This window comes from Sorex fumeus, unplaced genomic scaffold (genome assembly GCF_029834395.1).
Source record: "Sorex fumeus unplaced genomic scaffold, SorFum_2.1 ptg000073l, whole genome shotgun sequence".
NCBI classification, from domain to species: domain Eukaryota; kingdom Metazoa; phylum Chordata; class Mammalia; order Eulipotyphla; family Soricidae; genus Sorex; species Sorex fumeus.
The window spans coordinates 3,813,759-4,780,814 of NW_026606130.1; the positions used below are offsets into that span (position 1 = coordinate 3,813,759).

At 40.9% G+C, this 967,056-nt stretch overlaps 6 protein-coding genes, 1 non-coding gene and 1 pseudogene across 8 annotated transcripts; 7 read left to right on the forward strand and 1 right to left on the reverse strand.

Annotated features, from left to right (window-relative positions):
- Window positions 1–77,069: 77,069 nt before the first annotated feature.
- PHKA1 (phosphorylase kinase regulatory subunit alpha 1) lies at window positions 77,070–281,189 on the forward strand. The gene is made up of 32 exons (XM_056130113.1): window positions 77,070–77,259; window positions 77,948–78,106; window positions 83,372–83,419; window positions 85,223–85,391; window positions 113,743–113,825; window positions 120,788–120,868; window positions 123,814–123,912; window positions 131,615–131,761; window positions 132,688–132,741; window positions 134,114–134,236; window positions 135,949–136,044; window positions 137,266–137,373; window positions 144,110–144,188; window positions 166,741–166,875; window positions 189,955–190,064; window positions 191,441–191,585; window positions 220,701–220,779; window positions 223,623–223,789; window positions 227,227–227,403; window positions 229,824–229,915; window positions 230,433–230,572; window positions 251,468–251,624; window positions 252,816–252,895; window positions 256,230–256,308; window positions 256,489–256,618; window positions 259,027–259,128; window positions 260,237–260,352; window positions 260,474–260,512; window positions 268,828–268,998; window positions 270,129–270,182; window positions 276,380–276,580; window positions 278,518–281,189. Exons 1-32 carry the CDS (start codon window positions 77,182–77,184, stop codon window positions 278,689–278,691), a joined length of 3,672 nt encoding a protein of 1,223 aa, XP_055986088.1. The 5' UTR covers window positions 77,070–77,181; the 3' UTR covers window positions 278,692–281,189.
- A 7,083-nt stretch (window positions 281,190–288,272) lies between these two features.
- Window positions 288,273–714,119, forward strand: HDAC8 (histone deacetylase 8). Its single transcript, XM_056130090.1, has 11 exons — window positions 288,273–288,429; window positions 288,940–288,992; window positions 292,181–292,311; window positions 293,629–293,770; window positions 407,390–407,502; window positions 429,790–429,867; window positions 433,491–433,599; window positions 486,038–486,210; window positions 488,152–488,246; window positions 678,285–678,390; window positions 712,866–714,119. Exons 1-11 carry the CDS (start codon window positions 288,319–288,321, stop codon window positions 712,886–712,888), a joined length of 1,134 nt encoding a protein of 377 aa, XP_055986065.1. The 5' UTR covers window positions 288,273–288,318; the 3' UTR covers window positions 712,889–714,119.
- Window positions 706,146–706,496, forward strand: LOC130038231 (DNA-directed RNA polymerases I, II, and III subunit RPABC2-like; annotated as a pseudogene).
- Window positions 714,120–748,126: 34,007 nt separating the features above from the next.
- CITED1 (Cbp/p300 interacting transactivator with Glu/Asp rich carboxy-terminal domain 1) lies at window positions 748,127–753,127 on the forward strand. 2 transcript variants are annotated; one of them, XM_056130118.1, is made up of 3 exons: window positions 748,127–748,433; window positions 751,869–751,973; window positions 752,527–753,127. In XM_056130118.1, the coding sequence occupies exons 2-3, from the start codon at window positions 751,914–751,916 to the stop codon at window positions 753,046–753,048; spliced, it is 582 nt and encodes a 193-aa protein (XP_055986093.1). In that variant the 5' UTR covers window positions 748,127–748,433; window positions 751,869–751,913; the 3' UTR covers window positions 753,049–753,127. The 2 variants fall into 2 exon arrangements, with proteins under 2 accessions (XP_055986093.1, XP_055986092.1); XM_056130117.1 differs by lacking the exon at window positions 748,127–748,433 and adding an exon at window positions 749,489–749,572.
- A 33,270-nt stretch (window positions 753,128–786,397) lies between these two features.
- LOC130038274 (small nucleolar RNA SNORA9) lies at window positions 786,398–786,529 on the forward strand. The gene has a single exon (XR_008794648.1). It is a non-coding gene; the product is annotated as a small nucleolar RNA SNORA9 (small nucleolar RNA).
- Window positions 786,530–800,253: 13,724 nt separating this feature from the next.
- RPS4X (ribosomal protein S4 X-linked) lies at window positions 800,254–804,094 on the forward strand. The gene is made up of 7 exons (XM_056130068.1): window positions 800,254–800,305; window positions 801,007–801,084; window positions 801,547–801,727; window positions 802,012–802,109; window positions 803,097–803,268; window positions 803,625–803,782; window positions 803,929–804,094. Exons 1-7 carry the CDS (start codon window positions 800,303–800,305, stop codon window positions 804,028–804,030), a joined length of 792 nt encoding a protein of 263 aa, XP_055986043.1. The 5' UTR covers window positions 800,254–800,302; the 3' UTR covers window positions 804,031–804,094.
- Window positions 804,095–850,250: 46,156 nt separating this feature from the next.
- On the forward strand, window positions 850,251–888,136 carry ERCC6L (ERCC excision repair 6 like, spindle assembly checkpoint helicase). The gene is made up of 2 exons (XM_056130137.1): window positions 850,251–850,341; window positions 884,309–888,136. Exons 1-2 carry the CDS (start codon window positions 850,274–850,276, stop codon window positions 888,000–888,002), a joined length of 3,762 nt encoding a protein of 1,253 aa, XP_055986112.1. The 5' UTR covers window positions 850,251–850,273; the 3' UTR covers window positions 888,003–888,136.
- A 3,679-nt stretch (window positions 888,137–891,815) lies between these two features.
- PIN4 (peptidylprolyl cis/trans isomerase, NIMA-interacting 4) lies at window positions 891,816–901,903 on the reverse strand. Its single transcript, XM_056130138.1, has 4 exons — window positions 901,793–901,903; window positions 899,166–899,239; window positions 894,548–894,667; window positions 891,816–891,993 (listed from the first exon to the last, which is right to left on the reverse strand). Exons 1-4 carry the CDS (start codon window positions 901,833–901,835, stop codon window positions 891,835–891,837), a joined length of 396 nt encoding a protein of 131 aa, XP_055986113.1. The 5' UTR covers window positions 901,836–901,903; the 3' UTR covers window positions 891,816–891,834.
- Between the last annotated feature and the right edge of the window lie 65,153 nt (window positions 901,904–967,056).

A 967,056-nucleotide genomic window follows, 5' to 3' on the forward strand; every position in this document is an offset into this window, starting at 1 on the left:
ATGAATTCTCTTCATCTTTGTCTTTATTGAATTTTTATCTGGAATGTGTATTTTGTCAGACGTGGTTGAAGCAGTTTATGATCTTTGTTGTGCATCATTATTTTGAGAAATCTAGCTCCAACTTTCACTCTAAGCCAATGTTTGCTTTTTTATCTGATAAGTGACTCATGTGTAATCTATAATTCAATTCTTCATTTAAAATTTTTAACTTCCTGAGGGTTTCGTGCTGCCAGCAGGTCAATCTGTACCTGTGAGGCGAGGGCATCAGCAGCCTGATGGCGCCTTCAGACTTCCAGATATGCAAAAATTGCTGCTGTGCCTTGGCCAGACCCCAAAAACTTGGGGCAAAGTTTACCAAGAAAGTAAATGGCCAAAAGTTAGGTGTGTGGGAGACACACCCACAAAACCACCTCTGGCTCAGCTATAGATGTGGAGGCAGGCCCGCTCCTCTCTGGAAAGAAAGATGGCGGCCGCACGGGAGCCTTGTGGACAGCAGGTTTGAGCCGGGGGCAGGGGGCGGCAGGGGCCTCATGGGAAGGGGGGTGTTCTGGGCCGTCCTTCACGCCCGACCGAGGTCACCAGCTGCCCCCCACGAGCGGCTCTCCGGCACGGCCACGACTCCAGAGCACAGAAACCAATCTCTTAACTATCTAACTTTTAATAGAAATACTTGCAGGGTTAATAAGTAAAACAGCAGAAATCCAAAACCGCGCGGCCGCTATTGCGGCCGCGCAACATCATTTTATTCTTAAACCAAGCTGTAGAAAGCAAATCATTTTGCAACGCTGTTTCAGCATATCTGATTGGGGAGGGGGTCGTAAACTCTAAACAATAATTGTGCATCGTCTATCAAAACAATGTATCTAGTCAAAGTAGATAGAGTATTAACTAGAACTCATCTGCCTCACAGGAATTGGGAGGGGTGGGAGGTGGTGTTCTATTGGGGTTCACGGTTGAAAATAAGTATTGGTAAAGGGAAATGTGTTTGATACATACATGACTGAGACCTAAACCCGAAAGCTCTGTAACTTTTCCCACAGTGACTCAATAAAGAAATAAACTATTAAAAAAAAAAAAAGAAGTGGAGGCATGGCCTCTCTGGTTCCTGATCGAACTGCTTAACAGCAATGATCCCAGAGGCTCAGAAAAAAATCTCGGAACCCAAAAGCTTTTGGTAGAAATGAGTCCTGTTCTGCAGTAAGTTACTGGGGCTGGGCCACTCCAGGTGAGAATAGGTTTCATGCCTTGGCCTGTTCCCCCGGCGGCCTGGTGACTGTTATCCTCCAGAGGCCACAGGACAGTCAGGTTTGGGCCTACAGTGACGAGACACGCGGGGCCTGACCAGATGGGGGTGGAACCGGCCCTTTCCTCCCCATCCCAGTGAGACCTCGAGTCGCCGCCTACAAACGGCCTCTCTGGCTCCTGATCAAGCTGATTAATGGTCACGATCCTAGAGACTCAGAAACAAATCTTGAAACCCAGTGGCTTTTGGCAGAAATGCATCTGGACTGCATACACGGTCATGGCTCCAGAGACAAAAGGACTTAATCCAGAGTCCAGCAGCTTGTGGCAGCAAAGTGAATGGACCATGCGTTAAACTACGGTGCCATGCCTCTCTGGGAGGGAAAGGGTGTTGCTTTCTTCTGCCTTTCTCCCCCTGGGCAGCAGGTGGCCTTCGCCTCAGAGCTTATTGGAAATCCAGGTATGAGCCAGCAGTGACGGGGCAACTGCAGTCTCATGGGAAAGGGACGGTACCGGCTTGTCCTTCATTCCCTACTGAGGTCACAAGATGCCCCCCACAAGCGGCTCTTCGGCACGGCCATTGCTCCAGGGGCAAAAGGACTTAATCCCGAGCCTGACAGCTTGCAGCAGAAAAATGAATGGACCATGCGTTAAACTATGGTGCCATGCCTCCCCGGGAGGGAAAGGGTGTTGCTCTCTTCCGCCTTTTTCCCCCCTGGCAGCAAGGTGGCCGCCACCTCAGAGCTTATTGGAAATCCAGGTATGAGTCAGCAGTGACGGGGCAACTGCAGTCTCATGGGAAGGGGGACGGTACCGGCTCGTCCTTCACGCCCTACAGAGGTCCGGAGTTACCCCCCACTAGCTGCTCTTCGGCACAGCCATAACACCAGACACGCAGAAAAAAAATTTCGTAATTATCTGGCTCTTTGCAGAAATCCAAAATTGCGTGGCCACAATAGCAGCCACACAACATTATATGATTCTCATAACCAGCTATAGAAAACAAAGTATTTCACAATGCCTTTTCAGCAATTCTGATTGTTGGGGAGAAAATTCTACACAATAATCGTGCATCTTTTGTCAAAATGATGAATGTAAATGTAGAGAAGAGTTAAGTAGAAATCATCTGCCTCACAGGCATTGGGTGGGGTGGCAGGGAGGGTATATTGGGGTTCTTGGTGGTGAAAAGTGAGTACTGGTTTAGGGAAAGGTGTTTGATCATTGTATGGCCGAGACTTAAACCTGAAAGCTTAGTAATTTTCCCCACAGTGATTCAATAAATAAAAGACGACAAATAAATAAAACTATGAAAAAAAAGTAAGGTGGAGTTCATGCCCAATTCAATCAGCTAATCAGTGGCTGAATAAATAGCAGTACTCCTACATTAAAAAATACATTTTATTGTGCGTAGAAAAAAAATTTAACTTCCTAGGGGATATGGTCAATCTGTACCTGTGAGGCGAGTGCATCAGCAGCCTGATGGCGCCTTCAGACTTCCAGATACCCCCAAATTGCTGCTGTGCCTTTGGCCAGACCCCAAAAACTTGGGGCAAAGTTTACCAAGAAAGTAAACGGCCAAAAGTTAGGTATGCGGGAAACACACCCACAAACCAACTCCGGCTCAGCTATATAATTGGAGGCATGGCCTCTCTGGTTTCTGATTGAACTGCTTAATGGTCATGATCCCAAAGACTCAGAAACAAATCTCAAAACCCAGCGGCTTTTCATAGAAATGTGTTCGGAACACAGTAGGTTACTGTTGCTGGGCCACCCCAGGGGGGAAAGGGTGCTGTCCCTCTGCCTGCTTCCCCCTGGCGGCTCGGTGGCCATCATCCTCCAGAGGCCATTGGACAGTCATGCTTGGGTCCACAGTGACGAGACATTTTGGGCCTCACAAGATGGGGGTGGAGACGGTCCTGTCCTCCCCACCCCAACAAGACCCCAATTAATCGCCCACGAACGGCCTCTCTGGCTCCTGATCTAGCTGCTCAATGGCCATGGTCCCAGAGACTCAGGAGCAAATCTCGAAACCCAGTGGCTTTTGGCAGAAATTCCTCCAGATTTAAGTGTTAAAATTTCAGAATTTCAAAATCACATGGCCCTACTGCAGCCACGTGACATCATATGTTATTCATAAACAGTAATAGAACACAAATTGTCTACGGTTGCCTTTTCAGCATATTATCTCAAATAATAATGATGGGTCTGGTGTAGAAATACTGAATGTGATTAAAGTAGAGAGAGAGTAATGTGGAAATCATCTGCCCCACCTGCAGGGGGAGGGTGTGGGATGGGGGTATACTGGGGTTTTTGGTGGTGGATAATGGGCACTGGTGAAGGTACGGGTGTTTCATTGTAAGACCGAGACTTAAATCCGAACGCTTTGTAACTGTTCTCACGATGATTCAATAAATAAAATTATAAAAAATGAAAAAAAGTAAGGTGGAGTTTATGCCCAATTCAATCAGCTAATCAGTGGCTGAAAAAATAGCAGTACTCTTACATAAAAAAATGAAGTATATAGTTAAGTGAAAAAAATAAAATAAAATAAAAATTTTAACTTCCTGGGGTATGGTGCTGCCATCAGGTAAATCTGTATACTTGTGAGGCGAGTGCATCAGCAGCCTGATGGTGCCTTCAGACTTCCAGATACCCCAAAATTTCTGCTGTGCCTTTGACCAGACCCCAAAAACTTGGGGCAAAGTTTACCAAGAAAGTAAATGGCCAAAAGTTAAGTATGTGGGAGACACATGCACCAACCACCTCCGGCTCAGCTATATAATTGGAGGCAAGACCTTTCTGGTTCCTGATCAAACTGCTTAATGGCCACGATCCCAGGGACTCAGAAACAAATCTCAGAACCCAGTGGCCTTTGGCAGAAATGCATCCGGTCCCTGCAATAGGTTACTGGCACCGGGCCACCCCAGGTAGGAATAGGTTTCGTGCCTTGGCCTGTTCTGCCTGGCAGCTCAGTGGCCGCCATCTCCCAGAGGCCTTTGGACAGTCATGTGTGGGCACGCAGTGATGAGACATGTGGGGCTTCACAGGATGGGGGTGGAGCCGGCCCTTTCCTCCCCACCCAATGAGACCCCGGGTCACCACCCACGAAAGGTTTCTCTGGCTCCTGATCAAACTATTTAAGAGCCATGATCCCAGAGACTCAGGAACAAATCTCGGACCCAGCAGGTTTTGTCAGAAATCCTTTCAGGTTTAATTGTTAAAATTTTAGAAATCCAAAATTGCGGCAGCAGTAGTAGACCTCATATGTTATTCATAACCAGCAATAGAAAACAAATTGACTACTGTTGACTTTTTGGCAGATCTGAGTATTAGTGTAAAATCCTTCAATGTAATCAAAGTAGAGAGAGAGTAATGTGGAAATCATCTGCCCCACAGTTAGGGGGAGAGTGTGAGATGGGGGGGGGTATACTGGGGATTTTGGTGGTAGAAAATGGGCACTGGTGAAGGGACGGATGTTTCATCATTGTATGACTGAGACTTAAACCTGTAACCTTTGTTAAATTTGTAAACTTTTATAAATTTATAAATTTATGAAAAGGAAGGTAAAGGTAAAGGCCCTCCCGTTGATCATCGATTTGCTCGAGCGGGCCCAGTAACGTCTCCATTGGAGACTTTGTTGTTACTGTGTCTGGCATATGAATACTCTCGGTAGCTTGCCGGGCTCTCCGAGAGGGGCGGAGGAATCGAACTCGGGTCGGCCATGTTGGCCGCTTGTAAGGCGAATGCCCTACCCGCTGTGCTATCGCTCCAGCCATAAAAAGGAAAAAAAGTAAGGTGGAGTTCATGCCTAATTCAATGAGCATAATCAATGGCTAAATAAATAGCAATACTCCTACATTAAAATGTAAAAATTTTTTAAAAATTTAACTTATTTCAATACACACAAAAGACACAAATGTTGATACATTCTAGAATTGAAATTGATTAGATAACAAAAATCCAATAAAAATCATTAAGTATGAAAAATCATTTTATGTGAAAATTGTTATGTCTTTTTATATATTGATTATAATTTTTATGTAAAATTATTATATTTAATTGTTATATAAGGTTGTTATATTTATAAAATTTATCAAGTGATTGTTAAGTCCTTGTCTAAGTATGTATTAAGCTGATGTTGTTAGTTGATTGCTTTTTTTTTCTTGAGTTTAGTTGGTTTCTATGTCACTTTCCCATCTAATTTGATGTGCTCCTACTGAAATTTGAGTATAGAGGAATTAGAAAGTGTCATTGATCTATTCTCTGGGCCAAAGAGTTGATATGGCAACGAATATGGGAGGTGGGAATGGCTGTTGGGGCTTCTGGAAGTAGGTGGGGCTGAGAGGAGACTGCTGTCCCTGACTTCAAGAAGACAACAGAGTTCTCAGCCTGGGCACCGGAGTACCTGAAATTATTATGTTTGGCATCTATGCAGGGAATATTAGTGAATAAGAGGAGTTGGGCCCTTGGTTTGGCTGCAACAATGAAGTGTTTGTGCAGCTGCCCTGTCTTCAGAAGAATGGATTCTCAGTCTGTTCACTTCCCAAGGGAACTCCAGAGTTTTCAGCTGTGGAGACTGGTTTTTCCATGTTAGCTGCTTGGCACGCATCTCCTTGGGAATTTAATCTGAAAATGGTAAATAGATCATGGCTTGTGGGTGATTCAATATGGTGGTGGTTATGGATCCAGCATTTTTATCCATCCAGAAATTGGGTCCTTCAGTGAGTTCACTCACATTTATGATGATTATTCATATGCTGTGCTTGCTTACTATCATTCTATTCTAGTTCATTCTGATTCTCTCATGTTACTGTTGCTCATTTTTTAATTTTTGATACCTTTCTTTTCATGCAGATGTTTTCTCCTGGTGACTCTCAGAATACTTCTTTTCTTTCTTGTATGTGTTTCTGCTCCAGATTTTTGCTTTGTATTTACTATGAGTATTTCCACATATTTCAGTATCTATTGTAGTCTTTAATGAGACATTTTATTTGGTTATCATCATACTAATTATTTACTGTCCTATTCAACTTCCTTTTTATGCTTTCTGGTTGACTTGTTTTACATATGCTTATATTCCTAATCTAGTGTTGTTTTTATCACCATGTTCAAGATTTAGTATTCTTCTGCATTTTATTTTATTGTACAAGTACTCCCTTCAGCATTTCTTGAAGTGCAGTTCTGGTGGTGGCAAACTGACTATTTTTTATTCATCCGAGGAAGTCTTTAATTTTACATGAATCTGAATAATAATTTTGTATGGTATAGTATTCTAAGATGGAAATTTTGTCTTTTATAATTGTATGTAAGTCCATCCTCTTTCATTTCACAATATTTCTCCTGAGAAAAGTATTTTGTTTCTTTGACCACACCTGACAGTGCTCAGGTCTTATTCCTGGCTCTATACTCAAGGATCACTTCTGGCAATGCTTAGAGGGTTTCATCTGTGGTGTATGGGATTGAACCTTGGTTGACGACGTGCAAGGCAAGTGCCCCTACCTGCTATCCTATTTCTCTGGCCCTCTACTGAGAAATCAGAGGAAAATATAAATGTGGTGGCATTTTGTGTCAATTTTCCCCTTCACTTTCCCTATATTATTGTTGTTATTGCTATGGTAGTTACTGTTTCAGTGACTGGAGATATCACACATGATTGTAGTTATTACACACTTGATTGTTCTGCTCACCAAGGGTTGCACACTTAATTGTTCTCCACACTTAGTCACAGTGCTCACACATACTTGACTGTCATGTGCTAGATAGTGCATACTTTGTTGTAGTGCTGGAGATCACAAAATCAGCACCCATAAGTTCTTATTGTGAGATGGTGCAGGAAATGGAAATAAGTCCCACATCTCAAGGAAGGCACCCTACCAATGAACCACATTACCACAGTCTCCAAGATAAATTTATTTGTTTCCTAGCTGCCTTTAATATTTTTCTTTTGCATTAACCTTTGTTAATTAACAATAATGTGTCTTCTGCCCTTAGAAAATGTTCACAGCTTACTATACTTCTATAATCAGTTCTTTCCTTGTATTTTGGAAGATCTCTGCTATTATTTTTTTCCAGTAGGCACTCTATTCCCTTCTCCCTCTCTTCATCTTCTGTCATTTACATTGTTTTGATATTTTGTAGTCTAATGGAGTCTGATATTTTTCACTTGGTCATTATTTTCCCCAAATCTATTTTCTTTCTCACATTTGAGCCAATAATAAAATTTTATCTTTAATTTCTCTGTTTCCTCTGACTGAACCAAGATATTTGTATTCCATGAAGGTTTTTATTTCATTCATTATGCTTTTTATATGCAGCATCCTCTTTTGGAATATTTTGCAGCTTCAGTCACTTTTGTGACATACTCCCTTTACTCTTTCATTCCCTTTCTTTTTCATTAATTTTTGTTCTGTGTTGTCTGCATTTAATGTGTTTTATTGTTTTTCTTCATGAAAGTTATTTGATATTCATTGTCCTTTTCACAATATTCAGACTGATTCCTTTTTTTAACTGTTCAAATATTTTTAAATTTAAAAATTTTTTAACTGTTCAAATAGTTTCAATAATAGGGTTGCCATAGTGTTAAAGCTACGGTATTAATGTACAAATTTATTTCCACAGAAGTGCTCCATGGCCCTCCAGTCCTGTTCCACTGTCACTTCTGGGACAACTTTCTTTCACTCTGGTATTCTGGTATGTTCTACCCTCTGTATCTTAATGAAAAGTTATGGGTTTTTTTAATAGTGAAATTATTTTATTTTTGAAATGTTATTTAAATTCTATGGTACACAAAACTGTTAATAATGATTCCAACATCACATCCATCACCCCTGTGCCCATCTTCCTTCCCCAAGAACCCCAGCACTACTCTTTCTCATCCCCTCCCAATTCAACTGTGGATCAATCCACCCATTATGTTGCCTTTGGACCTTTGTTGCCACTTGGCTATGCATCTTTAAGTCCCAGTTTGTATCTGTCTCTTTCCTTCTGATTGACTTCACTCAGCATAATATCCTCTAGTTCCATCCAGGTTGCTACAAATTGCATGATTTTATTTTTTTCTTAGAGGTGCACAGTCTTTCATTGTGTGTATACATCACAACTTCTTGATCCACTCATCTGCAATTGGGAATTTGTATTTTTTCCATATCTTTTCTATTCTACTAAGTGCAGTGATGAACAGTGACAGTTATGGTTTTGAAGCATACAATTAGTTCATTAGCTACTAATTACTACTCTAGACCCTCCTGCATCTATAAACTCTCCTGTTAATTCCAATCAATCTAATTGCTCTTCTCACCCCTTCCCTTCCACTTGGCATTCTTGGGCCTTTAATACAGCATCCAAGATTTATTATCAATTGACATTGCCCACATTCTGTTTGTTTCTCTATATACTACAGATGAAACCGATTTCTGAAAAGATTTCTTTCTCATGTATTAGACCAGAAAATATTACCTTTTTGTACATTTCATTTGTTTTTCATCAGGAGGTGCTATAATGCTTCGTTAAGGAGCTCTGCTGTGGTGTGTTTATGTTTATGAACTCAGGTGTGGTTAGGGGGAGGGCCTTGGAACTGTCAGGTTTTTTTTCACCCAACAATAGCTACCTGGTTAAAAACTTACTTGCTCTTCCTCTCCTCTTGTCACCATATATTTTCTGTCTGAGCTCAGTAATGGCTCTACTAGGCCTGGTCGGGGTGTTTGATGCCTTGGATACTTTAGTGAATTACCTTATTGAGTTTCAAACAAAGCCTGGAGAGGATCAGTCTTCCAAGCTTTGCCAGATTTTCTGCTGCAGGGCCTGAGCTTCATAGTGGGGCATACTTTTTAAAGCCTAAAACACTGTGGTTGTAGATAATTATTAGCGATGGCACAGGGTAAAATTCTTCTGGCAACCTGCTAAACTCAGTGGGTCTTTTGTCTAGTCACAGATCCCACCTGAAGCAGCCATGTACTTTTCTCTTCTATGAAAGTGTGAAGCTGCCCCAGAGATCTGCATGTCCACACCCTTTTTTTGGATTGCAAACAAATTCAATTTCTGCTATCCCTCTCTGCCTATAGGCCAAGACTTGGTGTTTTAACACTGATGAGGTATAGAGGGTGGGAGGTAAAGTGTACTCTGCCTCTAACAATAAGCTCAAATTACCAGGGTTTAGTATAGCCAAATATGTGCTTCCCTCCTCATAGTCACATTAGGACCTGGTACTTGTGGCATCCCCCCAAACCCTACGATGTTTTCTCCTTGGTCTGGAATTCCCATATTCCTTTTTTCTAGGCAATTATAGGATATACAATAATCCTTTCCATGTACAAACATTTCCATGGGCCACTAGTCACCTGTCTTCCCAAAATTGCAGATGCCTTGGTTGATTATAGGACCTTAGAAGATAAACTTCGTGAAATATAGTCAATTTCTTTATATTAGGATAAAATGAGGCCTATACTTTATGCTTCCATGCTCTTTAAATGTTATTTTTTGATTGACCTAAGATCTTTCTAAAGTATTATATAGATTTCAGGCAAACATCATCCATCAACATTTTGAGTTTCATTGTGATGTGTCTAGCTGTGGTCTTTTTATTTTGAGATAATTGAGTATTCCATTAGGTACATGGATCTCTATGTCCAGTTTTTCCCCAGATGTTTCCATTTCTCCTTCTTTAAACTTTCTGTTCTCATTTCCTTAGGTTGCACTAATTGTCATATGCTTGCATTTCTACTCAACTATGATGATCCTTGTTTAAGTTAAATCAATTCTCTTCTATTTAAACACAATAAATCTTTCCCTTCAAAACATTTGCATTAATTTTCCATGTTTCCCCTACTCTGTAATACATTGTTCATATCATTCTCTGAATCCCTAACAAAAGTTTTGAATCCTAATTCAGTTAGATCACAATATTTTCATGCCTTTGAGTTTGATCACTGAAAAGATATTTTCTTTTATGGTATCATATAGCCTTGAATTTTCATGGGACTTATGGATGTAAGATTCTGCCTTTTCATGTAAAGTAACAAACATTTCCGTTAATAAAGAATTTGTTTACTTTGGCTGTTCTAGTTCAAGAGGATAGAAATCAGAAATATTTTTTGTTTGTTTTGGTATTCCAGAAGATAGCTCAAGATTTTGTTTTTTTCTGTCAGAGTTTGCTCTAGGGCTGGTACTTAGGAGATGCTACACTTGGTGTAGGCATATATTGTGGGATTTTGGGGATGCTCACCGTCCAGTAGGGGCATCATTGAGTGATAGGTCTCCCAGAGGTCCAAGGGAATATCTGTTTAAATCCTAAAGCAGTCATCAGGGAACAGTTTTTGGTTTGTTGATTTTATGGGCCACACCCAGTGAATATACTCCTGGCTCTGCACTCAGGAATTTCTCTTAGCGGTGCTCAGGGGACCATATTGAATTCTAGGGATCAAACCCAGATCAGCTGCGAGCAAAGAAAATTCCCTAACTCCTGTACTATCACTCTAGTCCCTATGGAACATGTTTTTAGTGACCTTTAATATTATCCTCTGCCTCTTTCCTTTTCTACTTCATTCCCTTTCCAATCGCTCACAGAGACATCTGTGTGCTGCTGGACAGAAATATGTTTCTTTGTATGTAAGCCAAGCAGCCAAGGAATCTGTCACTCACCACTTTGGCTCCCTGTCTCCTCTGGATGAGAGGCAGCCTGTGACAAAGTAAAAGCCTGCTGAGTTATAATGTAACTGTGGGGATGTGGGTACCACAGCAGGTTCCTTCTTTGACCCCAATTATGTCTCTGTCTTGCTCTACTGTTGTGCTGAATTGTCCTGTCCTTTTACCTAGATCTCTGCAAATTCTCTAGGTCTCATGAATAAACTACCTAGCCTTGTATTCTCCTCGTTCCTCTTTTCCTTAATCTTGACCAGTATTGGGACAGGCTAACTGATTTCTTTAGAGGCTTTATGCACTCATTTTCAAATACATACACAGAAATCTCCAGGGTGAATAACGTGCAAAGACACTTGAATTCAGTTATGGGGTCCAGTTCGTTGTAAATTAAAGGGGAGAGGCCAAAGGAATGACCCATATCACCATGATGTTGACATTATCCAAACATCAGTGATTCTGCAGGAACATTTGGGCATTCTGGAAAACAGGAATACCAGGAAGCTGGGGTCACTAACAAAATTTTTGCAAATTGCTATAGGCTTAATTGTGTCCACTTTAAATTCCCATGTTGAAGCCCTAATATTCAATGTGACTAGAATTGGCAATAAGATCTTTATGCTCTAATTATGAAGTAAGGCCATAGGGGTGGGGTGCAGATCAGCTAGAACTAGTGTCCTTAGAAGAGACACCAGAGAGGACCTTCCTCTTTATCTGTTTTATTTAAGATTTTGTTCTTTAAAATACTCTTAATGATAATTTCATGCATGTGTCATTCCAGCAACACACCCACCAACAGAATGCCCTTTCCCCTACATCAGTGTCCCAAGGGTCTTCCCTTATCCCAAGGAAATCTCAATTCTGTAGACTAATTCTCCATTTCTGTAGTCATTGATCATTTTTGCTCCCTTACTATGTATCTGTATATACTGCACATCATGAAAACGATCACGATCATCCTGTTGTTCATCGATTGCCTCGAGCAGGCGCCAGTAACGTCTCCTTCTTCCTAGCCCTGAGATTTTAAAAGAGCCATATTCAATGCTCTTTCAGGGTTAGGAGAATGAGACCCATCATTGTTACTGGTATTTGGCATATTGAGTATGACACGGAAGTTTGCCAGACTCTGCCGTGTGGGCAGGATACTTTCGGTAGCCTGCCGGGTTCTCCAAAGTAAAAACGAGCTAATAAGATGTCGCGCAGCCATGAATGCCTACATACAGATGATGAGATGACAGGCTATGTGGCCACTCGGTGGTACCAGGCTCCTGAGATCATGCTGAACTGGATGCATTACAACCAGACAGTTGATATTTAGTCAGTGGGATGCATAATGGCCGAGCTGTTGACTGGAAGAACATATACTGCACATGAGACAGATCATATTTGTTCCTTTATTTCTGGCTGACTTCACTCATCAGGGTTCTTGTTCCATCTATATAGTGGTAAATTAAATGATTTAACCTTTTCTCACAGTTGCGTAGTATTCCACTGTATATGTATACCACAACTTCATTATCCATTCATCTTTTGTTGGTCATTTGAGTTGTTTCCATAACCTAGTTTAAACTAAAGCACGGAAATAAACATAAGTACCTCCACCACTTTTCCTCTGCACAAGGCCCTAAATAAGTCTATGTGAAGACATAAAGAGAAGGTGGCCGTCTGCAGACCAGAAAGAGAGTTTTCACTAAAAATTGACTGACTGTGGCACTGGACACAGATTTCTTACCCGGCATTACATATGGTGCCCCAGCCACACCGGGAGTGAGCCCAGAGTGCAAAGCCAGGAGTAACACTCAAGAATTGTTGTATGTGACCCCAAAACAAACAAACAAAAAGGACTGACTATTGGAATTTGATCTGGGATTTCTAGCTTACTAAACTAATGAGAAAACTAAATTCAGTGTATGGTATTGTGCTATGGCAGCTATAAAAGACTTTTTTTCTTTTCTATAAATTTATTAATTGAATTACCGTGAGAGCAGCTACAAAGCTTTCAGGGTTAAGTCTCCGTCATACATTGATAAAACACCTGTCCCTTCACCAGTGCCCATTTTCTACCACCAAATCCCCAGTATACATCCCCATCCCACACCCTCCACCTACCTGTTGGGCAGATGATTTCCACATTACTCTCTCTACTTTGATTACATTCAATATTTCGATATCAGACAAACCATTCATTATTATTTGGGATTTTACCCCAACACTCAGATCTGCTGAAAAGGCAACAGTAGACAATTTGTTTTCTATTGCTGATTATGAATAACATATGATGTTGCGTGGACTCAATCATAGCTGCGTGATTTTGGAATTCCAAAATTTTAACAATTAAATCTGAAGGGATTTCTGCAAAACCTCCTGGATTCCGAGATTTGTTTCTGAGTCTCTGGGATCATGGCTGTTAAGCAGCTTGATCAGGAATCAGAGAGGCTGTTTGTGAGTGGTGACTTGGGGTTTTGTTGGGATGGGGAGGAAAGAGCCAGTTCCACCCCCATCCTGTGAGGCCCCGCATGTCTCATCACTGTGGGCCCAAACCTGATTGTCCAATGGTCTCTGGGGGATGGTGGTAACCGAACCGCCAAGGGAGAGCAGGCGGAGTGACAGCACCATTTCATCCCTGGGGTGGCTCAGTGCCGGTAACATACTGCGGGGACCGGATGCATTTCTGCCAAAAGCCACCGGGTTCTGAGATTTGTTTCTGAGTCCCTGGGATCATGGCCATTAAGCAGTTTGATCAGGAACCAGAGAGGACTTACCTCCAATTATATAGTTGATCCGGAGGTGGTTTTGGGGTGTGTCTCCCACATACAGAACTTTCGGCCATTTATTTTCTTGGTAAATTTGGCCCCAAGTTGTTGGGGTCTGGCCAAAGGCTCAGCAGCAATTTTGGGGTATTTGGAAGTCTGAAGGCACCATCAGGCTGCTGATGCACTCACCTCACAGGTACAGACTGACCTGCTGGTGGCACCATACCCCAGTTTAAAAGACTTTTAAGCCATTTTGGCACTGTTTTTTTTAAAGAAAAATGGGATGGGATGGGATGGGATGGGATGGGATGGGATGGGATGGGATGGGATGGGATGGGATGGGATGGGATGGGGAGCATAATTCTGAAGGTGATCACCAGGACTATTTTCCCAGTCTCGAATGTTGCCTCAGTTTGAACAGGACTGACTCTCAAAAGTTTAGGAGCAGGATCACCTCTCATAGTCACTGGGAAAGGGTGCTCTAATCCCAAAGATAACTGTATTTGAAAGGAAAAAAAAAGAAATCTTAAGGTCAGAGTGATGGTACAAAGAGTCAGGTGCTTGCTTTTCATGCAACAGACTCTGTTTCGATTCCTGGAATCATATATAATCCCCAAACACCAGTGGGCATGGTACCTGAGCACAGAGCCAGGAATAAGCCCTGAGCACTACTGGATGTGGACTAAAAATAAAATGTAAATAAATATATTAAAAGTAAACCCCATTATTATGTCTAAAACAATCCCTTTTTTTTTGCTTTTTGGGTCACACCTGGCGATGCACAGGGGTTACTCTTGGCTCTGCACTCAGCAGTTACTCCTGGCAGTGCTCAAGGGACCATATGGGATGCTGGGAATCGAACGTGGTTTGGCCATGTGCAAGGCAAACAGCCTACCCGCTGTGCTATCTCTCCAGCCCCTAAAACAATCCCTTTTAAAAAATCATCAAATATTCACTGAACAAGTTGCCATTTTTTCACAAGAGTAACATTTGATAGTTTGAATAAAATTGATATCTAAACAAGGAAATAGTAGAAAGTAGTTAAGGTTAAATGAGTTGCGGGTGGGGACCTGATTCCATGGAATTAATGTTCTTGAAAAAAGACACCAGAAAATGCATGGTCTCCATGTGGGCAGTAAAGGAGTTTGAATGCCATATGAAAATCTAGTTAGAACAAACCAATTTACAAGCCAGGAATAAATTTCTCACTAGAAACCAAATCAGCCAACATCTGTGACAAACTTTAATTTCTGTTTGTTAAGCCACTCATTCTCTGGCATTTTTTATAATAGCCTAAGCGGACTTACACACCAATTTTGAGATTCTTTTTCTTGGAAGTAAGTCCTAGGCAGATATGGGTGATGAAGCTACTCCCTCCCCTGAGCTTGACTTAAGGTGAAGTCTACAAAACTCTGTTAAGATTTTAAATATTTTCTTAATTGGAGCAATAGCACAGCGGTAGGGCGTTCGCCTTACAAGCGGCCAACATGGCCGACCCGAGTTCGATTCCTCTGCCCCTCTCGGAGAGCCCGGCAAGCTACCGTATTCGATATGCCAGACACAGTAACAACAAAGTCTCCAATGGAGACGTTACTGGGCCCGCTTGAGCAAATCGACGATCAACGGGAGGGCCTTTACCTTTACCTTTACTTACTTACTTTAAAGGATATTCACAAAGAAGAGTATGCACAGGGATCAGAGCGATAGTACAGCAAGTGGGGAGTTTGCTTTGCACGCGACCAACCTGGATTTGATCTCCAGCATCCCATATGGTTCCCCAGTACTGCCAGGAGTAATTCCTGAGCATCACTGGGTGTGACCAAAAAAGAAAAAAAAAGAGAGAATATGTCCAGCTACACTGAGTAGTCCCAGAATTCTGCAGACAGGAAAGACTGTGGGTAACTCTCCACTACCCATCTCCATGTGGTACTGAGATGAACAATAATGCAGAAATGTGATGAAATATTTAATTTTCATTTGGAGTGGATATTTTATGGAAAGAGCTCAAATGGATCCTTTAGCCCTAAGATGTAATCAGCTACATCACAAATAATTATTTATCTGAAAGCACTTATTTCATAGGAGGTTTGCAATAAATTATGTTAGCTCTCAAGACAAACTTTCCAAAATTCTGGTATTTCTTACAAGATGGGTAGCGCTTCTTATTATAAATAACAACTATTCCTTTATATTAAATAGCTAGGTAGAGACATTAATTATTAAACTAGATATAAATATATAACCCGTTTTAATTATTTTATAAACAGATATAATCCTTGCACACATTGTCACTTAAGATTATTTAAATAAAAAACATAAAACAATAGTTCCCTTGGTCTATCTAACTTTATCACCAGCTCCTTCACCAACAGCTTAGTGTTCTTTCACAAGAAAGATATCCGTGAATTCACAGACACACACATATATTTATGGCAACACTTGTCTTTATTTAATGTGACCATTAAACAACATATTGGGGTTAAAATAGTTGCCTTATGTGCAGTCAACCGAAGTTCAATTGCTTGCACCACATATGGTATGCTGAGTATTACCAGAAATGAATCCTGAGCATATAGCTAAGAGTGAGCTCTGAAAACCACCAGAGGTAGCCCCCAAATAAAAAAAACATTGTATCATATGAAACATATTCAGTGGCAGTTAATCTTTGTATTTTAACTGGATTTTGCACTTTATATTTTGAACTTCTGTTAATTTCTGACAAACTATCTCATATGTAACTTTGAGGGTGGCGCATCTGGCAGTGGTCATGGCTTACTCCTTGTGCTGCACTCAGGAATCACTCGGTGGGATTCAAACTTCTTTATATAAGGTCAATTACTTTGCATCGAGGGGCCCAAAAACAGAGTGGAGAAAGGGTAATCGTTACAAGAAATGATACTGGGAAACTAGATAATAAGACAGGACAATGAAACAGAAAAGAATATACAACACTTATAAAAATAATAAAATTGACTCAAGATGAATTAGGGTATGAGACCTTAAAGTCCTGAAAAAATAGGAAAGATGCAGCTACAATGGTCTTAGCAGAGAAAGGACGGGCAAGATGAAAGATTAGCAGTATCCTTGATACCTCTTATCCACAAGGAAAACAAAATAACATTTAAATTGGAGAAATTTTTTTTAAAGAAATGGAAACCAAAGACATAGTTCTACCAAGTTCTACAGGATCATTTTCAGCAACCAAAGTTGAGAGAAGTTTCAGGCGTACTGGGCCTTCCCCTGAGGATTTAAGGGTTTATCTCCATTCCTTGTGACCCAACACCAGAAGCTACATAGAGAATGGGGTTTACATTTCTAAGTGTGGAAAGCAGAAGAATCATTCCCTTGAGTAAAAATAGGATTATGAGAAATAAAGAATCCTGTGAAGGGAAATAGTCATAACTGAAAAACTTTGTTTTATATTTATTACAATTCAAACCTCACTCTGAGGACTAATGAGAAACTGCAAACTCAATGAAAGGGGACACTATGAGTTCCTTCTCTGGGAACTCTTTAGTTTGCACAGCCCAGCCATGGGTGAATGCCAGACTGATTAAAATAAGGAATCAAAGTCAGAGAGTGAATCATCCCACCTCTTTGCCAGGAGAGGCTTTTGTGACTTCCAGCAGTTCTTGTATCTACTTGGTCATACCAGTCCACAGTTCCTTCCAGGAAAGACTAATAGAACTTACTGAGAGAACACAGTGATCTAACTGAAAATTCTCAGGCTTTTGAACAGCCATTGCCTGTGAACCCAAGTAAAACAATTTGTTCTCCACTTCCAGGGTCAATGAACTCCCAGGACCCGATCACCCACCATGATAACATATGTGAACACTGCTGGCAAAAGATCTCTGGACATTACTGGTAGGAGGTGTTGTGTGGCTTCACAAAACATCCACTCTTCCATTAACTGGGCTAGGCAGTCTTCCAAGTACCTACTCCCAACAACGACACTGGGGTAGAGTGCCTCTGAATAAAGCTGTGAAACTTGCTGGCAGCAGATTGAATATAGCCCCTGGAAATACTCTTTCCCTGCATATGTACAGGCAGGATTCTAGACAGCTTCCTGGATGCAGCATATGCAACCAGTCCTTAGTACCTGAATACTGTGTTCCTATTTGCAGTTGCTTTGCTATTGCCAGAGTCTCATGGGATTAACTCACCTTAAAAACCCTTCTTAGTTCAGAGTTAGACTCTAGTTGAGAAGTTTAGTTGCATCCTGAGACATCTGGGAAATTTTTACTAACGAAATCTGCCTTGAGCAGAGAGTGGCTATACACCAAATTCAAGCATCTACAGTGCACAGGACTATTTGTGTCTTTGGCACTCTGGAAGCAAGCTCGTTCTTCCCTTCCTCCCCATCCTATATGATGGGATGTAGGAACACCAACCCCTGCAGGACCTTAAGCTCCAGTCATCTGATTGGTGACAAGTCTTTGCATAATACAAGAGAAAGTCCAACACACTAGGCTTAAACACAGTATTCTTTAATTCTAACACAAGGAATGTTGGTTAGTAAAATCTATAGAAATAAACACAGAGCACCAACATAAAGAGCAGACAGAAGAATGTGCCCACATTGATCAATCAAGACAAGTTCTGAAAAATAAATACAGAACTAAGTAAAAATACCTGAAGAATATTTTGAAGAAACTATCATAAAGCTGTTCACTTAAATCAGGAGAACAATAACAAAACAGAGAAAATATGATAAAGGTCCAGACAGAAAGTGTAGTACTAAAAATACAACAATAGTTAAACTAATAAATACTTCTTTGGAACACAAGGTCTCACACATAGAATGAAAAAAGTTGAAAACTTAATAAGCCCCAATAGATACACACCAAGACAAATCAAAATGGCAAGAATAAAATATAAAAGATTAAGAGAAACCCTATAAGCCACAAAAGAAAGGTAATGAATCACATATAAGGTAATATTTGAGACTGTTGGTGGACTTCTCAGCATAAACCTTGTAGGCCATAAGGGAATGGCACAATATCTTCAAAGTACAGAAAGTACCCTACTCAGCTAGATTATTAGTATGAATTGAAGGAGATTGCAGAAACTAATATTCTCTAAATAAAAACTATATCCATAGCCCCAATGAAATGCAAAAACATTGACAAAGTCTAATTAAACAAAATCTAAAATACACTGAAAGGATATTAATAACCAAGAGAAATTTATTTCCAGGGATATGAGTGGATAAATATGTGCAAATCAAGAAATGTAACACAACAAAAGGAAATGTAAAATTCATATCAATATGAAATACAACTCAAATGCGGATTGAAAGAATGTTCTTCAACATAATAAAGGTTATATATAACAAAGCCACAGCTAACATCATACTCACTGATAGAAAGCTGACAGATTGTTCTCTAGATATTGTATAGACAAGGATGTTCATTATCATGGCTGTAACTCAACATAGAATTAATATCATAGCTAAATGGATAAGCAAGAAAAAGAAAAATCCAAATTGAAAATTAAGTAAAACTCACTATTTGCAGTTGTATAATAATATACATTAAAAATTTAAAGATTCCACTTAAAAACAGAAGTAAGGGTGCTGCCAGCAGGTCAGCCTGTACCTGTGGGGTGAGTGCATCAGCAGCTTGATGGTGCCTTCATGCTTCCTGGTACCCCAAAATTGCCACTGTACTTCTGGCCAGACCCCAACAACTTGGGGCCAAGTTTCTCGAGAAATAAAACGCCCAAAAGTTAGGTATATGGAAGTAACACCCACAAACCACCTCTGGCTCAGCTATACAATTTCAGTTATTGGCCTTGATTCAAAAACCCATAAATAACTCAAAAGAGATCAAAAGCCACAGTTACTCTCAAACCCGCTCAAGGCCAAACAGAATGGGGTGAATTCAAGGGGTGGGAGGCCGGTCAACCTGGTGCCCACCTAAGTAAAGCTCCCAGCAGCCATTTGCTTCCACAGTCCAAAATCATCACCATGTCCTTGGCAGGACTCCACCGTCTTGGGACAGAACTCACTGAGACATAATCTGCTGAAAATTCGGGTATGTGGGTTTTGTGACTGAAATCTCCAGGCTTTCTCAGGGTCGGGATGAGCTACCTCGCCACACCTCCTTGTATTTCAGGAAGACTTGGCAGTCATATCCACACCCCAAAGCTACCTACCACCCAGTTAAAAAAAACCAATCCAGCCTTACCTTACCGATAAAACGTACTGAATGCCCTGAACAAACACGATGACCTCTAAGTACCTCTTTTGCAAACCATAATACACAAAAGGAGACAGAGAAAGAAAGAAGAGAATATCTGCCACAGAGGCAGGTCAGGGGGCAGTATTGGGGGATGGTGGGAGGGGAAAAGTGGATATTGGTGGTGGAAAATGTACATTTGTGGAGGAATGGGCATTGGATTATTTTATGACTGAAACCCAGTCATGAACAGATTTGTAATGGTCTATCTCACTGATATTCAATAAAAAATAATTTTAAAAAACAGAATTAATAAATCAGTGCAAAAAAGTACCAGATGGAACTGGAGAGAAGATGATGGCAGCATGTGAGCAGGCACAAGAGCTGGTTGAGCGGCAGCAGCTCTCAGTGCTTTGAACATCAGGGCTGATGGGGACATAAAATTTCTGCATAAATGATTGTTAAGTCCCCTTTAAATATTTTCTCTCAAAAAGAGTGTCTCTAGGTGGAACCAAAATGTTGCCTGCAGCATAGTGTCAACCAGAGTGGGATTCATGAAGATGATAGCGGTGCGCGGGCAGGCTCCAAATCTGACAGAGCTACTAGAGCTACCGGAGCTACCACAGCTCTCAACACTATGGACAGCTAGCCGCTGTGGCGGCAGAAGTTTAGTATGAATGAATAGGACTCTTTGGGTCCATCTTGGCACCACTATGGAGTGCAGGTCCTGGAGTTGACTGACTTCCTGGGTTCCCACCATGGGGGACTGACTCAGGCAACTCGCCACTGGCAGGATGTCCCTGCCACCATTTCTTTCCCAGATGATCCGGCACTGTCAGTGCCTCCCACAGCATATTATGGAGGGAAATCTCCTTGAGTTCCAACTTTCTGGAGACCAAGGATAGGGGCATGTATCCCCTGGGCAGGTTCTGCCAGACTGGTGGCTAAGGCCCACCCAGAATGCCTGAGCCATGAACATTAGCCACTCTGGCCTCAGTCCTGGTTCCTGCTGGGGACACAGCCACCACCATTATTGGAGCACAGATGATGCAGCACCACTGACAGGTCAACCTGGACACAGGGGTGAGGGCATCAAGCAGTCTAGTGGTGCTCTTGGTCTTCCTGACACCTCAAAAACCCCACTATGCTCTGGCCAGACTCCAACAACTCAGGAAATTTCTGAGAAATTAAATAGCCAAAGTTAGGTATGTGGGAGCCACACTCACAAGCCACCTTTGGCTCAGCCATAAAAACTCATTTATCAGCCTTGCTCCATCAGTTGTATCACTTGTGTCACTTGTCATTCCGTTGCTTGTCGATTTGCTCAAGCGGGCACCAGTAAACGTCTCCATTCATGCCTGCTGCATGCTAGTGTATCCCAGTGGTGTCTGCTCGCTCCAAGAACATGGAGAGCATCAAACCATTCCATTAGTTCAGGGTCTTGACGAAGAAGTGCGACCATCTCGTAAGTGGGCAGCCAGGTGTTCTTTTGATGTCCTGTGGAATCCAGTTGGTAACGACTCTAGTCCAGCAGTCATCTCCAAATTGCATTACGTGCCTGGCCCATCAGATTTTCGACACCTTGGCAAACGAGGCAGTGTCCCAGATCCTCGATCGTCAATAGAGGTCCGAACTGCAGATTCCTTCTCACAGTTGAGTGAAGCGTGATACTCCAAGCATAGCTCTTTTGATTCCTCTTTTTAGGACACCTGAATAGTGTTCTCATCCTGTTTTCATAAAGCCCAGGTCACTGAGGCGTATGTTAGTCCAGGAAGAATGGTGAAATTGAAAAGATGTGCCCAGAGCCAGAGGTTCTTTGTCCTCTTAACCACTTCTTCGACGCTCTTGACGATGTTTCACGTGTCCTGTGCAGTTCTGGCACCAACAAACGACTTGGTACCTTGCTCCATAGACCCAAAAATAAATTTTGAAAGAGATCAAAAGTCGCAGATAATCTCAGACACGTGCATGCTTGCAAAGTCCAGGATAGATCAGAGTGGCACAGGTTTGACTGGTGCCTGCCCAAGCAGAGTCCCCAGTAGCCACTTGCTCCCAAAATCCAAATAGCCACACTGCCCCCGGCTGGAATCCAATGTCTTGGGATGGACCTCACAGAGATATTAATCTGCTGAAAATTCAGTTCTGCAGTCGTGACTGAAATCTCCAGGCTTTCTCAGGGTGTGGATGGGCTACCTTCCACCACCTCTCTGTACTTCCAGAAGCTGTGGCAGTCATGTCCACACCATAAAGTTGCCACCCAGTTTTTTAAAAAAGCTACTTCAGATATAATTTCCCAGATATAAATACTGAACTCCCTGAACAAACACAATGACTTCTAAGTATTTGTACTGAAAACCATAATTCACAAAAGGAGAGAGAGAGAGAGAGAGAGAGAGAGAGAGAGAGAGAGAGAGAGAGAAGGAGGAGGAGGAGGAGAAGGAGGGGAAGGAGAGGGAGGAGGAGAAGGAGAAGGAAGAAGAGGAGAAGGAGAAGGAGGAGAAGGAGGAAAAGGAGAAGGAGAAGGAGAAGGAGGAGGAGGAGGAAGAAGAAGAAGAAGAAGAAGAGGAAGAGGAAGAGGAAGAGGAAGAAGAAGAAGAAGAAGAAAAGAAGAAGAAGAAGAAGAAGAAGAAGAAGAAGAAGAAGAAGAAGAAGAAGAAGAAGAAGAAGAAGAAGAAGAAGAAGAAGAAGAAGAAGAAGAAGAAGAAGAAGAAGAAAGTAGTCTGGGGGTTTGGGAGCTGTGGCTGATGGGAGGTAGATTGGGGGCTTTGGTGGTGAGAAATGTACAATGATGAAGGGATGGGTGTTGGAACATTGTATGACTGAAACCCAATCATGAACAGTTTTGTAATGATCTATCTTAAGGTGATTCGATTAAGAAAATAAATTAAAATAAAGTGTCAGGCTATAAAACTATATTTCTTTTAAAAATATTAGACTTTTTTACTTTCTTTGTCTAACTTTACTTAAACACCATAATTTATAAAGTTGCTAATAATACAATTGTTTTAGGCATTCAATGCTCCAGCACCAATCCCACCACCAGTGTGACCTTCATTCCATCATTGTCCTCAGTTTCCCACCCACCCTCCAAGTCTCCCTTAGAAGGCACAAAATAATTTATTTTATATTGCTTCTTAGAACAAAATGGTAAATTGAATTTTCAAAAAATATTTCCATAAAATGAAAGTTATAAAAATTATAATATCTAACAATATTATAATTACCAAAGTCATTGTCTGAGCATTTACTCATCTTTTTGTTTCATTGAGTCTTCTGAGTCTTATTGGACTTAGTGATCTTCTGAGCTACTTTCCTATCTAATTTGCTGTGCTCCTACTGGACTGTCAATACTGTGGAAATTAGAGGTGTTGTATGGTCCCATCTAGGAGCTACAGAACTTGAACAGATTCTTAGGCTTAGAATCTCTTGAAACTGGTCATGGAGATGTAAAGCTGGGCTGTTTATACACTGGATGTTGTGGGATGTAAGAGTGGCTGCGGGTGTGGCTATGGAATGCAAGGTGGGGACTTCACTCACCCCTCTATAAAATACCCCAGAGTTTTCAGCCCTTAGATTAGTATACCAGGGGGTTTCATTGGCTTAAAGTCTCTTCCGAGATTAATCTGAAAGAATGTGTTTCTATATAAACAACAAAATAAAAGAGAAGAAAAATCCCATTTTTAATCTCATTAAATGTAACTGCATAGCATGGGCTTGAAGGATAATTCATTAGGCTGAGAGTATATTTTTCATACTGGAGGTCTAGGTTCAATTCCTGGCACCACAAGTTTCCCTAAGTACTGCCTGGAGACATTCCTGAGCACAGAGTTGGGAGTAGTTCTCAGCACTGCTAGATGTAAACTACCATTCCCCCCCTCGAAAACCTAAATAATCATAAACTCAATAAAAAATATGAAAGATTTGTACAATGAAAGCTGTAAGTTACTACTAAAAGAACAGAAGAAATAAAGAAATGGAGAAAAATTCAATACTCATTGATTAGAAGAATTAGCATTGTAAACATGGTCATTTTGCCTAATGGGCATACAGGCTTGATACAATTGCTATAAGAATTCTTTAGCATTATTTAAGGAAACAGAAAAAATATTGTTTTTTCATGAAATTTATACAGAACACAAAAGACCACAGATAACTCTAGCGAATAAAGAATGAAGGCAGCATGTCCTCTCACCACTATAGAAAGCAATGCGAAGGTTTATCAAAAAACTGAAAATATATGGACTATATTATCCTCAATTTCACTTTTGGGTATATAGCTTTTAGCACTGTCCTCCCATTGTTCATCAATTTGCTCGAGCGAGCACCAGTAATGTCTCCATTGTGAGATTTGTTGTTACTTTTTTGGCGTATCAAATATGCAACGGGGAGCTTGCCAGGCTTTGCCGTGTGGGTGAGATACTCTCGGTAGCTTGTCAGGCTCTCCAAAAGGGGCAGAGGAATCTAACCCGGGTTGGTCACGTGCAAGGCAAATGCCCTACCCGCTGTGCTATCGCTCCAGCCTGGGTATATATCTAAAAGTAATAAAAACAGGATTTCAAGGAAAAAAATCTGCATTCTCACATTTATTGAAGAATTTTTATACAATAGCCAAGATATAGAAACAATTGCCCATAGATCAATAACTGTATTAGGTGAGATTAAGATACACACATGTATATGTGTATATACATACATACATACATACATACATACATACATAGATACATACAAATGGTGATACATACACCAAGACTCCAGCACCTCGAATCTTTTCCTCGGGGTTGAAATGGTGAAGAAAAGGGTTTTGATCATATGCTGCAGTGCTCAGAGGACCATATGCCATGTCAGGGAACAAACCAAGGCAAGGCCTTACATCCTGACCCTACCCCAGTGAATCTTTTATCTCCCCAATTTATCAGTCTCTTTCTTCACTACTTCCTTTTCCACTTTGCCCAAATCTCACAATCTAGCACATAGATCTCTCTCTTAATAACAAGTTATGAAATATATACAAATTTCTGTTTTTGAGCTATCCTCCCAGGGTTGGGGGCCATGCAGTGCCAGGTTTTGAAACCAAGACTGTCATGTGCAAAGCATGTTTGATCCCTCCGTGAGCTATCTTGCCAGCCTTTTCACACCATTAACAAGTTTTTATGTCCTTAGCCTTCTGAGACAACCAAAGCTTCCTGCTGACAATTCTTACTATATTTTAAACTAATGGGAAAATGGGTGTCAGCTCTAACTTCTATGTTATTACAGTAACTTGATCAATTAGAACCTCAGTTTGTTCTGTCAATAAGCTGGAATAATAATTACCTTTGGGCTGGAGCGATAGCACAGCGGTAGGGCTTTCACCTTACAAGCAGCCAACCTGACCGACCCGAGTTCGATTTCTCCGCCCCTCTCGGAGAGCCCGGCAAGCTACCGAGAGTATTCGATATGCCAAACACAGTAACAACAAAGTCTCCAATGGAGACGTTACTGGGCCCGCTCGAGCAAATCGACGATCAACGGGAGGGCCTTTACCTTAATAATTACCTTTATGGGGTCATTTAAAGATTACATAACTGTTGTATACTATTATAGATATTATAAATACATCCCTACCTCAAAACTATCCCAATAACAGCATGAAATAGTAAAAAGAAGTTTTCTCTTTTCCTCTCCATACCAACTTCATGCTCCATGCAACTATGAGTTTCCATAATTTCCTCATTATACTGCTTCATACCTCTCTCTTCCACTAGTATGAGTTTCTCAGCAGCAATACCACTGATACTTTGCTAGGGGGCGGGGTGGTAATTTGAAGGATGGCAATTCTGTAAACAGCGAAATGTTTAACAGCAACCCTATCAACTTGCAGAAAAACCCGGTATGTAGGACCCATGACTGAGATCTCCAGGCTCGCTCAGAACAGGACTGAGCCTCTTCCCCCAGGTTCCTAATTTTCCAGTAGCTTGGCAGTCACATCCACAAAGTGCCATATGTCCCCCTGAACCACCACTCTCCTCCCTCCAATATAATCTCATCAATGGCCAAGATCCAGAGACTATGAAATAAAGCTCCTGGAAGAGAGTGTCACAGAACGCGGCTGTGCGACCTCTTATACTCTAGCCCACTGCTGTACCAAAAGTAGCACACATGTTTGGGTTTAACATACATGCTTGTTATCTCTTATACAAGGGCTTAAATGGCTTCGGGATGAAATACAACAATCTTCACATACTTTCCTCTTATGGTGGTGGGAAGGTGCACAGTAGTGGGATTATAGTTAGGTATATAGGGTAGAGCATTATAGTTAAAAGTACCGTGAATAGAAGTGAGTGACAATATTTTGCTTGGCGTGGATTTTTTGGCGTGTACCATTACCGGATATAGATCTCTATTACTAAAGTGATTTTTAAAAATTTGTTTATATTTCTGGCTGGAGCAATAGCACAGTGGGCAGGGCATTTGCCTTGCATGCGACTGACCCGGGTTCAATTTCTCCATCCCTCTTGGAAAGCCTGGCAAGCTACTGAGAGTATCCTGCCCACACGGCAGAGCCTGGCAAGCTCCCCGTGGCGTATTCAATATGCCAAAAACAGTAACAACAAGCCTCACAATGGAGATGTTGTTGGTGCCCGCTCAAGCAAATCGATGAACAATGGGAGCACAGTGCTACAGTGCTACATACAAATGGATATTTATAGGCAGAACTATGAATACATATATACATACAATGGAAATTATCATTTAGTCCTGAAAATGAATACTGCCATTTGCAATGATGGAATTTTTATTTATTTTTTGTTGGGGTTGGTCTCACCCAGCAATACCTAGGGGTTACTCCAGACTCTGCACTCAGAAATTATTCCTGGCACTGTTCACTGTTCAGGGTTCTATATAGGATGACAGGGATCCAACCTGGGCCAGGTACATAAAGGCAAGCGTCTTACCACTGCACTATATCTCCAGCCCTGACACGAATGGATCTTGAACTCATTTAACCAAATGAGATAAGAATAGAAAGACAAGTGCAGTGTATTATTTGTATGTGGAATCAAAAAAAAAGGAGCAAAATTGTAGTTGCTGGAAGAGAGTGGGAGATGTATATAACAGATATTTACAGTATAAACAAACATGAAATAATAAAGAGTTAATGCATAGTTTAGAGAATATAGAAAATATAGTACTATAATATAGTCAACAAATTTATGAAGAAAATAGCATTTAATTAGAATTTCAATCACATAAAGGATAATTAATTATTATAATAAAGTACATGTTATCATTAAAATGTAAACACAAAAATTAGTATACCATAAGCATTAAATTTAAATGTGTCAAATATAATTCTAAAAAATACAGAATTTACTACCTTGAACTTCTTCCAGATATAAATGGCCTCTCCTCCTGTATAATGCTGTGTTCATACAATGTACTAAATAATAACACTCACAGTGTTACTAATGCTGTGATGGGGTGAGTATCCCAGCCATGAGTGGCTGCTTACAATGTCATTGCCTTAAATAGTATTTCCAGTATCAGAAAGGTTATACCAGGTCCAGAATACTTCCAGCGAGGACAGTTTCTCCAATTTTCTGACTGGCTAGATTAGGTCTGTACTTAATGATTTTTAATTCCGATGCTTCCTTGATTTTAATATTGCACATACAGGTGAATTGACTAAACACCTACAGGTGGCCAACCACCCACGCTCACACAGGTGATGGGTCTGTGGATTTGATGTCTCTCCAAGAATGGTAGGAGGAACCGACGAGCCTCATGCATGAATGGACCTAATCCTGGACTTCGCAGCCATATTTGTGGCCAGGCGACACATAATAAGACACTCCTTACCCATTCTCCAAGAGTACCATGCCACATTTGATAGGGTTCAAATAGTAAGTAACCAATCAAGACGGAAATATTATATATATATATATATATACATATATACAGATAGGAGCGATAGCACAGCGGTAGGGCGTTTGCCTTACAAGCGGCCAACATGGCCAACCCGAATTCGATTCCTCTGCCCCTGTCGGAGAGACTGGCAAGCTACCGAGAGTATCTCGCCCGTATGGCAGAGCCTGGCAAGCTACCCATGAGGTATTCAATATGACAAACACAGTAACAACAAGTCTCATGATGAAGGCGTTACTGGGCCCGCACGAGCAAATCGATATATGAAAGTTCACAAAGCTCAACATTTAACAACATGTTAGTGATATCTTAAAAAAGGTCTTAATGGCCCCTGCTAAAATAGAGCAATCTTCACACTCTTTCCTCTGTGGATACTTTTTTGTAGCATTTGCAGCTGTTTTTCATAACAAAAAATACAAAATATATATTTTTTGGTTCTGCTTTGGGACAGGGATTAGGGTTTGGGATGGAAACATCCCAAATATGGTTGTGGGAAGGTGTAATGGTGGTGGGACTGGTGTTTGAATATTAAATGTAATCAAATATTGTGAACTACCTTATAAAAGGGCTGGAGCGATAGCACAGTGGGTAGGGCGCTTGCCTTGCTTGCAGCTAACCTAGGCCGACCCGTGTTCGATTCCTCCATCCCTCTCAGAGAGTCCGGCAAGCTACTGAGAGTATCGTGCCCCCACAGCAAAGCCTGGCAAGCTACCCATGACATATTCGATATGCCAAAAACAGTAACAACAAGTCTTACAATGGAGATGTTACTGGTGCCTACTCAAGCAAATCAATGAACAACGGGAGGACAGTGCTACAATGCTAACTTATAAAATAAATAAATAAATAAATAAATAAATAAATAAATACAGAATGGCAGGGGGAAACCAGGTGGATCTAGAAAGACAGTGCTCTCTCTAGGGCAAATTGAACCCCTGTTGTCCCATTGAGACTATCCAGTGTTTTTCAACCCTCACACTCTGCTACCAGTCTGCTTCTTATGGAAGCAGATCCAAAGGGGCTCTCTTGGGGGCTAGAGCGATAGCACAGCAGGTAGGGTGTTTGCCTTGCATGCAGCCGACCTGGGTTTAATTCCCAGCATCCCATATGGTCTCCTGGAGCACCACCAGGAGTAATTCCTGAGTGCATGACCCAGGAGTAACTCCTGTGCAATGCTGGGTGTGACCCAAAAAGAAAAAATGGGGGCTCTCTTACCGGTATCTATATTGCAAACCATAATGCCCATAAGTAGAGTGAGAGTAAAAGGGAAATTGTCTGCCAAAGAAGCAGGGGGAGGGGTAAGATGAGGGGGTATACTGGGGACCTTGGTGGTGGAAAATGTACACTGTTGAAGGAATGGGTGTTCGATCATTATATGACTGAAACTCAAACATAAAAGCTTTGTAACTGTATTTCATAGTGACTCAATAAAAAAAGATGTAGTATGTAAAAGGGGACCTATTGGTATACTAAGCTGACACATTAATTTATGGTCAAATAGATGTAAATCTAAGATAATGCACATTATCAATTTTGCTCCTCAATTGCCTCTGAGAGAGGCAATTGATGTTTGTTGTTTCAGACTTGGTTTTCAAGAAAAGGAAAAAGTAAATGTTTCATTTTACTCACAAGAGCATGTTACCATTTACTATGGGGAGGAGGCAGAGAAGGAGGGGAGAGGAGAAGGGGTGAAGGAAGAAGAGGAGAAGGAATGGGAGAGGGAGATGGGGGAACAGGAGGTGGGAGAGGCAGAGAAGGAAGAGGAGAGGATGAGGGAATGGGCAAAGGGGAGGGAAATTGTTAAAATCTGCTGAAGGAAAACACACCATTTAAACAACAATAGAGTACCCAGTAAGGGGCCAGTACTTCTTAAGGACTCTGGAGTTTCTTCCATCCCCCTTTTCACTGCAAGAGAGTAAACTAAGATTTCTGCAGCTTCTGGGCTTTCTACTTACCTCTGTGTGGTTTCTAAAATCTGTACAAAATTGTTGAGGTGGACGCACACTGTGGTACCATAACCTCCTGCAAAGTTGTCTCCCTTTTTAGAATACCATTTAGTAGTCTTCCTGCACTGTCCAGTTCCTCTCATCCTCGAACATCAGATGGTAAACCTTAATGATCTGTGCCTAGTAATCTCATAGTACTCATTTTCATGGACGCTCTTATTGTCCTCTGGGGCTCCCTCAATTTCATCCCAGACTGATGCATTTATTGGCAGCAAAGTTGTTATTAATTACTATGGATTAAGTTAGTCTAACCGCAGGGGAAGTCTACCCAGTCTGATTATGTCTTGCCTTTAAAGTATATGCTACTGTCTACTTTAAAATATACAATATTTTATATTGTATACAATATACAATTTATACAATTTTATATTGTATACAATATATAATAAAGTATACAATAAAGTATTGTATACTTTTAAGTATACAATGTTGGCTGCGTGCAAGGCAAAGGCCCTACCGCTGTGCTATTGCTCCATTCAATATTTACAAATATACCCTATTGCATATTTGTAAATCAAAACTGCCATTGCTGGAGCTAGAGCATAGATTTAGGTTCTGATCCTCAAGCAGTCAAAATTGAAAGTGAAGAACTTAAGAACAATTGGTCAAATTGAGTCAGAAGACTTTATTTAGGAAAACAGAAAGGGAGAGTAAAATAGGGAAGCTCACAGATTATGGGAGGATTCTCCTAAAGCTGAATTCCAAATAAGGGCTAAAGGTCTTCCCATTTATACTTTTTTTCTACTTTAAATTACATTTTCCCTTAATCACTTAATCACTTAACTTCCCGTTAGCCGTCGATTTGCTCGAGCGGGCGCCAGTAACGTCTCCATTTGTCCCTGTCGCATGCTAGTGTAGCCCAATGGCATCTGTTCGCTCTGGGAACACGAAGAGCCTCAAACCGGTCGTTCATGATCTTGACGAAGAAGTCTGACCATCTGGTAGGTGGGCGGCCACGCGGTCTTTTGACATCCCGTGGAATCCAGTCGGTAACAGCTCTAGTCCAGCGGTCGTCTTTAAATCTCATTACGTGACCAGCCCATCTGATTTTTGACACCTTGGCAAATGAGACAGCGTCCCTGATTCTTGATCGTCGACGGATGTCAGAACTCCGGATTCTTTCTCTCATTTGAGTGAAAAGTGATATTCCAAGCATAGCTCTTTCTATTCTTCTTTGGGAGACCTGAATAGCATTCTCATCTTGTTTGCGTAGGACCCAGGTCTCTGAGGCATATGTTAATGCAGGAAGAACTGTGGAATCAAAAAGATGTGCCTGGAGCCGGAGGTTCTTCGTCCTCTTAGCTATTTCTCCGACGTTCTTGAAGGCGTTCCAAGTTGCGCTCTTCCTCCTGCACAACTCAGGTGCTAGGTCATTTGTTATGTTGACTTCTCGACCTAGGTACACATAGCTGTTGCATTCAGAGATGGTTGTTCTGTTGAGAGCGATGGGGCACCAGGAACGAGGCTGTTTCTCATAAACATTGTCTTTGTAAGATTCAGCTGTAGTCCTACCTTTCCGCACTCACCGTCAAAGTCGGCCAGCATTTGTGCCGCTTGGCTGATGTTTGGTGTTATTAAAACAATGTCATCAGCAAAGCGGAGGTGGTGTAGTTGCCGACCATCTATCTTCGCTCCCATTCCTTCCCATTCCAGTCGTCGCATGATGTTCTCGAGGGTGGCACTGAAGAGTTTCGGTGAAATGGTATCACCCTGCCAAACCCCTCTCTTGACATCAACAATCACTTCTTTGTAGAATGGTGAGATCCTGGTAGTGAATCCACAATACAGCTCACGGAGGATCTTGATGTATTGGGCTTGAATGCCCTGATTGGCTAGGGCTTCAATGACCGCTTCCGTCTCAACAGAATCAAAGGCCTTCTTTAAATCAATGAACGTTAAACAGAGAGGCATCTTGAACTCCCGAGAAACCTCAATGAGCTTGGTTATCGTGTGGATATGGTCGATGGTGCCGAATCCTTTGCGGAACCCAGCTTGCTCGCATGGTTGTCCTTCATCTAGTGTTCTGCCAATCCTATTTAGGATGACTCGTGTGAACAACTTGTAGATGACAGACAATAGGCAGATCGGGTGATAGTTGCCAATGTCATGGATGTCTCCCTTCTTGAACAGTAGTACGGTCCTGCTGGTTTTCCATTGGGATGGAACCTTGCATTCAGACAGGTAGCGAGTGAAGAGCCGAGCCAGTGTATTGATGAGTACTGACAGCAGGTTCTTCAGGTGTTCAGGTCTGACCTTGTCTGGGCCGGGTGCTGTTTGTTTCTTTACCGACGAAATGGCGTGTCGAATTTCGGAAGGGAGAACATTGGGAACGACATATCCATCCTGTGGAATTTGGTATGTCGGCAAGTGGACATGGCTATTGAAGAGATTTGAGTAGAAGTCATGGATAATCTTCTCCATTGCCGTTCTGGAGGATGTGATGGATCCATCAGGACGTCAGAGGGCAGTCATCTTGGTCTTGTAGTTGACGAAGGACAGGCGGGCGTTACGAATACTATTCCCTTACACTTTATATAAACACTGGTTTACAAAGTTGTTCATGATGATTTGTTACAGACATCCAATATACCAACACAAATCCCACCACTATTACACCTTCCCACCACCATTATCTCCAATTTTCCCAACCACCATAGAAGGCCTTCAATAATTTATTTTATATTACTTGCTATAATTTGCTAACAGAATGATCAAGAGTTATTTCCTCAGAAGAAAGTTAGTGTAGATTGTATAAGTAATCTCATCCTGGGATTAGATTTCTAAAATGTTCTTACAGGTCAAGCCTTCTGTTTTGATATTTTAATTGATATTGGATGCCTTCTACATTGCATCCCATCCAATCTGGTGTGGTACTCCTAGTTTATCAGTGTTGTAGAGTTTGAAGTGTCCTCCAGGAAATAAACAAACAAACAAACACTGTCCTCCTGTCGTTCTCTATTTGCTCGAGCGGGCCCAGTAACATCTCCATTTTTTTGAGACTTGCTGTTACTGTGTTTGGTATATCGAATATGTCACGGGTAGCTTGCCAGGCTTTGCTATGCAGGCAAGATACTCTCGGTAGCTTGCCGGGCTGTCCAAGAGGGGCGGAGGAATCAAACCCGGCTCAACCAGGCTGGCAGCATGCAGGGCAAATGCCCTACAGCTGTGCTATCGCTCCAGCCCAAGAATATTAAAAAAATTTAATGAAGTGATACAACTGGGGTTAAATTTTTCCGAGTGGCATTTTGGGGGCATGTGGTGACTTCCAGGGCTTCCAGAAGTACAGGATGATGGAGGAGGTAGCCCATCTCTGACTCTAGGACAGCCAGGAGATTTCAGTCACAAAAGCCACATATCTGAGTTTTTCAACAGATTAATTTCTGGATGACTCTCATCCTGAAAAGAGAGTCCAGCCAGGAGCATGGAGGCAATTGTGGAGTGCAGAGATTTTCAGTTGCCAGGGCTCTGTTTGTTACAACAAAATAGAAAATGAAATTATTGAAAAATAGTTCAGTAACATAAAGTTCTTGAAAACTCTTGTATCTCACAATTGTGTTATAAAAGTCAGGAGCTGGAGAGATAGCACAGTGGGTAGGGCGTCTGCCTTGCACGCGGCCAACCCAGGTACAATTCCCAGCATCCCATATGGTCCCCTGAGCACCGCCAGGAATAACTCCTGAGTGCAGAGCCAGGAGTAACCACTGTTCATCGCCGGGTGTGACCCCCCCCCCAAAAAAAGCAAAAAAAAAAAAAAAACAAAAAAAAGTCATTGTCAGAGGACTTACTCAGCTGTTGCTAGTTGAGCTTTCTATGTTATTGTTTTGGCTTATTGAGCTCAATTGGCATATATGCCATTTTCCTATTTGCTGTACTCCTACTGGGCTGTCAGTATTGTGGAACTTGAAAGTGTCGCACAGCTGTATATGCAGCCATGCATTACAGGAGCTGCAGCCATGCATTACAGGAGCTATAGAACTGCGATGATTCAGGGGATATGGTGCCGCCAGCAGGTCAACCTGTGCCTGCAAGGTGAGTGCATCAGCAGCCTGATGGTGCCTTCAGGCTTCCTGATATCCCCAAATTGCCACTGTTCCTTTGGCTGGACCCCAACAACCTGGGACCAAGGTTACCAAGAAATTAAATGGCTAACAGTTAGGTATGTGGAAGCCACACCCACAAATCACCTCTGGCTCTGCTATACAAGCTCATTTATTGACCTTATTTCAGAGACCCATAGATAAATCTTGAAAGAGACCAAAAGCCTGCAGTTAATTTTGGACCTGTGCATGGCTGAACAGAGCAGGGTAATAGGAAGGGGATGGGTTGACCTGGTGACCCGCCCAAGTAGAGCCCCTGCCAGCTGCTTACTTCTACAATCCAAAATCGCAGCCATATTCCTGACCCGACTCCACCATCTCTGGATGGAACTCGCCAAGATATAATCTGCTGAAAATTTGGTATGCGGGTTTTGTGACTGAAATCCCCAGACTTCCTTGGAGTTGGTATGGGCTACCTCCAGCCACTTCTCAATACTCAAGGAAGCACTGGCAGTCACACCCACGAACCAATTGCAGCATTTCCGTGTAAGCTTTACTACTGGCCTTGCTTGAGAGACCCATAAATAAATCTCAAAAGAGATCAAAAGCCGCAGTTAAGCTCGGACCCACACATGGCTGAACAGACCAGGGTAAATCGGAGGGGGGGGGGGCGGGTTGGCCTGTGCTTGCCAAAGCAGAGCCCCAGCAGCCACTTGCTTCCACAATCCAAAATTGCCACCATTCCCCCTGCCTGACTCTGCCACCTCAGGACAGACTTCACCAAGATATATGTTGAAAATTCTTGTATGTGGGTTTTGTAACTGAAATATCCACTTTCTCAAGATCGGGATAAGCTATACCTCCCCATCTCCCTGTACTTCCAGAAGCCTTGGCAGTCACATCCACACTCCGAAGCTGCCACCCAATTGAAAAGCTACTCCAGACTTACCGTCCTGATAAAAATAGCAAATATCCTGAATAGATATCATGACCTCTTAATACCTGTATTGCAACCCATAATGCACAAAATGAAAAGGACAGAGATAGAAAGAAGGATAGTGCCTCTCATAGAGGGAGGCTTGGGGTGGAGGGTGGAGGTTAGGAAATGGTGGTAGGAAAATGGGGGAAATTAGTAGTGGAAAATGTGCACTGGTGGAGCGATGGATGCTGGATCATTGTATGACTGAAACCCAATTATGACCAGCTTTGTAATGGTCTACCTCACAGATGTTCAATTTAAAAAAAATTAAAATAATGTGGAGTTCATGCCAATTCAATCAGCTTAATCAATGGCTGAATAAATAGCAGTATTCCTACATTAAAAAAAACTGGAATGAGGAGTGACATCCTCTCTGGCTACCCAAAATATACACTCAAGGCATTCTCCCCCATGTAAACTACAGCCAGATGACTGCTATGTTGAGGCAGCATCATGTGCTTTGTTAAGTTAAGTTAAGCTACAAGATCATTGGACTCAGTGGAAATGCTGATGATAGTTGGTGTACTGAGTAGGCAGTACTGAATGCCCAACTTCCCAACTCTAACTCAGACTGCCATTATTGGTACATGGGTGGTTTTGAAACTACCAGCCTAATTCAGCTATGTATGTCTTATGGGACATCACACACATTACACACATACAAGATATTGAGGCTTAGTTTACAGTGTCTGTTGACCCAGAATAGGACAGTTAGTGAACCAGATGCCATGGTTGGTAGCTCATCTATCAGATATCGTAGGCTTGGAGTCTTGTGCTCTTAGTACTTCTCTTACATAGAAATGCTAAGCATTGCTATTTTATAGGGGTAGATATAGTTCTCAGTTGAATTTGTCCTAGGTCATTGATTCTAGTAGCAAGAGATCCAACATGGAGCAGCTGAAGTCTCAGGGCACAGTGGCTGGACTTTCAAATCAGGACATCTGGGGGTGGGGTTGGCTAGAACCCAGTGACTGGGGGCCTACCATGAGGTAGATAGAAGGCTCTGCTCAGGCTTAGCACAGTGCTTTGGGGTCAGTTCCAGATAACTGACCTTTAATGACTGGAAACTGGGCCCCCTATGACTAGATTTCTTCTGAACACAAAGATGCTAAGCAGTGCCATGTTTTAAGAGAAGAGTTCACATTTGAATTTACCCTTGATCACAGCTCTAGCATGGTAGAAGTATACCAAAATGGTGCCTGACAGGACTGATATTAGCAAGGTCGAAAGATATTGTAGCACGGAGCCTGACATCTTGATTACCCGGAGGTCATTCCTAGAGTTTCTGACTCTCGCATGCTTTAAGAGTGGTAATTAGGATATTTTAATTTATGATATAGGGGAATATAAGAATGATGATACTGTTTCAGGTCCCTGGGTAAGTTTGTCTGTATGCAGGCTCTTAAGAATGAACACTCTGTTCAGGATAGCTTTTAAATCTCTTGGGTAATTTTTTTGTATACGAGGCACCAAGATCTCATCCTTTCAGTTGAATCAAACAGAGGAGTTCAATAGCTCAATGTAGGGAGAAATCCTCTCCTGGGTCCCCACACCTTTGTGGCCCTTGCTAATACTGAATTACTCTTCTGTGTTGTGAGGGCATTTCTCTGTCAGTCCTTTTCCTTTTATGCTTCATTGTAAACATTTAATACTACTTTCAAGTCTTCATGATTTTCACATCTTCTTCACTATTAATTTTTTATACAAGGTTTTATATTTGCTGTGTACATGGAAAGAGATTTCAAGCTCACTCTAAAACCCTATCTTGAATTAGAACTCCGTGGAGTCTATAAATCATCTAATCCTTTTGTGAGAGCTCCACCCTCATTATTTTAGCACCTTACAAAGGCTTTGTCTCCAAATATTACCGTCTTTGATATGTATATTTCAACATAAAAATTTTGAACTGGGTTACTGGGGATATGGTTCAGCAGTAAAGCATATGTCTCACATGTGTGAGACCATACTTTCAATACTCTGCAGCCCCCCCAAATACAAGAATTTTGATGAATATAAACATTCAGATCATAGCAGGAATACTATCCCATTCTCCTGCCACTGGATGTAAATTCTATTAAGATACCTCAAATTTAACATTCTCAGGAACTCTCAAAAGCAGATGATTTCAAAAAATAGAAAGTTTTCCCCCAAGACTACAAAACAAGCTATGGGTTTTGGAGGTCAACGAATTCTCATTTTTCAGCATTGTTTTCTATCCCTTTGTTCTACTACTAAGTACAGTGCATTAGATTTTGTAATTTGGTATTTAGAAGAGTATCATGATCTCCCTTTCTTTTTATTTTACCCCTTATAATATCTTCTGCCACCTAACTAATGCAAATATATTTTACCTTCTTTCTAGACTATAATCGCCCTGAAGTTAATTCTTATAATATCTGAAATTTAATAATTATTCCTTTTCTACAATTTTGAAGATAAATTTCCTTTTGCAGGCCTTTCTTGTTATCTAAGGTTTCCTCACCAATCTATATATTTTACAAAATGTGAACCTTCACTTTCTATCAACAATGCTTCTACTAAAGTCATGACAAACTTATTAGCAAAGCCCTTGGGAATGGGAATAAATAATTTATTCAAAGGCTGGCAGCTGCTTTCTTTTAGCTCAACTCAAGGAATTTTCCCACTTGAAAGAACGTATTGACTCCTCTGCTGTCATGCCAAATTATATTTACAAGTGAGTACCTAACTAGGATGCTAGTTATATGCATATCAGTCTTACCCTCATAGGTCACTAACTTAGTGTGTACATACAGGATGATACTTTGATATTTTTGAGACTAATAGCTCTCTCCTTTCCTGTGGGTGTGGTACCCTAAGACTTCCAAAATATGATATGTACATACTACCTAGGAAAACTCCCAGGAATTGACTCCCTCTTGAATATTTCATAAGCTACAACTTCTAGAAGAAATAATGCAACTGAAAAAAGTAAAAATACAGTTCTGACCCCTAAAGAAGTCATAAATGACAAAACTTTTGTTCTACAAACAAAAAATTACTCTGAATTCAATACCTAGAGTTTTAATTGACAATTGCATAGCAATTGATTTCCTCTTAACCACCCAAAGGGAAGTTCATATGTATATATTTCTCTTGAACTGATAAAAATATTATTGGACAAATTTAGAATGCTAGGTTGTAAAAAAAACTACCTTGGAACTCAAAAACTCACCAAGATAGATTATAGGACATACTTTTATTGCCTGTTCCAAATTTAAGGTCTGTTAGTTGTTAATTGGCTACATTGGTATTATTAATTGCCTAAATGTTATGCATAGCTGTTAAGAACAGTAACAGATTTGCACTCAAATCCTGATGTTTACAGAATAATCTCACTCATACTCAGGATATAAAGAAACATAATAGAGAAATATCTAACAACCAAAAGCAATAGAAACGAAAAGCAAGAAAACTGGTCCTTAGAAGATGGCGTCCGCCTCAGAGCTTATTGGAAAGCCAGGTATGAACCGGCAATGACAGGGCAACTGAAACCTCATGGGAAGGGAGGTGTTACTGGCTTGTTCTTCACGCCCTACCAAGGTCATGAGTTGCCCCCACGAGAGGCTCTCCAGCACGGCCATGGCTCCAGAGCCACAGGAACCAATCTCGTAATTATCTGGCTCTTGGCAGAAATCCCTCCAGACTTAGTAAGTAAAATATCAAAAATCCAAAATTGCGTGGCCATGATAGGGGCCGCGCGACATCATATGGTTCTCATAACCAGCTATAGAAAACAAATTATTTCACAATGCTTTTTCAGCAGTTCTGATTGTTGGATGAAAACTCTAAACAATAATGGTGCATCTTTTGTGTAAATAATGAATGTAATCAAAGTAGATGGAGAGTTAAGTAGAAATCGTCTGCCTCATAGGCATTGGGGGTGGGTGGGAGGGGGAGTATATTGGAGTTCTTGTTGGTGAAAAATAAGTACTGGTGAAGGGAAAGGTGTTTGATCATTGTATGACCGAGACTTAAACCTGAAAGCTTTGTAACTTTCCCCACAGTGATTCAATAAATAAATATAAAAAAAAACTGGTCCTTAGTAGAAAACTTGCCAGGTGAGCGGTAGGTCAGGCAAGGGACTGTTATGACAACAATAGAGGAAAGCGGTCACTCTGGACCAGGAGTAGGTGCTGAAAGGAGGTAAAGGGAGATGCATGATACACTACTAGTAGCAGTATTGTAAATCACAATGCCTAAAGGAGGGAAGACAGGAAAAAAGAAAGAAAGTGCCTGCCATAGAAGTTGGCAGAGGTATGGGAGGAAAACCGGGGACAACTGTGGAAGGAAGTGGATACTGATGAAGGGACTGGTGTTGGAATATTGGAAGCCTGAAACTCAATCATGAGAAACTGCAATTTTATAAGTCTCAGTGATTCAATACAACATTAATTTTTTAAAATCCTTATATTTATACTTTCTAGTTGTGTGAACTTATGTAAGTAAATTCACGCTTTTAAGCCTGTTTCCTTATGTACTATCAAAGATACACCTATCCTCCTTAGATCGTTAATCCTAAAATTGAAGCTCAGCTCATGTGAGATAACATTTTAAGTACCTAATATTTATCTTTTTGTATGAAAACTCTCTACAGGTATTGTTGATTACTGCTAGGAGTAAGTCCTGAGCAATCGGGTGTGCACCCACCCCCACAAAAAATCAAGTAAAGGGCCACAGAAACAGTAACAGAGGAGTAAAGTGTATATATGTATTATGGAAATACAACCAGGTTGCAAACTTGGTGTATAACTATAGACTGTGTTCTCTAAACAGTCTCTTAATCTCATTTAATAAAACCCAATGAATGGTAATTATCTGTATATCATGGATTTATGCCCCATGTTCTAAGAGTCTCCCCAAGAATAAAGTCCTGATCCAGATAGGTTTACTGGTGAGTTCTATCAAACCTTCAAAAATGTACTACCTTTACTCCTTAAGATCTTTTAAAACACCTAAGACACAGGAATCCTTCTGACCACCTTCTATGAAGTTAACATTCTACTAATACCCAAAGGAGACAAAGACACTTCCAGAAAATAAAATTTCAGACCAATCTCACTGATGAATATCAATGCAAAAATCCTTCACAAAATCTTAGCTAATCAAATCCAGTAACATATCAAAAAATCATACACCTGATCAAGTGAAATTCATCCCAGGAATACAAGTATGGTTCACATATGCAAATCAATTAACATAATACACCATATTAGTAAAAGGAAAGATAAAAATCAATTGATGAAGAGAAAGTCTTTCAAAGTCAAACATCCATTCATGATTAACCCCTCAACAAAATAGAGAGGGAAGGAACCTTCCTCAAGATAATAATGGTCATCTATAACAAGTCGACAGCCATATCATTCTTAATGGTGAAAATAATGAAACAATTCCCTCTTATATCAGGTGCAAAGCAAGGATATCTACTCTCTCAATTTTTATTTAATATAATATTAAAGTCCTGGCTAAAGCAATCAGGCAAAATAAACAAATTAAAAGGATGTAAGTTGGAAAAGAACTCAAATTATCACTATTTGCAGATGATACTATATACAAAAGACCCTAAAGAGTCCACAAAGATTCCTAGAAACAATAAACCTATGCAACAAAGTGGCCTACTACAAAGTCAACAAACTTTTGACTCAGTCACATTTTTATATATAAAGAATGAATAAGAGGAGAAAGTGATCAAAGAGTCTATTCCATTTAAAATAGTATCCAATGGACATGGAGAGTACCATGCTAAGTCAGAAAGAGAGGGGAAGACATAGAATGAATGACTACGGTTCCTCTCTGGGCACGCGCAGCTAGAAACAGCCCCTAGAAAGCCGGTTTTCAACCCCTGATCTGCGTGGGACGGGCACAGAGGCCCAGCTCTGGGCAACAAAGCTGAACGGCTCCAATTCCAACAGGTACAGCCCGCCCCCAAGGGCCTGGGTTCCTCTCTGGGCACGCGCCGCTAGAAACAGCCCCTAGACAGCCGGTTTTCAAACCCTGATCCGCGTGGGACGGGCACAGAGGCCCAGCTCTGGGCAACAAAGCTGAACGGCTCCAATTCCAACAGGTACAGCCCGCCCCCAAGGGCCTGGGTTCCTCTCTGGGCACGCGCAGCTAGAAACAGCCCCTAGAAAGCCGGTTTTCAACCCCTGATCTGCGTGGGACGGGCACAGAGGCCCAGCTCTGGGCAACAAAGCTGAACGGCTCCAATTCCAACAGGTACAGCCCGCCCCCAAGGGCCTGGGTTCCTCTCTGGGCACGCGCAGCTAGAAACAGCCCCTAGAAAGCCGGTTTTCAACCCCTGATCTGCGTGGGACGGGCACAGAGGCCCAGCTCTGGGCAACAAAGCTGAACGGCTCCAATTCCAAACAGGAGACATTCCCAACTCCTCGCCCAGTGCCAGGGACTCTTTCCGGAGCCGCGGCCGCTAATGCGGCCGCTAAATATTTTCCCACTACATACGCCATAGGAACCATAAGCTAACTTCTTAGATGGAAACTTCTCTATTTTAGCTCAGCCACTAGAAACACAGTTGCCAATAACTCATAAGCCTATCTTAACTCACACTGCATATCAAGCAGAATAGTAACACTGAACGTGAAGGACTAAACCACACCTCTCACAATGGTAAAGCAACGCAAAAGCCCACCAAACATTCATATTGAAGAGTCTAGCCCAGATGACACCAACAGTACTGTAGTGTTAGACAACCTCTCTGACAAGGAATTCAGGAGGGAGCTACTTAGGATGCTTAGGGAATTAAAAGAAACAATGGAAAGCAATGCCAATAGAAGACAAGAGGATCTGAAGGCAGAAATGAGGAAAATGCAATCAGAAATGTCAGACCTGAAAAATCTCGTAGGCGAATTGAAAAGCTCAGTGGAAGGCCTCAGCAGCAGAGTAAGAGCGGCTGAGAACAGAATCAGTGAGCTCGAAGATCAAGTTCAGAGACTCTCCAGAAAAGAGCAGAAAATGGAAAAGAGACTCACAATTCGGGAACAGATGGCAAGAGAAGATCGTGATGAAGCCAAGAGGGGTAACATAAGAATTATTGGAGTCCCAGAGGGACAGGAAGAAAACCTCGATGAAGAAGAAACTGTCAAAGACATCATTGCTACAACATTTCCAGAGCTGAAGAAAACTTGTGACCACATTCAGGAGGCCCGAAGGGTACCAGCTAGAAGAAATCCGAATAAAAATACCCCAAGACACATTCTGATCAAAATGACCAAAACCTTAGACAGAGACAAAATTCTGAAAGCAGCAAGATCGAAGAAAGAAATCTCTTACAAAGGAGCATCCTTAAAATTCACAGCTGATTTTTCTGATGAAACCCTCATGGCCCGAAAACAGTGGTGGGACATAGTAAAAAAACTCAATGAAATAAATGCCTCCCCCAAAATACTTTTCCCAGCAAGACTCTCATTCATAATAGAAGGAACAACACACAGTTTCACAGACAAACAACAGCTCAGGAACTTCATAGACTCAAAACCATGGTTACAAGAACAACTAAATGGGCTACTTTAAGGCAAGAAAGGCCCCTCAAATACACCAAATTTTAACATAACAATGGGACAAAATCCCATAACAATAATCTCTCTCAATGTCAATGGGCTAAACGCACCAATTAAAAGACATAGAGTGGCAGGATGGATTAGAAAATTGAACCCAACATTCTGCTGCCTGCAAGAAACGCATCTCAATAGTCAAAGCAAACACAGACTCAGAGTCAAAGGCTGGAAAACAATCCTACAGGCAAACAGCTGCCATAAAAAAGCTGGGGTAGCCATCCTTATATCAGACCACATTGATTTCAGAGTGAGGAAGGTCATAAGAGACAGTGAAGGCCATTACTTATTGATCAGAGGATCTGTACAACAGGAAGAACTTACAATAATAAATGTATATGCACCTAATGAGAGACCAGCAAAGTACTTAAAACAACTACTCATAGATTTGGAAAAAGACATCAATAGCAACACAATACTAGTGGGAGACTTCAACACTGCTTTGTCACCTCTTGATAGATCAACCAGACTCAAGCTTAGCAAGGACATACTTCATTTGAGGGAAACAATGGAAGAAAGGGACTTAGTAGATATATACAGGACACTTCATCCACAAAAAGCTGAATACACATTCTTCTCAAGCGTCCATGGAACATTCTCCAAGATAGACCACATGCTGAGCCACAAAACATGCCTCCATAAAATCAAGAAGGTAGAGATTGTATCAACAATCTTCTCAGACCATAATGCGCTGAAATTAGAAGTAAATCACACACAAAAACAGAAAACTAAATCAAACACCTGGAAATTAAACAGTGCACTATTGAACAACGAGTGGATTAGACAGGAAATCAAACAGGAAATCAAAAGATTCCTAGAAACGAATGAAAATGAGAACACGAGTTACCAAAACTTATGGGACACAGCAAAGGCTGTGTTAAGAGGAAAGTTTATAGCTCTACAAGCATTCCTCAGGAAGGAGGAGCGAGCACACATAAGTAACCTAACCTCACAGCTTAAGAGCTTGGAGAAGGACCAAAAAAAGGAGCACAACCCGAACAGGAGAAAGGAAATAATAAAACTCAGAGCAGAGATTAATGAGATGGAAACCCAAAAAACAATCCGAAAGATCAATGAAACCAAGAGCTGGTTCTTTGAGAAAATTAATAAGATCGATAAGCCTCTAGCAAAACTCACAAAGAAAGGGAGAGAGAAAACCCTAATAAACCGAATCAGAAATGAAAAGGGGGTCATTACAACAGAAACCACAGAAATTCAGAGGATACTCAGGGAGTACTTTGAGAAGCTTTATGCCACGGAACATCAAAACCTCGAGGAAATGGATAAATTCCTAGACTCCTACAGACTCCCAAGGCTGAACCAAGAAGACCTGGAATACCTGAACAGACCTATCACCATCAAGGAAATTGAAATGGTAATAAAAAGTCTCCCCAAGCACAAAAGTCCTGGCCCGGATGGATTCACTAGTGAATTCTTCCAAATCTTTAAAGAGGACTTACTCCCGATGCTCTCTAAGCTTTTCCACGAAATTGAAATATCAAAAACACTTCCGAACAGTTTCTACGAAGCAAATATCACACTGATACCAAAAGCAGACAGAGATACCACAAAGAAAGAGAATTACAGGCCGATATCCCTGATGAACACAGATGCAAAGATCCTCAACAAACTACTAGCAAATAGAATCCAACTACTCATCAAAAAGATCATACACCATGACCAAGTAGGATTCATTCCAGGGATGCAAGGATGGTTCAACATTCGGAAATCAATCAACATAATCCACCATATCAACAAAAGAAAAGATAAAAAGCATATGATCATATCAATAGATGCAGAGAAAGCATTTGATAAGATCCAGCACCCCTTTATGATGAAAACCCTAGCCAAAATGGGTATAGAGGGGACCTTCCTCAACATAATTAAAGCCATCTACCACAAGCCTACAGCAAGCATCATCCTCAATGGGGAAAAACTGAGAGCCTTCCCTCTAAGATCAGGGACGAGACAGGGATGCCCACTCTCTCCACTGCTGTTCAATATAGTACTGGAAGTACTTGCAATAGCGATTAGGCAGGAAAAAGATATTAAGGGCATTCAGGTAGGAAAGGAAGAAATCAAGCTCTCACTATTCGCAGATGATATGATACTCTACTTAGAGAACCCAATAACTTCCACCGAAAAACTCCTAGAAACAATAGACTCGTATAGTAAAGTTGCAGGTTATAAAATCAATACCCAAAAGTCCATGGCTTTCCTATACGCAAACAGTGAGAGAGAAGAAAGCAACATGAAAAAAACAATCCCATTCACAATTGTGCCCCAGAAAATCAAGTACCTAGGAATCAGCTTAACTAAGGAAGTAAAGGACCTGTACAAAGAAAACTACAAAACGCTACTTCAGGAAATAAAAGAGGACATGAGGAAATGGAAAGATATCCCCTGCTCATGGATCGGGAGACTTAACATTGTCAAAATGGCAATACTACCGAAAGCATTGTATAAATTCAATGCAATCCCTATGAGGATACCCATGACATTCTTCAAAGAAATGGAGCAAACACTCTTGAAATTTATATGGAACAATAAGCCCCCACGAATAGCTAAAGCAATTCTTGGGAAAAAGAAAATGGGAGGAATCAACCTCCCGAACTTCAAACTGTACTACAAAGCAGTAATAATTAAAACAGCATGGTACTGGAACAAAGGCAGAACTGCAGACCAATGGAACAGGGTTGAATACACTGACATCTCTCCTCAATCATATGCTCATCTAATCTTTGATAAAGGTGCAAGTAATGTGAAGTGGAGTAAGGAAAGCCTCTTTAATAAATTGTGTTGGCATCACTGGACGGCTACATGCAAAAAAATAGGCTCAGAACTCTGCCTAACACCATGTACAAAAGTAAGATCAAAATGGATTAAAGACCTCAACATAAGACCAGAAACCATAAGGTACATTGAAGATAAAGTTGGCAAAACCCTCCATGACATTGAAGCTAATGGTATCTTCAAAGATGCCACGCCACTGGCCGAGCAAGTGAAAACAGAGATAGATAAATGGGACTATCTTAAACTAAGAAGCTTCTGCACCTCCAAAGAAACAGTGACCAAAATACAAAGACAGTCTACAGAATGGGAAAGGATATTCACCGAATACACATCTGACAAGGGGTTGATATCCAGGATATACAAAATACTGGTTAAACTCCACAAGAAGAAAACATCCAACCCCATCCAAAAATGGGGCAATGAAATGAACAGAAACTTTCTCAAAGAAGAAATCCGAATGGCAAAAAAGCACATGAGAAAATGCTCTACATCATTAATCATCAGGGAGATGCAGATCAAAACCACAATGAGATACCATCTCACACCTCAGAGACTGGCCCACATTCAAAAGAACAAAAGCAACCGATGCTGGCGTGGATGTGGCGAGAAAGGGACACTCCTTCACTGTTGGTGGGAATGTCCACTGGTTCAGCCCTTCTGGAAAACAGTATGGACGATTCTCAAAAAATTAGAAATTGAGCTCCCATTTGACCCAGCAATACCACTCCTGGGAATATATCCCAGAGAGGCAAAAATGTGTAGTCGAAGTGACATCTGCACTTGTTTGTTCATTGCAGCCCTCTTTACAATAGCCAGAAACTGGAAGAAACCTGAATGCCCAAGAACAGATGACTGGTTAAAGAAACTTTGGTACATCTACACAATGGAGTACTATGTAGCTCTTAGAAAAGATGAATTCATGAAATTTACATACAAGTGGTACAATATGGAAAGTATCATGCTAAGCGAAATGAGTCAGAAAGAGAGGGATAGACATAGAAAGATTGCATTCATCTGGGGGATATAAAGTAACAAAGTATGAGATTAATACCCAAGAATAGCTGAGATCAGCACCAGGAGGATTACTCCATAACTTAGAGGACAGCTGGGTATCCTAGAGGGAAGGGCTGTTCAGATAGAGAAGGGAGCACCAAATAAAGGATGTTTGGAGGATCCTCCCAGGAGGGGAGATGCATGTCGAAAGTATACTATGGACTGAACATGTTTGCCACTCAATGCCTCTTTTGCAGACCACAACACCCAAAAGGAGAGAGAGAACACAGGGGATTGCCCTGCCACAGAGACAGGGGGGATGGGGGGATGGGGTGGGAGGGATATTATCCATGGTGGTGGAAAATGGGCACTGGTGGAGGGATGGGTATCTGATCATTGTATAATTGAAACCAAAGCACAAAAAATTGTAAATCTACAACTTTAAAAAAATAAAATAAAATCATATGGGAAAAAAAAAGAATGAATGACTACATTCATTTGTGGAATATAAAACATCAAAACATTGTAATATAAATCTAATACCCAAGGAGAGTAGAGACAAGGGTCAGGAATATTGCTCCACAGATAGAAGCCTGTCTTATGAGCTGGGGGAGAAGGTAGCTGGGATAGAGAAGGGATCACTAAGTCAATGATGGTTTGAGGAATCGCTAGGGATGGGAGATATGTGCTGAAAGTAGATAAAGGGTTGAATATGATTGCCTCTCATTATCTATATTGCAAACCATAATCCCCATAAGTAGAGAGAGAGTAAGAGGGAAATTGTCTGCCATAGAGGGAGAGGGAGGGATAGGTTGGGGATGGGAAGGGATACTGGGGACATTGGTGGTGGAAAATGTATACTGATGGAGGTATGGGTGTTCAATCATTGTATGACTAAAACTCAAACATGAAAGCTTTGTAACTGTAGTTCACAGTTATCCAATTAAAAAATAAAAGAAAATAAAACATTATCCAAAAACATCAGGTATGTAAGAATAAGCTTAAGAAAAGCTGTGGGACATCTATACCATGTAATTTTAAATCACTTAAGAAATAGGTAGAAGACCTTAGGAAATGGAAAAATATCCCATGCTCAAGGACTAGAAAAATTAGTATTATTAAAATGACTATTCTACCTAATCTATTATATAGTGTGAATGTAGTCCCCATTCAAATTCAGACAACATTCTTCCAGGATCTATCAATAATAAAAACTGTATGGAATCAAAAAAGACCACAATTAGTCAAAGTCATACTGAAAAATAAGAAATTGGAAGGTATCTTATCTAAATTGGAACTATAGTATAAAGCTGTAGTGATCAATACTGCATGGCACGGGAATAAAGAGAGACCATCTGATCAATGGATCAGGACCAAATACCAAGTGACAAAGTCCATATATAATGGACAAGTAAGTCTTGATAAGGAAGCTGAGAACATGAAATGGAGTAAAGATATTCAAAAATTGTGCTGGGAAAACTGGATAACTGCTTGTAAGAATTAAAGCTGGATTCATATCCTATACTGTGCACTAAAGTCAATTCAAAGTGGATCAAAGACCTTAAGATTCGTCCAGAAACTATAAAGTACATTGAGTAAAATATAGCAGAAACTTCAAGATTGGGACCTCAAAGGTATCTTCAATTATCTGATACCACTGGCAAAAGCAACAAAATAAAAAAAAATAAATAAATAAACAAATGGGACTACACAAAATTAAGGAGCTTCTGCATGACAAAATAAACATGCTAAAACTAAAAGATAGCTAACTGAATGGGGGGAAATATTTGCATTCAACAGATCAAATAAAGGTTTCCTATCCAGCACAGCATGGCAGAGCCTGGCACATTACCCGTGGTGTATTTGATATGCCCAAAACAGTAACAATAACGGGCCTCATCCCTGACCTTGAAAGACCCTCCAATACGGCAGCTTTGGGAAAGATGAGTAAGGATAGGCTGCTAAAATCTCAGGGCTGGAACAAATGAGACATTACTGGCCCCTGCTCGAGTAAATTGATGAACAATGGAATGACAGTAATACAGTGATACAGTGATCCAGGATATATAAAGTACTCACAAATATCAACAAAAAATAATTCAAAAACTCTATCAACAAATCGGGAGAGGAAATAGACACTTCTCAGAGGAAGACATGTGGATGGCCAGTAGGCACATGAAAAAATGCTCAGTCCTTCACGCCCTACCAAGGCCACCAGTTGCCCCCCACGAGCGGCTCTCCAGCACGGCCACAGCCCCAGAAGCACAAGGACTTAATGCAGAACCCAGCAGCTTGGAGCAGAAAAGTGAACGGGCTATGCGTTAATCCAGGCCATCAAATCTGCTGGAGGGGAAAGGGTGTTGCCCCATTCGCCCTCTCCTCTCTGGAAAGAAAGATGGCGGCCACATGGGAGCCTTGTGGACAGCAGGCATGAGCCGGGGGAGCGGGGGCGACTAAAACCTCATGGGAAGGGGGGCGTTCCGGTCCGTCCTTCACGCCCTACCGAGGTCACCAGTTGCCCCCCATGAGCGGCTCTCCAGCATGGCCACAGCCCCAGAAGCACAAGGACTTAATGCAGAACCCAGCAGCTTGGAGCAGAAAAGTGAAAGGACTATGCGTTAATCCAGGCCATCATGTCTGCCCGGAGGGGAAAGGGTGTTGGTCCCTTCCGCCCTCCTCCCTCTGGAAAGAAAGGTGGTGGCCACATGGGAGCCTTGTGGACAGCAGTTATGAGCCGGGGGTGTGGGGGCGACTAAAACCTCATGAGAAGGGGGGCATTCCGGTCCGTCCTTCACGCCCTACCGAGGCCACCAGTTGCCCCCCACGAGCGGCTCTCCAGCACAGCCACAGCCCCAGAAACACAAGGATTTAATGCAGAACCCAACAGCTTGGAGCAGAAAAGTGAACGGACTATGCGTTAATCCAGGCCATCAAATCTGCTGGAGGGGAAAGGGTGTTGCCCCATTCGCCCTCTCCTCTCTGGAAAGAAAGATGGCGGCCGCATGGGAGCCTTGTGGACATCAGGTATGAGCCGGGGGTGTGGGGGCGACTAAAACCTCATGGGAAGGGGGGCGTTCCGGTCCGTCCTTCACGCCCTACCGAGGTCACCAGTTGCCCCCCACGAGCGGCTCTCTAGCACGGCCACAACTCCAGAGCACAGAAACCAATTTCTTAACTATCTGATTTTCAGTAGAAATACTTCCAGGGTCAATAAGTAAAATAGCAGAAATCCAAAACCAACATTTAATTCTTGAACCCAGCTGTAGAAAGCAAATCACGTCACAATGCTTTTTCAGCTTGTCTGATTTGGGGGGGGGGGGGTAAACTCTAAATAATAGTGGTGAATCTTTTATTGAAACAATGAATCTAATCAAAGCAGATAGAGTGTTAACTAGAATTCATCTGCCCCACAGGGACTGGGAGGGGTGGGGGGTGGGGTTTTATTGGGGTTCTTCATGGTAAAAAAAAAAGTATTGGTAAAGGGAAATGTGTTTGATATTTGCATGACTGAGACCTAAACCTGAAAGCTTTGTAACCTTTCCCACGGTGATTCAATAAATAAATAAATTTAAAAAAAAAGGGTGCAGAAACAGTACACTTAATCCCTTGCATTTGGCTGATCCCAGTTTAATCTCCTTACCACATGGTTTGCTGAGCATCACCAGGCATAGTCTCGGAAGCCTGTGACCACTGCTTGGTATGACCCTGGAGGTTTCGGAACATTTCCAGTATGGCCTTCACAATCCTTGTCACCAGAGGACCTGAACATTGAACTATTAGCCCGGTTTGTCTGGTTGGTCAAGAATCACCAGTAGGAGCCTCTGATACCTTTGAATACTTCTTAAGAGACTCCTCAGTCCCTTATTACACATAAAATATACTTAGATGTGTTGAGAACCAAAAATCTGTTCTTTCTCAATCTAGGAGAAGATAGGCACTGCTGCCCAATTTCTGTGATTCTGAATAAATTTGGTCTTTTAAAAAAAATGCTCAGCATCACTTATCATCAGAGAAATCGAAATCAAGATTACAATGAGGTACCACCTCACTCCAGTGAGAATGACACTTATCAAAAATAATGGGAAAAATCTGTGTTGGCAGGGATGCAGTGAAAAAGGAACTCTCATCCACTGCTATGGGAACATTGTCTGCTACAAAATCTGTGGAAAACAGTATGAAGAGTTCTTCAATTTTAAAAAGTTATAAAAATACACAAAACACATATTTCTCCATTTTTAAATGTATAGTTCACTGGTATTGATTACATACACATTTTTCTGCAGCCATCCTCACCACTAATCTCCAGAAATATTTTTACCTTCCAAACTGAAATTCTGTAACCATTAAATTATAAATCTACGTTATCTTTTACTCAAGACCTGGAAACTACCACTCTAAACTATGTGTCTAGGAATTTCACTAACGGTAGTTATTTTCACTCTTTGGCTAATGAATTTCATTTAGTTATAATGTTTCATCCACGCTGTGGCAAGTACCAGGATCTCCTTTCTTTTTCCCTTCTTCATTTTCTTTTCTTTCTATTTTTTTTAAAAAAAATTTGCCACACTTCCAAGTGCTCAGGACTTATGCCTGGTTCTCTGTTCAGGGTATCCTAGGTTCTGTGTTCTGGTATCCTAGCGGGGCTCAGGATACCAGATGGGAGCCAGAGATTGAATCCAGGTTTGCCACATGCAAGGAAATCACCTCACTTGCTACTTGCTGTACTTCTGTCTTGCATTCCAGAAATGTAGAAGAGTGAACTTGGAGTTTAGTTCAGTGGTCAGGTACGTGCCATACACACCTGAGGCCCTGGGTTTGATCTCTGACACCACAAACAAACAAATAATAAATAGAAATCTTGGAGGAAATTAAAACAAAAACAAATTCTTCAAGGAGGTTATCTAGGAAAAAAGTACTACTTACAGCATATAATGCTTACAGCATATATACTTACATATATACAGCATAATACTTACAGCATATATGCCAGACACAGTAACAACAAAGTCTCCAATGGAGATGTTACTGGGCCCGCTCGAGCAACTCGATGATCAACGGGGGGGCCTTTACCTTTACAGCATATAAAATTGCAGGAAATGCTATGGTCTTATATGCTTTTATTGCTTACAAATAAAATACCAAAAGTGGAACTAATTATCTTTTAAAATTTAAACATAAAACATAGAATAAACAATAAGAAAGTATATGGAATTTATAAGTATAAAAGCTAAAATTTCCATTAAATTATAAAAAAAATGTGGTACACCCATAAAATAAAAAGAAATGAAATCCTGATACCTATTACAACATACATGAACCTTGATATAGTATCCAAAGTGAAAGTATACAGTCACAAGAGACTACATATTGATTCCATTCATATAAAATATACAGAATAAATAAATGTTTAGACACATAAAATAGATTACTTATTGCCCAGAGCTGGTGTAAGGCAGGGGTTTAGAGAAAATAGGGACTGGCTACAAATAAGATATCAATTTTGTCTGGGGGATGCTGCAAAGTTTCTAAATTGGTATGAGCATTTCACAGTATATTAATATATTAAAAACCTTTGAATCACAAAGCTAAATTGTATTGTATTGAGCAATATTTCAACAAGGCAAGGATATACAAAAAGTTGAAATTAATTATGTAGACCATAAGATGTCTGGGTTGGAAAGTTGATTGGAAAAGTAATATGACAAAAGAGACCAGAACCATAAGAGTACAAAGTTAATTTAATTTAACTTTACAGGAACAGCCAATGTTGAACTATATTCTTAATGTAGTTTTCTAGTTAGTAATACTTAAGTAACTTCTTAAGTAATTAAGTAATCTCTTAAGTGATTTCTAGCTTTACACCACTGTGATCTGAAAAGAGGCTTGATACAATTTCAATCTTAACAAATATACTGAGACTTGTATTGTGTCCCAACATATGGCCTGTCATTGGCAATGCTCCATATACAATTTATTCCATTATTTTAAAATGGAATTCTCTGTGAATAACATTAAGCCCATATAAGGCCATTATTTCTCTGATAATTTTCTATCTGAATGACCTATCACTGGGATAGTTAAGTTGCCTGTTGTTGTCGATATCTCTATTTATATTTGTTAATACTTCACATATTAAGAGATTAAATGTGTCTCTTGTAGGATCATATATTTGAACTTCATTTTAAAAATCTATATAGGTAACTGAGTTGAATTGAGTCTATTTATATTAAGAGTAATTACTGAAATATGGCACAGGCAGAGCCTGGCAAGCTCCCTGTGGCGTATTCGATACCAGTAACTATAACAGGTCTCATTCCCCTGACCCTGAAAGAGGCTCCAATGATTGGGAAAGACAACGAAGGAGAGGCTGCTAAAATCTCAGGGCTGGGACGAATAGAGACGTTCCTGGCGCCCACTCAAGTAAATCGACGAACAACGGAATGACAGTGACAGTGACAATGATACTGAAATATGAAAGTTTGATACTGCCATTATATCATTAGTGTCTGGTTCCAATTCGTTATTCCAATTTAAGAACTTTTAACACTTAGATATACCCTTTTCAGCATTTTTACATGAAAGTTTAGTGTTGAAAATTCCTTAAGTTTTTGTCTATGACAAAATATCTAAATATATCCCTAATATCTAAAAGAGAGTTTTGCAGGTTATAATGTTCTTGGCTGGCAGTTTTTTATATTGTCTCTAATTTTGACATTTATTTACATTTTGTCATTTATTTAATACCATAGAATAGTATAATATATTCTATTAATTTATAATAACATTACAAACCTATAATATGAACTTGTAAATATATTATAAACCTATAAATATACACTATATACAATGTAATATGAATATATACTAGTATTACATGATATATGATTATATAGATTAGATAAATAGTTTTTATATAAATAAGTATATAATATTTCAGGTTTTTAGCTTTATACCTTTTCATGTTTATAAGTCTCCAATGATTCTTGTATTGCTCTTCTTGAACTTATCTCATAGTACTCCAGTGCACTGTTCATATAGTTTGAGACTTTTTAATCTTCTGTTGTTTCCCATATTATTCCCACCTGCAAGGGTGATTAGAGGCCGCCCTAAAAGCCCCTACCCCTCTCAGAGAACCTGGCAAGCAACCGAGAGTATCCCCCCCCCAACACAGCAGAGCCTGGCAAGCTATCCATGACGTATTTGATATGCCAAAACCAGTAAATACAATGGGTTTCATTCCCCTGACCCTGAAAGAGCCACCAATACAGTAGCATTAAGAAGGATGAGGAAGGAGAGGCTGATAAAATCTCAAGGCCGAACTAGGCTGCCAAAACAAAGAAGGACAAAAATGACTGTCTGTACTTTCAATGCACGTACGCTGGCATCAGATGCATCCATCGAGGACCTGATGGTACAAGCATGAAGATCAAATAGGACGACATTGGTCTGACTGAGATGAGAAGGCATCAACCACATTATGCTGTTTGCAACACGAGAGAAGAACTGTTCCTCGGAACATGCGACAAAAGAGGCATTGGTGGTGTCGAACTTGGCCATGAGCATTGATTTATTCGAATCCCTAACAACCCGAATTGGAAGATTACACTTGAATAGATGTGGCTCACTGCCGGCAGTTTCTATCTTTGTTGTCTACGCATCAACATCCAATTATGATGAAGAAGAAATTGAGAAGTTCTGACCATGATCCTAGAGATACAAAAACCAATCTCAGAACCCAGGGGCTTTTAGCAGTAATCCCTCTAGGCTTATTACTAAAATATCAGAAATCCAAATTCGTGCGTGGCCACTATTGCAGTCACACGACATCATATGCTCTTCATAATCAGCAATAGAAAACAAATTATCTAATGATGTCATTTTGGCAGGTCTGAATTTTGGGGAAAATTCCAAATAATAATGTTGGGTCTTTTGTCATAATATTGAATGTGATCAACATAGAGAGAGAGAGTAAAGTGGAAATCTGCCACACAGGCAGGGGGTGGGTTGGGAGGGGAGTATACTGGGCTTCTTGGTGGTGTAAAATGTGCACTGGTGAAGGGACAGGTGTTTGATCATTGTATGACTTAACTAAAGGCTTTGTGACTTACTCACAGTGATTCAATAAATTTAAAAAAAAGGTAAAGGTAAAGGTAAAGGCCCTCCCGTTGATCGTCGATTTGCTCGAGCGGGCCCAGTAACGTCTCCATTGGAGACTTTGTTGTTACTGTGTTTGGCATATCGAATATGTCACGGGGAGCTTGCCAGGCCCTGCTGTGCGGGCGAGATATTCTCAGTAGCTTGCCGGGCTCTCCGAGAGGGGCGGAGGAATCGAACTCGGGTCGGCCATGTTGGCTGCTTGTAAGGCAAATGCCCTACCACTGTGCTATCGCTAAAAGAAATTGAGAAGTTCTACATGAAGCTTGAGAAGTTCTATAAAGAAGACCACACCTTCTACAAGATCATTGTTGTTGATTTTAATGCCAAGATAGGATTGAGAAGATCAGCTGAAGAACTCCACATTGGGACCCATGGCCTAGAATGGAACGAACAGGGTGAGAGACTATCTGAGTTCATTATGTCGACCAAGACCATCCATGGTAACTCACAGTTCCAGAAGGATGAATTTAAATGCTGGACATGGGAGTCTCCCGGTGGACAGTTCCACAATGAAATTGACCACATCATATTCAATTGATGGTTTTGCCTGACCAATGTTGCTGTTGTCCCAAAATTCCAAATGGGATCAGACCACTGTCGCCTTTGTGCAAAATTCTACTTCACAGAGCAGGGAGAAAGGGCTGCAAAGTTTAAAAAGAGAACTCTCAGAACGACCACCAACTGGGAGCTCTTTGGCACTACTGCTGCCCTCGTTCACAACATTGACAAAGAATACGATTGACTGCTTCAGCACCTCCATGTGAGGAACGCGGAGAGAGAGAGATAGCCACAAAAAGATGCCTGTCTTCGAAAATATTTTTTTTCGTTTTGAGTCACACCAAGCAATGCACAGGGGTTACTCCTGGCTCTGCACTCAGGAATTTCTCCTGGCGGTGCTCAGGGGACCATATGGTATGCTGGGGATCGAACCCAGGTAGGCTGCGTGCAAGGCAAATGCCCTACCCACTGTGCTATTGCCTCAGCCTCATATCTTCACAAATTCTTGAGCTCATTCGCCAATGTGGCTTGGCACAAACCTCAGGCAACTGCAAGCAAAAGTCTGAGCTTGCAAAGCAGTGCAGAGAAGCGATAAAGGAAGACCTCAAAGAGAGAAGAGCAGCAGTGCTGGCAGATGCGGCAGAAGCCAGGAAAAAGCATTCGCAACGTCTGTCTGTCCTTCACCAACTACAAGATCAAGATGACTGCCCTCCGCCATCCTGATGGATCTATCACATCTTCCAGCAGGGCAATGAAGAAGATTATCCAGGACTTATACTCGATCTCTTCAATAGCCATGTCCACCTGCCCACATACCAAACTCCGCAGGTTGGATAAGTCGTTCCCAACGTTCTCCCTTCTGAAATCAAACACTCTATTTCGTTTTGTCAGTAAAGAAGTGAACAGCACCCAGCCCAGACAAGGTCAGACCCGAACACATGAAGAACCTGCCGTTAGTACTCATCAATACACTGTCTTGGCTCTTCACACACTACCTGTCTGAATGCAAGGTTCTGATCTAATGGAAAACCAGCAGGACTGTACTACTGTACAAGAAGGTAGACATCCACGACACTGGCAGCTATCGCCCGATCTGCCTGTTGTCTGTTGTCTACAAGCTGTTCATTCAGGTCATCCTGAATAGGATTAGCAGAACACTAGATGAAAGACAACCATGCGAGCAAACCGGGTTCAGAAAAGGATCCAACACAATCAACGATTTCCACATGGTAACCAAGCTCATTGAGGTTTCTTGGGAGTTCAAGATGCTACTCTGTCTAAGGTTCATTGATTTAAAGAAGGCCTTTGATTCTGTTGAGACTGAAGTGATCATTTAAACCCTCGCCAAACAGGGTGTTCAAACTCAATACATCAGGATCCTTTGTGAGCTGTATTACGGATTCACTACCAGGATCTCACCATTTTATACGGAAGTGATCATCCATGTCAAGAGAGGGGTTCGGCCGGGTGATACCATGTCACCGAAACTCTTCAGTGCCACCCTCAAGAACATCATGCGACAACTGGAATGGGAAGGAATGGGAGTGAAGATAGACGGTGGCAACTACACCACCTCTGCTTTGCTGATGACATCGTTCTAATAACACCAAACATTAGCCAAGCGGCACAAATGCTGGCCGACTTTGATGGTGAGTATGGAAAGGTCAGACTCCAGCTGAATCTCACAAAGACAATGTTTATGAGAAACAGTCTCGTTCCTGACATTCCATTCACTCTCATTGGAATAAACATCTCCAAATGCAACAGTTATGTGTACCTAGGTCGAGAAGTCAACATGACAAATGACCTAGTACCTGAGATGTGCAGGAGGAAGAGAGCAGCTTGGAACGCCTTCAAGAGCGTTGAAGAAATAGCTAAGAGGACGAAGACCCTCCGGCTCTGGGCACATCTCTTTAATTCCACTGTTCTTCCTGCATTAACATATGCCTCAGAGACCTGGGCCCTACGAAAACAGGATGAGAATACTATTTAGGTCTCCCAAAGAGGAATTGAAAGAGCTTTGCTTGGAGTATCTCACCTCACTCAAGTGAGACAAAGAATCCAGAGTTCCGATCTCCGTTGACAATCAAGAATCAGGGATGCTGTGTTATTTGCCAAGGCATTGAAAATAAGATGGGCTGGACAAGTAATACGATTTGGAGACAACTGCTAGACTAAAGCCATTACTGACTGGATTCCATGGGATGTCAAAAGATTGCATGGCTGCCCACCTACAAGATGGTCAGACTTCTTTGTCAAGAGCCTGAATGACCGGTTTGAGGCTCTTCGTGTTCCTGGAGTGAGCAGATGCCACTGGGCTACACTAGCATGCGACAGTAACGAATGGAGATGTTACTGGTGCCCAATCAAGAAAATCGATGAGTAATGGGATGTCAAGTGATCAAGTGATCAAGATAAATAGTTTTTATATAAATAAGTATATAATATTTCAGGTTTTTAGCTTTATACCTTTTCATGTTTATAAGTCTCTAATGATTCTTGTATTGCTCTTCTTGAACTTATAGTTCTCCAGTGCATTGTTCATATAGTTTGAGACTTTTTAATCTTCTGTTGTTTCTCATATTATATTATATTTTGGGGTTAATTGATGATTTTTTCTGATTTTCTGTACTATGCTGTTGAGGATTTTCATTGAGTTTTTTTAATTTATTTTTTTAATTTTTATTAGTGAAACCCCATGAGGTACAGTTGTAGACTTACAAATTTTTGTGCTTGGGTTTCAGTTATACAATAATCTATTACCCATCCCTCCACCAGTGCCCATTCTCCATCATTTACATTTTTTAAAAAATTTTGTTAGTGAGGCTGGAGCAATAGCACAGCGGTAGGGCATTTGCCTTGTGCGCAGCCAGCCCAGCCGAGCCGGGTTCTATTCCTCCGCCCCTCTTGGAGAGCCCAGCAAGCTACCGAGAGTATCTCGCCCAAACGGCAGAACCTGGCAAGCTACCCATGATGTATTCAATATGCCAAAAACAGTAACAAGTCTCAAAATGGAGACGTTACTGGGCCCGCTTGAGCAAATCGATGAACAACGGGAGGACAGACAGACAGACATTTTGTTAGTGAAACACCATGAGGTACAGTTGCAGATTTACAAATTTTTGTGCTTGGGTTTCAATTGTACAATGATCAAACACCCATCCCTCCACCAGTGCCCATTTTCCACCACCACGGTTCCACTGAGTTTTTAAATTTCACCACTTCAGTTTTTACTTCTGATTGTACTTTTCTCCTCTCCATTCTCATACTTTCTTGTATCTATACATTGGTTCTTTGAGCTCATTAAATATCCTCATATTATCTCTAAAATCATTATTTGTGAGGTTATTGTGCTGATTATACTGATCGAGCCCTCTGGGCTAGTGCATTCACTCAGTAAGCTTTATGTGTTTCTAGAAGATGTTCCCATTGTGTCTGCTGTGGTGGGGTTGAGTCTTTGTAGTTCACACACACACCCTGCCCCTATCAACTCCCAAGCGAGCTCACTAAGATATTCAGATGGATGTTTCTCTTTTCCTTCTTTGTTGGGCATAACCCAATAATTTTTTTGCTGTTTCTTATTTTGTCTTGAACTCTGGGTGTATATTGCAGCATAACTTTAAATGTCAATGACCCTGTCTCTCTGGTGGCTGTAATTTGGAGTTCTATGATTTCTTAAAATCACCACAGCATTATGCATTTATTTTTCTCCTGAGGGCTAGGCAGTTGGAGCTAGAAATGAGTTACTATTAATATGAAGTCCCTGGAGATATCCAGGACTATACCTGAATCTCTGGGTTCACTGCAGAATGTATGCCTGTTTGTCTTGAAAAATGTGTGAGACAGAGAGCTATCATGCCTTCATATGGCTCTTATTAACTTGGGATATGATTCATCCTGCAGACAAAGATGGCTGAATGCCACCCATTGGAGCAGGAGCCCTCAGAATCCAAAGATCTAGCTACCAGGGGAGAATGGCAGGAAGGAGGAGCATAAAGAAGCAGCTGTGGACAATGGAGCTTCTGAGGCAGCAATGCAACTGTGGAGGAGGAGGGTGGAAGCTCTGGCATGCAGGCAAAGAGTCGTGGTCCTGTCATCCAGCTCGGCCCACCCGGGAACCAAGGCCACAGCTGACTTAAGAGGCTGGGAAGGAGTGAGCATAACACTGGGCAAAAAGACAAGGTTATGGGTAGTGGGCCCCACGATTTAAAGGTGGCATTCATCAAGGGAGGCTGAGTCTTCAGTGAGCCTCTGTGCTTTTACATCAGGTAAAACGGAAATAATAATATAAATGGAAATAGTAATAATAATTACAAATATGATTACTATAATTATTAAAATAATAATAATAAATAATAATAATTAAAAAGATAATGGAAACTTGGTGGAGATCATTTATACAGCTGAGCCGTTTGGGGGAAGCAGGAGAGGGTATTCTGAATAATGCCAGTTGACAGGCATTTGGGTCCTTTAATTAGCACACACCTGGATGGGTCCTCCCACTGGGAAAGACTATTTCAAAAAACCCAGCACACATGGAGCACTAGGAAGTAGAGGATGCTCTGAAAATCAAAGCAGGAATCTTTATGTAAAACACATTATGTAAAGTCTTTGAACTTTAGGACACTAAAGAACTCATTTAAGTGTTTGAAACAGGACTCTAAATGAGAACCCAAAAGTATAAAGCAAAAGAGTATTCTAAACGAAGAAAAAAATAGTTTTTAATCCTTTGAATAAAAACCTCCCCCACTTTTAAGAGGGTTTAGTCTAACCTCATTAACAGTAAAACTTTCTGTTTCACTTTTTTTTCTGATTGACTTATTTTCACTCAGCACCAAAGTCCAAAATTGTTGGCCTGTGCACCACCCCCTTTGACTCAGCAAGTGAGCAGTGGGCGCTCCAGTCCCACCTTCTGGGTGTTTCAAATCTAGATAATATAATTTGAAAGATAAAATCACATTATCACATCCATTAATGCAAAAAAGCTTTTGAAGAAGATTCAATATTCTGGGTCAATATTCTGGGAGCACAATTTCTAGTTTTTTTTTTTTTGAGGAATGCCCATATTGTTTTCCAAAAAGGCTGAACCAGTCAGCATTCCCACCAACAATGAATGAGGGTCCCTTTCTCTCCACATTAGCACCAGCACTGATTGTTCTTATTCTTTTGGATGTGTGCCAGTTTCTGTAATGTGAGATGATATCTCATTGTTGTTTTGATTTGCATCTCCTTGATGATTAGTAATGTAGAATATTTTTTCATGTGCCTTTTGTCCATTGAATTTCTTTTTTGAGGAAGTTTCTGTTCATTTCTTCTTCCCATTTTTTGATGAGATTGGATTTTTTTCTTGTAAAGTTCCACCAGTGCTTTATATATCTTGGATTTTAACCACTTATCTGCATTGGATAAATAATTTTTCCATTCTATCGGATGTTTCTTTTGAGGTGCAGAAGCTTCCTAGTTTAATGTAGTCCCATTTGTTTATCTTTGCTTCCACTTGCTTGGTCAGTGGATTTTCATCTTTAAAGATGACTTTAGTTTCAATGTCATGGAGGGATTTTCCTACATTTTCCTCCAAGTATCCAAGTACCTTATGCATTCAGGTCTGATATTGAAGTTTATAATTCACTTTGATCTGACTTTTGTGCCTGGCTTTAAAGAAAGGTCTGTTCTCATTTCTTTGCATGAAGCTGTCCAGTTTTCCCAGTACCACTTGTTGAAGAGGATTTCCTTGCTCCACTACACATTTCTTGCTCCTTTATCAAAGATTACGTGGCCATATATTTGAGGGTCTGTATCAGAATATACTCATTTCATTTGTGTGACATAAAAAAAACATAGTATAAGACTAATAGTCAAGGACAGTAGAAACACCAGTGAGGAGGATGGATCCACAGTTGGAAGTCTCCCTCAGGTGATAGGGGAGAAGACAGTTGGGATGGAGAAGAAACAACTATGGCAATGATAGTTGGAAATGATCACTCGAGATAAGAACTGTGTGCTTAAAGTAGGTAAAGGATCAAACATGATAACTTCTCAGTATCTGTATGGCAAATCATAATTCCCAAAATGAGAGTGAGAAGGAGGATGAGGAGGAGGAGAAAAGTTCTTGCCACAGAGGCAGGCTGGGGGTGGGGTGGGGGTGGGAGGGTAACTGAGGTCATTGATGGTGGGAGATGTACACAAGTGGAGGGATGGCTGTTAGAACTTTTTATGACTGAAACCTGAGCATGAACAGCTTTGTAACTGTGTTTCTCATAGTGATGCAATAAAATTCAATTAAAAACAAAATATTCAAGATCCATCCATTATTAAAAACAAACTAGCGATAGGAGCATGCCTAAAAACAATAATGGCCATTTACCAAAAACCCAAGTCAACATTGTACTCAATGGCAAAATATTTTTTTTGTAGGAGTACTGCTATTTATTCAGCCACTGATTAGCTAATTGAATTGCGCATGAATTCCACCTTACTCTTTTTTTTCTTTTTCCATTTTTTATAATTTTATTTATTGAATCACCGTGAGAGCAGTTACAAAGCTTTTGGGTCTAAGTCTCAGTCATACAATGAAACACCCGTACCTTCACCAGTGCCCATTCTCCACCACCAAAAATCCCAGTATACCCCCATCCCACACCCTCCCCCTGCCTGTGGGGCAGATGATTTCTACATTACTCTCTCTCTACTTTGATCACATTCACTATTTCGACACCAGACCCACCATTATTTAAGATTTTACCCCAACACTCAAATCTGCTGAAAAGGCAACAATAGACAATTTGTGTTCTATTGCTGCTTATGAATAACATATGATGTCGTGTGTCTGCAGTAGGGCCATGTGGTTTTGAAATTCTGAAATTTTAACACTTAAATCTGGAGGGATTTCTGCCAAAAGCCACTGGGTTTAGAGATCTGCTCCTGAGTCTCTGGGATCATGGCCATTGAGCAGCTTGATGAGGAGCCAAAGAGGCCGTTCGTGGGCGATGACTTGGGGTCTCATTGGGGTGGGGAAGACAGGCCCGGCTCCACCTCCCCCCCTATCCCGTGAGACCCAACAAGTTTCGTCACTGCGGGCCCAAGCCTGACTGTCCAATGGCCTCTGGAGGATGACAGCCACCAAGTCGCCAAGAGGGGGCAGGCAGAGGGACAGCACCCATTCCCCCATGGGGTGGCCCGGCGACAGTAACCTACTGCAGGGTCCGGACACATTTCTGCCAAAAGCCGCTGGGTTTCGAGATTTGTTTCTGAGTCTCTGGGATCAAGGCCGTTGAGCAGCTTGATGAGGAGCCAGAGAGGCCGTTCATGGGCGATGACTTGGGGTCTCGTTAGGGTGGGGAGGACAGGCCTGGCTCCACCTCCCCCCCCATCCCGTGAGACCCAACAAGTTTCGTCACTGCGGGCCCAAGCCTGACTGTCCAATGGCCTCTGGAGGATGACAGCCAACAAGTCACCAAGAGGGAGCAGGCGGAGGGACAACACCCTTTCTTCCCTGGGGTGGCCTGGCGACAGTAACGTACTGTGGAGTCCGGATGCATTTCTGCCAAACGCCACTGGGTTTTGAGATTTGTTTCTGAGTCTCTGGGATCATGGACATTAAGCAGCTTGATCAGGAGCCAGAGAGGCCATTCGTGGGCGATGACTTGGGGTCTCGTTGGGGTGGGGAGGACAAGCCCGGCTCCACCCTCATCCCGTGAGGCCCTTTGTGTCTCGTCACTGGGGGCCCAAATGTGACAATCCAGTGGCCTCAGACGGATGGCGGCCACTGGGCCGCCAGGGGGAATAGGCCAAGGCACAAAACCTATTCCCACCTGGGTTGGCCCAGCACCGGTAGCCTACTGCAGAGACCAGATGCATTTCTACCTAAAGCCACTGGGTTCTGAGATTCGTTTCTGAGTCTCTGGGATCATGTCTATTAAGCAGTTCAATCAGGAACCAAAGAGGCCTTGCCTCCAATTATATAGCTGAGCCGGAGGTGGTTTGTGGGTGTGTTTCCCACATACCTAACTTTTGGCCGTTTACTTTCTTGGTAAACTTTGCCCCAAGTTGTTGGGGTCTGGCCAAAGGCACAGCAGCAATTTTGGGGTATCTGGAAGTCTGAAGGCGCCATGAGGCTGCTGATGCACTCGCCTCACAGGTACAGATTGACCTGCTGGCGGCACCATACCCCCTCAATGGCAAAATATTTTGAAAACCTTCCTCTGAGATTAGTCAGAAGAGAAGGATGTCTGCTGAGTCCATTATTATTTAATATAATCTTGAAAATCCTTGTAACATTACTTTAGCAAGAAAAATATACTGAATGGATTCAAACTGGAAAATATGTTTAACTACCACTATTTTTAGATGACATAATTCTATACATAAAAGACGCCAAAGATTCCACAAAAACATTTTAGAAACAATAAACCAGGGACTGGAGCGATAGCACAGTGGCCAGGGATTTGCCTTGCAAGTGGCCAACTCGGGTTCGACTCCCAGCATCTCATATGGTCCCCCTTAGCATCGCTGGGTGTGACCCAAAAAGAAGAAGAAAAAAAGAAACAAGAAAACCAATACAGTAAAACAGCAGCGTGAAGAATCAATACACACAAAAGTTTGTTGCATTTCCACATGCAAACAAGAAGAGAAAAATATTAAAAAAGACAATCCCTTTTCAAAATAGCGTCTAAGCACATCAAATACCTGGAAATGGATATGAAATACTTATACGCTGAAAACTATAAGTTACTATTGAAATAAATAGGACACCAGGAAATGCAAAGAGTCCACTTATAGGGTTGCTGGGTGTGTGGAACGGGAGAGGGTGGTCTGAGACCTTTAAAAAACTATGCTTTCCCAGAGAGGCAAAAAAGTATAGTCGAAGTGACATCTGCAATTGTCTGTTTATTGCAGCACTCTTTACAATAGCCAGAATCTGGAAAAAACCTGAGTGCCCGAGAACAGATGACTGGTTAAAGAAACTTTGGTACATTTACACAATGGAGTACTATGTAGCTGTTAGAAAAAACGAAGTCACGAAATTTACATACAAGTGCTACTACATGGAAAGTATCATGTTAAGCGAAATGACTCGGAAAGAAAGGGATAGATATAGAAAGATTGCATTCATCTGGGGAACATAAAGTAACAAAATAGGAAACTAACACCCAAGAATGGCCGAGATTAGTACCAGGAATTTTACTCCATGACTTGGAGGCCAACCACACATACTAGGGGAAAAGGGAGCTCAGATAAAGAGGGGAACACCAAATAAAGGTGTTGGTGTTGGGAGGATCCTCCCAGGATGGGAGAAGCATGCTGAAAGTAGACTATAGACCAAACATGATTGCCACTCAATGTTTCTTTTGCAAACCACAACACCCAAAAGGAGAGAGAGAACAAAGGGGAATGCCCTGCCACAGAGGCAGGGTGGGATGGGGGGGATGGGAGGTGGGAGGGATACTGGGATCCTTGGTGGTGGGAAATGGGCACTGGCGGAGGGATGGGTATTTGATCATTGTATAATTGAAACCCAAGCACAAAAATGTGTAAGTCTGCAACTGTACCTCATGATGTCTCACTATTAAAAATTTTTTTAATTAAAAAAAAACTATGCTAGCCAAGGGCGCCCCCTTGTGATTGAGAGTGATCAGGGCACGCTTATTTTTGGGTGAGGCGGGAGTGAGGGGAGAGCTGGCGGGTGACAGGCCAGGATGGTGGAGTGGGGTGGAGGGCCGCGGGGATTGGGGGGGGGGGGTGGGGAGGAGGGAGTCGGTTTGAGCTACACCCAGCGGTGCTCAGGAATTTTTCCTAGCTCTACTCCTAGAGGGTTTTGGGGAACCATATGGTGTGCTGAAGCTCTAAACTGGGTCGGTTGCGTGAAAGGCAAAGGTCCTGCCATCTGTACTATAACCAGCCCCCAGGACGTGCATTTCATAGGCACACTGCTGATTCTTCACCGGGATAGATTGACCTGGTGTATACAGGTCACCTGAGAAAACTAGACTTGATGGAAAACGTGGGGAGTTGAGGATCCCAAAATACAATGGGATACGACCAAATTCTGTGTGCTCACCCTCATGATAAAGCAACTGGTCTGAATGGACTATTTTGTTTTGGATGGCTAGAGGCAAGAGATTTATAAGGGCCAGGTACAAATATATAATGATCAAGACATCTATGCATCAACTCATAAACATATATGCACCAAATGACAGATCATAGACCTGAGGAAATATACTGACTACAATATAATAGTAGTTAGATTTTTTAAACACCCCCGCCCCCCGCATTGAATTGTCAACTCTACAAAATACCAATTAGTAAGTATTCATCTTAAAGGAATAAATGAAAGAACTGGATTTAATAGAGATCTGCAAGGTTCTCCCTCCTCCGCAAGCTGAGTACACATACTTCTCCAGTGTACATGAAAAATTATTCAGGATAGACCACATGCTGCAACACAAAACAAATATCACAAAAGAAAACAGAAATGATACCAGTTATCTCCTCAGATCACAATACTTTGAAGGTGCAAATAAACATAAAACAGAAAGCTGAGGAAAAATTCAAGCACTTACAAACTAATCAACATCCTATTGAACTAACAGTGTATTCAAAAAGAAAATAAAAGAATAGAAAGATTTCTGGAAACAAATAAGAATGAAGAAACAAGTCAGCGAAACATATGGGATATGACAAAAATTCTTTTAAGAGGCAAGTTTATAACAATGCAAACATTCACTGGATAATAATAAAAGGCCCAAATAAATCAATTACCTAACTTCGCATCTTAAGGAATTAGACAAAGAACAAAAGGAATACAAGGTAAGTTAAGGAGGCAAATGATTAAAATTTGAGTGAAAATCAATGATAAAGGATACAAAAAATAAAGCAATACAGAAGATCAATACATTCAAGAACTGGGTATTTTCCAAAGGAATAAACAAGATTTACAAAGAAAACTCTAATAAGTCAAACCATAAATGTAAGGAGAAAAGTTGCAACAGATACAACAAAAATAGAAAATATTATATGAGATAATTATTAAAAAATTATACAATATAATGGGCTGGAGCGATAGCACAGCGGTAGGGCGATTGCCTTGCACGCAGCCAACATGGCCTACCCGAGTTCGATTCCTCTACCCCTCTCGGAGAGCCCGGCAAGCTACCGAGAGTATCTCGCCCTCGCAGCAGAGCCTGGCAAGCTACCCGTGATGTATTCAATATGCCAAACACAGTAACAACAAAGTCTCTAATGGAGACGTTACTGGGCCCGCTCGAGCAAATCGATGAACAACGGGAGGACTGCTTACTTATACAATATAATTGGAGAACTTAGAAAAAATGGGAAAAATTTTGAAATCCTATGACCTCCAAAGGCTAAATCATCAGGAAATGGAAAAACCTGAACACATCATTAATAGCACAAAAAATTGAAAGTAATCCAAGTCTTATCCAAACAAAAGTACAAATACAGATAAGTTCACTAATGGGTTCTTCCAAACCTTCAAGGATACTCTACTATCCTTCCCAGGCTCTTTCAGAAGTCAATGGAACAGAAATTATTATAGTTTTATGAAACCAACATTACCCTGAAACCCAAAGCAGACTGTGACACCACTTAAAAAACTAAAAACTAAGTTACAAATCATTACCCTGATGAATAAAAGATGCCACCTTTTTGTGGGGGAGGGTCACACCCAGTAGTACCAGGACTTACTTCTGGCTCTGCACTCAGGGATAACTTCTGCAAGGGGCTCAGCGAACAATATGGAATGTTGGGGATTAAAGCCAGGTTGGTTTTGTGCAAGGCAAACGTGCTATCCACTGTAGTGATATTGTTAAGACTATTTGCATTTTTAGGCTGGAGTTATCACTTTTGCTTATCAAACATTCTTAACAATATCTTAGCAAACCAAATTCAACAATAAATTAAAAGGATCATGAAAAAATATCCTAGGGATGCAGGATGATTCAATATCTATACTAGTCAAGTAATGTGGTATACCACATTAGTACTTGGAAAAGCAAAAATTACCTAATAATTTAAATAAATGAAGAAAAGAACTTAATATCCAGCAACCAGTTATGACAAAAAAAACTCCCAACGGAATAGGGATAGAAGAAATTTAACTCAATCAAGTTAAACCCACAGCAAACATACTCACCAGTGAAAAACTGAAAGTCTTTCTGCTAAGATTGAACACTAAGACTGGAATGCCCATGCTCACTACTGCTATTAAAAATAGTCAGGAAGTCCTTGAGATAGTAGTTAAGCAAGAAAGAGAAAGTAAATTCAGATTAGAATAAAACAGTCAGGCTATACCAATTAGATCAACCTGGAAAAAAACTCAACAAGAAAACACTGGCCTTGATGAAAGAAATGAAAGATGTACGTCTAGAAGACATACATAAGGCTTTTCATCCCCTAGAAGTAGAGTACACATTCTTGTCCAGTGCACATCAGATATTCCTCAGTATAGTCTGCATGCTTGGTCACAAATTTATCTCCATAAAAACAAAAAGATATAAATTGTATCCTTTATCCTCTCAGACTTTGATGCTTTGAAAATTAATTTAAAAAGGCCCTCCCGTTGATCGTCGATTTGCTCGAGCGGGCCCAGTAACGTCTCCATTGGAGACTTTGTTGTTACTGTGTCTGGCATATCGAATACTCTCGGTAGCTTGCCGGGCTCTCCGAGAGGGGCGGAGGAATCGAACTCGGGTCGGCCATGTTGGCCGCTTGTAAGGCGAACGCCCTACCCACTGTGCTATCGCTCCAGTTAATCACAAGCATAAATTAAAGGTTGGAAAACATAAACACTTCAAAATAAACAAACAGACAAAAAAGCCTAAACAAAATAATGATAAGCTTTTTAGGAGAAATATCTTATCTAGGTTTTAAGGCAATGACAATTGTCCTTGCCTAATATTAATCTGTGGCCTGGTTTCAGAAAGTAGTAATGTGTGAGTATTCAGAATTGGATTTACTCACAAACATTGAAAGCTTGTGTGAAAAACTAAGCACTGTAATCATCTTTTTACATTAGTTCAAGACAAATGTCCTCTATAGTACTGTAGCCTACAGAAAATGATCAACCTACAATCAATTTGGCACTAGCTCTTTAAATGTCTCAGCCTTACTTTATCAGGAGGTAGGAAAAATATAAACAAGGAAAGAAGAAACCAAACTTTAAAATCTTGAGAAAATTACACATTTTAATTGGCTTTCCTGGCTCTACCAGACTCTGATTCTCGAAGAAGTTACTGATAGTTAAAGAGATTCTCGGTATCCTTAAGGCATCTTTCCCAGAAACACCATAACTTCACTATCCCCAGAGTATAAGTTCTGGGGTCAGGGAGATAGCACAACTAAATGAGCCCATACTTCTCATGCTTGAGGTCCACACATAACATGGTTCTTGAACACTGCCAGGAGCAACCCTTGAGCACAAAGTCAGTAGTAGGACCTCAACACTGCCAGGAGAATCCCATAACAAAAACAACAACAAATAGATGATGATTAATCTAGTTTTCCTCTGTGTTGCATTGAATTAAATGAATTCCAGGTATAGAGAATATTTCTGGACCAGGAGTTGGGTGAAGTTTCATCTTATAATTTAAAGAATGGCTCTCATAGCCTGAAATATGTTTTTAAAAGCAGTGAGTGCATACTCTACATGCTAGAGCCCTAGGTTTGATTCCCAGCACCACCTGGTCCCCTGGGCACTACCAGGAGTGATACTGGAATACAGCCTTTGTGTACCACCAGATGTGGCCTAAAAACAAACTAACTAAATAATTAACAAGATATAAATATATATATATATAAATATATATATATATATATATATATATATATATATATTTGCTCGAGCGGGCCCAGTAACGTCTCCATTGGAGACTTTGTTGTTACTGTGTCTGGCATATCAAATACTCTCGGTAGCTTGCCGGGCTCTCCGAGAGGGGTGGAGGAATCGAACTCGGGTCGGCCATGTTGGCTGCGTGCAAGGCAGACGCCCTACCCGCTGTGCTATCGCTCCATATTTATCCTGGAGCGATAGCACAGCGGTAGGGTGTTTGCCTTGCACGCAGCCAACATGGCCGACCCGAGTTCGATTCCTCCGCCCCTCTCGGAGAGCCCGGCAAGCTACCGAGAGTATCTTGCCCTCGCAGCAGAGCCTGGCAAGCTCCCCGTGACGTATTCGATATGCCAGACACAGTAACAACAAAGTCTCCAATGGAGACGTTACTGGGCCCGCTCGAGCAAATCGATGAACAACGGGAGGGCCTTTACTTTACTTTACTTTTATATTTATCCTGCTACAATTAAAGAAGAACATAAGGCTTATTTCCATATTAGACCTATCTCAAACCTTCTCTCAATCTATTTTGTGCTCCAGGAAATCTTGGAATAGCTTTCATCTTGAAATTTATATTTTATTATTGATAAATTCCATTTAGAAAATATATAATTACAAATTATTGAGATATATAATCTCAACATTATGATTATTTTGGCTTTGCTTATGAATATGTACTTTAACTTATTTTTAAATAATTAATCTTCACAGACTGGAGTGATAGCATAGCAGGTAGGGTGTTTGCTTTGCACATGGCCTACCCAGGTTCGATTCCTCCGCCACTCTCAGAGAGCCAGGCAAGCTACCAAGAGTATTCCTCCCACACGGTAAAGCCTGGTAAGCTACCTGTGACGTATTTGATATGCCAAAAACAGCAACAACAAGTCTCACAATGGAGATGTTACTGGTACCCGCTCGAGCAAATCGATGAACAACAGGAAGACAGAGCTACAGTGCTATATCTTCACAGGAAATTTTAAACATAATGCAACACATAATGTAGCATGTCTCACTTTTAGTAGCTAGAAGATATTGATATTTTGTGCCTATATTTTAATACCTAACAATATTGGTGCCAAAATAATTTTTAAAAGACCAGTCTAAAATTCACATAACATATAAAATTAGTTTAGTCCTTCAAGGAAAGCTTTATTTCGCTAATGTTGTGATTAACTTGACCTGGTTGTTTGATGTATACAACTTTGGACAATAAACATAAAACATTGTTTCTTAAGGTTAATGTGAGTTAAGTTCACCAACTTATTCTAACAAGTTAATTTTAACAAATCACTGTAAAGAATAAACAGGCACTGCTTTCTCATTATATAACTTTTTTATACACCTGAGCCTCATGCTGTGGTGTGTTGTGAGCTTCCACTTTGCAATCTGTCCTTGTGGTATATGCAGAAAAAAATTCTACTGATTCCTACTTCAATGATTAATTGGTTTCCCCCCAAGTTTCATAACTGCCTGTGTATGTGTTGGTTTGTTTTTGGACCATACTCAGCTATCTTCAGGGATTACTCTTATCTTGGTATTTAGGGGTTGCTTACAGTAGTGCTCTGGGGACCATGCAGTGCAAGGGATGAAATCCAGAACTCTTTCATGTAATGTATGCACTCTAGTATGTCTAGCTACCTCTGCAGCCCTTTTCAGGTCTTACAGAAGTTTTGCAGGAAACATTGGCAGGGACATATAATCTCAAAATAAAATATATACTAAACAGTACAAGTTTTTGATTCTTTTCTTTCCACATTTTTTAATTAAAGCACTGTGATTTGCAAAGTTGTTCATAGCTGAGTTTTAGATATACAGCATTGCAACACTGATCCCACCACCAGTGACAACTGCCCTCCACTAGTGTTCCAAAGTTTTCTCCCATATCGCCACCCCCTTCAACCTGTCCTCTTCACAGGCACCTTTCTAAGTTTGGTTGTTAAAGTTTGGATCTCTTGGTTATAGTGTTGTTGACTATGGTTTGGATATTTGACTATCATTCCTTAACACCACCTTTGTATCTGAATCCCCTGACCTGCTCCTTGTTGCTTCTTATCTGTCTCTTCTCCCCCTCCACTCCACTCTTTCTTTCGTTCTCCTCCTTATACTCTGGGAGCAAAGTTGATCAAGTCATCCTCCCTTTAAAACACTGCACTCCCCCATCCAGTGATTCTAAATGAAGTAATACAGAAGAATATACACAGGAGGAAATCACTTATATGTGGTATTTACAAGTTTTCAAAGAATAAAAACAGCATTACAGCATTATTCACAGATGGCATGACATTATTCATAGAAAATTCTTATGATATCACAAAAAATTTCTACAATCTATGCGGCATAGTGGCAGGATATAAAATCAATACACAAAAATCTTGCATTTTTAATGAAAACAATGAGGTAAAAGAGAAAAAGATTTAAAAATTCAATTTACAATACTTCCCAAGTCAAGTACCTGGACATTAACATCACAGAGGAGATGAAAAACTTAAACAAAGAAAACTAAATTTCTGTTGAAAGAAATAGATGAAGACACAAGGAAATGGAAACATTCACTATTCATGAATTGAAGGAATGAGTATAGTTAAAATGATTATCCTACCTAAAGCACTACACAGATTTAATGCAACAACCATCAAAATTACCATGGCACAATTAATGTTCTTAATGAACTTGGAACAAGCACTGCTAAAAGTTTATATGTAGCAATAAAACTCCCAAAGAGCTAAAGCAATCATGAGGGGGAAAAGAGGCATCACACCCTCAGACTTTACATCAGAAAGCTTAGTAATCAGGGCTATAGAGATAGCACAGTGTATAGAAACTTGTCTTGCACACAGCCAACCTGGATTCAATCCTTGGCACCACATATGGTTCGTCCTCTAAACACCACCAGGAGTGTTTCTGAACACAGAACCAAGAGTAAACCCTGAGTACTGCCGAGTGTGGTCCACTCCCACCATTAAAAAACAAAGTTATAGTAAATCAAAACTGATACTAGAATAAAGGCAGTCTCTCAGACCAATGGAATAGAATTGAATGTCTGGAAGGAATTTCTCAGATAGGCAATTAATCTATAACAAAGGAATTGGTTGCTTAAAGTGGAGCAAGGAAAGACTTCAACAAATACTGCTGGGAAAAATGTTTGACCACATGTCAAAAAAAGTTTAGATCTCTATATCATACTATGCACAAAAAATAATTCAAATTTAATCAAAATCTCAATATTAGACATGAATTTATAAAATATGTTAGTGAAAGTATTGGCATAACTTTCCATGGTATTTACTTCAGAGGAATCTTCAATAATTCCCCTCCTGTTTCTAAGAAAACAGAATAAAATAAATGGGGCTGCATCAAATAAAAATTTTTTGCACTGTGGAAAAAAAGATGACTAAAATGAAAAGAGACCATACTGCTGGTTAAAAATATTTGCTCACCATACATAAGAAAAAATGATAATATAAAAATATATATAAAGCACTCACAAAACTTAACAACAACAAAAAAACACAACTCACCAAAAAATGGGAAGAGAAAACAAACAGATGTTTGTCCTTAAAAGAGCTACATTGGCCAACAGGCATAGAAAAAAATGTTCAACATCACTGATTATCAGGATAAACAAAATAAGTGAGGAGAAAGTCAAATGTTCATTCCTATGTAGTATATAAAGAAATAAAGAAACTATACAATGTACAGCGACAGCAAACCCTTAGATTCTGATAACGAATGTGGGAATACAGGGGATAGAGAGATAGTACAGCAGGTAGAGCATTTGCCTTGCATGTGGCCCAGCTGGGTTCATTCCAGGCATCCTATATGGTTCTGAGGAATAATTTCTGAGTGCAAATTCAGGAGTCATCTTTGAGCATCATCAGGTGTGGTCCCAAAACAAACAAACAAAATCCCCCCAAAACTCCCAAAGTGGGAATACATGAGGAATGAGAACCTTAAGATATCCACACTTTGAGAAACATTTAGGTTATTTTCATATCTTGACTATTGTGACTAATCCGATGGTTCATTTTGTTTTGGTTCAGCTGGTTTGAGAGCTGAACCAACAATTTGGATTGAAACACAGAAATGAGGAGTGCTCTGACAAGTCAACCTGCTGCTCTCTTTCCAACGATTTTGTGAGGACCCTGTGCATTCACCCTTAGTGAATTCCTGATAGATTTATTTTATATTGTCTTTTATCATTTTTCTGAGTACAATTAAAACGAGATATTAATCACTCTTCTTCTTGCCTAAATTAAAAAAAAGGGCTCTTCACAAGGAGCCTGTCACCTCTGGCATCTGTTTTGGTCTTGTTCAATTTTGCATTATGTCAATAGTCAAAAATGTTGAGCTATTTTGCTAACTGATGTTTTGACAATGCTGTAGTTCTATGATCAATCATGGTAGATGATAAAATTAATACAATGAAATCTTACTGTAGTCACTCTGAAGTGAAAACTTTCTTTTCATTAGCAATAAATAGCTTCTAGCCGAGAAAAAAAAAGATATCCACACTTTGTTGGTGGTGTGATATGTAAAGTTGTCTTGATCACACTTATATAGTTACACTGTTGTAAAGAAATGAAAACATAAGAAAATCAAAACATTAATTTTTCTTAAAATAAAAATATTTTATGGCACATAATAGTATTCCTAGGCATTTATTTGAAAGACAAGGAAATAATTATGTAAAAAGATATTGTACCATCTGTTCATAGACAAAAAATGTTATCAAACTAAATATTATTTATTTATTTATTTATTCTATTTTCAGTGGAATGCAGCCTTCATTAAAAAGAAAAAACTGTGCTATAAAATGGAAGGAGCTTAAAGTAAGGAACTGAAAGACAATTACCAGATGGTCTCACTCATATGTGGAATGTAAATAACCAAAATAAATCAAATCTGCCTAACACAAAAAAATACATATTAGATTTGATGAAATCCATGATTGTCATCAGAGGCACTGGAAAGTAGGGGTGGAAGAGTGGATAGAGGGGTCATTTTTATTGTAAGATGACACTAGGACCTTTGTGTTAGGCATGTTTAAAGTCATTGGGACTGACACCTTTGATCTTGCCTAGTGGGGGTCTGCGGCAGAAAAAGAGACAAACAGACACAGAAGGAGACAAACATACAAGGACTGCCCCAAATTTTAGGGGTGTCAAACTTGGGACCTCTAAGTGAGATCACAGGCTGAGCATTTATTCAATATAATAGCACTCCCCCGCTGCCCACCGCTATCTCTCAATAAGTAAACGATTGTATAAGTTGACAGAGACATTAAAAATAGTAATCACATCAAAATTCAATAGATACATGAAGAGTAGAAGCTGGGGTATTTCACAATAGCCAAAGCAAGCACCCTTAAATTATAAAGTCACAGACATTTCCTATTTTATATTTGCCTGTTGTCCTCTATATTAAAAAGACTCTAAACATTTTTTATGCCACTCATTTTGGGGTACATTTTTGTTGGCCCATTTATTGATTCTATCCTTTCCTGGCCTCATTTTTGCTTGTCCATCATGATCCTAAAAGACCTAAACTGTCTTGCCTAGGGGACTATCTTAATCTTGGGATTTGTTAGGGGGACAATTATATATATGTGTATGTGTGTATATATATATGTACATATATATAGTTTTGAAGTTTATATTTTTAAAAGTATTATTATTCCACCTCCTACAATTGAAAAATAGAAATAAATTATAAAACCCCAACATAAAGGTAGGTCAGGGAGACGGCATTGATCTGAACTGACCCCAGTTTGGTTCCCAGCTCCTCATATGGTGCCTTGAGCACCAACAGGAGTGCTTTATGAGCACAGAGGTAAGTCTTGATTACCACTGGGTGTGGCCCAACAATCTCTTCCCTCTAAATTAACCAAACATAATGGCTTTCAGTCTTACAAGACATGATTATACCTTGGTTGCTAATTTTACATGGCTAAGGTGAAGTGTTGTTGAGTTACAGAAACATAGAAAGGGAGAATTATTAATGCCAACACGAACAGAGCAGAAAAGTGTGTTTTCCTTCATCTCTAAAATAGGTTAAGAATAGTATCTAGTTCATAGGGTTGTTGTATAAAACAAAATAACACATGGTGAGGAGTAAAGCTCAAACATCATCTAAAATAGAGAAAGTGAGGATCAGGGCAATATAAACAGATTACTCTCCCGTTATCACTCAGCATCCTGTTTTTAATATATCAGCTTTTTATGAGATAATCAGCATGACTCAGCCTCCTGGGTCTGGTCACTTCTGGGACACTGAGGAGATCAGGTTTCTGAGACTGCAGAACTCAAGGCCCAGTCTGGAAAAAGGTTGAAAGTACCAGGTAATGAATGCCATCCAGCCAAACTTCTTAGTAGCCATACGTTACCAGCTCCTGATGGTTACATTCCTAACCTATTCATACTTATAAATAACTGGGGGATAGAAAATAACTGGGGCTAGTAAATAAATTTTAGAAACTAGATATGAGAGAGAGAAAGAGAGAGAGAGGGTGGGGGGGTGATTTGTTTCACTTTTTATGTTTTCCAAAAACAGGAATAACCCAGTAATACTTCCTCCTAAATGAAGCAATTTACCATAGAAAGATTTTTTTTTTTTGCTCCTGTGCACCTGATTTTGAAACGGTTTGTTATTGGTCATTTATGGCATTTTTCATCGTGACTGCAATGGAAGCTATTTCTCTAACAGACAACTGGATCACTGGTTCTTGACAGTCTCCCTTTATTTCCCCCTTCATCATCCTTACCAAATATTTGCTAGTGGCCTCCTAAGTTCCTGACTTTAGCTAATTTGAATAGGGATGAAGGTGAAGATTAGAAGGAGGGAGAGAGCATAGAGGAACAAAATTCATGATAGAGTAAGTTTGATGAGGTGGCTCAAAACCCTCACAGTTGGAAAATCTAAAAGGTCAACAGGTCTAATTCTGGATCAGAGGAGATCAAGAGACTGGGGTTGGAAAAGCAGTCTCTCTCTCTCTCTCTCTCTCTCTCTCTCTCTCTCTCACACACACACACACACACACACACACACAAACACACATACACACACAAACACACACACAGAGCTATGATCAATTCTCCCTAGGGGAATTGGGAGGAAGAAGTCCTGGGTTATCCCTGTTCTGTCCCTAACTCCCTTGACACCATGACACCTTCCCTCTGCCAGTAGCTGCAAAAATCCTTCTCTTACCCTTGTCCACTTCATGTGACTGTCTTCTTGTTTTCTTCCCCTTATTATGGTTTTATGTTTTCTTTTAAAATAGTCATTTATTCTTAGTAAAGAATTCATTTATCACTAGATCATAGTTTCCTGCAGTTTCTTTTCTTGTTTAAAAAACTTTATTTTATTAAAGCACCATGATTTGCAAAGTTACTCACAGTTGAGTTTCAGACTTAAAATGTTCCAGCACTGATCCCACCAGTAGTCTCGGTTTTCCTCTACCAACATTCTGAGTTCCTTCCTAGCCCCTAGCCCCACAGCTCACCTAACCCACCTCCTCAAGTCATTTGCATTTCTTTTGTTAAGTGTTGTTTTTCTCTCCTTTGTTTTCAGCCTTGTTTTTGTTGCCTCCAGCCTTGTAATCTACTTTGGCAAGGAGAAGGACTTCCCAAGCAGTTCTGCATACAATCCTCTCCAACTCTTTTGAGGTCAAGGCCACCCTCAGGCCTATCCTGCGGCAATTTCAGTTCAATTCCCCGCCCGAGTGCTCTCATTTATCCACTGCCTGTCTCCCCCGCCTCCCACCTCAGTGTTAGTTTCTGCGGAGTTATTTTTTAATTCTTAATTTTTAAATGTTTTGTTTGCTCCGAGTAGAAGTGAGGAGTTTAATCTCAAGTTTTCGACAAACACATGCAAATACGGCAAAGACTCAGACACTCCAATCTTTTAGATCCACTAATAGACTCGTCTTCCTTGTAGGTCCCAAGTTCCGTGGATCCCTAAAACGAGTCTGGTCAGCGAACCAAAGCCTCCAGAACATCCTGGGTGCACAGCTAGTGTGGAAAACTAGAAGTCATTTGAAGTGCTTCGAAAATAAACCTCTGAGAGCACACTGCCTGTGGTGACACATCCTTGGCCCCAGAGCGCTCTGGGACGCCCGGGGGCGGCCACCAGCGGGTTGGGCTTGGCTGGCCGCAGCCAGCCCCGGCGCAGCGCGCAGCTGCTAGGACCCGCGTCGCCGCCCCGCCTCCGGTTCCACAGCTAGGTGGAGGCGGCGCCTCGGCTGATGACCTGCAGGCTCTGGCCGCCCGGAGCCTCTGGGCCCCGGCTGTCTTCCGGAGTTGAGCGGAGGATGCAGCTGGCCCCCACAGGGGCCGGACTGGTTTAAGGCTTGCAGGCAGTGGCCGCGGAGGTGCAGCCGTAGGGCTGTGAACCCCATTAGGCCAGGGCGCGAGCAGACGTGGGCACCGGCGGCCCCAGGCCCGGAGCTGGGTTGGCCCTTCCAGGGCTGGCCACTGGGGGTGGAGCTGTGCGGGAGCCTCCTTCTTTGGAGCGCTGAGTGCCCTGTGGTTTCAGAGCAGTTTCTTTCAGGGGATTGGAAACGAGGACGAGATGAGGAGCCGAAGTAATTCTGGGGTCCGGCTGGACGGTTACGCTAGGCTAGTGCATCAGACCATCCTGTGTCATCAGGTAAGTTAAGGGCTGCCTGTAACTGGATGAGCTGTGTGCATGTGTGAGTGAATGTACGAGGCATAGCCTGTCGCAGCATAGCCTGTCTGTCCGGTCTGACACCGTTAGCTACAAGCCCAAGAGCCCTGAGCATGTATCTGTACCGCCCCCCCCCCCCCCATCCCGCCAACCCTCCCCCAAGTCACAACTAGGTTCTAGGGGCAGAATTGAAAGAGCGTTGCAGCTCTTGCGTTTTGCTGATTGACCACCCCCCCCCCCCCGCCCCATCCATCCCAGCTTTGGTCATTTGGTCATCTCCCCCTCTAGTCAAAAAAGGGGTAGGGGAACCTTTATCCTTATTAAGAATAGGCTGGTGTGAATATCTAACGTACCTTTATAGACCGTTAATCAAATTTGTCATACTTTTTTATGCAGTTTTCATTGGTAGTTCACTTTTTCTAGCTAAAGTTATTTCCCCCCCCTTACTGTTAGTAAGGGAAAGTTCAAGCCATTCCTCTCTTGTAAGGCTTCTACCAACCCCTGCCCTTTATTCAGGGTCTCCTGTCCTTGCCCCCCAGAATGAAGAGGTAATTAAAGTCAGCTGTGGGGAAGCAGAAGCCCAAAGTCCCTAAGAAACCCATTTGATTCTGTTTCCTAATATTAACACCCTGTGGTTACCTGTCTGTCCTTATTTTTTTTGGCCTTGTAGAACCCAGTGACCGGTTTGCTTCCAGCCAGCTTTGAGCAGAAAGATGCCTGGGTCCGGGATAATGTGTACAGCATCTTGGCAGTCTGGGGTTTGGGCCTGGCCTACCGGAAGAATGCAGACCTGGATGAGGATAAGGCAAAGGCCTATGAGTTGGAGCAGGTACTTGGAATTAAAGTAAAAAGAAATTAGATGTTTGTGTGGTTGGGAAAGTGAGGGGTGTTTTGAGGCAGGCTCTGTTTGCTCAGGAATCATTCCTGATGGGCTGGGGGATCATATGCAGCACTTGGGTTCAAACCCAAGTGGGCCTGTGCAAGGCAATCATATTATCCTCTGTACTATCTCTCTGGTCCAGAAACAGTTATTATTTAAGGGCACCAACATAGTGAGATTGCAGCCCTTCGTGAAAGGGAAGTTTCACTTTATTCTCTGCATTGGAAGGCTTTTTGTTTTCACCAAGCCATTATTAAGAGATACTTAAGTCCACCAGGAAAAAAAATTGGGTTCTTGTCCTCACCCAGGAAGTACAGACCTATTTTGTTGACTTACAGAAATATACATAGGGCCAGAGAGAGAGGGGAGGAGGTAAGGTAAAATCACATGATCCCCTGAGTCCTACTAATAGTGATCTCTGAGCACAGAGTGAGAAGCCCAAAGAACCACTAAGTGTAACCCCCAAAATAAAATAAAAAGGAATAATATATAATCATTATCAGAATTTGTAGAATACAGAAGTGTTAAATTACTTCACACTCAACTCTACTGTTTTGTTGTTTATCCTTCTACTGTTTTGTTGTTTTTATTTCAGTGTTATGTTTGATTTGTTTTGCTAGAAATTATCAGTAGAATACTGGAAATCCCATGCCCAGTACAATTTAACTAATTTGTGTTTCAGTACTACTAGAAGAAATATGTTGTCACACTATAGACCAATCATTTGGGAAAACTGGTATTTTTCTTTATGTGGCCCAGGTAGGAATAATTTATCAAAGGAATGCAGAAAAATTGGAGAAACATTGAAATGTCCATTCTTAAAAAATTGTCTATGTTAAAACATTTGTCATATATCCAAAAATATTTTTCATTACAATCTCAGTAATAACCTTTGAAATGTCCCCAAACCATTGTGGCAATAAGAAATATCTTCCAAATAGAGGGAAATATTTCTGTAGGAATTCTTGAAATTCTCTAAGTTTCCATTATGATTAAAACAGATTTTATTGTTAGGTTTCACTAATTTTTTTCTCAGACTTGACTCAGTTAATTCACACCAGGGACCTGAAAACTGTTTCTTTAAATGACCAAAGAGTTAAATATTTTTGGCATTGTAGATCACATGTAATCTCTGCCAGTTACTCAACTCTCCTGTTACTGTGAAAAACAGCCAGAGACAATGTATAAATTAATAAGCATAATTATGTTCCAGTCAGTTGTATGACTAAAGCAGGCAGTGAACTGAATAAGTCTCATTTCAATAATCAACTTGGTTTCTCTCTGAGAAATAATGTCTATGTACATGTATTAATTTAGAGAATTCTGTATAAAAAGGGAACAAGGGTTTAGGTGACTATTATGTCTTAGATTGAGAACAAAATTTATGCATATATGTTTTTACAACTGCCCATACATTGTAGGTGAGCTAAGTTTGGGGACTATGTTAAAGAGTGGATTTCTCAGACACTTTGATTGATATAATGGAGTGCAACTTAAGATATGGCGATGAATTTTAGAGACTTTATAGTATTTCCTGATCTGGAGTCCTATGAAATAATGCTTGCAGGTACTTCCCTTGATGTGGAACTATAAGGAGGTTTTTCACTTGTGCATTTTGCTTTCTTAATACATGCATACTAAAGCCTGTTGTTCCTTATAATTTTACTGTAATCTGCCCCCTCCTTACTCTTCTGCCACAACTCATTCTAAATACTGTTGTGAAAACCATCTTTAGATATGTCATTTTCATTATTTATAATACTTCTGTGATTTTCATTTCCTTATAAGTAGAATTCCAACATTTCAAGTTGATATCAAGACTTTTTAGGGTTTACTTTGCATGGATTTTCAATATAACATAATTTTGATGCCTTATAATGTACCCCAGTTTCAGGACTTCCTCTAAAAGTCCTTTACTAATAATATCTGAAATTTGAGTAAGCTTTACTGTGTACTTCTCTAATTAATTGTATTTTAGTGTAACAACACCCTGTTAATTTGTTAGTGATTTATAAGTGAACAAATTAATGAATTAGGTGGTGCCTGGTGCCATTAATTCAACCTGGGTCTTGTACTATTTGACCAGTCTTTTCAAATTTGAGGTGCAGAAAGATAGTACAATGGTAGGGCACTTGTTGGCACGCAGCTTACCAAGGTTTGATTCCCACACCCCACATGGTCCTCTGAGCACTGTCAGGAGTGATCACCTAGTGCAGAGCCAGGAGTAAGCCCTGAGCACAACAGGGTGTGACCCAAAACAATTTCCTCCATGGAAGACATGAACCTACAAATATTTTTACTTTTGATGTCTGTTCTCTTCTAATCTAAACTATCTCTTTTTAAAGCCCAGCACTAATCTTATTTTTCTGTCTGTGTTTCCTATTCTCACAGATCACTGTTTTACACTGATCACTTGTTTCTCAAGACTACTTGCTTGGAAGTTCTACATCACTTACAGTCTATGCTGTTCGACATAATCTTTTATTTAGGAGGCCTTGCATAATTGTGATGTTGTCAAGTCCTGTTATATGTATATATACATAATATCTGATATTCACAGAGAGATTAATACATAGATATAGTTGCATATAGTTATTGTGTAATCAGTTCCTGAATATATAGCTCTCAGAGACCTCAAAAGGTCAGATGAGGGCCAGGGAGATAGCTCAGAGGGCTGGAGTGCATTGCATCCTTTGCATGCTGGAGTCCTAGGTTCAATCCCTGGACATTGCATGGTTCCCCTGGCACCACTGGTTGCAACACTGAGCATCTCACGTGGAAACAAAACAACAGGAATAGGCAAGGGTAATGTGTCACTTGGTGTAGTCAGAAGTCCTCATCTAAAAACTCTGTGATTCCGCCTACAGAACTGTGTTTTCCAAGTCTTATGACTAAAACATTAATGGTGATACTATTATATATATAATGATACCTCAAGAAGTGAGAAACTTTTTGAAAAAAAAACCAGCATCACTGATTTATTAGTAGACGTGTATGATTAGTGCCAACTAGTATAACATTAATTCAGAAAACAACTAGTTAAGGGCTGGGGATAGAACTTAGTGGAAGAGCACTTGTCTTGCGTATGTGATTTCATGGGTTTGATCACTGGCACTGCCAAACAAGTTTTTTAAAGGGAAAAAAAAAGCAATGAAAACGGCTAGTCTAAGAGAATACAAAGCTTGAGTATATCTCCTTATTCTTATATTTTCATGTTGCCTGTTCATTTTAACCTGATTGGAAGCTGGAACCTGAAGATAAAAAATGACATGTATGACTGAAACCCAACCATAAACTTTGTGACTATGTATCTCATTTTGATTCACTTAAAAATTCATTAGTTTTTTTGCTTTATTTTTTGCTTTCTGGGGTCACACCCGGCAATACACAGGGGTCATTCCTGGCTCTGCACTCAGGAATTACCCCTGGTGGTGCTCAGGGGACCATATGGGATGCTGGGACTGGAACCCGGGTTGGCCACATACAAAGCAAATGCCCTACCCACTGTGCTATCGCTCAAGACCCTAATTAAGATACTTTAAAAACGTCTGAGAAGAGATCATTGTATAACTGAAACCCAAGCACAAAAATTTGTAAGTCTATAACTGTACCTCATGGTGTTTAGCTAATAAAAAAAAAGTCTAAGAGTGGCCATTTCAGGGGAGCCAAAGTGGGCAGTAATCAAAAACCTTTGGATCTCCAAGTTTTGCTGTTTAAGTTAAAGAAAATTTAGATGGGATAGTAAAGCCAAATGGTAGAGTTGAGAGGATGTGACAGAAACCTATGAATATGGTAGAACAGAAGTCAATTCAATAGTCTTCCTACAGAGTGGAGTAAGTTAAATGCTTTCTGTAATGATACTCTGAAATATAGTTGGTACAAAAGAATATTAGACTTTTTAGAATTTAATAGTTAAAATATAGTTGCTTTCATTGGAACCAAATTAAAGAGCTTTTCTTGTAGGTTTCTTGAATTTATATTACTTCATGATAAATAATTCATGATTTAAAAGGTGATAATATCATGTACTGCATGTTCTCCCCTATCCCCTCTTCTCTTCTAATCTCCTACCCTTCCTTGTTATCCCCTTTCCATTTCTCCCCTTCATCTGTAGGACGAGTTTCTGTTTATAGACAACAATTATTTAAGGAAAGAAAATCTAAGAAAACACTTTTTATTTTGAAGGATTAACAGATGATGAGGCTCACAAGTAGATTAATTTTTTTCAAAGGTGTCCTGAGACTACTTTTGAAGGATTAACAGATGATGAGGCTCACAAGTAGATTAATTTTTTTCAGAGGTGTCCTGAGACTACCGCTGAACCAGCAATACCTAAGTAAGCTGGCTGGATTTCTTTTGTAATGTGAAAACAAAAAGCTTAGAAAAATGAAGAAGTCGTTTGGTGCTGGCTGTGTTCTTCCAAAATATGTTGCCTATATATATCACTGTTAATGGCCCCTTCTAATGTAATGTAATATAATTAATAGAGTATATTATTACCATACTATGTGATATTTATATTATTAATATACTTACTAAGCATAGTATAACTATAATTACTGTATAGTATTATAATGAAATTATATTATAGCTAAATCTTTTTATATCAGCTGTCTAGTTGATGTGCTAGGATTGAAAAAAAGCTACTTTGAAATTTCCAGGACAAATCGTAATAAACTGAGATTTTAAAAATGTCGTGCTTTTTTTGTGAACAGAGTTTTGAGTTGCACCAATAACTTCTTTTTATTCTTATTCTAAGTTGAAGTTCACCTTATTCTTTAGAAAATGTCCAGATTAAAGTTTCTATAGATTCTTGAAGTTGAAACTACTGATTTAAGAAAAATAAAAGTGATGATATTGGCTTCCTAGGCCATAGGTCTTTCAGAATAGCCTCAAACTGTGTTTTTGAGCTGATTTGCCCCTTTCTCAAAGTAGAATGTCCTCTAATAGTAGGACTGGGTTGTTCATCCATAGACCTGTTGGGAGTTTAGATTAAATATTTTTTTACTCTAAGCAGTCATAAACTGTAGCTTTTGATTACACTTTTAGTTGTAATCCGTTCTTCTGTGTACATATAAAGTAAATGCCATATAAATAGGGACCCAGGATAGGGTTACTGGTTCTCAAAAGGTCATGTACCAGCTGCAGTTGCTGAGTAAGTGTTCCTGCATCAAGGGATGTTTATAACAGTCATGTTTGCATTTATTTCTGCAGAGTGTAGTGAAGCTGATGAGGGGACTGCTGTACTGCATGATCAGACAGGTATGGTGTGGTTAAGAGCTCCCTCTAACAAACGCAAATAGTTAATACCTACAAAGAATTAAAAATAACATTCATTATTACTGTACATGCAATTATGTATATTGTATAAAAGGCAATGCTGTAATATAAGCCATTCTGTAAAACCCTTGATACAAAAGAATATTAGACTTTTTAGAACTTAAAAGTTCATACAATACATATACTGTATATTATGCTGTGCCCTGGATTGGGCCAAAATAGCACTTTATCATCAAAACATTAACACTTACATATGAAAACATGCATTTTCAATTAAGCAGAATAAATAAGACTACAAATAGTCCCAAATCACTTTGAATCATGTGATATCACCAAATGAATTTTGGTGTAAAACATGGGAAAAAAATCTTTTCAAAAGTGTTTTAGATTTATGATTGGAGAGAAAAGACCAGGAGTCTTTTCCTTACATTAATTTGCATTTTTCTGACCTGTAATTTAGGAAAGGTTGAGTATCCTATCATGCGTAGATTTAAAGTTCCTTCTTTGTGAATTGCCCATTTCCTATTTGATATTGGTGGTGAAGGGGCATTGTCTCTTGCTTATAATAAGACTTCCTTTACATTATGTATATTAATTCTTCGTAACATAACACTGCAAATTATAGCTTATAATTTGGGATTCATTTATTTTTACCCATTTGAAAGTATTTTACTAAATAAAGTTTTAATTTAGGAGATCTCAGTACCCGTTGAGCACATTGAATAGATACTGGTTTCTTGAGATCAAGGTTATATTTTATTAGTAGGTATTGAGACCCCAGTTACTAGTGTCATCATTCACAGGCACATTCACAGGCACATTCACAGTGATCATTCACAGGCACAAATCCAAGGTAGAAAGGAACCAACTTCAGACTTCTAAACTTAATTTTTCTGACACCTGAACTTTTTTTTAATCACGCTACTAGACTAACTTCTGGCATGTCATAGATTAATTACCTCACCCCTCTTTGCTTTTGAAAATAATTACCTCACCCCTCTTTTCTTTTGAAAATAATTTTTACATTTGCATTGTCTGCCTTACAAAATGCTTAAAATCAGTAAACTCAATAACAATATTTAATGGTTTTACCTGAGTAATACCTGGAGTCCCCTTATTACTTCTGTGGTGACCTGGTTACATACTACAGAGTCCAATAGCACTTCAGCCTCCTGCCCTCACATCTCCAATTGTCCAAGAATTTGTGGGCATGGCCCTCACGACCCCCCTACACATAAAATAAAGATTTAATAGTTACCATTATATATCAATTGTACACATAATCAAGTACATTTTATCCTTTGTATATTTCTTTTCTGCCTTCTGTTTGCATGTTTATTTCAGTTTATTTTTTTCACTCAATGCATCTTTCCCCAATCCTTTTCATTGCTCTTTGAAAATATGACCTCTTGTTCTAATGTCCTCCAAATTCCTATCTTTGTTTCATGAACAAATATGTATTTTCCACAACTCATTTTTCTCTTACAAAGCTTTTTTCATTATATCACTCTGAATCTTAATGTGGCAAAACAAGTTTTTAAAACAAAACAAGAGTGAGAATACTGCACAGGAAATACCTGACTTAACTGATACTATTACTTAATTAAATTGCTTAAAGGAAAAAGCAGCAATGGTCATCTTTTTACTTGTATTAGTATAGGGCAAGATGTAACATGTTCACAATTACCTGAAAATAAATACATTGATATATGTTAGAGTACTGTGAAAATATGACATGTGGATTAATTTTTCTGCATATCCTTTTACTGTTTTTGTTTTCTTCAGGTGGATAAAGTAGAATCCTTCAAGTATAGTCAGAGTACCAAGGATAGCCTTCATGCCAAGTATAACACCAAAACTTGTGCCACAGTAGTGGGTGATGACCAGTGGGGACACTTGCAGTTGGATGCTACTTCCTTATACCTGCTCTTCTTAGCGCAAATGACTGCCTCAGGTCAGTACAAGGACAGAAGTTTTAGTAAGCCACAAAAGTGTGCAGCACTCCATCCAGCAGATGTGGCTTCACCAAGGTGTTCACCTAACAATAACATACATATTTACACTGCTCAGAGATGCACAATGAGAGCATAATCTTTTGAAAATTTTCTATGAGAAAAAAACTTTAAAGTTTAGTTAATATTCTTGTACATTGAGAAAAAAGTGCAGTATTAGTAATACTTTTTAAAATTGAGAGCTAGGAGAGCCAGTATAGATTTTCTTCGAATGGGTGTTTTTTTATCTTTTATTTATTCTTAGAAAATGTGAGATGGAAAATAAGGGAGGGCTTATTGCTTGTTTTCATACTGTGAACTGAAAATTCTGTAATTTATAGTAACATAAATTTAATTATCTACTATATACTATGCTTTATGACTATATTATAAACAAGGTATATCTACAGGCATCTAAATTATATTAAAGGCCAGGTACAGCGGTTAAAGACTTAAGTGCAGCCAACTCTGGCTTGATCCCCAGTACTACATGTCCTTCGACCATGTCCAAATACTTGGAGGAGGATGTGTACCACGGAGCCCCTGGGTGTGGCCTTGGTGTCCCCTAGCACAAGCAAAGTGGTATGGATTATTCCCAGCAGCTCAGGGCCTAATAGTACTGCATCTTCAACTACTCACATTGAACCAAAATCCAGGCTTGACAAGATTCACAGAAATGGTCCCTTTGAGCCTCCTGAGCACCACTTGGGAGACCCCCCCAGAATAAATAATACTAAGGGGACTAGGGAGTCAGAATTCATATGTTGATTTTTACATAATGAACCTTTTCCAGATAGTTTTATTCTACCTTTGAATATTTTATCTGAAAAAGGAAAGTAAGAAATAACTCCATTTTATTTTCCTAAATTGGGGAAAACGATGAATATGATTACACTAGTTTGTAAACCAAATAGGAACATTGCCAGCTCTTACTAAGTAAGTAAATGTGCTATTGTTACCATATTTCTGATAATTCAAATTTTTTTCTTTTCTGAATTAGAGTAAACCTTAATACTAAGATTATTAGGTTTGGGAATTTCCCAGAATACACCACTTTTTGTATTCGTAAATACTTGGTGATAAACACTTCTCCATCCATGGAAAGCACCTCACTCCAGTGCTGAGAAACATCATTGAAGTATAAACTGGTTACTCACCTTTTTCCACCCTTCAAAAATGAATTTTCCAATTGCACCTGGCCTGCCTTATTAATACTGTAGAGGTTTCAAACTGAGAGGAGCAAGATAAAAAGACAAGAGGCAACCACCCAAGCCAAACATTCCCAGATGTTTGAGAATGTCAAAGAGAAATATCTACAATCTACTCTAGAATATTGTCACAGAAATGTTTGCCTGCGTCCAGAGAGATAATGCAGGGTTAAGGCCCTTGCCTTGCATGGCCAACCCTTGGTTCTATCCCCAGCACTGCATAGGTTCCCTGAGCATTGTTTGGCGTCATCACTGAGCACAGGGCCAGGAGTAAGCCCCAAGAATTTTTTTGGTGTGTGTGACCCAAAAACCAAAAAGAAAGAAATGTTTGTCTGGGTGAGAGGCTAGAGAATAGAAAGCTCCATGGCTCTTCCCCAAAGGACTGATTTTATTTGGAACAGAGTCAGGCTCAAGGAACACTGTGCCCTTGAAAACAATGGAGAATTTGATTCTAAGAAGTTACAAGAAGGCTCACAGCTCAGTAACAGCAACAGACTGACCTATAGATAAGCAAGGAGTTTTAGCAAAGAATCAAGGAAAGAGATAAAAAAGAGTTCTAAAGGAATTAGAAAAAGTCTAGAACTGGTCTCAAAGTCCATCTAAAATGGGACATGAGCTTAAATGGATGGGATTGTGGAGAAATTTGTACATTTTATAAAATAATAATGTCAACTGGCTGTTAATGAAAATTAATAACTGGGTATGATACTAAGGGAGGCAGACACCACAAAGAGCAGGGAAAGAGATAGTTGATAAAAGTAAAAATACAGTCTTTCTAAGTGTATATGCCCAAGTATACCATTTGAAGAACAACAGTACCAGAGCCTGCTTACTATGGGGAAATTATGTTTTACTGAAAAAGATTTTCTGAGCCAACACAAGAAAAAAAGCAGCTAACAAAAACTCTCTGAAAAAGAAATTATATGTTGAATTTAGGAAATAAAGACTTCAAAGCCATTACTTTAAAAATGTCCAATGCAGGGCTGGAGTTAGGACAATTAGCACAGCAGTTAGGGCGTTTGTCTTGCACGCGGCCGACCTGGGTTCGATTCCCAATATCCCATATGGTCCCCTGAGCACCGCCAGGGGTAATTCCTGAGTGCAGAGCCAGGAGTAACCCCTGTGCATCGCCAGGTGTGACCCAAAGAATAAATAAATAAATAAATAAATAAAAATGTCCAGTGATCTAAAGGATACCAATGCTTAAGGAAGTAAAGGAGTATGGTGAAACTATTTTATCAAATAGAGAGTATGCCTTAAGAGATAAAAATGAACTAGATGAATATTATATAATTGAAAACTATAGTAGGTAAAATAAAAATTGCTAGAAAGGCTCAAAAAATGAGCTGGCAGATGAACGAGTACTGGCAGACAGAAGGAACATATATCATGCAGCATGAAGAATAAGGAAAATTTATAAAGAAAATAGACAGTACCCTAGAGAAGTATTAAGTACAGTTTAAAGTACCAACAGAAGTATAAAAACACCAGGAGAGTAAAAAGTAGAAAATATGTGCAAAAAATAATGACAGAAAACATAAAAATTTAATTTATAAACATTAATCTTAATCTTAGATGTGTATCTAAGAATATCAGTGATCTCTAATGACTTCTGGGTTTGTATAAACAGTCCTGTATATTCAGAAACATAGTAAATATGTTAAGCATCCAAAACAAAGAGATTTAAGCAATATGAGAAAAATGACTTATATCATATAATGGAACCCAGGTAGAATTATGACTAACCTCCCTTCAGAAGAAAATTGAGAACAAAAGGCTATGAAGTAATAAATTCAAAGGACTTTAAAAAAATTCTCAAGGCTGGATAGATAGTACAGAGGTTAAGGTGCTTGCTTTGTTCTCATCTGAACCAGTTTGATCCTGGGATCATTTATGGTCTCCCATAATTTATGGTCACTGCCAGCAGTGATCCCTGAGTGCAAAGTTAGGAGAAAGTCCTAACCAATTTGGGTATGGCCCCCAAACAAAACAAAAACAAAACCAAAAATGAATAAAAGAAATTTCAGAAAAGAGTGTTAAATTTTTGAAAGAACAATATTTCAAAAATATGAAAGAAATCTTCCTTAAAAATTTAAAACTGAGAAAATCTGTTGCAAGTAAATCTACCTCCTATGAATTTGTGGAAGTTCTTTAGACTGATATTAGGTCACCCTGCACAGTAATTTGAATTACCAGAAAAATAGGGACCACTGGTAACATTATGACATAAAAATATGGACCACTGGTAACATTCTGAAATACATTGTACTTTAAAAAATTACCTAAAAATCAACCATATAGAATAATATAATTATATTACAATAGCATCATTGACAGTAACAACTAAAGAAGTCTATAAAAGCAAAGCTTTGTTGAATTAAGAAATTACACCAGATTGTAAAATATATGGTCTACAAGAACCAGTGAAGAGATTAATTCAAATGTTAGCATAAATTATGAAATAATTATGAAACATTTTCTCAACTTGCAAAGACGTTAGAAATCAATAATTTCATAATTATAATAGTCATTGTAATAGTTGAATTTGTTACATATATACTGAAAAATATTAAAAAGATATTCCCACAGAAACAATAAGAAAGCTAGAATAGTTAAACTAATATCGGGAAAATACAGACTTTAAAATAAAAACTTAGTAGGGTTAAAGAGGGCATTTTTTATTATCTTTTCTTTTGAGGTTGTTAATTATATTTACAAAATTGCTACACCAATTCCTCCACCACTGTTTCAAGATCCCTCCACCGTTATCCCACAGTCCTTTCTTTTGTTTTGGCTTTTGGTTAACTCCCAGCGATTCTCAAGGGTTACTCCTGACAGAGCTTGGGAACCATATGGGATGCTGGAATTGAACGCAGGTTGGCCATGTGAAAGGCAAACAAACCTTCTACCAACTGTACTATCACTTCGGCCCTAACCCTTTCACAGTCCTTTGTTACTGCACTGCTCATTGTTTCCGTGATCAATTCTATTGATCATGTCTCAAGATTTATTTCCATTGGGTATTGTCTAATTCCTTTCTCCATTCTAAAAGAGTATGTTTTAGAATGATTAAAGGGTCAATTCCTTGAAAATTTTATAACAATTAAAAACAAACATTACAAATAGTATTCTAAAATATATTGCTGGCAGAAAAAGAAAAAAATGGCAGAATTGAAGGCAGAAAAATAATAACACTAATTTAGTAATACCTGGGTCCCTCTCAGAGAGGCCGGCAAGCTACTGAGATTATCCCGCCTGCAATGGCAGGTCCCGGCAAGCTCCCCGTGGCATATTTGATATGCCAAAAAACAGTAACAACAAGTCTCACAATGGAGACGTTACTGGTGCCTGCTCAAGGAAATCGATGAGCAACGGGAGGACAGTGCTACAGTGCTACAGTAATACCTGGAAATGTAGATACTTCAGCTTCAATAATCTTTTTAGCTAGGTCAGTAAGAAACAGAAAACTTAAACCAAGTAAACCTAGCACACATTTAACATGTAACACATTATTGTTGAATAGTTTATTCAACAGCAGAATACATATTCTTTCCAAATATTCATTGAAATTCTTCAGCATAAACTATATGTTGTTCACAACATAAGCCTCAGTGAATACAAAATAATTCAAATTACATGAACTATCTTATGTGTTTATAATGGAATATTTGAACTGGTTAATATAAAGAAATTTGGGAAGTCCACAATACATAAAACAGTCTTACATAACTAGTGAGTCAAAGAAGAATCACAAAAGAAATTAGAAAAACTTTGGGGCTGAGAGACAGTAAAGTAAGGTAAGGCTTTGCATGTGGTAGACTCAGGTTTGATGTCTGGCACCACATATGGTCCCCTTGAGCATCACTAGGAGTAATCACCAAGCCTAGAGCCAACAGTAAGGACAGCACTAGCAGGTGTGGCAAAAAAAAAAAAAAAACCAAAAAGCTCAAAAACCAGGAAACCAACCCCAAAACAAATAATGAAAGAAAAAGCTTTGAATAGAATACCCAGATTATGGAAATGTATGGGAAATCAGGAAAGGCATTAATTGGAGCGAAGTTAATTAGAGAAATATATAGAATATAAAAAGACCTAAACTTAATATTTATTTTTTTCAAAGTGTAAATTATTCTAGTAGAGGTACAATGTTACCATACCATGCCCAGTAAAAACATGCTGTTAATCTCCTAGAGGATTATAACCTTTCCCACCCTTCCCTTCCTTTGCCCGCACCCTCCTCACTTAGTAATCTCAGTTCTGTTCTCAAAGTCTATGGGTTTGTTTTTATCAGACTTATTATATTTTCTTGATTTGTTATTTATATGCCATATATGAGTGTAGGCTCTTTTATTTGTTCTCTCTGACTCATTTCATTTAACATGATACCTTCCTGTTCTACTAATGTTGTTTAAAAAATATAAGACTGCATATTTTCTCATAGCTGTGTAGTATTCCATTATGTATTTATATCACAACTTTATCCACTCATTTGTTGTTGGGTAGCTGTGTTGTTCTAGATCTTGGCTATTGTGCTGCAATGAATATTAAGTGTGCACTCTTTTTAGGCTTATGGTTTTGTGTTCTTTGAAAAATTATCTGAGTGAAATTACTTGATCATAATATTTCCATTTTTATTTTTTGGAAAGTTTTCATACTGTTTTTTATAGAGGCCATTTACATTCCAATCAATAGTGAATGAAGGTTCTTTTTTTTTTTAAATTTTTAATAGTGAGACATCATGAGGTACAGTTGCAGACTTACACATTTTTGTGCTTGGGTTTCAATTATACAATGATCAAATACCCATCCCTCCACCAGTGCCATTTCCCACCACCATGGATCCCAGTATCCCTCCCACCCCCCATCCCTCCCATCCCACCCTGTCTCTGTGGCAGGGTATTCCCCTCTGTTTTTGGGTGTTGTGGTTTGCAAAAGAGGGATTGAGTGGCAATCATGTTTGGTCTATAGTCTACTCTCAGCATGCTTCTCCCATCCTGGGAGGATCCTCCCAATACCTTTATTTGGTGTTCCCCTATGAAGGTTCTTTTTTCTGTTGTTTTAGCCCTGTGACATAGGCCATTCTTGTTGGTGTGACATGATACCTTATTGTCATTTTGATTTTTATGTCCCTGATAATCAGTGATGACGATCATTTTTGTGTATGTTGACCATCAGTATCAGTATGTCTTCTTTGGAGAAGTGTCTGTTCAGTTTTTCTTCCAGTATTTTGATGGGGATGTTATGTTCTGTGAATGCTATATATATATATATATATATATATATATATATATATATCAGATATAAGCTTTTTGTGAAGTATATGGTGTGTGAATATTTTCTCATTCTGTACAATGTCACTTTTAGAGGTAGATTCTTTCATAGAAGAATTTTCTTCTTAGTTTGTTTTAATCAAAGAACTTTCTTTGCTCGAGCGGGCCCAGTAACATCTCCATTGGAGACTTTGTTGTTACTGTGTTTGGCATATCGAATACGTCACGGGGAGCTTGCCAGGCTCTGCCATGCGGGCGAGATACTCTTGGTAGCTTGCCGGGCTCTCCGAGAGGGGTGGAGGAATCGAACTCGGGTCGGCCATGTTGGCTGCGTGCAAGGCAAACGCCCTACCGCTGTGCTATCGCTCCACCCTTAGTTTGATGAAATCCCATTTATTTTTGTTTCTGTGCTGATGAAGTTGAGTCACTGAAGAAATCACTGAAGCTAATATTATGTAGTATTTGGCCTATATGTTCTTTTTCTTAAAATTTTATTTTCATAAGGTTGTTCACGGGCTGGAGCAATAGCACAGCGGGTGAGGTGTTTGCCCTATGCAGCCAACATGGCTGATCCGAGTTCGATTCCTCCACCCCTCTCGGAGAGCCCGGCAAGCTACCGAGAGTATCTTGCCTGCGTGGCAAAGCCTGGCAAGCTACCTGTGATGTATTTGATATGCTAAACACAGTAACAACAAAATCTCACAATGGAGACGTTTCTGGGCCCGCTCGAGCAAATCGATAAACAACGACAGTGACAGTGAAGGTTGTACACATTGATTGATTATATTCAATATTTCAACACCAATCCCACCACCATTACACCTTCCCACCACCATTATTTAGAATTTTCCCACCACCATTCAAGCCTGCCTGCCATGGGAAGATGATAGATAATTTATTTTCTATTGCTTATTATATGAATATCATGAGAGGTTGTGTGGCCATGAAAGCAGCTGCACGCTTCTGAAATTCTAAAATTGTAAATGGTTGGGGTCCAGAGACATCTCTGTAGGGAGCTAATCCATTTTGAGATTCATTTGGGAGTTTCTGGATCAAGGCCATTGATGTGCTGAGATGGTGCCTGGAGGTAGATCATGGAAGTGACAGCCAGGACCCCAAGTGGGCGGGGAGATTTTTTTTTTTTTTTAGTGAGACACCATGAGGTACAGTTGTAGACTTACAAATTTTTTTGTGCTTGGGTTTCAATTATACAAAGATCAAATACCCATCCCTCCACCAGTGCCCATTTCCCACCACCACAGATCCCAGTATCTCTCCCTCCCATCCCCACCATCCCCCCCATCCCACCCTGCCTCTGTGGCAGGGCATACCCTTTTGTTTCTCTCTCTCCTTTTGGGTGTTATGGTTTGCAAAAGAGGCATTGAGTGGCAATCATGTTTGGTCTATAGTCTACTTTCATCTGTTTTGATTAACATAGCGTTATAATATAGCTAAAGGTAGGGTATAGGGGTTAAGATACATGCATTGCATAAGGCTGACCCCATGCGTTGATCTCTGGCACCAAAGAGTCTCCAGAACATTGCTAAGAAATAGCCAAGGTGGCTCCTGAGCATCACCAGTGGAACCTGGGTAATCCCCAACATTTTAGTCTTTCATACCACCACAGCACTAATTCTCTGGTCATTGAACCACCAGCTTCGTTGGCTAAGATTTGCCAAGCATGGCCTATAGACTCTCTGAATGCCCGTCTACAGGCATAAAATAAAACAAAATAAAATAAAAGTGGGGACCACAATGCCACCCACTTTCTTTTTCCTGAGAATACTTTTGGCTATTCAGGGAGGTTTTGATTCCATACAAGCGTTACTATTATTTAGGGTTTGTTCTTGAATAATGCCATTGGATTTCTTGATAGGGATTGCATTGAATTTGTATAATGTTGTGGGTAGGATGGTAATTTTAACAATGTTAATTCTTCCGATTCTTTCCATTACCTTGTGTATGCTTCTAATTCTTATGTTAGTGACATAATAATAATCTTAACAAATTTGAAATTTATCTCCCTTGTTGAGTCCTAGGTAATTAGTTTTGAAATGCAGTTGTAATTGAGATTTTTTTGTCTTCTAGTTCATTGTTTGTATATATAAATAAATACATTTTATGTTGATTTTGCATACCTTACTGCATAAGTTTATTCTCTAATACTTTGTGTTTGAAATCTTTATGGTTTTCAATATACATAATTATGTCATCTGAAAATAGTTCTAGTTTAACTTCCTTTCTTCCTATTTGAATTCTTTTATTTCTTTTTATTGTCTCATTTCTCTGACTAGGGGTTTCATTGTTGTGATGGATATTAGTGCACATCCTTATCTTGTGCCTTTTCTTAGAAGGAAAACTTTTAGTTTTTCATCATAAAATATGATATTACATGTAGGTTTATTTTACATGGTCTTTCCTGTATGATGTAAGATCCTCCCAATTTTTGAGAGTTTTTGCCAAGAGTTTTTGCCATCTGGAAGTTGAATATTTTCAATTTTTTTCTTTGCATCTATTATATGATCATGTTATTTTCCTCTGTTGATGTGTACTATATTAATATTTGTTTATATTGAACCATCCTTCAACTCCTGGAGTAAATCCTGCTTGGTTAATATATACAATTCTTTCAAAATTTTAATTTTATCGAATATATTTCACTAAGATTTTATTGAAGATTTTTTACATTTACATTCCTTAAAATTATTGGTTTGTAATATTCTTTTTTGAGATTGTAAATTTATGTTTGGGTATGAGGGTAATTATTTGGAAGAGTTTATATTCTATTAAGGTAAAGGTAAAGGTAAAGGCCCTCCCGTTGCTCGTCGATTTGCTCGAGCGGGCCCAGTAACGTCTCCATTGGAGACTTTGTTATTACTGTGTCTGGCATATCGAATACTCTCGGTAGCTTGCCGGGCTCTCCGAGAGGGGCGGAGGAATCGAACTCGGGTCGGCCATGTTGGCCGCTTGTAAGGCAAATGCCCTACCCGCTGTGCTATCGCTCCAGCCCAGCAATAGCACAGCGGGTAGGGCGTCCGCCTTACAGGCGGCCAACATGGCCAACCCGAGTTCGATTCCTTCTATATTCTATTAAATGGTATAATTTGAGGATAGTAAAAAGTCATCCTTGAAGATTTAGTAGAAATGAGTAGTGAAATCAAGAGTATCTGGGCTGTTGTTTGTGGGAAAACTTGGATTACTGCTTGAATTTCCTTTTTAGAAATTGGGCTTTACAGGTTTTTCTATTTCCTCCTGATTCAATATTGGGATGTTGAAAGATTTTAAAAATGAGTCTTTTTCTTCTACATTTGCCAGTTTAGTGACATCTTTGAGTCTCTTGTGACCTTTGTATTTCTCTGGTATCTATTGTAACGTTGTCATTTTGATTTTTAATCTTGTCTATTAAGGTTCTTTTTTTGGGTGAGTCCAATTGTGGGTTTGTCATTCTTATTTATTCTTTCAGAGTTCTTGGTTTCATTATCTTTTATTTAATTTCATTTATTTGTGCTCTAATTTTTATTATTTCTTTCTACTGACTTTGAATTTCACTTGTGATTTTTCTAGTTCCTTTTGACATGAGGTTAGATTATTTACTTGGGCTCTTTCTTAATTTCTGATATAAGCCTCTTTTGCTATGAGTTTAGCATTTGCTTTGTCCATCTGTTTTGATAGCTCATGTCTTCATTATTGGATCCCAGGAACCATTTTATTTCATCTTTGATTTCTTTACTTATCCAGTAGTTTTTCAGTGCATGTTGTTTTATCTCCAGATGTTTAAGTTTTTTAAATCTTTCTTTCCATGGCTAATATTCATTTTTGATAACATTATGATCTGAAAAGATCTTGATATGATATAAATTTTTCATGATGACTATTTACATTTGTATTGTTTCCCAGCATATGGTGTACCCTGGAGATTGCCCCATGTGCATTGGAGAATAATGTATATTAATCTTTTTGAGGTGGAGATTGTATATTCAGCTTCTTCAGTGAAGAGCCCTGTAAATGTCTCATACCTGCATCTTTAAATTCTTGTAAGACACTTACGGGCCTCTTCACTGCAGAAGCTGAATATACAATCTCCACCTCATAAAGCTTAATATATGTTATTCTCCAATGCACATTTTTTGGGTCTAGATGATTTCTCCAATGGTGAGAGTGTTGTGTTAAAAGCTTCTTACTGCTATTAAACTGCTATTAATATCTCTGTTCAGTCCTATGTCAGTTAATTTTATATATTTTGCTGCCCCTTCATTTGGTGTAAGATAGTAACAAGTGTTAGATCTTGTTTTACTCTTTTGACATTAAATAGTTGTGCATACCTGTTTCATTACTTTATAATACCATTTTTATTGGGGTACCGGGATGTAAAATACAGCTAATCATATATCATTCCAATACCACACCCATCACCAGAGAGATTGCTTCCCTCCACCAATGTCATTACCGTTTTATGTTTGAAGTCTTAACTGCTTTTATTCACACTACCATTTTCCTTTGTGATTGTTTTCTAACCTTTTATTTTGAGCTTGTGTTTATCATTTAGGTACAAGTGGGTCTCCTGTAAGCAGCAAAAGGTTTGGTTTTATTTTCTGATCTGTCAGCCACTCTGACTTTTGATTGATGAGTTGAGGCTGTCATTATTTTGTGAAATTATCAAAATAAATAATCAAATGTTGGGGGTAAGGTGCTTTCCTTGCATGCAGTCTACCGTAATTCAACCCTGTGGCACTACATATGGTCCCCTGAGCACTGTCAGTAATCCATGAGCAGAGCCAGGCATAAAAGCCCTGAGTACTGCTGGATGTGGCCTAACACCTCCTCCACCAAACCATTTGTCATTTTTTCTGTATGAATTCCAGGTGTTTGTGAGGTTTTCCTCTTTATATTTTCTCCCCATGTAATTGATATCTGGCTATTATGAAGTAACCAGATTCCATTTGCTCTTGTTTGCTTCTTGTAGATATTTTTGTCTTAATATTATTGTGAAATTTAAATCTAGAGTTTAAATCTAGCTTCCCCTCTCGGAGAGCCCGGCAAGCTACCGAGAGTATTGGATATGCCAGACACAGTAACAACAAAGTCTCCAATGGAGACGTTACTGGGCCCGCTCGAGCAAATCGACGATCAACGGGAGGGCCTTTACCTTTACCTTACCTTTTAAATCTAGCTTATATCACCTATTAAATTTAAGGCAAGTGACTATTGAGTTTGTATAAGAGACAACGTTATTAGCCTCCTTGTTGACCACATTTTGTCTTTTAAGATCTTCCTGCTCCCAAATGGAATTCTTTGCCGTTTCTAGAAGGCTATTTTTCTCAGAGCTAGTTTAATGGTTATGACTGCTTTTATTTTATTTTATTTTTCCATTAAATGGCTAATTTATTTTTAATTTTTTTATTGAATCACTGTGAGATAGACCCTTATAAGCTGTTCATGATTAGGTTTCAGTTATAGAGTTGTCCAACACCCATCCCTCCACCAGTGTACATTTACCAGCACCAGTGTTCCCAGTTTCCCTCCCATCAACCTCCCCCCCCACCCCGTCAGCCCCCAAACCTCAGCCTGCATATAGCAGGCGCTTTCCTTCTCTTTCCTCTCTGCCCCCCTCTCTTGCTCCCTCCCCCTCCTTTGGGTATAGTGGTTTGTAATACAGATACTAAAAGATTATCAGGAATATCCCTTTACCTACTTTTAACACTTAGATCTTGTCCAATGAGATCATTTCCAGCTAAATTGTCATGACTGCTTTTAACTGTTGTTTATGTGAAAAACTTCGTATCATTCTTATGAATTTGAGTGATAACCTCTCTGGATAGAATGTGCATTGCTAATGGGTATTGTTCAGTCAAAATGTTGCCAATATCATGCACTCCTTTCTGGTCTATAGAGTTTAATTTGATAAATCTGGTGAGTCTTTGCTTTGCTCTTGCTTCTTTCAAGATTCTAAATATTTGACTTTTGCCATTCCAGTTACAGTGCATTTTGGTGTTGTCTATTTGGGTATATTTTGTTTAGGACTTTGAACTTTATGAATCTGGGTATATTCCCTTCCTCAGTTTGGGCAAGTTCTTGATTATTATTTCTTCAGCAAATAGTTCTTTCTTTTTTCCTTTCATGGAAACTCTATGAAGCAGATATTGTCTCTCTTGATAATGTGCCCCAAATCTCTTAATGTTTTCTTAATTTATAAGAATTAAAAATGTTGGGGCTGGAGTGATAGCACAGCGGGTAGGGCGTTTGCTTTGCACGCGGCTGACCCGGATTTGATTCCCAGCATCCCATAGGGTCCCGTGAGCACCACCAGGAGTGATTCCTGAGTGCAGAGCCAGGAGGAACCCCTGTGCATCACCGGGTGTGATCCAAAAAGCAAAAAAAAAAAGAATAAAAAATGTTAAAATTAAAAAATTAAATTGATTTTTGGGCCACATCCAGCAGTGTTTAGGAATTAACTCCTGGCTCTGTACTTAGGAATTATTATTTGGGATACCACGTGGGATGCTGGGGATTGAACCTTGTTTGGCTGTTGTGCAAGAAAAGTGGTTACACACTGTACTATCTTTCCAACCTCTAAAAATTTTAATTGATTTTATATTAAAATTTAATTAGCACACCGGGTAGGGTGTTCGCCTTACACGCAGCCAACATGGCCGACCCGAGTTCGATTCCTCCGCCCCTCTCGGAGAGCCCGGCAAGCTACCGAGAGTATTCGATATGCCAGACACAGTAACAACAAAGTCTCCAATGGAGACGTTACTGGGCCCACTCGAGCAAATCGACGATCAACGGGAGGGCCTTTACCTTTACCTTTACCATTTATGTATGCTTTTAAAAGCCCTACTTGCTGTACTATCTCTCCAGCCCCTTCTTCAGTTTTGATTGTGGTACTGTGATTTGTAATGTTAATGATAGTTTTATGCTTCCAATATCACACCCATCACAAGAGTGTCTACTTCTCTAATTATTTTATTTAAAAATCAGTTTAAAATCTATTCATTTTTAATTTTTAAAATTTAGAAAATTCTTCATTTTTCCTCAATGGTTTCATTTTTTAATGGTTTCCCTTATACTTGAGCTCACTGATTAAATCCTTGGTTTTTGGCATTCTGTTCTTGAGCCCCACTTTTTTTAGTACAGCTACTGTATTATTTTGCTTAGTGACTTCTGTTTAGATTTTTTGTCCTAGTTTTCTATTGATGTTTTCCTACTTTGATTTCCTCATTTACTGACTATGATTAGGTCATTTTAAGATCATTGCTTTTTGTTGTTGTTTTTGTTTTTTGGGCCACACCCAATAGTGTTTAGGAGTAAATACTAGTTCTACACTTAGGAATCACTCCTGGTGGCTCAGGGAATCAAATCTGATGCCAGGGACTGAATTTGGGTGAGCTCCATGCAAGGCAAGTGCCCTACCTGCTATACTTCTCTCCCATAACAGGATTGTTGCTTTATAGTGTTTACCAGTAAGTTTAGAAAGCTCCAGTGTACTTGGAATTCCTACTGGGATTCTCCTTCATATATTAATGGACTTCATTTCTTCATTGTGCTTAGTGCTCTGTGAGGTCTATGGATGAGTATTCAAACTCATGTAGGCCAGGTAGCCATCTGAAATTCGTACTCACCCATTCCAGACAGAGACTGACTCTCCGTTTGTGTGGATCTGAATGATCATTAGGAACTTTTGGTCATGAATGTCCTGCAGTAGTTACAGCATTGATGTCTAGAAGATGTTACAATTCAGACTCTGAGTTGTAACTCAGAGTTCAAAGATGGTGCTGCCTGATAGTGATTATTGTGTTTATACTGAGCAGTCCTCAGCATTGAGTGCCACAAGCAATTGTAAGCGCCAAGCAGACTTGTTCTTATTTGCCAGGACCTGGCAGCAACTGTAGGATCAGGCTTAAAGATACCTGGGAAGTATCTTGTGATCTGACATTCCAATATTTTGTGTGATTGGTACACCAAATTTTAGTATTCCCGGGCTATAATAAAATATTCAAATTGCACCAGGTTGTCAGTGCCTGGTAACCCCCAAGTTGAGTAGTCACACTGGCCAACAAGTTGCTTTTTAATATGTGTGTGGTGTGTGGTGTGTGAGCTTAAGAAGGGACTGGAGTCCTTAGGGGATGACTAGACACACTGCAAGCAGTGGGGATCCCGCTACTGATTGGCTGTTCTTTGTGAGTCTTTTAGGGTATTTTCTGATTCTATGTGCTCAATCTGGTTGCCTGCCCACAACTAATCAAATGTAGAATGGAAGGAACTGGGTTTGTGTGGTTAGGCTTAAACAAATGTCACTCAGGTCCAGAACGATTGTACAATGGGTAGGGCACTTCCCTTGCACACGACTGACCCGGGTTAGATCCCTGATATCCCATATGGTCCCACGAGCCCCTCCAGAAATTATCACTGTGCACAGAGCAAGAAGTGGGCCTTGAGCATCGTTGGTTGTGGCCCCCAAATTAAACCAAAACAAACAAAAATCAAATGCCACTCAGCCCCCTGTTGCTCTACCCTTAAAGTGGGGTCCTTAGAGCTTATTACAGAATTTGGCCCTTAGCACATTTGTATTTAGTTTCTAAATGGAACCAAATATAGTATCTTCTAGCAAGATTGGAAGAGATTACATAAATGAAGCCTGCAACAATTTACCTTATAGTTTCTTGCCTCCCATGCCGTTGTACAAATAGAATTACAGGATTAGAGTGCAAATTTTCAATTTAACATCCCACTTTCCCCCTCCCGGACCTCCTCAGCAAGTTAGAGATCGCTTTTCAATGGTTGGGCACTGCTTCACCCCTCCCCTGTTTCCTGAGATGTTGGACACTCTATAATTTTTAAATGATAAGCTACTTGTTGCTCCACATGAGGATCCTTTCCTGTGAAGATGTGTAGGTCCTTTTGTGTCTTTTTGTTCTGCACAGTAGAGCTTGAAATGGGATTCTGTACTTATTCTGATTTTTGTGTGTTCATATTTTGTCAAGATCACAGGGAGAATGCCACAAAGATTTTTCCTTCATCCATCTTGACCCCAGCTCATTAAATCAATCATTTAACCTTTCATGTTAAGAAACTGGCAAAAAAACAAACAAACAAACAAAAAGAAACTGGCAAAAGAAGAACAAATTAAAGTCAGAGTTTTGCAGAAGGAATGAATTAATAAACACTAGAGCTAAGTTAATTAGAGAAAGAAAAATCAATAGAGAAAGTAAACAAGCCCAAAGGTCCATTCTTTATAAAGATCAGCAAAATTCACAAACCTGTTGCAGAACTTATTAAGAGAGAAAAGAAAGGACTCATATTAAAAGAGGGAACATCAAGTAAAACCTCACAGAAATACAAAGAATTGGTACTTAGAGCAATTGTTTGTTAGTAGGTAACTGATGAAATGGAAAAATACCTATAAAAACAAACCATTCAGTGTGATTCAAAAAGTAAATTTAGACAGGAATATCATAGTAAAAGAGATATAGTTAGTACTGTATAAACTTCTCCCAAATAAGAACCAGGACAAATAGCTTCACTGAATATTTAGAGAATATTTAAAACATGTACAAAAAATAGAATAGGAAGCAACTCTTGTACAGTCATTTTATAAGGCTAATGGAAACCAGAAAAAGGCATAGAAAAAATGTAGAGATCATGTATCTCTTGTAAATCAATATTATTTAAAAATCTGCAACAAAATGCTGACAGTCTAGAGACATAGAAGTATTATATGTCACGAAAAAGTAAAATCTGTCCCGAGTCCAAAATTGTTTCAACGTTTGAAAATGAGTTACTATAATTCATCTTGTTAATAGAATATAGAACATATTTCATACAATTACCTCACTAGATGAAGAGGAAAGATTTGAAAAATCTATTGCATTTTCATTATAAACTCCTAAACAAATAAGAGAAGAAATCTATCAACCTGATAAAAAGGATCTAATAGCCCACATCTAACATCATATTCAATGGATACTGTTTGAATGTTTTCACACACTAAGATCAGCACTAGACTGAGATGTTAAATCTCACCATGAATATTTAAAATTTGACAAACAGTTTTAACTAGGGCAAATAGGTAACAAAGTAAAATTAAAATGTTTAGTTCTATTTAGAGATCGATGTAAAGGTGTTATATATAGAAATCCCAAGGAAACAGATTCAGTAAAGATCAGTATGCACAAATAAGTTGTATTTCTATATACTATACATTTGAACAACCTAAAATGAAATTATTAAAGGATTTCTCATTACAGAATCATAAAAATTAAATTCTATACTATGCTGCTGTAAGGAAGAACAAAATCATGCAATTTGAGGCAATATGGATGGGACTAGACGTTAACACAAAAGTCAGAAGGAAAGAGATAAATACAGAACCATCTCTCTCATTTGTGGGACTTAAAGATACAAGGACTTAAGGACACAAAGATACAAGATAAAGATACAAGGTTGCCTCAAAGGGCTAAAAGCAGTACAACTTAGTGATTGGGTTTCAGATACACAATGTTCCAACACAAGTTTCTTCACCAGTGTACATTTCCCACCATTAATGTCCCCAGTTACCTGAGCTGCCCCCTCTTGCTGTGGCAGGCACCTCTCTCTCTCTTTCTCTCTCTCTCTCTCTCTCTCTCTCTCTCTCTCTGCATTATGGCTTGCAATACAGATACTTAGCTAAAGGTTATCATTTGTATCCCTTTACCTACTTTCTTGTCCAGAGTGATAATTTCCAACTACTAGTATAATAGCAGTTCCTTCTCTATCCTAAATGCCCTCTACCCCCCCCACACGCACACTTAATTGTGTATCTCATGGTGGTTCAATTAAAAAATAACCAAAAAAAATAGAATGACATGAAAAAATATATATATATCTTTTTGGGTCACACCTGGCAATGCACAGTTGTTACTCCTGGCTGTGCACTCAGGAATTACTCTTGGCGGTGTTCAGGGGACCATATGGGATGCTGGGAATCGAACCCGCATCGGCCGGGTGCAAGGCAAACGACCTACCCGCTGTGCTATCGCTCCAGCCCCGAAAAAAAAATTTTAAAAGTTAAATAAATATCAAATACGCCACGGATACTTGCCAGGTTCTGCCGTGTGGGCAGGATACTCTCGGTAGCTTGCCAGGCTCTCTGAGAGGAATAAAGGCTGTTGGGGCGGCCTCAGATTGCCCTTGTAGGTGTTCTCAGGGTTCAAACCATATTTGAACCTTATCAAATATGGTGCAGCAATCCTGGAAGATGGGTATTAAGTGTCTTATGATGTGTCGCGTGGTCCGTAAAGTGTCCTGGAATGTGGCAGCGGCTGGGTATTGGAGGTAGTGGAGGTAGTGGAGGTCTACCAGTGAGGTATTTATCTGGTACTGGCAGGGTGGGTCTTTTGTGTGTAATCCAATCCTTGGGTCCCCTGCGGTTGGTGGAAGCAGACAGGGCAGAGTAGGGTGGGGCTACAGGTTTTAATCCCTTCTTCACCTGTGGTTGGTGGGAGCAGGCAGAGGATCTCTGTCCCCGGTCCGTTGAGCCTGGAGTCCAAGGTCTCAGAGTTCCGCTTATCTTCTTCTGTGGGGCTTCACTCCTGCGTGAGTCTCGGCCTGAGTGTTGGGACAGCATCCTGGAGCATGACAGCAGCTGGGTAGTGGAGGTAGTGGAGGAATATTCGTATTTGATATGCCAAAACCAGTAAATACAACGGGTCACATTTCCCTGACCCTGAAGGAGCCACCAATACAGCAGCGTTTAGAAGGATGTGAAAGGAGAGGCTGATAAAATCTCAAGGCCGATCTAGGCTGCCAAAACGAAGAAAGACAAAAATAATTGTCTGTACTTTCAATGAATGTACGCTGACATCAGATGCATCCATCGAAGACCTGATGGTATAAGCGCGAAAGATCAAGTGCAACATCATTGGTCAGACCGAGATGAGAAGGCATCAATCACATCACACCATTTTCGACACTGGAGAAGAACTGTTCTTCGGAACATGCAAGCAAAGAGGCATTGGTGGTGGTGGTGTCCTTGTCAACACGAACTTGGCCATGAGCATTGATTCATTCGAATGCCTAACAACCCGAATTAGATGATTATACTTGAATAGATGTGGCTCACTGCCAGCAGTTTCTATCTTCGTTGTCTACACACCAACATCCAATTATGACGAAGGAGAAATTGAGAAGTTCTACTTAAGTTCTATAAAGAAGACCACACTTTCTACAAGATCATTGTCGGTGATTTTAATGCCAAGATAGGACCAAGAAGATTAGCCGAAGAACTTCACATCAGGACCCATGGCCTAGAATGGAACGAACAAGGTGAGAGACTGTCTGAGTTCATCATGTCGACCAAGACCATCCATAGTAATTCATAGTTCCAGAAGGCTGAATCTAAATGTTGGACATGGGAGTCTCCCGGTGGACGGTTCCACAACGAAATTGGCCACATCATATTCAATCGACGGTATTGCCTGAACGATGTTGCTATTGTCCCAAAATTCCAAACGGGGTCGGACCATCGTCTCCTTCGTGCAAAATTGTACTTCACAGAGTGGGGAGAAAGGGCTGCAAAGTTTAACAAGAGAACTCCCAGAATGACCAACTGGGAGCTCTTCGGCACTATTTCGGCAACATGGAAAGATGGCATCCTTGACAACATTGACGAGGAATACGATCAACTGTTCAGCACCTCCATGATTGTGCGAGGAATGCCAAGAGAGAGATAGCCACAAAAGACGCCTGTCTTCTAAAACTCTCGAGCTCATTTGCCAACATGGCTTGGCGCAAGCCTCAGGCAACCACACACGATCGTCCGAGCTCACAAAGCAGTGCAGAGAAGTGATAAAGGAAGACCTCAGAGAGAAGAGCAGCAGTGCTGGCAGAATCGGCAGAAGCTGGGAGAAGCATTCACAACACCCACCTGTCCTTTGCCAACTACAAGACCAAGATGACTGCCCTCCGCCATCCTGTTGGATATATCACATCTTCCAGAAGGGCAATGGAGAATATTATCCATGACTTCTAATCGGATCTCTTCGATAGCCACATCCACCTGCCCACATACCAAATTCCACAAGATGGATATGTCATTCCCAATGTTCTCCCTTCCAAAATCCGACATGCCATTTTGTCGGTAAAGAAAGGAAAAGCACCTGGCCCAGACAAGGTCAGACCTGAACACCTGAAGAACCTGCTATCAGTACTCATTAATACACTGGCTTGGCTCTTCACATGCTACTTGTCTGAATGCAAGGTTCCAATCCAATGGAAAACCAGCAGGACTGTACTACTGTACAAGAAGGAAGATATCCACCACATTGGCAACTATTGCCTGATCTGCCTTTTGTCTGTCATCTACAAGCTGTTCACTCGAGTCATCCTGAATAGGATTAGCAGAACACTAGATGAAGGAAGGACAACAATGCGAGCAAGCCGGGTTCTGCAAAGGATTCAGCATGATTGACCATATCCTCACGATAACCAAGCTCATTGAGTTTTCTTGGGAGTTCAAGATGCCGCTTTTTATAACATTCATTGATTTAAAGACGGCCTTTGATTCTGTTGAGACGGAACCAGTCATTGAAACCCTAGTCAATCTGGGCATTTAAACTCAATACATTAGGATCCTCTGTGAACTGTGTTACAGATTCACTACCAGGATTTCACCATTCTACAAAGTGATCTTTGATGTCAAGAGAGGGGTTCGACAGGGTTATACCATGTCACCAAAACTCTTCAGTACCACCCTCGAGAACATCATACGATGACTGGAATGGGAAGAAATGGGAGTGAAGGTAGACGGTCAGCAACTACACCACCTCCACTTTGCTGATGACATCGTTCTAATAACATCAAGCATTAGCCAAGCGGCACCAATGCTGACTGACTTCGACTGTGGGTGTGGAATGTTTGGACTCCAGCTGAATCTCACGAAGACAATGTTTATGAGAAACAATCTCGTTCCTGACATTCCATTTGTTCTCAATGGAACGAACATCTCCGAATGAAACAGTTTCGTGTACCTACGTCAAGAAGTCCACATGACAAATGACCTGGCACCTGAGTTGCACAGGAGGAAGAGAGCGGCTTGGAACGCCATCAAGAGCATCGAAGAAATAGCTAAGAGGACGAAGAACCTCTGGCTCCAGGCACATCTCTTCGAATCCACTGTTCTTCCTGTGTTAACATATGCCTCAGAGACCTGGGCCCTAATGCAAACAGGATGAGAATGCTATTCGGGTCTCCCAAAGAGGAATCGAAAGAGCTATGCTTGGAGTATCACATTTCACTCAAATGAGGAAAAACTCCAGAGTTCTGACCTCCATTAATGGTCAAGAATCAGGGACGCTGACTTGTTTGCCATACGTTGAAAATCAGATGGGCTGGACGTGTAATGAGATTTGGAGACAACTGCTGGACTAGAACTGTTACCAACTGGATTCCACGGGATTTCAAAAGACCAGCCCCCGGGGCTGCCCACCTACGGGATGGTCAGACTTCTTCATCAAGACCCTGAATGATCGGTTTGAGGCTCTTTGTGTTTCTAGAACGAGCAGATGCCATTGGGCTACACTAGCATGCGAAAGGGACGAATGGAGACGTTACTGGCGCCCGCTCAAGGAACTTGATGAGTAACGTGATGTCAGGTGATCAAGTGAAAAAGATAAAAGCAATACAACAGGAGGACTGATCCACACACTTGAATTTATGGGCAGGTGATTTAATGGGAGGGGTGTTAAGGTCCTTGGGGGAGAGAGGTGGGTACCCTGGTGGGGCATATGGTGTTGGAATTATAGTCACTGAAATCCATCATTAACAGTATTCTAAATAACTGAACCTCAATCAATACAAAAAAGTTAAAAAAATTAAATTCCTGGACTGGATGGGGGGTGTGATTCAGCAGTTGAGCACCTGCATAGCATATTGAAAATCTGGGATCAATCTTTGGCACTACAAAACAAATCCCTCAGTCAAATTTTTAGGAATAATAAAATTCACAAAAGTAGTATAAAACCTGTATTTTAAAAGCTATTTAAAAAAGTAGTTTAAAACATTTGAGTTAATAATAAAAAAAACCATTTGAGGAAATAAAAAGGCATTCTATATTCATGTATCAGAATGTTATTAAGATAGCATTGTTCCTCAAATCCTTTGTAGGTAGTGACAAACTGATGCTGAAATGTACATGAAAATTCTGGAGACCAAGAGTAGTCAAAATAATTTTCAAAAAGAACAAAGTTCAAGAACTAAAACTGATTTACAAACCTATAACAAAGTTATAGTAGTCAAAACAGTGAGTTACTGGCATATGGATAGATCTTCCGAACAATAGAATAGAACTGAGTTTCATGAAATATCATAGTCAATTATATCACAGTCCATTACTTTTATATCACAGTCTTTATAGCCATTATATCACAGTGAGTTAATTTTTGACAATTTTTAACATGCCAAGATAATTCATTTGTCTTCTCAACAGATAGTGCTGGGAAATCTGGATAGCCACATTCCAAGAAATGAAATTGAATTGCTTCCTTATACCATAGATACAAACTCAGAATGAATCATAGACCTAAATATAAGAGAAAGAAAGGATGGATTAATATTCCCCGGGCACCATTTCATAGATGAATGACTTAAATTTATTTTTTTCATAATTCTGAAGGCTATAATTCCAGTACTAAAGTGTTGGCCAGGCTTGTTTATGGTGATATATTTCTCTTATTTTATGGTGATATATTTCTCTTTGGCTTATTTCTCCAGCTGTCTTCTCAGTTGTTATTAGGGACCTAACCTACAACCTCATATGAGCTTAAGTGCATCTTCAATGTTCTGTCTCCAAATATAGTTATATTGTAGATTTCAACATGAATTTTGGGGAATAAGATGACTTCAGAGGAGAGAAAGCAGACAAAATAATTGGGTCAGATAAAAGCCTTTTAGATTACATAAAAATGAGGAACTTAAAAAATAGGTAAATTGGAATTGATCAAATTAAGATTTTTATGCTTCAAAGTTTCCTTTAAACAAAGAATAGCTATCTGTAAATCACATCTGATATGGGACTTGTATGCAGTATATATATGTAATAAAGAGTTTTTATAATTAAATAATAAAAGATATATAATTTAACATGAATGAAGAATATGAATTTACATTTTTAAAAAGAAAGCATTTAGATGACTACTGTAGCACTGTAGCACTGTCCTCCTGTTGTTCATTGATTTGCCTGAGCGAGCCCAGTAACATCTCCATTGTGAGACTTCTTGTTACTGTGTTTGGCATATTGAATATGTCATGGGTAGCGTGCCAGATTTTGCTGTACGGCTGAAGTACTCTCGGTAGCTTGCTGGGCTCTCTGAAAGGGGCAGAGAGCCCGGCTAAGTACATAAAGTTATGAATATCAGTTGCCACTGAAGAATTGTATGTATGAAATACAATGAGATACTGTTCTTTTTTGGAGAGGAAATTAATTTTTATTGATTGAGATTGAGTGGTTTACAATATAATTAATAATATTTTGTCATGCACATTATTCCAGCACCATACCCATCACCGGTATACTCACCTCCATCTAACAAAGATTCCAAATACTCCTTCCTCTTAACCTTCTCCACCCAACTCAGTTGTGTGTATCAATTTCCCATTCTATTCCCTTTGGGCTTTTGTAGCTACCTTGTTGTATATCTTAAGGTCCCATATATGAGAAAGATCATTCTGTGAGATACCATCACTTATTACTTACCTTCCAGTAAGACAGAAAGTAATAAACGGTGCTGACTGAGGATATGGGGAAATTGCTACCATAATACAATACAGATAGAAATGTGAAACTGCATAACCGTCTTTGTAAATTGTCTGGCAGTTCTTCAGAAATTTTAATGGAACAATTGTAATCCTGTGCATATACAAGAATATGCATGACAACATTATTTATAAATAATAGTCAAAAGTGGAGACAGCCTAACTGAATATCAACTCAACATTTAATAAATGAAATCTTACACATTTACACAATTAATTATTTTATAGAACAAAGTGAAATGTATGAGTCTGGGGAATGTTGCTCTGATAGAGTGAATTTTTGCATATTTTAGGAGCTATATGAGGTACTTTTAAGGACAAAGTTATTTGTAATATAGAGTCAAAGTGATATTCTATAAACTACAGACGATTGGAAACAATTGATAGCTTCACAGAAGAGATATAATTGAGCTGGACCTTGAAAAGGTAGTTAGAATTTCAAGATGTGGAAAAGACTATTAAAAGACCCTATCATAAACACAGGGACAGATGGTAAAAATATATGGCATGTAAATGATATAGTGAAGAGTTAGTCATATAATTCTAAGATGTACAAAACCAGTTTTAAACTTTCACCTTGAATAAGTCTGTGGTAAAACTACTTTGGCACACAAAGGTGACAAAATGAATCATGGAACTATTATTTTTATATGACTCTCTTTTTTTTCTTTCTCCCCTCCATCCAAGAGGTTTAGGACATATTATACTAAATAAGTCACAGGGAGAACAAATGCTTGTATGTGGTATCTGAAGAAACAAAACAAGGGAATGGACAGTACCTAATGATGGTAAACCCTTGGATTTTGACTGCAGAACTGAGGTTACCAAGCACTGGGAGAAGGGATCTTGTAGGGGAGAAGAAAGTGGTAGGCTAGAAATAGCAGGACAGTGATGGAAGCTCTTGGCACTTTTGTACAACAAAAGTCTAAATTTTAGGCCTGGAGCCATATAACATGGTATAGGGCATTTGCCTTGCTTGTGGTTGACCTGGGATTGATCCCCAGAATCCTATATGGTCCCCTGAATACTTCCAGGTTAATTCCTGAGTACAAAGCCAGTAGTAACCACTGAGCATTGCCAGGTGTGGCCCCAAAACAACAAAAAAGAAATGTTAACAGAATTATACCCATGTTAACTGAACTATAGCACTGTAGCACTGTCTTCCTGTTGTTCATTGATTTGCTCAAGTGGTCCCCAGTAACATCTCCATTGTGAGACTTGTTGTTACTGTTTTTGGCATATCGAATACGTCACAATGAGCTTTCCAGGCTCTGCTGTGCAGGTGGGATACTCTCGGTAGCTTGCTGGGCTCTCCAAGAGGGATGGAGGAATAGAACCTGGGTGGAACCTGGGTTGGCCGCGTGCAAGGCAAATGCTCTACTCGCTGTGCTATCGCTCCAATCCGTTAACTAAACTATAATAAAATAAAACAATTCAATTTTAAAACTAGAGCTACAAGAAAGAACCCTTTCAGCTGCTGTCTTATGATTACTATTTTAATACTATATGGTTGCTATTTTCATGGAGAAATTAATCAGGAGGAGTTTACAATTTGATGGTATTGGTAAATAATCCTTTGTTCCAAAGTTAGAGTGCTATGACTTAAAATCTCTGTCAATACATCACAGATTTAAATGTACAAAAAGGGATACTATGTAAGTACCAAAAGCATTCATGGGATAAAGCTTTTTATATGTTTCCGAGAAGAGAAATACACTGTAAACACATTAAAAATTCAAACAGACTAGCACTCGGAAAAATAGTGGTAACATATGGCAAATGGGTGATTTTGTGGGGATACACTCGCTGGTGCTCAGGTCTTTCTCTGGGGTCTGAGCTCAGGAGTCACTCCTGGTGTGCTCAGGGGAACGTATAGAGTGCTGAGGATGAAACCTGGGCTGGCTGTGTGCAAGGCAAGCTCCCTACCCATTGTACTATAGCTCTAGCCCCTAATTTCTTTAATATTGATTAAGGTATCAGTGAAACAAAAGCAATAGCATATTGATGGAAATTGTTGGGAAATTGAAGGACATAAGAAAATAGTACATAGGAAAAGAAATACATATAAAAAGACATACCTTACTCATAGTGATAGAACTGCAAAAGATATTAAACATTAAAATACAAGAAGATTTCATTTTTCATCCATTAGAGTAACAAATATCAAAAACATTTTGGGAGACAGAGTGATATTTCAGTGGGTAGGACACTTACCTTGCATGGGGCCAACCCAAGTTTGATACCCAGTAACGCGTATGGTTCTTAGCACTGCCTCGTGAGACCTCTGAGCACAAATCCAGCCCTGAGCACCATTGGGTGTGACCCCCTAAATTAAAAAAGATTCTTTAAAATGAGTTAATGAGTTGATTATGTACTTAAAAAAATTTCTGTTTGGGGATCACACCTGGCAGTGGTCAGGGGTTACTTCTAGCTCTGCATTCAGGAATCACTCCTGGTGGTACTTTGGTGATCATATGGGATACTGGGGATCGGACTAAGGTCCACTGTGTACAAATATAGTACAGCAGGAAAGCCAAGTGCCTTTCCTGCTGTACTATTATATCTCCCTACCCCTATACTTTTATTATTATTTTTTTTTGCTTTTTTTTTTTGAGTCACACCCGGCGATGCTCAGGGGTTACTCCTGGCTCATGCACTCAGGAATTGCTCCTGGTGGTACTCGGGGGACCATATGGGATACTGGGAATCGAACCTGTGTTGGCCATGTTGGCTGCATGCAAGGCAAACGCCTTACCTGCTGTGCTATCGCTCCAGCCCTAATATACTTTTATTTTTGATTGACATATAAAATTAGTTCTTTAGTATTACGGAATTTAAAGGGATTAGCTTTCATAATTCTGCATGTGTATATTATTACTACTCTCTTCAAGAGTGTTGGGAATAGTCAGGCAGTCTTAACTGGTATATAAACTATGGAGCCTTTGGAGACTAGTTTTGTGATGGTTATTCACATTTCATAACTAGATCATGAAGTGTTGAAGCAAAGCATACTGATATTTTCAACTTACTTTAAAATCTATCAAAAAGATGATACAATGAAAATACAGTAAATTGTTAATAGTAGAGTCCAGTTGGTGGGTGAAAGATAAAGATGTTCAGTATTATTTAAAATAATATTTTTAAAAAATATTAATACAGTTTTGGAAATTTAATATTCATATATATTTAACTTAGCAATTGTACTTCTTTTTTTCCCCACTGGCAGATGTTCTTTTATTTTTTATTTTTTAAAAATTTTTATTAGTGAAACACCATGAGGTGTAATTGTAGACTTACAACTTTTTGTGCTTGGGTTTCAATTATACAATGATTGAGTACCCATCCCTCCACCAGTGCCCATTTTCAACCACCACTGATCCAAGTATCCCTCCCACCCCCCATCCCCCACATCCCACCTTGCCTCTGTGGCAGGGAATTCCTGCAATTGTACTTCTTAAGAATTTATATAATATACACTTAGTATGTACAAAGATATATATATAACATACATATATATTATTATTGTAGTGTTGATTATAGGGATGAAAGGTTATATACAACTTAAAAATTTTTTCAGTAGGTTATATGACCTGCATGCCATTCAGAGGAATGTTATTATAGCTATTTAAGGAATAAAGCAGGAGATGGAGACATGGCTCATTGATCATAGAACGCATGTCTTGCATGCATATGGTCATGTAGTTCATCTCTGGCACCACCAGTATACAAAAAATGAGGCATATATAAAAAAGGTTTTCTCCAAGTAATTTTTTCAAAACCCAGATTCAGTATAGTGTACTTCTCTTTTAAAAAATATTAGTGGTTGAGGGGCTGGAGCAATAGCACAGCATGTAGGGCTTGCCTTGCATGCAGCTGACCCGGGTTCGGTTTCCAGCATCTCATATGGTCCCCTGAGCACCGCCAGGAGTAATTGCTGATTGCAGAGCCAGGACTCACCCCTCTGCATCTCCAGGTGTGACCCAAAAAGGCGAAAAAAAATATATGTATCTATATCTATATCTATATCTATATCTATCTATCTATATATATATCACGATCACGGTCCTCCCGTTGTTCATCGATTTGCTCGAGCGGGCCCAGTAACATCTCCATCGTGAGACTTATTGTTACTGCGTTTGGCATATCGAATACATCATGGGTAACTTGCCAGGCTTTGCTGGGCGGGCGAGATACTCTTGGTAGCTTGCCGGGCTCTCCAAGAGGGGTGGAGGAATCGAACTCGTGTCGGCCATATTGGCCGCTTGCAAGGCAAACGCCTTGCCCACTGTTCTATCGCTCCAGCCCATATATATATATATATATATATATATATATATATATACACACACATATATATATTACTGGTTGAGATGCTGTGGTTTACATTACTGTTAATAATGACATCTCATGAATTTCAGTGCCATACCCATAAGCAGTGTACCCACATCCCTTCCCCAAGGATCTCAGTACCCTTATATGCCATAATACATCTCTGAAAGGATACAGAGGATAGTGGCAAAACTGGTGTCCTGCGTAACAGAGGTGAGAGTGATGAGACTTTTGGTCAGAGGAAGACTTTAACTATATACCTATTGTGCTTTTTCTCTATCTTTCTCCTTTCCTCAGGGGAGGAGAATTTGGCAGGAGAGCGGGAGAGGGAAACAGAGTAAGAACTTAGGTTTATAAACAGAAAACTGGAACATATTGTACATATTTGGAAATAGTATAGCATCTTGATTAATAACAATCTCTTAAGTTTACAGTCTATTGAGTCCTGGTTCAAGGTTAGCATGAGAACCCACCATCAAGGATCCTTAGCCAAGGGGAAAAATCATATAAATAAGTTACATATATTCCATGTTAAAATAATGTTGAATACTAGTCCAGAACTGATTTGTGATTTTGTTGTAATGGTTTAGGAATCAAAGTGCTTCCTTTTATTCCTAAACAAGCATTGAGAGAAAATAGTGTGGTTAGTTAAGATAGCTGCCTCTAAAGCCTATAATGATTATTGATCAGCTTTCTATCTTCGTTATCTTTCTCATCAGGACTTCATATCATCCATACCTTAGATGAAGTCAATTTCATACAGAACCTGGTGTTTTACATTGAAGCCGCATATAAAACTGCTGTAAGTACTCATTTTGGAATGAATTTTAGACATGTTATTTAAAAAATACTGGATGACCCATTCATTCTTTTTATACTTACCCTCATAGTGACCAATCTATAAAACTTCTAACAGAAATTGTTTTCAGCTTCTTTATTAAGCTTTGTCATCTTCTGATTGCCTTTTCTCTGGGTGAGTTACAGATGAAGAGAATCAAAAATCTTTCATTCCTTTCTAGCTATAATATTATATGGTTATGGATTTGCAATCATGGGGCTAAATTACGTTTCAAATTAATGGTATGTGATCTTTAAGGGACCAAGATGCTCAGGGACTATTGTTTGTAAGTTAACTACTTAGAAATGAAACAATTATTGTGATATCTGTAGATATTGACTCAATACTTGATATACAAAAATATTTTTCCTATTTTTATCATATGAGATGATAATACCATAAACTAACATTGTTTCTTTTAGCTATTGCTTTCCCTAATTATACAATAGGGGAATATATTATACTGATATTAATATAAATAGAACAGTTCTTTTAATTGTTTTAAGAGGGAGGGGAAATCCAGAACTTATCCCATATTTGTTAGACAGCATAAAATTGACATATTTGATTCAACCTGACATTGTTGACTGATTGCCTTGATTTCTGCTGTGTTCTGGGAGAGTTTCAGGGTTCTCTGACTTCTCCACTACAGTCAAGGGTTACAGTAGTAGAATTAATTATATCTGTGCTTTCTCATCCTCCTTCCTCATCTTCAGGCCAGGGTAGCCCTGAATTTGGTGGCAGGAGAGACTAGTTTCACTTTTGCATAGTTTTTATATTGAAAGTCATTGAATGTAGGTGCAGACAATTAGATAATACATTGTTTACATGTGTATGCATGCATATGGATATTTTCTAGTTCTGTTCAATGACAAGGCTTAGATTCAGTGACTCTGCCATGACAATGAACACCAGTGGACAAGTATTGAATTCTATAATTGTCTCAAAAAAGAAGCCTGAGTTTCTTATAGATATGGATTATTCTAATAGAGAGAGCGAGCGAGCACAAGGGTTTAAGATACTTTTCTTACATGAAGAAGACCCTGGTTTGTTCCACAGCACTGAATACAATCTCCCAAACACTGGCAGGAATGATTCCTGAGCAGAGTTTGGAATAAGTCCTGAAGACCACCAGGTGTGGGCATCCCACTCCCCCTACAAGAAGTGGTTTATTCAAAAGCTAGGACAGGTTAAATACACGTTGAAACATGAGCATCTTGTAATGCCAAATAGTGAGGAAGTATTTAAATAAGAGTGGGCATATCAGAAGAGCACAGGACCCAACCTGGATGAACTCGCATGGCTAAATCTGGAACAATTTGAGTAATAACAAAATTGTGGAGCATTATATTATAAACTAGAGAAGAACTCAGACAACCCTAGGTTTGTATTGGTATTGAGAAGGACACCGCTTTCTCAGAGAAGAATTGAGAATCAATGACTAAAATGAAATAGCTAGAAATCACCCCTGAAATACCACTCACAAGCAGGGTCTACCAGTTCATACTAAATTACTTGTTGGATGTTTTAGGATAAATAGAATATTTGTGTAGTTTGTGTAGTTGTAAGATATTTCTCTCAAGGTATTTATTAATCACAAAGGGAAAACAGTTGTAGTATAATGTAGAGATACTATAGCTTGATACTACCTTAACCAAGTGATGATGGTTAACCTAACCAGGGATGACATACCTATATTGAGACTAGAGAGATAGTATAGTGGGTAGGACACTTTCATTGCAAGTAGCTGAGCTTAGCTCAATCGCTGGCATCCCATATGGTCCCCTGAGCCCCACTAGCAGTAATCCCTGAGCACAGAGCCAGGAGTAAGCCTTAAGCACTACCACGTGGCCCCAAAACAAAACAGACATCAGTTTCATCTACCCTCTGGTATGATAAATTGACAAGGACACAGCATAATATCCCAAAATATACGACTTCAATTTAGTCAGAAGAAGACAGGTAAACCTAAATTGAGGAAAGATCACAAAATATATGACCATTAATCTTCCAAAACTGTCATAGGCATAAAAGACAAGACTTGAGAAACTGTAACTGAATGGAAAGACAAAGGTGGCATGGAGAACAGAGCATGCTATTTTGTATTGAATCCTGGAATATGAAAAAAAACTACAATTAATGAAAAACCTGTAAAACTCTAATAAAGTCCATAGTATGGGTACTATTATTACCTGATACTAATTTTGTAGATTTGATGTTGTTTTAGTTATGTCAAGTGTCAACATTAGTTGAGTAAAGTGAACCTATGCAAGAAATTCACCATACTATGTTAAAGATTATTTCAATATAAAAAAAATTTAATTATAGTGAAGCCTTCCGTTAACTGTTAACTATTTTTGTTTGTTGAATTTAGTTGGTTTTTATGTTGCTTTCCTGTGTAATCACACAAACAATAAAAGGGCCAGCGGTCTATCTCTCCTGCCGCCTGCGTTCCGTAGTCTCAGATCGTTTCCCCCGCGCCAAGGGGTCAATGGCAATGGTCAGGCGAAAGAAGGAAATGGGGGCCTGGCTGGTTGGTCTTAGCAGCAGTTTATTACATGGAAGAGATGTATGTCATAGAGGCCCCAGGATCTCTCAGGCACGTGCACCTTTGTTCTCTCAGCTTCTGTCCTCAGCCCCATCTTCCCAGGTTCTCTGATGCACATGTCCCCCCAGAGAGCCCTGAAATCTCCCTTATATAGATCATAGTACCTCTAAAGGGCTCAATATAGTGATGTCATCAAAAGGAGTTACAGAAAGAACATTGAGGGCAAAAACATACATTGTTTCTTTACATCCTCACCTTTTACAAGCTACAAGCACTTGGATTAGCACAACAAAGACCAGTCTGCTAGAGCTTGGAATCTATATCTCCTGGAGCCAGGCATTTACATCCCAAAGATCAGGTCTGGCTTAGCACCTGGGATCTGCATACCTAAGGCCAGCTAGGTTCCTGTGAGATAAGGGAGACTGCCTCAATATACTGAAATCATTTACTGAAGGCAGTTTGAAGGGGAAAAAGTTCATTCTCATCCAAGCTAGTCACAGGACACACAGGAAAACTGCTTCTAGGACATGTTTCTCCTCTCCTTGTCCAACCAACATATAAGCATACATAATATTAATCATTTTGTATGGGCACAGTAAGAAATACTTTGAGCTTATAGAATTGCTCTCCTAGGGCCATCTCGATCTCAGACTGCAACGCTCAGGCCAGATATCTTTCCTATTCCTAGCAGCAGGGTCCTAGTCTCGTCGTTACTTTTAGATCATGACAGCATTTGCCTATGATCAAACTCTTAACCTATAGTTAAGAATCGTGGCACCTTGGCCTGTCCCATCTCGATGCCGGGGTAGCACATAATTTACCGGCTTGCCCTGGTTCCATCCAGTCCCACGTCGGGACCCTGCCGTTGGGGTGCTAGGAAGTGAGGGCAACTGAGGCTTAAGTTGAGAAGGCAGATGCCCAGGAGTGAATAATATTCAAAGCCAATCAATTCCTAAGTTACAAAACATATTAATTAATTATCTTCCTGTATCTATATAAAAAGAGCATTGCATTAAAGTGTTGGGATCGGGAGTTCCCTAGCCCTGGGAGGCGTGGAGAGACCAGATAGACACAATTCCTGCAGGAGTAAAAACGAGGTTTATTTAGACAGCATACCCCATAGTGGGCAGTGGCTGAGAGCCCCGAGCTTCTTCAAAGGGGATCTTATATAGGCCTTCACTGGCCATTACAGCAAGGCCCGCACATTTCATAGCCAATAGATTTGTAACAACATATACTTTCTTAACCAATCCATTTAAAAGTACCTCACTCCTTAGCCTATAGATTCAAAGATAAGCATTTAAGTACATAGATTGTCAGCACAAGCAAGGTTATAGTCGGAATCATTAAGCCTTAGGTAATCTCCCTTGACCATCCTCATTTTGAGTTACCCAAGTCTGCAGGGTGCTTTAGTGAGACAATACACTCCAGGAAAGGGCAATTTCCCCCAACCACAGCATCCTGAGTTATCCTTTACCCATGTCTGCAGGGTGCTTTACTGAGGCAATACATTTCAGGAACAGTAAATACACCTGAATCCTGTCACACTTGGTTTAGAAAGAAGTTATGCCCTGTTCACTTTCCAAGTCCCCTCTCCCCCAGGTGCAAAGCAGCCAAGCAGTTTTACAGAAAGCAATGTTGCAAGTTAGCCGAAGCACGCAAAAATTTGATGCCCTAATATGGATTCTTTCAAAAGTAAACTATTCAAAAGACACAAGGAGAGGAGAAAGGCAATATTAACTTACAGTACAAGTTCAGTGTCCTAGAAGGATGAGACCTTACAAATTGGTTGGGGAAGAGAGCATAGAAATGGTTACAGACAGACAAAGTAATGGGAGTGACTCGGGAGCACTGTGATGGGTGCAACCTGATAAACCTAAGCTCCTTCTACTCCAACACTTTCCCATCTAATTTGGTGTGTTCCTACTGGAATTTCAGTACTGAGGAGTTAGGAGGTGTTTCATGGCTGCATATGCAGCCACATAATACAGAGACTTGAGGATCTATCTATGTTCTGGGCCAAATAGTTGACATGGCTGATAAGGGAGGTGGGTTTGGCTTTCATGCCTTCCAGGAGTACACGGAGTGGGGAGGGGTCTGTTTGGGGGAAGGTTACCTACCCCAACTCAGAGAAGACCCTAGAGTTCTCAGCTTGGACTCTGGGATACATGAAATTATTTGCAGTTTGGCGTATCTACAGAGAATATTCATAAAGTGGTACAGTTGAGCCCTTGGTGTGGATGCACTGGTGGGGTCTGGGTGTGGCTGCAGAGGCTTCAACAGGGCCAGTACCCAGATCACTCACTTCCCAAGGATGCCCCAGAGTTTTCAGCTGTGGAAACCATTGTTTCTAGGGATTTTAGCTGCTTGGCATGCATTTTCTTTGAGATTTGGTCAGGAACTCGTAGAAGGCTAAACTAGCAACAAACATCTACCTTAATAAACTCTTAAACAAGGACTTAACAGCCCTGTGATCAGGTATCACAATTTTAATGTAAAAGTTGATTTTATACGTATTTATTTTAATACTGAAGCTTTGTTATCTAAACACTTTCTTTAAAAAATATGTTTATTGAGTATCTGTGAGATAGACCATTACAAAGCTGTTCATGACTGGGTTTCATACAATGGCTAAGTACCCATCCTCAACAGTTCCCACCGCCACTATTCAGTTTCCCTCCCACCATCCCCTAATAAGCCCCTAATCCAGCTTGCACCCATAGCATGAACTTTTCTTCTCTCTCTCCTTTTGTGCATTATGGTTTGCAATACAGGTAGTAAGACATCATCATGTGTGTTCAGGCAGCGTTCAGTATTTCTATTGGGAAAGTAAGGCTGGAGTAACTTTTTAAACTGGGTGGCAGCTTTGAGGTGTGGGCATGACCACCAAAGCTTCTGGAAGTACAGGGAGGTGGGGGGATAGCCCATCCCCACCATGAGAAAGCCAGAATATCTTTGTCACAAAACCCACATACCCAAATTCTCAGCAGATTAGATCTCTACGAGGTTCATTCCAAGAAGGTGGAGTCCGGCCAAGGGCATGGCTGCGATTTTAGATTGTGGAAGCAAATGGCTGCTGGGGGCCATCCTTGGATGGGTACCAGATTAACCTATCCCCCTCTCCGATTTACCCTGGTTTATTCATCCTTGTGCGGGTCTGAGATTAACTGCAGCTTTTGATCTCTTTTAAGATTGATTTATGGTTCTCTGAAGCAAGGCCAATAAAAGAGCTTATATAACTGAGCTAGAGGTGGTTTGTGGGTGTGGCTCCCACATTGATCATTGTACTTTATAGGCCACCAGCAGGTCAACCTGTACCAAGATTCTTGAGAAATTAAATGGCCAAGATTATTGGTCCCAAGTTGTTGGTGTCTGGCCAGAGGTACAGTGGCAATTTTGGGGTATCAAGAAGTGTGAAGACACCATCATACTGTAGATGCACTCGCTCTGCTGGTACAGGTTGACCTGCTGGTGGCCTATCCAATCAATTTCAATTCAGAATTGTATCAACAGTTGTGGCTTTTGTCTGCATTAAAATAAATTTAAAATTTTAAAAGAAAAACTACATAACCTAAATTTTTTTAGAAAATGTAATTATAAATGTTTTCTTTTTATATTCCTTACTGTGAATTTAGAACTTTGGTTAAAAGTGTAGCCTTTTGTAAGGATTTGGACTCTAATCCTAGCTCTGTCACTTATTACTTGTGTAAGTCACTTGACTGCAATTTTTCACTTTCATACTTTATTTTCTATAAAGTACAAGGATTAATGAAAATAATAGTGTAAGATTTATAAGTTAGCACCTGGATCATTGTCACTACCAATAGAGAATACAATTAGTTTGCAGTACAGTACTGGGGTACTATTTAAACTTCCTCTCCCAGACTCCTGGGGTATATGCTTTGAGGAATTGTTTTGAGAAGCACTGTCATAGACTGAGTTGTAGTTCTTAGCTCTGATCCTTTCACTTCTTAGAATTTAGAATTTTAGAGTTTAGGATTTTAATGTGTCTTGTAACTTCTTAAAAGCCCTAAATAGAACTCAAAGCTGCTGGGAAAATAGCTATAGGATCTACCCACTTATTGTCATTAGCATATACTTAGCTTTTGTGATTGCCTTTTATTTAAATAGTTTTTTTCCTTTTGGGCTCACACCTGGCAATGCACAGGGGTTACTCCTGGCTTTTGCACTCAGGAATTACTCCTGGCAGTGTTCGGGGGGCCATATGTTATACTGGAGATCGAACCAGGGTTAGCCACATGCAAGGCAAATGCCCTACCTGCTGTACTATCCTTCCAGCCCCTCAAATAGTTTTTTTCAAATTTAGTTGACATTTGGTAGTGATGACTTGCTAATAGTATGTTGGTTATTTTTCCAGGACTTTGGGATATGGGAACGTGGAGACAAGACCAATCAAGGTATTTCAGAACTGAATGCCAGTTCAGTTGGCATGGCAAAGGTAATTTTATTTGCTTTTTTGTACCAAGTTTGGGTAAGAAAGACCTTGACCATAGATAAAAATTTAACATAAATGTGCCCCACTTATCAAATGAATTTTACTTTAAACACAGGCAAAATGTAGAGTTTACCAAAGAATTATGGGTATATAAATTAAAACTTTTTTTATAAGCTCCAGATTTATGTGTTGAACCCCTGTTGTTGCATTTTTCTACTAATATATTTCAAAAATACCTCAAATAACATATTTTTAAATTAAACCCATCATCTCTACTATTACAAAAACAAACAAAAGGAGGCTTTTATTCCTCCAGATTACTGACAAAACTTGAGATCAGTTATGTATCTCTTTCACAGTCCATCATCTCCATATCATTCTCATCATCATCATTATTGCTTTCCTACTTTTCTCTTTTCATTTCCACTCCTACTGCCTTAATTCTAATTCTTGTTTTCTCTGGAAACAAGAAGTCATAAAATAGAAAAGGTGGAATAGTATTAATCACATCAATTAAAATAATGAGTATGTGTGTTATGACTTACCTACCGAAGGGCAAATACATAGACTAATTTTTTAAAGAAATTTAATTTATGTTAATTATAAGAATGCCAATACAGAAAAATGATACAGAAATATTTAAAACAGAAAGATAGACAAAGAAAATTCCAGTGAACATAAATAAAAACACAGGTAACTTTGTAAATATTAAATGTAACATAATTCAAAGCAAAGGGTATTACATGGAATAAAGAAGACAGAGAGTAAAAGAAAATTTTAATGGCACAACTATAATGATACCATATGTAGTTGCAAATAATATACAGAAAAATATAAACACAGGGAGAAATATAAAGTTATTTCTGTATCTAGAAATACTTGTATGAGGATTATTGGACAAGGTATATGTCCAATAACAGATAAGTGGATAAAGAAAATGTGATATATATGTATACACACATATCAAACATACTTGAATGCAGCCCCCCAATCTATAGCCAAGAGTAGTAGGACAGTTGCTCATGCCAAGCAAAAACTCGTACAGATTCTCTTTAAATCCTGTGGCCCCACTGAGACCAGACTTCATGCAGCAGTACTACATTGAATAAGAACATGAGAGTGAATCCCTTGTTTGTTCCTGATAATAGTGGAAAACCTTTCCATTTTTACCTTTAATTGTAATATTAATAGTGGATTTCTTATGTATTGGGATATGCTTTTTTATACCCTATTTGTTGAGAGGTTTTTTGGTTTGGTTTTGAGACCACTTCCAGCGATGCCCAGGAGTTACTCCTGGCTTTGCACTCAGAAATTACATCTGGCTGTGCTCAAAGGACCACATGGGATGCTGGGAATTGAACCTGGGTTGACTGCATGCAAAATAAGTACCCTACCTATAGTACTATTGGTCTGGCCACTGTTAAGAGTTTTTGTATTGAGGGGCTGGAGTGATAGTATAGTGGGTAGGGCATTTGCCATGCACACAGCTGACCCAGGTTTGATCCCCAGCACTCCATATGGTCTCCCAAAGCACTGACAGAGTAGAAGTAATTCCTGAGCCAGGATTATCCCCTGAGCATTGCTAGGTGTGACCTGAAAAGCAAAAAAAAAAAAAGCCTTTGTAGAGAAAAGAATACTACAGCTTTCATCCTGTCTCTGGGATGATATGGAAGGCTGTCATCCAAAATACAATAATTTCATATATAGCATGAATGAAAAGGTTAATTTAAATTTTCTAGAATTCTTTGCTCCCTAAAGAAAGAAGTAAACAGAGTCCTTTCTTAGTGCCAGCCATAATGACAGACTGTGGGATGGGGTGGGGAATCTGGGACCATTGGTGGTTGGAAAATTACACTGATGAGAAGACGGGTATTGGAACATTACATGACTAAAATCTAATAATGAACAACTTTTTTATTGAATCATCGTGAGATAGGGCATTAAAAATTGTTCATGATTACATTTTAGTCATACAATGTCATGAACAAGTTTGCAAATGTGTCTATCACTGATTCAATTAAAAAATAAGTATATGAGAAAAAATTAAAAGAAAGACAAAACCCCCCCAGAGTTCTTTCTTCTGCCTCCTTTCTTTGTTCTTTCCCCTGCCTCCTTTAATGCAGACTTTGGTTTTATAACATTCAGTCAAGTAGAATACTCTCATTAGAGAAAAAATTTACATTTGAAAAAATAGGTAGAAAGAGACAAAGTATTTAGTTTTTGATGCCCTGGTGAACAAAAATACTGCATTTAGAACTTTGAAGTCTTAGGAAAGAAATAGTCCAGGTGTGAGGAAACACAATTTAGAAAATAATGATTCATAAGATTCATTTATAAGACATGCTGGGTAAAGGTAAAGGTAAAGGCCCTCCCGTTGATCATTGATTTGCTCGAGCGGGCCCAGTAACGGCTCCATTGGAGACTTTGTTGTTACTGTGTCTGGCATATCGAATACGTCACAGGGAGTTTGCTAGGCTCTGCCGTGCGGGTGAGATACTCTCGGTAGCTTGCCGGGCTCTCCGAGAGGGGCGGAGGAATCGAACTCGGGTCGGCCATGTTGGCTGCGTGCAAGGCAAACACCCTACCGCTGTGCTATCGCTCCAGCCCCAAGACATGCTGGGAAGGCAGAATATTTTTCCTAGTTGGGTATTCTGCTTCACAGAATATCCTGATAAGGGGTTGGCTTGTAAGTGGGTGAGGGATATCATCGAGTTTTCCAAAGTGAGAAGTCTTTTCCCTGATTGATGAGAAAGAAAAAATGCCTTTAAGAAACTTTCTCCTCACCAATTTGTACAAGAGAAAGAAGATCCCACAGGCCCTTGGGAATAACAAATGTTAGTGTATTCTATTCTGCTGAAGATACTCAAAATTACATGGTGATTGGTATAGAGGAGGCAGAGATACATATCATTCTGATATTAAAGTTGTTCTTTTCTATCTTCTCGCAGGCAGCCCTCGAAGCATTAGATGAACTTGACCTGTTTGGGGTGAAAGGTGGGCCCCAGTCAGTTATCCATGTCCTGGCTGATGAAGTTCAACACTGTCAGGTAAAAGAATAATGGAGTATATTATATAAAGAATTTATTGTTGATGATAAATAATTGCCACTGTATAGAGGAAAGGAAAACTTTATTTTCAGAGTCAACCCTGAGGGCCAGCTCAAGGAAAAATAATGTGGCAAGAAAAATTTCTCCTCAAATCTCACCTCCTACCACCCAGTTTATATACTGTTGGATTGGGTTACAGGTAATATAGAGTTGCAACAGGTGGGCAGGTCTCAATAAAGAATAGATGTTAAAGTAGTTATTATAAGTAGCAAAAGTCTTAAGAAATCATATGGTAATTTCCTAACACCTCTCTAGAAAAAGAAATGTATTCTTTTTTTTTTCTCTTTTTTTTTTTATTTATTGAATCACCGTGGGAAAGGTTACAAAGCTTTCAGGTTTAGGTCTCAGTCATGCAAATATCAAACACATTTCCCTTTACCAATACTTTTTTTTTACCATGAAGAACCCCAATAAAACCCCACCCCCCACCCCTCCCAGTCCCTGTGGGGCAGATGAATTCTAGTTGACACTCTATCTGCTTTGATTAGATTCATTGTTTCAATAAAAGATTCACCACTATTATTTAGAGTTTACCCCCCCCCAAATCAGACATGCTGAAAAAGTATTGTGACGTGATTTGCTTTCTACAGCTGGGTTCAAGAATTAAATGTTGGTTTTGGATTTCTGCTATTTTACTTATTGACCCTGGAAGTATTTCTACTGAAAGTCAGATAGTTAAGAAATTGGTTTCTGTGCTCTGGAGTCGTGGCCGTGCTACAGAGCCACTAGTGGGGGGCAACTGGTGGCCTCGGTAGGGCGTGAAGGGCGGACCGAAACGCCCCCTTCCCATGAGGTTTTAGTCGCCCCCACTCCCCCGGCTCATACCTGCTGTCCACAAGGCTCCCATGCGGCCGCCATCTTTCTTTCCAGAGAGGAGAAGGCGACTGGGGCAACACCCTTTCCCCTCCGGACAGACATGATGGCCTGGATTAACGCATAGTCCTTTCACTTTTCTGCTCCAAGCCGCCGGGTTCTGCATTAAGTCCCTGTGCTTCTGGGGCTGTGGCCGTGCTGGAGAGCCACTCGCGGGGGGCAACTGGTGGCCTCGGTAGGGCGTGAAGGACGGACCGGAACGCCCCCCTTCCCATGAGGTTTTAGTCGCCCCCACACCCCCAGCTCATACCTGCTGTCCACAAGGCTCCCATGTGGCCGCCACCTTTCTTTCCAGAGGGAGGAGGGCGGAAGGGACCAACACCCTTTCCCCTCCGGGCAGACATGATGGCCTGGATTAACGCATAGTCGGTTCACTTTTCTGCTCCAAGCTGCTGGGTTCTGCATTAAGTCCTTGTGCTTCTGGGGCTGTGGCCGTGCTGGAGAGCCGCTCGTGGGGGGCAACTGGTGACCTCGGTAGGGCGTGAAGGACGGACCGGAACGCCCCCCTTCCCATGAGGTTTTAGTCGCCCCCACACCCCCAGCTCATACCTGCTGTCCACAAGGCTCCCCTGTGGCCGCCACCTTTCTTTCCAGAGGAAGGAGGGCGGAAGGGACCAACACCCTTTCCCCTCTGGCAGACATGATGGCCTGGATTAACGCATAGTCCATTCACTTTTCTGCTCCAAGCTGCTGGGTTCTGCATTAAGTCCTTGTGCTTCTGGGGCTGTGGCCGTGCTGGAGAGCCGCTCGTGGGGGGCAACTGGTGACCTCGGTAGGGCGTGAAGGACGGACTGGAACGCCCCCCTTCCCATGAGGTTTTAGTCGCCCCCACTCGCCGGCTCATGCCTGCTGTCCACAAGGCTCCCATGTGGCTGCCATCTTTCTTTCCAGAGAGGAGAGGGCGAATGGGGCAACACCCTTTCCCCTCCAGCAGATTTGATGGCCTGGATTAACGCATAGTCCGTTCACTTTTCTGCTCCAAGCTGTTGGGTTCTGCATTAAATCCTTGTGTTTCTGGGGCTGTGGCCGTGCTGGAGAGCCGCTCGCGGGGGGCAACTGGTGGCCTCGGTAGGGCGTGAAGGACGGACCGGAACGCCCCCCTTCCCATGAGGTTTTAGTCGCCCCCACACCCCCGGCTCATACCTGCTGTCCACAAGGCTCCCATGTGGCTGCCACCTTTCTTTCCAGAGGGAGGAGGGCGGAAGGGACCAACACCCTTTCCCCTCTGGCAGACTTGATGGCCTGGATTAACGCATAGCCCGTTCACTTTTCTGCTCCAAGCTGCTGGGTTCTGCATTAAGTCCTTGTGCTTCTGGGGCTGTGGCCGTGCTGGAGAGCCACACGTGGGGGGCAGCTGGTGGCCTCGGTAGGGCGTGAAGGACGGACCGGAACGCCCCCCTTCCCATGAGGTTTTAGTCGCCCCCACACCCCCGGCTCATACCTGCTGTCCACAAGGCTCCCATGTGGCCGCCACCTTTCTTTCCAGAGGGAGGAGGGCGGAAGGGACCAACACCCTTTCCCCTCTGGCAGACTTGATGGCCTGGGTTAACACATAGCCCGTTCACTTTTCTGCTCCAAGCTGCTGGGTTATGCATTAAGTCCTTGTGTTTCTGGGCGTGTGGCCGTGCTCAAAGCTTAACTATGATTTTCAGAGAGAAACGTTAGGTGGTTTACTTCCCATGGATCACTTTGTATATAGAGAGATGTCGCGCGGCCACATAAGCGGCCGCGCGGTTTTCAGGAAAAGTCCTAGTTCCCGCATACTCGAGCTGTGCTTGTAGAGGTTTCTGGTCACCGGGGTTCCATCTGGGGGAGGCGGGATGCGGTACCTACCCCATCTCGGACTTCCCGATGATCTCGGCTCTTTTTGGAAACTGTTTTTTTTTTCCCCTTCGGGATCTGTGGATCCCGCCCTCCATGTTGTTCTTCTCTTCAGCTGAATGCTGTCCAAGAAATATATTCTTGAACTCAAGGAATTGTTAGTTCTGTGACAGATGCAAGCAGTGTGTTAACAAATATTAGAACGTGGCTCGAGAGAGAGCTCAATGGGCTAGAGTGCATAATTTGCATGTAGGAGACCAATATTTGATGCATAGTTCTACATGATCATCCACCCTAGGAGCATTGTTTGAGAACCACAGGATGTGGTCCCTAAGAATATCAGTGTGTCCAAAAAAAAACCCCAAAATATAAGAAGAAGAAATGCAAGATTAAGAAGATAAAATGTATCATTAAGATGTCTGTTGGGGGGGGGGGCGCAGGGGCTGGAGTGATAGTACAGCAGGGAGGGTGTTTGCCTAGCGTATGGCCAACCTGAGTTTGATCCCTGGATCCCATATGGTTCCCCAAGAACCGCCAGGAGTAATTTGTGAGTGCAGAGCCAGGAGTAACCAGGAGTAACTCCTGAGAATCACCGAGTGTGACCCAGAAAATCAAAAAAAGAAAAGGAATGTCTCTTTTAGAACTGGAGAGATGGCTCAGATAGCATGCATGCCTGACAAGCAGAAGGGCATGAATTGGATCCCTAGAACCTCATTGCCTCCCTAGAACTGCCTGTTAGCCCTGTTAACCCCTAGCTTTGCTAAGGAATTTTCCCCAAACCCAAATAATAAACATACCACTTTTGTGCATTGCATGGGCCTGATTTCTTCAGCCGTTTAGTCTCTTCATTCTGCCACAGTGTTGGGGCTGGAATGTAGACGGGCTAAAACTATACAGTATTTCACAATTTTATGGGTGACTTAAACCTCTGCTGTCTTCCTTTTAGTTTGTGCCCAGATTTGAATATATTTTTCCATGTATTCATTATTATTATTATTATTATTATTATTATTATTTCCCCCTTTTTATTGATTCACCGTGAGGTACAGTAACAAAGCTTTCATGTTTGAGCTTTGATCATACAATCATCAAACACCCATCCTTTCACCAGTGCACGTTTTCCACCACCAAAATCCCCTGTGTCCGCTCCCCATTTCACACCTCTCCCTGCCTGTGTGGCGAGACAATTTACACAATACTCCAATATTCTCTTTCTCTACCTTTGGTTACCTTCGATATTTTGAGATCAGTCCCACGACCACTCATACCTGCTGAAAAGGCACTGCTAGACAATGTGTTTTGTATTGCTTGTTATGGATACAATATAATGTCGCACGGTCGGGAGAGTGGCTGTGCACTCTAGGAATTATCAAATTTTAATAATTAAGGTCTGGAGAGATTGCTGCAACAAGTTGCTTGGGTCCAAGATTCGTTTGTGTGTCTCTGGATCATGGCCGTGTGGGAACTTACATAGATGGTGGCCATATGTGGGCGTCATCTCAGAGTCCCATCAGGGCAGGGAGAAGGAGAAGGGCATACTCCTCCCATATCCCATGAAGCCTGCATTTGCTGCCACCACCACCACATACCTGGAAACTTTTGCTGAGTTCTATAATATGGTGGCCACCGGAATTGTTAGGGGGCAGGTGGAGGGACGGCACCTGCCTCCATCTGGAGTGACCGGGCGAAAGTGACCTATTGCAAAGTCCAGAGCCATCTCTGCAGCAAGTTGTTCAGGTCCAAGATTCATTTGTGTGTCCTGTTCCATATATTCTTACCCAAACTTAGATTCATCTTTGAAGGAGTCTTGAATGGTGGTACATCATCCGAGTTATAACAATGTTTCCAGAAGTCTTATCAAGCAAACTATGCTAAAACGAGCCCGATGTAGCCTGGACTGTAACTAGATCATAGTAAAGTTCTAGTATTCAGGGTTATAAAGAGATCATGTCAGGCTATATGAAATTCACTGCTTGGGTTTTGCTTCTGCACATTTTATTTCTAAATGTAGCCAAAGAACAAGAGGTGACTGATTTCGAGTGTTCTTGTGGTAGTTCTGAAGTACTCTTATTTCCCCAGTTGGCTCTTTGGTATATGTTTACGATTAGACTGTTTAAATGGTATTACATATTTTCATTTTGTTTTGTATTTTTCTCTGTTGAAAGATTAAGGTTCTTTTCACTGACAAAATTACGTTTTTTCATCTTCTCAAACTCTAATTAAATGCCCACAGTGTTTTAGTGAATATAAGCTCACTTTATAATTTTATTTTATTCCCCCCACTTTATTTAAATATCATAGTTTATGAAGTTGTTCATGATGATTTGTTAAAGGCATTCATTATTCCAACACCAATCCCACCACTGTTGTCACCTTCCCTCCACCATTGTCTTCACTTCCCAATCATCCCTCAAGCCTTCCCCCATAACAAGCCAAGAATAATTTATTTTATATTGCTTGTTACCACGAAGTGGCTAACAGAATGATCTAAAAATGTTTCCATAGAGAAAAACTTGTGAAACTTGTAGTATCTCACCATGGAGACATTAAATTCATGTCTGGGGTTTTTCTAAAGTGTTACTTTAAGTTGACCTTCTGTGTTAATGTTTTTGTTAGTTAAGATTGGTTGATTATATGTAATATCCCATCCATCTATTACTGTGGTGTCAGTGTTAATAGCTATTGGAGCTATGTTGTACGGCTATGAATGCGGCTGTTCAATCCAGGAAATCCAGAATTCTTAACTGGGCGGTCTGGCTGGAGTTAAATTTTTAAATGGACAGTGGTGTGGGAGTGGCTGCCTTGACTTTGGGCAGGAGCTGGCCAGCCCCACTCTGTCGTACACCAGAGGTTTCAGCTGGGAACAGGTATCCGATAAATTTTTTGCTGGTAGGTGATCTCTTTTGAGATTTATTTGAGTCTCTGGAACACGGCCGGTAGATGAGCTTACATGAGCATGGCTGCCAGGGCTTCCTGAAGTAGAGGGAGGTGGGAGAGAGAGGGAATCTCCCATCCTCGCTCTGAAAAGACCTGGAGTTTTTCAGCTACAGGACGCATGTACCTGATCAATGTAATTTTAAAACTGCAAAAATTTACATGGGAATTAGCAATAGTAGGGGAGCAGAAGCAGAACCTTCCACATTGTGGCTTTCTTTTGTCTTAATATTTGGATAGCTGCTAATGGAGAAATAAGATTTTAAATGAAATAATGATCTTAGAGGGGTTTTGGGAAGCTAGAAAAGTGTATTTGAAAGTAGAAGAGAAAAGAAAAGAGGCTAGAGGGTTTTTTCCCCTTTAGCAGATTATAAGTCTGCTTAAGAAACAGATGAGCCAAGAAGAAAACACCCAACCCCATCAGAAAATGGGGCAATGAAATGAGCAGAAACTTTCTCAAAGAAGAAATCTGAATGGCCAAAAGACACATGAAAAAATGCTCTTCATCACTAATCATCAGGGAGATGCAGATCAAAACAACAATGAGATGTCATCTCACACCACAGAGACAGGCCCACATCCAAAAGAATAAAAGCAATTGGTTTTGGCATGAATGTGGGGAGAAAGAGACCTTCTTTCACTGCTGGTGGGAATGCAGATTGGTTCAGCCCTTTTGGAAAACAGTATGGAAGCTTCTCAAAAATTAGAAATTGAGCTCCCATTGACCCAGCAATACCACTCCTGGGAATATATCCCAGAGAGGCAAAAAAGTATAGTTGAAGTGACATCTGCACTTGTTTGTTAATTGCAGCACTCTTTACAGTAGCCAGAATCTGGAAAAAACACGAGTGCCCGAGAACAGATGACTGGTTAAAGAAACTTTGGTACATCTACACAATGGAATACTATTCATCTGTTAGAAAAGATGAAGTTATGAAATTTGCATATAAGTGAATAAATATGGAAAGTATCATGTTAAGTAAATTGAGTCAGAAAGAGAGGGACAAACATAGAAAGATTGTACTCATTTGTGGGATATAAACAGAATGGGAGACTAACACCCAAAAAATAGTAGAGATAAGTACCAGGAGATTAGCTCCATGGTTTGGAAACTGGCCTCACATGTTGGGGGAGAGGACAGATTAGATAGATAAGGGAACACCAGGTAAAGGGTGTTCTGAGGACCCACTCGGGATGGGAGATAGAAATGGATCTATCTCCTATCTATCTATCTATCTATCTATCTATCTATCTATCTATCTATGATGCTGAAAGGTAGACCAAACATGATGGCCACTCAAGACCTCTTTTGCAGACCACAACACCCAAAAGGAGAGATAGAACAAAAGGGAAATGCCCTGACACAGAGGTGTTGGCGGGGGGTGGGGGACAGGGCAGGGGTGGTGGGAGGGATACTGGGATTATTGGTGGTGGAGAATGGGCACTAAGTGGAGGTATGGGTAATCGATCATTGTGTGACTGGAATGCAAGCACAAAAGTTTATAACTCTAATTGTACCTCACGGTGATCCACTAAGAATAGAAAAATGAACAAATTTAAAACAGTAACAACAAGTCTCACAATGGAGACATTACTGGTTCCCGCTCAAGCAAATCGATGAACATTGGGAGAACAGTGCTACTACCTTAAAAATTATATATATTTTAGAGGTATAATTTCACAATACCTCAAGATGTATGTTACAATACCAGCTCATTATCAAAGTCTCACAATATAGCTCTACAGTATTTCATTAAGCTCCTCCAAACTTTCTTCTACCTCTCTGATAATATGATTTCTGTGTTGAAAGAAAAAAAAGAAACAGATGAGGAAGTTTTGAAAGCAAGGTTAAGACAAGGGATAACTTACAGATATAACTAGTTTCTAAGCTGTTCCCTATCAAATACGGTTTTGATTCTATTCAGAATTATACTCTTCCATATAAATATTTTGAACAATTTATAACATTTGATTTAGTTTAATAATGTATCACATTTGACTTTCTTTCTCATAGTCTATTCTTAATTCTATACTCCCCCGGGCTTCAACATCTAAAGAGGTTGATGCAAGTCTACTTTCAGTTATTTCCTACCCAGCCTTTGCTGTAGAGGACAACCAGTTGGTAGAACTCACCAAACAGGAGATTATCACCAAGCTTCAGGTATGTCTGTTTGTGTCTTTTTTCTTAGGGCTATGACTTTAAGAGAAATTAATATATTTTGGCCCTTAGAATATATCAATGATTTAAACAAGTGATCAGTATGTTGCTATCATCAATAACAACACATATTGACATCATGTATGTACCATCTGTTATAGTTCACTGAAGAGTATGGCATCTCTGTGGTAGTTACCACAATAATATGTAATATTACGACAAAAGTAAATTGAAGGTCATTCTACAAAAGAACTCATGAGCACCCATAAAATGTGTCATGGGGATTAAAAACAAGGAAAGAGGAATGGCTGCTACAGATTAGAAGGGACTAAGGACATGACGACTAAATGCATGAGATCCTGAATTAGGTACTAGAAATAAAGAAGCAATTAACAGAAAATTAGTGAAATCCAAATAAGTTCTATATTTTAGTTTCAGTTAATGGTGTCATACCTAGGTTGATTTTTATTCTGTTTTCATATTCTGTGGTTATGGAAGATGTAAATCTAAGGTCCAGTGGTTGAAGAATATTGCTCTGTAAAAGTTTTCAACTCATCTTTATGTCTCAGAATATTTCTACATGAAAAAGATTATTTCATTTTTCAAAAATATGTTTTCTGTTTTTAAAGGTGTAGTTTATTTCTGTGTGAACTGTCAGCGGGCTTAGGAATTATGCTATCAGATTTATTATAATACTAGAAATTCTGTTTTAGGGAATAATTTGTCAATTATCTACATTAGATCACATTGCTGAAATCAGTTTCTGCTTCTGGGCTAGTTTCAAGGTTCTTTGTTTAGTTGTATTTTATGTAATGGTGTCTGTATAGCTGATAGGTTGGCACATGTAGATACTGAAGAGGATATAATTCTAATTAACAATATGGCTATAGCAATGTACAACTTTCTGACCTTTCCCCCTATATTTGCAGGGTCGTTATGGTTGCTGTCGTTTTCTCCGAGATGGATATAAAACTCCTAAAGAGGTAGCTTCCTTTTTCCCTGAAAATTAGGTACAGTGGTGCCTTCTGTCTACAATCTCATTTAGAGAAAATACTTACTTCACTGATGGTGCTGTTCATCACTAAATAGGATGATGAAAGCTGATATTTGCTACTTTTGTTGGACTTAGATACCAAGTTTGGTTTGTGAGTGTTTCTGCGATAAATAAAATAGAGGAAGGTGCAGTTCTTCCATCTCTTACAGTCAGTTTAAGGAATGCGCCACTGATGATGTTGGAAAAAGTGGATAAAAGGTTAAGCAAATGTAGGAATATTTTCATGGTAACAAAAATTCCCCAATACTTAATCATTATGAAGGGAAAAGTTTTTCCATAAATCTATTTCTCTGGTTCCCTTTCCACCTATTGCAGTTAGAAAATTTTAAACATTATATGGGCTGGAGCGGTAGCACAGCACTAGGGCGTTTGCCTTGTGTGCAGCCAGCCCGGCCGAGCTGGGTTCGCTGAGCTGGGTTCGATTCCTCCACCCTTCTTGGAGAGCCCAGCAAGCTACTGAGAGTATCTCACCCTCATGGCAAAGCCTGGCAAGCTACCCGTGACGTATTCAATATGTCAAACACAGTAACAACAGGTCTCAAAATGGAGATGTTACAGGGCCCGCTCGAGCAAATCAATGAACAACGGGAGGACAGTGTCTTGTTTTTGGTCTTGAAAAGTTAACTTCCTTTTGTTCCACTTTTCCTCCTTGTACTGGGAATGTGACTCAAGTCATAGAGCACATGTTTTGCATGTATAAGACCCTCAATTTAATTCCTAGTTTCACATGTACCCACTGAATATAGCTGCATATATCCCTCACCAATCCCCAATTCTTCTTAGGATTCTCAATGCGGGTAAAGGAAGTACTATTATAGGGAACAAGTCATCAATAAGAAGCACTGTCATGGACCCAGAGATATTTCAGTGTTAAGGCTCCTGCCTTGCAAGCCTAAGACCCTAGGTTCAATCTCTGGTACCATTCTTCATGCCACTGTGTTCCTTGTGGCACTGCTAAGATTGTAATCCCCAGTATGGCAGTAGAGTGTGTGATTTATAGCAGCACTGCAACTCAGTGACCAAGCACATACTATATCCAGGTTTGGAAACCCCAACAAGCCTTATTCACAAATGTGTATGTAATTATTATAACTAAAATGTGAACAGCCCCCACCCAATTCTGTCAGCATGACAACTTAAAGTGTGTGAGCACACCACAGCCATGTATGTATGACCTCATTGTCAGAGCAGTAACAAGGGGGAGCGAAGGGGAAAATAAATTTTGAGGGGAAAAAGGAACTTGCATTGACATTACAACCCGAAAATGATGAGACAGATTTTGTTTACTATATTTTTAACAGGATCCCAATCGTCTGTACTATGAACCAGCTGAACTGAAGTTATTTGAAAATATTGAGTGTGAATGGCCATTGTTCTGGACATACTTTATCCTTGATGGGATCTTCAGTGGCAATACTGAACAGGTAATATGCCAGGGCAGAATGCTCTGATATTTTCCTCTTTAAATTAACATAAAGCTGTGCCAATCCTGTGTCCAAATGCAAGAGACTACAAGGACAGGGCACCAGGTTAAGAATTGGGGAACTAAGTTAATTTTTCTCTTTTTTTGCTGGCTTCACTAGTAACCAATAAAGCCCAAATCAGTGGCTTCTCTGTACATATGGCGCAAATAGTTTTTCTCTTTTTAGTGAGGAAGAACAAAACTCTCAATTTCTTTATGTTTCATAAAGACTTGTCACAAATACAAGTACTGAGCATATTTTAGTTGGGCTATAATGAGACCTATATTCCTAAAAGATCATCCTTCTCTGCATATGTATGAATAAGAATTATACGGATTATAGAGTTAAAAACACAACACTTCAACGTTTGTCAGCATTAAGTACAGTGACAAGAATCTTATAAAAAATACCATCACAGCTTTATATATATTATATTAATATACATATTAATATATATATTAAGTGGTCAAGATATATCTGAATACTAAATAGGACCACTTGTCCCTTGGAAAAAGATACTGAAGTTTGCTTGTGTACTTTTGTTCCTGTCAACTCAAGTGCCTAGTTCCTTTGCCCAAAATAGGAACCAGAAGAAGAGGACAGGCAAAGGAGATAACATAAGAATGAGCACAAAGGGCAAAAGGACATAGACCAGTATAGAAAAAGAAAAAAAAGGCCAGAGAGATAGTACAGTGGGTAAGGCGCTTGCCTTGTGGTAGCTAACCCAGGTTTAATCCCTGGCATCCCAAGCACCTCCAGGAGTGATTCCCGAGTGCAGAACCAGGAGTAATCCCTGAGCATTGCCGAATGTGGCCCCAAAACAAAACTAAAAGAAAGGATGTGAAGTTAAAAAGAAGGGTAGACACAGACTTGTGAAGCCAGGGTGGCCATGAGAAGATGGCAATTTGGGATTATGAAGTGGTGGAAGGAGGATTATCTGAATTGAGGTGGAAAGTTATAACACCACGTGGGGATGGGGCTAGCTCATTGGCCTGAGTTGTGTGTGTATATGGGGTATATATCTGTTCTGTGTATTCTTATGTGACTCAGAGGCAGATGTGAAAGTTTCATGATGCTTAAATTGTTTCTTAATATATTAAACACAGTAAAACAGCTTTTTGTTTCAAAACAATAATAGTTTCAGCAGAACTGATTTCCACCATAAATTATACTTTTAATTTTTACTTTTTATGCACTACTATTTGCTGTGTAGCAAGCTATTAACCAAACTATCTAAACCTGGTCATAAGTGAATCTTTATTTGTAGGTAAAATTCAGTTTTAAAAGCCAGTACATATAAATAAAATAAACTTTACTTAGGGTGATAAATTGTGGATAAAACCAGACCTATGTATGCAGACTGTGTTGGGCTCACAGATCTGGATTCACACTTGCATTATAGTCACGCACTCACAATCTCTTTGAACCTTAATTTCCTTGTCAAAGGGCTTTAGTGTATGTGTACCTACTTGGATGATTATTAGAACTAAATGCCTTAAAGTCTGCAAAATTCATAGTGTAATGTTTGTCCTATACTGAGCATGTAATAAATGCTGCTTCCCTTTCTTCACATCTTTACTTGATGAATATGCTCCTTTTCAATAGGACACTTTTAGCTTCAACCCTCCTCTAGGTCCTCAAAGAGTAATAGTGTTTTATCCTTTTATCTACAGGTTCAGGAGTATAGAGAGGCTCTTGAAGCAGTGCTCATCAAGGGCAAAAATGGAGTTCTTCTTCTGCCAGAGCTGTACAGCGTTCCTTTTGACAAGGTGAGACTTGATCATGTTATAGTATGGAACCAGGAGAAGAGCAGTAACTTAATAGGACTGCCTTATTTGAGTTAAATAACTCTTCAAAATTTTTTATAATGTATTGACTTTTTGGTTTTGGTGCCACACTAGTCAGTGGTCAGGGCTTACTCTTGGCTCTGTGTTCAGGATTCACTCCTGGAGGGCTTGAGAAATTGAACATGGATTGGTCACATGCAAAATAAATGCCCTGCCCACTGTCCTATCTCCAGCCCCCAGTTAAATAATTTTTAATCTTCTGGCCTTAATGGTCTAAAATGTGACTTTAACACTGTAGCACTGTTCTCCCTTTGTTCATCGATTTGCTTGAGTAGGCACCAGTAATGTCTCCATTATGAGACTTGTTGTTACTGTTTTTGGCATATCGAATACGTCATGGGGAGCTTGCCAGTCTTTGCTGTGCAGGCGGGATACTCTTGGTAGCTTGCTGGGCTTTCCAAGAGGGACAGAGGAATCGAACCCCAGTCAGCCACACGCAAGGCAAATGCTCTACCCGCAGGTATGGAAAAATATAAATATGGTTGTATTTCTTTGAAATAAATTTTTTAGAAGTTTTCAATTACGGCAGTTTCATAGTGAGTCAAGGGCAAGACCAAGCCATTGTTCCTTTCCTGCATTATTAAAAGAATTAGTTAGGGCCAGAGGGAAAATACAACAGGTACAGCACTTTCCTTGTGCACAACCAACCCAGGTTCGATTGGTTGCCTGAGCACTGCTATGAGTGATCCCTGAGTGCAGGGCTAGGAGTATGACCTGAGCACCACTAGGTGTGATTCCACCCCCTTCCCAAATAGCATTGGAAAGATAGTCTTCCTTTCTGGTGGAGATGCATAGAATAAATTCCAAACAACATAAATTGATTTACCTGAAGGCTTGTTAGAAATACAAGTTTGAGGCCCTATCCACCCCATTAGATCAGTTCCTTGGTTGATTTGCACGTACATATAGGTGATATTGATGCGGGATGAGGGCATTGTCCTAGATTGTATGTCAGGTGCTTAATGTTTCAGAGCATTTCTGTATATTACTTTCATAGGATAGGAATCACAGTCTATACTCAGCCATCTTGTTATCTGGTATCCTTTATTGTTTGCTTTTGGTACTGGGGATGAAACCCAAGGCCTCATGTATCATCTAGCTCCTTAAATATATTGCCTCCCAATGTTGCCTCTTTTCTTTCAGGTTGATGAAGAATATCAAAATCCCCATACTGTGGACCGAGTGCCCATGGGCAAATTGCCTCATATGTGGGGTCAATCTCTGTACATCTTAGGAAACTTGATAGCAGAGGTAAGTGGTAAGCTTCTTAGTTTAAGTCCCATTTGTTTATAGCTGCTTTTACTTGTTTGGTCAGTGGCATTTCATCATTAAAGATACCTCTAGCTTCAGTGTCATGGAGAATTCTGCTTATATTTTCCTCTATATACCTTATGGAATCAGGTCTGATATCTAGGTCATTAATCCATTTTGATGTTAGAAGGAGGTCTGAGTTCTTTTTTTTTTCATGTGGCCAGTTTTCCCAACCACTGAAAGCTGGAGAGGCTTTCCTTGCTCCACTTTATACTTTTTGCTCATTTATCAAATATTAATTGACCATATACTCGAGAGTCTACCTCTAAGTTTTCCATTCTATTCCGTTGATCTGAGCATCTGTCCTTTTTCCAGTACCACACTTTTAATTACTACTGCTTTCTAGTACAGTGTAAAGTTGGGGAACGTGACATCTCCCATCTTCTTTTTCACGCTGCTTTAGCTGTTCCGGGTTGATTTATTGTTGCATCTAAATTTCAGGAATGTTTGATCTCTTTCTTTGGAAAACATCATGAGTATACTTATAGGCACTGCACTGAATTTGTGTATAATGTTTTGGTGAGTACTGACATCGACAGTGTTCAGCAGTTTTTTTAAAATGTATTTTGCTGGTCCCTCATTAGGTGCATATATGTTTAGGAGTGTAAATTCTTCCTGATGGACATATCCCTTCATAATTAAGAAATGGCCCTTGTGGCTTTTGTTGCTTGAAATATTGCCTTCCAACCTTTGATTTTGGGGTTTTGTTTGCCCTTACTGTCCAAATGTGCTTTTTCTAAGCAGCAGGGGTTGTATTTGATTTCTCATCCATCCTTCCTTCCACTTTGTTTCTCTCAATTGGTGCATTTAGGCCATTGGCTTTGAATGAGATTATTGTTACAGACTTTTGTGTCATCTTTCTGTAGAAATTTGCTGTATTTGTGAGATTTGTCTTAGAAAAGCCCTTTTAGTTCTTCTTGTAAATATAGTTTCAAGTCTATGAAGCTCCTGAGCTGTTGTTTGTCAATGAGGTTGTGTATTGTTTCTTTAAATCTGATTAAGAGTCTGGCTGGGTAAAGTATTTCTGCTGAAGCATTCATTTCATTCAGTTTTTAAAACTACATGCCACCATTATCTTCAAGCCCAGATGGTCTCATATGGTAAATCTGCTTTAAATCTTAATAATACTCCTTTGCATGTAATTTCTCTTTGATCTTTCTGTTTAAAGTATTCTATCTTTATGACATTCATCATTCTGATTAGGCTGTAAATTTTGAGTACTTTTATTTTGATATCCTTTAGCTGATACCCTTCAAGCCTCTTGGATCCTGGTGCCAGTGCTCTCTAGCTCTGGTAGCTTCTCAGCAATGATAATTTTGACTGTTGCTTCTTCATGAGTATTACCTTCTGTCCCTCTGGGACCCCGATGATTCTTAAGTTGTTTTTCTTGATTTCATCCCAGAATTCTCTTGTTTTTGTTCATTGATTTTGTCTTCCTCTACTATTACTCTGCTGCTGAGGCTTTCCCATGAGTTTTTCATTTCACCTACCAAATTCCTTAGTTTTGTCATTTCTGCTTGTAGTTTTCTAACTTCTACTCTCATATCCTCTTGTGTTTTACTGGATGTTCCATTCTTTCTTTTAGATCCTTAAACATCCTCAGCATTTCCTCTCTACAGTCCTTATCAGAGAGGTCATATAACTGGTTATCATTGGTTGAGTCTTCAGGGCTACAATCTTGGTGACTGTGGTGTGGTTCTGCGTTTCTTTCCCATACTGCCTTTTGAACCCTGGAGATGAGCTTTGTGTGTTATTATGTGGATGGGCATCTAGAGTTAGAATGTCCATGTATCCTATTTCTGGCATACTTTGGGGACTTCTGACTGACCTGAGGGCGAGATGGCTCAGTTCTGAGTGTATTGTTCTGACATGAATTTGTTGGACCATGGAGGGGCGTAGCAGTGTGGGTGGTGTTCCAGGCCCTAGTTAGGGTCTTCTGGGGGCCTAGCCAGGCTGGCTGTTGTGCTTCAGGTCCACTGACTGTCCTAGAGGTGAAGAGACAGCTGAATTCTGTTCTTAAACATAACCTTGGTACTTTAGCACATTTCTTCTTTTTCTTTTTTTCACATGACATAGTATTTCTTGCACACATCTGCAGATTCACTGTCTTGTTTCGTTTTCCTTTTTTATTAGTCACTGTGAAATTACAAAGTGTTTCATGACTGGGATTCAGACATTCATTGTTTTAACAACAATCTCTTCTCCAGTGTCTACTTCCTTCTACTAATTTCCTCCCATCTTTTCCTCACCCTTCCAGTCTGTCTCTCTGAGGAGTACTATATATATATATATATATATATATATATATATATATATATATATATAATATATTTACATTGTGTTTACTGTACTGCTGCTTACAGGGTTTCAGTGTAACGCTTTACCACCTTTCAGCACCTCCTCCCATTTGATCTTTCCTCCTCTAGTTGTTGCCCTCTCCCTGTCCTATCTTCCAACCCCCTCAGGTGGTATGTTTCCTAGTGACTACCAGTTGTCATATTCTTTATTTTCACTGTCTTTGGGCGTTAGTTATTCCCCTATTATGTTTCCTTATACCCTCATATAAGAGAGATCATTCTGTGTCTTATCTCTCTCCCTCTGACTAACTTCATTCAGCATAATACTTTCCAGGTCCCTTCACATAGCAGCAAGCTGCTTGACTTTATCTTTCCTCATGGCTGAGTAATATTCCTTTATGTACATATACCATAGTTTCCTTATAGTTTCTTCATCATTCATTTTATAAGGGGTTAATATCCAACATACACAAGGCACTGGTAGAACTTTACAAGAACAAAATATCTGACCCCATGATAAAATGGGAAGAAGAGATGAACAGAAACTTATTCAAAGAAGAAATATAAGTGGCCAAAAGGCACATGAAGAAATGTTCTGCATCACTAATCATCAGTGAGATGCAAATAAAAAAACAATGAGGTATTATCTCACACCACAGAGACTGGCACATTTCAAAAAGAACAAGATTTCCCCCTGCCTTTTTTTTGAAGAGTCACACCCTGCAGTGACAGGGATTACTCCTAACTCTGGGCCCAGTGATCACTCCTGGTGGAATTTAGGACACCATATGGGGTGTAGGGGATCGAACCTAGGTTGGCTGTGTGTAAGACAAGTGCCCTACCCAATGTACTATTGCTATAGCTCTAGCACATTTTTTGGGGAAAGGAGGTATTTGGGTCATTATCTTGTAATACTAAGGGATTACTTCTGGCTCTGCATTCAGGAATTATTCTTGGAAGTGCTAGGGGGGCCATATGGGATGCCTGGGATCAAATGCAGGTCAGCTGCATGCAAGGCAAACATCCTACCAAATGTACTATTGTACTATTGTTATTGAGCAAATACACTATTGCTCCAGCACAATTCCTTTTATAGTGCTCATATTCTTTAAAAATTTTGTTTTATTGTACCACCGAGAGATATGCAGTTAAACAAAATTGTTCATGATTCTCAGTCATAAAATGCTTCAACATCCATCCCTTCACTAATGCACATTTCCCACCACCAATGTCCCCACTTTCCCTCCCTGCTTTCATTTATGGCAGACGCTCTTCTCTCTCTCTCTCTCTCTCTTACTATTTCTCTCCCTCCCTGCATCTATGGCGGACCCTCCTCCTCCTCCTTGTTCTTCCTTCTCTTCCTCCTTCTCCTCTTTCTTATCCTTCTCCTCCTCCTCCCATTCCTCCTCCCTCCTCCTTCTTTTTTCTTCTTCCTCTTTCTTCTTCTACCCTCCTCCTCCTCTTCTTCCACTTCTCCCTCATTCTCTTCTTCCTTCTCGTCCTCCTACTCCTCCCACTTCTCTCCCTCCTCCTTTTTCTTCTCCTTTCTTCTTCCCTTTCCTCCTCCTCCTTCCCCCACCCCTTCTTTCTCTCTTCTTCCTTTTTCTTCATCTCCTCCTACCTCCCCTCCTGTCTCCACCCCTCCTTTCTCTTCCCTCTTCCCCATCCTCCCCCTTCTCACCACTTCTCCCCCTCCCCCTCTCTTCTTTTATCTCTTTTCTCTCTTTCTTCTTTCATTTTCCTTTTAGGAACTATGGTCGGCAATACTATTACCGAAAGGGTATCATGCATATTGCTTTACTTCCTTTCAACACTCAGATTTTGTCCAGAGTGACCATTTCCAATTATTATTGTCATACTGATCCCTTCTCTGTCCTAACTGCACTCCCCCCTTCCCCTTGATGACATGCTTCTTACCATGGACCAATCCTCCTGGCCCTTGTTGCTATCTTTGGTATTATTCACATACTATGGTTTTGTTTTTTATATCCCACTGGAATGGGAAGGAATGGGAGTGAAGATAGAGGGTCATCAACTAAACCCACCTCCGTTTTGCTGATGACATTGTTCTAGTAACACCAAACATCAGCCAAGTGGCACAAATGCTGACCGACTTCGACCTGGAGTGTGGAAAGGTCAGATTACAACTGAATCTCACAAAGACAATGTTCATGAGAAACAGTCTTGTTCCTGATGTTCCATTCACTCTCAACGGAACCACCATCTCCAAATGCAACAGTTATACATACCTAGGTCGAGAAATCAACATGATGAATGACCTGGAACCTGAGTTACGCAGGAGGAAGAGAGTGACTTGGAATGCCTTCAAGAGCGTTGAAGAAATAACTAAGAGGACAAAGAACCTCCAACTCCGAGCACATCTCTTCAATTCCACTGTTCTTCCTGCATTAACATATGCCTCAGAGACCTGGGCCCTATGAAAACAGGATGAGAACGCTGTTTGGCTCTCTCAAAGAGAAATCGAAAGAGCTATCCTTGGAGTATCATGCTTCACTCAAATGAGAGATAGAATCTGGAGTTCCGCTCTCTGTCAGTGCTCAAGAATCAGGGACGCTGTCTCATTTGCCAAGGCATCAAAAATCAGATGGGCTGGACATGAAATGAGGTTTAGAGATGACCGCTGGACTAGAGCCATTACTGACTGGATTCCACAGGATGTCAAAAGATCGCGTGGACGCCCACCTACAAGATGGTCAGACTTCTTCATCAAGACCCTGAATGATCGGTTTGAGGCTCTGCATGTTCCTAGAACGAGTAGATGCCATTGGACTACGCTAGCTCGCAACAGGGATGAATGGAGATGTTACTGGCACCCACTCGAATAAATTGATGAGTAACGGGGTATCAAGTGATCAAGTGATCCCATAAAAAGTGCAATCATTCTGTTTGTCCCACTCCTTCTGACTGATTTCACTCAGCGTGATACTCAGTATGTCCATCCATGTATAAGCAAATTTCTTGACTTTTCCTAAGGGCTGGAGTGATAGCACAGTGGTAGGGCGTTTGCCTTGCATGCAGTTGGCCCGGCCGAGCCAGGTTCGATTCCTCCACTCCTCTCGGAGAGCCCAGCAAGCTACCGAGAGTCTCTCGTCCTCACGGCAAAGCCTGGCAAGCTACCCGTGATGTATTCTTATGCCAAAACACAGTAACAACAAGTCTCACAATGGAGCCGTTACTGGGCCTGCTCGAGCAAATCAATGAACAATGGGAGGACAGTGACAGTGATTTTTCCTAACAGCTGTATAACATTCCATTGTGTAGATATACTGTAGTTAGTTTTTTATCCAGTCATCTGTTCTCGGGCACTTGGTTGTTTCCAGATTCTGCCTATTGTGAATAGTGTAACAATGAACAAAGAAGTCCATATGGCATTTCTGCGTTGTGTTTTTGGGACACGGGGATATATTCCTAGGAGTGGTATTGATGAGTCTTATGGAAGTTCAATTTCTAGTTTTATTACGGAATGGCCGTATTGTACTCCAGAAAGGTTGGACCAATTAGCATTCCTGACTCCAATTCTTAAAGTGAATAAAGTAATTTGTAAAGATAACTGCTGAAAGGGGAATGTCCTGCCAAAGAGGCAGGGTGGGATGGGAGGGATGGGGGGTGGGAGGGATACTGGGATCCGTGGTGGTGGGAAATGGGCACTGGTGGAGGGATGAGTATCTGAAAAAATAAAAATAAATAAAAAAGATAACTGCTGAAATAGTATATGCCTAAAATTCAACTACCAATAACTTTGTAAATCACTGTTCTTTAATTAAATGAAAAATATTTAAAGAAATGAAATATAACTTCTGGGCAAGTACAGCAAACACATTAATAAGTGAGAAAGTGACAGTATTAATACTGAAATTATTGAAAGTAAATGCTGGGGTGTGATAATATATTCACATATAGCTAGAGAAATTGGTGGTGTAAGCAGAAATCTTTAACTTATCCATTATACGCCATTTGTTTCCAATACATCATTTGTGACAACTATTAGAAATTGACTCTAGATAAGATTAACACATATCTGAATTCTGGAATTTAAGACATTTTTATATCATGAAGATACTTATTTTTATACCTACTTTTCACTTTTTTTTCTTTTTGGGTTACACCCGGCAATGTACAGGGGTTACTCCTGGCTTTGAACTCAGAAATTACTCCTGGTGGTGCTCGGGGAACCATATGGGATGCTGGGACTCAAACTCGGGTCAGCTGCGTGCAAGGGAAACATCCTACCCGCTGTAGTATCACTCCAGTCCCTACTTTTCACATCTTAAAATGTTTATGTTCCTGGTATGTAAGTTCTCTTGAAATACTGGATTTTTTTGAGATTTAATAATATTTCTTTTATAATTTTTATTTAGGGATTTTTAGCTCCTGGAGAAATTGATCCCCTGAATCGTAGGTTCTCTACTGTACCAAAACCAGATGTTGTGGTTCAAGGTATGTATATATAATTTCTAGTACTCTTAACATAATACTCTGTAGATTCATCTATGTAGTTGCAAATGGAAGAATTCCATCTCTTGTACAGGTGATTTTTACTTTACTGTCTATAAATATAACATACTGTTTTTTTTTGAGTAAATACACAAAGGTGGGATAACCGGGTTGTATAGAATTTCTTTTCTAAAGGAGTGCCCATACTGCTTTTTATAATGGGCACCAATTTGCATTTCCATGAATGATAAATAAGGACTCTATCATTATCCTCTCCATATCCTCTATCTATCCATATCCTCTCCAACTCTCATTTCTTTTCTTTTAGATAATTTCCTTTCTAAAAGGTGTGAGGTGGTATGTCATTGTTGTTTTGATTTATATTTTCCTAATAATAGATGATAAGCATCTCTCTCTTTATTCACATCCTCTGTCAATTTTTAATTGATTTATTTGGAGTTTAGTATTTTTAGTTCTTTACAAAATTTGAACATTTACCTCTTATCTAAAAATAAAATTTGTTAACAGCTTCCCTTATTCAGTAGTATTACTTTATATCTTATTCATAGTTTGTTTCAATGTGCATAAACTTTTTAATGTGATGTAGTCTTACTTGTTAACTTTTTCGTTAGTTGTGAATACCTCACTCTGAGTGCTCAAGGAACACCAGTGCCACATGTGTGCCTTCTTTAAAGAAGTGTCCATTTGTCTCTTTTGCTCATATTTTTATTGGGTTGCCCTTTTTCATTGTGAAATTGTATGAGTTCTCAGCATTTTTGAGTGTGCTAGGTAGTTTATCTTTTTTAGGTGCAATTCTATATGGATTTGTTTTCTTAATTTCCCTTTATTCCAACTAATTGTTTGAATATAGAAATGTAACACATTTATGTGTATTAAATGTGTACCCTATGACTTTATGTTCAGTCCATCATCAATTATTTCTAGTACTATTTTAGAGTCTTTCTAGTTTTATGTGCTTCTTATCATGTCATTTACAAATAGTAAGTGAGGATTTTGCTTCTTTTCTGATTTGGTTTCGTTTTATATTTTCTCACCTAAGTGTCTGGCTAAGACTTTAAAACTATGTTTAACTTAATAGTGAATGTAAACATTCTTCTCTAGTTCCAGATCTTAGAGGAAAGCTTTAGGTTTTCATTATTGATTATGGTGTTATCTGTGAGTTTGTCATATATGGCCATTGTTATGTTGAACTTTGTTTCTTTTATTCACAACTTAAATGTTTTTTCGTACATGGAGGTTGAATGTTTTCAAAAGCTTTTTCAGTGTCTATTTATAGGTTCATATTTCTTCTGTTGATGTAGTATATTCATTAATTGATCTTGTATATGTTGATACATACTTGTATCCACAGGTAAATTCTACTTGGTTTTGATTAATGATTTTCTTGAGCATTTTATATTTAATTTGCCAAAATTTGATTGAGGATTTTTGCATCTTTGTTCATCAAAGATACTGGTCTACAGATTTTTGCCTGAGCTATCAATTTCTATTTTGGGAATTGTGATATTAGCCTATTAGCCTCAGCATATTAGCCTCATTAAAATGTTTGTCAGTTTTTCCTCTCTTCAGTTTTTGGGAAGAGTTTGAACAGGATGGGTATTAGTCTGGTTGAATGTTTCTTAGAATTTAATGATAAAGCAACCTGGTCCTGAATTTTTGTCCTTAGGGAGGTTATTTCCCTTTATTTAAACATTGTGGGTTACAGAGTTGCTTATAATACAGTTTCTGCTGACATTCAGTGTTCCAACATCAATCCCATCACCAGTGTGACCTTCCCTCTACCAGTTCCAATTTTCCACTCACCCTCCATGCCTGCTCCCTTAGCATGGCACAAAATTATTTTATATTGCTCGTTACAATTAAATGGATAATGGAATTATCAAAAATACTTTAGTAAAATAAAATTTGTGAAAATTGTTATTTCTCTCCATGGGACCATTAAGTCATTGTCTGAGGGTTTACAAAGCTATATGTTGCTACTTGAACCTTGTGTGTTATTGTCTGGGTTTATTGAGCTTACTTGTCTTCTATGCCACATTTCCACCTAATTTGTTTAGCTCTTATTGGGCTGTCAGTATTGTGGAATTTGGGCATGGCTGCTGGGGCTGTGACAGAGAAGGGATCTGACCCACCCCCCTCCCAAGGTTGCCCCAGATTTTTCATGTACCTGTGAATCTTTGTGGGTTTCCTTGCATCTCTTCTGAGATTACCTGTGAATCTGTGGAGCTGAGTTGATGAATTTATGTGGCCACAGCTGTGGGATATGGGTGTGGCTTCTGGGATTTCCAAAAGTGTGCTGGGGATAGGGATGGGTGGTGGGGGAGAGTGGGAGAGGCTTACTGCTCCCACTTCAAGAAGACCCAAGAATTTTTGGCCTGAAAATCGGTGTACCTGGAATTTTTGTTGGTTTGGCATCTTTACAGAGATGGAATAGAGAAGTTGGGCCCTTGGCATAGCAGTAACTGTGGGATATGGGTGCAGCTTCCGGAGGTTAAGCAAGTCAGATATTCAACCTACCTCCCTCCCAAGGGTTCGCCAGAATTTTCAGCTAGAAGACTTGTGTGGCGGTGAGTTTTAGTGGCTTGGCTTTCATCTTTCTCTTCTGACATTAACCATGAATCTGTGGATCTGTGAGCCAATGAGTATACATGGTGAGACTTTGGGATGTGGGTCCAGGGAGAAATTTCTTATTACTGTTTCGACTTTGGTTGGTATCTTTACAAGCTTTCCATTTCTTCCTGGTGTAGTATTAGAAAGTTGAATGATTCTAAAAATTTATCCTGGGCTGGAGCGATAGCACAGTAGGTAGGGCATTTGCCTTGCATGCGGCCAACCCAGGTTTGATTCCCAGCATCCCATGTGGTCCCCTGAGTACCGCCAGGAGTAATTCCTGAGTGCAGAGCCAGGAATAACCCCTGTGCATTGCCGGGTGTGACCCCAAAAGCATAAATAAATAAATAAATTTATTCATTTCTTCTAGATTGTCTGATATGTTTGCATATGGATGTTCATAGTGGTCTTTTATGATCCTTTGGATTTTTTGGGGGGGTCACATCCAGAACTAAAAGTACTCAGGGCCTACTCCTTGATCTTTGGTCAGTGGTCGCTCCTGGTGATGCTCTGGGGATCTTATATGATGCTGCAGATCAAACTGGAGTCAGCCACGCGTATGGCAAGTGCCTTAACCCTATACTATCTCTCTGGTCGCCTTTGATTTTCTTTTTAATTTTTGGGTTACACTCAGCGTTGCACAGGGGTTACTCGTGGCTCATGCACTCAGGAATTATTCCTGGCAGTGCTCAGGGGACCATATGGGATGCTGGGAATCGAACCCGGGTTGGCAGTGTTCAAGGGAAATGCCTTACTCACTGTGCTATTGCTCCAGCCCTGTATTTCTTTTTGGAGTACTAGTTCTAACTTTGTCTTTTTCATTATGAACTTCTTTACAGTGCTTTCCTTTTTTCCATGGTGAACCTGGTGAAGGATATATCAATTTTATTTATTCTTTCGTGAAACCGATTTTTGGTTTAATTTATCTTTTCAAGGTTTTGGTTTCCATTTCATTCACTTACATTGTAATATTTATGATTATTTCCTTCTGCTTATTTTTTAATTTATTTATTCCTTATTTTCTAGTTCCTTCAAATATAAAGTTAGTTTATATGAGACTGTTCAGTGATGTGGCCCTATGTAGTGATAAAGTTCCATTTTAATATTGCTTTCGCTACATACTGTGGAACCTGATAACTAGCCTTTTTGTTTACTTTCTAATTATTTATTTATCCTTTGTTTTTTTTTTATTATTCAGAAGTATGTCTCCATATGTTTGAGGTTATTCCAATTTCTTCTAGTTGTTGATTTTAATATAATATTATTGTGATCATAAAAGATGCTTGATATGATCTCAGTCTTCACATTTTATATTAAGACATTTTTGTATCCCAGTATATGTTCTGTCCTTGAGAATGTTCCATGTGCACTTGTGAATAATATATATTGATTTCTTTTAAGATGGAAATTTCTGTACATATATAATAATTTCATCTCTTTGAGTGGATTGTGTAATGCCATATTTCTTTGTTAAATTTTTGTCTGGATGAGCTTGCCATTTTATTTAGTTGTGCATCGAGATTTCCTAAAGTTATTATGTTGCTTTTTATGTATTCCTTAAAGTCTGATTTTTTTCTAAGTTTTAGTAGTCCTGTGTTGGTGGTTTTTCTATCTCTATCTCTCTCTATATACATATATATATATAGTTTATGTATATATAGATTATATATAATGGAGCGATAGCACAGCGGTAGGGCGTGTGCCGTGCACGCAGCCAACATGGCCGACTCGAGTTCGATTCCTCCGCCCCTCTAGGAGAGCCCGACAAGCTACCGAGAGTATCTCGTCCACACGGCAAAGTCTGGCAAGCTACCCATGATGTATTTGATATGCCAAACACAGTAACAAGTCTCATGATGGAGATGTTACTGGGCCCGCTCGAGCAAATCGATGAACAACGGAAGGACCGTGACCGTGACCGTGATCGTTTATGATTAATACATCTCTTATTGGTTTATATCTTGATCAACACATAATACCAATTTTATTTCTTATAATTTTTAGTTGAAATTATGTTTTATCACATATGATAGCAGCAGTTCCTGTCCTTTGGTTTGCATTGTTGAATTAAATCAGTTTTCAGTTTAAGGTTGTATTATTTAGGCTTAAATTTGCTAATAAGCTTACATTTAAGCTGTCTTTGCTTATATTATAAGCGTATATTTAAGTCTACATTTTAGGCTTATTTAAGCGGGTTTTTTTTTTTTTTTTGCTTTTTGAGTCACACCTGGCAATGCACAGGGGTTAGTTCTGACTCTGCACTCAGGAATTACTCCTGGCAGTGCTTGGGGGACCTTATGGGATGCTGGGAATTGAACCCAGGTCGGCCACGTTTGAGGCAAATGCCCTACCTGTTGTGCTATCGCTCCAGCCACTTATTTAAGCTTTTGTCTCAGTATTTCTTGTGAGACATATGTATAATACAGATGACTCCTGTTTTATCTGTCTAGAAATACTATGTCTTTTGATTACTGAGTCAGATCACATCTAGAGTGGTTATTGCTATATGGAGCTTATTTATTGTGAATTTGCCTTTTGCCTTCTGATTATTTATATTTATGTTGTTTTCCCTCATTTGGTTTTGACTTTTCACTTGAATGACTTATTCTGATGATTCCATTTTTAAATGTTTTCTTCTTAATGTCTTTAATCTGGGTTTTTGTTTTGTGGTTAAATTAGATATTATCTCATCCTTTCTGTATGTAAAAATGTCTTCTTGTGCTCTACCAGCTTATCATCCTTTGACTATACAGGGTCTGTCCTTTGATCTTTCTCTGTTATCTTTTTGTTGTTTTCTCATAGCACTGTTTTTGTTTGTGTTACAATCTTGCTATTAGTTCCTTACTCGTGTTTTTTTCATCTTCTATTTCTCCTTTTTATGTAGAAGAACTCTTTACCATGTGTCTTGTAAAATATTTCTTTTTTTTTTAACCTTAAAAATTAAGCTTTATTTTGTTTTCTACTTTCCCTTCCCTTGATTGGTGCAGTTACTGGGGCATCATGCCAAGTGCAACCCTGAGTACAACTCACAAACACACACACGTGCACACACACACACTCTCTCTCTCTCTCACACACACACACACACACACACACAGTTGTGGGATTTGGACACATAATTGTCAGGGATGCCACTTATTGGTCATGAAACTCACATCTGCCTTTTGTTGCTGTGCTTGACAGCGTGTTGTATCCCTTTTATGTGCTGTTGGGGTGTTTACACATATCCAACTGTGGGGTCGCCAGAAGCACCTGGAATGCCAGGGACCACAGACCACAGAGCTAGCAGGATCACTGTGAGTGCATGTGGCAGCACAAGGAGTCGAACTTTTGATCTTACCATTCAGGTGATCTAAGCCACTTCATTATTTCTCTCGAAGCCTGGAATTTCTCTTGTCTTACCTGGTTCACATACTTTCCCCATCCACTGATTCCTGTTTTGTTCATTTCTTTCATTTAAAATAAACAATATTTGGTGTCAGGGATTGAACTGAAGTGATAGAGCATGTGCCTTGGGTTCAATCTCTGGCACGATAGGGTCACCAGGGCACTCTTGGGTGTGGTCCCACCACAATAGAAATAAAAAAAAAACACCAGCATTCATTCAGTGATATTGTGTCAAAAGTTGTCGTCACCTGACAGTCTGGTCCATTTGGGGGAATTTCCAGATTTTCTTTTTCTTTTTTTTATTTTTTAATTTTAATTTTTATTTTTTATTTATTTATTTATTTTTTAATGGTTCTCATTTATTTATTTATTGAATCACCGTGGGAAAGGTTACAAAGATTTCAGGTTTAGGTCTCAGTCATGCAAATATCAAACACATTTCCCTTTACCAATACTTATTTTTTACCATGAAGAACCCCAATAAAACCCCACCCCCCACCCCTCTCAGTCCCTGTGGGGCAGATGAATTCTAGTTAACACTCTATCTGCTTTGATTAGATTCATTGTTTCAATAAAAATTCACACTATTATTTAGAGTTTACCCCCCCCAAATCAGACATGCTGAAAAAGCATTGTGAAGTGATTTGCTTTCTACAGCTGGGTTCAAGAATTAAATGTTGGTTTTGGATTTCTGCTATTTTACTTATTGACCCTGGAAGTATTTCTACTGAAAGTCAGATAGTTAAGAAATTGGTTTCTGTGCTCTGGAGTCGTGACCGTGCTGGAGAGCCGCTAGTGGAGGGCAACTGGTGGCCTCGGTAGGGCGTGAAGGGCGGACCGAAACGCCCCCCTTCCCATGAGGTTTTAGTCGCCCCCACTCCCCCGGCTCATACCTGCTGTCCACAAGGCTCCCATGCGGTCACCATCTTTCTTTCCAGAGAGGAGAAGGCGACTGGGGCAACACCCTTTCCCCTCCAGACAGACATGATGGCCTTGATTAACGCATAGTCCGTTCACTTTTCTGCTCCAAGCTGCCGGGTTCTGCATTAAGTCGCTGTGCTTCTGGGGCTGTGGCCGTGCTGGAGAGCCGCTTGTGGGGGGCAACTGGTGACCTCAGTAGGGCGTGAAGGACAGACCGGAACGCCCCCCTTCCCATGAGGTTTTAGTCGCCCCCACACCCCCGGCTCATACCTGCTGTCCACAAGGCTCCCATGTGGCCGCCACCTTTCTTTCCAGAGGGAGGAGGGCGGAAGGGACCAACACCCTTTCCCCTCTGGCAGACATGATGGCCTGGATTAACGCATAGTCCTTTCACTTTTCTGCTCCAAGCTGCTGGGTTCTGCATTAAGTCCTTGTGCTTCTGGGGCTGTGGCCGTGCTGGAGAGCCGCTCGTGGGGGGCAACTGGTGACCTCGGTAGGGCGTGAAGGACGGACCGGAACGCCCCCCTTCCCATGAGGTTTTAGTTGCCCCCGCTCCCCCGGCTCATGTCTGCTGTCCACAAGGCTCCCATGTGGCCGCCATCTTTCTTTCCAGAGAGGAGAGGGCGAATGGGGCAACACCCTTTCCCCTCCAGCAGATTTGATGGCCTGGATTAACGCATAGTCCGTTCACTTTTCTGCTCCAAGCTGTTGGGTTCTGCATTAAATCCTTGTGTTTCTGGGACTGTGGCCGTGCTGGAGAGCCGCTCGTGGGGGGCAACTGGTGGCCTCGGTAGGGCGTGAAGGACGGACCGGAACACCCCCCTTCCCATGAGGTTTTAGTCGCCCCCACACCCCCGGCTCATACCTGCTGTCCACAAGGCTCCCATGTGGCCGCCACCTTTCTTTCCAGAGGGAGGAGGGCGGAAGGGACCAACACCCTTTCCCCTCTGGCAGACTTGATGGCCTGGATTAACGCATAGTCCTTTCACGTTTCTGCTCCAAGCTGCTGGGTTCTGCATTAAGTCCTTGTGCTTCTGGGGCTGTGGCCGTGCTGGAGAGCCGCTCGTGGGGGGCAACTGGTGGCCTCAGTAGGGCGTGAAGGACGGACCGGAACGCCCCCCTTCCCATGAGGTTTTAGTCGCCCCCGTTCCCCCGGCTCATGCCTGCTGTCCACAAGGCTCCCATGTGGCCGCCATCTTTCTTTCCAGAGAGGAGAGGGCGAATGGGGCAACACCCTTTCCCCTCCAGCAGATTTGATGGCCTGGATTAACGCATAGTCCGTTCACTTTTCTGCTCCAAGCTGTTGGGTTCTGCATTAAATCCTTGTGTTTCTGGGGCTGTGGCCGTGCTGGAGAGCCGCTCGTGGGGGGCAACTGGTGGCCTCGGTAGGGCGTGAAGGACGGACCGGAACGCCCCCCTTCCCATGAGGTTTTAGTTGCCCCCGCTCCCCCGGCTCATGCCTGCTGTCCACAAGGCTCCCATGTGGCCGCCATCTTTCTTTCCAGAGAAGAGAGGGCGAATGGGGCAACACCCTTTCCCCTCTGGCAGACTTGATGGCCTGGATTAACACATAGCCCGTTCACTTCTCTGCTCCAAGCTGCTGGGTTATACATTAAGTCCTTGTGTTTCTGGGGCCGTGGCCGTGCTCCAAACTTAACTATGATTTTCAGAGAGAAACGTTAGGTGGTTTACTTCCCATGGATCACTTTGTATATAGAGAGATGTTGCGTGGCCGCGTAAGCGGCCGCGCGGTTTTGAGGAAAAGTCCTAGTTCCCGCATACTCGAGCTGTGCTTGTAGAGGTTTCTGGTCACCGGGGTTCCATCTGGCGGAGGCGGGATGCGGTACCTACCCCATCTCAGACTTACCGATGATCTCGGTTCTTTTTGAAAACTGTTTTTTTTTTCCTTCGGGATCTGTGTATCCCGCCCTCCATGTTGTCCTCTTGGGCTGAATGCTGTCAAGATGGCACTGGGGGGCGGGCTGTGGGCGTGACTTCCGGAATCTGAGGTTACCTGGGAGTTGTAGTCCCGGCATTTTTGAGGAAAAGTCCTAGTTCCCGCATACTCGAGCTGTGCTTGTAGAGGTTTCTGGTCACCGGGGTTCCATCTGGGGGAGGTTGGATGCGGTACCTACCCCATCTCAGACTTCCCGATGATCTCGGCTCTTTTTGGAAACTGTTTTTTTTTTTTTCCTTCGGGATCTGTGGATCCCGCCCTCCATGTTGTCCTTCTCTTGGGCTGAATGCTCGTAAAATATTTCTAATGATGGTAAACTATAGGATAACATTGGTTTGTCCTTTCTGCCTTGCCACTAGGAGCTTAGGTTTATTGGGTTACTCCCAAAACAGTGCTCCCATCCCTCTGTATTTATTTGTAACCTCTTCCTTTGTGATCTGCTTCCCCAACTGGTCAATCACCTTTATCTCCTAATTAGACTCTGTTAGCTTGTAAATATTGCTATTCTCTTCTCCTTAAGTCCTTTACTTAGTTAATTCAGAGCAATATCCTTTTTTTATAGACACAGAAAGACTAATGCTATGCTTTTGTAACTTGGGAGTTAATTGACTCTGAATGATTTTCACTCCTGAGCATCTGTTCTCTCGACTTAGGCCTCAGATGCCCTTACTTCCTAGAAACCCAAAAGGAGGGTCCTGACGAGGGACTGGATGGACCCAGGGTAAGCTCTGAGCTACCCTGGCATCTAAATAGACCAGGCCAAAGTGCCATAATACTTAAGTTAAGAACATGGTCATGGCCAAATTCTGTCATGATCCAAAAAGTATTATTTAGGTTAGGACCTTGCTAGGTTTCACTTGATCACTTGATATCCCGTTACTCATCCATTTGTTCGAACGGGTGCCAACAACGTCTCCATTTGTCCCTGTCACGTGCTAGTGTAGCCCAATGGCGTCTGCTCACTCCAGGAACATGAAGAGCCTCAAACCGATTGTTCAGGGTCTTGACGAAGAAGTCTGACAATCCTGTTGGTGGGCGGCCACACAATCTTTTGTCGTCCCATGGAATCCAGTAGGTAATGGCTCTAGTCCAGCGGTCGTCTCCAAATCTCATTATGTGTCCAGCTCATCTGATTTTCGACACCTAGGGAAACGAGACAGTGTCCCTGATTTTTTTTAATTTTTATTACTGAAACACCATGAGGTACAGTTGTAGACTTACAAACTTTTGTGCTTGGGTTTCAGTTATAGAAAGGTCAAACACCCATCACTCAACCAGTGCCCATTCTCCACCCCCACCAATCCCAGTATCCCTCCCACCCCCCCATCTCCCATCCCACCCTGCCTCTGTGGCAGGGAAATCCCTTTTGTTCTCTCTCCTTTTGGGTGCTGTGGTTTGCAGGAGAGGCATTGCGTGGCAACAATGTTCTGTCTATAGTCTACTTTCAGCATGCATCTCCCATCCTGGGCGGATCTTCCCAGCACCCTTTATTTGGTGCTCCCTTCTCTATCTGAGCTGCCTTTACCCCTAGAGTCTGTGGCTGGCCTACAAGCCATGGAGTAAACCTCCTGGTATTTATCACAGCTATTCTTGGGTGTTAGTCTCCTATTTTGTTACTTTATGTGCCCCAGATGAATTCAGTCTTTCTATGTATGTCCCTCTCTTTCTGGCTTTTTTCGTTTAGCTTGATACTTTATGTGTAGGGCCATTTGTATATAAATTTCATGGCTTCATTTTTTCTAACAGCTACATAGTACTTAAGTGTGTAGATGTACTAAAGTTTCTTTAACCAGTCATCTGTTCTCGGGCATTCAGGTTTTTTCCACATTCTAGCTATTGTTAACAGTGCTGCAATGAACAAAAAAGTACAGATGTCATTTCGACTATACTTTTTTTGCCTCTCCGGGGTATATTCCCAGGAGTGGTATTGCTGGGTCAAATGGGAGCTCAATTTCTAATTTTTTGAGAATCGTCCATACTGTTTTCCAAAAGGGCTGAACCAGTTGGCATTTGCACCAGCAGTTACGGAGGGTCCCTTTCTCGCCACATCCGTGCCAACACAGGTGGCTTTTGTTCTTTTGAATGCAGGCCAGTCTCTGTGGTGTGAAATGATATCTCATTGTTGTTGTGATCTGCATCTCCCTGATGATTAATGATGTAGAACATTTTCCCATGTGCCTTTTAACCATTCAGATTTCTTCTTTGAGAAAGTCTTATGTTCATTTCGTTGCCCCAATTTTTGATGGGGTTGGATATTTTCTTCTTGTGGAATTCAACGAGTACCTTGTATATCCTTGATATCAAACCTTGTTGGATGTGTATTTGGAGAATATCCTTTCCCATTCTGTAGACTCTTTTTGTATTTTGGTCACTGTTTCTTTTGAGGTGCAGAAGCTTCTTAGTTTAAGCTAGTCCCATTTGTCTATCTCTGTTTTCACTTGCTTGGCCAGTGCCGTGACATCTTTGAAGATAACATTAGCTTCAATGTCATGGAGAGTTTTGCCAACTTTGTCTTCAATGTACCTTATAGATTCTGGTCTGATGTTGAGGTCTTTGATCCATTTTGATCTACTTTAGTACATGGTGTTAGTCAGAGATCTAAGCCCAGTTTTTTGCATACAGTCGTCCAGTTTTGGCAGCACCATTTGTTAAAAAGACTTTCCTTACTCACTTCTCATTTCTTGCTCCTTTATCAAAGATTAGATGATCATATGTTTGAGGGGAGATGTCAGTATGTTCAACCCTGTTCCATAGATCTGCAGTTCTGCCTTTGTTCCAGTACTATGCTGTTATAATTATTACTGCTTTGTAGTAGAGTTTTAGGCTCAGGTGGTTAATTCCTCCCATTTTCTTTTTCCCAAGAATTGCTTTTGCTATTCGTGGGGGCTTATTGTTCCATCTAAATTTCAGGAGTGTTTGCTCCATTTCTTCTAAGAATGTCATGGGTATCCTAATAGGGATCACATTAAATTTGTACAGTGCTTTGGGAAGTATTGACATTTTGACAATATTAATAATCCCGATCCATGAACAGGGGATATTTTTCCATTTCCTTGCGTCCTCTTTTATTTCCAGAAGCAGCGTTTTGTAGTTTTCTTTGTACAGGACCTTTACTCCCTTAAACTAATTCCTAGGTAGTTGATTTTCTGGCGTACAATTGTGAATGGGATTGTTTTCTTCATGTCATTTTCTCCTCTCTCACTGTTTGCATATAGGAAAGCCATGGACTTTTGGGTACTGATTTTATAGCCTGCAACTTTACTATACAAGTCGATTGTTTCTAGTAGTTTCTTGGTAGAGGTTTTAGGGTTCTCTAAGTATAGTATTATATCATCTGCAAATAGTGAGAGCTTGATTTCTTCCTTTCCTATTTGGATGCCCTTAATCTCTTTTTCTTGCCTAATCACTATTGCTAGTATTTCCATTACTGTGTTGAACAGTAGTAGAGACAGAGGGCATCCTTCTCTCATCCCTTATCTTAGGGGGAAGGCTCTCAGTTTTTCCCCATTGAGGATGATGCTTGCTGTAGGCTTGTTGTAGATGGCTTTAACTATATTGAGGAGAGTCCCCTCTATCCCCAATTTGGTGAAGGTTTTCATCATAAAAGGGTGCTGTATCTTGTCAAATGCTTTCTCTGCATCTATTAATATGATCATATGATTTTTTCTTTTCTTTTGTTGATATGATGGATTATATTGATTGATTTCCAAATGTTAAACCATCCTTGCATCCCCGGGATGAATCCCACTTGGTAATGGTGTATGATCTTTTTGATGAGTTGTTGAATTCTATTTACTAGTATTTTGTTCAGAATCTTCACATCCGTATTCATCAGGGATATCGGTCTGTAGTTCTCTTTTTTTGTGATGTCTTTGTTTCCTTTTGGTATTAGAGAGATATGGGCTTCATAGAAACTGTTTCGGACAGTTTCTGTTTTTTGAATTTCCTGGAAAAGCTTGAGAAGAACTGGCAGTAGGTCCTCTTTAAATGTTCAGAAAAATTTGCTAGTGAATCCATCTGGTCCTGGGCTTTTGTTTTTGGGAAGACTTTTGATTACAGTTTCAATTTCCTTGATGTTAATAGGTCTATTAATGTTGTACAGTGTACTGTTGTACAGTTGTTGACAAATTAATGTTGTCGGATATAGTATGGCCACCCCAGCTTTTTTTGAAGGTATTCTATATCTTCTTGACTCAGCTTTGGGAGATTATAGGAATCCAAGATTATATCCATTTCTTCTAGGTTCTCTTGTTTCATGGCATACAGACTTTCAAAGTAGTCTCTGATGATCTTTTGAATTCCTTTGGTTTCGGTTGTGATATCTCCATTCTTATTTCTGATTTAGTTTATTAGGGTTCTCTCTCTGTGTTTCTTTGTGAGCGTTGCTAGTGGTTTATCTATCTTGTTTATTTTCTCAAGGAACCAGCTCTTGGTTTCATTGATCTTTCAGATTGTTTCTTTGGTTTCCATGTCGATTTCTGCTCTAAGTTTTATGATCTCTTTCCTTCTGCCTGATTTGGGCTCCTTTTGTTGATCCTTTTCTAAGATCTTGAGCTGTGAAGTCAAGTTGCTTATGTGCATCCTTTCTTCCGTCCTGGGATATGCTTGCAGAGCTATAAATTTTCCCCTTAATACGGCTTTAGCTGCATCCCATAAGTTCTGGTAGCTCGTGTCTTCATTCTCATTTGTTTCCAGGTACCTTTTGATTTCCTCCTTGATTTCCTTCCTCACCCACTCGTTGTTCAGCAGTGAGTTGTTTAGTTTCCACGTGTTTGATTTGGTTCTCCGTGTCAGTGTGTGATTCACTTCTATCCTCAGTGCATCGTGGTCTGAAAAGATTGTTGATACTATTTCTATCTTCCCGATTCTATTGAGGTTTGTGGCCTAACACATGATCTATTTTGGAAAATGTTCTGTGTGCACTGGAGAAGAATGTGTATTTTTTCTTTTTGGGGTGTAAAGCCCTGTATAGGTTTATAAGTCCTTACTCTTCTATTTCTTCTTTCAAAGCCAATATTTCCTTGCTGAGTTTTGTTCTTGTTGATCTATCCAGAGGTGATAAGGCGATGTTGAAGTCTCCAACTACTATTGTGTTGGTAGCAATGTCCTCCTTAAAATCTGTTGGCAGTTGTTTTAAGTATCTAGCTGTTCCTTTATTAGGTGCGTATACATTTAAGAGTGTGATTCCTTCCTGTTGTATGTATCCCTTGATGAAGAGAAAATGGCCTTTGCTGTCCCTTCTAATCTTTTCCAGCCTGAAATTAATGTTGTCGGATATAGTATGGCCACCCCAGCTTTTTTTGAAGGAGCTGTTTGCTTGCAGGATTGTTTTCCATACTTTCACTTTGAGTCTGTGTTTCCTATGATTGTTCAGATGAGTTTCTTGTAGACAGCAGAATGTTGGTTTCAGTTTCTGAATCCATTTTGCCACTCTGTGTCTCTTAGTGGGTGCATTTAGACCATTGACATTAAGGGAGATTATTGTCATGGGGTTTTGTGCCATCTTTCTGTAGGAGTTGGTTGTGTTTATACGTGTTTTCCTTCTTATCTTACAGGATCCCCTTTAGTCCTTCTTTTAGATTTGTTTTTGAGTCTATGAAGTTCCTGAGCTGTTGTTTATCTACAAAGTGGTATATTGTTCCATCGAATTTGAGTGAAAGTTTAGCTGGATAGAGTATTCTTGGTGAGGCGTTCATTTCATTGAGTTTTTTCACTATATCCCACCATTGCCTTCGGGCTTGAAGGGTTTCCTCTGATAGGTCTGCTGTGAATCTAAGGGGTGCTCCTTTGTATGTAATTTCCTTCTTTGACCTTGCTGCTTGTAATATTGTGTCTCTGTCCACAGCATCCATCGTTTTGACTGATATGCCTTGGAGTGTTTTTTCTGGGGTCTCTTTTAGCTGGTAGCCTTCTGGCTCCTTGGATCTGGATGTCTGCATTCCTTAACTCCGGGAACTTTTCAGCAATGATTTCTTTGACTGTAGCTTTTTCATTGGGGTTGTCTCCCTGTCCTTCTGGTACTACAATGATTCTAATGTTGTTTCTCTTGGCGTCATCCCCTAGGTCTCTGATTCTCCTTAGAGCCATTTTGAGGTCTTTTACTATTGCTTGTTGTTCCCTATGGGATTTCTGTTGCTCATCTTCAAGCTCGCTGGTCCTCTCTTCAGCTGCACTTATCCTATTGCTAAGGGCACTTATTGACTTTTTAATTTCATCTACTGAATCCTTTATTTGTGACACTTCTTTTTGAAGCTTTTTATTTCTGCTCTCATTTCTTCCTGTATTTTCTCGACCATCTTTTCTATTGTTTCTTTCATTTCTTCTTTTAGTTTTATGGATATCTCTTCCATTGATTCTTTGAGTAGATCCTTGAACACCCTCTGCATTTCGTCCCGGATTTCTTTATCGAAGAGAGCATAATTGTGGACAACCTCGATTGAGGATTCGGGTTTCTTTTCTTCGTATTCTCCTTGTAGTGGAGATTTGCTCTGTTTTTTCATGTTGTTTTGGTTGCCTAGAGGTAGAACCCTGAAATCACAGGTACTGTTCCCTCTTATCGTGGGAAAGGATTTTGGATAAGGTTGGTGGATGGTATCCACCCTTCTCCCTTTCTAGAGTCCGACCTTCTTCTCAATCAGGCGTTATTCTTTGTTTTATAACCGACATTGCATGAAGCTTTGGAGGAGGTGCTTTTTTGTATTGAGCTTGTACAGCTTATTTCATACTTGTCCTTTGTTAGAAACGGAGTAGGCGAGTGGGATGTTGTTGTATTATAGTAGTGGTGGTCAGAAATTTTTGGTCCATATCAGGCAACAAAATGTGGGATGAAAGTTCTGAGTGCTTGGATTGGGAAATATAACTCTGGCCACGTAAGCAGCTGCCCGCCCAGGAGAAGGCCACGCCCACATCTGGGAGGCCACACCCCTACGTAGTGGCCATGCTCCCGCCCCCTCCCAGGGTCACTGCCACCCAGGCTCCTGGAATGGAGGAGGGGCGATGAGGAGTCCAGTGGAGCTGGGGCAGGTGTTCCCCGCTGGTGGGTGTCATGTTCCGCGGGAAAAGGCTCGGTGCTGGGGGTGAGGAGCAGAGGTTCCGGCTCGTGCTCCCCCTACCCACCTGCAGGGAGGGGCCAATTAGGCGATGGACAGTCCCACGGAGCTGAGGTAGGTGTCCCCCGCTGGAGGGTGTCGGGTTCTGACAGAAAACGGGCGGGGCTCTCAGTAACTTTTTTATGTGCTCTCTTTTCCTTTCTCTATTTACCTTCTAACACCCCTTTAACATCTATTTACCTTTGAATGGAGCCTGATATTTTTCCTAGACATTCTTTAGTTTGCAGCAGTAGGGCATTCGCCTTACAAGGGGCCAACATGGCCGACCCGAGTTCGATTCCTCCGCCCCTCTCGGAGAGCCCGGCAAGCTACCGAGAGTATTCGATATGCCAGGCACAGTAACAACAAAGTCTCCAATGGAGACGTTACTGGGCCCGCTCGAGCAAATCGACGATCAACGGGAGGGCCTTTACCTTTACCTTTACCTTCTTTAGTTTAACTAAATCTTGTTTCTTTCTACTCTTCCATTTGAGTCAATTTATCATCAATTACTGTATTCTTTCTTCTGTGGGGTTGAGTCTCCTTTTTCATGCTTTGCATGTTAGATTAAATTCATTCAGTGTGTTCTTTATAGCCAACATCTCTATTTGGAAATGTTTATGTTCTGCAACAGTTTTTATGTTTTGCTGTTGTAGAGGGAGCTTAGGCCCTCAGGGTCACTCATGGCGTTGCTTGGGACCTTCAGTTCCATTCCTGGTATTGCTCAGGGAGCCATTTGGTGCTGGGGATTGAACCCAGGGCATCCAATAGTTCAAGATATGTAATATACCATTTTTTTAACTTTCTGGGTCACACCTGGCAATGCACAGGGGTTACTTCTGGCTCTGCACTCAGGAATTACTCCTGGCATTGCTCAGGGGACCATATGGGATGCTGGGAATCGAACCTGGGTTGACTGCGTGCAAGGCAAAAACCCTACCCTCTCTGCTTTTGCTCCAGTCCCTGTACTATACCATTTGAACTACATTCCCAACACTGTAATTTTAAAAAAATCCCCTTTTTTACCTTGTCCTGACACTTTTTTATTAATTAATTAATTTTTTTATTAGTGGAACACCATGAGATACAGTGGTAGACTTACAAACTTTCGTGCTTGGGTTTCAGTTATACAATAATCAAGTACACATCCCTCCACAAGTGCCCATTCTCCACCACCAATGATCCCAGTAGCCCTCCTACCCCCCATACCACCCTGCCTCTGTGGCAGGGCATTTCCTTTTTCTCACTCTTTCATTTAGGGTGTTGTAGTTAGCAATAGAGGTATTAAGTGGCCATCCTGTTTGGTTTATAGCCTACTTTCAGCAAGCATCTCGCATCCCAAGCAAGTCCTCTAAACATCCTTTACTTAGTTTTCCCTTCTCTATGTGAGCTGCCTTTCCCCCCAGCATGTGATGCTGGCTTCCAAGCCATGGAGCAAACCTCCTGGTACTTATCTCAACTATTCTTGGGTATTCTACTCCTATTCTGTTACTTTATATTCCCCATATGAGTGCAGTTTTTCTGTGTCTGTCCCTCTCTTTCTGGCTCATTTCACTTAGCATGATATTTTCCATGTAGAACCACTTGTATGTAGATTTCCTGACTTCATCTTTTTCTAACAGCTGCATAGTATTCCATTGTGTACCACGATCATGATCATGATCATCTTGTTGTTCGTCGATTGCCTCAGGCAGGCATCAGTAATGTCTCCTTCTTCCCAGCCCTGAGATTTTAAAAGAGCCATATTCAATGCTCTTTCAGGGTTAGGAGAATGAGACCCATCATTGTTACTGGTATTTGGCATATTGATTATGACACAGGAAGTTTGCCAGACTCTGCCGTGCGGGGAGGATACTTTTGGTAGATGTACCAAAGTTTCTTTAACCAGTCATCTGTTCTCGGGCACTTGGGTTTTTTTCCAAATTTTGGCTATGGTGAACAGAGCAGCAATGAACATAGAAGTGAGATGTCATTTAGGCTGTACTTGTCGTGACACTCTTTAAAGAGTGTCTTAACTTCTTGCACATTTTCTTGATATGTTGGATTTGTTTCTGTTTTGAGTTGAGACTTCTCTACTTTTGTGAATTTTTGATATTTTAGTGATGGCTTTTCTTTATTCTTTGTCTGTTACCTCCTTTAGTCTGTCTTTATGTTCCTCTGGTGTCTTGTTTTCTTTGAGGAATTCTATGTTATTTGTACAGAAGTTGCTTATAGAATTTTTCTGCTTATGCTTCTTTTGTTTTCCTGCTTTTAGTCACTTAATCACTTAATCACTTAACTTCCCGTTAGTCATCGATTTGCTCGAGCGGGCGCCAGCAACGTCTCCATTTGTCCCTGTCGCGTGCTAGTGTAGCCCAATGGCATCTCTTCGCTCCGGGAACATGGAGGGCCTCAAACCGATCGTTCATGATCTTGACAAAGAAATCTGACCATCTGGTAGGTGGGCGGCCACGCGGTCTCTTGACATCCCGTGGAATCCAATCAGTAACAGCTCTAGTCCAACGGTCGTCTTTAAATCTCATTACGTGACCAGCCCATCTGATTTTCGACACCTTGGCATATGAGACAGCGTCCCTGATCCTTGATCGTCGACGGATGTCAGAACTCCGGATTCGTTCTCTCATTTGAGTGAAACGTGATATTCCAAGCATAGCTCTTTCTATTCTTCTTTGGGAGACCTGAATGGCGTTCTCATCTTGTTTGCGTAGGGCCCAGGTCTCTGAGGCATATGTTAATGCAGGAAGAACAGTGGAATCAAAGAGATGTGCCCGGAGCCGGAGGTTCTTCGTCCTCTTAGCTATTTCTTCGACGTTCTTGAAGGCGTTCCAAGCCGCTCTCTTCCTCCTGCGCAGCTCGGGTGCCAGGTCATTTGTCATGTTGACCTCTCGACCTAGGTACACATAGCTGTTGCATTCGGAGATGGTCGTTCCATTGAGAGCGAATGGGGCGTCAGGAACAAGGCTGTTTCTCATAAACATTGTTGCTTATAGAATTTTTCTGCTTATGCTTCTTTTGTTTTCCTGCTTTTAGTAAGGTGGCTCTATTATTGTCAATTATCCCTTATTTCAAGGGTAATAACATGGAGGGGGAAAGCAATGGTAACGAGTAATGAGGAGATTGAAAACCTCAGTGGATTGATAACAGGATTGTCATTGGAGGGGGAGTGGGCTGGAAGCAGCTCAGAGGGAGAAATACATACTGCCCCCTCTCTGTCTGGGCACTTTTGTCTTCTGTTCCTACCAACATTCTGCCTCAACAGTTTGACTCAGAATCCCTGCCTCTGGGCCATAGCTTAATGCTGTGCTGTTACCTTATGAAGGAAGAAGGTACATCTTCCACCAGCTTAAAACAATGGGATTTGGTGGGGGGTGTTGTTATTTGTCCCAGAGCACAATTTATGTCCATAGTTTAGTCTTTCACCTCTGTTCAAAAGGTAGACTGTTATGTCTATAGTCTTGACCATCTTGCTGCCCTGCTGAGTGAAGGTCAGCCCATAGTAATAGCGACTGGTTTGCACAACATAACTTCAGAATGTGGTTTAAAACCACACATTTGATTGTGTTCTTCACCATAAACACATGCCTTCAGATAGATGGTTGCAGGATTTCTATGTGATATGTAGTTGATTTCTGGTTATATTTTAGTGGGCATTTTTCCAGTGTCTATTCTACCATTTTGCTAAGAACTTTCAACAATAATCAACATAGAAAAGTTATTTTAAGATACAGATATGGGACCATCAAGATGGTGTAGTGAGTTGGCTTTGATCCCCAACACTGTATGGTTCCCCAAGTACTGCTCAGAGTGACACCGAGGCATTAAGGCATGACCCCCCCCCCCACTGAAAAGATGCAGATATAGACATGTTATTCCCATAATGATGATTCTACTGGGGCTTCCCAACTCCTTCTGTAACATTCCTTGCAAGGTTCTTTCTGATTCCATCTCCAGCATCATTTCTTCCTCATTTCCCTTCAAATTCTCTGCACCTGATGTAAAGGTCTTATTTTATAGTTACTAGATCTGCCTTGTTCTCTAATATTTTTGAACTTTTATCAGTATTATTTCTTATTTACTGAACAGTCTCTAACTTTTACTTTCTACCAGATTCACTCCTATTTATTCTCTAGCAAGATAAGGTTGTCGTTGTCATTTTCTCCAAGTGTCAGTTCTACCTTTGTATCCCTACCGTTTGACATTGCCTAGCATAGTACATAGGAATATAAATATATTTCATAAAATAGTTATAAAATTTTTGATACTGATACATAGCAATATCAAATAAATATTAAAAATATCTTATAAAACAAAAAGTAACTTGAAATCCGACACGCCATTTTGTCGGTAAAGAAGCAAACAGCACCCGGCCCAGGCAAGGTCAGACCTGAGCCCATGAAGAACCTTTCATCAGTTCTCATCAATACACTGGCTCGGCTCTTCACATGCTACCTGTCTGAAAGCAAAGTTCCGTCCCAGTGGAAAACCAGCAGGACTGTACTACTGTATAAGACTGGAGACATTCACGACATTGGCAACTATTGCCAGATTTGCTTGTTGTCTGTCGTCTACAAGCTATTCACTTAAGTCATCCTGAATAGGATTGGCAGAACACTAGATGAAGAACAACCATACGAGCAAGCCAGTTTCCCGAAAGGATTCAGCACAATCCACCATATCCACATGATAACCAAGCTCATTGAGGTTTCTTGGTAGTTCAAGATGCCACTCTGTCTAAGGTTCATTGATTTAAAGAAGGCCTTTGATTCTGTTGAGACTGAAGTGGTCATCGAGGCCCTAGCAAAATAGGGTGTTCAAACTCAATGCATCAGTGTCCTCCGTGAGCTTTATTGCAGATTTACTACCAGGATCTCACCATTCTACAGGGAGGTGATCATTGACGTCAAGAGAGGGGTTCGGCAGGGTGATACCATTTCACCAAAACTCTTCAGTGACACCCTCGAGAACGTCAATCACAATGACTGGTATGGGAAGGAATGGGAGTGAAGATAAGAAGGTCGGCAACTACACCACCTCCACTTTGCTGATGACATCATTTTAATAACTCCAAAGATCAACCAAGCAGTACAAATGCTGGCCAACTTCGACTGTGAGTGTGGAAAGGTTGGACTACAGCTGAATCTCATGAAGACAATGTTTATGAAAAACGGTCTTGTTCCTGATGTTCGATTCACTCTCAACGGAACGACCATCTCTGAATGCCACAGTTATGTGTACCAAGGTCGAGAAGTCAACATGATGAATGACCTGGCACCTGAGTTGCACAGGAGGAAAAGAGCAGCTTGGAATGCCTTCAAGAGCATCAAAGAAACAGCTAAGAGGATGAAGAACCTCTGGCTCTGGGCACATTTCTTTGATTTCACTGTTCTTACTGCATTAACATACTCCTCAGAGACCTGGGACCTACGAAAACAGGATGAGAACACTATTCGGATCTTCCAAAGAGGAATCGAAAGAGCTATGCTTGGCGTATCATGCTTCACCCAAGTGAGAGAAAGAATCCGGAGTTCCAATCTCCGTGGACGATCAACAATCAGGGACGCTGTCTTGTTTGCCAAAGTGTCGAAAATCAGATGGGCTGGACATGTAATGAGATTTGGAGATGACCGCTGGACTAGAGCCATTACCCACTGGATTCCATGGGACGTCAAAAGATTGAGTGGCCGCCCACCTATGAGATGATCAGACTTCTTCATCAAGACCCTGAATGATCGGTTTGAGGCTCTTCGTGTTCCTGGAGCATGCAGAAGCCATTGGGCTACATTAGCACGCGACAGGGATGAATGGAGACATTGCTGGCACCCGCTTGAGCAAATCGATGAGTAATGGGATGTCAAGTGATCAAGTGATCATTTCCAGGAACTTCTGTAACCTCCATATCAGACATAGCCTGCCTCAAGAGCAAAACAACTGAAACCATAAAGTTCTCAAGATATAAAAATGCACAAAATTATTGTCAAAATAAAGCCAGTCAATACTTGGTTATCTAGATTTTTGCCCCCAAAACTCAACATGGAGAATAATGTAATATGAACTGTAATATGAACTATAATATGAACCGTACAACATTGATTTTTTATAAATCCAGTTTAACGAGGCGACATGGGCATGGGTGGGGGGTGAGGTGTTGTAAAACTGTTTACCAAAGACCAGAAAAGTCAATACCACTATAAATGAATTATCTTATCTACAATAAATTTTAAAAATTGAAAATAATTTAAAAATTGAAAATCTATTTCAAGAAAAAAATCTAATTTAACACATGCAGCAATTGAGAAAAAGGAATGAATCTTGATTGCCTCTGACAATTAGTGTCAAGCCAATTGAGACCCACTCAAAACATTGTTTTGCAAAGCCATATTCCCTCCATAGCCAGATAGTAAATTGAAAAAAAAATGAACACATTTTCTTAACCCAAAATAATATTCTTATATTCTAATCACGAGACTTTTGCTCTTGCGTTTTCTTCCATTAAAAATAATGTTCTTAAGATATTTTGAGATCCCTTTGAAATGAAATTGTCTATTGACCTCAACTTCTTTCTTTCTTATAGTCTCTATTCTAGCAGAGACAGAAGACATAAAGTTAATTTTGAAAGACAAGGGAATCGATGTGGAAACCATTGCTGAAGTGTATCCCATCAGAGTACAGCCAGCTCGTATTCTCAGTCACATTTACTCCTGCCTAGGTAAGGAGATAGAACACTTGCTAAAATCAAGGTATTATTTGATACATACTTGTGTCTTTCCTTTTGTTTTTATTATGTGTTCCTTTTAAAAAGTATATCTGAGAAGGCATTTAGAATATCTGTATCTCCATCTTTAACCCTCAATATTATGAGTAGGTATGATAATTTTGGTGTGTTTCATGCATGAACGTCTTGGTATATATGACTGTTGCCAGGAAATACTGCATTTTGTTCCAAGTCTTTGCTTAACTCACATGATATCCCCTTTCTTGGGTGATATATTTCAATTTTGTGTAAATACTAATTATTGTAGATAATAGCCATGTAACATTTTTAAGTCCATTGTATTTTTCATGTAGTGAGCCTATTGAATATATTTTAAAATTACATTCTTTAATGATTATTATTATTATTTAGTTATTTTTGTTGAATTTATAAATAAAACTTCATGATGGGTTGTCCATATTAGACAAATCATTACAGTATTAATTACAGAAATGATAAGAAATTTATAAATTACTTATTTATAAGACTGAATAATGGCTCCCAAAGATATCTAGACCATAATTCCTAGAACTTTTCAGTGTTCTTTGGTATGGCAAAAGAATGACTAATAAGAATTTGAGATGACATTATGATTTGCAATACAGATTCTGAAAGTTATCAAGTATATCCCTTTAACTACTTTTAACATTCAGTTCTTGTCCAGCATGATCATTTCCAGTTATTATTGTCATCCTGGTCCCTTCTCTGTCTTACCTATCTTCTGCCCCACACATACATGTAGTTGATTCCAAACATTGACCAGTCCACCTAGTCTCTGTTTTCCCGGCTGTGAATGTCTTCTAACATATATATCCCAGAGACGCAGGCAGGTGTGTGTTTGTCAGCGTACAGATTGTTACAACATGCTAGTCGACCAAAAGTTTGTATTCGGTAGACTGGGAACACCTGTAAAAGCTATTAGAGGCTGTCCCAAAAGCCTCCATCCTTCTCAGAGAGCCTGGCAAGTGACCGAGAGTCTCCTGCCCTCACAGCAGAGCCTGACAAGCTACCTGATATGGCAAAAACAGTAACAATCATAATACTCATTCCTCTGATCCATTGTGCTATGCTGGCATGCAACAGGGACGAATGGAGACATTACTGGCGCCCGCTCTAGCAAATCAATGAACAATGGGATGACAAGTGAGATATATAGATATATATATATAAAAATATCACAAATGAATGCAGTCATTCTATATCCGTCCCTCTTTTCTGACTCATTTCACTCAGTATGATAATCTCCAAGTCCATTCATTTATAGACAAATTTTATGACTTCATTTTTCCTAACAGTTGTGTAGTATTCCATTGTGTAGACGTGCCATAGTTTCTTTATCCATTCTTTTGTTCTTCGGCACTCAGGTTTTTTTAGATTCAAGGAGGGAGAGGGAGAGAGAGGGAGGGGGGAGAGGGAGAGGGAGAAGAAAAGTACCTTTCACAGAGACAGGCTGGGGGGGGTGTTATTGGAGGGAATCTGGGGACACTAGTGCTGGGAAATGTACTCTGGTGGACGGATGGATGTTGGAACACTGCATAGACTGTATGGCTGAAACCTAATTATGAACAGCTTTGTAAGCGTGTATCTGACAGTGATTCAATAATAAAAGTCTTTAAAAAAGAAGAAGAGAGACATAGGAAGATTTCTCTCATATATGGTATATAAAAAATAATAGACTTGCACATGTTTTGCACGTGGAAGGTCCAGCTTTAAACTCCGGCATGTCATAGTCCCCTGAATACCACTGGGAATAAGCCTCAAGTATAGCTGGAAGCATTCCTCAAACACTGCCACAAAAATTGAAAAAATATATAATTGTATTATTAAAATACTGAGATGATAGTATTATTCTGAATTATTAAGATGCACCCTAAATTTAGTCATGTGTTCTTAAAAATAAAAAGTAGAAGATAATCTGAAAATAAACAGCATATCTGAAAAGAAGATGTACATATGACAAATAGGCACAGAAAAAATGTGCATATCACTGATTATTAGGGAAAGGAAAATAAAAATCACAGTGACATACTAATTTATAACTATCAGTATGGCTAGAATCAAAAAATAAGAAGTAACAGGTGTTGGTAAGGATACAGAGAATAGAGAACTCTTGTGTACTGTTGGTGATAATGTAAATTGGTACACCCACTACGGAAAACACAGTATGGAGAGTTCTAAAAAAGTTAAAAAGAGTAGAACTATCATGGAAATGCACTGCATAGCATGGGATACAATGGCCAGATCCCCATGAGTCAATCTATAAAATTATATTTACAAATTATAGAAAATGCCAATAAAATATGGGAAACTAATTTATTGTGCACATTATTTCACATTGCATACAAAGGTTAAATCAGTTTTGTACATGTGGACCTAATGTATTGTGGTGTTACAATTATACTTCAATTAAAACAATAAAAAGATGACAAAGAGAGACTAGATTATAGAAGTCAGATATGTAACAAGAGTAACAAGAAATTGGAGTTGAGTGGTGCAGCTATGTATACCAAAGAACATCAAAGAATGCCCACAATCTCTGGTTTGGAATTGGCAGAAACAGAGTCACCTCTAGAACTTAGCAAAAATAATCAGCTCTGCTGACATCTTGCTATTGTTTTTTTCCTGTCAGTCATTTGGATATATGACTACCAGAATTATCAGAGAATGAAATTGTGTTGTTTTAAGTCACTCTGATAATTCGTTATAGCAGAAATCGTAAAGTAATAACATACTTTGATACTGGGAAATGGGTGATGATATAACATATCTAAACATATGACAGTAACATTATAGTTTTGTAATGTATAGAGGCTAGAAGAATTTTGACACATAATAGAAAATTTCTAGATTTCTTCTAGTGACTATTGAAGACATTTGTATGGTAAAAGTCATTACTGTTGAGAATGCAATAAAAATGAGGAGCACATTATAAATATTAATGTAAAGAGATACTTGTTCTATAGCAGAGGTAGAGAACATTTGGCTGGTGGACCCTTTAAAACCATTATATTATGTGGTCTTGCTTCTCATAACCTGCTCATGGCCCATCTGCCTATATAGTATGGCCTGAGAATGATGTTATAAATGGCTCTTGGCAGAAAAACGGTTCCCATTCTTGTTACAGAGTGACAGGAAATCCCAGCTGAATTGTCTACAGTGATGTGGAAAAAAGAGCATAAAAGAGATGAACTTTTACATTCAGCTGAAGACATTTTCAGTTTTATTGAGATTCTGTGGCCTCCCTCGCTCGCTCCCTCCCTCCCTCCCTCCTTCCCTTCCTTCCTTCCTTCCTTCCTTCCTTCCTTCCTTCCTTCCCTCCCTTCCTCCCTTCCTTCTATCCTTGCTCCATCCCTCCCTTCCTTCTTTCCCTTCTCCCTCCTTCCCTCTCTCCCTCCCTCCCTCCCTTCCTTCTTTCTCTCTTTCTCTTTCCTTCCTTCCTTCCTTCCTTCTTTCTTTTTTTTGGGCTTTTTTGGTCACTCCTGTTGGTGGTCACTGGTTACTCCTGGCTCTGTACTCAGGAATTGCTCCTCGTGGTGCTTGGGGGGACATATGGAATGGCTTGGATGAAAACCAGGTCAGCCACGTGCAAGCCAACTGCCTCCCCACTGTATTATTGCTCTGGCCTTAAAGATTCTGTGATTTTTGATACTGTTAATAATGGTTTATCGGGCACATAATTCCAACACCACACCCATCACCAATGTAATCACCTCCTTCACCCAAGGAGACAAATGCCCCTTCCTTTCAGCCCCACCAACTCAGTTGTGTGGATCAGTTCTACCTTTATTTTGCCTTTGGTCCTTTTTTGCTATCTTGCTGTGTATCTCTAAGTTCCACATATGAGTGAGATCATTCTGTATCTTTCTTTCTGACTCACTTCACTCAGCATGATATTCTCTAGTTCCATCCATGTTCTGCAATGTACATGGTTTTTTTTAGATAGAAACTATATTTTAATATAAGTTGCACTTTTTTTTTCTTTAACAGGCACTGAATTGTATATCTCACGGTGATTCAATTAAAAGCGTGCATGATTGGGGCTGGAGCTATAGCATAGTGGGTAGGGCGTTTGCCTTGCATGTAGCCGACCTGGGTTTGATACCCAGAATCCCATATGGTCCCTCGTACCACCAGGAGTGATTCCTGAGTGCAGAGACAGGTGTAACCCCTGTGCATCACTGAATGTGACCCAAAAAGCCAAAAAAAAGTGTCTGATTTTATTCTGAGAGTTGCATAATATTCTGTGGGATAACATCGTTTTGTCCTTTCAGCCTTGCCACAGAGAGCTTAGGTTTATTGTGTTACACGCATCACAGCGCTCCAATTTATCTGAGTTTACTTGTAACCTCTTTCTTTGTGCCCTGCTTCCCCAAAGGATCAATCACCTTTATCTCCTAATCAGATTCTGTTAACTTGTAAATATCGTTTTTTTCTTCTCCTTAAGTTCTTTGCATAGTTCATTCAGAGCAATGTCCTTTTTGTATGGACACAAGAAGACAGTGCTATGCTTTTGTATCTTGGGAGTTATATGACTCCTAATAATATTCACTCCAGGGCAACCATTCTCTCGACTTAAGCCTCAATTGCCCTTACTTCCTAGCACCCCAAAAGCAGGGTCCTGATGAGAGACTGGATGGACCCAGGGCAAGCTGTGAACTAACCTGGCATCTAAAAGGGCCAGGCCAAAGTGCCATAATACTTAACTATACAATAGCATGGTCATGGGCAAATTCTATCATGATCCAATAAGTAACAGCTGGATTAGGATCCTTCCAGGGTAAGGAAAGATTAATCTGGCCTGAGCACTGTAGTCTGAGATCTATAGCAAGATGTCCCTTGGGAAAGCCATCCTATAAACTTAATGTATATCTTACTGTCACTGTCACTGTCACTGTCCTCCCTTTGTTCATTGATTTGGTCGAGCGGGCCCAGTAATGTCTCCATTGTGACACTATGACACTAGTTACTGTGTTTGACATATCGAATATGTCACAGGTAGCTTGCCAGGCTTTGCCATGCAAGCGAGATATTCTTGGTAGCTTGCTGGGGTCTCCAAGAGGGATGGAGGAATCGAACTCCAGTCGGCTGAGTCCCGGTCCGCGGTGTATAAGGCAAATGCCCTACCCACTGTGCTATCATTTCCAGTCCTTACTTACTGTGTTCATACAAAATAACTAATCCCAGGAGGGGAGATGCATGTCGAAAGTAGACTATGGACTGAACATGTTTGCCACTCAATGCCTCTTTTGCAGACCACAACACCCAAAAGGAGAGAGAGAACACAGGGGATTGCCCTGCCACAGAGACGGGGGGATGGGGAGATGGGGGTGGGAGGGATATTATCCATGGTGGTGGAAAATGGGCACTGGTGGAGGGATGGGTATCTGATCATTGTATAATTGAAACCAAAGCACAAAAAATTGTAAATCTACAACTTTAAAAAAAATAAAATAAAATAAAGGGGGAAAAAAAAAAAAAAGAAATAGAATTAAGATGTTAATTAAGATGTTAATTAAGTTATTGGACTGAGGAGAGGAGAAACACCCCTAGGTGGTTTTTTGCCCTTCAGGAAGGGCTTTCATATGTTAATTTTCTTTTTTTTTCCTTTTGGCATAATGCTTTTTTTTTTAATTTTTTTCCCTTTATTTTATTTTATTTTTTTTAAAGTTGTAGATTTACAATTTTTTGTGCTTTGGTTTCAATTATACAATGATCAGATACCCATCCCTCCACCAGTGCCCATTTTCCACCACCATGGATAATATCCCTCCCACCCCCATCCCCCCATCCCCCCTGTCTCTGTGGCAGGGCAATCCCCTGTGTTCTCTCTCTCCTTTTGGGTGTTGTGGTCTGCAAAAGAGGCGTTGAGTGGCAAACATGTTCAGTCCATAGTCTACTTTCGACATGCATCTCCCCTCCTGGGAGGATCCTCCAAACATCCTTTATTTGGTGCTCCCTTCTCTATCTGAACTGCCCTTTCCTCTAGGATACCCGGCTGGCCTCTAAGTTATGGAGTAATCCTCCTGGTGCTGATCTCAGCTATTCTTGGGTATTAATCTCATACTTTGTTACTTTATATCCCCCAGATGAATGCAATCTTTCTATGTCTATCCCTCTCTTTCTGACTCATTTCGCTTAGCATGATACTTTCCATATTGTACCACTTGTATGTAAATTTCATGACTTCATCTTTTCTAAGAGCTACATAGTACTCCATTGTGTAGATGTACCAAAGTTTCTTTAACCAGTCATCTGTTCTTGGGCATTCAGGTTTCTTCCAGTTTCTGGCTATTGTAAAGAGTGCTGCAATGAACAAACAAGTGCAGATGTCACTTCGACTATACATTTTTGCCTCTCTGGGATATATTCCCAGGAGTGGTATTGCTGGGTCAAATGGGAGCTCAATTTCTAATTTTTTGAGAATCGTCCATACTGTTTTCCAGAAGGGCTGAACCAGTGGACATTCCCACCAACAGTGAAGGAGTGTCCCTTTCTCGCCACATCCACGCCAGCATCGGTTGCTTTTGTTCTTTTGAATTTGGGCCAGTCTCTGAGGTGTGAGATGGTATCTCATTGTGGTTTTGATCTGCATCTCCCTGATGATTAATGATGTAGAGCATTTTCTCATGTGCTTTTTTGCCATTCGGATTTCTTCTTTGAGAAAGTTTCTGTTCATTTCATTGCCCCATTTTTGGATGGGGTTGGATGTTTTCTTCTTGTGGAGTTTAACCAGTATTTTGTATATCCTGGATATCAACCCCTTGTCAGATGCAATCCCTATAAGGATACCCATGACATTCTTCAAAGAAATGGAGCAAACACTCTTGAAATTTATATGGAACAATAAGCCCCCACGAATAGCTAAAGCAATTCTTGGGAAAAAGAAAATGGGAGGAATCAACCTCCCGAACTTCAAACTGTACTACAAAGCAGTAATAATTAAAACAGCATGGTACTGGAACAAAGGCAGAACTGCAGACCAATGGAACAGGGTTGAATACACTGACATCTCTCCTCAATCATATGCTCATCTAATCTTTGATAAAGGTGCAAGTAATGTGAAGTGGAGTAAGGAAAGCCTCTTTAATAAATTGTGTTGGCATCACTGGACGGCTACATGCAAAAAAATAGGCTCAGAACTCTGCCTAACACCATGTACAAAAGTAAGATCAAAATGGATTAAAGACCTCAACATCAGACCAGAAACCATAAGGTACATTGAAGATAAAGTTGGCAAAACCCTCCATGACATTGAAGCTAATGGTATCTTCAAAGATGCCACGCCACTGGCCGAGCAAGTGAAAACAGAGATAGATAAATGGGACTATCTTAAACTAAGAAGCTTCTGCACCTCCAAAGAAACAGTGACCAAAATACAAAGACAGTCTACAGAATGGGAAAGGATATTCACCGAATACACATATGTTAATTTTCTACCTGACCTGGGTGTGTGGTTGCTACCTGGGTGTGTGGTTGCTACCGCCAAGGTTGGGAGTTAGGAGAGACTAGAGAGAGACCAGGCTGAGAGAGGGAGTGCGGAGAGATGAGCGGGAGAGACAGAGACGGGAATGGCGGGCTGTGTGAGACTAGAATGGGATGCTTAGTGAGATTGGAACAGGCGCATGGGGAGAATGGAATAAATGGCAACTAATCATCAACCAGCCTGGCTGCCCTGTTCCTTCCTTCATCCATCTGTTGGCAGCGGCTGCAGGCTGGGGTGGGGAAGTCGTCTGAAACCACCAAAGCAGGCGGTGAGAGAGAGAGTAGAGCAGGGACCTCCTACCCGCTTGGAGATTACACAGTATTCCATCAAGTGTATAGATCACAAATACTTGATCCACTCGTACATATTTCTGCAATTGGGTTGTTTTCATATCTTGGATATTTTAGTAAGTGAGGTCTTAAACATAGTTGTGCATATATCCTTTCAAATTAATGTTTTAGTTAGTTCTGTTCCTATTTTTTGAGAGATCTCTCCATATTACTTTCCATGAAGGCTGAACCATACAACATTTGCAAAAACAGTTTGTGAGGATTCCTTTATCATTATAACCCTGACAACACTGGCTGTTTCTAGACTTTTTGATATATGCTATTCTCTCTGGCATGAGTTGATATGTCATTGCTTTTTTGATTTGCGTTTTCCTAATCATGTGTGACAGTGAACACTTCATGTGCCTTTTGACCATCCTTATGTCTTCTTTGAAATAGTGTCTTTTTATTTCCTCCCCCAATTGTAGAACATATTGTTGGATTTTTTTTTGTTGGATTTTGTGAGGGCATTCTAGATCTTGGAACAACCCTTTATCTGATAAATTGTATGCAAATATTTTCTCCCATTCAGTAGGGTTTCTTTATTTCTAGTTTTGAGTTTCTTTCCCTGTGCAGCACCTTTTTAATTTGGTGTAATCCCATTTGTTTTTGTTTTTCGTTGCCTAGCACTGTGGTCATCTCAGTCAAGACTCCTTTGTGGGCGGTTCCCTTGAGACTTCTGCCAATGTTTTCTTCAATATATTTTTAGGAGTTCTGGTGTAATTTTGAGCTTGTTAATTCATTCTGAGTTTACTTTAATGACTGGGTGTGAGGTACTGTTCTAATTTCATTTTCTTTTACAAGTGGCTTTCCCACCACCGTTTGCTGAAGAATTTTTTTGCCCATTCATTTATTTAGCTCCTTTGTCATAGATTAGTTGTCCATAAATCTGAGGATTTAGCTCAGGATTCTCAGTTTCCTTCTATTGGTCTGCAGGTTTATCTGTAATACAGTACCATTTTGTTTTGCTTATTACATCTTTGTAGTATAGTTCAAAGTTGGGAAATGCAATACCTCTCATCTTTTTTTTTCCTCAGGATAACTTTGACTCGTCAGGTTCACAGAGTTTTATGGTTCCATACAAATTTAAACAGAGTTTGTTTCATATCTTTGAAAAAAGTCATTGGAATTTTAATGGGCTTTGCTCTGACTCTGTGTAGTTCTTTGGGTAGGGCAATAATTTTAACAATGTTTATTTTCCCAGTTAACGAATAGAGAATGTCTTCCTATTATTTTTTTGTGTTTCTTCTATTTTTCTTAGCAATGATTTATAGTTTTCACTGTGTAAGTCTTTCTCCTCTCTTATTGATCCCTAGATATTGGATATTTTGGGACACTATTTGAAGGGGATAGTCTTTTCGCTGACTTTGGGGCCAGACCCACTGGTGCTCAGGCCTTATTCCTGGCTCTGAATTCAAGAATCGTTCTTAGTGGGGCTTGGGGAGACCAAATGGGATCAAGCCCGGGTTGGCCACATGTTGGCCCTACTCTCTGTACTATCACTCTGGCCTCAGGATAGTCTTTTTTATTTTGTTTTCTTCTGGTACATTATTTATGTACAGCAATGCCATGAATTTTTGTGTAATTTGTAACCTGTGACCTTACTGTATTGGTTTATTATTTCTAATAATTTTGGTGGATTCTTTGGGGTTTTCAATGTATAGTATTGTGTCCTCTGCAAATTGTGATAATTTTACTTCTTTTCCAATTTTAATCCCTTTGATATCTTTCTCTTCTCTGATTGCTGTGGTGAGGACTTCCAAAACTATGTTGTTTAAGAGTGGTGACAGTGAACATCATTGCTTTGTGGCTGATCTCAGGAGAAAGAAAGACTTTCCAACTTTTCACTATGCAATATGATATTGGCTTTGGGTTTATTGTAGATGACTTAATGTCTTGAGGTGTATTCCTTCTTTTCTCCTTTTTGGGAAGATTTTATCATGAATGAGTGCTGGATCTTGTCAAAATCTATATCAAATATATGGATTGATATGACCACATTTTTATCTTTTAGTAGCTAGTAAGTTCTACCAAAACCTCAAAGATTTAGTGCTCATACTTTTTAAACTCTACCAAAATACGGAGAAAACAGGGATTCTCCCTAATAAATTCTATGAATCCAACATCATACTGCTACCTAAAGCAGAGACACTAAAAAAAGATAATTATAGACCAATATTACTTATGAACACAGACACACTTGTAAAACAAATTCAGCAATGCATCAAAAGAATTATACACCATATTCAAATGGGGCTCATCCCAGGTATGCACTCAGGAATTACTCCTGGTGTTGCTTGGGGGACCATATGGGATGCTGGGAATCGAACCCAGGTCGGCTGCATGCAAGGCAAACACCCTACTCGCTGTGCTATTGCTCCAGCCCCTGAATTTCTTTTTGGAGGAAATTTCTGTTAGTTTCTTCTCCCCAGTTTTTGATTGGGTTGGAGGTTTTTTTTTTTTTGCAGAGTTCTGCCAGTGTCTTCTATATCTTGGATATTAAGCCCATATCTTATGGATATTGGGTAAATAATATTTCCCATTCCGTGGGCTCTTTCTGTATTTTGTTCACTGTTTCTTTTGAGGTGCAGAAGTTTCTTAGTTTAATGTAGTTCCATTAACAAATGTATGTGTTTCCACTTAGCTTGGTTAGAGGTGTTTCATCTTTGAAAATGCCTTTAGCTTCAGATATTTCCTTTTTATATATAGCCTTTCTTTGTCCTTGTCAGGATGTGGTTATATTCTCTGTATGTCCTCACTGCTATTTGTTTGAGAATGTTTTATCTTTCTTTTTCCATTCTCAGCGACATTCTTGTGGAGTACAGGAAATTGGTTGGAAGTTCTTTTCGTTCAGTACTTTGTATATGTTGTTCCATTCTTTGCTTATAGAGTTTCGCTAGAGAAATCTACTCTGAATCTGATGTGTTGTCCCCTCTATGTAATGTTTAGCTTCTGTCTTGTGACCATCAGAAGTTTCTCTGTATTTTGCTCTTGACATTTTGATTACAAAATGTCTTGGTGTAGTTCTATTTGTGTTTACTCTGGTTGGTACTTTTTGAACCTCTTATATCTGTGCTTCCTCTGTTCTTGCTCTCAGCTTGGGGAAGTTTCCTCCAATTATCTCTTCAACGTCTTTTTAATATAAAAAATCAATTTTTGTAAAAATTGTCATATGTGATCTCAGGATTGTTAAGTTGTCTTGAAATTCATTAAGCTATTTGTTGCTTTAGGAGGTATCATGCAGCCACGTATGTGGCTGTGTGGTCCAGAGACTTCAGGGTTAATTAGTCAAAAAGGTGTCAGCTGTGGGAGGTAGGTGTGGCTGTCAGGGCTCTCTAAAGTATTGCAGGTTGGGGGACTCCAAAAGTCACCAGAGTTCTCAGCCTTGGCATTGGGAATTTGAGATTATTCACAGAATTGTGTCTCTGTAGAAATATTTGTGAAGTGGTCGGGTTAAGCCCTTGGCGTGGCTGCAGTTCTGGGGTGTTGTGGCAGCTGGAGCTTCGGCTGGGTGGATCTTTGTCCTGTTCACCTGCCAAGGGCACCCTAGAGTTTTCAGTTGTGGGGACTCGTGATTCTATACATTTCAGCTGCTTGGCATGCGTCTCCTGGGAGATTTAGTCTGGAATCAGTACAGCAGGCTTTTCAACTAAACTTTCATCTTTCCCTCTTCTCCTTTTAGGATTTTTATGATTATAAAATTGTTCCTATTAACATTGTCAATAATTTCCCTGTGTTCTCTTTAGTTTTTTCATCTCTCTTCTATTTCCTCTTTTTTTGGTGTATTTGTTTTGGTATCCTCAATTGTGCCAGTTCACTTTTCAGCTTCATCCATACTACTTCTAAGGGTTCCTTTTGCATTTTTAAGTTATGTTACTTCTATTAATATTTTTCTTTCATTTTTCCATCAATAACTCTTAAAACTTGTTGATATTTTTGCTTGAACGTCATTTTCCAATTGTTGAGAATTGTTATGATTGTTGTCCTAAAGGTTTCTTCAGAAAGTCTGATGGCACTGGTGATTACCCTTGGTTTTTATTGTCTTCTGTTGATTTCTCAGTGTTCTTCTATTCAATTCTTAGGCTTTACATTTATACTTGATGTGCTTTATATAGCTGAAGATATTTTTAAATGTTTAAGTTATGACAGCCGATCAAGCGGGTCCCGCCCGGGGCTGAGATCACCAAGCCTACTCGGATCGGGGCTGAGTATCCTCCACCCAGATCCTCTGAATTCCAGTAGGCGGGGGTCACACCCACCAACTGGCCCCCTGGCGCTGTGTAATCCCATCAACGGCCAAGACTCAGAGACTATAAAAACCAGCTCCCGGAAGAGAACAGTGCAGTCTCCTGCCCCCCCGCCTGGCTGTCCTCGCCGGGGCCCCTTGGAGGGGAGCAGGTTGAGCTTTCCTCCCTACCCCGACCAGGGCTCCGGCAGCCGAAGACCTCCAGGACCAGTCACCACCATGCTGAGACCACTCTCCGCACACCTGAAGGTACGGCAGAGGAACAAAGGCAAGCGGGTCCCGCCTGGAGCTGAGATCTCCAAGCCTACTTATTAACATCTTATTATGATGTTGTCTTAATAAGACATCTTATTATGACATCTTTTCATCTCATTCCTACTTTGGACAAACTGGCAGGCTACTGAATGTAACCTGCCCACACGGCAGAGTCTGGCAAACTCCCCGTAGCGTACCCAATATGCCAAATACCAGTAACAATGATGGGTCTCATTCTCCTAAAGAGCCTTGAATATAGCACTTTCTTAAAAATCTCAGGGCTAGGATGAAGGAGACGTTACTGGGGCCTGCTTGAGACAATCGACAAATAAGTTATGACCAGTTTAATCTTAATTCTTATAGTAAAATTTGAGATGAAAGAGGTAAATTGTGAGAATTATTAATCAAAAAGCAACCAGGACATAATTTTCTCTCCTATCAAAATTTGGAAAGATGGAAAAATTAAGAGATTGACTGTCAGAAAGATATGATCTGAAGAAAAGGGATAGGTATGGCTGAACATCCTTTTGCTACTACTTCAGAAAGGCTTAGGGAGTTTGGTAAAAGCAAGATGACCAAATAGAGAGAACTTGTGTTTACCTCCTTCCATGATCATGACAAATCCACATCAAATTTTGACTAATTTCTACAGAATTTATATGAACCTCTGACAAAGCTTTCACAGGAGGGGACATAAAGAGCACCCAGATATATTGGACTCAGGGAGACACTTTGGCCTAAAAGACACTTTGGCCCACTACAGAGCAACAAGCTGCAATCATGAAGATTTCAAAAGTGTGGAACTTTACACCCGGGAGTAGGTTAGTTTTTTACCAAATACCTGACATCTCAAGTCTATGACTATGTTCTTATACCATTAGAAATTGAGGCAAGAAACCATGTGGTCTATACTAGTCTTGAGTGTTTCACAGGCACCATCTTGGTGTGCTCTTACACATTCTTCCTCTTCCTCCTCCTCCTCCTCAGCTTTCTCTTCCTCCTCCTCCCCCTCCTCTTCCTTCCCCTCCTCTCCCCCCTCGCCCTTTTGTGCATTGTGATTTGCAATGCAGATACTGAAAGATTTGCAGTATATCGCTTTACCTACTTTTAACAAACAGTTCTTGTCTCACGTGATCACTTCCAGCTATTATTGTCATCTTGATCTCTTCTCTATATTACCTACCCTCTACCCCCCACACACTTGTGGTTGATTCCAACCATTGACCAGTCTTCGTAGCCTCTGTTTTCCCTGATTATGGATATTAGTCTTCTACTATTTGTGTGTATATATATATTCTATATATGACAAATGAATGCAGTCATTCTATATATGTCCCTCTCCTGATTCATTTCACTTTGCATGATACTCTCCATGTCCATCCTTTCATAGGCAAATTTCATGACTTCATTCTTCCTAAAAGCTGAGTAGTATTCCGTTGTGTACATGTGCTATAGTTTCTTTACCCATTCATCTGTTCTTGGGCACTTGGGTTGTTTACAGATTCTGGCTATTGTGAATAGTGCTGCAATGAACATACAAGTGCAGATGCTTTTTCTGCTGTGTGTTTTGGGGCACCCAGAGCATATTCCCAGAAGTGGTATTGCTGGGTCAAATGGGAGCTCAATTTCTAGTTACCCATATTGTTTTCCAAAAAGACTGAATCAGTCAGCATTCCCACCAAGAATAAATGAGGGTCCCTTTCTCCCCTCATTAGCACCAGCACTGGTTATTTTTGTTCTTTTAGATTTGTGCCAGTCTCTCTGGGGTGAGATGATACCTCGTTCTTTTGTTTGCATTTCCCTGATAACTAGTGATGAAGAGCAATTTTTTTCATGTGCTTTTTGGCCATTTGAATTTATTTTTTGAGAAAGTTTTTGTTCATTTCTTTGCCTCATTTTTTGATAGGGTTGGATTTTTTTCTTGTTGAGTTCAACCATTGCCTTGTATATCTTTGATATTAATCCCTTATCAAAACGGTATCACATGAATAAGCTTTCACATTCCATATGTTGTCTTTGTATCTTGTTAACTGTTTCTTTTGAGGTGTAGAAACTTCTTAGTTTATTGGTTTTTTATTTACTTTTGTTTTTTAAATTTTAAAATGTTTAAAAATTTTAAAATTTTAAATTTTGTTTTATTTTTATAAAGTTGTTCACTATAATTTATTGCATTTAATATTCGAACACCATTCCACCACCATTACAGCTTCCCACCACCATATTTTGAATGTTTCCAACACAACCCTCAAGTGCTGTCCGCAAATCAGGACCTAAATAATTTATTTTCTATGGCTTGTTATAAATAATTGGCTAAAGTGATCCGAAAGTGTTTCCTTAGAGGAAACTGTGTGAAGATTGTTGTATTTCACTCTGGAGCCATTAAGCCCTTGTCTTGGTACATTAGTGTGTAGAGTATGAGATGTTGCGTGGCATGCTCCAGGAATTCTAAAATTTTAGAGATAGTGGCACAGCTGAGGTTAATTTAGTTTTTTTTTTAACTGGATGGTGACTTTGGGGTCTGGAATCTCTGTGGCATGTTGGTCTCTTGTGAGAGATTTTTTGTGAGAAACTTCTTAGTTTAATGTAGTTCTATTTATCTTCGCTTTCAGTTGCTTGGTCAATGGCATTTCATCTTTGAAGATAACTTTTTGCATGTAACTGTCCAGTTTTCCCAGCACCACTTGTTAAAGAAGCTCTTATTCTCCACTTCATTTTTTTGCTCGCTTATCAAACATTAAGTGATCATATATTTGAAGGTGTGTTTCAGGATATTTAACTCTATTCCATTGGTCTGCCGGTCTGTCTTTATTCCAATACCATGCTGTTTTGCTTACTATTGCTTTGTAATACAGTTTGAAGTTGGGGAACGTGATGCTTCCCATCATTTTTTCCAAGAATTGCTTTAGTCATTTGTGGGAGTTTATTGTTCCATATGAATTTCAGGAATGTTTGTTCAAATTTTTTGAAAAATGTCATGGGTATCCTTATAGGGATAATGTTGAATCTGTATAATTAATTTTTCCGGTTTTTAATTTTGGGGCCACACCCAGTGGTGCATAGGGATTTATTCTGTGCTCAGATATCACTTCTGGCAGGCTCAAGGGACTGTATGGGGGACTCTGAGATCCAACAAGGATGGTCTGCATGCAAAGCAAATACCCTGCCCCTGCACTATCACTCTGGCCCTTCTTTGCTGATTTTACTATGTATCTTTTTACTGTAACAAACATTTCCATCAGTGTTGAATCCTCTGAATCCTTAAAAATCCCTTTTCCTTCTAGATGAGCACAAGACTTTATAATCAGAAGTGGGGTAGGGGGACACAAATGCCCATCAACAAATAAGTATATTAATAAATTATGTACACTCAAATGTACACTTGCAGATCCTGTCAAGCTATCCGTGGTCTATTTGATATGCCAAATCCAGTAAAAAAAAATGGATCTCATTCCCCTGACCCTGAATACGGCAGAGTCGAGAAGAATGTGGAAGGAGAGGCTGATAAAATTCCAAGGAAGAAATAGGCTGCCAAAACGAAGAAAAACAAAAATGATTGTCTGTACTTTTAATGCACGTACGCTGGCATCTGATGCATCCATTGAGGACCTGATGGTACAAGCGCAAAAGATCAAGTACGACATCATTGGTCTGACCGAAATGAGAAGACATCAATCACATCACGCTGTTTTCGACACTGGAGAAGAACTGTTCCTTGGAAAGTGTGACAGAATAGGCGTCAATGGTGTCGGTATCCTTGTCAACACAAACTTAGCCATGAGCATTGATTCATTCGAATGCCTAACAACCTGAATTGGACGATTACACTTGAACAGATGTGGCTCAGTGCCGGCAGTTTCTATCTTTGTTGTCTGTGCACCAACATCCAATTATGGTGAAAGAGAAATTAAGAAGTTCTACATGGAGCTGGAGAAGTTCTATAAAGAAGACCACACCTTCTACAAGATCATTGTTGGTGATTTTAATGCCAAGATAGGACCAAGAAGATCAGCCTATGAACTCCACATCGGGACCCATGGCCTAGAATGGAACGAACAGGGTGACAGACTGTCTGAGTTCATCATGTCAACCAAGACCTTCCATGGTAACTCACAGTTCCAAAAGGCTGAATCTAAACGTTGGACATGGGAGTCTCCCGGTGGACGTTTCCACAATGAAATAGACCACATCATATTCAATTGGCGGTTTTGCCTGACCGATGCTGCTGTTGCCACAAAATTCCAAACGGGATTGGAACACCGTCTCCTTCGTGCAAAATTCTACCTCACAGAACGAGGAGAAAAGAATGCAAAGTTTAAGAAGAGAACTCCCAGAACGACCACCACCTGGGAGCTCTTTGGCTCTGTTGCGGCAACATGGAAAGATGCCGTCATTGACAACATTGATGAGGAATACGATCGAATGATTCAGCACCTCCATGATTGTGCGAGGAATGCCAAGAGAGAGAGAACCACAAAAAACCGCCTTTCTTCGAACACTCTTGAACTTATTCACCAACGTGGCTTGGCACATGCCTCAGGCAACCGCAAGCGAACATCCGAGCTGGCAAAACAATGCAGAGAAGCCATCAAGGATGACCTCAAAGACAGGAGAGCAGCAGTGCTGGTAGATGCGGCAGAAGCCGGGAAAAGCATTCGTAATGCCCGCCTGTCCTTCTCCAACTACAAGACCAAGATGACTGCCCTCCGACATCCTGATGGATCTATCACATCTTCCAGAAGGGCAATGGAGAAGATTATTCTTGACTTCTACTCAGATCTCTTTAATAGCCACGTCCACTTGCCCATATACCACATTCTGCATGATGGATATGTCGTTCCCAATGTTCTCCCTTCCGAAATCCAACATGCCATCTCGTCTGTAAAGAAATAAAGAGCACCTGGCCCAGACAAGATCATACCTGAACACCTGAAGAACTTACCATCAGCAGTCATCAATACACTGGCTCAGCTCTTCACACGCTACCTGCCTGAATGCAAGATTCCATCCCAGTGGAAAACCAGCAGGACTGTACTACTATTTAAGAAGGGAGACATCCACGACATTGGCAACTAACGCCCAATCTGCCTATTGTCTGTCATCTACAAACTGTTCACTCGATTCATCCTGAATAGGATTAGCAGAACACTAGATGAAGGACAACCATGTGAACAAGCCATGTTCCGAAAAGGATTCAGTATCATTGACCATATCCACACGATTACTAAGCTCATTGAGGTTTCTCAGGAGTTCAAGATGCTGCTCTGTCTAACGTTCATTGATTTAAAGAAGGCCTTTGATTCTGTTGAGACGGAAGCGGTCATAGAAGCCCTAGCCAATCAGGGCGTACAAACTCAATACATCAGGATCCTTCGTGAGCTCTATTACGGATTCACTACCAGGATCTCACCATTCTACAAAGAAGTAATCATCCATGTCGAGAGAGGGGTTCGGCAGGGTGATACCATTTCACCAAAACTCTTCAGTGCCACCCTCGAGAACAGCATGTAACGTCTGGAATGGGAAAGAATGGGAATGAAGATAGATGGTTGGCAACTACATCACCTCTGCTTTGCTGATGACATCGTTCTAATAACACCAAACATCAGTCAAGCCGCACTAATGCTGACCGATTTCGACCGTGAGTGTGGAAAGGTCAGACTACAGCTGAATCTTACGAAGACAATGTTTATGAAAAACAGCCTCGTTCCTGACACTCCATTCGCTCTCAATGGAACCACCATCTCCAAATGCAACAGTCATATATACCTAGATCAAGAAATCAACATGATGAATGACCTGGCACCTGAGTTGTGCAGGAGGAAGAGAGCGACTTGGAATGCCTTCAAGAGCGTTGAAATAACTAAGAGGACAAAGACCCTCCCGCTATGAGCACATCTTTTCGATTTCACTGTTCTTCCTGCATTAACATATGCCGCAGAGACCTGGGCCCTACAAAAACAGGATGAGAACGCTCTTCGGATCTCTCAAAGAGGAATCGAAAGAGCTATGCTTGGAATATCACGATTCACTCAAATGAGAGCTAGAATCCGGAGTTCTGATCTATGTCAACGCTCAAGAATCAGGGACACTGTCTCATTTGCCAAGGCATTAAAAATCAGATGGGCTGGAAACGTAATGAGGTTTACAGACAATGCTGGACTAGAGCCATTGCTGACTGGATTCCACAAGACGTCAAAAGATCGCATGAACGCCCACCTACAAGATGGTCAGACTTCTTCGTCTAGACCCTGAATGATCGGTTTGAGGCTCTGCATGTTCCTAGAACGAACAGATGCCATTGGGCTACGCTAGCACACAACAGGGATAAATGGAGATGTTACTGGCACCCGCTTGAGTAAATCGTTGAATAACGGGGGATCAAGTGATCAAGTGACACTCATATTCTGGAATATTTAAAAGATAGGAAAAATGAACTAATTCTATATATAGTAATATGGTGTGCAAATCTCACAGGAATAATTGGAATGAAAGAAACCAGATACCAAGATCATATAGTGTAAAAAACTCTGATGCAACTAGGAGATGGCCCCGATGGCTTTTCCCCTGGCTGCCCAGGTTCTGGGGGTTCCGGGCCCCCTCCCCCAGCTGGGGCGTCCCGGGCCGAGGGGCAGATGGCAGAGGAGACGAGTGCCAAGCCGTTTGATTGATCAGATGCTGTTTATTCCATTCTCATCCCTGTTCACTCCTGTCTCTCTCTATCCTTCTCTCCCAGCCCCCGATCTGGAACCCCACTTTCCTGACTCTGGCTGTGGATCTTGATCTCAATCTTCACCCCCCAGCCCACTCTTACCATCTCGTTAAATCCCCAAACCATGAGGGGCTGGGCATACACATAGGTGTGGTCACAATCAATAGGGTTAAAGTTCTTCCCCTCAGGGGATGCTGCTTCTAGGACAGATTCTCTTTCAGCAGGAACACCCACCCAAGGGTGGAATACTATGGGTGTGTTTTTCCTCTCCTTGTTCAACAAACATATAGGTAAAGGCCCTCCCGTTGATCGTCGATTTGCTCGAGCGGGCCCAGTAACGTCTCCATTGGAGACTTTGTTGTTACTGTGTCTGGCATATCGAATACTCTCAGTAGCTTGCTGGGCTCTCCGAAAGGGGCGGAGGAATCGAACTCGGGTCGGCCATGTTGGCCGCTTGTAAGGCGAACGCCCTACCCGCTGTGCTATCGCTCCTTAAGCATTCATAATATTAATCATTTTGTATGGACATCTTAAGAGATGCATTAAGATTAATAGAATTGCTCTCATGGAGTCATCCTGATCTCAGACTACATTGCTCAGGCCAGATTAGTCTTTCCAATCCCTAGCAGGGTCCTAATCTCGTTGTTGCTTTTGGATCGATCATGACAGCATTTGTCCATGATCAAGCTCTTAACTTATAGTTAAGAATTGTGGCACTTTGGCCAGGCCTATCCCGATGCCAGGGTAGCACATAGCTTACTGCTTGCCCTGGTTCCATCCAGTCCCTCGTCGGGACTCTGCTTTTGGTGGTGCTAGGATGTGAGGGCAACTGAGGCTTAAGTTGAGAAAGCAGATACCTAGGAATGAATAATATTCAAAGCCAGTTAAATCCCAAGTTACAAAAGCATCATATTAATTGTCTTCTTGTGTCTATACAAAAGGACATTGCTTTAAAGTAAACTATTCAAAAGACATAAGGAGAGGAGAAAGGCAATATTAACTTATAATACAAGTTCAGTGTCCCAGAAAGATCTGATCTTACAAATTAACAGAATCTGATTAGGGGGAAAAGCTGATTAACTGTTTAGGGAAAAGAGCATAGAGAAGTAGTTGCAGATAAACAAAAGAATGGGAGTGAATCAGGAGCACTTTGATGGATGTGACCCGATAAACCTAAGCTACTTTTGGTAAGGGAGAATAGACAAAGCAATGTTATCCTACAATATAGTACATGTTTCTACTACTGGAACTTTATAAAAAGTGACAGCACCTACTTATTTATGATGATTAAAGTCTGAATAATAGCCTAAGATTCTGAGGGTTGTTAATAACGGAATGGGCACAAGGAAGACTTCTATAGTACTTTTAGCTCTCATATCTTTATGTGGGTATGTCTTTACTGTATAAAAATTCACCATTTTTACATTTATATGTAAAATTATTAAATTAGCACAGTAAGTAGGGCGTTTGCCTTACATGCAGCTGTCCTGGTCGACCCGAGTTCGATTCCTCCGCACCTTTTGGAGAGCCCGGCAAGCTACCGAGAGTATCTCGCCCGCACGGCAAAGCCTGGCAAGCTCCCTGTGACGTATTCGATATGCCAAACACAGTAACAACAAGTCTTAAAATGTTAGTGGGCCCGCTCGAGCAAATTGATGAACAGTGGGATGACAGTGACAGTGACAGTGATTAAATACATGTATAAAATCAAAATATATTAATATGCATAAACTTTTATTTATATTAAGATGCCTTATAGCTGAATGAAAATTTTATATAATTAAATTTATGCACTGTAGCACTGTCCTCCCATTGTTCATCAGTTTGCCCAAGTGAGCACCAGTAACATCTCACAACAAATTATGAAACTTGTTCCTGTTTTTAACATTTCAAATATGTCATGGGTAGCTTGCCAGCACTTGCCGTGCGGGCGAGATACTCTTTATAGCATGCCAGGCTCTCCGAGAGAAGCGGAGAAATTGAACCCGGGTCAGCTGTGCGCAAGGCAAACGCCCTACCCGCTGTTCCCAATTAAATTTATATGTAATTAAAATATTATATTAATATACATAAACTTTTATTTATATTAAGATGCCTTAATGTCTATAGGTGAATGAAATTTGAGGAAATCGCAGCATTTATTTACAGTGTAATATTTTTCTGCCTTTAGAAAGAATAGAATCTTGACACATACAAAATAGGTGAATCTTGAAGACATTATGCTAGTGCAGTTTTAAGACAGTCACTGATATTGATTTATTCCTCATATATGAAGTATTTGTACATCGATTTGCTTGAGCAGGCACCAGTAACGTCTCCACTGTGAGACTTGTTACTGTTTTTGGCATATTGAATACGCCATGGGGAGCTTGCCAGGCTCTGCTGTGAGGGCAGGATACTCTCAGTAGCTTGCCAGGCTCTCCGAGAGGGAAAGAGGAATCGAACCTGGGTTGGCTGTGTGCAAGGCAAGTGCCCTACCTGTTGTGCTATCGCTCCAGCCCTGAGCAGAGCTCTGGCAGCTGAAGACCTCAAACCAGCCACAACCATGCCTGAGACCATTCTCCACATGCATGAAGGTACCAGCAGAGAAACAAAGGCATGCAGGTCCCGGGGCTGAGATCTCCAAGCCTGCTCGGATCGGCGCTGAGCATCCTCCACCCAGATCCTTCATCTTCCAGTAGGCAGGGCTCACACCCACCAACTGACCCCCAGCACCGTGTAATGCCATCAAAGGCCAAGACCAGAGACTATAAAACCCAGCTCCTGGAAGAGAACACCACAGAGTCTCCTGCCCCCGTGCCTGGCTGTCCTCGCCAGAGCCCCTTGGAGGGGGTGGGTTGAGTTTCCCTCTCCACTCCGAGCAGAGTTCTGGCAGCCGAAGACCTCCAGAACCAGCCACAACCATGTGAGACCACTCTCCACACGATGAAGGTACCAGCAAAGGAACAAAGGCATGCGGGTCCTGGGGCTGAGATCTCCAAGCCTGCTCGGATCGGGGCTGAGCATCCTCCACTCAGATCCTCCATCTTCCAGTAGGCAGGGGTCACACCCACCAACTGACCCCCAGCACCGTGTAATCCCATCAACAGCCAAGACCCAGAGACTATAAAATCCAGCTCCCGGAAGCTCACAGCTGTGTGACATCTTATTATCTCATTCTTACTTTGGACAACCTGACAGGCTACCAAATGTAACCTGCCCACACGGCAGAGTCTGGCAAACTTCCCGTGGCATACCCAATATGCCAGATACCAGTAACAATGATGGATCTCATTCTCCTAACCTGAAAGAGCCTTGAATATGGAACTTTTTAACATCTCAGGGCTAGGACGAAGGAGACGTTACTGGTGCCTGCTCGAGGCAATTGACAAACAACAGGATGATCGTGATCATGATCATAATATGAAGTATTTATTGTAATCAAATTCATAGAGACACAAAGTAGAATTGTGATTATAAAGTAGAATTGTGATTGTAAAGGTTGATGAGAGGCAGGGTATGAAAGTCGGGATATGAAAAATTCTGATAGCTGTGAGTGCACTCTATATTACTTAATTATTAAAAATGGAGGGACAGAACAGAGATAAAGTGCTTGCCTTGCATGCAGAACCCAGTATGATCTCCAGTAACCAAGCACCTCCAAGAGTGACCCGTAAGCACAGAGAGAAGTATGTCTTGAACACTTACTAAGTGTGGCCACATCAAATGGTCTGAATCATAAATTTTGTTACTTTATGTCATGTGTATTTTGCCCCAATAAATAAAGAAGCCAAATAGAGGGAGTTGAGTTACAGTGCAAGTATAATATATAGTAATGCTCTTGTTTCGCATGCTTCTGACCCTAGTTCAATCCCTGGAACTGCCTATGATCCCCTGAGTACCACCAGGAGTGATTCCTGGCACAGAGCTAGGAGTGAGCCCTGAGCCCTGTAGGGCCCAGCCCCTCACTCCAATGTTTGCTAATTGGATTTGTGGTTTAGAATATCTTGTCTGTTCTTCAATTCTTTTTTAGGATGCAACAGTAGAATGAAACTCAGTGGTCGACCATATAGACACATGGGAGTTCTTGGAACTTCAAAACTCTATGACATTCGGAAAACGATCTTTACCTTCACTCCACAGGTGAGTGTTATTAGCTTTAATTTCATTGGGATAGATAGAAATAAGGGGAAAACATTACAAAATAAAACATTTACTAAAGTTAGAAAAATGTAATAGTCCCAGAGACTTTACATATATTAAATTATTCAGTAAATATTTGTTGAGTTGAGTTCAGTTAAACTTACACTGAAGACCTAGCTATGCCAAGTGATTGTGGCTACCAAGAGTATTTTGAGTGTTGAAAAATAGTGACTAGGAATTTCACAAATGTTGAAGTACTTTACAGGCAGAGCAATAATACAGTGGGTAGGGCTTTGCCTTGCACACAAGCCTACCCTGGTTTAATTGCTGGCATCCCATCTGCCCTCTGAGCACCACCAGGAGTAATTCCTGAGTGCAAAAGTAAAAAGGTAAAGGCCCTCCCGTTGATCATCGATTTGCTCGAGCGGGCCCAGTAACTTCTCCATTGGAGACTTTGTTGTTACTGTGTTTGGCATATCGAATACGTCACAGGGAGCTTGCCAGGCTCTGCCGTGCGGGCGAGATACTCTCGGTAGCTTGCCGGGCTCTCCGAGAGGGGCGGAGGAATCGAACTCGGGTCGGCCATGTTGGCTGCGTGCAAGGCAAACGCCCTACCGCTGTGCTATTGCTCCAGCCCTGAGTGCAAAGCCAGGAGTAATCCCTGAGCATTTCTGGGTGTGGCCCCTAAACAAACAGAAAAACAGAACAAAACAAACAAATGTGAAGTGCTTTAAAAAAATGACTGCTTTCTTTTAAAAGTTACAAGTAAAACTACTTGTTTATACATAAAATATAGTCTTTTATTCATAAATTAATAATTTTGGGGTGGAAGCCCCTTTTGCCTGCCTAGAGAGGTTAGGTATAATCTTCTAAACAAAAATGTTTGTTCCGTTTTAGCCATGATAATACACATTGTTAGCTTGATGTTAGCCATATTACAATAGAAAGTCTGATTATATGTATATATGAGGGGGATCTATTTTCTGAAATTAAAGAACTGTTTTCAACAGCAGTAGTATAGCTGATGGAGAGACGATAGGGTAATTGATCAGAAATTCTATTTATGACTTCTCCATTTGCTAGACATGTGACTTTGCTAAATAACTTAGTGCCTCTTGATCTTATTTTCTTTATCTGTTAAAAGAAGAAAAAATCCTCACTGGTTTGTTATAGTACTGAATAAAATGTACGTGAAAACACTTTGTAAATTGTGGAAAAATGAATATTATCACATTTACCTTTGGACCAGCAGATACTTTGGAAACAATTAAGCATCAATTTGGGAGATATTTTATATCCATTTGTTAATGAGTATTTAAAAATATTTCTGATAATTGTGAGGGTAAATTATTCTGTGCTATTTTTCTTTTTCTAAGTTTATAGATCAGCAACAGTTCTACCTGGCTCTGGACAACAAGATGATAGTGGAAATGCTTAGAACTGACCTCTCCTACCTTTGTAGCCGCTGGAGGATGACAGGCCAGCCCACCATTACCTTCCCCATCTCACACACCATGCTTGGTAAGGCTATATAAGGCAATATGAATAAGTTTTTGGAATAAGTTATGTTTAGCCCTTCAAAATCTTAGAGCCACTGAAGAGATAATTTGTTCTTTCATCATTTATTAGTTCCTATTTTGTGCCAGTTAGTTTTCTAAGCATTTAAAACAAAATGGGTGTAAGTAACCCAGATGAAATTATGGCATTAAATAGTGTTTTAAAAATAATTATGTGATGATTGCCACTCAATGCCTCTTTTACAAACCACAGCACCCAAAAGGAGAGAGAGAACAATGGGGAATGCCCTGCCACAGAGGCAAGGTGGGATGGGGGGACGGGGGTTGGAAGGGATACTGGGATCAGTGGTGGTGGAGAATGGGCACTGGTGGAAGGATGGGTATTTTATCATTGTATAACTGAAACCCAAGCACAAAAATTTGTAAATCTACAACTGTACCTCATGGTGTTTCACTAATAAAAATATAAATAATAAATAATCGTGTGATAAACCAACACATCGGCATATTTCAGCTATTTTGGAACCTATAATTTTTTATTATATTTATTTGTCTATTTAATTTTTTAAATTTTTAAATGAGTCACCATGAGGCACAGTTACAGACTTACAAACTTTCATGCTTACATTTCAGTCATACAATGATTAAGTACCCATCCCTTCACCATCGCCCATTCTCCACCACCAATGATCCAGTATCCCTCCCACCACCCCCACCTCATCCCCCCCCACCCCACCTCTGTGTCAGGGCATTCCCTTTTGTTCTCTCTCCTTATGGGTTTTGTGTTTGCAATAGAGGTATTGAGTGGCCATCATGTTCAATCTATAGTCTACTTTCAGCTCACATCTCCCATCCTGAACTGGCCCACCAAGCACCCTTTACTTCATGGTCCCTTCTCTATCCTAGCTGCCTTTTTCCCTAGCATATGAGAACCAGCTTCCAAGCTGTGGAGAAATCCTCCTGGTACACATCTCTACTATTCTCAGGTGTAAGTCTCTCATTCTTTTACTTTATATTCCACAAATGAGTGCAGTCCTTCTATGTCTGTCACTCTCTTTCTGATTAATTTCGCTTAGCATGATACTCTCCATGTTGATCCACTTGTATGCAAATTTCATGACTTCATCCTTTCTAACAGCTGCATAGTATTCCATTGTGTAGATGTACCAAAGTTTCTTTAACCAGTCATCTGTTCTTGGGCACTCGGTTTTTTTCCAGATTCTGGCTATTGTAAATAGGGCTGCAGTGAACATACAAGTGCAGATGTCATTTTGACTACATTTTTTGGCATCTCTGGGATATATTACTAGAAGTAGTATTGCTGGGTCAAATGGGAGCTCAATTTCTAATTTTTTGAGAAGTGTTCATACGGTTTTCCAAAAGGGTTGAACCAGTTGGCATTAACACCAACAGTGAAAGAGGGTCCCTTTCTCCCCACATCCTCGCCAACACTGGTTGCTTTTGTCCTTTTGGATGTGTGCCAGTCTCTGTGGTGTGAGATGATATCTCATTGTTATTTTGGTCTGCATCTCCCTGATGATTTGTGATGAAGAGAATTTTTTCATGTGCCTTTTAGCCATTCGGATTTCTTCTTTGAGAAATTTCTGTTCATTTTATCACTTCATTTTATGATGGGGTTGGATATTTTCCTCTTGTTTAGTTCAACCAGTGCCTTGTATATCCTTGATATCAACCCCTTATCAGATGGGTATTGGGTGAATATCCTTTCTCATTCTGTAGATTGTTTTTGTGTTCTGGGAACCTATAATTTTTTTAAGTGCAATAACTTGGTAGGCACTACTTCAGATACGGTTTTTCTGGGTCATGTTGCAAAAACTGTATTAACTCGGTTTAGTTTCAAGACAGTATATTCTGCATCTGTCTTACTCCAGTGGAGTATCAAGATTTTATAGATAAGTTACCAGACTTTGTCCAAGGCTTATCTAACTTTAGTCATAAAATCTCACAGTCTAAGATGAACAAGTTTTTGGTTCATCATTTCTTTATTGTTTGGGTTTCCTAACATTTCTTACTTGAAACTTTGTGGAAGGCTTAATTTTCTCATTTCCTGGAGTACTAAAATCTGAAGCACTGCTTACTTTCTGAATCTCTGATATTGCAAAGTATGCAATTGTTTTTTTTTTTTTTGATTACAGATCACCCTATTTCATTTTAAATGATTCAAAGTCCTGACAGACTATTAAGAATTTTGGTCATGACTCTAAAAGTACTTCAAAGGCACAGTAATTGAAAAAGTAGGATAGTCTTTTTTAATTTTGTCTTCCTTCTTTAAGACAACTAACATGTACCCATTTAAAACTGTTATGTTCCTAAGGCGGGCTGGAGCGATAGCACAGCGGGTAGGGCGTCTGCCTTGCACGCAGCCAACATGGCCGACCCGAGTTCGATTCCTCTGCCCCTCTCGGAGAGCCCGGCAAGCTACCGAGAGTATTCGGTATGCCAGACACAGTAACAACAAAGTTTCCAATGGAGACGTTACTGGGCCCGCTCGAGCAAATCGATGATCAACGGGAGGGCCTTTACTTTACTTTACTTTATGTTCCTAAGGTGTGAAAGCTAGTATATAAGAATAACGCAATTGAAGATACTACATAAAGGGACACTAAAACACTGGAATACGATTTTATAGTGAAGGTGATCAAATTGTGAAAAACAATTTCTTGACTGATGAAGGATTTATTTATACAGGCTTTTAAAGGATAGATAATAATTAGGATGAGAAGGAAAGAATGGACAACACTTTATTTTTTTTACTTTTTATTATTTTTATTAGAAGAACAACTGAATTAGTTTATACTGGATGTAATAAGAATGGGATTTTCTTGTTTTTCCCTTTAATTTTTTTTATTAGTGAAACACCATGAGGTACAGTTATAGACTTACAAACTTTTGTGCTTGGCTTTCAGTTGTACAATGATCAAGTACCCATCCCTCCACCAGCGCCCATCCTCCACCACCGCCAGTCCCAGCATCCCTCCCACCCCCAGTCCTCCCATCCCACCCTGCCTTTGTGGCAGGGCATTCCCTTTTGTTCTCTCTCTCTCCTTTTGGATCCTGTGGTTTGCAAGAGTGTCAATCATGTTTGGTCTGTAGTCTACTTTCAGCATGCTTCTCCCATCCTGGGAGGATCCTCCCAACACCCTTTATTTGGTGCATCCTTCTCTATCTGAGCTTCCTTTTCCCCTAGCACGTGTGGCTGGCCTCCAAGTCATGGAGCAAAATTCCTGGTACTAATCTCAGCCACTCCTGGGTGTTAGTCTTCCATTTTGTTACTTTATGTTCCCCAGATGAATACAATATTTCTGTGTCTATCCCATTCTTTCTGACTCATTTAGCTTAACATGGTACTTTCCATATTGTACCACTTGTATGTAAATTTCATGACTTCATCTTTTCTAACAGCTACATAGTACTTCATTGTGTAAGAAGTTTCTTTAACCAGTCATCTGTTCTTGGGCACTCAGGTTTTTTTCAGATTCTGGCTATTGTAAAGAGTGCTGCAATGAACAAACAAGTACAGATTTCACTTCAACTATACTTTTTTTTCTCTCTGGGATATATTCCCAGGAATGGTATTGCTGGGTCAAATGGGAGATCAAATTCTAATTTTTTGAGAATTGTCCATACTGTTTTCCAAAAGGGTTGGACCAGTCAGCATTCCCACCAGCAGTGAAGGAGGGTCCCTTTCTCGCCACATCCGCGCAAGCACAGGTTGCTTTTGTTCTTTTGAATGTGGGCCAGTCTCTGTGGTGTGAAATGGTATCTCATTGTTGTTTGGATCTGCATCTCCCTGGTGATTAGTAATGTAGAGCATTTTCTCATGTGCCTTTTAGCCAAGAATGCACAACACTTTAGGTGGGAGACAACACGTTGAGTGACTCCTGGAGGCAGGGGTAATGTCCTTTGTCCTGTTTCTTATAGCTGGTCCAGATTACGATATCCCTGCACCCATCTGCTTGTCTCCAGTTTTTTTCAGCCTTGTCTTGTACCTAATGCATTCTCTGCCAGTGTACACATTCCTGGTCTGAAAATTGAAGCTGGGGTCCTGTAATCTGTATCTTCTTACTGGGACTTGCTGTTTTGTAATCTGTTGTTGTGTCTCTGAAGGGCCATACCCCATAGGCTTCCTGTCATCTTGGCTTTCGTTGGTCTTTGACCATGGCCATATGCTTATGGATGAGAAACTTTTTCTGTCTGCCATTTGTTTTGGTATAAATGGGGTGAGGGACAAAGAGGATTTGACTAGTTTGGGATTTCCTTTTATCTCACTGTCTCCTTTTCCCAACCATCCTTTTATCTGTTTTGACTGGATACCTTTTTGATGAGCAAGATTTAAAATGATCCGGCGCTGGAGCAATATCATAGCGGGTAGGGCGTTTGCCTTGCACGCGGCCGATCCGGTTTCTATTTCCAGCATGCCATATGGTCCCCTGAGCACCGCCAGGGGTAATTCCTGAGTGCACAGCCAGGAGTAATGCCTGTGCATCGCCGGGTGTGAACCAAAAAGCAAAAGAAAAAGAAAAATTAAAATGACCCAATTAAATTAATGAGTTTGCATAGCACTCTTTCCTCCCCTCTACTTCCACTGTATTATTGAGATGAGATACATAGCATGGGAAGATGAAACTAAATATGTATATTGCAATCACCAAATTTTCATATGCAGTTACTTTATAAAAACATTAGTAACACTAGTAATTTTAGTTTGGTTATTTATTGAACATTTTCTGTGTGCCGGGCACTGAAAACCAGTGAATTATTTCTAGAGATCTCCAACAACTCTGTTCAACGAGGTATAGGTTTCTATTTGTAGATTTTTATTTCTAGATGAGGAAGGCAACGCATATTCAAAGTGATAAAGCTAGTGAATGACAAAGCCATGCCTCAAACTAGGTATATCAGTCTGCAAGACATATAGTACCAACAGCAGTATGTTGCGCTTTAAATTTTTAAGTGAAATAGTTTTGCTAAAAGAAATTTACTTATAGAAATGTGAGGGGAGAGAAAGAGGGAAAAACATGGGTTTCTTTTTCCTCTAGAAAGGAAAAAGCTGGGAGCAAATATTTCAGGTTGAGATGAAAGCCAATTTCAAGGTTGGAGAATGAACCCTGCATGCCTTAGAAAAGTTGATTTTATAGTAGGGCTTTTCCCAAACTGCCTTGACCTGGAGTACTTTGCATATATAAAATTAATCTGAGTGCTGTCAAGGGACAAAGCATTGGACTTGATACCCCTTTCATATTCTTATCATAGCTTTGAAGCTTCTTCTTTACTAGATGCTGCCTCAGTTTCTTTGTTTGGTAGTGGCTCTTTTTCTCTCTCTCCAAATTCCTTGGTGCTTGCATCCTATAGTGGTGTGGTTTTTATGCCTTTAGGCCAGTTAAGGGCTAGGCAATTTCTTCTTTTAGTATTTCCGACAAAGTATCATCACCTGGCCCCCTATCTATATGCACGGAACATCTCCTGCTAAGAGGTACACGGGTATAAGTCCATCTTCTATAGCTACTTCCAGCTGGCAAAAGGCATGGACTGCTGACGAATGAGTGAAATATCCTTATAGATTAATATTAATGGGTGCACAGACAGTGGGTTTTATTGGGTTTCAAAGTTGCTATTCTGAACCAGATAGAGTAGTTAACATTTTTTTTTAAAAAAAACCAGCACTGGAACATTAAAATAAAGCTTTCTCTTGCCCAGGGATGGTGGAGTATTTGCCAAAACTATGGCCAAAACATGCATGTTAATTTCTTTAAGTACTGATGGTTTTCCTGATTAGATCCTGTTTTTGCTGATCTTCTGTAAAGAAAACATGCTCAGATAAAAAGCATGCTAGTTGGCCTTTAGAAGAGAAGAGGAAGGTCTAGTTTTAAGAGAAATTTTAAGTCCTTGATGTGTTCACGGAGTAGGTTGAATCATCTGTCAGTCTGGTCATTGGTTGAGGCAGATGGAAAAGGGGAAACTCGAAATTCCATTAAGTTTTTTGGGAGGCCACATATGGTGATGCTCAGGGTTACTTCTGGCTCTGGACTCAGGAATAACTTTTGATGGTACTCTGGGATGCTAAATGGGATGCTAGGGATTAAACTTGGGTGCATGCAGTTGGGTTGGCAACTGTATGCAAGGCAAGTGCATGCAAGGCAAGTCCATGCAATGCATGCAAGGCAGGTGCCTTGCCTGCTCTACTATCTCTTCAGTCCCAAAAGTTCCATTAAGTTTTATAGTAGTGGAAGTGCTCAGAATAACTTGATAGGTTATTTCCACTTAAGCATTAGTTGATCTAAATGGGTTCTACTTTTCCAGGTATTCATTAAGACCCAAAGATCAGACTGAATGTTGTGTCTTTTTTGAGGGGGAGGTATACCTGGTGTTTCTCAAGGCTTACTATTGGCTCTGTGCTCAGGGATCTTGATTGGTAGTGCTTGGGAGAGTGTATGGGGTGCCAGGGATTCAACTGGGTTGGCTCTGTGTAAGTAACTGCCACTGTACAGTCTTTCTTGATCCCCCAGAGTCAATTTTGGTTGGAGATAATTCTCCTTTTAGGTGAATCAAAACCATATTCTTCAAAGATTTCTGCCTCTGTCCCAGATTAATAATGTACTTTGTTAATTCTAGATTTTCTGAGTCAAATAATCTATGACTCAAAGAAACTAATTTTTGTAAGTTTGGCCTTAGGAGCAATTCTATATCTGAAAAGAGCTATTATAGGTGAGAGCATGAGTCATGATTCCAAATTTTTTAAACATAATTTTTCTAATATCATTTTAATGGTATGAGTAAATTTTACCACCATTCCTGACAAGGGTTGCTGGCTGTGTGGCACTGAAATTAATCTTTAAGGCAGATACTGAATATTGGTGAATTTACAAGTGAAGGAAGTTCTGTTGTCACTCTGCAGTCATCTGGGTAAACAAAATCTATGGATTATTTCCTTGAATAACATGATACTTTGTCTTTCTCAGTATAGGTCTGAAAGGCCTCTGCCCATCCAGTGTAGATATTGATAAGAACAAATAAATATTTGTACCCTGAGATTTTAGGTACTTGTGTGAAGTCAAGTTGTTAGTCCTTCCCTGGATAGGTTTCCTTGATATGCTGAACAAGTGAGGTGATGTCAGGAAAGAAGGCCTAGGATTTCCCATAAATTCATTAACAGCATGTAAATGACAGCTCTCAGTTACCTCTCTTACTGTCTTGTTTGGGCTGGAGCAATAGCATAGCAGGTAGTGCGTTTGCCTTGCACGCAGCCAACGGGGCCTACCCGAGTTCGATTCCTCTGCCCCTGTCGGAGAGCCTGGAAAACTACCAAGAGTATCTCGCCCACATGCAAAGCCTGGAAAGCTACCCATGACGTATTCAATATGCCAAAAACAGTAACAAGTCTCACAATTTGTTGTGAGACGTTACTGGTGCCCACTCGAGCAAATCAATGAACAAAGGGAGGACAGTGCTACAGTGCTACTATCTTGTTCAGTCTCTTATCATAGAAGATAGGTTTCACTAATGTTAAAACATCTGTTCCTATGTGGGAAGTATTGTGTAATGCTTATCTAATTTTCCACTGTATTGTACCTGAAATAAGTAATTTTCCTTTTCTAGTAAACCATCCAATGATTTGCTTTTAGAAACCATGTTGCAGTGCCCATTGTTCTCCTGTGGAGTATTCTGGCTTAGTAGAAATATGCTTAACAAGATGTAAGTTTCATAACTGAACAAAAATTAAAGATATTCAGGGGTGGGTGAGTTCCTCTCCCCACCTCAACTAATCCCCTGCAGCTGAACACCTCCAGATCTCAAGCACTGCCATGCTCAAGATCCTTCTCCACAGGCTCAAACAGCGTCATCTGTGAGAGAATTCGCTGAAAAACCTATATATGCGGGACTTGTAACTGACATCTCCAGTGTCACACAGAGTTGTAAGTGGGCGACCTCCCCTCATCTCCCTGTGCGTGCAGTAGCCTGACAGTCATGCCCAGGAACTGCCTCTGGTGCTATCCAAGCTCATTGATGGCCATGATACAGAGATGTACAAATAAAGTTCTCGGAAGAGAGCAGCACAGAATGATATGCTGTAGAGATGCCTCTGGACCACAAAGTCATCATCCAGTTTTTTTTTTTCAGAAAGGAAATTAAATTAATCTCAGCTGTATAATCATATTTAAAACTTTAGAATTTAAATTAAAATTTTAGGGGCTAGAGCTATAGGACAGAGGGTAGGGTATTTACCCTGTGCATGGCCGACCCGGGTTCGAGTGCCAGCATTTCATATGGTCCCCCGAGCACCACCAGGAGTAATTCCTGAGTGCATGAGACAGGACTAACCTCTGTGTATCACCTGGTATGACCCAAAAAGAAAAAAAGAACAACAACAAAATAAAATTAAGATTTTAGAATTTGTAGCTGCACAACATTTTATATGTTAGTAATCTCTTGTACAAAGGCTTACTGGCTCCAGGGTGAGATACACTATCTTCACACACTTTCCTCTAAGGAAAAAATTTTAGATCATTTTCGTGGATTATTCATAACAAGTAGTAGCACTGTAGCACTGTCCTGTTGTTCATCGATTTGCTTGAGCGGGCTCAGTAACATCCCCATTATGAGACTTGTTGTTAGTGTGTTTGGCATATTGAATACGTCACGGGTAGCTTGCCAGGCTTTGCCGCGTGGGCGAGATACTCTCAGTAGCTTGCCGGGCTCTCCGGTAAGTGTGGAGGAATCGAACTCGGGTTGGCCGTTGTCAGCCATGTGCAAGGCCAATGCCCTACCGCTTTGCTATAGTACAGATTAAATTACTCAGGTCCTGCTTTATGGGAAGACTTAGGGGCTCATGGTGGAAACATTCAAAATATTGTGGTGGATAGATGATTAATGGTGGTGGAATTAGTTTCGGAATATTAAATGTAACATTATTTTGAACAAATTTTGCATGAGCGGGCCCAGTAACGTCTCCATCATGAGACTTGTTACTGTGTTTGGCATATTGAATACATCACGGATAGCTTGCCAGGCTTTGCTGTGTGGGCGAGATACTCTTGGTAGCTTGCCGGGATCTCTGAGAGGGGCGGAGGAATCTTACCTGGGTCGGCCGTGTGCAAGGCAAACGCCCTACCCACTGTGCTATTGCTGCAGCCAGACGAAAGCACTACCTTAGTCCGCCCTTTCCTCCTCATCCCAATGAGACCCCAAGTCGCCACCCCCTCTTTGGCTCCTGATCAAGCTGCTCAATGGCCATGATCCCAGAGACTCAGGAACAAATCTCGGAACCCAGCAGCTTTTGGCATATATGTGTCTGATCCCTGCAGTAGGTTACTGGCGCTGGGCCACCCCAGGTGGGAATAGGTTTCGTGCCTTGGCCTGTTTCCACTGGTGGCCCGGTGGCCTCCATCCTCCAGAGGCCACTGGACAGTCAGGTTTGGGCCCGCAGTGACAAGACGTGCGGGACCTCATGGGATGAGGGTGGAGCCAGTCCTTTCTTCCCTGTCCCAATGAGACCCCAAGTGGCCGCCCACGAACGGCCTCTCTGGCTCCTGATGAAGCTTCTAAACAGCCATGATCCCTTGAGACTCAGGAACAAATCTCTGAACCCAGCAGATTTTGGCAGAAATCCCTCCAGATTTTATCGTTAAAATTTCGGAATTTCAAAATCACGTGGTCACTGCTGCAGCCACGCAACATCATATGTTATTCATAACCAGCAATAGAAAACAAATTGTCTACTGTTACCTTTTCAGCAGATCTGAGTGTTGGGGTAAAATCCCAAATAATAATGGTGGGTCTGGTGTCAAAATATTGAATGTAATCAAAGTAGAGAGAGAGTAATATGGAAATCATCTGCCCCACAGGTAGGGAGAGGGTGTGGGATGGGGGTATACTGGGGGTTTTGGGGGTGGAGGATGGGCACTGGTGAAGGTACAGGTGTTTTATTATATGACTGAGACTTAAACCCAAACACTTTGTAACTGCTCTCATGGTGATTCAAATAAATAAAATTATAAAAAATGAAAAATAAAAAAATAAAAAGAAATTTAAAAAAAGATTATTTCTCTCAGGGACTAAACTGCTTACTAGAGTTTCCAAATTTCCTCTCCATGATTAATTGGTCTATTTTAGCTGTTAAAACCCTCAATCTTTCCAAATGCCTAGATGTGCATATATAAATAAGAAAACATGTTAAGAATCAGTATAGATATCTAAATTAGTATAGATATCTAGATTACTTCAGTCAATGAACAGGCTCAGGAAAGAGCAATTAATTTTGGTTTTTGAGTTTAATTCCCCCCCAGAAAACTCTGGCGTCCATTGTCCTGGTAAATAGTAATACTAAATGCTAATCATAAATACTAATGACAGTATATTTACCTTTTTGATAGCCTTCATGAACTAGGCTGATATTGTCTAAAAACTAATTTTCATCAGGATTTTTCAGGATATTTTAAATTAGGCATATAGAATTCACTTGTTAGATCGCCTGTATGCATGTGTGATCTGTGTGTTTGTAGGTTTCCTCAAGTAGGGAAATAAAATTTGCTGGATTTGGTCTGACAAATCCTGAGTCACTTTTTTGAATCTAAGAGTCTAGAATTCTGTGAATCCTGGTACTTTTTTAGTCTTCTACCTGCTAGTCACTGAAGGCATTTTATTTCTAGCTCACTGTGACCTGGTGGAAAGTTTTTATTTCTAGTGGTTATTCTAGACTAAGTTCTGTAGACTCTTCTACCATTAGAGCAGTTGCTGCCACTTCTTGGAGGTAGTTGGGCCAACTATGAGCCATGCTGTGAAGATGTTTCAATAACTAAGGTACAAGTCTACGAGTTTTTCCCAGTTTTTGACCATCAGACCTAGTGTTACTACTTGCTCTTCCTCTACATATAAGGAAAAATCCTGCTGTACATTAGGTATGGCCAAAACTGGAGTTCAAAGTAAATGGTAGTTGAATTTTAAAATGTCAGTTGGCAGTTCTTATTCCAGTCTAGGTGTTCAAAGTCAGTTGCCTTTAGTATCTTACAAAAAGTTTTGGTAATCCCACTGTATGGCATCCTAAGTCTACAGAATCCTTTTCTTTTTTCTAGAGAAGACCCACAGTTTTTTTTAATTTTGATGCACCTGAGTTTGAGAATGCCATTTTTATGGTCATTCGTGTCAATGAGGTTGATCTCACTACAGTGGCTTTTAGAATACACCCAGGTTTTCTCTGGCCCAACATCACAAGGTTTTGCAGCAAGTTTATTCTCAGTAGAGAGATCTGAGACTCCTGGCATAAGACTAAGACAAGACCTATGATTAAGACTTTTTGATGGGAAAAGTTGGAAAGAATTTCCCAAAGTGTGCGTCGTGTCTCTCCTTAATAAAACTTTTACCTGAAGGGACAGTCCCGTTAGGTAACAGCGTGTTGAGCACGCTGGGGAAACTAGAAAAGACTGAGCAATGAGAATGTCCTGATAACTGCAACTCAGTGGGTTGAGTAAATTTCCCCTGCCTGGGTACTTCATCTACCCTCATTATTTCACATGAGTTGGCAGGGAGGAATACTGGAGATTGTCTAAGGACAAAGTAGGTAGTTCCAGTATCTATTAAAATAAATATTTCTACCTTCCATGTCAAAAGTAATCTGAGACTTGGCTGTTGTAATTACCAGGTTGAAGGAAAAATAGCAGTGACTCTGACCTCTTCCGTTTTCTTTCACTTATTTCTCAAGAGAAAGAGATGACCTCATCCCTCACTGAGGTTAGGGGAAGTCCTTTCTCCAATATACTTTTCTTTTGAAATTTTGAAATAACCCAGTTAGTGCTTGTAGATATGGACATTCTTTTTTCCAGTGTCCTGTTTTTATGCAGCTGAAGTATTCTTCAGAATGGTCAGTCTGGATCAATTTCTTTGTTGACAGTCTGCCTCTGCTAGGATTCTGTTTAGGTCTCAAGTTGTTTCCAACAGCATCTGGTATCAACTGAGTTTGTTCGCATTTACTTTTTTTTATGTAGGAGTACTGCTATTTATTCAGCCACTGATTAGCTAATTGAATTGGGCATGAACTCCACCTTACTTTTTTTCATTTTTTATAATTTTATTTATTGAATCATTGTGAGAGCAGTTACAAGGCATTTGGGTTTAAACGTCTCAGTCATACAGTGAAACACCTGTACCTTCACCAGTGCCCATTCTCCACCCCCAAAAACCCCAGTATACCCCCGTCCCACACCCTCCCCCTACCTGTGGGGCAGATGATTTCCACATTACTCTCTCTCTCTACTTTGATTACATTCAATATTTTGACACCAGACCCACCATTATTATTTGGGATTTTACCCCAACACTCAGATCTGCTGAAAAGGCAACAATAGACAATTTGTTTTCTATTGCTGGTTATGAATAACATATGATGTTGAGTGGCTGCAGCAGTGACCATGTGATTTTGAAATTCCGAAATTTTAATGATAAAATCTGGAGGGATTTCTGCCAAAACCTGCTGGGTTCAGGGATTTGTTCCTGAGTCTCTTGGATCATGGCCATTAAGCAGCATGATCAGGTGCCAGAGTGGCCGTTTGTGGGTGGTGAGTCAGGTTCTTGTTAGGACGGGGAGGAAAGGGCCGGCTCCACCCCCATCCCGTGAGGCCCTGCGTGTCTCATCACTGAGGGCCCAAACCTGACAATCCAATGGCCTCTGGAGGATGGCAGCCACTGAGCTGCCTAGAGGGAACAGGCGGAGGGACAGCACCCTTTCCCCCCTGGAATGGCCTGGCGACAGTAACCTACTGCGGGCTCTGGACGCATTTCTGCAAAAAGCCACAGGGTTCCGAGATGTGTTTCTGTGTCTCTTGGATTATGGCCATTAAGCAACTTGATCAGGAGCCAGAGAGGCCATTTGTGGGCGGCTACTTGGGGTCTCATTGGAATGAGGAGGAAAGGGCTGACTCCTCCCCAATCCTGTGAGGCCCCACGTGTCATGTCACTGCGGGCCCAAACCTGACTGTCCAGTGGCCTCTGGCGGATGGCAGCCACCAAGCCGCCAAGGGGGAGCAGGCGGAGGGACAGCACCCTTTCCCCCCTGGCATGGCCCGGCGACAGTAACCTAATGCAGCATCCAGACACATTTCTGCCAAAAGCCGCTAGGTTTCAAGATTTTTTTTCTGAGTCTTTGGGATCATGGCCATTAATGCAGCTTGATCAGGAGCCAGAGAGGCTATTAGTGGGCGGCGACTCGTGGTCTTGTTTGGACGGGGAGGAAAGGTCTGGCTCCACCCCCATCCCCTGAGGCCCCACGTGTCTCGTCACTGCAGGCCCAAACCTTACTGTCCAGTGGCCTCTGAAGGATGACAGGCACTGGGCCACCAGGGGGAACAGGCCAAGGTACGAAACCTATTCCCACCCGGGGTGTTCTGGCGCCTGTAACCTACTACAGGGACTGGATGCATTTCTGCCAAAAGCCGTTGGGTTTTTGAGATTTGTTTCTGAGTCTCTGGGATCATGGCCATTAAGCAGTTCGATCAGGAACCAGAGAGGCCATGCCTCCAATTATATAGCTGAGCCAGAGGTGGTTTGTGATTGTATCTCCCACATACCTAACTTTTGGCCTTTTACTTTCTTGGAGCGATAGCGCAGAGGTAGGGCGTTTGCCTTGTGCGCAGTCAGCCTGACCAAGCCAGGTTCTATTCCTCCACCCATCTTGGAGAGTCCGGCAAGCTACTGAGAGTATTTTGCCCGCACGGCAAAGTCTGGAAAGCTACCCATGACGTATTCGATATGCCAAACACAGTAACAACGAGTCTCAAAAAATGGAGACGTTACTGGGCCCCCTGGAGCAAATCGATGAACAACAGGAGGACAGTGTTTGACAGACTTTCTTGGTAAACTTTGCCCCGAGTTTTTGGGTTCTGGCCAAAGGCACAGCAGCAATTTTGGGGTATCTGAAAGTCTGAAGGTGCCATCAGGCTCTGATACACTCGCCTCACAGGTACAGATATATCTGCTGGCGGCACCATACCCCCTGTTCTCATTTACTTTTTCTTTTCTTTTTTACTTAGTCACCGTGAAATTACAATTTTTTTCATGATTGGCTTCAGGCATACATTGTTTTCAACACCAATCCCTTCACGAGTGCCCACTTCCGTCCACCAATTTACCCCTCCCCCCACTTGCCTCCCACTCACCAGTGTGTCTGTACAAAAAGGACTTTTTAAAAGTATATGAGATTTTACATTGTGGTTTACAGTACTGTTGCTGGTAGGGCTTCATACATGACACCGCAACACTTTACCACCTTTCAGTACCAAGTCCTCCTCCCAGTTGATGTTCCCTCCACTATAGTTGTTGCCCCATCCTTGTCCTATCTCCCAGCCTCCTCAGGTGGTATATTTCCTACTGACTACCAGTTCTCATTTTCTTTGTTTCCATTGTCATTGGGAATTAATTATTCTCTTATTATGTTTCCTTATACTCTACATATGAGAGGGATCATTCTGTCTAAATTTCTCTCTCTCTGAAAAACTTCACTCGATGTGATGCTTTCCAGGTCCCTTCAGGTAACAACAAATTGCATGACTTTATCTTTTCTTATAATATTCCATTGTATATCTGTACCGTATTTTCTTTATCCAGTCATCAATTCTTGGACACTTGATTGTTTACAGCTTTTGGCTATTGTGGCTAATGCTGCAAGGAACATAGGGGTGCAGATGTCTTTTCTCCATTTTGGGGGGCCCTTGGGATCTATTCCAAGAAGTGGGATTGATGAGTCAAATGGAAACTCAGTTTATAATTTTTTAAATTATGTCCATATTGTTTCCCAAAATGTCTGGACCAGTTGCTTGTTCTCCTTTTTAAACTGATCTCTTTGAACTCTCTTAGCTTTCTTGTCTTGACCTTGGTTGTTAAATACTCTAGACGCAATCTCATCAAGTTGAATTAGAGAAGTGTGGGGGTTCCTTAGTTGACTTTTGAAGGTTTCTTCTTACTTCACGAAATAAGAGGTTATTAAAACTTTATCTTTCTTACATTGGGGAACTATGAAGGGGCTGAACAATTACGTGAAGAAGTCATATCAATAGTCATGACTCTTTCACTGCCCTATAGCCCTTCTCAAGTACAAATTTGCTCCTAAAAACAAACTTACAATTATACCCACAGGGTAATTATCAGGGTATGCTGTGTACATTTCATCTGCATAGGCCTGTAAGGTTATCATAATCTGTCCCTTTTCTTCAAGAGTGTAACAATTAGACTGGATTACTTGAATTGAGGGGCATTTTCTCTTTTTAAAATTTTATTAGTGAAACACCATGAGGTACAGTTGTAGACTTACACATTTTTGTGCTTGGGTTTCAGTTATACAATGATCAAGTACCCATCCCTCCACCAGTGCCCATTTTCTACCACCACAGATCGTGAGGGACATTTTCATCTCTAAATAGTTTGCAGGAGGGGCCAAAGAAGGAAAGTACAGTGAGTAAGAGACTTATGAACAAAATAGACCTAAATTTGATCCCGGCAGCACATATGGTCCACCAAGCATTGCTAGGATTGATTCCTGAACAAATAGCTATGAGTAAGTTCTGAGCACTGCTGGGTGGTGTGTCCCCCAAAATTGGAAAGAGGGGTGGCATCCAATTCCCTAGTAGGAGATCACTAAGGGTTGCATTAAGGAACACCACCCTAAACTCTGGTGAGAAACCCTAAAAGTTGCAGTAGTCATTGCACTGAGCATCAATCTTTCAAGAACTTCTGTGCTTAGGGTTCTAAATGTCTCTTGTTCCATCCTGGCACTGGGTATGATAGCGAGTATATGCCAAGCCTAACCTAGGATCTTGGGTTTGCAAGACCTTGTCTTCTTTGGGCCAGGAAGAGAAAACAGTTCTGACTCATTGGCGAACAGCCTATATCCATTCATTTTGCCTAGGTACAGTATTGTAGCCTCTTTAGCACTCCAATTTCTACCTAGAGATCCTAAAGCTCTTCTCTTTAACTAAGAGAGAGGGTGGGGGAAAGGGTACCAAGAGGGGAGAGAAAGGTCTTCGGAACAATGGTTTGGGAATGAAATTTAAATAAAATAGAAATTAGTTTCATTACAGAGGCTGGAGCAATAGCACAGCAGGTAGGGTGCCTTGCAAGCGGCCAACATGTCTGACCCAAGTTCGATTCCTTTGCCCCTCTTGGAGGGCCCGGCAAGCTACCAATAGTATCTCGCCCTCACGGCAAAGCCTGGCAAGCTACCCATGACGTATTCGACATGCCAAACACAGTAACAATTGTCACAATGGAGACGTTACTGGGCCCACTCGAGCAAATTGATGAACAACGGGAGGACAGTGATAATGATAGTTTCATGACCAAGCAACAGAGATATTCTCTAAGGGAGTGTGCTTGCATAGGAGACTTTCAATGGGTTACCATCCCTCTGAAAATTTTCTCCTACCGGTACTTCTCTTTTCTCCTGAGTGGCTCACCAATTATGTGTGCAACTGATGGGTGAAATGGGGAGTGAGGGAGGTAACCACACGGAAAGAATACTTCCACCTCTCTGCTTGACCCATCTTGGCCATGCAGGGAAATCCCTGGCATAAGCTTGTCCTATTAAAGTCTGCTATTAGCAGCATGGACACTAACACCTTACCAGCCCCATGAAAGAGCTGTCAAGCTGAACTTGGAGTCCTCATGCTCTCTGTGGTGTGGTAATGTGTCCGTTCTACATGGGTTATCAGGGAGCCATCAACTCAAGCTGGAGCAAGGAATTGCTCTTTGAAGGAAAAGGGAAGTCATTTCTAACCTCGGCCCAGGCTTTTCATAAAAAGTCACTTCCACGGCAGAAAAGAAAAATTGAATGTCTTCCTTTATATGTCACTCTTTTTCTTTTGCTGCATTTAGGAGTCTCTCCCTCTTATTCTTACTGTTTTGATTACAGTATGTCTTAGTGTTCTATTTTGATTTTGTTTTGTTTTTAATTCTTTGTGTTTCATGGATTAGGCTTCGTTTCTCTGCTCATATTGAGAATTCTCAGTTATTGTTTATCCTACCAGTATCTATTCTCCTTTTTTTTCTCTCATCTGGGATTCCTATGAGATGGATACTGTTCCTCTGAATACAGTCCCACATATTTCTAATGTTTTGTTCATTGTGTTAGCCCTTTTTTCCTCTTTTCTCTCGTTTATTGAAAGTGTCTTATACTTTGTCTTCAAGGTCACTGATGTGAATTTTAGCTTCTTCCATTCTGGTGCTGAGTCCCACTCATGTTTTTTTTTCTGTAAGATCATTCTTTTTTGTTTGGCGGAATTTTTTCATACTTGGTTTTAAATTTCCTCCTATCGTATTGATTATTTTTTCTACCAATTCTTTATTTCATTGAGCGTTGATAATATTGTTGCTTTGAAGTCTTACTCCGGATTTTAGAAAGTTTTTTGTACTTGAAAAACTTTTGGGGCTTTTGTCTCTATAAAGGCTGCTGAATTCTTCTGTATTTTCATTTTACCCAGTGTTACATGAGTGTTGGGACAGTGATCTGAATATAAACTGGCTTCAGCAGTGGTGAGGGTATTTATAGTCAAATATTGAGCTAGGTTTGTTTGAGACACGATGGCCACTGGGATTTTTGCTCATGAGTGCTCGGTAGTTGCAGTAGATCTAAGGGATAGCTGGTTTGCTCTCCGGCCCAGAGTTCACAGTTAGTGGTGTTTGGCAACAAATGTGCAGTCAAAATCTGACCAGCCCTTACAGCAACTGGAGATTAAAGTCACTTGTACCCAGGAATAGCTGTTCAGTCAGTGAATATTTGTAGTTACTGGGAGGTTTCCATTTGCCAGTACTGGCTGTAATGGTAGAGCCACAAATCAGTAGACCTGGGTAGCAATACATGGTGTGATGCTATGATTGTTTAGAAAGACCTGGACACCAAGTTAGAGAGGGGTATTGCCATTGCCAGACAAAAAATTCATTATGTATATCCACATTGACATGCCCTTTCACAAGTTTTGTAGTAGGTGGGTGGCAGTGACCAGCGAATGGGGTCTTATGTGAGGTCAAGGAAAACTGTGAGCCAGATCCATTCAATCTTGGAAGGACTAGGCTTTGTATTAGAAATTCTCCAAAGTGCTTGGAGCATCTCAGTTGCAAGGGACTGGTTACCAGTCAGATAAGCATTCTCAGTCCCCAGAGGTTGGTAGATTGGCATCTAACTGCAGTGTTCCTGAAGTCTGATTGCAAACCCGTGGGCCTGCTGATAGCTGCCGATGCTTCCAGAGGCTGCTCTCCTTGCAAGCTGACCACTGTGCACTGAATGGGACACATCCAAAAACTAGGCTATGCAGACATCAATCTGAAGAGATATTTTTCAGCTTCCTACCTTATTTGCAAAGCTTATCTCTGGAGTGACAGTTCCAAGCTGCCACCCAGGCCACAAGGGGAATGTCTGCACTGCCTCTATTTGGCTTCCTGTCTTCCCATGCAGTAGGTATGAACACAAAGCAGAACCCTTGTAAAATCCTTGTATTACAGGTACTTCTACGTCCACCATCTTCTTCAGTGCCTAGAAGCTAACTGAACACCATGAACTAGCATGGTAGAGTCCAAAGAGTGCTAGGCAAGTGCCCATTTACCAAGATTTTGCACTTCTGCTGACGTGGTGGGCGGGACTCACTTTCAGAGTGGTGTTGCTTAGCTGCCACCTTGGGCAAGAAGAAAAATGTTCACATTGGTTTCAGTCAGCTTGCTCTGCCATTCTCATTAGCTTTGAGCACAGTGCTGAACTATGAAATCTCTGAGCTCCACACTCCCCTGCCTTCACCTCCTTCTTCCTTTCTCAGCACCTTGGAAGCCAGAGACTAATATCTGTTCCTAAAAGTCTTCTCTGACCCACAACTCAGTGCTGAATTCATTCCATTGCAGAATCTCAGGTTAAGCATTCACTCTCACTCCCAGATTTACAGATTACAGTTTTTCTCCCTGTGATGGGTATTCAAATCCAGTGCTTCTTTTTTTACTACAACATAGGTCAGTATATGCATTTAGTCCACTCCTCTGTGGGCTGTGCTGTGGGTTGTACAGTGATATGGGCTTCCCTTCTTTCCAGGGTCTTGGAGCTCCTCCCACACAGAAAATTTTGAAGCTTCTATATTTCCAGACACCACAGGGAAAAAATTACAGCATTCTTCCCACCCCTATCAGCAGAGGTTGAGTAGGGGCTCTAAATGTCTCTCTGTGAAGAGACACATTCATCCTCCTTAAGGTTAGTGTTAGAGGAGTACTAGTAGGGAGTTTAGACTGTCATTATTCTGATTTAAGAATTACAGATATTACGAACTACAAATATGCAATAATCTACAGTCACCTATTATAGTACCTTACACTTACATTCTACAGCAATCACTCACACAGTGAGAACAGATTTTTAACACACACCAATACCAAGATCACAAACATGGAATTTTCAGATAAAGATTTTCAGGCAGTCATCATAAAAATACTTTTAACAAGCAGTTTTAGCCATACTTTAAACTTAAAGTAGGAAGTCGCTGAAAGAAAATGTCAGCAAAGAAATACAGGATATAGTCAAGTGAAAGTTTTAGAATTGAAGACTAGAATAAAAGACTGAAACAAAAAAGCTTACTAAACAGTAGTATGAAGATGATATAGTGAACATGGAGATAAAAGCAATAGAAAAGATTTATTTTGTACAAGAGTAAAACTTGTTTAAATAAGTATGTAAAGAGCCTCTGCGGCCTGTGGAGATAATAAAAAAGATCTATCATTCATGTTATAAGAGTCTCAAGGGGAAAAGACTAATACTATGAAACTAAAAAAAGGATTCCATCTAATAATGGCTGAAAAAATGGAAAGCATCAGAAAAAACTTCAAATTCCAAAAGTGTAGGATGAATGAGGGTGGGGTATAGATGGAGGTGGCTTGGAGTTAACCTTGAGACATTGATAGAGAGATGGTAGATGGTAGTTACAGGAGACACTTGTGTTGAAAATTGTGTGTCTTTATTATTAACAGTATCATAAATCACTGTCACTGTCCTCCAGTTGTTCATTGATTTGCTCGAGCGGGCCCCGTAACATTGTGAGGCTTGTTACTGTGTTTGACTATCGAATACGTCACGGGTAGCTTTCCAGGCTTTGCTGTGTGGGTGAGATACTCTCGGTAGCTTGCCAGGCTCTCCGAGAGGGGCAGAGGAATCGAACCCGGGTCAGCTAGGTTGGCTGCGTGCAAGGCAAATGCTCTACCCGTTGTACTGCTGTGCTATCACTCTAGCCCATTGTAAATCACAGTGCCTAAATAATTTTTAAAAGCCAACCTTAAAATTAAATAAGCTGAGAAAGCTTCAAATCCTAAAGAACCTCATACCAAAACACATAATAATCAAATAACTGAGAATTAAAAAAATAAATAAAGCAATTAACCTGGCAACAAACATTAAAGACCAGTGTCAGATCACAGAAAATTTCTCTACAGGCAGTTTTATCTTGAAGGAATTGCATAAGGGAGCTTATTTAAATAGAAATTAAAGATGAAGTATTTAGAAAGAAAAAATAACTATAGATAGAAAGGACCTGGATAAATACAATAGGCTCTCCGTTTCTATTTTTTTGATGGGTGGTCACTCCCACCTATGCTCAGAGCTAACTCCTGGCTCTTCACTCAGGGTTCACCCCTAGTGGGTCTCAGGGGACAGTATGGGGTGCTGGGGATCAAACCCACGTAGTCCACATGCAAGAAAAATGTCCTACTCCCCTATACTATCTCTTTAGTTCCTCTTCATTTCTATTTTATAAAATGTTTGATAAGTAAGGCAAAAATCATTAAACTGTCTAATATAGTTCTCAAAGTATGTAAAGGAGATATTTTTAAGCAGTCTGTTAGCTTTCCCAATGTATAACTTTTGTTATGGTATTGGGAAAGCTAGCAGATTGTTATTTAGAAATAATTTTTACTGGTAAAATTCTGATGCTACTAGACTATGTATGTTGTAATACACTGTATATTGTATGATGTAGTACCTAGAGCTCTAATATATTTGTAGGAGTCAAAATGCTAAAGATTAGTCAAAATGAAATTATTATGTGTATTTTAGATGGCAGGACAGTAGATAAAGAACAGAAAAAATATGGGGCTGGAGCTATAGCACAGTGGGTAGGGCGTTTGCCTTGCACGCAGACAACATGGGGCGACCCGGGTTCGATTTCCAGCGTCCCATATGGTCCCCCGAGCACCGCCAGGAGTAATTCCTGAGTGTATGAGCCAGGAATAACCCATGAGCATCGCCGGGTGTGACCCAAAAAGCAAAAAAAAAAAAAAAAAAAACAGACAAAAATAAGTAAATTAGAAGACTTAACCCTAGTATATGTATAATTACATTAATGAACCACAGTTCACCAATTTAGTGCACAAATTAGATTGAAATTGGCGAGTTACCCACATATGTGCTATCTTCTTGAAATTCACTTCAAATATTGTTATGATATAGGTAGCACTGACCTCCCGTTGTTCAGGGATTTGCTTGAGCAGGCACCAGTAATGTCTTTATTGTGAAACTTGTTGTTGCTGTTTTTGGCATATTGAATATGTCATGATGAGCTTTGCCAGGCTTTGCCATGCAGGCAGGATACTCTTGGTAACTTGCCAGGCTCTCTGAGAGGGGCGGAGGAATCGAACCCAGTCAGCTGTGTGCAAGGCAAACGCCCTATCTGCTGTACTATGGCTCCGGCCCATGATATAAGTAACTAAAAGAATGAAAGAAGATATATCATGGAAAATAGATTTCAAGGTAAAGAGAAAATATAGAAATAGCTTTAAAATAGAGTATAGCCAGGGATATGATTCAGTGATACAGCACTTGCAAGTCCCAAAGTTCAAACCCCAGAACTACAAAAATAATAGTAAGAAAAATACAATAAAATAGAGAAATTATAAAAAGGGAAGAAAATTAACTTATTATAAAAGTATTAGAATGAAGATGTAGCAACAGAAATGGAGACTCTAAAAATCATGAATGAGAGGTGCAGAGACACCTCAGATAGATGGACCATAAGCATGAGACCTGAATTCAATCCCTGGCACTTCATAGCCTCCTTGATAACTGCTAGGTGTAACTCTGGTGACCCCCTAGCAAATCCAGGATGGTGACCTTCAAGCAGTAAAGCATTACCGTCTCCAAGCATTCAGCCATCAGACTCAATTGCCTATGTATTGGCACAGGCCAAATATTGTTTGGAATATCACAAAGTAGAGATTGATAAAAACTATACGTGAACACTGAAAATACTTAAATCAAGATAAAACTGACAGATTTTATAGAAATGTAAGACTATACTTAATAAGAAATATGCATGAGACTATATTAGAAAAATTATAAAACAAATGAAAACCAAAATATTTTAATTACTGGAGAAAATGTGTTTCTTGATGAAAGTATTTAATATTGGGAGGATGTTTATTTTCTTTAATCTTCCATTTCACTGCAATTCCAAATCAAAAAGCCTATCTTTATAGCTACAGGAAGATTTTCATCCTTTCTAAGAAGTACCAGTTTGAGGATGACTTCTCTAAACCACCTCCAGATAGACAGGGCTCACCTCCAGGGTCTCTTGCTTCCTGTTGCCGCATCTTCGATGGAAGCTCCAAGTTGTAGCCTTGGAAACAGCTACTCCTAGCTGCAGCCTGGGGACAACTTCTCACTGTAAATGCTGGGTTCTGCAAACTCCCAGTCTCTTTCTGACCCAGTCATTGCAGACACAAATCTTTTGTGCTTGGTGTCTTTCATCTTACATTGAAGATTATGTAGGGTATACCTTCATTGAAAAGCTTCTTTTAGTTCTGAATTGCCTGTGACTACAAAATTGTCATATCACACTGCAGCTGGGAACCTGTTGGGTGGGGCCAAGTTTATGACCTATCAATGGGAAAATGCAGCTACATCTCTGTTGTATAGTCTCTGGGGTGGCCAGGGGAGGCCCCTGTGGCTCTCTCTCTTGCCGCCCCGGTTCGGTGGTCTCAGGCTGCTCGCCCACCCGTGGAGGCTCAGGCCATGGGGCAGATGGAGGAGGAAACAAGATCCAAGCCGGTTGATTGATCAGTTGCCCTTTATTCCATTCTCCCCACGCGCCTGTACCAGGATCTCTGAGCCCCTTATTCTAGTTTCACACTGCCCCTCATTCTTGTCTCCTCCTGTCTCTCCCGCTCATCTCTCCATGCTCCATCTCGCAGCCTGGGCTCTCTCTCTCCACATTCCTGCTCCTGTATTCTTCGTCTACATTCTCCCTCTGTCCCCCTTGCTAGTCTCTCCATGCTCCATCTTGCTGCTCTGCTCACAGTGATTCTTTTAAAGAAATATATTGAATCACTGTGAGATACACTCTTTCAAAGTTGTTCATGATTGGGTTTCCATCTTACAATGTTCCAACACCCATCCCTTCACCAGTATACATTTACCACCAACACAAATGTCCCCAGTTTCCTTGCGCCACCCTCCCCCACTGCCTGCCCTCATGGCAGACACCTCCTCCTCCTCCTCTTCTTCTTCCTTCTTTTTCTCCTCTGCTCCTCTTCCCCCTCCTCTTCCTCTTCTCCTTCCTTTTTCTTTCTTCTTCCTTCTTTTCTCCTTGTCTTCCTTATCCTTGTCCTCCTCATCCTCCTCATTCTCCTCGTCCTTCTCCATCTCTTCTTCTTCCCTCTCCCTCCCTCCATATTTTTTTAAGAAATTTTATTGGATCACCGTGAGATACAGTTACAAACTTGCGTGATTGCACTTCAGTCAAACAGTGCTCGAGCACCTATCCCTCCACCAGTGCACATTTCCCACCACCATTGTTCCCAGTGTCCCACCTACCACCACCATTCTACCCCACTCCCTATCTCTGTGGCAGGTACAATCTTTCTTACTATCTCTCTAATTTTGGGCATTATGATTTGCAATAGAGATACCAAGAGGTCATTGTTGGTTGGTCCTTGGTCTACTTTCGACACACATCTCCCATCCTGGGCGATTCCTCCAATCATCAATTACTTAGTGGTCCCTTTTCTGTTCCAGCTGCCTTTTCCCCCAGCACCTGGGGTCAGCTTCCAAACCTTGGTGTGATACTCCTGGCTCTTATCTCTACTGTACTTAGGTGTTAGTCTCATATTATGCTACTTAATATTACACAGATGAGTTTAGTCTTTCTGTCTGTTCTTCTCTTTCTGACTGATGCTCTCTATGTCGATCCACTTATATGCAAATTTCATGATTATTCATCTCTCCTAACAGCTGTATAGTATTCCATTGTGTAGATGTACCAGAGTTTCTTCAACCAGTCATCTGTTCTTTTTTTTAAAATTTATTTATTTATTGAATCGCTGTGGGAAAAGTTACAAAGCTTTCAGGTCTAGGTCTCGGTCATGCAAATATCAATCACATTTCCCTTTACCAATACTTATTTTTCACCACGAAGAACCCCAATAAACCCCCACTCCCCACCCCCCCATGCCTGTGGGGCAGATGAATTCTAGTTAACACTCTATCTACTTTGACTAGATTCATTGTTGCGATAAAAGTTGCATCATTATTATTTAGACTTTACCCTCCCCCCCAAATCAGCCATGCTGAAAAAGTATTGTGAATTGATTTGCTTTCTACAGCTGGGTTCAAGAATTAAATGATGATGCGTGGCCGCAATAGCAGCCGCATGGTTTTGGATTTCTGCTATTTTATTTAATGACCCTGGAAGTATTTCTACTGAGAGTCAGATAATTAAGAGATTGGTTTCTGTGCTTCTGGGGCCGTGGCCTTGCTGGAGAGCCGCTCGTGGGGGGCAACTGGTGACCTTGGTAGGGCGTGAAGGTCGGGCCGGAACGCCCCCCCATCCCCCCGTCCCATGAGGTTTCAGTTGCGCCCCCACCCCCGGCTCAGACCTGCTCTCCACAAGGCTCCCATGCGGCCGCCATCTTTCTTTCCAGAGCCAGTCATCTGTTCTTAAGCACTCTCCCTCCCTCCGTTTCTCTCTTTTTCTGTTTGGCAATTATTGTTTGCAATACAGGTACTGAAAGATTATCATATATATTCCTTTATCACTTTTCAGCACTCAGTTCTTGTCCAGAGTGATCATTTTCAACTATCATTGCCATTGTTGTTAAACTGGTTAGTGGGTCTCTACCTCCAGAATTGCTGCTTCCAGTCCAACCCAGGTTGTGGTCACACCCTTTGTTAGGTGTAAATAAGTCTCCAAACTTCTCTTGACAGGATGAAGTACAGTGGTGAATTCTGTGAAAAAAAAAAACTTGTGCTCCCCAAAAGGAACGTGTCATATGAGATGGGGTCATATAAACTTGGGCAAAGATCTTGTTTGTATAGAGCCGAGACCAGAGAGCTCTGTTGTCAGGGCTTACCTCAAGAATGACTGCTCTTCACTCAAACCCCTCTGACAGATTCAATAAAACCCAAGTCTGTTTTCGACTCAGCTTACATAAAGCTGGATTTCTTGAAAACTTTTGCACTCAGAATCCTCGAACTTCAGATTAACATTTTACATCTGGAACAGGCTTGTTGATCCCATTTTCCTTTCAGTGTCTGCTTCTTCTGTCTCCCCCACTCAGGGGAAACACTCTTTGTCTCTGAACTAGTCTATAGTTCTGTGTTCCACTGCATCCAGTCTTTCTGAGGTTATGACATTGTTCTCCAGTGAATATTGTCAGTGAAGTTCCCACCATGATTGGGTTTCCATCATTTTTTTCTTTTGTGGAATGCTGTGTTCAGTTCTGTTTTTATGAGTTCTTTGTATTGACGCTTTAGGAGTACTCATGGAAATGTTCCTTTTTGATTGTTTTGTCACCACCCATTGAATTTTTATTTGTTAAGGAAACTCAATACCATTTTTCATAGGGCCTACACAAATTTACATTTTCACTGTATACCAGAGTTCCTCCCTCTCCACATCCTCATCAACATTGTTAGTTTCCAATCTTTATGATATAGGGCATTTAAGGTTTTGATTTAAGGTTATATCTCACCATTGGTTTTGATTAATTTCCCTAATAATAAGTAATGAGCATTTTTCACATCCGTATGCCTTCTTTGCAGAAGAGTCTGTTATGCCGTCTGCCCATATTTTTTAAATTGGGTTGCTTGCTTTTTCATGTGTAGCTGTATAAGTTCTTTATATATTTTGGATATTAGTTTCTTGCCAGAAGTGCCATTTCTTCCAGTTTCTAGGTTGCTTTTTTCTTTTGTGGTAGTCTCTTTTGCAATGTCAAAACTCTAATTTAATGTAGCCCCAATTTTAATTCTGGTTTTGTTCTCTTTGCCATTGGAGTTGAGTGACCAAATACATATCTGATATTCAGATACTGAATTATATTGTCTTTTATGTGTATTTTCTGTGTTATTCAGGTCCAATGCCTAAATATTGAATCCATTTTGAATTAACTTTTGTATGATATTAGTGATCAGATTTCTCTTGTTTGTTTGTTTCTTTCTTTCTTTCCTTCTTTCTTTCTTTCTCTCTTTCTTTCTTTCTTTCTTTCTTTCTTTCTTTTCATGTGGCACTCCAGTTTTCCCAGCACCATTTTTGAAGTGCATTTCCTTTCAGCATGATATGGTTTATGGTGTTTTGTCATAGATTAAATATCAATGCATGTGTGAATTTATTTATGAGCTCTTTATTCCATTCAAGTGGCCTGGGGTGCCTGTTTTTTTTGAAGGGGGTCTTCTATGTGGTACTCAGGAGGCCTAGTGGCCCCCATCTGGAACCAGTTCAACAGTTCAATGCAAAGACGCAAGAATACAATGCTGCTCAGAACCCTAAAGTGAAGCAGATTACCCATACCACCATGCTTAGAGACCTTCAGAGCTGCAACCGATGATGCTTGGGGACCATGTGTTTCCAAGGATTGAAATTGGGTCTGCTACATGCAAGATATGTGTTTTAAAGCCTTACTCTCTCTCCTGGGTGTTTCATGTTTTTTATGTTCCAACACACACTATTTTCATTATTGTTGCTTTATAAGTAGGATGAAATCTTGGAGTATCATTACCAGATTTTTTTTCTTATCTCCAAGAATTACTTACCTTTTCACAATCTTTTGTGATTACATACATATTTGATTTTGTGTTTGGGCCACATCCAGCAGTGCTCATGACTTATCCCTGACTCTTGAGCTCGTGCATCACTCCTGGCAGTGCTCGGGGGACCATATGTAGTGCTGGAGAATGAACTGGGATTGACTGCATGAAAGACTATCACTTCAATTCCTGTACTATCTCTCTGATCCCTTATTTATAAACGTTTTAGATTTGTTTCTTCTATTTCCTTGAAATATACCCTTGGGATATATATATATATATATATAGTGTGTGTGTGTGTAATCTGTAGATTGCTTTAGGTAAGGTGACCATCTTAATATTTCATCTAATCCATGAGCATGGGATATTTTTCCATATATTTTATTCAATTTCTTTTAATAATGTCTTGGTCCAAAGAGATAGTACAGGTGTTTTGGCACTTGCCTTCTGTGTGGCCAACTCTGATTTTATCCTGGGCACTGAATATTGCCCCGTGAGCTCTTCCAGAAGTTATCTCTGGGAACAAAGCCAGAAGTAAGCCCTAAGCACAGCTAGATGTGACACATGTGAGCACCCCCCACAAAAATACCGATGTCTTATAGTTTTTTATATGTAGGTCTTTTAATTCCTCTATTTTACTCCCACATGTTTATCTTTTTTAAATTAAATTCTAAATCGAATTATTTTCTTTATTTTCATCTTCTCCAACTTGTTTAGAATGAGAAATGCAATAGTTTTGTATTAATTTTGTTATATCCTACCACTTTACCCAAGTCATTAATTATTTTTCCTAGTTTTTCATGGGGTCATATGTGGTTTTACTATGTATATTATCATAAGGTAAAGGTCCTCCCGTTGATCGTCGATTTGCTCGAGCGGGCCCAGTAACGTCTCCATTGGAGACTTTGTTGTTACTGTATTTGGCATATCCAATACTCTCGGTAGCTTGCCGGGCTCTCCGAGAGGGGCGGAGGAATCGAACTCGGGTCGGCCATGTTGGCCGCTTGTAAGGCGAACGCCCTACCCGCTGTGCTATCGCTCCAGCCCTATATAAATTGCCAGACTTTTGCATCCTTTTTTCAAATTTAGGTTCTTTTTTAAAATACTTCCATCCCAATCTTTATTGATGCACAGTGATTTACAGTGCTGTTAATGATATAATTCTATGCATAAAGCAGTGGAACACCACAATCACCCTCAAAGTATCCATTTCCCAATGTTCTAAGTTCCCCTCCCATCCGCATCCCACATACCCCTTGATAAACTTGATAAACTGTGTTTTGTAGACCAACTCTAAGATTCTGTTGCTTTTGGCCACTTGTTATTCCCTTATATTATGTTTTTTCATATCCCACATATGAGAGAGATCATTATGTATTTGTCCCTCTCCTTCTGACTGACTTCATTCAGCATAATACTTTCATGTTACATCCATGTAGCAGCAGATTGCATAATTTTATCTCTTCTTATAGGTGAGTAGTGTACCATTATCTATGTATACCACAATTTCTTTCATTTTTTCTTTTTTGTTTTTTGGACTACATCCGTGCACAGGGCATATTCCTGGCTTTGTGCTCAGGGTTTACTCCTGGCAGGACTTAGAAGACCATCTGGGATGCTGGGGATCAAACATGGGTCAGCTGCAGGTTAGCTGCAGGGAAGGCGAGTGCCTTACCTGCTGTACTGTCTCTTTGGCCCTTAAACCACAATTGATTTATGCTGTTTGTCTGTTCTTGGATGTGTAGGTTATTTCCAGATCTTGGCAATTGTGCACAGTGCTACAATGAATATATTATTTTCGTTGTTGTTGTTATAGGAGTTATTTTTATAAATGCAAATGTATATTTAAAATTCTGTTTGGGGGCCCTTAGAGTAGATGCCAAGAAGTCTTTTTCTGTCTTCTTAGTGCCTAGTTCAGGCTAGAAATTCCATTCTGCAGTGCTGATGATCTTGAGATAAATTATTGAAATGCAGGTGATCAATGTACTATCATTGCTAGTGTTGATTTTAAATAATTGAAAGAGTCCCCTGGTGTCAAGATTAAAACCACAAAGATTGTTTTAAAATTATCTTTGTTTTAAGATGATGATGGAATCAACTTGAATTCAAGTATCCTGGCAGCACTCCGAAAAATGAAAGATGGCTACTTTGGTGGGGCAAGGTAAGTGATCACTACATACTCTTGAGAGAAATGACATGAAATTGGAAATTAGGAACAATGGTAGACTTTCAGTGTTTTTCTCTGTTCTTTTAACAACAAAACCACAACTTGCAAAGAGGATCTCATGTTTAATATATTGTTTCAAAGAATTTAATGTTATAGAAGACAGTTAAATTTTCTCCCACCATTTTCTTTGCCTAAACTTCATAAATTCAGTGGACCAGAAAACACGTTGTTTTTAAAGGGTAATTGGATTATTGCTTATGACTTATTTTCTCTTCTAATTTCCCAAGATTTTATTTTGAAAAATATTGAGCTTACAGACATGTGTCAGTATCATTGAATGTCATGTCATCTTTCCTTAAGATTCACCAGTTGTTTAAATTTTCTCTCACCATACATTCATTTTCTGAATTTATTTTCTTTTTAATTGAACCATAGTGACACATACATTTACAAAATTGTTCATAATTGGATTTTCGTCGCACAATGTTCCTAACACCTGTCCCATTACCAGTGTATTTTTCTCACCATGAATGGTCCCAGTTTCTTCATCCTGTCCCCCCATTTCGTCCCACCACCTGCCACTATGACAAGCACTGTTCTTTTTTTTTTTTAATTTTTTATTAGCGAAATACCGTGAGATACAGTTGTAGACTTACAAATTTTTGTGCTTGGGTTTCAGTTATACAATGATCAAGTACCCATCCCTCCACCAGTGCCCACCCTCCACCACCATGGGTCCCAGCATCCCTCCCACTCCCCATCCCCCCCATCCCACCCTGCCTCTGTGGCAGGGCATTCCCTTTTGTTCTCTCTCTCCTTTTGGATGTTGTGGTTTGCAAGAGAGGCAATGAGTGGCAATCATGTTTGGTCTGTAGTCTACTTTCAGCATGCTTCTCCCATCCTGGGAGGATCCTCCCAACACCCTTTATTTGGTGCTCCCTTTTCTGTCTGAGCTCCCTTTTCCCCTAGGATGTGTGGCTGGCCTCCAAGCCATGAAGCAAAATTTCCTGGTACTAATCTCGGCCATTCTTGGGTGTTCATCTCCTTATTTTGTTACTTTATATTCCCCAGATGAATGCAATCTTTCCACGTCTACCCCTCTCTTTCTGACTCATTTCGCTTAACATGATACTTTCCATGTAGTACCACTTGTATGTAAATTTCATGACTTCATCTTTTCTAACAGCTACATAGTACTCCATTGTGTAAATGTACCAAAGTTTCTTTAACCAGTCATCTGTTCTCGGGCACTCAGGTTTTTTCCAGATTCTGGCTATTGTAAAGAGTGCTGACAAGCACTTTTCTTCTCTCTCTCTCATTCTCTTCCTTTCTTTCTCTCTTTACCCCTTATCTTCTTTACTGCCTCCTCACTTTCTCACATATTTTTATGCACATTCTCACACGGAGTTTAATGTTGAACAAAAATTTTCTTATACATAACTATGATATAATTACCACACTTGAGAAATTTAATATTGACTATTATCATCCAGTAGAGTGTCCATATTCAAAACTTCCAGTTGTCCCAATGAAGTTTTTCTACAGATGTCTATCCAACATTTATACCTAATCACAGATAGTACATTGTCATTAGTTGTTATGGTTCATTGTTGTCTTTAAATATAGAATAACTCCTCATCTGCATTTTGTTGATATTTCTTGACTTTTTTCATTATAATTTTGAAGAAATTAGGTCTGTTTTTTTTGCAGAGTGGTTCTCAATTTGGATTTGTCTATGTATTGGCTTATGACTAGATTCTGTCTATATGTTATGTTGATCTGTTATATTACAGGAATAGTATCTGTGATACTGTGCTCTTTGCAGTGCATTATATCAGGAGGTACATGACGCTGTTTTGTCACATATCAATGAGGGCTAACTTAATCATTTAATTAAAGTGCTCTCTGCCCAGTTTCTCAATTTCCATTCCCTAACATTCTTGTCAAAATGATCTTAGCCACCAGTGTGAAATTATTACTAACAGGGATGAAAATGATGCTTTATCACTTTTGTACATTTATTAGTTTGAATCCTTCTGGAATATAGAGACCATTCTCTTACCATCATTTGTTTCGTAATTCTAGTGTGAGCACAGATTTATAAGTATGTCATGCTCAATTCCTTTAATCTTTTTCAGTGTTAAAATTATGTAAAATTTGGTCATTGAAAGTTCTTTAGACTGATTTCCTTAAATAGATATACCAAGGTTAAGGCACTTATGTTGCATGTGGCTAATGCCAATTCAATCCCTGGCACCATAGATAAGTAATCCTTGAGCAAAAAGTCAGATGTAAACCCTGAGCATGCTTATTGTGGACTCAGGAAACGACCTCCCCCAACCCCTCACAAGAAAGTTAGTGCTACTGACTTTGCCTTTGAGTTTTGCAACTGGCTTTATAAGTAACAGACATGGTTTAGAATGTATAATTTATAAAATTTTCACAGTAGCATACTTTATTTTTAAATGGTCTTCTCTTCAGTATTTACTAGTGATATGTTGGTTTCATGATGATTTATCTTCACTGTGTCTTTGATTGCTGGTGCAAATTTGTTAACCTTTTGTTTGTCATGGATAGCAACATAGCAACATTTCTTTTCCTGGAAGTGGAAAATAAAACAAACAGACCTACTGATGGGTTGTAAATTCATAATTATAAACGAACATATGCCATAATTTATGGATGTACCATATAGTTTCATTATTTCAAAATTTATTTGTCTATAGACATTAATATTTACCCAACAAACATCCCAGTATCCTTTTTCATTAAATTATGTTGTTTTAAAATGAATTTTCTCTGATGTTTTTGCTTTCTACTTACCTTCTAATTGTCAGGATTCAAATAGGTAAGCTGTCAGAGTTTTTAACAACATCTTGCTGTGCACATTTGAGTTTTATGGACCCTGGGCCTGAAAGTAAGCTTTACAGTGGAGATGATGAATACGACTACAATGAACTAGAATCTGATGACTGGATGAACAGCTGTGATCCAACCAGTAATGGTAAGACAACTTTACAGAAGCCTTCCTGAAGAATAAAACTAAGTTCTGTTGAATATCTTCTTTAATAATACTTGATGCTGCTAACAATATCACCCTGCTTAATACGCTAAAATTTCTACTTTGGGTTTAGCTTTATTTTTTATTTGTCCATTTCCCTTTGGTTTCTGATCTAATATTCTATTGTGTTTCTGTGGAATTAAACTGTTTCTTACTCAGGTTGAGGAAAATTTCTGTCTTGGATATAAAATGGGTGATGATTTTAAAATCAGAGGAGGCAATGGTGAGTGAGAGATATTTAACCAAGTGTGTAATAAGAAAAAATACATATAATGCTTTTGACATTAAATAGCATAAAATATGACAGTTTATATTTTATATAATATTGTAGGAACACATAAGAATATCTGTGGTGACTGATGTAAGTTTTAAAAGACTATCCAGTATGCCTGCTGTTTTTTATTGCAAACTAGACAGGTAAACTCCAACAAATCTAATTGGCTCTTGATAATATATTAAGCCAGTACTGTGGGGTGTATATTAAAAATGATCGTTAAAAAACATACAGCATTAAAATTATGGCCTATGCAGGACAAACATTACATTGTGAGAATCCCAAAAGGCAAATAAAAGAACATTATTTTTTCTAGCCATCTAAAACTTGATGTGCCTACTTTTGTTATCTGGATTTTGAGCCTATTTTTAAAAAAATTTTGTTCATTGAATCACTGAGATACAGTTAGAAAGTTGTTCATGATTGGGTTTCAGTCATACAGTGTTCAACCCCCCCATAACCAGCCTGTTACTTTGACAGTCTCTTCCCTTCCCTTCCCTTCCCTTCCCTTCCCTTCCCTTCCCTTCCCTTCCCTTCCCTTCCCTTCCCTTCCCTTCCCTTAGCTTCTCCCCATATCTCTCCTTTCTTTTTGGCATTACAATTTGCAATACAGGTATTGAAAGGTTATCATGTTTGTTCCTTTACTTACTTTCATCATACTCAGAGTGATCATTTATAACTATCATTGTCATAGTGGTGGTCCCTTCTCTATCCTAATGGCCCTCCCCATCATCACCATTTGTCGCAAGCTTACAACTGTGGACCAGTCCTCCTGGCCCTTGATTCTACTGTCCTTGGGCATTAGTCTCATACTATGTTTTTTTTATGTTCCACAAAATGAGTGCAGTCATTCTATATCTGTCCCTCTCCTTCTGACTCATTTTACTCAGCATGATACTCTCCATATCCTTGCATTTATAAGCGAATTTTCATGAATTCATTTTTTTCCTTAGTGTCTGAGCCTATATGTTAAGGAACAAAATCTCTTTTAATAAAGGTATGTTGGAAAAAAGGGAAAATATATTGAAGGGGATGGAGCGATAGCACAGTGGGTAAGGCACTTGCCTTGCAGGCCACTGACCCGGGTTCTACCCCTGGCATCTCATATGGCCCTCTGAGCACTGCCAGGAGTGATTGCTGAGTGCAAAGCCAGGAGTAACCCCTGAATATTGCTGGATGTGCCCTCCCCAAATGCCCCCAAAATATACTGAAAAGTAAGGTAGCTAAATATATCTTATATAGTAGATTAACATATTAGCAGTCAGAAGCCCTGAATTATTGCTTGTGCATGGTATATACTCACATTAAGTACCACTGAATTTACTTTGTATTTGTTTTTATTTATTTTATTTTGTGAGGGGGCACACTGGCAGTACTCAGGGCTTACTCCTGGTTCTGCACTCAGGGGTCACTTCTGGAGGGCTCGAAGGGACTATAGGGCTACTAGGATTGAATCTGGGTCAGCCGTCTGCAAAGCCAGCATCTTGCCCACTGTGCTCTCTCTCCTTACCCTCTGTTTTCATGAGCTCTAAAATAGTTTGAATTTCTTTGTTGGAATGATAATTTTAATTAAAGATCACTCCTTTATATATAGTAAATCTTGATACCTGTTTTAGATTACGTTTAAGTTTTTAAAAATAAGCAACAATAATCATATATTAGGTATATACGTAATTGTGAATATTGTGCCATTTCAGGTGTCACTGTCACTGTCCTCCCGTTATTCATTGATTTGCTTGAGCAGGCACCAGTAACATCTCACAATTTGTTCTCACAATAAATTGTGAGATTTGTTGTTACTGTTTTTTGGCATATTGAATATGTCATGGGTAGCTTGTCAGGCTTTGCCGTGCGGGCGAGATACTCTAAGTAGCTTGCTGGGCTCTCCAAGAGGGTCAGAGGAATCGGACCCAGTCTACCACATGCAAAGCAGATGCCCTGACCACTGTGCTATTGCTCCAGCCCACCATTCCAGGTGTAGTTGTAATTATTCATCTTTAGGATTTATTTTTTGGAGTACTTCTAAAACATTTTTAATGATATATATTATTAAATTTTTTATTGTGAATCACTTTCCCACTTCGGGATTTACTCAATAGTGGTCTTAAAATAGATGGTTTTTGTTTACCAAGTCAGATCAGAGCTTGGAAAGACATTTGAAGAGATCATCAAAGATAATAAAAATCCATTATGATGAATTGTGACTGATCAGACCTCAGTATCGATCCAAACACTAAGCTCTTCCAGATATAAACGTGAATTTTCATGTACAGTCTAAAATATTAAGTATATATGATACATGTAAATTTTATTTCTATTATTTGGAATCAAAGACAATGTTATAGAAGGACGGGGACTCCCTGAAAGATGAGGGATAATATATGTTTTCATCATCATTGAAACTCTAGCAATTTGCCTAGTACTTGGTATATATCTAGTAGTCAATAAATATTTGTTTAATAAATGAAGTGAATAAAACAACTAACATTAGAAGTAGGAAGAAATAATTTTTTTCTCAACAATTGGACCTGACGTTGAAAAATCTGTTTTTAGCCAGTCTCAATACTTGGTGCAAGATTATTTTTTTGCCAATTCCCACCCTTTCCCACATTTATCCTTATTTTGGTGAGATTTGAAGGCCATCACAGATAAATGCGCAACATTTGAAATAATAAGGGGTTTTGGATGCTGTTGTTTTCTGTGGTGCCAGGGATCATACTCAGGGTTTCATACATGCAAGTCAAGAGCTCTGCAACCACTGAGCTAGATCTCTGGCCAGTGTGCATAGGTTTTGTTTGTTCTCAACATGCAGAGAAATATGTTCTACCTATCCTAGAGTAAGTTCACGCAACTTTCATTAGTCCAAATTTACTTCAACAATGTAAAGAATAGGTGGGTCCTAGTTAATTGTCATGGTTTCTGAATTGAAATGTCTCTGAATGATACAATGATCATGGACAATTTTTTTCTCTCCATGAGCTCACACAACCTCCTTCTGGCACTGTGTTGTTGACACAGGAGATAGTCATTGTGTTTTCTGGGGTAGATAATGAAATAATTTAAGTGCTCATTTTTTCTCTTTCCTCTCTCCCCACTAAATTTACAGCTCGCTGTAGTGATGAAGTTGCTCGTTATATAGATCACATTTTAGCACACACTACTCCCTATCCTAAACAAGCCCCTGCTTTACGGAAGGAAAAGCTAGATCGGTTCCGAATTGCTGAACAACCAACGTGTGATTTAATGTCCTTGGTAACTGAGAGCCAGAAGCTGCATGTACAGAGTGAGTACTGCTGTGACTCACTAGTCAGTCAATGGATGGCATGAAGCCCTTCCTGGGGATGAGATGTTCATTACAGGACAAGAGTAATCAGGAACTTTGTTTAATTTGCTGTATTACTAACATCATTTTTTTTTGTGGGGGAGGCCTAACAAGCAGTGCTCAGGGGCCCTGGAACCCCTTCTGGTGATTCTTGTCTAATTGGGTCATTTGAGGCCCAAGGACATGGTGCTTCTTAGCCCCTCTGGTGCTGGGAGTACCGACCAGGTATTCAGGGGGCCTCCAGGGCTGCTCCTGGTGGTATTCAGAGAACCATGTAATGCTGGTGATGGAAACAGGGTGAGCTACATGTGAGGTATGTGCCTTAATCTCTCTGCTGTCTCTCCAGCCCCTATTATAGCATCTTGGTCAGTACTTAGAACACACTAGACACCCAATTTTTTGTGAAGTTTATGAATTTGGGTATAACTTTACTGTGTATGATGCTATATAGTCATATCTAAGCAGTAATATAGGTAAAGGTAAAGGCCCTCCCGTTGATCGTCGATTTGCTCGAGCGGGCCCAGTAACGTCTCCATTGGAGACTTTGTTGTTACTGTGTCTGGCATATCGAATACTCTCGGTAGCTTGCCGGGCTCTCCAAGAGGGGCGGAGGAATCGAACTTGGGTCGGCCATGTTGGCCGCTTGTAAGGCGAACGCCCTACCGCTGTGCTATTGAGAGCAAAACAAGACATAAAGCATATTTAATTGAACACCTAAGTATTAAAATGGTGGGAAGTTTGTTTTTCCTTTGTAAATAATTTTATTTTTAAAGAGAACGTATTTGAGAACTATTAAAATTGTCATATTGGGGCTGGAGAGATAGTTCATAAGTAGGGCACTTGCCTTGCATGTGACCTAACAGGCATACCTCTCGTTGCCTGGCATTTCATATGGTCCTCTGAGCACCAGCAGGAGTAATTACTGAGGGCAGAGACAAGAGTAATCTCAGAGCATCATCAGGGGTGGCCTAAAGAACCAAATAAATAAATAAAAATGGCCATGCAGCAATGCACTGGCATGGAATACTTTCCCTTAACTAAGTTCCATTTGGTTCGTTAGATCATGTGACTTTTGCAGTCAGTTGCTCCAACAATGTACAGCTTTGTCAAATATATAGCTTACTCTTACTCTTCAACAAAATTTCCATTCCTCTCACAATAACCACTCTCTTCTATTATTTTCAGGAGTGATCATGGTTCTTAAAAGTGCTCAATCCTCTATGTTAACTGCATGTGAAAGGAGGGAAAGGCTTCCTGGGCACACCTAGAGAACCTAAATATCAACATTTTATAGATGATAAGAATGACTGAATAAATATTCTTGCAGTATAATACTTTATTAACACATTATTAACTAAAGATATCAAACATGACCATTGAGGATATATTTGACATTTAGAATAGTTGAATGCTTAATATACTGAGTATTTTCCTTTGACAAAGGGTTTATGCAAAGAGATAACCTTTTGTTAGTTACATTTATAAATTGTGGATCAGGAAACTTGAGCTCAATTACCAGCTCCGCCATTTGTGTTTTGAACAGTTATTTAAGATTTCTAATTTCTTTTTATATATATAAAATGATGGAAATGACAAATGTCTCCTTTGAGGTCACTGTTAAGTATGAAATGTAAGTAAAAAAGTTTAAGGAAAAAATCATGTAGATTTCAGCAAAAAAAGATGGTTTTGTATCTTATGACCTATGAAAGCTTATTCTTATTGTAACATATAAAATTAAATATCCTGAGACCAGAACCACATCCAACTGTACTTTAAAATTTCTTTGTTATCATACATCTATCTATTTGCAAGTGAATCAAACTACTAGCTATTGGATTCACCTGCCAGATATTTGCTTGGGAAAGTTTGTAAAGTATAAACATCGTTGGGTTCTTTTTATTAAACTGTCATAGTACTAGTGTGGTATTTTAAAATATAAATTAATATGGTACATATAAAATTATTTAGACACTGTGGAGTAAAAGTTGTGGCATATAGACACAATGAAACGCTGTCCACAAGAAAATATGAAAGCATGGGAGTCAAACTACAATAATTTAGCTTAAAAATGCATCTTTTAAGGAGTCTGAGATGTTGTTGGGAGGGAACCTGGGGTAACTATTGTGGTATTTCCTATATCAGTAGAATTCAATATCTTACTTGTTTTTCTGCTATTATTGTTATAACTTGTTTTTCTGCTATTATTGTTATAATATTCCATTCAAATATGTTTATTAATTGGATATTCTTTTAATAATCTATTCATTTTTTCCATTCAGTATTTTCTAAGAATAAAATTTTTATTCTATAAAATCTAGTGTATCGCTGAACTCAGTTGTGAATTATTATTATGTAATCTTTCCCATTAATGTCTCTTGCAGATGTTAACAAGTATGTTCCTACAAAGATATTTCAATATTCATGGCCTTCATTCAACTTGCTTGATACTCCTGATTCCTCACCAGAGAACCAGGTAAACTTGTTCCTGGATGCAGTATTTCAGTTACCTTTTTCTGCAACACTGTCATGCTTATGGAAAATAATAAAACTAGTTGTTTTGATTTTTGTTAAAAAAATGCCACTCTGGTAAGGATATATATTCTTTCTGGATCACCTTTTTTGATTTTGGGATCAACCCCAGTGGTGATTAGGGCTTGCTCCTGGCTCTGTTGTTAGGGATCATTCTTGGTAATGCTTGCTGCTCATGTGTGGTGTTGGAGATTGAACCCAAGTGAGCTGCGTACAAGGCAAGCTCCTTATCTGCTTTACTGTCTCTTTGACCCTCAAGTTCACTTTTTAAATGTGCAGGTTGTTTCCAGGAAGACTTAAAAAACATATTGCTATACATAAGTGTTGAATATTGCATTTTGTTTTTTTCAAAATATAGGGAACTTTATGGTCAAATTTAGAAAGATAAAGATTAGCATGCTAGAGCATTATTTAAGTTGAGCCCTTGGAAACTTAACTTTTTATCCTTTCTCAAACCACAGGTTCCCTCTATTCATGTAGAACAACACCTTCCTAGGGACGAGTCTGGGGAGGTGGACTTCAAAACACTGGTTATACAGCTGAAGGAGACTTCCAGCCTGCAGGAGCAAGCTGATATCCTCTACATGCTATATACAACGAAGTAAGTGATTAATATTGCCATACTGCTTTACTGTTTATATAGATAAGTGTTTTGGAGTCTCACTGATCTGGATTTGCATGCAATATTTTCAATCTACCCCTATTTAATTTAAAAACTGAAATGGTTTTCACTTGTAAAATTTGAAGTGGGCTCTCTCATAGTTATTGCAAAGATTATGATGTAGTTGCAGTTTCTAATACGGTAACTGACAACTATTATTATCAGTCGTACGATTTTCCACTAATAGCTTCCACTATTTGGTAAAAGCATCAGATAAACAAAAAACTCTCTTTTTTTCAAGGAGCAATGCTTATTTTATTTTATTACTTATTTTTTTAATTTTTATTAATGAATCACCATGTGGTACAGTTGTAGACTTACAATTTTTATGCTTGGGTTTCAGTTATACAATGATTGAGTATCCATCCCTCTACCAGTGCCCATTCTCCACCTGCAGTGCTTCCAGTATCCCTCTCACCCCCCCAGACCCCCAATCCCATCCCACCCCTGTGGCAGGGCATTCCCTTTAAACAAAATATACTTAACTGAAAAAGGTGAGAATATGTAGGCTTATAGAGAAAGAAACCAGCATTTTTCAGTGTTTGCTATATGCAAGCACCCTGATAAAAATATTATATATAGGTACCTTTCACTTATCCTGATCTTTGCCTCACTGAACTTATTCTTCCTCATTTATTTGTATTTTCATTGCCCCAGTCAAGCAGGAGGAAGTTCTCCTAAATTTGGTTTGAATATTGATAATGTCATATCAACATTCAAACCAAATTATACCATAATTATTATTATGTCATATATATAGTGTTGAATCTGTTTCTCACATCATGGAACTTTTTATATATAGTGATATCATACATATACATACTCTCTATATTTGTGTATATGAGGTATTGAATCTATTTCTCACATCATGCAACTTTCTGGACAGTGGAGCATGATTCCAAATTGCTCCAAATAAAACTTGAATGTGCAGGAAAGGGAGTTAGTATTTGGGGTTTTTATTATGATTTTCAGATGAGGTTGGTGTGGAGATTCTCACCCACACCCCACACATTCTTACCAGTTTGTCCAGATACTGGCTAGAAGGGAAAGGAGAGTGGTAGAATTTCTTTCTTCCTTTTTATAATAAAATGTTTGCACTTAGACAAAAGTAGACAAAATATAACTAACATTTGGACTCATCACTTAGCCAAAACAGTTATAAGCACATGCTGAACCTTGTCACATCTATATTCTTACACTGCCTTCCCTGAATTAGTTTGAAGACAATACCAGATTAATATTTCAATAGTATTTATAAGACAATGAATCTCTTAAGACATAACCACAATGAGACTTCTAATTCTATATAGGAAATAGTAGATGTGCTTATTTCTGTTGAACCTGTTAAGTACATGAAGACATTATCTATATAACAAATATAACATAACAAGATGTTGGAATGTGGACAGAAGAAAGAACACTTGTGGATAACTGTAAAATCTTATCACGCCGAAGGTTGTGTGTTCACGGGCTCACTGGATGGCACTGTCTCACTGCCTGCGTTCGGTGCTCTTGAGCCGCTGAGTGTGGCCTGGATTGGAACGGCTGTTGGCCAAGGGCAGATGGAAAAAGAAACGAGGGCCAGGCCGGTCTATAGCAATAGTAGTTTATTCCAATCCTCTTCACTCCTGTCTTTCTCTGCCTCCTTCTCTCCTGGGCCCCAATTTTGGAACCTCTCTCCTTCTGGCTCTGACTCTGGATCTCTGGAGCCCAAGCTCTCTCACTTCTGACTCCCTTCTCCGAGCTTACGTCTTAGTTTATATAGCAGTCACATAAGGTGGTGACATAATGTTGGGTTGAATACTGACAAATCAACAAAGAGAGGTAAGACCACTCCTCCAGGAGATTAACTCAAGGATAAAATCTCATCTACAGAGATTACTTCAGATTACTAGGAGATCCGCTCAAGGGTGGGATCCCAACAAGGGTGTGTTCTTCTCTCAGTTAGTAATCTACTTAAATAGTTGTAATAAATATACTTCTAATATTTCTAGCATTGTCATTCTGTATGAGCACAGTAAGAGATATAAATTTAGTTTGGTTGTTCCTGAGAACATCTCACTATACATTCCGCAGTCCTCAGGCCAGATTAATCTTCCTAGCTCCAGCAGGGTCCTAGTCTCGTCGTTACTTACTTTTGGATCATGACAGCATTTGTCCATGATCATGCCCTCAACTTATAGTTGAGTATCGTGGCTCTTTGGCCTGGCCCATTTCGATGCCAGGGTAGCTCACTGCTTGCCCTGGGTCCATTCAGTCCCTCGTCGGGACCCTGCTTTTGGGGTGCTAGGAACTAAGGACAACTGAGTCAAGAAATCAGATGCCCAGGAGTAAATATTATTCAGAGTCAATCAACTCCCAAGTTACAAAGCATAATATTAACTGTCTTCCTGTGTCCACACAGAAAGGACATTGCTTACAATACAAGTTCAGTGTCCTTAGATGGGTGTGACCAGACAAACCTAAGCTACCTAAGGAAGGACAAAAGACTGTTATCCTACAGATAACATTAGAATTTTTGGAATGACAAAGTTGTAAGATCAAAGATTTTTGTCCTTTATTTTTTGTGGGGTTGGGCCACACCTAGCAGTGTTCAGGTCTTACTCCTGGCTATGTGCTCGGAAGTCGTTCCTGTCAGGGTTCAGGGAACAATACGGGATGCCGAGAATTGACCCTGAGTCAGCCACGTGCAAGGCAAACACTCTACCTGCTGTTCTATCACTCCAACCTGTTTTTCGTGTTTAAATATTTTTAATTTAAAGAACCATGATTTACAAAGTTATTGATAGTTGAGTTTTAGGCATATAATGTTCTATCACAAATCCCACCACCAGTGTCCCATGTCCCTCCCACCAGCTCTCTCACACCTTTATAATCACATTATAAAGTTTGGTGATTATAGCTTGAATCTCATGTGCTCAGTGTGTTGAGTCATTTCTTTGAATATATAGCTATACAATTACCCAACATTACCAGTATTACCTTTTTTTACTTCATGTATCTTGCATTTAATGCTGGAGAAGTCAGAACCTAGCAACACTGTGCATGAATAATAAAATCCCTAAGAAAAACTTAATCTTTTTAGACAAAGGATTAGGAAAGGGACAGCCAAGCAAGACTGGCAACTTTTAATGACCAATCTATGCCAGTTAAACGCCATAGAAAACCTTGTAGCCACATTCATATAACCAAAGACAATGAAAAGCCCACATTTCCCCTTTTCCAGCTGTGATAAGGCAGAGAATTTTCTATCTACCCACTACTGGGATCATGTCAAGGAATGTCAAGTAGGTATCTGGGACTTTTATTGACTCTGGGTGTAATCTATAAAGCCCCACTTCTTTCCATTAGATTATGGGGTTTAATGATTGAGTGAAAAAAAATTTTAAGGTATTTAGACAGCTAGAAAGCCCCTAGCAGCAAGGTCAAATTTTTCTGCACCATTTGTATTAAAAATTCCTAAAACGGGGCTGGAACAATAGCACAGTGGGTAAGGCCTTGCACACGACTGACCTGGGTTTGATACCCAGCATCCCATATGGTCCCCTGAGTACCACCAGGAGTAATTCCTGAGTGCATGAGCCAGGAGTAACCCCTGTGCATTGCCGGGTGTGACCCAGACACCAAAAAAAAAAAATACCTAAAAGGTTTTTTTTGTGTATTTGGCCTCACTCAGCTTTACTTAGTGGTTACTTCTGGTTCTGCACACAGGAATTACTCCTGGCAGAGCTTGGGGGACCATATGGGATGCTGGAGATTAAACATGGGTCAGCTGTGTACAAGGCAAAAGCCCTACCCACTGTACTATTGCTCCAGGCCTCCAAATAGATTTTAACCATTTAAGGAATGCATGCCTTAAAATACAGTCTCCATCTTCTATCCTTGTTCCAGGAATACTGCAAGTCACTCCGGTATCATTCAGCTCTCTCGGAGAGATAGTGCTATTGGGGACATCACCTAGACATGTCCATGAAGAACTAGAAACCTTGAACAGACTAACCAGAAGTATAGAAATAAAAGGTTCCCAAGAATAAAAGCCCATGACCATATAATTTCATGAATGAAATGGACAAAGAACTAGTAGCCTTTTGCTAAAACTTTCAGAAAAGCCAAAGAGCAAGGAATTCTCCTAAATACATTTGATGTAGTCAATTTGTAAGCCAGATTTTTAAAAAAATACTGTACAAACCCCAAAAACTAAAGATCAGATTAGTGTTTCTGGTGAACTCTGACGCAGAAATCTTCAACAAAATTCTCATAATCAAATTCAAGAACATATCAAGAGAATCTTTATCCTGACCAAGTAGGATTCATCCTGGGATTCAAGAATGAATCAAAATATGTAAAACTAATGTAATACATAACATCAACATGAAAAATATAAAAAATAAAATTAATAGGTCATGAGAAAAGCATTTGACAAGACTCAATGTCCATTTATGACAAAAAAAATTCTTCTCAAAAATTGAAATAGGAGGGTATGGTGCCACCAGGAGGTCAGTCTGTACCTGTGAGGCGAGTGCATCAGCAGCCTCATAGTGCCTTCAGACTTCCGGATAACCCAAAATTGCTGCTGTGCCTTTGGCCAGACCCCAAAAACTTGGGACAAAGTTTGCCAAGAAAGTAAACGGCCAAAAGTTAGGTATGTGGAAAACACACCCACAAACCACCTCCGGCTCAGCTATATAATTGGAGACAAGGCCTCTTTGGTTCCTGATTGAACTGTTTAATGGACATAATCCCAGAGACTCAGAAACGAATCTCAGAACCCAGTGGCTTTAGGTAGAAATGCGTCTTGTCTCTGCAGTAGGCTACCGGTGCTGGGCCAACCCAGGTGGGAATAGGTTTCGTGCCTTGGCCTGTTCCCCCTGGCGGCCCAGCTGCTGCCATCCAACTGAGGCCCCTGGATAGTCACATTTGGGCCCCCAGTGACGAGACACACAGGGCCTCACGGGATGGGGGTGGAGCCGGGCTTGTCCTCCCCACCCCAATGAGACCCCAAGTCATCGCCCACGAATGGCCTCTCTGGCTCTTGATCAAGCTGCTTAACGGCCATGATCCCAGAGACTCAGAAACAAATCTCAAAACCCAGTGGCTTTTGTCAGAAATGTGTCCGGACCCCGCAGTAGGTTACTGTCGCCGGGCCATCCCAGGGGGGAATGGGTGCTGTTCCTCCGCCTGCTCCCTCTTGGCGACTTGTTGGCTGTCATCCTCCAGAGGCCATTGGACAGTCAGGCTTGGGCCACAGTGACAAAACTTGTTGGGCCTCACGGGATGGGTCGGGGGGGGGGGAGCCGGGCCTGTCCTCCCCACCCTAACGAGACCCCAAGTCATCGCCCATGAACGGCCTCTCTGGCTCCTCATCAAGCTGCTCAACGGCCATGATCCCAGAGACTCAGAAACAAATCTCGAAACCCAGTGGCTTTTGGCAGAAATCCCTCCAGATTTAAGTGTTAAAATTTTGGAATTTCAAAATCACACGGCCCTACTGCAGCCACACGACATCATATATTATTCATAACCAGCAATAGAACACAAATTGTCTATTGTTGCCTTTTAGGCAGAGCTGGGTGTTGGGTAAAATCTCAAATAATGGTGGGTCTGGTGTCGAAATAGTGAATGTGATCAAAGTAGAGAGAGAGTAATATGGAAATAATCTGCCCCACAGGCAGGGGGAGGGTGTGGGAAGGGGGTATACTGGGGTTGTTGGGGGTGGAGAATGGGCACTGGTGAAGGTATGGGTGTTTCATTGTATGACCGAGACTTAGACCCAAAAGCTTTGTAACTGCCCTCATGGTGATTCAATAAATAAAATTATAAAAAGTGGGGAAAAAAAGGTAAGGTGGAGTCATGCACAATTCAATCAGTTAAACAGTGGTTGAATAAATAGCAGTACTCCTACAAAAAAAATTGAAATAGAAGATAGCGATAGCACAGCGGTAGGGCGTTCGCCTTACAAGTGGCCAACATGGCCGACCCGAGTTCGATTCCTCCGCCCCTCTCGGAGAGCCCGGCAAGCTACCGAGAGTATTCGATATGCCAGACACTGTAACAACAAAGTCTCCAATGGAGACGTTACTGGGCCCGCTCGAGCAAATCGACGATCAACGGGAGGGCCTTTACCTTTACCTTTACCTCAACATAACAAAAGCTATATGTGACAAAATCAAATGTAACATCATATACAATGGTGAAGATCTGAAAAATTTTCTTCTATATGATGGAAACTCACTTTCACTATTCTTTCAAAATAGTCCAAGTCGTATTCAAAACAATTAGGTAAGAAAATATACTAAAGGAATAAAAATTTGAAAGATAAGTAGAAGTTGTGATATTTCTGGAAGAGATAATATACAAAGAAAATCATCCATAAGATCTGCTAGAAATAAAGACCAGAGAGATAGTACAGCAGGTAGGGTACTTGCCTTGGTGTGACTGACCAGGGGTCAATCCTCAGCACCAATATCATCTGTGAACCTGCTAAAAGTGATCCCTGAGTGCAGAGCCAGTAATAAGCCCTGAATACCACCAAGTATGCCCCCCTCAATCTGTACAAATAATGAATTCAGTTAAATGGCAAAATTCATAACCAATATACATAAATATGTGAATTTCTATATGCAAAAATTATATTGAAGGGAAGGAAATTAAGAAAATCGAATTATAATTGGATCGAGGGACTTGGATTAAAGACTTGAAAATACCAAACTGGGGTAGAGGAGGTAAGGGGAATGATGAGGCTGTATGGTGGACATAAGCATGTAGGTGGAGAGTTGAGGGCAAGTTAGTAGTGATAAAGTAAGGTAACAATATGCATCAAAACCACAATTTCGGGGCCAGAGAAATAGTACAAGAGGTAAGGCATATATTACATGTGACTCACCCAAATATGATCCCTGGTACCTCATATGATACCCTGAGTACCACCAGAAGTGATCCCTGAACACAGATCCAGGAGTAAACCCTGGACACAGCCAGGTGTGGACTATCCCCACCCCATACATCTTCCAAAACATCACTATAACTCATAACTGTAAATCAACAAATAGTGGGAATATGGATGGAGAGGGAAGAAGGGATCAAAACAGATATGACATAAGAACAGGGGTGGAGGTCATGTTATTGCTGATAATGGTGTACAGTAACTTTTTAAGTCATTACTACAAATGAAAGCACGATTTTTAATCTGTTACCTAAACTACAATTAAGAAATGAGTGGAGGAAGCTGGAGCTATAGCACAATAGGTGGGGTGTTTGCCTTGCACGTGGCTGACCCGGTTTCGAATCCCAGCATCCCATATGGTCCCCTGAGCACCGCCAGGAGTAATTCCTAAGTGCAGAGCCAGGAGTAACCCCTGAGCATCGCCGGTGTGTCCCAAAAAGCAAAAAAAAAAAAAAAAAAAAAAAGAAAGAAATAAGTGGAAATAAAACATATGAGAGTAATCACCTAACAAAGGAGGTGAAAGACCTGTTCACTGAAAACTTCAGGACATTTTTAAAATAAGTAGAAGAGACAAATATATGGAAAGACATAACATGCTCATGGATTAGAAGAATACTACTATTAAAATGAACATTTTAAACTAAAGCAATCTGAAGATTCAGTGAAATTCCTATCAAAACCTCAACTGAATTTTTCAAGGAAATAGAACAAATCTAAAATGTATACGGAATCATGAAAGACTAAATAGTCTTCAAAAGAAGGCATGATGCTTCCTGAATTTAACTATATTATCAATCATTATAATTAAAACAGTATGTTGTTGTGGGCCACAGTGATGGATCAAAGGATAGGAATATGTTCCTTGCATACAGATGCTCTGAGTTGGATCCCCAGTGTTTTACAAGCCCCTGAGCACCATGTGGTTATAACCATGATGTACACCAAGCTTTACTAGGTGTAGCCCTGGTGACCCTAGACCTCCTGGCCTGATTAGCACTACAGTGCTGATCCTAAACACTTCAGGTATGTACAGTCCAGCTCAGCATCTCTGGGAGTGATCTCCAGGCTTCCTGAGCAATGGTTGGAAGCCAACTAACTCAAAAAAAGTTAGTGTGAACAGAAACAGGCATACAGATCAATTGGATATAAGATAGAATCTAGAAATTCACATATCCATGGCCATCTAAACTATGACAAAGCCTCCCATACATTGAAGAAACGTAAGCTTCTCCAAACCATGGTGGTTGGAAAAAGTTTTGCCATGTGCAAAAAAATAGATGAAACTTGATCACTATTTAACAAAATCTCAAAAACTTACTGAAGATAGATTCAAGACTTAGATTATCATATTGGATGAATAAATGCACAAAAGTAAGTATAAATGATGCACATTATTGCTTCAATATTAGAAAGGTATTTGGATATTCCAGTGCCAAGAGAAACAAAGGCAAAAAAAATGAATAAGTGGCATTTTAAGTAAAGAATCTGCATGTAGAAAAACTATCAAAGAAAGGCAAAAAAAAATTTGGAAGAATGTAACTGCACATCACACTTCTGACAAGGAGGTGTTATAAAATATATGGAGAATTCACACAATTCAAGAATTAAACAAGCAACCCAATAAAAACTTAGACAAATGGGACGTGGGAGAGAACTAAAATGGCTGGAGACACACCTAAATTCAGTCAAAAGAACAACATGGCTGCCTGATTACCATCAGATGTGGCCTGACGGTCTGCAGACACAGCTTATGAGGTCCTGATGGCCCCCAGCACTGCTGATTCAGTGCAGCACCACTTAGCCTGGCCTGCACTCTAAACACTGAGGCCTGAACAGCAGACTGAATATTTCTGGAGTAGCCCTAGTGCCTGCTGGGACACTTCTGCAAGAAAGACAAACAGGTGGCCCCAGATATGTGAGCAAATTTTCAATGTCACTTATTAAGCAAATGCAATTCAAAACCATTATGAGGTATCTCACACCCATAATAATAGGCTATATAAAATATTAGAAATAAAACATGTTGTCAAGAAAATACAAAAAAGCAGCTTGTATATTGTTGATGAGAATGTAAATTGGTGCAATCTCTATGGAAAATTTCTTAAAAATATAAAAATGAAAATACCATGTGAGTAGCAATACACTACTCAACATTTATCCCAAAAGGAGGTTAAACAGTAATTTAAGAGTTTTTGTACCCCTATATTAACTAAGTCATAACATGGAACACTACACATTAACAGATGACAAAATTAAAAAAAAAACTCTGGTGGGCTGGAGAGATAGTACAGCAAGTAAAACACTTACCTTGCACACAATAAATGTGGCTTGATCCCTGACACCTTGAGATTCACCAGGAGTGAGCCCTGAGCTCAGAGTCAGGAGTAAGCCCAGAGCATTGCTGGGTGTGGTCCAAAAATCCAAAAAGAAGAAGGGGGAAAAACAGCTCTGGAATACCACTAAGCCATTGAATATCTCACATTATACAACATTCCAAAATCCAAAAAGGAAGAAACAGAAAAATATAAATAGGCCATTACAAGAGCCTGCACTGGAAAAGCCCATGCTTAAGACTTCAATGCAAACCTTTAAACATGACCTATTACCTTTTTCAAGCTCTTCCCCAAAAGTGGTGATAGGAATTCTTCCCTTTTCTGTAATGCCAACATTAACCTGACTCCCCAATTAGAGATCACGAAGAATGAGAACTTCAGACAGACCAGCATCCCTAACAAAAACAGATGGAAATATTCTTAACAAAATCTTAGTGAAATGAATTCAACATTAGATTAAAAGGAGCCGACCCGAGTTCGATTCCTCCGCCCCTCTCGGAGAGCCCGGCAAGCTACCGAGAGTATTTGATATGCCAGACACAGTAACAACAAAGTCTCCAATGGAGACGTTACTGGGCCCGCTCGAGCAAATCGACGATCAACGGGAGGGCCTTTACCTTTACCTTTACCTTACATCATGACCACGTGGGTTTTATTCTTAGAATGGATGGATGATTGAACATAAACACACCAATTAATGTAATACAACACATAAAAAAGGACATATCCAAATGATCTGATCCTAGATAGAGATGCTGAGAAAGTGTTTGACAAGATTCAAAATCCATTTTTATGTAAACTTAAGAAAATGAGGATGGGGCTGGAGTGATAGCACAGTGGGTAGGGCGTTTGCCTTGCATACCACCGACCCGGGTTCGATTCCTAGCATCCCATATGGTCCCCTGAGCACCGCCAGGAATAATTCCTGAGTGCATGAGCCAGGAGTAATCCTTGTGCATCGCCAGGTGTGACCCAAAAAGCAAAAAAAAAATTGAAGATAGAAAATTCAAACTTCAATATAATAAGGACTATATTCGTCAGCTGTCATCATGCTCAATGATTGTGAGAAATTGAAAGTTTTTTTCTCTAAGATCAGGTATAAGATAATAATGTCCACTCTCATCAGTATAAATCAACATAGAATTAGAAGTTCTAGGCACAGCTACTAAACAAGGAAAAGAAGTAAAAGGGATGAAAATTGGAAAACAGGTTAAATTAAATTGTCACTATATGCAGATGACATGATATATGTTGAAATCCCTAAGGACACCAGTATAAAAGAACTATTAGAGGTCATCGAGATAGCTTAGTAGGCTCAAGAGTAAGCTTTGCATGCAGGAGGCTCAGATGGTCTGCAGACCACCACAGGGAGTGATCTCTAACTTCCAAGCCAGGAATAGCCCTGCCAGATGTGACTCCAGAAGAAACAACTAGAAATGATAGACCAATATGTAGCAAACTACAAAAAGCAATAAACAAAATTAAATTGCATTTTTGTATGTAAACAATGAACTAGCAGAGCAAGAAATCAAGGAAACAATCCATTTGCAATTACATAGGGATCCGTGGTGGTGGGAAATGGGCACCAGTGGAGGGATGGGTATTTGATCATTGTATAATTGAAACCCAAGCACAAAAATATGTAAGTCTGCAACTCTACCTCATGATGTCTCACTATTAAAAATTTTTTTATTAAAAAAAAGATTGATGTAGAACAGAGGAGAAATAGTACTACAGGTAAGGTGCTTGCCTTGCCTGAATCTGACCAGATTTTGATTCCCAGTACTCTGTATGGTCCCTGACCACCTCCGGGAGTGATACCCTAGTGCTGGTGGGTTTGACCCAAAAACTTTTTAAAAAATCGTGTATTTTAGGAATAAAGAACACAAAGAGTTTACACATTGCAAACAATAAATCATTATTTAAAAAGATGAAGGTGATACACAGAAATTTTTAATTTTCATGTTCATGAATTCAAATGATTAGAATTATTAAAATGATCATCCTACTCAAATCATAATTCTGATTCAGTGCTATACCTGTTGAAATTTTAGTGGCAGTCTTCCAGGACATTGAAGTTATATTACTAAAATTTGTATAGAACCATAAAAGTCCCTGAATTGCTGAAGAAATCCTGATAAAAAGGATTGGAATCACAACTTCTCCCAAATTTAAATTATACTTTAGAACTATAGTAATCAAAGCAGTTTAGGATAGAAATAAAAATTGATTCACATAACATAGATCTGAGAACCCATAAATAAATCCTTAGACATATGGGCAGTTTTCATAAAGAAGCCAAGAACATAGAATGAAGAAAGCGTCTTTAGCATATGTTTCTGGGGAAACTGGGCGACCTCATGAAATATAATGAAATTGGGCATTACCTCACACTACGCACAAAATTAATACAAATGAATCAAATACTTGGATCCATAAAATACATTGATGAAGCATAAACCTACTACTTCATGATATTTACTTCCAGTGTGCATTCAGGGATTTTACTTCAACAGCAATGGGAACAAAAGCAATGATATTATACTTAGAAAACCCTAAAGACTCTATAAATAGTTCATAGAATGAATAACCTTGTACAGAAAACTGACAGGCTATAAATGTGCTAAAACTCAGAGATTTTCTATATGCAAATAAAGTAATAAAAGATAGAGAAATTAAATAACTCAGAATTGTGCTTAGGAAAATCAAATACCTGGGAATCGGCTTAATAGAAGGTAATGAGTTTTCAAAAAAAATTATAAATCACTCTTAAATAAATGAGGACAGGAAGAAGTTGAAACATGCCCCTGTTAATGTATTGGCAGGATTAATAATGTCAAAATGGCAGTCTTGACCAAAGCAGTATACAAATTCAATCCAGTTCCTATAAAAATATACATGGCTTTTTAAAAAATGGACATGGTAAGTATCACGCTGACTGAAATGAGTCAGAAGGAGAGGGACATATTTGGGATGATTGCACTCATTTGTGGGATATAAAAAGCATACTAGGAGACCCAAGCACAGTAGAAACAAGGGCCAGGAGGACTGGCTCATGATTCGACACTTGGCCACAAGGGGGCAGTGGGGAGAGAGCAGTTGGGATAGAGAAGAGACCACTATGACAATGATCACTCTGGACAAGAACTGGAATGCTGAAAGTAGGTAAAAGGATATATATGATAACCTTTTAGTACCTGTAATGCAAACCATAACACCCAAAATGAAAGAGAGAGAGAAGAAAAGTGCCTGCTATAAAGGCAGACTGGTGGTGGAAGGTGAAAGGAAGGAAACTGGAAACATTGATGGTGGGAAATGTACACTGGTGAATGGATAGTTGTTGGAACATTTTGTGATCAAAACCAATTATGAACAACTTTGTGTATCTCACAGTGGTTTAATAAAAAAAATAAAGACATAGATTCAATGTCAAAATTTATATGGAGTGATAAAACTCCCTGAATAGCCAAAGTGATCTTGGGGGGAAAAGATGGATTTTCCCCCAACTTCAAACTGAACTGTAAAGCTGTAGTAATCAAAACTGGAATAAGGATAGACTCTCAGACCAATGGACTAGAAATAAGAGTTCAGAAACAGAACCTTGGGAATATGTACAGTTAATCTTCAATAAAGGAACAAAATCAATGATGTGGAGCAAGGAAAAACCTCTTTGGCAAATGTTGTTGAAAAAATTGGTCAGTCACGTGCAAAAATAACTGAACTCAGACTACTTTCTGTCAACATGCACAAAAGTCAACTCTGAACGGATTGAAGATTTCAACATCAGAATGGAATCCATAAGCTATATTGTGGAAGACATAGAAAACTTCATGACATTGAATCTAAAGTTATCTTCAGTGATTCACTGTAATTGTTCAAAGAAACAGAAACAAAAATAAACATGGGACTACTGAGAAGCTTTCACATCACAAACTTAGAAGCTTCTGTACCACAAAAGAAAGCATGACCAAGTAAAAAGATATCCCACAGACTGGGAGAAGATATTTGTCCACTACTTATTTGACAAAGAGTTACTATCCAAAATATGTAAAGTACTGCTAGAACATTACAAAGAAAAACACCCACCCCCATAAAAAAATGAGGGAAGAGATTAAATGAAACTTCCCAAAGAAGACATACAGATGGCCAAAAGGTATATGAAAAAATGCTCCACATCACTGGTTGTCAGGGAAATGCAAATCAAAACAATGAGCTATCATCTCGCATTAGTGAGACTGGCATACATCACAAAGAACCAAAACAACCAGCGTTGAAGGGCTTGGATGTGAGGCAAATGCAAACCTCATGCACTGCTGATGGAAATGTTAACTGTTCCAAACTTACTGAAAACAGTATGCACACTTGTCAAAAACTAAGAATTGAGTTACTATATGACCCAGCACTTCCACTTCTTGGCTTCTATGTCAAGGTCCCAAGAACTCAATTTCTAAAACCTTATGCATTCCTATGTTCACAATAGCCAAAGTGGAAGTAACCAAAGGGCCAAAGAACAGATGACTGCATAAAGAAGCTATGGTAAACACAGTACAATGCTAGTTGGCTGTGAAAAATTTGAAAGTATGTAATTTGCTGCTGGGTAGATGGATCTGGACAGTATTATGCTGAGTGAAGCTAGAAGGAGAGGAACAGCTATAGAATGATTTCCCTCATATGTGTAATATAAAGAAACATAGTTAGGAAATAACAACTTCCCTAAGGTAACAGAAACTGAGAAATTTTCTTCAGTAGGAAACTAATGGGGGAGGACACTGGGACAGTAATAAGAGGGAAGCAGACACTGGTGGAGGATGTGCTGCTGGAATGTTTTATGAATGAAACCCTACCATTTAGAAGTATGGTAAATCACATAGTACTAAAACTATATTTTAATTTTAAAAAGGAAAAAATTAAATATTACATAAAATTAAAAAGTACACAAGTAGGGTACATGAAAATAAAACTTTTGTACTGATGGAATCACTATCAGCAAAAATTAATACTGCTGAATGGGAGAAAATATTTATACTATTCATCTGACAGAGATCTAATATCCAGACATATAAGTGTTTGTAAAGCTCAACAAGAATAAAAATTGCTCTATTTGGGGTTGAAGAGATAAGCAGGTAAGACTCTTGCCTTGCCCCCTACTGACGTGGATTAGAACCCTGACTCTCTATATGGACCCCTAATCTCTACCAGGGTTATCACTGAGCTCAGAATCAGGAGTGAGCACACTGAGCGTCACCCCAAAACAAAACAAAAATAAATTAGCACCATTAATAATGTGTGAAGAGCTCAATGGACACTTTGTGAACAAGATATGAGGATAGCCAACAGGAATATAGAAAACATACTCATCATTACTGATTAACAGAAAAATGCAACTCAAAAATCACAGCTCCACGCATCTACTAAAATGGCCTGTATATAAAATTAGAGAAATGAGTGCTGATTTGGTGTGTCACCACAGGGAAACTCTCATTCACTGTTCATCAGAATGTAAACTGGTTTAACCTGTAAGGAAAACAGTATAGAAATTTCTCAGAAAATTTAAAACAAATTCCATATGATCCAGTAGTCTTACTCCTTGGTATCTATCCAAAAACACAAAAACATTACTTTCAAAAAGTTATTTGTATAACTATGCTCATTAACAGTATTTAGTAACAACCCCAGTGCACAGTGGACAAAGAATTTGTGCTATCACTTCTAAAATTCATTTGGAACAACAAAACACCCCCGAATAGTTAAAGCAATTCTTGGGAAAAAGACAATGGGAGGCATCACCTTTCCCAACCTCAAACTCTACTACAAAGCAGTAACAATTAAAAAAGCTTGCTACTGGAACAAAAGCAGAGCTGCAGAACAATGGAACAGGGTGGAATATCCCTACACACAGCCCCAAATATATAAGGATCTAATCTTTGATAAGGGAGCAAGAAAGGTGAAGTGGAGCAAGGAAAGCCTCTTTAACAAATGGTGCTGGCATAACAGGACAACCACATGCAAAAAAAAATGGGCTTAGACCTCGACTTAACACCATGCACAAAAGTCAGATTAAAATGGATTAAAGACCTCAACATCAGACCAGAATCCATAAGATACAGTGAAGACAAGGTCAGCAAAACCTCCAGAAATATTGAGGCTAATGGTATCTTCAAAGATGACATGCCACTGACCAACCAACTGGAAACAGAGATAAACAAATGGGACTATATTAAACTAAGAAGCTTCTGCACCGCAAAAGATGCAGTGACCAAAATACAAAGACAGTCTACAGAATAGGAAAGGATATTCACCCAATACCCATCCAATAAGGGCTTGATATCAAGAATATACAAAGCACAGGTTGAACTCCACAAGAAGAAAACATCCAACCCCATCAAAAAACGGGGTGATGAAATGAACAGAAACTTTGTCAAAGAAGAAGTCAGAATGGCTAAAAGGAACATGAGAAAATGTTCTACATCACTAATCATCATGGAAATGCATATCAAAACAACAATGAGATATCATCTCACACCACAGAGACTGGCCCACATCCAAAAGAACAAAAGCAACCAGTGTTGGTTGGCACAGATGTGGGGAGAAAGGGACTCTCCTTCACTGCTGGTGGGAATGCGGACTGGTTCAGCCTTTTTGGAAAACAGTATGGACAATTCTCAAAAAATTAAAGACTGACCTCCCATCTGACTCACAATACTACTCCTGGGAATATATCCTGAAGAGGCAAAAAAGTATCGTCGAAATGACATCTGCACTTGTATGTTCATTGCTGCACTGTTCACAACAGCCAAAATCTGGAAAACACCCGAGTTCCCAAGAACAGATGACTGGTTAAAGAAACTTTCTACACAATGGAGGGCTATGCAGCTGTTAGAAAAGATGAATTCATGAAATTTACATACAAGTGGTAATGCATGGAAAGTATCATGCTAAGTGAAATGAGTCAGAAGGAGAGGGACAGACGTAGAAAGTCTGTACTCATCTGGGGAATATAAAACAACAGACAGGGGGATGAACACCCAAGAATAGTTGAGATAAGTACCAGGAAGTCTGCTGCACAGCCTGGAAGCTGGCAGCAGATGCTTGGGGAAAGGCAGCTCAGATAGAGAAGGGAACACCAAGTAAAGGGTGTTTGGAGGACTTATTTGATATGCGAGATGCATGCTGAAAGTAGACTATAGACCGAACAGGATGGCCACTCAATACCTCTATTGCAAGCCACAACACCCTAAAGAAAAGAGAGCAAAAGGGAATGCCCTGCCACAGATGTGGGGCATAGTGGGGGGGATGGAGTGGGGGGTGGGAGGGCTACTGAGTTCATTGGTGGTGGAGAATGGACGCTGGTGAAGGGATGGGTACTCGATCATTTTATAACTGAAACCCAAGCACGAAAGTTTGTAAGTCTACAACTGTATGTCATGGTGTTTCACTAATAAAAAATTTTTTAAAAAAGAAGTTGTCTATCAACTTAAATGGAACTGGTGGGCACCATTTAAAGTGGAATAAGTCAGAGGGAAAATACCAGATCATCTCACTCATATGTGGCTATAAAGAGAAACAAAACAAGAAAATAGGTAGTATCAAATGATAAGAATCCCTTTGCCTTTGATTGCAGAACCGAAATTACCAAACTCCGAATGAGGAGGGAAATGAAGAAGCAAATTAAAAATGATATAAGGACAGTGCTGGGGGATCTTGGTTACTTTGGCGGTGATGAAAGTGTAGTGATTTTCTACATCAAAACCATAAAAGTTAACAGAATTGTAACTGTATGATAACATTAGTTTGTCCTTTCTCCCTTGCCACAGGGCGCTTAGGTTTATCGGGTTACACCCATCACAGTGCTCCTGAGTCACTCCCATTCCTCTGTATTTATCTGTAAACTCTTCTCTGTGCTCTCCTCCCCAATCGGCTAATCTCCTTTTCTCCCTAATCAGATTCTGTTAGCTTGTAAGATCAGATCCTTCTAAGGACACTTGAACTTGTATTGTAAGTTATGTCTTTTGCATAGTTTACCTTAAAGCAATGTCCTTTTTGTATGGACACAGGATGGCAGTTAATATTATGCTTTGTAACTTGGGAGTTGATTGACTCCGAATAGTATTTACTCCTGGGCATCTGCTTTCTTGACTCAGTTGCCCTTTAGTTCCTAGCACCTCAAAAGCACGGCCCCAATGAGGGACTGAATGGACCCAGGGCAAGTTGTGAGCTACCCTTGCATCAAAATGGGCCTGGCCAATGCGCCACAGTACTGAACTATAAATTGAGGGCATGATCATGGACAAATGCTGTCATGATCAAAAAGTAAGTAACAACGAGACTAGGACCCTGCTAGGGCTAGGAAGACTTAACCGGGCCTGAGGACTGCGGAATATGTAGTGAGATGTCCTCAAGAAGAACCAAACTGTAAGTTTATATCTCTTACTGTGCTCATATAGAATGACATTGCTAGAAATTTTAGAACTAGATTTACTACAACTATTTAAGTAGATTACTAGCTGAGGAAAAAACACACCCTCTTTGGGATCCCACCCTTGAGCAGATCTCCTAGTAATCTGGAATAATCTCTTTAGATGAGATTTTATCCTTGAGTTAATCTCCTGGAGGAGTGGTCTTACCTCTCTTTGTTGATTTGTTAATGTTCAACCCACCTTTGTGTCACCACCCTATGTGATTGCTGTATAAACTAAGACTGTAGGGCTGAGACGGAGGCGGAGACAGAGGTGGAGGCTCAGCTGAGGCTGAGGCTGAGGTTTGGGCTCAGGCTCCAGAGGGCAGAGTCAGAGGTGAGAGGGGCTCAGGCTTGAGAGAGAGAAGCAGAAGGGGAGTGAATATTTGAATAAACTACAATTGATATTGACCAGCCTGGCCCTGTTCCTTCCTTAGCCTGCCCATCACAATCGACCTCCCTGGGGTGGGGGAAGCGGCGTGAGTTTACCAAATGTGGGCGGCGGGAGAGATAGAGTGCTGCCAGACTTTTGAAAGCACACAGTAACAATGTTAACTAAACTATATTTTTTAAATAATAAAAGAAGATAATCGTTTTGAGTGATAGCAAATGTAGTTAAAAATAATCTCTGGATGCATTTCTGCTGGGGCTGGAGCGATAGCACAGCAGGTAGGGCGTTTGCCTTAGCCGATCCGAGTTTGACTCCTCCGCCCCTCTCGGAGAGCCCGGCAAGCTACCGAGAGTATCTTGCCCGCACGGCAGAGCCTGGCAAGTTACCTGTGACGTATTCGATATGCCAAACACAGTAACAACAAAATCTCCAATGGAGACGTTACTGGGCCCACTCGAGCAAATTGATGAACAGTGGGAGGACCGTGACCGTGATCGTGACCGCATTTCTGCCAAAAGCTGCTGGGTTTCGAGATTTGATTCTAAGTCTCTGGGATCAGAAATGCATCTGGACCACATACACGGCCATGGCTCCAGAGGCAGAAGGACTTAATCCAGAGCCCAGCAGCTTGTGGCAGAAAAGTGAATGGACCATGCGTTAAACTACGGCACCATGCCTCCCCAGGAGGGAAAGGGTGTTGCTCCCTTCTGCCTTTCTCCTCCTGGCAGCAAGGTGGCCGCTGCCTCAGAGCTTATTGAAAAGCCAAGTATGAGCCTCTGAAGTCTCATGGGAAACGGGACGGTACCGGCTCGTCCCTCATGCCCTACCGAGGTCACGCGTTGCCCCCCTTGAGCGACTCTCTGGCACGGTCATGGATCCAGAGGCAAAAGGAATTAATCCAGAGCCTGGTAGCTTGCGGCAGAAAAGTGAATGGACCATGCATTAAACTACTATGCCATGCCTCCCCAGGAGGGATAGGGTGTTGCTCCCTTCCGCCTTTTCTCACCCCTGGCAGCAAGGTGGCCGCCACCTCAAAGCTTATAGAAAAGCCAGGTATGAGCCAGTGGTGACGGGGCAACTGCAGTCTCATGGGAAGGGGTGTGGTACCGGCTCGTCCTTCATGCCCTAACGAGGTCCTGAGTTACCCCCCACGAGCGGCTCTTAAGCACAGCCACAATACCAGGCGCACAGAAACCAATCTCTAAATTATCTGGTCTTTGCAGAATTCCAAAATTGCGTGGCCGCAATAGTGGCCACACAACATTATATGATTCTCATAACCAGCTATAGAATACAAAGTATTTCACAATGTGTTTTCAGCAATTCTGATTGTTGGGGAGGGGGGATTCTAAACAATAATGGTGCATCTTTTGGCGAAATGATGAATGTAATCAATGTAGAGAAGAGCAAGTAGAAATCATCTGACTCACATGGCATTGGGTGGGGTGCGGGGTATATTGGGGTTCTTGGTGGTGAAATGTGAGTACTGGTGAAGGGAAAGGTGTTTGATCATTGTATGACCGAGACTTTAACCTGAAAGCTTAGTAACTTTTCCTACAGTGATTGAATAAATAAATATAAGACAAAAAATAAATAAAACTATGGGAAAAAAAGTAAGGTGGAGTTCATGCCCAATTCAATCAGCTAATCAGTGGCTGAATAAATACCAGTATTCCTACATAAAAAATAATCTCTGCCATTCCAGGGGGCTGGATATATAGCATAGCACTTGCTTTGCATGGATCCAATCGGGACATCATCACCTTGAATGATTTATGGCTCCTTGAAACCAGCCAGGAGTGATCCCGGAGCATAGAGCCAGGCCCTGATATGACCACAAGTAGAGCTGCTGGGTGATGTGGAAGCTCAGTTCCTATTTTTCTGTTGTTAGTTCATATTGTCTTTCCAAAAGGATGGAACAGTCAACATTCCAACCCGTAGTGAATGATGGTCCCTTCTCCCCACATCCATGCTAACAGTGGTGGTTGTTGTTCCCTTTTTGTGCAGTCTTTTGGTGTCAGGTGATATCTTATTGTTGTTTTGGTTTGTATTTCCCTTATGATTCGTGAGATAGAGCATTTTTTATTGAATCACCGTGAAATAAGCTTAGAGAGCATATTTTCTTTTTTCTTAATTTTTAGTTACATAAAGTTGTTCACAATAATATATTGCATCCAGTATTCCAAGAGCAATTCCACCACAGTTACACCTTCCTGCCACCATTAGTTCCAATTTTCCCAACCACCACCTAAGCCTGCCCCAGTAGCAGGCCCTAAATGATTTAGTTTATATTGCTTGCTATCATTAATTCACTAAAAATGATCAAAAAAGATTTTCTTAGGAGAAAGTGTGTGAAGATTTTTGTACCTCACCCTGTAGTTATTAAGCCCTTGTTTAATAAATTACTAACATTGTTACAGGATAAGCCTTGTTTTTTAGTATTTCCTTAATCCAGTTTGGTTGTCTTCTAGTTTACATCCCATCCAATGTGGTGGTATACTACTCCTGGTATATCAGTGGTGTAGAGCATGTGATGTCGCTTCAGGAATTCTAAAATTTTGACTGGGGTTATACAGCTGGAGTTAAATTTTTAACTGGATGGTGACTTTGGGCTCCAGAAGCATCTCTGCAGGCCTATCTGTTATAACAATAAAAAATTACTGTTGCCAGTGACTTTACTAAAAGTAATGTAGTCCTGTATTTAACATTCCAGAGGGCCTGACTGGGACACTGGGTTTTATGATGAACAAAGTGTGACAGTCAAAGAGCTACTTACTGAACTGTATGGCAAAGTTGGGGAGATTCGTCATTGGGGTCTGATTCGCTACATCTCTGGAATCTTAAGGAAGAAGGTGGAAGCACTTGATGAGGTACTATAAACACTTCTTAAATTTAAAATTATATCTAATAGAAGGAGCATAAAGTTTTTGGTTGTTTTCGTAAGATACTCAAAATAGGGTTGACATTTATGAATTTAGTATATGAGATTACTATAACTTCACCATCACCAATGTCCCCAATCCTTCCACCACTATTCCTGTGTCACTTAGTCTTGCTCTCCCCCTCTCCCTAGTGCTTGATAAACTGAGTTCATGTAAAAATGTTTTGTATCATTTGACACTAATTTCCTTGTTTTATTTTTCTATATACTCCAGATAAATGAGATAACCAGATATTTGTCCTCCTTCTGACTTCTTTCACTTAATATGATACCCTAGAATTATATCTAGCTTTCAACAAATAGCAAGAGTTTATTTTTATCTGCACAGTATTCCACTATGTATGTGTGTACATATATGCTTATATATGTTGCTTATATATGTATGTATGTGTATGTATATTTATCACAACTTCTTTAACCATTCACAGGTAGTTGGATATTTGGGATGTTTTCATATCTTGTCTGTCATACTTAGCACTGAAATAAACACAGGTGTGCATGTATTCTTTAAGTACTGTTTTTGTATTTAGGAGATAGGTACCAAGGAGTGGAATTGCTAGGTCATATGAAAAGTTTGATTTTTACTTTGTTGAGAAGTCTCTGTGTTGTTTTCCCTAGATGCTGAACCAGGCAACATTATACCAACAATGAATGAGTTTCCTTTTGCACCACCTTCCCACCAACACTAGCTGTTTCTAATCTTTTTTATATATGCCCTATATTTAAATATTGCTTTCTATAATTGTTTTGTAAGCCCCCATCCATTTTAGATGCTCTTTTTCCTTTATGAAGTTTATGATACTCAGCTTTTTTTTGCTTCTGAATGTCAGTATACAATGCAGAAGAATATAATTTGCAGACTTACATAGGTGTTAAAGGTTAAAAAAACTCTAAATATTTAAGAATGAATTTACAGTAGGTTAAAAATTTCTGTTTGTAAATAAAAGCACATCAGCATTCCTTCTTTAAAATTCCTCTTGAATCTTCGTCCATTTTTCTGAGAGTGTTTGGTGTTCACAAAGTTTATGGAAAGCAAAAGTTTCTAACCTGGAGAAACAAATTTTCATGAAAATCTGATATGTTAGAGGAAGGATAATGTTTTTATGATATATCTCTGTAGGCATGCACAGACCTTCTCTCCCACCAGAAACATCTGACAGTGGGACTGCCTCCAGAACCTCGAGAAAAGACCATCTCTGCGTGAGTATTTTTTTACTGGGTTCCATGAAGTTTCTCAGAGTCTTTAAAGGAGCTATATATAGATGAACCACAGTTTTCTTTACCTGATTTGTCTATGGATGATGATGTCCTACATATGTGTCCATCAGTCAGAGACTTTGAGTGTGAGAATATTAATAATGACAAGGCATTACTAGATGAAAGAGAAAACTCACAGGGAATACTATTGAAACTTAGTATTGTTATTGTATTGTTTTACATGTTAACATGCCCAAACTTTCAATTTAAATAAAACAAACAGGGCATTCGGAGTAGCTAGCAAAAAGTCAGTGACACCATGAAGGAAGAAGTGAGGAAAAAGTGAGGAAAAAGTGACTAGAGCACAGAGATGGTGATGAAACTCCATGTTTCTCAGGAAGGAGCAAAGAGCATGGAAGTCATAGTCAAAGGGAGAAAGTGGATAACTGCAGAGAATAGTGAAGTGAGACTCTTCCAAGAGTGCTGTAATCAGATTTCCACTGCTTCGATGGTTACCACTTCCAACTCGGAAAGGTATCCTAGATAGGTCTAGACTGAAGGGTACAGGAGCTTTGAGTGACAGATTAGCATGGAAAATTTAATTATACTTACAAGTCTTCGTTTTGTCATTCTTCATACCAATAAATAGTATGTCCCTTAAATATAATTTCATTCATGTCAGTGCCCAAATTTAAACCTTCAGGCATGCTATCACGGAGCAGGAGAGATAGTATTTAGGTTAGGGAAATTGCCTTGTATGCAGCCTAGGCTGGTTCAATCTCTGACATTGCATATCCCACAAGCATTACCCAGAGAGAAGCCTGAACACAGAGCAAATAGTAAGCCCAAAGCACTACTGGATGTGGCCCAACACTACCACCACCCCCAAAGCAGGTTGTATTTTCATGAAATATTTCCAAAGGAAGTCTAACCTTGTTCATAAATTATCTAAAATTATTTTTAGTGGGTAGCAATTTAAAACAAGACTTTCCTTACTTTTAAATTATCCTTCTGTAGCCAGAAATGAAAGTTGTAATGGAAAATTCATTTTGTAATAGAAAATACTCTCCAAAAAAAGCAAAAAAAAAAAAAACCGTTTGGGGCTGGAGTGATGGCACAGCGGGTAGAATGTTTGTCTTGCATATGGCCAACTCGGGTTTGATTCCCAGCATACCATATGGTCCCCCATGCACCGCCAGGAGTAATTCCTGAGTGCATGAGCCAGGAGTAACCCCTGTGCAATGCTGGGTGTGACCCAAAAAGCAAAAAAAAAAAAAATACTCTCGAAAACCAGAAAATAATCAATGAATAATGGGAAAGTGGAGATACTTTTGCTTATGTCTGTATACCAACACTTTCCTAGTTTAAATATCCTAATTTCTGTCATCTCTGGTATCTGATTTAAACTCCTTCAGGAAAGTTCTGCGATCCATGCATTCAGACTCAATATCATAGGTTCTGTTAGTCTGTCATGAAACCTATAAAGTTCCAGTTACAGCTTTCAGGGAAATAGATCTAACCTTGTATATCAGTTTTCTAGGGCTTCTATAATAAATATTATAGATTAATTGGATAACTTAAACTATAGGAATTTATGGTTTCACTCTCATTTCAGGAGTTTAGAAATCCAAATCGTGTGTCAGTAGGGTTTGTTCCTTCTGTGGTCCGTCCTTCCTTCCTTCCTTCCTTCCTTCCTTCCTTCCTTCCTTCCTTCCTTCCTTCCTTCCTTCCTGCCTTCCTGCCTTCCTGCCTTCCTGCCTTCCTGCCTTCCTGCCTTCCTGCCTTCCTGCCTTCCTGCCTTCCTGCCTTCCTCCCTCCCTCCCTCCCTCCCTCCCTCCCTCCCTCCCTCCCTCCTTACCTCCCTTCTTTCCCCCCTTCTTCCCTTAGTTTTTATTGGCCGTACCTGGTGGTGCTCAGGGCTAACTCTGGCCTCAGTGATCACTCTTGGAGGGCTTTAGGGGGCCATATGTGGTGCAGGAATCAAACCTAGATCAGCTATGTGCAAGGCAGATAATTTAGTCCTATATTATCTCTCCTGCCCCTTTCTTCCGTGTGTGTGTGTTTGTGTGTGTGTATGTGTGTTTCAGGTGATTGAATCCAGGTCCTCACATGTAAGGTGTACTTTACTTCTAAACCACATCCCAGGCCCCTAGCAGTTAGACTGTCAACAGATAAGTTTTGAGGGAACATATTTCAACCCATAACTCCTTGTTCCTGGCAAACATTAACTTTTCATCACAGATCAAATATATTCTGTGACTAGTGTGGACAATCCAGAATATGGCAAAGTCCATGCCCCCAGAATACTTAGAATCATCAAAAGACTCAGAGGTATGAGAAGAGCATTTCTGTGTGGGTATGTGTTTACTGTTGAAACTATCTGTCACTGTCACTGTCCTCCTGCTGTTCATCGATTTGCTCGAGCAGGCCCAGTAACGTCTCCATTGTAAGACTTGTTGTTACTGTGTTTGGCATATCGAATATGTCATGGGGAGCTTGCCAGGCTTTGCTGTGCGGGCAAGATACTCTTGGTAGCTTGCCGGGCTCTCTGAGAGGGGCGGAGGAATTGATCTCGGGTCGGCCATGTCAGCCACATAGAAAAATAAATATATCTGTCTAAGGTATGATATTAAATTAATAAAATAGCTTCCAAAATGCATATTGGAGGGCTGGAGAGATACTACAGCAGGAAGGACACTTGCATGTCATAGGCAGGTTGACAAGGGTTTGATCCTTAAAACTTCATATGGTCCACCAAGCCCTGCCAGGAATTATCCTTGAGGGTAGAGCCAGAAATAAGCCCCAAGCAACACCAAATGTGTCCCAAATGAATAAACAAACAAAAAAATCATATGTTTTCTTTCTCTTTTTGTTTTTTGCAGGGTGTGGGGGGGTCACACCCAGCAATTCCCAGGGTTTACTCCTGAAGTTCTCAGGAGACCACATGTGATACTGGGGATAGAACCATGCAAGGCAAGCAGGAGGTTAGCTCCATGCAAGGCAAGCATTCTAGTCACTGCACTACTGTGCTACTTCTTAAGCCCCTGAAAAGCGTATCTTTACATTACTTTCTAGACACAATAGTGACCTGTCAGATGTTAGAATTAACCATGAAATATTTATCTGAATTGAAAATAGAGCGCTCTCTGGATTTGAGATAGGACCTCTTGGTTTTGGGAGGCAGTGAACCTTGAAGACTTAAAGAAATACACTGCTGTTAATAATGAAGAGATTGAGGCAGTGTCTCGGACTTGGGAGGGATATTTGTAATTTTTCTTTATACTGATGTTTTGAATGGTTTCAGAATTGTGTCTCTCATCACTATCTTTTCCCCCAGACCTCTGCCCTATGAAATGCTTACTCAACTGATAGATGAAGCCAGTGAAGGAGACATGAGCATTTCGATTCTTACACAGGTAATCAGAATTTTAAAACCTTATCTCATGTATGTAATTCAAAATCTTTCAGTTGTTTTGAAAATTTTAATTTCAATTTCTAGACCAATCATTTTCAATTAATCTGGAAATTAATGAGTACTACAAAATTGGCTTTGTGAAACCTAGGTCATAATTTTTCTTTATTCGTTCCATATCCAGGAAATAATGGTGTATCTAGCCATGTATATGCGGACTCAGCCTGGCCTCTTTGCTGAAATGTTTCGACTTCGAATTGGTCTGATCATACAAGTTATGGCAACAGAATTGGCCCACTCCCTTCGATGCTCGGGTATCAATCTAGTAACAATTTTAGGCAGAATTTAAAATCAATGTAGTCTGATTGACTTTATGATCAGAAGAACGAGAATATTAAAGTATTTTTGATCAATAACTTAGAAATCTATACAATTTAAAGTACTGAGATTTTGAAACATTTTTATATTAGTTCTGCATCTTCAAAATTCCACATCTTGGGAGCTCTACATTCCAAATGACGTTCCTCTTAACTTCTCTAGTTATCCAGAGGATGCATTCAACTTAATATGACAAATTGTGTTGGATTCTTATTGAGGCACTGGAGCTTTGGATATCAAATTGAGTCATCAGTTTGATCATCCTACCATTAAGCTGTCTAGTTAGCATAAGGATTGAATAAATGAAGTCAATATTCTTATTAATATTTGCCTGGCAGAACTCTTTGGTATTAACCATAGGTTTCTCGCAAGATAGGAATCTTAGAAAATAGTTATTAAAATTTTGTGTAAAGACTTTATTTAGAAGGTCTCCTGGCCTTCGAAAGGTTTAGTGCATAATTGTATAAAGTATGAGGGGACAAAGGGCCCCCCTATACTGTGACTCTTTATTGTTGTTAATTTTTAAATTTCAATCATATTAACTATCCTCTTAGATCATGATGGTTTGAAAATGGGAATTTATCACAAATAGAAATGGGGAAAATTCAGACATTTTGAAGTTAAAAAAGTTTTAATGAATGGCAAAATAATACATAGAAATTGAATAGAAAATAAATTTACAGTTACAAAACACAATTTTAGAGCTGATTCAGTTAAATTTCTACAAAATGCTTTTAATTAAGTAGCTAAATTTGTTGATTTATGTCCCTCTTAATTATATTCTTTTATATTTAAATAACCATTTAAACGAAGAAAGACAAATTAGTTTATATTTCATGCCAGACATGGCACTTACTTTATATTTTCATACAATTTCTCATTTAATTTTTAAGACAGCCCTCTAGAGAAGGTACTTTTGTTTCACTCTTACTAGTACTACAGCTGAAACAGACAAGTTATATAATTTGACCAAAGTTACATAGCTAGTAAATAGTGAGATTTAATTATGCCTGATTCCAAATGATTTCCATGTAGTCCAGCATATTAATTTGGATTACATATATTTTATATACATTCTCTAGTGATGATATTGAAAAATATTTCCTTAAAGGTTCTGGTGTCAATGACAGACTTTAAAGAAAGGATAAAACACCTAAGTGTTTTTTACTTTTTATTAATATCCTGTTGTTATGTCTCTTTTCCCCCTGCATATTCATAAAAATCATGATCGTTCCTTTTGTTGGTAGTGCTGGAAATCAAACCCAGGCCTCATGCATTGAGGTTTTCTACTGAGCCACATCTCTTTCCCACATTCATAGTACTTTATTACTTATATGATATGTCCAGATCCCTGGGCCTGACATAGAAGACCTTAAGTAGTCTTACCTCTACTGCCTATTTCAATAGTATTTCCCTCTAATTTTATCAGTGCCCACATTTGAAAATTGATGCCTTGGTTTCATAATTTTTAATTGTCTATACTTCTTGTTTGGGGCTAGTTTTGATCAAATTTTTGCTTTTATTTTGTATACATGACCAACCTCTCTCAAATAGGTCATCAGCTTCTTAAAGTCAAGTACTGTGGCATACTTGTTTTTATGAGCATTATTAAAATTATGGGCTGGAGCAATAGCACAGCAGGTAGGACGTTTGCCTTGCACGCGGCCGACTCAGTCGACCTGAGTTCAATTCCTCCGCCCCTTTTGGAGAGGCCGGCAAGCTACTGAGAGTATCTCGTCCGCTTGGCAAAGCCTGGCAAGCTACCTGTGACATATTTGATATGCCAAACACAGTAACAAGTCTCACAATGTTATTGGGCCCGCTCGAGCAAATCGATGAACAACGGGAGGACAGTGACAGTGAGTGATTAAAATTATGACCTACATGTGTTACCTGCATATGCTAATTATTTTACTCTGAAATTGAAGTTTAAGAAATCTTTATATTCTTAATAATTTCATACATTTGTATCTAGCTTCTTTTGAGTCTGTATTTTCAGACTGAGTAGTTACTTAGTTAACACTATATGCATATATACTTTCACTGTCTCTAACTTCAGTTTCACTTTCTCTTGTTCATCTGACTTCAAAAAAATTATGCAAATACTCTAAGATGTAGAAGGGAGGTTGAAGAAGAAATCAAGGACCTGTTTAATCTATAAACTAGATGGTCAGTTGTAAATTATTGATTATTAAGTACAACTCTCTATGTAGTTTGGTGCTAGAAGTTTATTTTGTTAACTCTATTTTTCCAATCATGTGACTCAGAAATTCTAAGGAAGAAATGAAATGAGAAAAACCATGGTGGGTGAGTTAGAATTCCCTTCTAATGTTTCTGTTACTAGCCGAGGAAGCTACAGAGGGCCTGATGAATCTAAGTCCATCAGCCATGAAGGATCTCTTACATCATATTCTCAGCGGCAAAGAGTTTGGAGTGGAACGGAGTGGTAAGTTCAAATAACTACATTTCGACTTTGTAGTATTACGTTTTCTCATTAGTTTAAAACTGCATATCCAGGTACAGGAGATAGTACAGAAGTTAACATGATCAATCCTTGCACATGCTTCCCAGGCATCATTTGGCATAGCCCTGGAGGACCCCAGTAATGTTGGGTTGGCCAAGGTATCCCCAGCACTGCAGGGTCTGAGCAGCAGTGCATTCATGGACCTGTGCACTCAACCACTGGCCCAGTTGACCTAGAGTTCCTGATGGGACCCCTGGAATTCCTGAGTCTCACTAACGAGCTCTCCTAAAAAGTAATAAACTAAAACTGTTTCCCCTTTATTTACAAAAACTTTCCTCCCAGATAAATAAGGTAGTTGTATATAAAATAGTTAAAGATGTCTTCTGGAACACAATTTGGCAAACTATTTTTTCTCATGAAATAACTTATCTCATTAAGTAAACAACTAGTAGATTATTCTGTTAATCTGCTTATCCAGTCATCGATATCTTTCTTGTGTTCCAATTAGCAATACTTTAATGATAGTTACAAGTGGGGTATGTGTGTGTATGCATGTATACATGTGCTTGCAGTTGTGTAGTGTATCAGATATGTCTGATGTATCTTTTCATCTTTAACTTTAGATACATCTAGGGTTTATCTCAAAATAATATTCCAGGAACACTTAGGTTTGGAAATGGTATTTAGTATAAAATTCCTAAAATATCTGTACAAACAAAAAAAGTCACTGCTCATGCTCATCTTTATAAGTGTATATGTACATATATAATGTGATTTAGATGTATATGAGACCTCAGTAGAATAGAAAGCAGTGTAAGACTCCTGAGTCTTACACAGTAAGAATCACAAACTGGTGTAAGACTTAGAAACCTAAGGATTATGCTGAAATTCAGGGTTTAAGATTTTATTAACAAGCACCTAGGTGATACTGATGAAACTGGCCTATGAACCACACCTAAATAGCAAGGAATAATTGAGGGTATTTTTATAAACTTAGAAATAAAATAATGAATATGGATGCCTTTTGAATGTTGTGGAGAAAAAATTTAATTTGATTGTCTTATCTCTTTTAATTTTTCATGCTATTTAGTTTGTCCCACTGATTCCACTATCAGCCCTGCTATTTCTATCCATGAGATTGGTGCTGTTGGGGCAACCAAAACAGAACGAACTGGGATCATGCAGTTAAAAAGTGAGATAAAGCAGGTAATACAGTACTTGAGAGATTAGCTGTACCATTGTCACACATTCTTTTGTAATTGGACTTTGCTAAGGCCATGCATTTTGTTTTATATGCTAATTTTAATTCGAGTCATTTATTTTTCAGGTGGATTTCCGTAGACTGTCTGTCTCAACTGAGAGTCAGGTGAAACAACTAGGGATTTTTTTAACACAATTTAACCTGGCTTTAGTTCTATATTATAATAACTTTCCTTTTTTTCTGAACCAAACTCTTTAGATAATTTAAGGGGGAAAGTGACTTGCCTCTAATAGTAGGAAATTGAAATCCCCAGATCCTGTTGCTAGGATTAACGTCAGTTTGGAATTACTTTTCTTTATAAAACTGGGCTTAAATTTCTCATTTGTAAGAAAGGTATGAGGAGAGAAACCAGATTAGGTCTGGGCTTTATTTTATTATTTCAAATCTTTTTTTAAAAAAGTCTTATCCTGAAATTATATTTTAGATTTCTAATTAGAAATTAGATTTTACTTTGGTAACTTCATCATTAAAACACACCCTGGAAAGAATAGAATGAAATGGAGTTCATGTTTAAGAAATCAGAAATGATTTAGCAGAATAATGGGGCAATGCTTGCAGTTTAGTTTGAAGTAAACTTAATTCCAGAGTTTTCATCAAATACCCTTTATAAAGGCAAGAACAGACTGGAATAAGGAAAGATCTTGAGATAGAAAAATGTTCACTCTAGAGTTTCTTCCCAATAATTGGGATAATCTGAGTGTGTTGTATTGGAAATACAAAAAATATTTTTCATACTTAAGAGAGAAACTGGTATCGGCATACAATCTTTGTTTTGATTGAGTGACTAAACGTGTTCTTAGTTTTTTATAGTCACACAGTATTACTTTTACATTCATTATATATTTAGAACTTTAAGTCTGTTCCCAACTGGATTAGTATACTAAAGATTTTACCTGGATTATTTAATGATTCACTTTGTTTTATTTTGTTTATGGTGCCAGGGATAAAATCCTTTGTCTATGTATATGTAAACCTTGTGTTCTACCATTGAGCAACATCTCTAGCCTTATCTTAAGTTTTTCACACATCTCCCTGTAGGTCTTTAAGAAAGCCTGAAGTCAGACTGTAAATTATTGAGAAACCTAAATTCATTACTTACTAATTTGTAAATAATTGATTTCCATCCCCGCCTTCTGTTTGTTCATTTGTATTTTCCTAGTAATACTTTTCCATACCACTTACCAATGTATTCTTTACTGATATAAAAATAACTTTAATGCAATTTTATTTATTTTACCCTTTATCATGATGTCTTAATAAGGCCATTTTGTTAGCTTTTTAAATGATAACATTCTGGCTTGGTACTTGAGTTGTCGGTAATTTTACTCTACTAATAACTTCTATTTATTGGGTCTGGGGAAGCCAAACCCAGCTGTCCTCAGGGCTTATTCCTGGCTCTGTGCTCAGGGATCAGTCTTGCTAGGTTTATGAGACAATGTGGGGTACCAGGGATTGAACTCATGTGGGTCACATGCAAGGCAAGTGCCTCATCTGTTGTTTTCTCTCTAGCCCTTTTAGAAATGCAAATTTTCATTGCCTGATTCCTCCCTTTTGATTTTATTTTTATTTCCTGTCTTTTATCATAGACCAAGGTGGCCATCCCTGGGTACAGATTTTATATCACTGTCTTCTCTAGTAAATTCTATTGACTTTTTACAGGGGTGGGGCTCCCAAGAGATAATGTGGTGGGGGGTGGGGAATGTAGGGCACTCAGGCAACACTTGAGTGCTTCAGTGGTAAGGACTGAGACTGCGGTGCTGCTTGAACCCTCAATTGCTAGGTTTTTACCAGGGCCACCCCAGTGGACCACGAGGGCCACCGACTTCAGCAGGGCAATACCCAGGCTATTTGATAGGTCATATAGTGTCTTAAGATTGATGTGGGGTCCTGAAATGTAAAGTGTGCATCCCTGACCTCTATGCTATCTCTTGAGCCCTGTCTTGTACCACGTACTGTTCACAAGTGCTTTGAACATGCTGATATGTAACTCATGGCGTATACTGATTTACCAGTAAGAAGCACAAAACAAAAACGTATGGTGTTTTAGAAATCTTTCACATTTAAAAATCTAATACTTGTTTGCATGTCTGTATAGTCTTTGAATTAGATATGAGAATTGTATCAGATAGATATGATAATTGCATATCTACTGTGTGCTAGGCCATGTACAACATGATCATCACAAACCTAAGAATTTCATAGAAATGCAAATTCTTGGGCCTTACCCTAGCTAGGCCTACTGACCCAGAATAGCTGAAGATGAGGCCTGGATTTTAACCAGCTTTCTCAGTGATTCTAATTAACGTGCTTTTCAGTTTGAAAGTCTATGAGTTACCCATTCTTCTGATTATTATTTCATTAAAAAAATAAAATTTGAATGCCAAATTTGTACCAGGTGTTTGAACTGTAGTAGCAAAGGGACAGATATTCTTTCCCTCATAAAGTTTATGTTCTCTGTTTAAATTTGTATTGTTTAAATTAATTTTGCATAATGGGCTACGATTTTTGTTTTATAAGAATTAAGATATTTAGGCTAGATGGCAATTAAATAAATGGAAAATGACTGGATATAATGCTGGTATTTCTGTTGATAGGAAATAACCTGTAATGGATTAGTATAAAATTTGGCCTACTGCTATATCCATATTAATAAAGGAACGCAAAGATATAGAGGATGAGTTTATCTAAAATCTCAAAATTGGAAAATAATCTCATTTTCTTAGCTTTGGGACCACACACTGATATTCAGGGGGTAATCCTGACTTTGCAGCTCTGGAATTACTCTTGAAGGTACTCAGGGGATCATATAGGATATCTCAGATTCAACTGGGTCAGCTGCTTGTAAGGCAAGTGCTCTATCTGCTGTACTATCTCTCTAGCCCCCAAATAGTTCGAATTGTAGTGCATCCCATACCTACCATTTTTGGTTCAATCACAGTAACACCAGTGTAGGTGGTTTTTTATGGTAGAGTCAAAGGCAGTGAAAAATATATCAAATGGCAGTCATATATTTGATATACTGAAATCACTGGTCAATAAAAAATATCTTGGGGTACTTTTCTGTGAATGGTTGACTTGGGCATTTCGCCCATAGGAAATGTGAGTTCTTTGAACAGAAAATGTTTCTGTCATCTTCTTTATATTTATTTCAGAATCTAAACCAACAAAGGCCACTCTCCTACATTTCATCATTAATATTTTATCAAAATTCATTATGCTATAGCATGTATAAGTACTTCATTTGTTTGTATGTCCACATATTTTCTCACTGTATAGCAGGCTGAGGATGTGGCTTAATGGCAGAGCTGAGGCTAGCCTGTGTGAGGACCTGGGTTCAGTCTCTGGCATCACACATAAAAATGCCATTGTATTTATATACCACATCTTATTTATTCATTTGTTGATGGACATCTGGATTGTTACTTGTTTGAGCTATTATAAATAAATATTCCTTCATGTGGACATTTCTCTTGAATATATATAGAGTTAGTAGCAGACATTTCTGGACTTTCTGTGATTTTAAACATTCTGAGGAAATGCTCTTTTCCATATGGGCTGCACAGTTTTAAATCCCCAACAACAGTATATGGGAGCTCCAGTTTCTTCATATACTAACTTCATATTTGTATTCTAAATTCATATTTATTGTCTTTTTATTCTAACAAGTGTGTTTTGATTTGCATTATCCTAATGGATTATGGTACTGAGACTCTGAAGTGCTTCTTGGCTCTTTATCTTCTTTGGAGAAATGTCCATTCAGATTCTTTGTCCTTTGTTTAAAAAGTTATTTTTCATTTTATTATTGAGTTCTAAAGACTCCTTAATAATCTGTATAGAAATCTCTTATAAAATTGTGACTGAGAAATATTTTTTCCTATTAAAAAAGATTGTCTTTCAACTTTTCTTTTCCTTTTTATTTGTCTTCACCATAATATCACCACAGAAATCACTTTCTTGATAGTGTCCTTTGAAGAACAAAGGACACTATCCGTCTTAATTTTGACGGAGTTCAATTTGTCAATTTTTTAATCTAAAAAATTGCTTAATGTAGAGTCAGAATTCTTATTCCTTTTGTGTTTTTCGAAAGTTTTATAGTTTTACCTATCGATTCCCGTCCATGATTATATTTGGGGTTTCAAGATCACCATGTTTAATAATTTACCTGGAGAACTCACAGGATTCAGTATATAGTTTATACTTACATCTATCATGTACTATAGTGAAATGATATAAAGCAAAATCAGCAAAGAGAATAAATGCTTTATACAAAGTCTAGGAAAAGCATATACAAGTTCCAGAGAAATTTTTCAATGAAGTTACACACAATGTGCTTAATTCTCTTTCAGTGAGTTAATTTGGTTTTGGGTTTTGATTTTGGAGCAACACCTGAGATTACGCAGGGCATAGTCCTGGCTCTGAGCTCAGGAATCATCCAGGAGGTGCTCAGAGATCGAACCCAGGTTCACCTTGTGCAAAAGCAAATACCTTACCTGCTGTAGTATACCTCCAACTCCTCTTGCATTAAGTTTTGACAACATGTATGATGAAATGGCAAGCAAGAAAGCTTACTGAAGTCTCAGCACCCAGGGTTCTTAAGAGGACCTGGTGACATAAAGAGCCTTTCACTAGCATATACTAAAACTCTAGACTCCCAGAAGGAACTAACACATTCAACATAATCTATAGTGTTTGCACTAACAGTTTAGGTATAGTGAGCCACAGTTAGAACTTTGGGACTGATAGGATGTGCCCTCCACATCCCCCCAAAAAATAGGTTTTTGAACAGTAGCCAAGGTTTAGTTTTATAAAAAGGCCTTTCCAAAAATAGCACTTTGTCATGCTATGTTCCTCGGTTCTGCACAATGAGAATTTGAATTTAATTTTAACAAAAGTATGGTTCAATTACTCTAAAAACTACAAAACTTCTTGAAAGGAATTAAATATATATAAAATGAGAGATCCTATTTTCATGGATCAGAAGGCTTAATAACATAACAGTATTAATGATTCTAATATTGATCTACAAATATACTATAATCTTTATTAAACCAAGCTGGGCTTGTAAGTAGAAACTGATAAGCTAATACTAATATTCATATGTCACATGTAACCATTCAAGGTGCCCATAATAGTTAATGCTGTCTTTTGAAAAGAAGAAGAGATCTCTACCATTTTTCTAGAAGCCTCCACACCATGAGAGCCAAGTGGAGGAAGAAATGAATACTTAGACTAAAGCACTGTAGCACTGTAGCACTGTCCTCCCGTTGTTCATCGATTTGCTTGAGCGGGCACCAGTAACATCTCACAACAAATTGTGAGACTTGTTACTGTTTTTGGCATATCGAATACATCACGGGAAGCTTGCCAGGCTTTGCCGTGCGGTCGAGATACTCTTGGTAGCTTGCCGGGCTCTCTGAGAGGGGCGGAGGAGTCGAACCTGGGTTGGCCGTGTACAAGGCAAACGCCCTACCTGCTGTGCTATTGCTGCAGCCAGACTAAAGCACTAAGGAAGAAAAATGAAGTAATAAACTGCTTCTTTGAGCACTAGTGGAAGACACAGGAGAAGAAAGCCTGGGTTGCTACAAAAAGGGAATGACAGAGGCCATGTCCTACAGACTAAGACTGCATGCTCTCTAGAATTTGTCCTAATCTATCTAGAATACATGATTATTTTATCACTGAGACCAGTTTTAAGAGAATCTCCTTGCTAATACCAAACAGTCCATTTTGGTCTTTTGTTGTACCTGACATGCTGGACTGTGTCTCTTCTTGGTTGTGGCTGAATGTAATAGGTATATCATAAATCATCCCGTATGTCTTGGTTGGGCTGGAGCCATAGCACAGCGGGTAGGGCGTTTGCCTTGCATGCTGCCAACTTGGGTTCAATTCCTCCGCCCCTCTCAGAGAGCCCAACAAGCTATCAAAGAGTACCTCATGCACACTTCAAAGCCTGGCAAGCTACATGTGACATATTTGATACGCCAAAAATAGTAACAAGTCTCACAATTTGTTGTGAGATGTTACTGATGCCTGCTCGAGCAAATTGATGAACAACGGGAGGACAGTGCTACAGTGTTACATTGGCCATTAATGTTAATTAAAACTTACAGTTTTGGCTGAAGGACAAAAATGACCAGAATTGAATGGTTCATAATTCCCTATTGCAAATCTTATTACATAACTACAGTAATCAGGATTATGTCATATAGGTATAGACTAGGCATGTCCATATTCGATGGAATTCAGGAGAGCCCGGCAAGCTACCGAGAGTATTCGATATGCCAAACACAGTAACAACAAAGTCTCCAATGGAGACGTTACTAGGCCCGCTCGAGAAGTAAATAAATGAATTTTTATTGCTTTTTTAAAAAGATATCAAGAAAACCATGTGAGAAAAAGATTGTCTTTCCATGTCACTTGCAAACAGAGATATTTTACTTTGTTGTCTCACTCTGCATTCTTTCTTGCTTACTACTTGGCTAAAACCTCCAGTACAGAGTTGAATCGAAGTGGGAAGACTTTTGTCTTAATCTGATTCTTGGAGAAAAAACATTAACTCTTCAACCATTCTTTATTAGTCAACTATGAGTTTGGTTTTCTGCCAGTGCCCTTCATAAGACAGAAAAATTTCCTTCCATTTCTTGTTTGTTGAGTGTTTTAGTTATGAAATCCTGTTAGAGTCAATTAAAGCTTTTTTAAGTCTGTCAGGATGATGCAGTTTTTCTGTTGATATATTATATTAGATATTTAAAAAGTGTCTTGAATTTCTGGAGAAAATCCTACTTTGTGAGTGCAGTGCATACTTCTTTTTCTGTTACTAATTTAGTTTGCTAGTATCTTATTGAGGGTTTTTGTGTGTATTCTAGGGATATTGAACTATAGATTTTTTTGTGATGTCTGTCAACTTTAATATGTTGTATTATTGGCTTCATTCTCACAGAATGGGTTGAGAAGTTTCTTCATTTTCTCATTTTCAGAAGAGTTTGGGATTAATCAATACTAATTCTCTAAATATTTGGTAGAAGTAAATAGTTGTTGTAAATAGTAAATCACGATCACGATCACGACCATCCTGTTCGTCGATTGCCTCGAGCAGGCCCCAGTAATGTCTCCTTCGTCCTAGCCCTGAGATTTTTTTTATTTTTATTTATTTATTTATTTATTTTAGTAAATGGTAGAAGTAAATCTGTGCCTTGCTTTTCTTTTGGAAAGATTTGTAAGGAGCTGATTTGATCTCTCCATTATAGATCTGTTTCAATTTTCTGTTTCTTGAATTAACAATTGATTTGGGTGGGTTATGTCTTTCTAGAAATTTGTTCATTTCATCTGATGGTATGTCCTTATAATCCTTTTTATTTCTATAAGGTTGGGGGTGAACTCTCTTTTCTATCCTTATTATACATCTTCTTTTCTTGGACTCTGGCTAAAGAGTAGTCAGTTTTGTTGATATTTATCTTGATGAAAACACATTTTTGTTTCACTGATTTTGTCTGTTGCTTTTTAATTCTCTTTAATTTATTTCTACTATAATCTTAATTGTAGTCATTCTTACTTTTTGCTTAGTTTGCTCTTTTTATATTCTTGGAATGTTTGTTGATTTGAGATCTTTATTAATATAAACACTTGTAAAAGTTTTTTTAAAACAGTGTTTCAGCTGCATTTTAGAAATTTTGGTGTGTTGTATTTTAATTCTTACTCATTTCATAGTGTTTTCTAATTTTGTTTCTGATTTTTTCCGTAACCCATAAGTTATGTAAAGAGTGTGTTATCTAATATTCACATATTGGTAATTTTTTCCAGATTTTCTTTGTTACTGTTTTCTAATTTAATTTCATTGTGGTCAGAGAATACTCGTTGATTTCGGTTCTTTTAAATGCATTGAGTCTTGGGGTCAGAGAAATACTATAGCAGGCATGGCATTTGCCTTTCATACAACTGACCTGGGTTGGATCCCCAGCATTTGTGTGTGGTCTCCCAAGCCCCACCAGAAGTGATTACTGAGTACAGAGCCAAAAGTAACCCCTTAAGCATCACTGGGTGTGGACCCCGAAAAACAAAAATGTTAAAAAGATTATTGAGTCTTATGTTATGACCAATGAGAACAACCAATCTACCCATACATAAAGCTAGAATTTTAACAGAGAAAACCAGGGAAGGACACATGTTAAGAACTTTAGATACAATCAGTACTTCATAGCTCTTCTTATGTAACACTAAGTTGCTTTCTAAAGTGGCTATATCACCAGTTTATGTTGCTATTAGCTATTCATGCATTTGCTAGCTTCACTGTAACCTCTTTATCTTGGGTGGTCCACTTAGAACTGGTTACAATTTTGTGGCATATTTGCTATTTGATCTTTTATTGTATTTTATAAGAAATATATTTTGATTTGTGATTTTTCTTCTCCCATTTCCCCAAGTCACCTGGAACCTCTGTGACTCCAAATAGTGGGTCCTTTCTAAGTGTATATGGTCAATTCACATCTAAAGATACTCGTCAAGGTCAGTGGCAGCGCCGAAGAAGGCTGGATGGAGCTCTGAACAGAGTCCCAATTGGATTTTATCAAAAAGTGTGGCAAGTTTTGCAGAAGGTGAGCATAAATATTTTAGATATACCTTTATTTCATTTCTTGACTGAAATACAACATATCACTGGTCACTGTCACTGTCTTCCCATTGTACATCAATTTGCATGAGCAGGCCCAGTAACGTCTCCATTGTGACAATTGTTACTGTGTTTGGCATATCGAATACGTCACGGGTAGCTTGCCAGGCTTTGCTGTGCGGGTGAGATACCCTCAGTAGCTTGCGGGGCTCTCCAAGAGGGGCGGAGGAATTGAACCCGGCTTGGCCGGGCTGGCTGCGTGTAAGGCAGATGTCCTACTGCTGTGCTATCGCTCCATCCCATATCACTGGTATCACTGTAATTATATAAAAGTCATTAATAAGCTCAGATGTACTACATATAGAAGGAAGCATAAAAATGAAACCACCAATTTGATGTTTAGGCATTATTGATAATGTGGTCTCACTATTGTAGCATTGTTTAGATTTCAAAAACCATCATTTCTCTGCTCTTTGGGCAGTGTTACATTGGCTGCTGATTGAAGGAATTTTGTTATAAAGATCTCACTTTTTGTAGCAAGTAAATCATATATGTTATTAAAATCTGATATGTACCCAATGAAAAGTAGAGCAAAAGGATGTGGCTCAGTGGTAGAGTACTTGCCTTGCATATATGAGGTCCAGAGATTGATTCCCAGACTACTACTACTAATAATAATGATATAGGATCCACCTATGGTAGAAAAGGTGGAGCAGAGTAAGATGAGGAGGACTTTGGGTGGATAATTAACTAGAATTCTGCAATTCTGAACTTTTATTATCAACTTAAATATTCATGAGTCATTTTGTGAGGGTTCTGGGATCTAATATTGTATACTTCCAGGTGGTCTCTGAACATTTCAGACTAGTAAATCTCTTCACTAACTTCCAACTCCATAAGCAGATGTATCTTGGGTCTGTAGTCCAATGTCGCTTCTTGCCACGTAGGACTCATAACCTCATGGTAGCGATACTTGGGCTGCAAAACCTGTGACCTGTGATTACTCAACATCTACCCCATGGAGCATACTTACAAATTATTTCTGTCTCCTGACACACTCCAGTTGTTGAGTTGTCAGTATACCCTTGGTAACAGCATGCTTTTGCTATTTTTCAGTGTCACGGACTTTCTGTGGAAGGTTTTGTTCTTCCTTCTTCAACCACCAGAGAGGTAAGATTCCATAGCATTCACATTTATGTGATTGATAGCTAGTCTAAATTAAATATTTCAGTGATCACTGAAAAATAACAAACCTATGATTTTTTGTTATTGCTATTTACAGGACTATTAATCGTAGGGTTTCATGCACATAACAGTCTAACCCCCATTGCCCACCAAAGTGTCTTTTTCCTTCCACCATTATCTCAGTGCCACTCCCCACACACAACCAATTCCTCTTCCAATTACTCTCCTCTTTCCACTTACCCTGGTAAGCTAAGTTCTGTAGGTATTTGTTATTCCATTATTTTTTCTTTATATTCCACTTGTGAGAGAGATCATTGTATGTCTGTCTCTCTCCTTGTGGGTGACTTCACTCAGCATGGTGATCCATCCGCAGATCTACCTCTAGATGATAATCCACATAGTGGCAAATTGCATGATTTCAAATTTTTTATAACCAAGTAGTATTACATTGCATAGATGCATTATAGGAACTGTTTCTACTTTGGTAGGTAAATATATTGTTCTCTTTCATCTATCAGGTAATACCTATAAAATTAATGCCTACCTAATACTTTACTGTATCACTATATCACTGTCATCCTGTTGTTCATCGATTTCCTTGAGCAGGCACCAGTAACATCTCCTTCGTCCTAGCCCTGAGATTTTAGAAAGTGCCACATTCGAGGCTCTTTCATGGTCAGGGGAATGAGACCCATCATTGTTCCTGGGTTTTGGCATAACGAATACGCCACGGGAGTTTGCCAGACTCTGCTGTGAGGGCAGGATACTCTTGGTAGCCTGCTGGGTTTTCCAAGAGTAAGAACAAGATAATAAGCTTCCGAGAGCTGGGTTTTATAGTCTCTGTATCTTGGCTGTTGATGGGATAACATGATGCCAGGGGCAGTTGGTGGGTGTACCTCCTTTCTACTGGAAGATGAGGGATCTGGGTGGAGGAGGCTCAGTCCTGATCCAAGCAGGCTTGGAGATCTCATGCCCGGGTCCTGCATGCCTGTGTTCCTCTGCCGGTTCCTTCATGCGTGAAGCTTGTCCAAACGTGTGGACAGTGCTCTTAAGCATAGCTGTGGCTAGTTCTGGAGGTCTTCAACTGCCAGGGCTCTGCTCGGGGCAGGGAAGGAAACTCAATATGCCCCCTTCCAAGGAGCCCCGATGAGGACAGGCAGGTGCAGGGGCAGGAGACTCTACGCTGTTCTCTTCCGGGAGCTGGGTTTTATAGTCTCTAGGTCTTGGCCGTTGATGGGCTAAAACGGCACCAGGGGCAGTTGGTGGGTGTAACGCCTCCCTATTGGAAGATGGGGGATCTGGGTGGAGGAGGCCCAGTCCTGATCTGAGCAGGGTTGGAGATCTGAGCCCCAAATAAATTCTACAAATTTATTTATTTTTACAAATCAGATGAACATAAAATGAATGTGAAGAAAGAAGAGAATTTAAAAAATAGAATGAGAAAAGCAGGAAGTAGATGAGAAAAAGATGTAATGGGAGAACAGGTTGTTAGGGCTTAAGTTATACTGGTGATAGGGGACTGTGGTTTAGCTATATATCCAAAGCGCAGACTCAACCACACTGAAAACATGAGCTCTAAGTTGCAATCACCAAACTTTGTAATGGGCCTGTTAAGGTGGCAGTCAGGGAGTGGGTCTCAGGTGGGGGTCGGACATGGAGCATGGGAACACTGGTGGAGGCATGTTGACAATGATGGCGGAATAGGTGTTGAAATATTCTATGTCTAAAACTTTACTGTCAATAACTTTGTAATCATGGCTTTTTAATTAAATGCAAATTATTTTAAAAATAGAATGGGGATAGTAGAGGTTAATTCGAGGTTAATATTAGAGTGAATATATATAGGATCAACTTATTTAATGGTTGGTTAGATTATACTGGTTTATATGAGTGTTTACAGATTTCGATAGAGCATATTGGGTAGTAATCTAAAATCAGTTCACTTCTCATTTCCCCATTTTCCTCATTTCCAGCTTTTCTATGGTAAAATGCATGTAAGCCATTAAATCATAAACTCACAATCATTAGTTATAACTATATGTTAGTGTAATCTGAGCTCCCATTTCTAATTTAGTACTTTAGAATTTTGTAGAGATGGGGCCTGAGCAATAATACGCTTTAAAATATCTTTTGTATAAATCTGATATATAGCCATGACATAGTTTATTAGGTACTTTGATATTTTGATGTTTTCCCAATCGTGCAGAAAATTGTAGATACATAACTTTATAAGAAATCAACAAAGGAACTAGAAGCAACAAGTTGTGAATACTAATAAAGGACAGTAAAACATTTTCCAATAAAATGAAATTATTATACAACCCTAAGGACTCTACAGAAAACATCCTTGAAACAATAGGTTTGAATACTAAAGTGGCAGGCTACAAAATCAACACCCAAAAGTCCATGGCTTTCTTATATACAAATAACAAAAGAGAAGAAAGAGACATTAAAAGAAATCCCTTTCACAATAGTACCTCAAAAAATCAAGTACCTCGGAATCAGTTTAACTGGTCAAGGACCTATACAAGGAAAATTAAAAAAACACTACTTCAACAAGTAAAAGAGGATACTAGGAAATGGAGACACATCCCCTGCTCATGGATAGGGAGGATTAACATTATCAAAATGTCAATACTACCCAAAGCACTATACAAATTTAATGCAGTCCCTATCAAGATGCCCATGACATTTTTCAAAGAAATAGACAAAACCCTCCTGAAATTTATATGGAAAAATAAACCCCCCACAAATAGCTAAAGCAATAGTTGGGATAAAGAAGATGGGTGGCATCACTTTCCCCAATCTCAAGCTGTATTACAAAGCAGTTGTAATTAAAACAGCATAGTATTTGGGCAAGAAACAGATCCACAGACCAATGGAACAGAGCTGAATATTCTGTCACAGACTCCCAAATATATGACCACTTAATCTTTGACAAAGGAGCAAGAAATGTGAAGTGGAACAAGGAAAGCATCTTCAACAAGTGGTGCTGGGGAAACTGGATAGCTACCTGCAATAAAATGAACTGTGATCGTTGTTTAATGCCAGGCACAAAAGTCAGATTAAAGACCTCAGTATCAGACATGAATGCATAAGGTACATAGGGCAAAATGTAGGTAGAACCCTCCATGACATTGAAGCTAAAAAGCATCTTTAAAGGCAGCTCAGATAGAGAAGGGAGCATTAAGTAAAGGGTGTTGGGAGGATCCTCCCAGGATGGGAGATGCATGCTGAAAGTAGACTATAGACCGATCTTGATTTCCACTCAATGTCTCTTTTGCAAACCACAGCACCCAAAAGAGAGAGAGAGAGCAAAAGGGAATGCCCTCCCACAGAGGCGGGGTGCAGTGGGGGAGGGGATGGGGAGGTGGGAGGGATACTGAGATCATTGGTGGTGGGGAATGGGCACTGGTGGAGGGATGGGTACTCAATCATTGTATAACTGAAACCTAAGCACAAAAAATTGTAAGTCTACAACTGTACCTCATGGTGTTTCACTAACAAAAATTTTAAAAAACACCATAAAAAAATCTTTAAGGATGAAACACCACTGACCAAGCAAGTGGAAACAAACATAAACAAATGGGACTACATCAAACTAAAAGCTTCTGCACTTCAAAAAAAAACAGTGACTAAAATACAGAGAAATCCCACAGAATGGGAAAGAATATTTACCCAATACCCATCTGATAAGGGATTAATATCTAGGATATACAAGACACTAGTAGAATTGTATAAGAAAAAAACCTCCAACACCACCAAACTGTGGGGAGAAGAAATGAACAGAAGCTTTTTCAAAAAAGATATACAAATGGTCAAAAGGCACATGAAAAGATGCTCCAAATCACTAATCATCAGGGAGATGCAAATAAAAACAACTATGAGATATCATCTCACACCACAGAGACTAGCACACATTCAACAGGACAAAAGCAACCAGTGCTGGCGTGGATGTGGTGGGAAAGGGTCGCTCTTCCACTGTCGGTGGAAATGCCGACTAGTCCAGCCTTTCTGGAAAACAATATGGGCAGTCCTTCAAAATCTAGAAATTGAGCTTCCATATGACCCCGCAATACCACTTCTGGGAATATATCCCTAGGGTGCAAAAATGCACAGTAGAGATAACATCTGTACCTATATGTTAATTGCAGCACTATTCACAATAGCCAAAATTTGAAAACAACCCGAGTGCCTGAGAACAGATGACTGATTAAAGAAACTCTGGTACATCTACACAGTGGAATACTATGCAGCTGTTAGGAGAGATTAAGTCATGAAATTTGCTTATAAATGGATAGACATGGAGAGTATCATGCTATGTGAAATGAGTTGGAAAGAGAGGGACAGATGTAGAAGAACTGCACTCATTTGTGGAGTATAAAATAACATAACATGAGATTGACACCCAAGGATAGTAGACACAAGGGCCAGGATGATTGCTCCATAGTTGGAAGCCTGCCTTATGAGCGGTGGCGGGGGTGGGGGCAGTAGGGGGCGGGGGAGAAGGCAGCTGGAATAGAGAAGGGATCACTAAGAAAATGAAGGTTGGAGGGAGGATCAGTTGGGATGGGTGTGCTTGAAAGTAGTTAAAGGACCAAACATGATAACCTCTCAGTATCTGTATTGCAAACCATAATGTGTAAAAGTAGAGAGTATCGGGGAAATTATTGCAAATAATATCTAGAAGAAAAGGTACTCAGAAAGTTAATACTATGGTTAGAGTTTCATTCTTGACTTTAGTTCTTTTCTCTAATATAGATAGCTATTCTCTATTTGTCCTTTCTCTGCCTTTAAGCGAGATTCAAATGTTAATTGCAATAATACAGACCTGAATGTTACCTCTAAGAGTCTCCAAGCACTTTAACTTGTTATTTAACTTGATTTTCAGCACAGCTATATCGTCTAGCTAAGGAAGGGATGCTGGCTCACAAATGACAAGAAAGAAACATGAGAGAGGTTTACAAGAAAGAGGACTTATCTTAAGAACTAGTAACTGAAAACAAGACAAGATTTGTGGGTTTATGTTTTTTGGTAGGGAGGCCATACCTGGCAGTGCTCAGGGCTCAGCCCTGGCTCTGTGCTCAGGGATCACTTCTGGTGAAACTCGGGGGACCATATGGGAGAATAGAACACAGGTCTGTTGACTGCAAGACAAGTTCCTTACCCACTATACTCTTGCTCCAACCCCATGAAATATATCACTAATATCATTTTATGAAAAAGTATTCCTCCACTCTCCTTACCCCTTTACCCTAAAATAACTTTGTATTTGTTCATGCCCTTGTTAATCTATCAATATATAAATATAATTACCATCGTTCTGATCATATATAAACAAGTTTAAATTCTCCTTAGATTTTTCTTTGATTCATAATCATATTTATTCTTTCAAATGAGTAAAATTTCATGGTGTTGTTATACTATGCCATTATTTAGGGAACCATTCCCAAGATTAGGCTACTTCTGACTTTAAACTTGTGACTAATTCATCTGTAAACATTCTTGCACATAGAATTTTAACCTCTATTGAATTATTTCCTTAGGATGCACTTCTAGAATTGAGAGTGTGGATTAGAGGACATGGACACTTTTGATTCTTCTTTTGCATCACTGGGTTGACTTACATAAAGACTTACTCAATTGCTTTCAAGGGAATCATGGCACTATTAGCTACAGTTTTGGGGTTATTTTTAGGGGAGATCCGGGGAGAGACACCTGGCCATGCTCAAGGCTAACCCTACCTCTTTGCTTGGGGATCACTTACTGACAGAGAACTGGGTACCATATGTGGTGCTGAAGATAAAACCCAGATTGGTTGTATGCAAGGCAAACAAGAACACTTCCTGCTGTACTATCTTTTTCTGTTCCAATGTTGAATTTTTGTGAGTGTTTTTTTTTTGTTTTTGTTTTTGTTTTTGCTTTGCTTTTTGGGTCACACCCGGTATTGCACAGGGGTTACTCATGGCTCATGCACTCAGGAATCTCTCCTGGCGGTGCTTGGGGGACCATATGGGATGCTGGAATCGAACCCGGGTCGGCTGTGTGCAAGGCAAATGCCCTACCCGCTGTACTATCGCTCCAGCCCCTTGTGAGTGTTTTTTAACTTTCATTTAGATTAGGTGATTTATGTCTCCTGGATGATGGCTTTTAATTACTGATGTACTGTGTCTCAATTACAGATGACACCAGGAGAGATTAAATTCTCTGTTCAGGTGGAGTCTGTACTGAATCGTGTACCTCAGCCAGAGTACCGTCAACTTCTAGTTGAAGCCATCCTTGTCCTTACTATGTTGGCAGACATTGAAATTCATAGTATTGGAAGCATCATTGCTGTGGAAAAGATCGTACATATTGCCAACGACTTGTTCCTTCAAGAACAGGTAGGCAAACCTATTGTTTTCTCAGAGAAGAATATCTGATACTAATCTGATTTAGCATTCAGAGATTTTCATGAAGCCAAGGTCACTTTCCTGCATTCATTAACTTTCTCTGGATGAACTTTATATTGGCTCTGAGCACTGTTCACAGAAGTAAGCTGTGGGACTCTATCACCACATGTTTGAGGGCTGTGTTAGATAGTTGACTGGAACCCAGGAGAGACATTTATGCTTTTCTTTGTATTTCATACTTCTTACAAACTATATTTTGTAGAGATAAAGACTCAATATGATATTATTGCATAGCATATCCTTTCGGTGCCTTTAAAGAAAGGAGAACATCTAGTTTGGGTTTGTTTTGCTTTCATTCCTTGTCTATATTACTTATCTGTTAGTTAAGTAAAACCTTTGGGTTTTGTTTGGGGCCACACCCAGCATGCCCGTGGCTTACTCCTGTTTGTGCAATAAGGGATTATTCCTGGCAGTGCTTGGGGGATCATAATGTGGTGCTGGATATTGAACCCGGGTCTGGTACATGCAAGCAAGTGCCTTACCCACTGTCCTCTTTATTTGGCCCATAAGTGAAACTTTTAAATCTACATTTTTCTTATTTCCTTAATAAAAGTTTTTAAGGAAATTAACCACATTCTAAAAATGCTGATTATCAAAAACTTTCCACATTTTTCCTATATTAAGCATAGAAGCATATACAGTGAAAGATATGTGTTGTTGTCAAGAGGAAAATCTCCAAAACCTGCAGTAGGTACTACAGAAATATGCAAAAGAAATTAATTAAAGTTATCTAAGATTTTCTAGTGCAAAACTAATTTTAATATTCTGGACTGCTATTAGTCTGCATATCAAAAAGTGTGATTTTTTTTGAGAGAGAGAGATTTGGGCCACACATAGTGATGCTCAGGGGCTCCTCCTGGCTGTGTTCTCAGGAGTCACTCCTGACAGTGCTCAAGCAACCATCAAGTACCTAGTATTGAATTCAAGTCGGCCACATACAAGGCAAGTGCCTTACCCCCTGTAATGTTTCTCTGTTATCAAGATATAACCCTTTTTAGGTGTGGACTCCAGCTTGGAACACTTATGGTATATTTAAATTTAATTGATTTAGAAATAATGACTAAATACAAAATACAGTAATATACACCAAATCCTTGATACTGGCAGGGTTCAGATCAAAGTACCTTTTGGTAAATTTTATTTAACATTTAAAAAATTTAAAATTGGGGCTGGAACGATAGCACAGCAGGTAGGGCATTTGCCTTGCACGCAGCTGACCAGGGTTCGATTCCCAGAATCCCATATGGTCCCCCGAGCACCGCCAGGAGAGATTCCTGAGTGCAGAGCCAGGAGTAATCCCTGAGCATTGCCAGGCGTGACCCAAAAAGCAAAAAAAATTTGTAAATAATAAAAATTTCAAAAGTATCTTTAGAGGGATCTATAAGTTGATATTTAACTTTAATGATTACTACTCAATTACCTTTCAGAAGTTATAACAAAATTCAAATTAATCTTTAGAAACATTTTTATGATTTGGAGATCTCATGAAAAGTTCATGGATTAGAAACTCATCTTTGTGGCCGGAGCAGTAGTACAGCGGGCAGGGTGCATGCCTTGCACACAGCCAACCAGGGTTCAGGGCCCGGTATCCTATATGGTCCTCTAAGCACCACCAGGAGTGATTCCTGACTGCAGAGCCAGGAGTAGTCCCTGAGCATCACCAGTGTGACCCCAAAAGCTAAAAAAGTCTCATATTCTCTGTTTTGCATATAACCCTTATCCCCTTCCTGGGTAGATAGTCTAGGGTCCAGTTGTTAGCTGGTTTTGGGGGTGGTAGTGGGTTCTGAGTTATCCTTATCAGGATTTAAATTTGTAGGATTAGTAATTTTTCCTTTCCTCTGTGTTCTCCCACCCTTAAAAACAAACAGAAAACCCTCGGCGCAGATGATATCATGTTGGCAAAGGATCCTGCATCTGGCATCTGTACTCTTCTGTATGACAGTGCACCCAGTGGCAGGTTTGGCACCATGACCTACCTCTCCAAGGCAGCTGCCACCTACGTGCAGGAATTCCTGCCCCAAAGTCTATGTGCCATGCAATGAGGCCTTTGAGCCCTGGCTGCTGGAGGGCTTTTGAAAGCTGGTCCCTGCCTTAGTTGATTGTACAAGAAACTTAAATGTGATTACCTGATCACTCCCACCCTGCCCCCTTTCCCCTCCCCCACCCACAAACTGTATTGGTAAACTAGTTGCTTTAGAAGAAGTGAACTCTCACCTGGAAACTGATGCTCACACAGGTGTTTCAGTACGGGCCTCCATTTTTTTTATGGTTCATAGAAGCTTGCATGCATTTTTATTCTCTCAGTCTATTACCAGCTTAGTTTTCTAACTTCTGTCTGGGGAGAAGGTACTAATGATAACTTATTCTAGAAGTTTGCTTTTTCTTATATTGGCTACATTGTATGTTTAAGGGAATGGGGGCTGAAATATTATCTTAAGTGAGGAAACTCAAAATTATTGGATTTTATGCTGCTATAAATTGGAAATTGTATTCTAAGTGCCTTATCTTTGGAAAAGAAAGTACTCATGGGTCCCTTTTATACTCATATGTGGCCTCATACTGAGTAACCTCACAACTGTGTAGAATTACTGTCATCACACATACTCTCATTTTTAACCATATTTCTTACTCTCCCTCTGTGAAGCATCAGTAAAAGCACATACGATGTGTATATTTAAGGATTTCTATATTAACACTGGAAATCATACTTTATGAAGATTGCTGGTTTTCAGATATAGTTGCAATAGAAAATGTATAATAACCCAGAGAAATGGAACATGGAATTTAGTCAATCTCAGAGAGAAAGGATGATGAAAAGGATATCTCTGGTTAATGTCTTTTATCTAAGAGAGCAGAGAGGGAATCAAAAAATGGAGAGCCGTATGCACCCAATTTGTATTTCTGAAGAGTGGTCCAACACACACAGACACACACAGACACACACACACATACTACATTGAATCAACTATCTTTGCCAAAGAGCAGTCCAACAATTGAATCTATTCCTGCTCCACTGACCACTCTTTCCTTATCCTTATCTGGATCTGTCTCAGTTCCCTACTCATGGCAATATGCAACCTCTCCCTCCCAAATTCCTTGTCCTCCCATTTGTTCATAAACGCTTTCACTTATATTTCCACTTCCTAATTCTAGAACTCATGTCCATGTGTATCTTGGAACCTGTATAAATAACTGCATTTTTGTGTCTCTAAGTACACATGTAAATTTTTCTGAAAGTAAATTATTTTGATGTGTCTGTATATCTATATATATATATCTGTATTCGATGCACTGGGTTGGCATGTAAATATAAATGTTATGTGTGTGAGCGGGAGGTGTGCCTGTATCCTTAAGCTGACACACAAAGGTTAGTGGAAGAATCCTGAAGTCCTTTTCATTTGTCCCATGTGTAGATTGTTTCTCCTCTCTGTTTTAGTCAGTTTAGGAAGATATAATAAAAATTCCAGACACAGTAACAACAAAGTCTCCAATGGAGACGTTACTGGGCCCGCTCGAGCAAAATAAAAATTCCATACACTCTGTTGCTTAAACAACAGGAATTTATTTCTCATGATTCTGGAGTCTGGGAAATCCAGGATTGAGGTATCACCAGAATCTGGGTAGTTGGGTTAGGGCCCTTTTCCCAATTTTCAAGCAGCTCCCTTCTTGCTGTATCTCCACAATAGAGAGCACTTAGGTCTTTCCCTCTTCTTATAAGCATATGAATTCCATGAGGGGGGTGTGCTTCACCTTCATGACTTTATATAATCCTAATTACCTTCCGAAGGTCCCACTTCTGAATGCCATAATATCAGGGATAAAGAATTCAACATTAGAAACTTTGGCTACACAAACACTCAATTCATAGCAATTTCCTTTACCTGATTTTTTTCTGTAAACTTGGCTAGTTTTGCTGTTTTCACTCAGTGAACTCCTACTACAGTCCTCTCAGTTCCCTCCAGTTTTGGGGCGGCGGGGGGTTATAGATGATTTTTTCAAAAAATGAGGATGGGTGATTCTCTAAATAAATATTAGTCAATGACTCTCTTATAAATCCACTTGAGTAAGTAAGCACTGGATATAGGGTAATAGAAAATCAATAATGAACACAAAGAGAAGATGATCAACCTTTTCAGCAACTCCCTTGAACCAAATGGAAACACACAGTAAGTAGCTTACTGATTATGTGATTTTTCCTAAAACTATCTCTTCACTGGAATATGCAGAAGTATGCAAGTATACACAACTTTAAAGAATATATCATGAGGTACTCGAGGTAAAATCACCACTCTCTCCCACATTAATTTTCCTGAACTGACACTGATGATTGTGTTTCTCTGGGTTTTAGCAAAGTATCTGTCATTGTGTTCCTCTTACAGTACTGTTTTAAAGCGAATTTTGGGAAAACTCAATTCATATTTTGTGATTTTTAGATATTAAAAAATGTGTTGGATAAAAGCAGCAATGCATTGGAAACAGAATAAAGAATTAGAATTTCCAATTAAATTATGTGTAGTGCTAATGTGTAAAATTTTATGTGTGTTTTATTACTGTCGTTTATTTTATGACTCTTTATATCTACCACATTTAATTTACAGTAGAGTCAGTGTTCACTAATTTGGTCAAAATGTGATAAATTAATCCATGCTATATAGTATCCATGTATCCATGTAGTGTATAGGGGCTGGAATAATAGCACAGCGGTAGGGCGTTTGCCTTACAAGTGGCCAACATGGCCGACCCGAGTTCGACTCCTCCGCCCCTCTCAGAGAGCCTGGCAAGCTACCGAGAGTATCTCGCCTGCACAGCAGAGCCTGGCAAGCTACCCGTGACGTATTCGATATGCCAAACACAGTAACAACAAGTCTCACGATGGAGACGTCACTGGGCCCGCTCGAGCAAATCCATGAACAACGGGAGGACCGTGACCGTGATAGTATATAGATCCTACATATGTATAGTGTATAGGATCTGTACACTATATGGATACTATATATCTATATAGTGTATAGATACTATATATATCGTATATAGATACTATATACTCTATAGATACTATGTAGTGAAAATGTAATTTTGCTATAATGCAAATCCTGGCATATTGCAGTAACAGCAAGTCTCACAAAGGAGATGTTACTGGGCCTGCTCGAGCAATTCGATGAACAATGGGAGGACCGTGACCATGACCGTGATCGGCAAATCCTGGCAAGCTACCCTTGACATATTCAATATGCCAAACATAGTAACAATTGTCACAATGGAGACGTTACTGGGCCCGCTAGAGCAAATCAGTGAACAATGACAGTGACAGTAGCAAAGTGATAGTTTTATTGTGTAAATGCCTAATTAGTCAAACTGGTGTCACTAAATTTCAGTGAATTTATTGATGTCTTTAAGAAATCTGTTCTGATGAATCGAAGACTGGTTTTTACTCAGTATTAAGATTCTGTGCAAATGGTATTTCTGCACTACTAAAGAACACTTAAAAATTGTTCATTTTCTGAAGTATCACAAATAGTTGGCAGAATCTTATTTATTCATTGGCCTTTTGGGTAACAAGAGAAGATATATCTGGCAAGACATTGTTTAATATCTCTGTAATCCCATTCCGTTAATTTCTATTTCCTCAATAAAACTCCTTTCCTTCTAAGAAAAAATGTAATTCTATATTCTATGAACTTAATTCAGGGGGGGAGGCAAAAATACTTTGTAAACACAGCTCATAAAAACATGTTGTCCTATTTTGTTCTTACCTGATACCTGGGCTGGAGCGATAGCACAGCGGGTAGGGCGTTCGCCTTACAAGCGGCCAACATGGCCGACCTGAGTTCGATTCCTCCGCCCCTCTCGGAGAGCCCGGCAAGCTACCGAGAGTATTCGATATGCCAGACACAGAAACAACAAAGTCTCCAATGGAGACGTTACTGGGCCCGCTCAAGCAAATCGACGATCAACGGGAGGGCCTTTACCTTTTTACCTTTACCTGATACCTAATACCCATACGAAGGCCTTAGAGATAAATACAGTGTTTTCTGTATTTACTTATATTTTCTTATTGAACTTGAATGACCTTATGTCTTTATTTACCTATTACAGTCCCCATTTATGACTGTTGTCGTGGCATAATTATTAATAGCACTCCTTGTCACTCTCAAAAGCTTCCCAGTTTGGATGATGTGGTCACTCTATATTTAGCAAAAATACAATCTTAAGTCTAGGCATAAAAGCTGCCAAGAACCTGTTCTCAAACCACAAGTAGTACTCCCATCGTAGTGGTGGTGGTGTGGGGTTGATACTAATAGTATGGGGTGGAAGACTTTTTTTAAAAACTTTTAAAAAATGATTCAGGTTCTGTGATTTACAGTATTGTTTATGATGGTTTCCCAAGCACATAATTCCAATAACACAACCATCACCAGTGTAGCCATCTTCCTCCTCCAAGGAACTTAATACACCTCCCTTTCAAGTCTCCTCAGCACCATTCAGCTGTTTGAGTCAGTTCAGGAGGGACACTTTTTTAAACTATTAAGAAGTATTTGGTTTAGTCCTTAAAACAAATAGTGATCAATATTTCAGTGGTCAGAACAGGACAGTGCAAAACATTGTTGCACAAGTACTTTCCATGACTTTCTTCTTCATGGTCTCCCTGTGATATGCTGTTTTCATCTACATTTTACAGATGACTGAACTGAGAGACTGAGTATTTAAGCCAATTGTATGAAACCAAATAGCTAGTAAGTGGTAGGACTGTGGTATGAAGCCATGCATTTTAACTCTGGAATTCACATTCTCAACACTCCAAGTACAAGACACTAGGAAGTGGTATAGAAACAAGGGCTTTCTGTTCAGTACCTTTGAGGCATCACTGGGCAGATTGTGGAATGCACAAAGAAGGTGCCTTAAAGAGATTTGCTTTAATTTTGTTTTCTTGGCCTTCTGCCTGTTTCTGTCAGAAAACAAGGGCTCGGAAAAACACCAAAAGGGGAGGCAAAGACCAGCCTGCGACTTTGCTTGTTCAAAGTCAGTTAGGGGGACTGGAGTGATAGCACAGAGGGTAGGGTGTTTGTCTTGTACGCGGCCGACCCGGGTTCGATTCCCAGAATCCCATATGGTCCCCCAAGCACCACCAGGAGTAATTCCTGAGTGCATGATCCGGGAGTAATCCCTGTGTAATGCTGGGTGTGACCCAAAAAGCAACAAAAAAAAAGGGAAAAAGTAGGTTAGATCAGTTTGGATAGAGAAGCCAATGATAGTTGTAAATGATCACTCTGAGCAAGAATTGAATGCTGAAAATAGTAAATAAATATTCATGATAACCTTTCAGTACCTTACTGCAAACCATTACAGTGAAAAGGAGAGAGAGAGCGAGAGTGAGAGTGTGAGCAAGAGTGAGAGAGTGAGCAAGATAGAGAAAGGTGCCTTTGGAAAGGGAGAGGCAGACGGCGTGAGGAGGTGCAATGGGGGGAAACTGGGGACATTGGTGGTGGGAATTACACACTGGTGAAGGGATGGATGTTGGAATATTAAAAATAACTTCTGAAAGATTAAAAAATCCCAAAATTACCATTAGCCAACATTCTCACGAAGCAGTGGATGGGGATTCCTTTTTTGCACATCCAACTCAGCACTGATAGACTCTGTCCTTTTTAATGTGTGCCAACCTCACTGATGTGAGGTGATATTTCTTGTTATTCTGATTTGCAGTTCTCTGATAATACGATGGATAGCATTTTTTTAGATACCTATTTTCCTCTATGTCTTATTTAAAGAAGTGTCTGTTCATCCCTTCTCCCCATTTTTATTAATATTTAATTAAGAAATAAATCAATATTTTATTAAATATTTTGTTAATCTTTTTTCTTATTCATATCTACAAGTGTTTATATGTCTTGGATATTAACCCATTGTCAGATGAGTGGTGGGAGAATATTTTTCCCATACTGTGAGGTGTCTTCTAGTCATTTTTTCTTTTGTGGTGCAGAAGCTTCTTAGTCTTTTAGTAAAGAAACTTAATGAGACAACAACAAATGGCCAAGGGTCACTTGAAGAGTTGGTCTACAGATCTGAGCTTCCTTGGGAAGGGGGTGGGAGAGAATTCTTTGGGTGATGGTGGGAAGCAGCCACTTCTGGTGGTGGGTATTGGAGTGATATATGCATGAAATTATCATTGACAGTACCTCAGTAAATATGGTGGCTGTTGTGGGGTGTTACCATTAGCATGAACAGTAGAGGAAAATCAGTCAGGTGGCTTGCTCAGAATCATCCTGCCAGTAAACTTGGAGCCAAGATTTAACCTGTTTCTCGTGACCTTAAATACTCTGATTGGGGCCAGAAGGATAGTATAGAAGGCAGGGTGCTTTCCTTGGATGTGGCCAACCTGGGTTTCATCCAGGTACCCTATGTGGTCACTCAAGCCCCATGAGGAGTGATAAAAAAGAAGATACTTGGGGTGAGAAGTATATTACAGTTTCAAGAAATTGAGAGTTTTAAGAAGGAAGACCTTGTAACAATGTATTACAAAAAGGTCACACTATCCTCTGTCATTAGGAGCACAGAACTAGGAGTCAGCCCTTAGTACTGCCAGGTGTGTCATCAAAACAAAAAAACACCCCCCAAATTATCTGACTGGAAATCAGTTAGAGATTTCTTTCTAGTATAAGGACCCTATAGGCGTCAAGTCTGCAGGAAATTTGAGGTTAGGGGCCTGTGGTATAGTATGTGCTCTGTGCTAATCAAGATTAGGACAGCATCCTTGTGAGTTTTTCTGTAGAAACATGCTGTCAGTGTATCTGTTTCCATAGTTATCTTGCCACATTGTATGTCAAACCAAGATACTAGTTTGAGTTTAGAACTGATGTTCAAGTGATGCAATCTTCAACTAACCTGTTGCTAGATCTGAAAGAATGTAGAAAAAAATCGATTTTAATGTCAAGAATATCAGTCTGTATTTTAGGGTGTCAGTTGTTATTCTGTATCCTGCCCTATTCCTTCCTCTGCTCATACAGGAAGGCACAATAGGACAAGTTCCATTTCCTTCTTGTCATTGACATCCTGTCATGATTTTCTCCTCCAGCCAAAATATATGCCTCAGATCCTCTGTCCTTGCTGTCTATAAACATACATATTTCTCTGTTTTCCTAAAAGTCATTTCTGGCTCTGACATCACTTCAGGCTAATATATTAAGTCACTTTCAAAGTCAAATTTTTTTATAAAAGAATCTGTACTTGACAATTTTGACCTCACTCATTACAATTTGACTTCCTTCCCTACCTTACCCTTTATTTCCTATAGCAACAAGGAGCTCTTAATGGTATTTTGATCCTTTCGTAATACATTGTTACTAGGTCTTCCTTCTTAAAACTCTGCACTCAAGAATCATTCCTGACGGTCACAGGGGACCATATGAGATACTGGGAATCAAACTAGAGTCAGTTGCATGCAAAGCAAGCACCCTACCCACTGTAATATCTCTCCAGGCCCAAACCCCAAATACTTTTTTGCATTTTTTTTTCTCTTCTTAACTTCCACAAACAGGTGTTTTCCAAAATTGCACTTTTCTTCCTGGATCAAAGATGGTGTGGGGAAAGGTTTTGAAACAAGGGGTTTTTTTTTGTGGCTGACTCTGGTGGCTTCAAGAAAAATTAATTATAGGTTAGCAAGACTTTAAAAATGCCCAGGGAGAGAGCTCAATGGCTAGAGCTCCTGCTTTGCTTGTACATAACCCCAGTTCAATCCCCTAACACCACCTACACCCACCATCTACGTCTACCTATGCCCACCTTGGTGGCCCCCAGCACCAGTGGGCCTGAATATTGAATTGACTCAATGGCAACTGAATAGATGTTGGTGTCTTTATTGAGCCAAGGGGGAAACCAGGAGTTTAGTTCTTTTTTTTTCTTTTTGGGTCACACCTGGCGATGCACAGGGGTTACTCCTGGCTCTTCACTCAGGAATTACTCCTGGCGGTGCTTAGGGGACCATATGGGATGCTGGGACTCGAACCCCGAATGGCCACGTGCAAGGCAAACGCCATACGCGCTGTGCTATCACTCTATCCCCAGGAGTTTAGTTCTTAAATGCAAAGTTAGATTTTGCCATTAGATATCCCAGTAGATAAAACCATGTTACGTGGGTTATATCAGCTACTCATTTAATGGCCTCTTCTCTATATGGGGAAAATGGGTTTAGAAACTGTCTAAAACCACTGATCCATTAAACCTAAAGCGTTCTTCCTAACATGTTTTACAATAAGACTAATGTTTTGCCCTTGTTGAATTTCTCTTCATTCCCTCTTCCTTATATTGTTGCTACTACTCTGTCTTCCCCAAGCTTTAAATTTGAGTTTCTAGTAACTCTTCTCTAATATTTAAGTAGAAAGGAATTCCTATTGTTGAACCTACCCTGTGCATTATTTCCTCCTCTCTGTTTCTTTTGCCCTCTTCTTAGTTTAAAGTATCATTGCATCATTATTTCTTTTTGTTTGTTTTTGGTTTTTTTTGGGGGGGGGCATACCGGTGATACCCAAGGCTTGCTTACAACTCTGTGCTCAGGAACATTACTGGCAGTGCTTGGAGGCGATTCCATATGTGATTCCAGGGATGGAACCAAGACAGGCCACGTACAAGGCTAGTGCCTTAACCCCTATATTATCCTATATTTATATATGAGGCCATAGGAGCCCCCAGGATTCTGGAAATAATTGATGGGAATTCCAAGCCTGCTAGGATTCTCTTTACTGTGTGGCCCTTCACACCAAACCTACATTTCCCAAACCTTTGTATGGCTGAAGAAGCAAAAAGACGGAGGCAAAAAATACTGAAGCTTCCAGGAATCGTTGTAAGTATCTGCTTCTACCCTTACTCGACATGATTTTTCAATGAGTAATTTGAGATCCTTATCTGATTGGGATCTACAAGTACTCTCCTTAGTAACAGCAGCCTCTTGGGGGAAAATGTTCGCTTTTTTCAGAGTAAATTATTGATATTTTAACTCTTACATGAACACGGGTAGTTAATGATGAAAAGCAATTAACTAAAGTAGCAGCACGGAATTACTGTATCAAGTTTTCAGACCGTTTGTACCATTCATTGTATCTCCGCTCCCCCACCTTAAGAACGCGACTGATAGAGCTGCATGGTGCTGCACTCATCGTAAATAAATCGAGTCTATCCTTTCATGGATTTTTGACTCGGTTTATAAAAAGTCAAGGGTGCCTTTTTTTTAATCTTTGAGCGCTAAAACTCAAACCCGAAGCTTTTGTAGTAATTAGCTGCGGCTCTTCCGCTGTTCCAACCCCCTCAAAACTACATTTCCCAGCATGCTCTGTAGCAGGTCTGACCTCTTTTCAAATGGCCCCGTAGGGCAACAAGGATGGTTAGAATTAACTGTGCAGATTTCTGCCATAAAGAATATCTATCCTAATTGTCAGTTATTTGGGCTTTCTTTATTCTCCGGCCTCCCGTGTTTTGAGCTATGCTCACTAAATGAGGGGGTTCCTGACTGGCAAGGCCCATGAAGAAGAGCGTCTCCGGTAAATCACAAGCAAGAATAGGAAGGAATGTTGACCAGGGAGCACCCCTGCGGCCGAACAGAGGAGCAGGAACCTGAGCCCGGGCTGAGTCTGAGAAAAGCCGGATCCAGACGGTGGCTTCGGAACATTTGGAAGAAGATGGAGGAGCCAGGGAAACCTGCCTACAGTGGGCATTCGCTTCCCCCAGTTTACATCTATAGTCCTGAATATATCCGCATGTGCGACTCCTTGGCCAAAGTACCCAAACGGGTAAGGACGGTTGGGATGGTAGACTGGGCTTTTACAGGTAGGAATAGGGAACGGTCGATTTGAGGGCATTCGGAAGCGGAAAGGTGAATACACTGGGGAAAATCTTCACCAGAAATTTGGACAGCTATACCAGGTGATAGAGGAAGTGTTTTCTTCTAGTTTTGAGAGCGGGGCTTTTAGCACCCGGCTCCAAAAGACAGGTGGAGGAGCTGGGGAGAGCGCGGCATGGAGACATTTCTACGAGGAATATACTACTAGGGATTTCTACTCCAACGGATCCCTGAAGTCGTTGGAGAAGAACCCGTAGAGGTGTATTCCATCACCTCATTAAAAACCCGTGCTTTTTGCCTTAGCGATGTGGATACTTGGTATTAAATTGTCTAAGGTGCTTTGTGACTGTAACAGTACCCTGAAAAATGACGCGAAAAGTTACTTTGTTTGGGATGGTTAAGTCAGCGAACTTAAACATTTAAGAGACTATTTATGTCTTTCTTTTGCTGATCTTTTCAGGCCAGTATGGTACATTCTTTGATTGAAGCATATTCACTGCATAAGCAAATGAGGTAAGTTGCCATTCCCCAACAAAGCGAGGAACATAGGTATTCCCAGTCTTAATGTCCTGCTTCACAGTGGGACTAATTAGGGAGAGTAGGGCATTATTTAGCCTTTTGTAATTCACATTGTTTGTAATCTGCCTCTAAACTGGTTTAAAGGTCTTGAGTTAAGAAAACTTGAAAGAAGTGCTTGAAGCAGTTTTAGTGGCTACTGAAAATGGGACCTTATTATTCAGGGTGAAAGTAGTGAAGGTGTAGATGCTTTGTGGAGATTTTGAGTTGAATAGTTTTGTAATACTAAAATTAGGAGTTGGGGGGACCTTTTCAGCTTGGGAGTTCTGGGGATTGCCCCAGGCTGGATCTCAGGATGTTGGGTTAAAACTTTTAAGCACTTTATTTAATACTTTAAAACACTTTATAACCTTCAAACTTTGCATGCTTGGGGGCTAAGGGGACATTTTCATGGTACTCAGCTGGCACAAAACTGGTTTGGTGGTTGAGTACTCTGGTCCAGCAGTGATGGAAGGCAGCACAGCCACACCTGACTGGCAGTACTGGAGTGGGGGTGGATGGGCTTCAGCGCCAGAGGTGGAACTCAGGGATTAAGGCATATTAGACAAGACTCCAGCTTTTTCAGCTGTCTCCCCAGACACCGCCACTGCCACCGCTATCATAGCTACACTTTAATGAGTAGACCTGGAGATAAATCAAGGCCAAACAAAATGTCCACAACCATATCCTTACTCAGCAGAGAGTGAAGCCCATATCTTGTTTGTTTGTTTGGGGGCCACGATGCCAATGCTTAGGGGTTACTCCTGGATTTGCATGGATTTGCACTCAGGAATTATGCCTGTAGGTGCTTGGGGAACCGTGTGGGATACTAGGAAGCAAACTATCCTTCCAGCCCCCTAAACACTTCTCTTTAATGAGTTTGTGAGAAAATAGCTGCCACACATAGGATTATTTGTAATTGTTTGTAACATTTTTTGGCTAAAAGGTATCCATCCTTACCAGCTAGTGCTTTATGCTCCAGTAATCTCCTAGAAGGGAAAATAGTGTAATAAGATTCAAATTTTATGTTATTATTTATAACAATTTTTATTTAGAGTCCTTTCTTTTGAAGAGCTGGGCCACACCCAGAAGTGTTCAGGGCTTAATCCTGCCTTTATGCTCAGGGATTCCTTCTGGCAGTTCTGGGGGACCAATGTTTGATGCCAAGGATTGAATCCCAGATTGGTCACATACAAGCCAAGTGCCTTAACCCCTGTACTACCTCTCAGTTCTCAATTAAGTGCTTTTTTTAGGAAATGATTTTCAACTATTTTTTTGACCCATATGGTTGGTAAACAAAAAATATGGCATGCCTTCCATTAAAGTTACTCAAGATTTCAAAAAGTAGCTTTACAATAAATTTTAAGTCAAAGGAAAACTATCCTTGCTGATAAGTAGGGATGCTTTTTGTAGATATTTTATTATATAAGTGGAAGGTTGCTAAGGCTTAGAAACATACTTCCCAAAAGAACTGAAAAAAAGTATTTAAACGGCTTTATCACATTTGAGAGTGTAAACAAGTTATTTTGAAGAAGCAAGGTTCCTCAAACTAATCTGTGTATATTTGATTTTTGAGTCTGAGGTATATAGCCTAGAGAGTTGTATTAATTCATAACAAACTAATGGCTTTTTTTCTATTCAGGAAATATAAAAACCCACTACTGCCTTCTTATGACTAGGTAGTTTCTTCTTTAACTCGAATGTGCCTGTGAATCATCTTATTAAATTGTGAATTCTGGGGTCCAGAGCAGTAGTACGGCCTGTTAAGTACATATTTCTTATGCAGCCCACCCAGATTTAATCCCCAGCACTGCTTTATAATCCCCTGAGCACAACCAGGAGTAATCCCTAAGCACAACTGTGTGTGGCATCAAAAACAAACAGCAAACAAATAAAAATTCTTATCCTGTATGGGGGGGGGGGGTGAGGCTGACATTTTGTCAGTCTAACAAGTTCCCAGGTACTGCTGCTTCTGATAGTCCACACACCACCCCTCTTGTGGTTTACAGAATAGTAGTGGCAAAGGTGGAGTCAGGAAGAGGAAATGGGAAATAGATATCCTGAGATTACAAGTGATAAGTTCTGTTGTTAGATTAGTACCCTGTATTTTCAGTCATTTCTTCTTGTCACCTCTTGTGGAGTGCTGATTGAGAACTTCTGAGCAAAACCCAGTTCCTACCCTTTCCCCCTTTCTTCTATTCTTCTGAGAAGCAAATATGAAGCACCAAATGTAAAAACCTTTTTTTAAACCTTAATATCGAGAATGATGAATGTTAACACAAAACATTTTGTACAAGATACCATTTAAGCTTCACATAGACTCCTAAGTTTTCTCCATGTTACAGATGTGGAAACTGGGCTACAGAACAGTCAGAATAACCAAGGATCTAGAACTGGCAATGCAGACCTAAAAAGGAAAATATTCCTCTGGCTCCTAATTAAAAATCTTTGACCAGGGCTGGTGAGATAGCCCAGGGATTAAGGCACTTGCCCTTCATAAAGCCAACTTTATGAACGGTTTAATCCCCAGAACCACTAGCACCGCCAGGAGATATCTGAAAAAAAAATAATCCCTGAGCATTGCTGGATGTGTTCCCTATTCATGACAGTATAAATTAAAATGTCTTTTCAAATAACTCAATTGAAAATTTTATGTGATACAGTTGGGAGCTGATTCAAATGCAAGTATATCTACTGGTTTGTCATGAAAATTGTTAACTCAGTAAGTAAAATTTGCCCCCTACCTGATTTATTTAAATTAAATGTACTCATTTTAATCTCTCTATAAGCTCAAGGGGAAAATCTAGCCTCTCATCACTTCTTAATGGAATCATTACCATAAATGTAAGTAAATCACATCTATACAGTATAATGGAGAAACAATGTTTTTTAAATAAAAATAGTATTATTTAGAAAATATGAATGAAAAAGAGGGGACCCCATCAAGAAAAGAAAGGAATTACAGATCCCAAGTTGGGATGCAGGTGATTCTGAAATGGAATGCTTCGAACCGAATGCATTTGTTACTTTACTGAGACCAGAAGTGGGGAGTTATATTTTCTACTCCTGCTTATATAGCTGACTCGTGCTTACAGCATGCTGTGGGTTTGACTTATGCCTTTATCTTTGTTCTCTGTTATTATTAGGATAGTTAAACCCAAAGTGGCCTCCATGGAGGAGATGGCCACCTTCCACACCGATGCCTATCTGCAGCATCTCCAGAAGGTCAGCCAGGAAGGAGATGATGATCATCCGGACTCCATAGAATATGGGCTAGGTAAAGTCATTACCATGCAGGCATGAGAGGTGGACACCCTTGATTTATTCACAGGTTTTGTTTGTTTTTGTTTTCGGACCATACCTGGCAATGATCAGGTTTTACTTATGGTAATACTCAGGGGACCACATTGGATGCCAGGGTTCGAACCAACTTAGGCCATGTGTTAGGCAAAGATCATACCTGTTATGCTGTGGCTCTGGCCTAACAGTTACTTCATTTTTAAGTAACTCTCCTGATGCTCTTTAATACTGTTTCACAATTTGGTAAGCACAATTGTAATCTCTTGGTTTAACCAGATATGTCTCACTCAACAAGCAAACCAAGTATATGAATTGAGCAAAACTGAATGATGAATTAGATGGGGGAAACCTTCCAGTTGCTTAAGCCCAAATTACAGATGACTGGATGGTAGGAAAGGATATTATACATAATTGAGGAACAGCCAGTGGAAGAAACAGACAAGTGAAGGTGAGATGTAAAGGAGTAGGAGCCTGTGTCCTGTCCAGGTACCCTTCTCTTCCTTGTCTTCACCAACTTGGAAGTTCCCTAAACTCTCTCCTTTTTAATTTCTTTTTTGTTTTGTTTTGGAGGTTTCTTTACATAGGCTTGATTAATTAAATCATTGGCTATTTTTAATGATTGGACTCTGTCTCCAACCCGCTTCCCCTCCCTGGAGGTCAGGCGGGAAGTCTGAAAGTTACAACCCTCTAGTCTAGTGGTAGCTTCCCTCACAACTAGCCACCATCCTTAGGTCTTTTTTTTTACTTAAAATCACATCAGTAGCATGACAAAAGTCACCTCTACAGCTTTTCATAGGAAATTCCAAGAATTTTAGGAGCTGTATGCCAGAAAAAATGGTGACCAAGAAAGATCAAAATATATACAGTTGAACTTTTAAAAACTTAGGGTTAATGGTGTCAAATACACCCATACCCCATACAATAGAAAATCCATGCATAACTTTTGACTTGCCCAAAACATGTAATTTTAATAACCTCGTTTTGACTAAAAGATTAACCCATAATATAACCAGTCAGTTAACACATTTATTTCACATTGTGTATATTGTATACTATGTTCTCATAATAAAGTAAGCTAGAGCAATTAAAACTGTTATGAAAACTATAAGGAAAACATTTACTGAATCAACACTGTCAGTTTCCAGTGTCTGTTTACAGGAAAATCCACTAAGGGGTAGGTCCTGCAGTTCAAACCTGTTGCTCAGGGAACAGCTGTTTTTTTTTTATTACAAATCACATTACCCCTCTTTCTACAATTAATCTTTTAACAAGATCATCTGATGTTTGCCCTAAGGTTATGACTGCCCAGCCACTGAAGGAATTTTTGACTATGCAGCAGCTGTTGGAGGGGCTACAATCACAGCTGCCCAATGCCTGATTGATGGAATGTGCAAAGTAGCCATTAACTGGTCCGGAGGGTGGCATCATGCAAAGAAGTAAGAGAATGACTTTTCTACTTCCTGTGTCTTTCATTCAGTTTTTCGCTTATGTTCTTTCTTAGGTTTATTTTACTGGCATTTACTGTTAGACGTGTGTATATTCTTGGTATTCTGAAGAGATACACATGAAATAGATGACAGAATATGGTGTAAATTTCACTATTAAAAGTCAGGACACCGGGGCTCTATGCCTAATTTTGTAAATTTGGCTGACTTGGACAGATTACTCTCTAGACCTTTCTTCGGGAGGAAAATGGGTCAGGCTAAGGGATAAAACTTGACACTGAACTGCTTTTCAGCTTTTTGAAATTCTACTCTAGTCAAGAGACTTATGTTCACTCTAGAAATATCAAAAGAAGAATAATTGGGGAATCACATCAGTTTGCTGCGCGTTGGTTATGTGTACATGAGCTAAAGAGGTTTATCAGTAAGAAAAAAGTAACCATGGGAATCTTGAATGAGGTAAATTTTAGAGCTAGTTCTGAAAAAAGTGACAGATTTTCAAACGAGGAGAATTTATATGAATAGATGAAATAATAAGGTAGAAGAATCAAGAAAGACTTATTTATGCCATTTCTAAGGAAAGTAGCAACCAGGAGTTTTGTGTCATTCTACAGAGAAAGGGTTTAGAAACAGCTGTTCTTAGATGCTACTAGGAGTTAGTAGCACACTAACTAGGAGTTAGTGTCTGCTCTCCACACACTTGTGGTAGATTCCAACCATTGACCAGTCAGGAGGAGGATGTTTTTATCTCTAAATTTTTCTGTGATATATGAGTGAAGAGCTAGAGTGGATAGAGCGTTTGCCTTGCATGCCGCCCACCCGGATATCCCACCCGCACGGCAGAGCCTGGCAAGTTCCCTGTGGCATATTCTATATACCAAAAACAGTAACAAAAAGTCTCACAATGGAGACGTTACTGGCACCCACTCGAGCAAATTGATGAACAATGGGAGGACAGTGCTACAGTGCCATCTGAGTGAAATGAAGGCAGTTAACTATTGAAGGCACTAACCAGTTGTTCATACTATTAGCCATGATCTAAGTACTCTATGCTCTTGGACATTATTTTTCAGAATAAAATCTTGAGCACAGTTTCAACTTTTGCAAGTTAATGTGATAGGATAGACTTTGTTTTATCAAATTGAACAGAAGACAAACTATTAAAATCTAGTGAGGCAATGGAGCAGAGTTCTGGCATTTAATAATGACTTTTATGTGGCCTTAAAAAAAAGAAAAACAACCCACCTTTTGTTAGCTTCTTCACTGGTAAAAAATTAAAGGCCCTCTTTCTTTCAAACTACAGAAGAAAGTGAAAAAGCAAACTTCTCTGAACCAACCACTTTCATGCCCGTTTGGTCTTAGTAGCACATTGAGAAGAAAGGTAGTGTCATTTCATGGGAAATGCCTGCTCCTGTGAGCTAGATCTGGTTTCTGCATGTGATGCTAGATGCTGTAATGTATTTAATTCACTCCCTAATGTGTGATAGGGCTTGGGTTAATTTTCAGTGGAATGCACAGCTATCTGTTACTGCTTTTTAAATTATTTTTAATTAAAACACCATGATTTACAAAGTTGCTTATAATGTAGTTGTTTTAGGCATATAATGCTGCAACACCAGTCTCATCACCCGTGTGACCTTTTAATTTTTTATGTGTTTATTTTTAAATTTGCATTTCAATAGTGTCAATATATCTGTGACTTCTTATCACTGTTTTTCTGCTATGAGCTTGCTCTTGAGGCAATCATAGTTGCTTCAAGGCTATGTTCTGTTGAGGTGTTCAAAACAAGAAAGATAACTAGCCTATGGGCAGGACTGCACCAGAACATAGCCTAGTTATCTTTCTTGTTTTGAACATCTCAACTGATTTTGTTTGAAAACAGACACACCTATGGTGAAAGCAAAGAACAGAACTCTAAGAAATGCTCCAACTGAGGTCCAAATTTCAGGGGTATCTTAGCAATTCTAGAACCTTTCTTCAGATGGGCTGTAGACACTTAACCTACGAACCTTTTTATAAAAAAAAAATTGGTCAACTTTTTTCTTATTTGATGACAAAATGAGCCCAAATCAAAGAAGATCAGACTCAAGGGGACAAAGGGTGGTGATCACTTGAGGGAACAAGGGACAAAGGATCACAACACTTTGATGGTTGAGGCAGTAATTATATATCCATGAACTTGATTTTTTTTTTTTTGCTTTTTGGGTCACACCCGGCGATGCTCAGGGGTTACTCCTGGCTCATGTACTCAGGAATCACTCCTGGCGGTGCTCGGGGGACCATATGGGATGCCGGGAATCGAACCTGTATCGGCCATCTTGGCTGCGTGCAAGGCAAACGCCCTACCCGCTGTGCTATCGCTCCAGCCCCGTGAACTTGATTTTTTAATTAAAAAATTTCCCCCTTCTTTATTTAAACATTGTGATTTAAAAGTTATTAATGATGATTTCTTAGAGGCATTCAGTATGCCAACACCAATGCCACCACCACTGTCAGCTTTCCTCCACCATTATCTGTTTCCCTAGCCACACCTCCCTCAGCCTGCCCATGCTTCAGGCCCACAATAATTTATTTCTTACTTGCTTGGTAACACTAAATAAGCCTGCACACATATATCTAGCCAGCATGTACCTGTTATGACCATAATACTTGGCAGCTGTTCTAAAAGGTTAAATATAAAAAATTTTAAATGACATTAGGGGCTGGAACTATAGAATAGTGGCTAGGGTGCTTGCCTTGTATGCCAACTTGTACTTTATTCTTGGCACCCAATGTGTTCTCCAAGCTTGCCAGGAGTCGTCCCTGTGTGCAGAGCCTACGGTAAGCTTTGAGTACTGCTGGATGTTATGTAACACGAAAAAAGTGACACTCGAATGAGTATTAAGCATATATCTGAAGAGGGAATCTAGTTTTCCAAACTTAGGAATAAAAAAACTCACAAAGGGAAATCCTGACATATTTGTACAAGTTTCAGAAAACAACATGATCTTTTGAAGTATTGTGATGATCCAGTTAGAGAGCTCCACAGGGGGGAGCTTGTGACTGACTCCAGTTCACCCTAAGTACGCAGCAAGGAATAAACATGTATGGCACAAAGCCCCCAAAATATAAAATTTAAAAACAGACTCAAAGAAGTCTTTTTGACATTAGTACAACAAAGTATAATAGATATTTTTCCTGAGGCATTCATACAGTCTAATGTATAAGAAGAAATATGGGCAAAGTGCCACATTTACAAAGTGGCACAAATACCACTGGAAAACATAGAACATTATTTGAGCACTACTAATAAAAGAAGAACAATTAAAACCAATTGGTGGGGCCTGAGAGACAATACAGCAGAGAGGGCTCTGACCTTGTACATAGGCAACTTATATTTGACACCTGGCACCTCATATGGTACCCAGTCCTGCAAGAAGTAAGCACTAAATCAGTGTGACCCAAAAAACAAACAAACAAAAAACTCAATTGGCCGTTTCTCTTTAAGTCTGTACTTAGAAGATCTGAAAAAGATGGCACTCAGTTTGTTAATAGTAGCATGTTTTGCAACCCTTTAAGAAAGACATTTTGAGCCCAAAGCAGGCAGAAGGAAAGAGATCGTAAAACTTAGAGCAGAAATCAACGACATGGAAACCCAAAAAACAATCCAAAAGATCAATGAAACCAAGAACTGGTTCTTTGAGAAAATAAACAAGATAGAAAAACCTCTAGCAAGACTCACAAAGAAAGAGAGAGAGAACCCTAATAAACTGAATCAGAAATGAGAAGGGGGATATCACAACAGAAACCAAAGAAATTCAAAAGATCATCAGAGACTATTTGAAAGTTAGAAAAGATGAAGTCATGAAATTTACATACAAGTGGTACTGCATGGAAAGTATCATGCTAAGTGAAATGAGTCAGAAAGACAGGGACAGACATAGAAAGATTGCATTCATCTGGGGAACATAAAGTAATAAAATAGGAGACTAACATCCAAGAATAGCCAAGATAAGTAACAGGAGGTTCACTCCATGGCTTGGAGGCCAGCCGTACACGCTAGGGGAAAGGCAGCTCAGATAGAGAAGGGAGCACCAAATAAAGGGTGTTGGGAGGGTCCTCCCAGAATGGGAGATGCATGCTGAAAGTAGACTATAGACCGAACATGATTTCCACTCATTGCCTCTTTTGCAAACCACAGCACCTAAAAGGAGAGAGAACAAAAGGGAATGTACTGCCACAAAGGCAGGGAGGGAGGAGGATATGGGGGTGTGGGAGGGATACTGGGATCATTGGTGGCAGAGAATGGGTACTGGTGGAGGGATTGTATAACTGAAACCCAAGCACAAAAATTTTTAAGTCTACAACTGTATACCTCATGGTGTTTCACTATTAAAAATTTTTAAAAAAGAAAGTCTGTATGCCACGAAACAAGAGAATCTAGAAGAAAGGGATAAATTTCTGGATTCCTATAATCTCCCAAAGCCGAGTCAAGAAGATATGGAATACCTGAATAGTCCTTTTAACATCAAGGAAATTGAAACTGTAATCAAAAGTCTTCCCAAAAACAAAAGCTCAGGTCCAGATGGATTCACTAGTAAATTTTTCCAAACGTTTAAAGAGGACCTATTGCTAGTACTTCTCAAGATTTTCCAGGAAATTGAAGAAAGAGAAAATCTTCCAAACAGTTTCTATGTAGACTATATCTCTCTAATACCAAAAGGAAACAAAGAAACCACAAGAAAAGAAAACTACAGGCTGATATCCCTGAAGAACACAGATGCAAAGATTTTCAACAAAATACTAGCAAATAGAATTCAACAACTCATCAAAAAGATCATACACCATGACCAAGTGGGAATTATCCCGTGGATGCAAGGATGGTTTAACATTCAGAAATCAATCAACATCATTCATCATATCAACAAAAAAAGATAAAAACCATATGATCATATCAATAGATGCAAAGAAAGCATTTGACAAGATCCAGCACCTGTTTATGATGAAAACCCTCACCAAAATAGGTACAGAGGGGGCATTCCTCAATATAGTTAAAGCCATCTACCGCAAACCTACAGCAAGCATCATCCTCAATGGGGAAAAACAGAGAGCCTTCTCTCTTAGATCAGGGAGAAGACAAGGATGCCCATTCTCTCCACTGCTGTTCAGTGTAGTACTAGAAGTACTTGCAATAGCGATTAGGCAAGAAAAAGATATTAAGGGCATTCAGGTAGGAAAGAAAAAAAATGAAGCTCTCACTATTTGCAGATGATAGGATACTATACTTAGAGTACCCTGTAACTTCCACCAATAAATTCCTAGAAACAATAGACTTGTATAGTAAAGTTGCAGGCTATAAAATCAATACCCTAAAGTCCATGGTTTTCCTATACACAAACAGTGAGAGAGAAGAAAGCAACATGAAAAAAACAATCCCGTTCACAATTGTGCCCCAGAAAATCAAGTATCTAGGAATCACCTTAACTAAGGAAGTAAAGTACCTATACAAAGAAAACTACAAAACGCTACTTCAGGAAATAAAAGAGGACATGAGAAAATGTAAAGATATCCCCTGCTCATGGATCGGTAGAATTAACATTGTCAAAATGTCAATACTCCCCAAAGCATTGTACTAATTCATTGTGATCCCTATAATGATAACCATGACATTCTACAAAGAAATGGAGCAAACACTCCTGAAACTCATATGGAACAATAAGCCCTCACGAATAGCTAAAGCAATTCTTGGGAAAAAGAAAATGGAAGGAATCAACCTCCCTAACTTCAAATTCTACTACAAGGCAGTAATAATTAAAACAGCATGGTATTGGAACAAAGGCAGAGCTGCAGACCAAAGGAACAGGGTTGAATATACTCACATATTCCCCCAAACATATGATAATCTAATCTTTGATGAGGGAGCAAGAAATGTGAAATTGAGCAAGGAAAACCTCTTTAACAAATTGTGCTGGCAAAACTGGATGGCTACATGCAAAAGAATGGGCTCAGATCTCTGCCTAACACCATGTACAAAAGAAAGATCAAAATGGATTAAAGACCTCTACGTCAGACCAGAATCCATAAAGTACATTGAAGACAATCACAATCACAGTCACAACCATTCTGTTACTCATCAATTGCCTCGAGCAGGCCCCAGTAACGTCTCCTTCGTCCTATCCCTGAGATTTTTTTAAAAAGTGCCATATTCAAGACTCTTTCAGAGTTAGGAGAATGATACCCTTCATTGTTACTGGTATTTGGCATATTGGGTATGCCATGGGGAGTTTGCCCGACTCTGCCGTGTGAGCAGGTTACATTCGGTAGCCTGCCAGTTCAAAGTAGGAATGAGATGATAAGATGTCGCGGCCGTGCGCTTCCAGGAGCTGGGTATTATAGTCTCTGAGTTTTGGCCGTTGATGGGATTACACGGCGCCAGGGGGCCAGTTGGTGGGTGTGACCCCCGCCTACTGGAATTTGGAGGATCTGGGTAGAGGATGCTCAGCCCCAATCCGAGTAGGCTTGGAGATCTCGGCCCTGGGACCCGCGTGGCTTTGTTCCTCTGCCAGTACCTTCATGTGTGCGGAGAGTGGTCTCAGCATGGTGGTGGCTGGTTCTGGAGGTCTTCGGCTGCCAGAGCCCTGGTCGGGGCGGGGAGGAAAACTCAACTCGCTCCCCTCCAAGGGGCCCCGGCAAGGACAGTGAGGCACGGGGACAGGAGACTCTGTGCAACAGTAACTCCAAACAATAATACACATATTTAATTTAAAATATAGAAAGGGGACTATTTTTCCGGGCTCTCATTTTAGCGTAAATAGAGGGGCAGGATTTGATTGGGATACTGACTTGAATAACTAAAAACTATGGAAGTATATTTTTTATTCTATAACAACCATGAAGTATATTTTTTATATTTATTTATTGAATCACTGTGGGAAAAGTTACAAAGCTTTCAGGTTTAAGTCTCGGTCATGCAATGATCAAACACCTTTCCCTTCACCAGTACTTATTTTTCACCACCAAGAACCCCAATATATCCCCTTCCCACCCCTCCCAATGCCTGTGAGGCATAGAATTCTACTTAACACTCTATCTGTTTTGATTACATTCATTATTTTGACAAAAAATGCACCATTATTATTTAGAGTTTACACCCAACAATCAGAACTGCTGAAAAGGCATTGTAAAATAATTTGTTTTCTACAGCTGGTTATGAGAACCATATGAGAGACATATGATGATTTTGGAATTCTGATATTTTACTTATTAAGCCTGGAGATATTTCTGCCAAGAGCCAGATAATTACGAGATTGGTTTCTGTGGCTCTGGAACCATGGCTATGCTGGAGAGCCGCTCGTGGTTGGCAACTCATGACCTCGGTAGGGCATGAAGGACGAGCCGGGAACACCCTCCTTCCCATGAGGTTTCAGTTGCCCCGACACTACTGGCTCACACCAGGCTTTCCAAAAAGCTCTGAGGCAGCTGCCATCTTGCTGCCCAGGGGGAAAGAGACAGAAGGGAGCAACACCCCTTACCTCTGGGGCAGGCATGGTACTGTGGATTAACGCATAATTGAGCCTAATTTTTTTTTCTTTTTGGGTCACACCCGGCAATGCACAGGGTTATTCCTGGCTCTGCACTCATGAATTACTCCTGGCAGTGCTCAGGGGACCATATGGGATTCTGGGAATTGAACTCAGGTCGGCCGCGTGCAAGGCAAACGCCCTACCCGCTGTGCTATTGCTCCATCCCAAGAGCTTAATTTTTATATAACAAAATTGCATGATATTTCAAGATGGTATTTGTAATTTCCTGTATGACTTTTGCAGCATGAGCCTCAGGAGATTTGATTTTGTGGAAATATTGAAGGACTTTATCAGTTTTCCTTAAGGGCTTTGTACTTAATCCCTTAGTATTCTCACCACTGTTTTTAAACCACTTTAAAAATGATTGATCAAGTTTATTTTTGTCCTTGTTATTTGTGATCTGGTCAACTAGTCTATTTTATTTGTTGATTTCATCATCTTTTTTTCTGAAGTAAAACAGATTTTTTTTGGAAATTTTTGGAAGGGGAGGAGGGAGAGAAAATGAGAGAGAGTAATGCGCTCAAGAGAGAACACAGGCTTCTCCAAAGATGGAGAGAGCCACTACACACCCCAGCATGAGATATGAAAGCACACTCCTCAAGAGGGTACATGCAGGCGACACATGCTCAGGTGCCACATGTGCTTAGCCACGTGGGCACAAGCAGCACACGGGCTCTAGCAACATATGTGCCAACTTTTTATGATTTTTAATTTCACTTTGTGATATTTTTGCATGGACTTACTTATCTTACAGTCCATAAGACACAAAAAGATTGAAGAGGTAGGTCGGAGAGGTGCTGGTGTTTAATGGGGTCAGGTCTTTGAATGGAGACTGATAATAGTCATTAATTCATTCGTGCATTCCTGTAATGACAGCTTTTGTATCTCAAAGATCCCTTTAAAAATCACAGTATGGGGCTGGAGTGATAGTACAGCTGTAGGAAGTTTGCCTTGCATGCAGCCAAACCAGGTTCGATCCCCCAGCATCCCATATGGTCTCCCAGCACCGCCAGGAGTGATTCCTGAGTGCAGAGCCAGGAGTAACCCCTGAGCATCACTGGGTGTGTCCCAAAAACCAAAAATAAATAAATAAAATCCGCTGAGCTTTAAAAAATATTTTAAAAAATTATAAAAATATATAAAAGTATTACTGAGGCTGAGATTAATTCTCAGTAATGAGAACTCCAAATATTCAGCAAAGGTCTATTGCAGGTTCTTTGTTTTGGTTTGGGGGGCATATCTGGTGGTGCTCAGGGCTTATTCCAGTCTCTATGCTCAGGGTCACTCCTAATAGGGTTTGAGAAACTATATGGGGTCCTGGGGATTAAACCTGAGTCAGCTGCACGTGATGCAGACATCCTGCCCACTTTACCATCTCTCTGGCATCTATTGTAGTTTTTTGAAAATCATTTGAGATTTACTTGGAAAAGAATCGACATGCTTATGACACAAAAGTTTTGTTGTCTAGAGCCCTATGCTAGTATGGTATATTCTCTGTTTTTAAAAAAATTGTAATAAAGTAAACAGATACAACTTTATTACCATTTTCCGGTGGACAGTTCAGTGACATTAAGCATCCTCACAGTGTCACATTACCATTACCAATGTTCAGGTCTAAAGCTTTTCTAATGGAAATGTATATTGAACAGTAACTCCCCAGGCCCTTCTTCCCTACCTGCTGACAGCCACCATTAGTCTCTGTTTCTAATTTATATGATTTTTTTAATCTCCCATTTTCCTTCATTGTGGTTGATGTTTCTGCAATGGTCAGTTGGTTCCACAAATGCCTGGGTGTGGTGTTCATATATTTTTTGCTTAGGTGCTTACTGGGAGTTATATATCACATTGCAGCGGTTGGGCACTGGTCCATGCAGACTGAGGTTTGCACACCTTTAGTCATACTTGCACTCCTGCTTTGCCAAGGGTTCCACTCTTAGTTGAGGCTCAGAGTTGTGGATGTGGTGCTTGATGGAGCTTGCTGCTGTGCTTAGATTCTTGCTGGGGGTCCTCACTTTTTGGTAACAATTACCAAATCACACACATTTCTAGTTACTGTGTTCTCCTGAAATCCAATCGCAGTTTTTTAAAAACCATGAGTTGCAATTTTGTAATGTAACATTATATCAATTTCGTGGACTGCAATAAGGAGTGTTTTAATTTTTTTTTAATTTAGGTTCTGGGATTTAAAAAACTGTTAATTATACTTGTCCTGGATACGTTGTTCTAACACCACACCCATCACCAGAGTGCCACTTCTCTCCACCCATGTCCAAAGGACCCCTCCCACAGATCTGCCCACCTCCACCCATGTAAGCTCAGTTCTACAAACAAAATCTTAAGTTCTGATAAGTTTGACCATTTGTTGTTCCCTCACTGTGTTTCTTCTTTATCTTTTATTTGGAAGAGCTCTAATTTTTATTGTGGAGGTGGTGATGCTCATTTAGATGAATGGAGCATATTTGGAATTCCACAGAGTTGTATGTCAATGATATCTTGATAAAAGTAAGATATTTTAAAAGATTTATATTTTTACAGCTTATATAAATTTAAAATTAATAATTATGTGCTAATTTTAAGATTTATATGACATAAATCTTACAAATGTAAAATTTAGTAAGAGTGTTAAGGAAAACTTTAGAGGAGAATCTGAATAGGTCTATAGAAGTATAAAAGTGTGTTTCATCTTAAGAAAGGTCGTATTGGCTTTATGTTAGAAAATATTATAGGTTCTGCTTACGTATTTGTGTAACCAGCAGTTTCCACATCAAGGTGGAATTCATGAACCTTGTTCTACTGTAGGATGACATTGCTTTGTCCTTCTTCCACAAGGAGCTTAGGTTTATCTGGTTACATCCATCACAGTGCTCCTGAGGCACTTCCATTCTATTGTGTTTATCTGTAAATAGTCTTCCCTATGCTCCCCTCCACACCCAGTTAATCAGCTTTCCCCCTAATAAGACTCTGTTAATTTGTAAGGTTAGATTTCTCAGAAATCTATGATTTTATGTGTATGAGTGAAATATTGCCTTTCTCCTCTCCTTATGTCTTCTGAACAGTTTACTTTAAAGCAATGCCCTTTTTGTATAGATACAGGAAGATCGTTAACATTATGGTTTGTAACTTAGGATTTGATTGGCTTTGAATATTATTCACTCCAGGGCATCTGCTCTCTCAACTTAAGCCTCAGTTGCCCTTAGTTCCTAACACCCCAAAAGCAGGGTCCCTACGAGGGACTGAATGGACCCTGGGCAAGCAGTGAGCTACCCTGGCATCGAAATGGGCCAGGCCAAAGTGCCACGATTCTTAACTATAAGTTAAGAGTTTGATCATAGACAAATGCTGTCATGATCCAAAGTAACGATGAGACTAGAATCCTGCTAGGGGTGGGAAAGACTCTCTGGCCTGAGCACTGTAGTCTGAGATCGAGATGGCCCTAGGAGAGCAATTCTATAAGTTTAAGATATTTCTTACTGTATCCATACAAAATGATTTATATTATATATTCTTATATGCTTGTTGGACAAGGAGAGGAGAGATACACTCATGGGATCCACTCTAGGGTGGGTCATCCTGCTGAGAAAGGATCTGTCCTAGGAGCGGCTTTCCCTGAGGCTAAGATTTCTACCTCTATTGATTGTGACCACACCTATGTGTAATTATTATCCCAACCCCTCATGCTTTGAGATTTAACTAGACTGTAAGAGTGGGCTGGAAGATGAGAAGGACTAGAAGAGGGATCAGAATCCAGACTCCAGAGAAGGAGGATGAAGGGGAATGGAGAAGGAGAATGAAGTAGCATGGGGGAGGAAGAAGCAGAGGAGAGAGACTGGTGTGGATGGAGAGAGGATTGGAATAAACTGCGACTAAGACTAAGTCTGGCCCTCATTCCTACCTTTGCCTGCCCATCGCCATCGACCTCCCCTGGGTGGGGGGAGAAGGGTGAGACTACCGAACGCGGGGGGGGGGGGGGGGGGCGGGAGAGATAGTGTGCTGTGCCCTTTCTTGAGATTACACATTCTACTGGGCTGGAGCGATAGCACAGCGGTAGGGCATTTGCCTTGCACGCAGCCAATATGGCTGACCCGAGTTCGATTCCTCCGCCCCTCTCGGAGAGCCCGGCAAGCTACCGAGAGTATCTCGCCTGCACGGCAGAGCCTGGCAAGCTCCCCGTGACTTATTCGATATGGCAAACACAGTAACAACAAAGTCTCCAATGGAGACGTTACTGGACCCGCTCGAGCAAATCGATGATCAACGGGAGGACCGTGACACATTCTACTATATGCATCTATCTCTGTGTGTACTAGATGAGCATTGTAAAATGTCAGGCAAGCTAGTGTAGAGTGGTTTTGAACTTTGAAGCAAAACCTAGGTATAAATTCAGGATCTCCGTTGCATCCTGGGATCATTCTAGGAATAGAGTGATCCATTTAGAGACACAGAGGCATAAAAGATAGGGTAGTATTCAAGTCTGTAGGGATCCTTAGTTAGCAGTCTTGATTTTAGACAGTGGTAAATCACTAAAGGAATTTTTAACCAGGAGGATGTTACAAGATCAGAATTGCATGCATTGCAGTATTGCCTATTACTAGTATGATTCTAGTAGTCACTGGCAGGTAACTTGGGAGTGTGTAGAAGCTATTGCTGGGTAAATATGTTAGAACCTTACTGATATAATTTATCCCAAAGGAGGGAAAGCAGTGCTTCTAAACATAGAAAAGGAAATATAATCAAGGGTCATTTAGTAGATAGAAATGGTAACAGATAAGATAATAAGATAATAAGAAAGAAGTAGACTGAAGTTTCTGTGTAGATGACTCTGTAAACTGTGTTACCATGAACCAAGAGAAGTATGGGGGGTGAGAACTAATGTTCTTACAGAGCATCTGGTTACTTACAACAGCTTTTATCACCTGGTAACCCCATGGACCCCTGTGGACACCTAGAACATCCCAAGGGGAAACTAGGTGGTGGGGCACAGCATGAGATAAAGGAATGAATTGAGTAGGACTAGGGGCACCAGCACAGGAAGGAAATAAGAATGGAAGGGAACAATGGTTGTAAATAAGAAACATGGCTTAGAGGGCATCTAATTAAATATGTCTGTGGGCAGATTGCTTGGACAGGGCTTAAGGTAACTTGCCTCACATGCAGGGGTCCAGCGTTTGATCCTGGGCACTGCCAGGAGTGATCCCTGAGCACAGAGGCAGTAGTAAGCTCTGAGCACAGCCAGGTGTGGCCAAGAAACAAAACAAAAATATACCTATTAGAGAGCTGGTAATAAGTCTCAGCCCGAGTTTTTAAATATTTAATGTACATTTGAAATATCTGGGAAGCCTGTTAAAATGCAGATTCTTATTCCTTAATCGACAGCTTCAGTGGGGAGCCTTAGGACCTGCTTATCTAACAAAGTCGATGATGCAAAATGCTTCTAGTTGGTGGACCATACTTGGACTTGCAAGAGGCTAGAGCTCAAGCAAATTATCTACAAAGATGATACAGATCTAAACAGCATGATAGGTGATAATTAAAACCAAGAATGTAGATAGAATCACATTAGAAAGTATGTGTAGAATAATAAGAAAAACAAATCCTGAGCCTTGTGGAAAGCCAGCATTTTTCAGGTTGAGTTGAAGAATAGTCTTGCAAAGAAATGATCAGAGAGACAGAAAGGGATTCAGAAAAGAAGTGTCACCCCCCCAAAAAAATACCAAAACCAAAACCAAAAAATGAACCTCATGCTACAGTGGGGATTTCCCAAATTGGGAAATTGGGAGATTTTGTCATGCTAGGGTTCAGGAGTGACAGGACGAATAGTTAGAGCCCTACTGCAATCCTATGTAACTGGATGTGCTTTCCATTTGTTCCCTTTAAAAGGTAAATTTCAGGGGTTAGGGGAGGGGGTACTATGTATTTCTTTTTCTAAAAAAGAGGCAGCAGGCAAAATAAGTTTGACAACCTTTGTTGTAGAGCTTGTATTCTCAACAGAAACAGTATTACCACCACCACCCCCCGCATGATAGCAAAAAATTATTCTTAGGGGAGGGAGAGAAAAATATGATCTAGATATTACTGTGGCATTAAATGGTTACCAAACAGTGCTGTGGAAAAATAAAGTAAGATCTTTAAGAGATTGTGGGATTGTGATGAAGACTTCACGGACAAAGAGGTGAGACAAGGAGGTGAAGGGCATTTCACAGGACACAGATGTATTTGCAAATGCTGGGCAATAAGAGGTTTAGGAGAACACTTTCACAATATGGGAGAGAACATATGCCTCCCATAGGTGAGGCTTTTACCACATGTTAGCCCAAGAACCCCTGAATGTAGCTTTAGAGGCCTATAAGTATCATACTACCAGCCTTAGCAACTAACCATCAGATCTGCACTATTGGACAAGTATTTTGGACACTCCCAAGTACCATTGGATAAGTATTCCGTAGGAAGGAAGGCAAGGAGAAAAGGAGGAAGGGAGGGAAAGAAAAATAAAAGGAGAAAGTAGGAAGGGAAAAAACAAAATGGAAGGAAAAGAGAAAAGCTAACAGAAGGAGAAAAAGAGAGAGGGAGATAATACTAAGAGCTGGAGCACATGACTTTAATTCAATCCTGGGCACCACATGGTTCCAAGAGCACCACTGGGAGTGATGCACAGATACCACTGGGTATGACCCACAAAAAAGGAATGGAAGGAAGAAAGTAGAAAGAGAAAGAAAGGAAGGCAGGAAAAGGCAGGAAGGAAATAGAAATGAATAGTAAGAGAGGATTGTAAAATACCTTGGTGAGTTTGAGGGGAATTGCACGCTGTCCAGTATTTCTGCTGGATGAAAAATGGCAGAATATGAGGTAGAAAACGTGGGCAAAGGATCTTAAATGAAGGACTCCTTTTATATCACAGTCAGCCAATGAAATAATGAGGATTTCTAGGTCTCATAGATCTTAAACAGGTGGTGTGTTGCTGTGCCTTAGAACATGCACCTTCAAATTGTAGAAGGGATTCTGAGGCATACATACGTAGAAAATGCAACATGATATAAGGCATCATTGAAAAGTTATGTTAGGAAATAACATGGTTAAACTTGGTGGCTTGCGGCTGGAGCTATAGTACAGCGGGTAGGGTGTTTGCCTTTCACGTGGCCGACCCGGGTTTGATTCCCAGCATCCCATATGGTCCCCTGAGCATTGCCAGGAGTGATTCCTGAGTGCATCACTGGGTGTGACCCAAAATGGAAAAAAAAACTTGGTGGTTTAGGAAAATGACTGCCATAGAGGTGGACTGAGGATTAAGTAGATTGACTAGGGAATCAACAGCCCCACTCACAAGTGATAAGGACCCTGATCAGGCAGAATAGTAACACTGGGGGACAGAGCTTAGTGAAGGCTCATTTGCAACAGTGTAAGAGAGAAACTTAAGAATTATTGAGCAGATATGGGCCGAAATGAAGGATGAAGAAGATAACTCAAGTTTCTAGCTTATTCGAGTAGCATCCCAAGCAAGATACTAATTAAAGCAGTTACTAACATGTTGAGCTATGTGCTTACTAGACACTACCTCACACATTTTTCTCCTATACATTAAGAAATGGATATTGGGCCAGAGAGATAGTACAGGTTTAATTTCTTGCACCATATATGGACCTTTAAGCCTAGCCATGAGCTTCACTATAGAACAGGAGTAAGCCCTGAGCACAGCCAGGTGTGACCCAGAACTCCCCCCACCTAAAGTGGATAGTGTTAGTCTCTTTTACACACGGAAATAGACAACTTGCTCATCCCTTATTGAGATACAAATAAACCCAAGCATCCTGATCCTTCAAGATATGTATTTAACTCCTATCCTATACTACTGCATTACACTGGAATAGTGGTAGTGTGGAAGTAGAGACAATACCCAGAGAAACTAAATATCCAGATTTTGAAATGGTGCTGTGATCTGAAACCGCAAAGCATAAATGTGCTGCCAGCATTTAAAGTGATGCTGCAAAGAATAAAGAGGAATGGGATTACTTAGGAGAAATGCAGAGAATGAGGAAAAAGAAAGAGTATAAAATCCTAACCTAAGGGCAAGAGTATAAAACCCTAACCAAAGGGCAAAGGCCATGTTACAGTGAATTTAGCTAAAATGTAATTGGCAGGGTTAAGTAGATAATCAAAACAGAAAGGGATTATGGTATCTCTAGAGAGTAGAACAGCAGATTCATTTGCTTTGGGCCACACTCAGCTTTGCTCAAGACTTAATCCTGACTGTGTGCTCAGTGATCACTCCTGGTGGTGTTCAGGGGAACACATGCAGTGTTGAGCTGTTTGCAAGGCAGGTGCCCTACCTACTTTCTCTCCGGGGCCCAGATAGTAGAAGAGTTTAAAGAAGGAATAATTTGAAGAAGTGTTCTCATGAGGGTCACATGCTGTGGAGGAGTCAATCCTGAGAGGTTTTGAAGTGTGGTTCATATTAATAAGTTTGCCAAGAAAGCTTTCTGGAGAGAGATGGGATTACTGATGAGCAGAAAGTAGGAACTAAGAAAATGAATGAGAGAGGAACCTGAATCCCATCAAGGTTTGAATGAGAAAGAAAGGAAAGAAGGAGCACTAAAGAAAAGTAAGGATTTTTAAGGATTACCTTGCTGTATTTGTTCTATTTTGTGGTGGATAGGGAGTCCACACCCAGCAATGCTCAGGACTTATTCCTGGCTCTGAGCTCAGTGTTCATTTCTGGTGGCATCAGTGGACTATATGTGGTGCTGAGGATTGAACCTGGGTTGACTGCTTGCAAAGCAAGCACCCTACCCACTGTACTATTTCTCTACCCCTATGGAATTTGTCCTATTTTAAGAGATTTTAGAACATTTACAGGCAAGAAGAGAAATATTAGTAATATATCTTAGAAGGATAGGAAATAAAGCAAAGTCACAGAGGAGTCAGGAGAAAATTGGGTGAGTGATTTTGGAAGAGGACAGTCACGTCATTTGAAGCCAGGCCCAAGTAAATCAGAATATAACAGAGAGGTACATGGTTTGACTACTGGTAAACTGATGGAGTCCTGCCTACTGGCCTCTACTGTCTCTGTGAATTAACTCCTGCCATCTTCCATTGTTTGCTTACAGGCATTTTTGAATCATTGAAGTCTACTTTTTCCCCTTTATTTTATATGGATGGAGGGGCCACACCCAGCAGTTCGCAGGGATCACTCATGGCAAGGCTGGAGGACCATGTGTGATGCCAGTGTTGAATCCCGGTCACCTGCATGCAAGACCTTACCCACTGCACTCTCTCTCTCTGGCCCTGGATTCTGCTTATACTCAGTCTCTTGGGAAGTCATCTTGCCCCGTCCTATTTCTTTAATCAGGACTCAACTCTATCCATGTGCTAGGAGATATTAAAATTCAGCACAGGAAGTGACTTTTGCCTTCCAAAATTTGTCAAGATTTGCCAGAGAGATAGTATAGGTAGTAGGGTACTTGACTTGTATCCCGGAACTTCATATGGTCCCCTGAGCCTACCAAGAATGATCTCTGAGCGCAGATCCAGGAGTAAGCGCTGAGCAATGCTGTGTATGGCCCCCAAACCGAAATAAACAAAAAAAATCCCCAGAATTTGTCAAGATTACATCTTGTTTTCTACTTTGATCAGCCATTTCACATCCCTGCCTCAGTTTTCTTCCCCAGTTACTCTGCATCTCAGCTTCCCAGTATTTTACTTTCCGTCTGGTCATGGTCCTCCCGTTGATCATCGATTTGCTCCAGTGGGCCCAGTAACATCTCTATCATGAGACTTGTTACGGTGTTTTGGCATATCGAATACATCACAGGTAGCTTGCCAGGCTCTGCCGTGTGGGCAAGATACTCTCGGTAGCTTGCCAGGCTCTCCAAGAGGGGCGGAGGAATCGAACTCGGGTCGGCCATGTTGGCCACTTGTAAGGCAAACGCCCTACCGCTGTGCTATCGCTCCAGCCCATATTGGGCTGGAGCGATTTTACTTTATCGACTGGTAATCCATTTCAGCTCAGTATCTCTAGCTCAACCATGCTCTCCTTCCTCCCACAATTCTGTATGCTCTGTTGTCCCGACATTTCAGCCTCCCACCCAGCAGCAGAGGCTCTTTGAAGGCGGCTTCCCTGTGTCCTACTTCCCGGCTACAGAGAAAGAAATTGTTTTCCTAGAATGTTGTTGATTCCTTGGATGTCCACCGGGGGGCAGTGAATAAAAGCACTTTAATTAAAGTTCTGCCTCAAGTCTTGGTAGACTGTGCAAGAATTAACACAGAATGGGAGCTCCACTCTTAGTGACCTGGCAGTTAGGGCCCAAGCTCCTAAAGCTATATTCGCAAGAGCTCTGTTTCCTTATGCATAGACATATTGTTCTACTGTTCCAGTTCCCCACAAGTGCTCTACAGAGGATAAGTACATAGGATAAGTAACCAAACAGCCAGGCCCCCTTCGCCCTTCACAACAACTCCCCACTCCAGCCTTTATAAACAAATAGGTAACTACGGGGCCAGAATTATGTGAAATAGGTTAAGGCTTTTGCCTTGTATGCAGTCAACCCAAGTTCGATCCCTGGTACAACATATGTTCCCTTGAGCACTGTCAGGACTGCTTGCCTGAGCACAGAACCAGGAGTAATCTCTGAGCACTGCCAGCACTGCCAGCACTGCCCAGACCTCCCCACCCAAATAGGTAACTGTATGAAAATGAAAGCCCAGGGTTCTGTGCCAGCCACTTTATCTCACCTGCAAAGTAGACCCCTCCTTTCAGTCATGGAGGACTTGTCTCTATTCCTTGCTGCTCTCTCATTTTGTGCTGGCATCTGTGCAACAGATACACACTAAAATGATGCAGACAGACCTTAGCCCAGATTATTCTGGACATTCATGCTGAACCTAGAGTTACTGCTAGGTCTGACCCACACCTGTAAAGTAAATGAAAATACTCCCTACTAAGAAATAAAGGGAAAGTCTCTACTTGTCAAGGGTGACCGAATAATAGCTCTGAGACCCAAGATGTTTCTTACTACCAAAGGAACAGATGCTCTGAATATGACGTCAAGGCCTTCCATAAGATAAAACCTAGGGATAAATGTTGGCAGCAAGTTTTATCAGATCCTGCAGTATCAGACAGTATCATTGTTTCAGCCTAAGGCTCAAGCATAAAAGTGCTGTTCCTGTGCAGAGTTTGTATACTGCAGAATATGGTAAGCGTTTCTGAAATAAAGTCCCCTATATGATTAAAAACATCAGAAATTCCTTAATACCACCAGTACTTTATCTACTACCTCTGACTTTGCTCCCCAGCCACAAATACCACCTTTTAATAGCTGAATACCTTCTACCTAAGTTTTGGCCTATACCCCACAACATCCATATGAAGGGGTCAGATTGTGAGTGGTGGGAGGGAAATTTTCTATCACAAGAAAACCTGGATACTTCGATATCTGATCCTGTACCCAGATGTCCAGGAAGCTTATCCCATCCAAGGCCATTTATCATGTGGAAATGAGAGAACTTCATGATCAGAGCTACTCTCAAGATTGAACAGTGCTTAAGAGGAACAGGCTGCTTATAATCATGGGCTCAAACTGTTATAACCCATAGCAGTTTAGGAAGACATACATTTAATCCTAGTCAGGTGAAGCAGACCTTTTCCAAAGCACCCATCTCATTTCTCAGTTCAGAAGGTCAGTGGAAATGGATTCCAGCTTGCGGCATCTCAGAGGTTTATGTTGTTCCAGAATGTTCCATTCTTTTAAGATGAGTAGTTGCCTGTGCCTATGGTCTCCACCCTAGTAGTGCAAAGCCAGTCCAAACCTTGTATATAAAAGGATGCAGGGTATTTGATATTGTGGTATGCAAACAACTTAATTAGAAACTCTTGGGGTGGAGCTCAAGCTCAAAAATATTTATTCCTTTTTTATGAATGGGGGCACACTCAGTGGTATTCAGAGCTTCTAGCTCTGCATTCAGGGATCAGCCCTGGCAGTGCTCAAGAGACCAGGTGCCAGTGATTACACCTGGATTGGCTTTCTGCAAGGCAAGCACCCTGCCCACTGTATTATCTCTCTGGCCCCAAGAATATATTTTTACCAGTGCCTGCCTCTCCAAGAGATTCTCATAGACAGCATAGTTTGATAACTCCTTAACTAAGCGTTCTTCTGTTGCTCCGTATCTTACCTAACTTCTAATATACCTGTATGATTGATAACACTGAGACAAAGTTTCCCTCCCCCACCACCACCACCATTATGGCAGGCACTTTTCTTCTCTCTCTCTCTCTCTCTCTCTCTCTCTCTCTCTCTCTCTCTCTCTCTCTCTCTCTCTCTCTCTCTCCTTTTGGGCTTTATGGTTTTTAATACAGATAATGAAAGGTTATCAGGTATATCCCTTTATCTACTTTCAACACTCAGTTCCTATCCAAAATGATCATTTTAAACTATTATTGTCATATTGGTTCCTTCGCTATCCTAACTGCCCTTCCCCCTCCCCTCTTGTGGCAAGCTTCCAACCATTGATCAGCCCTCCTTGCCCCTGTTTAACCTGGCTTTGGATATTATTGTCATATATATATATATCCCACAAATGAATGCAGTCCCCTCTTCTGCCTTCTAACTCATTCCACTTAGCATGATATACTCCATGTACATCCATTTATAAATAAATTTCATGACTTCGTTCTTCCTAATGGCTGTGTAGTATTTCACTGAGTAGGTATACCATAGTTTCTCTATCCAGTCGTCTGTTCTCATGCATTCAGGTTGCTTCCAGATTCTGGCTATTGTCAATAATGCTGCAATGAACATCGAAGTACAGATGATGTTTGTAGTGTGTTTTGGGGCACCCAGAGCATATTCCCAGAAGTGGTATTGCTAGATCAAATGGGAGCTCAGTTTCTAGGTTTTTGAAGAATGTCCATATTGTTTTCCAAGAAAGGCTAAGCTAGTCAGCATTCCCACCAACAATGAAGGAGAGTCCTTTTCTCCCACATCCGCACCAGCACTGATTGCTTTTGTTCTTCTGAGTGTGTGCCAGTCTCTATGGTGTGAGATGATATCTTGTTGTTTTTATCTCCCTAATGATTAGTGATGAAGAACATTTTTTCATGTGCCTTTTGGCCATTTGAATTTTTTCTATGAGGAAGTTTCTGTTCATTTCCTCTCCTCATTTTTTTGGCTTTTTTTTGTGGGTCACACCCAGCAGTGCACAAGGGTTACTCCTGGCTCATGTACTCAGGAATTACTCTTGGCAGTGCTCTGGGGACCATATGGGATGCTGGGAATCGAACCCGGGTCGGCCATGTGCAAGGCAAATGCCCTACCCACTGCACTATCGTTCCAGCCCCTCCTATCACCATTTTTGATGGGGTTGAATGTTTTTTCTTGTAAAGTTCTACCAGTGTCTTATATAATTTTGATATTAACTCTTTATCAGATGGGTATTGGGTAAATGATTTTTCCCATTCAATGGGCTGTCTTTGTATCTCAGACACCATTTCTTTTGATGACCCATACATTTAAAAGACCCTAGACTGTTTCATTCTGTTCTTTTCTGGGTACTGTTTTGTTTGCCTGATTATTCTTTTTCCCCGGGGTGGACTTTTGCTTGCTGGATTATATTTAAGACCTAAACTGTTTTGCCCAGGGAACTATCCAAGCCTTGGAGCTTTATTTTAGGGGGATGATGTCCCACAAGTTTGAACTTACAGCATTACTTCAATGTTCAAGATCCAACCAACAAACATATATGGTTGGTTGAATACATAAATGTGGACAGAAAAAAAGATTCTACACATACATTAACCCCCACATTTCAAACCCATGTAATGTAAGGGTCGACACTACATTAAATATTGTTTGTTATCAGTAAGTACCAGAACCTATTTGCTGTTGGATAGTATGTGAATTATACTAAATAGATCATGCAATTACTAATTAGTAATCACCAATTACTAAATGTAATTGGTGACACACCAGTTACATTTCCTTTTGACATAAGCTCATCTGCCCATGCCAAAATGGAAGGCGTTATCTAGATACCTTTAAACTGAAATTCAGGGGCCGCAGTGATAGCACAGCAGGTAGGGAGTTTGCCTTGCACGCGGCCGACCCAGGTTCCATCTCCGGCACCCTATATGGTCTCCCAAGCACCTCCAGGAGTAATTCCTGAGTGCAGATCCAGGAGTAACCCCTGAGCATCACTGGGTGTGACCCAAAAAGCAAACAAAACAAACAAACAAAAAAACTGAAATTCAGCCATCTACCTATAGACCTGATATCAGCAGCTGCTAGAATTTTATGACTATCCTACCATATCATTATTTATCTTGTTTTCACTACTACCTGGTATATTTAGTCTGCCTTGAACCCTGCACTTAGCATCTGGAGTCTACATCTGGGAAATCAAGTCCCACCATGAAAGAGGTGATAGCTTTCCAGTAACATCTTGATTGTCCATTGAACTGATTCACTGATTAGATGTTGGTGATGAAATCGTTTGGGGTACCACACAAGGGAAATGTGGTATCAAAATTAAATCATAGGTATGCTTTTCCAGCTCAACCTCAGTATTCCCTTAATTTTGACATTAGATTTTAGGTCCAGATAGTAAATTGTATTATTCTTATGTCTCAACCTCTTATCTCCTGACCCCAGATCAGCTGGCCCTTCTACTCGAACTCACTACTAAAGAAAATGATCAGACTGTTAAGCTCTGAGAGCAGGGAAGATATCTTGAAAATAGAAACAAGCATAGAGATAATGGTGGATGTGATAAGAGGAGTTGGAGGCATAATTAATAGTACTGGGTTTGGGAGGAAAGGACAAAGAATATGCCAAACATATACCCAGTTCCTTGCTTAAGAAAATAAAAATTCCATTTCTAAGATTAGAAATTGTACACCAAAGTGTAGATACCAAAAAAACCCATATAACAGATATCTGAGTGGGTAAGTGGAAAGGTAGATGATGACATAGAACTGAATTCCAGTAAATGTTTGTAGATAGTATTTTATTTTATTTTATTTGTTTATTTTGGAGTGCAACAACTTTATTCAAGGAAAAGTGCAATTAAATTTGTTGCACTTAAAGGGGATATTTAGAACCGCCCACCCCTCAGGCACAGGAGCAAGTGCAGAGTGGATTCCTTCTGGATGTTGTAGTTGGACAAGGTGCAGTCATCTTCCAGCTGTTTGCCGGCAAAGATCAGCCTCTGCTCATCAGGGGGGATGCCCTCCTTATCTGGATCTTGGCCTTTACGTTCTCAATGGTGTCACTGGGCTCAAACTCGAGGCCGATGGTCTTACCCCTCAAGGTCTTCACAAAGTTCTGCATTATCGAGCAGCAGTTGGCAGTGGTAACGAGCAGAGAGGAAACGACTGGAATTGCGGCACTGGAAAACTGTAAATAGTATTTTAAAAAATTTTTTATTAGTGAAACACCATGAGGTACAGTTGTAGACTTACAGATTTTTGTGCTTGGGTTTCAGTTATACAATGATCGAGTACCCATCCTTCCACCAGTGCCCATTCTCCACCACCACTGATCCCAGTATAGATCCAACCCCCCACTCCCACATCCCACCCTGCCTCTATGGCAGATCGTTCTCTTTTGTTCTCTCTCTCCTTTTGGATGCAGTGGTTTGCAGAAGAGGCATTGGGTGTCCCATGACATTCTTCAAAGAAATGGAGCAAACACTCCTGAAATTCATGTGGAACAACAAGCCCCCATGAATAGCTAAAGCAATTTTTGGGAAAAAGAAAATGGGAGGAATCAACCTCCCTAACTTCAAACTCTACTACAAAGCAGTAATAATTAAAACAGCATGGTACTAGAGCAAAGGCAGAGCTGCAGACCAATGGAACAGGGTTGAATATACTGACATCTCCCCCCAAACATATGATCATCTAATCTTTGATAAGGGAGCAAGAAATGTGGAGCAAGGAAGCCTCTTTAACAAATTGTGCTGGCAAAACTGGACTGCTACATGCAAAATGGGCTCAGATCTCTGCCTAACACCATGTACAAAAGTAATATCAAAATGGATTAAAGACCTCAACATCGACCGGAATCCATAAGGTACATTGAAGACAAAGTTGGCAAAACCCTCCGTGACATTGAAGCTAATGGTATCTTCAAAGATGTCACACCACTGGCCAAGAAAGCAAAAATAGAGATAGACAAATGTAGATAGTATTTTAAACCCTACCTCCTAACATTCACCTTCCATGTGGCAGCACTATTCTTCTAGTTGTTCAAGCCGAGTTTGTTGTAATCACCCTTAAATTATTTTTTGTAATGATCTTATTTTTATAATCTACATTCAATCTGTAAAAGTCACCACAAAATACCTTCTCCTTATACTCTGGGGCCAAAGGTGGTCTCAGCCTCTCCCTTTATATAATTGCATTCTCTCATCCATTTATTCTAAATGCCACATATAAGTGATATCCTGTGCTTATTCTTCTTCTCTGGCTTACTTCAATTAACATGGCATCTTCCGTTTTCATCTATGTTGCAGCAAATTGCATGATTTCATCATTCCTTACAGCTGCTCATGATCCACTTATGTGTCATTGAGAATCTAGGTTGATTGTTTCAGCTATTGTACTGAGTGCTGCAATGAATAATGGTGTGCATATGTCATTTTGAATAATTGTTTTTCTGCCCTGGGGATAGATACCCAAAAGTGGAATTGCTGGATCATATGGCAGCTCAATTCTGAGTTTACTGAGAACCCTCCATACTGTTATCCACAGGTTTGAACCAGACAACATTCCCACCAACTTTTTATTTTTTTTTTAATTTTCTTTTTTTTTAAATTTTTATTAGTGAAACACCATGAGGTACAGTTGTAGACTTACAATTTTTTGTGCTTGGGTTTCAGTTATACAATGTTCGAGTACCATCCCTCCACCAGTGCCCATTATCCACCTCCAATGCTCCCAGTATCCCTCCCACCCCCCATCACCCCATCCCACCCCAATCCTGTGGCAGGGCATTCCCTTTTGTTTTCTTTCTCTCTTTTGGGTGCTGTGGTTTGCAAAAGAGGCATTGAGTGGCAATCATGTTTGGTCTATAGTCCACTTTCAGTGTGCATCTCTCATACTGGGAGGATCCTCCCAACACCCTTTATTTGGTGCTCCCTTCTCTATGTGAGCTGCCTTCCCCCCTAACATGTGCGGGTGACCTCCAAGCCATGGAGTGAACCTTCTGGTACTTATCTCGGCTATTCTTGGGTGTTAGTCTTCTATTTTGTTATTTTATATTCCCCAGATGAATGCAGTATTTCTATGTCTGTCCCTGTCTTTCTGACTCATTTCACTTAGCATGATACTTTCCATATAGTACCATTTGTATGTAAATTTCATGACTTCATCTTTTCTAACAGCTGCATAGCACTCCATTGTGTAGATGTACCAAAGTTTCTTTAACCAGTCATCTGTTCTTGGGCACTTGGGTTTTTTCCAAATTTTGGCTATTGTGAATAGTGCAGTAATGAACATAGAAGTGCAGATGTCATTTCAACTGTACTTTTTTGTCTCTCCAGAATATATTCCCAGGAGTACCATTGCTGGGTCAAATGGGAGCTCAGTTTCTAATTTTTTGAGAATCGTCCACACTTTTTTCCCAAAAGGGCTGAAGCATTCGGCATTCCCTCCAGCAGTGAAGGAGAGTCCCTTTTCCCCCACATCTGCACCAACACCAGTTGCTTTTGTTCTTTTGGATGTGGGCCAGTCTCTGTGGTGTGAGATGATATATCTCGTTGTTTTGATCTGCATCTCCCTGATGATTAATGATGTAGAACATTTTCTCATGTGCCTTTTTGCCATTCGGATTTTTTCTTTGGGAAAGTTTCTGTTCATTTTATCACCCCATTTTTGATGGGGTTAGATGTTTTCTTCTTGTAGAGTTCAACCAGTACTTTGTATATCCTTGATATCATCACCTTATCAGATGGGTATTGGGCAAATATCCTTTCCCATTCTGTATATTGTCTTTGTATTCTGGTCACTGTATCTTTTGAGGTACTGAAGCTTCTTAATTTAAGATAGTCCTATTTGTTCATCTCTGTTTCCACTTGGTTTGTCAGTGGAGTGTTGTCTTTGAAGAAACTGTTAGCCTCAATATTGTGGAGGGTATTGCCAACCTTGTCTTCAATGTACCTCATGGGTTTTGGCTGATGTTGAGATCTTTAATCCATTTTGATCTGACTTTTGTGCATGGTGTTAGGTCGAGGTCTAAGCCCATTTTTTTTTGCACGTGGTTGTCCAGTTATGCCAGCACCATTTTTTGAAGAGGCTTTTCTTGTTCCACTTCACATTTCTTGCTCCCTTATCAAAGATTAGATGTTCATACATTTGGGGTTGTGTGTGCAGATATTCCACCCTGTATCTTTGGTCTGTGGCCCTGCCTTTGTCCCAGTACCATTCTTTTTTAATTGTTACCACTTTGTAGTAGAGTTTGAGTTTGGGGAGGGTAATGCCTCCCCACGTCCTTTTCCCAAGAATTACCTTAGCTATTTGTGGGCGTTTATTGTTCCATATGAATTTCAGGAGTGCTTGATCTATTTCTTTTGAGAATTTCATGGGTATCCTTATAGGAATCATATTGAATCTGTATAATGCTTTTTGGAGTACTGCCATTTTGACCATGTTAATTCTTCCTATCCATGAGTAGGGGATATATTTCTATTTCCTCGTGTCCTATTTATTTTATGGAGTAGCGTTTTGTAGTTTTCATTGTAGAGTTCCTTTACCTCTTTAGTTAGGCTGATTCCGAGGTATTTGATTTTCTGGGGCACAGTTGTGAATGGGATTATTTTTTTCATGTCACTTTCCTCTTTCTCATTATTTGCGTATAGGAAGGCCATGGATTTTGGGGCATTGATTTTATAGTCTTCAACTTTACTGTACAAATCTATTGTTTCTAGGAGTTTCTTGGTAGAGGATTTAGGATTCTCGAGATAAAGTATCAAATCATCTACGAATAGTGAGAGCTTGATTTCTTCCTTTCCTATCTGGATGGCTTTGATATCTTTTTCTTGCCCAATCGCTATTGCAAGTACTTCCAGTACAATGTTAAACAGAAGTGTTGATGGGGGCATTCTTGTCTTGTCCCTGATCTTAAAGTAAAGGCTCTGAGTTTTTCCCCATTGAGTATAATGCTTGCCATGTGTTTGTCGTAGATGGCTTTGACTATCTTGAGGCAAGTTCCTTCAAAACCCATTTTGGTGAGAGTTTTCATCATAAACGGGTGCTGGATATTGTCAAAAGCTTTCTCTGCACCTATTGACATGGTCATATGGTTTTTATCTTTACTTTTGTTGATATGATGGATTATATTGATTGATTTCCGAATGTTAAACCATCCTTGCATCCCTGGGATGAATCCCCACTTGGTCGTGGTGTATGATCTTTTTGATGAGTTGTTGGGTTCTATTTGCTAATATTTTGTTGAGGACCTTCACGTCTGTGTTCATCAGGGATATTGGCCTATAGTTTTCTTTATTGATGGTGTCTTTGTTTGCTTTTGGTATTAGGGAGATATGTGCCTCATAAAAGCTATTTGGGAGAGTTCCTGTTTTTTTCAGTTTCCTGGAAAAGCTTTAGTAGAACTGGCAAAAGGTCTTCTTTAAATGTTTGGAAGAATTCACTAGTGAATCCGTCTAGGCCTGGGCTTTTGTTTTGGGGAAGACTTTTGATTACCACTTCAATTTCCTTATATGAATGGGTCAATTCAGTTGTCCCAAGTCTTCCTGGTTCAATCTTGGGAGATAATAGGAAACCAGGAATTTATTCATTTCTTCTAGGTTCTCTTGTTTCGTGGCATACAGACTCTCAAAGTAGTCTCTGATGATCTTTTGAATTTCATTGGTTTCTGTTGTGATGTCCCTTTTTTCATTTCTGATTCGGTTTATTAGGGTTCTCTCTCTCCTTCTTTGTGTGTCTTGGTAGTGGTTTATCAATCTTATTTATTTTCTCAAAGAACCAACTCTTGGTTTCACTGACCTTTCAGATTGTTTTTTGAGTTTCCATGTTGTTAATTTCTGCTCTAAGTTTTATTTTAGTATATGTGCTGCCGAAGCGAATTTTATTTCTTTCCTTCGGCTGGGCTTGGGTTCCTTTTGTTGGTGTTTTTGTAAGATCTTGAACTGTGTGGTTAGGTTATCTATGTAGACCCTTTATTCTTTCCTTAGGAATGCTTGCAATGCTATACATTTTCCTCTTAGCATGGCTTTAGCTGTGTCCCATAGGTTCTGGTAGCTCGTGTTTTCATTCTCATTTGTTTTCAGGTATCTTTTGATTGCGTCTTTGACTTCCTTCCTGACCCACTCATTGTTCAGCATTGAGTTGTTTAATTTCCAGGCTGCCTCAGAGAAGGCCACGCCCACTTTCTAGGAGGCCACGCCCCCAGCCAGTCCAGGTGCAAGTTCACAGACCTGTTGGGGCAGGGACTATTTGGGCTGGTGCTCCCTGTGGAAGTCCCACCAGCTTTTTAACCACATGCCTGCCAGTATTTTTGATATGTGCCACTCTTTTTTTTTATTTTTTGGTCACACCCAGCGATGCTCAGGGGTTACTCCTGGCTTTGCACTCAGGAATTACTCCTGGCGGTGCTTGGAGGACCATATGGGATGCCAGAGATTGAACCCAGGTTGGCTGCGTCCAAGGCAGACGCCCTACCTGCTGTGCTATTGCTCCGGCTCTTAATGGTGTAAGATTGTCGTTTTGATTTGGATTTTCCTAATAAGTGACGATGAGCATGTCACTTATTTTTGTGTGCCTGTTGGCTATCCATTGGTCTTCCTCAGAGAAGTGTCTTTCCATTTCCTCTCCCCATGTTTTGATATTTTTTTCTGGGTTTTGTTATTGATTTTTGTGAGCACTTTAGATATCCTGGATATCAACCATTTATTTGTGCTGAGTGCAAATATTTTCGCCTACTCAGCTGTATTTTAGTTTTAGCTGATGTTTCTTTTGCCATTCAGAAATGTTTTAATTTGATGTTGTCCCATTTGTCAGGCTGGAGCGATAGCACAGCGGGTAGGGCGTTCGCCTTACAAGAGGCCAACATGGCCGACCCCAGTTCGATTCCTCCGCCCCTCTCGGAGAGCCCGGCAAGCTACTGAGAGTATTCGATATGCCAGACACAGTAACAACAAGGTCTCCAATGGAGACGTTACTGGGCCCGCTCGAGCAAATCGACGATCAACGGGAGGGCCTTTACCTTTACCCATTTGTTTAGTTTTGATTCTGTAGCCTTTGCTAATGGCATCATATCATTAAAGACTCCTTTAAGGTCTAGTTCTTTGTTCTGAATATATTTTCTTCAGTGCATTTATAGATTCCGATCTGATCTAAAGGTTGTTGATCCACTTTGAATAGACTTTTGTGCAACGTGTGAGTTATGGATGCATCTTTAATTTCTTACACCTGGTTACCCAGTTTTCTCAGCACCATTTATTGAATCAGCTATCTTTATTCCATTTCGTGCTCTTGACTCCTTTGTCAAAAAGTCACCGTCATTGTCACTGTCTTCCCATTGTTCATCGATTTGCTCGAGCGGTCCCAGTAATGTCTCCATTGTGATACTTGTTGTTACTGTGTTTGGCATATCAAATACATCACAGGTAGCTTGCCAGGCTTTGCCGTGTGGACAAGATACTCTAGGTAGCTTGCCGGGCTCTCTGAGAGGGGAGGAGGAATCGAACTCCAGTTGGCCTGGTCGGCTGCATGCAAGGCAAATGCCCTACCCACTGACCATATATATGGGGATTTGTCCTTGTATGTTCTATTCTTACTCATTGGGGAGGGGAGAATAGATGAGAAGCAGCAGGGAGGAGTAGGTATCAAGGGGAATCAGGCACATCAGTGATATTACGGAATGAGAGAGCTAAATATGCTAACCACAGAATCAATAACACTGAAATCATGAGATCCAGACTTTAATAACTAAAGTTAAAAAGGTGCCTGTCAAGATGTTAGGCTGGGTGCCCGGTTAGGGGAGGGAATCTGGGAACATTATTGGAGGGAAGTTGCACTGGTGGTGGGATAGGTGTTGAGGCATTGTATGAATATAAATTATGAATGTTTGTAAATCATAGTCTTTAATAAAATTTAAATAAAGTCACTGTCAACAGCATTTTGAAAAATATCTTCAAAATCTGAGCACTTATCACTATCTCTTGCACTACAACCCTAGTTCATCTTGCGTTTTGATTATTACAGGCATCTCCCAATTAATGTATTTATTTCTAACCCTGTCCCATCTTTGGTTAATTCTCCACCCAACAGAGTGTGTTCCCATTAAGATAAAAATCAGACACTGTCATGTCTCTGTTCAAAAAACTGCATTTGCTCCCTGATTCACTCAAAGTAAAACCTCAAGTACTTATGTAACTCAACAAAGCCCTATGCAATAGCCTCCTTTCTCCTTATAAAGCTGCTCTTCTCTTCTTTTATTCCTTGTTCTATGGGCATTGAACTCCTCGGGTCCCATGAATATATCAGATATATTGAGACACTTGTTCCCTTTGGAATTCTCTTTCTGTAGGTAATTCCCCTTCAGCTTCTTTAAGTCTTTTCTCAGTATAGATTCCCCTGGCCCCATTTTGAAATTTGTGAAAGTCTCCTGTCTTCCTTTCACCATATTAATTTTATTGTTCTCCATATTGATTATTGAAAAATGTACATATTAAATGTTTATGCCTATATATCCTGTATTATGAATTTCATAGGGAGGTAGGGATTTCTGTATCTTTATTACTTTAGCTTTGTTACCTAGAACTCTCCTTGGAACATTATAAATCCTCAATAGAATTTTGTTGGGTGATTTGATGAGTGTGAAATTTGGAATGGATAACCAGGAAAGAGGTGAATGAGAAGCATTAATTCCCAATCTTCTGGTGTACTTTTCCTCATGGTACTTTTAGTTGATTTGTTGAATGTCAAATTTAGATGATTTATTGAATGTCAAAATGTTTGGAAAATGGAAATTAAAGCTGTTAAATTAAAAAGATAAGTTACTGTTTTATCAAGGTGTCTCTAATATGTTGAATGAATTATATCTTAACAGATATGTTACTAGAACTGAGATGGAGGAAAAGAGAGGGAGAGAATATTAAACATGACCAAACTATTGACTGTTATGTAAGCATTGCATTTAACTAACAGGCCACTAGAGAGCGTGCAAGGTTAAATAAAGAATATTCTCTGCTAGATAAGATTTTATTAGTCTCAGCCGTGATCTGGATGAGATTCACTTGATCAGGCTTGCTCCTGATGTAATTGTTAACACAATATCAGCAAATGGAGACACTGCTTTCAACATTCACAATATGTCTAGGAGCTGTAGCATTGTTTAAAAGGATGAAGGCTTAAAATAGACCTGATTTACTGTCTGCAAAATATTTTTTTTTCTCCATTGAAGTTCTCAAAGAACTATGTGTGTCTGGATTTTTGTGCCTTTTAAAACTTGTTTACTCTGAAGATTTGGAGTCCTTGTCTTCTGTTATCTTAAAGCTGAAATCTCTGAGTGCCCTTGATCTGCACCCTCAGTATGAAGTATTTTTTGTTAATGGAATCATTTCATACATTCTAAGGAATATAACCTACTTTCCAGTAAACTTTAATTTTTTAGAACAGTGTTAGATTAAGAGAGAAACCCAGCAGTGCTCAGGGCTGGCAGGAGAACTTAGGGGGTGCTGAGGATAATACCTGAGTTGGTCACATGCAAAGCAAATACCCTTCCTGCTGTATTATCACTCTGGCCCCAGAAGGTAGCACTGTAGCACTTGTCATCCCATTAACCCATTAATCATCGATTTGCTCCAGCGGGCGCCAGTAGCATCTCCATTTGTCCCAGCCCTGAGGTTTTTTTAAAATTTTTTTTTAAATTTTGTTAGTGAAACACCATGAGGTACAGTTGTAGACTTAACAAATTTTTGTGCTTGGGTTTCAATTATACAATGATCAAATACCCATCCCTTCACCAGTGCCCTGAGATTTTTAGCATCGTAAACTTTATGCCCTCTCTCTGTGGCTGCAGCATGCTAGAAGACAAAGTTTCTGAAAAGAAAATTACCTTGTCATGCCAGGAGTAAAACCTGTCCATAAGTCACTAAACATCATGCTGAGATCATCTTTTCTCAGAGACTTTGATAGACATTGAAGGTGTAAATTTCCGATGTTTAGAGATAACTCTATTACTCTCTATTCTTTCTAATGTGTAAATTATAGGAATATTCATTTTCAGATTTAGTGTTAAAATGTAATAGCCAAGAGTGCTTTGGAGAAAGAGGAGGGATTGAGAGTTGAATAGAACTAGATGTGACCATAAAGATTTAATTTCTACCCCAACCTGTTTTCTATGTTAACTCTATTTTTAGCAAGGTAATTTAGCATATTTACAAGTATTTACCCACCCAAACTCTTATATAACTCATACCACTAATTTTAGTTGCAATTCTAAAAAGGTATATATATATATATATATATATATATATATTTGTGTGTATATTCATATATGTGTGTGTATGTCTCCTAGCCATTGCTTGCTAGAATTTAGTGGATTTTTCTCCTGAAAATCTTCATTTTCCAAGCCTTTTGTGTACTGTCTTTGGAGTTCAGTATAAAGGGCTCTTCAAACTTTTTGAGAACTGGGGGGAGGAATTGAAGTAAGGTGTGAATTGAGAAGAACTAAAATCACCAGTCTTTCCTGATGTACTTTAAAAGTAATAATAAATCATATGGGGTAGATTCAATCAATTGATAATAATGGACTTTATTCCAGACAACTAACAAAGCCCCTCAAAGATATTATTACAGCTTCCCTTAGGAAATTACTTGAAGATTATTAAGCTCTCATTAATGCCTGAACCAGAAATCCCATCTGTGAATTTCCAATAGGAGAGATAAACATCCGTAAGAATTTATCCCAGTTAACTTTAGACGTTTCTATTGTCCCTTCAAGGTTCATTTCCTATAAACAATATCAATGTTTACTAAAAATTTCTCAAAAATATGTTCTATTAAATTTGGTATAGTCAAAATCCAGTCCATTCACATGATGTAAAATTACTCATACTATTTATGGAACTTTTAACATTGTTTAGGTAAATTAGGAATCTTTACACTTTATTGGATGCACCTTTAGAATAGGCTCAGCATTGAATTCAGGTGATGGTAGTGGAATGATTTATAAGTGTTAATATTCCAGAGCATTTTAATTTCTGATGAGGTTTGATTTCCTTTAGGGCAGGATTGATTGCTGGTAAGTTCAGGAACTTAGAATTAGTGGAAAATAGGTGTAAGATCATGATTTCATTGCCCCTACAAATTAGTTGATTTATCCTGATTCTTAGATTAGACTCTCGGTTGCACCATAGTCCTTCAGTAGCCATCTCTTCAAAATCATGCCCTCAGTCACAACAAATACCTAGCTGGGTCTTGTATACTAAGAAGTGTAAGTTTTTACCACCTTTGGAAAAACTCACTACTCCCCTTCACTTAGAATCTAAGAAGTATTGAATCATTTCCATATGAATTTGTCTCACTGTTAGTCTGAATACCCTAAACTGGAGAGCTATGTCCGTTGCTTTATCTGTTTTATATTTTATTAACTTAGTGAGGTTTTCATTCCATTGAGCACCAGGCTGTGAGTATATTTTTAGAAGCACGTGTAGATGTACCAGAACCAAAAAGGTTCAGAACAACTGTAGACAAACCAATCTCACTGTTCTTAGAGTTGCCAACTCTAGGCATGGAACTCTTAAAGTGGACTATAAATGTTGAGTGGGTGTTTAAAGAAAATCCATTGCATGTGACTAATTTCTGGTATCCCACAACCAGTGGTCTTTAATTTGTATGCATACTTTACATGGAGAGAAGCAGGTGTGCACAAATATTATCTGTTTCACTATATTAAATTAAAATTGGGGCCTTAATGAGACAAATTTTTTGAATTGGGAAAATTTGGTATCTTGGATTTTTAATAAGCAGACATCTTTATATAAACTATTGGGAAAACAGTTCTGTGAAATTAGGTGGGTAAGGTAGGAACTTTTTGATAAGTTGCAAAACTAAAGCAGATCCCTTGGGTCTACCAAAATTTCTGTTCCAGGAACTCATAGTTCTTAAAGAGTCCTTACTGGACAGAGCTATGAAATCAAATGACAGAAAGATTTCTTTTTTTTTTTCAGTCTCCTTTGGTAGAAGAATCAGTTGCATTATAAATACAGAAACTCTTGATCTTTAAGAGTCATTGAGTCGGTTTCCACAAAGGATAGCAACAATACCTAGCTACAGGAGTTAGGAAAGGGCACCATGGAAGACGTTAAGACAGCTTGATGGAGGAATGGATCAAGAAGTTGTGGTGGAATACTATACAGCTAAGAAAGCACAAAATCATACAATAGAATACTATGCAGCTAAGAAAGCACAAAATCATGAAAGTTTGCAACAATGTGGATAGAACTAGAGGATATCATGCTGAGTGGAGTCAGTTAGAAGGAAAGGGATAGATACAGAATCATCTCATATGTGGAAACATATTGCACAGCAATGTAGCAACAATGGGCCAATAGCAAGACAACAGGACAGTTGAATACATAATTAAGTTGTATGGTAGTGGGGTTTTGAAAAGGAGGGGCATTGGTTTTCTTGTGGGAGTACACTGGTGATGGTTCTAATGTTGGAATTATGTGTATGGGAAACTACCAATAACAGTATTGTAAATCACAGAACCTCAGTCATAAATAAAAGAGAGTTTGGATGCAGGGCATGGAAACATTTGATTGTATAGTATATTAAATAGTCATAAGCTATCATGGAACAAAATATAATTTATTAGATCATTTTTTCTTGCCTGGATTATTAGACCTACTACAGAGGAAAAGACTGGTGGTGTGTTTCTCTAATAGTGATTTCAGCACTGCCTTAAGGATCTCCTACAGGTGTGCTCCAATTTAAGAAAACTCAGAGGAAAAGCATGTTGTCAAATGGATAGATATATGGGATAGATGAAGAATTCATTTTCTAGAAGGCGACTTTACTATGAATGGATTCAGCTGATGAATTCCTTAATTTCCCTAGTGAATTCAAAATTTTATTTGCAAAAAGTAAATTATCTCATAACATTTTTCAAATATTTCTGTGATAAGTTTACCTTAGTAATACTGTTTTCAAAATTTATACATACATACATATATATACGCTATATAGTAACATAAAATTATATTTCAAAAGAATTTTATTTTCTTGATGCTTTGTAGTTTCATCTGGCCAGTACAAATTTATGTGTGCACTAAAATATAAAAAAATTATTTGTACTATCTGGGGAGGAGAAACACCATAGTACTAAGAAAGGATTAGAATTACATGACTGGGAGGCTGGAGTGATAGCACAATGGGTAGGGTGTTTGCCTTGCATGCGGCCGACCTGGGTTCAATTCCCAGCATCCCATATGGTCCCCCAAGTACCACCGGTAGTAGTTCCTGAGTGCAAAGCCTGGAGTAACCCCTGTGCATCGCTGGGTGTGATCCCATCCCCCCAAAAAGAATTACATAGCTGCTAGGACAGTAGAAATGACAGCTAGGAGGACTGGCTTCCCATGGTTGGAAGCTTGCCACAAGTGGAGGGCGAGGAGGGCATTTAGGACAGAAAAAAGACTACTATGACAATAAGAGTTATAAATGGTTGTTCTGTACAAGAACTGAGTGCTGGGGGCTAGAGCGATAGCACAATGGGTAGGGCGTTTGCCTTGCATGTAGCCGACCCGGGTTCGATTCCCAGCATCCCATATGATCTCCCAAGCACCGCCAGGAATAATTCCTGAGTGAAGAGCTAGGAGTAACCCCTGTCCATCACGGGATGTAACCCCCCCAAAAAAAAACAACTGACTGCTGGAAGGAGGTAAAGGGAAGATATACGTGACAACCTTTCAGTACCTGTATTACAAAACGTAATGCCCACAGGGGAGGAAAGGAGGGTGAGAGAGAAAGAGACAGAGAGAGATCGCAAGAGAGTCTGAGAGACACAGAGGGAGAGGGAAAGGGAGGTGTCTTCCAGTGGAGGCAGGCGCAGATGGAGGGGAGTGGGAGGAGCAAAACTTGGGACATTGGTGGTGGGAAATGTACACTGGTAAAAGGATGGGTATTGCAACATTGTATGTCTGAAACCCAATCATGAACAACTTTGTAACTGTATCTCAGGGTAATTCAGTAAAATGAATTTGACCAACACTCCACCCTTCACACAAATAATTACATGAGTAGGGGGCTAGAGATGTAGTTCAGCAGTAGAACATTTTCCTTGCATGGGTGAACCCCTTCCTGGATTCTATCCCTGGTATGATAAAAGAAACGAAATGTAGAATTGGATGGGTACAAAATACACAAAGGATAATAGCCCTGAAAATTTTTGCCATTTTCAATTTCTGGGAAATACATCTTGCTCTCCATTTCTGCTTGTACCTCCTACCTCTAACCAATTAGTTGAATTTTTCTCTTCTTCTGATCTCGTGTAATCATGCTCGCTTATAAACATAGAGATTACTCATAAGGGTACAAATAGCTTTATTTATTGAAGTAACAAAAGAAGCACCGATGATTTTCCTGGAATGGTTAAAAGGTTTGATCAGCTAGTACTGAAAATAAAGGGAAAAGTGCCTTCTTTGAAAAGAAGAATACAATTTGTTCAACATAACCTTCCATCATAAAGCCTGCAGACTTAGATGGAGTGCTCTTAAATGTCAGTTACAACTAGAAAAGCTGATCTTGCCCTGACCTGCCAGCAACCATGGAAATTTACAAAAGCTCCAGCAACTGAAACTTTGTAGAAAATGGTAAACAAGATTATCAAAACACATTTTAGAACTTCTAGCTAATTACAGTTGCATATTCAAAGTTTAAGAACTAAATGGATTTTTTATTTTTTTAAAATAATATTTTATTTAAAGAATCATGACTTACGAAGATAGTTGAGTTTCAGGCATAAAATTTCAACAGCAATCCCAATGCCAGTGTCAACTTCCCACCACCAGTATTCCCATGTTCCAAACCCCACCTACCCCCCCCCACACACACACACCTGCCACCTTGACAGATACAGTATAAAGTTTGATTGTTACAGCTTGGAGCTCATGTGTTTAGTATTGTTGAGTTGTTGTTTAGTGTTACGTTGTTGCTTTGGATATATGGCTAAAGCACTGTTCCACATCACCAGTATAATCAATGCCCTGACCCCTGTTCCCCATGTACTTACCTTTCTCATCTTTTCCATTCACAACTTGATTTCTTTCCTTCTCTGTCTATTTCTTCCCTCAATTCTGGGATCAAGTATGATCTCGACATTGAACTAAATGAGTTTCTAAAGTACATCTTCTCACATCAGAAAAAAGTGCTACTTCATCCTTTTATTTAATTTTCACCATATATCAAGGAACTATCATCTCTAGATCTACTAGAGCAGGCCCCTTGAAAATGCACATTTCAAGATTCATAGTTTCTTTCCAGTTATGCTGTTAAACTTTTTTTTAATTTATTTTTTATTAGTGAAACACCATGAGGTACAGTTGTAGATTTACAAATTTTTGTGCTTGGATTTCGGTCATACCATGATCAAATACCCATCCCTCCACCAGTGCCCATTTTCCACCACCATGGATAATATCCCTCCCCCCCATCCTCCCCATCCCCCCCGCCACTGTGGCAGGGCATTCCCTTTTGTTCTCTCTCTCCTTTTGGGTGTTGTGCTCATGCTGTTAAATTTTTAAACAATGTTTCTTCGTAGTTTCCAGTATACAGATCTTACACTTCATTTGTTAAATTTATTCTCAGGTATTTTATTCTTTTTTCTTAAGTTTTTAAAAATTTATCCACTATCGTTTACTGTTCATAGTAATGTTTTGAGCATGCAATGTGGCCACAGAAAATCCACCACCCAATTGTCTGTATCACTCCACCACCACCTCACCAACCACACTTAAAAAACTCAGTTCGGTAGGTCTCAGGTTTTGTTGCCTGTCTGCCATTTGTTATTTTCTTACTGTTTCTTTTTACTCCATATATGACAGATCATTCAGTATCAGTCACTCTTTCCTCTTACTTCACTCAACATAATGCCCTCTAGTTCCATCCACATAGTAGCAAACTGCAAGATTTCATCTTTTCATATAGTTGAGTAGTATCTATTGTGTATATATACCACAGTTTTATGTCCACATACCTATTCTCAGGCATTAGGGTTGTTTCCAAATTTTGGCTATTGTGAATAACATCACAATCACCAAAATAGCACAGATATAATTTTTTAGTTAGTGTTTTTTTGAATCTTGGAGGTAGATACCAAGAAGCGTATTTGCTGGGTCATATGGGATTTCTATTATCTTTTGGGGAAGTCGCCATGCTGTTTTCCATAGAGGCTAAAACAGCAACATCCCACCTGCATAGATGAGGATTACTTTTCCTCCACATCCCCGCCAGCATGAGTTGTTCTATTTTTTTTTTTGTGGGTCGCACCTGGCGATGCACAGGGGTTACTCCTGGGTCTGCACTCAGGAATTCCTCCTGGTGGTGCTCAGGGGACCATATGGGATGCTGGGAATCGAACCCGGATTGCCCGCATGCAAGACAAATGCCCTACCCGCTGTGCTATTGCTCCAGCCCCTAGTTGTTCTATTCTTTTTGATACATGTCATAGATGTGAGGTGATACATAATTGTTTTTATTTATATTTCTCTGATAATAATTGATCAAGAGCATTTTTTTTATATTCCTTTTTGCCAGCTATATGTCTTCTTCAAGAAAGTATCTGTGCAAATTTTTCTAGTTTTTTAGTAGGGTTGTTTTGTTGTTGTTAAGTTTTATGCTCTGTATATCTGTTATTAACACTGTCATATGTGTTGTGAATGATTTGTTCTGTCATCAGTAGTGTGTCTTTTTATTCTTGTACTTTCCTGTTTCTTTTTTAGTGCAGAATCTTTTTAATTTGATTTAGTCCAATTTGTTTATTTTTGTTTTAGTTTTCTTGACCAGTGTATCAGATCATTGAAGATACTTCTAGAGTCAATATCATGAAGAATTCTACCTATGTTTTTCTCGATGGGTCTGGGTCAGATATCAAGGTCTTTAATCCATGTTTAAACTTATTTTATTGATTGAGGTTCTGTGAGTTACAATACTGTTTTTTATTTTTTATTTTAATCTAAACAAAAGCCACAACTGTTTTTACAAGTCTGCAGTTAAAATTGATTAGATAACAAAACTCCAATATTAAAATCAATAAGTATAAATTTTTTATGTGAAAGTTGTTGTATCTTATCACAGGACTGTTAAGTCTTCTTCTAAGAGTTTATTAAGCTGTTTTTTTTGCTAATTGAGCCATCCATATTAGTTTTTAACTGTTGAGTTTGGTGTTACTTTCCCATCCGATTTGGTGTGTTCCTACTGGAATTGAAGTACTGAGGAATTAGGAGGTGTCTCTCGGCATGGTCTAGGAACTTCAGGATCTATGATCTGGTACAATGAGTGGATGTGGCAGTGGCTGTGGGAGGTGTGTGTTAATGATGATTTCCCATGCCTCTTTAGCCCATTTTTTTGTCATTTTTTATTATTAGTGAAACACCATGAGGTACAGTTGTAGAGTTACAAGTTTTTGTGCTTGGGTTTCACTTATACAATGATCAAGTACCCATCCAACCATCAGTGCCCATTCTCCACCCCCACCAATCCCAGTATCCCTCCCACCCCCCCCATCCCCCATCCCACTCTGCCTCTGTGGCAGGGCACTCCCTTTTGTTCTCTCTCTCCTTTTGGGTGCTGTGGTTTGCAGGAGAGGCATTGGGTGGCAATAATGTTCGGTCTATAGGCTACTTTCAGCATGCATCTCCCATCCTGGGCGGATCTTCCCAGCACCCTTTATTTGGTGCTCCCTTCTCTATCTGAGCTGCCTTTACCCCTCTAGATTGTGTGTCTGGCTTCCAAGCCATGGAGCAAACCTCCTGGCACCAATCTCAGCCACTCTTAGGTGTTAGTCTCGTATTTTGTTACTTTATGTTCCCCAGAGGAATGCAATCTTTCTATGTCTATTTTGAATTAACTTTTATGTATGATGTAAGATGGGGATCCAGAGTCATTTGTTTTTGCCTCTGAGTGCGCAATTTTCTCAGAACCATTTGTTAAAAAGGGTTTCCTTGCTCTGTTTCATGCTCTGTTTCAATCCTTTCGTTAGGATTAGCTGCCCACATACTTGACTGCTTGTCTCTGGGCTCTCAGTTCCACTGACCTGAGGGTCTGGTATCTTATTTTTTTATGGGCTGTTATATGTAAGTAGAATTTCTTTTTTGAAAATAATTGGTTTACAATATTGATAGAATTTTAGGGGCTTAACATCATACTTCTCAGAATGTAATACTCACCACACCTACCACCAAAGTTCCAGTGCTGTCCCCACACCAAAAGGATTCCTTTAGTCATTCCTCACACTTCCTGTTCCTCAAAAATCCTGGAGTTAGTTTTGTTATTTTTCCAGTTCATTTACCTTGTTTTCCTATCCCGCACATTAGTGAAATAATCTGAAATAGTCTTTCTTCCTTCATTACTTTTTTCAGTTCCTTACTGGCTTCACTTAGCATAATCACCTCAAGATTCGCTCATTTATATTCTCAAATTTATGATTTAGTTTTTTAAAAAAAATGATATAGTAGCATTCTGTTCAGTATATATAAAACTGCTCCTTTATCTAGTCATCTATTGATGTATGTAGGTTTATTTAATGATTTGGTTCCTGTGAATAATTCCGGTATGAAGACAGGGGTACAAATATCCTTTCAAATTAGTGTTCACATAATTTGGATATATGGCTGTGCTCATGGAATGTATAGTTAGGATCTAGTATATAATTCTAGATTTTGTGGACTTTATTGAATTTTTTAAAATAGTTATTTTGGGTTTGGGAGTCACACCTGCCTGTGCTTCCTCCTGGCACTCTTCCTACACTGCTCCTGGTGGAGCTTTGGAGACAACCCAATTAGCTGCATGAAAGTTAAGAGTCTTACCCACTACTATACTTTCTCTCTGATTTTTTATGGAGTTTCCATAATTTATCCCAAAAGGTGGCATTTACTTTCCCACCAACAATGTTTCAATTTTCCCTTTTCTCTACGTCTAGCCGATTCATATTTATTTTTTTAAATTGAATCCCTGTGAGATACGCCATTACAAAGCTGTTCATGATTGGGTTTCAGCCAACACCTATCCCTTTACAGTATATATTGCCCAGCACCAGTACCCCCAGTTTCCCCCCCACCATTCCCTAACTCCTCCCCCGCCCCAAAGCCTGCCTCTGTGGCAGGCATTTACCCCTCTCCCCTCTGTCACCCTCCCCCCATCCTCTTCTCTCTGTCTCTGTCTCTGTCTTTCTGTCTCTCTCCACTCCTTTTGGGCATTGTAGTTTGCAATATAGATACTGAAAAGTTATCATGCATATCCCTTTACCTACTTTCAACACTCAGTTTTTATCCAGCATGATCATTTCCAACTATTATTGGCATACTGGTCCCTTCTTTATATTACCTGCACTCTACCTTCCACACATTTGTGGTAGATTCCAACCATTGACTAGTCCTCCTATCCCTTGTTTTCCTTGACCTTGGATATTAGTCTCTTACTATTTTTTATATACCACAAATGAATGCAGTCATTCTGTGTCTATTCATAAACTTTTATTTATCTGATAAAGCCTTTATCTCTCCATCATATGAGAATGATTGTTTTTCTGGATAGGAGATTCTAGGAGGGTTTGTCTTTTAGAGTTGTGAATGTTCAGCCCACTTACTTTCAGTATCTAGAACTTCTGCCAGGAAATCTAACAGATCTTCTGACTCATTTTACTCAGCATGTCACTCTCCATTTACGTCCATTTATAGGCAAATTTTATGACTTCATTTTTTCTGACAGCTGCATAGTATTCCATTGTGTAGATGTACCATGGTTTCTTAATTCATATGTCTGTTCTCGGGCACTCAGGTTTCCAGATTCTGGCTATTGTGAATAGTGCTGCAACGAATGCAGAAGTGTAAATGGTGTTTCTGCTGTTGTTCTTTTGGTCCCCAGGGTATATTCCCAGTAGTTGTATTGCGGGATCAAATGGGAGCTCAATTTCTAGTTTTTTAAGTTTTTTTTAAGGAATACCCATATTGTTTTTCAACAAGGCTGAACCAGTCAGCATTCGCACCAACAAGGAAGGAGAATCCCTTTCTCTCCACATCTGCACCAGTGCTGATTGTCCTTGTTCTTTTGGATGTGTGCCAGTCTCTTTGGTGTGAGATAAAATCTCATTGTTTTGATTTGCATCTCCCTAATGATTAGTGATAAGAGCATTTTTTCATGTGCCTTTCGGCCATTTGAATTTTTTTTTCTGAGGAAGTTTTTGTTCATTCCTTTTCCCCATTTTTAAATTCATATTTCTTAAATAGGTCATTCTCACTGATATTAGATGATTTTTCATTGTGATTTTGATTACATTTTCCTAGTTAAATGATGATGAAATTTTTTTCATGTGTCTGTGGCTCACCTGTTTATTTTTTGAAAACTGTCTACTCATATCTTTTGCCCAGTTTTTTATTGAATTGCTTGCTTTTTGTTTGTTTTTGAGAATTGTGTGAGTCCTTTTCTATATTTTTTGATATCAAATGTTTTCAGATATATATGATCAAATAGATTTTCCAATAGCTAGATTGCCTTTGTATTTTTGTGGCAAGTAACTCCAGGAACTTTTGTTTATCTGGGAAGGCCTTTATTTCTCCATCATATATGTGAATGATTCTTTTTCTGGATAGAGTATTCTTGGTCGGAGTGTTTTTCTTTTAGAGTTGTTAATGTTAAGCCCATTTCTCCTAGTCTATAGAATTTCTGCCAGGAACTCTAACAATAGCCTTTACATGTGTTTTTCTATGTATTTCCCCTCTAGCTGCCTTTAATATTTTGCTTTACTTCAACTTTTGATAATTTAACAGTGATGTGTCTTGTATTTCTTTTTGTATTTAAAATTTTGGTCATTAAAAGGGCTTTAAAACAAAAAAATTAAAAAAATAAAAATTTGGGTATTTTCTCAGCTTCCTGGACATCTACAGTTCCCTCCTTACATTTGGGAAGTCTCAGTGTTTATTTCTTTGAATACTGTCTCTGCTCCCTTCACACTCTTCACCCTTTGAAATGCTAATTTTGATGTTTATCCTTTTCATAGAGTCTGATATTCCACATAATTTTTTCACTTTTTATGTATACTATTTTTTCTCTTCCATTTGAGCCATTGCTGTCATTTTATCTTCAACTTCTAATATTCTTTTACCTGAAGACTGAGTCGGCTTGCTATTTTAGTAAATACAAATGTTTTATTTAGGGTATTAAAAATGTTCTGTGATGGGCACACAACTCTGGCAAGGTACTCAAAGCCATTGAATTGTACTCTTTAGTACGGCATATGATTTATACCTCACTACAGCTGGTTTTTAATTTATTTTTAACCATTTTTTAATTGTAGTTCTGAGATGGTTACAATTGTGCTAATGTTTTTGATATTAATGTACAGAATTACTGCATCCCATCACCAACAAAGTCCCTGAGACCCTCCACCTTGTATCTTGTGTCACCCCATCCTCCCTCTCCCAGCCACCCCCCAAACTGGTTTTCTAAAGAACCCAGAACTTTTGGGCCAGATAGTACATTTGTTATGCATTTTAGTGATCAGTAGATGTTTGTCTTTTTGAATGATCAACATTTTTTTTCTGTTCAGTAGAATTTTTTTAAAAAAGCCATTAATTCAGAATGTCCCTCCAGACTTAGATATTTTAGAATACTGATTCTGATCATTGTTTTCTTTAAATAAAAAATACTCTCTGTAATATTTTCTTCTTTGAATTCATGCTTTGTTTTTATTTTATGTGAAGTCAAAAGCAGATCCATTCATTAACTTTCATACAAAAAACAAGTTCAGGCACCTTCCCATGGTGGTTTTAGAAATCTGGCCTCAGCCTGTCTTTGTCACTTCATTGTCTACTATTTTCTTTCTCTGGCTAATTCTATGTGCATCTCCTCTATGCCAGCCCATGTTTTCCCCCTTTCTAGAATGTTCTAGCTCTTCTTTTTTTTCCTTTTTTTTTTTTTTTTCGTTTTGGCTTTTGGCCCATACCTGTGCCAGGACTTACTTCTGGCTCTGCAATTAGGGATCATTCCTGATGAGATTTGAGAGACCATATGGAATATAAAGGATAGAGCCCAGGTTGTCTGTGTGCAAGACAAGCACCTCACTCCATCCACAAGAAGGTATAGTTTATTAATTATTGCTGCTCTTGCTTTGATTTCTCGCTATTGATAAGAATTATTTGAGAGATTTAGAAATTAATACTTTCAGTTTTAAAAAGTAAATTACATTGTTAATATGTTCAAGTTGATTTTCGTTCCCTCTTTCATTGCAGATCATTTGATTTCACTATATATAATGGTATGATGGTAATTTTATCAAGAACATAGTATTGGTGATAAAGTATACATAACTTTTTGACTTACTATGTATTTTTTTGTTGTCTATATCCCATAGAGCTCAGGGCTTACTCTATCTCTGTGCTCAGGGATAACTCCTAGCTAGGCTCAGGGGACTCTATGCAGAACCAAGGACCTTGGGGGGATGCATGCATGGCCTTACCCACTGTACTATCTCTCCAGCTGCAATAAAGTACAAATTATTATTTTCATTATTACTGATCTTGTTACAAATTTTAATTATTGTCTTTTTTCTTTTTTGAATATTAGTTAAAAATGCTTTATTAACAATTTTTTAAAAAATTATTCAATCACTGTGAGATACATAGTAACAAAATTGTTTGTGATTGGGTTTCACTCACACAGTGTTCCAACACACATTCTTTCACCAGTGTATATTTCCCACTGCCAGTGTCCCTAGTTTCCTTCCTTTCACCCACCACCCCCAGTCTCCTCTATGACAGACACTTCTCTCTTCTCTCTCCCTCCCTCTCTCTCTCTCTCTCTCTTTCTCTCTCTCTTTCACATTATGATTTGTAATACAGATGCTGAAAAGTTGTCATGTATACCCCTTTACCTGCTTTCAGCACTAAGTCCCCTATGGACAAGAATTGAGTGTCTTTTTTTCTATTCAAACATTTTTGTTGATTGAGATTCTGTAATTTATAGTACTGTTAATGGTGGTTTCTCATACACATAATTTTAATACCATACCCATCAAGAATATATTCACCCCCCCTCCCCAAGGCCCCCAGCATCCTTACCTTTCAACCCCCAGCCCACAAACTCAAGTAGTGTGGATCAGTTCTTGTATTGCCATTGGCTCTTTGTTGCCACCTTGCTGTGTATCTGCTGTGTATCTTTTAATCCCATATATGAGAGAAATTATTCTGTATCTGCCCCTTTCCTTCTCAATTCACTCAGCATGATATCCTCTAGTTCCATCCATGGTGCTGCAAATTGCATTGCTTTGTTCTTTCCTAGAGCTGCATAGTATTCCATTGTTTATATATCACAAGTTCTTGACCCACATTTTGATACTTGGGTTGTTTTCATGTCTTGGCTATTGTATTAAGTGTGGCAGCTAACACAGGTGTGCATATATCCTTTCTAATTGATATTACTCTGTTTTGGTGCTACATGCAAAGAAATGGTGCTGCAGGGGCATTTTATTCTTAGGTTTTTGGAGAGATCTTTCACATTGCTTTCAGTAGAGGCTGAAACAGATGTGTTCCTACTGATAGTGTATGAGGATTCCTTTTTTGCCATAACCCTACCAACAATAGCTGTTTTCAGACTTTCTGATATTCTAACTGGTGTGAAATGATATATCTGTTCTGATTTGTACTTCCCTAATAATGCGTGGTTATGAGCACTTTTTCACAAGTCTGTTGGACATTATATGTCTTCTTTGGTAATGTGCGAGTTAATCTCCTTGCCTCATTTGTGCCTTGGGTCCTTGGTGTTGAGTTTTGTAAGTGTTTTATGTATCTTGCATATTAAACCATTATCAGATGTGCTGTGTGCCAATAATTTATCCCATTTCGTAGGTTTTTTTTTTATAGCATGAGTGTCTTTTTTTTTTAATTTTTTAATTTTTATTAGTGAGACACCATGAGGTTAGTTGTAGACTTACTTACACATTTTTGTGTTTGGGTTTCAATTATACAATGATCAAATACCCATCCCTCCACCAGTGCCCATTTCCCACCACCACGGATCCCAGTATCCCTCCCACCTCCCATGCCCCCCATCCCACCCTGCCTCTGTGGCAGGGCATTCCCTTTTGTTCTCTCTCAGCATGAGTGTCTTTTACTGTGCAGAAGCCTTTTAATGTGATGTAATCCTGTTTGTTTATTTTTGTTTTTGTTGTCTTTGTCACTATGATTATCTTGTTGAAAACTCCTCTGTGGTCAGTTTCCTTGAGAGTTCTGCTATGTTTTCGTCTATGTTTTTTATGAATTCTGGTCTAGTTTTGAGCTCTTTATTTTTTAATTTTTTAAAAGATTTTTTATTGAACCACTGTGAGATAGACCCTTACAAAACTGTTCATGATCACGTTTCAGTCATACAGTGTTCCAACACCCATTCCTTCACCAGTATACATTTTCTAGTACCAATGTCCCCACTTTCCTTCCCATCTCCCCCCGCTTCCCCAGCCTTCCTTTATGGCAGAAACTTTTCTTTTATTCTCTGTCTCTCTTTCTCTCTCTATCCTTTTGGCCATTGTGATCTGCAGTACAGATACTGAAAGGTCATCGTGTATATCCCTTTACCTACTTTCAACACTCAGTTCTTGTCCACTGTGATTATTTCCAACTGTTATTGTCATACTGTTCCCTTCTTTATTTTACCTACCCTGTGCCCCATACACACTTCTGGCCGTTGACCAGTTCTCCTAGCCCTTGTTTTCCCTTAGTCTTCTACTATGTATTTTTGTATGCCACAAATTAATGCAGTCATTAATCTTGAGCTCTTTAATCCACTGTGAGTTTACTTTCGTGAATAGCATGAGATATGATTTTAATTTAATTTAATTTTTTTACATTTTCTGTTCAGTTTTGCTAGCACCATTTTTTGATTTTCTCTTTCTTAACACTTTCATTTGGAAAACCAATCTATCCAAACACAGATTAATTGTAACCTTCTGGGAGTTCATCCAGACTCTAATAGATTTAATTCTCTTGCCTGTTTCAGTACTGTTGGTTCTTGCCATGAGCATATCATGTTATGTATAATGGTGTAGTTTAGCAGTCTTTGTCGGTTAAAACTTAAGTAAGAGAAAACAAGTGCTACTAAACTATTCACTGAAGGTACCTTGTATATGCCTGGCCCATGGTAAGCTAATACTTGGATTGGTGACTGGAGATACAAAGCATAGACAGCTGTGTAGTTGTGGTCTGGAAGAGAAGCATAAAATTATTTTCTTCCCTCATCCAGCTTTTGTTTTTATCATCTGTTGTACTGTAGCACTGTCATCCCATTGTTCATCAATTTGCTTGAGCAGGCCCAGTAACGTCTCCATTGTGAGACTTGTTGTTACTGTGTTTGGCATATTGAATACATCATGGGTAGCTTGCCAGGCTTTGCCTTGTAGGCGAGATACTCTCGGTAGCTTGCCGGGCTCTCCGGGAGGGACGGAGGAATCAAACCTGCTCGGCCAGGCCGGCCACACGCAAGACAAATGCCCTACCACTGTGCTATCGCTCCAGCCCTTCTCCGCACAGTAGGCAGCGTGTTAGTCTCATTATCATCTATAAGCCATTATTTCTTTTTTCTTTCTTTTTTAAAAAATTTTAATTTTTTTATTGAACCACCGTGAGATACATTTACAAAGCTTTCATGTTTGCGATTCAGCCATACAACAGTCTATCACCCATCCCTCCACCAGTCCAAACTTTTCTACCACCAGTGTCCCCTTTATCCCTGTTCCCCTCCCTCCCAGTCCTCACCCTGCCTCTATGGCAGACAGATGCTCAGATACTCTCTCTCTACTTTTTGGCATTATATTTTGCTTGAATTTTCCCACTGGCATTCAAGCCTGCCTTCTAAGGGCAGACGCTAGATCACTTATTTCCCATTGTTCATTTTGCATGTCATGAGAGCTTCCATGGCTGCAAAAGCGGCCATGCAGTTCTGAAATTCTATGATTATAAGTGGTTGGGTTCCAGAGACATCCCCGTAGGAGCTATTCCATTTTGGGATTCAATTAGAGTTTCTGGGCCCGGGGTTTTGGTGCACCAAGATTGTACCTGGGGGCGGGTTGTGGGCGTGACTTCCAGCATCAAAAGCAGTGGAGAATCCGGGCTGAGACTGCCTGGTTCCACTGCCGCCATGCAGTTTGGAGACTTAATCCTGAAACCCACATACCAGGGCCTTGTTTGCATAATTTTATGGTCACTGGGATTACATATGGAGAAGGTTGCCATTATTTCTTGAGTCCAGCTAAAAATATCTAATATCATGGGTATGTATGTATATGTATGTGTATATATCAATATATAGTGTCCCCTTATATTATATAACTAAATCCATAAGATTTGGATGTATTATGCAACTAGAAAACACCATAGCATACAATATAGTAGTTTAAGGTACATTAAAATTCAGAGTTCAGTGTAAAAGAAACTGTATGAATCTTAGGTGTTGAGGTGGCATGGCAACATTAAAGGCAACAAAAGAACCTAGCTATACATTTCAGTTTTCAAAGTGGCAATAGGAGTCTAACATCTAACAGCCATGTGGTAGACAAGAAGTAAACTGTACAAATAATCCCTAAGCTAATACTACTAAAAGGGAAAGTTAGTATGGCTCCTTCATTTTTGAGCCTTTAGCTCTCTTCCACTCACTGGGATATCTCTGTATGTTTCCATCTTTGGTGGAAGTCCTTTTTAAAAATCGCTGTCTCAAAATTATTATTTATCACTGTGTTAATTTCCTATCCTTGCTGTAGTATTACAACAGTTTTAATGGCTTAAAAGAATAAGAAGACTAGAGAGGCTAAAATTTAGTAGCAGCACCAGTTTTCTTTAGTTCCTAGGCGGAAAATCTGTTTACTTGACTTTTCCAGTATCTGGATCTATTGTCCTAGCTCATAACCTTATTTCATCATCAAAGCCAGCAAAACCTTTCTCTGATGCTGCTTCCATTGTGTCAAATCTCTGTCAAATCTCCATCTGCTTCTCTCTTATGAGAACACTTATGATTACATAAGGGCATACTGAGATAATGCAGAATTAGCCAGTCTCCACATCTCAGTCACTTTAATTGCACATTTGAGCTGGCTGTTAGATTTGTAAAGGAGTTTCTCATGAGAACAGGGAGAAAATATATCCTAGAATCATGTGCATGTATATAGAATTGTTTAAGGGCTTGGTCAGGTTTCAGGATCAGTGTAAGACTGCATGTGACTCATCTGTAGAGATGACCAGTAGGTTTTCTTTTGTGTTCCAACTCCATTTGATGAGTAATACCTGCCAATCACAGGAATTACTCTATATTCAGAGCAAAGGTAAAACAGAGGACAGGTATATTTCTCAAAATGATGGAACATGTGTAAAACCTGAGTTCAAACACTGATACCATGTGCTCCCCACACCACACCACAATACCACAAATACTGCAGTACTAGCTCAGGACACTGAACTTTTGGACCAACATTGCTTTCCAAAGCATTGCCAAGAAGGGCTCCATACTCCTCCCAACAACATCCTTGGGTGTGTGCGGTACTGAAAAAATCAGAAAGCTAGAAATACAGGCCACAATTATGTCCACGTCCTGTTAACATCTACTTGCTAAATACTTCTTGAATCTAGTCCTTTTAGTCATCTCCCACATCCAATTTCAGGCCAGGCCTTCATAAAATGTTAAGAGGGTTTAATGGAAAAGATTAATGTGATCAATTAGTGATGTCTGCTCTGAATGAGACTGTAGTATGCATGTAACATATCTGATCTGGGCAGAAACAGTAAGCATGAAGTCACGAATGATAAGGAACTGTTGACTTGAAGTTCAGTTTTGAGCATGGTAACATTGAAGAATTTATAAGCTGGAGATGACCAGTTGATAGAGACCTCAGAAGATAGGTCAGTGATAAAGATGTAAAAATTCCAAGCTGAAGCATATAGATTATTGGCAAAGAGTTTTAAATATCCAGTGGTATTTATTTTGTGTTAGTGTTCTTTTTTATTGAGATAATATCAGTTATAGCACTGTATATGTTTGAGGAGGATTATAGTATAGCAACTTTTCAAATGTAGGTTACGATATCAGCACAGCGGTAGGGTGTTTGCCTTGCACGCAGCCAACTTGGCCGACCCAAGTTCGATTCCTCCACCCCTCTCAGAGAGCCCGGCAAGCTACTGAGAGTATCTCGCCCGCACGGCAGAGCCTGGCAAGCTCCCCATAACGTATTTGATATGCCAAACACAGTAACAACAAAGTCTCCAATGGAGACATTACTGAGCCTGCTCGAGCAAATCGATGAACAACGGGAGGGCCTTTACCTTTACCCACCACCACAGTGCTCTCGATGCCCATTGCCCGTAGAACTTCCTTTTTGTGTTCATCAGATAAATACTAAAATTTGGATTTGTGTGACTATAAGTGGATGTTTTTAATACTTGAAGAAATTTGCATACTGTTTTTCATAAAGCCTGGACCAATGTTAATTTTAATGAAAATTATTTTAATTAGTATGTTATTTTGTTTGGGGGGGTGGGTTGGGCCACACCTGATTTGCGCAGGACTTACTTCTGGTTCTGTGCTCAGGGACCACTCATGGTGATGTTCTGAGAAATATATTGCTGGGGGTTGAACCAGGATCAGCTGCATGTATCTTAACCTCTGTATTATCTCTGCAGCCCAATTTATTTTAATTAAGGTTCATTTATCTGAGCATAGACTTTGTAGTTTGATGAATTCCGTTTATTTTTTCTTTTGCTTTTCTTTCCTTTGTGGTTGATTATCCAAAAGCTGTTCATGATTGGGTCATACAGTGCTTCAACACCCAAACCTCCACCAGTGTACATGTCCTACCACCAGTATCGCCAGTTTCCCTCCAGCCACCCCACTACCTGGCCCTAGCCTACCTTTATAGCAGGCAGTTTTCTTCTTTCTCTGTTTTTCTCCTTTTGGGCATTAGGGTTTGTAATAGGTTCTAAGAAGCTATCACATTTGTTCCTTTACCTAACTTTCAGCACACAGTTCTTATCCAGGTGATCATTCCAACTATCATTGTCATAGTGGTAACCTTCTCTATTCCAAATGCCTTCTTCCCCCAGCACTTGAGGCAACCTTCTAACCATGGACCAATCCTCCTGGCCCTTGTTTCTAATGTCTTTGGGTATTAGTCTCACACTGTTTTATATTCCACAAATGATTACAGTCATTCTATATCTGTCATTCTCTTTCTGATTCATTTCACTCAGCATGATACTCTACATGTCGATCTGTTTATAAGTAAATTTCATGGCTTCATGTTTCCTTGTGGCTGCATAGTATTCTATTGTGTAACTGTACCATAGTTCCCTTATCCAGTTCTCTGTTCTCAGGCACTCAGGTTTTATCCAGATTCAGCTATTGTGAATAGTGCTACAATGAGCATAGAAGTGACAGATATTTCATATTCTAAATAGTATTGCTGCGTCATATGGATGTTCAGTTTATAGTTTTTTGAGAAAATTCTAAAGGCTCTACAAAAAAGCTCCTAGAACCAACAAATTTATATAGTAAAGTGGCAGATTACAAAATCAGTATCCAAAAATCCATGGATTTCCTATATACAAATAATGGAAGAAAAGAACGGTTATGGTCACGGTCCTCCTGTTGTTCATCGATTTGCTCGAGCGGGCCCAGTAACGTCTCCATCATGAGACTTGTTGTTACTGTGTTTGGCATATCGAGTACGTCACGGGTAGCTTGCCAGGCTCTGCCGTGTGGGCGAGATACTCTCGGCAGCTTGCTGGGCTCTCCGAGAGGGGCGGAAGAATCGAACTCGGGTCGGCTGCGTGCAAGGCAAATGCCCTACTGCTGTGCTATCACTCCAGCCAAGAAGAAAAGATATATATATATATATATATATATATATATATATATATATTTAAAAACCCATTCACCATTGTGCCTCATAAAATCAAGTGCCTTGGAATTAGCTTAACTGAAGAGGCAATCAAATCACAAATCATCCTCTTATTCGTCGATTGCCTCGAGCAGGCCCCAGTAACGTCTCCTTCATCCTAGCCCTGAGATTATATTCGAGGCTCTTTAGGAGAATGAGACCCATCATTGTTACTGGTATTTGGCACACTGGGTACGCCACGGGGAGTTTGCCAGACTCTGCCGTGTGGGCAGGCTACATTCGGTAGCCTGCCAGTTTGTCCAAAGTAGGAATGAGATAATAAGATGTCATAATAAGATGTCTACTGGAATTTGGAGGATCTGGGTGGAGGATGCTCGGCCCCGATCCGAGTAGGCTTGGAGATCTCGGCCCCGGAACCTGCGTGGCTTTGTCCCTCTGCCAGTACCTTCATGTGTGTGGAGAGTGGTCTCAGCATGGTGGTGGCCGGTCCTGGAGGTCTTCAGCTGCCGGAGCCCTGGTCGGGGGGGGGGGTGGAGGGGGAGGAAAGCTTAACCCGTTCCCCTCCAATGGGCCCCCGGCGAGGACAGCCAGGCACTGGGGCAAGAGACTGCACTGTTCTCTTCCGGGAGCTGGTTTTTATAGTCTCTGAGTCTTGGCCGCTGATGGGATTACACGGTGCCAGGAGGCCAGTTGGTGGGTGTGACCCCCGCCTACTGGAATTTGGAGGATCTGGGTGGAGGATGCTCGGCCCTGATCCGAGTAGGCTTGGAGATCTCGGCCCCGGAACCCGCGTGGCTTTGTCCCTCTGCCAGTACCTTCATGTGTGCGGAGAGTGGTCTCAGCATGGTGGTGGCTGGTCCTGGAGATCTTCGGCTGCCGGAGCCCTGGTCGGGTGTGGGGGGAGGAAAGCTCAACCCATTCCCCTCCAATGGGCCCCGGTGAGGACAGCCAGGCGCGGGGGCAGGAGACTGCACTGTTCTCTGAAGAGGCAAAGGACGTATAAAAAGGAAACTTCATAGCAGTACTTTAAGAAATAAAAGAGGACATGAGGAAATGGAGACAACTCTCCTGCTCATGGACTGGGAGGATTAACATTTGTCAGAATGGCAGTACTCCTCAAAGCATTTTACAGATTCAGTGCAGTTCCTATAAAGAGACACATGACATTTTTTCAAAGAAATTGATCAAACACTCCTGAAATTCATATAGAATGATAACCCCCCACAAATAGCTAAAGCAGTCAATCATTGGAAAAAAGAAGATGGGAAGCCTCACCTTTCCCAACTCAAATTCTACTACAAAGTGATAGAAATTAAAACAACACGGTATTAGAATAAAGACAGACCTGTGGACCAATAGAATAGAGTTGAATATCCTGGCACAGACCCTCAAATATATAATCACTTAATATTTGATAAAACTACAATAAAGTGGTGCAAGGATAGCCTCCTTTACAAGTGGTTCTGGGAAAACTCAGCAGCTACATGCAAAAAATGAACTCTTTCTAATACCATGCGGAAAAGTTAGATCAAAATGGATTGATGACCTCAATATCAGATGTGACTCCATAAGGGACATGGAGGAAGATGGAGTCAGAACCTTCTGATGAAATTGAAGCCAAAGGTATCTTCACAGATGAAATACCACTGACCAAGCAAGTAGAGATAAACAGATGGGACTGCATTAAACTAAGAAGCTTCTGCATCTCAAAAGAAATTGTATACCAAGATTCAAAGACAGCCCACGGAATGGGAAATTATTTACCTAATACCCATTTGACAAGGGGTTAATTTCCAAGATATTTAAGGCACTGGTAGAACTTTATAAGAGAAGAAAACATTCAACCCTGTTAAAAAATGTGAGAAGAAATTAACAGAAACATCCTCAAAGAAGAAATTCAAATAGCCAAAAGGCATGTGAAAAATTCTCTACACTGCTAATCATAAGGAGGTACAAATCAAAGCAACCATGAAATATCATCTTATACCACAGAGACTAGGACACATCAAAAAGAACAGGAACAACCAGTGCTGACATAGATGCAGGAGAAAGGGACTCTCATTCATTCACTGTCAGAATGCCGACGTTTTAAAAAAAATTTTATTAGTGAAATACCATGAGGTACAGTTGTAGATTTACAATTTTTTGTGCTTGGGTTTCGATTATACAATGATCAATTACCCATCCCTCCACCAGTGCCCATTTTCCACCACCATGGATAATATCCCTCCCACCCCCATCCCCCCCATCCTACCCTGCCTCTGTGGCAGGGCATTCCCTTTTGTTCTCTTTCTCCTTTTGGGTGTTGTTGTCTGCAAAAGAGGCATTGAGTGGCAAACATGTTCAGTCCATAGTCTACTTTCAACATGCATCTCCCCTCCTGGGAGGATCCTCCTAACACACTTTCTTTAGTGCTCTCTTCTCTATCTGAGTTGCCCTTTCCCCTAGAATGCCCGGCTGGCCTCTAAGGTATGGAGTAATCCTCCTGGTGCTGATCTCAGCTATTCTTGGGTATTAATCTCATATTTTGTTACTTTATATCCCCCAGATGAATGCAATCTTTCTATGTCTATCCCTCTCTTTCTGACTCATTTCGCTTAGCATGATACTTTCCATGTTGTACCACTTGTATGTAAATTTCATGACTTCATCTTTTCTAACAGCTACATAGTACTCCATTGTGTAGATGTACCAAAGTTCCTTTAACCTGTCATCTGTTCTTGGGCATTCAGGTTTCTTCCAGTTTCTGGCTATTGTAAAGAGTGATGCAATGAACAAACAAGTGCAGATGTCACTTTGACTATACATTTTTGCCTCTCTGGGATATATTCCCAGGAGTGCTATTGCTGGGTCAAATGGGACCTCAATTTCTAATTTTTTGAGAATCATCCATACTGTTTTCCAGAAGGACTGAACCAGTCAGCATTCCCACCAACAGTGAAGGAGTGTCCCCTTCTCGCCCCATCTGCGCCAGCATCAGTTGCTTTTGTTCTTTTGAATGTGGACCAGTCTCTGAGGTGTGAGATGGTATCTCATTGTGGTTTTGATCTGCATCTCCCTGATGATTAATGATGTAGAGCATTTTCTCATGTGCTTTTTTGCCATTCTGATTTCTTCTTTGAGAAAGTTTCTGTTCATTTCATTGCCCCATTTTTTGATGGGGTTGGGTGTTTTCTTCTTGTGGAGTTCAACCAGTACTTTGTATATCCTTGATATCAACCCCTTGTCAGATGTGTATTCGGCGAATATCCTTTCCCATTCTGCAGACTGTCTTTGTATTTTGGTCACTGTTTCTCTGGAGGTGCAGAAGCTTCTTAGTTTAACATAGTCCCATTTATCTATCTCTGTTTTCACTTGCTCAGCCAGTGGCTTGACATCTTTGAAGATACCATTAGCTTCAATGTCATGGAGGGTTTTGCCAACTTTGTCTTCAATGTACCTTATGGTTTCTGGTCTGATGTTGAGGTCTTTAATCCATTTTGATCTTACTTTTGTACACGGTGTTAGGCAGAGTTCTGAGCCCATTATATGCATGTAGCCATCCAGTGATGCCAGCACAATTTGTTAAAGAGGCTTTCCTTACTCCACTTCACATTTTTTGCACCTTTATCAAAGATTAGATCATATGATTGAGGGGAGATGTCAGTGTATTCAACCCTGTTCCATTGGTCTGCAGTTCTGCCTTTTTTCCAGTACCATGCTGTTTTAATTAGCACTGCTTTGTAGTAGAGTTTGAAGTTAGGGAGGTTGATTCCTCCCATTTTCTTTTTCCCAAGAATTGCTTTAGCTATTTGTGGGGGCTTATTGTTCCATATAAATTTCAAGAGTGTTTGCTCCAGAATGCCGACTCTTTGGTAAACTATAAAACTGCTTTCTAACAAAACTTTTTTACCCTCTAGGTAGTGAGCTTTTAGGTCAGTATACATTTTGTTAAGGTTTGAATAGTTGAATTTGTAAATTTTTAGCAACAGTAACAAATGGTATACTACTAAACCAGGTCTTTGAAAACTATTTTTAAATTTTTAAATTATTTATTGGTTTTCATGGATCACAAAGTTATTCATGATTGAGTCATAAAATGTTTCAACACCAATCCCTTCACTGGTATCCGTTTCCCTCCACCATTGTGACCCCTCTCCCTGTTTCCTTTCCACCCACCTGTCTATCACTACCAGAGAGTCTTTTTAAAAACAACTTCTGGTTTTGTTGTATACAGTACAGATGACGATAGAGTTTCATATGTTTCTACCTTTCAGTAACCTCTTTCTACCTTTCTACCTTTCTACCTTTCTACTTTTCAGTAACCTCTTCTTGGTTGAACTCTTTCCTCCACTATTGTAGTCCTTCCCTGGGAGTATTTGCTTATTTTGATGACAAAAGTACTCTCAAAATGGATCTCAAAAATTCCCAAATATTTAAGGGGTAGGGACTCCTTAAATATTTAAGTGCAGACGTAGAGAGATCACCTTGAAAGTTTCCAATGCGGCCTTAATCCCTGCACCACATATTGTCCCCTGAATCTGCCAGGAGTGATCCCGAGGTACAAAGCCAGAAGTAAGCCTTGAACACAGCGAGGTGTAGCACAAAATGAAAGGAAACAAAAACATAAAAATCTTTAATATTAATAAACATCTCTCACTCGCCAATTTTGAATTATCTTTGGCAACAGCCGATTAACAAAAAAAAATTCAGTGTGGTTACAGTTTTAGTTGTGGCTGAAATAAGTTAAGGTATAAAATGACTTGTCACTGGTAACTGAGAAAAGAAATTTCAATTAAACAGGTAATTGGAGGGTAAATGGGAGAAAAAAGTGAAGTGAACAATTTTGTAGATATCAGAAGAAAAAAGATAATATTTAAAGGAGATCTTAAAGGAGATATGGAGTCAAAGAAAGTTTCATATGGGGGTTTAAAAGAGAAATATATGTATATATGTTTAATTTACTTTTGAGTAATCTTTAGAGTTCACAGTGTATGTGCATTTGCAGTTACTTAAAACAACCCTTGGAGTTTATATTCTTACCATTTATTTATGAAATGGAGTACCTGAGGCACCAAGAAATGAAATGCACATTTATCACAAAAGCAGATGAAATTTGTGTGAATCTATTGGACTTTACCTGTAGAATAACATTGCCAGAGGGAGCTTAGGTTTATTGGGTTACACCCGTCACAGTACTCCTAGTCACTCCCATTCCTCTGTTTATCTGTAAACTCTTCTCTGTGCTCTCCTTCCCAATTGGCTAATCACCTTTTCTCCCTAATCAGATTCTGTTACCTTGTAAGATCAGATCCTTCTAAGGACACTGAACTTGTACTGTAAGTTATATCTTTTGCATAGTTTACCTTATAGCATTGTCCTTTCTGTATGGACACAGGATGACAGTTAATATTATGCTTTGTAACTTGGGAGTTGATTGACTCCGAATAGTATTTACTCCTGGGCATCTGCTTTCTTGACTCAGTTGCCCTTTAGTTCCTAGCACCCCAAAAGCAGGGTCCCAACGAGGGACTGAATAGACCCAGGGCAAGTTGTGAGCTACCCGGCATCAAAATGGGCCAGGCCAAAGCGCCACAGTACTGAACTATAAGTTGAGGGCATGATCATGGACAAATGCTGTCATGATCAAAAAGTAAGTAACAACGAGACTAGGACCCTGCTGGGCCTAGGAAGACTTAACCTGGCCTGAGGACTGTGAAATATGTAGTGAGATGTCCTCAAGAAGAACCACACTGTAAGTTCATATCTCTTACTGTGCTCATACAGAATGACACTGCTGGAAATATTGGAAATAGATTTACTACAACTATTTAAGTAGATTACTAGCTGAGGAAAGAACACACCCTTGTTGGGATCTCACCCTTGAGCAGATCTCCTAGTAATCTGGAATAATCTCTTTAGATGAGATTTTATCTTTGAGTTAATCTCCTGGAGGAGTGGTCTTACCTCTCTGCTGATTTGTTAATGTTCAACCCACATTTGTGTCACCACCCTACGTGATTGCTATATAAACTAAGACTTTAAACTCCCAGGGGGCTTGGGATTGAGGCAAAGAGAAGGCTCAGGCTGAGGAGCAGGCTGAGGCTCAGACTCAGACTCAGGCCCAAGCTTGGGCTTGGGCTCGAGAGAGCAGAGACTGAGGCTCAGGCTGTGAGGCTCTGACAGAGCTCAGGTTGAGGCGCGGGCTAGGGCTCGGAAGCTCAGGCTTCAGAGGTCAGAGTCAGAAGTGAAAGGGGCTCAGGCTTGAGAGAGAGAAGCAGAAGGGGAGTGAAGATTGGAATAAACTACAATTGATGACGACCAGCCTGGCCCTCGTTAGTTCTTTCGCCTGCCCATTGCCACTTACCTTCCCGGGGTGGGGGAAATGGACCGAGACCACCGAATGCAGGCGGCGGGAGAGACAGAGCCCCTGCCCCCCCGGAGCTTTTGAAAACACATTTACCTACTGGTTAAATCCTGATTAAAAGGATGAGAAAATGCAGTCACTAATGTTAAGTGGTTTTGCAAAAGACCCCTAAAAAACTACCTAGCTTAAGTTCTCATTTCAAAGACCTGGCAGTCTGAGATACTCCTTACCAAGATAATCAGCTGTGCCCAGGAGGCTCTAGAGATCCCACTATTGCTACATTCTGCCCCACAATTCCTAGAACTGGCCTAAGCATACTTACTTTATCAATTTGGACAAGCAAAACACAAATTCTGTGCTGTTGGCATCCAAATTCCTAGAATTGGCCACACTGTTGTTCCCTTCCCAGGATAGGTTACAGTTATTTCATGTACATTTTATTATGTTTATACTGTTGGTTTATAACATTTCATAGTTGATCCAGTGGGAACATCTGATACTCACGAAGTTAAATGATTCAGCCCAGCACTGTCAGTATCAGGACAGCCTGACATTGTACCTCCTCATAATCATATAATAAGAAGTAAAGAGTATCATTTATGAAATAGCCTCACAAAAATGTTTAAGTCTAAATATACAATCAGATAACCCTAATGTGTGATAATCCCAACAAATCTAAACTCTTCAAAAAATGATTATTATGAAAAACACTAGAAGGTAAACGAATTGTCCCAGATTGAAAAAGAACAATGAACTGAACATTAAAATGCAGTTTCAGTTTTGAACAGATGCTGATTCTGCAGATTATGGAGAGAGGAGAATTATAAACAGCTCTGGAAGACATTTTCAAATAATGTGTTATTTGTATATAGACTATATATTAGATATTATTGAATTAATATTGATGTTCTTTTGTGTGACAGTGAGGAAGACTTCTTTTTCAGTAGATACATAGTAAGTATTTAGGAGGGATGTTTTCTCATATTTGTAGCTTAAATGGCACAGCAAAGTGTGTGTGGGGAAGAGAGAGAGAACAAACAATGTGGGGAATAGTTACTTGACAGTTGTACCATTCTATCAACACTTCTTTAGGTATTAAAGTTTTCAGAAAAGAAAAAAATTGACACTTTTATTTTCCATGCCACAGAAACCACTGCATTTAAGTTTTAGTACATTATTCTTAACAGGAAAACATTTTAAAACCTTTGATAACATGGTGATATTCAACAAGAAGTGATGGGATAATCAGTCATATAAGTGCAGAAAGCTGAAGTTAGAGCCCTACCTCATATAATACACACATATTATCTCAAAATGGATGAGACCTAAACATTAACAGTTAAATTTTTAGAAGAAAATATAGAAGGAAACCTTTGAAAACTTGGTATGGGAAAGATTTCTGGATGCAGCAGCAAAAGCATGTTCCATAAGGAAAAAATTAATAAAACAAACTACCAAATTTTAAGGCTTATATTTCAGAAGTCATCATTAAGAAAATGAAAAGACTCAGAGGAAGTATTTACAATTTATACCTCATAAATGTTGCATCCATAATATGTATGGAATTGTTATAACACAATAAAACAAACAACCAAATTTTAAAATAAGCAAAATACTTGAATAGGCGGTTCACCAATGAAAATATGTGAAGAGTTAATAAACATATGAGAAGATGTTCAGCATCACTAATTGATAGAGAAATGCAAATTCAAGTCACAATGAAATACCACTGTACCCTCAGTAGAAAGGCTATAATAGAACAAAAAAGGAACAATAAATGTTGGCAGGTGTGCACTTTATCACAATAAAGTCAATGGGGGAGGTGACACATTCAACTGCCCTCCATCCTATGGGGTTGGTTACAGAAAATGAGACAAACACTCAAAGAGACAAACACACAAGGCCTCCCAAGTTTTAGGGTCACCTGGGTACCCATAAGAAAGTTTACATGCTAGCCATTTATTTAATGGGGCCGGGACTATTGTTTTCAGTTATAAGAATTGTTATTTTTTTAAATTGTTATTAGTGAAACACCATGAGGTACATTTGTAGACTTACAAATTTTCGCACTTAGGTTTCAATTATACAATGATCAAGGACCCATCCCTCCACCAGTGCTCATTTTCCACCACCATGGATCCCAGTATCCCTCCCAGCACCAAACACCCCATCCCACTCGCCTCTGTGGCAGGCATTCCCGTTTGTTTTCTCTTTCTCCTTTGGGTGCTGTGGTTTGCAAAAGAGGCATTGAGTGGTAATCATGTTCAGTCAATAGTCTACTTTCAGCATGCTTCTCCCATCCTGGGAGGATCTTCCCAACACCCTTTATTTGGTGATCCCTTCTGTATCTGAGCTGCCTTTTCCCCTAGCATGTGCGGCTGTCCTCAAAGCCATGGAGTGAACCTCCTGGTACTTATCTTGGCTATTCTTGGGTGTTAGTCTCCAAGTTTGTTACTTTATGTTCCCCAGATGAATGCAATCTTCATATGTCTGTCCCTCTCTTTCTGACTCATTTCGCTTAGCATGATACTTTCCATGTAGTACCACTTGTATGTAAATCTCATGACTTCATCTTTTCTGACAGCTACATAGTATTCCGTTGTGTAGATATACCAAAGTTTCTTTAACCAGTCATCAGTTCTCGGCCACTCAGGTTTTTTCCAGACTCTGGCTATTATAACAGTGCTGCAATGAACAAACAAGTACATATGTCACTTTGACTATACTTTTTTGCCTCTCTGGGATATATTCCCAGGAGTGGTATTGCTGGGTCAAATGGGAGCTCAATTTTTAATTTTTTGAGAATCGTCCATACTGATTTCCAAAAGTGCTGAACCAGTCGGCATTTCCACCAGCAGTGGAGGAGGGTCCCTTTCTCACCACACCTGCACCAAAACCGGTTGCATTTGTTCTTTTGGATGTGGGCCAGTCTCTGTGGTATGAGATGATATCTCATTGTTGTTTTGATCTGCATCTCCCTGACGATTAATGATGTAGAGCATTTTTTTCCCTTTATTTTATTTTTTTTTTTACAGTTGTAAATTTACAATTTTTTGTGCTTTGGTTTCAATTATACAATGATCAGATACCCATCCCTCCACCAGTGCCCATTTTCCACCACCATGGATAATATCCCTCCCACCCCCATCCCCCCATCCCCCCTGTCTCTGTGGCAGGGCAATCCCCTGTGTTCTCTCTCTCCTTTTGGGTGTTGTGGTCTGCAAAAGAGGCATTGAGTGGCAAACATGTTCAGTCCATAGTCTACTTTCGACATGCATCTCCCCTCCTGGGAGGATCCTCCAAACATCCTTTATTTGGTGCTCCCTTCTCTATCTGAACTGCCCTTTCCTCTAGGATACCCGGCTGGCCTCTAAGTTATGGAGTAATCCTCCTGGTGCTGATCTCAGCTATTCTTGGGTATTAATCTCATACTTTATATCCCCCAGATGAATGCAATCTTTCTATGTCTATCCCTCTCTTTCTGACTCATTTCGCTTAGCATGATACTTTCCATATTGTACCACTTGTATGTAAATTTCATGACTTCATCTTTTCTAACAGCTACATAGTACTCCATTGTGTAGATGTACCAAAGTTTCTTTAACCAGTCATCTGTTCTTGGGCATTCAGGTTTCTTCCAGTTTCTGGCTATTGTAAAGAGTGATGCAATGAACAAACAAGTGCAGATGTCACTTTGACTATACATTTTTGCCTCTCTGGGATATATTCCCAGGAGTGCTATTGCTGGGTCAAATGGGACCTCAATTTTTAATTTTTTGAGAATCGTCCATACTGTTTTCCAGAAGGGCTGAACCAGTCAGCATTCCCACCAACAGTGAAGGAGTGTCCCTTTCTCACCACATCCACGCCAGCATCGGTTGCTTTTGTTCTTTTGGATGTGGGCCATTCCCTTTGGTGTGAGATGATATCTCATTGTTGTTTTGATCTGCATCTCCCTGACGATTAATAATGTAGAGCATTTTTTCATGTGCCTTTTTCCCATTCTTTGAGAAAGTTTCTGTTCATTTCATCGCTCCATTTTTTGATAGGGTTGGATATTTTATTCTTGTAGAGTTCAACCAGTACTTTGTATATCCTTGATATCAACCCCTTGTCAGATGTGTTTTAGGCGAATATTTTTTCACTTTCTGTAGACTGTCTTTGTATTTTGGTCACTGTTTCTGTGGAGGTGCAGAAGCTTCTTAGTTTAAGATAGTCCCATTTGTTTATCTCTGTTTTCACTTGCTTGGCCAGTGGCGTGACATCTTTGATGATACATTAGCTTCAGTGTCATGGAGGGTTTTGCCAACTTTGTCTTCAATGTACTTTATGGTTTCTGGTCTGATGTTGAGGTCTTTAATCCATTTTGATCTTACTTTTGTACATGGCATTAGGCAGAGATCTGAGCCCATTTTTTTCCATGTAGCCATCTAGTTTTGCCATCACAATTTGTTAAAAGGGCTTTCCTTGCTCCACTTCACATTTCTTGTTCCCTTATCAAAGATTAGATGATGATGTGTTTGGGTGCAGACATCAGTATATTCAACCCTGTTCCATTGGTCTGCAGCACTGCCTTTGTTCCAGTACCATGCAGTTTTAATTATTACTGCTTTGTAGTAGAATTTGAAGTTAGGGAGGTTGATTCCTTCCATTTTCTTTTTCCCAAGAATTGCTTTAGCTATTCGTGAGGGCTTATTTTTCCATATGAATTTCGGGAGTGTTTGCTCCATTTCTTTGAAGAATGTCATGGGTATCGTTATAGGGATCACATTGAATTTGTACAATGTTTTGGGAAGTATTGGCATTTTGATAATATTAATTCTCCCGATCCATGAACAGGGGATATCTTTTCATTTTCTCGAGTCCTCTTTTATTTCCTGAAGTAGCATTTTGTAGTTTTCTTTGTACAGGTCCTTTACTTGCTTAGTTAAGCTGAATCCTAGGTACTTAATTTTCTGGGGCACAATTGTGAATGGGATTTTTTTTTCATGTCACTTTCTTCTCTCTCACTATTTGCGTATAGAAAAGCCATGGACTTTTGGGTATTGATTTTATAGCCTGCAACTTTACTATACAAGTTTATTGTTTCTAGGAGTTTCTTGGTAGAGGTTTTAGGGTTCTCTCACTATAGTATCATATCATGTGCAAATAGTGAGAGCTCGATTTCTTCCTTTCCTACCTGAATGCCCTTAATATCTTTTTCTTGCCTAATCGCTATTGCAATTACTTCCAGTATTATATTGAACAGCAGTGGAGAGAGTGGGCATCCTTGTCTCATCCCTGATCTTAGAGGGAAGGCTCGCAGGTTTTTCCCATTGAGGATGATGCTTGCTGTAGGTTTGTGGTAGATGGCTTTAACTGTATTGAGGAAAGTCCCCTCTATACATGTTTTGCCAAGGGTTGTCATCATAAATGGGTGCTGGATCTTGTCAAATGCTTTCTCTGCGTCTATTGATATGATCATATGTTTTTATCTTTTCTTTTGTTGATATGATGAATTATGTTGATTGATTTCCAAGTGTTAAACCATCCTTGCATCCCCGGGATGAATCTCACTTGGTCATGGTGTATGATCTTTTTGATGAGTTGTTGGGTTCTATTTGCTAATAATTTGTTGAGGATCTTCGTGTCTGTGTTCAGCAGGGATATTGGCATGTAATTCTCTTTCTTTGTGGTATCTCTGTCTTTTAGTATCAGGATGATATATGCTTCATACTAACTGTTCGGTAGTGTTTTTGGTATTTCAATTTTGTGGAAAAGCTTAAAGAGGATTGGCAGTAAATCCTATTTAATGATTTGGAAGAATTCACTAGTGAATCCATCTGGGCCAGGACTTTTGTGCTTGGGGAGACTTTTTATTACCGTTTCAATTTCCTTGATGGTTATTTGTCTGTCAGGTATTCCAGGTCTTCTTAGTTCAGCCTTGGGAGGCTATAGGAATCTAGGATTTATCCATTTCCTCGATGTTTTCGTGTTCCATGGCATAAAGCTTCTCAAAGTACTTTATGAGCATCCTTTGAATTTCTGTAGTTTCTGTTGTAATGACCCCCCCTTTTTTCTGATTGGGTTTATTCGTGTTTTCTCTCTCCCTTTCTATGTGAGTTTTGCTAGAGGTTTATCGATGTTGTTTATTTTCTTGAAGAACCAGTTCTTGGTTTCATTAATCTTTCGGATTGTTTTTTGGGTTTCCATCTCGTTAATCTCTGCTCTGAGTTTGATTATTTCCTTCCTCCTGTTCGGATTTGGGTCCTTTTGTTGGTCATTCTCCAAGCTGTTAAGCTGTGAGGTTAGGTTACTTATGTGGGCTCACTCCTCCTTCCTGAGCAATGCTTGTAAGAGCTATAAACTTTCCTCTTTACACAGCTTTTGCTCTGTCCCATAAGTTTTGGTAACTCGTGTCCTCATTTTCGTTTATTTCCAAGAATCTTTTGATTTCCTCTTTCATTTCCTTTCTAAGCCACTCATTGTCCAAAAGTGAACTGTTTAATTTCCAGGTGTTTGATTTAGTTTTCTGTTCGTGTGTGTGATTTACTTCTAATTTCAGCACATTGTGGTCTGAGAAGATTGTTGATACAGTCTCTAACATCTTAATTTTATGGAGGTATGTTTGTGGCACAGCATGTGGTCTTTCTTGGAGAATATTTCATGCACACTTGAGAAGAATGTGTATTCAGCTTTTTGAGGGTGAAATGTCCTGTATATAACTACTAAGTCCCTTTCTTCCATTTTTTCCCTCAGATGAAGTATGTCCTTGCTAAGCTTGAGTCTGGTTGATCTATCAAGAGGTGATAAAGCGGTGTTGAAGTCTCCCACTAGTATTGTGTTGTTATCTATGTCTTTTTCCAAGTCTTTGAGTAGTTGTTTTAAGTACTTTGCTGGTCCCTCATTAGGTGCATATACATTTAGTATTGTAAATTCTTCCTGTTGTACAGATCCCTTGATCAATAAGAAATGGCCTTCACTGTCTCTTGTGACCCTCTTCAGTCTGAAACCAATGTGGTACGATACTGGGGTGGCTACCCCAGCTTTTTTATGTGAGTTGTTTGCCTGTAGGATTGTTTTCCAGCCTTTGATTCTGACCCTGTGTTTGCTTTGACTATTGAGATGTGTTTCTTGCAAGCAGCAGAATGTTGGGTTCAATTTTCTAATCCATCCTGCCACTGTGTGTCTATTAATTGGTGTGTAGAGTTCATTGACGTTGTGAGAGATTATTGTTATGGGGTTTTGTCCCATTTTTCTGTTGAAATTTGGTGTATTTGAGGGGCCTGTCTTGTCTTAAAGTAGCCCATTTAATTGTTCTTATAACCATGGTTTTGAGACTATGAAGTTCTTGAGCTGTTGTTTGTCTGTGAAACTGTGTGTTGTTCCCTCTGTTATGAATGAGAGTCTCGCTGGGTAAAGTATTTTTGGTGAGGCATTTATTTCATTGAGTTTTTCACCCCACTGTTTTCGGGCCATGAGGGTTTCATCAGACAAATCAGCTGTGAATCTTAAGGATGTTTCTTTATAGGAAATTTCTTTCTTTGATCTTGCTGCTTTCAGAATTTTGTCTCTATCTAAGGTTTTGATCATTTTGATCAGGATGTGTCTTGGGGTATTTTTATACGAATTTCTTCTAGCTGGTACCCTTCGGGCCTCCTGATTGTGGTCGCAGGTTTTCTTCAGCTCTGGAAATGTTGTAGCAATGATGTCTTTGACAGTTTTTTCTTCATCAGGGTTTTCATACTGTCCCTTTGGGACTCCAATAATTCTTATTTTATTCCTCTTGACTTCATCACGAGCTTCTCTTGCCATCTGTTCCCGAATTGTGAGTCTCTTTTCCATTTTCTGCTCTTTTTGTGGAGTGTCTCTGGACTTCATCTTCGAGCTCACTGATTCTTTCCTCAGCACCTGTTACTCTGTTGCTGAGGCCTTCCCCTGAGTTTTTCATTTCACCTACCAGGTTTTTCAAGTCTTACATTTCCATTTCTAATTTTGTTTCCTCATTTCTGCCTTCAAATCCTCTTGTATTTTATTGGCATTGCTTTCCATTGTTTCTTTTAACTCCCTAAGCATCCTCAGTGGCTCCCTTTTAAATTCCTTGTCAGAGAGGTTGTCTAGCACTTCATTACTGTTGGTGTTTTCTGGGCTAGCCTCTTCAATAAGTAAGCTTGGTGGGCTTCTGCGTTGCTTTACCATTGTGACCTGTATGGTTTAGCTCTTCACACTCGCTGTTAACTATTCTGCCTGAGATGTAGAATGAATTGAGATAGGCTTAATGAATTATTGACTAATGTGTTTCTGGTGATTAAGCTAACCTAGTGAAAGTTCCATGTAAGAGGGTAACTTATGGTTCCTATGGGATATATAGGAGGAGAATAACTCGCGGCTGCATTTGCTGCCACGGCACTGGGAAGGGGGCCCTGCCACCGGGCGGGTACCAGATGAATGAGGAGAGGGTGCCCGGAATGGTTCAGCTCTGCTTTTGCGCTGTGTGCCTTAATTCCCATCCCCCGCAGACCAAGGGTGAAAACCAGCTGTTCTCAGGGTATCTAGTTAGATGCACAGCCCTGGGAAGGGGCCCTGCCGCTGGGCGTGTACCTGGATGAATGAGGAGAGGATGCCCGGAATGGTTCAGCTTTGCTTTTGCGCAGTGTGCCTCAATTCCTGTCCCCCTCAGACCAAGGGTGAAAACCAGCCGTTCTCAGGGGACCTAGTTAGATACACAGCCCTGGGAAGGGGGCCCTGCCGCTGGGCGGGTACCTGGATGAATGAGGAGAAGGTGCCCGGAACCTATATGAATTGTTTAAGTTAAGGGAAGCATGAACAGTTTGTAAGCGCATCAAACTTCAGTGCATACATTAATAGCAGAAACTAGGATATTCCACACAGTCAATCATCATCAGGCACTCTTAAAGTATAGAATAAAGTTGTGACAATTTCCTATTCTGTTTTTGCCTGTGTTGCCCTATGTGTCTAAAAGACTCTAAACTCCTTTATTCTACTCTTTCTTGGGCACATTTTTTCTGGCCTTGTTATGTATTCTGTTCTTTCCTGGGCACATTTTTGCTTGCATGTTTTTGCTTGCCTGATCATATTTAGAAAGATCTAAACTTTTTTTGCTCAGGGAATATCCCAACCTTGGAGTTTTTGTTAGGGGGATGATTTCCCATGGGCAGGAATGTTGAGAAACAACCTCCTGCACTGGTTCGTAGGAAGATAGAATGCATAGAAACTGTGGGAAATAGTTCAATATTTTCTTCTTGTTGATGTTGGGCCAAACCCTACTGTGCTCAGTGTCTAGTCCTGGATCTGTGTTCAGGGACAACTCCTGGCAGGCTCAGGAGACCATATGGGGTACCAGGATCAAATCTAGGTCAGCGATGTGCAAGGCAAATACCCTGTTCTCTCTACTATCTCTCCAACCCCCATTGTTTTGATATTTTCTTAACAAGTTAAACGGTGAGTTTACCATGCATCTCAGAAGTTTTCTTCTAATAGAAATCAAATTATATGTCTACAGAAAGCTTTGATCATGAATGCTCTAAGTAGCTCTATTTCATTCTAGCAATAGCCAAAAGCTGACAAGGATCCAGATGTTCATCAACTGATGAATGGCCTTTAAAATGTAGTATATCCATGTAATGGAACACTGTTCTGGTATTTTAAAAGAAAAGTATTGGGACCAGGGAGAGAATACAGGAAATAGGGTATGCACTTGCCTTGCATATGCCCAACCTAGGTGCAATTCTCAGCACCACAAGGCCACTGGAGCATTACAAAGTGTGAACCTAGAGGATCTTGATTCCTTTCAGAGTGACTCTGGGTGGTCTCTGGTACTGCAGGGATTGAATAGCACTATGTATTTGGCTACTAGCGCTGAACTGCTGTCTAGTTGACCAAGTATTGCCAGGAATGCCCCCCAGGTTCTCCTGAGCACTGCTTAAAAAGCACATACCCCCATTGAAAATACGTGTCGCAACTAGAATGTATCTCAAAAAGTATGATTTGCAGTCATACTCAGAGGTACTTAGTAAAGTGCATGGAAAATTTACCTCAACACAAATGACTATAGCAACTTTGTTCATGATTGTCAAAATCTAGAAGTGACCAAGATATACAGAAATAGATATATGAATTAGCAGACTGCTGCATCCGTAGAATGAAATATTCAGAAATTAAAAATTAGCTATGAGAGAGAAATTTAAATGCTATCACCAAAAAATGAGATAAAAATATGAGATGTTGGTTGTGTTAATTAGATGGAGAAAATTTTTCCACAATGTATTTATACATTAAATTACTACAATGTACATTTTAAATTTCTCATGATTTTTATACCAATTATACCACAGTAGAGGTTGAATTTTAATAAGCTATCAAGTCACCAGAAGATGTGGAAAATTTAAATATGAACTTCTAAGTGAAAGAAGCCAATCTGAAAAGACAACATACTGCACAATTTTGAAGATATGATATTCTGGAAAAGACAAAAATAATACAAGAAGTAAAAAAGCTTAGTAATTAACAGAGGCTTTAGAGTTAAGGCGTGCAACATTAATGTGATATTTGGGGTGATGAACCTATTCTGTATAATTCTCAGTGCTGGATATCTCACGTGTTTTTTAAAAACCAGAAGATCATTTGGTAGCGTAATGATCAAAATATATATCAATAGAATTGAGAGACTAGAAATATACTTTCACATTTATGGTCAAGTGGTTTTCAATAAAGGTACTAACATAATTACATAGAGAAAGGATATACTTTTCAACAGATGGTGCAGGGACAAATGAATCCACACGCAAAAGAATGGATTTGAAGTTTTGCGTTATACATAAATGTTAAGTCATAATGCACTCTAGATGTAAATGGATGGTCTAAATATATAAAGCTTTTATAAATAGAGCATAGGAGTAAATTTTTATAACCTTATATTAGTTGATGTCTTCTCAGCTACAGTGCCAGAAACATAAGCAGGCGATGAACAAATTGGGCTGTATCATAATCAAGTGTTTTTTCAGATTTCATAAACACTATCAAGAAAGTGAAAGGAGCCACAGAGTCAGGGTGGGATATGGGGGAGGGGTGTTGGAGGGATACTGGGATCAGTGGTGGTGGAGAATGGGCACTGATGGAGGGGTGGGTATTCGATCATTGTAAAACTGAAACTCAAGCACAAAAATTTGCAAATCTACAACTGTACTTCATGGTGTTTCACTAATAAAAATCTAAATAAAAAATAAAGTGAAAGGACAACTAATAGAGTAGAGAACATATTTGAAAATAATAGATTTGATCAGAAGTGCTAAATGAAACCACTCATACCTACTCGGATAACTAGAATCAAAGAAACAGGTACAAAAAGGCAGGGGATTGGTACTGAGACATAGTATAGGGGTTACGGTGCATTCAAAGATTGCAACTGACCCTGGTTTGATGTCTTGCACCATATGATTCCCTGAGTGTTGCCTGGCACAGGTAATCCCTAACACTGCATGGCCTAGCAACACTGAATCTTCGAGCACTTACCTTGAATGTCCAGAACACTGGGCCTCCTAAGCACTCCTCAGGAGATCCAAAGAAAGAGACATAATAAATATAGGTAAAGACAAGGAAAAGAAAGCACTCTCAGAATTCCTGTTGGGGTTGTAAAATGATGTTGCTACTTTGGAAATCAGTGTGGTTTTTATCAAAATTGAACAGTGTAACCAGTGCTCAGTTCATGTTTCTTAGCAACAACCAGAAGACGAGTATCATTGGAACAAACTGAGTAATGGGAACAGAGGCAGAAGAGGACAAAGCTGACAAGGGTCACATAAAACAAGGCCTTGTGTAGGACTTTGAATTTAATGGTGAATGTGATATAATTTTAAGCAGAGTCTTGAGTATTACTGAAGTTGGCATTGATAGAAATAAAACCTAGAATATTAGAAGGAAAAGATTGAATTATTGAATGGCCTTCAAGACTCAGCTGTGATTAGGATGTAATGATGTATATCCACAGTTTGTCATAAGAGCACTTGACCATCTTGCTTTTTGAGTAAGAAAAATATGAAAAAGTGGTTGCAGCTATTTAAGGTTTAAATTTGAAGTTCAGATTCTACAAGTAAACTAAGGTAGTAAATCAACTTATAAGTAAATAAAATACACAGGTTATTAGAAATATCAGAGTTTCAGGAATCCATATGATATAAAATTTCATATTTCTTTTTTATGTAGGAGTATTGCTATTTATTCAGCCATTTATTAGGCTTATTGAATTGGGCATGAACTCCACCTTACTTTTTTTTTCCTATCGATGAACAACGGGAGGATCGTGACCGTGTATAATTTTATTTATTTAATCACTGTGAGAGCAGTTACAAAGCTTTCGAGTTTAAGTCTCCATCATACAATGAAACACCCATCTCTTCCCCAATGCTCATTTTCCTCCACCCAAAACCCCATCCCACACCCTCCCCCTAACTGTGGGGCAGATGATTTCCACATTACTCTCTCTCTACTTTGATTACATTCAGTATTTACACACCGGACCCTCCATTAATATTTGGGATTTTACCCCAACACTCAGATCTGTCGAAAAGGCAAAGGAGACTGTTTGTTTTCTATTGTTGGTTATGAATAACATATGATGTCATGTGGCCACAGTAGTGACCGCACAATTCTGCCAAAACCTTCTGGGTTCCGAGATTTGTTCCTGAGTCTCTTGAATCATGGCCATGAAGCAGCTTGATAAGGAGCCAGAGGAGCCATTTGTGGGCAGCGACTCGGGGTCTCGGAGCGGGGAGGAAAGGGCTGGCTCCACCCCCATCGTGTGAGGCCCCACGTGTCTCATCACTGAGGGCCCAAACCTAACTGTCCAATGGCCTCTGGAGGATGGCAGCCACTGAGCCACCAAGGGGGAGCAGGCAGAGGGAAAGCACCCTTTCCCCCCTGGGGTGGCCCGGTGGCAGTAACCTACTGCGGGGTCTGGATGCATTTCTGCCAAAAGTCCCTGGGTTTCTATATTTGTTTCTGAGTCTCTGGGATCATGGCCGTTAAGCAGCTTGATCAGGAGCCAGAGAGACTGTTCATGGATGGTGATTCGGGATTTCATTGGGGCAGGGAGGAAAGGGCTGGCTCCACCCCCATCCCATGAGGCCTTGCGTGTCTATACACTGCAGGTCCAAACCTGACCTTCCAGTGGCCTCTAGAAGATGGTGGTCACTGAGCTGCCAGGGTGAACAGGCCAAGGCGTGAAACCTATTCCAACCTGGGGTGACCCTACTGCAGGGACTGGACACATTTCTGCCCAAAGCTACTGGGTTATAAGATTTGTTTCTGATTTTCTGGGATTTATGGCCGTTAAGCAGCATGATCAGGAGTCAGAGAGGTCATTCGTGGGTGGCGACTCGGGGTCTCATTGGGGTGGGGAGGAAAGAGCTGGCTTCACCTCGATTCCATGGGGCCCCGTGTGTCTCATCACTGTGGGCCCAAACCTGACTGTCCAATGGCTTCTGGAAGGTGGCAGCCACTGAGCCGCAAGGGGGAGCAGGCAGAGAGACAACATCCTTTCCCCCCTGGGGTGGTCCGGCACCAGTAACCCATTGGGGGGACTGGATGCATCTCTGCCAAAAGCCGTAGGGTTCCAAGATTTGTCTCTGAGTCTCTGGGAAAATGGCCATTAAGCAGTTTGATCAGGAACCAGAGAGGCCTTGCCTCCAATTCTATAGCTGAGCTGGAGGTGGTTTGTGGGTGTGTCTCCCACATACCTCCTTTTAAAAAAATTTTTATTAGTGAAACACCATGAGGTACAGTTGTAGACTTACAAATTTTTTGTGCTTGGGTTTCAGTTATACAATGATCGAGTACCCATTCCTCCACCAGTGCCCATTCTCTGCCACCAATGATCCCAGTATCCCTCCCACACCCCTATACCCCTCTCCCTCCCCGTCTTTGTGCAGTACATTCCCTTTTGTACTCTCTCTCATTTTGGGTGCTGTGGTTTGCAAAAGAGGCATTGAGTGTAAATCATGTTTGGTCTATAGACTACTTTCAGCATGCATCTTCCATCCTGGGAGGATCCTCCCAACACCCTTTACTTGATGCTCCCTTCTCTATCTGAGCTGCCTTTTCCCCTAGCATGTGCGGTTGGACTTCAAGCCATAGAGCCAACCTCCTGGTACTTATCTCAACTGCTCTTGGGTGTTAGTCTCCTACTTTGTTACTTTATATTCCCCAGATGAATGCATTCTATCTATGTCTGTCCCTCCCTTTCTGACTCATTTCACTTACATGTATACCACTTGTATGTAAATTTCATGACTTCATCTTTTTAACAGCTGCATAGTAGTCCATTGTATAGATGTAGCAAATTTTCTTTAACCAGTCATCTGTTCTCGGGCACTCGGGTTTTTTCCAGATTTTGGCTGTTGTGAACAGTGCAGCAATGAACATAGAAGTGCAGACCTAACTTTTGGCCATTTACTTTCTTGGTAACCTTTGCCCCAAGTTTCTGGAGTCTGACCAAAGGCACAGCAGCGATTTGGGGTATCTGGAAGTCTGAAGGCACCATCAGACTGCTGATGCACTTGCCTCACAGGTACAGTTTGACCTGCTAACGGCACCATACCTTCAAGTTTCATGTTTCTATCTATTGCCATTTTCACAGCTTTTCTGTAAGTGATTAGAAGCAATTTAAGAAGAACATTGATAGTCAGGAGTCTCCTGTATGATCCTCAGCACTCTTAGTGACTATGACACCAGTTATAAATTGTCAGAGCTAACCACTAAAAAAAGCTAAAGAAATTTTCTTTCTCACTACTTGTTAAATCATAGCAAGAAATTAATTTTAGACCATTAAATGAAACTCAAATATTCTTGGAAAAGATTCTCCTGGATTTCTTTTTTACCAAATTTCTTCTCATTCATTTTTGTCCATTTCTACTTGGTGTTAAACAACCACTTATACAATCACCTTCATAATTCAAATGATAATTCAAATCACATCTTCTCTACCCTCTGTTCATCACCATCCAGTGACTTCCTAACTCACTGAGAATTAGTCCAATTTCCTTTAAATGGATACCGTGATTTGGTCCCATCCATGCTCTCCTTCATTAATCGTGTTCCAGCCACAATGGCCTTTCAGTTTTTCCAAAGAGGCTGCGTAGATTCTTTGCAGTACTGTTCTCTCTGTCTGGAAAACTTCCCCATCTCAGCATGGGTGAGTTTATTTTAACTATTTTAGGTCTTTATTTTAGCATCATCTACTCAAAGAAGGTTTCCTGATCAACCTACCTGAATAATATAGACACATGTATTATGCTATCACATTACTGTGAGTTATTTTTGTAATATGATGAGTCACAATATGCATTTTTGTTGCTGTTTTTTATATTTTTCATCCATTTCCATACAGCTCTCGTTTCACACCCCCCCCCACACACACACACACGCACACGCATACCATGATCCATGAGACTAGACAGGTCTGGTTATATTGGCTCATCTCTCTTTGAAGAATTTAAAACAGAGTAAGTGCTCTATACAAATGTGGAGGGAGGAAGAAAGATCTTTTAAAAATATCCATTACCAAGTAATGTCTCATTGAAATTATTTCTGAATTACCAAAGGAACAATAACACCCAAAATCCATATATAAAATTTCAGTAAATTCATTTATAGTTTTTTTTAAACATCATTGATTGAATTCAGCAATCAAAATGCACAGAGTACCCTGACAAGAAAATACAAAAACTGATTAGACCAGTTATAAGCAACAATCTGAAATAATTAACAGTGTCCTCATAAAGAAAATTACAGGTCCAAGTGGTTTTACTAGTGAGTTCTACCAAACTTTAAAATATAACCTATTACTTATATTTCTTAGGCTCTTCAAAAAATGGAAAAGAAAAACATTACTCTAAAACCAAAAGCAGAATATGACATCACAAAAATAAATGTATAAACCAATATCCCTGATGAATATAGATGCAACTATCCTTAACAAAATCTTAGTGAATCAAATTCAATAATTGTTTATAAAGTTGTATATTATAACCAAGTAGGTAGGATGCATTCTAGAAATGTGTAGATGATTAAATGAAAGAAAGTAAATTAATGTCGTGTATTAAAATGAAAAAGGACTGATCTTATAGACAGGTGCAAGGAAATGTTTGACAAGCTTCAACATCAGTTTATGATAAAGCACAACAAAATGGGGATAAAAATTAACATATTTCAATAGAGTTATTCATATGCTGCAAAGCTAAAGATAATGTCTTACTCAGTGGTATCAATGACTGAAAGCTTCTAAGATCAGACACAAGAATGTCCACGCTTACTGCTCCCATTTAACAGTGTTGGAGTTGTTAGCCATAGCAATTAGGTAAGAAAAAGAGAAAAAATTCAGATTAGAAAAGATAAAGCAAAAGATCACTATGTGCAGATGACATAATATATATATATTTCATGAGTCTCCTGCCCCCGCGCCTGGCTGTCCTCACTGGGGCCCCCTGGAGGGGGGAGGGTTGAGTTTCTCTCCCCCCCACCCCAAGCAGAGCCCCAGCAACTGAGGACCTCGGGAGCCAGCCACGGCCATGCTGGAACCACTCTCCACAAGTCCGGACGGGCCTCATGCATGAAAGAACTGGCAGAGAAACCCAGGCATGTGGGTCCCGGGGCTGAGGTCTCAAAGCCTACTCAGATTGGGACTGGGCCTTCTCCACCTAGACCTTCCATCTTCCAGTAGGTAGTCATCACACCCACCAGCTGCCGCCAGCGCCAGGTTGGTCCCATCAACGGCCAAGATGCAGAGACTATAAAACCCAGCTCCCAGAAGCGCACAGCCGCATTTGTGGCCGTGCAGCATCTTATTATCTTATTTTCCTTTGGAGAACCTGGCAGACTACCAAAAGTATTCTGCCCGCATGGCAGAGTCTTGCAAACTTCCCGTGTCATATTCAATATTCCAAATACCAGTAACAATGATGGGTCTCATTCTCCTAATCCTGAAAGAGCATTGAAATGGCTCTTTTAAAATCTCAGGCCTAGGAAGAAGGAGACGTTACTGGTGCCTGCTCGAAGAAATCGATGAACAGGATGATCGTGATATATATATATATATATATATATACATATATATATATATCTCAGAACATATACAGAAAACACTAAATAGTGCACTAAAATTATTTGAAACAATTGACAAGTAAAGTGGCAGACTACAAAATCAGTATGTTGCTTTCTATATGGAAAGAAACTACAAGCTAAAGACACCAACAAAACACTTTATTTACAAAGGCATCAAAAATAATTGTCTTGGATTGACTTAATAGGACTAAAAGTCATTTAGATCAAAACATGTTCATTGTTAAAAAATGGAAGAAATAAGGAGAGGAAAAGATTTTCCATATTCTTATATCAGACGAAATTACATTGTTAAGATTATCATTCTATAGCTAAAGCAATTCTTGGGAAAAAGAAAATGGGAGGAATCAACCTCCCTAACTTCAAGCTCTACTACAAAGCAGTACTAATTAAAACAGCATGGTACTGGAAGAAAGGCAGAACTGCAGACCAATGGAACAGGGTTGAATACACTGACATCTCCCCTCAATCATATGATCATCTAATCTTTGATAAAGGTGCAAAAAATGTGAAATGGAGTAAGGAAAGCCTCTTTAACAAATTGTGCTGGCATCACTGGATGGCTACATGCATATAATGGGCTCAGAACTCTGCCTAACACCGTGTACAAAAGTAAGATCAAAATGGATTAAAGACCTCAACATCAGACCAGAAACCATAAGGTACATTGAAGACAAAGTTGGCAAAACCCTCCATGACATTGAAGCTAATGGTATCTTCAAAGATGTCAAGCCACTGGCTGAGCAAGTGAAAACAGAGATAGATAAATGGGACTATGTTAAACTAAGAAGCTTCTGCACCTCCAAAGAAACAGTGACCAAAATACAAAGACAGTCTGCAGAATGGGAAAGGATATTCGCCGAATACACATCTGACAAGGGGTTGATATCAAGGATATACAAAGTACTGGTTGAACTCCACAAGAAGAAAACACCCAACCCCATCAAAAAATGGGGCAATGAAATGAACAGAAACTTTCTCAAAGAAGAAATCAGAATGGCAAAAAAGCACATGAGAAAATGCTCTACATCATTAATCATCAGGGAGATGCAGATCAAAACCACAATGAGATACCATCTCATACCTCAGAGACTGGTCCACATTCAAAAGAACAAAAGTAACCGATGCTGGCGCAGATGGGGCGAGAAAGGGACACTCCTTCACTGTTGGTGGGAATGCTGACTGGTTCAGCCCTTCTGGAAAACAGTATGGACGATTCTCAAAAAATTAGAAATTGAGGTCCCATTTGACCCAGCAATAGCACTCCTGGGAATATATCCCAGAGAGGCAAAAATGTATAGTCGAAGTGACATCTGCACTTGTTTGTTCATTGCATCACTCTTTACAATAGCCAGAAACTGGAAGAAACCTGAGTGCCCAAGAACAGATGACAGGTTAAAGGAACTTTGGTACATCTACACAATGGAGTACTATGTAGCTGTTAGAAAAGATGAAGTCATGAAATTTACATACAAGTGGTACAACATGGAAAGTATCATGCTAAGCGAAATGAGTCAGAAAGAGAGGGATAGACATAGAAAGATTGCATTCATCTGGGTGATATAAAGTAACAAAGTATGAGATTAATACCCAAGAATAGCTGAGATCAGCACCAGGAGGATTACTCCATACCTTAGAGGCCAGCCGGGCATTCTAGGGGAAAGGGCAGCTCAGATAGAGAAGGGAGCACCAAACAATGGGTGTTTGGAGGACCCTCCCAGGAGGGGAGATGCATGTTGAAAGTAGACTATAGACTGAACATGTTTGCCACTCAATGCCACTTTTGCAGACCACAACACCCAAAAGGAGAGAGAGAACAAAAGGGAATGCCCTGCCACAGAGGTAGGGTGGGATGGGGGGGTGGGTGGGGGTGGGAGGGATATTATCCATGGTGGTGGAAAGTGGGCACTGATGGAGGGATGGGTAATTGATCATTGTATAATCGAAACCCAAGCACAAAAAATTGTAAATCTACAACTGTACTTCATGGTGTTTCACTAATAAAAAGAAAAAAAAAGATTATCATTCTATCACCAAAATTATATATTTTATTAATCCCCATCAAATATCCGTAGTGTTATTAACACAGAACAAACATTACTAAAATTTGTATAAAACTTAAGATTCTAAGTATTCAAGTAATTTACAACAAACAGAAGATTGAGGCATCACATTTTCCAACATATAACTATAAGGTTCACAGTCACAGTCACAGTCCTCCCATTGTTCATCGATTTGCTCGAGCGGGCCCAGTACTGTCTCCATTGTGAGACTTGTTGTTACTGTGTTTGGCATATTGAGTACATCATGGGTAGCTTGCTTGGCTCTGCCGTGCGGGCGAGATACTCTCGGTAGCTTCCCGGGCTCTCCGAGAGGGGCGGAGGAATCGATCTCGGGTCGGCCATGTTGACTGCGTGCAAGGCAAACGCCCTACTGCTGTGCTATCGCTCCAGGCAAAACCACGTGGCATCAAAATAGAAGCAGCCATACAAATTAATGAACAAAAATTGAGTGTTCAGAAACAAGCTGTTACAAATATGCATAGTTAATTTATGAGAAAAGAATTAAGAGCATAAAATGGAGAAATGAAAGTCATAATAAATGGACTTGGGAAATGGTTGGATCACATGCATAAGTATCAAATTGGATCACTGTCTCACACCAAGCACAAAAGTTTAACTCAGAAATTTTGTTACAATTTTAACTCTAAAATTGTATTAATAATTGTGGCTATTGTCTACATTAAAATAAATTAAAAATCTTAAGATTTGTTAAAATGAGAGTCACACCCTAAACTGTCCCCTGACGGTATATAGTCTTATTAATGGACATGATCCAGTGTGTCAAAAATAAATCTCCAAGAAGAGAGCAACATAGAACAGCTTGCTGCAGAGATGCCTCCAGATCCTGGGCCAGGCTGTCTTAACCAGGGCAACTAGGAGGGGGACGGGTGAGTTTCCCACCCCATTCCAACAGAGTCCTGGCAGCGGAAAAGCTCCAGTATTCAATCACTGCCGTGCTCACGGATGTTCTCCACAGGCTCAAATGAGTGAATCTGCTGTATAATCATATTATAAATTTTAGAATTTCTGGAGTCAATGTGGCCATGTGGCCCCTCATACTCTACACCACTGATGCACCAAGAGTAGCACACAATATTTGATGGGTTTTAAAGTAGATGGCAACCAATATCATGTGTCTGTATACATGCATACATACATACATATATATGTTGATATATATATAGGTGCACACAACAAGGCTCAGACCTTTCAAAAACATGTTAGTAATCTCTTATTATGGACTTAATGGTTGATGGATGAAATACAACAATCTTCATAGAGTTGCCTCTAAGGAAACTTTATTAGACCATTTTTAACAGATTATTCAAAACAAGCGATACAAAATTATTTCTGTTCTGCTTTGGGTGCATGGTTTGTATTTGGGGGTGGAAACATTTGGATTATGGTGGTGGGAAGGTGCAGTGGTGGTGGGATTGGTGTTAGAACATTAAATGTAATGAATTACTATGAACAACTTTATAAAAATGAAATTAAATAAAAAAGATTTGTTAAAAAGAAAAACCTATATAAAAAGATGGAGTAAATTCTTGGATATTAGGCCTCAAACCATAAAAGAGAACATAGGCAAAACATTCCACACTATTGAGTTTAGTGATATTTTAAGTGATTTAATTCCAACAACAAGAAAACAAAAGCAAAAATAATGAAATGGGATTATGTCAAACTAAAAAGCTGCCTTGAATGACAAAAGGAACTATCCCAAAAAAATAAGACATCTAATGGAATGAAATAAAATTGTTCACACACCATACACATGACAATGGACTAATGTCTAAGGTATATAAAGAACTCACAAAACTCAACACCAGCAGAAAGTTCAATCAAAAAATGAAAAGAATTGAACAGGTACTTCATCACAGAAGACACACAGATGGTTAACAGGCCCATGAATACATGCTTATCATAACTGATTATCAAAGAAATACAAATTGAAACAAAAATAAGATGCTACCTCACACTGGTAAGATTGGCTTACTCAGGAAGCCAGAAACAAGTGCTAGTGGAATGTGGAGAAAAACTTGCATTCACTTTTTTTGGGAATATAAATTGGTCTAGCAACTCTGGTTAATAATATGGAGATTTCTCAAAAAAAAAAAAAACCGAAAAATAGGCTGGTGAGATAGTGCAGGGTTTAATGTGCTTGCCTCTTTAAAACTGACGCTGGGTTGTTGGTTCAGCTAACAGAACTGCATACAGTCCCCAAAGCACTACCAGGAGTGACCCCTGAACCCCACCATGTGTTTCCCCCAAGTTTAAAATAGAAAAATATTGTACCCCTAAATCATAGTAACATTTGCACTAATTGCATTATTCTTTTAGCGTGGAGTTCATACCTGGTTGTGCTTAGGACTTACTCATGACTTTGTGCTCAGTAATCACTACTGGCAGTGCTCAGGGTACCATATGTGGTGCTGGCGATATAACCAGGGTCAACCATATGCAAGGCAAGTGCCTTAATCCCATCCTATGTTTCCAGCCCAACATTTGTATTCACATAAACCTAAGTTAACCTCACTATAAAATAAATTTAAAAAAATATGTGCAGCACAATATAATGAAGAGCAATAATGCTTTTATTTATTTATGCTTTTCCTTTCAAAGGTAAGCATTCACCTGGCAAATGGTTCTGTCTACATAAGAACCATTTCATAAGAAAGTAACATGTTTGAGAAGTTTTGGGGGTTTTATCCTCATAAATTAAACGTGATGCTTTACATGAAGATGGTCTTTGACCCAGCAGTTCCGCTTCTGGGAATATACCTTGGGGACCCCAAAACACAGCAGAAACACCATCTGCACTCCTATGTTCATTGCAGGACTATTCACAATAGCCAGAATCTGGAAACAACCTGAGTGCTCAAGAACAGTCAAGTGGATAAAGAAACTATGGCACAACTATACATTGGCATACTATGCAGGTGTTAGGAAAAATGAAGTCATGAAGTTTGCCTATAATTGGGTGGACTTGGAGAGTATCAGGCTGAGTAAAATGAGTCAGAAGGAGAGGGACAGATATAGAATGACTGCATTCATTTGTGGTATATAAAATATATTTTAAAATATATAGTAGAAGACATATCCACGGCCAGGGACATATCCAGAGAAAACATGGAGTAGGATGACTGGTCAGTGATGGAATCATCTACAAGTGTGTGTGGGGTAGAGAGCAGGTAAGATAGAGAAGGGACCAGGATGACTATAATAGCTGGAAATGATCACGCTAGACAAGGTCTGTTAAAAGTAGGTAAACGGTTATACAGGATAACCTTTCAGTACCTATCTATATTGCAAATCACAATGCCCAAAAGGAGACACACACACAGAAGAAAAGTGCCTGCCATAAAGGCAGCCTGTGGGTGATGATGGGAAGGAAATTGTGGACACCTGGTGTTGGGAAAGGTTTACTGGTGGAGGGATAGGTGTTATAGGTGTTGAAACACTGTATGATTGAAACCTAATCATGAACAGCTTTGTAAAGGTCTGTCTCAGTGATTCAGTAATAAAATCTTTAAAAAATATATATAAAAAAGATGATCTTTGAGGTCTCCCCACAGCATAGAATCTTGATGCAGTACTAAGAACTACTTCAAATTTCACCTTACAATAGATCTTCCCCCTCCTTTTTTGTCTTTTTTTTGCGGGGGGAGGGCGGCACACTTGGCAGTGCTCAGGACTTACTTCTGACTCTCTTATCAGGGATCACTCCTGGCCGGGGATTGAACCCATAATGGTGGCATGCAAGATAAGTGCCCTACCTGCTGGACTGTCTTTCTGACCCCAGATCTTCCATTCTATTGGTTTCATATCAGGGAACACCTTTTCTGTTTTAATACTAAATGGCATCCTTGTGAGAGCCACCCACTCCATCAGTTGATTTAAGCAATTTAAATTTGGTGTGCTTACCAAACAACACTGTCACATCTAACTTTATTTTTGGACACATTCAATGAAAAGTTTCCATTTATATCACATTTTTAAAATCAGCAAACTAAGTGCAGTTTTCTAGATCCAGGACTAGCCTCCACATAAAATCATGTTCTTTGTTTTGCTCCTTGTTTCTTCTCAGACTTATTCATGGGCTCTTAAAATTTCTTGATTTAGATACTGACCAGCCCATTTTTAGTGCTCACCAATGTTTTTATAATTTATCATTTCTAACTTTGTAAATGTGTAATATGATGTATATATTAGTGGGGGGGGGGGCACACCTGTCTGTGTTCAGGGCTTACTCCTGACTCTGCTCAGGAATCACTCTTGGCAGTGCCAGGAGGATCATTTGTGTTGCTAGGTGTTGACTAAAGTCAGTTACATGCCAGATAAGTGCCCTCTCCAGTGTACTATCACATTGGGCCTTTAAAGGATATTTTTCAAGAGAAGTATTAAAATAATTTTCTTCCTTCTTTCTAAATTATTCCCCATTCCTATATATTACTTTAAAATTTTCAGACTGGTTCATAGAGATAGTTCAATAGCTAGAGCACATATTTTTCATGTAATAGACCTAGATTTAATCCCCAGCACCATATATGGTCCTGCGAGTGCAACCAGGAGTGATGCTTAGGTATAAAATAGAGTAGGCCCTGAGCACAGGTGTGGCCCAAAAAGAAGAAAAAGAAAAGAAATAAAAGCAATTCAGAATCTACTATGTGCCAAGTGCACTATTTACTAAAGGTATAAAATGACTCAAATATAGTCCTTTCAATGGATTTATAGTCTCAAAGAAAGCACAGATTGGAAAGTAATTATTGCAGGTTAGTTGGGTGACTATGATAGTGGAGATATGAATAAACTGCAGGAGCACAGAAAAATGGAATCAAATTTCTCTGCCTGGGAAAGGAAGGGGGAACTACAGATAGGTTTTCACAGCTGGATCTTAAAGGGTGAATAGGTTGTCAGTGGAGATGGAAGTCATTCTAAATCCAAGATTGCATATGTGCAAAACTCCAGAGGGTTGATGGATACATTATGTTTGGGAGGTGGACAAAAGTTTGATATGGTTTTGAGTACTTGAAGGGAATGGAAAGATCAGAGTCCTAAAATATAAACAGGGACAAAATTATAGCAGGCCTGTATACTTTGCTTGGGAAAGGATCTATTTTTCCTGTAGGCATGGGAATTCACTGAGGGGTTTTAAGCAGGGTAGTGATATTGTCGGCATAGTGCTTTTAGAATGTTATAATAATCAATGTGAAATGTATGCTAGAGGAGGGAACAGTGGGAGGAATATAGGACTGCTAGAGGCTTAGCAGCATGGGGCTTAATTACCCTGGGAGGTGAATCATTTTTGTTTCTCTACTATAAGAGACAAGCAGAGAACTATTTCTTCCCTTACTTCACATGGAGCTGATCAGAGTAAATGAGATTTTTTTTTCAAAATCTCTTAGAAAAAGAGGTTCCCTGTTAGGGTTAGATAGTTAAAATGGAGGCAAGCATAGCTGCACCATGGAATTTAACACCTTTTCATTTACATCTTAACGTATTTTTTAAAATGGTCATTAGACCCATTCAACTCAGTCGAAAAGCTCTTCAGCTCCAGGGTCCAAGATATGTTATGTACAACCCTTAATACTGAAAGCACAGACTGAATCCTCGGCACCTGTCTTCAGGTTGATTGTGTATCTATTTTGGCAGATCACCAGAAATTGAGGCATCAGAGGAGAATTTATACTAATGTTATATTTCAGAAATTATTACCTAAAGATGACCAAGGAGATTCAAGCCTTATTCAGTCAAGTAAGCAAGTAAGTCCCCCATGCTTCTTGCATTCGGCATGACTTCTGCTTATGAATCTAAGAGGTAAATCATATGCATTTCATTTGTATAAAATAGAATAATTGGACCAGATATACAGCTTAGTGATAGGGCACTTACCTTGCCTGTGTAAGGTTTTGGGTTCAATCCCTGCCACCATGGCCGACCCGAGTTCGATTCCTCCATCCCTCTTGGAGAGCCCGGCAAGCTACCGAGAGTATTCGATATGCCAGACACAGTAACAACAAAGTCTCCAATGGAGACGTTACTGGGCCCGCTCGAGCAAATCGACGATCAACAGGAGGGCCAAATCCCTGCCACAGCAAAAAAAAAAATTAAAAAATAAAAACCTGAATAATAATAATTTTTAGGAAGTCACAATCTACATGTAAAAAGTGTTCAGTAGAGTTCATACTATGATGTAAATACTATTTTAGGATTTTGCAAATCACTTGCAGAAAATGTAAAAAAAGAACAGATTTTTTTTTCTTTTTTAGTCACATCTGGCAATGCACAGGAGTTACTCCTGGCTCTGCACTCAGGAATTACTCCTGGTAGTGCTTGGGGAACCATATGGGATGCTGGAAATCAAACACGGGTCTGCCTCGTGCAAGGCAGACATCCTACCCACTGTGCTATTGCTCCGGCCCCAAGAATAGATAAATTTTATATTCCCTTATAAAAATAATTTATATTTTTATTAGCAATGAATAACATATATAACTTATAATTGATTAGAGATAACTCAAACATGAAAACACAATAAAAATTTTTTAATCTTTAGTGAGTATTGCGATTCACAATGCTGTTAATGGTAATCTCATGTATACATCATTTCAACATCCATCACCAGGGTACCCAGTTCCTTCCACCAAGGTCTCAACTATCCATCCTTTCCGTCCCTGCACCCTACTCCACTATCACTGAAAGCTAAGTTCTGTGGACCAAATCTCCAGTTCTATTGCCTTTGGCCATTTGTTTTTCCATTCCTGTGAATCATTAAGTCCCACATGTAAAGAAACCATCTGTATCTATTCTTTCCTTTCTCTTCAGAATTTTTTTCTAACTTTATTTATTTTAAACATAGTCAGTACTACATAGTTAAGCTATGTTGAGGGCTTTAATTCTATGGCCAAAAGGATATTTGAGTACCAACGGTATGTTTTCTTTTTTTTTTTTTATGTAGAGGTACTGCTATTTATTCAGCCACTGATTAGCTGATTGAATTGGGCATGAACTCCACCTTACTTTTTAAAAATTTTTTTTTATAATTTTATTTATTGAATAACCATGAGAGCAGTTACAAAGCTTTCAGGTTTAAGTCTTGCTCATACAAAAAAGCACCCGTACCTACACCAGTGCCAATTCTCTACCCCCCAAAACTCAGTATATCCCCATCCCAAACCCTCCCCCTACCTGTGGGGCAGATGATTTCCACATTACTCTCTCTTTACTTTGATCACATTCAATATTTTGACACCAGACCCACCATTATTATTTGGGATTTTACCCCAACACTTAGATCTGCTGAAAAGGCAACAGTAGACAATTTGTTTTCTATTCCTGGTTAAGAATAACATATGATGTCACGTGGCTGCAGTAGTGGCCACGTGAGTTTGAAATTTAGAAATTTTAACACTTAAATCTGGAGGGATTTCTGCCCAAACCTGCTGGGTTCCGAGATTTGTTCCTGAGTCTCTGGGATCATGGTCATTAAGCAGCTTGATCAGGAGCCAGAAAGACTGTTTGTATGTGGGTACTTGGGGTCTTGTTGGGACAGGGAGGAAAGGGCTGGCTCCATCCCCATCCCATGAGGCCCCACGTGTCTTGTCACTGAGGGCCCAAAACTGACTGTCCAGTGGCCTGTGGAGGACGGCAGCCACCAAGCCACCTAAGGGGAGCGGGTGGAGGGATAGCACCCTTTCCCCACTGGGGTGGCCTGGTGACAGTAACCTTTTACAGGGTTATGGTCATTAAGCAATTCAATCAGGAACCAGAGAGGCCATTCCTCTAATTATATAGCTGAGCCAGAAGTGGTTTGTGGGTGTGTCTCCCATATACCTAACTTTTGGCAGTTTACTTTCTTAGTAAACTTTGCCCCAAGTTTTTGGGGTCTGGCCAAAGGCACAGCAGCAATTTTGGGGTTTTTGGAAGTCTGAAGGCACCATCAAGCTGCTGATGCAATCGCCTCACAGATTGACCTGGTACAGATCGATCTGCTGGCGGCACCATACCCCCAACGATATGTTTTCTTGTTTGATAAAAAAAAAATTATCACCCAAAGCTGAAGAGTGCAAGCATTACCTTCATTTTAAAAAGCAAGCACTCTTCTCGTTCTCTTCATTCCTCAGAGGTTATGATAAGTTCACTGAACACAATGGCATTTCTTCTTGTCTGCACCAAATATAAACTCCAGCCAGTTTAGTGGCCTGTATTATGTAGGTTGTGCTACAAATACATAGTATCTGGCTCGTGAGACAAGTGTGCCCAGACCACGTATAAAAATACAAATATGTGTACATGAAGCCAGTGCATCCATGTTTTCTCTACTTAGGCTAAAAGGTTAAAGAGACACAATTTTGATCAATTGTACCTAAAATTCTTTTCCTTGTGTTGGAAGAAAGTTAATTACATTTAATTACTCAAACCAATATTGAGATCTAAATCTTTGGAGATTTTAGGTCTAGTAAATGAGAGTTAGAAATAGAAAGTGATATTTTTATTAAGCAGGATACTTGGATGGAGTATTCTGGCTATTTGAATTTTCTGGTTTAGTGGTCAGTTACAATAGGCACTCTTTTTGCTATTTTTAACCATTTCTTTACATATTGTACCTATACATTTCTATCTTAGTAAGCATACTAGACAGAAACTGATTGAATCTTGCTGTCACCTAGAGCAGTGGTGTTTCTATACCCTAGATTATAACTGGATAAGATTATTGAAAGTAATAGATATTAACTGAAATCAAAGCTGACTCACTAGTGGAGTACTACAGGAAATCACTTTTAGAAAGTGGGTTGACTTTTTTTCATTAACTTTCTTCCTTAAATGCAGGATAAATAAAAGAAGATTTCATTAGTCAAAGGAAGCCTTTGATTTGCTAATCTATATGAAATATGAAGATATTTTAGAGCTAGAAAATTGTCCTAGTGTCACCTGAGAAAAAATGTGCTAAAGAAGCTTAGCTCTAGAAAAATGAGACTGCTCATCCAAGAGATACAGTGAATTTAGTTCATTGTTACCTGCTTACTCAATTTATTCTCTAGCTGAACTAATTTTACAATAATATCCAGGGACCTCCTCACCACTTAAACTCTCCTGCAGCACATATGTTAGGTTTTGTTTATAAATTAGGATTTTTAGTGGCAAAGAAAACTGCTTTATACTTTTTCCATTAGTTTACCATGGACAGTGTCATTATCCAAAGGGAAATAATGGTTCTTGAATTCTAAAAGTGACCTTATGACTTTTTTTACCATAATGAATTGATAGTCCCTTTTCTTGATTCATTTTCGTGAATATATTACCTTATTTCTACTCTTGCAAGGTTTCATTTGTCTTCATTGATGACTGCTCATCATGCCAAATGGAGTGTCATGAGAGCTGTGTAGAATTATGTTGCCTTCACCTTATTTTATTTCCTGAATAATATTTTCATTTTTGTCACAGTTAATGGATTTGTTTTTATTAACCAGTAGGGCCTTTTTGACCTAATCCTTTTTCATACATATTACTGTGTAAATCTTAAATCTAGAGGTGCAGGTTAGTAACTATATTGGGTTTATAGAGCAAAGAACCACCACAAAGTCAATTTGAGAAAATTTGATCCTGAGTCATACTTGCCTTTGGCAGGACGGAGGGGTGGCATATATTAAAAAAAAAAAACTATTTGGTAAAAAATAAAAGAAACGTGTATTCTAATTTTAATGACATGTACAAACAAAAGCACTGTCCTCCCATTGTTCATCGGTTTTGCTCGAGCGGGACCAGTAACGTCTCCAATTTTTGATACTTCTTGTTACTGTGTTGGGCATATTGAATACATCACGGGTAGCTTGCCAGGCTTTGCCGTGCAGGTGAGATACTCTCGGTAGCTTGCCAGGCTCTCTGAGAGGGGTAGAGGTATTGAACCTGGCTCGGCCAGACTGGCTGCGTGCAAGGAAAACACCCTACCACTGTGATATCGCTCCAGCCCTAATGACATGTACATTGCAATGATTATATTTTGGTGGGATATTACAGTAGAACTCTGGGGAGAAAAGCTGTAGTACTAGAAGGATCTATGATGGGTCATTTTTTAAACCAAAAGCTTCTTAAGTCTAATAACAAAATTGCAAATAAGAGGAAAACCGACAAAATGGATTCATTTTATCCACTTTGCAAAATTAAATGGTGAACTGGGAATAAATATGAAGATAGGATATTAGATATGAAGAAAAATATATGAAGTGGGGGAAATAATGAGGAAGAGAATAATAAATTAATGTAGATAGAGTGATATCAAAACTATTCAGCTCTTTTTCCCTTTGTTTTTTGCATCATACCTAGTGATGCTCAGGGATTACTCCTGGCTCTGCACTCAGGAATTATACCTGGTGGTGCTGGGGGGACCATATGGGATGCCAGGGATCAAACCCCAGGCCACTATGTACAAGGCAGATAGATGCTCTACCGGCAGTACTATTGCTTTGCCACCTCCAGATCTTATTTTGGTCTGGGGGCCACACCTAGCAGTAATCAGGGCTTACTCCTAGCTCTGTGCTCAGGGATTACTTTTGGTGGCCCTTGGGAATATTGGAATATTGGAGATCCAACCTAGATGGTAACATGCAAGAGAAACACCCTCCCTGCTGCATTATTGCTTCAGCCTATATTCAAGTTCAAGATTAGCTACTTCCTAATTTTTTTCTCTATGATCCCTTTTTTATAGCAAACAATTATTTATTAATAAGTTTTTTGAATAGATTTTTCTATTTTATTTGGATAGAAATATTGATTTTTTTTATTTTTTAATTTTTATTAGTGAAACACCATGAGGTACAATTGTAGACTTACAAATTTTTGTGCTTGGGTTTCAGTTATACAATGATCAAATACCCATCCCTCCACCAGTGCCCATTTTCCACCAACACAGGTCCCAGTATCCTCCCACACCCCATCCCCCCATCCCACCCTTCCTCTGTGGCAGGGCATTCCCTTTTGTTCTCTCTCTCCTTTTGGGTGTTGTGGTTTGCAAAAGAGGCATTGAGTGGCAATCATGTTTGGTCTATAGTCTACTTTCAGCATGCTTCTCGCATCCTGGGAGTATCTTTCCAACACCTTTTATTTGGTGTTCCCTTCTCTATCTGAGCTCCCTTTTTCCCCTAGCATGTGTGGCTGGCCTCCAAGCCATGGAGCAAACCTCCTGGTACTAATCTCAGCCATTCTTTGGTGTTAGTCTCGTATTTTGTTACTTTATGTTCCCCAGATGAATGCAATCTTTCTATGTCTATCCCTCTTTTTCTGACTCATTTCGCTTAACATGATACTTTCCATGTAGTACCACTTGTATGTAAATTTCATGACTTCATCTTTTCTAACAGCTGCATAGTACTCTATTGCGTAAATGGACCAAAGTTTCTTTAACCAGACATCTGTTCTCAGCTACTCAGGTTTTTTCCAAATTGTGGCTATTGTAAAGAGTGCTGCAATGAACAAACAAGTGCAGATGTCACTTCGACTATACTTCTTTGACTCTTTGGAATATATTCCCAGGAGTGGTATTGCTGCGTCAAATGGGAGCTCAATTTCTAATATTTTGAGAATCGTCCATACTGTTTTCCAGAAGGGCTGAACCAGTTGGCATTCCTACCAGCAGTGAAGGAGGGTCCCTTCTCGCCACATCCGCACCAGCACGGGTTGCTTTTATTCATTTGGATGTGGGTCATTTTCTATGGTGTGAAATGATATCTAACTGTTGTTTTGATCTGCATCTCCCTGATGATTAATGATGTAGAGCATTTTCATGTGCCTTTTAGCCATTCAGATTTCTTCTTTGAGAAAGTTTCTGTTCATTTCATCGCCCCACTTTTTGATGGGCTTGGATGTTTTATTCTTGTAGAGTTCAACCAGTACTTTGTATATCCTTGATACCAACCCCTTGTCAGATGTGTATTCGGAAAATATCCTTTCCCATTCTGTAGACTGTCTTTGTATTTTGGTCACTTTCTTTTGAGGTGCAGAAGGTTCTTAGTTTAAGATAGTCCCATTTGTCTATTTCTGTTTTCACTTGCTTGGCCAGTGGCATGACATCTTTGAAGATACCATTAGCTTCAATGTCATGGAGGGTTTTTCCAACTTTGTCTTCAATGAACCTTATGGATTCCGGTCTGATGTTGTGGTCTTTAATCCATTTTATCTTACTTTTGTACATGGTGTTAGGCAGAGATCTGAGCCTAATTTTTTGCATGTAGCCATCCAGTTTTGCCAGCACAATTTGTTAAAGAGGCTTTCCTTACTCCACTTCACTTTTCCTGCCCCCTTATCGAAGATTAGATGATCATATGCTTGGGGGGAGGTGTCAGTATATTCAGCCCTGTTCCATTTGTCTGCAGCTCTGCCTTTGTTCCACTACCATGCTGTTTTAAGTATTACTGCTTTGTAGTAGAGTTTGAAGTTAGGGAGTTTGATTCCTCCCATTTTCTTTTTCCCAAGAATTGCTTTAGCTATTCGTGGGGGCTTATTGTTCCATATAAATTTCAGGAGTGTTTGCTCCATTTCTTTGTAGAATGTCATGGGTATTCTTATAGGGATCACATTGAATTTTTACAGTGCTTTGGGAAGTATTGCCATTTCAACAATGTTAATTCTCCCGATCCATGAACAGGGGATATCTTTTCATTTTCTTGCGTCCTCTTTTATTTTCTGAAGTAGCATTTTGTATTTTTCTTTTATAGGTCCTTTACTTGCTTAATTAAACTGATTCCTAGGTACTTGATTTTTCTGGGGCACAATTGTGAACGGGATTGTTTTCTTCATGTCATTTTCTTCTCTTTCATTCTTTGCGTATAGGAAAGCCATGGACTTTTGGGTATTGATTTTATAGCCTGTAACTTTACTATGCAAGTCTATTGTTTCTAGGAGTTTCCTGGTAGACGTTTTAGGGTTCTCTAACTATAGTATCATATCATGTGCAAATAGTGAGAGCTTGATTTCTTCCTTTCCTACCTGAATACCCTTAATATCTTTTTCTCATCGCCTGGCAAGCTACCGAGAGTATTCGATATGCCAAACACAGTAACAACAAAGTCTCCAATGGAGACGTTACTGGGCCCACTCGAGCAAATCGACGATCAATGGGAGGGCCTTTACCTTTACCTTTTAATCACTATTGCAAATGCTTGCAGTACTATTTTGAACAATAGTGGAGAGAGTGGGCATCCTTGTCTCGTCGCTGATCTTAGGGGGAAGGCTCTCAATTTTTACCCATTGAGAATGATGCTTGCTGTAGGCTTGTGGTAGATGGCTTTAACTATATTGAGGAAACTCCCCTCTATCCCCATTTTGATGAGGGTTTTCATCATAAACGGGTGCTGGATCTTGTCGAATGCTTTCTGTGCATCTATTGATATGATCATATGATTTTTATCTTTTCTTTTGTTGATATGATGGATTATGTTGATTGATTCCCGAATGTTAAACCATCCTTGCATCCCCGGGATGAATCCCACTTGGTCATGGTGTATGATTTTTTTCATGAGTTTTTGAGTTCTATTTGCTAGTCTTTTGTTGAGTTCTTCACATCCTTGTTCATCAGGGATATCAGCCTGTAGTTTTCTTTTCTTGTGATGTCTTTGTTTCCTTTTGGTATTAGAGAAATATGGGCTTCATAGAAACTCTTTGGAATAGTTTCTGTTTTTTCAATTTCCTGGAAAAGCTTGAGAAGAACTGGCAGTAGGTCCTCTTTAAATGTTTGAAAAAATTCGCTAGTGAATCCATCTGGACCTGGGCTTTTTTTTTGGGGGGGGGAAGACTTTTGTTTACAGTTTCAATTTTTTTGATGTTAATAGGTCTATTCAGGTACTCTAGATCTTCTTGATTAAGCTTTGGTAGATCATAGGAATCCAGGAATTTATGCATTTCTTCTAGGTTCTATTGTTTCATGGCATACAGACTTTTAAAGTAGTCTCTGATAATCTTTTGTATATCTTTGGTTTCTGTTGTGATATCCCCATTCTTATTTCTGATTCGATTTATTAGGGTTCTCTCTCTCTGTTTCGTTGTGAGTGTTGCTAGTGGTTTGTATATCTTATTTATTTTCTCGAAGAACCTGCTCTTGGTTTCATTGATCTTTTGGATTGTTTCTTTGGTTTCCATGTCGTTGATATCTGCTCTAAGTTTTATGATCTCTTTCCTTCTGCCTGATTTGGGCTCCTTCTGTTGATCCTTTTCTAAGATCTTGAGCTGTGAAGTCAAGTTGTTTATGTGCATACTTTCTTCTTTCCTAGATATGCTTGCAGAGCTATAAATTTTCCCCTTAATATGGCGTTCGCTGCATTTCATAAGTTCTGGCAACTTGTGTCTTCATTCTTATTTGTTTCCAAGTGTCTTTTGATTTCTTCCTTGACTTCCTTCCTAATCCATTCGTTGCTCAGCATTGTGTTGTTTAATTTCCAGGTGTTTGATTTGGTTCCCCGTGTCTCTGTGTGATTAACATTTATTCTCAGTGCATTGTGGTCTGAAAAGATTTTTGATACTATTTCTATCTTCCTGATTCTATTGAGGTATGTTTTGTGGCCTAGCACATGGTCTATTTTGGAAAATGTTCTGTGTGCACTGGAGAAGAATGTGTATTCTTTCTTTTTGGGATGTAAATCCCTGTATAGGTCCATAAGTCCTTTCTCTTCTATTTCTTCTTTCAAAGCCAATGTTTCCTTGCTGAATTTTGTTCTTGTTAATCTATTCAGAGGTGATAAGGCAATGTTGAAGTCTCCAACTACTATTGTGTTGCTAGCAATGTCATCCTTAAGATCTGTTAGCAGTTGTTTCAAGTATTTAGCTGTTCCGTCTTTAGGTGTGTATACATTTAAGAGTGTGATTTCTTCCTGTTGTACATATCCCTTGATGAAGAGAAAATAGCCTTCGCTGTCCTGTCTAATTTTTTTCAACCTAAAGTTAATGTTATTGGATACTAGTATGGCCACTCATGCTTTTTTGAGGGAGCTGTTTGCTTGCAGAATTGTTTTCCATCCTTTAACTTTGCGTCTGTGTTTGCTCTGACTGTTGAGATGAGTTTCTTGTAGGCAGCAGAATGTTGGGTTCCATCTCTGAATCCATTTTGCCACTCTGTGTCTCTTGATTGGTGAATTTAGACCATTGACGTTGAGAGAGATTATTGTTATGGGGTTTTGTGTCATCTTTCTGTAAGAGTCTGTTGTGCTTATAGGGTTTGTCTTGTCTTATAGTAGCCCCTTTAGTCCTTCTTTTAGGTTTGGTTTTGAGTTTATGAAGTTCCTGAGCTGCTGTTTATCTAGAAAATAGTGAACTGTTCCTTCGATTCTGATTGAAAGTATACATCACTGTTGATATTATAAAAATTAACTGAGATGCAGTTAATCTGTTTATCTAGAAAATAGTGCACTGTTCCTTCGATTTTGAGTGAGAGTGTAGCAGGATGGAGTATTCTTGGTGAAGCATTCATTTCAGTGAATTTTTTTTCACTATATTCTGCCATTGCATTTGGGCTCGGATGGTTTCCTCTCATAGGTCTGCTGTGAATCGAAGGGGTTCTTCTTTGTATGTGATTTCCTTCTTTGACCTTGCTGCTTGCAGTATTGTATATCTATCCATAGCATCGATCATTCTAACTATGATATGTCTTGGAGTGTTTTTGTTAGGGTCTCTTTTAGTTGGCCCCCTTGGGCTCCTTGAACCTGAATGGCTTACTTGTCGCGCTCTGGGAATTTTTCAGCAATGATTTGTTTGACCGTGGTTTTTTTCATCGGGATTGTTTCCCTGAGCTTCTGGTACTCCAATGATTCTAATGTTTTTCCTCTTGGAATCATCTCCTAGGACTCTCATTCTCTCTAGAGCTATTTTGAGGTCCCTTGCCACTGTTTGTTGTTGCCTGTTGGCTTGGTGCAGCTGATCTTCCAGCTCACTGATTCTCTCTTCAGCTGCGGTCATTCTACTGTTGAGGGCACAGAGTGAGTTTTTTATTTCATCTACGGAATCTTTTATTCATTACATTTCTGCTCTCATTTCTTCCCTTAATTTGTCAATAGTTTCTGTCATGTTATTGGATATCTGTCTGAGTGTTTCGTTGAGTTCATTGAACATCTTCATGACTTCGTATCTGAATTCTTTGTCAGAGAGATCCCTTAGGTGAGCAGCATCTACAGAGGCTTCTGGATTCTTTTCGTCGTCCTCCCCATGTGGTGGGGATTTGTGTTGTTTCTTCATGTTGGTGTGTAGGTATGCGGACTAGGTTCCTTGGTATGTCTAAAGCACTTGCGGCCATGTGAGCACTGGCCCGCTGAAAATTAGGCCATGCACACTTCTGCAGAAGCACGCCCACTTCTAAAAGGCCACGCCCCCACGGGTACCTGGTGGGGGGGTGGAGTAAAGACTGGGTGGGGGAGGAGACCAGCACAGCTTGGGGGATGAAGAGGAAGAGGCAGAGGCTCAGCGCTGCTTTTCTCCCAAGGTCCGAGAGGATGCCTGGGTGGCTTTCAGGGAGAAATCCAAGTCCCGGGTTCAAATACCGGCAGATAATCTGACCCAGGTTTGGGAGAAGACCAGCACAACTTGGGGGACGAAGAGGCAGAGGCTCAGGGCTGCTTTTCTCCCAAGGTCCAAGAGAACACCTGGGGGGCTTGAAGGGAGAAATCCAAGTCCCGGGTTCGAATACCGGTGGATAAACTGACCTGGGTTTGGGAGAAGACCAGCACAGCTTGGGGGACAAAGAGCTCTATGATCCCCTTTAGATATTTTATTTATAAAATAGATCTAATCATACCTAACTTGCAAGATTGTTGTGAAAGTCAAATCAACATTTTAGTTTTTAGTGCAGTTCCTGGAACGAGTTGATCTATCAGTAAATGTGGAGTAATCATTTTTATTACATGCTAACATAGAGGAAAATCAAACTATGTGACTAGCTGGTTCCAAAATATCTGTAATGAAAATAACACTTAAAGATAAAACATAACATTTAAAGATATAATAATATATGAGAAAGTCTTAGGAAGGTCAAAATAAGAAAACACTGGAAGCTAATGATAACTTTTGACACCATGAATTAAAAAATGTGATTGAATTATTGCTGCATACAATTAACCTGCCTAACAGTTCGGGTATTCATCTCTGCCTGGATGAGGTAGTTAATCTGATTTTGGTGGACTGAGAGCTGGATTTCTCAGACTTGCCCCTGACTCTGACCTCAGGAATCACTCCTGGGAATGCTCAGAGGAGAATATGAAGTTGCCAGGGATCAAACTGGAGTTGACTAAGTGAAAGAGAAGCACCTTACCCACTTTACTATCTCTCCAGCTCTAATTTTTTTTTTTTTTGCGTCATACCTGTCGATTCACAGGAGTTATTCCTGACTCATACACTCAGGAATTACACCTGGCGATGCACAGGAGTTATTCCTGGCTCATGCACTCAGGAATTACTCCTGGCGATGCTCAGGGGACTATATGGGATGCTGGAAATCGAACCCGGGTCGACCACGTGCAAGGCAAACGCCCTACCCGCTGTGCTATTGCTCCAGCCCCTCCAGCTCTAATTTTTCATTTAAGTACTATGTTATTGTGATAAGAATCCCAGACTTCTGTCCTAATGGACGTAAAACAGCAAATTAATTAGAGCAAGTATTGTTGACTGAGCCCTTTGCTTTTTCTTAAAGATCAGCTTTGTGGTTTGCAGTTTGCCAGGCCATTTAAGCAGCTCAGTGTCTCTGGTGAGAGTAAAAACAGCTTTACTACAGAGCCACAGATATATCTCCCCAATTTTTCAGAAATGTGTTTGTTGAACCTGGCCTATCCTCTAAGTACATTTTTGTTGATGATGTGAAAGACAAAATGTTCTAGACAATTAGAAAATGATTTTATTCAGTTATTATAATAGGGAGAGGACTTACTGATGAGGAATATCCAAAAAAAGGAAGGAGCTAAGGTTTAATGAGGCAGGTAAACAGGAGAATCATACATGAGTCTTATGAGAATCATGAGAAAGATGGTGATGGGCCTTATCTCAGCAAGCTATACGCAAGGTCTTTGTAGCTTGCTTTTTTTAATGTGATGGAGTGGCTCTTAATTTTCTAGAGAGCACAGGGCTTAAATATATATCAACACTATCACTTTCCCTTTTATTCAGATAAATATTCGTTGCTAAGCAACTCAGAGATAGTTCAAAATATACCATTCCAACACCAGACCCATCACCAGAGTGCCTACTTCCCACCCGCCCCCAGCAGTGTCCCAAGGGCCCCTCCCAGCCCCCACTCCCACCCCAAGTAAGCTCAGTTCTCTACACAAAATCTCCAGTTATGAAAATCAGCAATCTTACTGTTTCTTCCTTTAAAGGCCCAGCAGGCCTCTAGCTCACTGAGAAAGCCAGCATGCTTGCAGGAAGAAAAAGAAAATGTCCTGTCCTTCTCTCAATGGCCCTAAATGAAGCCATGTTGTAGGTGAGGCTATTCTTTTTTATTAGGAAGTTTTCTGAAGTAAATGTCAATCATCAGAGTGGAGAACGTGGGAAGAGGTTTGAAAGGGAGCAGCTGACTCCGCCCTGTATCTCAGACCATGGTCCAGGGCACTGACCTCTCTTCCTTCTTGGTGGCAGAGGAATTCCAGCAATGATCTCCAAATATACCTGAAAGCTCTTTCTTTTCTAGACCTCTAATACCAGGTCTCAGGACTCCTTTAGATATCAAATCCATCCTTCACTGAGTTGGACTAGACCTATCGTCCCACAACAGGAGGTGTATGCATGTATGTTTCTAAAAATGGAGGAGTTGCTAAGGAGTGGTTTTAAGATGATACCTCTATATTCACCTTGAGTGGCCCCACTGTGGATATATGAGACAGGAACTAAAATTCATAAACATGAGCAGTTTCATGTTTTTCCACTCTCGCTTCCTGAGAGGTTAGCTTCTTTGTGATGCCCAGATCCTGTGCCGTACCCTGTAGTACCAGTGATTCATATCATGGTAAATAAATGAAAAAGGAGTTTTGTTTATATGCTTTGATAGCACTGTCTGATCATGGGTTTTTGTCTCACCCAACTTCTAGCCACCTCTAGCTATTATATTTGTCTGGGCTTTGGTAGGATTTTTATGAGTAGTTGATGTGGTGATTGCGCTATGGCCTAGTTTATGTAAATATAATGTGTTGTTCTTCATGTTATTTTTTTCACTCACTATTATTTACAATACTATTATCATAGGGTTTCATGTATATAGCATCCCACCACCAGAGTGTCTGTTTATCTCCATCATTGTCTCAGGGTCCCCAGCCTCAAACTCTCTCCAACCATCATCTCTGTAGATAAGCTCATAGGTTCTATTGATGTGGCCTTTCTGTGTTTTTTATATCCCACATATGAGAGAGATTATTCTGTATATGTCCCTTTCCTTCTGGATGACTTTACTAGCATGATACCCTCCAGTTCCATTCACATAGCAGCAGATTTTGTCTTTTTTTATAGCTGTATAGTATTCATTGTTTATTTATACCATAGTTTCTTTATCTAGGTATCTGTTCTTGGACATTTGGTTTGTTTCCAGATTTTGGCTTTTATTAGTAGTACTACAGTGAGCAGAAGAGTATAACTGAGTTATTTTTAAGGTTTATTGTTTACAAACTTGATTTTTTTGCATGAGAAAATAGGCAAAACAACTTTCATGAAAGATTCTGAACTAGGCTTACAAAAGGATTTGAGCCAATCTTGGGGGCACTCTTTGAAGTGGGAAGATGTTGAATCACTATTTCTTTAGTGTAATTTCCTTTTTGTGGGACAGCTCTTCTGTCCCTCAAATTTCTATTACCTCTTCGATTTCTCTGACCTTCCAATAAAGCTCACACTCCATACATATTTAATTTGTAGCTTGTCTTCCTAAGTCTTAAGTGAATTGTGAAAAAAAATTGTAAGCTGAGAACACTCCCTTGATCCCACTTTCCCAAATGAAGACTATTCCCTGATGTTATCAATGCCAAGTACACACAACTGTATTATTTTTATCTTGACTGCTAAGTTAAGGAGGAGCAATGAGGAGGCCATCTTACAGAAATTTGGGTCAGAAAACCAAAATATATACTCAGGAACTTTTATTAAAGTATAAGAAACTTATGTGAAAGTAGACAAAAGATTGTTTAATAGGAGAGCAACTCCATGTTTACTGCTAATAAACCAAAGATTTCCATGTATTCTTGAATATATTGTAGGGGAGTGGTCAGAGATGGACAGAGTAGGAAAGTCTATTCTTTCACTGATTCCCTCCCCTCACTCCTGGACTATTGAAGACTCCTTGAGCTGTAATGATTCCACCACCAAGAAATGCTTAATGATTTTTGCTTTGCTAGAACTTTTCTTTCCAGTTTTCTACCATTTTTCACACATAATGCTCATCTTTTCCCCATCTTCTGTCTTTCCTATGAGTAAGTGCAATGAATGAATAAAGACTTGTTGGTACCTGAAAAAATGATAATTTAAAGTTGATTTTAACTATCTAAATTTTAATAAAATTTTATAGATAAATTATATGAATTCTTCAGTTGAAACCAACCAGTGTCTTAACAGATTCTAGATTCAAAATAAGGCAAAAAAGTTAAAATTAAAATACTATTTCATAATGACTGACACTATACTATAGTTGTCAGTTATTTGGCAGAGAAGCACCAGGACTCTGACAAACAGAAACATATCAGAACCAGCAAGGGCACTGATCAATCTCTAGGAACTTCTAATAAAAAATAAGTGCTTTTCACAACAGAAACACCATCTTCACTCCTATGTTCATTGCAGCACTGTTCACTATAGCCAGAATCTGGAAACATCCTAAGTGCCCAAGAACAGATAAATGGATAAAGAAATGGTGACACATCTACATAATGGAATACTATGCAGCTGTTAGGAAAAATAAAGTAATGAAATGTGCCTTTAAATGGGTGGACGAGGAGAGTATCATGCTAACTGAAATCAGTCAGAAGGGGAGGGACAGATATAGAATGATGGCATTCATTTGTGGTATATAAAATAATATAGTGAGGACTAATATAAGTCCTCTACTTATATTAGAGAAAAATAGGGGCTAGGAGCCATAGGGGCCAGAGAAAAATAAGGGCTAGGAGAAATAAGGGCCAGAGAAAAATAGGGGTTAGGAGTACTGGTCAATGGTTGGAACTAACCACAAGTGTGTGGGGGCTGAGGGTAGGTAAGATAGAGAAGAAACCAGTATGACAATAATAGCAGGGAATGATCATGCTAGACAAGATCTGAGTGTTAAAAGTAGGTGAAAGGATATTCTTGATAACCTTTCAGTATCAATACTGCAAACCACAATGCCCAAAGGAGAAAAATGCTTGCCATAGAAGCAGGCAGGAGGTGGGGGGTGTGGGTGATGGTAGGGAATCTGGGGACACTGGTGCTGGGAAATGTACACTGGTGGAGGGACAGGTTTTGTAATATTATATGACAGAAATCTATTCATGAACACCTTTGTAGGGGTCTATCTCACAGTGATTCAATAAAATAGTAAAAAAAGATAGAAAAACCCCGAGAAAAAAATAAATAATATAAGTGTTTTTATATGACGGGCTAGAGAGATAGCACAGGATTATGGCACTTGCCTTGCATGTGTCTGACCCTGGTTTGACCCCAGATACCAGGATATGGTTCCTTAAGCACTGCCAGGAGTGAATCCTGAGCACATAGCTAGTAGACCCTTAGCACCATCAGATGTGACCCACACTCCTCCCCACAATGTATTTATATTAATAGCATTGGCCAATATCTGTGTAACCTAGGGAGGGCTGAACATCTGTTGATATGACAGCTCTTCATGCATATCATCAATAGTAATATAGCAGCTAAACTTAATTATTTCTAGAATGTCTCTTTAAAAGGGTGTTCTCAAAATAAGTTAAAAGAATGAGCACTTTGTGATTTCCTACCCAGGGGTTCCTCTGGTACTCAATTAGGATATTGGGTTACTGAAAAGTTGTAGTTTGGATATTCATTTAACCAAAGTGTAAAACATTGTAAAATGAATGTAGATGATAATGTGATTGTGAAGAACTTCAGCTTCTTCCTAAACGAGAATAATTTGCTTTCTTAAATAACAAACACTTAATACTACAGAAGGTTATTCTAAGATATAGAATCTATTATCTAGAACTTAGATGGCAAAGCAAAACATTTACAACGCACAGCGGGTAGGGCGTTCGCCTTACACGCAGCCAACATGGCCGACCTGAGTTCGATTCCTCCGCCCCTCTCAGAGAGCCCGGCAAGCTACCGAGAGTATTCGATATTCCAGACAGAGTAACAACAAGGTCTCCAATGGAGATGTTACTGGGCCCGCTCGAGCAAATCGACGATCAATGGGAGGGCCTTTGCCTTTACCTTTACCTATTAAGAGAGGAATGGTAATCTAAAAAATTTACATAAATCATGAAATTGAGGAAAGAGGAAGAATAAACACATGTGTCTCCAGAATGAACTCAAGACTTGTTTTCTTTAAATTCAAAAGTGAAAGCTTAGGTCTTCTAATGTAAGGTACTCAAACCCCCAAAAATACTTAGGAGAAATTAAAAAGCAGAGGAAAGCAGAAACAAATCACTACAGAAGTACCAGATGCAAATAGACAATATAAAGTCAAGAAAACAAAAGTCAAATTGCAAAAACATATGAATTCCTAAAATGGCAATAATTTGGGGATCAGTAATTTCTTGAAATGTCAATGAATCAAAATTCCCAGTCAAAAGGCACAGAGAGTCTGGATGGATCAGAAAACAAAATCCAACCTGCTCCTACTTACAAGAACCACATTTACAAGAGCTGACAAAAAAAGAAACAACAACAAGCACAAAATGAAAGTGTAGGGGCTGGAGTGATAGCAGAGCGGGTAGGGCATTTGCCTTGCACGCGACCCACCTGGGTTCGATTCCCAGCATCCCATATGGTCCCCTGAGCACCGCCAGAGGTAATTCCTGAGCACAGAGCCAGGAGTGACCCCTGTGCATTGCCGGGTGACCCAAAAAGTAAAAAAAAAAAAAAAAAGGAAAAGAAAAGAAAGTGTAGAAAACAATCATACAATCTAACTGAAGACCAAAAATGATCAGAGAAAGCCATACTAAAAATGTAATAAGATGTCTGGTTAAAAATTATATACCGATAGAGTGACTAATACATTGAGGTGACTTGGTTTTTACCAACATATATGCACCAAATGAAGGCACAGTATTTTTTTTAAATTTTATTGATTCACCGTGTGTTATACTTACAAGCTTTCATGTTTGAGTTACAATCACACAATGATCAAACACTCATCCCTCCACCACTGCACATTCCCCACCATGAATATCCCCAGTATACCCCCACCTTTCCACCCTCCCACTGCCTCTATGGCGGACAATATTCCCCATACACTCTCTCTACCTTTGGGCATTATGGTTTGCAATGCAGATACTGAGAGATTATCATGTTTGGTCGTTTCAGCACACATCTCCCATCCTGACCGATTCCTCCAACCATCATTGTCTTAATGATTCTTTCTCTATTCCAGCTGTCCTCTCCTTGCCCGTTCATGAGGCAGGCTTCCAACTATGGAGCAATCTTCCTGACTCTTATATCTACTGTCCTTGGGTGTCGGTCTAATGTTACGTTATTTTATACTCCCCAAATGAGTGCAGTCCTTCTATATCTGTCCCTCTCTTTCTGACTCATTTCACATAGCATGATACTCTCTATGTCTATCCATTTATAAGGAAATTTCATGATTTTGAAAGATTTATACTATCTGAAGAGAAACCAGAGTAGGCTGGAGAGATAGCACAGCGGCAGGGCATTTGCCTTGCATGCAGCCAGCCCAGCCAAGCCAGGTTTGATTCCTCTGCCCCTCTCAGAGAGCCCGGCAAGCTACCAAGAGTATTTCACCCGCAAGGCAAAGCCTGGCAAGCTACCCGTGATGTATTCAATATACCAAACAGTAACAAGTCTCAAAATGGAGACTTTACTGGGCCCGCTCCAGCAAATCAATGAACAACAGGAGGACAGTGTTTGTGTTTGCTTTCTTTTCATGACTTCATTTCTCCTAACAAGTGCATAGTATTCCACTGTGTAGATATACCAAAATTTCTTTAATCAGTCGCCTGTTCTCGGGCACTTGGGTTGTTTCCAGATTTTGGCTATTGTGAACAGTGCTGCAATGAACATATAGGTACAGATGTCATCTCTACAGTGCTTTTTTGCATTCTCAGGATATATTCCCAGAAGTGGTATTGTGGGGTCATATGGAAGCTCAATTTCTAGTTTTTGAAGGAGTGTCCATATTGTTTTCCAAAAAGGCTGCACCAGTTGGCATTCCCACCAACAGTGAAAGAGTGTCCCTTTTCCCCCACATCCACGCCAGCACTGGTTGCTTTTGTTCTTTTGAATGTGTGCCAGTCTCTGTGGTGTGAGATGATATCACATAGTTGTTTTGATTATTAGCGATGTGGAGAATTTTTTCATGTGCCTTTTGGCCATTTGTATTTCTTTTTTGAGGAAGCTTCTGTTCATTTATTCTCCCCATGTTTTGATGGGGTTGGAGGTTTTGTTCTTATACAATTCTACTTGTGTCTTGTATATCCTGAATATTAATCCCTTATCAGATGGGTATTGGGTAAATATTATTTCCTACTCTGTGGGCTCTACCAGTGTTTTTTTGGTCACTGTTTCTTTTGAAGTGCAGAAGCTTCTTAGTTTGATGTAGTCCCATTTGTTTATGTTTTTTTCCACTTGCTTGGTCAGTGGTGTTTCACCCTTAAAGATGCTTTTAGCTTCAATATCATGGAGGATTCTGCCTACATTTTCCTCTGTGTAGATTATGGACTTATGTCTGATATTGAGGTCTTTAATCCACTTTGATATGACTTTTTTGCCTGGCTCTAGACAGAGGTCAGAGTTTATTTTTTTTGCAAGTAGCTATCCAGTTTTCCCAGTACCACTTGTTGAAGAGGCTTTCTTTTTCTTTTTTCACAAAAAAAGAGTTTAATTCAGATGGGTTGTTAGCAATACATCAGTCTATTGGGAAGAGACCTTAACTTAACCAATTCTTTTTTTTTCCCCTTAAAATTTTTATTAGTGAAACACTATGAGGTACAGTTTGTAAACTTACAAATTTTTGTGCTTGGGTTTCAGTTATACAATGATCGAATACCCATCCCTCCACCAGTGCCCATTCTCCACCACCACCAGTCCCAGTATCCCTCCCACCCCCTTCCCTCCATCCCACCCTACCACTGTGGCAGGAAACTCCTTTTTGTTATCTCTCTTCTTTTGAGTGCTGTGGTTTGCAAAAGAGACATTGAGTGGCAGTCTTGTTTGGACTATAGTCTACTCTCATCACGCATTTCCCATCCTGAGAGGAATCTCCCAACACCCTTTATTTGGTGCTCCCTTCTCTCTCTGAGCTGCCTTTTCCCCTAGCATGTGCGGCTGTCCTCAAAGCCATGGAGTAATCCTCCCGGTACTTATCTCAGCTATTCTTGGGTGTTAGTCTCCTATTTTGTTACTTTATGTTCCCCAGATGAATGCAATTTTTCTATGTCTATCCCTCTCTTTCTGACTCATTTCACTTAGAATGATACTTTCCATGTAGAACCACTTGTATGTAAATTTCATGACTTCATCCTTTCTGACAGCTACATAGTATTCCATTGTGTAGATGTACCAAAGCTTCTTTAACCAGTCATCTGTTCTTGGGCACTCAGGATTTTTCCAGATTTTAGCTATTGTAAACAGTGCTGCAATGAACAGACAACTGCAGATGTCGCTTCGACTATACTTTTTTGCCTCTCAGGGGTATATTCCCAGGAGTGGAATTGCTGGGTCAAATGGGAGCTCAATTTCTAGTTTTTTGAGAATCGTCCATACTGTTTTCCAGAAGGGCTGAACCAGTCGGCATTCCCACCAGCAGTGAAGGAGGGTCCCTTTCTCACCACATCCGCCCCAGCACCGGTTGCTTTTGTTCTTTTGGATGTGGGCCAGTCTGAAGAGGCTTTCTTTGTTCCACTTCATATTTCTTGCTCCTTTGTCAAAGATTAAGCGGTCATATATTTGGGAATCTGTGACAGAATATTCAACTCTGTTTCTTTGCTCTGTGGTTCTATTTCTAGTCCAATACCATGCTGTTTTAATCACTACTGCATTGTAGTACAGTTTGAAGTTGGGGAAGGTGATGCCACCCATCTTTTTCCCACAGATTGCTTTAGCTATTTGTGGGGGCTTATTGTTCCATAAGAATTTCAGGAGTGTTTTGTCTATTTCTTTGAAAAATGTCATGGGTATCCTGCTAGGGACCACATTAAATTTGTATAGTGCTTTGGGCAGTATTGGAAGGTGCAACTTTCTTAAAGCAATTTCAAAAGACCTGAAAATATACATTACTGGCAACAGAATATACTGGAAGACTAACATCCCACTGTCATCATTGGGCAGATCAACAAATGAAAATAAGGAAATGGGACCTAAGCAAAGAATTGGGAGAACTAGAATTAATAGACATGTACATCCACCCACTGCATACAGTGCACATGCAGCGTTCTATTTCTTTCCCTCTCCCTACCTTCCCCTGTTTATCTCTTTCTTTATCTACTGTGTTTCTGTTTCTCTCTCTCTTTCTCTCTCTCTCTCACACACACACATATACATATGGCTTTCGACATACAAGGCAGGTACCCTATCACTGAACTGATACCTTGGGTCCCTGCACATGGAGCATTTTTTTTTCATGAAGCATTCTTCTTTTTTTTTTTTATTGAATCACTGTGGGAAAGGTTACAAAGCTTTCAGGTTTATGTCTCAGTCATGCAAATATCAAACACATTTCCCTTTACCAATACTTATTTTTTACCATGAAGAACCCCAATAAAACCCCACCCACCACCCCTCCCAGTCCCTGTGGGGCAGATGAATTCTAGTTAACACTCTATCTGCTTTGATTAGATTCATTGTTTCAATAAAAGATTCACCACTATTTTTTAGAGTTTACCCCCCCCCCCCAAATCAGACATGCTGAAAAAGCATTGTGAAGTGATTTGCTTTCTACAGCTGGGTTCAAGAATTAAATGTTGGTTTTGGATTTCTGCTATTTTACCTATTGACCCTGGAGGTATTTCTACTGAAAGTCAGATAGTTAAGAAATTGGTTTCTGTGTTCTGGAGTCGTGGCCGTGCTGGAGAGCCGCTCGCGGGGGGCAACCGGTGGCCTCGGTAGGGCGTGAAGGGCGGAGCGAAACGCCCCCCTTCCCATGAGGTTTTAGTCGCCCCCACACTCCCGGCTCATACCTGCTGTCCACAAGGCTACTCATGGAGCATTCTTTTTTTTTTTTTCCCCCCTTTATTTTATTTTATTTTTTTTAAAGTTGTAGATTTACAATTTTTTGTGCTTTGGTTTCAATTATATAATGATCAGATACCCATCCCTCCACCAGTGCCCATTTTCCACCACCATGGATAATATCCCTCCCACCCCCATCCCCCCATCCCCCCGTCTCTGTGGCAGGGCAATCCCCTGTGTTCTCTCTCTCCTTTTGGGTGTTGTGGTCTGCAAAAGAGGCATTGAGTGGCAAACATGTTCAGTCCATAGTCTACTTTCGACATGCATCTCCCCTCCTGGGAGGATCCTCCAAACATCCTTTATTTGGTGCTCCCTTCTCTATCTGAATAGCCCTTTCCTCTAGGATACCCGGCTGGCCTCTAAGTTATGGAGTAATCCTCCTGGTGCTGATCTCAGCTATTCTTGGGTATTAATCTCATACTTTGTTACTTTATATCCCCCAGATGAATGCAATCTTTCTATGTCTATCCCTCTCTTTCTGACTCATTTCGCTTAGCATGATACTTTCCATATTGTACCACTTGTATGTAAATTTCATGACTTCATCTTTTCTAAGAGCTACATAGTACTCCATTGTGTAGATGTACCAAAGTTTCTTTAACCAGTCATCTGTTCTTGGGCATTCAGGTTTCTTCCAGTTTCTGGCTATTGTAAACAGGGCTGCAATGAACAAACAAGTGCAGATGTCACTTCGACTATACATTTTTGCCTCTCTGGGATATATTCCCAGGAGTGGTATTGCTGGGTCAAATGGGAGCTCAATTTCTAATTTTTTGAGAATCGTCCATACTGTTTTCCAGAAGGGCTGAACCAGTGGACATTCCCACCAACAGTGAAGGAGTGTCCCTTTCTCGCCACATCCACGCCAGCATCGGTTGCTTTTGTTCTTTTGAATTTGGGCCAGTCTCTGAGGTGTGAGATGGTATCTCATTGTGGTTTTGATCTGCATCTTCATGGAGCATTCTTAAGGATAGAAAAGATACTGGGACACAAACCAAATGTCCATAAAATATCAGATCTCTTTTCAGCCACATGCTCTATCAGTAAAAATTAACCATAAAAGGAAATCCAGGAAAAGCTCAAATACTTGGAGTCTAAATGACATACTACAAGCAACTATTATGTCAAAGCGAAAATCAAAGAAAAAGATTTATGAAATGAGCAAGATTAAAGACATGGGCTATCATAAACTATGGGAGCAGTACTAAGAGGGAAGTTCATAGAATTATGGGCTTACATGATGAAAGAAGAAAAACTTAATTTCATGTCTCATGAAACTAGAAAACTAAATGCAAATGAAACCCACAGTAAATGAAGGAAAATAAAAAATATTCATAGAATTAAGTTGTGCCAAAGTCAAATTCAGTACTGATGGTTAGTGAACCAGTATCTGGTTTTTCAAGGGAATAAACAATTAGCTTGACTTGCAGAGGCAAAATGATAGAAAACAAATAATGTGAGAAACAGAAGAGGAAAAGTTACCTCAGATATGTCAAATATAAAATTGAGGGGCCAGAGTGATATATCATACAGTGGTTAAGGTGCTTGCCTTGCATGCAGCCAACCTGGGTTTGATCCACAGCACCCCAGAAATGATTCCTGAATGCAGAGCCTTTGCACTGCTAGGTGTGGCCAAAACAAAGAGAGAAAGAAAGAAATATAAAATTTATTAATCGATTGCTTTTAACTACTTTTTGCTACTAAGCTGGAGAACCCAGAAAGAATCGATGAATTTGTAAGAGTAGAAATACCAGAATAGATCAATTACATGTAAGGAAATTCAGATAGTAATCAAAAGTCCCCCCAAGTCTAGATGTTTTTACTAGTGGGTTCTAACCAAACCTTTAGTATACCTATTCCTTATTCTTTTTTTTTTAATTTTCTCAAACATTTATTATGAAAATAAACTAAGATCATTTCAATGTTGGACATACTACTGTACCTAATCATAATCAGTGTTATACCTCTGTAATTTTAACACTATCATTATGCAAAATATAATCAAACTGCATTGCATTTTATAGATACCCTTAAATATTACCCTAAATGATGTCTAGAATGATTTTTTAAGTATAAGAAAGAAAACATTTCAATTCTGTCTTCAAAAGAAAATAATTGTTTAATTGCTAATTAACAATTTTCTTGATTGAATCACCATGAGATAGAACACTACAAAATTGTTCATGACTGCATTTCAATCGATGCCCCAACACTCATCCCTCCACCAGTGTAAGTTTCCAGCACCAGTGTTCCAAGTTTCCCCCCTACTCCTTCAAGTCACCACCCCAGCTTGCCTCTATGGCAGGTACCTCTGTCTCCCCGTCTCTCTGTCTCTGTCTCTGTCTCTCTCTCTCTCTCCCTCTCTCTCTCATTTTAGGGATCACGGTTTGTAATACAGATACTGAAAGGTTATCATGTATATCCCTTTACCTGCTTTCAACACTCAACTCTTTTCCAGAGTGATCATTTCCAACTAGTATTTATCATAATGGCTCCTCCTCTAACTTAACATCCATCTCCCACGCCGTTGACCAACCATTGACCAGCCCTTCTGCCAGTTTTCCCTTACTTTAGATATTAGTTTCATTCTTTTTTATATCCCACAAATAAATGCAGTCATTCTATATCTGTTCCTCTTCTTCAGAATCATCACACTTCAGAATCATCAGCATGATACTCTCCAGGACTATTCATTCATAGGCAAATTACATGACCTTCCTAACAACTGTGTAGTAATCCATTTGTGTAGATGTTCCATACTTTCTTTATCCATATCTCATTGTTTTGATTTGCATCTCCCAATGATTATGATGTAGAGTATTTTATGTGCCTTTTGGCAATTTGAATTTCTTTGAGGAATTTCTGTTATTTTTGATAGTTTTATTTTCTTGTAAAGTTCTACCAGTGCCTTGTATATATTTGATATTAACCCCATATCAGATGGGTATTGGGTAAATAGTTTTCCAATTCCATGGGCTCTCTTTCTATCTTGGTCACTGTTTACTTTTTATGTAGGAGTACTGCTATTTATTCAGCCACTGATTAAGCTGATTGAAGCAGCCATGAACTCTGCATTATTTTTTTTTAATTTTTAATTTTTTTTTAAATTTTCATAAAGTTGTTCCCCATAATTGTTTGCATCCAGTATTTCAACAACAATCCCACCACCATTGCACCTTCCCATCACCACTACTTCAAATCTTCCCACCACCAACCCAGCCTGCCCCCATAGGCAGATGGTAAATAATTTATTTTGTACTGCTTGCCATGAATTGCAATGTCACATGGTTGTGAAAATGGTTGTGTGCTCCTCGAATTCTAAATTTTTTAAATATTTGGGGTCCGCAGCCATCTCTGATGAGTACTCCTCTCCTCAGTTGTGAGTGTCTGCATCATGGCCATTGAGGCACTTAAATGGCCTGCTTTTGATCTCTTTTGAGATTTATTTTATGAGTCTCTGAAGCAAGGCTGATAAATGAGTTTGTATAGCTGAGGCAGAGGAGGTTCGTGGGAGTTACTCCAACATACCTAACTTTGGCCCTTTAATTTCTGGGAAACTTGTTCCCAAGTTGTTGGTGTCTGGTCAGAGTCACAGGGACAGTTTGGGGTATCATGAAGCCTGAAGGCACCATCAGACTGCTGATGCGTTTGTCCCACAGGTACAGGTTGACCTACTGGATAGCATCATACCCCTAGATAACTGTTGCTTTTGAGGTGCAGAAGTTTCTTAGTTTTATGTAGCCCCATTTGTTTATCTTTGCTTCCACTTGCTTGGTCAGCAGTTTCATATTTGAAGATGCCTTGAGTTTCAGTGTCGTGAATGGTTTTGCCTATATTTTCTTTAATGTATCTTATGAATTCAGGTCTGATATTCAGATCTTTAATCCATTTTGATTTGACTCTTGTGTATGGTGTTAGGTAGAAGTCAGAGTTCAGTTTTTTACGTGTAGCTGTCCAGTTTTTCCAGCACCACTTGTTAAAGAAATTGCATCATACCCAACAACAAACTGCATTCATTGACTTTAAAGTATACTTGAATAAAGGCAGATTCTCAGACCAATGGAATAGAACTAAGACCTCAGACATAAACAACCCCTCAGATGTGTAGATGGCATGTTAATGAAAAAAGAGCTAGATGTTTTCAACTGAAGAAGAAAAGCATCTTCAATAAGTCATGCTGGGAAAATTGCATAACCAGATGGGAAAAAAATGAAATCACCCTGTACATGAAGGTTAATTCAAAATGGGTTAAAGACCTTATTAAAATTCATTAAATGTCTCAACGAAAATGTATACAGAACTCTATGATATAGATTTCAGTGGTATCTTCATAGACGATACTGTTTGCAAAGAAAACAAAAGCAGAAGTAAACAAATGAGACTTCATCAAACTTAAGAGCTTATGCAGTGTTAAAATGAAAGGATACTCTAACATTGACCCACTCTAAATCTCACAGAGGCCAAATATCCAAGATATATAAAATACAAAACTTAGCAACCAAAAAATTAACAACCTATCAAAATTTTTGGAAGAGGAGCAAATCAGACACTTCCTCAAATAAGATATACAGGTTGCAGATAGCCATATTTAAAAGGTATTAGTCTCACTTATTATTAGGGAAATAGAAGTCAAAGTGACCCCAAGGTTTTACATCACACCAGTGATAATGGCCTATGTCAGAATGATTGGAAACCACCAGTGTTAGGAGGCATATGACAAAAAAAGGAGTCCTCGTTCACTCGTGGTGGGAATGTCATCTGGCTAAGCCTTTTGGAAAGCAGTATGGAGATCTCTCAAAACCTTCAGAAGTCAATGACCTGGTGATACCAGTTCCTGCCATCTATCCTAACAACACAAAAGTATTAATTTGGAAAGATATATGCATACCAGTGCAGCACTATTTATATTAGCTAAGATCTTGAAACAACCAAAGTGCTCAATTATATATAAATTGTGATATATATATATATATATATATATATATATATATGTAGTGGGATACCACTCAGCTATAAGAAAAGATGAAATCTTGCTTTTACTACAACTTGGGTGGAACTAGATGGTGTGATGTTATGCAAAATAAGTTAGAGAGAGGAACAAATGCTAGATGAGTTTACTTGTATGTGGTACATAAATAAAAAAAGCCAGGAGCTGGACAATATCCAGTGAAAATAAACCCATAAACCCTTAGATTTCACAACTGAACTGAGGTTACCGAGTTGGGAACTGGAGAGAGTTGAGGGGTGGTGTTTAAAGGAAGGACTAGAAGTAACATAGGACATTATGAAGGCTTTTTGTAGCGTGGTAACTTTGTACATCAAAAACATAAATACTATGGAGAGGTGGTACAGAAGGTAAATCTCTTGCCTTGCACATACCTGACCCAGGTTCAATCCCTGGCATCCCATATGGTTCCCCAAGCCTGCCAGGAGTGATTCCTGAGCACAGAGCCAGGAGTTACCGCTGAATGTCACTGGGTGTGACCCACACACACAAAAAAGCATAAACATTAATACCACTGTAACCATGTTACCAATAGAATATTTTTTAAAAGCAAGCATTGTTAAAAATTTGTTGAAATTATGGCTATCTGGCTAAAGCTGTATTTATTGTAATCTCAAGTAGTACATAGAATTAATGTCAGCTCATTCAGTCTTTAAATCAGTTTAGGATGAACATTGCCAAGTTGAATGAAAAAGCTTCATGTATGGAGTGATAGTGCAGTTGGTAGGGCTTTGTCTTGCACACAACCAACCCAGGTTCAATTCCACCATCCCTCTCGGAGAGCCTGGCAAGCTACCAAGAGTATCCTGCCCACACGGCAGAGCCTGGCAAGCTCCCCGTGGCAAATTCGATATGCCAAAAGTAGTAACAACAAGTCTCACAATGGAGACGTTACTGGTGTCCGCTCAAGCAAATTGATGAACAGTTGGAGGACAGTGCCACAGTGCTACTAATAAATCAGAAAACACATAGTTGATTTTAGTAATTTAGTTTCTTATCAAAAATTTACTTACCTAAAGTTTGAAAGCTTGAATTCTTAAAACGTTTCAGTTTTTAAAAAGAATAACATTTTTTAAATGCAGCAAAAAAGTTATAAAAGCTCAATTTCCTTATTATCTGGGAATTTTAGGAATGTTCTGTTTATCTAAGCACTTTTCCTATAAATCAGTGAAAAAGGTCTCCATTAATTTAAGAGGTTTCATAATCATGTTGGTTATAATATCTGGAGGTGGGAAAATGTTCTGCAGTGAAAGCTAAAGACCTTTTTGAATCGTGGACATCCTGATTATATTATTCAAGCTATTGCTGTAGGGAGATTGCACATTAATGATGAAATTTTTAAAGAAATGGAAGGGAGCCAAGATTTTTATAGAGAAAGCTAAACAAGAGAATCAGTTGAATGTCTTATAGGAAGCATAAAGACGGCTTTATTCTTTAATTTTTTAGGTTTGGGCCGTACCTGTCAATGCTTATGGCTCAGTCTTGGCAGGCTCAGGGGTCCATACGGTGTGTCAAGGATTAAACCAGGGTCTGCCGCATGCAAGGCAAATGCCTGGTACATTGTACTATGCCTTCAACCGCTAAGATGGTTTTATCTCTCAATTTGGCAGGGCAGTATGATCCTTTGATCTAAACTGTTTTTTCAGAAAACTATAGGATTAAGATTTCTGGTTCATCACTAAATACCAAAAGCACAGAACTCAGATAAAATTCCAGTACTGCCAATGACTCTGATTTGTCAATATTTTTATATAAAATTTTTCAGTATTCTCCATTTTATATTATTTATCCATTGTGTGTGTATCAAGTCAGAAATCTTTTTTGTTTGGTTGGTTTGCTTTGCTTTTCTGTACCTATGTCTTGTCTCCCCAACATATTTGATGGCTCTCTGAGAGAAAGTACTACATCTTATATTGATACCTGTTCCTTCTTCTCATTGCCCTCCTTTTACTTAACAGTTAGTATTCCATCCTAGCTACCCAAAGTTTGTTATTGATGATGAAGATATATCTCTTTGATGTGCTAAGACAGCAGACTTATGAAATGTAAGCTTTTCATGTTCAAAAAGAGCATCCAAGACCTTTCAGAGTTTTTTAAATTGTTTCCCCCTTTTTGAGGGGGATGGGGAGGGGAAGAGGCCACATCTAGCTTTCTTCTGGGCTTCCTCTTCGCTAAGGGGTCACTGGCAGTGGGTGTTCAGGGCACCACATATGGTGCTCAGGACTGAACCAGAGTCAAGCAAGCACCTGAACCCCATACTATCTCTCCAGCTCTACACATTTGATTCTAATTTACTAAGAATTCTTGGATTGGCACATCTTTTTATTCATTTTCCCTGGTTGCATGCCTAAGGTCAAACTGTTCTTCTGCTAGATGACCACTTTCATGGAGCAAAGCCAGCATCGAGTGATAATTCTTTCTTCCCAAGTTACCTATTCCATTGATTGTGAACCAGAACATTGTTAAGAATATGAGATGTTCTTATGGAACAGATTTTATTAAAATGTGTACACATTCTGTAGCACTAGAAAGAATGTACAGTATTATAGCTGTAAAAATCCCATCTTAAGTCACTATCATCCATAAAATTTGGTTTTAAGAACAGTATCAAGAATTGCTTAGTAAAATGGGCTAGATATTTGAGGGATCTGTGGAAATAAAAGAAATAAACTTTAAGGATGAGACCTTAACGTTTTTGGTTAGGGTCAGGAAGTTAAATCAAAGGGCTTGAGCACATGCTTTGCATGCAGATGGCCCAGAATAAATCCCTGACATTGCATGGTCACCTAAGCATCACTGGGAACGACCTCCAAGTATTGAACTGGGTGTGGCATTTGAGCACTGCTGAGTGTTGCCCAAAAGCAAAAACTTGACACTGTGGCAAGGTAACATATTTGTATCTAAATCATTAGACCCAATAATAATCAAGCCATGGGACCCAAACTACAATGATTAGAGTTAAGGCCTGTCAAGTATTCAGGTACAGAGTGGAAAGGGAACCTGGGGTCATAAGTGGAGGGATGAGGTTACGGGGGTTGGGTGGGATTGGAAGTGGGAACATGTATGCCTGAAACCTTATTATAAACAACACTATAAATCATCGTGTCTAAATTAAAAAATTAAATAAAAAGATATATATGCTCGATGTAATTTTACTTCATGTCTATTCAAAAGACTTAATGGAAGTACAATAAAAGTAGGTTGAGAAGAGTTTAAAGTAGCATATTAAGGGTATGGGAGATAGTACAGTGGAGAGGTCACTTCCCTTGCATATGGCTCACCCTGATTCTATTCACAGCTTCCCATATGGTCTGCCAAGTCCTTCCTTGAGTGATCCCTGAGTACAGAACCAGGAGTAAGCCCTGAGCACAGCCAGATGTAGCCCCAAAGCTGTGCAAAACGTCGCATATTATAATTTATAGCTAAAAAATTAACTGCCAGTGGAGTTACTGATGACAGTTTTACTCCAGGAAACAAAAGTAACTTTAAAAGAGACTGCTTTAGTCACTGTTGTAACAATCACTTTTACAGAAAGGCATCATCAGTATACAGCCCAGATTATAAATTTATACATTCTCTGCTCAGTTTCTATGAGCAAGTGCTAAGATTTACTACATATATATATACAAATATGCATACTCAAAATTTCTATCATATCCAAAGGTCAGTACAAAGAATCGAACTTCCAACATCTATAGCTAAGCAAAATTATCTTTGAAGTCTCTTCTAGATATTATTTGCTTTATAGTGCCATAATTGATTATCATATATTGAATGATTCTTGAATCATTAGATGGTTTGTTCAATATAACATTTATAAAATTCTAATCCTTTAAAAATTTGCTATCTTGAATGGAAAATGTTACCAATTGATTCCAATATTTAGTTTACCAAAACACTGAATTCCCTCATCATTCTGGACCAATTACTATATAATCTTTGTGGGTAGATTTTTGTTTTTCTTAGAAGGAGCAATTGTAAGGGAGTAGAGTCTCAGGGGTTATATCCTTGGCTGTAAAGATTCCCTTGGATTGCTTTTTGCTGTTGGCTATAGCAACTTGTTTTCTTGCAGAGATGAAGCATCTGGTTTTTGTTATCTCAATGATGCTGTCCTGGGAATATTGCGACTGAGAAGGAAATTTGACCGTATTCTCTATGTGGATTTGGATCTGCACCACGGAGATGGTAAGCCCTTCACTTTCAAATATGCTTTTCAGCTACAAGAGCAGGTTTTTTTAAATCAGTAGATCTGTTTCTAGGCAACTGATAAAAAGAGAAATACCATTTACAGTTTTTCTAATGAAGCTAGAGAGTCTTCTTTACAGCTAAAAATTTTATTGACCGCAAACCCTTTCCAACCTTTCATCTCCCCCACTATATTTTGCACACAGTGTAAGAATAATTTTATTGTGATTTGTTAGTTTCTTTCTTTTGATTATTTTTATTCCACACGAGAGAAACCATTCAGCAGTTATATTTCACATTTTCACTTACTTTGTTTATAAAATTACCTGAAGTTCTATTTATTTTGTTGAAAAAAGTACAATTTCATCTTTTTCCCCCAGTAAGGTAAAATGTTTTTTTTCCAAGCCAGATTGTATTTTCTATTGATGTGTCATTGACTTACGATAATATGGAATTTCACCTTTTTAGTTTCATACCTGTATCTGAATGGATTTTTCAACACATCTACCATTAAAGTTTCCATGCCATCACACCAACAAAAAAGGCCCCGTTATTAATTCCCTCTCTTCACCATAGTTTTCACCCAATCTAGGAATTGGTTTTATTGTTTCTTACCAGCTCATTTGCTTTAGCAGTTCATATTCCACTTATGAATGAAACTGTCCAGTAATTATATTTTGCTTCCTTATTTCACTTAGTGTAATTGCCTCAAGATCCATCCATGCTGGATCTGAGAAGATGACTCACAAAACTGAGTATAAATTTTGCATGTGGGAGCTCCAAGTTGAAGCCCCAGCACCATGATCCCAGAAGCACCCCTAAACACTGCACCAGGGAAAGCATCCTGAGTACCACCATTGATTCATGTTGTCCTAAAATCATATAAAGTTTTCATCTTTTCAATGGAAGAGTAATACTCCATGCAGTATAAAGTCAATAGCTTTTTTATCCAGTCATCTCTGTATAGAGATTTAGGTAGAGTCCATAATTTAGCTATTACTAATAATGCTGCTGTCAACATAGACATGTTTTTTGTTTGGCTTTTTTTTGGGGGGGTACACCCAGAGCTCAGGACTTGCTGGCAGAGATCCTGTCATCAAATGAGTAGCCAGGGATCAAACCCAGGTCAGCTGGGTACAAGGAAAGTGCCCTACCCGTTGTACCCATTGTATTATCTCTCCGGCTCCTTTCTTTCCTTTGTATTGCTGTATATTTTTACTGGGCCGAAGCGATAGCATAGCGGGTAGGGCATTTGCCTTGCACGTGGCTGACCCAGGTTTGATTCCTCCGCCTCTCTCTGAGTGCCCGGCAAGCTACTGAGAGTATTCTGCACGGCAAAAAAGCCTGGCAAGCTCTCCGTGATGTATTCAATATGCCAAAAACTGTAACAAGTCTCACAATGGAGATGTTACTGGTGCCCACTTGAGCAAATCGATGAACAATGAGAGGACAGTGCTATACATTGCAGTGCTATATATTTACTGACTTATTGGTTTATAATTTTATGGAATTTCAAGCGTTCTCATTGGTGTATGATCATCACATGACACTTCCCTGTCAAATTTTTAGTGCCATACCACCACCCCAACTCCTCAGTATTCACACAAACCTTCCTTTCCTCTGGCTATTAGCATCGTTTTTGTTGAATCTAGGATATAGTTTCCCTGTCTCTTGCCAGTTTATTCTCTTCAGTAATTAGTATTTCACATATGAGTGAAACCCTCCCATCATGGTCATTTACTTCCTTACTTCCTTCCAATCATTTTGTCCCAAATTGCACAATTTCATCTTTTTAAAATGAAAGGCTAGGATTATTTTGAGTATGTGTATATATGTAACACAAATTTTTATCTAGTCATCTGGTATTGACATGTAGGATGATTCTATGTTTTATCTATTTTTATTGTGCTGCTATGAACATAGACATGCAGATATCCTGTCAAATTTGTTTTCTCATTATCTAGAAGTGAAATTCTGAATAATATGGAATTCTCACTCCTATTTTTAAAGAAATATCCATATTATTTTCCATAGAGGCTACAATTTATATTCCCACCAACAATATGCCAGGGTTGTTTTTCCTTGCCAACAATTATTGTTTCCTATCATTACTAAATAGATTCTCGTGAGTATGAGGTGATACCTCTTTATAGTTCTTATTTGTATTTCCCTAATAAGTAATGCTGAACATATTTTCATGTATCTTAGGTCCATCTACGTGTTTGCTTTGAGAAGCATCTTCTCAGAACTATTGTTCATTTTTGGTTGAGTTGCTTGATTTTTTTTGTACAGTTGTGTTCTTTATATATTTTTATATTATCCCTTGTCAGAGGCAGGGTGTGAAAAATACCTTCTCCCAGTTATCAGGTTTTCTTTTTGGTCTTGTGGTAGTTCATTTTGCTTTGTGAAAAGCTTTCTATCTATATTGTCCCATTTGTTTGGTTTAGTTTTCCTTCCTATTGGAATTGAGTCTCCAAATACATCTCTAAAGTTGAAGTCCTAGAGTGTATCACTTACATGTTCTTCTATATGTTTTATTGATTTAGTTCTTATATCCGTATCTTTAAACCATTTGAGTTCATATTTGTGTATGGCTAATAGTGATTTTGTGTGTGGCTGTTTTTTTTTAAAAAATAAGCTTTATCTTCTCCATTGTATAAGCTTGATTCCTTTGTTAAAGATTACACATATGTATGTGTGCATTTATTTCTGGGCACTTTTCCATTTCATTGGTCTGCCTGTTTCTGTTCCAATACTATTTAAATTACTATTGTTTTGTAATATATTTTGAAGTTGTGATTATAATGCCTCTATTTTTTTCTCTCAAAATTGCTTTGGTTATTTAGGATCCTTTGTGGTTCCATACAAAGTTTAGAACTATTTGTTCTATTTCCTTGAAAATGTCTTTGGGTTTTTTATGAGGATTATGTTAAATATGTTGATTACTCTAGCTAAGATGACCATCTTAATAATGCTTATTCTTCTATTCCATGAGCAGATGTCTTTCCATTTCCTGCTTCTTCTATGTCTCATTATAATGTTGTATAATTTTCAATCTATAGGTCTCTTGCCTTAAATTTATACCCAGATATTTTATCTTTTTAGATGCTGCTATAAATAGAAATTATTTTTCATAATTTCCCTTTCCTTTGTTTCATATAGAAATGCAACACATTTCTGCATGTTAATTTTGTATAGTCTATATTATTAAACTTACTCTAATAATTTTGTGATGTATTTTGGGTTTTTTATGTTAGCATCATGTCATTTATAAATAGTTTGAGTTATTTGCAAGTTAAGATGACTTTTACAGCTTTTACTTGCTTAACTTCTCTGTTGAGGTCTTCCAAAACCTTTTTGAGAAGTAGTGATCAGAGTAGACATCCTTGTCAAGTTCGAGATCTTAGAAGGAAAACTTTCATTTTTCACCCTTGAATATGATGTTAGTTATGGGTTTGTCTATATGTCTTCTACTTTTGTGAGACTTGTCTTCTCTATCCTCATTAAAAATTTATTTTTTAAGCACATGAGAAAATGCTCTACATCATTAATCATCAGGGAGATGCAGATCAAAACCACAATGAGATACCATCTCACACCTCAGAGACTGGCCCACATTCAAAAGAACAAAAGCAACCGATGCTGGCGTGGATGTGGCGAGAAAGGAACACTCCTTCACTGTTGGTGGGAATGTCCACTGGTTCAGCCCTTCTGGAAAACAGTATGGACGATTCTCAAAAAATTAGAAATTGAGCTCCCATTTGACCCAGCAATACCACTCCTGGGAATATATCCCAGAGAGGCAAAAATGTATAGTCGAAGTGACATCTGCACTTGTTTGTTCATTGCAGCACTCTTTACAATAGCCAGAAACTGGAAGAAACCTGAATGCCCAAGAACAGATGACTGGTTAAAGAAACTTTGGTACATCTACACAATGGAGTACTATGTAGCTGTTAGAAAAGATGAAGTCATGAAATTTACATACAAGTGGTACAATATGGAAAGTATCATGCTAAGCGAAATGAGTCAGAAAGAGAGGGATAGACATAGAAAGATTGCATTCACCTGGGGGATATAAAGTAACAAAGTATGAGATTAATACCCAAGAATAGCTGAGATCAGCACCAGGAGGATTACTCCATAACTTAGAGGCCAGCCGGGTATCCTAGAGGAAAGGGCAGTTCAGATAGAGAAGGGAGCACCAAATAAAGGATGTTTGGAGGATCCTCCCAGGAGGGGAGATGCATGTCGAAAGTAGACTATGGACTGAACATGTTTGCCACTCAGTGCCTCTTTTGCAGACCACAACACCCAAAAGGAGAGAGAGAACACAGGGCATTGCCCTGCCACAGAGACAGGGGGGATGGGGGGATGGGGGTGGGAGGGATATTATCCATGGTGGTGGAAAATGGGCACTGGTGGAGGGATGGGTATCTGATCATTGTATAATTGAAACCAAAGCACAAAAAATTGTAAATCTACAACTGTAAAAAAAAAATAAAATAAAATAAAGGGAAAAAAATTTATTTTTTTTTTCACATATGGTTTTAAATGGGCTGGAGCGATAGCACAGCAGTAGGATGTTTGCCTTGCAAGCGGCCAACATGGCCGACCCGAGTTCGATTCCTCCACCCCTCTAGGACAGCCCGGCAAGCTACTGAGAGTATCTCGCCCGCATGGCAGAGCCTGGCAAGCTACCCGTGACATATTCAATATGCCAAACACAGTAACAACAAGTCTCACAATGGAGACGTTTCTGGGCCCACTGGAGCAAATCAATGGTTTTTAAATCTTGTTGAATTATTTTTTCTTTGGATCTGATCGTGTGATTTTTATCTTTTGCTGATGCAGCATATTACATTTGCATATGTTGATGCATACTTGCATCCCTGAAATAAATCCAACTTGGTCTTGATAAGTGATCCTCACGATGTATTTCAGTTTGCTAAGATTTTTTTAATGCTTCTTTGCATCTGTATTTATCAGATGCTGATCTATAGTTTTAATACTGTTTTTGTCTGGTTTTGGAAAAAGAATAATATTGGCCTCATAAAATATGTGTTAAACTGTTTTGTCCTCAGCAACGTTTTAGAGAAGTTGAGCAATATGGATATGTTACACTTTGAATCTTTTGTAGATTCACTAGTGAAGCCATCTCAGTCCTGGTCTTTTGTTCTTACTCTTTTGATACACTTGATCAAAGTGTTTCTTCCTGGTTCAGTCTTAGAAGGTTGTGTAAGTCTAAAAGTGTGTCACTTTCATGTCCATAGTATTCTCTTTTGATCTTTTGTATTTTTGCAGTATCATTTGTCGCTTCATCTCTTCATTTCTTTTATCAGTGTTTATTTCTTTTTTTCCCTTGGTAAATCTGGCAAACAGTTTCTTTACTTTCTTAATTACATAACAAGCAACGGGATCAAACACTAGGACATCAAACATACCTGGCAAGTACTCAACATCTGAGCCACAACACCAGCCCTCGAAAGACTATAATCAATTTTATTGATCCTTTCAAAGGGCCACTCTATATTTCATGGATTTTAAAATAACACCTCTTTTATTTCTATTTCATTTATTTTCACTCCAATTTTTATCAACTCCTGTTGATTTTTGTTTTCTTTTATTCTTTCTCTTTAGTTCCTCCAGGTGTAACTCGAGATGTTACTGGTTTTTGTGAGCTGCCATAGTAGTGAATGTCCCTCTTTTTTATACATTATTTTCCCCAAAATTTTATTTTTATTAAGTCACCATTAGTTACAAAGTTATTCATAGTTGGGTTTGAATATCCCTTTTAATATTGATTTTTCTGCATCCTATAGAAGAAGATAGCTCATGTCTTTTTAAATTCTGTTATTATTCTTTGTTTTTAGGAAATTCTCAGCTGTGTTCAGGGTCTATACCTGGCTCTGTGCACAAGGATTACTCCTAACAGAACTTGGAGGGTTGTATGTGGTACCAGGGATTGAATCCTGGTTGGTCACATGCAAGATAATATTCCTACCCACTGTTATATATTTCCAGCCCTTTTTATTTATTCCTCAGTCAATTTTTAAACTTATCTTTAATTTTTATATTGAGTCCAGTGTTAGCAGCATGTTGCTTAGCATGTTTGAACTTTTTTCTGTTTTCTTTTTGTTATTGATTTCCTCTCTCTAAGAGAGCCCAGCAAACCACCAAGAGCATCCTGCCCGCTCGGCAGAGCCTGGCAAGCTCACCGTGGTGTACTCGATATGCCAAAAACAGTACCAATGATGATCCTCATTCCACTGACCTTGAATGAGCCCCCAATGTGTCATCGGGCTAGACTAGCACGTGACAGGGATGAATGGAGACGTTACTGGCCTGCTCGAGCAAATCGATGAACAGTGGGGTGATAGTGATAGTGATAGTGATTGATTTTTGTAATAAAAAAGGCACTTGATATATCAGTCTTATCATTTTTATTAATTTTTATTAGTATATTATCTGTCTTTGAGAATGTTTCCTTTGTCTTGAAGGGAACATGTGTTCACTTCTTTTTTTCAAATCAAGCAGTCATTCTTTACATGATTGCTAAGCTTGTATATAAATCATGCAGAATTTAAGTATGACTTAATGAAAACTGGTTCATATTTGCAACTAGATAGTTTTAATATCTTTCTTCCTGCCAGCAACATTTAGAGAGCCCAATACCCTTCTCTTAGTTTGTATTCTCTCTTTTCAGTCTACTATTCATTTTTTTCAGGTAGAAATGTATGTATATGACAGTTAAGTCCCATTGATCAATTATTTCATGGAAGGTAATTTTTTTTCTAATGTAGAATTACTGCTATTTATTCAGCCATTGATTAAGCTGATTGAATTGGGCATGAACTCCACATTACTTTTTTTAAAAAAGAAATTTAATTGGATATTCATGAGATAGGCAGTTATAAAGCTATTCATAATTGAGTTTCAGTCATACAATGAACCAGCACCCATCCCTCCATCAGTGTACATTTCCCACCACCATTGTCCACCATTTCCCCACCACCACCCCCAACCCCCCAGTCCCCACCCCCAGCCCTCCTCTATGGGAGGCACTTTCCTTCTTTTTCTTTCGCTCCTTTTCCTTTTGTGCATTACGGTTTGCAATACAGGTGCTAAGAGGTCGTGGTGTTTGTTCAGGGCATTCAGTATTTTTATTGGTATGGTAAGACTGGAGTAGCTTTTCAATTGGGTGGCAGCTTTGTGGTGTGGATGTGAATGCTGAGGCTTCGGGAAGTACAGGGCACTGGGGAGAGGTACCCCATCCCAACCCTGGAAAAGCCTGGAGATTTCAGTCACAAAACCTGCATACCAGAATTTTCAGCAGATTATATCCTGGTGAGTTCCATCCTGAGACGGTAGAGTCAGGCCAGGGATATGGCAGTGATTTTGGATTGTGGAAGTAAGCGCTGCCAGGGGCTCTGCTTGGGGGGGCCACAGGCCAATCAGCCCCCCTCCAATTTACCCCGGACTGTTCAGCCATGTGCAGGTCTGAGATGAACTGTGGATTTTGATATCTTTTGAGATTTATCTATGGGTCTCTGAAATAAGATTAATAAATCAGCTTGTATAGGTGGGTCAGAGGTAGTTTGTGGGCATGGCTCCCGCATACCTAACTTTTGGCCATTTAGTTTCTTGGTAAACTTGTTACCAAGGTATTGGGGTACAGCCAAAAGCACAGCAGCAATTTTTGGGTACTAGGAAGCCTGAAGGCACCATCAGGCTGCTGATGCCCTCGCCCCACAGATGCAGGTTAACCTTCTGGTGGCACCATACCCCCTGGTAATTGTTTATAATTTTTGTTTCAATCGGTGCATTTATATAAGCATTGTATTGAGATCTGCTATTACTGTGTTGTTAAAATTTTTTCATCAAGTCTAATAATAACTTTGCAATATATATTACACCAAACACAATAACAACAAGCCTCACAATGGAGATGTTACTGGGCCCGCTTGATCAAATTGATGAACAATAGGAGGACAGTGCTACAGTGCTAACCTTCTTGATGGATGATTATTTTTGCCTCTCTTTGTGTTTTATCACTTTTTTTATTGAAAGTCTCTTAATCAAATATGAGAATATAATGCCTCTTATACTCTGCATCATCTTGAAATATGTCTTGTAATATGCCTTTACTCTAAATCTACATTGTCATTTCATCTGGTATAGTCTTCCTTTATGCATGGTAGAGATAGATCATGTTATTTTTTATCTATATGGCCATTCTGTGATTTTAATTGTTAACTTTATACTTGACATCTTTAGGGTGATTATATATTGAAATTAATTTTGTTATTCAATCTTTTACTTCCTGATTTTTTTATATTTCTGGTCTATCTTTTTCTGTGAGTTTATATCTTTCTTTTGTTTTCATTTGTATTATTTGCTTGATGATTCTGTTTGCTGCTTTTTGGTGTGGGAGGCCACAATTGCTTTGTGCAGGGCTTACTCTTGGGTCTACACTCAGGGTTCACACCTGGTGTAACTCAGGGGACTATACAGGGTGCCACGGATTGAATCGAATTGGCCATGTGCAAGGCAAATGCCATACCCACTATACTATTGCTCTTGCCTCACAGTTTCTTAAATTTTTAATTGTCTTCATTTCATATTTTGTTACCTGTATGTTAAAGGTTGCATCACTCTTTCTTTGATCCTTTTTTAAAATTTATTTATTTATTTTGAGGAGTACGACAACTATATCCAGTGTGCTGTGGGGGTCCATGCAGTATTAAAGATTGAATTGAAGGCCTTAAGTATGCTAGATTTGTGCTTTACCACTTGAGCTGTCTCCCCGTACCTTCTAAATTAGTATGGTGTGGTGGTTTTAACTGATGATGATTCAATTATATCAGTTCCTCCTTTCCTTACTGTATTAATGTTTATGGCCTTGTTCAATGTTTTATGTCCTTTTTGTTTTTTCTTTTTACGTAGAATTCATTTAAACACTTCTTACAGGGTACATCTGATAGCAGTAAAGTCCAGAATATTTTTGTTTATTTGGAAAAGCTTTTATCTCTCCATCCTACTTGAATGAACCTTTTGCAGCTTAGAGTATTCTGTTAGTGTTTTTTTTTTTTTTTTAGAGAACAATATGAGTATTCTCTCAACTTCCTGAACATCTTATGGTCAGAACTTTCCTTGGGTTTAGGACATTCTCAGCAATTATTTCCTTGATCAGTCTTTGTGCCCTTCTCTTTCACTTTCTTGAATGCTCATTATCTTGACTATTTTCTCTTTGAATCCATTATTTTGCGTAGATTTTTCATTTTTCCTAAATTTTTTAATTTCCCCTTTTTGACTTGAGGTTATGCCCATGTTTTTGTTTGTTTGTTTGTTTGTTTCGTTTGATTTGGTTTGGTTTGGTTTGATTTGGTTTGGGGAACACATCCGGCAGTGCTCAGGGCTTAATCCTCGCTTACCCAAGGCTTTTTTTCTGGACCATATGTGGTGCCAGGCTTCTAATCTGGGTCAGCTGAATAAAAGACAAATACTATTTCTCCAGCCCACAAAAGTTATTCCCATATTGTCTTCAATTTCTTACTATCTTTCCTTTGCAAGATTACATAATTTTCTACAAAGGGCTAAAATATAGTTTTTTCTAAGACTTAAAAGACTTCATTGAAAGAACACATGCCACCTTCCTTTGTACCTTTTATGTTACACTGAGCTTTGGTGATATTAATAGCATGATTCTGTTTTGTTGTTGTTGCTTTTTGGACCATATTGAGTGGTATTCAGGCCTTATATTTGGCTCTGTGCTCAGAGATCACTCCTGTCAATGCTAGGGATACCATATGCTGTTGCTGGGGATTGAACCTGGATCAGCTGCATACAAGGCAAGTGCCTTACCTGCTGAACTATCTTTCCAGCCCATACAGTAAGATTCTTTAAATAAATACTGTGTTTAACACATATTTCCATTGATATCAGAACATTTAGTAAATTATTTACTTAAGAATATTTCCGGGGGGGGGGGGGGAGAGATACTACAGGGAATAGGGCACGTGTCTTGCATAAAACTCTCCTGGTTTGATCTTTGGCACTACATATGGCCTGCTTAGCTTCAGGATTAGTGATCCCTGAGCACAGAGCCCTAAACACTACCAGGTGTAACCCCAAAACAACAATAACAACAAAAAAATATTTATCGGGGACAGAGATAAGTACAGTGATTACGGTGCATGCCCTGTCTGCAGCTGACTCTGGTTTTATCGCTAGCACCACGATAGCATTGCTTTGGTGTAGCCCTGGAGACCTCAGGCACCATCATCGTAACCCAGGTAGTCCCTGACACCACAGAACCTGAGCAACATCTCAATCCTCACTTTGAACTAACTGCATGGTTGGCTAAGAAGTGCTGGGAGGGACCTCAGAGCCTCCTGAGCCTCTGAGAACCACTTAGGAGCCTAAAAACAATTAAAAAAGAATATTTCTTCTTTCTCCACATAAAATATTGCAGCTTTGCCATAAAATTAGAAAAAGAAGTCAAGAGACTGTGGGAGAAACTTTTCAACTTCAGGATACACCCAGAAAGCATGGTAGAAATATGCTGTGTCAGGAACATAGCCCCTTAAAGCACAGTCAGTAACAAAATAAATATCTCATGCAATTTGCAGAAGTTTATCTCTGAAGAATACCTGGTAATTCCATGCATCTGTATCTTTGATGGATGGTGTTGATGAAATTGGGAACATGAAATAGCCTCTGGACAGGTACTACTGTGGCATGGCGAAAGAAAATTCAAAGAAACAGATGAGAGAATGAGAATAGAGTTCAATCAACCTACTACTTTGAGAACCATGTCTACTGAATATATCCTTGAACATGCAAAACACAGAGTTGCTTACAAAACTTGATTCTAAAGAAAAAACAGACCGTGAGAATTGTGTAGTTTGTAAATCCTAAGTATTTGCTACCTTGTCAGTTGGTATGCTAATGCTTAGACTATAGCAGTAGTTCTTCAACTTGAATGTATATCAGTATGACCTGGAGAAGTTTACATTGTTGTTGTTGAGCCAAACCTGGCAGTTCTCAAGGCTTACTCCGAGGTCTGTGCTCAGGGACCACTCTTGAAAGTGCTTGAGGGAACCACATGTGCTGCCAATGATTGGACTGGGGCCTGCCACATACAAGGCAAGTGCTTTAACCCTTGTGTTATCTCTCCACTCCAAGAGAAGTTTCCTTTAAATTGTAGATTCTTGGAGGCAGATCTACTAGATAGTCATATATAGTTGGTCTGGTTGAAAACCTGGTAATCTACAATTTGGTCACACTCAAGCTTTTCTATTAGTCACACTTTGCAAAATAGTGGTTTTCAAGATGAAATCCACATTCTTCATTCTGTCTTTTAAGGTCTGCCTCGAAGAGTTCTCATTCCTCTCTCCAGCTGTTCCTAAGTACTTGTTATCCAGTCTTTTCTTCTCAGTGGTCCCCAGACATGGCTCTTGTGTGTTGTTCCCACCTCTTTGATGTTGCATCACCTTTGTCTTGCTTAGTTTGCTTTCTCCTGCTTTGCAAATACAAATTGTATCTATTCTTAGCTCATGTTGAGATTAGCAAATAGGTACTACCATTCCAGCCCAAGTGCTCTCTCTTTCTGTTTCAGTCCTTTACTTTTTATGTGATTCATTTGCTATTTAATTATATATGATGTTATATGATGTTATATTTGTCTTCTCCCATACTTTACATTCCTCCAAAATAAAAAAAGTTAATATTTTCTTTTCCTATAGAATGGCTTAGGTAAATACAACTACAAATATAATAGTTTTTGAGTAAAATATTTGTTGAATGAGTGATTGTGAAATTTAACTATGACTATCAGAATTTAAGAGTAGAATCAACCCTATTAAACCATGTTAGAATGAAATTAGACTGTCACTTGAAACCATTCTTTCCATTTGCAATGTTATTTCTACACCATTTACAGTTTCCTGTTCTAGCAAACTTTTATGGTGTGTTTCATTTCAATTTATTTCCCCTTCTTCAGCACCTCCCTTCCAGTGACCCATGCCCCACCTACTTTCTCTTACATGTTTGGTTTATTTTAAATCTCCCATGATTCCATAACATAACCAACATCCTGTCATGACTTCACTAGCACTCCTACCCCATCCACACCTTTCTTCCTCTACCTAATCGCTCTCCTCTTTCACACTCAAACCCAGTACACTCACCCATATGGTTATGTCCTTTTTCTCTCTATGTTTTCTAAATATAGTACCTAATGAAATTTCCAATAAGAAAGAAAAAAATAAATGGCCATTAAGTGTATGAAGTGGTAAGTGCTCAACACAATAAAAATTAGAACAAGAGTATTCTTTTTTGTCCAAGATTTAAAAAGATTAACATACGTAGTGATGGATTATAAGAAAATGGGAGTTTTCATAATAACCAAGTAAAGTGTAAGTTGGAATTTCCTTTTTGGATTGATAAATAAACAGGATTTTCATGAGTTATTTTTGTCTGTACTTCAGCTACTAAGTTAAAATTCTATTTTGGTTTATTTTGAATTGCTTTATTTTGTTTTGTTGATGCTTTGTGCCTGAAACCTTTAACTGGCTTTAACTGTCTCCCTAGAACAAAGCATATGGCTTGGGAAATTCAAACATAGCTGGGATACACAACTCACATTATTATATTTAAGGTCCACAGTGACCTCTAATGAAGACCAAAAAGTATTATGTGAAAACTGAGACAATTTCTTTGAGATCTGATCGAGGATAGTGCATAAATTTGCTAGCAGTTCTTTGATTTTATAAATGACTTATTGGAATATGCTATGACTATTTGTGATTCTGAGAGGAAAGTCATCAAGGTCAGCAATTTGTTTATCTGGGTAATTTATGGTTTGTGTGGGTTACTTTAAATCCCATCTTCTATCTTCCAGAACTCCATTGATTTTGTGACTCATTTTACATGAAAATAGACCTCCTCTAAAAATGTTTGCTCTCACCTTTCTCTAGTTTTAACACTTTATTATAAAAACGCTATGAAAGGTCAAGGCCAGGCTATATTCAGCCTTCCATTTTGACCCAGATATATTTACTGTAACTTAGTAGATGCTGGACTTTAGATAAACTTGTCTATAACCAAGTCTGTATAAAATAGAGGCATTTTATAATTAAGTCTTTACTAATCCATAAAGTTGGTATTAGTGGTATTTTTTAAGAGTTGACACATGGTAACATAGGCTCCAGACCACAGTGCTGTCAGAATCTTTCTTACAAATTTGACCTCTTAAATTAAGCTCAAGACCTCACACTTGCCTGGGAATTTTCTAAGTCATTGAACCATCTCCGTGCCCCATTCTTACAGGACATTCTCTAAGAGCAGGGCTGTCTGGAGTTCCACAGTGTTGGTGGGCAACACTGGCGTTTGGACTTATGACCTTATATCTACCAAGCAAGCACCTCAAGAAATGAACCATTTTCTCAGCACAGACACATTATACTTTCTTGGAAAAAATCCTAATAATTTAACTAAAACCACCAAAACAAAACCAAACTTCTAAGACATTATTGGTTTATTCAGTCCTTTGATGATGCCTCCATTATGAAGCTCTAGTCCTTCCAACCTTTAACCATTGTCAAGATTGTCAAAATGAGTTTATATTCATCACATAAATACAACAAAATATCTTGGAATATATTTGGAACTACAGAATACCTAGAAGGGCAAATTACTACCAAGGAGAAGACATGAAGAGGTTTCTTGCTCCCTAACTTCAAACTATACTACAAAGCTATAGTCATTAAAACACCATGGTACTAAAATGAAAACAGAAAAATAGACCAATGGAACATAATTGTGTAAATAAACCCATGCATGTATAGACAACTGAATTATGATGAAGAAGATGTGGGGCTACAGGGAACTTTCTTCCATAAATGATTTTAGGAACTTAGTAGTAACATGCACTGTAGCACTGTTCTCCCATTGTTCATCGATTTGCTCAAGCAGGCCCAATAACACTGTGAGACTTACTGTTACTGTGTTTCACATATTGAATATATCACGGGTAGCTTGCCAAGCTTTGCTGTGCGGGCGAGATACTCTCGGTAGCTTGCCAGGCTCTCTGAGAGGGGCGGAGGAATCAAACTCGGGTTGACCGGGTCGGCCACATGAAGGCAAACGCCCTACCCGCTGTGCTATTAGACCACTACCTAACTGCGATAGCACAGCGGGTAGGGCATTCGCCTTACAAGCGGCCAACATGGCCGACCCGAGTTCGATTCCTCCGCCCCTCTCGGAGAGCCCGGCAAGCTACCGAGAGTATTCGATATGCCAGACACAGTAACAACAAAGTCTCCAATGGAGACGTTACTGGGCCCGCTCGAGCAAACTACCTAACACCATATAAAAATTAATTTAAAATACCTTCAAGCCTTGGATATAAGAGCTGATGTTAAAGCTTAAATGCACAGAATAAAATATAGATAATCTGCCCTTTGTCATCAGCATAGAAGATGTGTTTTGGTACCCAGTTCTGCTAGCAAGGGAAAGAAAGCAAGAATAAACAAATGAGATTACAAAGTTTCTTCACAAATAAAAACTTTCACTAGAATAAAAAGACATTCCATTGGATAGGAGAAAATATTTGCAAATGTTATGTCCAGAAAGGAATTTATGTCTAAAATCAAACATACAAAGTACTTATAAAACTCAATAATGAGCAGGAGATCTGAATAAACATTTCTCTAAAGAAGATATATATAGATGGCCAGTATGCATATGAAAAGATGTTCATCTTATTTTCAGGGAAATTCAAATCAAAACAAAGATATTTCCTCACAAATGTGAGAATAGTTATTATTCTAGAGATAAGAAATAACAGGTTTTAGAAGCTGGCACGATAGCACAGCAGGTAGGGCATTTGCCTTGCATGCATCCAACCTGGGTTTGATTCCCAGCATCCCATATGGTCCCCTGAGCACCTCCAGGGGTAATTCCTGAGTGCTGAGCCTAGAGTAACCCCTGTGTGCATCGCCAGGTGTGACCCAAAAAGCACAGACACAAAAAAGAAACATATTTTGTATAGTATGTGGAGCAAAGGAAAACTTAATACAATGTTTGTGAAATGTATATTAGTATAGTCATTATAGTAAGCAAGCAAGATTCCATCACAATTAAAACTGAAATTTTATATGGCCCCAAAGGAAAAGCACAGTGGATCAGGATGCCTGCTTTGAAAGCATATGATCTTGACATCAAGTCCCCAGTGTCACCACATGTGCCAATCACTTAATAACTTAATCACTTAACTTCCCGTTAGTCGTCGATTTGCTCGAGCGGGCGCCAGTAATGTCTCCATTTGTCCCTGTCTCGTGCTAGTGTAGCCCAATGGCATCTGTTCGCTCCGGGAACATGAAGGGCCTCAAACCGATCGTTCATGATCTTGACGAAGAAGTCTGACCATCTGGTAGGTGGGTGGCCACGCGGTCTTTGACATCCCGTGGAATCCAGTCGGTAACAGCTCTAGTCCAGCGGTCGTCTTTAAATCTCATTACGTGACCAGCCCATCTGATTTTCGACACCTTGGCAAATGAGACAGCGTCCCTGATTCTTGATCGTCGACGGATGTCAGAACTCCGGATTCTTTCTCTCATTTGAGTGAAACGTGATATTCCAAGCATAGCTCTTTCTCTTCTTCTTTGGGAGACCTGAATAGCGTTCTCATCCTGTTTGCGTAGGGCCCAGGTCTCTGAGGCATATGATAATGCAGGAAGAACAGTGGAATCAAAGAGATGTGCCCGGAGCCGGAGGTTCTTCATCCTCTTAGCTATTTCTTCGACGTTCTTGAAGGCGTTCCAAGACGCTCTCTTCCTCCTGCGCAGCTCGGGTGCCAGATCATTTGTCATGTTGACCTCTCGACCTAGGTACACATAGCTGTTGCATTCGGAGATGGTCGTTCCGTTGAGAGCGAATGGGGCGTCAGGAACGAGGCTGTTTCTCATAAACATTGTTTTTGTAAGATTCAGCTGTAGTCCTACCTTTCCACACTCACGGTCAAAGTTGTGCCGCTTGGCTGATGTTTGGTGCTATTAAAACAATGTCATCAGCAAAGCGGAGGTGGTGTAGTTGCCGAGCATCTATCTTCACTCCCATTCCTTCCTATTCCAGTCATCGCATGATGTTCTCGAGGGTGGCACTGAAGAGTTTCGGTGAAATGGTATCACCCTGCCGCACCCCTCTCTTGACATCAACGGTCACTTCTTTGTAGAACGGTGAGATCCTGGTAGTGAATTCGCAATACAGCTCATGGAGGATCCTGATGTATTGGGCTTGAATGCCCTGATTGGCTAGGGCTTCCATGACCGCTTCCGTCTCAACAGAATCAAAGGCCTTCTTTAAATCAATGAACGTTAAACAGAGCAGCATCTTGAACTCCCGAGAAACCTCAATGAGCTTGGTTATCGTGTGGATATGGTCGATGGTGCTGAATCCTTTGCAGAACCCTGCTTGCTCGCATGGTTGTCCTTTATCTAGTGTTCTGCCAATCCTATTTAGGATGACTCGAGTGAACAACATGTAGATGACAGACAATAGGCAGATCAGGCGATAGTTGCCAATGTCATGGATGTCTCCCTTCTTGAACAGTAGTACGGTCCTGCTGGTTTTCCATTGGGACGGAACCTTGCATTCAGACAGGTAGAGAGTGAAGAGCCGAGCCAGTGTATTGATGAGTACTGATGGCAGGTTCTTCAGGTGTTCAGGTCTGACCTTGTCTGGGCCGGGTGCTGTTTGTTTCTTTACTGACGAAATGGCGTGTCAGATTTCAGAAGGGAGAACTTCCACTATTGACATTACTTCCACTACCCAGCCGTTGCCACACTTCAGGACGCTTTCCGGACCTGCGTGGCAGCTCCAGCCGAGACTCACACACGACTGAAGACCCACAGAACAAGATAAGAGGAACTCTCTGAGACCTTGGATTCCAGGCTCGGCAGACCCAGGGACAGAGCTTCTCTGCTTGCTCCCACCAACCACAGGTGACAAAGGGATTCTAATCAGGAGCCCCACCCTACCCTGCCCTGTCTGCTTCCATCAACCACCCAGGGATCGAATTGCACACAGGAGACCCACCCTACCCAGATAAATACCCCACTGGCAGACTTCCACTATTGACACTACTTCCAGGACACTTTCCAGACCCGCGTGGCTGCAAAGCAGCCACGCGACACATCATAAGACACTAAATACCCATCTTCCGGAATTGTCGTACCGTATTTGATAGGGTTCAAATATGGTAACACCTACAAGGGTGATTATAGTTCGCCCCAAAAGCCTCTATCCCTCTCGGAAAGACTGGCAAGCTACCGAGAGTATTCCACCTGCATGGAAGAGCCTGGCAAGCTATCCGTTGTGTATTCGATATGCCAAAACCAGTAACTACAACTGGTCTCATTCACCTGACCCTGAAGGCTTCACCGACATGGCAGCACTGAGAAGGATGAGAAAGGAGAGGCCGACAAAATCTCAAGGCCGACCTAGGCTGCCACAACGAAGGAAGACAAAAATGATCGTCTGTACTTTCAATGCACGTACGCTAGCATCAGATGCATCCATTGAGGACCTGATGGTACAAGCGCGAATGATCAAATACGACATCATTGGTCTGACCGAGACAAGAAGACACGAATCTCACCATGCCGTTTTCGACACTGGAGAAGAATTGTTCCTCGGAACATGCGATAAAAGAGGTGTTGGAGGCGTTGGTGTCCTTGTCAACACAAACTTGGCCAAGAGCATTGACTCATTCAAATGCCTAACAAACCGAATCAGACGTTTACATTTGAATAGATGTGGCTCACTGCCTGCAGTTTCTATCTTCGTTGTCTACGCACCAACATCTCATTATGATGAGAGAAATCGAGAAGTTCTACATGGAGCTAGAGAAGTTCTATAAAGAAGACCACACCTTCTACAGGATCATTGTGGGTGATTTTAATGCCAAGATAGGACCGAGAAGATCAGCTGAAGAACTTCACATCGGGACCCATGGCCTAGAATGGAACGAACAGGGTGAGAGACTGTCTGAGTTCATCATGTCGACCAAGACCATTCATGGTAACTCACAGTTCCAGAAGGCAGAATCTAAACGATGGACATGGGAGTCTCCCGGTGGACGATTCCACAACGAAATAGACCACATCATATTCAATCCACGGTTTTGCCTGACCGATGTCGCTGTTGTCCCAAAATTTCGAATGGGATCGGACCACCGTCTCCTTCATGCAAAATTCTACTTCACAGAGCGGGGAGAAAGGGCTACAAAATTCAAAAAGAGAACTCCCAGAATGACCACCAACTGGGAACTCTTTGGTACTATTGCGGCATCATGGGAAGATGCCATTGTTGACAACATTGACGAGGAATACGATCGACTGGTTCAGCACCTCCATGAATGTGCGAGGAACGCCAAGAGAGAGATAGCCACAAAAAATCGCCTATCTTCGAAAACTCTTGAGCTAATTCGCCAGCGTGGTTTGGCGCATGCCTCAGGCAACCGCAAGCTAACGTCCGAGCTCGCAAAGCAGTGCAGAGATGCGATCAAGGAAGACCTCAAAGAGAGAAGAGCAGAAGTACTGTAGATGCTGCAGAAGCCGGGAAAAGTATTCATAATGCCCGCCTGTCCTTCGCCAACTACAAGACCAAGATGACTGCCCTCCGACGTCCTGATGGATCCATCACATCCTCCAGAACGAAAATGGAGAAGATTATCCATGACTTCTACTCAAATCTCTTTGATAGCCATGTCCACTTGCCGACATACCAAATTCCACAGGATGGATATGTCGTTCCCAACGTTCTCCCTTCCTAAATCTGACACGCCATTTCGTCGGTAAAGAAACAAACAGCACCCAGTGCCAATCACATTCCTGAAAAACTTACTGTCTGCAGTCCCTGGTGTCACAATGGTGTCCGGCCTCAAAACAAGCAGGTCGGTTTAAGCACCACAAAGCAGTTTGATACCCAGCAAGCGCCACAACTGAAAATAAAGATATGCTAAGTAATTATAACCCTCTGGTTAGGACATATTTTAGCAGTAAAGCAACCCCTTGTGGAAAATAGTGTTTACCTTGAGCGAGAGAACCCACTGCTGCAACAAACCTGGTAGGCCCACCGCCCCTGCCAATTACTGAAGTCTTCATGGGATGGGGTAGGCCAATCGCCTGCCCTATTGGATGGTCTAGTGCTCCACCCAGACACATCTGCTTCCACTCACTTTTACTTGCCGGTAGAGCCCGGCAAGCTACCGAGAGTATTCGATATGCCAAACACAGTAACAACAAAGTCTCCAATGGAGACGTTACTGGGCCCGCTCGAGCAAATCGATGATCAATGGGAGGGCCTTTACCTTTTAACTTTTACCTTAATATAATAGCCAAACTGTGGAAATAACCCAAATGCCCAACTATGGATTCATCTATTCATTGATCTATTGATTTATTGATCTATTCATCCATCAACAATGGTTGAATACATCAAGAAGTTTTGTCATATATCCACAATGGAATACTATGCAGCTCTAAGTAAGAACAAAAGTATGCAGTTTTCTGCAACATGGATGAAACTAGAGGAACAGATTGAAGTCAGAAGAAATGGAGTAGATACAGAGTAATCTGTCTAATGTGTAGGACTTAAAGATAACATAAGTAATATACAATTGTGTTACTGATCCACAAAACTGAGTTGGGGAGGGCAGCTAAAAAGTGATGTGAAATGTGGACCTGGAAGCAAATGGGCACACTTGGTGATGGATATGGTGTTGCAATCATGTACACGGGAAACCATCATTAACAATATTGTAAATCACTGTCACTGTCACTCTCACTGTCCTCCCATTGTTCATTGATTTACTCGAGCGGGCCCAGTAATGTCTCCATTGTGAGACTTGTTGTTACGGTGTTTGGCATATCGAATACGTCACGAGTAGCTTGACAGGCTTTGCCATGAGGGTGAGATACTCTCGGTAGCTTGCCGGGCTGTCCGAGAGAGAGGGGCTGAGGGATCGAACTCGGGTCGGCCATGTTGGCCGCTTGCAAGGCAAATGCCCTACTGCTGTGCTATCGCTCCAGCCTAAATAAAAGACAGCTAAATAGAAGAAAAGATTTCTTATGGCAGGTACTTTCAGGCTTTCTTTTATTCTGTCTTCCTCTCACCTTTATGTTTGTCTCTCTTTTTTGTCTCTCTCCTCCATCGCTCCTCCCTCTTTCTAACTCTTCTTTCGTTCTTCCTTTTATTCTCTATCCCTACTTCCCCACCCTTCCTTCTCTTTGTTATTATTTTTAAAGGGAGCAAAGAAAATATTAATGGTTTCAAGCAAATAAATTCTTGGCAGAAAATGTTAAATACAAACAAATTAATTGTCTACCTAAACCACAGTGTTCACTCCAGCAATTATATTTGTACACACTACTACTAAACGAGTGAAAATCTAGCTAAGCACTGCAATTAACCTCGTGTACAAACCTTAGCAAGCACTGCAGCTAAAAATGTGTGTGAGGCCCTAGGTTATTGCAACATCATTGAAGAGACGAGGTAAGGATGACTCAGATTCTATATAGTCTTTTTATTTACCCCCCACATCCAGAAGCACCAATTCACAGAGAGATGTGTGTTTCCATTTTTATTGCAACATTATTTACATAGTCAAAAACTAAAAGTGTGAGTTCCTATTGGCTAACACTGTATAGCACTGACCTGCCATTGTTCATCGATTTGCTCAAGCAGGCACCAGTAATGTCTCCATTGTGAGACTTGTTATTACTGGTTTTGGCATATCAAATACTCCAGAGGGAGCTTGCCAGGCTCTGCCGTGTAGACAGGATACTCTTGGTAGCTTACCAGGCTCTCCAAGAGGTATGGAGGAATCGAACCCAGGTTGGCCACATGCAAGGCAAATGCCCTACCCGCTGTGATATTGGCTGCAAATGGATAAAAATAGATATTGTATATATACACAATGGAGTACTATTGAGCTTCGGAAAAGATGAAATCCTACCATTTACAACAGCATGTGTGGAGCTAGATGGTATTATATTTCATGAAATTAGCCAGAAGGAGAAGAACACCATATTATTTGACTTATATGCGAGAGTATTCGATATGCCAGACACAGTAACAACAAAGTCTCCAATGGAGACGTTACTGGGCCCGCTCAAGCAAATCGATGATCAACGGGAGGGCCTTTACTTTACTTACATATATAAAGAAAACAAGCAGATGATCTAAAGACAAAACAAACTTTTTGGACAGTTTACAGTTGCAGGAAAGCAAGAGTGAGAACTTATACATTTGGATACAGGGAAACACATGTTGTGTTTCAGTGATGCACATCTGAAATTTATACTGGGCTATAATGCAGTGTTACTTCAATATTTTAAAAATGTATTCATTTTTATTTTTATTGAATCACTGTGATATACAGTTACAAAGTCGTTCATGATTTGGCTTCAGTCATACAGTGTTCCAATACCTGCCCCTTCACCAGTGTACATTTCCCACCACCAGTGTCCCCAGTTTCTCTCCTGCACTCCCTAGTCTGCCTCTAGGGCAGACACTTTTCTTCTCCCTCCTGCCTACTTGCATTATGGTTTGCAATAAAGGTACCGAAAGGTTATCATGTTTGTCCCTTTGCCTACTTTCACCACTGAGTTCTTGTCTAGAATGACTAGAATGATCATTTCAAACTATCATTGTCATAGGGTCTCTAGCCTAACTGCCCTCCCATTATGCCACTTGTGGTAGCTGCCATTGAGGGGGTCAGAGCAATAGTACAGCATATAGGATACTTGTATTGCATGTAGCTGACCTAGGTTTGATTCCTGGTACTCATATGCTCCTCCAAACATCACTAGGAGTGATCTCAGAGCAATGACACATTTGGCCCCAACCAAAACAAAAAAAAACTGCCATTGGAATTAGATATAGGAATAACAAATATCCAACTTTTAATTTTCAGTAAGATATGGGCAGGTTTTTAAAAAAGCTTGGACATCCCATTGCTTATGAAAGGGGAGTTCAAAATAATTTTATATAAATTTTAAAAAGAACACCAAAACTGAACACTAAAGTTCTACTTATTTCTATAATGACAGATATCAAATATCAGAGGAATATTTTACCTTATTCCTTGCTTAACTTTGTTAGCTTTATTATTTCTACTTTCTCAACTTTATCACAGCTGTTGTCTACAATTTCCATTGTCAGGCACTGGAGTGGCATTATCACATAAACTGATTGTTCTGCTGTTTCTTTCTCTGATAGGTGTAGAAGATGCTTTCAGTTTCACCTCCAAAGTTATGACGGTGTCCCTGCACAAATTCTCCCCAGGATTTTTTCCAGGCAAGTGATTTGTGTGTTCTTGAGCCGGGGCAATAATATCATGGGTAGGACAGTTGCCTTGCATGCAGCTGACCTGGGTTTGATTCCAAGAATCCCATATGGTCCCAGAAGCACTGCCAGGAGTGATTCCTGACCACAGTTCCAGGAATTACAACTGAGCATCACTGGGTACATTCACCCCCTGAAAAATTCCCCAAAGTGATTTGTGTGTTCACGATTACATTTGAAGAATAAAACCAGAGTTTTAAAAATTATATTGTAATATTGTTGGTTTTATGTTTGAATATCTTTTGATACTCCACTTGATGCAAAATTTTAACAGTTATTGTAGGTGACCATGATCAGAGGCATGTAGTGCTATTTCTTTTTGTAGGTGATTTTTATGGACTATCAATAGATATCAAGGACTAAAATGACTGTCTGTACTTTCAATGCACATACACTGGCATCAGATACATCCATCCAGGACCTGATGGTACAAGCACAAAAGATCAAGTACAACATCATTGGTCTGATTGAGACAAGAAGGCATCAGCCACATCACACCATTTTCGACACTGGAGAAGAACTGTTCCTTGGAATATGTGACCAAAGAGGTGTCGGTGGTGTCGGTGTTCTTGTGAACACAAACTTGGCCATAAGCATTGACTCATTTGAATGCCTAACAACGTGAATTGGATGATTACACTTGGATAGATGTGGCTCACTGCTGACAGTTTCTATCTTCGTCGTCTACGCACCAACATCCAATTATGATGAAGAAATTGAGAAGTTCTGCATGGAGCTGGAGAAGTTTTATAAAGAAGACCACACCTTCTACAAGATCATTGTCAGTGATTTTAATGCCAAGATAGGACTGAGAAGATCAGCCAAAGAACTCCACATAGGCACACATGGCCTAGAATGGAACGAACAGGGTGAGAGAGACTGTCTGAGTTCATCATGTCGACCAAGACCATCCATGGCAACTCACAGTTCCAGAAGGCCGAATCTAAACGTTGGACATGGGAGTCTCCCGGTAGACAGTTCCACAATGAAATTGACCACATCATATTCAATCGACGGTTTTGCCTGACCAATGTTGCTGCTGTCCCAGAATCCCAAATGGGATCGGACCACCATCTCCTTCATGCAAAATTCTACATCACAGAGCAGGGAGAAAGGACTGCAAAGTTTAAGAAAAGAACTCCTAGAATGACCACCAACTGGGAGCTCTATGGCACTGTTTAGGCAACATGGGAAGATGCCATCGTTGACAATGTAGATGAAGAATACGATCGATTGGTTCAGCACCTCCATGATTGTGCAAGGAACACTGAGAGAGAGATAGCCACAAAAGACGCCTGTCTTCAAAAACTCTCTCAAGATCATTCACTAACATGGCTTGCTGCAATCCTCAGGCAACCACAAGCGAATGTCCAAGTTTGCAAAGCAATGCAGAGAAGCGATAAAGAAGACCTCATAGAGAGAAGTGCAGCAGTGCTGGAAGATGCGACAGAAGCCAGGAAAAGCATTCACAACGCCTGCCTGTCCTTCACCAACTACAACACCAACTGCGCTCCAATGTCTTGATGGATCTATCACATCTTTCAGAAGGGCAATGGAGAAGATTATCCAGGACTTCTACTCGGGTCTCTTCGATAGCCACGTCTACCTGCTCACATACCAAATTCTGTAGGATGGATATGTCGTTTCCAACGTTCTCCCTTCTGAAATCCGACATGCCATTTTGTCCATAAAGAAGCGAACAGCACCTGGCCCAGACAAGGTCATACCCAAACACCTGAAGAACCTGCCATCAGTACTCATCAATACGCTGGCTCAGCTCTTCACATGCTTCCTATCTGAATGCAAGTTTCCATCCCAATGGAAAGCCAGCAGGACTGTACTACTGTACAAGAAGGGAGACATCTACAATATTGGCAACTATCACCTGATCTGCCTGTTGTCTGTTGTCTACAAGCTGTTCACTCGAGTCATCCTGAATAGGATAGGCAGAACACTAAATGAAGGACAACCATGTGAGCAAGCCGGGTTTCGAAAAGGATTCAGCACCATCGACCATAATCACATGGTAACCAAGCTTATTGAGGTTTCTCGGGAGTTCAAGATGCTGCTCTGTCTAACGTTTTTTTATTTAAAGAATGCCTTTGATTCGATGAGACTGAAGTGGTCTTCAAAGCCCTAGCCAAACAGGGCGTTCAAACTCAATATATCAGGATTCTCTGTGAGCGGTATTACAGATTCACTACCAGGATCTCGCCATGCTACAAGGAAGTGATCATCCATGTCAAGAGAAGGGTTCGACAGGGTGATACCATTTCACTGAAACTCTTCAGTGCCACCCTCAAGAACGTCATGTGATGACTGGAATGGAAAGGAATGGGAGTGAAGATAGATGGTCAGCAACTACACCACCTCCACTTTGCTGATGACATCATTCTAATAACACCAAACATTAGCCAAGTGGTACAAATGCTGGCCGACTTCGACCGTGAGTGTGGAAAGGTCGGACTATAGCTGAATCTCATGAAGACAATGTTTATGAGAAACGGTCTCATTCCTGACGTTCCATTCGCTCTCAACAAAATGAACATCTTCAAATGCAACAGTTATGTGTACCTAGGTTGAGAAGTCAACATGATGAATGACCTGGCACCTGAGTTGCACAGGAGAAACAGAGCAGCTTGGAATGCCCTCAAGAGCTTTGAAGAAGTAGCTAAGAGGACAAAGAACCTCTGGCTCCAGGCACATCTCTTCCATTACACTGTTCTTCCTGCATTAACATACGCCTCAGACCTGGGCCCTACGAAAACAGGATGAGAACGCTATTCAGTTCTCCCAAAGAGGAATGGAAAGAGCTTTGCTTGGAGTATCAAGCTTCACTCAAGTGAGAGAAAGAATCTGGAGTTCTGACCTCTGTCGACGATCGAGAATCAGGGACACTGCCTCGTTTGCCAAGTAGTCGAAAATCAGATGGGCTGGACATTTAATACAATTTGGAGACGACCGCTGGACTAGAGCCATTACCGACTGGATTCCATGGGACATCAAAAGATCATGTGGCTGCCCACCTACGTGATGTTCAGACTTCTTTGTCAAGTCCCTGAACAATCATTTGAGGCTCTTCATGTTCCTGGAGCTAGCAGATGCCATTGGGCTACACTAGCACGCGACAGGGATCAATGGAGACTTTACTGGTGCCCCCTCGAGCACATTGATGAGTAATGGGATGTCAAGTGATCAATTGATCGAGTGATCAATTGATATCTCATTTGCAATTAATATATATCTTATATTAGCATCCTGATAATTACAATGATGTTTTAATATTACATCAGTCTAAGACCCTTGACAAATCAAGCAAAGGATTTAGTTTCTTTTATTTGATACAGCAAAATGGGCACTAAAGATTTTCTGTTTTGTGATGGCTTTACTGCTTCCCCAACTTTGATTATATTAGTTACTTTTCTGTATTATTTTTCTTAATTTGATATCTTAGAAACCATCACTAACTCGTTGTTCTCTTAATCAACCTTTTGGTCTTTTGACTACCTGTTGGAATCCATCAGCTTTTCTAGTATTCATGTTTTAAAATCGTTCACAGTGCTCTTCTCTTACAGGAACAGGCGATGTGTCTGATGTTGGCCTAGGAAAAGGACGATACTACAGTGTAAATGTGCCGATTCAGGATGGCATACAGGATGAAAAATATTACCACATCTGTGAAAGGTATGGCAGTTCCACGGAGCCAATAAAAAGTGGATTGTATTTCTAAAGTATGAACTTACCTCCGTTCTATGAAATTCTTGATTTGAATTAAGGAACAGTTTGAAAATAAAACTTCTACATACCCATGTTGCTCTTACACTGTTTGTGATGCATTTTTAGTCAAATTAGTGGCCACTGTTTAGGAGAACCAAGTACCAGAGCCATGCTTTTAGTTTGATCTTACTTGCTACTCCATATAATTAAGGCAATTACAAAAGCGGAGATTCTACTGTCCAGAAAATCCCTTTATTTCTCCTTTCTTAACCAAAATCTGCGTGTATATGATATTATTGACCTGATTTGGTCTGTTACAGTTACCAATTACGGAGAGCTGCTTCCATACACTCATGTGAATATTAAGATATACATTATTATGAGTTCTTTTTTTGTTTTTGTTTTTTTCACTGTGAATTTTTCATTTTATTCATTATTTATTATTAGTTCTTGATTTCTGTCGGTCATGTTAAGTTGTTGTCATAAATTTGTTCTTTCCATGCTATGCTTAATATGCAACTATAATCACTTGTAGGCAGTTGGCTAGTGTGTATCACTGCAGCAGAGAAGCCCTACAGAATTGGGGGTGATAGGGCAGAGACTGAAGTTTTATATGTAAAAATTGAGATTGATCAGGTAAAAATTCACTGCTGACATTGACAGCAGAGAAAGTGAGTCTGACTAAAAGTGAGAAACATTGCTTGAGCTAAATAATGGGATTAGAGCCACTTTTGATCCCTTCCCCACCACTGGGATCAGATTTCTCTCTGTCTCTAGTGTAAACAAGCACATCCCAAATGAGCATGCTGTGCTGGAGAGTTTGTACAGTGGTTAAATGCCTTCCTTGCATGTGAAGAGCTAGGTTTGAGTCCCAGCACTGCATATGGTCAGGCGCAATACAGAACTGCCAGTAGTGATCACAGTGCCAGGAGTAAGCCCTGAGAATTAGTGGGTGTGCCCCCTCCCCAAAATAAAAACCAAAAGCAAAGGAACCAAAAGAGCATGCACTAGCAATCATCACTGGTCGTTGTATAAAGTACAAGTATTAAAACTAAAAAACTTGACACTTCAGAAATGCCTCTTAGATAAATATCTTTGGAAATATTCTCAGCAGCACTAACTTTTCAGTTTTTATCTTGTCCATTGTCTTCTGTATTATTCAACTGAAAAGGCTTTTGGTGACAGAGAATTACAGTGGGCAATGTGATTACCTTGCCTTGCACATGACAGGCTGGGGTTCAATACTTGACACCACATATGATCCCCTGAGCACCACCAAGAGTTATATGTGGCACACCTGGTTGTGAACTATCCTCCCCACCCACATAATAAGATATTTGAAATCTGTCATTGATGATTTTAAAGGTCTTTTTTTTGTTTCCTTCATGCTGTGCTCTGTCATTGAGACATACAAATCAGAGCTGCTCTTATGAATTTTAACAATGAAAATATATTATAGTTCTATATAAAAAGAGATTTTTTTCTTTTACTCCTTTTCTTGACAATGCCCAACATTTTGTTGCTTTTTTCCTGCCATGGTAAGAAGTTAGGTAATTTTCTATAGTGCTCTTGCCACAGGATTTCCTAAAGCTCTTTCCTAGGTCTTAATTTAAAGGTCAGCACCCATTATACTGCAAGTGTTGTTTGTAGTATCTGGCCCTAACTAGATTACCTTACATGTACGTGACCCAATTAAAGATCTCCTTCCAATTATAAAACCTTTCAAAAGGTCCTTTTTTATTTCTCCCTCATGTTGGCATTTCACTGCCTGGAAAAGGTGAGTTTCATCTGCAAACTTGAGGATTTATCAGTTCCACTTCACCCCCAAGGAAATCTGTTTACCCTTCTTCAGTCAGAAAAAAAACACGTTTCTCCCTTAAGTTAATATTCTCACTCTCTAAAATCATTTCTAGTACACAATTGGAACAATTTTAATCCCCTGGTAATTCATGTTTAAAAATAGTCTTTGTATCAGATTTAACTAGACATATTATAATGGTGAGTTTGGTCCCTAGGAAAAGATCTGTGAAAGATCACAGAGACCACATTGCTTATTCGACCCCAGTGGACAGGAGGCCAGCATTTGTTAAAGATCCTTCCAGCCTGCCTACTAAAGTACCAGACATCAGTTTATGATTCCCAAGGCCCCTTTAGCCTGTGGATACCCGCAATCAGAACAGTGACCATCCAGATCAACAGGTTCTAGGCTTTTGTTAGCAGTATAGTAATTTGTCCCTTCGATTTCCTTCAGTAGTCAAGCTTGGTGAAGGTGTTACATGACCAGATTCCAGAAGGTCCAGGGAGGCTTTTCAAGCCTAACCTAGACTTTTCTTCCACCGATTGTACTAATATCTAAAATTCTACAATTAGAAATAGGTCTTAAAATTTTATTTTAACCTAGCCGCTCTTCCTTGCCCTCACTCTGTCATAGAGCTTCATGTAGCTTTTAGTGACAGCATATTGTGAAAGTTTAGATTGTGAACCCCCTGGGCATTAAGAGAAGCAGGAATTGGTAGTGGAACAGTATAAGCAAAAAGGAACACAGAAAACTAAAACATCCAACTAAATTGCTTTCTAGAGGATTAGTCCTAATAACTCTATTTGGTCTCAATCATGCATTTGAGTATCTCTCAATTTGTGACTTGGAACCAGAGTCTTTTTTGCACATTTGCCATTATAACTTCTGACCCAAAAGATACAGTAGACATAGATATAGGAATGGCTTCGATTGAAAAAAGGCCCTTCGGTATATCTTTTCTCTCCTTTGCATTCTTTTTATTCTGGAGTCTCGCTGCTTGGCTGGCTCTTATTTATAACTTTTAATGTAAAGTTTTTTATTATAGTTTTCTGTCATTATAGTACTGTTAAAATTTATAGTATTGATTTACAGAGTTATTGCACTCCTTTCCTCCATTGTGCCCATGACCTTCCACTAGTATTTCTTGTCACCTCTAGTTCTGACTCACTTTTTATCTGATTCACTTACAGTATGCTCTAGTTTTTGTATGCTACCCAATTTCTAGTTTGCTTCTGAACTGCTTCTCAGTGTGTGATTCACAAGCCCTTTCACTTCCCTTTTCTTCCCTCCCCTCTTCTGCTTTATTCTTTTAACTTTACCAGCAGATCAGGTAAGAAATTAACAATTGCATCTTTTGTTTGATGTGAAGGAGTGAACCCAGGTCTTTACACATGCAAGTCAGGGATGAACTAAATCTGCGCCCAGAAAAGAATTATTTATTACTGTGAAAGCCACATCCAGTGATGTGTGTGTGTTTTGCTTGGGATCAAACAGCTCTGGACTTCACACATGTAGGGCATGTATTCTACTACTGAGACTTATCCTTGACCCTGAACAGTTGTATCTCAAGATTGGACATACCCCTTTTAGCTTAAAAATTGGCTATGATTTCTTTTGTTCATTGAATATAAACAGAATCTTCACATGAACATTTTCAACACCAAAAGACTTTCAGTTCCGTTTTATATAAATGACAGCTACACAGTCAGAGCTCCTTAGGTTGTCCAGTGCCAATTTAGAAGGGCAAGGACTGTGACTTCCAAAAGTTTCCTATAATTTTATGGAAGCTGCTACCATTGTTACAAATGGTAGCATTCTCATTTCTCTAATGTAAAGGAATATCCATATTGCTCTTATAAGCACCCCTCCTCCTTCAAATGAAAACTATAGGCAATGTATAGAGATGGAGGTATAATGTATTAATCTACATGAAGGTCCACCGCACTCCTTTCCCTGGCACTTTCATGAGTTAAATACAAAGTTTCCCAAAAGAGGAAAGCTGTTAATCCTAAAGGATGGTTTGCTAGTGGACAAGCTGCGATGTCTACAATGAGGTAAAGTTTAGGTAGTTTGCACTGAATTGTACTAAGATGCAGTGCAAGATCATCTTAATGTTTCATCTCTTTCCAGTATGTTATATAGATACTGGATATCTGTATAGGTCTGTGACTGTAGATATTGGGAGCTTTTAGAGTTAAGATCTTTGGAGAAGAAAGGCAAGTCTTTTCTTCCTACTAGTTCAAGGGAGGTTTTGATAAATATCAATCTGAAACCTTAGGGATTGCAGGATGACCAAACTGCCTACTGTGAGCTGTCGTGATGTCTGCATAGTTTGAGAAAATCTATCATGTTTAAACTTTGCCTTCATTTTGTAGCCCTAAAAAGCAGCAAACACTCTTAACTAAATGCCCAGTCATTTGTGTATATTTCACAGAAAAGCTATACATGTGGTGTTTATAATGTTTATGCGTACAAAGTTTACTGAAGTTGCATTGTCAGTTCAACATTTTTGGGGGAAAACTAACATCAAGAATATTCAGCACTTCAACTTTTTGATTTAATTAAATTCAGACACTGCATAAATATTTAACCAAACGAAAAACATTATTAACCATACTTTTTAATGAATATATTTATTAAAGTCTCTTAAACAGAGTGTCTCACTTAATAGCAGATTTTATATTCACATATGTAGAACTTTATTAGGAAAACTATCAAACTGACCAGAGGAGCAGAACTTATTCTTATGAACTTTATTGCATAACAGTAGTTATTAAAATAAGAACCTGGGATGGAGATATAGTACAGCAGATCAAGCACTTAACCTTACCATGGCCAAACCAGGTTTTATCCCTGGCAGTACATATGGTCTCCTGAACCCTGCCAGGAATGATCCCTGAGCAGAAAGTCAGGAATAAGCACTGAACACCACTGGGTATGAGCCCAAAATAATAATAATAATAATAAACCAAGAACCTAATTGTATTTGCTTCCCCCCATATTTACCTTGAGTCCAATGGCTTATAACTATAACACAAAATCTAAAGAAACGTCTTTCCCATTAAGTACTTCTAATCTATAAAAAATTCAGAGATGTCAGAAAAAATAGATTCATTTTGCTTCCTTTCTTTTATGAGAAAATAGAAAAGTATCATTTTCATTATTCATCCTCTTTTTTCAAATGTTTAAAGTCCATATTGTTTTCCAAAAAGTCTGGACCATTCAGCTTTCCTACCTGCAATGAATGAGAATCTCTTTCTCCTCACATTCATGCCAGCATTGGTTGTTCTTGTTTATTTGAATGTGCTCCAATCTCTATGGTGTGAGATGATATCTCATTGTTGTTTTCAGTTTGCTTCTCCCTGATGATTAGTGTTGTAGAGCATTTTTCTTTTCTTTTTTTATTGAATCACTGAGATAGTTACAAAGCTTTCATGATTGAGTTTCAGTCATACAATAATCGAACACCTATCCCTCCAACAGTGGGCATTTTCCACCACCAATGTTTCCATTATCTCTCCTGCCACCCCCAACCCACCCCACCCCCTGCCTCTGTGGCAAGCACCTTCCTTCTTACTCTCTACTTTTGGGCTTCATGGTTTGCAAAATAGATACTGAGAGTCCATTCATTTTGGTCCTTTGTCTACTTTCATTACACATCTCCCATCCTGAGCAATCCCTCCAACTATCATGGACTTAGCAGTCCCTTCTGTATCCCAACTGCCTTCTTCCACAACACATGAGGCAGGCTTCCAAACCATGGCACAATCCTCCTGGCTCTTTTCTGTACTGTCCTTAGATGTTAGTATAATATTTTATTTTACATTCCACAAATGAGTACAATGATTCTATGTCTGTCCCTCTCTCTCTGACTCATTTCACTTAGCATTTTACTTTCCATAACCATCCACTTATAAGCAAATTTCATGACTTCATCTTTTCTAGCAGATGCATAGTATTCCATTGTGTGGATATGCCATAGTTTCTTTAATCAGTCATCTGTTCTCAGGCACTCGGGTTGTTTCCAGATTCTGGCTATTGTGAACAGTGCTGCAGTAAACATACAAGTGCAGATATCATTTCTACTGTGCTATTTTGTATCCCTGGGATATATTCCCAGAAGTGGTAATGCTGGGTCATATAGAAGCTCGATTTCTAGTTTTTTGAGGAATGTCCATATTGTTTTCCAAAATGCCTGGGCCAACTGGCATTCTCACAAACAATGAATGAGAGTCCCTTTCTCCCCACATCCATGCCTGCACTGGCTCTTCTTGTTCTTTTTGATGTGTGCCAGTCTCTGTGGTATAAGATGATTTCTCATTGTTGTTTTGATTTGCATCTCCCTGAAGATTAGTGGTGTAGAGCATTTTTCATGTGCCTTTTGGCCTTTTGAATTTCTTCTTTGAGGAAATTTCAGTTCATTTCTTCCCCCCATTTTGTGATGAGGTTGAAAGTGGTGGGGGTTTTTTGGGGGGTTTTTTTTGTTTGGTTGGTTGGGTTTTTTTTTTTTTTTTGCTTTTTGGGTCACATCCAGCGATGCACAGGAGTTACACCTGGTTTATGTACTCAGGAATTAATCTTGGCAGTGCTCGGGGGACCATATGGGATGCTGGGAATCGAACCTAGGTCAGCTGCGTGCAAGGCAAATGCCTTACCAGCTGTGCTATTGCTCCAGCCCCAAAAGTGTTTTTTCTTTTTGAAGTACTACCAGTGTCTTGTACATCTTTGATATTTATCCCTTATTAGATGGGTATCAGGTGAATAGTTTTCCTCACTCCATGGGCTGTCTTTGTGTCTTGGTCACTGTTTCTTTTGAGGTGAAGAAGAGTCAGTTTAGTGCAGTCCCATTTGTTTATCTTTGTTTCCCCTTCTTGGTAAACAGTGGTGTTTCATCTTTGAAGATGCTTTTAGCTTCAGTGTCATGGAGGGTTTTGCCTATGTTTTCTTCCATGTACCTTATGAATTCAGGTCTGATGTTGAAGTCGTTAATCAATTTTGATCTGACTTTTGTGCATGGCATTAGACAGTTGTCAGAGTTCATTTTTTCCCCTTTTTATTGATTCACCATTAGATACCATTACAAAACTTTCATATTTGAGTTTCGGTCATGCACTGATCGATCACCCATCCCTTCCCCAGTGCACATTTTCCACCACCAAAATCCCCAGTATTCCCCCCATTTCAACCCCTGCCTGTGTGGCAGAAAATTTTCACAATTCTCTCTCCACTATGATTACATTCAATATTTTGACAACAGTCCCACCACCACTCTAACCTGCTGAAAAGGCAATGCTAGACAATTTGTTTTGTATTGCTTGTTATGGATAGCATATAATGTTGTGTGACTGCTCTCCACACTCTAGGAATTGTAAAATTTTAATAATTAGGGCGTAGAGAGATCTCTGCAGCGAGCTGCTCTGTCCCAACATTCGTTTTTGTGTCTCTGGATCATGGCCTTGTAGGAGCTTAATAAGTAGCTGGGGTCAGTATGTGAGCATCGTCTCAGAGTCCCTTCAGGGCCAGGGAAAGAAGAGCCTGCTTCTCCCCTTTCGCGGGGGGCCTGGTATTTGCCCCTTCTGCTCCTGCATACCTGGACTTTTTGTTGGGTTCTAGAAGATGGCAGCCACGGGGATTCCTAGGGGGCAGGTGGAGGGTCAGCACCTGCCCCTGTCTGGAGTGGTCCAACAAAAGTGGCCTATTACAATGTCCGGAGGCATCTATCTCAGCAGCAAGCTGCTTGGTTCTGAGATTTGTGTGTGTGTCTCTCCAGAGTTCATATTTTTACATGTAGCTGTCCAGTTTCCAGTTTTGCCAGCACCACTTGTTGAACAGGCTTCCCTCATTCCACTTCATATTTCTTGATCCCTTATCAAAGATTAGGTGATTATTTATTTGAGGATCTGTGCTACAATATTCAACTCTATTCCATTTTTCTATAGGTCTGTCTTTATTCCAATATCATGCTGTTTTGATTACTACTACTTTTTAGTACTTTTTTTTAAATTTTATTTTTATTTTTATTAGTGAAACACCATGAGGTACAGTTGTAGACTTACAAATTTTTATGCTTGGGTTTCAGTTATACAATGATCAAGTACCCATCCACAATGGAGTACTATGGAGCTGTTAGAAAGGATGAAGTCATGAAATTTATATGCCAGTAGTACACTTTTAAATTGGGGGAGGTGATTCCTTCCATCATCTTTTTTCCCAAGTATTTCCTTAACTCTTAATGGGGGTTTATTGTTCCATATGAAGTGCAGGAGTATTTGATCTATTTCTTTGAAAAATGTCATGGGCATCCTTATAGAGACCACATTGAATCTGTATAATACTGTGGGAGTATTGCCATTTTGACAATGTTAATGCTCCCAATCCATGAGTAGGGGTGTGTTTCCATTTCCTCATGTCCTCTTTTTATTTCTGTAAGTAGCGTCTTGTCGTTTTCTTTGTACAGGTCCTTTACTCCTTAGTTAAGCTGATTCCAAGGTAGTTGATTTTTTGTGGCAAAATTATAATTGAGATTTTTTTAAATATCACTTTCTTCCTTTTCATTATTTGTATATAGGAAAGCCACGGACTTTTAGGTATTGATTTTGTAACCTGCCATGTTACTATACAAATCTATTGTTTCCAGGAGCTTTTTTGGTAGAGACTTTAGGGTTCTCTAAGTATAATATCATGTCATCAGCAAATAGTGAGAACTTGCCCTCTTCCTTTCCTATCTGGGTGCCCTTAATATTTTTTCTTTCATAATTGCTATGGCAATTACTGTCACTACTATGTTGAATAGAAGCGATGAGAGTGAGCAACCTTGTCTTGTTCCCAATCTTAGAGGGCATGTTTTTAGTTTTTCCCCATTGAGAATAATGCTTGCTGTGGGCTTGTGGTATATTACTTTGACTATATTGAGGAAAGTCCCATTTTGTTAAGAGTTTTTATCATGAACAGATGCTAGATATTGTCAAAAGCTTTTTCTGCATCTATTGATATGATCATATGGTTTTTATCTCTTCTGTTATTGATATGGTGTATTATGTTGATTGACTTGTGAGTGTTAAACCATTTTGCATCCTTGAGATGAATACTACTTAGTCATGATGAAGACTTGTTCTTTTGATGGGTCGTTGGATTTTACTTGCTATTATTTTGTTGAGGATCTTTGAGTCTGTATTCATCATGAATATTGGTAAGTGATTTTCCCTTTTTTTGGCATCTTTGTCTGCTTTGCATATCAGGGCGACATTTGCCTCATAGAAACTGAGACTTTCTGTTTCTTCAGTTTCCTGGAAAAGCTTGAAAAGGATTGGCAGTAGGTCCTCTTTAAAGGTTTATCTTTTCGAATGTTGATTGTACTGTGCAAGGATTAACTACTCAGGACTAACCATGAGTATCTGACCCCAAACAAGCTCTTAGATATCAGAGTTGTGAAGGAATAGTTCACTTAAGTATAAATTTTTCATTTCTGTAGGGAATTTGTTTGTCTGTCTATCCAGAGCTCTACTGCCATCACACTCAGGATAGAAAACTCCTATCTCCGATACACAAAATAGTGCCTCTGTTGTATGTTCACTGAAGGATAATGTGTAAACTAACACAAAAGGGGCACAGCACACAGCGGCCCTGCCGCCCGCCCGCGTTCGGTTGTCTCTCCCGCCGCCCGCGTTCGGTTGTCTCACCCTTCTCCCACCCGGGGAGGTCGATGGCGATAGTCAGGCGGAGGAAGGAACGAGGGCCAGGCTGGTAGGTATTAGTCGTAGTTTATTCTGATTCTCTCTTCATCTCTGTCTCTGCTCCCTTCTTCATCCCCCATGCTACTTCATTCTACTTCTCCATTCCCCTTCATCCTCCTTCTCTTCCTCTGCTTCTTTCTTCTGAACCCTTCTGACCATCCAGCCCACCCCTACAGTCTAGTTAAATCCCAAAAGCATGAGGAATTGGGGGAACAATTACACATAGGTCACAATCAATAGGGGTAGAAATCTTAGCCTCAGGGAAAGCCACTCCTAGGACAGATCCTTTCTCAGCAGGAGGTCCCACCCTAGAGCGGAATCCCAAGGGTGTCTCTCTCCTCTCCTTGTCCGACAAGCATATAAGAATATATAATATAAATTATTTTGTATGGATACAGTAAGAAATATCTTAAACTTATAGAATTGCTCTCCTAGGGCCATCTCAATCTCAGACTACAGTGCTCAGGCCAGATAGTCTTTCCCACCCCTAGCAGGATCCTAGTCTCTTCGTTACTTTTGGATCATGACAGCATTTGTCTATGATCAAACTCTTAACTTATAGTTAAGAATCGTGGCACTTTGGTCTGGCCCATTTCGATGCCAGGGTAGCTCACCACTTGCCCTGGGTCCATTCAGTCCCTCGTAGGGACCCTGCTTTTGGGGTGTTAGGAACTAAGGGCAACTGAGGCTTAAGTCGAGAAAGCAGATGCCCGGGAGTGAATAATATTCAAAGCCAATCAAATCCTAAGTTACAAAGCATAATGTTAACAGTTTTCCTGTATCTATACAAAAAGGATATTACTTTAAGGTAAACTGTTCATAAGGCATAAGGAGAGGAGAAAGGCGATATTTCACTCAGACATATAAAATCATAGATTTCTGGGAAACTGATCTTACAAATTAACAGTCTGATTAAGGGGAAAGCTGATTAACTGGGTGGGAAGGAGAGCATAGGGAAGACTGTTTACAGATAAACACAATGGAAGTGGAAGTGCCTCAGGAGCACTGTGATGGGTGTAACCAGATAAACCTAAACTCCTTGTACTCCAACAGATAATTATGATTGGAATCTATCATGACCTCTGAAATACAAGTCAGTGTTGCTATAAGTTCAGAATTCCTTAAATTCACCTCTTGAAATCACTCTGAGGATCCTACTATAAAAATTGAGTATCTCAATTAGACTTATAGGATTTTTAAGATACTATGAACAAGAAAAGGGCAAACTACCATGTTACATAGAGGAATTGGTATCTTTTGCTGTAATGACACATTTTATTCCTTCATCAATGCATTTTTATTAAATGTTTGCTCTCTGCCAGGCACTGCTCTGTACTAAGCACTGACAAGCAATGCACTCCTGCACTCTATAGACTAGTTCTAAAGGCACATCCCTGTACATGGAACTGTACTAACTTTTTATCCAATCCTTTTCATTTGAGTCTTCTATTAATGTGCAATCTATAAAACCTACAAAGATGGGTATTTTTTCTCATCTGACAAAGGAGAAAATTGAAGCTTATGTTAGTTTTCTTACAATCACACAATTAGTAAGTAGGAAGCCAGATTGTGAACCTGCATTTGCCTGTCTCTTTAACATTGACTGTTTAAGATTAAACATTCCAAGTGTCCCATGGAAGAACGAAACTTTTTCACAAGGGAAAATTGCTACCCCAAGACTTCTTCAAAACTTTATTTCAAAGAATTATGTAATTATAGAAATCCTCTCAAAAGGAAACTAATTTTGTGCAAATGAGCCATGTGACTTATAGTATATCCACAATCCATTCTACTTGATTTTTTTTTTTTTTGCTTTTTGGGTCACACCCAGCGATGCACAGGGGTTACTCCAGGCTCTGCACTCAGGAATTACCCCTGGCGGTGCTCAAGGGACCATATGGGATGCTGGGAATTGAACCCGAGTTGGCCGCATGCAAGGCAAACACGCTACCCCCTGTGCTATCGCCCCAGCCCCTCCATTCTACTTATTAAGTAGAACTTAAATGTTTGCTGTTTAAGAACTTAAATGTTGTATTTCACAGCTACATAGTACACCATTGTGTAGATGTACCAAAGTTTCTTTAACCAGTCATCTGTTCTCGGGCACTCAGGTTTTTTCCTGATTCTGGCTATTTTAAACAGTGCTGCAGTGAACAAACAAGTACAGATGTCACTTCGACTATATTTTTTTGCCTCTCTGGGATATATTCCCAGAAGTGATATTACTGTGTCAAATGGGAGCTCAATTACTGATTTTTTGAGAATCGTCCATACTGTTTTCCCAAAGGGCTGAACCAGTTGGCATTCCCACCAGCAGTGAAGGAGGGTCCCTTTCTCGCCACATCCATGCCAACACAGGTTGCTTTTGTTCTTTTGGATGTGGGCCTGTCTCTGTGGTATGAGATGATATCTCATTGTTGTTTTGATCTGCATCTCCCTGATGATTAATGATGTACGGCATTTTCTCATGTGCCGTTTTGCCATTCGGATTTCTTTTTTGAGAAAGTTTCTGTTCATTTCGTCGCCCCATTTTTTGATGGGGTTGGGTGTTTTCTTCTTGTGGAGTTCAACCAGTACTTTGTATATCCTTGATATCAACCCCTTGTCAGATGTGTATTCGGCGAAAATCCTTTCCCATTCTGTAGACTGTCTTTGTATTTTGGTCACTGTTTCTTTTGAGGTGCAGAAGCTTCTTGGTTTAAGATAGGCCCTATCACTGTTTTCACTTGCTTGGCCAGTGTGTGACATCTTTGAAGATACCATTAGCTTCAATGTCATGGAGGGTTTTGCCAACTTTGTCTTCAATGTACCTTATAGATTCCGGTCTGATGTTGAGGTCTTTAATTCATTTTGATCTTACTTTTGTACATGGCATTAGGCAGAGATCTGAGCCCACTTTTTTGCATGTAGCCATCCAGTTTTGCCAGCACAATTTGTTAAAGAGTCTTTCCTTGCTCCACTTCACTTTTCTTGCCCCCTTATCGAAGATTAGATGATCATATGCTTGGGGGGGGAGATGTCAGTATATTCAACCCTTTTCCATTGGTCTGCAGCTCTGCCTTTGTTCCAGTACCATGCTGTTTTAATTATTACTGCTTTATAGTAGAGTTTGAAGTTAGGGAGGTTGAAAAAAAAACTTTTTTTATAAATTTTTATTAGTGAGACATCATGAGGTATAGTTGTAGACTTACAAATTTTTGTGTTTGGGTTTCAATTATACAATGATCAAATACCCATCCCTCCACCAGTGCCCATTTCCCACCACCACGGATCCCAGTATCCCTCCCATCCTGTATCCCCCCCATTGCACTCTGCCTCTGTGGCAGGGCATTCCCTTTTGTTCTCTCTCTCTTATTGGGTGTTGTGGTTTGCAGAAGAGTTAATGGGTGACAATCATGTTTGGTCTATAGTCTACTTTCAGCATGCTTCTTCCATCCTGGGAGGATCCTACCAACCCCTTTATTTGGTGTTCCCTTCTCTATCTGAGCTCCCTTTTCCCCTAGCATGTGTGGTTGGCCTCCAAGACATGAAGTAAAATTCCTGGTACTAATCTCGGCCATTCTTGGGTGTTAGTCTCCTATTTTGGTACTTTATGTTCCCCAGATGAATGCAATCTTTCTATGTCTATCCCTTTCTTTCTGAGTCATTTCGCTTAACATGATACTTTCCATGTATTTACTTGTATGTAAATTTCATGACTTCATCTCTTCTAACAGCTACATCATACTCCATTGTGTAAATGTACCAAAGTTTCTTTAACCAGTCTGTTCTTGGGCACTCAGGTTTTTTCCAGATTCTGGCTATTGTAAAGAGTGCTGCAATGAACAAGCAATTGCAGATGTCACTTCGACTATACTTGAAAAAAAAACTCTTAATCCTGTTGATTTAATTTATAATTTTGTAGATTAGAAACAAGAATAATGATCAGATTTAACTACTTAGATTTTAATTCCTTATTAAAGTTTGGAAATATGAGATTCTATAAATATGCCTTTGTCCTTCATTTTGAATGGAAAAAATCCAGACTTTCTGCTTTTGAAAATGAATAGCGTCACATATCACTTTGTAGAAGATTTTTTAGACTGTAATCTCGAAATAATTTTTAGCTTAGCATTTTTGCAACTATAGGCATGACTTATATCATCTTTTGGTCCTAATACAAGGTCATATCTATCTATAGAAATTTACCATCCGTGCTATAAACTGTTCATCAATATTAATGAAATAAAACAAGAACACAGGGAGATCAGTAAAAGGCATTTAAATAGAATAAACCTTTCACTATTGACTTTTAATGATGATAGGATTTTCTTTTATTATAATGGTTAAGTCATCTAGAATTTATCTTCTACCTGGGACTCCAGACTCCTTATCGTTTCATTTTAGAAACAGGAAGATAGAAATCCTCAATGAAAGAGGGTTCAACAGTTACAGCCTATACCTTTGAACTTTGTAATATGGCAAAACAATAATACATAAACACATCTTTTAACATAGCAATTATTTTCCTTTTGGGTCACACCCAGTGACGCTAATGGGTTACTCCTGGCTCTGCACTCAGGAATTACTCATGGCAGTGCTTGGGAGACCATATGGGATGCTGGGAATCGAACCCAGGTCGGCGCGTGCAAGGCAAATGCTCTATCTGCTGCCCTATCGCTCCAGCCCCAACTTAGCAATTTTAAGCAATAAGAATTTCTTGAAATTCTCTTTTGTTTGATCAGAAGGAAATGTATAAACTTATATTTGCGGACAATTAATTATATATAATTATTTCCACTTCTGTTACCATTTTATCACAATTTAAGAGTTGGTGAAAAACATAATAATATCTTCTCTTCAATTGTATGCTAGTTATACCATTTTAATTTTAGCTCACTTTCGCCCAGTGATAATGATAAGAGTAGCTGCAAATTCGTTTTGTAATTGTACTTTGAACTCAGCCACCATGATTAAGATATTTGTTTTAAATGCTTTTGTTCTACTTGATAAACTTCTGTCCTGCCTCTTTGCAGTTTGACAGATGTACAATTGCTTATCGTTTCTGGAAAATGGATGACTCAGACACTAATTAAATTCACTGTTAATATTAGCCACAGGTGGAAATGAGGCCAAAATGGGACATTCATTTGCTGTTCCTAGTTTGATGTGCCTCTTAAATGTTAAATTCAAAAGACCTTAAGTGCCTTAGAATATAGGATAATTTGTGCCTAATTGTATGAGTTGTCCTGAATGCTCTGTCAGTGACCTCACTTTGCCTGTAGCCATTACTTGGTTATCAATGAAATGAACAGTTTTTTGTCGGTGTCTGATCCTTTGGTCTTTAAATCCTGGTGGATAAAGGAGCATGCAGTCTTTCTGTCCACCCTATTTTCTGTCTGCTGTTTTTTCTTTCTGCCTGCCTGCCTGCCTGCCTGCCTGCCTGCCTTCCTTCCTTCCTTCCTTCCTTCCTTCCTTCCTTCCTTCCTTCCTTCCTTCCTTTCTTCTTTCCTTCCTTTCCCTTTCCCCTTTTCTTCCTTCCCTCCCCCTTGTCCTTTCTTGAACACCAAGGTATGTGTTCTGACAGTGCTTAGGAGGCACTGCAGTGCCATGGATTAACTATCTCTCTTACCCTAGACTGATACTTATACATTCTTCTTTTTCTCTCCTTAGGCCAGTGTCTTTCATAATCCATCCCTGAACTCTCCCACCAAGTCACCCAGCCCTCTTTCTTAGTAGTCTTCTGGGGTGGTGTTTTGTTTGTTTATTTGAATGGTATGGGTTTGTCCTGTGACTCTGATATTCTGTATACTTTCCCTGCTCTCTTCTTAGTCCTAAAAAAGCTCTCCCACTGCACAAACTGACCTGATTCTTCCAGAGAAGTTTAAGAGGTTGTGATGTTAGAACAGTCTCTGAAATGATCCTGAGACAGGAAGATCTTGCTCATAAGTGGAAATCTTGAGAATTACATGTTTTAACATGAGTTGCTCTGAAAAGAAACCTAAATCACATGAATGATCTCTGCTTCATAGAACTTTCTAGCAATAGAATTAATATTATTCCTCTCATCTGTTCTCCACCTTATATTCTTTAGCCCTTCCTCAATTCATACCCCTCACATATTCTTTTATCACTGTTCTGTCTCTCAGGTCTAGCCTAGGAATGCTCCCCATTAGGCTCACTTCTGAGCAACACAGCTTTGAATGCATATCGTTCACCCAGCAGCTACCAGAACTGATGAGCTGCTTTGTGTTCTGTTGACATGGACTGTACATAGATCACCTGAAATCAGTATCTTGATACCTGACTAAAAGACCCTGATGTTAAGTTTGGCTTGCTCTTTACACTGCCACCTACTGCAGTATCTAGAGACTGGTACTTAAAGGACTAAAGGAAAAACTCCTCAAAATAGTTAATAACAAATAACCAGCTAACAAGTGATGGTGAAAGTCATGTATATGTGCTAATACTAGAGACCATGCAAATATAACTGAGAAATGAGCTGGAGGTAAAAAAAATTGTGTATCCCTCTAGGTGGGAGAATCCTAAAGTGAATGGTAAGGAATTGAGGCTGGAGGGTGGGGACCATCTTAAATATTTTCAGGATGAAGTAGAAAAATATCTATCCTGTTTAAATATAGGCAAGCCTTAGTAACTGAGCCCAAGGAGAGGAAAGCCAGACTGAATCATGGAATATTTTTTCATGCATTTTTATTACTTTCAAGCACTGGACACACTAGTAATTCAAACTAGACTAAGCAGCATTGTATAGCACCTCAGGGAAGGGGCTTTAGGAATCATTTGTAATTAGCATATCAATTATTTGTATGTAAGTGGATGTGCACAAAGTGCATAAAAAGTTTATTCTCTTAAGTAGGACAGACATTCCCCAGTGCAATCTTGTTTACACTATTAATTTGCTTAGCCAGCCCTTTTGGTGCCAAGATAGATGTATGTGAGAAATGCTTATTTCCTCAGGGAAGAATGAATCGCTTCCCTGTGTTTAGTCCAGTAACTAAGAAGCGGAGCGCCACTTGATTGGTTTGGGATTTCCAGGATATGGAGTTTTGAATGTGCATGCAGACTAGAGAGATTTCATATGGAGAAGATCTGGTGGCAGTTGCCAGAGACCCAGTTTCCCCATCTGGATTTCATTGAAGAGATCTGGATTTCATCAAGCAACAGGACACTGATCCTAAATGATCTACCAGACACTCGAACATTGGCATATTTAAAATACATCCTGCCCCAGAAAAATAGCTGTTAAAATATGATGAGTTGGAGTTTCTCTATGTACAGTACTTAAAAGTAATAAAACTGCATTTCTTTTTAAGTCTTATAGAAAAAAGCATGCAATCTCAAGCTAAGGATGAAAATCAATCCACAAACTCTTTCTTACACACTTCATTGTATGACGGCATTGCAGAGACGTCCAATCATCTGGGAAAGGATATTATATTTTGATGAGCTGCACCAGGTGTTAACTATATGGCAGGATTTCAGCTTTGAATCTCATGGAAGTCCTCTTGGGTAAAGAAGGGTGAAGGAAGGGCTAGGGACATATTTGTTGTTAACAAATCATCCTTGTCCACATAAGTTCGGGAATCAGTGCAATTGACTTGAAAAAGAAGAGGTATAGCTATTTATACATAGAGTGAAGCAAATATGATTAAGAAATGAGAAACAGAGATGCAGGCCAATGTTTCTAGTCATATGTATTAAACTGTGCTCTAGGTAAATTGTGAATCCTTTAAGGCTTAGGGAGTAAAAAATAAGTACAGAGAATATAAACACAAGCCGTAAATATGCACACAAATGTTGTAACTACAGTTTGGAATGAATCCAAACCTCCTCTTTCCCCCACGGGTATATCGCTATCCAGGGTCTACAAAGGCCAAATAGCTGTTTGGATTTCAATTTAATTTTTTGCCTAAGAAATCAGAGAAGTCTGTTACAATTTTAATAATATATTCTCCCAACCTCTATCTAACAGAAAGGCATTTGTATTTCTGCTCCTTCTTAAAGCGAATTTTGTGTTTGGTGAAAGGTAATAGATTGGCAGCACTGGAAAAGGAATTACTGTATTCCCAGAACAGGTATAACTGGGCAGTAACACTATGAAATTTCCTCTGCCTTTGGGGACCATTAGAGTACAATTCAGGAAGTCACTGCTATAGAGTGCTGTGCTGAACTCAACAGTATCCTTCCTATTGGGCTGAAAGAATTAACATAGCACTCACTTAAGGCCATTCATTTATCCATTCAGCTTTAGGGAGTATTTTCCATGTGACTGGTGCTGGGAGAAAATATTTGCAAATGTTTTATCATTTAAACCTGGCAATGATACTGTAAGAGAGGGTCTTTTCATGTTTTAAAGAGAAAGAAACAGAGGTTTAGACAAGTAATGTGATTTGTCCAACTGTCCATGCAAGCACTTGATATGACTTTATCTGGCCCCAGGTGCAGTATTCTTCCATATTGTGGTTCTTGCAAAGGGTATGGAAGAGACATGTGCTCCTAAAAATATGACACAGAGTAGAATATAATCTTAGCTTTGTGAGTGATCATGCAGTTATATAGCAGTGAAATGACATAACTCAGATTAAACAGACATTAGTATCGTCAGTCTTAAGATTCATATTCTTTAAGTCATCTTCAATTTGTTGCTATTTTTAAAGTTTAGGTCTTTAACCCAGCCTTCTTTTTCACCCACCCCACTCCATACCTTGGTAATATTCCCTGTGATTTTGGGAAGTTTCTGGCCTTTCCGAGTGGAGAAAACCAAACAGGATTAGGGTTTAGTAAAAAAGACCATTGGATTCAAATTAGAATTAATGTTCTAATTCTAACTCTGATGATTCACTGTAAGCCACTGGTAAGGTACTTTAATTCTGATGACTCACTTTCTCCTATGTGAATGAAAATGGTTTAGTTCAAAGAAATAAAATAGATAAGTAATAATAAACTAAAAATAGTGTACAGCCCTTCATGTTCCCAAGGCAACATATAATTGATGAGTAAAATTAGTGTAAGGCATGTTAGAAAGATGCCAATTAAATGTTTTTTTTAATATAATAGAATTAGTTTTGAGAGAAAATATCCTCCTGTAACATGTTAATAAAAAACATCTTGAAACTTAAAACAGCAAAAAAATTGTGAAGATGGTTTGGGGGATTTAAGGAATTTCTTAAAAATTTTTATGGCTTTGGGGGTTTTTGTTTTGTTTTTCACTGAAGATGTTCATGAAACCAGTACAACTTATCTGATGCTAAAAGCAGAAAAAACATGTATAGGAAATTAAATATCTTTTGGATATATCCAAGAGACAGCTGAAACCCCAAACAAAATGATACATCAGCCTCACCATAGGGAAGACACATGCACAGGTGGATGTGTGCACACACATACACACACATACACATCCGCCCCTGCACACACATGCACACACTCACATACACTCACACTTTCCCTTTGTCTCTGACCTTTGCACAATAGCTGGCAGGTTGAATTTTTGCAGAATGACTCAGCAGTACATAAGTTGAGATAGAATTGTGAATTTAGAGAAAACATACTACAAAAAATTGAAGAGCTCCCAATTGGGGCTGATTAGTGATAGTGCCAGTCTTTAATACAATTTTCCTCAGAAACCCATTCAACATAATAAGGTTTAATTTTATTTTTTAAAGAGAGCTTTGCTGCTGGCAGTAACTTTTTTGCAGCCTGACCTTGGGATCTGACAGCTTTAGCAACAAATATTTCTCCTCACTGTGTCATACCCTTCTTGAATTTTTAACTGTGAACTCCTTAGTTTCTTTAATATCTTTGAAGGAAGTCTCTAGAGGTTGTCAGGAGTGCTTGCTCACAAACAAAAAGTCAGAAGATGACCTGCTGAGAGTTAGTACCAACAGGAGTCATGGCAAGAAAGAAACATTCGGTTTACCAGATCCTAACCAGCACTGGTTAAAAGTAACAGGAACATTATCTCTCTGGTATCCCATTTCCCTGAGATGATTTTTTTAGGACTTTAAGTGTAGAAAGAAAAACAAACAAAAATAGGCTGTGCCCCTTGTATGTAAGATAAAGTGGAGCCAAGGAGGGATCTCAAGGGCACAATGCAGGAGCTGTAGCAAAGATGGCTAAATTAAGGGAAGCTCTTCCGTCACTCTCACATTGGAGACTGTGCATGAATGAGTTGATTCAGAGCAATTTACCTAAATAACTAAAGCGAAAGTCAATAAGCCAGGACATCCACTCAAAATAGGAACTCATCAGGGAAGTAAGACAGGATGGACTGTGCACCCAATAGCAGCATTGCAGAGAGGTGGTTGGGAAATACACAGTTGTCTTGGAAGTCTTCACAGGTGGGAACAGAGCTCAGTGCCAACTTCCAAGGCACTGAAAGAAGAGGTAGATGCAAGAGGTGTGCTCAGAGCGAAGATACCCACAGTAGCCACAGGAAAGAGCCTAAGAGTTGGTGGAGCCAGCATAGGCATTTTCTTTTTTTCCTCTAGTGTCTGGGAGTTACATCCATGCAAGGGCTAAACCCTGTCCATAAGCATGTAGCTAAGACTGACTCAGGACCACAAGGTCTATCTTGGTGAGCTAAATTCACAGATCATTCCTCCCCGAACAGTGACAGTGATCAAGAGACAGAAGTTAAGACTTGCCCTCCCAGTATATATACTCAGGCACTTTGGAGTAAATTTGTTTTTTGGTTTGGGGGCCACAACCAGTGGTGGTGCTCTGTGCTCAGTGATAACTCCTAGTGGTGTTCAGGAACCATAAATGTGGATAGAACTGGGGCTGACCATAGGCCAGGCAAGCACCTGAACCCCTGTACTAACTTTCCGGCACTTTAGAGCATTTCTAATCTGAATCCTAGTCCCCCAAGGTTTGAAGAATCTTTGGCGTTCCAGTTGTAACTTGGGTATAACAATTCTAAACCACTTAGTAGCTCTGAATATCAGCTCACTGAACAGCTGTTAGTGGGTAAATGTGACCACAATCCCCAGTTGCTACTCAGGCTGGCTGGACTTTGACTGCATATTAGTTGCCAGACACCAGCAACTGCAAACTCTGAGTCAGAGCCCAGGCCAGCAAAATCTCAGTGCTATAGTACATGGAAGGCACTTGTAACCACAGATCTACAAATCTTCAGCAGCCATCCAAGACCATACAATCTCAAAGCCACAGGGACCAGTCCAATCTTGTGAATATGAGCACATGATCACTGCTTAAGCCAGCTATATTCTGAACTCCGCCCCTAATATTCAGGTAGCACCAGGAATAATATTTTTATTTTTAATATTTTTATTGAATTAATTTATTAAAATTATTTTATTAATATTTATTAAAATTTTTTTTTAATTTTATTAGTGAAACACCATGGGGTACAGTTGTAGACTTACAAATTTTTGTGCTTGGGTTTCCGTTGTACAATGATCGAGTACCCATCCCTCCACCAGTGCCCATTTTCCACCACCACTGATCCCAGTACCCCTCCCACCCCCTTTATTCCCCCATCCCACCCTGCTTCTGTGGCATGTTACTCCCTTTTGTTCTCTCTCTCCTTTTGAGTGCTGTGGCCTGCAAAAGAGGCATCGAGTGGCAACATGTTCAGTCTAGAGTCTAGTCTCAGCATGTTTCTCCCATCCTGGGGGGATCCTTCCAATAACCCCCATTTGGTGCTCCCTTCTACATCTGGGCTTCCTTTACCCCTAGAGTGTGAAGATGACCTCCAAGCCATGGAGTAAACCTCATGGTATTTATCTTGGCTATTCTTGGGTGTTAGTCTCCTATTTTGTTACTTTATGTTCCCCAGATGAATGTAATCTTTCTATATCTATCCCTCTCTTTCTGACTCATTTCGCTTAGCATGATACTTTCCATGTAGTACCACTTGTATGTAAATTTCATGACTTCATCCTTTCTGACAGCTACATAGTATTCTATTGTGTAGATGTACCAAAACTTCTTTAACCAGTCATCTGTTCTCGGGCACTCAGGTTTAGGAATAATATTTTTAAATGATATTTTTAAATGATGGGATGTAGTCACATTGATGGAAGGAAATAAAATCCCAGGAATATTCTAAACCACGTCAGAACTGTCTAAACTGCCTTGGGACAATTTCAAAACAAACCTTTCAGTGGCCAATGACATGAAATCAGTAGAAGACACCACAAACAAGCTCAGAAAAACATGAAAAGTCATTGTAATTACATTGTCAAGAACCAAAGATACAGACTGACCCATAAAGAAGAAATGAAAGAAAATCAAAGACTCAATCATGCCTGGAGGGAATGGCATGATAAACTTAAATTGGGGAATGAAAAGAACCTCCAACCAAGAACCTTCTATCCTGCCAGGTTATCTCTCAGATATGAGTGTTAGAATATTTTTCAATAAACAACTAAATAAAGGTATTCAATTGCCTCTAAACCAGCTCTGCAAGAAATACTGAAGAGAAGTAAACCACATTTGGAAGCAGAAAGATACATAAAAGATATAATTAGGGAAAGGAGGAGAGTAACAAAAAGGAAAACCCAGAATGAATTGCTGAATTATGTTCTTTACATTTAAAATGGGAAAAAAGTTTAGAACTCATATATAAATTACATGGCAACCTCAAAGCAAAAAATTTAGATAAGTAACAAGGAAAGGCACGTAGAAACTGATCAACACACAAAAACGCCAGTTTCAAATCACAAATGTAGATAATAAGGGGGGGAAAGGGAAAAAGTCAAACTGCAAAAGTACCCCAGATCCTCATAGAAAAATGGAAACAAATTCCTGTATGTCACTGATTTCCCTAAATGTCAATAAACTGAACTACCTTATAAAATGTTACAGAGTGGAGAGAGAGTACAGCAGGTCAGGCTCTTGCTTTGCAGGTGACCAACATGGGTTTGATCCCCTGTTTGACACGTGGTCCCCTGAGCACAGAGCCAGGAGCAAGTCCATTGCACTGCCATGTGTGTCCCAACTTTCACCCCCTCGGAGGATTAGAGGATGGACAGGAAGATAATAAAACTGTAACATTTACTGTTGAATACTACCCAGCTATAAAAAAGGATGAATTCTTACTTTTGACTATGACTTGGATGGAACTAGATAGTATGATGTTAAGCAAAGTAAGTCAGACAGAGAAGAACAAATGCCAGATGAAGTTATTAAATTGTGGGCATTAAGAGACAGACTAAAAGTGACATAAGGACGATGTTAATGGGTTTTTAGTATTTTGATGGTGATGGAGGAACAATGACTTTGTAAACCTGGTGCACAGACATTAACATGAGTGTAACTTTGTTATGGCAATAGAAATTTTGTTTATATGGGAAAGAAAAGGGGTTAGCTCTCCGATTTTTCTCTTGGGCTTGTGATTTTGTTTTACAGTGTTATTTATGTCATCACCACTGACTTTTATCCTTCCCTGGCACCAACTGCCTTCCTCAAATCAGTGCATCTAGAAACAGCTGCTACCATGTTCCTTATGGGACAGCCTGGACCAAAAAAACTGACCGTTGAATACTAATCTATAGTGTTTTCTCATTTTGATTTATTCATTTATTTGTTGGTTTGGGGGTGACACCCAGCGGTACCCAAGACTTACTTCTGGTGTGATTCTCTGGGATTACTCTGGCAGGGTTTTGGGGAACCATGGGGTATGTTGGGGATTGAACCCAGGTCAGCTGTGTGCAAGACAAGTGCCCTAACCACTGCACTATCTCTGGTTCTTTTTTTCTCATTTTTAATGCACTTTTATGTATCAGAGGGTAGTTCAAAGCATTGGATCAACTCAAGTTCTTTAAAAAAAATTTTTATTGACTCACCATGAGATATACAGTTACCAAGTTGTTCATGATTAGGTTTCTGTCATATAATGTTCCAAAACCTATCCCTTCACTAGTACACATTTCCTGCCACCACCCCACCCTGCCACACAACCTGCCTCTATATTGCAGACACATTCTTCTTTGTCTCCCTCTCCCTCCCTCCTTTCCTTCCTCCCTCCCTCTCTCTCTGTCTCTCTCTCCCCCCTCTCTCTCCCTCTCCCTCTCCCTCCCCTCTTATTCTTATTTTCATTTTTAGCACTGTGGTTTGCAATACTGTTACTGAATGCATATGATTTTATGTGCTTTCAGCACTCAGTTTTTGTCCAGAGTAATCCATAGTGGTCCCTTCTCTATCCTAAACTGTACCCCAGCCTCTTGGTGGAAAGCCTCCTACCATGTACCAATCTTCCTGGCCCTTGTTTCTTTTTTTTTTCTTTTTTTGTAGGCCCTTGTTTCTAATGTCTTTGGGTATTACTCATATATTGTTTTTATATCCTGCTAATGAGTGCAAGCATTCTGTTTTTCCCTCTCCCTCTCATTAATTGCACTCAGCATGATACTTTCTGTGTCTATTCGTGTATAGCAAATTTCATTACTTCACTTTTCCTAACAGCTGCATAGTGTTCCATTGTTTGGATGTACCATAGATTCTTTATCCATACGTCTCTTCTCTTGCACTTGTGTTGTTTCCAGATTCTGGCCATTGTGAATATTGCTGTAATGAACATAGAAGTGAACATAGAAGTGAACATAGAAGCCATCTATGGCTTTTCTTTATTATGGTTTTGGGCCATTAGGGTATATTCTCGGGAGAGGTATTGTTGGGTCATATGGAAGCTTAACTTCTAGTTTTATTGAGGACTGTCCATATTGTTTTCCAGAAAGGTTGGACCAATCAGCATTCCCTAAGCAGTAAATAAGAGTCCCTTTCTCTGTGCAACCACGCCAGTACTGGTTGTTCATTTTGTTGTGTGCCAGTCTCTGGGTGTGAAATGGTATCTCATTTTTACTTTTATTTCTCTGTTGATTAGTAATGTAGAGCATTTTTTCATGTACTTTTTGGCCATTTGTGTTTCTTCTTTGGGGACACTTCTGTTCATTTCTTTTCCGCATTTTTAATGGGGGGTTGGATTTTATTAATCTTTAAAAATTGATTCACAGTGAGATACACAGTCACAAAGTTGTTCATGACTGGTGTTTCCAACACCTGTCCCTTCACCAATGTACATTTCCTACCACCAGAGTCCCCAGTTTCCTTCCTTCCACACCCCACTCCAGTCTGCCTCTATGGCAGGTGCTTCTCTTTCTCTCTCTCTCTCTCCCTCCCTCTCTCTCTCTCTCTCTCTCTCTCTCTCTCTCAGGCATTTCTTTCTCTTTCACTTTCCTTTTGGGTATTATGGTTTACAATACAGATACTGAAAGGTTATCGAGTATATCCTTTTACCTACTTTCAACACTCAGTTCCTGTCCAACGTGATTATTTCCAACTATTATTTTCATACTGGTCCCTTTACTATCCTAACTGCCCTTCGCCCCCCACATATTTGTTGCAGGCTTCTAACCTTTGACCAGTCTTCCTGGTCCCTGCTTTCCCTGGCCTTGGATATTAGTCTCATATATTTTTATATCCCACAAATGAATGTAGTCATTCTATATATGTCTTTATCCTTCTGACTTATTTCACTCAACATAATACTCTCCATGTCCATCAATTTTTAAGCAAACTTCATGACTTCTTTTTTCTAATGGCTGTATAGTATTCCATTATGTCGACATACCATGTACCAATAAGAAATGATATCTCATTGTTGTTTTGATTTGCATCTCCCAATGATTAGTTGTGTAGAACATTTTATGTGCCTTTTGGCCATTTGAATTTCTTCTTTGAGGAGTTTCTGTTCATTTATTCTCACCATTTTATGATGAGTTTGGATGTTTTTTCTTTTAAAGATTTTACCAGTTTTTATATATCTTTGATGCTAACTCCTTATCAGATGGGTGTTGGGTAAATAAATTTTCCCATTCCATGGGATATCTTTGTATCTTCGTCACCTTTTCTTTTGAGCTGCAGAAGCTTTTTAATTTAATGTAGTCCCATTTGTTAGTCTTTTTTTCCACTTGCTTGGTCAGTGGTGTTTCATTTTTGATGATGCCTTTAGCTTCAATATTATGGATAGTTTTGCCTACTTTTTCTTCCATGTACCTTATGGATTCAGGTCTGATGCTGAGGTCTTTAATCCATTTTGATATGACTTTTGAGCCTGGCACTAGAAAGAGTTCTGAGTTCATATTTGCCGATAGCTACCCAGTTGTCCCAGCACTGCTTTTTGAAGAGGCTTTCCTTGCTCCACTTCATTTTTTGCTCTTATATCAAAGATTAAATCGTCATATATTTGAGTGCTTATGTAAAGATATTCAACTTTTTTTTCACTGGGCTGCAGGTCTCTCTTTATGGAGTTGGATTTTTTTTTCTTGTAAAGTTTTACCAGTGTCTTATAAATCTGTGATATTAACCCCTTATCAAGGGTCACTGTCACTGTCCTCCCGTCGTTCATCGATTTGCTCTAGCGGGCCCAGTAACATCTCCATTGGAGACTTTCTTGTTACTGTGTTCGGCATATTGAATACATCGTGGGTAGCTTGCCAGGCTCTGCCGTGCGGGCGAAATACTCTTGGTAGCTTGCCGAGCTCTCAGAGAGGGGCGGAGGAATCGAAATCGGGTTGGCCATGTTGGCTGCATGCAAGGCAAATGCCCTACCGCTCTGCTATCACTCCAGCCCTGTATCAAGGGTATTGGATAAATAATTTTTCTCATTCCATGGGTTTAATTTTTATATTGGTCACCATTTCTTTTTTAGATGCAGAAGCTTCTTAGTTTAATGTAGTCCCATTTATTTATCTTTGCTTCCACTTGCTCAGTCAGTGGTGTTTCATCTTTGAAGATGCCTTTAGGAGCTCACTGATTCTATCTTCAGCAGCTGTTACTATGCTGTTGAGTCCTTATAGTGAGTTTTTCATGTCACCTTTCAAGTTTTTCAGATCTTTACCTTCTGTTTGTATTTCCCTCGTTTCTGCTCTTACCCTCTTGTATTTTTTTATTTTAATGTAGGAGTACTGCTATTTATTCAGCCACTGATTAGATGCTTGAATTGTGCATGAACTCCACCTTACTTTTTTTTTCATTTTTTATAATCTTATTTATTGAATCACCGTGAGAGCAGTTACAAAGCCTTTGGGTTTAAGTCTCGGTCATACAATGAAACACCCATACTTTCACCAGTGCCCATTCTCTACCCACAACAACTCCAGTACACCCCCATCCCATACCCTCCCCGTACCTGTGGGGCAGATAATTTCCACATTTCTCTCTCTCTCTACTTTGATCACATTCAATATTTTGACACCAGACCCACCATTATTATTTGAGATTTTACCCCAACACTCAGATCTGCTGAAAAGGCAACAGTAGACAATTTGCTCTCTATTGCTGGTTATGAATAACATATGATGTTGCATGGCTGCAGTAGTGGCCGCGCGATTTTGAAATTCTGAAAATTTAACACTTAAATCTGGAGGGATTTCTGCCAAAACCTGCTGCGTTCCGGGATTTGTTCCTGAATCTCTGGGATCATGGCCGTTAAACAGTTTGATCAGGAGCCAGAAAGGTCATTCGTGGGCCATGACTTGGGGTCTTGCTGGGGTGGAGAGGACAGGACCGGCTCCACTCCCATCCCATGAGGCCCAAAATGTCTTGTCACTGTGGGCCCAAACATGACTGTCCAATGGCCTCTGGAATATTGCGGCCACTGAGCCGCCTGGGCGAAGCAGGCGGAGGGACAACATCCATTTCCCTGCTGGGGTGGCCCAGCGACAGTAACCTACTTCGGGGTCTGGACGCATTTCTGCCAAAAGCCACTAGATTTTGAGATTTGTTTGAGTCTCTGGGATCATGGCCGTTAAGCAGCTTGATCAGGAGCCAGAGAGGCCATTCGTGGGCGATGACTTGGGGTCTCATTGGGGTGGGGAGGATAGGACCGGCTCCACCCCCATCCTGTGAGACCCTGCATGTCTCGTCACTGCGGGCCCAAAATTGACTGACCAGTGGGCTCTGGAGGATGGAGGCCACCAGGCCGCCAGGCGGAACAGGCCAAGGCTCAAAATCTATTCCCACTTGGGTTGGCCCAGCACCGGTAACCTACTGCAGGGACCAGACGCATTTCTGCCAAAAGCTGCTGGGTTTTGAGATTTGTTTCTGAGTCTCTGAGATCATGGCTGTTAAGCAGCTTGATCAGGAGCCAGAGAGGCCATTCGTGGGCGATGACTTGGGGTCTCGTTGGGACAGACAGGACAGGACTGGCTCCACCCCCATCCCGTGAGGCCCAACGAGTTTCGTCACTGCGGGCCCAAGCCTGACTGTCCAATGGCCTCTGGAGGATGCCGGCCAACAAGCCACCATGGGGGAGCAGGCAGAATGACAACACCCTTTCCTCCCTGGGGTGGCCCAGCGACAGTAACCTACTGTGGGGTCTGGACACATTTCTGCCAAAAGCCACTGGGTTTCGAGATTTGTTTCTGAGTCTCTGGGATCATGGCCATTAAGCAGCTTGATCAGGAGCCAGAGAGGCTGTTCATGGGCAATGACTTGGGGTCTCGTTGGGGTGGGGAGGACAGGACCGGCTCTACCCCCATCTCGTGAGGCCCAAAATGTCACTGTGGGCCCAAACCTGACTGTCCAGTGGCCTCTGGAGAATGGCAGCCAGCGGGCCACCAGGGGGAACAGGCCAAGGCATAAAACCTATTCCCACCTGGGTTGGCCCAACACCGGTAACCTACTGCAGGGATTGGATGCATTTCTAGCAAAAGTCACTGGGTTTCGAGATTTGTTTCTGAGTCTCTGGGATCATGGCCGTTAAGCAGTTCAATCAGGAACCAGAGAGGCCATGCCTCCAATTATATAGCTGAGCCGGAGGTGGTTTGTGGGTGTGTTTCCCACATACCTAAATTTTGGCCGTTTACTTTCTTGGTAAACTTTTCCCCAAGTTTTTGGGGTCTGGCCAAAGGCACAGCAGCAATTTTGGGATATCTGGAAGTCTGAAGGCACTATCAGGCTGCTGATGCACTCGCCTCACAGGTACAGATTGACCTGCTAGTGGCACCATACCCGCGACCCTCTTGTGTTTTATTGGTGGTGTGTTCCATTATTTCCTTGGGCTCCTCATACATCCTCAACAATTCCTCTCTAAAGTCCTCATCAGAGCGTTTATATACTTCCAGGCTAGCATCTTCACTCACTAAGTCTGCATTGTTTCTGCGTTGTTGTACCATGGTGACTTGCAGTCTGAAGTTGCTTCTTGTGTGTTGTTTTCTGATTTGTTGACAATGGTTAGGATGTCTTTGTGTGGTTATGTTGAGTTAAGGAGAGATCAAGAAATGCATGGCAGGTTCGCTATGCTCTGCAGCTGTGCTCTTCATGGGCAGGGGAGAGGGGAGTTTGTGACCTAGAGTGCAAATTAGCAATCCTGAGTAAAGCAGAGGGACCCTAACACCTGGACTTCTTCTGTTTCCTGGGACAGGAGCTGGTTTCAACTCCTAGTTCTGACCTGAGAAAAGTCCCAGAGCACAGCTAGCTATCACTCAAAAACATACCAAAAATTGCTTTTATCTTATAATTGTTTAGTCATATATTTATATATCCTTAAAACTCACCAGCTATTTCTGCTACTTCATTTGGGCATTTTAAAAATTAATCTTAGTATATTAATCTCTTCACTACTGATTTCTAAGAATTCATGCCTAAGTGTATTAACCTTTTGTCAGTGTTAGCGAATTAAATACCATACTTTTGCCATTATTTTACTATGGTGTTTAGTTTGGCATTAAAAGTAGTTTTGAATGTAGTTTTGTTGAAATATAATCATATTCCTTTTTTTAATAGGGAAAGAAAGCAAACTGCATTTCAAATGAAATTTGTGTGTTTATAGGGAAGTTACTAATTTAGTATAATGAGATTCCTCTTCTCTTCCCTTATTTCTGTTTAACAGATTTTAGGCTTTCCAGAAGCCTAAAATTAATAATTTGTAATGTAGTAAACAGTACTGTTACAGTAGTTAGGGAAACTTTCCCTAAAGCAGACATAATGCTTATTTTTAAGGAATACTTTTAATAAGTAATATTTATTTTTAAAATTCATTTGATGACTTTTAAGTGCCTACTATATATAAAGTATTGATTATACCCAAAGAAATTATTGGAAATTTGGAAATTTTAGATATATAGAGACATATAATTACATCTCATATGTCTGAAACACTAAAATGTGGAAAGATATAGAAACCATGAGGTAAAATGTTGTAGACACACAAAGGAATAAAGTACTGCAGAAAAGGCATTCTTGAGATCTTAACATTTGCTATGGTTTCCAAAGTATGGCTAGTATTTTATCTTTTTAAGTACTTTAATGTGTATATTTATGAAATATGTATTAAGTTTAAAGTTAAAAAGATTGTAGGGAAAGATTCTACTAAGATGGTATACCAAATCAAAGTCAGGATTGCCTGAACTATCTATAAAAAATAGCACTAGTTTCATTTGATTTGTCCATAAAGTATATAAATGACAAAGTTTAGAAAAATGGGTGGGAATCATTAAGGAGCTGAAATTCCTTCCTTCCTTCTTTCCTTCTCCTTCTATCCTTTCTTCCCTCCCTCCCTCCCTCTCTCCCTCCCTCCCTCCCTTCCTTCCTTCCTTCCTTCCTTCCTTCCTTCCTTCCTTCCTTTCTTTCATCTTTCCTTTCATTTTGGGGCCACATCCTGTGGTGCTTAGGGGTTATTCCTGGTTCTGTACCTAAGAGTAACCACTGGAGGTGCTGAGGAATCATATGCAGTTTGAGTGTTGAGCTGGGATCAGCTACCTACAAGGCAAGTGCCTTAACATCCATATTATATCTCTCAGGCCCCTCAATGAGTTGTAATTCTTAGTCATGAAAATTTGTACCATAATCTCTTATTAAACATATAAGGAGCCACGAACTTAGAATGAGGGAATAATATGATCACAGGCTGTTTGAAAAGATTAAAGCTAGAAAACAGTAATGTGCCTGTTTCTGCTGTTTCTGTTATACTATGTCACTATAAACATAAAATAATGTTTATAGTGACATAGTATCTGATATGTAAGAACTACGTGTGTCATCGAAACAGGTATATTAATACCTGTATCCAACATGGATAGGATTGCCTTCAGAGTCGAAGGCAGGACTGTTTCAAGAAAATCATCTCTCTATGCTGTGAGGTAATTCAAAGAGCTGGAGTAAATGTTTCTTCTATGGGTTTGCAATTCCACGAATATATGAAAAAATGTTGGATTATGCATTTTAAATAAGGAAATTGTATGATAAGTGAATTGGTGTTGGAGAGATAGTACAAGGGGTAGGGTGCTTGTCTTGTATGTGGACAACTTGAGTTCAATCTCTGTCATTACTTTTACATATGATCTCCTGAACATTGCCAGGAGTGATTTCTTTTTGCAGAGCCAGGAACAAGTCCTTAAATTCACTGGCTGTGGTCCAAAAAAACAGAAAAATGAGGAATTAAAATATCTTAATGAGGGTGTGTACACTGATGTTTAGCTGTAGATTTTTTTAGTAACACGAACATTCAGTTTCTTCTGAGAAGTTTAAAAAGATAATAAAAGAAACGTTTTCGGATAACATGACCCCTAGATCTTTCTCTCTTTAATAGAACACTTAAGAGAGCAATAAGAACAGAATCCAGATAGTAAGAAGTATTACTAGACAACAAGTGGGTACAGTAGTGCTGAGAAAGGAAGGCTGGCATGAACAACTTGTTATCACTAAAAAAACAAAGGATATATATAATATCCAACAAAAACAAATGCTTAGACTCTTACGATAGAACTGAGGAGAGTGGAAGGATCCTTTGGAGGGTGTTGGAGGGATATAGGCAGTTCAGTGGTTAGCATTACATGGTAACATTGTACCCCTAAGACATAAAGATTTGCAGCCTGTAAACAAATATTACCTTTTTTTTTGCAAGTATTCATTTTTTATTTCAACATAATTTATGTGCCCAGCTTCTAATTCTTCATTCAGACTTTTTAAAAAATTTTTATTAGTGAAACACCATGAGGTACAGTTGTAGACTTACAAGTTTTTGTGCTTGGGTTTCAGTTATACAATGATCGAGTGCCTTTTTACAGTAGAAAAATACTAAAAGTAAAGAAATGGAATTGTAAATGGCAGAGACAAAACATGTAAGAAAGAACTTGTTGGTGATACATGACTCTTAAACCCACAGGGAAAAAACTAAGGCCAAGGTTAAAAATTACCTCAGAGAGAAAGCAGGATATGATGGAACATATATTCGGGTAAACAAATTAGGTAAAGGAAAGCACATTTTAGGTACAGCTTCAATCAGCATGGTTAAGTATAAGGGAGAACGAGGCTGATCTAGAAAGATATACATCAAATATTTTGTGCCTCATACTTGGCTGAACTGGTTGAAATGATGTGTTATGATATCTATAGAAGAAGTAGAGATTAATAGGGGGAGATGTTTCAATTTTATTTGATTATTTTCAACATCAAGAATATGTCCTCTTGGGGCCGGAGTGATAGCACAGCGAATAGGGCGTTTGCCTTGCACGTGGCTGACCTGGGTTCGATCCCTGGCATCCCATATGGTCCCCCGAGCACTGCCAGGAGTAATTCCTGAGTGCAGAGATAGGAATAACCCCTGAGCATCGCTGAGTGTGACCCAAAAAGCAAAAAAAAAAGAGTATGTCCTCTTAAATATACAGTATGTTAACTATAGTTAAACATACTTAATTTTATTTCATATTTTACTTCACATTTCATATTTTAACATAAGAATAGATCTTAAAAGTTCTCATTGCAAGAAAAAATTAGTAATTATGTATGATGATGGATGTTAAGTAAATCCACTTAACATTTGTGGTAATAAATCAACAACATATACAAATATTGAATCATTATGCCATACACCTAAAACTAATATTATGTGAACTTTACTTCTGTTTGTATTTAAATTTTAATTTATGGTATCATATTTTACAATGCTATGGAGTACTTTTCTTATGGTTGCAGAACAACTATACTAATCTCTTCACTAGTGAGAGAGATTTGTATAGTACTTCCCTTCTTGAGAAGATCCCTTCTCCATTATCCTATGGTCCCTTCCAGCTCCCCTAGACTCCTCAGTTCCCAGTCCTATTGATCATTTTACTTCAGTTTATAAAAGAACACTACATAAATGGTCAAGAAATGGATGATTCAGTGACTATAGCTCCTACCTAGTAAGCATGAGGTCACAAGTTTAATTCCTGGTGCTGTCTGCATGCTCAAGTGTGATCTTGGCAGCTCTGCTCTCTGAGGTTCTTGGACCACAAGCACTTTGTAACTGTAGCACAGCATGGTTTGTGAGTACTAACTGTGAAACAGATGTATATAAGCACTACAACTAAATGATTATAACCCCAGTGAGCATCCAAACTGAGTTAGCAAGCACCATAACCAAGTGTATGTGCAGTCTTCAGTCATCACAGCAGAGGATTTAGAAGAGGTGAAAATAATGTTTACACCAGAGGTATGAAACAAAAACTAATAAGATAAAAAGTTCTAGGAGGCCTCAGACATCCTGACTTCAAAGCATATTACAAAGCTGTCACTGTCACTGTCCACCTGTTGTTCATTGATTTGCTCAAGTGGGCACCAGTAACATCTCCATTATGAGACTTGTTGTTACTGTTTTGGGCATAACAAATACGCCATGGAGACCTTACCAGGCTCTGCCATGCAAGTGGGATATTCTTGGTAGCTTGCTGGGCTCTTTGAGAGGGTCGGAGAAATCAAACCCACGTCAGCCCTGTGCAAGGCAAATGCCCTACCCACTGTGCTATTGCTCCAGCCCAAGTAATTAAAACAGTACGGTACTGATATAAAAGCAGCAATATAGACAAATGGAAAAGAATAGAGAATTAATAAATAAACCCAAGCTGGAGCAGAAGTAGCATCAGAGGTAAGATGCTTGCCTTGCATACAGCTGATCATACTTCAATCTCTGGTACTGCATATGATCCCCAAAACACCACCAGGGGTGACTCCTGAGGACAAAGTCAGGAATAGGCCCTGAAAAAATCTAAGAGAAAAGAAACACATGCATGTATAGTAAATATAATTTTTGACCAAAATGTCAAGATGACACGAAGTGAAAAAGGTAATATCTTCAACATATGGTTCTGGGGAAATGATCTTCTCATTTCAGTTTTTTTTTTTGTAATCGATGATGCCAACTTTTCAAAAGAAAAAGAATAGTGATTGTGATACCTAAAGGACCATAAGTCTTCACATCAAAACAAAAAAATTATGATTTTTTTTAAAAACTAGATTAGACTTTGTAGGAAATGTTCTTGCATGACATGTGAAGGTAGAGTATTTCCAAGCTGTGAATCTGGTCATTCAATAAATCTGTTTAGGATGTATTGTTTTTTGAGAACACAGATGAATTATTTTTAATTTTTAAATTAATTTTGATAGTTAATGTTTATGCCTATTCATCATTACTGCTTCTCCACCACCACCAAAGTGCCAAAATACCTCCAGCACTTTCTTTTTGATACTTCTAGTCTGTCAGCCACTCACTGTTTCACATGCCCACATCTCACTTGGTAATCTCAGTTATGTTGTTAGCGTACAAGAGTTGTTTTCATTTACCACTGCGAATATCCAACTCCTTATTCATATACCACATATGACTGAGAATATCTGGCATTTGTGCTTCCTCTGAGTTACTTTGCTCTGACAGCCTCCAGTTCCATACAAATTGTAGTAAAAGTAGTATTCTGTCCTCTTTTACCTAAGTCTTATTACATTATATACATACCACAATTTCTTTCTTTTTTTTTCCTTTTTGGGTCACACCCAGCAATGCTCAGGTGTTACTCCTGGCTTTGCACTCAGGAATTACTCATGGCAGTGCTCAGGGGACCATATGGGATGCCAGAGATCAAACCCGGGTCGGCCGCAAGCAAGACAAATAAATGCCCTACCTGCTGTGCTATTGCTCCGGCCCCCACAATTTCTTTTTTAATTAAATATTTTTTATTGAATCACTGTGCGATAGGGCATTACAAAATTGTTCATGATTGTGTTTCAGTCATACAATGTTAGAACACCCTTCCCTTCACCAGTGTAATTTTCCAGCACCAGTGTCCCCAGTTTCCCTCCCAACCCTTCAAACCACCCCCCAACCCAGCCTGCCTCTATGGCAGGCACCTCTCTTCTCTCTCTCTATCCATCTCTCTCTTTGTCTCTCTCATTTTAGACATTATGGTTGTGATCCAGATGCTGAAAGGTTATCACTCTTTACCTGCTTTCAACACTCAGTTCTAATCCAGAGTGATCATTTCAAACTATGTTGTCTTAATAGATCTTCCTCTATCTTAACTACCCTCCATCTCCCACGCCATTGAACAACCATTGACCAGTTCTCCTGGCCTGTTTTCCCTGGCCTTGGATATATATTAGTTTCATGTTGCCACAATTTCTTTAACCACTCATCTGTCACTGAGTATTTGGGTTGTTTTCAGATTTTAGCTATTGCAAATAATGCTGCACGAAGCATATGCATGCAAATATATTTTCAGATAAATTTTGTTCTTTTGTTGATGTCAAGGAGTGGCAGGTTTGGGTTATAATGGAGTTCTATTTTTACTTTTTTGAGAAATCTCTATATTTTGTCTATGGGGGATGAATCAAACAGCATTCCACCAACAGTGAATGAACATTTCCTTTTTACCATATTCCCACCAAGACCAGTTGTGTGTGAACTTTTAAAATATAAATCATTCTCACTTGTGAGAGATGACATCTCATCATTTTTATTTGTATTTCCCCTTAAATTGGAAACAAACACTTTTTCATATGCCTGTTATTTACCTTTATCTTTATTAAGAAAGTATCTGTTCAGTTAAGCTCCTCTCCGCATTTTTTGGGTGCGTATGTTATGAGAGTACTTTATATCTTCTAAATTAGCCCTTTATCAAAGTTTGAGGTGAGAATATTTTTTACATTTATTTAGGTGTCTTTTTATTCTAGTCATTTCTTTCATAGTACAGAAACTTTTTAGTTTGATGTAATCCATTTCTTTCATTTTGTTTTTTTTTCTGACAATGTACTTGAGCCTTTGAAAAGACCTCTGAACTCATTATCATGGAGAGTTCTTCCAATGTTTACATCAATGTATTTTGAATTATTTCCTCACTTGATCACTTGATCAATTGACATCCCGTTAATCATTGATTTGCTCGAGCGGGTACCAGTAACGTCTCCATTCATCCCTGTTGCATGCAAGTGTAGCCAATGGCATCTGCTCGCTCCAGGAACATGAAGAGCCTCAAACCGATCATTCAGGGACTTGACGAAGAAGTCTCAACAACTCGTAGGTGGACAGCCACGTGACCTTTTGATGTCCCATGGAATCCGGTTGGTAATGGCTCTAGTCCAGCGGTCGTCTCCAAATCGAATTATGTGTCCAGCCCATCTGATTTTCGACTACTTGGCAAACAAGACAGCATCCCTGATTCTTTATAGCTGATAGAGCTCAGAACTCCGGATTCTTTCTCTAGCTTAAGTGAAGTGTGATACTCCAATCATAGCTCTATGGCAGGCACTTTTCTCTCTCTCGCTCACTCTTTATCTCTCTATGGCATAATGGTTTGCAACACAGGTACTGAAAGGCTATCATGTATATCTCTTTACCTACTTTCAGCACTCAATTCTTGGCCTGAGTGATTATTTCCAACTGTCATTGTCATAATGGTCCCTTCTTTATCCTAGATGCCCTCTCCCCACTTATTTATTGAATTGCTTTGACTATTCTGATAGTTTTTGCAGTTTTTGTTCTGTGTCCTAGATAGGTATTGAATTGACTTCCTTTCAACAGTACTAATTCGTCTTCTGATTATGAACATGGAATTATTTTCCATTTCCTTATTTCCTCTTCTGTTTAATGTAATCGTTTTCAAGGTTTATGTTTCCTATCATTTGTTGATGCCTAGGTACTTGATGTTTGGGGATACAGTTATAAATGTTATTTTAATTTTTTGTCTTATGTTGTTGCATATATATAAAGATGCATATTGATTCTTAAACTACTGCTTTACTGTTGACTTGTAAACTACTGGTTTATTATTTCTAAAAACATTTTCATGTTGTCTGTAGCTTCTTCTGCTTATGTTATGTCAAGAATATACCAATAGTTTTACTTATTTTGCAGTTCTGATATCTTTGATTTCATCCTTAATTGCTTGACAACCACTATCAATACTATGTTGAATAATAGTGGTAAGAGTAGCTATCATTGCCTTGTGCCTTATCTTAAAGAGAAGACTTTCCATTTTTCACTGTTGAGTGTGTTAGCTATGGGTTTGACATATATGGCTATAACTAAACTGAGATAAATTCCTGCTATCCCTATTTTGATAACTGATTTTTATCATGACATTTTTATCATTGACAATCTTTCCCTGGATTTATTGATATGATCACATAATTTATATGTCTTTATTGTCGATATGTGTATGTGGTTTTTTTTTGGTGTCATACCTCATAGTACTCAGGGCTTGCTCCTGACTCTGTGCTTATGATTAATTCCTGGTGGGCTTGGAGGACCATATAGGATGCCAGGATTCAAATCTGGGTAATCCACGTGCAAGGCAAACACCTTACTCAGTTTTCTCCAGTCCTCATATTACATTAACTGATTTTTATATTGATTCATCTTTGTCTCCCTAGGTGAACCCACTGGTCATAGTATATGATTCTTTTAATGTATTGTTGATTTTTGTTCACTGATATTTTTTTTTCCCCTTTATTTTATTTTATTTTTTTTTAAAGTTGTAGATTTACAATTTTTTGTGCTTTGGTTTCAATTATACAATGATCAGATACCCATCCCTCCACCAGTGCCCATTTTCCACCACCATGGATAATATCCCTCCCACCCCCATCCCCCCATCCTCCCGTCTCTGTGGCAGGGCAATCCCCTGTGTTCTCTCTCTCCTTTTGGGTGTTGTGGTCTGCAAAAGAGGCATTGAGTGGCAAACATGTTCAGTCCATAGTCTACTTTCGACATGCATCTCCCCTCCTGGGAGGATCCTCCAAACATCCTTTATTTGGTGCTCCCTTCTCTATCTGAATAGCCCTTTCCTCTAGGATACCCGGCTGGCCTCTAAGTTATGGAGTAATCCTCCTCGTGCTGATCTCAGCTATTCTTGGGTATTAATCTCATACTTTGTTACTTTATATCCCCCAGATGAATGCAATCTTTCTATGTCTATCCCTCTCTTTCTGACTCATTTCGCTTAGCATGATACTTTCCATATTGTACCACTTGTATGTAAATTTCATGACTTCATCTTTTCTAAGAGCTACATAGTACTCCATTGTGTAGATGTACCAAAGTTTCTTTAACCAGTCATCTGTTCTTGGGCATTCAGGTTTCTTCCAGTTTCTGGCTATTGTAAAGAGGGCTGCAATGAACAAACAAGTGCAGATGTCACTTCGACTATACATTTTTGCCTCTCTGGGATATATTCCCAGGAGTGGTATTGCTGGGTCAAATGGGAGCTCAATTTCTAATTTTTTGAGAATCGTCCATACTGTTTTCCAGAAGGGCTGAACCAGTGGACATTCCCACCAACAGTGAAGGAGTGTCCCTTTCTCGCCACATCCACGCCAGCATCGGTTGCTTTTGTTCTTTTGAATTTGGGCCAGTCTCTGAGGTGTGAGATGGTATCTCATTGTGGTTTTGATCTGCATCTCCCTGATGATTAATGATGTAGAGCATTTTCTCATGTGCTTTTTTGCCATTCGGATTTCTTCTTTGAGAAAGTTTCTGTTCATTTCATTGCCCCATTTTTGGATGGGGTTGGATGTTTTCTTCTTGTGGAGTTTAACCAGTATTTTGTATATCCTGGATATCAACCCCTTGTCAGATGTGTATTCGGTGAATATCCTTTCCCATTCTGTAGACTGTCTTTGTATTTTGGTCACTGTTTCTTTGGAGGTGCAGAAGCTTCTTAGTTTAAGATAGTCCCATTTATCTATCTCTGTTTTCACTTGCTCGGCCAGTGGCGTGGCATCTTTGAAGATACCATTAGCTTCAATGTCATGGAGGGTTTTGCCAACTTTATCTTCAATGTACCTTATGGTTTCTGGTCTGATGTTGAGGTCTTTAATCCATTTTGATCTTACTTTTGTACATGGTGTTAGGCAGAGTTCTGAGCCTATTTTTTTGCATGTAGCCGTCCAGTGATGCCAACACAATTTATTAAAGAGGCTTTCCTTACTCCACTTCACATTACTTGCACCTTTATCAAAGATTAGATGAGCATATGATTGAGGAGAGATGTCAGTGTATTCAACCCTGTTCCATTGGTCTGCAGTTCTGCATTTGTTCCAGTACCATGCTGTTTTAATTATTACTGCTTTGTAGTACAATTTGAAGTTCGGGAGGTTGATTCCTCCCATTTTCTTTTTCCCAAGAATTGCTTTAGCTATTCGTGGGGGCTTATTGTTCCATATAAATTTCAAGAGTGTTTGCTCCATTTCTTTGAAGAATGTCATGGGTATCCTTATAGGGATTGCATTGAATTTATACAATGCTTTCGGTAGTATTGCCATTTTGACAATGTTAAGTCTCCCGACCCATGAGCAGGGGATATCTTTCCATTTCCTCATGTCCTCTTTTATTTCCTGAAGTAGCGTTTTGTAGTTTTCTTTGTACAGGTCCTTTACTTCCTTAGTTAAGCTGATTCCTAGGTACTTGATTTTCTGGGGCACAATTGTGAATGGGATTGTTTTTTTCATGTTGCTTTCCTCTCTCTCACTGTTTGCGTATAGGAAAGCCATGGACTTTTGGGTATTGATTTTATAACCTGCAACTTTACTATACGAGTCTATTGTTTCTAAGAGTTTTTTGGTGGAAGTTATTGGGTTCTCTAAGTAGAGTATCATATCATCTGCGAATAGTGAGAGCTTGATTTCTTCCTTTCCTACCTGAATGCCCTTAATATCTTTTTCCTGCCTAATCGCTATTGCAAGTACTTCCAGTACTATATTGAACAGCAGTGGAGAGAGTGGGCATCCCTGTCTCGTCCCTGATCTTAGAGGGAAGGCTCTCAGTTTTTCCCCATTGAGGATGATGCTTGCTGTAGGCTTGTGGTAGATGGCTTTAATTATGTTGAGGAAGGTCCCCTCTATACCCATTTTGGCTAGGGTTTTCATCATAAAGGGGTGCTGGATCTTATCAAATGCTTTCTCTGCATCTATTGATATGATCATATGCTTTTTATCTTTTCTTTTGTTGATATGGTGGATTATGTTGATTGATTTCCGAATGTTGAACCATCCTTGCATCCCTGGGATGAATCCTACTTGGTCATGGTGTATGATCTTTTTGATGAGTAGTTGGATTCTATTTGCTAGTAGTTTGTTGAGGATCTTTGCATCTGTGTTCATCAGGGATATCGGCCTGTAATTCTCTTTCTTTGTGGTATCTCTGTCTGCTTTTGGTATCAGTGTGATATTTGCTTCGTAGAAACTGTTTGGAAGTGTTTTTGATATTTCAATTTCGTGGAAAAGCTTAAAGAGTATTGGGAGTAAGTCCTCTTTAAAGATTTGGAAGAATTCACTAGTGAATCCATCCGGGCCAGGACTTTTGGTTCACTGATATTTTAATGAGGATATTTCCACCTATGTTATCAGAGAAATTTCTCTATAGAGCATAAAGTGATGTCCCCTTATGCTTTTGATACTAGGGTGATACTGACCTCATAAAAATTATCAGAAGGAACTCCTGTTTCTTTGATTTTCTGGAAGAGTTTGAAAAGGATACTAATAGATCCTCTCTGAAGGCTTGGTAGAACTCAAATTAAACCATCTAGACCTGGACTTTAGTTTTTGATCACCATGCTAATCCTCACTAGTAACTAAAATCTTTGGTTTTTAAATTTTCCTCATGATTCTGTCTTGAGAGTTTATATGATTCTAAAAGTCTGTCCATTTTCTCTAGGTTTTCATGTGTAGTAGCATAAAGTTTTTCACAGTTACGTCTGGTCTCATATTGCTTTCTTAACATTTGATTTGTGCCTTAATATGGAGTCTATCTGTGAAATGTTCGATGTACATGTAGAAGAGTGTATATTTGGCTTTATTGAGTGGAGAAGCCAGTACATGTTTGTTGACCCCAGCTCCTCCGGTTCCTCTTTTAGCATTGTTGTTACCTTATTTATTTGTTTTTACAATTTTTATATATTTTATTTTCATAAAGTTGTTTACAATAGTTCATTACAGATAATATTTAAATACCAATCCCACCACCGTGTGTGAAGGTTGTATTTTATTGTGGAGCCATTCAAGCCCAAATATAAGAGAATATAAACAAGTATGTTAAAACCAAACAAATGAGTGCTACTTTTGGTAAATACATGGGCTAGCATGTAAGAGGTCCAGGAAATTCTGTGTCACTCTCTTCCTGGAGCTTTGGTTTATAGACTCTGGATCTTGGCCGCTGATGAGATTACATGGCACCAGGGTGCAGTTTGTGGGTGTGACTGCCAAGCTACTGGAAAACTGGGGAGCTGCAAGAAGAAGGCCCAGTCCCAAGTCAAGCGGTCTTGGAGGTCTCAGTCATGGGGCCCGCATACCTGGGTCTTTCTGCTGGTTCCCACTTGGTTGAGGCTCGTCCGAGCATGTGAAGAGTGGCCTTGAGCATGGTGGTTGTTGGGTTCTGGAGGTTTTCGGCTGCTAGGGTTCTGTTTGGGGTGGGGAGAGAAACTCAACCCTCCTACCTCCGAGATGCCCCAGTGAAGACAGTCTGGTGTGGAGTCAGGACATTCTGCCTCCCTATTGATTTTCTATTTAGTTGATATGACCAATGATGAGATATAACTAATTTCCTGTTTAGTTGATGTGATCAATGCTACTATTGTATTACAAAGGGTACAACAGGAGACAGAATCTAAACAATTGAGTTGTTGGGCAGGGGATTGAAAGGAAGGAACGTTGCAACCCTTGGGTGAGAGAGATGGGTACACTGGTGATGGATGTGTTGTTGGAATTATGTGCATGGTAAACCACTAAAAACAATATAGTAAATCATTTTGCTATTTTTGTATAACAGTTGATGAATCTCATGTCTATTAATAGTTGCTTTAAGAATTTCATTGCTCGGGGACGGAGTGATAGCACAGCAGGTAGGGCGTTTACCTTGCACGTGGCCGACCCGGGTTCAATTCCCTGCATCCCATATGGTCCCCTGAGCACCGCCAGGAGTAATTCCTGAGTACAGAGACAGGAGTAACTCCTGTGCATCACCGGGTGTGAACCAAAAAGAAAAAGAAAAGAATTTCACTTCTCCTTCATTTGTGCACATATGTTGATAAGAGTTAAATATTCAGTGTGTTAATTCATAATTAATATATGATATATATAAAATACCTGCTCCTATATATTACCTTTTATATTTTGTTTTTTAAGTTAATTTATTACCTTGTTTATTTTGGTTATTTTTACTTATTCTATTATAATATTCATGAAAACAGGGGAATGAAATAGTAAACATGCTGTTTACCATCACCATTTACTTATATCATTTGAATCATTGATGTGAAATGGTAAATAGCATACATTAAAAAGAAACATTTATCCAAGCTACCCGTGACATATTCAATATGCCAAACACAGTAACAACAAGTCTCAAAATGGAGACATTTACTAGGCCCCCTCGAGCAAATCAATGAACAATGGGAGGACAGTGCTACAGTTCTGTTTCAATAAGAGCAAGCTAAACTAAAGCTCCTTTTTATTGAATCACTGCAAAATATAGTTACAAAGCTTTTGTGATTGGGTTTCAGTCATACAGTGTTTCTACACTCATCCCTCCACCAGTGTACATTTCCTACTACCAATATTCCTAGTAACCCTTCAGCCACCCCCATCAACCTGCCTCTGTGGCTTGCACTTTTCTCCTCTCCCTCTCCCTCTCCCTTTCCCTCTCCTTTTTTTTTCTCCCTCTCCCTCTCCCTCTCCCTCTCCCTCCCCCTCCCTTTGGGCATTAGGTTTGCAATACAGATACTGAAAGTCCCTGAAACAAGTATGTTTGTTTCTGATTTTTTTTTGTTTGTTTGTTTGTTTGTTTGATTATCTGGATCACTCCTGGAAGTGTTTGGCAGGTAGTATGGTGCCAGGGATTGAAGCCAGTCTTCCCACATGCAAAGCAAGTGCTCAGCGAGTTGCGCGATCTCTCAGGCCTAGCCCTGGTTTTAAGTTCCCATTTGCCTGTACTCTAAGCCTATGTTTATGATGAAAGTTCAGTTGTATCTCTTGTAAGTTGCCAAAGGTTGAATTTTGTTTCTTGATCCTTAAAGCCACTCTGCATTTTGATTGAGAAGTTCAATTCATTGACACTTAGAGACATTGCTAACATATGGAATTTCTTGTATTTTTTTCATGATGAATTTTAAAAAAATTGGGCCACACCCTGTGGTGCTCAGGGTTTATTACTGGCTCTGCACTCAGAGATCACTCCTTATGGGACTCAAGGGACCACATATGGTAGCAGGGATAGAACCCATGTTGGCTATGTGCAAGGCAAGTGCCCTAACTGCTGAACTATTACTCTAGCCCCATCTATGAAGAATTTTATTTGCACTTTGATAAGAGTTTTTGATGTCACATGCTTCCATTTGCCTCTTTGTTTATCCTAATTATTTTTTTAATTTTTATTCATTTTAATCACATTGTAATATATAGTTACATAACTTCTAACCCCAAGCATACCTAGTATCAATTAGGATATTTGCATTGTCCATCACCTGCAGTTTTCATTAGCAAACTCAAACCAACCTGGGGAATATCCTATAGTCTGACCCCAAATTTAACTAGTCATTAATCCAATTGAATGTTCAATACAGCAGATGATGGTTAGATCTGTACCAAATTTCCTTATTCTAGTCAGAGCATTTTGATTTTGACTATCAGTCTTCAATCCACTGTCTACAATCAGTCAGATAAGGGTTGAAGGGAGGGGACTTGTTCCTCCTCTACCTGGCTGCGCCAGATGTTCCTTACACTACTGTTCCTTACACTGCTCTGTTGATAGAATTTGCCATTGGGTTACTTCCTTCTCTAGTTTGTTTTCAGGGGGACATTAATGTCTTCCCAGCTTTTTAAATTTCCTCCAGCTCAGGTTTTATAGCAATAGAATGTTAAGTCCATGCACTGATTTTCAGCTCACCAGTCCCTTTTCTTAATACAACGTCTAAGCTTTCAGTCTCTTCACCCCACCCCCATCCCTGGGGATGCTCTACTTAGCTCTGAAGTCAGCTGCAGCTTGTGTTCCACTGCAGCCAATCTTCCTGGAAATGGTGGCTGTGTTCTCCAGTGCATTTCTTCTGTCCCTCCCCCACCTCCAGGATTCTCTAATTCAGTTTTGATGTGATGCTTCTTTGTGTTAGTGCCATGGGAGTGTACTCAGATTGTTCTCCTTCTGGCCTCCTTGGCTCTGCCTTTTCTCTTTAGGATGTATTGAGTGAAAATTGAAAGTACAAACTGTAGAGGAATCAATTTATTTGATTTTTCAACTTTCTACAGCAGAACAAAGCAGAAAGTTCTGACAGTGTGATTTACTTAAGGACTTAAGAACAAGGAGAAAAGTGAGAAAAATATAAGGGAATTAGGTATTCTAAACAGTTTTCAATTTGACTAGCCATAGTCCCCAAATTGAGTAGTGAAAACAGAGAAGTCAGAAATATTCTGGTAGACTTTTAAAATAGCAATAAGACTAAGTGACATAAGTTATGATCAGTGTCAAGCCAAATTGAAAGATAGAACATTGTACACCAAAAAAGTCAATTGAGAGCCCAGGGTTCTAGAAGTGGAAAAGTTCTTCTGCTTCCTTACTGGACCCACAACTTGGATGTGTCTAGGGAAAACTAGAGCAGACTACAGATCAACATCACTAGTGTTCAAAGGATAAAGAAATTTATGGCAGAGAACTAGAATATTCATAAAGGATGCTGGTCTTTTTTGCCCATCCTAGTAAATGGCATAATAGTAGGCATTTAGTTAATGTTTGATGACTAACTGAATGAATATTATCCTACTGATCATTTTCTTCTTCCCACACTGAATCATATGCCTCTTGGGTATTATTTCTAGGTCTCTGGTGCCTATCTTGGGGAAGAGTAGATGCATGAAGGTTGGAGTAAGTAAATTAATATATAAAACTGCCAGGGAGAAAAAGACCAGAAAAGGGAGAGACAAAAAAATTGTAAACCATGTACTAAAGCCACCAAGAGGCATGAGAGAGCTCATGGTACATCGGTGGATAAGAGCTGCAATGGTATTTGAGTAGTATCAGAAAATAATATTGACTTTAAGAAAGAAGATATTGATAAATAGAAGAATATTAATGTTGAAGTAGTGATGGAGCAAAATACATTCCAGAATCTTTTTACTCTGCTATGATTTCTGGAAGAATATGCAGAGCATGTTTTGAACACTCTCAAACTCAGTCTGTTACCTTGCTCTCACATTATTTTCCAAATTTACCTTACCATTTGGGCTGGAGTGATAGCACAGCAGTAAGGCGTTCACTTTGCGCGCAGCCGGCCCGGCAGAGCCGGGTTTGATTTCTCCACCCCTCTCAAAATGCCCAGCAAGCTACCGAGAGTATATCGCCCGCACGGCAAAGCCTGGCAAGCTATCCGTGACGTATTCCCAATATGCCAAACACAGTAACAACAAGTCTCACGATGGAGACGTTACTGGGCTCGCTCAAGGACATTGATGAACAACGGAGGACAGTGACAGTGACCTTACCATTTACTTTACTTTACCATTACTCTGGTTCCTAAAATGTATCAATTTTTCAGTTCCTTTTTGCCAACCCTCCAGTCTTTCTCTCTTTGACCTTGGATAAAACAACAAAAATCAAAGTCAAATGCATTATATTTCAGCAGTAATACTATTTAATAAATCTCAGATTTCTCCAGTGACTGTCCTTTATCTTTCAAACAAAATGAAAATTTGAGTATTCACCATGTAACCCTGTGGAAGCTGTCCTCATTCCTAGTTGCTTTGATATTTACACTGTGTACAAAATACCCCTAACTTGTCCAAAGTTTTTGTTACCATAAGTGTATACATCCAGAGCCCTCTTCAATAGAACTGCTTGAGGATTTGTTTTTTCCTACCTTACTATTCATAAATCAATAATCCCAGAAACACCTACTTCCTATTAACCTCGCCTTTTAGTACTAAACACTCCTGTATATTATATGTGTATACCTTTCTGTGTCAGTATATTTTGCCAGATCTTTTTGTCAGTTCAATCACAGAAGTAGATGAATCTATTCTTTCTCATCATTGCTGGCACAGGTCTAGAGGAAAAGCAAAAGCGTCCAACCTATCCACAATATGTTTTGCATGATAGCCAGAAATATCTTTTCAAAATGTAAATTTAATAATGGTCCATTGATAAGTATACACAATATCTGAGATTTCCATATTCTAAATTCTTATTTTTGAGGCAATATTGATTTATAAAACCATATATACTTTAGGTGTGCAGTTTCATGCCTCTCAAAATATGTTACCACACCATACTCACCAACAAGGTAACAGTATCACTTGTAGCCTCTCCCCATTCACTTTTGTTTGCCTCCGTTTTACAGTTATGGTCAGTTCATGGGTTTGTTTTCATTTGGCTTTGTTTGTTCCCTTCTTTTGTTTCTTGATATGCCATATTTGAATGAGATTATCTTTTTCTTTTGTCTTTGTCTTTTTCCTTCTAACTTATTTCACTTAGTTTGACCCCCATCCCCTCTAGTTCTATCCATGGTATTGGAAAAGGCAAGATTTTGTTTATTTACTGTAGAAAGGCAAAGGATTTTTTTGTTACATTGTCTTGGTTTTTTGGGTCACACCCAGAGGTACTCAGGGTTACTCCAACTCTATCCTCAGGGATCACTCCTGGCAGGCACTAGGGACCATATGGGGTGCTGGTGACTGAAGACCAAATCCAGGTCAGCTGCATGCAAAGCAAATGTCCTAGTACTATCACTCTGTCCCAGACAGGCAAGGTTTTATCTTGAAGTAGTACTCCACTGTGCATATATATAATATATCTTTATTCACTTATCTGTTGTTGGGCACTTGGGTTGTTTTTAGATCTTGACTATTGTAAATAATACTACAGTGAACACAGGTGTGCATATATCTTTTCAAATTAGGTTTTTGAGTTCTGAGTAAATAGGAAAATAGAAGCAATATGGAATTTATATTTTTCCCAGTGGACAAACCCAGCAATGCTCTGGGACTATTATTGGCCCAGTACTTTGGAGTAGCTACCAGCAGTGCTCCGGAAACCATGCTGTGATGGAGATCAAACCTGGGCTTCTACGTGCAGAACATGTGCTAAACTGTATTCTGGTATCTGCCTGACTTCAGTGCCACTTCTTTTAATGAAATAAGTTCATGTTAGATCAGCTCTCTTGCAGAACAGCTATAAAATGTACAAAATATAAATGAACTCCCAAAATGACTATTACAACTATCTGATGTTATTGGCCTGTACTGATATACACACAGATTTTAGACTGATGTCAAGACTTAGAACGGAAAAGTTATAGGGTGGGCTTTTCATTTCATAGATTCTGACCTGAATACAGGTCACATTCAGCACTCAGAGTAGCTCAAACTCCAGTTATAAACCCTGGCATCTTCCTGGTCTTAGATAATCAGAAAGACAACTAGAGCAACTGAACATTTATAGTAATATTTCAGGGCCAGAGAGAGCTCAACAGGCTGTACATATGCTTTGCATATAGGAAGCCAGGTTTGATTTCTGGCATCACTTATGGTCCCCTAAGAACTGCAAAGAACAACTCATGAACACAGAGCCAGGAAAAGCCCCTGAGCACTACCAGATGTGGCCCCCCAATCCAAAAGAGAAAAATAAAATCTTATTCAGTAATTAGAGATATAAGAAGTAAGGGTGGTAAGAAGATTATAAAAATTTTATATATAAATAATACCTAAATATCTTATTGATCCCAAAATTACACATGTACAGGTCAGAGTCAAAGCATCCTAATGAGGGATAAAATTACTTAGCATAAATTTGAACTGGTCTCCAGAAATTATACTTTACAGTGTTCATCCAACTGAGTTAAAACTGGAAAATAAAAAACAAAAGGCAACATTTTTTCCAGAGGAATAAAATGGAATCCAGAGATTCAGAATAGAATATGTAAAATATCTGGAATTCGGTATAAAATTATTCAGCCAAAGTATTAAGACAACATGACTCATTCTTGAAAGAAAATAAAATCAATATACACCCAACCCTGATTGGAGCCATGTGCTGGATTGAGTAAAATAATGTCAGTGTTATAACTAAAGTCAATGATAGAATGGAGAATATGCTAAATAAATGAATATATGCAAAATATTATTAAAGGAATAAGATCTATTTTTAAAAATAAAAAAATATGGAGCCAGAAAATATAGGGTTTAAGGCTCTTGCCTTGCATGTGCTGACCCCAGTTTAATCCTCAACATGACATATGGTCCCTGAGAACAGAGCCAGGAATAAGTCCTTGGACTGCTGAGAATGGCTCAAGCACCCTCCCTTAATTTAAAAACTTATCATTTTAAAACTGAAAAATACAATAGATAAACTAAATTCTCTAGACTTAACAGATTGGAGTTATCAAAGAAAATATCAGTAAAGCTAATAATAGAGTTTATCTTATCATTATTCTTCTCTACCACATTTTAAAGTTATTTTTCTGCTTCTAAATGAAATTAATTTTTCCATTTATAGAAGTCGCTTGGGCTGGAGTGATAGCACAGTGGGTAGGGCGTTTGCCTTGCACTTGGCTGACCTGGCCAACCCAGGTTCCATTCCTCTGCCCCTCTCAGAGAGCCCAGCAAGCTGCCGAGAGTATCTCGCCCACATGGCAAAGCCTGGCAAGCTACCCGTGATGTATTTTATATACCAAACACAGTAACAACAAGTCTCACACTGGAGACATTACTGGGCCCACTTGAGCAAACAATGAACAACGGGAGGACAGCGACAGTAACAGTGACAGAAGTCTCTTATGTGTTCCTTTGCGGGGGGGGCACCCAGCATTGCTCAGGACATACTCCTGGTTGCTCTCAGGGATCACTTCTGACAGGCTCAGGGGACCATATGGGTGCCTGGGTACCAATCCATTTCAGCCAAATGCTAGACAAATGCCCTACCTATTGTACTATCACCCCAGCCCCTCTTAGGTATTTCTTGAAGGGCCAATTTAATGGTGATAAATAAACTGTTGTTTGTTTGAAATATTCTTTATTCTTCAAATTGGAGTGATAACCTAACAGGGCAAAGTAATCTTGGTCTTTTCTGAACAGTATTGAGACATCTCAAAAAATTAAAATTAGAACTCCCATTATAACCCAATGATTCGCTCCATGGCCATCTATCCCAAGAACACAAAAACACATCAGTACTATTTATAACAGTCAAGTTCTGGAAATAACCCAAATGTCCATTGAAAGATGAGTGGATAAAGAAATTGTGGTATATGAAACAATGGAATATGATTCAGCTATAAGAAAATGAAATTTTGCTTTTTGCTAAAGCGTGAAGGCAACTAGAGAGTGTGTGTCATAGTCTATGAAATAAGTCAAAGAGAGAAGGAAATAAAGAAATAGAATGGACAGTAGCCAATGCAAACAAATTCTTGGACTCTGACAACAGAGCTGATGTTACCAACAAGTGGGGGAGATGGGACAGACTAAAAACAACACAAGGACAGTGGTGGAGGGCCCTCAGCACTTTGATGGTAGCAGAGGTGAACTTTGTACACCAAAATCAGAAATATTAATGCTTTTCTGAACCATGTTGCCTAAGCAAAATTTTTTTAAATAGTTTTTTTTTCCTGGTGAGCACTTTGTATCTGTCTTGTCATATCTTGCCACTCCTTTATGTCCTATAGACTTTCTGTGAATGAATCTTATGTGGAGTTCCCTTATGTTTCTTTCTATCTCTATCTTTGTGTGTGTGTGTGTGTGTGTTCTGTCTCTCCCCCCCCACACACACACACAATTTCTCACTCTTCTTCCCCTCTCCACCCCTCTTTTTCTCTCCCCCATTTTAATTATAATGTCTCTTTGTGTGCATCTGTTTGGGGTTTATTTTGTTTGGAATTCTTTGAGCTTTCTGGATCTTGTGTCTAAGACTTTTCTCAGTTTGGAGAAGTTCTTGGCTATTCTTTCTTCCAATATAAATTCTGTCACTTTTCTTCTGGAACTCCTATGCTACAAATGTTGTTCCTGTTAATGCTGTCCTATTTAGAACTTAAATTATCTTCCTTGCTTTTCATTCTTATTTTGCTGGTATTTTTGGATGACTGCCACTACTTGAAGCTCACTGATTAAGCCTTTGCCTCCATCCTGCTGTTTGACTCCTCTATTGTATATTTTGGTTGAGATAATATAGTCTTCAGCTCTGTGATATTTGTTTTGCCTATTTCAAACTTCTTATTGCTTCTTTCATTTTAGCCTTTTTGATGGTTGAATGTCCTCCTCTTTTAGGACCTTAGTCGAAAGTTAAGTCTATATTGACCTAAACATTTAGTTTTAAATGTTGTCATTAGTAAATTGCCTTTCTTCATTTGTGTGATTAAAAATATAACCATGAACTGTAAAACAGGTGGCTTCTCTTTTTATCACTTACCTGAGTTTTGCAACATGCTAAAAAGCAACCCATTTTTATCAACATGCCACCATACCAGAAGTAAAACAAAAATTAAACTAAATATAAAATAGCAGGAGTGGGGCCGGAGCAATAGTAAAGTAGGTAGGGTGATTGCTTTGCACGCGACCAACCAGAGTTCAATCCCCAGCATCCCATATGTCCCTCAAGCACTGCCAGAAGTAATTCCTGAGTGCAGAGCCAGGGGAAACCCCGAGCATTGCTGGTGTAACCCAGAAAGCCAAGAAAAAAGTAGCAGAAGTATTTGTGTCTCTTTTGGGTACAATCTTAAAGGAGAGAAGCTATATCTGTAGAACTTTTCTTTCATTCTCTGGAAATGTTGATTATTCTTTACTCTATGATATCACTGATATTTTATTTTTTATTGTATTTTAATTGTTTGTTATGATGACAAAGTTTGAGTTTTCCCCCTTTGTTCTGAACTCCATGGAGGTAAGAGCTTTTTCATCGCTCTTTGTTCCTGCAGCATCTGGTATGATTTCATGCTGGACCCACAGAAGAGAATAAATGTATGTGATGGGATAGAATAAAGAAGCACAGAAGTCTTGTTTTCTCTGCTTCCCATTACGTTGGGAAATATTTTATATCAGTAATCATGCCTTCCCTCTGTCTTCCTACAGCAATTGATAGGGGGTTCTGTGTATGCAAATACTCAAGAAATGTTAGCTAGCTACTCTTGTAGCATGTCTTTTCTTTGCACCCAGGATTAAAACACATGGGAGAGAGAATAGGCCCAAATAATCTTTTATAATGGGACAGAGCAATATTACGGCAGGTAGGGCATGTGTCTTCCAATCAGCCAACCTGGGTTTGATACCCAGCATCTCTTATCATCTTCTGAGTCTGCCAGGAGTAATTCCTGAGTGCAGAGCTAAGAGTAACCCCTGAGCATGCTGGTTGTGGCCCCCAAAGCCAAAAATATTCCTGTATGAAAGTTCATTATGTCATGAATTTTACAGTATTCTTATAATCTCCACAAACATTCTTTGTATAGGAGAGGAATCAAAACAAAATCATCTTTTGAGTCAACAAATCTCGATGCAGCTGAGTTCATTTCAGTAGTTTCAATAGCCTGTTTCATGTGAATTTGGAGGATGGCTTTTTTTTTATCCTTGAATTCTTTTTTGCAGTTTCAGAAGGATCTGGGACTTTTCTGGCTTTGCTTGCACTGGTATAATTTGACATGTTGATTATGAAGGGGTCATTAGCCCACTTTTTAAAAATCACATCCTGACTCTGCATTTTGTCAACTCTGAAGTATGTTAATTTGCACTTGTGTATATGTCCCCATAAGAGTTCCTCAGGTCTTTGAGGACTGGTGTATGTTTTTGTCTGGGAACTAGATTGTATGCCCCTTGAGAGCAGGGACCTTATAACTCCAAGGAATGTGCTCTGGACACTGTCAGAGCTCAAACCATGATAATACTGAAAGTCTAGCTAAGATCATCTATCACATTGACTACATCTTTTTTTTTATTTCCAAGACTTTTCATCTAGATGTTTGAAAAGCTGTTGGGTTGATTTAATAATACCAAATGATCCTATCAAAATTATGCTCACTCTTACACACTGTAATTTTTTCCTTAAGATGCTTTCAGATTTTTTATTTTGGACTAGTTGTTATGACTCCCTTCATTTTAATACCAGTTAAACTGGGAAGGATTTCATTTCATATCCTAGAAGTCCTTTAGCATAGTAAAAAGTTAATCCAAGCATATATTCTCTCAGTACACTGATTGATAACTAGTTGATTAACTCCAAATATGTTAGTAATCTTAAATTATCAGAAATATTCCTCCTTAGCAAGTATTCAGTGAACATGCCTTATTTCACTAGGTTGTAAAATGGAGTAAATAGGTGAAATGTGTCATACAGCTATGGAAGCCAAATTAATATGAATATTTAAATGAAGTCTAAGTTCTAAAAGAAAAAGACAAATTCAGACCTTAGTAAGTGTGGAAATCAAAGCATTCTATTTGTAATTTAGGCTTATTGATGCATAATTTTAAAATAGTCAGATTCACCCCTTTTAAATAGTCCAATGAGTCTGAAAGCTTATGGGGTTTTTCTTTCATTTTTTGCTGATCAAACTAAATCTCCTATTGGATTAGCCACTAATACTACCTAACTCTAGACCAAATTGACCTATATTTTTCTGATATTTTCCGCCCTTTCTCTTTTCTACAGTGTACTCAAGGAGGTATACATAGCTTTTAATCCCAAAGCAGTGGTCTTACAGCTGGGAGCTGATACAATAGCCGGGGATCCTATGTGCTCCTTTAACATGACTCCAGTGGGAATTGGCAAGTGTCTTAAGTACATCCTTCAGTGGCAATTGGCAACACTCGTTTTGGGAGGAGGTGAGTAAAAATGAAGACCACCAGGGAAATTTGTTGACCTTCCTTCATGTATTGTCTGTTGATATTGAGGAATCCTTGACTATCTTACATGAAATAAAATCACCCTTTCCAAAGCCTTACTCAATGAAACACACCACTTCCACAGTGCAGTGTGAAAAAAAGTACTCTAATGCACTTATGCTTAACATAGCATGCGCATTGACTCTTTAACACTCTAAAGTCTATTTCAATTCCTGAAGCAAAAATACATCAAATCAAATTTAAAGGTGGCATCAGATCTCATTAAGAAATAAAAGAATAGAGAATGTCAGCCCTCCAGGATATTGCTCTATCTTCTTTGATTCTCAGGTCTAATAATCAGGTTTTGGAAACATTACCAAAATTCAATTGCTGCTCATATAAGTGGTAAACTATAAATTAATTTAAATCAATTTAAACATAAATTAATTAAATATTAAGCTGAATTCAAGACCAACTCTTTATCCCCTCCTCCACCCCCACCCCCAGAAAGGAGAGCATTTGTTAAAATGAGGCAAATTAATTAATCTGGAGTCTCTTGGGCATTTTTGCCTTTGGTGTGTACTGATGTTTTGTATTACTTAAGAAACAGAAAGTTATGACTAGTCAATAGAGGAATTTACATGTTTGTGAAAGGAATCTTTCACAACCTCAACTACCTTTGACTTTACCTTTAAATGACTGAAATCTTCTATCTACCAGACATAATACTTCATTGAATGAATGAATTACTGGGCTGAAATAACATGGTTAGACAGATTTAGTTTATATATATATATATATATATATATATATATATATATATATAATGAAACCAAGATTTTGTGTTGCTTTGTCAGTCTGTTATAAAACCATATTAAAGAAGATAATTGAAAGCTTTGTGGAATGAGTGAGCATTTAATACAAATACAAGCCTGAGTTTATGACATTCTCAAATCCAAGAGGGATCAAAATTAAAGGCACTTATAAAAGACAACCTCTTATGAAAAATTAACAAGAAATGCATAAACTTCAACCCAGGCAAAAAAATAAAATGTTAAGGACTGTGGGACATAACATGGGGGGAAAGACCTTTCCACACTTACATCTATGTGAATTCAACTGTTGGTTGAGGCAACCCGTATGGTCCCATGAGAACCACCAGGAGTAATTCCTGAATATAGAACCCCTGAGTAACCAGGTATGGCCCAAAACAAAAAACATCATTTCATCTGGGAATTTATCTAGTGCCTGTGTGCTAGAACATAACCATTTGGCACAAACATATACTGATTATTAATATAATTTGTCTGCTGGATAGCTATGACAGGTCCTGATGAGAATGGGCCAGAGAATCAATCAACAATCCCTTCCTCATCTCACTGTCTTTTATCTCTGCCACTCTGTCTGAGTTTTGTAAAGAAATGGAATGTGATATTAAAAGAAGTCTGTTTCAGTCAAAATTTTCCATTTCTCTTTCCTGCATGTTTCTGTCTGTTCAATAGCTTTCAAATACAAATTGTATCCAGCAGTTATTTTATTTTATAGAATTGATGTAAAATTCATCTCAAAAGCCTTCACTTTAGATAGATCACCTCCAGAGACCCTGGCTCCAGGGATCTCAAACTTGCCTGTCTCTCTCAGTGGAATTGTGGAGTTTAGAGTCCTTAGGTCCATGTTTGTTTAGAGGTGGGGGGCTTGTTAATCTTATAGGCTATGGGCCTCGAAGTTCTATGTTTATGTAACAGTCTGGTCCTCTAATGTCTGCTTATTAGGAGATTTACAAATATCAGAGGGATAATGTTTAAGTAAAATTCTATAAGTTGAAATCGTCTTTTTAGCTCTTTTAATAAAACGTTTTTCTTTTCTTCCTTACCTACCCCCTTCCTCTCCTTCTGTTTTGTGACTATTCTTTCCTAACTTCACAATTCTTGATGGAGACAGGAGGCTATAACCTTGCCAATACAGCTCGATGTTGGACATACTTGACCGGGGTCATCCTAGGGAAAACACTATCCTCTGAGATCCCAGATCATGAGGTAAGTAAGGCTCTGACAAGTCCTCCCTTTAAGGGGAAGAGCTGAGTCATTCCACCTAATCAAAATCACGTCCTCACCACTCAATACCGTTTTGTTGAGAGACACTCCAATAACAATAACACACTGTCTTGGCAGAATAGTGAACTCTTGTTCCAATATATCCAAAGACCTTCTGCCTTTTTTTAACAAGAGATCTCAAAGGCCAACCAACTTTAATTTCTCAATTAATTACAAAGACTGTGGGAAGGGGGTCACCTGTTCACACAAAGAACTCTTTGGAATACATGCATATTTTCATCCCCTACCCTCAAAAATGATTTTAAATGTGTATAAACTGGGTTCTTATCTACCTTTAGAAAGTTTTGTAGGTGGTATGTTGCAATTATGTTCTTTGGTGATAGTCCTGGTATCTCAATGTTCATTGATATAAAATTTAAGAAACACAAAATCACCACAAGGACAGGTCTGGTGTTTTTCCAGCCATTATTGGCACATAGAAGTTGCAGCAGAACTATCCCAAATATGAAATATTTCAGTCATTGCCTTTTCTTTTTAATTTTCTGGGATATTTTCCAAAGTAAAGATATCTGTTCTAGTTTTCCAAAAACAAGTTACTAGAAAGCTGTCTGCAAATACACACACACACACACACAAAACATATAAACAACAAAAAAGAATTTAAAAAAAGTAAGCTATATGGGACCTGTGTATAATCGATCTAAAGGAACACTCTTTGCTCCTATCCCCATACCTGGCAAGAAGTATGTTATCACAGATCATAATGTGTAGCTGTAGACCTTACATTGTGTGACTCATAATAGTGAACCACTACATGTAGCCCCATCGTCTTAAGCCAATTCCCAAGAAGGAGAAGTGATACTTTGATATGATTCTGACATATGTAATATCTGTAAACTAGGGAACATTGTGTGTTTTAAAGAGAGTATGATTTTTTTAATTACAAACAAAATGATTTTATCTGAACATCAAATGAAGTAGAGCATATATTTCAGAAAAACCATTATATGTCTAAATATTACTACAAAGCATGCTATAATTTGAGACAGTTTGCTGTCGTTGGGTTAATAGAAATCTGTTTTCTTGACTCGTCTTATATTTATTTAATATTTGGGAATTTTAGGAAATAAGGTAAGTGAACAAACTGCATTTATAAATAAATATAGTCACTGCTATTGCTGTCATAATATCTAGATTTTATTGTAGTATAGCACTGAGACTTTAAGGTTGGATCAAGCTAGCTCAAAGAGAGTTTTTTTTTAAGTAGAAATGACATTTTTTTAAATTTTTTTTTTATTTTTAGTGAAACACCATGAGGTACAGTTGTAGATTTACAATTTTTTGTGCTTGGGTTTCGATTATACAATGATCAAATACCCATCCCTCCAACAGTGCCCATTTTCCACCACCATGGATAATATCCCTCCCACCCCCATCCCTCCCATCTCACCCTGCCTCTGTGGCAGGGCAATCCCTTGTGTTCTCTCTCTCCTTTTGAGTGTTGTGGTCTGCAAAAGAGGCTTTGAGTGGCAAACATGTTCAGTCCATAGTCTACTTTCAACATGCATCTCCCCTCCTGGGAGGATCCTCCAAACACCCTTTATTTGGTGCTCCCTTCTCTATCTGAGCTGCCCTTTCCCTTAGAATGCCTGGCTGGCCTCTAAGCTATGGAGTAATCCTCCTGGTGTTGATCTCAGCTATTCTTGGGTATTAATCTCATATTTTGTTTCTTTATATTCCCCAATGACATTTTATTTTTTTAATTTTTATTAGTGAAACACCATAAGGTACAGTTGTAGACCTACAAATTTTTGTGCTTGGGTTTCAGTTATACAATGATCAAGTACCCATCCCTCCACCAGTGCCCATCCTCCACCACCACAGGTCCCAGTATCCCTCCCACCCCCCATTCCCCCCATCACACCCTGCCTCTGTGGCAGAGCATTCCCTTTTGTTCTCAAAGAGAGTTTTAAACTGTAGAAGCTTAATTTGAGAATGAGTGTGCTATTCCTAAGAAACAATGCAAATTCATAGATTTATCTATTTTAAAAGGTTGATCACTGTCACTGTCACTGTTCTCCCATTGTTCATCGATTTGCTCGAGTAGGCCCAGTAGCATCTCCATTGTGACAATAGTTACTGTGTTTGGCATATTGAATATGACATGGGTAACTTGCCAGGCTTTGCCGTGCAGGTGAGATACTCTCGACACCTTGCCGGGCTCTCCAAGAGGGGTGGAAGAATGAAATTCGGGTCGGCCTTGTTGGCTGCGTGCAAGGCAAATGCCCTACCTGGGCTTGGACTTTTATATAGAACTGTCCTATCTTTATACTGGCAAGTTCTGCCAGATTAAATGAGATTAAATGAACTTGAACTGTTGTCAAGTTCTTAGCACACATTTGTTGGCATATAACAAGAATTTTCAAAATGCCTGCTCTCTCCTTTTCCTTTGTATGCTACTATTTACACCCTAACATTTATGACATTGTCATTCATAAATTTGTCCAAACCCTTTTTGAGTCCCTTATATCATCTTCTTCTGGTATATTAGCTATGAGTAATTCATGAAGAAGCAAAGAAGAAATTTGAAATGACAGCCTTCCAGTTACAATAAGATATTATTTTAATATAAACTTCCCAAAATAAACCATGCCATGTGAAGGCATGTGTAACTTTTGTGCTTCAGTAACTAGCTGCACACAGTATCATGTCCTTTGTAATAAGATCAGCAAATGTCAGATCAAAATATATTTGTTGAGCAATAATTATGAGCACCAGACACTCATGCTAGGTGTTTTAGATGATGCAAAGATACTAAGACCTCATTTCCTATTCAAAAACTCTGCAGCAGAATATAGTATAAGTACTAGGTAGATATGTAGGTACACAAATACTCATAATGCAGAGCAGAATAAGAAATACCAGACATTAAGAACTATGGCTACAGAGATGTACACCAAATATAAAGGGGATACAAAGAAGTGTACAAAATATTTCTAGGAGCTGAATATCTAGTTGGTACAGAGGATCAAGACTTTGCATCCATGTACCACTATCTGGCTAACTTCATCACTGTCTTCACTCTTAGTATTGGACTTTTGTTCTTTTCTCTCCTAAGATACTAACTCTTCTACCGAATGCCCTTTCCCCACCTCTCTATCATCTTTATAGAACTAGTTTGGTGTCTTTAAAAGTCTTTTCCTAAATATATCAAGGCCTTTGAGTTCTTTTTTCACATTTGTTTATTCCTTCATTACTTTAGCAACTGTTCATTGGCCCATGCTATCTTCCAGGTCTTATTAAAATTTTGAATCAGAGATAAACACGGTAAGCTGAGTGCTTTCAAAAAACCTCAGCATATAATAAAGGTGATAGGACAACGTGTTAAAATTCAGAATAGGGGAGATGATATACCAAGAGTTTGAACTGAATCTTGGATGATGATTGGGAGTTGTCAGATGATGAAGAGAGAAAGGAACTTGAGGCCTAAAGGGGTGGAAAGAGTTTGATAGGTATAGAATAAAGGGATTTTGAGAGAAAGTAGAAAGAACTAAAGCTTGAATGGAAATTAGAATCAGATTGTGAAGCACATTGAAGGATACACTAAAGAACTGACATTTTTTTTCTGTACAAATTATTAAGCTTTGGAGTTTAGAAAGTATTCTTGGTAGAGCATGGAAGAATGAAAAAGACAGACCTATTAGCAGGTTCAACTTTAGTCTGTGCCATTAATTTATTTGTATATTGTTTCCTTTTCCCCAGCGTTTTAGCTGAGTGTTAACTGACCACATGGTTTCTGTTGAATAAATGAGTTTTAGAGTAATATGTCTCATCATTAACGTTGTAATATTTTTATTTTCGAGATGAAAGAATTGGAAGGGTATTCTAGCCTTTTTCTGGGTGTAGTTTAACCCCAGAAGCAATTAGCCATCCAGGTATCCCAATTGTGGGAAATAGATGTGGGAAAATTCTAAGTTTCCAGTGGAGAGGGTGGGGGGAAAAGCCAATATAACCCTCAGGAGACAAAACCAATTATCCATAAAGCTTGTGACTATGGAGTTAGTCCCAAGCCAAGATTTGGGGGGGCCATGTTGACCAACCAAGCATAGAAAAAGAAGGCATTCCCAACTAGAACAGTTGGGCCATACTGAAAAAATATGAGGAACAAAATCTGCTCCTATAATTTTTCTGGGTATATCTACCAAGGTAACCCAATGGTGACAGTTTCGTTTAAAAAATCCAGTGTATTAACAAATCGCCCAAACTATGTAATAAGAATTATGGAATATTCTGCAGTCAAGTAAACTATTTGGATTCATGATTTATGATTAAGTCAGTTGTATCATGAATATGCATATTGACAGATAAGTCAGGCATATGCATATGTCATCAGGAAGATTTATTAACAAAATATAATGAACAAAAATATTTAACCAGACTGCTTTTGATTGATTGTATAATGTATGCCTCATTCATATGAAGGAATATATGTAGTCACTGAAAAAAAAATTGAGTTTGTTGTAAGTGTATGTTATTAATGTAAACAGTCTTGCAATACAATATATAGGTTGCTCTAAATTTGGAGGGCAATTTGGGAAGAAATCACATCTTGACAGTGTTTAACCTTTAAATTCTTGAATTTACTATTTATCTTTCCATTTATTAAAGTCCTTGGTTTCAAGTTTCTTATTTATATTTTTTTCATTGAGCATGTCTTTCACAAATTTAATTAAATGTATCCCCAAGTAGCTTATAGTAAATTCTATCAAGCATTCAAGTAAGCTGTAGTATAAATTCTACATCAGTTGTTTCTGAAAATAGGGCATGTGGGGATATTTCAAATAATTTTAGAAGTATCATACTACTTTGTGTATACTATAACATCCTGTTGATAGTGTTCTTCCCTTTCCTTCATTTGTGTTACTGTAGCTCCATTTTGCATGTATTATAAACCCCATAATTCACTTTTTGTTTTAGTGTATATTCTATATTAATATCATACATTGATATGATTTTACAGCGGTAAGGTGTTTGCATTGCACGCAGCCAACATGGCCAACCCGAGTTCGATTCCTTCACCCCTCTCAGAGAGCCCGGCAAGCTACCAAGAGTATCTCGCCTGCACGGCAGAGCCTGGCAAGCTACCTGTGATGTATTCGATATGCCAAACACAGTAACAACAAAGTCTCCAATGGAGACATTACTGGGCCTGCTTGAGCAAATCAATGAACAATGGGAGGACAGTGATACAGTGATATTTATTTAAATAAGAATAATTCCAGTACATATTAGCACAAATAACATTTCGTGATCTTAAAAAAAACCTATATTTTCCATGGCAGAAATTTATGAGAAGCATAGCATTGCTATGCTTAATAGATGACAGGTAACTTTCATACCCATTTCTACATTATGTTTTGCTATGTTATTGTTATGTATATGATAAAAAGCAGCTTCACATAGATGTAGTATTAGAAGAGGAAGAAATATTTTAATAGCCTTTATAGATAATTATGCTATTCTTTAATGCTATAACCAAACTCTGCCAGTGAGAGTTTCTTTTTTTACTTTATTTTATTTTGAATAGCATGAATATAATAGTGGTAACTTTCATGGTTTTGATGAACAGAATTACTACACTTTCACCACTACCAAAATGCCCTAGAAAACTCTGCCCTATATTTATGGAACCTTTACCCCAGCTCTCCTTTCCTTTCCTCCTCCTCTCCCTACTGCTTGGTAAACTCAGTTTTGTGATCAAAAGCCCAGGGTTTGGCCTCATTCAATACTGTCTTTTCCCTTATTTGTTTGGCGACATACCACTGATGAGTGAGATTATCAGGTGTTTGTTCTTCTCCCCTGACTTATTTCACTTAACACGTTGCTCTCCAATTTCTTCCAAGTAGCAGTAAACTGGAAGATTTCATCTTTACTTACAGCTGAATAATATTCTATTCTGTATTACTCAAGGATAACTTCTGGCAAAGCTCAGGGAGCAGATGTTTTGCCAGGAATTGAACCCAGGTCAGTTGTATGCAAGACAAGCTCCTTACTCAGTATACTATTTCTCCATTCCCATAAATGATATAGGACAACATCTTTATCTAGTCATCTGTTGTTGGACATTTGGGTTGCTTCCATATCCTAGATATTTTACTAAGTACTGTAGTGAACATAAAGGTGCATGTATTCTTTCACATTATTCTTCTTTGTTGTCTTGAGATAGATACAAATGAATGGGTTGTGGGTTTTGTTTGTTTTGGTTTCGGGGGCACATTTAACTCTACTCAGATCTAACTGCTGACTCTGTGCCCAGGGATTACTCCTGAAAAGACTCGGGGATTGTATGTTTTGCCAGAAATTGAACATGGCTCCATTGTATGCAAGGCAAGCTTCTTGCCCGCTATACTATTTCTCCATTTCCATAAATGATACATTCTTAAAAGTAAGTGAAGTATGAAATCTAAAACCACATCTCTTTGCATAATGTTATATTGAAATTCATTATCATCTTATAATTCAGATGGATATTTGTACCATCTCTAAATATTTATTATTTGAAAAATATTGGTTCACTCAATAAAACAAATATTAAAAAATTTTGACATATTTTGTACAGTATGCAAAACATGGAATAAACTGATATTACCACTGATTTTTAAAAAAGCTTTTAAGTTCTATTAAGCTGTTAAGTAAGCTCTCACAGAGGAAGAATAAAGTTTTCAAAAGCTCTGTTTTCGGGGAACAGGCAAAAAGAAGTATTATTCCAGGGGGCTAGAGAGATATTACAGCAAGTGGGGCACTTGTTTTGCACACAGCTGTGCTGAGTTCAATCCCAGCACTTCATATGACCCGAAGAACCTTGAAACAAGTTATCCCTGGATGAAAGCCAGAAATAATCCCTGAGCATAACTGGGTGTGGCCCAAAAAACAACAACAACAAAGTAATGTTATTCCCTTCCACTAAGACACTGCCCATTACTCTCAGGTGAACACAAGTCAGAATTATCACCTCTTGATCCTTTGCTCCATCTTCTTCAGACAGATTTTGTGCTGTTAACCAAGTTACTTCCTTGGAGAGTATTCTGCAGAGAATTTGACTCTGGTCAGCCTGGTAATGACCAAAAGTAAATCTTTCTATTAAAATGGAGGCAAGCTGGAGAGATCATTTAAGTTGTAGAGCACATTCCTAGCCTGTGTGAGGTCCTGAATTCACATCCCCTCACCCAAGCATTGCTGGGTTTATCCCTACTGGCCCTCAGCACCAAACCTTCAGGCCTGCACCATGGGTTGGAACATTGCTAGGAGTATCTCTAAACCCCCTAGCACTGCTAGGTATTACACCCATTAAAATAGATGAAAAATTCAAAGTGAGATGAAATCTGAAGAGAATAAACTCCTACATAACACCATGCACAAAAGTCAGATCAAAATGGATTAAAGACCTCAACATCAGACCAGAATCTATAAGGTACACTGAAGAAAAAGTCGACAAAATCATCCACAATATTGAAGCTAAAGGTATCTTCGAAGATGAAATACCACTGACCAAGCAAATGAAAGCAGAAATAAACAAATGGGACTATCTTAAACTAAGAAGCTTCTGTACCTCAAAAGAGATAGTGACCAGGATACAAAGACAGTCTATAGAATGGGAAAGGATATTCACTCAATGCCCATCTGGTAAGTGGTTAATATCAAGAAAATAAAAGGCACTGGTTGAATTCTACAAGAAGAAAACATGCAATCCCATAAGAAAATGGGGTGATGAAATGAACAGAAACTTTCTCAGAGAAGAAATCCTAATGGCAATAAGGCACATAAAATAATGCTCTTCATCACTAATCAGCAGGGAGATGCAGATCAAAACAACAATGAGATATCATCTCACATCACAGAGACTGGCACACATCCAAAAGAACAAAAGCAACCAGTGTTGGTATGGATGTGGGGAGAAGGGGACTCTCCTTCACTGCTGGTGGAAATGCCGACTGGTTCAGACCTTTTGGAAAACAATATGGACATTTCTCAAAAAATTAGAAATTGAGCTCCCATTTGATCCAGCACTACTACTTGTGGGAATATATCCCGGAGATGCAAAAATGTACAGTAGAAATTACATCTGCACTTGTATGTTTATTGCATCACTATTTACAATAGCCAGAATCTGGAAAAAACCTGAGTGCCTGAGAATAGATGACTGGTTAAAGAATCTCTGGTATATCTACACAATGGAATACTATGCGGCTGTTAGAAAAGATGAAGTCATGAAATTTGCATTTAAGTGGATCAACATGAATAGTATCCTCACAGTGATTCAATAAAATTTAAAAAAAAAACAACATGGATAGTATCATGCTAAGTGAAATGAGTCAGAAAGAGGGGGACAGACATAGAATGACTGTACTCATTTGTGGAATATAAAGTAACATAATGGGAGACTAACATCCAAGGATAGTAGAGATAAGGGCCAGGAGGATTGCTCTATAACTTGGAAGGCGGCCTCACATGCTGGGGGAAAAGGCATCTCAGATAGAGAAGGGACCACCAAGTAAATGGTGCTTGGAGGGCTTGCTCAAGATGGGAGATGTGTGCTGAAAGCAAACTATAGGCCAAACATGATGGCCACATAGTACCCGTATTATGAACCATAACACTCAAAAGGAGACAGAGAGTAAAAGGGAATGTGCCTGCCACAGAGGTGGGGGAGTGTACAATATCCTGGACAGCCGGGGCAGGCCCGGACAGACTGCTCTCCCACTCTCCATCTGCGTTCGGTGCTGGGGGGGAAGGGGGGGTGGGTCGTTCACCCAGTGGGGGCAGCCCAGGACATGGGGCAGACATGGAGAAAATGAGGGCCAAGCCAGTTGATTGATCAGATGCAGTTTATTCCATTCTCCCCACACGCCTGCCCCAGTCTCTCTGAGCCTCCCATTCTAGTCTCACACTGCTCCTCATTCTGATGTAGGCAGGTAGATAGGGAAAGGCCCTTTGCAGTGAAATAAAGTTTCATGGAAGAAGAATTCTAGGAATGACCCACCTTGTGGATACAGAAAACAAAGGCCTGATAAGACCATCCAAGACCATCCGCAGACACTGAGGATATAGGCCTCATGAAGTTCCTCTTTTGGGGCCTCCCCTTTACTCCCAAACCTCCCTGGTAACCTCCTTAGCAATGGACTTTTACTTGGGAAGAAGCCCCACATGGGGGCAGGTTGGAGAAACCCTATAAAGGCCACCTGGAACAAAGGAAGCGCGTGCATATGCTGCCTGAGCCCATGTGCTGCTTGCGCCCACGTGGCCGAGCACATGTGGTGCCCAAGCACATGTGTCGCCCGCATCTCCCCTCTTGAGATGTGTACTTTCATGCTTTCGTGTCTAACTTCTCTCTCTCTCTTTCTCTCTCTCTCTCTCTCTCTCTCTCTCTCTCTCTCTCTCTCTCTCCCTCCCCCCCCCTCCGCACCTAAAAATCCTCCAAATAAAATCTATTTGTTTCACTGCTTGTCTACTCCTGAAATTCCTTTCTGTGAGGCGAGACAAGAACCCAGTAACCCTGGGTCCCAGGTGGCAGAGGCGGTTGGGGAGAAAGTGACCGTCTTTCTCCTCCCCACTTCACGTAAGTCACCCGTGGGGCCCAACGACATCAATTCCTCATTCCTCATTCCTCATTCCTCCTCATTCCTCATTCCTCCTGGCTCCTCCTGTCTCCTGTCACCTCCTATCTCTCCCGCTCATCTCTCCACCCTCCATCTCTCAACCTGGGTTTGCTCTCTCCACGTGCCTGCTCCTGTTTTCTTCTTTTACATCCTTCTCTCTCTGTCCCTCCTGCTAGTCTCTCAGCGCTCCATCTTGAAACCCTGCTCTTTCTCACTCTCCCCAGCTCTCTTGTCTCTCTAACTCCCCAGCCTATTGCCCCCAGTCTGGAAGAAAAATCAACATAATAAAGCCCTTCCTGTGGGCCTACCAGGTTCAAAGGGAACACCACCTAAGAGGTATTCCAAATTTCTTCCTGACTGCCTTAGGCAAAATACCTCTTAAGGTGTTTTTCTCCTTTCCTCAGTCCAATAACTCTATCAACATTTTAATACTAGTTATTTTTGTATGGATATAGTAAGAGATACATTGATGCTTGTAGGGCAGCTCTCCTGGGTACATCTTGCCACAGACTCAGACTACAGAGCCCAGGCCAGATTAATCTTTCCTAACCCTAGCAGGTTCCAAATCTAGTCATTACTTTTTGGATCATGACAGCATTTGTCCATGACCAAGTTCTTAACTTATAGTTAAACATCATGGCACTTTGGCCAGGCACATCTGGATGCCAGGGTAGCACATAGCTAACCACTTGCCCTGGTTCCATCCATCCCTCGTCAGGACCCTGCTTTGGGGGGGGGTGGCGCTAGGAAGTAAGGGTAGTAGATGCCCAGGAGGAAAATAACACTGAGAGTCACATTACAAAAGCATAGCATATACTGTCTTCTTGTGTCCATACAAAAAGGACATTGCTCTGAATAAACTATGCAAAGGACTTAAGGATGAAGAGAAAGTCAGCAGAGCACAGGGAAGTTACAAATAAACACAGAGGAATGGGAGCACTGTGATGGTAGCAACCCAATAAACCTAAACTACCTGAGGCTATGCAGGAAAGATAAAACAGTGTTATCCTGGGGGGGGTGGTTGGGAGGGATACTGGAATCACTGGTGATGGAGAATGAGCACTAGTGGAGGGATGGGTAATCGATCATTGTATGACTGAAACATAATAATGAAAATTTGTAAATCTGTAACTATCTCACGATGATTCATTAAAATTAATTTAAAAAGTGAAAAAAATAATGCAGCCATAAAACAACCACAACAACAAAAATCTCCATCACCAAAACTGAAAAAGATATGCTCATTTTTCTCTTGGAAAACAGTGTAACTAGTTTCATTCTTTTATAATATTTTAATAAAATATGCTAAAACATCTAAAAAGAGAGAATCAGCACCTTCTATTACACCTTACATTCAATACTTTTGCTTCTTCCTGCTCTTCATAGAAACACATGTTAGAATTACTGGAAATTTCCTTATGTTAGCAGCTATATTTAAAGGACTAGTGGTGAGATAGCAAGAAGCACTAGTACAAAGTTTAGAAGACATAGCATAAACTCATGGAGCTAAAGAGTAAGAAGACAGAAGCAGTGATTGGAAGGTAGCAAAATAGAACACCTGGGGTCAGTGCAACAGCAGATCTACACTCAAGTCGAAAAGAGATCCCAATGAGCTGGAGCAATAGTACAGTGGGTAAGGTGGTTTCTTTGCATGTGGCTGACTCAGGATTAGTCCCTGGCATCCCATATAGTCTCTTGTGCACTTACAGGAGTAATTCCTGAGTGTAGACAAAAACCAAACAAATAAATAAAAGTGATCCAGTCTAGGCAGCCTCACTGAGGTCGAAACAACAGTTCCTCAGAATCACTATCTGCAGTGTACACAAAAGGTCATCAGAACTGTGCTGAAGGGAGTGGCCTTCAGAAAGGAAACTGAACTTTCCAATCACCACATCAGGTCAGACAACAGACAGACCCCTACTATACGGAGCCTTACTGCTGGAGTGCACTGGTTCAAAATAACAGGTCATTTTAAGTGCCCTTTAAAAACGTCTATTTCAGACAGCTTGAACTATGGTTTTATTGGAGTAAGATGTCTTTCAATCTTTGGCTAGCCACTCATCATCTTGTTCCCATCTCTTAAAACTAGGTGCACTTCTTTCTGATACTTGAACATCTGAAGTGCTTGCTGAGTGCTAACAGTGCCATAGGAGTCACAGCTTTCTCATGCCAAATGTCATTAGTGGGAAATTTCTTTGCCCTGAAAATGCTGCAGGTAACAGAAAAACACTTTTTTGTTAGTAATTGCAGTAACTTATGAGCACCAAATCTGTGAGTAGACAGTTTGGAATAACAATATTTTATTCTATTTTGGAAAGCAAATAACTGAAATCAGTGAGCATCATTGTACTGCCTCATGCACTCAGGCATAGTTAGGATATACTATAGTTAAGGAATAATGAATTATTTTCCTTAGAAAAATATCCAGTCAATTGAGAGTCAGTGATGCCTACTTCTGTCATAATAGAACAGGAAAAATTTCACATCACAACATGATGCCTTGTTGTCTAAGAAACCTAGCCAGTAACATAACTCTGGACAGTAGATCTTGTTTTTCTTGCCATCCGCTTCAAACACAGAGATTGAGCCTTTGTAGTATATAGTTTTTACAACATATTTAGCCAGGTGTCAGCAGAGAATCATATGCCTCTTTGTGTATTTTAAACAGAATTCATACATGTACAGATGGCTCGTTCAGGTATATTATTCAGGATGAGGAGAATGGTACCAAGTATAGAGCTAATAGTGACAAAAGCAATTTTTTTATGAATGATCACGATCATCGCCATCCTGTTGTTCGTCAATTGCCTCGAGCAGGCCCCAGTAACATCTCCTTCATCCTAGCCCTAAGATTTTTTAAAATGTGCCATATTCAAGGCTCTTTCAGGGTTAGGAGAATGAGACCCATCATTATTACTGGTATTTGGCATATTGAGTACGCCACGGGGAGTTTGCCAGACTCTGCTATGTGAGCAGGTTACATTTGGTAGCCTGCCAGTTTGTCCAAAGTAGGAATGAGATAATAAGATATCGAGCTTCCGGGAGCTGGGTTTTATAGTCTCTGGGTCTTGGCCATTGATGGGATTACATGGTGTCAGGGGGCCAGTTGGTGGGTGTGACCCCTGCCTACTGGAATATGGAGGATCTGGGTGGAGAATGCTCAGCCCCAATCCAAACAGGCTTGGAGATCTCAGCCCCAGGACCCGCATGCCTTTGTTCCTCTGCCGGTACCTTTGTGCATGTGGAGAGTGGTCTCAGCATGAACATCTTTCTTTTATTATTCTTTATCACTCAAATTCTACAAGACAATGCTCTAGGGAGAATTCTTTTTTCCTCTTCTGTATAAATGACATATTTGGCAGTTTTGAAAGTTTTAGTTCTCCCACCCATTCTCAAAAAGGCAGGACTGACTATCTGAACAGAAATTTACTGATTTCTTCCATTCTAAATATTTTTTACTTCAATAAAACAGTATAGAGGTCTATCTAATTGTCTTTTATGCTGAGTGCTAACTATCATTTTTAGGTAATCAGTGAGAATGAGTCTGCTCAAATATGATACTATCTACTTTTCAGTATTATAAATTTAGAAGACTAATGTGGCAATATTATCTTGTACATTATATTACTGAATAAACAAAGAGTAAATTATACTCTAGCTAAAGGGTAACTTCTTTATTTTATTCAATCACTCTGAGATAGTTATAAGCTTTCATGTTTGGGTTACAATCACAAAATGATTAAACACCCATCCCTCCACCAGTGCACATTACCCACCACCAGTATCCCAGGTATACCCCCCCTTTCCCACCCTCCCTCTGCCTCCATGGCAGACATGATTAACCATAATCTCTCTCCACTTTTGGGCATTATGGTTTGCAATACAGACCCTGAGAAGTTATCATGTCTGGTCCTTACTTTCTGCATACATCTCCCATCCCGACCGATTCCTCCAGCCATCTTTTTCTTAGTAATTCCTTCTCTATTCCAGCTGCTTTCTCCCCTTTGTTCATGAGACAGGCTTCCATCTATGGAGAAATCTATCTGTCCCATGTATCTACTATCCTTAGGTGTCAGCTTCATGTTATGTTGTTTTATACTCTCTTTGGTACTATTGCGGCAACATGGGAAGATGCCATTGTTGACAACATTGACGAGGAATACGATCGACTGGTTCAGCACCTCCATGAATGTGCGAGGAACGCCAAGAGAGAGATAGCCACAAAAAGTCGCCTATCTTCGAAAACTCTTGAGCTAATTCGCCAGCGTGGTTTGGCGCATGCCTCAGGCAACCGCAAGCTAACGTCCGAGCTTGCAAAGCAGTGCAGAGATGCGATCAAGGAAGACCTCAAAGAGAGAAGAGCAGAAGTACTGATAGATGCGGCAGAAGCCGGGAAAAGTATTCGTAACGCCCGCCTGTCCTTCGCCAACTATAAGACCAAGATGACTGCCCTCCGACGTCCTGATGGATCCATCACATCCTCCAGAACGGCAATGGAGAAGATTATCCATGACTTCTACTCAAATCTCTTCGATAGCCATGTCCACTTGCCGACATACCAAATTCCACAGGATGGGTATGTCGTTCCTAACGTTCTCCCTTCCGAAATCCGACACGCCATTTCGTTGGTAAAGAAGCAAACAGCACCCGGCCCAGACAAGGTCAGACCTGAACACCTGAAGAACCTGCCGTCAGTACTCATCAATACACTGGCTCGGCTCTTCACTCGCTGCCTGTCTGAATGCAAGGTTCCGTCCCAATGGAAAACCAGCAGGACCGTACTACTGTTCAAGAAGGGAGACATCCATGACATTGGCAACTATCGCCCGATCTGCCTATTGTCTGTCATCTACAAGCTGTTCACTCGAGTCATCCTGAATAGGATTGGCAGAACACTAGATGAAGGACAACCATGCGAGCAAGCAGGGTTCCGCAAAGGATTCAGCACCATCGACCATATCCACACGGTAACCAAGCTCATTGAGGTTTCTCGGGAGTTCAAGATGCCGCTCTGCTTAACGTTCATTGATTTAAAGAAGGCCTTTGATTCTGTTGAGACGGAAGCGGTCATTGAAGCCCTAGCCAATCAGGGCATTCAAGCCCAATACATCAGGATCCTCCGTGAGCTGTATTGCGGATTCACTACCAGGATCTCACCATTCTACAAAGAAGTGATCGTTGATGTCAAGAGAGGGGTGCGGCAGGGTGATACCATTTCACCGAAACTCTTCAGTGCCACCCTCGAGAACATCATGCGACGACTGGAATGGGAAGGAATGGGAGTGAAGATAGATGGTCGGCAACTACACCACCTCCGCTTTGCTGATGACATTGTTTTAATAACACCAAACATCAGCCAAGCGGCACAAATGCTGGCCGACTTTGACCGTGAGTGTGGAAAGGTGGGACTACAGCTGAATCTTACGAAGACCATGTTTATGAGAAACAGCCTTGTTCCTGACGCCCCATTCGCTCTCAATGGAACGACCATCTCTGAATGCAACAGCTATGTGTACCTAGGTCGAGAGGTCAACATGAGAAATGACCTGGCACCCGAGCTGCGCAGGAGGAAGAGAGCGGCTTGGTACGCCTTCAAGATCGTCAAAGAAATAGCTAAGAGGACGAAGAACCTCCGGCTCCGGGCACATCTCTTTGATTCCACTGTTCTTCCTGCATTAACATATGCCTCAGAGACCTGGGCCCTACGCAAACAAGATGAGAACGCCATTCAGGTCTCCCAAAGAAGAATAGAAAGAGCTATGCTTGGAATAACACGTTTCACTCAAATGAGAGAACGAATCCGGAGTTCTGACATCCGTCGACGATCAAGGATCAGGGACGCTGTCTCATATGCCAAGGTGTCGAAAATCAGATGGGCTGGTCACGTAATGAGATTTAAAGACGACCGTTGGACTAGAGCTATTACTGATTGGATTCCACGGGATGTCAAGAGAACGCGTGGCCGCCCACCTACCAGATGGTCAGACTTCTTTGTCAAGATCATGAACGATCGGTTTGAGGCCCTCCATGTTCCCGGAGCGAAGAGATGCCATTGGGCTACACTAGCACGCGACAGGGACAAATGGAGAAGTTACTGGCGCCCGCTCGAGCAAATCGACGACTAACGGGAAGTTAAGTGATTAAGTGATTAAGTGATACTCCACAAATGAGTGCAGTCCTTCTCTGTCTGTCCCTCTCTTTCTGACTAATTTCACTTAGCATAATACTCTCCATGTCTATACATTTATAAGCAAAATTCAGGACTTCCTCTCTCCTGACAGCTGCATAGTATTCCATTGTGTAGATATACCAATGTTTCTTTAACCAGTCATCTGTTCCAGGGCACTTGGGTTGTTTCCAGATTTTAATATGACTTTTGCTCCTTAATTTTGTTCAGTAAGGCAGTTTCTAAATAAACTAGTCATTCTACAATCAGGTGTGTTCATATGTTTGATGCCAAAAGAAAATATTGACATATTAACATTGGAATGTTATTTCTTAACTATTTCAAATAATTATTCACTTTTTCTGATCAAGTTTTTCAATTGTTTTCAAAGAAAAATTAATTTCATACCTCTTTCTTCTCCAACCCAGAGTAGAGGCCTTTACTTACCTACTCTCAATTTTTGGAAGCTTCTATTCTTGTCTATAAATAGAGAATATGATATAACTTATTCAATATGTAACCTTTTGATTTTGGCTTTGGTAAGTAAAAGTTCCTGAGCTCTTTTATGTTACTTTATGAATCAATAGTTCATTTCTTTTGGTTTCTTTTTTAATTTCATTCATTTTTATATTTTATCAAATATTGTTCACAATATTTGATTACATTTAATATTCAAACTCCAATCCCACATTTCCACCACCATATTTTGAATGTTTCTACCCCAAATCCCAAACTGTGCCCCCCCAAAGCAAGGTAAAGGTAAAGGTAAAGGCCCTCCCGTTGATCGTCGATTTGCTCGAGCAGGCCCAGTAACGTCTCCATTGGAGACTTTGTTGTTACTGTGTTTGGCATATGGAATACTCTCGGTAGCTTGCCGGGATCTCTGAGAGGGGCGGAGGAATCGAACTCGGGTCGGCCATGTTGGCCGCTTGTTGGCCCCCAAAGCAAAACCGACACAATTTTGTATTGTTTGTTATGAATAATCTGCTAAAAATGCTCCAATAAAGTTTCCTTAGAGGAAAATGTGTGAAGATTGTTGTATTTCATCCCAGAGCCATTAAGCCCTTGTATAAGAGATTACAAACATGTTTGTTAAACCCAGTCAAATATTGTGTCCTCTTGGTACATCAGTGGTATAGAATATGAGAGGTCACTCCAGGAATTCTAAAATTTAGAATACAATTTCAGGGCAGATTCACTCATGGGGGAGGCCTATGTTGCTCTCTTCTGGGAGCTTTATTTCTGAGTCTCTGTATCATGGCAATTGATGAGATTATATGGCGCCAGGGGCATGTGGGTGTGACTGCCAAGCTACTGGTAAACTTAGGAGATGGGGGAAGAAGGCCCATTCCTGCTCCAAGTGAGCTTGGAGATTTCAGTGATGGGTCCCACATACCTGTGTTTTACTGCAGAATCCCTCATGGGTGAGGCTCATCCAAGCCTGTGGATAGCAGCCATGAGCATGGTGGTGGTTGGGTTCTGAAGGTTTTTAGCTGCAGGGGCTCTTTTGGGATGGGAATTGAAACACAACCCACCCCTCTCCGAGTTTCCCCAGTGGAGACAGGCCGGCGCAGGATCAGGACATTCTATGTCTTCTTTTGGTTTCTGATTCCCATGGTACAGATATACGGTAGTTTGTTTAAACATTTATTCTTTGAAGGACATTGGGTTGTTTCCAATTTGTAGCTGTTAAAATTAAGCATCTATGTACAACTTTTATGTAGGTATGTTTTCATATCATTGAGATCAGTGATCAGGAATTCAATTGCTACATCATGTGATAAGTGTAAGATTTATTTTTCAAGAAACTTAAAGTTAAGTCTTCTTTCCATTTTCTCAATTCATCTATTTCATGTTTTATCTTAATTTTTTAAATTTTTGCTTTTGTTTAAATCATTATATCTGAAGTAACATTCTTATAGGCAACCTCTGGTTGGAGAATTTTAGCAGGGGGCTGGAAATTAAACTTGAGGCTTCACACATGCTAGGTATGTGGTCTCCTACTTGAGGTGGCTCCTTGGCCCTGGAATATTATGCATTTAAATTTTTAATATAAGCCTGGCAAGCTACCCGTGACGTATTCAATAAGCCAAACACAATAACAAGTTTCACAATGTTACTGGGCCCGCTGGAGCAAATTGATGAACAATGGGAGGATAGTGATAGTGATAGTGATTTTAATTACACGGCATAGCCTGGCAACCTACCCATGGCATATTCAATATGCCAAAAAAAGTAACAATAACAGGTCTCATTCCCCTGACCCTGAAAGAGCCTCCAGTCTTTGGGAAAGATGAGTAAGGAGAGGCTGCTAAAATCTCAGGGCTGGGACGAATGGAGATGTTACTGGCACCCGCTCAAGTATGAACAACAGGATGACAGTGATACAGTGATAATTTTGACACTGTGATTTACAAAGTTGTTCACAGTAGAGTTTTGGGAGCATTTTTTTATCCATTCAACTAATCCCTGCCTTTCATACATTAAAATTTATTGATAATATATATGAATTGTGAGAGTACAGCTTCATACTAATTTCTGTCTTTATTTTATTTTTAAACCACTTTTTATTTTTGGACTGTACCTAGTAGTGCTCCTGGGATACTTCAGGCTCAGTTGTTCAGGGCTTGCTTCAGGAAGTTCTTGGAGGATCATCTAGTGATAGTGATCAAACCCAGAATTTCCATATGCAAAGCACGCTATTCAGCCCCTTGTGCCATCTTCTCGGGCCTAATCTTTGTCTTTCCATCAGTGCATGTAGACCAGAGGTTTCCCAAACTTTTATAGCCTACGGCCCCTTTTACAGAAAAAAAGGTTACTTAGTACCCCCTGGAAATCTACCTTCTTTAAGTGAAAAGACAGAAAGTGCTGCCCACAGTTGCACTCAAGGCTACTACCATAGCCCTGATTTATTCCAGAACCCCCTAAATGGTGGTATTAACCACATAGGGAAACTGATTGGGCCATTTACCTTTAATGCAGTTATTGATATGATACTGCTTAAGTCTGCTATTTTATTGCTTGATTTATTGACATTCCTTTATTTTGGAGAGGTGCCCACACCCTCTGGCTCTTGGAGGAAACTCCCATTATCATGATTCATGCCTAGTGGTGTTGATAACTAAACCCAGAGTTGCACATGCATAGTATGTGCACCAGCCCATTGAGCTATCTATCTCTGCAGCCCTATTACCCCATTTTTCAGCATTTTTGTAGATTACTTGGATTTTTTGGAGGAAAGGGGGGATTGGGCCACAGCTGGTGGTACTTAGGGATTACTCCTGACTCTGCGCTCAGGGATAACTGTTGGCAGGCTCAGAGGACCATATGGAATGCCAGGGATGGAACCAGGTTTGGCTGCATGTACGGCAAGAGGCCTTCCCATTATACTATCTTTCCAGCCCCATTTTGGATATTTTTAAAAATTTACTTTAAAAAATTATATTAATATTTTTATGTTTCTAAACATGTTATTTGGCATAGTTTATTTTCCCTTCCCTTCCCTTTGTTGTTGTTAAGACCACCATTGGTTACAGTGTGTCAGCCAGTAATGAAACACTTTTTTGTTGTTGTGGTGCCCAGTACATGCAGCAGTTCCAGGCTCATATCTGTGAATGCAACCGCTGAACCACATCCTTTGGCACCTTTATAGACATTTTTAATGTTTTTAGGTATCATTTATATGTAATTTATCAGAACTTGTTGGTATCTGTAATTTGCTACTTTGAGGCATAACGCATTATTTCCCTTTGCCTTCCTCTCACAGAGTATCTTAATTTTTCCTCTACATAAAGAGCCACATCAGTGTGATAATGTGTATTTCAACAATCAATCATGATTTTAAAAACTCAAGAGAAGAAAAGTCTGCTCTATTTACCCATCTTTTTACTCTCTTGTCTTTTCGTTCAGAGACTTCAATTGGCCTTTCTTTTAGAGAAGAGCTGGTGAAGACAAGTTCTGTGTTGTCCTTCATCTGAAAATCTCTTTAAAATTTTTTTAAATTTATTTTTAGTCACTGTAAAATTACAAGTTTTTCATGATTGGGTTTCAGACATACAGTCTTCCAACACAGATCCCTTCAGTAATGTCTGTCTATAAGAGTTGATTTTTTTAAATGAAGTTTTGTACTGTGGTTTACAGTACTGTTGCTGATGGGTTTAATATATAACACTTTATCACCTTTCAGCACCAGCTCCTCCTCCTCCTGATTGAACGCTTCCCTCTACCATAGTTGTTGCCCCCTCCCTGTCCTAACCTCCAGCCCCCTCAAGTGACGTTTTTCCTACTGAATACCAGTTTTTATGTTCTTCATATCCATTTTCTTTGGGTATTTGTTATTCCACCATTATGTTTCTTTATATCCTGAAAATGAAAAAGATCATTGTCAGTGTCTTTCCCTCTGACTAACTTCACTCAGCATGATATTCTCCAGGTCCCTCCGGGTAGCAGCAAATTTCATGACTTTTTCTTATGACTGAGTATTATTCCATTGTGTATATTTGCCAAAGTTTCTTTATCCAGTAATCTATTCTCTCTTTTTTTTGCCTTTTTTTGTGGGTCATACCCAGCAATGCTCAAGGGTTACTCCTGGCTCTTCATTCAGTAATCATTCCTGGCAGTGCTCGGGGGACCATATGGGATGCTGAGGATCGAACCCAGGTTGGCCAATTGCAAGGCAAACTTCCTACCCACTGTACTATGGCTCCGGCCCCAGTAATTTATTCTTGAACAGATGGGTTACTTCCAGATTTTAGTTATTTTGGAAGAAATATAGGGGTGCAAATATCTTTTATCCATTTTATTTTTGGACCCTTAGGGTAAATTCCAAGAACTGGAGTTGCCATGTCAAATGGAAGCTCAATTCCTGTATTTTTTAGGAATGTTCATGTTGTTGTCCAAAAAGTCATGCCTTTTCCTTGTGAAAGATAATTTCACATAGAGTAGACTTCTCAGTTGGCAGGTCTGTTCTTTAAACACTTTAAAAATATGACTTGGGGCTAGAGTGGTAGTATAGCAGGCAAGGCACTTGCCTTGTAGGAGAATGACCTGGATTTAATCCACAGCACCCTATATGGTCCCCTAAGCCCCAGTAGGAGTGATCCCTGAGTTTTGATTCAGGAGTAATCCCTGAGCACTGCCGGGCCTTGCCCCAAAACAAACCAAAAATGTCTTTTTCTTCTAACCTCCCCCATTTCTATTGAAACATTCATTGTTGTAAATCATTATTCCCATATAGATGACAATATAAAATAATGCATCATTTCTCTCTACCTGCGTTCAAGGTTTTTTAGGGGTGGGTTGTCTTTATTTTTTTGATATTTGATTATCATGTAACTTGAGCGGGTTTATTAAGGGTTTTCTGGTTAAGTTTCATTCAACTTCTTGTATCTTTCCCTAAGTTGGGAGAGGATTAGTTATTTTTGGAGTATTTTTTAAATGTTACCTTCTTGGAACTGGAGAGATAGTAAAGTGCTAAGGTGCTTTTCTTTAGGTGACTGAACAGGGTTTTATCCATAGAACCTCATAGTTCCCCAGCACTTCTAGAAGCAATCAACAAGAACAGAACCAAGAAATAATCAATCCCCTAAGTATTACCAGATGTGGTTCACCCCCAAAATGTTAATTTAAAAATTTAAGAATCTTACATTCTTTATTGTATCCTATTCAGACTCTGATAAAATAACTGCTTGATCTTATGTTCTTATCTCACAAGACTTTAAGTTTCTATTCACTATTTTTAGTCTGTTTTCTCTCTGTTGTTTATATTGGTAATTTCTAATTATCTGTTTTCTTTTTGTTTGATTTTGGGCCACAAATGAAGACACTCAGGAGTTACTTCTAGCTCTCCATTCAGGAACTACTCCTGGTGGTGCCCAGGGGACTAAATGGGATACTGGGGATTGAACCCTAGTTGGCCGTGTACAAGTGAAGCAAGTGCCTTACCCACTGTACTATCTCTCCAGCCCTATTCTATTTTCTAATTCACTGCTTCTTTTCATTACACATCTTATTATGACATCTTATTATCTCATTCCTACTTTGGACAAACTGGCAGGCTACCGAATGTAGCCTGCCCACACGGCAGAGTCTGGCAAACTCCCTGTGGCGTACCCAATATGCCAAATACCAGTAACAATGATGGGTCTCATTCTCCTAAAGAGCCTTGAATATAATCTCAGGGCTAGGATGAAGGAGACGTTACTGGGGCCTGCTCGAGGCAATCAACGATTAACAGGATGATTTGTGATTGTGCTTCTTTTCTTTTATATCCATTCTTTTTAAAATGTGGGTAGTAAGCTGTTTATTTCCTTATTTTTTAAATTGAATCACTGTGAGATACACAGTTATAAACTGTTTATGATTGATTTCAGTCATAGTGTCCCAACACCCATCCCTTCATCAGTGCACATTTCCCACCACCAATGCCCCAAGTTTCCCTCCTGCCATCCCCCCAGCCTGCCTCTATCTCTATAGTGCTCTCTCTCTCTCTCTCTCTCTTCCTCTCCCTCACCCCCTCCTTTTCCCTCTCCTTCTCCTCCACCACCACTCCCACCCCAGGTTAGGCATTATGGTTTTCAGTACAGGTACTTAAAGGTTATGTTTGTTTCTTTACCTACTTTCAGCACGAAGTTCTTTTTTGAAATTTTATTTTATAAAGTAGTTCACAATATTTCATTACATTTAATATTCAAACACCAATCCCACCAACATTACACCTTCCTACCACCATATTTCAGATGTTTCCATCCCGAACTCCAAACCCTGCCCCAAAGCAGAACCAAAATAATATATTTTGTATTGTTTGTTATGAAAAACCACTGAAAATGCTACAAAAAGTATCCTTAGAGGAAAGAGTGCGGAAGTTGTTGTATTTCACCCAGGAGTCATTAATCCCTTCTAAAAGAGATCACTAATATGTTGTTAAAGGTTGAGCCTTGTGTGCTTTATATATATAGATATATGTAAAAAAATGTATATTTCCCTCTAAGATTGGTTGCCTCCTATTTTGAACCCTATCAAATGTGGTGCAGTAATATTGGAGTATGGGTATGGTATGTGGTTTGAAGTATTGCGCAGCTTTGAATGCAGTCTCATGGTCCAAGAATAGATTCACTGTGTGTGATGCTCAGCCGGAGAGTGTGCAGAACGGCCGTGGCCATGGTGGCAGTGGGGCTTATGGCTGGGTCCCCGGGTCCCCGAGTGAAACAGGCTGGTATATGGTCCGGTGACATGCTTATGGCGAGCGTCATTTTATGCTCACTCTGAGAGAGAAGGACATGCGATCTGGATGGTGGCCAGTGACAAGATTATCTGGCGCTAGCACCTTAAGGGCATGACTGCTGAGTCACCAGAGGCTGGGGTGTATCGGCGGAGGATCTCCGTTTCCCATCCCATTGGACCCAGTGTTCTCAGTCACAGAGTTCTGCATACCTGGGTTTTTCCAGAGGTTCACTCATGGGTGAGGCCCGAGTGTGTGGAGAGAGGCCACAGCACACAATTCTTATCCAGAGTGATCACTTCTAAGTATCATTGTCATATTGGTCCCTTTTCTGTCCCTTCAGCACTTGAGGCAGGCTTCCAACTGTGGACCAATTCTCCTGGTCCTTATTTCTACTGTGCTTCCGTATTAGACTCACACTATGTTTTTGTATATCCCACAAATGAGTGCATGTATATCTATTGCTCTCCTTCTGACTCATTTCACTCAGCATAACGCTCTATATGTCCATCCATTTATAAGCAGATTTCGTGAATTCATTTTTCCTGGTGGCGGTATAGTATACTGTTGTATAGATATTCATAGTTTCATTATTCAGCTGTCTTTTCTTGGGCACTTAGATTGTTTCCAGATTCTGGCTATTGTGAATAGTGTTGCAATGAATATAGAAGTGCAGATGGTGTTTCTGCAGAATTCTCGAGGGACCCCAGGGTATAGTCCCAGAAATGGTATTGCTTGGTCATATGGAAGCTCAATTTTTTTTTGAGGAATAGCCATGTTGTTTTCCAAAAAGGCAGGACCAGTTGGCATCCTCACTAACAATGAATGAGATTCCCTTTCTCCCTGAATCTTCACCAGTATTGGTTGTTCTTGTTCTTTTTGATGTGTGACAGTCTCTGTGGTGTGAGATGATATCTCATTTTTGTTTTGATTTATATCTCCTTGAGGATTAGCGATGTAGAGCATTTTTTCATGTACCTTTTGGCCATCTGTATTTTTTCTTTGAGAAAGTTTCTGTTCATTTCTTCTCCCCATTTTTGATGGGGTTGAATGTTATTTTCTTGCAATGTTGTACCAGTGTATTACATATTTTTTGTATTAACCTCTTATTGGAAGGATATTGGGTAAATAATTTTCCCCATTTCATTGACTGTCTTAGTATCTTGGTCACTGTTTCTTTTAAGATGCTGAAGCATATTAGCTCAAGCATCTTAGTCCCATTTGTTTATCTTTGCTTCCACTTGCTTGGTTAGTAGTCTTTCATCTTTGAAGATGTCCTTACTTTCAATGTCATGGAAGGTTATGCCTATGGATTCGGGTCTGAGATTGAGGCTTTTAATCTATTTTGACCTGACATTTTTCCCTGGAGTTAGAAAGAGGTCTGAGTTCATTTTAAACATGTGGCTGCTGTGTTTTCCCATTTAAGCTGTTATATTTTTCAGTTCTAAAATTTCTGTTCTTGTTTTGTTTCCTTATATTTGCTGATTATTTTTCATTTTTCTTGCATCCTTGTAATTATCTTGTGTAACACTGTATGCCATTTTAAAATCCTTGTCAGGTCATTCTAATATATGTGTCATCTCATTTTTAGCATCTGTTCTCTCTTCTCATTCAAGATGAGAAATTTCTAATTCTTAGCATGATTAGTGAATTTTCATTTGAACCTAAAATTTTTGGATCTTATGAGACTGACAACTCTGAGCTTTGTATACTGAATTCTTGGGCTAATTAGCATGCAATTTTCTGCTTGAGCTTTTTTTGCATACCACTCAAAATACATATAAATATTATTCTTGAGGCCAGAGAGATAGTTCAATGGGCTAAGTGTATGTTTGCACACAGGAGCCCCGAGTTTGATCTACAGCACCCTTGAGCATCACCAGAAATGACCCCCCCAAGCACAAAATAAGCAGTAGATCCCAGCACTTGTGTGTAATCAAAACAAAAAATAAATAAATAAATTCATGTTTCTTACTCTTACCCAAGATTGTTTCTTTCTTTCAGGGACTGAATTGCCAATAGTTTCTGCCTGTTTGGGGTGCTTCTCTAATGCCTCTAATTCATTGTCAGGGTTAGTTTATCTAATGAAGGAAATTTGGTCATTGCCAGGATAAAAATTAGAAATCTCTTTTTATTGTATATGTTTAGTACTCTCTGAATTTTTTACCAGACTTCTTAAAAATGTAAACCCTTATTGAAATTAAAATGTAATAGCTATATTTATCAGAGGCACCTATTTTCATTGATTATCTTCAGCATGGTAATATTATATACTAGACAAGTTGAACAAATAACCTAACCAGTCCACACCTCCATTTACTCACTTATAAACAGAATTATTGTATGGTCTAGGTAAAATGCTTAGAATAGTGGCAGACATGTAATACATATGTAAGATATATATCTAATAATAAGTAATGAGAACATAAATTTAATTTATTAATTTAAGAAATATTGGCAAAAGTCATCAAAGACAGCAACATATTTCTTCTTAGACCTTTGGCGCTAAGAATTTGGTACACAATAAGTGCATAATAACATTTTTTTAAAAACATGGTGCTTTGTACTAAATCACTTGATCACTTGACTTCCCCTTAATCATCAATTTGCTCAAGCGGGTGCCAGTAATGTCTCCATTTGTCCCTGTCGCATGCTAGTGTAGCCCAACAGCGTCTGTTCATTCTAGGAACACAAAGAGCCTCAAACCGATCGTTCATGATGTTGATGAAGAAGTCTGACTATCTGGTAGGTGGGGAGCCATGTGGTCTTTTGACATCCCATGGAATCCAGTCTGTAATGGCTCTAGTCCAGCGGTCGTCCCTAAATCTCATTACGTGACCAGCCCATCTGATTTTTGACGCCTTGGCAAATGAGACAGCGTCCCTGATTCTTGATCATCAACAATAGAGGTCAGAACTCTGGATTCTTTCTCTCATTTGAGTGAAACGTGATACTCCAAGCATAACTCTTTCAATTCCTCTTTGGGAGACCTGAATAGCGTTCTCATCCTGTTTTCATAGGGCTCAGGTCTCTGAGGTCTATGTTAATGCAGGAAGAACAATGGAATCAAAGAGATGTGCCCTGAGCTGGAGGTTCTTCATCCTCTTAGCTATTTCTTCCACGCTCTTGAAGGCATTCCAAACCACTCTCTTCCTCCTGCGCAGCTCAGGTGCCTGGTCATTTGTCATGTTGACTTCTCGACCTAGATACACATAACTGTTGCACTCGGAGATGGTCATTCCATTGAGAGCGAATGGAGTGTCAGGAATGAGGCTGTTTCTCATAAACATTGTCTTCGTAAGATTCAGCTGTAGTCTGACCTTTCCACACTCATGGTCGAAGTCAGCCAGCATTTGTGCCGCTAGGCTAATGTTTGGTGTTATTAAAACAATGTCATCAGTAAAGCAGAGGTGGTGTAGTTACCGACCATCTATCTTCACTCCCATTCTTTCCCATTCCAGTTGTCGCATGATGTTCTCGAGGGTGGCACTGAAGAGTTTTGGTGAAATGGTATTACCCTGCCGAACCCCTCTCTTGACATCAATGATTACTTCTTTGTAGAGTGGTGAGATCCTGGTAGTGAATCCGTAATACAACTCACAGAGGATCCTGATGTATTGAGTTTGAATGCCCTGATTGGCTAGGGCTTCAATGACTGCTTCCGTCTCAACAGAATCAAAGGCCTTCTTTAAATCAATGAACATCAGACAGAAAGGCATCTTGAACTCCCGAGAAACCTCAATGAGCTTGGTTATTGTGTGGATATGGTCGATGGTGCTGAATCCTTTTCGGAACCCGGCTTGCTCACATGGTTGTCCTTCATCTAGTGTTTTGTCAATCCTATTCAGGATGACTCGAGTGAACAACTTGTAGATGACAGACAATAGGCAGATTGGGCGATAATTGCCAATGTCGTGGATATCTCCCTTCTTGTACAGTAGTACAGTCCTGCTGGTTTTCCATTGGGACGGAACCTTGCATTCAGACAGGTAGCGTTTGAAGAGCCGAGCCAGCATATTGATGAGTACTGACGGCAGGTTCTTCAGGTGTTCAGGTCTGACCTTGTCTTGGCTGGGTGCTGTTCATTTCTTTACCGATGAAATGGCATGTCGGATTTCAGAAGGGAGAACATTGGGAATGACATATCTATCCTGTGGAAATTGGTATGTCGGCAGGTGGACATGGCTATCGAAGAGATCTGAGTAGAAGTCATGGATAATCTTCTCCATTGCCTTTCTGGAAGATGAGATCGATCTTGGTCTCGTAGTTGGCAAAGGACAGGCGGGCATTACGAATACTTTTTCCAGCTTCTGCCGCATCTGCCAGCACCTCTGCTCCTCTCTCTTCGAGGTCTTCCTTGATCGCATCTCTGCACTGCTTTGCGAGCTCAGACGTTCACTTACAGTTGCCTGAGGCATGCGCCAAACCACGCTGGCAAATAAGCTCAAGAGTTTTCGAAGACAGGCGTTTTTTTGTGGCTATCTCTCTCTTGGCGTTCCTCACACAATCATGGAGGTGCTGAACCAGTCAATCGTGTTCCTCGTCAATGTTGTCAACAATGGCATCTTCACATGTTGCAGCAAAAGTGCCAAAGAGTTCCCAGTTGGTGGTCGTTCTGGGAGTTCTCATTTGTACTAAATGCTCTATGGATTTAGCCAACTAGCCATTGCTAACATTGAGAGATCAAGATGGATACAAAATACAGAAAGCTTATCTAAATCAAATTATCTCATTTTCATCATAGTTAAACATTTGAAAGAAAACAAATACTAGAGAATACATATTGGAGTTTAATATTTAGGTAAAGTTATAGTACTAGGCATTCAACAAACTGTCCTAGTGGAGAAAGGCTTCATAGAAATAGAATTTAGGAACTATTTGAAGAAGAAAAGAGTTTAGCATTTATTAAGCACCAAGTAGGTACATCCGTAGGTTAGGTTCTTTATATAATATCTTATTTGTACCTCTTAGCACCCCAAGGAAGAAGACATATTCTCCCCACCTCAGAAAGTAATATGTCCAGAGTCAGCTAGTAAAATAGCAAAACTGAAAGATTCAAGTTACATTTTTCAAATTTCTGACCTTAGCTTGTTTGGAGCATAGCTATGTATTCCAGCACTTTGAACCCTCTCCTCATTCCCCCCCTCCAGCCCCGCCTCCCGTGCTTATCTTCTTTTCCTTACTTTCAGTGATAAGATCTAAGGTTTAACCTTAAAGAATACAATAGGAGAAAAACATTTATTAAACATCTATTACTGACTAGCTAATGTTCTGCATACATTACTTCATTTAGTTCTTTTATTCAGTCCTCAAAATTATCCTATGAGAAGGGGGAAAATTAACTTTAAAAGAATACCTGCTGTATGCCTGGCACTTCCTTAAGGCTTATATAAATTACCTCACATGGTCTTCTAGCAAGCTAGTGAACCCTATATTTTCCTTGTAACTGAACTGTGTTTCTACTCCTTTCTCCCCTCTTTCTCCACTTACTATCCCCTTACGGCAACACTAAAGGATAGTCATCCAAGATATATATTTCTAAACAATTTACATAACTTGTGTTTAACAAAACATGACTTTTTAAAGAGCAGTCTAGACAAAACGAAGGTCTACATATCAGTATTTTAATTTTTTTTACCTTATCGGAATCTTTTTATTTTATTTTTTTATTAAAAAATTTTAATAGTGAGACATCATGAGGTACAATTGCAGACTTACACATTTTTGTGCTTGTGTTTCAATTATACAATGATCAAATACCCATCCCTCCACCAGTGCCCATTTCCCACCACCACGGATCCCAATATCCCTCCCACCCCCCATCCCCCCCATCCCACCCTACCTCTGTGGCAGGGCATTCCCTTTTGTTCTCTCTCTCTTACTGGGTGTTGTGGTTTGCAAAAGAGGCAATGGGTGACAATCATGTTTAGTCTATAGTCTACTTTCCACATGCTTCTCCCATCCTGGGAGGATCCTCCCAACACCTTTATTTGTTGTTCCCATCTTTATCTGCTGTGCTGGAGCAATAGCACAGTGGTAGGGCATTTGCCTTGCACACAGCCAACATGGCCGACTCGAGTTCTATTCCTCCGCCCCTCTCGGAGAGCCCGGCAAACTACCGAGAGTATCTCGCCCGCACGGCAGAGCCTGGCAAGCTACCCGTGACATATTCGATATGCCAAACACAGTAACAACAAAGTCTCACGATGGAGATGTTACTGGGCCCGCTCGAGAAAATCAATGAACAACGGGAGGACAAATCTTTATCTGAGCTCCCTTTTCCCCTAGTATGTGTGGTTGGCCTCCAAGTCATGGAGTAAAATTCCTGGTACTAATCTCAGCCATTCTTGGGTGTTAGTTTCCTATTTTGTTACTTTATGTTCCCGAGATGAATGCAATCTTTCTATGTCTATCCCCTTCTTTCTGAGTCATTTCGCTTAACATGATACTTTCCATGTAGTACCACTTGTATGTAAATTTCATGATTTCGTCTTTTCTAACAGCTACATAGTACTCCATTGTGTAAATGTACCAAAGTTTCTTTAACCACTCATCTGTTCTCGGGCACTCAGGATTTTTCCAGATTCTGGCTATTGTAAAGAGTGCTGCAAATTGTCGAAAGTAGACTATGGACTAAACATGTTTGCCACTCAATGCCTCTTTTGCAGACCACAACACCCAAAAGGAGAGAGAGAACACAGGGGATTGCCCTGCCACAGAGACAGGGGGGATGGGGGGATGGGGGTGGGGGGATATTATCCATGGTGGTGGAAAATGGGCACTGGTGGAGGGATGGGTATCTGATCATTGTATAATCGAAACCCAAGCACAAAAAATTGTAAATCTACAACTGTAAAAAAATAAAATAAAATAAAGGGAAAAATTAAAAAAAAAAGAGTGCTGCAATTAACAGACAATTGCAGATGTCACTTCGACTATACTTTTTTGCCTCTCTGGGATATATTCCCAGGAGTGGTATTGCTGGATCAAATGGGAGCTCAATTTCTAATTTTATGAGAATCATCCATACTGTTTTCCAAAAGGGCTGAACCAGTCGGCATTCCCACCAACAGTGAAGGCGTGTCCCTTTCTTACCACATCCATGCTAGCACAGGTTGCTTTTGTTCTTGTGGATATGGGCCAGTCTCTGTGGTGTGAAGTGATATCTCATTGTGGTTTTGATCTGCATCTCCCTGATGATTAATGATGTGTAGCATTTTCTTATATCAGTATTTTAAATCTTTCAGGTAGTCATGGCTTCCTTTGAGAATTGATGTACCCCCTCCCAAATAAATGCTTGTAGTATATTGGATATAATTTCAGAATGTTCCAAAATTCCCTGAAGCTCATCAATGTATTCTTTGTTCAAAACAAACAAACACAAACCTTCTCTGAGGAACAAAAATAAATTCTAGGAAATCACAGAGCTTATTGAATGCCTCAATTATTGAGTTTTAAAAATCCTTCAGGACACTAACACTTAGAATTGACTATTATGCTTCACAAAGTAGACAGTGTTTCTTTTTCTCTTTTGTTTTTCAGCTTCAGTATTATTGACTTTTCTAGCACTGCAGTTTTTTTTGTTGTTGTTGGAGTGGGGGTTAGGGACTGTTTATAAGGAAACTGAGCAATATCCCTGCCCTCTATTCACTAGATACCAGTAGTAAATTACTTGTATCTCTTCCAGTTTTGACAACCAAGAATTTACTCAGACATTGCCAAAGGTCCCAGTGGTTGGGGTTGGGGTCAGTGGTGCACAGTAACCCACCATGGAAAACCACCAGTTTTGTAGTAATTATAATCTTCACTTGTGAGTGACTTGCAAACATAACTGATCTAAGAACTAGATTTTCTTAAACTATATCCTTTGTTATTTGAGTAAGATCTCACACAATATTTTTTGACTTGGATTAGTATAATGCGTTATCTCAACAATTAAAATTGATAGCTAGATTTATAATGTTTTTCTTAACTAAGACATTAAAAATTCATAAACCCTGCACCCCCACCCTGCTCCTTTTTTGGCCGAATGACTTCCTCATCAAGTCATTCAAAAACTATTGACTGCTGATAATTTGCCAGACACTGTGCCAGCGGCTGGAGCTATAATAATGAACAGTACAGAGCTGGTCCCTGTATCATGGGATGTATAGTTCAGTATGGAATATAAATCATGCATCAAATTAAAAATAAGTGAAAATAAGTATAAACTGTAAGAGTTACCATGATGGATGCTTACAGAGTCCAGAGGTAGAGATTTTATAGAATACTAGAAAGGGCCTCTCTGAAGATATGTACTTTAAGGCCAGAACTTGAAGGATGTGAAAAAGCTTGGCAAGTGTCCCAGGCAAAGTGTACAACCATGTACAAAAAGCATTAATTTAGTGTGTTTAGAACATTGAAAAAGCACAGCTCAGGATAAGTGAGTGAGGGACCCAGTGTATGAAATGGAATAGATGGGAACTATACCCTGTGAAGGCCTGTGAGACATGTTAAGGAGTTTCATCTCATTCATAGTAGAGTGGGAAGACATGGGAGACTTTTAAAGAGAAGTATATGATTTGATGTGTGTCTTGAAACTCCTCTCGCTCTTAACGTCCAGCAAAACGTCTTAAACTTTTTCCACATGTTACCACTTTGTACCCAAGAAATTTTTATGTGACTCTGGATATATAAGTATATAAAATAGGTGTACACATCACTTGATCACTTGATCACTTGACTTCCCGTTAATCATCGATTTACTCAAGCGGGTGCCAGTAATGTCTCCATTCGCCCCTGTTGTGTGCTACTGTAGCCCAATGGCATCTGTTCATTCTAGGAACACAAAGAGCCTCAAACCAATCGTTCAGGGTCTTGACGAAGAAGTTTGACCATCTTGTAGGTGGGCGGCCACACGGTCTTTTGATGTCCCATGAATCCAGTCGGTAACAGCTCTTCTCCATCGGTCATCTCAAAATCTCATTACTTGTCAAGCCCATCTTATTTCCGACGCCTTGGCAAACGAGATAGCGTTCCTGATTCTTGACCGTCGATGGAGGTCAGAATTCTGGATTCTTTCTCTCATTTGAGTGAAACGTGATACTCCAAGCATAGCTCTTTTGATTCCTCTTTGGGAGACCCAAATAGAGTTCTCATCCTGTTTTCGTAGGGCCCAGGTCTCTGAGGCATATGTTAATGCAGGAAGAATAGTGGAGTCGAAGAGATGTGCCCAGAGCCGGAGGTTCTTCATCCTCTTAGATATTTCTTCAATGCTCTTGAAGGTGTTCAAGCTGCTCTCTTCCTCCTGCACAACTCAGGTGCCAGGTCATTTGTCATGTTGACTTCTCAACCTAGGTACACATAACTGTTGCATTCGGAAATGGTCGTTCCGTTGAGAGCGAATGGAACATCAGGAACAAAACCATTTCTCATAAACATTGTCTTCGTGAGATTCAGCTGGAGTTCGGCCTTTCCCTACTCATGGTACACATCACTAGTAATCATAAATCATAAATTTATTTTAAAATAACCCTCACATTCTGTCATGCAATCCCATATAGAATTGTAATGCACAGCTTGAGAAGCAGAGGCATAGACCAGAACAGGTAATTGTTGTAATGGAAGTATAGAGATCATAAGAAAACTATACCTGAGAGATGACAGTGGTCGTAGTGGAGATTGAAACAGTGATATCTTTTGGAAATAGAATTGTCATAATATGCTTATGAAATAGACATAGTAAGAGAAATGAATAAAAGCTCCAGACTCAGATATTTAGACGTACAGTGCATGGTTTATTGATATTGGGAAGATCAACTTGGCTTGGCAAAAATAGTTACTTTTTTCCTGGTTTGGTGATTCATAAATGTGTGCAACTATTCAAGGAAAAAGGAAAAAGAAAATCAGTTCAGTTTAACAAAGATTTACTTAGCATCTAGTGTACCCTGGGCATGATGCTAAGTGCTGAGTGTACAAAGAAGTATCCTCTTTGACTCTTGCTCAGAGAACAGTAGCACAGTAGGAACTACAAACAAACAGACATCTTTAGTTGGACATCATATGTGGTAAATCAGAAGTATGCAACAAGTCTACAAGCTCACAGTAGGGAAAGCCTGTTAGTTGGGCAGGTGAATGAGCTCAGGGAAGTTGTTCAGAAGATGATGAGTACTATCTCTGCATATAAAAGTTTGAAATCATAGGAATTTAAGATAACAGCAACAAAAAGGCACATATCCATGAAACTACATGACACCTTTAGGGACTTATAAGCAATGGAACATTACTGAAACATAAACTTGAAGGCATGGAATGGTACATGAGACTAACTGAAAAATATTGACAAAACTAGCAGTTATTGAGTACTTATATGCCAGGTAATGCATATATATTTATATATATAATACTCATAGTTGTAATACTAATATGAAAACTGAGACAGGAGAAGATTGGCTACCTTGCCTAAAGTTCCACAATGTCAAGCTGAGACTTAAACAGGCAGTTTAACTCTAGAGCCCATGATTTTAGTCACAGAAAATTGGGTTCTGACAGAGAAGTTTTATAATGTACCTGTTGGCAGTGATGATCCATAGAAGGGCAGTTACATGGTCATATTCTTGTTTTGATAAGATAACTTAAAATAGATTTAAGAGGGGGACACACGAAGGAGACTTGCAGTTCATCAGCTAAGAGTTTCAATATGGCTGGAGACAAGGGAAAATTTTAAAGGAAGATTTTAGGAGGTAGAATTAGTACAACTCGGCAAATAATTGAATTTTGAGCACAAAGGAGGAGAAACAGAGGGTGTCATCAGGTTTTCCAGATAGGATGTTAATATAGCTAATGTTAATATATAATGAAGAGCAGCACTGCAATATTTCACATTGACCAGTAAGTCCAATGAAACCCCCAAGTGGATCTGATCAGCATGCCAGTGGTATATGAGTCTAAAGGTCCAAAGGCAGTGTAGTGGTAGAACTGGTCCACACAATTGTGTGGGGGAGGTAGGGAAGAAGGGAGTACGCTAATGGTGGTCGTGCTGTTGGTATTATATGCATGAGAAAGTATGATTAATAGCATTGTAAACCAAAGAATCTAAAAAAAATTAAAAGGAAACTAAATTTCAAGGATACGTCGGGTCTTCACACAACTCAATAAGAGCAGGTAGTTAAAACAATGAGAGTAAATTAATTTATCTATGGAAAATGTGTAATATGGAGACCATAGGATCAAAGAGGGAATGAATATTAAAGAATTCAGTATTTAAGAGACCACCACCAACAACAAAACAGATCACAAAGAATACTGAAAAGCAGTTTATCTCAGTAATTAAAAGCATGGGTTCTGGGCCCAGTCTTTATGAGTTTATATCTTCCAGGCTTTGCCCTTGCCAACTTTGTTGCTTTGGACACCTCTCTAAACTTTGGTTGTTTGAGGATTAAAACCCCTAAAATTGTGGCTGGTAAACAGACAGTATTAGTAAATACTTAAAGGAATGAAACCAAAATAGAAATCAGAATGTAAGGATGTAGAGAAAATCACATGTTGTTGTGAAATACAGTAAGAACTTACAAATATGAGATTTTTATCAAACATGACACAGGCTAGACTGTGATAGTTGGTTGTGATGAGTAGAAGGTAAAGAAAATGACAGTAACCAACGAAGCTACCTCTTTTTTTAAAATTTTTATTAGTGAAACACCATGAAGTACAGTTGTAGACTTGCAAAATTTTGTGCTTGGTTTTCAGTTATACAATGATCAAGTACCCAACCCACCACCAGTGCCCATTTTCCACCACCACTGATCCCAGTATCCCTCCCACCCCCCTTCCCCTCCATTCCACACTGCCTCTTTGGCAGAGCATTCCCTTTTTTTCTCTCTCTCCTTTTGGGTGCTGTGGTTTGCAAAAGAGGCATTAAGTGGCAATCATGTTCGTCTATAGTCTACTTTCAGCATGCATCTCCCATCCTGGGAGGATCCTCCCAACACCCTTTATTTGGTGCTCCCTTCTCTATCTGAGCTGCCTTTTCCCCTAGCATGTGCGGCTGGCCTCCAAGCCATGGAGTGAACCTCCTGGTACTTATCTCTGCTATTCTTGGGTGTTAGTCTCCTATTTTGTTACTTTATGTTCCCCAGATGAATGCAATCTTTCTGTGTCTGTCCCTCTCTTTCTGAATCATTTCACTTAGCGTGATACTTTGCATGTAGTACCACCTGTATGTAAATTTCATGACTATTTATTTTCTAACAGCTACATAGTACTCCTTTGTGTAGATGTATCAAAGTTTCTTTAACCAGTCTAGATGGGGATTTTTTAAGACAAAAATGCCCATGAAGATAAGCGTGCTCAACTAATACCTAAGAGAACCATAAACACTAGAAAAAGTGTTTTGTTTATCCTTATTTTAGTCCCCAATATTCAGAGAAATCTCTTCCAAAGTATTAGCAGTTCTCTAGAAGTATCAGGCACAAGATAGGACTACTAAAGTTAAAAGATAGGATGATTTAAATTATTCATTCCAGAAAACAAAAAGAAAAAATAATGAAGCAAATGTAATAGAGCCTAAGGAACTTGTGGAATACAATCATGTAGACTAACATATACTTTATGGGAGTCCCAACAGGAGAAGAAAGAGGAAGTACTATTATTTTTAAATATCTATAAAAATAATGATCTTAAATTTGTTTTAATTTGATGTAAAATATTATCTACTCATGCAAGAATTGCAGTGAACTCCCTGTTGAATAAACACAAAATAATAAAAGCAATTCACATTCTAGCGCATTATAACCAAACTATTTTTTTATTAGTGAAACACCATGAGGTACAGTTGTAGACTTACAAATTTTTGTGCTTGGGTTTCAGTTATACAATGATTGAGTACCCATCCGTCCACCAGTGCCTGTTCCCCACCTCCAGTGCTCCCAGCATCCCTCCCACCGTCCCAACCACCCATTCCACCCTATCCCTGTGGCAGGGCATTCCCTTTTGTTCTCTCTCTCCTTTTGGGTGCTGTGATTGACAACAATAATTCTATATAAGCAAAACTCTCCTTCATAATCAAGGTAGAAATTGATTTACCAGATACAAAACCTGAGAGCATTCATTACCATTTGACTTGCCCTAGAAGAAATAGTCATTTGTATTAGAGTGAAAGGACACTAGAGAGTAACTCAAAGCAGCATAAAGAAATAAAAATCTCCAGTAAAGGACACTATATGGACAAATATAAAACCTAGTAATACTGTATTTTGGTTTATAACTATTTGTTATTTCCTGTATGACTTAAAGAACAAATGCAAGGCCTGGGAACTGACTTAGTGGTAAAATGCCTGCCTTGTATGAAGCCTTGAGTTCAGTCCCTTGCACTGAACTTCATTGCTGAGTGTGATCCCAGGTACTAAATTGTGTTCCCTGACACCACAAGTGCTCAATGCCTAGACACTGCAACAAATGACAACAGTAAAAAGAGGAAGAAAGAGGAAAGCAATAAATATATTTACTATGACAAATACATAAAGTAATTATAAATATGTTATTAGGTACACAGTGTATAAAGATATGTGCCAACATAAGGGGACAGAACTGAACTATAGAAAATTAATATGCTATTATAGCTGTTTATTTTCAATTAAGACTAAGTTATAATAAATTTAGTAAGTCAAATGTAATCCCCAGGATAACTTTTTTTTAAACCCAGCCAAACATATTACCTAAGTCCTACACAAACCCTATCACTAACCGAAGCCCAAATTCACACCTATTCCTAACCTATGCTAAACCCTATATATTGGATGTCAAAACTACTAAATAACATGAATCTAACACATATCTTGCATTCTTAACTAAAAAAGGACAAAAACCTGATACCTAATATAATTTCAAATTGCAAAAATCCTAGTCTAACCCAATTCTCATATTAACCATGATCCAGTACTAGTCCTCAACATACTTATTAGCCAAAAGACAAAAATCATCAATACGGAACATGCCTTTTAAATTTTAAACCCAGTAAAACATATGCTTAAACCCACCACAGACCCAAACCCTAGCCCCAATTTTTACCCAGATCCTAGGCTATGATAAATCCTAAATTATCAAATGTCAAAAACTATCAATTTACATAAATTTAGCAATCATTCTATACTTTTTTTATGTAGGAGTACTGCTATATATTGAGCCACTGATTAGCTGATTGAATTGTGCATGAACTCCACCTTACTTTTTTTCACTTTTTATAATTTTATTTATTGACTTACCGTGAGAGCAGTTACAAAGCTTTCAGGTCTAAGTCTTGGTCATACAGTGAAACACCCGTACCTTCACCAGTGCCCATTCTCCACCCCCAACAACCCCATCATACCCCCATTCCACACCCTCCCTCTACCTGTGGGGCAGATGATTTCCACATTACTCTCTACTTTGATCACATTCAATATTTTGACCCCAGACCCACCATTATTATTTGAGATTTTACCCCAACACTCAGATCTGCTGAAAAGGCAACAGTAGACAATTTGTTTTCTATTGCTGGTTATGAATAACATATGATGTCACGTGGCTGCAGTAGTGGCCGCGCGATTTTGAAATTACAAAATTTTTTTAAATTTTTATTATTGAAACACCATAAAGTACAGTTGTAGACTTACAAATTTTTGTGCTTGGGTTTCAGTTATACAATGATCCAGTACCCATCCCTCCACCAGTGCCCATTCTCCATCATTTACTGTCACTGTCACTGTTCTCCCGTTGTTCATGGATTTGCTCGAGCGGGCCCAGTAACGTCTCCATTGGAAACTTTCTTGTTACTGTGTTTGGCATATCGAATACATCACGGGTAGCTTGCCAGGCTCTGATTTTGTTAGTGAAACACAATGAGGTACAGTTGTAGATTTACAAATTTTTGTGCTTGGGTTTCGGTTGTACAATTATCAAACACCCATCCCTCCACCAGTGCCCATTTTCCATCACCACGGGTCCCAGTATCCCTGCCACCCTCCACCCCCCATCTTACCCTGCCTCTGTGGCAGGGTATTCCCTTTTGTTCTCTCTCTCCTTTTGGGTGTTGTGGTTTGGAAAAGAGGCATTGAGTGGCAATCATGTTTGGTCTATAGTCTGTTTTCAGCATGATTCTCCCATCCTGGGGGGATCCTCCCAACACCCTTTATTTGGTGCTCCTTTCTCTATTGAGCTCCCTTTTCCTCTAGAGTATGTGGCTGGCCTCCAAGTCATGGAGCAAAGCTCCTGGTACTAATCTCGTCCAGTCTTGAGTGTTAGTCTCCTATTTTGTTACTTTATGTTCCCCAGATGAATGCAATCTTTTTATGTCTATCCCTCTGTTTCTGACTCATTTCGCTTAACATGATACTTTCCATGTAGTACCACTTGTATGTAAACTTCATTACTTCATCTTTTCTAACAGGTACATAGTACTCTATTGTGTAGATGTACCAAAGTTTCTTTAATCAGTCATCTGTTCTTGGGCACTCAGGTTTTTTTTTTACAGATTCTGGCTATTGTAAAGAGTGCTGCAATGAACAAAGAAGTGGAGATGTCACTTTGACTATACTTTTTTGCCTCTCTGAGATATTTTCCCAGGAGTGATATTGCTGGGACAAATGGGAGCTCGATTTCTAATTTTTGGAGAATCATCCATATTGTTTTCCAGAAGGGCTCAACCAGTCGGCATTCCCACCAGCACTGAAGGAGGGTCCCTTTCTCGCCACATCCACGCTGGCACAATTGTTTCTGTTCTTTTGGATGTGGGCCAGTCTCTGTGGTGTGAAATGATATCTCATTGTTGTTTTGATCTGTATCTCCCTGATGATTAATGATGTAGAGCATTTTCTCATGTGCCTTTTAGCCATTAAAATTCTGAAATTTTAACACTTAAATCTAGAGGGATTTCTGACAAAACCTGCTGGGTTCTGAGATTTGCTCCTGAGACTCTGGGATCATGGCTGTTAAGTAGCTTGATCAGGAGCCAGAGAGGCGTTCGTGGGCGGCAACTCAGGGTCTAGTTGGGATGGGGAAGAAAGGGCCGGCTCCACCCCCATCCTGTGAGGCCCCACGTGTGTCATCACTGTGGGCCCAAACCTGACTGTCCAGTGGCCTCTGGAGGATGATGACCACCGGGCCGCCAAGGGCAACAGGTCAAGGCACAAAACCTGTTCCCACCTGGGGTGGCCCAGCACCTGTAGCCTACTGCAGGAACCGGACGCATTTCTGCCAAAAGCCTTTGGGTTTCGAGATTTGTTTCTGAGTGTCTGGGATCATGGCCGTTAAGCAGTTCAATCAGGAACTAGAGAGACCATGCCTCCAATTATATAGCTGAGCCGGAGGTGGTTTGTGGTGTGTCTCCCACATACCTAACTTTTGGCCATTTACTTTCTTGGTAAATTTTACCCCAAGGTTTTGGGATCTGGCCAAAGGCACAGCAGCATTTTTGGGGTATCTGGAAGTCTGAAGGCACCATTAGGCTGCTGATGCACTCGCCTCAAGGTACAGATTGACCTGCTTGCGGCAGCATACCCCCTCATTCTATACTTAACTTGCTTTCTTTATATTTATTTTTATTTATTTAATTTTTGGTACTCTCAGATACTGATGGATTTTTTGTGGCTCTGCACTCAGGGATCATTCCTGGCAGTGCACAGGGGACCATATTTGATGCCGAGGACCCAGAATAACATTAAAATAATTGTTTATCCAATATCGCACTCAGTGGTGAAAAACTGAGTTCTTTTCCCCTGAGATCAGGCACAAGACAAAGATATCCATTGTAATCACTCTTACTCGACATAGATTTGTAAGTCCTCACCCAGGCCATCAGACAAGAAAAATATATCAAAGTATTCCAAATTGGAAATGAAGTCTAATTACCACTCTTTGTAGATGATGTAAAACTATACATCAAAAACCCTACAGATTCCACCCAAAAAAGCGCTGTAGCACTGTAGCACTGTCCTCTCATTGTTCATTGACTTGCTCAAGCGGGCACCAGTAACGTCTCCATTATGAGACTTGTTGTTACTGTTTTTAGCATATCGAATACTTCATGGCGAGCTTGACAGGTTCTGCCGTGTGGACGGGATACTCTCGGTAGCTTGCCGGGCTCCCCGAGAGGGATGGACGAATCGAACCCAGGTCAGCCGCATGCAAGGCAAACGCCCTACCAGCTGTGCTATCGCTCCAGCCCATTCCACAAAAAAATTAAAATAATAAAATAATACAGTAGAATAGCAGGTTACAAAATTAATAAAACATTAAAATCAGTGACATTCCTGTACACAAATAATGAACTGAAAGAAAAAAAATTTAAAAGTCTATTTCATTCAGAATAGTGCCCCCAAACATCAGATACCTAGAATTAACAAGGGAGGTGAAATATTTAAATAGTAAAATCTATACATCAGTGCTAAGAGAAAGAGAAGATATCATGAACTGAAAAGACACTCCCTGTTCATGGATTCAAAGAATCCACATTGTTAAAATGACCTTCCCAAAGCACTATACAGACTCATTATTACCTATTAATACTGATTCTGTATAGCAATACCTATTAAAATTCTACTTTCTTAAGACATGGAACATAATGTTAAAAATGTGTATAGAACCATAAAATTCCTTGAGTAAGCAAAGAAATACTAAAGGAAAAAATAAAAGAAAATGGGAGGCATTGCAGATCTCTACTTTGAACTATACTACAAAGCTATAATAATCAAACCTGCATGGTATTGGACTAAAGCTATACCTGCAGACCAATGAAACAGATCTGTGAGTCCTGGGTTGATCACCCATATTTATGGACAGCTAATCTATGATAAAGGAGCAAAGGAAAATCTCTTAAACGGAGTCAGGGAAACTGAATAGCCACACATAGAAAATGAAATTAGAGACATACCTCATACCATTCACAAAAATAAACTCAAAATGGATTAAAATATCTCCAGATTAGTCAAGAATCCATAAAATAGATTAAAACATCAGCAGAACTCTCCAGAAAATTGACCACAAAGGAGTCTTAAACAAGATGACCACAATGGTAAAGACAAGAAAAAGTTTTAATGGGACTATATAAAATTAAAAAGCTTCTGCACAGCAAAAGAAAATGAAAAGACACCCTGCTGAGTAGGAGAAAATACTTTCACACAGTACATCAAATAAAAGGCTGATATCCAAGATCTATAGAGCACTCACAAAATTAATAAAAAATTCCAGTAACCTGATCCATAAATGGGACTAGGAGATGAATAGATACCTTCCCAAAGAAGATATTATACAGATAATCAATAATCATATGAAAAGGTGCTCATCATCACTTATGATTAGGGAAATAAAAATCAAAACAACACTGTGGTAATCATCTAAAGACAGTGAGAATGTACACATACCCAAAAATCTTTAAACAGTCAATGTTGGAATAAAGAACCCTTATCCACTGTTGGTGGAAATGTCATCTGGTCAGCCTGTATAAAAAGAAATAAGGATATTCCTCAAATATAATACAAAGAGTACTACCATATGACCCAGAAATACCATACTTTGGCTTCTACCCCCCAAACACAGAAAATTCATTGAAAATAATATTTGCACACCTATGCCCATCACCACACTTAGTACAATAGCCCAGATCTGGAAACAATCCAAAGACCTGCTATGGATGAATGTATCAATAAGTTGTGATACACACACATATACATACACAATAGAATATTATGCACCTCTCAGAAAGAACCAAATCATGCAATTTTCAGAACATGGATAGATTAGAGGATATGCTGAGAGAAGTCAGTCAGAAAGAAATAGAGAATTATCTCACTCCTATATGAGAATTAAAAATAAATAACTTGTACACAGTAAGATGTGTACAAGTTCAAAGGGCCAAAGGCAACACAATAATAGGACTGATCCGCATTGAGTTCGAGTGGTTGAAAGGGTAAGGCATTGATTGGGGTTGTTGGGGGAGTGAGATGGGTACACTGGTGATGGGTTTGGTGTTGGAATTATGTGAATAAGAAACCATCATTAATAGTATTTTAACATCAATCATTTAAAATAACAAAATACTTGTTTAAAATTGGGATTGAGAGGTAGTCAACGGGCAGGGAGATTGTCTTGCATGTGGCTGACCCAGATTCAATCCCTGTCACCCCATATAGTGCCCTGAACCCTGCCAGTAGTGATCCCTGAGTGCAGAGCCAGGAGTAAAGCCCAAGTACTGCTGTGTGTGACCCCAAGCCCAATAATAGAATAAACTGTACAAAATGGAAATGATATTCAAAATGATCCCCTACAAATAATATTTTGAATAGAGAAATAAATAATGGTGAAAGGAGGGGCAAACGTAGGTTTAAGGCAAAGAGAAAAACAAATAAGAAAATGGCAGATATGTTTATCAGTAAAACATATTAAATATAAATGTATTAAACTCTCCAAAAGACGAGATTTGACAGACTGCATTTTAAAATGAACCATGATTCAACTAAACTTTATATCTAAAGATGCAAAGAGGATAAAAACAAAAATATGGGGAGGCACTACTTACATTCAAAGACAGTCGAGGTAGCTATCTAATATCAGACACAATAAACTGCCCAAAATGTTATAAAAGAGGAGACATTATATATTGGTAAGAAGATTAATTCATCAAGAAAGTATAACAAACATTCATCTGTATTTACCATATAACAGGGCTCCAAAATGCATAAAACCTTTACAGAACTGAAAAAGATAGACAATTCTACTATAGTGGGAGACTTCAATATAGCACTCAGCACTGGATAGAACATTACACATAAGAGAAATAGGGAGCAGAGACTTTAACAGCTTCATGAACCAACATGTGTGTTCTCATATATGTACATTTATTTTTAGAGAGACTATTTTGCTCGTTAACTGCAGAATCTACATTATTACCAGTACACATGGAATACTACCCTGGCTAGACCATATGACCATAAAATATTTCAATTAAATTAAGTATATTTAAATTATTTAAAGTGATTTTTCTGATTATGATAGAACAAAGAAGAAAAAGAAAAAAGTGAAAAATATATGGAAATTAAGAAATACAATTTTGGGTCAGAGAGATAATACAATACCGGTTGTGTCTTTTTGATATATGCTATGATCACTGGTGTAAGGTGATAGCTTATTTTCATTTTGATTCCAGTTCCCTGATAGTAAGTATTGATTAACACTTTAATATACCTAATAGCAATTTATACATGTTCTCTATGGTACTGTCTGTTCACACCCTATCCTTATTTTTATGGGGTCATTGATTTTTATTGTTGAGATTTGTGAAATCTTTGTATATTTTGGGTATTAGCCTTTAATCTGAAGTATGGTATGAAAATAATGTATGTGGAGAGTATCATGCTAAGTGAAATGAGTCAGAAAGAGAGGGACAGAGATAGAAGGACTGCACTCATTTTTGGAGTATAAAACAACATAGCATGAGGCTGACACCTAAGGATAGTAGATACATGGGACAGATAGATTTCTCCATAGCTGGAAGCCTGCCTCATGAGCAAAGGGGACAAGACAGCTGGAATAGAGAAGGGATCACTGAGAAAAAGATGGCTGGAAGAATTGGTCGGGATTGGAGATGTGTGCAGAAAGTAGACAAAGGACCAGACATGATAACTTCTCAGGGTCTGTATTGCAAACCATAAATGCCCAAAAGTAGAGCGAGATTATGGGGAATCGTGTCTGCCGTGGAGGCAGGGGGAGGGTGCGAAAAGGGGGGATATACCGGGGATATTGGTGGTGGGGAATGTGCACTGTGGAGGGATGGGTGTTTGATCATTGTGTGATTGTAACCCATACATGAAAGCTTGTCTTACCTCACAGTGATTCAATAAAATTAAAAAACATATGTATTGTCTCCTATTCAGTCAGGTTTCCTTTAATTTAGTCCAAGAAGAAATATACTCTCCTCTCTTTTTTTGCTATGTAAGTCAAGTCTACCAGTCAAAGATTACTCCTTGAATGGTGCTTTGGGGTTGCTCTTGACAATGCTCAGTTGATGATATGGTGTTGGGGAACAAATCTGGGATTCCTGAATGCAAAGACACATAATATTCTTCAGATAACCAATGGTTTAAAGATAAAAATGCATGAGAAATTGGGAACCAAACCACAATATACCAAAAGTTATAAGGTGCAGTAAGAGCTATCGGCAGAGGGAAGTTTATGTAGTACATACACTGAAGAGATCTCAAATCAGTGACTTATATTTGAAGAACTAGCAAAGGAAGAGAAAACTAAATCCAAATCTCACAAAAAGAAGGAACTAATAAATTTTAGGACATTTATAAATGAAGTAGAAAATAGGAAAAGAGTTCAGAGAATCAGTAAAATCAAAATTCAGTTCTTTGAAGTCAAAATCAACAAAAGAAAATGACAAAGAAGATATAAAGAATTAAAACCAGAAATGTTAGTAGGTATATTAAATTATATTAAATTGCCTACATGACATGCACATATTCTAAGAAATAAACAAATAAGCAAGTTGCCTCTACTGAGGAATGAGAAATATTTTCAGTGCCTAAGATCTCAAATGTTCTGAAATGAATTAGTAGTTCATTCAAAGAAATTGGATTAGTAAATAAAAATTCCCCAAACAAATTTTCTTTCTTCAGGGATAAATAGCCTCCTTGTTGAAAGAAAAACTCTAAAATAATTAATACAGACTTTTATCAAGGTACTCAAAATAATTGAACAAAATTATTCCTACTTTCCAACTCATTCTGACATCAAAGCTAGAATAAACCATCATAATTAATAAAAATTATAACCCAATACATCTTATGAAGTGCTGAAGCGATAGCATAGTGGGTAGGGTGTTTGCCTTGCACACGGCCAGCCTGGTCAACCCAAGTTCAATTCCTCTGCCCCTCTCAGAGAGCCCGGCAAGCTACCAAGAGTATCTCACCCACACGGCAAAGCCTGGCAAGCTATCCATGACGTATTCGATATACCAAACACAGTAACAACCAGTCAGAACAGTAGACCATATGTATCCTGAGAAACTAAACCTCTATATGGACTAGGTATATGGTAGACAATGCCATATAAGTTTTTGTCATTAAATTGTGTCATGTAAGCACAATGGTATTACATATCTCAGGATCTAGCTCCATGATTCATGATGCTTGAATGTAGACATTTTAACCAAGTTTAGCACTGTCCACTGTCCTCCCGTTCTTCATCGATTTGCTCGAGTGGGCACCAGTAACGTCTCCATTGTGAGACTTGTTGTTATTGTTTTTGGCATATCAAATACACCACAGGGAGCTTGCCAGGCTCTGCATTGAGGGCAGGATACTCAGTAGCTTGCCGGGCTCTCCAAGAGAGACGGAGGAATCGAACCCAGGTCAGCTGCGTGCAAGGCAAACATCCTACCTGCTGTGCTATAGCTCCAGCCTGTTATTGGGCTGGAGCAATAACCAAGTTTAATCCCAGAAATTCAATAATTGGTTTTGCATAAGAAAATCAATATTATACACCAAATCAGTTTCACAGAAGTGAAAAGGAAAACTAAAAGAATAAAATACTCGGGGCTGGAGCAATAGCACAGCGGGTAGGGCCTTTGCCTTGCACGCAGCCAAATGGCTGACCCGAGTTCGATTCCCAGCATCCCATATGGTCCCCTGAGCACCACCAGGAGTAATTCCTGAGTGCATGAGCCAGGAGTAACCCCTGAGCATCGCCGGGTGTGACCCAAAAAGAAAAAAAAAGAATAAAATACTCAGGAATAAGATTAACCACAAGGTATCAAGACTGGTACACCAAAGATGACAAAATTTTTTTGTGGTTTTGGTCTAAAAGCAGTGGTGTTCAAAATTGTAAATCTGGTTTTGTGCTAAAGGATCACTCCTGGTGGTGCTTGGGGGATCATAGTGGTACCAGAACTCAAATCCAGGTTGAGTACATGCAAGGCAAATGCCCTACCAACTGTACTATCTCTCCATCCTATGAAAGAAATAATTTTGAAGACCTAGAAGACTTTTTATATTTCTCTAAACAATTTTTTCCATTTAGGTCTTTCAGTTTTGGTCTTTTGTAATACCTAAAGAACGTCCTGTGCTCATGAATTATAATATTGTTGTTAATATATCAGTCATGCCCAAAGTAGCATCTAAATTAAATGCAGTTCCTATCAAAATGCCATGACCTTTTTGCAGAAATCAAAAGGTCAGTCCTCAAATTAAATGAAATTGCAAGAGATTTCAAATAACTGAAACAATCTTGAAAAAGGACAGTTAGAGAACTAATACTTGCCATTTCAAACATGACTAGAAAACTATAAGAAATCAAAATAGTGTGATGATAAACAGTCTTCCACCCTGGACACAGAAGGGTGATGTGGAAGGAGCTTTGCTCACACAACTGTGTGTGCCATGCTACATTTTGAGTCTGTTTAGTTTTGCTTTACATATATATATATATATATATGTGTGTGTATGTATTTATGTATGTGTGTATATATGTATGTATATATGTATATGTGTGTATATATATGTATATGTGTGTGTGTGAGTGTGTGTATCCAGTTTTTTGGAACCCAGCATTCTTGACAGAAATAAAACAGGATTATTTGGTATAACTTGGTAGTACACTAGAAATGATGCCTGGAATGCTCCTTATATATCAGTACACAGCCAATCTAAATGGTGATGACCTTGAGTAGTCTCTATAAATTAGCTTTGCAAAAAAAGCCAGAATGAGTTGCTAACAGATTTCAATAAAAGGTAAAGGTAAAGGCCCTCCCGTTGATCATCGATTTGCTCGAGCAGGCTCAGTAACGTCTCCATTGGAGACTTTGTTGTTACTGTGTCTGGCATATCGAATACTCTCGGTAGCTTGCCGGGCTCTCCAAGAGGGGCGGAGGAATTGAACTCGGGTCGACCATGTTGGCTGCGTGCAAGGCAAACGCCCTACCCGCTGTGCTATCGCTCCAGCCTGACAGATTTCAATGTGGAAAAAAATTCTACGGAGATAATGAATTCAGGATGTAGCTCAATAGTAGAACATTTGCCTTGCATGTGTGAGGCCCTGGTTTTAATCCCCAGCACTGCAAAAAATGATCATATAAACATTAAATGAGATACATTTCCAGCTCCTGTTGTTTATTATGTCACTGGGGCAGTTTCTATGTAAATAATTAGGTTGTGATCATTAAAATAAATGTTGTGATTGTGGGAGACATAATAATAAATATATAAACCAATATATAAAATTGTATATCAAAAAATAAAATCCATTCATAGATGACCAATTGATTTTTGACAAGAGTGCCAACTCCATTTAGTAAGACAAATAATGGTTTAACAACTTGCTTAACAGCTAACAACTTTTCTATAACAACTAACAACTAGATAGCCATAAGCACGAGAATGAAGTTTGACTCCTTTCTCACACCATATACAAAAATTAACTCAAAGCAAATTTCCAATCTAAATATAAAGCCTAAGCCATAAAATTATTATAACTATAAACCCTGAATTTAATCTTTAGTACTATACCCTCACCCACAACCCCACCCCTGGACAACTGGATATTGTCTTAGTAGTACCTATTAATAGAACTAAATAGTACTGCTTTACTAGACAAAAAAACCTAAATGTCAGGCCAAGCCAAGTACACCCGGGACTATCCAGCTACCCAAGCACTTCTAGGAAGCCACAAAAGAAGCTACTACAATAAGACATCAGTCTTCCCGAGCATAGTTTTTTAGTGGATTCTTACATATGGGGAGAAAAGGACAAGAACATGTATTTGATGTTATCAAAATTCAAACTTGTGCATTAAAGGACAGTGTCAATAAAGTTAAAAAACCCTAAAGAATGAGGGAAAATATTTTCAAATCATATCTAAGAAGGATTTAATAACCATAATATATAATGAACTCCCACAACTCCCTAACAAAAAGACAGCTCATTTAACATGTCTACAGAGAGAAAGGCAGATGACCAATAAGGACATAAAAGTACACTAATTATCACTAGTCATTAGAAAACTACCAAGTCAAAACCATAATAACATATAACTTAAAATCTAAGTAACTGTGGTCCTTAAAAAATAATTTATTCCAGCTGCCTTCTTCCCGAGATCATGAGGCAGGCTTCCAACCATGGAGCAATATTTCTGGCCCTTGTTGTCTACTGTCCTTGGGTGTCATTCTCATATTATGTTATTTTATATTGCACAAATAACTGCATCTCATGGTGATTCAATAAAAATAATAATTTAAGTAATTTAAGTGTAACTAAGGATATGGAGATAATTTAGAACTCTAGTATATTGCTGACCAAAATATAAAATAGTATAGCTACTGTTGTGGTCCCTTGAAAGTTAAGTTTAGAATTACCTTGGGACCCCAAATTTACTTCATTTATATGCCCAGAACAACTGAATTTATGAATTAAAATACGTACTTATATGCCAGTGTTCCTCATAATAGCCCAAAATTCAGAATAACTCTAATTTCTTTCAATAAATGAATGGATAAACAAAATGTGGAATACAATGAAAATCTATTAAGCCATAAAAAGGAATAACTTTCCTTCAGTAGCATGCTGCTGCATGGATAAATGTTTTTTTTTCTTAAATTTTTATTAGTGAAACACCATGAGGTACAGTTATAGACTTACAAATTTTTGTGCTTGGATTTCAGTTATACAATGATCGAATACCCATCCCTCCACCAGTGCCCGTTCTCCACCACCACTGATCGCAGTATCCCTCCCACCCTCCTTCCCCCATCCCACCTTACCTCTGTGGCAGTGCATTCCCTTTTGTTATCTCTCTCCTTTTGAGTGCTGTGGTTTGCAAAAGAGACATTGAGTGGCAATCTTGTTCAGACTATAGTCTACTCTTATCTCGCATTTCCCATCCTGACAGGAACCTCCCAACCCCCTTTATTTGGTGCTCCCTTCTCTATCTGAGCTGCCTTTTCCCCTAGCATGTGCGGCTGTCCTCAAAGCCATGGAGTAATCCTCCTGCTACTTATCTCGGCTACTCTTGGGTGTGCATGGATAAATGTTTTTGTATGTGTGTGTGAAAATTTTCATATATAAACTATTTTCTATACGAATATGTTGTATATAAGCTTTTTAATTTTAGGAACATTGATTTACAATGCTCTTAATGATAGGACTTCATGTATAATACATTCCAGGACCACATTACACCCGTCAATAGTGTCCAGTTGCATCATTATCCAAGTGTCCTCCATTCTTCCTCATCTCCCCCATCCTGTCCCTGTTACTTCCTAATAAGAATCAGCTCTCTGTTTCTGTTGCCTTTGGCCATTTGTTATGGCACTACTATTTTTTTTTATATCCCATATATGTTACTGTGTCTGGCATATCGAATACTCTCGGTAGCTTGCCAGGCTCTCCGAGAGGGGCGGAGGAATTGAACTCGGGTCAGCCATGTTGGCCGCTTGTAAGGCGAACGCCCTACCCGCTGTGCTATCGCTCCAGCCCTAAGGCCGAGAAGTGATAGCACAGCGGTAGGGCGTTTGCCTTGCATGCAGCCAACCTGGCCGACCCGAGTTCGATTCCTCCGCCCCTCTCGGAGAGCCCGGCAAGCTACCGAGAGTATCCCGCCCGCACGGCAGAGCCTGGCAAGCTCCCTGTGACGTATTCGATATGCCAAACACAGTAACAACAAAGTCTCCAGTGGAGACGTTACTGGGCCCACTCGAGCAAATCGATGATCAACGGGAGGGCCTTTACTTACTTTGGGCTGGAGAGATAGCACAGCGGGTAGGGCATTCGCCTTACAAGCGGCCAACATGGCCGACCCGAGTTCGATTCCTCAGCCCCTCTCGGAGAGCCCGGCAAGCTACCGAGAGTATTCGATATGCCAGACACAGTAACAACAAAGTCTCCAATGGAGACCTTACTGGGCCCGCTCGAGCAAATCGACGATCAACGGGAGGGCCTTTACCTTTACCTTTATCCCATATATGAGAGAGGTCATTTCGTGTCTGTCCCTCTTCTTCTGATTAGCTTCACTCAGCATGATAATCTCCAGGTCTTTCCCCATAGCAGCTAATTGTCTGATTTCACCCTTTCTTATAGTAGAAAATAGTATTTCATTGTGTATATGTAACATAGTTTCTTTATCTAGTCATATATTTTTGGACAAGCATTGTTTTCATGTTGTGGCTAGTGTGACTACTGCTAGTGAACATAGGAACGTGAATGTATTTTCTGAATAGCTTTTGGTCCCTTAAAGTAGATTCCAAGAAGTGGAATTGCTATATTATATGGAAGACCAATTTCTTGATTTTTGAGAAGTTTCCATAAATCTTAAAAACATTTTAAAAACTAAAGTAAGCCAAACATAATAGAACAAGTATTGTATGGTTTTTCCTACATAGGAATATTCATAAGAGACAGAAAGTTAACTGGGAGAAAGGGAAAAAGTATTTATTGCTTAATGGATGCAAAGTTTTTATTTGGAATGCTGGGAAAGTCTTGGAAGAAAGTAATCGTGTTAACTGCACAATGTTGTCGATGTACTTAATAATGCTAACTTTTGGTTACAGTTAGAATGGTTTCAGTGATATAGTTTTATCACAAATATAATATTTAATTTAAATAAAGACGATCCAGTAACTGATCAGAGCCTGAAACCTCAATAAAATTCAAAGGAGGAAACCAAAGAGAATCAAATAGTGAATAAATAAGAGAAAACTAATAACTCTGAAAATATATGAAAAGAACACACTTCTAAATAATCTGTGTGCCAAAGGAAAGCTTTCAAGTAACACTAAAGTTAAGTTTAAATATAAAATATAGGGTGAGATATGTAAGTATGTGAGTAGAGTACTGAATGTTGCCAACCCAGGTTCAATCCTTCACTTCCCATAATTTTTTCTTCCCCCAAGAACCAACAGGAGTAATTACTGAAAAGAACCAGAAGTCATTCCTGGGCATTGCCACAAAACAATATATAAAATACACATTAATGGGATACCGTTGTCAGTGAAGGAAATTTCTAGCTCAAAAGCTTTCATTTCAAAAAGAAAAAAGATTGTAGTTTCAGTGTTTCCTGAAAATGGCCGAATAAATGCTGCAAGTTATATTCCCTGCTAAAGTACAACCAGAAATCAACTACAAATCATAGATAAACTCCACCAGCGCAAAGACTGGTTTTCTAAAAGACGTAAATCGACATAGCTGAAATCTGGTAATTCTACTGCATAAAATGAAGTATTAGGTATATTGCAAGAAATTCATAGCAGCTGCCACTACTGTTGATAAAACTCACCCTTCTTTGGGAGGACAGAGAGTGTGAACAGTATAGATCATAACATCAGTTAATGTCCAAGAGTTTGGAAGTACTGGACTACTGGAAAAACTTAACTAGGAGACAAAAATATACTGAATTCTGGAATTTAGGTTAATAGTAGCTGGACCACCTGAATTCTTTACTCCATCCAGGAATGATATAGGGCAGATCAGAGAAAGCAAATTCTTCAAAGACTTTTGGCAGAAGTATAGAGTGGCAGCATGAAGCCCACCGTTATGCTTTTTCTCTCCCACACTACAATGGAAGCAGTGCTGTGATCAGTCACAATTTCACAAATCAGTCAGAAATTTCAATCCTCATTGACCCCCTATTCCCCCCACCCCCATGACCCATGAAACAAAGATTTCCAACACTAAAGTCATAGCACCACCTACAGGAAAACAAAAGAAGCTAATCAGATGAAAGTAGAAAAAATCAGCAGATAACCCTATACAAAGATATAATTTATGTATAAGAAAATGCAAAGTGGGCTTGAGCGATATTACAGCAGGTGGGATGCTTTCCTTGCAAATGGCTGTGCCGGGTCATCCCTGTCATCCCATATTGTCCGCCAAGCATGCTAGGAGTGATTCCTGAGTTCTGAGTCAGGAGTAACCCCTGAGCACCCTCAGGTATGGCCCCAAAACCAAAAGAACAAAACAGTTTCCAGAGGGCAAACTTAAAAACATATAATTGGAGGAAGCAACATACAAATAATTTAAAAGAGACATAATAACAGGCCTTATCAAAATGAAAATACAAACCAATTACCAATTAGTGGAGGAAGAAGAGGAAGACGACCAGCCTAGAAGTGACATAAGCATAATGGTGGAGGGTCATGGCACTTTGGTGAAGGAGGGTAGTAATTTTCTATGTCAATACTATGAACTTTAGCGTTATTGTAACTATCTAAACTATAACAAGTAAAAGTCAACTGTTTGAATGATAATTAGCTTTTTAATCGGAGAATCTCAGGATCAGAAAGATAATTCAAGGAGTAAAGCAATTGCCATGTACATTTTTGATCCAAGCTGGTGCCTACAAAATTACCAGAAGTCCAGACCCAACACAAACTCAGTTCCACAATTGTGTAGATTTGGTGCACATCAACCCCAGACCGCCACCTCAGCTTGCATAAAAACCAAACCCTCACCCATCGCCCCCAGTGCATCCAATACCATTAAGAACAGAGGAATTCACCTACATGAATGAACTAAGACAAAACCAGGGAAGATCCCCAAGACTGTTGGGAAGAGCTCTCTTGTTTCCCAGAAGAACACTTCAAAGTGACAACAGTAAGGACGTTTACTGAATTGAGGAAAGCAATAAACACGATCCAATTAGCACTATAGCACTGTAGCACTGTCCTCCCATTGTTCATTGATTTGCTTGAGTGGGCACCAGTAATGTCTCCATTGTGAGACTTGTTGTTACTATTTTTGGCATATCAAAGACTCCATGGGGAGCTTGCCAGGCTCTGCTGTGTGGGCGGGATACTCTTGGTAGCTTGCCAGGCTCTCTGAGAGGGACGGAGGAATCAAACCCGAGTCGGTCACGTGCAAGGCAAACACCCTACCTGCTATGCTATCGCTCCAGCCCAATTAGGAAAGGGAAGATAGGAGAAAACTTCAATCATAAGTCAATGAATTGAAGACCAACTAAAATATTAATAGATGAGGCCAACAATAGAATAACAGAAGCCAAACAATCAGTGTGTAAATATAAGGCACATGAAGCTACCAATAGAGAACAGGAAATGGTTTAAAGAATTTTTTAATGGAGAAATTACAAGGGATCTACAGGAGAATGTGGAAAAATAACATCCACTGTATATGAGTTCCAGAAAAGTAGGGAAAATAATTCGCTGGAAAAATTAGAGCTGAGAATATTCTCAGTGTTGAAAAAAGTCACATAACAGATTCAAGAAGCTCAAAGACCAAAGCAAAATAAATCCAAAGTTAAGAATACTAAGACACATTGGTATGTAATTTCTGAGAACAGAAAGAATGAAATAAAAGCCTCCCCAATAAAATGCACAGCAGATCTATCAAATGAAACTCTATAAGCCAGAAGGAGATGATGTAATATAACCAACACTTTCAACAAAGTAGACATCCAAACAAGAATACTGTACCCAACTATCAACAAAGTAGACATCCAAACAAGAATACTGTACCCAACTAGCTTATTTCTCACATTGAAAGGGGTGGCCAAAGCTTTAGAGACAAAAACAGCTAAAGAAGTTCATGGCAACAAACATTCTCTGTAAGAATAAATGGTTTGGGCTGTAGCACGTAGAGCATTTGCCTTGCACACAGCTACCCCGGGTTCAATCCCCAGCATCCCACATGGCCCCCCTAAGCACAGCCAGGAATAATTTCTGAGTGAAGAGCCAGGAGTAACCCCTGAGCATCACTGGGTGTGACCCAAAAAAGAAGAAAAAGAGAAGAAAAAATGTAGTGAATTCAACTAATAAAGGAAATTTTTTAAAAAGAATAAATATTTTTCTATAAAATGCAAAGAAATCTTACTAGGAGGCAGTGAAAAACTAAGAGCTTAAATGTTGGGAAGGACGCAACTGATAATGGCATCTCATATAATGAATAGAAGATACACTAGCTTTGAACTAAATAGCAAATACAGACTCAGAACTTCAGAGGTAAGCTGAATCATAATTTCAAGACAAACATTCCTAGAAGACAAAAACAAGAACAGTGAGTGGAACCTGATTACTACATAAAATACAGACATCAAAGTAGAGGGGAAAAAATAAAATAAGGCTCAGAAGTAAAGACATGTCTTACAAGCACCCAGAATCCATTTATAAAAATAGCAATGAATTTCTTTATTTGGGCAATTTTGCTGAATGACAGTGACCTGAACGCACCAAACAGGAGGCGCAGTTTGGACAGATCAGAAAATTGAATCCAGCCTTTTTTGTGCTGCTTACAAGAGAAACACCTGAATTGTAATGTTAACCACAGGCTCCCCCCCAAAAAAAATTTAAAACAATAACAAAAAAAATGCTTGGAAACATTCTTACAGGCAAATAGCCTAAAAGTGCTAAAATGGCCATACTTACATGTATAACCTATCCAATTTTAAAAACATCTGTATTTCAAACATAGCAATCAGGGTATCTACTTCAAAAAAACACAATAATGTATAATGATGCAGTAAATGAAGGAGTATCAAGTTATATACATCTGTCACTAGCAGGCCTAAAGATATAAATTGACAGCAACACAACAGTAGTAGTAGATTTTAACACCACTGAACAGATCAAATAGATGACAAATCACAAAGGAGACAGTGGCCTTAATGGAAGAGTTGAACCTAATATACATGTATTAGGCTCTCTGTCACACATACCAAAAAGCTGAGTACACATTCTTCTCCAGAGAATTAAACCTTTCTCCAGGTAAACACATGTTGGGCCACAAAATAAATGTCCATAAAATAAAAAAATTTTAAATCATATTAAGTATCTTCTCAGACCATAATTCTTTGAAGATGGAGATAAATCACAGACAGACACTTGTTTGATAAACAATTCAGACACTTGTAAGATAAACGACATACTACTGAACATGAGCAAGGAAACCAAAAAAAAAGGATTTCTAGTTTCCCACAAGAATGAAGACATGAGCAATCAGAACATGAGCAAAAGCTGGTTTAAGGGGAAGTTCTTTGCAATACAGGCATTCATCAAGAAAGAAGAGTCAAGGGTCTGGAGTGATAGCACAACGGGTAGGGCGTTTGCCTTGCATGTGGCTGGCCCGGGTTCAATTCCCAGCATTCCATATGGTCCCCATAGCACAGCCAGGAGGAATTCCTGAGTGCAAAGCCAGGAGTAACCCCTGAGCATTGCTGGTTGTGACCCCCCTCCCCCCATAAAAAGAAAGACGAGTCAAGTAGCCTAACCTCATATCTTAAGAAACTGTTAGAGGCACAACAAAAGGGATTTCAAAGGAAGTAGTAGGGGAAAATAACAATTAAAGGGGAAACTGGCATAGAAATATTTTTAAATACATAAAAGAAATGAGAGAGAGGGGAAGAAGAAGAAAATAGCATGCCATAGAGGCAGGCTGGAGGGTAGGTGATAAGAGGGAAATTGGGAATACTGGTTCTGGGAAATGTACACTGGTAGAGGGATGGATGTTGGAACACAGTATGACTGATAAATAATCATGAACAGTTTTGTAAGGGCCTATCTCACAGGGATTCAATTTCTTAAAAAATTGAAAGAAAACAAATGATACAAGAAACTAGTTTTTGAAAAAAATTACTAAGATTGATGAGAACCTTGGCTGGATCCATGAAAAGAGGGAAAAAATCATAAAATATAACATAAATTAAGGGGAAAGAGGCCACAGAAATACAAAAGATAATGTGAAATTGCTATGAAAAGTTTTATGACACTTAGAAGATATAGGCAAATTTTTACCACACTCTCCTATAACCAAAACAGGAGGAAATAGACAATCTTGACATACCCATTATTAGTAAGATAATTGATGTAGTAATAAAAAAAATCTCCAAAACAAAAGCTCACATCTGACCAGTTCTTTAGTGATATATTTAAAAAACAATCCCATTCACAATAGTGCCTCAGAAAATCAAGTACCTCGGAATCAGCTTAACTAAAGAGGTGAATTACCTATACAAAGAAAATTACAAAACACTACTTCAAGAAATGAAAGAGGACACTAAGAAATAGAGACACATTCCCTGCTCATGGATCGGGAGAATCAGCATTGTCAAAAATGGCAATAATTCCCAAAGCATTATACAGATTTAATGCAGTCCCTATAAGGATAAGCATTCTTCAAAGAAATAGACAAAACACTCCTGAAGTTTATATGGAACAATAAATCCCCACAGATAGCTAAAGCCATCCTTGGGAAAAAGAAGATGGGTGGCATCAGCTTCCCCAACTTCAAACTGTACTACAAAGCGGTAGTAATTAAAACAGCATGATATTGGAATACAAACAGACCCACAGTCCAATTGAACAGAATTGAATATTCTTTCATAGACTCTCAAATATATGATCACTTCATCTTTGATAAGGGAGCAAGAAATGTGAAGTGGAACAAGAGCCTCTTCAACAAATGGTGCTGGAAAACTGTACAGCTACCTACAAAAAAATGAACTTAGACCTCTAATACCAGGTACAAAAGTCAAATCAAAGTGGATTGGAGACCTCAATATCAGACATGAATCCATAAGGTTACATGGAGGAAAATGTAGGCAGAACCCTCCATGACATTGAAGCTAACGGCATCTTTAAGGATGAAACACCACTGACCAAGCAAGTGAAAACAAACATAAACAAATGGGACTACATTAAGCCAAGTTGATTCTGCACCTCAAAAGAAACAGTGTCTAAGATACAAAGAGAGCCCACAGAATGGGAAAAAAGACATTTACCCCATACCCATCAGATAAGGGGTTAATATCCAGGATATACAAGACATTAGTAGAACTATACAAGAAAAAAATCCCACTCATCAAAAAATGGGAAGAATAAATGAACAGAAACATCCTTAAAAAGGAAATATAAATGGGCAAAAGACACACGAAAAACGCTCTACACCACTAATCATTAAGGGGATGCAAATCAAAACAAGAATGAGATATAATCTCATACCAACCACAGAGACTGGCACATATTAAAAAGAATAAGAACAACCAGTGCTGGCACGGATGTGGGAAGAAAGGGACACTCTTTCATTGTTGGTGGGAATGCCGACTGGTCCAGCCTTTCTGGAAAACAATATGGGCACTCTTCAAAAAACTAGAAGTTGAGCTCCCATGTGAACCAGAAAATCCATTTTGGGGAATATATCCTGGGAATACAAAAAAAGCACAGTAGAAATGACATCTGCACCTCTATGTTCATTGCACTGTACGCAATAGCCAGAATCTGGAAACAACCTGAGTGCCCGAGAACAGATGACTGTTTAAAGAAAATTTGGTACATCTACACAATGGAATCTACATCTATGCAGCTGTTAGGAAAGATGAAGTCATGAAATTTGTTTATAAGTGGATGGACATGGAAAGTATCATGCTGAGTGAAATGAGTCAGAAAGAGAGGAACAGACATAGAATTACTGCACTCATTTGTGGAATATAAAATAACATAATATGAGAATAACACCCAAGGACAGTAGAAACAAGGGCCAGAACGATTACTCCGCAGTTGGAAGCCTGCCTCATGAACTGGGGGAGAAGGCAGCAGGGATACAGAAAGGCTCACTAAGATATTGAAGGGATCGTTTGGGGTGGGAGATGTGTGTTGAAAGTAGATAAAGGACCAAACATGATGGCCTCTCAGTTTTGGCATTGCAAACCATAATACCCAAAATTGAGAGATAGTAAGAGGAAAATTGCCTGCCATAGAGGCAGGGTGAGTAGTGGAATCGGGGGAGGAATACTGGGGACTTTGGTGGTGGAAAATATACACTGGTGGAGGGATGGGTGTTCGATCATTGTATGACTGAAACTAAATCATGAAAGCTTTGTAACTGTATTTCACGGTGATTCAATAAAAATTTTTAAATAAAAATAAAATTTTATAGAAAAGTCTATATATCACAGATGCACATCTGACATGATCAGTGGGGAAAAGAAAAACCTTATTACAAGAACAGGTGCAATACAAGGATGCCCACTCTATTCACTATTATTCACCATGGTTTTGGAATAACAGCAATTTGGAATAAAAAAGTAAAGGGATTCAAGCTGGAAAAGAGTAAGTCAAATCATTAGTCTTTGCAGATGATATGGTTTATACATACAGACTCCTCAAGACTACACCAGAAACTTTCCGAATAAACCAATGCAGTAAAGTTCCAGGCTACTCATGCTAAGCGAAATGAGTCAGAAAGAGAGAGATAGACATAGAAAGATTGCATTCATCTGGGGGATATAAAGTAACAAAGTAAGAGATTAATACCCAAGAATAGCTGAGATCAGCACAGGAGGATTACTCCATAACTTAGAGGCCAGCCGGGTATCCTAGAGGAAAGGGCAGTTCAGAGAGAGAAGGGAGCACCAAATAAAGGATGTTTGGAGGATCCTCCCAGGAGGGGAGATGCATGTCGAAAGTAGACTATGGACTGAACATGTTTGCCACTCAATGCCTCTTTTGCAGACTACAACACCCAAAAGGAGAGAGAGAACACAGGGGATTGCCCTGCCACAGAGACAGGGGGGATGGGGGGATGGGGGTGGGAGGGATATTATCCATGGTGGTGGAAAATGGGCACTGGTGGAGGGATGGGTATCTGATCATTGTATAATTGAAACCAAAGCACAAAAAATTGTAAATCTACAACTTTAAAAAAAATAAAATATAATAAAGGGGAAAAAAAAAGAATAAAACTTGAGAAAGCATAAAAAAAAAAGTTCCAGGCTACTGAATCAATACACAAATTCATTGTATTTTTAAATGCAATAATGGAAAAGATACATTTTTATTATTTTACTGAATCACCATGAGATACAGAGTTAAAAAGATGTTCATGATTGAATTTCAAATATATAGAAAATCTATAGTAATCAAAACTTTGTGGTACTGGAATCAGCCAGACTCTCAGCCAAATGGAAAGAAGTGGAGAGTCCAGAGATTAAATAATCAGATATGTGGAAAGAACCTAGGGCATGAAATGGAACAAGAAATACCCCCTTTTAAAAATGTTTCTGTGCAATGGAATACTACACAGCTGTTAGGATGAAGTCATGAAATTTGCTTATAAATGGATGGATATGAAGAATATCATGCTGAATGAAATGGGTCAGAAGAAGAGGGAGAGATATAGAATGACTGCACTCATTTGTGGAATATAAAAATAATAGACTAATATGCAAGGCCAGGAAAAACAGGGGCCTGGAGTACTGGTCAATGGTTGGAAGTTTGCCTCAATGGTGTGTGGGACAAAGGGCAGTTAGGATAGCTAAAATACTATATGACAATGGTCATAGAAATAATCACTCTGGACAATAACCAAGTGTTGAAAGTAGGTAAAGGGATATACATAATGACCTTTCACTATCTGTTTTCAAGCCATAATACCCAAAATAAAAAAGAGTCAGAAACAGAGAGAAAAGTGCCTGCCACAGAGTCTGGAAGAGGGTGGGGGCTGAGGAGGAAACTGAGTAACATTGGTGGTGTGAAATGTACACTGGTAAAGGGATGAGTGTTGTAACATTATATAACTGACACCCAATCATGAACAACCTTGTAACTGTGTATCTCACTGTGATCCAATTTTTAAAAATTTTAATGGTGTTGTGAAAATTGGTTAGCATATGTACAGTAATGACTCTGGAATTTTATCTCAAACCATACATGAAATTTCATTTGAAATGGGCCAAACACGTCAATAACATGCCCAAATCCACAAAATACATTGAGGATGGATGGAGAGATCGTACAGGGGTTAATATTCTTGCCTTGTATGTGCTAAACCCACTTCAAATCCACAGCATATGTATATGTATATGTATATATGTATATGTATATGTATATGTATAGGCCCCCAAGCACTTCCAGGAGTGATGCTTAAGCACAGAGCCAGGAGTAAGCCCCACCACAGCCAGTTGTGGCAAAAAAACAAATACATTGAATAAAACATAGACAAAATGATGTATGTTTACTTTAGAAGAATGTTCAATGATTCTAGACCATTATCAAAGAAAAAAAGCAAAAATAAATGGGGCTTCATTAGAAGGTCTCCACACTGCGAAATAAATGATGAATAGAATTAAAAATGTCATATTGAATGAGATAAAATATTAACACACCTAACATATGATAAAGACCTAATAACTTAGTTTTATATAACTTTCACAAAACTCAACCTCAGAAAAATTAATGACTCCTAAAAACTGAGGAGAGGAGCTAAACAGACGATTTCCCAAAGAAGATATACAGATGGGCAATAGGCTTATGAAAAATTGTTCATCATCACTGATTTTCAGTAAAATGCAAATTAAAATAATAATAAGGTACCATTCATGCAAATGATAATTGCCTACTTCAAAAAGTTTGAGAACTGTCAGTGCTGGTGGGATGCAGAGAAAAAGTAACCCTCATATATTATTATTGGAATTTTCAAATTCAGTCTAATTCAGTCTCTATGCAAAATAGTTTAGAAACTTCTAAAAAATTTTAAATAGGACTACATAGCACTTACATGCCTTGACATCTATCTCAAGAACAGAAAAACAATAATTCAAGATAAATGCACACCTATGTTTTTTTCAATGCTATTTACACGGTCCTCCCGTTGTTCATCGATTTGCTCGAGCGGGCCCAGTAACGTCTCCTTCATGAGACTTGTTGTTACTGTGTTTGGCATATTGAGTACGTCATGGGTAGCTTGCCAGGCTCTGCCGTGCGGGCGAGATACTCTCAGTAGCTTGCCGGGCTCTCCGAGGAATTGGAAACAATCCATGAGCTCAACAATAGAGTGAATAAAGTCATTGCTGTACCTATCTATGCACAGTGAAATACTACTCAACTATAAGAAAAGATGAAATCTTGTAATTTACAACTTGAATCAGCTGCAGTGTCATGTGATGTGAATTGAATCTGAAGAAGAATAACACTAAATAATTTCATTCAGATGTTAAGTATAAACAAAGTAAAGGAGCAAACAATGGCAAATAAAAATAAACCCTGAGATTCTACCAACACAACTGAGTCTGACAAATTGCGGGAGGGAAGTAGAGAGATGAAAGGGACCTTGCACCCTGAGAGCTATTAGAACTCTGGAGGTAGATGTTGCACAGTAACAGTGTATATCAATAGCATAAATATTAATAAACAAAAGCATACCTCAGGAAAATATGTTTATAGGGACCAGAGTGATGGTATAACACATATGGCACTTACCTTGCATGCGACCCACCAGGTTCGATCTTCAGCACCCTATATGGTCTCCTGCCTGATCTTTGACAGAGAGCCAGGAGTAAGATACCAGGTGTGGTGCCCGAACAAAACAAAACTCCAGAAAATGTTTTTAAAGAGTTTAAAGAGCTGAGTGGAGTGCATACTTTGTATGCAGAAGGTCTCAGTATGATTCTCAGCTCCACATATTACCTGGGCCACCACTGGGAGTGGCCCCTGTGCAACAGAGCCAGGTATAACTCGCAGGTGCCAACAGATGTCGCCCCAAAACAACAAAAATAACAAAACAAACACTGTCCTCCCATTGTTCATCAATTTGCTCGAGCGGGCCCAGTAACATCTCCATTTTGAGACTTGTTACTGTGTTTGACATATCGAATACGTCACGGGTAGCTTGCCAGGCTTTTCCGTGCGGGAAAGATACTCTCGGTAGCTTACTGGGATCTCCGAGAGGGGTGGAGGAATCAAACCTGGCTCGGCTGGGGTGGCTGCACTCAAGGCAAACGCTCTACCACTGTGCTATTGCTCCAGCCCAACAAAAATAACAAAATAACAAATTTATTTTTAAAGAAAACTAACCATAAATGTTAAGTAAACTGAAGAATGCCCTAATTTCTGAATGTATGATGATTTATACCATGACAAGTCACTCTTAAATTATCAGAAGTCAATGATAAAAAGAAAAGCCCTGAATATTGTTAAAGTAAGAAATAAATTAGAAAGGGACTTCTGTCATGCTTTCACATATTTCTCAGCAAAATCCTCAGAGACTATGAAACAATGAGTTTACTTATTTCTATTACTGAAAGAAAAACAACTGCCAGTCAAACGTACTTTGTCCTAAAAAATTATTATCCAAAAATGATAATTAAAACCTTTAAATACAAAGAATAGCTATTGGTTTTACCAATATCAGGCCTGATCTACAAGAAATGTGTAAGAAATTATTCTACATGGAAATAAGAAACAAGAGAAAACAAAACTTTGAACAAAGTAAAAGTAATAAATATAAATATGAACAATAGTGATATAAGACAATAGTAAAAATATGGGATGAACAAAAGGAGAGGTTCTGCATAATCAGATAATGATAACGATGCTGGTACCAAAAGAGAGACTGTTTTAGATGCAATAAGCTTCCTACAAGCCTCATGTTAACCAGGAAAAAAAGCCTCAAGTAAACAATCAAATCTTAATATGGAAAACTGTAAAAAGAGGGATAAATAGAACCAAAAATCATCAGTGTGAGACAATAATAGAACAGAATAATAATAGAACAGAAAATAAATGGAAACAAAACACACAAGATCATTGAAACAGGTGATTCTTGAAAGGATCTATAAAATTTACCAACCCCCTTCTAGACTGACTAGGGAAAAAGCGTGAAAAAATGATGATTAAAAAAATCAGAAATGAGGGGCCAGAGGATACGGCGGGTAGGACATTTGCCTTGCATGCAACTGATTCAGGTTTGATTCCTGGCATCCCATTTGGGCCACCTAGCACTGCCAGGGGCTGGAGCAATAGCACAGCGGGTATGGCGTTTGCCTTGCACGCAGCCAACATGGCCGACCTGAGTTCAATTCCTCCGCCCCTCTCGGAGAGCCCGGCAAGCTACTGAGAGTATCTTGCCCGCACGGCAAAGCCTGGCAAGCTACCCGTGGTGTATTCGATATGCCAAACACAGTAACAATTGTCACAATGGAGACGTTACTGGGCCCACTCGAGCAAATCGATGAACAACGGGAGGACAGTGACAGTGACAGCACTGCCAGGAGTCATTCCTAAGTGCAGAGCCAGGAGTAACCCCTGAGCAGCTGGGTATGACACAAAAACAAAATCAAAGTAATATTCAGGACCAGGGGACTGGAGATATAGTACAGCAGGTAGGATGCTTGTCATGAACTTGGCCAACTTGTGTTCCCTAAGCACTGCCAGGATTAACTCCTGACTGCACAGCCAGGAGGAGCCCCTGAGCATTGCAAGGTAGGACCCTACCCACCACTCCCCAAAAATAAACAGGATCAAACAGTTTCACTACTGAATTATATAAAGGACTAAAATGTTCCCAATTTATTATAACTCTTCCCCAACATTGCAAAGGATGTAATAGTCTCAAAAACACTCTGTGAGGCCTGTATCACTCTAGTTCCCGATCCAGAAAAGGACATAATAAACACTGTAAACATTTATCTCCAGTGAGCATATTTGGAAAATCCAAGCAAAATCTTGGGAAATCCACCCAGCAACACATCAAAAGAATTGTACCTAATAACCAAGGGAGATTCATCCCAGGAATGCAAGGATGATTCAGCAACTGCATATCATTTAATGTAATACACTGTAGTAACAGAAAGTATATTCTCTTTGGGGGAGGGGGGTTGTGATGTTAGGGAATCTCAGTGCTCTGACAGTACTTTGCTCTCAGCAGATGCTTAATGAGTTTCCACCTGAGGATCTAGGTAACATTTGTTTTCTTGTGCTAGATTGGCAGGTGACCAGTGGAGCAGAGATGTCATATTCCTGTGTAGACATGTTTACTTTGGGACCTCACTATTTCTATACAGAGACATTCCATTAGAGTTAGTGAGGTCTCGAGTGACCCCTATTCCATAAAACCTCTTTCCTTTGTATCATGTGAATAATCAAGACCAAGGCAGATTTTTGTGATCTTAGCCTCACACTTAGTTTTTTTTCCAACTTGTGTGAAGTATGTTGAGACTCATTCCTGGGCCTGCCATCTCTTATGTGTCTCTTGTGTCCTTTCCTTCATTATGACCCGGGGATAGAAGTGGTACTTAAGGTTTTTTTTTCTTATATAGGAGATCCCCCTAGTGCCTTTGGGTGTCCATGCATGTGGCATTTGACTTTGCTCTCTTGACCCAGGTTCAATTCCTCCACCCCTCTTGGAGAACCAGGAAAAGCCTGGCAAGCTACCTGTGATGTATTCGATATGCCAAACAACAAGTCTCACAATTTGTTGTGAGACGTTACTGGTGCCCGCTTGAGCAAACCGATGAACAATGGCAGGACAGTGCTATAGTGCTAACATAAATACTAAAATCATTTAATAATATCAATAGGTATTAAAAACAATTTGGCAAGATTGAAAATACATGTTTAACAAAAATTTATTAGTATTGCTAGAGAAATAATACAAGGGTTAAGGCACTTGCAGTGCATGCGACCAACCACAGTTCAATCCCTAACACCACATAAGGTCTCCTGAGCACCTCTGGTTTGACCACCAAAAACAAAAAAGTAATTTAATAACAAAATTGGTAATAAAAGGACCATTCTTCAGTATAGTGAAGCCATATAGAACAACTACAATGAGCCTCAATAATGAAAACCTGAAAGCTTTTTTTCCCCAAATTTGGAACAAGACAAAGATGTGTATTGTCACCACTACTTTTCAACATTGTCTTAGAATTCTTAGCCAGGGAAATTAGGGAAGAAATGGCGCAAATGAAATCTAAACTGGAAAGAAAAAATAATACTATTGTTATTTGAAAATGACATAATATATAGAGAGAAAGCTAAAATAGTGCAGTCACTAAAGTGCCAAGATAAAAAAAAATCAGCACACATAAATGAGATGCATTCCTATGTGCAAACAATTAGTTTGAGAAAGTGAAAATTAAGAATATAGTTCAGGGACTGTAGCAATAGCACAGCGGGTAGGGCGTTTGCCTTGCACATGGCCGACCCAGGTTTGATTCCCAGCATTCTATATGGTCCCCTGAGCCAGGAGTAATTCCTGAATGCAGAGCCAGGAGTAACCCCTGTGCATTGCCAGCTGTGACCCAAAAAGCAAAAAAGAAAAAAAAAATATATATATATAGTTCAATCCAAAAAACACCTGGAAATAAAGAAAGTGATCAGCTATAAACTAAAATTATAAAGACAGTTCTAAAAAATGACAAAGAAAAAATTTAAAATACCCCATGTTCATGGATTGAAAGAATAAACATTAAATGTCCATCTCCTGAAGCAAGACAGGGTCCACATAAATTATGCAGCTAAAGTAAGACCAACGAAATGAACCCAAAATAAGCAAAAGGAAATAAAACTTAGAACATTAATTAATTTAACATCCCCCCCAAAAAAAACACAAATCAAAAGATTAATGAAAGTTGGGGCTGGAGCATTAGCACAGCGGGTAGGGCATTTGCCTTGCACACGGCTAACCTGGGTTCGATTCCCAGCATTCCATATGGTCCCCTAAGCACCACCAGGAGTGATTCCTGAGTGCAGAGCCAGGAGTAACCCCCTGTGCATCGCCAGGTGTGACCCACAAAGTAGCACTGTCCTCCTATTGTTCATCGATTTGCTCGAGCGGGCCAAAAAGTAAAAAAAGAGATTAACGAAAGCAAGAGCTAGTTCTTTTGGAAAAACAAACAATATCAGCAAGACTCACAAAGACAGATAAAAAATCCAAATAGGGAGAAGAAATGAACAGAAACTTTCTCAAAGAAGAAATACAAATGGCCAAAAGATACATTAAAAATGCTCTACATCACTAATCCTCATGGACATGTAAATCAAAACAAAAATGAGATATCATTTCACACTACAGAGACTGGCATACATCAAAAAGAACAAGAATAACCAATGCTGCTGCAGACGCAGGGAGAAAGGGAATCTCATTCATTGTTGGCGAGGATGTCAACTGGTCCTGCCTTTTTGGAAAACAACATGGTTATTCCTCAAAAAATTAGAAATTGAGCTTCCATATGACCAAGCAATACCACTTCTGGGACTGTACCTTGGGGGCCCCCAAAATCTGCAGAAACACCATCTGTACTCCTATATTCACTGCAGCAATATTCACAATAGCCAGAATATAGAAACAAACCTTGTGCCAAGAACAAGATGACCAGTTAAAGAAACCAATGTATACCTGTCACTGTCACTGTCCTGCTGTTGTTCATCGATTTGCTCAAGTGGGCCCAGTAATGTCTCCATTGTGACAATTGTTACTGTGTTTGGCATATCAAATATGTCACAGGTAGCTTGCCAGGCTTTGCCTACACAGTGGAATTCTATACAGCTGTATAAAATTATGAATTTTAGGAAAAAATGAAGTTATGAATTTGCTTATAATTGGATGGACATGAAGAATATCATGGTGAGTGAAATGAGTCAGAAGGAGAGGGATAGACATAGAATGATTGGACATAGAATGATTTGTGGGATATAAAAAATATAATATGAGACCAATACCTAAGCATAATGGACAAAGGGACAGGAGGATTGGTCCATGGTTGGAAGCCTACCTCAAATGCTAGGGGAGAAGGAAGTTGGGATTGCGAAGGAACCACCATGAAAAGATAGTTGGAAATGATTACTCTGGATAATAACTCCTTGCTGAAAACAGATAAAGTAACAAACATGATAACCCCTCAGTAACTGTATTGAAATCATAATGCCCCCCAAAATAGAGAGAGAGACAAAGAGAAAGAAAGAAAGTGCCATCCATAGAGACAGTCTAGGGGAGGGTGGCAGGAAGGAAACTGGGGACATCAATGGTGGAAAATATACATTGGTGGAAGGATGGGTGTTAGAATGCTGTATGACTGAAACCCAAACATCATCAGCTTTGTAATTCTGTATCTCATGGTGACTCAAAAATATAAACATTTAAAAATAAATGAAAGGCACCTTTTAATTTGTTGGAGAAACGCCCCTAGCAAATAAATCAGAAATTAAAGGGGAGACATATCAGAGATTTTCAAAGAATCAACAGGGACACTTTGAAAATATTTATGTCACAAAACTCGAGAACCTAGAAGAGATGGATAGATTTTTGGATTCCTATAAACCCCCTAAACAGAATCAAAAGAAATCAGAATACCCAGGCAAAATACTATCAAGGAATCAGAATAGTAATTAAAAATCTCCCAAAACATAAAGTCCCAGGTCCATATGGTAGCAAGTACTTCCAAATCTTTAAATTAGTCATTACCAACACTTTTCATGCATTTCCAAAAAGTGGAATAAACAGTTTCTGTAAGTGACACATTATCCTGATACTAAAATCAGATAGACATCACAAAAAAAAAACAACAAACTACAGACCTATATCCCTGATGAACATAGATGTAAAAGTTCTCAACAATATATTACCCAATCAAATCAAACAATGCATCCAAAAGACTATGATTAAGTTGGATTCATCCTGGAGATGCAATGATGGATTAGCATATGCAAATCAACACCATATCAACAATAAGAAAAAATAAAAATCATATGATCATATCAGTCTACAACAAGCATTCTCAACAATGAAAAACTGAAAGCCTTCTCTCTAAGATCAGGTACAAGACAAGATTCCTCACTCTCACCACGACTATGAAATATGGTAATGAAGTCCTTGCCATAGCTATGAGGAAATAAAGAGATATTAAGGGCATCTGAATTGGAGAAGAAGTCAAATTCTCAGACCTGAACGATAGTATTGTGGATAGGGTATTTGCCTTGCAAGCAGCCAACCCAGATTCGGTACCAGGCACCCCATATGTTTCCCTGAGCCCCACCATTAGTGATCTCTATGTGCAGAGCCAGGAGTAAGCCCTGAGAATCCCTGGGTCTGGCCCAAAAGCCCAAAAAATGAAATTAAACTCTGACTCTTAGCAAATGGCATACTACACCGTAATGACTCTGCAAAAAAAGCTTCTTGAAATAATAAACTTGCACAGTAATGTAGCTACAAAATCAAGGGACATAAATCCATTGCTTTTCTATATGCAAATAATGCAAAAGAAGAGAGAATTTTCACAGTTGTGGCTCAGAAAATCAAGTAATTGGAAATCAGTTTAACAAAAAGGTGAACGACTTGTACAAAGAAAACACTACTAAAATAAAAGACCCAAGTAAAATGGAAATGCATTCCCTGTGCATGGATTGGAAGGATCAATGTTGTCAAAATGGCAGTTTTTCCTAAAGCATTATACAAATTCAATGTAGTCCTCATAAAAACACCCATGACAATTTTTTTATTAGTGAAACACCGTGAGGTACAGTTGTAGACTTACAAAATTTCGTGCTTGGGTTTCAGTTATACAATGATTGAGTACCCATCCCTCCACCAGTGCACATTCTCCACTACCAATGATCCTAGTAGCCCTTCCACCCCACAGCCCATCCCCCCACCCCACCCCACCTCTGTGGCAGGACATTCCCTTTTGCTCACTCTTCCCTTCAGGGTTGTGTAGTTTGCAATAGAGGTATTGATTGGCCATCATGTTCAGTCTATAGTCTACTTTCAGCACGCATCTCACATCCCAACCGAGTCATCCAAACATCCTTTACTTGGTGTTCCCTTCTCTCTATGTGAGCTGCCTTTTCCCCCAGCATGTGCTACTTGCTTCCAAGCCGTGGAGTTGACCTCCTGGTACTTATCTCAACTATTCTTGGGTGTTCAACCCCCATTCCGTTACTTTATATTCCCCAGATGAGTGCAATCTTTCTATGTCTGTCCCTCTCTTTCTAGCTCATTTCACTTAACATGATACTTTCCATGTAGAACCACTTGTATGTAAATTTTATGACATTTTTTTTCTGACAGCTGCATAGTATTCCGTTGTGTAGATGTACCAAAGTTTCTTTAACCAGTCATCTGTTCTTGGGCACCCCCCATGACAGTTTTTAAAGACATATACCAAATGCTGTTGAAATTAATATAGAGTAATAAACCCAGCCTCTTAGCCAAAGAAACCCTAAGAGAAATGAAGATGGTAGGCATCTGCCCAATTTCAAACTATACTCTAAAGCTATAGTTATCAAAGCAGTGTGGTACTGGAATAAGGACAGGCTCTAAGACCAATGTATTAGAATACAGTCCATAGACAGATCCTGAGGTATGTGGACAGTTAGTTTTTGATAAAGGAGGGGAAAGTATGAAGTGTAGCAAAAAAACTCTCTTCATCATATTTCGCTTGGAAAACTGGTTGCTCATATGCCAAAATTAACTCAGACCCCTTTCTAACATCATGCACAAAATTCAAATCAAAATGAATTAAATATCTTGATATCAAACCACAATCCATAAATTATATTAAGGAAAACATAGATAGAACACTTCACAATATGGAATCTAGAGGTATCTTCAATGATTCAATGCCATTGACCAACCAGAAACAAAGATAATCAAGTGGGATTACATCAAACTAAGAAGCTTCTGCACTGCAAAAGAAGCAATGACCAGAATAAAAAGACATCCCAAAATTGGAAGAGTATATTTGTCCACCACTCATTGGATATCTAAGATATATAAAGCACTGCTATAAATTTACAAGTAAAAAACATCCAACACTATTCCAAAAAATGAGGTAGGTAGAGAATAAAAAACTCCCATAGCCTAAATAGGAAAATAACCAAGGTCCAATAATAGATGATTGGATATAGTAATATTCCATTCTCTATGTAATATCTTGTCAGAGGTATAATGTGCAAATAGCTATTCCAATTGCCATTTTTTATAGTAGTATCTTTTGCTCTGTAAAATATTTTAAATTTGATGTAATCCTGCTCACTACTTTCGGACTAGGCACTACTTTTGGACTAGCTAGTGGTCACATCCAGATGGTCCAGAGACACTAGCTAGTCCAAAAGTAGTGAGAGGTCGCAAGGTCAAGCTAAAGTCAAACTGCAGCAAACTATGACAAGAAACAAAAGTAAGATATAAACAAATGGGATTGCATCAAATTTAAAATCTTTTACGCAGCAAAAGATACCGTGAATGTCACCGGGTTGACTGAACAACTCCCCCATAACAGCCAAAATAAAGATGTCCACAACAGGGAAAAATAAAACAAGCTTACCAGTCTAAAAAAATGGTTAAAAAAAGACCTGAATTGAATTGGCATTTCTCTGTAGAATATATATAGATGGTCCAGAGACATATGGAAAAATACTCAACATCACTTATTAGTAGGAAAATGTAAATCAAAATTATAAAGAATTATCACTTCACAACAGTAAAAATGACCTATGTCAAAAATATTGAGAAATAAAGCAGAATTTGGAAAAATAGAACTCTGATACACTGTTGCTGGGAATGGCAGTCATGATAGAAAATGGTGTGGAGATGCCTTAAAAATAAAAATTGATGGGTTGGAAGATAGTACAGTGGCTATGGGACCTCCCATGCATGTGGCCAACCCATGTTCAATTCTTGGAACCCTATATGAAACCCTGTATGGTCCTCAGAATCCTGCCAAGAGTAAGACCTGAGCACTGCTGGGTGTTCCCCTTCCCAAAAATGAAAAATTGAAAACGTTAAAATAAAAGTGAAAATTCCATATAGTTCAGTAAAACCACTTCAGGACATTTTTTCTGAAGGATGTGACAACACAAATTCAAAATAATATTTGCTGTTTTGCTTTCTGGTTTGGGCTTTTAGGGTAATCCCAGTGGTGATCAGGGGTTATTTATGGGTATACACTTAGGAATTACTTCTTATGGTGCTCAGGGGACCATATGGGATGCCTGGAATAGTATCTGGGACAGCTGTATGAAAGGCAAGCACCCTACACACTATCTTTTCAGCCCCTAAAAAGAACACGTGTACTGCTGTGTTCATAACAATATTATTGTCAATAGTCAAAACATGGAATTAACCTAGATATCAATCAACAGATGGATTAATAGTTAAGGAAATTATGGTTTTATACTTAATGAAATTTTACTCTGTCATTAATAAAGATTGTATAAATGTAGATGGGAATGTAGCTCAGTGATAGACCATTTGCCTTGCTTACCATTAACCAAAATAAGACAGTACCCCAAAAAGAAAAGCACAGAGGTTGGAAGGATAGTACAGCGGGTAAGGTGATTGCCTTGCTTGTGGCCAACCCAGATTTGATCCTTGGCATCCTATGTGGTCTCCCAAACCCCTCTGGGAGTAAACCCTGAGCACCTCTGGGTTTGACCCAAAAGGAGAGAGAGAGAGAGAAAGAGAGACAGAGAGAGAGAGAAAGAGAGAGAGAGAGTAGGGAGGGAGGATGGGTAAGCAAGCTGACTAAAGGCCAGATTCTCTGTTCTGAGTTTTCCATAACTTAATTAAACAGCAGGCAGCTTCTCAGGAGTGTATAAAACAGGTGCTTGCCTTGGGTGTAGCTGACTTGAGTTTGAGACCCAAATCCCACATATTGTTCCCTAAACACTGTCAGGGGAGATCCAGAGATCCCTAGCAAAGAACTAGCTGTAAGCCTTGAGCAAACCCGGTGTGGTCCAGCACACACCACTCCCCCCAAAAGCTCTACAAAACATCAATGAAAGAAATCAGACATAAATATGTGCAGAGACATACCTTGTTCATGGAGTAGGAGATTCAGGTAGTAATGATGTTAATCCTCTTCAAATTTATGTACACGTATACATGCTTTAATAAAATTTCTATCAAAATTTCAGCATCATTTTTGAAGATTGGCATTTTATTATAAATATATCTAAAACAAACAGAGGAACCAAAATAAAATAGCTTGTGATAGATAAAGTGGGAGAAATAACTACCAATTTTAAGATTTAATGTGAATCTATAGTCATTACGATTATACGGTATTGGCAAAGGAAATAGACACACAAAAAGAATAGAAGAGTGAACCTAGAGAAACATGCTTCAAAAAGTCAACTTTATCTTTGTCTAAGATTCAAAAGCAATTCAACTGAGGATGGACAGTTATTTCAATCAATAATGCTACAGTAGTTGGACAGCCATCAGAATACTGGTAAATTTAGTTTGAGAAGAATTAGATTTTTATTACCTGTTTTTCAGCTTTTAAATATATTTACATGAAATTTTTCAAAATTTAAAAAAATCAGAAAGATATAAAACCTATTTCAATTATATTAATTTACAGTGGAATGTAACCACAGGTAACCACAATTTTCTTATATACACTCGGGGCATTTCTTTCCAGGATCAGGGGACCCAGGAAACTGTATTAATAAGTTGGAAGGTTCCTTAGTGGGTATGAAATGAGAAGAAGCAGAATGGTAAAGACCTTGCATTAAAAATATATTTCATAATTACTTACATCCTTAGGAATCATAGTATATGTGTTTTTCATCTGCATGATCTTACCCAGTTCCATCTTCTCTCTAGCCACTGCAGAAATGCACGTACTTCCGTCCCCTGTTCTTCCCCGTCCCGCTACAAAGTGATTAGTGTGAAGGAGAGGGTTCTAAATATTGCTCTAATTCCTCTTTGTTGTTGTTGCTTTGGTTTGGGGACCACACCCTGTGGTGCTCAGGGCTTACTCATGGATCACTCCTAACCAGGCTCAGGAGACCATACAGGGTAGCAAGAATAGAACCCCTGTCAGGCACTTGCCCCGCCAGCTGTACTATCACTCTGTCCTGTCTTATTCCTCATTTTGAATTCATGCAACACCTTTCGTCAGAGAATTTACAATAACGCTGATTAGATTGCAGCTTTCTTCGAGTACATTCCAGCCCTGCAGAGATGCCCTGATCACCTCAATTATACTTGGATATTTCCCAAGTCTATCAATAACACATCTACAACCCTCTCTTTGTGTTATTTTATTCTCAGTATCTCTAAGCCTATCTACAAATTCCCAAGTCACAGAGGACTTTGAATACATTTACTTTGGTTTGATATATTTTACCAGGACCCCATCATAGATTACTTTCAAAATATTGATATGACTGCTTTCTTTGGTGTTTTTGCCCCTGTTCTAAAATGTATTTTTACAAGTATCATGAACTTAAATGTGTAACAGTTAAAATGGTAAATTTAAATATATTCAAAGGTTAAAAGACCAAAAATGTAAGAGATTTTGTTACTGCTATAATTTAATAGATAAAGTCAGTCTTGCTTCAGATGGGTCTCATGGGAGTATAGCACTTCAAAGATACACTGGCTAGTCAGCTTTGTAGTTCTGCCACTTCACATTTCTTTTTTTTTTTTTTTTTGCTTTTTTGGGGTCACACCCGGCGATGCACAGGGCACAGGGGTTGAATCCATGCCTCCAAGTCCATAGAGACTGATCTATAAAGCGTACCTCAGGGCGGACATTATTTTTTAAATGTTATTTAATCACCATGATCAAGCATACAGCGTTTTTAATACCTATCCCTTCACCAGTGTCCACTAACCTCCACCAATATTCCCTTCTACCCCCTGTTTGCCTCCCATCCACCAGTTAACCTTTACAAGAGGCACTTTTTCATATAAGTTTTTGCACTGTGGTTTATAGCATTACTACTGGTAGTTTCATGCACAATAATTTACCATCACAATTGGTCATATTTAATACATAATATATTAAGCAAGGCAAGACTTTTTAGCATCTGCATAAAGCCCTATGGCTGGTGGGTTATCCCAGTCAGGACACCAAATACAGACCATAAAATTGCATGGTGAACACATAATTAAAACAAAAGGAATTGGCTATTCTCCAAAGATTGTGTTTTTTTTTTTTTAGTCAAATCTAGGTACGTGAGCTATTGCCCTCTTATTCCATCTTCTCCTTGCTAGAAAAAAAATCTATCTAGAGAACAAAGAAGCCATAGTCCATATATCCACCTTTCAGTGATCCTTTTGGAGATGCACTAACAGGTTTCCATTTATGCACCTATTTTACTTTTAAAATCTGTTAAGCACGTTTGGTTTTTTTTTTTTAGCATCACCTCAAGATAGTCATGTTACAATTTTCTGTTTCACAATTTTTCTTAACATTAGTGACATTTTAAGGCAGTCATTTCTTGACGCCTTAATATCTCCATTTCCATTTCAGGGAGACCCCATTGCTCACCACACCAAAATGGACACATCCAGCAGTGCCACAAAAAACCATAAGTTTCATTTCTTAAGCTTATTCATCCATTTCCAGCATCTTATAAATAGCAAAGTGCTCTCTAGAGTCTTCAACGCAAAGCCAGTGCTTGAGTGTAAAGTGTGGGTATTACCTGAAGACAAAAAAGAAATACCTGCAGATCTGTGCCCAATACTAATTGTTTAGGAACAAGAAATCTAGTCTGCTGAAGTTCAAAGTGAAAGGAGAAAACTGAATCTTAGAAAATGTCTATAATTCAATAAAATATGAATATATTTATATGAAAGTACCTGTATAGGCATTTGTATATATACCATGAACCTATAGGTTTCATATAACCCATGGACCTATACCATGTCCTTAATAATCATCTGTAAAAAAAACAAATAGTCCAAAGTCTTTCAAATAGTGGCAGAGCCTAAACCCCACAGCTTCTTTCTCTTCTAACACAGTACTCCAAGTCATCTTTAAAAATATTTTGCTTTCCATCCTACTTTTAAGAAGCAATTTGTGAGGATGAGCAGACGGAACTGTCTGTGCTCTTATTTCATTACAGAATGGAACTTGTTGACCTAAGTGTCAGCGTAACTTTGCTTGAAGCTTTCCCTGAGCCCTTTCTCCTGAACATCAAGAGCCTTTTGATTAAATTCTGCTTTTCATCATTATTTGCAATTCTTTCTATCCAATTTCCGGTTTTGTTCAAATTATTACCATTCATTTTGAAAGGACAGTTCGTACATGGGTACATGACGTTTTCATCTCTGTAGTTTGAGTTTGAGTTTTTGAATAATAAAAGTACTGATGATTTTTTGTGTCTATATAATGGAACACTGCAGTGCTGATACACACACACACATATATGTGTGTATGTATACATATATAAATGTTTCAGAGGACCCACACCATGTGGTTCTCAGGGCTTATTCCTGGTGCTGCACTCAGGAATCACTCTTGGCAGGACTTAGGAGACTTTATGGGATACCAGTGATCAAACCTGGGTAGGATATGTTCAAGGCAAGAACCATTTCCACTTTACTACTGAAATTACATTCTCAGTAGTAAAGTATATGTTACTATCACAGAATGGTTGTGATATATATGTCACAATAATATATATATTGGTTTGGAGACCACAACTGGTTGTGTTCAGGGTTTGTTCCTGGCCCTGTGCTTAGGCATAACTCTTAGCATAATCAGGGGACTATATGTAGTGTCAAGGACCGAACCTGTGTTGGCTGCATGTAATCAAGAACCTTACCCACTGTACTATCTCTCTAGCTCAGATTATAATGTATTTAATTGCAGAACAGGATAAATAATATGATTATAGTTTAGTAACAATAAAATTAATAAGATTAACCTGAAAATAAACTGCAATACCTGAAGAATGGCAAATGTTTTTTCCTGTGGAGTGGTGGGATTTGGATACAGCTAACATAGAATGCAGAATTTTTATTTTCTATTTTATGTTTTTTAACTGTTCTTTGAAATGAACCTTTATTATTTTAAAACAAAAGCCCTATTTTGTGACTAATTTCTTATTCTGATTCAATTTCAGACTCATACAAAAATTGCCAAAATTGTAATGAAACTCCCACGTAGACTTTTTTCAGACTCACCACTGACTGACATTTTGCCCTTTGGAGACACATTTTTTTTTTCAAATGGATTAAGAAATCCCTCTACCTTTCCTTAGACCCCCTTCTAATTTTATCCCACTTCCCACTCTCCTCCCTCAATTCTGGTAACCTGTGCCTGTGGTCAGTGCCAACTGGTTTATTTTTGTTTCATTTTTATCTTTTTATCAATTTTTATTCTTATATTGCACACATGTGTGAAATAATCCAGTCCATTAGAAATATACTCTTATATTGTGACTTGTTTCACTCACATTGTCCACTCAAATTCCTTCCATTTTTCTGTGATGGACAAAAGATAATTTTTCTGATAAATATTCAGATAACTATTGCCTTTAAGTCACAGCATTTCAACACATATGTACAGGGGAGTAGTTATTTCTCCAAACACTGGCAAAGGAAATTTAAGTGTGTGGACCATTGTCAGATGCCTCGAGGTCATTAAACATTAAATGTTATAATTACATATTTTGTTCTATTTTTCATGAGAGAAATCCTAATAGATAAAATATACGTTTCCATAGAGAAAATCATCACTGAGAATTATTTCTTTTGGCCCTGGCGCCTCACTGGCCCCTCACTGGGATTTTTACAATTTTTGTTATAACCCCATGATTTATCAAGTCATTCATAATACAATTGTTTCAGGCATTAAATGTTCCAACACCAATCCTACCACTAGTGTGCCCTTCTCTCCACCGATATCTCCAGTTTCCCATCTACCACCCCAGCCTTTCCCTTTGGAGGCACAATCAAATTTACTTATATTGTTTGTTACAACACAAAGGCAAATAGAATTATCAAATCTTAAATCAGCAAGTCAGTTTCTCACTAGGAATTATTAATTTGACTGCATAATTGGAGCTACTCTTAAGGAAAAGGAAAATATTCTTTACTTGTAAGGCACGGAGCGATAGCACAGCGGGTAGGGCGTTTGCCTTGCACGCAGCCAACATGGCCAACCCGAGTTTGATTCCTCCGCCCCTCTCGGAGAGCCCGGCAAGCTACCGAGAGTATTCGATATGCCAGACACAGTAACAACAAAGTCTCCAATGGAGACGTTACTGGGCCCGCTCGAGCAAATCGATGATCAACGGGAGGGCCTTTACTTTACTTTTACTTTACTTGTAAGGCAGCAGAGAGATTGGTGTGGGGCTCTCAGCTATTTCTATGAAAAATAATCTGGTTAACAAAACTAGCATTCCTTTGCGAGACATTTCTGAGAATGGGTGGTCACTGGGCAGCAATAGCATCAGCAAGTAAGGTTTTCCCTTCCAATGATCCAATACTTCATCTCCATCCTTTAAGTGAACTCAGGATTGATTAACCAGCTTCCCTAGGCTAGCTAAGACTACTTTGTTGCATGGCAAGCAAAGAGAAGTCAGTTTTGAAGTTGGACCTCATAGGCAAATCTCATGAATGGCAAATAGCAAGGAATAAGAACAGAGTGCAAATATAATCTGTCCCCTAATAATCTCTGGGGACTTTTTCATATCATTGGTGGCAGTAGTGAAAATACCCAAGTTGGCCGCAAGGACCAAGAAGTACATACTCATGGAGGTAATCTCAGATGCCCTTGCTTAAGAGCTCACATCTCCCATCCCGACCGGTTCCTTCAGCCATCATTTTATTAGTGATCCCTTCTCTATTCCAGCTGCCTTCTCCCCTCCACTGAGCAGTTGGTTATGTGCAGTACTTACATGTCAACTTATTATTTTTTTATTTTTTTTTATTAGTGAGACATATGAGGTACAGTTGTAGACTTACAAATTTTTGTGCTTGGGCTTCAATTACACAATGATCAAACGCCCATCCCTCCACCAGTGCCCACTTCCCACCACTACAGATCCCAGCATCCATCCCACCCACCCTTCCCCCATCCCACCGTGCCTCTGTGGCAGGGCATTCCCTTTTGTTCTCTCTTATTGGGTGTTGTGGTTTGCAAAAGAGGCAATAGGTGACAATAATGTTTGGTCTATAGTCTACTTTCAGCATGCTTCTCCCATCCTGGGAGGATCCTCCCAACACCTTTATTTGGTGTTCCCTTCTCTATCTGAGCTCCCTTTTCCCCTAGCATGTGTGGTTGGCCTCCAAGCCATGGAGTAAAATTCCTGGTACTAATCTCGGCCATTCTTGAGTGTTAGTCTCCTATTTTGTTACTTTATGTTCCCCAGATGAATGCAATTTTTCTATGTCTATCCGTTTCTTTCTGAGTCATTCCGCTTAACATGGTACTTTCCATGTAGTACCACTTGTATGTAAAATTTCATGATTTTGTCTTTTCTAACAGCTACATAGTACTCCATTGTGTAGATGTACCAAAGTTTCTTTAACCAGTCGTCTGTTCCTGGGCACTCAGGTTTTTTCCAGATTCTAGCTATTGTAAAGAGTGCTGCAATGAACAAACAATTGCAGATGTCACTTCAACTATACTTTTTTGCCTCTCTGGGATAAATTCCCAGGAGTGGTATTGCTGGGTCAAATGGGAGCTCAATTTCTAATTTTTTGAGAATCTTCCATGCTGTTTTCCAAAAGGGCTGAACAAGTCGGCATTCCTACCAACAGTGAAGGAGGGTCCCTTTCTCGCCACATCCACACCAGCACTGGTTGCTTTTGTTCTTGTGGATATGGGCCAGTCTCTGTGGTGTGAAATGATATCTCATTGTGGTTTTGATCTGCATCTCCCTGATGATTAATGATGTACAGCATTTTCTGATGTGCCTTTTAGCCATTTGGATTTCTTCTTTGTGAAAGTTTCTATTCATTTCATCTCCCCATTTTTTGATGGGGTTGGATGTTTTCTTTTTGTGGAGTTCAACCAGTACTTTGTATATCCTTGATACCAACCCTTTGTCGGATGTGTATTTGGCGAATATCCTTTCCCATTCTGTAGACTGTCTTTGTATTTTGGTCACTGTTTCTTTGGAGGTGCAGAAGATGCAAGGCTGATTTAACACTCGGAAATCAATCAACATAATCCATCATATCAACAAAAGGAAAGATAAAAATCATATGATCATATCAATAGATGCAGAGAAAGCATTTGAAAAGATCCAGCACCCGTTCATGATGAAAACCCTAGCCAAAATGGGAATAGAGGGGACTTTGCTCAATATAGTTAAAGCCATCTACCACAAGCCTACACCAAGCATCATCCTCAATGGGGAAAAACTGAGAGCCTTCCCTCTAAGATCAGGGACGAGACAAGGATGCCCACTCTCTCCACTGCTGTTCAATATAGTTCTGGAAGTACTTGCGATAGCAATTAGGCAAGAAAAAGATTTTAAGGGCATTCAGGTAGGAAAGGAAGAAATCAAGCTCTCACTATTCGCAGATGATATGTTACTCTACTTAGAGAACCCAATAATCTCCACCAAAAAACTCCTAGAAACAATAGACTTGTATAGTAAAGTTGCAGGCTATAAAATGAATACCCAAAATTCCATGGCTTTCCTATACGCAAACAGTGAGAGAGAGGAAAGCTATATGAAAAAATCAATTCCGTTTACAATTGTCCCTCAGAAAATCAAGTACCTAGGAATCAGCTTAACTGAGGAAGTAAAGGATCTGTACAAAGAAAACTACAAAACGCTACTTCAGGAAATAAAGGAGGATACGAGGAAATGGAAAAATATCTCCTGTTCATGGATTGGGAGAATTAATATTGTCAAAATGGCAATACTTCCCAAAGCACTGTATAAATTCAACGTGATCCCTATTTGGATACCCATGACATTCTTCAAAGAAATGGAGCAAACACTCCTGAAATTTATATGGAACAATAAGCCCCCAAGAATAGCTAAAGCAATTCTTGGGAAAAAGAAAATGGGAGGAATCAACCTGCCTAACTTCAAGCCCTACTACAAAGCAGTAATAATTAAAACAGCATGGTACTGGAACAAAGGCAGAGCTGTAGACCAATGGAACAGGGTTGAATATACTGACAACTCCCCCCAAGCATACAAGCATCTAATCTTCGATAAGGGGGCAAGGAAAGTGAAGTGGAGCAGGGAAAGCCTCTTTAACAAATTGTGCTGGCAAAACTGGATGGCTACATGCAAACAAGTGGGCTCAGATCTTTGCCTAACTCCATGTGCAAAAGTAAGATCAAAGTGGATTAAAGACCTCAACATCAGACCAGAACCCATAAGGTACATTGAGGAAAACGTTGGCAAAACCTTCCATGACATTGAAGCTAATGGTATCTTCAAAGATGTCATGCCACTGGCCAAGCAAGTGAAAACAGAGATAGACAAATGTCATCTTATTTTTAACCCCTCCCTTTCCTTCCATTGTTTCTGCTGTTGCTACAATGACTAGGTGTTGTACGCATAGTTGTGGGTATACAAGTACATACAGTTTCAGTGTTCTCCTGGGGTCTCACATTTTAGTTATGCTTGCACAACTTTGTTTTTAGTGCTTCCTGGACACTTGCTTGTGCTCACACACTTGATTTTGTTGCTGGAGTAGATCACAAACTTTGTTGCAAGGGATTCAAAATGATTGTTATACCTGTATTACACTTGGTGTTTGGGATATGCTGGGGATAACTTATGACCTCACACCTTCAGAGCATAGGCTATACCACTGAGCCATCTCTGGGTCCCACCTTTTATGTTGTTTGTAGCTATATTTCATTATTTATCTGGACCAAACACTTATCAAATTACCTATCTACAGCCATTTCTATTAATTTTCATATTTTATAATGCAAATTGCACTATAATAAAACACTGAGGTTGAAATATCTTTTTGTTTTCATATTTTCACATTCCTCTGATAGCCAGTAATGAAATTGCTAGATCATAGATCATTCCATTTTTATCCTCTTGTAGAAGTTCCATACAGTTTTTCTAAAATGTTTCACCAATTTACATTCTATCACCAGTATATACAGCTTCCTTTGTTCTCCACTCTTGCCAATATTTGTTAATGTTCCTGTTGCTATAAGTCATTCTCACAGTTGTGAGGTGATATTTCATTGTAGTTTTCAGTTGTATTTCCCTGACAATGACGATAAACATCTTTTCACATACCTATTGACTCTCTGTATGTCCTTCTTGAAGAAATATATTCAAACTTTCCCTTTTAAATTTTTTTGATATTTTCACAGGGGAACTTGAACATGCTTGGCCAGCAATGTGGGCCTAAAGATTCAGTGTTCAGCCCTGAATGAAATTGCAGCATTAAGAGTGCTCAGGTGCAACAGTGCTCAGAGACCACCAGGGCTACACTGGGCAGTGTTGGGGGCTGTATAGAGCTGGGGATTGAACTCAGAGCCTTGCAAATGCTTAGCATGTGATTCACCATTGAGCCATATCTCCAGGTCCCTTTTGCCTGTTTTTTATTTGTTCTGTTGCTATTGAGTCATATGGGTTCTCTATATATCTTGGATATAAACCTTTTTGATGAATCATATGTAAATATCTTGTCCCATTCAATAGGCTTTTGTTATCATTTTTTCAGGTATGCAAAGTTTTCAGATTAATATAGCTTCAGTTGTTCATCTTTGCTTTAGTTTTCCTTGTGATCTCTAATGTTCATATCATGGGTCATTTCACCTAAGTTATCTTTTATGTAATTTATGGGTTTGGATCTTACATACATATATTTAATTCATTTTAATTGCTTCTATATTTATCGCTAGGGAGTAATCCACTTGCATTATTTTACATGTGATTGTGCAATTTTCCTAACATCATTTGATTTTCCTTCCACTATTATATGATGCTGGGCTGGAGCGATAGCACAGCGGGTAGGGCGTTCGCCTTACAAGCGGCCAACATGGCCGACCCGAGTTCGATTCCTCCGCCCCTCTCAGAGAGCCCGGCAAGCTACCGAGAGTATTGGATATGCCAGACACAGTAACAACAAAGTCTCCAATGGAGACGTTACTGGGCCCGCTCGAGCAAATCGACGATCAACGGGAGGGCCTTTACCTTTACCTTTACCTATTATATGATGCTAACGCCTTTGTCATACATTAAGTTCCAGTAAATCTGAGTACTCATTTCTAGGCTCTCAACTTTATTTTGCTAATGTATGTGTCTGTTTTTCATTCTGATACCATAGTTTTAATTACTGTTTTGTGTTATATAGTTTGAAGTCAGGTAACACTGAAGTCAGGTGTTTTTTTTTCCTTCTCCCTCAACATTGCTTTAGCTATCCAAGTCTTTTATTATTTCATATAAACCACAATATTTTATCCTAATTTCTTAAAAATGTTGGAATTTGGAGATTACATTTAATAATTATGTTTTAATAAAATTGTATCTTACTATATTAATTCCCTTTATCCCTATACATCAAATTTCTTTCTGCTTCTTAATGTTTCTTATTGCTTTTAATAGTGCCTTATATTTTCCATTATGTTGGTCTTTTACTTCCTTTGTTAAATTTAATTCTAAGTATTTAAGTCTTTTGGACACGATTACATTGAGATTGTTTCTATAACTCCTTCTCATTTATTTATTTAGGTTTGGGGGACAAACCTGGTGGTGCTCAGGGCTTACCCCTGGTTCTTTTGCTCCGGTGTGACCCCGGGTGGTGCTAAAGGTCTGGAGTTCTCAAGGTTCAAACTGGAGGTGGCCACATGTGTGGCATCTCTATGCAATATTTCTGACCCTGCTTCTTCTCATTTGTTATTTGCATATAGAAATGTAACAAATTTCTGCAATTGATTTTGTAGTAAACTACTGTATTCATTTCTTGTAAAAGTTTCATTTTATTGTTTAGGAGGTACTCCTGGTGGTACTTATGGGGCTTATAGTGCCAGGGATCAAACCATGCCCTTCCACATGCAAGGTATATGCTCTACCTTTTGAACTTCATACCCTGGCACTCTAATAGCTTTCAATGAAATCTTCAGATTTTTCTATATGTATGTTATTTTATATGCAAATATTGGTAGTTTCACTTCTTTTAGTATCTGGATTCTTTTTATTTCTTCTTGTCTAATTGTCTTGGCTAAGACCTCTGATACTAAAGTAGAAGTGATGAGAGTAAATAGCCATCTTTGGTTCCTAATTTTTTTGGAGGGTCTCTTATTTCTTTCTTTTTTGTTTCTAATTTTAAAGGGAAAAAATCTTTTAAGTTTTCTACCATTGAATACATTAGCTTTGGGTTTGTAATATATACCTTTTAGTATACTGAAGACTCAAAGTTGTCATATTCTCTTGAGAACAACCCATGCTTCCCATTGCCCTAGCTTCTACTCTGTATTGGCACTTTAGCCTCAATCACTTAAGCAAGAGCAGAAGTGTCTGTGTATAAAGCAACAGACACTACATTATCCCAGTGTATATTCTAGGTTATAAACTAGGATTTTATCTTGTAGCCTGTAATCCCTACATAAGGCCTATAAAAGAAGCTGAAACAACTGATTAGATCAATACACAACCTTAAACAAAATGAAGAAACAAATTTGCCACAAATGATGTAAAAAACAAAAACCTGGGAAAATTTTTTATGTATTAGAACTAGGTAGCTTGCTTAAAGAAAGGTTTAAAGCAACAGCTATGTGACAAGTTCAAAAATGGGGGAAAATGTGATTTACAAGTACAGAGAAAATATGAAAAATGTCAAAATGAAATAATGGACTTTAAGAATACCATATCTGAGCTAAAGAATACAATAATGGACCTTAATATTTAACAAAAAGCAGCTGATAGAATTAGTGACTTGGAGAATATAGCATTGGAAGACACCCAAACAGAATAGCAAGTAGAAAAGGGAATTTTAGAATATGAAAACAGTGTAAAAGTCCTAAGGGACTACATCTAGAGGAACAACACCTGCATTATAGGAATCCCAGAAGGAGAAGAGAAAAGGGTAGAAATCCTATTTGAAGAACTAATAGGCAACAACTTCCCTAACTTGTCTGCAAAGGAACTAAATATCCAAATACAAGAATCTCAAAGAGCCCCAAACAAAATAAACTCACAGGAACACCCCAAGACATATTATAAATATAATGCTAAAAACTAAGGGTAAGAACATAATACTACATTTATAGGGATGTGAATTATATATGAGGGAACCCTAATAACATTAACCACGGACCATGTAAAGTATAGTAGCGGAATAAAAATGAACAACAAAAGTTCCTAAGAGTCGGCCTATAGAACTGAGTCTGCTAAAGGCTAGGGGGTGAGAAAGACCTAGAGAAAGTGGTGGAGAAATGTTAGCATTCTGGTGGAGGGTGTGGTACAGTGATAAAGTTCATAAATATTAATATCAACATATTGTAAATCATGGTGCCTATTTTTTGAATATTGACGACAAAATGTTCAGCAGAAAACACACAGAAAAGAATCACACCATGTATTCAAAGTCCTGAAAGGATTTTAAACCAAGAATATACTACTCTTATAGATTATAATATATATTGGAAAGTTATAGTTTTACAGATGAAAATTAAAGCACTTCATCACCAATAAATTTACCTTCTAAGAAATGCTACTTGAAGGAACTTGTTTCTTTTTATTTATTTTTACATAATAATGGGCTGGAGCGATAGCACAACGGGTAGGGCGTTCGCCTTATAAGCGGCCAACATGGCCGACCCGAGTTCGATTCCTCCGCCCCTCTCGGAGAGCCCGGCAAGCTACTGAGAGTATTCGATATGCCAGACACAGTAACAACAAAGTCTCCAATGGAGACGTTACTGGGCCCGCTCGAGCAAATCGACGATCAACGGGAGGGCCTTTACCTTTACCTTACCTTTACCTTTACATAATAATGACCCAAATTAAGTGAATATAGATTATGAGCAGGCACCAAGTTATAAACATGATTGTATTTGGTCCTTGTATAAATCCTATAAAATAAATTTTATCATCTACTCTAATTCATGTATGTACTAGCTAATGCTTCAATTAATATTTCCAGAAAGAAAACTGTAGCACTGTAGCACTGTCCTCCCATTGTTCATCGATTTGATCGAGCGGGCCTAGTAACATCTCTGTTGTGAGACTTGTTGTTACTGTGTTTGGCATATCGAATATGTCATGGGTAGCTTGCCAGGCTTTGCCGTGCAGGTGAGATACTCTCAGTAGCTTGCCGGGCTCGCCGAGAGGGGCTGAAGAATCGAACTCAGGACGGCTGGGCAAGAAACAAAAAGAAATTCAAACATAATGCAAATGGAAGATATTAAAATACAAAAATAATATAGGATAAAAATTAAAGAAAAGTTATAAATCAAAAATACCTTAAAAGATAATAAATGTCACTAAACACTTATTTCAATAGTTAGCAGAGAAATAGGATAGCAGGTATGGAACTTGTCTTGAATGCAGCCAAATCTGTGTTCAATCCCTGGCAATGCATAAAGATCCCCACCATATGTGTACCCTGAGTGCAGAGGCAGGAGTAAGCCCTGAGCAGTGTTGCCCAAAAGTCAAAAATAAAATCAGTTACCGTAATGTTTTTTGTTTTGGGGGGCCCATACCCAGTGGTACTCAGAGCTTACTATTGGCAGTGCTCTAGGGACCATAAATGGTGCCAAGATCAAACCAGAGCAAGCCAGATACAAGGCAGATATCATACCTTTCTACTGTCTCTCTGATCCAAATATCTACTTCCATTCTCAAATGATTGGTGGGTTTTTTGATTGGGAGAGGGAGGTGTTGGGCTATACCCTAGTCTTGGCTATGTACTCAAAAGTAACTTCTGGAGGTGCCAAGTATCAAACCGGGATAAGCCATATGTATACCCTAAATGTTAATGGTATTGGCCAATTAAATATTATAGAATGGCTAAGCGTATCAAAAAAAAGAAAATCCAGCATTTTTATTTGGGGGCCACACCTGATGATGCTTGCTTGCAGCACCTTGTGGTTCCATGGGACCCACTTTTTGCTGCCTACAAGAGTTTCAGCTTCCATGAAAAGTAGAGTAAAAAGTAAAAGTTTGGAAGGCACTCTTATATGCCAATGGTAACTTTTAAAAGACAGGTCTAGAGAGATAATACATGTGTTAAAGTGCTTGTCTTGTATATGACAGGCCCTCATTGGATCCCCCGCAACACTTATGATCTTCTGAGCATTGCTAGGAGTTATTCCTGAGCACAAAGCCAGTAATAAACTCCCAAAGCCTGAGTGTGGCCTCAGACCCCCCCCAAAAGAAATACAAAATAAAAACTTTTTAAATGACAGAAATATCTATACTTTCTAATAGGATAGATTTGTACGTGAATAAAGGTAGAGTTAGGGTAGGACATTTTATAATGACTACAGACTTAATACATAAAAGTTATTAATTATTAATTTATGTGTGTGCCAAGACCAGAAATATAGTATAGCAGATAGGATACTTGCCTTACATGTGGTAAACTGAGATTCAATCCCTGACACATATACGGTCCCCCAAGCCTCACCAGAAGTAATTCCTGAGGGCAATCAGGAGTAAACCTTGACCACCACTGATTATAGCTCCCCCCATATTAAGTATGTGTGTCTATGCCAAAGGAAAGAGCACTAAAATTACACTAAGCAATCATGAGAATTACTAAAGGATTATATTGACAGCAGAATTCATAATATATATTTATTATTATGTAATAATATATATTTTCAATTCCTCCGCCCCTCTTGGAGAGCTCAGCAAGCTACCAAGAGTATCTCGCCTGCACGGCAAAGCCTGGCAAGCTACCCGTGGCATATTCGACATGCGAACACAGTAACAATGGGTCTCACGATGGAGACGTTACTGGGCCCGCTCGAGCAAATCGATGAACAATGGGAGGACAGTGACAGTGAATAATATATATTATAATATATCTATTTATAATATATTGTATTTTAAACCCCACTTATAACTGGATTTATCAACTAAAAGGAAAGAATATCTAACTAGAATAGATGGTATTAATCGATATTTATAGAGCATTTCACCTCAAAACAACTCAATTCCATTTTTTTCAAATGCACAAAATACATTTTCAAGGATAAACTATATCCTGGAACACAAAAGAAGTAGCTTTACACTTAGAATGATTGAAATTAAAATCAGGTATTCTTTTCTGTTTACAATGCTATAAGTTAGAAATCAACCACAAAAAAGCACATGAAAAAACTCAATATTGAGAATAGAATGGGACCCTTTCATTTAATTCCTTTGTGTGTACCCCCCAAGAATCTTTAAAATAATTTAAAAAGATATGTGAGCATCTATTTTCATTGCTATGCTATATCCAGTAACCAAGAAACAGCCCATATGCCCAACTACAGATGAGCAGATTTTTAAATTGTAGTATATACACAATGATTACTTATAATCTACTTGATTATAAGAAAACATGAAATCTAGGAACGGGAGGGCATTAAGCAAATTTAGTCAGAATGAGAAAGACAGATGCTAGATGACCTCATTTACTTATGAAATATGGGAACTAGAGAAATAGTACAGGGAATAAAGCACTTGCCCTGCACATGGCCTACCCAAGTTCAGTCCCAGAACCTCATATATTTATATATATATATATGCGTGTGTGTGTGTGAGTGTGTGTGTATGTATGTGTGTGTGTGTGTATGAACAATGGGAAGACAGTGCATTGCAGTGCAGTGTATGTACATATATTTGCCAAAATGTATGTGAAATATAAAAAACAAAGCAAAGAAACAGGCAGTGTCCAATGAAAACAATCCCCTGGACTATGACAACAGAACTAAGGTTACCTAAAGGGAACAAAGGTGGAATTAGAGCTGCAGGTAGAAGGGAAGAACTATTGGCAAGTTAGTGGTAGTTGTAACGGTAATATTGTACCCTAAAAATTATAAACTTTTAAGCTATTATAGCACAGCGGTAGGGCGTTTGCCTTGCACACAGCCAGCCTGGCCGAGCCAAGTTCAATTCCTCCGCCCGTCTTGGAGAACCTGGCAAGCTACCGAAGAGTATTCAATACGCCAAACACAGTAACAAGAAGTCTCACAATGGAGATGTTACTGCGCCCGCTCCAGCAAATCGATGAACAACGGGAGGACAGTGTTTTTGCATAGTGTTTGCTATTATAAGCCATGTTATCTCAATAATAATAAGAGAAAAATGGGAAAGAAACTCAAATATGTGGATATAGATCAATATACTCTAAGAAATCACCACATCAATGAAGAAATTAATGAATTTAAAAATACAAGGCAACAAAAATACAAGTTACATGTGAGCTGCAGCAAAATTGGTATTAAAAGGGAAGTTAATTACCAATAAAGGTTTTTATATAGAAAAAAAGAAAAATAGTATCTTATCTTTGCCAAATCACTTTTTATTGAGGTATCATAGATTATAATAGTACTGATATTGTTGCTTTATACTTCCATACTTCCAGTGCGGCTATACCAGACCCACCACCAGAATGTCAAGATCCATCCACTGTTATTACAAAGGTTCCTTCCCCTGACCTTAGTCTCTTCAGTGGTATTGACCATATCTCAGAATTTGTTTCTACTGACAATTGTCTAATCCCTTTTTTGTTTGTTTCTTTACACTTTGCATATTAGTATAGTTATCTGATATTTGGCTTTTCACTCTGCATGACACCCTCCAATTCCATACAAGTTGCAATAAACTGCAAGGCCTTCTCTTTTCTTATAGCTAAGTGATATTCCATCGTATACATATACCACAATTTCTTTATCTCCTCATCTTTTATTAGCCACTTCAGTTGTTTCCAAATTGTGACTATTGTAAATAAAACTTCAATGAAATAAATAACCCAAAAGAACATATATGTATGTGTATATATATATATGTCCTTTTGGATTAATGTGGGATTTGGTAGTTTGGGGGGGGGGGTTATTGCTTTGGGGCCACACCCAGCTATGCTCAGGCCTTATTCCTGGCTCTTTGCTCATGAATAATTCCTGGTGATGGACCAGGGATCAAACCAGTGTTGGCTGCGTGCAAGACAAATATCTTGAACCATGAACTGTCTCTCTGGCCTAGTTTTAATGCTTTTGTGCTCTGATTAGATGCATGGAATAATATGGTAGTTCTGTTTTTAATTTATTTGAGTCTCCCATGCTATTTCCCTTTAGGTGAACCAGAAGTGAAAGAGGGTTCCACCAACAGTGAAAGAGGGTTCATTTTTCACATCTCCACCAATACTGGTTGTTTCAAGACTGTTTAATATAGGTTATTCTCTCTCACTTGATACATCTCATTTTTATTTTCATTTCCCTAAAATCAGTAATGATTAATACTCATTCATATGCCTCTATACCTTCTTTGTCTTCTTCAAGGAACTGTTCAGCATCTCTTTCCTTTTTTAAAAAAATATTTATTGGTTTTTATTGAATCACCATGAGATACAGTTACAAAGTTTCGTGATTGGGTTTCAGTCATACAATGTGCCAACACCCATCTTTCCACCAGTGTGCATTTTCCACCACCAATATCCCTCTTATTCTTCCTGCCATCCTCCCCTCCTCCAGCCTTCCTGCCTCTATGGCAGTCTCTCTCTCTCCCTTTCTCTCTCCTTTACCCCCACTCTTTTGAGCATTATGGTTTGCAATACAGATAATAAGAGACCACCAGGTTCGGTCCTTTCCTCACTTTCAGTACACATCTCCCATCCAGAGAAATCCCTTCCAACCATCATTCCCATGATGGTTACTACTGTATTCTAACTGCCCTCTCCTACCGTCCTGGAGGCAGACTTTCAACCATGGACCACTCATCCTGTCCCTTGTTTCTACTGTCCTTGGGTGTTAGTCTCACACTAGTTGTACTTTTTATATCCCACAAATGAGTTCAGTCATTCTGTGTCACTCAGCATGATATTCTCCATGTCCATCCATTTATAAGCAAATTTCATGACTTCACTTTTAAAAGCTGTATAGTATTCCATTGTGTAGATGTACCAGAGTTTCTTTAACCAGTCCTCTGTTCCTGGAACTAGGGTTGTTTCCAGATTCGGGCTATTGTGAGCAGTGTTACAATGAACATACAAGTGCAGATATTATTTCTGCTATATGTCTTGGCACCTTGGGGATATATTCCCAGAAGTGATATTGCTAGGTCATATGGAGGCTCAATTTCTAGTTTTTTGAGAAATTCCCATATTGTTTTTCAAAAAGGCCAAACCAATCGGCATTCCCACCAAGAATAAATGAGTCCCGTTATTCCTGAATCCTTGCCAGCACTGGTTGATATTCTTTTTGATATGTGCCAGTCTCTGTGGTGTAAGGTGATATGTCATTGTTGTTTTGATTTGCTTCTCCCTGATGATTAGCAATGTAGAGCACTTTTTCCTCAAAGAAGAAATATAAATGACCAAAAAATTGCTTATAAATGGATGAACATGGAGAATATCATGCTGAGTGAAATAAGTCAGAAGGAGAAGGACAGACATAGAATGACTGAACTCATTTGTGGTCATTTATATTTCTTCTTTGAGGAAGTTTCTGTTCTTTTCTTCTCCCAATTTTTTGATGGGGTTTTATGTATCTTGGATATCATGTGTTTTGTGTTTAATGTATCTTGAGTATCAGACTTTTATGAGATGGAAGGAGTATATATAATTTCTCCCAATTAATAGAATTTATTTAGCTGATTTTTCTTTCAAAGTAAAGAAAATTTTTGATTCCTCCACCCCTCTCAGAGAGCCCGGCAAGCACAGTATAAGTGTCACAATGGAGATGTTACTGGGCCCACTCAAGCAAATCGATGAACAATGGGGAGGACAGTGCTACGGTGCTTGTTTTTGTGTGAGATGGAATTGTATTGATTGTATACTTGAATATGTTTTCTAGACACTGTTTGTTCACATTTTGGTGTTCTTTCTTTTTCATTTCTTTTCTCACTGTATTTAAACATCATAATTTACAAAGTTGCTTGGGATAGTTATTTCAAGCATTCAATGTTCCAACACCAATCCCACCACTAGGGTGACCTTCCCTCCACCATTATCCCCAATTTCCCACCCAAACAACAAGCCTGCCCCTTTAGCAGGCAAAAAATAATTTATTTTATATTGCTTGTTACAACAAAATGGTAAGTGGACTTGTCAAATATACTTCAGTAAAAGAAAATATGTGAAAATTTTTGTACCTCACAATGGTGTATTAAAGTCATTGTCTGAGGAGTTACTGAGCTGTTTGTTGCTAGTTGAACCTTCTGTGTTATTGTTTTCACTACAGAACTTAGTTGGCTTCTATGCTACTTTCCCATCTAATTTGCTGTACTCCTACTGGGATCTCAGTATTGTTGAATTTCAAGGTATCATCGTCACATGCTCCAGGATCAGCAGAGGTGGGGTGGTTCTTGGCCAGTCACCATCCTGAAGAGGTCCCAGAGTTTTCAGCCCAAAGACCATTTGGGCTGTTTGTTTCATCAATGCTATATCTCTTCTGAGATTAGGCCTAGATATCATTTTTGAAGACACTTAATGAACCTAGCTCCTTTGTCATTAGTTAACTGTCCGCATATCTGAGGGTTTCCTTCTGTACTCTCAGTTTTATTCCATTGGTCAGAATATCTGATTTTATTCTAGTACCATAATTTTGTTTCATATAGATTTATAGTATAAGGTCAGGAAATATAATACTACCATCTTTTTTCTCAGAATAACTTTGACTATTCATGGAGGTTTGGGGGACTATTTAATAGTATTTATTCAATGTCCTTCAAAAAACGCCATGAGAATTTTTAAGGGGGTTGCATTGAATCTTCCTATGCATTCGATGTTCATTTTAGGAATGTTAATGCTTTCAATCCATGAACATAAAATATATTTTCATTTCCATGTGTCTTCTTATATTTATTTTATAGTGATTTATATTATATATATATAGTTTTCAGTAAAAGTATTTAACCTTGTTAAGTTGACTCGGAGGCACTTGATATTTTGAAACAATGTTTAAAAATAATTTAACTCTTTAATCCATCCATTCCCCATCCCAATCTCCTATTGTGGGATATCTTATTAATAAGATATCTGGAAACTCTGTAAATTATGTATTGCCACAACGCACTGAAGATAGAAATAAGTGATCAGTCACTTTTCAAAATCATTTTCTTTTTTTTTAATTTTCTATTGAATCACCAAGAGATATAGTTACAAAGCTTTCATGTTTGAGTTTCAGTTATACAATGATCAAACACCCATTCCTCAACCAGTGCATATTTTCCATCACCAGTGTCCCCCATTAACACCCCCCATCCCTTCCCCTGCCAAAATCATTTTCATTCTCAGTACCCACATGGCTTAGTAAACTGCTTTGTAGGTACTTAAATTCATTTTTTTTGCTTTTTGGGTCACACCCAGCAATGCACAGGGATTACTCCTGGCTCTACACTCAGAAATTACTCCTGGCAGTGGTTGGGGGACCATATGGGATGCTGGGAATCGAACCCAGGTAGGCTGTACGCAAGGCAAATACCCTACCTGCTGTACTATCACTCCAGCCCCCTTAAATTCAATTTTTTGTGTGTCAATATAGTATTTCAAAACTTATCCTATTGATCTTAATTGACAATATATGCTTTATATATAATAGGACAATTTTTAAATAAAATAACTAATTTATGCGATAGATATTTTTTAAGTTACAATAATAATGCCTTTGTGCTGACTTTAGTTTTCGTGGTAGGGCGTTTGCCTTGCACGCAGCCAACATGGCCGACCCGAGTTCAATTCCTCCGCCCCTCTCGGAGAGCCTGGCAAACTACTGAGAGTGTCTCGCCCGCACGGCAGAGCCTGGCAAGCTGCCCGTGATGTATTCGATATGCCAAACACAGTAACAACAAAATCTCCAATGGAGACGTTACTGGGCCCGCTCGAGCAAATTGATGAACAAGGGGAGGGCCTTTACCTTACCTTTTACCTTCAGTTTTCTCTTCTCCAAGGTAATTACAGTTTATAGAAATTTCTAGTGATTTTACTAATTATCCCCCAAACAGCTTTAAAAAACACTTTACTATATTGACTAATAAATTTTTTTCATTAAAATATATTCAATGAAATGTTCTAATAAAAGGGAGAAGAGAGTACAAAGGTAAATTTAAAATTGCCCAATTCTTTTTTTTATTTTTATTAGTGAAACACCATGAGGTACAGTTATAGACTTACAAATTTTTGTGCTTGGGTTTCAGTTATACAATGATCAAGTACCCATCCCTCCACCAGCGCCCATCCTCCACCACCACGGGTCCCAGCATTCCTCCCACCCCTCCGTCCCCCCACCCCACCCTGCCTCTGTGGCAGGGCATTCCCTTTTGTTCTCTCTCTGTCCTTTTGGGTCCTGTGGTTTGCAAGAGAGGCATTGAGTGGCAATCATGGTTGGTCTACAGTCTACTTTCAGCATGCTTCTCCCATCCTGAGAGGATCCTCCCAACACCCTTTATTTGGTGCTCCCTTCTCTATCTGAGCTTCCTTTTCCCCTAGCACGTGTGGCTGGCCTCCAAGTCTTGGAACGAAATTCCTGGTACTAATCTCGGCCACTCCTGGGTGGTAGTCTCCCATTTTGTTACCTTATGTTCCCCAGATGAATGCAATCTTTCTGTGTCTATCCTGTTCTTTCTGACTCATTTCGCTAAGCATGATACTTTCCACGTAGTACCACTTGTATGTAAAGTTCATGACTTCATCTTTTCTAACAGCAACATAGTACTCCATTGTGTAAATGTACCAGAGTTCTTTAACCAGTCATCTGTTCTTGGGCACTCAGGTTTTTTCCAGATTCTGGCTATTGTAAAGAGTGCTGCAATGAACAAACAAGTGCAGATGTCACTTCGACTATACGTTTTTGCCTCTCTGGGATATATTCCCAGGAGTGGTATTGCTGGGTCAAATGGAAAATCAAATTCGAATTTTTTGAGAATCGCCCATACTGTTTTCCAAAAGAGTTGGACCAGTCGGCATTTCCACCAGCAGTGAAGGAGGGTCCCTTTCTCGCCACATCTGCTCCAGCACTAGTTGCTTTTGTTCTTGTGGATGCGGCCCAGTCTCTGTGGTGTGAAATGAGATCTCATTGTTGTTTTGATCCGCATCTCCCTGATGATTAGTGATGTAGACATTTTCTCATGTGCCTTTTAGCCCTTTGGATTTCTTCTTTGCAAAAGTTTCTGTTCATTTCCTCGCCCCATTTTTTGATGGGGTTGGGTGTTTTCTTCTTGTGGAGTTCAACTAGTAACTTGTATATCCTTGTTATCAACCCCTTGTCGGATGTGTATTTGGCGAATATCCTTTCCCATTCTGTAGACTGTCTTTGTATTTTGGTCACTGTTTCTTTGGAGGTGCAGAAGCTTCTTACTTTAAGATAGTCCCATTTGTCTATTTCTGTTTTCACTTGCTTGGCCAGTGGTGTGATATCTTTGAAGATACCATTAGCTTCAATATCATGGAGGGTTTTGCCAACTTTGTCTTCAATGAACTTTATGGATTCTGTTCTGATGTTAAGGTCATTAATCCATTTTGATCTTACTTTTGTGCATGGCGTTAGGAAGAGTTCTGAGCCCACTTTTTTCCATGTAGCCGTCCAGTTTTGCCAGCACAAAAATTGCCCAATACTTATGACTGAAACCCAAGCACAAAAAATTGTAAGTCTACAACTATACCTCATGGAGTTTCACTAATAATAAATAAATACATTTAAATAAATTTTAAAATAAAAATAAAAGAGATTGTGTAGCATTGAAAAAAAATTGCCAAATTCTTTTTTTGAAAGCTTGATAGAACTCATCAGTGAACCTGTCTAGACCCGAACTTTTGGTCTTAGGGTAATGTTCAATTTTTTTTTAATTTTTATTAGTGAAACACCATGAGGTACAGTTGTAGACGTACAGATTTTTGTGCTTGGGTTTCAGTTATACAGTGATCAAGTACCCATCTCCACCACCAATGATCCCAGTATCCCTCCCATCACCCATCCCACCCCGCCTCTGTGACATGCCATTCCCTTTTATTCTCTCTCTCCTTTTGGGTTCTGTGGTTTGCAAAAGAGGCATTGAGTGGCAGTCATGTTCGGTCTGTAGTCTAATTTTGGCATGCATCTGGGAGTATCCTCCCAACACCCTTTACTTGGTGTTCCCTTCTCTATCTAAGCTGCCTTTTCCCCTAGCATGTGTGACTGGTCTCCAAACCATGGAGTGAACCTCCTGGAACTTATCTCAACTATTCTTGGGTGTTAGTCTCCTAATTTGTTACTTTACATTCCCCAGATGAATGCAGTCTTTCTATGTCAGCCCCTCTCTTTCTGACTCATTTCACTTAGCATAATGGAAAAGTTTAATTTTTTTATTATTAGTGAAACACCATGAGGTACAGTTGTAGACTTACAAATTTTTGTGCTTGGCTTTCAGTTACACAATGATCGAATACCCATCCCTCCACCAGTGCCCATTCTCCACCACCACCAGTCCCAGTATCCCTCCCACCCCCCATCCCCCCATCCCACCCTACCACTGTGGCAGGGCATTCCCCTCCTTTATCTCTCTCCTTTTGAGTGCTGTAGTTTGCAAAAGAGACATTGAGTGGCAATCTTGTTCGGACTATAGTCTACTCTCATCACGCATTTCCCATCCTGAGAGGAACCTCCCAACATCCTTTATTTGGTGCTCCCTTCTCTATCTGAGCTGCCTTTTCCCCTAGCGTGTGCGGCTGCCCTCAAAGCCATGGAGTAATCCTACTGGTACTTATCTCAGCTATTCTTGGGTGTTAGTCTCCTATTTTGTTACTTTATGTTACCCAGATGAATTCAATCTTTCTATGTCTATCCCTCTCTATTTGACTCATTTCACTTAGCATGATACTTTCCATGTAGTACCACTTGTATGTAAATTTCATGACTTCATTCGGAAAAGTTTAATTTTTGTTTTGATTTCTTCGTGATTTGTCTATTTAATTTCTACTTTCTCCTTATTCAGTTTTGGGAGGCTGCATAATTTTAAGTAACCATCCATTTCTCTTGATTTCCAGTTTAGCAACATAGAATTGTTTATAATAGCCTCTTATGATCTTTCATGTTACTGTGGTATCTATGGTAATTTCACTTCTTTCACCTCTGTTGCAATTTAAACTGTCTCTGATTTTCTTGTGAGTCTAGCTAAAGATTCAGTCATGTTTTTTATTCTGTGAAAAAGCCAGCTCTATAGTCAGAGGGTTAGGTACAGAGGTTAAAGCCCTTGCCCTACATGTGGACAATCTGAGTTCAGTCCCCATCACCACATATGGTCCTCCAAGCCCCACCAGGAGTGATCCCTGAACATAGAGCCAGGAGTAAGCTCTGACAATAGCCGGCTTTGTTTCCTCCCCCCCCCCCCCCAAAAAAAAAACAGCTTCTGGTTTCATTTGTATTTTTCTTATATATTTTTTTACTTCTTTTGTATTTTTTACTTTGTATTTTTTTTGACTTCTGTATCATTTATTTATCATTTCTACTTTAATTTTTACTTTTCCTTTCTTCTAACGTAAGGGTCCATTTGTTTATTTTCTAGAGTCTCAACTGTGTGCGGACGTTATTAATTTGAGAATTATCTTCTTTCCTGATGTAAGCATGTATTGCTTTTAACTCCCACCTTATTATGTTTTGCTGAGTCATATAAGTTCTGATAGTTTGTTTTTCATTCTCATTTCTTTCATGGACTATTCTAATGTTTTCTTTGATTTTTCTCTTTGATTCAGTTATTTAGCTGAATTTAGTTTAGTTATTTAGTTGTTCAGTTTCCATTTTTTTTTGGTAGCACTGTCCTACCATTGTTCATCGATTTCCTCGAGCGTGCCCAGTAATATCTCTACTGTGAGACTTGTTGTTACTGTGTATGGTATATCGAATACGTCATGGGTAGCTTGCCAGGCTTTGCCATGCAAGCGAGATACACTTGGTAGCTTCCCTCCTCTCTGAGAGAGGTAGAGGAATCGAACGCCGATCAGCTGGGCTAGCTGCGTGCAAGGCAAACACCCTAACGCTGTGCTATCTGGAGTGATTCTTTGGTAATTTTATTTATATTTGAGTTATCCCCTAGTATATGCTCTTGCCTGGAATATGTTCCATGTGCACTAGAGAAGAATATATATTCAATTTTTTAAGATTGATATAACAATTAACCTTAGTTCTTCCAGTTTCTCATTCAGTACTCTTGTTTCCTTACTGACATTGTCTCATTTATCTGTATGAGCGTGGGTATTAAAGTCTCCCTCTACTATTGTGTTTCCATTGCTTTGCCCTTTTAGGTTTGTAAGTAATAGTTTTAAAAACTTTGCTTCCCCTTCATTTTGTGTATATATGTTGATAAGTTGGGTACTCTTGATATATTGATCCTTAAGCAGTATGTAATATTCATCCCTGTATCTTACTACTTTATTAAGTTTGACTCTTATTTGGTCTGGTACAAGTGTAGCCGTCTCTGCTTTCTCTCATCTACCATTGCCTTATATGATTTTTTCCATCCTCTTACTCTGAGTATGTGTTAAGTGTGTGATTTCAAATGTGTTTCCTGTAAGCAGTTGAAGGTTGGAGTGTTTCCGGATGCATCCAGTTTCGCGATGTCGTTTGATGAGAATATTCAGTCAATGATGTTTAAGTAAATTATCATTATAAAGGAATTTGTCACCATTTTTCTATGACAATTCTGTTGTTTTTGCCGTTCACCATTTTTTATAGGAGGGCATTGAGTATTCTTTTCAGAGGTGGTTTATATGCAGCAAATGTCTTCAGTTCTTGTTTGTCTGGAAATATTTTTATCTTCCCTCAAATCTGATTGACAGCCTTGTGGGGTAAAGGAATCGAGGTTGAAAGGTTATTTTTCATCTAGTTATTTGAATATAACTTTCATTTCCCTTCTTGCCTATAGGGTTTCATTTAAAAGATCCGTTGTGAGGTTTGCATTGTTCTCCTTGTATTTGAGGTTTGGCCTCTCTCTTCTTGATTTAAGTAATCTGTCTTTGGCACTTGCCATTTTGATGATTGTGTTTCTTGCTCTGTTCGTGTTAATTTTGTTTGGTGCCTTCAATGTCCTGAATCTGTGCACAGATTTGGTTTCCCTCCTCAGACTGGGCAAGTTCTCAGCCATTACAAATCTTCCACTAGCTGTTCTTCCCTTTCATTTTTTAAAATTTTCTTTTTTTTCTCTTTTCTCTATCACAGTGATTTGGAGATTATATCTTTTGCTATTGTCTACTATTTTATATTATCTTTAATTTTTGTATCTTCTTAATTCTCTTTTTTGGGTATCATCTGTCTTCAAGCTCACTGATTCAATTTTCAGCTCCCTATGTTCTTCTGATGTGACTCCCTACTGTATTCCTTACCTTCTTCAACTCTAATAGAATGAATTATTTAAGATTTTGCATTTTTTCTTTGACTTGCTTGAAACTCTCATCCAATGCTTTCTTCATTTTGGTCATTACTGTTCAGTTAGATATACTTTTACTCTGAGGTCATCCTAGGGCAGCATTGAAAGTTTTGGTAATCTTGAGGTATTACCAGGGCGTTTGCTTTGCGCACATCCAGCCCGGCCGAGCCGGGTTCGATTCCTCCGCCCCTCTCAGAGAGCAAGCTACCGAGAGTATCTTGCTCACGTGGCAAAGCCTGGCAAGCTACCTGTGACATATTCAATATGCCAAACACAGTAACAAGTCTCAAAATGGAGACATTACTGGGCGCGCTTGAGCAAATCAATGAACAATGGGAGGACAGACAGACAGACAGACAGAGGTATCACCAGGACTTACTTTTCCCAATCTGTTGAAGCCTTGAATTAACTTTTATTTTCATTATCCCTAATTATTTGTGCATTCTAAGGATGCAATTTTAAATTGCATGTGGTGTGAGCAGCAATAATGAATGTTTTTATTGATTATGCCACCAACTGCCTTTTGCAGATTTCTTGGCAGGAGAGTCAAGGTGGAACTAGATTGCAAATTCTAATGGGGTGAACATGAGAGCTAGACTACATCTACAGTGAGATCCTGTGGGTTAACAGCTGGGTTGGAGTATATGAGGTGGTACACACCATGTGGTTTGGGGTGTGAATGGGGAGCTGCACAGGTAATGGGGCCTGGTTGTTGAGACTGAGACCTGAAGAGCTGGTGGTGGGTTGGGGGCAGAAGAGTAAAAGCCCAGGTGGAGGAAAATCTGCTTCCAGGTAAAATATATCTCAAAGATATGAGCTGGAAGCTCATCCTTGAGTGAAGGAGTAATCAGAGGGTTTATGGTATATATGGGAGCCTGCAGAGATGGTAGGAGTTCAGGTATGGAGGCTGTATTTCTCTTTTTTGCATACGTAGTTGCTATGACTAGGACCTTCTACACCATGCGGAATGATAGTGGTGTGTACATTCTTATCTTGTGTCTGATTTGGTGAAAGGTTTTCATATTTTTACGACTGAGTATGATGTATCATGGGTTTGTGATATATGGATTTTGCTATATTGAGGAAAATATTTTTCTTTTCACATTTTGCTGAGTGGGAGTTTTTAGCATAAATGGGTATTGACTTTTGACAAAAACTCTCTCTACATCTATTGAAATGGTCATATAGTATTTATCTTTCCTTTTTTCGACTTTAGCTGGATGATATTTTTTTCATCAGAAGATTGCTTTTATTTTTTTTTAAAAAAAGTAAAAGGCACATTTAAAAAAGAAATATCTTTCCTTTTATTGATTCTTATTTATCAAAAACTATCCTTTCATCCCTAGGATAATTCATGCTTAGTCATGATATATAAGCCTTTTAATGTATTGTTGAACTTATTTATCTAAGATTTCATAATGGATCTTTGCTTTTGGTATCATAGTAATGTCATAATATCATGGTAATTTCATAAAAATTGTTCAGAAGAATCCTTCCTTGTTTCTTCAACTTCCTTGAAGAGTTTGATAAAGATATGTAATAGGTTCTATTTAAAGGTTAGGAAGAACTAAGCAGTGAACACGTGTATGCCTGTACATTTAGTTGTTGTTTCAAATTATGTACTAATACTTGTTCTGTTCAGTTTTTCCAATCACCCTGATTCCATCTTAGGAGATAGAATTCTAAAAGTTTTACCCATTTCTTCTGGGTTCTCCAATTTTGTGGCATAAAGTTGCTCATAGTAATCTCTAATATATCTACGGTATTTGTTGTAACTTTTTCCTCTTTCTGATTTTATTTAGTAGAATTTTCTCTTTTTTCTTTGAGTCTGAATAAGTGTTTGTCAAACTTGTTTATTCTTTAAAAAATAGCTCCTGGGTCAGAGAGATTAGGCAGGGGTTAAGGTGCTAGCCTTGTATGCTGCCGACTCCAATTTGATCCCCAGCATCACATGGTCCCCTGAACGTGACCAGGAGCAGCTTCTGAGTACAGAGCCAGGATTAGCCACTGATCACCACTGGCTATGGCCCCAGAATAATGATAATGATGATAAAAAGCTCTTGCTTTCATTGATCATTTGTACTTTTTACTTCTATTGATTTATGATCTAATTATTATTTGCCTACTTCTGCTTAGTTCAGACTTCCTTTGTTATTTTCTTAAGATATGAGGTTAGATTTTTTTATTTGAACCTTTGCCTTATTTCCAGATATAAGCCTATATTGCTTCATATAAACATATATAAACAATATACATTTATTATTATAATGTATATAAAAATCTAACAGTATACTCTTAGTACACCTTTTGCTGTTTCCCATGTGTTCTGGTAACTCATATATCAATTTTTGTTTGTTTCCAGGAAACTTTAATTCTTTAATTTTATTCTTGACTAAATGATAGTATTTTGTTTAGTGTCCAAGTACTTTTTATGATTTACTTCTACCTTCATAGCACTATATATTAACAACTTCTGTTTTCATAGTTTGTGGTCCAGCACGTGGTCTGTCCTGGAAAATATTCTGTGTGTCTTAGAGAAGAATGTGTAGCCAACTTTCAGGAGGGTGGATAATCCTATATATGTATATTAAGTTGAAGTCTTCTATTTCTTCCTGGTAGGATGTTGTTTTGTTTTGTTTTGTTTTGTTTTTCTGGTAGGTGATCTGGTTGTTCTATCCTATAGTGAGAGGATACATTAAAATCTTCTACTATTGTGTTTTGCTGTCATTGTATTTTTTCCAAATTTCATTTTATTTTTATAAAGTTGTTCACAATAATTCATTACATTTTATATTAAAACACCAATCCCACCATCATTGCACCTTCCTACCACTATATTTCGAATGTTTCCACCCCAAATCCAAACCATGCCCCCTAAAGCAGATCCAAAACAATTAATTTTGTATTGCTTGTTATGAATAATCCACTGAAAATGGCCCAGTAAAATTTCCTTAGAGGAAAATGTGTGAAGATTGTTGTATTTCATCCCGGAGCCATTAAGCCCTTGTATAAGAGATTACAAACATGTTTGTTAAACCCAGTCAAATGTGTGCTACTCTTGGTACATCAGTAGTATAGAGTATGAGAGGTCGCTCCAGGAATTCTAAAATTTAGATTACTATGATGATAGAGCAGATTCATGGGTGAGGCCTATGTTGCTCTCTTCCAGGAGCTTTATTTCTGAGTCTCTGTATCATGACTGTTGATGAGGTTATATGGTGCCAGGGGCAGTTTGTGGGTGTGACTGCCAAGCTACTGGTAAACTTGGGAGATGGAGGGGAGGAGGCCTATTCTTGCTCCTAGCAAGCTTGGAGATTTCAGTCATGGGTCCCACATACCTGTGTTTTTCTGCAGATTCCCTCATGGGTGAGGCTTGTCCAAGCCTGTGGAGAGCAGCATGAGCATGGCAGCAGTTGGGTTCTAGAGGTTTTCAACTGCCGGGGCTCTACTGGGGCAGAGAGGGAGACTCAACCCGCCCCCTTATGATTTGCCCCGGTGAAGACAGCCTGACGTGGGGTCTAGACATGTAAATGTATTTTTTCAAGATTATTAGTAGTTATTTATCAGTAGTTGTTTATATATTTTGATGTACCCTCATCTGGTGAACGTATGTTAATAAGTGTTAAGTCCTCTTGATGTATAGCCATCATTTTATAATGCCCATCTCTGTATCTTATTAAGTGTTTCAACTTGAAGTCTATTTTGTCTAATATTCCAAACCTTTTTTGGATTGTTATTTGTCTATATGATCATTTTTCGACCTTTTGCTTTAAGTCTGTATTTATCATGCTGAATCAAGTGTATCTCTTTCAAACATCAGACATGTGGGTTTTGGGCTGAGTGCATGTTTTGCATGGCAGGAGGCCTAGCTTTGATCTGTGGCACTGCATGGTTCCCCCAGCACCACCCATAGTGACACTGAGCACAGAACTCATGAGCATTGCCAAGTTTAGGCCAAAAAACAAAACAAAACAAAACAAAACAAAAAATGTGGGTTTTGTTTTCTGATTCATCTGTCTGTCTGCTTTTGATGCCTTTTGATTGGTGAATTAATCCCACTGATATCAAGCAAAATTATTAAAATAAATAAATTTACTACCATTTTTATATATGTATTCTTGGTGCTTTTGAAGTTTGTCTTTGTTTCTTTGGACATCTTTCTCCTCCAGACTTTGATATAGGTCTATTATCAAGTGATCCTTTTTTATCTGTATCTTTTAGCTTGTATTTTCTAAGTATATTTTTTGTGAGATTGCCAATGAAGTTTACATCAGGGTTCTGAGTTTTTATGTCCTATTAAGTTCAAAGTGCCTTAGTAATTTCCCATTATTATTCACTTTTTTCAACACCTCAGATTCTTTAGTAACTTGCTACTTCCAAGTAGGGGTTCTTTGCCATTTTATACAAGAACAATTAGTACTAGTTTAGGAGTTAGAGCAAACTTAATTGCTATGAACCTCTTTCTGTAAACCTTTGTATCACTGAATCAAATTTGCCAAATAACATAGATTAATCTTTTTTCGTGCCTGTCTTGGCTATATCACATCATTTCATTTTATTCCCTTCCAGTCTGTAGGGTGTTATTTGATAGATATGCTTTAAGTCTATTGTTTATTTCTATATCAAATCCAGCAGTGCTCAGGGCTTGTTCCTGGATCTGCTCTTAGGAATCACTCCTGGTGGATTTGGTGGACCATATGTAGTGCCAGCAATTGAAACCAAGTCATCCATATGCAAAGCAAGCACATACCTGCTATAATACTGTACCAGTTCCAATCTGCTTTAAATTTTATGGAGCTCCCTGATAGGAATGTGAATTTTTGCTTTCTTCTAGCTGCTTTCAGGATTCTATATCATTCTCTTTTTTGCTGCTTTTATTGTATTTTGTCTTGGTATTCTTGCATTTGGGTTTATTTTGTTTGGAACTCCTTAAGCTTCTTGAATATAGGTTTATGACTTAATTTTCATACTGGGAAAGTTCTCAACTATAATTTCTTCAGGCACTAATTCTTTAAATTCTCTTTCCTCTTCTTCCATAACTCCTATGTGGTAATGTTCTTCCTTTTGGTGTTGTTCTATAGATCTCTTAAATTTCATTCTTTTTATTTTTGTTTTTTTTTTATTTAACACTTTAATCTGCTTTATCCACAGGGACACTGATTTGATCCTCCCATTCTATAATTATGCTGCTGAGCCCCTCTGTTGTTAATCTCCAATGTTCTTCATGTTAGTAATTTCTGATAGAAATTTTCTTTCACTTTCTCTTCTTTGTTAAAGTTCTTTTCTATTGCTTTCTTCAGTGCAGTGAACATCCTCACCATTGCTGCTTTTGTGTTTTCAACAGGGTGTTTAGAACATTATGGTGTGCTTTGGATTCTTCCTGGGCTTTCATCTTTGTCTCACTATTTCAGGTGAATTCCTCCCATTTCCTCGCATCTGTTGGATATGCAGACTTAAAGTGAGGGTCTGGTTTTATGTAAGCCAGGGTGTCAATCTGGGATTCAAGCTCAGTAATTCCACCCATAGACTGTGGCTCTGAATTTGTGTTGCTTTGAACTGCTTGCTGCTAGTAATGTGAAGTCACAGGCTTATTGGATGTATAAGCTGTGTCCCTGAGGTTAGGCAGACCTGTGCTATGCCCCAGAGTCACAGTGCCAGTGGTGTCAGGATCCACCATGTTTGAGCAGTAAATGGGGCATGTGGTCAGAACTGCCTAATAACACTTCTAATACCAAGCAGACTTGGTACCAACTAAGGTATTTGCCTTTGCGGGTCTCTGGAAGCTTTCGTATTGTCTGGCACAGCTGATCTTGGAACATTCTATGATCCAATCATACCTTTCACCAAATATTTATATTCAAATGAAAACTAAACATGAGCACAGCAAATAATGGTAGGGTATTTTAGTTTGGCGGGGCGGGGGGGAGGTTGCAGAGTTGCCCATTTTCTGTGAAAGGGCTCTGGAAGCCCTTTATGACTCTAGGCATTCCTTCCTTTCCCTGCAATCAGACAGACACAGACTAGGAAAAGGCAGAGTTTTTTTTTACCTGGTTTAGGTATATGTCACTAAGTGCACTGCTGCTCTGCCCTCTACTTAGTTGGCAAAATTTTCCCTTGGACATCTTTTTGTCCTAAAAGGACACGGAAATTTTGCTTCCCTTCTAGCGTGAAAGGGCTGCTGATATATGTATCCTGGCCCTGAATATCTTATCAGGATTAGTTCTTGCCTCCAGAATGTATTTTGTAAAAGTTGAGTTCTAAGACAAGGGTACCAATTTTCAGCTCTCCCTTACTTTTCTATGGGCAGAGTTCTGTACTGTCTGTACTCCACTCCTTAGCTTTCAAATCAGTCACTGTTGCTCCAAAGGGAGTTCTTCTACTGTAGAAAATGGCTGGGTTCTCCAGCAAACTTTCTCTGTGAGAAGCCATATAACATACTGTATTCAATTCAGTTTTGATGTTTTTAGGTTTGGGGTTTGTGATTTGGGTTTTGTGGTGGTGGTGGTGGTGGTGGTGGTGGTGGTGGTGATGCCATGAAGAACATGCTCAAGTTGATCCCTTTTCTATCGTCTTGAACCAACCTCCTTTTTATCCCTCTCTAGATTCCTAATTATTTTAGATGATTCTCTTTTTTATTGACTCTGTCCCTCTGCTATAATACAAGCTACTTGAGGGAAGGGATTTTTCTCATTGATCAAAATATGTTATGTGCTTAAGCAGTGTCAAAAGCATAAATGCCGATTATGTATTTGTACTTGCTGGAAAAATGAATACAAATATAGATTCCAGAATAATTCTCATTCCTAAAAATTGTTTTTTAGATTTTGTGCCCTTAAAGACAAATAAAAATATAACAGTAGGGAATGAGTAGATATTAGGATTAAAATTTAGTGCCAACCTCATGTTTCTGATATATTAGATAAAAGCCTTTCTTAACACACTCATTTTAGATTCTTATTCCCATTATAACAAATCACCACAAACAGTGGTTTAACACCACAAAGTTATTGCTCTGAATATCGGGAGTTTAAAATGAGTCATAGGACTAGATTCCTTTTGAGGATTCTGTGCAAGAAACCATTACTTGCATTTTCTAACTTCATGACTCCTTTCTTCATTTTCAAACTGCACCTCTCCAATCTTCATTTTTACCACATCACCTCTCTCTCTTTCCTGCTTTCCTTTTTCAGTTATTTAGCCTCTGTGACTTCACTGATCTTATTCATAGATTTCCTATATTTTTTTCTTTTTGGGTCACACCCGGCAATGCACAGGGGTTACTCCTGGCTCTGCATTCAGGAATTACTCCTGGCGGCGCTCAGGGGATCATATGGGATGCTGGGAATCGAACCTGGGTCGGCCACGTGCAAGGCAAATGCCCTGCCCGCTGTGCTATCACTCCAGCCTCTAGATTTCCCTATTTAACCCCTTCCATAAAGTCCTCATCTCAAGAATGTTAACTTAATCATCTCTTCAAAGACCCTTTTGCCATGAATGGTCACATATTCTTAGGTTATAGGGACGAGAATTTGGCTTTTCATTAAGTATACAAACTGAAGATACAGTTTATTCAAAGTTACTAGCTTTCTAATCTAGCACTGAAACTACCGCATCCCCTGGGATCATATCACTTCAAATATTCTAGAGCATTCAATAAAATTTTCTGTGAGGTTAAAAGGCTTTCCTATCTTCACCAGCTATCCACATATCTGTTCATCACTTGAAATATGAACAGTGAAACTGAGAAACTGGATAATTTATTAATTTAAATTTAACTTCAGTAGCCACATATGGTTAGTGGTTACTGTGTAGGACAGTACTAGCCTACTGCTAGGAGTAGAGGAACAGACAGGAATTATTTTTGTCCTAGCTTTGGGTGGCACTAAAATCAAACAAAAACATGAGTGTCCCTGAGAGTTTGTGTTACTTGAGTTTTGAGCCTAAATAAGTATCACATTACTTAAAAAACCTTCAGCCAAGAGTTTTTATTTAAAGTGTAACTAGGTCTGCAATGCCTCAAGCACCAGGGAAAGCAGAATGTAATTCCGACTGTATCCTACACTCAAGACTGATGGAAATCCCACAGAGTTCTTACAAATGTTACTTTATAGTCAAAAATCACATTTTACATAAGAAAAACAAATACTAGAAGGGAGAAGTCAACAGGAAAAAAGCTTTAAAACATAAAGAGATCCACAAAAATTAGAGATTAAAACTGTCAAATAACATAAAATAGGTCAAATGTGTTTAAAGAAATAAAGTCGTACGAAAATAAGTAATTAAAAATAAATAAAATGCCAATCTATAAATATAAAGATAAAACAAAAGTAGTACAGAACAAAGAGCAAACCACTACCAAAATGGCTTGTTCCGTTTTTAAACAAATGAACTAGAGAAGACCTAGTAATGAAAAATGCAGTACTTAAAATTTAAAACCTCTGAAGTTTTAGAATCTATTCAAGAGAAAATAATTAATTTGGAAAATAAACCTGAAAAACTTAACACAGAATATAGCACAGAAGTACAAAGAGAGTGGAAACATTAGAGTAAGAGACTTGAAAGATTGAGCAAAAAAGGTCTAGCATGTTTCTCTTTAGAATTCTTAGAAATAAATTGGACCCGGGAGGTATTCCAGGGGTTAAAAGACTTGCCTTGCAGCCAACCCGGATTTAACCTTTGAACACCACCGGGATTCACTCCTGTATACAGAGCCAAGAATAGCTCCTGAGCACCACCAGTTGTATCCCCCCAAACCAAATAAATGATTTAAATTAGTCCTAGAAATAAATAATAGGAAGTGGGGAGGTCATAAATATTCAGGTAAAATATAGTTGAACATTTCTAGAGAACCAAAGAAAATCCAGAGGAAAAAAATACAAAAGAATTGATCTCTGCATGCATCACTGTCAGCTGCAAAACATTGGGTACAAACATAAAATCCTAAAACAGAATAGAAGGAAAGACACATCATGGACAAAAGAAAGCAGATTGATACCTAACTATCAACAACAATATTAGAAGCCAGACAAGAATATAATGTTGAAAGTGGTTGGAAAATACTATTTTGTCTTAAAATTCTATATTTTTTGAGGCTATCTTTTGAAAATTAGAGCAACATAAAGACTTTCAGGAAAAATTTTATTTATTTATCCAACCCTTCCTTTGCTGCTGTTGTTATAATGACCAAAACCACATACTTGGATGTCCTGCTTTCCAGGGTTCGCACTCTTTTTTTAAAATTTTTTATTAGTGAAACACCATGAGGTACAGTTGTAGACTTACAAATTTTTGTGCTTGGCTTTCAGTTATACAATGATCAAGTACCCATCCCTCCACCAGTGCCCATTTTCCACCACCACGGGTCCCAGTACCCCTCCCACCCCCCAGCCCCCCCCCCACCCACATCCCACCCTGCCTCTGTGGCAGGGCATTCCCTTTTGTTCTCTCTCTCTCCTTTTGGGTGTTGTGGTTTGCAAAAGAGGCATTGAGTGGCAATCATGGTTGGTCTATAGTCTACTTTCAGCATGCTTCTCCCATCCTGGGAGGATCCTCCCAACACAGGGTTCACACTCTTGGTTGCAATGCTTGCAAGGATCATGTGGCACTCATCAGAGATTGCGTATTTGGTGGCAGAATCAAATACTAATTTGTAGTGCTTTCTCAGGGTTGCACACTTTACTTGTGCTCTTACAAAATTTTTGTACACTAGAAAGATCACACACTTGCTGTGGTGCCTGGGACCCTAATATCACTGGCACTTATACCACTGGCCCATATCCAGGTCCTCTTAATATATATAGAATTTTTTAAAGAGTGAACTGTCAGCATTTGTCACTAAATAAGGAAAAGTATCCCAAAAGGAAGTCCTGAGGTCTCAGAGAGAACTTTTAAAAAGAAAAAAAGTTAAACATATGGGTAATATTAGTACTTTATAGTTTATGGGATTGAAAGATATAATGTGGGCTGGAGGCAATCACGCTCTTGCCTTGTACACAACCAACCTGGGTTCTATCCCCAGCTCCCATGTGGTCCCTCAAGTCTCACCAAGAGTAATCCTGAACACAGAGCCAGCAGTAAGCCCTGAGCACTGCTTGGGGTGGCCCAAGCAAAAGACTGTAAAGAAGATATAAAGAAAATGCTTCACAGTAGCAACTCAGTTTGGTGATCCTTAGAGTAAAAGCATTCTATGGATCTCTTTAAGAAAAGAGTAAATATGCTAATTAAATCTACTTTATTAAATAAGTATGTTGACTTTGCAAGGGTAGCCACTAAAAGACTAGAAAAAGGTAGAGTATTTCCAAACTAACAGAAATAGAAAAATGGAATTAGGAAAAGTAAGCCTCATTATTTCAAAAGGGAGTAAAACATAAAAAGTGGAACTGAGAGTACAAAATAAACAATATAAATAAATATAAATGTTTCTTTTTTTCTTTAAATGTATTTTTAGAAATTTGCAAATATAGTTTTAAATAACCCTTTTGCTCGAAGATAAAATCTTAATGGAAGTTAAAGAAGATTTTAAAATGAGTTTGTATGTGGCACATAAAATAATGGTTGAGAGCAATGTTTATAGTCTCAAAGGAATATACCGACAATGAAGAAAGACTGAAAATGAATTAACTAAGCATTCAATTTAAAAACTTAGACAGTAAGCCTTTTTTTCCACCCTGAAGAAGCCGATGTTCTCTCTTGAACATGTATTCTTTACTTTCTCTCCCCTCAGGTCTTTCTAAGTAAATTTTGTTCAATAAAAACTATCTTGCTTCACTAAAAATATATTAAAAAGTGAGATAATGCACAAAAAATAATTCCAAAGAAAGCAAAGGGAAAGAAAATAAAATATAAAATTAATGAAATAAAAAGCATTGGTAATGAGCATCAAAATCAAGAATTATCTTAAAATATAAATCAGCAAATCTCAGAAAATATTGATCAAGACCAAATGAATAAGGTCCAGTAAACATAATTTGAAATAGAGGATATAATTACAGATGTAATAGATTAAATTTTAGTAAGAATACTTTGAAGCATTTCAAATCAATGAATTGAAAAATGTACACCAAATGAACAAATTTTTAGAAAAAGGTAACTATCTAAATGAATTCAAGAAGAAATGGAAAACATGACTATTTATACAACTGATAAAGAATTGCAGTCAGTATTTAAAATATTCCCAGAAAGAGAACACTAAGTCTAGGTGGTTTTACCAAATATTCAGAAATGAACTAATTCCAATATTATTAAAATTCTTTCAAATAATAAGAATAAGGGAGTCTTTCCATGCCCATTCTATCTTACTAGTTTGACCTTAATAACAAAACCACACAAGAACAATATTGGAATTGAGTTTGAATTCTTGAATGAACAACAAAGAGGACTGTATGTCTGGAACTGAGTAAAAGAGAGGAAGAATAGATGAAGAGTAGATGAAAATATAGGAAACTAACAGGAAGGTATTAAAAGATTTAACAGAAAATTCACGATCATGATCACGACCATCCTGTTATTCGTCAATTGCCTCGAGCGGGCTCCAGTAACGTCTCCTTTGTCCTAACCCTGAGATTTTTTTAAAAGTACCATATTCAAGGCTCTTTCAGAGTTAGGAGAGTGAGACCCATCATTGTTACTGGTATTTGGCATATTGGTTACGCCACGGGGAGTTTGCCAGACTCTGCCATGTGGGCAGGTTACATTCAGTAGCCTGCCAGTTTGTCCAAAGTAGGAATGAGATAATATGTCACGCAGCCGCGAATGCGGCCACATGCTTCCGGGAACTGGGTTTTATAGTCTCTGAGTCTTGGCCGTTGATGGGATTACACAGCGCCAAAGGGCCAGTTGGTGGGTGTGACCCCTGCCTACTGGAATTTGGAGGATGTGGGTGGAGGATGCTCAGCCCCGATCCAAGTAGGATCCTTGGCTTGGAGATCTCAGTCTCGGGACCCACATGCCTTTGTTCCTCTGCCAGTACCTTCATGTGTGCAGAGAGTGGTCTCAGCATGGTGGTGGCTGGTTCTGGAGGTCTTCGACTGCCGGAGCCCTGGTCGGGGCAGGGAGGGAAACTCAACCCTCTCCCCTCCAAGGGACCCCTGCGAGGACAGCCAGGCACGGGGGCAGGAGACTCTGCGCTGTTCTCTTCCGGGAGCAACAGAAAATTAGTGGTATAAATTCACAAAGAGTTTTAGAATACTTTAGGAACTTTAGTTTTTTCTCCTCAGAGAAAAAATGGAAACCATTAAAGAATTTTGAGCAGAGTAGATCACTGTATCACTGTATCACTGTCATCCCGTTGTTCATCGAGTTACTTGAGTGGGCTCCAGTAACATCTCCATTTGTCCCAGCCCTGAGATTTTAGCAGTCTCTCCTTACTCATCTTGCCCAATGCTGCCCTATTGGAGGCTCTTTCAGGGTCAGGGGAATGAGACCCGTTATTGTTACTGTTTTTGGCATATCAAATACCCCATGGGTAGCTTGCCAGGCTCTGCTGTGTGGGAACAGAGTATATACATAAAATAATGGTTGAGAGCAATGTTTATAGTCTAGTAGTGCTCAGGGATTGCTCCGGGTAGGGCTTAGGTTGCCATATTCTATGCCCAGGATGGATCCGAACCCAGGTCAACCGTGTGCAAAGCAAAAGCCTTCCCTGGTGTACTAGCTCTCTGGCTCTTCCATGCATAATATGATTCATATTTAACATATTGTCCCCAACCTTTTTGTTAGAAAAGTCTTTGAAAGGAGAAAAGTGGAGGATGGAATGCCAATTGGGAGCTATTTTAAAAATCCATGTATGTGAACAAGGAGATGGTTCAAAGGACATGAATGTATACTTTGCTTGCAGGAATCCCAGGTTCTGTCCTAGGCACACATCGTCCTCCAGGCATCACTGTGAGCAACCCCCATTTCCCGAGCCCAGAGTGTCACCCAAGTATAACCAGATGTGACCAAGAACGGTCACGGTCACGGTCCTCCCATTATTCATGGATTTGCTCGAGTGGGCCCAGTAATGTCTCCATCGTGAGACTTGTTGTTACTGTGTTTGGCATATTGAATACGTCACAGGTAGCTTGCCAGGCATTGCCGTGCGGGCGAGATACTCTCGGTAGGTTGCTGGGCTCTCTGAGAGGGGTGGAGGAATCGAACCCGGCTCGGCCGGGCTGGCAGCAAGTAAGGCAAACGCCCTAGCACTGTGCTATCACTCCATCCCATGACCAAGAACAAAAAATAAAAATGAAGATATAGTAAATACCTTCAAACAGTGGAATAAGAAGCTCTGCAGACCCACTCCACAGCAACACAACAACTTAACTGTTTAAAACAAATGAAAACACTCAATTTAAAATCTCTGGGTACTTTTCTAAGGGTGTACAACAAACGGAGGGAAATCCACTAAATCTTAGAAAGAACAGCAAGAGGTTACATTTAGGCTGCTTTGCTTGTTCTCTTACCACAGCTATCACGCATATACACAACTCCATAGAACCTCAACTCTGTATTCACCGGTGGGCAAGAACATTCAAGAAAGTGGAGACTCATTCTTCCTTCTGGTTTCCATTTTGGAGTTCTGACTTAATCCAGAGAGAGACAGGTTGTTGGGATGCTCATCTCTGCTAGCTTGGAATTGCAAAGCTATTCCTAGTAGGCATGGTCTAGGGAACCAGGTGTCTGGCTCCAACTCTACCTGGCAAAAAAGGTTGAGAATACTGAAGCCCTAATTACCTCTATTAGAGCTCACTCAAATGGCAGAGATTCCACACCAAAGAGGATAATCCAAAATCACCTTGATTATCATGAACAACTTGGTATCTGTGTATCTCACAGTGATTCAATTAAAAATATATGTGTATAATATATATTACTTTATACATTATATATTTTAAAATATAAAAATATAATATCTATTTATATAAAACACGCCTGGATTTACAACAACCTTTCATTATTTATGCAGATAGGTTTGTCAAAATGTTAAATATGTATAAACAATTTGCTGTCCCCAGTTTCAGACCAGTGACACAGGGGTTATGCCTAACGGAGAAAAGCAGGGTGAAGAACCCCCAACTATGCCTAAAGGAACTAACTTTATTTGCAATGGAGAGTAGAGAATTCCATAAAGAACTTAAAAATATGGAAATTTTGGTGGAGAAAATGAAGAGGAGACAGCTCCATGAGATAGCTTGAAGAGCAACACAACCAAAATTTGTAGGGAGATCCAGAGTGTGTAAATTTTATACTTTAGGCAATCTGGTTCAAGTTTTTAGTATTAATATATAAAGTTCCTGCATAACCCTGTCACTAAAGTGCACTAGACCCTCCCATCCCTGCCCCCGTTATTTGTTAATTGACAGTTATGGTCTATAGTCTACTTTCAGTACTCATCTCATCTCCCAACCCCGGGTGGGCCCTCCAAGCACCCTTTAATTTGTGGTCCCTTCTCTATTCGAGCTGCCTTTTCCCCCCAGCATGAGAGGCAGTCTTCCAAGCCATGGAGCAATCTTCCTGGTCCTTATCTCTACTATCCTTGGGTATTTAGTCTCCCATTCTGTTAATTTATATTCGACAAATGAGTGCAGTCCTTCTATGTCTGTCCTCTCTGACTCATTTCACTTATCATGATACTCTCCATGTTGATCCACTTATGCAAATTTCATGACTTCATCTTTTCTAACAGCTGCATAGTATTCCATTGTGTAGATGTACCAAAATTATAATAGGAAATTTTGTAAAAATAAGGGATTTCATACTTAAGTTACTCCTTCCCATCCAGGGAAGCTATTGAAGGAAGAATGAGAGTTTCATCCCTCTCCTCCCACATACCTGAGGTTCTGAATAAAAACCCTACATCTTCTAGAGCCAAGAGTTACAGTACTTTCTAGAGGACAAGAAGCAAAAGACCCCCACCCACCCCAAAAGGGTGAAACCCACTCTATGAATAAGAGATAAATCTTTATAGTCTTTAGTACAAAGCTTACAACAGTGGATAGAAGGGGGAATAGGACAGCTGGGAGGGGAACACTGGGACAGTGGTGGGGGGAAGTGGACATTCTGGTGGAGAATGTGATGCTAGTATATGTTATGTACGAAACAATATCATTAACAGTACTATATACCACAGTGCCTATAATTATTTTTTTAAAAACCCTTTAAAATGAATCTGAAATCCACAGAAATTAAAAGTCTTAACAGCGATTTAAAAAAAACTAGTAAAAATGATAGATTTTATTGAAACTTACTTAGAAAAATGTGAGGAAAGAGGAAGGAAGAAGTGTGTGTTTAAGAGAGATTCAAGAGTGGTACTGGTCAAGCAAAGAAACTTAGAGACAAGCAAGTGAGATACATGTTCAAGAGAGAGCGCAGGCTTGAAGAACCATCTGATTAAAAAATATTTTGATTAAATAGGAGACTAACACCCAAGAGTGGACAAGATTATTACCAGGAGTTTTGCTCCATGGCTTGGAGGCCAGCCACATACTTTAGGGGAAAAGGGAGCTCAGATAGAGAAAGGAGAACCAAATAAAGGGTGTTGGGAGGATCCTCCCAGGATGGGAGAAGCATGCTGAAAGTAGACTATAGACCAACCATGATTGCCACTCAATGCCTCTTTTGCAAACCACAACACCCAAAAGGAGAGAGAGAACAAAAGGGAATGCCCTGCCACAGAGGCAGGGTGGGCTGGGGGGATGGGGGATGGGAGGGATACTGGGACCCATGGTGGTGGAAAATGGGCACTGGTGGAGGGATGGGTACTTGATCGTTGTATAACTGAAACCCAAGCACAAAAATGTGTATGTCTACAACTGTACCTCATGGTGTTTCACTAATAAAAATTTTTAAAAATTTTTTGATTAAATTTTAAATTTTGATTAAATTAAAATTTTAAATAAAATGAATCAAACATCAGATACACATTAACAAAAATGAAATATTAATGAAATAATAAAGGAAATAGAGGAGCTATAGAATTTCTTCAATATAGAGATCAAAGCTATAAAAAATTCCAGAGATACTGAATGTAAAAAACAATTGATAAAATGAAAACCTCTATGAAAAATGCAGAAAAACAGAAAATAGTTTCAGTTTGAGAACCAGAGAGATGGTACAGTAGGTAGAGCTGATTATTAATACAAAAGAATTACCAATTTTGAAGATAAAATTTCAGTAAAAACTCAAATAGAATAGGAGAGAGAAATAATATTTAGAGAAAATGAAGACACTATTCAAGAACTACCATACTCCAGTAGAGCAGACAATATTAGGGAAATGGAAATGCCAGTAGGTAAAGAGCGAGATGGAAAGAGTGTCTAGTCAAAAAGAAAAATAATAATAGTTAAGAACTATTATTAATAGTTCTTAAGAACTATTATTAATAGTTCATAATAGTTAAGAACTAGATGTAAGGGAAGAGCTAATGATAGAAGTCCAGGGAAATGGACTAGAGAGTTAGTTCAATGGGCTGAGTGTATGTTTTACATGCAGGACACCTGGGTCTGATCAATAGTATTGCATAATTTCCCAACAACAGAGCTGGAAGTAATTCCTGAACAAATCTGGGTGTGCCCCCCACCAAAAAAGAAGTCTATAAGCTAAGGCATTGCCCAAGTTTTCAAGGATAAAAAGATGCATCACCATTAAATTGCCAAAAGTCAATTATCAAGGAAAAAATAGTAAAGACTGCTGAGGTAAAGGAATATATACACAAAAAATAACCTACAAAGATGTTCATATCAAGCAATCATGAAAATTCTGAGCAGAAACTCAATACCTAGGGAGAGTGTAATGACATATTCACAATTCTAAAAGATAAAACATCCAACCAACTATAGCACTGTAGCACTGTCCTCCCATTGTTCGTTGATTTGCTCGAGTGAGCCCAGTAATGTCTCCATTGTGAGACTTGTTGTTACTGTGTTTGGCATATCAAATACGTCATGGGTAGCTTGCCAGGCTTTTCCGTGTGGGCGAGATACTCTCGGTAGCTTGCCAGGCTTTCCAAGAGAGACGGAGGAATTGAACTCAGGTCAACCAAGTCAGCTGCATGCAAGGCAAATGCCCTATCCACTGTTCTATCTTTCACCAACCAACTATATCTTGCAAAAGTGCCACACAAGTATGATAGAGAAATAAATACTTTCCTAGATAAAATCAAATGAATTTTAGCACCACCAGAAAAAAATTTCTGCATCACAAGAAATACGAAAACGTGTCCTTTATATAAGAAAAATGAAAAATGGACATTTTTTATTTTAGAAATATAAACAAGAAAAATGAATTAACAGCAAAACATCAAAAGGGCAGACGAAGAGAGTACAATATGCTTAATCTAAAAGCAATCAGTAATAGACTCTTTGGGAACAAGGAGAAAGCCCCACACCCCAAAAACTCTCTTAGATAGAGCAAGATTGAAATAGTCCTCATGGTAACCAAAAATATGGAGCAGAGAAACAGAATTTTTTGAATGGTGAACTTGGGGTAATCTCGAGGGAAAGCTATCTAAATGAAACGTCAGAAATAAATTGAAAAGAGCCTTTGCCACAGTGTCTACTCTGCTGAGAACCCTTCAGTGCCTACTGGAGGCAGGAGGGCCAAATACCTGCCAAACCAAGGCTCAGGCAACAGCACCCATCCCCACCACTACAGCTACACCAAGGGCTCAACTTTACTGCTTCACAAAAATTCTCTGTAGAAATACCAATTTCCAAATAATTGCAGGTACCAGAACCCCAGACAAGAACTCTGGATTGTTTCTTTTCTTTCAGAGTTGGGATGGGTAGTCTCTACCCCAATTCCCATACTTCCAGAAGTCCCAGCAGTCCCACCCATCATCAACGTCCACTGCCTTGTCAACTCTTTGGCCCAGACCACAGGTGCACAGATGCACAGAAGCAACAAAAAGCTTAATAAATTCTTAGACAAGGACTTATAAACCCTACAATCTGACATATCAATCTTCACATAAATTTATTTTCTAGATTTATTAATACTGGAACTTTGTTATCGCATCAATTTTAATCCTAGAATGGTATAAACAGTTGTCACTTTTTTCCAACATTAAATAATTTTTTAATTTAAAAATGGAATAGAAACAACAGAACTATAAAAGAACAAGAAATAAAAGATTGGTTAGCAGCAAACAAGCCCTATACCAACAGTAAATGCAAATGACATAAATTCATACTTCAAAAGACATGAATGGGGCAGAGCAATAGTACAATTGGCATGGCACTTGCTTTACACATAGCCAACCTGAGTTTGATCCCCAGCACCCCACATAGTTCCCCACCCTTTCCAGGAGTGATCCCTGAGTGCAGAGCCACGAATAACCCCTAAGCACCACCAGGTGTGCCCCCACCAATAAATTAAAAAGACATGAAGAGATGGATGGATAAAAAACAGGATTCATCAATACCACGTATACAAAGACTCATCAGATAAAGTCAAACATAAGTTCAGAGTGAAAGACTGAAACAAGTTGTTCCTAACCAATAATTCATAGAAAGTGGAAGTATTAGCTATTGTCATATCTGCTATAATACATTTTTAGCTAAAAGGGCAATAAGAGACAAAGATGGATCTTATAAAATGATCAAGATGTCAATCCATCGAGAAGATATAAAAGTCTTTAATATATATGAACTCAAAACAGGGATCCCCAAATACATAAGGTTATTATTAACAGATATCTACATTGATGGCAACATAATAGTTGCAATGGATCTCAACATACAATTTACAGCAATGGGGAGATCATCCAAAAAATTAACAAGGCAATACTGACTTTAAAGAGAATAATTGATGAGATGGACTAAATATATACAGAAGCTTCAATCTCCAAGGAAATGAATACACATTCTTCCAAAATGTACATGGAATAATCTCAAGGATAGATCATATGTTGAGATGCAAAAAAAGCCTTAATAAATTTGTGAAAATTCGAATATGAAACATCTTTTTCCATCACAATGGCATGAGAAAAGAAATCAAATTTTTATTTATTTTTAAAGCAAAGTAGCTTTTTTTAAAAATTTTTATTAGTGAAACACCATGAGGTAGTTGTAGACTTACAAATATTTGTGTTTGGGTTTCGGTTATACAATGATCTAGTACCCATCTCTCCACCAGTGCTCATTCTCCACCACCACTGATCCCAGTATTCCTCCCACCCCCCATCCCCCCACCACACCCTGCCTCTGTGGCAGGGCATTCCCTTTTGTTTTCTCTCTCCTTTTGGGTGCTGTGGTTTGCAGAAGAGGCATTGAGTGGCAATCATGTTTGGTTTATAGTCTACTTTCAGTATGCATCTCCCATCCTGGGAGGATCCTCCCGACACCCTTTATTTGGTGCTCCCTTCTCTACCTGAGCTGCCTTTTCCCCTAGCATGTGCAGCTGGCTTCCAAGCCATGGAGTAAACCTCCTGGTACTTATCTCGGCTATTCTTGGGTGTTAGTCTCCTATTTTGTTACAAGAAATCAAATTTTTAAAGAATTCAGAAAAAGCAATCTTTTGAGACTAAGCATGCATCTGCATAATTTTGGGTCAGTTAAGGAAGAAATCAAAAGGTTACTTGGAGAACAATGAAAACAAAGAGATTATCTATCAAATACTATGGGGTGCAATTTAAGTAGTACTAAAAGACAAATTCATAGCAGTGTATGCCCACATCATTTTACCAGAAAGATCTCAAATAAACCACCTAACTTTACCTGAAGGGATAAGAAAAGAATGTACAAGGGCATTTGTCTTGCACGCAGCCAACCCAGTTTCAATTCTCAGGATCCCATATGGTCCCCCAAGCACTGCCAGTAGTAATTCTTGAGTTCAAAGCCAGGAATAGTCCCTGTTCATCACCAAGTGTGGCCCAAAAAGCAAAAAAAGGAAAGAAAAAAATGAAAAGAATGTACAAACACAACCAAACGTTAACACAAGAAAGGAAATAATAAAATTAGAGTAGAAATAAGTGAAATTGAAGCCAGAAAGCTATACAAAACATCAGTCAAACCAATACATGATTTTTCTAAATGATCATAAAATAGTTAAATACTCCCTAAGCTCTGCAAGTATGAAATATAAGAAAACCATGGTTTTAAAAATAAGAAAAGCAAAAGAAATAAAGTTATAGCTAATACTGATAAACTCTAATACTAATAAAAACACTAAGAAACTACAATGAAAATCTATATGCAAACAAATTGAATAACGGAAAGAAATCAAGGGGTTAAAGAAGGTGAGAAAGGGAAATAATGGAGAAATAGTGGCCAGGGGCCTCAGATATACTAATGTTGTGGGGAGAATGGTAGAGCTAAATATCCAAAGCACAGACTCAGCAACATTGAGAATATAGGATTTCAACTACAGCCACTGAACATTGAAATGTGCCTGTCAAGCTGGCAGGTGGTAGAGTGGGAGATGGGTTAACATGCAAACACTGTTGTGGATTGATGTTGAAAATTTGTATGTCAAAGATCCAGCTATCAACTTTGTAAATCACCGTTTTTTAAATTTAAAAAACTTTTATGTCCATCTTGCCTAATATAATCTACAAATTCAATAAATTTCCTATCAAAATACTAACCGAGGGGGCTGGAGCAATAGCACAACGGGTAGGGCGTTTGCCTTACACGCAGCCAACATGGCCGATCCAGGTTCGATTCCCAGCATCCCATATGGTCCCCCGAGCACCGCCAGGAGTAATTCCTGAGTGCATGAGCCAGGAGTAACCCCTGAGCATTGCAGGGTGTGACCCAAAAAGCCAAAAAAAAATACTAACCAAGCTTTTCCAGGAAATAGAGCAATTCTAAAATTTGTATACAACGTGTAGGGTGTTTGCCTTGCACGCGGCCAACCCAGTTTTGATTCCCAGCATCCCATATGGTCCCCTGAGCACTGCCAGGAGTAATTCCTTAATGCAAAGCCAGGAATAACCCCTGAGCATCACCAGGTGTGACCCAAAAATCCAAAAAAAAGTACAATAAAAAAGAATCTGAATAACTGTAATTTCATAGTGGCTAAAGGAAAGAAAAGAAAATCTACTGAGATCTATAACAATTAAGTACAGTATGTTAGAAATAAAAATATACTACTAAAGAAAGGTGTTCTGTTAGATGGCATCAGTGGCTAATAAATCTTCCAAGTGTTTAAATATAATCAATTATCTCAAACTCTTCAATAAGATAGAAAATAAGGGAGCACATTTTAGCAATTTTCTGAGGTCATTATCACTTCAGATTCCCAAATTTCTTGGATGGACATGGAGAGTATCATGCTGAGTGAAGAGGGAAAGGGGCAGACATTGAAAGATTCCACTCATTTGCAGGATATAAAAAAATCAAAATATGAGAATAATACCTAATAACAAGAGAAATGAGGACCAGGAGTTCTGGTCCATGGGATAAAGGCTTGCCACAAAGGCAGGGACAGGGGAATAGGAGAGCAGTTAGGACAGAGACAGAATCATTATTACAATATTAGTTGGAAATGATCACTCTAGACAAGAACTGGGTGCTGAAAGGAGGTCAAGTGAAACAAAGTCAAGTGATATATATACCTTTCAGTAACAGTATTGCAAACCTCAGCACTTATAAGGAAAAAAGGGAATAAAACAGAGTGACAGAGAGAGAGATCCCAAATGTCTACAGTGCTACAATAATGAAACCAGTATTGTACATACACATTTTTGAGTGATTTATATTTTGATTTTGTATAGGGAGATGCTGAGTTCTAAGTCTGTCTAACTTTTTGAGGTACTATTGGACTGTTTTCAAAAGTGAGAATATAATCAATAGACTAGAAGTAGCAGCCCAGAAATAAATAAACTCTCACATTTATTATTGATTGACTTTTGACAAGGACCCAACACCATTCATGGGTAGAATGAAAAGTCTTTTCAAGTGGTGATGAAACTACTGGGTGTCCACATGCAAAAGAATGAAGTTATACCTCTATATCACATCACAAATAAAAATTAACTCAAAACGCATAAAAAAATAAATCTAAGTGCCCAGATTATAAAACTGAAAAGAAAACATTAGTCTGATTTATCAGGACCATGTACTGGGCAGCGCTTTCTTAGGCATATTGACAAAAAGAAATAGTAGAAGGAAAAATAGATAAACTGGACTTCATCTAAATTAATTTTTTATGTCACAAGTGGCATTTTCAAACAAGTGGAAAGACAGCCCATAGAGAGGAGAAAATAGTTGTGTATCATATGTGATATGGGACTCAAGTATAGAATATATAAAAATGATTATGACTCAATAATAAAATAACTTAATTTGAAAGTGTGCAAGAGATCTATATAAACATTTCTTCAAAGACAATTTATCAACAGGAACATTAAAAATATTCTCAGTCATTACAAAAATGCAAATTGAAATCACAAAAGAACACTATGTTACACCCAACAGGATGGCTAGTCAAGATGAAAGATAAATAGTTACCATAACAGAAACTGAAGTTATACAGTTTGCTATCCGTGGATAGATCAGGGGAGTATCAGGTTGAGTGACATTAGTCAAAATAAGAGAAAAAGAGGGAGCTGGCGCAATAGCACAGCAGGTAGGGCGTTTGCCTTGCATGCGGCCAAGCCAGGTTCGATTCCCAGCATCCCATACAGCCCCCTGAGCACCGCCAGGAGTAATTTCTGAGTGCATGAGCCAGGAGTAACCCCTGTGCATCACCAAGTGTGACCCAAAAAGCAAAAAAAAAAGAGAGAAAAGAAAAGAGGGAAAGATGCAGAATGATCTCTCTTAAGTGAATTAAGAAAATTCATAGGGTAATATTAAATACCCAAAGGTGATAGAAACAAAGAGCAAGAGAACTGTTCTTAATAGAAAGCTTGCCACTGGGGTAGGGGTGGGTGAGAGAGTTAAATTAGGGAAGGGGCGGAAGGGAAACTGGGGACATTGGAAGGAGACACTGGTTAAAGGATCCGTGTTGGAATATTGTACACCTGAAACTTAATAATGAATAACTTTGTAACTGTAATTCACAGTGATCTATTTTTTCTCTTTCCACATTTTTAGTAAAGCACTGTAATTTACAAAATTATTCATAGTTGAGTTTTATACTAACAATATTGTAGCACTGATCTCATTACCAGTGTAAACTTCCCTCCACCAGTGTTCCCAGGTTCCCTCCCATAACCCCACCCCTCACTCCAGCCTGCATTCTTAACAGGCACCTTTCTAAATTTGGCTGTTAAAGTTTAGGTCTCTTGATTTCAGTCTTTTTGACCCTGTTGGCAGTGTTTGGCCCACACTGATTTTTTTTTTCAGTTTTGCATCTTTTTTAAAAATAGGAACCAATTCACTGGTGGAGGAATGGGTACTGATCATTGTATGACTGAAACACAAGCACAAAAGTTTGTAAGTCTATAACTGTACCTCACGGTGATTCAGTAATAAAAAAAATTTTTAAATAAATAAAAAATAAATAAAACAAGTTAATGACAAAAATAGGAGCCAATTTCGCTATTCTGTATGGTAATTCCATTTGGTTATTTTTTTTTTAGTTGCAGCTTTTTAAGTTCCCTTTCTCTGGGTCAGAGAATTAGTACAGGAGTTAAGGAGCACTTTTTGCATTTGGCTAACTCTAGTTCAGTCCCCAGCACCAAAAGATCCTCTGTGTACCAAAAATTCCTTTTCCTTTCCCCTCACCCTGATTTTTTGTTGTTTTTTGTTGTTGTTGTTTTGTTTTGTTGCATTGATCAAGGATTTTACACATTTCGTTTTTTTACTTGCTGGGGTTCACAAACTTAGTTGGAGTATTTGCATATTTGCTTGCCAGAGGTCAAATTCTTAGTTGGTGGTGTTGTAATTCTTAGTAATTCATAGTTTTGGTGTTGGTGTACATTTTAGATGCAGAGCTCCCCAGGGTTACACACCTGGCCAACATAAACACACTCTTTTGCATACAGAGCTCATTGGAGGTTGCACATTTCAGCTGTTGTGCTCACATGAAACCAACTACCATGCACCAGAGACAATCCACTCTATTGTGCCACTGGAATTGCAAATGGCAGTGTTATAAGGTTGTACCTCAGTGCATGAGAGGTAGTGCTGTGTATCAAACTACAATCTCATTCACACTTGCAGGGCAAGTGCTTTGCCACTGATCCATCAATGAACCTGTTCTTGTTTGGTTTGGGTTTTTTTAACTGTTGATAAAAGTATGACTTTCCTCAAGGCTGTTTACATCCATCTTGCATAATATCTAATTATAATTTGATGGCTTTAAAGAATTAAAGGTAAAGGTAAAGGCCCTCCCGTTGATCGTCGATTTGCTCGAGCGGGCCCAGTAACGTCTCCATTGGAGACTTTGTTGTTACTGTGTTTGGCATATCGAATACTCTCGGTAGCTTGCCGGGCTCTCCGAGAGGGGCGGAGGAATCGAACTCGGGTCGGCCATGTTGTCCGTTTGTAAGGTGAACGCCCTACCCACTGTGCTATCGCTCCAGCCCCAAACACAGTAACAACAAAGTCTCCAATGGAGATGCTACTGGGCCCGCTCGAGCAAATCGATGATCAACGGGAGGGCCTTTACCTTTTACCTTTAAAGAATTAATTTTGGGAATTTTCAGTTGAAGATATCAAGTAGGTTGAAAATATATGTATATGTGCTTTATATTATTTCAGTTATATATATATTTGCCATTGACCTATATCAATGTACCATATATGTACCATATATGTGCTTATCCATACATACCAGTGATAGATAATAATACCAGTGAGTTGACGTAGTATTGCAAAATCCAGTGTTAATATATAGAAAGAACTTAAAATCATAATATTGAGATCACAAAGGAATATGGATAGAGAAAAGTAAATATCTCAGAACTGATCCTCTGGGACAGTCAAAATTTAAATGTTATACAAATGAGGGGAAACATCAGAAAAAAAGAAGAATGGACAACCAATGAGGTAAGAGGAAAATCAAAAGTGAGTGTAGTTCTGGAATCCAAGTGAAGACAGTGCTTTGAGGAAGAAGCAATGACCAGCTGTGTCATATGCTGCTGAGAAATCAAGTGAGATGAAGACAGATATTTCCATTGGACTGAGCAATTTTATATCCATGGATGACCTTGCCAAGAGCAGTTTTGATGGAACTAAGCAAGAAAGTCTTATTGGAGTCCATTAAAGAGAGAATATGAGGAGATTCATTTCTGTATTATAGCAGCAAGAGTCAGATATAACATTTTTTAAAACATACTACAGCAATAAAAATGTAAGATCTATGAAGAACATCTAACAAAAGACGTGTCAGAGATCCTTTAGGGAGGAAATTATAAAACTTTGTTGAAATGGAGAACTATGTCCTGTTCACAGATAGAGCAATGTGATATTATAAGGATATCCTTTCTCTCTGAGTCAGTAATAATGATTGCTATCAAAGTAAAAATCCCAACAGGGTTTTTCACAGAATTTAATAAGCTACTTTTAAGATGTATATGGGAGTGCAAAGAGAAGGCTATGTATGGCAATAAGGCATAAGAACTTATTCTATCAAATATGAAGATTTATAAAACATTGTTTACTGCAGAGATATCGTCAATGATTTGACTCTACCAGCAAAGAAAACTAAACCAGAAATAGACAGGTGGGACTACAAAAACCTAAAATATGTCTACACTGCAAAAGACTCTATTGCTAAAGGACATCTTACTGAATGGTAGACAATATTTGCACACAATACATATTAATAGTCAAGACATATGAAACACTTACAAAATACAGCAATAACAACTAAAAAAAATCTAAAAATGGAAGAGCGGAGCAGATGCTTCTCCAAAGAAGACGTACAGATGGCCAAAAAGCACATAAAAATGTTCATATTCACTAATTATCAGAGAAACGCAAATTAAAATAACAAAAGGTAATAGTTCACACTGTGAAAACAAACTATAACAAAGTTTGGACACAACTAGTACTCATGGAAATGTAAAAGAAAAGTAACCCTCATTTAGTGTTAATGGGACTGTCACCTTGTTCGGCCTCTATGGAAAGGATATGGAAATGTCTCTTAAAAATTAAGTAGAACTACCAAGTGATCCAGCAGTTTCATTTCTTGATATCTATCCTGAGAATACAAAACACTAATCCAAAAATACCTAAGTCCACCTATGTTCATTGCAGTGATACTTAACGATAGCCAAGAATTGGAAACAACCCAGATGCCCAACCACAAGTGACTGGATAAAGAAGTTGTGATATTTTTCTTACTCAGTTGTAAGACAAAAATACTGCATTTTGCTACAGCATGAATAGGACTAGGTGTCATATTAAGCAAAAATAAGCCAAGAAAGACAAATACTGGATAACTTCAATTATTTGTATTAACTAAACAAGAGAATAGACAATGTCCAATGAAAACAAACCCTTAATCTAGTTGAGGTTAACAAGTGGTGGTGGGGGAGATGGGGGAAATTCTATAAACAGTGGTGAAAGGATACTAGCCCTTAGGTGGTGGGTGTAGTGTAGTAAAATTGTACCACTGAAACTTACAAACATTTTTACTCTTGTAAAAGAGATGTTACCTCAATAAAAAGAATTTATCAGGGACAGGGAGAAAGTACAGGGTTTTAGTTCCAGTATCAAATGGATTCCCAAGCATCTCTGTGTATAGCTCTAAAGACCCCTGAGCACCACAAATGTGGCCCTTCAGGAATATTGCTCCATAGTTGGAAGCCGGTCTCATGAGCTTGGTTAGAAGGCAGCTGGAATAGAGAGGGGATCACTAAGTCAATGATGGTTGGAGGAATCGTTTGGGATGGGAGATGTGTGCTGAAAGTAGAAAAAGGACCAAACGTGATAGCCTCTCAGTATATATATTGCAAACCATGATGCCCCAAAGTAGAAAGTATGGGCAAAATTGTCTGCCATAGAGGCAGGTGGAGGGGTAGAAAGGGAAGTAGGGCAATACTGGGGACTTTGGTGGTGGAGAATGTCCACTGGTAGAAGGATGGGAGTTTGGTCTGAAACTCAAACATGAAAGCTTTGTAACAATATCTCACAGTGATTCAATAAAATAAATTTTTAAAATGTGGCCCTTATGGTCCCCAGCACCATAGTGTGTAAGTAGCTACATTTCCTTTAACCCTAGCACTAACTCACTGGTCCAGCTAGCTGAGTATTGCCAGGAGTATTCCCTAGGCCCCATGGGTTCCCCACTTGGGAGCTGCCCCCCCACAAAAAAAGCTTTACCATGTAGCTATGGTATTTAAAATAATATAATATTGGCTCAACGTTTAACAGGCTAATGAAACATAATATAACATAATGTAAAATTAGACTTATACCTATTTGAAAATTTGATATATGACAGGTAGCATTGAGGTTCAATGAGGGAAATGACTGAAATTTGAATAATTATCCGAAATGAAATGAATATAATTAGATTCCTGCCTCACAACAAGCAAAAGAAGTCAATTGTGTTTATATGAAATGATTTATAAATTCTTAGAAGTAAATATAGTTAAGAGGTTCTCAACTGGCACTTCCTTCACCCTGAAAAGATTTAAAAATATACAGAAGTGTTTTGAAATTCCTAAAGTGATAGGAACAGTGTGAAACACATTTTTTATTTTTTTATTTTTGTTGAATAACTGAATTACAGTTACAAAGTTATTCATAATTAACTTTCAGGTGTACAATGTTCCAACAATAATTCCTTTACTAGTTTCCACTTCCCTCCTCCACTGTCCCCAGTTTTTCTCTTGCCTCTAAGCCTCTAAGTGCCAAGCACTTTTTCTTTCTTTTTTTCCTTTCCATCCCCCAATTTAGGCACTATGGTTTATAATGCATATTACTTTACTTCCTTCCAGCACCGAGTCCTGGTCCAGAGTGACCAGTTCCCTCTACCATTGTTAGAGTTGTCCCTTCCCTGATCTATCCTGCCTCTTCCCACCACAACCACCTGAGTGGCAAGCTTCCTGCTAAGGACCAGTTTTCCTGCACTTCTTTTCCATTGCCTTCAGGTGTTAGTTATTCCCCTACTATCCCGCATATAAGTGAGTGAGATCATTCTGTGTCTGACCCTCACCATCTGTCTGACTCATTTCACTCTACAGGATATTTTCCAGATCCAGCCATGTTATTAGCAAATTGCATGACTTCATCTTACCCTATCGCGAGTAGTATTCCATTGTGTATATGTACCATAGCTTCGTTATCCAGTCATTGATTTGGGGGCACCTGGGTTGTTTCCAGATTTTGGCTATTATGTGTAGTACCTCAATGAACATAAGAGTGCAGATGCCTTTTCTGTATTCTGGTTTTGGGGCCCTTGGGATATATGTCCAGGAGTGGAATTGCTGGGTGATATGGAAGTTCAATTCCTGATTTTTTTTGTGGACAGTTCATATTGTCTCCCCAAAAGGGTGGAATGGTCAACATTACCACCAGCAGTGAATGAGGGTCTCTTCTCCCCACATCCATGCTAACACTGGTTATTGTTGTTCCCTTTGATGTATGCAGTCTCTGTGGTGTGAGGTGATATATTACTGCTGTTTTGATTTGTATTTCCCTTATGATTAGAGATATAGAGCATTTTTATTGAATCACCATGATATAAGCTTATCAGTGTCACTGTATCACTGTCATCCCATTGTTAGTAGATTTACTCGAGCGGGTGCCAGTAACATCTCTGTTCGTCCCAGCCCTGAGATTTTAGCAGCCTCTCCTTACTCGAGATAAGCTTAGAGAGCATTTTTAAAAATTTTTTTATCTTTATACAGTTCTTCACAATAATTAATTACATTCAATATTCCAACAGCAATCCCACCAAAATTACACCTTCCTACCACCATTATTTCCAATTTTTCCAACCACCACCTAAGCCTGCCCCAGTAGCAGGTCATAAATGATTTAGCTTATATTGCTTGTTATCATTAATTCCCTGAAAATGATCAAAAAATATTTCCTTCGGAAAAAGTATATGAAGATTGTTGTTCCTCATCCTGGAGTTATTAAGCCCTTGTATAAGAGATTACTAACATGTTGTTACAGGTTAAGATTTGTGTGTTAATATTTTCTCTATCAAGATTGGTTGCCTTCTACTTTATATCCCATCCAATGTGGTATACTACTCTTGGTATATCAGAGTATGAGATGTAACTCCAGGAATTCTAAAATTTCGACTGGGATGATACAGCAGGAGATAAATTTTTAACTGGATGGTGACTTTGGGGTCCAGAAGCATCTCTGCAGCTTGTTGCTCTCCTTCAAGATTTATTTATGAGTTTCTGGATCATGAGCGTGACTACCAGTCTCCCAGAAGAACAGGGGGATGAGGGGAAGTTACCCATCCCTGATTCCATGAGAGCCTGGAGATTTCGGCCACAAAGCCCGCATCACTGTATCACTGTATCACTTTCATCGATTGTTCATTGATTGCCTCGAGCAGGCCCCAGTAATGTCTCCTTCGTCCTAACCCTGAGATTTTAAAAAGTGCCACATTTGAGGCTCTTTCAGGGTCAGGAGAATGAGACCCATATTGTTACTGGTTTTTGGCATATTGAATACGCCATGGGGAGTTTGCCAGACTCTGCCATGGGGGCAGGATACTTTTGGTAGCCTGCCAGGTTCTCCAGAGTAAGAACTAGATAATAAGATGTCGCACGGCTGCAAATGCGGCCAAACACTTCTGGGAGCAGGGTTTAATAGTCTCTGGGTCTTGGCCGTTGATGGGATTACATGGAACCGGGGGCAGTTGGTGGGTGTAACGCCTACATACTGGAAGATGAGGGATCTGGGTGGAGGAGGCCCCAGTTCCAGTCCTAGCAGGCTTGGAGATCTACGCCCTGGGTTCCGCACACCTGGGTTCCTCTGCCAGTTCCTTCATGCATGAGGCTCGTCTGAACGTGTGGAGAGTGGTCTTAAGCATGGCTGTGGCTGGAAGCGGAGGTCTTCAGCTGAGGGGGCTCTGCTCAGGGTGGAAAGGGAAACTCAACCCACCCTCCTCCAAGGGGCCCCGGTAAGGACAGCCAGGCGCGGAGGCAGGAACAAGCCCGCATACCAAAATTTTTCAACAGATTCATTCCTGGATGAGGCTTTTCTGAGCCTGTAGAGTCAGGCCATGAGTGTGGCGGTGATTGGGTTTTGGAGGTTTTTGGCTGTCGGGGCTCTGTTTGGGAGGTGGAGAGCTCACCTTCCGTCCTCTGAGGTACCCCAGATATGAGACTCAGCCTGGCACAGGGTCTGGAGGTATCTCTAGAGCATTTTTCATATGTCTTTTAGCCATTTGTATTTCTTCTTTGAGGGAAGAAGTTTCTGTTCAGCTCTTCTCCCCATTTTTGGATGGAGTTGGATTTTTTTCTTGTGAGTCCTACCAATGTTTTATTTATCTCAGGTGTTTACCTATTATTGGATGAATGGTGGGCAAATAGTTTCTCCCAGTCTCTTGACTGTCATTGTATTCTGGTCATCATTTCCTTTGAGGTGCAGAAGGTTCTTAATTTAATGTGTGCTGTTTTGTGGATAGGGGACTAGAGTTAGAATGTCAAGATATGCTCTCTGTGAAGCATGAAGAAGTGAAGTAATGTACCGCCACTAGTGTGACCAAGAGCTTCACAGGAGTCCCGACCTTGGGGCTGAAATATCAGGCTTGAGTGGCCACAATATTTGTTTACAGCAGTCACGTTAAACTTTGTTTTGTGTTTTTGAGGGTCTTTTGTTTGCATTTCCTGGCTCATTTTTGGTTTGGCACCACACCTGGCACTGCTCAGGGGTTACTGCTAGCAGTACTCAGGGGGACTACATGGGAAACCAGGTATAGAATCCAGGACAACTGCATGCAAGGAAAGCACTATACCCACTGTACTCTCACTCCAGACCCCATTTCCTGACAATTTTTTTAAATTCAATAAGATCTTCTTTTTGTTTCTTTTTAATATCTGTTGACTGGAGTACAATGCATTACAATAGTGCTAATGATGGCTTCATATGTACATAATTCCATCACCACACCCACTCCCAGACTACTCACTTCCCTCCTTCCCCCTCCCTGGGCTTCAGTGAAAATGGCCAAGGGTGACAGCAAGATAGCTAAGGTCCACATTCCCTGGAGTGGCTCCTATATAAAAAAAAGTAGATTCAAAGAGTCAGAGAAAAAATAGACTTCGCCATGTTGAGTACTCTGAAAAAAGGGAGCAGGAAGTACCTCTGAAAGTGATAACTAGGATGGTGAACAGCAAACAGTCCTCTCTGTGTTTAAGTAGCACCTTAGTGTTTCTTCCAGCCTGAGCACCCCAAAATTCCCATTTTGAGTCTACTTGAGGATGAAATCATTTGCATAATTACACTCCCAGGCTCTGGGTTGGTGAATAATTAAGTTCCTCCTATTGATCCGAGCTGCAAGTACTGCTGAGCTGGCACTTTGATTGGGGGGGGGGGGGGAACAAAACCACATGTACATACAAATGGTTGTTCTTTAATAAGAAACTCCTGTGTACCTAATTAGCTTTGATAATATAAGAGAATCAAAACTGTCCTCAAACCACCTCCAGACTGCCTTTGATTTCAGAGAGGCCGGTCTCTTACATAGTCCTTCCTTCGGCATTCTTTTGCAACAGCACGTTTTAAGAGAGAAAAAAAACAGCTTGGTCTCCTTTTCTTAACATAGCCTCCATTTCCACTCTGTTTTTCCTGCACTTTATGCAGACGCCCTCTACAAGAAGAGATCTGAATGAGTAAAATGAGCTGTGTATCTTGGAGAATGGACTAAGGGTTAAATTAAAGAGACAGCTGTCCATACAACTGACTAGAAGGAGAGGAGGGCTAATCAGCATTTGTGCCAGCTGCTTCTGATTTTTTTATTCCTTTCCACTGTTTGTCTTCCTTCTACCACTATGGGAAGGGGTGCTGAGCTGTAAACCCCTCTGAACTCCTACACAGTTTCAAGGAGTGCGCTAAAGCCAAGGTAACTTAAATTACTCTTGTAACTGCCCCTGGACAGAAGATTTTATGCCTGCAATTTCAAACTGGGAAGGAAATCTAAAAAGGCACTTCTTATTACTGGGAGATAATCACCCTCTCTTTCAGAGTCTTCTAATCTTGTTTAAAAGTATTATTTTTCTGTAGGTGCTTTTTCATCCTCAAACTATATGTGGATATTTTTTTAATTTGGTTTTTCTAAGCGTGTTTTTGATGAACTGCTTTCCTTGTGTTACTCTGGGTGATTCAGTCTTTTTCAGTCAATGCTCTTGAAAAATCTCAACAATTAATAAAGGTGACTTACTAAGGGTGGTTACAATGCAGTACCCAAATACATAATTTCCCCTCTTTCCATTTTAGGATGAAAATAAATAATCAGGGGCAAGAGGAGGAAAGGATTTATGTGAATAAATAAGATACTGTCTTACAGCCAAAGCAACACTCAGATTCTCAGCTGGCAGAGGAATTCTTGAGCCTGATCTGTAGTGAAAGCATGAGCAAACTACTAAATGGAATGCACAGAGAACCCTGGGTTTAATCTCTGTTCCAGTCAGTCTACAGAGAAGTCTCAGAGCAATACTATTCCTGGAAGGAGAAGTGCTTACCCTCACAGTGCCCCACCCCCCAGTGTGAGAAAGCCAGGGCCTCCTGGACTGTGCCAGCACCCTGGCTCCTGTTTCTACCGTCCAGTTGCCTTAGTGAAATTGGAGTGTAAGCGTATACTGCTTATCCATGAAAAGGCCACTCTGAAAGTGATTTATAAACTGTAAAGTACTTCAGGACATCAGGTGGCCCTGTCACTCACCCATTTCTGTTTTGTACGACACTCCTTCAGTTGTCTTACCTCATTATTGGACAAAATCCACAGAATTTTGTGGTGAGAGATCAGGCTCTGCTTATAATCAATCATGCACAAATCCCGAGGCAGAGAAGCATAAATTGGCCTTTAATTCTGGATTCCCTTGTCTGCACATGGAGAGCATTTGCCCGACAGAAAAGTCAGAATGCCGTATTGGATGGTCAAGAAATGACCCTTAAAGCACTTTGATGGTGGTGAAGGTGCAATAACTTTAGAGAGCAAAACCATAAACATTAACACTATTATAGTCATGTTATCTAAACCACAATTTAAAAAATAAAGAGAAGGAAAAAACGATCCTAAGAAACCATTTGGTGTAGTGAACGTATTAGGACCATTTGAAAAAAGATCCCCAGAAGCAGCTCAGTACAATAAACTGTGCCTTACAGGCGTAAATCCTCAAGTTCCATCCCCAACACCACCCCATGTGTACAGCACAGTCCTAGTAGCACTGCCATTTGTGATCCCTGGCATAACAATGAAGTACGTGCAAGTACCATAACTAAAGTGTGCAATACCCAGAGAACCCAACAACTAAGTGTGTGACCCCTAGCAAGCACCAGAATCAAATTTGAGTCATCACAACCACAACAAGGGGAAGGGGAGATTTTTAATTACCTTTTTCTTTCCAAGAAGAACTCACAACTTTAACATGAGGTTATTCTTCACTGAAGTAGAATCACAGTTCTTGCAACCTGGAAGAGAGTACAGGAGTAAGGTGCTTGCTTTGCGTGTGGCCAACCCTGATTCTATCTCTGGCACTGTGCATGTCCTACTGTTCCCACCCAGCTCTGCCAGGAATGAGCCCTGAGCCAGAAATAATCCTGAGAACTATTGAGTGTGATCCATAAACCAAAAAAAGTTTTTAATAAAATTAAGTCTCTGCTTTATTTATATTATTGCTTTTGATTCTGATGCACCTAACACACCTCTGCTCTGAACTGAGGAGAAGGCAGCTGTAACTGCACCGAGCGGAACTCTGCTCAGAGTATCTAAGATTAAAGAACCAAGTCCATTCACTTTGGAGATGGGGATCCTTGGGTTATATTTATTTTATTTTATTTTTATTGAATCACCATGAGATAGAGTATTAGAGAGCTGTTCGTGATTGAGTTTCAGTCATACAACGTTCCAACACCCATCCCTTCACCAGTGTAATTTCCCAGCACCAGTGTACCCAGTTTCCCTCCTACACCCCCAAACCACCTCCCACCCTAGCTTGTCTCTGTGGCAGGCACCTCTCTTTTCTCTCTCTCTCTCTCTCTCTCTCTCTCTCTCTCTCTCTCTCTCTCTCTCATTTAAGGCATTATGGTTTGCAATACAGACACTGAAAGATTGTCATGTATATCCTTTTACCTACTTTCAACACTCAGTTCTTGTCCAGAGTGACCATTTCCAACTAATGTTGTCATAATGGACCCTCCTCTATCTTAATTACCCTCCACCCCACACACCCTTGTGGTAATTTCCAACTGTTGACCATCTTCCTGGCCTGTTTTCCTTGGCCTTGGATACTATTTTCTTTTTTTTTATTTATTTTTTTATTAGTGAAACACCATAAGGTACAGTTATAGACTTACAAATTTTTGTGCTTGGGTTTCAGTTATACAATGATCAAGTACCCATCCCTCCACCAGTGCCCATTTTCCACCACCACGGGTCCCAGTATCCCTCCCACCCTCCATCTCCCCCATCCCCCCTGCCTCTGTGGCAGGGCATTCCCTTTTGTTCTCTCTCTCTCCTTTTGGGTTCTGTGGTCTGCAAGCGAGGCACTGAGTCGCAATCATGTTTGGTCTATAGTCTACTTTCAGCATGCTTCTCCCATCCTGGGAGGATCCTCCCAACACCCTTTATTTGGTGCTCCCTTCTCTATCTGAGTTTCCCCCTCCCCCAGCACTTGTGGCTGGCTTCCAAGTCATGGAGCAAAATTCCTGGTACTAATCTCGGCCACTCTTGGGTGTTAGTCTCCTATTTTGTTACTTTATGTTCCCCAGATGAATGCAATCTTTCTGAGTCTATTGGATACTATTTTCATACTTTTTTATATCCCACAAATGAATGCAGTCATTCTATACCTGTCTTTTCCTTCTTACTCATTTCACTCAGCTTGATACTCTCCATGTCTTGGGCTGTATTAAAGGCCTCCTATCCCTAGCTAGCACCTCACCAGATCCTGCATTTCTACATTTTGAACGTTCTCACACTTGTACACCAGCACCTGTCCTGCATACCAGTCCATAGACCGACAATTATGACTATGACAGTAGACCCGTAGTTTTCAACCTTTTAACACCTGCAGACCAGCACTAGTGCGTGAACTGGTGGCTAAAGAGCATGCAATATTTAATAATCAAAGGAACTTGAAGTTTGTGATTAAATTTAATTTCTTAAAAAAGAACTTTAGTATTGCAGTCAACCATCTGTTTCTTGGTGGGAGGGGTTGGGGCCTATGTTACTCAGGGATAACTCTACTGTAGTGCTTAGAGAATGCTTCTGGTAGTGCTGCTGGCAGTGCTCATGTGGTACTAGGGGTCCAGCCTGGGTGCAATGCATGCAAAATATGTGCTCCAACCCTTTGAGTTTATCTCCCTGGCTCTGCCTATTGGTTTTTTTTTTTTTTTTTAGTGTGTACTCAACAACACTTTCCTAACAGAGTAATCCCTACAGAGAATCAGAGAAGGCTCTAATACCAGAGCAAGGATGTAAGGATCATTGCATACCATCCCTCCCTCTTCTCCCTTTTCCAAATCCCATCCCATCGACAGGTGCCAGAAGGGAAGAAATGTTAGCAACCGTTTGTTTTCAGCCCCAAAGAAACTGTCACAAATGGGAGACAGAACACTGCAGCCCATAAAATCCTTCAACTGAGGGATGTAGCGAGACCTATCTAATTACATGAGATTAGAAATGGTTTAAATTGTTGAGAATGTTCTGCATGTGAAATAAAACCAGAAAACATCTTTGGCACCCAGTAATGATGCTGAATTGGGAGGGAAGCACAAAGAGTTTCTTCACGCTATCAGCAACCCTAGTTTTTTCTCATCCAACATTTCTAACACATCTGGTTTTAATATATTGGTTTATGTGAAGTAACTTTTCACCCACTGTTCTGGCCCTTCTTTTCTTTTTTATTCACTGTAAAACTCCATTTATGTTGGCATTGTCTTTCTTTTGCCCAACCCTCCCCTGCTTACAGAGGTAGTAAAGGATAACACTGAGGAACTTTGCTTATCTGTGGACTCTTGTTTATTTTACTGTTCAAATAGCACTAACAATGATTTGAAAACAAGACTAGTCTTTATTTCAGCTACACTCAACAAATTTTACCTTGTTCTCCTACCTACGTTGTGAAAACTACCATCTCTAAATAAGAATACCCTAAATGATGTCTCACAAATTCTGATTTTCAGAATTTAGGGAGATAGCATCTCAATTGTTCTCAATAGAATGCTCAGGGAGTCTGATACCTGCCTGATGATATCTAGGAGTAATTAAACAGATTGTTATAATGCCCACAAAAGTCCTTGGTGAATGTAATAAGAATTATAATACATACAAATAAATATTTATATGTAATATAAAGTCTTGTAAGATGGATGTATTTCCAATGGATATTGAACTTTCAAACTACAGAATGAGTTTCCTTCTATATTCCTCTTGTCACAACCAAAAAAGTTTGTTTCTCCCACATCTGTTAGAATTTTACTATAATTAAAAGACAGGGTTTAGGGACCCAAGGACATAGTTCCTCAGTAGCAGAGCAATTGTCTTTTATGTGTAAGACTCTAGATTATTTGGTCCCCAGCACAACCAAAATGTAAAATAAAGGCTAAAGTTTATCATTTTAAGCTTTAGATTTTGAATTCTTAAATCAAAGTTTAGTGCCAAAATATTATAATGCTTACATGTGTTATGGGCTGAAGCGATAGCACAGCTGTAGGGCTTTTGCCTTGCACGCGGCCGACCCGACGGACCTGGGTTCAATTCCTCTGCCCCTCTCGGAGAGCCTGGCAAGCTAATGAGAGTATCTCGCCTGCATGGCAAAGCCTGGCAAACTACCCGTGATGTATTTGATATGCCAAACACAGTAAAAACAAGTATCACGATGGAGATGTTACTGGGGCCGCTCGAGCAAATCAATGAACAATGGGAAAACAGTGACAGTGACATATGTTATATTTCTTGGATTTATGTCTCATGGGATTTTGCAAATAGCAAACTTTATAACTGAAAGCTGACAAGATTTGACTACTGTAATTATAAGATACAATTTAAATTGTACTCTATCCTTGATTCTTTTTGTGGTCTTTCTCTGAATTCTCACTGGATTCTGGATGATAATTAGAAGAGTATGAATGACCAACAGGTCTTCAGAAAGTTTCCATCTTTCAGTGACTTCTCATATATTTTCCTCTGTTTGAAAGCAATCCAACAGGAAACTTACTCAGCAAATGACATAATCCTAAGAAATTATTTATTAGTGTCCCCTTATTATGGGATATGTCAAGCCCTTTGGCAAGAAAGTGAAGGTGATCATTTGGGGCACATGTACCATTTGGTGCCTGGAACATCACAAAGATGCCTGTCTCTATGTGTAGACCTGATGCCTGCTGTGTAACACCATGAGGGAGCAAGCAGAGATCACTGTATATAATCTTGGCCAATAGAGAAGCATGCTATTAACTACATTCCAGGTCAGCAAAACTTCATTAAGTACATACTATGTACAAAACCTTGTTTGGTATCTATAACATTGTAATGTATTCACAGGTTTACTTTTCAGTGTGGCCAGGATATTTTAGCAATCATTTACTGACTATGGGGCATTGTGCTGTGAACAATCAGAGAGAAAAATCAGAGATGCTCCCTGACTTGTGGAACTCAGACTACAGTGCGAAAGAGAAAAAAATTACTACAGTGAAGTGTGAGAGTAGAGATAACTTGCAAAGAACCAGTGTAAAAATGGAACTGACTGATTCTCTCAGGAGGGTATCAAGAGGATTCACAAAGGAGATATTTGAGCTCTATCTTAAAGGAAGTGTATGTTTCACCAAGCAAAGAGGATAGAGAGCAAGCAGAAGGAGCAGCAAAAGCTCATTAAAGCAAATTAGAGAGTTCTTTTGACCACCACTCGAGAGGGCAAATATAAGTTGTACTCATATTAACTTTGGATTTTTCCTCATGAGTACATGCTATTTTTAAGTGTATGATATGATTTTTAAGGCAGTGACAAGAAAAAGTAGATTTGAAAGCTCTCCTTATTAAGGTGTGATGCATATCTAGAGTCTTGCACATAGAAGGCCCCCAATAAATGCTTATTAAATGGAAGCCCATATCTCTTTCCATTTATATATTACCACTCTATCAAGGAATGGCTTACAAAGCTAAACTTCTATATGTAACTGAGGAATGAATGTTGACAATTCAGCTCTGCCACCCCAAACTCCTTGAGAGTGTCTGCCACTGAACCTCAATTGTGTTTATCAAGGGCACTGAGACACCCCTTACTTTGAGTCCTCAGCAACATAGATAACTTGGAGAGCCTCTATAAAATTGAACCCCAAAATAATGTGAACAGGGCAGTCCTTATGTGGAAGGCATGGGGGATGGTGTCCTGTGAACTTTAGTGGTACTGGCTAATATGAACAGATGTACCTTAGGTAATAAGTTTTATAGAAGAGCCTAAACATGAATGATCAAACACTTTACAGGACAATAATAAGGATTTGTGTTGTCTGTGCTGAATAGTCTTGACAGTGTAAAGTGGTACTGCCTGTCTATTCTGTTGTTTGGATAAGAGAATATAAATTTTTGTTATTTTTATAAATTATGCAATAATATTTAGGGTAGTAATAAATTTGTGCCTTGAAAACCTCCAGGAAATAGATGACTGAGAATGTAATCAGACAGAAACCATTTTCAAATTATATGCAGGTACACTTGTAGCCCTTTTGTTGGGTGTCTGGATCCAGTCTTGGGGAAAATTCCCATGAGGGAATCTTGTTTCACTGTGTGTCTAAAATGTATCATAAATATAAGTCTTCAGTTGCAAACTTCAGCAGCTCTGTGCCTGGCTCATTCAGGCCTAATCTTTGTAGCTACACATTTGGAATGGCCACAGCACCAGGCCACAGAATAAACTACTCCTGCCCAGCACTGGGTGAATTCATTCCAAAAATACTTACTGATTATCTTCTAGAATCAGTCACAGTACTAGCTTCTAAGAATACAGATGCAAATAAGATGGTTGCATCCTTGTCCCCATGACACCCTTGGGTCAATTAAATGACTCATAGTATTTTGAGGGTTTAGGATCCCCTTAAAATTCTGATGCTGACTGGCATTACATTACTTAAATATTATGGTAATAGTCTCCTATTTCCGACAGAAAAGCAGTAAATGTTATGCATGATTAATGAAGTGTTGTGAAATTCAGTGTAAGAAGTTATTCTTTCTAACTATTAGTTTGAAATTGTCTTCTCATAAGCAGTGGAACCTTGAGTAGTCTAGCCAATCTCTCAGAAACTCAATTTCCTCATCTGTAAAGTAGTAATACTCATATCCACTTTTCATGTTGGCTGTGAAGAGTAAATGTATCCATCTATATGAAACACAAGTATGGTGCTCCAGTCAGGGTTAGTGAGAAAGCTGAATTCTGAACCTAAGTCCCATTGTATCAAAAAGTTAGTCTCTTTGTTTCATCACAAAGTCTCTGGAAATAACTGATTATATTTGAAGTCTCTAGAACTCCATAAGATAGGGAAGATATACACAACTGAAGAAACAAATGGATAAACAGGGAGAAGTACATTGATTTGGTTAGGAAACTTAGTATATCTGTGACAAAAATGACTCAATTCTAAATATCCTTATTTATTTATTTATTTATTTTTTTATTAGTGAAACACCATGAGGTACAGTTATAGACTTACACATTTTTGTGCCTGGGTTCCAGTTATACAATGATCAAGTACCCATCCCTCCACCAGCGCCCATCCTCCACCACCACGGGTCCCAGCATCCCTCCCACCCCCCAACCCCCCATCCCACCCTGCCTCTGTGGCAGGGCATTCCCCCTTGTTCTATCTCTCTTCTTTTGGGTCCTGTGTTTTGCAAGAGAGGCATTGAGTGGCAATCATGTTTAGTCTATAGTCTACTTTCAGCACGCTTCTCCCACCCTGGGAGGATCCTCGCAACACCCTTTATTTGGTGTTCCCTTCTCTATCTGAGCTTCCGTTTCCCCTAGCACGTGTGGCTGGCCTCCAAGTCATGGAGCAAAATTCCTGGTACTAATCTCAGCCACCCCCTGGGTGTTAGTCTCCCATTTTGTTGCTTTATGTTCCCCAGATGAATGCAATCTTTCTGTGTCTATCCTGCTCTTTCTGACTCATTTCTCTTAACATGATACTTTCCATGTAGTACCACTTGTATGTAAAGTTCATGACTTCATCTTTTCTAACAGCAACATAGTACTCCATTGTGTAAATATACCAAAGTTTCTTTAACCAGTCTTCTGTTCTCAGGCACTCAGGTTTTTTCCAGATTCTGGCTATTATAAAGAGTGCTGCAATGAACAAACTATTGCAGATGTCACTTCGACTATACTTTTTTAACTCTCTGGGATATATTCCCAGGAGTGGTATTGCTGGGTCAAATGGGAGATCAAATTCTAATTTTTTGAGAATCGTTCATACTGTTTTCCAAAAGGGTTGAACCAGTCGGTATTCCCACCAGCAGTGAAGGAGAGTCCCTTTCTCGCCACATCCGTGCCAACAAAGGTTGCTTTTGTTCTTTTGGATGTGGGCCAGGCTCTGTGGTGTGAAATGATATCTCATTGTTGTTTTGATCTGCATCTCCCTGATGATTAGTGAAGTAGAGCATTTTCTCATGTGCCTTTTTGTCATTCGGATTTCTTCTTTGAGAAAGTCTCTGTTCATTTCGTTGCCCCACTTTTTGATGGGGTTGGATGTTTTCTTCTTGTGGAGTTCAACCAGTACTTTATATATCCTTGATGTCAACCCCTTGTCAGATGTGTATTCCGCGAATGTCCTTTCCCATTCTGTAGATTGTCTTTGTATTTTGGTCACTGTTTCTTTTGAGGTGCAGAAGCTTCTTACTTTAAGATAGTCCCATTTGTCTATTTCTGTTTTCACTTGCTTGGCCAGTGGCGTGACATCTTTGAAGATACCATTAGCTTCAATATCATGGAGAGTTTTGCCAACTTTGTCTTCAATGAACTTTATGGATTCCGGTCTGATGTTGAGGTCATAAATCCATTTTGATCTTACTTTTGTGCATGGCGTTAGGCAGAGATCTGAGCCCACTTTTTTGCATGTAGCTGTCCAGTTTTGCCAGCACAATTTATTAAAGAGGCTTTCCCTTCTCCATTTCACTTTTCTTGCTCCCTTATCGAAGATTAGATAATCATATGTTTGGGAGAAGATGTCAGTATATTCAGCTCTGTTCCATTGGTCTGCAGCTCTGCCTTTGTTCCAGTACCATGCTGTTTTAATTATTACTGCTTTGTAGTAGAGCTTGAAGTTAGGCAGGTTGATTCCTCCCATTTTCTTTTTCCCAAGAATTTCTCTAGCTATTCGTGGGGGCTTATTTTTCCATATAAATTTCAGGAGTGTTTGCTCCATTTCTTTGAAGAATGTCATGGTTATCCTTATAGGGATCACATTGAATTTGTACAGTGCTTTGGGAAGTATTGCCATTTTGACAATGTTTATTCGCCCCATACATGAGCAGGGGATATTTTTCCATTTCCTCGTGTCCTCTTTTATTTTCTGAAGTAGCGTTTTGTAGTTTTCTTTGTACAGGTCCTTTACTTCCTTGGTTAAACTGATTCCCATGTACTTGATTTTCTGGGGCACAATTGTGAATGGGATTGTTTTCTTCATATCACTTTCTTCTCTTTCACTATTTGCATATAGGAAAGCCATGGATTTTTGGATATTGATTTTATAGCCTGCCACTTTACTATAAAAGTCTATTGTTTCTAGGAGTTTCTTGGTAGAGGTTTTAGGGTTTTCTAAGTATAGTATCATATCATCTGCAAATAGTGAGAGCTTGATTTCTTCCTTCCCTACCTGGATGCCCTTAATATCTTTTTCTTGCATAATCGCTATTGCAAGTACTTCCAGTACTATCAATATCCTTTTTTAGATATGCATTCTCAGTGTGCTTGCCTGGCTGTTGCACCTATTCCTTTTGTAAGCATTAATTACTACCCCTGTGTACCAAACATGGTTGTAGATACTTCTGGTGATTGTAAAGGTCTGACCCATGACTTCTAGGAGTTTACAGTATTATGACAAAGCAGAAGCTGTGCCCGACAAACCATTACAGGAAAAAGTACACATGACTGTGTATAAATAAATATTAATATTATAGCTATAATTCAATGAATTAGTTTTCTCTAGATGCCAAAACAAAATAACATAGACTAGGTGGGTTAAACAGAGAAATTTATTTTCTCCTAGCTCTGGAAGGTAGAAGTAAGTCCAAGATCAAGATGCCAGCATGGCCAGTTTATGACAAGAGTAATAAACCACCATGAGGACACCACTTTATTTTGTTATGTTTTGGGGGTGTAGGGACACACCTGGCAATGGTTAGAGGTTACTCCTGGCTCTGAACTCAGGAAATACTCCTGGTAGTGCTCAGGGACAATATAGGTTGCCACCCATTTCCTCCATAGTTAATCACTGCTTTCTCTGAGTTGCTGTACTCCCTAGCATGAATAGTATCTGAGATTTTATTATATCACAGTGTAATTTATTTAGGGGTTAATGTTCTTGTCTGGCACAGGCCCTACACCTGTTGGATCTCCAACCCTACATATGATCCCCCAGGACTGCCAGTACTGATTCCTGAGAAAGAGCCAAAGTAAATCCCGAGAAACACAGGTGGAATCCCAGAACTAAATAAATAACTTAATAAATGAAATTTGTGTGACAGGAGATGTAGTACAGCATGTTGGATGTTTGTTTTGCACATGGCTGACCTGGGTTCAATCCCTGGCACCTCATATGGTCCCCAAGTCCTACAGAAATGATCCCTAAGCACAGAACTAAACCCTAAACACTGCCAGGTGTGGCAATAAAACAAAAAAACTAATAAAATTTGTTTTATCATCTGTTTCCTCAACTATACAAAGTGCAAAGATAGCTTTTCCTAACATTTCTCACCATTGCCATTCATAGAGCTCAAAACAATGACCATGGTGGTTTTGGTGGTGGTGATATGATACAAAGCTCTTATAGATTACTATGTGCCTGACACTATTCTAAGTGCATTTACTTATCTTTACTCATCTGTACCCTCAACAATTCTATTTGTCCCTTGGGGGTATGATGCCGCCAGCAGGTCAATCTATACCTGTGAGGTGAGTGGATAGCAGCCTGATGGCGCCTTCAGACTTCCAGATATTCCAAAATTGCTGTTGTGCCTTTGGCCATACCCCAAAAACTTGGGGCAAAGTTTACCAAGAAAGTAAAGGGCCAAAAGTTAGGTATGTGGGAAACACACCCACAAACCACCTCTGATTCCTGATCGAACTGCTTAACGGCCATGATCCCAAAGACTCAGAAGCAAATCTCGAAACCCAACGGCTTTTCGCAGAAATGTGCCCAGTCCCTGCAGTAGGTTACCTGTGCTGGGCCAACCCAGGTGGGAATAGGTTTCGTGCCTTGGCCTGTTCCCCCTTGCGGCCTGGTGGCCGCCATCCTCCAGAGGCCACTGGACAATCAGGCTTGGGCCCGCAGTGATGAGACACGTGGGGCTTCACGGGATGGAGGTGGAGCCAGCCCTTTACCCCCCACCCCAACAAGACCCCAAGTCGTTGCCCATGAATTGCCTCTCTGGCTCCTGATCATGCTGCTTAATGGCCATGATCCAAGAGACTCAGAAACAAATCTCAGAACCCAGTGACTTTTGGCAGAATTGCGTCCAGACCCCGCAGTAGGTTACTGTCACCACACCACCCCAGGGGGGAAAGGGTATTGTCCCTCCACCTGCTTCCCCTAGGCAGCTCGGTGGCCGCCATCCTCCACAGGCCACTGGACAGTCAGGTTTAGGCCCTCAGTGATGAGACACATGGGGCCTCACGGGATGGGGGTGGAGCAGGCCCTATCTTCCCCGTCCCAACGAGACCCTGAGTCATCGCCCATGAACGGCCTTTCTGGCTCCTGATCAAGCTGCTTAACGGCAATGATCCCAGAGACTCAGGAACAATTCTCTGAACCCAGCAGGTTTTGGCAGAAATCCCTCCAGATTTAAGTGTTAAAATTTCAGAATTTCAAAATCGCACGGCCACTACTGCAGCCACACGATATCATATATTATTCATAACTAGCAATAGAAAACAACTTGTCTACTGTTGCCTTTTCAGCAGATCCGAATGTTGTGGTAAAATCCCAAATAATAATGGTGGGTCTGGTGTAAAAATATTGAATGTGATGAAAGTGGAGAGAGAGTAATGTGGAAATCATCTGCTCCACATGTAGGGGGAGGGTGTGGGATGAGGGTATACTGGGATTTTTGGTGGTGGAGAATGGGCACTGATGAAGGTATGGGTGTTTCATTGTATGACAGAGACTTAAACCCGAAAGCTTTGTAACTGCTCTCATGGTGATTCAATAAATAAAATTATCACCGTCACTGTCCTCCCATTGTTCATCGATTTGCTCGAGCAGGCCCAGTAACGTCTCCATTGGAGACTTTGTTGTTACTGTGTTTGGCATATCGAATACAACATGGGTCACTTGCCAGGCTCTGCCATGTGGACGAGATACTCTCGGTAGCTTCAAGAGGGGCGGAGGAATCGAACTCAGGTTGGCCATGTTGGCTGTGTGCAAGGCAAATGCCCTACCGCTGTGCTATCGCTCCAGCCCAAATAATATTATAAAAAAATTTTTTTAAAAATGTAAGAGGAGTTCATGCCCAATTCAATCAGCTAATCAGTGGCTGAATAAATAGCAGCACTCCTACGTAAAAAATTCTATTTGTCCCCATTTCACAGATGGCAAGGTGGCAGAATGAGCAAGTAGCAGATTCAGGATTCAGATCTTTGGCAGGCCAGCCCTGAAATCTGTTCTCTTCATCAAATTGCATTGCACAGCACCACGTGCTTTGTGGCTGCTGAAATGATTGACTATTGGGGCCGTGGATATAACTCAGCAGTAGGGTGTTTTCCATGCCTGTGTGGAGGCCAGGGTTCAATCCCTGGAATCTCAAAAAATTAGGTGATTGGTTATTATTCTGCAGACTCTTGTTTGGGGGCCACACCTGGAGGTGCTCAGGACTTACTCCTGCTTCTTTTCTCAGGAATCCTGGTGGTGCAGTGATGAGGATCAAACCCGAGTTGGTTGTGTATAAAGCAAGTGCTCTACGTGCAGTACTGTCTCTCCAGTCCTATTCTTTAGTCTATTTCCATTGGGGCATTCTTTATCTCTCCCCACCCATCTTTTCTAACTTATTTATTTATTTTTATTGAATCACCATGAGATACAGTTGCAAAGCTTTCATGATTGAATTTCAGTCATACAATGATCGAACACCCAGCCCTTTACCAGTGTACGTTTCCCACCACCAATGTTCCCAGTATCCCTCCTGCAACCCCCACCCCACCCCACCCCCTGCCTTTATGGCAGGCACTTTCCTTTTTACTATCTCTCTCTCTGCTTTTGGGCATTATGATAGCAAGACAGATGCCGAGAGACCATCATGTTTGGTCCTTTGTCTACTTTCAGCACATAACTCCTATCTTAGCTGGATCCTGGGAGCTAATTTGGTGATGACGTGCAAGAGTAAGAGGGTTTTCTACTAAAGCCCAAGGCAAGAAGAGAGCTACATAAATGCCCTTGCCATCCTTTCCTTTTACCCTGCTACCCCATTTCTCCTGTATCCTTCTGCCTTCATACAAAACCAGATTTCCCTTTTTGCCTCAGTATAATTTTTCTACCCATATTGACTGTGAGCTCCTCCCTGCTCAAATATTTTGTATTCTAGAAATTGGACGTAGCTAATTCCTGCTAACTGCATTTTATACACAGACTCAAGTTGAGTATAATGCCCACCGTGGAACTCTTTCATTTTGCTTATCTGTCATTTTATTTTGTTTTGTCTTGAGATGAGTGAAGTCTCAGGGGTTTGAGTCCCTCAAGACAAAAGAAGCCCCTGCTTTCTATTCTGATCTGGCACTAACTCAGATTCAAAAATGAAATGCTGAGCACTCCCAAACTAATACAGAAAATACTAATAGAAATTTTAAGATAGAATATCTCTTATATGGTCAGTTTCTTTCCACCACTCAGTATTCCATCAGCATTTAGAGACTTGGTTTTCTTCTGGTTCATATATATGTGTGTGTGTGTGTGTGTGTGTATTATGTAAGAATACTGCTATTTATTCAACCACTGATTAGGCTGATTGAACTGTGCATGAACTCCACCTTACTTTTTTTCCCTTTTTTAAATAATTTCATTTATTGAATCACCGTGAGAGCAGTTGCAAAGCTTTCGCGTTTAAGTCTCAGTCATACAGTGAAACACTTATACCTTCACCAGTGCCCACTATCCACCACCATTGGTTCGTTTATATTTTGAGAATATTTATAAATGTAAAGGCAATATAAGATTAAAAAAAAAACCTTGCCCCTTGATACAGATATGCCCATCAGTTATTGTGTTCATCCAAGGGAGCTAGTTATTAACTTGGCTGTGCCTTAATTTCCTCATCTGTAAAATGGAGCTAACTTACTTCCTATTCATAGTGTATAAGGATTTAATGAATAAATCCATGTGAAATATTTAGAACGCGCTTGGTACATGATAAGTACTCAGTAAATATTAGTTGATATTATTTTTTAAAGACTACCTAGTAGTAAAGAAGAATAGAACAATGTACATATTTCCAGCATTAGAACACTCCTTCTACGTTCATTGAGAAAATGGGTAACTCTTTCATAACACTGTATTTGTACAGGGCTTGAAGGTCTCGGAGAGCTTAGAGTTTTGGTCCCTCTCGGGTCTTTCCTGAACATGTTCATTGCTTTAGAGATGCATGTGCTCTTCGGGAATATTTTGGAGTTGTTCAAAGCCCTTATGGATATCTCATTTCCTAGCTTTTCCTTTTTAAGACTTTTGGTTAAGCCTAATGTTCATCCCAATGGTTACCTACTACCTCAGGTAGCTGTGAAGTTAAGCATTTGTCTCTGACTTTTTCTGACAAATGCCCCAGGGGAAAAGTTTTCTACAGCAAATGAGCTCTTCAGTCAGGGGCTAACAATAGAGAGCCTTGCAACTGGGATCTTCTAGGGAACCATAAGTGAGGTCAAATAACAATCTGAGAATGGGACTTTGAACTAGGAGCTCCAACACTCTTCTGCCCCCTCTAGTGGTTGCCAGGCTATTGGTTCCACCATGAGGACTATTGATTCTCAAGGCACCTTGTCTGTCTATTTTTGTTTGTTGTTGCTTTTGTTGATGCTGTTGTTGTTTTTAATGTTATTGTATTAAAGCACTGTGATTTACAAAGTTACTTATAGTTGGGTTTACACGTACTGTGTTCCAACATTAATCCCACCACAAGTATCTTCCTCCCTCCAGCAGGGTTCCCAGGTTCCCTCCCACACCCACACTACCAGCCTGCTACCTGTCAGGGACATAGTTAAGTTTAGTTGCTGAATTTTGTATCTCATGTTTTCAGAGCTGTTGATTCTGTGATCATTAGCTATACAACCCTTTTACACCACCAATGTACTAGAATCATATTGACCCCTGCTTCTTGTCTTCCTCCCTCAATTTATTTAATTATCTGCCCTTCTCCTCCCTATACTCTGGGGCCAAGATTTATCTAGGAATCCCCACCTTTCAAACATTGCATTTCCTTATCCATTTATTCTATATACCACATATAAGTGAGATCATACTGTGTTTGTCCTTCTTCTGGCTTCATTCAACATGATATCCTCCATTTCTATCCATATTCCAACATATTTTATGATTTTATTGTTCCTTACGGCTGTGTAGTATTCTATTCTGTATACATAACACATCTTCATGATCCACTTATCTACTCAATTATCTATCCTTAGATACCTTGGTTGATTCCATATCTTACTTATTACACAAAGTGCTTCAATGAATAAATGGTGTGCATATGTCTTTTTAAATGAATGTTTTGCTACAGCATATAGCACTGTAGCACTGTCCTCCCATTGTTCATCGATTTGCTTGACCGGGCACCAGTAACGTCCCCATTGTGAGACTTGTTACTGTTTTTGGCATATCAAATACACCACAGGCAGCTTGCCAGGCTCTGCCATGCGGGCAGGATATTCTTGGTAGCTTGCTGGGCTCTCTGAGAGGAAAGAGGAATCGAACCCGGGTCAGCTGCATGCAAGGCAAATGCCCTACCCGCTGTGCTATTGCTCCACTCCATATATATACATATGTATATATATATATATATATATATATATATATATATATACACACATATATATATGTATAGCAGGTTTGGTGCTTGCCTTGCACTCACTAACCTGGGTTCCATTACCAGCACCCCATATGGATACCCAAGTCCCAGCAGGAGTGATCCCTGAACTCAGGGTCAGGAGAAAGCCTTGAGCACAGCTGCCTGTGGTCCCCAAACCAGATAAAGAATAGTTAAAGTGGAACAGAAAGATTATGACTTTAAAAGCCTAAAATATTTACTATCTGGCCATTTACAGGTTCTAAACCCCAGCTCTAGACTTCTGCTTTTTACTAGAGAGACATTGTGAACCACACGTGCAGTTAAAAAAAGATGTTTTAGTATACAGCCAGAGAGATAGAACCAAGGCTATGGGACATGCCTTACAGGCTGCCAACCCTGATTCAATCCCTGGAACCACATGATCCCCAAAGCACTACCATGTGTGGCCCTGGAGGACCCCCAAGCAGTACAGAATTGACCCTGATGTCCCATAACTATAGGTTCCAAGAAGCACTGCATCCTCCTAGCTGGTCAACAGTCTATGGGAGAGGCTCCCAGCTTCCCAAGCACCACTGGGACACCCTCCCTGATTAATTCATTGAACTGAGTATAAAATGGTAATATTCAACCAGACTTAAAAATGTGCCTTTCAAGGTGGCTTCAGGGGGAGTGGGAGTGGAAGGCTATGAGGGAAACTGGGGACACTGGTGTATGGAAGATAACACTGGTGGTGTATTAGGTACTGGAACATAACATGTCTAAATTTCAACTAGGAATAACTTTGTAAATCCTGGTGCTTTAATCTTTTTAATGGGAATATTGAGCTAGAGTGATAATACAGCAGGCAGGGCACTTGTATTGCATGCAGCCAACCTGGGTTTGATCCCCATATGGCAACCCCCAGCTCCACCAGAAGTGATTTATGAGTACAGAGCCAGGAGTAATCACTTAATACCGGTGGGTATGGCCCAAAAGCCAAAAAAAATGGGAATACTATATGATCCAGCAATAATGCTCCTAGAAATTTATCCAAAGGATTTGAAAACACTTGTTTGAAAGGACATCTGCATCCCTATATTCATAGCAACATTAATCAAAGTAGTTAAAACGTGGGGGTCACCTTTCATGCCCATTGACATATATATGATAGGATAAAGCGGTTCAGATTAACAATGAAATATTACATTCCTGTTAAAATAGTGAAAGTGTGCCTTTTGTGATACTTTGGATGAAGTTTAAGGTGATTGTACTAAGTGAAATATGTAAAGATCAAATTATTTTACTCACGTGGAATATAAAAATCTAAAGCAAATGACAGACCAAAATATAAGCAAAACTAACTTCTAGGTGCTGTGAAAGTATGGTGATTAAGAGGGAAAGGGGTGGGAAGGAATGGGTAGAGGTGTATTTTTGTTAATAAAATGTACTGGAATTTTAATGAGCAGAACATTGAATATATGCACACATTTCCCTAAAGTATTGTTAATCAATGATAAATCAATCAAAATTTTCGAGTTACCATCTTATAAAATAAAAAAAGTGGAGCTGGTGAGATAACACAGGGTTTAAGGTACTTACCTTACGTTCTATCTACCTGTATCAGAGTCCTGGTACCACGAATGGTCCCCAAACACCATCAGGAGTCACTCCTGAGCCCAGAGCCAGGCATAGCCTCAACCTCTTCCAAAAAGAAATAACTGAAATTCATTTTAAGAAATATATTTTATTTAACCAATTCAGTATATTATCATTTTAACATTTAATCAATATTAACTACTAGATAGTTTTATTACTAAGTCTTTGAAATCTAATGTGTGTTTTATACATGGAGCACATCTCAGTTTGGAGTACACATTCTAGATGGTAGTTGTTACTATATTGAACAATAAATCTCTAAACCATTGTTACCCATGTAGGCAGTACTGCCACCTAGGAATGATCTGGGTCATGGTCATGGTTTTGAGTGCAATTAGGGGATGCCTTCTGTGTGTTTTCATTTTTAAAAGATAAGTTTCCAGGCTGGAGCAATAGGACAATGGGAGGGCATTTTCCTTGCGAGCGGCTGACCCAGGTTCGATCCCCGGCATCCCATATTCTCCCCTGAGCCAGGAGTGATTCCTGAGCACAGAGCCAGGAGTAACCCCTGATCATCACTGGGTATGACTTGCAAAGCAAATAAATCATTTATTTATGAAAAAATAAAAATAAAAGATAAGTTTTCAGGGAGGTGCTGAGTAATTTTTTTTCTTGAAGTGGCGTGTAGATAAAATTAGTTTTGGTAACCTCTGCTCTACATTCATGCTACTCAAAATGTACTCCCTGGACTGACAAACTCGTTTCTCCTGGGAACTTGTATAGAGGGCATAGTTCTCAAACTCTGTTCTGGCCTTAGCAAATCAGAATTTTCATTTAACAAGTCTTAGGTGGGTGACATGAATATTGAAGGTTGAGAACTAAAGCTTAATAGAACTTTGCTTTACAAACTTCTCCTTGGAATTAAGGCCAATTCTCCTTGGAATTAAGCCCCAGCATACCTAGGGTATTATTATAATATTAAAATGGCACCCTCCGGTTTCCATTCAGTAGATATTGGTATGACTTGTATGAAAATAAGTAAAGTGACTGTGTGCCAGATGCTATAGTAGGCATTGTGTGGGCTGTTGAACTGAAAAAGACATGGTACCTGCTTTCAGAGAACTCACAGCTGCCATAGGACTCTGGGCTCATAATTGTCTGCACAAGAAGGCCAGTCCTGGGGGGCAGGGATGTAGCTCCATGATAGAGCGTATCCTTTGCATGTGGAAAACCTGGGTCCGATCCATGGCATCAAAAAACATGCAAATCCAGTCTTATTTGTCACTAAATCCTCTGAATAACTCCTCCATCTCAAATGCTGCAACTAGGCATTGGATTGCTCAAGTAGGCATTCAACTCAAGAGGTTTATGGGACAGAAACAAAACAGTTTCAGCCCATTTGAAATTGGTTCATGGCAACGGTCTGAAGCAAACACTCGGGCTTTAGGACATGAACTCAGTGGGTTCTTCTGAAAGGGTAGCAACTGTATGTTTGTCTAACAGGAAAGTTATAACATTCATCATGCTCAGATTCAGGAATTGTGCACTCAAGTCAAGGAAACTCTGACAGTCTGATTTCCAGGTTCCAATGACTTAGAATAGGAATTCCTATTTCAGGCAAAGAAAATAAGAAATGAGGAAGTGCCAGTCCTTGTTTCTCTGTGTAGGTGTTGACAAGCTATTAAATCATTAGGTTGTCCCTTGCCAGGAGCAGCAGAATAAATCTTGGAAGTTGACAAATGGTCAGCAGCTCTGTGTGTGCCTGAACACTCAGAAGCACACACAAAGGGCACACTGTTTCCCTTGGTTTATCTCCTGGCTGTGTAAATATTTCATCTGACATTTGGATTGGATTCTGAGCTGGTTTCCCACCAAGCTGATGGTTTTTTAATGTGCTTTCATCAGCCTACAATAAACTGTCTAACCTTTCTGCACAGCAAAGTATACTCTGCCTACTGGCAAACAGAACAAATGGAACCAGGAGTTCCCCAACACACTTTTCTCAGAAGTCTAGAAACAAGGAATTGCACCCAAGCTCCACACAAGCCAGAAACACAAACTATAAGGCACTTGCTTCATTCCATTATATCAGCAGTCATGAGCCCTTTCCATACTTGACCAATGCCAGGAGGAGGTCACAACACATAACTTCAGCCTGCCATCCTAGTAAGACAGATCTTTGGCTCAACATGATAGCACAACTGCCAAAGATGAGGATGGCTGTAATCTCATTCATTCTGGGTTAGATGTTTTCTGGCTTCTCTTCAGTTTCAGATTCATTCTTTTAGTTGTCTGCAACATAGAAAATGCTGTGACAACCTAAGCCACAAATGAATGACCCAGAAAGCTCCTGTATGGTAATAAAAAGAAAGGAAGCATTGATTATATACTGTAATATGGATACCTCTTGAACATGCCATGTTATGTGTCAAAAGCTACTTAGTTATGAAAAAAACATATTGTAGAATTACATTAATGGAAATTGTCCAGAATATGCAAAACTACAGACGAAGACAGTAGATTAGTTGTTGCTAGGGTTGGACAGGGAGGGGAGATGAAAAGGGCTGTAAGTGGGTATGGAATATCTTTGTGGGGGGGCCCATGAAAATGTTGAGGAACTAGATAATGGTACACTTAAACAATTGTATGAATGTACTTGGGTTGCTACTAAAGTTACACTGAGTTGCACACTTTAAGTAGATGAATTATATGAGAATTATAACTCAATGAAGCTGATTTCTTCCCTCTTTCACTTCAAAATGTCCTATAGATCAATCTTTTTGGCCTTTCTATTCTGTGTTCTACTTATAGGAGAAAGAAGGAAGAGAAGGGAATGCAAGCTGATACTAGGAAACAAAGCTATAGGAGTGTAAGAGTCTCTCAAGTCTATTTCTACAACCCATCGTCACTTATTCCTTTATCCATTCATTTATTCTTAAAAATGCTATGTACTAGACACTGTGATCAATTAAGCATGAATAAAACTCACATCTTTTATTATTGGCATATGATAATAATTGGGCTGGAGCGATAGCACAGTGGTAGGGCGTTTGCCTTGCACGCAGCTGGCCTGGCCAAGCTGGGTTCGATTCCTCCGCCCCTCTCAAAGAGCCCAGCAAGCTACCGAGAGTACCTTGCCTGCACAGCGAAGCCTGGCAAGCTACCCGGGACATATTCAATATGCCAAACACAGTAACAACAAGTCTCACGATGGAGACGTTACTGGGCCCGCTCGAGCAAATTGACAAACAATGGAAGGACCGTGACTGTGTGATAATAATTACCTTGACATTAACCGGGACAACCATAATTCTTAATTGCTTTTAAATCATATAAAATTAAAATATGCTCATTACAATGTTAGCAAAACTCATTTTCCCAATATTTTTGGAAATGGGGAATTCATGAATTATATCCTTATTTTAAAATTTAATACCTTACACTGTATAACTTTTTTTAATATTAATACTAATGCTTCCAAGATCAGATGAGATCGTGCGCGTTCAGGGTGGTATGGCCGCCACTCTCGGAGAGCCCGGCAAGCTACCGAGAGTATCTCGCCCACACGGCAGAGCCTGGCAAGCTAACCGTGATGTATTTGATATGCCAAACACAGTAACAACAAAATCTCCAATGGAGACGTTACTGGGCCCGCTCGAGCAAATCGATGAACAACGGGAGGGCCTTTACCTTTTACCTTAATACTAATGCAACTGGGCTGGAGTGCTAGCAGAGCAGATAGGGCGTTTGCTGACCAGAGTTCGATTCCTCCGCCCCCCTTGGAGAGCCCGGCAAGCTACTGAGAGTATCTCGCTCGCACAGCAAAGCCTGGCAAGCTACCTGTGACGTATTTGATATGCCAAAAACAGTAACAAGTCTCACAATGGAGACTTACTGGGCCCGCTCGAGCAAATTGATGAATAACGGGAAGACAGTGCTACTAATGCAACTAGAGAAGCAAAATATTTAAAGAACAAGGAAGGATGTAAACTTGCTATTTCTCAAAAATGCTGTAAGCAACAATAAGTACTTGAGGAAAATAGTGAATGAAGCTCAATAAATTGCACAGTGGATTAGAGTGCCTGCCTTGAACTTCCGTGGTCATGAGTTAAAATACCTGGTGTCCCACATGTGTGGGTACAAGTACAAGTACAAGCCTGGAAGCTATACTTTCTGCTATCCCTATAATAATTTCCTGTAAGTAATTGCACAGCCAAGTGTGTGTGAGTACCACAAAATGAAATTTGTCCCCTGATGAGCATCTTAACTAAAAAACATGTGAGCATACCACAACCAGGATGTGCGATCTCTGGCAAGCATGTGTGTGAGCACTGTAGTGACCCTCTGCAAACACCACAAACATGGCTTGTGTCTTTCCAATATGAGTTTGAGCCCTGGTGAGCACATATGCAAGAACTAACCAAAGGAGTTCAAACCTCAGTGACTACAGCAGTTGAGTGTGAGAGCACCACAACTGCATGTAAGAGCCTCAGCAAGCACCAAAGTTAAAAATACGCGAACACCACATGGCCTCCCAGTACCACTGGCAGTAATCCTGGTAGTCTCCAGCACCTCTGGTCCTGAACAGCATCGCCAGATATAAGCTTTGAACTGTCCAGACTGATTAGCCAATTATTGCTGGCACTACACTCCAGTTACCCTAATATGCATTTCCTGGAAGCCCCCAAAACTAAATTTGATAATTAATGTAATTTGTATGAAAAGAAGTAGGTTGGTAAAAGCTTAGAAGCAATATAAAATCTTAGCCAAGTATTAGTTTAACATAGTACATTGTGAAAGGAACTCCAAGATAATATGGTTGAATGAAAAATGCCAGTTCAGAACATAGTGGAGAGTATGTTACAATATTGTGTTAAAATAAAACTTTATGCAGTCCTTTCTTGACAGGCAAAAAAAAAACACTGGTAAGGAACTGGGTGCCTAAAGCATGGCAGAGACTTATTCTTTTACTAAATCACCTTTTCTACTTTTGGTATCTATTGTCTACTCAGATTTTTTAACTGAAAAAATTGTAGGTACCTTGTGCTAGAATTTATTAGACTTATTTCAGTTATTATCACTATATCCTCAACTGCCTCTGATTTCAAAGTTTGGGAAAAGAAGAACAGGGTCCTGACTTCTGATTCAAGAGCCCTGCCCCACCCCCAGTGCAAAAAGGATTCACTAAACCAGGTACAGGAGAAAAAGTAATTCTAGGAAAGCATAGTGTTCAAGCAGAGGAGTGGGTACGTGAGTGTATGTCTATGTGGAACTACAAGCCATGCATGAAACCGAAAGTTGGACAGTGGAAAAAGAATGGTAAAGAGGTGTTATGGGGGCCAGGCTATTAGAGGCAATGTTCTGTTAGTTGTGCTAAAGCTTAGACCCTCCTATCAAATATGTGATATCACTAAAGAATGTATAATATGGAATGACAAGATCCAATGTGTATTTTTTATTTGTGTCTAATGCGTGTTTATGTGGGATGATGTATAAAGAATGACTTTGACATTCGGATTTCTTCTTTGAGAAAGTTTCTGTTCATTTCATTGCCCCATTTTTGGATGGGGTTGGATGTTTTCTTCTTGTGGAGTTTAACCAGTATTTTGTATATTCTGGATATCAACCCCTTGTCAGATGTGTATTCAGTGAATATCCTTTCCCATTCTGTAGACTGTCTTTGTATTTTGGTCACTGTTTCTTTGGAGGTGCAGAAGCTTCTTAGTTTAAGATAGTCCCATTTATCTATCTCTGTTTTCACTTGCTCGGCCAGTGGTGTGGCATCTTTGAAGATACCATTAGCTTCAATGTCATGGAGGGTTTTGCCAACTTTATCTTCAATGTACCTTATGGTTTCTGGTCTGATGTTGAGGTCTTTAATCCATTTTGATCTTACTTTTGTGCATGGTGTTAGGCAGAGTTCTGAGCCTATTTTTTTGCATGTAGCCGTCCAGTGATGCCAACACAATTTATTAAAGAGGCTTTCCTTACTCCAATTCACATTACTTGCACCTTTATCAAAGATTAGATGAGCATATGATTGAGGAGAGATGTCAGTGTATTCAACCCTGTTCCATTGGTCTGCAGTTCTGCCTTTGTTCCAGTACCATGCTGTTTTAATTATTACTGCTTTGTAGTACATGAGAAAATGCTCTACATCATTAATCATCAGGGAGATGCAGATCAAAACCACAATGAGATACCATCTCACACCTCAGAGACTGGCCCACATTCAAAAGAACAAAAGCAACCAATGCTGGCGTGGATGTGGCAAGAAAGGGACACTCCTTCACTGTTGGTGGGAATGTCCACTGGTTCAGCCCTTCTGGAAAACAGTATGGACGATTCTCAAAAAATTAGAAATTGAGCTCCCATTTGACCCAGCAATACCACTCCTGGGAATATATCCCAGAGAGGCAAAAATGTATAGTCGAAGTGACATCTGCACTTGTTTGTTCATTGCAGCACTCTTTACAATAGCCAGAAACTGGAAGAAACCTGAATGCCCAAGAACAGATGACTGGTTAAAGAAACTTTGGTACATCTACACAATGGAGTACTATGTAGCTCTTAGAAAAGATGAAGTCATGAAATTTACATACAAGTGGTACAATATGGAAAGTATCATGCTAAGCGAAATGAGTCAGAAAGAGAGGGATAGACATAGAAAGATTGCATTCATCTGGGGGATATAAAGTAACAAAGTATGAGATTAATACCCAAGAATAGCTGAGATCAGCACCAGGAAGGAGGATTACTCCATAACTTAGAGGCCAGCCTGGTATCCTAGAGGAAAGGGCAGTTCAGATAGAGAAGGGAGCACCAAATAAAGGATGTTTGGAGGATCCTCCCAGGAGGGGAGATGCATGTTTAAAGTAGACTATGGACTGGACATGTTTGCCACTCAATGCCTCTTTTGCAGACCACAACACCCAAAAGGAGAGAGAGAACACAGGGGATTGCCCTGCCACAGAGACAGGGGGGATGGGGGGATGGGGGTGGGAGGGATATTATCCATGGTGGTGGAAAATGGGCACTGGTGGAGGGATGGGTATCTGATCATTGTATAATTGAAACCAAAGCACAAAAAATTGTAAATCTACAACTTTTAAAAAAAGAAAATAAAGGGGAAAAAATAAAAAATAAAAATAAAGTAAAAAAAAAAAAAAGAATGACTTTGAGAGATAGGAAGAGCAGCTCAAAAGCTAGAGTTGATGAGGGCCTGAATGAAAAGTGTGAGATAGGATTTGAACCCTGGCCTGCCTAACTCCAGACCAAACATTCCACACACTAGTGGAACAAATAAATGACTAGTTCCATCTCTATAAGTTCTCCCCATAGTAGCACCAGTGGATATATATCTTATTTGCGTTGAGACATAAAGGAAAAGGCCATATCCTACTACAGTTCATGGATTCACAAAAGCAATTCCTTATATAAAAGGAAGAACCTAAGTACAGGTTTATTTATTTTTCATAACAATATTTATGTTGTTCCCTATCCCCATCCCTTTCCCTTCATTGCTGTTGATGTTCTTGCTACAATAACAGGGCTTGCACACATGCCTGGATGTGGTACTCCCTGGGTATTGTACCAGTGGTTACATCACTTGCACACTCAGCCACCAAACTTAGGAGGTTTACACTCCTATCAATTCAGTGTTTATACACATACTTACTGAGATTCACATTCTTTTTTTAAATAACAGTTTCATTCAGAGATTATGAAGAAGGAGAGAGAGAGAGAGAGAGAGTCCACATCTCAGGTGTAGATGCAGGCCACCCTCTGAGAATGGGGAGGTGCACACTTGCCTTTGCAAAGTTGGTTTTATACATTTTCTCCCAAGCTGCCCCTGCTTGAGATTTTCTACCTAGATAAGAGCCTGATGCTTACACTATATCAATAAAAGAAAAGATTAAAAAACACATGATCATATCAATAGATGCAGAGAAAGCATTTGACAAGATCCAGCACCATTCATTATAAAAAAAACTCAACATGATGGGAATTGAAGGAACTTTCCTCATTATAATCAAAGTCATCCACCACAAGTCCACAGCAAGCATCATACTCGATGGGTAAAAACTAAAGGCTTTCCCCCTAAGATCAGGCACAAGATAAAGTTTCCCACCCTCACCACTCCTATTCAATATAGTACACGAAGCACTTGCCATAGTAGTTATGCAAGAAAAAGATTTCAAGGTCATCTAGATAGAAAAGGAAGAAGTCAAACTTTCGCAGTTTACAGATGACATGATACTATACTTAGAAAATCCTAAAGACATTATAAGAGTCTGTTGCCTGGGGCTGGCTGGAAAGAGTACAATAGCTAAAGTGCTTGCATTGATTGTGCTGGACCCAGGTTTGATCCCTGGCATCATATGTGGTCCCCCAAGCACTGCCAGGAGTAATTTTGAGTGCAAAGCCAGGAGTAACCCCTGAGTACTCACATTCTTAATTGAGGCATACACATTTTGATTATGGTGTTCACCAGAGATTGCTGCGGTGCTCACACACATGCTCACCAGAGGTTACAATTCTGGTCTTGGTGCTCACATATCTTTTTAGGTGAAAAATCAACTCACTCTCTTATGAGAGTTCTTACACACACCTGGCTCCAATGCAGGTAGAAACAACTTGTGACACTGGAATCAAAGACAAAACATACTTCCATGTTCAAATGGCAGAGCTGTTGGTATCACACTTGGCACATATGGGGACACTGTACATTTCAACACATACCAATATACTTGCAGGTCTCTAAGCCACTGTGCTATTCCTCTGGGCCTAAAGTAACTTCTATTTGGGAGTGTAGAGGTGTGGTTGGGTCATATCTGGCAGTGCTCAAAGTTTGCTCCTGACTCTGTGCTCATGGATCACTCCTGGTGGTGCACAGTGGATTGTGTTCAGTGCCAGGAATCAAACCCAGTTTGGTCATGTGCAAAGCAAGTGCCCTACCCGCTGTACTATCTCTCAGGTTCCCTAAAGCTACTTCTTTTTTAATTTTTATTAGTGAAACACCATGAGGTACAGTTGTAGACTTACAAACTTTTGTGCTTGGGTTTCAGTTATACAATGATTGAGTATCCATCCCTCCACCAGAGCCCATTACCCATCTCCAATGTTCCCAGCATCCCTCCCACCCCCCACCCCTGTGGCAGGGCATTCTGTTTTGTTCTCTTCTTTTGGGTGCTGTGGTTTGCAAAAGAGGCATTGAGTGGCAATCATGTTCGGTCTATAGTCTACTTTCAGCATGCATCTCTCATCCTGGGAGGATCCTCCCAACACCCTTTACTTGGTGTTCCCCTCTCTATCTGCGATGCCTTCTCCCCCAGCATGTGTGGCTAGCCTTCAAGCCATGGAGTGTACCTCCTGGTGCTTATCTTGGCTATTCTTGAGTGTTAGTCTCCCATTTTGTCACTTTATATTCCCCAGATGAACGAAATCTTTCTATGTCTGTCCCTCTCTTTCTGACTCATTTCACTTAGCATGATACTTTCCATGTAGTACACTTTTATGTAAATTTCATGAATTCATCTTTTCTAACAGCTGCATAGTACTCCATTGTGTAGATGTACCAAAGTTCCTTTAACCAGTCATCTGTTCTCGGGCACTCGGGTTTTTTCCAGATTTGGACTATTGTGAATAGTGCAGCAATGAACATAGAAGTGCAGATGTCATTTCGACTGTACTTTTTTGCCTCTCTGGGATATATTCCCAGGAGTGATGTTGCTGGGTCAAATGGGGGCTCAATTTCTAATTTTTTGAGAATCATCCATACTATTTTCCAAAAGGGCTGAACCAGTCAACATTCCCACCAGCAGTGAAGGAGGGTCCCTTTCCCGTCACATCTGCACCAACGCCGGTTGCTTTTGTTCTTTTAGATGTGGGCCAGTCTCTGTGGTGTGAGATGATATCTCGTTGTTTTGATCTGCATCTCCCTGATGATTAGTGATGTACAGCATTTTCTCATGTGCCTTTAAGCCATTTGGATTTCTTCTTTGGGAAAGTTTCTGTTCATTTCATCACCCCATTTTTTGATGGGGTTAGATGTTTTCTTCTTGTAGAGTTCAACCAGTGCTTTGTATATCCTTGATATCAACCCTTTATCAGATGGGTATTGGGTAAATATCCTTTCCCATTCTGTAGATTGTCTTTGTATTCTGGTTATGAGCTACTTCTTTTTTTATCATAGATAAAGGTAAAGGTAAAGGCCCTCCCGTTGATCGTCGATTTGCTCGAGCGGGCCCAGTAACGTCTCCATTGGAGACTTTGTTGTTACTGTGTCTGGCATATTTATTTCATTAAAGCAATATTATTTACAAAGTTATTCATCATTGGTTTTAAATATACTATGTTCTAGCACCAATCCCACCATTAGTTTCTTCTTCCCTCCACCAGGTTCACACACACACACACACACACACACACACACACACCAATTCCCAGCCTGCCCTTGTCAGGCACATTTTTAAGTTTGGTTGTTGAAGTTTGACTCTCTTGTTTTCAGTGTTTTTGACTGTATGGTTTAGATATTTAGCTGTACCCCTCCTTTACACCACCAGTATGCTTCTATCCCCTTGACCCCAATCCTCATTTCTTCCTGTCTGTCTCTTCTTCCCCTCTCAATTTCTTTTCTTGTCTCCCTTTCTCCTTCCTATACTATGGGATCTTGAGTTATTTAGGCGTCTCCCCTTTCAAACATTGCATTCTCTCATCCATATAGTCTATATACCACATGCAAGTGAGATCATCCTGTGTTTGTCCTTCTTCTGCCTTACTTCATTTAACATGATGTCTTCCATTTCCATCCAAATTGCAGTGAACTGCATGTTTTCATCATTCCTTATAGCTTCATAGTATTCCATTGTGTATATATACTTCATCTTCATAAGACCTTCACTGTTGAAATCTCTAATCACCAGGAAGTAAATTATTTCTTTAATATCATTTTTTTCTTTTTTGTGAAGCAAGGTGGTTTGGGGAGGTCTTGTTTGTTTGTTTTGGGGTCACACCCAATGATGCTCAGGAGTTACTCCTGGCTCTATACTCAGGTATTACTCCTGGCGGTGCTTGGGGGACCACATGGGATGTTGGAGATCAAACCCATTTCAGCCTCAAGCAAGGCAAATGCCCTACCTGCTGTACTATCGCTTTGGCAAGATCAAGGTAGTTTTCATTGAAAATTATTTAGAAAAATCTGAGGGGAGAGAAAGAGAGAAGCACATGTTTGAAAGAGAAGACAGGCTTCTCTAGAGTGGAAATAAACAAAGGAACATAGAGACAAGCAAGCAAGATATGTGTTCAAGGAAGGACACAGGCTTGAAGAGCAATCCTATATATTTTTTAAATGAATTTACTGTAATCTTGTTTGACAATTATGAGAGGATTAAAAAACACTTAATTTGCAATAAAATTGAAAGATATGTTTTTGATGTTAAAAAATTAAAATTTAAAACTAGCACTCATATTTCTGACACCAGTTAACATTTTATGGGTGTTCTTTTCATATTGTTTTTCTGTTTCCATGTGTATACTTTATCTAAGATTTGCTTTCATATTTGAGATGGAAATGTATGATAAAATACAGTAAAAATAGCTTACTGTGTTTTGCCATTGAAGCACTTTAAGTGCCTTATCTCATTTAATGCAGCTCACAACCCTGTGCAGTATGTACTATTGTTTCCTTGATTTACAGTTAGGTAAACCAAGGCACAGAAAGATTTCTTAGAGTAAGATAACTTATGAAGTAATACTGATGGGATTTAAGCCTAGATCTATCAGACCTCAGATGATGATCTTACTCACTGTACTTTACATCCTTTACCAGCATGTGGGTATCTAGAACAAATGAAAATGGAGAAGCCCTATGACCAGCAGTTTCATTTGCTGCACTGCCCTATTTCAAGGCATTTAAGGACACCTCATTCTAACCATTAGTTAGCTCATCACTAAACATGTTGACACCATAACTAATAATAACAACAAAACTTAGGGAGGAGAGCATCTAATTACCAGAGTCACCATATTATATAATTGTAAATACCCACTTTTCAACAAAAACTTCAAGGCGTGCAAAGAACGAACGTCCAACACATTAGGAAACATTAATCAACATAAATTATTCCAAAGATATCTAAACATCAGCTTTCCTAGACAAAGATTTTAACCAGCTATTCTAAATATGTACAAATAAAAAACTTTTAAATTTTAATGTGCAAATAATGAAAGGAAAACATGAAAACAGTTTCTTAATAAATAATATTAATAAAGAGACAAAAGTTATTTAAAGTATGGACTCTGGAGTTGAAAAGTACAGCAAATGAAATGGAAAATTCATTGGTAGATGGAAATAGCAGCATTGAACAGGAAGAAGAAAAAAATCATCAAATATGATACCAGGTCAATTGATATTACCCAGCCTGAGAAGAAAGTAAAAATAATGAGGGAAAACGGGCAAAAGTTCAACAATCTATGTGATACTATCAGTTATAGCAACATAGATATGATGTAAGGAGAAAGATAAAGCAACAAAAAGAACGTTTGAAGAAAAAATGGCCCAAGTGACCCAAATTTGATGAAATATATTTATCTATTCATGCAAGAAACCTAACAGACTCCATGTATCGTGAACTAAAAAGATCCATAATGATACACATCATAAACTGTCAAAACACTAAGATTAATAGAGAACTTGAAGGTATCAAGAGAAAAATGACTCATTATATGTGCGTCACACACTCACATATGTATATATATATAAAATCAAATCCTCAATAAGATTAAAAGCTGACTTCTAATCAGAAACCATGGAAATCAGAGTGCTGAATGGGACAAGCCCAATAGCCAAGAATTTTATATTGACAAGATTATTTATCAAAAATTGAGAGAACTGTGCAGTCACTATCGAAAGCAATGCGAGGTCCTTTTTTAGAAAACTTTTAAAATGTTGCATGATAGAACAATTCCATTTCTATGTATTTATATGAAGAGAACAAAAGCTAATGTGAAAATATATATGCACTTCTGTGTTCATTTAAGAATTATTTATAATAGCCAAAATATAGAAACTGACTATAGATGAATGGAAATAATGTGGTATAAACATACATAGAATAGGAATAGTATGCAGCCGTTAAAAAGAGCAAAGTCTCACCATTTGCAACAACATAGCTGAAACTTGAGAGCATTTTATTAAATGAAAAAGTCAGACAAATTAACAATAAATACCTTATAATTTCAATTCTAAACATGTGGAATCCAAAAATTTATAATACTGGCTGGAGTGATAGTTCAGTGGGTAGGGCACTTACTTTGCATATAATGACCCACATTCAATCCCTGGCACCCATCTGTTCCCCTGATGGAGTGTTCCCTGAGTAGAGTCAGGAGTAAACCTGAAGCACTACCAGATGTGGCCCAAAACACAATAAATAATTTTTTTCTTTTATAAAAAATCTTTGACATCGTGATTTACAAAGTTGTTCATAATAGAGTTGTTTTAGATAGTGTTCCAACATCAATCCTACCACCAGTGTCCCCGTTCCCTCCACGAATGTCCCAGGTTCCTTCACACCCCAAGCCTATCCCCTTGGAAAACATATTTTATATATATATATATATATATATTTCATATTACTTGCTTCAACAAAACTTAAAGGAACAACAAATGGAATTACCAGAAAATAAATCAATTAAGTCAATTTGTGATGATTGATTGCTAAGTGATTTTAATCAATATAAATAAGACGTTATTAATTATTTAAAAATGTATGAGATCCCTTAGCAAACTAGGAGTAAACATACCTTTCTTTTTTTTTCTTATTAGTGAAACACCATGAGGTACAGTTGTAGACTTACAAACTTTCATGCTTGGGTTTCAATTATACAGTGATCGAGTACCCATCCCTCCACCAGTGCCCATTCTCCACCACCAATGATCCTAGTAGCCCTCCCACCCCCACACCCCATCCCCCCACCCCACCCCACCTCTGTGGCAAGGCATTCCCTTTTGCTCACTCTTTCCTTCAGGGTCTTGTAGTTTGCAAAAGAGGTATTGAGTGGCCATCAAAACATACCCTTCTTAATCTAGTAGAGGACAACCATGTTCATTGTTAGTGAGTGCCATAGTCAGTTCCACATATTGGAAAGTTTGTCCTTTAGAGAAGCCCTTTTAATGCTTCTTGCAAAAATGGTTTCAAGACTAATAATACTCTAAAATTTTCCTGTTCTTAAAGCTCTATATTGTTCCTTCAAATCTGAATGATAATATTGCTAGAGTATTCTTGGTGAAGTGCTCCTTTTTTTGAGTCTTTGTACTATATCCCTTCATACTTTCCTGGCTTGCAAAATTTCATTTGATACGTCTGCTGTACATCTTATGGGATCTCCTTTGTATGTAAATTTCTTTTATGATCTTACTGCCTTCAGTGTTCTGTGTCTATCTTTGGATCTGGTTATTTTGCATACAGTTTGTCTTGGAGTTTTCCTGGATGGGTCTGTTTTCACTGGGACACTTTAGACCTCTTGGATTTCAGTGCCTATAATCCTTACTTCTGGAAATTTTTATCAATGATTTTATTTATTTTATTTATTCATTTTTGCATTGGGGGCCACACCCAGTGACACTAAGTGGTTACTCCTGAAGGGGTTACTCCTGCCTCTACACTCAGGAATTACACCTGATGGTACACGGGGGACCGTGTTGGGATGCCAGGGATTGAACCTTGCCCAATCAGATGCAAGGCAAGAACTCTACCCACTGCTGTAGTGTCTGTAGTGTCCCTCTAGCCCCCATCATTGATTGCTTCCTCATCACATTTTTCTTCCTTCAGGGACTCTGATGGTCCTTATATGTTCCTCTAGAATTCATCCCATAGTTTTCTGGTATGTTGTTCATTCATTTCTTTTCAGGCTAGTTTCTACCTTCTGCTGTTTCCTAGCAATTTCCCCTGTCTCACTTGGAGCTCCTTGATCTTCTACTCAGCTGCTTTTATTCTTCTATTCAGAGCTTCTATTTTTTTATCACTTACTATGTTCTTCATTTCTGTTATTTCGATTATACGGTGTGTTTCTTTTTTAAATTTCAACTTTTTTTTTTTGCTTTTTGGGTTACACCCAGCGATGCACAGGGGTTACTCCTGGCTCATGCACTCAGGACTTAATCCTGGCAGTGCTCAGGGGACAGTATGGGATGCTGAGAATTGAACCCGGGTCGGCCGCGTGCAAGGCAGACGCCCTACCTGCTGTGCTATCTCCCCAGCCCTAAATTTTAACTCCAACACATTCTTATACTTTGCTGGCTTTGCCATGATTTCTTTGAGCTTATTGAACAACCTCATTGTGATGTCACTAAAGACACTCTCTGAGGATCAACTGGTGTTATTTACATCTTCATTGATATTGTTTTCACTCATTGAACTTGGTGGGCTATTACATGTTTTCCTCATAGGTTTTCTAGTGTTCTTGTTTTGCTATGGTTGAGTCCTTATAGTTAGAAACACTGGAAAATGCTGAGGAATTAGGCTGACATTCCTCTCTTTCTTCTCTGCCCATCGTCACCAAATAACGGGAAGAATAATGGTGAGAAAAATGTGATTTGTTGACTAGAACTGTTGCTTAATAATTTTTTAAATAAAAACCACTGTATATATACTAAAGATATATATTAAATATCTTTTATTTATACTAAAGAATATATTAAAAACTACCTTTTTCTTTATAGCTTTTCTTCCCACATTATTTAAAAGACAACTGAATTAAGTAATAAAAGGTCTCTTTTCATATCTTCACAATGTATTATTACTTAACTTATATGACAATAACAGCATAAAGAAAAGGTGTGTTAATATAGCTGTATAGCCACAAAATATTTGTATACTCTTAAAGTTAAGTTGGCATTAGTCCAAACTAGATTATTAAAAGTAAAGATGCCTTCATGCTAAGTGAAATGAGTCAGAAAGAGAGGGATAGATATAGAAAGATTGCATTTATCTGGGGAACATAAAGTAACAAAATAGGAGACTAACACCCAAGAATAGCCGAGATAAGTACCAAGAGGTTTACTCCATGGTTTGCAGGCCAGTCACACATGCTAGGGGAAAAGGCAGCTCAGATAGAGAAGGGAGCACCAAATAAAGGGTGTTGGAAGGGTCCTCCCAGGATGGGAGAAGCATGCTGAAAGTAGACTATAGACTGAACATGATTGCCACTCAGTGCCTCTTTTGCAAATCACAGCACCCAAAAGGAGAGAGAGAACAAAAGGAAATGCCCTGCCACAGAGGCAGGGGGGATGGGGGGAGGGATACTGGGATTCGTGGTGGTGGAAAATGGGCACTGGTGGAGGGATGGGTACTTAATCATTGTATAATTGAAACACAAGCACAAAAATTTGTAAGTCTACAACTGTACCTCTTGGTTTGTCACTAATAATTTTTTTTTAAAAAGTAAAGATGCTTATTGTGATTCCCCAGGTTAACCACCAAGGAAAAAATATGTACACACACCATACGGGGCTGGAGTGGTAGCATAGCAGGCAGGGCATTTGCCTTGCATGCAGCCGAACCGGGTTTGAATCCCAGCATCCCATATGTTCCCCCAAGCGCTGTTAGGAGTGATTCCTGAGTGCAGAGCCAGGAGTAACCCCTGTGCATTGCTGGGTGTGACCGAAAAAGCCAAAATAAAATAAAATTTAAAATAATGACTAAATGTATATACACCATATAATTATATATAGCACATCTAAAGTAATAATAAGGGAATAAAAAGGTACACTATAATTTGTTTCTTAATTTTTAAAGGCAGTTTAGAAAAACTAAAAAGCATAAGATACAAGAAAACAAATAGAAAAAAGATCACATGAACCATGCCTCACTAGTAATGCATTAAATTTGAATACTCCAATTAAATCAGAAATTGGCAGCATGAATAAAACATAATCCAACCATTATGTTGTCCATAAGAGAAACACTTTAAGTGCAAAGTCACACATAGATTGGGAACAAAAAGATAGTAAAAGGTATTGAAATATCAATGGAATCATAATATATAATCTTTTGTATCTTTCACTTATCATAATGTTTTGAGGGTTTATTCATGTTGCTTATTCTTTTTTATTGGTGAATGCTAATCTGTTATAAATAGATAGCATACTGTTTTGGTTTTTTAGGGGAGAGAGGGTGGGCCATACCTAGTAGTGCTCAAGATTCACGTCTGGAGGCACTCAGGGTATCCTATGTGGTGCTAGAGATTGAACTGGGGTTGGTCTTGTGCAAGACAAGCACCTTAACCCTTGCACTATCTCTCTGCCCCATACACTGTGTTTATTCGCTTATCAGTTGATGAATGTTTGGGTTATTTCACTTCTCAACCATCATGAATAATGTTGCTATGAACTATTATGAGTTCTGTTAGCATGTGCTTTTATAACTAGGAGCAGAGTTTCTGGGTCATTTGATGCACATTTAATATTTATTTTTATTGTAATTTCCCCCTTCTCTTTCCTTTGTTGTTGTTGGGCAGTGACAGCCATCATAAACACACCTGGCTGTGATGCTCATATATTTAGTTGTAGGGCCCAAGAGTGGGGGGCTGATCACCACATCAGGTTGGGGTACTCAGATACTTGTGGTCAAGGTACTTGTGAAGAGTCACTTTCTTTTTTTTTAATTTTTATCAGTGAAACACCATGAGATATAGTTATAGACTTATAAATTTTTGTCTTTGGGTTTCATTTATACAATGATCAAATACCCATCCCTCCACCAGTGCCCATTTTCCACCACCACGGATCCCAGTATCCCTCCCACCCCCCATTCCCCCCATCCCACCCTGCCTCCGTGGCAGGGCATTCATTCCCTTTTGTTCTCGCTCTCCTTTTTTGGCACTGTGGTCCGCAAAAGAGGCACTGAGTGGCAGTCATGTTTGGTCTATAGTCTACTTTCAGCATGCTTCTCCCATCCTGGGAGGATCCTTCAACACCCCTTATTTGGTGCTCCCTTCAAAGAGTCATTCTTACACACATTTTGGTTGTAGAGCTTGCTCCAGGTCACTGTTGTCTCATTCATGAACTCACCAGGGATCACACTTCTTGGCTGAAGTGCTTTTAGTTGTGGTGTTCACATTTATGGTAATATTCCTTTAGTTGTAGTCCTCACAAATACTTGACTGCAATGTTACTAGAAATTGCACACTAATCCCACAGTGCCACCATGCTCAAATGGAAGAGCTTTCATGGTTACACTAAATTTACCCATGTGGGCAAATCCATAGAGACAGAAAGTAAATTAGTGGTTGTCAGAAGCTATGAGGAGAGGAAATAAATGATTAATGAAAATGAAAGGGTTTTTTCTAGAATGATAAAGATGTTCTAGAATAGATAATGGTCATGGCTGAATAACCAGTAGATATACTATGTGAATATATAAATTATGAACCCTAGAAGAGTGAATTATATTCAATTTAAGGGAAGAAAATAGACAAAGGGACAGATATGGTACTTGTACGTATTTGAAATACATCACCAATTCTTGGTCTAGAGTAATAAGTTTTGGAGTAACAGAGACAAGAGATAGAATCCTAAATTTTTTTGGCTTTTTGGGTTACATCCAGTGATGCTCAGAGGATATTCCTGGCTCTGTACTCAGGATTACTCCTGGAAGTACTGTGAAGACCATATGGGATGCCAGGGATCAAATCTGGGTTGGCCACATGCAAGGCAAACATCCTACCATCTGTACTATCACTCCAGACCCAGAATCCTAATTTTCAACTCAGTGGTGAGCTCTATGATCTTAGTCAAATTAGTTAACAGCTTTAGACCTAATTTTTCTTCTTTATATTAAGGATATATACAGTACCTCTTTGTACTACATGAGGATAAAGTTAGGTAGAATATAAACCCTCCAGAAGTATGGTAGTCCCAAGGCCAATAATTGGCAGAAGCTCAGTGTGTATGAATGAATAAATAATGCATTTAGTATAGCCACTGATTTACAGTAACAAATAATAATAGTGTACTCTTATGTACCATTTACTGTGTCTAGTACTATCCTAAGTGCTTTACAGAACTTTGTTTTAATACATAGTATTATTGTTACCCCCATTTTTTCTAAATGAGAAAACTGAGACAGAGAAAATTTAAGAAACCTGCTCAATATCACATAGCAAGGGGTTAGGGTGAGCACATGCTTTGCATGTATAAGGCTCAAAGTTTGACACCTGGCACCAAAAAATGTCACATAGCTAGCAAATGCTAGAGTCCAAACTAAAATATAGTTGGGTTAGGCTCTGGGAGTTAAATAATTAACCAGGTGGAGAAGTTTAGAGAGAAACTAGAACCATACAATGAATTTTTAGTATGACTATGATTATCAGCAGCAGCAGCGGCAGCATATAGCTAAGTCTATATCCAGATAAACTACTACTGCCATTTCTCCTTTTACTATCTAATTGCATGCTAGCACCTCAGCTTCCCCACACTTGGATTAAGGTGAGGTTCCTTCTCAAAAGCCAGTGTTTTTCTTGGGGAACACATTTCTTCATCCATAATCCATTCATTCATGTATTTGGTAAAGATATATAGGGTTGCTACTGTGTTATAGATCCTGTAGTATATAGCTATAAAAATACATACTCTCAGGGACCAAGAATGTAGCTCAGTAATAGAGTGTATGCCTTAAGCATGTGAGACCCTGGATTCACACATTAAATCACTTAATTACTTAATCCCCGTTATTCATCAATTTACTCGAGCGGGTGCCAGTAACGTCTCCATTCATCCCGGTTGCGTGCTAGCGTAGCCCAATGGTATCTGTTCAATGGTATCACATTAAATACTCCACATTAAATACCTGTCTACATGAATGCATGCATATTCTCTATCCTCAGAGAGCTAAAGTCTAGTTGGGAAGAGAAGTTTATGGTAAATTCTGTAGTAAACTCATGCAAGAATGCTTTAGAAGCAAAAAAAACCCAGAGAAGTCTGTAAGTGAGAAGAAGGAAGTACCTATGAGAATTGCTGGTATCCAGGGAAGGTTTTGGATTAGTCAGGTGCAAGAGAGCAGTACTAGGTTAAAAATAAAGTGAAAACTTGTGTGTAGACCTAGTGGCCCAGAAGCTATTTATTAATTTTCAGGCTCCATGCAGTTCATGTCTGAAGCTTCCAGGAGGGATCAGGAAAACTTCCTGAGGGTCTAAATGCCGTACAAATTTGGTCCTGAACAACTACCCTAAGTCCCCTATTCACTTTACCCTGCATTAGTTTTCTTTGTAGCACTACTCACAGCCTAACATATTATGTATTCTTATTTATTTCCTGTCTCTTCCCACTAGAATGGAAGCTCCCTGAGGGTAAGACTTTAGTTTCTTGCTCTCTTTCCTGTGGGTACCCCATGCAGATCTTTGTTTTGTCTGGCTCTCAATAACCAGGATTATAGTCTAGTTACTGTAGTTTCTGATATTATATGTAGTATATAATAATACTTTGCTATTTTTATTACTATGAGCCAGTGACAATGTATTATTCATGCACATACATGAAGCACCTGCCAATTCAAGGCCCTGCAGATATAATGCTTTCATGGAGCTTAAATTTGACCTATGCACTCAATAAAAGTTCTAAATAAATGAAAGAGTGAAATAAATGAATAACCAAAGTTCTTGGGCACTCTAGAGAAAATAGCAGTAAGATTCAGTCCCCATGCAGCTGGCTGTAGAGCACCTGCTTCCCCATAGTTAAGGCCCTGGTTCCATACTTGACACCAGAAAAAAATTGAGGTAAAATTTAAGCGCCATCTCCCCCACTTACAAGCTAATGAGGTCCTACCACATGAGTGAGAGTACCTAGTTTACTGTTTCCTTTCTTCTTCCACTTCCTGCTCTCCCAGAATTTTCAGACTTCTATGACCATTCAAGTTCCCTTTACCCTCAGACACATGTCTCCACCCCAGCCAGGAGTTTACATTCCCTGATGGTGGTTCATGTGCCAACACACCTCTCTCCTGACTGCCCGTTCCAAATTCCATGCCTGAAAGCTACCTGCATCTGTTAGGTATTGTTTGCATGATAAAACTAATAATCACTAATTTATAAATCACCACTAAAGCAATGTAGGATATTAGATTTTTTATTCAGATGATCCATAGTATTGTATAGAGAAGTATATAGAGAAGAATGAACCACTAGGTACCCATAATACAGCTTCAACAATTATGAGCATTCTGCCAATCTTAGTTTTTTCTATATTCCATTCCCCCCCACCCTCCAGAGATTACTTTCCAAAAATATAGATTGTTCTTTAAATTGAGGTATAATTGGGACCAGAGAGGTGGCTCAGTGTTAGAGCACATACCTCACCTGTGTAAGACCCTCAGTTCTATTTCTAGTCCTGCAAAAAAAATTTTAAGGCATAATTGGCATCTGACCTTACAAATGGTTCTCAGTTTACAATAGTTGGACTTTGGGACTTTTGCCATGACCGTGTGAAAGTAATACATATTCAGAAGAAATCAGCTTTCTTTGAAGTCAGGCTAGGTGAATTAAATTAATGCCTTAAATATATTAAATTCATTTCAAGTTATATTTTTATGATGAGTTTATCAAGACATAATCCTATTATAATTTAGTAATTTTTTTTATTTTGATGCTATACCCAGGGCTGGAGCAATAGCACAGCGGGTTGGGCATCTGCCTTGCATGCTGACCATGCAGCCGACCCGAGTTCGATTCCTCTGCCCCTCTTGGAGAGCCCAGCAAGCTACCGAGAGTATCTTGCCCTCATGGCAAAGGCTGGGAAGCTATCCATGATGTATTCAACATGCCAAATACAGTAACAAGTCTCACAATGGAGATGTTACTGGGCCCACTCGAGCAAATTGATGAACAATGGGAGGACAGTGCTACAGTGCTATACCCAGGATATGAGGGGCTGGAGCAATAGCACAGCAGGTAGGGTGTTTGCCCTGCACGTGGCCGACCCGAGTTCAATTCCTCCATCCCTCTTAGAGAGCCTGGCAAGCTTCCGAGAGTATACTGCTGCACCGCAGAGCCTGGCAAGCTCCCCGTGGCGTATTCGATATGCCAACAACAGTAACAACAAGTCTCACAATGGAGACATTATTGGTGCCTGCTCAAGCAAATCAATGAATAATGGGAGGACAGTGCTACAGTGCTACCCAGGAAATAAAACTGGGGTTAGCCGCATTCAAGGCCACATTCAAGGCCAACCTTGCATATGATACCTCATGCACCACCAGGTATGGCCCCCTAAAATGAAACAAAATAAATTTGCAAGGAACACAAAGATGCATATATCTTTTCAAATTGGTATTTTCATATTTTTTTGAATTCGAACCTAGAAGTGAACTAGCTTGACATATGCTTTACTAGTTCCACTTGTTTTTTAGAAATTTCCATACTGTTTTCTGAAAGATTTGGTAACAGTTTATATTTCACTAGCAGTGTATAAGTAGCAAGTTTCAGTTATGCAATTCAGGACCATTAACTGTAGATTAGATCTCCCTGGCCGACTTACCATACCTTTAACAGTTATTAGCCTTTAATATTTCAGTGTTTCCCAACAAATAAGGACCTTTTAAAAATGTAACAACATCATTAGAAAACTTAATAAAATTAATAATTACTTAATAACATCCAATACCTGTCTCAAGGTTTTTGTTTGTTTGTTGGCTTGGGGCTACACCCAGCTATGCTCAGGGCTTATTTCTGGCTCTGTCCTCAGGGATCACTCTTGGCTATACTCAGGGGACCGATTGTGGTGTCAGGGATCAAATTCAGGTCAGCCGCATTCCAACCCTAGTCTCTTAAGTTTTAAGTAATAGTTTTGAAACAGTCGAAGTGACATCTGCAATTGTTTGTTCATTGCAGCACTCTTTACAATAGCCAGAATCTGGAAAAAACCTGAGTGCCCAAGAACAGATGACTGGTTAAAGAAACTTTGGTACATTTACACAATGGAGTACTATGTAGCTGTTAGAAAAGATGAAGTTATGAAATTTACATACAAGTGGTACTACATGGAAAGTATCATGTTAAGCGAAATGAGTCAGAAAGAGCGGGATAGACACAGAAAGATTGCATTCATCTGGGGAACATAAAGCAACAAAAAGGGAGAGTGACACACAGGAATGGCTGAGATTAGTACCAGGAATTTTGCTCCATGAATGGAAGGCCAGCCACAGGCTCTAGGTGAAAAGGAAGCTCAGATAGAGAAGAGAGTACCAAATGAAGGGTGTTGTGAGGGCCCTCCCAGGGTGGGAGAAGCATGCTAAAAGTAGTCGATAGACCAAACATGATTGCCACTCAAAGCCTCTCTTGCAAAACACAGTACCCAAAAGAAGAGAGAGAGAACAAGGGGGAATACCCTGCCACAGAGGCAGGATGGGACGGGGGGGGGGGGGGGGATGAGGGTGGGGGGGATGCTGGGACCCATTGGGATGGATGACGGGCACTGGTGGAGGTATGGGGACTTGATCATTGTATAACTGAAACCCAAGCACAAAATTTGTAAGCCTATAACTGTACCTCATGGTTTTTCACTAATAAAAAAAAAAAAGAAAAAAAAAAAAATAGTTTTGAAACATCTTTCTGCATACATTTGTCAAGATCCAAACCTGGGCCAGGCACATATATTTTATTTTAAAGCCACATGGTGAAATTTCAGGCCCCAATGAAAATTAGTATGAAATCAGTCTGAACCTCCCCCAGAGCCCTTAAATTCTCTCAACCTAGGGTCTTCAGGGTGGCTCTCTGTGCTGGAGAGAGGAGGCAGCTATCTAACCCCTGTCTTCTGATCTTGTTTCCTATTTGCTAAAATGTGGGGTAGAGAGGAGGGGAGAAGTAGAAGAACCAGAGTACTGTCTTGCAACAAGCTATGTGCTCTGCTTCCTGCCCAGCCACTATCAATCCTTCAGCACCGCCCCCCTCAGAAATATTTGGTTCAGCTGTTTAGAATTATTCATAATTGCTGAAAGCTGTTTACCATTATGCTTAATTGCAGGACATCACAGAAATCATTATTCATATCACCAAAGTTGTGCCAGGTTGAATTTGTCACACATTTTATTTTATTTCAATACTAAACTGCATCCATCGGCATAACCTTCAGAATTTGCGGCTCCTATCACAGAGCAAGAAATCAACTGAAAAAAAAATAAAACAAAATTTGGGCAGTTTGTCTTTCTACCTTGCCCTAGACTTAAAAAAAATAATCAACTGTCAGCAAGCCTGTAACTGAGGATCTCATTCTGTGAAGTCCTGTTCCCCTACCCACCCTCTGTCCCTTCCCATCCCATCCCATCCTGTCCACTTCCGTGTACTCTACTTCTGCTGCAACACTGTCCGAGGTGCCCACCTACCTGGTCTTCTTCTCTTCGTCTTCACAGGCTGCACATTTGGGCTTGTCGCAGAGTGACTCATACTTCAAAACAAAACAACCAAAGCATCAAAACCCTGGGGTTCTGCTGCCGCACATGCACAGTGATCTCAGTCAAGCTTCTTACTCACACAGTACATGCCATATCTTTATTAATTTCCCCAATTGGGGGGATGTGTAGGATAACGTTGGTTTGCCCTTTCTCCCTGGCTGCTAGGAACTTGTGTTTGTTAATTGCCCCCTCAACCTGTCAATTATCTTTGTCTCCTTATCAGACTCTGACTTATAAATATTGTCTTTCTCTTCTCCTTAATGTCCTTTGTATGGTTAGCTATTTCAGAGCAATTGTTTTTTGTATGGATACAGGAAGACAGTTAAAAAGACAAACCTGTGGCTTGGGAGTTGATTGACTCCAGATATTATTACCTCCTGGACATCTGCTTTCTCGACTTGCCCTCACTTCCTAGATACCCAAAAGCAGGGTCCAGACGAAGAACTGGATGAACCCAGGGCAAGAGGCAAGCTAGCTACCCTGGCATCAAAATGGGCCTGGCCAAAGTGCCATAGTGCTTAACTACAAGTTAAGAGCTCGGTCATGGACAAATTCTGTCATGATCCAAAAGTAATAACTAGATTTGGACCCTGCTGGGGTTAGGAATAATTGATCTGGCCTGAGCACTGTAGTCTGAGTCTGTGGTGAGATGTCCCCAGGAGAGTCACCCTATAAGCCTAAAGGTGTCTATTATTGTGCCCATACAGAATGGTAAATATTAGGAAGTAAAATTAAAGATGTTAATCAAGTCCAAGGAGAAGAGAAACACACCTTAAGGGCTGTTTTGCCCTCGTGGGTTGCAGGTGGTCAGGAAGACTGGAAAAACATTTTGATTGCACATCCGATGCGGAGGTGTGGTTTGGGGGGCATGGTGAGAGAGAAGAAAAAGAGCGACTGGGGAGAAGAGAAAGGGAGAAGATTGAATGAGAGGAAGAGTAGAGATACGGTTATGGAGACACACACAAAGAGAAAAAGGAGTATGTTGAGTGAGACAGAGAGTTCGAGGAAGATTGGGGAATTGAAGGAGATGGAGAGAAGAAGAGACAGAGTTAGAGGAGAAGGTTGCGAGTTAGAGAGAAGGCTAAAAGCTGAGAATAAGAGTGGCTGGGGATATTAGAGAGGAGTTACGGAGAGCCTTGTAGAGCAAGTTAAAGAGAGGTTTGGATAGAGCTGGGAGGAACAAGAGATTGAGTAAATTGCAGCTAATCAGCAACCAGCTTGGCCCCCATTCTTCCTTTGTCCATCCAAGGAAGGAAACAGCCATCCGGGGTGGAGAAGCAGCTTGAGAGCACCAAACATGGACAGCAAGAGAGAGCCGCCCGGAGAGCCCGAGAACATCCTTTCATGTGTAATCCCTGTGCAAGAGGGGTTTTCATAGCCCGATAGTGGGGATTTTTACAGGGATGGATAATCTGAGATGAGTCAATGTGTCCAACATTGTCAAGTTCATCCAGGGCAGAACCAGGAGATCTGGAAGCTGTGGCTGCTGAGCCAGAGCTTCTGTGGTAGCAGAGGCTGATCAGTTTCTCTCCATTCAGTGTCCTTCTCTGGTAATAGGTGTGTTTTCTGTTTTCAAATCTACTAAATGATATTAAGTCCTCAAGACACATCCCTGAGAAGTAAGCACTTGAGAGTTAAAGTATGGGATGAGGAGCAGCACTGTTCCAGCTCATGTTTGTAAATTATAAGAACCAATCCGATAGTTGGAGTCAACCATAGGCCACCAAGTGTCTTGCTTCTTCAGTACATTGTCACAATGCCTCCGCCAGCAGGTTTCTTGCTGCTTGCCAGCACCAAGCAGTTGCTAATCAGGTAAACCAGCGTGGAAGAAGCATGTGTATCATATCAAATCATTGCCTAATGAGCCTTCTCATTGAGTCCTAGGCAGACCTAGTAAATGAGCTTGGTGCATGTGTGCTCAACTGTTTATTATTTCAACCAGTCTGGAGTAAGCACCATCTTGTGCCTGCTCTATGATCAGTATAGCTACCACGTGGTTCCTGTTCCTGAGAGATGAGGAATAAGATGCACAAACAGCCGGAATGGACCAGAAAGCAATAAAAGTCCTGGTGGTGGCACAAAAGAGGGAAAAGGAACTCTGCCTTTGGGGAATCAGCGGACTTCAAAGAGGTTACATTTTAACTAGGTCTTGAAAGATGAGTTGGGTAATCTAGGCTGAGAAGGAATAGCCAGGTCTTTTCTGCAAAGGAATGATGAATTGAAAGGTAGGAAAATATGGTAGGGTACGAAGGAACCTAGGATCATTTTGTAATGTTAGGCAAATGAATTTTCATTGATATATTTCAAGGCCTTAATTTAAGGTCAGATTTCAAAGTGTGCCATCACTGCAGTTTACCAGTTTTCCATGATCTTTGCTTGCCCTGCATGATTGGTGTGCCTGTCCTTTAGCATTTTTGCAGTTCCTCCACACTTGACTCGGAAACTGATGCTGAAACATGATGTATGCTCACTCTCACATTGGTCTACTGATAACAGTTGCCTACTGAATGGTTTGGTTCTGTTATATTCTTTTTTGTTTTGCAGATCGCTCAAAGTAGGTCTTTCCCTCCACAGTCAAACCCAAGAAAGCAGAGTTTAGTATGTGTGTGGGGATGGGTGGTGGGCATGCTGCATTATCTCTAAGGACTCCTGAATTCCATGTGCTACGCCTTTGCTGTTCTTTCTTTTCAACCAATGTCCTAGCTATTGTTTTAGCTGCTGATTGCTGTCTAATTTCGAGGGACATTAAAACATTATTGGTTTGAGTGTGACAAGGAAGTGAATCATCCTTGTATGGTCTATTAAATAAACTTTTAAGGGACAAATCTATACGTATCTTTACTAATCTGCTGATGAGTGTTAGCCAAATCTTTAGTAATTTTGGAACCCAGCAGCCACTAAGAGGGTTTGTCATGAATGTAAAATCTCCTCCAATTTCTATCCTCTAGAGCTTTTCACAAAATTTGTTTCCATTGATCCTTGTAAACAACCCTTTCAGATTGGTCGAGTAGAGATTTGTGTCTCTGTTTTTACTGAAGTAGAGACTGACACTCAAGCAGTTAAGTGATTGCCTGTGGTTCCAACATGATAAAAAGCCCAAACCTTCCATCACAGTACTGAGAGCTTTCTTGCCACTCCAAACTACCCACTGCTGAGCCAGAATCATCCCGATAGTGGGGCAATGTGGGCAGAGGCAGAATTCAACACATTTATATGACAGCTGGCTATGGTAAAGCACATAGTCTATGGGATTCTCGCACTGTTAACAACACAATTTTTTCTTGCAGAGGACCTCTGGATGTTTGCTATGTTAGCACCAAATTTGTACAGTAGATTAAGAATGCTAGAGAGCCTCTGGAACAAATAAACATGTTTCCTAAATATAAACATCACCTACTCCCTTCTTACCAGCAGAATCAGGTTCAACTTTCATAAATCTATTTTAGTGTATTTTTATTGCTTGTAAAGGATATGCAATTGACAAAGAATAATTAGAATCATTTCAGTGACTAGATTTTTAAAAGTGAATGGGAAAGAAAACAAACCGGAGCTGCTTAGAAGTGAAAGTAATTTCTTGAGGCCTGAGTGGGAGCATTGTCTCAGCCTTCTCCAGTTTTGTTTTTGACTATTTTCATGATGTCACTAAAACTGTCTGTTCTGCACCTACTCTGACTGCCCTTGATTTTAAATTCACCTCTCATGTTAAGTAATGCCGGCTGCTGAAAACACCGAGACCAAAGCGGACACATGTTGGAATCATTCCTTTACTCTGAAAAGGCATTTGGAGTACCTAATATTTACTGGACACATTGCAAATCCTGAAGATAGGGAAAAGAATAATGCCCCACTTCCAGCCTTGAAGAGAATACTGCCTAATGGAGGAGACAGGCACATAAACAAACAGTTTCAGTATAATATGATAAGTATTAGAATAGAGAGGTTGACAACAAGCTATAGGAACACAGAGAAAGAAGTTGCTCCATCTGCGATAACTGAAGCTGCTGCCACAGAAAAGTAACATTTACCAGGACTCAAGGCAAACAAAAAAGTTGACCAGATAAAGAGAAGCAGGGAAGGCACTACAGAGTTCAGTGCGACAACTCTTTAGGGGTCTGTTATCCAGGGCAGGGTGTGAAAGGGGACTGGAAAAGGTTGGCCAGACTGTGAAGACCTCTATGTCTTGCTTCTTTCAAGTTGGGACTTGGTTCTACAGTCAGCGTGGAGCCAACCATGATTTATAGGCAGACAGACTGATGTGATCAGATCTTAATTTCTGACAGAAAGCTCAGGGAGAGAGAGCAGACAGGAAAAATTATGAGAGGCTGATTAAGAGAGCACAGGCACTTCTTTCTCTTCCCTCGGTACTCCAGAGCCTTTTTTCATACATACCAACTATGGTACTTCCCAAAGAGCATTAAAATCACCTATCTGCACAGCTGTCTTCCATCCACTCCTTGAGAGTACGGGCTAAACCTCATTCATTGCTTCATATCCAAAGCCAGGAGTCCAACAGTGCTCAGGAGACATTAATACCAAGTGAATAAGGTAACAAATGAATTAGTAAGTTCTAAACAAATACAACTCCATTCCTCCCAAGTAAAATTTCTGATGGGTAGGTCAGCATTAAGTCCTATTCTGATTAAAAAAAAAATAACAAGTTCATCTCTGGTTACCTTTACCATGCCCACTGGTCTGTCGTCTATAAGAACAAAAGGATGCACTACTTAGAGAAGAGAAGAAAGTTGCTTACATCAATTAATTCAGAGGAATAAAGACAAATAGCAAATGATTTCACTTTTAGGTGGGCTATAAAGAAATTAGGCAAGACATAAGATTAAATCAAATCAGAACAAATTCTTAGATTCTTATTGCATAACTAAGGTTACCTGAAAGGTGGGTAAATGAAAGACTATGCCAGGCACAATTAACTGTAGTAGAGGGTTATTGGTAGCTTTGGTGGTGGGCCTGTTATGATTATATACCTTTGAAATAGTTTCTTCTGTTCTATCTCTTAAATTGATTTTCATGACTTAGAATATATCTTCATTGTCCACAAGCTGTACCTTCTTGCCTTTCTTCTTTCCCTTCCTATTTAAATCTTACTCATTTTTAAGGCCAGCTCTCTTGTTTCCCATCTGTCTCATCCATGAAAATATAGCGATAATCCAGTTTCCATGCTCTAAGTGAACTTTTTTTTATATCCCTAAATAAATGATTCACCTCCAGCATTCATCTCATTGTGGTTATCTGCTTTCCCTTTGAAACTGTAAGCTTCTCAGAGTCAGGGAATTTGCCGGTTTCATCACTGTGTCCCTACCACCTCCTACACTGTACCCTGCCCAGAAGATAACCAGTATTGCAAATAATACCCAAAGCTCATTGTTTGCTATCCAATTTGTCCCTGAGAGATAATGCCAGTCTTGAGAGTACCCTATGCCTCTTCCTGTCTAACTGCACATAGTTAGAGTTGTCTTCATTTGACAAAGAGTGAGACAAAGAACACTGCCCATCAAATTCCAGGGATATCTCACAAAGATAGGTAAAGGTAAAGGCCCTCCCATTGATCGTCGATTTGCTCGAGCGGGTCCAGTAATGTCTCCATTGGAAACTTTGTTGTTACTCTGTTTGGCATATTGAATACTCTCGGTAGCTTGCTGGGCTCTCCGAGAGGGGCAGAAGAATCGAACTCAGGTTGGCCATGTTGGCCGCTTGTAAGGCGAACGCCCTACCGCTGTGCTATCGCTCCAGCCACAAGGATAGAAATATCCTAAATAATATCATTCTAGTTATTATGAAAGCACAAATTCAGTACCTCTAAACAAACTGTAAGCAAACTGATATACCTTGGTAGTAAAGTTCAAATCTTAGATGAGAAGGGGCATAGGATGTGACTCAGTGGTAAAGCAGATCCCTTGCATATATAAGGGTCTCCTTTAGCCCCCTGGTACAGTCAGAAATAGAATAAAAACAAATCTTTTCTGTGAAACTTTTTGTATAATGGAACTTACCTATAGTACAGAACAAACATTCTCTTTGGAAGTACTTGTATTGAATTAGCTCTTCTTGGAACACATTAAGAATTGAGAACAAATAATTCAAGTCTTTCAAGTAAAAATGTCTGTCAAACGATTATAAATGCAAGTCAGAGGCTGGGGCCAAAGTTACCACACTTAGAGGCAAAGGATCAACACATAGAAGTGATTTTAAAGAAAGGGTAAATTCTTACAGGGAGACAAGAGCTAAAGATGCAATGCAGCCTGGGAGTGCCTACATTTAAGATACAGGTGAGGGAAGAGAATCCATGTAAGGCAGTCACAAGGAATAGCAAGAGGAGTCATGCGAGAAGGTAGTTTCAAAAATAAAGGGGTAATTGGTGCCATGTACTGAAAAGAAGTCAAATAGGATGGGTGATAACTGAAAAGAAGACATAAAGTTGTATAATTAGAGGCTCACTCTTGGTATCCTCAATCAGGAATAGCTATGATAGGGGACATGTGACTGATTCTATCATCTCTGCCTACCATATAATCCCATGAATCACATTACAAACTGATCTTGGTATATTATCTTGCTGAGCCCAAGACATAAGCTCCAGTCCTTGTCAGCACGGTTTCCCTAGCAGCTACTACCAATCAGAAATGCCAACAAGCTGAAGTTTCTTTACCAGTCTTCTTGTAGAAGAAAACTTCAGTGCAAGTGTGAGGAAGAACTCAAATAGTAGGGAGTTGAAATAGCTAAGAAATGATGAGGTCAAGGTAGTAAAGAAAAGAGAGCTCTTAAGAAGTTTAGCAGTGAAAGAGTAAAGGTTGGTTGCCGAAGTATAAGGATCAAGACAGCTCCTCTTATAAAATCAGTTTTCAAGATCATCTTAGTACGGAAAATTTGACATAAAAATAGGCTTCATTGTAGGCTTATTTCATTTGATTAACAGAGACATATGGTCCTGCACACATTTATAAAGGAGGAATTCTCTAATAGTGGAAATTTGAGAATCAGTTGTAGTGTGGGGAAGGTGTTAGTCTTGGCCAGGGCCCTTCTTCCAAACCCCTGAAACCATACTCTAAAGGAAAACCTTGGTCTGCAGGGCCAAGTGAAGTGGTGACCACCCTGCCCCATCTTTCCTGGCTCCTCCTCTGTACCTCTTTCCTGCCTTTACCAATATACTCACACCCATTTTCACTCCTCTCCTTCCTATCACCTCTGTCCTACTGCCTTTTCTCCCCATCACCTCAAATTTCTCATCTCCTTCTCTTTCATTTTTCATAGTCTCTACTTGAATCCTCCTTTTTTTGTTGTTGTTGTTGTTGTTGTTCTTGTTTTCTTAAGGGCTTTTGAACACAGAGCAAACACCTCAGATTTCACCCTTGTTCAGGATGAATGGGTGTTTGTAAGGAAATCCAGCTTCAATTCTGTACATTTGGTGTACTGTCCCTGTTAGTGCAGTTGATAAATCACAGCCACCAGTTATTTTTATTTTCATCATTACTGTTTTAATATCTATTAGTTAAAAATAAAATGAGCAGCTACTATGCATCAGCACTCACTCTTTCAAGTGCTTGACATTAATGAACTCAATTATTTTCACAACACCATAAGGTAGGTTCTCTATATTATCCTCATTTATTAAACACGAAAGCTAAAAAAGAACAGTTATGTAGCTTACTTTGGCTTCGATTAATTCCTCTCTCCTTACTATCGTTATAGCTTTTTGTTTTGATGTTCACCTCCTTAAGAGAAGTCATTTGATTTTATGCTATTTTCTTATTACTCAGTGCTCTCTAGGACCTAGAATAGAATAATAGAATATGTGCCATGCACAGAGATTTGCATACACACATTTGCATATGCACTTTCACACACCCACAAACTTCTGTGAATCTACTAACATAGAAACCTCCCTGATTATACAGTACACTTAAGTGGGCTTTATAATTGTATTTGTGAAGCCTCTGCCTTGTTAATATTGGACACATATTTTGCTTCAATATAGTTAATTCTTAGATAAGTTAACATTCCCAGGCTTACCTGATCATTTTCTTTAATAAATTTTGTCAATACCAAAAGTTAATTAATTACAAGTATCCTATGGGATGCTGGGAATCAAACCCAGGTCGCCCGCGTGCAAGGTAAACGCCTTCCCCACTGTGCTATCGATAGCACAGCGGGTAGGGAGTTCGCCTTACAAGCGGCCAACATGGCTGACCCGAGTTCGATTCCTCCACCCCTCTCGAAGAGCCCGGCAAGCTACCGAGAGTATTCAATATGCCAGACACAGTAACAACAAAGTCTCCAATGGAGACGTTACTGGGCCCGCTCGAGCAAATCGACGATCAACGGGAGGGCCTTTACCTTTACCTTTACCTTACCAAAAGTTAAAATAACTGGATAACCTAAGTATTCCCATGCCCTATTCATTCATTCATTCATTCACTCATTCATTCAAACAAAACAATTCTTGGCCCATATATATATATATGCATCCACATGAAGTAGTTACTAAGTTACTGACAATTTTCAAGGTTAAGATGAATACTGCAAGTAAGATAAAGACAAATCCTAGTCAGAACACCTGGTTTCCATCCTTATGTCTACCTCTTCATGTAACATCTTATCTCCAGTAGTCAAAATAGCCCTCTGACCTCTGCATCTTGCTCTGCACACCCCTGATTCTCCATTCTCCTACTTACTAGTAATCACCTGTAATGTACTGCTTCCAGCCAAGTCCATCTGACAACTAATGGAGTTATTATTTTTGTTTGCTTGTGTTGCAATTCTATTTCAATAAATTTACTTCCAATAATACCACTACAATTTTATAACCTTAAGTGCACTGTGAATGATATATATATAATATACACACATAGATATAAAATAAACTGAATTTTCTGTAGACAGAAATGTTTTTCTAGGGCAAAGAGAGCTTTTACTTTTCCATCATCGTCAATCCCAAGTTCTTTGATAGACTAATTGGGTTTAGAAGCGGTGTACTCACCCATGTTATGGTTCAAAGTGGTAGTGAGTGCTGTTGTTATACTGAATTCTGTGAACATGGTGAATCAAGACAAAATATGCTCTTACTCAGAAGGACTCATATCACAGCCTTTCCATTTGAAGGCAGAGCAAAAAAAATCCCTCAAGGATCTCTAAGAGGGATTGGCATCAACTTTGAGCTTACCCTATTAGAATCAAGTTGAATTTTTGGAAAAAGGGCAAACCTAAATTAACATTGGGCTGGAGCGATAGCACAGCGGGTAGGGCGTTCGCCTTACAAGCGGCCAACATGGCTGACCCGAGTTCGATTCCTCCACCCCTCTCGGAGAGCCCGGCAAGCTACCGAGAGTATTCGATATGCCAAACACAGTAACAACAAATTCTCCAATGGAGACATTACTGGACCCGCTCGAGCAAATCGACGATCAACGGGAGGGCCTTTACTTTACTTTACTTTACTAAATTAAGTATGGGCTGGAGCGATAGCACAGCGGGTAGGGCGTTCGCCTTACAAGCGGCCAACATGGCTGACCCGAGTTCGATTCCTCCACCCCTCTCGGAGAGCCCGGCAAGCTACCGAGAGTATTTGATATGCCAGACACAGTAACTTTACTAAATTAACAATTTAAAATGTTTGAACTGGGGCTGAAGCAATAGCACAGCAGGTAGGGCGTTTACCTTGTGTGTGGCCGACCTGGGTTTGATTCCCAGCATCCCATATGGTCCCCTGAGCACCGCCAGGGGTAATTCCTGAGTGCAGAGCCAGGAATAACCCCTGTGCATCACTGGGTGTGACCCAAAAAGCAAAATAAATAAATAATTAAATAAAATGTTTGAACTGGAGTAGAGAGATAGTACAGCAGGTAAGGCACTGTCTTGCATACTGCTGACCCAGATTTGATCCCTGGATCCTCATATGGTACCCCAACCCTGCCATAAGTGATACCTGAGTACAGAGCCTGGAGTAAGCGCTGAGCACTACTGAGTGTGGCCCCAAACAACAAAACATGTGTGAGATACTTGAAATATGACTACAAGGGAACTGGGTAGAAACTTTCCTATATTTCCTACTGGCTAGGAGACTAGGTTGCTAGTTAAGTCACAGGAATATATTGCCAGTGTTACCTATGTATCCCTTTAAACAAATTCCTCCTCATACTGATTCACTTGCCTAAGGTTATATGAGACTTCAATGTGATATTTTCTTCCTGTAGTTGCTTTTTCTGCCTGTCCACTGAGCTTTCTCCTCTCTCTGCATCCTTATTCCTTAGTCCTGACTTTACCACCACACAATCTCTCCAGCTGCCTGCTCAACAGTGTGACCCAGCTGTCCTAATGTCATGCTAAACCCAATTAAATCCAAGTTCATCATGTTTCCTGAGCAAACCAACTCTTCTAATTTACCTCAGCCCTGCCAGTGTCACTGAGAACCTCCCAAGTCCCCAGACTCAAAATCTGGGAATCACATTTAACTTCTCCCCTCTCACTTTTCCTCTGCAGCCAACCGATTAAGAAGATCTGATGAGTCCACTTTCACATTGTCTCCTTCTCATGATTCCCATATGCACATCAGTTACCCTTGTTATTTCCCTATGAATTACTGTAGTAGCCTCCATAGTATTCACCCGACATTTGCCTGCTGCTCCCAGGTTTCCAAACCAGAGCTCCAGTTCTGGCACTTCATCAGAGTCTGTTGCATTAAGCCTGATCTTAAACCTAGATTCAAGGCTTCTCATAATATCCTTTTCCATTTTCAGCCAACTTTTCATATTTTCTAGTTCACAGACTTAGACTACATTCTCTTGCCTCTGTGAAATATCCCTCACCCCATTCCTGTCTTTTTGCAATCACCCTAGATTGCAAAATTCAAATTCTTCAAGATTCAAGTTCTCCTTACTTTGTGTGGATCTCTTTAAATTCCCAAACAACGGGCCAGAGAAATAGTAAAATGGTTAAGGTGTTTGCTTTAAACACAGCAGCCCCAAGTTTGTTTGTTTGTTTTTTCCTTAAAATTTTTTGTTTAGGTACCATGATTTACAAAGCTTTATTATTATTGAATCAATGTGAGATACACAGTTACAAAGTTGTTCATGATTTAGTTTCAGTCATACAATGTTCCATCACCAGCACACATTTCCCATCACCAATGTCCCGAGTTTTCTTCCTGCCCCCTGCCCCCAGCCTGCCTCCATGGCAGACACTATTCTCTCTCTCTCTCTCTCTCTCTCTGCCTTTATGTGTGTGCGCCTTTTGGGCATAATTGTTTGCAATACAGGTACTGAAAAGTTATCATGTTTGTTCCTTTACCTACTTTTAGTACTCAGTTCTTGTCCAGAGTAATCATTTCAAACTATCCTAGCTGCTCTCCCACCACTACCAATTGTGTCAAACTTCCAATGTGGATTAGTACTCCTGGCCCTTGTTTCTACTGTTCTTGGCAACCCCAAGTTTGAACCCTGACACTGCATATGGTCCTCTGAGCATATCAGGAGTGATCCATGAGTATAGAACCAGGATTAGTCCCTGAGTACAGCCAGGTGTTACCCCCCCACACACACACACACACTCAAAAGAAAGAAAAGTTAAGAATCCCAACCACATTTTATTTATTCATCAGCAGACATAAAACATAAATGAAGCACCTATTCTTTTAAGGCCCTATATTAGGAGTACTACGTAATGTAAATATGAATAAATCCTTATGATTTCCTTGAAGAGTTCTAAGGGAACCTGAAAGACAGATACAGCTAACTAATCTCCATCAGGCTGCCTTTGAGTCCCATTGAAAGGACTCTTTTCAGGGAGAAGGCAGCTGGAATAGAGAAGGGATTACTAAGAAAATGATGACTGGAGGAATAGGTCGGGATGGGAGATGTGTGCTGAAAGTAGATAATGGACCAAACATGATAACCTCCTAGTATCTGGATTGCAAACCATAATGCCCAAAAGTAGAGAGAGAGTATGGGGAATATTGTCTGCCATGGACGCAGTGGGAGGGAGGGAAAGAGGGGGGGTATACCGGGGATATTGGTGGTGGGGAACGTGCACTGGTGGAGGGATGGATGTTTGATCATTGTGTGATTGTAACCCAAACATGAAAGCTTATAACTATCTCACAGTGATTCAATAAAATTTTTAAAAAAAGAGAAAGGACTCTTTTCTATCAGCCTTTAAAACACACCTCCCATCTTAATATGCACACCCTATCACAGCCCCACTCCTGCAACAAGAGGAGTGTTTTGGTGAGGAAATAAAAGCATATTCTTATCACTCTCATCTTTCTTTCCCTCCTCACACACACAACTCTTCTTCCCACTACAGTTAGGCCATGTTCATAAGCACCTCTGACTTTGCAGTGGCAAAGATCTTCCCATGGAGAAGTCAGCAAACCATTCTCCTATTAATTAACCTCTCTGCAAAGCCTTGAATTACTGCTGTTTCTATGTTTCTATTCCTGTCTGCGGCTAATGTGTTGGCCACTGTCAATGATTCTTTCGTTGCCTCTCCTTTCTTCTTACTCTGTAGTAAGCCTCCCCTGCCAGTCAAAGCAATAGCTTCATGCCACTGATAGCTCCCAAATTCACAGCACATATCCTGATTTGTAGACCAAACTTCCCTCCCAAATTACATTCTAAAATATTATTTGGTTCCAGCTCTCTGCATGCTCCCAATTGAGTCTCTGTTCATATATGCACACTATCACGAGCCCTTTTCCTGTCTGTATTCCTCATTCCACTAATATGCTGCATCTATAGCCACAACTCTGTAACTCTTCTTCCTTATTTCCCCCACCCAATTAATCATTTAGTCCTATTGCTGCCTGCCATCTTTTAAAGTTTTTTAATTTTCCCATTTGGGGCTGGGGAAATCATTCAAAAGTTTGGAGCTCATGCTTTGCAGGCAGGAGCCCTGGGTTCAATTGCTGGCATCACATGGTACACCAAGCACCCCTAGCAGTGCCCCCACAAAAACTGCTCCAGAAGTAGTTCCACCCCTAGTTCCACTGGGTATAACCTCAAATGTAATAAGTAAAATATAAAATAAATCCCTTAATTCTTAATGCAGTGATCCTGGTTCGAGCCCCGTTACCAGCCTTTTCACTGGTCTCCTTACTTGCATCCATCCCCTGCAATTCCATTCCGTGCTCTGCACTGTAGCCAGTGAGCCCTCTGAAGTACACAGATGATCTGTTCATTCCCTCATTTATAAGTTTCCCCACGTTTCCATTCACTTCTTCTACAAAGAGTCATTTCCCACCTACTAGGTGCAAGTACTGTTTTGGAAACTGGCAACACAGCAGGGAGAAAAACAATGTTCTGCCCCATGGCCCTGGGTTAAAGCCAAATGCCTTAGTGTGGGGCGCAGGCTTAGTGTGAGAAGCAGGCTGCGCCTTCTATGAAACTCACACCTGCCTCCTGAGTCTTGTGTCCTGATTCTCCTAATGTCCTTTCCTTGAGCCATATGAAATTCATCTTAGTACCTAAATTCTGTTGTTCTGTTCTACACTTTGTGCGGGTGTTCAGGCACTCTTGGGAATGCCTCCCTCCCACCCTCCATAATGCCATTTGTAACTTTTCTCTGGCAGTAATTTAGAGGCTCAATGGCTGATGCCAAGCTCCAGAGTGAGCTGGATTCAGATCTCAGCTAGCTATGTGTCCTCTGTGAAGTGATCTAACTGTTCTTTGCTTCAGAGCCTCATCATAAAATAGAAGTAATTGAAGTACCTGTTCTATAATTTGATTGTGAGAATTAAGTCAGTCAATCCACCAAATCAGCTTATACACTTTAGATGCCTGACACATAAGACTTTAATAAGTAGAAAGTGTTGTTACTTTTTCTGTATTGCTATTATTTTACCTCTCATCAAACTGTGCCTTCCTCCTAAATATGTCATAATATCTCCATACCCAAAATCCTCGATGGGCATATAGTAGGTATTTAATAAATTTTGGAGGAAGGATAAAAAGGATCAGCTGACAAAGGTTTGTGACCTGCTTTCCTGTGACCCAGTAGGGATTAGGAAGGGAAAACAGCAAGCTAATGGCTTCTTCTGAATGTTTTTGACCAAATACCTTAGTGTATACTGTGTGAATTATGTAAGCAAGAGCCAGAGAGGAGTGAGCAACAAAAGCACATTTTTGAGCTAGATTGAACTGAATGAAAGCTGAGTTATTTCATTGACTCTTGGGTTTAGAAGGGGTTGATTATCTTAAAGTATCTTCACCTTCAGTTCCCAACTTTCAGCCCCATCTCATACTTATCTACCCCCTCCCCAATACTGTATTCTCCTGAAAACTGGACAAATTGATAGGGAAAATTGATAAGAAAGCATAAGGAACTCTGAGGGGAAAGGGCAAGGGATGAGAAGGGTTAGTACTGCCCTTCCCTTGCTGATATCAAAGCCAGCATTTTTTGTTTAAAAGCCTAATGGCCTCTTTCATCCCCTGCTCCATCTGTGTTGCTGGCACTGCTAAGTGGAACGGTCTCTTCTTTCTGCATGTCAACCCTAAGTGCTTTGCCCAGCATCATCCAGAATGTAGGTGAAGCACCTTTTAGGCCAGGGCCTTTTGCCCTAGAAAAGTAAATTCACATTGCAGACATCCCATTGTATGTTGGGTCCTGTGCTTTTTTGCACGCCAAATCTTTTTCTACCTATTATCTCATTGCTGCCTAACACCCCATTATCATCCCTCTGGTAGAAATGACAAAATAGCAATTAAGAAACTCACTGAAGGCACACAGCCAAATACAGTTCTGGCTCTTTCTGACTCTAAAGTCAGTGCTCTTTCCACCTCATTCTGCTGCCTCCAGAGACTGGAAAAGCTATTCATGTTATGGGATGGCTCTTTGAATTATTCCACAGAATTAGCTGAACAGCTAGCTAAACCTTGTGTGAATGTGTTTAATGCAATGTAATTTTAGCATAAAGGTTTAAGGAAAACCTTTGATGAGTTCAACTCTACAGGCTAGGCAAAGAGAATGTGACAGAAGTTCCTGCCTTTGCAAGTTCAAAGTCTAGTAGAAATGAGTTAACAAGTGCAAAAATCAAATATAATATAACACGGAGACAGGGAAAGGCCATAAGAGAGCCAAAGAGGGGGAGAGGGCACCCACACTTGGTTTTAAATATACTCTAGAGTTTCCCAGTGCCTGTTGCCCCCCTCAGTCCCAAGCCAGCTGCCACGCAAAATTGGGTGATGAAACAGGGACTCCTTCAAATCATCTGCGTTCCCTAGCCTAAGAATCACGCAACAAGCAGGACCTGTGAACAACATTTGGGAGATGTTTTGGAACTTGGTCTTGGCGCAGCTAGCCTGATTCAGCAAGGACTATATTATTTATGGATTAGTGAAAGCCAGGTGCTGGTGCAGCCAGAACAGGCTCAGCTGACCATCGAAATTGTGTTCTCTTAATGAGTGAGAGCACTGAACTAGGAAAAGTGGGCAACCACATAGTAGGCACTCAGAATGAAGCCATGCCATCCTAAGCAGACAGCTCAGGTCAAGTCTTGCTTGAGAGTCAGGATCAGCACTGTGATCCTCTGTGAAGGCTAACCACACCCTCTTCCCATATTTCGACAAGAACTCCCTATTTAACTGACTCCTTTTTTTCTTTCTTTCTTTCTTTCTTTCTTTCTTTCTTTCTTTTCTCTTTCTTATAATTTTGGGGCCATACTTGCTATGTTCAGGGCTTACTCCTGACTCTGCACTCAGAGGTTAATCCTGGCAGGGCTTGGGCGACCATATGGGGTGCTAGGGAACAAATCCAGGTGGATCACATGCAAGGCAAGCACTGTACCCGCTGTACTTTCTCCCGGCCTTCCTTCCACTGATTTTCATAGCACTTTGAATCCAGGGATTTGGTTGTCCCCGGGGGAGTGTTGCAGTTGCCTTTTTGCTGTCACTAGCTCTGTATCTGATAAAGGAGTGGGTACTACTTGACACCCATAGAAGAGGAAAGGCAACCTAATGCGAAGGTCCATGCCTGTTTGAAGTCTTCTCATCTAGAGTCAAGCCCAAAAGGTGCTCAGGCTTTAACCAAGCATCCCCTTGGCTAAAAATACAAACCTCTCAAGTTTCTCCTATCAGAAAAGGGAGTTGGTTTCTGGATACATTCCCCAGGTAACCCCTGGTGTGTGCTTCCTATATCAGTTTGGTAAACACTATCTCCACTCAAGGCTCCCCTGAGTTACAGGCGTGGGATTTCAGACAGCTGGGGAAGGTACTAGCCTCTCATGCCCTTTCTTTCTTTTCATAGAAGAGGGGGGGAAAGGTATTAGTATTGTGTTGGGCATTTTCTCTTTAAATGTGTAGGATTTTCTGTTATAGATGTGAATTAGAAGTGGAGACACTATCTATCTCCCCATCAAATCACTCCCATAGGTTCCACAAAGGAACTGTTAGAATCCCTAGACTGTGGCACAATCTCTCCCATGGTATCAGATGCACATCTAGGCTCTCACTAAGAATAATTTGGTAGCAATAGCAATAATCGTTTTTAGAGACTCTTTGAATGGCATCAAATTCATGACACATATCAAGATTTTTTTCATGCCCTCACTACCATTTCCCCCCCTGTGGAATTCAAATTTCCCTGACTTACTTACCATCTAACAATATCACCATTGAGAGCACATAATGTTAAGAACCATATGCTCACTTGCTCTCCAGAGTATATGCACAAATACTATTTCTGTTCAAAACTAAACAGAAATAGTAGCTTTGCATACTTCCCATTCAAAGACTTCTCCCAATTGAATGATTCCCTTTGTCATGGAGTGTTTTTCCCCAGGCTGGCCTTAATAGGGAAGCTGAATCAGATATTGAGAGTTACCAAAGGTCACAAGGAGTCCTCTAGTGAGCTAGAAATAGAATTCCAAAACCTTTATTTTGAGTCCTTGAATTTAAAATCAAGTTCTACTATAGAGAAAAAAAAGCAAAAATGGAGAAACTAAGTTGGTTGAACATTCCTGGGTCAAGGTATCCAAGGCAACTAAAACTACCAGGCAGCCTCCATGTTCTGTGAGGATTGGGGAGGTGAAGGAGAATGCTGCCTTCAAGGACCTGATCATCTAGTATGAGAGATTCAGTCCCTGTTTCTAAAATCTCTAACTAATGTTGAATTTACCTTGATGTCCCTGGAGTATCCCAGAGGAGGTGGCAGCTACAGAGCCCCATGGCAGCAGACTCATTAACCTATATATCATACACTGGCAAGCCCTGTCTATTTGCTAAACAATGAGCACAAGAAAAGGTGCCAGCAGAACATTCTGGCAGTTGGTGGAGAATGAAGGACAGCTTTGTGAAGGAGGTGATATTTGAGCTGCTCCTGGAATGGTGGATAGGTTTTTTACAGGCAGCAGGGATTTGGGGAGGGCATCTGAAGAGAACCATGGCAAAGATCTGAAGGGGAGGACAAAGTGTGGTATGATTAGAAGAGCACAAAACACTTGCTCAAGTACTGAAGAACAAAAGCTGCTGAAGCAGGAGGAAACAGTTGAGACCTGAGCAGTGAGGAGTTTGAAAAGCAAGCGAAAGAATTTCACAGCAGACTGTCACTGTAGGTTTTGAACATGGGGTGTGACACCAGTGAGAAGGGCTTCCGCTGCATCAGCCTGCCCTGCCCCCCGCCCCCCCCCCCCCCACAAACCTCCCTTGCCTTGCCGGTTGTGGTAGGTTTCTTTTGATTGTTCTGTTTTATGTGGTTTAATTTGAATGGTTTCTGTGGTCTCATTTGGTTTTTGACCTTTTTCCTTACAGTTTTTCACAGCATATGGTCCTGATTATGTGCTAGAAATCACGCCAAGCTGCCGGCCAGACCGCAATGAACCCCACCAAGTCCAGCAAATCCTTAACTACATCAAAGGTGAGCACTCCCCCTCGAGTCCTGCCCTCCTCATTCCACCCGGCATGTAGTGGCTCATGGGTGGGGCCTTTCCCCCATGCCATTTGTCGGTGGTGGCTCATGGTTTCACTGACTTGTAAGAGACACCTCTTCTCTTAGACTGACAGATTGTCATTGGAATTCCACACTGGCTGCTGCTCTGGTTGGGGTTGTCATTTGGCTGACTAATGTCACCTTCAGGAAGACAAAAGTTTCCGTTTTAGGCACCTCCACTGGAAAACAAGATCTAAAGCATACCCTGGAATCCTTTCTCTTTACAAGGATGATAATAAAAACCCCTTGAAGATGAGGGAAGTTCAAGTCAATTAAGAGTTGGAAGAGGACTCTCAGTTCCAGTGGGGCCCTTTGGTTCAATAGAGCCCAGAGACTAAAGGCCAACGACAAACTCTGAGTCCCTGGAAGCAGTTCCCCATTGTCACTCTAGTGTCACCTAATAAGGTGAGGCTGTGGCTTTATCCTTCCTTTCACAAAGACTGGCCCAGAATATTCCAGCCTCTGGACAGAGAGCAATTGCTAGTCATCAGGTCCCTTCCTGCTTGATCGTACCACCCACTCACTGTTTGGGTGCTGCCCTCTGCTTTCCAGTAGTGCCCCCTCCCACTTTAGCTGCTGCTTTACAGCTCAACTCACTCCATCTACCTCCCTCCACGCCCCCCCCCCCCCGCCAAAGTGTTTTTGGCAACCATTTTCCTGTTTAATTGAATTTCTATGTATGTGTACATATTTGGGGAGATTCTAATTATTTGCAGAGTTAAGAGGCCAAGGATATCACATTGCCCACCCTGGAAAGTGAAATCCCTGTGTTTATTTATGTAATGGCCACACTAGCACCAGTTCTACCTTTTATTCCCTCCTGGGAATAGAATGCACTATGAAAGGGAGGCCTGTTCTGTGCCAGAGTCAGTCAGAGGAAACTCATGTGCCCTAGGGCGGGGAGGGGGGTGGTCTCGCTAAGGATTGGATTCAGCATTATTTTCAAGCAGAACCCAGTCTGTGACAGCAACAGGGTCCACATCCTAGGCTCCTTCGGGAGAAAAAAATTTTTAAGCTCTTAAGTGATAGACTGCTATGGTCACGCCAGAGCAATGCTTATTTCCTCTTTGAAATATCTCCTAGCCCCCAGTCTTACCTTCACCCTATTGTTTCAGGCATCTCCCTCTGGCCTCTTGATGGCTAATATCCTCAAAAGTTCTCACTTCCTAACCAAATCCTTCTCCCTGTCCAACATTTGATTACTGGTCCTTCTCTGGTGCCGCATCCCTGATTAACACTGACACTTCCACCTCCATTTTCTTTCTGCCCCTTTCAGTTCTGGGATATATTTCCTGTTTTCTTGGGGATTACTACTGGACCAACTTCTCTTACCTCGCTTCCTTCAATCCTGCCACCCTCCTTCCCCCAACCCAGGCTCTAAATTCTGGTAGAGTACAGACAAAGCAGTAGAAATAGAGGAACTAAGCAAGCCTCTGCCACTATTTGCTCACATGTAGGCACCTCCATATGTACAGATATATGAGTACCTTCATGATTTCCTGCGCATACCCAGACTCATGTCTTCAAAGAGTGGTATGATCTTGTTATTGAAGAAATAAAAATGGCAAGCCATAGAAGACATAAGGAAGGTAGTATGAAGGGAAGAGAACTAGGAAAAGTAAGAACCCCCTGCTGCCTCCCCCCCACCAAAATACAGTCAATCTTATAGACAAAAAGAATATGATGATTTTTGGTTAAAAAAATCTTTAAGGAAACCTAAGTTTCATAGAAGTAATGATTATTACAGGATCCTAATGAGTTAAAGCAATCTTAAATCAAAACAGCGAAATGAAGCTGGTAGAAAATGAATGGCCCACAAACTGCATCCTCAGAAACAACCGGATATATACTAGAAGGAAAAGCAGCTTTTTGTCTGCAAGGGAATCAGGGATTTTAATCACCACAGAGCTCAGTGTGAGTCACCGGGGCAAGGTGGCCTCCAGAGATGCTGATGCAATATAGACTTCATTTTCAAAAAAATTCTAGATAAATAGCATAGTGCTCCAGGAGATGAGTTGGGATGGGGAAGAGGCTGGATCCCACGCTCCATGGACCTGATTGGAGGAGCTACAGAACCTAGAGGAAAGAAGGTCCAGAGTGACGCAGTCTTTATTTTGTATCTATTTAAGGCTGTCAGAGACAGGAAAACCTACATAGACAGGACCAATGTAGTCACAGGGCACAGATAGACCCTTGCTTCAATCTTTTTTCTAAGGTGGCTTTTCATTCAATAGAAGAATTCTCTAGCAATTAGACCTGTTCAAAGTGGAACAGTATGCCCAGAAAGGAATAGGGTCTTTGTTGCTGGAGACATATAAGCAGAGGACTTATTTGTCATATCAAATATGAGCCCCTGCATTGAACAGGATTGTTGTTAAATGCCTTCCAATCCTGCTATTCTAGTTTACCGTATAGTAAAATAAGAAGATAGATAAATACTGAGAGGAATGTGATAGAGTACATGAGTCACAGTTGGTGGAGGGAGGTTGGGGAGGAGGTAAAGTTGCGTATGAGGAAGAAATGATGAAGGAGGAAAAAAGAAACTAAGTGGTTGAGAGTGGGTGGGGAGGATCCGAGAGGGTGGGCAGCAAATAAGGTGGCTATAGAATATGGGAACTGTTCAGATTTTCCATTTAACCACCCCTTTCATATTGACAGCGTCTTATGTGCCTGCCATACAAATGAGCAGGACGCACAGGTATAGAAACAAAAAAGAAATTCAGTTAAACTGAGGTGGAAATGAGGCTAGAAAGAAGCCCGAATATGCTTAAAAGGGCCAAGCTAACCTGCCATACTAAGATCATGTCCTTCCAGCCTAGTGACGCATACTGCCATCAGATACTGTGTTGCCATGACAATGGTCAGTGTGGAGAGGCTGCTGAATTTTATGCGTTCTGAAAGATTTTCCTGAACCTGCCTACAAGTCTGTTGTTTGTTCTTGCATATAAAAAAAAAAAACCTTAGCTATGCTGGCCATTTCTCACCAGGGTTTCATCTCTCTTCCCTCTCCTCCAATCCATTAAAAAAGAAAAGGATGGGGAAGAGGAACAAACTGATTTGGGGAGGTGGGGTGGTGATAAAGGTGCAGATAGACTCAGCTTCCATCTAAGGGAAGGAATTTAGCCAGCAAGCCTACTTCAGTTTATTCAGCCTTTGAACTTGGGTTTTTTTCCCTTTGTTTTACCACACCCCTTAGAAGCACAAATGATGGGATTTCGAGCCTATTGGAAATAAAAACTTGAGAAGTTTTCACTTACAGTGTTGCATTCCCTATATCACAGATTGAATGGAGAGACATACAGGTGTCTCTTATTCACCTTCAGTGCCTGTTAGTCTTTTCAGGAGGGGGGAAAAAGACAAAAACCCATGGAGAGTGCATTCAAACTGTTCACTTTAAACAGAAAATTTCGGATTTGCTCCCATAATTTGCTCTTCTTGTGCAAGTGGATCTTGAAGGTCTATGGCCTTGTTTACTATGAAGCACAGATTAGAGAGAAGGTATCTCAGCCGAGCTTCATGAACACCACGGTAAAAGCATCCCCTCGCCAGCCCCCTGTGCTCAAGTTAATTTGCCTTTCCTCTGATTGACATGCTCTGGGAGAACTGGCTCACAGTAAACCTTCCAGAGCTGGAACAGTGCTGATGTCATCAGCCTCAGATGTAGCTCGCTCTGCATGGAGAAAGCAGGATCCTTTTCTTGTCCCTGATACTTACGATGTTTGAATCAAGTAAAGGTCGGGTTGAGGGGAGGGCCAGTTTTCTGTTGCAACCCAGACCCAACTTTCTTTGGGGTGGGGGGTGGGCATGCCTACGTGAGTCTGTGTTGGAGTTGCAACCCGAGATTTCTACACTTGCTCTGAGGTCCCAGACTGTATCTCAGGCTTGCCTGGAATAGAAAGAGAAACGAATGCAACTCTTTGGAGAGGGATGGAGAGTACATAAGAGGGAAAGAGAAAGGCCTTGTGCCTTTCTGCCCTTCCCTAACCCTGAATGAAGCAAGCTTAGTAAAGCAGCCTTTGCAGTGGCTGGGGATGGAGAGCTAGCCAGCAAACTGACATGAATGTGGGTAGAGATGCAGGTGACATCATAAATAAAATAACAAATTGTGATCAATAGAAAGGAGCAATAGTACAGCAGGTAGGGCACTTGCCTTACACACAGCCTACCTGGGTTCATTTCTGGCAACATATATGGTCTCCCGAAGCCCTTCCAGGAGTAATCCCTGAGCACTTAGACAGCAGAAAGCCCTGATCATGAGCCCATAATCAAAACCAAAAGAAAGTAATAAAAATGATAGCTACTATTTATCTTACAGGTGAGGAGACTGAAGTTCAGAGAGGATAAGTGACTTGAGTAAGGTCACCCTTATTTGTTCATTGAGTAATTAATTACTAAGTGTCTACTATGCTAATAGATGGTGGAACAGATATTTGAGTCTAGATCTGTCTGAGTTGTTGCTCTGGACTCAGGCTGTTTGGCCTTTCTTGGTGTCCCTCCTTTTCTCCGTAGTATTGCCCTCTCAAATCTCTCCATCAACACACCTCTGCTTTTCCCATTTGTCTGGCAAACCCTTCCCACCCTGCTTTGTACCCCAGCTTCTTCCATAAAGGTCAGCAATGAGGAATGCCCAGCTCCTAACTTATATATGTAGATATATGCTCCTTGTTGGCTGTCCACAACCCACCTGCCTGTATTGTGGGGTCTGCAAATCATGTTATAAATATCCAAATGGCCTTTAGAAGAAAAAAACGGTATCTGTCTCCTATATTTTAGATGATACCAAGAACCTGAAATTTTTATGTCTCTTTGAAAATAAGAAGAAAACAGTCTTGGACAGCACTCTATATTCTATTCCCTGACCTAAGCCTTCAGCCCTCCCTCAATCCCCATCCTGCCATGCCCACCTTCTTCCCAGCATATTATACTATGAAGCTTCCAGCTTCATTTCAAGTTGTGTAAGTTGAAGAATATAACAGTGTGAACCCGTGCAGCTCCTACTTCCTGTAGTGTGCTGTGGCCACTAGCGCTAGTCTGCTATGTTTAATTCCATACCCAAAACCCTTTGCACAATTTCTAGTAATAGTCTCAGGAAAAATCATTGTGCTGGGCATATGCAGTACTCCTTCTGGCAGTCTAAGTTTGTCGTTCTTTAGGTCTGGGTATGCCCAAAACCTGCTAAAACCCCAAGCTTGAAGCAGTGTCCCTGCCTGATGAGACTCTACACCATGAACACTGCTTCCTTCCATACCTTCTCTTGATTCCTGAGAAGCCATAAGGATATGGTAAAAGGCAGGTTTGGTGCCCACGGATGATGGGCAATTTACCATAGGGCTTACTGGAAAGCCTTTGACACAGGATTGCAGAAGAAACCCTGAAAGAATATGCATGACTTCAGGTGCTGATATCTGTGGTGCCCACTCCCTTATGGCCCCTTATCATCCCCTGTCCTTTCTAAATTCCTCTCTAGCTTGCTATGGTCCTTTCCAGTAGCCTACTGCTGCCCAATCTTCCTAATTGACCAAGTTTCTGTCTTACTTCACTAAATAGTATTGGAAATTAAAAGGTTTGTGTTGCTGTTGCTGTTGTTGTTAAAGAAATAACTTTTTAAATTATCACACTGAGGGGCAGAGAAACAGTACAGGAGGTAAGACACTTGCCTTGAAGGGAGCTACAGCAGCTCTAGTGTGACTCCCTGGTATCACATATGGTCCCCTGAGCACTGTGGGGGTTCACTCCTGAGCATAGAGCATAGGAATAGCCTCTGAGCTCTGCCAAATGATAATAAGAAGAATAATAGAATATACTTAAAATTATATATAAATATATACATGTATAGTAAAATAAAAATGTAGTCTTTTCCCCAAAGTTATAATAACCTTAATAGCAACTTTTAACAACTCTTGAAAATTTTTGGCAGGTTTCTGTTCAAGACTTGAAGTATTCACCTAAATGCAGGAGGTAGGATCTGCCATTATTGAAAACCTAGTATGCAATACCATCTAGTAGATATTTTCCATAATCAATCTCATTTAATCCTTCCAGTTCTCTTGAGATAGGAAACTGGTGCCCAAAGATGTAGTTAACATGCCTACACTCACATAACAAGTAAATGGCAACCTCAGGATTTGAATATAGGTCTGGGTCACCTCCTCCACTTGGCTCTAATACTCAGTCAAGTCTACTTTTAGTACCATGTACGCTTTTCCCAGTTACTCCACGTAAACTCTTCTCACTCTACAATGTCTCCCAAAGAAATATTCTACATTAGATTAATTTAAAGATGTTTAATAGAGTCTTCAATTTCATGCCCAGATAAATAAATCAATGACTATTGTTTTGAATCCCCCTGTGTTAGCTACCTTGGGTAATAAAAGAGTTTAAGGCATTGTCCCTGCTTCTAATAAAAGTCTGGGTAAGGCGATAAAACTAACCCCACTGGACAGATCAAGATATAATGAACACTAACACTGTATTGAGGAAATAGGATAGTAAGACTTGAGGAAGAGGGATTTCAGAGTGTTGGAAGAATTCAAATAGATGTAGGGATATGCTGGTAAACGGGAATGGGTAAGTGGGGGCAGAGCAGATCACAGGTTCCCTTGAATTTCTTTTTCTTTTTTTTTTCTTTTTTGGGTCACCCCCGGTGATGTACAGGAATTACTCCTGGCTCATGCACTCGGGAATTACTCCTGGCGGTGCTCAGGGGACCATATGGGATGCTAGAAATCGAACCCGGGTCAGCCGCATGCAAGGCAATCGCCCTACCCGTTGTGCTATCGATCCAGCCCCAGGTTCCCTTGAATTTCAAGCTGCATAGTCTATATCAAATAAAGTTAAATGGGAATCTTTCATGAAGTCATGAAATTTACATACAAGTGGTACAACATGGAAAGTATCATGCTAAGCAAAATGAGTCAGAAAGAGAGGGATAGACATAGAAAGATTGCATTCATCTGGGGGATATAAAGTAACAAAATATGAGATTAATACCCAAGAATAGCTGAGATCAGCACCAGGAGGATTACTCCATAGCTTAGTGGCCAGTCGGGCATTCTAGAAGAAAGGGCAGCTCAGATAGAGAAGGGAACACCAAATAAAGGGTGTTTGGAGGATCCTCCCAGGAGGGGAGATGCATGTCGAAAGTGGACTATGGACTGAACATGTTTGCCACTCAATGCCTCTTTTGCAGACCACAACACCCAAAAGGAGAGAGAGAACACAGGGGATTGCCCTGCCACAGAGGCAGGGGGGGATGGGGGGATGGGGGTGGGGGGGATATTATCCATGGTGGTGGAAAATGGGCACTGGTGGAGGGATGGGTATCTGATCATTGTATAATCAAACCCAAGCACAAAAAATTGTAAATCTACAACTGTACCTCATGGTGTTTCACTAATAAAAAAAAATTTTAAAAAAAAAGAAACAAAAAAATGGGAATCTTTCTATGTTGTGGTGTTAGATGTGGCATAGTGAAGTCGTATTGAGATAGATCATTGTGATATTTACAAAGGTGAACCTACAAAAGTTTGGACTAGAACAGTGTCATGATAGGGGCTGAGAGCTTTTAGGAAGAGAATATCAATAGCACTTGGAGGTAGGTCATTAATAGAGTCAAGGAGAGAGGAACAAGATAACTTAGGTGTTTTGCCTGAATGTCAACTGAATGGAGTGCTATTAGGAAACAGCAATATACAGAATTAATATATGATGGGTTCTGTTTTGATACCTCGAATGTGTCGTGTTATATGAAAGAGTTCTTTGCAGTCATGTAAAAAGAAATTTGGAAAGATAACTTGAAGACACAAGAATTTGCTCATAAACTGGAGAGATAGTTTAGGTTTTACAGTGCTTGCCTTTTATGAAGCTGACCCAAGTTTGAATACCCAGCACTACATATGGCTCCCTGAGCACTGCCAATAATAATCCTTTAGCATAGAGCCTGGAACAAGCTCTGAGTACAAGCCAGGGTATGGTCCCCAAAGGAAACCAACAATTTTTTTTCTCATGATCACGATATAAAATGAGAAAAATAACATAAAACGAGATATTAAAAGTGGATATTATTAATATATAAAATGTGTTTGTGAGTCTATGTAGGTATACACAGAAAAACACTAGAACGAAATATGCCAAAAATGCTAACAGTCATTAAGTATCTCTGGTAGTAGGATTGGAATCATGGCAATTTTATTTGTTCCTTTTACTCCTGTATTTTTTAGAATTTCTACCATGAATGTGTATTGCTTTTGTAGTTTGGAAGAATCATACATATTTAGGTTCTATTAAAAGTGACAGTTATGATTATCTTGTCAGACCTTATGTATGAAATTTGGGTTTACTAAATCTTTACACTATAATTGATGCACATAGTTGGAAAAATTCAGAACTGGAGAGTTAGTATTTTACATGTCTCAGACATGGTTTCCTTTCTTAGGTATTCCTAATAATATTAAGATGTTTCCCTTTGTCTGGAAAGCAGATCTCTTAAATAAAAATGTGAAGCCTTTCCCACCTGGTAGAAGGGAAGAAAATCTAGATTATCTCTTTAGACCCAACTCCTTCTCGAAAATTCTCATTCACTCAAAGACAACAGTCTCAGACTTCCAGGGAATTTTCTGTTTCATTCATATTCCTCCCCAAAATCTTGACTATGGTAGCTGTATAATAAATCTTTTAAAATTAGGTCACTAATCCTCTCAAATTCTTTTTTAAAATATATTTAGCTACACATAAATAAGCTTTACAATAATCTTGTCTGTATCTATATGTTTGAGGTGAAGTGATAGAAATTATGTTAGGCCTATATATGAATTTAGGAGAAATTTAGATCTTCCAGTTTTATGAAGAAATAATTTATTTTTTATTTACTAAATAATTTAGTCATCATTGTATAAAGTTAAGGATTACAGCATAATGATTTAGCATACAAATGATTAACATACCAGGTCTAATTGACATTTGTCATATTATACAATAAAAAGAAAATGGAAAAAGGAGAGGGTCAGAGCCATAGGACAGGAGGGAAGGCACTTGCTTTGCATGCATCTGATCCCAGTTTAATCCCCAGCATGAAATATGTTCTGCCAAGCACTCAGGAGTGATACCTGAGCACCACCAGGTAGACCAAGTCCTTTCCCCACATCCCCACAGAAAAAGCAAAAATTTCCATTTAATAGTAGAACTCCTAGGACCTATTGTCTTAATAACTTTCATATACAACACACAACAATGTTAACCATGGTCACCATTTCATCTATTATACCCCTACTATTCATTTATCTTATACCTGGAATATTATACTATTGAATCACCTTCCTCCAATGATACTTTTTTATTGTATTGAGTTTTCTAATCTATGAGCATGGTATGTCTCTCCATTTATTTACATCTTCTTTGATTTCCTTCATAGCATTTTATAATTTTCTTTCCTTTTGGGGAAGTGGGTTTGACACTACATCTAGTGGGGATGATCTATGCTACTCCCAGCAGTGCTCAGGGTTGGTGTGGGGGACACAACCATGTGGTGCTGTGGGTTGAACACAGGGCTTTTGTATGAAAATCATGCACTCCAGCCTTTGGAGTGTGACAGCAGTTGGCTAGTGGAGGTTGGCTGCCGGGGCTGGGTCCCTTGGGGCGGGGAGGGCTCTCGCCTGCTCCCCTCTGGGGTGTCCCAGAATGCTGGCTCTCCCTGGCTCAGCATTTTGTAATTTTCAGCATATAGATCCTGAATAGGTTCTAAGTTGCGGGGGGGGGGGGGGGTGTTGTTGTTATTTTTCCCACTTGGGACACCCCAGAGGGGAGCAGGCGAGAGCCCTCCCCGCCCCAAGGGACCCAGCCCCGGCAGCCAACCTCCACTAGCCAACTGCTGCCACACTCCAGACCACTTTCCAGATGCTTGAGCCGAGCCTCACACAGGAGTGAAGTCCCACAAAACCCAAGTAATGCAGAACTTTGTGACCTTGGACTCTGGACTCAGCATAAGACACTTCCTACCTGTTTTCTATAATTACCACACCATGTTTGATGGAGTTCAGACAGTAAGCAACAAGTCATAAAGAGAAATATATATATATATATATAGATATATAGATATATATACCTCTCGGAGAGCCCGGCCAGCTACCGAGAGTATCCCACCTGCATGGGCAGAGCCTGACAAGCTCCCTGTGGCGTATTTGATATGCCAAAACCAGTAACTATAACAGGTCTCATTTCCCTGACTCTGAAAGAGCCTCTAATCATTGGGAAAGAGGAGTAAGGAGGGGCTGCTAAAATCTCAGGGCTGGGAGGAATAGAGATGTTACTGGCGCCTGCTCAAGTAAATAGACGAACAACAGGATGATAGTGATAGTGATATAGTGATTTTTCATTTTTTATTTCCATCTGTTCTTTGCTGTAAAGTAAAAAGGCCCTCCCATTGATCATCGATTTGCTCGAGCGGGCCCAGTAACGTCTCCATTGGAGACTTTGTTGTTACTGTGTCTGGCATATCGAATACTCTCGGTAGCTTGCCGGGCTCTCCGAGAGGGGCGGAGGAATCGAACTCGGGTCAGCCATGTTGGCTGCATGCAAGGCAGACGCCCTACCCGCTGTGCTATCGCTCTTAGAAATACAATTTTGGGAGTGGGGAAATATTCTTGGTTCTGTGCTCAGAAATGACCTCTGAGGGTACTGGGGGACCGTATATACAGTACTGCGGGTTGAACTGAAGTCAGCTGCATGCAAGGAAAATGACTTGCCTCTTGTGCTATTTCTCCAGACCTAGAAATACTAATTTTTCTATTAAGGATATATCATATGCTGTAATCTTTCTGAACTCGTTATTAGTCTAGATGTTTGGGGCTTTTGGTTTTCCATATTCCTTGGGAATTTTTACATAGACCACAATTCAACTGCAAATGAAGATCATCTTCCTTCCTTCCTTCCTTCCTTCCTTCCTTCCTTGCTTCCTTCCTTCTCTCCTCCTCCTCCTCCTCCCTCTTTCCATCTGGGCATTATAGTTTACTGAAAGGTTATCATGTATATTCCTTTATCTACTTTCAGCATTCAGTTCTTGTCCACAGTGATTATTTCCAACTATCACTATCAAAGTGTTCCTTCCCTTCTCTATCCTAACTGCACTTACTCCCCCTACCCCACCACCACAATTGTGGCAAGCTTCCAACAGTGGATAATTCCTCTTGACCCTTGTTTATATACCATCCTTGGGTATTAATCTCACACCATGTTTTTTTACAGTTTGTAGAAATCTTTTATTTGCTTTTAACTATGCTGTATTGAATAAATGTAATGCTATATAATAAGTATAACAGATCATGTTTTTTACATCTCACAAATGAGTGCCATTATTCTATGTGTGTCCCTCTCCGTCTGACTCGTTTCATTCACCATGATGCTCTCCATGCCCATCCATTTATAAGCAAATTTCATGACTTTGACTGCATAGTATTCCATTGTGTAGATGTGCCTTAGTTTCTTTATCCAGTTGTCTGTTCTTGGGCACTTTGGTTGTTTCCAGATTCTGGTTACTGTGAATAATGCTGCAGTGAACATGGAAGTACAGATGGCATTTCTACTGTGTGTTTTTGGGCCCCCAGGGTATATTCTCAGAAGTGGTATTGCTGACTCCATGATTTTTATATGAGAAGTCCACCATCATTAGAATTTTATTCTCCTTATTGTTAAGACTTTGTTTCCATTTGGTTACTTTCCAGATTTTCTGTTTTTCTGCAGTATTCTAAAATTTTATTATGGTGGATCTTGGTGTGGATACTTGGGTTTATTCTCTTAGGAATTCAGTCAGCTTATTAAATCTATAAGTTGAAGCTTGATAAATTTGGGGAATCTTTAGTCATTATTTTCCTATATACCCTTTCAGTCCCATCCTCTTTCTCCTCTCCCTCTGTCACTTCAATGGCAAAAATGTTATTTTTAATCATAGTCCTGACCTTTCCCCTGGACTTATATTCATTTTTTCCACCTATTTTTCTAGATTTGTTCAAGCTAGTAATTTCTGCCATTTTATCTTTCAGTTCACTGATTCTTCCTTTGTGTCTTCCATTCTGCTTATTGAGTCCATTTGTTACGTTCTTTTTCACTTATCATATTCTCAGTTCTTATTTTACCATTTAGTTTTACGGTTTTTTTCTCTACAACTTCTCTTTTTTAAAAAAAAATGGGAGGATTATCATAATTCCTCATTTAGTAATTTCAATGGTTGGATACTTCGCTCTTTTCCAGATATTTTCAACACCTTTATTTTGACATCTGTTGATTTCTTTGTCTTGTTCAAGTTAAGGTTTTTGTTTGAGTGATTTTCTGTTGTATCTTGAACATATATTTATAAAACCTTGTGCCCTAACCTTTTGTTTTAGCAAGGTGCCTCTGATGTGACACTTGCAGCAAGGGAAGTGTTATCCATTTCCCTCAGGTTGGGTTAAACATCTAGCTGGCAACCAGAAAAAATAGTACAGGGAGGGGGTAAGATGCTTGCTTTCCACATGACTCACTCTGGTTCAATTCCTGGCACTACATATGGTCCCCTGAGAACACCACAGGTGTAGCCCCAAAACAAAACATAACAAAAAATCTAAATTTCTTTACCACCACTGACACCTGAAAAGAGGAGGAGTACCTCATTACTTCTGGGAGGTGTGGAAACTCGAGCCACCATTAGAACACCCCTGATAACATCCTGGCCAGAAATTGGAGTGGGTCCTTGTTTCTACTCCCTTTGTAACCTCTGATGACACAATGGTGAGAGAGCTTCCTTGCTCCTGAGCAAAGAAAAGCTCTGGCTTTCTACTCTCACACTACCCTGGGAAGGTGACAGTGAAGTCTTATTACTGCTAGGCTGTTTTTCTTATTTTTACGTATTATTCATTCAATAAAATTTGGTATTTGGTATTAATATGCATTGGGTACTACTCTAAGAACTGGCAGAAGTGTAGTAAATAGGATAGGCCAAGGTCTAGCCCATCGTGGAGCTTATATTCTAGTGGGAACTAGCAAATAAGTAGTTCATATTTTTTACTGAAAGGAAAAAAAGCACTCTTAACTAGGAGGTTAGTAAAGGCCTCCCTAAGGAGGCAATATTTGGGAATAGAGCTTAAGTGAGTAAAGGAACTTTCAAAAAATGGGGGGAAGAATATTCTAGAAGAAAAGAAAAAGAGGATGAAGCAGACCCCAGATGCCAATATAAGAATAGATTGGGTGGTTTAATGTACTTGTTTGAATGTATATTTAACAACTAGAACCATTACTTCAAACTCTGATTTCACAGACATCATTGCTTAGGAGGAGGAAATCTCTAATAGAGGTCTCTACGTAAGTAGTCTGTGAATATGGTTAAATTCTTAACACTGCTGAAGCTTAGGAAGCAAATCTGTTCTGAGGTAGATAATGTTATTAGACTTCTATGAGAGAGCTGAAGTTTGGATGGAAGAATCGAGCTGTAAGCCTGTACGCAACAGGTAAGGGAAGACTCTGGAATTACACAGGAGAAACAGAATATTATACCCATAGTTTAGAAGAGGAAATACAAAATTTTCCTTCTGTCTGAATGAGTTGCTGGTTGTTGCAGAGAACAAACCAAGAACTTTTGAAGAACAGTTGGAAGCCTCTAGTGTGTTTAATTAAGCATCTCTGTTTTGCCCAAAGCACATGCCTGAAGCAATTATAACACTTATTCCCAAACAGCTTAAACCTCTAAAATAATCAAGGGGCAAAGGGGAAGTTGGAACTTATTAGAGAAAATAAGGTAAACCACTCAGGGCTCTGGAATGCCTAACTGTTGCCAGTTCTCTCAGTCTACCCAGAGGCCCTTTAGCCAACAGAGATTCAGGTGCTCTCTTTAACACAGCCGCCAAATCCTGCAGTGCTGACGGGTATTTTATGCCAGAGTAAGCAAGCCAGGCCTCCCTACTCTTGCTGACGAGGGGCATGCTGCCTTTGTGGAATTTGCACTGCAAAGTTCCAGAGGAAGCTCTGCGTATATCCCATCCCATGAATCCTCTACCTAGAAAGGGACATCCCCAAGTTACATTCAGACACCAAATTGCTGCCAAGTCTTTTAAGAAAAGGAAGTTTCTTTAGAGGCTCCTGGTTTACCCACATCCTTCTGTCTCTTTGCCACTCCAAGCACATTTTGTAGGGAGATTTCATAAAGATTTCTAAATTGAGTTAGAATTTCAAGTCTATTGTGACATGCAAATTAGTCCTGCTTGCCCGTTGGCAGCAATGCAGCTGAAGTGCCTAGAGACGGGCCATAAAATGAAAACATCAAAGTGATTAAATGTGCCCGAAGAGCATAATTGAGTGCATGAATAAGAGAAAATAAAACAAATTGATTTTCTCCAGTGCCAGAAAAACAGAATAATTGAGAACAAAATAATAGACTTTGAAGTAATCAAAGTGAGGAATGCACCATAGTGACATAGAAACAGCCAGTTGTGGGAGAGATTTATTGTGTTTCTGTTATCATTTTTACAACTTTAATTTCATTAGCTAATAAATACAAATCAATTGAAAAATCAGTCAACCAGAGAGGAGGCAGTCCCAAGCCAAGATTTTTATTCACATCTCAAAAACAGGCTGAGGCAGTGATCCTTAATCTACTTTCATAGGCACACATCTCCCCCTGTGAGCTAGTGTAAAACAAGTTCTTGGAAGCCTCTGTGCTTTGGATGTGATGATGTTCTCCTAGTCACTTTCACATATGGGTCTGAAGCTTCAACTTTCAAAATGTCAATTTTATACCCACAGGGGGCGGGGTGAAGTGGGCATAGGACATGGAATGAATGAAGGGAAGTGGTCACTCTAGAGGACTGGGTGCTGAAAGGTGTAAAGTCTTATGCATCAGTAACAGTACTGCAAACCACAGTGCCTAAAAGAAAAAATAAGGTGCCAGTCATAGAGGTAGGCTTGGGAAGGGGGGAGGGCAACTGAGGATGTCGTTGAAGGGAAGTGGACACTGGTGAAGGTATTGGTATGCGAACATATATACCTGAAATTCAATCATAAATAGTTTTGTAATCATGGTTCCTCAATAAAAGGGGTAAAATGAGGTGGAGAATGATTTCCTACGTACAAAACTATCTAATGAGAATTGGGTTCTTGTAAATTTATGTGGTGGTGGTGGTGATGGTGGCAGCAGCTACAGTAGCAACAACAGCCAAAGCACCTGACACTCTCCCAATACTGCTGAGCACCCCTGGTTCACTGCTTTCACTTTTCCTCTCCCCTGCAACACTTCTTCCCATCCACACACAAGTGATACTAAAATCTAATCTAAAAGAAGACTGCACCACCTTGTTGGTTTCCAGCTTGGCAGCCATGAGGCTGGGGAGGATGAGGAGAGGGAAGCTAAGCTAGATACTTCTCATGCTGAGTATTGGGAGTCTCAAACTATGTGGGGCCCAGTACTGGAAGGTCACAACAAACAGAAGACCACAGCAGAACTATATTTATGGTTACTTCAAGAAAAGAAGTAAAGACTCTCTCCAACCCATTCCTTGGTGGACATAAGTAGACACCATAGCTCTTCACTCTGGGATCCACAGTAATGGTTGATATGGTTCAAATTGGGGATTTTCTAGAGGCCCTCAAGCATCTCTAGAAACTGTTGGCACTGCCAAATGTTTATGACATGCCCTACCTTCAGATGTCCACAGTCAATGGTCATACCTTTGGCTCTAGTAGAGGTCTTTAAGACCAGTGGGACCATTAAGCAGGCTTTGCAAAAGGAGTTGGCAGTGCTGAGACTAGCACTACTTGCTAGATCACTCAGGATAGCATGGTTAATAGAGTGTGCCTGCCAAGAAATTTGTCCTAAAGAATTTATCTTCCAGGTAGCACCTAGAAGTTGAAGGGATTCTTTCTAACCTTGTACCTTCCAAGGCCTAATCATGGTATGTCTTGAGATGAATAAGGGATGGTAACATTTACATTTATTGTGCAAGGGAGCAAGAGTTTGTCTATAGTTCAGTCATGAAATCCCAGCTTCCACTTACCACTGGTGTTTGGGTGGAGCAAAATGGAGCAAATGGCTTTTACAACTCTAAAGCATTATACAGATGTAAGGCTATATTATTCTTCCTGCTGCTGCTATTCCCATTATCCTGGATTTTCTGGTTCAGAACTTTTGTCTGAAAAAGAAATGTGGAGACAGCACATTGACCAAAAAACCTGGGAACTGTAACTCCAAATGAATGTGAGGCATTCCCCAGACCAGCAGATAGGCCACTCAGAGACTGGTCTCCATGGGCCAACTAGCTGACTGTCAGGCAAGCAGCCCACTCTTCTGAAAGCACCTCTACAGTAACTTGTACCTGTCTCTCCATGTGGAGCTAGCAGAATTAAGCATAGGAGAGGAGAGAAAAATGAATCATCAGCTATTTTAGCAATTGGTTCATTTCCATTAGAAACGATAGTAGTCCCTTGCAAGCTTAGACCCGAGTACCCTAACTATCAGGGTAATATTCTTTAAGTGCTGATATCCTATAAATGCCAGAAACCTGGTGGGAATAATCCATACCTTGGGTTCTAATTCAGGTCAGATGCAGGCAAGTGATAATTGGTGGTTATACTGAATTATCATTGAAAGGTTTTCTGATGATTAGGAGGGAGCTACATTCCTAAAAAAAGCAATACAATTGACAATTAAGAGCTAAGAATTAAATCAGCCATCCTTATCCTACCAAGACTTCACAAACATCCTTTGTCCTGCCATTGTTTCCAGGTTTGTCCTGACATTGTTTCTAGGTAGAGAGTAAAACCCTCAAGCCATGTGATAGGGCAGCAGCTGGGAAATTTACCCCAGAACCCACTAGATGGGCCTCCTCCCTCCTAAAAATCCTTCAGTGACTCCCCATGGCCTCCAGGATAAGACTTTGAGGCTCTTGATGATCAGTCTTCTAGCATCTGTTCAGTTTAATTGTCCCCCTGTGCTATGGCCACAAAACCTTTTCAGTTCCCAATAGACAGTCTGCTTTGTTCCTGCCATTTGCAACATTCCCACTTGTCTTTCAGGATGCCACCTCCTCTGGGAAGTCTTCCATGCCCATTCTTTTGATATCCTCGACACTCTGGAAAGACTGACCATTTATTTCCTTGATGTTTTGGATAATGATGCATTTAACTTCATTATGTGTTCTTGAAAGTGTAAGAGTTCCTTGAGTGCCACAACCATCTTATGTTTTTCTTTGACCCCAGAACCCAGCATCAGCATCACATGTAGTCTGTGTGAGAGACCATTTGAGGTAACATATTTTGTAATAATATAGTCATATTTATTTTAATGCATTCATAGATATACCAAGCAAATCCATTCATATTTTTATTATCATCATCACTTAGCATAGATAAGGTCAAATAGATATTAAATTTTTCAGTCACGTGATTTATAATTTTACAATACTGTCGATGATAGTGTTTTATGAATGCAAAATTTCAATACCACACCTCCTACAAAAGGTGTCCATTTACCTCCAACATTGTCTCAGCACCACCTCAGTCGTTTCTCCCCACACACACACTCAATGCCCACCTCCTCCACGCACACTGACATGGTAAACACTTCTATAGACTAGATCTTGGCATTTTGTTATTTTTTTACTCTGCTTCTTATAGCTCACATAAGAGAGAAATCATTCTGTACCTGTCCTCTGTCTGACTTCACTCAGCTTGATTCTCTCTAGTTTCATCCATGTAGTGACAAATTGCATAATTTTGTCTTACAATAGACAAGTTGTATTCCATTGTATTATAGTTTCTTTCTTTTTAGGCTTTTGGCTTTTGGGTCACACCCAGCAATACTCAGGATTGCTCCTGGCTCTACGCTCAGGAATCAGTCCTGTCAGGCTCAGGGGAATCATATGTGGTGCAGGGATCAAACATGGATCAACTGCATGCAAGGCAAGCACCCTCCCCTCTGTACTATCATTCAGGCCTGTATTATATTTTTTTATGCAGTCATCTGTTCTTGGACAGTTGGGTTTTTTCCCCCAGGTTTTAGATATTGTGACTAGTGCTACAATAAACATTAGAATAAAAATGTCTTTTATGATTAGTTTTATTGGCCCTTGAGATAGATACCCAGAAGTGGACTTGCTGGATCACGTGGAAGCTTAATTCCTAGTTTTTTAAAGAGGTATCCATATTGCCTTCGAAAGTGTTTGGGCAGTCAACATTCCCACCAACAGTAGATGAGGGTTCTGTTCCCAGAAAACCCATGAACACTCGTTTTCTTTCTCTTTTTTATGAAATTATTCCTTTATTTCATAATTGTACTGTACTTTTGTGTTTTATATTTTATCTTTGTTTTTATTGAATTACCATGAGATACACAGCTATAAGCTGTTCATTCATGATCCGGTTTCAATCACTCAGTGTTCCAGCACCCATCCCTTCACCAGTATATATTTACCACCAACAGTGTATATTTCCCACCAACAATATCCCCCTTCTCCCTCCTGCCACCCCCCCACCCCACAGCCTACCTCTATGGCAGCCACTTTCCTTCTCTCTCTCTCTCTCTCTCTCTCTCTCTCTCTCTCTCTCTCTCTCTCTCTCTCTCTCTCTCTCTCTCCCCTTTTGGGCATTTTGGACATACTACAAGGTTATCAAGTATGTTCCTTTACCTACTTTCAGCATGAAGTTCTTATCCAGAGTAATCATTTTCAACTATCTTTGTCATCTTTTTCACGGTTCTTTCTCTATCCCAACTGCCTTTCCCCAAGCACTTGAAGCAGGCTTCCAACCATAGACCAATCCTCCTGGCCCTTGTTTTTATTGTCCTTGTTTTTATTGTCTCATATTATGACTTTTTTACATCTCACAAATGAATGCAATTATTCTGTCTGTACCTCTCCTTCTGACTCATTTCACTCAGCAAAATACTCTCCATGTCAATTCATTTATAAACAAATTTCATGACTTCATTTTTCCTAAGAGCTGCATAGTATTTCATTGTGTAGATGTACCATAATTTTTTTAACCAGTCGTCTGTTTTTGGGCACCCAGGTTGTTTCCAGATTCTGACTATTGTGAATAATGTATTGTGCATAGTGTTGCAACAAACATAGAAGTGCAGATGGTATTTGTGCTGTGTGTTTTTGGGCCCACGGGGAATACTACCAGAAGTGGTATTGCTGGGTCATATAGAATCTCAATTTCTAGCGTTTTGAGGAATGCCCATATTGTTTTCCAAAAAGACTGGACAAGTTGGCATACCCAGGAAAGTCCCTTTCACCCCGCATCCACACCAGCAAGGTTGCTCTTGTTCTTTTATTTTTTATGTAGGAGTACTGCTATTTATTCAGCCACTGATTAAATTGTGCATGAACTCCACCATACTTTTTTTTTCATTTTTTATAATTTTATTTATTGAATCACCGTGAGAGCAGTTACAAAGCTTTCAGGTCTAAGTCTCCGTCATACAATGAAACACCCATACCTTCACCAGTGCCCATTCTCCACCACCAAAAACCCCAGTATAACCCCATCCCACACCCTCCCCCTGCCTGTGGAACAGATGATTTCCACATTACTCTCTCTACTTTGATCACATTCAATATTTTGACACAGACCCACCATTATTATTTGAGATTTTACCCCAACATTCAGATCTGCTGAGAAGGCAACAGTAGAAAATTTGTGTTCTATTGCTGGTTATGAATAAGATATGATGCCATGTGGCTGCAGTAGAGCTATGTGATTTTGAAATTACAAAATTTTAACACTTAACTCTGGTGGGATTTCTGACAAAACCTGCTGGGTTCCAAGATTTGCTCCTGAGTCTCTGGGATCATGGCCGTTGAGCAGCTTGATCAGGAGCCAGAGAGGCCGTTCATGGGCGATGACTTGGGGTCTCGTTGGGGTGGGGAGGACAGACCCGGCTCCACCCCATCCCATGAGGCCCAACAAGTTTCATCACTGCAGGCCCAGACCTGACTGTCCAGTGGCCTCTGGAGGATGACGGCCACCGAGCCGCCAAGGGGGAGCAGACGTAGGGACAACACCCTTTCTCTCCTGGGGTGGCCTGGTGACAGTAATGTACTTTGGGGTCTGGACGCACTTCTGCCAAAAGTCACTGGGTTTTGAGATTTGTTTCTGAGTCTCTGGGATCATGGCCATTAAGCAGCTTGATCAGGAGCCAGAGAGGCCGTTCGTGGGTGATGACTTGGGGTCTCGTTGGGGTCGGGAGGACAGGACCGGCTCCACCCCCATCCCTTGAGGCCCTGCGTGTCTCGTCACTGGGGGCCCAAACCTGACTTTCCAGTGGCCTCTGAAGGATGGCAGCCACTGGGCCGCCAGGGGGAACAGTCCAAGGCACGAAACCTATTCCCACCTGGGTTGGCCCAGCACTGGTAACCTACTGCAGGGACCAGACGCATTTCTGCCAAAAGCCGCTAGGTTTCGAGATTTGTTTCTGAGTCTCTGGGATCATGGCCATTAAGCAGTTCAATCAGGAACCAGAGAGGCCATGCCTCCAATTATATAGCTGAGCCAGAGGTGGTTTGTGGGTGTGTTTCCCACATACCTAACTTTTGGCCATTTACTTTCTTGATAAACTTTGCCCCAAGTTTTTGGGGTCTGGCCAAAGGCACAGCAGCAATTTGGGGGTATCTGGAAGTCTGAAGGCGCCATCAGGCTGCTGATGCACTCCTCTCACAGGTACAGATTGACCTGCTGGTGGCACCATACCCCCGCTCTTGTTCTTTTTGATGTGTGCCAGTCTCTGTGGTATGAGATGATGTCTCATTATTGTTTTGATTTGCATCTCCCTGATGATTAGTGATGTAGAGCACTTTTTCCTATGTCTTTTGGCCATTTGTATTTCTTCTTTGAGGAAGTTTTTATTCATTTATTCTCCTCCATTTTTTGATGGGGTTATATTTTTTTCTTGTAAAGTTATACCAGTGCCTTATATGTTTTGAATATTAACACCTTATTGATGGGTATTAGGTAAATAATTTTTGCAACCTGTAGGCTATCTTTTTATATATGTCCTCACATTTCCAAGTGATCACCCGATCAACCACAGTGATGGAAACTGAGCCACTTGAGGACCCAGAAGCCAGCCCTGTAGAAGACTGGTCCAGCCATGCTGGTGCTGAGCTCTACCTCCTGCCCATGGCCCTTTCTTGGCCCTGGTCCCACTTACTGTGATATCCCTCCTGCCTGTGGCCCCTTCTTGGACCAGGTCCCCCTTGATGCCAGACCCTGGCAGTTTTCAACCCTCCTGGCATCCCCATCAACCATGCCATGAGGATAGTGGAATGGGGCCATGCAGTGCTTTTATTCTTTGGATTTTGAACCAAATTTCACAAATGCTTGGGCAGCCTGAAGGGTCCCACATGGAAAACCCACACTACCTTGCTCCCATCAGCCTTGTCAGCCAAGGTCTCCCCAGTTTCCTTTGTAAATGTAATTCTGTGATCTGCACATGTACAATGATCAACAATGAACTGTCCAAATGTGAATGAACGGTGCTAGTGAGAGGGGGAAATCCCTACGTTTTTTCTGTTGCTCAGAGGTGTCACTCAGCCTCCAAGAGGTTCTGGGGTCACCCCCAACATTTCTTCAAATGGCTGGTACACTGTTGTCTTCAGAGTAAATTTGTTCCTTAACCTGGTGGCATGAATTTCTCTTTATTGTAATGGGGGCACACCCACTAATGCTAAGAGCTTACTCTTGGCTCTTTGATCAGGAATCACTCCTGGCAGTGCTCAGGTTAGTTAGCTCAGATTTTTTTTTTGGCTTGTTTGTTTGTTTGTTTGTTTGTTTTTTGTTTTTTTAAGGTTTTTTAGCACATGCAGTGCTAAAGATTCAATATGAAGTTGGCTGGGTGCACAGCAAGTGCCTTAAGCCCTTCACTATGTCTCTAGCCCCAGATGGTATTTTTAAGCATCAGTTTGCTCACATCAACCACATTGTAAGGCACTATTTCTTTATAAACCTCAGGAGATTGAATGAGGAAGTGCTTCATCATGTGCATGGTATGCAGATGTTCATTCCTTCCTTTAGTTAATTTGAGTATATTTGTGTGTGTATGTGTGTGTGTAACAGTCTTTGTTGAACAAAATTTTTTAGAAAGACATGAGGGGAGAGAAAGAGAGGATATGTATTCAAAAAAGAACATGGGCTTTTCCAGAATGGAAAAAAACAGTAAGCAAAGATATGTGTTCTGAGGGAAAATACAAGCTTGAGAGAGCAAGCCCTTCCTTCAGTGAATGGTTTTTGAACAACTACTATTGCCAAGCTTGTGAAAGGTGACAGACAGTGAGCAAGTAGACACTTAAGATGTTTCTGGTGTTCTAAGTATACTGAAAAACTTAAAACAGGATTACGTGGGGAGAAATGAGTAACTGGTGGACGGCCACTTAGATTGGGTGGCCTTAAAGCTTCTCCTAGGTTACTTGTAATTTGAGATCTGAATAATATAAAGAGTCAGAAATGGGAATATCCAGGGTAAGATAATTCAGGCAAAAGGGAGAGCAAGTGCAAAGAAGGCGGACATATCTTTCCCTCAGAGGAAATAAAAAGCATTCACATGTTCCAGCAACACAAAGAAGCCCTGTGTGACTAGAACAGAGAAAGTGAGTAAAGTGAAAAAAGTTAGGACAAAGGGCCAGATCTGGCAAGGCTTGTTAGTTTAACTAATTTGACTTTTGCTCTAGATGTGACAGGAAGTCATATAGAGGTTTTGGCGTATAGGGGTGATGTGGTACTATATAGAGAACAGGTTGTAGGGAATACAAATGGACACAGGTGGCCTAGTTCATTTTGGTTTTGTTTGGAAGACCTTATCTGGTAGTGCTCAAGGCTTGGTGCTAAGGGCACACGCTTAGCAGTGCTCTGGGGACAATACGCAGTACTGAGGTTCTAACTGGCAAAGCAGCCACATTCACATGCTAAGCAAGCCTTAACCTTTGTGCTTTCTCTCCAAGCATCATTTGTTTTTTATTTTTTGGCTTGTTTGTTTGTTTTTTGTTTTTTAAGGTAACATTAGTTAACAACACCCTATCAGTTCCAGGTACCTAGTTTCTCACTTCAACCACTGTATATATCGTGCTATGATTACCACTTAAATGTTCAGCTATTTAACCAATCAATACCATCTACCTGTTCCAGTTCCCCTGTTGCCCTCTGGTAATGCAACCACTATCACATTGTCAGTCTAAAGGTTCTGTTTTTGTTTTGTTTGTTTACTTGCTTTGTTTGTATTCCTCAAATGAGTAAAATCACACAGTATTTGACTTTCTCCTTTGATTTATCTCATTTAGCATAATCTCCTTAACAAAGAGACCAGATTTGAGGTTATGAGCATTATCCATGCAAAGGCTGGGGAATAAAGCATGGAAAGGAGTGAAAGGATGTAGAATATTGTGATAGATTTCTCAGGATTTAGAATAGATTGAAAGGATGGATATAGGGGCCAGAATGATAGTACAGCAGGCAGGTTGTTTTCCTTGCCTGTGGCGACTGGGTTTGATCCCCAGCACCTTATATATTCCCTAAGCTTGCTAGGAGTAATCCCTGAGCACCTCTGGCTGCAGCTTAAAATAAAAAACAACAGCTATAAATGAAGGAGAAAGTAAGGAAGACCCTCCTCTCCCAAGTCAAAATCATAAAGGAGAATAAAGCATTAGGGAGCACTTCTGTATCTAGTCTGTGAAATGTCCACAACTACCCACATGTGATAATTTTACTTTAAGTAAATAATAAAATTTGATAAATTCAGTCTCACACTGGCCACATTTCAAGTGCTCAGTAACAACATGTTACTGGCTACCATATTGGGCAACAGAGATATAGAACATGGGCATCATTCCAGAAAATTCTATTAAAGAATGGCCGCTCTATATTAAAGATTAAAGATGGGGTCCAGGGATATATCTTAGTAGTAGAGCACCAACTTTGCATTTGTGAGGCCACAGGTTTAATACCCAGTACCACCTCATGTCATCAGGTATGATCCCTAGCTCTGTCAGTTTGATCCCCAGTGCAATCCCTGGCACACCACAACCAAGCTGTGTGCAAGCAACATAACCTCAGTGAGCACCACAACCAAGTAAGTACGTGAATACTGCAACCAAGAATGCAATTCCAGACATCACAACAAAGCACCAAAGAAAAGGGAAGGGGGAAATAAAAGACTGCAAACAAAAAAAAAAAACAAAAGATATCAGACTTGAATCCATAAGGTACATGGAGGAAAATGTTGGCAGAACCCTCCATGACATTGAAGCTAAAGATATTCTTCAAGAATGGAACACCACAGAGTAAGCAAGTAGAAACAAATATAAACAAATGGGACTACATTCAATTAAAAAGCTTCTGTACCCCCAAAAGAAACAGTGACCAACTACAGAGAGAGTCCACAGAATGGGAAAAATTATTTATTCAATATCCATCAGATAAAAAGGTGTTTAATATCCAAGATATACAAGACACTGGTAGAACTTTACAAGAAAAAACCTCCAACCCCATCAAAAAATGAGAAGAGATGAATAGAAACTTACTCAAAAAAGAAATTCAAATGGCCAAAAGGCACATGAAAAAAATGCTCTGCATCGCTAATTCAGGGAGATGCAAATCAAAACAACATTGAGATATCATCTTACACTACAGAAACTGGCACACATCAAAAAGAACAAGAACAACAAATGCTGGCATGAATGTGGGGAGAAAGGGACTCTCATTCATTGTTGGTGGGAATACCAACTGGTCCAGTCTTTTCGGAAAACAATATGGACATTCCTCCAAAAACTAGAAATTGAGTTCCCATGTGACCCAGCAATACCACTTCTGGGAATATATCCAAAGGATGCAAAAAACACAGTAGAAATGATATCTACATTTGTATGTTTATTGCAGCATTGTTTACAATAGCCAGAATCTAGAAAAAAACCCAAGTTCCCGAGAACAGATGACTGATTGAAGAAACTTTGGTACATCTACACAATAGAATAATATGAAGCTGGGAGAAAAGATTAAGTCATGAAATTTGTTTATTAGTGGATGCACATGGAGAGTATCATGCTAAGTGAAATGAGTCAGAAAGAGACAGACATAGAATGACTGCACTCTCATTTGTAGAATATAAAAGTACATAATATGAGACTAACACCTAAGGACAGTAGAGATAATGGCCAGGAGGATAACTCCACGTTTGTTTGGTTTTCTTTTTAATTTTTTATTTTATTAAGTAGCTCACAATATTTGATTACATTTAATATTCAAACACCAATCCCAACACCATTGCACCTTACCACCACCATATTTCGGGTGTTTGCATCCTGAACCCCAACTGCTGCCCCAAAGTAGAATAGAAACAATATAATTTTTCCCTCTAAGGTTGGTTGCCTCCTATTTGAACCTATCAAATGTGGAACAGTACTCTTGGAGTATGGGTAGGTTATCATATGAAGTGTTGCACAGCCACAAATGCAGCCATGCATTCCAGGAAAAGGTTCATTCGTGGGTGAGGCTTGGCCTGAACATGTGGAGAGTGGCTGTGAGCATGGTGGTGGTTGAGTTCTAGAGGTTTTTGGCTGCTGGGGCTGGGTCCCTTGGGGCTGGGAGGGGTCTCACCAGTTCCCCTCTGGGGCGCCCCTAGTGAAACAGCCTGGTGCAGGGTCTGGTGACATGGTTATGGCGAGTGTCATGTTATACTACCTTCCTGAAGAGAAGGACATGAGATCTGGATGGTGGCCAATGACGAGATTATCTGGCGCCAGCTAAGGGTGGCTTATGGGTGTGGCTGCTGAGTTGCCCAAATCAGGGGGATACAGGCAGAGGATCTTCATTCCCAGTCCTGTTGAGCCCAGAGTTTTCAGTCATAAAATCCCACATATCTGGGTTTTCTGAGGGTTCACTCGTGGGTGAGGCTCGACCTGAGTGTGTGGAAAGCAGCTATGAGCATGGTGGTAGTGGAGGTCTGGAGGTTTTCAGCTGCGGGGGGGCTGGGTCCCTTGGGACAGGGATCACTCCGCTGTTTGGAAGCAGGTCTCATGTGCTAGGGGGAAAGGCTGTTGGGATGGAGAAGGGACCACTAAGTAAATGATGGTTGGAGGCATTGCTTGGGATGGGAGATACATGCTGAAAGTAGACTTAGACTAAGGACTGAACATGATGGCCTCTTAGTATCTGTATTGCATTCCATAATGCCCCAAAGTAGAGAGAGAGTAAGAAGGAAGGTATCTGTCACTGAGGCAGGGGATGGGATGGTGTGGGGGGTGGCAGGAGGAATACTGGGAACATTGGTGGTGGAAAATGTGCACTGGTAGAGGGATGGGTGCTCAATCATTATATGACTGAAACAATCATGAAAATTTGTATCTGAATCTCATGGTGAGTCAGTTAAAAATTTAAAAAGATATCAACAGATACCTCACCAAAGAAAAGTATATAAAGGTATGCTCTCTATCTTATTCAGAAGAAGTTGCAAACTTAAATAATGAGATACTACTACAGAGTAACATAGTTAAATTCCAAGACACTGACAACAAATGCTGGCAAAGAAATAATGTGGAGCAACAGGAACTCTCAGTCATTGCTGGTAGGAAGACAAAATGGTATGACAAATTTGGAAGATACTTTGGCAGTTTTTTTCAAAGCTAAATATACTCTCAACATATGATCCAGCAAATGAATTCCTTGGTATTTACTGCAATAAGCTGAAAACTCATGCCCACACAAAAGCCTGTGCATGAATGTTTACAGCAGCTTTTTTCATAATTGCCAAAATGTAGAAGCAACCAAGATGTAATTCAGGGAGTGATAGATAAACAAACTGTGGTACATCCAGACAGTGGAATATTTTTCAGCACAGACCTGGAACCATAATCAGTGCTTAGAGTGTACAAGTTGCAGACATAAGGTCCTGGTGCCACCACATGCATTGAGCATAATGCTATTGTGTCTTGCAGCTCTACTGTCTGTGATGCCTAAAACCACAAGTGATGTCCACAGTCAGCTCTGTTTAAAGACAACTAAAAGTGGCACAACCCCAGGTTGTGCCTAAAGCTAAAAAGCATGCCCAAAAGTGTGACCTCTGGTGAGCATGTGTGTGACCACAGTGGCAATCCCCAGTGTACACTACCAGAATATGCACAAGGAGTACAAAATTTACCAAAAAGGAGGGAGTTCAATCCCACAACTAAAAGGAACGTGGCCTCTATTGTGCAATACGGCCTAGAATGTGAGCACCACAACTTGATTGTGACAACCCCCCATCCCCAGAACATCACAATTAAATGTAAAGACACCACAGCCAGGGGTTTGTGTGACTCTGTCCTCATAATAACAACAACAAAAGGAAGGAAAAGGGGGGAGGATGAAAAGGAATGTACTATCAGCTTAAAAAAAAAAAAGACATGTAGCGGACTAAAAGCTAGTACAATGGTTAAGGCATTTACTGGGCACTGCAACCACCCCGTTTGGATCCCTGACACAGCATATGGTCTCCTGAGCATGAGCAATGCCAGAAGTGATCCCTGAGCACAAGGCAAGGAGTAATCCTTGAACATCAACAGGGATGGCCCAAAAATGAAAATAGTAAAACAAGTAAAAACTTAAACACATATTGCTAGAGAGTGCCCATGATCACAGCACATGAGAGAGATCAGAGTACCCAGTTTGTGGGACTCAGCATGGGTCATGGGTACAGAGCGGGTGTCATGTCTGGCAATGAGGACAGCTTTGATAGAGGGGGATGAGGGGCTTGATGACCTGGAGAACACTGAGGAGGAGGGCCAGGAGAATGTGGAGATCCTTCCCTCCCACAAGCATCTGCAGGCCAACCAGATGCCACCTTGGTATATAAGTAAGGATGAGTGTCACTGCATGCTGGGTGCTCACACCCTGTAGATTGCAATGTGTGCCACCATGATGGTGGAAGTGGAAAGCAAGAATGACCTCCTGCTGTCGCCATGAAGGACCTCAAGGCCCTCAAGATCCCCATCATCATCCTCAGCAACCTGCCCAATGATGGGAGCTACAAGGACTGCGGCGTAGTTATCACCAGCTGACCCCACCTCCCTCTCTATGTGCAGAACAGACTGCCCCCCAATCTTTCACACACACCCACACATTGCTAAATGAAACAAGTAGATCTGAAAAGACTCCATGCCGAATGGTTCCAACCATATGAGATTCTGTAAAGGCAAATGATAGAAACGATTAAAAGATCAGTAGCTACCAGGACTTTGGGGGAAGGAGATGAATGGATGAAGCTGTGAACAATTCTGAATGATACTTTGGTAGAGATACTGTGGTGATAGATCAGCATTATATGCTTATCCACACTCAGAATTTTACACCACTGAGAAGGAATCCCAATGTGAATTCTGTGCTGTACTTAATAATAATGTATAATAATAATCCATTCATGAGCTAGCTAACGAATGTAACATTTGTAAATAAAAGATAGGAACAGGGGAATTGCCTGCCTAGAGAGAAAGGAGAAATAAGAGAGCTTTTGTATTTTGTGCTCAGTTTTCCTGTAAACAAAAAAAATGCTCAAAAATTGAAGCCTGTTTATTAAAAAAAAAAATGACTAAAGAGAGTATTCACCTAGTACAGAATTAGTACCTAGCACAGAATAGATAGATCCTTCATAAATGTTAATTGGGAAATGAATGAAGAAATGAAGTGGTTGGTGGATGAGTCAATAGAACCCCGGACTGCTGAGTCCCACTTACTTATTCCTTCTTTGATAGCATAAGTAGAGTGACCAGATAATTTATTGTCCAAATCAAAATATTTAAGAGTTAAATGGGATGCTGAGGGCTGGAGCGATAGCACAGCGGGTAGGGCGTCTGCCTTGCACGCGGCCAACATGGCCGACCCGAGTTCGATTCCTCCGCCCCTCTCGGAGAGCCCGGCAAGCTACCGAGAGTATTCGATATGCCAGACACAGTAACAACAAAGTCTCCAATGGAGACGTTACTGGGCCCGCTCGAGCAAATCGATGATCAACGGGAGGGCCTTTACTTACTTTACTAAATGGGATGCTAGAGGTGTAAGTCAGTACTAATCCAGAAAAACTTCCCAAGATCACAAATGGAAACCCTATAACTTATACTTATTCCTACCAAATTATTTTCTATAGTCTTAGATATTAATATATATAGTCTTATATTTAGTCTTACATATTAAATTCCACACAATAGTCTTTCTTTTACTTTCTTTCTTTGTGGTGCTGGGGCTCGACCCAGGGCCTCATACGTGTGAGGCCTGTACTCTATTGTTCTACCACTGACCACATCATTGGCACACACAATATTCTCTTCCCTTCATACACACGCAAATATTCTTTTCAAAATTAAATCATTTGGGGCTGAAGCTATGTGCAGAACAGACCGACCCCCTGCCCCCCCCCGCCAGTCTTTCACACACACACAAAAGACTCCATGGCGGGTAGAGTGTTTGCCTCACACATGGCCGACCTGGGTTCGATTCTCAGCATCCCATATGGTCCCCCAAGCACCGCCAGGAATAAAACCTGAGTGCAAAGCCAGGAGTAACCCCTGTGCATCGCTGGGTGTGACCCAAAAAACAAAATAAATAAATAAATAAATCATTTATCTACATTTAACAGCATGGAAATTTTGCATTAAATGTGAACCTCTGGGGCCAGAGCCAGAGTACAGCAGGTAGGGACTTGTCTTAAATGTGACTGACCAGGATTCGATTCTGACCAAGTGCCACATATGGTCCCCCAAGCTCCACCAGAAGTGATCCCTGAGCATAGAGCCAGGATTCAGCCCTGCATACCACCAGGTATGGCCCTCAAAAAATATGTGAATTTCTGGAGCCAGAGAGATCGTAAAGCAGGTAGGAAGCTTGCCTTGCATGCAACAGACCTGGGTTCAATCCCTGGCATCACATTTTCTCCCCCAATCACAGCCAAGAGGGATTCATAAGTGCAGAGCCAGAAGTAACCCATGAGTATCACCAGGTGTGACAAAGAATAAATAAAATGTGAGCTTCTAGGAGGGCCAGAGCAATAGTAGAGCAGGTAGGCCACTTGCCTTGAATGCACCAACCGTATTTGATTCCCCAGAAAGTAATAAATGCATCAAGAGGGTTGCATATGTCTGGATCCCATCCTGCTTTACTCACTGATGGTACCTACTTGAATTCTTATGGGTATTGGAATTCACCTCCTCCATTCTATACTCCACATCTCTCCAGGTCCCAGGCCATGCTGGCCTTCAGGGTTTTCTCAAGTTGCCATCCACTGTGGAAAAGTTAGATATGAAAGGAAAACAACTAGAAATTATTGAAGGATACATTATTTATTGTTACCTAAATTTGTCATCAACTTTTAGTAGAAAATTTGTGTTCTGTTGTTTCTCTTAATTGCCCCCAAATGTAACTGAAGGCAGAGCAGCAGAGCATACCATGCTTACCTTTCCTTTCCGTGAACAAGTGTTATTGGAACACTTGGACAAAGACTTTTGTTCATCCAAGCACCCACCAAGCTATGGCAATACTGAAGGTAGAGACCCTACCTTCAGCATCATGATTTTCTCAACAACTTTCCCTCAATAAGGACAACAACATAAGTGGCCAGGAGATGATATGGCAGTTAGGCTGCGTCTTTGGCATGGGCCTGACGCAGGTTTGATTCGCAGCACAAGTTGGTTCCACAACAGGGGTGGCCCCAGTATCCCCAGCACTGCAGGGCCTTAGCAACATCACATCCTTGGGCTTTTGTACTGAACTGAGAGCCTGTTTGAGAATTGCCACGTAGGTCCCTGGATCTCATGAGCACCACTTGGAAGTCCCCCTCTCAAAAAATACAACATAAGAATAGGTATGGATGTTGGAAAATATCACTTGTTATCCCATTGCTCATCAATTTGCTTGAGTGGGTGCCAGTAACATCTCCATTCATCCCTGTCATGTGCTAGTGTAGCCCAGTGGCGTCTGCTCGCTCCAGGAACACGAAGAGCCTCAGACCATTCACTAAGGGTCTTGAAGTCTGACCATCTCGTAAGTGGGCGGCTAGGCGTTCTTTTGATGTTCTGTGTAATCCAGTCAGTAACAGCTCTCTAGTCCAGTGGTCATCTCCAAATCACATTATGTGTCTAGCCCATCTGATTTTCAATGCCTTGGCAAAAGAGACAGCGTCCCTGATTATTGATCATCGACAGAGGTCAGAACTCCAGATTCCTTCTCTCTTTGAGTGAAGCATGATACTCCAAGCATAGCTCTTTCGATTCCTGTTTGGGAAACACAAATAGCATTCTCATCCTGTTTTGGTAGGTCCCAGGTCTCTGAGGCATATGTTAGTGCAGGAAGAACAGTGGAGTCGAAAAGATGTGCCCAGAGCCGGAGGTTGTTTGTCCTCTTAGCAACTTCTTTGACGTTCTTGAAGGCGTTCCACACTGCTCTCTTCCTCCTGTGCAGCTCAGGTGCCAGGTTGTTCGTCATGTTGAGTTCTCGACCTAGGTACACATAACTGCTGCATTCGGAGATGTTCGTTCCATTGAGAGCAAATGGAACGTCAGAAACTAGTCCATTTCTCATGTACATTGTCTTCGTGAGATTCAGCTGTAGTCCGTCCGACCTTTCACACTCACAGTTTGAAAATATGAGCATTACAAAATAGAACTAGAGAGCTCAACGACTTGAGTTCATGCTTTCCATGCAGAAAGCTCAGGTTTGATCTCAGACAGCACATGGCCATCTAAATACAGCCAAGAATCATACCTGAGCATAAAACTGGTAGTAAACCCCAAGAACTCCAAGGTGTGGTCCAAAACCATTTTTTTTAATTTGGGGGAGCTTCCCAGCAGAGCCTGGAAGTAGCTATATACCACTTCCACCATTAATCTGACAGATTATATAGGCAGAAGTGTTAGGTGCTATGGGAGGGCTATGTGGTGCTAGGCTATCTACCAGTCCCCAGGACAGGATATTTGTAAGACTGCCTTGGAAGCTGAGAGTTGCTCAAGTGTTTTTGGACCAAGGGGCACATGTAATTACTAGTATAAATTCTGTTGGGAGAAGCTTTGGAAGCTGGAACAGCAGTTAAGAAAAGCAGTGGCCTGAGTAAGGAGAATAAAAATAAAGTGGAGACAGTGTGATAGAAAGGAAAGGATAGGGACCTGCACAATAATGCCGCAGGCAAAGCACTTTCCATGCACACATCTGAGCCAGGTTCAAATCCTGACACCCCATATGGCCCCTGAGGTCCGCCAAGAGTGATCCCTGAGCATAGAGCCAGAAATCAGAACTGAGCACTACCGGGTACGACCCAAAATCAAAAAAAAGAAGGGAGGGAGGGAGGGGAAAGGAGAGGACAGATATCCCAGAGAAATGGGAAAACTATCTGATTTTTCTAAAAGCTTTATTAATTAAAGCTTTTAGCCAAAAATTGAAAACAACCCAGGTATTCTTCAATGGGTAAATGGTTAAACAAACTTCTCCATACACATCACAGGAACCAAGTGAATACAAACAGCAGCTTGGATGGATCTTAGGGGCAGTATGCTAAATGGGATAAAAGCCAATCTCAAAAGGTTATTCACTGTTAGATTCCATTTACATACATTCTCAATATGACAAAATTATAGAGATGAAGAGCAGACTAACAATTGTCAGCATTTGGGGATTGGGGAACGTTGGGGGTGGGGTATGCAATAACAAGGTAGCCTGAGAAATCCTGAAATAGTTCTAGATCTTGTGGTGAATGTTACATGCGATAAAATGGCAGAGAACTATAAAATCACAGAGTCCAGAGCAATAGTACAGCAGGTAGGGCACTTGCCTTTCATGTGACCACCCTGAGTTCCATCCCCTGCACCATATATGTTCCGCGAGCCATGCCAGAGTGATCCCTGCATGCAGAGCCAGGAGTTAGCCCTGAGCACCACTGGGTGTGGCTCAAAACTAAAGAAAAAATAACTATAGAATCACAAATGACAGCTTATAAAACTGCAAAATATTTATAATGTCAGTGAATTGACATAATGTCAATTTCTTGCTTTTGATGTTCAATAATAAACATATAAGCTTGTGCCACTCAGAGAAACTTGGTGAAGGTTCCCCTCAAGTACTATTTTTGACCACTTTCTGTTAACCTATAATTTAAAAAGTTAAGCACCCCCAAAAAAGTGGTTTGAACTTTTGAAATCCTAAACATTTGCATGGAACTCAAAAGCATTACACTGCATGAAAGAAGCCAGTATTAAAAGGTTGCATACTGAGTTTGATTCCATTTCTATGGCATTCTCAAAAAGACACCACGTAGCTCTTGAGAATAGGTCACACTGGTTGCCGGGTGGTCAATTGGTGGAGGGGGCAGTAACTGGCTAAAGGATAGCACAAAGAATTGGGAAAGATAATGGACTATTCTGGCTCATGAATTTTTAATATGTGTTAAAAGTCACAGAACAGTACATGCAAGAAATGTAATCTTCCTATCAGTGAAGTTAAAAATAAAATAATAATACTAGATAAACATATGTATGTATACATCTTTGTTTTATTTTCCTTTCCTTCTCTTTTTCATCATTCAGCCATTTATTGAACAGTGACTGTGTGAGGCACTGTGCTAGACTTGAGATCCAATGAAATTGAGACAGCTCAGGTCCTTTGATTTGTACAGTCTTCTTCCTGTTTCAGAGGAGAAATGTTCAGTAGAGTTTGGCGCCCTGTTTCATTCTTTTTTATTATGTAGGAGTACTGCTATCTATTCGGCGCCCTGTTTCAGAGGAGAAATTATCAGTAGAGTTTGGAGCCCAATGTCTTCTACTTGGGGGAGTGTGGAAACAATAAGCTGTGGAGACAGCAAATGAGCAAACTTCTCATTCTTAGACTCCAGTTCTTTAGGATTTCAAGCAATCTCTTTTCCTTCAGAAACTCTAGGCCTGAAGGCAGGGGACAGCCCCTATTTCATATTTCTTAGGTTCCCAGAAGAGATAATGTTAGGAGGGTTGTGCCTTGCTAATACTGGGGTAGGGTGAAACACTTTGGGTGGGGCAAGATTTGATGACATTAGTGAAATGTGAACTCTAAATTCTTGCCTGAGTGTGTGTGAGGGGTGAGGGGACTTAAAACAACCATTTCCTTAGCACATGACTCGGTGGATTGGCAATTGGGCTGGACCAAGCTGGCCAGTTCTTCTGCTGGTTTTGGCTGATTCACCCAGCACTGCAGTCAGCTGGCTGTCAAAGACAGGTCAGCTGGGCAGCTGGTGGTTGCTGGGAAAACTGAGCTATACGTCTTTAACCATCTAGCAGACTAGTCTGGGCTCATCCATATTTTGGGGTTCCTAAGAGCAGCAAGATCCCACAAATTCAAGTCTTTCCTTTAACAGCTTTACTGGGGGGTATAATGCACATATGTTACCTGAATTTGAATTTTATTTTCTCTTCTGTTTGCAGGGAATCTGAAGCATGTGGTCTAGTTGACAAAAAGAGATCAGGTTTCCAGCTTCGAGGAGCAGTGCCTGTAATGAAGACAGCGTGTTTATGTGAGCAGAGTGTGGAATTTGTGACTGCAGGGGAAGTTTGGAAGAAATTACTTCCTGAAAATTTACAAGGGACACCAAGTGGCCGCTGGCCTCCTGGGGTGAAGAAGGCAGGCACCCCAGAGGCCTCAAGTTAGCTTAGGGGAAGAAGGAGATTTCCAACATTTTAAAGTGCTTATTTTTTAAAAACACACACATGCCATTTTTATCCTTTGAAAATTATTTTCCTAAGGAAAACCTATCAGATATCAGAGGGGGAAATATGATTTGTGATCACCAGCTTATGAATTTTGGTGTATCTGATAGACAGGGTTTGGGCCTTGGGACAATCCAGGGGAAGTCCTAAGGGGAGGGCCACTGGTCAACAGAATGAGAAGTAAAGAAAAATCCACTTGTGCTGTTTTTAGAATTATGGATCTATTTTGTTTTATACTAAAATCTTTGAAAACCAACATCTTTGTCCCATTGTCCTCATTACAAAGTACCACACCATTCTTAACATTGCTGCTCCTAGAAGTATCGAGAATAATCCTGTGGCTTCTGTGTTCTGCTTAGATTGAGTCTGGGAGGCAACTCTGAGTGCTGATATGTCTGCAGCCTAAGTGCTAGGCACACAACTTCAAGCTCTGTCTGATATGGAGATCTTTCCAGGTCTCATAGAAATAGAGGCACTGCAACCAAGAGAAGTTCTCCCTGCCTGGGTACAAATTCAGGGAGTATAAGGGCAGATGGCCTATCGGATGGAAGAGGCAGTTGGATGGAACTTGAGGGTAACTGTCAAATGTAACACCATTACTTCACCTAAGAAAATGAAATCCATAAATCATGTTTCTTGGTTCTTTATCAAATAAAAATTCTTTTTTTAAGAAAAAAAGAAGAAATGAGATCTAATTGTGACTGGTTACTGTGCCTTACCTGGGAGAGAAAGCAAGATGGCAAAATGGAGACTGGGTGAGGGGTAGAGAGTAGATAGGGTGTCAAAGGGACAGCCAAGTGTCATGATTTTGCCATTCAGTTCACAATAGTTATGAAATTTCTTCATGACTAGGAAGGAGACAAGGACACAGCCCTAGTCCTGGCCATCAAGAAACTCCTGGTTAGCAAAGGAAGAGAAAGGAACCAGAATGATTATTCACACGTGGCTACCAGCATGAATGCAGAGGGTGGGAACCAAGGACTGAGCACTTCCCTTGCAACGGTGCTATTCCAAACCTCCCAGGCAATAGGTTCGGGTTTTTTTGTGTGTGTGGGAGGGGGATAAGGATGTTGAAGGCTACATCCAGCAGTGTTCAGGGCTACGCCTGGCTCAGTGCTCAGGAGGGACCATTGGCAATGCTTGGGAGATGATATGTGATGCAGGAGATTTGAACTGGGGTCTGTGGATGCTAGAAATGTCTTAACCCCTGTACTATCTTTCCAGCCCTGGAGCAATGGATTTGAGTAGGGTCTTGTAGGGTGAGTTATGTTGCTTCAAACACCTGACCAGGAGTAGACATTCTGCAGAAAAGCAAGGGAAAAGCCTCGAACAATCGTGGAGTAGTACTGCCCAAGCTTTTATTAAACAGCATCCCAGCTCCTGTGTAATTAGAAAAATCAGTCACTTCCAATGCTTCCTTATTCTAATTCTATACTCTCGATATACGGACCATTTAAACAGGAAGACTGGCAGAAATGTTCTGAATGGGGGACCTTCAGGTTGGGGGAAGGCCAAGACTGGAAAACAGGAAGTCTGAATCCCCTCCTATAAGAGATTTTGAGTCACAAAAATGTACTTAGCCTGTGTTCTGCTTCTCTAACCCTATTCCTTCTAAGGCACCCACCACCAAAGTTGTCACCTAAATTCAGATGTGGGCCTCAGCTCCTAGAGACAATCACCTGATTAAGCAAGTGATTAACCGAATTACAAATGAACGCCTCATTTTCCTCTCCAGGGCTGTAAGAATTCCTTCGCCTTTGGTTATTGCTTAAAAAAAAATGGTTGCCATTCAGAGAGCTAGAACAGATGTTAAGGTGGTTTCCTTGCATGTAGGTTCTGTCCCCAACACCCCATATGGTCCCTTGAGCTCCACAAAGAGTGATCCCTGAGCACAGAGCCAGGAGTGAGCCTTGAGCACTGCTGGTTGTGGCCCATTCCCCCCCCAAAAAAATATTCACCTGGGCAAAAGTGGTAGCTCAAAGGGCTGGGCCTCAGGCTTTGCATGCAGGAGCCTGGGTTTGATTCTCCATACCACGTGGTACCCCAGCACCAAGCCAGAGTAGCTCTCAAACACTGTCTGATATAGCCAAAATGTAGCCTTAAAATGTTCATAAATGGAATTAAGAAGAATTTTATTCAGGGGCCAGAGTGATAGTACAATGGGTAGGAGCTTGCCTTGCACACGGCTAACCCGGGTTCAATCCCCAGTATCCCATAGGTTCCCCTGAACACTGCCAGGAGTAATTCATGAGTGCAGAGCCAGGAGTAACGCTTGAGCATGGCCATGTGTAGCCTAAAAAATGTATTTTCAACCAATAGGCTATATCCCCAGACTCAGAAAGTAAGGCTGAAGCCCAGGACATGGCTTGGTGGCAAAAGCACTGCCTTGCAAACGTAAGACTACAAGTTTGATCCCCAGTACCTCTCACCTGTGCCAAGTTTGGTCCCAGAGAATCTGCTGTTTGGGACCCATGGAACTGCAACAGAGCACACAATCTCTTGTGCACCACAGCCAGATAAACACAGTCACTACAACTAAATGTCCTGTGATCTCCTGGTCATTGTCAACAAACAATGGAAGAAAAGGAATGGGGAGTCCTAAAACAACAAAAAGAAGAGAAATAATGGGGAGTCCTAAAATTAAAAATACTAACAAAAATATTTCTTTGATTACATACACAATTTACATAAAACAAACAAGGCGGAGTTGCCCTGATTAGTCAAAGTCATTGAATTGCACAAATTGTAGCTCAACAAAGTTATAAAAGAGTTACACTGTTAAGAATTGTCTTCTGTGCAAGGCTAGAAAGATAATACAGCTTTGCACCTGACCAGCTCAGGTTAAAACACCCCATATAGTCTCTCAAGCACCTCCAGGAGTGATTCCTGAGTACAGAGCCAGGAGTGAGCTCTGAGCACAGCCATGTGTGATCCAAAAGCCAAAAACATGAAACAAACACACAAAAATAACTCTCCTAAGTGTAGGGGTGGGGACTCAGGGGAGAGGCTGAAGGATGTATTAACTGAATAAGGCTTAAGTGAAGGAGGAAGCTACAAAGATGGTTTTATTTGGTTGTTTCTACCTTTTTTCATTTTCATTTTTTTTTGACCTTGTCCTAGTGTTACTCAGGTGCTCAGGACTTACACCTGGCTCTGTGCTCAGGGACCACTCCTGGCAGGGTTCTGGGACAATATAGAGTGCTGGAGATCAAACTCAGGATCATCCATGTGCAAGCCTGACCTGCTATATTATCTCCCCAGCCCCTGTTTCTACATTTCAAGATTTTCCAAGTTTTCTCTAGTAAGCATGGTCTAGATTTAGAATAAGAAAAAAAAATAATAATCTGGGTTGGAGCAATAGCACAATATGTGGGGCACTTGCCTTGCACACAGCCGACCTGGGTTTGGTGCCTGGTTCCATAAATGGTCCCCTGAGCCTGCCAGGAGTGATCCCTGAGTACATAGTCAGGAGCACAGCCAGATGTGGCCTCAAAACAAACAAACAAAAACTCAATCTGAAATTTACAGATTAAAGTAAATTCAAGGGCTGAGAGCAGCAGACAGAGCTTGCCTTGTGTGTGGCCGACCTGGATTCAATATTCAGCATCCATTAAAGTCCCCCCAGAAGTAAGCCCTGAGCACAACTGGGTGTGGCCCAAGCCCAAAAACAAAAAAAAATAATGAAGTAAGTTCAAGACAGCCAGTGAGGGAGATTCTGTGTTCAGGCCCCAGGTTGTTCTGCTGCCAAAGAGGTCATAAGCAAGTCCTGAAGACCAATCTTGCTGCGCGGATCCTTATTTAGAATTCCATAGGTCACAGAGGGTCTTTTTAATAAGCTGATTTGAAGGCAGAAGTTAACTTTGCACTCCATGTGAGCCTGCCTTTCCCTCGGCTCCTCTTGCAGCTACATTACCCATCCATAATAATAATGCAGCATGTAAAAGATCCATGGGGGAGGGGGGAGAGAAGAAGAGACAATACAATGGGTAAAACACTTGTATATAGTCGAGGGATTCAGTCCCCACTACCATATATGGTTCTGGAGCACTATCAGGAAGGAGTGATCCTTGAGCAGTGCCAGAAAGTCAGCCCTAAGCACAGCCAGGTGAGGCCCCCACTCAGAAAAAAAGAATACATTGGCACCCCAGAAAAATTCCATTTTATAAATCCCTTTTATAGTACGTATAATTTACCCACACTATTAGGTGGGTGTTATCAGCCCTATTTCACAGATTAGCAAACTGAGAATACAAACTTTTTCTTTTTTGAATTTTTAAAACTCTTGGTTTAGGGCCCACACCCAGCAGTGCTCAGAGGTTACTCCTGGCTTTGCAGTCAGGAATTACTCCTGACGGTGCTCAAGGGAGTGTATGGGATGCTGGGGATTAAACTATACTATCTCTCTGGCTCTGAGACACTACAAAATTTGAGGCAATTTGACCAGCCTTAATTGGCAGAGCCAGAGTGCAATCCCAGCGGGAACTGCAAATTCTCTTCCTTTTTCCACTGCCCCCCACCTAGTGCCATTAAAATATTTTTAAACTGTGACTTTGGAGTAAACAGCTTTCTTACTGCTTCCAAAGTCCATGCTGGCCCAAGCCGCTGCTCCCAAGCACTATGAATGACTTGTGTACTTTTCAGCAAATTATTCAACCTTTCTGGTGTTCTCCTTCCTTACCTGTAAAGTGGGGCAAATCACTCTTACACTTCCTGAGCTATTTTGAGTGCTTGACAAATTATAACAGATAAAAGTAATTTGAAAAAATCGAAGGCACAGTGAATGCATAAGAGCATCTACCAAGAAAATGGACTTAGAGAGGCTGACCTCTGAATAAAACTAAGTGTTCTCCAAAGCCCTCAGATCTCCAGCCTCAAAAAGGTGCTCACAGGAGTCAGGTACTGGGAAAAAGCTTACATTGTGCTTGCAGCTCAAGGGTTAAGAAAACCATTTAGAGGCCAGAGAAATAATATAGAGAATACCCCACTTTTCTTGCTTATGGCCCTCCCACATTTGATCCCTTGAACCCCACATGGTTCCCTGAGCACTTCCAGGAGCAATCCCTGAAAACAGAGCCAGGAATAAGCCCTGAGCCCAGCCAGGTATGGCCCAAATACAGGCGGAGGAGGAGGAGGTGGAGGAGAAATAGTTCAGATATCTATCTGTTTACATAAAAGGTCTTGGAAAGATACACAAAAGAAGGGTACCTCAGTGACCTCCAAGCAGAAAAAAATAGTAGGTAGCAGGGGATTGGGGAAAATTGGCACTATGTTCCTCTTTATACTTTTTTTATTTTTAGACTGTGTGAATATATTACCTGGTCCAAAACTACTAAAAATTCAAAATTTTCCAGTGCCAAGGATCAGACCCAGTGCTTCACACATGTGAGACATGGTGAACACTGAGCTGCATTCCTAGTTCCTAAAATTGTTTTAAATTTTAAGCTAGGACCATGGGTGTGGCTCATTGATCGAGCATTTATCATGGATATGTGAGTCCTTGGGTTTGATTCTCAGGACTGCATGATCCCCAGAGGAGCACCAGGAGTAACCAGGAGTCCAAGCACTGAGCGAGGACTAGCCTCCAAGTATGGCCATGTTTGGCCCAACGGCAGATAAACAAAAATTTTGAAAACCGATGATAGGGCCTGGAGAAATAACACAATAGCTTAGATCATCTGCTTTGCAAGTATATGCTCACGAGTTCAAATCTCCAGTGTCCCACATGTGCCAAGGGTGATCCTGTGGCTCTGCTGTCTGTGATCTTTTGTGCTATAAGCAATTTTTGCCAGCATGCCTGTGGTAAGGTGTCACCCACAACAAACACAGTAACTAAAATGTTAAGTCAGTGCCACAGCCAAGAGGTGCAACTTCTGGCAAGTAGGTGAGTAAGCGATCCCCAGGGTGTACCACAACCACAACTTGTGTGCCCCAACCAAGAGTACAAGCCCCATCAAGCATATCTGCAATGCATGCAAGCACCTGAAGTAAAGGACTGCAAACCTTGCTGAGCATCATGGCCGAATATGCAAGTGCCACAACCTAGTATAAACCACCCTCCACCTCAGCAACAACCTCAGCTAAAATCATGTGTAAGTGCCACAACCAGACATATGTGCACACATGGTCATAGCAGCATCAACAACAGTATCAGGGTCAGAGAGATAATACATCCCTGTTTGATCCCTGGTACTCATATGTTACCCTAAGCCCACCAGGGGTGATCCCTGAGCACAGACCCAGGAGTAACCCCTGAGCACCCACAGGTTTGTCCCCTAAACTGCAAAAAACAAACAAACAAAAAACCATTAGCAGCAGCAAAGAGAAAGGATAGGGGGAGAAGAAATAAAATTTTTCAAAGGCACTGAAGAGGTAGTGCAACAGAGAAGGCACAATCTATGGTCCTGTGAATTTCACCAAAAATTATTCTAGAGCACAGAGCCAGGAGTAATCCCTGAGCACTGCAAGACATGGCCCCCGAACCCAAAAATAATTATAATAAAAATAATCAAAATTCAAGAAATCAAAACAAAACTCTTTAAAGCCAATAAGAAAGAATCTCAAACCAGCTTCCCTTTCATAGAGGTGGCTCTACATCTGCAGCATTTATTGTGAGCTGTCAGAGAGCAGTATTTTTCCAATCATATGTTTAAGAAATGCCCTCTAAAACAGAAAGACTTCAATAGAAGAAAATTGAATAATTGTCATTCGACAAAAAAAAGTAAGGAAGAAGAGATAAAATAGAGACCAGAACCAGGAGGACAAGGGGGGGGGGGGGGGACGAAGGGCAGTTAGAACAGAGAAGGGACCAGTATGACAATAATAGTTGGAAATGATCACTTTGGACAGGAACTGAGTGTTGAAAGTATGTAAGGGGATATGCCTGATAACCTTTCAGTATCTGTATTGAAACCATAATGAGAAGAAAGTCGAGGAGGGGGAGAAGGAGGAGGAGGAGAAGGAGGAAAGAGAAAAGAAAAGTGCCTTCCATAGAGCATGGGGAGCAGGAGGGAAACTGGGGATATTGGTGGTGAGAAATATACTCAGGTGAAGAGACGAGTATTGGAACATTGTATGACTGAAACCCAATCATAAACAACTTTGTTACTGTGTTTCTCACTGTGATTCAATTAAAGAATAAATAAATTTTAAAAATTGAAACAAATAGGGACCAGAAAGAGGAAGACAAGGGGGGGAGTGCAAATACAGCCCCGTGGACCAAGCAGGTTTTGCCATTCTAAACAATCACTGTCAATCAATCAATCACTGTCCTCCCATTGCTCATCGATTTGCTCGAGCGGGCCCAGTAACGTCTCCATTGTGAGACTTGTTGTTACTGTGTTTGGTATATTGAATACGTCACGGTTACCTTTCTAGGGCTCTACAGTGCAGGCGAGATACTCTCGGTAGCTTGCCAGGCTCTCCTAGAGGGGCGGAGGAATCGAACCCGGCTCGGCCGGGCTGGCTGTGTGCAAGGCAGATGACCTACCCGCTGTGCTATTGCTCCAGCCTAATGGATAAGGTGTCTGACTTCGGATCAGAAGATTGCAGGTTCGAGTCCTGCCACGGTCGCATGGGGGTCTGTTGCCATTCTAAACACCTACAAAAATTTCCCGCACAACCGGGGATGGAGCTCAGGGGCAGAACACTGGCCTTTCATTTGTGAGATTCTGGGTTAGATCCCTGACACTGCAAATACAATTTTTGGATCAAGTCCTGAAACCTCTTTTCCCCTCCCTTGGCTGAGAAGCAGTCCCCAAACCTCCTGATCAGGGCTGGAGCTCCCAGTGACCAGCAGTGCCTAGGCCATACTGAATACACTAGATGCACTTCAGCCTCAGACTATCTGTGCTGAAGGGCCCTCTCTGTCACTCATTAACTATGTGACCTTGAGGGACAGAGTGATAGGACAGTTGGTAAGGAATTTGCCTTGTATGAGGCAAACCCAGGTTCAGTCCCAGGAACCCCATAAGGTCTCCTGAGCCCCACCAGAAGTGGTCCCTGAGTACAGACCCAGGAATAAGCCCTGAGCACCCGCAGATGTGGCCCCAAGCCAAAAACAAACCCTGTGTGATGTTGATCAGTTAACTCCATTTCTTGAGTCTCACGTTTTCCTCATCTATAAAATATAAATAATTTTGAGATAAATCCATGCTTACCTCATAGAGTGGTTTCAAGGGATCAAAGCAGTAATGAAAGAAAGTACTTCCCTGAAAGAATACATTCCAGGTATTAGTAATAGACACTGCTCCAGCCCAAAATGTGAAGCCCTTCTGTGCAGGAAATCCTCCAGGAATGAGCAGATCCTCTCCACACTGTCTCATCCTCATTCAATTCTCACTCACAACGTCACTAACACAGGAAAGTACCCCAGTCACTTTGCCCTATGTGTTCCAAAATGCCATTTGTTTTGATATCCTTTATTATAAATGACTGAATAAAATAATAACTAAAATAACTTCCAAAAAATCCTGAAACAGTCATGCTGCTACATGGATGAATCTGGAGAGTATCATTCAGAGTGAAATTGGAGGGAAAGGAACAGACTCAGAATGGTCTTCCTCATATGTGGGATATAAAGAAACTTCCTAGGGGAATATCAAACTCCCAAAGGCAATAGAAATAAAGAGAAGCAGAACTGGTCTTCAGTAGGGAGCTTGCCACATGGGTAGGAGTGGGGGAATAAGTTAGGAAAGGGAACAGTAGGACAATCGCAGAGGGAAAATGTGCCTGCCACAGAGGCAGACTGGGGGTGGGAGGGAAACTGGGGATATTAATGGAGGGTAGAGGACACTGCTGAAGGGATCGGTGTTAGAACATTGAACACCTGTAGCTCAATCACAAATATCTTTGTAACTTTGTAATTCATGGGGACTCAATAAAGAATTAATTTTTAAAATAAATGTAGCACTGTAGCACTGTCCTCCCGTTGTTCATCAATTTGCTCCAGCGGGCACCAGTAATGTCTCACAACAAATTGTGAGACATGGTTGTTACTGTTTTTGGCATATCGAATACATCACAGGGAACTTGCCAGGCTTTGCCGTGAGGGTGAGATACTCTCGGTAGCTTGCCTGGCTCTCCGAAAAGGGCGGAGGAATCGAACCCAGGTCAGCTGCATGCAAGGCAAACACCTTACCCACTGTGCTATCACTCCAGCCCTGTTCTCTGGTATTTGTCAAATATGAAAAGAGATTCATGTAAGAACTATCATTATTTCATAAGAAAAGTAAGTACATAAATTTAAAATTATTTGTTGTCTTGGGAGCCACACCGTGGTGGTGCCTACAGCTTTCTCCTGCCTCTGTGCTCAGAAATAGCTCCTGGTAAGGCTTTATGAGCCAATGTGGTGCCAGGGATCAAATCTGGCAAGTGCGATATCTGCCATACTATCTCTCTAAAGCACACTCAAAATAAATTTTAAAATAAATAAATAACCATATAATCAAAATGAATATAAAGAAAATAAATAAGATAATAAAATTATTATTAGTTTCTTCTTCTTCTTTGCACACACACACACACACACACACGAAAGATGAAAATTTCGGCAGATTCATTGCTGGATCCCCAGTGCTTGGTATAAAACCTGGTCCCAGAATTCCTCAATACATACCTGTGCAATAGTATAAGACAAAGAAATACCTTATATCCTGAGTATTGTGACACATAGGGAGGGACAGGTCATCAAGATCAGGGCAATTAGGCTATCAACAAATTACACTCATACTAATCTTGGGTCACACATCAACAATGATATTTGCAAGCCATCACACATGAAATTTTGGGAACTTCAAGTCATTCAGTGTCTTTTCAGGACATTTATTTTTAGACATTATTCAAGGAAAAGAATTGTAAAAAGCTAGGGTTTTGGGGAGTTTGAATAACCCCAGGAGTGCTCAGGGACAACTCCTGCCTCTGCTTTGTGCTCACTCCTGATAGTTCTCAGGGGACAGTATGCAGTGCCACATATCAAATGGGGGTTGGCTGAATGGAAGGAAAGCATCTTATCTCCTGTACTATCTAGCTCTCTAGCATCTGGAAGTTTTTTACTTAGTTTTGGAGCCATACCTGGCAGTGTCAGGGATTAAACCCTGCCCTCCCACATGCAAAGCCGATCCTCCAGCCTACTGAGCTATCATCCCCACCTGAAGAAAAAAATTTAAGACATCAGGAAAAAATTTAGCAGATCAGGTGATGTTAAGAAGTTATTGATAATGTTAAGTATAGCAAATTGTGTGTGGCAAGTTACTACACTAAAGCCAATTGGATGGGCACCCATCTCCATCCAGCAGTGGTCAGGCGCAAAATAAAGAGACAAACAAAAATACTGCCTAAGCTTTAGAGTTACCTGGGCAGCTCACAGACTCACTCCCAACAAGTGAGCCATTGTTTAAGTTGACAGAGACATTAAGGACAGTTAGTAAGCACATCAAATTTCAATAGGTACTTGAAAAAAAGGGGCTGGGAGACTTCACGCAACCAATCAGCAGGCACTCTTAAACAATAAAGTCTCAGCAATTTCCTATTCTGTTTTTGCCTATGCTGCCCTCTACATCTAAAAGACTCTAAACCGTTTTATTTTATCTTTCCTGGGTGTATTTTTGTTAGCCCTGTTTTCTATCCAGTGCTTTCCTGGGTGCATTTTTGCTTAGCCAATCATGTTCTAAGACCTGATCTGTTTTATCCAGGAGAATATCCCAACCTTGAGGATATCCCAACCTTGGGGATATTCTTGGGGTTTTTGGGAGAGTAATGATTTCCACAGACTGTATATTTACTTAAATTCTTACTAGGATCCTGGAGAGATAATAAAGCCTGTAGGGTGCTTGCCTCCCATGGGGTTGACTCACATTCAATCCCAGACACCACCCTGAGTTCCTCCAAGATTGATCCCTGAGCACAGAGCCAGGAGTAAACCCTGAGTACCCTAGGTGTGGCCCAAAACAAAACAAAAATCCTTATCAGTTAAGAATACAATAGTGTTCACAAGTGAAATTATTGGGTTTATTTTTAAATACTCCAGAGGAGAGAAAGTGTGTGTGTGTGGTGTGAGTGGGTTGGTAGGTGGAAATCAATGAAACAATTTCTTTTAAATGTTAATCATTGTTGAAGTTGGCTTGATGGACTTGTGGAGGTTGAATTTACTTTCTTTCTTCTTTTTTTTGTGCTTTCAAATTTTCATAATAAAAAGTTAAGATATGTATTAATGAGTGACAAGAAGTAAAATTGCAAATCACAAAGGGCTTCCTGTGTCAAGTGAAAGAAGCGGGACTTGATCCTCCGGTAAGGGAGCAATCAAAGAGTTTTATTTGAAAGTCTAGTCTGATCAGATTTGCATTTTAAAAAGACCACTTTAGCAGTTCTGTGGATGACAGAAAGGAGGGACTTAAGTGTCAGCTCCAAAAATGGGCTGTCTATGAAAAAAGTGATTACCTCAAAGTTCTGGTGCCACCCTCCATTGGCCTACAGTGCCTTACCTCTTAGCACCCATTTTACTTTGACTGTGTCTGTGTGTCTGTTTCTATGGGAGAGACACAGACACAGAGGGAGAATGTTTAATGAAAATACTGTCTTTTTTGTGATATATACTTTAGGTAAAAATAAAAGATTTAAACAGAGGCCAGAATGATAGTAAGTAGGTAAGGCATTTTGCCTTGAATACAGAAGACCCTGGCTTGATCCCCAGCACAGCATATGGTGGCCAGGAGGGAACCCTTAGCATAAAGCCTGGAGTAAACTGAGTGTAACTGTGCACCAGGGTGTGACCCCAACCCACACCCCAAAAAATAACATTTAAACAAGAATGGGTCTCTTGTAACTCTACACCTCAGCAATAATCATTACTAGAAGTTTGGTGTTTATCTTCCCAAACTTTTTTCTATTTATTTCCCGAACAATGCATTGAGTGCCTACTATGTACCATACAGTGTTACAGTCACTGAGATTGCATCTGTGGACAAAAAAAAAAAAAAAAATCCCCATCTCCTTGAAGCTATCACGAGGGCTTTATACATTTGACTTTTACTTGTATAAAATCAAACTGTGTAGTAACTTGACTTTCTTAGTTATTTGCTATGGACAGCTTTTTATATCACTCAACAAAGAGCCTCCTAATTCGTCTTTTGTTTTGTTTTGTATTTGGGGGGCCACACCCAGCTGTGTTCAGGGATTATTCCTGGCTCCTCCTCAGGGATCACTAGTTGTACTTGAGAGATTCTATGTAGTTCCAGGAATTAACCTAGGACAGCTACTTGCTGCGCTAGCTCTTCAGCCCCTAATATTTTTTTTACAACATATTTCAGACACACCAAATGGTATGGCACATGCAATTCCTTAAAATGGTTACACTGCATGAATGCTCCAAATATTGTTTAACTTGTTCCCTAATGCTGAACGTGCAGAATTTTCTCATTTTTCCCATACAAATACACTGTGTAACTATAGCAACCCCCCTCCCCCCCAAAAAAAACCCCACTAGAGCTGATAAACAAATTTAAAAAAATTGCGGGGAAGAAGGCCAACAAACAAAAATCAGCTGAGTTTCTATTTCTTGTGTGTGTGTGTGTGTGTGTGTGTGTGTGTGTTTCTATTCCAATGATCAATCTGAAACAGAAATTAAGAAAACAGGGCTGGAGTGATAGTACAGTGGGTAGGGCATTTGCCTTGTACGTGGCTGACCTGGGTTCAATCCCCAACATCCCATATGGTCCCCTGAGCACCGCCAGGAGTGATTCTTGAGCAAAGAGCCAGGAGTAACCCCTGAGAATCTCTAAGTGTGACCCAAAAAGCAAAAAAGAAGAAATTAAGAAAACAGTTCTATTTAAAATAGTATCCAATAAAATACATAGGAATAAACTTAAACAGAAAAGAAAACTTGTCTACTGAAAACTACAAAATGATACTAAAATAAATAAGAAACAAATAACTAGAAAAAATATTTATATTCACAGATGGAAGGCAATTTTACTATAGTGTCATTAATAGAGTAATTCAAAGATTCAATACACTACTTTTTTACAGAAGTAGAAAAATCCATCCTGAAATTTATATGAACTCTCAAGAGACCCCAAATAACCAGAGCAATCTGAAAAAGAAATACAAAGAAATACAAAGTATGAGGTTTCATACTTCCTGATTTCACAGCTACCATAATCAAAATAGTGTGTTGCTGGCATAATTACAGATATATTAGTCATAATGGGGCAGAATTGAGAATAGAAATAAACCCATACATCTACAGCCAATTGATTTTGGGCAAGGTGCCAAGTCCAATCAAGTGGGGTTGAGGGGGGGATGAATATTTTCTTCAACAATGGTTAGTGGGACAACTGCATTTCCACATGTAAAAGAACAACATTATATCTCCAATCACATCATTTACAAAAAGAAACCCAAAATGGGTCATAGGCCTTGATGTAAGAGTTAAAGCCATAAAACTTTTAGAAGAAAGCTTAAGGGTAAATCTTTATGATATAGGATTTGACAGTGCATTCTTAGATATGATACCAAATGCAGAAGTAACAAAAGTAAAAACAGGTAAATTGGACTTCATCAAAATGTAAAAATTTTGTGCTACAAAGGGCATCATCAAGAAAGAGAAAAGAGGGGCTAGAGCAATAGCACAGTGGGTAGGGCACTTGCCTTGCACGCAGCCAACCTGGGTTCGATTCCCAGCATCCTATATGGTCCCCCGAGCACCACCAGGAGTAATTCCTGAGTGTATGAGCCAGGAATAACCCCTGTGCAATGCCGGGTGTGACCCAAAAAGAAAAAAAAAGAAAGAGAAAAGAGAGCCTACTGAAGGGGTGAAAATATCTGCAAATCATAGAACTGATAGTCTCTATGTAATATATACCATAGAAAGAACTGATAGTACCCAAATATGTAAGTAACTCAACAATAAACAAAACACACAAGTTTTAAAATGTCAAAGAATTTGATTAACTATTTCTCCAAAGTCATGCAAATAGACAAGTACATGCAAAGATGCTCAACATCATTAGTCATTAGAGAAATTCAAATCAAAACCACAATAAGTTGCCAGTTTATTCCTACTTGGATGACTGTAATCAAAAAGAAAGAAAAAGATTACAAGAGTTTGTGAGGATATAGAGAATTGGAAACCTCACACATTGCTGTGGGAATGTAAAATGGTGCAGCCACTGTGGAAAATCTGTTGGTGGTTCCTCAATAAGTTAAACACAGAATTATCATATGAACAACCACTTGCAATACTAGGTATATACTCCAAAAGAATTGATAACAAGGCCTGGGGATAGCTCAGTGGTAGAGTGCCTGCTGTGCCTGCCTTGCCAGCACAAGGTCCTGAGTTTGATTCCTGGCACAATCCCACATTCTAAGTACATTGCAGGCAGCACTACCACTTGGGATCCCCAAAGCCACAAGTAAAGTGTGCAAGCCCCTTGGCCAAGCTGCAAGCACTATAACCAAATATATGTAAGCACTAGTCATGGCAGCAAGAACAAAAGGAAAGGGAAGGAGGGGGAGAAATTAAAAGCAGGTGTTCAAATACTTGTATATAAATGTTCATAGCAGCACTATTACTACTTGCAAAAACAGTGGAAAGAGGGTTGGAGAGATGGTACAGAGGTTAAAGCACTTGACTTGCAAGCAGCTACTGGCACAATGGTAGTTTGAATTCTACTACCACATATGGTCCCCCACCACTGCTGGTGTAGCCTTTGAGCTTCACCAGATGTGACCCTTCCCAAAAGGGGAGAAAGCGTGGGAAACAACTCAAATGCCCACCAATGTGTGATGGGATAAATACATTCTGATTCATGCTTTCAGAGGACTAATATTCAATCACAAATGGAAATGGAGTATTCAAAAATCCTGCTAAGTGAAAGAAGACAGGTACAAAAAGTCACAATGATTACATTTTTAGGAAACATCCATAATAAATGAAATGATAGGAACAGGAGAGATAGTAAACAGTTTAAGCCACTTATCTAGTACGTGACCCACATGGGCTTCATCCCTGGTGTCCCATATGGTCTTTGGAGCCCGTCAGGAAGGCCCCAAAGCACAGAGCCAAGAGTAAATCCTGAGCACAGCTGGGTATAGCCCAAAATCCCATTAGAAAAAAAGAATAATAAATAAAACTGTAAAGTCAGAAGGCAGATCAGTGGTTGTCATGGTCTGTGCAGAGGGGGAAATGGGGGAAATTGGGAAAAACTGTTGAATGAGTAAGGATTTCATTTGAGGGAATGAAAGTGTTCTGTAACTAAGTGAATGCCTCATATGCCACTGAATTGCTGGGTTTTGAAAAGGGTTAATTTTATGTTATTTGAATTTTGCCTTAAAAATCATTTTTTCCTGTGGGCCAGATAGCAAAGCACAATTGGCCTGCTAGGTTTGATTCTCAGCATCCCTACCAGGAGAGATCTCTGAACACAGAACCTGAAGAAAGCCTTGCCCATTGTCAGGTAGCACTGTAGCACTGTAGCACTGTCCTCCCATTGTTCATCGATTTGCTCAAGCGGGCACCAGTACCACCTCACAACAAATTGTGAGACTTGTTACTGGTTTTGGCATATCGAATACATCACGGATTGACAGAATTAACAAAAATCACTGCAACCAAGAGTCTCATATCTTTGTTGTTGTTGTTGTTGTTGTTGTTGTTGTTGCTGTGCTCAACAAACAATATCTTTGTTGTTTGTTGTTGTTGTTGTTGTTGTTGCTGTGCTGTACTGGCTCCGAGCTCAGTGATGCTGCGGAACAAACTCAGATCGGCCGCCTGCAGGGAAAATGCTGTAGGATGGCTGCAGTCCTCAAGCCTCCCATACCTTTGGACAATGTTTCTCAACCTTTTCCCCAATGTGGCCTCCTTCTAACCTTGTTTCCTTCCTATGGTCGTACTCTCTTATTGTTGGCCACCCAGTCTCATGTCATGGCCTCCCCACTTACATGATTTTCACTGGTGGCCCCCTTAATATCCTAGGGGGCCCCAGTGGGACTATATGTCCCTGCTGGTATAGGCCACTGTAAGGACATTGACAATTACCTTGGATGGCATGGAGAGCCAGTGGTTTCTGTTACCTTTGAGCAGAAGGCCTGGAGAATCAAAAAGATGTTAATGACACTATTGCAATGGCAGTGGCTTGGCGAAGAATGTTAGTTCTTGAAGTGATGAAAAGGGTTTTGAATCCTAGAAATATTTTAGAAATTGCTGACTCAATTTCTGAATCAGTAGAATATGGCATGAGAGAGAAAGAGAAATATGCTAGCAAGATTTGAACCAAGAAACAGAGGGTGCTGTTTCTCAAGCTTGGGAAGAAGGGCTGGTGGGGGTGGAAAGAGGGACAGGTGATCAAGTACCTTATTTGGCCCAGTTCAAGAGAGAGAGGATTGAGCTCTCTCCTGGGATCTGAGAGCTTGCTTTGATTGCTTGCTGGTGGGGGCGGAGGGTGCATGGAGAAGGTCGAAGCAATGAGCATGCTTTAGTGAGTAACAAGCTGTACCAGGATCTGCGTGTATCTGCCCACACCACCTTCAGTGAATAAAATATCAAGGCTGAATTCTTCACGTGGCATCCAAGTCTGACCACAGTGACCTGGCCAGCCTCAATCTGTTCTGTTCTCTCAGTCCCCATCAATGCCTTTGTTCACACTGTTCCCAGTACCTGACAAAAGCTGACCTTCAAGCATGAATATTACCTCCCCCTATGTCCCACTTGATTGGGTGAATATATGTTTTTCTTTCTGCTACTCTCTTCTCCTGAGAATGCTTTAAAGGACCAAGGGGCACTGTGGTCCCCTCTGAGGCCTTGGGGACTGAATCATGACTGAGCAGGGGCGTGAACGAACAACTGCACAGGAATAACATCCAGCCCAAAGCCCACCTGGGTGGGTTTGGAGGCCCAGCTTCCCACACAGTCATGTGTGACAATGAGGAAAACAGGGCCAAGGAGGTGAAGTCAGGCTTGGAACTGGCCGCAGATTGGAAGGCGGACATATCCCCAGAGCAGCGGGGAACAGGGGTCAGGGAAGAGTAATTACTCACACCTGTACAGAATTTGTGTTTGTAGCCACAGACATTATCTCAACCCTGGCACAGCCTCCCGAGGTGGGTCTTCTCACCATCCCCCATTTCACATTTTAGGAAACTGAGGCTGAAAGCACCCGTCACTTGCCTACAAGTCCCAGAGCAAGGAAGGGGCCAGCTTGGGGCTGGGACCAAAGTCAGTCTGATAACAGAGGCCCTGCTCTATTACATTAGGTCATTTTCTCTGGGTATGGGAAGTCTGTGTCCCAGCTGATGGCAGCACAACCTGGCATTTATTCAGCCCCTCAGACCAGGCAAGGCCCAGGGTGATGCAGCCTAGGTTACAAATATGGCAGGGAATCATGCATATTCAAGATTCCAAAGGTATCACTTGAGAGAGGCTTAGGAAAATGTAAACATGTAAATAAAGTGTTCCTCCCAAGCTCTTAAGAGACAAGCCCCACCAGGGCTGAGGGATGACAGCTTCCCCACTCCATTCTTCCAGCTGAAAGCCCCCTGGAGAAGTCTCTTGTGTGGAGGGGAGGGGGGGGCGCATGCCTTCTTTCCGGTTGGGCGCTGGGCCCAGATAGTTCTTGGCTGGTAGCAGCTGAGCCCTCGCACCTGTTGGGCTAGCCCCCCTGCCTTACAAACACACACCCCCGCAGAGCTCTGCACTGCTTCCAGATGGCTGGTCACTTACTCCTTCACCCCCCTATGTGCCTTTTTCTCTCATTTGATTTCTTTACCTTGCCTTGTTTTCTTCCCAGGCACTCATGCTTTCACATTCTTTTGCTCTTTCTCTCATTTCCATTGCTTTCTTCTCTCTCCATTGAATACTTCTATTTCTGCTCAGTCTGGCTCTCTTGCCTTAACTTTAAGGTAGCCAAATTGAACGAGCCATTTAAGCAGCTCTCAAACCAGTGCTCACTTGCTTATCTCTAACAGTGAGAAGTTCAGATGAGATAGTCTTTCCAGTCTCACCAGCTCTGACATTGTTTTGAGAAGAGGAAAGGCACTGGGGGAAGAGGGATATTTTTAGAGAGTAGGAAAAGGAGATTAAACCTGACAGAACTGAATTCAAAGCCCGCATCCCCATTTGCTGGCTGTGTGACCTCAGCAAGGTTGCCTCATCTCTCTGAGCCTCCTTCCTTTATCTGTAAAATAACACTGATAACAAGTAACAACTTCACTTAGCACCGAGAGGGAAGCTGGGAACTGATGGGAAATGCAATTATGAACTCTAACGGCCAAGTCCCAGTAGCATCACTTAGAGAGCAGTGAGACCCAGCTTTCACTAGCTGAGGCTCTGTCTGGGACCAGCTGCCTGGTTCAAATCTTCAGTCCAAAACATAGAGAATGTGGGGCCGAAGAGACAGAGCTTGTAGAAAGTTTGCCTTGCAAGTGGCCTACTGGGTTCAATCCCCAGGATTCAATATAGTCTGCTGAACCTCCCAGGAGTGATCCCTGAGCCAAGGGCCAGGAATAATTCCTGAACACAGCCAGATGTGGCCCTCATAACAAAAAACCAAAGCAAAACAAAGCAAAACAGAAAACACAGAAGTTACAGAAATTTAGCAAGCAACTGACATACCAGTGTGTTAAATTCACTATCAGTAGGAGAAAGATGATATAATCTTAGTTTTGGCCCAACCCCCCAAGTTGTTGTTGTGGATTAGATGAGGGAATAAGTATGGCATGCTAAGAACAATGAAGGACTGTCACCTCAGAAGTGCTCAGGAAATGTTGCCACTAATGTTATTAAGCATAGCTAGCAGGAATAAAATTTCCCTACGTGGTGTTCCTAAACATCTGGGTCTGGGAGAAATCTAATCCATGTGGTGACTCAGCCTCATCTCTTTGCAGGCTTTCCAAGTTTGCAGGTGCATGTTGCACTCTACACTAGGATGCCAACGACTCATTCCTCTAGCAAAACTGTGTGTTCTGGGTGAGGGTTGGGTAAAGCCTGAGAGAGTAGTACCTGTTGCTAATGGGACCTCTCTGAGAAATGCTTTGCTTTGTTATGTTTTGTTTTGGGGACATACCCTGCAATGCTTAGGAATTACTCCTGGCTCTGTGTTCAGGAATTAGTCTTGGTGGGCTCAGGGGCTATATGGGATGCCAGGGATCGAACTAGGATTGACTGTGTGCAAGGCAAACACCCTACCGGCTGTACTATTGTTCCCGCTCTCAAGGAAATGCTTTTGTGGGGGAGAAGGAAGCTTGAGATCTGGGGTCAAGACCAAGCAGTGCTCAAGGCTTTCTAGTGGCTCTATGCCCTGGTAGCACTCCTGGCACAAGGATCACTCCTGATGGAGCTCAGGGGACCATATGCAATACAAGGGATCAAATCCAGATTGTCTGGGTTCAAAGTACATCTCAGCCACTGTACTATCTCTCCAAATGACTGGGCAGTATGTTTTTATGTTGAAAACAAGGGGGTTGTAGGGCTCGCTGAGGGACCTCATCTGTGTGAAGGCAGGAAAGAGACCTCATCTCATTCCCTCCTTGCAGCTGGCAATAGTCTTACCCCCTGAGGCACTTTGATCCATCTCCAGCTCTGATCGCTGATCCCCACTGGACCAAAGGGGCTGTGGCTGTGGGGTTCCATGAGAATATTTCCAGCTCCTCAGGCTGCAAACACTAAATGAATCCTAACCAATGTACACAGCCAAGTTTGTCTGAACTGACCCCAGGCCCAGATTTTAGGATCAAGAGAGGAAATAGGGCTGCTGTCCCAAACTAGTTGCTCAATGTCTCCATACTAGCAGCAGGAGATTCTTAGTTTTGTTTAAGAGGGAGCCACACCCAGTGATGCTCTTGAGATACTCATGGCTCTGCACTCAGGGATTACTCCTGCCAGTGCTCAGGGTGATGCCAGAAATCAAACCTGGGTTGGTTGTGTGCAAGGCAAGTGACCTATCTGCTTTACTATCTATTCATTTACTATCTATTCATTCAGATCCCTAAAAGAGGCTCTGAATGAAAGAAAATAAGGTCCAGAAGTTTGAGCCCTCAAAGGCCACAAGAATGGGAGGCTGAGAGGCCAGGTTCCAGATCCCAAGAAAGGTAAGTACAGGAAAATGCTCAGGCATCAAAATGAGTTGGGATCAAAGGGGCTGCACATTCTCTGAGGGCTCAAGTAAGGGGAGCAGCTTCAGTCCCACACTGCAGGAGGCAGGGCTAGGAGGTATGGCCTCACCTCTCTTTTGAGGGCAGAGGTGGAGAGAGGCATACCATGTGGCAATCAGAGGCTATTCCTGGTGCTATGCTTAGGAGTGATTCCTAGCCATTCTCAGCAGATCATATGTTACATAGTTTTGTGAGTTCGAACCAGCGTCATGACCTCCACAGCACATGCAAATTAAATACCTTACCTCCTGAAATATCTATCCAGCCCTGACCTCACCTTTTTTAAAGGACAAAGTAAGCTGAGAGACAATGTCCTGGCCTAAGAGTGGTGGCAGAAGCACCAACAAGACACCCAAGGGTTTGTATTGTAGAAACTGAAAACAAGAGCCCTTGTAAATAGCCCACAGACCAAAAGTGCCTACCTTGTACGTGTAAGGTCACAGCTTCAAATCTCTGGTTTTCCATATGTACCAAGCATGATCCTGGCAGCTCTACTGTGTGATTCTCACAACTCTGCTGGCTATCATCCTTGTTGCCTTAAGTGCTTTCCAAGGCATGCCACAGCCAGGTGTAGAACTAAAAGGGGTAATCTTAGGTGATTGTTGCAGCTTAAAAAATGTGTAAGGAAGGATCTGGAACAATAGCACAACGGGTAGGGCGTTTGCCTTGCACGCGGCCGACCCGGGTTCGATTCCCAGCATCCCATATGGTTCCCCCATCGCCGCTGGGAGTGATTCCTGAGTGCAGAGCCAGGAGTCAGCCCTGGGCATCGCTGGGTGTGACCCAAAAAGCCAAAAAAAACTGGGGGGGCTGGAGTGATAGCACAGTGGGTAGGGCATTTGCCCTGCACACGGCCAACCCTGGTTTGATTCCCAGCATCCCATATGGTCCCTGAGCACCACCAGGAGTAATTCCTGAATGCAGAGCCAGGAGTAACCCCTGTGCATTGCCAAGTGTCACCCAAAAAGAAAAAAAAATGTGTAAGGATGTCCTAGAGAGTTACTACAGCGGATAAGGCACTTACCTTGCATGCAGTCGACCAGGTTCAATCCTCAGCATCCCATATGGTCCCTTAAAAACCATCAGGAGAAATTACTAAGTGCAGAGCCAGGAGTAACCACTGAGCATTGCTGATGGTGGCCCCCAAACCCCCAAACATGTATATATATGCATAAGGACTACAGCCCAGAAGTGAGCATATGTGTTGAGTGGTGCCACAGAGATCTCTTGTGAGCACCATAACTTGGATACCTCAACTAAGTGTACTACACCAGTTGTGCATGTGTTCAAGTAGATAGCTGATAGATAGCTGTCCTCCCAGTGTTCATTCATTTTCTCGAGTGGGCCCAGTAATGTCTCCATTGAGACTTTGTTGTTACTGTGTTTGGCATATAGAGTACGTCATGAGTAGCTTGCCGGGCTTTGCCATGCGGGTCAGATACTCTTGGTAGCTTGCCAGGCTCTCTGAGAGGGGCGGAGGAATCGAACTTGGGTCAGCCATGTTGGCTGCATGCAAGGCAAACGCCCTACCCACTGTGCTCAAGTACCGTGGCAAAAGTGATGCAACCCTCCCCAGTTAGCCTCATATCCAAGCATTTACACTGACATGTGGCCCTCAAAGAGCAACCATGCCAGGCCTGTGAACAACTCCCACTAACCACAACAATAAAGGGAGAGAAGGAAGGTAAAGAGAAGAAAAAAGTAAAGCAAAGAAATGGAGAAATTGAAGAGAAACTAAGGAAGAACTGGCATCCCTCTGGCTTAGCCAACATGTATTTAGCAAAGTGAGATGAGGCCCTATCCATCCCTGGTGTGAGGAAATTTATGGACTAAGATTCCCCTCACACTGCCATTTAGGGATTTGAGCATGTGTCCATGATTGCACTGAACTGGAGAGCCAGACAGAGAGAAGAGAGGTGAGTGCAGAGACAAACCAATGTCCAGACCCTGAGGAGAAAGCCCCTCTGTGCCTGTGGAGAGTAGCAGGGGAAAGTTTCCCATGGTTTGGCCAAAAGTCATCCCTCTGATTGCTCTCTTTGATACAACCTCACACTTGTTCCCAGTCCTATATTCCTGGCTGTGTGTAAGCTATTTCCACTTGGATGTTCTGCCAACAGCTTAAACTAAACATGCCTAAAGCCGAGTTTCTCATCCCCCATCTGTGGGGGATTACACCTTCCCAAGACACCAGTTTTGCTGCTGACATCCTAATGGCCCAGTACTTGGCCAGCCTAACTGCTTCTTTCTCCTCTGCATAAGCACCTTTCTCACTCCCTGCTTTAGAATCCTGTGCTCGTCCCTGAGTAATTTTTTCAGTTTTTGGTATTGCTGGGTTGCAACCCTCTTCTACCCTGTGCCTCATCCCTGGAGGTTCCCGCCACCTTTCCTAGCTTAACTCACCTCAGAGTCTCTCACTCAATCTGAACCATGCAGATAGTCTGTCCACACGCACTGGTGACTTCAGACAACACAGATGGGGGCTGAGACATACATAATATACCACCTAGGGTTCCCTGAGTACTGTCAGGAGTGATCCTTGAGCACAGAGCCAAGAATACGCTCTGAGCTCTGCCAGGTATGGCTCAAAAGACAGCAACAAAAAATGCTCTCATTCTATAGAAAGGATATACAAGGGCCAGAGTGGTAGGACAGTGAGTAGGGCACTTGCGTTGCACAGAGCTAGTCAAGTTCAATCCCCACCACAATCTATGGTCCCCCATGCACTGCCAGAAGTGATCTATAAGTGTGCTAAAACAAAACAAGATAGATGGTGCTCCATGACTGTGGAAAACTTAAGTGCCCAGACGTAAGTGTGGAGAGTTTGGCCTTAGGTATGAGTCAGTCCAGGCTGTGAGTTACAGCTTTACTAGTGGTATGACTTTTTTTTTCATTGTCATACCCGGTGGTGTTCAGAAATTACTCCTAGCTCTGCACTCAGGAATCACTCCTGATGGTATTTGGGTGATCATATGAAATGCCAGAGTTTGAACCAGGATTGGCTGTGTGCAAGGCAAGAACCCGACCTACTGTACTATTGTTCCAGCCCACGGTATGATCTTGGGCTTGTTATTTCACCTCTCTGTACCCAGATGGCTTCTCTAAAGCCAGGATAGTAGTGTTGACTTTCTAGGGTTCCGGTGAAGCTGAATGCTAGAAGAGGACACTAAAACAGTCATGTACCCAGAGCAAGAGCAATAATACAGAGGGTAGGGTGCTTGCCGTGCCCGCGCCCAACCTGGGTTCAGTCCTGGGCATCCTATATGGTCTCCCAAACACTGCCAGGAGTGATCTTTGAGTGCAGAGCAAGAGTAATCCCTGAGCATGGAAGGGTGTGGCCCCAAAACAAACAAAGAAAAAGGCCATGCACCTGGGACTGCATCCCTAAAGGCTTAGAGTGGGCAGAGCCATGTAACAGTCCTCAGGGATACGAGAGGCTGGGTGACCAGAGCTGTTTATTTAGTTGTGGTTTTCCCATTATGTATAAATAACAGGAAATCAAGTAGGGAATCAATTCAACTGTGCCCAATTTTGGGCCCCTTCTAAACTTCCCCCACCCCTCTGTGTAAACAGGAAAGAAGGCTACCATCTCTAAGCCGAATTGCAGTGGCGCTAGACTCTGTTATCTCTGCTCTCCTCTGTGTTCTTCCTCAAGGCCGTACCAGCCCTAATCTCCCGGCTCCCTTTTCTTCATCCTCTCTCCCTTTCTCGTCCTCTTCCTGCTCACCCATTTTAATTTTTAGCACAGTAGCTGAAGCTAGTTACTGTTCGAGCCCGCTGGCCTGAAGCAGAGGAATGTGACCGCTCCCTGAAGCAGGCCAACCAGACCAGGCGTTCCTCAGGCTGGCAAGAGCCAGCACAGAGCTGGGGAGTCTCGGGTACCTTGCTCCAAGGGGCTGGAAAGTACTACAGACATTAGCTCATCACTTCCTGCAGGGGCCAACCTGTCTGCTAGTCGTACCAGCTTCTTCCACATGGGGAAATGGAGGCACAGCCACATTCACAAGCTCCCAAGGGTATTTTGAGTAGGAACTTCCATGGATTAAGGGAACATGGACAACTTGGATTTCCTCACAGGGATTTCCATTTCCTTGAGATTGGGGCAGGAACAATGAAGAATGTGCAGCAGTGGGAAGGAGTCAGACTGTAATATCTATTCGATCAGAGAGATAAGTATAGTGGATCGGGTGCTTGCCTTACACACAGTCAATCTATGTTTGATCCCTGTCACTCTCCAAGTTTAGAGTGATCCCTAAGCATAGAGCCAGGAGTGAGCCCTGAGCACTTCTGGATGTGACATAAAAACAAAAACAAAAAAAAAAAATAAAAGGTGGCAATATGGAACTGGGGAAGAATGGGAGGGTGGTTACTAGGACCCATCATGCCTTGGAGCTGCAACCTCACTAGGAATGACTCATCACTCTAAGAAAATGTTTGCCTGGCAAATTACTTCTGGACTAAGAGCAGAGAGATAAAATCTTCATGGTCCAATTTGGTCTTCATGACCAAAGGGTTAATTGTGATCCTTTTGGTGTGTGATGTTTTCCTCCTGCTGCTTTTTTGGTTACTCCTAAATACTGTGCAGTGAATAATTATCATACTTATACCAAGACTGTTCATTTTCATTATGAAAAGGAAGCCACAGTTGTGGAGGGGACTGGGCAGAGAGATAACAGAGTGGGTAAGCATTTGCCTTGCGCATGGCTGACCTGAGTTTGATCCCTGACATTCCATATAAGCCCAAATTCCCGGCCAGGAGTGATCCCTGAGCACAGAGCCAGGAGTAACCCCTAAGCACTGCCAGGGGTGGCCCCCAAAATAGAAAATAATAAACAACTGAAGTGTGATGAGTATACCTGGGCTGCTTCTATGAGATCCTCCTTCATCCTCCCACCTCTGGTCAATTCCTCACATCCTAGCTTTATAATCTAGAAATCAGAATTTAAAAAAATTAAATCTCTTTCCTATAAATTAGGGAAAATCACTTCTTAGAGTATTGGCATAAGATTAAAAGAAAATAATATGTAAAATGTTCTTTTTAAATATAGTTACTGGGGGATTGGAGAGCTAGCTCAAAAGGCTGGCATGTATGCTTTACACAGGGAAGGCCCAGATTTGATACCCACCATAACCTGGCACCCGGATTGCCCAAAGTAATCCTCAAGCACAGAACAAGAAACAGTATATGAGCACCGCTGCAAAGACAAAATAAATAAACAAAAAGTTCTGTGTGGACCAGAAGATAGCTTAATGGACTTGTGCGTAGACTTGTGTGCTAGCCCCAGGTTTGATCTCTAGCACTGCATAGTCTCCCAAGTACAGCCAGGAGTTACCCCCGGACTCCTGAGCATTGCTTGAGAGGACTCCAAAATATTTACTATAAAATTTTCCAGCCATTACAAATAAACATAAGGAGGGGGTATGGTGCCTCCAGCAGGTCAATCTGTACCTGTGAGGCGAGTGCATCAGCAGCCTGATGGCACCTTCAGACTTCCAGATACCCCAAAATTGCTGCTGTGCCTTTAGCCAGACCCCAAAAACTTGGGGCAAAGTTTACCAAGAAAGTAAATGGCCAAAAGTTAGGTATGTGAGAGACACACCCACACCACCTCGGGCTCAGCTATATAATTGGAGGCATGGCCTCTCTGGTTTCTGATCGAACTGGTTAATGGCCATGATCCCAGAGACTCAGAAACAAGTCTCGAAACCAACGACTTTTGGCAGAAATGCGTTTGGTCCCTGCAGTAGGTTACTGTCGCTGGGCCACCCCAGAGGGGAAAAAGTGCTGTCCCTTCACCTGCTGCCCCTTGACGGCTCAGTGGCCGCCATTCATCAGAGGCCATTGGACAGTCAGGTTTGGGCCTGCAGTGATGAAACACGCGGGGCCTCATGGGTTTGGGGGTGGAGCCGGCCCTTTCCTCCCCGTCCCAACAAGACCCCAAGTCACTGCCTATGAATGGCCTTTCTGGTTCCTGATCAAGCTGCTTACGGCCATGATCCCAGAGACTCAGGAACAAATCTCGGAACCCAGCAGGTTTTGTCAGTAATCCCTCCAAATTTAAGAGTTAAAATTTCGGAATTTCAAAATCGCACGGCCACTACTGCAGTCACTTGACATCATATGTTATTCTTAACCAGCAATAGAAAACAACTTGTCTACTGTTGCCTTTTCAGAAGATCTGAGTGTTGGGGTAAAATCCCAAACAATAATGGTGGGTCTGGTGTCAAAATATTGAATGTGATGAAAGTAGAGAGAGAGTAATGTGGAAATCATCTGCCCCACAAGTAGGGGGAGGGTGTGGGATTGGGGTATACTGGAGTTTTTTGGGGGTGGAGAATGGGCACTGGTGAAGGTCACGGTCCTCCCATTGTTCATCAATTTGCTCGAGCGGGCCCAGTAACGTCTCCATCATGAGACGTTACTGTGTTTGGCATATTGAATACGTCACAGGGAGCTTTCCAGGCTTTGCCGTGTGGGCGAGATACTCTCGGTAGCTTGCCAGGCTCTCTGAGAGGGGCAGAGGAATCGAACTCAGGTCAGCCATGTTGGCTGCATGCATTCAAGGCAAATGCCCTATCTGTTGTGCTATTGCTCCAGCCCACTGGTGAAGGTACGGGTGTTTTATTGTATGACTGAGAGACCCGAGAGCTTTGTAACCGCTCTCACAGTGATTCAATAAATAAAATTATAAAAAATGAAAAAAAAACATAATGAACATAAGAACATGTATCCATCTTCAACAATTATTTCATCTTTATCTCCACCCTCTTTATCCCCATTTCGAATACACCCAATATTTTAAAGCAAATTCTAAATATGCTATTTTTACTTTTAAATTGTTTTAGTCTGGGGGCCACAACCAGTGGTGCTCAGGGCTTGTTCCTGGTTCTGCACTCAGGAATCACTCCTATCAGGACTCAGGGGACTATATGTGGTACCTGAGATGGAACCCAGGTTGCTGCATGCAAGGCAAACACATTACCTGCTATGCTCTTGCTCTGGTGCCTGACGTATCCTTTTTAAACTTCATTGTTTAATTTTTAATACTTTTTAATTACTGAAAATTAATATATGGTGAATGTAATAAGGGCTGGAGTGATAACACAGCAGGTAGGGCATTTACTTTGCACGCGGCTGACCTGGGTTTGATTCTTCCGTCCCTCTCAGAGGGTTCGGCAAGCTACTGAGAGTATCCCGCCCTCAGAGCAGAGCCTGGCAAGCTCCCCTTGGCATATTCGATATGCCAAAAACAGTAACAACAAGTCTCACAATGGAGACGTTACTGGTGCCCACTCGAGCAAATCAATGAACAACGAACAATGGGAGGACAGTTCTACAGTGCTACAGAATGTAATAAATTGGGGAAATAAATGAATGTTTACAAAGGGAGAAAACAAGCTTTCATATAAATTCACCACACCAAGATAAACACATTGAGAAGTACTTTGTTCTTTAGTTTCTGCATATATATATATATATATGTATATATATATATTCTTTTTTAAAAAAAATTATGAGTGAAACACCATGAGGTACAGTTGTAGACTTACAAATTTTTGTGCTTGGGTTTCAGTTATACAATGATCCAGTACCCATCCCTCCACCAGTGCCCATTCTCCATCATTTACATTTTTTAAAAATTTTTGTTAGTGAAACACCATGAGGTACAGTTGTAGACTTACAAATTTTTGTGCTTGAGTTTCAATTATACAATGATCATATACCCATCTCTCCATCAGTGCCCATTTCCCACCTTTCCCACCACCACGGGTCCCAGTATTCCTCCCACCCCCCATCCTCCCCATGCCATCCTGCCTCTGTGACAGGGCATTCCCTTTTGTTCTCTCTCTCCTTTGGGGTGTTGTGGTTTGCAAAAGAGGCATTGAGTGGCAGTCATGTTTGGTCTATAGTCTACTTTCAGCATGCTTCTCTCATCCTGGGAGGATCCTCTCAATGCCCTTTATTTGGTGATCCCTTCTCTATCTGAGCTCCCTTTTCCCCAAGAGTGTGTGGCTGGCCTCCAAGCCATGGAGCAAACCTCCTGGTACTAATCTCAGCCACTCTTCGCTGTTAGTCTCCTATTTTGTTACTTTATGTTCCCCAGATGAATGCAATCTTTCTATGTCTACCCTCTCTTTCTGACTCATTTCGCTTAACATGATAGTTTCCATGTAGTTAAAGAAACTTTGGTACATCTACACAATGGAGTACTATGTAGCTGTTAGAAAAGATTAAGTCATGAAATTCAAATATATATTCTTAATATTTTATGCAGGACCATGATTTACAATATTATTGATGATAGGGTTTCATGCATACATTGTTATACCACCACATCCACCACCAACTTCCCTCCATCAGTGTCCCAAGGATCCCTCTCACTCCCATTCACCATCAACCACAGGCAAGCTCAATTCTGGAGACCAACTCACAGGTTTTGTTACTTTTGACCATTTGTTACTCCCTAACTATGTTTCTTTATATCCACTTTATTTATTTATTTATTTATTTGCTTTTTGGGTCACATCCGGTGATACACAGGGGTTACTTCTGGCTCTGCACTCAGGAATTACCCCTGGAGGTGCTCAGGGGATCATATGGGATGCTGGGAATTGAACCTGGGTCGGCCGTGTGCAAGACAAACGTTCTACCTGTTGTGCTATTGCTCCTGCCCCTATATCCACTTCAGAGAGAGATTATTCTGTATTTGTTCCTATTTTTCTCACTGACTTCACCCAACATGATCCCCCTCTAGTTCCATCCATGGAGTACCAAACTACCATTTGGTATATACAGTTTCTTTTTTCCGTCATCTGATCTTGAACACCTGAATTCTTTCCAAATCTTGGCTATTGTGAATAGTGCTGCAAATCAATATAGGAGCACAAATGGTTTCTTTTTATAGTGTTTTGGGGCCCTTGGGGCAGATGCCGAGTAGTGAAATTGTTGCATTGTATGGAGGCTCAATTTTTTTAAGAAGTGCCCTTATTATTTTCCAAAGAGACTGAAACAACCAGTCAACATTTCCATTAACAATGGATGAGGACTCTACATCCACACCAAAGCTGGTTATTTTTTACTTTTTTTTTTGCACATATACATTTTTGAGCATCTGGGTGAAGGATGCTCAGCCCTGATCCAAGCAGGCTTGGAGATCTCAGCCCCGGGACCCACATGCCTTTGTTCCTCTGCCAGTACCTTCATGCGTGTGGAGAGTGGTCTCAGCATGGTTGTGGCTAGTTCTGGAGGTCTTCAGCTGCCAGGGCTCTGCTCGGGGCAGGGAGAAAAGCTAAACCCGTCCCCCTCTAAGGGGCCCTGGTGAGGACAGCCAGGGGTGGGGGCAGGAGACTCTGCGCTGTTCTCTTCTGGGAGCTGGGTTTTATAGCCTCTGGGTCTTGGCCATTGATGGGATTACACGGTGCTGGGGGTCAGTTGGTGGGTGTGACCCCTGCCTACTGGAGGATGGATGATCTGGGTGGAGGATGCTCAGCCCCGATCTGAGCAGGCTTGGACATTCTCAGCCCCGGGACCCGCATGCCTTTGTTCCTCTGCCAGTACCTTCATGCGTGTGGAGAGTGGTCTCAGAATGGTTGGGGCTGGTTCTGGAGGTCTTTGGCTGCCAGGGCTCTGCTTGGGGTGGAGAGCGAAGCATCCATCTAGATGCTTTATCTTCCAGTAGGCAGGGGTCACACCCACCAAATGCCTCCCTCCTCCCCCTCCCCCGCGCCATGTAATTGCATCAAGGGCCAAGACCCAGAGACTATAAAACCCAGATCCTGGAAGCGCACGGGTGTATTTGCGGCTGTGCAACATCTTACTATGTCATTCTTACTTTGGACAATGTGGCAGGCTACCGAATGTAACCTGCCCACACGGCAGAGTCTGGCAAACTCCCTGTGGTGTACCCAATATGCCAAATACCAGTAACAATGATGGGTCTCATTCTCCTAATCCTGAAAGAGCCTTGAATATGGCACTTTTGAAAATCTCAGGGCTAGGGTGAAGGAGACGTTACTGGTGCCTGCTCGAGGCAATCGACGAACAACAGGATGATGATCGTGATAATGATACATTTTTTGTAGTAAAATAATTTGCTTGGAAAATATGCTTAGAGAAATGAGAGGAGGAAGAAAGAGAGAGGAGTATGTATTCATGAGAGAACACAGGTTTCTTCTTCAGAGCAGAAAAAAACCCTGCACACATACATTTTTAACAAAAGTGGGGTCCTACTATATATTCTATTTATAGGTATCATTATATTTTATTACAAAGGTAATAAAATAGAAAAATCAGGAAAAGAAGGGAAATTATCCATAATCCTTGACCGCCTAATATAAAACCTAATAATATTTTATTGCTTTCCTATGTCTAAAAATTTACATATTGGGCCAGAGATAGAGTACAGTGGTTGAGACCCTTGCCTTTCACATAGCAGACCCAGGTTCCATCCCTGGCACCACACGTGGTCCCCAAGCACGAGAGTCAGGAGTAAGCCCTGAGCACAGCCGATGTAGCTCCAAAACAAAATGAAAAAAAAAATATATATATATATATGGGGGGGGGGCTTCCAAGCAGTGATCAAGGGATGCAGGAATCACCTGGTAATTTTTGGCCAACCATGAGGATGGCTCCATTCTAGGACCCAAGGTTATGGTGCTTCTTAGACTCTGCACTGCACTGCTAGAGATCACTGGGCCAACAAGGCCAGTGCTGTAGGGGCCTTTAAGGCTGAATCCAGTGATTCTGAAGAAATAAATAGTGCTGGGGATCAAACCAAGGTTGGGCACATGCAAGGCATTGCACATTAACCCCGTACTATTAGTGTTCCAATCTCTGCATACATACATTTAATACAAGTAGGACTTCACTAATTATATACTTTTTAAATGATGAATCAATTTTAATTGTAAGAAAATAATATAAGCATAATGCAGAAAAATAATAAAAAGAAAAGAAAATATTACTCCTGATCGCACTATTCAATTATAATCACTGTTAACATTTTAGTGTCATTACTTCCAATATAGTTTCTATGAACATTGAACATATAATTTTTACACAAGTGGGACCATGCTGTTTATGCAGTCTATTAACTATGAACTTATGTTAATTATAAGAATAATATGATCATACTGCATAAAGAGAGAAAAGTTACTTATAATGCTACCACCCTACTAACACTGTTACAGGTTCTGTGTTTTTCAGACCTTCATTACCCATATTCAAACATGGTTGAAAACATAGCATTTAATTTTCTATTCTTTGTGTTCTTTGCAACTTGGCATCATATTTAGGCTGCAACTTTTTACCCAGCATGGGTTTTTTTTTTTTTTTGGTGGGGCGGTCATGCCCAATGATGCTGAGAAGTTACTCATATCTCTGAACTCAGGAATTATTCCTGGCAGTGCTTCGGGGACCATATAGGATAATGGGGATAAAACCCGGGCCAGTCACGTGCAAGGCAATGCCATACCCACTGTGCTATTGCTCTGGCCTTCACTAGTATTTCTTAACGTAATATTTTACCATAGTAATGTTTGGAAATCAAGGCTTTTGTTTTCATATCTGGGTGCTAAGGAACATTCCCTTCTCATGAACATTTTAAATTGCTTTACAGTTTTCACTATAGTAAGCAACTGGGCTCTAAACATCATTTGAGCAAAGACATGAAGTTTTAAACTTTCCTATATACATACTGAGTATGGTTCTGTAACCGACTCTAACTTTACAGGCTGCCCTGTAAAAAGTGATTATTTTCTATTCGTTCCTAATTTGCTGCTGTTCTAATGCTTACATGGTCCTTAATTCTGGAAGGTAGCTTTTGGAGAATAAAATAGCATTTTCTTCTCCTTATCCTTCCTGGGTTTATAAACCTTCTTCATTTCCTCAGCTTTTTCCAAAACAAAAGGGTATGCCCAAGGGATTCTCAGCTCAGTGTGTGCCTGACTGTTCTGAATTCCCTGAGATGGGCTGGGGGCATGCAGGGGTGCAGGGACTAGAACCAAGGGTCTGGCATATGCCAAACATAGGCTCTATCATGTGAGCTATCTTCCCAATTTCTAACGCATGTGTTTTTGAACAGGAAGGGCGAGGGGGCAGAGGAAAACAATGAGAATGCTCACTCTATAGCATTTACTGACCATTAATGACACAGAAAGCATCAGTCAGTTTCCTTGTTTTCTTGCAACAACCTCAGAGTTGGAACCACTATTATTGCCATTTAACAGATGGGAAAACCAAGGCCTAAAGAAAAAAAAAATCATGTGGCCTAAGAACACATACAGTAAATCCCAAAGGAAAAATTTAAAACCTGGAGGATAACCCCTGGGCATGAATTCTGGATCACAGACTCTATGGCCTTCCTAGCCTCCAAGGTAGAAGGCAGAGGGGAGCGCCATTGTAAGGATAAGATTGTCAGCCTGACCAGGATTCTAAAACCGGGTCTCCCAGCTATGCCAAGTTGGGCAAATCTCCAGGACTCCTTTCACCTTTGGTAAACTCTACCTCATAAGACTGTCATGGAAATTAAAAGAGATGATGAATGGGACCATGTCAGGCCAGTGCTGGCACACAGAAGACACTTACTGGGGACACCATTCCTGTCCTTTCTTGCTGCCCAAGCGTGTGATCTAGTTGACAAGTTGAAGATAAGAGTTCAGTGGAGAGCCCTGAGCTCTGCGGGAGTGACGGGGAAGTCAGTGATCCAGGACATATTTGCAGAGAAATGCAAATGTCTCCTTTGCTCTCTCGCAACCTCTGCAACTCACCTCCTATCCCACCTCCCTCCAAAAGAAAGGGATGAGTTTTGTACGACAAAGCTGAGCGCTTGAAGGTCCTCTCTTTCCTGTCATCCCCAGGAGGTGGACAAGAAGAGATGATAGGAAGACTCCAGTGGGGAGACCCGTTCTAGAACGTGAGCATAACGAAATGTGGCGGCGGAGGGCGCTCCTTTTTCTGCCCTTCAAAGATCCGGATGGGGGAGGAGACTGGCTGTTGAGCAACTGCTTCGGAGACACTCCAGAAACCCAGATGAACATATGCCTCTTTCTAACAATTGACCTGGGAACCATCCAATAGATGGAGGGCGGATTCACCACCTCTTGGATCTGGAGCCTGCAGCGTTGCCACTGCCGCGGTTTCCCAAACAGCTCCAAAGAACAGAGAGGGTGGGGGTGGGGTGAAGGGCGGATAGTTAAGGGGGATGGTAGATGGAGATCTAATTAGCAATGCACAGTTTGAAAGCCCAAGGCAGCTCACCTCACGCAACCAAGGGAACTTGAGGGTATATTTCCAAGCCTTGTAAGGCTTTGGGACTGCGACAGATTCTGCCTTTTATTAGTGGAAATCAGGAGGGACCCATGATCCTTGAGCAAAATGAGAAAAGTGTACAAATGGTGTAGGATGTGTTTGTGTTACTCCATGATGTGTGGTATGTGATTGTTACTGGCCTTTGTGATGAGGCAAGGTGAGGGAAAGGAATGGAGATGTGCAAAGAAGCTCTGAGCGCTAGGAATGGGTTAGCCTGGAGTCCAGAGCCTTGGCCCCAGAATCATCCAGTTTCTAGGCCTTGATCATCCCTCTGTTCTCGATCTTTCTGTCAGTTTGCTAGTTAGTCCCTCAACAAACAGAACTTTGTTCGAGGAGCAAATGTAGGGTACTTGAGGATACTTAAAAGCAAAAGGTAAAAAAAGAAACAGGCAAAAGAAAAAAGACCTTTGGCTCTTCAATTCAATTAAGATAACACATGAAAATGACTTCATGACCACCCCCCCAACCTTCTTTTTTAACATGTCTCTTCTAAAAGAGAATGCTTTATAAAGAGTGTTTATGAAGTGAGTTGTTGCTGGGGGGGGGGGGGGGTACGTGGTCTAAAAAGGGAGGTTAATGGAGAGGTAATATTGAAAATATCCCTGTAAAGGGCTTGCTGGCCACAAGAAACACTGAGTTGAATAAGAAAGAAAGAAAGAAAGAAAGAAAGAAAGAAAGAAAGAAAGAAAGAAAGAAAGAAAGAAAGGGGGAAAAAAGAAACACTGAGTTGGAGAAGATGAGGGCCTCTTTCCAGTAACTTGTAAGCTAATATTGGCTCGAAAAAGATGTGCTCCATATGCAAAACATTATTATTGCTAGATGGGAATGATTACACAATCATAATAAAATAACCTGGCATGGTAGAAAGGCAAGAGTAATCCCCAGAAGCACCGGGGCAAGTTCTTCGAACCCAGCTGCCTGTTCCTGGCTTTTCAGCAACCCTAGTGAATTGCACCTGGAGTGCAACAATTCATGTCGCATCCCTCCAGCCTTCTTCTGCCCTGGATGACGACAAGAGAACCCCGCCATCCCTCCCAGCACCCCCAGCTCAGGCCTTCCAGCGAAACCATCACTGATTGATGGGTTCTGTCCTGACGCTGGCAACTTGAAGGGAAAATAGGAAGCTCAGCCTCAGTCGAGGGAGATGCTGCAAACTCAAGAGAGCAGACAAGCTTGGAGGAAGCCCTGCAAAACCAAAAAAATAAACAACGAAATCGATCATACCCCCAAGGGATCCGACCCATAAGCATCCCCCTCCAGGAGCGTAGTTCCCTGAGGCCTTAACTCTGTCTCCTACACCTGAAGTCCCCTCTGACCATCTGCTAGATTTAGGTCAGAAAACAGACACTAACAGTTATTCCTTCCTTAGCGAAATTACTAAGTGAAATTTATTGGGCAAGTCCATGCAGGTCGGTGGGGAGAGACCGTGTCTGGGACCCCAGCCTTCCTCCCCCTTCCCCGCGCCCCCAGCATTAAAAGCGCGGCGCGGCCAGTGCTCAGGGGTCGGGGTGCCCATGGCCTTGCCTCGCTTGCCCTAAGCCTAGGAGCCGCAGCCCATCTCTGACACCGAGGGGCCCGCGGGGCCACTCGGACTCCGTTCCCCAGCCGGCCCTTTGCTTTCACACGATCCGCGGTGACTGCACCAGCTTGAGCGTCTTTAAAGGGCCACACACGCCAGTCACCGCTATAAAATGTTCCCAGCGGCACAGCTGCAGAAGGGGCACCACTGAGCCGCCAAGAGGAGGCTTAGTCTGCCCGGCCGCCCGCCCGCCCGCCCGCCCGCAGTCAACCGGCGAGGAGAAAGAGGGCCAAGGAAGGCACGGCACCAGCTCTGGCCCTCGGTGAGCATCCAGTTCACATTTTGCCATCAACTCGCCTACGATCCAGGACATGTGCTAATAATGCCCTAAGCTGGTTATAAAGACGTGGAAATTGGGGAGGGGGGGCGAGGGGGAGTGGAGGGGTGAGGGTCTGTCCTTCTTGGGCTTTCTAGCCTAAAAGAGCCCTCTACCGTGTGCATGTGCGTCAGGACCTCCTGGCGACAATGAGGGCTTAAGAGCCGTATCCCCCGCGCTGAGAAGGGAGCGCTGTGGCCGCCAAGCTGCACCTCCCCGGAGTCAGGCGCTGAAGCTGCGGGCAGGCGGCACCGGCACCGGCCCGGACTGCCTGACTCTGTACCGTGTGGTGCGGTGCGGCGGCGGCGGCGGCGGCGGCGCAGCTGTGCGGGCTTTTCCCAGACGCCCCGGGGTCGGGTGGCACTGAGAGTAATAGGCTCCAGTCAACTGCGTGCGTGCCAGGGGCCAGGGCTCCACCACTTGGTTCGCGGCTCTCGGGGCTTGGAGCTTCTCTCTCTGGGGCAGGCGGTCGGGGAGGTAAGTCGGGCGGCCCGACCGGGCTTTGGGCTGGGCGGCGGCCCGGGGGGACTCTGGGGTACTTGCTTTCTGTTCGAAAGCTGCCCCGCTGGAAAACGGAGGGGCCACGGCTCGCCTTGCTACCAGCGATCCGGATAGCTCATCAGGGCGTTCGCGAGCCGGCCGAGCCGGCCGGGCTCCCGCTTCTCCCGGGGAGACGGTGGTAGCACCTTCTCTGCCCGCGCCCGCGCTTTCTCCGGCTTGGCTTCTATGGACTTTGCTAATGGCCTGGACCGCATCTGGCTCTGCTCTGGGGGGTTGCACAAAGCTCGGGTTTCCTTCGGCGACTGGAAATGAGCGGAGCTTTTCGGCCGAGTTGGGCAGAAATGCGGGCTGGAAGTTAGCGAATATGGGCAAGTTGCCTTTACTATCCAATCGACCTCGGCTCCCCCTCCGCACGCACGCCCACACGCACGCACACACCCACGCACACACCCCTCTCCCTATAAATACAGGCGACGCGGCCAGGCGGCGCACTGAGTTCCCAGCTTCGAGGAGCGCCGGACTTGGGAGGCAGGCAGACGCGGCTGAGAATCCAGATCCGGCACTTTCTAGCGCGGTGACCTTGGGCAAGTTACAGAACCTCTCCGAACCGAACCTCTGTCTCTCTTTCGTGGCGGGGTGTTAGGACTGACCACCGGCTGCGTGGCTTTCTAGGCTTTCTGGGAAAGAGCCCGCGGCCGCGTCGGTGCTCCGAGGACGCTCGGAGTTGGGAGGCGCGGGAGCGGCGGCGGGCAGCCTGGGGGCCGCAGCCCCCGAGCACGGAAACCCCTCCGGCCGCAAACTCGCGGCGGAGGCCTAGACCCCGCGTCTCCGGCCCCCAAATCTTTCTGGTCGGTTCGCGAGCGAACTGACCGTTCAGGCCCTGAAGGTCTGTGGCTTCCCGCGCACTGCGCAGGGATGCACCGGGCCACCCCCAGCTCCGGCGGCTCCACCTGGGATGCGGCGGGGAGGGTAGCGGGGCAGTCGGCAAACGACGGGGATTTGATTTTCAGGTGGCGAAACCGACTAGCCTGGCTAGAGCGCGTTCTAGCCAAGCCGCGGCAGCGTTTGGATTTTTTTTTTCCACATTTCTCCTTCTGAGTGAGAAAATAGCAATCCAGATGGAGCTATCCGGTTGGTGCCATCTTAACTTTTGGTCCCTCAACAGGTCAAAGACGCTCCCCTCCCCACCTGCCTCTCCCCTTTTCCTTCTTCCTCTCCTTCGTCACCCCCTGGAGGAGGGAGGGGGCTCCTGTCCCCGAACAGCAGACCCGGAGCGGATGGCCCGAACCGCGAGGCACCAGCGGGCGGGCGAGGAGGAGGCACTTGTTGCAGCAGGGCTGCCCAGCCGCCTTGCAGCTTGAATTGTTGAATGGGTGATTTCCGCGCTGCCAAGTTTTGCCTTCGAATGGGCTTGATGGCCCCGGGGCGAGGGTGCGGGAAGAGAGGGGCAGAGAAATCTGCGTAGCAAAGGCTGCGATTCCGGTCGGAAAGCGATTGCGTCTTGAGACGGATCTCACAAGCGCCGAACGAGCATTGACTCGGGGTGTGGGGGGGAGGGGTCTGGGTGAGTGGTGGGGAGGCAGATGAGAGCTGAAGGGAAGCTGGGTGCTGCCCGGGAGCTCCCAGTATGATGGGGAAGACGTGGTAAAAATCATCTCCCCTCAAAAACATATCGGAACCGAGATACTGATACTTTTTGTCTCCTGTTCTCTCCTTTTATTCTATCTCCTCTTCATCCCGCTTCTCTCTGCGTCTTTTTGCGAAATCTGTTTTGGTTTTCTTTTTTCTTTTCTTTTCGCGTGTTTTTCTTTTTTCGTTCGGATTGCAGGCGGCATAAAGGCGAAGGAAAGCTGGATAAAAGCGGAAAGAGATGGCAGCGCCCCCCCTTTTTCCCCTTAGGACATGAAAATGACCTGGTACGGGGTGGCAGGGGGGGGTGCTTGAACTTCTTTAAAAGACCACACGGATTGAACGCCTTAGCTTGTGATCATTGCCCTGATAAATTCTCAGATTCCCTAAACCAAGGAACGGGGCTCAGATTAAGCAGGAGGGTTGCAATGCCGGCAACTGATTTTTTCCCCGTTTTTTCTCTTTCCTCCCTTACCACCATGTGAGTGGTGCAAAGACATAAAAAGAGGTAGTAATTGGCCACTTTTCTAGAAGTGTCTGAGCAGATTCTTAATGACCACTTGTAGGAAGGGAGGCTGGGACGCAGGTGGCGTCATGGAGAATTCTAGCCTTGTTAGAAAGATTAGAGACTTTTTTTTGGTGGGAGATAGAACCCAGGGCCTCACAGATCAAAAACTGCTTTACCAGTGTGCTGCATCCCTGATCCCAGAGACTCTTGGTAAAGCCTGGAGATTCTTGGAGCCAGAGCTATTTAGAAATACAAAGTGCTACAGCTTTAATTCATCCTACAGAGATTGACAAACTTCCAGGAAAATTACTTGAGTTTTCAGAGATTTCTTGGTTTGCAGAATTTTTTTAAACTCTTTTCCCACTTCCAGCTCTTTAGCTGGATGATGGTGACCCACTTTGGCAAGGTGCTTCTTACTTGGACATTCCTGATTTCAGGATCAGAGGCAGTGCTACCCCCTTCCCCATACAGGGGCTTTGAAATCAATTGCATGAGGAAATAGTCGCATTGGTGGTGGGGGTAGCAGGATGTCCTGGCAGTATCTAGCTGAATCTAGCATCTTCCCTGCCTCTGGCCAAAGTTTCCAAGCCTTACTCTGCTTGGTTGGTTACTGGTATCTCAACTAGTGCTGTCAGCATCCTTGCCTTTTAGTTACACAAAAAAGCCTTGCTCTGAACCTGGCCTGAGCTTTCTTAATCAGTGAAGCCTCTGGCCCCATATTTGCTCTTCTTTTGAACGTACAGGTCAACAGTTCCAGCTGTTTACCCAACTTCTGCCAAGGCTCTGAAATGCCAGCTATGTCAAGACCTGCACATGATGTCAAAGGTAGCTCCCCAACCACAAAGGAGGTAACTTTAGCTCTTTTACATATGGATACCCTGAGGCATGACAAGGTGAACTCACCTGGGGTCATGGTATAGTTCTTCCCAGGTGTAGGATCTAGTACCTTTTGACAGACAGGCAGCCTCAGGGTTTTACTTGCGGAGAATGAGCAGAGCTCTCCAAGCACCTTCCAGGGGTGTTGAAAGATGCCAAGCAAGGAAACAAAGAAGGAGAATGGAATGGGACCATACCATTGAAAAGGTTAGGCTGAGTCTCAGAAGAGGTACTATGGGATGCTGTCTTTAAGAATGGCAAGGTGGAGAGGCTCGGGATGAAGGTGAAAGCTACAAAGTAACTTAGGATGGCAGGCATTCTGCATGGTTATTCATGTATGAGCTCAGTGCTTAAAGGCATGGTAGCCAAAGCACCCTTGAGCTGGAAGCCTAACTTCCCAGGGGCCTCTTGCTACCTTCTCATCACTTCCCCAAATAAAGTACAGTATAGGCACTATCTGGAGCTCAACGAATGAATAGCCAGGAGGTACGGTTACTGAAATCTCTGCCTTTCTCTGTCTTCCAGGAGGCCAACTGTGAGAAGAATCCTCTGACCTACCCTAACTTGGGGACGAAGGATCGCAAGGCAGTGACCATCCTGCACTACCCGGGGATAGTCACAAGTGGAGCCAAGTCCAGTGGGGGCCTTGCCATCTCCTCTGGCCCTCCATCTCCGATACTGATAGACTCTACTGCCACCGGCTTTCCTAATAAGCCCCAACCCTTTAATCTGCTTGCTTCCCCCCACCTGTTGGCCAGTATGCAGTTGCAGAAACTTAATAACCACTATCATGGGGTGACTGTTGTCACCCCGGGTGAGCCTGAGGAGGAAGATCCCCTGTGGCCTATTGGGGATCTGGCTGAAGGGGCAGAGTCACCCCCTCCTACTGATGCCCAGAACCCTGTCATTGATTCAGACCCAGTAGATGAGGAGGTGCTGATGTCATTGGTGGTGGAACTGGGTCTTGACCAAGCCAATGAGCTTCCTGAGCTGTGGCTGGGCCAGAATGAGTTTGATTTTACCGCAGATTTCCCATCATGCTGCTAATGGCCAAATGCCCCTAACGGTGGAAGAATGAAACCACCTATACTGATGTAAATAAAAATAAAAGTTACTTGCAAAGTGATGGGCCAAGTAGTGGTGTTCTTCCTTGCGGTGGAAAGGTGCTTGATGTGTGCTGACATCCTTTCAGCTACTAATGATATGGTGGATTCATGGGGGATTTATAGCTGGGAAGGAGATGGATGGGATGGGAGGGAAGCTTAGAGATAGAGACAGTGGAGAACCTGAATTCTGGCGGCCGCTGTCATTGTTAATGACTGCTCAGAAGTCCAAGTTTGAGGATGGGGGGGGGACATTGGTGGAGGGTGTGATGTTGGAACATTGCATGTTTAATTTTTTAAAACAAAGTTAATAAAATTAATATAATAATAGAAGCCCTACTTTCTGTGGCATCCAAACCATTTATACGGCAGAATCTTAAAGGGTTCCTCCTACTCTTCAGCCCCAAGCCAATTGGCCCAGTAAGGCTGCTTCTCTGCCTGTTTGTGTGTGGGCAATAGGTGGGGCCTGAGGGGGTCTGATGTAGGAGCTCAAATTTTCCTGGAAAATCAAAAAAGCTACAGATTTCCCACATTGAACCTGGGTTCAAGGTACGTTCAAGGTTTTCAGAGTTGCAATCCCCAAGTTTGGAACACTCTGAGCTAGTATATGTATCTCTTGCTGCCTCTCTGGCTTATATGGGAATAGCCTATGTGTTCATTACAGAAATGCAGGTGAGCCCTGGGTCTGACAAGCTGTGTGTTTGCCAATGTAGCCCTTGTGCTTAAATTAACTGCAAAGCAGGCAGTAGCTTCAGAGGCACATCAAATGGCAAGATGCTAGCACTGAGCTACATCCTGGCCTTAAGGATGGGGTTGCCAAGCCAGCGCAAGGATCTGGAGACTTGTAGAGTCATCTACCCACATTTCAAACTCAGAGTTTCTTCCTTGGACTCTGGAAATGACTATAATTGGCTTCTTAGGACTAGCTGACATCAGATCTGCCCTATAGTAAGCCCTTTGAAAAAAGCCTCTGTCTGGCAGGGGTCCCTGTGGATGACTTAGTGGGGTAGAGCAGTAGTTTTTACATATGATCCCCAATCACTGTCAGGACTAGGGGCTCTGAGCACTACAGGGTGTGGCCAAAACCCTACCCCCTACTCCCCCCCCAAAAATTGCCAGTCTAGACTGGTGCTGGTTCACAGGTAAAAATCAAAGAAGGTTCGGTTAGAGCACTCATCTTGCAAGCATAAAGAAACCCTGGTACCACATGAGGTGCAATCCTGGCAGCACTGCTGTCTGTGATCCCCAGGTACACCACCATCACAGCTAAAGAGATGTGAAGCACCAGGCAAACACCAGTGAAAGATGTACAATAACCATGGCCAGGAAGTGTGACCTCTGCCTAGCATGTGTACATGAACCCCACAGTGACTGCTGCTGAGCACATGTGCAAGCACCTCAGGTAAAGGAGTGCAACCTTTGGTGAGCACTATGGCCAAATATGTGAGCACTACAACCCAGGTGTGTGATCCCTGGTCATTAGAATATCAATAACAACAAGGAATAGAAAAGAAGGGGGAGGGGAAGAAGTGTACTAGGAGGACCAGAGCCATAAAATGGGTTCGGGGCAGAGCAATAGTACAGTTGGCTTACAATGCAGATACTACAGATAGTAGAGACAGGGTGCTTGCCTCAAACTTGGCCAACCCAAGTTTGGTCCCTGTCATTCCATATGGTCCCCTGAGCCCATCAGGAGTGCTCTCTGAGAGCAGTGCCAGGATAAGTCCTGAGCACTGCTGTGTGTGACCTACCCCCCCCACCCCACCCAAAACAAAACAACCAGGCATTTAAGGTGCTGGCATGCGGCTAACCCTGGTTCAGTCTCTGGCACCACACGGTGCCCTGAGCAACTCTGAATGTGGCCCCAAACCCACTACCTGGAATAAAAGAAGAAAGAAAAGAAGTCTACTGGCAGAGAAACCTCACTGGATTCAACAGTCGTTGCACAACTGTGGGGGACCAGGCATACTTCTGGGATCTAAGAGGATAAATTAGTAAGGTTTAGTGGGCCCTAGATTATAAGAAAGAGAAATCCCGGGAGGAAAAGAAATTGAGCGGGGGAGTAAAAGAGGTAGACAGAAGGTAATAGGAGCCGGAGCCTTGGTTACATCAATGGTATAGAGGTGAGGTGTATATCTAAACCACAGAGCCAACAGTACTGAAAGCATGAGATCCAAATTACAGCAACCAAATTTAAAAATGTTCCTGTCAGGGCCAGTAGTGGGTAAGATGTTTGCCTTGTATACCGCCAATCCAGTTTTGATCTCCAGCATCTCACATGGTCCCCTGAGTACTTCCAGGAGTGCTGTGAACTCGGAGCTAGGGGTAAGTTCTGAACAGCACTGGGTGTGACCCCAAAACCAAAAAAAAAAAAAAAATAATAATTCCCATCAAAGAGGCAGGCTGGCGGGGGAGTGTGTGGAAGGTAACCTGGGACGTTGATGGAGGGATTGGAACATTGTATGCCTGAAACTCTTTTATGAAAAACTTTGTAAATCATGGTACTTTAATTGAAAAAAAAATTAAAGAAAACCAGTGTGGTTGGAAAGCTAGTACAGCCAGTAATGTTCTTGTCTCAAATGCCACCAGCCCCAATCAATCCTCAGCACCACAGGTGGTGATCCCTGAGCACAGAGCCAAGAATAAGCCTTGAACATAGCCCAGTGTGATCCCCCTAAGCCCCAAAAATGAAAGAAAAGAATTTTCTATCTTTGAGGGAGTTCCCAATCTTCAAGAGAAAAATGGGCATTTCCAAGTCACAAATAAACATATCGTTTCATCTTACATGGGAAGGAAAGAAAACAACTTCATCTGTCTGGACAGATAAGGAAAGGCTTCGTGGTATGGAGCTGACTGGACTGTTTGTTTTCCTATCTCACAGGACTAAGTTTCTTATACAATGTCCTGGTGAAAAGTCAAAACTTTGCAGAGATTCCTCTTTGACGAACCTCCTTCTTCAATCCTGGTCATTTCTTATCTGCCACAGAAGTTGCAGTGATTTATTTGTTTGGGGTATCTTGGTGCCATGATACAAACATATATCCATACAGAGGAACAATTGTACTTTTAAATGTGCCTCAAGTCAGCCAAAGAAAGAATGAGTGGAGAAAAAATCTGTTTTGCAACTGCAGGCTCATGAAAGGGGCTGCAATGGCAAGAAACAAAAAAAAGCTGAATTTCTACAGGCAAGATTACAGGGCTGGTGGGGTTGAGACATTAAGCTATGAGGCAGCAAGAGGTTAGCAAAAAACAAAGCCCTGAGGCCTTGGGGGCTAGGTGGAAGTTGGGCCTTTATCCTAAGTACCGCCAGCTCTGTGGTCTGTGGAGAATCTCTTGAAGTCTGTGGGGAAAGCAAGGCATTCACATTCATCGGTTTTTAGAGTGATCCCACAAAAGGTGAATAACCGGTTAGATTCATCTACAGCTGGGAACAGAGAGCCTTGGGTTTACAAGATAAGGTAAGAAAAACAAATGAAAACAACTGAATCTGAGGCGGCTTGCTCCGGGCACCTCAAGTCTGTGTGAGAATAACAGAACCGGATTTGGGGAGGCAGGAAGTGAAGGGGAGGAGAGAAATGTGCTCAAAGGTGGGCGCCAGAATCTTTGTGGCTCTAGAGTCACAGGGTATGTTGTGGGCTCAGGAGAGGGTCTAGAGCACAATGGCAGGCTGTAGAAAGAGTTTACATCTTAAAAGGCTGGAGCCTTTGAGTCCCTCACCTCCCGGGTCTTTTACAAAGGACTTGTTTTCCTGATAGAACAAAACAACTTGAATTGGGCACTAAGTCCTCAGCTTGCCATTTCTGAGCTTTGTGAATTCTGGAGCCTCAGGATGTAAGATTCTTTTGGTATGAGGAAGTGCTTGATCCAGAGGCCAGTCTTTCTATGGGGTGGGGGCAAGCTGCTTGGACAATTGAGCTGACAAGGTGAAGTCAGGAGCAGCTGCTTCAGAGAATAGTCTGGGCATCCTGCAAGGAGGGAAAGAAAGAACATGGGTGTGCCCCACCCTGCTTCATGTGCCTGTGAGCCAGAGTGTAGTCAAGGAAGCAGCCTCCTTCCAGAGGGAGAGGGCAGCAGAAGCAGCCTGCAAGGACACCCCGGGCTTTCCTCAGAGTGAGGAGGGAGAAGGTACAAGGCAGTAAGTTATTGCTAGAGGAGAGGAGTGTGGGGATTTTACAGAGAAAAGCTGGGGAAAGGGAAAGAAGCCTCCCCACTCTGCTCTGCTACTTCATAACCTCCACAAAGTTACTAGGCGATTCCTGAAGCTACAAGTGTGTGACCCAGGCAAGGCTCTGGGGTGGGTTTGTGAGGGAGGAAAGTGCACGGTTACACACAGCTAAGGAGTGGGGAGAGGGCCTGGAGCCATAGTACAGCAGGTGGGGTGCTTGCCTTGCATGTGTCCTATCTGGATTGATCCCTGATACCCCATATGGTCCCGGAGCCCTCCAGGGGAATCCTGGAGTGTAGAGCCAGGAGTAAGCCCAGAGGAGCACCAGCACCGTGGGGTGTGGCCCAAGGAAACAAAAAAGAACAATTGCCTGAGACATAGTATTGGGAGTCAGGTGCTTGCCTTGAATACCTGATGCAGTCAAAAGTAGCCCAAGATCAAAAGCCCAGGATTTGCTCCTGGGGGGAGGGGGCAAATTAGAGAAACCTTGTCCATGCTCTAATGAAGTTCACAGTCCAATAGAAAAGACCACCATTGTCCTGAAGATGAGTTGGATTTCCATAAAGCAGCAATGCCATCAGGGGATGAAAAGAGGAGGGCACAGGGAGCAATTGGAAAACAAATCAGTTTTTAAAAAGACAGACAGGATGTAAGCTAGAATCTCTATCTCCCCTCCCTTTTCCTCCCCTCCCGTCTGCAATAAATTTCCCGGAGAATTCTGCTGATGTTTTTTTTTCTGTTCATTCAAGTTTATTATTTGTGTATCACTGTCACTGTCCTCCCACTGTTCATCGATTTTGCTCGAGCGGGCCCAGTAACGTTGTGTATAGGAATGACATGGATTTTTGTGTACTAATTTTGTGACCTGCTACTATTTTGACTTTTTTACTTCTAAGAGTTTTTTGGGTTTTCAGTGTATGTCATCTGCAAATACTGATAGTTTGACTTTTTCATTTCCAATTTGGCTCCTTCTTAAAGGAGTTCTCATGATAAGACTCTTTTGGCAAAGACAACAGAAACAAAATAAACAAACAAACAAAGAACTACAGCAAATTAAAAAGTTTCTTCGTGGCAGGGCCTGAGCTATAGCATTGCAGGTAGGGTTCTTGCCTTGCACCTGGCTAACCCAGATTCAATACCCAGAATCCCATATGGTCCACAGCATCTACCAGAAGTGATTCCTGAGTGCAGAGTTAACCCCTGAGCACCACCAGGTGTGGGCCAAAACAACAACAAAATAGTTTATGCATGGCAAAAGAAGCTCAAACTAAAATGAAAAGACACCCTACTAAATGGGAAAAAATATTTGTTCACAATTTGTCAGATAAAGGGTTAATACCCAAGATATACAAAATATTCACCAATTTCAACATCAATATATCCCCATAAAAGATAGGGAGAGGAAATGAGACATTTCTCTAGAGAAGATAGATGGATAGCCACCAGGCATATGAAAACATGTTCATTGTCACTTATTATTAGGGAAATCCAAATTAAGACTACAGTGAGACAGATATCATCTCACCCTGTTGAGAATGTCATGCATCAGAAAGTCTAGAAACAACCTGTGCTGGTGGTGATGTGGTGAAAAGGGTACTCTGATGCACTGCTGATGAGACTGTTGTCTGGCAGTCCTTATGGGAAACAATATGGAGGTTCCTTTAAAATAGAGCTCCCATGACCCATTGACCCCAATTCTTGGCATCCCCCCCACCCCCAACAGAAAGGCATTCATTTGAAAAGATACAGGTAACAGCTGAAGAGATAGTAAAGCGTGTTAGGAGCTTTCATTGCATGTGATCTTCCCTGGTTCAATCCTCGTCACACTTAAGGATCCCTAAACCCTGCCAGGAGTGATGCCTGAGCACAGAGCCAGGAGTAAGTCCTACGCATTTGCAGGTGTGGCAAAAAACCCAAAACATGTATGCACGGTTATGTTCACTGTAGTGCTTAATGTACATAGAGTGCATTAGTACAAAAGCCAGAATATGGAAACAACCCAGGTGTTTAATGACAAAAGAGTAGATAACAAAATTGTGGTATATATAGACAATGAAACACTACACAGTCACAAGGAAAGATAAAATCATGCAATTTACTGTAACTTGGATGGAACTGGAGGATCTCATATTATGTAAAGTCATAAAGACAAGAACAAATACCAGAAGTTCTCACTAATCTTTGGTATATGGAAGGAGATTTATGTGGGGGGGGCGGGGTAAGCATGAAGAGGATGTCTTGGAAGTAGCACAGGGTGAAGGACTCAGAAGGACTCATCACTTGGAAGTAACACAGGCCTTGGACGAATCTGTGAATAGAGACTAGGTACCTCTATTTATCTAAACCCAACACTCCTGAAAGCATAGGACCCAAAAAACAATAATTAAATTTAAAGATGTATCTGTCAAGGAGTCATGTTGGTGGGAGGGGTGAAAGTAAACTTGGAGTCAGTAAATGTTATGGAACAACTGGATACACCATCTAATACTTACATTATAACAAAATGAACTTCAAATGAACCGAAGTCTTGAAAATAAAATGTGAAAGTACTAGAAGGAACATATTCAAGTCTTTTAAGCAAAAATCTTGAATAAGGGTGCATTTTTACAAATGACACAAAATTCAGAAGTTTGTTTAGAGATTGATACATTTTATTACATTAAAAACCTGCTTAGTAGGCTGGAAGAATAGCACAGTGGTAGGGCGTTTGCCTTGCCGGCAGCCAGCCCAGCCCACCCCTCTCAGAGAGCAGGCAAGCTCCCCTTGACCTATTCAATATGCCAAACACAGTAACAACAAGTCTCACAATGGAGACGTTACTGGGCCTGAGCAAATCGATTAACAATGGGAGGACAGTGTTTGTTTAATAAGATTATAAAAAAATGAAAAAAACCTGATAGCAAAAATACCATCTATAACATCAAAATCAAAAGATGAACAATGAGCTGGGGAAAATATCTGCAGCTCATGGTGATTATAAAAACAACTCATACAAATCAATATGTAAAGGGACATAGCCCAATATTAAAAACTAAATGATCATATCAAGTAACATCAAAATGGAATGTATGAAGATATATGCACATGGTTAAAAATTTATACAAAGAATTCTAACTTTAATAGTCGAAGTGACATCTGCACCTGTTTGTTCATTGCAATAGCCTCTTTACAATAGCCAGAATCTGGAAAAAACCTGAGTGACCAAGAACAGATGACTGGTTGAAGAAACTTTGGTACATCTACACAATGGAGTACTAGGTAGCTGTTAGAAAAGATGAAGTCATGAAATTTACATACAAGTGGCACTACATGGAAAGTACCATGTTAAGCAAAATGAGTCAGAAAGAGAGGGATAGACATAGAAAGATTGCATTCATCTGGGGAACATAAAGTAACAAAATAGGAGACTAACACCCAAGAGTGGCTGAGATTAGTACCAGGAGTTTTTCTCCATGGCTTGGGGGCCATCCACACATGCTAGGGGAAAAGGGAGCTCAGATAGAGAAGGGAGCACCAAATAAAGGGTGTTGGGAGGATCCTCCCAGGATGGGAGAAGCATGCTGAAAGTAGACTATAGACCAAACATGATTGCCACTTAATGCCTCTTTTACAAACCACAACACCCAAAAGGAGAGAGAGAACAAAAGGGCACAGAGAGAGAACAAAAGAGAACAGAGGCAGGGTGGGATGGGGGGGAGGGATACTGGGACCCCCATGGTGGTGGAAAATGGGCACTGGTGGAGGGATGGGTATTTGATAATTGAAATCCAAGCACAAAAATTTGTAAGTCTACAACTGTACCTCATGGTGTTTCACTAATAAAAATTAAAAAAAAAAAGAATCCTAACTTTACTTATGCTAAAAGAAATGTATTCAATAGCCAAAATCTAGAAGTAACCCAATTGTCCAAGAACAGATGACTGAACAAAAAAACTATGGTACAGTGGGAGAACTGATCCACACAACTGAGTTGGTGGGGTATTGAAAAGAAGAGGTATCAAGGTTTTGGTGGAAGGCAAATGTATACACTGGAGATGAGTGTGATGTTAAAATTATGTTCATGGGAATCAATCATTAACAATAATGTAAATCACAGAACCGCAATCAGTAAAAGTAAACTAAAAAACAAAAAAAAAAGGAATTGTGATATATATATACACTATGGAATACTACTACTAGACTATAAGATAAACTAATGCAATTTGCTTTTAGGTGGATGGATCTGTAGAGGGCAGTCAGAAGGAGGAGTCAAATAGAGAATGATCTCCCTCATATATTAAGAAATATAGTAAGGGAATAACAACTGGCTAAATAAAAATAAAACTTTTTGTTCAAAATAAATAAGAGAAATATTTTGTTTGTTTTGGGAGGTGCACACCTAGTATACTCAGAGGTTACTCTTGGTAGGGCTAAGGGGACATAAATGGCGTGGGGGATTGAACTCAGGTTGGTCATGTGCAAGTCAAGTTGTGCCCTACACACTGTATTGCCACTCTAGCCCCAGAAGAAAGGTATTTACAACACTAGCAAATTAGTATTCCTTAGCTCCATAATGTGACTCAATTTTCTCTCCTCCTTTCCTTCAGATACAACTATATAACTGTGTGTTTTCCAAAGGCCGGCAGCGCTCTATCTCTCCCACCACCTGCTTTCGGTAGTCTCACTCCGCTTCCCCCACCTTGGGGAGGTCGATAGCAATGGGCAGGCCAGGAATGAGGGTCAGGCTGGTCGGTATCAATTGTAGTTCATGCCAATCTTCACTCTCTTTCTGCTTCTCTCTCTCTCTCTCTCTCTCTCTCTCTCTCTCTCTCTCTCTCTCTCTCTTTTCTGAGCCCCTCTCACTTCTGACTCTGCCCTCTGGAGCCCGATCCCTAGCTGATCTTACAGTCTTAGTTTATATAGCAATCACGTAGGGTGGTGACACAAAGGTGCGTTGAACATTAACAAATCAACAAAGAGAGGTAAGACCACTCCTCCAGGGATTAACTCAAGGACAAAATCTCATCTAAAGAGATTACTCCAGATTACTAGGAGATCTGCTCAAGGGTGGGATCCCAATGAGGGTGTGTTCTTTCCTCAGCTACTAATCCACTTAAATAGTTGTAGTAAATCTACTTCCAGTATTTATAGTAATGTCATTCTGTATGAGCACAGTAATAGATATAAATTTACAGTTTGGTTCTTCCTGAGGACATCTCACTATATATTTCACAGCCCTCAGGCCAGGTTAGTCTTCCTAGCCTCAGCGGGGTCCTAGTCTCATCCTTACTCACTTCTGGATCATGACAGCATTTGTCCATGATCATGCCCTCAACTTATAGTTGAGAATTGTGGTGCTTTGGTCTGGCCCATTTCGATGCCAGGGTAGCTCACAACTTGCCCTGGGTCCATTCAGTCCCTTGTCGGGATCCTGCTTTTGGGGTGCTAGGAACTAAGGGCAATTGAGTCAAGAAGAAAGCAGATGCCCAGGAGTAAATATTATTCAGAGTCAATGAATTCCCAAGTTACAAAGCATAATATTAACTGTCTTCCTGTGTCCATACAGAAAGGACATTGCTTTAAGGTAAACTATGTAAAAGACAGAGAAAAGCAATATTTAACTTACAATACAAGTTCAATGTCCCAAGAAGGATCTGATATTACAAGTTAACAGAATTTAATTAGGGAAAAGGTGATTAACTGGCTGGGGAGGAGAGCTCAGAGAAGAGTCTACAGATAAACAGAGGAATGGTGTGACTCGGGAGCACTGTGATGGTGTAACCCGATAAACCCAAGCTCCCTGTGGCAAGGGAGAAAGGACAAGCCAATATTATCCTACATATAGTCCCAAAATTGTCCAACATACAAGAATGAGAAGACTCTAGGGGCCAGAGGAATAGTACAGTGGGTAGGGTGTTTGCCTTGTATACACCAGTGTTCAATCCTCAGCACCCAATATGGTCCCACGAATACTAACAGGAGTGATTCCTGAGTGCATGAGTAAGTCCTGAGCACTGCCAAGTGTGGCCCCAAAATGAAACAAAACAAAGAAAAAAAACTTTCAGAGGAAGAGGAATTTGTTAGACACTTTAGAACTTGAGCAATGACAGCATAATAAATGTCCCTATTGAGGCTGGAGCGATAGTACAGCGGGTAAGACGTTTGCCTTGCATGCGGCCGACCCGGGTTCGATCCCCAGCATCCCATATAGTCCCCTGAGCACCGCCAGGAGTAATTCCTGAGTGCAGAGCCAGGAATAACTCCTGAGCATCACCAGGTGTGACCCAAAAAGTAGAAAAAAAAGTCCCTATTTTGTTTGTATTGTTATTGGGGTTTACTTTTAGCTTTTTTGGTCAAATCCAGCAATGCTCAGGGGTTACTCCTGGTTCTGCACTCAGGAACTCCTACTGGCATTACTCAGGAGACCATATGGAATTCCTCCGATCAAATCCCAATCAGTCATGTGCAATCAAATGCCCTGCCTGTTGAACTATTGCTCCAGTCCCTGTTTGTGTTGTTTTTAAATATTCCATACACCACTTGAGCCAATACAGAACCACCCAAAGTTACATACTAAGGGACTGGAATAGAAGCACAACTGATATCAAAAGACCTAGAGGTGGGGGGCAGGGAACTAAGCCCTGCTCCTCAATCAAAGCTCCTCAATCAAATCTGAGAGTACTCTGATTTGCTCACAATAGCAGAGCCCTGGAATGTCTCAGTCCTTACTCCAAAACTAGGACACTAGCAGGAAGCCTTACTTGATTTCAGTGTAGCAGGAGCAACGCCACATTATCTGTCTGCCCTTATCCCTGTGGCATAAGACCTGGACTCAGTCACAGTGGCTTCAGCAACTCCCCTATCCTGGGGTCACCCAGAAAAAACACACGTTCGTTGAGTGGAGGCCCAAGGACAACAGAAAAAATATTAGACCACAATAACATTAGTAGGATTCGGAAGACAATTTTCATTAAAAATACAACCTATAGAAGCATATCAGAGCTTACTAAACAAGGTGATTGTCCGCTAAAGTAGAAGATTGAAATGGGTTCAAAAGTCTCCTAACACAGTCAAAATGTCCAGGATAGAACTGAAAATCACTCCTCACATCAAGAGACAAGAAACGATAATGAAAATGAGTAAAGCAATCTACTGGCACCAATACCAATATGTGAATCAGTGTTGTAATTAAGTGATAGGGTTTTTTTTGTTTTGCTTTGCTTTTATTTACAGCTATTTATTTTCCCATTCCCTTCACTTTATTGTTTTTGTTGTTATTGTGAGGACTGAGGGTCAAACATTAATTTCTGGTGTACTGGAGATCCCACACTTTGTGTGGTTCTGGAGAATCAAACTGGCAGTGTCTCTAGGATCACACTTGGCATGTGGAGGTGGTGCCAGGGATTGAACTTGAGGTTTTGTGCCTATAAGGCAGGCACTATACCACTGAGTCACAGCCCCAGGCTTTGATAAGGGTATTTTTTATTTGTTTGGGGGGCATACCCAGCGATGCTCAGGGCTTATTTCTGGCTCTGCACTCAAGAATCACTCCTGGTGGGCCTAGGATATCTGAAGTGCTACATATTGAACCTGGGTTAACCGCATGCAAGGCAAATACCCTATCCACTGTAAGACTGTTCCAGCCCCATGATAAGGGTTTTTAAATGACACACACAAACAAAACCCACTCAACAAGTAATTGTAAACTCACTTGAAATAAATAAAAACTTTTAAATCCATGCAAAGAATTAGAAGCTACTAAATAAATAAATCTGGGAATGTAGCTCAATGGTATAGTATATTCTATCATGTATGAGGCCCTGGGATTCAATCCCCAGCACCTTAAAAAGAAAAAAATAAATAAGATAAAGAGCTAAGCAGAAACTATAAGGGCTGAGGTAGTATCTCAAATGGCTTAACATGTGTTTTACAAGCAGGAACCCAGTTTTAATCCCTGGCACCACCAGGAATCACCCTTGAATACCACTGGTATGCATCCATCCAAAACAACAGAAATTAGAGGCTGAAGTGATAATACAGTGGGTAGAGTGCTTGTCTTGCACACGGCCAACCCGGGTTCAATCCGGAGCACTCCAGATGGTCCCCTAAGCCAGCAAGGAGTGATCCTTGAGGGCAGAGCTAGGAGCAAGCCCCGAGCATCACTGGGCATTGCCCAAAACATAACAAAGGTGCCCCAAATTATAAGCAAGATGCACTCATAATCATTATAAATAAATCCAAACAGAACACTAAAACATGATGAAGCAACTCACAGGAATGCATGCAAAAATAAATAGAATGAAAAACAGGAAAGAAATAATAAAATGGTACATTTGGTCCAGAGGGATAGTACAGTGGTAAGGTACTTGTCTTAGAAGTGGCTGACCTGGATTCTATCCCCAGCACCATCTATGGTCTCTTGAGCCTGCCAGGAGTTATCCCTGAGCACAGAGACAGGAATAAGCCCTGAACACCACAAAGTGCAACACAAAAATAAAAACAAAACATCGACTTATACCCTGACATATCAATAAAATCACAATAAATGTACATTACTTATATAATAAAGACAGAAGTAAATTAAAAGAACATGACATTAGTATACCCTGTCTACAAGAAATTTACTTCAAATATAGCACATATGTTGAAATAAAAAGATGAACATGCACAAAACTCAGTGCAGAAAAATCCAATAACTGGGGCCAGTGCAATAGTGTCACAGGTACTGTGCTTCCCTTGTACATGACCGTCCTGGGTTCTATCCCTGACACCCAATATGGTTCCCTGAGCCTATTGGGAACAATTTCTGAGTGCTAAGTAGGGAGTAAGCCCTGAACACCATCTGGTGTGGCACAAAAACAAAAAAAGAAAAATCCAAAAACCCCACCAAAAATGGGGTAACAAATGAGTAGACACTTCCATGGAGAATATGTAGATGGCCAATCATATGAAAAAGCACTTGTCGTTATTCAGTATCAAGGAAATGAAAATTAAACAACAATGAGGTATCATCTCACCACTGAAACTGGCATATATTAAAAAAAACTTAGAAACAATTAATGTTGGAAAGGATGTGGTGTAAAAGGAACCTTTATTCAAGTTGGGGGAAATGTTGCCTGGTAATGTCTATGTGGAAAACAATATGGAGATGTATCCAAAAAAATAATATCATAACTCCATATGCTACAGCTCTTCCACTTCTTGGGATCTATTTCCCAGAAACAAAAAATGTTAGTTCAAAAAGTAATACGCGGGGGGTATGGTGCCACCAGCAGATCAATCTGTACCTGAGGCAAGTGCATCAGCAGCCTGATGGCACCGTCAGACTTTCAGATACCGCAAAATTGCTGCTGTGCCTTTGGCCAGACCCCAAAAACTTGGGGCAAAGTTTACCAAGAAAGTAAACGGCCAAAAGTTAGGAATGTGGGAAACACACCCACAAACCACCTCTGGCTCAGCTATATAATTGGAAGCATGGCCTCTCTGGTTCCTGATCGAACTGGTTAATGGCCATGATCCCAGAGACTCAGAAACGAATCTCGGAACCCAAAGGCTTTTGGCAGAAATGCGTCCTGTTCCTGCAGTAGGTTACTGGCGCTGGGCCACTCCATGTGGGAATAGGTTTCGTGCTTTGGCCTGTTCCCCCTGGTGGCCCGGTGACTGCCATCCTCCAGAGGCCACTGGAAAGTCAGGTTTGGGTGCAGTGACGAGACATGCGGGGCCTCACCAGATAGGGGTGGAACCGGCCCTTCCTCCCCTTCCCAATGAGACCCCGAGTCGCCGCCTACAAACGGCCTCTCTGGCTCCTGATCAAGCTGATTAACGGCCATGATCCCAGAGACTCAGAAACAAATCCCGAAACCCAGCGGTTTTTGGCAGATATGCATCTGGACCGCATACAAGGTGGCCACCGCCTCAGAGCTTATAGGAAAGCCATGTATGAGCCTGCGGTGACGTGGCAACTGAACTGCATGGGAAGTGGGGCAGTACCGGCTCATCCTTCACGCCCTACCGAGGTCACGAGTTGCCCCCCACGAGTAGCTCTACAGCACAATCATAATACCAGACACACAGAAACCAATCCCGTAATTATCTGGCTTTTTGCAGAAATCCAAAATCATTATATGATTCTCATAACCAGCTATAGAAAACAAAGTATTTCACAATGCCTTTTCAGCAATTCTGATTGTTGGGGGGGGGGGGAGGAAATTCTAAACAATAGTGGTGCATCTTTTGTCAAAATAATGAATGTAATCAATGTAGAGAAAAGTTAAATAGAAATAATCTGCCTCACAGGCATTGGGAGGGGTGGAGGGAGTATATTGGGGTTCTTGGGGGTGAAAAATGAGTACTGGTGAAGGGAAAGGTGTTTGATAATTGTACGACCGAGACTTAAACCTAAAAACTTTGTAACTTTTTCCACAGTGATTCAATAAATAAATATAAGAAGAAAAATAAATAAATAAATAAAATTATGAAAAAAAGTAAGGTGGAGGCCATACTCAATTCAATCAGCTAATCAGTGGCTGAATAAATAGCATTACTACTACATAAAAAAAGTAATACGCACATTTATCTTTTATTTTCGTGATTTTTGGGCCCTACTCAGCAATGCTCAGGGATAATTCCTGGCTCTATACTCAAGGATCACTCCTGGTAGGCTTAGGAAACCATATAGGGTACCAGGTATTGAACCCAGGTCAGACATCTGAAAAGCAAACACTCTACCTGCTGTACTATGGCTCTGGCCGTTTCACATCTATCTTCCTTGCATCATTTAGAATAATAGATGGGATATGCAAACCCACATATACAACGTAAATGAATGTATAAAGAATATGTTGTATATATGCATAATGGAATACTATGAAGCCACATAATAATGAAACTATGGGGTTTGCTGCAACTTGAATGGAACATAGAGGGTATTATGTTGAGTGAAATAAGCCAGAGGGAGAAGACCAGTGATCTCACACATTTGTGGTATATAGAGAAACAAATCAAGGGTATACAGTATCAATGTATAACAAACCCTAGGCACTAGATTACAAAACAGAAAATACAAGATTAGGGGCAAAGTGGAGAGGGGGGAAACAATGAAGTGGACTAGAATTAACACAAGGCCATTGATGAAGAGTCTTGGGCATTTTGTTGGTGGTAAGGTGAGGTGTAACCATGTACACCATACCATAAATTTCAACACTAGAGCAATCATATCACCTGAACCTGAAAAATTAAAAAAAATTAATTCAGCAGTGGAACGAAAGAGGCACTTTGGTGATAACATCAGGACCAAAAAATTTTAATACTATTAAAGACAACTTACTAAACTATAAAAACTTTTATAGTTCTATCCCTGAACAGTATCAAGAGTGATTCTTGAGCAAAGAGCCAAGAAGAACCACCGAGTATCACTGGGTGTGGGCCAAACATACTACCAACCAAAATAAAAATAAAATGCAGAAGTGTCTCTGTAAAAGTCATTATAAATTAGGCATTGAATAAAAGAAAGTTACTAGGACAGAGAGGAACTTTATTTAATGTTAAAAGGATCAATCTACTGGACTGGAGAGATGGTACAGGTATAAGGTGCTTGCCATACCTGGTTCTATCTCTGGCAATGCATATGTCTCCAGAAGTACTACTAAGAGTGATCACTGTGAACAGAGCCAGGAATAAATACTGAGCCCAGTCAAATGAACAAATAAATGAACAAAAACCCTTTTTTTGAAAGGCTCAATCCTGGGACTGGAGAAACAGTACAGAGGGTAGGGAGTGTGCCTTGCACTTGGTCAATCTGGGTTTGATCCCAGAAAGTCATAAGGTCCTCCAAGCACCACCTCCAAGCATAAAGACAGGAGTAGCCTCCAGGCACTACAGGATGTTTAACAAACAAAAACACACGAAACATAACTAAGATAGCTGAACAGCAAAGTGGAATAGCAACTAGAGTTGCATAGTTCAATACTCACAGCAATTGTTAGAAATTTTTTAAAAATGCAAAGATATAAAATAGCTCAATAATCCTATCAACCAACAAGTTCTATTTAAGATTTATAGACCGCTTCTCTCAACTCCAGAATAATACTCATTCTATTCTAGTGCTCATGGACTATTGACAAAAACAGACATTATCCTGGAAAGCGAATCATAACATATGTAAAAAACTCAAATCATACTGGGTATTTTTTTTCTGGCTATAATGAAAGCAAACTAGAAATCAATGACAAATATAATGTGTAAAGCTCAAATACTTAGAAATTTTATAATGTGCTTCTAAATAATTTATGGGTCAAAAAAGGAACTTTCAAGGGAAATTTTTAAAGACATGGCCTGGAAAGATAGTACAGTCGGTTAGGTAAAATAAGGAGAGAGGGACCAGAGCTCCAGCTGATGCCTAGAATAAAGGAGATCCCACATAGCACAAAGAGTACTAAAATTTCTGTAGAACCATAAAATTCCCCGAATAGCCAAAGCAATTCTGAGGGAAAAAGAAGATGGAGGGCATCTCATTCCCTGACTTTAAACTGAAGCAATAGCAAGCTAAGCCGTGCAGTACTGGAATAAAAGCAGACTCTCAGACCAATAGAATTGAATTGAAATCCCTGAAGTAAACCCTCAGCTATATGGAGCATCAATTTACGATGAAGGAGCCAAAACCATACAGCAGGGAAAAAAGAGAGTCTTCAACAAACCGTGTTGGAAAAACTGGCTAGTCTCATGAAGAAAGAAAGAAAGAAAGAAAGAAAGAAAGAAAGAAAGAAAGGTTGGAGCAATAGAACAGAGGGTAGGGCTTTTGCCTTGCAAGCGGCCAACCCAGGTTTGATTCCCAGCATCCCATATGGTCCCCTAATCACCCCCAGGAGGGATTCCTGAGTGCAGAGCCAGGAGTAACCCCTGTGCATCGCCGGGTGTGACCGAAAGAAAAAGAAAGAAAGAAAGAAAGAAAGAAAGAAAGAAAGAAAGAAAGAAAGAAAGAAAGAAAGAAAGAGAGGGAGAGAAAGAGAGAAAGAGAGAGGGAGGGAGGGAGGGAGGGAAGGAAGGAAGGAAGGAAGGAAGGAAGGAAGGAAGGAAGGAAGGAAGGAAGGAAGGAAGGAAGGAAAAAGACCCCTATCTCATATCCTACACAAAATTTAGTTCAATATGGATTAGACACCTAGATATTAGACCTAAATCAATAACATATAGCAAAAAAACATAGATAGACCTCTTTGATATTAACCTCAGAGGGGTCTTCAGTGATTTGCCCCCATTGATAAAAGAAAACAAAAGGAAAAATGAACAATTGTTGAACTGTGAAATTAACAATGGTTAAAATCAGAAGACACTACAGTATGGGAAAAAATGCACACCATACAAATATCCAATATCTGCAAAGCACAAAACTTTGCAACAAAGAAACTGAACTACTGGACTGATGGAGAAAGGGCCCAAGTAGATACTTCCTCAAAGAGGACATACCGATGACCAATAAACATATGAAAATATCTTCATTATCACTTATTTTCTGGGAAATGTGCTTCAAAAAACTAGATATCATCTCACGCCAGTGAGAATGGCCTATAGCCCAAGACTGGAGACACAATAAAACAACCCTCATTCACTGTCGGTGGGACAATTGTCTGGTTCACCATATACAGGGAATGATATGGAGACATCTTTGTTAATACAAACATCTGAAAACAACCCAATGGCAAACAGAAGAGTTGATAAAGAAATTGTAGTATTTAGTCTAAAGTAATGGTATGGTGGGTAGGTAGGGTGCTTTCCTTGCATGCTGGTCAACCCAGGTTCGATCCATGGCATCCCATATGGTCCTCCAAGCCATATGGCATCCCATATGGTCCTCCAAGAAGTAATCCCTGAATGCAGAGGCATGAGTAATGTCTGAACACTGCTGAGTGTTGTCCAAAAACTAAAAAAAAAATGTAGTATATATACACAGTGGAGTACTACTAAGCTGTAAGAAAAGATGAAACAACTTGGATGGAAATAGAGGGTGTCATGTTAAGTGAAGTAAATCAGAGAAAGACAAATAGCAGATGATCTCATTCATTACGTAGTATATATGTGTCAATATATATTTTAAAGCAAGGGAATATACAGTATTCAATGAAAACAAACCCCTGCTCTCTGACAACAAAACTGAGGTTGCTAAGTATTGGGGAAGGGGTTTTGGGGAAGGGGAAAATGAAGAGGTGGACTAGGAGCACATCAGGACAATGGTGGGCACTTTAGCAGAGGCAGAGGTGTAGTAACTGTGTACATAAAAATCATAAGTATCAACGCTATTGAACTATGTGAGCTCAAGAGCAGTAAAATATTAAGAGAAAAAAACTATCTCAGTGCCAAACAATAATTGCAGAACAAGGAAGGGACAGGCAGGACTATGGAGGGTACACAGAACCCCAGGACTCCAGTGAAACCCTAAGAAAAGACTCAATCAGTCTTCCCAGTTCTGATGCTGTGGCTGAGCTCAGAACACTGCCCATTTCTCCAGATAGGCTGTTGCATTCAAAGCTCCTCCCCCACACCATCCATACTAGACTTCCAAGCCAGAACCTCAGGCTACCCCATTTATTTCCCTGCACAGCATATGGGGATCCCCTCAGCTGTGTAAGTTTTCTATATTAGTAGGGAGAGCACCCAAGTATTAGAGACACACAGATCTCTCTGGCACAAGCAAACTCCTTCCAGGCAAAAGATGCATTTGGAGGCTAAGTCAAGGATCTGTGAAAAGACAAAAGTCCCAGGGATATCAATGGACATTGCCAGGCAGGAGAAGCCTCCTGGGCAGTCAACCCATATAAGTTATACAACCATCAGAACCCTGGGATACAAACACCCACCTGGAACTGAATACTTGCTTTGTGTGCAAAAGGCCCAAGTTTGATCCTGGCACTACATGGTCCCCAACACCACAGGTGAAGGACCTCCAAGCACAGAGCTGGAAGTAACCCCTGAGCACTGTCTGGTGTCACCACAAAATCTGATCACCAGAAACTTAAACAACTCATCCTGAGTTCAGGTCTGCAGAAGATCTAACAAAGCTTGGAAAGCTGAGAACCATACCTGATTTCTTGGAAACCCAGCAAGTCAAGTCCATCCTAAGAACTGTGGGGTGTAACTCAATGGAAGAGCACTTGCCTTGAATAGATGAGATCCTGGTTCAATGTCCAACACAGAAAAAATGTGAACCTAAGAAAGGCTCCAGTTTAGCCAAGCAAGAGCAACAATCACCCTCATCTAGGCCTGGAAGAATTGTCTCGATCTCTGATGGAAAACAGATCTGCTCACAAAGCTGGGGACGTCAAAAGATTTCATACTTAAGCTGGTCTTCCCCACCCAGGTATTAATGGAAACACACACACACACACACACAATCAGCTCCTCTCATCCCACACCACCTGAGGTCCTAAGAAATAAAACAAATCTTCAAATCAAGAGTTACAGCACCTCCTAGTCTAAAATTAGAGCAAATGCCAAAGAAGTTTATTTCTATTGACAGAAGAAATGAGAAGAAATGTCTGAAAATGAACCTGAGACTGTAGGGTTGTGAATCAGTGGTAGAGAGCCATACTAGTAGAATTGAGACTGAGAGTTTGATGCCTGGTATCATGCTGAATGTGATACCAGCAGTAATGCCATTGTGTGATCCCTGTTGCCAGGACAAAAGTGTGCAATGCCTGACACACTGTTGCTAGTTATTTGTAAGCTCTGCAACTAAGTTTTGCCATTAAATGTGTGTGAGCACCAGAATGAAGTGCATGACCCTTGATCATCACAACAATAAAAATGAAAGAAAAATATTTTTGGAAAAACAATCTTAAGCTGAATGTTACAGAATAAGGATTTCAAAATAATTGTTACCAAAAAATCAATAAAATATGTCAAAGGACATTCACACAAATTGGAACGTTACTGAAAAACAATGGACCATTAATACATAACTGTGAATATTGCAACTTTTTTAGATGTAAGCAGGGCAACTGAAAATTCTTACTTATTTTTGAAACTCTAGATACTAAAATTATAAAAGTGTCTTGTTCTCTGTGTATTTAAAAGAAGGAAACACAGGAGTAGTGGGAGTTTTTCACTATAGAAACTGAAGCTATAAAAAAGTTACAAACATGGATACTGATATGAAAAACACAATGAATGAATTGAAAGCCTCCATTTAAAGCATGAAAAATAGTATCAATCTTGTAAAGAATAAGTGAATTCAAAGATAAAATTCCACTGCCTGTCAAATTAAAAAAGAGAGAAAAAAAGATTTAGGGAAAATGAAGACAACCTTTGAAAAATATCAGGCTACAATAGAAGAAATATTATAAGGATACAGGGAATACCAGAGGTAAAATAGGGGGACAAAATGCCTAGTCAAAGAAATAAGAGCTGAGATCTCTTTTTAAGGAAAGAGATAACCACAGAAGCGCAGGAAACTGTGAGAAAAGCCAAAATTTAAAGTGCAAAAAGTGATACACTAAGACACATCATTTCTAAATTATTAAAAGTCAATAATAAATAAAAATATTGGAGATTGCTTAGGAAAAAAGTAAAGAGGGCTGGAAAGATAGTACAGTGACTGGGTACTTGCCTTCCATGCAGCCAACCCAGGTTCCATCCTTGGACCACAAATGGTCCACTGAGCCCTCCAGGAGTGATCCTTAAGCACAGAGTCAGGAATAAGCCCTGGGCATTGCCGGGTGTAGCCCTTAAACAAAGAGTAAGGAAACATAAAAAGGCACCCAATCAAGCTATCATGGGAATTCTCATCAGAAATCCTGCAGGCAAGAGCCAAATTGTTTCCCAAAAAGAGTAATATTATTTTCCAAAGAGATTGAACCAGTTGACTTTCCCACCAGCAATGAATGAAGGTTTCTTTTTGTTCCACATCCATACCAATATTGGTTATTTTCATTCTCTATGGTGTGTTCCAGTCATACTGGTGTAAAGTCATAGCTCATTGCTTTGATTTGCACTCCTCAGATGGTAAGTGGTACAGAGCATTCTTGGCCATCTGTATGTCTTCTTTGAGGATACTTTTGTTCATCTCTTCTCCCCACTTTTTTTTTGCCACATCCAGGTGTGCACAGGGCTTTTTCTTATCTCTGCATTCAGAGACCACTCCTAAAGGGGCCCAAGGGACAACATGGAGCACCAGGGAATGAATCCAGGTTGGCTGTGTGCAAGGCAAGCACATATCCACTGTACTATTTCTTCAGCTCCTTCTTTCCATCTTTGATGTGTTTTTTTTTTTATGTAGGAGTACTGCTATTTATTCAGCCACTGATTAGCTGATTGAATTGTGCATGAACTCCACCTTACATTTTTTTCATTTTTTATAATTTTATTTATTGAATCACTGTGAGAGCAGTTGCAAAACTTTTGGGTCTAAGTCTCTGTCATACAATGAAACACCCATACCTTCACCAGTGTCCATTCTCCACCCCCAACAACCCCAGTATACCCTTATCCCACACCCTTTCCCTACATGTGGGGCAGGTGATTTCCACATTACTCTCTCTCTCTACTTTGATCACATTCAATATTTTGACACCAGACCCACCATTATTATTTGAGATTTTACCCCAACATTCAGATATGCTGAAAAAGCAACAGTAGACAATTTGTTTTCTACTGCTGGTTATGAATAACATATGATGCCGCATGGCTGCACTAGTAGCCGCGCAATTTTGAAATTCCAAAATTTTAACACTTAAATCTTGAGGGATTTCTGCCAAAACCTGGTGAGTTCCGAGATTTGTTCCTGAGTCTCTGTAATCATGGCTATTAAGCAGCTTGATCAGGAGCCAGAGAGGCCGTTCGTGGGCGATGACTTGAGGTCTCCTTGGGACTGGAAGGATAGGATCTGCTCCACCCCCATCCCATGGGGCCCAACAGGTTTCGTCACTGTGGGTCCAAGCCCCACTGTCCAATGGCCTCTGGAGGATGATGGCCACCGAGCCGCCAGGGGGAAGTAGGCGGAGGGACAACAACCTTTCCCCTCTGGGGTGGCCGGTGACAGTAAACTACTGCGTGGTCCGGACGCATTTCTGCCAAAAGCAGCTGGGTTTTGAGATTTGCTTCTGAGTCTCTGGGATCATGGCTGTTAAGCAGCTTGATCAGGAGCCAGAGAGGCCATTCGTGGGCGATGACTTGGGGTCTCATTGGGACAGGGAGGACAGGACCGGCTCCACCCCCATCCCATGAGGCCCAACAAGTTTCGTCAATGCAGGCCCAAGCCTGACTGTCCAATGGCTTCTGGAGGATGGCGGCCACAGAGCCACCAAGGGGGAGCAGGTGGAGGGACAGCACCCTTTCACCCCTGGGGTGGCCCAGCGACAGTAACCTACTGCATGATCCAGACGCATTTCTGCCAAAAGCCTCTGGGTTTTGAGATTTGTTTCTGAGTCTCTGGGATCATGTCCGTTAAGCAGCTTGATCAGGAGCCAGAGAGGCTGTTAGTGGGCGATGATGTGGGGTCTCGTTGGAGTGGGGAGGACGGGACCAGCTCCACCCCCATCCCGTGAGGCCCTGCGTGTCTCATCACTGGGGGCCCAAACCTGACTTTCCAGTGGCCTCTGGGGGATGGCAGCCACTGGGCCACCAGGGGGAACAGGCCAAGGCACGAAACCTATTCCCACCTGGGTTGGCCCAGCACTGGTAACCTACTGCAGGGACCAGACGCATTTCTGCCAAAAGCCGCTGGGTTTCGAGATTTGTTTCTGAGTCTCTGGGATCATGACCATCAAGCAGTTCAATCAGGAACCAGAAAGGCCATGCCTCCAATTATATAGCTGAGCCAGAGGTGGTTTGTGGGTGTGTTTCCCACATACCTAACTTTTGGCCGTTTACTTTCATGATAAATTTTGCCCCCAAGTTTTTGGGGTCTGACCAAAGGCACAGCAGCAATTTTGGGGTATCTGGAAGTCTGAAGGCGCCATCAGGCTGCTGATGCACTCGCCTCACAGGTACAGATTGACCTGCTGGTGGCACCATACCCCATACCCCCTGATGGGGTTTCTTTTTTTTTTTTTTAAATTTTTATTAGTGAAACACCATGAGGTACAGTTGTAGACTTACAAATTTTTGTGCTTGGATTTCAATTATACAGTGATCAAATACCCATCCCTCCACCAGTGCCCATTTTCCACCACCACAGGTCCCAATATCCCTCCCACCCCCCACCTCCCCCTCATCCCACTCTGCCTCAGTGGCAGGGCATTCCCTTTTGTTCTCTCTCTCTCCTTTTGGGTGTTGTGGTTTGCAAAAGATGCATTGAGTGGCGATCATGTTTGGTCTATAGTCTACTTTCAGCATGCTTCTCTCATCCTGGGAAGATCCTCCCAACACCCTTTATTTGGTGCTCCCTTCTCTATCTGAGCTCCCTTTCCCTCTATCGTGCCTGGCTAGCCTCCAAGCCATGGAGCAAACCTCCTGACACTAATCTCAGCCACTCTTGGGTGTTAGTCTCCTATTTTGTTACTTTATGTTCCCCAGATGAATGCAATCTTTCTATGTCTATCCCTCTCTTTCTGACTCATTACGCTTAACATGATACTTTCCATGTAGTACCACTCGTATGTAAATTTCATGACTTCATCTTTTCTAACAGCTACCTAGTACTCCATTGTGTAGATGTACCAAAGTTTCTTTAACCAGTCATCTGTTCTTGGTCACTCAGGTTTTTTCCAGATTCTGGCTATTATAAAGATTGCTGCAATGAACAAACAAGTGTAGATGTCAACAAAATACAAAGACAGTCTACAGAATGGGAAAGGATATTCGCCGAATACACATCCGACAAGGGGTTGATATCAAGGATGTACAAAGTACTTGTTGAACTCCACAAGAAGAAAACATCCAACCCCATCAAAAAAGGGGCGATGAAATGAACAGAAACTTTCTCAAAGAAGAAATCCGAATGGCTAAAAGGCACATGAGAAAATGCTCTTCATCATTAATCATCAGGGAGATGCAGATCAAAGCAACAATGAGATATCACTTCACACCACAGAGACTGGCCTACATCCAAAAGAACAAAAGCAACTTGTGTTGGCTCGGACGTGGCGAGAAAGGGACCCTCCTTCACTGCTGGTGGAAATGCCGACTGGTTCAGCCCTTTACGAAAACAGTATGGAAGATTCTCAAAAAATTAGAAATTGAGTTCCCATTTGACCCAGCAATACCACTCCTGGGAATATTTCCCAGAGAGGCAAAAGAGTATAGTCTTGTTTTTTCTTAAGGTTAACTAGTGTTTTATTTATTTATAGGTATCTTTAATGGTTCATTGCCATTGGCCAAGCAAAGAGAAACAAAGTTAAACAAATGGGACTACATCAAATTAAGAAGTTTCTGTACTGCAAAAGGGATATGTATTTGATCGTATAATTGAAACTCAAGTACAAAAATTTGTAAGTCTATAACTGTACCTCATGGTGTCTCACTAATAAAATTTTTTTAAAAAAAGCAGTATTGGATCAGCTTAGAAAAAAAGATACTATGACTAGAATTTAAAAAAGTAGAGAAAAACAACTTTCTCGGATGAAAAGGAAGTAATGGATTTTATCACCATCAGGTCTGGACCAAAAGAAATGCTGAAAGGAATCTTTGTTTAGGAAAGGAAAAAGAACATTAAACCTTGAATATGGTGATGACATTATACAGAATCAAAAACACGAACAAGAATAAAATTAATCTACAACAGAATATCAAAGGGGTGCAAGAACAGGACAGAATCTACTTAGTCTAAAAACAGCCAGTCAATACCAGTTCAAAGAAGACTCTCTTGGATATATATATATATATATATATATATATATATATATATATATATATATCACGGTCACAGTCCTCCCGTTGTTCATCAATTTGCTCGAGAAGGCCCAGTAACCCCAGGCTCTGCCATGCGGGCGAGATACTCTCTCGGTAGCTTGCCGGGCTCTCCGAGAGGGGTGAAGGAATCGAACTCGGGTCGGCCATGTTGGCTGCGTGAAAGGCAAACACCCTACCGCTGTGCTATCTCTCCAGCCCATATGTATATATATGTATATGTATATAATCACTGTCACTGTCCTCCCATTGTTCATCGATTTGCTCGAAAGGGCCCAGTAACGTCTCCATTGTGAGACTTCTAGTACTGTGTTTGGCATATCGAATACATCACGGGTAGCTTGCCAGGCTTTGCCGTGTGGGCGAGATACTCTCGGTAGCTTGCTGGGCTCTCCGAGAGGGACGGGGGAATCGAACTTGGGTCGGCCATGTTGGCTGCATCCAAGGCAAATGCCTTACCCACTGTGCTATCGCTCCAGCCCAGATATTATTATATATTATATATATTACTAGGACTCTCTATATAGAGAGAGTCCTTATAATAACTACAAAAGAAAAGTCTGGAGCAGAGACCCTTTGAAGAAAAAAAATATTGAAATGGAGATGAACACAAGCAAAATCATCAAAATGAAAGGGCAAATAGAAGCATATTGTAAAAGGAACAATGTCACTGTCACTGTGTCACTGTCCTCCCGTTGTTCATCGATTTGCTTGAGCGGGCCCAGTAACGTCTCCACCCTGAGACTTGTTGTTACTGTGTTTGGCATATTGAATACGTCACGGGTAGCTTGCCAGGCTTTGCCACGAGTATGAGATACTCTCGGTAGCTTGCCAGGCTCTCTGAGAGGGGCAGAGGAATTGAACCCGGCTCGGCCAGGCCGGCTGCATGCAAGGCAAACATCCTACCACCATGCTACCTCTCTAGCCCCAAAATGAACAATAAAAATATAAAACAACAATTTTAAAAAGCATAGAGTTGTAGTAAGCCCCACATATCAAAAATGGTCTCAAATGTGGATGGCATTAGCTTACCAATAAAAAAAAACACAGAGTGAGTAGATGAATTAAAATCAGAATTCAGAGGCTGGAGAAATAGTACAGTGGGTAGGGCTTCCATACAGCCTACCTGGCTTCAATCTCCAGCATCACCTATGGTCCTGTGAGCACCACCAGGAATAATTCCTAAGCACTGAGCCAGGAGTAACCCCTGAGCAACACCGGGTGTAGTCCCAAAACAAAAAGAAAAGCAAAAACCCTTAAAAATAAAAAGCAGGACTCATCAGTATTATGCATATGAGATATATCAGATCTAAAGGCAAACATAAGGTCTGGAGAAATAGCTCAAAGGGCTAGAGCGCATACTTTGCATATGGGAAGCCTGGGTTTGATCCAATGGCACCTCATGGTCGCCTGAGCACCTGAGTCCTGCCGGGTGTGGAAGAAGAAAGAAAGAAAAAGAGATGGAAGGAAGGAAGGAAGGAAGGAAGGAAGGAAGGAAGGAAGGAAGGAAGGGAGGAAGGAAGGGAGGGAGGCAGGTAAACATGCTGAGAGTGAGAGATTGGAACAAGGTATTCCAAGACATAATACAGGGGAAAGAACAGAGTACAGTTTTCTAGAATATTTTAAAATAGACTTTCAACCAATGGATGAATAAGATACAAAGATGGATATTATAAAATAATTAAGCAGTCAATCCAGCAAGAAGATATAATGTGGGCAAGAAAAAGTACAACAGGAAAGGCACTTTGACTTGCCTGTGTCCAACTTGGGTTCAGTTTTCAGCACCACATCATCACCTCCCATCCATAAATCTTGTAGACTAATGATAAATAGGTTAAATGAACTCCAAAGAGCTAGTAGGTTTTATAGCATTTTCCTTGCATGTGGCAAATTCTGGTTCTATCACTGGCACCTCATATGGTTCCCTAAGCATTGTCAGGTGTAATCCAAGAGTTCCCTCACATACATGCAAATAAATAAAACTTCTGAATGAAGAGAGTTCAGTAAGTTTTTGCAATGTCAATTACAACAAAATTTACAATGTCTACAGAAAAAAATGTATTTTTATATTAGTGATAAATTTTAAATTTAAACTAAAATTTAAAACAATACAAATTATTAGGTTTGGGATGTGACTCCATTATAAAGCACATGCCTTGCATACACTAGAATTACGTTCGAGCCCTAGAACAGCAAATACTAAAAATTTTAATTAACAAGTAAACATAATACACATATATGTACTTATAAATGAAAACCTGAAATGTATGTGTATATGTTAAAATTTACAAAATGCTGATGAAAGAAGTAAAATATCTAAATTCAACTGTAAATATAATGCAATTTTTTTGATTGTTAGTCCACACCCAGCTATGCTCAGGACTTACTCTTGGCTCTGTGCTCTGATGGTACTCAGGATACAATATAGGGTATAGGGAGCAAACCTAGGTTGATTGAGTATAAGGAAAGCACCTTACCTGCTATATTATCTCTCTGGCCCCAAAAGTCATAATACAATTTTTGTCCAAATCTCAGCAAGACTGTTTTGGTAGGCATGGCCACACATATTGTAAAATTTATATGAAAAAGGCAAAGGAACTAGAGTGGCTGAAGCAATTTTGTTAGAGGAATGAATTGGAAAGAATCACTTTTTAAAAATTTATTCATTTATTTTTTTAATTTTTTTTTTTTTGCTTTTTGGGTCACACTCGGCAATGCACAGGGGTTACTCCTGGCTCTGTGCTCAGGAATTACCCCTGGAGGTGCTCAGGGGACCATATGGGATGCTGGGAATTGAACCTGGGTTGGCTGTGTGCAAGGCAAATGCCCTACCCGCTGTGCTATTACTCCAGCCCTGGGAAGAATCACTTTGATCAATGTGAAAGTTTACTACTCAGAGAGATAGGAATAGAGAAGAAAAGTGCCTGCTGTAGAAGGAGACTAGGGGCATGGAAGGAAGGAAACTGGGGATATTGGTGGTGGTAAACGTACACTGATGAAGGGATGGATGTTGGAATATTGTACGGCTGAAACCCAATCATGAACAATTTTGTAATTCTGTATCTTGTGGTGATTCAATTAACATAAACTAAAGAAAAAAATCTTACTGCTTAGTTACAATAATTTATGCAGTGTGGTATTGGTGGAAGGAGAGATACAAAGATCAATAGGATAACTCAGAGATAGACCCACAAATATGCCCAAATGGCTTTTGAAAAAGGAACAAAAGCAAGCTAAAAGAGGGGGGACAGGCTGTTTAAAAATTCATTCTCTTGAAAGAATAGATAAACTGAAGATTTATAGTTAAAAAAATAAATCAAATATTTTCCAGCACCAAATATAGTCCCCCTGAGACCTGCCAGAGGTGATCCTGGAGCACAGAGCCAGGAGCAAACCCGGAACACTGCTGGGTATGGTCCCCAAACTCAATTGATTAATTACATATGATGACTTTTTACCTCAATCTCACAACATATTAAAAATTACTCAAAATGTTAGCAACTGGGATGTAGTTTAGTTTAGAGCATACACATATCTTGAAAGTATGAGGCCTTGGGTTTAGTCCCCAGCACGTGTGTGCGTGCAAGCACAACACACACACACAACACATACATATACCTCACACATGTATGTAAAGCCCAGATTGCACCCCCAATACCACAAAACAGACGAGAAGAAGAAAATCATAAAAACCTAGGGTTGGGAAAGAATTCTTAGTCTTAGCCAGAGAGATAGTACAGTAAGTAAGGCATTTGCCTTATATGTGACTGACCTGACTTTGATCCCTAATACCACATGTGGTTCTTTGAGCATTGCCACGCCAGGAGTGACCCATGAGTACAGAGACAAATAAGTCCTGAGCACAGTTGGGTGTGGCCTGAAAAACAAATGAAAAGGAATTCTTTATCTTAATTTCAAAGCTACAATCCATAAAATTAAAAAAATTAACTTTGACTTTGCCAAAATGAAAAGCTTTTACTTTGTGAAAACCTATGTGAAGGGGATGAAAATATGTAATAGAGTGGAAGAAATACTTCCAAATCACATGTTTTTTTTTTAATTTTTATTAGTGAAACACCATGAGGTACAGTTGTAGACTTACAAATTTTTGTGCTTGAGTTTCAATTATACAATGATCAAATACCCATCCCTCCACCAGTGCCCATTTTCCACCACCACGGGTCCCAGTATCCCTCCCACCCCGCATCCCCTCCATCGCACCCTGCCTCTGTGGCAGGGCATTCCCTTTTGTTCTCTCTCTCCTTTTGGGTGTTGTGGTTTGCAAAAGATGCATTGAGTGGCAATCATGTTTGGTCTATAGTCTACTTTCAGCATGCTTCTCCCATCCTGGGAGGATCCTCCCAACACCTTTTATTTGGTGTTCCCTTCTCTATCTGAGCTCCCTTTCCCCCTAGCATGTGTGGCTGGCCTCCAAGCCATGGAGAAAACCTCCTGGTACTAATCTCGGCCACTCTTGGGTGTTAGTCTCCTATTTTGTTACTTTATGTTCCCCAGATGAATGCAATCTTTCTATGTCTATCCCTCTCTTTCTGACTCATTTCGCTTAACATGGTACTTTCCATGTCGTGCCACTTGTATGTAAATTTCATGACTTCATCTTTTCTAACAGCTACCTAGTACTCCATTGTGTAAATGTACCAAAGTTTCTTTAACCAGTCATCTGTTCTTGGTCACTCAGGTTTTTTCCAGATTCTGGTTATTGTAGAGTGCTGCAATGAACAAACAGGTTCAGATGTCACTTCGACTATACTTTTTTGCCTCTCTGGGATATATTCCCAGGAGCCAAATCACATGTTTAGCAAAGGATTTTTTATCAAGAATACATAGATCACTCAGCATGAGCATATGTAAACCATTCTTTAAATTCTGGGCTTGAGAGATAGTTTGGGATTAAGGAGTTTGTCTTGAACGTGATGAACCTGGCTCAGCACCATATATGGTACCTCCAACAATTTTAGGAGTGATCCCTAAACACAGAGGAAGGAAAACCCTCTGAGAACAATCAGGTGTGACTACAAAACAAGTAAAATCTCTAAACTCAAAACAGTCTATTAGAAAATGGGAAAAAGACACGCATGAACATTTTTCCAAAGAGGATATGCAGGCAAAGATGTTCAGGAGATGCCGAGTGATAGTATAATGGGTAGGGCTTTTCCCTTATCCTGGGTTCAATCCCCAGGATTCCATATGGTCCCCTGAGCACAGCTAAGAGTAATTCCTGAGTGCAGATCAGGAATAACCCCTGAGCATCGCTGGGTGTGACCCCTCCCCCCCAAAAAAAGAAAGATGTTCAGGGTATGTGGATATGGCAGAGCTGAAGCGCACGTTTTGAATGAAAGAGGCCCAGGTTCAATTCCCAGTACAATTCAATTCCCCTGAGCATCACCAGGAGCAACCCCCCCAGCACTGATGGTGCAGCCTAAACCAAATGATTCATAAAGTATCTTATTGTTAAAAAGGAATAAAAGTTGTTCAGCATCACCTAATCATTAGAAAAACGTAAAATAATACCACAATGAGATATCACAAAACTCCTATAAGAATTGCTAAACTTTTTAAAAGTGGAGCCAGAGATATAACTCAATGGCAGAGAGATAGAATGCCTCACTCTACTGATCCCCAGAACCACACACACACACACCAAAATGTTGACATGGATGCAGAGAAACTGGATTATTCACACACAGTTGGTGAGAATGTAAAATGAAACAGCCACTGTGGCATAGAATATGACCATTTTTAATCAAAGTAGATGTACATTAACCATACAACACAGCAATTGCATTCCTGATCATTTGCCCTAGAGAAACAAAAATTTATGTTCGCGCAAAAGCTTACACACAAATGTTTCTAGCAGGTTCAATCCTAAGAGCCCTAAAGTAAAAACCAGAAAATCACCCAGATGTGCTCTATGCCAGCAGCAGCATACCCAAACTATGAAATATCATTTATCAATAAAAAAAAGAATAGACAACTTGCATAAACATACGAGAAGAATGTGGAATAAAAATTTAATCTCTAATTGATTCCATGCAAATAAAATCCATGAAATAACATAATTACATAAATGAAAGCAAGTCACAGGAAGTTAAACCATTAAGAACACAAATAAGTCTTGAAATTAGATTGCTCTCTAAACCCAGCTCTCCCCAGCAATATCAAGAGCTAGGTGAATTGCTTAGTCTCCCAGATTTTTTTTTATTCCTTTACACATGAAATGGCTTTCATTCATTTATTCAACGAGTCAGTAAGCCAACATGCAGGTGCTGAGGAGAGAAGTGAACAATACAAAATTTTTGTCTTCAAAGTTAACATTTATTGGGGGGCAGGGCATAAACAAACACTGTCACTGTCACTGTCACTCCCATTGTTCATTGATTTGCTCTAGTGGCCCCAGTAACATTGTGAGACTTCTTGTTAATGTGTTTGACATATCGAATATGTTAGGGGTAGCTTGCCAGGCTTTGCCGTGCGGGTGAGATATTCTCAGTAGCTTGCCAGGCTCTCTGAGAGGGGCGGAGGAGAACTCGGGTCGGCAAGTGACCTACCCGCTGAGCTATATTAGCAGAGGTTTTACTTTGAGAAAAAGTAAAGTGATGTCAGATGATAGAAGAGAAAGGAAAGTGTTTAGCACAGTGCTAGAATATACTGTGTTTTTAAAATACTGATTGTAACAGTTTAATAATTAGAAAATGATGCTGTTCTTTAAAGGATTTAACTATATTAGGGTAATTGGCAATGAATACTCACATACTACATGTAAGAGTACAATTAATACTGTCTCTTAAGAGATTAATCAGGCAGAAAATTTTAAGATACAAATACACATATACAAACTAATATCTGAAAATTCTGTGCCACGTCATGTCTCAGTGGTAAATCAACTGCTTTGCAGCTGTGAGGTAACAAGTTCGATTCATGGCACCATGCCATATGCCCAGATGCTATCCTCAATGCCATGACGAAGTTCAAGATCTCTGATGCTGGAGCGATAGTACAGAAGGTAAGGCATTTGCCTTGCATGTGGGTGACCCAGGTTCAATTTCCAGCATCTCCTAACCCCACTAGAAGTGATCCCTGAGCATAGAGCCAAGAGTCAGCCCTGAACAACACCAGTGTGGTCCAAAAACAAAGTTCAAGGTGTCAATTGTGTGTGAGCACCACAACCAAGTATATGAGTATTTGGCATCGGGGATATAGATTGAAGGGCTAGAGCAAATACTTTACATGTCAGGAAGCTCCAGTTGGATTCCTGGTAACACATGGTACCCTAGCACCACCAGCAAGAGGTGGGAGTAGTCTTCTTCCCCACACCATTAGATGTGGCCCAAAAATTGAAAATTCAAAACCAGATCCAAGTGCATCATGATTAAGTTTGTGCAACTCTAATCATCACAATAATAGAAGGGGTAATTTTATTTAATTTTTAGTGTAAAAAATTTAATGCTGAGGCTTTATGATCTAGGTGACTCAACTCTGACCCAAATCGATTTTAAATCTTGACCCAGCTATTCAATATCTGTGTGATATTTGGTAAGTTATTTAACTTCTCAGGCCTTTGTTTTTTCAGCTGTAAGACAAGTATAAAATCTGGGTTGTTGGCACTCAATGCCTCTTTTGCAAACCACAGCACCCAAAAGGAGAGAGAGAACAAAAGGGAATGCCCTGCCACAGAGGCAGGGTGGGATGGGGGGAATGGGGAGTGGAAGGAATACTGGGATCAGTGGTGGTGGAGAATGGACACTGATGGAGGTATGGGTACTCAAGAATTGTGTAACCGAAACCCAAGCACAAAAATTTGCAAGTCTACAACTGTACCTCATGGTGTTTCACTAATAAAAAAATTTTTTTTAAACCTGGGCTGTTGGGCTTGGAGAGAGGGCTCCAATGGGTTCAGCACATGCTTTGCATGCAGGATGCCGGAGTCCCCATCTCTGTTTCCACATGGTCCCATCAAGCACCACCAGGAACAATCCCCAATCATATAGTTGGAAGTAGCCCCCAAGTTCTGCCAGGTGTAACCCCAAAACAAGCAAATAAATAAGCTAGACATAAAATGATACTGTCTGAACAAAACAAAAAGTAATATCATTAAGTATATTATTATACCACCATACACACATATATCTTATACATATGCAACCTCAAATTGATATTGTTTAGAAGTGTTACAAGTGTTATCTGGTGAGGAGTATGGAGAAAAGCAGTATAAAAGAAGTGGTTAAATGATTTTTATATTTAACAAAGAAAATGTATTTATCTATGACTTAGAGATTAAAAATAAATTGCCTATCTGCAAACTTCCTGCATGCCTGGGTCTGGGGTGACCCTGTACATTCCTAAAGTGCTTTTGAGAACATTATGAAACAGCTTGAGACCTTGCCTTGCTCCATCCAGAGCAAGGTTATAGAAATTTTAGATAATTTTTAAAAAATGAACCAAGATTTTAAAAATTAGATTCTTCTCTTAAAGACCTAACACTGTATTTTTTAGTTTATTGAAAGTAGTCAAATATACATGTTAATTGTGTATGTTTTTGTAACTTCATAAGACATACAGGTACATATTTTATTATAAGAGACTGTCAAGTTTAAAAACTACACTCTACTACCTGGTGAAAAAAATGCCAATTATAAATCTAAACTACCATCTTAGTGGTTAAGGTGATAGCTAGAAATAAAGCTTATTTAACTTTGACCAATTTTAATGGGTTACTTTATGTGTTAGATTCAGAAGTGACCATCGGTTTAAGACACTGGACTAGAAATGAAGATTAGGAAAAACTTTATGTATTGCAAATGGTACTTGCATGTTAATAAAGACTCAAATGATTGAAAAAATAAAAACAAATTATCTAACTTTAATGAGGAAGTAGCTAGGAACCATCTAAAAAATATCCTTTTGGGATGGGAGTGTATACTGGGGATATTGGTGGTGGAAAATGTGCACTGGTGGAAGGATGGGTGTTCGATCATTGTATGACTGAAACTCAAACATGAAAGGTTTGTAACTGTATCTCATGGTGATTCAATAAAAAATAACAAATTATCCTTTCAAAAATGATCAAGGAACAAGTGGATATAAATAATCAATGAAATGAAATTCTATCTATATTTTGTGTCTTACACAAAGGCTGTAAAAATATATCATAGACTTAAACTTAACCTGTTTAATTTCTCAGAGTCAGAGAGATAGTAAAGCAGAAAACTACCTTATGCATGGTTGATGTGGATTTAATCCCTGTCATCCTATGTGCTCCCAAGAGCCCTTCCATGAGTGATCCCTGAACATAGAGGCAGAAATAAGCCTTAAACACAGATGGATGTGCTCCTCCCAAAAGCAAATAATAGATACATAAAATTCTAAAATAATTGTTTGATTTCTAGAAAAAAGCTCGAGCAGGCCCAGTAACGTCTCCATCATGAGACCTGTTGTTACTGTGTTTGGCATATCGAATACGTCACAGGTAGCTTGCCAGGCTCTGTCATGCAGGCAAGATACTCTCGGTAGCTTGCTGGGCTCTCCGAGAGGGGCGGAGGAATCGAACCCGGGTCGGCCATGTTGGCTGCATGCAAGGCAAATGCCCTACCACTGTTTTAGACAAAAATTTCTGAGATACAATACCAAAAATTTAGCAATAGCACAGCGGTAGGGCGTTTGCCTTGCACATAGCCAACATGGCCGACCCGAGTTCGATTCCTCCGCCCCTCTCGGAGAGCCCGGCAAGCTACCGAGAGTATCTCGCCCGCACGGCAGAGCCTGGCAAGCTCCCTGTGACGTATTCGATATGCCAAACACAGTAACAACAAAGTCTCCAATGGAGATGTTACTGGGCCCGCTCGAGCAAATCGATGATCAACGGGAGGGCCTTTATTTATTTATTTTTAAAAGAATGGATAACTTTGACCTCATTGTTAATTAATTAAGCACTTCTGCTTTTTCAAAGATGCTGTTAAAAAATGAAAAGGCAGATGCTGGAGAGATACAACAGTGGGTAAGACACTTGCCTTACATGAGGCCAACTGGAGTCTATCCCTAGCACCACATATGCTCCCTCAAGCACTATCAATAGTAATCCCTGAGTGCAGAGTCAGGAGTTAGCCCTGAGCATTGCTTAATGTGGCCCAAAACAAAACAAACAGAAGAAAGAAAGAAAAGGCAGTACTGAGATGGTAGTTTAAACGACTAAGCTCATGTTTTGCATACAGGAGTCCTGAGCTCAATTCCAAGTATCACATGATCCCTGAGGATCAACATCCAAGCAGTGACAAGGATAGGCCTCAAGAACCAGCAGGTGTGACTTAAACCCAGCCCCCTCCCCACCCCTCGCTCCCATTCCTACAAATGAAAAGACAAATGATAACTCTGGAGAAATTATCTACAAATCACAATACCTGATAAGTGATTTACACCCAAATATATAAAGAACTCTTAACACAATAAATAAGAAAATGAATAGTCTAATTTTGAAAAATGGGCATGAATGAAGATATCTCCAAAGAAGTATGCCTTGTGGATGGCAAAAGAAAACTAATGAAAAGTAAGCATCATTAGCTAACAGGAAAATGCAAAATAGGAGGTGGTGGATGACTCTTTAGCAAAAGTATATGCTTTGCTATGTTGAAGCCAACTAGACTGAGTTCAATTTCTGGCTCCTCCTCAAACATCTGAGTGTGATCCCAGTTGTTCTGCTGTTTGGAATCACCAGTGACCTCAAAGTTTGCATGCACGAAGGTCACATGTGCAACCCCCAGGGAGCACAGCAATCAAGTGTGTGAGCAATATGGGAAAGCGTTCACAGCCTCTGCTTGTTAGGACAGAAATAAAAGGGAATAATCAATAGATATAATTAAAATTGGGGGAAAAAACCTGTCTGGTACCTCATGCTTTAAATGAGTATGCATATGGAGTGATTAATCAAGTGGTAGAGCTTAGACCTTACAAGTTTGAGATCCTGAGCTCCATCCCCAGCACTGAAAGTTGTGGCTACCACTGGTGAAGAGACAAGTGAGGGAACATTGTATGACTGAAACTCAATCCTGAACAACTTTGTAACAGTGATTTAATACAGTACTGTAGCACTGTAGCACTGTCCTCCCATTGTTCATCGATTTGCTGGAGCAGGTCCAGTAACTTCTCCATTGTGAGATCTGTTATTGTGTTTGGCATATTGAATACCTCACGGTTAGCTTACCAGGCTTTACCGTGCAGGTAAGATACTCTCAGTAGCTTGCTGGGCTCGCCAAGAGGGGTGGAGGAATTGAACCCAGTTCGGCTGGGCTAGTCGCATGCAAGGCAAAAGTCCTACCGCTGTGGTATAAAATAAAATTTAAATTTGAAAATAAAATAAAATTAGCAAAAGGAACACTAGGGCAATGGTGGAGGGGAAGAGCACCTGTTGTAGAGGGAGACTGGGGGATGAGAGGGAAATTGAAGACAGTAGTGGAGGTAAGTGGATACTGGTGAAGGAATTGGTGTTGGAACATTGTATGCCTAAAACTTAATGTATAACTTTGTAACTCTGTAATTCCTGGTAATTAAAATCTATCAAAAAATTGTCTTGTTAGTACAAAGGATATGCTCAACATCACTTACCTTTATCACTGCCAATCACTGTCCTCCCGTTGTTCATCTATTTGCTCGAGTGGGCCCAGTAACGTCTCCATTTTGAAACTTGTTGTTACTGTGTTTGGCATATTGAATACGTCAAGGGTAGCTTGCCAGGCTTTGCCGTGCGGGCGAGATACTCTCAGTAGCTTGTCGGGCTCTCCGAGAGGGGCAGAGGAATCGAACCCGGCTCCGCCGTGCTGGCTGCATACAAGGCAAACGCCCTACCGCTGTGCTATCGGGATGGAGCACTTACCTTTAGAGTAACTGCCACTTACCTTTAGAGAAACATAAATCAAAATCACAGTGAACTTACCTCTTCACATCACCTAGGATGGCTATTGTTTTCCATCATAGAAAATGGCAATTGTGGATGAAAATGTGGAAGAATTTGGAACCCCAGTGCATTGCAAGTGATGTATAAAATGATACAGCATCTATACACAAAAATTGTCCTCAAGATGGGCATAGGATTATTATATAATCCACAAATTCTACTCCTAGATACACACAGTCCTCCAAAATTAATGAAGGGCTTCGGATACTTTACAATAATGTTCTTAGAAGCAGTATTCACAACAGCCCAAAGTTGGAAACCACCCATGTCCACCAGATGAATCGATAAATTAACTATGGTATCCTATTTCTCCAGTTTCCATTTCTATTCAGTTTTATTGGTTATGTAGGGTTTGTGGGGTGGGGAGAGGTTTGTGCCAGAGATCAAACTCAGGGACTTATGCCTGTGAGGATGACACCCTACCACTGATTCACATCTACAATCCCATTGCACAGATTTTAAAACAAATGAAATTCTGATACTTGCTAAAACATGGGCAAAATTTGAGAACACTGTGCTAAATGAAATTAGCCAGATGCAAAAGGACAAATACTGTAAGATTGTACCAATATATATATCTGGAATAGGCAAATTCACATAAGGACAGAAAGTAAAATAAAGATTTCCAGGGACTGGGTAAGAGAGGAATGAGAAATGATTGTTTAATGGATACAAAATTCCCGTTTGGAAAGATGAAAGAGTTGTGAAAATAAATACTTATGATAATTGCATAACATTTTGAATAACATCATGCTACTTAATTGTATACTCTTTTATAAAGATGGCAAAACCATTTCTATTTTTAAAATGTAATGTGCTTTAAAAAATTTCCTTTTAAGTACAGGATGTTATGGTCCACGACCTCAATGTTAAGTAAATGGATGATTCTTACTATGGATATATGAACTAGAAACTGCCATTCTAGTATTTTAACAATGTGTGGGTCATCAATGAATCATTATTTAAAATTTTTGTTATACTTTAGGTGACAGGGTTACAATAGTGTTCAAGTTTCTGGTCTTGATGTGTGAAGTTACTGCCCACCCCCACCACTTAACTGTCCACAATGCTCCTACCATCCTCATGTCCACTCCAGCCCAAAGTTCCTTCTCCCCAACCCCTGTTCCCATTATTTGTTCTTTGGAAGCTATGGTTTAGGTTGTGACCTCCCTTAGCACCACTCATGTGCTTGAGACCCTCCATTTATGTTCCCATATTGCATCCTGGCAGCCTGTAGGCTCCCCTCTCTCCTCTCCTTAATTTCACATTTTAGGAGTCAAATAGGGGCTGGAGGGAGTAAAGGGGTTAAGATAATTTGCCTTGCATGAAGCTGACCCTAGTTTGATTCTGGCACCACATGTTCCCCTAGGCACCAACAGGAGTGATCCCCAAGCACAGAGCAAGGAGCTGCTCCAGAGCAATGCCAGATGTGACCTAAGAATGCTATCAAAAAAAAGGAGCCAAAATGAGATCAGAGTGATGACTGAAAGGGGCATAGTGCAGGTTCAGTCCTGGGCACTGCACAGTCCTCTAAGCACTGCTGAGAGTAGCCCCACGAACCTTCAGGTGTGTCTCATTTGCTTCCAAAAGATGAGTTAAATGATAAAATTTACGTTTTATATATTTCATTACAGTGAAAATTAAATTAGACAGGAGATGTAGCTCAGAAGTAGAACACTTAACTTATGTGAAGCCCTAGGTTTGATCTCCAGCACCAAAAGATAACTTAAATATTAAAGACAAGAACCTAAATACGTGTTGGCAAAAGCATAGAAGTGGAATTCTTATACACTGATAATAGTAATGTCAAATAATATCATCATATTGGTGAAACAGCTTGGCAATTATTTAAAATGTTAGACATACACTTAACGCATGACCTAGTCATTCCATTCCTACGAGTTTGCCAAGTGAAGTCAACATTTGTCAACAAAAAGACTTGTAGAGAAAAGTTCATAACAGCTGTATTTTTAATTGCCCCAAACTGGAAAAAAATACAAATGTCTTTCCAGCACAGGAGAATGGGTAAAATAGTTGGCAACATTTCCATACAATAGGATACTTCTCAGCAATACACAGAACAAACTACTAAGGCCGAACAGATAGTACAGGGATTAAGATGTATGCCTTATGCCTTAGTTTAGTCCTATACTTAGTTACTCCCGGATGGGGTATTTCTTTCCCCTTCCCTTCTACTTTCCAGTAAACTTTTCTATTCCCACCACCCTAAAAAATAAGGTGTATGTATGCCTTGTGTGTAGCTGATCCTGGTTTGTTCTCTAGAAACACATGATCTCCTGAGCATTACTGAACTCAGCTCTCCTGGATACCCCTGAGCACCTTCAGATGTGCTCCTCTAAAGAAAATGACAAATTGGCATGAGGAAATTTTAGAGGTTGATTACCTTTGTTGTGTTTATGTTTTTATTGAATGCATACATACATCAAAATGTGTTAGACTGTATACTTTAATTGGTGATAGGTGCCCTGGGTTCAAACTCATGGATCTTGCATGCAAATCATGTACTCCAGACCTTTGACCTCTCTCCCAAGATCTGAACATATTTAAATATGTGATATTTATCATATCTCAGCATTTCACAATTTAAATATTCCTCAATAAAGATATTTTAAAAATGAGTTCAGGACTGGAGCAGTAGTATAGGAGGTAATATACTTGCTCTATATGCAATTGTGGCAGCCATTACCCTGATTCTCTGGCACCACATATGGTCCCTCAAGCACTTCCAGGTATCACTACTCAGCACAGAGGCAGAGTAGCTACTGAGCACTGCCAGGTGCGCCTCTTGCAAATAAATCAGTTAACTTAATCAATTAAAAATAAGATTATAGGCTGGGGTTGAGGGATTTGCCTTGCATTTATCCAGCTCTGATTCAATCCACAGTACTGCATATGGTTCCCAAAACAGTGCCAGGAGTACTGCTTTGAGTACTGGAAGCCCGTATTTCAACTCCTGCACTGCGGGCTCACCCAAGCAACTCCCCAGCACAAAGCCAAGAGTAGCCCCTGAATGCTACTATATATGACCCAGAAGTCAAGATAAAATATAAATCACGATCATGATCATCCTGTTGTCGATTGCCTCGAGCAGGCCCCAGTAATGTCTATTCGTCCTAGCCCTGAGATTTTAAAAAATGCCATATTCAAGGCTCTTTCAGGATTAGGAGAATGAGACCTATCATTGTTACTGGTATTTGGCATATTGGGTACGCCACGGGGAGTTTGCCAGACTCTGCCATGTGGGCAGGTAACATTTGGTTGAGTTTCCCTCCCTGCCCCAAACAGATCTCCGGCAGCCGAAGACCTCCAGAACCAGCCACCACCACGCTGAGACCACACGCATGAAGGTACCGGCAGAGGAACAAAGGCATGCGGGTCCTGGGGCTGAGATCTCCAACCCTGCTCGGATCGGGGCGGAGCATCCTCCACCCAGATCTTCCATCTTCCTGTAGGCAGGGGTCACACCCACCATCTGACCCCCAGCACTGTGTAATCCCATCAACGGCCAAGACCCAGAGACTATAAAACCCAGCTCCGGGAAGCGCACGACCGCATTTGCGGCCGCGCAACATCTTATTATCTCATTCTTGCTTTGGACAAAATATAAATAAATAAATTTAAATCTGAGCACTGCAGGGTGTGGTGTTCTTGGTGGCTCTCAGCACCTCTGACTCAAGCAACAGGGCATTGCTTGGGCCAAGCACCCAAAAGCATTAGGCCTGCACATCCCAGCCAAGCATCATCAGGAGTAGTCCCAAGCCCCTGAGCACTGCTGGGGAGGCCCCAAAAAGGTAAAAGTAAGAAAGACCACTAAAAATAAGTTTAAAAAGAGAATAGTCAGATGTTTTCAGGTGGGAATTGGTGCACTAATGCAACAACTGAGTCACTAATATGTCTGTGCATTTGATACATCCCTCTGATCCTTTCAACAGATGAATATTACTATCTTTATTTTCCAGATAAGGATCCTGTGACTCATTTGATCACAGGCGGCACACAGTAGGTTCTTAGCCTGTCTTTCATGCCTGAGGTCTCAAGTTCCATGCTTTGCTCCAATCTACATCTTCCTTTATGATCCCTTGTTTTGCTAGTGTGTTCCCTTTACAAGTGTGACTCTCATTGCACCAAAACGACAACTCCAAAGGGAAAGTGTGTGCAAGTGATGATATGGGGAACAGATTCATTTAAATTGTGCTGTTCCCATTCTACCTCAGAGTAATGTGACAAATGCGAAAGTAAATTATGTTGGTTCAAGGAAGTGGAGAGACAATACAACCTGGTAGGGAGCTTGTTTTGCACACAGTCAAACAGGGTTTGATTTCTGGCATCGCAAATGGTCCCCTGAGCTCTGCCTGAAGTGATTTCTGAGTGTGGAGCCAGGAGTAACCCCATGAGTATCGCCAGATGTAGCCCCAGAGCAAACAAAAATACCTGTTTTCGTCATTGATTGTTGATAGTAAACTGATCAGGGACTATTAGGTCAGCAGGGGCTACTCTTTTGGGCGTGGGGATGGGGATGAGACATACCCAGCTGTGTTCAAGGCTTACTCATGTCTCTTTGCTCAGGAATTACTTCAGGTAGTGTTTTGGGGACCATATATAAGTTCCTTTTCTGCTGTACTATCTTCCCAGCCTGCTTACAGGGCTACTCTTTCAGATGGTGAGTGAAGGACTTGGGCTATTCCACTCATGGCATGACATACGACAATGTAGCAATTATCTATGTCCCTTCCTTCTGATAATTTGGGACAGGATGCTGGGAAGGTATGTCACCGGTTTCTATCATGGAGTCCATGTCCCAGACCCACACTAGCATAAATAGAACTATAAAATGGGCACTGGTGGAGGGATGGGTATCTGATCATTGTATAATTGAAACCAAAGCACAAAAAATTGTAAATCTACAACTTTAAAAAAAATAAAATAAAATAAAGGGGAAAAAAAAATAAAATAAATAGAACTATGTATTGTATGATTTCACTTACTATATGGTAAAGTGGTTCTTACAAAATAGTAGTGTAAAAGGTCATTCAACATAATGTAGTATAAAGATTGGTTAGTCATTTTTAAAAAATGGTCTTTTCTGTTTATTTATTCTATTTATCTTTACCAATCTCAAGATTACCATCAAATTTTCCAATTAAATAGAAGCTATTATTTTTCAGACCTTTGAACTTAGAGTAGCTTCCTAAATTTTGGATTCACAAGAGAAATTACAGGAAAAGATCAACAGATTTGGCTATATAAAATTTTGAAACTTGGTGTGGAGAGAAATAAAACCAAAAAGAATATAACAGTTGGTAAAAATGTTGGTCTCACAAATGAGAAAGGATGAACTTCTGTTATCTATTAAGTATTCAAAATCTGATTGATCAGAAAAATATGTTCCTTAAGGTTAATTGGAGATGACACTTGACACGAGAGGAAATGGAATGAGTAAGCAGACAAATGGCAAAACGTTCACCAGCGCACTGCAGTGCTGGTGGAGGTCACTTCTGACACTGTGCTGAGGGTCAAACCTGGGACTCCTGCATGTAAAGCATATGCTTCAGCCCTTTGAGTTATCTCCCTTGCCCCTGCTAGAGGTTTTTTCAAGAGCAAATGAAATAGATCAAAACTATTTCACTAGTAAAAGTATAAAAGAACTAATGACATGCCCAGTAGAAATAAAGTAAATTTGCAAGGAACCCCTGAGGAAAGTTTTTGGTGATACGCATATGTGTTGTCAAGTGTTCAGACTCTTGACTGTGCTCCATTTCCAACAGCTACTGCTAGTCCTTTCCATGAACTTAGCACAGGTAAACCAGCTCTGTCCAGTGAAAAGCTCTATTGCAGATCATGTACCTAAGCTCAGGCCTCTAGCTATAAGGCACATTCAGTTGGTTGCTCACCCCACAACATATGCTCAACCCTAGATGTCTCAGACCAAGTATGCTTCCTCTTTGTTCCAAGTGAACGGACCACAGAGTCACCAAAACAAAACAAAACAAAAAAACAAGTAGTTGTTCCAATGACCTCCTTGTCCCTCACCCCTACATATTCATAATTTTCCAGCCAAATTCTGTCAGTATCCCAACTATAATGCCTTTTTAAAAAATATATTTTTTATTGAGGTACTGTAATTTACAGTTATTCATAGCGCCCAACTTTACAATCAGCCATGATCAAATTCCATGTGTATGGTTTACCCGACCTCAGATCTCAACCCCATCACACCAGTATCAGACATTACTCCCACCTGGGCTCTGGAGCCATATGGCGTGCCAGGGACCGAACCCGGATCAGCCGCAATGCTCAGCCGCATGCAAGGCAAACACAGTAATCACTGTCCTATCACTCTGGCTCCTACAATGCCTTTTTAATCTGCCTCCCGCTCTCCCACAGTCCAATAGTCACAGACGTGGGTCTCACCCTTCTGTTTCTTGTTTGTATTTTTCAAATAGCCCTAACCTATCTCCCCTAAGCCACTCACACTTCCCTCAAACCATTCTACAGGGAGCAGTGGAATTTATCTTTTTAAAATACAAAACTGATTGTGTGCATACTCCTTAAAATTTTTCAACTACCTAAGGCACAAAGTCCAAGAACCTTAAGATTTAACAGACCTCTGTGTTCCAACCTGCCTCTTTTCTCTAATGAGTTTCTCCTGGCTCTTATCCCCTCCTTCCAGTCAGCCTTCCCCATTGTAAGGTGAATTCTTTGAAAGCAGAAACTATATCTTAATCGTGTCTGCAGGCCTTGCTCATAAAACAGAATTTGACACAGAGCAGGCAAAAAATGCTGGGCGAAGGAACCAATTCATTCAAACTGAAGGAAAAAGCCATATGAAGTAAATTTTTCACTGTAGCAGCATTCATAATCAAGAAATAGTGAAAAAGAACTAGATGTTCAATGGAGAATTATTATTAATTAAGGCCATCCACTTAATGGAATATGATGCAGCTGTTAAAATAATAATTATGAAGATTATGTGGCAACTCAGAATGTGTTTACAATATAATTAAAGCAGAATACAAAATAGCTTGTATGCTAGGACTAAAATTATGTAAAAGTATGCATGCACACAAATCGATCAAAATGAGAACAGGAACAAGAACAAATGAATACAGATGATGTCTTTAAAGCGTTTGGTGAGATACCGTGTTTTTAATTTTCATGCCACTTTCAAAATTCCTTTTATTGTTGTTAGAATGATATTTGTACATAAATACAAATTTGACAGAGAAAAAATATTCTGAAAAAGGTGCTTTGATTCCCTCAAGTCCTCCAACAAGCTGTGGTACAAAAAGAAACAAACCACTGACCTAGGAGACAAGAAACCAATTTTCTTACTCCACCCTCCCACCTCCAACTAGCCGTGTGATCATGATTAAATAAAATCTGCCACATTAACCAGTCATCTCTACTACTCCCTCTAGCTAGAAGACTCATGGTCATCCCTCACTCCCAAATCAACTCTCATTATTTTATTTTACCTTTTTTTGACCACACCAGGTTTACTTCTGGCCAGGCTTGGGCCAGAAAGGGATTGGGCTGAGCAAGGCAAAACCTCACCTACTGACTATTTCTCAGGTTCCCCTTCTCATTGTTATTTATTTGGGGTTTATTTGGTTTTGGGGCCATACTCAGATGTGCTCAGGGCTTACTCCTGGCTTTGCGCTCAGGAGTTACTCCGGGCGGGGCTAAGGGGACCATATGGGGTGCCAGGTAACAAACTCAAGTTGGCCATGTGCAAGGCAAGCCCTTACCCCAGAATCTGCCTTTCATCGTCTTTATCCTCTCTGTCTCTGACTCTGTCCCTTTCTGTCTCTCTCCCCACTTATGCCCTCTTCTTTCTAATAATTATTTACATCATATTTTATCATGAACTTTATATTTGACACAGTGTCCCTACCCTCATAGATAAATACTGATTGAGAAGAGGCCATTGTTTTTGTTCTGGCTCCTCTGCAGACTGCTGAGTGGTGAAGGGAAGGGGAGAATGGAGACAAGATTATAAAAAGGAACCTCTTGAGTTGGGTGCTTGGCCCAATGACAGGAGTTCAAACATAGGTTTCATGCTCCCAAGGCAAATTTATGAATGGGATATTGCCTCAATTTATTCATTCAACAAATATTTACCAAGTGCTAGATACAGTACAAATTCCCTGCCCTGATGAATGAGGCCAGGCTCTCACAGAGATGCTCAAAGGCTAACAGGTGATGGAGAATGAAGAGTAAAACTAATCATTATAATCCAAAGTGTTAAGTAGAGTTTGAAAAGAGAACTTGGAGCAGGACTTACGTGGGATCTATCCTGCATAGAGAACTGGAGGTCAGACAGAGTTGAGCTATATGTGTATGCTGGAAAGGGGGGAAAAGGAGAGTGGAAATAGGTGCACAGAAATGGGCTACTTGGGCCTGTCCCAGGCTAATGAATCAGCTGTACTAATGAATCAGCTGTACATATGCAGAAGATTTGATAGAACCAGCTTTCTCAGAGCAGTCAAAGAGCTTAAACTTTGAGGTTTAGCATGGGGGAGAGCAAGTGAGGGTCATGATCAAATACAAGTTTTCACGATCATGATCACGACCATCCTGTTGTTTGTCGATTGCCTCGAGCAGACCCCAGTAACGTCTCTTTCGTTCTAGCCCTGAGATTTTTTAAAAAGTGCCATATTCAAGGCTCTTTCAGGGTAAGGAGAATGAAACCCATCATTTTTACTGGTATTTGGCATATTGGGTACGCCACGGGGAGTTTGCCAGACTCTGCCGTGTAAGCAGGTTACATTCAGTAGCCTGTCAGTTTGTCCAAAGTAGGAATGAGATAATAAGATGTCGTGTGGCCACTCTCCACACGCATGAAGGTACCGGCAGAGGAACACAGACACGCAGGTCCCGGGGCTGAGATCTCCGTGTAAATACAAGTTTTAGTTTGAAAAATCATTATCTTTGGTGGGGAGAGAGGCACATCATGCTGTGCTCAGATCTTACTCTTGGCTCTGTGCTCAAGGATCATTCCTGGCAGGTCACAGAGAACCATACATAGTGCCAGAGATCAAACTCCATTGGCTTCAAGAAAGGCATGCACCCAACCTGCTATACTATCTCTCTGGCCCATGAATAGCACTGTACTCCCATTGTTCATGGATTTGCTCGAGCGGGTCCAGTAACATCTCCATTATGAGACTTGTTGTTACTGTGTTTGGCATATCGAATATGTCACGGATAGCTTACCAGGCTTTGCCATGTGGGCGAGATACTCTCAGTAGCTTGCTGGGCTCTCCGAGAGGGGTGGAGGAATTGAACCTGCCTCGCTAGGCCAGCAGCTTGCAAGGCAAACACCCTATCACTGTACTGTCGCTGCAGCCCATGATGTTCTTTAAATGTCCCTGTTCTTCCCGGAGACTTTGTGTTAAGTACCAAATTCCTTGAACATGAAGCAAGGGGCAGGGTACCAAGGTGCAAGCAGAGATCATGTCCTCCTACCACCCACCTCCCGTCTCTGAGAAGGTCTACAGGGAAGCAAGAAAGAAGGGAAATTGTCTTTAGATCTTGCAGGCTGGCTGTCTTGAGGGATACAGGAAGGGATAAAAAATGTTTTTAAAATTTTTTATTTGGTCTCGAAACCCAGCGGCTTTTGGCAGAAATGTGTCCGGACCCCGCAGTAGGTTACTGTCGCCAGGCTACCCCAGGGGGGAAAGGGTGCTGTCCCTTCGCCTGTTTCCTTCTGGCAGCTCGGTGGCCATCATCCTCCAGAGGCCACTGGACAGTCAGGCTTGGACCCGCAGTGACGAAACTTGTTGGGCCTCACCGGATGGGGTGGAACCGGACCTGTCCACCCCACCCCAACGAGACCCCAAGTCATCGCCCACGAACGGCCTCTCTGGCTCCTCATCAAGGATATTTATTCTATTGACTATATGGTAAGTACCCAGTTGCATGCGAGTCAAAATATCCTCATGTTACAGCTTTCTGGAAGGCATAGTGCATCGTTGTATTTCCAGAACCTAGCACAGAATCAAATCCAGAAACTGGGATGGAAGGTAAAAATTACTCTTAAGCAACACCTCTTTTTAGGAAGAGTGTTCCTTAGCTGCCGACCTCCCACCAGCAGGTGGCAAGATCAAATTCTGAGCTCCGGAAAGCGTCAGGGCTGGGCGGAGCATTCAAAGCGCCGGCGCGCGCATCCTCTAACCCGTTTTTTCCCTGAACGCCGGAAGAGGCGGTCCTCTTTGCTTGCCTAGCGCAACCATGGTAAGGTGGCTTCTTTGCGAGCTCCCGAAGTGCATCGGCCCCCATCCCCTCGTGGCAGAGGCCGCTTATGCCTTCGGAGCTCCCGCACTGGGTTACCGGGTGGAGGCAAAGGGAACGCGCCCTGCAGGGTCGACCCGAGACTGCTCCAGAGCGAGAACAGATGTGGGCCCTTAGAGGGTGGGAATTCAGTACTGCTGGCTGGAAGGCCTCCGTCTCACGTCCGGAATCGCAGCCTGTGGTCCTGGGAAAAGTGGGGCTCTGAGGCTGGAGCTGGTCGAGTGCCCGGTATCCCCAGCAGAGGAGTTTTCTTTGCCCTGTCATTTTTGGAGGGCATAGCCTGACGTTAGGCTGGGTGGCCCCTAACACTTGTACAGTGTTTTAAAGTCCGGTATTTTGATAGGGAAATAAGATGTCAGCTACGGGCTCATGCATGTGCTGAGGTCAGATTCCTGTCGCTCCAGAAATCAGGAAACAAACCAAGTGGTTATATTGTGGAAGCAAACTCTTTTGCAAATAGTGCAGATTGGATTCTGAACCATTTCTGATGTCTGTCGGCAACAAGGCCCAGCTTCTGGCCGTTTTACCGGCATGGAGTCGCTTAATTGCTGAAAACTAGGTGTTGAATTTCTCTTTCCTATGAAACTTGTTCATTGAAGTTCTTTTGCCAGCTGTTAATTTGAATAAACGGAAACCTTTTTCAGGCTCGTGGTCCCAAGAAGCACCTGAAGCGTGTGGCAGCTCCAAAGCATTGGATGCTTGATAAACTGACAGGGGTGTTTGTAAGTATGGTTATAAACATAGTATAAGTTGTAAGCAGCTCTAAGGATCGCTAGAATGTAGCACCTTGAGATAGTTTGTATGTAGGGTAACCCGATTGTTACTGTATCCAGGAAACTTTCTCAAAGTTGTAGTTCATTTCTGGGACCAGGAGTAGGGCGATAATATTCATAGTTCCCTCTGTCTTTAAACACTGTCTAGTTTGCACCCTGCCTCCTGATATTTTTGGTTTCACTTCCACAGAGTATACTTGGCCTCATATGGTAGCACTTAATGGGTCTTGGGGGCGGAGTGGTGGGGGAGGGCAGTATGTCAAGCTTTAAAGCCTGGGGTAGTGTTGTTTTCTAAGCTTGCATGTTCTCCCAAATGGGGGTCGATGGGCTAGTCATCTGTTTAAATGTCAGACTTTTGGGAGGGTTTGAGTGCTACCATGAATCCCAACAGTTAAGACTATTATTTTTTAGGCTCCTCGTCCATCCACTGGCCCCCACAAACTGAGAGAGTGTCTTCCACTCATCATTTTCCTAAGGAATAGACTTAAGTATGCTCTAACAGGAGACGAGGTGAAGAAGATCTGCATGCAGAGATTCATTAAGATTGATGGCAAGGTCCGAACTGATATAACCTACCCAGCAGGTTTTATGGGTAAGTGCTTAGTGGTGGCCACATGACTCTTAGGGTCTTCTCAAACAATACTTGCAGTGAAGAGACTTGGCATTTTTCAGTCACAAACCAAGCCTCCCCCCCCCTTTTTTTTTTGTTAAAATTGTGTCTTTGTGAAAACCCATTGCGAAGACATTACAGATCCTCTAGTTACCCATCTTAGAAATCCTGACAGAAATGGAAGTTGGGGGATCCCCTTGGAGTGGTTACTCAGCATTGGATAGTGGAGGGTTGTAAGAGTAACCTTTGTTACTCTTTGCTATCAGATGTCATCAGTATTGATAAGACAGGAGAGAATTTCCGGCTGATCTATGACACCAAAGGACGCTTTGCTGTTCATCGCATTACTCCTGAGGAGGCTAAGGTGAGTGTTGAGGGCAGACTTAATAATTACCAGGTGTTCCAGCCTCAATTAAGTAGATGAGTTTCTGCCTTGAAATGAGGTCATTTCAGACAAGTTATGATACGTTTGGAAGCAGTTGATAGTTCTATGCTGTTGTGACAGAAATGAGTCCCAGTTTGGAAGACTTAACTGGTTGGTTGTCTCTTAGAAGCAAGGAAAGTGGTTTCTAGGGACATCTATTTGTGAGGGCCTGAGGTGTATATAGGTCTTTCAAGGATAAGGGAACTAGAAAACATCTAGTCCAGACAATCCCAAACTTAATGGCCTATTGCCCCCTTTTCAGAAAACAATACTTAGCACCCAGGGCTTCATTAATGGTGAAGACTGATAACCCTCAGGCACTGGTTTGAAATAGCTTTAAAGAGATTGCAAACATTTAATCCAGTTTGTTGTGCCAGTTTTGCACAAACATTTGGGGCTTGAGTTATTGGCTGGAAATGAAAGTTAATTTAATAGGGTTATTCAGATCCTAATTTCCTTAGCTGCCTTGTTATCGGCAGGCTGGAGGGCAAGTCCAGTGGCATCAGGGTGATTGAATTTTCACTTAGATGTCAACATGGGTTGAAATCTTGTTTGAGGGTTTTGTTGATTGGATGAACAAGCAATGCAGTTGTCAGCTACTGAAACAAGCACAATTGTGATGTAGAGTGAACCATTGAGCACTTGTGTGAGGGGCACTTTATGATAGAATTCTCAGCACCCTTACTGCCTGGGAAATGGACAATTATATTGGAAGATGGCAAGGGTAGCCAGCCACCCTTTAAGTCATTTAGCAGGAATTTGAGGTTCTGGGACCTACAGGGAGGTATAAATTAAAAGCAGTCTAGGCTAGACAGGATTCTGGTCCCAGAAAGTAATGGAGGCTCTGGAAAATCAGGAACACCCCTCTAGGGTTGTGGACTATGATGCTTGTGAGCAAAACTGATTATGGCTAATATGTGTTTTTAGTACAAGTTGTGCAAAGTGAGGAAGATCTTTGTGGGCACCAAAGGAATCCCTCACTTGGTGACACACGATGCTCGCACCATTCGATACCCAGACCCCCTCATTAAGGTGAATGACACCATTCAGATTGACTTGGAAACTGGCAAGATCACAGATTTCATCAAATTTGACACTGGTAAGTATCTTTACCTGCCTCTGCAAACTGTTCTTTGACTTTGTAAGCCGGCGAACAAGTGTTGTGAGTCGGACTGGACCTGGGTACAGGTTTGTATTTCTTTAAAGTCATCTAGGTGGTTCTGATATGCACACGTGTCAGTCACATGAATTTGGACTTTGAAGGAATGGTAGTAGGGAAATAGTAGTGAGGTGCTGTTAACATTTGTTAGGTGTGCAGAGAGTCATGATGTGATTAGTAAAACTCAGATGGGTGAAAAAGAATGACTGGGCTTTTAGATCACTTTCTGCAGTTCAGTACATTGTATTATGAATGGATGTGTCTTTCACTGAGTAAATTCTGTCCCTCCTGCCTAGGTAACCTGTGCATGGTGACTGGAGGTGCTAATTTGGGAAGAATTGGTGTGATCACCAATAGAGAGAGACATCCTGGTTCTTTTGATGTCGTCCATGTGAAAGATGCCAATGGCAATAGCTTTGCCACCCGCCTCTCCAACATTTTTGTGATTGGCAAGGTGAGTTTGGGTTGCTCTTTAAGGGCAGCTTCTCAGCTTACAGAGCTAGGCAGGAACGAATATGTCCTTTTTATGACAGATGTTAGGCATGATGATACTATGGCATTGGTCTGTGATAATTACTGATTTATGATTGTTTTCTTCAGGGCAACAAACCATGGATTTCTCTTCCCCGAGGAAAAGGCATCCGCCTCACCATTGCTGAAGAGAGAGACAAAAGACTGGCAGCCAAGCAGAGCAGTGGATGAAAAGGCATTTTAAGGGGCAAAGTTGGATCATGGATCCTATGCTTAAATAAAGCCAATTAAGTATGATTCGTGGCCTTTTGGTGGTTTTTTTCTATTTGCTTTTCTACTATTGGGCTAGTTAACAGCATACGGTACACATGTTTACACGTGCTGTGGTGTTGATCTTCCTGAGTCTTACATGGGCATAGAGACATGGGAAGACATTGGCTTAAGACAGGAGAGGACGCTGAGCCTCTGAGCTTGGCTGAAACAATCTGCCCAATGTGGTCTTTTTCCTATTTGATTCTTTATACTTAAGATTAGTGTCTGCTTTTCTCTGGTCATTCATAATTGCACTAGTTCGAAGGTTCCCAAATTTACTGGGCCTACTACAAGTAAGTCACTCAGTGGCCCCCTGGATCTTTTCAGCACCCTACCAGAGTTGTGCTATCCATTTTGGGAAAGATTGCATTAGCTTATCCCTAAGTTTAACTGGCTCATGTATGTGCTTTTCCTATTCCCCTCCCAACTTGGCAGATGTAGGGTGAAAATCTAACCATCCATACAGCTTATTAATGTTGCAAATATATAGTGCACTGGCAAGGCCCTTGCCATACATGTGGCTGTCCTGGATATATAGCCTATCATTTTCTAGCTGCCACTGAACTCTACTCAGTTCCTTGAAAGACAAAAGGGTTGGAAAGTACAGTAGCCATCCTGGGTTCGATATTCAGCACCCCATCTGGTCCCCTGAGCCTTGCCAGGAGCAATCCCTAAGTGCAGAGCAAGGAGTAAACCCTGAGCACAGCCCGGTGAGGCCCTAAAACCATGTAGAAAATGTTATTTTTTCTTTTTGGGTCACACCCAGCATTGCAAGGGGTTACTCCTGGCTCTGAACTCAGGAATTACTCCTGGCAGTGCTCTGGGGACCGTATGGGATTCTGGGAATCGAATCCAGGTCAACCGAGTGCAAGGCAAAAGCCCTGTCCACTGTGCTATCGCTTCAGCCCCAAAAATGTTTATTCTTGTATGTATGTTGGGTTATAGATCAGTTTCGTCAATCTCAAACTGAGATACCCCTACCTCAAAAGGCCATCTTTTAGTACCTGGTTCTGAATATCTTTCCAACAATATTAGCCTACCATTGTGCAATGAACCTGGTCTTTTGTTGCCAAATAGTGTTATCTTTCTGCTTAAAAAGCAAACACCACCTTTGCCTCCCATAGTAGATCTTCTCAGCTGCTGTCCAAATAACAGTGTTATGTGTATTGTGGTGTATTGAATAGCATCCATGCCCTCTACCCTCTTGTTACAGCACCCCATCTGCACTAATTTTGATAACCTAAAGGGACTCTAGACATTGTGCAATGCCCCCTAGGAAGCAAATTGCTCTACAGAGACTGCTGTGTCACCATTACCTTCACTTAATATGTTTATCTACAGACCACTCAAAGGTCAATAATCCCAGTGTGACAGGTTTGGGAAAGAAAACAAGTTTGGGATATTTGCCTCCATCTTAAGGTGAACCTGTTAAGTCGCATCTTTAACTAGGAGTATCAGAAGTCCAAGACCTGGCTTAGATTTAGAGCCACAGTGTTGTGAAAGAATTGAGCAATGCCCAAATTAATCCTAGGTTTGACCCCACAACACTCTGCCTTTTCATAGGATTCCTCTGCCTTTCCTTTACATTTCTCTAACAGCATAACTGAATAGGGTCTCAGGATCTCTGCTCACAGGAAAAAAATGGCAAGAATCGGGTTCAGCCAAATTGGTGGGAGAGGATTGCAAAATGACTTGACTCAAGTTGATGCAGGTTCCTTTGTGTCAGGATTGTTGGTTGTGCTCAAGAGCTACATATCCCAAATATACTTGTGAAAGAGCAAGTAGGTGAGATCTTGAAAAGTCAGAGGACAGAGTGTTAAAGGGCTCTTGTAAATCTCACCACCCCTTGGCTTTACTTTTTAGACTTTTCTTCTCTCTCAGCTTGTTCTGCTTGTTCTAAGTCCCAGCTAATGATGGGCATTTTTATTTTTAGCAAAGAGGGGGAATGAATGAGAGGCCTCAAAGTTGGGTCTGTCTGCAAATTCCATGGGTTCTTAGATGCTATGTGGCAGCTCAGTCATCTTACACAGCTGAGAAATTGGTGAGTTTACGGTTTCCAAACATCTCCTAAAATCATTTTTAACACTGAGCACATAGCCCAGGTCACTGGGTATGACCAACATCCCTCCCAAATATTTTGTTTGTTTGTATTTGGGACACATCTGGCAGTGCTCAGGGCTTACTCCTGTCTTTGCACTCAGGGGTCACTTCTTGTGGGGCTCAGGGGACCACGTGTAGTGCCAAGGATCATACCCAGGTCAGCTGCATGCAAGGCAAGCAACCTACCCATTGTACTATGGCTCTGGCACTCCCTACCCCCCGAATATTTTTAAAAGAAGTGGCATATGTTCACAATAGAATATTACTCAGCTATAAGAAAAAATGAAATCCTGCAGTTTGCTGCACTTTGGATGGAATTGGAGGGTCAGTTACAGGGGCAAGGACAAATATTGGAAAATATTACTCAGATTGTGGGGTATAAGGAAACATACTGAGGACATAAGCAGTGGCCAACAAAAACATGATGAGAGTTTGCTGATAGAAGTGAAATTGCTCCAAGGACAGTAGAGCCAGGAGGATTGGTCCACTGTTGGAAACCTGCCACAAGTGTGGGGGAGGGTAGTTGGGATAGAGCTAAGACCACTATGACAATGATTGTTGGAAATGATCACTCTGGACAAGAACTGAGTGTTTAAAGTAGTTAAAGGGACAAACATGATAACCTTTCAGTACCGTATTGCAAACCATAATGCCCAAAGCAAAGGTAGAGGAGAGAGAGAGAGAGAGAGAGAGAGAGAGAGAGAGAGAGAGAGAGAGAGAGAGAGAGAGAGAAGGACTTACCATCGGGGAAGCAGGCTGGAGGGAGGGAGGGGGGCGGGAAGGTAACTGGGGACATTGGTGGTGGAAAATGTACACTGGTGAAAGGACGGATGTTGGAACATGTATAACTGAAACCCAACCATGAAAAACTTTTCAACTGTGTATCTCATGGTGATTCAATCAATCAATCAATCAATCAATAAAAATTTTAAAATTTAAAATTAAAATTAAAATTAAATGAGATTGCTGGGACAAGAGTAATAGTACAGCAGGTAGTGTGCTTGCCTTGTGGCTAACCTGGTTTCGATCCTTGACATCCCATATGGTCCCCTGAGCCCTTCCAGGACTGATACTTGAGCAAAGAGCAAGACAAAAATCCTGAGCAATGCTAGATGTAACAAAAAAAGTGAATTTGCTAAGACAAATCAGCGAGAAGGAAGTACACTGATCTGGGATGCTGGTATTCTGGTGATGGGTGCCATGTAGCAACACTGCATTCCTGAAACGTTACTGTTACAACTGTTACAAAGCATAATATCTCCTACATTTTAAAAAATGTTTTATTAAAAAGGCTCCTTTACAAAGTTGTTAGGCACTGGTGGAGAGATACGTGTTGAAACACTGTGTAACTGAAACCTGATCATGTAACCTTATAACTGTATATCTCATAGTGATTCAATTTAAAAATGAAAAAACAAACAAAATAACTAGGGTCCTAAAAATAAATAACATGTTTCAAAAATAAATAGATAAAATCAAAAAGTTGTTAGGACCTTAACTCAAACTGGAATGAAAAATGTTAGATGACAGTCTGGGGCAAGGCTGTGCCTTGCTATTTGCAGGCCTATATATTTTTTTAAAAGAAACTTGGGAGCTGGAGCTATAGTACAACAGGTAGGGCGTTTACCTTGCACACAGCCGACCCAGGTTCAATTCCCAGCATCCTATATGGTCCCCTGGGCACAGCCAGGAGTGATTCCTGAGTGCAGAGCCAGGAGCACCCCTGAGTACCAGCGGTTGTGACCCAAAAAGGAAAAAAATTGGTTGTTCTGGTCAGGGGTCACATTCAGCAAGCTATTTATTTGTTTATTTACTTATTTATTTAATCATGGAGAGTTACAGCTACTCTAAGAGGTCTGAGCACCAATCCCTTCACCAGTGTCCTCTTCTCTCCATTAATGACCCCAGTTTCTTCCCTTCTGCCTGCCCCTGGCCACCCAGCCTGCCTCTACAGCAGGCATTTTTTTCTTTTTCTTTTTCTTTTTAGGCACTCTAGTTTGTAATGCTGTTACTGAAAAGGTACCATGCATATCAATTTACCTCCTTCCAGCACCCAGTTCTTGTCCAGAATGATCACTTCTCTCTTTGTCATAGTGGTACCTTTCCTGTTCTCTCCTCTACCCCACTCTGTGGCAAGTGTCCTAACTGGGAACTCTGTCATAGTTCTCCTATCCTTCATTTCCATTGTCTTTGGGTATTCTTACTTCCCTACTATGTTTCTTTTTCATTCTTTTGGTGTCACATCTGATAATGCTCAGGGGTTACTCCTAGCTCTTCATTCAGGAATTACTCCTGGCCGTGCTTGGAGGAACATATTGGATGCCGGAAATTGAACCCATGTTGGCCACATGCAAGGCCTTACCCACTGTACTATTTATTGCTCTAGCCCCATACTATGTTTCTTTATTTTTTTATTTTTTATTTTTTTTTTGCTTTTTGGGTCACACCCAGCGATGCTCAGGGGTTACTCCTGGCTCATGCACTCAGGAATTGCTCCTGGCAGTGCTCGGGGGACCATATGGGATGCTGGGAATCGAACCTGTGTTGGCCATGTTGGCTGCGTGCAAGGCAAACGCCTTACTCGCTGTGCTATCACTCCAGCCCCTACTATGTTTCTTTATATTCCGCAAATGAGTGAGATCTGAGAGCTTGTTTGGAGGTTCTAGCAGGGGAGCGCAGCTACTCGTATACCCTCGACTGAAGACCTGTCCGTCTCTATCGGGGAAGGCCGTCCTCTTCGACCCAGCGCGCAGCTTCGGGAGGGATGCACATGGAGCGGTGAGGGAGGAAGGGGACACCCGCCTAGCCAGCCAGATCAGCCGAATCAACCCTGGCGATCAATGGGGTGACAGATGTCGCAGCCAGATCGCCCTCACATCGCGGTCGCGCGACATCTTATCAGAATATCTTTTTATGACATCTTATTATCTCATTTATACTTTGGACAAACTTGCAGGCTATCGAATGTAGCCTGCCCACAGGGCAGAGTCTGGCAAACTCCCCGTGGCGTACCAAATATGCCAAATACCAGTAACAATGATGGGTCTCATTCTCCTAAAGAGCCTTGAATATAATCTCAGGGCTAGGATGAAAGAGACGTTACTGGGGCCTGCTCGAGGCAATCGACGAATAACAGGATGATGATGAATGATGAATGAATGAATGAGTGAGATCATTCTGTGTCTGTTCCTCTCCTATTGACTCATTTCACTCACACTGCTACCCTCCAGATCCACCCATTTATCAGCAAACTTCATGGCTTCATCTTTTCCAATGGCCACATAACGCCATTCTATTGTGTATATACACACACTCAGCAATTTTGCTTTTTTTTGTAGTCATACCTGGTGGTGCTTAGAGCTACTTCTGGCTCCATGCTGGAGATTGCTCCTAAGTGGTGCTCAGGGTACCAAATGTGGTGCCAGAAATCAAACTAGAGTATAAGTCTTAACCCCTATAATAACTCTCTAGCCCCACACTCAGACATTTTCAGACAGCACTAGGGATTGAATATGTTGTCTCAGGCAGGTGAGCAACTACTGTCATGTGTATAATTTTAACTCCCCCAAATTTACTTAGTAATAGCCTGCTATTAACCAGAAGACTTACCCATAGTAATCTTTACAGCTCAATGCAGATTTTCTTATGAAATAGAGAAAATGTAAATGCTAAAACTTAAGCCATGGATTAGCACATATTTTGTATATTATGTATCTAATAGAATATATATTTTTAAATTTTTATTCGTGAAACACCATGAGATACAGCTGTAGATTTACAAATTTTTGTGCTTATATAATATATTTTTATAGTAAGTACTGTATCACTGAAATCCTGTTGTTCATCGATTTCCTCGAGCAGGCACCAGTAACGTTTCCATTCGTCCTAGCCCTGAGATTTTAGCAAGTGCCACATTGGAGGCTCTTTCGGGGCAGGGGAATGAGACCCATCATTGTTACTGGGTTTTGGCATATCGAATATGCCACGGGGAGCTTGCCAGACTTTGCCATGTGAGCAGGATACTGTCGGTAGCCTGCCAGGCTCTCCAAGAGCGAGAACTAGACAATAAGAGGTCACGCAGCCGCGAATGTGGTGGCGAGCTTCCGGGAGCTTGGTTTTATCGTCTCTGGGTCTTGGCCATTGATGGGATTACACAGCACCAGGGGCAGTTGGTGGGTGTAACGCCTAGCTACTGGAAGATGGGGGATCTGGGTGGAGGAGGCCCGGTCTCCATCTGAGCAGCCTTGGAGATCTCAGCCCCGGGTCCTGCACACCTGGGTTTCTCTGCCGGTTCCTTCATGCGTGAGGCTCGTCTGAGCATGTGAGAGTGGTCTTAAGTATGACTGTGGCTAAATTTCAGAGGTCTTCAGCTGCCGGGGCTGAAGGCAAAAGAAAATGTTAATTAAGGAAATCAACAGGAGGGGCTGGAGACATAATATAAAGCATATTTACATTGACATAGATTTGATTCCTAGCACTACATGGCCTTTTGAGCACCACTAGGTGGGGCCTGAAGACCCCCCAAGCACAGTTGGAGTGGTCCTGTGATAATAGGCACCTCAGTACCACCATATCCTCAGATTCTAGCACTGAACCTCCTGTCCTGTTGGCCAAGTATCACTTGGAGTGCCCCCCTCAGTTATCTGAGCACTGCTTGTATGCATCCCCTGCAAAAAAAAAAGAAACAAAAAGTAAAGAAATTTATAGTACTATATTATTTATCAGCACCATGAATGTACATGGTCTCTGTTCATTAACTGTACCTCATGATGTCTCACTAATAAAAATTTTTTTAAAAATTTAAAAATTCATGTGGGTTAATACCTCTACGGCAAACCACAGCTCCCAAAAGAAGAGAGAGAGCAAAAGGGAATGCCCTGTCACAGAGGCGGGGTGGGGTGGAGGGTAAGGGGTAGGGGTGGTGGGAAGGATGCTGGGGTGAAAATGGGTACTGGTGGAGGGATGGGTACTCGACCATTGTATGACTGAAACACAAGCAGGAAAGTTTGTAAGTCTGTAACTGTACCTCACGGTGATTCACTAATAACAATTTTTTTTTAAATCCGTGTTGGGCTGGAAAGATAGTTTAGTGGTTAGGGTGCTTGCCTTGCACATGACTGAAACCAGTTAAATATCCAGCACCCCATATGGTATCCCCAAGCACAGTCAGGAGTGATTCTGAGCACCAAGCCAGGAGTAAATCCTGAGCATAGCCGGGTGTGGCTTGGATAGCCCCAGCAATGTGTGATCTCTTGTGCATCAGAGTCAGGTAGATGTGAATAAAGCAACTAAAATGAGATACCCTCTGACTAGCACCACATCTCAGGGACTGAGACCTCTGGTAAGCACATGTGAGACCATTACAATTAAAAGTGTGTGAGGCTGGAGAGACAACTCGGTGTGTTTGTCATGCGGGAGCCCCAAGTTCCATTTCCAGCTCAAATTGGTTCCCTGAGCTCCACCAGGAACAATTCCTGAACACTTAGCTGGAGTTAATCCCAAGCACCACTGGGTAAAAGAAAGAAAAAGCAGACCAGAGAGAGTACTTGCTTTGCATGAAGCTAACCTAGGTTCGATCCCTGGCACCATATGGTCCCCTGAGCACAGAGCCAAGAGTAATCCCTGAGCACAGCCAGGTGTAGCCCAAAATTGGAAGAAAGTCAGGAAGGCAAGCAGGAAGGCAGACAGGAATGAGGAAGGAAGGAAGGAAGGAAGGAAGGAAGGAAGGAAGGAAGGAAGGAAGGAAGGAAGGAAGGCGAAGAAGGTAGGAAGGGAGGAAGAGAGGGACCATGGGCAAGTACTCTGTACATGTGTGAGTACTGGATGTAATTCCTTCCCCACAATACAAAAATAAAGTCGCAAACAGCAATGGCCTAATGATCTTCTGTTCTTGATGTCAAGAATTGCTGGCTCTAGGGACCCCACTTAAAAAGTTCATTTTCATGGTATCTTGGGAATAAATGAAATATTCAAAAAATATCATCAGTGCTGGAGAGATAGTTCAAAGGATAGGGTGACTTGCCTTGCACACGACAGATCCAAGTACGATCCTCAGCATCCCTGAGACCACCAGGAGTGATCCCTAAGTTGCAGAGCCAGAAGTAAATCCTGAGCACTAACGGCATCCCCTCAAAAAAGATACTATCTTTTCTGCTTAGACTTTTCCATTTCCAATTAGGGGAATCCACTCTTACTCCCCTGGTTGTGAGGCCTAAAATCTAAAGAGAAAACAAGAAGTTTGAGAGTCTAGGGAGAACATGCCAATGACTAGTGCATATGCCTGACATGCACAGGACTTCAGGTTCTATCACAGCATGACATGCTAGGTGGCCTCCCTACTACTACCAGATACTACCTGGCACCCTTGGGGAGACCTGTCAGTCCACTCTACAGATAAAAAGAATAAAAAAGGTCTGATTTGGTCAGGTAGGGTTTGTGAGTGAATTTTATCTATCATTTTGACTATGGAGAATGTTATACTATTTGGGCAATTAACAATAGCAGTAACAAATATTCCCCCAAAACAATAAACAACCTTTAACACCAACCCAAAATTAAAACTTCCTAGGATTTTTCTCTTTATTTTTTCCAGGGACATTCCTAGGGATATATTTATGTAGAAGATACTGTATGTTTTTTCCTCAGCTTTTGTAACAATGGTGAATGTGCATAATTGATTGTATGTTTGTAACTCTGGAAAATGGGCACATAAGTAAATAAATTTTATTGATATAAATGAGGTCCAAGACAGTTTACAGGGGCCAGAAACAGTTCAGTGGTTCATGCACTTGCCTTGTATGCAGGCAAATTTGGTTTGGTCCCTGGAACCACATATAGTTCCCCACACATCACCAAGAGTGATCACTGAGTGCAGAGCCAGTTCCTCCACACACTGCCTCCTGATCCCTACAGTCCATTTTTTTTCATTATTATTTGAGATTTTACTCCAACACTCAGATCTGCTGAGAAGGCAACAGTAGAAAATTTGTGTTCTATTGCTGATTATGAATAACATATGATGTCACGTGGCTGCAGTAGGGCCATGTGATTTTGAAATTCCGAAATTTTAACACTTAAATATGGAGGGATTTCTGCCAAAAGCCACTGGGTTTCGAGATTTGTTCCTGAGTCTCTGGGATCATGGCTGTTGAGCAACTTGATCAGGAGCCAGAGAGGCCATTCGTGGGCGGTGACTTGGGGTCTTGTTGGGATGGGGAGGACAGAACCGGCTCCACCCCCATCCCGTGAGGCCCAACAAGTTTCGTCACTGCGGGCCCAAGGCTGACTGTCCAATGGCCTCTGGAGGATGATGGCCATCAAGCCATCAAGGGGGAGCAGGCGGAGGGACAACACCCTTTCCCCCTGGGGTGGCCCGGCAACAGTAACCTACTGCAGGGTCCAGACACATTTCTGCCAAAAGCTGCTGGGTTTCGAGATTTGTTTCTCTCTGGGATCATGGCCATTAAGCAGCTTGATCAGGAGCCAGAGAGGCCGTTCGTGGACGATGACTTGGGGTCTCGTTGGGGTGGGGAGGACAGGACAGGCTCCCTGCCCCCCATCCCGTGAGGCCCAACAAGTTTCATCACTGTGGGTCCAAGCCTGACTGTCCAATGGCCTCTGGAGGATGACGGCCACCGAGTTGCCAAGGGGGAGCAGGCAGAGTGACAACACCCTTTCCTCCCTGGGGTGGCCCAGAGACAGTAACGTACTGTGGGGTCCACACGCATTTCTGCCAAAAGCCACTGGGTTTCGAGATTTGATTCTGAGTCTCTGGGATCATGGCCGTTAAGCAGCTTGATCAGGAGCCAGAGAGGCTGTTAGTGGGCGATGATGTGGGGTCTTGTTGGAGTGGGGAGGACGGGACCAGCTCCACCCCCATCCTGTGAGGCCCTGCGTGTCTCATCACTGGGGGCCCAAACCTGACTTTCCAGTGGCCTCTGGAGGATGGCAGCCACTGGGCCACCAGGGGGAACAGGCCAAGGCACGAAACCTATTCCCACCTGGGTTGGCCCAGCACTGGTAACCTACTGCAGGGACCAAACGCATTTCTGCCAAAAGCTGCTGGGTTTTGAGATTTGTTTCTGAGTCTCTGCGATCATGGCCATTAAGCAGTTCAATCAGGAACCAGAAAGGCCATGCCTCCAATTATATAGCTGAATCAGAGGTGGTTTGTGGGTGTGTTTCCCACATACCTAACTTTTGGCCGTTTACTTTCTTGGTAAACTTTGTCCCAAGTTTTTGGGGTCTGGCCAAAGGCACAGCAGCTATTTTGGGGTATCTGGAAGTCTGAAGGCACCATCAGACTGCTGATGCACTCGCCTCACAGGTACAGATTGACCTGCTGGCAGCACCATACCCCCCTACAGTTCATTTTGAACTGTGTTAGTTTCTCTTCAAAACAACTGGTGCAAATAAGCTTCCTGCAGAATCAACTCCACACTGCTGCATGGGCCTAGTAAACACTCCTGCAAAGTGGTGCAAGGCTATTTGTTCATTAGACGAGTGACCCAATATTTCCCATCTGCCACATCTTCCATCACTACCTTGTGACATGGCAGACCCACAAGTCCTCCTGCCACCTGAACCAATCCTCTTTGCATGGTCCCCATATACCTCAAATCCATCATGTTGTAAATAGAACTTATTATTCTCTCCCCAAGTGCTTTATTACCAAGCTCCCTGATTTTTTGTTCAAACCTTTGATACATTTTTCCTTCCAGGATCACCTTTTTCTTGTTTCTCTTGAGCCACACTGGTGGTGTTCAGGGCTGACTCCTGGCTCTGTGCTCAGGGATCATTCTTGGCGAGGTTCAGGGGATCATAAGGAGTGCTGAGGATTGAACCTGGGTCTGCCAAGTGCAAGGCAAGTGCCCTACCCGCTATACTATCATTCTGGCGCCTCTTTCAGGATCACTTTTATTCTACTTCATACTTACCTTCCTATCCCCAAGTTTTTGTGTGGCTGACACTCACCAGTCTTTGCAGGTGACCTTGCTAGGAGACCTTGAAAATTTCTTTTTTAAAAAAATTTTATTAGTGAAACACCTTGAGGTAGAGTTGTAGACTTACAAATTTTTGTGCTTGGGTTTCAGTTATACAATGATCGAGTACCCATCCCTCCACCAGTGCCATTCTCCACCACCAATGATCCCAGTATCCCTACCACCCCTCAACCCCCCCATCCCACCCCGCCTCTATGCAGGGCATTCCCTTTGGTTCTCTCTCTCCTTTTGGGTGCTGTGGTTTGCAAAAGAGGCATTGAGTGGAAATCATGTTTGGTCTATAGTCTACTTTTAGCATGCATCTCCCATCCTGGGAGGATCCTCCCAACACCCTTTTCATGGTGCTCCCTTCTCTATCTGAGCTGCCTTTTCCTCTAGCATGTGCGGCTGGCCTTCAAACCCTGGAGTGAACCTCCTGATACTAATCTCGGTCACTCTTGGGTGTTAGTCTCCTATTTTGTTACTTTATGTTCCACAGATGAATGCAATCTTTCTATGTCTGTCCCTCTCTTTCTGACTCATTTCACATAGCATGATACTTTCTTTGTAGTAACACTTGTATGTAAATGTTATGACTTCATCTTTTCTCACAGCTGCATAGTACTCCATTGTGTAGATGTACCAAAGTTTCTTTAACCAGTCATCTGTTCTCAGACATTCGGGTTTTTTTCCAGAGTTTGGCTATTGTGAACAGTGCAGCAATGAACATAGAAGTGCAGATGTCATTTCTACTATACTTTTTTGCCTCTCCAGGATATATTCCCAGGAGTGGTATTGCTGGGTCAAATGGGAGTTCAATTTCTAATTTTTTGAGAGTCGTCCATACTGTTTTCCAAATGGGCTGAACTAGTTGGCATTCCCACCAGCAGTGGAGAGTCCGTTTCTCGCCACATCCGCGCCAACACTGGTTGCTTTTGTTCTTTTGGATGTGGGCCAGTCTCTGTGGTGTGAGATGATATCTCATTGTTGTTTTGATCTGCGTCTCCCTGGTGATTAGTGATGTAGAGCATTTTCTCATGTACCTGTTAGCCATTGGGATTTCTTCTTTGAGAAAGTTTCTGTTCATTTCATCACCCCATTTTGATGGGATTGGATATTTTTGAGACCTCGAAGGTTTCTAGAAAGGAGAGGATCCCACTGTATTGTTTCTTTTCTCCCTCACCCACACTCACACCCATAGAATTAAGCACGCATTAAGGAAAGTCTCCTACTGCCTGTCTTTCCCAGGAGACTATGGGATCTATACACTCATCTTGCTTGTTACTGTATCCCTAGTATCTTGCCCAGTTAGTGACTCATGGTGGGTTCCAAAGACTGAATTTTTAAAAAATGAATGAATGAATGAATGAATGAGGGCCAGAGAGATAGAACTGGATGTAAGGTGCTTGCTTTGCACACTGTCAACTACAGTTTAAATCCCTGGCACCACATATGCTCCCCTAAGCACCCCAGGAGTGATCCCTGAGCATTGAGCCAGGAGTAAGCCCTGAGTACAGAGCTAGAAATGGGTCTTGAGCACTGCCAGGTGTGGTTCTAAATCCCACCCACCCACCCAAAGAAAGAATGAATGAGACATATATCCTAAAGATCTCCTACAACCCCCACCCCCCACATCCATCTGTCTGGTCTCCTCACTGTTCCCCAAGTACATCTTGTACTCACTTATTTTTTAAAGCATAGTTTTGGCTTATGCTTGAGGGGACAAGGTTGGAACATGTAACCTTTGGAAATTGGAACTAATAGAATCAACATTGAATAGACAAGACGAGCCATCTGCAAAATAATCAACTTTAAGAGTTGGTTTGTAAATGTGGTCCCAATGAGCCAAGGGTGCTTCTCGTGTCTCTATGGTGACCAGCATGTTGCCACAGGCTGGGAATCTGCCAAATACAAAGAATACAATAATGCCAATCAATTCTAACCTGATTGCTAGAGATAATGCTGTATAAATAGGAGGGCCCTTGTCTACAAGGGATTTTAAAAAGAATCAAAGAGCAGCACATTTTCTATGTTTGATCATCATTAAGTGCTACATGTTTTGCAGCTTACAAAAAACAACTATGTGTTATTTCAGTGATTTTCTATCACCCCAGTACACACACCTGAAGTACATCTTATTTTTATTTTACACATGACGAAAGAAAATAAAGATGAGTCACTTAGGGAGGTGAGTCAGGAAAGAAATACTTCTAGAGTGGAGACAGGAAATACTAATTTTTTATTTTTTTTTATATTTGTACCACAGTAGACTATGCTCAGGGCTCACTCCTGGCTTTGTGCTCAGGGCTCACTCCTGGGAGTTCTCAGGAGACTATGTAGTGCTGGGGATCAAACCTGTTCAAACTGATGATGGCCTTACTCTCTCTACTATCTATCCTGTACATAGACAAGAAGTTCTTTTTCTTTTTTTTTGTTTTTGTTTTGGGGCCACACCAATGCTATGCTAATGGCTCACTCAAGGCACTGTGCTCAAGGATTACTCCTGATAGGCTCATGGGACCTTATGATGTGCTCAGGATTGAGCACAGGTCAGCTATGTGCAGGAAAATGCCCTACCTGCTATACTATCTCTTCACCCCTTTCTTGTTTTGTTTTGTTTTTGTTTGTTTGTATTGGGGACATACCCGGCAGTGCTCAGGGCTTACTCCTGACTCTATGCCCAGGCATCACTCCTGGAAATGCTCAGGAGACCATATGTACTATAGATACTTGAACCAGAAAGTACACAGCAAGTACATTCTCTATACTCTATACTATCTCTCCAGCCCCCACAGGAAGTTCTTGATGTGACCAGGTGGTTTTCTCTCCAGCGTTGGTTCAATCTTATCTGTGCTCAACTAGTAGCTATTTGATTTTGAAAGAGATTTTACCTCATGGTCTTGGACACCCCCTACCCCGAAAAGATGCACCAGGTTTAGTGGAGGAGAACTGCTGTCATCTTGGTCTCTTGATCATTCAGCAAACACTCACTGGGCAACTATTATGTGCCCGACAATGCTAAGAGCTTGGTGGTAAGACACTGAGGTCCTGGACAAGCTGATGGCCTTATTTCAGGAGTTTGAAGAGTAAATTGTTACAAGTCTGGTGTGACTGATATTCTTATAAGGGAAGTGTGGAGGAGTGCTCTGGGGGCCCATTGAAAAGTCATCATACTGATTTAGGGGGCATCGGGGAAGACACACAGAGGAATCCATTCCTGAACTGATACTAAAAGAGACTTAGCAAGATAAAAAGGGACTAGAGGAAGGAACCACATGGAGAAAAAAATTTCCAGGGATACAAAGTATAAAGGGGATTGTAAACATGTGTGGAAAAGAACCAGAGAGATAGTAGAGTGGGTAAGGTGCTTGTCATAGCTGACCTGGGTTCAATCCCTGGTACTGCATAGGGCCCTTGAGCATCACCAGGAGTCATCCCTGAACACAGAGTCAGAAGTAAGCCCTGAGCACAGCCAGGGAAGGCCCAAACCCCTTCTCAAAAAAAATGTGTGAGAATGAAAGGCAAGAAGAAAGGGATGTTGTGAGAGGTGAGACTGGAGAGAATGAGCAAATCTACATGAATACAATGGCAACCTATAACACAATATAACAAGTTCCATAATGTTATTAATCATTAACTGACTAAATCAATTATGATTTATATGACTCCATAGTCATAATATTGCTAGTGGCAAATGGTACAAACATATCTGTACAGGGTATGGAGCTCAATGCAGTCATTGAAGGTAGGTATTATTATTGTCCTACTTTACAGATGAGAAAGTTGAAGGTTAGAGAGGTTGAAAAGAGTACTGATGTGAAGAAGAGTTATTACAGTGTGTAGGGATCCTCCCTTGCATGTGGCTGACCCGGGTTTGATCCCTAGCATCTCCTATGGTCCCTGGAACCTCAGGAATGATCCCTGTGCACAAAGTCAGGAGAAAGACTGGAACACCTCCAAGGGTGACCCAAACAACAACAACAACAAAAAAGGGTAATGATGGGTTGAGGAGATGGCTCAGGGGGCTGAAGCATTTTTTTTACACCCAGTGATACTCAGGGGTTACTCCTGGCTCATGCACTCAGGAATTACTCCTAGAGGTGCTCAGGGGACAATACGGGATGCTGAGACTCAAACCTGGGTTGGTGTCATGCAAGGCAAACACCCTACCTGCTGTGCTATCACTCCAGCCCCTGGAGCATGTGTTTTGCACGCAAGAACTCCAGATTTGAAGCACCAAATAGTCACCCTGAGCATCACTAGGTGCTCCCCAGCCCAGAGCCAACACACACACACTTAAAAAGTGGAAGAAGTGTGCTAAGAGGCTGCAATAACAGATCAAAGAGGTGGAGCACATGTCTTGAATGCAAGAGACCCTGAGTTTGAGTGCCCGTATTACATAACCCCACCCTAGCATGGTGCTCCCTGAGCACCCCTGGGATGGCTCTATTGGCCCCCATCACTGCCGGGTCTAAGCAATACTGCATCACTGAGCCTAAACATCTGACCATTGGGTTTTGAATTGCCAGGCCCAGTGTCACCAGGAGTGACTTCTGTGCACAGCTGGGGACAACCCCCACCCTCCGCCAAAGAAGTGTACTGCCAAGTCCCATTGACTATTATGTGGAAGATAAGCCACTAGATAAGGCATCAGAATCAAGGTTTAATATGGACTTTAAGACCTATTTAAGAAAATGACTTGCCCATGGGCACCTGATCACATGTGTCTAGGAATTGGAACCTAGACCTGTGAGAAAGAAAGCCATTGAAGAATTTGGTGCAGGAACGAGATGACTAGATTTTTTTAAAATTCTGGAGTCAGAACAAGAGTACAGTGTATACGGCACTTACCTTTCATGCAGCCGACCTAGGTTACATCTCAGGCACCACATATGGTTCTCTGAGCCCCACCAGTACTGATTCCTGAGCACAGAGCCAGGAGTAAGCCTTGAACACAGTCACAAGTGGCCTCAAAGCTACATATGTTTGTGTGTTGCATGTGCTCTCAACATTTAGCAGTGTTTTTTTTTTCTTTTTGGGTCACACCCACTAGTGCTCAGGGGTTACTCCTGGCTCTACACTCAGGAATTACTCCTGGTGGTGCTCGGGGGACCAAATGGGATGCTGGGTATTGAACCCAGGGTGACCGCATGCAAGGCAAACGCCCTACCTGCTGTGCTATAGCTCCAGTCCCTCAGCAGTTTTTTTTTATATTGAGCATGTTAATTCATATATATGTATATATATATAATTAAAATGAATATAAAGTTTGTATTGGCTGCAAGTTGAAGGATGGAAGAGAACGGTCCGGGAAAGACTTTTTTGTTATTTGCTCACACCCAGAGATGCTCAGGGGTTACTCCTGGCTCTGCACTTAGGAATTACTCCTGACGGAGCTTGGGGGACCATATGGGATGCCGGGGATTGAATCTGGGTCGGCTCCTTACAAGGCAAATGCCCTACCTGCTGTACTATCACTCCGGCCCCCAGGGAAGACTTATTGTCTCTTACTTCAATTCTCCGTTGATGATGGCTTAAACTAGAGACAGTGTTGGAGATGAAGAGAAAGGGAGTAGAGAGTGAGCTCTTGAAAGATGTTTAAGATTGTGCTGACAGGCCCCGGTGCATGATGGGATGTGAGGAGTGAGGTCAGGGAAAATTGGAGGAAAACCTTTGAAGTTGTGGCTTTAGCAAATGAATAAATGGCGAAACCATTCCCCCCAAAAGAGGAGTACATTACTTGCACCTTTATCAAAGATTAGATGGTCATATGATTGAGGGGAGATGTCAGTGTATTCAACCCTGTCCCATTGGTCTGCAGTTCTGCCTTTGTTCCAGTACCATGCTGTTTTAATTATTACTGCTTTGTAGTACAGTTTGAAGTTAGGGAGGTTGATTCCTCCCATTTTCTTTTTCCCAAGAATTGCTTTAGCTATTCGTGGGGGCTTATTGTTCCATATAAATTTCAGGAGTGTTTGCTCCATTTCTTTGAAGAATGTCATGGGTATCCTTATAGGGATTGCATTGAATTTATACAATGCTTTCGGTAGTATTGCCATTTTGACAATGTTAAGTCTCCCGATCCATGAGCAGGGGATATCTTTCCATTTCCTCATGTCCTCTTTTATTTCCTGAAGTAGCGTTTTGTAGTTTTCTTTGTACAGGTCCTTTACTTCCTTAGTTAAGCTGATTCCTAGGTACTTGATTTTCTGGGATTGTGAACGGGATTGTTTTTTTCATGTTGCTTTCTTCTCTCTCACTGTTTGCGTATAGGAAAGCCATGGACTTTTGGGTATTGATTTTATAACCTGCAACTTTACTATACGAGTCTATTGTTTCTAGGAGTTTTTTGGTGGAGGTTATTGGGTTCTCTAAGTAGAGTATCATATCATCTGCGAATAGTGAGAGCTTGATTTCTTCCTTTCCTACCTGAATGCCCTTAATATCTTTTTCCTGCCTAATCGCTATTGCAAGTACTTCCAATGTGAAGTGGAGTAAGGAAAGCCTCTTTAATAAATTGTGTTGGCATCACTGGACGGCTACATGCAAAAAAATAGGCTCAGAACTCTGCCTAACACCATGTACAAAAGTAAGATCAAAATGGATTAAAGACCTCAACATCAGACCAGAAACCATAAGGTACATTGAAGATAAAGTTGGCAAAACCCTCCATGACATTGAAGCTAATGGTATCTTCAAAGATGCCACGCCACTGGCCGAGCAAGTGAAAACAGAGATAGATAAATGGGACTATCTTAAACTAAGAAGCTTCTGCACCTCCAAAGAAACAGTGACCAAAATACAAAGACCGTCTACAGAATGGGAAAGGATATTCACCAAATACACATCTGACAAGGGGTTGATATCCAGGATATACAAAATACTGGTTAAACTCCACAAGAAGAAAACATCCAACCCCATCCAAAAATGAGGCAATGAAATGAACAAAAACTTTCTCAAAGAAGAAATCCGAATGGCAAAAAAGCACATGAGAAAATGCTCTACATCATTAATCATCAGGGAGATGCAGATCAAAACCACAATGAGATATCATCTCACACCTCAGAGACTGGCCCACATTCAAAAGAACAAAAGCAACCGATGCTGGCGTGGATGTGGCGAGAAAGGGACACTCCTTCACTGTTGGTGGGAATGTCCACTGGTTCAGCCCTTCTGGAAAACAGTATGGACGATTCTCAAAAAATTAGAAATTGAGCTCCCATTTGACCCAGCAATACCACTCCTGGGAATATATCCCAGAGAGGCAAAAATGTATAGTCGAAGTGACATCTGCACTTGTTTGTTCATTGCAGCACTCTTTACAATAGCCAGAAACTGGAAGAAACCTGAATGCCCACGAACAGATGAGTGGTTAAAGAAACTTTGGTACATCTACACAATGGAGTACTATGTAGCTGTTAGAAAAGATGAAGTCATGAAATTTACATACAAGTGGTACAATATGGAAAGTATCATGCTAAGCGAAATGAGTCAGAAAGAGAGGGATAGACATAGAAAGATTGCATTCATCTGGGGGATATAAAGTAACAAAGTATGAGATTAATACCCAAGAATAGCTGAGATCAGCACCAGGAGGATTACTCCATAACTTAGAGGCCAGCTGGGTATCCTAGAGGAAAGGGCAGTTCAGATAGAGAAGGGAGCACCAAATAAAGGATGTTTGGAGGATCCTTCCATGAGGGGAGATGCATGTCGAAAGTAGACTATGGACTGAACATGTTTGCCACTCAATGCCTCTTTTGCAGACCACAACACCCAAAAGGAGAGAGAGAACACAGGGGATTGCCCTGCCACAGAGACAGGGGGGATGGGGGGATGGGGGTGGGAGGGATATTATCCATGGTGGTGGAAAATGGGCACTGGTGGAGGGATGGGTATCTGATCATTGTATAATTGAAACCCAAGCACAAAAAATTGTAAATCTACAACTGTAAAAAAAAATAAAATAAAGGGAAAAATTAAAAAAAAGAGGAGTACAGAAGGAGGAAGTAGTTCTGAGGGAAGAAGACACTGTGGATTTCACATGCAGGTAGAGTGAGATCCTTGAGAAACTCTAAGGAGGAGGAAATAGGAGGGAGTGGAGGAAACAATTCTGTATCTCAGAGAAGAGGTATACACCAGGACTCAGGATAAAGACAGTGATGGCAGATGTAGAGGGAGGAGTTTCCTCTCAGGCATGCCAAGGAAACCAAGGCTGATGCATACCACTGTTTGGTGGAGGACTGCTGGGCGTCAGGGGAGAGAAATGCCAGGGATTGCAGTGGGTCTGCTTGTCTTATCAAAGGAGACAGCTAGACAGCTTCAAGCCTCAGAGAGAAACAAGACCTCAACTCCTGTCATTGAAAGGCTCTTAGGAAGCTGCTTAGTTTAAACCTTTCACTTGTAGGTACCCTCCCAGAGAATGACACTGGATAGCGTCTTTGCCAATTTGATCCCTTATGCATTTTGCAGCAAGAATCTGGGTCTGCAGCTGAATCTCTGGGTACAGGGAAAGCCATTACAAGGTAATTCCACTCTCTCAACTTTTCCCAGCTCTTCCCTCACCCCCAGAGGGAATACAGGACTCTCACATACTTGTGACAAGGGTTTGATCCAACCATTTGAAGAGACAAGACAATATAGAGTAGCAGTTAAACGTATGGCCTTCGCAGCAAGAATGCCTCTCTTTCAAATTTTCCTCAACATTCAGCAGCTTTTTGATATTGAGCATGTTAATTCACCCTTTGCTCCACTCTTAGCTTTTCATCTATAAAAGGGAATAATTGTACCCACACCATAAGTTTTGTTGTGAGAAGAAAATGAACTAGAACATTCCCTGGCAGGTACTTTATTAAGTTTCAGCTGACCCTCACCCAGAGGAATGTGTCTGACCCATTGCAGTTTCCAAGTCTGTACTCTCTACAACTTGCTCAATAAAAATGCTTAGGGCATTCATCAAGAAGGGGCAACAACAAAAGGTTTTGGGAAAAGAATATGATGGCTGGTATTTCAAAGAACTGCATCAAAGTAATCACAGGAAAAAATCAGAACTTCGTTGGATTTTCATTCCCTTTTTTTATAGCTCAGTATAATTTTTACTTTGAACTACATGTCAGTGGTAGTACTGAGTGTGAGGTCAGGTTGAGGACTGAGGTATAGTGAACCCACATTCTTTTCAGTACGTAAAACCTCTGAACTATTATTTTATTTATTCATTATTATTATTATTTTTTATTTGGGGGCCACATCTGGCAGTTCTGATGTTATTCCTAGCTCTGTGCTCAGGAGTGACCCCTGGTGGTGCTCAGGGGACCATATGCAGTGCCAGTGATCCAAGCAGGTTAACAGCAGCAGCCACATGCAAGGCAAGTGCCTTACTTCATGCACAATCTCTCCAGCCCCATTTGAACCTTTCACCAAACTAATAAGGAGGTATTATTTGCATTTTGATTCATAGTGATGGGGGGAAGGCTCAAAGAGGTCAGGAACCTGGACCAATTTCACACAATTAGTACAGATAGGGTGGTCAGCAACTCAGGTTGTCTGTAGTCAGAGCTTTCCTGAAGAATAGGGTTGGTAATGATGATTCTGGAGGAGTGTTCCTGAGCTTTTGTCTCTTGTCCTATGTATGGAGAATTCATGCTTTTGTGAAATGAATAAGGGGGTACTAGAGGCTGGTGATTCCAGCCACAACATAAATTTGGTTCTCAAGGTCTTTTGAAAATTTCCCTCCTTTGTGAGAGCACATGTTTAAAATCAGTGCTTATGTGACTGAGGTGGAGGGCTATTCTGTCCGGTGCCCAAGCCAGGGGTTGTATGGCTCCAAATGGCACAGAGCTCAGGGACTTTTCCAAGTATTGGGACTTTGAAGACCATCCGTTGCAATTGGCTTCATACCATAATGGAAGAGGTTTTAGAGAAGTGTGGGGCTGAGGTTGGTCCAAGGCATAACCAGGGAGGCAGCAGGTTGTCCTTCCATCTCTTCCATTGGCTTTCCATGGGGACCCCCTTTCCTTGCACATATCTCTCCATATTTCCTATCCTCCTTCAAAGTTCCCCACCTCCAGACTTCCACTAAAGCCTGAATGGCCATTAGTTTCATTCCCCTGGACCTATATGAAGGATGTGTCCATCTTTGATTCTCTTTTCTAACTAAAACTCCCCACCCATTCCTGGGTTCTCTCTCATTTTGCCTCCCTGTGAAGCTTCTTGAACATCTCAGAAAAGGAAGATCCGGGTCAAGTGCTCAGGGAGCACCTACTCTGATCCAGCCAAAAAGCTGGGGGTTCTCCAAGGGTTACTGAGGTTAGTCTTCACAGAAGCACTACAAAGTTGTACAGGTGAGGGTACATGGGTTCAGAAGTGGGAATTACCAATGGAGGAATTGGTGTAGTACTCTGCACTATAAAATAATAACTTCAATACTGTCATGAATTATGATATCTCAATTTAAAAAATAAAACTCCACTGGTAAAGGGATTGGTGTTGCAACACTGTGTGTCTGAAACTCAATCATAAATAACTTTCCAACTTTGTAATTCACGGTGATTCAATTTAAAAATTTTTAAGTTAAAATAAATAAAACTCAATTTTTCAAAAATCTGCACTAAAAAGCAGTGGAGATGATATTCAAAAGTAAGAGCTGATCAAAATTGAATAGTAGGGACTGAAGAGATAGTACATTTGTGCATTTGCTTGTGTGCAGCTGTGTCTGCTACGACCCTGGCTTGAACCCCAGCACCACATATGGTTCTATGAGCACAGCCAGGGATTACTCCCCAGTGCAGAGCCAAAAATGGCCCTTGAGCATCATCGGGTGTGGTCCAAGAACAAATAAAAAAAATTGGACAGTAAAAAGAGTTTTTTTCCATTTTACTCTTTAAATCTAATCTCTCATGTGTCAGGAGAAGTTTCTTAAAAAAATATATGTTAAAAGAATAAGAGAACACATAGTTCCAGACCTCCAGAATATCACAGGGGAAAGTAATAAAAAGAGTATAAAATTTAAAAGAAAAGAAATGGAAAACAACTGGCCCCAGGTCACATTATCAAGAAGGCAGGGGTGAAGCTCAATTTAACTCCCATATCCCTATGAACTTGAATATTCTCCAGTTCATACCACATAGCCTGACCCAAGACATGGGCCTCTTTATTCATCTTCAAAGACTCTCCTTACTTTTATCCCAACCCAAGTCCAATCCATCAGCAAATTCTGTTTCCTTGACCTTCAAAATACATCCAGAACCTGCCATATCTCATCATATGCACAGGTGTCACACTGGTCTAAGTTCTGATCATCTTTCACAGGGATTACTGCAAGAGTGCCTTCCCTTTTGGCCAAACTTTGCTCCTAATTGCTATGACCCTGCTCTCCCAGGATCTACTAATCACACAGAAAGCAAAGGGATCTTGTTAAAAGATACAAGTCATGGGCTGGATGAAAGTAGACTAAGGACCAAACATGATGGCCTCTCAGTATGTGTATTGCAAACCATAATGCCCAAAAGTAGAGAATGAGTAAGAAGGAAGGTGCCTGGCACAGAGTCAGGGAGTGGGATGGGGTGTGGGTGACGGGAGGATACTGGAGACATTGGTGGTGGAGAATGTGCACTGGTAAAGGGATGGGTGTTCGATCATTGCATGACTGAAACTCAATCATGAAAGCTTTGTAACCGTATCTCATGGTGGTTCAATAAAAATATTTTTAAAAAAATCATGGGCTGGAGATATGGAACAGGGATTAAAGCACTTTATTTGCCTGTGGTCAACCCCAGTTTGATCCCTGGCACCACAAGTTCCCTCAAGCACTACTGAGAAGGATCACTACACATAGCTAGGAGTAGCCTCAAAGCCCAAAATAAATGAAATAAATAAAAAGCACAAATCAAATAGTGTCAATTTTCCATCTCAAATCCTCCAGTGACCTTCATTTCATTTGCAGTAGGCATTCTTTTTTATTTTGTAAATTTGGTCCTCGGGATCAAATGCATAACTTAAAAAAAACCCAGAACTTCATACATGTGACGTATGTGTTCCCCAGATTATATATCCTTCATTTACAGGCCTACATAGTCTATGTGAAGGTGTCTCTGCCTCTTTCATACCTAGCCTACTGTCCCTAGTTTACTTTGCTCTGCCTATACTGATTCATCATTGTTTTTTCAACATTGCAGGCACATCTTGCCTCGGGGCTGTTATATCTACTGTTTCTCCAGCCTGAAACTCTCTTGTTGTCTTCCTTCTTTCCAGCTTTCATTCAAATGATACTCTCCTCTGTATAAATTTGTAACACCCTCCCTACCTTCCTGCCTCCTGTTTAATTTTTCTTCCTTGTATTAATTTATCACCAACTGTGAACCACATCCTTTACCTCTGTAGTGGTTCATTTTATTTTAATTCCTGGCACCACGTAAGCCCACCCATCCCCCCTGAAACTCCAGTAGTGATCCCTGAATGCAGTGCCAGGGGTCAGCTCTGAGCATAGCCATGTGTGGCCGCCAGACCAAAAATAAATACATACATAAATAAAATAAAATTTTAAAAATTTTGGCTTAGACAGGGGGTAAATTTTTGTTTTATTTTGTTTTGTCCTTCCATTCCAACATAAACTTCATGAGGGCAGAGGTTTCTGTTTGTTTTGTTCACTGCTTTATCCTTGGCACAATGCCCAGCATATAGTTGGTGCTTAATAAATATTTGTTGAATGAATGATGGCCCTTATAATTGTACCTTGTTTCTGTGTTCCCTTTCATTTTATTATTTTATCAATTAATTTTTGTTATGGGGGGTGGGGGGTCACACCTGGTTCTGGAGACCATATGTGGTACCCAGATCAAATCCCAGATCAGGACTGCATGCAAAGCAAATGCCTTAGCGACAGATGCCTGTACTATGGATGCGGCCTTTATTTTATTCTATTTTATTTTATTTTAGTTTAGTTTAGTTTTGTCTGTCTGTGGACTCTGAAGCCTGCCACTACAGCAACTGCCTTTTGAATCCCTAATGCCAAAGTGCTTATCAAAGCTGCCTTGTATACATACTTAATCAAAGGAAATAGCATTCCAGTTTTCACAAACAGGGCACTGCCTGCCTCAATACCTAGTGCCTTCTAAAAGACCCCCGCCCCCCTCTGCTCCCTGCTCGCCACAAATATCAGCCTTGACATGGCAGCCGTCTGCTTAGTGTGCCCCGCCTCGCTCCCTCCTCTCCTCTCTTTCCTTCCCCCCACCAGGCTCTCCACGCTGCCTGGGTACAGGCGATTATCAGGAGGTGGTAATTATTACGAATAAATTGGAAGTTGTTTTGAACAGGGCTGTGTCTCAAGCAGGTCAATTTGTATGCTTCCTGGGCACTTGTGACACTCCAGAAATGCCATAGCAACGGCTGGGCCGCAGGGCTCCTTGACTGCAGGAAATCAGGCGGGGGAGCGCGGGCACTGAGACAGGGAGACAGCGGGCAAGGGCGAGGGCACCTCGCTGCAGGGAGCCGAAGACTCTGAGCCTCGGTTTCCCTGCTGATAATATGGGAATAATAACCCACACGGATACTGTTGTGGGAAGAAATGAGATAAAGCCCTGGACCCTGTCCTAAAACTGAAAGTCAATTATTTTTCCTCCTCATTGTCTTCTTTTTCACTTCGCGAACCACCTCCTGCCTATCTTAGGTTCCCCAAATCCCCCTTGCCACTGACCTGAGCCAGTGCCTACCGATTCCTCCCCCATCCCTCCAGGAGAGTGGGTTCTTACTGGCCCTCCTTTATGCCCTGCAAAATCACAGCCCCTGGAACACCTTTTAGCGATGAGGCCCACTGGGACACCGCCAGCTCATCCTGCGGGGGCAGAGCCACTGATTAAATTTTGTTCACTCTGCCTTTCGGTCATTCAGATTTGGCTGGATTCAGGCCAGCTGGAATTAGTGACAAATTTGAAGCAGAGAATATTGACAAAGAACGGCTGTTTTATTGCCTGCAATGACGCAAGAGAATTCAAAGGAGGCTCTACCAGCGTTTCCAAGGAGAGTTTTAGTTAGTGAATAGATAAAGCCCTTTTTTGCTAATTGTTTGGATACTCTGCAGACTTCAAGTTCCTCGAATCAGTTTTCTTGGACCAAGGAGACAGCTCAAAGGACTGGAGCGCCATTTGGAACCCTGGATTGATATTCCTAGTAATGTCGCATTGAAGGCACAACACTGTTGGGGAGAGCCACAAAATTAGTTTTATTCCCTCCAAGGAGTTGAATAATAACCTCTTATTCTCCAATCACCCCTTCCCTCCATAATCTGAGGTCCTGGTTAGAAGATTTTGAAAATAAGACAGCACTGTCAAACTGTTCATTTCTTCTAAGTATATTTCAAATTAATTTTCATTGTTGTTGTTTGGGGGCCACACCCATCAGCGCTCAGGAGCCACTCTTGGCTAGGTGCTTGGAGGATTGTGTGATACTGGAGATGGAATCCAGGTCTCCTGCAGCAGCTTGCACTTCAGCCCTTGAGCTTTCTCTTTGGCCCCCAAATATTTTAATCACCTACTATGCACCAAACTATAATGGGTAATGGAGATACACATAGGTAGCTAAGGTAGCAAATGTTCTAGAGGAGGAACTGAAAATTGAAGTAAACAGAGAAAATAACTGGTTTTCAATAGCAGTAAGGGTCTATAAGATAGAAACAGGATAAGGGAGCTGGGGGCAGCTACTTTAGAGAAATGGGTGAGAAAGGTCTTTTTGGAGACTTGACTAAGATCTGGTAAGAAGACTTTACTAGGATTGGGCGGCGGGGGTCCTGCTGAAAGATTAGCAAATGTACAGAGCTTGTCTTGGAAATAGGCTTGGTTGTTAAAAGAAAGCTGATGTGGTTGGAATAAACTAACAAACATTGAAATCCAAACCAGCCAGTTCATGAGAGACTTGAATTCACAGTAAGAAGTTCGTGTGTGGCTGGACGGATAGTACAGCAGGTAGGGCGCTTGCCTTTCATGTTGTTGATACAGATTTGATCACCGGCACTGCTTATGGTCCCCCAAACCCCATCAGGAGTGATCCCTGAGCCCAGATAAAGTAGTGAACCCTGAGCACAGGTGGGTGTGACCCAAAAATAAAAAAAGAAAAGTTTGGGTAATATTTCACTGTTTTATAAACTCACTGAAAGGATACTCCTGATTCTGTGCTCCAGGATCACTCCTGGAAGTACTTGGGGACTATATTCAGTGCCAGAGAATGAACTCGAGTCAGTTGCATGCAAAGTAAGTGTCTTAACCCTTGTGTATCTCTCCAGCCTTCCACTGAAAAATCTTAAGCAAAGGAGTGGCTTATTAAAAGGACTATGGGGTCCTGGAGAAATAGCTCAATGGCTTAGAACTTATGCCTTTCATGTCAATGATCACCATTCAAACCCTAGCTCTCGCACCTCCACATGCACAAGTGCAACCCCAGCAATTCTGCTGTGTGAGCACCACAGTTCCAGGCTCTGCAAGCAATTTACAGCTGCACTACAGTGAGGGGTATATAAGAACCACAAAGAGGTGCACCCTCTGACAAGCAATTTGTGGTGAGCATATGTGCAAGCATCACAACTGAAGAGTGTAGGGAGTGGAGAAATAATATAGCAGGTAAGCAGGTAAGGTGCTTCCCTTGCACAGGGCCAACCCGGGCTCAATCCCTGGTACCACATATAATCCATCAAGTCCTGCCAAGAGTTACCCCTCAGTGCAGAGCCAGGAGTAAGTGCTGAACACTGCTGGGTGTTTATCACTCCCCCAATATGCAGAGAGAGAGAAAACCTCAGTAAGTAAAGTACTATAGTCAATGTGTTAATACCCAAACTGTATGTGTCACCCCCAGTGAGCACAACAACTAAATATGTAAGCAATACAACCACGCGTTGTTAGTAAACCTGGTCATCACAACAGCATCACCAATGAGTGTGGGGGTGAGAGAAGGAAAAAATAATTGAGTAGGAGGTGGGAGAGACAGTACAGTATGTAGAGCATTTTGGGGGCACATGTTTGATTCTGGTACCACATATGATCCCCTGAGCTCTGACAGGAGTGATTCCTAGAAGCAAAGCCAGGAGTAAGCCCTGAGCACCACCAAGTGTGGTGCCCAAATCCAAAATATAAAAGAAAGAAAACTACTATTCTTGTATCTGATAAAATAGATTTTCAATTTAAAAAGACAATAAAAAGAAGTAATGGGGACTAGGGTAATAGTACAGCAGGTATGGTGCTTAGCTTGTCTGCAGCTGACCCAGGTTCAATTCTTGGTTCCACATATAGTCCCCTGAGTCATGCTTGGAGTGATCCCTGAGTGCAATCAGGAGTAAACCCTGAGTACCACTGGGTGTGGCCCCCAGACAAAGAAACAAGTAATGGGTGTTACATGTAAGTTGAAGGATAAAGTAAGCAAGAGAATATAATGGTCACCAAGAGGGGCTGCAACAATAGTACAGCCAGTAGGGCATTTGCCTTGTATTTGACAGACCCAGATTCAATTCACAGCATCCCATATGGTCCACCAAGCACTACCAGGAGTAACTCCTGAGTGCAGACTAGGAGTAAGCCCTGAGCACTTCCAGGTGTGGCTCAAAAACCATAATAATAATGGTCATCAATGTATATTCACCCAATACAGGAATTCCCAAACATACAATATCATTATCAACTGACCTCAGGAGATATATTTAAAGTAGCATAATAACTATAGGGTAACTTAACACATCACTTACAGCTTTGGAAAAGTTCAGACAAAAAATGAAGAAGTAAATAATGACATTAAGTGAAGTAATTAAAGAGATGAACTGTGTAGACTCATACAGAAATTTCCACCTCTAAAGAAATGAATACACGTTCTTCTCAAGTGGACATGGAACATCCTCAAGGACAGGTCACATGTTGGGATGCAAAAGAAGCCTTAATTAACAAATGAAAATTGAAGTCATTGAAGCATCTCTTTTTTTAGTTGGGGGGGGGGTGGTGGTGGTTTGGGCCACTCCTGGTAGTGCTCATGGCTTACTCCTGGTACTTCACTCAGGAATTACTCCTGGCAGGCTCAGGGACCATATGGAGTGCTGGAGATGAAATCCAGGTTAGATGCAACAAAGCAAGAGCCCTATCCTCTGTACTATCTGTACTACTGCTTCCACCTCAAGCATCTTTTTTTTTCAAAAGATTTTTAAAATTAAATTACCGTGAGATATAGTTACACAGTACAAAGTTGCTCAGGATTGAGTTTCAGTCATACAATATTTCAACACCCAACCCCTCACAAATGTATATTTCTCACCTCTAATGTCCCCAGTTTTCCTCCTGGCTGCTCCCTGTCCCACCTCTGAAGCTTGCCTCAATGGCAGACACTTTACTTCTCTGTCTTATTCTCTCTCTCTCTCTCTCTCTCTCTCTCTCTCTCTCTCTCTCTCTCTCTCTTTCTCTCTCTCTCTTTGTTTTAGGCACTGTGGTTTGTAATACTGTTACTGAAAGAGTATCATGCATATCACATTACCTTCTTTTCAGTACTCGGTTTTTGTCCAGAGTGATCATTTCCACCTATCACAGTCATAGAGAAGAATACAAAGACAGCCCATGGAATGGGAAAAATTATTTACCCAACACTCACCTGATAAGGGGTTAATATTCAAGAAATACAAAGTACAGGTAAAACTTTATAAGAAAAAACATACAATCCCATCAAAAAATGGGGAGAACAGATTAACTGAAACTTTCTCAAAGAAGAAATACACATGGCCAAAAGGCACATGAAAAAGTATTCTACATCACTCATTATCGGGGAGATGCAAATGAAAAACCAAGCATCTTTTCTGACTGTAGTGATCTGAAGCTAGAAAATTAACACAACGAGATTACCGGACAACTGAAGAGGTAAGACCAGGGTTAAGGCATTTTCCTTGCACTCTGCCAACCCTGGTTTTATCCCTGGAACCACATATGGACACTCCCTGAGCACTACCTGGGTAACTCCAGATCCTAGAACCCAAAATAGCCTCTGAGTACCACTGGGTATGGGCAACCAAAACAAACAAAATTAAATTAAAAATAATTACAGTAGAAATAAATGAACCAGAAACCAAAAGGATGATACAAAAATTAATGAATACAAGAGCTGATTCTCTGAAGTAGTAAAATCGATAGACCCCTTGCTAGGCTCAAGAGAAAAAAAGAAAATTTGGGGCAGGAGAGATTGTACAGTGGGTAGGGTGCTTGTCTTGCATGTGGCTGACCCAGGTTCAATCGCCAGCATCTTTATATGGTTCCCTTTATATGGTCTCAGGAGTGATTCTTGAGAGCAGAGCTAGAAGTAAGCCCTGAGAACAAATGGATATAAGCCAAAAACAAAGAGAGAGAGAGAGAGAGAAAAGAAAATGAGAGTACAGAAATGCAAAGGATCTGAAGAGAATATAATGAACATGTATGTGCCCCAAAGGTGGACAATCTAGAAGAAATGGGCATATTTTATGATTATTATTTATTATTTGTATGATTATACAACCTTTCATGACTGAACCAGGAAGAAATAAAAAAAAAACTCTGCCAGAACAATCACAAGTACAGAAATTAAAACAGCAATCAAAAGTTTCCTTAAGAACAAAACCCCAGACCCATTTGGCTATACCAGTGAATGTTATAAAACTTTCAAAGAAGAAACGGTACCCATCTTGCTCAAACTTCCAAAAACTTAAAGAGGAGGAAAAATATGAACACATTCCATGAGATCAATATCACTAACCCAAAAGAGAACAGTCAGCATAAAGAAAACTAAACAACTGTCACCTCTGACGAGAAAATCCTCAAAAAAATCTTGGTAAGTCAAATAAGGTAACGTATCAAGTGAATGACCAAGTAGGATTTCAGCCCAGGGATACAGGGAAATTAAACATTCACAAATCAATCAGCATAATATATTAAAGATAAAAATTACATGATTATATAGATACTGAAAAAGCATTTGACAAAATTCAACAGCTATGATAAAAACATTTAAAAATGGGGATAAAAGGAATACATTTCATCATAATGTGACAAATCAACAACTAAATCATTCTCAATGTTGAAAAACTTAAAACTTTTCCTTTAGAGCTCTGTAACAAAACTGTAACAAAATAAGAACATCCATTCTCACTACTAGCTTTCAATCTAAGTTTGTAAGTCCAAACTGGAGAAATTAGGCAAGAAAAAGAGATAAAAGGAAAGCAGATTGGAAAAGAAGGAAAACCATTACTATTTGTGGAAGACACAATAATATATATAGCTTTAAAGACTTCACTAAAAAAAAACTATTAGAAATTATCAGGCATTCAGTTAAACGGCAGGATATAAAAGCCAATGCACCTACAGTTTCTTGTAATTCTGTATGCAAATAGTAAGTTGGAGGAAAGGGAAATCAAGGAAAGAATCACAGATGAACACTTGTTTATGATCTTTTGGATATAAGAGCTTCATCCAAATTTCTAGCAGAGATTTTGATTTAATTAGTTAGTTGGGCCCTGGGCATGACTTTTAAAATCATTGTATAATTTAGACACTAAAATGCACAAATCTTAATTGTATGGCTTGGTGAATTGTGAAAATTGTAGGCCCCTGTGTAAATACAACCCAATAAAAACAGAAAACTTCTTTTGCCTTTAGTCAGTGCTCCCTGCCTTGCCTAAGGCATCTGCAAATTATTTCTATGTTAGCTTCATTTTGATCTTGAACTGTGTATAAGTGGAATCAATCAGTATGTAACATTTTGAGATAGTCTTCTTTCACTTAGCAAAATGCCTTGACATATGAATCATCCAAATTGTTGTAGTGAATGTAGTTCATTCCTTTTCATTGCTGAGTGGCATTCCTTTGTATGGATATAACGAATTTTGTTTATCTATTCATGCATCCAGGGACATTTGAATTGTTCTCCATTTCTGGCTATTTGCAATAAATCCATCACATTCTTACATAAGTCTTTCTGTGGACATAAGCACTCACTTCTCTTTGGATAAAATTACTGGAATCACATTAAACTTATTTGAACTTATTTGGAACTGCCAGTTTCCCAAAGTTTTGTGTCAATTCACGCCCCTATCAGCAAACTACAGGAGTTACAGTTGTACCACATCTTTGCCAATGCTTTCTTTTCCGTTTTGTTTTGTTTCTATGTTTTTTTCCTTGTGTTTTTTGAGTTTATTCCTGGCTTTGTGCTCAGGGATCATTCCTGGTGCTGCTCATGGCACTGTATGAGGTGCTGGGGTCTAACTTGGATTGATCGTATGCAAAGCAAATGCCTTAACCCCTTTACTATCTCTCCAGCCCATCTTTTCTGTCCTTTAAACTATAGTCACCCTTGTGGTACATAGTGGCATTTTAATTTTATTGGGTATAGCTGGGGAGCATATCCAGCAGCACGCATGGCTTACTACTGGGTCTGTGCTTAGGGGTTGCTCCTGGTTATGTTTGGGGAACCATATGCAGTGACAGGAATTGAACCCTGGTGATCATGTGCAAGGCAAACATCCTACCCTCTGTCCTATCTCTTTAACCCCTCATCCTAGCTTTAAATTGCACTTTTAATGAATATCTTGATTCTATTTTCATATATTTATCAACTATTCACAGATTCTCTTTCATGAGGTGCGTGTTCCATGTTTGCCCATGTGTGGTGGTTGTCATTTTACTATTGACTTGTAATTGCTCTTTTTATATTTGAAATACCAGTCCTTGGGAGTGGAGATCCTCTGCCCGGTTCCCCCTGTCTCTGGTGACCCAAAGATCACACCCATAAGCCACCTCTTGCCGGCACCAGATAATTTCGTCACCGGACATTATCCACATTGCACAGCATTCTCTCCCAGAAGGAAGCAACATGACGCCCACCATAGCCATGACACAGGACACCGTGCCAGGATGTTTCACTCAGGGCGCCCCAGAGGGGGGCGGGTGAGAGCCCTCCCCGCCCCAAGGGATCCAGCCCCGGCAGCCGAAAAACTTTATCAACTTTACCCAGCCGCCACCATGCTCAAGGCTGCTCCCCACATGCTCGGGCCCGAGCCTCATGCTTGAGTGAACCTATTCCTGGACCACGCAGCCTCATTTGAGGCCACGCAACCCATCATATAACACTCCCTACCCATTCTCTAAGAGTACCACACCACATTTGATGAGGTTCAAATATAGGCAACCAATCATAGAGGGATATATATATGTGTGTGCATATATATATATTTTTTCAGATATATATATACGGAAGTTCACACACTCAACCTTTAACAACATGTTTGTGATATTCTAAAGAAGGTCTTAATGGCCCCTGCCAATATAGAACAATCTTCACACTGTTTCCTCTATAGATACTTTTTTGTAACGTTGTCAGCAGTTTTTCATAACAATACAAAATATATTATTTCAGTTGTGTTTTGGGACAAGGATTGGGGCTTGGGATGGAAACATCCCAAATATGGTGGTGGGAAGGTATAATGGTGGTGGGATTAGTGTTTGAATATTAAATGTAATCAAATATTGTGTACTACCTTATAAAATAAAATTAAAAAATAAAAAAATAACATGAGAAAAAAAGGAAATACCAGTCCTTCATCATTTACATGTACTATGAATATAATTATTGCTTAAAAGATACACGTTCCCCTCCCCTCCCTGAGAGGGGAGAGACACTAAATGATATCCAGTGATTCTAACATAACCAAGGGTCAAAAACTTCTGGTACAGTGGGTAGGGTAGGGCAATAGCTTAAAGAGTTGGAGCAGGAGTCAGAGCAATAGTACACAGAATAGGGCATTTGCCTTGCATTAGACCAATATGGGTTCGATCCCTGTTATCCCATATGGCCTTCTGAGCAGCAACAGGAGTAGTTCCTGAGTTCAGAACCAGAAGTAACCCCTGAGCATCACTGGGAGTGACCGCCTCACCAAAAAAAGAGATGAAGCATCTGATACCTGCCTGGAGTGCATCACCATGTGTGGCCACCAAACCAAAGAAAAAACCTAGGCACAATAAAGATCCCCAAATTCTTTATTGATCCACTTTCATTGGCCCTTGAACTCTAGCAACTATGCTTGAGGATTAGTTCTTTAATCCATGATGTGAATATTCATAGCTGTGGAGATATTATTTTTATTTTCTTTTTTGAGGCTGGGATTGGGCCACACCAGTTCATGCTCAGGGATTTTTTCCTGGCTCGGTGTTCAAGGATCACTGCTAGCCAGATGGCCACAGGCAGAGCTGGGAACAGAACTGGGGTCAGCCCCCTGCAAAGCAATTGCCTTAAACTTTGCAATATCTCTTCAGCCATGAGGATTTTAGGAGCAAGGGGATACCTTGTCAGTTTTCCTGCTGTGGATCTGTCTGGCTTCTTGGACCGGTTCATGTATCTGAACTGTTCTTTCACTCTCTTTTAGGAGAGACCGTAGATGAGTCTTTTCTCTTCTCCACCCAAAATATTTTCATTTTTACATCCTGACATTATCACCGGATCCATTACTACTACCTGGAGCTGATTTGTACCAATGAGATAAAGAAATGTTTTTAGCTGGGGCTGAAGCAATAGTATAGGGGGTAGGGTACTTGCCTTGCACATTGCTGGGATCAGAGCCAAAAGCAAGACCTGAATACCACTGGGCCTGGTGCAAAAGAAAAAGAAAAAGAAATGTTTTCTCTTAAATGGAGCAAACTCTTGTCCTAAGCACAAAGGAGCATGCTTTTCTGTTTTTTCTCCCACCCACTGTCCTTGAGTTTCCTACCTGCTCACTGAAAGGGAAGCATTTTCTGGTAAACAGGGCAACCATTTACCAAGAAGCTTGTCCTTTTCTCTTTGAATGGGCTGTGTACTTGCTGCATGGCCAATTAGTGGAAAGCAATTCACCTCTCTGGACCTTGGTCCCTGCAACTTGTAAAGGAGAACAATAACTTTTAGCTTGTCATGGGGCAAGTGCCTGGCATAAAGTTTTTGTTCACAGAGTCATTAGTTGTCTTGAAAGGGATGCTGGAAAGGACAAACTTTGTATGAAAGGCGTGTTTGACTTGCTTGGCCTTCAATGTGCCCAGATTTCACAGATCTTGTCTTTCCCTCTTCAGAGTTTTAGTTAATCCACGGTCTAACTAGGCCTATCTAGGCCTTCTACTGGCATCATCCTTTCCTTTCCCTTCTGGGCTAATTTGAATAGAGTAGTCCACAAAGGCCATGTGACCTTGCCAGAGATACAGTTCCTGACTCAGATCCACATGGGGAGGTGTATTTTTTAAATTTTGGGCCACACCCAGATGTGCTCAGGGTTTATGCCTGGCTCTGTGCTCAGGGAGCATTTCTGATGATGCTCACAAGACCCTGTGCAGTGCTGGGGTCAAAACCAGATCAGTAGCATGCAAGGTAAGTGCCTTATCTTACCCCTGTACTATCTCTTCTTGCCCCCAAGCAGGAAAGTTTTTATAGCTTTCTGATTTGGGCCTGCAGCTGTGACCTCAGTTTGGAGCCTTGTCTTTATAAGGTAAACTAGAAGAGAGAGCCTGTTAGAATTTAAAAGTCTTTGTTTCCTCCCTGTGGGGGTAGCGGAAGATGGTTAGAATTTTAAAAGCCTTTGTTAGCTTTCTGGCCCTGCAGGGGCCTTTCTGGAGCCAGGCTGCATTGCTATCCCTTTTCCACCCCAAAGGAGGATTTTTGCCCTGACTCTCCATAAATATCAAGGGGTATTAAAGAAAGAGCAATAACACAGGGACAGGGCATCTGTGGAGAGTCCACCAACATTGGAAGCCTGTCCATCTTACAGCAAAACTTGGGTGATTAGTTTCTCATAGCTGGATTTGGGAAATCCATCATGAGGCTCAGGTAAGAGACAAGATCTGGGAAGAGGGACTGGGATACACATGCTCTGGTCTTCCTCCTTCTCCTGTTCCTAGTCCTCATTATTGCTTTGAATATATCCATTCTACTGATGGTTTCATTTTAGTTCTCCAATATGATACTCCCTTTTAGGATTAGATAATTGAAAATTCCACCCAACTATTCATCCAACATTTAATGACCAACTGCTGTGTGTAGGTACTGTGCTGAGCTGTTGCGTCTGCAACTGAAAAAGATAACTCTGTCCTTCCCAGAGTCGGGGGTGGGGGTGGGGGGTGGGAGGGGGGTCAGAGAGATAGGATAGCACATTCCAGGCACTAAATCTCGTGAGAAAGGCAGAATGTGTCACATTGTGTCATCAAGGACAAAATGTTGGAAAGAATCTCTGAGTGTCCTTGGAAGAAGGAAGACCTGAGCTGATGGGCCAAAGTACAGGCAGAGAGAACAGAAAACAGCATGTGAAAGGGCGTGGAGGCAAGATTTGAGTAATTGGAAGTGGTTCAGTTGGAGAATGTGTGTGTATGTGTGTCTGTGTGTATAAGTAAGTTAGGTATGACACAGGTATAGACAGAAATACTGAAAAGCCTTGATTATATCTGGTTGGGTCAATAGGAGAGGTATAAGTCCACAGGTGTCAAAAAACTGAAGAACGTGTCTATAAATCATGGTAAATCACCGAGAGGAGGCTGGACTTGATCTTTGAGAGTAAAAGGAGACCTTGAGGGGTTTCAGCAGGGCCATGGCATGATCAGCCGAGTGTTTTTCGAAAGATCACTCTGGTTTCTAGTAAGGAGAAGGTGTAAATAAAAGCAAGATGGTCAGTCAGGATGTTACAATCCAGACAAGAGATGTTGGTGTAGCCTAGAATGGGGAGAGTGACAAGCAAAAGCAAGTTTTGACTTGGAATATATTTTGGAGTTAGTCAACTGACTCTCCAATCCATCACTGAGCTGGACTGAGTGGTGGATTGGGAAGATGCCTCCCACTTGCTGGCTTGGACAGTTTGAGGGGTAATGGTGAGGTGGTTGTGCTATTCGTGGATATGGGGAATAGTGAAGAGAAAGTCTAGGGAAAAGTGGACAACGAGTTCAATGCCATGTTGGATTTGAACTTTCAGTATAACTTATCCCAAAGCGAGTTGGCCATCTATGCAGACCTGTACTCACAAGTGTGAGTAAGGAGGATGCTGTTTTGTACAGCAGCACTGTCTGGTTAAAGGATTCCCTACCCTTTGGTGCCAACTTCAGCCCAAACCCTGGAAAGCAGGTTTAGAAGCACTCATCAAACACTAAAATTTAAGTTAAAAACCCTGTAAATAATCCTAGCTCTTGGCTTCATTTTCTCCTTACTTCCTGTCATTTTTTTCAGCATCTTGGACTGACTTGACTAGTTTTCAGTTAACAGTTTATCCAGCCCAGGGCCCTGGCCTGCTGCCATTCTTAAGAAATTTGGTTTCTGTCTCCCCCTGCTGCCAGAAAAGGAGACCACTCCTGGAGGAAGCACACTTCCTCCTACCCCTCTTCCCACTCCTTTCCAGCTTCCCTGGGGATTGAACTCTCACATCCAAAAGAGGAGACTTCTCCACACCCCACCAAAGTCCACCCATTTTACCTTTGTTTGTTGGGGCTGGAAATTAAACCCAGAGTCTCCTGTATGAGAAGTACGTGTTCCACCACTGAGTCTCTCTACCTAGCTGGCCTCTCTGGCCCCTGCACCTACCACCTTTTCTTTCTTTTTTTTTTTTTTTTTAATTTTTATTAGTGAAACACCATGAGGTACAGTTGTAGACTTACAATTTTTTGAGCTTGGATTTCAATTATACAATAAACAAATACCCATCTCTCCACCAGTGCCCATTTCCCACCACCACAGGTCCCAGTATCCCTCCCACCCCCATCCCCCCATCCCACCCTGCCTCTGTGGCAGGGCATTCCCGTTTTGTTCTCTCTCTCCTTTTGGGTGTTGTGGTTTGCAAAAGAGGCATTGAGTGGCAATCATGTTTGGTCTAGAGTCTACTTTCAACATGCTTCTCCCATCCTGGGAGGATCCTCCCAACACCCTTTATTTGGTGCTCCCTTCTCTATCTGAGCTCCCTTTTTCCCTAGCATGTGTGCCTGGCCTCCAAGCCATGGAGCAAACCTCCTGGTACTAATCTCAGTCACTCTTGAGTGTTAGTCTCCGATTTTGTTACTTTGTGTTCCCCACCTAACACCTTTTAAACCCAGGGGAGAAATAGGGAAGAAACAACTGAATTCAGGATCATCTAGGAATTTGTTTGTAAATCAGTTCTTTCTTTTTCCTGCTCCACACTCACACTTATCTACTCTTCCATGAGGACTTTACTGGATTATTTGTACCTACACACACACACACACACACACACACACAACCCCTCTCCTCTCAGTTCCTAAGAGCAGCATTTTGCTGACACCCAGTGGCACTCTCTCCTCCTCCTCCAATGGAGGAAAGCATTGTAGATGCTGGAAAGAGCCCGGGGCTTAAAATTTAGATCTCGGTACCGCCTCTGCTACTGAGTTAAAGCTGAAATCTTGGACTTATCGCTTCCTTTTTTTTCTCAGAGGAGTTCCCTTTCCAATTCATATATTAGACTGGACTCGAAAATACACACTCCAGTAGTTTTCTCAGCCTTTTTTCCTTATTTCGGACCAGAGTCACTCATGTTTACTCCAGTTTCAGTGCTCAGGGATTATTTCATTCTTGTCTGTAGGATGCTGGGGATAGATCCTAGGTTCTCTGCTTGCAAAAGCTAAGCACCCTACCCACTGTACTATGTCTTATTTCTTACTCTACTCTTTGCTCCAACTAACTTAGCCATTGCAGTGCTTCACACACATAAGCCTCAGCGTCTTTGGTCACACTATTACCTTTGCTGAAATGCTCTTCTCTGCTTTTGTTTAGCAAAATTTCTTCTCCTTCAGTTATCAGCTCAAATGGTACTTCTTTAGAGAAACCTTTCAGTCCTTCCTGACTGGGTCAGGTACTTAATCGGAAGTCCCTGGAATTTCCCTTGTGTGCCCTCATTCCGTTTTCTGCATGCTTCAAGTTGTTTCAAGTCTGCCCACCCCCCACCTACCCTAAAAATTATTATTTAAATTTTTAAGGTATTACATTCAGTGGTGCCTGTAGGGGGTCAACTCAAACCCAGGGTCTGGCATATGCTAGCACATGCTCTACCACTTGACCTATCTCCTTATCCAGCCTCCCTCATATAAACTTTATTTGGGGGGCCACACCCACCAGTGCAGAGGGCTTACTCCAGGCTTTGCATTCAGGGATCAATCCTGGCAGTGTTTAGGGATTGTGATACACATATTGTAGTACTACATGTGGTAGTAGGGATTAAATCAGGGTCAGTTGCTTGAATGGCAAATGCCTTTTCTGCTGTAATATTCCTCTAGCCCCTCATATTTTATTTATTTATTTTTTAATCTGGGGGGTTATGGTGGTGCTCAGGGATTACTCCTGGCTCTTCACTCAGAAATCACTCCTGGCAGGTTCAGGAAACCATATGGGATGCCAGGGATTGAACCCGGGTTGGCTGTGTACAATACAAGTGTTGTACCCACTGGAATATATCTCCAACCCCTCAACGCATATTTAAATTTTAAAAAATTGATTGAGGTTCTGTAATTTAAGTACTGTCAATGATGGTTTCCCATGTACATAATCCAACAGCACACCCATAATCAGTGTACCTACATCCTTCCTCCAAGGACCCCAATACCCCTCTGTTTTAGCCATTCACAACTCTATTTTCCTAGAGTGGATCAATTTTCCTCTGAGTCTCAACACATCTTTATTGTGTAAATGAATAAGCAAATGGATAAATGAATCCTCTTTACCTATTGGTTGATTTCTCTATCCAACTAGCATAGTGATTAAGAATAAAAGGTCAGGGTACAGAGAGATAGCTCAAAGATCTGAGTGCATGTTTTACATACACTCAGATTCCAGGTTCAATACTGGAAATTGCATGGTCCCCTGAACACTGCTTGGTATGGGTCCATAACAAAAACAACTCTACAACTCTAAAATTTAAATGTCAGGGGCTGGAGTGATAGCACAGCGGGTAGGGCATTTGCCTTGCACACAGCCAACCCTGGTTCGATTCTCAGTATCCCATATGGTTCCCCGAACATGGCCAGGAGAAATTCCTGAGTGAAGAGCCAGGAGTAACCCCTGTGCATCGCTGGGTGTGACCCAAAAAGCAAAAAAAAAAAAAATTAAATGACAAAAGCCACACCTACAACCAGGCAATTATACTTCTTGTGGCTTCTCTACCCCAAGGACCCCAAAAGGTCCTTGACCTCAGGAAAGACATCTGTGTTTCCATGTTCATTGCAGCACTGCTCACAATAGCTCAAATCTGGAAACAACCGAAATGTCCAAGAACAAATGACTGGTAAAGCAACTATGGTACACATAGACAATGGAATACTACATAGCTTTAAGAAAATCATGCAGTTTGCTGCCACATGGATGGAACTGGAGAGTGTCACACTGCATGCAATTAGTCAGACCAAGTGACAGGTACAGAATGAGCTACCTCATATGTGTGCTACAAAGAATCATAATAAGGAAATAACAAATGACCAATGGCAAAAGAACCTTGAGACTGGTCTATAGTGAGCCTGGAGTGCTGGGGGAGAGGGAGCTGGGGCCATGATGGGGGAGGGAAATGGCCATGGAAGTTTTTCTCCATGGCCCATGAAAGGTGTGGTGTTGGAACAATGTACGCATAAAACCCTACTAGGAATGGTATTGTAAATCATGGAACTTAAATTAAAAAGTCACACTGCCTGTGTTTGGACCCAATTTTACCAATCACAAGCTATAAAACCTTTTGCAAGTCATTAACTCTTTCTGTGCCTCAGTTTCCTTATCTACGAAGGGAGGACACTAGTAGTACACATGACCTAACAAGGTTGTTGTGAGGATGAAAAAAATCCAAAGCTTGTTATTCAAGTCCTGTATTAATAACTATTGTTCTTATTCTGCCTTCCGTTTACCCATTTACCAATTCTGAACTCTCTCACAAGGCCTCATTATCTTGTTTCCGGTCTGTGAGTGCTGGTGACTCAGTGTAATTTGCAGATTCTATTATTTTATTATGGAAAATTTCAAACATAGAGCAAAGTGGAGAAGAGAGGATAATGAGCCTCTGTAACAAGCTTTAATAATTATCAACATTTTGCTAATCTATGTTCATTATTTTTCTCTCTCATAGAGGATTTTAGTGTGAATTCAAGATGTCATATCATTTTTACCTGAAAGTATTCCATTATGTACTTAAAAGAGATAAGTCCTTTAAATTTTTCCTTTAAAAAGTAAAAAATATTTACGCCCGCTCCTCTCTGGAAAGAAAGATGGCGGCCGCACGGGAGCCTTGTGGACAGCAGGTTTGAGCCGGGCTCCGCGGGAGTGGCGGGGACCTCATGGGAAGGGGGGCTTTGTGGGCCGTCCCCCACGCCCCACCGAGGTCGCCAGCTGCCCCCCACGAGCGGCTCTCCGGCACGGCCACGACTCCAGGGCACAGAAACCAATCTCTTAACTATCTAACTTTTAATAGAAATTCTTCCAGGGTCAATAAGTAAAATAGCAGAAATTCAAAACCGCGCGGACGCTTTTATTCTTAAACCAAGTTGTAGAAAGCAAATTATCTCACAACGCTGTTTCAGCATATCTGATTGTGGGGGGTGGGTCGTAAACTCTAAACAATAATTGTGCATCTTCTATCGAAACAATCTATCTAGTCAAAGTAGATAGAGTATTAACTAGAACTCATCTGCCTCACAAGAATTGGGAGGGGTGGGAGGTGGGGGTCTATTGGGGTTCGGGGTTAAAAATAAGTATTGGTAAAGGGAAATGTGTTTGATATTTACATGACTGAGACCTAAACCCGAAAGCTCTGTAACTTTTCCCACAGTGATCCAATAAATAAATAAATTAAAAATAAAAAAAAAGTAAAAAATATTTAGGGGTGACTGTTCGAATTCTGTTCTCTTGAGAAAAGCTGAGGAGATGAAAGGCCTTACTTCAGGATCACATGAAATGAGGACCAGTCAAGAGACTTAATATAAAGGCTTTGAACAGGGTCTGACAAATGGGTGATAGTAGTCAATATTATTTCAATTATATATATTTTTGATGACCAATGTACAGTGAATAATGGACCTTTAATTCAGAACCTATTAGCATACTTATAGAACATCTAAAGGGATTCGAGGTATAGGGCTGCATGTATTGTGATTTATCATTTACAGAGGTCAAGCGTTTCAACAGAGGCATTTCTTTTGGGGGAATTAACTCAAGGAGAGACTATACTGAGAAATTTGCTCATGGGCTACAAGCATCCGTGTGCTTTGCTCTTTCCCTCCTCGTACATATTACATAATGAAGTTTACTTCTTATTAATATTTGCAGTTATCTGGATACACCCAGTAAGATATAAACATTCCAAATCTTATTTCTCCGGACAGTCATTTTTGTCCTTCTTCGTTTTGGCAGCCTAGTTCGGCACTGAGATTTTATCAGCCTCTCCTTCCTCATCCTTCTTAATGGTGCTATATTGGTGGCTCTTTCAGGATCAGGGGAATGAGACCCTTTGTATTTACTGGTTTTGGCATACTGAATACACCACGGATAGCTTGCCAGGCTCTGTGGTGTGGGCAGGACACTCTAGGCAGCTTGCCAGGCTCTCCGAGAGGGATAGAGGCTTTTAGGGTGACTTCTAATCATCTTTGCAGGTGTTCCCATGGTTCGAACCATATTTGAACCCCATCAAATATGGTGCGGTAATCTTGTATTAAGTGTTTTATATTGTGTCACGCACAATATATAAATGACTGTCTGTACTTTCAATGCATGTACGCTGGCATCGGATGCATCCATTGAGGACCTGATGGTGCAAGCGTGAAAGATCAAGTATGACATCATTGGTCTGACCTAGATGAGATCCTTGTCAACACGAACTTGGCCATAAACATTGATTCATTTGAATGCATAACAACCCGAATTGGACGATTACACTTGAATAGATGTGGCTCACTGCCGGCAGTTTCTATCTTCATTGTCTACGCACCAACATCCAATTATGATGAAGGAGAAATTGAGAAGTTCTACATGGAGCTGGAGAAGTTCCATAAAGAAGACCACACCTTCAACAAGATCATTGTCAGTGATTTTAATGCAAAGATAGGACCGAGAAGATCAGCCGAAGAATGCCACATCGGGACCCATGGCCACAACAGCTGGCGGTCGTCTGGCCAGGGAGGGATTCCATGTATGGGGTGCTTTGCAACTAGACCTTAGGAAGCAGAAAATCTTGACCTGTACACACACCTTTCCTCCCCGGCCTCAGGGCTCCTCTTTCCAGCCAGGAGAACACTGCAGGCTTCAATTTGGAATGCCCTGAACCCTGGGGACGGTGTGTCAGATGGCGTGTCACCATCTTCTCCCACCTCTGTTTTTCCCGAGGACCAGAGACCTCGTCTAGATAGGGCTTTGCAACTTGATATAAAAGCAGAAATTCCTGTTCAGACAGACAGTAAAGCTGGTATGATGCTTGTCTTGCTGACACCAATCACTCCTCTACATCCCGATGGCCCCCAGAACACTCCAAGAATAATACCTGGGGACGGTCTGCCAGATGGCATGTTACCATTGTCTCCAAATTCTAATTTCTAGGATCAGCAGGAAGCTCTGTCCAAAGACCTTTGGCAACAATGGTGGCTGATGGGAACTTCCGCCCTGAGAGCCTATTTCAATGATATTTTATTATTATTATTATTATTATTTTGCTTTCAGGCCACACTCAGTAGTGCTTAGGCCTACTCTTGACTCTGTGCTCAGGGAACATTGCTGACCAGCTTTGGGGAACCATCTAGGATGTCAGGGATCAACCCCAGGGCAATTATGTGCAAGGCAAGTGCTTTACCCACTATGCTATTGCTCCAGCCCCATTATTTTGCTTTGTTTTTAGCACCACACTCAGAAGTTTCAGGGTTCTGTGCTTAGGGTTCACTTTTGGCCAGATTCGAGTGAACTGTAGATGGTGTGAGGAGCAAACCTAGACTTACAAGTACCCAAGGTACTAGGTCTCTGGTCCCCTCTCTCTATTTGTGATGATACTGGCTAACTACTTATAAAGCAGTTCTAGCTATTGGGGTGCTAAATTCCCTGGCATCCAAGGGTGAGATGTGGGCTCCAGAAATCCTGAGAAGGGGCTAGAGGAGAAGCAGTGACTGCAAAACTAAGGAGCACCTTGAGCTGAAAAACATAGTGAGTTTGGGGACTGGAGAGATACTACAGTAGGCAGGTTACTTGCCTTGCACATGGCAGACTCGGGTTTGATCCCCAGCATCCCATGTGGTCTCCTTAGCACTGCCAGGAGCAATTCAGGAGTGCAGAGCCAGGAGTAAACCCTGCAAGGTGTGACACCGAAACAAACAAATGAAAGAGAAAAACTTAGTGGGCTTAAAGCTGGTGGGGGTCCAAGTTTTATGGAAATGATACTCAAGAAAATCTAGTAGTTGGGGCAGGCAAAGAAGAAAGGGTTGGTTCTTTCTTCCTAGTGATCTGTGTTTTGGGGATCACTGTCAGTTGGGAAACAGTGAGTCCAACATTAAGTTTTTCTCCATAGCTCATGAGGGAAGAGTAGTATGTACCAGTCACTAGGGTTCTGTTTTGCTTCATCTTTAGTTCAAGGATTTGAGGGATAGCAAATATGGATCCAAAGCACAATTAAAAATGCCCCTTTGTGCTTTTCCTGACTACGGAATTCTCCCTACCAACTTTTCCTTTCCACACTCATCCTTTGAGTACCCATGTACCTGGACTCCTGACCCACTCCAATCCAAAGTTGTCTTCGGGATGTGATTCAGCAGGAGCTTTGGTATGTGGCATGGTAGAGTGCATATGGCCAAGTGAAATCCATCCCCAGAACTGAGTACACTGCAACCAGATGTGTGTGTGTGTCTGTGTGTTTGTAATCAGATGCAAGGATAACAGAGACAACAACAAAGCATTACAGGTAACATGGGTAAAGTGGGGTGTGAGGAGGTACCCTTGAGAAAACAGGTAAGCCCTGCTTCCACTTCTCTGCTCCACCCACCTGGGTCACCTGGGAAAATGGGTGGATCAGGACCATAGTGTGCTACGAGTACCTAAGAGACAGAGACACTAGTTTGCCACCAGCCCCAGGAGGCAGCTCTCTGGCTACACCTGAAGTCTACTTGTTCTGTATGGTGTAGGGATTGGTTTATCACCTGAGTCCTAGGGGAGTGGTGGATTCAGGCTGGAGCCAGGAATTCCTCTCTGCAGGATAAGTAAAGTCAGTTCTAACCTCGGCACAGGTGTTTCAGGAATGTTGCGGTTCCTCTGGCAGAGGAGAATTTCAGAAGGGGATGAAATAGTGAAGCAAACATAGTTTTATTTAGGGGCCAGAGAGATAGTACTTTGGGTAGGGCATTTGCTTTGCATCCATGCAGTCAATCCAAGTTCAATTCCCCAGCACCCCATATAGTTAACCAAGTTACACCAAAACTGATCCCTGAGCCAAGGGTAAGCCCTGAGCACTGCAGGGTGTGGTCCCCAACAAAACACAGTAATACAGTAATTTTAAAGAAATTTACTTAGAGAAATGTGAGACGTGGAGAGAAAAAGGAGAGAGAGAGAGAGAGAGAGAGAGAGAGAGAGAGAGAGAGAGAGAGAGAGAGAGAGAGAGAGAGAGAGAAACATGGGGCTTTTGGGAGGTTATACACAATTTCTCCCAATTGTTTTGATCTAGAGTTATCTGCACACATAAAAATTAATCTGGGTCTGTCACAGGGAATAGCTTTCAATTTAGGGTTGTTTTTGGCCACATCTGGCAATATTCAGGTCTTACTTACTCCTGGCTCTGTGCTCAGGGATCCTCCAAGTTCTCTGGGGACTCCATGTAGTGCCAGTGATTGAAAGCAGAAAGGCTGAGTGCAACACAAGCACTTTGCCTGTTTGGGCCCCAAACAACAATAAAACACCTCAGTAGGATAAATGAGCTATTTAATATACTGGTCGCAGACAAACTCATCATCTCTTTTCTAATGAATCTCATCTCTTTCCTTTCTGCTTTCCAGCAATAAACTGTGACAGAGAAGGAACACAGATTTGTGTTCATTATGTTTCTCCAGTTGTAGAAATTTAGAAAAAATTACTTGATTTCTCAGACGCTCAGTTTTCACATCTGGAAGATGAGCAACTAGAAATTTACAAAACCCAAACCAAACCAACAAACCCCCCAACAGTCCCCAACCCTTTTCTGGACATCCTGTAGGAAATTTGAGACAAAAGGTAAACTTTACACAATGCTAATTAGTGCCTTGAGGCACTAATATATCCATGTCTGGGCTCTTAACAATATACCAGGTTAATTTGTCTTGACACATAGCTTCCTGTTTATTTTGTGCTGCTCTCACTAGGCGCTTTATCAATTAAATTTCCTTTTATCTGAGCTCTACCTTTGAAACACGACTGAATCACAAGTGCTTCTGAAATGGTGAACGTCACTAAAACATTGCCATTTTTTTGGTTTGTTTGTTTGGGGGCCCCACCTGGCAGTGATCGGGGCTTACTGCTCTGTACTCAGGGACTACTCCTGGGGAATCATATAGGATGCAGGATGTTGAATTCTGGTCGGGCGCGTGCAAGGCAACCCCCAACCCCCACGCTGCACTTTGTCTCTGGTTCCCAGCATTACCTATTTCTTAAATGAGATTTGCGGTTTGACGTACGAGTGCCGTTCAACAGGAGTTTCAATCTCGGATATGCCTCCCATGGTGTTTACTTTCAAATCATGCTGCGTCAGGAACTCGTAAAAAAAGGAAAGGGAGGATTAGTTGGGAGTTTAGCTCCGAGGTGTTTTCAGGGGCTACTACAGAGGTGCCTGAAATTCACCAGAATAGTGTCCGGAAACCCAGGAATGTTTTGCTACAAGGTTTCGATTTGCTGAAAAGTAATACACAAACAGGAAGACCCAATCAGTCGGCAGCTGTTCGCGGCTAGCACCGCCCACCTTCTGTGCGCTAAGGCGCAGGCGCATGACCTTCGGGCGCGGAGCGTGAAGGGAACGCAGCAGCTTATTGGACTAGCTGGCATCCAGGCCGACAGTTGGCCCGACCCCGCCTCCAAGCTCGTAGCGCATGCGCTAGGAGGGACGAGCGAAATTCAATTTCTGCCGAGCGACTGTTATGGAGGCGTCCGGCCGGCTCGCGGGAGCCGAGGACTTAAGCTCAGAGCAGGCTGCCCATTACCTGAGGTATGTCTGGTCCATGGTGCCGCTCTGGCTCCTCGAGCGGCCCGGGAATGGTGGGGGGACCTCCTAGAGAACCAGACACGTAGTTTAGTGAGACTCATGCAGAAGTTCTCGGCACTGGGGTTAGGCGATCCAAGATTGGGAGCCCCCGAGACCTACTCTCTACCGGCTCTGTAAGTGGCAGCACTTAACGGGGTATGAGGATGTAGAACCCTGATAGCTCTTACGCCATGTATGAAGTTCCTCTTTCAATCTGGGCACACCCTTCCCAGCGAACTTAAGTTAATCAAACGTGACTGGATACTGTTCAGCCTACCCAGGTGCAGGGGGTGCAGATGAGCACATTGGGCCTTGCCCTAAACTGCATGCAGTTGAAAGGGACAAGTAAAACAACCCTAACTACCAAGTTTGATGAGTGCTAGAAGATGAGTGTTGTAAGAGTATAAAAAGAAGCAAAGCGTTATCATTGGCATTAAAGGAGGGAAGAGCCAATTAAAAGTATGTGTACCAAAGGAAGCCCTCTCAAGGACTTTGGAACTCTGTTGAAAATTGAGGCAGGATTCACCAGATGTCTTTGGGTGAAGAGTACAGTAATGTGGGAAGGAGCCCTGAACTTTAAACTTTTATTATTTATGTCTTCTGGCTTCATGAACTTTTTGGTTTCGTTTTTGAGCCACGCTCAGCTGTGCCGGGCTTACTCCTGCCTCTGAGCTGAGGAAGTGGTCCTGGCGTGTCCCAGGGGACCATGTGGGGTGCCAGGGATGGAGCTCAGCTGCCTGCAAGACAAGTGCGTTACACCCCTGTGCTGTTTCTCCAGCCTCCCGATCTTAATCCTTTTTAAGAGTACACTTCAGTGTTAAATATGTTGACTTTGTTAAACCATCACTGTGCTCCCTTTTCAGAACTCTTGCAAAACTAAAACTCTGAACTCATTAAGACACTACCTTTTTTCCCTCCAGCTTCTGGCAACTTCCATTCTACTTTCTGTCTCTGAATTTAACTATTTCAAATGCTTCCTGAAAGGGGGGGGGGAACACTCCATAGTGTCACGTGACAGAATGTCAGAATGTCCTTTTTTTGTTAAATAATGTGCCATTGTATGTATATGTCTTTTGCGACACACCCAGTGCTACTCGGGTGACTCCTGGTTGTGCACTCAAGAATTACTCTAGAGTTGCTTGGGTGACCATATGGGCTGCCAGGGGTGAGCCTGACCAATCATGCAAGGCAAGAACCCTATCTGCTCTACTATCTTCCCAAGCCTTATGTATTATTTTTTAATCCTTTTATGGACACTGAAATCCTACCCTATCTAAGCTATTGTGAATAGTGCTGCTGTGAACAAGAGTGGACAAGTATCTCTGAGATCCTTCTTTCAATTTTTAGTTCTGTGTCCAGAAATGCAATTGCCAGGTCATACGATAATTCTAATATTTAATATTTTGAGGGCTTGCCATACTGTCTTAGAAAATAAGGATTTTACATTCTGGCAAACTTCATATAGGGGTCTTCACATCATTGTCAACACTTGTTTTTTGTTTTGTCTTTTGAGGTTGTTACTAGTAACTTAACGAGAGTGAAAGCAGTATCTCAGTGTGATTTTTTTTTTTTAATGTTGGGCCACACTAAGCTTTGTTTAGGACTTACTCCTACTTCTACTCAGGGATCCCTCCTGGTGCTAGTTGGACATTATACAGTGCCAGGGATCTATCTATCTTGACTGTGTGTGCAAGGCAAGTGCCCTACCCACTGCACTATCTCTCCAGCCTCTCTGTGATTTTGATTTGCATTTCTGTAGTGATTACTGATGTTCAGCATCTTTTCATGTGTTCACTGGCTGTTTGTGTTACTTGGAAAAATGTTCTAGGCCTTTATCCATTTTTGAATTAAGTGATTGATCCTTTATTGTTGAATTGCTGGAGTTCTGTATGTATTCCAAATATTAACCCCTTATCAGATACATGATTTGCAGATATTTTCTCCTGTTCCATAGGTTGCCATTTTACTTTGTTGATCATCTTTTGGTGCACAGTTGTTTCAATTTTAATGTAGTACCAAGGAATAATTGAGATGATTGATTAATTATGTCACCTTTTCCAAACAAGAATTTTTTGGGGGGTCACATCCAGTAGTGCTCAGGGCTTACTCCTGGCTCTGCTCTCAGAGGTTACTCCCGGTAGTGCTTTTTGGGGATCCTTTGGAATAATAATGATTGAACCAAGTTTGGCCACATGCATGGCAAGTGCCTTAACTGGTGTACTTCCTTTGGCCCCTACCCACTTACCTTTTATACCATTCCACTATTTCTTTTTTAAAATTTAATTTTATCTTTATAAATTTGTTAACAAAAATTTATTACATTTAATATTCCAACACCAATCCCACCACCATTACACCTCTCACCACCATCATTTCAAATTTTTCCAACCACTACCCAAGGCTGGCGCAATAGCACAGCAGGTAGGGCATTTGCCTTGCATGTGGCCGACCCGGGTTCGATTCTTCTGTCCCTCTCAGAGAGTCCGGCAGGCCACTGAAAGTTTCCTGCCCGCACGGCAAAGTCTGGCAAGCTCCCCATGATGTATTTGATATGCCAAAAACAGTAACAAGTCTCACAATGGAGACATTACTGGTGCCCGCTCGAGCAAATCGATGAACAACGGGAGGACAGTGCTGCTACCCAAGTTTACCTCATTAGCAGACCCGAAATAATTTATTTTATATTGCTTGTTATGAATAATCTGCTAAAAATGATCAGAAAAGTTTTCCTTAGAAGAAAGTGTGTAACGATTGTTGGATCTCACTCTGATCCATTAAGCCATTGTATAAGAGATTACTAGCATATTGTTACAGATTGGGCCTTGTGTGGTAATATATATTTTTTTTGATCAGGATTGGTTGTCTTCTACTTTATACCCCATCGAATGTGGTGTGTGGTATGCTACTCCTGGTACATTAGTGGTGTAGTGTATGAGATGTTGCACAGCCGTGTGCTCTAGGAAATCTAAAATTTTAAATAGGTTAATAAAGCTGGAGTTAAATTTCTCAACTGGTTGGTGACTTTGGGGTCTGGAGGCATCTCTGCAGCTTCTTGGTCTCTTTTGAGATTTATATGTGAGTCTCTGGGTCATGGATCATGTTAATGAGCTTTTATAGCGCCAGAGATAGTTTGTGTATATGAATGCCAGGCTCCTGGAAGAACAGGGTGATGGGGCAGGTTCCTCATCGCTTCTTCCATGAGAGCCTGGAGGTTTCAGTCACAAAACCTACATACCTGAATTTTTCAACAGATTCACTTATCCATTCCACTATTTCTGTCATCCTCCTTACTCTATTCTGTTACCTCTTCTCTTGTTACCCACCATCTCTATCCACTAAGTCTCTTTATCATCCATTCTCTTTCTGTTGTCTACCTTTTCTCTGTTAGCTACACACCTCTCTGTCAATACATTTTTCTCTTAGTACTTTGTTGCTCTGGATCCAAGCAGGAAATGGAAACTATAGAGTGTTAAAATGGGGACTTGGTTGGGGGGAGGGGTGCTGGAAAGATAGTACACCAGATAGACACTTGCCCTGCATGCAGCAGACAAGGGTTTCATGACACCTCAAATGTGTTCCCTGAGCTCTGCTAGGAGTGATCACTAATTGCAGAGCCAGGAGTAAGCCCCTGATCACAGCTGAGTGTAGCTCTTTTCAAAACACATGCAGATACACACACACAAACGAAATGGAGACTTGGGTCTGAGAGATAGTACAGGAGTAGAAGGCTCTTGCCTTGCTCACAGCCAAACCTGGTTCAAATTCCTGGCACTGTATAGGGTCCAGGAGTGATCCTTGAGCACCATTGGGTGTGGTTTAAATGCCAAGAACAAAAGAATGAAAGGCCTGGAACTTTATTATAAGAAAGTATTTAAAATGTGACTGAGAAATGAGGAATCTATATGGTACCCCTGGGTTAAATGTGTGTACCCAAGGAAGGAGAAACTTGGAAGGCCCCCTCTCCCAAGCCAAATGATAGATTTTGGAGAAGGTGTAGTGTAGTTGATCCTTCTGGATAGCAGATACAATTTCTGGCTTGCTCAGGCCAGAACGTCCCAGCAGTCCTTGGGTTGTCTGGAGACAGCCTTCTGGTGTGCAAATGGCCTGGTTGCCTGGGTCAATCTTTTGTGAGGGTTGGAGGAGGGGAACTGATTTCTTTGTATATATAGAGAACAAGCTGTAATGTCATCAGTAGGTGTGTGTGCGCTTGTGCGTGGCTTTGTGACCCTCCAGTTGGATCACCGCAAGCAGCAGTTAAGTTCAAGAGGACCCCCTTTTCCTGCTCTATTCAGCCAGCGCCCTCTACTGAGAAAGCTCAGTGTTGTGCTCCTTGTAAAGGAGAGAGGCTTGGTCTTCTGTTTATCTCAGAAAAGGTATTGTCTGAGGGTGAATTTGGAATGAAGAGGCAGGAAATAGAGGTTTTACCAATCTCATCCGCTCTGAAACGCACACTCTTTGTTGCTCACCTTTTCTCTGTCACTCTCATACACTTCATTGCCGTCATCCATCTGCTTCCTCCCCCCATTTTTTGGTGGTGCTGGGAATTTAGCCCAGGTCTAATTCTCATGTGTGCAAAGACCTATACTTCATTCCTGTGCCACATCCCTAAACCTGCTCTCTCTTCTAATATTTTTTGGCTTATGGGGTCTTAACTATTACTGCTCATGTCATGCCTTGTGATGCTTAGGGACCATATGCAATGCTGGGATTTGAACCAGAGTTGATTACATTATCTTAGTTACTATACTCAGTGCTGCAGTGAGTAGTGGTATGCATATATCCTTTGGAATGAATATTTTTGTGTTCTGAGGGTATATACCCAAAAGTGGAATTGCTTGCATAAGGCAGCTCAATTCTTACTGAGAATTTTCTGAGAACTCTCCATCCTGTTTTCCACATGGGTTGAATCAGACACCATTCCCACCAGCGGTGGATGAGAGTTCCCTTTTAACTGCATCTTGCCAATACAGATTATTACACTATTTTTGATATGTGCCAGTCTCAACATTTTAATTAAAGGCTATAGTCAAATTAATTGGACCAGAAAAAAAGAATGGTGATGGGAAAACAAAGTAAAGCTATTGGTATTGGCAGGTGACATGATCTTACATTTAGATAACCCAGTAAAAGCGCCAAAGAAAAAACAGATTAGAGATAATAAATGTGTCCAGCAAAGTTGCAGGGTATATAATTCAGGATTCAACTGTATTTTAATACCTACTAATTAATGATACTAAGAAGAATGATTTCCATTTTTGATAGTACCCAAAAATAATTAGGAAGAATTTTTTTTCTTTTTGGGTCACACCCAGCGATACAGAGGTTTCTCCTGGCTCATGTACTTAGGAGTTACTCCTGGTGGTGCTCGGGGGACCATATGGGATGCTGGGAATCGAACCCGGGTTGGCTGCATGCAAGGCAAATGCCCTACACGCTGTACTATTGCTCCAGCCCCTAGGAAGAAATTTATCTAAGGGAGTGTAAGAGTTGTCCACGGAAAACTACAAAAATTGTTGAAGAAAGTTCAAAAAACTTAAATTGACAGAAAAATAATCTGTGTTCACATTTGGAAGATTTATTGTTGAGCTGGTGATATTATGTGCTTTATATATTCTAGTACAGTATCTAGTAAGATATCAGTAAGGTATATTTTGTAAAAATTAGTAAGCTGGGGCTGGAGTGATAGCACAGCGGGTCTGTGTTTGCTTTTGTGTTTGGATTTTGCTTGGGGTTTTTGTCTCAGGTCAGGCTTTGATGCTAGATAATCTCTGCTGGTCATTGAGGTGCTTAAGTACCTTTCTTAAAACTTCTGTTGTGCCTGGGAGTGTGGTCCAGTGTCAGAGCACTTGCTTCCCATGAGTGAGGGCCTGTGTTATATCCCTCTATGTGCCTGGGAATTTGGCCCAGTAGTAGAGCACTTGCTTCCCATGAGTGAGGCCCTGGGTTACATCCCTCGCACCATAAACACTAACAAAGTACTACACTTGTGAAATATGACACGTACAGGAAACTTATGAAATAGCTATTTTTAATGAATTAATACTGTAACTACCACCAACATCATGGTTTGTTTTTAGACTTGTATTTTCCCTTTTAAAAAATTTTTGGACTACTGGAGGTTTTCAGTGCTTATTCCTGAATTTGTGCTCAAGGATCATTCTTGGCAGAGCTCTGGGGAGTGTATGTAGTGCCAGGGCAAGAATACAAGATGGCTGCATATAAAGCCAGTACCCAACTTTTTTTTGTTTGTTTTTGTGTCATACTCTGTAATGCTCAGAGGTTAATACTCCTGGCTCTGCACTCAGGGATCACTCTAGGTGGTGCTTGGGGGACCATATGGAATGCTGGAGATTGAACTCTGGGCTGTGTGCAAGTCAACTGCGCTACTCACTGTAATATTCCTCCCTCCCCTCAAGTACCCAACTTTTGCTGTGCTCTGTCCAGCACTTTGTCTATGAGGAAGGTCTTGTCTACTCCCTCACTGAGGAAGGTAGACTGATGAAGGTCTGAAGTTAAACTGACACACAATTGAGAATTTCAGGTTTTGTTCCCAGACAACCCCAAGTATTATTTAAATTCCAAAATAAGTGCTTCCTCGGCGGTGACGGGGCAACTGCAGTCTCATGGGAAGGGGGGAGGTACTGGCTCATCTTTCATATCCTACCGAGGTCATGAGTTGCACCCCACGAGTGGCTATCCAGCACAGCCATAACACCAAATGCACAGAAACCAATCTCGTAAATATCTGGCTCTTTGCAGAAATCCAAAATCGTGCTGCCACTATTGCGGCCACGCAACATTACATGATTCTCATAACCAGCTATAGAAAACAAAGTATTTCACAATGCCTTTTCAGCAATTATGATTGTTGGGGAAATTCTAAATAATAATGGTGCATCTTTTGTTGAAATAATGAATGTAATCAGTGTAGAGAAGAGTTAAGTAGAAATCATCTGCCTCACAGGCATTGAGAGAGGTGGGGGGGTATATTGTGGTTCTTGGTGGTGAAAAATGAGTACTGGTGAAGAGAAAGGTGTTTGATCATTGTGTGACCGAGACTTAAACCCGAAAGCTTAGTAACTTTTCCCACAGTGATTTAATAAATAAATATAAGAAGAAAAATAAATAAATAAAATTATGAAAAAAGTAAGGTGGAGTTCATGCCCAATTCAATCAGCTAATCAGTGGCTGAATAAATAGCAGTACTCCTACATTTAAAAAAAAGCAAAAATAATTGCTTCCTTATTTCAGCCCTAAAATACTACCATTCAGTGTAGTGGATACCCAGGTAACTTTGGGTTGGAAGATTAGGGTAGGCTGGAGATACTAAAGGCCTATACATAAAGTTTTTAAAAATTTATGATGTTCTAGGAGTGGGATACTTTTAAGGGGGAGAATACCTAGTAGTGCTCAGGATTTACTCATGACTCTGTGCTTAGGGAACATATGGAGTGCCTGGGATTGAAACCAGATGTGCCTTGTGTATAGTAAGCTACCTACCTGCTGTACTTTCTTTCTGGTAGCACGTCCTAGGAATTGTTTTTAATGTTTAGATAGACTTTATTTCTTTTATTTATTTATTATTTTAAATTTTTAAATTTTTTTATAATTTTATTGAATCACCGTGAGATAGTTACAAGCTTTCATATTTGGGTTACAATCACATAATGATCAAACACTCATCCCTCCACCACTGCTAATTCCCCACCACCAATATCCTCGGTATATCCCCCGTTTCCCACCCTCCCCCTGCCTCCATGGCAGACAATATTCCCCATATTCTCTACTATTGGGTATTATGGTTTGCAATGCAGATACTGAGAGGTTATCATTTTTGGTCCATTATCTACTTTCAGCACACATCTCCCATCCCGATCGGTTTTCCTCAAGCCATCATTTTCTCAGTGATCCCTTCTCTATTCCAGCTGCTTTCTCCCCTTTGCCCATGAGGCAGGCTTCCATCTATGGAGCAATCTTCCTGTCCCATGTATCTACTATCCTTAGGTGTCAGCCTCATGTTATGTTGTTTTATACTCTGCAAATAAGTGCAGTCCTTCTATGCCTGTCCCTCTCTTTCTGACTCATTTCACTTAGAATGATACTCTCCATGTTTGGATAGACTGTATTTCAAAGCCTCAAATTGCCATCAGATTTCCCCCAAATAATAGTTATATTATTTTTCTGTTGTGCCAGAATAAAGGATTATTTTGGTTTTGACCTAATTATTAATTAGCTGTAGTTTTCTTTCTAGAGTAATTAACCAGCAGGTTCACTGCTTTCTTTAGGCATATTATTAGCTTGTAAGAAAATGTCCTCTGTTACTTTTTTCAGAAGGGGAATTTTCCAGTTCAGCCAGATTTTTCTTTTGTGGTGGGGAGTTTTTTTGGCCGCAACCAGTAGTGATCAGGACTGGCCCCTGACTCTCCCCTCAGAGATTACTCCTAGATTAACTCAAAGGACTCAAAGGTACTAGAAATTGAACCTAGGTTGATTGTGTGCAAGGTCAGCCCCTTAAATCCTGTGTTATTTCCTGGCCCCTGACATAACCTTTTTGTGTTTTACTCCTTCCTTTGGTGCTTTTTTTTTTTTTACCAGTTTCTTGCCATTAAATTTCATCTGATGCTGAGAATGCTCACATTCTTTATCTTTAGTTCTGACTTTGTCTGAACTCTAAACTCTTGCATCCGGCTGTTTACTGGACATCTCAATGTGTGCAGTTGGCTTGCACACAGTTCAATCCTCAGCATTCCATATGGTCCCCCAAGCACCACCAAGAGTGATCCCTGAGTGCAGAGTTAGGAGTATTAACCTCTGAGCATTAAAGATACATAATAGACATGTTAGACTAACATGCCTCAAACCCAAAAGCCATGTATTCTAAATTGATGCAGAAAAGCCAGTTTCTAAGTTCTAGCACTTGTTTCACTATCAAAACATTCAACTAACTAGGAATACGAGAGGTTGACAGCCTGGTTAAGGAGATATTATTGAAAATCACAGCTATAGTTAGGCATGTAGCTCAGTGGTAGAGTACATGCTTCACATCTTCTGTGGGTGGGGAATTGGGTTTTAGGGCCACACCCAGCAGTGATAAGGACTGGCTCCTGACGCTGTGCACAGGAATTATTCCTGGTGGGACTTGGGGGACCGTATGTGGTACTAGGAATTGATCCCTGGTTGGCTGTGCACTGGACTAGCATTTCTGACCCCTGGACTATCCCCCTCTTTTTTTTGGCATCACATACCCTGCGATGCACAGGGGTTACTCCTAGCTCTTCACTCAGGAATTACTCCTGGCATTGCTTGGGGGACCATATGGGATGCTGGGAATCGAACATGGGTCAGCTGTGTGCAGGGCAAATGCCTTACCTGCTGTGCTACCGCTCCAGTCCCTGTACTATCCCTTTAACCCGAGGCAAATTCTTTAATTCTTTAATAACCTGGGGGAGCATGATCCATATATGCTTTATCCTGTTGGAAATAAACCTTTTTCTTCCTGCCTGCTTCTTTCTCTTTTTATGATCTGCTGTAAAGGAGCAGAAAGCACTTGATCATCCTTTAGGCCATAACATTTGGTCCACATAGTTCTTATTTATGAAATTCAAAGTCAGTACCACAGATCATGAATAATACGGAGAGCTTTCCATCATTTTTACTTATTTTTGTATTTTTGGCCACACCTAGCTCAGTACTACAGAGCTTATTCTTGGCTCTGCTTAGGGGTTGCTTCTGGCTGATTCACTCAGGGAGTGACAAGGTGCTGGAAATCAAAACTGGGTTGGTTGCATGCAAGGCAAATGCCCTACCTGTTGTACTGTCTCTCTAACCCCTTTCCATCATTTTAATTTAATTTATTAATTTATTGTTTTATTGACCACACCTGGTGATATTCAGGTGTGACTCCTGACTTTGCACACAGGAATTACTCCTGAAAGTGCTTTGGGGGCCATATGGGATCGAACCAGGGATCAAATCTTGGTCGGCTATGTGCAAGGCCTTACCTACCTTACCTACTGCACTGTCACTCTGGTCCTGCCTTTCCATCATTTTAATTTATTTTTATGTCGATTTGCTACTGTGTTTGGCATATCGAATACTCTCGGTAGCTTGCCAGGCTCTCTGAGAGGGGCGGAGGAATCGAACTCGGGTCGGCCATGTTGGCCGCGTGTAAGGCGAACGCCCTACCCACTGTGCTATCGCTCCAGCACAGCGGGTAGGGCGTTCGCCTTACACGCGGCCAACATGGCCGACCCGAGTTCGATTCCTCCGCCCCTCTCGGAGAGCCCGGCAAGCTACCGAGAGGATCTCGCCCGCACGGCAGAGCCTGGCAAGCTCCCCGTGATGTACTCGATGTGCCAAACACAGTAACAACAAAGTGTCCAATGGAGACGTTACTGGGCCCGCTTGAGCAAATCGATGATCAACGGGAGGGCCTTTACTTAACTTATTTATTTTTATGTAGGAGTACTGCTATTTATTCAGCCACTGATTAGGCTGATTGAATTGTGCATGAACTCCACCTTCATTTTAAAATGATACATTTTATCGGTAAAAGTACATATACAGGTCTAAATCAAACCATATGTAGACAGACTCTTACCCTGAGAGCCCCAGATCTCCACTTTTAAGGTTTAAATTTTTTTTTTTTTTTTGCTTTTTGGGTCACATCCGGCAATGCACAGGGCTCACTCCTGGCTCTGCTCTCAGGAATTACCCCTGGTGGTGCTCAGGGGACTATATGGGATGCTGGGAATTGAACCCGGGTTAGCTGTGTGCAAGGCAAACACCCTACTCGCTGTGCTATTGCTCCAGCCCCGATTTTAAAATTTTTTAGGTTTTAAAAAATTAAATCACCATAAGATACACAATTACAAAGTTGTTCATGATTGGGTTTCAGTCATACACTGTTCCGACACCCGATCCTTCATCTGTGTACATTTCCCACCACCAGTGTCCCCAGTTTCACTTCAGCCACTCCCCCCAACCCCAGTCGGACTCTTTTGGGCATTACGGTTTGCAATACAGGTACTGAAAGGTTGTTATGTATATCCCTTTACCTCCTTTTAGCACTCAGTTCTTATCTGGAGTGATCATCTCCAACTATCATTGTCATAGTGGTCCCTCTCTGTCCTAACTGCCTGCCTCCTCACCCTCCTCCCGCATTTGTGGCAAGTTTCCAACCATGGACCAGTCTTTCTGGTCATACATTTTTTTAGAAGGCATTTCAAGAGGAGACCCAGCCAAAGTTGATTACTTATTTTTTAGTGGGAGGGTGGGGAGTTGGCTACACAAGGCAATGCTCCTGGATTACTACTGGCTCTGCTTTAAGGAATTATGCCCGGTGGTGCTCGGGGGACCATAGGAGATGCTGGAGTTGTAACCTGGGTCAGTCATGTCAAGGCAAACTCCCTATCCTCTGTACTATTTCTTCCCCCTCCCCAGAGGTTACTCCTTTTGCTCAGTGAACCACATGCAAGATTCAACCAGGGCTGACTGTATGCAAGACAAGCGCCTTAAGATCTGTACTCTCTCTCCAACCACCGAAGGTACTTTTTCTAGCTACTGTCAACCAGAACCACAAATTGGTAGCTATGAACCATGTTGTGTATACATATATTTTCTCTGTTCTGTCCAGTGTTTCTTTTTACAGAGGTTGGGAGGTAGGTCACACCCCCTGGTGCTGAAGGACTACTTCTGATTGTGTGTTCAGGAATGCTCCTACACTAGGGAATGATTCTGAACTCCTGAGCACGTGGTGTCAGGTATAGAATTGCAGTCCTCACTAAGGTTGGTCCAGCAAGGCAGAGAACTTAACCCCTGTACTCTCTCCAGCCTGAGCCTATTATTTTAGTTTTTTAATTTTGAATTTATTGAGGTATCCATAGTTTATGATTGAAGTTATTTTTTAAAATTATAGAGCTACCACACTAATACCTCCACCAGTGATTTTATTTTATTTATTTTAACCGAGAACAACATCTTAGTAATCTCTTTTTTTCAATTAGTGAAACACCATGAAGTACAAACTTTCATGCTTGTGTTCCAGTTGCACAATGATCGAGTACCCAACCTTGCACCAGTGCCCGTTCCCCACCACTAATGATCCCAGTATCCCTCCCACCACCCCCATCCCATCCCCCCAACCCCACCCACCTCTGTGGCTGCACATTCCCTTTTGCTCTCTCTTTCCATTTTTTAAAATTTTTATTAGACATAATGAGGTACAGTTGTAGACTTACAAATTTTTGTGCTTGGGTTTCAATTATACAATGATCAAATACCCATCCCTCCACTGGTGCCGATTTCCCACCACCATGGATCCCAATATCCCTCCCACCCCCCATACCCCCCCATCCCACCCTGCCTCTGTGGCAGGGCATTCCCTTTTGTTCTCTCTCTCTTATTGGGTGTTGTGGTTTTCAAAAGAGGCAATGGGTGACAATCATGTTTGGTCTATAGTCTACTTTTAGCATGCTTCTCCCGTCCACCAGTGATTTTAGATCCTTCCAATGTTATCCCAGTCCCCACTTCTTCTGTCTCCCTTAGCCTCCTCTGTTCCAAGTTCTATTATCATGTCTCAAGGTGTATTTGTATTGGACATTGTTTAATTCACTTTTTTTGGGGGGGAGTGGGTTTGGAATATACCTTGTGGTATTTAGACTTACTCCTAGTTCTGTGTTCAGGGATCCCTTTTGGTAATACTCAGGAAACCATGTGTGGTGACTGGGATTGAACTCATGTCAGCAGCATGCAAGGCAGGCATCTTACCCTTAATCCCTTTCTTTGTTTATACTCCATATATGAATCAGGTCATCTGGTGTTTATCTTTTACATTCTGACTCACTTCACTTACCCTGATATAACACCCTCCAATTCCATCTTAGTTATACAAAACTACAAAATTTCATTTTTCTCATAATTGAGTAGTATTCTATTGTATATGTATATAAAAACTTCTTTATCTTCTCCTCTGTTCTTGGGCACTTGGGTTGTTTCCAGTTTTAAGGGTCTGGTTGAACCATCCTTTCTGTGCTGAGGGATTGATCACTCCTGACAGTGCTCAGGAGATCATATGAGGTGTCAGGGATTGAAACAAGGTTGGCTGCATGGCATGCAAACCAAGCACCTGAATCTTTCTGTACTATGTCTCCTTGTCCTTGTTTCCTGATCTTAGCTGCTACAAATCATGCTGTGATGAGCATAGGTGATAATAGGTCATTTTTCTTTTTCAAATAAATGTTTTTGTGTCCTTGGGGGTAGGTTCCCAGGAGCAGAATCGTTAGATCATATAGAAACCCTTTTCATTGCTTTTTAAGTATCCAATCACTTTCCAAACAGGATGCACAGTCGATAGTCTCACCAGCAGTGAATGAGAATTCCTTTCACCATATTCTTGACAGCACTTGTAAAATTGTAAAGTAATTGTAAAGGCCTTCCCGTTGATCGTTGATTTGCTCGAGCGGGCCCAGTAATGTCTCCATTGGAGACTTTTGTTGTTACTGTGTTTGGCATATCGAATACGTCACGGGGAGCTTGCCAGGCCCTGCCGCGCGGGCGAGATCCTCTCGGTAGCTTGCCGGGCTCTCTGAGAGGGGCGGAGGAATCGAACTCGGGTCGGCCATGTTGGCTGCTTGTAAGGCGAACGCCCTACCGCTATGTTATCGCTCCAGCTTTGCCAGCACTTAACTCTTTCCAATCTTTTTCATTCAGAAAAATGCCAGCCCATTCTTAAAACCTTTGCAATTGTTACCTCAAACATCAGATTTTCCAGCTTTTTAAAATAAAATCTTTACAGCACTGGGCTTATTCCTGCAATGCCAGGACTATCTAGGTTCCGAAGTCTTCTATTTGAGCTACAATCCCCATTCCCCAGTGTTTCTTTACATTTCTTAGGGTTGGGGGTTTAGCCACACCCAATGATGCCCAGGGCTTACTCCTGGATCTGTGCTTAAGGATCACTCCTGGAGATAGACTGGAAATCAAACCAGGATTTGCCATGTGCAAGGCAACTGTAACTCCTGTACTATCTCTCCAGACCCTACTTTTCTTCCATTTCTATTCCCCAGTGGCCTTGTTCATTGTCCTTGATGTTATTACAGTGGCCAGGAGTTGCACTCAGCTACAGTATTCACCAGTTTGCACTCTGTTTAGCTTTAGTGCTTGTGCATAGGTTCACCAGTGCTCAGTGTTTAGTTATGGCACACATTCTGACTATAGTGTTGCTGGAGTTGCTGTGGTTCTCACCGGGGTTGCCAACTCTTTTTAGTTGTAGTATTAGTTTGCACACTGGTCTGCAGTGCAGCTGGAAATGGCTTCCTGTACTAGGGATCACTGACAGGCTCACACAGACCTGCCAGAATCTTGCTTGGTGCATATAGTTGCCGGAGAGATTGAATTTATAACCATAAGCTTGAAAGATAGGTAATCTAAGCCACTGCAGATTTTCCTTGCGCTCCCCCACCCCAACTTACTTTCATACAGCAGCTCCCCCGTTTTTGTTACCTGCTCTATCTTTATAGGTTGTTGTGTTGTGACCACTATACTTTGGGTGTAGTGAGCAAGGGTCAAACCTTAAGAATTAAAATAGAATTCTGTGGGGGCTGGGACATAGTACAGTGGTTAGAGTACATGCAAGGCCCAGGTTTAGTTCCTGGCACTGTAATGCTTGAGCAATGCCACCTCCTTAGGCTCTGTTACTGAACTAGTACGTTGGCTACATATTGCTAGGAGTAGCCCTGGAGATCCCTGAGTAATACTTGGAAGCTCCTCCCCCTCCAAAGCCAAACCCAAACAAGACCAAAAAGTAGACTGTTTGGAAATTTGAGAGCCCTGTGTGTTCTAATATCGCCCTCTGTGTTTTTCCTTCGTAGATATCATTATTTCTTTTTTTTTCTTTTTGGGTCACGCCTAGCGAATGCTTAGGGGTCACTCTTGGCTCTGCACTCAGGAATTACTCCTGGCGTTGCTCAGGGGACCATATGGGATGCTGGGAATCGAACCCGGGTCTGACGCATGCAAGGCAAATGCCCTACCTGCTGTGCTACCGCTCCAGCTCCTAGATGCCATTATTTCTTATTTAAAATTTTATTTAAGTTTTCTCTCTTCCTCTCCCTTTTCCTCCCACCTCCCTTCCCCCTCCCTCCCTCCTTCCCTCCTTCCCCTTCCCTTCTCCTCACTTTTCCTCTCCTATATTGTGGTTTGCAATATAGATACTGAAAGGTTAACATGCACATCCCTTTACCTACTTTCAACATGCAGTTCTTGTTCAGCGTGATCATTTTCAACTATTATTGTCATATTGGGGCTGGAGCGATAGCACAGTGGGTAGGGCGTTTGCCTTGCATGTCGCCAACATGGCCGACCCGAGTTCGATTCCTCTGCTCCTCTCGGACAGCCCGGCAAGCTACTGAGAGTATCTCGCCTGCACGGCAAAGCCTGGCAAGCTACCCGTGACATATTCGATACGCCAAACACAGTAACAATTGTCACAATGGAGACGTTACTGGGCCCGCTCGAGCAGATTGATGAACAACGGGAGGATAGTGACAGTGATTGTCATATTGGTTCCTTTTCTATCTTACATATCCTCCTCCCCCATATATTTGTGGTAGATTCCAACCATTCACCAGTCCTCCTAGCCACTGTCTTCCTGGACCTTATATATTATTGTCATGCTATTTTTTATATTAATGAGTCAGAAGACATCTGCCTGTCTTCTGACACATTTCACTCAGCACGATACTCTCCATGTTGATTCATTTATAGGCATATTTCAAGACTTCATATTTTCCTGACATCTATGTAGTATACAATTGTGTAGATGTACCATAGTTTCTTTATCCAGTTGTCTGTTCTCAGGCACTCAGGTTGATTCCAGATTCTGGCTATTGTGGTAGTGTGGCAGTGAACATAAGAGTGCAGATAGGGTTCCTGCTGTGTGTTTTTGGGCCCCCAGGGTATATTTCTAGATGTGATATTGTTGGGTCAAATGAGAGTTCAATTTCTAGTTTTTTGAGGAATGCCCATATTGTTTTCCAAAAAGGCTGAAGCAGTCGACATTCCTACTAGCAATGAATTAGAGTCCCTTTCTCCCGTATCTGTGCCAGCACTGGTTGTTCTTGTTCTTTTGGATGTGTGCCAGTCTCTGTGTATGAGATGATAACTCACTGTTGTTTTGATTTGAATCTCTCTGAGGATTAGTGATGAAGAGCATTATTTCATATGCCTTTTGGCCATGTGTATTTCTTCTTTGAGGAAGTATCTGTTCATTTCTTCTCCCATTTTTATGGGGTTAAGTATTTTCTTCTTGTAAAGTTTTCCCAGTGTCTTGCATATCTTTTTTTTTTGCTTTTTGGATCATACCTGAAGATGCACAGGGGTTACTCCTGGCTCTGCACTCAGGAGTTACTCCTGGCGGTGCTCAGGGGACCATATGGGATGCTGGGAATCGAACCTGGGTTAGCCGCGTGCAAGGCAAACGCCCTACCCGCTGTGCTATCTCTCCAGCCCTGCATATCTTTAATATTAACCTCTTATTAGAAGGGTATTGAGTGAATAGCTTTTCCCATTTACTGTGCTGTCTTTGTATCTTGGTCACTGTTTTCTTTTTCTTTTTCTTTTTTTTCTTTTTTTTTTTATTAGTGAAAAACCATGAGGTACAGTTGTAGACTTACAAATTTTTGTGCTTGGGTTTTGATTATACAATGATCAAATACCCATCCCTCCACCAGTGCCCATTCTCCACCTCCACGGATCCCAGTATCCATCCCCCCCCCCCATCCCACTCTGCCTCTATGGCAGGGCATTCCCTTTTGTTTTCTCTCTCCTTTTGGGTGTTGTGGTCTGCAAAAGAGGCATTGAGTGGCAATCATGTTCGGTCCATAGTCTACTTTCAACATGCATCTCCCATTCTGGGAGGATCATCCAAACACCCTTTATTTGGTGCTCCCTTCTCTATCTGGGCTGCCCTTTCTCCTAGAATGCCCAGCTGGCCTCTAAGCCATGGAGTAATCCTCCTGGTACTGATCTCAGCTATTCTTGGGTCACTGTTTTCTTTTGAGATACAGAAGCTTCTTAGTTTAATATAGTCCCATTTGTATACCTTTGCTTCCACTTGCTTGGTCAGCAGTGTTTCATCTTTGAAGATGCCTTGAGCTACAATGTCGTGGATGGTTTTGCTTATGTTTTCTTCCATGTACCTTATGGATTCAGGTGTGATGTTGAGGTCTTTAATCCATTTTGATCTGACTTTTGTGCATGGTGTTACATAGAGGTCTGAGTTCATTTTTTACATGTAGCTGTCCAGTTTTCTCAGCACCACTTGATAAGGAGGCTTTCTTTGCTCCACTTCATATTTCTTATGGCCTTATTAAAAAAGATTAAATGATCCTAGCATGTGTGGCTGGCCTCCAAGCCATGAAGTAAAATTCCTGGTACTAATCTCGGCCGTTCTTGGGTGTTAGTCTCCTATTTTGTTACTTTATGTTCCCCAGATGAATGCAATCTTTCTATGTCTATCCCTTTCTTTCTGAGTCATTTCGCTTAACATGATACTTTCCATGTAGTAACATTTGAATGTAAATTTCATGACTTCGTCTTTTCTAACAGATAAATAGTACTCCATTGTGTAAATGTACCAAAGTTTCTTTAACCAGTCATCTGTTCTCAGGCACTCAGGTTTCTTTCAGATTCTGGCTATTGTAGAGTGCTGCAAGGGAAAAGGGAGCTCAGATAGAGAAGTGAACACCAAATAAATGATGTTGGGAGGATCCTCCCAGGATGGGAGAAGCATGCCGAAAGTAGACTATAGACCAAGCATGATTGTCACCCTTTGCCTCTTTTGCAAACCATAACACCCAATAAGAGAGAGAGAACAAAAGGGAATGCCCTGCCACAGAGGCAGGGTGGGATGTAGGGGATGGGGGGTGGGAGGAATACTGGGATCCATGGTGGTGGGAAATGGGTACTGGTGGAGGGATGGGTATTTGATCATTGTATAATTGAAACCCAAGCACAAAAATTTGTAAGTCTACAACTGTACCTCATGATGTCTCACTAATAAAATTTTTTAAAAAAGATTAAATGATCATATATTTGAGGGTGTATGTCAGTACATTCAACTATTTCATTGGTCTGCAGGCCTGTCTTTATTCCAATACTACACTGTTTTACTTACTACCGTTTTGTAGTTTGTAGTAAGTTTGAAGTTGGGGGAGGTCATGCCTCACATCTTTTTTTTTCAAGGATTGCTTTAGCTTTTGTGGGGGTTTATTGTTTCATATGAATTTCAGGACTGTTAGATTAGTTTCTTTGAAAAAAATGCCATAGATATGCGTATAGGGACTGCATTGAATCTGTATAATGCTTTGGGGAGTATTGCCATTTTGACAATGTTAATTCTCCCAGTTCATGAGCAGGGGAAGCGTCTCCATTTCTGAATGTCCTCTTTTATTTCTTGAAGTAGCGTTTTGTAGTTTTCTTTGTACTGTTCCTTTACTTCCTTAGTTAAGCTGATTCTGAGGTACTTGATTTTCTGAAGCTTGATTATGAACAGTTTTTTTTTTGTTAAATTTCATTGAATCACCGTGAGATAGTTACAAGCTTTCATGTTTGGGTTACAATCACACAATGCTCAAACACCCATCCCTTCACCAGTGCACATTCCCCACCACCAATATCCCGGTATACCTCTGCTCCTTTCCGACTCTCCCCCTGCCTCCATGGCAGACATGATTCCCTATAATCTCTCTCTACTTTTAGGCATTATGGTTTGCAATACAGATACTGAGAGGCCATTGTGTTTGGTCCTATATCTACTTTCAGCACACATCTCCATCCCGAGGAATCCTTCCAACCATCAATGACTTAGCGATCCCTTCTCTATCCCACCTCCCTTCTCCCCCAATTCATGAGGCAGGCTTCCAACTGTGGAGCATTCTTCCTGGTCCTTGTCTCTACTGTCCTTGGGTGTTAGTCTCATAATATGTTATTTTATATTCCACAAATGAGTGAAGTCATTCTATGTCTGTCCCCTTTTCTTTTTTTTTAAAGTTTTATTGGATCATCATGAGGTGCTGTTACAAACTTGCATGATTACATTTCAGTCATGCAATGCTCTAGCACGCATCCCTTGTCCTCTTTCTGACTCATTTCACTATAAGTGTATACACTATAAGCAAATTTCATGACCGTATCTTTCCTAACAGTTGCATGGTATTCCATTTTGTAGATTTACCAAAGTTTTATCTTTAACCAATCGTTTGTTCTCAGAATCTTGGGATATTTCCAGATTCTCGCTATTGTGAACAGTGTTCCAATGAACATAGAGGTGCAGAGGTAATTACTACTGTGTTTTTGTTCCCCCAGGGTATATTCCCAGAAGTGGTATTGATGGGTCATATGAAAGCTCAATTTATAGTTTTTGAGGAATGCCCATATTGTTGGGCTGGAGCGATAGCACTGCCGTAGGGCGTTTGCCTTGCACGCAGCAAACGTGGCTGACCCGAGTTTGATTCCTCCGCCCCTCTCGGAGAGCCCGGCAAGCTACCGAGAGTATCTCGCCCGCACGGCAGAGCCTGGCAAGCTACCCGTGATGTATTCGTTATGTCAAACACAGAAACAACAAAGTCTCCAGTGGAGACGTTACTGGGCCCGCTCGTGCAAATCGATGAACAACGGGAGGACAGTGACAGTGACAACCCATATTGTTTTCCAGAAAGACTGGACCAGTCAGTATTCCCACCAACAATGAAAGAGAGTCACTTTCTTCCCACATCTGTGCCAGCACTTATTGTTGTTGTTCTTTTTGACGTGTGCCAGTTTCTTTGGTATAAGAGATCTCATTGTTGTTTTGATTTGCATCTCCCCAATGATTAGTGATATAGAACATTTTTTCATGTGCCTTTTGGCTATTTGTATTTCTTTCTGAGGAAGTTTCTGTTCATTTCTTCTCCCCATTTTTGATGGGGTTGGAGGTTGTTTTCCTGTACAGTTCTACTAATGTCTTGTATATCCTCAATATTAACCCCTATCTTATGGGTATTCAGTAAATAATTTTTTCCATTCATTGTGCTCTCTCTCTGTATTTTGATCACTGTTCTTTTGAGATGCAGAAGCTTCTTAGTTTAATGTAGTAAATTTGTTTATCTAGGAGCTTTTTGCTAGAGACTTAGGGTTCTCTAAGAATAATATCATTTCATCTGCAAATAGTAAGAGTTTGACCTCTTTCTTTCCTATCTGGATGCACTTAATATCTTTTTATTCCCGAACTACTATGGCAAGTACTTCCAGTAGTATATTGAATAGAAGTGGTGAGAGTAGGCAACCTTGTCATGTCCCTGATCTTGAGGGAAGGCTTTTTGTTTTTCCCCATTGGGAATAATGCTTGCTGTGGGCTTGTGGTAGATGGCTTTGACTATATTGAAGAAAGTTCCTTCTACTTCCATTTTGTTGAGAGTTTTATCATGAATGGATGCTGGATCTTGTCAAATGCTTTCTTTGCATCTATTGATATGATCCTATGCTTTTTATCTTTTCTTACATTGATGAGTTATGTTGACTTCAATGTTAAACCATCCTTGCATCCCCAGGATGGATCTTTCTTTGTCATGGTATATGATTTTTTTGATGAATCATTGGGTTATGTTTGCCGATATTTTGTTGAGGATCTTTGCATCTGTGTTTATCAGGGATATAGTTCTGTAATTTTCTTTTTTTGGTGGTGTCTGTTTACTTTTGGTATCAGGGTGATATGTGCCTCATAGAAACTGGGAGTTTTTTTGTTTCTTTTTCTTTTTTTTTTATTTTGGGTCACACCCGGCATTGCACAGGGGTTACTCCTGGTTCATGCACTCAGGAATTACTCCTGGCAGTGCTCGGGAGACCATATGGGATGCTGGGAATCAAACCCGGGTTGGCCATGTGCATGGCAAATGCCCTACCCACTGACCTATTGCTCCAGCCCCTTTTGTTTCTTTATCCTAGAAAACCTTGAAAAGGTTTGTCAGTAGGTTCTCTTTAAAGGTTTGGAGGAATTCACCTGGGCTTATTTGGGCAAGATTTTTGGCTAATGTTTCAATTTCCTTGACAGTGATAGGTTTATTCAGGCATTCCAAGTCTTCTTAGTTCGGCCTTGGGAGATTACAGGAATCCAGGAATTTATCTGTTTCTTCTGGGTTCTCTTGTTTCATGTGTTTCAGACTCTCAAAGTAAGTTCTGATGACCTTTTGAATTTCTGTGGTTTATGTTGTGATGTCCCCTTTTCATTTCTGATTCATTTTATTAGGGTTCTCTCTCTCTTTGTGAATCTTACTAGTGGTTTGTAGATTTTGCTTATTTTTTTCAAAGAACCAGCTCTTGGTTTCATTGATCTTTTGGATTGTTTTCTGTCCTCCTGCCTGGTTTGGACTCCTTTTGTTGGTCATTCTCTAAATTCTTAAGTTGTGAAGTCAAGTTACTTATGTGGGCCTTTTCTTCCTTCCTGATGAACATTTTCAGAACTATAAATTTTCCTGTTAACACTGCTTTAGTTGTATCCCACAAGTTCTGGTAGCTAGTGTCCTCATTCTCATTTATTTACAGGAATATTTTGATGTCTTGTTTGAATTCCTCTTTTACCCACTGGTTGTTCAGCAGTGAGCTGTTTAATTTTCAGGTATTTGATTTGATTTTTAGTTTTGTGTGTGGTTAACTTCTATATTCAGTGCATCTTGGTCTGAAAATATAGTCGATACAATCTTTATCTTCTTCATTTTCTTGAGGTATGTTTTGTGACCCAGCATGTGGTCTATCTTAGAAAATGTTCTATGTGCATTGGAGAAAAATGTGTATTTGACTTTGGGGGGATTAAAAGCCCTGTGTATGTCTTCTTGTTTTCTCTTCCATTTCTTCCCTCAGATCTAGTACTTCCTTGCTGAATTTTAGTCTCATTGATCTATCAAGAGGTGACAAGGTGTTGTTGAAGACTCTAACTACTATTGTGTTGCTACTTATGTCCTTACTGAAGTCAATTAGCAGTTTTAAGTATTTTGCTGCCCTCTCTATATGTTTAGGAGTGTAACTTCTTCCTATGTGCATATCCCTTGATTAATGTAGGATAACGCTCGTTTGTGCTTTCTCTCTGCTGCAAAGAGCTTAGGTTTATTGAGTTATACCCATCACAGTGCTCCAGAAGCACTCCCATTTCCTTGGTATTCATCTTTTAACTTCTCAGTGCTCTGCTTCTCCTGTTAATCACCTATATCCCTTAATCAGACCCTATCACTTTTGTAAGGTCAGATCCTTCTAAGACTCTGAATTTTGTATTTGTAAGTGAATATTGCTTTTCTCCTTTGCATAGTTTACTTTAGAGCAATGTCCTTTTTGTATAGACACAGGAAGACAGATAATGCTATGAATTTGTAACTTGGGAGTTAATTTACTCCGAATAATATTTATTCCTTGGCATCTGTCATGTTTACTTGACTTAGCCTCAGTTACCCTTAGATCCTAGCACCCAAAAAGAGGGTCCTGATGAAGGGATTGGATGGACCCAGGACAAGCTGTAAGCTACCCTGGTATTGAAATAGGATAGGCCAAGTGCAAAAACCTTATAATTTAAGAGCATGATTGTGGACAAATTCTGTCATGACCCAAAGAAAAAGTGAATGGACAAGGACCCTGTTAGGGTTAGGAAGGACTAATCTGGCCTGAGAACTGTAGTCTGGGATCTATAGCGAGATGTCCCCAGGAGAGCTTCCCTGTAAGATTAATATATCTCTTACTGTGTCCATACAGAATGATTAGAAAGATTAAGAATTAAGTAAATCTAAGATGATTTTTTATGGACTAAGGAAAGGAGAAGTATGTTCTTGAATGAAATGCTGCCCTTGAATGGATCTCCTAGCTGGAGGAGATTTTTGTCTTAGAAGAGCTTCCCCAGAAGGAAGGGAAGGGAAGGGAAGGGCTTTACATATGTTGATTGTGTTATTTGACCTAGGTGTAGTTGCTATCCCCAGCCCTTGGTGGTGGAGGTCTAGACTAAAGCTGTGAGACTGGGAGTGGGGAGAGTAGCATGGGGGGAAGTAGGAGACGGGAATGAGGGGCATTGTGAGACTGGAATACACGTGTAGGGCGAATGAAATAAACAGCAGGACGGAGATTGGAATAAACGGCAACTGATCACCAACCAGCCTGACGGCCCTGTTCCTTCCCTCATGTGTTTGTTGGCAGTGGCTGCAGGCCGGGGTGGGGAAGCGGCTCCTGGCTCCTGACCATTGAATGCACGTGTCCAGGAGAGAGAGCCATGTGCCACTTTGTGAATACACAGTTATTAAATATTGGCCTTTGCTGTCCCTTCTAAACCTTTTTCAGCCTGAAATCTGTTGTTGGGTACTAGTATGACCACATGAACTTTTTTGGTGTTGTTTGCTTTGAAGAATTGTTTTCCAGCCCTTGACTTTGTGTCTGCCTTTGCTCCGACAGTTCAAATGTGTTTCTTGTAGGCAGCAGAATGTTGGATTTAGTTTTTTAAATCCATTTTACCACTCTGTGTCTCTTAATTGGTGAATTTAGATCATTGACATTGAGAGATATTATTGTCATGAGGTTTTGTGCCATCTTTCTGTATAAGTTTGTTGCATTTGTGGTGTTTGTTTTGTCTTACAGTAGCCCCTTCAATCCTTTTAAAGTTGGTTTTGAGTCTGTTAAATTCCTGAGCTGTTGCCTAAATATGAAGTTATGTTTCGTTCCTTCAAATCTGAGGGAGAGTCTAGCCGGGTAAAGTATTCTTGTGAGGAGTTTATATCATTGTGTTCTTTTTCACTGTATCTCACCATTGTCTTCGGCCAGGAGGGTTTCTTCTGATAAATCCGCTATAAATCTAAGGGCCACTCATTTGTATGTGATTTTATTCTTTGATCTGCTGTTCTATCTTTGGCATTTCTTTATTCTTATTAGCATATATCTTGGAGTTTTTATTAGGCTATCTTTTAGCTGGTACCCTTTTGTCTTCTCGGATCTGGATGCCTGCATTCTCCAGCTCTGGGAGCTTTTCAGCAATGATATCTTTAATTGTTACAGCCTCATTGGGGTTATCTCCCTGCCCCTTTGGGATATTTTTTTTTTTTTGCTTTTTGGGTCACACCCGGCAATGCACAGGGGTTACTCCTGGCTTTGCACTCAGGAATTACCCCTGATAGTGCTCAGGGAACCATATGGGATGCTGGGAATCGAACCTGGGTTGGCCGTGTGCAAGGCAAACGCCCTACCTGCTGTGCTATTGCTCCAGTCCCCCCTCTGGGATTTTAATGATTCTTAGGTTGTTTCTCATGAATTCATCCGATAATTCTCTTACCCAGTCTTGAGCTATTTTGAGTTCTTTTTCCATGTTCTGTTGTTGCCTGAGTGCTTTCTGTAACTCATCTCCAAGCTCACTGATTCTGTGTTCGGTGGTTGTCATACTGTTGAGGGCACCAGAGTTTTTCGTTTTATCTACTGGATTTTTTATTAGTGACACTTCTGATTGTAGCTTTCTTATTTCTCCTCTTATTTCCTCCTGTATTTTATTGGGTGTCTGTTCCACTGTTTCTTTGAGCTCATTAAACACCCTCACCATTTCTCTCTGAATTCTTTTTATCAGAGAGAATATGTATGTGGGTATCCCTTGTTGAGACTTCGGGACTATTTTCTTCCTCCACTTTTTTTTAAAAATAATTTATTTATTTATTGAATCACTGTGGGGAAAGTTACAAAGCTTTCAGGTTTAGGTCTCAGTCATGCAAATATCAAACACATTTCCCTTTGCCAATACTTACTTTTTACCACGAACCCCAATAAAACCCCACCTCCCACCCCTCCCAAAGCCTGTGAGGCAGATGAATTCTAGTTAACATTCTATCTACTTTGACTAGATTCATTGTTTCGATAAAAGATGCACCATTATTATTTAGTTTACCCCCCCCCCCCAAATCAGGCATGCTGAAAAAGCATTGTGAAATGATTTGCTTTCTACAGCTGGGTTCAAGAATTAAGGTCTTGGATTTCTGCTATTTTACTTATTAACCCTGGAAGTATTTCTACTGAAAATCAGATAATTAAGAGATTGGTTTCTGTGCCCTGGAGTCATGGCCGTGCTGGAGAGCTGCTCGTGGGGGGCAACTGGTGACCTCGGTAGGGCGTGAGGAACGGGCCGGAACGCCCCCCTTCCCATGAGGTTTTAGTCGCCCCTACACCCCCAGCTCATATCTGCTCTCCACAAGGCTCCCATGCGGCCGCCATCTTTCTTTCCAGAGGTGCGAGGACAGACTTCCTCCACTTTTTTGTGGTGGGGATCTGCGCTGTTTCTCCATGATGCTGTGATAGTCTAGAGGTTCCTTCCAGTTCACTATCAGTGTCCCCCTCACTGCCACAGAGGACTCTGGGGTAGCTCTATAGATGTTCTCTTTTCCCTTAAAGAATATTTTTCTCTTTGGTGTTCCTGTGTGACTTGTGTGAGACCTCTAGCACTGATTCAGGGAACGTATTTTTTTTGGCCTGAACTTGCTGTTACTTTTAGCTTGGGGTTGTATTTATTCTTGTGTTCACCATTATTTTTGTGAGTTTTGGGGATATGTTGATTGGGATAGGCTAATGTGATTGGGGTAGCCAGGCTGCCCTCGTAAGATTTTGGTATAAGAGGCTAAGACATGGGTCCAATGCACTATGGAAGTGGAAATTAACTGGCTGCCATGTAAGTTTGTCTGGACATGTATGACTGCAAAGGGTACCTCTCTGTTCACTGTCACCTCTTGGCACACCACCTGGAAAGATGCCATTATTTCTAATTTAGGATTTCTGTAATTCTTGTTGATCTTGGACTCTTCTACTGTAAGCTGCACAAAGAGAGGGCCCTGTTTGGCTCTTGGCTTTCTATCTCTAGTGTTTAGCTTGGCATTTGGTAAATGCTTAATACACAGATGAACAATTTAGTAAGCTATCCTCCAACCATAGTGGTTACAATTCACAAAATGTGAACCTGTAAACATTGGCTGGTTGACATGGGAATTTTCCAAGAGAATTTCCTGAGACATCAGTGAGGATTGTGTGTAATCAATAAATAAATGTGAAGCACACTGCTCTCGTGCCGCCTGTATTCTTTTCAGTGGTTTGGGCACACTTTTGTCATCCCTGATGGCCGATGGCAGTGGTTGGATGAAGGAGGAAACGAGGGCCAGGCTGGTTGGTGATCAGTGGGTGATCAATCTCATCTCCCTCGGCCTCCTTCCAGTCTCACACATTCCTGTATTCCTCCTCATGCTCATTCTTACAGCCTTAGTTATATAACCCCCAAATCATGAGGGATTGGGGTAGCAATTACACATAGGTGTGGTTATATGATCAACAGATGCAAAGTTTCCCTTAGGGGAAGCAGCTTCTAGGACAAATTCTCATCCAGCAAGGTGATCCCCCTAAGGGCAAAATACCATCTAGGTGTGCATTTCTCCTTTCCTTAGTCCAATAACCATTTAAAGATTCATTTTAATTCTGCTTCTTAGTAATATCAGTCATTTTGTATAAATGGCTCTCCTGGGGACATCTTGCTACAGATCTTGGACTACAGTCGTCAGGTCAGATTAGTCCTTCCTAATCCCAGCAGGGTTCTTATCCAGTTGTTTCTCTTTGGATCATGAAAGAATTTGTCTGTGACCATGCTCTTACCTTATAGTTAGTGTTATGGTGTTTGGCCTGTGCTGTTTCGATGCCAGGGCCCATCCAGTCTGTTCATCAGGACCCTGCCTTTGGGGTGCTAGGAACTAAGGGCAACTGAGATTTAAGTCGAGCAAATATGACAGATGCCCATGAGTAAATATTATTCGGAGTCAGTTAACTCCCACGTTATAAAAACATAGCATTAACTGTCTTCCTGTGTCTATACAAAAGGACATTGCTCTAAGTAAACAATGCAAAGGACATAAGAGAAAAAAAGCAATATTTCACTTACTAATACAAAATTCAGAGTCCTTAGAAGAATCTGACCTTACAAGTCATAGGGTCTGATTAGGGGATATAGGTGATTAACTGGCTAATAGGGGAAGCAGAGCACAGAGAAGTGGTTAAAGATACACTCAGAGGAATATGAGTGCCTCGGGAGCACTGCTATGGGTGTAACTCAGTAAACCTAAACTCCCTGTCACAAGGGACAAAGGACAAACCAAAGTTATCCTACATCTCCCCCTTTTCTGTTTACAAAATGCAAAAGATGGAAATAGCGGGACAATTTCAATTACAAAACAGTCTCATTTGTTGTTCTAAAACTTCAACATATCCCTGGACTCAGAGCAGTGCTTTTTTGCAAAGTGACCAATTATTCTGCACTATCAGGTGTAATGAGAATCATCTAGTCACGTCTTAAAGAAATGATGTGTCTGGATCAGGGTTTGAAGAGCTGTTTCTGCAACAGCAACGGTAGAGGTCACAGCAATGTGTCCCAGGGGAGCAACTATTAGGAGTTCGATGAACTGCAAGGAGCACTGGATCAGGAGTATCAACTTCTGTCAGTAGTTCTTCCGCAGAGGAACTCAGTCATTATCAGGTTTACTGGCAGCCATTGATGTGTGGCTTAGCTTATGTGTGAGAAAAAACACTTTCTGTAAGTTATCAGAGACTTTGAGCATCAGGGTTTGGTACATCTCCATGGCTCGGAGCAGAGAAAGAGACATGGGGGAGCTCCAATACAAATGGATATCCTAGAGAGAAATGAAAAGGTGTTCCTTTTAAATAAGTCATTCCTCCTCCTTTGGAAGCTGAAGTACCAGTGAATTCCAAGGAGGGGTAAAAGTAAGGAATCCAGACACAGGGTCCTGGCATTGTCCAATCCACACCAGTAAGAGAGGGCAAGGAATGGGTTTTTTTTTTTGCTTTTTGGGTCATACTCGGCAATGCACAGGGGTTACTCCTGGCTCTCCACTCAGGAATTACTTCTGGCGGTGCTGAGGGGACCATAATGCCCTACCTGCTGTGCTATCTCTACAGCCCCAAGAAATGTTCTTAATGTGACCTCATGATATGTTAAAGGAAGCTAGAAGTCTTTGCTGCAAGTCCTCTGACATTGGCCTCTCCGCTGATTTCCTTGTGACTTCCAGCTGAAATCAGTTTGGCGTTGACTTGGGGCTGGAATTTGGAGGGTTGTGAGTTATATCCTACACGTTATCCTACAGATTGTTATCTCCGTGCTACCTCTCATTAGAGCTAATTTAAGAGCAGTTATGTTTCAGGCTCTACACTCTGCTGGTTCTTAAGACTATGCTCAAGTTCTTTCATTGAGATCTTTAGTAGCTCTATGGCGGGCTATATTTAAACAATGGTGCTTATTAAAGCACTACAATTGTATTAATGTTCAAGTGACTTTTTCTGAATTCTGCCTAATGAATTGTCTTTTATGCAGTCTTTTTTTTCTGTTTATGATTTTGATGTACAAGATTACTGGACCTCTATCAGCCCAAAGATCCTTCAACCTTTACTTCATTTGTATCTGCCTATTCCTCACCATACCCCCACACCCACACTCACACTGCTTGATAATCTCAAGTTTTGCAATCAAACACCAAGGGTTTGTCTTCATTTAGTATTACCTGTTCCCTTGTTTTATTTCTCTATAGATGTGTGAGATCATTAAGTACTTGTCACATGTCACCTAATATGATGCCCTCCAGTTCCATCTAGTCAAGGCTGTTTTTTACATCATAAGCCAAGCTTTAGGTGGTCAGGCATGTTTTATCTGCTAGTATTTTGTTAGTGGAAAACTGCTAAAGCTATCAGCTTTGATGGACAGTTGCAGACATCTTCAAAGACATGCTCCAGGCTTGTTGTCCTGTGAAAGTTGGTTATTTTCTCTCAACTTTCTGAATATCCTGATCTTATCAGTCCACACCTTCAGCAAGTACCTACCAAATGCTTGGTTACAGAGTCTATTGGGGTTTGCAATAAGCATGTCCTTGTATTCTAGTGGGAAAGAAAAATAGATGGAAATTTTATGTGTTAAATATAAACACAGAATAAATCCATAATCCAGAATTTTAGGATTTATAATTTTCATAGGGCTGGAGCGATAGCACAGCGGGTAGGGCGTTTGCCTTGCACGCGGCCAACATGGCCGACCCGAGTTTGATTCCTCCGTCCCTCTCGGAGAGCCTGGCAAGCTACCGAGAGTATTCGATGTGCCAGACACAGTAACAACAAAAGTCTCCAATGGAGACGTTACTGGGCCCGCTCGAGCAAATCGATGATCAACGGGAGGGCCTTTACCTTTACCTTTATAATTTTCATGTGTGTATTTGTGTGTGTGATTGCATAGGTGTGTTAGATAGAGGAGGGAGAAAGAGATGGAGGGAGGGAATCACTGAATCACTGTCATCCCATTGTTCGTCGATTTCCTTGAGCAGGCACCAGTAACATCTCCATTTGTCCTAGCTCTGAGATTTTAGCAAGTGCCACATTGGAGGTTCTTTCAGGGTCAGGGGAATGAGAATCATCATTGTTACTGGGTTTTGGCATATTGAATACGCCATAGGGAGCTTGCCAGACTCTGCTGTGCGGGCAGGATACATGCCACATGCAAGGCAATTGCCTTACCTTCTGTACTCTCTTCTTCTCATTTTCTCTTTCTTTGTGGGTGGTGGTGTTTAGGGTCACATGTGGTGGTGTTCATAGGCTGTTGTTCTGGTTCTATGCTCAGAGGTGACTCCTGGTGGTGCTCACCCCTGAGTACGTGTGTTGCTGGGAATTTTTTTTTTTTTTTGCTTTAGCCCACACCTGGATGTGCTCAAGGCCTATTTCTGATTGTGCTCAGGGGACTATTTATGGTGCTGGGAATTGAACCCTCAGCTCAGCTAAGTGCAAGAAAGTACTCTCCCATTGTACTATCTCTCCTGGTTCTGGGGTTTAAGTCAGAATTGAAGTTGATGCAGTTGCAAGCAAATTTCTTAGCCCCTGTACTATATCTCCTCGACTCTTTTTTTTTGGGGGGGGGTCACACCCGGCTCTGCGCTCAGGAATTACCCCTGGCTGGGAACTGAACCCGGGTCGGCCACGTGCAAGGCAGATGCCCTACCCGCTGTGCTATTGCTCCAGCCCCCTCCTCAGCTCTATTTTTTAACTTTCTTTTTTTATTTGTTTTTGTTTTGGGGCCATACTTGGCAGTGTTCAGGATTACACCTGGCTCTGTACTCCGGAATCACTCGTAACGGTGCTTGGGCGACCATATAGGATGCCGGGTATTGAATCCAGGAGGGTCATGTGCAACCCTTACCCACTGTACTTTGGTGAAAAATTTATATTTTCCTTTGAGTACTTGTGTGTTTGGTATTACATAGTTTTAGCCCATGTATTTAAGTGAGAGACAAAAAGATAAGGGAAGTGCCTGCCATAGAGGCAGGCTTGTGTGTGGGGTGTGTGATGGGGGCAAACTGGGGACACTGATGCTGGGAAATGTACACTGGTGGAGGAATGTGTTTTGGAACTCTGTTACTGAAACCTAATCGTGAACAGCTTTGTAAGAGTCTATGTCAGTGATTCAGTAAAAAAATTTTAAAATTAATATGTCTTTGGTTAAGTTTTATATGTAGTGAGGCAGGGGGCCATATTTTGCGTTTGGCTGTCCAGTTGAAAATACAGTTCTTCAGTTTTGATGTCCTAATCAGTTGATCATAAACCACTGAGGAATTTTAAGAGAGGAATGTTATTCATTTCATTTAATTTTATGTTTTCCTGGGCCATACCTAGCAGTTCTTAGGACTTAACTTCTGGCTCTGTGTTCAGGAATCACTCCCTTTTTGTTTTCTGGACCACACCTGGGTGTGATTAGGGCTTGATCCTCAGGGATCACTCCTGGCAAACTTGGAGGATCATATGGAGTGTTGTGGATTGAAACTAGGCCAGCCACATGCAAGGCAAGCTCTGGCCTAATTAGCAAGATAGACCACTGTACTATGTCTCTGACCCTGTTTCTTTTATGCCTTACAATAGTATCATTGACTTCTATGTACAGAATTTGTTGGTGTGATTGAGAGCAGATGTAGGGAGACCAGTGAGAAGGAAGGTGCAGTTATGCAGTGATGGTGACTTAGGCCATAGTTGAAGTAGACATGGAGAGAAAGTTAGGAATTGAGGCTCTATCTGGTGGGGGGGGAGCTATTAGAGGGGATAGAAATAAGCATGAATCATTTGAGTTGGGGTAAAAAAATCCACAGCTTGAATGGTGAAGTGAATGGCATTGTCACTTACTTCGTACAAATAAGTGAAGAAGCATATTTTAGATGGGGAAATAGTATAGTGAGTTTCAAATCTGGACTAAATTTGAGGTACCTGTGAGACTTGGAAATGGTAATGTCTGGTGCTCTGGATATGAGTCTAGACTAGAACTGAAAGATAAGATCTGAGTTGGATAAAGCATTCTGGAAGTCATGAGCACTGAGGAGGAAGTAGAAACTTTGGGAACCACTGAATAGAGAGTAAAGGAAAACAGTGGGCCAGGTGGTGAAGTGGGACACTGGGTTGGCCTACATTCCATCCCTGGTACTGCATATGTATGGTTCCCTAGGCTCTACCAGGAGTGGTCCCTGAGCACAACTGGGTATTGCCTCCAAAAGGAAAAAAAGTGATGGGACAGTGAAATAGCTCAAGGACAAAGAGATTCTGAGTTCAGTCCCCAGCACCACATAGTCCCTTGTGTACACCAGGTGGCCTCCAATCAGTGCACCACAAAGTTGAGCTTTGCTGGGAGTGGCCCTTGGTCTCCGGCACTGATAGCTATGGCCCCTATAAAAATAAGTGGGCTGGGCACCCTGGTCTGGGATTCCTTCCCCTAGGAGGAAGAAAAATAATCCATAAAGGACACAGTGAAGTGGCCAATGATGGAGGAAGAAATCAGGAGGACTCTGGGAATCTAGTGGAAATTTTTTTGTGGGGCATTTCTCAAGCATTGCTCAGGAAGCCCTGGAGGCTCCACCAGCAGTTCTTGGCCAACCTGGCCAGTGGTTCAATGTAAGGGTCTGTGGATGCATTGCTGCTCAGGCCATGCGCTGCCAGGGTGGGCCACTCTGGAGGGACTTAGGGGTTTCTAACACTGTACCTGGTGATGCTCAGGGGAATCATATGTTGTCAGAGATAGGGATGCTCCCTAAATGCTACACTAACTCTTGGCCCCTGGGTGGAGAGAATTTTAAGGACGGAGTGATCCGATTATGTTACGTTACGTGTATCACAGAGATTCAGAAAAATAAAACCTGAGAAGGGCCCACACAATTTTTCAGTTTCTGTGTTCCCACAATATAGGTTGGTTGGTTGTAACAAAAATATCACTTTGGGGTCAGAGAGATAATTCAGGGGCTTTGTTTTGCTTGTGGCTCACCCTGATTGTTTCCCTCTCAGTGCATATAGTCTTCTGAGCACAGAGCTATGAGTACTGTGCATTGCCAGATAGGCTTCAAAATCTTACAAAATCAGGAAACTGAAAGGATGATTCAAGGGGCTGGAGCAGTGGGCAGGAGAGATACTACAACAGATAAAATGCTTGCCTTGCATGAGGTTGGCTTGGGTTGGGTTCATATCCCAGCATCTCATAAATCCCCTGAGCCTGCCAGGTGTAATTCCTGTGTGCAAAGCCAGGAGTAACCTCTGAGCATCGTTGGCTGTGCAACTCCTCCCAGAAAGGGCCAGAGTACTCGCTTTGCATTCGGGAGCCCCAGGCTCCATTGCTGGTATGGTGGTCTCCCCTGATAACTACCCTGAGCATGATCCAGGAGTAGACCAGGTGTGATCTCCAAACAAAACCACTTAATACTTTTTCCCCCAGAACTTTTTCTTTTGTTTATTTGGGGCCACACCTGATGATTCCCGGGTTACTCTTGGCTCTGCACTCAGAAATCACTCCTGGCAGTGCTCAGGAGTGCCGGGGATCAAACCTCAATCAGCAGAGAGAAGGGACCAGTATGAACAATAATAGTTGGAAATGATCATGCTGTATAAGGACAGTATTGAAAGTAGGTAAAGGGATATACATGATAACTTTCTAGTATTGCAAACCCAAAAGGAGGGAAAGAGGAGGGGGAGGGAGAGGGAGAGAGGAGGTAGGGAAGGAAGGGAGGGAGGGAGAGAAAAAGAGGGAGGGAGAGGGAGGAGAAACAGATCTCCCTCTGCCATAGAAGCAGGAGGCTGTTGGGGTGGGTGGGGGAGGGAGAGTTGGGGGGTGATGGGAGGAAAACTGGGGACATTGATGCTGGGAAATGGACCCTGGTGGAGGGATGGGTGTTGGAACACTGTGTGACTGGAATCCAGTCATGAACAGCTTTGTAATGGGCTATCTCATGATGATTCAATTAAAAAATTTAAAAAATCACCTTGGTCAGCTGTGTGCAAGACAAACGCAGTAGCTGTTGTACTATAACTCTGGCCCCAAAACTTTGTGGAAAATACTGTGGAACCACAGTATCGGCCCTAATACTATGGAACCAATAGCTTTTTGCACATACATTTCCCACAACTTGTGCTTGAAGGTGTTGCTGGAAGTGTCTGATGGTCATTTGTGTCTAAATTGATGCCAGCTGTCATTTCTGTTTTCCATGGTAATCTTTCCCATCCTGAATTGAGGATATTAAAAGCCCAACCACACTTTAGATTCCAGAAGGGAATCTAAATCTAAGAGCTGTAAAGTGTTCTTAGACCCAAAGTTCCATCTTCCCTTTCTTTTTTTCTACATATGTTTTTATTTACACTTTTTGGGGGCCTCCCAAACAGATCTCAGGGGACCTGGAGACCACTCCCAGTGATAATATGGCCAACTAGGTCTGGACAGAATGCTCAAGCCCAGTGGTGCTTGCAGGGGGAACACAGGCATGTAGTGTGGCAGACTGAACTCTGGTCCCTGTGCATACAAGAACCTGACCTGTGCCTGATATTGCCCCTGATTTCTTTTTTACAGATATGTAAAAGAAGCCAAAGAAGCTGCTAAAAATGGAGATCTGCAAGAAGCATTTAAACTTTTCAGTTTGGCAAAGGACATTTTTCCTAGTGCAAAGGTGATGAGCAGAATCCAGAAAATCCAGGAAGCCTTAGAAGAGTTGGCAGAAAATGGAAGTGATGAATTCACAGATGTGTGCAACTCTGGCCTGCTGCTTTATCGAGAATTGCATGACCAATTATTTGAGCACCAAAAGGAAGGTGTAGCTTTCCTGTATAGCCTATACAGGGATGGCAGAAAAGGTGGTATCTTGGCTGATGACATGGGATTAGGGAAGACAGTTCAGATCATCGCTTTCCTTTCAGGTATGTTTGATGCTTCGCTTGTGAATCATGTGCTGCTGATTATACCAACAAGTCTTATTAGCACATGGATAAAAGAATTTGTTAAGTGGACTCCAGGAATGAGAGTCAAAACTTTTCATGGTCCTAGCAAGGATGAACGAAGCAGAAACCTCAGTCGAGTTCAGCAGAGGAATGGCGTCATTATCACAACATATCAAGTGTTAATAAATAATTGGCAGCAGCTTTCAAGATTTAATGGTCACGAGTTTGTGTGGGACTATATCATCCTTGATGAAGCACATAAAATTAAAACCTCATCTACCAAGTCAGCAGTATGTGCTCGTCTTATACCTGCCAGCAATCGCATTCTCCTCACAGGAACACCAGTCCAGAATAATTTACAAGAACTCTGGTCCTTGTTTGATTTTGCTTGTCAAGGATCCCTGCTCGGAACATCAAGGACTTTCAAAATGGAGTATGAAAATCCTATTACCAGAGCAAGACAGAAGGATGCTACCCCAGGGGAAAAAGCCTTGGGTTTTAAAATATCTGAAAATTTAATGACAATCATAAAACCCTATTTTCTTCGGAGGACTAAAGAAGAGGTACAGAAGAAAACATCTCACAACCAAGAGGTCAGACTTAGTGTAAAGAACCCAACTAGCGATGCTATTTGTGAAATGCCTTCCCTTTCCAGGAAAAATGATTTAATTATTTGGATACGTCTTGTACCTGTACAAGAAGAAATATATAGGAAGTTCGTATCTCTGGATCATATCAAGGAGTTGTTAATGGAGACGCGATCACCTTTAGCTGAGTTAGGTGTCTTAAAGAAGCTGTGTGATCATCCTAGGCTGCTATCTGCACGGACTTGCCATTTGCTGAATCTAGAGGCTGGTCAGTTCTCTGTGGACAATGAAAGAGAGGATTTACCTGATAGGGGCCATTTCAGTCAGGTAACTGATACAACATTGATAGAAGAATCTGGGAAAATGATATTTCTAATGGACCTTCTTAAGAGACTGAGAGATGAAGGCCATCAAACTCTGTTGTTTTCTCAATCAAGACAAATCCTAAACATCATTGAACGCCTCTTAAGGAACAGGCACTTTAAGACACTGAGAATTGATGGAACAATTAGTCATCTTGTGGAACGAGAAAGAAGAATTGACTTATTCCAGAAAAATAAAGATTACTCTGTTTTTCTGCTTACCACTCAAGTGGGTGGTGTTGGCTTAACATTAACGGCAGCAAGCAGAGTGGTCATTTTTGATCCTAGCTGGAATCCTGCAACTGATGCTCAAGCTGTGGACAGAGTGTACCGAATTGGACAAAAAGAAAATGTTGTGGTTTACAGGCTAATTACTTGCGGTACTGTAGAGGAAAAAATATACAGAAGGCAGATTTTCAAGGACTCAATAGTAAGACAAACAACTGGCGATAAGAAGAACCCTTTCCGCTATTTTAGTAAACAAGAATTAAGAGAGCTCTTTACAGTTGAGGATTTCCAGACCTCAGCAACCCAGCTGCAGCTTCAGACTTTACATGCGACTCAGAGGAGATCTGATAAAAAATTAGATGACCATATTGCATTCCTGTACTCTCTGGGAATAGCTGGAATCTCTGACCATGATTTAATGTTCATACATGACACGTCTGTTAAAGAAGAGCTAGATATGATAAAAGACTCCAACTATATTCAAAAAAGGGTTCAGAAAGCTCAATTTCTTGTTGAATCTGAGTCACAGAATACTGAGCTCCTAAAGGAAAGACTAAAAAGTGAGGGGACTTGCCTGGTAGAATCAATGTTTCCTCATATAAAAATGAAACGCCATCACTCGAATATACCAAAGCCTGCACCTTCTCCTCCCATAACTATTGGTGAAACTGCAGCTTCACCTCCCATAACTATTGGTGAAACTGAGGAAGAAGAAATCATTTCTCAACTGGCAAGTGTCATCATTGATGATCTGCCAGACAAGAGTGCGAAAGAAGATCTCACCAGCTTAAAGATGAATGTATCTGACTTGCAAAAGACTAGGCGTACGTGTGAAAGTACATCCCATGGTTATTCTGCTGCTACTTTCTACGAGGACTGTGAATGTGAAGAAGTTAATAGAGACTCTGTGTTGGAAATAGCAGAAAGTTTTGCAGTTGAAAGCAAGTCTCTGCAAGAAGAGGCAATAGGAGTAGAGGTGGCTACACAGGAAGCGCTGGGAGTGAAGCCTCTGAGAAGTGATTTACTTAGAGTATCAGTCAGAGGTGATCTGGAGACAAATCTAGATCAGCTGAAAGATGATGAGATTCTACATCACTGCAGTCCCTGGCCTATGAATTCTTCAACAAATATAAATCAAAATGAAGAATTGAATGCATCTGTTACTACAAAATCGCATGACTTTTCAGCACCCCACAGTTCCTTGCAGGGTGATCTGCAGGATGTTCAAGCAAATGAGGCCAAGTTAATGGAGAAAACTTCAGCATTTTCACTGCAATATGCATGTGATTTCAATCTTTTCTTGGAAGACTCTGCAGACAATAGACAAGATTTTTCCAGTCGTTCTTTGCTGCATGTTAAGAAAGAAAATAGCTTGTGTGGCTCTGCTGCTGGTTCTAGAGCAGAGTCAGTACAGAGCACAGAACCTCTCCATTTGAATAGTGATGATGAGGCAGAAGTAGTAGTGAATGTGAAATCCAAAAGAAAAACCAGAAGGATCACGTCAGACAGTGAAGATGAAGGAGATACTTCTAAAGAGACTGTGAGTACAAATCTGTTCAGTACATCCCCCTTTGAATTCTCATCTGCAAAACAGTTTGACGCTTCAACTCCCAAAACTGAAAGCTCATCTGGGAGATTCTTTTCACCTAAAATATCTGATAGTATAAATAAGTCAAGAAGTTCCTTTGCTTCTAGGCGGTCACTTATTAATGTGGTTTTAGACTATGTGGAGGACATGGAGGAAAGTCTTGACAACAGTGAAGGAGAAGCTGTTGAAGATTATCTGGAGGAAGAAGAGGAAAACACAGGGCAAACCCCAGAAGAGACAGAAACCCCTACCAGAGAAAGTCTGCCTTCAGAAACTAAGGCCAGCTGCTTAACTGCACCTAAGCCTGATGCTCCAGCTCAAGAGCCACCTTGTGGTGACCCTGAGCCTTTGTGTGGTGTACAGTCCAGTGATGCTCCCCAGGAGAAGGCAGTGGAGACAGCGGATGACTATGAGAGTCTTGTAAAGCGTGGAAAAGAACTGAAAGAATGTGGAAAAATACAAGAGGCCTTAAACTGTTTAGTTAAAGCTCTTGACATAAAAAGCGCAGATCCTGAAGTCATGCTTTTGACTCTAAGTTTATATAAGCAACTGAATAAAAGTTGATAGTATAGCCTGCTTATTGTATTTGGGAGCAAAACTCCAGTTTTGACTTACTTAGTGTGGTCCCATAAATTTGGGGTTATGGGACGTGCAGGCTTAAGGGGAGACATTTCAGAAAAACAAATTTCTTTTTCTTACCTAATTTAGAAAAAATTTAAGAGGAGGGGAAAGAAGGCAGGGAAGTGCTTAGGTTATAGGAGGGAATCTCCATATGCAGGAATCTTGGGAGCAAGTTTTTGTTGGTAACATTTATGGTAAATTCTTTTTTATGGTAAATTCTACCTTTAACCTCTATCCTTTTTCCATTCTGGTATTCAAAGTACTAGGTTAATTTGAATATTCTTGTATTTCTTTTTCTTTAGGCTTGTCTCTTGTATTTGGAAAGCTTTTCATAAAATGCTCCTGGCTAATGTTAATTTTATTCTAAAAGGGGCCACTTTTGTGTATCACAGTTCAGATAACAACATTAAACTTTGTTCCTTTAAATAGTCTTTTGTACATTCATTTCCTTGAGTTGTTATGGGTAAATTCATATAGAAACTCCTTAGTATAAGCATGAGTTTGTCAATCTAAAATGCACTAAGACCCCTGATCTTAACATGGTATAAATGTGGTGTGAGGTATAAAGTCTAAACCACCCATCCTCCATAAATGCATTGATGCTCTGATAGTCAATACAGCAGTTTTGTGGCATATATTTAGTTACATGTACTGTTCTGCATTGTGGTGTTTTATTTTAGCACATTTTCATATTGTGGATGTACCATAACTTACCATTATTGGACTTTCAGTTTATTTATTTTTTTTGGTTTTTGGGTCATACCCAGCAATGCTCAGGGGTTACTCCTGGCTCTGCACTCAGAAATTACTTCTGGCGTTGCTTGGGGGACCATATGGGATGCTGGGGATCCAATCGGATCGGCTGTGTGCAAGGCAAACGCCCTACCCGCTGTACTATCGCTCCAGCCCCTCAGTTTATTTTCAAGTAGCACTAATGACTAATCTTTCATTTGTGGGGGATATGCTCCCAAGTGGTAATCAGAAGGCCTAGAGAATGCCTTGATACTTTTCTGTCCAGTGGACCAGAGGTTAAATTTGAGGACCCTCTGGTGCTGAGGACACCTCAGAGGTGCTCTAGGCCCTCCAGGGCTGTGCCTGGAGATGCACAATCTTTTAAGCCCCTCTCTTCATCTTTTATACAAGTGACATCTATTTGCTATAGAGGTCCTATACGTGGTTCACAACAATATGTTAAACAGTATGTTAACAATATGTTGGAATTTCTGTCCTATACCTTCACAACAATATGTTAAACCTTTTTATTGTTGCCGGTAGGTTAAAAAAATGGAATCTCCTTTTTTTAATTTGCAGTTATATTATTATGAGGTTCACTTAAGCATAAAACTTCACGAAAAGGATAGTTTGAAAGTAAAACTAAGTTCACGTTATGTGTCTAAATCTGGGGAAAAAATCAGGTTTTTCTTTTTATGTCTCTTTATTCTCATAAGCCAAATATAATTTTTTTGGGGTCATACCTGGTGATGCACAGGGGTTACTCCTGGCTTTGCACTCAGGAATTAGTCCTGGTGGTGCTCAGGGGACTATATGGGATGCTGGAAATAGAACCCAGGCCAGCTTCGTGCAAGGCAAACGCCCTACCCGCTGTACTATATCTCCAGCCCCATAAATGGTATTTTCAATAATCAGTTTCAGACTAAACTGCCAGTCAAAAAGCAACCTTTTAAATTTTTATGTCATAGTTGCATTTCTGCTCCACTTCTCCACAACTAGCTGTAACTGGTCTCCTTCCCATGCCAGAGAACTGAAGTTGGCCTTTTCTGGTTCACCTTTCTGGCACTCAGACCTCCTTTTTGGAGGTGACATTGCATGTATGCCCAAGTATCCTGGGTATAAGCCAATGTTCCAGAGCAAAAGATTATTTAGCTTACATCCAGAAGCATTTCAGAAATTTTGAAGATTTTCAGAATGTATGGTCCTTAAGAGTGTTTTGAATGTGTTTTAATTGTTGGCTAATACAAGGATTAAAGTATATACCTTGTATGTGGCTGTCTCCACGTTGGTTCCCAGTAGCACATGGGCTCCCAAGCATGTGCTAAGAGCCCTGGAGGACCACCCAGCAACCCCTGTCACTAGAGGATCCAAGCAGAACTACATTGTTGGGGCCTAACATTGAACCATCTGCTGAATGGCTGAGAAATAGCCAGGAAGGGACTACCCTCAGGATTGTAGTTGTATTAGTAATGTTTTATTTTTGAAGCAGTATAGTATTTACAGTTTTCAGTACTAGGCATTGAACCTGAGGTTCCAACATGCCAAACACACATTCTAGTCCTTTAAGCTATCTCCCTGGTTCCAGTATTTATAATTTTATTCATAATTTTGTGTGCCATAAATGTGGCATTATAAATAAAAATACATAATGATGGCCCTGGAAGGGATGATAATCCACACATTTGAGAAAAAAGAAAATGGCTTTGTGCTGATATCTCTCCCTGTAACCAGCACTTGGTGAATGGGTTAGAACTGGTGAAATAACTATGCTTCTTTTCCTGTGGTAAACATTTATTTAAAAAGAATTGATATTGAGGCCAAAGCAATACTAGGGTACTTGCCTTGAATGCAGCTGACCAGGATTCAATCTCCAGCATCCATGAATACTCCTGTGTACACTTGTAAGAGTGATTCCTGAATGCAGAGACAGGAGTAATCCCAGAACATTGCAGGTATGGCCCCCAAACCAAAAAAAAAAAAAAAAAAAAAGAGATATTGTGGTGTATAAATACACCAAGGAGTATGACTCAGGTATGAGTAAAGGTGCAATCTTGTAGTTTCCTGAAACTTGGATGGAATCAGAGGAAGTCTGCTAAATGACTCAAAGAAAAAGATAAATACAAAGCAAAAGTATTGTAGGAACAATTGTGGTCTGAGGGTGCTCAAAGGAAGGGAACTTGGGATAATGTGGAGAGATTGCGACACTCTGGTGGTGGACATGGTGTTACTGCAAGTGTTAAAAAAGATGGTAAAGGCTCTTGGGCACTTAGGTATTTTGGAAGGCATAATAATGAGCACATCAAAACCATAAATGTTAAGATCATGTTAGCAAAAGTACAATTAAGGAAAAAGAATGGTGTTAATGTTGAATAGGAATTATGTGCAGGGTACATAAAACTGATTTATACTGTAAATTCTTAAATTGATATAGGGTCATATAACAATGTGTGTGGTTGTCATGAAAAAAATTGGCAAAAGTAAAGGTTTCTGAATGAGCAGTGACCAAAAATCTATCCAAGAGCAACTGTGTAATGTATCTGAGGTGTATCAGGCAGTGCTCAGCCATGCTTTTCTCAATGAAAAAGAGGTCACAAGTAGAAAAAGTTTAAGAAGCCCTGGCTTAGACTACCTGTTCTGGAAAGATCAAAACTGGATAACCTGCATAACTAGTGTTATCCAGGAACTTATTTTTATGAGTACTAGATACAAATTATTTTATGTTCAGTTTAATGTGAGAATAATATGAGCTGATATTTAGCTCCCCTAGACCTGGTTTCTAAATTAATTCATGGGCTATACTGAGAATCTGTACTGAGAATCTGAGATCAGATACTAAGATCAAGTAGTTCTGGGAGGAAAGACCAGTTTAGGAATTGCCTGCTTTATCATTAAGAACTACTAACTACCTAAATGTAATGTGCACTGACCTTGACCCACCTGACTTTGTACCTATATACCGACAATGATAAATTCATAAAATACAAAGATTCTGTAACATACTTTACAGGAAATTTATGAAACATGTTAAACTTTTCACACAACTTTATTTTCTCCCTTCAACCATAATAATATGGTAACCAAATTTTGTCTTAACTGGAGGGTCTGTAAACACGGGCTTATCCAGCCCACTCACAGGCAAGGCAAATGCTGCTTCTTGAAATGGTCCCACCATGGACCCTCTGGTCATCCAACCCAAGTCTCCCTGAAAAATAAAAAGAGAAATGTGATCAACTGACGCTCAGAAGACCATCAGTTTTAATGCATCTTGGAATTTCCTAACAGCTAAGTACAGCGGTAGGGCATTTACCTTGTGTGCAGCCGGCCTGGCTGAGCCAGGTTCGATTCCTCTGCCCCTCTCGCAGAGCCCGGCAAGCTACTAAGAGTATCTTGCTCGCACGGCAGAGCCTGGCAAGCTCCCCGTGGCGCATTCGATAACGCCAAACACAGTAACAAGTCTCACAATGGAGATGTTACTGGGCCCGTTCGAGCAAATCAATGAATGACGGGAGGTCAGTGCTACAGTGCTAAAGGTTTTAAAAAGTTTAACAAAGAAATGTAGAAGCCAATCCATCTCAACCAACAAAAACATTAACACAGAAGGCTTAACATTTTAGTAATCTCGCATTCAAGGACTTAATAGCCCCATGGTGAGACACAACAATTTTCACTAATTTTATTCATAGGAAATGTTTTTTGATCGTTTTGTTAGCAATTTATTGATAACAAGCAATATAAAAAATTATTGTGGGCTTGCTACAGGGACAGGCTTGAGGGGTAGTTGAAAAAATGGTGACAATGGTTGACAGTGGTGGCATAACTGGTAATGGGATATGGAATGCCTGTAACAAATCATGAACACCTTTGTAAACCACAGTGTTTAAATAAAGTGTGTGTGTCATGGGGAGGAAAGGTGGGTTTGAAAAAGTTGAACAGGACAACGAGATTGGACTTGATACATAAAGACAATGTTCCTAGGAGTCAGTTATCTGTTCAGGTTTGGTCATGGTTAGGATACATAGGTGACTGGCATTCATCAGAAGCAAATCATTTCTGCTTTGAAGCTCTCTAAGATATAGCTAAAGTTAATGGCAAGACAAAGAACAACCTATTTCTACTGCTGTGTATTGTCCATGGAGGACATAGCTTTGTTTTTTGGGCTACAGATCACGTGTGGTCACGTGTGGTCTGTGGACCCTATCTCATCTTAACATGAAGCTCAATGGGAGCACGAAGAGGAAAACCAGTAAAACTTGAGAACTTTGCTTCCTGAATGCTGGAGATAGAACCCAGTTATGCTGAATCGAAAGTAAGTACCAAATTCACTATACTATCTCTTTAGCCCCAAGGATAGACCATTTAAAAGAATAAGAGCACCAGGGGTATGGTGACGCCAGCAGGTCAGTCTGTACCTGTGAGGCAAGTGCATCAGCAGCCTAATGGCACTGTCAGACTTTCAGATACCCCAAAATTGCTGCTGTGCCTTTGGCCAGACCCCAAAAACTTGGGGCAAAGTTCACCAAGAAGTAAACGGCCAAAAGTTAGGTATGTGGGAGTCACACCCACAAACCACCTCTGGCTCAGCTATACAATTGGAAGCATGGCCTCTCTGTTTCCTGATCGAACTGCCTAACGGCCATGATCCCAGAGACTCAGAAATGAATCTTGGAATCCAAAGGCAGAAATGTGTCCTGTTCCTGCAGTAGGTTACTGGCGCTGGGCAACTCCAGGTGGGAATAGGTTCACTCTGGCGGCCCGGTGACCCCATCCTCCAGAGGCCACTGGACAGTCAGTTTTCGGCCTGCAGTGACGAGACTTGGGGCCTCACCAGATGGGGGTGGAACCGGCCCTTTTCTTCCCACCCCAACGAGACCTACAGATGGCCTCTCTGGGTGATTAATGGCCATGATCCCAGAGACTCAGAAACAAATCTTGAAACCCAGCGGCTTTTGGCAGAAATGCATCTGGACAAGGTGGCTGCTGCCTCAGAGCTTATTGGAAAGCCAGGTATGAGCCAGTGGTGACAGGGCAACTGCAGTCCAGCAGCTTGCAGCAGAAAAGTGAATGGACCATGTGTTAAACTATGGCGCCATGCCTCCAAGGGAGGGAAAGAGTGTTGCTCCCTTCCACCTTTCCCCCCGCCCCCCCAGCAGCAAGGTGGCCGTCGGTGACGGGGCAAATGCAGTCTCATGGGAAGGGGGGCGGTACCAGCTCATCCTTCATGCCCTACTGAGTTGCCCTCCACGAGTGGCTTTCCGACACAGCCATAACACCAGACGCACAGAAACCAATGTCGTAAATTATGTGGCTCTTTGCAGAAATCCAAAATCATTATATGAATCTCATAACCAGCTAGAGAAAACAGTATTTCACAATGCCTTTTCAGCAATTCTGATTGTTGGAGGGGAAATTCTAAACAATAATGGTGCATCTTTTGTCAAAATAATGAATGTAATCAATGTAGAGAAGAGTGAAGTGGAAATCATCTGCCTCACAGGCACTGGGAGGGGTGGGAGGGCGATATATTGGGGTTCTTGGTGGTGAAAAATAAGTACTGGTGAAGGGAGAGGTGTTTGATCATCGTATGACTGAGACTTAAACCTGAAAGCTTAGTAACTTTTCCCACAGTGATTCAATAAATATAAGAAGAAAAAATAAATTATGAAAAAAAATGTAAGGTGGAGTTCATGTCCAATTCAATCAGCTAATCAGTGACTGAGTAAAAAGCAGTACTCCTACATAAAAAAAAAGCACCATACCCCTTGTCTGGCTTTATCTTCACTATATTGTGTAGCCACTTCATTGAATCGCATTCCGGACTTCAACTTTTCCATGGCTTCCATGATTCTTCCATGTTTTTCACATAGAATGTGTCTGACCTATAATGGGAAAAGAGTACATTTTTTAAAAAAGTACAGATTATTCGGATATTCAGTGGATTTCTTTCCTCGGTATAGCAGGAATATCTGAATTACTCCCCATTAGTGAGTGAAAAACCTAAATTCAAAACAATGGGAAATCCTGGTAGTCTGCTCACAAATCTATTATTGAGACCATCTAGCTGTGGGAAGTTCTCATCTTTTTTTTTTCTTTTTGGGTCACACCTGGTGATGCACAGGGGTTCCTCCTGGCTCTCCACTCAGGAACTATTCCTGGCGGTACTCAGGGAATGGTGGGAATCGAACCAGGTCGGCTGCATGCAAGGCAAACACCCTATCCACTGTGCTATCACTCCAGCCCCTGAAGTTCTCATCTTAACATGAGCCTCAGTGGTAAATGAAGAGGAAAACAGTAATAGTTGAGAACTTGCTTCCTGCATGCAAAGTGTTTCCTCAGCACATGTGCTATCTGTGAGCCCCTATTTTTCTGTGAAGCACTTATTCAGTAGTCTTTATTTTTTTTTCCTAAGGTAAAAATTCCCAAGAGTGCAATTACACTACAAGCCTTACATTTTATAGTGATTTTATATCACTCAAGCTCTGGTTTATAATTCCAATATTATTTTCTGGAAATAACTGAGGTGTACTGATCAGATCATAATGTATGCCAGTGTACAGATGCGCTTGAAAAGAAGGCGCATTCTGTTTATTTTGGGGTAATTTGCCCTTTCTGTTACTAAAGTACAAGACTATTCATAAAAGTCCGTTTTTGTCCTTCTGTCTTAACATATTCTTCCTGCATAACTTTTACAATCTCTGAATTTGTGATGAATTAGTAATCACAAACGTAACACTATTTCTACCTTAGGCAAACCACCCCATTTATGACCACTAGACAATGATAGTTGGAAATGGTCACTCTAGATAAGAAATGATTGCTGAAAGGAGTTAAAGGGATATACATGATAATCTTTCAATATCTGTATCACAAATAATAATGCCCAAAAGGAAAGAAGTGTGTGTGTGGGGGGCGGCGGGGGGGGGGAGAGTGAGAGAGTAAAGTATTTGCCACAGAGTTAGGCTGGGGACATTGGCTATGGGAAATGTATACTAATGAAGAGACGTGTGTTTGGACATTTTATGACGGAAACCTAATCATGAACAATGTTAACTAAGTATCTCAGTGATTAATAATAATAAAAACAATAAACCCTACTTGTGCACAAAGATAATTATAAAATGTATGTGTTTTCAGAGGTGTTGTGAATATTGAGAGAAACCAGCTAGCATTTACTAAAACGTATCAGACTAGGAACATGAAAAAACCCACAAGTAAATTTTTAAGAGGCCCCATGTATAAAGCCTTCCCACTTCAGCACCTAAAAAGAGTATGCTGGGGGCTGAAATGACAGTATAGCACAAAGCTGACCTGGGTTTGATATCCAGTACCACATATGGTCCCCTCAACCCGCCAAGAGTGATCCCCGAGTGCAGAGCCAGGATTAAATCCTGAGCACTACCAGGTGTGACCCACAAAGCACCAAAAATAAGCTGAACATCAAGAATGTTGAACTCTGCAGATGTACATTTGACCTGTTTACAAAAAAGAATGTTTAAGAATTATATCCTTGGGGCCTGAGTGTTAGTAGTGTGTGCCTTCCACGTGACTGACCTGAGTTCAATCCCTGGCATCCCATATGGTCCCCCAAGCACTATCAGGAGTGATTCAGAAGCACAGAGCAAGGAGTGACCGCTGAGAATTGCTGAGTATGGCCCAAGAACTAAAAAAAATTAAAAGAATTGTATCCTTAGGTGCTTGCCTTGCATGCAGCCAGTCTAGGTTTAATCTCTGGTGTTCCCCTCCCCAACTCCAGGAATGATCCCTGAGTAAGCCCTGAGCACCACTGGGTGTAGCCCAAAATTAAAAAGTTTCATCCCTTTACATGTGGCCAACCCAGGTTCAATTCCAGTCACCAGTAAACCCTGAGCACTGCCAGGTTTAGTTAGCCAAAACAATTCTGTTGATGGCAAAAGTTTATCATGGAACAATTGTAATACAGAACACAACCAAGTCTTCTCTTACATTCTGCCTTTTATGAAAATTGTTGGATTCAGTGATGAATAAATTAACATTCAAAGTATATTTATGTATCTAGGGATATTTCATTTTAAAGTGACTTTATGCTACTCTGCCCACTATAATTTTTTTTAATGTAGGAGTACTGCTATTTATTCAGCCACTGATTAGCTGATTGAATTGGGCATGAACTCTACCTTACTTTTTTTTCATTTTTTATAATTTTATTTATTGAATCACCATAAGAGCAGTTACAAAGCTTTTGGATTTAAGTCTCGGTCATACAATGAAAAACCCGTACCTTCACCAGTGCTCATTCTCCACCCCCCAAAACCCCAGTATACCCCCATCCCACGCCCTCCCCCTACCTGTGGAGCAGATGATTTCCACATTACTCTTTCTACTTTGATTACATTCAATATTTTGACACCAGACCCCACCATTAAACTAGGGATTTTACCCCAACACTCAGATCTGCTGAAAAGGCAAGAGTAGACAATTTGTTTCTATTGCTGGTTATGAATAACATACGATGTCGTGTGGCTGCAGTAGTGGCCACCTGATTTTGAAATTCTGAAATTTTAACACTTAAATCTGGAGGGATTTCTGCCAAAACCTGCTGGGTTCTGAGATTTGTTTCTGAGTCTGGGGTCATGGCCATTAAGCAGCTTGATCAGGAACAGGAAAGGCTGTTAGTGGGTGGCGACTTGGGATCTCATTGGGATGGGGAGGAAAGGGATGGCTCCATCCCCATCCGACGAGGGTCCACGGGTCTTGTCACTGAGGGCCCAAACCTGACTGCCCAATGGCCTCTGGAGGATGGCGGCCACCAAGCCGCCTAGGGGGAGCAGGTGGAGGGACAGTGCCCTTTCTCCCCTGGAATGGCCCAATGACAGTAACCTACTGTAGGGTCTGGACACATTTCTGCCAAAAGCTGTTACATTTCGAGATTTGTTTCTGAGTCTCTGGGATCATGGCCGTTAAGCATCTTGATCAGGAGCCAGAGAAGCCATTTGTGGGCGACGACTCGGGATCTCGTTGGGGTGGGAAGGAAAGGGCCAGCTCCACTCCCATCCCATGAGGCCCCACGTGTCTCATTACTGAGGGCTCAAACCTGATTGTCCAATGGCCTCTGGAGGATGGCAGCCACCGAGCCACCAAGGGGGAGCAGGCGGGGGGACAGTACCCTTTCCCCTCTGGTGTGGCCCGGCAACAGTGACCTACTGTGGGTTCCAGACGTATTTCTGCTAAAAGCCGCTGGGTTTCGAGATTTGTTTCTGAGTCTCTGGGATCATAGCCATTAAGAAGCTTGATCAGGAGCCAGAGAGGCCATTTGTGGGTGGTGACTTGGGATCTCATTGGGATGGGGAGGAAAGTCCCAGCTCCATCCCCATCCTGTGAGGCCCTGTGTGTCTCATCACTGCAGGCACAAACCTGACTGTCCAATGGCCTCTGGAAGATGTCTGCCAACTATTCTTGAGGAACTATTTTTTGGGGTTTTTTTTTGTGCTTTTTGGGTCACACCCAGCAATGCTCAGTGTTTACTCCTTACTCTGCACTCAGGAATTACTCCTGGCAGTGCTTGGGGGACCATATGGGATGCCAGAGATCGAACCCAGGTCAGCTTTGAGCAAGGCAAATGCCCTACCCACTGTACTATCACTGCAGCCCCTTGAGGACTTGTTTTCCCTTAAACTGCTAGATTGTAGGAAATGCCAGAGGAATGAATTTATAAATATACACCCTACCCGCTGTGCTATAGCTCCAGTCCATATTATTTGGTCTTGAGAAGTTTCTCATTCACTTTCTGGGAAGATCAACTTTTTTATTTTTAGTACATTGGTATAATTAGTTAGGATTTAGGAAATTTGCAATATAAATATATAAGATGATAAAGTTTGTGAAACACAGTAACAGGGTGGGGGAGCCATGGAACAGGGAGCTTGCATTTTTTTAACTTAAATTTTAAAAATTTTATTTTAGTCACAATGATTTACAATGCTATTGATGATTAGGTTTTGTGCATATGATCCAAACAAACACCCTTCATCATCATACAATTTAAGAATACTGGAAGTATGAAGACACTGGTATACATTTACCAATTTAGTTTTTTTTTGTTTTGCTTTTGGGGGGGTTGGATTACACATGGAGGTTCTCTGGGGCTATTCCTGACTCTGTGCTTAGGTGTTGCTTTCAGTGTTGCTCAGGACCATATCGTGTGATTGAGTCACAGGGAATGAATACAAGAGAAACACCTCAACCTCTGTACTATGGATCCTGTTCCAATTTTTGTTAACTTTACATCAGTGTTAGGCTAGCTTCACAAAATGAGACACATAGGCCAATTATTTATATATGTCATAAAACAACACACACCTTATTTATATTTAAAACAAAATTAAGGAACCTGAAGCTCACCTTTACTGCATTTCCACCACCTTTGGGACCCTGAGCCTTCTTGTCAGCACTGTCACTCCCACAGGCTCCTCCTCCTTTAAGAAAGAGATGACAGATACTTAAGTTGCACTTTGATATTTACACAAAGGTCTCAATACAACAAGAACTGATAATGTCCATCATAACATCAAGCATTAAAAGTAACTTTGCCAGGCAGATTTATGTCCAGGGCCAAGAGATAGCTCAACAGGCTGAGCACATGCTTTGCATGCAGGATACCCAGTTTCAATCTCCAGCACCACATGGGCCCCCAAACTGATGGGAACAGGCCTCAAACACAGGGTGGGAAGTAGCACCCAAGTATCACCAGTGTGACTCAAAATTAAAAACCAAAACCATTCATGTCCAAATTCCTAGACTCTACGTTGCTTTTTCATTGGTTTTGGGCCACACCCAGCAATACTTAGGGTTTACTCAGGCTCTGCACTTAGGGATCACTCCTGGAAGTGCTCAGGGGACCAAATGGGATGCTGGAGATAGAACATGGGTTGGCCGCATGCAAGGTAAGAACACTAACCTGCTGTACTATTGATCTGGTCTCAACATTACTTACTGATGTCTACAAGCTGTTAGTATTCAGATTAGCAATTATTGGTAGCATCTTACATTTTATTACTATTCCAACTGCTATAAGTGATGGCCAGCATAGTTACTTTAGAGACTGAGTTCCTATGAACTATTGCTGGATTAAGGGTTCAGTTCAGTAAACAATTCCTTAGCAACTACTAAGTTCCATGCACTGAAAATATAAATAAGTCATAGCACCTTCCTTTAGGGAAGTCATGTTCTGCTGGGGAAGATGGATATTTCATGTTATATAAACTCATCATTTCAGAATACACAGGGCACAAAGAGATGGCTTTGGACAGGGGGCTGTGGTGCTACACCTCATGGTGCTCAGAAATTGCTCCTGCAAGTATTCTGCGGACCATTCAGTGCTAGGTATTGAATCTGGCCTTATGCTTGTATAGCATATATGCCAACACATTGAGCTATCTCTTTCTCCCATTAGATGAACATGTCAAGAAAAGTTTGTCTGATGAATAGGAGCTCATCAGGTGAAGAAAAGACAAGCATATGATATTCCACGGTGGGGGAGGGCAGCCTATGTGTAGGAAATTATTGACCAAGCCAATTCTGATGTGGCAGGGCTGAGAAAAGTGGCTGAAGGTTAGGGTCTAAGGGGGAACTTGGAATTTATCTTAGAAATCATCATAAGTTACTGAAAAGACTTAAGCAAGAGACTCAATCTTACTCATTTTGGTATCTCCAATGCCTGACACACAATAGGTGTCCTATTCATGTTCACTTGTTTGAAAACTCAACACTGACCAGCAAATGCACATGAAAGGGTTACGTCCCTAAGAATTTTATTACATTTAATCCCTAACAGTTATATTCACGATTGAACAATTATTCTATCATTTCCCCTGCTGGGTGCTCTCATCTTCTGACTGCCTCCTCAGTCCCTAGGACTATGAAATATGTCAATGGCTTCAAGCTTCTCTTCCACCATCACTCCTGCTATCATCTTGGGTATCACCATACTGTTAGTCTATGTATACACTATTATTAATCTCTAAACTCACACCTCCTCCACATCACCTGCTCCCAGGGACACAGGTTGGCACTAGTAGTTCTGACTCTGGCCAAAACTTCCTGTTCTTCCAGCTTTTTCATGCTTCATTCCCACAATATAGGCCCCTTGATGTCACAAATATGCCCCTTTATCATACCATTTCACCTGGACCACCTTTCTCATTGGCTCCAACATGGATCATCTTAACTGTGTTCTCACAGGCACCTTTAATTCCCTCCTGTTACTATCCCAACAAAACTTATGCGGTGGATCAAGGTTTACCCCTAGCTCTTTACAATTCGACATTGTGCCCACTGAACAGTACTAAATAAATGATACAATATCTACTCTCCACATATTCACAGCCCTCAATCTTAAACTCTTCGCCTTGAAAGCAATCCATTTTAGTTTTATCATTCTCTTCCTTCACCCATCTTCGTCTCTTATTCTGTTACCTCAAACACAAGGTGTCTTTTATTCAAAGGTCAGCCGCTCAACTTCTTTCCTGAATCTCACAGCGGCTAGGGCATTTGCCTTGCACGGGGCCGACCCGGCCAACCCTGTTCCATTCCTCTGCCTTGCTCGGAGAGCCCGGCCAGCTACCGAGAGTGTCTTGCCCGCATGGCAAAGCCTGGCAAGCTACCCGAGACGTATTTGATATGCCAAACAACAGTAAGAACAAGTATCGCAATGGAGACGTTCCTTACTGGGCCTGCTCGAGCAAATCGATGAACAACGGGAGGACAGTGCAATGCTACGTTTAATTCCCAGTCCCTACCGGATCCTTAGCGTTGGCCTGAATAGGAGAAACAAAATAAATTTCTCTGGATTATTTGTCCCCTTCAAGCTACCATACAACTTGAACGCTTGAAGTCCACCCTGGCTTCGACATCATTTCCTGGTGAATCCTCTTGTCTACCCGCTGCCCTTGTCCCAAGGCTCCGGGGGTTGCGGGTCCTCCCCATTCCCTCAGTCTTCCTCCCGGATCCCATCCTTGCTGGCGCCCTACCTTTCCCTGCTTTTCCGGAACCGCTTTTTCCTTTGGGAGGCATCCCCGAAACTTGCCGGTAAATTCTCAACTGCTTGGTAGCCTTAGAAGGCCCCCTCAGGCCCCATGGGTATGGCCTACACAACTGCCTGAAAGTAGCGTCGCAATTGCCTATTTATACTGAGGCTTCGGAAGCAGGCATATCTTGGGACAGACACGGTCCTTCAGCTTTCCGACCAATGGGGTTGAAGACGTCTGATCAATAAGATACTTGGGCCAGGTAGAGGGGAGAGGCTAAAGGTTGTACTGAGACAGGAAACCACGCCTCCGCGTTTTTGATTACTTCCTTCACGGACTTTTTTTTTTCATTAAGCTACCCCACCTCTACTTCCCGAACCTTCTTCCCCACGCGTGCGTAGTGGGGCCAGGCGAGGGTGGGGGCTCTGCGGTTCGGGTCTCCCTCTCTGGCCAATCATGTGCAGCCGCAAGACAAAGGCACCCCCGGAATTGCTGCAGTGGCTTCCTGCGTGTCCCTGCTCTTCTTAGACACTGGCCATTTTTTTCTTGCAGTTCTAATTAATTGGACTCCAAAGGTAGCTGTTTTTATTTTTATTTTTTTTGGTTGTTTTCTGTTTCAAAGACTATCACCTCCCTGTCTCTTACGGAAAAATTGGAAACTATATAAACGGCCCTCAGTAGGGAAATCCTTAAATAATAACTCAGTGACACTATTTAAAATAAAGGGGGCTTGGCAGGAGGGAAACTGGGGACGCTGGTGGTGAGAAATGTACACTGGTGAAGGGACGGGTATGACTATGACTATGAAACCCAATCATGAACAACTTTGTAACTGTATCAAAGTGTTTCAATAAAAAATATATAAAAGAGTTTTTTTAATGTCAAAAACAACAGCGTGTATATAAATGTGTATCCAAGGAATACAGAAACCCTAATTCCTGAAGATACCCATCAGACGGGATGAGACTCAATAAAAGAGCACATGCTTGGCATGCGTTGTGTGGTCCTGAATTTGATTCCAGCAAGGCGGGTGGTGGTTGCTCTTGGTTCTCCTGTATTTCTTTACTGCACAATTTACAATAGCCACGTTATGAAAAGAACCCCAGTGTCTGTAGACATATGACTAGATTAAATGTGGCATTTTACACAGTGTAGAACATTAATCGTAAGTAAAAATGAAATCAGACCATTTATGACAACTTGGTTAGAAATGGAGGATTTATTGTAAGCTCAATTTGAACCAGGAGAAAAAGATCTATTCAGCTCACCCCATTCGCATGATGTGATACAGAAGCAAAAGCAAGGGAACTATAAAGGCCAAATGAAAACAAACCTGCATACCATGACTACAGAGCTGTGCTTATCAGAAGGGGAGAAGAGGAGAACATAGAAGGGGAAAAGGGTCCAGTGGACTTCAGTGGAGGACGTTGGTTGTGGTTAGTAGCGTATACGTTTCTGTTGTTATTTGTTTTTGTTTGGAAGCTGAACAGTGTTCAAGGGCAAATAAGCAACTTTATGTGGTTCTGAGGATTAAACCTGAGTCTCCCTGATTAAAAAATATGTTCAATCCCTTTTAGCTATCTATCCACCTATTAGTCTATCTACTTTTTTTTAAATCTTGATTTTGGTTTTGTTTTTTGGACCATATTTAGTGGTTATCAGGGGCTATTCATGGCTATTGTGCTTAGGAGTCATTCCCGGCAGGGCTCAGGGATTAAATCTGGGCCTCCTGCATGAGAACATATACTCAGCTTGCTAAGCTATATCTCCAGTCTCTTCCTTTATGTGCTTTGAAAAGGCATTAACTTGTGTCCCTAAAACATTTAAAACATATGATCGTGTGAACTAATGTAATCTCAATTTTAAAGTGTAATAAGGGCTGGGGCAATAGTGCAGCGGGTAGAACATTTGCCTTGCACGAGGATGACCCGGGTTTGATACACAGCATCCCATATGGTCCCCTGAGCACCGCCAGGAGTAATTTCTGAGTGCAGAGCTAGGAGTAACCCCTGAGCATCACCGGGTATGACCCAAAAATCCATAAATAAATAAATAAACCTCCCCTCATTTTAATACTGAAATTACTGTTAGGGATGGAGACTTAGCCTGCATATGAGACACAAAATGCATATAGAAGCATATTCTATTCACTGCACCTGTGGTCCAATTTCTGTGTCTCCTGGCCCTGACACTTCTTAGACATCACTCCTTTCCTATGTCTATCTCTTTAAAACTTTCCCCAACTGCAGGTTGGGTGGGGGAGGGGGAATTGCACTACAGGTAAGGTATTAGCCTTGCTCACAGATGATCTGGGTTCAGTCCCAGGCGTCCTATATGAATCCCTGAGCATCTCCACTAGTGATCTCTGAATGCAGAGCCAGGAGTAAGCCCTGAGCACTTCCAGGTGTTGTCCTCCCCGCCAAAAAATACCCAGACAACAATAAAAATCAACTTTCTCCAGCCTGTTTTCAGAGAGCTAGCTAAATATGCTGTCCTGCATCATCTTCCTTGTGCATGTCTTGTAATAAACAGAGCTGAGAGCACTACTTGGAATCAATTTACTCTTCTGTAAAATGAAGCTGATGTTAATAGTGTCTTTTTTGTTTGTTTGGTTTGGTTTTGGGGCAACACTTGGAGGTGCTTGGAGCCTACACCTGGCTCTGCATTCAGAAATCACTCCTGCTAGGGCTCAAGGACCATATGGGATGCTGGAGATTGAACCCAGATCAGCCTTGTGCAAGACTAACACCCTACCCCCTGTATTGTCACTCCAGTCCCATTTTTTATAGGTTGTTCACGATCACGATCATCCTGTTGTTCGTCGATTTCCTTGAGCAGGCACCAGTAACGTCTCCTTCTTCCTAGCCCTGAGATTTTAAAAGAGCCATTTCAATCCTCTTTCAGGATTAGGAAAATGAGACCCATCATTGTTACTGGTATTTGGCATATTGAGTACGACACGGGAAGTTTGCCAGACTGTGCCGTGCGAGTTATAGGTTGTTAAGAGCATTAAATAGTAGGAGCTTACCTTGCACACAGGTGACCGAGTTTCATCTCTGGCACCCAGGTACTGCTAGAAGAGATCCCTGAGCACAGAGCCAAGAGTACTGCTGGTGTGGCACCCAAACAAAAACAATCAGAAAACTAGTTTCATATTTGTAAAGCACATAAAACAGTGACTATCTTTTAGAATGTCAACGGGTTTGTACACGTTAGTTGCAGTGCTCCAACACACCTACTGCCTGAGATCATCACAGTACTGAGAATCCCCAACCTGACATTTTCTCGGCTGGAACTTAGAGTGTGTGGATGGCACCAAGGATTAAATTTGAAGCATTTTCATGTTTGTGGAACCAGCCACAGCCAAGAATCCCAGGAGGCGTCTTTACTTAGGGTTCTTAAGTCTCAGAATGGAGTTAAAGTAGAGTTCAGACCCCAGTGAAGTGTCAGCATAGATGTATGGCTAAGTGCCTGGACTATCGCGAGATCCCAGTGTATTCCAGCAGGTAAGAACAACAGCACTAATAAACTAAGCCTGGCTAAGTGGCTGAATTTCCCCAAAGCAATGCTTAAAGACCAGTAACTCATAGGAGAAAATGATGGGATGATGGACATACAGCAGGGGTCTCCAAGTCAAAAGACTTTAAATTAGTCAGACATGTATGATCTTCACTGTGCGGTATTCATCACAGAAAATGGGGAGGGAAATAATTATAAAATCCTAGGCGTCCTTGCTATGTGAGTTTATGGATAACTCTTTTGTACTATATTCTGTTTATATCAATAGGCAGGCACTATTGGGGGGGTGGTCATAGCTGGCTGTGCCTAGGGCTTATTCCTTCCAGACTCTTGAGGGACCATATGGAGTGCTGGGGATGAAATCCAGGTTAGCAGCATGCAAAGAAGCTCCTTACCCACTGGACTTATCTCTTCAGCTAGACAATTTTCTTAAAATGTTGTCTGGAGAGAACAGGGCACCCTGACAGAGTGAGTCATCTAAGAGAACACAGTGAGCATTGCCAGTCAGAGATGACAGGCACTCATTTTTATTTAAGAAAAAAAAGCATCTAATGCTACTTGCAAAACCAATAATCAAAAAGCTATTTTTCTCTACAGGGTTAACTTGACACCAGTCTGTGGATACTGACTATGGAGCCGACTGCGCAGCAGAGTGAGGAATGAATTGAAGAGCAGGCAGGGGGGCAAAACGTCAACCTTGAAACCATGGTGATGACATTGGGAGTGTGCTCAGTGAGTCAGAGCCAGGAATGGCTGCCAGCTGTGGTTTCTATTAATGATCTCCTTAGATTGGGTTTTCACATTTCTTAAACAGGGAAAAATCAGAAAAGGAAGCTGGCAGCTTTCATCCCAGAACAAAGCCTCACAAACCTTCACCCAGACCCACTGACCCACACTACCGGCTTCATCCCCACAGGGCTTTCCTATTGAGAGCCTGGTGGAGCTTTTTACAAAAGAAGAGCTAGACGCAGCAAAATGTAGTGAAAATATAGCAAAATCTAGAGAATATTCTAGTCAGACACGGACATTACTTAGGTAGCTCTGGGCACCAGACTGTTGGAAAGTGGGAAGAAAAAAGTCACCTTTGGGGCCCAGAGCACCAGTAAGGTGCTTACTTTTGCTTTGCATTTAGGCAACCTGGGTTCAATCCCTGACATCCTGTAATAGTCCCCAGAGCACCACCACGAGTGATCCCTGAGTACAGAGCCAGGGGTAAATCTTGAGACTGCCAGGGTGTGGCCCAAAAATAAAATAAAAAGATGACTTTGCCTTTGGAAACTGAACTCAGAAAAAAATCAGCATACAGTGGATGAGGTCAGCTGGCTGCAAAAGTTGCCACCATTATGGCAAGTGGATATGGTGTGTGGCTGATGAGAGATCTGTGTCTACTGAGCACAACAGTCAGTTGGTCAAGAGCCTTCTCACTCCCTTGTTACAACGTGTCTATATTGAGGTAATGAAGCTTTGAGTGTCTGGTTTTATAGAAGAAAATTTTTTTTATTTTATTTTTTTGGGTCACACCTGGCAATGCACAGGGGTTACCTCCAGGTTTTGCACTCAGGAATTACTCCTGGCAGTACTCAGGGACTACCGTATGGGATGCTTGGAATCGAACCCAGGTGGGCCACGTGCAAGTCAAATGCTCTACTTGCTGTGCTATAGCACCAGCCCTGAGAATTTTTTTCATAGAAGAAAATTCCATCCATATTTTTCCAGCATTTTCTCGAAAAAAGAGCCATAGCCTATGGAGGACATCAAGTGTTTAGAAGCCTAGGGAGGCAGTGTTTATTTAAGACATCAGCAGTGGCACGGGCCAGGCATTTTCTGTTCATTATACACACACATATATGTATGTGTGTGTATATTTATATGTATATATGAGCTGGAGTGATAGCACAGCGGTAGGGTGTTTGCCTTACAAGCGGCCAACATGGCCGACCCGAGTTCAATTCCTCCGCCCCTCTCAGAGAGCCCGGCAAGCTACCGAGAGTATCTCGCCCGCATGGCAAAGCCTGGCAAGCTCCCCGTGACGTATTCGATATGCCAAACACAGTAACAACAAGTTTCATGATGGAGACATTACTGGGCCCGCTCGAGCAAATCGATGAACAACGGGAGGACCATGACTATGACTACACACACACACACACACACACACACACACACACACACATATGTTTTCGGGCCACACTCTGTGATGCTCAGAGGTTATTCCTAGCTCTACACTCAGGAATCACTCCTGGATGTGTTCAGGGGATCTTATGGGATGCCAGGAATTGAACTCGGGTCAGCTGCATGCAAGGCAAATGTCATACCCTCTTTACTATCACTCCAGCCCCTCATGGTATATTTTAGTTTTTCACAACAATTTTTTTCTTTGTGTGTGTATGTGAGTGGGAGGTACACTTGGTTGGCAGTGCTCAGATCTTACCCCTGGCTCTGTCTTCAGGGATCACTCCTGGTGGTGCTCTGGGACCATATGTGGTGCTGGGGATCAAACCCGGGTCAGCTGCATGCAAATATCTTTCCTGCTGTACTTTCTCACTGGACCCATTCACAACAGTTTTCTTTTCAAAGAATCACTTTATGCATTTCAGGGCTGGAGAAATAGGCTGAGAGTAATTATGAAACATATTTAAAACTTGTCAAGTAGATATTTAGTTTAGTTTTTTTTTTGGCTGCACTCAACAGTGCTCAGGACTTCTGGCTCTGCACTCAGATATCACTCCTGGTGGACTTGGGGGACCATCTGGGGTGCCAGGGTTTGAAACTGGGTTGACCACGTGCAAGGCAAACACCCTCCCCTCTTTACAGTTGCTCCAGTCCCTTCTAGGTATTTCTTTAATGACTAATGTAGCTAGTTTGGGATTTTGTTGTTTACTTTTGGGCTGGAGCGATAGCACAGTGGGTAGGGCGTTTGCCTTGCATGTGGCCGACCCAGGTTCGATTCCTCTGTCCCTCTCAGAGAGCCCGGCAAGCTACCGAGAGTATCCCATCTGCACAGCAAAGCCTGGCAAGCTCCCTGTGGTGTATTCATTACACCAACAACAGTAACAACAAGTCTCACAATGAGATGTTATTGGTGCCCACTCGAGCAAATTGATGAACAATGGGAGGGCAGTGCTACAGTGCTACAGCTTTTGGTCCACAACCAGCAGTTCTCAGGGCCTATTCCTATGCTCAGAGTTCTCTCCTGTCAGTGTTCTGGGGACCACATATGGTGCTGGGGATTGAACCAGGGTCAGCTGTGCCCAACGAAGTGCCTTAACCCCTGTACAATCTCTTGGGTCCCAGAGGTGGGCTTTGAAATCAGGTCTGTCTGACTTCAAAGCTGATCCACTCTGTGTGATGCTGTACCAGGCATTGTCATCTTTGAAATAAAAACCAAGAGCATGATTTTTCCTTTTTCCTGACTCTGTATTCTCCAAGTGAACTCTTCAGGGACCTGGAGGACTTATGAAGAGGCACTTCATACAAGAAGCACCAGGGCCAGACTCTGCCTCCACTGGGAGACAAACATGCATTTCCCTCTAGCTTATGCTGTTTAGTGTGTTAATTTTGAGAAATCTGGAAGATAATCAGTACCTTCCAAATTCAGAAGCAAGGAGGTAAGGGACATGAATACACCATGGGAGGCAAACAATGGGTAGAACACTGTAACCAACACAGAGAGGATAGCGTTCGAAGAGGGCCTCTGTCCTCCAGGAAACCAGTCTCTGAGTTGGCATATTTTGCCTTCTAAACAGCTCTTCTCCCTGGCGATAATTATTTCACAGTGAACAGTAAGCACTTTGTTGGAATTGTCTCTTCTGGTTCCCTGCTCTCTTCCCTGCTGCCACAGCCTTTGCATATTTTCTGTATTCTAGACCAGTGTTTCTCAACTGGGGAGCATATGCGCTCATGTGGGTTCCCAGTATACCCAGAGGGGCCACAAGTCAAAATCATGTAAGTATGAGGCTATAGCATGACACAAGGAACCAATTTGTATTATCTCTCCAATCTTAATTTGCATTTTAATGCTAATGACTCTGAATATCTTTTCCTGTGTTTGTTATCAGTATACTCTCTTCAGTGAAATTAATAGAAAATCTTTTTTTCAGTTTCTGAATGGATTTTTAGGGGCCACATTCAGGGGTTGCTTCTGGCTCTGACTCAAGGACCACTACTGGCAGACTTGGGGGACCATATGTGGTGCCAAGGATCGAACCCAGGTCAGCCTTATTCAAGGAAAATACCCTATCTATTGTTGCTTTGGCCCTAACTGAATTTTTAAGTGTTGATTTTCAAGAGCTTTTTATGTACTCTAGATACAATTGCGCGCACTCTCTCTCTTCCTCTCTCTCTCTCTGACGGGCGTGCGTGCATACACATGGTGCTGGGGATCATACACATACACACACAGAACTTTCAGATATTTTCTCTGAATCTCTAAGCTTGTAATTTTCCTTCCTTTATTTCTAGGGGATGGGTTGGGCCACACCCAGTGGTGTTCAGGGCTATTTTTGGCTCTGTGCTCAGGGGACTGTATGCGGTGCTAGGTTTCAAACTAGGGTCAGCAGCTGGCCAAGCAAATGTTTTACCTCTTGTGCTATCTCTTTGGCCTGTTTGTTTTTTCTTCTTTTTTAGAGGATATTTTGTGGGGAAAAATTCCTTATTTAAAAATTTTTGTGGGAAATACATCCATGCTGGGGGCTACCAGGGCTGTATTTGGTGGTACTAGGGTCACTTTTAGTGTTGGAGATCAAATTCAGGGCTTCAGACATTCAAGACATATGCTTTACTGTTAAACCACATTCCTAATCCCTTCTTGTTTTTTTTTATGGATCATGCTCATGGTATCATGTTTAAGCACTCTTCAGCAAGCTCTAGATTCTATATTCTTCTAAAAGTTAGTAAAAATCACATTAATAAATGCAGAGAAAGCATTTAACATAACTTACCATTCATTTATGATAAAACTGTCAGCAAAATGGGCAAAGAAGGAACATGCCTTGACATGATAAATGCTATATATAGCAATTCCACACCTAACATCAGACTAGTGGCAAAGAACTGAAAACTTTTCCTTTACGTGTAAGACAAGGATGTCCACTTTTTTTGTTTGTTTATTTTTGGTCAACACCCAGCAGTGCTCAGGGATTACTCTTGGATCTGTGCTTAGGGATTATTCCTGGAAGATCTCAGGGGACCATATAGGGTGCCAGAGATCCAACCCAAGTCAGCTAATGTAAGACAGGCACCTTACCTACTGTACTGTCTCTCAAGCCCCAAAGATATTCATTCTTGCTACTATTACACACCATAATACCGGAAGTTCTAACCACAGAGAGAAACATAAATAAATAAATAGAGAGAAATAAAAGGGTTCCAAATTGGAAAAGATGTCAGAGTACCATTATTTGCAGATGATATGGAAATATACACAGAAACCCCTAATAACTCCACTAAAACGTGTTAGAAATACAGTGGGAGAGGGGAGAAGAGACAGGTGAGAAGCATTGGGAGGCAGGTCAAGGGGATTCAGGTTACATAGGTATTGTTAAGAAATGACAGCTAAATATCCAAACCACGAAGTCAAAAACACTGAAATGAGACCCAAACTTTAACAGCCGAACTTTTACATATATATGTATAATATGTAGAAGTACTGCTATTTATTCAGGCATTGATTAAGCTGATTGAATTGGGCATGAACTCCACATTTCTTTTTTATTATTAAGAATGTTAATTTTATTTTATTATTTTATTATTATTCCTTTTTCCCCATTTTTATTGATTCACTGTGAGATACAGTTACAAAGATTTCATGTATGAGCTTTGGTCATAAAATTATCTAACACTCATCCCTTCACCAGTGCACATTTTCCATCACCAAATCTCCAGTGTTCCCCTACACATGGGGCTGGAGTGATAGCACAGTGGTAGGGCATTTGCCTTGCACGCAGCCAACATGGCCGACCCGAGTTCGATTCCTCCGCCCCTCTCGGAGAGCCTGGCAAACTTCCCAGAGTATCTCGCCCGCACAGCAAAGCCTGGCAAGCTCCCCGTGACGTATTCGATATGCCAAACACAGTAACAAATGTCACAATGGAGACGTTACTGGGCCCACTTGAGAGCAAATGGATGAACAATGGAAGAACCATGACCGTGACCGTGACCCCCACACACACACACCCACGTTCCAACCCTTCCCCTGCCTGTGTGGCAGACAATTCCCCCCATACTCTCTCTCTACTTTGGTTACATTCGATATTTTGACCAGTCCCACCACCACTCAAACCTGCTGAAAAGACATCGCTAGATGATTTGTTTTGTATTGCTTGTTATGGATAGAATATAATGTCCAGGAAATTCTGCGGCACTCTCTTCCGGGAGCTTTAGTTTATAGTTTCTGGGTCTTGGCAGTTGATGAGATTACATGGCGCTGGTGGCAGTTTGTGTGTATGACTGCCAAGCTACTGGAAGACTGGGAACCTGGGAGAGAGGAGACCCAGTCCTGATCCAAGCGGGCTTGGAGATGTCAGTCATGGGTTCCTGCTTACCTCCACACGACTGGTCCCAACTGCATCTTTTGATCTCTTTTGAGATTTATGGCTCTGAAATAAGGCCAATAAATGAGCTTATATAGCTGAGCTGGAGATGGATTGTCGGTGTGACTCCCACATACCTAACTTTTGGCTGTTTAATTTCTTGGTAAACTTGGCCCCAAGTTTTTGGGGTCTGGCCAAAGGCACAGCAACAATTTTGGGGTATCTGGAAGTCTGAAGGCACCATCAGGCTGTTGATGCACTCGCCCCACAGGTACAAGTTGACCTGCTGGCAGCACCATACCCCCCAAAAAACGAACTTTTACATGTGCTGTGGAAATTGGGAAGGAACCTAGGAACATCGGTGAGAGGAAGTTGCCACTGGTGGTGGTATCCATGCTGGAATATTACATGTGAATAACTTTATAAGTCACCGTGCTTTAATAAAATAAAAAAGATTGTTTGAGTAAAACAAACTTTTTAATAAAAAAGTTATAAACAAACTAATACAGTAAAAATGGCAGCCTACAAATTTAATATACAAAAATCTGTTTCATTTCGATATACAATGAACTAGGGAGAAGTTAATCAAAATGACAACTCTATTCAAAATTGTGTTCTGAAACATCAAGTACCTATAATCAGCTTAACAATGGAGGTGAAAGACATGCATTGAAAACTATGTCACTAATAAAAGAAATAGAAGAAAACACATAGAAATGGGAATTTATTCCATACTCATGGCTTGGAAAAATTAACATGGTTTAAAAGGAGGTAAAGTGATATACATGATAACCTATCGGTAACAATGTTTCAAACCACAATGAAAGAGAGAGAGAGAGAGAGAGAGAGAGAGAGAGAGAGAGAGAGAATGAAGAAAAGTGTGTGGTTATAGAGTCAGGAGCGGAGGGGGGCAGGAAGAAAACTGGGTACATCGGTGGTGAAAAAACGAGCACTGGTGAAGGGATGGGTGTTGGAACATTGTATTACTGAAACCCAATCATGAACGACTTTGTAACTGTGTATCTCACAGTGATGCAACAAAAAACAATGTCAGACAAATTCCTTTAAAAGGTCCGTCTACCAAAAGTGTCATACAGGGGCTGGAGCGATAGAACAGTGAGTAGGGCATTTGCCTTGCACGTGGCTGACCCGGGTTCAATCCCTGGTCTCCCATATGGTGCCCCAAGCACCTGCAGGAGTAATTCCTGAGTGCAGAGCCAAGAGTGACCCCTGAGCATCGCTGGGTGTGACCCAAAAAGAAAAAAAAAGCTTTATACAGATTCACTACAATCCCTATTAAAACATTGGCATTCTTGATAAAACAATTGAAATTCTTCAAGGATGTAGAACAAATATTACTAATTTTTCTTGGAGCCGCAAATTTCCTAAATAGTTAAAGCAATTTTGGGAAAATATGGGAAGTATTGATTCCTTTACCTTAAACTGATAATCAAAACAGTGTAGTAATGGGGGTAAAAGTGCTTCATTAAACTCTGGCCAATCAGCATCAAGTGTATGGACAGTTAATTTAAGACTTCTTTTAATTACTAGAGAAATGTGAATCAGGAGAAAGGAGTAAAAACACGTTGTGCCTTTGAGCACGTCTAGAGGTCATTCCTGAATGAATAGCCTGAAATAGCCCCTGAGAACCTCTCAATGTGGCCCAACATTGTTCCTACTCCTGCCCTCACAAACAAGAAAAAGTTAGTGTGCAAAAACCATGTAATTCAGATGCTACTACTTTGAAAAGATGGCCAACTTGTCCTCCCAGAGCATCTTGTTCTCAAGTTGGAGTTAATAGTTTCTTTAACTAGTTGGGAAAGAAAGAAAATTGTGGGAAATGGGTCTGGTGGAAGCAAGAATTCTGATAAGCCCCAGGAATCTTTTAGGAGGGTCTGTGTTTGCTGTTGTCTGAGAGAAAATGAGTCTTTGAGCATGATAAGCTTCAGGATTCTTTTCAGAGAGCCTATTTTCTCTTCTTCACCTCCATCTGTAACTAGACCTGGTTCAACATCAAATACACAATGCATGAGACCATCTCTTAGGATTGGAAGACTAGGCAAGGTTCAAGGGGGAATTAGAAATGCAAATAAATACGTTTGTCAGCAACAGGAAGGAGTTTCTAATGCTTACCCACAAGATTTTTATAGGAATGGTTGTAAATCTCTAGTCTAAAATGTTCTGAGAAGAATTGACATCTTACTGTGTTGAGTCCTTAAAGCCATAAATTAGTATGTCTCTGATGTATATATTATATATATTATATATATTTTTTGGTTTAGGAGCCACATCCAGTGATGTTCAGGGATTACTCCTTGGAGGACCATATGGAATACCAGGGATTGAATCTGGGTTGCCCTAACCACCGTACTATCATTTGGGTTGTGGTGTACTGGTGTAGATTTTTAATTTCACCACTCTTCCCTCTCGTTGTTGTTCCACATACTTGGTTGCAATACTTGCACATTGACAGTGGTCCACTGGAGATAACTTTCCAAAGAACCAGTCATTCATTTGGGGGGGGCAATGCACACCTGGTGATGCTCAGGGGTTACTTATGGCTCTGCTCAGGGATCATTCCTGGGGTGCTCAGGGGACCATATGGGATGCCAAGAATTCAGGAATTGAAGTGGGTCAGCTAAGAGCAAATGCCTTATATTCCTCCCTCCCTCTCTCCCTCCCTCCCTCCCTTCCTTCCTTCCTTTCTTCCTTCCTAGCTCAGCTTGCTCCATGCTCTGTGCTCTATCCTTAATACTATCTCTTTGGCCCCAGTTTCTGCTTTTTTTTTTATTCATTTGTTTTTGTTTTTAGGCCACACCTGGTTGTGCCTTGGGGTTACCCCTGGCTCTGCACTCAGGAATTACTCCTTGGAGGTGCTCAAGGGACCAACTGGAATGCTGGGGATTGAACCCAGTTCGACCACATGCAAGGCAAATGTCCTCCCTGTTGTACTATTTCTCCAGCCCATTTGTTCCTGTAGTTGGGTAGAGTATTATAGGGATGTTTATTATATCCTGTTGGTTGATGATGTTAACCATATCTTTTTAATTTATGCTTTTCAACAATTATATTTTATTGTTTATTTCTGTTTATTATGGGTCTATTTTGCTGTTTTTCTAGGACAAAAACTTAGACTATAGTTATAAGATCTCTCCACTTTTCTAATGAAAGGGTTTGTGATAAGAATTTATATCTCAGAACTGCTTTAGCTGGCCCACAAATCACTATTTTGTATTTTCATTCTATTCAGTGCTTCTTTTCTATTTTCATAGAGAATTCTTTTCTGAAACATAATTATCTGGAAGTGTGTTGTTTAGTGTCCAAATGTTTTGTAAATTTCCTGTTATCTCTCTGTTGTTTATTTCTAATTTTATTCCAGTACAGTCAGAAAAGATCCAGTATATAATTTCATTTAAAAAATTTGTTGAGTTTCTTACTTTTTATGGCCTAAGATATGTTCTTTCTTGATCACTATTCTGTTGGTATTTGAAAAATATGTAAGAACTCTGCTGCTGTTGGGTAGATGTTATAGAAATGTTCTTTATATCCTATTGGTTGGTGATGCTGTTAATTATTTACATGTTCTTCATGATAGTCTATCCAGCTTTTATGTCAACTGTTGAGAGAAGACTGTTGAAATCCCCAACTGTAATTGTGAATTTATCTACTATGTTTTTCATTTATGTAAATACTTACTCCACATATGTTTTTATCATAATCTACCTAACTGATTTTCTATTATTCCTTGTGAAATAATATCTGGTCTCTTGCAATGACAAACAGTGCTGCAATGAACATTTAGAATGTACATTTTGCATGGATGTGAGATGTCTGTATGGAGAGCTGCTGAGGCAAAAGATAGGTACATTTAAAATGTGATAGTGGCTTTCAAACTTTTCTCCAAAGAGAGAGGACCAGTCAATACTTGCATTGACTAAGTGTGAAGGTATCTTTTTCTCCATTAACTTGTTCCCTTTTTTTGTATTTTTAGGCCACACCCCATGGTGCCCAGGGTGATACCTGGCTCTGTACCCATCAGTTACTCTTGGCGTAGCTCAGAGGACCATACGGGATGCCATGGAATGAACCTGGGTTAGCTGCGTTTATGGCAAGTGCCCCATCCCCTCCACTGTCTCTCACTATCTCTCCACTAATCAGTTCTTAAAAGACCTGTAACAATACTTAATAAACTAACAATATAACAAGATCTATATAGTGAGGTCTTTCTATTAATTTTTCTCTTCTGTATCCAGGTCATAAGTAAGACTGCACCAGAAAGGGAAGTTGACAACTAGCAAGGGTCTCTGATACTTAGTATAGAAACCTCCTTGGATTCCGTCCAAGACCTCTGTACTGTAATACTCAATTGGCTTCATTGGGAACAGTGTCACAGCAAGATTCCAGTATAGTAGTTTGCTTTGCTGGAATGGCATCCTGAAAAATTGCTGATTGATCATTGTTTTTCAGAATTTTACACCTCAATATGTGTGTGATTGATTGCCATAATTTCTACCACCAAATTTTGGGTGTCATCTCACCACTAAAATGACTCTTGTTTTCTTCCACCATTCCTCTGGTAACCACCATAGATTTTACTGAGTCTATGAGTTTGTTTGTTGTTTTGCCATTTTGTGTTTATTAAGTGAAATAAACTAATTACAATTCTTTGTGGGGCTTGTTTGGGATCTTACTTTAAGTTACACTAAAATATTTGAAAGTAGACTATGGACCAAACATGATGGCTGCTTAGTGCCTGTCTTGCAAACCATAACACCCAAAAGGAGAGAGAGAGTAAGAGGGAATGTTTTTGCCATAGAGGCAGGGGATGGGAAGGGGTAGGGGTGGCGGGAGGGTCACTGGGAACATTGGTGGTGGAGAGTGGGCACTATTGGGGGGATGGGTACTCGAACATTGTTTGGCCCCCTCTCGGAGAGCCCGGCAAGCTACCAAGAGTATTCGATATGCCAGACACAGTAACAACAAAGTCTCCAATGGAGACATTACTGGGCCCGCTCGAACATTGTTTGATTGAAACATAATCACAAACATTTTTAAGTCTGTAACTGTATTTCATGGTGATTCATTAAAATAAAAGTAAATAAATAAATAAGGTATTTGAATATTACACATGTAACTTTCAGGTTTTTGTTCTGCTTTTGTAGGGGGGCACGCTTAATGGTGGTGCTAGAGCTTACTCCTGGGTCTTTGTTCAGGGATCACACCTGGAAGGGTTCAGGGGAGCATATGGGGTGCTGGGGATCAAACCCTGGTTGGCCATATGCCTTACCTGCTGTAATGCCTTCCTGCACCATGTTACACTTTTGTAACTGCAACAATATTTTTAAAGGATACAACATTTAAATCACCTAGTAGGTGATTTTAGTGTCTCAAATTTTTCTTTTTCTTTTTTCTGATTAATTTGGCCATACCCAATGGTGCTCAGGGCTTACTTCTGCTTCTGTACTCAGAGATCACTCCTAGTGGGCTTCGGTGACCATATGGGGTGCTGGAGTTCAAACCCAGGTCAGCTGCATGCAAGCCAAGTGCTCTGCTTGTACTATATCATTCCAGTCCCTGTGTCTTAAAGTTTTCTCCCTATTCATTAATGGTATGAAAATGACAATGTGGAGATCTTCATGATTGGTGGGCTCTTGCCCTTGGTGCAAGAAGAATCCTATCACAGGGCAGAGGGTTCAGGAAAACCAGTTTATTTCTCTATGCCAGGAAGAAAATACTTAGGGGACATATGGGAGTGACCATGAGGTGAGCAAATGTGGGTTCTCAAAATGAGATCTGGAGGTGGCTTATCTAGATTTCTGGCTGTGAGTTGAGGTTGTAGTTTGGCATCTTGTCTATATAAGAGAAGCTGAAAATTTCAGAATTTAAAGAAATGTTAGAATTTAATTAATTTTTGGTTTGGAGGCCATACCTGCCTGTGTTCAGGGCTTTTTCTTGACTCTACACTCAGAAATCACTTCTGGTGGGCTTGGGGTACCATATGTGATGCTGGGGATTAGACCTGGGTCTGCCCTGTGCAAGACAAAAAATTCCTGACCCACTGCACTATCTCTCCTGCTGGAGATATTAGAGTTTGATTTGTTTGTTTGTTTGTTTGTTTTGGAGACACACCTGGTGGTGCTCAGGGCTTACTCTTGGTTATACACTCACTCCTGGTGGGCTCAGGGGACCATATAGAGTGCTAGAAATCTATCCTGGGTCAAAATCTTCTATTCTCCACCATGTAGGAGATGGGGGTGGGGTGGGAATATGATCAGAGTTTGAAGAGCTATTTTTAGTTTTTCAGGCCTGTGACCTGGCCTGAATCTGACCTGAAAATGACTTTTGACTGACTCTGGGTGAATGACCAAAGGCAATTAAAATATTAGCAATAATAATGTTACTACAGACATGGATTTATTCCTGAGTATTGCATAAACAATTTGCATACAAAACTCATATAGTAAAGCTGGAGAGATAATACGAGGGTTTAGATGTGTGCCTAGCATGTGGCCAACCCAGGTCTGTCTTTAGCACTGCATATGTATGGTTCCCTGAGCACTGCTAGGAATGATACCTGAACACAGATCCAGGAGTAAGCTCTGAGCACTGCTGGGTATGGCCCCCAAACTAAACAAACAGTCACTGTGTGTCACTGTCCTCCCATTGTTCATCGATTTGCTTGAGCGGGCCCAGTAATGTCTCCATTGGAGACTTTGTTGTTACTGTGTTTGGCATATCGAATACATCATGGGTAGCTTGCCAGGCTCTGCCGTGCGGGCAAGATACTCTCAGTAGCTTGCCAGGATCTCCGAGAGGGGCGGAGGAATCGAACTCGGGTCGGCCATGTTGGCTGTGTGCAAGGCAAACGCCCTACTGCTGTGCTATCGCTCCGCCAGTCTCAAGTTCCAAACAAACAGAACACAAGCAAAGGCAAAAAACAAAAGCAGATGCTTAAGAAGTTAAAGCTTGCTCTATTTTTTAAATAGATGAGTCTGGGTCTGTCCCCAGTGTCCAGGCCTTTCCTTTTACCATATGTACAAGATCACTTATTCTGTCCCTCATCTGTCAATGCCCAGTATGAACTATAATGTTCCCTGTGCCTCCTGTCTACATCCAACATAAAATGTCCTGGTCTTGTCCCTTTTCCCTATTCTTGTCCCTATACTAGTTCTCTCAGAGTTCCGACCTTCTATCAAAGATCGAAGATCAGGGACGCTGTCTCACTTGCCAAGGTGTCAAAAATCAGATAGGCCGAACACGTAATGCGGTTTGGAGACGACCGCTGTACTAGAGCTGTTACCGATTGCATTCCACGGGATGTCAAAAGAACCCCTGCTCACCCACCCATGAGGTGGTTGGACTTCTTTGTTAAGACCCTGAATGAACGGCTTGATGCTCTTCGTGTTCCTGGAGCGAGCAGATGCCATTGGGCTACACTAGCATGTAACAGGGACTAATGGAGACATTACTGATGCCCACTCAAGCAAATCGATGAACTACGGGATGACAAGTGATTACAAGTGATACTAGTTCTCTGTCTAGCGTATGCATTCTTGAATTCTGCAGCTGGAACCCTATAATCTGTGTTCCCTTGCTGGGATCTGCTGCTCTGTAATTTGTTGCTGGGCCTCTCTAAGACTGTACTCCAGCATCTCCATGCCCCTTCCACTTTCCTCAGTCTCCAGATAAGGCCATGTGTGTATGGATGACAACCTTTGCTCTCCTGCCATCTCTCTTGCCATAGGGGAAGGGGCTAAGAGGAATTGCCTATCTGGGGGGCTTCTTTTGATCTCCTACTATGCCCCACACTGGCTATCCCATTACTTACTTTGATTGAACACCTTTTTGGTAGGTGAACATTAAAATGACCCATTAAATTAACTAGTTTACCTGGCACCCCTCCCCTCCACTTTCACTGCAACAGTAGCATGAACAAGGGTATTCTAGGTCTGCTTCAAGAGGTAAATATGTTTAAACCCCTTAACCCCAATATTTGTTGACTCAATGAAAAAGTAATATAGGCTGTATCTATGCATGTGACTACATTTTTAGTGAGCATGGCCCTGGAATTAAACAGTTTGATTTTGAATTCCAGTGTCTTCCCTTACCAGTTCAAACATCCAAGGAAAGTTACTTAACATGTGGGTGCTTCATCTGTAAGCAGAGTAATACTAGTATCTTCCCATAAGATGCTGGAAGGACTAAATAACAAATTTGAATATAGCACTTGGAATAATGCTTGATACTACCCAGCTCCATGCCCTTTTTTGTTTGTTTTTTTGGGGGGAGTCACACCTGGTGGTTCTCAGGGGTTACTCATGACTGTGCTCAGGGATCATTCCTGGTGGACTTGGGGGACCGCATGGAGTGCCAGGGATTGATTCTGGGTTCACCTTGTGCAAGGCAAGCGTTCTACCTGATTTACTATCTCTCTAGCCATTCCCCCATTTTTATTATGGTTTATAATACTGTTAACAATAGTTTTGTACATATGTGGTCACAACACCACACTCACCATCAGTACCTGCTTCCTTCCATCAATGTCCCAAAGACTCTTCCCATCCATTCTCCTTTTCTCCAGGTAAGTTCAGTTCTGTAGACCAACTTGCTAGTTCTGTTGCCTTTGGCCATTTGTTGCTCCCTTACAGGACACACTTTTCAACTAATACTTGTTACATTTCCATGAGCTAGTGTTTTTCCCCTTTTTTTCCAAATGTATCAGTGAACACAATCAAAACTCTGAGGTGACATCATGGTGGATGATGGGGTGTTTAACAGTGTAAGGTGATTTTTCCTAGCAAATATTTGAAAAGCCTTTGGAGCTATTCCAAAAATAAAGATAACTTACAGTACCATATGTCCATGCACACTTACACAGACACATTTAATGACACTGTTATTTAACAGTTTCCATAAAGGCAGTTCATGCAGAAGCAAAGATAAATCACTTTCCCAGTAGAAGTTCCACTGTACAATTTTATTCCAGATATTTTACAATGAGGCTTAATTTTGGTTTGTTTCATTTTGAGGCCATACTTGACTGTGTGCAAGTTAAGTACCCAAACTGCTTCAACCTTTAGTAGGGCAAATTTTGATGAATTAATTAATAAAAATTTTACTTCTGTTTTCCCCTTCCGTTCATCCATCATCACTGTTGCTGCAAGCCAGTTGTGACACTTGCATGTTTAGCTCTGGTGCTAACTGGTGGTCACATATCAGGTTGCAATGTTTGCTGAAGGTTGCACTTTTTCACTTGTGAGTCTTGCATAGTGCTCTCTGGGGGTCACTTTCTTTAGCTGTTGTGCTCACGCACATTTGGTTGCTCTACTTGCCAGGGTTTGCTGCAGTGCTCACCAAGGCTTATAATGCCTGACTGCAATGCTAAGACTTCTTTTAGTTGTGGTGTTTGCCAGGGGGTGCTCACCTTTAGCTATGATGCTCACACCTACTTCTTTAAGTATGGTTGGACAGAGCAGATCAAACTCTGATCAAACATCAGAGTTGCCAGAATTGAACTCAGTACAAGTGGTGACACTGGGGATTGAACTTACAACCTAAAGCTTTATTTTTGTATTTTTAATTTTTTTGTCTTGGGCCACACCTGGCTATTACATACTCAGTGGCTACTCCTGGTTGTACACTCAGTAATCACTCTTGGTGGTGCACAGGGGACCATATGGGATGCCAGCGATTGAACCCAGGTTGGTCATGTGTAAGTGCCTTACCTGCTCTACTATCTCCCCAGCCCTTTATTTTTGGGTTTTTAGAGCCACACTAAGCTGTGCCTGGGGTTTACTCTTGGCTATGTGCTGAGGGATCACTTCTGGTAGGGATCAGGGGACCATATGTGGAGCTAGTGATTGAACATAGATTAGATACTATATACATATCCATATATCTATATATCCTATATCTTTGGCCTGTGACCTAATGCTTGCAAGGCAGGTGTTCTAAGACAGGGCTTCTAAAACTTTTTTCTACTTGCAAACCCTTTTCTCCCGAGAAATGCAACATGGACAAGTAGGCCAGAAATACTTGGAATTAATTATGTGGTTGATTTTGAATTAAGTTTTGGTTGTTGTGCATTTAGGACTCTTGGATTGTTGCCAGAGTTTTCATGACCCTTACATTCAGTTATGCAAACCACAGTTTAAAGGAAGCGAGGGTCCAAACTACTGAGCTATTCCTTCAGGCCTAGTGGGGCTTATTTATTTAATTTATTTTATTTATATATGTAGGTGGTCTAGCTGGAGGGTCTAGGATAAATCAGAAGCAGGAGGAAACTGGAAGCATGAGAGTGTAAACAAACCTGGGGTAAAAGTTCAGAGAGTGAATAAGAGGGATTAGAGGGCATGTGTAGTTTTATTAAGGGTTACACCTCTACTTTCCTTTAGACTGGGAACAACAGAAGAGTAGTTGCTCCATATATTAATTATACCCCCTAGGCTGGAGGCCATGCAGTAAATATCTGTTGATGAACTGAATGGAACTAAAAATCAAATAGTCCTGGAATGGTGTAAAGGATTTCAAAACAAGCAGGAGGCAGGGTAGATCTCACTCAGCAGTGTGGAACAGTGTCCCCAAATGTGGCAGTGAGAGACAGAACATACAAAACAATGGGAGAAAAAAAATAAGCAAGGAAACATTATAGAAAATTTGAAAAATTCTATCTCTAATTGTGTAATACTGCTAAGTACTGTCATTTTTTGTTTGGTCCCTTGTGATCGGGTTCTGGTGGTTGATCATATATATGTAAGGTAAAGGTAAAGGTAAAGGCCCTCCCGTTGATCGTCGATTTGCTCGAGCAGGCCCAGTAACGTCTCCATTGGAGACTTTGTTGTTACTGTGTCTGGCATATCGAATACTCTTGGTAGCTTGCCGGGCTCTCCGAGAGGGGCGGAGGAATCGAACTCGGGTCGGCCATGTTGGCCGCGTGTAAGGCGAATGCCCTACCCGCTGTGCTATCGCTCCAGCCCTCATATATATGTATGTGTGTATATATATATATTATTTATTTATTTATTTATTTTTGGATTTTTAACTAAACCTGGATATGCTCAGCACCTTATTCCTGGCTCTGCATCCAGGAATCACCCTTCCCCCCCCCCCCCCTTTTTTTTTATGTAGGAGTACTGCTATTTATTCAGCCACTGATTAGCTGATTGAATGGGCATGAACTCCACCTTACTTTTTTTTCCATTTTTTATAATTTTATTTATTGGATCACTGTGAGAGCAGTTACAAAGCTTTCGGGTTTAAGTCTCGGTCATACAATGAAACACCTGTACCTTCACCTGTGCCCATTCTCCACCCCCCAAAACCCCAGGATACCCCCATCCCTCACCCTCCCCATACCTGTGGGGCAGATGATTTCCACATTATTCTCTCTCTATTTTGATTACATTCAACATTTGGACACCAGACCCACCATATTATTTGGGATTTTACCCCAACACAGATCTGCTGAAAAGGCAACAGTAGACAATTTGTTTTCTATTGCTGGTTAAGAATAACATATGATATCGCATGGCTGCAGTAGTGGCCGTGCAATTTTGAAATTCCGAAATTTTAACAATTAAATCTGGAGGGATTTCTGCAGGGACTGAATGCATTTCTGCCAAAAGCCGCTGGGTTTCAAGATTTGTTTCTGAGTCTCTGGGATCATGGCCATTAAACAGCTTGGTCAGGAGCCAGAGAGGCCGTTCGTTGGCAACGACTCAGGGTCTCATTGGGGTGGGAGGGAAAGGGCCGGCTCTACACCCATCGCGTGAGGCCCTGCGTGTCTCGTCACTGCAGGCCCAAACCTGACTGTCCAATGACCTCTGGCGGATGGCGGCCACCGAGCCTCCAAGGGGGAGCAGGCGGAGGGACAGCACCCTTTCCCCCCAGGGGTGGCCCGGCGACAGTAACCTACTGCGGGGTCCGGACTCATTTCTGCCAAAAGCTGTTGCATTTTGAGATTTGTTTCTGAGTCTCTGGGATCATGGCCGTTAAGCAGTTCAATCAGGAACCAGAGAGGACATGCCTCCAATCATATAGCTGAACCAGAGGTGGTTTTTGTGTATGTCTCCCACATTTGGCCATTTACTTTCTTGGTAAACTTTGCCCCTAGTTTTGGGGTCTAGCCAAAGGCACAGCAGCAATTTTGGGGTATCTGAAAGTCTGAAGGTGCCATCAGGCTCCTGATGCACTTGCCTCAGAGGTACAGAGTGACCTGCTGGCGGCACCATACCCGCCCCCCCCCCCCCCACCAGGGATGACTCTTGGCGTGGCTTGAGGGGGATCATATAGGATGCTGGTAATTATATCTGCATTGCCTGCTGCATTATTACTCTGAATCCATATTTTTCATTTACTAATTCATTTAGTAAATGTTTATGAAGCAGATGTGACAGTCATGTTCCATATGAGGTTGTATATGGTTGCAATCATAGTTTGAATGTTATTTTGTAGCTTGCTTTTCTACTTGTTATAACATTAGGCAGGTTTTTCTTGGTATGTTTTCCTAAGCACAATCCACCCATTGCCAAAACTTTCCATGCTTGAGATTTAGGAACACTACAGTTTGGAATCCTCTTTGCCATATACAACTCAATTTTCAGTTTTTTTCTTTTTTTTTTCTTTGGTGGGGGGGCAGAGTCACACTTGGCTTTTCTCAGCACTTGCCCTGGGTCTGCAAGTGCCCTACATTCTGTACATTCTCTCTAGTCTCACAATTTCCTTTCTTGTTTGCTTTTTGTTCTTATATGTCTAACATTGGATTACCTTTTTGACTCATCCAGGGCCCTCTTCTCTTCTCTATTTACTTCTGCTCCTTAGGCAAGTTCATCTATATTCAAGGCTTTAACATAGATGTTCTAATGTTCCACATTTTTCTCCAGTTCTAATCACTTCCCCCAAGATGCTGGTCTGTAGTGGACCACTTGGCATCTCTACTGGGATGCCTGATAGGCAAATCAAATTTAATATCACTGTCACTGTCCTCCCGTTGTTCATCGATTTGCTCGAGCGGGCCCAGTAACGTCTTCATTGTGACAATTGTTACTGTGTTTGGCATATCAGATACTTCACGGGGAGCTTGCCAGGCTTTGCCATGGGGGCGAGATACTCTCGGTAGCTTGCCGGGCTCTCCGAGAGGGGCGGAAGAATCGAACTCGGGTCGGCCATGTTGGCCGCTTGTAAGGCAAATGCCCTACAGCTGTGCTATCGCTCCAGCCCCAAATTTAATATATATCAACATATATTACAAATAATGTATTCATTCGTTTTTGTGTCTCCTTCAAATCTGCTCTATCTCAAATCTTTGCCATCCTCGGGGTCAGATAGATAGTACAGTGGGTAGGGCATTTACCTTGCATGCAGTGGACCTGGGTTCAATCCTGGGCATCCCATATGGTTCTCCGAGCTCTGCCAAGAACTATCTCTGGGCGCAGAACCAGGAGTACTCCTGAGCACCACTGGGGTACCCCCTAGTAACTCTCCCTCTGCCCAAATCTTTGCCATCCTAATAAATGGTACCACCATCCCTGGAGTAACTGGTATCCAAAACCCAGGATTCGTTCTTTATATTTTGGGCTGTACCCAGATGTGCTCAATGCTTATTCCTGCCTTTATGCTCAGGGATTATTCTTAGTGAGCTCGGGAACCATATGAGGTTCTGAGATAAAACCTGGGTTGGTATTGTGCAAGGCAAACCCCTTACCCACTGGTTTTCCTAAGACCTCCCCGCTCCAAAAAGTCTTTCTTGATTCTTCCCTTTGGCGTATCACCCACTTCCAAGGCATCGGCTGATATAGTTGTCTCAATATTCAAGTTATAATCCAAGTCCTTCTACTTCTTTTTATCTTCATACTCTCCACCCAAGCCCAGGCTACTGACTTCTCTGCCTAGCTTGCTGCAGTAGCAGTCTCCTTGGGGTCTCTTGTCTTAAATCTTTGATTACTCCAACCTATTCTCCACAGATTATGCAGAATAGTTCTTTAACATTAAATCTTGCTAGTGGCTGGCCTAAAATCCCCTGATGGCATTCTTTTGCTCTAAAAATAAAATCCAAACTTCTTACCATGGTCATTCTGCTTCACTCACTGTCCCACGGCTATGACAGTATTCTTTCTAGCCATTGAAACAGGAAACTCATAGGACTCTTTGTATTTGCTCTCTCTCTACCTGGAACACTCCCTGCAGGCTCTTTGAGGTCTCAGTTCCTGAGGAAGTTTTTGTGATCAATCCACTTAGAATGTTTTGCCTATCAGTTTCCACATATCATGACACTTCATTGATTCCTGCACTGTGCTCAACTAACTCTCCAGTAATTTTGAATATTTGTACTTTACCTCTATAAGCCTTGTGCAAGCAGAAAGCTTGCCTCTGGTTCATTGCTGTACCCCTGACTCTTACCACCTGATATACCCAATAAATATTATTTTTTGTGTGTTTTGGGCCACACCAAGATGTGCATTCAAGAATTACTCCTGGCTGTGCCCAGGGAACTATTTTGGATACCGGGGATCAAACCCAGGTCAGTCACATGCAAGGCAAGTGTCCTACCCACTATACTCTGACCCCTCCAGTAAATAATTTTTTGAATGAGTGAATATGTTCCAATGATTCTGAGAGGTCCAGTAATAAAGAAACATTTCTTGTTGTTTTGGAGCCACAGCAGACAGTAAGCTCAGGGCTTACTCCTGACTCTGTGTTCAGGGGTCACTCTTGACGGTGCTCAGGAGACCATAGTTAGTGCTGGGGAATAAAACAGGGTAACATATAGAAGACAAACATCTTACCTACTGTAATTTCTCTTCTGCCCCTAAAGAAACTTTAAAAATTGGTACCAAAATGTTTTTAGTAATGTTTTGTGTATTTTATTAGTTTGAGTGTTTGAGGCCACATCCGGAAGTAATTAGGAGATATTCTGGACTTGATGCTCGAGGGCCATTCCCAACAGTGCTCAGAGGACCATGTAGTGCCAGGAACCAAACCAGGGCTCCTGTGTGTCAAGCATGCACTCATCACATTGGACTATCTCTCTGAACTTGTCTTATGTATGTTGGGAGATATGACTTCAATAAATCCTAGCAGAAGGATTTTTTCATATTTCATAAAATAGAATGAAAATATCACAGGTTTCATATTCAGACTTACTCAAATGTTAGTTCTGTCCCTCACTAGCCATGTGATCTTTGGCAAGAAAATTTGCTTCAATGACCTTCAGTTGCTCCATATTTTAATGGAAATAGCAATAAAAGATTTCAAAGGTGGTTGCTTAAACTTGATAAAGTGGTGCATTCTCCACCTTGAAGAATGACCTACATCTTGACCTGAGTGTGTACTCTAAGCTTTTTTCCCTCTGGAAAAATCCCATGTTTCTTTTGAACCTGTCTCTCTTTCCCCTCATTTATCTAAGTAAATTATTTTACTATTTACTATTTAATTATTTACAACACTATTTTACTTCGCTATAATAATCTAGATAAATTAATGCATAAAATACAATATATGTCACAAAATACCACTCAGTAAATGTTAGTTTTCTTTTTTCTGTGTTATCATAATGATGATTTTTACTTGGTGGTGTTTAACAGAGCTTAATGGTTTCTTTCTGGAAGATTCTTGAGTTACCTTCAGATTCATTCATGTAGAATTTTTCTTCCTTTGCATAATTTTTTGAGCATAAATTCCCAGAAGTAGGGTTACTGAGAAAAATGGTGTGAGCAGTTAAAATTCCTGATGCAAATTGCCAGATTTTATTTTTAAATGATGATAATTATTCATAGCTTTAGCAGTCAGTAACTATGCATTAATTTGGTACTCTTTCCAGCCTGGCGTTTTGTAATTTTTTTCTTCCTCCCTTCAATTTCTGCTACTATAACCGGCAAAAAAATGGCCATTCCAGTTTTAAAATTTAGTATGTCTTTGCTTATTAAGGAGGAGTAGATATTTCACTGTGTGTTTGCCTCCTCATAGTAATCTGTTTTGCCTTTTTTGTGCCTTCATTAATTTTGATCTTTTGCAAAGTTTTTTTTTTTTAACCATGGCTGGTGACTCTCAGCTCTGTTCTGATGTGTCCTGTTGAGCAGAGTGAATAAGGGTTGGCACTGCTGTCATCTCTTGTAGTAGAAAAATTTGGGAGCTGCGGACAAAAGCTGAGGGTTAAAAGTAGGTAAGGGATATTCTGGATAACCTTTCTGTATCAATATGGCAAACCACAGTGCCCCAAAAGAGAGAGGGAACATAAGTGCCTGTCATAGAGGCAGGCAGGAGGTGGGGGGGGGGGGGTGGAGGGTGATGGGAGGGAATCTGGGAGCACTGGTACTGGGAAATGTACACTGGTGGAAGGATGGGTGTTGGAATACTGTATGACTGAAATCCAATCATGAACAGCTTTGTAAAAAATAAATTAAAAAAATTGGGAACTGCTTCTTTTCTCTAGATTTGCAAACTTCCCAGAATGTGCTCCCCATGCCTTGTTTTTCCTTTTTAACACCTGGTGGTACACAGGGCTTACTCCTGGCTCTACTCTCAGGGATCACTCCTAGTGGACTTGGGACTGTATGTAGTGCTGGGGATTGATCCCAGGTCACTCGCGTGCAAGACAAGCACTCTATCTGCTGTGCTATTTCTCTGGCACTTTCAGTATCTTTCTTAGATTCTTCTGTTTTGTTTTGATTTGGTTTTGGGGCCATAGCCAGTGGTGCTCAAAGTTTAGTTCTGTCACTGTGCTCAGGGATTAGTCCTGATGGTGTTTGGGGGACCATATGAGGTGCCAGAGATTGAACCTTGGTCAACCACATGAAAGGTAACACCTTACATACTGTACTCATCTACCCTTTAAAAAGACTTTCTGTATCAGCCCTTCCATCAAATTCTGTGTAGTCTAGAATCATACCCTGTGTCTTAAAAGAAACTTTTGTGGGGTTTCAGAGATAGTGAGTTCTTACCTTGAACTCAGCTGACCTGACACCACATATACCTTGAGCCCTTATAGGAGTGATCCCTGAGCAAAGCCAGAAAAAAGCCTTGGGCACAGCTGATTGTGTCCCCAAAACAAACAAAAAAGCTTTCCTATTATAAAATATAACACACAGGGAGTGGAGAAATAGTACAGTGGGTAAGGTGCTTGTCTTCTACACAGCTGACCCGGGTTTGAGCCTCAGAACCCCATATGGCACCCCAAGAACCTCAAGGAGTGATCCCTGAGTGCAGAGCCAGGAGTAAGCAGGATGTATTCTCCCAAAGACATATATGTCACGATCACGATCATCCTGTTGTTCATCAATTGCCTCAAGCAGGCACCAGTAATGACTCCTTCTTCCTAGCCCTGAGATTTTAAAAGAGCCATATTCAAAGCTCTTTCAGGGTTAGGAGAATGAGACCCATATATATGTATGTATAACATGGATATGCACAAATGCATAAAAGTACTTAAATCAAATGTACACTTTATATGTCTATAAGAATAACTACATGTCAACTACATGTCACTTTGATGGGAGAGCCACTCTCTCAATTTCCATGATGATTTTTTTTATTTATGGTCTTGCCATCTATTGATATAGCCCTAAGTAGGAATTTAGTTTTGGGAGTACACTGATCATCATTATATACAAATACAAATTTGTAAATGATTGTAAAAATCAATGTAATGATTAATACAGAATTCAGTATCAGGATAACTGGAGAGAGGATGTGTGAGGGGATATTTCAGGGAAGAGAATATGTGTTGAATTTCTATGCTGTTGGCCCTATTTTATTTCCTAAGCTTGGTAGCAACAAAACATGTTAATTTTATTTTTTACAACCACACATACTAGGGGAAAAGGGAGCTCAGATAAAGAAGGGAGCACCACGTAAAGGGTGTTGGGAGGATCCTCCCAGGATGGGAGATGCATACTGAAAGTAGACAATAGACCAAACATGATTGCCATTCAGTGCCTCTTTTGCAAACCACAGCACCCAAAAGGAGAGAGAGAACAAAAGGGAATGCCCTGCCACAGAGGCAGGGTGGGATGGGGGGATGGGAGATGGGAGGGATATTGGGATCCGTGGTGATGGGAAATGGGCACTGGTGGAGGGATGGGTATTTGATCATTGTATATTTGAAACCCAAGCACAAAAATGTGTAAGTCTGCAACTGTACCTCATGATGTCTCACTATTAAAAAATTTTTTAATAAAAAAAAGTATATGGAGACACCCAATTTCTGCTGACAAATGGCCCAGTTCCCTGACTGATCTCTAAGAGATGCTGTAGCTGAGCCAATCCATGAAGGCCCAGTCTTTGGGCCCAGATCTTTGGAGCCTTCTTGGGCTAGGGTCAGGCCAAGTCCCTGTCTTGTTGGAATTCCCAGTGCTCTGGCCACACCCGACTTCCACTGGCATATAAATGACTCAGATGAGATGCCATGCTACTGAATCATCCCAGTTCCACAGCTCCTAGAATGAGCAGCTATATATAGGGCTGCATGGCATCTCCAAATTTTACGTTGCTGACAACCCAGTAGGAGCACAGAAAACTAGATGAGAAAGTTTTGTAGAAGCCCACTAAGCTCAATGAGCAAAAACAGTAACACATAAGGCTCAACTCGCACCTAACAGCTCAGTAAATACTCAATTACTTTAGTAGCACTATCATGAGATGTATGTTGTAACAAGCAATATAAAGTAAATTATTTTTTATTACTTTTTTATTAACTTATTTACAAAGTTCTTGATAGTTGAATTTTAGGCATGTAATATTTCAACACAAATCCCACCACCAGTGTCAACTTCCCTCCACCAGTGTTCCCATATTCCCTCCCCACCCCAACGACCACCCCATTCCTGCCTGTCAACTTAACAGGCACATTACAAAGTTCCAGGGTGTGTACCTTAGATATCATGTTTTCAGTTTTGTTGAGTCTATGTTTTGGACACATGGCTATACCACCCACCCATATCGCCAGTATAACTGAAACCCTGTTGCCTGTTCACCCATTACTTCCTGTTCTCTTCTCTCCCTGTTGATTTCTTTCCTTCTCTCTCCTGCTCTCTAACCACTAGGGTCAAGGAAGATTTGGGCATCCCCCTTTACTACATTTCCTCATCCAGTACTCTATATATCACAGATATGTGAGATGATCCTGTGTTTATCTTTCTTCTTCTGACTTACTTCACTCAGCATGATATATTCCATTTCCAGCTAGGTTGCAGCAAATTGCATGATTTCATAGTTCCTTGCATCTGCAAAGTACTCCACTGGGTATATATCCCACATCTTCATAATTAATTCATCTGTCATTAGACATCTAGGTTGATTTCATATTAAAGTAAATTATTTTGTGCTTGCTAAAAGGACAGGCTATTGGGTGGGTGGCAGACTGGAGACAATGGTGGAGGAAAGGTCACAATGGTGGTAGGATTGGTGTTGGAATATTGAATACCTGAAACAACTATTATGAACAGCTTTTGTAAATCACAGTGCTTAAAGTGTATGAATACATTAAGTCATTGAATCTACTTTTGTACCTATGATAAAAGAAAGAAATAATTCAGTTTTCGGACCCGGGGATAGCTCATGGTTAGAGCACCTACCTGCTTTGTAAGTAGATGAGTAGAGTGGTTGCAAGTTGGAGCCCCTCATTGCATGCTATGCAATATGCGTTCCCAGAGGTCCTGCTATTAAACATCCAATCTTGGAAACAAAGGGTGTAATCTTTAGAGCCCTGGAACCAAGTGTTCAAGCACCACAGCCAAGTACATACCTCCTCAGCAGTGCACCACTAATGAAAGGAAAGGAAGGGGGTATGAATTTATTTTTGTTTGTTTCTTCATTTTTATATAAATGAATTCATATGTGTTTCTTTGTATCTTTCTACTTTTGCTCAACTTTATACTTGTATGCTCCAGAATTGTGTGTAGCTATAGTTTGTCATTACTATATAATATTCCACAGTATATTCATTCTCCTCTTGATGAACTGTTGGGTTGTTTACAGTTCATGATATTACATGCAGTTCTGCCACAATACATCCATGTATCTTTTAGTTAAGATCTTGCATGTGTTTCTCTTAGATATATAGCTGGGACTATAATTGCCAGTTACTGTGGTGGAACGTGTATCTTTATCTTGAGTAGTTAAATGCAAACTGTTTTTCCAAAGTGGTCGAACCTATTTCTTTCTTTTTTTTTCTTTTTGTGTCACACCCAGCGATGCTCAGGGGTTACTCCTGGATCTGCACTCAGGAATTACTCCTGGCGGTGCTTGGGGACCCATATGGGATGCCAGGGATAGAACCCAGGTCGGCTGCGTGCAAGGTAAACGCCCTACCCACTGTGCTATCGCTCCAGCCCTGTCAAACCTATTTCTATTTCCATCAGTACTGTATCAGGGTTTCTCGATTTTCTTATGTTCTGCAGCACTTTCTCTTATTTTTTTTGCAATTTTATATATTTTATTTTCATAAAAGTAGTTCACAGTACCGACTGGATACCATGTGATATCAAAAGAATGCATGGCCGCCCATCTACAAAATGGCCAGACTTCTTTGTCAAGACCCTGAACAAACAGTTTTAGGCTCTTTGCATTCCTGCAGCGAGCAGATGTCATTGGGCTACACTAGCACGCAACAGGGACAAATGGAGATGTTACTGGTGCCTGCTCAAGCAAGTCAATGAGTAATGGGATATCAAGTGATCAAGTTCAAAGTAGTTCATTACAGATAATATTCAAACACCAATTCCACCACCAAGCACCTTACCCCCCACAATAAGAGGGAAGTGTGTGAAGGTTGTTGTATTTTATTCTGGAGCCATTTAAGCCCGTATATAAGAGAATACAATCAAATATGTTTAAACTAAACAGCTGTGTGCTACTTTTGGTACGTAATTGGGCTAGAGTGTAAGAGGTCACAAAGGCTGTGAATGCAGCCGCACACCACAGGAAATTCTGCGGCACTCTCTAATGGGAGCTTTAGTTTATAGTCTCTGGGTCATGGCCGTTGATGAGATTATATGGCACCGGGGGTACTTTCTGGGTGTGACTGCCAAGCTACTGGAAAACTGGAGAGCTGGGGAGGCGGAGGCCCAGTCTTGATCCGAGCAGGCTTGGAGATCTCAGTCCCGGGACCCGCTTACCTGGGTTTTTCTGCTGGTTCCCTCTTGGGTGAGGCAAGTTTGAGCATGTGGAGAGTGGCCTTGAGCATGGCGGCGGTTGGGTTCTGGAGGTTTTCGGCTGCTGGGGTTCTGCTTGAGGTGGAGAGGGAGACTTAACCTGGCCCCCTCCAAGGTGCCCCGGTGAAGACAGCCTGGCCATTCTGTCTCTGCAGCACTTTCTAAGTGGCTAGTTATTGTCAGACTTAAAATCACTTTGTCAGGGCCAGAGAGATAGTACATGGGTTAAGACACTTGCCTTGCACATGGCTAACACTGGTTTGATCACTGGCACTGAATATCGTGCCTGTGTACCACCAGGAGTGATCTCCTGAGCACAGAGTGAGGAGAAAGTCCTGAGCACCGCTGGGTGTGACCCCAAAAATAACGATAACAATGCATAGTGTTGCCAGTATAATGGATATAAACTGGCTTATCATTATGCATGTGTGTTTATAGCTTTATTGAGGTATAGTTAATGTAAAGAAAACTGTATATATTTGCTTTTTTTCATTTCAGGGCCACACCCAGAGATGCTTAGGGCTACTTCTGGTTCTGCACTCAGGGATCATACCTTGCAGTGTTTGGAGGACCATATGGGATACTGTAGATTGAACTTGGATTGGTTGATTCAAGGCAAGTACCTTATCCTCTGTGTTACCTCTCAGGCCCCAAGCTGCACATATTTAAAATGACAATTTGATGAGTAAATTAGCCATAGTTAGAACCCTAAATAAGATAGTGAAGATATTGGTGGCCCTTCTCCAAGTGTCCCCATGCCCCTCCCTTTGTAATTCTTTATCTGACAACGTGGGAGGTTAAGCACTATTATATATGTATAAAAATTTTTGATTTTGGCATTGGGAGGGGTGGGAGTGGGGGCATATTGGGGTTCTTGGTGGTGAAAAATGAGTACTGATGAAGGGAAAGGTGTTTGATCATTGTATGACTGAGACTTAAACCTGAAAGCTTTGTAACTTTTCCCACAGTGATTCAATAAATAAATATAAGAAGAAAAAAGTTTGATTTCTCCTTTCCCCAGGAATCTATATATGTGTCTCCCTGATTTTTCTTCCCTCCCTCCCTCCCTCTCTCCTTCCCTCCCTCCCTCCCTCTCTCCTTCCCTCCTTCCTCCCTCTCTCCTTCCCTCCCTCACTTCCTCCCTCCCTCCCTCCCTCCCTCCCTTTCCCTCTACACTCCCCTTTACTTTCTTCTTTCTTTTTTCTCTTGTTTTTCAGCCACATCCGGTGGTGCTCAGGGCTTACTCCTGGCACTGCACACAAGAATCATTCCTGGTGGGCTTGGGATGGATTGAGATGGCATGGATTGAAGCCAATTGGCCACGTTCAAAGTAAATGCCCTACCTGTTGTGCTATCAACCCAGCCCTTCTTGCTTATTTTTGGCTTTATGGGCCTGATGGTGCGGTGATTGGGTTAGCACTGTTCAGGCAAGTGGTGCTTAGGGACTACTAGGGTCACACTCAGCAGTGCATGGATCTTGGAGATCATGAGGGCTTCACTTAGTAGTGCTAGAGTGGGTGGGCATGTGGTTCTGAAAATTGAACTCAGGGCCTTGCACATGCTTAGCATATGCTCTAACACTTTGAGCCACACCCTTGGTCCCTAAGTTCTGTTTTTCAATTATTAATCTGTGGGAGATTTTCACATATCTTGAACTCTGGTGCATTGTTGGTTATATGTGTTGTCAATATTTTTGCCTGTCTGTTGCTTGCATTTTCACTCTCAATAGTTCCCTAAATTTAAAGCTGTTTAATTTGAGTAGTTATTTTTATTTTACAGTTAATAATTTTGTGTCTTATTTAAGAAATACCTCTCTAGACAGTATAGGGACTAAGGTGCTTGATTTGCATATGAATGGCCTCATTTCAGTCTCTGGCATCACAGGTGTTTCCCTGAAGCCCACCAGAAGTGATCCCTGAACACAAAGCAATGATTAAGCCCTGAGCACTGCAAAGTGTGGCCTAACTACCTTCCCCTTGTCAACGTAAGAAATTCCTGTTTTCTTTGAGTTCCATAAAAATGATCTCCAACATTAATTTCCAAAAGATTTTTATTTCCCTATATACATATATATTTAATTATTTTATTTTATTTGCAATGCTGGGTATCAAACCCAGGACTTCATACATGAAACACAAGCACTGTACCACCTTGCTATAGCCTGGCATCATATTTAGGGTTTCATCCACTGGGATCTGATTCTTAGAATGGTGTGAAGCTCATTTTTTATCATGTGAACATAAGTAAAATATGAGCTAACCTCAATATTTATTCAACAGTATGGACAACAAATAATATGATGAGTAAATGGATAAAAAGAAATGGATATGACAGAATCTATAAAGGTTATCAGACATAGGAGAGAAGAGCCATCTAGCTCTGACTTGTGCAAATAAGGAAGATTTTATGGTTGATTGAGCTTGGAAACACAGGAGGTGCAATGTTGTGCATGAGATCACAAAGGAAGAGCTTGTAAAGTAGGGAAAGAAGGCCTGGGACACAAGCCTGAGGACTTCAGTACTTAAAGGAAGTATGGAAAAGTTCAAGGAGCAGTCAGATAAGTGGGTGAGGAAACCAAGCGAGTGCAATATCAAGGAAGTCAAAAGAAGAAACTTTCTAAGAAGGAAGAAGGGGTACCAAGTGTTTCAAAGGTATAACTCAGGATAAGGACTGTAAACAGCAGCAGAATTTGGAAGAGGGTGTTTGAGGCCACACCTAGAAGTACTCGGGGGCTACTTCTGGCCCTGTGCTCAGGTATCATTCCCAGTGATGCTTGGGGGGACCATATGGGGTGTGGGGATAGACGAAAGAGCAGCCACTGGAATTTTGGATAGAGTTCCTTAGTGATTCTCAGGATGGTGGATCTAGTGGAGACATAGGGGCAGAAATCAGATTAGAGAAAGATGTGAATGAGTGGCATGTGCAAAATAGAGCTGGCCAGCGCTCACAACTCTTTAATGATATTAATATAATTTATTTATTTTTAGTTTTGGGGTCACACCCGGCAGTGCTTAAGTGACTCTGCACTCTGGCTGTGCTTGGGGAACAATATTGGATGCTGGGGATCAAACCTGAGTCAGTCATGTGCAAGGTAAATGCCCTACCCGCTGTACTATGGCTCTGGTCCCTTATGATGATATTCATTTTAAAGAAAGGAGATGAAGCAGAGGATGGTAGCTGGGATGTTATACGGAGTCCAGAGCAAGTTATTTTTAAGATGGATATATTGTCATTTCAATCTGAAGAAGTTCGGAGAAAAAAAATCTGGGAACATTGTTTATTTCCAGAGAGATGACCCATCTAATTTAGCCACACAATCTTAGCTGCTCCATCTGTACCAGTTTGTATATTTGTGGCTGTGTCCCAATGCTCTTGCTTTCCTCTTACTATGGGAGAACTGTCCTGATTTTTATAAAAAGTCAACCCTTCCTACTGTGTTTAGAATATTATCCACTCTTTCCTTTTCAAGGCTTCTGCTTCATTAGTATTACTTTACTATTTCCATCTGCACAGAAACAAGTGCCCAGGTCTCCCACCCTAAAACTCCTTTCCCAGGTGTATTCTCCCCACCAGTTAATGCTTTTATTCACAGCAAATGCTTTTCTTTGGTTGTCTTCACAGCCACACTCCTGGATGGTTTATCTGCAGTCATTTTCTCACTCCCCTCTTCCCATTCTCTAGCCAAATGACTACTTTTTTTTCGTTTTGGGGTGACACTTGGCAGTACTCAGGGCTTATTGTTGGCTTTGCACTCAGGCACCCTCCTGACAGGTCTCAGGGGACCATATGGGGCTCTGGGGATCAAGCCTGGGTCAGATGTGTGCAAGGCAAGTGCCCTACCCACTGTACTCCTACTGACTTCTAATGAGCTTCCATTTTGAAGGCATTTTGAAACATCTCTTCCCATCTTGCTAGCATATTCATTGGTTACCTTTCCATTCTCATGTAACTCGATCTCTCAACTCAGTTGCACACTTCTTCCTGTGAAATTTCATAGTTTGGCTTTTATGACACCACATTCTTTGGGTTTTATCATTTTTCTCTGTCTCAGTTTCCTTTGCAGAACCTCATTTTTTATGCAGTTCCAAATGTTGGAAGGCCCCAAAGCTCTGTTTCAATTTTCTCCTCTATCAATATGCTCTTTCTAAAGGACTTCATTTGTGTATAACATTAAATACATAATTATGCGTATAGTTTCCCAACTATATCTCTAGCCCCAACTTCTCTTCTAAGTGTGGTGTTCATATAACCTGCTGTCTACTTGATATTTCTATACTTATAACTAATGAATAAGAGTCTGAAACTTAATTAAAAACACCTCACTTCCATCAGCTTAAAGGTCACTTAAATGCTTTTCCTGATCATCTTTTCTAAAATATTTCTCCATTGATACTTTTTATTTTAGCACACTATTTTATTCTCTCCACAACTTAAATTCATTTCTTTAGAGATGCTATGTTTAAAAAAGAAATTGTCTTCTTGTGCCTTTAAGAGCCAGATTTTTGCTTAGGATGGCCCTGCTAGAGAGGGAGATTGCTGTGTGTCCTGAAGAACTCATGGGATTAACCCCATCAAAAACTGGGGCGACAAAATGAACAGAAAGTTTCTCAAAGAAGAAATCCGAATGGCAAAAAGGCACATGAGAAAATGCTCTACATCATTAATCATCAGGGAGATGCAGATCAAAACAACAATGAGATATCATCTCAAACCACAGAGACTGGCCCTCATCCAAAAGAACAAAAGCAACTGGTGTTGGCGCGGATGTGCCGAGAAAGGGACTCTCCTTCACTGCTGGTGGGAATGCCGACTGGTTGAGCCCTTTTGGAAAGCAGTATGGATGATTCTCAAAAAGTTAGAAATTGAGCTCCCATTTGACCCAGCAATACCACTCCTGGGAATATATCCCAGAGAGGCAAAAAAGTATAGTCGAAGTGACATCTGCACTTGTTTGTTCATTGCAGCACTGTTTACAATAGCTAGAATCTGGAAAAAACCTGAGTTCCTGAGAACAGATGACAAGTTAAAGAAACTTTGGTACATTTACACAATGGAGTACTATGTAGCTGTTAGAAAAGATGAAGTCATGAAATTTACATGCAAGTGTTACTACATGGAAAGTATCATGCTAAGCGAAATAAGTCAGAAAGAAAGGGACAGACATAGAAAGATTGCATTCATCTGGGGAACATAAAATAGCAAAATAGGAGACTAACACCCTAGAATAGCCGAGATAAGTACCAGGAAGATTACTCCATGGCTTTGAGGACAGCTGCACACAGTAGGGGAAAAGGCAGCTCAGATAGAGAAGGGAGCACCAAATAAAGGGTGTTGGGAGGTACCTCTCAGGATGGGAATTGCGTGAGGAGAGTAGACTATAGACTGAACAAGATTGCCACTCAATGTCTCTTTTGCAAACCACAGCACTCAAAAGGAGAAAGATAGCAAAAGGGAATGCCCTGCCACAGACGTAGGGTGGGATGGGGGAGGGAGGGATACTGGGACTGGTTGTGGTGGAAAATGGGCACTGGTGGAGGGATGGGTATTCGATCATTGTATAACTGAAACCCAATCTTTTTTTTTTTTTTTTTTAATTTTTTTTTTATTTTTTTTTTTTTTATAATTTATTTATTTATTGAATCACTGTGGGAAAAGTTACAGAGCTTTCGGGTTTAGGTCTCAGTCATGTAGATACCGAACACATTTCCCTTTACCGATACTCATTTTTAACCCCGAACCCCAATAGACCCCCACCTCCCACCCCTCCCAATTCTTGTGAGGTAGATGAGTTCTAGTTAATACTCTATCTACTTTGACTAGATAGATTATTTCGATAAAAGATGCACAATTATTGTTAAGAGTTTACGACCCACCCCCCCCCCAATCAGACATGCTGAAACAGCGTTGTGAAATGATTTGCTTTCTACAACTTGGTTTAAGAATAAAATGATGTCGCGCGGCCGCGATAGCGGCCGCGCGGTTTTGAATTTCTGCTATTTTACTTATTGACCCTGGAAGAATTTCTATTAAAAGTTAGCTAGTTAAGAGATTGGTTTCTGTGTCCTGGAGTCGTGGCCGTGCCGGAGAGCCGCTCGTGGGGGGCAGCTGGCGACCCCGGTGGGGCGTGGGGGACGGCCCACAAAGCCCCCCTTCCCATGAGGTCCCCGCTGCTCCCCCCCCCCGAGCCCGGCTCAAACCCGCTTTCCACAAGGCTCCCGTGCGGCCGCCATCTTTCTTTCCAGAGAGGAACGGGCGGGCTGGTCAACGCCCTTCCCCCTCCGGGCAGGCTTGGTGGCGCGGATCAACACGAGTCCATTTGCTTTTCTGCTCCAAGCGGCTGGTTCTCTGTGCTAAGTCCTTGTGCCTCCGGGGCCGTGGCCGTGCCGGAGAGCCGCTCGTGGGGGGCAGCTGGCGACCCCGGTGGGGCGTGGGGGACGGCCCACAAAGCCCCCCTTCCCATGAGGTCCCCGCTGCTCCCCCCCCCCGAGCCCGGCTCAAACCCGCTTTCCACAAGGCTCCCGTGCGGCCGCCATCTTTCTTTCCAGAGAGGAACGGGCGGGCTGGTCAACGCCCTTCCCCCTCCGGGCAGGCTTGGTGGCGCGGATCAACACGAGTCCATTTGCTTTTCTGCTCCAAGCGGCTGGTTCTCTGTGCTAAGTCCTTGTGCCTCCGGGGCCGTGGCCGTGCCGGAGAGCCGCTCGTGGGGGGCAGCTGGCGACCCCGGTGGGGCGTGGGGGACGGCCCACAAAGCCCCCCTTCCCATGAGGTCCCCGCTGCTCCCCCCCCCGAGCCCGGCTCAAACCCGCTTTCCACAAGGCTCCCGTGCGGCCGCCATCTTTCTTTCCAGAGAGGAACGGGCGGGCTGGTCAACGCCCTTCCCCCTCCGGGCAGGCTTGGTGGCGCGGATCAACACGAGTCCATTTGCTTTTCTGCTCCAAGCGGCTGGTTCTCTGTGCTAAGTCCTTGTGCCTCCGGGGCCGTGGCCGTGCCGGAGAGCCGCTCGTGGGGGGCAGCTGGCGACCCCGGTGGGGCGTGGGGGACGGCCCACAAAGCCCCCCTTCCCATGAGGTCCCCGCTGCTCCCCCCCCCGAGCCCGGCTCAAACCCGCTTTCCACAAGGCTCCCGTGCGGCCGCCATCTTTCTTTCCAGAGAGGAACGGGCGGGCTGGTCAACGCCCTTCCCCCTCCGGGCAGGCTTGGTGGCGCGGATCAACACGAGTCCATTTGCTTTTCTGCTCCAAGCGGCTGGTTCTCTGTGCTAAGTCCTTGTGCCTCCGGGGCCGTGGCCGTGCCGGAGAGCCGCTCGTGGGGGGCAGCTGGCGACCCCGGTGGGGCGTGGGGGACGGCCCACAAAGCCCCCCTTCCCATGAGGTCCCCGCTGCTCCCCCCCCCGAGCCCGGCTCAAACCCGCTTTCCACAAGGCTCCCGTGCGGCCGCCATCTTTCTTTCCAGAGAGGAACGGGCGGGCTGGTCAACGCCCTTCCCCCTCCGGGCAGGCTTGGTGGCGCGGATCAACACGAGTCCATTTGCTTTTCTGCTCCAAGCGGCTGGTTCTCTGTGCTAAGTCCTTGTGCCTCCGGGGCCGTGGCCGTGCCGGAGAGCCGCTCGTGGGGGGCAGCTGGCGACCCCGGTGGGGCGTGGGGGACGGCCCACAAAGCCCCCCTTCCCATGAGGTCCCCGCTGCTCCCCCCCCCGAGCCCGGCTCAAACCCGCTTTCCACAAGGCTCCCGTGCGGCCGCCATCTTTCTTTCCAGAGAGGAACGGGCGGGCTGGTCAACGCCCTTCCCCCTCCGGGCAGGCTTGGTGGCGCGGATCAACACGAGTCCATTTGCTTTTCTGCTCCAAGCGGCTGGTTCTCTGTGCTAAGTCCTTGTGCCTCCGGGGCCGTGGCCGTGCCGGAGAGCCGCTCGTGGGGGGCAGCTGGCGACCCCGGTGGGGCGTGGGGGACGGCCCACAAAGCCCCCCTTCCCATGAGGTCCCCGCTGCTCCCCCCCCCGAGCCCGGCTCAAACCCGCTTTCCACAAGGCTCCCGTGCGGCCGCCATCTTTCTTTCCAGAGAGGAACGGGCGGGCTGGTCAACGCCCTTCCCCCTCCGGGCAGGCTTGGTGGCGCGGATCAACACGAGTCCATTTGCTTTTCTGCTCCAAGCGGCTGGTTCTCTGTGCTAAGTCCTTGTGCCTCCGGGGCCGTGGCCGTGCCGGAGAGCCGCTCGTGGGGGGCAGCTGGCGACCCCGGTGGGGCGTGGGGGACGGCCCACAAAGCCCCCCTTCCCATGAGGTCCCCGCTGCTCCCCCCCCCGAGCCCGGCTCAAACCCGCTTTCCACAAGGCTCCCGTGCGGCCGCCATCTTTCTTTCCAGAGAGGAACGGGCGGGCTGGTCAACGCCCTTCCCCCTCCGGGCAGGCTTGGTGGCGCGGATCAACACGAGTCCATTTGCTTTTCTGCTCCAAGCGGCTGGTTCTCTGTGCTAAGTCCTTGTGCCTCCGGGGCCGTGGCCGTGCCGGAGAGCCGCTCGTGGGGGGCAGCTGGCGACCCCGGTGGGGCGTGGGGGACGGCCCACAAAGCCCCCCTTCCCATGAGGTCCCCGCTGCTCCCCCCCCCGAGCCCGGCTCAAACCCGCTTTCCACAAGGCTCCCGTGCGGCCGCCATCTTTCTTTCCAGAGAGGAACGGGCGGGCTGGTCAACGCCCTTCCCCCTCCGGGCAGGCTTGGTGGCGCGGATCAACACGAGTCCATTTGCTTTTCTGCTCCAAGCGGCTGGTTCTCTGTGCTAAGTCCTTGTGCCTCCGGGGCCGTGGCCGTGCCGGAGAGCCGCTCGTGGGGGGCAGCTGGCGACCCCGGTGGGGCGTGGGGGACGGCCCACAAAGCCCCCCTTCCCATGAGGTCCCCGCTGCTCCCCCCCCCGAGCCCGGCTCAAACCCGCTTTCCACAAGGCTCCCGTGCGGCCGCCATCTTTCTTTCCAGAGAGGAACGGGCGGGCTGGTCAACGCCCTTCCCCCTCCGGGCAGGCTTGGTGGCGCGGATCAACACGAGTCCATTTGCTTTTCTGCTCCAAGCGGCTGGTTCTCTGTGCTAAGTCCTTGTGCCTCCGGGGCCGTGGCCGTGCCGGAGAGCCGCTCGTGGGGGGCAGCTGGCGACCCCGGTGGGGCGTGGGGGACGGCCCACAAAGCCCCCCTTCCCATGAGGTCCCCGCTGCTCCCCCCCCCGAGCCCGGCTCAAACCCGCTTTCCACAAGGCTCCCGTGCGGCCGCCATCTTTCTTTCCAGAGAGGAACGGGCGGGCTGGTCAACGCCCTTCCCCCTCCGGGCAGGCTTGGTGGCGCGGATCAACACGAGTCCATTTGCTTTTCTGCTCCAAGCGGCTGGTTCTCTGTGCTAAGTCCTTGTGCCTCCGGGGCCGTGGCCGTGCCGGAGAGCCGCTCGTGGGGGGCAGCTGGCGACCCCGGTGGGGCGTGGGGGACGGCCCACAAAGCCCCCCTTCCCATGAGGTCCCCGCTGCTCCCCCCCCCGAGCCCGGCTCAAACCCGCTTTCCACAAGGCTCCCGTGCGGCCGCCATCTTTCTTTCCAGAGAGGAACGGGCGGGCTGGTCAACGCCCTTCCCCCTCCGGGCAGGCTTGGTGGCGCGGATCAACACGAGTCCATTTGCTTTTCTGCTCCAAGCGGCTGGTTCTCTGTGCTAAGTCCTTGTGCCTCCGGGGCCGTGGCCGTGCCGGAGAGCCGCTCGTGGGGGGCAGCTGGCGACCCCGGTGGGGCGTGGGGGACGGCCCACAAAGCCCCCCTTCCCATGAGGTCCCCGCTGCTCCCCCCCCCGAGCCCGGCTCAAACCCGCTTTCCACAAGGCTCCCGTGCGGCCGCCATCTTTCTTTCCAGAGAGGAACGGGCGGGCTGGTCAACGCCCTTCCCCCTCCGGGCAGGCTTGGTGGCGCGGATCAACACGAGTCCATTTGCTTTTCTGCTCCAAGCGGCTGGTTCTCTGTGCTAAGTCCTTGTGCCTCCGGGGCCGTGGCCGTGCCGGAGAGCCGCTCGTGGGGGGCAGCTGGCGACCCCGGTGGGGCGTGGGGGACGGCCCACAAAGCCCCCCTTCCCATGAGGTCCCCGCTGCTCCCCCCCCCGAGCCCGGCTCAAACCCGCTTTCCACAAGGCTCCCGTGCGGCCGCCATCTTTCTTTCCAGAGAGGAACGGGCGGGCTGGTCAACGCCCTTCCCCCTCCGGGCAGGCTTGGTGGCGCGGATCAACACGAGTCCATTTGCTTTTCTGCTCCAAGCGGCTGGTTCTCTGTGCTAAGTCCTTGTGCCTCCGGGGCCGTGGCCGTGCCGGAGAGCCGCTCGTGGGGGGCAGCTGGCGACCCCGGTGGGGCGTGGGGGACGGCCCACAAAGCCCCCCTTCCCATGAGGTCCCCGCTGCTCCCCCCCCCGAGCCCGGCTCAAACCCGCTTTCCACAAGGCTCCCGTGCGGCCGCCATCTTTCTTTCCAGAGAGGAACGGGCGGGCTGGTCAACGCCCTTCCCCCTCCGGGCAGGCTTGGTGGCGCGGATCAACACGAGTCCATTTGCTTTTCTGCTCCAAGCGGCTGGTTCTCTGTGCTAAGTCCTTGTGCCTCCGGGGCCGTGGCCGTGCCGGAGAGCCGCTCGTGGGGGGCAGCTGGCGACCCCGGTGGGGCGTGGGGGACGGCCCACAAAGCCCCCCTTCCCATGAGGTCCCCGCTGCTCCCCCCCCCGAGCCCGGCTCAAACCCGCTTTCCACAAGGCTCCCGTGCGGCCGCCATCTTTCTTTCCAGAGAGGAACGGGCGGGCTGGTCAACGCCCTTCCCCCTCCGGGCAGGCTTGGTGGCGCGGATCAACACGAGTCCATTTGCTTTTCTGCTCCAAGCGGCTGGTTCTCTGTGCTAAGTCCTTGTGCCTCCGGGGCCGTGGCCGTGCCGGAGAGCCGCTCGTGGGGGGCAGCTGGCGACCCCGGTGGGGCGTGGGGGACGGCCCACAAAGCCCCCCTTCCCATGAGGTCCCCGCTGCTCCCCCCCCCGAGCCCGGCTCAAACCCGCTTTCCACAAGGCTCCCGTGCGGCCGCCATCTTTCTTTCCAGAGAGGAACGGGCGGGCTGGTCAACGCCCTTCCCCCTCCGGGCAGGCTTGGTGGCGCGGATCAACACGAGTCCATTTGCTTTTCTGCTCCAAGCGGCTGGTTCTCTGTGCTAAGTCCTTGTGCCTCCGGGGCCGTGGCCGTGCCGGAGAGCCGCTCGTGGGGGGCAGCTGGCGACCCCGGTGGGGCGTGGGGGACGGCCCACAAAGCCCCCCTTCCCATGAGGTCCCCGCTGCTCCCCCCCCCGAGCCCGGCTCAAACCCGCTTTCCACAAGGCTCCCGTGCGGCCGCCATCTTTCTTTCCAGAGAGGAACGGGCGGGCTGGTCAACGCCCTTCCCCCTCCGGGCAGGCTTGGTGGCGCGGATCAACACGAGTCCATTTGCTTTTCTGCTCCAAGCGGCTGGTTCTCTGTGCTAAGTCCTTGTGCCTCCGGGGCCGTGGCCGTGCCGGAGAGCCGCTCGTGGGGGGCAGCTGGCGACCCCGGTGGGGCGTGGGGGACGGCCCACAAAGCCCCCCTTCCCATGAGGTCCCCGCTGCTCCCCCCCCCGAGCCCGGCTCAAACCCGCTTTCCACAAGGCTCCCGTGCGGCCGCCATCTTTCTTTCCAGAGAGGAACGGGCGGGCTGGTCAACGCCCTTCCCCCTCCGGGCAGGCTTGGTGGCGCGGATCAACACGAGTCCATTTGCTTTTCTGCTCCAAGCGGCTGGTTCTCTGTGCTAAGTCCTTGTGCCTCCGGGGCCGTGGCCGTGCCGGAGAGCCGCTCGTGGGGGGCAGCTGGCGACCCCGGTGGGGCGTGGGGGACGGCCCACAAAGCCCCCCTTCCCATGAGGTCCCCGCTGCTCCCCCCCCCGAGCCCGGCTCAAACCCGCTTTCCACAAGGCTCCCGTGCGGCCGCCATCTTTCTTTCCAGAGAGGAACGGGCGGGCTGGTCAACGCCCTTCCCCCTCCGGGCAGGCTTGGTGGCGCGGATCAACACGAGTCCATTTGCTTTTCTGCTCCAAGCGGCTGGTTCTCTGTGCTAAGTCCTTGTGCCTCCGGGGCCGTGGCCGTGCCGGAGAGCCGCTCGTGGGGGGCAGCTGGCGACCCCGGTGGGGCGTGGGGGACGGCCCACAAAGCCCCCCTTCCCATGAGGTCCCCGCTGCTCCCCCCCCCGAGCCCGGCTCAAACCCGCTTTCCACAAGGCTCCCGTGCGGCCGCCATCTTTCTTTCCAGAGAGGAACGGGCGGGCTGGTCAACGCCCTTCCCCCTCCGGGCAGGCTTGGTGGCGCGGATCAACACGAGTCCATTTGCTTTTCTGCTCCAAGCGGCTGGTTCTCTGTGCTAAGTCCTTGTGCCTCCGGGGCCGTGGCCGTGCCGGAGAGCCGCTCGTGGGGGGCAGCTGGCGACCCCGGTGGGGCGTGGGGGACGGCCCACAAAGCCCCCCTTCCCATGAGGTCCCCGCTGCTCCCCCCCCCGAGCCCGGCTCAAACCCGCTTTCCACAAGGCTCCCGTGCGGCCGCCATCTTTCTTTCCAGAGAGGAACGGGCGGGCTGGTCAACGCCCTTCCCCCTCCGGGCAGGCTTGGTGGCGCGGATCAACACGAGTCCATTTGCTTTTCTGCTCCAAGCGGCTGGTTCTCTGTGCTAAGTCCTTGTGCCTCCGGGGCCGTGGCCGTGCCGGAGAGCCGCTCGTGGGGGGCAGCTGGCGACCCCGGTGGGGCGTGGGGGACGGCCCACAAAGCCCCCCTTCCCATGAGGTCCCCGCTGCTCCCCCCCCCGAGCCCGGCTCAAACCCGCTTTCCACAAGGCTCCCGTGCGGCCGCCATCTTTCTTTCCAGAGAGGAACGGGCGGGCTGGTCAACGCCCTTCCCCCTCCGGGCAGGCTTGGTGGCGCGGATCAACACGAGTCCATTTGCTTTTCTGCTCCAAGCGGCTGGTTCTCTGTGCTAAGTCCTTGTGCCTCCGGGGCCGTGGCCGTGCCGGAGAGCCGCTCGTGGGGGGCAGCTGGCGACCCCGGTGGGGCGTGGGGGACGGCCCACAAAGCCCCCCTTCCCATGAGGTCCCCGCTGCTCCCCCCCCCGAGCCCGGCTCAAACCCGCTTTCCACAAGGCTCCCGTGCGGCCGCCATCTTTCTTTCCAGAGAGGAACGGGCGGGCTGGTCAACGCCCTTCCCCCTCCGGGCAGGCTTGGTGGCGCGGATCAACACGAGTCCATTTGCTTTTCTGCTCCAAGCGGCTGGTTCTCTGTGCTAAGTCCTTGTGCCTCCGGGGCCGTGGCCGTGCCGGAGAGCCGCTCGTGGGGGGCAGCTGGCGACCCCGGTGGGGCGTGGGGGACGGCCCACAAAGCCCCCCTTCCCATGAGGTCCCCGCTGCTCCACCCCCCCGAGCCCGGCTCAAACCCGCTTTCCACAAGGCTCCCGTGCGGCCGCCATCTTTCTTTCCAGAGAGGAACGGGCGGGCTGGTCAACGCCCTTCCCCCTCCGGGCAGGCTTGGTGGCGCGGATCAACACGAGTCCATTTGCTTTTCTGCTCCAAGCGGCTGGTTCTCTGTGCTAAGTCCTTGTGCCTCCGGGGCCGTGGCCGTGCCGGAGAGCCGCTCGTGGGGGGCAGCTGGCGACCCCGGTGGGGCGTGGGGGACGGCCCACAAAGCCCCCCTTCCCATGAGGTCCCCGCTGCTCCCCCCCCCGAGCCCGGCTCAAACCCGCTTTCCACAAGGCTCCCGTGCGGCCGCCATCTTTCTTTCCAGAGAGGAACGGGCGGGCTGGTCAACGCCCTTCCCCCTCCGGGCAGGCTTGGTGGCGCGGATCAACACGAGTCCATTTGCTTTTCTGCTCCAAGCGGCTGGTTCTCTGTGCTAAGTCCTTGTGCCTCCGGGGCCGTGGCCGTGCCGGAGAGCCGCTCGTGGGGGGCAGCTGGCGACCCCGGTGGGGCGTGGGGGACGGCCCACAAAGCCCCCCTTCCCATGAGGTCCCCGCTGCTCCCCCCCCCGAGCCCGGCTCAAACCCGCTTTCCACAAGGCTCCCGTGCGGCCGCCATCTTTCTTTCCAGAGAGGAACGGGCGGGCTGGTCAACGCCCTTCCCCCTCCGGGCAGGCTTGGTGGCGCGGATCAACACGAGTCCATTTGCTTTTCTGCTCCAAGCGGCTGGTTCTCTGTGCTAAGTCCTTGTGCCTCCGGGGCCGTGGCCGTGCCGGAGAGCCGCTCGTGGGGGGCAGCTGGCGACCCCGGTGGGGCGTGGGGGACGGCCCACAAAGCCCCCCTTCCCATGAGGTCCCCGCTGCTCCCCCCCCCGAGCCCGGCTCAAACCCGCTTTCCACAAGGCTCCCGTGCGGCCGCCATCTTTCTTTCCAGAGAGGAACGGGCGGGCTGGTCAACGCCCTTCCCCCTCCGGGCAGGCTTGGTGGCGCGGATCAACACGAGTCCATTTGCTTTTCTGCTCCAAGCGGCTGGTTCTCTGTGCTAAGTCCTTGTGCCTCCGGGGCCGTGGCCGTGCCGGAGAGCCGCTCGTGGGGGGCAGCTGGCGACCCCGGTGGGGCGTGGGGGACGGCCCACAAAGCCCCCCTTCCCATGAGGTCCCCGCTGCTCCCCCCCCCGAGCCCGGCTCAAACCCGCTTTCCACAAGGCTCCCGTGCGGCCGCCATCTTTCTTTCCAGAGAGGAACGGGCGGGCTGGTCAACGCCCTTCCCCCTCCGGGCAGGCTTGGTGGCGCGGATCAACACGAGTCCATTTGCTTTTCTGCTCCAAGCGGCTGGTTCTCTGTGCTAAGTCCTTGTGCCTCCGGGGCCGTGGCCGTGCCGGAGAGCCGCTCGTGGGGGGCAGCTGGCGACCCCGGTGGGGCGTGGGGGACGGCCCACAAAGCCCCCCTTCCCATGAGGTCCCCGCTGCTCCCCCCCCCGAGCCCGGCTCAAACCCGCTTTCCACAAGGCTCCCGTGCGGCCGCCATCTTTCTTTCCAGAGAGGAACGGGCGGGCTGGTCAACGCCCTTCCCCCTCCGGGCAGGCTTGGTGGCGCGGATCAACACGAGTCCATTTGCTTTTCTGCTCCAAGCGGCTGGTTCTCTGTGCTAAGTCCTTGTGCCTCCGGGGCCGTGGCCGTGCCGGAGAGCCGCTCGTGGGGGGCAGCTGGCGACCCCGGTGGGGCGTGGGGGACGGCCCACAAAGCCCCCCTTCCCATGAGGTCCCCGCTGCTCCCCCCCCCGAGCCCGGCTCAAACCCGCTTTCCACAAGGCTCCCGTGCGGCCGCCATCTTTCTTTCCAGAGAGGAACGGGCGGGCTGGTCAACGCCCTTCCCCCTCCGGGCAGGCTTGGTGGCGCGGATCAACACGAGTCCATTTGCTTTTCTGCTCCAAGCGGCTGGTTCTCTGTGCTAAGTCCTTGTGCCTCCGGGGCCGTGGCCGTGCCGGAGAGCCGCTCGTGGGGGGCAGCTGGCGACCCCGGTGGGGCGTGGGGGACGGCCCACAAAGCCCCCCTTCCCATGAGGTCCCCGCTGCTCCCCCCCCCGAGCCCGGCTCAAACCCGCTTTCCACAAGGCTCCCGTGCGGCCGCCATCTTTCTTTCCAGAGAGGAACGGGCGGGCTGGTCAACGCCCTTCCCCCTCCGGGCAGGCTTGGTGGCGCGGATCAACACGAGTCCATTTGCTTTTCTGCTCCAAGCGGCTGGTTCTCTGTGCTAAGTCCTTGTGCCTCCGGGGCCGTGGCCGTGCCGGAGAGCCGCTCGTGGGGGGCAGCTGGCGACCCCGGTGGGGCGTGGGGGACGGCCCACAAAGCCCCCCTTCCCATGAGGTCCCCGCTGCTCCCCCCCCCGAGCCCGGCTCAAACCCGCTTTCCACAAGGCTCCCGTGCGGCCGCCATCTTTCTTTCCAGAGAGGAACGGGCGGGCTGGTCAACGCCCTTCCCCCTCCGGGCAGGCTTGGTGGCGCGGATCAACACGAGTCCATTTGCTTTTCTGCTCCAAGCGGCTGGTTCTCTGTGCTAAGTCCTTGTGCCTCCGGGGCCGTGGCCGTGCCGGAGAGCCGCTCGTGGGGGGCAGCTGGCGACCCCGGTGGGGCGTGGGGGACGGCCCACAAAGCCCCCCTTCCCATGAGGTCCCCGCTGCTCCCCCCCCCGAGCCCGGCTCAAACCCGCTTTCCACAAGGCTCCCGTGCGGCCGCCATCTTTCTTTCCAGAGAGGAACGGGCGGGCTGGTCAACGCCCTTCCCCCTCCGGGCAGGCTTGGTGGCGCGGATCAACACGAGTCCATTTGCTTTTCTGCTCCAAGCGGCTGGTTCTCTGTGCTAAGTCCTTGTGCCTCCGGGGCCGTGGCCGTGCCGGAGAGCCGCTCGTGGGGGGCAGCTGGCGACCCCGGTGGGGCGTGGGGGACGGCCCACAAAGCCCCCCTTCCCATGAGGTCCCCGCTGCTCCCCCCCCCGAGCCCGGCTCAAACCCGCTTTCCACAAGGCTCCCGTGCGGCCGCCATCTTTCTTTCCAGAGAGGAACGGGCGGGCTGGTCAACGCCCTTCCCCCTCCGGGCAGGCTTGGTGGCGCGGATCAACACGAGTCCATTTGCTTTTCTGCTCCAAGCGGCTGGTTCTCTGTGCTAAGTCCTTGTGCCTCCGGGGCCGTGGCCGTGCCGGAGAGCCGCTCGTGGGGGGCAGCTGGCGACCCCGGTGGGGCGTGGGGGACGGCCCACAAAGCCCCCCTTCCCATGAGGTCCCCGCTGCTCCCCCCCCCGAGCCCGGCTCAAACCCGCTTTCCACAAGGCTCCCGTGCGGCCGCCATCTTTCTTTCCAGAGAGGAACGGGCGAACCCAATCTTAAAAATTTCTAAGTCTACAACTGTACCTCATGGTGTTTCAATAATAAACATTTAAGAAAAAAAATCTGGTGGGATTTCTGCCAAAACCTGCTGGGTTCCGAGATTTGCTCCTGAGACTCTGGATCATAGCCGTTAAGCATCTTGATCAGGAGCCAGAAAGGTCATTCGTGGGTGATGACTTGGGGTCTCATTGTGGTGGGGAGAACAAGACCGGCTCCACCCCCATCTCATGAGGCTCAAAATGTCTCACTGTGGGCCTAAATCTGACTGTCCAATGGCCTCTGGAGGATGACAGTCACGGAGCCGCCAGGGGGAAGCAGGCATAGGGACAACACCCTTTCCCCCCTGGGGTGGCCTGGCAACAGTAACCTACTGTGTGGTCCGGACACATTTATGTGAAAGGCCGCTGTGTTTCGAGATTTGTTTCTGAGTCTCTGGGATCATGGCCTTTAAGCAGCTTGCTCAGGAGCCAGAGGCCGTTCATGGGCGATGACTTGGGGTCTCGTTGGAGTGGGGAGGACAGGACTGGCTCCATCCCATCCTGTGAGGCCCTGCGTGTCTTGTCATTGCAGGCCCACACCTGACTGTCCAGTGGCCTCTGGAGGATGGCAGCCACCGGGCCGCCAGGGGGAACAGTCAAAGGCACGAAGCCTATTCCCACCTGGTTTGGCCCAGCACCGGTAACCTACTGCAGGGACTGGATGCATTTCTCTCAAAAGCCGCTGGGTTTCAAGATTTGGATGCATTTCTGTCAAAAGCTGCTGGGTCTCGAGATTTGTTTCTGAGTCTCTGGGATCATGGCCATTAAGCAGTTAATCAGGAACCAGAGAGGCCATGCCTCCAATTATATAGCTGAGCCAGAGGTGGTTTGTGGGTGTGTTTTCCACATACCTAACTTTTGGCCGTTTACTTTCTTGGTAAACTTTGCCCCAAGTTTTTGGGGTCTGGCCAAAGGCACAGCAGAAATTTTGGGGTATCTGGAAGTCTGAAGGCGCCATTAGGCTGCTGATGCACTTTCCTCACAGGTACAGATTGACCTGCTGGTGGCACCATACCCCCTGTAAGCACCTTTCTAAAGAGATAACCCTTGACTATATTCTTAACGTTATAAGCCCAGCTCCTAGCACAGTGCTTAGCACAGAACATGTTTTCATTTGAGTATTTAATAAGTGTTCTTTGAAAGGGATAAGTTGAAGGTACAATGTAGAGACGAGACAAAGAAATGTGCACATAGAGTTTTGATTGTGTATATGTTGTAAGGAAGGCAAGGAATTCATGTATTATGGTTTCTACTTTCCCTGAAGTAAGAGACAAAGTCATCTGGAGAAATTGCATGGAAAAGGGATGAGTGGAGGGTTTTGAGTCTGAGAAAAGTAAAAGTTGGAAGTTTTGGTGAATATTAGAGAGCTGATTGTGGAATCAAAATTTTCCGAAGGTCTCTTTTTCAATAGTAGAATATGAGTTTGATTGAGTGTGTGATCCTTTACAGCTTCCTGGGCATGAGGGAAGAGAATACCAATGATACATATGGGATAGTAACTGATGAGTGGGGAAAAGGACAACGGAACTGAGTTTGTAGAGGATGTTTGGAAGAGTGTGCTAAAAATGTTAGACCTGACCTAATGGGAGAAGTTAAAGTAGAGAGGACTAAAACATAAGGAAAAAGACTGAAATCCAGGAAAGCAGAGATTTTTATATTTAAATTTGTATACACAGTAAGTAATGCAATACCTGGTGTGTGGGAAATACCTACCAAATATTGAACCATGGATGATTGGGCAATTGGAGTTGGATAGTATAGTGTAGTAACTGAAATAGAGTTTAAAATGCCTAAGGTTGTGGAGAAATGAAATTAGGATTCTAGTTAGGGAGATGACTCAAATGGCTGGAGCACATGCTCCAGGAGAAGTCTCAGATTTGATATCTGTTACTATGTGGTCACCCAAGCACTTCTAGGAGTAACATTACTTCAAAAATATTTCAGAGATATGGAATAGTCTGGGGGAATTTTGGTACTGAATTGAAAAATATGGTAACTGGAGGTCATCATAGAAAAGGAAGCCATACAAAGTCAAAGAAACAAGAAGCCAGGGATTGACCACGTTATTTTCCACATGAATGTTGAAGTGACCCTGGATTTTGGCACGTCTAAAGATGGAATGAATGAAGAACTAAATAAAGAATAAAGGGTAGTGATGGAGAGGTGCCATCAACATGGTCTTCAAGAGGCAGTGGGTAGTTAAGGAAAGGCTCCACTCCATGTACAGATGCAGAAAGATCTGGGAAAGGGAAAGAACCTTTGAAGAGAAACCCATAGAACAAGTTAAGGAATTCATGGTGGGAGGGGTTCTGTTTGGGATGAAGGATATTTTATTAATTCTTGAGATTAGGGTGCCAGTGGGGACAAAGATGGGAAGAGAAGTGAGCTGTAGAAGGTTGGGCAGTAGAGCAGAAATTTAGAGCAGTGGGAAGTAAATACCGAGAAAAAAGAGATGATTCTAGAAATTCATACCCCTGCTGGTGACTAATAATAGGAACATTAGGCCCACTGGCCTGATCTCCAGGGTTGCCAGGCAAATTAGTTTTAGCAGTGTCTCCACTGGAGCAAAAAGCTCCATGAGGATGAGTATGGTGTTTGTGTCTGTCACCACTCTAGCTTCAGCACCTAGCACCCTGTCTGCCATGGATCTGAACGGGTGAATGAAAGATGTGTGTTCATAGTGTTTGGCCCACTGTAGGTGATTGATTATGCCAGCATCACTTTATTTCTGGTATAAAATGGATTAAAATGGACTTATGTACTCATTTGCTTTTGAAGAGGGTTTGTTCATGGCACTAATGAGGCTTGGGAAACTCAAAGGCCAATGAAGGCTATTAGCACATATTCAGAGATGGTGGCTACAGTTTACATGTACCTAGCCAAATAAATGGTATTCTATGTGAAGCAAGGAATTGGATAGGTGTACTAAAAGGAGGGTAGTTATAGGGTTCCTGTATTTCCGGGAAGCAGTATCTGTGATGGCCACAGAACTATGCCACCTGGATCCCTGTTCAAGGATGGACCCTTCCCTTTTTAAATTTTTTTTCTATTTTTAATTAATTATTTATTTTTTTGCTGCAGGTTGACTTTAGGTTGACCTTGCGACCACTGACTACTTTCGGACTAGCCTGAAGATAGATGGTCGGCAACTACACCACCTCCGCTTTGCTGATGACATCGTTCTAATAACACCAAACATCAGCCAAGCGGCACAAAATGCTGAACGACTTTGACCATGAATGTGGAAAGGTCGAACTACAGCTGAATCTTACGAAGACAATGTTTATGAGAAACAGCCTTGTTCCTGACGCTCCATTCGCTCTCAACGGAACCACCATCTCCGAATGCAACAGTTATATATACCTAGGTCGAGAAATCAACATGATGAATGACCTGGCACCTGAGTTGCGCAGGAGGAAGAGAGCGGCTTGGAATGCCTTCAAGAGCATTGAAGAAATAACTAAAAGGACAAAGAACCTCCAGCTACGAGCACATCTCTTTGATTCCACTATTCTTCCTGCATTAACATATGCCTCAGAGACCTGGACCCTACGAAAACAGGATGAGAACGCTATTCGGGTCTCTCAAAGAGGAATCGAAAGAACTATGCTTGGAATATCACGATTCACTCAAATGAGAGATAGAATCCGGAGTTCTGATCTTCGTCAACGCTCAAGAATCAGGGACGCTGTCTCATTTGCCAGGACATCAAAAATCAGATGGGCTGGACACGTAATGAGGTTTACAGACAACCGCTGGACTAGAGCCATTACTGATTGGATTCCACGGGACATCAAAAGATCACGTGGACGCCCACCTATAAGATGGTCAGACTTCTTCGTCAAGACCCTAAATGATCGGTTTGAGGCTCTGCATGTTCCTAGAACGAACAGATACCATTGGGCTACGCTAGCACGCAACCGGGATGAATGGAGACGTTACTGGCACCCGCTCAAATAAATCAATGAATAACGGGGATTAAGTGATTAAGTGATAAGTGATATTTATTTTTAATTGAATCCCCGTGAGATACAGTCACAAAGCTTTCATGTTTGAGTTTCAGTCATACAATGATCAAACACCCATCCCTTCACCAGTGCACATTTTCCACCACCAACGTCCCCAGTATCCTCCCCACCCCTACCATCCCACACCTTCCCCTGCCTGTGTGGCAGACAATTTCCACAATACTCTCTCCCTACTTTGATTGCATTCAATATTTCGACACCACTATTATTTGGAATTTTCACTCAAACCTGCCACCACTCAAACCTGCCGAAAAGGCAATGAAAGACTTATTTATTTTGTATTGTTGCCTCTCTCAGAGAACCCGGTAAGCTACCTGCATGGCAAAACCCGGTAATCTCACCCGCATGGCAAAACCTGGCAAGCTACCCGTGATGTATTCAATATGCCAAACACAGTAACAACAAATCTCAAAATGGAGATGTTACTGGGCCCGCTTGAGCAAATCGATGAACAATGTGAGGACAGTGTGTTTGCATTTTTTTGTGTTTGTTATGAATAGCATAAGAAATTGTGTGGCTGCGAGAGCAGCCCTGCGCTTCTGGAATTCTAAAATTTTAGATAATTAGGGTTTGGAGAGATCTCTGCAGCGAGCTGCTTTGTTCCGAGATTCTTTTGTGTGTCTCTGGATCATTACCATTAAGAGTCTTAAATAGTAGCTGGAGGTAGTGTGGGTGTCATCTCAGGGTCCCATTGGGTCTGGGGCATGAGAGGGACCGGCTCACCCCCTATCCCGTGAGGCCTGGCGTTTGCCGTTACTGCTCCTGCATACCTGGGCTTCTCCTTGGGTTCTGGAAGATGGTGGCCACTGGGATTCCTAGGGGGCAGGCAGAGGGACAGTACCTTCTCCTGTCTGGAGTAGCCCAGTGAACTCAGCCTGGTGCATAGTCCAGAGGCATCTCTGCAGCAAGTTGCTTGGTTCCAAGATTCTTTTGTGTGTCTAAGGATGGACCCTTCTTTAACTCTCAATTCCTCTGTGAATCATGTCATCTGCAAGAAGTCTTCCCAGCCAGGTTAGGCCCTTTTGGGAGGCAGGGGTAACCCATAGGTAGTGATGGAGGCAGGTGTTCGTGTCCTGTGTTGTGTCCAACAGAAGACAACATTTTAGAATCAGGGCTGGAGTTGGACAAGACTTGGTGGGATCTACATTGCTGCCATTTTCTTCTGGTGATGCCTTTGTACTTCTCTCCTCTCCCATGGCTGTCAGTCCCTAAGATATTCCTTATGAAACCTTTTGCTCATTAGGGCTCATATCAGAGTCTGCTACCTAGGGAACCCAATATGCATCTCCATAGTAGGGGACATCAGCTCAAATGCCTTCAGGGTCATGGCAGATAAATGATGGAACAATTTTGAACATTTTTCTTTTTTTCTTGTGAATCTAGCCAAGAATCATGAAACACAAATCATAAAACATACCTGTTAAAGAGGTAGGTGTGGGAGACTATGGCCAGGGGATAGGGTGGAGGAAATTTGACACTGGTAGGGAAATTGGTGTTGGAACATTGTTTGAAACTGTACTATGGACATATTTTGTAAATGGTGGTGCCTATATAAATTTTTTTATTAAAAATACTATTAACAGAGCTGGTCAGGTTCAGTGTAAGAAGGACTGCTAGGTAATTCAGTACATTAGTGGGACTGTACCTCAACAAAATGAGAAACAACATTGTGCCTTCCAACAATGTGTGTGAATTTAGTTTAGTCTGCTGGCCTCCTGTTTATGACCTACATTTTACAGGTGACCCTGCTCTTCCATAATGAATGTACCAGAAACTGCCTGATATGGATTTTATGAATTTGGTCTCTGTAGTCCCTAAAAGCTTTGTCAACTCAGATCATTGGCACAACAGCGTCTGGCTCTGCTGGGCTCAACACCAGACCCTGACCACTCAGTTTCACCAAACTTTAACTTGCCCTGTAGCCACTTAGAACCAGTCTCCTTCTTTGATCCTTATCTTACAAAGGAATATCTTCCACCTGAGAGAAGTCATTTTCCTTAGAGGTTTCTAGATTGTTTTCAGCTCTTGTGTTCTCTTTTTAAGTTTGGGTTTTGGTACAATACCCAGCAGTGCTGTGGCTTGGCACTTGAGGATCATTCCTGGCAGTGCCCTGGTTACTATGGGATGCCGAGATTGAACCCAGGATTCTTACATGCTAAGTATGCACTTAACACTGAGCCACTTTCTGACCCTGTTGTGCCTTTTTGGAAGAGCAAACTGGTAGTGTCAGGGAACATAAGTTGACAACTGGACCTGGGGACATGAGGGTCCTGGCTGCAAAGGCCTTAATCTTAAAGGCCTGGGCCAGGGGAGAACATGGTGCAAAGCACTTTCTAATTGGAAGTTGGCACTTGAATAGCTGTCATCACCTGCATGGTAGAATCATAACTTGTATATCAGAGAGATGGAAGTGCCCTGAAGCCTATCGCATCTGGGATTTTAAAACCCAGGCAAGACTCACTCTGATTTGCCTTGCTAGGAGCGTCACTGCTAAAAAGTGCATAACTTCACACACAATTACTACTGCAACCTCCTCCCATTGGTAGCTGCTTCCTTCTTTAGCCTTGTCACCACCTCGGTCAGTTGAACTCAAATCCCCGAGATGAAGTCCTGGAACATGGATTGCCTGCTAGTAAGGCTTAGGTTTATGGATCAGTGGACCAGATTTCTGAAAACCTCTGCATCCCATATTTGTTCAGGGATCCTGTGAGAATCAAGTCCTGTGTGTCTGGGTGTACAACTATACCATTTGTATGGTTGATAGAGTATGCAACTGGCTTCCTGTCTGAATAAAAGTTCCACTGCTTCAATGAAAACTAGAGGGTAAACAGAATACAATTAGAATAGAAAAAAGTTTATTTTAAGAAGACACAAACATCTCTATCTATATAAAGGGTTCTGTTCAATTGCTGGTAGCCAGTCACTAAGGAATGATTTAAAAAGAAATAAAAAGAAAGAAGTCAGGAAAACAAACATCGTAACATCATCCCACAAAGAGCATCTTCCCATTTTGCATTGGAATAGTTAAAAGATTATGCTCTTTCCTTGTTTCTCTTGCTTCTGGATGTTTTTCTTTTAATTCTGGAACACTGACATCACCGGGGGAAATGTCTTATCTCTGCTTTCTAGATTAGGTGAGTGGTGTATAAATTCCTGCCTTACTTTTTTCTTTTTTTGTTTTTGGGTCACACTTGACAATGTTCAGAGATTATTCCTGAATAGGTGCTCAGAAATCATTCCTGGTGGGTCTTGGGGAACTATATATAGTGCTAGTGATTGAACTCTGATTGGCCATGTGGAAGGCCACACCACTGTACTGTCTCTCTGGCCCCAGTCTTGCTGGGGTTTTCTTCAGTACCTAGCTGACTCTCAGTGAGCATTGAAGAGAAACAGCTAATTTAACCAATGTCTCTCTCCTGACTGCATAGGATTAGTCAGTTCTCATGTCTCCTTACAATTTTGGCAAGTGTAGTACTTTTGCTGCCTCAGATATCGAGGCATAAGCCTGGTTCCCTTTCTAAATCTGGAAATTCTAAACAAGAGGCAGAAAGGAACTGTTTCGTAGATACTTTTAAATAAGGATATCCTCAAAATCATTCTTCTCTCTGCTTTGGAAAGTTCAGACTTTAGTAAGTAGGCAGATCAGTGGGCTCAAATGACAGAGTTCAAGTTGAAGATCGGAGGAAGCGATTTCTTAGATAGAAACTGCTGCTTGAGAGGTATATCCAAGTGGCAGAGTTCATTTCCAACTGAACTCCTTGTTTTCTGTATGTCAGCGAGTCTGGGATTGCCAAGGAGAGGTTTCTTCAAATGGCTTCCTGGGAAAACCCAGCTCAAGCCAGTCAAAAGAAAGGGTTAAAAGATAAGAAAAGAAATGCCTCAGGTGCATGAATATTTGTTTCTTTCTCATTAAACAACCTGATCAGACCTGGACCTGAAACAGAAAACTAATGAGAACACTGAGTGTGCTGTGTGATGTTACTGAATGGGGCCCTCACTCTCTGAGTGGAAAAAACACACTTACACACTCAGGCACTGCTTCTTAATCAGCTGTAGCTCAGAATGTTTATATGAACAAACATGGACTTTAGAATCTGAGCATTAGACTGCCCTACCCCCCAATCACATGAGAGATGGGAGGGAGGTGGAGTGAGATTTGAAGTTTTAGGGAACCCTTTTAGAGATTCAGGAAATAGGAGACAGTGATGTCTGAATGCCTGCTGGCTGTGGTGCTGCATGGAGCATTCCACAAAGTCTGTCCTGGGGCCCAGGTGCTCCGGAAGCAGGGGATTATAGGCAGGGAAAACTGTGGACTAAGAATACTTTCTGTATCTCATTTGTTTTATGGAACGGGCTGAGTCTAAAACAAGTCCAACCTGCATTAGAAAATGGCTACATGAATGTTCTGGGCTTTAAAATCAGCCATTGGAACCAAGAGAACTGGTGACTTTTAAGCAAACTGTATACTCTACTGAAATCTCATGGCTGGGGCCTTCAGACTTTTCAGAGTCAGCCCTAAACTTATGATGTTAATATGGAGTAGGGTAGGATGGATAGATAAGGCAATGCAGTCACCTCCAGCCACAGTTTGGGGGTAAAATGATGTGACAAAAGAAACAACAGAACTCAGCAATCCATTCTTCCCTTCTAGCTTACCTCAATTCAAAGAAATGGAGGCACATTGAACAACTAGGACAGGGTCTGAAACAAGAAGACTAATATCCATGTCCAGGGAAAACAGGGGTTAGGAGGACTGGTCAATGGTTGGACCTATCCACAAGTGTGTGGGGGGCTGAGGCTAGTTAAGATAGAGAAGAAATTGGTATAATAATAATAGATGGGAATGATCACACTGGACAAGATCTGAGGGTTAAAATTGGTAAAGGGATATTCTTGATAACCTTTTAGTATCAACATTGCAAACCACAATGCCCAAAAGAAGAAAAAGAGAGCGAGAGAGCGAGTGAGAGAGATAGAGATAGAGAAGAAAAGCACCTGCCATAAGGGCAGGCGGGGTGGTGTGTGTGGCAAATGATGGGAGGGAAGCTGGGGACACTGATTCTGGAAAATATACACTGGTGGAGGGATAGGGTTAGAATACTATATGACAAATCTAATCATGAACAGCTTTGTAAGGGTCTATCATATTGATTTAACTTTTAAAAAGTTAAAAAAAATGAGGTTGCTGAGGGAGAGAGCACAAAAGAAGAAAACTACATATGAAGGATCTCCTAAACTTTGATACAAATAGTTCAAAATTGAGCAAATTCACTTCAGTGACATAGACAAAGTGTCATTTATTCCAGGTGTGCAGAGCTGATTCAACATTCAAAACTCCATCAATATAATTTACCTGATTAGCAGACCAAAGATGAAAAATTTGATCCTATCAATTAAAACAGAAAAAGCATTTGGCAAAATCCCACATTTAGTCATGATGTTAAAAAAAACTCTCAGTGTACAGGAAAGTTTTCTCCATTGTTTTATAATAGAGTATTCCAAAAATACTCTCACATTATGTTACGTGCAGAAAAATGAGATGCTTTCAGTAATAAGACAAGATCTACATTCATCATTCTTACTCAACATATCATTGTGAGTTCTAGTCCATACAGCAAAGCAAGAAAAAGAAGCAAAAGACACGAGAGGCAGAGGGAGAGAGGGATGAAGAGTGATAGGGAAGAGAGAAGAGGCAGAAAGGAGGGAAGGGGGAAGAAGAGAGGAATGTTCAACAAGGATATTTAATTGAAGGGTAGTGGGTGGCATAGGCATCCTCTTTCCACCTACCTTTGTGCAAACTGGACTGGAAAGGCAGGAAATCACATCATCCTGCACTCAACTCAGTTATTACATGGAGCAGGTCACAGAAAGTAGTCAGTCAGTCAGCAAACCATCTCTAGTTGGAAAAGTCCAGTTTGTGGCTTGTGTAATCCAAGAACTAAGATTTATTATTATTATTTTTATTATTTTTTACATTTTAAAGGTTGTAGAACAACAACAAAGAGGAGTATGCTACAGAAATCATATGTAGACCTCAAAGCTTAAAGTAGTTACTGCTTGTCCTTTACAGAAAAAGTTTGTCAACCCCTGATCAAGAGGATGATGAAATTCCACCGATGTCTGAGTATTTCTGAAAAGGGAGACCAAAGGTTCAGGAGAAACAACAGAATGATGGAAATGACTGAAATACCACCACTCCATAGTCCTAACAAGGCACTGCTAGCAGCTCCACAAAATACTGAGGTATGCACAAATTAGGTAAGGAAGCCCAATAATAGCTAAGGAGAGAATTACAGTAAGGAGCATTAGGCAAAGAACGTTCTGGAAAGGAGACTGCATGCAGAGTTCAGTATTGATTAGGGGATTTGGTTATTGTTTACTAAGGAGATGGAATTTGAGCCCAGGGACTGACAATATATCAAGCCAGGTGAAGTTTCTAGAACACACCTCTGTATGTCATAAGTATCTAACAGTCTGAAATATCTTAAAAAATTTACAAAGGACAAATAAAGTAAGCTTTAGGAAAGCCTTTTTTGGTTTGCTTTACTTTTTTGGTGGTGGTGATGGGGGGGTGGCGGCCACACCCGGTGATATTCAGGGTTACTCCTGGCTTTGACCTCAGGAATTTATCCTGGCAGTGCTTGGGGATGCTGAGGATTGAACTCAGGCCAGCCATGTGCAAGGCAAACACTCTACCTGCTGTACTATATCTCTCCAGCCTTAGTTTGCCCTACTTTAATAACAACAATTAGAAAAGTTCTCATTAAAAAATAGACATGGACAAGTATCATGGACAAGAGGATTCTTAGTTTTTCAAAAGAAGAAACCAGAAGATTTTTTACATAGGAAACGTATCTACCAATAAATGGAGTTTTATCTATAAAAATCTTTTTTTGGGGAGGTGTGGGGCTACATTTGGTAGTGCTCAGGGTCCATATTGGAGACCATGTGGTGCTGGGGGTCAAACCAGGGACTTCATATAAATTATAATAATAAGCTCTAGCCCTTTGAACCATCTCCCCAAGCATAAAATCAATTTTTTCCCACAGAATTTTAGGGGAAAGGTTTGTTGCACAAATCATGGTGTATATAGTATATGATATTTGAGAGAAATAAAAATTTTTCTTGTTTTGGGGTCCTACCTGGTGGTACTCAGATCTTATTCCTGGTTCTTCCCTCAGGGATCATTCCTGGTGGGCTCAGGGTACCATACATATGGGGTTCCAGGGATTGAACCTGAGTCACCTGTGTGCAAACCTTACCTGCTGTACTATCTCGCTAACCCTGGAGAAATGAGCATTTCTAAACCTAAAATTAGATTTGTCTTTCCACAAATCCATAGAATGGAAGTACCCTTGAGCACTTTTCCTTAAAGCATATATAGTTGTTCACTGACGTACCTGGGATATTCCATTTTGAAGATTTCTGTAAGTCTTCTATAAATGTTGCTTTAAATGAAAACAAAACAAAACAAAACCCACTAGTCCAAAGGCAGGAGATCTGGGACCTAGGCAGGTCCTACTACTGCATAAACTTACATAAAATTTTTGATCTGTATGGGCCTCAGTTCCTTATCTGTAAATAAAGTTGACCCTTTAGTCTCTGACATCCCATGACTATAGATAAATATAGAAATACAATAGTACAACAATCCTGAAATAAGAAATATTCTCCAAAGTAAGCTTGGAGTCAGTAGAAAAAGGTAGGAATGAAATATAATAAAAAGAATAAAATTTTAACTGCTAACCAGAGTAAATATATCTCATTTAAAAATTAATAAAAAGATTTATAATGTACAATTGAGCAGGAAACATAACATACATATTGATATTTTTTAACCATCATACATGTAGGGGAGGGAATGCATTTGGGAGTGATTTGTACAATGAGCATAATGCTGTGTTTGCATGCATAATGTTTTATAAAATTGGACATTCAAAAAAGCTCAAGACCATACAAGGAATACATTTCTAGAAAGCTTGTATTACAGAGAGGCTGAGAGGAAATAATCAGTGGTTCCAGTTCATATTTTGTTTGTGGATTCATTGCTATCAAATTCTACCATGAAGACAAAATTTAATAATCAAATCTACCTCTGCAGGAGCCCTCCGGGAAATAGTCCCAGGGAAAATACAGGTATTAACAATTGGCAATATCACACGAGTGCACGTGATTAAATTTTTTAAAGACAAAACCAGGCCAGATGATGTACTAAGACAAATATAAGGGTTTGCAGGTTAAGTCAGAAGTTGATTCAATCTGATACTTTCTTAACATCAAACACGTATATGTCTGACCAACATGAGACTATATGTAACTCGACCAAAGACTCATCACTTTCCATTCACTGCCAACAGAAGTGAAAGGAAAGGTTGGAATCAGTTGGAGAGTCATTGCTGCAGGCAATTCAAGGGCTTGAAGGAGTAACATCACTGGAATACATGCACAAGTGTGCGCCCGCGCACACAGGTTCCAGGGCTGTGGCGGCAGCTGCTGCTGGTGGTCCTGCAATCATACTGTGAGAAGCACTTTTCTAAACTTTGGGCTTTACTGCAAAAAAAAATGCATACCTCTTTCAAGAAACCTCTTACTTATGCAAAGTTCTTTTTGCTAAACTTACTACAATTGCTTCAAATATGTATCTATAACTATTTGCAACGAAAGATCTGTTTCAGAGAATTCTAAAACTTTATCTCAAATCATTGTTACAATTTTTGTTGCTCCTTGACAGAGGCAGAGCTTTGAACCTCTTTCTCACTCTCTTACCACTTTAAATCTCTATTGTTTTAGTCACTTCTGAGATGAAATACTTGCAAAGGTTTTGGAAGGACTAATTGCTCTGGTATTATAGCTTTCTCTCATTCTCACACCAAGCTGAAGTGGTAGCACATAACACAGAGAAGGGGAGCAGGGAGCAGAAGCTTGTGTTCAGTAAAGTTGTACATCTAGTGAGTTGAACCATCACCATCAATACCAGAGGACCTACGTTGATTGAACATTGAACAATTTCACCTTTTACAAACAGGACATATTTTCACAAACTCTTTAAACCTCCATGTCTTTTTTACTCAAATGAAAGTAGTCTTAATTCCATTGGTGTAAAATATTAATGTACCATATGAATTATCTAGGCTTCCTCAGTGCCTTTTAATAGTCAGTTCTGAGGGTCCCTTGGTAGTAACCATATTGAATAGTACTGAATATCAGAACACTTTAATTGATGTTAACAATTTGTTGAGATATTTCCGAGAAATAGCTTCGATATTCTGGAGTTCATTGTCAGGGTATTTGGTCTTTTCGGGGTGAAAAATACATTTTTGCTACTAGGTGGTACCTAAAATTCTACAAGTAGACCATCATTACTTTGGCTTAAGGATCCCCCATAAAAATGCAAGTGGCCCTCAAAAGAGGTAGCATTAAGCCTTATAATCTCAAAGCAAAGGATCTCATTTTTGAGAGTATGCTTTTGTTTGTGAGAAGGAAAAAGTAGGAGGCACTCAGGAGAGTTGATTCTGTGAAACAATGTCCAGGGAGAATTGAGAGGGAAGAGGAAAGGAGACACCAACAGACCTTAAATATAGCCACCATTTTGCTAAAGGGCCTCCCCACTGATATGGATGCTACCTGCAACTTGGCACAGTTTATTTAGATGACAACTGTGTTTCCTAATAAAACAAGGATTCCTTGATTCTTCAGTGGTTATTTAGTGATTCTTTAGAATCCTTTAGTGATTCTTTAGTGGTTCATAAATTGCTTTGTTACACACACTTCCCCTAAACCTTGTAACATTGGCACATTACCCATCTCACATGAGAAAAACATGAAAAAATTATTGAGGATTCCCCAATGTGTAGGCAACAAAGGCTAATAGCAATGGGAAGAATAGGTGCCAATAAAACATTTGGTAACATTGTCAAAAAAGATAGGGAGTTACCTACCTCCACTCCCAAATCAGAATTATACTTGTTCATAGGAAGAGGGTAAATTGGTATTACATTATAGAGTGCAAATCACAGGGCCAGAACGAGGATAAGGCACTTGCAAGGCCCTGAGAGTGGGTGCCTCCTTCAGTTTTGCACCCTTGGCACCTAACTCACCTCTTTCTAATTCTGGCCATGTCAAATTCTATTTAAGAGAAAGCTCACCATTGTATTACAGGCTTGGCAACAATGGAGGATGTACTGCCAGAACACAGCTCTGACCAGGAAACTCATCTTTTCAAGAATAGGTCTTTGATCTGCTCACACTGATAGGTACAGAGGGATCTAGATTTTGCAGAGAATTAAAATGGATGTTAAGTGAAAGTCCTGTTGGAAGGGCCTGGGAGAATTTTATCTGTCTTTGTGTATTCATAGTAAAGTCTCCAGATCAATGGATCAATTACATGAACTATTTTGCACCAGTGGTCTTGTGTCCTTAAGGGGTGAACTGTTGGCTTAGGGATGTAGTTCATGAAAGTTGGGATGGATGAGCATGTTGGGGCCAGATGGGAGGCCCAAGTAAGAGACAAAGAAGAGGAGACAACAGCAAAGCTTCCTGTTGGGTTGAATTACTTGTTCCCTACCTCAGCATTTGAATCACAAGTATGTGATGAATACCCAGCAAGTGCAAATCACTTTTACCTATGAATTAACCTCCTCTCCTGGGAATGATTCTCTTTATTATTGGTTAGATAAGTCATTTATCGTTCAGATAGTAGAACCATCTGATACTAAAGGTTGGAATGGAGAAAAAGAGATGGTAGAAACCATTTGATTCAGAAACTTATTTCCTGGAGGTCAGCTTCACTTCCCATGAACTCCTTTCTGTGTTCCACCTTCAGAAATCATTATAATTAGTATTCATACTAGTGATAATGGCAGTAGTACATCTCTGAAAGCCATCTTGAGAGGGACTTTTAGTCTATCTTCTTTAGCGATGATGGTGGAGTAACTACAGAAGGCAGCAAATAGTGTGGTAAATGCCCTGGATGGGCATGTTGTGTGAGGCTAATGAAGACTAGATGAAAGGCTTAGTATTTGGGGTAGGAAAGACGTTCATGTTATGTTTCTTTATGATTGATGGCAATCCTATGGTTTGGTTGTTTGCGACTAAGGTGACCCATTGCAAAATATTGAACTAATATTTCCAGTCCTCAGTGTTACTTTTTACCACACTGTATCTGTCCCAAATCCCCCTGTACTAATGGGAACACCATTGGGCATTTGAGAGCCATAGTAATGATGTAGAAGATGTTCTCAAAATTCCAGGCATACATAACATTGAATAAACTGAGGAGATATTTTGGAAATCAGGGCACATGCCTTGCATTCCTAAGAACCCAAGTTCTATTCCTGGAACTTCGTGACCCTCCTCCTACACACCTCTGAGCATTGCAGGGTGGCCTTGATAGCTCTCAGCATTGCTGGGCCTGAGTAGTACCACATAACTGGGTCTAAGCATTGAACTGTCTTCACTCAGTTGTCTTAAAATCACCAGGGATGTCCTCATGCCTCCAGAGCACTTCCTCATCCCATCCCTACCATAAAGAATATTGTAGAGGAAAACAAGGCTCAAGGTAATTGAAAAGGGTAAAAGTGCCCGGGTGTTTAGCTTTAGAATCTTTTGGGAAAGCCACCAGAGATAGCAAGGTGAGAGAAAAGGCAACAAACCACTAGATGTAGCAAACCAGAAGTTTCTAAAAAAAATAAACATAAGGACCAAGTCCTGAAATATGTGAATCTCACATTTGGCTTTAAAGTTCAACTGTTCACAATTATTCCCAGGAAGAAAGCATTGACAGTGTTTCTCTTTTGTTATGGCAAAAGTATGGACATTCCTTTGTTGCCTGCACAGGAACAGTTTTACATTTTTGGAATTCTGAGTCTGGGAAGCCAACTGTAGCATTCACATATAACTTAAGGCCAGGAATGAATCTATTTTATTTCAGGAAAAACCTGTGAAATTTGGTTAGGGTTTTTAAATCAAATACTTTGAAAAAGAATGGGGGTTTTCTAGCTGTTAATTCTTTTATGTGGGAGTGAAGCAGGGAGGGATTGAAGGACCCTCTTAGTGAAGCAAGCAACAATTTTTTGTGACTATTTTCCTTCTTTTCCTCCATTATTGGCCAGCCTGTTTTCTTTGTTCAATGCTTTGTTTCCTGTACCCACAATGTCTCCAAAACCAGCATATAAAAATCATATAAAAATCAAATGAATCATTGCTCTTGCTTTGCTTAAAAAATTGAGCTGACAAGAATAGTTAGTTTTTTGAAATTTTTTTGACTCCAGTGATTATTCTGGGGATTCTGTCAATATCCCATTAGCCTCAGTTCTTACATACTCCCCAGCATGGTTAATAGAAAGTTGGTCAACCTTAACTGGCAAAAAGTAGTTCCCATTGAGTGTGATGGGCTATAACAGCTTGTAAGACTGCCTTTTAGATTTGGGATGTATCCCTGGTGTCTATACATTTTAGAACTGAGTAAGGCTTCCTTGAAATCAAACCAAACCAACCACAAACCTCAACCTAAATGGGATGGTGGTGGTCAAGTTGCACTTATTTTCCTCCTTGTGCCTTTGATGATGATGCTTCCTGTAATGGATGTCATATGCAAATGAAAGCAGAGTTTTTAGAATGCAGCATAAGCTGACCACAGATTCTAGCTGCTGTTGTTTACAGTTTAAGGATCTCAGTGCACACGTGCTGTGAGTTACCATGGATAGATCTGAGTGAGCAAACAGCTGCCTAGCTTGTTGGCTGAGCTTGGTTCATCCAAAGCAATCTCTTTGGATGATTGTCCTCACCTCTTCTAGCTCTGGGTTGGGGGAAAGGGTCCCTAGGTATTTCTTGAAAACCATCACCCTGATGTCCGTGTAGACAATCAAACTGAAAAAGACATGAAGTTCAGAACAGAGCTACACTCATTTTTTTCATAACAAAAGCTACCCAATAAACTCTCTTCCTTAATAAGGCCACACTGACAAACCACTCCCATGGGGAGGTTGAAACTGCAATTGAAGAGGCATCCAAGTCTCTCTATACCTCCACACAGGGCCACCAAGTTTCCACTGGCAGTGTGAATAATCAGCATGGGCACCCTAGGCCTTCCAGGTTTGGCAGCCCCAATCCGCTCTCACACTCCTTCCCTCGGTGTATGGAGCAGCCTCACTGGAAAGTCATCACGT

Excerpts from the sequence above, each read along its gene's own strand:
- PHKA1 (XM_056130113.1), top strand. The coding sequence starts at position 77,182 with ATGAGGAGCCGAAGTAATTCTGGGGTCCGGCTGGACGGTTACGCTAGG. Across the intron at positions 131,762-132,687 it reads AGATTATCACCAAGCTTCAG|GGTCGTTATGGTTGCTGTCG; the intron begins GTATGTCTGTTT and ends CTATATTTGCAG. Across the intron at positions 256,309-256,488 it reads GCATTTCGATTCTTACACAG|GAAATAATGGTGTATCTAGC; the intron begins GTAATCAGAATT and ends TTCCATATCCAG.
- HDAC8 (XM_056130090.1), top strand. The coding sequence starts at position 288,319 with ATGGAGGAGCCAGGGAAACCTGCCTACAGTGGGCATTCGCTTCCCCCA. Across the intron at positions 407,503-429,789 it reads GGATCTGCACCACGGAGATG|GTGTAGAAGATGCTTTCAGT; the intron begins GTAAGCCCTTCA and ends TTTCTCTGATAG. Across the intron at positions 433,600-486,037 it reads TATTACCACATCTGTGAAAG|TGTACTCAAGGAGGTATACA; the intron begins GTATGGCAGTTC and ends TCTTTTCTACAG.
- CITED1 (XM_056130118.1), top strand. The coding sequence starts at position 751,914 with ATGCCAGCTATGTCAAGACCTGCACATGATGTCAAAGGTAGCTCCCCA. Across the intron at positions 751,974-752,526 it reads GCTCCCCAACCACAAAGGAG|GAGGCCAACTGTGAGAAGAA; the intron begins GTAACTTTAGCT and ends TCTGTCTTCCAG.
- RPS4X (XM_056130068.1), top strand. Across the intron at positions 801,728-802,011 it reads CTACCCAGCAGGTTTTATGG|ATGTCATCAGTATTGATAAG; the intron begins GTAAGTGCTTAG and ends CTTTGCTATCAG. Across the intron at positions 802,110-803,096 it reads TTACTCCTGAGGAGGCTAAG|TACAAGTTGTGCAAAGTGAG; the intron begins GTGAGTGTTGAG and ends ATGTGTTTTTAG.
- ERCC6L (XM_056130137.1), top strand. The coding sequence starts at position 850,274 with ATGGAGGCGTCCGGCCGGCTCGCGGGAGCCGAGGACTTAAGCTCAGAG. Across the intron at positions 850,342-884,308 it reads CAGGCTGCCCATTACCTGAG|ATATGTAAAAGAAGCCAAAG; the intron begins GTATGTCTGGTC and ends TCTTTTTTACAG.
- PIN4 (XM_056130138.1), bottom strand. The coding sequence starts at position 901,835 with ATGCCTCCCAAAGGAAAAAGCGGTTCCGGAAAAGCAGGGAAAG. Across the intron at positions 899,240-901,792 it reads TTCCGGAAAAGCAGGGAAAG|GAGGAGGAGCCTGTGGGAGT; the intron begins GTAGGGCGCCAG and ends TCTTTCTTAAAG. Across the intron at positions 891,994-894,547 it reads AAGATAAAGCCAGACAAGGG|GGAGACTTGGGTTGGATGAC; the intron begins GTATGGTGCTTT and ends TTTATTTTTCAG.